This window comes from Hemitrygon akajei, chromosome 4, assembly GCF_048418815.1.
Source record: "Hemitrygon akajei chromosome 4, sHemAka1.3, whole genome shotgun sequence".
Lineage (NCBI taxonomy): Eukaryota > Metazoa > Chordata > Chondrichthyes > Myliobatiformes > Dasyatidae > Hemitrygon > Hemitrygon akajei.
The window spans coordinates 172,913,908-173,889,082 of NC_133127.1; the positions used below are offsets into that span (position 1 = coordinate 172,913,908).

Sequence of the window (975,175 nt, forward strand, 5' to 3'; positions counted from 1 at the left end):
ATGGAACATGATTTCATCTGAGTATGTTTAGTGTTTCCAGAAATATGATATTTAAATATTATGTTACCAGAGCACATGGTCAGCCAAACCAACCTGGTAATGCTAAATGCCTATGAGGTCATTACTAGTGAATTGCTGACCTATTCTGATTTTTTGTATTATTGCCAATGATGTAAACATTCTACATTGTGCTCAGAAATCAATGGGAAATGGCACTGATCCAGGCAACGCTCACTTGATTATTTACACTGCACAGCTCTCCAACAAGGGGAGCGCAGAACCATTTCAACAGGAAATCTTGATTAGAATTTAGATTACCTGTAATGGGAAATTTATATTATCCCTTATTCATACATTTGAATCAAGATGTTAGTTTTAGGATGAGAAAAAAAAACAGGGTTACAAACAACAATAGTTAATTAAAATAATTACTATTTAGAAATACAAAAGTTCACAAGTAAGTCATGTTATCAATTTTTTAATAAGGTCCAAAGTGGTGATATACATAATTAGAACTTAACAATTGGTTTATGGTTGGTGGCTTGCTTTTGTCTGAGTTCACAATGAAATGTATAATTGAATATAAGTCTAGACTAAATATTTATTAACCCCATGCTGCCTCAACAAACCAGTGAACTCAGGCATTAATGATGATCTGCAATAATTAATACGAGCCCTTCCAATGTCCAAACATCAGATTCAAGACCAACAGACCACAATTAGTATAGAATCTTGAGTGATAGGTGAGCATTTTTGATCATGTGATCTGAATTCCTGGGATCTTTCTGTTTTTTGGGATTACTATGGTGGTTCTGCTGAGATTATATTAATGTTTACATCATTCCAAATTAGATAATCCCAGACCAATAGATAATTCACAGAGACTTCTTCTCTCAGGCCCTCCAGATCCCAGGACAATGGTTTGATTGTCCCAATAAAATACTATAGGATCTGATATGAAGGTTCAATTTATGCATGTACTGGTTAGAAACATCTCATCACTGATTGAAACATTTTATAAGGTTCAAGATTTAAGTTTATTTATCACAAATACATCGAAACATACAACTAACAACCGCCATACCTGAGGCTGTGTTGCGGGCAGCCAACAAGTGCCACCACATATTCTGGTGCCAACTCACATATTCCAGTGCTGACCACACATTCCAATGCCAACCCACATATTCTGGCATCACTATCACACAATGAGCAAAACTGTTCAAGAAACAGGTAGCGTAGGTAACTGGGATTTCATCCTTCAGAACAACTGGATGACACCATACCCCCTTTATCTCAGATTAATGCCTGCATCCCAAACCAGTGCTTGAAATTATCATGTAATCTCAATAACAGAGACCCTGCTCTGGGAACACCAACGCCTTTGAATGGAAAATCCTGAAAAAGGTAATGGATTCAGCCCTGGGTAAAGCTCTTCCAACCATTGAGCACATCTACATGAAACACTGCTGTAGGAAAGCAGCATCCATCATCAGAGACTCCCACCACCCAGGCCATTCTCTCTTCACGATGCTGCCATTAGGTAGAAGGTACGAGAGCCTCCGAGCTCGCACCTCCAGGTTCAAGAACAGTTACTACACCTCAACCATCAGGCTCTTGAATAAAAGGAGATAACTACACTCACTTGCCCATCATTGAAATGTTCCAACAACTAATTATCTTATTTTTAAGGACCCTACCTGATTATTTCATGTTCGCATTTTATATTTGCATTTGCACAGTTTGTTGGTGTTTTTTGCACTCTGGTTGATCTTTCAATGATCCTATTACAGTTACTATCCTATAGATTTACTGAGTATGCCACAGGAAAATGAAAATGGTAACATATATGTGTTTTGATAATAAAATTTACTTTGAAGTTAATTTGAACTTTGAAATGCAAACAGAAAGAAATAATAATAATAATAATAATAATAGATAAATAAGCAAAATAATTTGAACCAGCAAGAAAAAATAAGGAATTTTGGGCATAATTACATCAACATAAATCTGATTTCCTTATACTTTGTGCCTTTTAAAAAGTCATTCTCACAAAAACCAGTTTCAATTCTCAAAAAGCTGCTTAACCCCACAACCTGCTCCAACGTACTGGGATAATGAGAGAGGCATGTTTCTGATCATTATGACTGTTCAAGTAAGTTCTAATATTGATTGTTTTCTTAGGCTAAAGATGTCAGCAGACCAGTTACTAAACTATAAACATTTTTAGAAACACTTAATAAATGGATAAACTGAGTAGTTTATATCATTGTAACCAAGTTAGGGTTTTTTGGTCAACTAATTTGCAGTGGTTACTCCAGGTATGAAATTGGGCACAGTTATTTAAATGCTTATTTTCTGTGCTAAATTCAAGTTCATATATATTTATAAGACAGTCATTCTTAATGCAGTTATGTTGATCAGTTTGCCTGATTACGTTGACAGATGTGTAATTTTATATTTATGGCAATGCAAATGAGTTCAATCAGATACTTTATTAAACGCAAGCTTATAGAACCAGTGATCCAGGGATCATTTTGACCTCGAAGGGACCCATTTACACATCAATCATATGCCAGTTGGTACGTACCCATCATCCCCTTCCCCATAACACAGCAAGTCATTCCCTCTCAACTCTAGCTCTCTTCCAGAAGCCCCATTCGATCTCTATCAGAGACAGTAAATTCCAGCTCATAACTAGCGTAGTGGTTAGCAGATCACTTTGTAGCGCCAGTGATCTCTGACCAGGGTTCAATTCCCGCCACTGCCTATACTGTTTCTATGTTCTCCCCATTGCCATATGGTTTTCTCTGGGAGCTCGTGTTTCCTCCCACATTCCAAAAATGTACAGGTTAGGGTTAGCGAGTCGTAGGCAATAGTATGGAGGCACGGTAAGCATGGCGACCCCAGCACAATCCTTGCTGATTTGATTTAAGGCAAACAACATACTTCACTGTACATTTCAATGTTTCGATGCACATACAGTATGACAAATAAAGCTAATCTTTAATCTTTCACTACTCCATGTATAATGGAATTTCCCCATGCCCCCTTCTAGCTTCGGGCCAGAATTAAAATAGATGCTCTTGGTTCTTTAACCATCTACTGAGTAAAACAAATGTAATAATATTGTCTCTAACTTAACAGCCATGATCTTGTAAACATTTTGTTTCTTGGCTCCAAGAGGAACTCCAGTTTGGACTGCAGAAACCCATCGCCTCTGGAAGCATTCAGCTACAGTCAAGCCTTTCTGCACTCTCAGTGGGGCTCTTACATCCTCTCTAAAATGTGGTGATCAGAATTGAACATAATACTCCTTTTGTGCTGAACAAATATTTTATATAGTATCAGTGAAAACAGCTTGTTTTATAATCAATTCCTCCGTTTGTATATCCCAGAATCTCATATGATTTAACACTTTCAAGGGCTTACACACATCTAGTTCACTTTTCCTGCACACTATTTGGAACTAGGTCCAGAGGCCCCTTATCTTGTTTGCATTCAATTCTTTTTGAAATAAGGTACAAGATCCTTATTAATGATTCTATTATGAAGGCAACTCAAACATCCAAGCTGGGGATGTGAGGCCTAGTTTTGCCTAGTAAGTTATCATATTAAATTCACCGAAAGTTAGGCAAAACTAGGCCTCGAATAGTTTTCAGATATTTATATTATGTCTACACTATGTTCAGGGTACACAAACAATAAGTTTGTAAATGCTACTTTTGGAAGCTAAGAGTACACGTTTGAAAAGATAACACAGAAGTTCTGGAAACAACAGGTCAGACAGCAGATGAGATGAGAGAAACAGTTAATGTTTCATGTCTGGGATCATTTGTCAAAAGTGTTGAAGGATCTCAGGCCCAGAATATTAACACCATTTCACTTTCCACAGATGCTGCCTGAACTGCTGAGTTATTCTGACGTATCATTTTTCATTTCGGGTTGTGAGAATCAGCATTGGTTTTATTCCCAGTGCACGTGTGAGCATGGGCATCTGAAACATACTTAATTGGCTAGTTTTATACCAGCTCACGTAGCGATGCGCTACACACAGCGCTGAAATAACGACACACGTAACTCGTTTCGAGACTAGTTTATTCAAACTTCGCGGCGCTGACATTTAATCCCTAGCGCCCGCCTTCTCCGGGCAGAAATGATGTCAGAGGTGCATTACCAAAGTCTCCCCCCCCCCGTGCGCTGGCTATTTGTGAGCCGGTTCGCCTGCGCAGAAAGTGGGTCGCCACACTCATTAATTTTAATCTAAAAAAATTCCAAAAATCCAATCTAAAATGCTAAAATTTATGCAGTACAATTTCAAGGTCTTTATTTCTAATGATATGATGATTGTTAAAGCTGTTCATGCATTTATATTTCATTAGCATAATCTCAAGAGTGCAATTTTTCTTTCCTATTCCCTCTGTTTCCATTAACAGCAGTTAAGGACTGCTGTAAGGACTTGAGAACACAGCAAATAAGAGGAGAAAGTGCCAGATATCCCCTCGAGCCTGTTCTGCCATTCAGTGAGTCATGGGTGAGCTGACCTTTGACCTCAACTCTATTCTCCAGGCTAATTCTTAGTAATGTTCATTCTCCTTCAGTCCTCAACTCAATTTATCTCAGCCTTCCAAAGAAGCATGACTCAGTACCCACAGAATCCCCAGCTTGAAAACTCCGAAGGTGCACAGCATTCCGAAAGAAGAAATTTGTGGCCGTTTTATAAAGCCACCCTTGGAAGTTATATTTCATAAACAGAAGATATTCCGCAGATGCTGGAAATCCAGAGCAACACACACAAGATGCTGGAGGGACTCAGCAGGTCTGGCAGCATCGATGTAGAGGAATAAATAGTCAACATTTTGGACTGAGATCCTTCATCAGGATTGGAAAGGAAGGAACAAGAAGCCAAAATAAGAAGGTGTTGTCGGGAGGGGGGGGGGGGAAGGAAGGAAGGAGTAAAGGCTGGAAGGTGATTGATGAAGCCAGGCGTGGGAGAAGGTGAGGAGGTGGGCTGGGGGGGGAATGAAGTAAGAAGCTGGGAAAAGATAAAGAGCTGAAGAAGAAGGAATCTGATAGGAGAGGAGAGGAGAGTGGACCTCGAGAGAAAGGGAAGAAGGAGGGGCGCCAGAGGGAGGTGGTAGGTAGGTGAGGAGAAGAGAAGGGGTAAGAGGTGAGCCATCATCTTTCACTCACCATGCACTCAATACCACTGTGGTTCGGAGGGTTGTTAAGTTTTTTTTTAACTCAAAAACATAAAACTAATTAAAATAAAATCATGGAGCCAGGAAAGGGTGTAAATTAGTTTCATTTTTACATTAGCAAAACATGTATGCCATTCACATACTATCATTTAAAACTCGTAGTTAATTATTTAAACTAAAAATGAATGCTTAGTCAAAGAATATATTTACAATATTACTGAATATTAAATACATAACATATCTCCCTGCTTAGCTATAAACACCAACTCAATACAGAAAAATACTCTTTCATGTCAGTTAAAACAGATTTCTACAAAGCAATCTAAATTAATTACTAATATAAAACATAAAGTAATTGATCAAATAAAGATTCACCCCTTTCAAGTCAGTATTTAGTAGATGCACCTTTGGCAGCAGTTATAGCCAGTGTAATAGGTCTCTATCAGCTTTGTACATCTGGACACTGCAATTTTTCCCTTCTTTACAAAACTGCTCAAGCTCGGTCAGATTGCATGGGATCGTGAGTGAACAGCCCTTGTCAAGTCCAGCTACAAATTCTCAACTGGTTTGAGGTCTGGACTCTGAATTTGCCACTCCAGGGCATTAACTTTGTTGTTTTTAAGCCATTCCTATGTAGCTTTGGCTTTATGCTTGGGGTCATTGTCTTGCTAGAAAACAAATCTTCTCCCAAGTCACAGTTCTCTTGCAGACTGCATTAGGTTTTCCTCCAGGATTTTCCTGTATTTTGCTGCATTCATTTTACTCTCTACCCTCACAAGCCTTTCAAATTCAGATTCAGATTCAGTTTATTGTCATTTAGAAACCACAAATGCAATGTAGTTAAAAGATGAGACAACATTCCTCCAGAATGATATCACAAAAGCATATGACAAAACAGACTACACCAGAAAATCCACATAACGTTTGGCAATCCCCAGTCCAGAGTCCAGAGAGGCTGCTGTGTATTAATATCACGCTACCATCTTAGTGCGTTCCCCAGAAAGGAGCTCCAAATCCACCAGAAAAACAAGAACAAAAACTAAAGCTACAAGACCTGCACAAAACCACATAGTTACAACATATAATTACAACAGTGCAAACAATAGCATAATTGATTTAAAAAAAAGACCATGGGCACAGTAAAAATAGTCCAAAGATGTTAAAAGACTATAAATTCGAAAGAAACCATCACACAGTTTTCACAAGTGCTCAGGGTCCCGATTGACTCATCATCCCACGCCAGCGGCAGAAGGGAATACCCCCGCTATGGACTTCCATGGCACGCCTGACTCAGCCTCGCAAATGCAGCACACAATGAAAGCTCCGTTGAACCCAGCCTCGCAGACGCAGCACACAATGAAAGCGACCTGACCGCAGTGGATTCCGGGTCCATTGAGCCTCCGACCATCCCCTCCCGCACAGCTTCTCCAAGCACCATCCTCTGCCGAGCGTATTAAGATGCCCCCGCCAATGGCCATCGGCAACGCGACCCCGAGGACTGGGGGCCTGTTCTTCCCAGCAGAGACCCAGACCTCACAGTAGCAGCAACAACGAAGAAGGTCTTCCTGGAGATTTCCAGATGTTCCTCCGTGCTCCCACGTCCGTTTTCAATCAATTATGATTGCGCACGGCACCCCGCTTCACAAATAACAGATAATCAGCTCCGGAGTGGCCGCTGCAAGCTGCGTCGCGCCGCCATCTTGGATTCATTTCAAGACCTGCTGCAGTGAAGCATCCCCACAGCATGATGTTTCATGGTAGGAATGAGGTATTTTTGATTATGTGCGATGTTTGGCTAATGCCAAACATAGCATTTAGTCCGATGACCAAAAAGCTCAACTTTGGTTTCATCAGACCATAGAACCTTCTTCCAGCTGACTTCATGCTTTCTGGTGAACTCTGCAGATTTCATGTGAGTTTTTTTTTCAATAGCGGCTTTCATTTTGCCATTCTCCCATAAAGCTGTGACTGGTGAAGCACCCAGCCAACAGTTGTTGTATGTGCAGTCTCTCCCATCTCAGCCACTGAAGCTTGTTACTCCTCCAGATTTGTCATAGGTCTTTAATGGCCTCGCTCGCTTGTCCCCTTTTTGCAGTTCCATTTCCTGATGACTGATTTAATTGTACTCCAAGGGATATTCAGTGACTTGGAAATTTTCTTGTATCCATCTCCTGACTTGTGCTTTTCAATAACCTTCTCATGGGGTTGCTTGGAGAGTTCTTTTGTCTTCATTGTGTAGTTTTTGCCAGGATACTGACTCACCACGAGTTGGACCATCCAGATACAGATGTATTTTTACTGCAATCAGTTGAAACACCTTGACTGCACACGGGTCTCCAAAAACAGATCGCCATTTAACTAATTATGCGACTTCTAAAGTCAGTGATGATTTGGTGTGTCATGTTAAAGGGGGTGAATATTTATTCAATCAATTGTTCTGTAATTATCTTAGACCACTTTGCAGAGATCTGTTTTCACTTCGACACGAAAGAGTCTTTTTCTGTTAATCGGTGTCAAAAAAGCCAAATTAGATCCATTGTGATTCAATGTTGTAAAACAATAAACATGAAAACTTCCAAGGGGTTGAATACTTTTTACGCGTGTGTAGGTCTCCGTTAGTTTCGATAGACCATGGATTTGCGCCTTGGAAAGGTTCCAGGGCGCAAGCCTGGGCAAGGTGTTTTTTTTTTACAGAAGATCGCCAGTTGCCCAAGCTGCAAGTCTCTCCTCTCCACGCCACCGATGTTGACCAAGGGAAGGGCATTAGACTTTTTATAGGCACTGCATAGAAGTGCATATACAGAATACCGTATAATACAACCACCATAGACATCCACAGCATAGAAAATTTAAAATTGTCCCATTCAGGCCTAAAGATTTAATCGCTGTTGAGGATTTCTTACTCTTGTGGGATAACATCTTTCCTGCGAGGGCAGGGGAGTCACTGTGCTTAGCAGGAGAGATCTGTGGCTTTGAAATAATCTCAGGTTTTGAGGCCTCCTCTGCGGTGGTTGTAGCAGTTGTCTCTGGGACCACAGGAAAAGGTTCTGACAGCTCTGGATGTGTTGGCATCCTGAACAGTGCATGGCAAATTTCACTGGACGATGTGGATCATAATGTGTCAGTACAGTGTCTGATGTCACCATCTCCTTTGCCTTTTGGAAAGCCACCTCACACTGCTTTGTCACGTGACCAAGTGGTTAACGCTTTGGGTTGGCGATCTGAAGGTCGTTAGTACGAGCCTCAGCCGAGGCAGCGCGTGTGTCTGCACTTAACCACGCACTGCTCCTGCCCAGTGGCAGCGGTTGGTGCAGTATAGACGAGACAAGACCTTTCCATTGCCATTTTTTCCCAATCTGTGGTAACGAGTTCAAAGAGTGGAGCACAGGAGCCAGGTTTGGCAGGAATCTATTACAGTAATTGACAAATCCGAAAAAGATCTGAGACAAATCCTTTGGCCTTGGGGCATCCATCTCTGCTTGATTTCTCAGCACACTTGTGTAATCAAAGGCACAACCGCGGTAAGTGATGCTTGGTTTAAGGAATTCACACTTGCTGCATTGGGCTCTGAGCCCATAATCTTTTAATCTTTTTTAACACTGCCTTGATATTTTGGAGATGTTCCTTGTCATTCTTATGATAACAATGATGTCAGCCAGGTAACACTGAGTGCCTGGGCAGCCTTGCAGCAGCTGTTCCATCGCTTCCAGCCCGAGTGTAGGTGCAGAAACTACTACAAAAATCAGCCTAATATAGCAATAAAGACCTTTGTGAGTATTTATGATGAGAAACAATTTGGACTCTTCTCCATTTGTAGGTAGGCCTCAGCTAAGTCCACTTTGCTGAAGTGTTTTCCCTCAGAAATGTTTGCAAAGACATCCTCTATCAAGGACAGAGGGTATTGACCTACTTTCGGTATTGGTTGATGGTAACACCACAGACCCTGACAGACCCATTCATCTTGACTCTCTGTTCTCCACAGCTGACTGCCAGAGAGCAAAAGTGTTGACTAAATGCTGCCAAATCCCCTTTCCTCTGCAGGAGCTGCCTCTGACTTGTACCTTTCATTTGGCAACTGAGCAGAACCGAATCAAACCTACACTCACTTGCCAGAACGGAAGCACATTAATGTATTGTGCTATTGTGCCATCCCAGAACAGAGAAATTTATCAAAGTGTAATGCCCTGGTTCATATTCTTTACCGTGACGCTGCCCTGTATTTCATTTTGTGCTGTTCTGTGCCAGCTGTTTGTTTTCCACTTACGTTTGGGTTACTGCTGAAGATAAGAGATAGGAGAATTACGTACCATCCAATTAGGATGGTTGGATTAAAGGGAGGTTTCTCTGGTTTGTTAGGGAGCGATGAAGAGAGAAGACGCCAGAGAGAAGAGGTCATAGGATTCGACCCAGGGTGGGGGCTGTGATTCGACGAAGCCCGGGGAAATCAAAGGAGGATCAGCAAAGGGGAAACCGTGAACTACAACTCGTACACGTTAGACTGTTTCATTAAAACGGGCCTTTTCTTTTTTTTTGTTCTTTCTTTACTAACCCTTTAGTCAAATTAAGAATTATAAAGCTAAATCTTTTAATTGTATGTGGTGTACTGTCTGTTATTTCGTGGCAGTCATTTGTAACAGGGTTACGGATTGTAGAGCATCCACACAAACGGGGGGTTTGGGGGGTGCTTGCGCCTCAATCTCACACGTTTGGCGGGGCTGAAGATTCTCTTCCCTAGACTCACGCAGCCGAGGAAACTAGAGTGTTTCAAATATATCAAATGAGGAAATTTGGCAAAGGCTTAAAATAATTTGAATAGTGATTTATAAATTTAATTGACAGAATGTTCCAAAACTACTTTATAATGCAACACCTAGATTTTAAGAAGGGTCATTTTGCATCTAATTATGGATTCAATATACACTCAGTGGCCACTTTATTAGGTACACCTGCTTGTTAATGCAAATATCTAATCAGCCAGTCATGTCACAGCAACTCAAAAGCATGCAGACATGGTCAAGAGGTTCACATGCCCAGACAAAACATCAAAATATGGGAGATTGGCCCAGATTGGAGGTGAGAGCCGATTTTGCTCACTCTCCTGCGATGTTCACTCCTCTCTCCATGGTGCCTGAGCCTTTCACTGTACTGGTTCCCGGGTTCTGATACGAGTTACGATCCATTATTTTGGACAATTTAAATGCTGACCAAAATAGACTGGACAGATAAGGTTTCTGGATTGGAGGTGAGAGCTGATTTCCCTCGTTCTCTGCAATGGTCATTCCTCTCTCCATGGCACTGAGGCTATGAAGACTGCCCCGCCTGCTGTGCTCCGTGCCCGTTAATATGATGAACTGATAAGTGAGGCTTTGGGCCTACTCCGGGCTGCTCCAGGATTTTGATCCGAGGACTCAATTTGGTTCAGAATGTTGTTACTCACTTCTATTGTTTGCATGATTTGTGTTTTTTTCCCCTTTCTGTTGCACAGTGGGAGCTGGTCTTCTTTTATTTTTTGTTTAATTGTTTTTTTCAGGCTTCTTGCTTTGTGGCGGCTTATAAGCAAATAAAGCTCAAGTTTGTATAATTTATACATTCTTCAATAACAAATGTACTTCGAAACTTTGAAATGTGATCTAAGTGACTTTGACCATGGAATGATTGCTGGTGCCAGATGGGGTGGTTTGAGTATCTCAGAAACTATTGATTTCATGGGAGATTTTCACACACAAGTCTGTAGAGTTTAAAGAAAATGGTGTGAGAAACAAATACACATCCAGTGAGTGGCAGTTTTTTTGGGTGAAAATGCCTTGATAATGAGAGAAGTCAGAGGAGAATGACTGATTCAAGCTGACAGAAAGGCAACAGTAACTCAAATAACTATGTGTTACAAAAGTGGTATGTAGAAAATTATCTCTGAATGTACCACACATCAATCCTTGAAGTAGATGGCAGATGCTATCTCTCTGGCACTACATTCTTCCTTAGAACACCTGGAGAATAAAGACGCATATGTAAGGCTCCTTTTCATTGACTACAGCTCTGCCTTTAATACCATCATTCCAAATAAACTGATTCCTAAGCTCCGGAACCTGGGTCTTAGCACTCAGATCTGCAGCTGGATCTTCAACTTCCTCACAGACAGGACCCAGGCTGTAAAAATAGGGGACAAGCTCTCCTCTACAATCACTCTGAGCACTGGTGCCCCACAAAGCTGTGTACTCAGCCCCCTGCTGTACTCACTGTACACCCATGATTGTCTAGCCAAGTTTCCATCAAACTCAATATATAAGTTTGCTGATGACACCATAATTGTAGGCCGCATCTTGGGTAATGATGAGTCTGAGTACAGAGAGGAAATTAAGAACCTGGTGGCATGGTGCGAAGACAATAACCTATCCCTCAACGTCAGCAAGACCGAGGAATTGGTTGTTGACTTCAGAAGGAGTAGCGGACTGCACAACCCCATCTACATTGGTGGTGCACAGGTGGAACAGGTCAAAAGTTTTAAGTTCCTCTGGGTGAATATCACAAATGACCTGACTTGGTCTAACCAAGCAGAGTCCACTGCCAAGAAGGCCCACCAGCGTCTTTACTTCCTGAGAAAGCTGAAGAAATTTGGCCTGTCCCCTAAAACCCTCACTAATTTTTATAGATGCACCGTAGAAAACATTCTTCTAGGGTGCTTCACAACCTGGTATGGAAGTTGTCCTGTCTAAGAGTGGAAGAAGCTGCAGAAGATCGTGAACATAGCCCAGCACATCACACAAACCAATCTTCCATCCTTGGACTCACTTTACACCACACGCTGTCGGAGCAGTGCTGCCAGGATAATCAAGGACAAGACCCACCCAGCCAACACACTTTTTGTCCCTCTTCCCTCCGGGAGAAGGTTCAGGAGCTTGAAGATTCGTACAGCCAGATTTGAGAACAGCTTCTTTCCAACTGTGATAAGACTATTGAACAGATCCCGACCCAGATCTGGGCCGTACCTTCCAAATATCTGAACCTGACTTGCACTACCTTACTTTCCCTTTTCTATTTTCTAATTATGATTTATAATTTAAATTTTTATTATATTTACTTTGATTTGTACTTCAGGGAACACGAAGCGCAGAATCAAATATCACTGTGATGATTGTACGCTCTAGTATCAATTGTTTGGTGACAATACAGTAAAGTAAAGTAAAGATGGACTACACCAGCAGACAACCATGAGCCTACACTCAGTGGCCACTTTATTAAGTAAAGGAGGTAACTAATAAAGTGGCCAGTGTGGGTATAGTAGAAAGGATATAACGTTGGGGTATTTAAAAGCAGATCTTTATTTCTGCTTACTCATTATATATCACTTAAAATAGGCACAGGAAAGCCAGCCAGCATTTTTATCCTTCAAAGTAGTTGAAGTAACTGGGAAGTCTTGGTGTTTTCATGAGGTTTATGATCATATGATGCCAATTATGTAGGTGTTGTGTCCAGCAGCAAGATATAATGACAATTTTAAACACAGTTTTCAATATCTGGAATAGCACTGCACAGGTGAACACAGTGAACATTTTAATTGCTAATACCACCAGAGGAAGGTGTTTACATGTGACGATCTCTCGCTCCCTCTTGCTTGCTGCTCCAGAGGGAAGGTCTCTGCTGGCAAAGGATGGTACCAAAGTTCTGGGTCTGTGGTTTGTGGATTGGACAAGTGAACGCTGAGCTGAACTGAATGTGGAATCTGTTGATATTGTGTTAATTTCTGTGTTTTTGTTCATTCTTTCTTGTTGCCATTTGCAGATTTGGTTTTTTTCGCACGTGGGGAGTGTTGATGTTCTTGTTGGCATTTGCGCAATTTGTTTTTTTTTGCACGTGGGGAGGGTTGATGCTCTTGTTGCCGTCTGTATGATTCATTTTATTGTACGGGAGTGGTCGATGTTTTTATTTGAACGGCTTCCATGGTCTTCTTTGTTTAGTGGCTGTCTGATGAACCTCAGGGCTGTATACTACATACATACATCGATAATAGATGTACTTTGAATCACTGCCAAAAAAATCCAAAGTAAGACATCAACCACCCCACGCAAAACAACAAATCACGCAAACACCAACCTATATCCTCAACCCCTCCCCACGTGCAAACTGTGGTCAAATGATATGGGGGGAAACAGGACCATCACCCATCATCTTAGTCAGTCTCTCAGTGTCAAGAGTGACTTTCTTCCACTCTAGTTGCATGGATTTCAAGATGGCTGAAAAGTCCTATGTGACCTCAGAGCAAAATACAAATGAAGCGGAAGGTGCTGGACAGAGTGGCCAGATAGTTCTACCCTTTCCACAATTTTCACTTGATCTCCTTGTGCTTCCCTCAAAGATTCAAGATCCTCAATGTATTACAGATCCTTATCTTCTAACAGCACTGGAGGAGGTCATTTGGCCTATAGGATCCATGCCAGCTCCTAGGAGAGCAACCCCTTCAATTTCTTAGATCCTTCAAAGTTGCCTTATGAAGGGGATTGTGTTCAACTGCCATGAGGTAAATTTGCAGCTCTGAATAACCATGGTTGAGAGGAATACCCCGGTTGAATGGAATATTGCATTCAGTTCTGATCGCCCCATTATAGAAAAGATGTAGAATCTTTAGAAAGGGTGCAAAAGAGATTAATCAAGATGTTGCCTGGATTAGACACATTTCTTATGAAAATATGTTGAGCGAGCTCTGAAGGAGAATGAGAGGTGATGTGATAGAGGTGTACAAGATGATAAGAGGCATAAATAGTCTGGACAGCCAGAGACTTTTCCCCAGGGCTGAAATGGCTAATACAAGGGGGCATAATTTTATCATGACTGGAGGAATATAGGGAGGATGTCAGAGGTAAATTCTTTACATAGACAATGGTGGGTGTGTGGAATACCCTGCCTAGGAGTGGGAGTAGAGCAGATACATTAGGGGCATTTAAGAAACCCTTAGCTAGGCACATGGATGATAGAAACAAAGCAGGGTTATGTAGGAGGAAAGGGTTACATCAATCCTAGAGGAGGTTAAAAGTCAGCACATTATGGGCCAAAGGGCCAGTATGGTGCTGCAATGTTCTATGCTCATTCCCCTTCTTCATATTTCCTTGAATATTTTTACTCATTCCCCACCATGGGCACTTATTGATCAGGGATTCTCCTCAAGGTGCTGAAAGTGTTTTCTTTAACAACTTTTAAATCTCCTGCAAAAAAAAAAGCTCATAGTGATTTTGTCAGGGGAATGGTACAAATAATGTGGCCTGTGCATCAGAGCTAGCCAAGCACAATAGATACTGGGGTACAGGCCTGGGGGCAGTTACTTAACATCCTAAGAGCAAAGTCAAAAAAAAAATAACAAGATTTGCACTGGGGACACCTCTCCAGTGCTGGAGTTGCCTGCTGCAGGTTCATAGAATCAGAGTCACAGAACACAGAAACAGCCTCTTTTGTCCATCTAGTTCATGCCAAACTATTCAGCCTAGTCCCACTGACCCCCATCTAGACTGTAGCCCTTCATACCCCTCCCGTCCAAATTTCTCTTAAATATTGAAATCAAGCCCACATCCACAACTTTCACTGGCAGCACGTTCCACTCTCAAACTACCCTCTGAGTGAAGAAATTCCGCCTCAGGTTTCCCTTAAACATCTCAACTTTCACCCTTAACCATGATCTCTAGTCTCACCCAACCTCAGTGTAAGAAGCCTGCTTATATTTACCCTATCTATTTCCCTCGTAAGTCTGTATACCTCTATCAATACTCTCCTCATTCTTCTCCCCTCATTCTCCTACATTCCAGGGAATAAAATCCTCACCTATTCAACAGTTCCCTATAACTCAGATCTAAAAGTCCTGGCAACATCCTTGTAAACTTCCTCTGTGCTCTTTCAATGTTAGTGATATCTTGTAGGCTTCATGTTTCTGAACTTCCTCACTCCAACACTGAATTGATTCCACAACCTATGGACTCACTCTTAAGGACTCTACAACTCGTGTTCTTGATCATTATTGCTTATTAATTTATTACTATTTTATTTCTTTTCTGTTTGTGTTTGCTCAGTTGTTGTCTTTTGCACGTAGGTTGTCTGTCGGATGCGTTTTTTCATTAATTCTATTGTGTTTCTTTCTATTTACTATGTAGAAAACAAATCTCAGGGTTGTATATGGTGGCATATAAGTATTCTGATTATAAATTTACTTTGAACTTTAAAGCACACAAGAAAGCAGAGATCACAGCAGCCCAGACCATAAACTTCTTTCCAGGCTGCATAGTGGCTAGAGTTGAAGTGGACTCATTAACTATCCTAAAATATGTGTAAATACCAAAAACAGCTTTGTTCTTAAGGTTTTGTTAGACTTGTCCTGATAAACAGGTGAGCTTGTTTGAAAGACAATCCACTTACAAAGTATACCACTAGAAAAACTGATTTTTCTAGTAAGGGACCCAAACATTGCAGATGTAAAACTCAGTGATATCTGTTCTATACTGACCCAGATGGCTATGTTGGAGGTCTTGCTCTCAACACCACCTTTTAAAAAAGCAGATTAAGTGGTCAGTAACCTCTAAGGTACCCTAGTCAACTTCTGTGAAAGTAGTGTATTATGTTACAGTTGCCTTTCAAGGCCCTGCTTCACAATGTTTCCTTGCTCAGCATGAATCGAACTCTTTATTAACCTTTAGTTTGAAGTGAAAGCCTCTGACACCACACGAGACAGCAAGTTTGTGTCCAGCAAGTCATACGTCAAACTCAGCACAATTATTAAATTAACAACTCAACATTAATCTATTTTTATCATAAGTTCTATTTTTTCCCCCCACTTTTTCCTTCTCAGCTTCCCTGCTGGGAAGTGAAAGTATTTAATAAGAAAGCTAGTTTGCACAAGTCATTTGTAGGTATTTTTTCTTTAAACCAAGTCATTCAACGTTGTGTTTGTAAGGGTGTCATTCCCTGAAATTATAATTGAAAAGGAAGGAACTGCTGGAAACGGGATATAAAAGAGAACATATAGTTAATACTCAGCAGGTAATATTCAATGAGGGAGAAACAGAGTTAATGTCACAGTTCAGGGACTTGCCATATCATCGAGACCTGTCACAGAATAAACATGATAATAAACCCTTATGTATTGTGGCATGGTTGATGAACACATTGCATCTTCATCTGCCAAGACTCATTTTACATGAAGGGAGAATTTGGTGATTTCAACTATTGAGAACAATAGCACAAGCCCGGGCAAAAAACTTCCCGTCTTGTCTTCAGTACCTGCTGAGAAGTCTGAGCCATGTAGCATTTGCTGGTGGGCTAAACTTCTCAATTTTCTCCCAGTACATGACAATTTTAAAGATGTCTCAATTGATCATTCATCGCAATTTCTTCTTCTTCTTCTTCTTAAGCCCATCACCCCTGCTGTGGCATAGGCCCCCAATGGCAGCTCGCCAGCGTCCAGGACCAGTTTTTCAAGTTGTCCCCAGGTGTAGTCCATCTTCAATGATCCTTCCTATCCCAGGCATGAGGTCTTTGGAGCTTCTGTTGGTGTTGCTGTAACTCTGGGTTTTTAATGGGATGGGGCTGCTAGCCTCCTCCTTCCACGGCCAATCTTGAGACTGTCCATGGCAGAATTTATCACAACTTCCCCCACCTTCAAAAATATTTCAGCACCAGGCATAGCGTTCCCCCTCCCATATTTCAGCATTCTTAGGGGCTGTTCTCTTTGTGACTCTCTCATTTCACTGCCTCCAATGTGAGCACACCCTTCTCTAAATATGGAGAAACAGTGCTACAAAGATCGTTATTTCCACTTGCCACAAATGTTGTATGATCCTCAGGTGTTTCAGATCTTTTTTGTCTTTATTTCATATTTGCAGCATCTGCAGTTTTAGATTTTTATTTATATTTATTGGTTACATCGGTATACAGCAGTCGGATCCTTAGACAATTAAGTTTAAAATGGTTTTATTTTCAGAGCCTCTGTCAAAGTGACCAAACAGAGACATCAGCAGTAAATCATTACACAAGATGCTGGAGAAACTCGGCAGCTCAGGCAGCATGTATTGAAAGGAAAAAAAGAACCAATGTTTTGGGTTGAAACCCTTCCTCAGGACAGATCACTAGGATAAATCATTCTACAAGCTGTCACCAGGTTCTGACAGGGTCCCATTCCTGAGAACTGAGAACGATTCATTGCCCCAAACACAAGAAAATCTGCAGATGCTGGAAATCCAAGCAACACACACAAAATGCTGGAGGAACTCAGCAGGCCAGGCAGCATCTATGGAAAAGAGTAAACAGTCGACGTTTTGGGACAAGACCTGATGAAGGGTCTCGGCCTGAAACATCAACTGTTTACTATTCATTGCCTGAGGTGCTGGTAAGTCGGAAATTAACAACAGCGCGTGGGAGAAGATTCAGAAATAGCTGTGATAGGAGAGGGAACAGGCATGGGAAGAATGGATTCACTCACTGACTCAGTGTGTGAGTGAGTGAGTGAGTGCCCAGCATTCCCAGTTCTGCTCAGCTCAACCCAGCTTTTGATTGCTTCAGCTCATGGGGGCTGGGAAATGGCAGTGGGGGGAGAAGGTAGGTGTAAACACCTTGTTGCCGTCCAGCGGAAGATGGGCTCATTTGTCCATCGCCAAGATGGAGTGGCGGAGCAGGCTCAATGTGCCAAATAGCCCGATTCTGCTCCTTTGTCTTATGGACTTTGGCACGGTGTGTCCATAAGATGGAGAGAACCTGCAGTGATTTCTTCAACAATAGGAGATAGAGGTGGATCGAGTACAGTGAATTCTATACCAGCAGCTAAGAAAGCAGAATTTCTCCACTGCATAATTTATGTTTTAAATTCCTCATTCTTCACTTCTGGTTTAGTCAATTTTGATTCAATTATATTGATAAAGCAGTACAAGCTAGTGGAAAAATCCAGGAAAAATCCAAATTCTTATACTGTGTTTTAAGAGCCACACCATAATAGTATTGTTGGCAAGGTGTGACAAAGAAACCTAATTGTGGGGTTGTTAAATTACACTCAGTAAGATGGAAATTCATCCTCAACAGCTAGCAGCAGAATTATATATGTAGTAATGGCAGTGCATTGTACTCTTGAAATGTGGAGCCTTGTCATTCACTGAAGCCGGATTTTTCAAGCAGAGTATAACACTCAAATAAAAAAAAGTCTGCAGGGGTCAAAGGTCACGGGGAGAAGGCTGGGAGCTGGGGTTAAAGAGGAGGTGAAGAAAAAGATCAGCTATGATTGAATGACAGAGCAGACTCGATGGGCCAGATGGCAGGTCAGACAGGATCTGTGGGGAAAAAAAATGATTTAACTTTTCATGTTGAAGGCCCTTCAACAGAACTCATCTGAATTGATCAGGTGTTCTGGACGGAAAGCATAGACCGTTTTTCTTTCCACCGATGTTCTCTGGTCTGCTGAGTGTTTCCATCATTGTCTGTTTTCATTTCAGGTTTCCAGCATCTGCCATTTTTCACTTTGGTACAGCACAACTCCAGAACTCCAGAATCAAAATTCTATTCCATTACCTCTTGTTTGACTCCCTCCCTGATTTGCTGTTTTCCCCCAGCATTCTGCGTGTGTTACTCGAGATTTGCAGCATCTGCAGATATCTAGTGCTATTAATGCCAAGAGCATTTATTACAGTGATCCTGAAACAAGGCTCTGACCTGCACCGGCCCTGTGATGTTAGTGAAAAAAATGGGAACTGCAGCCGGTCGCCAGCATGCTCACTCTAACTCTCAGAGTGCCAATCCCCACCTCCCTCAGCTAATTTTCCACCCCTCCCCAATGCCACTGACCTATGACCTATACACACAACTTATTTTTCTCCTTTGTAGTACGTGCAAAGGGGTGGTCATACACTGCATTAAACGTGACAGGTTTTTGTTGTTGCAGTTACGTCTAGAGTAATAATCCGTAAAATATTTTAAGCAGAAAAGCTACAAAGAAAATATTTTTTGGCCCTCTATACTTTTAGCAGACCTTACTAGGCGCCAATGATATTTGAAGCTGTAAAATAAATTAGACAAGGAGAAATATGGAGAATATGATTAAAACTTAAACCAAAACATAGAATAGAGTGCTGATTATAATACTCCTAGGAGGCAGAGCAAAATTGAACAGACAAGACTAGTGAAGAAATATGAAATCATCCTTGAGATGAGAGTGAATATACCAAGAGATATACAGACTTTATTGTTTAGAAAATTTCTTTTCAGTAAGTTGCAGTAAATTTCCTATTTAGCTGTGCTATTTATACTGCCCTGCCAACTGCATTCCTATCTATGTGGCTAATGGCGCATGTAGTCAGTCAAGAACATATGACTACAGTAGAAAAATGAGAAATGAGGCTGAAGCGTAGACTCTAGCGAGTACGATTGGTGAATGAAGAGAGTAGCAAACTGACAATGAGGGTGGTGGGGCGGAGGTACGCCTCTTCCAGGGATGGTGGAAGACGCTCCTTCCCTCCACTGCACCTTGGTCAAGGTAGCACCTGCTTAGACCCCCAGTGACAGTCACCTGCCACGGGAGCAGGTGGTGGATGGTCATATGGGCAGCTGGTGTATATCACAGGTCCTGGTTATGCGACCACTGATGCCAGGCAGACAATCTCTGAAGAGTCTTGATAGTGGCTAGGATCACCCATCTTGTAAAGATACTGCCCAGAAAGAAGGGAATGGCAAACCACAGGTGCAGAAAAATTTGAGACTATGATTGCCCACGTCATACAACACAGCACATAATGATGATAATCCATTGGTTAAAGCAGATTAAATTCATGTTAAAAAGGCAGTGGATTTCATTAAGTGTAGAAAATGGTTTCCATTACCTTGTGTCTGAATACCACTGATGGCTTAGATCGTATAGTACTGGTAATGAAAAATGGGCTAGATTTGTTTATTTTAATTATTTTATTTAGCGATACAGCGGTGGAGTATGCCCTTCAGGACCATTGAGCCACACTGCCCAGCAACCCCACAACCATGATAAACTCTAACCTAAGCACAGAACAACTGACAATGACCAATCAACCTGCCCAGTACATCTTTGGACTGCGGGAGGAAACTGGAGCACCCGAGGAAGGCTCACGTGTTTCCCAGAGGACGGACGGAGACTCCTTACAGAATGATACCGTCACACTAACGGCTGCCCTAACGTGGCTCCCATTTAACTAACAGAAGCAGATGCTGGAATCTGGAGCAACAGAAACCTGCTGGAGGAACTCAGCAGTTCAAGCAGTACCGGCGGAGGGAAAAGAATCTTCAACATTTTGAGATAATTTAACAGAAATTGTAATAGAATCAGAATCAGTTTTATTATCACTGAATTAAGTAAGGAAATAGGTTGTTATGTGGCAACAGTACAGTGCTAGACATAGAACTTACTATGAGTTAGAAAAATAAAGAAATGGGGCAAAAGATGAATAACAAGGTAGTGTACATGGACCATTCAGGAATCTGATGGTGGAGAGGAAGACGTTGTCACAGAAACTTTGAATGTGAATGTTCAGACCCCTGAACCTCCTCCCCAACCATAATAACATGATGAAAGCATGTCTTGGATGAAGTTCTTCAAAGATAGATGCCATCTTCTTGAGGCACTGCACCTTGAAGATGTCCTCAGAGATGGGGAAAGTTGTGCCGCGATGGAACTGACTGAGTCTACAGCCATCTGCAGCCTCCTGTGCATTGTAGGCTGTGATGCAACTTTTCAGAATGCTTGCCACAGTACAGCTGTTGAGATCTGCAAGTCTCTGGTGACATGCCACATCTCCTCAAACTCTCAATGAAGTTGAGCTCCTGGTGTGCCTTTCTTGTGATCACATTGATGCGTTGGGCCCAAGATAGTTCACTGGAGATGATGATGCCCTGGAACCTGACAAGGCTCACCCTTCCAATAGGCCTGGTGTGTGTTCTTCTGACTTTCCCTTCCTGAAATTCACAATCAATTCCCTGCTCTTGCTGAAATTGACTGTGAGGTTGTTGTTGCAACACCACTCAATCAGTCGATCTATCTCACCTATGTACACCTCATCACCATCTGAAATTCTGACTGGCAGGTTTATAGAGCGGTGGGCCAAGCATGCATTCTCAATGACTGCCAGTGAGGAGGAGATTGAATTTGAATGCTCGGAAGGGAGTAACACAAATGAGCTGCCAAAATTCTAGATTAAAACAACATTGATTTTGGTGAAGCAGATTGAGAAAATTGGCAAATGCGTTAATGAGTCAAACAACAGGATCTGATGAAGGAAACTTATCCTTTGTTTACCTGGTGTCTTATCCTACGACTGTGTGTAAAAGCTTGAAAATTTGCTGTCAGATATACACGCGACGTGGTTTGCCTAATGGAACCAATCGAGACTACCTGGAGCCTCAATACTGGGGATATTGGCCTGGGAGAGGGCACTGATGTTCACCTTTCCTGTGGGCTTTGAGAGATACTGATGTGTTCTTTCCTGTGCCTTGAAGTAACTACTTCAGGCAGTCCATGTCCCAGGAGCAAATGAGAATCGCTCAACCTGTTGAGTCTGAGTTATGTGCCTGGATTTTTAAACACACTTTTCATCAAAGGAACAGAGGGTGTGTGAACAGGGGTGAATTGTATCATTGATGTCTGCTTCTAAGGGCTTGCTTTGAACATTTATGATAAGGCAGCAAAGTAGTGCAGAGGCAGAGAGAGTGGGAGGCAGAGACAGACAAAGGTAGGTCTGAAGGTCATCTTAGCTCATCACTTTCTTTTCTTGTTCAGACTTACAATCCACAACTGTTTCTTAGGGCTTTCAAGATTGTCCAATCCTCCAATGTAATGGGAAGTATTTTCCACTTCCAATGTTCCTCCATTCTCTGTTCTTTCCAGAAGAGTAATGATGTGTTATTTCATTGATAGCAATGGGATTTCCATTTCACCCTGAGCAGCTCCTCTTCCTGTGTAAACTTAGAGCAAATGCAACCACAGGCGTTTCAACTCTCGGAAGTTTCACTTAAGGACATTGGATATTCCACCCTGCTGTGTGTGCACAGACACCAGTTGAGGTTAATGGGTAGTGATCAAGCACAGGTCTTTCCCCTCCCTCAGCTCAGCCACAGTGAGAGAATCCACCAGTGTCGCCTCTGTTGTGGCCACAGCTGAAGCTTAGTACTGCCACAAAATATGACAGACATCTGAAACAGAGAAGGGAAAATCTGGAAATACTCAACAGGTCAGATAGCACCTTGTAGTGAGACCGAGGGAGAAAAACGTAGAGCTTCATCAGAAAAGATCTGAGATTGTCTAAATCCACACATTCCTGAGAGTATGGTTTCCAGCTATGGAGAATGTGTTAATAGGGAACGTAGCATTTAAACATAACATCCTGATATTTTACTGAAAGAGTGAAACTCTTTAAGTGTGTACATAGAGCATTGAGCATAGAAGATAACAGCACTGGACAGGCCATTCTTCCCACAGTGTTGCTGCAATCTAAACGTCGTCCCGTGCATTATCCACATCCCCCCTAACTCTTCATATTCATGTGGCTATTTAAAGTGGCTATTTACAGTAAACTACATCAAACTTTGTGCTTCCACTACAGCCTCTGCTAATCTATTCCAGGAGCATATCACTCTCTACATTAAAAAAAAACCTGCCCCTCACATCACCTTTAAACTTACCCCTTTGATCTTAAAAGCACGTCTCTGGTGTTTGACGTTTCCACTCCAGGGTAAAGATTCTGACAGTCTACCCTACCTATACCTCTCAAAATGTTACAAAACCCTATCACGTCTCCTCTCAGCCTCTGGTGCTCTAGGTTTGTTGAACCTTGTTTTATACCTCATGCCATATAATCCAGACGAACATCTTTGCACCCTCTTTGTCCACATCCTTCATATAATGGGGTGACCAGAACTGAAAGCAATACTTCAAATGCGGTCTGACTAGTCAAGCACACCAAATGCTTCTGTTACCACTTTCAATGTGCAATGGACTTGGACCCCATGTTTGTCTGCAGTCAACCAGCTGAGGAGAAGCCAGTTCTCTCTTAAAATCTATCTCCTTTGCCCAACAAGTGATGACTATTACTTTTATCTCCCTATAAGATACAGTATTAAACTTAACTTAGTTATGCTCATTTGGATATTTAACATGTGGTAAAGGAAGCAGTATATTGTACCTGTTCATGAGTCAAGCCTGGATCATCCGCTTTCCCTGAAGATTTTATCAGTTCAGCTGGATTTTCTGTTGGGTTTACTGCTCGGTAAAGCTAGCTTGACACTTCACAGGGATTTTAACCCCATGTAGTGTGAGCCAGAGGTGTTTATCTGCCCCTTACACAAACTCACAGTAGCCATGAGTCGGCTTGTGTTTTGCTACAATGTGGAGTTTATCACACGGGGTTACTGAAGTTGTAGTTTAAATCCAGCAGTAAATCAGGCAAGTGTTACCACCACCGGGATTACCGTAACACCATGCATTCAGTCCACACTGATACCATTGGATATCCTCACAGAGAATGAGCTCAAATTTACAACAAAATCTTCACAGACAAATATTGACCCTGTTCTTGACTCTCCCTTCCCTTGGCCTCAGAGAAGTTTACAATTATGTTTCCTACCATTAATAGACTTTTACATCATTGGCACTGTCTCCTTTACCATAGAAGTATGCAAATGACTTTGAACATTTTGCATTGCAGACACTGTGAAAATCCTTTGTACACTATTCTAAGAGGAAGAAGGGAAGAGAGAGAGAGAGAGAAAGGAGAAAGAAAGGCAGTTAGAGAAAGGAGAGAGAGAAATAAAAAGAAAGGAACGAGACAGAATGAGAGTGGGAGAGAATATGAGAAAGTGACAGAGGAAAGAAAGAGAAAGAAATAGAAAGGGGAAGAAGAAAGAAAGAAAGAGCAAGAGATAGAATGAAATGTCGAATGCGAGAAAGAAAGAACGGAATTGAACTGAATTGGAATTGATTTATTTTTCTCATATTATTGTCAAGAACTTATCTTGCATACTACTTGATCATGCTGATAAATTCATTATGTAGTACATTGACATAAGACAACGGAACAACAGAATGCAGAACAAAGTTCAACAGCTACAGAGAAAGTGCAGCGCAGATAGACAATAAGGTGCAACATTATAATGAGGCAGATTCTGAGGTCAAAAGCCCACATTATTATACAAGGGAAACATTCAATAGTCATCTAACAGAGGGGTGGAAGCTTTCCTTGAGCTTGTGGCACATGCTTTCAGGCTTTTGTATCAAAAACTCAATCATTCGCATGAATATTCGCAGCATTTTCCATTTTCATTTCAGATTTCCAGCCTCTGCAGTTTGTATGCTGTAAGGTGCATCTAGTATTTACTGCATTGATTTCAGATCGTTCGCAACCTGTTTTACTATTGGCACTATGGTTGTGCATAATTACATCAGGCAAGAACAAACTCCTACATCTTACAACAGCGGAGAAAAGCTCAAAAGCCAACAACCCCACAACACCAGGTTTGATCAAATCTGTCAATGCATTCAGATTGCATTCAGAAATATTCAAAAGCAATTCAAATTAAATGTTTAATTATCACAGGTTTTCCTTAATATTCTCATTATTCAGTTTACAAGTTTTCACTGTGACATAATGTCATTGACTCTTCATTGCTGCATCCCTTTGACAATAGATCTATTTTGCACTTGCCTCTCTTTGCAATTACGGGTACACTGTACCAAAATACCCAAAAACCATTTCACCCAACCTTTTCCATTTATGAAATTTCACTCTATGAGACATTATTCCAGGAATGCTCTTCCAGGTGTGGTAGTAGACACAGATACATTAGAACACCTAACAGACTCTTAGATAGGCACATAGATGGAAGAAAAATGAAGGGCTATGTGGGAGGAAAGTAGTAGGTTGAAATGTTGGCACATCATGGGATTCTATGTATCACAGCATTTTCATAAATCTAGGAATGAACATAGAACATAAAACATTCCAGCATACAATGTATTGGCCTTCATCAATAGTGTAATTCAATTTAGGAGCCGAGAGGTAATGTTGCAGCTATACAGGACCCTGGACAGACCCCACTTGGAGTACTGTGCTCATTTCTGGTCGCCTCACTACAGGAAGGATGTGGAAACCATAGAAAGGGTGCAGAGGAGATTTACAAGGATGTTGCCTGGATTGGGGAGCATGCCTTATGAGAATAGGTTGAGTGAACTCGGCCTTTTCTCCTCGGAGCGACAGAAGATGAGAGGTGACCTGTTAGAGGTGTATAAGATGATAAGAAGCATTGATTGTGTGGATAGTCAGAGGCTTTTTCCCAGGGCTGAAATGGTTGCCACAAGAGGACACAGGTTTAAGGTGCTGGGGAGTAGATACAGAGGAAATGTCAGGGATAAGTTTTTTACACAGAGAGTGGTGAGTGCGTGGAATGGGCTGCCAGCAATGGTGGTGGAGGTGGATACGATAGGGTCTTTTAAGAGACTTTTGGACAGGTACATGGAGCTTAGAAAAATAGAGGGCTATATTATAGGTAAGCCTAGTAATTTCTAAGGTAGGGATATGTTCGGCACAACTTTGTGGGCCGAAGGGCCTGTATTGTGCTGTAGGTTTTCTATGTTTCTATGTTTCACAGTACAAGCCCTTCAGCCCACAATGTTGTGTTGACCTTTTAACCTACTCTAAGATCAGTCTAACCCTTCCCTCCTACATAGCCCTCCATTTTCACTTGAACAATTAAAAACATTAGAAAAAAGCCAATTAATTCAAAGCTAGTTAAGTCGTCCTTTGCTTACCCTTCTCCTTTGGAGCCATTCCTCTCCTTTCAAATGAGTCAGCACACTCTCCTCTTCCCATCTCTGTGGAGCGGTGAAGGTTGCTGAGAGTTCACTAAAGAATTGACTGCTTTCCTCCACAAGTTCCAGCCCATTATTATGCATTGAACATGCTACAAATCTGCAAAATACAACTCTACGTGCTAATGTCCAAAAACACTGTTTAATTGCCATCAAAAAACTGCAGTATTTAAATATTGGAAACAGTCTTGCACCAGAACTATAACTTGTTTGATGTTGTCTCTCTTTCTCAGAAAGAAATTAGTGGAAGAAATAAATATAAATAAATTAAATAAATGATTCATTTGAATCACACATATTTTTAAAAACGCACCAACCTCCATTCACCTTTGCTAATTGATTCATTGGTAAGAGGCACCATGCTCCGTTCAATAGTTTTTAAATTCACATTTAATATTGGGTTCACCGATCAGGGTTTGATTCCCATCTCTGCCTATAAGGATTTTGTATATTCTCCCCAAGACCAATTGGGTTTCCTCTGGGTGCTCTGGTTTCCTCCCACAATGCAAAGACGTACAGTTAGGGTCAGTGAGTTATGGGCATGCTACGTTAGCGCCCAGCACAATCCTCACTAACTAGATTTGGCACAAGTGAATCGTTTCTCTGTATGTTTTGACGTACTTGTGACAAATGAATCTTGTTCTTTGTTCACCGGGCCTCAGTGGAGTTGCTTCCATTCAGCCCATTGTCACAGCTGCCGTATCAGTTGAGCTCCTGGACAATGAATCTTCAGGAGCAGCAACGATGGTGAAGGTAAATAAACAGCCAGCTGAAAAACGTTGATTTATGTGTTAAAAGTCGCAGTTGACGTGAAGTGTATTACAGGGCTGTAAAATAATCCCACGCTTCAGGTAACTTTATGATCCTTACTTTTGTACTTGGTGCGATTGGAGCCCTAGTCAATCATAATACAGCCTTGAGCAAAGCTACAACTGCAGCCAGCAGTTCAGTCAGTGTAACAGAGCCTGAACGTGACGGGTTTTATTTGACTCCCAGAGTTGAATTTGTTTCCACTAAGGACTTTTTTCTTTCACATTGCACAAAATATACTCTTGGTTATTTTGATACTATTAAATACAAATTGTAAACCAGCCTCTGCATTCATCATCCAGTTCACTTCTGACTTGCACAGACACCATTTTGCACTGGGTACCATAATGGTATGAAGGTTATTGCTGCTACTTCACAGCTTCGGACAATTAAACTCCACATCTCTAGGAAAATTATTTGAGTTTGACCCTAACCCCTCCTCCTTCCCTTTCTCACATGGTCCGCTCTCCTCTCTCATCAGATTCCTTCTGCTTTAGTCCTTATCTTTTCTACCTATCATCTCCCAGCTTCTCACTTCAGCCCCCTCCCCCGCCCACATACCTTCCCCCTCACCTGGCTTCACCTGTCACCTTCCAGCTTGTACTCCTTCCCCCACCCCCTCCAACTTCTTATTCTGGCTTCTTCCCCTTTCCTTTCCAGTCCTGAGGGAAGAACTCAGCCCGCAACATCGACTATTTATTTCCCTTCATAGATGCTGCCTGACCTGCTGAATTTCCCCCAGCATTTTGAGTGTGTTACACAGGATTTCCAGGATGTACAGAATCTCTTTATCATGGTCCTGACTGAACAGCAGCAGACATACAAGTTTCGACATGCTAATTCCCGGAAGTATGGTCAGCCAACATTGTCCCTTGTATACTCTCCCCAAGACCAAATGGGTTTCCTTTGTGTGCTCTGCGTTTCTCCCACAATCCAAAGACGTACCGTTGGGTTAGTGAGTTGTGGGCATGCTATCTTAGTGCCCAGCACAATCCTCACTAATTAGATTTGAAAGATGTTCTGATGTCAGCCTCCAAGACAGAGATCACAAGGTCACCAGATGCTGCAGGGATCCGCACGAGTGTGGTTCTATTCTCCCTTCCGAAGTCTGCACAATCGAGCTCATCTGGCCGTGAAGCATCACAGCCATTCACGATGTTAGCATTCGCTTAGTAGGAAGTAATGGCCTGCAAACTCTGTGAAAGCTGACATCCATCTAATTCCATCTCTAACCTCAATTGGAATTGTTTTATCTCCCTTAAAATAACCTTCCATAGGTCGTACCTTGTCTTCTTGTATAGTTCTGGATCACTGGTCTTGAATGCCACAGATCTAACCCTCAGCAGACTATGTCTCATCCACAGTTTTTGGCTTTGCTATGTCTGGCACGTTCTCAAAGGCACACACTCTCATCCACACAGGTCTTGATGAAACTATTCATTCAGACTCTAAGATGAATCCCCGAATGTTGTCCAGTCCACTGACCCAAAGATGTCCTATAAGTGCTCCTCTGCCTTCCTCTGCAGGGTGGTAGATACTTAGGTTTTCTGAAGAGAATAGTCCATTGATTCTTTCTGCCACTGAATGGAAGAATATGCTATACAGCAACAAAGAGTTTTACAGTTTTTGTTGTATTACTTACAGTCTTAAAGAACCCACCTCTAGCCCCATTGATCATGTTCCCTGACCCACTCTGGGAAAACAGATAGAGACATAAGATGGAGGCCCTTTGGCCCCTCAGGCACAGGGCAGCTCTCAGAGTTTCCCCTACAAGCTGTTGTCCATCTACTTCTGCTATACATCTACACTGGGGCAAATGTGCATTAACAAATTAACCTTTGAAATGTGTAGGGAGCCCACAGGGTCACAGGAGGAGCATACAAACTCCACATGACACCCAGGGTTGGCAAATCATAAACTCAAGATGGTGGTGAACCCAAGGGCAGAGTAAGGTCTAGAAAATACCCAAAATACACCAGATGACACAAATTGAATCCAAAGGCAAAATCACAGAGAGTAGTACTAGAAATGGAATTCCTACAGTTGAGCACAGAGTGCTCAGCACAAGGTCTTTAAGTGAGGACTTTCCAGGAAGCAATATAGCAGGTAATAATTGTCAGTCTGAGTCTTAAAGGGACAGTGTTGGCTAACCATACTCCATAGAATTGGAATGTCAAAACTTGTATGCCTGCTGCTGTTCAGTCGGGACCATGACAAAGAGATTCTGCAGATACTGGAAATCCAGTGTAACACACACACAAAATACTGGGGGAAATTCAACAGGTCAGGGTGCATCTAGGAAAGGGAATAAATAATCAACGTGCAGGCTGAGACCCTCCCTCAGGACTGGAAAGGAAGGGGGTAGAAGCCAGAATACAAGTAGAAGGGGGTTGGGGAAGGAGTACAAGCTGGAAGGTGACAGGTGAAACCAGGTGAGGGGGAAGGTATGTGGTGAGGAGGGGGCTGACGTGGGAAGCTGGGAGATGATAGGTGGAAAAGATAGAGGGCTGAAGAAGAAGGAATCTGTTAGGAGAGGAGAGTGGACCATGGGAGGAAGGGAAGGAGAACGGGTTAGGGTCAAACCTAAGTAATTTTCCTAGAGATGTGGAGTTCAATTATCCAGGGTTGTAAAGTCGCGGCAATAACCTTAATGTCATTATGGTACCCAGTGCAAAACAGTGTCTGTGCAAGTCAGAAGTGAACTGGATGATGAATGCAGGAGCTGGTTTACAATTTGCACTTGCAAGGCATCAGGACCTGACGGTGTACATAGTGGGTCTCCGAAAACCTGTGCCCACGAACTGGCGAGAGTCTTCAAGGAGATCTTCAATCTCTCACTGCTGCTTTCGACGGTCCCCACCTGCTTCAAAAGGCGGCAATCACACCAGTGCCCAACCAAAGGCTGGATGAGTTGCCCCAGCGGCACTCATATCTACTGTGATGAAGTACTTTGACAGGTTGGTCCTGGCTAGAATCAACTCCTGCCTAAGCAAGGAACTGGACCCACTGCAATTTGCCTATTGCCACAACAAGTCGGCAGCAAATGCAATCTCATTGGCTCTCCACTCGGCCTTAGATCCCCTGGACGATAGTAATACCCACATCAGGCTGCTGCTCATTGATTACAGCTCAGCGTTCAACACCATCATACCTTCAGTTCTAATTGAGAAGCTCCAGCACCTCCGGGTGCAAATGTCCTTGACTTCCTCACTGGGAAATCACTGTTCGTGCAGATCAGGAATAATATCTCCTCCTTTCAGACAACCAATATAGTACATCCTTAGCCCACTACTCTGTTCTCTCGACACCCACCGTGGTGTCCTCATCGAGGGATCAGAAGCGGAAAGGGTGAGCAATTTCAAGTTCCTGGGTGTCAATATCACTGGGAATCTAACCTGGGACAGCGTATTGAAGCAATTACGAAGAAGGCACAACAACAGCTATATTAGAAATTGGAAGAGGCCTGTTATGTCACCAAAGACACTTGCTAATGTCAATAGGTACACTGTGGTGGGCATTCTAACTAGTCGCATCACTGTCTGGTATGGAGGGACTACCGCACAGGACCAGAAAAAGCTACAGAAAGTTGTAATCTCAGCCAGCTCCATCGAGGGCACTATCCTCCCCAGTATCCAGGAAACCTTCAAAAGAACTTGCCTCAAAAAGGTGACATCCATCATTAAGGACCTCCATCACCCAGGACATGCCCTCTTCTCACTGCTACCATCAAGGAGGAGGTACAGGAACCTGAACCACACACTCAAAGTTTTGGGAACAGTTTCTTCCCTTCCACTGTCAGATTTCTGAATGGACAATGAACCCATGACACTACCTCACTATTTTTCCTTCTATTTTTGCACTACTTATTTAACTTAATTTTTATATATGCAGTACCTATTTCTTATTGTAATTTAGAGCTTTTATTATTATGTATTCCCTGCTGCAAAACAACAAATTTTATGACAAATACCAATGATTTTAAGCATTATTCTGATTCTGAAGGAAGTGAGAAATTCTTAGACTGCCCTAAAGAAATGTCCGGTGAGGCTTCTATTCCCGGCCCTCTTGAACCGCTATATCTGAACAACGATGAAAGATTTAAATATAATAATGTGCTTTATTGTCACATGAAGTGAAACGCATCATCTTGCATCTAATCAAACAGCCCACAAGTGTTGCCACACTTCCTGAGCCAACATAGTATGTCCACAACTCACTAACCCTAACCATGCATCTTTGGGATGTGACAAGAAACTGGAGGAGCCAGAGGAAACTCAAGCAGTCTCAGAGAGAACTTATAAATTCCTACAGACAGCGGCGAAAATGAAACCCCACTCTAACAGTCAGCACCATAGAGCATTGCAGTAATCATCATACTACTCTGCTGCCTCCTTGGATTTTATACCATCTACAATGAGGCAACCACGCCTTCCCAAGGTGGCACCTTGAGCAGCCAACAGAGATGCTTCCTCAAATCTCCAATCGTACGAGTTCAATCCTGACCTCCAGCCCTGTCTGTGTGGAGCCTGGGCATTCTCCCATTTGACCACACAGGTTTCCTCTATATGCTCTATCGGCATGACATTCTCCAAAGAAGTGTAATTGGCGCATGTAAGTTATTCCTTGGATGTAACTAAGTGGTCGAGTCTGGGGTGTGTTAAGGGGAATGTCAGGAGAATAAACTAGAATTAGTGTAAATGGGTGTCTGATGGTTAGCACAAACTCAGTGGGCTGAAGGATCTGTTTTCATGCTGATGGTGTCTATCAGAGACAGTGCCTGCATTCTTGAGCTCCCTTGGCATTCAGGAAAGTGCAGATTCTTATAGAACCATTCCTACAACCTCAGATCATCCCAAAAGTCTTTATGTTCAATGGAAACAAATTGGTCGGCACAACATTGTGGGCTAAAGTGTCATTAGAAACATAGAAACATAGAAAACCTAGCACAATACAGGCCCTTTGCCCACAAAGTTGTGCCGAACATGTCCTTGCCTTAGAAATTACCTAGGGTTAACCATAGCCCTCTATTTTTCTAAGCTCCATGTACCTGTCCAAGAGTCTCTTAAAAGACCCTATCATATCCGCCTCCACCACCATCGTCGGCAGCCCATTCCATGCACTCACCACTCTCTGAGTAAAAAACTTACCCCTGACATCTCTTCTGTACCTACTCCCAAGCACCTTAAATCTGCGTCCTCTCGTGCTAGCCATTTCAGCCCTGGGAAAAAGCCTTTGACTATCCACATGATCAATGCTTCTCATCATCTTATACACCTCTATCAGGTCACCTCTCATCCTCCATCACTCCAAAAAGAAAAGGCCGAGTTCTCTCAACCTATTCTCATAAGGCATGCTCCCCAACCCAGGCAACATCCTTGTAAATCTCTGGAATGCTCTGCCTCAAAAGGCAGTGGAGGCCAATTCTCTGGATATTTTCAAGAAAGAGTTAGATAGAGCTCTTAAAGATAGCGGAGTCGAGGGACATGGGGAGAAGGCAGGTATGGTGTACTGATTGTGGAAGATCGGCCATGATCACAGTGAATGGCGGTGCTGGCTCGAAGGGCCAAATGGCCTACTCCTGCACCTATTGTCTATTGTCTCTGCACCCTTTCCACATCCTTCCTGTAGTGAGGCAGCCAGAACTGAGCACAGTGAGTCTTTACTGTGATCTTCTGTGTTCTATGTTCTACATGAAATCAGCAGTGACTCTGCACTGATTAAAGCTGTGTATAGCCAGTTCCTATTAGAAACAGTCTGACCAGATAGTCTATTTCACTAATGTCAATTGAGAAATGAACGTAGATAGCTGAGATGGTGCAACTCTCCCTCACTACCGCACGTTTGGTGTCTGGAACGGGACTGACTGACTCCTGTGGAAGGCCAGCTGCCTGCTCTGAGGAAACCCAGTAGTATAAAAGGGAGGCTTACCAGCAAGCCCAGTGAGGGCATTTAAGAAGCCCCCAACCTATTGGAGAATGCTGAAGATTCTCATGGCTACCAAAAGGCCGTGTAGAAGTGAGTGGAACCCCGTATTTACCATAAGAAGTTTCTGGCCTTCTTCTCAAACCAGCTAACCCCCTTTCCCCATCCTCCTCCTGTGTAAGTCACCTTGCAATATCTCTGCTGTACACAGCGAGAAACCCGTTATCAAAGGACTTGTGTCTTTAGCAGTCAGGGAAACCCGGCCTGGTCAGCTTGCATTTGTCTACCTGAGTCCTGAGCAACATCAGCAAAGCCTTGTTCATTGGCTTTGAATTATTTAATCATGTTTCCTGGACAGTGGCCAATGTAAACAGCCCTTGGTGAACACTGGTGGGAATTCAACAACATACTCAAACCATTTAATTTATTCACCTATGCGAGGTCATTACTTCATTCCTTGGCTGAAATGAGAGGTCCCAACCACAATGCAAGGTAGACTAGGGCTGTGTGTTACTGGGCGCAGGCAAAAGAGCAGTGGGTGAGTATCACTTCAGTTTAATGACTCAACATAAGCATTTGCAGCAACTCCACTGTTGTGTGGACTTGCTAGGTTCAATCACTGTTCTCCTAGGCAAACTTTATCCTTCTACCATCACTAAGGGTCTCGGCCTGAAATGTCAACTGTACTCTTTTCCACAGATGCTACCTGGCCTGCTGAGTTCCTCCAACGTTTTGTGTGTGTTGTAACTAATCAATTCTCGTTTTTGGGACACATTGCTCTGCACCCATGGATGATCCTTTGATACAATGATTCACTTCAAAACTATTTATTTGATTACATGGAACAATACAGTACAGTACAGGCCCTTCAGCCCATTATGTTGTGCCAACTCTTTAACTTATAATTCTAACCGGTGAAGTGATGACCCCCTCCCGTTAGACTGTTTGAGATAACTTATTTTTTATTCTTTCTTCTCTTCTAATATTTGCATATCTGTGCCCTTGTAGTGCTACTGTGACACTGTAATTTCTTTTGGAATTAATAAAGTTTCTATCCATCTATTTAAATATACACCTTCTAGTTATTGAGACTCTTTCCCAAGGAAAAAAACTGTGTGTGTAGGGCTCTCAGTACCAGTAACTGTGGTGTTAACTGCTCAGCCTAACAAAATGGCTTCTCTGTATTGTTGTAATGAAATGGCTTCTGTAATGTTATTTAATGCTGTAATGGGTTTCTGAGTCTGGAATGTTTGGATTATAACTGCAGATAAGGGGGGAACTAGCCAATGGAGAATTGTTAAGCTATCGTGTATGTGTAAGCTGAGCGGGAGTTCGCCGTCTTTTTCGGGAGGTGAGTGAGGAGGACGGATGTGTGAGGAGTGGACAGTGGTTCCAGGGCAGCGAATACTAGACGTCAGTGGTTCAGAAGGTGTCTGAAGGCTCGGAAGGTCATTGTGGATGGAACTGGAGGCATGAGCTCCAATGTATTAAAATGTTATGTGCACAAACTGATAAACTTAATGATTTGGCGCCTTCAGGTTACCTGTTTCTACTAACCCATCACTAAGAAATAACTATAAAGTTGCCATTATTTACTCGCCTTTGGTGTATTGTCTGGTATTTGTGTTACGAGCGTGTACTGGGGGGGCATTACACCATATTTACACCGAAGTACTTGCACTACTGGTGGGGCGACGGCGGTTCACCCTAGGCAAACGGGGGTAAATTGGGGGCACAGATGCTACATGTGTATTTACTTTTGTCAGTTAAATAAAGGTTTACGTGAATTAACATATCACAGATTTTTGTTTTTATTGCATTTTGGATAATATCCCAACTTTTCTGGAAATGGGATTTGTATATATATATATATGTGTGTGTGTGGGTGTGTGTATGTATGTATGTATGCATTTACGAAGTACCATACCTCAAAACAATACAACATAAAGAGAAATGTATTGTCAGAAAATCAAACCAGGGAGGATTTGAAGATTAAATCAGCAGCCTGCAAGTGGCACCACACTCCTGCACCAATGTAGTGTGCCCGCATCTTACTAATCCTAACCCTCAACCTAACTGTAGGTCTTTGGAATGTGGGAGGAAATTGGAACGTCCAGGAGCAACCCACGTGGTCACAAGGAGAGCGTACAGACAGATGGAAATTGAACCCTGATCAGCGTGCACTGGCGCTATAAAGCAATTGTGCCAACCTACCCTTTCACTCTCGGATATTGCTTACCTCGCTGGGCAGGCAGCTGTCTGGAGATGAATCCTGTTTGGCAGTCTGAAAGCAGCAGCACATTTTTATCTATTAATGACATTGAAGCGGCCATCCTGACTCCCAGGAGAGCAATCCAATCTGACCTATTTCTCCTTTCCTTATTTCCTTCTACCCCTGCAACTTTTTCCCTTCAAAAATGTCTGTCAACTCCTCTTCAGCCTGCAACTAGGGGTAACTTACAGCAGCTAATTAACCTGGCAGCACATCTCTGCAAGTGTGGCGGGTGGCCAAGTGGTTAAGATCGTTGGTCGTGATCTGAAGATCTGAAGTTTGTGAGTTCAAGCCCCAGCTGAGGCAACGTGTTGTGTCCTTGAGCAAGGACTTACCCACACATTGCTCCAGTCCACCCAGCTGAAAATGGGCACCGGCAAAATGCTGGGGGTTAACCTCGCGATAGACTGGTGTCCTATCCGGGGGGGGAGGGCGGGGGGAGTCTTGTACTCTCAGTCGCTTCACGCCACGGAAACCAGCATAAGCACTGGCCTGTTGAGGTGCTATAAGGCTCGGGACAGACTTGTTAACTTTGCTCCACTCACGTCCCTCATCTTTGTGATGAGGGAGGAAATCTGAGCACAGGGAGAACTTGCAAACTCCACACAGACAGCAAGTGGGTGTCAGGATTGAACTCAGGTCCCTAGAACTGCGGGGCAGCTGAACCATAACGCTGTCGGAAGTCCGAGTCTGAAAGCCTGAAGTTCATTCCAGAGAAGTCAATAACACTTGTCCAGTACACCAGTATGAATTAGGTAAACTTCAGACTATCTGCTGGAAGAATTCAATTGGTCAAACATCATCTGTGGGGGGAAGAATTGTTGACTTTTTGCATCAGGACTTTACCCTGCATGTGGAATGACATGATAGCAGATAAGCAGATAGTGTAAATACACATTTAGTATCCTCAGTTTCAAAACGATTAAAAAGTGTTATTAAAAGGAAAGGTGATGTAACACAATGGTAAAGATGCCTCTGTCGCAACTTTTGTTGAGTGTGTTGCAGCCATCAAATTCTAAATTCGTGTATATTTACAAAATACAATTAAGTTGATCAGTAAAACTCTTGAAAATCTTTTCTTTGTACTTTTGTCAGTTCACGTGAATAAAGGTTCATGTGAATTAACATATCACATATTTTTGTTTTTATTGCATTTTGGAAAATATCCCAACTTTTCTGGAAATGGGGTTTGTAGATATAGAGAGCGAAAGAGAGAGAGAGAGAGAGAGATAAAAAGAGAGATAGGGTGCCTAAGACGATTGCAAAGTACTGTATTTGTCAACATGAAGCAGAAAGTGAGTTTGTAAATCTGACAGGAGCAAAGGATGTTGGGAATTGTGAGGGTGAAGCACCAAAGGAAGAGTATAGGACAGGTGGCAGAGGAGTGCCAGTGTCAAGGGGCGGCGCAGGTGCAGTCACACCCAGCCCTGAAACACCAGGAAAGGTGATTTGATTCCAAACAGCTGGTTAATTGATCATTACAGAATGTCTCTCTGGTGCTTTCCTCTCCCTTCCCCTTTTCCCAACCATGATTCCCTCTTCCTGCCCCCTTCCCACTCTCAGTCCACTACAGAGACCCATATCAGAATCAGATTTATCATCACTCACGTATGTTAGGAAATTTGCTCTTTTATTTGCAGCAGCAGTACAGTGCAGTACATAAAATTACTACAGTACTGTGCAAAGGTCTTGGGCACCCTACTGTATGCAGGCCTAAGACTTCTGTACGGTACTGTACATGTGACAACTAAAGCTAATCATTAATTTTAACGACCTTGCTGCTCAGTTGCATTCAGTGTGTCGCATTTACACTCTCAACCATCAGGATAATTAGAGTGCCATTGATTCTGTTGTTAACCCCTCTTTGTCTCATGTTTCCCTCTTTCTAGAGGGTTTGCTTTCCAGCAGTACGGGTCAGGATCCTTAGGAGAAGAGGCTTTCTGCTGTTACAGGTACAGGAAGGTGCGGAAAATTCTCCATCAACAATCAGAAGTGTGTGCACCTTAAGGAATTAAATAAATGCATCAAGCTGTAGATATGATGAGCAATGAATCAATCTGTTTATTAATCATCAGCATAACCCAACATTTTAACTGAGGAAAAGGCCATTCAGTCCATCTGGTCAATCCTGTTCCTTGTGCTCCCCACAAGGCTCTTCCAGCCTATAGCTCTTCCCACCTGTACACGTTTCCAGTCACAACTCATTCCCTCTGTGTTCATTCTATGTGGAACAATTCAACAATTCTATGTGGAACAAGCAAAAAGTTTTCTCAAAGAAAAATTGTAAAATCAACAGCGACTTGAATTGTTTAGATTCTTTCTCAACCATTATAAATGAAACAACTGTTTTGGTAGGTCAAATATGATGGTAGAATATAGTATTCTTGGCAGTGTGGAGAATCAGAGGGATCGTGAGGTCCGAGTCCATAGGACGCTCAAAACAGTTGCGCAGGTTGACTCTGTGGTTAAGAAGGCATACGGTGTATTGGCCTTCATCAACCGTGGAATTGAATTTAGGAGCCGAGAGGTAATGTTGCAGTTATATAGGACCCTAGTCAGACCCCATTTGGAGCACAGTGCTCAGTTCTGGTCACCTCACTACAGGAAGGATGTGGAAACCATAGAAAGGGTGTAGAGGAGATTTACGAAGATGTTGCCTGGATTGGGGAGCATGCCTTATGAAAACAGGTTGAATGAACTCGGCCTTTTCTCCTTGGAGCGACGGAGGATGAGAGGTGACCTGATAGAGGTGTATAAGATGATGAAAGGTATTGATCATGTGGATAGTCAGAGGTTTTTTCCCAGGGCTGAAATGGTTGCCACAAGAGGGCACAGGTTTAAGGTTCTGGGGAGTAGGTACAGAGGAGATGTCAGGGGTAAGTTTTTTTACACAGAGAGTGGTGAGTGCGTGGAATGGGCTGCCGGTGACGGTGGTGGAGGCAGAGACGATAGGGTCTTTTAAGTGACTTTTGGATAGGTACATAGAGCTTAGAAAATTAGAGGCTATAGGTAACCCTAGTAATTTTAAGGTAAGGACAGGTTCGGCATAACTTTGTGGGCCAAAGGGCCTGTATTGTGCTGTAGGTTTTCTATGTTTCTATGTCCATGTAACCATCACTAAATAGTTCTGGTCACGGATTGACAAACTGAAAACTGAATTAGTTAAAGTTAATAAACAGAAAATAACGGTCTGAGTAACAACATCTCTCTTCAAACTAAAGCATTTCCATTTTATCACAGTATTTTCTGGTGAAGGCACTGCACCATCAATCAGTTTGCAGAAATGTCAGGAAACACTGCCATCTGCTGGGATTTCAAAGATTAACAGGAGAGGAATTCTCTCTGCCGCCAATTGACTGACCTTCGAAGAGCTTACAGTGAGTGGTCATTTCGTTCACTGCCAAAAGATACAACTGCACTCCTTACCTACCAGGACAAACGAACAGAATAGACCCCCTAACCTAAACTAAAACTGTTACACATATCTACATGCATCACATTCATTGATGGGGCATTAATTCAGAATCAGAATCAGATTTATTATCACTGGCATGTGATGTGAAATTTGTTAACTTAGCAGCAGCAGTTCATAATAAAGAAGAAAAAAAGAACAAAATAAAATAATAATAATAAATAAATAAATTACTGTATACATATATTGAATAGATTAAAAATCATGCAAAAAATGGAAATAGTACATACTAAAAAGTGAAGTAGTATCCAAGGGTTCAATGTCCTTTTAGGAATCGGATGGCAGAGGGGAAGAAGCTGTTCCTGAATCGCTGAGTGTGTGCCTTCAGGCTTCTGTACCTCCTTCCTGATGGTAACAGTGAGAAAAGGGCATGCCCTGGGTGCTGGAGGTCTTTAATAACGGACTCTGCCTTTCTGAGACACTGCTCCTTGAAGATGTCCTGGGTACTTTGTAGGCTAGTACCCAAGGTGAAGCTGACTAAATTTACAACCCTCTACAGCTTCTTTCGATCCTGCGCAGTAGCCCCTCCATACCAGACAGTGATGCACCCTGTCAGAATGCTCTCCCCGGTACATCTATAGAAGTTTTTGAGTGTATTTTTTGACATACCAAATCTCTTCAAATTCCTAATGAAGTTTAGCTGCTGTCTTCCCTTCTTTATAAATGCATTGATATATTGGGACCAGGTTAGATCCCTGAAAATCTTGACACCCAGGAACTTGAAACTGCTCACTCTCTCCACTTCTGATCCGTCTATGAGGATCGGTGTGTGTTCCTTCGTCTTACCCTTCCAGAAGTCCACAATCAGCTCTTTCATCTTACTGATGTGAGTGCCAGGCTGTTGCTGTGACACCATTCCATTAGTTGGCATATCTCACTCCCGTACACCCTCTCTTCGCCACCTGAGATTCTACCAACAATGGTTGTATCAACAGCAAATTTGTAAATGGTATTTGAGCTATGCCTAGCCACACAGTCATATGTATATAGAGAGGAGAGCAGTGGGCTAAGCACACACCCTTGAGGTGCACCAGTGTTGATTGTCAGCGAGGAGGAGATGTTATCACCAATCCACACAGATTGTGATCTTCCGGTTAGGAAGTCAAGGATCCAATTGCAGAGGGAGCTACAGAGGCCCAGGTTCTACAACTTCTCAATCAGGATAGTGGGAATGATGGTATTAAATGCTGAGCTATAGTCGATGAACAGCATCCTGACGTAGGTGTTTGTGTTGTCCAAGTGGTCTAAAGCCATGTGAAGAGCCATTGAGATTGTATCTGCCGTTGACCTATTGTGGCGATCGGCAAATGGCAATGGGCCTAGGTCCTTGCTGAGGCAGGAGTTCAGTCTAGTCATGACCAACTTCTCAAAGTACTTCATCACTGTAGATGTGAGTGCTACCAGGCAATAGTCATTAGGGCAGCTCACATTATTCTTCATAGGCACTGGAATAATTGTTGCCTTTTTGAAGCAAGTAGAAACTTCCTCCTGTAGCAGTGAGAAATTGAAAATGTCTTTGAGCACTCCTGCCAATTGGTTGGCACAGGTTTTCAGAGCCTTACCAGGTACTCTAGCGGAACCTTCCGCCTTGCAAGGGTTCACCCTTTTTAAAGACAGCCTAACATCGGCCTCTGAGACAGGTGCAGCACGGATCTTCACAGCTGTAGTTATATTCTCCCTTTCAAAGCAGGCATTGAAGGCATTGAGTTCATCTGGTAGTGAAGCATCGCTGCCATTCATACTATTGGGTTTCACTTTGTAGGAAGTAGTGTCTTGCAAACCTTGCCAGAGTTGTCGTGCATCCGATATCGCCTCCAAACTTGTTCAAAATTGTCTCTTCACCCTTGAAATAGCCCTCCACAAATCATACCTGGTTTTCTGGTACAGGCCTGGGTTGCCAGACTTGAATGCCACAGATCTAGCCTTCAGCAGTTGACATACCTCCTGGTTCATCCACAGCTGTTGGTTTGGGAATGTACAGTATGTCTTTGTAGGCACACACTCATCCACACAGGTTTTAATGAAGTCGGTAACAACTGCAGCATACTCATCCAGATTCGAAGATGAATCCCTGAATTGAGTCCAGTCCACCGATTCAAAGCAGTCCTGTAGGTGCTCCTGTGCTTCCCCTGTCCATACCATCTTGGTCCTCACTACTGATGCTGGAGTCTTCAGTCTCTGCCTCTACTCAGGGAGTAGAAGTACAGCCAGGTGATCAGACTTCCCGACGTGAGGGCATGGAATAGCACAGTAGGCATTCTTGATGCTGGTGTAGCAATGGTCCAGTGTGTTGTTCCCTCTGCATGTGAAAAGTGATTTGCTGATGGTAATTGCTTAGTGATTTTTTCAGACTGGGCTGGCCATAATTCAGTAAAGAATCCTTATCCTTTACTGAATTATGAACACATCTGTGTGATAATTCAGCAATAGCAATATGGAGATGTTAAGTTCCTTTAAAGCTCTTGATATTTGGTGTTCTCTGTGTGGAATTGTCTATTCTCCCTCTAACTGTATGGGTTTCTCCTATGATGTTCCTGTTCCCTCCCAAATCTCAAGGGCAAGGTTAACAGGTGATCCCATGGTGCAGGAGGTAGTACTGCTGCCTTGTATCTCCATAAGACAAAGGATCAGAAATAGGCCATTCGGCCCATTGTCTACTCTGCCATTCAATCATGGCTGATTTATTTCCCCTCTCAACTCCATTCCACTACCTTCTCCCCATAACCTTTGACATCCTCACTAATTAAGTACCTATCAACCTCCACTTTAAATATACTCAATAACTTGGCATCCATAGTCCTCTGTGGCAATGAATTCCATAGATTCACCTCCCTTTGTCTAAAGAAATTCCTCATTATCCCTAAAGGGACATCCTTTTATTCAGAGGCTTTGCCCTTTGCTCCTAGACTCTCCCACTATTGGAAGCATCCTCTCCACGTCCACTATCTCAAGGCCTTTCAATATTCAGTAAGTTTTAATGAGATCCCCCTCATTCCTCTAAATTCCAGCGAGTATAGACCTAGATATGTCAAATAATTCTCATATGTTAACCTTTTAATTCCCAAAATCATTTTCATAAACCTCTGGTGAACCTTGTCCTGTATTAACATCTCCTTTCTTAGCTAAGGGGCCCAGGGCTGCTCACAATATTCCAAGTGCAGTCTGACCAACGCCTTATAAAGCCTCAGTATTACATCCTTGCTTTTATGTTCTTGTGCTCTTGAAATGAATGCTAGCATTGCATTTGCCTTCCTTACCGCTGACTCAACCTGCAAGCTAACCTTGGCGCCTCTGATTTTTGAAATCACCAGTGACTAGGTCTGATCCTGACTTCCGGTATCACCTACGTGTTGCTTTCACCTTCTCTCTGTGACCACGAGTTCCCCGTGTGCCCTAGTTTCCTCCGGTGTCCCAGAGACACTCTGCCTGATGGGATTATTGGCCAGCAACTTGCTTGTGGTGTTGGTGGGTGGAAGAATTGGGGGAGCATGTGTGAGAGGAGTACGTAGGAGAATTGGATGGATGAGATTGCTCTGAAAGCCAACATAGACCTGATGGGCAGAATGGCCTATTATGTTGTGAGCAACGAATTTGGATGCTTTCTTTCTCACTGAGTATGGTTGAGTCAACTGCATGCCACCTGCCTTTTGAGGCATAGTGAGTAGCCACATGGGGAAGGGTGCTGATGTTCCTTCATTCAACAGGCACTGGACTCATCCAATGTTGATTAGGTCTTTTTGGGCCAGCATGGATGCCATGGGCCAAATGGTCTCCTGTACCATAACATTTATAGTATTTGATGACCCTTTCACAATTCTGAGTCCACAGAATGCCCCTAATACTGGGCTGAGTCCCCAGGACCCACCCAACACCGTGCTCAGTACCCAGAAGCTTACCTATTGCCAGGATCATACCCCCAAGAGTCACCCAACACCAGGATCAGGTGTTAATAGTTTTTGTGCATTTTTTTCTGAATTTCCTGATATGTTTCCTTTCAAAATCAGAGATCAGATTTCCAGAACCATTAACCGGCAGATCCTCTGTTCAGAGTCCTTATGGCACAGGAGACCATTCAGCCCATGGCTTCCATGCTGGCCCAATAAAAGAGCCAATTAACATGCTACCACCTTGACCAACACTTGATCCATACCCCTGTGAGTTACAGATACTTGATCCAAGCACCGTTCAAGATTCAAGATTGTAAAAGCTTCATTGTCACGAGTGTAAAAGAGAGCAAAATGATTGGATCCATCCAATGCAGCATAAAAAAACACAATAAGCATTAAGTATGCAATAAAAAACACAAACTAAAACACAATAAGTATAAATATAAAAGCAATCTTTTATAACACAATGTACAATTAACAGTTACATGGCCATAGACTGATTGTACGTACATAAAGTGACATTAGGTGACGTGTACGTCGTGGTGAGGTTGGTTAATGGGTGGAGGTGCTGGTCAGCCAGACTACTTGGGTGAAGCAACTGCTTAGAGGTCCTGGTGTAGCCTCTTCCCTGATGTGAGTCAGACAAACAGAGCAGGTTGGGTGTGCTCCTTCATGATCTTGCTGGCCTTACTCCGGCACCTTTCTGTACATACAGTATGTCCTTGATGGTAGATTGACGTGTTGGGCAGTTTGAACCACTCGTTGTAGAGACCTGCCTGTCCACCACAGCGCAGTTTCCATACCACACGGTGATGCAGCACGTTCGAATGCTCTCCACTGTGCATCTGGAGAAGGTTGTGAGCATTGATGTGTGTACCCACGGTGCAAGTTGCAGCTTCTACCACCCTCAGAATAAAAGGGTGTCCCTTTCAAACTGAGCTGAGGTGGAATTTCTTCATCTGGAGGGTGGTGAATTTGTTCCCACAGAGAGCAGTGGAGGCCAAGTCACTGGGTGAATTTAAGGCAGAGATTGATGGGTTCTTGATTAATAAAGAGTCAAGGGTTATGAGGGAAAGGCGTATGAAAGAGTCTGATGCAGGATGAGGGTAAATGAATGTTCGATGGTCAGCAAGAACTCATTGGGTCGATGGTGTGTTTCCACGCTGTATGGTTTTATCACTCCTGACATTCATTTGCCTTTGGGTGAAGACAGTTTAGTTTTCATAATAATCTCCACACTTTACCCCATCCCTACCCCACCACACCATCAACAGACAGTCCTCATTAACCTTTCAATCCAGAATCATCCTACATCATTAATTGTCAACTAAAAAGTTAATTGCCAAGAGAAAGAAGGACTAAAGTTAGGATTTAAATATTGTTTTCTGATTGTGTTCAAGAGCTTTCAAACAACATTCCTCTCACCTACTGAACTGATTACACTTCCCAACAGGTGCATATCTATTTGTAATGCTCTGTTGACTGGCTGTGAATGGATAACCATTCACTACGACAATGAAGTGCTGGATGTTCACAGCATTAAAATTATCCAAGCGATATTCAGAATCTCGACAGAGCCGTTTCTTCTAAGCAAAAGTGCTATTAGTTTGACCTCTTTCTGAAATTTGGCTTAAGGTTAAACCGTCATTTTGCTTCCAGAGGTTATACTAAACAAAGTCATACTTCACAGAAGTTTGCCAAGATTGCAAGCGATGAACCAAAAGTAATAATTGCAGTGAGGATACATGTAAAGCATGGCAGGCTGAACAGGTGTGATTCAACTCCTTCTGAACTGTTCTAGCAAATCCACTGACACATCAGTGAACATGATGTTTTCCAGTACATTAAATTCTTGGAACGGCTTGTTATACTTGTGTAGCCTTCTCGCTCCACCGTCTCCGCTTGGTTGGGAAACTCGGACTGTAGCAGACAATGCCCATCTGCAGTACAGACTGTTAAGACCTAGTTCATTCAGTGGCAGCTGAATGTAAGAGTGGATTAAAACTCTATCAATAGCTACGTCGGCAACTTCACTGAACTCAGTTGGAAGTAAAAGGGGTGATTTAACAGACTACATGGAATGAGCTGCCAATTGCCACATTGAAGAGGAATTCGGACAGGTACATAGATTGAAAAGGTTAAGAGAGATACGAGCCAAATGCCAGCAAGTGCATTAACTCAGTTAGACAGCTTGGTCAGCATCGATGAGTCGGACTTAGGTGCCCTTTTCATAATGAGTGACTTTATGAATCGCACTGCTGAGCTCCAACTCATTCACATGTAGTTCTTCTCATCTTTAATGGGTAGAAATGCGTCATCACACTCAGAATGAAGCTTCTTATTCAACAAAGCACATTTAAAACATCTGCAACTGAGTTAATCTTATTAGAGGCACTATTGTCCTCCTCTGCATATCAAAATAACAAGAGCCTAATACTTTAATATAGATTGGACATCTTTTCAATCTCCATGTCTGAATGGCAGATTTTTCTCCCTACCTTTTGAAATAGATGAGATGATGGTTTCTGCAATGGACAGTCAGTCCCTTCTCTGCGTCCTTACCCTGGGTGAAGGTTACAGCCTTCATTCAGAGGACAAAGGAACTGGAAGCAGAAGGCAGCCATTGTTACATTTGTGACTATTTCACCATTCAATAATATTGTAGCCGATATTTTACATCAATGCCACTTCCCCATAATTCCCTTCATATCTATGTCTTCCTTGAGTCAAGGATTCCAAATAATCAGCACCCACTAAGTGAAGAAATTTATCCTCATCTCTGTCCCAAATGGTTGTTGCCTTATCTTGACACCCCCAGCCAAGGAAAACATTCACTCAGCTGCTTAAGAATGATGAATGTTTCAATCAGATTACCTTTCATCCTTCTAAACTCTAGAGATTATTGGCATAGTTATGATCATTGAGCACTACAACACAGAAATGGAGCCTTCAGCCTATCTGGTCCATGCTAGCCTTGTCTTCTGCCTAGTTGATAGGTTCCCAACCTTTTATAAGCCATGGACCAGTACCATTAAGCAAGCGGTCCATGGACCCCAGTTAGGGAACTCCTGACCTAGTCCTATCTAACTCCACCCAGATCATTGCCCACTCATACCCCTCTCATCTCTATTGCTATCCAAACTTCTCTACAGCTCATTCTCAATATTATTTATCTATTTACTTATTTTTTATTATCAATATTTGTTTTGTTTGTATTTGCACAATTTATCTTCTTATGCACATTGCTTGCTTGTCAGTCTTGATTTCTTTTGTATTTCTTTGCTCTACTGTGAATGCCTGCAAGAAAATGAATCTCAGGGTAATTAATATTTTCTGACTTCATATTTGCTTTGATAATAAATTTACTTTGACCTTGACTAAATGTCACAATCAAACTCGCTGGCAGCTCTTTCCACACTAGCACCGCCCTCTGAGTGAAGATCCCCCTCAGATTGCCCATAAATCTTTAAATCTGAAATCTTTTTAATCATCTGTCACATCGCAAACCAACCAACCTAGGAATTAATCTGGTAAACCTTCACTGCCCTCCATCAATTGCAATATATCCTTCCTTTGCAGAGAACACAAACCTGTATGGTCCCATCATTGATACACAACTGGAGCAAGGCATCTGCACTTACACATTCAAAACCTCTAGCAATAGAGACCATCTTTCTGCCTGCTGTCCCTGCAATTAGACTTTCAATGTTTCAAGGACATCCAAGTCTCTCTGAATTCCAACACCTTTCAATCGTTTGCCATCTAAAAAATATTCCACCTTTCTACCAAAGTGGACTTTTCACATTTTTCCATATTATAGTCCATGTTCCATGTCCTTACCCATTCACTTAGTCCCGTTTTGTCTGCAGAGATCTCTCGAAGTTCAACTCAAAATTACACTGTCCCCTGGCACTCCTCCCCATGAATTACAAGTCTCAAACACCACTCCAAAACCTTGATTATTTACTCAGTGTTTTTATCAGGGCAGTACTGCTCCCACCACCCAGGACATGCTCTCTGCTCATTGCTGCCATTAAGAAGAAGGAACAGGAACCTCAGGACTCACACCACCAGGTTCAGGAACAGTTATTACCCCTCACCCATCAGGCTCTTGAACCAAAAAGGATAACTTCACTCAACTTCACTTGCTCCATCACTGAAATGTTCCAACAAACAATAGACTCATTTTCAAGGTCTCTTCATCTCATGTTCTCAATATTTACTGCTTTTTTAAAATTTTGTATTTGAACAGTTTGTTGGCTTTTTGCACACTGGTTGAATGCCCAAGTTGGTGCGGTCTTTCATTGATTCTGTAGTGGTTATTATTTTATAGATTTATTGAGTATGCCTGCAACAAAATGAATTTCAGGGTTATATATGGTGATATATATGTACTTTGATAAAAATTTATTTTGAACTTTGAACTTTAAACTTTGAAGGAGTTCACATGAACGGTCAGTGCAACAGGAAACCAGTACATCCTCATCAACTTCTGACACCTTTATCCTGACACCGACTTCTCAACTCACCAACATTAAGAATTGGCTCCTCAGTATCTACACTACCAGCCATTCTCAAAATCAGATTTGTTTCAATGAGATGACATCACATTCTTCTGAGCTCCAGGCAGTGTTCATCATCCCATCAATCTAGGAACTTCACAATACATCACCTCCAAGGTAAGTATATCTTTCTATAAACATGTGGAGTGAAATTCCATCCAGTACTACCAACTGCCCCTATAAATGGAGCAAGCTTTTTTTAATCTTTAGATAGCCACCATCTTCCAACAAACGTCTTTTGCTTCTTTGCCTGGCTCCTGTTCTAAGCACTTTCACCAGTCAGGAAAGCTTCCTGGAATTTCAGTCCATAGTTTAGTGCAGTGCCCTCTAATTTTCCAACAGATAAGAATGTTTGGACAAGCTTAGGCCGTTTTCATTGGTAATTGAAATGGCACAAATATTAACTCAATCAATCCAATGTTTGGCTAATTCACCTGTTTGCTGATAATACTTCTCACTCAATAAGGAGCGTTTTTCTTCTGCTGTAACATGCAATTTACAGCAAAACCACGGTGTTCCTTAAATGAGAGCCAAATAAGGGGTGGATGAATAGCTGAATCAGAGGAAATGTGTTAACAGAAGTGGATTGTAGAAACAGAAACTGGTGTAGATGTAATCAAAACATTTCCTCTCCTTGAACAATTTTCACTCGTATAGAGGAAATGTCACAACTAAAGGTGTGATTTTAACTCAGAACCCTTTGCCTTTCAGCCAAAATGCCTCTTGAAAGGTTGTAAACACAAGAGATTCCACAGACACTGTATATCTAGAGGAACACACGTAAAATGCTCAAGGAACTCAGGTCAGTTAGCACCTATAGAAGGGAATAAACAGACAATGTTTCAAGCCGAGACCCTTCATCGGGACCTCTTAAAAGCTCCTGGGGCACGCTGCCAGGGGAGGTGATGGAAGTGGATACATTTAGGAGATGTTTCAACAGGCACATGAACAGGAAGGATATAGAGGGTTACAGATCATGCGCACACTGTTAGCATTAGTAAGATTGGCATCAACGAGGTGGGGAAAGGGCCTGATCCTGTCCTGTACTGTTGTTCTATCTTCTGTGTTGTAGAATTTCATCAGTAACAGGCAGGAACAATGAATTATAAACACAAGAAAGTCCACAGCTGCTGGAAATCCAAAGCAACACACACAAAATGCTGGAGGAACTCAGCAACCCAGGTAGCATCTATGGAAATGAATAAACAGTTGACCTTTCGGGCTGAAACCCTTCTTCAGGTCAAGACCTTCATTCAGAGAAATTATTACTAACATCAGCAGAAGGTGATCTGGAAACTGAATCTTTGAGTTGATATTGCAAAGATTAGAGAACTACAAAAGAACCTTAAATGCAATATGTGCAGTTTTCAAGTGACAGACAATATGTGATTTTGATGGCAAGGAATAACTCATAATAATCTCCTCTTCCTTTGGAGTTTATTTCTGTTGATCAATAACGTGTAGCGACGAAAGCTGATGGAAATGAATTGTGTTAAGTGTCGCCGCTCTGGTGTGATGATGAATGGTCACATGATCTTTCTGTCTAATCTGCCTGGTGTCAGCAGTAACAGCAATTGGAAGCTATTTGTAAGGCTGGAGAAAGGACTGGTAATCAGTTATTGACCTGCTGCATCATCAGACTATCAGGGAAAGTGTTTGTGTGCTGCAGCCGTACTTTGTTCTCCATGGTGTCACAGACATGAATTATCTGTGTGCTTATAGAATTGCTTGATAATTAACCACTGACCCAAAGGTGGAGTCATGACACCTGCAGTACAGAAACAGATAGGCTTATGTGAGAGCCCAAGTACGCAGTACAGAAGAAAATGCAAAGGAAGCATTGGAATGAAATTTAAAGTGAAATTAGAACAAATTTTCAGTCTTCCCTGATCACATGGCACCAATGGATTTGATGATTGCTGATTTGACTCCCCATTTGTACATAGTTCTTTCCTTTTGTTTGTTTTTTCTTTCCACTCTTTTCTATAAGTGTATACCCCAGATAAATACTTTGTGGAGATTTGTGATATATATGATATATATGTACAATGTCTGAAATACATCTTATGGAAATGTTTGTTTGATGATGAACTTCAATAAAAAAACAAATTACAAAAAAAATTATAGCTTTGTTTTAAAATGATGCAAGAACTCCCCTACCTGGGAAGAGAAGTCTGGGATCATTAACCTTCTCTATGCACCCAGCTCACCATGATTTTATATAAGTTCACGCTGACCTCCTGCGTTGCAGACAAAAGAGCCCCAGCTGTCCAGACTCTTCTCCTCAAGCCCTCCAGTCTCAGTAACATCCTTACTGCACCCCCTTCCAGCTTGAAATCATCCTTCCTATCGCCAGGCAATCAGATCTACACACAATGCTGGAGTCTCACCATCTTGTACAGCCGGACCAAAACGGGTTCCTTATATATTGTATAGAAATGTGGTATGGTTTTTTTACAGCAACCAGCCAGGAAATGGAAGTGCGGTGCTATCGTCCCCCAGCTCCATATAACCAGTGGTTGGAAGACTCCAACACATTGGTGTCCTTTGTTCAGAGGAATGCTCAGGCGACCTGTGCTCAGATCATCCAGAGGCTTCTCCCTAAAGCAACGTCGCTTAACTAGGTAGCTCTGGAATTGCTCGCTCCAGAGACATCCAAGTAAATGAATATTCCAGGCACCTTTTTGATACTTCTGCAGGCAGCAGCCCCACTGCTGCCACATCACATAAGATACTGAAATATTGGTCATAGTTGTAATCTGCATACCGATTAACACTAGGTCCAGAATCTAGCTTCCAACTATCTCAAAGGACAACAGGTGATGATTGTCATCACAAGCCTGGGCGGAAAGTATAGAGATCCTGAGATGTATATTCTAGATTTACTAGAATGTTACCTGGGTTTCAGCACCTAAGTTACAGAGAAAGGTTGAACAAGTTAGGTCTTTATTCTTTGGAGCGTAGAAGGTTGAGGGGGGGACTTGATAGATGTATTTAAAATTATGAGGGGGATAGATAGAGTTGATGTGGATAGGCTTTTTCCATTGAGAGAAGGGGAGAACAAGAGGACATGAGTTGATAGTTAAGGGGCAAAAGTTTAGGGGTAACATGAGGGGGAACTTCTTTACTCAGAGAGTGGTAGCTGTGTGGAACAAGCTTCCAGTAGAAGTGGTAAAGCCAGGTTCGTTATTGTCATTTAAAAACAATTGGATAGGTATATGGACAGGAAAGGAATGGAGGGTTATGGGCTGAGTGCAGGTCGGCGGGACTAGGTGAGAGTAAGCATTAGGCACGGACTAGAAGGGCCGAGATGGCCTGTTTCCGTGCTGTAATTGTTATATGTGTTACGTACCCCGTAACTGGGTGTCTAACCAGCAGAGAAAGAAGAATCCGTTGGAGTCTGGTGGACCCAAACTAAAGGTGTTTATTAATAAAAATAAGCAAAAACCATATCAATAATGCAAATATACATATAAAACAAGTTAGCAGTAATAAACCTAAAAGTGTAGGAATAATAATAATCAATAATAAACAAGCTCTATCGATGTCTAGGGGTAAATGAATTGTCATAGAAAAGTATAAAGTTCAGTTCAGTTCATAAGTGCTGATGTAATAATGGTTGTTGTATTGTAATCGTTGGAGAGAGCGAGCGAGCGAGCGAGATGTAACAGCTACAGTCAGGCAAACCTTCCTTTGCTTTCTTAATCCGTCGTATCGTTGTGGCCATTCAGTTATGACCCCTCTGGTCTTCAGCTAGACCATTCTTCTGTGGTGGACTCGTCACTCTGGCATGAGTGGACACACACACAAGTCCCCACCGTCCCTGCTGTAACACTGTGAGCTTTACTGACCGATCTCCTGGTTCGGTTTCCGAAGCCCCCACCTTTCTTGTGGGTTCCCAACACTCAGTCAGTGTCCACTGGCGTGTCTGGTGGGTGTCTCTCCAGACCTGTCTTTTATCCCCACTCACGGGAACTCAGCTATCCATCACTCCTGAATGACTGTGTCCATCAAATAAGGCCACTCCTTCAGTCCGCTGAGGAATGTTTATGAGCAAACTATTGTCCTTGCAGCGAAACAGTAAATAATTCAAAAAGGAGTCACAATACGGTTAATCAGCGATTTCCCCCTCTCTCTTATCTGTCGCAGACGTTCTTGCCTGGTTCTCGTCTCTTTCTCATGGTCAGCATAGCAGCAGTAATAGTTTGTGTTTCTCGGGGGGGGGGGGGAATGGTTAACTCTGTATCCCATTGTCCATCAGGTCTGTTCATCACTCATAAAATATGGTTATGTATATTACAGCATTACAAAAAACAATAAATTGCCATGTGAAAGGCTGCCTTCTGAGTGTCTGCAATAAATAAATTGGGAATCAAAGTCTGAAAAGAACTCCTTCAATTCAACATGTACCCTGAAATAACTGGGTGCTATAACTAACAAATATGACTCATATTAGAAATCATTACAAAATGTTTTATTAAAGTTCTTCATACAAAAATGTCATAAAATTCCACTGATTGTAATGGAAAAATAAAAAGAGGTGGCTTGTTGTGCGATGAACAACATAGTATCGTGCGTTACATTTATATACAGTAGGATACATTGCAAAGGTGGTAACAACACACAGGGAAAGCCACTTTATAAACGCACGCATCAAAGCCAATATTAGCACAATGCCATGCTTCAGGCTAAGTTTAAAATGTATCACAGAGTAATGGGAAGTGGATTCTAAGCAACCAGTTCATTGCCCAGTGATTCACCATCAGTAAGAACTATCAGTACCCAAATTCAAATGTTTCTTCACAGACCGAGTTCCTAAAGCTGCTTCACCCTCACTGCAACAATACCAAGAACAAAATTTTGGGAAGGGATGGAAAATGTATTCCCTCGGTCACCAAATTCTATTTTTTTCCCCTCAGCACCCAACACTATACTCCCCAATCTGAGCGACAATAAGCACTGCATGAAAAACCAACAGTGCATGAAGTATTTGGACCTGATACCAAGGAAGGACTGAAACAGTCTGCAGCCTCCAGCGCAAAATCAACTATCATTAACTTCAAACTAGACAATATGTCACGAAGGTTGTTTTCAATCTTATGCCTTTTGATTCATCATTCTCATGTCTTACACTTTTATTTTTATTGCATTTTAACCAATATGACACCTGGAGGATATACTTCTACCTAAAGAAATGGTGAACACTGGGATTTCCCTGCATTGAACAATGAGCTTGTAATACACATCCTAACATGCGAGACACACCTCCATGTCAATGTGACATTAATCACCTCTTGTAGGTTTTGTGACCTTGAAGATCAAGCATTGAACCAGCATCTTCATTTTGTGATGCAGGCTTCAGTGTGATTTGCAAATGGCCATGGAGTTACACTTTATATATGAGTGACCGCTCCTCTACTACTGAGCGGAATTCTGGTGTCAGTTCACAGTGGAATCCTTCATAGTTCGACTGGCACTAATAGCACTCATGGTTAATGAAAGCACTGTCCTTTATTGTTCCAGTGTCAATTTCCAAATCAAAATACAGCAATGCTACTGATAAACAGGTGTTTATCATTTATAATTGTTTGGTTGTCACTTACATGCATCTTCAGATGTGAAGCATCAGCCCCGTTTTAACTAACAAAACTCAAATAGCACTTACCACACTAGAGACTGAATGCTAGAGGGGTCTCTCTTGACAATTAAATTTCAAAAGATCTACTCTCCGCATTTTTCAGATTGCTTTATTCTTTAAGAGGATTGAGGATCAGTGGCAAAGCCAGCATTTCTACCCATCTTGATTAGCCTTTCTGGATATATGGTGAGTTACCTTCTTGAACATCTGCAGTCCAGTTTAAACCAGTGTCTTGATTTTCTTGTGTTTTTTGAGTTTGCTTTAATAACTTTAATACTCGTTTCTGGGTATCTCTGTTAGATGAATCAATCTTCCTGAATTTCGCATAGAAAAATAATGTCAAAGGGAGTGCTTACAAAAATTTCTAGGACAAACTCAAAATACTATTAACTTACATCTTCAGCTCTTTAAAAAAGTCTCAAATGGCTTCACTATTTACATAATAGCAGATTTTAAACTTTTTGCCAACTTGATACAGCACATGAACAAATTCCGTTCCAGAACAAAAATATTAAAATATAAACAAAAACTATGTGACCCATTCATTGTTCAATATTTTTTACTTAACAATATAAATGAAGGTTTGTTGGAATTAAAAAAGTATAGATTAGCTGAGCAGTGAAAAAAGCTGTTTGATTATTGGAACCAATTCAGGTCGTAGATGTAGAAATGGATGTTAAAACAAAGGCTACTTAAGGGTATGAGGGAGAATGGAACAAATGTGAACCGGCACAGGTGAAGTGATGCAGGCTTCAGTGTGATTTGTGGAACTGAGGCTGGACAGTATGAAAAGAGCTCTAATGGTCTGTGAGAGAATGAACTGGTGTAAGAGATCTTATCCCATATTTTAACTCGTACTGAAGCTAATTTGTCCATAGGGTGCACGCTGGCAACCAGGGAAGCAGTTCTGTTAATCCCACACCCCTCTGATTGGTGCTGAAGAAGCATTCTGGGCCCATAACACAAAGGTTAATAGATCAAGCCTTCCTATAACTGGCACAGATGAGACAAGAGCTGGGGCAGATCAGACAATGGCGGGACAGACTTGAGGGGCCAAGTGGCCTATTCCTGCACCTATCTCCTCATGTTGTCATTTACTCTTTATTTCACTGCAGGTCACAGTAAGCCTAGAAAAAAGACACAAGAGATTGCATTTGCAACACACGCAGAATGCTGGAGGAACTCAGCAGGCCAAGCAGCATCTACGGAAAAGAGCAGAGTCGACGTTTCGGGCCGAGACTCTTCGGCAGATGTCTCAGCCTGAAATGTCAGCTACACTCTTTTCCATTGATGCTGCCTGCCCTGTTGAGTTCCTCCAGCATTCTGCGTGTGTTGCTTGGATTTCCAGCATCTGCAGATTTTCTCTTGTTTGTACCTGTATACAGCTTATTCTGACTAAGTACAAAATCAAGGTAAGGTAACAACCAATGGCAATTTGTAAAGATCATAAAATGTGCAAAAATACACAGAATTAAAATTATTTTAAATCTCTTCCTGTTCACAATTAATATTGACACAATTGGTAGCAGCACAGTTTTCAAAATGGCCCGCTCTAAGACAGGAATTTTCCAGCTGTTCTAAAACCCTTAAAATTCAAATGATCTCAAGAAACTCAAATACATTTGCATGAATTTCTATCCGCAGCTATTCTGCTGTTCAGTTTAACTCTTTTGAATAATTAAAATCAAAGAGGACATTAATCTTTTAAGATATCTCTGATGAAAGGCAAAGGTTAAAAAAGCTGCTCAATGTCAGAACCGCAATTGCAGCTAAACACATCAATCAGTTTGTGCACAAGTTGTGTGAGGCAAGATACATTCAATGCAGGAATAGTACAGCACAATTTATTTAAGCTGAAATTTGATCCTGGGCAAAATTTTGCTTTGTTTATCTAACCCAAATTTGAATGAGATTAGACTTTTTGAAGGTGAAATTATTCCCAGAAGTACTTGAGAGTCTATTTGTTGCATTTCCCTTGCCTGCAGCAAACAGGTGCGTCTCTGGATTAGCATAAATAGCTTTCCAGTGATATGAAGATGAATATTTATAAAGCAGCAAGTGAAAAGGGTAAGGGAAATTACAAATTGTAGTTTAGAAATAGGTGAGCCAAGTGTCCACCTTATTTGTAGATACTTTTATGATACTTGGTGACAATTCGTCAATTTGCGGGCCAAACAATTCCAGATGATGCCATTTTGAGATCCATGCCCCATGAATACACTGCCAGTAGGCACAGAGGTACTGGTGGCTCTTGACAATTCTGGATCAGAAAAAGATCGGCAGGGTCTCATGCTGAGCCAATAAAGTCAGGCCTAAGAGGAGGGAGGGATGCTCCTGAGCAGGCCAGCCACGGTTCAGGATTCATTTTGGCGTCCGAGGAGAGCACAGATCCTCCTCCTGACTTCGCCAACAATTAAAAAATGAAAGATTGAATTTTGAGCAATCATCAATGGTCCTTTATTGGCTCCGTCTGGTACTAATCTGTGGGGTATGTGTGGTAAACACTCCACATATTTGCACCTAAACATTGCATCCGGGATCCTACGACCATTGCAGGAACAACTTAATTTTTAACTTAATAATAATTTTAATTGTGGCACAATTAAAGCAGTCTCTTGTGTATTTTTCATCCAGTGACTTTCTCGCTTACCAGCCCGTGTGAAAATTTAAAGTCGGGTCTTAATTTCGCTGGGGCATCCTGTGCGTTCGCCAGTGATATTCAACTGCAAGCTACCCTATCGACCCAGCTTTAAATTTCTCCCCTTTTAAACAAGCCTGCAATACCAAATACCTTTAGACACCATCACTACTTCCACCAGTACCTTGCTTTATTTTCTCAAGTCGGATTTCAGTGGAATAAACAGAGCATGTAATGTTCATTCCATCGATTGTCTTCTGGGCTGAAGGGTGATTCTGCTTTTTCTCCGCACCATTGCCTTTACGTGCCAGCTTACTCCGGTACGTCTGCCCAGCCAGAACATAAAGTATTGGATCAAGGCAACTATTTGCACTTGCCAGGGGCCTGGTCAGTTTGTAGGCCAGGTTGACTGCTTCGAGAGTCCTGCAGTTAACATGAAGACTTCTGGAGGAGTAGTAAATGGACCGTGTGATGTGGAAAGGCAAGAAGCATAAGACAAATACTGTCAGCACAGTAATAATCATCTTGATTGATTTTTTCCGGGATCTGGCATACTCTGGCCGAACGTCATTGGGTCGAAGGAGGTTCTTGGCTGTGATTCCATAACAGATCATAACCACGGTGAACGGGCCACAAAAAAGCAAAACCAGTTGTACCGCACTGTAAATCACAAACTTATTGAAGTTTTTTTGGTTTGAAGTGTCATAACAAATGGTGGTGTTACCAACAGTTTCAGTATTAACAAATCCAAATATAGGTGTCTGAAATAGTATCACCACAGCCCAGATAACAATGCATACTATCCGGGTATACCGCAGGTTTGACCATCTCAGTGAATGCATTGGAAAGCAAACACCGAGAAATCTATGGACGCTCATGCAGGTAAGGAAAAGAATACTGCAGTATAGGTTGGTATAAAACAGGAATCGGACAATTTTACACAAAGCTGCCCCAAAGGGCCAGTCATTCTGTTTGGCATAATAATAGATCAAAAGGGGCAAAGAGATATCATACATGATGTCTGAGAGAGCGAGGTTGAACATGTAGGTGGTTGTAATGTTCCATGGTCTCATCCGAAATACAAAGACCCATATAGCGAGAGCATTGAGGACAAGCCCTACCACAAACACAATGCCATAAGACACAGGGAGGAAAATATATTTAAAATCTTCACTAAAAGTACAATTAGGTGAATTTCTCTCGTAAGGTTCAGTCATGTTCACGTCACAAAACCAGGACAGAAGAACCAAATGTGGATTTACTGCTTTGAGCAGAACTGCTCCAGCTTCATTTCTGATCCTTCTCTTGGACCCTGAAACAACAAGGAAAGATTTTTGATTTAAAGAAAAGGAGTTAGCCAACAACAAGAAACTTGATGAATATTTTTGTTGGTATTTAACCTCAAAAAGTGTTGCAACATCAGGGATTAATCAAAAGCAGGTTTATGAAATTTGTTTTTTTGTGGTAGTAGTTTAAGACATAAAAATTACTATATCCTGTGTAATCGGTTCATTTAGAGATGGCGTTTGAGCTCACTGCAAGCAACATTCCAACCAGAGTAGGTCTTTCTCCCATTTGGTGGCTTCTTATTCTGGCCTGTGGCATTAGGGAAAATATCAAGGAATTTGTGCTTGGAGTTTGAAAGTGAATAAGGTACTAAATGACTACTATGCATTGGTATTTACTGGGGCAAGGGTTTGGAGGGTAGTGAAGACATAGTGGGGCATACTAATGTGCTGGGACATTTGAGATCAAGGCAGTGCAGTGTCTTCTGAAATCCATCGAGGCAGATGAGTTCCCAGGGTTTGATGGTATATATCCCAGAAACCTGAAAGAACCAAGGGAAGGAATTGCAAAGATCCCAGGGTCTGATGGCTTATATCCCAGAAACCTGAAAGAACCAAAGGAAGGAATTGCAAAGATCTTTGTGTCCACGCGAGCAACAGGCGAAGGGCTGGAGGACAAGACGCTGGGCAAACTCGGGTTGTTCTCCCTAGAGCTTCGTTGGGTGGGGGGAAGATCAAGGAGACCTGATAGGAATATTTTTTTAATTATAAGAGGTACAGATAGGGTAATAAGAACAGAATCTTCTCCCCAGGGTAGAGGACATGTTTGAAGGTTGGTGCAGTGGGGGCGAGGGAGTTTAAAGACACCAGAAGGGTCAAGATTTTACATAGAGCGTGGTAGTGAAAGGGTTACCAGGGGTAACCGTGGATGCAGGCAGTTTGGTAGAATTTAAGAGGCTTTCAGATAGACGCATGAACATGAAGGGAATGGAGGGATGTGGAGGAGGACACTTAGGAGGACACAACCTTAAACTGGCATCAAGGTTGGCAAAACATCATGGACTGTATTCTTTTATGTTCTAACATGACTTGCCAACTTTTATACTGAACATCCCAACAGAAGAAGGTGAAGATCAATGTGAAGTACTCATTTAGTACCTCGCCCACTTCCTCAGATCCATGCATAAATTATCTTCTTTGTTCTTGAGTGGCCCTACACTCCCCCTTTTGTTTCTAAGTTATGTACAAAATACTTCAGGATTCCCCTTAACTACACTCACCAAGGATAATTTATGCCTCCTTTTAGCCTACCGATATCCTGCTTGTGTTTTTGTCCTGTCCCCTTAAGGCTTCTGTCCAATTTGAGCTTCCTAAGCCTTAACACGTGCTCCTTGCTCTTTTTGACTAAGTTGGAATATCTCTTGTCATACAAGATTCCCCAGCCTTGCTGTCCTCGATTTTCTTCCTCACAGGAACATATTGGTCATGAATTCTGACCAGATGACTTTAAATAACTCCCAGTTGTACAATGTGAACTTATCCAATAATATTCATTTCCTGTCTACTCTCCCAGCTAATACTGTGATAATTGGCCTTCTTCAATTAAACACTTCCCCCAAAGTTCAGTCTTATCCTTAGCCATAAAATCAAAGCCTGCAGAGTAATGATCACTGTTGCCAAAATGTTCTCTATTAGAGTTTCAATCATCTAGCTAGGTTTATTTCCCATCACCAGGTCTAATATAGGTCCTTCCCTAGTTAGACTATCTACATATTGTTTGAAAAAACTATCTTTTGCATCTAACAAACTCTACCCCATCTAAGCCCCTCGCACTAAAGGAATTGTCAGCTACACACACAGAGTGCTGGAGGAACTCAGCAGGTCAGACAGCATCTGTGGAAAAGAGTTTCAAACTCCTGGGAGTGCATATCTCAGACAGCCTCTCATGGTACCAGAACACATCCTACACAACCAAGAAAGTTCACCAATGCCTCTACTTTCTGAGGAGGCTGAAAAGAGCTGGTCTTACACATCAATCCTCACGTCCTTCTACAGATGCGCAGTGGAAAGCATCCTAACATGCTGCATCACTGCGTGGTACGGAAACTGCACTGCCACCGACAGGAAGGCTCTACAACGGGTAGACAAAACGGGTCCAACAACAGAGCATGTAACAGATCTGTGTCCGATCCTAAACACCTCTGGGACTGATGTCATGGTAGAGGGAGATTAGCTGAATACAGGAGAAATGGCAGGGATGGAAAGCTGGCAGAAACAACTTCTGTAGCAAGAATATTGTCTTTTTACCATGCCTCTTTCTGCCAGGAGTCAGCTCAGTACATACCCTGGGTCCTAGGAGCTGTGATGTCAACAAGCAGGCTGGGCAGCCAATCATTTTGAAGACTTTTCAAAATATCTGGGAAGCAAATTTTAATTAACTCTTTAAATGTTATCTGTAGAGTACTGAATACTGAATAGAACAAATAATTGTGATTAAAGTATCCTGGGAAGATGGCTCCCCTTCCTATTTCAATCACGGCAAATGTGGATCAAATAAAGATGAAAGGGTTTCTTCCTGCCAAATTTGTCAATGCATTTCACATTCATTGACACTGATGAATCGAATCTACAGTACTATGCAAAAATCTTAGGTACATATATATTTCGGGTAGATGGAGCTCATCAGCCTGGGAAGGCAGTCCACCTAAGAGAGAGAAAACTCTGATTTCAAACCTCCGCTGCCTTGTGGCCATTCCCACTCATGGGAAAGGCTTCGGGAGTAAACCCTGAGGACAAATCTGGAGCTGGAGTCCCTAAGGCAGTCCAACGTTGCCTTCAACCTCGTTCTGGTAACTCCTGTGACGTCACTGGTGCCAAGTTTTATCAGCCCTTGTCCTTCCCTTGGACAACATCGGTGCCGTGGAGAGGGGAGACTTGCTGCTTGGGCAACTGCCGGTCTTCCGTACAACCTTGCCCAGGCCTGCGCCCTGGAGAAGACTTTCCAGGCGCAGATCCATGGTCTCGCAAGACTAACAGATGCCATACATACATATATAGCTAGGGTGCCTATGATTTTTGGACAGTACTACATTTGTCAACGTGGTGCAAGTTTGTAAAACTGGAGGGAGCAAAAGATGTTGGGAATGGGAGGGTGGCGTGCCGCAGGAACGGTGTGGTACAGGTGGTAGACATGGCATGCCAGGGTCAGGAGGTGACCTGGTGCCGACACACTCAGCCCTGAGACACCAGGTGAGGTCATTTGATTCCAAACAATTGGTTTATTGATCATTACAGATTGCCTCTATGGTGCTCCCCACTCCCTCCCATCTCCCTTCCCCTTTTCATGACCAAGATTCCCCTCTCCCTGCCCCCTTCCCTCTCTCAGACCACAATAGAGACGCAAATCAGAATCATCACTCACATATGTCATGAAATTTGTTTTTTTTTGTGGCAGCAGTACAGTGTACTTGTAAAATTACAATACTCTGCAAATGTCTTAGTACTGTATAAAAACCTTTATAAATATATGTAAATAATATTCTGATGATATGGTGTTTAAAAACAGTCTAAACAGTAACTTTCAAATCAATTAATAATTACACATAATTTCTAATCTTCATATTCCTGAACCGATTTCCTCACCACAACTCACAGGAAAAGTAAATCTACAAAACATAACATACATTCTCAGATTCATATGAAACTTAAATTCTTCAGTTCTTAATTGCAAAGGCATGGACTGACATATTCAAACAATGATGACTTCCAGGGCACTGCATATCTCAGCAATGGCCACTGTTACACATGAACTGTCTGCGGCATGTGTAACTTCTTGCTTAAAATATTGCTGGAATTAGCAGTCGCATCATTTCTAGAATGGTGAGGCCACTGCACAAGACTGGAAAAAGCTGCAGAAGGTTGCAAACTCAAGAGAAAAGGGAGGTGAGAGTGAGAGAAGGAACATAGAACGGTACAGCACAGTACAGGCCCTTTGGTCCACAATATTGTGCCAACCCTTAAACCCTGCCTCCCATATAACCCCCCCCCCCCCCACCTTAAATTCCTCCATATACCTGTCTAGTAGTCTCTTAAATTTCACTAGTGTGTCTGCCTCCACCACTGACTCAGGCAGAGCATTCCACGCACCAACCACTCTCTGAGTAAAAAACCTTCATCTAATATACCCCTTGAACTTCCCTTCCCTTACCTTAAAGCCATGTCCTCTTGTACTGAGCAGTGGTGCCCTGGGGAAGAGGCGCTGGCTGTCCACTGTATCTATTCCTCTTAACACCTTGTATACCTCTATCATGTCCCCTCTCATCCTCCTTCTCTCCAGAGAGTAAAGCCCTAGCTCCCTTAATCTCTGATCATAATCCATACTCTCTAAACCAGGCAGCATCCTGGTAAATCTCCTCTGTACCCTTTCCAATGCTTCCACATCCTTCCTATAGTGAGGTAACCAGAACTGGACACAGTACTCCAAGTGTGGCCTAACCAGAGTTTTATAGAGCTGCATCATTACCCCATGACTCTTAAACTCTATCCCTCAACTTATGAAAGCTAACACCCCATAAGCTTTCTTAACTACCCTATCTACCTGTGAGGCAACTTTCAGGGATCTGTGGACATGTACCCCCAGATCCCTCTGCTCCTCCATACTCCCTGAGAGAGAAGGGAGGTGAGAGAGAGAGAGAAGGGAGTTGAGAGTGAGAGAGAAAAGGGAGGAGAGAGAGAATAGGACCCTTGTTAGACCACACTTGGAGTACTGTGCTCAGTTCTGGTCACCTCACTACAGGAAGGATGTGGAAACTGTAGAAAGGGTGCAGAGGAGATTTACAAGGATGTTCAAGCAACACACACAAAATGCTGGTGGAACACAGCAGGCCAGGCAGCATCTATAGGGAGAAGCGCTGTTGACGTTTCTGGGGGAGACCCTTCATCAGGACTCACAAAGGTCCTGACGAAGGGTCTCAGCCCGAAACGTCGACAGGGCTTCTACCTATAGATGCTGCCTGGCCTGCTGTGTTCCACCAGCATTTTGTGTGTGTTGCTTGAATTTCCAGCATCTGCAGATTTCCTCGTGTTTGCTTTACAAGGATGTTGCCTGGATTGGGGAGCATGCCTTATGAAAACAGGCTGAGCAAACTCAGCCTTTTCTCCTTGGGTCGACGAAGGATGAGAGGCATTGATCATGTGGATAGTCAAAGGCTTTTTCCCAAGGCTGAAATGGTTGCCACAAGAGGACACAGATTTAAGGTGCTGGGGAGTACAGAGGAGATGTCAGGGGTAAGTTTTTTACTCAGAGAGTGGTGAGTGCATGGAATGGGCTGCTGGCAACAGTGGTGGAGCGGATACGATAGGGTCTTTTAAGAATCTTTTAGATAGGTACATACAGCTTAGTAAAATAGAGGACTATGGGTAACCCTAGTAATTTCAAAGGTAGGGACATGTTCAGCACAACTTTGTGGGCCAAAGGGCCTGTATTGTGCTGTAGGTTTTCTATATTTCCATGTAAATGGGAGGAGAGAGAGAGAGAGAGAGGGAGAGAGAGAAGGGGAGGGACAGAATCGGGGGGACAGAAGGGGTGAGAGAGAAGGATGAGTGAGAGTAGGAGAGAAGGAGAAGTGAGAAGATGGAGAAAGAGAAAGAATGAAGAGAGGGAGAGGAGAAGAGAGAGAGAGAAGGGGAGAGACAGAAAGGGGAGAGAGAGAAGGGGGAAGGGAGAGAAGGGGAGAGAGAGAAGGGGGACAGAGAGAAGGGGGAGAGAGAGAAGGGGGAGAGAGAGAAGGGGGGAGAGAAGGGGAAGGGATAGAAGGGGGAGAGAGAAAAGGGGGAGAGAGAGAAGGGGAGAGAGAAGGGGAGAGCGAGGGGAGAGAGAGAGAAGGGGAGAGAGAGAAGGGGGAGTGAGAGAAGGGGAGAGAGAGAAGGGGAAGGGAGAGAAGGGGGGAGGGAGCGAGGGGAGAGAGAGAAGGGGAGAGAGAGGGGAGAGAGAGAAGGGGAGAGAGAGAAGGGGGAGTGAGAGAAGGGGAGAGAGAGAAGGGGAAGGGAGAGAAGGGGGGAGGGAGAGAAGGGGATGGGAGGAGAGAGGAGGAAGGAGAAAGAGAGAAGGGAGGAGAGAGAGAGGGGGTAAGGGAAGAGAGAGAGAGAAAAAATAATCAGACATGATCGAATGGTGCAGCAGATGTGATAGGCCAAATCGCTTAATTCTGTTCCTGTGTTTTATCATTTTATGGTCTTACATAATGCAGCCATTCTTACAAGAGACCGGGTGAGAGGAGGTGTAATTGAGGTCACCGTGGGAGGCAAAGGGTTTATAGTAAAGTCATTAGAGAGTTTGCCTCCTGAGATGGAGACAGATATCCTGAAAAGAGAGGGAGGTGTTAGAAATACTCCAAGTGAATTAGAGGGCAGGGTGAAAGTTAGTAAAACAAAAATGTGATAACATTTACAAGTTCCACAGAAAGAGCATGAGAGCAGAAGTGTGGGAAATAGGGGGAATGTAAGTGAGGGCTCCATTAACCACTGCAGAGGGGGAACCACTCTTCCTGAAAAAGGCAGACATATCAGATGTCTAAGAACGGAACTACAGATTCCATTATCTGCAGTCCCTAGTGTCTCCATTGTAAGTTTGCTGATTTTATTAAAATTTAATATTACTCTCCTGTTTCTATATCTGGCCAGACACCAAATAATTCATCCAATAAGCTCAACAGTTCAGGCATCATCTAAGGAGAGGAATTAACACTCGACATTACAGGCCGAGACCCTTAAACTGTTTATTCTCCTCCATAGCTGCTGCCTGACCTGCTGAATTCCTTCAGCATTTTGTGTGTGTTACTCTGGATTTCCTGCATCTGTGTTTATTTAAACAATTTTGCTTTTTTGATGCATGTATTCCTAGAGTTCTTTATCTATCGTAGAAATAATCCTCAAGAGGCTGCCCATACAATAACTCAACATTCATTCAAAATTCCACCTTCTATTGAATGAGTGACCAATAGCTTATTCTCCCTGGAGTTGTCATGAATAGCCATATATTCTTCATCAGTGCTTAAATGGCTTATTCCCTGAAACCTGCCCTGCAAAGACTGTTAAAGAAATAGAAGCCCTCTCATCAATAGGAAACATTTTAAAATGTGGTAAGGGAGTTGTGGATTTGTTGGTTAGAAGCATTGTCTCAGTATCTTTCTTTGTGAACTCTCTATCAGAAATAGTTCCTAGTTTAAATTATCACCTTGGATATTTTATCCAACAAACATTTGGAACACCCTGGTTAAGATTTTTACTGCTATGCTGTAGGTATTTCATTTTAGCAGTTCTGTAAGAGCAGTGTGTTCTGCTTTCAGCCTGTTTGGGTTTGAGCTGAGATAAGAGGCTATATGTCGTTCAACTTCAGAGTGTGGTGTCTGCCGGTCAGGAAGGTGGAATTGGGAGAAGGTTCCAGAGAATGCTGGATGGAGAGGTCTTTGTTGGCGGGAGCTGGGAGAGGACAGGAGGGAAGATGGCTGAGGATGCCATTCCTGTTGCACAGGGTGCTTTGTGCAGATGAATGGCTTTGAGGAGGAAGGATCAATACTCCCATGAGAGAGCCCGCTTGTTCAAGATAGATTTCGAGCGAACTTTGGGAAGTGGTGTGTGTTTTCACACAGACCGAGGGTCCTGCACGTGAGTTACAGACAACCTCAAGACTTTTAGCTCCACCATGAACATGTGACGGTTTAAGTATAATGAGCCTTTTTTGTTTTATCCTTTCTTTCCTCTAATAACTGCTTGCTTAAGTTAACATTCTTAAATATATTTCCACTTAATGGTATACAGTGTACAATCTGTTATCTCTGGCCAACAATCGATTGCTGGGGGCAATAAATCACACAGCATTCACACAAACCGGGGTTAGGCAAGACACCCCGACCTCACAGATTTGGCAGGACCAAAGTCACACACACGCTAGATGTATGAAGCCGGGGAAAGGTGGGTTTCTCGCCACGGAATCCAGTGGCCGCTAGTGAGGCACATTTCCAGAGACGCCAGTGAAAGGGGGTTTCTACAGCTTAACAAGCCAACTGGCAGCTTTATAAATATCAAACTCACTTACCTTCCTCCTCCCCAACCCCTCACCCCACTATGTCCGCTGATGTCCCAGTTGCGAATAGTTTTTACATTTTAATTCAAAAGGCATGATGAGGAACTTGATGGAGGATTTAAAGATTAAAAAATTGTGTACCTTATATGTAAACCATGTGGTAAAGATTGCTAGTATTGTACTTACAATAGACAATAGACAATAGACAATAGGTGCAGAAGTAGACCATTCGGCCCTTCGAGCCTGCACCGCCATTTTGAGATCATGGCTGATCAATTCCTATCAATACCCAGTTCCTGCCTTGTCCCCATATCCCTTGATTCCCCTATCCATAAGATACCTATCTAGCTCCTTCTTGAAAGCATCCAGAGAATTGGCCTCCACTACCTTCTGAGGCAGTGCATTCCAGACCCCCACAACTCTCTGGGAGAAGAAGTTTTTCCTTAACTCTGTCCTAAATGACCTACCCCTTATTCTCAAACCATGCCCTCTGGTACTGGACTCTCCCAGCATCTGGAACATATTTCCTGCCTCTATCTTGTCCAATCCCTTAATAATCGTATATGTTTCAATCAGATCCCCTCTCAATCTCCTTAATTCCAGCGTGTACTCCTATTACCTGAGGAAATTCTGCAGAACTGAGGTGAAATGTAAAATAAATAAGTAAAAATCAGAATCATAAAAGGCTGCAGAGGGTTGTTGATGCAGCCCGCCCATTCATGGGAACAATCCTCCCCAACATCGAGGACACCTCCAAAAGGATGTACTATAAAAGGCTGAACAATCAACCTCACCGTGGAGGACATGCCCTCGGCTCATTACTAGTATTGGGAAGGAGGGAACAAGGACCTGAACACCTGCACTCCGTGATTCAGAAACAGCTTATTCCCTTCCGTTAGATTTCTGAATGGTCCATGAACTCATTATTCCTTTTGCTTGTACTTTTTGTAATTTGTGGTCATTTTAAAGAGATCAGCCTTATTTGTCGCATGTACATCGAAATATACAGTGAAATGCGTCGATTGCATCTAATCAAACCAACAAGGATTGTGCTGAGCAGCCTGCAAGTGTCACCGCACTTCACACGCTAACGTCACATGCCCACGGCTCACTAACCCTCACCCATACATCTTTGGAATGTGGGAGGGAACCGGAGCACCCAGGGAAAATCCACCTGGTCATGGGGAGAGCATGCAAGCTCCATTCCGACAGTGGTAGCAATTGAACCCTTTTACCTCTTTGCAATGTACTGGTGCCACCAAAAAACGAATTTCACATTAGATGAGTCAGTGAAAATAAATCTGAGATTCTCATGGCCAAAGCTGCTTTCACTATCGTGTGGCTGCTCTGCGCACAACCAGTTGTTTGTTGCTTTGGAGGATCGCAAATAAAGACAAGCCAAGCCAAATTGGTGCAATCAGTAATCTGGAGGAGATGAGGTGATATTATCAATTGTCAGAAAGAGATCTTCAGGAAGACTGATCTGTGTGAGGGAGATGATGGTATATAATGGGCAAGCTAACACGAAGTGTTGACCTACTGGAACACTGAAGATCATGTGGGGTCTTCAGAGACTGTGACACATCTGGCTACTAGAGGCAATGAGGTCCAATGGCTATATCCACTCTGCATCAAAGACCATATTGGGACATTAATTCTGTGGCCTTGATCTGAATAATAAAAAATTGAATGATTATTCGCACAGGCTGAGGGACCTCATGGGAAGACAGGATAGAGGAAAACAGATTGAGAGGACTGGGGACTGGTGACTGTGGGCTACCCATCAGCTTTCCAATGCCTTGACTGACATGCCTATTGCAGGTGGCTCAGGTCTCAAAAGCATGGAAAAGGCAGGAATCAATATGAATCATGAGTTTTCTACCAGACCAGTGTTAAGCATTTGATCCCAATAGACTCTCAACCTTCTACACAAACAGTTACTTACAATCTACTTACTTTGGCGTGTCCAAAATCCATTTCTGTCATGCATGCTTAGAGTTTCTTGGCCTAAAACATTAACTCCTTCCCCCTCCACAGCTGCTGCCTGACCTGCTGAACATTTTAAGTACTATTTATTCTTATTTCAGCTTTCCAGCACCTACACTCTTTTTGCCTTTTTTCTCCTTTTATCTTTAAGCCTGCTTTCTTTTGCACTACTCCATTCTGGGACTCTCTTAAGCTAACTCCCATGGCACCTCTAGTCGGTACTTCCTCACATGGAACAACGCTCAAAGGATGACTCCATTTTAAAAATACTATTGTTCAGTATTACATATTCTTCTTCTTCAGGAGCAGTCAATCACTTTCAAGAATGTCCTGGCTCCACTTCGGTTTTGTGGGTTCTGAGGTGTCTGATGAGGCCAACGTGAGAACTGTGTATGCAAGTACCCGTTGGTGAGGAGGTCAAGCAAATTTCTGTGTGCCATCTGCAATGTTGCTGTGTCATTTTGAGCAGTCATGGGTCAGGGTTTCCCAGGAGTCAATGGGGATGTTTTCTCAAGGAGGCTTTTCTCGTCCTTAAACCTTTTCCTCTGTCTGCCTGTAATCTCTTCCTGCTTCCATTTCTGAAGTCTGGTGACAGGCAGCGAACAATGTGATCCCCCAAAGGAGACATGGAGCCACCTCCTCTTCCCTTATTAGAGAGAGAGAGAGAGCCTGTGGTGTGTTGAATACCGGGTGAACGAGTAGTCTTTGGGGTACTGCAAGTCTGTGTCTTTATTGATGTTTTGCTGCACGTTGAGTGCTCGGTGGGGGGCGCCAATGCTTTTTTTGCTGGTGGGGGAGGGGGGGATCGTTGCTTTTCTGCTGCTTATGCCTGGGAGGGAGCTGGGAGAGGGCTTTGGGGTTTTAACATTTAACTGCTATTCATTCTTTGAGGCACTCCTGTGTTTTCGTGGATGGTTGCAACGAAAAAGCATTTCCGGAGGTGTATTGTATCCATTTCTCTGACATTCAATGTACCTTTGAACATACTAGAACTGACTGGATGTAACACTAGGCCTCACTGTTAGGTATGTTGGCCTAGGAAAGGGCAATGACCTAGACCTGCTCATCAATCTCGTAAATTTGGCGCACTTTGCCAAGACAGCCCTCATGGTAGAGTTCTAGTACATTTAAAGAGTACGATTCCATGTTGAAAGAAGGTTGATGTTGCAGAAGAAAGCTCTTTTGTTCTAGATACTTTTGCTAAGTCTGTAGGCTCATCTCCTATGTCCATCCATAGTAATGGAGAAATTAGGCAAAGTCTCTGCGTAACAAGTCTCCACTCCTCGTCTCCAGCTTAATGCCTGAGAAATACGGACACAGAGAGCAACAGGGCCAGCCTACCAGTCCAATTAAATCAGCTTCAAATCTGACATACTGCTGGTATCATAAAGCCTTTGAGACTTTAGAAAAGGCATTTATTAATTAAAGTTAGCACTTAATAATTGCTATATACTGGAGGCGATCATTTGCTGATCCGGCAAACGGATTTTAAACATGCAACAAGCAGTAAAACTGCTCATAGTCTCACTGCCAGAAGTGTAATTACCTGCTTAATGGCGATTATGCTGTTAATTTTCCAACACTATGAATACAGTCAGTTTTTCTTTCGACAATAAAGACATACAGACCAGTAAATCCAGATTCAATTATTTTTCTATCATGTCATCAGCCATTAAAGGCTATAACCCCTCAGATTAGACTGCCTTTAAGATCATTTAATTCAAATAATTCTGTAAGACCATAAGACGGAAGAGCAAAATTAGGCCATTTGGCCCATTGAGCCTGCTGCACCATTCCATCATGGCTGACCTTTTATCCTTCTCAACCCCGTTCTCCTTCCTTTTCCCTATAACCTTTGACATTTGTATTAATTAAAGACCTATCAACCTCCGCTTTATATATACACACTGTGATTTGGCCTCCACAGCCATCTGTGACAATGAATTCCAGATTTACCACCCATCTAATATTTCACTTATCACCGTAAGATTTCCCAACATGTGAACCCAACCCCATTATTTGTCCAACTGCATCCATCACAGTAACAGAACTTTCACCTAGGCACATCAGAGTTTGCTGTTGGTCTTGACAAATTAGGTTTCCATACAGAAATTACTTACTTGCCTACAACACTAGAGTTAAGGTGAATCCTGTCCATAGGTCAGAGTCATAGAGTCTTACTACAAAGTCCTACAAGAGTAAATTTGGTGTAAACTCTTCTCGGGCTTCCAGCCGGATACAGGTATCAATCACAATTGATGTTTCGATGGCAAACTCTGCCATCTTCTTCAGGGATGATGCCTCGGCATGTCTAGTGACTATTTGGAAATCTCCCCCCATTCAGCATCAGAATGACCAGGCGATGTTTCCCACACTGCTTTTAAACTTAGCAGGTGATGCAGTACAATAAACAAAGGAAAAGATTGGTGCAAAGTAATTGTGGTGAACTACATATACCTGTCTGGACACGCCCCCCCCCCGCTGACTGCTCCTGTGGCTCCTCCCACAGACCCTGCTGACAGCTCCTGTGGCTCCTCCCACAGACCCCTGCTGACTGCTCCTGTAGCTCCTCCCACAGACCCCTGCTGACTGCTCCTGTAGCTCCTCCCACAGACCCCTGCTGACTGCTCCTGTGGCTCCTCCCACAGACCCCTGTATAAAGGCGATTGGAGGCACTGCTCCTCCCTCAGTCTCCAGGATGTTGTGTGGTGGTCTCTTGCTGCTGATAGTGCTTTCTCTTCCAGCTCACGTCTCCGAGAGTTATTGATGGTGCATCAGTAATATTACCATGAAAGATAATGATGTTGAATAGAAATTAATTTATACTGAGCTAAAAAAATAAAGAAAAGACCATAAGATACAGGAGCAGAATTATGCCTGGCTCATCGAGTATCGTCCACCATTTCATCATGGCTGATCCAATCTTCCTCTCAGCCCCAATCTTCTGCCTTCTCCCCATATCTCTTCATGCCCTGACCAATTAAAAACAATTCAACCTCTGCCTTAAATATACATAAAGACTTGGCCTCCACAGCTGACAACAAGTTACACAGATAACATAGAGCTTAAAGCATTGGTGGAAGTGTTTTTATAGGATACCAAATAGTAATTTTAATATTAATGTGGCATAGCAAGATGAATAACTGGGGTAATAGGATAAATATGGGAGATTTTAACCTAATATTAGGACTGGTCAAATTTCACGTCACATGCCGGTGATAATAAACCTGATACTGATTTTACATCACAACACGGAATATTAATTCATGGAATGTCTTGGGATTAAGGAGCTTTTGTGGGAGATGATAGAATTTTATGTTGGATTTGAACATGATATAATTTGTTGTGAAAAACTAGGGTCTTAAACAAAAAAAAACAAGGGTGTAAATAGACAGTCAGCTCCAGTCGAGTGAAAAATATATTACACAATATGAGGATGCACAGGAATTGGCTAGAGTGATGATGCAAGTTACAAAAGAAAGACTATATGACATCACTAAAACCCAAAAGGAAAATTATTCATCTTTGGCAGAACAGAAAAAAATATTTAAAATAGTTTTAAAGGAAGACATTTCGCAGTATTTCTAGAGATGGTATTAACAAAAGGATAGAGACTTAAGGTTAGAGAGCATTTTGGAACTCAAAAATAGATAAAAGAAAATGAAGATAGTGTAGAATGACAAGAAACATAAAACCAGATGATAACAGATTTTCAATTTCAATTCAATTTCAAGTTTAATTATCATTCAATCATACATGAATACAGCCAAATGAAGCAGCATTACTCCGGAGCCAAGGTGCAAAACACAGTACCAACAATCGCACACAGCACAAGGCACACATATAAAATTGCAGTAAACATACAGTCACACAAATATATATATATATTTGGTTTGGGTGGCAGGATGGAGATACGTCTCTAACAAAGGAGGTGTAAGGCACTTCGTCCCTCTGCTAGCCTGCAGGTCACCCTTGAGCAAGATATGGCACCCCCTGAGCAGGGTCACGTGAAGCAACAGAAGTAGGTGGTGGATGGTCACATGAGCAGCTGGTGCATATCACAAGTCCTGGTTATGTGACTACTAACGCCAGGCAGACAAATCTCTGAAGAGTATTGATAATGGCTAGGGTCACCCGTCTTGCAAAGAAGAAGGCAATGGCAAACCACCTCTGTAGAAAAATTTGCCGAGAACAATCATGGTCAAGGCCACGATCGCTCATCGATCCTGATCAGGGGGTGCCATACCTTGCCCAAGGGTGACCTACAGGCTAGCAGAGGGACGAAGTGCCTTACACTTCCTTTGTTAGAGACTTATCTCCATCCTGCCACCCAAACCAAATATATATATTTTTATTTTTGTGTGACTATGTTTACTGCAATTTTCTATGTGTGCCTTGTGCCGTGTGCGATTGTTGGTACTGTGTTTTGCACCTTGGCTCTGGAGTAATGCTGCTTCATTTGGCTGTATTCATGTATGATTGAATGATAATTAAACTTGAAGTTGAATTGAAATTGAAAATCTGTTACCATCTGGTTTCATGTTTCTTGTCATTCTGTTTCTTTAGTATTTTTCTGTTCTGCCGAGAACAGTCATGGTCAAGGCCACAATCGCTCATGTCATACGACAAAGCACATAATGAATGAACGAATTTTATTGATACTTTTATAGGAAAAGACCTGCAAGGGAAAATCTGGGCTGTTAAAGAAGGGACAGGAGAAATTATAATGGGAAATGAGGAAGTGGAAGTGGAATTAATAATTACTTTGCTCCTGTCATCATGAAGAGGCAGAAAATCTACAAGATATTTTAGAGAAGAAAGGGTCTAGTAAGACTGGGGAACTGAAGAAACTGACTATTATTCAAAATTTAGTATTTAGAGATGCTGGCAAAGATACTAACATAGACAGAAGATAGGCTGACAGGCAGAGGGCAAAGACAGGTTGCCTGCCAGTGACTAGAGGGAGTTCACAGGGTTCAGAGTTGGGTTCACTACTTTTCACATTATATGCTAATGACGATGAAATTGATGGTTTTGTGGCTACATTTGTGGGTGAAATAAGATAAGAATGAGGGGCAGGTAGTGTTGAAGGGGTAGGGAGACTACAGAAGGACTTGGACACATTAGGAGAATGGGCAAAGAAGTGGCAGATGGAATACAGTGTCGGGAAGTGTATGGCCATGCACTTTGGTAGAAAGAATAAAGGCATAGTCTATTTTCTAAACAAAGAGCAAATTTGGAAATCAGAAGTGCAAAGAGTCTTGGGAGTCTGAGTATAGGATTCCCTAAAGGTTAACCTCTAACTTAAGTCTGTGGCATTGAGGTAGTGTGTGTGTGTGTAGGCCTCCGTTAGTCTCGCTAGACCATGGATTTGCACCTTGGAAAGTTTCCAGGGCGCAAGCCTGGGCAAGGTTTTTTTTAATGGAATACCGGCAGTTGCCCAAGCTGCGGGTCTCCCCTCTCCATGCCACCAATGTTATGCAAGAGAAGGGCATTAAGACCCATACAGCTTGATTGAGGTAGTATAAAGTAAAACAATAACAGAGTGCAAAATAAGGTACAGTGCTGGCAGACAGTGAGGTGCAAGAGGTAGATTGTGAAGTCAACAGTCCACCTTACGATACTAGGGCACCTTTCATTAGTCCTGTGTCAGTCGGGCAGAAGCTCTCTTTGAAAATGTTAGCATGTATGTTCAGGGTTGTGTACCTTCTACCCAATAGGAAGGAGAATAGAGAGGGTGCCCAGGAAGGTAGGATCTTTCATTATGCTGGCTGCTTTCGCAAGTCAGCAAGAGGTGTGGAAAGAGTCTATAAAGGGGAGCAACTCACACAAAATGATGGAGAAATTCAGCTGATCAGGCAGCATCTATGGAGGGAAATGAACAGTCGACATTTGGGCCAAAGCATTTCATCAGGAGGTGATTAGAAACCAGAATAAATGTGAGAGGAGAGGGAAGAGAACAAGCTGGCAGGAAAAGGGTGTGTCTAGGTGAGGGGGAAGGTAGCCCTCTGTTTTCCTTGCTTTCCCACCTCCCCCCTCTTTATTTTCATATTTCTGGTGGCCCTCTCACTGATTCTCTTCCCTTCCTGTGCTCAGGACCTCACCATGACATCCCTCTTTGGCTCCCCACTTCCTTCCTTTTATTCTATGATCTACAGTCTTCTCCAATCATATTTCTTCTACTTTCCACTTCCACCTATTATCTTCTAGTTCTCACAGCATTCCCTTTCATTCCCCCTTTCGCACCTAGTGTCAGCCTTTTAAAATCTGCAGAGATCTGGATCCAGAACTGGTTTGCCCACAGAAGGCAAAGAGTGGTTGTAGACGGGTCATATTCTGCATGGACGTCAGTCACCAGTGGAGTGCCTCAGGGATCTGTTCTGCGACTCTTACTCTTTGTGATTTTTATAAATGACCTGGATGAGGAAGTGGAGGGATGGGTTATTAAATTTGCTGATGACACAAAGGTTGGGGGTTGATGACACAACGGGACATTGATAGGATGCAAAACTGGGCTGAGAAGTGGCAGATGGAGTTCAATCCAGATCAGTGTGAGGTGGTTCATTTTGTTAGGTCAAATATGATGGCAGAATATAGCATTAATGGTTAGACTCTTGGCAGTGTGGAGGATCAGAGGGATCTTGGGGTCTGAGTCCATAGGACATTCAAAGCTGCTACACTGGTTGACTCTGTGGTTAAGAAGGCATACGGTGTATTGGCCTTCATCAATTGTGGAATTGAGTTTAAGAGCCGAGAGGTAATGCTGCAGTTATACAGGACCCTGGTCAGACCCCACTTGGAGTACTGTGCTCAATTCTGGTTGCCTCACTATAGGAAGGATGTGGAAACCATAGAAAGGGTGCAGAGGAGATTTACAAGGATGTTGCCTGGATTGGGGAGTATGCCTTATGAGAATAGGTTGAGTGAACTTGGCCTTTTCTCCTAAGAGTGATGGAGGATGAGAGGTGACCTGATAGAGGTGTACAACATAATGAGAGGCATTGATCGCGTGGATAAATAGAGGCTTTTCCCCCAGGGCTGAAATGGCTAGCATGAGAGGGCATAGTTTTAAGGTGCCTGGAAGTAGGTACAGAGGAGATGTCAGGGATAAGTTTTTTTTTACGCAGAGAGTGGTGAGTGCATGGAATGGGCTGCCGGCGATGGTGGTAGAGGCGGAAATGATAGTTTCTTTTAAGAGACTCCTGGATGGGTACATGGAGCTGAGAAAAATAGAGGGCTACGGGAAAAACCTAGGTAGTTCTAAGGTAGGGACATGTTTGGCACAGCTTTGTGGGCCGAAGGACCTGTATTGTGCTGTATGTTTTCTGTGTTTCTATGTTGGAACTTCTGCTCCCAGAATAGTCCACTATGCTTCCTACATTCAACATTTACAAACTGGAAGGGACACAGGAGGATGTGCATGGCAAAGTTCAAGGAAGGGTGCGGTTACACAGATGCACAAATGTGCTGGAGGAGCTCAGCAAGTTAGGCAGCAGCTATAGATGGGAATAAACAGCTGATGCTTCAGGCTGAGAGCCTTCATCAGGACAGGAGAGGAAGGAAGAAGAAGACAGAACCTCCACCCTGATGGCACAAGCATCGATTTCTCGAACTTTCAGTAACTGCCTCCTTCACCACTCCCCATTCCTGTTTCCCTCTCTTGCCTTATCTCCTTACCTGCCACCACTTCCCTGTGGTGCTCCTCCCCCCTTCCCTTTCTTCCATGGTCTTCTCTATCAGATTCCCCCATCTCCAGACCTTTATCTCCTCCACCAATCAACTTCCCAGCTCTTTACTTCACCCCTCCTGGTTTCACCTATCACCTGCCACCTTGTACTTCCTCCTCCCTCCCCACATTCTGACTTCTTCCTCCTTCCTTTCCAGTCCTGATGAAGAGTCTCAGCCCAAAACATCGACTGTTTATTCCCATCCATAGATGCTACCTGACCTGCTGAGATCCTCCAGCACGTTTTGTGGATTATACTTGTACACCTACCTGTTCGTTAACACAAATATATACTCCGCCAATTATGTGGCAGCAACTCAATGCATAAAAGCATTCAGACATGGTCATGAGGTTCAGACTGAACATCTGAATGGGGAAGTAATGTAACGTAGGTGACTGTGACCATTTAATGATTGCCGGTGCCAGACAGGGTGGTCTGAGTATTTCTGAAACTGCTGGTATCCTGAGATATTAAAGCACAACACTCTCTAGAATTTTCAAAGAATGGTACTAAAAAACAATATACATCCAGTGAGCGGCAGTTCTGTGGGCACAAATGCCTTGTTATTGAGAGAGGACAGAGGAAATGGCCAGGCTGGTTCAAGCTGACAGGAAGGTGGCAGTAACTCAAGTAACCACACATTACATCAGAGGTGTGCAGAATGCACAGCACATCAGACCTTGAAGTGGATGGGCTACAGCAGCAGAATACTACACTGGGTTCCATTCCTGTACCTAATAAACTGGTCACTGAGTGTACACCATTTAACAAGTGTGAAATGGAACAAATCTGACAAAGTGTTAACTTTGGGAGATAGCTCAATGTAAAATGTTGGCTTGGCCAATTAGATAACTTTTTGACTAGTGCCTGTTGAGATATTACGTTCATTCAATTGGGATGGGGGTGGGGTGATGGTTGTTGAGCGCATCCCATCAGAATTTAACGATGCTTTTCAACAGATCTTGCAAAGAGCTTAGTCAAACAGGAAACACCAGAGACTCCATCCTTCCGAGAGCCAAGGACAAACCGTTTATCAAGGAGATCCAGTCAGTGCCACCATAAGCAACACTTCAAAGAATTCATCAACCAGGGCTCTGTCCATGACATGCGTCCTCCTTTACTCTATCCCATCGCACACTATCCGATACAATCACAGCACTATCCCATCCTGACAAGCAGCTGCAAAAGTTAATTTGGGTTCATTTCCCACTGCTGGCTGTAAGGAGTTGGCACATTCTCCCCGTGACCTCGTGGATTTCCTGCGGGTGCTCGGTCTTCCTCCCAATCCCAAAGACGTATAGTTATGCTCAGTGAATTGTGGCCGTGCTATATTGATGTTGGAAGCTTGGCAACATTTGGCCCAGTACAATCCTTGCTTATTTGATTTGATTAAATCACACTTCTCACTGTATGTTTCAATGTAGACATGACAAATAAAGCTAATCTTTTACCTTGTTTTAAAATTCATTTACTTGTTGAATTAACTGGTACATCTCTTCCACAAATTGAAATTGGAGTTGGTTTATTATCGTCAAAAGTACCAAGATATAATGAAAAACTTGTATGACCCATTGTTCATATAGATCTGATCATCACACGGTCCACTGAGGGAGACCAAGGGAAAACAATAACAACACAGAATAAATCTAACAGCTTCTGAGGAAGTGCAGTGCAGGTAGACAATAAGGTGAAAGATAACGAGGTGGATTGTGAGGTCAGGAGTCCAATTTATCACACTAGGGAACTATCTAACAGTCACATAATAACTAAGTAGTAGCTATCCTTGGACCTGGTGGTATGTGCATACAGGCTTTTCTACCTTCTGCCCAGTGGAAGGGGAAGAAGAGAGAATATGGCAGTACAGCCTGTGTCTTTGGTTATGTGGGCTGCTATATGGATGCAGTGAGAGATATATTTAGTTTGCAGATGACACCACAGTCAGAAGACTAATTACTCGCGACACAAATCCAAGTTCCACCGGGAAGTCCTGCTGCAATACAGCAACTTGGAGCTGAATGCCCTCAAAACCACAGAGATGCATATCAACTTGAGGAGAAATGTCTCTCCTGTACACCTGCTCATCATCAAGTCTATGGTTAGCAGCATTTCAGCATTCAGCATACTGGGCGTCATTATTTCACACGACCTCATTTGGGAGAACCATTAACAAAAAGGCTCAGCAGAAGATATACTCCATGCAGCAGATGGTAAAATTCCATCTTTCCCAGAACGTACTGGTGCAACCCTACTCAGCCATCGTAGAGAGCATCCTCACCTTAGCCATCACTGTCTGGTTTAGTGCAGCATCCTCTCACAATAGAGCAAACCGACAGGAGAGCAGAAAAGGTCATTGGCTGGAGTCACTGCAGGACATGAAGTGGGCAGGAAAATAATTGCAGACACTACCCATCCAGCAAACTGCCTTTTCCAAAAGCTTCCTTCTGGAAAGCACTATAATGAAAATGTCATGCCATTTTAAAAGTTGCTTTCTCCCAGGCAGTTAAACTAATCAGCTATTCTAGTTTACCTCCCATCCCCCTCTAACTATTTCCTCAGTCACTGTACTGTAAATATTTTGAATTGAATTTTCATAATGTTGGTTATGTTTTAAATACATGCTGATATTTATGTTTTATGCACATTTTATACTATATCCGTACTTCTAACTTTCATTTATATAATTCTTTATTCTTTATCATTGGTGAGGGATGTATGGAGTGTCCAGGGAGGTGCAGCATGTCTGGTGAAGGGGCTTGTCATGTCCACTCAGGGGCAGCTAGCTCACTCACCTTTGGGCACTATCGGACACTGCTCCCACCTGCGGCTCCAAGTAGCTGTTTGCTTATGAGAGTGGACACGCCTGGTCACACCACCCTGACAGGCAGGCTAAACCAGCCGAGGTTAGCCAGCTGACCTCATACTCCAGTGAGCTAGGGACATGCCTGTGCTAGTATGTGAAGTCACCTCTGGCAGACTGGGCGAATGAGATCTACAGTGAGATCCCACGGCCTGGAAGGTGGTTCTGCAACACTCTGTGGAGAGCAAAGGGCATGACAAGGTACTGAAAACGTTATGGTCATCCACTGCAACCAAGGAAAACCCAACTACTTGTACCACTGCACTTGGACTTCCAAGATCAAGAGAGTGGTACTGTCCCAGTGCTACCGCTTCCCCACTTTAAAAACTCTCTTGCTCACATCTCCTGTCATTGTTGGACATGTTGGACAACCAACACAATTAGTGAATGTTGCTTCTTGTTGCATGTAGCACCAGCACGCCACAGCAAGTTGCTTAGGCATGTAAATGTATATGGTGAATAAAGTTGATCCTTGATCCTCGATAACAAGCAGTCTATTTTACATTCCCAGAATTAGATGATCATTAAGGTACTTGTCAGGAAGTTATGTTCTCTTCTATCATAACGACTGAAAACACACCATGGTGAAACCGTGTCCTAGAGGACCTCTAGCGCAGTTTGAGAGATTTGTTCCAATATCCTCCAAGAACAATCTTTGATAATGCTGTTGCCATGACAGCGAGGTTCCAATTTCACTTGCCTAAGGTTCATCATTGCATAATTCATATTCATTTCTGGCGAGACTTGCTACCCACCGAGGTGAATCAACAAAGGACGGGGGTCCCTTTAATTGTTCCGCAGCAATGGGAAACGTGAAATTACTTCCGTGCAGAATAGTCAGCAGCAGAGCCCTGCTCAGATGGAACATCACCTTCGTCTGACCCAGGCAGTAAACCTGTCAATCCAGCAATTTTCCTACCGGTTAATTATCGCTGATACTTCCAGTGTACAGTACTTCCACACTTCTGAGATGTTTCTGAACGTCGTTCGAGTTGCAAAGCCTGCAGAGTGAACAACTGCAGATTAAGCGAACTCTTCCCATTCCCACCATCAGAGCCCCAGGGGGTACAGGACACTGAAGACCCACACCCAATGTTTTAGGAACAGCTTCTTCCCCTCTGCCGTCAGACTTCTGAACGGCCCATGAACCCGTGCCTACAACCTCGCCGTTCCGTTGTTGCACTTTTTGTTTGATTTCCTATTGTAACATAGTGACTATTTATGTCTTGCTCACCAAACAACAAATTTCACGACAAATGTCTGTAATAAAATTTTAGAAGGATGGGGGGGGGGGGGGGAATCTCATTCAAACTTTCCAAATGTTGAAAGGCCTAGTCAAAGTAGATGTGGAAAGGATGTTTCCCATGGTAAGAGAGTCTAGGGTAGAGTAGTGTCCGTTTATAACAGAGCGGGTGGTGAATTTGTGTAATTTATTCTCGCAGGCAGATGTGGAGGCCAGGTCGTTGGGGTATTTAAGGCAGAGCTTGATAGGTTCTTGACTGGGCACAGCATTAAAGGTTATGGGGAGTAGACTGGGGAGTGGGGCTGAGGAGGGGAAAAAAGGATCAATCATGATTGAATGGGAGAGCAGCTTCGATGGGCCAAATGGCCTAATGCTGCTCCTACCTCTTATGGTCTTATAAACATGATTCTGATTCCTGTGATTCTATTTAGGGTCTAAAGTTTCGGGCGTGTAGTTAATAATATTGCCGTTTCTGGAGTGCGGATAATGAGTTAGCTATACCTGCATATTTCCTATTCCCTTACTGAAGAGGAGGCCATTCATCCCATCGAGTCAATGCTGGTGCACGGAACAATCCTATTCCATATTATCATCTCCTTAAATTCCTTTCACGTCGGCCTTCTGGTTAGCCTTCTTCTCCCAATTATCCCAAAACTCAGAGCTCTACACAATATTGAAGTGTTTTATGCAAAGTGCTGCGCCAGCAATTTTAGTTCTTTGGCAACAATCAATTTTTCAACTTCTTGTGTTGCGCTCTTAAAGCTGTCGACAATTCACAACTGCAAGCAAAAAATATCCAAAATGCGTACAAAGAAGTCGGGAAAGATCGAAGAACTGGTTTGAGTACTTACTCTGTACGAATCCAAAGCTGTTTATCCGGTTCTGTTTGCTGGCGGGGACGCAGTCGGTGAATAATCTTCCGCATTGCTCGTTCGGGTTGGGGGGATTGGTGTGTGACCCGGGATCTCCAGCTGTCTTTTAGAGTGAGATCTGAATCTCTTACTATGGCAGTGGGCAGGACTCCGGATACCTATAACATTATCTGGACGCTCTCCCTTCTCTCCCCGGTGGATACTGCGTTTGGGAGCATTAACCTCTGGGATACTGGCGGAGTTCAAGGTTGACGTGCCACGGTGGATTAGAATGCTGCTCTCAGCAACCCGTTGCAAATGCATGTGTGACTAGTTTTTATACACAGTGGGGTGTGCGCACCGATCTCGTATTCTCTGTTTCCAGGAAATGTTTTGTCAGTTCATAAGAATGGCCTTCTACTTTAAAAGCAATAGAAATAATTTGAAATCGATTTGCAGAAGTTGACAGTGCAACCAGACGTGGTTGATTTCTTGGTCTCCGTACAATACTTTTGAATAAGTGTTGATGTTCATGATCTGGTCTATTCTACTCAGAGCAGAGAGAATATGGAACTTGTCGATAAACTGGTTGGCAGGGATGCATGTCAGGAGAAACTCAGTAAATACATGAGGGAGGAATGAATCATTTTTAATATTTCAATATGTAAACTGCTGTAATGAGATTTTGGTGGCAACTTGAACATAATGACGTCAGTCCGCCATCTTGCCCCAAAACTATTGTCCCACCTCCCCATAGTCTATGCCACTCGATGTCTTCCCTCACTTCTATCATAACCCTAAATAATCCCTGCCAGCACACGATCTCATTCTGTGGACCCTGCAGTATATGTCTCTCGATGCAGACAAGTTACTTCCATTGGGAATCATGGCTGGGGCTCTCCTGTAAGCGTCACTGGACTATCCACTGGATGAGGAAAACAGTCCCGAGTGTAGTCACTGTAGGGAAAGGAATTTGCAATGCAATGAGTGGTGAACTACATATACCTGTCTGGACTGCTCCTGTGGCTCCTCCCACAGACCCCTGCTGACTGCTCCTGTGGCTCCTCCCACAGACCCCTGTATAAAGGCAATTGAGGCCTGATGCCCGGCCTCATTCCCCAGGATGTAGTGTTGTTCATTCTTCCAGTCAATAAAAGCCGATACCTCGCTTCCTACGTCTCAGAGTGAGTTACTGATGGTGCATCACAATGGCTCTTACCTGTGGGAGCCCCGGCAGCTCGGTGGGAGGTTTATGTTAGTCAGATGGAGCATGCTCTTCTTAACTGTGGTATCTGTACATTAGGGTTAGGGTTATTAGCATTAATGTAATGTTTTGCTCGTGACTGTCTCTTTCTTCCTACAAACTGGATACTAGCGATGTTAAAGGGCTTGATCGCTGGTGCAAGCAACCACACTCTATATTCCATGTAATGAAAGGACACCTCATGGTGAATATTAATAATAAACTGAGCACTGTAATGGCATCGATAATATGGTGACTGGTTACCAAGATTAACACAATGTAACATGCGCATGTAATCTCAGTCCAAAAAAGAGTAAAATGGTCAGTGATTACTTTATTGGGTACCTTTTTATACCTAATAAAGTGGTCACAGATTGTACGTTCATGGCCTTCTGCTGCTGTAGCCCATCCACTTCAAGTTTCAATGTGTTGTGCATTCAGAGATGCTCTGCTACGTCCTGTGGTTATATGAGTTACTGTCCCCTTCTTGTCAGCTTGAATCAATCCGGCCATTCTCCACTTACCTCTGTCATAAACAAGGCATTTTGCCCACAGAACTCCTACTCACTGGATGGCGCTTGTTTTTTGCCCCCGTTCTCTGCAAACCCTGGAACAAGGGCTCCCAACCTGGGGTCCACGGATCCCCCCCCCCCCCAGTTAATGGTAAGGCTCCATGGCATTAAAAATAGTTGGGAACCCCTGCTCCTGTGTGAAAATCCCGGGAGATCATCAGTTTCTGAGACACTCAAACTACCCCGTCTGGCATCAACAATCATTTCACAGTCCGATTACTTAGATCGCATTTCTTCCCCATTCTGATATTTGATTTGAGCAACAAATGAACCTCTTGACCATGTCTGCATGCTTTTACACATTGAGTTGCTGCCAGATGACCGGCTGATTAGATATTTGCACTAACGAGCAGGTGTACCTAATAAAGTGGCCACTGAGTGTATATCTTTCTCTCTGCTTGATGTATTTCCTTTAAAATTGTATCGTTTTGTTAATATTGCATTCCCTTATCCTACCAAAATTTCTGCACACATTTCTACAATAAACTTGTTAATTTAAGTCCTCCAGAAGTTAGTTATTCTTCTCATTTTTTTTACTGGATTTACCCTCCTAGTGACTACTTAAACTGATTCTTCACCACTTACTCCCAGAAGACACAATCATAACCCTTGTAATTTATTTTAAATAGTAATTTTAATAACCATTATTAAGTTTCCTCCTAGGTTTCTTTGTTTCAGTGAAACTCTCTCTTATAACTGAAATTTTTCATCCTTGATATTGTTATAACCTTTCAGAATACACAAAAGCAACATAAGAATCAATAATTCCGAGTATTTCTACAGATCGAACTTTGATGCATGGTGTTTCCTAGATTATTTTTCTTGGGAAAATCCAGAAAATATGATATTTTTCTCCCTTTTCTAGTTACAAAATATTGCTATATATATGAACAGGTTTTATTTATACAAATGATTTTATTTGTAAGTCAGAAAATACATTAAAAATCACTCAATATGGTAACAATTACCCCCACATTATTGCAAATAATGGCATCAAAAACAGACGACTGATAAGAAAGTACAATTACAATCATTAAAAGTGGAAAAAGAGTGAGGAAACTAGTTTTGCTGTTTGTAGGAATGCACATATGTACATATGTTGGACTTTTAAATTAGATAGATTTATGGAAGTTTGTTTTTATATGGGGGTGTCCATAATTCCAGCAATCATAACTCAGGGAAGGCCCGTACAGCATTATGTGTTGAAAGAAATATCCAGAGTATTCTGATGAAAAGAAAATGGTTGCTAACCTATTTGTATTGTTCTTTCAATCTCTTGTTAAAATCAGAGTTAAATTGTTCAATCTCTTGTTAAAACCTTGTCAAAATTAAGAACTTCATCCACTTCAGTCACAATTCTTTGTATACTACCACTCAAACTGAGAAAGAAAATTCTTGTTTCTGCAAAGTGGAAAGATTTGAGGGAGCATCCAAAATGGTGGCAACAATAGATGTTACTAAAACAGTTATATCCCTATCATTTTTATTATTATTATTATTATTATGAATAGTCCCACTGAGTCCACTTTTAACATAATTAAATATACGCTCATCTCTAATCATTTCTATGTTTACATATTCAAACTAATTGCCAGCCAGTGGTGGTGTGGCATCAGCACTGGACTTCGAGACGAATGGTTCCAGGTTCGAATCCAGCCAGCCCCTTCCATGCTTTCCATCCATGCCGGGTTGAGCACCAAGTTAGCAACCCGGCCTCATAAAAATCATACAAATCCTAAGGAAACGGGAAAAAGTGCCACCCAAAGTGCCTCAAGGCACAAAAAGGAACAACAACAACATATTCATACTAATGAGAACTTAAATAACTGAGGGCTGACAGTGTCTGAGGAACTATGTATATGTACTTTGTCACTTTATATTAGTATTCCTGAAAGAAATGTTAAAGGCAAAAAAATTAGAGAAGAAAATGCACTTTCTCTGATATTCTGTACATGTGTAAGATTATTTGGTTAATAAAGGTTTATTTTTTCTTCATTTTCACACGGAATGCTCTCATAGTACTTATAGTTCTCATTGCCATAGGTAGGATGTGATAGAATGGATAGAAAAAATCTATTTTCCTTAACAGAGAGACATTGCATAGAAATTATTGTAACTTATTGAAGGATTAAAGGGAAACTGTAGAGATTCTTTTCATCCAAAGAGCAGTGGGGTTTATAAGACATCAGATGTAAAAAATACTTGGATGTGCTTTTAAGTGAGTATTAAGTGCACTGATCAATATATGAGAAGTTGATTGGACTGAAAAGTTCTTCCTTGACTGGCTCAATTACAATTGCCCAAATCGCCCCCTCTATGTGATAACTCCCTGTGAGTCTATGAATTGTTCAGCTCAAGTCATTTGTGTGTGGTGGAATCACTAAGAAGTTCTCAAAAAGCAAATAACTCTCAGAAAGTGAAAATTAAAACAAACTCCAGAAGCTTGAAATTAAAACTAAAAATAGAAAATACTGGAAATAGTTCTGATGAAGGGTCTTCAATCTGAAACACTAACACTGTCTCTGTTCCGCTGATTCAGCATGATCTGCTAAGTATTTTGCGGAAGGCTGAGACTGCGCACCTCATATCGTCTATTAACTACCCTGCAATTCAGAAAAGGAGGATAATCACCATCAGTCTGAACCAGCCCCTGGGTAAAACAAAAAAAATTTCAAATCTGCAGCCAGGAACTGCAGGTTGCTAAGTAACAAAATATGCAGCCAAATTATACTAAAGTTGTGATTTCTCTTTATTTGAAATCTAGATTTTTTGTCATCAGCCTTTATTACTTGACTGGTTAGAAGCAATGCTGCCATTTATAACTTTAATGCATAATGGACCATAATTATGATGCAATGTCTGATCCCCAGCCAAACAGCATGTTGCACACAGCTAGATAGGTAGGTGCCCTGCACAGTGATGTATCCTAAAGCACCTGTCATTCCACTCAAGACAGAATCATTCCAGTGTTAGAGATTAGATTTGGCAATGAGAAGCAGAAGAGAAATTCAAGTTACCCAACTGTTAAACCTTTCAGCAAGTGCAGTTTCATTCATCCATAATCAATAGAAAAATAGCTCAGCCTAGAAACTGGGAAAATAAGGGGAAAGGGATAGAAATAATACAATATTACTGCAGAAATCTACGACTAAAGAGTAGAATTCAGATCTGAAAGCTAAAACATAGAACATAGAACACTACTGCACAGTACTGGCCCTTCAGCCCACGATGCAGTGTTGACAATTTAACCAACTCTAAAATCTATCTAACCCTTCCCCCCTACATAGTCCTCCATTTTTTAATATTCATATGCTTAACTAAGAGTTTCTTTTAAGCCCATCATGTATCTGGCTCTACCACCATCCAGAGCAGAGCAAGCCATGTGAAAAGAACTTACCTCTGACATGCCCCCTCTTATTAGCCATCTCCATCCTGGGAAAACGCCCCTGCATATCCACTCAATATAGGCTTCTTGTCATCTTATACACCACCGTTCAGTCACCTCTTATCCTCTTTTGCTCCAAATAGAAAAGCCCTAGCTCACTCAACCTTGCCTCATAAGACATGCTCTCTAATCCAGGAAGCATCCTGGTAAATCTCGGCACCCTCTATTTCCTCCCGATAATGAGGTGATCAGAATTCAAGGGTTTCAAAGGTACATTTAATGTCAGAGAAATGTATACAATATACATCCTGAAATGTTTTTTCTTCACTTCCATCCATGAAAACAGAGGTGTGCCACAAAGAATGAACGACAGTTAAATATTAGAACCCCAAAGTCCCCCCCCCCCACAGCTCCCCTGCCTCCCACGCATAAGCGGCAGCAGGCAACAATCCCCCCCCCACCACCAAAAAAAAGCATCGGCACCCACCACTGTGCACTCAAGTGTGAGCAGAGCAAGAGTAAAGACACAGACTTACAGTTACCCCCAAAGACTACGTTGTTCACCCAGCATTCGACATATCGCAGGCTCTCTCTCTCTCTCTCCCTAATAAGGGAGAAAAAAGTGTCTCCGTCTTCACAGTGAGAGGGGAGACATAACGAGCAACTCACTGGTTTACGATGTTAAAAGTCCGCTGCATAGCTTTTTTCGAGCTCTGTGCCCGAAGATCTCAAGTCTCTGGGCACCCAGCTGCAGATATTCCGACTCTGCCGTGACACCGACACTTGATCCAGCCATCTCCAGAGCCCCGAGATCCCAGGCCTCCAAAGCCAGGCCGGACTCTTAGGCTGAGCCCTCAGCGTGCTGATCGACAGCCAGTCGTGACACCCCAAGAACGGGTCCCATTCCTGCAAAGAACCAAAGTCAGCGTGTAACTCCAGGTCCGGGTCTCCAAAAGAGCCCTGAAAGGGAAAAATAGAGATATTAAAGATGGAAGTAGAGCTGTTTCCGAAGATGCAAGCAAAGGAGTCGCCGTTTAGCAACATCATCACTCTACTCCGCCTGCGCTAAATGAACATAACATTCCAAGTGCGGTGTAACCAGTAACCAGGGTTTCATAGAGTTGCAAAGTTACCTTGTGGTTTTTGAAATCAGTTTTCCCAGCTAATGAAGGACTAAGTACTATCTGCCTTCTTAACCACCCTATCAACTCACACAGCAACTTTGAGGGATCCATGGACATGAACTGCAAGATCCCTTTGTTCCTCCACACTACCAAGAACCGTGTCACTAACCCTGTAGTTCTGCTTTCAAGTTTAACATTCCAAAGTGAATCACTTTCGCACTTCTCCAGGTTGAACCGTATCTACCACTTCTCAACCCAACTCTGCATCCTGTCAATATACCATGACAACTTTCTGCACTATCCAAATCTCCACCAAACTTCGCATTATCTGCAGACTTGCTAACTACCCTTCACGTCCAAATCCTTTACAAAAAAATCACAAAGCTCAGGGGTCCCAGAATACACCCCTGCAAAACATCATTGGTCAGAATCTCCAGGCAGAATGCAACCACTCTCTGCCTTCTATGCACAAGCCAATTCTGAATCCACACAGCCGAGTTTCCCTGGATCCCATGCTTCCTGACCTTCCGAATGAGCCTACATGGGGAACCTTATCAAATGCTTTACTAATATCCATGTACAGCACGTTTACTGATGATACAATCATTGTTGGTCGAACCTCAGATGGAGATGAGAGGGCATACAGGAGGGAGATATGCCAACTAGTGGAGTGGTGTCGCAGTAACAACCTTGCACTCAACATCAGTAAGACAGAAGACCTGATTGTGGACTTCAGGATAGGAAAGACAAAGGAAAACATACCAATCCTCATAAAGGGATCAGAAGTGGAGAGAGTGAGCAGTTTCAAGTTCCTGGGTTTCAAGATCTCTGAGGATCTAACCTGGTCCCAACATGTCAATGTAGTTGTAAAGAAGGCAAGACAGTGGCTATACTTTATTAGGAGTTTGAAGAGATTTGGCATGTCAGTAAGTACACTCAAAAACTTCTATAGTTGTACCGTGGAGAGCATTCTGACAGGGTGCATCACTGTCTGGTATGCGGGGGCTACTGCACAGGACAGAAAAAAAAACTGCAGAGGATTGTAAATTTAGTCGGCTCCATCTTGGGTACCAGCTTATGAAGTACCCAGGACATCTTCAAGGAGCGGTTCAGCAATTCAGCAATTGCTCTCACAGCAAGCCAGGAAAACCACTTCCCCTCTGCCATCTGATCCTAAATGGACATTGAACCTGTGAACACTACCTCACTTTTTTAATAAATATTATTTCTGTTTTTGTACAATTTTCCATCTATTTAATATATGTATACTGTAATTGATTTACTTATTTATTATTATTATTATTATTATTATTATTATTATTTTCTTCTACTTCTGTATCACGTATTGCATTGAACTGCTGCTACTAAGTTAACAAATTTCATGACACATGCCGGTGATAATGAAGAAATTTCAATCAGGCTCAAGAGACATGACTTGCCACTCACAAGGCCAGGCTGGCTATCCCTAATCATACTATGCTTCTGCAAATGCTCATGAATGCTGTCTTTAAAAATCTTCTCCAATAATTTGCCCACTACTGAAACAGTGACTACAGAGTCACTGGTATGTAATTCCCTGGGTTATCCCTACTACCTTTCTTAAACAAAGGAATAACATTTGCCGTCCTCCAATCATCTGGTGCTACACCTGGAGCCAGTGAGAGCGCGAAGATCACCACCAAAAAATCTTCAACATTTTTAATAAATTATAAACATATAGCAGTTCATAAGGTGAAAATGTTTCTTAATCATTGCCGGTAGTTAAATATGCAGATATCAGTTTAAGTTATTGAAGAAGATTCTTTGGAACAGTATTTGGAAAAGCATGGACTTATTGGGGATAGTCAGCATGACTTGGTTTGGGGCATATTGTGTCAGGCCAGCACAGGCAGGCACCTCCCAGTCTTCATCGAGCTAACAGGTGTCATCTATCATTCATTTCCAGCTCATCATCTGCAGCTTGTTTAAACCTGTTCGTCACCCAGCTCTCATCAACCGTTCATGTTCACCCATCGAACCACCCAGCCTCAATCAGCCTTCAATTACCTTGATACCTGTAGTGTTTAGTACCTGCTCTCTCTTATTAATGGCCCCTCATAGCTTAGTATTTTGAAGTTTTTTGTTAGTAATCACTCAACACTAAATTATCTCCACTTCTCTGCTTTTAAGATCATAAGACCATAAGATATAGGAGCAAAATTAGGCCATAAGATAATGGAGTCTGCTCCGCCATTTCATCATGATGAACCATTTTTCCTCTCAGCCCCCATCTCCAGCCTCCCCACCCACCCCCACCCCCGTATACCTTCATGCCCTGACCAATCAAAAATCTACCTGTGCCTTAAATATACATTAAGACTTGAACTTTACAGCTGCCTGTAGCAATGAATTCCACAGTTTCACCACTCTCTGGCTAAAGAAATTCCCCTTCACCTCTGTTCTATAATGACGCCCCTCTATTCTGCGGCTGTGTCTTCTGGTCTTAGACACTCCCACCACAGGAAACATTTTGAGTTAAGCCTCCTCTACATTTCCTGACAGAATGAGTGAACCTACAATTGATGCAGCAGATTTGCTTGCCGAACGGAAGTCATCCATGGACATGAGCACATGATTCAGAGGCAGCAGGAAACCCTTGACCAGCTGCTCTCCACTCTCATCCGACTCTCCATCTCAATACAGCAGCCCAGCGCCAACCAGTCAGCCTCCTCCTTTGGAACCCCGAATTCCAGTTCCTGAGCCCTCTGATAGTTCCCCAACCCTCTACGCAACTTCCTGTCTCAGTGCATCTTACACTTGGAGCTGCATCCATCTCTGTGTTCTATGGACTGAGCCAAGACTGCTTTCGTCATCTCTCTCTTGACTGGGTGAGGACCACCGCTAACTGGGACAATAAGACACTCATTTGCAACAGCTATGAGGATTTCACCGCTGAGATGCGATGGGCTTTTGGCCATGCGGGAATTAGAAGGGAGGCACCAGATCAGGTACGTAGCCTGCGTCAAGGCTGCACTCAGTGCTGGATTATACCATGGAATTCAGGACCCTCACAGCGGAGTGTGTCTGGAACATTACCATCATGGCCTCTTGCAGCTTTTGAAAGCTGAGTTGTCAACCTGGGAGATATCCACTGATCACGAAGCCTCATCGCTCCAGCCTTCTGTATTGACAAGCATCTTATGGAATGACCCTACAGATAGTCAGCTGGAACCCTAGTTCTGTTAGCAGAACAGCTTTGGGCTGCAGGACCCTCACCAGCAATACCTCCAGAACCCACGTAGCTAGGGAGAGCTCCCTTAACACCCCAAGAGCACGAGGGTTGGTGGAGAAACAACTTGTGCACCTACTGTGGAGCAGCTGACCACCACCACCTCAAATGTGCACAGCGTCTGAGAATCACAGCCACCAGATAGAGATGAGGTGCTTCCTAGCTGGTAAGCTTCCCATGACCTCATTCCAGCACCATTGCCCGACTCCCTCTGTCCTCCTCCACACACTAATGGCTCTACACACCCTGGTGGATTCCAGGGCAGCACACGACTTTCAGGAGCGGACTCAGCTTGGACTTCCTACCAAGCCTGCCTCTCACCCCTTCTGCACTGATGACGCCCTTAGAGTCCGGGATGGTCCGAGTGCATAGACAGCCTGTGCACGTGAGCATGTGAGAGAACCACGAATCCATCCATTTCCTCCTCGCTGACATGCTCAGCACTCTTCTCATCTTGAGTTACCCCGGCTCTCCACTCACAACCCTCACTTCACCTGGTCACCCAGTTCACTGCTAAGACCACCTGCCTGCAGCCCCAGTTGACTTCGCCCCATAAATCCGCGGAGAGGAAGCAAACCCTTGACCTCACCAAGCTCCCACAGGAATGCCATGACATAGCCATTGCCTTCAGTAAAAGGGAAGCTGGCACCCTGCCGCCGCACAGACCATACAACTGTGCAATCAACCTCCTCCCGGGCACCACCCCTCCCCAGAGTTATCTGCCTCCCTCCCCCCTCCTGAGACCCATGCCATAAATGACTACATCACCGAAGCACCACCGCACAGCTTCATTGCCAGGTGTTGCAGGACTTTATTAGGTATATTCTGTAGCTAATAAATTGGCCCCCGAGTATAGTATAGTTCATTATGTTTGTCATCTTCCGCTGCTATAGCCCATCCAATTCAAAGTGCGGCACTCCATTGCCCTGTCTCATTAACAAAGTGTTTCACTGCTCTCTGGATGTTTTTTGTTTCTCGCACCACTCTCTGTAACCTCTAAAGACCATTGTGCATGAACATCCTGAGAGATCAGTATTTTTTGAGATATTCAAACCATCCTGTTTGGCACCAACAATCGTTTGATGGTCAAAGTCATTTAGATCACATTTCTTCCCATTCTGATGTTTGGTCTGAACAACAACTGAACCTCTTGACCATGTCTTTATGCTTTTATGTATTGAGTTGCCGCTGTTTACCTCTTAAGTTAATTTTTAAATTGCTGGAGGAGCTAAGAAAAGTTAAAATTCAGGAATCAGGAACAGAAACAGAGAAGAACGGAAGAACTCAACAGTCAAGCAGCATCAGTAAAGACAAAACATGTAAGTCAACATTTTGGGCTGATAACCTGTATCAGGACTGGGAAGGAACTGGAAGGACTGCAGGTATACAGCAGTGTGAAGGGACTGTGACCGGGGCTAGTAGGTGATAAGAGGAACCTGAAGGGATGGGAATGATGGGCAGATGGAATCAGGTGATGAATGATATTGGGACAAAGGCTGGAAGGTGGTGTTTGAAGCCAAAAAATCGGGGACATGGGAAGATATGACTGGTGGGGAGATCATGCTGCATCTGGCCAAATGGCAGAAGTTGGTGTGTTGAATGGGGAGACTGGTGACTGTTGTGTTCAAAATTCCTCAGTCAACCCATCCCTTCAACCCTATCAATTTCTGTCCCCACAATTTTTCCCTGCATATGAAGGAGAAACAAAACCTGACTCTTCACTTCCACCATCCAGGGATTTTAAATGCCCTTGCAAGTGAAGCAGACTACCGCAGCCTGAGCTATTGCATTTGGTGTTCACAATGTAGCCTTTTCTACATTAGTGATATCAAGCATAGGCTAGATGACTGTGTTGCAGAGCCTCCACACTGCCCATAATGGCCTTCTCTCACTTCCAGGTGCATGTCATTTTAACACTCCTCATTCCCAGCTGACCTGAGTGACTTCTATCTATCCATTTCTACAAAGAAACCAATCACAAACTGGAAGAACGACATCTAATATGCCTTTTGGGTAGCTTAAAACCCAATGGTGTGAACATTGAATTTTCCAGCTTAAAGTAACCACATCCTTGGTGCTCTCATCCCACACACACTCACCTGTCCACCTCATTTCATTTTCCCTTTGTTCATCGTCCTGACCACCTCCCCTCAGGTCATTTCATCTGCCTGTCATCCCTTCTCCAACTTGTTCTACCAAACACTGTCCTACCACTCCCCTTGCACTGGTAGATGGGACTAGGCAGAAGACGAGTTTGGCATGGACTAGATGGGTCGAAGGGTCTGTTTCTTTGCTGTGGTACGCCATGACTGCCCCGTGTACTGGTAATCTTATCCCCTTCTGTCTCAGTATCTTGACCCGAAACCTCAACCTACATTGTTTGCGTCCACGGACACTTAAGAAAACCTCCATTTGATAAACAAAATAACAAATAGGACTGTGCCTGAATGTAATGTTCTTGTGGACAGTTTAATATGACAATGTCGTTAACCAGAGCAACAGAAAGCTACTCTAACACAATGTGTTTAACATCATATAGCAAAAGGCTGCTGTCTCGCTGCCGGGTGGGACTTCAAAAAGAAGACTGGATAGAGATTTCTTGTCCCCGCAACAGAGATCTGCCAATTATCTTTCCATTTATTTGACAGAAGGAAAGCCAGGTGGGCCCTGATATGGACATGTGATCCTTAATGTCAAAAGTCAGAATGCTACAGCATAATAATTGATTAAGCATTACGCCTTTTCCAAATTCTTTACCATTTTCTCCATTGACTACTTCTTTTGAAAGCCATTTCAAATTATCTTGCACCAGTGTTTTCAATGGGACATACAATGCCCTACCAATCCTCAGTGTAAACAGTATTCTTTAGGCCATTCGATTATCACTTTTAATTTACTTACAACTGTTTAATGACGAACCAGTAGAAATAGTTTTCAGTCTATGAAACTCCATCCAAAATGCTTCTCTTTAATCATCTCTTGCTCATGAAAAGGCTTATTTTCTTTGGTTTTTCTTTTCTTTACCAAAGATTTGCAATCCTTGTATCAGGTTAATAAATCTCTTCTGTAACCTCTGTCTAACTTGCTCCTGAATCTAAATTACACAAGGAACACTGAAGCCTAATTAACATTGTGGAACATGCTTAGTATGAGTTCTTTTTGTTTCATACTTAAGGCTTTTCATGTTTTAGGTGCTTTACTATCTAACCTTGGAAGAACATCGTATAATTTATATTACAATATTACTCTTCAGTCGAGTACAGTTTGCAGAAGCATATTTATATTTAAGGAATACAAATTAGTGCTCATTAAAGCAATTATTGAGCTTTCTGTTTCTCACATACAACAACAGTTTGCAATTCAGTGGTTAATTATCATGTTCCAGAGGATAAATCATGCTTCTTGTTGGATTTTATGAACCCAGCTCTTGAGGTAAAACATACCAGAAGGGCAGCACCTCCCTTCCTTCTCAGTCCTGAAGAAGGGTCTTGGCCTGAAATGTCAACTGCTTACTGTTTTCCATAGGTGCTGCCTGACCTGTTGAGTTCCTCCTGCATTTTGTGTGCGTTAATAGGAGCATTTTACTGGTTTTCTTGGCAGTTCAACTGTGGATTCAGGGGACTCAGTAAGGTACCTATAGTGGTGATGTTCAAGGATTTATTTGTTAGTTGGGATAAAATGCCTGCCTACGTTCCAATAATAAATTAATTTCCCAGATGCTTTTTCTTTCTTGTCACACAGACGACATCTCTTGACATTTGGCTCAGAAATTGTTTACAGTGTAGATAATTATCTTTCAACAGCTATCTATAAACTTGTAATATTATCCTTGATCCATAAGCTATATTCCAGTAAATATTTTATAATTAGTTGCTAAGCATGCCGAATAGAATTACTTTTCTGCCAGATTATACCTTAACAAAACAGCAAAGGGCATTGCATTAAGATTACAATGAAAATTATTTGTGGAGTTATGGAACTATGGAGCTATGAAGGAGGAGCTGGCCAAAGTTCAATGGAACAATACCCTAGAAGGGAAGACAGTGGAACAACAATGGCAGGTATTTCTGGGAATAATGCAGAAGGTGCAGGATCGGTTCATCCCAAAAAGGAAGAAAGATCCTAAGGGGAGTAAGGGGCAGTATAAAAATGAAGTCTAACATAGCAAAGATGAGCGGGAAACCGGAGGACTGGGAAGCTTTTAAAGAGCAACAGAAGATAACAAAGAAGACAATACGCCAAGAAAAAATGAGGTACGAAGGTAAACTAGCCAAGAATATAAAGGAGGATAGTAAAAGCTTCTTTAGGTATGTGAATAGCAAAAAAAATAGTTAAGACCAAAATTGGGCCATTGAAGACAGAACCAGGTGAATTTATTATGGGGAACAAGGAAATGGCAGGTGAGTTGAACAGGTACTTTGGATCTGTCTTCACTAGGGAAGACACAAGCAATCTCCCAGATGTAATAGTGGCCAAAGGAACTAGGGTAAAGGATGAAATGAAGGAAATTTATATTAGGCAAGAAACGGTGTTGGATAGACTGTTGAGTCTGAAGGCTGATAAGTCCCCGGGACCTGATGGTCTGCATCCCAGGGTACTTAAAGAGGTGGCTCTAGAAATTGTGGATGCATTGGTAATCATTTTCCAATGTTCTATAGATTCAGGAACAGTTCCTGCTGATTGGAGGGTGGCTAATGTTGTCCCACTTTTCAAGAAAGGAGGGAGAGAGAAAACAGGGAATTATAGACCGGTTAGCCTGACGTCAGTGGTGGGAAAGATGCTGGAGTCAATTATAAAAGAGGAAATTTCGACACATTTGGATAGCAGTAGAAGGATCAGTCCGAGTCAGCATGGATTTATGAAGGGAAAATCATGCTTGACTAATCTTCTGGAGTTTTTTGAGGATGTAACTATGAAAATGGACAAGGGAGAGCCAGTGGATGTAGTGTACCTGGACTTCCAGAAAGCTTTTGATAAAGTCCCACATAGGAGATTAGTGGGTAAAATTAGGGCACATGGTATTGGGGGCAGAGTACTGACATGGATTGAAAATTGGCTGGCTGACAGGAAACAAAGAGTAGTGATTAACGGGTCCCTTTTGGAATGGCAGGTTGTGACCAGTGGGGTACCGCAAGGTTCGGTGCTGGGTCCGCAGCTGTTTACAATATACATTAATGATTTAGATGAAGAGATTAAAAGTAACATTAGCAAATTTGCCGATGACACAAAGCTGGGTGGCAGTGTGAAATGTCAGGAGAATGTTATGAGAATGCAGGGTGACTTGGACAGGTTGGGTGAGTGGGCAAATGTATGGCAGATGCAGTTTAATGTGGATAAATGTGAGGTTATCCACTTTGGTGGCAAGAACTGGAAGGCAGATTACTATCTAAATGGAGTCAGGTTAGGAAAAGGGGAAGTACAATGCGATCTAGGTGTTCTTGTACATCAGTCAATGAAAGCAAGCATGCAGGTACAGCAGGCAGTGAAGAAAGCTAATGGCATGCTGGCCTTTATAACAAGAGGAATTGAGTATAGGAGTAAAGAGGTCCTTCTGCAGCTGTACAGGGCCCTGGTGAGACCCCACCTGGAGTATTGTGTGCAGTTTTGGTCTCCAAATTTGAGGAAGGACATTCTTGCTATTGAGGGAGTGCAGCGTAGGTTCACAAGGTTAATTCCCGGATTGGCGGGACTGTCATACGTTGAAAGATTGGAGCGACTGGGCTTGTATACACTGGAATTTAGAAGGATGAGAGGGGATCTGATTGAAACATATAAGATTATTAAGGGATTGGACACGCTGGAGGCAGGAAGCATGTTCCCGCTGATGGGTGAGTCCAGAACTAAAGGTCACAGTTTAAGAATAAGGGGTAGGCCATTTAGAACAGAGATGCGGAAAAACCTTTTCACCCAGAGAGTGGTGGATATGTGGAATGCTCTGTCCCAGAAGGCAGTGGAGGCCAAGTCTCTGGATGTTTTCAAGAGAGACTTAGATAGAGCTCTTATAGATAGTGGGGTCAAGGGATATGGGGAGAGGGCAGGAACGGGGTACTGATTGTGTATGATCAGCCATGATCACAGTGAATGGTGGTGCTGGCTAGAAGGGCTGAATGGCCTACTCCTGCACCTACTGTCTATTGTCTATTGAATACTTTACCTGTGCTAGCAACACACAGCTCCCCACACTCCCACAGTGGGAAACCAGGTGGCTGTTGTTTGCGCAGGGACTATTAGTCATTTAAAGGTGCAGTGGAATAACGTACTGACTACCATCACAAACTCTGGTATGAATTAATTACACAGTATGGCCTCAGGCTTCTCAGGAATCATTTGGCACATTATGGACTTTCAATTATGTACTTGCATGATATTAATCTATGTAAAGTAATCCTCCAAAGGGTCATCACATTTAAATATCTGGTTAAGCCCAATAGCTAACCAATGACTTTTATATTTAAGGTAGTAAGGGCATCTTGTTTATTATAGTCCTCTTCATCCTGAGTGAGGGAACAGAGTTCCTGACTGAAAATCTCTCGCCCTCAGTTCTGTGAAATCTGACTTTGGTAGATGGAATAATAGAAGATCTTTCTAAGAGTCAGGACCAGGAATGTGCATTTCTTCTTTCTCAGTATAAAGCAATTTGCCTAACATTAAATGGTGGACACAGGAAATATCTTTGTTCCTATTTTGCTACTGTTTTGTGTTGTTGATTTTTTGTTTCATTTTATTCCTGTTTTCTTCTCCTTTTCAGTTCATTTGTCAGCTGAACCTGTTGTGGATGTTCATTTGAAATCAAAAGCAACTTTATGTGCTGGCATTGGAGAGGGTCCAGAGAAGATTCACAAGAATGAATCTGGAAATGAAAGGGTTACATATGAGACGTGTTTGATTACTCTGAGCCTGTAGTCACTGGAGTTTAGAATCTCATTGAAACCTATTGAATATTGAAAGGACTAGACAGAGTGGATATGGAGTGGATGTTTCCTGTAGTAGGTGAGTCCAGGACTAGAGGGCATAGTGTCAGAATAGAAGGACATCCCTTTAGAACAGAGATGAGGAAGAATTTCTTTAACCAGGGGGTTGTGAATCTGTGGAATCCATTGCCACAGAGTGTGGGGGTCAAGCCATTGGGTATACAATGCAAAGTTTGATAGGTTCTTGATTAATAAGAGCATCAAAGGTTATAGGGAGAAGGAGGGAGAGCAGAGTTGTGAGGGATAATAAACCAACCATGATGGAATAACAAGAGGACTCAATGGGCCGAATGGCCTAATTCCACCCCTTCGTTGTGGGGCCTAATTCAACTACAAAATTACAAATATCCAACTGTAATTTTAGTGTTTGGAAGATTTCAATAAAACAGCAAGATAGGAACAGGGGAGTGAACAGATCAGTGGATGGGGTGGGGGAAGAGCAGTGATACTGGAGAAGTAGATTGTGCTCGAAAGTTTGGAAGGAATGAACTTCTATGGATGCGTAGTACAGAGTATATTGACTACCTGCATCACAGCCTGGTATGGAAACACCAATGCCCTAGAACGGAAAATCCTGCAAAAAGTAGTGGAGACAACCTGGTCCTTCACGGGTAAAGCCCTCCCCACCACTTAACACATCTACAGGAAGTGTTGTCACAGGAAAGCAGCATCCATCATAAGGGATCCCACCACCCTGGTCATGCTCTCTTCTAATTTCACTTGCCTTATCATTGAAACATTCCCAAAACCTACCAATTCACTTTCAAGGACTCTTCATCTCATGTTCTTGATATTTATTGTTTATTTATTTATTTTTTCATTTTGTATTTGCGCTGTTTGTTGTCTTTTGCACACTGGTTGAACACCCAAGCTGGTGCAGTCTTTCATTGATTCTCCTATGGTTATTGTTCTATTATGGATTTATTGAGTATGTCTGCAAGAAGATGAGTCTCATGGTTGTATATGGCGACATTGATAAGAAACTTACTTTGACCTTTGATCCTCAAAACTGGACCATGTAGCATGAAATATACTGTAAAGGTAAGATTAACACTCCCTTCAAGTGTAAGAGAGAATCGGATAGGTTAGCATTATTTGTCACATGTACATTGAAGCATCAAAACTTAGAAACATACAGTGAAATATATTGCCCGCTTCAACAACCAACATAGTCTGAGATTGTGCTAGGGCAGCCCATAAGTGTCGCAATGCTTCTGGCACCAACGTAGCATGCCCACAACTTACTAACCCTCACTAACCCATACATCATTGAATGTGCAATGAAGCTGGAGCACCCGGAGGAAGCCCATGTGGTCACAGTGAAAATCTACAAACCCCTTACAGAAAGCAGTGGGAATTGAACCCCCATCACCAACACTGTAAAGCATTACGCCAGTCGCTAGGCTACCATGCTGCCTGAAGAGTCACAGAATGCTACCAATTCAGCCCTTTGAGCCCACAGTGACCATCAACTACACGTTTATATTAACTCAACATTAACCCCATATTTTACACTCATCAACTCCACCCTGCTCCACAATTTCTACCACTCACCTATACACGAGAGATAACTTACAGTGGCTGACTAACCCGTCACCCCACACATTTTTGTGATGTGGGAGGAAGCAAGAGGCCACTCATAAGGCAACGGGGGAGTACAAACTCCACATGGACAGCGTTGGAAGTTGGGATTGAACCCAAGTCCATGGTGCGTGAGGCAACAGACCTACCAGCTCAAAGTTCAGAGTAAATTTATTGTTGAAGTACATGTATGTCACCATATACAACCTTGAGATTCATTTTCTTTTGGCATTCACAGTAACTATAAAGAAACACCAAAAGATCAGTGAAAAACCACACACAACAAAAAGGGCAAACAACCCATGTGCAAAAGACAACGAACTGTGCAAATACAACAAGAATAAAATAGTTATAATAAATAATCAATATATATCGAGAAGGTGAGATGAAGAGTCCTTAAAAGTGAGTCCATCGGTTGTGGGAATAGTTCAGTGATGGGGTTTGTGAAGTTATCCCCTCTGGTTGAGGGGCAAGAACTGCTCCTGAACCTGGTAGTGTGGGTCCTGAGGTTCCAGTACCTCCTACCCTGGTAGCACAAGAAGAAAGCTTGGTGGGGGTCTTTGATGATGGATGCTGCTTGTAGATGTGCTCAATAGTGGGGAGGGCTTTAAGCGTGATGGACTGGGTTATATCAACGATATTTTGTAGGCTTTTCCATTCATGTCTGCATCACTGTGCCACCAAAGTTAGATATTTGACTCTTTCTGTACTGAAATGGAGATGCTCCCTAGATCTATATCATATAAGAAACTGCTGCATGGTGTCATGGTGTTCTTTCCTACCAGGACCAAATGAAGCATAAGAGTTCTGCTTGATCTCATCACATTGCTATCTTTCCCACATCACAATAAATCATTGACGGCAGTTATGTGGCCATCTGGATTGCTCCTCTTCCAAAATTACAATTTACTTCCTGCCCCCATGCACCGCTACAATCTGAGCTCCTGCAAACTCATTGGATTGTCTGTTGTGTTAGGAACATGGTGTCTTGTTCTAGGTCATTGGCATGGCTTCATACTGTGCTCATGCATCTCTTAATGATCATGTTAGACCACAGTAGCAAACAAAAAAGCATTGGTAATGGCCCAACACAACAACACAGATCAATCCTGGCTTCACCAATGATATAATGTAGAAACAAAAATATTTTTACTTCACTTTAGGCATCTTTTTTATATAAGCTTTATTTGTCCCAAAGTAGATATTCTATTACAGTCCTGATGAAGGGTCTTGACTCTAAAAGTTGATTGTTTATTCCTCTCCATAGATGTTGCTTGACCTGCTGAGTTTCTTCAGCATTTCGTGTTTGTTGCTGTGGATTTCCAGCATCTGCAGAATGTTTTGAATTTATTCTATTCCAAACTGTGTAGTGAGAGGAGATTACCAGATGTACAGAGAAAAACATTCAAGGATGTATTCAAAGATTCCTGAGGGAAATGCAACATCTGCACAGAAATCTGGGAGTCTCCCACTATGGACCGTTTGGGATAGCATTAAGAATTTTGAGGTCATGCATTGGGATTACACAGAAACCATGCATAAACAGTTGGAAAGAGTGCACTGTCTCACAAACTGTCTCACTTAACCTATGAAAGAATTTGTGTTGGCCTCAATAGTCATCTCAGAATACACACAATTGTAGTGAAGGTAAATTATACTCAATTCCATAGGAAAGAAGAAGAAAGGGAAGAAGAAGCAGAAGAAGAAAAGGAAGAAGAAGAAGATGAAGAAGAGGAGGAAGAGGAAGGAGGAGAAAGAAGAGGAAGAAGACAAAGAAGAGGTAGAGGTAAAGGAAGAAGAACAGGTTAAAGAGGAAGAACAAGAAGAAGAGGAAAAGTGGAAGAAGAAGGTCATTCTTGAAGAGGAAGAAGAATAAAAAGAGGGAGGGAAGAGGAGGAAGAAAGTATTATCCTATTTGTAATGCATAGGAAAACATTACATAGTGAAATACTGTACTACTTGAATTCATTGGTTGGTGAAGGAGTTCAGGCGATACTGTATAAATAAGTCAAAACCTGAACCAAAAATTCAATCCTGCAAATGAAGGCAGTTTTAAATATAATTTACACCTGCATCGTCAATTATACCCAAATCAGAAATTCTACAACTACTATTAATTAAATCAACATGCTGAAGGTTTTCTGGAAACTTGATTTGAAGACAGGCAGAACAATTATTTCAGGCACTTAGGCAGCATTGATAGATAAATGTTTGGGAGAACACGGTTAATTTTAAATATACTTTGAAACAAATCTTTCCTTTGTCATTGATAATTCCAACTTCAAAGTTTTCCAGTATGTAATCAGTCACTGAAGTCTTATATAACAAATATACTAAGCTATATTTATGCAAACCAAGTATTAAATTTAAATCTCCAATAAATAATGAAACTTACAGTGCACGCTTGAATTTACCTGTTAAAGGTTATAGGCAAACTTATTCTCTTACAAAGTCACGATACATTACTGATTAAACAAACTTCACCAGTTTAAAGCAGTATAATCCAGAATAGTCATTAGTTAGCACACAGGAAAATAATAATCCTGTCATTTTGCATAAAAACATATGATCAAGAGCATGCTAATTTCTCCATGCATCTCCAAGGCACTCCTAACAACTCCAAAATTAATTTAGGAAGTTAGAAAGCATTATTGGTTTGAGTACAATGAGATATATTTGAGCTCTTTGGAGAAATGTGACATGATGTTTCTAGTTCTTAGCTACACACTTTTAAAATTGTCATAAGGAGGGCGTTGGGAATGGACCCAAATGCAGGACACAGACACTGAAGTACTAGGAACAGGACGGGACAAAACTAAAAGAAGGGACAGGTCGCAGACGGGGCTGGGGAAGCAGGTTTGGGATGAGGGACTGGGAACAAGGGGCCTGGGGTGGACTCCGAGCTCGAGGCTGGACACGGACCCAGAGCCTGGGCCTTGACTCGGGCTCAGACCCCCAAACCAGGCGAAGACATGACAAGGCCTGGGTTCTAGGAGTTGGAGACTTGGGTTCCTGGCGTTGGAGTCTTGGAGTTCTTGGAGCTCGAGGCTAGAGTCTTGGGTTGCTCAGAGCTAGCCTTCTGGACAAGACGTGGGACTCCTGGGCAGGACACGGGACACAACCCGCTGGAGGCAGGGAACAAGAAGGGACAGAACCAACCACAGGGTAATGGCAACCAGCTTGGCTTACCCGATGGAGGTGAGGGACAGGAAGGGAGCTTGGTCTGGGGTGGCTCCAGGACTCGAGGCGGCCGGTAAACTTGGCGGGCTACGGAACAGCCAAATCCATAGCTCACAGAATGAACTAGCCTTCCACCGGTGGGTTACTCCAAGTGGAGACTGACGAGAATCTTGTCAAGATGACCCCTCCCCAACTACACTCAATCCCAGAGCCACTTATATTCCCCACCAACAAGATGAGCATCAGGTGCAAATGCTTGAGTCTAACCGAAACAAGGGACAGTCGGAGGAGTCCGCGGACCAGAACGTGAACCAGAATGCAGACTTCAGACCGGACCATGACAAAAATAGTGATTTTTCTAATCATCCAATTATGTCTCCCAATGGAGGCTCCAGTCTCCTTGTTGCTTCCTGACCTCTGTTCCCTACCACATCTGTCCCTAGTCTTCAGAACACTGCCAGCTGCACTCCAGCAGTCCCAGCCGCTGATCTTCTGACCACTTCCTTCTGTGCCTTTAACCCCTATTTCTCCAACTCCACCTGTGCTCACTCTTCCACAGTTTGTCTTCTGGCTCAGATGTTGCATCATCTTTCATGAACCGTGGAGCACATGGATCAGTAGCATCCAAGGCTGCTGGTGCACTAAGCAATCAACAAGCATAGACCACCAGAAATAACACACCACTTTTAAATCCCAATAGTCTGTCTGCAATTTACCACAACGTGGCCTCTGCCAGTGCAGAAATTTGTTCCATAAACTCAACCTGGTAGCATCACCAGGACTTAAGCACATAATCTGGAGTAAGATTTCAGACCAATACCAAGGTGTTGTGTTCTTTTAACGCATTGTTGAGGTGAAGAAGTTAGAGCAGGTTCCACTGAAAATCTTGTATCACTTAGACACTTTGTTTTCATGCAGTCATTTGGAGTCAAAGATGAGTTACTTAGGAGTGGAAGGCAGAAGAGCAGAATTAGGCCATTTGGTCCATTGAGTCTGCTCCACTATTTAATCATGGTTGATTTATTTTCCCTCTCAACATCATTCTTCTGCCTTCTACCTGTAACCTTTGATGTCCTGACTAATCCAGAACCTATCAACTTCTGCTTTAAATATATCCAATGGCTTGCCTCCATAGCTATCTGTAGCAATTAATTCCACAGATTCATCAACCTCCTACTAAAGAAATTCCTCCTTATTTCTGTTCTAAAGGGTATTCTGAGGCTGTGTCCTCTGGTCCTAGACTCCCGCACTATTGGAAACATTCTCTAGACATCCACTCTATCTAGATCTTTCAACATTCAGTAGGTTTCAATGAGATCCGCCCCTCCTCCCCCATTCTTCTAAACTCCAGCGAGTATTGGCCTAGAGCCATGAAACACTCCTCAAACGTTATCCCTTTCATTCCCAGGATCATTCAAGTGAATCTCCTCTTGACCCTCTCCAATGCCAGCACATTCTTTCTTATATAAGGGGCGCAAAATTGCTCACAATGCTCCAGGTGCAGTCTGACCAATATCTTATAAAGCCTCAGCATTACGTCCTTGCTTTTGTATTCTAGTCGTCTCGAAATGAATGCTATCATTGTACTTGCTTTCCTTGCTACCAATTCAATCTGCAAGTTAACCTTTAGGGAAGCCTGCACAAGGACTTCTCAAGTCCTTTTCCTCCTTTAGTATTTGAACTCGCTCTCCATTCTGTTGGTTCTGCAGTGCTTGAACCCATTGTAGGTAAAATCCATAGGCTCCAGTAGATCAGGTGGTGCTTATCAGGGTGTGGATAGTTAGTATGAAAGTGATGCCAAGAACATACCCAACAAAGAAACGTAAGATTCTTATTTCATCTCTGATACTCTTCCCATGAGTTGGTGAGAATGTTGCACTTTTTCAAGAGACTTTGAGAATGACCTTATGTCATTTCTTTTGTCCACCTGGTAGTCTCTTGGCTTGGCAGATCTCAGGCATCTGCTTCAGGAGTCTGGTGCTGGGGAGATGAATGATGAGCCTTCCCTACCAGAATTAGTTGTATTAGAGCCTTACTGTTGAGAATATTTCTCTGGGAAAAAGCACCAGTGATAGTTCACTTACCCTGCCAATGCAAGATCTTACAAAGACAGCACTGGTGTCTTGAAACACCAACTAAAGATGACTTCCTGGCCAACATAACTGCTTCCATAAAACAGTTAAAAAAACTTCAGTTAAATGGCAAGAGTTACTTTATCATATATAATTTGCTATAAAATCTAGCTGGGGATATCCTGAGACCAATGCTGACATTTAGCATCTTCGCTCTAATATAGAGTTAAGCGATCATATATCGAACAGATCAAAGCAGAATACAATAAATTGCAAAGTCAGCTAAAACAGCTTTAAGGCAGGAGCTTTGTTACCGTCGATAAATAGCTAATTATAAAGTCTGAAACAAGAGCCTGCGGGAACAACTAATTAACTCTTTCATAAAACACTAAGGACAAGAAGCAAAGCACATTATAATAGTACACGGCTAGCAGAAAGTCAGCCAGCTGGAACACAGACTTCCCCTCATAAGAAAATTAACATTATGACCATGCTCAGGTCATTCAAGTCTCGGCAATTTGACCTCATATCGCTCGAGGCACAAAGAAGTTTCAGCATTTGAGATGCCATCAAGACAAATCCTAGATATTACAGGAAGAAGGTATTAATGTCAAGCCACTAAAAATATCCTATCAGCATCAATGGAGATTTTCGGAAGAGTTAGGCAGGCTGGTGGGCAGCTGGTGCTCTATATGGATCCTAAACTTCAGCAGGTAGAACATTAAGTGCTAAACCACACATAACTTTCAATTACCTCAATGCAAACTTCTGCTAAACAAGTTTTTCTTTCTCGTTTGATTCTTGTGCTTATCAATAAGCAGAAAATATGAAGGGAACAATGGTTTGTTTCTATTTTCAATATCAGGGCTTGCTATTCACAAGCCAGACAGAGGATAAGTTGGTTTGCAAAATGAATCTCCTTTGCTTTTCTACCAATGTATTTTAACTCCAACTCAAGGAGAATACGTCGTTTAGTAGAGGATGACTATATCAGCGCTAGTGGAAGCGGTGGAGAAATAGGCTGGTGCTAGGAGTGGCTAGGTACTGAAAGGCCAAGAAGAATTATAGAACCTGATTGGTATTTGAAGAGGTCTGCAATGGTAAATGAAATCATGTACAAAATGGAGGAAAAATCTGGCTACGTTTCTTCTGGTAAAAGGACTGTGGTGCATTAGAAAGCAATCTGAGAGAGGGACTGGGAATGGACTGCGAAGCACTAACTGTAGTAATCTCTGGGAGACACCAGGAGTTTCAGAGCATTGATGTATACTTCAGTGCCACCTAACAGCAACTGCCAGCACTTGACCAGCAGCCAGATGAGTGACTTGTTCATTAATGCAGATACAGCATCTAATATCTAATCAGCAAATCATGTGGCAGCAACTCTGTGCATAAAAGCATGCAGACATGGTCAAGAGGTTGAGACCAAACATCAGAATGGGGAAGAAATGTGATCTAAATGACTTTGTCCATTGAATGATTGTTGGTGCAGGACAAGGTGGCTTGAGTATCTCAGAAACTGCCCTGGGGTTTTCACACACAACATTCTTCCTGTACCTAATAAAGTGGCCACTAAATGTTTGTTTTGAAAATTGATGTTTTGCAGCAGCAGTGCAGTGCAAGACATAAAAATATTATAAATTAGAATAAGAAAATATAAAAAATAAATAAATACTGTAAAAAGATAAAAATAGTGAAGTAGTGTTCATGAGCTCAGAACCGCTGAGAAATCTGATGGCGGAGGGGTAGAAGCTGTTCTGAAATTGCTGAGTGTGCATCTTCAGGCTCCTGTACTTCCTCCCTGTTGGTAGTAATCTAGGTAATGGTGCTTGATATAATGAGTGGTGTGGGTGTCTTCGTGATAGTAGCAATAAATAAAACGATGATATTCAATTCTTTTGGAGAACTGTAGCAAATGTTTTACATAAGGAATGCAAAACATACACAGCAAACTGCATAAATCTTTATCTTTCCGCTAAATAGAATGGAGTCAAAGTTAAGGTACAGCAGATAAAATTAAAGATGTTTTTGGATACTAAATTTTAAGTATTCAGCTAAAGAAACACAACAGAATTGGAGGTTAAAATATTTTATATTTTTGTAGAAAGTAATGTTTTTGGATTCTGCAAACTCTGCTCTATTCTGCCACCTGCTGTTAAAAACATGTAGCTGAGATGAGCCTGATGCCAACTCAAGAACCAGGCAAAGAAGAGGGATGTGATTTTCCTCAGGAAGGTGCAGGGAAGATTTATTAGAATTACTGGAGGTATGAGGCACTTGTTATAAAGGTAAGAATATTTTCTTTATCAGTGCAGCAAAGAAGAAACAAAGATTTGCTAGAGATTCACAAGACCACAATGTATGAAGACAGGGTAAATAGAAGAGTAGTTAGTAAAATCTTCTGGTAATATGGCACAAACGTGATTTTGCTGGAGATGACATTGGTGCCCCAGCCTGAGAGCATCCATTCCAGTCATGGAACAGAAGCATTGTGTAGTTCCCAAAGACTTTTGTTTGGGTATCCGTGCAAGGACCAAGTCAGACATTACCTGGTACTAGGGTGCTGTGCCTATTCGATTCAATGGAGAGGAATGAGTGTGAGTTAAAAAAGAGTAAGGGAATATACATTATTCAAATTAATTGGGTTAACTAAACATTTTGAATTATTTCGTAGTAGTGTTAAATATTTTAAATTCAACTTTGGAAATCTTTAATGTTTCTAAAATTATTTAATTGCTTCAATGAGATTAATAGTTTTTGAATATTTCTGAATGTCAGGAAAATTGAAAGGTAATATATCTGACAGCTGACCAAACCAAGATTGTGAGTTAATTGGGTTTTGCTCAGGAATCTTGTGCATGCAGCCTGTTCTGCTCCACATAACTGACAGCACTACATTGTGTGATGCACTACTCTACTCCTATACAGAGCCTCGCCATTGAGAATTGGGACAACCTTAGGCAGCAAGTTAGTACCAAACGTCCATACATTAGTGAGCACAAGCAGGTCACTGCTGGCAGCACGCTCTAGCTTAACTTTTCACAAGGGGCAATTATTACTTACTAACTCAACCATCTAAAAATATCTTAGCCCCAAAATTCAACGTCTAACTCTTGCTCTAAGGGTGAAAAATCTAAGCCATACATTTTCTTCTGTGCAACAGCACCATGTATTTGTAACCTTTCCTATTCCAATCTGAAAGCTAGCTATTTCTTGCCACATGAACCCTCACCTCTGTTTGCTCATCCAATCTTATCCACTTTTCTCGTTGCTACCCCCCAGCTGACTCCGAAGGTACCATTCACTACCCAAGACTACATGGACTACTTGAATAGCAAATTGTGATGGAGCTTAAGGACACAATCCAGACTTTGAATTTCCATTTGACTTTCAAATAAAACCTCAATCGTCACGCTTTCCGTATTACCCAGACATCTCTTTTAAACTATTTAAACTAATGTGGCAGGGGGATGGGAACAAGTGCAGAGAGACAGAGGGGTGTAAAATGAGGGTAGAAGCAAAAAGTAGTAAGGTGAAAAGTAAAAGTGGCAGGCAGGCAAATCCAGGGCAAAAAGCAAAAAGGGCCACTTTTCAACATAATTGTATAAGGGCTAAGAATGTTGTAAAAACAAGCCTGAAGGCTTTGTGTGTCAATGCGAGGAGCATTCGTAACAAGGTGGTTGAATTGAATGTGCAGATAGTTATTAATGAATATGATATAGTTGGGATCACAGAGACATATAGTTGGGATCCAGGGTGACCAAAGATGGGAGCTCAACATCCAGGGATATTCAATATTCAGGAGGGATAGACAGGAAAGAAAAGGAGGTGGGGTAGCATTGCTGGTTAGAGAGGAGATTAACGCAATAGAAAGGAAGGACATTAGCCTGGAGGATGTGGAATTGACATGGGTAGAGCTGCATAACACTAAGGGGCAGAAAACGCTGGTGGGAGTTGTGTACAGGCCACCTAACAGTAGTAGTGAGGTTGGGGATGGCATTAAACAGGAAATTAGAAATGCATGCAATAAAGGAACAGTAGTTATAATGGGTGACTTCAATCTACATATAGATTGGGTGAACCAAATTGGTAAGGGTGCTGAGGAAGAGGATTTCTTGGAATGTATGCGGGATGGTTTTCTGAACCAACATGTCGAGGAACCAACTAGAGAGCAGGCCATTCTAGATTGGGTATTGAGCAATGAGGAAGGGTTAGTTAGCAATCTTGTCGTGCGAGGCCCCTTGGGTAAGAGTGACCATAATATGGTGGAATTCTTCATTAAGATGGAGAGTGACATAGTTAATTCAGAAACAAAGGTTCTGAACTTAAAGAAGGGTAACTTTGAAGGTATGAGACGTGAATTAGCTAAGATAGACTGGCAAATGATACTTAAAGGGTTGACGGTGGATATGCAATGGCAAGCATTTAAAGATCGCATGGATGAACTACAACAATTATTCATCCCAGTTTGGCAAACGAATAAACCAGGGAAGGTAGTGCACCCGTGACTGACAAGGGAAATTAGGGATAGTATCAAGTCCAAAGAAGAAACATATAAATTAGCAAAAAAAAGCAGCACATCTGAGGACTGGGAGAAATTCAGAGACCAGCAAAGGAGGACAAAGGGTTTAATTAGGAAAGGGAAAAAAGATTATGAGAGAAAGCTGGCAGGGAACATAAAAACTGACTGTAAAAGCTTTTATAGATACGTGAAAAGAAAAACATTGGTCAAGACAAATGTAGGTCCTTTACAGTCTGAAACAGGTGAATTGATCATAGGGAACAAAGACATGGCAGACCAATTGAATAACTACTTTGGTTCTGTCTTCACTAAGGAGGACATAAATAATCTTCCGGAAATAGTAAGGGACTGAGGGTCTTGTGAGATGGAGGAACTGAGGGAAATATATGTTAGTAGGGAAGTGGTGTTAGGTAAATTGAAGGGATTAAAGGCAGATAAATCCCCAGGGCCAGATGGTCTGCATCCCAGAGTGCTTAAGGAAGTAGCCCAAGAAATAGTGGATGCATTAGTGATAATTTTTCAGAACTCCTTAGATTCTGGATTAGTTCCTGAGGATTGGAGGGTGGCTAATGTAACCACAATTTTTAAAAAAGGAGGGAGAGAGAAACTGGGGAATTATAGACTGGTTAGTCTGACATCGGTGGTGGGGAAAATGCTAGAGTCGGTTATCAAAGATGTGATAACAGCCCATTTGGAAAGAGGTGAAATTATCGGACAAAGTCAGCATGGATTTGTGAAAGAAAAATCATGTCTGACGAATCTTATAGAATTTTTTGAAGATGTAACTAGTAGAGTGGATAGGGGAGAGCCAGTGGATGTGGTATATTTAGATTTTCAAAAGGCTTTTGACAAGGTCCCACACAGGAGATTAGTGTGCAAACTTAAAGCACACAGTATTGGGGATATGGTATTGATGTGGATAGAGAATTGGTTGGCAGACAGGAAGCAAAGAGTGGGAGTAAACGGGACCTTTTCAGAATGGCAGGCAGACTAGTGGGGTACCGCAAGGCTCAGTGCTGGGACCCCAGTTGTTTACAATATATATTAATGATTTAGACGAGGGAATTAAATGCAGCATCTCCAAGTTTGCGGATGACATGAAGCTGGGCGGCGGTGTTAGCTGTGAGGAGGATGCTAAGAGGATGCAGGGTGACTTGGATAGGTTAGGTGAGTGGGCAAATTCATGGCAGATGCAATTTAATGTGGATAAATGTGAGGTTATCCACTTTGGTTGCAAGAACAGGGAAACAGATTATTATCTGAACGGTGGCCGATTAGAAAAAGGGGAGATGCAACGAGACCTGGGTGTCATTGTACACCAGTCATTGAAGGTGGGCATGTAGGTACAGCAGGCGGTGAAAAAGGCAAATGGTATGTTGGCATTCATAGCAAAAGGATTTGAGTACAGGAGCAGGGAGGTTCTACTGCAGTTGTACAAAGGCTTGGTGAGACCGCACCTAGAATATTGTGTGCAGTTTTGGTCCCCTAATCTGAGGAAAGACATTCTTGCCATAGAGGGAGTACAGAGAAGGTTCACCAGATTGATTCCTGGGATGGTAGGACTTTCATATGAAGAAAGACTGGATCGACTAGGCTTATACTCACTGGAATTTAGAAGATTGAGGGGGGATCTTTTTGAAACATATAAATTTCTAAAGGGATTGGACAGGCTAGATGCAGGAAGGTTGTTTCCGATGTTGGGGAAGTCCAGAACGAGGGGTCACAGTTTAAGGATAAAAGGGAAGCCTTTTAGGACCGAGATGAGGAAAAACTTCTTCACACAGAGAGTGGTGAATCTGTGGAACTCTCTGCCACAGGAAACAGTTGAGGCCGGTTCGTTGGCTATATTTAAGAGGAAGTTAGATATGGCCCTTGTGGCTAAAGGGATCAGGAGATATGGAGAGAAAGCAGGTACAGGGTTCTGAGTTGGATGATCAGCCATGATCATACTGAATGGCGGTGCAGGCTCGAAGGGCCGAATGACCTACTCCTGCACCTATTGTCTATGTTTCTATGTTTCTTCCCACTCTCCCCACAGCAATGTGGCTGGGAGCCATTCCTGTTACCACATAGATGCTGCAGTGATAGCATATGCAACGCAAAGCAGACAAAGTCTACTCTCTATCACCAAATGCCTTGGACGCTGGAGCAATTTGGAGCAGTATGTTGTCCGGACAGACTCCAATGGGACCGTCTCACATTGCTACGTTAACAGGAACCTTCCAGGTGCAGAAGAATTTTCTAGACCTCGTTATTTCTTCATGATCAGATATATGGCACAAGAGGGCAGAGCTAATCTCGATGCTTGAAGGATATTTTTGAGGCTCAGCTGACATATATCTGGCCACAATATTCAAGATTCAAAGCAGTTCAATGTGGCCACATTGTCTGTTCTTAAGTTTATATGGCATTTAAGTATTTAGTCTAATTCATTCCGTAAGTTCTGAGGCACCTCCTGCAGTATCATAGCTCTCTTAGTTTGCTGTTCCTTGCTGGTTTGACTAACTTGCCTTTCACATCTGAATTCAAGTCACCGATGTAGATTTGTACACTCATAGTTCCAACACCTCTCTGAAACACCTATTCAGCTCTTCCCACCACAGCATTCAAGATACAGGATTGTTTATCGCTACTCTTCAGTACACAAGTGTACAGGGGAACCAAATGATTGTAACTCCAGATGCAATGCTGCATTAGAAAAACACAATAAGCATAAAGACACAGTCAAAAACACATTAAATATAAATACATAAGATTAGCTTATATACATAAACTGATTGTATGTACATGAAATGGAGCTAGGTGCAGGAGTATCTGAACATAAAATGGCTCTGACAGGAAAAGGTGAGGTATTGTTGGTGGGGTGGGTTAAAGTGTGGAGCTGTTGATCAGCCTGACAATTTAGGGAAAGTAAATGTTTTAGATACTGGTGGTCCTGGCATGGGCGCCACCTCCTCGCTGATGGGATTGGGACAAGCAGAGCAGGGAGGGTGGGATCCTTCATGATATTGCCGGCCTTTTTCTGGCACCTTTCTCTCTATATACGTCTTTGATGGCAGGTAGGCTTGTGATCCACTGGGCAGTTTTAACTACCTGCTTTAGAGCCTCCTGCGTGTTGCAGTGTAGTTTTCTGTACCACACAGTAACGCAGCATGTTAGGATGCTCTCAAATGCCTATGTATAGGAAGTCATGAGTATTGTTGTTCAATGTCCAGCTCTCTTCAGAAAGGTGAGTTTCCTTGCCTGTGGAGGATGTGTTCTGGGACAAGGAGAACTTGTGCAAGATGTACACTTCCAGGAGTTTTAAACTGCTTGCAGTTTCCACTGCTGTGCTTTCCATGTAAAGAGGGGTGTGAGTGATGCGAGTTTTTTGTCTTGTTGATGTGTAGAAGAGGTTATTTGCCTGGCACCAGGCCTCGAGCCCTTCCACCTTCTCTCCGTAGGTGTCTCATCATCGTTGGTGATGAGCCCCACCCCTACAGCTGCCTTTTATCGGCAAAATGGTTCAAGTGGCTCTTCTAACAGGCATCCTGAGCTTATCGAATTGAGTGAAGTTAAACTGGTTATTTTTAGGAAGCACTATTGTGCATAAAATCATTATTGAAAAGGTTGACTCAATGATGGCAGTTAGCTAAGTGGAATAATTTAATTTTCACAATTTACATTAACATTATCATTATCATCTGCTCAGAAGGGAAACAGCAAACATTTATTAACATGATGAATTAAAGATCATTAATCTATGCAAATTCTTTTGATTCAAATCTGTTGTTTTCAAAGGAGCTTGTTTTTTACTTAGTTACATAGCATAGGTTGTTGCTAAACTAGCAGCCAGAGGTTCATACCATTCATTCATAGATGTTTCAAATCTCACCTGGGAAATTTAAAATTGTGGAGTAAAATGGCTTGTCACAATGTGTTATTCATGAAACTACGGGATTATCATAAAACCCCATTTGGTGCATTAACATCCTTTTTCTATACTGATCTGATATAGTGCTATTGCCTCACAGTGCCTGACAACATGCGGTATAAGTGTGGAGTTTATAGATTCTTTCCATGAGCCACATGTATTTTTTCTGGATGCTCACATTTCCTCCCACATCCCAAAATCACTGTAGCAGGTTAATAGACAACTTTAAATGAGCATTTTAGTGAAAAGGGGGATTGCTGGTCTTCTGCAGGAGAGAATAGAAAGACTGGGAATGGGAGTGAAGGAATTGTTTGCCTGTGAGCTAGCATAGACCTGATGGGCTAAATAGCCTTCTTGTGTGTTACTATAAGACATGAGATACAATATGTGACTTTAGGCCCACCGATGTGGCGAACTCTGAACTGCCTCAGAGGCAGCTGAGGTTGAATATTGGACTTCAGCATTGCCAACAATGTCCACAATCGGTGAATGAGTAAATGAAAGAAAAATGAACTCCAAAAGAAGAAAACCAGAAACAATATCAAAGCAAAATACTACAGCTGCAATAAGCCAGAACTAAATTTTTTAATTATTGCAAACTCTGAGGTTTGGTTTCCTGGTACAGATAGGTGTCTCAAACGAGAACAAAGGGATTTTTCCCACTCTAACGTTCTCTAAGCTCAGTGTAAACTATTCCAAACATCATAGCTTTCTCCTTGACTATATGACATAACCTCTGTTATTATATATAATTTCTGACACTGATTGTATTGCTACACATTTATTAATAGACAATATTCCTTCCCTCTCATGCTGTCTTTAGTGACTGCGTAAACATTACAGCTTCCCATCATTCAACATCAGGAATTATGGAGCCTAGCACTCACCACCTTTCCCCTCTCCTGGCTTCACCTAGCACCTACCAGCTTCTACTCCTTCTCCTCCCACCAACTTCTTATTCTGGCTTCTTTCTCCCTTCCGTTTCAGTCCTGACGCAAGGCCTTGGCCCAAATCATTACCCTTCCATAGATGCTGCCTGACCTGCTGAGTTCCTCCACCATTTTGTGTGTGTTATTCTGGATTTCCTGCATCAGCAGAATCTCTTGTGTAGGAGTTATGGAATGTGATATTTAGACCCATGTCCTGGCATTAATAAAAACAAGTTTTATCTAGTGTTAGAAGAACAAAAAAATATAGATCAGATCTGATATTTGAGGAAGATAAAGAGGAGTGTGGTTATGAATGCAGTAGCTGTCCTCAAGGACATTACAGCCTATCAAGTTTTGTACATAGTGTTTGCATTGTCTTCATTCCTACAAAATAATTTGCTACCTGTTGTAGCAAGATTCATCCATTAGTTAGAGGAAATGTTAGCTTCTCTCTTTCCCATTGGTAATGTTTATGAATGGTTACAACTCTGACAACTTTTGCATCCATCAAAATATTGTGGTGTTAACATGTACACCTAATAAGGAAGTTACAATCTCAAATACCAGCATAATCTCTGGTAGCCAATATTGTCAATGATCTCTAGTTCTCTTCAGAAATATCTTCAGTGTTACCTGCAATCCATAATTCCACCTTAATATTTGAATCTTCATTCCCTTCACTGACACCTCTCTTTCTGGCCCCTTCCTTGAATTCTTTACCACCTCATGCCTCCTTTACTTTACCATTATCGTATGGTTTAGTGGACTGGCCGGTGGTGTAATGGCATCAACTCTAGACTTTGAGGCAGATGGTTCTGAGTTCAGATCCAACTTCGTCAGCAGTAGTATCTGCGTGGAAGAAAGGCCTGGCAGTCTACTTCTGCATGGACAACTACTTCCCATTTCAAATGTGGCCAGAACATGACTATAGTTGGTTCTCAATACAGTTACCTCCGAAGTCTCCTGCAGATCTTCCTGTAGTCCATAGAAGCAAAGAGTCATACAGCATGGAAGTAGACACTTCAGGCCACCGTGTCTATACTACTCTTATTTACATTCATTAGATCCTTGGGCCTCTATATTTGTGCCTATCCACTTCACTTCTTCATCGACGTGCACCCCTTAATAAACTATTCAGTAATTGAGCAATGGTTGTGCCCAACAGGTGAGCACATCTAGATGAAATATTGCTGTAGAAAAGCAGCATCCATCATCAAAGATCCTCACCACCCAGGCCATGCTCTTTTCTCGCTGCTGCCATCAGGTAGAAGATACAAGAGCCTCAAGACTCACACCAGCAGGTTCAAGAACAGTTACTGCCCCTCAACCATCAGGCACTTGAACAAAAGAGGATAACTACACTCATTTAAGGACTCTTATATTGTTATTCCATGCTCGTTATTTATTGCCATTTATTTGTATCTGCATTTGCACCATTTGTTTACAGTTAACAGTTCCTGATGGTTACAGTTGATGGCTACTGTGGTAACTTTTACTTTACAAAAAGACCACTCGACAACTTGATGGCCAAAAGAGCATCTTTATCTTGGACGGCAAATGATATTTACAATACAGAGGCTTCCAGGTACCTCGTGCGGCCTGGGTGGAGGAACTACATACAATGCATACTGGGAGTAAAAAGAGCGGAAGTAAAAACCCCGCCAACCCCAGATCCCGCCTCTTGCTACCAACAGCTTCCCGATTAGTATTAACTTACTTCTAATAATACTCACATTACAACACTTCTCCCCCTTTAAAATCCAACATTCCCCAAATATAGAAGAACTGGGAAATAAAAACAGTGGTATCGTTAGCAACAGGTTACCAATACAAAAAAATGCGGCCCAACCTTTCCTCATACTCTGGCCAGTCCTTGATCCACTCCTTGAACTCACCGATATTTCCAATTGCAGCCATCTGAACTTAAGGCTCCTCGTCCGCTCACAGCTCCTGATCAAAAATGGTCCGACCCGTCCACAAAACCAGTTTACCTGTTTAGAGAAACAGTTAAAACCGGATGACAATGTCTATGTGAACAACTTCACAGCCCCCTCAACCATAGACAAATTCAGGCAAGTGTTTGCAGTCCACAGGTTGCCTGACACTCTGGTCACTGATAATGGCCCGACGTTCACAAGTGAGCTGTTTGGTGAGTTCATGTGGCAGAATGGCATTCGTCACATTCGGACAGCCCCTTTCCACCCAGCCTCAAATGGTTTGGCTGAGCGGGCTGTTCAGACAGTGAAGGAAGGCCTGAAGCAGATGACAGGGGACTCTCTTAGTACCCGGCTTTCACGTTTCCTGTTTAAATACCGCCTCACTCCACAGACTACAACTGCACACATGCCAGCAGAGATGTTGATGGGGCGTAGGCCTAAGTCAAGATTGGACCTGCTGCGTCCAGGCATGAAGGCAAAAGTGGACAGAAAGCAGGAAAAGCAGAAGGAGGGACATGATCAATATGTGAGAGGTAGCGGGATTGGGATCCGGAAGAAACTTGCCATAATAATTCACCATAAAAATTATCTGAGTTCAGTGACGCTCTTGGGGCTTGGAGCCTCCTCGATAGCTCTCACTTTTTCCTCCACTGGGCCACACAGGTAGATCACACTCGGAGCCAGGAACGCACATATTCTGCGTTTCAACCGCAGCCCTGCACCTGAGAGTCTCTTCAGCACCTGTTCTAAGTTAGCCAGATGCTCCCCCTCCGTGGCTCCCTTGATCAAAATATCAAGATACAGTGCTACGTGCGGAATCCCCTGCAGCAAAGAGCCCACTGTCCTTTGGGAAATGGTGGGGCTAGACGCCACTCCAAACACCAGGCAATTGTATTTGAATAATCCCTTGTGCATATTGATTGTGACATACTCTTTTGAATCCTCGTCGAGCAGCAGCTGTTGGTAGGCGTGGCTCATGATGTGAGCTTTGATCCATTTGGAATGCACATCTACCGTTACAAGAAACATCTGTCCCATAAAGGGGCCAGCAAAGTCCAAATGTAGCCTAGACCAGGGGTAGACAGGCCACTCCCATGGGTGCAAAGGAGCTGGTGGTGGCATGTTCTGATTGGTCTGACATTGTGTGCATGGTTTTACCTTGTTCTCCAGATCCTGATCCATTCCTGGCCACCAGACGTAGGATCTTGCAAGGCTTTTCATTCGAGACACCCCTGGATGAGTCTCATGAATTTCCTCCACAGTCTGTGAACAGCCAGGGGGAGGCACGATGACCCTCGCCCCCCAGAAAATGCAACCATCTTGCAGACTCAGTTCGGTCTTGCGTTTGGCATAAGGCCTCAGTTCCTCTCCTTCCACAACTCTGGACCAACCTTGTAAAAGGAAAGTCTTGACTTGAGACAGGACTGAGTCTCTCTCTGTCCATTGCTTGATCTGGGTCACCTTTACAGGTGTCCCTGACAGCCTCTCCAATGAAAACACAGTCTCTGGAGGCACATATGTAGTAACAGGTGTCTCAGGTAACGGGAGTTGACTCAGCGCATCGGCGTTTGCATTGTCCCCACCCGCTCTGTACACGATAGTATACTGGTAGGCTGACCATGTAAGAGCCCAACGCTGTATCCTGGTGGCTGAGGCTAGCGGCGGGTTGCATCTGGTCTCACTAAAAAGGCTCATCAGTGGTTTATGGTCCATATAAATTGTGAATGCACGTCCATAGAGGTACTGATGAAAACGTTTGACAACAAAAACATGGCCCAACCTTTGCTCATATTCCGGCCAGTCCTTGACCCGCTCCTCGAACTCACCGATATTTCCGATTGCAGCCATTCGAACGCAAAGCTCCTCGTCCGTTCATAATGATCAAAAATTGGCCAACCCGTCCATAAAACCAGTTTACCTTGTCGCCAAAAATATGTGGTAACTTCTACTTTACAAAAAGACCACTCGATAACTTGATGGCCAAAAGAGCATCTTTATCTGGGACGGCAAATGATATTTACAATACAGAGGCTTCCAGGTACCTCGTGCGGCCTGGGTGGAGGAACTATATACAATGCACACTGGGAGTAAAAAGAGCGGAAGTAAAAACCCTGCCAACCCCGGATCCCACCTCTTTCTACCACAGTTTCCTGATTAGTATTAACTTACTTTTAATAATACTCACATTACAACGGTTACTATTCTATAGATTTGTTAAGTATACTCACAGAAAAGGAATCTCGGGGCTGTATGTGGTGATATGTATGTACTCTGATAATAAATTTTGGAACTTTGAAATCATCTTCTTGCCAGTTGTGTTGAAGACATCAAGTTCAATTTCTCTACCACTTCCATTCACTCCTCGTGTTTGGTATTCCATTCCAGATGAGTTTGTTTATTCCCTTAAACATTAGGAAAACTGAGCACATTGTCTTTGACTACTGTCAGGCCCCTCAGGCCTGAATCAACGTAGTAGTTGTACTGTCACGAATTTTAACTGCAATGCAGTTGAAAGTCCTCCCAATTAGGGTAAATAGGACAATTTTCAATAGTAACAGATTAAATTACTCTGGATTGAGTTTTTAAACAACATCTGTTATTCTTCACCAACATGAGAAAGTCTATAGATGCTGGAAATCCAAAGCAACACACGCAAAATACTGGAGGAACTCAACAAGTCAGGCAGCATCAATGGAAAAGAGTAAACAGTCATTGTTTCAGGCCAAGACCCTTCTTCAGGACTGAGAAGGAAGGGGAAAGATGTTAGAATAAAAAGATGGGGAGAGAGGAAAGAGGCTAGCTGGAAGGTGATATGTGAAGACAGGTGAGTGGGAAAGATCAAGGGCTGGAGAAGAAAGAATCTGATAGGAGAAGAGAGTGAGTAATAGGAGAACGGGAAGGAGGAGGGGACTCAGGGTGAAGTTATAGGCAGGCGAGAAGAAGTAAAAGGTCAGAATGGGGAATAGAGGAAGGAGGGGGGAATTTGTTCTCTGGAAGGAGAAATCGATATTCATGCAACAGGTTGAAGGCCACTCAGACAGAATATAATGTGTTGCTCCTCCACCCTGAGGGTGGCTTAATCCTGGTAAAAGAGGAATCTATAGATCAACACGTCGGAACAGGAATGGAAATCAGAATTAAAATGCATGGCCACCAAAAATCCTGCTCAGGGTGGATGGAGCGGAGGTGATTGACGAAGCGGTCCCCCAATTTATGACGGGTCTCGCCAACATAGAGGTGGTGGCATCGGGTGCACTGATTTTTTTTCACAAAGATTTCTTGCTTCCATCCATTTAACCATGCCTGTGTCTGACCTGCTCAAGCCCAGAAGCTCTTGAAATCTCCCTCAAAGCTTTAGTCACTGCTAGACGTGGTTATTTCATATTCTCCCAGTTGGTCCATTGTGAATTTTAACTGAGTCACTGTTGATGCCTGTATTCTATTGTGCAGCAAGTCTTGAAGCACAATGAAGGCATAAGGAGAGTAACAGCAACTTATGAATTTTAATTCCAAAGCAAAATACCTTATCACCCAGTACCGCAAACTTCTGAGACTTTGACACAAGAACCAATACCCACCAACCCCACTGAATTTCTCAAATTTTGTGATCAGCTAAAAACGAACTTTCATGCACCCATCCCTTCACCCCAATACTGACAACAATGTTTTCAGCAGGTTAAGGCTCACATTTCCTCTGTGTCTTCTTGCAGTTTATTAATATGCATCCATTTCTCAGTGATTAAAGAAAGACACTTCTTTGTCTTTCCGTGTCATGACATCCATATGTTGCTCTTAGCCTGGGAATATTGAAGCAAGAAAGTCATCTGTGGAAAAGCAACAGATCCTAACAAGAATCTAGAATATCAGAGAGCAGTTTTAAACTTAAGTTAGAGTTTAAAGACTAATATCACATGAAATATACTTCAAATGTCTTACTTATGTTATTGTACTTGATGTTACTAATAAACTAAACTCTTACCAAATTCCTGACTCAGAGGAGGTGTCAAGAAAACTCTTAAGTTCAAAGTTCAAAGTAAATTTATAATCAAGGTACATACCATATGTTTCATTACCAATCCGGAAGTTTGAGAGTGTCAGGGGTCATGAAGTGTGTGAAGTTACCATTGCTAGAGAGAAGGTTCTTGGGAATCTGAAAAGTCTGAAGGTAGATAAGTCACCTGGACCAGATGGTGTACACCCCAGGGTTCTGAAAGAGGTGGCTGAAGAGATTGTGGAGGCATTAGTAATGATCTTTTAAGAATCACTACATTCTGCAATGGTTCCAGAAAACTGGAAAACTGCAATTGTCACTCCACTCTTCAAGAAGGGAGAGAGGCAGAAGAAAGGAAACTATAGGCCAGTTAGTCTGACCTCAGTGGTTGGGAAGATGTTGCAATTGATTATTAGGTATGATGTCACAGAGTACTTGGAGGCACATGATAAAATAGGCCATAATCAGCATGATTTCCTCAAGGGAAAATCTTGCCTGACAAATCTGGTTGGAATTCTTTGAAAAAATAAAAAGCAGGAGAGACAAAAGAGAATCAGTTGATGATCTGTACTTGGATTTTCAGAAGCCCTTTGACAAGGTGCCTTACTTGAGGCAGCTTATCAAACTACAAGCTCATGGTATTGCAGGAAAAATTCTAGCATAGATAAAGCAGTGGCTGATTGACAGGAGGCAAAGAGTGGGAGTAAAGGGAGCCTTTTCTGGTTGTTTGCTGGAGACTAATGAGGTTCCACAGGAGTCTGTGTTGGGACTGATTCTTTTTACGTTATATGTCAAGGATTTAGATGATGGAATTGATGGTTTTGTTGCAAAGTTTGCAGATGATATAAAGATAGGTGGAGGGGCAGGTAATTTTGAAGTAGAGAGGCTACAGAAGGACTTAGACAGATTAGGAGAATGGAGAAAATGTGGCAGATGGAATACAATGTTGGAAAATGTTTGGTCATGCACTTTGCTAGAAGAAATAAAAGCATAGACTATTTTCCAAGTTGTGAGAAAATTCAAAATCTGAGGTGCAAAGAGATGTGTAATGTCTCATGCAAGGCTCCCTGAAGGTTAATTTGCAGGTTGAGTTGGTGAAGAAAGCAAATGCGATGTTAGCTTTCATTTTAAGAGGACTAGAATATAAAAGCAAGGATGTAATGTTAAGGCTTTATAAAGCACTGATGAGGCCTCATTTGGAGTGTAAATAACAGTTTAGGGCCCCTTATCTAAGACAAGACGTGCTGACATTGGAGAGGGTTCAGAGGAGGTTCACTAAAATAATTCTGGGATTGAAAGGCTTGCCACATGAAGAACATTTGATGGCTCTGGGCCTCTACTCACTGGAATTCAGAGAATGAGGGGGGACCTCATTGAAACCTATCGAATGTTGCAAGGCCTCGATAGAGTGGATGTGGAGAGGATGTTTCCTATGGTGGAGAAGTCTAAGAGCAGAGGATACAGCCTTAAAATAGTGGGATGTATTTTTAGAATGGAGAATTTCTTGAGCCAGAGAGTGGTGAATCTGTGGAATTTGTTGCCACAGGAAGCTGTGGAGGCCAAGTTATTGGGTATATTGATGGATTCTTGATTAGTCAGGGCATGAAGAGATATAGGGAAAAGGCAGGAGATTGGGGTTGAGAGGGAAAATGAATCAGCCATGATAAACTGGTGGAGCAGTCTTGATGGGCCAAGAGACCTAATTCTCCTCCTGAATCTTATGATCTTTCGGTCAATCTTTCAAAACACTTCATCACTGTGGATCTAAGCACTACTGGACCATACTTATTAATGCAAGTTTTGCAACAAGTAATTAAGCGTTCCCTTCAATGCTTCCTTACTCAATATGACAGACATGTGCCTTGCAATTTTAAATAAGTATAATTGAAAATATATTTGTGTCCGAAAGAATGGATTAGTAATAACCTGGACAGACATTGAGCCTATGTGGCTACTGTCATGCCCAATGATTCAAGAGATGTTGCACATTTTCTGTGTACAAAAGCCATTCTTCCACAGATCCATGTTTCAGAAAGTCCTGTCTTGTGGCTTTGACAAAGAAATTCTATTTTATATGCAAATAGATTTTATCCTGAATTTGCCAGTGGCACTTCCCTGAAGAATAGAATGTCTGCTATCCAAACTCTATCCCTACTCCCCAGTCATCTATCTATCCCTTAACCTCACAGCAGCTACCAAGTGACCAGCACTAATCCCTATCTACCTGGTGAATCGAGCCTACCTCAGTCCTCTTTTTGACTGTCACCCTAATCCCAATCCCAATCCCAATCCCAATCCTCAAAACAAAGCTCAACCATACCCTCCAAATCTCAATTCAATGCCCAACCGAATTCCTTTGCTAGCTTGGCAATGGCAGGAGCTGTGGAAAGAAAGGCTTTTGTACACAGAAAATGTGCAATGTCTCTTGTATCATTGGGCATGATGGAATTTTGCTGGCAGACACCTCGTATGAAACCAAGTGAGCCTTTGGATCAGAGCCACTTCAACTTGCCCGTCTAGGTACAGTGTCATTATGAGTCCATTTTGTTTGACACAACTACATTATTAATAAAGTTTATTTAAACTTGCAAGGCACGGGTTTGTCGCATTGTATGAGGAAGCAATGAAGGGAATGTTTAATCCTTATTTTAAAATGTGTCCTGCGAAAACATATTACTTGTAACATTGCTCTCAGGGAATTTCTAAGCTTGTTCCAAATATGGTACATCTTTAGTACCAACTAGATCCATCTGAGCAGGGAAAATCAGATTTGATTTTTATTAATGGGCAGATTGATGAGCAATAAAAGAGGAACTGAGTGAAGGAGACTGTAATTTATAAAATGGGAGGACCACATAAAATAAAAACTATGAATTATAAATGCTTCACGAGTGAATCTGCAGATGCTGAAAATAAAGAAAAATACAAAATGCTGGCAGAACTCAGCAGGCCAGACAGCATCTATGGGAGGAGGTAGTGACGATGTTTCGGGCCGAAACCCTTCATCAGGAGTGAAGTAACATGGGATGGTCGAGGGGGGATAAGAAGTGGGGGGAGGGATGAAGTAGAGAGCAGGGAAGTGATAGGTTGGAGAGAAATGGGCTGGGGGGGAAGGTGGAGAATTATGGGAAATAAAAGAGAAAGAAAGGTAGGGCTGGGGGGAGATTATAGTGAGGGGGGGGGAAAAGAGAGAGAAAGAGAACCAGACTGAAATAATAGATAGGGATGGGGGTAAGGGGGGGCAGGGGTATCAACGGAGGTCTGTGAGTTGTATGTTCATGCCAGCAGGTAGGAGGCTACCTAGGCGGGAGATAAGGTATTGCTCCATCGACCTGCGCGCGTCCTCATCTTGACGGTAGAGGAGGCCATGGACAGACATGTCGGAGTGGGAGTGGTCTGTGGAACTGAAGTGTGTGGCCACAGGGAGATCCCACCACTGCTGGTCCTCACCTATCACCCTACCAGCCTACAGATCCAACGTATAATCCTCCGTAACTTCCGCCACCTCCTACGTGATCCCACCACCAACCACATCTTCCCCTCCCCCCACTCTCAGCTTTCCGCAGGGATCACTCCCTATGCGACTCCCTTGTCCATTCATCCCCACCGACCTCCCTCCAGGCACTCATCCCTGCAAACGGAAGAAGTGCTACACCTGCCCCCACACTTCTTCCCTCACCACCATCCCAGGCCCCAGACAGTCCTTTCAGGTGAGGCACCACTTCACATGCGAGTCAACTGGGGTGATATACTGTATCCAGTGCTCCCGATGTGGCCATTTATACATTGGGGAGACCCGCCGCAGACTGGGAGACCGTTTCACCGAACACCGGCGCTCAGTCCTCCAGCAGTGACGGGATCTCCCTGTGGCCACACACTTCAATTCCACAGACCACTCCCACTCCGATATGTCTGTCCATGGCCTCCTCTACCGTCAAGATGAGGCCACACGCAGGTCAATGGAGCAATACCTTATCTCCCGCCTAGGTAGCCTCCTACCTGCTGGCATGAATATCCAACTCACAGACCTCCATTGATACCCTTGCCCCCCCCTTACCCCCATCCCTATCTATTATTTCAGTCTGGTTCTCTTTCTCTCTTTTTCCCCCCTCACTACAATCTCCCCCCAGCCCTACCTTTCTTTCTCTTTTATTTCCCATAATTCTCCACCTTCCCCCCCAGCCCATTTCTCTCCAACCTATCACTTCCCTGCTCTCTACTTTATCCCTCCCCCCACTTCTTATCCCCCCTCGACCATCCCATGTTACTTCACTCCTGATGAAGGGTTTCGGCCCGAAACATCGTCACTACCTCCTCCCATAGATGCTGTCTGGCCTGCTGAGTTCTGCCAGCATTTTGTGTTTTTAATTATAAATGCCTCACCTGGAACTGGATCTATGCCAGATACATCTGACTTTTAATGAAATTGAAATAATCATTGTTTTATCTCAATAAATACACATTCTTTTTCTTCCCTAGGCATTGGCACGATGCAACGTTTTGACCTGCAGAATAAATTAACTCCAGACAGCAACAAGAATGCAGAAATCTGATATTATTTAAGTACATCTTAAGACAATTCTGTACTTCACATGCAGTATCTGCCCAAAATAATTTTCCTTAGTGTATAATGCCTATTTTTAAACAGGAATTTATTATAGATAAGAAAAATATCACCAACATATAAACTTAACCAATAGTCTGCTTTTTAACAAAACTTTATAAACTGCAATAAATAAATGATAAGCTATTGTATAGTTAATAGTGGTTATTTACACGATTAAATCGGAACTGCATAAGCTTCCATGAGGGTGGAGCTGGTAAACAAAACAGCAATGAGAAAGACTCCAGAAATGACTACCTCATGAAAGGAGGAAACAATTTGAATTTTAAAGTGCTTTTCTCAGACATCCTGAAGCACTTCAACACAAGAGAACATTCAAATTCAGGTGTAGTTTAAATTAATTAAAAGCAGCAAAGTGCCATAATGCTGGATATTGAAAAGTGTTATGAATATATATTATTAGTTTGGGATTAGGCAAGACCAGCATTGGGCTGTCTTACCGAAATGTTACAATTCCTCTGGAAAAAGTTCTCTGGCACGTTGTTGTGTAAAGGAGTTCCAGGATTAAACTCAATGGTGATGAAGCATTGGTGATATGTTTCCAATCAAGGACATCTTCAAAAGGCAATGCCTCAAAAAAGCAGCATCTATTATTCAGGGTCCCCACCACCAGGCCATTCCCTCTTCTTATTACCACCATCAGAGAGGAGGTACAGGAGCCTGAAGACACAAACTCAAAATTTTAAAAACAGCTTTTTCCACCATCAGATTTCTGAATGGGCAGTGAACCCATGAAGACTACCTCGCTACTTTTGCTGTCTTCTTTCTTTTTACACTACTAACTTAAATTAATGAAACCCCCCTCACCGAGTGCATATGGAAACTTGGCTCATTGCCAGCACTGCTAAAAGCCATAGTACTCAGCACCAAGAAGGCCACTTTTCATAAACCATAGGCGTCTAGGGTCAGTATGATTTGAGGTTCCAATTAAAGGAACATCGATCTGAGTGAATGCTTTGTAAATACTGCCCACAATTATTTGTTGGCAAGGAATAACAAATCAGATACCACATAAAATTATAAAGGAAGTGTATTTACAATTTTCAGCTTTATGGAACAGTTGGTAGGAAAAAGAATTAAAAAAAATAAAAGGACCACTTACAGTAAACTCAGTCCAACATGCACATAAAGTTGGAGTTCATCTTGAAGTTATCCTTGTAACTCACACATTGGACCATGGTCTGTGTGAAAGCACACACCACACTCCAAACATCGCTTGAAATCCATCCTGAACAAGCTCTCTCTCAGGAGTATTGTCCCTTCATCCTTGGAGCCATTCATCTGTTCAAAGCACCTTGTGCAACGGGAATGGTCCCTCCCTCGGCGTCCTCAGCTGTCTTCCCTCCTGTCCTCTCCACAGCTCCCGCCAAAAAGACCAGAAACCCCACCAGTGTCCATCACAAATCTCTCTCCGCCCAGCTTTCTCTGGAACCTTCTCCCGATTGCACCATTCTGATTGGCTGATCCAACATTCATAAATTAAACATAATCCCTTATCTTTAGCTGAAAACCCAAACATGCTAAAAGCAGAACATTGCTTTTACAGAACTGCTAAAATGAAATACCTACAGCATAGCAGTAAAAATCTTAACCAGGGCATTACACATATGTATATGAACACTGTGAACAGTTTTGGGCTCCTCACCTAAGAAGAGATGTGTTGGCATTGGAGAGAGTCCAGATGTGGTTCACAAGGATGATTCCAGGTCTGAAAGGTCATCATATGAGGAATGTTTGATGGCTCTGGGTCTGTACTTGCTGGAATTTAGAAGGATGGGGGGGGGGGGTGGGGAATCTCCGAAACTGTTCAAATGTTAAAATGCCTAGACAGAATAAATGTGGAAAGGATGTTTCCCAAGGTGGAGGAGACTAGGACAAGAGGGCAAATCCTCAGGATAGAGGGGTGTCCATTTAAAACAGGGATGTGGAGGAATTTCTTTAACCAGCATGTGGTGAATTTGTGGAATTTATTATCACAGGTAACTGTGGAGGCCAGGTCGTTGGGTGTATTTAAGGCAGAGATTAATAGATTCTTGATTGGACATGGCATCAAAGATTACAGGGAGAAGGCTGTGGAATGGGGTTGAGGAGGGAATAAAGGATCAGGCATGATTGAATGGCGGAACAGACTTGATGGGTCAAATGGCCTAATTCTGCTCCTATGGCTTATGGTCTTATATACATATATTTTTTTAAATTGTATAAAATGTAAAATGTTATATTTAAATGTAAACATAATAGGTAGAAGTGTGTGTCCTGCTAGGTGTTTTAGAGGGCAACCTGGAATAGGTACGGAGTCACATGCTGGCTCGACCAGATAAGGATAACACACACAAAATGCTAGAGGAACCCAGCAAGTCTCCAGCAGCATCTATGGAGAGAAATAAATAGTTGACGTTTCAGACCAAGATTCTTAATCAGCGATGCTTTATCTGCCATCCGATTTCTGAATGGACAACAAACCTATGAACACTAAATCACTATTTTTTCTCTCTTTTTGCACGACTTATTTACTAATTGTAACTTATAGTTTGTTTATATTATGTAAAACAACAAATGTCATGACATATGCCAGTAATATTACATCTGATTCTGATTCTTTTAATGCCAATCTGGAATTTTTTCATGATCATCATCACAAAGGCTATTTGATGACTATTTTCTAAATGGAAGAATGAAATTAGCCAAGTTACTGGGAGATCTCTGACACTTTTTTATTAATGCAATGTGATTTTCAGCATTTATCTGACTATGTACCACAGCCTCTTGCTTTAACCCTCTGAGCATCTGCCTGGAGATGCCAGACTTGATATACACTCTGAGATGGGAAGACAGTGAGGGAATATTCATAGAATCATATAATACAGAAACTGGACCTTTTGATCCACTTAGCTGTGTAGACCATTATCCTTATTGCACTGAAGATTCAGGAACTCCCTGTAATATAGTGGTCCTAACAAATATTCTGTTCTTATCATATAAAAAATTGAATTGCTGCAAAAACACAGCATGTGTAGACAGAGGAACAGAGTTAGTGTTGTAGATGAAAGGGCTTTCATCATATACTGCTACACCATCATTTTATTTAAGATATCTAGCATGTCGTGTGTTGTTTTCTTTCTTTTTGCTTTTCAATTAACAGCTTTTTATTCTGTTCCTCATGCAGCAGCTCGCAGATGGGCAGGCTGAGCACCAAAGCTGGCAACTGATGGCTGCAACCAGACACCACAGAAGTTCGACAGTCTGGAGCATAGTGAGAAGACTGGAAATGAGGAGAAAGATAAAGGTCAAGAGCTTGGGGCGTAAGGCTGAAGTACTGCAAGCAAGGGATGAGATTGGGTCTTTGGAGTGAGGTCAACTATGGCTGCAAGAAAGATGATGAAGCTGCACCTGACTTACCAGCAACATTATAAGAAGCATTTGTTGGAGTCACTGGCTCTGGCTTTCATTTTGCCATATGGTTTTCATAGAAATGGAAAAGCTAACCAGATGGACAAAATGAAATTTAGATCAGGTTTGCAACTGTACTGCAGTAGCACGATTCAAATATCATCAGGTATTCTATCTCTCCTTGAGTTCCTACAGGCCGTCTTTACTTCCTGGACGAATGCACAGAGTGCTGTCATGGAGTTTTAAGGTGCCAGATGAGAAAGATGTCTGCTTTTTTTGGTTTAGAATTGATTCATGGCGTGTGTTAGGAGTCTTTCTGTGGTTAGGAAATTATGGATAGTGTAGTTATGGATTCACCAAAATAAGAACCACTCTTTAGGAAATAAAACCTGTACACATATTGACTTCCAACTGATACTTTGTGATGAGTGAAACTAATCATTGAGTGTGGAATATTCTCTGTCCCACTGAAACTACACAGGAAAAGAAAATAGATGAATATTCCCACTGTTAGCACACTGTTAAGCATGTGTCCCTGCCACAATGTGCAATTCAGGAGAGGTCTAGTTTGTCACTTAATATTCTTGCCAGTTGTATTTTCAGGGAGCCATCCCTTAACATTCTAACAAATGGGATATATTTTGGGTGTCTGTCTTTTGGAACAGACATCAGTATTGAAAGGGGTTCTGCTAGTTGGGATGTGCTACCATTGTAAATATTTAATTCTGTAAAATTACCTGAGTATATTCTCAATTTTTTTCCCAATTTTATTCCCAAAATGGTGATCATAGCCACCAAAACTCTTTAAGAAGGGAGAGAGGCAGAAAAAAAGGAAATTATAGGCTAGTTAGCCTGACTTCAGTGGTTGAGAAGGTTTTGGAGTCCATTATCAAGGATCAGGTTACAGGGTTCTTAGAAGTTGACTTGGTTTCCTTAAGCATAAACCTTGCCTGACAAATCTGTTGAATTCCTTTGAGGAAATAACAGGAAGGATAGACAAAGAGGAGTCAGTGAATGTTGATTACTTAGAGTTTCAAATGATTTGTATTTCCTTTGGGATCTATCTATCTACATGAGTCTGTTTAGCAAGATAGCACCCCATGATATTATAGGAAAGATACCAAGCGTGGTAGGAGATTGGCTGACTGACAGGAGGGAAAGAGTGGTAATAAAGGGGCATTTTCTGGTTGACTGCATGTGACTAGTGGTGTTCCACAGGGGTCAGTGTTAGGACTGTGTTAGGACTTCTTTCACGTCATATGTCAATGATTTGGATGCTGGATTTGATGGCTTTGTGACCTAATTTGTGGATGATCCAAAGATAGGTGAAGGGGCAGGTCGTGTTGAGGACGCAGGGTGTCTGCAGAAGGAATTAGACAGATTAGGAGAATGGGAAAAGAAGCGGCAGATGGAATATAGTGTACATTAGTTTGTGGTCATGCACCTTGGTAGAAGAAATAAAGGCATAGACTATCTTCTAAATTGGGAGAAAATTCAAAAATCAAAGGTCTTGGGTGTCCTCATGAAGGATTCCCTAAAGATTAACCTGCAGGCTGAGCTAATGGTAAGAAAGTCAAATGCAATGTTAGCATTCATTTTGAGAGGACTAGAAGATAAAGCACAAATGTAATGCTGAAGATTTATAAGTCATTGGTCAGACCGGACTTGGAGTTTTGGGCCCCTAATCTAAGAAAAGATGTGCTGGCATTGGAAACAGTCTAAACAAGGTTCACAGAAATGATTCTGGGAATGAAAGGTTTAACATATAAGGAATATTTGATGGCTCTGGGCCTGTACTTGATGGATTTACAAGAATGGAGGTGGGGTGGGAGGGGGAGATCTCATTAACAACTGTCAAATAGTGAAATACTGACAGAGTGGATGCGAAGAGGATGCTTCCTATAGTGGGGGAGTCTAGGACCAGCGGACACAGCCTCAGAACAGAGATAAGGAGGAATTTTTTTAACCAGGGAGTGGTGAATCTATGAAATTTATCGCCACAGACAGCTGTGGCGGCCAAGACATTGGGTATATGTTTTGCGAGAAAAAGCATTTCAGGATTGATATTGTATACATTTCTCTGACACTAAATTGAACCTTTGAACTTTTGATTTAAAGTAGAGGTTGGTAGGTTCATGATTAGTCAGAGCGTCAAAGGTTTTGGGGAGAAGGCAGGAAAATGGGGTTGAGAGGGATAATAAATCTCTCTCTCTCTCTCTCTCTCTCTCTCCCCTGGAGGTTTGCTGTGTGGATTAAGAACTTCATATTTCCTAGTTACAGCTTCCATGTGGCTCAGTTTTAGTAGTCACAAGAGTACATATTGCATAGGCTTTTATTTATGTAGTTAAGGTCATTAGGTCTGCTTTCAATGGCCAGGCAGAAGTCTTGATCAAAAGGAGTGAGATCTTTGAAAGATAGTATGGTAATATGAACAGAAATATATTTCTACCCTTTTATCAATCATTCCTTGCATACCACAAAGTTTTCTGCACAGCAGCATATGTAACATTTCAAACATGACACTTAACGAGCATTCAGAGACCACACACACAGCATAATTTAAAAGAAAATGTCTGTAGCACTAAAGTGATTTTATTGAGATAGCATGGACAGATTTCGGCCTGAAACATTGGCTGTACTCTTTTCCTAGACGCTGCCTGGCCTGCTGAGTTCCTCCAGCATTGTGTGTGTGTTGCTCGGATTTCCAGCATCTGCAGATTTTCTCTTGTTTGTGATGCACTCAGAGAAGTGACTGTAGTTGATTGCATATTGGGAACTGAAAGGATTAAATGCAGACAGAACTCTGAGTGCACAAGCCAGAAATCCAGTAATTAAAAATTGTTCGGATATGTCATGCAGCAGGTATATACTTACCTTCCAAATCCCCCTGTGGGCTTCTGCTTAATCCTTCATTGTTCAAGGTAGTTGGCATTTTCTAGAAATACCATTAAAAAAAGCCTATTTATATGTAAAAAAAGTTTTGAGCAACGACTATGCTATCACAGACATCTACTCTCACCCCATCCGCCCACCACCCCACTCGTGATAGGGTTCCCCTTGTCCTCACCTACCACCCCACCAGCTTCCAGGTCCAACGTATAATTCTCCATAACTTACACCACCTCCAACGGGATCCCACTACCAAGCACATCTTTTCCTCCCCCCCCCCCCCCCCCACTTTCTGCTTTCTGCAGGGATCGCTCCCTATGTGACTCCCTTGTCCATTCGTCCCCCCCATCCCTTCCCACCGATCTCCCTCCTGGCACTTACCCTTGTAAGCGGAACAAGTGCTACACCTGCCCTTACACTTCCTCCCTCACCACCATTCAGGGCCCCAGACAGTCCTTCCAGGTAAGGCGACACTTCACCTGTGAGTCGGTTGGTGTGATATACTGCGTCCGGTGCTCCCGGTGCAGCCTTTTATATATTGGTGAGACCCGACGCAGACTGGGAGACCATTTCGCTGAACACCTATGCTCTGTCCGCCAGAGAAAGCAGGATCTCCCAGTGGCCACACATTTTAATTCCACGTCCCATTCCCATTCTGATATGTCTATCCATGGCCTCCTCTACTGTCAAGATGAAGCCACACTCAGGTTGGAGGAACACCTCATATTCCATCTGGGTAACCTCCAACCTGACAGCATGAACATTGATTTCTCTAACTTCCGTTAATGCCCCTCCTCCCCTTCTTACCCCATCCCTGATTTATTTATTTTACCTCCCCTCCTTTTTTTTCTCTCTCTGCTCATCACTCCTTGCCTGTTCTCCATCTCCCTCTGGTGCTCCCCTCCCCCTTTCTTTCTCCCTAGGCCCCCCATCCCATGATCCATTCCCTTCTCCAGCTCTGTATCCCTTTTGCCAATCACCTTTCCAGCTGTTACCTTCACCCCTCTCCCTCCTGTCTTCTCCTATCATTTTGTATTTCCCCCTCCCCCTCCCCCTCCCCCTCCTACTTTCAAACCTCTTACTATCGTTCCTTTCAATTAGTCCTGACGAAGGGTCTCGGCCTGAAACGTTGATAGTGCTTCTTCCTATAGATGCTGCCTGGCCTGCTGTGTTCCACCAGCATTTTGTGTGTGTGGCTTGAATTTCCAGCATCTGCAGGCTTCCTCGTGACGGTGCTATCACGGTCTCTTTGACCTTCAGCAGGATGGCTTTATCTTTATAAGTGTATCCCTAAACTTCTGTGGTGTATGTTGTTCAGTTTCTATTGCATAAACCAGCCTTATTAGGTTACTCACCTGAAATTTTGGTAAAGCACAGCTTCTATCCAAAGAAAAGCTTCAGAAGATAATGTTTTAACCCATTGAGATACAATGCATTTCCAAGTAGTGATGGTGCAGTAAAATCCCTTAAAATAATGGCAGCTGTCAGGTAAGTTAGCATTAACTTGCATAATGATGTGTTTCTTGTTGTAATTTAGCAGACAATGAAAGAATGATTTCCAATCTTGTATTCGTGAAGATAAAATAGGAACATTAGAAATAGAACTATGAGTAGGACCATTCCCTTTACATTTTATACCTCAAAGTATACAGAAGGTCACTCAGATTTTATATATGATTTATATAAACTTTAGGAATAAACAAAGTTAAATGCGCTTCCATGGTATTGCCAATTGTCCATGAGGATTTTCATGACAACCTTTGTGCATTTATATCTTCTTGATCATCTGTGCATAGTCTAATGACAGTCTGAATATCTACCCAGCATAAAATTTCATGAACTTAATCACGGAGAATAGTGCCATCACAGAATGTAGAATGTAACTTTGATTTCAGTTTGCAACAGAAGCTTTGTGACAGCCTCTCTTGTGGTCACTGCTTCTTAGTCAAGTGCAGGTAAAGTAAGAGCTCGGATTTATCTCCCACCTTTCATGTCCTCAGGATACTCTAAAGTATTTTTATATATAATCTTTGAAGACCATTCGGTTTATAGTCATTGTGGTAATATAGAAAGAATGGCACTCAACTTGATCCTGACAAGTTCACATTCAAATAGCAAGGTAATAATGAGTAGATAAATTGATATTGATTAATAGGTAAATTTTGTCAAGATCATCAGTACTGTCCAGAGCGTTATCTCTGGTCTTTATCAAAATATTATCAGTGTATCTTTTATATCCAGCTGGGAGTGCAAAAAGCAACAGGCTTTAGTATATCATCTGCATGACAAAATTTTCAATGGACTTTCCTGATGTTCAAAGTTCAAAGTAAGTTTATCATCAAAGTATGTATATGTCACCATTTACTACCCTGAGATTCATTTTCTTGCAGACAATCACAGCAGAACAAAGAAATACAATAGAATCAATGAAAAACTACACATGGATTGTGAGGACAACTTCTCCAAGTTTCAGCTTTGGAGCACATATTGCAATTTAGAGGTGAAAGAACTACCACAGGACCAGAGATGATACTCTTGATATTGCCCCCTCCAGCCTGCATAGGTATGACATTCACCTTTGACAATAGGTTAATCAGAATCAGAATCAGGTTTATTATCACCGTCAGGTGACGTGAAATTTGTTAGCTTAGCAGCAGCAGTTCAATACAATATATAATTTTGCATTACATTATGAAATATGTAGAGAGAAAAATAAAAATAAATAAATAAATAAATAAAACAATAAATAAACAAGTAGTTCAATGACATGGATTGAATAAATTATTTTTAAAAATGTGCAAAAATAGAAATACTGTATAGTAAAATAAGTGAGGTAGTGTCCGAAGCTTCAAAGTCCATTTGGGAATCAGATGGCAGAGGGGAAGAAGCTGTTCCTGAATCACTGAGTGTGTGCCTTCTGGCTCCTGTACCTCCTACCTGATGGTAACAGTGAGAAAAGGGCACGTCCTGGGTGCTGGAGGCCTTTAATAATGGACGCTGCCTTTCTGAGACACTGCATCCTAAAGATGTCCTGGGTGCTTTGTAGGCTAGTACCCAAGATGGAGCTGACTAGATTTACAACCCTCTGCAGCTTCTTTCGGTCCTGTGCAGTAGCCCCCCCCCCCCCCCCCCCCCACCCCATACCAGACAGTGATGCAGCCTGTCAGAGTGCTCTCCATGGTACAACTACAGAAGTTTTTGAGTGGCATGCCAAATCGCTTCAAACTCCTAATAAAGTATAGCCGCTGTCTTGCCTTCTTTATGACTACATCAATATGCTGGGACCAGGTTATATCCTCAGAGATCTTGACACCCAGGAACTTGAAGTTGCTCACTCTCTCTACTTCTGATCCCCCTATGAGGATTGGTATGTGTTCCTTCATCTTACCCTTCCTGAAGTCCACAATCAGCTCTTTCGTCTTACTGACGTTGAGTGCCAGGTTGTTGCTGCGGCACCATTCCACTAGTTGGCATATCTCACTCCTGTATGCTCTCTTGTCATCATCTGAGATTCTACCAACAATGGCTGTATCATCACCAAATTTGTAGATGATGCTTGAGCTATGCCTAGACACACAGTCATGTGTATACAGAGAGTGGAGCAGTGGGCTAAGCACACACCCCTGAGGTGCGCCAGAGTTGATCGTCAGCAAAGAAGATATGTTATCACCAATCTGCACAGATTGTGGTCTTCCGGTTAGGAAGTCGAGGATCCAATTACAGAGGGAGGTACAGAGGCCCAATTTCTGCAACTTCTCATTTAGGATTGTGGGAATGATGGTATTAAATGCTGAGCTATAGTCATCTATATGTCACCTACTGATTTAATTAATTTATTTTCTTGCAAACATCAAAAGTAAATTGGGTCCCCATAAGAAAACCATGGATTGCCTTAAATGGAGGTACATGACTTTATTATAACAAATAGCATACATCGAATTAGCAACAGAAAAAAGATGATGTAGCAGTACTTTAACAGAAACAGTCCGGAAGTAAACCTTACATTACTTTGATTTTGAATTTGGATCTTAATTGGTAAATAAGTTTATTATTATCACATGCCACTCACTCAATGTCAGCAAAACTAAAGAGCGGATTATAAACTATATGTGGAGGAAACTGTGGGCCTATGAGTGAGTCCTCATCAGGGGATCAAATGTGGAGAGGGTCAGCAACTTTAAATGTCCTGGCATTATCATTTCAGAGGATCTGTCCTGGGTGCAGCATGTAAGTCCCATTACAAAGAAGGCATGGCAGTGCCTCTACTTCCTTAGAAGTTTGTATTCAGCAAGTCATCTAAAACTTTGGCAAACTTCTATAGATATGTGATGGAGAGTATACTGATCGGTTGCATCACAGCCTGGTTTGGAAACAACAATGCCCTTGAACAACAAAGTCTACAAAAAGTAGTGGATTCAGCCCAATCTGTCTCAGGTAAACCCCTCCCCATTGTTGAGCCAATCTGCAAGTAGCGCTATTTCAGGAAAGCAGCATCCATCGTCAAAGACCCCCACTGTTCTCTTCTCACTGCTGCATCTGGAAGGATGTACAGGAGCCTCAGGTCCCACACCACCAGGGTCAGGAACAGTTACTACCCCTCAACCTTCAGATTCTTGAACCAGAGGGAATAAACAAGCCATATTTTTAAATGTTTAGTCCCTTTGACTTTCTAATGGGAGAAAATGCACCACAATTATGTGGATGCCTAAGACTTGGGAATTTTTCTTTTTAAATAACACCAAACTAAACAGAAAAAAAACATGATCAGGGCATTCATCAGCGTCCATGTATGAATGTTTTCTTAGGACAATTATTCATCTCTTTCAAATCTTTTGGGATATTGCAGTGGAAATTAGGGCATGAGGAGTCTTAAATTCCTAGAAAGTTTTAATGATGGCCTAAACATCTTTGCCAAAGCCCAGAATTCTTATGAAACACATAGAGGATGTACTCAAGTGGGGGACTTAAATATACACCGACCAAAAATAGTTTGACAAAGTTCTGGATTTAGCTGCTAGGACAAGCAGTGGAAAAAAAAAGCAAGAAAAAATTTCATCAAACTCACTATCACAATGATATTTGCAGAGGTGATTATTGAATGTTCCTTGAGAAAACTGAAGCCATATCCTTCGATGCTAATTACATTGGTTCCAATATGCTGATACATCACCACCTTTGATTCGACCAATGACTGGTGTTGTCAGCAAACTTGAATATGGCATTGGAGCTATGCACAGAGTCATAAGTGTAAAGTGAGTAGAGCAGGGGGCTAAATACACAGGCTTTTGGCGCACCTATGCTGATGGAGACTGTGAAGGAGATGTTGTTGCCAATCTGAACTGACTGGAGTCTGCAATTGAGGAAATCAAGGATTGAATTGCACAAGGAGGTATTGAGGCCAAGGTCTTGAAGTTTATTGATCAGTTTTGAGGGAATAATGATCCTGTGCTTTCGGTCTCTGAGGATGACATGCGAGCATCCTTCAGGACAGTGGACCCACGGAAAGCATCCAGCCCAATTGTTTTACCTGGTGGTGTACTAAAGACCTGTGCTGATAACTAGCTGGAGTGTTCACTGAAATCTTTAACCTCTCACTTCGGCGGTCTGAGGTACTCACCTGCTTCAAGCAGGCTTCAATTATACTGGTGCCTAAAAAGAACATGGTAACCTGCCTCAATGGCTATCATCCAGTAGCACTTACATTCACAGTGATGAAGTGTTTTTAAAGGTTGGTGATGAAACATATCAACTACTGCCTGAGAAGCAACTAGGTTTCTATAACAGGTCTACAGCAGACACCACTTCATTGGCTTGTCACTCAACCCTGGAACATCCAGACAGCAAGGATGAATACATCAGGATGCTCATTATCAATTACAGCTTGGCATTCAATAATATCAAACCCTCAAAATAGTTTATAAGCTTCAAGACCTCTTTGTGCAATTGGATCCTCGATTTCCTCACTTGCGGACCCCAACGGTTCGGATTGGCAACAAAATCTCCTCCACAATGTCCAGGGGAACCCAAGGCTGTGTGCTTACCCACTGCTCTACTTGCTTTACACATATGACTGTGCTGCACAGCTCCAATGCCACATTCAAGTTTTCTGACAATACTACTATCTAAAGATGAATCAAAGGTGGTGGTGAACCAGCATATGGGAGGGAGATTGAAAATCTGGCTGAGTGGTACCACAACAGTCTCTCATTCAGTGTCAGTAAGACCAAGGAGCTGATTACTGACTTCAGGAGGAGGAAACCAGAGGTCCATGAGCCAGTCCTCATCGGAAGATCAGAGGTGAAGAGGGTCAACAACTTTAAATCCTCAGTGTTATCATCTCAGAGGACCTGTCCTGGGTCCAGTATGTAAGTACAATTACGAAGAAAGTACAGCAGTGTCACTACTTCCTTGGAAGTTTCTGAAGATTCGGCATGACATCTAAAACTTTAACAAATTTCTGTGGATGTATGATAGAGAATATATTGACAGACTGCATCAGTCTACTATGGCAACACCAATTCCTCTCAAAAGAAAAACCTACAAAAAGTAGTGGATACAGCCCAGTCCATCACAAATAAAGCTCTTCCCATCATTGAGCACATCTACACAGAGTGTTGTCGCAGGAAAGCAGCATCCACCATCAGAGACCCCCATCACCCAGTCTCGCTGTTGTCATCAGGAGTAAAGTACAGGAGCACCAAGACTCACACCACCAGGTTCGGGAATAGTTATTACTCCTCAACCATCAGGCTCCTGAACCAAGGAGGATAACTTCACTCAATTTTACGTGCCCAATCGCTGAAATTTTCCCACAACCTATGGACTCACTTTCACATGCTAGTGAGGCTAGAAATAGGAAGATTATGCAGCTAAATATGTGGCTAAGGAGATGGTGCAGGAGGGAGGGTTTCATGTTTCTGGACGATTGAGCTTTGTTCCAGGGAAGGTGGGACCTGTTCCAATGGGACGGTTTGCACCTGAACTGGAGGGGACTAACATTCTTGTGGGTAGGTTAGCTAGTGCTGCTCCAGGGAATTTAAACTAGATTTGCAGGGGGAGGGGAACCAGAGGGTTAGAGCAGATAATGAGGCGGAGGAGGATAAAGGTCATGTGAGGACTGCTTGTATGGACAGAAATCAAAGGTTTGTATATGATAAAAATGTTCTCAGGTGCCAAACTGAAGAGACTGGGGAAGAGGCAGCTGGCTCACAAATAGAGGAAGCTAGGAGACAGTGTGTGAGGGAGGATAGGCAGGTGATAGAGAAGGGATGTGCTCAGACCGAAGGTTTGAGATCTGTCTATTTTAGCGCAAGGAGTGTTGTGAACAAAGTAGATGAGCTTAGAGCATGGATCAGTACTTGGAGATATGATGTTGTGGCCATTACAGAGACTTGGATGGCTCAGGGACAGGAATGGTTACTTCAAGTGCCAGGTTTTAGATGTTTCAGAAAGGACAGGGAGGGAGGCAAAAGAGGTGGGGGCATGGCACTGTTGATCAGAGATAGTGTCACGGCTGTAGAAAAGGTGGACGCCATGGAGGGATTATCTACGGAGTCTCTGTGGGTGGAGATTAGGAACAGGAAGGGATCAATAACTTTATGGGGTGTTTTTTATAGGTCGCCCAGTAGTAACAGGGATATCAAGGAGCAGATGGGGAAACAGATCCTGGAAAGGTGTAATAATAACAGAGTTGTCGTGATGGGAGATTTTAATTTCCCAAATATCGAGTGGCATCTTCTTAGAGCAAGGGGTTTAGATGGGGTGGAGTTTGTTAGGTGTGTTCAGGTAGGTTTCTTGACACAATATGTAGATAAGCCTACAAGAGGAGAGGCTGTACTTGATTTGGTATTGGGAAATGAACCAGGTCGGGTGTCAGATCTCTCAGTGGGAGAGCAATTTGAAGATAGTGATCATAATTCTATCTCCTTTACAATAGCATTGGAGACAGATAGGAACAGACAAGTTAGAAAAGTGTTTAATTGTAGTAAGAGGAATTATGGGGCTATCAGGCAGGAAACTGGAAGCTTAAATTGGAAACAGATGTTCTCAGGGAAAAGTATGGAAGAAATGTGGCAAATGTTAAGGGAATATTTATGTGAAGTTCTGCACAGGTACATTCCAATGTGACAGGGAAGTTATGGTAGGGTACAGGAACCATGGTGTACAAAGGCTGTAATAAATCTGGTGAAGAAGGAAAGCAAAGAGTTAGGTAATGTTAGAGATCTAGAAGATTATATGGCTAACAGGAAGGAGCTTAAGAAGGAAATTAGGAGAGCCAGAAGGGGCCATGAGAAGGCCTTGGTGGGCAGGATTAAGGAAAACCCCAAGGCATTCTACAAGTATGTGAAGAGCCGGAGGAAAGTGTGTATGGGACCAGAGGAAATAGCAGAGGTACTTAATGAATACTTTGCTTCAGTATTCACGATGGAAAAGGATCTTGGTGATAGTAGTGTCAACTTGCAGCAGACTGAAAAGCTTGAGCATGTAGATATTAAGGAAGAGGATGTGCTGGAGTTTTGGAAAGCATCAAGTTGGATAAGTCACCGGGACCGGACAAAATGTACCCCAGGCTGCTGTGGGAGGCGAGGGAAGATATTGCTGAGCCTCTGGTGATGATCTTTGCATCATCGGGACAGGAGAGGTTCCGGAGGATTGGAGGGTTGTGAATGTTGTTCCTTTATTCAAGAAAGGGAGTAGAGATAGACCAGGAAGTTATAGACCAGTGAGTCTTTCCTCAATGGTTGGTAAATCGCTGGAGAAGATCCTGAGAGGCAGGATTTATGAATATTTGGAGAGGTATAATATGATTAGGGGTAGTCAGCATGGCTTTGTCAAGGGTAGGTTGTGCCTTACGAGCCTGATTGAATTTTTTGAGGATGTGACAAAAAACATTGATGAAGGAAGAGCAGTAGATGTAGTGTATATGGATTTCAGCAAGGCATTTGATAAGGTACCCCATGCAAGGCTTATTGAGAAAGTAAGGAGACATGGGATCCAAGGGGACATTGCTTTGTGGATCCAGAACTGGCTTGCTCACAGAAGACAAAGAGTGGTTGTAGACAGGTCATATTCTGCATGGAGGTCTGTGACCAGTGGAGTGCCTCAGGGATCTGTTCTGGGACCCTTACTCTTCGTGATTTTTATAAATGACCTGGATGAGGAAGTGGAGGGATGGGTTAGTAAGTTTGCTGATGACACTAAGGTTGGAGGTGTTGTGGATTGTGTGGAGGGCTGTCAGAGGTTACAGCGGGACATTGATAGGATGCAAAACCAGGCTGAGAAGTGGCAGGTGGAGTTCAGCCCAGATAAGTGTGAAGTGGTCCATTTTGGTAGGTCAAATATGATGACAGAATATAGTATTAATGGTAAGACTCTTGGCAGTGTGGAGGATCAGAGGGATCTTGGGGTCTGAGTCCATAGGACGTTCAAAGCAGCTGTGCAGGTTGACTCTGTGGTTAAGAAGGCATATGGTGTATTGGCCTTCATCAATCATGGAACTGAATTTAGGAACAGAGAGGTACTGTTGCAGCTATATAGGACCCTGGTCAGACCCCACTTGGAGTACTGTGCTCATTTCTGGTCACCTCACTAAAGGAAGGATGTGGAAACCATAGAAAGGGTACAGAAGAGATTTATAAGGATGTTGCCTGGATTGGGGACCATGCCTTATGAAAACAGGTTGAGTGAACTCGGCCTTTTCTCCTTGGAGCGATGGAGGATGAGAGGTGACCTGATAGAGATGTATAAGATGATGAGAGGCATTGATCGTGTGGATAGTCAGAGGCTTTTTCCCAGGGCTGAAATGGCTGCCACAAGAGGACGTAGGTTTAAGGTGTTGGGGAGTAGGTACAGAGGAGATATCTGGGGTAAGTTTTTTACTCAGAGAGTGGTAAGAGCGTGGAATGAGCTGCCGGCAATGGTGGTGGAGACAGATACGATTGGGTTTTTTAAGAGACTTTTGGATAGGTACATGGAGCTTAGAAAAATAGAGGACTGTGGGTAAGCCTAGTAATTTCTACGGTAGGGACATGTTCAGCACAAGTTTGTGGGCCGAAGAGCCTGTATTGTGCTGTAGGTTTTCAATGTTTCTATGCTTCTATGACTCTTCATCTCATGTTCTTGATACTTATTGCTTATTTATTTATTATTTTCATTTTTTTCTTTTTGTATTTGCATAGATTGTTGGCTTCTACACACTAGCTGTTTGCCCAATTGGTTCAGTCTTTCATTGAATCTATTATGGTCATTAGATTTATTGAGTTGCTGCAAGAAAGTGAATCACGGGGTATAATATAGTGACATGCATGTACTTTGATAATTTACTTTGGACTTCGAACTTATTTGGGCTGCTTAAAGCACTTGCACCATCAGGGAAAATCCTGGTTAAAAATCATTAGCAGATTTACCTGGTGGCCGCTGATGGAGTAACAGCTCTCTGCCGATGCTTCTAACTTACTTACTTTTGTCTCCAACCTTTTGAAATACTACTGTTAGACGGGTTATTATATTACTATGACTACCAAAGCAGCTTTGGAAGCTATTACGGGCTCAATTCAAAAGCTTACTGAGGAGTTTCAACAGTTCAGAAAAGAAGCATTGGCTGATTCATAACAAGTCAGCGCTGAAATTAAACAAATAGGTACGAAATTAGAAGATATTCAAGCAATTCTAACTGAGCACGATAAGAAGATAAAGGAACATGAAGAGGTTGTTACTATACTGGACAAGAGAATGGATGATTTGCAAAAACTGTATGAAAAACAAACCAAGTCCAACAAAATACTGAGACAGAAGATTATTGATTTGGAAAACAGAAGTAGGAGAAACAACTTATGAATCTTGGGACTTAAAGAGCAAACAGAAGGAGATAATCCTAAAGAATTCTTTGCAAACCTTTTGATGGAATTATTCCCTGATATTATAAAGTCTCTGCCTTTAATTGATCGTGTTCACAGATCGCCTATCAACGGATCAACTTCAAAATCAGTTGGGGTAGATAGCGGTTGTTCTTTGACCGATTTTCTCTCTTTGGGAGGAGGGAGGGGAATGGGTTCTTTATTCTTGAAGCTGATTTGGGAATCTAGTCAATTCTGTTGCTTAGCTAATGTATCTCAAGGTTTATTATTTGGGTTTAATATATATTTCTCTGATTGCTACTTTAACCTTTCTTATAAATAGTTTTAAAATGGATCAAAGTATTAATTTACTTAGTTTTAACGTGAAAGGGCTTAATCACCCCATGAAAATAAATAAGATTTTTGCCTTAAATTAAAAATTTTGCCTAAATTAAAGCAACTTAAGGTACCAATTGTTTTTCTTCAAGAAACCTGTGTGCGTAAGTGTGACAATTCATGCCTTTTTAATCAATGGAGAGAATCTCATTTCCATTTCTCGTTTCAGGCCAAAGCCAGAGGAGATTCAATCCTTATAGATAATAAAGTTCCCTTTGTTCAACATAAAGTAATTTCTGATACTAATGGGCATTTTGTTATAGTATCAGGGAAACTAAATAACAAACTAGTGGTATTTGCCTATGTGTATGCTCCAAATATAGATGACCCAGGTTTCTCTGAGCGTTTTTTTTTTTCATTTTTGCCAGATGTAAGTCTGTACTCATTGGTGATGGGTGGAGACTTTAATTGTTGCTTAGATCCAGTTTTAGATTGTCATCTTCTAAACTAATGATACCAAATAAATCAGCTGTGTTTATTGTTACGAAACCCTGTAACCAGGTAACTTACCAGCAAAGATAGATGGATCAGCTGAGTCGGATGCTACTATTTTCAAACGTTTTATTCAACAAGGGCACAAACGTATGGTTAATACAAAACATTCAGATCATACACGTCGTCAAAACTCAATCTAAAACACCGGTGTAACCATAATCAATCAGAAATAAGCTCTACAGTTGTCTAGGGGTTAATACCGAGTCCAACGGAAATATAAAGAGTCACTCAGAAGTTTGCAGGCTTTTCCTTTTTGGGAACCCGCTGGGGTTTTCACGTTGTAGAGATAGAGAGATGATTTAGAAAAGATGAACACTTGCCCGTCGCTCTTGGCAGAGCAAATCCTTGGAATCAGGGGAGCAGACTTTCCCGTTGTTATTTAAAAGCAGTCTTTCGTTGGTTTTAGCCACAGATTCAAATTCGGAATCTAACGCACGTGGCTTCCTTCAAAATGGCGTCCCGCTCCCACGGGAATCGATATCGTGTTTCCTTGGTGTCTACTGGGTGCGTCTGAGGGTTCACCCCCCCTCAGACCCGCCTTTATACTTCTTCACGGGATCGCAGGTGTCAATCAAGTTGCAGGTAATGCGATCTCTCTCTCAACCAGCCCACTTTGCCCGAGGGCTTTTCACGTGGTCTCCATGAGACAATAGGCAAGGTCACCTTCATTCTGCTTCTTGGGAGAACATGGTCTCTCTCTCTTTTTGGGTCAGTTGACCCCCCCCCTTAACTAGGGTTCTTGTGATTCTCACAAAGGAGGGGGCCAACGGCATAACATTATTAAATCTTTTTTAATGAAATGTGGTATTGTTGATGCTTGGCGTTTTTTTCATCCAGTAGACAAGGAATATTCATTTTTCTCTCATGTCCATCATACATATTCCAGGATTGATTTTTTTTTATTGATAGCCAAATGATTCCATCTGTTCAATCCTGTGAATATAAAGAGATTGCTGTCTCAGATCACGCTCTTGTGTTCCAATCTTTAAATCTCCCTGGTCTTCTTCAAACAAATAGGTTTTGGCGATTTAATCTAACTTTGTTATCTGACTAAGATTTTGTAAAGTTTATGGAGATACAAATTACTTTTTTTTTTGAAGAGAATATGTTAGAGGAGACTTCTAGTCTTATCAGATGGGATGCCTTTAAGGCATATATTAGAGGATAAATTATTTCTTATACTGCAAGTATTAAGAAAAAAACTAAAAGAGAATTGATTTAGCTAATCAGCTGAAACAATTAGACCAAGAGTATGCCTTGGCTCCAGAACCTGCCTTATTAAAAGACCTGTTGAAACTAAAACTAAATATGATCTCCTTTTAACCTATCCTGTTGAAACCCAACTCCTAAAAGATGAAAGCCAATCTTATATTCATGGAGATAAAATAGGTAAATTATTGGCTGATCAAATTAAAACCTTTATAGCTAAAGAGCAGATTAAAGAAATATTCAAAGCTGATGATGATAGGACAACTGATTATTTAGAAATAAATGATACTTTTAGAGAATTTTATTCTAAACCCTATAGTTCTGAATCTTCTAAGGATAACATTGTAATGAACAATTTTTAGACCAACTAAACATTCCTACAATTTCTGCTGACAATAGAAAGTTGTTGGAACAACCTATTTCTTTTGAGGAAATTATTGAGGCTGTGCGCTCATTACAGTTGAGGAAAGCTCCGGGTCCAGATGAATTTTCTGGAGTTTTATAAGATCTTTTCCTCACTGCTTATACCTCATTTATGTTCAATTTTTTTGGATTCATTCAAGTCAGGCAGACTCCCTCAATCTTTTTATGAGGCTTCCATTTCACTTATTCTTAAAAAGAATAAGGATCCAACTGAATGCTCTTCTTATAGATCTGTTTCCTTACTTAATGTTGATACTAAGATCCTATCTGAAGTTTTGGCCCATAGGATTGAAAATATTTTACCATTTGTCATTTCCGATAACCAAACTGGATTTATCAAAAATCGATATTCTCACTTTAATATTTGTCGGTTATTAAATGTTATTTATTCTCTTTCTAACATAATATCTGAATGTGTGGTATTCCTAGATGCTGAGAAAACTTTCGACAGAGTTGAATGGAATTACTTATTTAAAACTTTAGAAAAATTCAATTTTGGACCCGTTTTCATTCAATGGATTAAATTACTTTATTTAGCTCCTTCTGCTAGGGTTATCACTAATTCTCATAATTCCAAACCATTTAAGCTTCAACGTGGCACTGGACAAGGCTGTCCGTTTAGCCCTTTGCTTTTTGATCTGGCCTTAGAACCTTTAGCCATTGCCTTTCGAGAATCTAATGATATCACCAGTATTTTAAGGAGAGGCACTATTCACAAAGTCTTGCTGTACGCTGATGATCTACTGCTATTTATTTCTAATGTTGAGACTTCATTACCCCATGCACTTTCTTTACTCTCTTGTTTTAGCCAGTTCTCAGCTTATAAATTAAACCTACATAAAAGTGAACTTTTCCCTTTGAATAATTTGATACCAACAAATTCTAACCTTCCTTTTAAAATTGTAAGAAACCAATTTACCTACTTAGGTGTAACAATCACTAAAAACTATAGGTGTCTATTTAAAGAAAATTTTCTTACCCTATTGAATCATGTAAAAAGGATACTATCAAATTGGTTGCCTCTTTCATTATCACTGATTGGCCAAATTAACTCTATCAAAATGAATATATTACCTAAATTTATATATCTTTTTCAGGCATTGTTTGTTTTTATTCCTAAATCTTTTTTTGATTCTCTTGACTCAATTATATCTTCTTATATCGGGAAGAATAAGCGTTCTAGATTAAATAAAATCCATCTTCAGAAAGATAAAAAGAATGGAGGATTAGCCTTACCAACTTTAGACTTTATTATTGGGCAGTTAATATAAGAAATCTTACATTTTGGTTTCATTACATTAATCATAAGGATTACCCATTGTGGGTTTTTTTTTAGAAGCTAACTCTGTTGATAAATTTTCTATTATTTCTCTTCTTGGATCCTCACTTCCTTTGTCTCTCAGTAAGTTAACTGATAATCTGGTAGTTAAACACACTATGAGAATTTGGATACAATTCCAAAAATACTTTGGCTTATTGAAATTTTCTCTTTCTAGTCTCATTTTTTCTAATTATTTTTTAAACACTCTTATATGATTGATGTGGCATTTAAAAAATGGGATAGATTAGGTAGTAAATGGTTTCAGGATTTGTTTGTAGAGGGAAGACTCTTTTCGTTTGAACAACTGTCAACTAAATACAGTTTACCCGAAACTCATTTTTATCGATACCTACAAATAAGAGATTTTTTACGGTCTCAAATAAGTACATTTCCTATAAGTCCTGATAAGAATCTACTAGATGTAATTTTAAATTTGAAACCTTTTTATAATGGATCTATATCTAATATTTATAATATGCTGTTGGGAATGAGAAGTGTTCCTTTAGATAAAATTAAAAATCTTTGGGAACAAGATTTACAGACTTCAATTTCTGAGGAAACTTGGAATCAAATTTTAAATTGGTTAACATTTCATCGTTATGTGCCCGCCACTCTCTCCTACAATTTAAACTGGTCCATAGGGCCCATATGACCAAGAATAAGTTGTCTTGTTTTTATTTATACATATCTCCGTATTGTGATAAATGTAATAATGGAGAAGCTTCACTGATTCATATGTTTTGGACATGTCCAAGTCTTGGAAAATATTGGAAAGAAGTATTTCAAACTTTCTCAATAGTTTTCAAAGTAAACTTAAAGCCTAATCCTTTGACCGCTTTATTTGGTATTGTTGGAGGAAAGGATATTATTTTGGAGTCATCTGACTTGCACATTTTGGCTTTTATTTCTCTTATGGCCAGAAGGACGCTCTTGCTTAGATGGAAAGATGCAGACCCTCCTATTCAAGCCCAATGCTTACTTGATGTGATGTCATGTTTAAATTTAGAGATGATCCGATATTCAATCTCTGAATCTAGCCAAGACTTTCAAACATTGTGGGGGCCTTTTCTGAATTATTTTCAAAACCTTTGATTTGCTGTTAAAGCACAGATGATGACTAATATTTTTTTCCTTTTTTTCCTTTATTAATCAGCTTTGGTTTTGGTAGTGGGTTAGATTTTTTAAATATAATAAAATTACTAAATTTCAATGTTACAAATTAATTAATCTGTACAAATATAAGGTAAGTTTTTATATGTGATTTAGTATAATGTATTGATATATATTTTTCTTGTACTCTGTATTCTTATATGTAAAATAATAATATTGGAAAGAAAAATCTGGCATGGTTTTCACCCTGTAACATGCACAAAACCTTAACATGGGCAATTGATCATGAATTGATACCCAACTCACAGCTGTTCAGTCACTGCTTCCCTCTCCACTGTACAGTGCCATTAAAAGCTGGCATGAAGATGAAGATTGGGAGTAGGAGACATCATGTTTTCCTGTGCGGCTGGGCACCCTAGGGAGACCATCTGGCCAACTGAGCTATAATTCACAGTTAGGTGCAGGATCATGTATTTCTTCATTCAGAGCATTGAGAAACTTCAGCAGTTAATACCTTTGAGGTAATGGACGCTCAGACCTGGAGTATGTCCAAGGTTCTGACTGACAGATTTTTGGACTACAAGGGAAGATGTAGTTGAAGTTGACAATTAGTTATGAGGAACATGCTCCATGTGATGTAATTTATGCTCTTTTGTTTTAGAATTTCCTCACATTCCCTCTCATTACCCATATTTGCAGCCACTTTACTAAAATCCTTCTTTAGTATTGTTTACTTTACATGAATTTTTGAAACATCTCACAAGTTTTTCTTATGGTAAAGGTGCTATTGTAATGGAATTTAATGTTTATGTTATAATACATGGAATGCCAGAATTGCTATAACTGAAGCTCAAAATCCTTAGTCGAAAATGCTTCCAGAATGCAGCTAAACACAGATATGGAATTTCCTCTCAGCCCATGCCAACATTTTTGATTGCTTGTCTCTTTTTGGAATTAACTATCTTCTGCCAAGACATATTAGATTCCATTTCTGTCAGATTAGGCCTATAAGATTGAGTTGGTTACTGGAACAACTGCATCCTCAGGGCAGAAGATTGGACAAGTTGACATTTGCAATGGGGGGGGGGGGTCCCTCAGTGTGTTAAGTATGTAGAATGTAAATATAAGATGGTTTTATGAGACACTTGCCCCATAAGACACTTGGCTGGAGGTAAAAAATTTTAGTGAGGCACTCATTTTTAAACAACTCCAGAGATTCAAGTTCTTAATATGATCCAGGCAAAATGGAATGGCACATAATGAAGCATCATGTCTGCTGTTATGTTTTGTAACTTCAAAACATTAAACAAATCCAAAAGAAGACATGCGAGTCAGAAATGTGGGTCCAACTTTACTTTAAGCAAGGTGCGCACATATCACGTCTTAGCATGATGATGTATGCAATTCATGTATTTATACATAACTTGCAACAAATTATTTAAACAAACAAGAATGCATAATCAACCAATATAAGTTTACTCAAATATTACTTAAATATTAAATATACAACACTCATCCCTGCTTAGTTATAAACTCAAACTCAGTGGACTGCATCTCAACCGTATACACAGTATACTATAAAATACAACTACTGTATACAGACAACCACAGCATAGTAAGTTTTAAATTGCCCCATTCAGGACTAAAGATATAATTACCGTGGAGGCTTTCTTACTCTTGTGAGATAACAACTTCCCTGACTACGGGGATCCTTCTGCTTGGCAGGTGAGATTTTGTGGCTGTGAAAACAATCTCAGGTTTATCAGGTTCTGGGGCCTCCTCTGTGGTGGTTATAAGAGTTGACTCTACTGACAGTGGTTCTGACAGCTCTGGATACCTATCTTCACCTTCCTTTTTCTAGTTTGTGCATATTGATCTTGGGAAGGTGCCTTTACTTCATTGAAATATTCTCCTATTAATCCTTATATTGCTTCCTTTACAATCTGATCTCTCTCCTTTGTTTCCTCATCCACAACATCATCTGATGAATCCTCTGTATTTGTATCTCTATTGACTCATTTCTTTCTGGTCTTCCATTCATCCAGTTGGGCTTTGGCCTTTGCATCTACTTTTACAGGCATTTTTTGTCTCCCACTTGAAGTTCATGCAATTACCTTAATGCACACAGAGTAGATTCTAGTTCTTTATACTCAAAAAGCCTAATGATTGCAAGTTTCCTAAAGCTCTTTGAACTCTCTTCCAGCTTAAAGCCAAGCCATATTTCACAAGTAACTGGCTGTTTAACATATCAGAAGCTTTCTCAGATATGTTGCCTACAAAAACTGTTCTAGTCGGGCCAGTACTTTTGTCACTTTCACACTTTCTCTGAGCAGTATTGTCCTTCCCTTGGTCCAATATGCTTTCCAACAAGGGGCACAGAAGTTGGCACCAACACCTGTTAGTCCTGTGTTGGCCAACACCTCATGGTGTTTGGCATGGAGACTATTGTGGCATCATCTACTAACTTAGAAAACCTACAGCACAGTGCAGGCCCTTCGGCCCACAAAGCAGTGCTGAACATGTCCTTACCTGAGAAGTTACCTAGGATTACCCTCTATTTTTTTGAAGTCCATATAGCTTTCCAGGAGTCTCTTAAAAGACCCTATCATATCCACCTCCACCACTGTCGCCAGCAGCCCATTCCACACACTCACCACTCTCTGTGTAAAAATACTTACCCCTGACATCTCCTCTGTACCTACTTCCAAGCACCTTAAAACTGTGCCTTCTTGTGCTAGCCATTTCAGCCCTGGGAAAAAGCCTCTGACTATCCACATGGTCAATGCCTCTCATCATCTTATACACCTCTGTCAGGTCACCTCTCATCTTCCGTCGCTCCAAGGAAAAAAGGCCGAGTTCACTCAAATTATTCACATAAGGCATGCTCCCCAATCCAGGCAACATCCTTGTAAATCTCCTCTGCACCCTTTCTATGGTTTCCACATTGTTCATATAGCATATGCATATTGCATCCTATCAATGTCCTGTTGTAACCTCTGACAGCCTCCACACTGTCCACAACACCCCCAACATTTGTGTCATCAGCAAATTTATTAACCCATCCCTCCTCTTCTTCATCTAGGTCATTTATAAAAATCACGAAGAGTAGGGGTCCACCTTCCTAAATTTGCTTTCAATTGACTTTATTTTAGGGGCTGTGGCATGAAAATGGTGGATGGATCTCGAATCAAGATGTAGTTGTCTCAGCCAATCATACCACTTCCCCCCTACCCACACAATGCTGGTCGTCCTGTTTTTACCACATACAAGCTCAATGTGGCTTGTTGGAAGCTGTATTTCAGAGTTACGGATGACATTCCCACTGTTGTTATCTTTTCTCTAAGTTCTTAGTTGGATAACTGTAGGCTTTAGTTTGGTATCTTTGAAATGCCATTCAAACTCGTTTTGGAGAATGACTGAAACAGCTGAGCCAAATCCACTTTAATTAATTTGCCAAACACAAACAAGAGAAAATCCAAGCAACACATACAAAATGGTGGAGGAACTATGCAGACTGGGAAACACCAATGGAAAAGAGTAAACAGCCAACATTTTGGCCTGAGACCCTTCATGACTCCTGATGAAGGGTCTCAGCCCAAAATGTCAACTGTTTACTCTATTCCAACATGCCTGCTGAGCCCCTCCAGCATTTTGTGTGTGTTAATTAATTTGCTGGTCACTTCAGAAGTAGGAAATAGTGCTTGTCTATTGTTAATTTTCACACTGTAAATCTCAAAGCTACACAGTCCTGTGTCACTCTCATCATTATCAGATTTTTGATCAACTCCATGCAGATTAGTAAACTTTTTGATACTGCAATTTGACTTTTTAGCTTTTACTCTTCCCTGAGCTGTCTATTCATTTTTGTCTATATGACATCCTCTTTTTATGTGTCCTACTTTGTTGCATTTTCTGCAAGTTTCACCTTTAAATCTGCATTTATTTGGTGTATGTGAGTTCCAGCCACAAAGGTAGCACAATTTGCTTGGCCAGGTTGACTCTGGTTAAATGCTGCAATTTTGTTCACGCTCACTTTCATTCCTGACTGCAACTCAATTGCGTCTCTGCGCTTTCCACTGAAACAGAGATTTCAACTGCTCTCTTAAATGTAAGTTGTGCTTCAGTTAGCCTTTTTGAATGCTTTCTTTTAAGACTCCAGAAACTCAACAATCTCTTAGTATAACCTTAAGCTCATTACGTACTGATCTGACAATGCTCAGTCTCTTCAATTCAGTCACGTACATTGAAATGGACTCTGTTTGTTTGGATTCTGCTTAGGAAACCTAAAGCATTCTGCAATCAACAATGGTTTTGGTTGTATGTGTTCCTGCATTACTTTGACAGAATCAGTGAAGCTCATTCCTGATGGTTTGGATGGAGCAGTCAAACTTCAAAGCAAACTGTATACCTTTAAACCCAGTGTACTTAGCAAAATTGGCACTCATTTCTCATTGGCTATTTACTTTGCTTCAAAATATTGTTGAATTTGTTCAGTTTATAAAATCCAGCTATCTTTTGTGTAATCAAATGTGTAAATTTTTCCTACATAGCCAGCCATTTCTGCTTTTTTTTAATGACTGTTATCATAAATGACTCACTATTTATGAACCTGTGAATTCATCTGTTTATTGCCTTTTTAAAAACTTAATCATGTGTTCCCTTTCAAAGAACACATGTTGTGCTGCTTTTTTAAAAAAAATTGACGTTGCTGGCCGCATTATTTTATTAGTTCAAACGTCTCGCTGCATTTCAAAAGGTCAGTAGTTTGAGTCGATTTTAAAATACCTTGTCACCAGTGTTACGTTTTGTAACTTCAAAACATTAAATTAATCCAAAGGAAAGCACAGGAGTCCAAGATATAAGTGTAGCTTCGAGTTTAAGCAAGGTGTACACGTATCACATGGTAGCACAATGATGTATGTAATTCACATATCTATACATATAACTCGTATTGAATTATTCAAACAAACAAGAATGCTTAATCAACCAATATATATATACAATATTACTTAAATATTAAATACAGAACATCTGCCTTTAAGATAGGAATTAATTAAATGCATTATGCACTAGTTACAACAATTGGGCATCACTTTTTAACATTAGTTGCATTTCTTAAGAGCAGATAGTGCCAATGACGTCCTGAAATTGAAGCAAATTTATTACAAACTGTATCCTTTCTAACAATACCTATTTTTCACAGTGAAAGAGATTAACTCTGATCCACTGTGTGTTAGGCAGGTTTTGTGTACTCTGCCTTGCTTTCAAGCTTTTTCAAGAGTTGAACTTTTCTCTTTTCCTCCACAATGTGGAATTGGAAAGCCTGTCAGATCTTCACATATAGTGCCCAAATCATTTCCTTCATTAGTCAAAGGCTCATAGGTTCCAATTTCTTGAATGAATACTTTTATTGAATAATGACTCATTTGCTGAAACATGCAATGGCTTCCCAAAGAACATTTTCAAATGCCACTATTCTGTTGTCTTTCTGTTAAATGTACATACCCCACAGTCATAAGAGCTTAGGAGAAATAACCACAGCATGCCACAGTATAATTTTATTTTCAAAGTAATGTCTCTGTTTATCCCGGTTTTCATTTGTTGGCAAGTGCAATTTCTTTATTGGGCTTACTTTTTTTCAACTTCTTATGGAGGTTCCCAGCTAACTAAATACAGTACGTAAATCTCCCTTGGTTTTGGTTGCCTATTTTCATACATTAGAATTGGTTGATCTTGATGGGTCTTGCTTTGCTTGTTACTTTTTTCCATTGCACTATGAACTTCTGTTTAGCATTTCCGTAAAATCCTGAACTTCTTCAACTGCCCCAATTATCAGAGTGGTATCATCATCAAAACACAAATAATATACATGTCTAGGCATGCTTGCAAAAGAACCATCAACCATAGCACTTTGTATCGTACTTTTAAATGTAAGCAAGTTAGAATGGCACTTAAATTTGCAAGACGTATCTACAGTATTGGCATGTCAGTGTTCCATACATTATTTGAGAATAATGTATTTGTAGAAATAAAGTATGCAACAATAGCAGTCTGTCCAGAAATCCAAGTTAATGGATTGGAGCAGAATGGACTAAACCCAAGTTTCAATTGCAAAAGACTAATTTCAACAGCAGCTCAGTCCAGTTAAAGGAACTAGATCCAAGGATTCCAATCCATGTAATTTTATATCTGAGGCTTTTCTCAACAGATGTCATAAATGTGCAAATGATTAATAATCCAATAATTTACTTCAAATTGCTGCACTGAACAATAAGATATGAGACATGAATCAATATAATTACCACTAGCTGCCAAATTTTAAAACATTAGTGAGCCTTGTTCTTTTTGAAATATGAAGCTCATTCTATCTGAGATTATAACTCAAACACTTTTTAGTTATAAAACAGACTCCCACCAAAAATAATGTAAATTATAGGAGGAATTGAAAAGTATTTAAGCAAAAGTAAATTTAAATATTTGAGAATTAATCAAAGCTTAGCTATTAAGTATTTTAGGAACTGGGTTGGTTCCTGGACTGTTGTGAACGCAATGAAAACTATTGTGGAATGTAACTATCAGAAGCTGAATAACGTAGCACACAATATTTGCCGAGAAACTTGCAATGCTACCTTTTGAATAAGAAGAGAAAACGTGCAGAACTTTATGTTCTTGGGTATTATAGCAATAATAAACAATCTTTGTATTAAGTTAAGAAAATGATTTAGAATATAAACAATAGTGTATCAAAAGACTTATCTTCTAAAATGCAAAATGAAAGCAGATTGGTTTATCTTAGTGTAAAACTTCATCAATATAAATCCAGGAAAAATCTATTACTCAAACATAAAGAAAATAACATGCACAAAAAAATAAAAGAGACCTGGTAGTCGAGACTGACAAAAAAAAATCAAAGTCATTTCAACAATCTCTGGCGGTAATAAGAACCAAATCAGTTGATCGATTATACTAAAAGGCCACAATACTGAGTTGAAATGATGAGTAATCCCTTCACATCATAGTTCATTATTGGAATTGCACTTAAAATGTTGTGTTCAGCACCGGTTGCCATAGTACTAAAGGGACTTTGCAACCACTGAATTTCTATAGATAGGACAGTATAATGGGCTATTCAAACATTCAAAGATCAGTTAATATTGGATTTCTGCAAATGCACTTTCAACTGCATAAGCCCACGATTTACAACCCGATCCAGAAGTCTAGATCAGTTATCTGCAGGCTAGTGGCCATTCAGTCTTACAGCATTGTGAAGGGGAATTCTTCATATGCAATTAGCTACCCATGAAGTTTTTAAAAATGTATTTAACAATATAGCACCATAACAGGCTTTTCATAACCATAACAGTCCAACAAGTCACTGCCATCAAATTACACCCAAATGACTAATTAACCTACTAACCTGTACATCTTTGGAATGTGGGAGGGTACCAGAGCACCCACAGGAAACCAATGTGGTCATGGGGAGAAGGTACAAACTCCTTCCAGAGAGTGGCAGGATTGAACCCAAGTCACTGGTGCTGTAATTGTCTATTTATCTCAATCATCCCATGCTGCACAGAGTTCCCCATTCACAAAATTCTTATATAATAATTACAGCATGGAAACAGGCCATCTGGGTCCTTCTAGTCTGTGCTGAACGCTTACTCTCACCTAGTCCCACCTACCCTCACTCAGCCCATAACCCTCCATTCCTTTCCTGTCCATATACCTATCCATTTTTTTTTAATGACAAAATCGAACCTGCCTCTACCACTTCTACTGGAAGCTTGTTCCACACAGCTATCACTCTCTGAGTAAAGAAGTTCCCCCTCGTGTTACCCCTAAACTTTTGCCCCCTAACTCTCAACTCATGTCCTCTTGTTTGAATCTCCCCTACTTTCAAAGGAAAAAGCTTATCCACGTCAACTCATCTAACCCCCTCATAATTTTAAATACCTCTATCAAGTCCCCCCCTCAACCTTCTACGCTCCAAAGAATAAAGACCTAACTTGTTCAACCTTTCTCTGTAACTTAGGTGCTGAAACCCAGGTAAATCTAGTAAATCTCCTCTTATGCAAATGAAACTTCTCCTCCATCTTTTCAGGATTTATTAGTAAACTAATTTTTTTAAACTTTTAAACTGCTTTTATACACCTTTTAGAACTATTTGAGGTATCTTATCATGTAATTGCCCAGCCTTCACTATCATAAGAACATAAGAAATAGGAGGAGTTAGCTGTCTAGCCCATCGAGCCTGCTCAACAAAATCATGGCTGACAGCTCCACCTATCTTGCCCTTTCTCCATAACCATTAATTTCCCTTTGAAGCAAAAGAACCATCTATATCTTCAATATAGTTAATAAGGTAGCATCTACTATTTTCCTGGGGAGAGAATTAGATAGATTTTCAACTCTCTGAGAAAAACAGTTCCTCTTCATCTCCATCTTAAATCTGTTGCCCTGAATCTTGAGACTATATGTTCCTTAATTCTAGTCTCACTTACCTGTGGAAACAACTTTCCTGCCTCTATCCTATCTATTGCTTTCATAATTCTATATGTTTCTACAAGATGCCCTCACATTCTTCTGAATCCAGCGAGTATAGTTCCAGGTGACTTAATCCCACCTCATGGCTTAACCCCTTCATCTCCAGAATCAACCTTGTGATTCTGGAGAATCAAAAATCTTCTGCAATGTCTCCAAAGCCAGTATGTTTTTCTTCAAGCACGGAGACAAGAATTGCATACAGACTCCAGGTGCAGCCTCAACATTACCCTCTACAGTTGCAGCATAAACTCCTTTCTCCTAATAAGCATGCTACAATCTTTCACTATTTAAATAATAATCTGATTTTTCCTTTCAAATTTGGATGACCTTGCATTTACAAACACTGTACTCCATCTGCCAGACCCTCGACTACTCATTTAATCTATCAACATCTCTCTGCAGATTCTCCGCATCTGCTGCACAATTTGCTCTTCTACTCAATTTAGTGCCATCAGTAAACCTAGAATCGCTTCACTTAGTCCATTCTTCCAAATCTATTTGTCTGTCCAGAGAAATAAATCCAATTTTGTTGTACCTACATAGTATCTAGTTATAAATCTCTTTCTCACACTTCCCTTGGAGATTTATTTATTTTCTATCAGTGTGTAGTGTAAGTAATTTAATATACGTAAGTTTAACATAACTACTCTGCCTCAATGACTATCGCCCAGTTACACTCACATCTACTGAGATGAAATGCTTTGAGATGTCAGTTATGGACAGAATCAGCTCCTGCCTAAGCAAGGACCTGGACCCACTATAATTTGCCTATCGCCACAATAAATCTGCAGTGATGCAATCTCACTGGCTCTCCACTCGGCCACCTAGATAATAGCAATACCGACATCGGGCTGCCGTTTATTGATTGCAGTTCAACGTTCAACACCATCAACAGTCAGTACTAATCAAAGAGCTCCAAAACCCGGGCCTCTGTACCTTCCTCTGCAACTAGATCCTTGACCACAGTCAGTGCAGATTGGAAATATCATCTCCTCGCTGACAATCAAGTGCTGACAATCACCTTAAGGATGAGTGCTTAGCCCGCTGCTCTACGATCACTACACCCACAACTCTGTGGCTAGGCATAGCTCAAATGCCATCTGTAAATTTGCTGATGACACAACTATTGTTGGCAGAATTTCAGATGGTGACCAAGAGGGGCAAGGAGTGAGAGAGATCAGCTGGTTGAGTGGTGGCAAAACAACAACCCTGCACTCAACATCAGTAAGGACAAGGAATTGATTGTGGGCTTCAGGAAGGGGAAGTCAAGGGAACACACACCAGTCATCATCGAGGGACCAGCAGGGGAAAGGATGAGTAGTTTCAAGTACCTGGGTGTCAACATCCTGTGCTTGACATATTGATACAATTACAAAGAAGGCATGACAATAGCTATATTTCATTAGGAGTTTGAGGAGAGTTGGTATGTCATCAAAGACAGTTGCAAATTTCTATAGATGTACTGTGGAGAGCATTCTAACTGGTTGCATATCCATCTGCACAGCATCGGAAAAAGCTGCAGGAAGTTGCAAATTCAGCCAGCTCTATCATGAGCAGTAGCCGCCCCAGCACCGAACCAATGTACATTTTAATTTATAGTTTTTATTATTAGGTATTGCAATGTACTGCTGCTGTAAAACAACATATTTTGTGACATATACCAGTGATTATTAAACCTGATTCTGATAGAAATGAATCCAGTATTGATTTTTTGTAATTTAGATTAATATTAACAGTTTAATGATTTGTGAATCTGTACCTCTTGAACCATTTATGACTTAAACCCATTAGCCTCACAGAGATTTCTCTATGTTTACCCTATAATCTCCAACATAATTATGAAAATGACCCTGCCACTTGGGACTTCAAACTCTGAATTGTTAAAATTTGTTAGTGTGTATACACCCTAACTCATGCCTGTGCACACGCACCCAAGCTCAAACTGTCATGCCACAGGCACCAACTGGCACATTCCCAACCAGTGCCGAAGTCTGCACCTGCACCTATTGGGTTCTGTGGTATGACAGGTCTCAGGATTCCCTCCTTGTGACAGTGCCCAAGTTTAGTATTTAGGCTGCTTTCTTTGATGGAGCAGTGGTGGTATCAGGGTTGTTACCCAACCAAGAATTTAGAGAGCAAACTTTCAATCCCACAGTAATAGTTTTGCTATTACGTAATTGAATTTGAATTCCATCAAATTTGGAACAAAAGTAACAACTAGTTTTCATAACTGTGGCAAAAAGATGACCATTTTGTCATAGGAATGCATCTAGATAATGAATAACTTTGCAGTGGTCAAAACCCACCATTCTTACTGGTCTGGCCTATGTCTGGCTTCAGACTCACCAATGTTTTCGATTCAGAATCAGGTTTACTATCAATGGCATACATTGTGAAATTTGTTATTTTGTGACAGCAGTATTTTGTAATACATAATAATAAAAACTATAAATTACAATAAGAAATATATGCATAAAGTAAATTAAATAAGTAGTACAAAAATAGAGCAAAAAAAAGAATAAAAAGTAATAGTGAGTAGTCTACATGGGTTAATTATTCTTTCAGAAATCTGATGGTGGAGGGGAAGAAGCTGTGCCTAAAAGGTTGAGTGTGTAGCTTCAGGCTCCTGTACCACCTCCTTGATGGTGGCAATAAAAAGAGAGCATATCCTAGCTGATGCAGGTGCTTAATGATGGATACAACCTTTTTAAGATATTGATTTATGAAGATGTCCTCAATGCTAAGGAGCATCTTTAGTGCCTCTACTTCCTTAGGAGTTTGCAAAGATTTGGCATGACATCTAAAACTCTGACAAATTTCAATTGATGTGTGATATCGATAGGCTACATCACAGCCTGGTATCGAAACACCAATGCCTTTGAATGGAAAATCCTACACAAAGTAGTGGATATGGCCCAGTCCATGATGGCCAAAGCCTTATTCACTATTGAGCATATCAGGAAAGCAGCATCCATCAAGAAAGACCCCCACCACCCAGGTCATGCTCTATTCTCACTGCTACCAACAGGAAGAATGCACAGGAGTCTCAGGACTCACACCACAATGTTCAGGAACAGTTATTACTTCTCAACCAGAGAGGTTAACGTCACATGCCCCATTACTGCATTGTTCCCACAACCTATGGACTCATTTTCAATGACCATCCATCTCATGTTCTTGATATCTATTGCTTATTTATTATTGTTATTAATTGGCTTTTTTTCTTTCATTTTGTAATTGCACAGTTTGTTGTCTTTTTTACACTGGTTGTCAGCCCTGTTGGTGCAGTCTTTCAATTGATTCTACTATAGTTATGGGACTTATTATGTCTACCAGAAAATGAATCACAGGATTGTATATGGTGACATACATGTACTTTGACAATTAATTTATTTTGAACTTTGAATATACCAAGTCTCCTCAAACTCCTATTGAAATATAGCCATTATCATGTTCTCTTTGTAATTGCCTCAAATGCACTATAAACCTATTCAAGTTTACCATTATCAATGTGTTGAAACAAAGAATAAAAATCAGATGGACCACCGAAAAACAAACTGGGCATTGCATACAGACATGAGAAAAATAGTTTCCAGCCCAGTCGATCTAGTGAAGTCCTCCTTAGAGGCACCTGGAAATTGGTGTCTAAACTGTGGCACAGTGTAGTGCATGAGCAAGGATGTCTTTCCCTGATGGCAACCAACCATTCTCAATTAATGAAAGAGTGGTTTTCCATGGGGGAAGAAACACTGAAATTAAGAAGGGCATGGAATGCATCACTGACCAAGCTGGCCCAGTCCGAGTCAACACAGCTGCTAGTCTACAGCAAGTGGTGAAACAACATAAGATTTAATCTATGTAACTGCATACTTATAATTTTCCTTGTGGCAGATATATCTGTCCACAACAGCTTAGTATGTATGATACTGTATGATGCTTGTAGATTAAAGGTTCCATCTATATTTTGTATGTGGCACTGTAATTGTGTGAAATAGGATAAACTTAGAAGACCTTGCAGCTGAAAACTGAATTCCATAAGGACTCAGAACCATCAGCATCAGCTGGGAGCTGTCAATCTGTAGCAGCTGCAACACAGGACTGGTTGCATGTAAACACAGCCAAAGGATCAGATCAAGGCTCTGTAGTCCTTCCTCACCTCACTATGAATGGTGATGGCCAATTGACAAGGATGAAGGAGAAAGCTTCATAAAATTATCTATTGAATTACCTATTGAATATTGAAAGGCCTAGATAGAGTGGACATGGAGAGGATGTTTCCTACAGTGGGGTGAATCTAGGATTAGAGGACACAGCTTCAGAATTCAAGGAAGCACCTTTAAGACAGAGATGAAGAGGAATTTCTTTAGACAGAGGGTATAGAATCTGTGGAATTCATTGCCACAGATGGCTATGGAGGCAAGTCATTGGGTATATTTAAAGCAGAGGTTGATAGGCTCTTGATTAGTAAGGGTGTCAAAGGTTACAAAGACTAGGCAAGAGAATGGGATTGCAGGAGACAATAAATCCACCATGATGGAAATGCAGAGCTGACTCGATGGGCCAAATGGCCTAATTCTGTTTCTATCTCTTATGGTCTTACCGAAACTCTATATCCTCACAATGCCATAAGAGCACAAAAGCAAAGGCTGAAGTATTTGCAGACATGTTCATCCATTAGTGCAAGGTATTGGTAATCTATCTCCATATCCTCCCAAGAACCTACCATCACAGACACCACTCCCTTCAGCCAACTCAATTACCTCCACTTGATATTAACTGGCTAAAAGTACCGGACACTCCAGTGTAGGGTCACACTATTTCCAAATTTTAGAACTGTAGCACCTCTAGCCAGTTGTTCAATAACTCCAAACCTGCGTCTACACTAAAAGAAATTACCCATGTATGTCCTCTTCTCAAAAAGCTGGGGGAATCATTCCAGCTAATGAGGGTTCATGTTAGTCTATTCTCAATAATATGTAAAATATTTGAAAGTACTGGAGGTTCCTCGGTTACACAAGAGTTCCATTCTTGATAACGGTCCATAAACTAATTTTTCTTTAAGTCAGAAACAAGCAATTTCCTCCAAAATCAGGAACACCCTCACCAGGAAACATCCCAGTGAATCACTTCTGCACCATCTTCAAAGCCTCCATGACCTTCCTGTAATATAATACGTAATCAGAACTACACACAATACTGCAAATTAGGCACAACCAAATTTATACATCTGCAATATCACTTCCTGGCATTTAATTTTTTTTCACCCTGATGGATAAAAACAAGTATGCCATATGCCTTTTTTTTTAAAGCACACACCTTATCTGCCCGTGTTGCTACTTTCAGGGAGCAATGAACTTGCATCCAAGATCAATCTGTATATCAATGCTCACAAGGAACCTGCCATTTACTATATATTCTCTTCATGCATTTGACTTCTCTATTTATTATATCTTACTTCAATAAGCCAGCATCTAATCCATTCCTCTAATCACTTTCAAGAATCACAAGAAATTAAGGCCCATTTTCCCAAACTCTGCCATTGTCAACGGATTATCATGAAAAGCAATTGCTGTCTCTTTGGTGTTGAAGCAAATGGTTTATCCTGAGCCTCAGTTGCAATCTTCTCTGCCACCTCCACTGCTTCTAACTCCCATCAGATATTTATTTGAAAGTTCAGCTTCATAGGACACGACTAGCTACTGACATGGGCAAAATTGACTTGGTTATATTTAAACCGGAGGTTGGTATGTTTTGATTAGTTAGGGTATCAAACATTATGAAGAGAAAACAGGAGAATGGGGTTGAGAAGGACAATACAAGAGCAGACACGATGGGTCAAATGGCTTAATTCTGCTGTGGTCTTATGGACTTATGGCTCAGACAGTTCCACAAGTTTCACAATTTTATTTACCATTGTCTTGTGTTTCACCTTTCTCGAAACCTTAAAAGCCATATACAACCTATGGGGCACAATTTTTTCCATACTCCCCTTCATTAAACTCTGCCTATGCCTTATTGCAGTTTGGATACCTTAGTAAATGGCATAAGATTTTCCAAATATCATATAAAGTCTCACCAGTCTCTCTCTTTCTCAGGTGATCAGTGCTTGAGCAAGGGTGCTGTGAAAATTGTAGGCTTAAAGTTTGCGAAGACCCACTGGTCTAAGAGAAGTTGTATTTGGTGGGAGAAACATTACTTTTTCATTCATGTGAAAATCATCTAAATGTACAGGATTATCATTCAACAGCAAAATCTTGAATGGGGTGTCCTTCCCTTTCCAGGATTTTTCCACTAATCGAATGCAACAATTCATGAACTAATCCTTGAAAATTGCTGAACAAAAGAAATTCTGCCAATGCTGGAAATCCAGAGCAACACACAAAAAATACCAGAGGAACTCTCTCACCAACCTGTCTTCACCAACCACACTCTAACATCCTCCTTTCCCTCCCCCTACCTTTTTATTCTGGCAACTTCCCCCTTCCTTTCCAATCCTGATGAAGGGTCTTGGCCTGAAATGTCGACCGTTTATTCATTTCCATAGATACTGCCTGACTTGTTGAGTGCAACCAGCACTCTGTGTGTCTTGGAAATTGTTAACATGTTCAAAGCCTTAGCAATGCATGGAAGTAAATTGGAAGCTTATTGCTTCCAATAAATAGGGTAAAGTTCTATATAATACACAAGTAGTGGTTTCAGTCTGTAATCCCTGAATGCATCAGCCCAAAACAAAAACATAAGGTGATCTTTTGCAGACTTAACATCTGGCATTGTCTTTTGGAAGGTACATTGTCATAGTAAAGGTACATTCCATCTGGCATTTTTTTCCAAAAAGCCCTGCTTCATTGACATTGAAGATTTGCTGTGCCATATAACCATGTTCTTTGATGACTTATCTCCAGCAGATCAAAAAACAATTCTGCTACTTTACAGCACTGACAGCCTCACCACACACTTCAACATTATGAAAATCAACACGAGCCTTAAATCTAATAAACTACCAATGACTATCATTGTATTCGGTTCAGAATCATGGTGCTTCTTCATTAAGATTCTCAGGAAGGCAGTAAGTGGGGATGTTCATTGATGATTGCACTACATTCAATTCAATTCATACTAATTATCCTAATCTGCTTGTCCACATTCCTCGATGTGTTTCCATTCCAAGCACCTGGCCAAAAGTCTCTTAAATATTGTAATTATATCTGCCTCCACCATTTACCCAGCAGCTCATTCCAGAAATTCACCATACTCCATATGAAAAAAAATTACTTCTCAGATCTACTTTCTCTCCACTCACCTTAAACCTGAGCCCTCGAGTTACTTTCCTCCTACTCTGGGAAAATAGAGATTCTGACTAGCCTATCTATACCCTTCATAATTTTATGAACCTGGGTTTATTCACATGCATGTAGGAGTATGAAATGCCTGGCATTTAAATGAATAAATCTAGTCTATCTAATCTCTCTTTAAAACTACAGCCATCCATTCCAAATACCATTTTGGTGGACCTTTTCTACATCCTTCCTATCTGCTATATCAGTCCTGCAGTGTGGTGACCAGAACTTTGTTATGCTCTATATATAATATACTAAGTCTGATTTAACCAATGTTTTGTAATCAATGCCTCAATCTATCATGACAAGCCTACCAAATTCCTTTCTAATACCTTTTCCTCCAAATTTAGGAAATTATGTATTGTGCTTCAAGGTCTGAAAATTGACTTCCCAAAGTGCACTGCCTCACACTTGCTTTGTATAAATTTCATCTGCCACTATTCCACCCATTTTTCCAACTGATCGGTGTCCTGCTGTATCCTTAGACAACTCTCTAAGCTGCCTATTCCATTCACAATTCATCAGCAGATGAAGCAATTCATTTCTGCACATTTCAAGACTTAAGCAACATTAAGGAATTCAGTGTTGGGAAATGTATGATTTTGGTAAAAGGAACAATACTGTAGACTACTATTTCAATGAGCAGAAGGTTCAAACATCAGGTGTGCAGAGGGACTTAAGAGTTCTCATGGAAGACTCCCAGAAAGTTAATTTACAGATTGAATCTGTAGTAAAGAAGGGAAATGTAATGTTGGCATTCATTTAAAGGGGAACAGAATACAAAAACAAGGAGATAATGCTGAGCCTTTATAAGACACTAGTCAGGCTGCACTTGGAGTATTGTCAACAGTTTTGTGCCCCATTTCTCAGAAAGGATGTGTTGTCAGTGGAGAGTCTAGAGGAGGTTCATGGGGATGATTCCAGGAACGAAGGGGTTAACATACAATGAGTGTTTGGCAGCTTAGGGCCTTGTACTCACTGGAACTTAGAAAAATGCAGGGGTATCTGATTGAAACCCACCGAATGTTGAAAGGACTAGATAATGTGGATGTGGAGAGGATGCTTCCTCTGGTAAGGATATCCAGAACTGGAGCGCACAGCCTCAAAGTTGAGAGGCGACCTTTTAGAACAGGCGCAAGGAGGAATTTTCTTAGCAAGAGAGTAGTGAATCTGTGGAATGCTCTGCCACAGACTGCAGCGGAGGCCAAGTCCATAGGTATATTTAAGGCAGAAGTTTCCTGATTGGTCATGGCATCAAAGAATATGGCGAGAAAGCAGGTGTATGAGGGTGAGTGGGATCTGGGATCAGCCATGATGGAATGGTGGAACAGACTCAATAGGATGAATGGCCTAATTCTGCACCAATGTCTTATGGTCTAGGCATGGGCTGGTAAGTGAGAATTAACATTCAGACCACTGAAATGCCAGACAATGACCATCTCCAACACGAGGGAGGATAAATACTTACCCATGAACTTAATAGTGTTTTCTTTGCTCATTCTACCACTATCAACAACCTAGGTGTTGGTCAGAAACTCAATTGTGCTAACCACTTAAGCACTCTAAAGGTTGGCTTTTCCACCATACAGCACGTCAGAAATATGATGGAATATTACCCTCCACTTGCTTGAATGAATGCAGCTCCAATAATGGTCTAGAAGCTTGACCTCATAAAGGACAATGCAGACCACTTGATTAGAACACTATCCATCTTCTAAAAAAATCCATTCTTGCTACCACTGCTACACAATCTTTATCATCTACATAAAGTACCGCAGTTTCTTGTGACCCAAACAGCATCTCCTAAACTCCCAATATTTACCACCATGAAGGACGAGAAAACCAAATGCCCCTTTTCCATCATCTTGACATGGAATTAGTCTGTCGTTCTTTATTAACGCCCTCCCCAAAAGCACCTTTACCTGAAGGACCGCATAGGTGCAAGGTGACTCAACATATTTTCAAGAGTGCTAGTGAAAATGTAGGAACAGACACTAAATGCTGGAGGAACTCCATAGTATCCATGGAAAGGAATAAACAGTCGACGTGCCGGCGACACCCTTCCTCGGGACTCAATGAGGATGCGATTCCCAAATCCCCAAAAACGAATGTTAAAAAAAAAAGGATTACTTCTTTTAATAGTTCGCACTGCTGCATATTATTAAAATCCTTTCGTATTCTGGCGACTATGAAAGGAAATGTGGGCTGATTCAGGCCAGGTGCATCTCAGCGCTGACAGGAAGACTGTTCGCTCCGACGGCTCCTACGCGCGTCCAACTAATCGATCTGGCCGAGACATCGGGGCGATCCAGCTCGATTGCATTCGCCCTTGGCGCCGGTTGCCTAACAACGGGCGAGGCCTGGTGCCTCCGAGCGGGGGCGTCTGTTGGGCCGGATCGGCGTTTGACACGAAGACATATTTTTTGTGTGTGAGACGGAGAAAGGAGGTGTGGGGGGAGCGATGCCCGCCTCCCAGCTGCCTGCTTGAGAGCGCCGCCTCCACTGGCGGTCGCTGTTGTGCGGGTTGCTCGGTGCTTCATGCTCACCACCTCCCTGAACGGGGCTTGTTCTGCCTCTCTGAACTGACCGAGGAGGAGGAGGAGGAGGAGGAAAATCATGGCGGTGCCGAACTGACGCCCCGCCAACGCGGAGCCAGGACGCGCTCACTCTCGTCCCCCCTACTCTGCCGCAGTTTCCTTCCCCTGCATCCCTCAGCTGCTCCCCGTCCCCCCCGGCACTCTCTCAGCCTTCTTCCCTTGGGCGGCAGCGGTGGTTTTCCTTCTATCCCTACCTCCCTCGGCTTTTCTCCTTAGCCGCCAACGTTGGATTTATGCTTTTCGCCAGTTCTTCGACATGCAGCCTCCTCCGAGAAAGGTGAGTGTGCTCCCCAACCAGACATCTTTATTCGCCGCTGTGAAGAAATGTCGTATGCGGGGTGGTGTGTGTGTGTGTGGGGGGGGGGGGGGAAGAGAGGAAAAATGTCCCCGGTGATCAGGAGCACCCTTTGGATTTACAGCTTGAATCAAAGCAGGAAAGTACGTTTAGCTTATCTGCCCGTTGAGCGAGGTGATATTCTTTTATTCGTTCACATAATTTATGTCGGAATGTAAATAAATGGGATGTGGGCTCACTCGGGTTTAAAAACCACGGTGATGGTGAGAGATTTACATGTGAAAGGAGGGGGTGTTATTTTTTTCTGAAGGCAGAGCGGTTGTTTTTTTTTGGGGAAACCAAACATTTCTTTTCGTGTATCGCACTCTGTCCAACTCAGTATCATGTACGCGTCGAAGTAGAGTCCAAAATGTGTACACATCTGCCCTTTAAAATGTTTGTAATCGGAGTAGACGTTCATTGAAAGGCGCTTTATGGTATTTAAAAAAACTACCTTTTTAAATCAATGACTTTCTCGCAGAGTGAAATGTCACGAGGATATAATTTTCTAAAATTGTTTCTGTGACCAGCTATACATTAAAATGTTCACAAGCTTAGTTGAAATGCTTTATATTATTTACATAGTTCGGGATACTGTATAACTGCATTTATAAATGATATAAGCATTTTATGGGCACTAGCCTGTGTTTTGACATAAAATAGTACTAAATGTTGTGTTGTATGTTTTGCAAGTTCTGTCAAGGAAGTTGATGGATTCATTTGTAGCTTGATGAGTCCTTTGATTTGTATGGTTTTACTATCTGTTAAGGAAGTGTGTTCTTATCAAAGGTGAAAGTTACTCAAGAACTGAAAAACATCCATGCTGAGCAAATGACTAAACTTCAGGCAAAGCATCAAGGAGAATGTGATTTATTGGAAGATTTAAGGTAAGCTTTTCAATGTTTTATTTCTCTCTGATGGAAAAAAAATCACAAATTGTGGCCACGTTATATTATCTCATGATGTCAAGTTGTGTTATTTAACAGATGTGCCAAACTAAAGGTTCTACAATTATATTATGATCATAACTGAAATAAATAACAAACAAATTGATCATCTGCATTGTTTTTCTTGGATTGAATTTGCTTATCTCTAACAACGAACTAGAGTTCACTTCTAATGACCTTCAGAATACTTACAGGTGTTTGAGTTGGATTTTCCAGCAACCTTCCTATATTTTCATTTGTTCCTTAAAGTGAAATTTGGTCATATGTAAACCATTACATTGTGTAATCTTGATAAATTGCATTTATGTGTTCACTTTCTCAAAGAACTTAAAGCTGGAGGAGATCATTACGAGCCTTTCTCTTGTCCACCCTTCAATAACATCACAGCTGATCTCAATTACTGAGTCTCGACAAACATGTTGAATATAAAATTCCAAGCATTTGCAACACTCTGCACCTCTTCAACACAATCTCCTCCTTCCTAGAATGTTGTGATCAGAATTGCACATGATACTCCAGGAGTAGGCTAACCGATGTTTTATAAAGTCGTAACACAGGATCTCTGCTTTTATTTTCTTTGTCTATCTTCCTGAAGGCACATATCCCTTTTTATTTTGTACTGCTGCTTTCAGGGATCTGTGGACTTTACCTCAGTGTCTCTCTGTTCGTCAGCATACTCTACGGCTCTACAATTTACTCTGTCTTTCCTTTATTTGACCTAAAATGCATCACTTCACACCTGTCAGTATTAAATTCCATCTGCCATTCCTCTATCCAATTTTCCAGTAGTTAAATATCATTTTGTAGCCTAGGATAATCCCTCTCACAATCTATAACACCACAAATCTTTGTGCCATTTACAAACTTACCAATCATGCATTTCACATCCAAGTCAATAATGTATATCACAAACATCATTGGTGGTCCTTTGGTATACCATTGGTCACATGCTTCCAATCAAAACAAGTTGCCATCCAGCCTCTGACTCTAATACCAAGCCAAATATTGTAGCTTACCTTGAATCTCATGAGTCTAACCTTCTGGGTTAACCTACCATCTTGACACGTCAAGCAAGGGAAGCAGCATTGTGTTCATTAAAAACTAAAATATTCTCAAGGGTATCTAGACTACACCTATTTGGCTCTGTCATATCTGTCCTGATTATGACCATATCTGCTTCCTTTCCTACATTTATGAGCCTAATTCTCTTCCTCCACCCCCCAACTGTCCAAAGCAAAGATAGGACATCCCTTTTGCTTGCCTTCATCCCATTAGCCTCTACATAAAACGGTTTCTACTGCCTTGCCATGAGTCTGTCTTTTCAAATTGTTTAAGCATGCCAAAGTTTCTCTCACCACTGCCTCCACTGTTCATTTAACTATAGAATATACAAAGTTTAAGTTCAGGTTTAATTGTTGTTCAACCATATAATGTATACAGCTAAACAAAGCAGCCTTCCTCCAGGGCCAAGGTACAAAACACATTACATAGTCAAACACAGCACATATAATTGTGATATCACATAAGGTAACAAAGTAATGTTACACAAGTCCTTGAGTGGCATGGCCAGAATATTGATGGTGCATAGAATGTTATCCTGGAACCATGTTTTTGCAAGAACAAGCAGACACCAGTTCCTCATTCTCACTCTGGATCAGCTGCAGACAAAGGCATTCAGTTTGGTGTCTTCCAGGGGGTGAACACTAGAGAACAGCAACAATGGGAAAGCCACCCTGCAGGGGCCAGTCCCCAACCCAGCATAATCCAGCTTGCCCACTGCATCTCTTTTCTCTCCCACACCGCCTCCGGTGCCTCCTTCTCTTGGTTGCTGTAACACTGCTGCATGAGAACCTGGTTCACACATCAACCTAGGACACACAGATTCTCCTCCCCCCCCCCACCTTTGGTCTCACTAATGAACTGGACTTGCAGTATTTTGTATTACCATTGTCTAACAGGATCTTGCAAACACAAGCAAGATGTCTAAGCCAAACATTTGCATCATTTGTTAGACCTGGAGAGGCTGCTGCGACCAAGTGCACTGCCATCGTACCAGAACCTATTCTAGTATTCCCTCCTTTCCACCATCTAGGAATCAAACAGTTCTTACAGCTGAGGCAGCAGTTTGTTTGTTCTTCCAATAGGTTGTTTTGCATTTGGCACTGACTGTGCTCTTCTCTACAATACAGAAACTAAACAAGGATTGGGTGACTGCTCTGTAGAACATGCTGGTTCAGTCTTTAAAGGAGACCCTAAGCTTCCAGTTGCCAGTTATCAGTTTAATTCTCTATCCTACTCCCATGATTCTTGGCCACTTACACTGTTTCAGTGAAGTCTGACATTTCAAGGAACAGCACCTGATCTTCCATGCTGACATGATGTAACCCTTGGGATTCAATGTTGACAATTTGCATAACCAACATTTATTGTTTGTAGCAGAACTGACCAATTTTAATGAAGGATTATCAGCCTGTGACAGTCTTTCTATCTTATTACCTGTTGACTTTTTATAACATTTTACTTCAGTTCCCTGCAACTGTATCTTCAAGTTCCAGCATAGTTTTTTTTCATCTGCCTCGCTCATTCCCCACTAGACAGACTTGTTGTATTTAGCAAACATTCTATCTTCTGTTACCCAGCAAAGGTGTCAACCGGATTCTCTTGGTGTCCATCCCATCACAGGCATTTGCTGTGTTCTCTTCTATCTACCTTACCTGTTCTCCACAACTTAGAACGCTTGTTTTTCTTTCTTCAATTATGGTGAAAAGTCATCAATCTGGATATCAGCCCAGTTTATCTTGCTGTGGATGATACATGAAATACCAAATATCTCAATTCCTGTTTTAAAGTTTCCAGCATCTGTAGTTCTTAGCTTTCAGATTTTAAAAAAAGTTTGCTGTAAACCACAATACAGATCAGTAACAGAAAAGTGTGCATTTTGCAATGCTTCATTACAATTCAAATATCCTAAATGTTCTTCTGAAATAAATATATTTACTATTGCCTGTGTGATGTCTGAATATGTATTGTTGTTAAACTGAAACCCCTTTTTTTTTAAATGCTGATCTATAAAAGATATAATCAACTGATAATGCACAAAGAATGCATAGTTGGAAGTGGTTTAGAATGTTATGAACCATTTCAATGTGCTTAAATTGTATTTGAGTTCTTAAATTGCGGTAATGTAGTTCAAAAGACTCAAACATTTTCATGATCAACTTATTTATAAAGTAGTGTGTATATTTTTCTCCAAGTTGGGCAAAAACTAAATAAAATATTTTTTTAAGTAGTGTGCATTAATTTCCATTTTCCTCCCTTTTGGTTATAAGCTTTCCACTTTCTAGAAAGCTTTGATAGACAGGACTATAGTGTTCAATTTTGTTATATTTAAATTATTTTGGGTAAAGACTTTTTTTAAAGTACTAAAAATTAGTTCTTTTGTCTAATAATGCAAATGTCATAACTCAATGGCTTATTTGTAAACTTTTAAAGTGATCTTGTCCATTAGTTTGAGTTCTGCGTAATTATTATTGAACACATTACATGCTGATAATATAAGTGTACTTGGAATATCAGTAAGAGATTCAGAGATTTGTTCATTTCATGTACTGGTTATTAAAAGTGCAATCATACTAACTTGCAGCCTTGGAATTGTGTAGTTTTGAAACTTCATCCTAATTTAAGAAATAGAAGTAGCTGTAGATCATTTGACACCCCCCCCCCCCCATGAGATCATGGCTGATATTTGACCTCATTGCCATTTTCATGCACTGATCCCGTATCAGATTACCTTATCAGTTAAAAATAAATGTATTGATCTCAATATTGTATATACTTGGGGACTGAGCGCTATAGGTCTTTTAACGTAATTATCTCTCATTCTTCTAAATTTTGGCATGTCTAGGCCCAGTCTGCTTAACCTCCTCTTGTACTCAAAGCCACAGTCCCAGGGCATTAATAGTTGAATGTTTAAGACAACATACTTTTGAGTTGTTTCTACATTTACACTTTAAGTTGCTTCAATTCTCAGAAGTCACTGGCATGTTGTCTTTTAAAACAAATAAGTACAGGCTGTCCCTGGAATTTAGACAGGTAATACACACAAATGCAGACAGGATCTGTTTTTACAGATGTTCATATATTGGTTTTGTTTACAAGTCAGAATGTACATAAAAATAACTTGACATGATAACTATGCCTCCACAGTATTGTAATGAATTTCAACAAAAGGAAGAACCATTAATAAAAGTGGAGAGAGAAAACTAGTTCTGCCCTTTATAGGAACAAACATGTGTGTTAAAATGGACTTTAGAACTTTATATTCTGGGAAGTTATTTGTATGTAGGGGTATCCATAAGTTTTAAGTTCGTAACCCAGGGCAGACTATATCTGAAAAGTCGTACAATGTTTTTATTATTATTGGGATCTACATGCCTGTTTTCTTTTTATTAGTTATTCCCCTGCATGAGTGTGTGCAAATTTCTCTTTCTTTTAACTTGGAACATGCTGGCCAAGTATTGCTGTTTGATTTCCAAATGTGCTTTGTTGCTGTGTACCACACAGAGAACGAGGGCAGAGGATAAACTTGCTGAGATTCCTTGATGCTATCTAACTCACCTATACTTCTATCATCAGTAAATTTAGCTACAAAGCTTTTGTTTCCTTATCTACGTCATGAATATAGATTATAAATAGTGAGGCCCTAGTATAGACATTTGTGACGTTCCATTAGTTAGTTACTGACTGTCAGTACAAAAATGATATATCTCCTGACACTACCCCGCCCCTCCCCCCGGGATATCTGCGCCAATATCTTATTCAATTCCTATATGTTGCTAGTTTGTGCAGTGACGTTTTGTGTTGCACCTTTTTGAACACCTTCCAGAAGTCCATTTTTACCTTTGTTCACCCTATCTACTGCATTCTGAAGGAATTAGCAAATTTGTCAAAGCTACTACACTTTCAGAAAAACATGTTGACTCTTCTTGATTGCCTCGTGATTTTCTACATGTCTTGCTATTAACTTCTAAATAATAGATTCCAACATTTTTCCCTATGACAAATGTTAGGCTAACTGGCCTATAGTTTCCTGCTTTCTGTTTGTCTCCTGTCATGAATAATTGCATTACATCTGCAATTTTCTAATCCACTGGGACCTCTCCAGAATCCAGAGAATTTTGATAGATTACAACCAGCTCATCCACACTCTACAGCCACTTCCTTTAAGACTCCAGGATGCAGGCCATTAGTTCCAAGGGACTTGTTGGCCTTTAACTCTTTTTTTTTAATTTTTTTAATTTTAAGTTTCTCCTTCATGGATGCTCCTTAATCATGTTTTGGTTAGGATGTTTCAGTGTCTTCAATCATGGAGAATGTTACAAATCAATGTTTGGATTCGTAGTTACTCTGTTTCACATTATTAATTCTGCACTTATGTTCTCTAATAATCCAAAGCTTACTTTATTTTCCATATAAAGCTGTCACAGTTATAAGACTAGTTTTCACTCATCCTTCATTTTCTCCCTTTTTAAGTCTTTTGTTGGTTCTTAAAAAAAATCCCAATTCCCTCGCCTATCATTAATTTTCATAATATTATTTGCCTTTTCTTTCAGTTTAATGCCATCATTAATTTCCTTAGCTAGGCACAAAAGGTGCACCCTTAGAACCATTACTTCTCATTGGAATATACCTTTGCTGAGATTTATGATTTATGAAATGTCTTCTTAAATGTCTGTCAGAGCCGAATTAATAGATGGCTCTTTATTTTCTTAGTCCGTTTTAGCCAAGTCTGTCCTGATACCTTGGCATTAACTTTACAGTATATGTTTGAGACACTAGTTTTAGACTTGAAATTCTTACAGTCATATTGAAATTCTGCCGTGCCTTGATCATTTGTATTTGTTGAAACCCTTACTATTAAGATTTTTAATTAAGACGAGACCAGGAGCAACCAACCCATCAAGTCTGCACCAGCATTCATGTATGAAACTACCATGGAGGACCATGTTGAACTCCTTACTGAAAGTCCATATATACCAGATCCACTGTTCTACCTTCATCAATTTGTTCCGTTACTTCATTGACTCATTTAGACTTGTGAGGAACAACCCACCCCTTGCAAAGCCATGCTAACTAACATTGATCAGCCCATGATTTTCCAAATGCTTTCAAATCCTGTCTCTAAGAATCCTCTCCAATAGGTTGCAGACCACTGATGTAAGACTCACTGATCTATAATTACCAGGATTATCCCTATTTTCTTTCTTGAACAAAGGAATAATATTTGCCAACCTCCAATCTTCTGCTACAACTCCAGTTGCTAATGAAAACACAAAAATCATTGCCAAAGGTGCAGCAGTCTCTTACCTTGCTTCCTGTAATAATCTGGGGTATATCCCATTTGAACTCAGGATTTAAATATCCTAATGTTTTTCAAAAGTTCCGCTACATGCCCTTTCTTAAAGTTGACATGTTCTAGCATATTAGCCTATTCTGTGCTGTCTTCACATTCATCAAGGTCCCTCTCAGTGGTGAATACTGAAGTAAAGCATTCATTAAGGCTGCCAACTACCTCCTCCGACTTTATCCCTGATTAGTCCTACCCTCACTCTAGTCATCCTTCTGTTCTTCATGTACATGTAGAACACCTTGGGGATTTCCTTGATCTTACTCATCAAGTCTTTCTCATATACCCTTCTAGCTCTCCTAAATCCCTTGTTCAGCTCCCTCCTGGCTACCTTCCAGCTCTCCACAGCCCTGTCTGATCCTTGATTCCTAAACCTTAAGTATACTTTCTTCCTCTTAATAAGATGTTCTCTATCTCTATCACCCTATCATTTCCCTGCCTCAGTGGAACAAACCTCTTCAGAACCCCTTTCAGGTAACCTCTAAACCATCTCCACATTTCTGTTGTGCATTTCCCTGTGTAGATTTGTTCGCATTTTACCCATCCAAGCTCCTTCCTAACAGCATCTCAATTTGCCCCCTCCCAATTAAATACTTCCTTGTGCTGTTTGCTCCTATCCCTGTCTAAGCTGATGGGTAAAGATCATGCAGTTATGGACACTGTCTCTGAATTGCTCACCCATCAAGAGATCTGTCACCTGACCAGGTTCATTGCCCAGTACCAGATGCAGTATGGCTTTTCCTTTAGTTGACCTGTCTACATATTATGTCAGGAATTCTTCCTAGACAGACCTAACAAATTCTTCCCCATCTAAATCTTTTGCACTGAGATGCCAGTCAATAACAGAGAAGTTGAATTTGCCTATGAATAACCATGTTATTTTGGTACTTTTCCAAAATCTGCCTCACAAGTGGTTCCTCACTGTCCATTAGCCATTCAGCCTTTGAGACAGCCACATCTCTAATGGCCACAACATCATAGTACAAGTTATTGTTCCATGAAATGAATCTCATCTATCCCTTTCATTATTTCTTATGTTTCTATAAGATCACTTCTTATTTTTCTGAATTCCAGCGAGTATAGTCCCAACTGACTTAATTTCTCCTCATAGGCTGTATTTCTCAAGTATGGAGACCATTACTACACACAGTACTCTGGCTGCTATCTCACAAGTACCTTGTGCAATTGCAGTATAACCTTTCTGCTGATAAATTTATTCTTTCCAACAATAAATGCCAAAATTCTGTCTGCCTTTCTTGTTAATTTTTGCACTAGCAAACCAATCTTTTGTGATTCATGCACAGACACTCCCAAGTTCCTCTGCATGACAGCATTTTACACTCTTACCATTTAAATAATAATCTGATCTTCTATTTTTCCATCCAAAGTGGATGGTCTTGCATTTAGCAGTGTTCTATTCCATCTTCCAGATCCTTGCTCACTCACTTAATCTATATCTCTCTGCAGACTCTCCACACTCTGCACTTTCCTTTTCCACTCAATTTAGTGTCTTCAATAAACTTGTATACAAAAAAACATCTGTTTTATATGGAATGTGTATGGAATGATTTATCTGGATGGCATGTAAACAAAAAACTTAAGCTTTTCACTGCATTTTGGGACATGTGATAATTGACAAATTATCTTTCTTCCTCACCTGTGCAGATGAGACTTATGGTTCTGTGTCTGCTTCTGACTGCACTATCCCAGGGAATAGTTATCCTTTCTGGCATCTAAAAGGGTAAAATATTTTTGTTAAAGACATGAACTTGGGAGACTCCTGCAGTACCTTCCTACTTCACTTTGCCAGGTGGTAACTGATTCCTTCTACACCTACATACACAGAAGCTACATTGTGATCATCTCTTTAAATATGCTCCAGCTTGGAAAACTGAAGTTCAAGCTTCCACAGTGGAGGCATTTTCTTTGTTCTTCATTGTGTAGGTTACTGAAAGTGTCAATGACTTCATGGCACAGGATGCATGTTTCCACCTGGCTTAGTTGCCTTGCAATTTCCTGGTTTATTATGTAATAATTTATAAAGTAGAAATTTAGTAGTTGTTAATACTCAAGTTCTTGCCAATCAGCTACCTATCTTTTGCTAATGATTAAGACAGTTACAGCATTTAAATTATGATTTAATAGCTTTAGGAGTTTAATTGGTTATTATGTTTTAATAGCTTTTAAATGTTTCTGAATGTCAAAGAAAATAAGAGCATTTTGTAAACATTTGACAGCTTTGGCAGGGTGTAGTTGGCCACAGGCTTTTTCTGGCCTACCCATGTATTCAATTATAGTGTTTAAGGCCCTGCTGCTCTGACAAGATTAGTCCAAATTCAGGTAAGGCATTATTGAATGTAAGCAGTAAGTGGCCCTCAGAGGGGGAAAGCTTAGTGTATATTTTTTGTCAATTTCGTAACAGAAATCTTGTAAGTCAGAGTCTGGTCCATTTTTCAGCATGTAGGAAGGGAATAATGTATAATTGAAGATTTGTTAACACACAATATGAAATTATTAGTTCATTTCTTCAGTTTAGAGTGATATATTTCTTCCTGTGGTTCATCTTATTTCATTACTCAGCCTAACAGTACTTGTTCTTGTACTTCGGTACCTTCTGCCTGATGGTTGGAGGTTAAGGAGATTGTGGATGAATGGGAGGGGCCCTTGACAATGCTGAGGGCTCTGTGAATGAAGCACTTCTGGTATATGTTCTGGATTTTGGGGAGGGGTGGGTGGGTTGTTGGATAGAGAGAGACCACGATGATTTTCTCAGCAGTCCTCAATCCATTGTAGGGTCTTGTAGTCAGATACCTTGCAATTCCCATATCAGATAGTAGTTATTCCCATACAGCTGGTCAGGACACTCGATGGTGCTCCAGTAGAATATGGTCAGAACAGGGTTTGGGAGCCTTGTTCACTTCAGTCTTCTCAGAAAGAGGAGGGGCAACTGTGCTTTGTTCACTAAAGGAGTGTCGTTGAGGGACCAAGTGAGATCGTCTGTGATGTGTACTCCAAGAAAGTTGGTGCTCCTGATTCTCTCCATTAAAGAGCTGTTGATATGCAGTAGGCAGTGGTCAGCATGCACCTACCTGGAGTCTACAATCTTTTTACTCTAGTCTACGGTAAGACTCAAGTTGTTTTCACACATCCATAAGCCACTCTACCTTCACTCTGTATGCCAGCTCATTATTGTTGCCGGCGAGGCCAACCCTCTGTTGTCATGAACGAACATAATGATGTAGTTCAAGCTGGACTCCGCAATACAGTCATACATCAGCAGTGTGAACAGTAGTGAGCTGAGCATGCACTCTTGGGAGGGCGGGGTGGTGGCTGGTGCTCAGTGTGACGGAGTTAGAGATGTTACTGCCGACAAGGACTGAATGAAGTCTCTCCATCAAGAAATCTAAGATCCAGCTATAGGTGTAGCAGACACCATTGTCCATGTGGGACTGGACTGAGTAGAGGGCAAATTTGGTCATCATCAGTAGACTGATTCAGGCGATATGCAAACTAGTAGAGGTCCAGTGTAGTTGGAAGGCGGGACTTAATGCTGTTCATGACCATTTGCTATTACAGATGTTGCTCAGATGCTGTCTTCCATGTGTTTTTATAGCTTGTTTGTTGCAGGCCTCAATAAACACAAAGAGCAGTTTGGTATGGAAATTAAACCGTCAGCAGAAATGAATATGTGAGGTTTTGTTGTTCCAGGGCAGAATACGGGCTTGGGCTAAGTTCCAGTGTATTATATTATTATTTGTGAATACAGTTGTACCTCTTGTTTTATTACAGTTGGAATAAATTTATTGATCATATCTTATTGTGTAGTTAACTTCAGTTGGACAATTCTTCCCAAGTTAGAAGAGCATCAAATAAAGACATGACCAGTGGGATGCAGGTTGCTTACTCTGCAGATACTGATTAGGGATCAGACATCAGTAGAGTGCTTGGGATTTGAAGAATGCACTATAGCCAAAGGATGAGTAAATTTATTTATGGTATATTTCAATGCAAAAGGTATTTTGGATTCTTATGATTGCAGAATCCACAACTATTGTTATTTTACAAGCTTGGTATTTAAATTATTGATTTTTAAAATCATCTATTTATCCCAGAAAGCATCCCATTGCTATTCTCTCTATACTGGAACATCCAGGATCTCCTATCTCCTTCTAGTGCATAGTTGGATGGGTTAGTGTGAGTGTAGGTGAAGTGTGAAAGATTGGAGTGCCATGTTGTAATTCCATGTTGCAGCAAGGAGCCAGTAAAGTATTGTGAGCTTGGCAACTTTTGTCCTTGCACTGACTCTTGAACTTTTGCCCAGTTATGTTGATTGCTTCTAGGAGGTCTATTCATTTCCAACACAGGACATCTGTTACGTAATTTGTTAGGCTGCTATGAAATTAAATTTATGAAAAAATTTGTGCCTTATTTCTGGATTCTAATCATCTTCCTTGTTTAAATGGGCACTACCTCTGAATCCAGAAGATTAGGATTAAGTTTCACTCCAGTGATTTTGAGCATTAAAATCCAGAATGATGCTTTGGTCTTGCACTGTTAAATAGAGAGGAGTTTGAATGGCTAGAGGGAAGGTAGGAATTGATGGAACTGCCCTGTTAGGAACTGACTTAATCCTGATGTTTGCCACCTGTGTTGTCATTAGCAATGACAAGCCTTTTTTTCCCATGGAGAAAATACGTAGTTTCAACTCAACTGTCACATTTGTACATTTGGGAATTGAATGTAACTTGATTTCCACACCTTCTCCACATTCTCTCTGTATTTTATAGTATTGCCCTATTATTAGATGCCATATTAACTTATTAGCAGTGTGTAATTCAGAAACATCTGCAAAAGTGGGGGCTGTTGCCCAGTAACAAAGACAACAAAGTATGTTAGTAATTAGGCTATTTTCTCTTTTTTTAAAAAGTTGGCATTGTTTGTAGATATTTTCACTGTATGGTTTGTGATACTTGGAGCACAATACTTAGTTCTGGAGACCATTAATGATAAAATTGTACTGGAGTTGAATTGTTTTTCTTGTTCTGAGTTGGTATGTAGAAGCTATTTTGAATCCTGTGATAGGAGGAGAAAAAGCTAGACTTTGACTGTCATCTGTTTTGATACTGTATTTTGTGATACATTGATTGCAAGTGATTCAAGCATTTAAAGGCAGGGGATCTTGAATTTCTGGTTTGCAATCTTGGAAAATGTCTCAACTGTAAAAGTTACAGGTTAAACATTTTAGTTTTCTGTAATGTTCCCCTGTAAAACTTTTCAGAATCAGGTTTATTATCACCGGCATGTGACGTGAAATTTGTTAACTTGGCAGCAGCAGTTCAATGCAGTACATAATATAGCAGGTTAAAAATAAATAAATCATAATAAATAAACAGGTAAATCAATTACAGCATATATATTGAATAGATTTTAAAAAGTGTGCAAAAACAGAAATACTGTATATTTTTAAAGAAAAAAGTGAGGTAGTGTCCAAAGATTCAGTGTTCATTTGGGAATCGGATGGCAGAGGGGAAGAAGCTGTTCCTGAATTGGTGAGCGTGTGCCTTCAGGCTTCTGTACCTCCTACCTTATGGTAACAGTGAGAAAAGGGCATACCCTGGGTGCAGGAGGTTCTTAATAGTGGACGCTGCCTTTCTGAGACACTGCTCCTTGAAGATGTCGTGGGTACTTTGTAGGCTAGTACCCAAGGTCCTGACTAGATTTACAACTTTCTGCAGATTCTTTAGGTCCTGTGCAGAAACCCCTCCATACCAGACAGTGGTGCTGCCTGTCAGAATGCTCTCCATGGTACAGCTATAGAAGTTTTTGAGTGTATTTGTTGAAATGCCAAATCTCTTCAAACTCCTAATAAAGTATAGCCGCTGCCTTGCCTTCTTTATAACTCCATCAATATGTTAGGACCAGGTTAGACCCTCAGAGATCTTGACACCCAGGAACTTGAAATTATTCACTCTCTCCACTTCTGTGAGGATTGGTATGTGTTCCTTCGTCTTGCCCTTCCTGAAGTCCACAATTAGCTCTTTCGTCTTACTGACATTGTGCGCCAGGTTGTTGCTGCGGCACCACTCAACTAGTTTGCATATCTTGCTGCTGTACGCCCTCTCATCATCACCTGAGATTCTACCAACAATGGTTGTATCATCAGCAAATTGTCTAATCCTTTTAGAAAGCTTTGAGTCTTTAGTAAGTGGAGCATTATTCTGAATTATTTTTGACAGTCTTTTTTGAGGATAAACATAGGAATTTGCAAGCAGTTGCCAATTAGCAGAAATATTGGTGAATGGTCTGTTTCAAGTTAACAGATTACATGAATAGAATCAGTCAGCATTAGGAGATGACAGTTAACAGAATCTGGAAAGGTCCTTCAGCCCAACTTGTTCACGTTGATCATGTTACCAATCTGAGCTGTTTCTATTTACTTGCATTTGACCCATACCCCTGTCAACCCTTCCTATCTATTTACATGTCAAAATGTCTTTTAAACCTCAAATGTACCTATGCCTATCACGTCCTCTGACAACTTGTTACACGACCCAGCACTATGTGGAAAAAGTTGCCTCTTGGGTTCTCTTTTAAATCTATCCATTCTCACCTTAAACATATGCCCTCTCATATCCTGAGAAAAAGACTATGACCATTCACCTTTTCTATGCTCTCTTTATTTCACATACCTCTATGTTCCATGGAAAAACAGCCCCAAATACACCAGGTTTTTCCTTATTACTCAAGCTCTCCAGTCTGCACAAATCTTTGCCAAAGACAATTAATACATAGCCAATTTACCTTCATTGTAAAGAAGCTGAATGTCTATAACAAGTTCAGAATTTATACAGAAAATTTTTAACACTGTATACAGTCAAAGTATATAGACAAGGTATTTCATTTGTGGAATGCTGCTAGGCAGGATTAACAGTAATTTATTGTGACATTGACATTGTTGCATACCCTGTTGTCATGATGGTGAAATGTCACATCTTTAATATCTTAGAAGTTATTAATCTGAAGTATAAACATTTTAAGAAATAAAGAAAATTCATGACTATCCAAGTGTACTTTCTAAAGGCCTCTAGTACAATAAAGAGCTTCTGGTCTCTCAATTTACCTCCTCGTGGCGTTTGTACCTATAGATAGATAGATACTTTATTCATCCCCATGGGGAGATTCAACTTTTTTTTCCAATGTCCCATACACTTGTTGTAGCAAAACTAATTACATACAATATGATATGCATCTAAATCAATATCTCAAAAAGCATTTATAATAGCTTTTAAAAAGTTCTTAAGTCCTGGCGGTTGAATTGTAAAGCCTAATGGCTGTCTGAGGAGCATTGCATCGATAGTAACCTGTCGCTGAAACTGCTTCTCTGTCTCTGGATGGTGCTATGTAGAGGATGTTCAGAGTTTTCCATAATTGACCGTAGCCTACTCAGCGCCCTTCGCTCAGCTACCGATGTTAAACTCTCCAGTACTTTGCCCACGACAGAGCCCGCCTTCCTTACCAGCTTATTAAGACGTGAGGCGTCCCTCTTCTTAATGCTTCCTCCCCAACACGCCACCACAAAGAAGAGGGCGCTCTCCACAACTGACCTATAGAACATCTTCAGCATCTCACTACAGACATTGAATGATGCCAACCTTCTAAGGAAGTACAGTCGACTCTGTGCCTTCCTGCACAAGGCATCTGTGTTGGCAGTCCAGTCTAGCTTCTCGTCTAACTGTACTCCCAGATACTTGTAGGTCTTAACCTGCTCCACACATTCTCCATTAATGATCACTGGCTCCATATGAGGCCTAGATCTCCTAAAGTCCACCACCATCTCCTTGGTCTTGGTGATATTGAGACGCAGGTAGTTTGAGTCGCACCATATCACAAAGTCCTGTATCAGTTTCCTATACTCCTCCTCCTGTCCATTCCTGACACACCCCACTATGGCCGTGTCATCAGCAAACTTCTGCACATGGCAGGACTCCGAGTTATATTGGAAGTCTGATGTGTACAGGGTGAACAGGACCGGAGAGAGTACGGTTCCCTGCGGCGCTCCTGTGCTGCTGACCACCATGTCAGACCTACAGTCTCCCAACCGCACATACTGAGGTCTATCTGTCAAGTAGTCCACTATCCAATCCACCATGTGAGAGTCTACTCCCATCTCCGTTAGTTTGTGCCTTAAGATCTTGGGCTGGATGGTGTTAAAGGCACTAGAGAAGTCAAGGAATGTAATCCTCACAGCACAACTGACCCCATCTAGGTGAGAGAGTGATTTGTGCAGCAAATACGTGATAGCATCCTCCACTCCCACCTTCTCCTTATACGCAAACTGAAGAGGATCCTGGGCGTGCCTGGTTTGTGGCCTCAGATTCTGTATTATCAGCCTCTCCATGGTCTTCATCACGTGCGACATCAAGGCAACAGGTCTGAAGTCATTCAACTCCTTTGGTTGTGGTTTCTTCGGTACCGGGACAATACAGGATGTTTTCCACTGTCTGGGTACTCTTCTCTGCTCCAGGCTCATGTTGAAGATGCGCTGTAGTGGTTCTCCCAGCTCAGTCGCACAGGCCCTCAGTAATCGTGGGGAAACTCCATCCGGTCCAGCCGCCTTGCTGGTACAGATCTTCCTCAGTTGACCTTCCACCTGTGCAGCCGTAATCCTGAGCGTGGCTATCTCCACCTACCTGTAACTGCAACATTATATTCTGCATTCTGTTATTGTATGTTTGTTTGTCCTTTTGTACTTTCCCAGTGTACTTAGAATGAACTGCTGGATGGCATGCAAACGAGCTTGTATCTCAGTATATGTGACAACAATAAACCAATTACAAACTAAGTGTTGGACAATAAATTAGGACCAATTTAATTCTGTTTTACACCACTCTTATTTGCTGGCAGAGGTTCTCAGTTTTGGCATCTAAAGTCAATACTAGTAGTCAAAAATGCTGAACACAAGAGAAAATCTACAGATGCTGGAGATCCAAGCAACACACAAAAAATGCTGGAGGAATTGAGCAGGCCTGGCAGCATCTATAGAAAAGAGTACATACAGTCGAAGTTTTGGGCTGAGACCCTTCATTAGGGCCAGAAAAAAAAGTAAGAAACCTGGGGTGAAGAGGGGTGAAATAAAGAGCTGGGAAGTTGATTAATGAAAGGGATGCAGGGCTGGAGAAGAGGGAATCTGATAGCACAGGACAGAAGGTCATGAAGGCTATCCAGATGGAATATAAGGTGTTGCTCCTCCAACCTGAATGTGTCCTCATCGTGACAGTAGAGGAGGCCATCGACTGACATGTCAGAATGGGAAGCAGAATTAAAATGTGTGGGCACTGGGAGTTCCTGCTTTTTCTGGCTGGTGGAGCGCAGGTGCTTGGCGAAGTAGTCTGCATCAGGTCTCACTGATATACAAGAGGCTACACCGAGAGTACCAGATACAGTGAATAACCCTCAACGGACTCACAGGTGAAGTGTCGCCTCACCTGGAAGGGCTGTTTGGGGCCCTGAATGGTAGTGAGGGAGGTGGTGTAGGGGCAGGTGCAGCACTTGTTCTACTTGCAAGGATTAGTGCCAGGACGGAGATCAGTGGGAGGAATGAATGGACAAAGGAGTTGCATAGGGAGTGATCCCTGCGGAAAGCAGAAAGTGGGGGTGAAGGAAAGATGTGTCAAAAATGCTGTCTTGACTTGTGTTTTAAGAGTTGATTAGTTCAAGAAAGGTTTTGCCTGGATTAGAGGTCAAGAGATTGGACGAACTTGGGTTGTCTTGTCTGGGGTGGTGGAGGCCGAGGGGTGATCAGATTTATGAAAGGCATAGATAGAGCAGACAGATGGCATCTTTTTCCCAGGGTTAAAATATCTTATGCATTTAAAGTGAGGGGGGAATTTCAAAATGAGTGGTGGGTGCCTTGAATGTGCTGAATAGGGTGGTGGTAAAGACAAATACATTAGGGACTTCTAGGAGACATTTAGATACATGGATGTGAGGAAGATGGATGGATATGGACATTGTGTAGGCAGAGGGAATTAGTTTGGTTTCCATTTGATTATTAATTTAATTGTTTCTGCCAAACATTGATGGTGGAAGAAACAGTTCCTGTGCTGTGCTGTTCTATTTACCAGTGAAATGTGATCATTTAATTTTGAGAGATTTTCCCAGCATTTTTAGGTGAATACTGAATTTTCAGAATACTATCTAGACAACAGAGTTGAGGATTAGCTATTTAAAGTACACCATGATAAAAAGAAATCTACGGCCACTATATTGAAGCCAGTCAACTTTCTGGTGGTTTATAGATTATGTGGATGCATTTATGTTAGCATGTTTGCAGTCATTATAAATTGAGAGCCTATTCTTGGAAAAGCTGATTTTATTTTCCATTGAACATCACTGATCAATAACCAAAGTGGAAAACTGAAAGTTCTCCTATTATATCTTAATACAATTAAACTCCACCTGTACTGAGAAGAACTTGGATAAAGTTTAACTTACTCCATGCTATAGCTGTTTCAGACCTTGGGAAATATTTTCTCTTTAAGTAAATTGAGATTAACTACGATCTCACTTCATTGTTGGACAAAATTAATTTTGAGTGTTTTTTTCACTATCAAGTGAATTAGAATTTTACATATCAGCTGTATTCTGTATTCATGCGCAAAACATTTTGGAGTTTCAATTTCCATTCAGATAAAAGAAAGGTATTTTAATCCTTTTGTTATGCCTTGCATTTTTACCATTTAAAGTTGCAATTGCTAAATTACTTCTGAATTAATCAAAAAGTTATAATTGTGTAAATTTGCCAATTTAACCTATAGCCAAAGAAGGGGAACAATGATCTTAAAGTGAAAAGCTTAGGACTCCCCTCCTTTTAAAAAAAAAGTAATGACACAAGTTTTAATTTATAATTTGAAATTGAATTCCAGTATTTGCAGATTTCTCTTGGTAAGTTTCTTTCAGTGTTTACAACATTATTGTAGTTAGGGTTAGGAGGATAAAATTACATTGTTCTTGTTTTTCTGAATCTAGTTTGCTGAGGGTCTGTATTGTCAAGTGCTATATTTTTGATTGATGGGAAACCCATTCTGTCTCCATGGGTAAATTCAATAGTCTTTTATTATCTTCTGGGGAAATGTTATGGGGGTCTCTAATATCTTGGTACTATTACTTTCATGACAGTGATGCCAAAAACAGGTTATGGATCTTGAGTGATTTGATATGCAGAAATTAACAGCCTGCTTTTATTTACTTATCAGTTTCTATTTCAAATCATAGTCTAAAGCTGTTACAAAATAGTGTGGTCGTCTGGCAGAAAAGGCACCATATAAAGACAAGATTGTTTATTTCAGGTATTTTACACTGAACTCAATATTTTTGAGGGATCAATATAGCTTAAATTTTAAATTGTCAAATGATACTGGAGAATAAGAAGTTGGCATCATAAGTCAGATTCATTAATTTGTAGCTGACAAGTTCTGTTTAATATTCAAAACCAGAAATCCTTTTGGCCCACCATGTCAACTGTGATGCCTATTGACATTAATCCCTTTTTTCTGAATTGGGTTCTTGCTCCTAGAACCATAGAACATTACAGCACAGAAACCAGCCTTCTGGCCCTTCTTGGCTGTGGCAAACCATTTTTCTGCCTAGTTCCACTGACCTGCACCTGGACCATATCCCTCCATACACCTCTCATCCATGTACCTGTCCAAGTTTTTCTTAAATGTTAAAAGTGAGCCTGCATTTACTACATCTAGCAGCTCATTCCACACTCCCGCCACTCTCTGTGTGAAGAAGCCCCCCCATGTTCCCTTTAAACTTTTTCCCCCTTCCCCCTTTTCCCTTCACCCTTACCCCATGTCCTCTGGTTTTTTTCTCCCCTATCCTCAGTGGAAAAAGCCTGCTTGCATTCACTCTACCTATACCCATCATAATTTTATATACCTCTATCAAATATCTCCTTCTTCTACGCTCCAGGGAATAAAGTCCTAACCTATTCAACCTTTCTTTGTAACTCAGTTTCTCAAGTCCTGGCAACATCCTTGTAAACCTTTGCTGCACTATTTCAACCTTATTAATATCCTTCCTGTAATTCGGTGACCAAATTTTACACCTTCTCTAACCAAGTATAACTAAATGCTTTTCTAAAACGTTGTAATTTTATCTGTTTCTAACACTTTTAGCAACTCATTCCTGATGACCAAAGTTCAAAGTATATTTGTTATCAAAGTATGTATATTATATACAACCTTGAGATTCATCTTCTTACAGGCAGTCACAAATCAAAGAAACCAAATAGAACCCATTTTTAAAAAAAGACCGTCAAACACTGACTGTACTGGGGGAAAAACAAATAGTGCAAACAATAAAAGTAAGCAAATAACATTCAGTCCAGAACTAAAGTGAGTCCACAGCCATGAAACCAATCATCACTGCAGCTGATCCAGGAGCCCGTTAGTTGCCACAGCCTTAGTTCTTTGCAGAGATGAATAAACTTCGTGGTGTAGCAAGCTGAACTCTGGCCTCACTGACCTTTCCCGCTACCTCAACTCTGCCTTGCCTCCACTCACTTTGCTTCGGTTCTGCCGTATCAAATTGTCTCCAAGTCCACTTCAACGATGGCCAAATACTGGCTCACTCTGTGCTTTCAGGCCCAGGCTCAGTCACCTCATTTCGACGCTTACCCTCCATGCCACAACCTGGCACTATCATATTATGCATTGGAAAACTTATTATCTCATACTTATAACAATTTAAAGCACAGAAGATCCGAACACCAATAGTACAGTGCACCACTTAAAAACATAGAAAACCTACAGCGCAATACAGGCCCTTCGGCCCACAAAGCTGTGCCGAATATGTCCTTACCTTAGAAATTACCTAGGGTTACCCATAGCCCTCTATTTTCCTGAGCTCCATGTACCTGTCCAGGAGTCTCTTAAAAGACCCTATTGTATCAGCCTCCACCACCTTCGCCAGCAGCCCATTCCACGCACTTACCACTCTCTGAATAAAAAAAAGTAACTACTTACCCTTGACATCTCCTCTGTACCTACTTCCAAGCACCTTAAAATGTGCCTTCTCATGCTAGCCATTTCAGCCCTGGGGAAAATATCTCTGACTATCCACACGATCAATGCCTCTCATCATCTTATACACCTCTATCAGGTCACCTCTCATCTTCTGTCGCTCCAAGGAAGAAAGGCCGAGATTTGTTACAGATCTGCAATCAGCAAAACACCCATCCATAACTACTCTCTGCTTCCTAACACCAAGCATGTTTTGGACCTAGTTTGTGACACAGTTGGAATCTCTGTGCCTTAACCTTCTGGGCTAGCTACCCTGACAAAAGTCTTAAAGTCTATGTAGACTGTATCTGCTGTTTGTCTTCAATGTTCTTGGTTATTTCCTTGATTAAATTTATGAAGCCTAATCTTCCTTGCACAAAACCATACTGATTATTTTTAATGTCCCTATGTTTGCAAATGAACATAAATTCTCTCCCTCAAAATCCCCAAAAAATTTTCTGCCACTGATGTAATGCTTACTAGCCTCTAAGTGTATCGCTGTTGCCCTTTCCGAACAATGGGGCAGCATCATGTATCCTCCCGTACCTTGCATGTAGCTAATAAAGTTGCAAAGACCTCCATCAGAGCCCCACCACCACAAGCCTCGCAATCTCCTCCCTTGCTCACTGTATCATTGTGGAAGAGATCCTGTCAGTCCCTGGGTATTCACTCTGATGTGTGCCAGTCCTCCTTCCTAATATAGACATGCTTCAGAATATTGTCATGTACTCCCCTTTACTCTCTTGCCTCTAATTCCTTCTCCCTGTTGAATACTAATGAGAAGTTATTGTTTTAATTCCCACATTAGGTCCCTTCTGGAGAGATCTATCTTTATCCCTTGCTTTAAATTTCCTTAAAAGGTTTTGGTATTCTCCTTAAACCTACTGCCCAAGTTATTGGATTTGTATAAAATATTTTTGGTCCAAAAATGAAGAATTTAGTCATATTTAGTTTTAAAATTAAATATTCATTTTTATTGAGGAAAGAACCAAGCAAAATCCTTCTATTGATTTTCTTTTGAATTTTTAAGGTTACACTTTAAAAATGACATTATTATATGTAGTAATTTTTAAAAATTATTTCCAATCATCAGAAGTGCAACTGCTGTATGGTGGTTTGCCTTTTGTTTCAGTTTCCAATTCACCTTATTTCATTGTGGTTAAACTGAAAATTGACTCAAAGAATTGAGCAGTGTTTTGAAAAAGTGGTGTAGAAAGTAAATCGAAAGTGAAAGTTAAAAGTAAAGCAGTTAGGTAACAAAGCCAGGAATGAAGAAATTGCTATTGATACATTAGAAAAATGGGGCACCCTCCTATGCATTTGGGAAATTGGCAAAAGCTTGTAGCTCAAAGCCATATAAAAGTGACTGATTACTTTCTAAACTAAACTATGTAAACATCCAACACCATACCCTAAGTGCCCAAAACGTGGAAAAAGTGCTGTAATTATTAGGAAATGCCCCTCAAGTTGAATTTCTGTCATTTTTCTCTCCCCTGTGGTTTGGTACTGTTGATGTATTTTCCTTGTGTAAACAGGAAAGGAGTTTTGTTGATTTTCAGAAACTTTGAATTTAAAGGAACAATCTTTTTTCTCTTGAAAACAATTGTTCTCCAATATCAGCAGATAGCTACAAGTCTGTTGCATAAAACCAATGCGTCAATATTTATTTTATAACCATGGGGTTACTTCAGGAAATAAATTCAGTATTGGAAAGAATAGATAAATTCAGTCTTCCTCATTAAGTATGATCATCCAGGGTGGTGGGTTAGAGAGCTGGGGTGATAGTGCATTTTCAGATTTAAAAACAAAATTTAATGCACTGCCATGACCCAAACCACCTCATGTGGTTATTGGCCAAAGGTAAACACAATAGTTATTCAAAATTCAAGGTAAATTTATTTTCAAAATACATAGATGTTACCATATACAACCCTGAGATTCATTTTCTTGTGGGCATACTCAATAAATCCATAATAGAAAAATAACCATAATAGAATCAATGAAGATTACACCAACTGGGCATTCAACTAGTGTGCAAAAGGCAACAAACTGTGAAAATACAAGAATAACATGATAATAATTTAAAGCAACAGTAATTGAGCAGATGAGGTGAAGAATCCTTGAAAGTGGGTCCATAGGTTGTGGGATCATTTCAGTGAAGAAGCAAGAGAAGTTATCCTCTTTGGTTCAAGAGCCTGGTGACTGAGGGGTAGTAACTGTTCCTGAACTTGATGGTGGTGAGTCCTGACGATACTGTATCTTCTTCCTGATGGCAGAAGCGAGAAGAAAGCTTCTCTGGGTGGTGTGGGTCTCTGATGATGGATGCTGCTTTCCTGCAACAACGCTCCATGAAGATGTGCTCAATAGTGGGGGGGGGGGGGGGGGGGGTGGAGAACGGGCTGTATCCAATACTTTTTGTAAGATTTTCCGTTTAAGGGTGTTAGTGTTTCCATACCAGGCTGTGATGCAGGCATGACATTTCAAAGTTGCATAAGACTATCTAAATTTATTTCCATAGTTCCTTATGGTATAAAAGAGGCCATTTGGTTGATGAAGTATATGTGATGGTTATGTGTAAATAATTCCATACCAACCAGATAGCAACTGTTATAATATAAGTAATTCTAGATGTTGGTTGGTTTAGCTATTTGCATTAGATTCCAATTTTGAAGCTTGTATTGATTTCTGATATGTCACAAACAGCTCAAAGGCATAATGGCATGGCATTTCCATTCCTTAGAGTGGGTTGGGCCGTACATTGAACTGCACAGTAAACCAATGAATCATAAAACTGCCTGAAATAAACTGGATTCAAGTTGACACTAGTTCCTCCAAATCAAAGGTGTAGCAATGGGCACCCATATGGGTCCCAGCTGTGCCTGCCTTTTTGTTGGCTTTGTGGAACAGTCCATGTTCCAAGCCTATACAGGTATCCGTCCTCCACTTTTCCTTCGCTACATCGATGACTGCATTGGTGCTGCCTTCTGTACACATGCTGAGCTCGTTGACTTTATTAACTTTGCCTCCAACTTTCACCCTGCCCTCAAATTTACCTGGTCCATTTCCGACACCTCCCTCCCCTTTCTTGATCTTTCTGTCTCTATCTCTCTATGGCTTATCTACTGATATCTACTATCAACCTATGGACTCTCACAGCTACCTGGACTATTCCTCTTCCCACCCTGTCTCTTGCAAAAATGCCATCCCCTTCTCGCAATTCCTCCGTCTCTGCTGCATCTGCTCTCAGGATGAGGCTTTTCATTCCAGGACGAAGGAGATGTCTTCCTTTTTTTTAAAGAAAGGGGCTTCCCTTCCTTCACCATCAACTCTGCTCTCAAACACATCTCTTCCATTTCATGCACATCTGCCCTCACCCCATCTGCCTACCACCCTACTCAGGATAGGGTTCCCCTTGTCCTCACTTACCACCCCACCAGCCTCCGGGTTCAACTTCCAAAGTCCGTAACTTCTGCCACCTCCAACGGGATCCCACCACTAAGCACATCTTTCCCTCCCCCCCCCCCCCCCCCCCTTCTGCTTTCCACAGGGGTTGCTCCCTATGTGACTCCCTTGTTCATTTGTCCCCCCCATTCCTTCCCACCGATCTCCCTCCCGGCACTTATCCTTGTAAGCTGAACAAGTGCTACGCCTGTCCTTACACTTCCTCCCTCACAACCATTTAGGGCCAAAGACAGCCCTTCCAGGTGAGGTGACACTTCACCTATGAGTCGGCTGGTGTGATATACTGCGTCTGGTGCTCCCGGTGCGGCCTTCTATATATTGGTGAGACCTGATGCAGACTGGGAGGACCGTTTCGCTGAACACCTACGCTCTGTCTGCCAGAGAAAGCAGGATCTCCCAGTGGCCACACATTTTAATTCCACATCCCATTCCCATTCTGATATGTCTATCCATGGCCTCCTCTGCTGTCAAGATGAAGCCACTCTCAGGTTGGAGGAACAATGCCTTATGTTCCATCTGGGTAGCCTCCAGATTTTTCTAACTTCTGTTAATGCCCCCCTCCCCTTCTTACCCCATCCCTTGTTTATTTGTTTATTTATTTCTTTTTTATGTTTTCTCTTTTTTTCTCTCTCTGTCCCTCTCACTATAACTCCTTCCCTACTCGCCATCCTTCCTCTGGTGCTCCCCTCCCCTTTCTTTCTTTCTCCCTAGGCCCCCCATCCCATGATCCTCTCCCTTCTCCAGCTCTGTATCCCTTTTGCCAATCAACTTTCCAGCTCTTAGCTTCATCCCTCCCCCTCCTGTCTTCTCTTATCATTTTGGATCTCCTCCTCCCCCTCCCACTTTCAAATCTCTTACTATCTCTTCTTTCAGTTAGTCCTGACAAAGGGTCTTGGCCCAAAACGTCGACTGTACTTCTTCCTGTAGATACCGCCTGACCTGTTGCATTTCACCAGCATTTTGTGTGTGTTAATTTCCAGCATCTGCAGATTTCTTCGTGTTTGCATCACTTATAGTAGTGGTCACCAACCTTTTTAAGCCAAAGATCCCCTACCTCAGTCTCAGTCAAAGGCAAGATCGACCTACTAAATCGTTTAGAGAAAAATCAGCTCAAATTGTACTTCCAACTTGAGGCCTTTTATTTGGTAATTGTATTTGAATTACATAAAATGCTTTATCAAACTTTCAAATTAATTCAACCAAGAAAATATTCTAACTAGCATATCAAACAGGTATCTGTTTGGTCTCTTTCTTTAAGAATATTACAACACTTCATACCTTTAATTCTAAGTTTCATTATTTAATTTTATTTCAACACGAAAAATAAATGGATAAAAATTGAGTTTTGCATTGTGTGGTTAAGGAATGTGGAGATTAAGGAAGAAGTAGTGCTGGATCTTCTTAAAAACATCAAGATTGATAAACCTCCAGGGCCGGATATGATACACCCCAGGTTGTTGTGGGAATTGAGAGAAGAGATCACAGGAGCTTTAGCTATGATCTTTGAATCCTCTTTGGCTGCAGGGGAAGTGCCGGAGGACTGGAGAATGGCAAATGTAGTTCCCTTGTTTAAAAAAGGTAATAGGGAGAAACCTGGGAACTATAGACCAGTGAGTCTTACGTTGGTGGTCTGCAAACTACTGGAAAGGATTCTTAAGGATAGGATCTATGAGCATTTGGAGAAGTACAGTCTACTCATGGATAGTCAACATGGCTTTGTGAAGGGAAGATTGTGCCTCACGAGCCTGATTGAGTTTTTTTGAAGAGGTAACAAAAGAAATTGATGAGGGTAGGGCAGTGAATGTGGTCTACATGGACTTTAGCAAAGCATTTGACAAGGTCCCTCATGAGAGACTCATCCAGAAAGTCATGAGGCATGGGATAAGTGGAATCTTGGCGGTTTGGATAAAAAAATTGGCTTAAAGGAAGAAATCAGAGGGTAGTTGTGGAAGGAAAGTATTCTGCCTGGAGGTTGGTGACTAGTGGAATGCCGCAGGGATCTGTCCTGGGACCCCTGCTATTTGTGATTTTTATAAATGACCTGGATGTAGAGGCGAAAGGATGGGTGAGTAAGTTTGGGGGTGACACGAAGATTGGAGGAGTTGTGGATGGAGCTGTAGGTTGTCGGAAGGTTACAAGACGGGCTGCAGAGTTGGGCAGAAAAATGGCAGATGGAATTCAATCCGGACAAGTGTGAGGTGATACATTTTGGAAGGACAAACCAGAAGACTGAGTACAGGTTTAATGGTCAGTTGCTTAAGAGTGTGGATGAACAAAGGGACCTTGAGGTTCAAATCCATACATCCCTCAAGGTTGCTGCACAGGTTGATAAGGTAGTTAAGAAGGCCTGTGGGATGCTAGGTTTCATTAACAGGGGGATTCAGTTCAAGAGTAGAGAGGTCATGTTACATAGAAACATAGAAAATAGGTGCAGGAGTAGGCCATTCGGCCCTTCGAGCCTGCACCGCCATTCAGTATGATCATGGCTGATCATCCAACTCAGAACCCTGTACCTGCTTTCTCTCCATACCCCCGATCCCTTTAGCCACAAGTGCCATATCTAACTTCCTCCTAAATATAGCCAATGAACCGGCCTCAACTGTTTCCTGTGGCAGAGAATTCCACAGATTCATCACTCTCTGTGTGAAGAAGTTTTTCCTCATCTCAGTCCTAAAAGGCTTCCCCTTTATCCTTAAACTGTGATCCCTCGTTCTGGACTTCCCCAACATCGGAAACAATCTTCCTACATCTAGCCTGTCCAATCCCTTTAGAATTTTATACATTTCAATAAGATCCTCCCTCAGTTTTTAAATTCCAGCGAGTATAAGCCTAGTCGAGCCAGTCTTTCTTCATATGAAAGTCCTGCCATCCCAGGAATCAATCTGGTGAACTTTCTTTGTACTCCCTCTATGGCAAGAATGTCTTTCCTCAGATTAGGGGACCAAAACTGCACACAATACTCTACAAATCTCTGGTGAGACCACACTTAGAGTATTGTGTTCAATTCTGGTCACCTCATTATAGGAAAGATGTGGAAGCTATGGAGAGGGTGCAGAGGAGATTTACCAGGATGTTGCCTGGATTGGAGAACAAGTCATATGAAGGAAGGTTAGCAGAGCTGGGACTTTTCTCTTGGAGTGTAGAAGAATGAGAGGGGACTTGATAGAGGTCTACAAGATTATGAGAGACATAGATAGGGTGGATAGTCAGTACCTGTTTCCCAGGGCACCAATAGCAAACACCAGAGGGCATATGTACAAAATTAAGGGAGGGAAGTTTAGGGGAGACATCAGGGGTAAGTTTTTTTTACACAGAGGGTTGTGAGTGCCTGGAATGACTTGCCAGGGATGGTGGTGGAGGCTAAATCATTAGGGGTATTTAAGAGCCTCTCGGATAGGCACAGGGATGAAAGAAAAATGGAGGGTTATGGGGTAGTGTGGGTTTAGTACTTTTTTTAAGGATTATATGGGTTGACACAACATGGAGGGCTGAAGGGCCTGTACTGTGCTGTAGTGTTCTATGGTTCTATGGTGATATCTGGGGCTGAATACTTTCTACTAATTCCCTGAAATTTGGCTCATAACTACAGACAGCCAGTCTGAGACAGTCTGTGAGGTGTCTGTCAGTAAGCCAGCTCCTGTATTTAGATTTAATAATTTTTATCTGTGAAAATGCAATTTCACACAGATATGTTGGCCCGAAGTAGGCACTGACTTCTAGTGTACTCGTGGTGAGATGAGGAAACTTCTCTCTGCTGACAAGCCCCCAAAAGTCTCCGTCCCTTGATCTTGCTTTAAGCTCGATGTCATTTTGCAAATCGATTATTTCCATTTCAATATCACTTGGCATACTAAATACTTGCTGGAATTTGGCTGCTATCTGTTCTATATCAATCAGCAGAAATGGGTTTGAAGTAAGTGCAGCAATATCTTTCATGACATTTAACTCCCCGAAATGCCAATGGAACTCTATTGCCAGTTTGTCTAGGTAAGCACAGTACTGCTCAGGGCAAAAAGCATTTTTTTCCTTGATGGCCTGTAAGATTTTCTCCAAGTTGGGAAAGTGTGTCAGCCTCCCATTCTTTAAATTTGAAATCCAAACACTGAGCTTGGTCTTAAACACATTTACTGCACTTATCATGTGGGGCTGGTGTCCGTCTTTTCCCATGAGCTCGTTGTTAAGTGCATTTAATTTAGGCATTAGGTCTGTCAGAAACCCTAAATCCAGTAGCCACGTATCATCTGACAGTTCCTCATACTCCTCGTTTCTTGTCGACAGAAAAGTCTTTGTCTCAGGCAGCAAGTCAAAAAATTGTTGCAGCACTTTGCTGCAACTCAACCACCGAACATCAGCATGAAAAATTATGTCTCCGTAAGCGGCATCAAGCTCATCCAGTAACGCCTTGAATAAGTGGTGCTGAAGTGCTTTTGCTCAAATCAAGTTTATCAGTTTGACCACCAGTGTCATTACATGAGAAAAATCCACGACCTTCCCAGCCAAGGCCTGCTGATGAATCTCCTCAACTTTCCTGGCATGAATTGCGCTCTTTGGGGGGGGGTGGGGGGGGTAGGTGTCTTTAAATTTCTGGTGGTTGGTGTTGTGGTGCCACTTGAGATCCCCTCTTTTAGTCAGTGCTTGTGTTTGGTGGCACAACGTACATACACACTTGTTTTTCACCAAGGTAAATAGAAATTCCTCTTCCCATTCTGGATGGAATTTGTACGTTTTCACCTTCTTTTGTGGTGCCTCCATCATGCTAACTAGCTACCTTGCAGGATATCACCAGCGAGTGCCACATATTGATGTTTGCGACAGTCTGTACTCTAATCTAATTGGTCACTTTGCAGCACAAGCTACGGTGAAAAAAATACAACAGTCACATGATGTCAGCACACATGTGACACACAACGCTGGGCAGTGGAAAAAGAGAAACACAATAACCAGGGAAAGCAACTAAGTGTGGGTTAAAAACGACTCACATATGTGCTCTAGGGGTAAAATTTGCTTTTGCATCAAAAGGTTTGTCAGGCATAATGCATTTGTAGTAACTTCTACTTTGAAAAAGGACCTCTCGACAACTTCATGCCCAAAGGAACAACTTTATCTGGGACGGCAAAACCAATATTTAACATATAGGTTTTCACTGAACCACGGTGCATGGCGAAGGGACTATACACACATGCGCACCAAGCAGAAAGAACCCCGCAACCCCAGAAGCAACCTCTCTTTACAAACAGCTTTCCGTAGCGGGAGTATTGCTATATTACAATTATCCTAAGTAGTATTACTTATTTTTATAATGCTCACATTACAACAGTGTTTGTGTATTTATTTTTCATTTGTTTTTGGGATCTACTGGGAAAGTCTCAAAGATTGACCGGTCAATCACGATCGACTGGTTGATGACCACTAACTTATAGCATATAAAGAGGGAGGAGTACTTTAGGTTAATGTTTCCTTTATTTATCCTTCTACATATTGATTTTTGACTTTACACGGCTTTTATAAAAGATATGTAACAAAGGGTAAATTTTTCAATCATTTCACTCTAATAAAATCAGCAAATGTTCAATAATTGAGCAGACTCTGTGGAGAGAGGAATAGATTTATCATTTCAGTTCAATGCGTTTTATTGGCTTTTTTTTTGCAAACCATTGTTGATTTTGAGTACCATAAGTTCCTCTATAGGAAAAACATTTTATTGCCATCAAGAAAATTTGTAATTTCCAACTAGTATGTACAGCTGCAAGAAAAAGCTCATGAACCCTTTGAAGTTACCTTGTTTTCTGCATTAATTCATCTTTGTCACAATAATAGAGAAAAAACACATTCTGCCTAAGGTAATACCACAAACAATTGTACTACTTCTCATCAGTACTGAGTACACCATTTAAAACAATCACAGTCTAGGTTCAAAAGAGTATGTGAACCTCTGGGGTAATGCCTTTTTTTAAAAAAAAGTTATTTGTAGTCAGGTGTTCTAATCAATGAGATGAGTTTAGAGGTGTAGGTTGTACATATGCCCTGCCCTATTTCTTTTTTAAAATGGCACACAAAGTCAGGTTACTGACATAGCCAGCTCTTCTCAAGAAAGATTTGTTTGGGTTCAACATGCTTCAATCAAAAAAAAACTTTCAGAGGACCTTAGAAGAAGAATTGCATAAAGCTAGAAAAGACTACAAAAACATTTCTAAATACCTGAATGTTCATTAGTCCACAACAAGAGAAATTATCTTCAAATGGAGGAAGTTCAGTATTGTTGTTACTCTCCCTAGGAGTGGGTGTCCTGCAAAGGTCACACCAAGAGCAGAATGTACGATGCTGAAGGAGGTGAAAAAAAACCCAAGGGTAACATCAAAAGACCTGCAGAAATCTCTCGAACTTGCTCAAGTCTCTGTTCATGTGTCCACTATAAGGAAAGCACTGTACAAGAATGGTGTTCATGGAAGGACACCATAGAGGAAACCACTGCCCTCCAAAAAAAAACCTTGCTGCACATCTGAAGTTTGAAAAGACCATCTGGATGTTCCACAATGCTTCGGTGACAATGTTCATTGAGCAGATGAGACAAAAGTTGAACTTTTTTGCAGAAGTGTATGAAGGGAAAAGGGCACTGCACACCTACACCAAAACCACATCCTAACTGTGAAGCATGATGGAAGGAACATCGTGGTTTGGGGCTTTAGGGCCTGGACAGCTTGGGAGAGCAATGAATTCAAAATTGTATCAAGAGATTTTACAGGAGAATGTCAGAGTAGCAGTCCATCACCTGAAGCTTGATGGAAGTTGGATGATGCAACAAGATGTATGATCTGAAAGATGAGTAAATTAACAACAGAATGATTTAAAAAGAAGAAAATTTGTGTTTTGAAATGGCCAAGTCAGAGTCTAGACCGTGACCCAATTGAGATGCTCTGGCATGATCTGAGGAAGGCTGTACATGAAAGGTATCCCGGAAATATTACTACTACTACTACTTCTACTCAGGCCTAGGGGGCCAGCGTCGGGCACGATGATGGACTCTTCACTCCTCCCTCTCCCTCATCAGTGTGTTCAGTTCACCTACATTATCTGTGCCGCTATCTTCGAGGAACATGTTGACCATAGTCTTGGGAGGGCACCCAGGGTTCATCCTTCCATGCCAACCTGAAAATGATCTAATTAGCACAATCCTTTTATCTGTTAATCCTCCAGCTAGATTATTAACATGAATGGCATGGCACAAGGTCTTGCACTTATTTTTTGCATTCATACACATAAATACTTTGTGCAATGCCTTTATCCACCTTGCATGTTCCATTCTCAAAGTACTCCAATAAGTTTGTCATAGATTGCCCTTTCATGAAACCATGTTGGCTGTACACATTAATTTTCTAAGTTAACAAGAAAAGTCAAGCTGACAAAGGGACTCAGTGGATCAGACAGCATCAGTAGAGGGAAAGAAATAGTTAATATTACTGGTGAAGTCCATGAATCATTACTGAGATTGTAAAAGGGAAATGGCCAATATAATGAGAGAAGAGGTGAGGCAGGAATTGGCAAATGATAGATGGATCTAGGTGAAGAGAAGTGATAGGCAGATGGAGTTGGTTAGAGGAAGAAAACATGAAGATAGTGAGGCTAGGGAGTAATAAGTAGAGACAACAAAAGACTACGGAGTATAGAATCTGAAAAGAAAGGAAGGTGATGAATGGAACTAAAGGGAAGGAGGGATAGGGAATCCAATCACCATCCTGCATTCAATTTTCATTAATACCTTGCTACTTCGTAATAATTGAGAAACAAGTGGCAATGAGGTTGGGGGTTATTTACCTGTTGAAACTGATGTATTTTTGCAAGATCTTGATGAGGGTTGGTTGTGGAAGTTTCTCATGCTTTCCTGAGATATTTGCCCTTACAAACCTGTTCCCTCATAATTAAGCTACCTCTTGTTCTGTCTTTTGTATATAAGCTCTCATTTCAAAGGTTTTATTTTTTTCCAAAACATCACCTACTGTACATTCTCATTAACAATCTCATAGTAATGTTCTTAGCTTCATTGATACCATTTGATAGCTCCCAGCTTCCTTCTATTCTGATTACTTAGTAGCTTCCAACTTGTACACAACTAGATGTTCTGGTGAAACTCGAGAGTATTCCAAAAAATTCTAACTATGATTCATTTTGTCACCTTTTCTTGACATTTCTCTAGCTTTCATGGTTAACAAATCCTATTTGAAGTATCAATATTCCATCAGAGATACTCAACTTTCATGGTTTCTTTGAATTTTGTAGACAATTTAGCGAAAAATTGTATGCTTTCTCAAAAATTCTCTAGATCCCCTCTGAATTTCAATCTTTTTTAAACGTTTCCTGTCAAATATCAATCCATCACTTGAAATGAATTTGGATTATTCTTTCTTGTGTTTGACCGGGTCATTTCAATTTTCTAACATCCCAGAGAGTAAAGAAATAAATCTATAAAGCCTTCCTGTAATTCTTCATATGATTTTGATTACAGTGCTAGCTCAATATAATAGCTTTTATTGCATTTCATTTTGGCTGCATCGTGGCAATTTTCATGTCACCCAATTTGGAAATGTTAGTTTACCTTCATAAATAATTATGTCTTTTGTCAGCCTCTTAAATCAAGATTGCATTGTTGTTTTCAGGTGAGGTACCTTATTTATTTGATCCAAGTCTATGAATATTAAGATTTGATGCACTGTTACATGACCAAACTGGACAGCATTTTAGTTGATCAAATAAATAATATTGATTTTAGTTGTTTCATTTTGTATTCTTGTGTTTTCATTCATGAAATTTAGATTCAGATTGTTTTTTAAATTTTGTTAAATTTAAATAACTTGATTTCCAAATGTCTGCTCTTCCATGGGCATTTACAGCTCTGATTTACTATACACAGTGGATTCTGATTAATTGGGACAGATTGGGACTAGTACATTTTGCCCAATTAAGTGACTGCCCCAATGAGTTGAAGTTTTCATGGAAGTAATGAAAAAGGTATTAAAAAAAGACAAACTACCATTTAACTGAATAACAAATGATATATTTAAATGAAGTACAGAATAAATTTGAACACTATTAATACTACTACAGTACTACAAAACTGTATCGATTCTTAATAGTTATCGATGGAGGGATTAATCCAGTGTATGTTGCCACTTCCTTTTGATTGACTGCAAATGAATAAAATCAGCACAGACACCCTTTGTAGATAATGAACTGCTTTCATACAATGCTATTAATGATTGCATCCTCTAGATCTTCATTGTAACATTCAAGAACATTGTTGATATATTCAAATTCGTCATAGTTTCTAACTTGTTGAAGTGGAGAAATTTGTTTCATTTCTAGCATCCAAATCTGAATGCTTGAAATTGCAGTGAGCAAAGCAGTTCAGAATTGTCTTTATTTCTCGCCCACTAAGTGACAAAAATCACTGCTTTTATGAACACAAACACATGCAACTGACACTATTTAAAAACTGTTCACTCAAAGCACTGTGTAGTGTCATAACAACCACAGAAATGCAAGTTTCCAACTCTAGTTAGAAATTGTTCAGCAGCAGTCCCCTGCCCCATTAAAGCAGCATATTGTCCTAAATAAACGAAGGGAATCTCAACTATTTTCTTGATTAGTTATTTTTCTTTAAAAGATGTCCCTAATAAGTGCTGCCCAATTAACCAATGGCCCAATTGACCAGAATCCTCTGTACTGATTTTCTTGATCATCTTGATCAAAGTTGCCATTCCTCATCACAAGTGATTCCAAGTTAAGTTCATGCCTTTAAATGTTAACTGAAAACAAAATTTAGTATCTTTAATATATTGCTGGTTCACAAAATGATGGCAAAAAGAATAAGGGATCACTTAAAGATGAGGGTGAATATAAACTCAAAATTCTGAATACAAAACGTGTCAAACCTTGAAGTGAATGGGCTACAGTAGCAGAACATGTGCTCAATAACCCAATAAAGTAGCCATTGAGTGTATGAGCAGGTTCCTATGCCTATGAAAAGAGATTTTGGAACTTTGAGAAGGGGTTACTATGATAATGATGGTTGCTTTATCTCGTTCCCTGACATTCACCAGATAACATGTTGGATCTCTGTTTTTTAATACTTGATTACTGAAAAGAGGTCAGGAACTTTAGAGTGTGAAGTGACTGAGTACAGCATAGCTTTCCTCTTGTTTGCTGATTTGAATTTTAAAACTGTATGTAAGTATGATTTTTTTTCCTGTTGTGTTCTACCCCTCAAGCAGGTGACTGAAATAAAAAAAATATTCTTTTAAAGTCACAGTTTCTGTTTTATTGAAATATTGGTGTAAAGTTATTTAGAAAATTGAAAGTTTTGGAGAAGCATGTTTAAATCAACTTACTAATCTCATTGAGGATTCAAGATCATGCTACATTTTTAAACACATCAGTTGAATTTCTGTTGTCATAACAGGCCATTGCTGTGAGAATGCGGAAGGAGGACTTTAGTTGAGAGTTAAACGACCTTCCTGTTTTCATGTGTGTTAATGGGCATCTGTGAGGAAAATAAGAAGGGGAAATGGGCTTGCTCTGAGACCGGGTATACACTTAATGGGCTTAGTGGCCTCCTCCTTTGTTGTTAAGGAAAGATAAAAATTCCTCATTATTGCAGATCCTCTAACTCTGGATGTGCAAAATAAGGGCTGCAGACCCATGTTTGAAATTTCCTGAAGGTTTTCATCAACTCCTAATAGTTTTTATTTTAATATACAAATTCCCAACTATCTCGGATTCTACAGAATTCTGGGCAGAATATTACTTTAGTCCTATAGCAAAGTGACTTAGAGAAATGTGAGTTTTCTCAGTCACAGAGTTATACGTGGTTTTCATCTGCCTCCCAAGCCATTCAGAATCTGATAAGAAAATTTCTGTCTGTTCTACTGTTCCATACTTCAGGATCTGCAGTTGGTTCTGGGATTGTTTTGTCCATGATTTATTACTTATCAGTTATTCTGGGGATCGCTAGGTTATCAAGGATATTTCAAAGGTACACTTAATGTCAGAGAAATGTATAAAATATATATCCTGAAATGCTTTTTCTTAGCAACCATCCATGAAAACAGAGGAGTGCGCCGAAGAATTAAAGACAGTTAAATGTTAGAACCCCAAAGTCCCTCCCCATCTCCCCTCCCTCCTGCAAGTAAGCGGCAGCAAACAACGATCCCCCCTCTCCCAACCGGCAAAAAAATAGCATCAGCACCCACCACCGAGAACTCTAGCATGAGCAAAAGCAACAGCAAAGATACAGTTTTGTACTTACCCCAAAGACTACACGTTCACTGAGTATTCAACAACCACAGGTTCTCTCTCTCTCTCCATAATAAGGGAGAAAGAGATATTTCCGTTTCACAGCGAGAAGGGAGAAATAGCAAACAACTCACTGGTCTACTATGTTAGAAGACTGTTGTGTCACTTTTTACGAGCTCTGTGCCCAAAGATCTCAAGTCTCTGGGGACACAGCCAAAGATGTTCCAGTTCCCATGACACACCGGTCCGAGACACTGACCTTCGAATCGCCCGTCTCCAGAGCCCCGAGATCCTAGGCCTCTAAAGGTGAGCCGAACTCTTAGGCACAATCCTTGGCATGTCCGATAATGGCCAGTTGTTACACCCCAAGTGCGGGTCCCATTCCTGCAAAGAACTGAAGTAAGTGTGTAACTCCAGGTCAGGGTCTTCAAAAGAACCCTGAAAGGGCAAAATAGAGATAGTAAAGATGGAAATAGAGCTATTTCCAAAGATGCAAGCAAAGGAGGCGCTACTTAGCACCATCTTGACTAAGATCCACCCTCCGGAGCTTTTACAGCCAGATTTCAGTGTAAGTCCTTTTTGAAGTCCTACATTAATTCCACCTGCAGTCATGCTGAGTAACAGTGTGGTTCTGCTTCTAATACATTGAAATGGATATTACTTGAATGGTGTGTGGGTAAATGTGATTTTTTTTTCCCTTATAGTTTTCATTTATTCTTTCTCTGACATAATATCATCTTTCTCCAAATATCCGCTATTGTTATTAAGATGTCACTAAAACAGCTTTTTACCCCTGGTTCTGTTTCTTTTAAAGTCCACAGTGAGAGATTTATAGCTTTTCTTTTTTGTATGTTGGTTAGCCCAGGTATTTTCATCATATTCTGTTAAAGGTGTGGTTATGCTCTGGTTCTAATAGCTCATCTCCAACTTGAAAATTTACAATTTCAGATCTTCTGTCTTCCTGTTTTGTTTGTTCTTTAAGAATCTCTAGAGTATTTTTTGTCAAAAGTTGGAAGTTGAAATTTGAAATAGTTGAATATGATGAGCACTTTAATAATGTAGATGTATTGCTAATAATTTTCCTTCTCTTACAGGACTTTCAGTCAGAAAAGAATTGCAATTGAGAAAGACTATGCTCAGGTAATGTGTGAGTGATTTCTTTTTTAAATGTTTTGAAGTAATGGCAGTCAGGAAAGTTCTTAAAATTGATATTGTTGCAAAGGACCTGGAAGTGCAAGGAAAGATGTGATAGATTCATAAGCAGGGATTTTAGGTTTTTTTTTAAGTTTACAGCTTGTAAGAAGAAAAAAATAAAGTTAATTTAACAATCAGAGGTGGTCTTCTCTGAACTTATTCTATCCTGCAATGTGATTAATTTTGATTTTTAACAAAACTGGGAAATTTAAGATTATTTTTGGCATTTGTGAGGATTGTAAGTCTGATTGCAGCCATCAAATGGAAAGCAGTCTGGAATAGAAGAGGCAAAGATGGTGTGAATGATTAATCTGTTTCAGGAAAGCATTTTCTTTCAAGAAAAGCTTTTCTAAAGGCAAAAATAGGTGTCCTGTACAGGTATTGATTTGTCATTTTAGAAATGTAAAAGACATGGTTGATGGAAACTTTTTCTGAAGTGTAAGTAGAATTATGATTTGTTTGTAATCATGATTGTTTTGAATTGATGGAATTGTTTACTTTTGCCATCCTTCAATAAATATACTTTATTAATTTGAAAAGTTTCAACTGTCCAAGACTCATGTATATGGCATTTCAAAATTTCTTATAAACTAAATAAAGATTATAAATTTGTTGATTGCCATCATCCTTCAAGTATAATAATGGTTTTATCGGTGCTATCTTTCACACAGTGGAGAGAACTTTTACAGCTCAACACTTGATAAAATCGGGTCACAGTATGATGCTTAAACTCAGCTAGATTGCCCCAAGATGCTTCTAAGTGGAAGCCATGAATCATATACCACTTATTAGTTCCAGTATTATTAATATGAATCTGCACTGCAAAATGGCAAAATTTCTTCGCTTATGTGCAGTACTTAACTCTACAGTCCTCCAAACAGGGACTAACCAGAGCTCTTCTAATGTAACTGTATGAGAGCTTCTGTTTTTGTTTTTACTTCAAGGGTACTGTAATTGAGGCCAACACCTGTGTTTTAACCTGTATACTTGTACCACAAACACCCACCCCATCCCTACATCATTCAGTTTTATCTTCATGCCATCAGTCTTAGGATAACATGCCATTAAAATTTGACAAAATCTTGCTAATACACTTAAGTCAGAAGGAGTACATTTCCTCTTAACTGTGCATTGAACAAAAGGAGATTGGTATGTCACCTCCCACACTGACAGTGTCCAATTCATCTAAACTCACAGTCATCACTACAGATGTAAGATCAGTCTTCCAGAGAGTGAAACCATGGAAGACATCTGGCCAGGATGGTATCCCTGACTGTGTCCTTGGATCCTGTGCAGATCAGCTGGTGGGGATATTTGTAAAAGTTTTTAACCTTCTCCTGCTTTAATCTGTGGTTTCCACCGGTTTTAAAAAGACCACTGTTTTGTGGGTACCTAAAGAAAAATAAGGTAACATGCCTTAATGACTCTGAAATCCACCATCTTGAATTGCTTTGTGAGACTGGTCATGGCATGCGTTAACTCCAGTCTCCCAGGCAACCTCAACCTATTGCAATTCACCTACAACTGAAACAGGTGTACAGCAGGCATCAAGTCCCTGCCCTGCTTTCATCTTTGGAGCATCTGGACAGCAAAGACACTGACATTGTACTACTGTTTATTGACTACAGCTGCACTTTCAATGCCATACTTCCAAGCAAGCTCAGCACCAAATTCTAAGACCTGGGTGAAAACACCTTCCTCTGTAACTGGATCCTCTACTTACTAAACAACAGACAGCAACCAATAAGGGTAGGTAGCAACAACTCTGCCACAATTATTCTCAATGCCAGTGCTCCATGAGATTGTGTCCTCAGCCGCCTACTCTATTCCCTGTGCACTTATGTCTGCGTAGCCAGATTCTGCTCTAACTCCATCTGCAGGTTTACAGATAGTACCACAAGAGTGGGCTGTATCTGAAATAATGATGAGTTGGAGTACCAGAAGGAAATACAGGTGTCCCCTGCTTTACCACTGTTTGCTTTACGGCACTTCACTTTTACAAAAGACCTACATTAGTAACCTGTTTTTGCATTACAAAGTGGATTTTCGCTTTTACGAAAATTTTTCCCATATAAATTAATGGTTCTTCATTTTACGCCATTTCGGCTTAAGAAAGGTTTCATAGTAACACTCTACCTTTGTAAAGGGGGGGGGGCACCTGTAGAGGACTAGTAACCTGATGTAAAGAGATTGTAATCATTGACTACACAAACGGGAGGCAGTGCACATGCTCCTGTCTAAATCAACAGTGCTGGGGTTGAGAGGGTTAAGAGCTTCAAATTCCTATGTGTGAACATCGCAATAGCCTGTCCTGGTTCAACCATTTGGGTGCTACAGCAAGGAAAGCCTGTCAACAATTCTACTTCCTCAGGAGACTAAAGAAATTTGGCATGTCCTCTTTGACCTTCGTTTTTTTATTAATCAGTGCACCATAGAAAGAAGCATCCTGTTTGGATACATAATGGCTTGGTTTGGCAACTGCTCTGCCTGAGACTGAAAGAAACTGCAGACAGTTATGGACACAGCTCAGCTCATCATGGAAACTAGCTTCCTCACCACCACGGACTCTATATTTCTGTCTGCCTCAGTAAAGAAAGCAACTAGCATAATCAAAGACTGCAAAACCGCATTCATTCCCTCATCCACCACATTCTCGCACATTCTGTCTTCTCCCCTTTCAGATTGGGGAGAAGATACAAAAGCCTGAAAGCACACCACTAGAGTTAAGGACAGCTTCTACCCTGTTATAAAACTACAGAATTGTTCCCTATTATAGTAAGATAAACTTTTGACCTCACAATCTACCTCTTTATGACCTTGGACCTTAATGTCTACCTGCACTGCACTTTCACTGTAGCTGTTAAATTTCATTCTGCATTGTTATTGTTTTACCTTGTATAGTCGACCTTCATTAATCTAAATACCTGTAGTCTGGTTCCTTTGATAATCTGATACTGATTTCAAATTTTCTGTGCAACTGTAACTTCAAATTTGAATTCAAATTCTTTGAGGAGAATCAGTGAATGTTGTGTATTTGGATTTTCAGAAGTCATTTGACAAGGTGCTGCACATGAGGCTGCTTAACAAGATATCAGCCCAAAGTATTATAGGAAAGATACTGGCATGGAGAGACCATTGGTTGATTAGCAGGAGGCAAAGAGTCTGGGAATAATTGGAGCCTTTTCTGATTGGCTGCTGGTGAGTGGAAGTGTTCCACAGGGATTGGTTTTCGGGCCACTTCTTTTTACATTGTATGTCAATGATTTGGATGACGAGATTGATGGATTTGTGGCTAAGTTTGTGGGTGCTATGAAGATAGATGAAGGAGCAGGTGGTTTTGAGGGAACAGAAAAGCAAAAGAAGGACTTGGACTGAGTTAGAGAATGGGCAAAAAAGTGGTAAGTGGAATACAGTGTCCTGAAGTGTATGGTCAGGCACTTTGGTAGAAGGAATAAAAGTGTAGATTATTTTTGAAATGGGGAGAAAATTCAAAAATCTAGGGTGCAAAGGGACTTGGGAGTCCTCATGCAGGATTCCTTAAAGGTTAATTTGCAGGTTGAGTCAGGGGTGAGGAAGACAAATGCAATGTTAGCATTCATTTTTCAAGGACTAGAATATAAAAATAAGGATGTAATACTGAGGCTTTATAAGGTGCAGGTAAGGTTTCGCTTGAAATATTGTGAGAAGTTTTGGGCCCCTTAGTTAAATGATATGCTGACAGTGGAGAGGGTTCAGAGGAGGTTCACAAAAATGATTCTAGGAATAAAGAGCTTATCATATGAGAAGCAGTTGATAACTTTCAGCCTTTACTTGCCAGAATTTAGAAGAATGAGGGGGGAGGATCTTATTGAAACCTATCAAATATTGAAAAGCCAAGTTAGAGTGGATGTGGAGAAGATACTTCCTATGGTGAGGGAGTCTAAGATCAGAGGGCACAGCTTCAGAAGAGAGGGGCGTCCATTTAGAATGGAGTTAAGGAATTTCTTTAGCCAGAGTGTGGTGAATCTGTGGAAGTTGTTGCCACAGGTGGCTGTGGAGGCCAGCTCATTGGGTGATTTCAAGGGGATGTTGATAGGTTCTTGATTAGTCAGGGTGGTGAAAAGTTATGGGGAGAAGGCAGGATAATGGAGTTGAGAGGGAAATGGATCAGCCATGATAAAATGACATAGCAGATTCGATGGTCCAAATGGCCTAATTCTGCTCCTATGTCTTTATGATCTTATCATCTTTTGTTATCATAGTACTGTCATCAAGCTAAATCTGGCTCAGATTCTTTCTGCGAAGATGAATTTGCTACTTCAGTAAGGCAAAGGCTGTGGAGAACAACTGATTGAATACACTTGACTGACATATGCATAGTAATTATTTGACTTTTATTATACTGTAAATTGTTATTAAAGACATATTGTGAAGTCCGAAAGAAGTTTTGGGTAAATTTAGTGACCTTCTGTAATAAGAAGCAAAATCTACTCAAGTTAGCATATGTGCCAAGCTGGCAGTGTGCTTTCTTCAAGCCCATTTCAACTTAACAGGTCATCAGAGAAAGACACCTGGAAAGAAAGATAAAGGAAGTGCTGGGACAAGGGCATCAACTGAGAGCGGCGTGGTTAAAGGCTAGAGACCCTATCAGAGGTTCACAGATTAAATTTCAGGAAAGGTGGGCATAATTGACAAAGCATCCAAAAGAGGAGATGGACTGTGCATGGTCAGTTGAAGAATGGAACTTTCAAAAACAATATTTGAGTGTTGTGAAAGGAAATGGAGATATTCTGAAGGAATGAGAAGCATTCCTCTCATGTCTAGAAGATAAGCTGACTTGTTACCAATTAATAGAACTGAGGTAAATGGAGTAGGATGTTAATATCATGAGAAGATTAAATACTTCTCGAGCATTCTCAAGTGAAGATAAACTGAAGGAAAATCTGGTTTAGGGTTTAGTACATTAACTAGGGAGATATGGCTATGTGAAAAGTTTGAAGCAAGACAGAGGTAGTAGAATGTATGTTTTAAATTTTTACCCCTTGAATATATTGAAATGGTGGGTGCAAAGGGTACAAGAGAGAAATTTAGGGCAATGTTACTTAAAGAACTGGTTCATTTTTTGTTTTCTGGTGAACCCAGAATAAATTTTGTAGAATTTGAGCTTAAATTGATTCAGATGGATTTAGATGTTATAAGTCAGTTGTGCAATAATAAACACGGTGACCATTTTATTAGTTATACCTGCTTGTTGATGCAAATACCTGGTCAGCCAATCTTGTGGCTGTAACTCAATGCATAAAAGCATGTAGACATGGTCAGGAGGTTCAGTTGTTGTTCAGATTAAACATCAAAATGCAGAAGAAATTTGATCTAGGTTACTTTCACTGTGGAATGGTTGTTGGTGCCAGATGGGGTGGTTTGAATATCTCAAACTGCTGTTCTCCTGAAATTTTAACACAAAACAGTCTCTAGAGTTTGCAGAGAATGGTGTGAGAAAGAAAAAAACATCCAGTGAGGGGAGTTCTGGGAGTAAAATGCCTTGTTAATGAGAGAGATCAGAAGAGAATGGGCAGACTGATTCATGCCAATAGGAAGGTAACAGTAACTCAAATAACCACGTGATGTAAAAGAACATTGCTGAACCCACAGCACATCGAGCCTTGAAGTGGATGGGCTACAGTAGCTGAACACCATGAACATAGTGGCCACTTTATTAGGTATATGGGATACCTAATAAAGTAGCCACTGAACAACAGTTTTTACACCGGTATGGACCAGTCATTGCTCTGAGCAGTAAGTTTTTACACGGCCTGAAAACTGCACAGCACTTCAATAAAACGTTGTATAAAAGAAAGTGCTAGCAGCAACAAACGCTAGGTACGTAAGAGCATTTCAGTTACTGCACGCCCGCGCAACCGTGCAGCTTAGAGGGAGCAGTGCCACTGAGTAGTATAGCAATTATAATACAAACTTATGAGAATTAATGATTTGCTGGTATAAGAGCATCGTGATCATAGGTTACGGAAGTATTGTGTCTGATGGAGAACCATTACCTGATTAGTATTTTAAAAGTACCATTGTAAGGAATGGACTAAAGTTTTCTCTTAAGACTTTTGTTAAGTTGCAGTTGAGTGGAAGTTCAGAAATGTAATTTGTACAACAAAGACTTCCTTGCAGAATGATGATAAATGTTGAGATGTGACCAAAATATAAAATACTTTATTTAAAATATCAACATCAATTGCAGTTTAGGGGAGGGTAGTGAGCCATTTTTGGTTCATTGCAAGTCAAACTGATGTTATCCAGTTGTTTCATTAGTTTAAAGTAAAAAATAAAACATATGCTGGATGCAATGCTAGCTGAATCAAGTTAATTCTCTGCTCTTCCCAGGACAGGTATTTCATTCTTAACTAACTGCTTTGGCAAAGTTTATTTGACCGAATCAGCAGAAGTATGCTTTCTAATGTTTAAGCAAATGTTATTTGCAATTATAGGAATGTTTAGAGATTCCATTGTGCAGGAAAGGATCAATTCATACACTTGAAACCTGCATACTTTCAAAAGGTGGATAGATTAAAATCTTAGTGTCTAGTGTATAAGATGAGTAATGGGTCAAATTCTAATTAATGTCATGCATCAGATTGGTTTAGTAGATTCCAACTAGAACATCAGCTCTTGAGTTATTATATCTTTAACATCTATAACTACAATTGTTCCAATCAAAAATTCACTTTGAATGTTATTTTATGATGCAAGGCCAAGTGTACCTGATCATAAAAATTGATTTAATTGAGGTCAGCTTGATCCTGACTCAGCATTTATTTTAGCATGGTTATTAAATGTTATGAGTTCCAGAAGTGAAAGTGTACTTTACATCTCAATGTGTTATTGTACTACCTTGCAACAGTGTGGGACATTGTAGAAGCAGAAGAAGGACATAGAAGTGCTGTGTAACTGTGCAGTTAGAAGCAGGAAGGCTGCATGTGCTTTGTGGGCAGTGATCTCACTGGGTATTCATTTAACTACAGAAAGGATTCTGTGAAATTTGGAGTAAGTTAACATGGCTATTACAAAGTAATTAAGTCATTCAGTGACTTTGAAACTCATATGTTCTTATGAAAGCCATCTGTTTTGGAATAATTAGTATGTCCTTGGCAGCAGCATCACAAAATCTGAGCATCATTTTCCACAAATATATGTACTACACCTAGTTCCACCACACCACAACCTCTCGATCCATTCACTGTCTCCACTTGTCTGTTATTGCAGTATTAGGTGAAGAGAAATTTTCCCCAATTAAATTCTGGTAAGACTAAAACGAGTAAAGCCATTGTCTTCATTTGCTAACACAAATTCTATTCCACTTGGCAATGGTCTGAAGTTGAATCAGACCCAGCAGAACCTTTGCTGACATGTTTGCTTTCAAGATTTGTTACTGAGTACACCTCCATATCCCGAGAAAGCCTATTTCCATCTCAGGCACACTAGCCAAACTACCTTAGTACGTTCTATTATTTTCTTTTGTTACTCAATTCTGATGGAAGTTGATCAAGCTGAAGCATTAACTTTTATTGGCAATGTTGCCTAAACTGTTTGTTGCCACTGTTTTGATTTGTTACTTCTGGATTTGTTTTTTCCAAGGTGCTTCAGCTTAGCTTCCCACAAACTAATCTTGAAACCTGAGGTGCTACAAATATCCTAAAAAATCTTGCACCAACACCGTTGAACTTAGCATCCTATATCAACTACAGGCTATGTGGTTATTTAAAATTTTGTCTTGATTTCAAACTTTGTCATACTTTCATACGTTTTCATACGTTTGTTGTCCCACCTAGCTTTGTAATCTCGTATGTTTGTACTCATCTAATTGTGGCCTTTCCTGCATTCTAGATTTTAAGGCACAGCAAACAGTGATGTAAGTAGGTTGGCAAGACCAAACTCTGCATCTACCTATTAATTTACTTTTAGCTGACAATTGAACCCTTTGACTGTTCTTTGGACATCTGCCTTAATATCAGCTTTTGTAGCTTAGTGTCAGACTTTTGTTTGAAAAATCTCATGTGAAGAGCTTTGACTGTTTGTCATATTAACAGACTTTAATGTGGGAAGACTGAGACTTCCCATACCACAGCTAAGACTTCAAAACAAAAATCTGGACTGACATTCCAGTGCTGAACTGAGGTAGAACTGCACTGCCAATTTGGAGGAGGCTTTAAACTGAGGAGACTTTGAACTGCACCCTGAGCTGAGGTGAAAAGTCCCCAGGTATTATTTTGGAGCTAAACATAGGAAGTATTCCAATTATCGATGCCAACATTTATCCCCTAATCGTTATCACTAAACCAGTTTGTTTGGTCGTTAACACATTTTTGTTGGTTGAAGCTTGTCATGAGCAAATTAGCTGAACATTGATCATCTCTTCTACTTTTCTCTTGATTAGTCCCTTGCGGTTGGCTTACTTACACTATGTTTTTGTGGACTTTTGATTGAGGAAAATTCCATACTGGCATTGACCCTTGCCAGCCAAAACAAAGACTCTGCTGACCTGATGAAAATCATCACTGATTATTACCTTTGTCAAGATGTGGCCCTTAATATATGGGAAGTGGTCAGTGTTTTCCACAATTTTCATCCTTAGTTGTCAGAGGACAGTGGGTTGAAGGAGCATATTACTGAATACAGGCAGTCCTCGGGTTATGAGTTGAATTTGTAGGTAAGTCGGAACAGGTACATACGGTTCTTATTTAGCATCAGTTAGTCAAATGTTGACTAACTGTTGACTATGTTGACTAAATGTTGACCAGAAGGAACTGCCTGTACTTCCATCTAGCTTCAAATCAGTTCTGAAGATTAGCTCTCCTCCCATAGGAAGTTTTATAGGAGGTAAAATGCAATAATGTGACAAGAAAGATTAAAGGTATTGGGGCTATGACACACCCTTGTTTGACACTGGCCTTCACTGAGAATAATTCAGTTGTAGGCCTGTTAGTTAACACTGTAGCGTAAGATCAAAGCAGCTGAATCTGAGGTGAGTATTCTGTAGTGCCTTCCAAATGAAGTTTTTCTTTGATATGTATGGAGGTTAATTCTGCTCACTACGCTTTTATTGGAGTTATTCTGAGGTAAAGTTGATAGCCATGTGGTTCATGGAAAATTGTAAGAACACTGGAAAGAGGCATTGGGACAGAAATTGGCAATGACTTTCCTTATGATGGACTACAGGGAGATTACTCAAACATTTCATAAGTACTTCACTGGCTGTGCAAATCTTGCAAGGACTTGAAGCAGAGAAGGTTTTAAGTATACACATTGTCGTTCATTTTTTTTTCAGTTAAATATATGGTAAGTGGCATATAACTGTCTTTAAAAAGTTGTAATAACATTAAAGCAAATTAAGTAGTTGTATATTTATATGAATAGTTCTGCTCTTTACCCAATTTACCTTTTGATAGCCACCCAATAAAGAACTTTGGAAGGTTTAATACTCAGTCGTCATTCTTTTTAGCAAATGTTTCAAGAATGTGATCATATCATTTTGTAATTAAGCTTCAAGCTCATGCGATATGGCTGCAGCTATGCGTGCATTGGCAAAACACAGTCAGGGTGGCAGTGAAGGATCTCAGTGAGGAGAACCGCTTCATTGGGAAACTCCTGCTAGAATGCTGCAAGTTCAAAATGAACAATATCTGTGTCCAAGACTTCGTTAGTAACATCTTTTTTGATGTCACCTTCAAGAACGCAGCAGATAGCGAAAGTTGCTGTGGAATTTTCAAGAATGAGTCGCCACCACTTTTCTCCAGGAGCTGTCACCCCTCCCATTCCCCCTCTCCCCCTCCCAGCTCCGAGAGTCTGAGAGCAGGACAATATCTGCTGCTGTCTGGCTGTGGGTTGACCCAATCAAGTTGTTGGAACAGGAGCAGAGACCAACCTCATCCCAGACATACAACCAGCATTGCCACACCTGGGCGAAGATCATTCTCAGTACCTAAACCTACAAATAGTGAGACACTTCACTATGCCTCTGGGCATGATGGCTCAGACAGAGTGACACTGGGTGAGAACTGTGATTCTAACACTCAATCGGTGAGGTAAAACTGGCACCCTTATACATGGGCTGTGTGCAGTACACAGAGTGATTTGTTAATGCATCCAATATCCATTGCACCCCTCTTTGCAGACTGTGGGTTTGCAAAGAGAGTGTGGAGAAAGATGTAAGGACTGTGTTGCAGTTCATCATGATTAGCTTTATGAAAGAGGGCTCTGATCTATGGGTGTTACCAGGAACACACACAGAAATGGCCATCAAATGCTGCTGGAAAACTATCATCTCAGTGAAAGATGCCCTTTGGTCTGCCAGCACATCAGGATGTCCAGAGAGGAATGCTGCAGACTGGAACATTCCAAGCTAGGGAGTGAGTATGTGCTGAGGGAAGTTTGGTGTAGCTACCACAAAGGTGGGGAAGACCCACAGTATAAGGTTCTTCTGTTACTGGACAGGGATGGGAAGGGTTGGATGCGAAAGCACCTCTGCTAGTGTAGTAGCAGTAGCATATTACCCCAGGGGGCCACATGAGTGACAACAGTGCCATTGATTTTGTGCAATGTAATTGAACATTACTGAACACATTGTCAGTGACTATAAGAATGAAAAAGCTTTGCATAGCTTAATCTTGTATATGTTTTTCAATATGAATAAAGTTTATTTTGGTATAAAGATAATTTAAACAAAAATTAGCGGCATAATCTGCATGTTATTTAGCTGAGTCATGCTGAACAGAATAGTTCTTCATTTTCTTGATATAAAAGATAACTGGCATTTTGGAAGATTAGCGGGATGAATTTGTAAACTGCTGTGGGGCTGCGGCCATCTCCTCTCAGATGAGAACAGAGCATTTCTACATGCCTTCTCTCCCTACTACTGCCTCCACACTCCCCACCCTGGCCCAAGCCACAACAATTGGGGGATGGATTGAGCTAAGCAGAGCTGGGAGTACTGAGCAAGACTCAAAATCATTGAGGCCTTCTAGCAGGAGCTCTTACCATGCCTCCTCCCTCTCCTGCCACTGCTCATTCTGTTCATTTCCGATTTGCAAACAATTCTCGGGAATGGAATCCTTTAATAACCTGGAAATTGTAGTATTCTAAGTCAAGCAGTTTCTTGAAAAAATGCTAAATGTTGATAAGTAATGTTTTCTTTCAGAATAGTGTTTAGCAGTTTAATTTAATTTCAAATATTGCATGAGGCATGATCTAAATTCAGATTTTTACTAGTATGGTGCAGTTATAGCTAGGTTATACTTTGGTTATACAATGTACATTTTGTCACTTGGCACAGTGCCCAGAATAGCATTCTTGCACATTGGATAATAAAATGGCACTAATGTTTGGATAACTAAGGGCTGTGGTGCTGGTAAGCTGTGTTTTTATAACTTCCGTCTGTGGGCTTAACCAGGAAAGCACTAGTCTGAAGTAAATCCTGCTTCAAGTCACAGATGGACCAAAAAGGCTAGATTTGATTCATCTAGACTGCAGCACTGATTGCTGTATTATTTTTCCACAAATGTCATCAATTAACTAAATAATTAATCTAGATTTGGGATTATTTGAGCCGGATCTTTTAATTTGTGTGGGAGAGAAAAAGGCAAAATTAACATCCCGTATGAAACGATATGTCCTGTAGAAACTTGAAGCTAGCCTCAGATGAAGAGTGGTAATACTGTTTAAGTTATAGTAAATGGACAATGAGTAAATTTTCTTAATGAAGTAAAACTTGAATCTTATAAAATTATGTATAAATTTATCAAATATGGCACAACCTTGTGCTGTATCTGGGGTTTGTTATGTATTCCAGCTGTTATTTTAACAACATTAATATTCTCCAGGATCTTGACTTGCATGGGAAGATTGCTGGACTTCCTCTTGTTCTCTGCTGAGAATGTGATTGAATGCAACTTTAACCATGCCATTACACTTTGGCCTGAGACCATGAAACTTGTTACAAATAAAAGTCTTCAGTGCTTTGGCTAATGATTGCTTATAATTTGATATTACTGAAGTCCAATATTTCCATTCCTGTTACAGACCTTAGAATCTGAAAATTGTGCACTTTCAGTATAATAAATACTCAGATACCCAAAGGATCTGATTTTTGTCTTAACAAGTACAAATAAAGTTTGAAAATATGTGACTTTATATTCAGATTACTTTACAATTGTTAGTTGTTGTATTTACAAATATTAAATGCATTTAGGTGCACCCAGATTCCTAATTAATCACAAAGCTTGTGGTCATCTGAAGGGCTAGATGCTGGAGCAAAAGTGAAAGCAGCAGTGTTGCTTTTTATGAAGCCAGTTAAAGGCAATTTTATAATTGTGTATATTGGTGCTAATTCCTTAATGCTTTCTGTTTTGCACCAACAGACGTTTGTTTCTCTGTTTATAAAATCGCTTTCTAATATGTAACAATTTGCTTTTCTGTAACACATGTAATAGATGACCAACCTATTTCACAGAAGTGTGGTCACACACATTTGATACCAGGCCTCATAGATGGAGGTAGTCTTAAAGGGATCTCTTAAGAAGAAGTTGATGAACAATTTAGGAAATAAGTTCCTTAGTTTCGAGCCTTAGCAGCTGAAGAATGGTCATTAATGGTTAATTAATTAAAATTTACTTTTGAGAATTCCATGCTTAAAATGTTACAGTTTTGGTGGCTGGCAAGGCCTTAGAAGGATTTGGAAATGTGGGTAATATTTGGAAATAGGTTAAGATTTTTGAAGCAAATTGTTGCTAGACCAGGAGTTACCCTAAGTCCATGAGAGAAAAAAATGGTGATGGAGAGTCTATGTGCAGACTTGGATTTGAACAGTGAAGTTAAAATATGGGAAGCAGATTATTAAATGAGCTGAACTTCGTAAAGCATGCCAGTTGAAATTGAGCAAAAAAATATTTATCTGGTTCAACTTCTTCCCTTATGACAACTACTGACCCAGCAAATTTCCAGGTTTTGGAGCCATTTAAAACCTCTCTGGGGTGTCCACCTTGATTGATAATGATTCCACCAGACTTGGTTGAACTGGATTTCCAGGCCTCTGAGGAAAAACATCAACACAAGTGGGTGTCCTTTTTAACTATCCGGGAATGGGGAGAATCAAAGGATGATGTAATCTGTCTAGAATCTACCATTCTTGGCTCTTTTTACACATCATGCAGGACATATACAAACCTCTGGTTCAAACTTGTCCCAAACTGGCTCATATTTTACCTCTTGTATTGGCATGATATTTGGTAAACAATTTGTATATAGCTTTTCCTTGTTTCTATTCCCAGGATAAGATTTTACTGGGAAGAATTATGCATTGTTTATTGAATGTTCCTGCACATCTGGTGTAGGAAGTGAAATGAAATTCCAATCTGTTGCACAGCTACTTGGCAGAGTCAATATGTGATTCTTCTGGATGAGCTGCTTTACACACAGTTGAAAGTATAGTCACTATAACGTGAAGGAAGGCTGAACTTAAAAAGGAAACAAACTGCTGGAGGAATTCGCCAAGGTCAAGTAGCATCTGTGAAGGCAAAGGGACTGATGCAGGATTTTATCACAAAATGTCAATCATACCTTAGTTACCACAGATGCTGCTTGATTCCCTGAGTTCCTCTGGCAGTTTGTGTTTTACACCAGATTCAAGTGTCTGTATTCTGTTGTTTCTCCAATGGGTGACAGACTTCCATTTCAATGCATCTTAAAGTAATTTATAGGCATGGTATCTTTGAAGCTAGCTCCAATTGCATTATAAAGTATTAAATGTTTCTATGAAGGTAAGCATACCTCATGATTAGATAACCTTTCAGAAATGCTAACTGAGAAATATATTGTTCTTTGCAGAGAAATTTAGGCCAGTTAGAAGAGTGGGCTGAAAGATGGCAGATGGAGTTTAATGCTGATAAGTGTGAGGTGCTACATTTTGGTAGGAATAATCAAAATAAGACATACATGGTAAATGGTAGGGCATTGAGGAATGCAGTAGAACAGAGTGATCTAGGAATAATGGTGCATTGTTCCCGAAGGTGGAATCTCATGTAGATAGGGTGGTGAAGAAAGCTTTTGGTATACTGGCCTTTATAAATCAGAGCATTGAGTATAGGAGTTGGGATGTAATGTTAAAATTGTACAAGGCATTGGTGAGGCCAAATTTGGAGTATTGTGTACAGTTCTGGTCACCGAATTATAAGAAAGATGTCAACAAAATAGGGAAAGTACAGAGGAGATTTACTAGAATGTTACCTGGATTTCAGCACCGAAGTTACAGGGAAAGGTTGAACAAGTTAGGTCTTTATTCTTTGGAGTGTAGAAGGTTGAGGGGGGACTTGACAGAGGTACTTAAAATTATGAGGGGGATAGATAGAGTTGACGTGGATAGGCTTTTTCCGTTGAGAGCAGGGGAGATTCAAACAAGAGGACATGAGTTGAGAGTTAGGGGGCAAAAGTTTAAGGGTAACACAAGGGGAAACTTCTTTACTCAGAGAGTGGTAGCTGTGTGGAACGATCTTCCAGTAGAAGTGGTAGAGGCAGGTTCGATGTCATTTAAAGTAAAATTGGATAGGTATATGACAGGAAAGGAATGGAGGGTTGTGGGCTGAGTGCAGGAAGGTGGGACTAGGTGAGAGTAAGCATTTGGCACGGACTAGAAGGGCCGAGATGGCCTGTTTCCATGCTGTAATTGTTATATGGTTATATTGAAAAGAAAAATCTCAGGTGGTTAGGCAGTATCTGTGAAAAGAAACATTAATGTCTCAGACCCTGTGGGATCTTTTATGAATACAGAGCGAAACAAGTTCATCTTCAGAAGACATGTTCATGGGTACAACAAAGAGAATTTCTGTAAGGTGAAATAATATAATGAAGGATAGTTAGATCATTTTAAGCTTAATGTCTGTATAATGTATTGCTGATATTGCATAGCCTGTATAATGTTTTTTGGGCTTACTGGAATATGTTCAGCAGTTAAGAGCAGGGTAGAAATTGGTTGCAAAACTGAAATTTTCAAGTTTTGCATGATTGCAACAAACAGCAGGGTTTTGGTGTTCCAGACAAAATGTTAGGGAAATTTTCCCACCTTGCTCTTGCCTTTGTGAGGTCTAACAGTGACTTTTCCCTTCAAAGACTCGTACTCCTTGTATGAGTCTGTGGGATTATACCAGATATTATCGGCTAGTGGAAATACAAGCTTACAGCATCCAGTATAAGCCCACAGATACTTTCACAGCTGACTTGATAATATTTCCTCCTGTCCTCAGAACTGTATACTCTGATTTTAGAAACTTGTACTTTTGTTTAAGGGGACTGGCAATTTTTGCTTATCATTCTTTTTTCTTTTTTTTTTTTGGATTGTCTGCTTTGTTTGGGATGTCACTGTAGGACTTGCGATAGAATATTACACAGACCATAGAACATCAGCAATGCATTACACAAAGAAGCTTAACTGGGCCTTAATTGCCACATTGTTCAACCCATTGACCTCCCCATCTCTGCTACCAAAACTTGTTTCTTTATTCTCGGTTTTGGTGCAGGATCCTGGACTAGAAATATGAACTTTTTCTTTTACAAATACTACCTGAACTGAAAATTTTCTGGTATTTTGTAATTTATGCAGATTTTTAAAAAAGACATCCAATGTGCTTTATTAGCCTGAACTCTAGCAATAAACCTTCTACTCTTCCACTAAATAGGAAATAGGATGATCTTTTGCATTCACTTGAGAGAGCAAAGTGCACTCTGATTACCTCTCAATAAAGGAAAACCTCCTATAGTGCAGCATTTTCTCAGTATTGCTCTAGTGTGTCTATCTATAATTTTGGTTGTAGTGTCTGAAGTGGAATTTCAACTCACTTCTACCTTAAAGAATGGCCTGCTACCCACTGAGCTGGAGCTGCCAAAATCATCTTATGTTGATAAATAGTCTGTTGGAGGCACCACTGAGCTTTTATATTTTGTGCTGGATTATTTCAAAAACTGGTTTGCTGTTCATTAATTTTTAGTTTGGCTTGATCATTGATGGCCTGATTGTAAAACAAAGGCTTGATTGTAAAATGGGAAAGATGACGGAATAGCAACAGTACTTCGAAGGCACCTTCTCGCGTTAACCTTGTGTATGCATTAATATAATTAAAGTGACCCACTGACATAAACAGCTATTGGCTTTGTTGTCATTCACTCAACCAGAAAATAGTTACATTCATGGCTGTAAGACTTTTACAGAGAGAAAAAAAACAAGCTGTTGGAAGGACTGGGTGGGTCGAGTAGCACATGTGTAAAGAATTATGTTTTTGCTCAAGATCCTGCATCAGGACTGAGAATGGAGAAGAAGGTGGCTGGTGTAAAGATGTATGGTAAGAATATATTGACTGTTTGCATCACAGCCTGGTATGGAATCACCAACACCCTTGAATGGAAAAGTAATGGATACAGCCTAATCCATCATAGGTGAAGTTCACCCCCACCATTGAGCACATCTATGTGGAGCACTGTTATAGGAAAGCAGCATCTGTCATCACTGGCTCTCCCTATCTAGGCCATGTTCTCTTATTGCTGCTGCCATCAGGAGGGAGATGCAGGAGCCTCAAGACCCACACCACCAGGTTTAGGAGCAGTTATTAGCCCTCAACCATCAGACTCTTGAACCAGAAGGGATAATTTCACTTGTACTGTTCCCACAACCTATAGATTCCCTTTCAAGACTCTTCATCTCATGTTCTCAATACTTATTGCTTATTTATTTATTATTGTTATTCTTTCTTACTTTTTGTATTTGCATAGTTTGTCTTTTGCACATTAACAGTTTGTCCATTCTGTTGGGTGTGGTCTTTCATTGATTTTATTGTTTCTGTGAATGCCACAAGAAGATGACTCTCAAAGTTGTTTATGCTGACGTACATGTGCTTTGATAATAAATTAACTTTGAACTTTTGAACTTTAAGAGAAGGAAAGGGTGAGACAGATTGATTGTAGATTTTGAATAATATTTTGTAAATGGTCATACTCTTCCAAAGTAGCAGGTGAGTAGCTTGTTTAGGCAGGTTCGGTATTGTCATTTAAAGTAAAATTGGATAGGTATATGGACAGGAAAGGAATGGAGGGTTATGGGCTGAGTGCGGGTCAGTGGGACTAGGTGAGAGTAAGCGTTCGGCACGAATTAGAAGGGCCGAGATGGCCTGTTTCCGTGCTGTAATTGTTATATGCAATTGATTTGTTTATTATTATGTTTTATTTATTTTTCTTTCTCTCTGCTAGATTATTGCATTGAACTGCTGCTTGCTAAGTTAACAAATTTCACCTCACATGCCAGTGATAATAAACCTGATTTTGATTCTGACACTACCTCAGAATAGAGGGACGTCCTTTTAGAATGGAGCTGAGGAAAAATTTCTTTAGCTAGAGAGTGGTGAATCTGTGGAATTCTTTGCCACGGGCAGCTGTGGACACCAAGTCTCTATATTTAAGACAAAAGTTGATAGATTCTTGAATAGTTAGTGCATTTAGAGAGACGGCAGGAGATTGAGGCTGAGGAAAAATGGATCAGCATGATGAAATGGCAGAGCAGACACAATGGGCGAAATGGCTTATTTCTGCTCCTATGTCTTATAGTAACCCTTTCACCATATGCTCATAATGGATGAGTTAGCTATATTGTGAATACAAACTATATCAACATAACCCTATAATGCATAGGAATAACAATGAAAAGACCATTACCAGTAAATAAGTGGGTCTAAGATAGATATGATTCAGGTAAACATAAAAATTTGAATGTTTCTTCTAGGGGAAAATAAGGCAATTACCTGTATGAATGCTAACACTGTCATGCAAATTTACTGTTCACCTGGAAGCAATAATTTAGTTCATACCAGTATAAACTTAAAATTGTATTGACAAAATATTTTAAACTGTAACAAACAAAATAAAAGAGTGTGTGTGTGTGTGTATACGTGCACAATTGTTGGGAGCACATCCTGTGTTATACATCCAGCTTGCATCACTTTGTTTACTCATGGTACTGAAACAGTTCTGCACTGAAGAACCAGTCCAAGTAAAAGAAATATTCATGCAACATCCAAACAAAAAGGCATCAAACTTTCTCCAATGTTATGTGCTAGCTGGCTAACTGAAAATTAATCTGCATGTTCTCTGTGAATTAAAGTCTGCATGAGGATTTTCTGACATCAGTATCTGTCCTTCCGAACTTATTTCTGAGCATTTTACTGTTCTTCTGCTATGTTTGTTGTCTGTTTCTTTCGTCTGTCTTTCTCCTTCCTCAAAACTTTTCCAATCTTGCGCCCTTTAGAAAAATGGCTTCCTGTTCTTCTCCCAGGTATCTTATTGGTTAATTACAACAAGCCTAACCTACTCAACTGAATTTTCATTTTAAGCAGAAAAAATTAAGTACTCAATTGTATAATGTAATTAAAGGAACACTTTCTTTTATATAAATTTACATTTTGAGAAAATCTGCAAAAATTAAAATCCCCAACTGCATAACTGTACTAATAAAATAAAGCATGGACTTAAACCAGGGTATTACATGTGCAGAAGTTATCTGTGTACTATACTTCATCTACTGAGTCACCATAAAGCAAGCACAAGGTGGAGACCCAATTCTGTGTGAGCTAAATATGAGGAAAGTATTTCCCTTAGTCCCTCCAGTTAATTGAAGTCAAGTGTTTCAGTGAGGTCAGAAAAACAATATGTATAGTGGATGGTGCATCTATCTTGAAGCTGTCCTGTGATGAAGGTGTGTCCACTCACTTTGAGTGAATGGAATCCACACTGTGATTTGGTGAACAGCCTTTTATGACCAACGGGAAGAGATGTATGTGGAGATGACTTTACATGTGGTGGACAGCAAGTTGATGCCTCTAGGAAGAAACTAAACTCTACAGAATTAATTATTTTAAAATTCTTTGGATTTTGGATTGTGACTGGCAGTTGTGCCATAGACCTAGATTTGGCCATCAGCAAGTTTTGACAATGCTGTTATGAACTAACTACCTTTGTATGTTTATATTGACTTAAAAAATATTCTGTATTTTGAAGAATGTAAGCAGTTCCCACAATCCAAGCTGTAAGCTGGTTAAGATGAAAACTTGTTTAAAAATATAAATCTTCAATTTTTGTCATATCTTCAGCAGATTTCTATTATCTGCTGTTAATTGCATTTATCATTTAGACTGTGTTTTGTTCCATACATAATTCTGTGCTTTCTGATGTAGTTGCTGTTTCCACTTGGCCAGTGGTTACCTTGTGTTTGTGTACTGTATGGATAATCATAGCTTCTTGTGGGATTGAGGATTAGTTGCAAGTATGTTCCCCTATGTTATGTGGCTAAAAGGTTTTACTGCTCCTCAACAACTTTGCACAATATAGATATGCTGTGGGAAAATTGCAGCTTTGAATTTGTGAGTGGCTGTTGCTGCAGAGAGAGATTGTAACTGCACAGCTGATACCTCGTATTAAGTGGTAAGTCTTGGGTTGTGATGAGAAATATTGGGGAGAATGAATGCACTTGATCCTGGGTGGTTCTGAATGGCAGATTGTAGAATTTGTTGGAATCTGAAAGGCACAAGTTGGATTTTGGAAAGTCAAATCAAAGTGGGACTTCCACATTAAATGGTGGGGTCCTTGGAAGTATTGTAAAACACTGAGATTCAGCTACGTGGTTCCCTGAAAGCAGTCACTGGTGGATAGGGTGGTGTAGATTACTGGCACTCTGGCCTTCATCAGTAAGGCTGTTGATGTTGTAGTTAGGAGGTTATATTACAATTGTACAAGATGGTGAGGCTGCACATGGCAACTAAAACCAAACATAATAGTCCAAGCAAGAAAAATAGGAAAGATGTTATTAAATTGGAAAGAGTGTGGAAAGAACTTAAAGTATTTGCCATGATTCAAGGGACTGTTGTAAGAAGTCTGGGACCTTTTTCCCTTGAATTATAAGAATCTGAGGGGTAATCTTAAGAGGTTTATAAAATCATGAGATGCATGGATATGGTGAATGCACTCTGACTTTTTCCTAGGGTTAAAAATAGAGCTAGAGGGCATAAGTTTAAGGTGCAAGTGGAAAGACTTAATAGAAACTGGGAGGCATGTTTATTTTTCCACAAGAAGGTGGTCTATATATGAAATGAGCTGTCAGAGGAAGTGGCTGAGGCAATTGCAATAACAACTATTAAATAACAGTTGGGCACATGGATGGGCAAGGTTTCAAGGATATGGGCCAAATGTAGACAAATAGGACTAGCATGATGGACATCTTGGTCAGCATAGACCAGTTGGATTGAAGGGCCAGTTTCCATGCTGTATGATTCAATGACATTTGTTAAGGAAAGATGTGGAAGTGCATTTTGGCCAATGTCAAATCAGATTCTGGCAGGTAAACAGAAACTGCTGAGGGTAAATGTGGCAAAAGAAGCTGGCAGAAATCTTTGGGAGAGCAGTGTTCTTCGAAGTTCACACACCTGGAGGAGAAGTCACAGTGAATTCAGTTGGAAATGAAGAACAAACAAAAACTGATATTGGTTGTTTTCTCTCTTCCTCTATTCTACAAAGGATCCTCAACTTGAAATATTCACTTTGTCTATAGGTCCTGCTTAATCTGGGTATTTCCAGCACCTTGTTTTTATTTCACATTTCCAGCTTTTTTAGTTTGTACATCCAGTGCTAACAGCTCGTCTAAACAGACTGCAATTTGTCCTTTCAATACAATAGTTAAATCATTTATGCAACAGCGTGTTGCAATAATGCTTGCAAATTGTAAATTTTACTGGTTTGAATTATGCTGACTGGATGTTTGTTCCAGAAAAATCTGTTGGTGCTCAGCCTTTGAATGGAAGTAAGCAACAACTGTCTATACACCCTGTTGTTGGACTACATGTGGAGCCCTATGGTAAAACCCAAAATTGGTAATTGTCACTTGGATTCTATGGCATGGTCACATTTAATGGCCCCATTGATTTAGGGTATTATGAATTTACAGATTTAAAGGCATAGAGGGAAATTGTTTTACAAATCATTTTACACTAGTTTAATGTTTTAATTGTTTCTGTGTGTTTTAATTTTTCAATTTCTTAAAATTTACTGATTTCAGTAAGTTTAGTTATCTGTAAAATTCAGGTATAAAATCTGCTAAATTCACTTGTAGTTTTTACTGAAGACTTAAGCATCATTCCTGGCTTTGCTGCCTTCTCTCAAAGTGTGATACTGCATTCTTGGTGGCAGTGCCTCATCCTTCTTGTATTAGAGTGGCCAGAATTGCATGTAATACTCCAACTACAGTCTAACCAAACTTTTTTGGTCCTGCAGTATGACTTCCTATGCCATCTTTGCCATTATCTCTGTTTAGCGACTCTAATAGCTTCGCTATCAACAATGTGAGAATTGCAGCCTACAATTTCCTGGTTTGTCCCTGTATCCCTTCTTGAACAGTGGAAATATCGGCTGCTCTCCTGTGTCAGCCCCAGCAATCTCTCTTGTCTCTTTCAATACCCTGGTATTTAATCCCATCAATGCCCTAAGCATTTGTACACCTCGATGCTCAGCATCACTCTTTTCTGACTATCCTCCATGCTCTCCTTTGTGAATACTGATGCAAAGTATTCATTTAGTACCTTTTCCACATATCCTGACTCCAGGCGTAAATTCTATCCTTTAGCCTTGTCATCTTACTATCCCTCTAGTTATCCTTTTTTTAGTGCAATTATTTTAATGCAAAATAAAGTAATGCAAGTTTTCTCTAAACCTACTTAATTTGTAGCCCTTTTCTCTCCCCTAATCCCTTACTTAAACTCTTTGCTAATATCTTCATATTTCAAAGTATTTGCATAATATTAATTTAAGGACAAGATAGGGTAGATGTGGAATTGATATTTCCTATTGTGGGGGAGTCTAAGACCAGAGAACATACATTTAGTAACAAGGTGAGGAATTTCTTTAGCCAGTGGGTGGTTAATCTATGGAATTCATTACCACAGGCGGCTGTGGAAGCCAGGTCATTAGGGTGGACGTTGTTAGGTTCTTGATTATTCAGGGCAAGAGAATGGGTTTAGGGGGGAAATGGATCAGCCATGATGAAATGGTGGAGCAGACTCGATGGGCTGAATGGCTTAATTCTGCTCCTCTGTCTTATGGTCTTTACATTTTAAAAATGAACAGTTTCAATAGGATCCCAATGATTTCTATAGACTGTATCTTAAAGAAGTTTCTTCTGAACAGTCAAACTCCTGAACACTTTCTATCCAGTTAAGTCTTTGTGCAACATTGTTAACTTTTGATACATTTACTTTATACTTGAATCCTTGCCTCCAGTCGTATTGATTCTGTGACAAATTGTCATTGGCTTGCTGATAGGAAACTAAGGGACTGATAAAACCAAAGGCTGCATTCCATTTCCCACATGTCTAAGACGTGATATGTTTCAAACATTGGTTTGCCCAAATAAATCACATGGAAGTACAATCAATCCTAAAAATACAAAATGTGATTAGAATGCACAGCACTTCAGCTGCATGTCCTTTACTTGCAATAGCACTAACCTTGTCTATTTACAGCAGTCCCAATATTATTCCCTGAAACATAGAAATCTACAGCACATTACAGGACCTTTGGCCCACAATGTTGTTCCAACCACACAAGATACTCTAGAAACTGTCTAGAATCTGCCTACCGCATAGCCCTCTATTTTTCTAAGCTCCATGTCTCTAGGAGTCTCTTGAAAAACCCCATTGTATCTGCCTCTACCACCTTCACTGGCAGTGCATTTCACACACCCACCACTCTATGTAGAAAAACTTAGTTCTGACATCCCCCTTGTGCCAACTTCCAAGCACCTTAAAACTATGCCCCCTCATGTTAGCCATTTCAGCTCCGGCGAAAAGCCTCTGGCTATCCACGTGATCAATGCCCCTCATCATCTTATACACCTCTATCAGGTCACCTCTCATCCTCTGTCGCTGCAAGGAGAAAAGGCCAAGTTCACTCAACCTATTCTCATAAGGCATGCTCTCCAATCCAGGCAACATCATAGTAAATCTCCTCTGCATTCTCTCTATAGTATCCACATCCTTCCTGTAATGAGATGACCAGAAATGAACACAGTACTCCAGGTGGGGTTGTACTAAGGTCTTATATAGCTGTAACATTACCCCATGGCTCTTGAATTCAATCCCACAGTTGATGAAGACCAACACCATATGCCGCCTTAACAACACTGTCAACTTGCGCAGTAGCTTTGAGTGTCCTATGGACACAGACCCCAGGATCTCACTGATCCTCCATACTGCCAAGTGTCACTGAAATCACTGAAACATTCCTGCCATATTCCTTGGTATCCTTTCTCTTACCATGCTGTCTTTTCCCAGCCTCTATCCCATCCTTTCTGTCCCTTTTGCTCCCAAGCAAGTGCTTTCTCACATGTTTCCTCATCGTTTTTTTCCATATTCCAATATGATTTCCTTGAGTTTTTTAATGCACTTTGATATGATGAACTAAAAAGCCTTGTAAGAGTTGGTTTCAAATCAGAATGAAGAAAACGAGGAGTCCTCTGAGATCTCTCCCCCTCCAGGTTTCACCTATTACCTGGTGGTTCTCTCTCCCCTCCCCTCCACTTTTTCAATCTACTCCTGAGCTTTTTTTTCTCCAGTCCTGCCAAAGGATTTTGGCCTGAAACATCAACTGTACTTTTTTCCCATCGATACTGCGTGGCTTGCAGAGTTCCTCCAGCATTTTGCATGTGTTGCTTGAAGTAAACAGTATACTAGTGGTCACCAACCCATCGATCGCGATCGACTGGTCGATCTTTGAGACTTTCCCAATAGATCCCAGAAAAAATGAAAAATAAATACACAAATACTGTTGAGAGATTGTTTCCGGGTTGCGGGGTTTTAGTTCCGTTCTTTCTGCCCAGTGCGCATGTGTGTAGCTCCCCCGCCACACACTACACAGTGTACTTCAGTGGACCCCAACCACCGGGCCGTGAGGAAATGATATGAGCAAACACGAGGAAATCTGCAGATGCTGGAAATTCAAACAACAACACACACAAAATGCTGGTGGAATACAGCAGGCCAGGCAGCATCTATAGGGAGAAGCGCTGTCGACCCGAAACGTCGACAGTGCTTCTCCCTACAGATCTTGCCTGGCCTGTTGTGTTCCACCAGCATTTTGTGTAGGAAATGATATGCTTTGGCGATATGAGTCCACTGCACCTTTTCTCATTCCCTGTCATGCCCACTGTTGAACTTGAACGCACATGAGGTCATCAGTTGCCTAAAGGCAGTGATACTCTAGAGAGATCACTGGTTGGCCTCAGGTAACCGGCCGCCTCGCACGGCCGGCGGGAAGTGCTGTTGCTACTGGCTTGGAGCGCAGACAGATGGGCACTGCCTCTAAACCTGTTTAGCACACCGAATGTTCGTGGGGGATCCGGTGCTGAAATATTCGCAGATGACCTAATTCAGGCTCAGGGTTTCGTAAGTAGCAGAGCAACTACCTCGCTGTGATCTACTGAAAGTCATCCCTCGAGCCAAACTTTTGTCGGCCAATAGATCCTACAAGGGGGGCAGGCACACGCCCTGTTGCACTCCTCACTCGGTCAGTCGCTTTCTCCAGTCTGCGACTGCCACGGCCCCGGTATGGGGACCTCTGGCCCTGAACTTGTCCTCTCAGCCCACCCACAACCAGCCACACCTGGCAAAGGCATCTGGGGCGGGTGGGCAGGAAGCTGGAGTTCAGGCCCGGAGTCTGTCTAATGAGGCAATGAAGCACTCAAAACTGCTTTAGCACCTTGAGTCCAAGCACCCTGCACTTAAAGATAAACGCATTTCAGTGGAAAAAATGTGAGCAAGCAGGACAGAAGCAAGTGCTGAGAGCCACGTAAACTAATTTGCAGAATAGACTGGACATAAGGAACCTGCTTTAAGTATCGCTGTATTCCGGTCCTGATTAACACCAACCTCTCCCCTCCGCCCCCCCCCCCCCACCCCCCACCATGTCGGCTGGTCTGCAAGAATATTGTCAATATTAAACCGGTCTGCGGTGCAAAATGGGGTGGTGACCCCTAGTGTACATACATTATTTCAACTTCCGGGTTGCGGGGTTTTACTTCTGGTCTTTTCTGGCTGGTGCACATGCGGGTGACTAAACGATTTAGTAGGTCGATCTTGCCTTTCACTAAGGCCGAGGTAGGGGATCTTGGGCTTAAAAAGGTTGGTGACCACTAAGGTATACCATATCAATCTGTTAACAAAGTTCTTATTTGTTAATGATATATTAAATGCAGGTAAATGCTATCTTATTGTACAGTCGGCCCTCCTTATCCGCAGGGGATTGGTTCTGGGACACACCCCCCTCCCCAGCGAATACCAAAAAACACGGATGCTCAAGTCCCTTATTTAGCTAACCAGTGAGGTGGTCTTTAGGACCCGGCGCAGCTCTGAATCCGCAGTTCACCAAAATAATCGCGATCACGATTGAAAATAAAGTGGAAGTAATAAAACGATCAGAAAGAGATGAAACGCCATCGGTCATCAGAAGAGAGTTAGGCTACAGTTGGTCAATGATCGGAGCAATTTTAGTGGAGCATGTGAAAGGCCCTGCCCTGATGAAAGCTACAATTGTTACTAAGCAACGCAGTGGTTTAATTCTTGAAATACATGTGTTTTTTAAGTGTTTTATATGCATAGAAAGGTAAAATGTATACTATATACAAAGACAAGCGTTTGACTAACTGACGCTAAATAATACCGGATGTACCAGTTCCGACTTCAAATTGGACTTAAAGACGGACTCAGGAACGGAACTTGTTCACAACCTGGGGACTGCCTGTACTTTTAAATCATCTCTAGATTACTTATAAGTACCTAATACAATGTAAATGCTATGTAAGTGCTATGTTATATTGTATTGTTTGGGAATAATGACAAGAAAAAATAGTTTGTACATGCTCAAATAACGAGTGCTGGAGAGAGAACTTCCGGGTTTTCCCGATTTGCGGTTGATTGAATTCGCGGATAAGGAGGGCTAACTGTATTCTGAAGTTTTTAGTTCCATTGAGATTTCTTGGTTTGATTAATAATTAATCAAGGCAGAATACCTACTGTGGCTTGTATTTTTTGTTAAAGGTTGATGTATTTGATTGAAAGAACAGCCATAGGGGAGATGGGTATAAATTAGCTAAGGATGTGTGGGGCAAACATTTTTTTTAATTTCCAATTCTGGTTCCTTTTTAGTCTTTACCCTTGTCTACCAGGACCTGGACAATGATCAACCATTGTTATGTGATGAGTAACATTCACACCACCCTGGTACTAGGTTGCAGTAATAAGAGTGAGCTCTGCTTATTGTCATGTCTTGATATTCAGAATCTTTACTAAGCCCCTTCCAATGACAGGAAACTTTACCAGACACATGCAAACTGGCTATAAGCAGGATAGAAGCAAGTATTTTGTGCCAAATGGGTTGCTTTCTCACACTAATATCTTTACAATATCTACAGGGCATGTACATCAAAAGCATAATTAAGAACTAATTGGTTATCATTTCATCTAGGAAATTACTTGAAAGCAGAGACATATTTAACACAAAGACACTTTTTAGGGAATTGTTTTGTGATTTCTACATAAACAGTTTAATTGCATTTTGCAATTTCTTGAAGGAGAATACTTATGGAATGTGGAGCAGTATTCTTGGAAGGATAAACGTTACAGAAACAGCTATATCATTCCAATCTACATAACCAAATTAGCTAATTTGGAAATGTTGGCTAAAGGAGACTAGAAGAGAGAATATCTGATATCTAATAAACATAATTTAGTTTTAAATGATTAAAATGATTTGTGATGAAATTACTGTATGTAATGCATAGAAAGCATCTGTTAATTTTAATCATGCCTTGTCACAAATAACTGTAGAAAATGTGGAACATTTCTGTACTTGAATATTTTCTATTTCACTTTTGTCAGTTAGCCAACTGTTGATATTCAAACTTGCATTAATTCAAATGCATGTTGGAAGCAATATCTTGGAAAAACTTTGGAAATATCACCTTCATGAGTGTATATACATTAATCAAACTAGTTTTCTGCTTCAGAGAGAAGGTGCGGTACTTACACTTGTATTTGCTGCATGAATAGAACTGGGAGCATAAATTGATGCAGCTAATCTGTGCTATGTTTATGGTCTGCAGAAGTTTCATTCCACCATCATGTTTAATTGATGTCACTCTATTCAATTTTCTTTGCTTATATAGATTCTTCTTGAATGTATTTCGTCTAATTGCATCAATACCCTTTATTTTTTCCCCCTTGGTTAAGTTCAAGTTTATTGTCATTCAACTGTACACATGTATACAGCTAAACATTGCATTGTTCCTCTGTGCCCAGGTGTAAAACACACTACATATCGTCACACACATCACATATAGTTATAATCCAGTCAATACAGTCACAAAATAATAGCACAAGTCTCTTTGAGTGGCATGGCTTGAAGATTGAAAATTGATAGTGCATGGTGCATGTTTATGTAAGACAATATAATATTACTAGCACTGTTATAATAAAAAACAGTAATATAAATATGTGAGACAGCATAAAAGATAAAAAGTGACCAGTGCAGGATGAGAGTGTGTCTGTTAGTTGAGGAGTGGGGGTGGGGCAGCAGAACATTCAGACAGGCTGTGTAGGTATGTGCTGGGTGGCAGCAGGGTATTGAGAAGTCTTAACAACCTTGGGGAAGAAACAGTTATACAGCTTGACAGCTCTGGTCCTTATGCTGTGTTATCTTTTGTCTGCGGACAGGAGGTCAAAGAGATTGTGGGAAGGCTGGGAGGGATCTTTGACAATGCTGGAGGCACTATGTATGTGGTGCTTCTAATATATGACCTGAATGGATATATATCAGAATTAGATTTACAAATCAAAACAGTGTAGGGAAAATAACTAAAAACTGTACCCATAGCAGTGTAATGTTTGGGGGGTTTATGCTGTGTTTAGGATTATAATCTTATCGTGAACATAACAGCTGAAAGCTTTCAATTGTAGCAATACGCACAAAATGCTGGAGGAACTCAGCAAGCCAGGCAGCATCTATGGAAAAGAATGAACAGTTGATGTTTTGGGCCAAGACCCTTGTGGACTGGAGGAAAAAAGGTGAGGTCAGAGTATGAAAGTGGGGATAGGTGATAGGTGAAACCAGAAGAGGGGGAGGAGTGAATTAAAGAGCTGGGAAGTCAATTAATGAAAGAGATACAGGGATGGAGAAGAGGGGAATCTGATAAAAGACAGAAGGCTGTGGAGGAAAGGGGAAGATCACCAGAGGGAGGTGATGAGCAGGTAAGGAGATAAGGTGAGAGGGGGAAATTGGAATGGGGAATGGTGAAGGGGGGGCAATTACTGGACGTTCGAGAAATTGATGTTCATGCCATCCGATTAAAGGCTACGCAGACAGAATATAAGGTTTTGGCCCTCCAACCTGAGTATGGCCTCATTACAGCGGTAGAGGAGGCCATGGACTGGCATATGGGAATGGGATTACTTCCAGATTACTTGCTAAACTTCATCCTAGAACTCTGTTGTACCCAATACTTTTAACCGCAACATTACTTGTGACTTGATAAATTAAGCTAATTTGAGATGAAAAGTTTAAAGTATGTTATTAATAGCATTCTGTTCATTCATGGAATAATTCAAGTGCCTGAAATCAGCCAAACAAATATGGAAGATTGAGAAAATGTAAATTATACATCTACATGAAGTACAGTCGTAGGAAAGCAGCATCTATCATCAAAGATCCTCACCATTCAGACCATGCTATTTTCTCGCTGCTGCCACCAAATAGAAGGTACAAGTGCCTCAGGACTCGCCCCATCAGGTTCAAGAACCATTACTACCCCTCAAACATCAGACTTTTGAACAAAAGAGGATAACTGCGTTCATCTATTGAGATAGTCCCAAAACAAATGATCTCACCTTAAGGACTCTTTATCTTGTTATTTCATGCTGTCATTGTTTGTTGCCCTTTATTTATAGATGTATTTTAACAATTGTCTTCTATGCTCTTTTTCATTTATCCTGTTTACAGTTACAATTCTATAGATTTGCTGAGTATGCCTACAGGAAAAAGAATATCAGGGTTGTATGTAGTGACATGTATGTATGCTGATAACAAATTTTACTTTGACCTTTGAACTTTAATTTACTGTAACCTGCAATTAGTTTAGAGTAAATTGTTTTTGAACCCAACCAAATTAAGAAGTAAGTCGTGTTTCTGCATTAGTGGCTGCTGTGACCATTTTGATTTAAGTTCTTTTAAGTTAATTTAAATCCTGATTGTTTGCTGGGACTGATGAACTAAACATGAGATGGTTGTTTCTTAATTTTAAAAAATCAATTTCAGCTACTTTACCTCTTTAAAAACATTGATCTGTTATATGCTATAATCAAAGTTCAAAGTAAATATATTATTGAAGTACATATATGTCACCATATGCAACCTTGAAATTCACTTTCTTGTGGGCAATCACAGTAAGTACAAAGAAAAAAAAACAAGTAAAGTAATAATAATAAATAAATAATATCAAGAACCTAAAATAATGAGACTTTAAAGTGTGTCCATAGAATGTGGGAACATTTCAGTGATGGGGAGAGTGAAGTTATCCCCTCTTGTTCAAGAGTGTGAGTTTAGTAATAACTATTCTTAAACTTGGTGGTGTGGGTCCTGAGGCTCTTGTACCTCCCTGATGGCCCCAGTGATAAGAGTGCAAGGCCTGGTGGGGGTCTCTGATCATGGATGTGACAGAGTTCCATGTAGATGTGTTCAATGGTGCGAAGGGCTTTACTTGTGATGGACTAGGCCATGTCCACTACTTTCTCTTGGCTTTTCCATTCAAAGGCATTGGTGTTTCCATACCAGGCTGTGATGCACCCAGTCAATATACTCTTCACCACACATCTCTAGAAGTTTGTCAAAGTTTTAGATGGAATGCTCAATCTTCGTAAACCTTTAAGAAAGTATAGGCATTGCCATGCTTTCTTTGTAACTCTGATAGATCATCTGAAAGGACAACACTGAGGAATTTAAAGTTGCTGACTTTCTCCACCTCTGATCATCTGATGACTGATTTCCTCTTCGTGAAGTCAATAATCAACTCCTTGGTCTTGCTGACATTAAGTAAGAGGTCGTTTTTGTGGCACTATGCACCCAGAGTTTCAATCTCCATCCTATATGCTGATTCGTTCCCACTTTTGATTCAGCCAATGACAGTGGTGTTGTCAGGAAACTTAAATATGGCATTAGAGCTGTGCTTAGTCATGCAATCATAAGTATAAAGTGAGTAGAGCAGGGGGCTAAGCTCTTAGCCTTGTGGTACATCAATTGTTATTATGGAGGTTGTTGTTCCCAACCCAAACTGACTGGGGTGTGCAAGTGAGGAAACTGAGATTCCAGTTGCACAAGGAGGTATTTAGACCTAGGTCTTAGAGCTTATAGATTAGTTTTGAGGGGATGATAGCATTGAATGCTGAGCTGTTGTCAGTAAAGAGCATCCAGATGTATGCATCTTCACTGTCTGGATATTCCAGGGTTGAGTGAAGAGCCAATGAAATAGCATCTGCTGTTGACTTGTTATGAGGGTAAGCAATCGGAATGGATCCAAGTCACTTCTCAGGAGTTGATACTTTTCATAACCTACCTCTCAAAGCACTTCATCACAATGGATGTAAGTGCTACTGGACAATAGTCAATGAGGCAGGTTACTGGTATAATTGTAGCCTGCTTGAAGCAGGTGGGTACCTCAGACTGCTGAAGTGAGAGATTAAAGATATCAGTGAGCACTTCAGCTAGGATGGATGCTTTCTATGGGTTCACCCTCCTGAAGAATGCTCTTGCATCTGGTTGGAGAAGCTGCTGAATGACTTTGTGGGATACGCTTGTCTATGACTGTTTTTGTAAAGTCTTTGCCAATAGGTGTATTCGTTCAGATCCTCTGAGTCCTTGAACATAGCACAGTTCACTGACTCAAAGCATTCCTGTAGCAGTTCCTCTGCCTTCCTTGACCACCTGTTTGTTGTCCTTCTCTCTGGAATCTTCCTCTTTAGCCTCTGCCTCTGTGCAGGTAGAAAGAGGACAGCCAGATGCTCAGATTTCCCAAAATATGACCAAGGATGGAACAGTAGGTGATCCTAATTATAGTGATTGTGTGTGTTTGGACTCCATTTGCTGCAGTTGATAGGACAAATGGGCAGAGATTTCTTTGAAAAAGCCTGATTGAAGTCCCTAACAATGATTAGAAAGATGCCACATAAGGCTGTTTCTTACGTTGTATATACAATAAAATTGTATTTTTACTGCTAAACCTGGAAGTAGTCATTCATGGAGAAAAATAGCTTTTATTTGCAAAAATAATTGAGTTACAGTATGAATTACATTTAAATTGAGAATACCAGTGTAACTTAAAGTGAAATTTCTTTCAAGGATAGTGATGGGAGGGGTGCTGCTAGGACGGTGAGTAAAATTTTCAATCTATAAAGCAAATTGAACACTTAGATCATAGGACATAGGAGCAGAATTTAGCCATTTGGTCCATCGAGTCTACTCCGCTATTCCATCATGGCTGATTTATTATCCCCCTCAGCCCCATTTCCCTGCCTTTTCCCCATGACTTTTGACACCTTGACTAATCAAGAACTCACCAACCTCCACTTTAAATATTCCCAATGACTTGGCCTCCACAACCTTTTGTAGCAATGAATTCTTCTGTTTCACTGCCTTCTGGCTAAAGAAATTTCTCCTCCACACTATTTTAAACAGATGTCACTCTATTCTGAGGCTGTGCCCTCTGGATCTAGACTTCCCCCACTATATAAAACATCCTTTCCACATCCACTTTACCTAGACCTTTTAATATTCAATAGGCTGCATTGAGATTCCCTCCTCATTCTCTAATCTCTACTTGGGTGAATTTTAAAATCTAGATGCTTTTGACTGGAACTAATACATAGGTTGAGCAGGAGGGTGAAAGGCGTTTGACGTGGATTTGTTGTGTCTTTGCATGAGTGGAAGGAGGAGTATATTTCTATAATGCTGCCAGGAGCTGTAATATCAGGGTCATTTCATAAAATCTTACCTCAGGGCTTTAAATTTTGTTAAACTATAGAATTTGGGGGTAATGTACTTGGTAAAAAAAAATGTGCAGCAAATATTAGAATTACTGCCATTAGACTTCTGCTGGCCAATTTCTTCCAACCATTTTTCACATGTGGTATGGTCCCTATGTTTTCCTGCAGCCTTATCTCCATGGCAGTCAGATTATCTTTATTTCTATTTCTGTTCTATTTTCTTTGCCTTGTGTAGTCATGGTCGTGCTTTTTTATTATTTTTGATCTTATCTACTGATTCACTCCTAAATTGGTAATTGGTTCTTTCCTGTCATAGTCTGAACCTTTTTCTGTTTTCATATGTTTCTTTCTAGCCTTGTCTGTACTTTGTTTATTGAATCTTTGTAAGTCTGATCCCAGGGAAGGAAGTTTCTGAAAAAATACTACTAGCACTTCAACCCAATAAAGCATCCATGTTATAGGCAAACTAAGTTTGAAAGCACAAGATAGATGGAAAAATATTGTAGTTTGAGTTAAAATATGAGCAGCAAACTTTCAAAAACTCAAGTCTAGATTTACTAACAGTGTGGCTGAAAGTTTTAATGTTAAGTAAAATGTGGTAGAATCAGAGGACATTTGGTAGGGAAAGTTAACAGTCTTGGTAGTAAGGAAGGTACTTCCATGGCTGAATTTATTTTCTGTGCCAACAAAATTTAACCCTACCCTGTAATACTTTAATTTTGTTGAAATTATTTTAAGACCTTTTCACTTGTATTACAGCACATAGTTTGCAGTTCTCTTTTAAAAAATGGTCATTTAGCTTTTTGTGTTTTGTTCCACTAAGCTGTATTTATATTCATATATTTGTCAGTAACATCTACAAGAGATAGGAAAACTGTAAGATTTATACAACTACATTGTCACTTATTATAAATTAAACTATTTTGTTTACTTGGTTATTTATCTCTTTAATGAAAATGACCTTAATAGTCACTGAACAGCATTGAACTGACTGGATAGCAAAGCATCCTCAACAAAGCTTCTCATTGGGTTTGTTTTTCCACATGACTGATGAACAATCAGCTCTTCCACATGGAGCCCTTCTCCTATTCCTGGGAAAATTGTGGGAAACACCATATTTGCATAATCGTCTTTAGTGCTATTGTGGGCGGGCTTTAGATGCCAGTGCAGTGTCACATTAAGCGTTGGAATGGCCACCTGTCCAGAACTAATGAACTTAGCCTTTGTGTAACATTATCTGTTTTCACAGCAGCTCTTGTGTACAATGAATAACTTTATTTAATATTAGAAAAACTATGATTCTGTTAATGTTTGTATAGTGTCTGAATACTTTCAGAATCAAATTTCCGTTTCTAGATGCCACACGGCAATATCTTTCTCTATTGCAATAAGTTTAAAAGTTGATCTTTGTGAACTCTTCCTGAATATTAAATAGGAGCAGGCAAAGGAGTAAAAGGCTGCAATTTATCATTTTCATAAAATTATGTCTCTTGGAGAGGTTTCCCTATATTGTTTTAGACTTGCACCACATTATACAATAAAATTAAAAACCAGCTTATTGAATAGTTTGCGTGGTACTGAAGTTTTAATGTAGATTGATTTCTCATCGAAGTTGCTGCCACTAAAGATCCAGAAAGTTTGCTAAATTTACCTGTCTAGGGCCAGGCATAGCACCTATTGAACACCAATATCTTGATTTTGGTTTTATTGAAATATAATTTCTACATTTATTAACTTTACACAACAGCTTTAATTAAAGAGCACATTTGATAACCTGGCTACTTCATTCAAATCTAGATATGTATTTAGTAAAAGGAATGATACAGAAAAAATTGTATAATTAGAAGTGTTTAAAAACTAGGTTGAGAAGTATTTTTTAAGTCTGGGAAGGAAACTAAAGCTGTATAGGAATTAAGTAACATGATCCCAGAAAAAGAGACTAAAATAGCTGAAAGGTTTGCTAGAAGGAGTGGGCTAAACTGGAAAAGAAACCAAGAACCGGAGCACCAGACCAAAAGGTACAGGAGAAACTGGAGGTAGGCCAGGGATGCATATGTGCTCCTTGTTTTGTTTTCTTTATTTCACCCTCTACTCTTTGACATCCAAGTTTCTTAGGACTTGTTATCCTTTTTTAAATCTTGTTAAGTACTCATTGGCCCTCAACTTCCACTGTTTCACTTTTGAATGACTGTCTCTTACCTGCAAGTATGTGCTCCCAATCTACATTTGTCAGTTCCTGTCTTGCGATGTTGAAATCAGTATGCCCCGAATTGCAGATCCATTCATATCCATTTCAATAACTATCTTGAAAGTTAGTTATCATCACTCTCTCAAAAATGCTCACCCACTGACACTGCAGCCAGTTGGCCAACTATATTTCCTAAGACTAAGCACTTTCTGTGGTAGGACCATCTTCATACAGGCACAATAATAGATCAATCACCAATTCCAGTAATGATCTGTTAAACTTCCTCTGAACTGCTTTCAATATGTGAACATCTAGCTTTTAATAAGGACCTCAATACTGTCCATTTGTGATGCCTTCCTCTTCTGTACATTTCTATTTGACTTTGACCAGTCATTTTTGTCTTTAAGTTGCAGAGAGGGTAAAGGAGGGATGGTGAGGCCAGAATTGCTTTTGTAGTGTTTACAAAGCCATGTGGTTGATCAATTATTGAAGGCAGTTGAAGGTAAAATAAACAGGAGAGCATCTAAAAGCTGTGAGCTGCAGAGAACTAAAATAGAGAGAACAGTTGGAAATGCTGAAGACCATATTCTTGCTGTGAAAACAGAAGAGCCGAGTTGATATAGCAGATGAATAATTCTACAGTAGAATTAACTTATTTCTGACAGACATGAAAAAATGTATCTGAAGTTCTTGAATTCAATATTGAGTCCCAAAGGCTACAACATTCCCAGATGGGAGGTGAGACATGATTCCTCAAGCTTGCATTGCATCTCATTGGAACAGTTACCAATAAAAGGGAGATATCAGATGTCTTGGTGGGCTTAAAGGTCAATAGATAGATGGTCAGGACATGAGCTGTATTGCAGGCAAAGGAGGAGAGTAGGTTCTGATGTTTTTAAGTCTTTGCTTGTCATATAGGTAAGGAGCAAGATGACTGGAGGGCAACAAACATACGTACACACACACCCCCACCAAGTCAGGTAGCATCTGTGGAAAGAGAAGCAATTCATAATTTCAGTATCTAGCCTTTATCTTCATGGAGGTTGTTGGACCTGATTGTTAACTTTGTTTCCACAGATTCTACCTTAATATTTCTGGCATTTTCATCTCTTGTGTTGGTGATATGGACATACTTGAAAAAGTTCCAAGAGATGGGATTTGTCTACAAATGGACAGGAAGAGATTATTCAAAGATGTTCACCATGACTTTTGAGGAGAGATCTAGAATAGTTTGATTTTTTTTTATTTGTAATGGTAAAAATGTGAATTAATGAGGATAGCATGAGTGATATTACCAGTAAAGCCTTTTGAGAAGATCTTTTTGGGATCTAGAGGAAGTTGGCAAATTGGATTCAAAATTGGCTTGGTAGTGAGAAGGAAAAGTTGGTGATCGGCAATTTGTGACCACTCATATACCACAGGAATTAGTGTTGGGATTCTTGCTGTATGTTATATGCATTATTAATATGGATGTGAATGTAATCTGTGTAGCTGATTGCAAAATTGATGGCATTATTGATAGTGAGCAGTATGTGTTTTTATATATAATTTTATAGTGCGTTGAAAAAGTATTCAACCCTTAATCATTTTCTAAATCTAAAATATATTGAAGTAGGATTTTTGAGCTAATCTACAAAACATTATGCATTATCTCAAATCAAAAGAAAAATTCCCAAAACCTGTCTAATTTACTAAGAATTAAAAACCACAATTGTGAGGCTGAAGAAGTATTCATCCCCTTTGTTAACTTTTCTCAAGTGCAAAATGTGTATCACCTCACCAACTCAGCCAATTTGATGTAGAAAATTGGAGGATCACCTGTTTTCAATGAATTCATAAAAATAAATACCCGCTCTGTCTGTAGGGCCCAATAGTATGGTAGATTTTCAACAGACTAAACCAAAATGGAGACAAAAGAGCATTCAAAAGATGTCAGGGAAATGATAATAGGGAAACATAAATCTGGGAAAGGGTACAGGACCATCCTAAGGGCACTGAACTTGCCTCAGAGCTCAGTGCGGTGCATTATGAAAAGGTGGAAAACATTATGAAACCACAGCTAGACCGCCTAGGTCAGGCTACCCCTCTAAACACTGTCACCAGAGAAGAATGGCATTTTTAAGAGAGGCAGTATGATACGAACAGTCACTCTGCATGAGCTGCAACTGGAGATGAAATTCATGTCTCCACAATCTCTAAGGCCTTGCACAAAAAAAAATGGACGAGAGGCAAGGAAGAAACGCTGGTTAAAAAAAAACATCCATGTCTGTAAAGACTTTGCAAAGCATCGCTTAGAAGATGCTGTAAAGATGTGGAAGAATGTCTTGTGGTCAGATGACCTCAAGTTAAGTGGTACGTGTGACATAAATCTAATACTGCGTATCAGTCAGGTAACACCATCCCTACTGTAAAGTATGGTGGAGGTAGTATCATACTATGGGGATGTTTTTCAGCAGTAGGGGCTATAAATCTGGTCAGGATTAATGGGAATATGAATGCTGTTAAATGCAGAGATTTTAGATAAAAACCTGCTAGCCTTTGCCAGAAAACTTAAACTGGGGAGGAAGTTCATCTTGCAGGACAATAATCCTAAACACACTGCCAAAGCAAACGTGGAGTGGCTTCAAATGAAGGAAATTGATGGCCTTGAGTGGTCCAGTCAGAGTCCTGACCTTAATCTATCAAACATTTCTGACAAGACCTCAAGATTATTGTCCACCACTGCTCCCCAACTAACTTGAACAACTTGAGCAATTTTGCAAGAAGGAATGTGCAAGTCTTGCTCCATCATGTTGTTCAAAGCTAACAGAGACTTAACCAAGAAGACTACTGGCTGTAATTGCTGCAAGAGGTGGTTCAACTAAGGACTGAGGAAAGAGAGAGGAATACTTTTGAACTGCTGACATTTCAGTTTTTGAAATTATAATTCTTCATGCTTTACAATTTTTCCTGGTTTGAGCTCTACTGTAAAAAAAAAAAGTCATGTGATTCACAAATAAAAATTCTCAGTTAAATTGATCAAAATCCCTAGTTGTAATACTCATTTATGTGACCAAAGGGTTGGGGGCTGAACACTTTTGCAAGCCACTGTATATATTTCTTGTTGTAAATTATAGTTTTTTTTATCTATTGCACAGTACTGCAGCCACAAAAAAAACTAATTTCATGACATATTGTATGTCAGTGATAGTAAACCTGATAATGATTTTGATTCTAAGTTACTGAGATGAACAGAACAATAACATGGAATTTAATCTTGATAAGTATGTGATGATGCATTTTGTGAGGACCCAGAAGGTTAGAACATAGTCAATGAATGGTGCACTGAGCAATTAGCGGGACCTTGGTGCACAAGTCTAAAGATCCCTGAAGGTACCAGCACAGGTGGATAAGATTGTGAAACAGGCATATAAGATGAGCTATTAGCTGGGCTTAGAATGTAAGAGCAAGGAAGTTGTGGTACACTTTTATAACATATTGTTTAGACCAGGGCTGGAATACTGCTTACTTATTGGCACACTATAGGAGTTACAGTTAAATAGACTATGGTCGTTGGAAGAAAGCAGAAATATAAAGTAGGTACTTAACAAGAGGCTGGATCAAATATTGATTCTATTATTGCATTAATGCTATTATTGCTTCTTGAGTGCCTGCATTAGCTTTAGTATGGCATATTACTTTGTGCACATTGAGTAAATTTCTATTTGGCTTTTTATATTCAAAATAATTTACTTAGCGCTGAATTTGCTGAAAAGTTCTGGGCCATTCCTGCTGCTTTGCTGGTTTGGCAAAATGCATTTATAATTTTGTAAATATTGTGGGGCATTTATATTCTATAATTTTTTCCATTATTGCTTGGTGCATTATTATATTTTGAAGTTGTAACATTGCCATTTTTAGCATTAATCTTTTAAAAACTATCTTTGACTTGGAGGTTTATATATTGTTTCAGAGTCTGCTACCTCATAGTAATTTCTTTTTATGTACATAGCAAGAAGGTGTTTTGCTGAGTATTAAGGTTTTTTGTGTGCACATTTTATATTAAATTTAGTAAAGGGCTCAATGAGTCAAATTCAAGCAAGATATCTGGCCACTATTAATTGGTCAGAGTCTGTATATGAAAACTGGCAAGTACAAATAGTTCAATTGAATCAATTATGCTGGAAAATCTGCCTGAATGTAATGTTTTATCATCCACTTGGTTTGCATTGTCCCCTCTTTTTTGCATTGTTTTCACAATCCATTTTATTCCCAGCCTTTTCATTCTGAAGATGTGATCTCTTATCAGAATCAGGTTTATTATCACAGACATGTGTTTTGTGACAGCAGTACGGTGTAAGACATAAAAATTACTGTTACAAAAATAAATATTACCTTTATTTGTTGTATGTACATCGAAACATACAGTGAAATGCACCCAACATTGAAATAGTGCAAAAGATGAATAGCAAAATAGTGTTGAAATGTTCAGAAATCTGAATATGGGGGAAGAAGCTGTTCCCTGAGCATTGAGTACGAGTCATTCCTCACCATCCTGTCTCTGCTCCCTGATGAGAGTAATGAGAAGAAAGCATGTCCTGGGTGGTGATAGATGCCACTACCTGAGCCCTTAGTAGTGCGGAGGGTTGTGCCTGTGATGGAACTGGCTAAATCTACAATCCTCTTACAGACTCTTGTGATCCTGTGCATTGGAACTTCCATGCTAGTCGATGGTGTAACCAGTCAGAATGCTCTCTTCTGTACATCTGTAGAAATTTGCAAGAGCCTTGGGTGACATACCAAATTTCCTCAAACTTCTTATGAAGTAGAGCTCCTGGTGTGCTGCCTTTGCAATTGCATCAATGTGTTGGGCTAGGATTGATCCTCTGAGATGTTGATATACAGGAACTAGAAGCTGTTCATTCTCAAACAAGAGAAAATCTGCAGATGCTGGAAATTCAAGCAACACACACAAAATGCTGAAGGAACTCAGCAGGCCAGGCAGCATCTATGGAAAAGAGTACAGCCAACCTTTCGGCCTGAGACCCTTCAGCAGGACTGGTGGAAAAAAAAGATGAAGGGTGGAGTTAAAAGATGGGTGGAGGGGAGGGAGAAACACAAGGTGATGGGTGAAACTGAGTGAGGGAGGGATGAAGTAAAGAGCTGGAAAGCTGATTGGTGAAAAAGGAGGAGTCTGATAGGCGAGGACAGAAGGTAATGGAAGAAAGAAAAGGGGGAGGAGCACCAGAGGGAAGCAATGGGTAGGCAATGAGATAAGGTGAGAGAGGAAAAAGGAGATGGGGAGTGGTGAAAGGTGGGGGGAGGGCATTACCGGAAGTTCAAGAAATCGATGTTAATGCTACCAGGTTGGAGGCTAGCCAGATGAAATATAAGGTGTTGTTTCTGAGTGTGGCCTTGTCATGCATGACTGTGTGGGAGGCCATGGATAGACATATTGGAATGGGAAATGGAATTAAAAGTGGGAGATCCTGCTTCTGGTGGACGGAGCTCTTCATTCTATCCACTGCCGACTCAATGAGGGCAGTGTGTTCTGCTAACTTCCCCTTCCTGAAGGCCACTATCAGTTTTATTGATGTTGAGTACAAGGTCATTATTGTGGCACCGCTCAACGAGCCGATCCAACTCACTTATTTATGCCACCTTCAACAACAGTGGTGTCATTTGCAAATTTATGGATGGCATTTGAGCTGTGCCTAGCCACAGTCATGAGTGTAGAGAGAGTGAGCAGTTTGCTAACTTATAGTGCACCTGTGTTGACTGTCAGCAAGGAAGAGATGTTATTATTGATCCACACTGACTGGTGTGGTTAGGAAGGCGAGGATTCAGTTGCAGAGAGAGGTACAAACACCCAGGTTTTGATTAGTAGTGAGGAGATTATGGTGTTGCATGCTGAACTTTAATTGATGAACAGCAGTCTATTATATATCTTGTCTACGTGCTGCAAACTGAGTGGGATGACATCCGCTGTAGACCTGCTCTGGTGATAGATGAATTGCAGTGGGTCCAGTCCTTCCTTAAGCACAAATTAATTCTGGCCATGACCAACCTCTCAAAGCACTTCATTGCAATAGATGTGAACGCTACTTGGTGATAGTCTTTGAGGCAGCTCACCCTGCTTTTTTTTAAGACAGCAGTATAAATGCTGCCCTTTTGAAGCATACATACTGTACATTTTACATTTTCTTCTGTTAAAGTTTGTAGTTTTGAACTATTTTCTGTTTAATCACACTAGTATAAACCTTAAAAGTTAAGTATATGGATATTGTGTTGCATGTTTAATTTCATTTCATTTTAGTTCATAAAAATGCACAAATACCGTAGATTCCGGACTACAGAGCGCACCTGATTAAAAGCCGCAGGCTCTAATTTTAGAAATAAAATCAATTTTTTAATTGTAAAGGCCGCACCGGATTTTAGGCCGCACCGCTACTTTTAAATATACATACGTATCGGTAACACAAATTACGTTGCATATACTTTTTTACTGAACAGCACGAACAACATTCCAATATCTCCTAGCGACTGGTAAAAATATATATACTGCAGCCTACCAGGAAAAGTTATTGATCGACTTTAACTTAAAAGCAGCGTTTTCGCTCGGGTCTAATCGGGTCTGACGCGCTTGCGCAATGCGATCGGGTCTAATCGGGTCTGACGCGCTTGCGCATTGCGATCGGGTCTAATCGGGTCTGACGCGCTTGCGCAATGCGATCGGGTCTAATCGGGTCTGACGCGCTTGCGCATTGCGATCGGGTCTAATCGGGTCTGACGCGCTTGCGCAATGCGATCGGGTCTAATCGGGTCTGACGCGCTTGCGCATTGCGATCGGGTCTAATCGGGTCTGACGCGCTTGCGCAATGCGATCGGGTCTAATCGGGTCTGACGCGCTTGCGCATTGCGATCGGGTCTAATCGGGTCTGACGCGCTTGCGCAATGCGATCGGGTCTAATCGGGTCTGACGCGCTCGGGTCTTGCTTTTCTTCGAGTATTTTCCATGTTGATGAGGGTGAGTACAAATGACTGATTTACAATAATTTAATTGTGAAAGTGCGCTTGATTTATCGTACAATTTCATTGGACCTCTGTGAACTACTCATCAATTTTATTGGTCTACTGTTACAAGGCAAAATGTTTACGAGGCGGCATGAAAAAAAAAAAATAAGCCGCTCTGGATTATAGGCCGCAGAGTTCAAAGCTGTTCAAAATGTGGGAAAAAAGTAGCGGCTTATAATCCGGAATCTACGGTACATGTTGATTCTGCAAATTATTTCATTTGAAGTGCAATGAAGTGAGGACAGGAAGACATAGAATGTGACTGAATGTAATACATACAGGTTAGTAGTACTCTGCTGTAGAGTTAAAATGTTAACTAGCTTAAATGTGCTTTAAGCATTTCATTTAATGTTAGGTACTGTGGTTTTTGATAAACTATGCTGTATATAAGAGCAATATTTTTACAGTCTATAAACATAGTTCAAACACAAATTATTTTTATGATTTTTAGGCTCTGCAGAAACTGACCACCCAGTACCTCAAGAAGGATTGGATTGGATTAAAGATTGATGAAAGAAGTGAACAGAACAGGTAAAAGTTATTAAAATGGTCATTTAGTCCAAGTGGCATATATGTTTTTAACTCTACTCCTCATCCAGTCCTGCTGAAAGGTCTCGACCTGAAACATCGACTGTTTACTCTTTTCCATAGATGCTGCCTTCAGCATTTTGTGTGTATGGCTTGGACTTCCAGCATCTGCAAATTTTCTCTTGTTTTTGTTTGGCATATATTACATGGCTTTTTATGGGTATGTGCATTCTTTAACTGAAAAAAATCTGAAATGTAGAAATAATTCTCTGCATCTTAATTCTCTGATCATTTTAACTGAAGTTTATTACTGGAGAGTTTGCATTTCTATTTAGCACACGTACTCTTCATACACTTGATTTAAATGAAATTCAGTGTTTGTACTATGCAATAGTGGTTAAATTTAATTTGATTTGCTATGATACAAGGAAAAGTTACAAAGTGGAGAAGCAGGTAGTGTTGAAGACTTGGACACGTTAGGAGAATGGGCAAAGAAGTGGCAAATGGAATATTGTGCATCAAAGTGTATGCTCATGCTTTTGTAGAAGAAATAAAGACACAGTATTTTCTAAACCTGGATAAAAATTAAAAGTCAGATGTGCAAAGGGACTTGGGAGTTCTTGTGCAATTGCAGTTTGAGTTGGTGGTAAGGAAGACAAATGCAATGTTAACATTCATTTCGAGAAGACTAGAATTGAGGGGACATCACGTGACGACGTAGGATCGAGACGCAGGGACCCAGCTCTCCCGTAAAAAGTTAATAAATTAATGTTTAAATGAAGAAAAGTTAGTCAATACTTTCTAAAAGTTACTTATAAACGACTCCAGACTGTGTCAAGCTATGCCTCAAGGAAGGAAGATGAAGAAAACTAATACCGGGAAGGCTACGCAAGTTGGAACAAGAACAAGGCCCACGTCTACCGAGGAACCGCGGTCTCAGGTACATTATATCACCGGCGATACGGAACAGGAGACTGTGGCAACATTGGCCACTTCCAAAGGAAAAGACCATCGTGAACTGCGCAAACGCGAAGGATGGAGCATGCGCAAACGGGAGCAACAAGAACTACAAAGCCCAGCTACCACTGCAACTGAAAGTGATAGCGAATCGGAGGGAGAGTCAAATCTCTCGGAAGGATCAGATGAAGAAGGAGTTAAAAGTCCTTCTAGAAATATAGAAAAGACTTTGAGGCAAATAATACGTAAATTAGACACATTAAAAGTAATTAAAAATAATCAAAAAATACTCGGAAAAAAAAATGACCAATATGGAGATTATGCTTGATAAAATGACAAAGAGACAGGAAAAAATGGAAAAAAGAATTACGGACTTGGAAACTACAACGGAGGACATGGTTGAAAGAATGGACAAAATGGAAAAGGAAAATACTGCTTGGACATCAGAAAGAAAACAATTTATGGAAAAAATTGATAAGCTTGAAAATCTCAGTAGACGAAATAATATTAAAATTGTTGGACTTAAAGAAGATATAGAAGGAGAAGATCCAATAAATTTTTTTCAAAAATGGATCCCTGAAAAATTGGAAATGGAAAGAAAAACTCCAATTGAGATTGAAAGGGTGCATAGATCTTTAAGGTCAAGACCTCGAGCTGATCAAAATCCACGATCAATTTTGATAAAATGCTTACGATACCAAGACAAAGAAAAGATCCTGAAGGCCGCTGCCCAAAGTGCCAAAAATAGAAACGGGCCACTGATGATAGCAGGGAAACCAGTTCTTTTTTATCCTGATATAAGTTACAACCTTTTGAAGAGAAAGAAGGAATTTAACCCAGCGAAAAAAGCCTTATGGGAAAAGGGTTATAAATTTACAATGCGTCATCCAGCAACACTGATAATTTTCTTGGAGGAGGGAAAATTTTTTTTTTCCGATTATCGAAAAGCGGAGGAGTTTGTGCAAGAACTTCCATCTATTCGCTAATTACACATAGAGGCTTCCAAACGTAATGGATTAAAGATGAAGATAGACCCAAGGAACAGAAGTGACGGACATTTATGGATATTACAGAAGAGAAAAGCAAAATTTTAGAAATGCTAAATGAGAATAGTATTTTTTTTTCCTCTTCTTATACATATACTTTTTTATGTTGCGGGGGGGCTGGGAGGCTGTGGATCGGTTACTGCGGGATTCACGTGTGTAATCATGGCGGTTGCCATGACCCGTACAGCAGAGGGGGGTAATGTTGTGTTTTTTTCCACAACATTAGTAGGGGGGTATTTTGTTTTTTTTTTCTTATATTTTAATTTATTTCTATCTTTTTGCCTGGATGATTGGTGGGGACACACATAGCAACATGGAGATTTTTATAAAGATTTCCCAGGATACCACGAAAGTGGAAAGATTAGGTATTATTATAGATTGGAGTAATATAATAAAAAAAATAATGATTAATCTACTAAATTTTTTAAGTTTTAATGTTAATGGGCTTAATGGGCCAGTAAAAAGAAAAAGAATTTTAACATATATTTAAAAAAAAATGAGAACTCCGTGGAGCATGTGGGGATCTTCCAACATCCAGGCATTTCCCGTTTTTTTTTCTTTCTTATTTTTTTAATAGGGATGTTAGGGGGGAGGGGTTAAGGGGAGGGGGGCTGGGTAACGCTTTTTCATACACATTTATTCTGTAACTATTTGAAAACAATAAAAAAAGTTTAAAAAAAAAAGAGAAGACTAGAATTAAGAGCAAGGCTGTAATGCTGAGGCTTTATAATGTATTTGTCGGGCCGCACATGGACTATTGTGAGCAGTTGTCAGACCCTAATCTAAGAAAAGATTTGTTGACATTAGGGAGGATCCAGAGGAGGTTCATGAGAATGATTCCAGGAATGAAAGGGTTAAAACATGACGACTGTTTGATGGCTCTGGCCTGTACTTGCTGGAGATTAGAGGAATGTGGGGAGATCTCATTAAAACCTATTGGATATTGAAAGGCCTAGATCAAGTGGATATGGAAAGTATGTTACCTATAGTGGATGAGTCTAGGACCAGAGGGCACAGCCTCAGAATAGAGGAACATCCATTTAAAACAGATGAGAAGGAACTTATTTAGCTAGAGAGTGGTGAAGCTGTGGAATTCATTGCCACAGATGGCTGTGAAGGCCAAGACATTAAGTATATTTAAAGTGAAGGTTGATAGATTCTTGGTTAGACATGACTTAAAAGTTACTGGGAGAAGGCAGGAGAATAGAGTTGAGAGGGATAATATATCAGCTGTGATGAAATGGCTGAGCAGACTAAGTGAGCTGAGAGGCCTAATTCTGCTCCTATGTCTTATAGTCTTTATAGTCATTTTCCTTGACAGGTTGCATAATCCAAATGAGTGTAGAGTTATTCATTTATCATGTTTGGTTATTTCTGGCATGATGTCCTATCCCACCTATGACTGTATGACTATCATGAATGCTGTTAAGGTACAGTGGATTATGGTTAATAGAGATACACCGGCACCAGTACATTTTGACCATATTGAACAGCTGCCCCTATTAGCTGGTTTCATGGAAATAATTTAAAAAGTTCAATGTAAGTTTATTATCAAACTACATTTATGTCACCATGTACAACCTGAGATTCCTTTTCTTGTGGGCAATCACAGTAAGTACAAGAAACACAATAGAATCAATGAAAAACTACACCCAACAGGGCGAACAACCACCAATGGTGCCACCAACTCTCTTTCCCCCTCTGATCCGAGCTCTAATTCTTGCCGTGTTTTCATCCTTCCTTTGACCTTCCCCACTCTAAGGCAGATCATTCTGTCCTCAGCAAGGGCCTTACCGTTATCCCCTTTCGCCCCTATTCGCCTGTACCTCAGTGAGCTCTGCTCTCGCCATGATGTTGAACTCTTCCATTGAATTCATCTTGAGCCCACTTCTCTGGCCAGCATTCCACACGCTTCAGTAATGACCCCTTTTCCTGTCTCCAACCCTCCTCCACATCTTGCACACCCCACTCTGGATCTTCTCATGTCGAATTACCAATGAGACATTAACCAATTCAACTTCAGCAATCCTCTCTCCTCTTTGAAGCTTACCCCCTCTGAATGCCACTGCCCTCCATTCTACATCAATCCCAACCTTACGATCAAACCTTTGACAAAGGCGGTGCTGTTGTAGTATGGCAGACTGACCTCTAACTTTCAACTCTGACACCATCTCATAACTACCCCTTGAAGCGGACCCTGCTGTGGACCATCAGAAAACTCTCTCCGACACCATCCCTGATCTCATCAACTCCTGGAAAACTCTCTCCCATTGCTACCAATCTCGTAGTTCTTTTACCCCACACTGCTCACTTCTACCTCCTACCCAAGATCTCTTTGCTAACTTTCCATTCCCTGCCCATGACGCCATATTTTCACCCTGGATGTCCAGTCCCTCTATACTTCTATCTCCTGTCAAGAAGGCCTTAAAACTCTCCACTTCTTTCTCCATAAAAGAACTAACCTGTTCTCCTCTACCACCACCCTCCTCTGTCTGGTAGAACTGACCCTCCCCCTCAACAATACCTCCTTTGGCTCCTCCCACTAGTCTAGACTTGGGGGTAGCCATGGGCATCTGCATTGGCCCCAGCTAAGTCTGCCTTTCTATTGGGTATGCAGAAAAGTCCATGTTCCAAACCTTACCCAGTAATGCTTGCCAGCTCTTTCTCAATTATATAAATGCCTTATTGGTGTTGCTTCATGCACCACTGCTGAGCTTGTCAATTTCATCAACTTTGCCTTCAGCTTCCACCCTGTCTTTAAATTCACTTGGTCCATTTCTCAGATTTCTCTACATTCTTGATCTTTTGGTCTCCATCTCTGGAGACAAACTGTCGACTGACACCTTTTACAAATCTACCAATTCCTGTGGTTATCTTGACTATACCTCTTCTTACCCAGTCTCCTGTACAAGTGCAGTTCCGTTTTCTCAGTTCCTTTGTTTCTGCAGCCTCTTGTTCCCAGGATGCAGCTTTCCCTTCCTCTCCATCAGAGATGTCCTCCTTCATAGAATGGTCCTTCTTCCATTGCCCAGTATTGATGCTGTCCTCACCCAGATCTCCTCCATTTCTCGAACATCTGTCCTCACCCTATCTTCATACCGCCTTAACAGTGATAGAGTTCCACTTATCCTTACTTATCACACGAGCCTCCGCATCCAACACATTCTCCTCAACTTTCACCATCTCCAAAGGGATCCTACTACCAAGCACGTCTTTACCCCCCCCCAGTCCTTCCACTTTTACAGGGATAGCTCCCTCCATGAATCCCTTGTCCATTTCTCCTTCCCCTCTAATCTCCCTCCGGACACTTATCCCTGCAAACAGCCAAAGTGCTGTACCTGACCGTTCACCTCCTCCCTCACCTCTAACAGTCCTTCCAGGTGAGGCAACATTTCCCCTGCAAATTTACTGGGGTTGTCTGTTGCGTCCACTGCTCCCAATGGGGCCTCCTCTGCATTGGTGAGACCCATCATAAATTGGGAGACTGCTTCATCAAGCATCACCACTCCATCTGCCAAAAGCTGAACTTCCCAGTGACTAAATGTTTTAATTCCAATTTCCTTTCTTTTTCAATCTTTTTATTATTATTATTAATATCAACAAAATAAAATTGATACATAGATAATGGGATTACAAACATACACATTTCAACTGAACATGAAAGAATACATAAGCAATGATTACAGTATAAATGAGTATTCCCAAATCATGGACGATACAATATACAAATAAACAAGGCAAACCTAGGTATATCATAATATATATTAAAAAAAACAGAAAAAAGAAAAAGAAAAAAACATTATGCAAAAAAACCTAATCTAATAATCTAACTAATAAGGGGGGGAAAAAACAAAAGAAAAAAGAGAAAAAGAAAAAATGGAAAAAAGAAGGCTGTTTATAATATCTCACAAAAATACAAAATCATCAGTGTCGTCAACTCTGATCCTCTCAACATATATAAAATCGAAACTGGAAAAACAAATAGGCTTGGAACAGGGTCATATTACATCATATGAAATATTGAATAAATGGTCTCCATATCTTTTCAAATTTAGTAGAAGTATCAAATACACCACTTCTAATTTTTTCTAAATTTAGACATAACATAGTTTGAGAAAACCAATGAAATATGGTAGGAGGATTAATTTCTTTCCAATTCAACAAAATACCATAGATTTCGCACTACAGAGCGCACCTGATTAAAAGCCACTGGCTCTAATTTTAGAAAGAAAATCAATTTTGTACTTGTACAAGCCGCACCGGATTTTAGGCCGCACCGGATTTTCGGCCGCAGGTGTCCCACGTTGTAATATGAGATATTTACACAGAAAGATATTACACGTGAGGATTTTTTTAACTTTTAATTAAATCCATATGGTAACATAAACAAATACATATTGCAAATGCTTTTTTTCGAACCGTGCCTGTAACGCGGCTACTTTTAAATATACGTTGCGTATACTTTTTTACTGAACAACATTCCAATATCTCCTAACGACTGGTAAAAAATATATATACTGCAGCCTACCAGGAAAAGTTATTGATCGCCTTTAACTTAAAAGCAGCGTTCGCTCAGATCTAATGCCGCTCGCCCCCTCCTTCCCGTTTATCGCAAACCGGTATTTCCCACAAGACGCGGCGAAACCGGGTGTGACGTCATAGCATCCGGGATGTAGTACAGAAAACAAATATAGTTAAAACACTTCTAACTTTAACTAGAAAATGAATTACTAAGCGAAAATATTATAAACTAAATAACTGCCATAAAGGCAGCACAATGCTTTTCTTCGAGTGTTTTCCATGTTGATGAGGGTGAGTACAAATGACTGATTTACAATAATTGTGAAAGTGCGCTTGATTTATCGTACAATTTCATTGGACCTCTGTGAACTACTCATCAATTTTATTGGTCTACTGTTACGAGGCAAAATGTTTTTGGCGGCATGAAAAAAAATCATGCATTAGCCGCACCGTAGTAAAGGCCGCAGTGTTCAAAGCTGTTCAAAATGTGGGGAAAAAGTAGCGGCTTATAATCCGACATCTACAGTAGATCTTCTAGCCATTAATGTAAGAAATGCAATCATTCGACAAGTGGAAGAGGATAAATGGAGTGAGTCCATCACTGGTAAACCAAAAATTGCAGTAATAGGATGAGGTTGTAAATACCGCAGAAATAATATCAAAAATGACTTTCCAATATTTTTTCAAAAGCAGACACGACCAGAACATATGAGTTAAAGACGCTATCTCAGAATGACATCTGTCACAAATAGGATTTATATAGGAATAAAAATGAGCCAATTTATCCTTGGACATATGAGCCCTATGCACAACCTTAAACTGTATTAATGAATGTTTAGCACATATAGATGATGTATTAACTAATTGAAGAATTTTATCCCAATTCTCAATAGGGATAGTAAGGTTAAGTTCTCTTTCCCAATCATTTTTAGTCTTATAGAAGGGCTCTGAACGTATCTTCATAATTATATTGTAAAGTTTTGATATTAGCCCTTTCTGAGAAGGATTTAGTTCAAACAAATTCTCCAAAATACCTGAAGACACAAAATTTGGAAAAGTAGGAAGTACAGTATTTAAGAAATAATAATCTGTAAATATCTAAAAAAATGAAATCTAGGCAAATTATATTTATTAGATAATTGCTCAAAAGACATAAAACAATTGTCCAAAAATAAATCGGAAAAACGTAGTAATCCTTTAGTCTTCCATGCTGAATAAGCTTGGTCTATAATCGAAGGATAAAAAAAGCAATTGGATACAATAGGAATATTTAAAACAAACTGAGTCAACCCAAAGAATTTCCGAAATTGAAACCTTATACGTAAAGTATGTTTAACTATCGGGTTGTCAATTCGTTTCGGCAATTTAGAAAGAGCAAAGGGAAGAGAAGTCCCTAAAATAGAACCCAATGCAAATCCTTGTACAGATTTAATTTCCAGGTTCATCCAATGAGGGCTAAAAGATATATCCCAATCCTTTAACCAACATATCAAATATCGGATATTAACTGCCCAATAATAAAATCTAAAATTAGGCAATGCCAATCCACCTTCCTTCCTTGCCTTCTGTAAATATATTTTACCTAACCTAGGATTTTTATTCTGCCATATATTTGAGGAAATTTTTGAATCAACATTCGCAAAAAAAGATTTTGGAATAAAAATTGGTACTGCTTGAAATATGTATAAAAATTTGGTAAAATAACCATCTTAATAGCATTAATCCGACCTATCAGAGATAAAGATAGTGGTGACCACTTAGTAAACAAACATTTAATCTGATCGATTAAGGGTAAAAAATTAACCTTAAATAAGTCTTTATAGTTTTTTGTGATTTTAATCCCTAAGTAAATAAAAGAGTCATTAACTAATTTAAAAGGTAAATTTCCATAAATTGGAACCTGTCTATTTAAAGGAAACAATTCACTCTTATTAAGATTTAATTTATACCCGGAAAAATCACTAAATTGAGCCAACAATGATAAAAATGCAGGAATGGATTTCTCAGGATCAGAAATAAATAATAATAAATCATCTGCATATAATGATAACTTATGTATATCTGTCCCACGATTAATGCCAAAAATGTTCTGTGATTCTCTGATAGCAATTGCCAAGGGTTCTAAAGCAATATCAAATAATAATGGACTATGAGGACAGCCTTGTCTAGTACCCTGAAATAAACGAAAAAAGGGAGATCTTTGATTGTTAGTAAGCACTGAGGCTACTGGAGTATGATATATCTGTTTAATCCAAGAAATGAATGTCGGACTAAAATTAAACTTCTCAAGCACATTAAATAAGTATGGCCATTCAACTCTATCAAATGCTTTCTCCGCATCTAATGAAATGACACATTCTGAAGTGCTATGTGAAGGAGTATAAACAATATGCAATAATCTCCTAACATTGAAAAAAGAATAGTGATTTTTAATAAAACCAGTTTGATCTTCCGAAATAATTTGGGATAATACCTTCTCCAGCCTGGATGCCAATAACTTGGAAAAGATCTTGGAATCTACATTCAATAAAGATATTGGTCTATAGGATGCACAGTCAGTAGGGTCTTTATCTTTCTTCAATATTAAAGAAATGGAAGCTCTATAAAAAGATTGTGGCAGATTGCCCAATCTAATTGCTTCTTCAAAAACCCTGCATAACCAAGGAGAAAGAGTAGCAGAAAAACATTTTAAAAATTCTACTGTATACCCATCTGGACCTGGTGCTTTCCCAGAATTCATAGAGGAAATAACCCCTTTAATTTCTGCATCCGTAATAGGAGTTTCTAATATTGAAAGATCATCTGATGATAATTTTGGAAAATTCAATTTCCCAAGAAAATCACACATGGTTTTACGATCATGAGGGAATTCGGAATGATACAGGGAGGTATAAAAATCTTGAAATGATTTATTTATCTCATAATGGTTAACTGTCAGATCCCCATTCTGCTGACGGATCTTAGTAATTTGACGTTTAACCAAAGCATTCTTCAATTGACTAGCTAACAGTTTACCCGATTTATCACTATGTATATAAAAATCAGATCTGGTTTTCATTAATTGATTTTCAATCGAAGATGTAAGTAATAAACTATGTTCCATTTGAAGTTCAACCCTTTGTTTGTAAAGCTCCTTACTAGGAGTAATCGAATATTTCTTGTCAATCTCTTTAATTTTATTAACCAATAAAAGAGTTTCCTTCTTAATGCATTTTCTCAGACCAACCGAGTAGGAGATAATCTGTCCACGTATATATGCTTTAAAAGTGTCCCAAAGTGTTCCGCAAGAAATATCCTCCATGGAATTAGTTGAAAAGAAGAAATCGATCTGTTCCTTCATAAATTTAATAAACTCCGGATCTTGCAGTAAGGTAGAATCAAATCGCCATTGTCTAGCACTAGAAGCTGTATCCGTAAATTTAATAGAAAGTTTTAATGGAGCATGGTCAGAGATGGCTATGATATCATAATTACAACCAATTACCGATGGAATAAAACAAGAGTCAATAAAAAAATAATCAATTCTCGAGTAGGAATGATAAATATGTGAGAAAAATGAAAACTCTTTGTCCTTAGAATGCTGAAATCTCCAAATATCAAAAATTCCATTATCAGTCAAAAAAGAGTTAATACAAGTGGCCGACTTATTAGGTAAAGTCTGAGTAGATATAGATTTGTCCATCAAAGGATTTAAACAACAATTAAAGTCACCACCCATTATTAACTTATATTCATTTAGATTAGGTAGAGAAGTAAATAAGGACTTAAAAAAATCGGGACAATCCACATTTAGAGCATAAACATTAACCATAGCAACCTTTTTGTTAAAAAGTAAGCCAGTAATTAACAAAAATCTACCATTCGGATCTGAAAAGATATCATGTTGGACAAATGCAATAGAGGAGTCAGTAAAAATTGAAACTCCCTTTACTTTGGCATTCGAATTCGAATGATACTGTTGACCCCCCCAAAACCTAAAAAAGTGATAATTGTCCTCTTTCCTCACATGAGTTTCTTGTACAAAAATAATATGAGCATTAAGTCTTTGGAATACTTTGAAAATCTTTTTCCGTTTAATCGGATGGTTTAAGCCATTAGTATTCCAAGAGACAAAATTAATGGTCTGAGCCATATTTCTGAAATCAACCCTTTGGTATATAAAGGGTTAACCAAATTATGAACTCATGCACCTGGAAGAGGAACAAAAATAAGGGGTGGGCCCGTAAGTGACGACATCGCGGACATTTTAGTAGTTTAAAATCAGCCCAAATGAAAAAACTAATGTAAGAAACATAAGATTTAGAAAAAGACCTCCCACCCCCCACCCAAGAGGAAAAGAAACGACCACCCCAGCCAGGGATAGGCTGGGAAAAAGGAAAGATGAAACTAAATCTACCCCCATATCAGCAGAAGACAACTCCGTATATAAAGGATAAAAAAAAAGATCCACCCAAACTCTAAAAAAATAATAATCACTATACTAAAACCAAACTTCTTAATATAATTGGTAGTAAAAAAAAACAAAAAGAATATAATCACTAGTAACTTATAAATCGGGTTAAAACCCAAACAAACCAAAAAAAATTTAAACTGTGATAAGAGATGCATTATAGGAAGAAGACAAGAGAAAGAAAAAAAATGGCAAAATCAAAAAAAAAGCCAAAAATATTTTAGAGAAGAAACCGCCATCTTAGTAAAAAAAAATTCACCTTCGAAGGATTAATAATAATGACCAAAGATAAAGTACAGTGGTTGAAGTAAGTTGAATAAAAAGATTAGTATGTCGAAAAAAAAAACTTTAACTAGAGTATAAAATATAGAGTAAACCTACACCAATAGCCAGAAACAAAATCTGGTTTTGGAAATAAAAACCATCTTGCACAATCAAAATCACTCATTTATTAGCAATGAGAATCCGTAGCAGTAGGGAAGTTCTCATTCAGAAAGCTTCTGGTTTCAGATGTAGAAAGAAAAACACGCCTTGGTGCATTCGATGGCGAGATTCTGAGCTTCGCAGGGTATAAGAGCACAGGTTTTAGATTTTTCTCATAACATTCGGACATCAGAGGTTTAAAAAGAAGCCTTGTCTTCATTACTTCTGGACTAAAATCTTCTACTATTCGAAAATTGTGATCTTGAAATTTGACCATCCCTACACGCCGAGCCACACAAATAAGTTGCTCTTTAACATGCACATAGTGAAATCGGACAATTACAACCGATGGTTTAGCTGAAACACTTGGTGATCGACGCATAATTCTGTGAGCGCGATCGAGTAACGGAGGACTGTCTGGGAATACAGAAGGGAACGCATCCTTTAAAAGTTGAGCAAAGTACTTCGAGGGGTCCCCTTGTTCAATACCTTCCGGGAGACCAAGTATGGGTAGGTTCTGTCTTCTGGACCGATTCTGAAAGTCGACACACTTGGCTTTAAATGTTTCCACCTGTTTAATCGTCGAAAGTAAGTTCTGCTGCAGTTTTTCAATTATCAAGTCTCACTTCCGAGCGTCTTCTTGCAGAGTTGCGATTAGAACTTGCTGCTGGTTAACTACTGAATCCGTCTTATCCATATAATCTTGAAAAGCCTTTATATCTTGTTTAAAAATTTGTCGGCGTTCTTCAAATTTTTGATTTAAAACCTCCAATAACATTTCATAAGTCAATTCAGTGCGCTTAGGATCAGTCTTTTTCTTCCCGTTCCCGTTAGGATCCTTCCCAGGTTCTCGCCCTTTAGATCTAAGAGCCATTTCTGTATTAATTTCTTCAAAAATTCACAATAAACTCTTAAAGATAAGTCCAAAAAAGTAGCAAGAATCTTTTGGTGTAGGTAAAAATAAGTTAAATAAGGGTGATCATAGGTTAAAAAAAGTGAAGGTTATGGAGCGAATCTGAAACAGTGCTCACTCCATGAGCGTCTCCTGCTGACCTCCTAATTCCAATTTCCATTCCCATTCCGACATGTTGGTCCATGGCTTCCTCTTGTGCCACGATGAGGCCACCTTCATGGTGGAGGTGCAACACCTTATATTTCAAAGCGCAAACACGGGGAAATCTGCAGATGCTGGAAATTCAAGCAACACACACAAAATGCTTGTGGAATGCAGCAGGCCAGGCAGCATCTATAGGTAGAAGTACGGTCTACGTTTCGGGCTGAGTCCCTTCGTCAGGACTAACTGAAATAAAAGATAGTAAGAGATTTGAGAGGGTGAGGGGGAAATCCGAAATGAACGGAGAAGATGGGAGGGGGAGGGGTGAAGCTAAGAGCTGGAAAGGTGATTGGCAAAAGGGATACAGAGATGAAGAAGGGAAAGGATCATGGGACGGGAGGCCTAGGGAGAAAGAAAGGGGGAGGGGAGAACCAGAGGGAGATGGAGACCAGGCAAGGAGTGATTGTGAGAGGGGCAGAGAGAGAAAAAAGAGAGGGAAGGGGGGGGGGGGATAAATAAATAAATAAGGGATGGGGTAAGAAGGGGAGGAGAGGCATTAACGGAAGTTAGAGAAATCAGTGTTTATGCCATCAGGTTAGAGGCCACCCAGACGGAATATAAGGTGTTGTTCCTCCAACCTGAGTGTGAATTCATCTTAACAGTCAAGGAGGCCATGGATAGACATATCAGAATGGGAATGGGATGTGGAATTAAAATGTGTGGCCACAGGGAGATCCTGCTTTCTCTGGCGGACAGAGCGTAGGTGTTCAGCGAAACGGTTGGCGGAACAATACCTTATATTCCGTCTGGGTAGCTTCCAACCTGATAGCATAAGCATTTATTTATTCCCCCCTTTTTTCTCTCTCTTTTCTCTCTCTGCCCCTCTCACAATCACTCCTTGCCTGTTCTCCATCTCCCTCTGGTGCTCCCCTCCCCCTTTCTTTCTCACTAGGCCTCCTGTCCCATGATCCTCTCTTTTCTCCAGCTCTATCCTTTTGCCAATCAACTTCCCAGCTCTTAGCTTCATCCTCCCCCTCCTGTCTTCTCCTATCATTTTGGATTTCCCCTTCCCACTCCCACTTTCAAATCTCTTACTATCTTTTCTTTCAGTTAATCCTAACGAAGGGTCTCGGCCCGAAACGCCAACTGTACTACTTCATATAGATGCTGCCTGGCCTACTGCATTCCACGAGCATTTTGTGTGTGTTACACCTTATATTTCGTCTGGGTAGCCTCCAAACTGATGCCAAGAATATCAGTTTCTCCTTTTGGTTAAAAAATGTTTTCCCTCCCCCTTCCCACTTCCTCTGTTCCCAACTCTGGTCTCTTGCCTCATCTCACTTGCTTATCACCTCCACTGGCTCCCCGTCTTCCTTCTCTTTCTCCTATGGTCCACTTTCTTCTATTACATTCCTTCCTCTCCAGCCATTTACCTTTCCTAATCACCTGGCTTCACATATCACCTAGTTATTAACCTTCTCTCCCCCCCCCCCCCACCCCGCACCTTTTTATTCTGTCTTCCTTTTCCCCTTTCCAGTTGTGAAGAAGGGTTTTGACACAAAATGTTGACTGTTTATTTTTTTCTATAGATGCTGCCTGTCCTCCTGAGTTCCTCCAGCATTTTGTGTGTTTGTTTTGGATTTCCAGTATCTGCCGAATTTCTCCTGTTTCAAATTGTCTTTCTGCTATTTCTCACCAAATATCAGTTGACACGAACACACACAACTGATGCTTTTTAAAAACTGTTTACTCTTAAGTACAGTGTAGTGTCTGACGACCTCACAAGTGCACGCAACTGACACTAGTTAGAAACTGTTTAGTCTCCTGCCCCAGTTAAGCAGCATTTTGTCCTAAATAAACAATGGGAATTCTGACTATTTCCTTGATTAGTTTTTGTTCTTTAATAGTTGTCCCAAATAAGCAACTGGCCCAATTAACCAGAATCCTCTATTATGTTTTTGTGTTAATCATGCTTTGTTGTTTCACAAAAAGCTTTGGTCAACAGTGTGTGTAGAGGCTATGACTATTTTATTTGAAAAGCTGAGATAGAGTTGACATAGAGAAGATATTTCCAGTAGGGGACTTTCTAGGACCAGAGGGCACAACCTCAGAATAGAAGGACATGCCTTTAAAATAGAGTTGACAAGGTATTCCTTTAACCAGAAATTGGTGAATCTGTGGAATTCTTTGCCACAAGCAACTATAGAAGCCAAGTCATCAGTGTATTTAAAGCGAATGTCAATAGGTTCTTGATTAATAAGGGTGTCAAGGTTTACAGTACATGGAGAAAGCAGGAAAATGGTGTTGAGAGGGAAAATTAGCTAAGATCAGATTAAATGGGTTTGAATGACCTAATTCTTCTTTGTCTTATGGTTAGTATCCTGGAATTTTTTTAGATAAGGAATTTAGTTGTGACCCATCAACTGCATGCCTACAGATGACTTCCCACACAGGATATGATATTGCTCACTTTCAAGTTTATGTGAGCGTATTCCAATGTTTGAAGAAAGCTTTCTTCAAAATTTTCCTTTGATTTTCTTTTTATTAGTTTTTGTAATCTTGTCCTCATGTTACCATCTTTTTGATCAGTGGAAATATTCACCTTCATTCTCCATCTCCTCCTCCATATGTCTTTGGAAACCTGAACCCATAAATGATCCAGAATTCTATCCCATCCAACAACACCTTATATGCTTTGACCTGTATAATTTTGCTCAGTAATCTGCAAAATTCATTCATATATTTGGTGCAGAAGTCTGCCTTAAGGACAAATATGATAATTGTTGTGATAGTGCATGGGTTCCCAATCTTGGGTCCACAGATCCCTTGATTAATGGTAGGGGTCCACGGCATAAAAAATGGTTGGGAACCCTGGTTTTAGTGTGACTAATGGATTTGCCTGACTGCATTTGAGGCAGTGGAATTTGCTCTTGAAGCTACAGTGTCCCCTAATGTTCCTTTAACCCTTCAGATCTTTCCCCATCACTTCACATCCACTTCCCCATTCATACCTATTTTGTTTGTAACTGCTCCTCTCACCAACCCGATTTAATTTGCTTCTCCCATCAGTTTGATTTTCAGCCACTGATATTCCAAGTCTTCAACCCAACAAACTGATCATGGCACTAAATAACCATGAAGGTTGTGGTTTCAACTGCAATTGATACTCTTGATCTCTCATCTTAGGCTTTGAACGCAGAAAAGTTTTGCTGTCGAGTGCCTATGCATTAGATCACAATGAAATCATGATTCAATATATCTTTCTTTGCATGGGTTATCTTCTTGCCCCATTCTCTAGTTCGAAATATGTATCACAATTCCAAACAATACCACAAGCTTTTCCTCTGCTTGCAATACTCAAAAATATTTTTATTTCAAAAAATACTTGAACAAAAGTAGGTTTCGTTCATGCAGTCTGTGGAGGTGTCTCAGTTCACTAGATCCCCATATGTCCATATTAAATTGCTCAATCATAGAAATCCTGAAGTTGACGGTGATGGTGTAGTAAGATTAAGTGTGTGATTAATTCTTACTGATCTGTCAATAGCTGTATCACTACATCAAAAATTACAAATTTCTCTGATTTGTTAGATGTCCTTCTCAAGTGCATTCAGCCAGTAACAAATTGTTACCTTAAAAATGCCCTATATCCTGAGCTTTACCAAACAGCAGAAGGACAGACTAATTGTATGAAACATACAGTACAGCTTCAACTTAACCTCTGACCTTGAATCTGCATTAAATTAAACTTAGCTTTTCACAACTATAAAAAACTTAAACTGCCAAGTTAAAATCCCCATCTTCTCTCACCTTCATTAATTTTACCTCCTCTGCTTATTAACATCTGTCTAAACCTGCAACTGCATTTCAGTTGAAGTTGTATTAAAAGCTTTGTTTATAGACTGACAGGTAAAAGTGTTATCTCAAGCAATTGATTGCAAATTGCTGCAGGAATTATTGCTTTCTTTTCTGTCTGAAGGAATGTCAAAGTGCTTCATTCCAATCAAAACTTGAAATGAAGGGTGCGGCTGCCAAAGTACAGTATGGCTAAAAGATTACATCATATGAAAACATTTTTGAAGTGGCAGGTCATGAGGTATCTCATTCTTGAAAATGTTCTTTTAGCATCTATAAAACTTAATGTGCAATCATTGCCTGAAGATATTATAAATTGTTTGTCTGCTGATATACATTCAATGAATGATAGGACTCTGAAGTTCTTTACAGAATAACCTCAGTATACATTTCAAGAATCCCTGAAAGTTATAACGCACACGTACACGCACACAGACACACACACCCCCTACCCCTGGGGAGGAGAAGGCAGGGATTTTCACGACATTCAGGAATTACTTGAGAATTTGAAATGTTAAAGCATAGAAGGCCTCTGATATACAGTATTATTGGAATATAAAGTTAGTTTATTTAAGTACTTGATGGCAGGGATGGGTATGTTGGGCAGAATAACTATTTGCTTCCACTACCATGTTTTCTGTTGATTGAATGCCATAAATATATAGTGTGAGCAAACAACCTATTGGCAAAAGGTACTGTTGCCTTGAATTATTCTGTACTTCATTTGTGTACAAAATGTGAAGATATCAAATAAATCATTGCAGTGCATTTCTCATTCATTATTCTATTGGTAATGTTCTGAGTTGTCCATTTCTTTCTTTTTGATGATTATATTACAGTTTTTATAGTAATATTTCATTATATAATATTAAGAACATGTAGTGCAACATTAATTGCTTGTTGCATATTGTTTAATATATTTTGAGTATTAAATTTGCTAGTTTCAACCAACCAAATACAAAATAAGTTAGCAACAAGTTATTCAAACACTTTTTTTAATGGTTCATTATACAAAATAAAGTTAGGATTACCCCTGGACTTGCAGACATATTATTACTAGTACAAGTACTACATTTGTACTAGTAAAAATGAACATGCTTTTAAAATGGGGGGGGGGAGGTGAGAGTTTAAAGGTAACCTAGGGTAAGTATTTTTTTTTATGCAGACCATACGAGGTGTTTGGAATAGGTAACCAGAGAAGCAGGCAGTTTGGTGGAGTTTATGAGGCTCTCAGGCATATATGAAGGGAATGGAGGGACATGGATGATACACAGGAGGGGAACACTTGTGGCATCAAGTTTGGCACATTATGGGCCAATTGGTCTGCCCAATGCTCTACTGTTCTGAATTCTATAAATGTCTTTTATTTGAAAAATAAAGTTCTAGTGTTCTGGTTTCTCCACTTGGCTGGAAGTGTTGAGTTGAGCTGACTTGTGAAATATTTACCATCAAACTTAACATCTTAATTCTTATACTTGCAGAAAGAAAACATGATTGGTTTTCAGTTCTGCTTTGTCTGAAAAACTGAGTGCAAAATATAAAGTGTTGCTGTAACATTTTTACTTTGAATTGACTGGATGACAGGTGTTTATAGTGACCATACTCCAGTAGACTGGAGAAGCACTCTACTTTCTATTTGGTGTGTGTATCTGTACTATATATAAAAGAAATGGAGTTAAAGTTCAGCATTCTCTCAGTGGAATATAATTTTATCTCTGAATAATCTACCCCTTATTTTGAGATTGCACTCATAAGTTCTAGACATTTCAGTCAAGGACACCACAGCTTTAAAGCCACTTAAGAAATTTGTTTCAAAGAGATGACCTCTCATTCTATTAAATTCCAGTAAACATAGTTTATTGCTCAAAAAAAACATTCATCCCAGCAAGTTTTCAGTGTACTACCTCCAAACCTTGCAAGTATAGGCCCATTTTGCTTTATCTCTCTTGCTGGTCCAAGTCCCAATCCCAGTAATCAGTCTTTGGTAAAGCTTCATTGGACTCCTTCGATTGCTTTTTCATCTGTGCTTGAGTAGGGAGAGCAGTCCTTTACATACTCATGCCCAATTTCCCTCGGGATCAATAAAGTATGTCTGTCTATCTGTCTGTCTTCCAGGCATGGTTTCCCCATGGTCCTGTGTAAAGCACCTTAATTGTCTCTGGTACCTGCATATTCTGTGATTTCTATATGCAGGGTGTATCCTTCTGAGCATCAGATTATCAATCTCTTGCCATTTAAGCATACTTTCCTTTTCTAACACGAGGAAATCTGCAGATGCTGGAAATCCAAAGTGACACATACAAAATACTGGAAGGAACTTAGCAGGTCAGACAGCATCTATGGAAAAGAATAAACAGTCGACACTTAAATCCTCAAAACTCTGATGTGTAAAGTATTTTCATAGGCAATGAATTCATTCTTTTATTGAAGTTTTGATCTGTTGAGTTTTAAGAATTTAAGGATTAATAGTTTTGGGCCGAGACCCTTCCTCAGGACTGGGAAGGAACAGGGAGAGGCATCTTCCCTCGCAGACCTGAAGAAGCGTCTCAGCCAGAAACATTGACAGTTTACTCATTTCCATAGATGCTACCTGGCCTGCTGAGTTACTCCAGCATCTTCTAACAAATTGGATAATTATTTTAACCCATATTATTCTATCTCCCATTTCCTTGTTCACTTAACCTAGATCTGTTGTATGTCCTTGACACCCTCCTCAGAAACCACAGCATTACCTAGAGTAGTACTATGAACAACCCAGGATATGCAATACTTGGTCCCTAAACATTGATACTGTCTTGATATCATCATTGACATTGATATAGATGGCTAACCCTTACATCCATCCTTGAGGTACCCCATGAATTTCTGCCTCCCAACTTAAACAATTAGTGTGTGTTTGCAATACACATAAAGTGCTGGAGGATCTCAGCAGGTCAAGCAGCATCTACAGATGGGAATAAAGTGTCATTGTTTCAGACTGAGACCCTTCATCAGGTTTATTCCCTTCTATAGATGCTGCCTGACCTGCTGAGCTCTTCCAGACATTGCTTTGTTCTAGATTTCCAGCATCTGGAGTACTACTTGTGTCTATAGTTTGTCTGCTAAGGTTTCAGCTTGTTTATCTTTATTACTGTATTGCCCTAATACCTTGAGTTATAATTTTGTGCAGAGCTCTTATGTGCTGCTTTATCAAAGGCCTTCTTGCAAATTCAAATATACCTGAGCCACTGACTGTCCCTTAGCAATCTTTCTGTTTAAACCCTCAAAACTCTAAAGTGTAAGGTATTTTCATAGACAATTAATTCATTCTTCTATTCAAGTTTTGATCTGATGAGTTTGACAGTTTTAACAATTAAAAGTTTGCTGATTTATTTCTTCATTGTTACAATGAGGTAAGAATAAATGGAAATGAAGTATTGTAGTAGTGTCAAGTGGTTCATCTGATTTTCCTGTCATCCCTTCCATACATTTCCATACAGTGGCCAAATAAATGCCATATTAGATATATTGAAGCCTTCCCTGACAAAAGTATCATAAAATGTAGAATTTTAGTTGCAGCAAAATGTGCCTCTTTTATTCTCTTAAAGTTACCAAATGAAAGCATGATTTGAAGATAGTTTGACCATATTGTACAGAAAAAGATCTTGATTCTTCTGTTCTCATAAAATTAATTCAAATCCAGAAAGGGGAAATTTAAAATGTTTTACACAAATTTGGCAGCTCCAAGTTTTGCTTTTAATAAGCAATGTAGAAGGTGTAGAAACTATTATATAGGTATACTAAAATTCTAAATATTTGTTTCTTTATATGTTACAGGAGCATTCTTGCAGTATGGAAGTCTTATCTAGAAGGAACCTTACATTTGGCCCAGTCTCGAATCATAGCATCTGAAAACTATAGGAATCACATCTTGGAACCTGCTAAAATTGTAAAAAGTATTAAAGAACAGCAGCTGAAAAAGGTATTTGCAAATTGGTTGCTCAGTATCTTTTCCTTAATAACCTATTAATGTCTTAGGGAGCTATGCAGGATTACAAATACCTTAGAAATTCCGTTTTTTTTTTCACAATTTAACTTTTCATGTGTTTCACTTAATTACTGTTAACAGTACAGAATAAGGCCATTCAGTCCATCAGACCCATTATTATCCCAGCAGAGAATTTGGGCCTCTCTGTGTGGCCTTGCAAGTGTAATCAGCTACTTTTTGACTCGTTTACCACTTTCTGAACTAAAGGGTAGCCAACTAATGCACCAACATTAACTTCAGACATGGGAGGAAATCAGAATAGCCCATGGATACCCTATAGTTATGGGGAGAATGTGTAAATTCCACACAGATAGCAGCTAAGGCCAACATCAAACCCGGTCCCTGAAGCTGTGAGCCATCAGTTGTAAATCCTGCCTTTTGTTCTTTTCATTCAAGCATTCAAATTGACTATTCTACTCAAGTGCATTTTATTAAAAAGAATCATTTGGAGAAGGAAAAGAATCAGTTTGGATAAGGAAGACTGAGAATCGGAGCAGGAATGCGACGGGAGCCATTTTGATTTTTTCTTCTCATCAGAGTTAAGAGAGGTGGGACTGCACAGACGTGTGATGTCAGACAGTGAAGCGCAGAAGATTTAAAAAGGCAGAAATCCTAATTTGGGTTTAATTTGGAGAAGGAAGACTGAGAATTGGAGCAGGAGTGCGGCAGGAGCCATTTTGATTCTTCTCATCGAAGTTAAAAGAGGCGGGACTGCGCAGGCATGTGACGTCGGGCAGTGAAGCGCGGAAGATTTAAAAGGAACACAGCCTTATACAGTGGGCAGCGGAGTGGGAACAGAGTGAAAGCTAAAGGCTTGGGCTCAATGAGCTTAAGTGGAAACGGGTGAGGTAAAGTAGGTTTAGGTTTCAGTTTTTCCTGTTATTTGAGGAAAGGGGAAGTATGAGTGTGAGGGCAGCTTGTTGTTCTCGGTGTCGGATGTGGGAGGTCCTGGAGTCTCCTAGCCTCCCGGACGTCCACATCTGCACCAGGTGCGCCGAGCTGCAGCTACTAAGGGACCATGTTAGGGACCTGGAGCTGCAGCTCGATGACCTTCGTCTGGTCAGGGAGAGTGAGGAAATGATAGGAGTTACAGGCAGGTGGTCACACCAGGGCCACGGGAGGCAGATAAGTGGGTCACGGTTAGGAGAGGGAAGTGGAAGAGTCATATACTAGAGAGAACCCCAGTGGCTGTACCCCTTGACAATAAGTACTCCTGTTTGAGTACTGTTGGGGGGGGGGACAGCCTACCTGGGGGAAGCAACAGTGGCCATGCCTCCGGCACAGTGTCCGGCCCTGTAGCTCAGAAGGGTAGGGAAAGGAAGAGGAAGGCAGGAGTAATAGGGGACTCGATAGTTAGAGGGTCAGATAGGTGATTCTGTGGACGCAGTCAGGAGACCCAGATGGTAGTTTGCCTCCCTGGTGCCAGGGTCCGGGATGTTTCTGATCGCATCCAAGATATCCTGAAGTGGGAGGGTGAGGAGCCAGAGGTACATATAGGTACCAATGACATAGGTAGGAAAAAGGAAGAGGTCCTGAAAGGAGAATATAGGGAGTTAGGAAGGGAGTTAAGAAGAACGCCCGCAAAGCTAGTAACCTCGGGATTACTGCCTGTGCCACGCGACAGTGAGAGTAGGAATGGAATGAGGTGGAGTATAAATGCGTGGCTGAGGGACTGGAGCAGGAGGCAGGGATTCAAGTTTCTGGATCATTGGGACCTCCTTTGGGGCAGGTGTGATGTGTACAAAAAGGATGAGTTGCTCTTGAATCCGAGGGGGACCAATATCCTGGTGGGGAAATTTGCGAAGGCTACTGGGGAGACTTTAAACTAGAATGGTTGGGGGGTGGGAATCAAATTGAAGAGACTAGGAGAGAGGAGGTTAGTTCACAAATAGAGAAAGCTAGTAGACAGAGTGTGAGGGAAGATAGGCAGGTGACAGAGAAGGGGAGCGCTCAGACCGAAGATGTAGGGGAGAAGGAAGAAAAAGATAATAAAGTTGTTTGCACCGTTAGGGATAAACAGAGAGAAAGAGGTGGAGAGTTTCTTAATTGTATCTATTTTAATGCTAGGAGCATTGTAAGAAAGGTGGATGAGCTTAGAGCATGGATTGATACCTGGAAATATGATATTGTAGCTATTAGTGAAACATGGTTGCAGGAGGATGTGATTGGCAACTAAATATTCCTAGATTTCGTTGCTTCAGGTGTGATAGAATCGGAGGGGCAAGAGGGGCGGGTGTTGCATTGCTTGTCAGAGAAAATATTACAGCGGTGCTTTGGCAAGATAGATTAGGGGGCTCATCTAGGGATGCTATTTGGGTGGAATTGAGGAATGGTGTAGTAACACTTATAGGGGTGTATTATAGACCACCTAATGGGGAGCGAGAATTGGAGGAGCAAATTTGTAAGGAGATATCAGATATTTGCAGTAAGCACAAGATTGTGATTGTGGGAGATTTTAATTTTCCACACATAGACTGGGAAGTCCATTCTGTAAAAGGGCTGGATGGTTTGGAGTTTGTAAAATGTGTGCAGGATAGTTTTTTGCAGCAATACATAGAGAAGGGGCAGTGTTGGATCTTCTGTTAGGGAATGAAATAAGTCAGCTGATGGAGGTATGTGTTGGGGAGCACTTCGGGTCCAGTGATCACAATGCCATTACTTTCAATATAATTATGGAGAAGGATAGGACTGGACCCAGGGTTGAGATTTCTGATTGGAGAAAGGCTAACTTTGAGGAGATGCAAAAGGATTTAGAAGGAGTGGATTGGGACAATTTGTTTTATGGGAAGGATGTAATAGAGAAATGGAGGTCATTTAAAGGTGAAATTTTTTGAGGGTACAGAATCTTTATGTTCCTGTTAGTTTGAAAGGAAAGGTTAAAAGTTTGAGAGAGCCGTGGTTTTCAAGGGATATTGGAAACTTGGTTCGGAAAAAGAGAGAGATCTACAATAAATATAGGCAGCGTGGAGTAAATGAGGTGCTCGAGGAATATAAAGAATGTAAAAAGAATCTTAAAGAAATTTTAAAAGCTAAAAGAAGATATGAGGTTGCTTTGGCAAGTAAGGTGAAAATAAATCCAAAGGGTTTCTATAGTTATATTAATAACAAAAGGATAGTGAGGGATAAAATTGGTCTCTTAGAGAATCAGAGTGGACAGCTATGTGTGGAGCCAAAAGAGATGGGGGAGATTTTGAACAATTTCTTTTCTTCGGCATTCACTAAGGAGAAGGATATTGAAGTCTTTAAGATAAGGGAAACAAGCAGGGTAGTTATGGAAACTATGATGATTTAAGAAGAGGAAGTACTGGCTCTTTTAAAGAATATAAAAGTGGGTAAGTCTCCGGGTCCAGACAGGATATTCCCTAGGACCTTGAGGGAAGTTAGTGTAGAAATAGCAGGGGCTCTGACAGAAATATTTCAAATGTCCGTAGAAACGGGGATGGTGCGGGAGGATTGGCGTATTGCTCATGTGGTTCCATTATTTAAAAAGGGTTCTAAGAGTAAACCTAGCAATTATCGGCCTGTAAGTTTGACGTCAGTAGTGGGTAAATTAATGGAAAGTATTCTTAGAGATGGTATATATAATTATCTGGATAGACAGGGTCTGATTAGGAACAGTCAACATGGATTTGTGCATGGAAGGTCATGTTTGACAAATCTTATTAAATTTTTTGAAGAGGTTACTAGGAAAGTTGATGAGGGTAAAGCAGTGGATGTTGTCTATATGGACTTGGTAAGGCCTTTGACAAGGTTCCACACGGAAGGTTAGTTAGGAAGGTTCAATCATTAGGTATTAATATTGAAGTAGTAAAATGGATTCAACAGTGGTTGGATGGGAGATGCCAGACAGTAGTGGTGGATAACTGTTTGTCAGGTTGGAGGCCGGTGACTAGAGGTGTACCTCAGGGATCTGTACTGGGTTCAATGTTGTTTGTCATATACATTAATGATCTGGATGATGGGTTGGTAAATTGGATTAGTAAGTATGCAGATGATACTAAGATAATTTGTAGATAATAACTTTATTACACTACTTGTGGATAATGAAGTAGGTTTTCAAAGTTTGCAGAGAGATTTAGGCCAGTTAGAAGAGTGGGCTGAAAGATGGCAGATGGAGTTTAATGCTGATAAGTGTGAGGTGCTACATTTTGGTAGGAATAATCAAAATAGGACATACATGGTAAATGGTAGGGCATTGAGGAATGCAGTAGAACAGAGTGATCTAGGAATAATGGTACATAGTTCCCTGAAGGTGGAATCTCATGTGGATAGGGTGGTGAAGAAAGCTTTTAGTATGCTGGCCTGTATAAATCAGAGCATTGAGTATAGGAGTTGGGATGTAATGTTAAAATTGTACAAGGCATTGGTGAGGCCAAATTTAGAGTATTGTGTTCAGTTCTGGTCACCGAATTATAGGAAAAATGTCAACAAAATAGAGAGAGTACAGAGGAGTTTTACTGGAATGTTACCTGGGTTTCAGCACCTAAGTCACAGAGAAAAGTTGAACAAGTTAGTTCTTTATTCTTTGGAGCGTAGAAGGTTGAGGGGGACTTGATAGAATTATTTAAAATTATGAGGGGGATAGATAGAGTTGACGTGGATAGGTTTTTTCCATTGAGAGTAAGGGAGATTCAAAAAAGAGGACATGAACTGAGAGTTGAGGGGCAAAGGTTTAGGGGTAATATGAGAGGGAACTTCTTTACTCAGAGAGTGGTAGCTGTGTAGAATGAGCTTCCAGCAGAAGTGGTAGAGGCAGGTTCGATTTTGTCATTTAAAAAAAAAAATTGGATAGGTGTATGGACAAGAAAGGAATGGAGGGTTATGGGCTGAGAGTAGGTAGGTGGGAGTCGGTGAGAGTAAGCGTTTGGCACGAACTAGAAGGGCCGAGATGGCCTGTTTCCCTGCTGTAATTGTTGTATGTTCTACTTTTTCTTGTGTTTTTACAGAGTAATGCCATTAGGCTTTACAATTCAACCGCCAGGACTTAAGAACTTTTTAAAAGCTATTACTAATGCTTTTTGAGATAGTGATTTAGATGCATATCATATTTTTTACTGAGTTAAGTATTGTATGTAATTTTGCTACAACAAGTGTATGGGACATTGGAAAAAAAGTTATGAATAAAGTATCTATCTATCTATTTATCTATCTTTTAGTCAACCAACCATTTGAATCTCCTCTGCTATATATTGAGATCATTGCTGATCCAATCATGGCCTCATAGTCTTGTTTTTGCACACTTCATTGGGATTGAGAGCAAGTTATTCCTGCTTCAGTACTGAGTTGACATGAGATCAATATGAGAACCACAGATTATTTCATAAAGAACATGGTGGTATAGGTGGATATTTTTTGTTGTGGTCCTTTTACCTCTTACACAAGGCTTTTGTACTTGATGGTCTCAGGACATCCTAAATATGTATTTACCATTTTGAGCAATCATGAGCCAGGGATTTCCAGAAGTTAATGGGATATATATGCATTCTTAAAGGATACTCAGAGCCTACCCTTGAATAATTTCTTCTGACCATGAGAACTCTGAACAGAGTTTTGGGATGCTGTTGTCAAATAAGCCCAAAAGTGCCCTGCCAAAGGTAGCTAACTGAAAGGGGGAATGTTGACCTACAGAAGACACTGACATTGATTCTGCATCTTTCCTGTGGATTGGGAAGATTTTGTGAAGATGATTTGTATTTTCCAGCTAATGATTGTTGCTGCCTGAGCTGTGGACTGGAAATGTTGATAAGCGTGAGGCTGGAACAAGGTTGCAGGGCATGGGACTGTTGCTCAAAACTAGTTGGCCTCTATCCTTGTGTCCAAAGTTACTCTGATCCTAACACCAAGGATATCTTTACCTACACCCCTCCTCCCCTTTCCACAGGTATTGCTACCTCTGATTCCCTTGAATATTCATCCATCTCCACTAATCTCCCTTCCACCACTTATCCCTGCAAGCAGCCAAAGAGCTATACCTACGCATTCACCTCCTCCACCACCTCTATTGAGGGCCCCAAACTGTTCTTCCAGGTCAGGCAACACTTCACCTGCAAATCTGCTAGGGTCATCTATTGTGTCCATTGCTCCCGATGCGGCAGCTTCTACGTTGCTAAGTCCCTTAAGTCCCATCATAAATTGGGAAACTGCTTTGTTAAGTTTGGAACTTAGCAGAGGCCAAACAATTAACTCTAATTCCCATTCCCATTCTGACATGTCGTACCATGGCCTCCTCTTGTCCCATGATGAGGCCACCCTCAGAGTAAAGGACAAATACCTTGTGTTCCAACGGGGTAGCCTCCAACCTGTTGGCATGAATATCAATTTCTCTTTCTGGTTTAAAAAAAAATCCCAATCACTCCCCTCTTCTATTCCCCATTCTGGTCTCTTAGCTTTTCTCGCCTGCCTATCACCTCCACTGGCTCCACCTCCTCCTCCTGTTTCTTCTATGGTCCACTCTCCTCTCCTATCACATTTCTTCCTCTCCAGCCCTTTATCTTTCCTGCCCACCTGTCTTCACCTATCACCTTCTAGCTACCCCCAACCTTTTTATTTTGCATATTTTCCCTTCTGTTCAGTCGTGAAGAAGGGTCTTGACCTGAAGCATTGACTGTCTATTAATTTCCATAAATGCTGCCTGACCTGCTGAATTCCTCCAGCATTTTGTGTGTGTTGCTTTAAGTGTCTTTTGTCTCTTTCTGGAAACTATTCACTTATTCTGTCTCCACAGCTCTCTAGAGTATAGAATTCCGGAAGTTCATGATTCTTTAAGAAAATATTCCTTATTGCCGTTTGAAATGAGTAACCCATTATTCTGAAACCACAACACAAATGAGAAAATCTGCAGATGCTGGAAATCCTAGCAACAAACACAAAATGCTGGAGGAACTCAGCAGGGCAAGCAGCATCTATGGAAAAAAAGTACAGTTGACTGTTCGGGCCAAAGCCTTCAGCAGGACTGGAGAAAAAATGCTGAGGAGTAGATTTAAAAGGTGGGGGTGGGGGTGGGGGAAGAAGAGAAACACAAGATGATAGGTGAAACCTGAAAGGGGGGGGGGATGAAGTAAAGAGCTTGGAAATTTATTGGTGAAGGAGACACGGCTGGAAAAAGGGGAGTCTGATAGAAGAGGATAGAAGGCCATGGAAGAAAGGAAAGTGGGAAGGACCACCAAAGGGAGGCGATGGGTGGGCAAGGAGATAAGGTGAGAGATGAATAAGGGGATGGGCCCAAAGCATTGACTGTATTCTTTTTCCATAGATGCTGCCTGACCTGCTGAGTTTCTCCAGCATTTTGTGTGTGTTATTCTGAAACCACATGTCTAGTTCTAGATGTGTCATTAGCAAAACATCCTTTGCGCATTCCGTGTTAATCTCCCTAGAATATTTTGTTTCAATAAGACTGTTTCTCATTCTTTTCAAAAGGCTGCCTGAGTTGATATTTATAGTGTATTATGCCTATCTTGTTGCTGAAGTATGACATTGCTATTACAAGTAAATATTTGGTGAAGCAGTTGGTCAAGGACTCAAATGCAAACAAAACAAGCAGTTATAAATTGAAATGAAAGAAATAAAAAGGATATAAAGAAGAAAAAGGAAACAATTGAAAAGCACTAACTGCTTTTTTTTTAAAGATAGTCTTTTTAAAGATCAAGTTCCAATCGCTGAAAGAATTGAAATTGCTTAATGTTTTCAAACATTTCTTTATGGTGTCTTATCCATTATCTTATATAGAACATTCTTAACAATGCTGTAAGAATGAAATAGAACTGAGAGGCTTAAGAATACAAATATGTGGTTTCTTGAAAGCAGTGTCAAAGTATAGCCCACTGGCCTTCATCAGTTAAGGCACTAAGTATAGGAGCAACAATAATCTGCGATGCAACTCATTGGGTCGAGCAGTATTTGTGGGTGGATGTCCATGTTTAAGGTCAAAATCCTGCATCAGGACTAATGCACAGTTTCAACCGGAATTGTTTACAATTTATTTTCCCCAGCAATTCAGAATCAGGTTTATTATAACTAGCTTACATGATGTGAAAATGGTTGTACACTGCAAATACATAAAATTACTATAAGTTACAAAATAAATAATGAAGTAATGTTCACAGGTATGATGGCAAGGGAAAGAAACTGTTCTTGAATTACTGAGTGGTTGCATTTGGGCTCCTGCATCACTTCCCTGATGGTAGCAAGAATGCTGCTTAACTTATTGAGTTCCTCCAGCAAATTCCAGCATTGCAGCCTCTTGTGTCTTCATTAAGTATAAAATTTGGGACATTGTTGCACTTATAGAAATTATTAGTGAGGGTGTACCTGGAGTACTGCGTACAGTTTTGGTTGCCCTATTATAGAAATATTAATACCCCATCGTTAAATTGGAAAGAGTGCTGAGAAGATTTTCAAGGGTCTCGCCAGGACTAGAAAGGAGAGCTTGGCCAAGCTAGGTCTGTGTTTCTTGGAATGTAGGAGAATGTGTGGTGACCTTCAAGAAGTTTAAAGATTATGAGTCATGAATAAGGTGGATGGTAAATCTTTTCTCCAGGGTAGGAGAGTCTATAAGTACGGGCATAGATTTAGAGTGAGAGGAGAAAGATTTAAAAGGGCTCTGAGGGGCCAGTTTTTCACCCACATGATGGTGAGTAATGTGGAATGAGCTGCTAGAGGAAGTGGTTGAGTTTGGTACTGTGGTATCACTTAAGAAGCACTCAGACTGGTGTGTGGAGAGACGAGGCTTGGAGGGATATGGACCGAAATCAGGAGATTGTGACTTGCTGAGTGCACAACATGGTCAATGTGAACCTGTTGGGCCTTAGGACTCATATGAGTTCTGTATTGCTCTATGATTCGGAACAGTATAATGCTGACAAAATATGTAGCATTATGCATTCATCCAAGCACCCTTCCACTGTTAGTATGCTTTCTTTTGATCATAGATAATTATTACCTAGAATGTTTGTCTACAATTTTCACAGTGCTTTGAAATTCACCAAATTGTTCAAGACATACACTTGCAAATATACTGTACCCTTGCTTAACCATTTCTGCCATCTATCATAACTTATTTTAGTACTGAGAGATTTGCCTTTGTTTTGTAAGCATGTCACGTCATAGTTTTTCCAGTTTCAGAGCAATAAGCTGTGTATTTTGGATTCTTTCTATACCTATTAAGAATCGCTTTAATAGTTGGTTAAGGAACAGCAGGCTAACACAGCAGTTTTCTTACTGTTGAAAGTGCATGAAATGACCAGCAGGCCAGGTTGTATCTTTGGAGAAACAGCTGATGTATTGGTCGATGACCTTTCATGAAAATCTGCATTGCTTTGCCTTTGAACTCTATTTCCTTCCTCAGAAATGTCTGAGCTCCTGAATATTTCCTGTATTTCCAGATTTCCAGCATCCACAATATCTTGCTTTTGTTTTTGGTGACAATTTAATCTCACTATTAATAAGCTTTCCACCATGGAATTTGGTTTACTTGAGGAACTATAGCAGGTTACAAACTAGATTTTTGAAACCTGGGAAGTGTATGCTACAGTTACATGAAACTGGAGAACATGGACACAAAACAGAAAAACTTTAATTAGCGAGGAAACTTATGTGACTGACTTACGCAATATACTTTTGAAAATCTATTTCTATCCAGCAACTTCTCCTCTATTGAACTGTTGTTAACTTGGCCTAAAACTAACCAAAAAAACAGTTATCTGCACTTTTGTAGCTCTTTGGAAAGCTTTCATAAAATGTGATTTATTTGAAGTGATGATTCCAAAACCACTTAGCCTTGATGTAGCACTATTACTGTCTACTTCTGAAATAAACTGGAAATTGGGGTTGTCTGACATTGTTGAATTGAATGTTAAGTTCTGATGTCTTTAAATGGAAGATGAGATGCTGTTCCTTGATCTTTATATTGTTTCATTCAAACGATCTTGGAGCAGAAGACACTGGTCTGGAAGTAGGGTGGAGAATTGGAGCTGTCACAGGGTTTCACTCTGAGAGACCTGAGTAAAGCTATGTCCCAAATATAGAGGAGATGGTTTATGCACACCCAGAATGGAATGCTGGATTGGTGGAAGTATAAATAAATTACAATTAGTGCTGAAATAAGTAGTTTTGGGTAACCAGCTAATTGCAAGTAATCATTATTAACCTGCAACATGAACTTTGTTTTTCTCTTTCCAAAGATGGGTATCTGTGGTGTTCTCTGAACATTTCCAGCTGCTGTTGTGTTCTGTATTCTACCATTTTAGTTTTGTTTCTTTTTGTCTCCTGTATTTTTCCATCATATTTTGTTTACATTGTCTCCAGACAAATTAAAATGAGCGCTCACCACTACCTTTCAACAGGCAGAGTCAGTCAGTGTGCCAATCATTTCCTCTAGCACTCCATCCTTTCACTGACATTGTCATTGTTTTCTTCATTTCACCACCACCTCTGAAATTTAAAACTATTTTAGTTTCTTACATCTAAATTCTGAATTAGGCCATCTGGCCCATCAAGTCTGCTCCACCATTCAATCATGACTGATCCTTTTTTTCCCTCCTCTTCAACACCAGTTCCCGGCCTTCACCCCATAACCTTTGATGCCATGTCCAATCAAGAATCTCTGCCTTAAATACACCCAATCACCTGACCTCCACAGCTGCATGTAGCAGCAGATTCCACAAATTCACCACCCTTTGGCTAAATAAATTTCTCCACATCTTTGTTTTGAAAGGGCACCCCTCTATCCTGAGGCTCTGCCCTCTTGTCCTAGACTCTCCCACCATGGGAAATATCCTTTCTGCATCTACTCTGTCTAGGTCTTTCAACATTTGAAAGGTTTCAATGAGATTCCCCTCATCCTTCTGAATTCCAGAGCCATCAAACGCTCCTCATATGATAACCCTTTCATTCCTGGAATAATCCTTGTGAACTTCCTCTGGACCCTCGCACACCTTTTCTAAGATGAGAGGCCCAAAACTGTTCACAATACTCAAGGTGAGGCCTCACCAGTGCCTTATAGAGCCTCAGCATCACATCCTTGCTCTTGTATTCTAGGCCTCTTGAAATGAATGCTAACATGGCATTTGCCTTCCTCACCACCAACTCAACCTGCAAGTTAACCTTTTTAGGGTGTTCTGCACAAAGACTTCCAAGTCCCTTTGCATCCCAGAGTTTGGGATTTTCTCCCCGTTTAGAAAATAGTCCGCACATTTATTTCTACTACCAAAGTGCATGACCATGCATTTTCCAATGTATTTCATTTGCCACTTTCTTGCCCATTCTCCTAATCCAAGTCTTTCTGCATCCTAACTGTTTCCTCAACACTATCTGCCCCTCCACCAATCTTGGTATCATCTGCAAATTTGGCAACAAAGCCATCTATTCCATCATCTAAATCATTGTACAGCATAAAAAGAAGTGGTCCCAACACTGATCCCTGCAGAATACCACTAGTCACTGGCAGCCAACCAAAAAAGGATCCTTTTATTCCCACTCACTGCCTCCTACCAATTAGACAATGCTCTAACCATGTTAGTAACTTTCCTGTAATACCATGGGCTCTTAACTTGGTAAGCAGCCTCGTGTGTGACACCTTGTCAGAGGCCTTCTGAGAGTCCAATTATACAACATCCACTACACCCCCTTTATCTATCCTACTTGAACTTTCCTCAAAGAATTCCACGTTCCTCAGGTAGGATTTTTCCTGAAGGAAATCATGCTGACTTTGTACTACCTTGTCCTCCATCCTTAACAATTGACTCTAACATCTTCCCAACTACTGAGGTCAGGCTAACTGATCTATAATTTCCTTTCTGCTGCCTTCCTCCTTTCTTAAAGAGTGAAGTGACATTTGCTATTTTCCAGTCCTCTGGCACAATGCCAGAGTCCAGTGATTTTTGAAAGATCATTTCTAATGCCACCGCAATCTTTAACACTACCTCTTTCAGATCCCTAGGGTGCACCTAAGCTTTTTGAACACCTTCTCAATAGTAACTGCATCCACTTCTCTTCCTTGACACACTACAACATCAGGCATACTGCTAGTGTCTTCCACAGTGAAGACTGAGGCAAAATACTCATTTCCTTGTGCCCCATTATTATTTCTCCTGCCTCATTTTCTAGCAGTCCTATATCCGCTCTCATTTCTCTTTTATTTTTAACATACTTGAAAAAACATTTACTATCCACTTTGATATTATTTGCTAGTTTGCTTTCATATTTTACCTTTGCCCTTCTAATGATTTTTAGCTGCTCTCTGTAGGTTTTAAATACTTCCCAATCTTCTATCTTCCCACTAATTTTTGCTTTGCTGTACGCCCTTTCTTTTGCTTTCACAATAGCTTTGACTTCCCTTGTCAGTCAGGGTTGTACTATTTCACCATTTGAGTATTTCTTCATTTTTGGAATACGTATGTCTTGCACCTTCCTCATTTTTCCCAGAAATGCACGCCATTGCTGCTCTGTCAACATCCCTGCCAGCAACTCCTTCCAATTCACTTTGGCCAACTCCTCTCTCATGCTACTGTAATTTCCCTTACTCCACTGAAATACTGCTACATCAGACTTTAGTTTCTCCCTATCAAATTTGAAGTTGAACTCAAGTCATATTGTGATCACTGGTTCCTAAGGGTTCTTTTACCTTAAGCTCCCTAATCGCTTCTGGTTCATAACATGACACCCAGTCCAGTATAGCTGATCCCCTAGTAGGCTCAATGACAAACTGCTCTAAAAAGCCATCTCTTAAGCATTCAACAAACTCACTCTCTTGAAATCCATTACCAACTTGATTTTCCCAATTGACCTGCATGTTAAAATCTCCCATGACTACCATAACATTGCCCTTTTGACATGCCTTTTCTATTTTCTGTTGTAATCTGTGGTCCACTTCTCAGCCACTGTTGGGAGGCCTATGTATAACTATCATCAATGTCCTTTTATCCTTGCAATTTCTTATCTCAACCCACAAGGATTCAACATCTTCCAATCCCATGTCACATCTTTCTACTGATTTGATACCATTCTTTTCCAGTAGAGCCGCACCATCCCCTCTGCCTACCTTCCTATCCCTCTGCTATAATGTGTAACCTTGGACTCTAATATTCCACTAATTTCTGAATTGCTCATGTTTATTGGTCAATAGCTTTGAAACCAAATCTCTCCTAGTGCAGTTCTGTGGTGCATATTTCTGCAGTGACTCCAACTTTTAGCTGATCAGCAAAGCCTAGTACAGCTTAGGGTCTTCCAGGCCGAAACTAAAAAGATGTGCCCCTGATTTGCTTTGAGAACTGGATAGTTAAATCTATATCCAATCTCAAATTCACAGGATGAGAGAGGATGTGTATGACTAGTTTAAATTCATTAAAATTCCACGGTCAAGTACATATCAATCAACTAATTTGAATAAAGTGAGTTTGCATTTTCCTTTCCTTTCCAACTAATTTGCTCCATTTAAAATCAAGGAACCTTCTGGGTTTGTGCCAAATAATCTGATACAAATTCAATAGTGAATTTCCTAGCCTGAGAGCTAGAGTATTTGCAGATGCCTATGGTCTCCTACTGTATTCCATATGAATTCTCATGACAGATCATGGTTATCCCACAGTAATGTCCAGCATTATGGAAGTTGAGGACTTGGCCATGCACTTTAGAAGTATTCAACTTCTATGCCTGCACAGTTAGAGGGTGCTGGCCATTATTTCTGACTTTTTGTATTAGCTTTTAAAAAATATTTCTAAATTAAATTTTCTTCAGTGTTCAAAATAAGTTTATTATCAATGTGTGTATATATTATATACTAACTTGAAATTCATTTTTGCAGGTATTTCCAGGAAAAAATACAATAGAATTTTATAAAAATCTTTGCATAAGGCAGACTGTACAAATACTAAATAATTCTGAAAACATCAATTGGTACGGATCTTTGAAAGTGAGTCTATAGATTGTAGAATCAGTTCGAAGTAATGATTGAAGTTAATCCACTTAATGATTAATTTTCCTTTTGTGCACAATTCTGCATTACTGTCTTTGGGTTAATGCTTTCAGTATTCTAATAGATATTGTGACATCTTTCCAAGATTTTTTTCTTTAAATCATCTGGGAATTGGGCATTGCCTCTCTGTTGTGTAGGCTATATTTTTTTATTGTGGATAATAGGAAATATAAAAGTCATGAGCGCTGACAGGTAAATTCAAAGAAAGAATTAGTTCCATTTATCTAGCATCTTTCTTGTCCCTTTTAAGATGTTGCTAAGCAATTTTATTTTATTTTTAGTTATTGATTTAGAGATATAGCGCGGAACAGGCCTTTCTGACCCAACAAGCTGCATTGCCCAGCAACCCACCTATTTAACACTAGCCTAATACAGGACAATTTACAAATGGCCAATAACCTGCTAACTAGTAGCTCTTTGGGCTGTGGGAGGTAACCAGTGCACCCAGAGGAAACCCATGCGGTTCACAGGGAAAACATAAATTCTTTACAGATAACACCTGAATTGGACTCCAAAATCTGGAATTCCTTGAGTTGGAATAGCATTGTGCTAGCAGCTGTGCTACTATGACACCCATTTTACAGCCAATTGCCAAGCTATGCATCAACTAACTAGATGGTGACTGCATCGTAATTGCAGCCTTGAAGCAAAGTTGGAATGCATGGTATATATTGGCATATCATGCATCTTATGATTCATCTATGTATACCTGTCCCACTATCTCTATATATTTTCCAACTAACGTCATTGAGCTGTTAGAATCTGGTTAATCAACTCCATTTTCCCACGAAGGCAAGATACTGATGTTAAATATAACAATCCTTTCACCACAATGATAACCAGGTATTAAACCTTAAATGTTATTGGTTTACACAGCTGACTAGCATACATGCAGATGTATTGATCCACTGAACAATTCATAGTTTAATTTTTAAAACATGAAAATTGTAACATAATTTTTTGGAATATTTTTGTTATCTAGAAACTTTTATAATTGAGAGCTAAGCAAAAAAAATCATGTTATAGCTGTTCTTTTGTTTATTCATTTACAAGATGTATGTAATGCAGAATTTATTGACAATTTATGATTTCTTTTATAAGTTGTATTCTAATAGGTAGACATCCAATGGACATGATAGGTAACGGTAAAATTATTACTTCACATGTACACACTTAGTAAAATAGAATTTTTATAGAATGTACAATGTATACACTTTGTGGGGAAATTTTTCAAAGTCAGAGTGTGCGATCTAAAGAGGAACCTGCAAATGCTCAAGTCAGTGGAGGAGAGAAGCATAAAGTTTAGGGTGTAAAGATCAGACTGGTCTCTTGAGAGTTATGAGATAGCCAGGAAGAAGCTTAAGATGGGACTTACATCAGCTAGAGGTAACATGAGAATGGCGTGGTGAGTAGGGTTAAGGAAAACCTCAAGGCATTTTACATGTCCATGAAGACCAAGAGGATGACGAGTGAGGGTAGAACCAATCATGGATATAGAGGAAATGGGCCTAGAGTCAGAGGAGAAAGGGGAGGTCTTTAATGAATGCTTTGCTTCAGTATTCACCAGTGAGAGAGCCTTGACTAATGTGAGGACAGTGCAGAACAGTCTCATGCGCTGGAAGATGTTGATATTAAGAAAGGTGGTGTGCTAGAAGTTTTGAAAACGCTTAGGATAGCTAAGTCCCCAGAACCAAATGGGATATACTCCAGGTTACAGGAAACGAGAGAAGAGATAGCTGTGTCTATACTTGGCAACAAGTGTCCAAAGTTCAAAGTAAAAATTTTTATCAGAGTGCATACATGTTACCACATAGAACCCTACGATTTTTTCCTGCGGGCATACTCCTCAAATCTATAGATCTGTAACTGTAAACAGGATTGATGAAAGAGCACGAGCGTTGAAGGCAATAAAACAGGCACATGCAAATGTAAATTAATAACAATAAGTAACAAGAGCATGAACTAACAAGACAGAGTCCTTAAAGTGAGATCTTTTGTTGTGAGAACATCTCAATAGATGAGTGTAGCTATCCTTTTCTTGTTCAAGAGCCTGATGGCTGAGGGTCGGTAACTGTTCTTGAACTTGGTGGTGTGAGTCCTGAGGCACTTGTCCCTTCTATGTGATGGCAGCAGCAATAAGGGAGCATGGCCTGTGTGGTGAGGACCTTTGATGAAGGATGCTGCTTTACTATGACAGTATTTCATATAGATGTGCTCAATGGTTGGGAGGGCTCTACCCATGATGTAGTGGGCCGAATCCACTATCTTTTGTCATATTTTCTGCTCAAAGGCATTGGTGTTCTTGTACCAAGCCATGATGCAGCCAGTCAGTACACTTCCCACTACGCATCTGTAGAAGCTTGTCAAGGTTTTCAGTGACATGTTGAATCTCCGCAGACTCTTAGGGAAGAAGAGGTGCTGCTGTGCTTTCTTTGTAATTACATTTATATGAAATGTCCAGGACAAATCCTTTGAGATGGTGACTCCCAGGAAATTAAAGTTACTGACCCTCTCCACTTCTGATCTTCCAATGAGTACTGGTTCATGAACCTCTGGTTTCCCTCTCCTGAAGTCTGCACTCAGTTCCTTTGTCTTGCTGACATTGAGTGAGAAGTTGGTGTAATGACATCACTCAGCCAAACTTTCGATCTCCCTCCTATATGCCGATTCATCACCACCTTTGATACAACCCACTATAGTGGTGCCATCAACAAATTTGAATATCGTGTTGGAGCTGTGTTAGCCACACAGTCATAGGTGTAAAGCAAGCAGAGCAGGGGCCTAAGCACACAGCTCTCTGGTGCACGTGCTGGTGAAGATTGTGGAAGTGAGGTTTTTGCCCATCTGAACTGATTGGGGTCTGCAAGTGAGGAAATCCAGGATTCAATTGCACAAAGGAGTATTGAGGCCCACGTCTTAGAGTTTACTGATTACTTTTGAGGAGATGATGGTATTAAGTGCTGAACTGTAATAATAAAGAACATCTTGATATATGCAACTTTGCTGTCCAGATGTTCTAGGATTATGTGAAGACCCAATGAGATGGCATCACCTGTGGACCTGTTGCTTCGGTAGGCAAATTGAAGCAGGTCCAGGTCGCCACTCAGACAACTGCTGATATGTTTCAACACCAGCCTCTCAAAACACTTCATCACTGTAGATGTAAGTATCACTGGGCGATAGTCATTGAGGCAGGTTACCATGCCCTTCTTGAGCACTGGTATAATTGAAGCCTGCTTGAAGCAGATAGGTACCCCACACTGCAGAAGTGAGAGGTTGAAGATATCCGTGAACATACCAGCCAGTTGGTCAGCATAGCCAGGTTCTCTGTACAGACCAGATGCTTTCCTTGGATTCACTTGCTTGAAGGCAGCCTGCACATCATCTTCAGGTACTGAGACCAAAGGATCATCGGGAGACATAGAGGTGTACGTTGGTTTTTCACTGTTTTTGTGGTCAAAGCAAGCATAGAAAGCATTGAGCTTGTCTGGAAGCTGTACTGTTCCTCGTGTCACTAGATTTAACTTTGTAGGAGATTATGGCATTCAAACCCTGCCACACCTGTTGAGCATCCCCAGTTGATTCCAGTCTAGTCCAGAATCTCCATTTCACTCACGAGATGGGTTTCCAGAGATCATACCTGCACCTCTTGTAGTGTTCTTGATCTCTGGACTTGAAAGCTTCTGATCTGGCCTTGAAAGCTTCTGATCTGGCCTTCTGCAAATTCTGGATTTCATGGTTCATCCAGGGCTTCTGATTGGGGTAAACCCTGAATGATTTTGTGGGGACACCCTCATCTACAGCTGTTTTAATAAAGTCTGTTGCAACCCTAGTGTAGTCATTCAAATCCTCAGATGAGTGTTTGAACATAGCCCAGTCCACTGACTCAAGGCTCTGTTTGTGGCAAATATTATTCCTTTCTTCAGATAACAGGAATAACCCTGGGAATTGTAGACCAGTCAGTGATGAGCAAACTACTGGAGAGAATTCTTAGAGACAGGATTTACAAGCATTTAGAGAAGTATAGTCTGATTAGGAATAGTCAGCATGACTTTGTGAGAAGCTGGTCGTGTTTCAGAACCCTGATTGAATTATTTGGGGAAGTAACAAAACAAATTGATAAGGGTAGAGCGGCAGAGGTGATGTAATGGATTTTAGTAAGCCTTCTAACCATGAAATGAAATATCTTTATTGTCATTGCATGGTACAATTTGTCATGCACCAATACAGCGAAAATAAGTTTGCCACTCTCGTACTCAATGCTATAAAGAAACAAATAAAATAAATAAACAATAGATAAGATCAAGTAACCAGCCAGTAGAAGCAATGTCCAGCAGTACAAAAGTGCAACTCAGATGCATGCAGCCATAAAACCGGTATTAAAAGTAGCAATATAACAAATTTATGGATGATGCTTGATTGATTGGTTCAGAGCAATTATAGCTCTGGGGAAAAAGCTATTTTTCAGTCTGGAAGTGCGGGCATAGAAAATCTTAACATCTGCCAGATGGAAGAAGTTCAAACAGATGATCGCATGGGTGTGTATTGGCCTTACAGTTGCTTGTAGCTTTCCTTAGGCAGCATAAGCTGTAGGTGTCCACCAGGGCTGGGAGCTATGTCCCAATGATCTTCTGTGCACTAGAGACTACCCACTGAAGTGCTTTCCTATCAGCTGCTGTACAACTGAGTTACCACACAGATACAGTATGTTAAGGTGCTCTCTATGGTGCAGCGGTAAAAGGTCACCAGCATCTGTTCAGGTAGACCAGCTTTCTTCAGCATCCTGAGGAAAAACAAGCGTTGCTGTGCTTTCTTAACTATTGTTGTGGTGTTAGTGGACCATGTGAGGTCGTCTTAGATGTGTATTCCCAGAAACCTGAAACTGGGCACTCTCTTCACTGTCTCCGTTAATGTAGACTGGAGCGTACTCGTCATCCATGACTTTCCAAAGTTGATAATTAGCTCCTTAGTCTTTGCTGTATTAAGAGACAGGTTGTTCTCTGAGCACCAGCTCACTAAGTTCTGTACTTCCACCCTGTTCGCTGGTTCGTCTCTGTTGGAGATCAACTCGATCACTATCGTGTCGTCTGCGAATTTGACGATGGTATTGGTGTCAAATGCAGGTACACAGTCGTAAGTGAAGAGGGAGTAGAGTATGGGACTCAGTACACAACCTTGTGGTGTACCAGTGTTCAGGATAGTAGTGGAGGACAGGTGAGGGCCCAGTCTCACTGCCTGTGAACGTTCTGACAAGAAATTCAGGACCCAGTTGCAGAGTGATGAGCTGAGGCCTAGCTGGTGGAGTTTGGAGATGAGCTTGCTGGGAATGACAGTATTAAAAGCAGAGCTATAATCAACAAACATCCTCACATATGTGCCCTTTCCATCCAGATGTGTCAGGACAGTGTGAAGAGCTAATGAGATGGCATCCTCTGCGGACCTGTTTGCTTTATAGGCAGCATCCGTGAGAAAAGAGTAGCCAAGGTTTCGGGCCGAGACCCTTCATCAGGAATGCACATCTTTCCCTCCCTACCCCTCTCAGCTTTTCACAGGGATCGTTCCCTCCGCGACTACCTGGTCCACACATCCCTCCCCACAGAACTCCCAACTGGCACTTATCCGTGCAAGCGCAAATGCTACACCTGTCCCCATACCTCCCCCCTTACCACCATTCTGGGCTCCAGACAGTCCTTCCAGGTGAGGCAACACTTCACCTGCGAGTCTGCTGGAGTCACCTATTGCATCCGGTGCTCCCGGTGCGGCCTCCTCTACATCGGCGAGACCTGACACAGATTGGGGGACTGCTTCGTCGAGCACCTACGCTCCGTCCATCACAATAGACAGGACCTCCCGGTTGCCACCCACTTCAACTCTGCCTCTCATTCCCATCTAGATATGTCCATACTTGGCCTCCTTTACTGCCATGATGAGGCCAAACTCAGGTTGGAGGAGCAACACCTCATCTACCGTCTGGGTAGCCTCCAGCCTGGTGGTATGAACATTGAATTCTCCAATTTCCAGTAATTCCCTCCCCCTATTCCAGGTCCCTCTCTGCCTCTCTCCCCTTTCAACTTTCTGCTTCTTTATCTCTACAGTTCTTTCATGCTTATCCCCTCCCCCTCCCCCCTTTATCTTTCCTCTGATTGGTTTTCCACCTGGCGCCTCTAGGCCCTAACCCCTCCCCTATCTCTATTACTGGGCTTCGGCCCTCTCTTCCCCCCCATTCCGAAACATTGGCTACTCTTTTCTCACGGATGCTGCCTGGCCTGCTGAGTTCTTCCAGCGTTGTGTACGTATTCTTTGATCCACAGCGTCTGCAGTTGTATTTTTGTGCTTTATAGGCAAACTGGTATGAGTCCAGTGTAGCAGGGACAGTGACTTTGATGTGGGAGAGGACCAATCTCTCAAAGCACTTCATTATTATTGGTGTGAGGGCAACCGGACGATAATCATTCAAATTGTTGATGTTTGTTTTCTTCGGGACAGGCACTATGATGGCTGATTTCAGGCACTTGGGGGACCATTTCCTGAGATAGAGACAGATTGAAAATTCTCATAAATACATCAGCCAATTGTTCAGCATAGTTTTTAAGTACCCGTCCTGGAACTCCATCTGGGCCTGTAGCTTTTCGTGGATTGACCCTCTGCAGCGTGCGCTGTACATCATGTGTACTCAGTGTAAGAACCTGTTCGTCCTCTATGGCCGGGTTCTTGCTCTCCTCACATTGTTGTTAATTTCAAACCGGCCAAAGAAGGTGTTGAGTTCATTGGCCAGTGTGACATCACTGTGGGGGCAGACAGGGTTACTCTTCTGGTCAGTAATAGCCCTGATGCCTTGCCACATGCTCCGATTGTTAGCACTGTTAAAGTGGTCCTCTGTCCGTTGCCTGTGGATGCCTTTGGCCTTATGCCTTTTTTCAGGTTTGACCTGGCAACACTATAGGCAAATAGTGCGGCATCACCAGATTTAAAAGCATTATTGCGTGCTTTTAAAAGATTTTGTACCTCTTTATTCATCCACGGTTTCTGGTTTTGGAATATCTTTATTTTCTTGTCTACTGTTACACTGTCCACACAACTGTTGATGTAGAAAAGCACAGTGGATGTGTACTCCTCCAAGTTCACCTCTGTGCCGTGTGTAGCCTGTTGTGCAAACAGGTCCCAGTGGGTGCGACCAAAGCAATCTTGGAGTTGTAAAGAGACATCTTCTGGCCATATTTTGACTGTTTTTATTGCAGATTTAGTTTTGCGGATAAGTGGTCTGTATGCTGACATCAAAAACAGTGAAAGATGATCAGATTGTCCCAGGGGTGGGCTGGGGGAGGCTCTGTATTTGACATTTGTGTACACATGATCCAGGGTGTTTAATCCCCTGGTAGGGCACTGCACATGCTGATAGAATTTATGGAACGCAGATCGTAGGTTGACCTGGTTAAAATCCCCTGCAACAATAAAGGCACTGTCAGAGTGAGCATCCTGCTGTTTGCTGATGGCCGAGTATAGCTGTGCATTGGCTTGTGGGGGTGGGGGGGGTGTATACAGCCATGATCATAACAATGGAAAACTCCTGAGGCAGATAAAACGGCCTACATTGGAGCAGTAAATACTCCAGGTCAGGAGAACAATAACTCTCTACTGCAGTGTGGTTAGTGCACCAGTCATTGTTGATATAGATACAGAGCCCGCCACCCCTGCTCTTACCAGAGTCCTTTGTTTGGTCTGCTGCATGTTCCCCATGGTAAGGTCATTCAGAAATTTAGGGAACATGGAATACAGGGAAACTAGACTACATTGCTTCAAAATTGGATGAGGTTGGGGAAGAATTGGTTAGTACGAAGGTTGGTGATGTTGTGGAATGTGTAGAAGTTTGTTGTTGGTGAACAACGAAACATTGATAGGAAGCAGAGCTGGTCTGAGAAGTGGCAAATGGAATTCAATCCAGAAAAGTGTTAAGTGATACGCTTTGGAATGGCGAACTTAAAGGCTGAGTGCAAAGTTAATAGCAGGATTGTGAGCAATGTGGAGGAACAGAGGGATTTTTAGAGTCTATGTCCATAGATACCTCAGAGTTGACGCACAAGTTGATAAGGTGGTTAAAAAGGTGTATAGTGTATTAGCTGGGGGATGGGGATTGAGCTCAAGAGCCACAAGGAAATGTTGCAGCTCTATAAAATTTTGGTTAGACCACACTTGGAATATTGGATTCAGTTCTGATTACCTTATTATAGGAAGGATGTGGAAGCTTTAGAGAAGGTGCAGAGGAGGTTTATTAAGATACTGCCTGAATTAGAGAGCACGTCTTAGGAAAAGTTCAGTGAGCTAGGGCTTTCTCTTTGGAACAAAGGAGGTTAAGAGGTAACTTGATAGAGGTGTATAAGATTAGAGACAACTTTAATGTGATCGAAGGAAAATATAGGGGATGTCAGAGGTACAGTATATTGTTTACGCAGAGCAATGGGTACTGCATGAGGGAAGGAGCTGTTGCACACACTAATAGTCCTTGCCCTAATGCTATGGTACTTCCTGCCTGATGGTGAAGGGGTGGGGGGAAGTGGACAAAGAGATTATGGGATGTATGGGAGGGATCCTTGACAACGCTAATAGTTTTGTGTATGCAGTGCTCCTGATCAATACCCCATATAGGTGGGCTATTGAGAGACCCTGATAATCATCTCAGCAGTCCTCAAAATCCTTTGTAGGGTCTTGCGGTCAGACGCCTTGCAATTCCCATATCGGGTGGTAATACAGCTGATCTGGTCACTCTCAGTAAGTGGAGACACTGCTGTGCTTTCTTGACTAAAGAATTGGTGTTGAGGAACCAGATGAGATTGTCCATAATGTGCACTCTCAGGAACTTGGTGCTTCTAGCTCTCTTCAATGAGGTGCCAGGTAGTGAGCACCGATAACCTGCACCTTCTGAAGCCGCAGTCATCTCTTCAGTCTCGTCCAGGTGAGACTCAAGTTATTGGATTTGCCCTTTTTGTGGACAGAACCTATTGGGGTTGTTTTCCATACTAGAAAGTCAAAAAGCTGCCTATCCTAGAAATCTGATGCAAAAACAAAAATGTGCTAGAAATCCTCTGTAGGTCAGCAGCATTTATGGAAAGTGAAATGATTAATGTTGAAAGCCTAGGCCTGGACCTGATGCATTAAATGTTTCTCTTTCCACAGATGTTCAATGACCTGCTGAGTGTTACCAGCATTTTCTGTTTTTATTTCAGTTTTATTTCAGAAAATAAATGTCAATGTGCTGACATTATATGTACTTTGATAATAAATTTATTTTGAGCTTTTAGCATCCATATTATGAAGTGGATGCCACTTCTTTAATAGTACTAGAACAGTTTGACTGATAGCATGGTTAGTTCTGGAATGTACACCTTCAGTGCTGCAATTGGAATAGCATCTTGTGTCTTAGAATTTTTTGTAGGTAATGCTCTCAGCCATTTATGGACATCATGTGGAATAAACTTAATTGCCTGAGTGCTTTCGTTTGTGATGCAGGGGATTTCAGGAAGAAGCACAGCTAAATAGCCTGTCTGGAATTGTAGCTGAACATGATTGTAAATGACTTACTGCCCTCATTGTGAACGTTGCTATCACTGAGAGGGAGTTTTCTTGAGCCTTCCCTTAAACAGTTCATGGTTAATTATCTGTTACAGCTACTACTCACTTCAAATATTTGGGTTAAGAATTTTGATCTTATTGTTTGGTTACGGGATGGCAGCTTGCATTTTAAATAGTAAAAACAGCGTTCACATTGCCCTGTGTTTTGCAGATTAACCAGGCTAGCATTTTAGGAAGAACTGAAAATGAATAAGTTCTTGTCCATTATACTTTATCTAAAATAATGGAACTCATTAGACAGTGTTCTGAATTGAGAAATATTAGTTGTACCCTGGAAAATGATTTTAAACAAACATAAATATTGTTTCCTGAAGTACTATATTGAATGATAGGATAATGCACATAACATTTTGAGTTATTGTAAAATATGAAATAAATTAAGTGAATAAGACACTTAAATTATATTGCTGTTTTAACAAAGGATCCATTGTTTCAGTATTGGAGGGCTTTTTTTCCCTCTTTTGAGTAGGCTTGAAGTGCTGAGTTGCCCACATATTTGAATTCCACATATAGAAGTGGTGGAATATTTAGAGTGCCCTTTGCCTATTCTTTCAAGTGTACATGCTCCACAAATTACAATGTAATGCTTAATATAAGAATGTTCTAGTTCTGTCACAGTTGTATCCCTATTTTGTGATATGTAAAGTAGTAGTCATAATTATCAGTTACTGTTACAAAGAAAACCCTTCTGTTCACATTGTGCTGCATCTAATTCTCAGTATTATCTTGTTTCTGTAGTCCATTGATCAGCTGACAAAAATTCAGGCTGAATTCCAGGAGACTGTGAAGGATCTGGCGAAGTCTAAAAAGAAGTATTTTGAGTTGGAACAGATGGCTCATGCAGCGCGAGAGAAAGCAGATTTAGAGGCCAAGTGCGTTTCGATTTTTTTTTATGATATGAATAGGTATTCTTTGCTGTACAAGAATATAATGTGCAAACCTTTTAATTTGTTTCTTGTACTTTTGTGTGTTGCATGAGAACTAAATCATTGAAACATGCTGCCCTGTATGTACACTTATACTGCCTCACAATGACTATACAAACATTTCATTGGAAAATTGATGATCTGTAACTAATTCTGTTGGGAAGTTTGCTGAAATAGAAACACTTGCAGAATCAGCAATATGCTCCATTTAGTAATGGTGTTTTTGTACACCAGCTTCTCTCATAGTGCTTTACCTGAATATGGAAATACAATCACGACAAAACTCAGGCATTAAAAGTTATCAGGCTTGATTGTAGTTTGCTGTAGTCAGAGAAGCAATATATCACAAAAATGTGAAGTGCAAAAAGCAAATGTTATCTATTATTCAGTTTTGAATTTGTACATTTACCTTGTGCATTTCAACTGATTCTGAAAGTGGAGTTTGTACAAAACCAAAATGGTTAATGCACTTCTTTATGGAAAAATTTTGCTGAAAGCTGACATTATTTGTAAGTTCTATCAATCAAATATGTAATTAAATTTGAATAACAAATTTGTGGCAAAATGTAATCAGAGACTCAAAATATAACTAGCAGATCTGAGGAAAAATGGTAAACTAATTCACTACTCATGTTATCATTATGTATTTCCCCATAAAAATATTTTTATAAAAAGGTTTCTGTATTCATACAAAGATAATAACCTGATAGTCTGCAGGTACTCAAGTACAATTATAATATAATTTCCTCAAAAACTATCAATCTGAACTTCACAGGCTATCTTGGTAATTGAAAAATGCATCTGATACTCCCCCTCAGGTTTTTTCTAAACCTTTAGATTAAATAGATCTAGTAAATAAGATAAGGTTGAGAAGTCTGGAATATTAGAGCTGAGTAGATCGGGGAAGTTGATCATCAGTCACTGCAATCTACTGAAGTAAGGCTGCATATAATATTTTTACTTTATTACATAATTCATGGAACATGAAAGAGTACATTACAGGAAGAAGCCAATGATGTCTGTGCCAACCATGATGCCAATTGAAACTAATCCCATCTGCTTGCTCATTGTCTATATCCCCCTATTGTCTACCCATTTATGTACCTGTCTAAATGCCTCTTAAATACCTGCCTCATAAATATTCTTTAAGCTTTCCTCCTCATTTTAAGCCTGTGGACGGGAAAGATTCTCTAACTATTTACCCTATTTATGTCTCTCATAATATTATATAATTTTGCTAGGTAGCTCCTCAGCCTATGACACTCCAAAGAAAACAGTCTAAATTTTTCCAACCTCTCCTTGAGCTAATACTCTAATTCAAGCATCATCCCAGTGAACCTCTTCTGTACCCCCTCCAAAGCCACCATATCCTTTTGTAATGCAGTGACCAGAACTGCATGCAGTATTCCAAATGTAGCCTTACAAATATTTTATACAGCTGCAACATGACTTCCTAACTATCATCTGCATAATTACCAATCAGCCCACTTGCATTTTCAAAAAAAGAACATAATATATCACATACAACAGGGGTCTAGTACTGGTCACCTCCAGTTAAAATAACCTTCCTTCTCTAGTTCCTTCTATCTTCTAGGGCTAAGCCACACTGTTTCTGGCGGCTGCTGGTCATTATGGTGAAGTAAACTTACTTGTAATGTTACAACAATCTCCATAATAATTAAATGCTTCATCGTAAAATAGAAAATGAAAACAAAACTAAACGATTTGAGGAACTCTGTAGAATTTTATCCATGGCCTGAATAGTTGTTGCAGTTTTACATGTGCCTTAAGGAAAGATGAATTATTGTTATTAATATTTGGAGGTGGGATTTTATCTCAGTTAGTAAAGATTGACAGTCTGTTGAAATATTAACAGAAGAGATTCTGCAGATGCTGGAAATCCAGAATAACAGATACAAAATGCTGGAGGAACTCAACAGGTCAGGCAGCATCTATGACAAGGAATAGACAGTAGACGTTTCAGGTTGAGACCCTTTATTGGGATGGGAAGAAGCCAGAATAAGAAGTTCAGGGGACGGGAAGGAGTACAAGCTAGAAGGTGATTGGTGAAGCCAGGTGCATGGGGGAGGAGGAGATGAAGTGAGTAACTGGGAGGTAATAGGTGGGAAAACTGAGGAAGGAATCTTGACAGGAGAGTGGACCGTAGGAGAAAGGGAAGGAGGAGGGGCACCAGAGGAAAGTGATAGGCATGTGAGGAGAAGAGGAGGTAAGAATGGGAGAAGAGAGAATGTGGAGGGAAGAATTACCAGAAGTTACTCCTCCAACCTGAGAGTGGCCTCATCATGGCAGTAGAGGAAGCCATGAACTAACATGTCAGAATGGGAGTGGGGACTGGATTTAAAATTCTTGGCCACTGGGAAATAAATCAAATTGTTTAATTTCATTGAAACCATACATGGATACAGGCAAAGGAGACAGCATTCCTCTGGGGCCAAGGTGCAAGTTGTACATGTGCATTTAAAATATTCGATAGAGAGGGAACAAGTCTTGCAAGAAAACGCATTTTTAGTCCATGACCCTGAGTAACCAACCTCCCAAATTGATGGAGCCAGCAGTCCAGCCTGTAATTCCTCCAATTCAATACTGGAGGGCAGCACCGATGGGAGAGGCTATCCCCAACCGAGTATAAACATCATGCTACACTGTCTCTGGCATTTCCTCTTCTGGATTGTAGCAGCAGAAAAGCCCTTCTCTGAACTGCCAGCTGGCTGCAATGACACCCTGGCCGGCACTCCAAATAACAAGCAGCTCACTGATGCAGTAGACCTGCTGTATTTGTAGTTACAGGAGTTTAATATAGTCTAATATAAAAAATTTTAAAAGCACATTTGGTTAGCCCTCGAGAGACCACTGCGTCCACATGTGCTGCCATCTTACCACAGAGGCAATCCTGTTTGTTGCAGATGGAACAAAGGTGCTTGACAAAGTGGTCCCCCAATCTACATTGCTCCATCTGCAACAGGCTGTCACAATGAGGTCTTTCTCGGGTTGGAGGAACATCAACTCGTATTCCCACTGAGCAGCCTCCAACTTGATGGCATGAACATTGATTTCTCTGACTTCCTATAATTTCTCCCCCTCCCCCTTCCCTCTTCTTCCATTCCCCACTCTGGCTCCCCTGAGTTCCTCTAGCATCTGTATTGAGATATTAACATAGCTTTCAATGCTCAATGAGTGCATTATCTCCAGAACATGTGCTTTGAGTAAGGGAGTGATTTCATTTTATTTATTTATTTGCTTAATTTAATAAAGCAGTTAGGTTTTCCTAACCTTGGTATTTTCCATTTTCAGTGATAAACAGATGATCTGCCTGATAATTAGGTAATCAGCTGAAACTAGGGATCTGAAAGGCGCATGCTTTAGAGCAAAGTGCAGCAATGAGCTCAGAATTGATGGAGTGTAGACACTGGACAACAGTGCAGCTTTAAAGATTAAATAGAGTGAATTAATTACATTAAAATTAAATGTGTTACAGACGTAATAAATGATCATGGCTATCATAACTGCAGTAATTGTATGTAGCTTTGAACTCTGGCTCAGGGTTGGCAAGCTAATACCTGAGATTCACACTGAAATGTATTAATTTGACAGAAACTTTATTTCAGGCCAATTGTTGGGATTGGTTTTTACTGGAGTGTTGCGGCTTGGTCTCGTGTCTGGGATAGATTACAATAGAATCTGGTACAATTGCCTATTCCTGAGAACTGGAGAGCATGAGCCGATCAAAAGGATTTTTATAAGATTACTGAGAGCTCTTTCTGCATGCACTGAGGAATATTTTTAAGTAAGAAAAAAGGCTAATTTTTTTCATCATGAGGTACAAATTATCATGATTTTGCATGTAATGTGCATTAAGAAACACGTAGGGAAAAAAGGATCATTGAATCTGTCTTTTGGATTTGACTCTTTCAGGCTACAGCCTCATTACCTTCTGCTCATTGCTTAATCAGCAACTATAAATTACCCATAACATAGCCATCACCATTTTGCATGTGAATTTAAGCATGAAGCTTCACACTCATTCTTGCCAATTTGTCTTTTGATTTTGTGGCCAAATGCTACATTAATTTTATTCTTTATTTGAATAGCTATTGTTTTTCTTTCCCACTTTGTAATGGACATATGTTATTTGCTTACCATCTGTCTGCTTAACTATTTGAAATCTACGGTTAACTTCATTCTTCGAATTATTTTCAGTGCTTTTTATCATTTGTAAGTTGCCCCTAAGATGTGCTTGTGAGTTCACTATTATTTAACAAATTTAAATAATTAGATTTTTATTGCATAAGAATATTTCTAAATTCATTATTTTACCTCCCTTAATTTTGCTTTAATTTTTTATCTTTTAACTGTTGCACAAAGTTCTGAAGATTCTGTTGCTTTAACAGTATATTAATTCCATTATATATTTTAGAATCGTAGCACTGTCGCACAGAATTATTCTGCTGAATTCTGCTCATCTCATGCCTTTTGGCAATTCAAATTAATTTTGTCTTACAGTTGTGAATAGCACTGGAATGCTAAGTGTTTATCCACTTTTTTTCCAGCTTCATATGAGCATTGCTAATGTTTTTGAGCTAATAGGTTGAGAATTCAAGGGATACTGCAGCTTGGAAAAGTTGGTGACCCTCTAGTAGATTGAAATGAGTTTGGTGTAGAAATTAAGGCTATAATGAAGTTCAAAGCCACTGCAAAACAAGAACCACTCATTTACAAAGCAGCAGATCTTGTTGATAGTACTTTGACAAGCTACCTGGGGAAGTGCATTGCAGCAGACAGGACCAGGGAAGTGATTGATACTGATCTGTGCAGCACCACTCACCTTTAAGTGTAATAGTCACTTGTTGCTTATTGCTCAAGTGGCTGCTGCTAATATTAAAGTGTTTCTTCAGACCCAAGGGGCAAAAAGCATTTTGATGATTAGCAAGTGTGAAAGAAGTGATAAGGAAGCTGAAAAAAAAATTGATTCTGCAATTCAGAGTTTTAGCAGTGCCCTTGTGTATATATACCTCAAAGGAAATGTTTCAAAGATAACATTAAAATCAGCCTGAAGAAATTCAAAATGACACCTAAAAACTGGGAAGACAATAGATACACTTGGAGAAAATTTGTTCAAGAAGGAGCTGTGCTAAATGAGAGCAACCTCTGCTATGCCACAGAGAACCAGTGGCATCTTGTTGAACTACTAAAAGACCCCACCACTTACTTTTCCCACACTGCAGTAGAATATGTGGATCCTAGATCAGCCTCTACAGTCACTTGAGAACCCACCAATAGGCAACCTCTTAGGAGAACATCATACTTGACTCATGTGATCGCACATCTACAATACCTTCTGTACATTTGGTGAACAATCCCAACATATTTTCTGTAAAGTTGAGCATTAAGTGATTTAAATAATGGTGTTAAATTGCCTTGCATTGTGGCCACAGATATACTGCAGTTATGGTGAATCCAATTCAGTTGTTTGTTTAATTCATTTAATTAATAAATATGGCAAGTAAATTATCTACACAAAACTACTTGAAATGGCCCTAATGATAACAATTCCTGCTTTTACATCAGTTCTTAAATGCAGAGTGCCATTTTAACAGAACAATCCTTTGATACAAATATACTGCTAAATACAGGTTTTATTTTTACAGGTCCAAGCTTAGTCTATTTCATTCAAGAATAAGTTTACAGAAAGCAAGTGTGAAGGTATGTTATGCAAGATTTTGAATAATTGTTTCTTGTTATTGATCATGAGCTTGTGGTTTTTGTACAATATTTCCACAGTGTGCTGCAAGTCTTAGTTGAGGTATGTAAATGATGGCTAGTATATTAATTGGATGCACTTAGCCTTTGAACATAATTAGGTGAGGTCAAGACTTGGCTTTTAATTGTCATTTAAAAATGTCATTTGATTTTGTATAAAATTTTCATACTTCTTTTGAAATAAGTTCGCTCTTCTGAGAAAGACAAAATATTGTCATTTTCGGTTTGAAGGCTTTAATTTTTTTGGACCTACAATTCCTAAAGCTAATTTTCTCTCTTTAAAGTTTAATTATGTTACAGTCTCAGCATCCATGGGCTAGGGAAGAGAAATTCACCTGTTTCCTGATCCTAATCACTATCCAGTGACCACGGCTGGGAAGTACATGTGTGCCCAAAGCAAGCAAAAAGATCATGATCAATTGTGCTTCTTCCACCAACCATATGTTGACAACAGTTATGAAACTGAAGAATGAGCTCCATCAACTCAAAACTATGTTCACTGATGCAGAGTTGAGTAACGGATCAGATCTGACCTACGTAACTCATTGCTTTCAGCGATGAAGAAAAAATAATTTTTCTTTAATCCAATCCATGTAATAAATTATTTCAAAAATTCCACCTTCCAACATAATTTTAACATGTATCTTTGCATTTACCAAATTATCAGCTCCTAGTTTCAGGTCCAGTACAGAGGAGGAATACTTGTGATTGCAAAGAACATTGTAGATGATAGGGAGTCAGATAAAGCATATTATGGATGTTGGAATTTTGAGTGAAAACAAAGTGTTGGAAGTAGTCAAGATATGGAAAGCAAAACAGGTAAACAGATCTTCATCAAAACTCCTTGGCCTTAAGTGTTAGTGTTTTCATTATCTCTGGATACACTATACAGCATTTAATTTGCAAATCTTTTATACCATCTCAATGTGAACAAAGGCAAACATTGCATGAGGGACGAGTCAACTTGTAACATTGATCTTTAGTTTCACTGGGAAGGGCATTGTAAGGTTAAACCTATTTAAATAGTGCAAGAAATGAAGTGTAACGATGGGAAAGCTAAATGAGGGAATATTTTTAAAGATGGACTGATATTAACCCATAATGGGGCCATTTTATTGATATATCCTTGCAATTCACTACAAGGTGAAACATAAAGTCTCTTAGGAAGAAAATTGTGAAATTTTCCCAAGTCTGTTTGGCATCCAGTATTTCATACTTTCTTTGAATTTTAGTTGAAAGCAAGACGCAGTGAATGCAACATAAAAGCTAACCATGCTCGAAATGACTACCTTCTTACACTGGCAGCTGCAAATGCACATCAAGATCGTTATTATCAAATAGATCTGGTAAACATGATGACGGTAAGCAAATTTTTCTCTGCTTATGTAGTACATTTCAGAAATCAGCCCAGTACACTTAAGTAGCCAAGTAAAATGTATTTCAGATCTATTCTTTTTGTTCCTGACAGTTTTTTAACAAGTCACGTTGTATGTTGTTTGTTCTATTGTGATATATATTAGAATGATTGTATCAGAGTCTTGATACTTAAAACTCAGAAGACTGTCACCAGCCAATGAAAAGGCCTTGCAGAATATCAAAGAATTCATAACTGTATTATTTTCAAATCAAATCTTTAAAAGATTTCTTTGGTCATTTCTAAAGAAATAATTTGAGAAACAAAGCAACATTTTTCATTTTATTTGTTTTCAAATATTCTCAGAAAGAGGACTCATTCTTCATCTTCACCAAGCCGATCATCATAGTAATTTTTTTTCCCAAAGCGTTTCAGTTTAATCTTCTACAACTATAAAATAATACAGAATTTCAACAAATTAATATGTATGCAATTAATAGAGCTGGAAAAAACTAATCATAATATATAAAAATGGAAAAAAAATTATATAGAAAAAAGAAGAGGGGGAAAAAACCATCTAACTGAGAGAAAAAAACCATTAGGAATCAACCCCTGGAAGCAATATGTTTAACCATCATCTAGATATATTTAAGAAATTCATCAACGGCCAATTCACATTTTTTTTTAAAAAGATAATAAAATTGGAAGAAATACTTATAGAAGTTCACTGGTTGTTGTCCTTCCTGGCAACTAAAGTGGATGATGAATGATTATACGTCTGTATGTGGTATCTGATTTTGGTGATTGGCTCACATTTATGACGTTAAACTGCAAAGAAATTAGTTCTTTCTGTTTATCTTCCTTGCACAAGTATTTTGTTAGCTCTGAATAAAATTGGTGTGTTTTTTTTAAATTATCCTACCCCACATTCCTATTACTTTCCTCCATGACCTACTATTCATCAAGGTAGCTTACTGTGGCCAATTAGTGTAGCAAGATAAATTATGTTAACTTTGTAATTAATACTTGATATAATGGTAATTTATTTAACCATAATAAAACTATTTGGTCATTTGGTGGTTACTAACTGTATTTTTCTTCTTGTTAGATTGTTTTGTGGTTACATATTGCAAATATTAGTGATCAATCCCCATTCTCCTGGTATAACAAACTCATTAACACAACCACATTTTTTAAATGTTTTTGCACTACTATTCTTAATTTAACTATTTAATAGACACATATGTACTTAGAATAATTTTTTTGCTATATCATGCATTGCATTGTACTGCTGCTGCTAAGTTAACAGATTTCACAATGTATGCCAGTGATATTAAATGTGATTCTGATTCTTAATAAGCTCCTGTCTCCCTGCTCCTCTTTCTGTACAGTAGTCTGCCTGTTCATGTGAAATAACTCTTCATTTTTTAAAATGCAGCAAATCCTTTCACAGACTTAAAAGCCTGGTTAGTAATAAGTGAAACTGGAGCCAATAGGTTGCAATATAATTAACCAAATTGAAGCTAATCCTTGTTATTTATATTTAATGCTCTCTGTAGCATGCTAACAATTCGTTTTGAGACTGGGATACTATTGATTCCATTTAATAAAATAGCTAGGAAAAAGAGAGTTTGCAAATTAGACTTTAAAATGTATTTCTGTGATGCTGTGTACTTGTGGTCATGAGAAATATCTTAGCAGTAGTTAAGCTAAGATATCACTAGAAAGTTGTTCTGGTTCTATAATGTTTTCTATACAGTATGTAATACAGTACTTATTAAGTTGAAAGATCCAACTTTGGTCATCACCACTAACTTTCTTTTTATAAACTGCTGTCGGATATTGGAGGTAATTGATTTATGTCGCAATACATTGCCCTTTGTTCTGCACATCCGTGAACATTGTTAATAATTACAGCTGGGTGCGATACTTTATACTGAGCAGTCATTAAGAAGGAGGCAAGGTAAAATCTCACATGTCATGCGGTAACTTTCTTGAAGGCTTATGTATTTCTGCTTGTGCAGAAACTAATCCCCATAAGCACTTTTTGGTAATTGTGTATTTTAAGTTAACCATTATTTCACAGTTGAAAGGGCATTGCATTATGTAGGGATTGCTGTATGTCAGGTTATCATTTTGATCTGCACTGGTAAAACAACAGGAGAAATGGTTCTAGTGCTTGATCAAGGTCTTGTTCATTCACTAATAGAGGAATCTGAGAACACCACTTTAGGTTTAATTCTTAAGTTATTATGTGCAAATGTTTTCCTAACTGCTGACGCAATGGTCAGTTTTGGTCTCCAAATTTGAGGAAGGACATTCTTGCTATTGAGGGAGTGCAGCGTAGGTTCGCAAGGTTAATTCCCGGAATGGCGGGACTGTCATATGTTAAAAGATTGGAGCGACTGGGCTTGTATACACTGGAATTTAGAAGGATGAGAGGGGATCTGATTGAAACATATAAGATTATTAAGGGATTGGACACACTGGAGGCAGGAAGCATGTTCCTGTTGATGGGTGAGTCCAGAACTAGAGGCCACAGTTTAAGAATAAGGGGTAGGCCATTTAGAACAGAGATGCGGAAAAACTTTTTCACCCAGAGAGTGGTGGATATGTGGAATGCTCAGTCCCAGAAGGCAGTGGAGGCCAAGTCTCTGGATGCATTCAAGAGAGAGTTAGATAGAGCTCTTATAGATAGTGGGGTCAAGGGATATGGGGAGAGGGCAGGAACAGGGTACTAATTGTGTATGATCAGCCATGATCACATTGAATGGCGGTGCTGGCTAGAAGGGCCAAATGGCCTACTCCTGCACCTACTGTCTATTGTCTATTATCCTACTTTTCTTCTTCTTACCTCAGTTCTAAAGTAATTTGTAAGTTGAGTTTCTTAGCAAATGGATCTGAAAGAAAAATGTATATTTCTAAAGAGACCCAGCTTTGTTTGTATATCTGAAACACTGCTAAAGTGTAGACTTAGGCTTGCTGTGCTATTAATAATCTAAAACTTCAAACTTCTAAAATGAAGGTCTGCCTATTAGCAGATGGAGAAAAGTACTTAAATAATTTGATTTTTTCCTAATAATTGAATTAAATTGACTATTATTTACATCCTTCACATACATGAGGGGTAAAAATATTTACGTTACATCTCTGTCTAAATGTGCAATGTGCAATTTATAGCAATTTGTCATAAATAGTATGTACAACAGGACAGTCAATTAACATAGAAATACAATTGTATCAGCATGAATTAATCAGTCTGATAGCCTGGTGGAAGAAGCTGTCCTGGAGTCTGTTGGTCCTGGCTTTTATGCTATAGTACAGGTAGTCCCCGAGTCACGAACGTCTGACTTATGGACAACTTGTACTTATGAACCAAGGAAGGAGAACGCCGTCTGCCATTTTAAGTCGGATCGCGACGCTGTCCGCCATTTTAAGTTGTTGCCGTTGACACTGTTGATTGTTTAACTTTGTATTTGGCTTAAATTTTTCTTAGTAAGATTCACCCTGACACCCCCCCCCCCCCCCCCCAACGTTCAGGTCAGCTGGTGGCGCAATGAGATCAGCGCCGGGCTGGAAAACGGAGTTTCCCAAGTTCGATCCAGCGATAGACCGTTCCCATGCCGGGTTGATGTCGATCCAGAGACTCCCGTACCATCTGTGCTGGGTTAATGTCAAGCTCGCAACTGGACTTCGTAAAAAAAAAAAAAACAGCCACCTCCAGTTTAAATTCCCACGCAGAATATTGTGGATGATCAAATACCCAAACCCAGCACAGCCCCCACTTGTCCCATTTAGCTTGTCTCAATGCGGTGATCCTTAGGACCCAGCGGACCTCAGGAGCCGGCAAAGCTCGGGACCCACCGCCCAGAGTGTTTCTGTTCCATTGACGAGAAGCAATCGCGATTGAAAATAAAGTGGAAATAATAAAGCGTTCGGAAAGAGGAGAAATGTCATCGGTCATTGGAAAAGCATTAGGCTACAGTCAGTCAACGATCGGAACAATTTTAAAGGAAAACGGATAAAGTGAGAATAATGGAGTATTTGAAAGGCGCCACCCCGATGAAAGCTACAATTATTACTAAACAACGCAGTGGTTTAATTATTGGAATACATATGTTTCTTAAGTGTTTTATATGCATAGAAAGGTAAAATATATGCTAAATACTAAGACAAACGTTTGACTAACTGACGCTAAATAATACTGGATGTACTTGTTCCAACTTCCGTACAAATCTGACTTAAAGAGGGACTCAGGAACGGAACTCGTACGTAACCCGGGGACTGCCTGTACCATTTCCCGGATGATAGCAGCTGGAACAGTTTGTGGTTGGGGGTCACTTGGGTCCCCAATGATCCCTTTTTACACACCTGTCTTCGTAAATGTCCTGAATAGTGGGAAGTTCATATCTACAGATGTGCTGGACTGTCCGCACCGTCCTCTGCAAAGTCCTGTGATTGAGGGAAGTACAGTTCCCATACCAGGCAGTGATGCAGTCTGTCAGGATGCTCTCAATTGCCCCCATAGAAAGTTCTTAAGATTTGGGTGTTCATACTAAACTACTTCAACCATCTGAGGTGAAAGATAGATAGATACTTTATTCATCCCCATGGGGAAATTCAACTTTTTTTCCAATGTCCCATACACTTGTTGTAGCAAAACTAATTACATACAATACTTAACTCAGTAAAAAATATGATATGCATCTAAATCTAAAGCATTAATAATAGCTTTTAAAAAGTTCTTAAGTCCTGGCGGTTGAATTGTAAAGCCTAATGGCATTGGGGAGTATTGACCTCTTCATCCTGTCTGAGGAGCATTGCATCGATAGTAACCTGTCGCTGAAACTTCACCACACAGTCAGTATGTACATACCATGTTAGATCTTTAGTGATATGTATCCTAAGGAACTTAAAGCTGTTCACCTTCTCAATCCCAGATCCATTGATGTCAATAGGAGCTGGCCTGTCTCCATTCCTCTTGTAGTCCACAACCAGCTCCTTTGTTTTTACAACATTGAGGGAAAGGTTGTTTTCTTGATGCCACTTTGTCAGGTTGATGACTTTTCTGTAAGCTGCCTTGTTATTATTTGAAATTTAGCCAATCAATGTAGTATCATCAGCAAATTTAATTAGCAGATTGGAGCTGTGTGTGGTGAGACAGCCATGGGTATGCAGAGAGTAAAGGAGGGTGCTTAGGACACAGCACTGAGGGGCACCTGTGTTGTGGGTCAGAGGTGAGGGAGCCCGCTCTTGCCACCTGCTGGCAATCGGACAGGAAGTCCAGGATCCAGCTGCACAAGGCAGGGTGAAGGCTGAGGTCTCTGAGTTTTTTGACAAGCCTGGAGGGAATTATGGTGTTGAATGCGGAACTGTAGCCTAAGATTCTCATGTAAGCATCCTTCTCCAGATGTGTAAGGACAGTTTGTAGAGCTGTGGCTAGTGCATCATCTGTCGATAGGTTGTGTCGGTAGGCAAATTGTAAGGGGTCCAGTGTGGGTGGTAGCATACTGCAGAAGTAGTCCTTGACCGGCTTATTATTTGCTTATTATTGAGGTGAGTGTGACAGGACGCCAGTCGTTCAGACATGTTACCTTCAGCCATGAAGTCGTACAAAACAAAACTTTTAAGAGTTTTTGACCATAAGTTGAAGAAACTTAGTCTAATTTGTAAATCTAAGTTGAAGACATACTGGATATCAGTATGCAACTTTGGGCATCCAGCTTTGAAAAATATATTAAATTGATTATATTCAAAAAGCAGGGAATATGTGTACTACAGAAGAATAAATAGGTGAAATTGAATATTTCAAAATAGATTGTACATGCTCTAGAAGAAACATCGTTTTAATGCCTTCTTGTCCTCTGAATTATGTCCTTCAACAAATTGAATTAGTGGCACAAATTTAATTGAATAGATAAATGCTAAATATTAGAAATTATGCATTTAAAAAGGTAAATGGCTCTAGTAATTTTTAAAGATATTTTCCATTCATTATTTTTAATGTGGTATGCCAAAATATTCATAGTGGACAGTCAAAAAAAAGTATTACTAAATATTCTAAAATCTGCGAAAATCTGTTGGCCAACTTATTTTCTTTATCATAAAAATCTAAACATTATTCATTTCTTGTTAATACTCAGTGATAGATACTTTTAAGTATTATCATGATATGCTGATGGTTAAAATACATCATAGTTTATTAAATAGCTAGCTTTAAAATTGTTTGTTCTCCCAACCGAAATCAGTGGCTCCTAAAGTGGGTGATATCACCCCATAAGGGCAGTGGGGGTTTATAAAGGGGCAATAAAGATGGGGTGGGTGGTGGGCCACTTGGTACCAAGAGGGACAGCGGGGGGATTACAGGCTTAATCTAAGAAATGAATTACTTATAAGCATTTGATCCTGTGTCTCATAATCACCTCATCCCTTGCTAATATTCTGTTCTCTTAGACTTTGCTTTTCAACAATAATAACATGCTTCGAGCAGTGTGACACTTCAGTATTTGGTATATCATGAGAAATTGGGAATGAAGAAATTGTGTTATTTCCAGGTCCGTCCCGTGCATTATTGCTGTTCACTAGTTTAGTATAGCATTAGCTAGTACAATTCTTATATTCTATTTGCACAGTAATGCAATTCCTGTGAATTAGGGTATGCCTTTCAATGAGGTTAAGTTCAGAATCTGCCCTTTTGAATAGTCTTGACCATATTTCTCTAGCCCACAGCCCAACCAAGATATCGCTGCCCCACATTGTGTACCTTCAGGCAGAGAGTCAGGTTTTACCTGAGCTATGATGATGTCATAGCATTCCCCTTTATTAATCACAGTGCTTGAAGTTGAATTTAAACAATAGGTGATTGATCGTGGTTGTTAATCCAAACGAAAATGGCAGAAGCAGACCAAATAAAAATGATATGTAGGTAGTATAGTGTGGAGTGTCTGAAATGTGGATTTATACTAGTACCTCGCAGCCAATGTGTCCATTGTGTTAAAAAGTTTTTTCAAATGAGGCAATGAAACCATCCAGGCTACTTGAATATTTGAAGAGCATACACTCCAATAAAGCAAACAAGAATTTAGCTTCCTTTTAGTCACTTTGTGAAACTTTCAAAAATGGAAAAACTTCAGAACATGTTTGCCAGTACTTCAGAACAAAATAATGATGGCTTGCATGCTTCGTAAAACATTTCATTGTTTATTGCTACCATTGGAGAAGAACTGATTCTGCCAGCAGTAAGAGAAGATCTGAATATGGTTTTGCATAAGTCACCAGACCAAATAATTAAAGCCGTTCCTCTCTGTGTCAACTCTGTTCAAAGACTGAGAACGTGGAAGGCAACATTGTGCAATGTACTCAGGACAACAAAATTTGCTCTGCAGTTGGATGAGGCAATTTTTCCAGGCAATGAATCTTTGCTTCTTGGTTATATTTGCTTCATAAAAGATGGAAGTGTGATTCAAGAGTCGTTATTTCAAGGGCGCTAGAAACATTAGGAGTCAATATTTCACGTTGTTAACAATTTTTCAAAGAGAAGGATGTTCTGCTCACCAACATTCTTGCTTGTGCAACAGATGGAACACCATCAATGGCAGGGCACTACCGTGGGGTTATTACTTTCTTGAAAAAAAGTTGTACCCAGTATATTTACTATTGACTGTGTAATTCACAGATAACCACTTGTTGCAAAAAAACTTAAATAATTGGCTGCACAAATCATTAATTACTGTCATCACTACAGTAACTAAAATTCAAGTCCCATGCTCTCAGTTTGCAACTATTTTGAGAGCTTTGTATTGAGAACGATGAACAGTTTGAATGCTTGCTGTTGCACACAGAAGTCAGATGGCTCGCAAAAGGAAACTGCCTGAAACTCTTTTATGCACTTTTTGAAACTGTGATAAAATTCTTTGAAGACTCGAATGCTTCATTCAGTAATCACCTCAGGAATATTAGGCATGACATTGCTTGTATGTTGAGTTCTTCACAAAGTTTAATGGAATCAGTCTTCAATTGCAAGTAAATTATGTGAATCTTATCAAAATCAAATCAGTCATCTCCACATTTCTGTCCAGGTTAACTGTATTTAACACTGGCTGTCCAAGCCTCTGAGTTGGAAGAAAAAGAAAGAATACCAGATGATCTTGAAGTATACTGTGCCCACCTGAGCTAGTTGCATGAAGACATGTCAGAAATTTCAGGATTTTCTCTCAATCTAAATTCCAGACTCTGTAATTAATCCATTGCTGAACACTTGTAATAAGGAATTAACAGGAAAGATAGAGTAAGAACTGATCTCGCTACAAAATGACTTTGAGCTGAAGCCGAGGTTAAAAAAAAATCACATCAAGATTTTTGGTTGTAGAGAGAAATCTGAATGCTATCCTGCACTGTGGACAAAGACTAAGAAATTATTTTATTGCCTTTCCATCATCGTATTGGTGGAGCATCTTTTCAGTGCAGTTGCTCAACTTCTTTCAAAGTAATGAAAAAGACTGCAAATTACTGAATGTGGAGAGCTAAGAGTCCTGAGTGACGCTCAGCCTGATGTGGGAAGCTGATATCATTGCACCAAGCTCATCCATATCAATGAATGATGAAAAAGCAATGAAGTAGTGAATAGTTTGACTACTAATGTACACTCTAAGGTAGTTGATGAAAACTGGTTTTACTGTAATTAAATAAATTTTATTTCTAGCTTTAAATAGATCTGAATACTTTTTTCAATTATTTGTCACTGTCTTGAATTAGCAGTTCCTATTTTAAGATATAAGACATAGGAGCAAAATTAGGCCATTTGGCCCATCGAGTCTGCTTCCCTGTTCAGTCATAGCTGATCCTTCTTCTCTCTCCCCCCCCCCCCACCCGCCCCCAAGACCATAAGACATAGGAGCAGAATTAGGCCATTTGACCCAATGAGTCTGTTCCACCATTCGATCATGGCTGATCCTTTTTTTCCCACTGTATGTCGTAAATCAAAATTCCTTATACTTTTTATGTAATGGTCAGAAAGGGAGGCTGGTGACTGGGATGTGGTCTGGGAGCCAAGGGGACGGTGACCCCAAAAAAAATTTGGTATAACCACTGCCCTAAATGAACATCCAGATTGATGAAGCACTTCAGCTGAATTCTAAATTTACCAACTTGTCTAAAGTACGTCTGGATCTCGTTAGTATTTCTTAAGTATCTTTTATTATCCACAAGGTTGTCTCTCAATTATTGTTTTTCAAAGTCCATATAATTTCAGTGCTTCCTCACAAATCAAATATTTTAAAATACATAATAGTATATATCATTTCAAATGGATGTACTCTTCTGGGGGGGGGAAATAAGAATTAACCTGAAAATCAGTGAAGACATTTGAGGCTAAGTACAAAAATTTACCTAACATTTAACTCCAAATACTACCTTCCATCAAGTCTGATCAAGCTGTTTGTCATTTCTATTGCTTAATGAAAATGTAAAAAATTAAAGTCGTTGATGTATTATCAGCGAACTTCACAGAAACAGCTTGGAACAAATTTTCACTCCAGACCAAATGAAGCTTGAGGTTAAAGTTACTGTCATGCAGCATCTTTGATGCATAAAAGGAGTGCATGATGGAACATAGTAAGCCTCAGGTGTAAAGGACACCAGAGTTTTAAGACTTCAAATTTTGAGGATGCAGAACTCATAGAAGTTTGTGGTAGAGAAAAAAAGCAAAATAAAACAAAAAAAAAACATAAGCATATGGATCATTTATTCCATTATACTTTGATGAAAAATCATCATTAGTTATTTGGTAAATGAATGGTTTAACATTATCATTAAGTTTTGTCTGTTTATAGCAGGTTTGTGAGTTACTTTAAAGTTGTATCTATACAGAAATGTGGCTAAACCTGCCTGTGACTGTAATATTAATATGTGTGAATCAGTATATTTTAAATTATGTTGCATCATAGGTGAGTGAAGTTGTCTCTTTAAAATCATGCCAGATGTCTTTGTAGAAGCTGATTGGTTTGAAAAGAGCAGTTTTTTGGTTTCAGAGACAAACCAATCCAATACTTTCCGTGCCCTCCAGATTCTTTGCTTCTACAAAATTGCCTGTCTCCTATTTTCATTATTTTGCCATTGGCAACTGGCTAGATGCTAAGAATTCCTTACTTAATGTATTCTCTTTCATGTGGCTTCTTCCAAATAATGCTTTAGCCAAGCTTTTAATCACATTCTGAAATTTCTTTGCATTTTGGTAGGAATTTTTGTACACTAATGGTTTTGTCAATTTGAGATGTTTAATCATGTTATGTAAATGTGAGTTGTTTATGCTAAACAAATGTTCATGAGCATTGCTTGCAAAGCTAACAACAGGTCTGCATTAAAAGTGAATATGATGGCATTGGGAAAGCAACTATAGGCAGTAGTTTATTCATCTTTTGTCCATCAGTATCATGCAAGATGGACTCATCTACATTTCTCTTACTTTCTGGAAGTGTCCACCGTAACATCAAAGTATCTGTCTTAGACTGCAAGCATAATATTGAACAAGACCTATTTTAAAATATCAAGGTCGTCAAGCCCACAGAACATTTGTTCTGTTAAAGACCATCAAGATCACAGCAAATAAATGTGATTGAACATATGAAAAGTCAACAGATTTTTTTAATGTAGTTGTTAGAAACGTAATCAAATTGTTGAGTGAAACTATTCATTTGCCAAGGAGAAAGTGAGCCTTGTTTTGATGTTTGGCTTTGATGTTTGTGAGGTTGAACAGATATTTTAATGTGAACATACTGATCAGCTAACTCTGACCTGCTGTCTCCTGAGTTTTACTTTAGCAGGACAAAGAGTACAGACATTTCATTTTGGGAGACAGGTTGGCATTTTGAGTATGTTAATGAAGCTGACAGCTCTGTTTGGGCCTGCTTTGCAGATTTTTCTTAAACTTGTCAGTTGGTAAAACAAAGGCAGATTAAATTTATTCTTGATACATATTAAATGGGCTCTTTGGGATTATTAAAGATAGGACAAACAATGAATGGTAATTAATTTTGTCACATACAGTGAAAAGCTTTTGTTTGCATAACCACATTGAGATAGTACAAAATGGGGGAAAGCAATATAGAATATATTGCTGCAGTTAAAGAGTAGTGCAAGACAGATAAAGGGCATGGTCCATTGTGAGTAAAATGAGAGATCAAAAGTTCATTTTTATTGTACAAGATGTCTATTTTTGGTGATAGTTACACCTAAGAACTTGAGCTCTCCAACCCAGCATCATTGATAATGGCAGATGTGTACTCTGTCCCACTTTCTGAAGTCTTTTGTTTTCTCTCACATTGAGAGAAATGTTGGTTTCATGACACCATGCCACTAGGCTCTCTTATCTTCTTCCTGTATTCTGCTCATTGTTTAAGATTAAGCACATTATGACCATGTCATCGGCAAACTTGTGCATGAAGTTACAGCAGAATCTGACTACACGGTTGTGTGTGTTTGTGTACAGAGAGCAAAGTTAGGGACTCAAAACATAGCATTATGAGGCACCAGTGTAGAGGATAACCATGGAGGTGTCACTGCCTATCCTGGCTGATTGCAGTCTGTTGGTCAAGAAGTCATGGTTTCACTTGCAGGCCGAGCAACTTTTTGTGTTGAATCATTGTATATGGACCCTTTTAGGGTCTTTTTTGTTCTCTTCCTTAATTATAACCTGACTGAGGTTATTATTCAATGAAAACGTATTCCATGTGTACTTTCTCAACACCTTGCCCTTCTTATGTCTTCTCATGTCAAAATGCTGGAGGAACTCAGCAAGTCAAGCAACGTGTACAGAGGGAAATAAATGATTGACATTTCCAATGTAACAAGTGCTTCACCTGCCCCTACACCACCATTCAGAGCCCATACAGTCCTTACAGCTAAGGTGACACTTGACTTGTGAATCTGTCAGGGTTATCTCTTGTGTTCAGTGTTCCAAGTGCAGCGTCCTGTACATCGATGGGAACTGGCGAAGATCAGGGGTCAGCTTTGTCGAGTATCTTTGCTGTGTCTGCCACAAAAGGTAGGATCTCCCAGGGACCACACTATTCAATTTGACTTCCCATTCCCATTCTAACATACCTGTTCATGGCCTCCTCTACTGCCATGAAGAGACCAAACTCAATTTGGAGGGAAAACACCTCATATTTCTCTTGGGTAGCCTCTGACCTGATGGTTTGAGCATTGATTTCTCCAACTTTCATCACCTTCTCACCCCTCCCTCCTCCTCTCTTTTTCCATTCCCCATTCTGGGTTACCCCATTTCTTCACCTGTCCATCACCTCACTCTAGTCCTCCCCCTTCCCTTTCTTCTATGGTCCACTGTCGTCCTATTAGATTCCTTCTTCAGCCCTTTGTTCTCCCACCTTTTCCCTCCCCTATCCACCCACCTTTCCCTTCACCTGGTCTCCACTTACCTCACCTTTGTATTCTGGCTTCTGCCCCCTTCCATTCCAGTCCTGAAGAAGGGTCTCAGCCTGAAATGTCAACTGCTTATCCTTTTCCATGGACATCGTCTGACTTGCTGAATTCCTCCTGTATTTTCTGTGTGTTACTCAAGACCTCCAGCAGCTGCAGAATTTCTTGTGTTTATCTCTCTATAAAGTTTGTCCTTTTTTGTGTGCCTGTGTTACCAATAAGCTTGCCCAGTTCAGTGCCAGATGAGCTACAATTTCCTACTATTGCATATTATCTGAAACCAACAGCTTAGACTTCCAACACAAATTATTAACATTGTCTTAAATCCTTGAAGAGTCCTTGAAAGTAAGTCCATAGGTTGTGGGAACAGTTTAGTGATGGGGCACGTGAAGTTATCCCCACTGGTTCAAGAGCATGATAGTTGAGGGGTAATAACATTAAAGGTAACTTGTGGAGTTACACTTTGCTTTCAGATTCCTTTCATTGTATTTTTTTAAAACATTTCCTTTATGGAAGAAAATACAAAATATCAGAACCATTGAAGGAAATTTGTATTATGTAATCTGTATGTGGAATATTGATGTTTACGCAGTTCCTGACTGTTCTCATTACCATACGGAGTTATGTTCCTCCAAGCAAGAATTGTTTAGTTCTGAAAAATGCCCTAATCCTTAGAGAGTTTCTGATCCATGTCAGCAGAGTATTCTTGGTTCTTTTATAATACCCAACATTATTTACCTTAATAGGCAGCATAGCTTGTATGTTTTTAAATATTTGAAAGCATTGGTTTGAATTGAATGATTTGGCATTTCAGTATGTCGTTTATGTCACAATAATCAGGTTCATCATCTAATTACCAGAAAAATGTGTACATCTTCGTGTATCACCATGATATTTTTACCACAATGAAGAATAATGCAGAAAAAATTCTGTTGGCATAAGGCTGTGCAGTTCAAGATGAATTCATAGTTTTCAATTAAAACTAACCTGCGGGTGCGAAGGGTAGTCAGCCTCCAAGTCCTTTCTACTTAGTATTGTATAATAGGAAATTGCAGCATGCTGCAATTTTTTGCTTTCCTACCTTGGGAGCTTCACTTAACTGCTTTTGAAATATGTTCAGGATTCTGGTAAATTTACTGCTACTTCGGCATATTCATTGCTATCCAGGAACAGATTTGGGTATTTCTTTGAATTATTCATCCATTGAGATGCTGTTGTATAATATGTCAAACCACTAGTCATGACCAATGTCATGATAAGAGAGGCAATCAATTTTTACATTGAGTTTTTAAGCTCATTCAAGGTGTCAAATTTACTCAAGAGTGCTTAGGTAGATTATTTGAACCTGAGGGGAGTTGTATCAAACTTCATGGTTTGGGGCCATGGTCATGTGTGGAACTTCTAGAAAACTAAGCAAGATAGTGCTGATAAGTGGTGACTCTGCATACAGCTCAGATGGGAATAATTAAATATTCCCATTTAGGCCTACTAAAGCTGAAATGCACAGTCATAGCCATGGATACTTCAGTCAACAGCATCGTTTTAAGCACTACTTAATTTATTTATTTTATATTTCTTATTGTAATGTACAGTTTTTTATGTTTTGCAATGTACTGCTGCCGCAAAACAACAAATTTCACAACATGTGACAATGATATTAAACCAGCTTATGATTCATTTTGGTCAAAAGCTTGGTGCTATGTGGTCCAATTCCCAATTCAGAATGGATCATGTAGTACTAGTTGATGATTTATGTACAGTTAATTACCATTCATCGTACTATTACAAGTTTAAATTTTTCTGGCCTTTTTTCCAAACTTGGGAAAATGAACCCTTTTCATCAAGTGTATTGCAAGTTCAGATGTTTGAGAGATTAGGAAGAAAAATGTTGAAAAGGAAACGCCCTTGATAAACTGCTCCAGTGATATCATAGTCACACAGAAATGATGCAATCATTTGTTTTAGCACTGATATGTTTTGGCCTGATTAGTCATACATCATAAGTTTATATATATATTTGTGCTTTGCTATTTTTGAGTTTATTCTTGCAATTCATATGAATTGTGTATAAAAATGTCTTTTATCTGCTAGAGTCTGAATTGTAGTAGCTGAATTCCTGTAGTTCCAACAGTGTATTGTGGTGGTTATAAAACTTCCAGTTAAGTTCTGTCATCTTGTGATGGTTGGTTTGCTCAGTATCAAGACTGTTAACTGAATTAACAGCACGTAATTACAATACAGTGTGTATGATTTTTCAGATGTTCATTTACTTCCTGATTCTCTACTAACTGTGCACTGCAGGGTCTTGGGTCTTGAGCCAGATATGACTTGCACAGGATCTGTTAAACTATTACCCCAGAATAGCACTAGAAAAATCAGAAAATAACTCATTTTATTTATGAAACTTAACCAAGGCAATGGAATACAAATTATATTAAGGCAGATACAGGAAATCCAGTATGTATTAAGATCATTTTAATGGCTTGTTCATTCATATTCTGACAAGCAGCTAAAATATTCAGATCTTAGTTTGTTTTCAAAACAAACTAAATTCTATGTAGACAGTGGCTTATATGCATAGTGATTATGTTTGCTAATTTGGGAAACTGAACTATCTGTTTACACAGAATGGAAATTGTTCCCGGCTTTTCATATGTTAATCATTTGTGCAAATACAGTTTGAGAAATTATTTAACTGACCAACTTATTCCAAAAATATAATACAATCTATTCTGTACATCTAGTAGTACATTTATCATTTAATTAGTTTTTTTTTGGAGTTATTAATGAATATTCCTTGCCTCTTGAATTTCCTTAGGATGTAACCAAGCAGTACTGCTAAGATTCCATGTTGATTCTCTGATATATGCAGTTTTGCTTAGCTTATAACCAAGTCATTATTCACAGTGCTCCAATTGCTATCTGTGAGAAAGAAAAAAAAAGTCCCAACTTGAATGTGTTGCCATCAAAATCAAGTAAGAGTGTAAAGTATTGATTTGATGTAGAGTCCGTGGTTGACCTAGACGCAGGCCATAGTATTGGGTTACCAATGTATAAACAGAATCACACATCTGTTTAGGAAACAAATCACAAAGTTGCTCACAATGGTTGTGATATTTGTACTTGGTGACTGTTGGTGTGATTTTAATTCTGATTAGATCTGCATTTTAATATAGAGGGCTACTGATTTTGCACCTTTGATAAAAAGTAAGAAGCCATTCATTTCCAGTTAATGTTCAGCCATGAAAAATATCTAAGTTTTTGTGAAGAGTTACATGTTCTAAACACATCTAACTTTGAACACTGTGCCACAGGTTCAGTCATGACCTCTGGTGCCATCCTGTGTGGAGTTTTCATGTTTTCATTATGACAACGTAAATTTCCTGTAGCTGTTCCATTTTCCTCCCACATTGCTGAACACTTTGCTCTTTGCTGAACAGTTAACTGCCGGTTAACTATCGGCTAACTATTACTTGGATTGCATTACCTGTATGTATAATTTATATTTTCATTTATATCTATCATTATTATTGTTATGAGCAGAGAGACAACATCTGCCGGAAGTAAATTCCTTGTATGTGCATAGGTACTTGGCGATTAAAGTCTGATTCTGATTCTGATTGCAAAGGCATCCTCGTTTTAGATCTATTAGCTATTGTAAAATTCCCCTACTGTGTAGGTGAGTGGTAGAAACTATGACTTTAAAGAATTGTAGTACTTTGCAAGCCTCTGTTAGTCTCGATAGACCATGGATATATGCCTTTGGAAAGTTTCCAGGGTGCAAGCCTGGGCAAGGTTTTTTTTATGGAAGACCGGCAGTTGCCCAAGCTGCAAGTCTCTCCTCTCCACACCACCGATGTTGTCCAAGGGAAGGGCATTAGGACCCATACAGCTTGGCACCAGTGTCATCGCAGAGCAGTGTGTGGTTAAGTGTCTTGCTCAAGAATAGGATTAGTGTGAATGGATGTTTAATGGCCAGAGCACACTAAGTAGGCCAAAGGGGCTGTTTCTTTGTTTTAGCTCTGCTAGGTGATGAGTTTTGTTCAGAAGATCACTCAGATGGTAATATAGCAAATACTGAAGTGTATTTTTAGTTTCAGCTCTAACTGAGAACTCAGACTGTATTTATAAGTCTGGACTCAGTTTGTGGTAGTTTGTACTTCAATATTTTACCTTATGACTGAAGTTTTCATTGGCATTGGTAGTCTAGGATTTTGCTGTTCCTTAAAAAGTAAATGTTGGGTAAACACAAGTAGAAAACTTTGATTTGCAAGTCAACAGTGTATTTAACATCTTTAGAAGCCAACAAATTGGCAATTAATTATAAACCACCTAATCTCTTGACAGTCATGATGTTATTAAAACTATTGTCTAATTAGGTATTCAATTAATTTCCTTTTAATGCAAATGCAGTGGACTCCAGTTAATTAGGTAATCGGTTAATCGGGGCAGATATTTAAAGAACAAAATTAATTGAGAGAATAACCAGGATTTCCTTCATTTATTTGGGACACCATGCTGCTTGATTGGAACAGAAGATTGTTGCCAAGCAATTTCTAACTAGTGCCAGTCGCATGAGCTTGTTTGGCCATTAGTTACAACATCATGCTTCAAGCAAACAGTTTTTAAGTTACATCAGTTGTGTGTGTTTGTGTTCAATCATCGTGTATGTTACAATGAAAATGAAGATTTGGAGGATGCAGTCATTGAAAATTGTATCAAAGCAGCACATTGTCTATATTAGATATCTGCGCTGATTTTGATCTTGTATCAAAAGAACACTGGATGAACTCCTCCATCGATAAGTATTAGGAATTAATACACAGTTATATAGTACTACAGTCATGTTGGTAGTTTTCTAATTTTGTCTGTATTTCATTAAAATATATAATTTGTTACTCAGTTTATCTTGTTTATACCTTTTTAACTGTTTCCATGATACTTCAGCTAATTGGGGAAGCCGCGTAATTGGGACAAAATATACTGGTTCCAGTGTGTCCCAATTAACTGGAATCCACAGTATATTAATTTTCTAACTGAAATTATAGTTGCAGTTTACATGAAAGGAATGATCTTCAAACTGGTCAGGGATCTTCTAAAAAAAAATAAGGGGAAAAAACGTAATTGTGAATTGTTGAAATTTTCAATTCAACTGAAATGTGTATATGATGGATTGCACTTTTGATCAGCAGCTGTAAATGAAAAATGGATTTTCATCACTGAGAGTAGAAATCTCTAGGTTATGGCTACAAAATAATTAGTACTTTGTAATTTATAAGCCTTTTAAATTAATTTGGACATAAACCATGATCAAGCAGTGTTCAACAGTGCCCCCTGTTGCTTTGAACATCAGTAGTTCAATATTTGCTTTAGTACATGGAGATCCGCATTTGTATTCCAGGTTGTTGAAATTTTACTGCTTTTTCTGTTATTTCAAATTTTGTCCACCATCTTCTATGGTTTTTGTTTTAATTTACATCAGCTGCCACTTCTCTTCCAGGAATACCAACCTTGTTGTTTTCTGCAGTCCAGCAGATTATCCCCCTGTCCATTTTGCCATGTTAACGCTCAGTGGTTTCTCTTCCCCTTCTACTTTTCAATAACATATTGACCAGTTATGGTGAAGGGCCAGGACCTGAAGCACTGTTTCCCTTTCCAGTTCTGATGAAAGCCCACTGATTTGAAACATTAAGTGTATTTCTTTCTCCAGAGAAACTACCTGGCTGGCCTGCTAAATAGCTCCAGAATTATATTTTTATTCCTGTGGAGTCTGCAACTAAACAGAATTTCTCTACTATTGTACACAAATCTTTTTGCAATAAAGGGCCCTTGGTCTTTCTGAATACCAACACCTTTCAGTCTTCTACTGTTTAAAAAATATATATATACTCTGCTGTTCATTTGAGACTCTGACTATAGCTTTAGGGTTCTGCTGATTTTCTACATCAGCCTGATGTGGTAACAATCCTTCTCACATACTAATTTGAAGAGCTCATAATAAATATCTGTTGCTGATGGGAACTATAATAGTTACTATACCTGTCTGGAATGCAGTTGGATGAAATAAACAGCATGATTCAATTTAAAATCCAATAATCTGGCATCTAGTTGTTAAGAACTCATGGTTCAGCATCTACAGTAACTCTTTCATTAGCTAGAATGTAAGCTGTGAGTCCAGACTGCAAGCAGGATATAGGCTCAGAACAGTATTTAAAAAAAATTACAGATATTAGAAACCTAAAGGAAAAGCAAAATGCTAGAGAAACTCACACAAAATGCTGGGAAAACTCAGCAGGCCAGGCAGCATCTATGGAAAAGAGTAAACAGTTGATGTTTTGGGCCAAAACCCTTCATCAGGACCTGTCAACTGTTTCCTCCTGATAAAGGGTTTTGGCCCGAAATGTCGACTGTTTGCTCTTTCCCATAGATACTACCTGGCTTGCTGAGTTCATTCAGCATGTTACTTAAATTTCCAGCATCTGCACATTTTCTCTTGCTAGAGAAACGCAGCAGTTAATCAGCAGAGGTGGAAACAATTAAAACTTTAGGTCATTGTTTCTTCATTTCACTTCATCTATACACTCACCAATTAGATTTGGTGATGACAATTTAAATGTCACTCACTTTCTAGTGTAACAGTTGCTCATTTCCTCCAGGAACAGAATCTCCTTGGCATCATTAGATTGAATATAAAAATTGTTTCTAGGGCAGACTCAGCAGTAATATTGTCCAGCAGTTTTATTTTGTTGAAAAGTCTGCTACTTGATGTCGGCATGCTCCAGGATCTCGCATAAACAGTTCAACCCATTGATTATCAACAGGCTGTACAACTTATTATGTAATAAATCCACCTCCTAACTCTTCATCTTTCTTCTGCCGCAAACTCCATATTCAGGACGTATCTGGTGGAGGAGTTCAAGTATTTTAGATAGGACAATAATACAACATGTAGCTAATTTCAAGCAGCATCTAGTGTTTTCCCATCCACCAAAGTCACAGACCTTTCTATTGATGGATACAGTGTGAAGTTTGTAAACCAACTAGTAAGATATTCAGTTGACACACTGAAAGAAACTTCATGGCCTCCTTGTTATAATCAGATATCATGAATTGTGCATAAACCCACTTTACTAGCATGGAGAATGAAACATTGGTGGTGTGTATGGAAACAGTTTAGGTCCTCCTATTTAGTGCCCTAGTAAGAAGATGCTCAGTCTTCCTAACGCCTGTGCTGACGCCGCTGTTGAGATTTGCAATAGGAGCCTGCCATAACCCATCTATTGTTGATGTTTCTGTGCTCCTTTGGCTGCACATCATTATGAGTTTGGCTAGTTATTTAGATACATGGTACGTATAGAAGTCAAAAAGGAAAGTACTTGAGATAAAGGATCAACTATGATTATAGTGGTGGAGCAGACTCAACGGGTGAGCTGCCATTCCCCCATTTGTTATGTATGCTTAGTTTCATTCTACTGAGTCATTACAAAACTGTATAATTGTTTGATACATTGGTGACTACTCTTGTCAACAATTGAAAGCAAGGAATAAAGTGTAGATAAATGCATGGTTATTATCTTTTGATTGTTCAAATTAAATGCTTTGCATTTTATCCTCAGGTAGAATAATTCTTGATCGTCTCCTTAATCATACAATATAGCTCAACAGATTTTTTTAAGATTGATTAATTTTGATTTACTTTCATTGTCATTATCCATACTAGCCAAGCTTCCTATATGAGCTAGTCCCATTTTCCTACATTTGTTCCATATCTCTCTAAACTTTTCCTATCCATCTACCTGTTCATAGGAAACAGAGCAAAATGAATTCTTGAAAAAAGCAGGAATTCATGGTGCAGTACTGAAGTTTTATAAGCTTGCATTAACTGCCTTTGTAATGAAAATACAATGTAAAGGATTAGTAATAATGGGATTAATTTTGTTTTGGTTTAATGAAAAATGCTGTCACAGAGTGAGTTGACATGAGATTACTATTTTTAAGGGTGCAGTTCATTGCTCACTGGCTTAATTTTACCATAAGATGTACTGAACCATAAGAGTTATGTCCACTTAATCCCTGCCTAATTAACTGATCTCAACAGAATTGTGATTATGTTAATAAAACTGGTTATCTGTTGTCTAGAGAAGTGGCTAATGAGTTAGTGAAAGGCATGTATTATTCTGTAACCCTGTTATTAAATGTACCTGTGGTGTAGATGTTGGATCAGTACACAAATTTGGCTGCAGTGCCTTTCATGGGAAAGTATTATATTAGCAGTCGGCCAAGTGGCCTATTAGTATCGACTCTCATAGCTTGCAGGTCTTCAGTATCTTTATACTGACAATGTAGAAATGGCCCTCTTTCTTTCAGTATTAAAAGTAGATTAAGGACACTCAAAATGTGTATTGGCCTTTTTAATTGATGTGATATGTACATTAGCAGTCAAAAATTCCAAAAGGGACAAGTAAAGATGTAAAATGATACAGCTTTTTACTAATCTACAGAAGAAATACTCTGATTATATACAAATGTCCCATAGAAACATAGATACTGCTGGAGCCATTTCTGGTGGGATGTGGGTTCCAGAGTGGTGGATCTGATGGTGTGAAACTTGTACAGAACCGTGGTTATACTGTATTTAAGCTGTTTTATTCTCTATATAATGTAAAGTATGTAAAGAAGCTGGAGAAAATGCAATACAAATATGGTAAAATCAAAACAAAGATGGTTCAGAAAAGATTTATTATGACCAGAAATAGGTCATTTCAGATAATAAAAGTGGTTAAGCAGAGTAAGCAGAAGTTTCTGATTTTGGCAGCAACCAGATCTAGGAAGCATTTGCACAATGTTGCCACTGGTAAATTGATGGTGATTTCTTTACTCAGATATTTAGAAAGTGGAACTCACTACCATAAGTATTTGAGGCAGTTTGTACAGATGTGTTTAAAGAGAAGCTAAAAAACGTGAGTGACAGAGGAAAAGATGGAGTTAGATGAAAATGGCTGGGAAAAGGTTCAAATGGAAAATAAAGGCAGGGGATATTTTAAGTTTTATCACTGAGTATTGAATTGGTTCTATCATATGTAGGGAATTCAAATTTCCGTATCACATAAACCCTTTATATTGCCAAACAAAGAAAGTTTATAAGGGGGGTCCTTATTTCCATGTAATTAGTCTAAAGAAACAAACTGTTGGAGAAACATGAACTGTCTCTTTGCCTCCACAGACGTTGCTTAACATGCTGTTGTTCCCCAACGACTTGTTCATTTACCTTCCAAAATATGACAGCTACGGCAGATGTGTCCTTTTGACATATTGTTAACATGTCAGAAACAAAACAGTTTTTATGTAATACATAATAAAGGCTCTTAAATTCATGGTTAATTATTGGTACCAATGTAATTTTAACATCAAAGCTACTGCAAAGTTTTAAAAAAACCAATGGCTCTAGATTTGTTGGAGTCCGTAGAAGTTTTTCTGTGCTGATAGTAGCAGCACTGAAAACAAACACGTCTCCAGTGTTGAACTTCCCTTTTTCCAGCTGTGTCTTCTGGAATATTTAACTGGTTGAATCCAAGTAGAACTTGCCCAGACAGTTCCAGTGTTTCCATGTAAAATTATGTAGTCTGTCCCTTAAGTGCAATGAAACATACTCAGCCAGACATTCCCATTGGCTTTTGTTGATACAATGTTTCTGGGATTTGGGTTTCCTAATTAATTTTATTTGAAGTGATGTAAAGTAGCATCTCCAAAATGGTTTTGAAGCCATTATCTAATGATGACTCCCAACTGCCCACTTTCTGAAATTTGAAAATGCTCTTGTTTCTGTATGAAAGAGATTAATATTGGCTCTAAATTAGGTTGGAAAGTGCGAGATTGTCATGGACAGACAAAAGGAGGAAATGTCCATTATTAAGCTATAAAACCTGGAAGGGGAAGCTCATTGAGCCATGATCAGTTTTCAAACAGCGAGTTAGATTGACCATTGTAAACTGTTATATTCATCATTCCAACCACGTGAATAGTGGTGTTGATTTTTGTTGCCATTGTTTGATTCTAGTTTTGTTTTAACTGCACAATTGAAAAATGCATCAGCCACAAGTACAGTTTTCTGTTGAGTTTTCTCTTTTTTTGCTTTATTCAGCAGAAAGCATTGCAACCAGTGCATTGGGAAAGGTAGTAAGTTTTGATCTTGCAGACAGAACTCTGAAGTTGTTAGTTTAGTGCTTAATGTCATTTCCTGTATACAGGTGTAAAAGAGAACAAAATAGTTGTTACTCCAGATCACAAAAAAGTACAAAAGGTAAAGAACACAACAATAATTATAGAAACAACACGATAAATATAAATACATAGATAGCTTATGTACATACGGTGTATAATCATAAAGTGATGTGAAGCACAGGAGAGTCTGTGCATAAAGTGACTGAAAATTATAAAGTAGTGGTAATTGGGCTTGTGGAGGGGTGGTTTAGTGAAAAGAGGTGTTGATCAGCCTTGCTGCTTGGGAAAAGTAACTGTTTTTGAGTCTGGTGGTCCTGGCATTGGTATGGATGCTAATCTCTGAGGGAGTAGGACGAACAGTCCATGAGTAGGGTAGGTGACATCCTTCATTATGTTACTGGTCCTTTCCCTGTACCTTTCTGTATATATGCCCTTGATGACGGATAGGCTAATGCCAGTGATGTGTTGGCAGTTTTGACTGCCTGTTGCAAAGCCTTCCTGTCTATAGCAGTACCAAGCACTGATGCAACTCTAGTTAGGATGTCCTCTACTGCTGATGTGAGTGTGGATGTGCAAAGTCCAGCTTTCTTAAAACTCAGAAAGTAGAGGTGATCTTTCCTGACTGTGTAGGATGTGTTTTGGGAACATGAGAGGTTGTGTGTGATGTGCACTTCCAGGAGTTTGAATCTGTTTGCAGTTCCACTGCTGTGCCACTGATGTAAGAGGGACGGAGGGGGGTGGTTGAGTGGTATGAGTTTTCCTCATTTGTCTTGTTGACCTTAAGGAAGAGGTAATTTGCCAGGCACCAGGCTTTGAGCTCTTCCACCTCCTCTCTGTAGGCAGTCTCCATTGTTGTTGTGTTTATCTTTGATTATTCTGTACACTTAAAGCTTACCTTTACACAAAAATTTCTTGATCCCTGAAATATTTTCATCAGATCTACAGATCCTATCCTAAAAGTTTGAATTAGGTCAGGTGGCTCTTACTCAACCAGCACAAGTATGATAAACCAATTGGCCCCTTTCCATGTAAATGATCTGATTTTATGACTCTCATTCTTCATGTATTTATTAACATTGTTCTTCAAGTTCACTCTGCTTCAAAGTATTGTGCTGTCTATAAATTTGCAATTTATTTTTGCAATATTTTTAATAATATATACAGGGGCTCCCTGGATTAATTAGAGCTGACTTGTGGAAATCTGGCTTTACACAAATTCTCTCATAATTTTTTTTTTAGGAATTCATCAAGATATAAATTGTTTCATATATTCATTAACAACTAAATTCAGTGTATACTCCCAATAGTTTAATTATGGATAGTCCTACAGTGAATATTCAATAAAATGAACAAGTTTAAGAGAGTGCATGCAGAGGAATAATATGTGGGTAGCAGAAAAAATTGACATATCTAACTTATGGAAAAATAGCTTATGAAAATTGTTAGGAATGGAACCCTTATGTAATTCAGGGATTGCCTATATTAAAATAAATGGTCCTGGTACTAAACCCCTGGAAAATACCACTGCACAGTTCCACTCCAATAAGAAAAAAATCATTGAATAGAAAGCACCACTATGCAGTTTCCACAGCAAATAATCATTCATTGAAAGTATTATCTCCTGTCATTTTTTTTATACCTGCTGCTAATGCCCATTTTACTCCAAGGGCTTTAGGTTTGACAATAAACCTTGTATACAGCCTTTTGAAAATCCAAATACACTGTATCAACCTTTATCAAAAATATTTGACTTTTAAAAAAAAATTGTATTTTTATAAATCCTTGTTGACTCCCTCTAATGAATCGATACTTGTCCATGTCACTGCTAATTCTATTCAGATTATCATTTATAAAGTTTTCCCTGCTGCCAAGATCAAACTTGTTGACCAGTCATTTATCATTGAACCTTTCTCTATTTAAAAAAAAAACTGAAATTTTCCATTTCTTATTTACTACCCATTTACCTATAGATATTTATGTTATTTCTCAGCGATCTTGGATGCATTCCATCTCATTTAAGTGACTTACCCGCTTTAAATGACTGTTTTCTATCATCTTTAATCAAATTTTAGACCATCTACAATCTCTATATCCTTCTCTATTGAGACCTCTGCATGATCATCCTTTGTAAAGGCCAATGTAAGCTATTCACCTTAACCATGACCTACTCCATGAATAGATCATTTTTGCTTGATCTATTATTGACCCCACCCTCTCTCAAGTGCATAAGCAGTCATGAAGATTATTTCATTTAAACCACATTTAAGCCATCAGACCCTTTCTCCCCTTTGATCCAAATACTTACAGTGTCTCGGTGGTGTGTTTCTACACTTTTTAAAAACTTTATTCTACTTCTGTGTAAATATTGGGAAACTATATCTTGTACATTGTAAATACCATTGAGCCTTATTCATCTCACTGTAATCACTTGGAAGTACTTGGGTGCTACACTGGTATAAGGTATCTCTTCACCTACACTACTACTGATCTCTTGGATCATTTCCCATGCCTTAGTACTTGGAGGCCACTCATCTTTTGTCCAGTGATGTTTCGGCATGGAGACTTTCTGTTCCATGCTTTGAATGTTTGAAGTTTTTCTCTTCCATGCTGTAAACACTTGGAGGGCCCATCCTCTGTTCTGCAAACACTACAAGCCCCTCTCCTGCATTGTAAATGTTGGAGCTTCTCTGCCAATTTGCAGACATTTAGGGCTTCTCTGTCCCATGCTGTTTTTAAACTCCCTAAATTTCCACAGTTGTATAGAGACGGAAGCCTCTCTATTCTGTACTGTAAATACATTATCTCCACTATAAGTACTCTTCAAGTCTTCCATCTCTCACTCCTTTTTGTTTCCAAACATGATATTACTCTTGCTTCCTTTCAAGTCTCTATCTTCATTTTTATTATCTTCCTAGCATAAAAGCATACTTTCTACATTGTATCTTCAGGTTCTTTCTGCCAAATATCATGACATTCATTATCATAGCATGTTGAATTTAGCATTACTTATTTTCAAAAAGTATGCCACCAGATTCTGGAATGGTTCCGGAAGACTGGAAAATTGCAAATGTCACTCCACTCTTCAAAAAGGGAGTAGGGCAGAAGAAAGGGCCTGTAGGCCAGCTAGTCTGATCTCAGTGTTGGGAAGGTGTTGGAGTTGATTCTTAAGGATAAGGTCTCAGGGTACTTTGAGTCACATGATAAAAGAAGCCATAGATAGCATGATTTCCTCAAAGGAAAATCTTGCCTGACAAATCTGTTAGAATTCTTTGAAGAAATAACAAGCATGGGAGACGGAGGAGAATCGGTTGATGTACACTTATATTTTCAGAAGGCATTTGACAAGGTGCCACACATGAAGCTGTTTAACAAGCTATGAGCCCAGGATATTACAGGAAAGATTCTAGCATGGATAAAGCAGTGAACGATTAGCAGGAGGCAAAGAGCAGGAATAAATGGAGCCTTTTCTGGCTGGCTGGCTGCCAGTGACTGGTGGTCTGCATATGGACCAATTCTTTTTATTTTAGTTGTCAATGATTTGGATGATGAATTGTTATGAAGTTTGCAGACAATATGAAGATAGGTAGAGGGGCAGGTAGCTTTGAGGAAGTAGAAAGGTCTTAGACAAATTAGGAGAATTGGCAAAGTAGTGGCAGATAGAATACAGTATCAGGAAGTGTCTGGTCATGAACATTGGTAGAAAAATTGAAAGGGTTAGCGCCTTTCTAAAGGGAAAGAAAATACAAATCACTGAGGTGCAAAGGGACTTGGAAGTCTTTGTGCAGGATTCCCTAAAGGTTACGGTAATTTACAGGTTGAGTCTGTGGTGAGGAAGGCAAATGTAATGTTACCATTCATTTCGATAGGACTAGAATATTAAAGCAAGGATGTGATGGTGAGAATTTATAAAGCACTGTGAGGCCTCACTTGTAGTATTGTGAGCAGCTCCAGGCCCTTAGATGTGCCAAAACTGGAGAGGGCTCAAAGGAGTTTCATGAAAATGGCTTGTCAAATGAAGAGCATTTGATGGCTTTGTGCTTGTATTCACTTGAATTCCAGAAGAAAGAGGAGTGACCTCATTGAAAGGCCTCAATGGAGAGGATGTTTCTAATGCTAGGAGAGTCTAAAAACAGAGGACACTACATGAGAATAGAGGGACGTCTTTTTAGAACTGAGGTGAGGAGGAATTTCTTTAGCCGGAGAGTGGAGAATCTGTGGAATTTGTTGCCACAGGCAGCTATGGAGGCCAAGTCTTTGTCTTTTTAAGGCAGAGGTTGATAGATATTTGACTGGTCAGGACATGAAGGGATACCAGGAGAAGGCAGATATTACGGCTAACAGGAAAATTAGATCAGCCATGACAAAATGGGGGAGCAGACTCGATGGGCCAAAATGGCCTAATTCTGCTCTTATATCTTACGGTGGAAGTTCAGGAACAGTTGTTCCTCTTCAACCATCAACCTTCTGAACCAGCGTGGATAATTTCACTCACCTCAACTCTGAATTGATTCCACATCCTACGGACTCACTTTTAAGTACCTTACAACTTGTGTTCTCAGTATTATTTATTTACCTACTTTTTTATTTGCAGTTTGTTTTCATTTGCACATTGATTTTTTTTCTGTCAGCCTTTGTGTGTAGTTTTTCATTGATTCTATTGCATTTCTCTATTCTACTGTGAATATCTTCAAGAAAATAAATCTCAAGGTAGTACATGATGACATGTTGGGGACCTCTGTTGGTTGGGGTTGATCGTGGATATTATGTACCACTAACTGTCTACGTGATGCGCAAGACAGCATGCCAGTCAAGAGAAAATCTGCAAATGCTAGAATGCAAGCCTGGGCAGTGTGATAATGAAAGCAAACTGTTACCCATGCCGCAGGCTCCCCCACTCCACGCAGCGAATGAACCCAAAGGAATGGCAGAGGCCAATACAGTTTGGTGTCAACGGCGTTACAGGAGTTCCCAGTCAGCATTGAACTCAATGCCTTAGGGACTGCAGCTCTGGATTGTTCAAAAGGATTTACTCCAGAAAACTTCCCCAGTAGTGGATATAGTCACAAAGCAACAGAGGTTTGAGATCAGAGTTATCCTTCTCCTAGCTGATGAGTCCTATCTGCCCTAAGTGACTGGTTTTAAGATGCCAGTAACTTGCCTTTGACCCTTCTCCTGTCAGTAGAAACGGTTCTGCCAGATTTTAGTAACTAAGTCACATGTGAAGGCCAGGAGCTGGACTTGGTTGTCAGAGGCTATTTGAGACACACGCCATTGGGAGCACTTAATAGCAGCTTATCCTCATTACCACCCACAATTATAACAACCTTAAGAACTGATGACTTGTGCATACTTTGATAAATTTATTTTGAACTTTGAATATCTACTTTTTAAATTCAACATCACTCAGTGTCATGAACCCATCTGATTTTTATTTAAATCTTATTAATAAATTAATATTTGGATTATTGGAAATATTTGGAGAGAATTCTGTGAATACTTAAGCATCTTTCACTTGAAAGATACAGATTCTGTGTTTCCTATCCCTCATTGTCAGAATATCTCAATATTTTAAAGTGGCATATCTGATTCCATAGGGGAGATTCTCTTTGACTAACCTGGTGTGACTAAAAACTGGATCTCATTTACCAGACCTCAAAATCTTTTCCTTTTACATCTTTGCCTTGCATGCCTGTTTATTTGTGTGTATGTTTTCCTTGTTATAATACCCATCTAGACCTAAAAGTCCATGTTTAATTTGTAATGCCTTAAATAAAATTGGTATTCATTTTTATTACTTAATCTTTGATTTATTTTTTGGAACTTGAATGAACTGGTGGTAAAAATTTCTGAATTAACAGGTTTCCAAAGTAGTTTGGATGAAGGTCGTAAATACCACTTGTTTATATCCTTCTGTGGATGCTACCTGACCTGAGTTCTTCCTGCATTATGCATATGTTTTTAAAGTAAACAAGACATTTCGGTGTAAAGTTGAATGGTTATGTCTCCATGTTATGAAGAGAGGAAATAGTGGAGAAGTCAGTTACATCTGAGTTTATGCACATTAATTGAATTAGGATTTCATGGCATTTAAAAGTTTAGGTCTTGTAAACTAATTTAGCTCTGAAGAATAGTTGCAACCACCCTTTTTTTGTATTTCTTATTGTGATTTATAGTAATTTTTTTATTTATTGCACTGTACTGCTTCCACAAAGCAACACATGACATGTCAGTGATTCCGAAATTAGGCTCGGCTTTACTTTCTAAAATTAATCATCTCAGTAATCTGTTCCTTGTAGCCCACCTCACACCCATCTCCTATCCTTCACTGAAATAGTTTGAACTGACTTAATCAAGTTGGTGATTTGAAATAGTTATTCTTTTAATGTAGAAACAAATGTTCTGCCAGCTTCTCCATAGTAGCATAGATTTGAGTGTCGTTAGATCTGTTTAAAGATAAATCTTTTTTTCTTGAACTCACAGGCTCTGGATGGGAATTTCTATGAACATCTTAAAGAATACCTGATGGTATTCAACAGAACAGAACTTGAGGCCTGTCAGTCTGTACAGAACACATTCCAGTTATTAGTAGAAGCTTCCAGTAAGGTGAGTTTCTAACATTACATGGATTGGTTTATATGTCAGGAATTAAAAATATCCTCCATTAATTGCATGGCTTAAACATTTAAACAGCAATCAAGTTAAGGAAATTCAGTGACTGGATCCTTAAGCTATATGCATTCAATCCTACCAGAAATTTTCTAAGATATCAGTTTATTGTATTTTCTATAAACTTACAAGTAATTAAGTTTTATTTTCTTAAAGTGCCAGAGTTTCAATCGTAGAAGTATTTTTTTTTAATGCACAAAACAAAGGGACACCACAGTAGCGGAGCTGTTAGCAATGTTATTACAGCTCGGGGTGTTGGAGTTTGAAGTTTAATTCCAGTGCCATCTGTAAGGAGTTTGGACATTCTCCCTTTGACCGTGTGGGTTTCCTCAGTGCTGCAGCTTCCTTCCACAGTCCAAAGACCTACTAGTTAGTAGGTTAATTGGTCATTATAACTTGTCCTGTGATTAGGCTGGGGTTAAAAATACAAACGAGAAAATCTGCGGATGCTGGAAATCAGAGCAACCCATACAAAATACTGGAGGAACTCGACAGGCCAGGCAGCATCTATGGAAAAAATTACAGTCAATGTTTCGGGCCGAAACACCTGTGGCGGACCTGGAGGAAAAAAAGGCTTAGGAGATTTAAAAGGTGGGAGGAGGGGAGGGGGTTACACCAGGTGATAGATGAAATCTGGAGGGGAGGGATGAAGTAAAGAGGGAAATGATGGGTGGGCAAGGAGATGAGAGAGGGAAAAGGGGTGGGAAATGGTTGCAGAGTGGGGCATTACTGGAAGTTTGAGAAATCAATGTTCGTGCCATCAGGTTGGAGGTTAAAAATAGGTGGGTTGCTGAATGGCGAGGCTCATTGTGCAGGAAGGACCCGTCCCACACTGTATCTCTAAATAAATAAATATGCGCTAATAAGGACGTCGCAGGGTCATTAATGATAGGAGCAGGTGATAGTTGGATATGTCTGCAGCCTTGTAAGGAAAAATCATAGAATTTTGGAGGTGGAAACTTAGTGAAGGTTAATCCAATCCAAAAAAGTTATAAATGTAGTTAAACATTGGTAAGGAGGGATTATTATGCTCTCCTGATGGTTAAATCCAGAGCAGTAAAAGACCTAAAAGCATGTAATTAAGCAGCCTCATTTTTATTTGCCAAGTGTAACAAGTTACTGTGAGGGTGCATTTGCTACCCAATTATTAGTTTATCCATTCTAACTTAAAAGAGTGTGGCCACTTTATGCAGTTATTAGTTTATGCTAGAGTAGATCAGAGGAGGAAGAATCATCGAAATACTGAGAAACTAAATTCACATGCTGGTCATGTGAATTGTGCAAGAATGAACATTTCTCTTTCATGAAGGATTTTGATGACCTAATGAAATTTACAACATTGCAGCAATTTGGATTTTTTCCCTGGTTCAGGCATACAAATTAAACGACTTGATGGAAGTTGAAACAGCCAATAAAGCTTTTGAAAAACAAAACATGTAGATGAATAAAAGAAAGTGAATGCAAGAAGCCACCTTCTGATTGATTTTAAAAGGGTCAGAGAGAAATCTTTCAGTAAACTTTAATCTTATGTGTAATTTACGCAGTGCTTGCTAATGTTTAATTATAGGGCAAAGTCATTGTAGATCATTCATGTATTTTCATTGAGAGCAGAAATTCCTATACAATTTTAAAATTAATTCTAATGTGACAAGCTGACTTTAAGGCTTTGAAAGTTAATTTCTTGAACTTTGTTGGCTTTTTGCTTCTGTGTTTCTACTAAACTTATTATTTTCCCTAGAATCCCATTTTGCAGGTGGCTACAACTGGAATAAGAAGACAAAGCCCTCAATATTAAACTGCTCTCAATCTTGTTCTATTGATTATGCTCCCATGTAACAATGAAGCAGATTCCTAGCTTTCCAACAGTTAGAATCTAAAGTTCTTCAACCTAATTTTGCCTTGCACTATATTATATTTGGAATGTGACTTGATTAGTGTTGTATTGGCTTTGTTTTGCTGATTGACCTAACTGTTTTAACTTAATAAAAATAATCTTGCCAGTATGGTTTTGGAGAAATTATAAATGTGCTGTCAGTCATCGGGTAAAGGGTTAATTTATCACAGATTGAATTAGTACAGGTTAAGAACAGCCAACGTATGGATACCCCTACCGCATAAGAGTGAGCTCCCAGAATGTTATTAAATTCAAAAGTATACTACATGCTCATATGAATACGAACACAATGCTGGAAAAACTCAGCAGGTCAGGCAGCTTCCGTGAGAAAAGAGTAGCCAACGTTTCGGGCCAAGACCCTTCATCGGGAATGGGGGGGAAGAGAGGACCAAAGCCCAGTAATAGAGATAGGGGAGGGGGTAGGGCCTAGAGGCGCCAGGTGGAAAACCAATCAGAGAAAAGATAAAGGGGGGAGGGGGAGGGGATTAGAAAGAAAGAACTGTAGAGATAAAGAAGCAGAAAGTTGAAAGGGGAGGGAGGCAGAGAGGGACCTGAGATAGGGGAAGGAGAGTGGGAGGGAATTACCGGAAATTGGAGAAGTCAATGTTCATACCATCAGGCTGGAGGCTACCCAGATGGTAGATGAAGTGTTGCTCCTCCAATCTGAGTTTGGCCTCATCATGGCAGTAGAGGAGGCCATGTATGGACATATCCAAATGGGAATGAGAGGCAGAGTTGAAGTGAGTGGCAACCGGGAGGTCCTGTCTATTGTGACGGACGGAGCGTAGGTGCTCGACGAAGCGGTCCCCCAATCTGCGTCGGGTCTCGCCGATATAGAGGAGGCCCCACCAGGAGCACCGGATGCAATAGACGACTCCAGCAGACTCACAAATGAAGTGTTGCCTCACCTGGAAGGACTGTCTGGGGCCTGGAATGGTGGTAAGGGGGGAGGTGTGGGGACAGGTGTAGCATTTGCGCTTGCAGGGATAATACTACATGCTCATATGTTTGTTCCTAAAAATAGCATTTTTAGCTATTGTTCTTATCAGTCTTGTGTGCTTTTGAAACAATTCTTTAAAATACAGTTGAGGTATGTTTATCATATCAAGTGACTTGTGTACATTTTCCAAGTTGTGGACAAAATTGACTTAAGGACATCTGAGAAAACAATACCCATTTATTACCTGGGAACAGATTGGTCTACTGTACAAAGGATATGTGGTTTCCATATATTTTTCAAAAGCTGTTAATGCAGTCATTGCTTAAACACCTTTGATGAATTGAAAATAGTATTTTTGATAAATTTATTTCAGGGATTACAAGATTACAGTCTGCAGCTTTTTCTCCAAGAAAACCCAGTTTTCCAAAAGCCACAGTCATTCCAGTTCCAGCCAAGTGATAATGATACGGTAAGATTTATTTATTCAGAAATATTATTTTAATGGCTAAGATGCTCTTCATCCTCTCTAGCCCAAATTGTTAACAAAAGCTTAGATTTGTAGGGATAGCTCATTAGAAGCAACTAAGGTTTTAAATTCTAGATAGCAGTAAATATGAAGTGTACTGGAGCTGATTTAACTTAAATGTTTGATAGGTTTGTTGTTTGTGTGATGCACAGAATAACAACAGTTATTCGACTTTTGAGAATAGATTCCTGAAGCATGGAGGATGAAACCAACAATAATACTTAAAGGATAATAAGGTAGCTGCTAAAATTTTTATGTTTTTTACAAATTGGGAAGCAGCTGTAACTAATAATACTCTACCAATGAGAACCAAGGTTGAGGAAAAGGCGAAACTTGCTCATGATAGTGTCATCTCACATGACAGCAGAACTAAATCCCTTTTGGTTTTTTTAACAGGTTGCAATTTGAATTTTTTCACTATTTAATCTTCCAGAGCCATTTAATTTCTCGTGAGCTTAGTGGTGTTGCTGCTAAGGCCGGCATTTACTGCCTCACTCCAATTGCCCTTGGAGCTTCTGGTGGAGGTGCCCCTAGAGTGCAGTTGGATAGGAAGTTCCAAGATTCAATTGCAGTGATGATAAACCAGCAATATATACTCAGTGGCTCCTCTATTAGGTACCTCCTGTACCTAATAAAGTGGCACTGAATGTATGTTCATAATTTTCTGCTGCGGTGACCCATTTACTTCAGGTTTGATGTGCTCTGCATGCAACTATTGTAGCATGGTTATCCGAGTCACTATCACCTTCCCGTCAGCCTGAACCAATCTGGCCTCCTCTGACCTCTCTCATAAACTATAAAAGTACCACTCACTTGATTTTTTTTTGTTTTTGATTTTTTGCAGCATTTTCTGTAAACTGCATGAAAATGCTAGGAGATCAGCAGTTTCTGGTATACTCAAACCTCCCCATCTGCCACCATTCTATAGTCAAAGATACTTAGATCATATTTCTTCCCCATTCTGATGCATTCAGCAACAAATTAACCCCTTGACCATGTCTGCATGTGTTTATGCATTGAGTTGCTGCCACATGATTGGCTGTTTATATATTTTCATAAACAACCCAGTCTACAAGTGTACCTAATAAAATGGCCATTGAGTGTATTTCTAAAATCTAGATGGTGTGCAACAAATTGCCATGCACCTGTTGCCTTTGTCCTCCTTGGTAATAGTTGCTGCAGGCTTGAAAGATGCTTTTAGAGTAGAATGGGCAAGAAAGTGGTGCATTTTCTGGACTTTCTACGCTGCCATAACTATATACCGTTTAATGGAAAGAATGAATGTCCAGGGTGGTGGATGGGTTGCTAGTCATGGGTGTTTTGACCTAGGTGGTATTGGACTTCTTGTTGGAGCTAAAAGCACCGAGTCAAGTGGAGGATATGCTATCACATTTCTAACTTGTGCCTTGCGTGATACAAAGGCTTCGGGGTTTCAAGAGGTGATTCAGGAATGACCCAACCTCTAGCCTGCTTTCCTAGCCACAGTATTTGTAATCCATTTAATATGACCATCAGGGTTTTTATAATGGAGGACTTAACATTCAATGGCTTTGCCATTGGCAGGGATAGATGGTTAGGCCTTTTTGTTACAGATGGTCATTGTTGCCACATTTATGGGGAAAATGTTATTTGCCACAGATGATTCTCTCTAGTACCTCATCAAAGAATTCGATTGAGGATATCAGAAATGTATTGCTTTTAGCAAATTCACTCATGTTTTTGTGTTAAAGATAGTTAAAAAGCTTTATTCCAACATTCACTTTTCCATATCACCTGTATAAATAACATATGCCTTTCAAGTGAAACTCTATTTTGCCTTTTTATATTTCCAAGAGCCTGGCATTTCCCTGTTCCCTCCTGTGAATAGTAGCCAATCCTCCAAATATTCCCGTATCCAGGGAGATTTGAAAGATTTTCTCTGTTTTTGCAAATTACGCATTTAGAGCTTTGTCTCTGTAATTGGTCCATCCATTTTTCCTCTCCTAATTTATAAAATTATGAAGTGTTTTACCACTCAACTTAATATTGCCAGATCATCTTCCCTTGTAAAATTTCTATGCTTCCCTATTAGTTTTAATTTTTTATCACATTTTTAATGACCACTTTAAATATTAACTGACTAACTTCCTACATACTTTATGGAATGTACTGTCTTCCCTGTGAGTCATTAACTCACACAAAGTAGTTCCAAAGCCATTTAGTGCAGTACGTCCTTTCTATTGCGAACTGTGACATCATTTTAATCAGTACAATCACACCAACTCCTTCCATTCTTCTCCTAACTTTGTTGTATAGTTTCTAAACAGGAATATTGAGAACCTGTTCCTTGTCATTACTAATATAAGCCTGAGCACCTGAAATTTTCCATTTTACTCCTTTATAATTTTTATTTCTTTGACTTCATCTAATCACTTGTTGACAGATGTATTTTGTGTTAATGTTAATTAAAAAGCTTTATTCCAACTTTAATTTTCCCCTATCAGCACAGAAATTAATAGTAACTATTAACATCAGTTAGCATACTTACACTCACTGTTTTATCAGGCACTTTTTCATCTAAAATTAACTTTCTTATGCCTATGCAATGCATATACTGTATGTTCAAGTTTGGTTTAATGATAATTTCCCCTTTCTGCACATACGAATGTATAGGGAAAATAAAGCTCCTCTGCTCCTAATTTAAATTATTTTGACAGTAAATTGAACATCAACCAATCATCAGTTGTTATCTTTTAGATTCTAACTTTGTCTTTGAATTTGGTTTGATGTGATTATAATGTTTTGTTTTGGAGTGGTTAGATAGATTAGTGTAAGGTAAGAAAAGGAATGAGTAACTCACACAAAATGCTGGAGCAACTCAGGCAGTATCTGTGGAGAGGAATAAACAGTCAACATTTCAGACCGAGAAATGATAACTCTTCATAGATGCTGCCTGACTTGCTTCCAGCATTTTGTGTGTTATTCAAGATTTCAGTATCTGCAGAATCCCTTTTGTTTATGAGTAATCCAGATGCTTTATTATTTGTTTTGCTTTTATTCTAACTTTACTGTTTGTTGAAACTAACATGTCCATTTTGTCCTAATAACATTTCTGTTGCTCAGAGTTTTAACACCGTGCAGCTTGTGGATATTGACCTCTCACCCATCAGCACTCTGAGAATGACTTTAACAGAGGTACACACACACACTTCTTGTGTACTTGATGTCCTGTGGTGAAGGTTTGGTGTGCATGTGGAGTAAATTACATCTTTTGAAGGGCAGCAACAATAGCTGTTGGAGGCTGTGCTACCTAACCATTATTGCATAAATACTGGAAGGTTGCGAATTGGCACTTACAATAAAATGTGGAATATTTCACTTGGGAACTTTTAATATTGCTCGATTAAATTTGGCACTGCTCCAGATGTGCTATAAATATGTCAAAAATTGTTTTACTGAATTCCAGTAAGTAGCATTATGCATAATTTATATAAATTGGGTTCTCTTTGTATCACAGCCTGGCATAGTATGTTTTGCAGTTGTGTTGCTCCCTTGTTGTTTGCATGGAGGCATAAGCTTTCAGGATGCTAATAGAACTTAGGCATATAGCCAACTAATCAATACAAACATTATTTGATTGCAAAACAATTTCCATTTGCCTTGTAATTGAAGAACTTAATCTGTATTAATACTTAATATTCTTAAAACTTTAATATGGTCAGAAATATCAAATTGATAATGTATTTGTGCTTACAATTATAGCATTCAATAGCAGTCGTCCTTAATGGATTACATAATTTTCACTGATTTCCTCCTATGACCTACAATTAAAAATGTTGTTTTAATATTTTTGCCTCTAAAGGTATAGCTGTTTTTCCATCTGAATTCTTGTGCCACAAAAGCCTAGACCTCAAATTTCTTCATAGATTTCAAGAGATGATTTACTGTATGGACAATAAATAGAGAATTATTTAAATACTGTATTTATTGTCCATTACATAGTGATCAAGCTGTTTATATACATTAAATAAGTTGATCATTAAGAAAAAAAGTTGGTGCATAGTAGGTTGAAGCAGATAGGAACAAATGAGATACTTATGGATTTTAAGAAATGCAAGAGAACACTTAAGAAATAAATCAGGAGGGCTTAAAAAAAAGTGTGAGGTTGCCCTAGCAGACAAGGTGCAGGAGAATCCTAAGAGATTCTCTACAGATATATTAAGAGCAAAAGGATTGCAAGGGACAAAATTGGTCCTCTGGAAGGTCAGAATGATAATATTTGCATGGTGCCAAAAGAGAGGGTGGAGATCTTAAAAGGACTTTTTACACCTGTATTTACTTGGTAAATAGACACGGAGTCTACAGAAGTGAGGCAAAGTGGCAGTGAAGTTATGGACCCTGTACAGAATACAGAGGAGGAGGAGGTGTTTGCAGTCTTTTTTTTATTAAATTTTTAAGAGAATTACATAAAATGAATAGAATAATAAAGTAATGAAAATTAATATCAGACCTCCCCCTCCCTTTAACCCTTCCCCCCTTAACATCCCTATCTTAAAAAAAAAGAAAGAAAAAAGAAAAAAAAAGAGGAAGAAAGAAAGATTGCCTGGATATCGGAAGATCCCCACATGCTCCATGGAGTTCAAAATAGCTTTAGTATATATCTTTATTTATTTTTTCCCCAAATAGCTAATAATTTTATCTTTGGAGGACCTGTATATTTAATCCTATCTTTTGTAAATAAGGGTGCCAAATTTTCAAAAATTTATCATATTCATTTCTTAAATTATAAGTAATTTTTTCAAGTGGAATGCAGCTAAATATTTCATTATTCCAACGGTCCATAGTTAAGTATGAATCTGATTTCCAAGTAACTGCAATAGCTTTTGGCTACTGCCAATGCAATTTTTATAATTTTTTTCTGATATTTATTCAATTTAGGTTTTTGTATTATCCTTCAATATCGCCTAATAAAAATAATATTGGGTTATGTGGAAGTTGTATTCCAATAATTTGTTCCAGTAAAAGTCTTAAATTTATCCAAAAAGGTTGAATTTTAAAACAAGACCAAGTAGAGTGTAAAAAAAGTACCAATTTCTTGATTACATCAAAAACATTGGTCAGATAAATTTGGGTTTAATCCATTTATTTTTTGTGGTGTAATATATAATTGATCTAAAAAATTGTATTGTACTAATCTAAGTTGGACATTTATTGTATTTGTCATACTGTCAAGGCATAGTCTTGACCAACTTATTTCATCAATTTTAATATTCAAATCAGTTTCCCATTTTTGTCTTGACTTATGAATTCCTTGTTTAATTGTCTGTTTTTGAATCAAATTATACATACAAGAAGTACATTTTTTAATTTTTCCTTTTTGAATTAAAATTTCTATTTCATTAGGCTTCGGCATTAACATTGTTTGACCCAGTTTATCTCTTAAATAAGCCCTTAATTGAAAGTAACAGAAAAGAGTGTTGTTTGATATTTTATATTTATTCTTTAGTTGCTCAAACAGCATCAATATACCTCCTTCAAAACAGTCACCTATATATCTAATCCCTTTATGAAACCAGTTACCGTAGATTCCGGACTACAGAGCGCACCTGATTAAAAGCCGCTGGCTCTAATTTTAGAAATAAAATCAATTTTTTAATTGTAAAGGCCGCACCGGATTTTTGGCCGCAGGTGTCCCATGTTGTAATATGAGATATTTACACAGAAAGATATTACACGTGAGGATTTTTTAACTTTTAATTAAATCCAAATGGTAACAAAAACAAATACATATTGCAAATGCTTTTTTTCGAACCGTGCCCGTAACGCGGCTACTTTTAAATATACGTTGCGTATACTTCTTTACTGAACAACATTCCAATATCTCCTAACGACTGGTAAAAAATATATATACTGCAGCCTACCAGGAAAAGTTATTGATCACCTTTAACTTAAAAGCAGCGTTCGCTCAGATCCAAAGCCGCTCGCGTAATGCGCTCCCTCCCTCCGTCCCGTTTCATCGCAAACCGGCATTTTCCCACAAGACACCGCGAAACCGGGTGTGACGTCATAGCATCCCGCGATGTACAGAAAACAAATATAGTTAAAACTCTTCTAACTTTAACTAGAAAATGAATTACTAAGCGAAAATATTATAAACTAAGTAACTGCCATAAGGCAGCACAATGCTTCGAGTGTTTTCCATGTTGATGAGGGTGAGTACAAATGACTGATTTACAATAATTTAATTGTGAAAGTGCGCTTGATTTATCGTACAATTTCATTGGACCTCTGTGAACTACTCATCAATTTTATTGGTCTACTGTTATGAGGCAAAATGTTTACGAGGCGGCATGAAAAAAATCATGTATTAGCCGCTCCGGATTAAAGGCCGCAAAGTTCAAAGCTGTTCAAAATGTGGGAAAAAAGTAGCGGCTTAAAATCCGGAATCTACGGTATATAAAAGTTGGTTATCCATTGTAAAAGGAATGAGTCTATTTTGAATTAGGGCTCTCTTTGCTAATAAAGATTTCTTTATCTCATCATCAACATTTATCTTATTCCATAAATCAATCAAATGTTTTAATATAAGAGATTCTTTCTTTTCCCATATCCATTTGGATTCCCATTTATATATAAAATCTTCTGGTATATTTTCTCCTATCTTATCTAACTCTATTCTTCATCAAAAAAAATGCAATAAATCTAAGTTGATTTGCTTTATAATAATTCTTAAAATTTGGGAGTTGTAACCCTCCTAGGTCAAATTTACATGTCAATTTTTCCAACGATATTTTTGACATCTTACCTTTCCAAAGAAACTTCCTCACACATTTATTCAACTCTTGAGAAAACTTCTGCGGCAGTTGTATTGGTAATGTTTGGAATAAATATTGTAATCTAGGAAATATATTCATTTTTACAGCATTAACTCTACCTACTAATGTTATGGGTAACATCATCCATTTATTAAGATCCTCTTGATTTTTTTTCAATAATGGCAAATAATTTAATTTATATAAATTCTTTATATCATTATCGACTCTTATACCTAAATATTTTATACCATTTATCGGCCATCTAAATTGAGTTACTAATCGACATTGACTATAATCTCCTTTAGTAAGGGGTAAAATTTCACTTTTATCCCAGTTTACTTTATACCCTGATATTTTCCCATATTCTTCCAATCTAAAAGATAGTTTATGCAATGAATGCAATGGGTTTGTTAAATAAATCAGAATATCATCAGCAAATAAATTAATTTTATATTCCTCCGGGTTAACTCTGAAGCCCACAATATCTGGATCCGTTCTAATTAATTCAGCTAATGGTTCTATCGCCAATACAAATAGGGCAGGTGATAATGGACAGCCTTGTCTAGTTGACCTTGTTAACTGGAATGATGTTGAAATTTGACCATTTGTCACTACTTTAGCTTTGGGACTAATATTTAAGGTTTTAATCCATTTTATAAAATATTTTCCTAACCCATATTTTTCCAGTACCTTAAATAAAAAGTCCCATTCCAATCTATCAAATGCTTTTTCTGCATCCAAAGCAACTGCCACACTCAGTTCCTCCTCCTTTTGTGCCAGATGAATTATGCTAAGTAACTGAGTTACATTATCCGCTGATTGTCTATGTTTAATAAAGCCTGTTTGATCCATATGTATTAATTTTGGTAAATATTTAGATAATCTATTAGATAAAATTTTTGCTATTTATAATCCGTATTCAACAAAGAGATAGGCCTATATGATGTTGGTTTTAAAGGATCTCTATCTTTTTTTTGGCAATACTATTAGGATCGCTGTCGAAAAAGATTGTGCAAGTTTATATGTTCTTTCCGCTTGATATATTAACTCCATAAAGGGAGGGATTAATAAATCTTGAAATTTTTTATAAAATTCAGGTGGAAAACCGTCTTCTCCTGGAGATTTATTACTCTGGAGTGATCCTAGAGCTTCTTCAACCTCTTTTAATGTAAAGGGCATATCTAATCCTTTCTGTTCTTCCGAATTCAATTTTGGAAGAGTTATTTGTGATAAAAAAAATTCCTATCTCAGCAACCTCATTTTATGATTCCGACTGATATAATTCGGAATAAAAATTTTTTAAGGTTTCACTAATTTCTAAAGATTTATAAGTAATTTTATTTGCACTTGTTCTAATTGCATTTATTGTTTTGGAAGCCTGTTCTGTTTTCAACTGCCAAGCAAGAATCTTGTGTGATCTTTCACCTAATTCATAATATCTCTGTTTAGTTCTCATAATTGCTTTTTCTGTTCGGTATGTCTGGAGCGTATTATATTGTAACTTCTTATTGACAAGTTGTCTTCATTTTTCTTCTGTCATATATCTTTGAGATTCTTTTTCTAATTTTGTAATCTCTTTTTCTAATTGATCTATTTCTACCATATATTCCTTCTTAATTTCAGAAGTATAACTTATTATCTGGCCCCTCAAATATGCTTTCATCGCTTCCCATAATATAAATTTATCTTCAACTGAATGTGAGTTTGTATCCAAAAAAATTGGATCTGTTTTTCCATAAAATCACAAAAATCTTGACGTTTTAATAAAATTGAATTAAATCTCCATCTGTAAATTAATTCCTCCTTATCCATCATTATCATTGTCATTATCAAGAGGAAATGATCTAACGGTATTCTTGCTTTATATTCCACACTTTTCACTCTATCCTGAATATTCATTGATAATAGGAAAAAATCAATCCTTGAATAAGTTTTATGTCTATTTGAATAAAACGAATAATCTCTTTCTCTTGGATTAATTCTTCTCCATATATCAATCAAATTTAGGTCTTTCAACAATGATAAAGTTAGCTTTATTACTTTTGATTTTGTAACAACCTTAGTTGACCTGGGTCTAGACAAAGGTTAAAGTCTCCACCTATTAATATTTTATCGTGTGTGTCGGCCAAATTCAAAAAAGCTTCTTGTATGAATTTTGCATCATTTTCATTTGGTGCATAAATATTCATAAGAGTCCATAATTCCAAAAAGATTTGAGAATGTATAATCACATATCTCCCCACAGAATCAATTAGTACATTTTGTATTTTAATTGGTAAGGTTTTATAAACCAAAATTGCAACTCCTCTCGCCTTTGAATTAAATGAAGCTGCAATAACACTTCCAACCCAATCTCTCTTTCATTTCTGATGTTCTATCTCTGTTAAATGTGTTTCATGCAAAAAAGCTATATCTACTTTCATTTTCTTAATATATGTTAAAACTCTTTTTCTTTTCACCGGTCCATTAAGCCCATAAACATTAAAAATTGAGTAAATCAGTCATTTCATAATACCTTGGGGAATCTCTTTAAAATTCTCCATGTTGCTATGTGTCTTTCCCCCAATCATGCAGGCAAAAAAAAGAAAAATAGAAGAACGATAGTGAAGAAAAAGGTAACAAAATACCCCCCCTACTAATGTTGTGAATGAATAGAAACACAACATTACCCCCCTCCGTTTTACAGGTCATGGCAATCGCCATGATTACACACGTGAATCCCACAGCAATCGATCAGAAGCTCCTCCAGCTCCCCGTAACAAAAATATATATAAGTGAAGAAAAAAATTAATATCTCTACTCCCAATTAATATTCCTCAATTTTTTTTTATCTTTCTCCCCTTCTATCATATACTTAAAGTATATTTGTATATTCTTCTACTCTTAAATATACATCAAATCCGATCCCTATTTCAGTCTTCATCTTTAGTCCATTTCACTTCCATAATGATTTATCGCGTCTCGCGAATATTAGGAAGTTCTTGTACAAACTCCTCCGCTTTCCGATGATCAGTAAAAAATCTTCTTTCTTTGTCATCCAAAAAGATTATCAGTGTTGCCGGGTAGCTCAGTATAAATTTATAACCCTTTTCCCATAAGATTTTTTTCACTGGGTTAAATTCCTTCCTCCTCTTCAAAATGTCGTAACTTATATCAGGATAGAAAAGAATTCTTTTCCCTTCTATCATACAATGGCCCATTTCTCTTTCTGGCACCTTGAGCAGCTGCCTTCAAGATCTTTTTATCTTGATATCTTAAGCATTTTATCAAGATTGATCGTGGATTTTGATCTTGTTGGGGCTTTGGTCTTAAAGCTCTATGAGCCCTTTCGATTTCAATTAACTGACTTCCCTCTTCCATTTCCAAGATTTCCGGGATCCATTTTTGAAAGAATTTTATTGGATCATCTCCCTCTATACCTTCTTTAAGAGCAACAATCTTTATATTGTTTCGTCTGCTAAAATTTTCAAGCGCATCTATTTTTTCCAACAACCGTTTTCTTTCTGATGTCCAGGCAAGGATCTTATCTTCCATCTTGTCCACTCTTTCAGTGGTGTCTCCCGTTTTTTCTTCCAACTTTTTAACTTTCTTATCCGTTTTCTTTTGTTTTTCCACCACCTTATCAAATGTAATCTTCATATTTTTAATATCTGTTTTTATTACTTTTAATGCTTTTAATTCATGCATTATTTGTATCAGGGCTTTTCTTATGTCTCCAGAAAGTCTTCCACCTTTAATTTCTTCCTGTTCTTCTTCTCCTTCATCTATTTCCTCATCTGTGTTTTCCAGAGAGTCTGATTCTACTTCCAGTTCACTTTCACTTTCAGTTGCAGCTGGAACTTGTAGTTTTGTTTGCACCTGTTTGCACGTACCCGTTTCTTCATGCATGTGCAGTTCCTGCTGTTTCTTCGTAGAGACCGTTGATGCTGCCGCAGTTTCCTGTTCTGCATTGTCGGAGGTGACATGTACTTCGCCGGGAAGAGATCCAACTTGAATACGAGGTTCCGTCATAATGGTTGGGCCTCTTTCTTTGCCAACTCGCGCTGTCTTCAAAGTAGTAGTTCTCTTCTATTTCTGTTTAGAAGACATATCTAAAGATAGTCCTGAGTTGTTTATAAGTAGTTTTTAGAAAGTATTTATTAACTCTTCTTCACTTAAACTTTATTTTACTAGTTTTTACGGGAGAGCTGGATTTCCACGTCTCGATCCTACGTCATCACGTGACGTCCCCCTTGTTTGCAGTCTTGAAGCAAGTTAGGGTAGATATATCCCCAGGGCCTGACAAGGTGTTCCCTCAAACCATGTGGGAGGCAAGTGCGGAAATTGCAGTGGCCCTCGCAGAGATACTTAAATCATCCTTAGCAACAGCTGAGGTACTGGAGGATTAGAGGAGAGCTATTGTTGTTCTGCTGTTTAAGAAAGGCTATAAATGTAAACCAGGAAATTATTGGCTGGTGAGCCATCAGTAGTGAGAAAGTTTTTGGAAGGTATTCTAAGGGACTGGATATATGAGTATTTTGTTTAGACATAGACTAATTTGGGATAGTCGCATGACTTTGTATATGGTAGGTCGTGTCTAACCAATCAGAGTTTTTCAAGGAAGTTATCAGGAAAGTTGATGAAGGCAAGGCAGTGGATGTGTCTGCATGGACTTAGAAGGCATTTGACAAGGTCCTGCATGAGAAGTTGGTCAAGAAGTTTCAATCGCTTTGGCATTCAGGATGAGGTGGTAAATTGGATTAGATATTGGCTTTGTGGGAGAAACCAGTGAGTGGTAGTAGATGGTTGTCTCTCTGACTGGAAGCCTGTGACTAGTGGAATGCCACAGGGATCAGTGCTGAGTCTGTGTTTGTTTGTCATCTATATCAATGGTCTGGATGATAGTGTTAACTGGATCAGTAAGTTTGCAGGTGACACCAAGATTGGAGGTATAGTGGACAGCAAGGAAGACTATCCGAGCTTGCAATGGGAGCTGGAGTAGCCAGAAAAATGGGCTGAAAAATACAGATGGAATTTAATGCAGACAAGTACGGTAAGACCAACCAGAGTAGGTCTCACACAGTGAACAGTAAGGCACTGAGGAGTGCAGTAAAACAAAGGGATCTGGGAGTACAGGTCCATAATTCATTGAAAGTGATGTTACGAATAGATAGAGTTGTAAAAGTTTTTGGCACATTGGCCTTTATAAATCAACATATTGAGCACAGTAGACGAGATGTTATGCTGAAGTTGTACAAGACATTGGTAGTGCCAAATTTGGAGTATTGTGTGCAGTTTTGGTCACCTACATACAGGATAGATTTAGGGTGAAAGGTGAAAAGATTAAGGGGAACTTGAGGGGAAACTTCTTCAACCTTGTTCAGTCAGGGTTGTGAGAGTGTGGAGCAAGCTGCCAGCTCAAGTTGTGCATTGAGCTCGTTTTCAACGTTTAGGTTTGGACAGGTACACGGATGGAAGGTATATGGAGAGCAATGGTTTGGGTGCAGGTCGATGGGACAAAGCACAGACTGGATGGGCTGAAGGGCCTGTTCGGGGGCTGTACTTTACCATGACTCTATTCTGTAACTGTAATAGTGAGCCAGTTTTTGGGATAGCAGTCAGTAATTCTCAAGACATCTTGGTAAAATACTTTTATCAATATTTACCTATCTAAAATATCTAATATCTAAAACATATCAGCTGTGATAGAATGAATGAACAGACTTAATGGGCCTAATAGCTTAATTCTGCTCCTATGTATTATATTCTAAAATATAATTAGAAGCCATGATGTATCCTCTTCCTAAAAAAAATAGTTTGTTGGATTACTAGCAATAACAAGATAAAAGGTTTGGTGTCACAGAACATGGATATAATTGACATGAATTGCACATTAGAGTGCTTATTTATTACTTGTACTGCCAAATAATATCACAAAATTCCAACTGCTCTGTAAGCGTGAAGTAGTTTAACTTACTAACATTCTGTGTTTAATTATTGAAAACCACATTCTACAGTATTCAGGTTATAATACAAGGCCAGAGAGCAACTTGTACTAGAAAACAAAATGCCGCATGTTCCCTTTTCAACCCCTACGCTGCTCTACCACTCTAACTTTTACCCACTCCTAGCTCACTTCTCCTCCCCCCCCCCCGCTCAAATTTAATTGCATGCCTTTCATATACTACATGGTTGAGTGTGAATGTTCATTTTAGTCAGAGGGTTATTTGTGAATTAAATGAAATTCATAAACTACAAATGAGAGGCCCTTATTTTAAATTTGAGTTGGAAGCCATATAGTTGAATGCACAAAACTGTAAATTATTTTAATGCCTATCAGATTAGTAACATTATGAAATTTACAGGAATTCTATTTACTGTAGTCATTTGGTTCCTGGATATTATGGCACTTTCATATAACAGCTAATTCCAGTAAGTATACAGTTAGCTTGTGTTTATTTTAGCCAAGTATTGGAGCTATGTGAGGTCCTTATTGTACATTTCCTTTAACATCTTGGCTTCCGCTGTAGCAAATAGACTTTCTGCAGAGGAATGAACTACTTCTGCTATTTTGACTTCTGACACTTCGTTATACATCAATGGAAACATGAGTTTTCTTTCACAGATATTATCACCAACCAAATATGGAGGGTTTTTTTTTAATGGCTGTTGCATAGTTTTTTCCTTAATCAGAGAGTTATGAATGCGGTACCAGCTATCTTTTTTATGGGGTATTCAAATGTTATTTTTCATGAAAACTGAAATTGCTAATATCATTACCTATATAAATTCTTTAATTCCATTTATCTTTACCTTATAAAAGATTTTATTACTGCTTTTGTTAACCCCAGAATCAGTTATTCTGATTCTTTCCTGTTTGGTCTATTTAAATAATCAGATCTCAACCAAAAGTTTTTTCTCTTATCTTGCATTGTGCTCAGATATTTGTCGATCTACATTGGCTACTGGTCTATCAATGTCTTAATTTTCAAAATTGACCACCTATAATTTCCTTTTCAAATTCTACATCTCTCTTTTGTTCTTCAGATGCTTCTTATTTCTATGACCAAACATTCATTTACCTGCATTTAATGTCTTTATTGGAATTGATACCAAATTAGGTTTAATTATACTTTTTTAAAGTGTTTTGGGTCATTTTATCCTGGTAAAGGCACCATACAATGAATAGATGACTGCCTGATTTTATTAGGCATTGTTGGAGTCCTTTTTGGAAAAAGAACAAAAAAGGTAGTCTGGTGATTATAGGTAAAGTCATTAAAAAATCAGCAAGTTGCTCTTAGCTATCAGACTTAGCTTTCTCTTCCCTTCTATTTTATGGCAGTAATAGTTCAATTACACCATTCTTTGTAGACCTGAAAATGTGCAATCTTATACAAGAATGGTGTTAGGTGATAATACTGCTGATTTAGCACTGCTCTACTGCTAAAGTACAGCTGGGTGAAATCATTGTGACACTTAAAGGCAGTGAGGTATATAATTGCCTAGTAACTAAATATTGCCTTGGCATATCTTCAGATTATTTGGAAGTCAAGGTAGCGTTTCAAAAGATAGCTCCCCCATCAGAAACTTCTCCTGCTGTTCATAATTTTTAAACAAATGTAACAAAATGCTAATGTTCTTTGGTATGCTAATTTTAGACCAGTTGGACATTCTAGATTTTCAAAGTAAGTCAAAAGGAAATTTGTGAATTCCTTGGGTCAGTTTGGAGCTAATTTAACATAACCTTGCCTGCTTTTTAAAAAGGTGGTAAACTTGCTTGAGTGACAGAAAGTGTGACAGGTGCAAACCGCATGCAGGACTATTACTAAATGGAACAGATTTTCCTTACGCTGGATTTAAACGTATTGCTTACAGGCAATGCAAAAGTAGCCAGGATATTAAAACAGAAGGCATTGAATATTACTCTGATTTAAAATGTGTTTTTCACTAGTCCAAACAGATACAGAGTTGAAGGTGAAATGTTGGATTGTGCCCTTTGGTCTTTTGCAGTGGATTATTAAATAGCCAATTATACAACTGGGTGCATTGGTGTTTGCATGTTTTGGGTGTGTACTTGTTACTTTTTTATTTGTGTTAATCTGTCAATTTCAAATTCAAGAGCATAAGCACAAGAGCAGTGTTGGCATCATGTAACTTTTTCTCATTTGATATAACATGGTGACTTCTAACTATAATCAAATCTACAGAACACAAAATAACTTCCTGACTGCCTAGTGTTTTGCTTCTTTTATCAGTTAAAATAGTAGTAGAGATCTGGAGAATGCATTGTTTTCAAATGTCCTATTGCCCATCACCCCCAATTTTTTCAATAAACTTGGGAAGCAAAATGCTCAGTAGTTTGCCTCCAAAAAAAATTGTTGTTTTCCTACAAGCATCATATATTTGTAATTTAAGCACAGTTTACATGTTAAACATTTATTATATAATTATTCCTCCTACTCTTTCTAAGCGTTCTGATCAATATCCCTTTAAATATGTTTTATCTATGTGCTTTATAGTTTGAAGTGATCAAAAAGACGCAAATCAGACAAGTCAGATCCTGGTGCAAATGTAGATTCTCTCTCATTCTCTTTCTTTCTCTCTCTCCACACAATCATAAGAACAGAATTGTACCATTCAGCCCATTGAGTCTGCTCTGCCATTAGAAGGCATTCTCCTGCCTTCTCTCCATAATAGTTCATGCTCTTAGTCATCAAGAAGCTATCCACTTCTGCTTTAAATAGACCCAATGATTTGGCCTCCAGAACCATCTGTGGCAATGAATTCTACAGATTCACCGCCCTCTAAAATTCCTCCTCATGTCTGATCTAAAGGGACGCCCTTCTATTCTGAAGCTGTGTCCTCTGGTCTCCCCTTATTGGAAACATCCTCTCCACGTCCACTATCTAGGCCTTTCAATATTTGATAGGTTTCAGCGAGATTCCACCCCCCCCCCCCCCCCGGCATTTCCCCATTTTTCCAAACTCCAGTGAGTACAGATCCAGAGCCATCAAATGCTCCTCATACTTAAACTCTTTCATTTCCTTTATAATTCTGATAAACATACTCTGGACCCACTCCAATGCTAGCACATCCTTTCTTTGGCTTCTATTGGTTTTTAAAAGTTTCCCAATCCTCTAGCTTCTCATACATGTTTGCTATATTTTATGTCCTCTCTTTTGCTAATGTGCTGTCTTTTCAGCCATATATCATCTTTACCAGTGTATTTATGTGTTGCCACTTTCAGGGTTAGACCCAAAATCCCCTGTGTATATCAACGCTCCAAAGGGTCCTACTATTCATGGTATACTTTCCACTTGCATTTGACCTCCCAAAATACAATACCTCATAATTCTATCTGCCATTTCTCTGCCCACATTTCTAACTAGTCTATGTACTACTGAATCCTTCCTCAGTATTCACAGCTCTGCCAATTGTTGTCATCTGCAAAGTTATGAATCAACACACCAACATATTTTGTTCGGATCATTTATGTATATTACAAGCTACAAAGGACCAAGCAAGGATTACTTGGGGAACACCATGAGTAACATCTCCAATTAGAACAACAACCTTCCAACATTACCCTTTTCTATTTCCAAACCAATTTTGAATCCAGTATACCAAGTCTCAATGAATTCCATGTGCTTTCATCTTCTGGAACAGCTTATCGTGAAGGACCTTGTTGAAAGTTTTTTTGAAGTTCACATAGACAGCATCCACTGGCCTACCTTTATCAGTTAACTTTAGAACCATTTCAGAAAAACTTAGTCAAGTTTGTAAGACATGATTTCCCCCTCACAAAGCATGCTGACTATTCCAAATGTGTCTATTTGGTTTTTTTTCAGATGTGAGTATATCATATACCTAAGAGTCTTGGAATATATATGGAATCATATATCCAATGATTCGCTGATGTGAGGCTCACTGCCAATAATTTCCTAGTTTTGTTCTATTGCCCTCTTTAAAAAGAGGAACAGCATCGATTTCTCCAGACCTTTAGGATGTTGCCTTATCACACATTCTATAGATGCTTCTATTATAAAAATAATTTTCAAGATGATTAGAAAACAAATTCTCATATGTACATAGTTAATCTATTGCATTCCAGTGAAAACTGAATATTTTTGCTGTTTAATAATGTGTTTTTATGAACCAGCTTCCAATATCCTTTCTGCTCTTCTGCTTATTATCTTTACAAGTACAACTAAATACATTTCAGTATCCCTTGGTACATAGGTTAGGGATTAAACAAAGTATTTGAATGCAAACTTCACAGCAAAGGTGGAAAAAAAATTGTGTTCTTGGCCTTCATCCTTTTGGACAATCTGTTACAGAGTCGGCAGTTGGAGAATGAATCTGGAACCACTGAGGAGCACAGCCTGAACAAAGAGGCTCGTAAATGGGCAACACGTGTTGCACGGGAACATAAAACAATAATCCATGCACAGCGGGTAGGTGAAGCATAGAAATATTCTACCTTATTTTGGTAAAGTTTGTTTGGCTGTCCTTGACTAAACATACCAGTTTAAAACAATTACACAAGAATGAAATTAGTGCCTGTTGACATTATCATGTCTGTTACACAACGTCATTTATAAAAGTGAAACCATTTTGGATTCATTTAAGAAGTTAATGTACAGCACAGATCCCATTTCTTTGCCTTTATTAACATTTGTTTATAGGCCAAGCTATTCACATTCCGGGTTTGAAGCTCTTATTACCTGTCAAAATTAACTCTCCAACTTGTAAGTCATATTGATTTATTCATGAGCAATTAACAGTTTATGTTTTGAAACTGTCTTTCTGTCCATCAATCATCGACATTACTGTATCACAAAATGCTCTTTTTAGTGTGGTTTGTATGGGGTCATTGTGATTTTTTTTTAATTTACAGACTCTGGAAGATCTAAGAGCTCAAGGAACTGTGGTCTCAGAACAAGGACGAATGGAATTAGAACAAAAAATAGAAGAGGCTAGAGAAACAATACGGAAGGCTGAGGTAAGAAAAATAAGGGCAGATACTGATTAGTGCTCAGAGGAATTGAGTCAGATTATGACTTTGCCAGATTATTAACTAATGAATTAAAAACATAAAATATTCCATTTTTAGTGTGTGTATTTGTGTTCATGTATTTCCACTCTACTTCGAAGTTGCCATCAAGAATATTTACTTCACAAAATACCACAATGTTGGTTAATTCACACCAATTTGTGTCATATTCTACAGTAGTAGTAATAATATTGTTAAATCCCATTCTACTGAAATGTCTTAAATTCTGGGCTTTGTCAATTGAGAAGTAGATTATTAGAAGTAATACAAGACTAACAACAAAAATGTATTGAACTCTTGCCTTTTAAGAGGTGAGCTCATTTGTTAGTCTGGAAGCATACAAATTTGCATGCTCGTTGGCTTCAATGGGGGCTAATGTTTTAGAGTGACAATTAGCTATCTGTAGCTGATAAACTAAGTCACAGCAGCTATTCGTTTTGAAATTGATGGAACAATTTGCTTGCAGATAAATAATATCCAAATAGTTGGACAAGTTATCAGAAACAAATACAGCCTCCTTCAAAGTGACATTAAAATATTTTAAAATGGACTTTTGATTTAAAATGTGAACAGAGGCAGAGATACACTGACTCTTATAAAACTTGCAAGTTTTTCAAATTTTGGAAGATTACTTTTTTGGGATTTAGTTCTGTTAGACTAATTTTTCACCATTATTGCTATCTTACAGAACATGAGAGCTGGAGTAGGCATGCTGCACCTGCCCATTCCTCCCCACCCCATCAATCTATATCTTGTTACAGAGTCCAAATATTCTTATCACACATGCTTTTCCATCTATTTTTGTCTTCAGCAACTGGAATATATAACCATATAACAATTACAGCACAGAAACAGGCCATCTTGGCCCTTCTAGTCCATGCTGAATGCTTACTCTCACCTAGTACCACCGACCTGCACTCAGCCCATAACCCTCCATTCCTTTCCTGTCCATATACCTATCCAACTGTTTTTAAATGACAAAATCGAACCTGCCTCTACCGCTTCTACTGGAAGCTCGTTCCACACAGCTACCACTCTCCGAGTAAAGAAGTTCCCCCTCGTGTTACCCCTAAACTTTTGCCCCTTAACTCTCAACTCATGTCCTCTTGTTTGAATCTCCCCTACTCTCAATGGAAAAAGCCTATCCACGTCAACTCTGTCTGTCCCCTTATAATTTTAAATACCTCAATCAAGTCCCCCCTCAAACTTCTACGCTCCAAAGAATAAAGACCTAACTTGTTCAACCTTTCTCTGTAACTTAGGTGCTGAAACCCAGGTAACATTCTAGTAAATCTCCTCTGTACTCTCTCTATTTTGTTGACATCTTTCCTATAATTTGGTGACCAGAACTGTACACAGTACTCCAAATTTGGCCTCACCAATGCCTTATACAATTTTAACATTACATCCCAACTCCTATACTCAATGCTCTGATTTATAAAGGCCAGCATACCAAAAGCTTTCTTCATCACCCTATCCACATGAGATTCCACCTTCAGGGAACTATGCACCATTATTCCTAGATCACTCTGTTCTACTGCATTCCTCAATGCCCTACCATTTACCATGTATGTCCTATTTTGATTATTCCTACCAAAATGTAGCACCTCACACTTATCAGCATTAAACTCCATCTGCCATCTTTCAGCCCACTCTTCTAACTGGCTTAAGTCTTTCTGCAAGCTTTGAAAACTTACTACTTGCACGTTGCACAAAACCTAATATCTTGCACATTTCCCCCTTCTACAGGTTATTAACATGAGACTGTAAGACAAAGGAGCTGAATTAGGCCATTCGGCCTGCCAAGTCTGCTCCACCATTCCATCGTGTCTGATTTAATAACCCACTCAACCCTATTCTCCTGCCTTCTCCACCTAAACTTTGATGCCCTGATTAATCAAGAACCTACCAACCTCTACCTTAAACATACCCAATTATTTGGCCTGCAGAACCATCTGTGTGAACCTCTGGCTAAAGAAACTTTTCCTCTTCTCTGTTCTACATGGATGTCCCTCTATTCTGAGGCTGTGCCCTCTGGTTGTAGACTTCCCCACATTCACTCTATCTAGGCCAGTGGTTCCCAACCTTTTCTATGCCTCACACCCCTAGGAAATGTTTGATTAATGTTCACACTCCCTACAAAAGTAATAGCACATTTGAAGATGAAGAAGTCTAATTTCTAATTTTTGAACCACATACAATACTGCCGGTGAACAAATTGAACTTAAAAAAACAAGCTTTTAACTCAGTGCATAAAATGCAAATATAAATTGAGCAATTAGATTCTAATTTATTCAGAAAAAATTGTAAACAGTAAAATCAATCCCAATTGTGAACATAAAATTCAATGACTTCTTTGCTCCTGCTTCTCATTCATGATTTTGTCAAAACGTGGAACTTTCTTGCTGATTGTGATCCGCAGGTCTGCCTGTGGATTCAGGTGATTCCTAGATTTTGTCTTGATTGACAAAAGAGAACTGAATCCAGATTCACACAAGTATGTTGTTGCAAATGGAATGAGGACACGGAGTGCTTTTCCACCAAGCCTTGGGAACATATCCAGTGCTGCACACCAAAACTCCTCCAAAGTCTTGCTTTCAAATTGCATTTCAAGAGCTCGATTTGTCCGCAAATCAATAAGATCTTCCTTCAACTCTTTATCTTCTGACATTTTCTCCAAATTGTAGGAATATGGATTCATGATCCATTCTTCTGAAATCTTCAGGTGCCCAGCAGCAAAATATCCATCAAACAATTCTGACAGCATTTCCAAATGAGCCACAATTTCTTCACGCACAGTAGGAGTTATGGATCCAGCATCATCAACCATCTCTTCTAGTGAAGGAAAATTTGAGAGACTGCCTCTTTCCATCCTTCAATGCCAAAGATGTAACTTTTCTTTGAAGGCATTCAACTTTTCACAAGCCTTCAATATGTTTATCCCTTTTCCTTGAAGAGAAACACTCAGGTCATTCATACGAGTGAAAATGTCAGCTAAGTAAGCCAGCATTTGGGCGAATTCCTGTGAATCCATTGCCCCAACCAGATCACATTCATGTTCCTCCAGAAAAACTTTGATTTCTTCCCGCAGTTTAAAGAAGTAGGTTAAAGCTTGTCCTCGTGACAACCAACAGACTTCTGTGTGGAAAAGCAAAACTGAATGCTCACTTCCCAGATCCTCACAAAATGATTTCAAGATGCAATGGTTCAAAGCACGTCCCCTGATCCAGTTGATGATCTTCACACAAGTATCAAGGACTTTCTTCAAATTTGGAGACAATGTTTTTGATGCCAAAGCATGCCGATGAAGAAAACAATGGGTAACTTGCAAGTCTGGAATCTCCTTTTTCATCAATGCAGAAAAGCCAGATTTATTTCCAAGCATTGCAGGTGCCCCATCAATGCACACAGAACCAATGACTTTGATATCTAAATCATGTTTGGCAAAGAAGTCTTTCACCAGCTGCATCACATCCTTTGCAGTTGTGTTTGTTTTCAGATCTTTACAAAGCAGGAAATCTTCCTTCACAGCACCATCATTGACATACCTCACTAATGTGATGAGTTGACTACAACTGGAGACATAAGTTGACTCTTCCAACTGAATAGAGATTTTAAGAGGACTAGCTCTGACATCTGAGATGACTTGATCCAAAATATCTTCACTCAAATCACTGATATGGTGGTGAATGACATTATTTGATAGGGGCACCTGTTCAAATTTTTTTCTTGCTTCTTTACCCAGGATAATTGTTGCCATTTCCAGTGCACATGGCTTGATGAGATCTTCCGCAATTGTATGGGGCTTCTTGGATTTGGCCACTTTGTATGCCACTTGGTATGAAGCAAGAAGTAGTGTTTTTTCAACAGAAATGAATCCTAATTTTGGAAGAGTTCCATGTGAATCAAAACGAGCTCTTTTGATTTTCAATGACCCAACATCATGTCCTTCAACATCAGCTCTACCATGCTTGTTCTTGAAGTGCCCTTGAAGCTTGGATGGCTTCAGATTTGAGTTGGAAAACACAATGCTACAAAGAACGCACAGGGTTTTTGCAAGCCATCATTTCCTGTTGTGCAAGTGAAACCAAAGTACACATAGTCATCATTCCATTTCCTTCTTTTTGACATGATGAAGGGTTAAGGGTAAAGAGAAAAATATGAGCTAATATGAGAAAAACTATCTGACTAAGTCAGGGACGACCGCTTTACTCAACCAGACATGCCTATAGCAAAGTATTGCGAGAAATACACTTTTGAATATTATATTACGACAATATTTGCGATTATGCCAAGATAAATTGTCAGGTGGAAATGCTATGGGGACGTGACACAATTTAGTAGGCTTCGCTCTACTGAATTTACACACCTATTTCCGATTATTACCAGAGATATGAACTCCCATCACACGATTCAAAGTCCTCGGTATTAACCATGATACCTCCTCAACTAACACAGTTCAAAATTATCAACGATTCAAGAAAAAAACTTTTTAAGAGAAAAAAAACCTTTGAAATTCAAAAACTTCTTTAATGAATTGAGACAAATACGAATGAATGACTTCAGCTGCTTTTTATCAAAATGCGGCCTTTTAAAATTTTATAATTGAATAATTTTCCTACTGCGAGTTTGGTTTTAACGCGAAATCGTTACTCAGTGGTTGATTCGGGACGTATAAAGATTTTGGCATTATGAGATGATTCTTAACTCTGAGATGTAACCTTCTAGCTAACATTGATGAGACTCCTCAGCTCTGAGGTGTAACTCCCAGGTAACACTGATGAGAATCCTCAACGCTGACTCGGGCACTGGGAGACTGGAGTGAGTTTACGTCTCTCTCAACTCGGGCAGCAGGAGACTAGAGTGTGCTTGGGACAAGCGTTACTACCACTTCTCAAGGCACACTGGCAGCTGGCTGAGTGATGACTCGTGACTCATCACTCAAGGACACAAGCCACTCTTTGTCGCACCCCCTGAAATCCCATCTTGCACCCCCTGGGGGTGTGGGCACCCCAGGTTGAGAACCCCTGATCTAGGCCTTTCAATATTCAATTGGCTTCAATGAGATCTCCTCTCGTTCTTCTAAACATGCCCAGAGCCTTCAAACACTCCTCATATAGTTGCAAGAAAAAGTTTGTGAACCCTTTATTACCTGGTTTTCTACATGAATTACTCATTAAATTGTGGACTATTCTTCATCTAAGTCACAATAATAGACAAACACAATCTGCCTAAACTAATAACACACAAATAATTGTACTTTCCATATCTTTATTAAGCACATTGTTTAATCATTCACAGTTCAGGTTGGAAAAAGTATGTGAACCCTTGTATTTAATAACTGGTAGAACCTCCTTTTACAGCAATAACCACCACCAAACATTTCTTATAGTTGCTGTTCGGATTTGCACAACAGCAAAGAAGAATGTTAGACTATTCCTCCATACAAAACTTTCAGTTCATCAATATTTCTGGGATACCTTGCATGAGCAGTCATCTTTGGGTCATGCCACAGCATCTTGTGTTTTGAATCATTGTCTTGTTGCATCATCCAACTTCTATTAAGCTCCAGGTAACAGACTGCTATGCTGACCTTCTCCTGTAAAATGTCTTGATACAATTTTGAATTCATTGTTCCCTCAATTGCAAGCTGTCCAGGCCCTGAAGCAGCAAAGCAGCTCCGTGATGCTCTTTCCACCATGCTTCACAGTTAGTGTTTTGGTGTTGGTGTGCAGGGCTCTTTTTTTTGTCCAAACACAGCGGTGTGCATTTCTGCCAAAGGGTTCGATGTTTGTCTCATCTGTGCACAGAACATTGTCCGAAAGTGTTGCGAAACATCCAGATGGTCTTTTGCAAGCTTGAGAAGTGCAGCAATTTTTTTTGTTTTGGAAAGTTGTGGTTTCCTCCATGGTGTCTTTCTATGAACACTATTCTTGTTCAGTGTTTTTCTTACAGTGGATACGTAAACAGAGACTTTAGCAAGTTGGAGAGATTTCTGCAGGTATTTTGCTCTTACCCTTGGGTTCTTTATCACATCCTTCAGCATTGCACATTGTCTTCTTGATGTGATCTTTGCAGGACACCCACTCCTAGAGAGAGTAGCAACAGTGCAAAATTTTCTCTATTTGTAGACAATTTATCTTACTGTGGACTGATGAACACTCAGGTCTTTAGAAATGCTTCTTTAGCCTTTCCCACTTTCAGTTATCTCTACAGGTCTTCTCAGGTCCTCTGAAAGTTGTTTTGATCGATGCATTGGTGCACATAAACAGAACTTTCTTGAGACAAGTGGGCTCTGTCAGTAACATGACTTCGTGTGTCTTTTATAGAGCAGGGCACCTTTATAACCCACACCTCCAATCTCATCTCATTGATTGGAACACCTGACTCCAAATAACTTTTGTAGAAGACATTACCCCAGAGGCTCACATACTTTTTTGAACCTATACTATGATTGTTTAAATGGTGTACTCAGCATTGACGAAAAGTACAATTGTTTTTGTCTTATTAGGGTAGGCAGATTGTGCTTGTCTATTATTGTGACATAGACAAATATCAGTGTCCATTTTATGAGTAATTGATGCAGAAAATCAGGTGATTGCAAAGAGTTCGCAAATGTTTTCTTGCAACTATGAATTAATCCTTTAATTCCTAGAATCATTGCCATGATGATCACATTTTTTCTTAGATAATGGGCCCAAAACTACTTGCAATGTGCCAAATGCCATCTGACCAATGCTTTATAAAGCCTCAGCATGACATCTTTGCTCTGGTATTGTATCCTCTCAAAATGACACTGCTAACACTGGATTGCCTTCCTTACCACCAATTCAACCTGCAAGTTAACCTTTAGGGAATCCTGCATGATGACTCCCAAGTCCCCTTGCACCTCTGTGTTTTGAATTTTCTCCCCAATCAGAAAATAGTCCACACCTTCATTTCTTCTATCAACATGCATGACCATGCAATTCCCTACACTATATTCCATCTACCACTTTGCCCATTCTCCCAATCTGTCTAAGTTCTTCTGTAAATAATTTGCTTCCTTAACACTACCTGTCACACCACATTGGTATTGTCCACAAATTTGGCCACTGAGTCATCAATTCCTTCATCCAAACCATTAACATGTAACGTGAAAAGAAACAGTCCTAACACTGACACCTCCAGAAGACCACTAGTCACCAGCAGCCAACCAGAAAAGACCCCCTTTATTCCCACACTTTACTTCCTGACAGTCAGCCAATTTTCTATCCATATTAATATATTTGTAGTAATACCAATGGTTAAGCAGCCTCCACTGCGACACCTTGTGAAAGGTTTTCTGAAAATACAAATAAACAACATCCACTGACTCTCCTTTGTCTATCCTGCCTGTTATTTTCTCAAAGAATTCCAACAGATTTGTCAGGCAAGATGTCCCCTTAAGAATTTTAGCCTATTTTATCACATGCTTCCAAGTACCCCGAAATGTCATCCTTAGTAATAGACTCCTCACACGTCCATCACACCTTTTCTAAAATTGACTACTTTCTAATTGATAATCAGCTGATTCTATCAGTCCGTTCCTGTGTTTATCAGAGCATAGTGATATCAGACCATGCTCCAGTTGTCCTGTCTATAATTCTTCTTGGCCTTCCTCAAATAAATAAGCACTGGCGTTTTAATTCGACCTTACTGTCAGATAATGACTTTGTAAAATTTATGGAGGACCAGATAATCATTTTCCTTAATACCAATACATCACCTGAAACCTCAAGCCTGGTTGTTTGGGACACTTTGAAAGCATACCTCAGGGGTCAAATAATTTCCTACACTGTGAATATGAAAATAAAGAACCATAAAGAACGACTTGACCTGACCAATCAAATTAAAGAAATAGACTAACAATACGCTCAAATTAAAAATCCAGAGCTGTACAAAAAGCAAGTGGAACTCCAAACTAAACTTGTCCTTATTTGCACTCACCCAATTGAACGCCTAATCTTGAAGAGCAAGAGCTGGTTCTATATTCATGGTGGCAAATCTGGTGAATTTTTTGCCAACCAATTAAGAGGCTTCAAAGCCAAACAACACATCACAAAAATTTGAATGTAAAACTGAAGCATTACCTCGACTCTCTCTGAAATCAACGACACGTTCAGGAACTTTGACTCCCAACTTTAAACCTCTGAATCCCCAAATCATAACATTTTGGTCAAGAATTTTTTAAATAGCTTAAATATCCCTGCGCTCTCTCCTGATCTCAAAATGAGACTGAATAAGCCAATATCATTAGAGGAATTATCCTCAGCCATCTCGTCACTGCAGTCTGGTAAATCTCCAGGATCTGATGGGTTCCCTGTAAAATTCTTTAAATCATTTTCGTCACTGCTCTCACCTCAACTAACCTTGGTTTTATCTGATTCATCTAAACAAGGTAAACTGCCAGCATCATTTAATGAGACATGTGTCATTCTTCTAGCAAAGAGAAACAAAGATCCTCATACTCCTCATACAAGCCAATCTCTCTGTTAAATGTTGATGTCAAAATCTTAGCTAAAATTCTGGCCCATTGATTGGAGAACATCCCACCTTCTATTATTTCTGAAGACCAAACCGGTTTAAAACTGCCTCCCCTTTTTTAATATACACCATCTTTTAAATGTCTTATGATCACCTTCAGTTGGGATTCCTGAATGTGTTATCTCCTTAGACACAGAGAAGGTTTTTGACCGTGTGGAATGGATTTACCTCTTTGCTGTTTTAGAAAAATTTGATTTTGGACCAAGTTTCATCACGTGGATTAAACTGTTATGTTTGTGTCCCACTGCCTCTGTTTTGACCAACTCTCAGCAATCCCAACCTTTCAATCTCAAACGTGGAACCCGCCAAGTGTGCCCCTTAAGCCCGTTACTTTTCGATCTGGCCATAGAGCCACTGGAGATTGCGATCCGCAGTTGTGCGGATCTGATGGGGATTTGGAGGGAGAGAGTTGAGCACAAAGTCTCCCTTTCTGCTGACGATCTTTTACTTTTTATATCAAACCCGATCACCTCCTTAACCCCCCATGTTCTCACTCCTTAACAAATTTAGCCTGCTTTCAGGATATAAACTTAATTTACACAAGAGCAAACTTTTTCCAATAACTGGAGAAGCACAAGCGTCAGAGTTCCATAACCTCCCTTTTAAGGTAGTGAATAAGCAATTTACTTACCTTGGCGTCACAGTAACAAGGAATTATAAGCGTGTTTTTGGAGAAAATTTCACTAATTTGTTAAAGCATACAAAACAGAGCCTAGCACAGTGGTCACCCCTATCCATGTCCCTGATGGGCCAAATCAATGTTGTCAAAATGAACAACCTTCCTAAATTCATAAAGCTTTTTCAATCCATTCCAATTTTCATTCCTAAAGTCTTCTTTGACTCGTTAGATTCAGTCATATCATCCTACTTATAGAAGGACAAACGTCCCCTACTGAATAAAGTCCATCTTCAAAAATCTAAAAGTGTTGGGGACATGGCTCTGCCCAATTTCTGCTTATATTTCTGGACAGCTAACATACGCTATCTCATCTTTTAGTCTCATTTCCACAACCAATCTGACTGCCCAATATGGGAGGCAATATAGCTGAACTCTATTAAGAATTTCTCTATTTCTGCACTTCTTGGATCCGCACTCCCTTTTCTTATGCCTAAACCAATTGCTAATCCTGTTATCAGGCACACTATGAGAGTATTGGTTCAGTTCAGAAAGTATAGTGGGCTCTATGGCTTCTCTCTTTCAAGTCCTATTCTACATTATTACCTCTTCCAGCCTTCTATACATGATCCAACATTTCAAGAATGGTATAGAATGAGCATCAAGCGCTTTAAAGATCTTTTTATAGACAACTGCTATGCATCATTTGAACAATTGTCTGCAAAGTTTAACTTACCCAACACTCATTTCTTCAGATGTTTGCAAATTAGACATTTTATCAGCCCTTTGTTATCAAACTTCCCTGAGGCACCCGACACAAACGTCATTGATATTTTTCTCTGCATGAATCCATTGCGCAAATGTCTAATATCTACTACTTGTGACAAGCTAGCGGTTCTGAGGCGAGCCCCCCCCCCCCCCCCTTGACAAAATTAAAACAGCTAGGGAGCAAGATTTAAATTTTTCACTGTCAGATGATGTATCAGATTCAGTACTCAAGTTAGTTAACTCAACCTCTTTATGTGCCCGCCACTACCTGTTACAGTTCAAGGTCGTACACAGGGCCCATATGTCTAAAACAAAATTATCTCACATTTACCCAGATGTTAATCCCTGCTGTGACAAATGCAAAAGGGGTGAGACACATGTACTAGACATGCCCTAGCTTGGAAAAATACTGGAAAGATGTTTTCCAAACTCTATCCCAAATACTTAATTACAATCTGGAACCTAACCCTTTGATTGCTCTTTTCAGCACCTCCGGAGAGGAGGACATACGCCTATGTCTGACCAAACGTCGCATACTGTCTTCTGCCTCTCTTTTGGCTAGGCGTGCAGTCTTGCTCAGGTGGAGGGATGCTGCCCCACCCACCCATTCTCAGTGGCTTAGGGACATCATGTCCAGTCTATACCTTGAGAAGATCCATTATTCAACTCTCAATTCAAACATAAAGTTCCAAAAGGTGTGGGGATCCTTTCTTGAATATTTTCAGAATTCCCAGCCAAACTAAAGGTTCATCCCTTCTTCCTTTCTCTGCACATAACTCCCTGACTTTCAGCATTCTCCGGTAAAATTCTACGAACTCAGATGTAAACATACAACAGTTTATGTGTTAGGAAAATACACCTTCTCTATACCAATGCAGCTCTGTGGGGATAAAGGTTCTGTTTAACCCTTTTTGCTAATGCAATGATGGCTTGGGGATGGGGATTGAGAGGGGTAGGTCGGGGCAGGGAGGCAACCAAAGCATGATTGTACTAATGGTGCATCTCTTTCATAAATGTGAATTGTACATTTGTTACATTTGTTATGCACTGCACAATTCTCCTTTGTACTATGCTTTCCTGATTTAAAAAAACAGTAAAAATATTACTGAGAAAAAAAGTAATAGACTCCAATATCTTTCCAACCACTGAAGTCAGGCTAACTAGCCTATAATTTCCTTTCTTTTGCCTCCCTCCCTTCTTAAACAGTGGAGTGACATTTACAGTTTTCCAGTCCTCCAGAACTATTCCAGAATATAGTGATTCTTGAAAGGTCATTACTAATGCCTCCACAGACTCTTAAACTACCTCTTTCAGAACCCTGGGATGAGTCTATCTGGTCCAGGTGACTTATTACCTTTAGACTTTTCAGCTTCATAAGCACCTTCTCCTCAGTAATAGCAATGACACTCACTTCTGCCATCTGATACTCTCATATGTTTAGCATGCTACTAGTGTCTTTCACAATGAACACTGATACAAAATACTTAAGTTTATCTGCCATTTCTTTGTCACCCATTACTACTTCTCCATTGCCATTTTATCCACTCTCATCTCTCTTTTACTCTTCGGGGAAAAAAACTTTTTGTATTATCTTTTATATTATTGGCTAGCTTGCTTTCATATTTCCTCTTTTCTCTCTTTATGGCTTTTTAGGTGCTGTCTGTTGGTTTTTAAAAGCTTCCCAATCCTCAGATTTCCCACTGGTTTTTGCTATATTATGTGTCCTTTCTTTCACTTTAACACTGTTTCACTTCCCTTGTTAGCCACAATGGCCTTATCCTCCTTTTAGAATACTTCATCTTTGGGATGCATCTTTCCTGTGCCTTCTGAATTACTCCCAGAAATTTCAGCCATTGCTGTTCTGCTTTCATCCCTGCTAGTGTCCCCTTCCAATCAACTTTGGCAAGCTCCTCTCTCATGCTTCTGTAATTCCCTTTACTTCACTGATGTACTGATACATCCGATTTTAGCTTCTTCTCAAACTGCAGGATGCATTCTATCATATTATGGTCACTGTCTGCTAAGCGTTTCTTTACCTTAAGCTCCCTAATCAAATCTGATTCATTACATAACACCCAATCCAAAATTGCCATTCCCCTGGTGGGATCATTCACAATTTAGGTAGTAAATAAAGGCCAAAAGGTGATCTTTGAGGCGCTCCACTAGTTACAAAATTTTATTTTGAAAAATACCTTTTAGTCTCACTCTTTGAACTATATGTAATAATGAATCCATGCTAACATATCCCAGTACAGTGGGCATTACCTTGAGCACCTGTCTATCAAATGACTTGTGAAAATTCAAATACACTGCATTTACATGTTCTACTCTAGCTACACAAAGGGTTACAGGAAATTTGAAAAAACAATGTTTCTTTGGTTTAACAGCATGAAGACCAGATATTTCTTCCTTGATTATAGACTTGAACATCTTCCCAATAACAGATGTTAGTTACCAAACATGAGAAAATCTGCAGATGCTGGAGATCCAACGCAATGCACACAAAATGCTGGAGGAACTCAGCAAGAGTAAACAGTGTAACAGAGTAAACAGTCGACATTTTGGGCTGAGACCCTTCTTCAGGACTGGAAAGGAAGGGAAAAATCAGAATATGAAGGTGGGAGTGGGAAGAGAGAAAAGTGTAAGGTGGACACCCCTCACCCCTCTCCTCACCCCCCTTCTCTGACTTCTCCCCTTCTCAGCTGAAAAGTTAACTGTTTACTCCTTTCCATAGATGGTACCTGACCCGACATGTTAAATTAACTTGTGTATAGTTTTCTACTTTTGTTCTCTTCTATTCTAAAACCAAGGCATCATGTTTGTTTCTTTTATCAATCTACTGGTACCCTTGTGGTACTCCAATCCTTTAACTAGTGTAGCAAACAATAGAATAGACACCTAACAAAGAATTCTGTAGTCTAATTTTAAAATTTATAGATATCAATTTTTATCGTCAAATCCTAATGGTATTTTCTGAAAAACAAGAGTTTTATATAGAATACTGGGGAGTTTTAAATATTTTATTTTGAGGAAAGATTAGAATTGAGAGATGCTTGATATTTTATTTGGTCATGCACTAACGTTCTTGATCAACATTCAGGGTAGTAAAGGACTTGGAACAGTTTTCAGTGACTTAATTTGGGAAAACTCAACTAATGATGTCAGCTAAATGGATAATTGAAAGGACTGAGCTCTGATCTTGGGCGAATGAAATGGGAAAATTGCTTCCAATTAGCAAGTCGGGAAATCTTCGAAAGAGGTTGCTGCTGAGTCATGAATTTAGGCCATTACTCCAGGCAGCCTTCCATAAGTGTAGTGATAACTGAGAAACAGTAACATCCTTTGAATTTTTTGATCATCCAAGAGTGTCTTTTACCCCTTTAAATGGGGAATATTTTTAACCTAGGCACAGTATAAATGTTTACTTGTTAAACATCTTGGTCTGTCTGATAATGGCCTTTCCAAATTTTGAAACATTTTTTCGTAGTAGGATTCTTTTTGTTATATATTATAGTCAACAGACAAAATCCTCCTGATTTTTCTGGCCATGTTAGAATTCCAAAGCCACAGTTAATAAGATATCTTTGATTTACTTTCACTGATATACCTGAGCATTTTTGAGGAAGTTTAAAACATTTGACTTTAATGAACACACACAAAGTGATCAAGGTACTCAGTAGCTCAGGTAGCATCTACGGAGGGGAATAAACAGTCGATTTTTGGGCCGAGACTCCTAAGCAGGGCTGGAAATGAAGGGCAAAGCCAGGCTGGGCCTGAAATATTAACTGCTTATTCCCTTCAATAGATGTCATCCGACTTGCTGAGTTCCTATCTCTTTGTGTGTTTGTGTGTGTGTGTTGCTCAATATTTCCAACATCTGCAGAATCTCTTATATTCATGGTTTGACTTTAATCTTCCTGTTTGAAAGTGACATAAATTATAGCAAGTTGGGTGATTTCTTTTAAGTTGTTATCTAAAAATATCAATAAACGGATTAAGTACTGTTTCTTCACTTGTCGATGGCAATTATGTTAATCACAAAGGAACTGGGCAGTTAAATTACTTCCATCTGTACTGAAGCTATACTTACCAAACAATAATTTATTTAAATATTGTAGCTTTACCTCAGCCACTTAAACACTTAACATTGGTTTAAATTGATTATATATTATCACAATGTAAAAGGCTGTTCTGTTATTTATGTGAGCCTAACTAAAGTAATTAATAGCGATTGTTATACCGGTAGTTAACCGGAGCATTTTGACATTAGTGTTTGACCTTTTAGATTAAGAATATAATTTGCATATTGTGAGCAAAAAGTTATTTAGAACATTTTCTCATAGAGGTATAGTCATACAGCATAGAAACTGACCTTTTAACCCACCAAGTCTGCAGTAACCATGCATGACTTGTTTACACTGGCACTACTAGATACATAGAAACAATAGAAAACCTACAGCACAATACAGACCCTTCGGCCCACAAGGTTATGCCGAAAATGTCCCTACCTTAGAAATTACTCGGGTTACCCATAGCCCTCTATTTTTCTAAGCTCCATGTACCTATCCAAAAGTCTCTTAAAAGACTCTATCGTATCCGCCTCCACCACCATTGCCGGGAGCCCATTCTGCGCAACAGTGGTGGAGGCAGATATGATAGGGTCTTTTCTCCCTATTCTCCCTATTTTCTTCCATTCTGACACTCCCCTGCATACTCAATGTAATGACCCACTAACCTACCAGTCTGTACATCTTTTGACATGTGAGATTAATCCAAAGAACTGGAATAAGATGACCTATGGTCACAAGAACATGAAAACTCTACACAGACAATATTGAAGTCAGGATTGAATTTGGCTGAAGATATTTCAAAATGCAGGAAGCATTATTATAGTCAATATGTTGGAGATGAAACAATTGAGTTATTAGGAGATAGTATAAATTTGCAAGTATTGCAAGAAGGGAGGGGAAGAGTTAAAGAACATCCATATAAAAGTAAGGAGTGGCTAGAATTTTAAATATAACTGAAAGAACTCTGCATCAGAGTAAAAGCAAGAAACAGCAATGTTGTAGTGAGTGTTCATCTGATCATTATAGATTACTGCTTTGGAAGAACCATTTGCTTCAATTTGTGGTTTTGCTGCTTCCTTTGACAAAAAGATTTTGATTTCATTATTGAAATTAGATGTTTTAATAATGGTAAAATATTTTGATTTTCAGACAGTTAAGCTAAAAGCAGAAGCACGACTGGAGTTATTAAGACAGATTGGGGTTGCTGTAGACACATGGTTGAAAAGTGCTATGAATCAAGTAATGGAGGAATTAGAAAATGAGCGCTGGGCAAGCCTCCCTGCCCTCCCTAACAGTGATACTGTGCATTTGGTAAGAGCTTCATATGAATTTCAGTGATCACTAACAATTTCGAAAGCCGCTATCCTTTTTCTAAGTACTGTCACATTAGATGCCTAACATTCATTTCAGGATGAGTAATTTCCTCCTGCTGAGCACTGGGATTACAAAACTGTTACCTCCTTCAAGCATACACTTTATTCCCTAGTTGTAGCCTCCATTCTTTCTTAGCAAGTTTGATTTTAATAATGTTACTGAAGAAACTTGTTTACCATGTTTTTAAGCATTTAAGATACTTAATCATCTAATGCTAAATCTTATTGCACTAATTACTTATAAGCATTTCTTGGTCAACTCAGTTAAGGCTTGGGAACCTTTCCAGGGATGAAGTGCAAAAACTCAAGATTAGACTTTAAGCAGGCCAAAGAAAATCATCTAAACAAACCTATATCTAAACACAATATAAAACTGCAAAGACAGCAAATCAGAAATACATAAAAAGCTGGAAATACTCAACAGGACGGACAGCATAAATAGAGAGAAAAATTGAGTTAATCTTTCAGGTTAAACTGAAATTTTAGCTCTGTTTTCTCCATCCTTGGGTGTTGCCTGATCTGCTGGATATTTTTAAAGTTTGATACTTTAATTTTGAGTAATCAAATAATTTGGCTGGGTGATTTGCATCCATCCAGTGGCTGCTGGAATTTGACCACGATCAAATCTACATTTTTACATTAATTAAAAATGTTATATGGAGATGGAATTGCTATAATAAAATAATGATGAAATTATGTCTTTGCATCGATCTTAGTGAAGTCTTTGTTTTGTGAAAAGAAAGTGAATATTAAGACCAAAGGCATGTGTTCAATAGGGTATTAAGGTTATTAATATTCAATATTATTAACTTTTTATAGAACTGTCTTAATTGGTTTCTTGATGTTTTCAAATAATGCAACTTTAAATAATTTTAATGTATTTAAAATATTTCAGTGTGGTCTTGTCTAAGAAATTGAATGTAATTTAGATGGTCAGTATGAAAATGTCAGATTTGCAGATATTATTAAACTAGCCATCTAGCATGTACTTTTTGTTTTCAGAGTTGCTTTCTAAAAGTGATATTCTTTTCCAGTTGGAGAATTCATAGAAATCAATGTCTAGTTAGAAATTAGATTGAGATTTTGAAATAATAGCTGTGAAAGTCAGTTTTTTAAAATTATTCATTTATTCTTGTCAAGTGTGAGTTCTCTTATTATCTCATTGAAGGCAATGTCTTTAAGCTATTGCTTTTGCCAACAGTTTGCAAGAGCTTGAGGAGAGACATCTATGTAACTCTGATTGAGGTTTTACAAATAGCAGATGTAGCCCTAAAATAATTTATTTCCCTAAAATAAGCAAATAAAGATACTGCTAATTTTAGATGGACCTTAGTAAGGAATTCCTGGCAAATGTGTTCCAGGAGTCATCAGAAGCTATATCGACGAAACCTCCCTAAAACGGGAGGTCAATTGATGGTGGTAAGTATCATAGGCACAGTTTTACTTGCATTCAGTTAGTGTACTTTTCTGAGTCAGTACAAATCTGTCCTGAAATATAAGGCTTTTGAAGCAGATAAATGATGGATGCGTGAGCTCCTCTGTCATATTCTTATTGCAAGGGAGTTCTGTGGATTATTTGTTTTTCAGGAACAGCTTCTTCCACTCTGCCGTCCAATTCCTAAATGGACAATGAAACCATGAATACTTCACTTGTTAAAATATTATTTCTGTTTTGCACTATTTTTAATTTAACTATTTAATATGCAGCTATATATAGTAATTTACTTTTTTCTGTATTATATATTGTATTGAACTGCTGCTGCTAAGTTCACAAATTTCACGACATATGCTGCTGATACACTGTATGCACTGGCACAGTCTGTGCTGTTGAATTAACATAGACTAAAAATGCACCTGGAAGGAAAGATGAGTAAATTACAAAATAAGTAAATACAGCAAAAAGGAATAATGAAGTAGTGTTTATGGGTACATAGAACATTCAGTAATATGATGGCATAGAGGAAATAGCTGTTCCTAAGTCACTAAGTATGGGTCTTCAGACATCTGTACCACCTTCCTGTAGTAACTAAAGAGGGCATGTCCCAGATGGTGAGGGTCCTTAATGATGGATGCAGCTGTCTTAAGATACTGCCTCTTGAAGATGTCCTCAATGTTGGGAAGGGTTGTGTCCATGATAGAGTTGCCTGAGTTTACAAACATCTGCAGCCTCTTTCAATTCTGTGCATAAGAATCTCCATACCAGATACTAATTCAGCCGGTCAGAATGCTCTTCACTGTACACCTATAGAAATTTGAAAGTATCTTTAGTGACATTCCAAATCTCCTCAAATTCCCAACATACAGTGGCATGCAAAAGTTTGGGCAAGCCTGGTGAAAATTTCTGTTACTGTGAATAGTTAAGTGAGTAGAAGATGAACTGATCTCCAAAAGTCATAAAGATGAAACATTCTTTTCAACATTTTAAGCAAGATTAGTGTATTATTTTTGTTTTGTACAATTGTAGTGTGAGAAAAAGGAAAGGAGCACCGTGCAAAAGTTTGGGCACCCCAAGAGATTTGAGCTCTCAGATAACTTTTACCGAGGTCTCAGTCCTTAAATAGCTTGTTAGGGGTATGGCTTGTTCACAACCATCATTAGGAAAGGCCAGGTGATACAAGTTTCAAAGCTTTATAAATACCCTGACTCCTCAAACCTTGTCCCAACAACCAACAGCCATGGGCTCCTCTAAGCAGCTGCCTAGCACTCTGAAAATTAAAATAAATGATACCCACAAAGCAGGAGAAGGCTATAAGAAGATTGCAAAACATTTTCAGGTAGCCATTTCCTCAGTTCGTAATGTAATTAAGAAATGGTAGTTAACAGGAACGGTGGAGGTCAAGTTGAGGTCTGGAAGACCAAGAAAACTTTTCGAGAGAACTACTCATAGGATTGCTAGAAAGGCAAATTAAAACCCCTGTTTGACTGCAAAGGACCTTTAGGAAGATTTAGCAGACTCTGGAGTGGTGGTGCACTGTTCTACTGTGCAGCGACACCTGCACAAATACGACCTTCATGGAAGAGTCATCAGAAAAAAACCTTTCCTGCATCCTCACCACAAAATTCAGCGTCAGAAGTTTGCAAAGGAACATCTAAACAAGCCTGATGCATTTTGGAAACAAGTCCTGTGGACTGATGAAGTTAAAATAGAACTTTTTGGCCGCAATGATCAAAGGTATGTTTGGAGAAAAAAGGGTGCAGAATTTCAAGAACAGAACACCTCTCCAACTGTTAAGCACAGGGGTGGATTGATCATGCTTTGGGCATGTGTTGCAGCCAGTGGCATGGGGAACATCTCACTGGTGTAGAGAGAAGAATGAATTCAATGAAATACCAGCAAATTCTGGAAGCAAACATCACAAGGTCTGTAAAAGAGCTGAAGATGAAAAGAGGATGGCTTCTAAAACAGCATAATGATCCTAAACACACCTCAAAACCCACGATGGACTACCTCAATAAGCGCAAGCTGAAGGTTTTGCCACGTCCCTCACAGTCCCCCGAAATATCGAAAATCTGTGGATAGCCCTCAAAAGAGCAGTGCATGCAAGACGGCCCAAGAATCTCGCAGAACTAGAAGCCTTTTGCAAGGAAGAATGGGCAAAAATCCCCCAAACAAGAATTGAAAGACTCTTAGCTGGCTACAGAAAGTATTTACAAGTTGTGATACTTGCCAAAAGGGGTGTTAATAAGTACTGACCATGCAGGGTGCCCAAACTTTTGCTTCGGGCCCTTTTCCTTTTTTGTTATTTTGAAACTGTAAAAGATGGAAATAAAAAAAGTAATCTTGCTTAAAATATTAAAGAAATGTGTCATCTTTAACCTTACGCCTTTTGGAAATCAGGTCATCTTTTGCTTTCTTAGCTATTCACAGTAACAGAAATTTTGACCAGGGGTGCCCAAACTTTTGCATACCACTATATAAAGCCATTGGTGTGCCATCTTTGTGAATGCATCAATGTCCAGGACTGAACCTTCAACATGTTGACATCCAGGAACTTGAAGCTGTTCACCCTTATCACCACTGATCCTTCGATGAGGACTAGTGTATGTTCCCTTGATTTGCCCTTCCTGAAAGCCAAGATCAATTCCTTGGTCTTTCTGATGTTGAGTATGAGATTCTTGGTGTAACACCACTCAACCAGTAAAACTACCTCACTCCTCTATGCAACACTGGTAATATTGCAGCTCTATAAAACTCTGGTTAGTCTATACTTGGAGTATTGTGTTCAGTTTTGATTGCCTCATTATAGGTCATCGGAAGCTTAGAAGAATAAAGGGGAATCTAATTGAAACTCTGTATATTGAAAGGCCTAGATAAAGTGGATTTGGAGAAGATTTTCCTATGTTGGCAACGTCTAGGACCAGAGGGCACAGTCTCAGTATAGAAGACATCCCTTTAGAACAGAGATAAGGAGGAATTTCTTTAGCCAGAAGATAGTGAATCTGTGGAGTTCATTGCCACTGACACCTATGGAGACCAAGTCATTAGGAATATTTAAAGCTGAAGTTAATGGTTTCTTGCTTAGTGAGAACATCAGAAGGTTACAGGGAGAAGAGAATGAGGTTGAGAGGAAAATTGAATCAGCCATTATTGAAAGGTGGCACATACTCTGTGCCAAATGGCCTAATTCTACTCCCTTGTCTTGCATTCCAAGAGATCTATAGATTTGGAGATGTTAAGGAGCTAGATGAATATGGGTTATTTTAAAAGAAGTGGCACTGAAATAAATGATCAGCTGTGATCTTATTCAAGGGTAGACAGGAATGAGGAGCTGAATAGCCCACTTCCACTTCTATTTCTTGTGCTCTTAATTCTCCATTCATTATGTGGAAAGCAAACAAATGCACATAGTGCATTTTCCTGAGCTTTCCTGTTTGTTTTATTGAAGTCTGTTGTCTGTTTACGGAAGTGTCGGGGTGAGCTGCAGTACTTGATTAGAAAAAGCTTGTATAAAGTTTTACCTCCAATATCCTTTCCATCATGAAAGGTTCAACATGTTAACCGTTTTATTTCTCCATTACAGATTTTTAAAAGCATTGTGTAAAATGCAGTTTAAAATCATTATAGCTTATAATCTTTAGTGAATAGTTCTTTTCCTATACATTCATTGATTTTCAAAGCCAGCTACAAAGAACATTGAGGTGAATAGTCAATAACATAACATAAATAAGTAAGCTTCTTTTTAGTTGTAGTGTACAAGCTCATTTTCATTCATGAAACTACTTTCACAATCTCAGGCTATTTCAAAGTATGTGCAAATCAATTAATTACTCAGATAGTATTTTTTATGTTGGAAGATGTAGCAACCGATCAGTTTGGAACATGGTTCCAAGAGCTACACAACTGAACGTAACATTGGTTGGTGGTGAAATAGTGTTAGCAAAGATTTTATGTTCACCCTTGAGTAGTGTCATAGAAACTTTTACAAAGCAGAGTACTACTCAGTTCAACAGCTCATCTCAAAATTATTGAGATATATCTGATCTCTTTCACCCCAATCTCTATCTGAAATTGACTTCATTGCCTGTCCATAGCTCTTCAATTGTTTATAACTGCTGAGTTAACATTTGTGCTCCCCTGTCTTATGCTGCTACCTTGATTGCAAATGCTGAAGAGGAAGGGTTGGACATTCAAGTGTTTTGTATCCTATGAAAGAGAATCACTTTTATTGCTTTCGAAAGTACAAGTCCTAATAGTCTGGAACTTGCTTTTACTTCAGAAGAAAGTTGTTACATGGACTGAGTGCACGCATACTGCCATTTTACAGTGGCATCTTTACTCATAAAAGGAATTAGAAATAAACCAAGCATTGAGTTTCAAAGGCAAATGAAAAGTTGCTGAAACTGGTGGGAGCAGATAAATAGTTCAGTTTTTTAAAATGTCGAAATAAAACACAACACTGAATACATCTATGAAGGTTCTCAGTAATCCAGGTCATTATATATCAAGCAGTAGTAAATCAAGGCAACTGGAATTGCTGTGTTTGGAAGACATTTTGCCACTCATCGAAGGGACTTCTTCAGTTCTGATCCATGGAGGGTAGTTTTCCAGCTTTGTTTAAAGGTATAGCAATCACATAAGTGTTGTTAAGAGTCATAGAGTTAATGAGGAGGTAATTAGTCTGTCTTTGCTTGAATGGAGGTGTGAACTGTTGTGGAGATGCCAGGTTAGAGGTATTAGGACTGCATTGTAAGTAGCTGATAGGTGGTGTCGTACCCCAAGCCCTCTGTTCAGGGATGGGTTCCAGTTTAACAAAGATGGCTTCTTTAACCCTTCTTTCAAACCACCTGTCCTCCCTGTCCAAAATATACACATTGTTAGCATCAAAGTAGTGTCCCTTGTCCTTCAGGTCTAGATATACAGCTGAGTCTTGACCTGAGATATTAGCCCTCCTATGTGGGGCCATCTGTTTGTGAAATGGTTGTTTTATCTCACTGATAGATTGTCAAGGTGGTTTGAAAGAGGGGTTAAAGAGGCCATCTTTGTCAAACTAGAAACCCATCCATGAATAGTGGGGGTGGGATATGACACCACCTATCAGCTACTTATAATGCAGTCCTAGCATCCCTCCCACTGCATCTCCACAACAGTTCACACCTCCATCATGCAAAGGTGAGACTAATGATCCTCATTATGTCTACACTTCTTAACTACTCTCATGTGATTGCTATACCTTTAAACAACTCAGAGTTTATAAGCCAGAAAACCATACCCACCATGGATCAGAACTGAAGAAGCCTCTCTGATGAGTGGCTTCTAGACAACACAGCAAGTCAGTTGCCTGATTTACAACTGCTTGTTGTAACACTGAATAATGGATGTTAATATTAATGTAGCAAAAGGTGCAAGATCTTTAATATTTATAGCTTTTTTCACAACCTCTATCTAAAATACTTGATAGCGAATTAGTACTTGGGATCTATAGTCAGTGTTGAAATCTAAAGAAAGATGCGTTCCATCAAGCATTATTTGGCAATTATCAGTATTTATTGAGGAGCAGATATTGACCAGACATAAATAAATGATGAGGAAATCATAGCAACTTATTGCTTTGCTCCTTGAAATCCAGCACAGTCTACTTCCCAAAGGCAAACCACTTTACACAACTTTAGATTTTATGCATATAAAATCAAGTTCTGTAGTCATCCCACAAAATCCAAGTGAATAGGATTATGTTTTTCAGGTGTGTTAGTCCATTAAGCCCAAGTATGGTTTACCAGCTTTGCCATGAATGATATAGTGTATAAAGCAAAAGAAAAGTTGCAGTTATAAAGTCTGTTGATAAAACCTCATTTGTGATATTGTTGGAGTATTTTTGATTTTAAATGTTCCCAGTCTGGGGATACTACTCTTGGTTAAGTAGAGACAACAGGAACAGCAGGTTCTGTTGTCTGGTTACATTTGTGCCATTTGTTATATCCTACCCAGTTGGAACATGCAGTGAGGTTCAGGTCTCAAACCAAAATGTTGACTGTCCTTTGGCCCGTACAGATGGTACCTGACTCGCTGACTTACTCCAGCTTTGGTTAAAGTCCACAGTGCTTCAGCAGAGTGATACCTTGAACAGATAAACTAAGCTCTCATTGTGTGGGTAATTTTGGAGTTTAATTTTGCGAACCTGCTTCAAAAGGGTGACAATCATACCTGTGCCCAAAAGGAGCAGGATGAGCTCCTCACCAATTATCACCCAGTGGACCTCTCACCTACTGTGATGAAGTGCTTTGAGAGGTTGGTTATGGCCAGAATCAACTTCCACCTAAGCAAAGGCCTGGACCTGCTGCATTTGCCTATTGCCACAATAGGTCAACAACTGATTCGATCTCATTGGCTCTCCACTCAGCTTTGGATCACCTGGGTAATAGTAAAACCTACGTCAGGCTGCTGTTAATTGGCTCGAGCTCATTGTTCAACACAATCATACCCTCAATTCTAATCAATAAGCTCCAAAACCCTCTGCAAATGGATCCTTGAATTTCTCACCAGGAGACCAAAGTCTGTGCAGAACAGAAATAACATCTCCTCCTTGCTGACAATCAATACTGGAGGACTTCAAAGATGCGTGCTTAGCCCACTGCTCTACTCTTTCTACACTCACGACTGCATGGCTAGGCACAGCTCAAATACCATCTATAGATGTGCTGATAACAGAACAGTTGTTGGCAGAATTTCAGAATTTCAACAAGGAGGCTTACTGAAGTCAGATAGATCAGCTGGTTGTGCTGTCGCAGCAACAACCTTGAATTCATAGTCAGTAAGACCAAGGAATTGATTGTGGACTTCTGGAATAGGAAGTCGAGGGATCAGAAGTGGAAAGGGTGAGCAGTTTCAAGTTTTTTGGTTGTCATCATTGCTGAGGATACTGATTGATGTAATTACAAATAAGGCATGACAGCGGCCATATTTCATCAGGGGTTTGAGGAGAATTGGTATGTCACCAAAGACATTTGCAAATTTCTACAGATGTACTGCGGAGAACACTAACTGGTTTGGAGGGGCCACTACACAGGATCAGAATAAGCTGCAGAAAGTTGTCAATTCAGCCATCTCTATCATGGTTAGTAGCTTCCCCAGCATCCAGTATGCTTCAAAAGGCGATGCCTCAAAAAGGCAGATCCACCATTAAGGACCCCCATCACCCAGGACATGCCCTATTATTGCTATAATCGAGGAGGTACAGGAGCTTGAAGATGCATAGTCAACAGTTCAGGAACAACTTCTTTCTCACCACCATTAGTTTTCTGAACACTCCCTCAATATTGTTTATCCCTCTCTTTTTGCACTACTTAATTTATTTTTTATATATTACTTACTGTAATTTAGTTTTTATTACGATGTATTGCAATGCACTGCTGCCACAAAACCACAAATTTCATGACACATGTTGATAATGTTAAACCTAATTCTGAATCAAAGAGACAATCCGACCTCAAATAATGGAGGGGCTTGGTAAGATGTGGTAACATTCTTCACCATCTTAAAGGAATGTATAATTAGTGAAGATTAACTTTCAAATGCACATGAATATGATCTAAAACAAATATAGAATCATTTCATTGCAACTTCCTACAAGATTGTAGGAAGATTTAACTACTTTAAAATAGCATGACTGGATGTAAATAGTAATTTTAATAGAAATGAAGATCAGAAAGCAAAATCAAACCAAGCTGCAAGACTATTCCAACAGTGGAGCCTTTCAAGTTTCTATGCGAAAACCCAGCTGTTGCAAGCTCCTTTTATTATCTGTCAGTCTTGCATATCTTACTCTTATCATTGGTACAGTGGTTATCAACTTGCAACTCTAATTTTTCTGGTCAGGGAACTCTGGATCTTGAAAAGGATGATGGAGAAGAACTTGAGGACAATATGGACGTATTTGATGATAGCAGTTCAAGTCCATCTGGCACATTGCGAATGTATCCTCTTACTTGCACAGTGCTCTATTCATATAAGGTTAGTAATCATAAAGTGGACATTGAGAATTGTGTGAAGTATGTGATTTTAATGTCTCCTGTATGTTGTACAGGCCCTTAGTTTCAAAGTAGTTTTCTTGCTCATAATTAGATTATGCAAATGAAAGATGTTTAAGTTACTCATCTTTAAAGTGGTTCACACTCTCAAATCGCCAATATTAATGGGAAATATAAACATTCAAATTTTCTGTCTTTAGAAATAGCTCAAAACAAGATGAGCATTAAGGAAACAAAAGCTACACACACAATGAATCTACAAACACTTCCTCAGTATTTTTTCACTCCCTTTTTCTACTACTAATTTATTTTTTATATATTGTAATTAATCGATTTTATTACTATGTATCCCAATGTACTGCTGCCACAAAACAACAAATTTCACAACATTTGCAGATGATGTTAAACCTGATTCTTGTTCTGATTGAAAGAGTTAATATATGCACACTCTGAACTAAGAAAATAACTTGTAATTAAAGAATCCAAAACACCCAGCAAAATTCTTTGGCATTTGCTGAATTATTTCACCTCAGCCAATTATAACATAAGTGGCTTCAAGTAAGACACAGATGTCTTAGTAATAGTATGTATTATATGCAAAGGCATTGTCAATGTTGAATAGTGGAAACAAAATATTATTCTAGTGGCCAAAGAGACTTGTGTATATTGAAGCTTTTGGGTGTTCTTTAAGGCAAAAAATAAAATTTCCCATTTGCCAAAAATTTATTTTTAAAAAAGATTTAAATATTTGTTCCAATTTAACATATCTTATGAATTATTTAGAAATTAAATTGTCTTTAGAAGAAAATTCCCACTTTAATGCCTGCTGGAAAGGTTGTGTGATCCCCTATTTTAGTTAGTGGGACAAGCAATTGCACAGTTGGCAGCCTTGAATGAATGAACAGTCCTTGAATTTTATAATTAATGGTCCACATTTTGCAGAAATCGCATTTTTGTAACTGTTTAAATGTTCATGTGAAAATACAATGAATGAGAGGCAAATAATTTAAAGAAAACTAGCCATTGTTGTAAAACCATAGTTTGAAACTTGTTTACTGCAGGCTAACCAGCCGGATGAGCTTACCATTGAAGAGCATGAACTCTTGGAAGTAATTGAAGATGGAGATATGGAAGACTGGGTGAAGGTCTGTAATGCATTTTAATTTTTAATATAATGACTATACATAGAGGCTTGGAAGGAAATTAAATATAGTATACACATTGCTACTTGGTACGTGTATGCTATATGTCTCTTTAATGTTTATTGATGGGACCTTTTCCCCAATGCCTCCCAGCCCATTGCATGTGCACATCTGTGCACTCTTTGCTGTTAAGTATATTGAGATGTTGAGTTTGTAAAGGATGCCAAAAATGCCAGCCTTTTTACACATGCTGCAATTGTTGTTTGTCTTTTAGCCATAATAAGCATGTTATAAAGTGATCTGTTAATTGCAAAAGTAACTTAATTATATAACTTGTGTTTTGGTGAAGAAAGTATTTCAAGCTTATTAAATGCTGACCATATCATTGGCATTTGAATTATATGTTTTTCAATATTATTGCAAGCTGTAAGTTTCTTTCTGTATACTTACATAATTGCACAAAAATATTTTATGCAGCATTTTTTTCAATTTCTCTATTACAGGGCATTGTTCCCTGATGAGGAAGAGATAGATTTTATGCATAACGATAGGATATAACTTCTGAATTTTATTGAAACTTAATAAATACCTTGGTTCACATCACAAAGAGAAATAACTGAATTTTGAGTTAATTCATTTTTTAGCAGAGCAAGCTTTACATATTAAAAACCCTAAATACAATTTGATTGAGTAGAGCATGATTAAGAGTAACATTTCTTTTTCTCACTTTCTCACTTATTCTGTCTTTCACTTAAAGGCAAGGAATAAGTCAGCACAAGTAGGATATGTACCAGAAAAGTACCTGCGGTTTCCCAATTCCAATAGTTTAATCGGCATGCTCCAAACTCTGGGTTCCTTGGATGCACGATCGCATTCTTCCAGCAACTCTACAGAACCTGAGCTGGTTACTGGTGGCATTAACGGAGATTTTAGTGGTAATTATTTTTTTTATATATGGTCTGGAAGTTCTCAGCAGATCTGGCACAATCCTTTGAAGGATCATGGATTTAGAAGCACAAACTCTTTTCCTCTTTGCACAGATCTGCCTGACATGCTGAGTGTTCTTGAACTTTGTTTTTATTTATTGCCAACATCTTACATTTTTTATCAAATGGAAAAATAAAATTATAGAGTGTTCGATAAGCTCAGTGTCAATGTAATATTTGACTGATTGATGTCGATACTGACAAAAAAAAGGTGATTTTAAAAAACTGCACTTTTAATAATGTGATTCTACTTTTGCAACTGCTATAGAAGGTGCCAAGTATTTTGGTATATCAGACATTTCAACAGTTTTCTTTTGTAATTTAGAGTGACAGGTTCTACTGGTGTATTGCTAGCTCTGATAGCAGATGGTCCTCAGCTAAATTAATCAAAAATTATCACGTTTGATGGAACATCTGTCTTCAGTTTGCCTGTTTTCACTGATTGCATTAGAGTTGCTTCATTTGCCTAGCTATTCCAGGCTTCCTGGGGTGAAGAGGGACAATATTGCAAAGTTTGATATTAGATAGGTGACAGAATTAAAAAATTGTGATGTAGCCAGCAGAGCAAGTATATGTGATTAGAATGACTACTTATGTGAAGGATAAGCAACTTGTCTTAAAAGTCTGAATTCTACTGTATGTAAATCTCTTTTACTAAATGTAGTATATTGGAAATGCTCAGCAGGTTAGGCTGCATTTGTGAAGAGAGAAGAACAGAGTCTAATATTCCCCTATTATATTGGTCTTTAGCTCACCACCCTACTTGTCTGCTGTGTGAAAAGTGAGAATTTGAGATCAATGTGAGTTGAGGATTGGTTTCAACTGCAAATTTCCTTTGGTTAAATAGTTTTACAGCATCTTTTATCTATTTGTGTCTTAAAGACTTGAACTGAGCAGTGTGGAGCTGTGCCTCAACATGAATCTGCAGTAGGGGATTGTCATTTTAATCTTGATCATCTCAAATGAGCATATATATATGCTCTGATTGAGAATCCTTGAATTCCACAACCCTTTGTGTGATTTCACTACTCAATGGCTAGCACTAGTTTGCAACCCCTTGCCTGAATTCCTCCAGAATGCAATGTTTTTCAGTATCTTTAACATCCCTTTATTTTTTAAATAAAGTATTTCAACTTTTCTGAACTCAGTGTAACCCATGAAACCTGAGTATCATTATAATGATTCTGTATTTCTTACAACAACAATATATCTTCCTTGAGGAACATTTGTGCTAAACTGAATAGATTACTACTACTTCAACTTGGGGTTCTGTGTTTTAGTAAAGAAGATATGACCATTATTTAAAAAATTGCTGATCATATCATTACAGGGAATTGCATTTTCCTTCATTTTGTTCTTTAACTGTCAAGAAAAGTGCCAGTGTATTTAGGTATGTAGTAATGTAGTGGACAGCAGACCATAGGGTTGGTTAATAATCTAGAGGATCCAACTGTATCATGATTGTTACAAAATCATGTCAACAAGGTGAGACTTTTAGTTCCAATAATTTGTATCTAAACCACTGGCAGCAGTTCAAAACAGTGACCTACCTATTAAATGCCGACCTTGATGTCGATACCTGTATTCCATTTTTTTTAAATCTGTTTGATGCTTTGATTGGTATTTCTGTTCATTAGCTTTTAGTGAATTAAATACCTAGGCACACAAATCTCTCAGGTCATCTACCATGGTAGTCCTGTACTATTATGGTATTGGTTTATTATTTTCATACGTAGTGAGGTACAGTGAAAGGATTTTGTGTTGTGTGTTACGAACCCCGTAACTGGGTCACTTACCAGCAAAGATAGAGAGGTCCGTTGAAGTCTGATGATACTATTTTTAACAGTATTTATTAGTAAAAATACACAAAAATAATATCAATGCAAATATACAGATAATATACGTCGTCAATACTAAATCTAAAAGTGCGGGTATAATAATAATAAGAAATAAGCTCTATCGTTGTCTAGGGGATAATGTATTGTCTGATGGAAATATAAAGTTCACTCAGTTCATGCAGGCTGCAACCTTCATGGACCGCTGGGTTGCAATGGTTGGAGAGAGAGAGAGATTTGGGAGAAAAAAAGCTTGCCTGCTTTCCTTTTATGATTTCGATCTGTCAGGAGTCCTGTTGGTGTGGCCGTTCACTTGTGGCCTCTCCTTTAGCTAAGCCGTTCTTCCGTGGTGAGCCCGCCAACCCAGGCAAGGGAGGACACACACGAGCCCCCCACCGGCTGTCACTAATAAACGCTGTCACGGGATTTCTAGCATTTCTCCTGGTGCGTCTAAAGGGGTTGTTCCCCAGACCCTCTTTTATCCTTACTCACGGGGTCTCAGATGTCAATCAGGTTGGGATGATGCAATCCCTCAACCAGACCACTCTGGTTGTCCCCTGAGGGGTTTCAATGAATAGTACAGTACTCAATACACAATTCCATCTCCAAGAGACAATAGCCGTTATCAGTGGTTTCGTTTCGCTGAGGCCAGGACACATTCCAAACCTTGTGGATTCTGCGTGTCTCTCTCTCATTTCCTGGGTCCCAGACCCGAATTAATAGCGATCTTGCGATTCTCAAAAAGGAGGGGGCGTCTTTGTACCCTTCGGCCCCTCAGAGTTGCGTCACATTCGTAACATGTGTGCCATTCAGACATATCATGCCATATGTAACTTCATTGAAGTAAGAAAAAACAATGCAGAGTATAGTTGTACATTTACAGAGAAAGTACAGTGGAGGTAGACATTCATCGCAACCCTTGTATTTTAAATAAATTGGGAGATTAAGTTCAAGAGTTCATCTTTTAGCATATCAGAGGTCTGTCTGTTCAAGGGTCTGGTAACAGTGGAATAGAAGCCGTCCTTGAATCTGGTGGTTCGTGCCCTCATTCTGCCCGCTGGGAGAAAGGAGAAGTCAGAATGACTGCACTGGGAGCTATTATTGAATTAGCTAGCTGTTTTCCCCACCAGGAATTGTAGATGAAGTCAATGGAAGGAAAGTTGATTTACATGAGAACCTGGGCTATATTCACAACTCTGCAATTTGTTGTGATCTTTGACAGAGCAGTTGCCATCATCTTGAACTTCCTTAGCCTTCTGAGAAAATAGACACCCTGTGTGCTTTCTTGGCTTAGTGTCTAAATGGCAGGACAGGGACAAATTGCTACTGATATTTACACCTAGGAACTTGAAGCTACCAACCATTTCCACCTCATCACTATTGACACAGACAGGTGTGTACTCTGCCCTGTTTGCTGAAGGTCTTTTGTTGACACTGAGGGAGAGGTTGCTGGCTAGGCATCATGTCATAGGCTCTCTTTCTCCTTCCTGTTCTCCATCTTGTCATCGTTGAGATCCAGCCCACTATGATGGGGTCATCTGCAAACTTACAAAAGGAGTTAGAGCAGAATTTGACCATGCTGTATATTTTTTTCCTAATATTGGACAAGTTTGTCTGATCCTTTAATGTCATCTATAGTATTTATTATACTTTCTAATGTGTATACAGTTGGCCCTCCTTATCCGCTGGTTCCATATGCGCAGATCAGGAAAACCTGGAAGTTCTCTCTGCAGCACTCGTTGTTTGAGCATGTACAGACTATTTATTTCTTGTCATTTTTCCCTAAACAATACAGTATAACAACTATTTACATTGTATTAGGTATTATAAGTAATCTAGAGATGATTTAAAAGTACAGGCAAGTCCCCGGGTTATGAATGAGTTCCATTCCTGAGTCCATCTTTAAGTCGGATTTGAAGTCAGAACAGGTACATCTGGTATTATGTAGCCTCAGTTAGTAAAACGTTTGTCTTACTATATAGTATATATTTTACCTTTCTATGCATATAAAACACTTAAGAAACATATTTATTTCAATAATTAACCCACTGCGTTGCTTAGTAATAATTGTAGCTTTCATCGGGGCAGGGCCTTTCAAATGCTCCATTAAAATTGTTCCGATTATTGACGGACTGTAGTCTAACGCTTTTCCAGTGACCAATGGCATTTCACCTCTTTCCGATCGCTTTATTAATTCCACTTTATTTTCAGTCGTGATCATGATTATTTTCATGAACAGAAACCCTGCGGATTCAGAGCTTCACTGCTGGGTCCTAATGTCCACCGCACAGAGACATGTTAAATAAAGTTCGGGGTTCCGCTGGGTCCTTAAGACCACCGCATTGAGACAGGTTAAATAAGGGACTTGAGCATCCGTGTTTTTTGGTATCCACGGGGGATTGGTTCTGGAACCAATCCCCCGTGGATAAGGAGGGCCAACTGTATTCTGCAAATCTAAATAAATAAGGAAAAGTTTATGTTCCAGTACAGAACTCTGTTCTCTTGGTCATTGTGTACAAATAAGAAGTTGCAGTTTTGTTTGTTTTGATTTAGCTTCCATAAAGTTCTCAGTACTAAAATGTGTTTATTTCTGATTCAGTTTGTTTTGTGAAGGCACTTTACGATTATGAGGGGCAGACAGCAGATGAACTTTCGTTTCCTGAGGGAGCTATCATTAGGATACTAAACAAAGAAAATCAAGAGGATGATGGCTTCTGGGAAGGTGAACTTAATGGCCGTGTTGGTGTCTTTCCTTCTGTCTTGGTAGAAGAATTGGCAGGATCTGAGAATGGTGACCCTCAATGGATTGGAGATGCACAGGTATGTAAGAGTTTAATAGCTCTGTGTCATGGTATTTAAAAGTTTGCTCAGACATATTAATACTAACATTTTCAAGTGGAAAAAGTGCCAGACACTTGCAACACAAGGAACTTTACTTTAATGAATGATTATCATTTCTAGTGATTGTAACATTGGACACAACCTGTTACGTTAACGATCATTTACCTTTCTAATAATTGTAATACTATGAGGGGTGATTGATAAGTTCGTGGCCTAAGGTAAAAGGAGTCAATTTTAGAAAACCTAGCACATTTATTTTTCAACATAAAATCCCCTCCTACATTTACACACTTAGTCCGGCGGGCGTGGAGCATACGAATTTTGGACCTCCAGAAAGTGTCCACAGCAGGGGTGGTTGATAAGTTAGTGGCCTAGGATAGAAGATGAGTTATACAGTTCTCGTTACATGCACATGCAGTTCAACTCTTCGAGTGATTATGCAGAAAGTTTGAAGTTAATAACTCATCGGGGTGATTGATAAGTTTGTGGCCTAAGGTAGAAGGAGATGAGTCAATTACCCCTCATACTAAATGCGACTGTACAGAATTTATTCACAAATTATTGAAATCTAGATTCTTTGGATCATTTGTTTCTGCCAAGGATAAACAGTTCACGCACGCAAGACAAAATGGCAAGGAAACTTGTACACAGCTTCAATTTTATCAGTATATTATGTGTGCTTTTTTCTGCAGCAATACATTAAGGTTAGCTTAATCTAGAGGGGTTGAAAGAGAGCAAGTGTCCTTAAAGTTACAAAACATGGCTACATTTTAGAAGTGAAGTGTACCAGATGCCACAAGTGCTAGTGTGTGCTTACTGAGCTATGCATAATAAACAAATTGAATCACTGCGTCTCAGCAGTCTAGCAATGAATTTTAGCTCACTATAGAACATATTTAAATGTAGGAAGAACCACTGCAATGAGAAATTATAACTGCTCGGAGGTACCTTGCTGGTTAATGTCTGACTAAAGCTAAGATTCTATATGTTTTATTATCGTCCTGGTATTTGAAGTTTCCTAAGTCCAGAAGAAGTGTAGCTGGTGCTGCAGTATTTTTCATTGACTGTAAGACTTCTGAATAGGTCATTTGCTTCCTTTCCTCATGCAGGAAAGCATGAGCACAGCACATCAGGAGAAGATGAATAAGAGAAGGGCACTCAACATCTGTTTGGGATGCAGAAAGAGGAGGTAGATAAGTTCTCAATTAGTTAGATTCTACTTGATCCAGAACCTAGCAGCAATGTTAAAAATCTGTGCTTACATATAGATGTTCTACATTTTAGTCTTAGGGATACAAGGATCTCTGTTTGAATTGCATATATGTGGCCTTGGTGATGAAATGGAGGGCAATATTGGGATGTAAGGGTTCAATTTATCTTGGAGTAGATTAAAAGGTCAGCACAACGTCATCGGCCAAACGGTCTGTATTGTGATGAACTGTTCTATGCTCTAATTTTTGTGTATTAGGTCATAAGACATAGGAGCAGTATTAGTTCATTCGGCCCATCAATTATGCTCTGCTATTCTATTGTGGCTGATTTATTATTGCCCTCAACTCCATTCACCTGCCTCTTCCTGTAATCTTTGGCACACTTACTAATCAAGAAGCTATCAATTTCCACTTTAAATAGACCCAATGATATGGCCTCAGCAGCTATCCATGGCAATGAATTTCACAGATTTTCCACCCTCAATTAAAGAAATTCCTTCTTATCTTTGTTCTAAAGAGACTTCCTTGTATTCTGAGGCTATGCTCTATGGTTCTAGACTCCCCTCTTAATAGGAAATATCCTCTCCGTGTCCTTTCTGTCTGGTCCTTTCAATATTCAATAGGTTTCAAAGGGATTCTCTCCCCCCACCCCCCAAATTCTTCTACACGCCAGCAAATACAAGCCTAGAGCCATCAAATGCTCATATATTAATCCTTTCATTCCTGGGATCATTATCATGAATGATCTTAGCCCTTACCAGTTGCTTTTTTTTGGTCTGCTATCGCATAAAGGAGGCCATTAACAGGTTCTTTTCAAAGAGAGAGAACTTTGCAAGATCGAAACCGCCAGAGCTGGCATGGTACTTTATGATTGCAGGGTATCAACAATATTTTGTGTTTCCACATGTAAATTCAGGCATAAACCAGAATAAGTAAGTGATCCCATAGCTCAGCATTTGGTGCCATAAGGTAGCATATCATAGTTTCACAGCAATACTCACAATGCCTTTATTCTTTAAAAGAGTGCTAGTCATAAACATTCCTCCACTGTGGCAAAGGGTGATGCTGAGTAACTAAAACTCTGACAACATGGTGCATGTCTTTGGTTTTCAACCCACTCTCAAGTTCACAACATTCATATGGGATATTATGGTGCAGGTAGTAGTGCTGCTGCCTCTCACAGTTAGCAGCCTAGGTTTTGTCCTGACATCCAATGCTATTTGTACGTTTTCCCTCTGGGCACATCAGTTTCCCCAGTATGCTGTGGTTTCCTCCCACATCCTGAAAACATGCTGGTTAATAGGTTAAGTTGCCACTAAATTGCTCATGGTATATAAGTTAGAGGTGGAAATTTGAATCAGTGGAATTTTGGGAAGAATGGTTGCAGAGAAAGTAAGTAGAGAAATGGAATTATTCTGTGAGCCTGCACAGAATAAATAGGCCAAATGATCTCCTTTGTTGAAAAGGCAGACTTTATCCTGCCACAATAAAATGTTTTGGACCAGAGCATTGGCCTGAAGAAACAGTAATTCTGCAATCTGGAGCAACTGAAGGGGCCCTGTAGTACTCTGCTGAACAGGTTTTAAGATTCACTTACAAACAAGCTGGAGGAACTCAGCAAGTCGGGCAGTATCCGTTGAAATGAGCAGTCAATGTTTCGGGCCGAGACCCTTCATCAGGACTGAAGAAGGAAGGGGCACCCACCTTCTTTATAGGGCCCCTGCCCCATGACTGATTTATTATCCCCCTCAACCCCATTCTCCTGCTTCTCCCTATAACCTTTGACGCCCTTACTAATAAATACAACCCTGAATGAGCCCATCAGCCCACTATGATCAACATGATTTCATTATTCCTTTGGCCATAATCCAAAAATAAGAGACCCCACAAAACAAGCATTCCAAACTAAATTTACAGAGGAAATCATGCCATGTTAAAAACATGTGGACTAATTGTAACTTACCAAATATGCTACTATCCCCTAAGAGGTACAAAGATGTCTTCCAAATTATGTCTTCCAAATTATGTCAACACCTTATTAGATGAAGGTCAACAAGTATCAGTTTTGCACCCCTTGACATTATGTTCATCACCATGTGCAGGAATGTATAAATCAACAGGTGTTATCTGTAATGTGACACAATGGTGTATCTATTAGAGCTACTGCCTGACAGCTCCAGTGGCCAAAATTCATTCCAGACTGGTCATGTCTGAATGGAGTTTACGTGTTTTTCATGTGATTGCTTGATCTGTGTAGTCTGGTTTTCTCCAGAGAAAAGATTGTTAGGTTAGTAACCTCACCATCACAGTAACCCTACTGTGTTGGCGAGTGGTCGGTTCTTGGGGAGGGGGTTGCTAATGAGTGAATGAAATGGATTAGCATAGAATTTGTGTAAATGAATGCTAAATGGTCAGCGTGGACATGATAGGTTGAAAGAGTGTATGACTGATAACTGTCACAAAAGTTAAGGTTTAAGGATTGTCAAATATAGGCAAATCTCCAAGAGGACTACAACCTTGTTGTCGGGTTTGGAGGCGTGCGTGCCTCAATGACCCACAGATCTATGTTGGCTGGAGTCAGGGCTTTATGCTTTGGCTCTTGGTAGGGTCACCCATGTCAAACAGATCAAAGGGTAGAGGCCAGATTAAGAGTGATCCACCAGTCCTTCAGGTTTGGAGGTTCAGTTCAGGGCTAACAACCCTGACTGGTAAAACAAAATTGTTACAGAAACAGCAATGAAGAATCATTCTACGTCTGAGTGTGACGGTATTCCTGAAAACTGAGAGGAAGCTACTAGCATGATGAAGAAAGTCCTGAACACCACCAGAGATGAGGGACCTTCACTGCTGCCCTAAATGCCAGTGGCATAATAGACAGACAGATATGGGCAAAAATAAAACCAATTAAGATGGTGTAGCTTTTCATTCTGTAGGACTACTGAGCTTTCTTCTACCAGCTAAGACTTTGCTGTATAGTAAGATTCCCAGTGTCCAGTGATTAATATAACCCGCCAAGTCTGTCATCAAAATGAGTCAATATGGTGCATAAGTCTTCAACAATTCCTTTTAACAGTCTAAAACTCCAATATTCTTCCTGCTTCTTAATGTGTTTTGCAGATTTCAGTCTCCGGTAAATTTAAGGGACAACTTACAAATAGCATGTTTTTTCATTTTTTTTGTTTCACTGTTCCATCATAGAAATGAGAGTGCATTTTTAGTGATTATTTAGTTTTCTTTTTCTCTTTACATATCTCTTGTACATATTTCTCAATGGATAACTAATACGTACTTCCTAACATCAAGCACCTCTGCTCCATCTGCCAAAAGCAGATTTTTCCAGAACCCAACCATTTTAAATCCTATCCATATTGCCTATCTGACATGTCATTTCATGGCTGCCTCCTCTTTTGCTACAGTAAGGCCACTCTCAGTGTGGAGGAGCGACATCTCATATTCCAAATAGGTAGCCTCCAACCTGAACATGCATAAAGATTGACCTTCCAATAATATTTTCCTCCACCTTCCCTCTTCTTCTGTTCCCCACTCTCTTCTCACCTGTCTATCACCTCCCCCGGTGCCCCTCTTTCTTCCCTTTCTCCCATGGTCCAGTCTCCTCTCCTATAGATTCCTTCTTCTCCAGCCCTTTACCCTTCCCACCTTCCTGACTGCACCCATCATATTCTGTCTAGTCCTCGTTCCCTTCACCCAACTTTTTTTATTCTGGCGTCATGCCTCTTCCTTTCCAGTCCTGATGAAGGGTCTCGGCTTGAAGCATTGACTGTTTAATCATTTTGATAAATGCTGTCTGGCCTGCTGAATTCCTCCAGCATTTTGTGCATGTTGTTCTGGATTTCCAGTGTCTGTAGGATCTCTTGTGTTTATAGTACTTCCTAATCTGTCCAGAAGAATGGGTGTGCCATTTAAAAAGACGGAACTTAATTTGTGGTGTATATAAGAATGCTTCTTCTCGATAGTGATAAAAATCTTGAACTGTAAGCAGCAAATTCTCTGAGGTAAAGTCACAGCAACTTTAATGATTTGTTGTTTTTAAACATAAAGTACAGAAATGCAGAAAAGGAGGAAACAACTCAATCTTTGCTTCCTGCCCATTAGTTTGTTTATGGAACAATGAAAGACTCAAAAGCGGTAATCGTTCATTTGTAGCTGATTCTGCTGAAATATAAGCTGATTCTTAGTTACTTGTGGTGCTGTTGCAATTAAAGGTATGGATGTAAGATTTTGTACATAATCCTAAGCACACAGCAACACACTCAGAGTGCTGGAGGAACTTAGCAGGTCAGGCAGCATAACAGTCAACATTTCAGGCTGAGACCTTTCTTCTCGGCCCGTAACATCGGCTGTTAGTCATCTCCATAGATGCTGCCTGAACTGAGTTCCTTAAGCATTTTGTGTATGTTGCTTTGGATTTCCAATATCTGCAAACTTTTTCGTGTTTATCCTAAACACATGTTATTCAAAATATTTTAAAATGTCTTGCTTCCACACTTTTTTGCAATGGCTTACACAGGGTGGGCAGAAGTTCAATCTATTTTTAAGTTTATTAGTCATTTCATTAAAATATGGTAATAATATTGTGGTTCTGTAGAACCTAAAGTTAGGACCATCACAAATGGAGAATGGACACAGATGAGCAAATCTAGTACTTAAAGCTAACATTAAGGAGCAGTGATGACAAGATAAGAAAGTAAATGTGTTTCAGCTGAGGAAGCAACCTTAAGTATGGCTGTTGTAGTGAACTTTGTCATAATGGCTGGAATTTCACAGAAATCGAGCATTTTTGCTCATGTTTATTTTGATGGACGCCTAATCTACTCAGTGCACACATTTACTAAGCATCTATCCTGACTGTGACCCAAATTCTAATCCTTAGAACATTATAGAAACCAATGGAAAGAAGTTGCCAGTAAGTGGAACACAATGGTCTTTTTGATTATGGGTTCCCTCCACAATGTAAATTTCATTTGCACTTTTTCATTGACAGAAATATGCTGTCTGGGAGTCATGATCTTGTACTTTGAAATAAAACTATGAATTGTTATTTTCGTACATCTATTGCCCTTCCAACTTTGGATGGCAGACTTTATATATTTGGGAAGTAATATTAAAGAAGCCTTGTTAAGCAGCTGCATTATATCCTGCAGATGATGCAACAGAGCTAATGTGGCAGAGGAACACGTATTTGAGGAGGTGCATAGAGTTCCATGTAAGGTGGCTGCATTGTTTTGGATAACATCAGGTTGTTCTTGTATTGAATTTGTACTTGTCCTTCCAGGCAAGTGACGAGAAATCTACTACAATGTTGATTCTGGCTGGTATGATTATGGAAAGACCTTGCAAACTTAGTTGAATCCTTCATTATAGAATACTCAGGCATTTTTTTTTTTGTTTAAAATTTAATTTCTAGGTATCACCATCCTCAAGACCACAGGCCGCTCTTTCATCATTACCAGTGTATGATCAACCACCCTCCAGCCCTTTCAGCAGCCCTGACAAAGCAGGTTCACAGTTCTTCCCTCGATCACCATCAGTAACAGGTATAGAATGAAAGTTGTATTGAAAAATATCAGTTGGGTTAGCTGATACTGTTTATAAGCAGCATTCTGTAAGGCTTTCAAAACCACAGATAGATTGAGTGTTGTGAACCTCATTTTGCATCTTTACATTTGGATGCAAATTTGGATGCAAAGATGCAAATTTGGAATTTGCATGTAAATTCCAAATACAACTACATTTTGCTGCACATTAAAAATAATCTTTATTTCTAGAACTGAAACATTACAAGTGGAATCTCCATTTTTTTTACATTTGTCCAAGTAATGTAGACATTATGTGTGGTTTTAATGAAACAGCTGTATAGTGTACTGTGTTCAAATTTCAGATCATGAAAACTTAATTTCAGAAGCATCCACTAATTCGCAGCAGCAGAAAAGAACACCAGAAACTTCAGTTGGAAAAATCAGACCAGTAAGTTCTATGTACCGGTTTTTATGATCTTGCCTATTTTGAAGCTTTTATGTGAATGTTTCTACAATGGACAGACTCACACAATGCACATTCCTTCATCCTCCTAAAGGCTTTGTTCCATACTGTTATAGAGTGATATGGCATGGACATGGACTCTTTGGCCCAACTTGTCCATGTGAACTGCATTGCTCAGTGAGCTAGTCCCATTTGCCTATATTTGCCTCATACCTTCAAAATCTCTCCTGTCTGCTTATCTAGATGGATTTTAAATGTTTTTAATGTGCCCAACTCAACCACTGTTACTGGCAGTTCATTCCAAGGATGCACCATGCTTCAAAGAAGCTGCCCCTAATGGCCCTTCTAAATCTCTCGTCTTGATTTTTAACTTGTGCACTCTTGTTCTTAGCACCTTCTCCCTGGGAAAAAGACTGTGCTTTCACCCTGTCTATGCCCCTCATGATCTTGTGTACCTGTATCAGGTCACCGTCAGCCTCCTGTATTTCAGAGAATAAACTCCTACACTCATAGGCCTTTAGTTTTCTGGCTTGCTTTTTTGCTACCCTTTTGAAACAATGGTACAACATTACCCACTGTCCAATCCTCCACAACCTCACCTGGCCAGAGATGAAGCAAAAATCTCTGCAATTTCTTCTCTAGCTTCCCACAGGCTCCAGGAATGCACCAGACCAGCCCCTGGGGATTTATCCACCTTAATGCACTTTAAGGCCTCCAATTTCTCCTCCCTTCTACTTTGAATATGTATCACCATGCATTTCCCCCATTTCATTAGCTTCCACTGTTTAGTCCACAGTAAACACTAAAGAGATATATTCATTAAAGATCTCTCCCATTTGCTTTGGTTCCACACACAGTCATGCTGAACTTTAAGGGGACCTATTCTTCCTTAGCCATTCTTTTACTCTTAATATCTCTTGGGATTTTGCCTTGCCTTGTATGCCAAATTCCTCTCATATTTGCTTCCTTCCCTCCTAACTTCTCTCAAGTGGACTCCTGTACTTACGGCCATCATCAAGAGATTCAGTAGTTCCTTGTTGCTTATGTACAATGTACACCTCCCTCTTTCTTACACAGAGCCTCAATATTTCTCATTAGTCAGGTTTCCCAAAACTGCCATCCTTCACTTTAATAGGAACAAGTAGGCCCTAAACTCTTGACATCACACAGATGCCCCTTTCCCTACAAGGAATCTTCCTATAAATCCTGTATAATGCCTCCAAAATTTGCTCTGCCCTAGTTCAGGACCCTAAATTGTGAATGGGTTGTATTTTCAGTAACTATTTTAAAACTAGAATAATGATGGCAGACAGATTCTTCTGCCGCTTGCCCTACCTCATTCCATAGGAGGAACTTCAATATTGTTCCAGTGTGGCTTGCCACAAATGTAAGCCATTTTTTTAAAATCCCAGAAGTTGATATGGTATAATGCAATGGGTCAACTTGTTTTTATTTTCGCACGCTACATTTTAACCTTTGGGGATATTTAACAGGTGAGGCACTCTCATAATATCTCTGTCCCACAGAATTGAGCATTCTTTCATAGAACATCCATCAACCTGGAATTCTACAGTGCTCATCACATGTCTATGCAGGGACAGTAATTCTCATGGCTAATTTGTCTTTATTTTAAAAAATGTTAATTTAGATTCTGATGCAGAGAATTCTCCCTTTGCAGGTACGAGCTGCTCCACCTCCACCTACTCAGCATCATCGTCGAAAAACAGAAAAGACAGAGGAAGTAGAAATAACCCTAGTGTAACCAATAGCAGACTTTTGTGTGTTCAAATTTGGGACTGAATTATTCAGAACATTTTGGTTTCAAATTCCTTGCATTCTCTGCTGTACTTACACAATGAAATTCAAGGAGCAGAAGAAGGCAAATTCTAAAAGGAATTTATGAAGTGTGGATCATGAGGAAAATCAATGTTATTTCTTTCATTTACAAATATCTTGTGCCTTTATAGCCACTGCTTTGTTTATTTCTTCAAATTGGGCCATTAGTATTTTTTTTGTCCTTTTCTTGCTAGTATAGTAAAAGGAATACAGGTTGGCCGATTCAATTTTCAACGGTCCAGTCTTGTTTTGGTACACTATTTAAAAATATATATAAAGCACACTGCGTCATCTGTTCCCAGTGCAGCAGAGTCTGGTACTTCTGTAATTATATGCCTATGGTGCTGTGCAGGGCACAGTTTTGTATCAGAAAAGTATTTTTCTGGTACTGTCCATGTACAAGACTATCGTTTTCTTTGCCATGGCCACATATAGGAACGATTATACTATCAGTTCATTGCTTAACATTGTTTTCACACTGAAAGATCAAAATGGAAGTGATTTTTTTAAAGGCACAGGAAATGTTCATATCATTTATTGTGTACATTAGTTAACACATTGATGTAGCCACAAAGATCTATTTGTAAAAAGAATCTCCCTTTAGTATTAATCCAGTCTGTATACATGTATTCAGCTGTAATGTGCAGTAGCATGATTGGACTAGAATTGAGGGAATAGACTTGAGTAAGGACTGATGTTCTTTTAAGAGGGGCTGGTTCCTCTCAGTAGTTCTAGTGCAAAGAAAGATAATCAAACAAATAAGGGAATAAATACAAAGAAATGCCTCTATGTTAACTCGAGTCTTAGTTTTCCATAATTGTTTATGACTAATATTTATGCCACAATTCTAGTCAAGAAAGAAAATACATTATGGACATGATAAAATAGGGATCTTTATAAACATTATTAGTGAAGCTGAATATGAATATCCTTCCAGCAGGAAAAAAAAAATTTCTGGATATTGCATTTTCTTTCCTGTTAGTTGTTTAAGAAAGCTTTTTGAAATTGTTATCTTTTAAAGTACACATTACATAAATCATGATGTTTGTCACATTAGCAAAGAACTGACATTATACTCCCCAAAATACTTGTTTCCAATATCAGACTGGAAGGGAGGATTTTTGCTGTGCTATCCAGCTTCTTTATTGCAGTTAAGAGTTTAACTTGGTTGCTGTATTAATTAAATATATAAATTGAAAGTTGTTACATTTTAATGAGGTTGGCAAGTTTGAAGTTTATCAGTAAGAACATGAGAATTGTTATCTCCGCTGTTAAAGTGATAGTCTATTTAAATTGCCTTTTATCATTCAGGTTTCTGAATTACATATACACTGCTATTATTCCACACTTCGGTCTTTCAGATATACTGTATTGAATGTACTAAAAGCTAAAAAACTGGAAAAATGGGACTGGAAGCTAAGGGTAACATTGTATTTGATGCCTACTTGAAACATTCAACAAATAACGACCAAATGTTTTCATAAAGGTTGCTAATTTTGAATAGTTCAAAGATCAGTTTTTGGAAGGTAGATTCTTTGATCTAGTTTATTAGGCTAAAATGTTCAAATCTGAAATCTGCCAATTGTCGAATTCTCTTTCCTCTTAACCCCACTCTTAGAGTACAATGTGCTCATGTCAATCTTGTATACCAACATTGCTGGAGGAGAAACTGAGATTAGCAATCGTGTTTTTGAAGTTAGTTGCACTATTTTAAACCACTTTCATTTCCAATAGGAATTTTATTTCTTTAATCTCTACATGGTTGACCTGCAACAAAAATAAAACCAATGTTACAATTCAAATTAGTGTTATTTTAAGTTCCCCATAGTAAATATCAAAATGAAGGAATCATATTTATGATCCATCATAGATCGTTATGTAGATATCAGCCTTTTCAAATCTAATAGCTCCATTATTTCTCATTGTCAGCAAAATTCAAATGTGTTTGCTTTGTTTTAACCAATAAATATACATCAGAGACTCATTATTTGTTACTGCATAATCTGTTAGATAGAAATTAGCTGCTAATTCCTCTTTTTTAATTAGAATTATTTCCTAAGGGACATGCATATATCAAAATAAGCATTCAGTGAAATATCATCAAATACATTATGCTGAAATGTGATTGACTCTACCCTTGTATCATGTCTTGCTTAATTAACATATGTAAGACAAATTATCTGAAAACTGTAATCTATGACTTAATAGAGTCATAGAGCACTACAGCACAAAAACAGGCTCAGTCCCCGCTGAACTGTTATTCTGTCTAGTCCTGTCGACCCGCACATGGACCAAAGCCTTCCATGCCTCTCCCATCCATGTACTTATCAACAACTGTAATAGCCAGCAGAGTTTAAATTTCTTCTGTCGCCACATCTCTTGTACTACTTCAATCCTAAATAAATCCAAGTCCCTGCTGGTGAGTTCACTGTTGTCATACTTCCAGCTACTTGTGCAAAGCATAGCGATGTCCCTAGAAAAGTCCATGATTGATGACCTTTCTCTTTCTATCTCATAAGTAGTGCCAAACCAGTTAAAATGAGAGATTTCAGAAGGACAGTTGCAAGTTGCCATGTAATACATTTGAACCTTAATGAATCACACATGTTGCTTGTGAATTAAGATTAGAGCAGTGTCTGCTAGAAAATGGTAAGTGAAACTTAAGTTTATCTTGTTCTGTAGGTTGACATGATTAATTGAGGCAACAAAACTTTGAGCGTTGATTTTGCATGCATCATTGTGATCCCTGAGAATTAATTTGTGAATACAAAAGAAGTTGTGCAGCCTTAAAACTGCTCTCAGTCTGGAAAATATATCTGCTTATTCAATCGGTTCATATTTCATCTGAGATGACAGTCACATCACTAATACCTCTGTCTGCTGCATCTTGTCATTAGCAAAGCAATTGGGTGTCAACCAGATGAAACTGGTGCTTTTGTATGATACTGGCATGGACGTGCATCTCCTGTTGGCCAAGAAACACAAGACACTTGTGTAAATTTGCAGAGAGAATCTGATCTCTGTTTAATTTGCCTTACCAGAAGATTTTTTTTAAAAGAATATCTGTGCAAAACCTTTAATTGGTGATTTTTTTTCTCTTGTTTGTAGTTTTGAAGCAGCATATTTCAAACAATACTTAAAACTCAAGTGGATAAATACATGCTTTTATGATGATTTCATCAATAGTTAGATTGGGACGGATGATGATGCAGTTGTTTTTAGCTAAATTGTCCCAACTGATCAATGTCCCTCTATTATGACTCTTCTTTGGTCTTTGACAAAATATAATCGAGGTTTTTGTTTTGAGACTGCTATCACACAATTCCTCAAGAGTACAATAGTTAAAAAAAGCACCTTAAAGACATTCCTCTGACTTTGCAATCCAGTTAATATAGAACAAGTGACAATACTAACATATCACTGATGAATAATATTATGAATCATCTGCATCAAAATTGTCTGTTCACTATAGGTTTACAAAATTAAACAGTTCAATGTACATTTATTATCAAAATGCATATATGTCACCATGTACTACCCTGAAAATGAATCTCAGGGTATTATATGATGACATACATGTACTTTGATAATAAATTTACTTTGAATTTTCAACTTTTAATTTTGTAAACCTATAGTGAAGAGACAATTTTGAAAGGATCACACAAAACTCCATAACTGCCATTTTTTAAAGATGCTGTATCCATGAAGGCTGTATCTTCCTGTGTATCACCTACTTGGCTTGAAGATAAGGTATACTTGGCTTAATTTAAGTTTCTCAGGCCATGCAGATAGCCTTTCAGCATTATTTTACTGCCGTTTTGCAGTTTCAGAATACACAGGACAGGCATATTCCAGCCAGCAATTGATTCTGACATCTCAGTAATATGGTGAAATCACTTGTTCCAAACAACTTGACCATCAAATTAAAATCCTGGTGAAGACCTATGCTTGAGCTTATTTAGTGATATATAATATTTGAGTTTTATCACAAAACCTGGAGTAAACATGATAATTTTAATAGCATTTACAGGAAGAAAGCACAAAATAGTTGAAATGATAAAGGAATATAACAGGAATGTAACTAAAATAAGCAACTATTTTTCTGAAACCTGCACTTAGATATTGTTAACATCCTATTTTAAATTCTTTTGTTGACATTTTCTTTAGTTATTTTTTACTCTTATGTTTACAGATCATATTGTTATAATCTGACTATTGCTGATGCCAATTCATCCATACTTCATTATTTCCCATTATTTCATTTGCCTATTGATTATTTGCCAGTTTGCCCATATTTTATATTTTCTCTTAAGTATTATTTTAAAATTGCATATTTGCTCTAAATTAAAAAGTGCTAAGAATTTTCAAACTATGTTCCTTTTAGTTGTCTATACATGGGCCGACTATCCACAATATACATTGTATAGTGTCAGTACTTCAAGCAGAGAAAGCAGATGTGCAATGTTTCCTGCAGTGTATTGGCTGTTAAAACTTGTATTTATTATGTACAAATGTTAAATAAAAAAAACAACTTTATTTCAGTTGTAGTTGGCATTGTGTCTGAACCTTACATTTCAACTTAAGTGATTACATCTGTAGAGTCACAAATTGCTCTAATGCTACACCTGTAAAGTTCAAAGTAAATTTAATATCAAAGAACGTGTTTGTTACTATATACTACTCTGAGATTCATTTTCTTGCATACATTCACAGTAGAATGAAATATAATAGAATCAGTCTTTAAAAAGTTACATACAAAGACTGACAAACAACCAATGTGCAAAAGAAGACACTGTGCAAATAAAAAATAAATAGATAAATAAATAATGCCGAGAGCATAAGTTGTGGAGTCCTTGAAAATGTCCATGCTTTGTGAAATCATTTCTATGTTGTGGCAAATGAAGTTAATCCACACTGGTCCAGGAGCCTGATGGTTGAAAGGTCTTTACTGTCAAGATTGATTATAAAATTTAGGAGCAGAATTAAGCCATTTGGTCCATTGAGTGTACTCCACCATTTCATCATAGCTGATCTATTTCTCTCTCTCAGCCCCAATCTCTTACTCTCCCCCCACACCATATCCCTTCATGCCCTGACTAATCAAGTATCAACCTCTGCCTTAAATATACCCAATGACTTGTCTCCACAGCCACCTGTAGCAATGAATTCCACAGATCCACCATTCTCTGGCTAAATAGGTTTGAGGCCTTGGTAAGCAGCTGAAAGCAGAATAAGATGTAGAATGTGCTGGCTGTTAAAAGTCATTGTTAGAGAAGCAGTGGGGGATAAAAGCCTTGAAATATTGAGAACGTTAAAAAAAATGCACAGATAGATCATTTATCACACTTTTTTGATTTCTGGCTTTCAACAAAATCAAGGCTTATATTTTATGTCAGTGCCACTTAGCTACTCTAATGCTGCTGCAAAGTCAATGCACCTTTGCTCCTACAAATATTCTGAAAAAAAGTGCAGATTTATAAATGCAGAGGGACATATTTGCCAATAACATTAAGGTTACACAGGCATGCCCCTCCATTTGCAGAGAAAATTGATAATCTTATGCATCATGCATCAAGAACTTTTTGTTTCAGAAGTGACCTTTCACCTGCTGGAATAAATTGAAGATTATTGTGTTGCTTAAGTACTGATAAATGATGCTGTCAGTTGAGAAGTTTCAAATTTTTTTTAATGTATTCTATTGTGTTTCATCGTTTTGTGAGTGTCTGCAAGTATATAATATACTTTGATAACAAAATTGAACTTTGAGGTGAGCTCAGAAGGAGGAAGCTATAAGTGCTGAAGTACTTTCCCAGTTTTAAGTGTAGCTTGGTTATTCTATATTCCAGCGCTATTTTCCCTGACAATCAGTAGCCTTGGAGGCAAAGTTGGAACAGTAAAATATGTCTATCATGGAAAATCACAGCAGCTTGTTTTCTTGGAGGCAATGGTCCAAGATGCACTTTGCCCTTGTCCAAGAATATCATGAGTGGTGGTGCTATGTCGCCAAGTTTATTCACGCGAGAAGAGCAACAGCATTTCACAGAACCTCATAAAACACAGCATGAGCATTGTTAGCTTGGCAGAGATCTATAAACTCCATCTCGTTCCTTGCTTTGAACCATACTGGAAACAATAATGGTTAAAAAATGTTTTAAAAAAACAATAAAATAAAAACAAAACACTCAATGGGTCAGACAATATCTGTATACTGGTAGGGATCATTCTGGAGTTATGAAATTAATGGATTAACTAAAATGAGAACCAATCTTCAGGAAATAAAACCTGTACACAATTTAACTTCCAACTGATAATTTATGACTAGTGAAACCAATCATTCTGATTCTGTCCTGTTGAAACTACTTAGGGAAAAACAATAGATGAATGTTCCTCCTATTAGCCTATTGTTGAAGCTGTATCCCTGCCATACACTGTTCAGGAGAAATCTGTTTTGTCACTTAACCTTCTGGTTAGATGTATATTCATGGAGCCATCCCCCAACACTGTAACAAAAGAGGTATATTTTAGGTGACACACACAAAATGCTGGAGGAACTCTGCAGGTCAAACTGCATCAATGGAAATGAATAAATCGTCAAAGTTTTAGGCGGAAATCCTTTTTCAGGACTTAGTGCCTGGCTTTTGGAACACCAGTATTGAATATTCAGATTGGTTCTGCTAACTGGGATGTGCTACCACTATAAATATGTAATTCAGTAAATTTATCAAAATTGTAATGGGTGATTATAAACAAATGAGTTAATGTGTTATTGTTATCTTTGTACAAAGAGGTACAAAACATTGTGTCAGGAGCGTAACATACATTGGATTCCCCTGGACTAACTCTTTTCTAGAGGTTTGCTGTGAAAATAAAGACTTTTATATTTCCCATTTGCAACTTCCATGTGGCTCAGTTTTAGTCATAACACGTAAAATAGCTCAGTTGTTCCATCCACATGTAATACCTGACTTGCTGAGTGTTAGCCGTATTTTCTGTTTTCTAGCATGGTCATAAACCTGTATAGCTTAGAAAAGTGCCCTTCTTCACTGCCCACTGTACAACCAATTTTCATGTCATCTGCAGGCTTGCAAACCACACCACTTATATTCTCACTAAATTGTTAATAGGTATGATAAACGAGGAGACCTAGCACCAATCTCTGTGGCGCACCACTGGTCAGAGGCCATCAGTTAATATAACACTTTTGGTTTCTCGGATTGCAGAGATTTTTGCTTCATCTCTGACCAGGTGAGGTTTCAGAGGACTGGAGAATGGCTAACGTAGCACCATTGTTTAAAAAGGATAGCAAAAACAAACCAGCAAACTACAGACTGGTGAGCCTGAGGTGATTCTGAAGGACAGGACCTACCAGATTGGGAGGATTCAGGATAACACAAGTTAGAATGTGGGAAGTCATGGCTTACATATCTGAGTTTTCTGATGAAGTAACCAAGAAACCAGGTGAAGGTAAATGAGTGGATGTTGTCTATATGGACTTCAGCAAGGCTTTTGACAAGGTCTCATATGGTAGGTTAGTCTGGAAGGTTAAATCACATGGGATCCAGGGAGAGTTAGTAGATTGGATTCACAATTAGCTCAGAAGTAAGAAGCAGATGGGTTGATGGACATCTGTTTCTCAGACTGAAGGCCTGTGTCTACTGGTGTGCCACAAGAATCAGGGCTTTGTTGTTTGTAATTAATATAAATGATCTGGATATGTATGTAGGAGGTAAGTTTGCAGATGAAATTAAAGTTGGTGCTGATGCTGTAGAAGGTTATGAAAAATTAAATGATCCTCCGGACCATTGGTGTAAGCAAAAGCGTGTGCATTGCACACCCTGCTTCCTGAGATAAGTAACCAATGACTGTATCACTGTACGGCATGGTAGCATGGCAGCTAGCGCAGTGCTTTACGGCACCAGCTCTAAGATTAGGGTTCAATTCCTGTCACTGTGGGGAGTTTGTGCATTCTTTCCAGGGACTGTGTTGGGTGTCCTCTGGGTGCTCCGGTTTCCTCCCACATTCCGAAGACACGGATTAGGGTTGGTGAGTTGTGGGCATGCTACGGAGGTGCCGTAGGCATGGTGACAATCGCTGATTAGATTCGACTCAAGTGCCGCAATTCAAACAATTTCAATGTTTGTAAGAAATAAAGCTAATCTGTAATATTTAGCTCTTTTGCCTTTGCTGTGCAAGGAAAGAAGCTTAGCAGCATGTTGCATTAATGATAATAGTTTGTATTACCCATCCTGGACTGAGACGGTGTATCCAGAGATACCGGCCACGTGACAGATGCACTGCCACCTGGCTGGTCGGAGGACACACCACACGCCAATCAACATTTGGACCCTCCCAACTAATCAATGCACACCTAAATTATTGGTCACCTTAGTTGGATTATCTCGCCCAGCCCCATGCTTTAAAAGGTGAGACATGTGCCTGGCTCGCTCTCTCTTACAGACCACCACATTGGAGGTAAGTGCATTGATTTATGCTTGGGAAGGTCTATCGTTTGTCCTGGTAAGGGAGCCGCAGCTATCCAAGGTCAAGGGGGATAGCTGTCGTAGTGCTTTTCCCTTGTTCTTTGTATGTGTAACTGTACACCTCTGTCTGTGTATTGTACAGTCGACCCGACCTTCCCCACACGTGTTAACCTTAAACTTTTTTTGTTAGAATATTGTAGTTGCTTGTGTTGACCTGACTTCCCCTTGTAAATAAATTCCTTATTATTAAAACTGTGTGTGTCCAGGCCTCTACTGTTGAGACTCAAAGAACCAGTTATTTTCCATCACAACAGACGGTGAGCAAGTTACAGTGTCCTCGGCATATCTGCTCCCAACATTTCAGGAGTTGTGGCCCGTCCACTTCAGGGTTGGACGTGTTGTGCATTTTGGGACTTCCTTCTGCACACCACTGTTGTAGCGCTTGGTTGTTTGGATTGCTGTTGGCTGGGGCTGGTCTGGTCATTCTCCTCTGGCCTCTCTCATTAACCAGGCATTACCCCACTTGGAGTTCTGTTCAGTTCTGGTCACCTCACTACAAGAAGGATGTGGATACTATAGAGAGAGTGCAGAGGAGATTTACAAGGATATTGCCTGGATTGGAGGGTGTACCTTATGAGAATAGGTTGAGTGAACTAGGCCTTTTCTCCTTGGAGTGACAGAGGATGAGAGGTGACCCGATAGAGGTGTATAAGATGATGAGGGGCATTGATCGTGTGGATAGCCAGAGGCTTTTTCCCAGGGCTGCAATGGCTAACATGAGGGGGCATAGTTTTAAGGTGCTTGGAAACAGGTACCGAGGGGATGTCAGGGTTAAATTTTTCACACACACAGTGGAGGGTGTGTGGAATGCACTGCTGGCAGTGGTGGTGGAAGTGGATACAATAGGGTCTTTTAAGAGCCTCTTAGATAGATAGGTACACGGAGCTTAGAAAAATAGAGGGCTATGGGCTAGGAAAATTCTAGGCAGTCTCTAGAGTAGGTTACATAGTTGGCACAACATTGTGGGCCAAAGGGCCTGTAACGTGCTGTAGATTTCAATGTTCCATGTTCTAGATCAGGTAGGTATGTGGACTGATGATTAATAAATGGCTTTCAATCGAGACAAATGTGAAGTGCTGCATTCTGAGAGATCAAACTACGATAGGACTTGTGTGTATATATATATATTTTTTATTTATTCATTTACAGGATGTGGGCGTTGTCAGCAAAGCCAGCATTTATTGTCCATTACTAGTTGCCCTTGAGAAGGTGGTGATGAGCTGCTTTCTTGAATGGCTGCAGTCCCTGAGGTGTAGGTACACCCACAGTGCTGTTAGGGACCATGATTTTGACCCAGCAACAATGAAGGAACGGCGGTATGTTTCGAAGTCAGGATGTCGAATGATTCGGAGGGCGACTTTCAAGTGGCGGTGTTCCCAGGTATCTGCTGTTCTTGTCCTTCTAGATGGTAGTGGTCGTGGGTCTGGAAGGTGCTGCCTTAGGAACTTTGGTGTGTTATTGCAGTGCTTCTTGTAGATAGTACACACTGCTCGATGGTGGAGGGACTGGATGCTTTCAGAAGTGGTACCATTCAAGTGAGCTCCCATGTACTGAATGGTGTCAAGCTTCTTGAGTGTTGATGGAGCTGCACTCATCCAGGCGAGTGGCGAGTATTCCATTACCCCCCTGACCTGAGCCTTGTAGATGCCACTGAATGTCAAGGGACGATGGTTAGAGCCTCTCTTGTTGGAGGTGGTCACTGCCTGGCACTTGCATGGCTCAAATGTTTCTTGTGAATGGTAAGATCCCTGAGGACCGAGGGCCTGGGAGTTCAAATGTACAGTTTGCTGAAAGCAGCACACAGGTATCTGGCATGTTGCCTTCATCAGACAGGGCACATGAGCATAGGAGCTGGGAGTCTATGAAATAATTAGGTGCTAGTGACGCAGCACTTGGACTACTGTGAGCAGTTTTGGATACCCTATTACAGCAAAGGTATTCTTACACTAGAAAGAGTACACTAGAAAAGATGTTCTCTGGACTTTTGGAGACCCGAGTTACAATGAGAGTTTGCTTAGATTAGGTCTTTATTCCCTGGAATGTTGGAGATTGAGGAGTGACCTGACAGAAGTATAAACGATCAGGAAGTGTTTAGACAGGATGGAAGTACGTAGTCTTTTCCCTGTGAAGGCAATGCTAAAAACAAAAGTTTAAGATCAGAAATGAGAGATTTAGAAGGGCCATAAAAGGTAGTTTTGTCACACAAAGACTGATGCATATTTAGAAAAAGCAACCATAAAAAGTGAGGCAGGCACATTAGCAACATTTAAAAGCCATCTAGATAAGTATATGGATAGGAGAGCTTTAGAAGGTTATGGGGCTAACACAGGCAGATGGGACCAGCTTGTTGGGCAACACAGTTAGCACAGATGAGTTTCCATGTGGTATGACTATAATTCTACTACACCTCTGACTCCTACTATCAGCCTATTTTTTAATCTAATTTGCTAGCTCACCATGGGAGCTAACCTTCTGACCAGTGGCGTGCAGGAACTTGCTTTGTAGACTATGCCTATTGCCCACAGTCAATCCTTGTGGTTATTTGTTCAGAACAAACTCATTCATGAGACAGAATTTCCCATTCACAAAGCAATGGTGACTGTTCCTACTCAGTCCTTGCCTTTTCAAATGCTGGTAGGCCCTTTCCTTCGGAATTCCCCCACCACTGATATGTAGTTCTCTCACTTGTCCTGCAGCCCTCCTTAAGTAAAGGTGCAAGATTTGCCACGCTCAAGTCTTCTGGTGCCCAACCCATGGCTAAGAAAGGTGCAATAATCCTAATAAGGCGCAATAAAAGGCCCCTGGAATTTCTTCCCTTGTTTTCCCCTGACTAGGCTCCAGAGGTGCATCCACCTGTATGTGCTTCAAGACTGCCAACACTTCTGGTTTTTCACTTTAACTACTTAATATACATATATACTTTATTTTTTTTCTGTATTGTGTATGTATTGTACAGATGCCACTAAGTTAACAAATCTCGTCACATGTAACGGTGATATTAAACCTGATTTTGATTCCGAAAATTGCCCGTGTTTGTGGGCACAATACATAACCTCATTTAACAAGTGACTCATAAATGCGTAATTACTAGTATATACCTATAGGCAACATAGCCTGGGATAATTCATTTACTTCCCAGTTGTTGCTGTTGCAGTGAATTCAACGCAGCCGGTGGACTGCCTGCAGCAACCTTTGTCGCCACAAGGGGCAGAGTCATCGGGATAATACAGAATCCCAGGGGAACCGCTATCTGCTTTTATCAGGGGAGGGGGAAAAGTTTTGCCACCGTGCTGGAGCGGCGTCGCCGAAAGATTCCTTCCAACAGCTTGTGCGGGGAACTGGCGCTGAATTATTACCATACATGTTAACCACCGTGACAAATGGATTATCGCCGTGATCACAAAGAAAACGCTGTTCGTGCTTCGCGATGTGTGCAGATATTTCTCTGCTGTAACCCTGAAGGTAATAACAATGTCCAGATTTCCTTAAAATGCCCAATCAAGCGTCGGTCGCGATGTACGGGTATTGTTTTGGCGTTTTTGTATCTCGTTCCAAAAGGCACGAAGTTTCGCTGTTAACTCGCCTTCGAAGCTGTCTTCAAACGGAATGTCCATTTTATTCCGATTGCGCCATTGAGGACATGGCCGATAGATGGCTTCAGCCGATTGTCAAAGGGGAGAGGATTTGTATTTATACAACGCCTTTCCCAACTTCCCAAATACTTTGGGGGTGTTGAGTTGCTTTTTAAATGTCATCACTTTGGTAATGTTTGTGGGAAGTGGTCTCTGCAACTCACAGCGACCTCTCAAGATTCAAGTGTACATCGGAACGTTTGCGTGAACAACCAACACACGCGAGGGTGTGCGGGGGCAGCCCGCAAGTGTCGCCACTCACTCCGGCGCCAGCAGAGCATCCCCACGAGGCTTGGCAGAACAACACAAAACACAACCAGCAACAGATCAACAACCGCAAAGCAAACCCCGTTCCTCGCTCCCACTCCGCCCACACACAGTCCTCTAAGCCCAAAGACAGTCCGCATTCTTCCAACCTCCCGCGGACTCGGACACGCAAACATCAGGTCTTCGACTATCCCAGTAGACTCGAGATTCCCAGACCCGGGACTCCGGCCAACGGGCCTCAACATTCAACCGTCGGGCCTTGACCCTCGGCATCGACCACAAGACCCGCCGATCCTCGAACTCCTTACTTGCTGACGAAAGGGCGCTGAACGCTTTTATTCTATCTTAATCCAATGTAAACCATTAAGTTTTCGTTATTACCAGCTGCTTGTTTTATTATTTGTTGCCTTTCAGATGATGCTCCTTCATAGATGGAGCAAACTCAGCCATGTGTACTTGTAAATGATAAATCTGTCATGTTTTCAGAAACCAAAGTGGAGAGGAAGGCACTGAGGGAAAAGGTTTATCCAAAACTGCGAGAATACTGCAGATACAAGCATGGACTAGAGTTCCAGGTAACTATCCTAAGATGTAAAGATTTCAGGATGTCCAAGCACTATTTTTAAGTACAGTGGATTCCGGTTAATTGGGCACATTGACCCAGTTTGACCCAGTTAGCTGAAGTTTCATGGAAGTAGTTACAATGGCGTAAGAAGACAATATACCATTTAACTGAATAGCAAACTGTGTATTTAAATGAAATACAAAACAAATTAGAACACTACCAGTATTACTACAATACTATAAAACTGTGTATTGCTAACTAATAGTTGATTTGGTGGTTGTCCATCATGTTGACAATGACAGGAGACCTGCGCAGCAGAGTTTTTGAAGTTGAAATATCACTGCACTGGGGCTGTTCCACTCTCTCGAGGTCTGGGTCCAGTGGTATGAAGGTCATTAAAACTGGGGTCTTCGACACACACACAAAAAAAACTGGGGTCTTCCTTGGTTGCAGTGGTTGACCATGACTTCATCTGTGCCTCGTCATGCCCTCCGCTCTCCACGGAGCGTCGCAGAGCTGCCCTCCAGTACGTTGGATCTCATCCGACCAGTCCAACGGAGCTGAATGCGCATGCTAGGACGGGCATGTCCCTGTCTAACCGGGGTATAAGGCCCAGCTGCTACTCTCGCCTGGTTTAGCTTGCCTGTCAAAGTGGTATACTAGGGTGTGTCCTGCTGTCGCATACAAGCAGTTTGTTGGAGCCGCAGGTCAGAGCTGAGTGTAGCCTGCCATTTTCTTTCCGACAAAAGAGCGGAATCATCGAGCCCATCGAGACTGCTCTGACATTTCATCATTTCCCTCTCAACCCCACTCTCCTACCTTCTCTCCGTAACCTTTCACGCCCTGATTTATCAAGAATCTATCAACTTCCGCCTTAAATACACCCATTGACTTGGCCTCCACCATCGCCTGTGGCAATTAATTCCACAGATTCACCACCCTCTGGCTAAAGAAATTCCTCCTCACTCCATTCTAAATGGATGTCCCTCTATTCTGTCATTGTGGCCTTTGGCACTTGACTCCCCCACTATAGTAAACATCCTCTCTAGGCCTTTCAACAGTTTATAGGTTTCAGTGAGATTCCTCCTTTTTCTTCCAAATTCCAGCAAGTACAGGCCCAGAACCATCAAACGTTCCTCATATGAAAAGCCTTTTAGAATCAGAATCAGATTTATTATTACTGGCATGTCATGAAATTTGTTAACTTAGCAGCAGCAGTTCAATGCAATACATAATATAGACTAAATAAATAAATTGCAGTATATGTATATTGAATAGATTAAAAATCATGCAAAAAACTGAAATAATATATATTTAAAAAAATGAGGGTTCAAGGGTTCAATGGCCATTTAGGAATCGGATGGCAGAGGGGAAGAAGCTGTTCCTGAATCGCTGAGTGTGTGCCTTCAGGCTTCTGTATCTCCTACCTGATGGTAACAGTGAGAAAAGGGCATGCCCTGGGTGCTGGAGGTCAGTAATAATGGATGCTGCCTATCTGAGATGCTGATCCTTGAAGATGTCCTGGGTACTTTGTAACCTAGTGCCCAAAATGGAGCCAACTAAATTTACAACCGTCTGCAGCTTCTTTCGATCCTGTGCAGTAGCCACCCCTCCCCCCATACCAGACAGTGATGCAGCCTGTCAGAACGCTCTCCACAGTACAACCAATCAGAAAAGGCTCCCTCTACTCCCACTCTTTGCCTCCTGCCAATCAGCCAATGCTCTATCCATGCTAGAATCCTTCCTGTAATACCATGGGCTAAGCACCCTCATGTGCAGCATTTTGTATGTGCATGTTTGTCCATGTGCAGATTTTAGTATAAAAGATCTTAGTATCTTTCCTTTCAGTTAGTCCTGACGAAGGGTCTCGGCCCAAAACGTCGACGGTGCTTCTCCCTATAGATGCTGCCTGGCCTGCTGCGTTCTACCAGCATTTTGTGTGTGTTGTTCCAGCTTTGTGAGCCTGTCTGGAGGTCGGACAAGCTGCCCAGCTTAGGTCCTGTGTTCCATGGGTGCCTCTGGCTCATCCAGTGGGGGTTGACACACTCCTGGTCATGTTGTGACATCAGGGGCATGACAGCAGAATACTCCAAATCTTGCTGGGATGGTTTAAAGCGATCTCCCAAAATATGTTCAGGTTTATGCCTCATCTATGAGAAAAGTCTTTTCTCCCCGTTCCAAAACGCGGAACAGGCCATCGTAAAGGAGCCTAGGGGGATGCTGGTAAGCATCGTGGTGGATGGAAACAAACAAGGTGGAATGTGGGTCAACAGAAACCCAAGAATGCTGTACGCCACGTTGGGAGGTAGGAATAGGTGAAAAGGAATTCAGTTTACTGAGGAGGATGGAACGCTGTTGACAGGTGACCAGGAGGTCGTGGCATCAGGAATGAAATCATGTGACACTTGTAATGGCTGCCCATACACCAACTCTGCCACAGACAACTGCAGGTCCTCTTTAGGAGCAGTTCTGAGCCCCAGCAGGACCCATGGGAGATGATCATGCCAACCCTCATCGGTGAGGGAAGCCCTCAGAGCAGCCTTTAAGGAGTGATGAAACTGCTCGTGTAGGCCATTAGGCTGTGGGTGATACACTGTGGTGTGATGTAGCCTAACACCAAGGTTCTGGGCCATCATAGTCCAAAGGTTTGAAATTAACTGGGGACCGCAGCCAGAGGAAATATCAGATGGAGTGCCAAACCAAGCTACCTAGATGGTGCTGAATGCCTGAGCCACATCTGCAGCCATCATCGAAACTAGAGAGATGACCTCTGGCCATCTGGTGGTACGGTCCACCATGGGAGGGGGGATAGAGAGCAACCAGGTCCACATTGACAAGGTCAAATCGTCACTCAGGGACCTCAAAAGGTGCCAATGGCGCCTGAAGATGACAGTTCATTTTTGCCCACTGGCACTCCACACAAGCTGTAGACCAATCACACGTGTGCTTTCTGAGGCCGTGCCAAATAAACCAGTGCAATCAGTTTCTGTGAGGCCTTCCAGCCCGGATGCAAGAGGCCATGTATGGAGTCATAAACAGTCTGCCTGCAGTTTGCGGGCACGATTGAACGAGGGTGACCAATTGAGACAGGAGAAAAATCCCAGCTTCCCTGAACTTAATGTCAGCCAACCACAGGCCTGTGACTGCTGATCAGTAAGCCTGGACCTCTGGGTCAGTAGCTTGACCAGTTGCCATGCCGGCATAGTAAACCCCTATGTGTACGGCTTCAATAGCTGGCCATGAGAGGCAATCAGCCATTCCCCTTGATATGTTGTACATCAGTTGTGAACTCTGATATGTAGGCCAGGTGACATTGTTGCCATTCAGACCAAAGGTTTGATATTTTGGCCATCGTGTGTACAAGGGGTTAGTGGTCAAACAATGCTGTGATATGGAGACCGTCTAGAAAAAAACGAAAATGGCTGACAGCCAGATAGAGACTGAGCAGCTCACAGTCAAACCCCTTCAGGGGGACGGAGCTGCTGGCTGAAGAAGGCGAGAGGCTGCCATACACCTCTGATCAAGCGTTTGTGCACAGCACCCACAGCAGAGTCTGAGGCATCAGTAGTAATGGCTATGGGTGCACCAGTAGGGTCGTGTTGGAAAGAGCTCGTCTGGTATCAGAAAGTGCTCTGGTCTTGTTTGCTGACCAATCAAGCACGTGATTGGGGGTAATGCCTTTGAGCACACGATACCCGGGAAGCATAAATTCAGCAGCTCACGGAAAGACTCAGTGATAGAAATTCACCATGACTAAAAACTCCTGTAGTTTTTTAGTAGTGCGAGGCGGTGGAAAATCCATAATAGCGGCTACTTTGATGGGAGGGTTTCACACCTTCTGGTGAGAAAGTCAATGGTTAACAACCCAAAGTGGCATTTAGCAGGGTTAATAATCAACCCCGTGTTGGCCTAAGCGCTTGAGAAGTGTGCGGAGATGACTTATGTATTTTGATTTGAACACACCAGTGACAGATAAGTTATCCAGGTAAACAAAAGGAATATCTGAGTCTTTTAATACAGAGTCCCATCAGCCGTCGGAAAGTGTGTGCTGCATTTTTCAGTCCAAATGGTATTCGCAGAAACTCAAAAAGGTCAAAAGGGGATATCACAGCTGCTTCCCTGAGCTCACTGGCATCCGATGGTAACCCCTAACTAGATCAACTTTGGAAAAAAATTAACTTTCCAGCTAAACGTGCTGAAAAGTCCTGGATGTGTGGGACTGGATAACAATCGGGGGTGGTGATCTTGTTAAGGCATCAGTTATCACCACATTGGCGGCATCCACTGTCAGACATAGGGGACATACAGAGCGGCAAAGCCCACGGCTGTTCGACCTGCGTACAATGCCGCGACTTTCTATGTTGGCAAACTCAGCCTGTGCGGTCGCCAGCTTTTCTGGGTCCAGTCTATGTATGCAGGCATGGACGGGGTGGGCCGGTTGTGGAAATGAGGTGCTTGACCACGTGTTTTGTGTCTGTAGTGGAGAATGTGGGCTCGGTGAGGTTTGCAGATTCGACCAGCAGTCAAGTAAACTCTCATGCAGTGGTAACAACCCAAGTCCTTGATGTCCACAAGCCAGCAGTTCTTCAAATCAACGAAAAGCCCTTGGGCATGCAGGAAATCTTCACCGAGCAGAGGTCTAGCCACTTTAGCCAGGACGAAGTCCCATGTGTAAAATCGCCCAGTAAAGCAGAGCGTCACCCATCATGTAACTTAAGTCTTCATCCTGTTGCCGTTGGCAGCCTCCAGTGAGGTTTCATCACTCTTTGCCTTCTCATCAGCAGGCAATATTGGCAGCACACTCACTCAAACACCTGTGTCACACAGGGAGGGTCGCCCTGACTGGGTGTCTGTAATGAACAGTAGATGACCCGGGCAGCTGGAACCAACAGTGTTCACAGACCTGATGTCCCGATGTGCTGGCACTGTTGAAGTTGCAAGGCAGTCAGCACTTCCTCACCTTCGTACCAAAGCCAGCACGGTAAAAACACAGGCCTGGTGTCGTCTGTTTTGCAGCCGCGTACATCCTTCTGTTGGGGGCCTTGCTGACGCCTTATTGAAGCTGGGAAAAGAGGAGGAATTATGCACCACTGCCTGGCTGAGTGTCGACTACGAGCTATTTTAGCAAGCTCCCTATAGTCTTTCACGGCGGCATTTTGCGAGGGCTATGTGACCTTGATTAGGCATTTGCTGCATGAAGAGTTCTTTAAAATTAAAACGAGGATGGTGATTTCCCAGGAGAGACAGCATGTGGTCCATTAGCTCTGAAGGCTTACTCTCACCGAGGTCAGGCAAGAAGGGCAGCTGTTTGATGCCTCAGACTCCAGTAGTCCAGAAGTCTGTAAAAGGTGAGTATTCAGCAACCAGTGTTTATTGTGTTCAGGCAGGTGTTGAAGCAAACTCACCACTCTCGCAGCCGTGAAATTGCTGAGTGATGCTACCACGTAGTAGATTTTTTGCAGAGCAAACTGATCCTTAGCTTGTACAAGCCAAGCCCTTTGCTTCCAAAGCTCTGGCACTTTCAAAGCAGCTATGCTGGGCGACATGTTCAGTAACTCTGGAATCTTCCTAGAGCATCAGGGTCACCAGTGGAGATTTTCACCAATAAAACAAACAAAAGGCTTTTTATGGTGAATTAGGCCCGTAACACGTTTTACTGTCCTCCAAAACCAAGATGCAAAAGCGCACTAAAACTCTTTATGTAATAACATCATCATGTCAGATCAGCTTCTTAAAGCTCAGTGTTGCTTGTGAATTATGTATGTTTCCCCCAATTACATTACCTTACAGAATGACGTTTGGAATTTTCTTGAAAGGTCATTACCAATGCCTCCACAATAACTTCAGCTACCTTTCTCAGAACCCTGGGGTGTAGTCCATCTGGTTTAGGTCACCTATCCACCTACAGACCTTTCAGCTTCCCAAGTACCTTCTCCCTAGTAATAGCAACTGAACTCACTTCTGCCCCCTGACACTCTCAAACTTCTGGCATACTGCTAGCATCTTCCAAAGTGAAGGCTTATACAAAATACTTACTCAATTTGTCCACCATTTCCTTGTCCTGCATTGCTACCTCTACAGTATAATTCTCCAGTGGTCCAATATCTACTCTCACCTCTCTTTTACTCTTTATATAAATGAATAAACCATAGAACAATAGAACATTACAGCACAGTACAGGCCCTTCAGCCCTCCATGTTGTGCTGACCCATATAATCCTTAAAAAAAAGTACTAAACCCACACTACCCCATAACCCTCCATTTTTCTTTCATCCATGTGCCTGCCCAAGAGGTTCTTAAATACCCCTAATGTTTTAGCCTCCACCACCATCCCTGGCAAGTCATTCCAGGCACTCACAACCCTCTGTGTAAAAAACTTACCCCTGATGTCTCCCCTAAACTCCACTCCCTTAATTTTGTACATATGCCCTTGTCAGTCACATAAGGTCCCTCGTCAGCCACAGTTGTGTCATCCTGCCTTTAGAATGCTTCTTTGGGAATAATCTAACCTATGCCTTCCAAATTGCTCCCAGAAACTCCAGCCATTGGTACTGTCATCCTTGCTAGTGACCCCATCCAGTCAACTTTGGCCAGCTGCTTTCTCATGCTTCTGTAATTCCCTTTACGCCATTGTAATATTGATGCATCTGGGTTTAACTTTTCCTTACAATGTGCAGGGTGAATTCTTTGATATTTTAATCACTGCCTCCTAAGGTTCCTTTACTGTAAGCTCCCTAATCAAATCAGGTTCATTGCACAACACCCAATCCAGAATAGCTGATCCCCTAGAGGGCTCAAGGACGGGCTGCTCTAAAATGCCATCTTGTAGGAATTCTACAAATTCTCATTCTTGGGAGTCAGAATCAGCACCAACCTGATTTTTCCAATCTACCTGCATATTGCAATCCTCCATAACTATCACAACATTGCCATTTGACATGCATTTTCTATCTACATAATTTGTAGCCCACATCCTACCTTCTGTTCAGAGGTGTGTATATACCATGCCTATAAAAAGTATTCGCCCCCTTTGGAAGTTTTCATATTTTATTGTTTTACAACATTGAGTCACAGTGGATTTAATTTGGATAAAAACACAAAATGCTGGCAGAACTCAGCAGGCCAGACAGCATCTATGGGAGGAGGTAGTGACGACGTTTCGGGCCGAAACCCTTCATCCCGGAACGTCGTCACTACCTCCTCCCATTGATGCTGTCTGGCCTGCTGAGTTCTGCCAGCACTTTGTGTTTTTATTTATTTCCAGCATCTGCAGATTCATTCGTGTTGCCGTTGGATTTAATTTGGCTTTTTTTTTACACTGATCAACACAAAAAGACTTTTGTGTCAAAATGAAAACAGATCTCTACAAAGTGATCTAAATTAATTGCAAATATAAAACACAAAATAATTGTGTAAGTATTCAGCCTTAAAAATCAGTATTTAGTAGATGCATGTTTGGCAGCAATTATAGCCTTGATAGTGTGGATAGGTCTCTTATCAGCTTTGCACATCTAAACACTGAAATTTTTCCCCATTCTTCTTTTTTAAAACCTGCTTAGTCTCTGTCAGATTGCATGGGAATAGTGAGTGAACAGCCCTTTTCAAGTCCAATTGGATTTAGGTCTGGACTCTGACTTGGCCACTCCAGGACATTATTGTTGTTAAGCCATTCCTGTGTAGCTTTGGCTTTATGCTTGGGATCATTGTCTTGCTGGAAGACAAATCCTTTCCCAAATTGCAGTTCTCTTGCAGACTGCATCGGGTTTTCCTCCAGGATTTCCTTGTATTTTGCTGCATTCATTTTACCCCCTACGTTCACAAGCCTTCCAGGGCCTGCTGTAGTGAAGCATCCCCACAGCACGATGCAGCCACCACCAAGGTTCTTAGTAGGGTTGGGTTGTTTTTGATGACGTGTGGTGTTTGGCTTACGCCAAACATAATGTTTAGTCTGATGGTCAAAAAAGCTCAATTTCGGTTTCATCAGACCATAGAACCTTCCAGCTGACTTCAGAGTCTCCCACATGCCTCCTGACAAACTATAGCTGAGATTTCATGTGAGTTTTTGTAAACAGTGGTTTTCTTTTTCACACTCTCCCGTAAAACTGCAACTGATGAGGCACCCAAGCTTGTAACTCCTCCAGAGTTGTCACAGGTCTCTTGCTGGCCTCCCTCACTAGTCCCCTTCTGCACAATCACTCAATTTTTGAGGACAGCCCGCTCAAGGTAGATTTAAATTGTGCCATATTCTTTCCATTTCTTGATGATTGACTTAACTGTACTCCAGGGGATATTCAGTGACTTGGAAGTTTTCTTCTATCCATCTTCTGACTTGTGCTTTTCAATAAACTTTTTGTTGGAGTGTTCTTTTATCTTCATGGTGTAATTTTTGCCAGGATACTGACTCACCAGCAGTTGGGCCTTCCGGATACGGGTGCATTTTCACCACAATCAATTGAAATACCTTAACCATACACTGGTCTCCAAAAACGGATCTTCATTTATCTAATTATATGACTTCTAAAACCAATCAGCTGCACCAGTGATGATTTTGTGTGTCTTATTAAAGGGGATGAATACTTGTGTAATCATTTGTGTTTTATATTTGTAATTAATTTAGATCACTTTGTAGAGATGTTTTCACTTTGACTAAAAAAGTCTTTTTCTGTTGATCAGTGTCAAAAAAGTCAAATTAAATCCATTGTGATTTAGTGTTGTAAAACAATAAAACATGAAAACTTCCAAGGGGGGGTGAATACTTTTTATAGGCACTGTAACTCCCATCAGGGTCTTTTTACACTGCAGTTTATTAAAGCTACCCACAAGAATTCTACATCTTCTGATCCTGTGTGACCTCTTTCTAACAATTTGATTTTATTTTTTACCACCAGAACCATCACACCCCCTCTGCCCACTGGCCTGTTCTTTTGATTTAATGTGTATCCTCGGATGCTAAGCTCCTAAGTATACTCTTCTTTCAGCCATAACTCAGTGATGCCCACAATATCACACCTGCCAATCTCTAATGATGATCGCCACAAGATCATTTTTCTTGTTCCGTATACTACATACATTCAGATATAACACCTTCAGTCCTGTATTCATTACCCTTTTTGATTTTGTCTCAATGTTACACTGCAACTCATCCCACTGACAGCAATTTTGCCCAATCATCTGCCCGTCCTTCCTGACAGTCTCACTACACACTGCCTCTGCTTGTATACCAAATGCCTCATTCTCAGCCCTCTCACTCAGTTCCCATACCCTGCCAAATGCATGTAAACCCTCCCCAGAAGTCGTAGCAAATCTGCCCACAAGGCTATATACCCCATCCCTATTGTACAGGTCATACCTTCCCCAGAAGAGATCCCAATGATCCGGAAATTTGAAACTCTGCCCCCTGTAATGGTTCCTCGTCCATTTATTCATCTGTCAAATCATCCCATTCTTGCCCTCAATGGCGCATGGCACAGGCTGAAATCCAGAGATTGCTACCCAGGCAGTCCTGCTTTTCTGCTTTCTACCTATTTATTGTCCTAACTTTTGATTGACTGTGAATGAACAAAATCAGTGTACTGAATGCTTGAAACCGCAGTGAGCATAACAGTTTTAAATTTCTCAGCAACTATCAGTAACAAAAATCACTGCTTTTTAAATAGAACCTCAAACCAACTGATGCTATTTAAAAGCTGTTCACTTTAAGCACAGTGCAGTGTCTAACAGCTACAAAGTTTACCCATTTGACTCTAGTTAGAAACTGTTCGGCAACAGTCTCCTGCCCCAGTTAAGCAGCATAGTGTCCCAAATAAACAAAGGGAATTGTGGCTATTTTCTCGATCACTTTTTGTTCTTTAAGAGTTGTCCCAAACAAGTGGCTGCCTCCATTAACCGGAATTCACTGTATTTACTTTGAACGTTGAAACTTGAAATAATATTTGTAAACAGTGTTGGTTGAGGGGAGTAAATTGCTTGGGACATGCATAACGAGGGATTTTAAGTAACCTGTAAAATGCAGAATGGCTAATTACAGATGGATTATCAAATCCAAGAGTCTCTTCTTTCTCATTCAGAATCTGCGAGAACGGAAATAAATGGGATTGAAGCTCACAATTCCGCTTTGTACAGTGGAAAGGGGATAATATACATTTCTTGGAGTCCGGTGGGGCCATTGTCTATAGTAGAAATGATGGTGATTCAATTGCTGGTTTATGGCAGTAAAATAATGCAGATGCTGGAAATCTGAATTTAAAACAAGGCAGGCAGCATCTGTGGAGAGCGAAACGGACTTAGTAGTCTGGGTCTTCATGCAGAGAAAGGGTAGACCAGAAGAAGTGGTGTCAGCTGAAAGAGGATAACGCTGGTATGCAAAAGGAGGTGTAAATAAAAGGAGAAATTTGAAATTCCCAAAGGAAAAGAAAGCAACTAAATATCGAGCAAGGTGATACGAGACTGTGAATTCAATGCAGGTTTATTCGACAGTCAGGTCGCAGTGAATTATAGTAGTAGTGTAAACACTCAAATTGAGTGTTTAATGTGGGGAGGCTGATGCACAGGCAACCACAGGTCCTTGATGTATGGGGGTCAGGGTGCAGTAGAATGGCATGCAAGACGTAGAATGGGGACCCTTCACTTGCTGCAGCCTTCCTCCACCTCCATGTTTCATCATCTTCTGCCAGCCCACTGTTGAGGTCACGGTTGGATTGCTCTTTGTTTGGGACCTCCTCCTTGACTTTACTGCCATGAGTGATCCTACCAGGAGCCAAGCCCCAAGCGACATCGCTCCCAGGATCTCAGGAACTCACAAGCCTCTCCACCACGACAAGGTGACGGTCGTCAGAGAAGTGCTGAATTGACAATGCTAATTTACAGGAAGAATGTCACTCAGATCTCAAGTTTGAGAGGATGAAAGCCAGCTGATGCGGGCAACGTAGAGACAACCAGATTTCCAACTGCTCATAAGTTCTTTCCTTATCAACCTGGTGACAATCTTCCAGCGATCTCCAGCTTTGCCTCGCCCAGATACGTTCATTCCGTATTGACTCACCCCTAATGATGCTGTCTTTGAGGAGAGGTGGTGGGGGGAGTCAGACAAAAGCAGCGATATGTGGGAGTCCAAGACATATCTACCCTAGTCAATCCCTCTTCCCACCCCCCCCCCATCCCCATTGGGCAGAAGGTACAAAAGCTTGAGAAGATGTACCACCCAGCTTAAGGACAGCTTCTATCCTGCAGTAATAGGTTTCTTGAACTACCTCAGATATGATAAAGAAATCCTGATAAAGAAACTTGTTTGTCTACCTGGACCACACTTTCTCTGTAACTGTAACATGATATTCTCAAGACGCTACATGCTCGCTGTAACACCTAATGCTCAAAATTTCCAGCATCTGCAGAATCTCCAGTGTTTCTGTTGTGACAGTATGTTCTACATTCTTTTATTGCTGTTCCTTTTGTACCATTTCAGTCTACTACTGTATGGAATGATCTGTCCGGATGGCATAAAAACAAAGCTTTTCACTGTTTCTCAGTCCATGTGGTAATATGGGATGCCTCTCCCTCCCCCACTTTCTGCTTTCCACAGGGATCGCTCCCTACGCAACTTCCTTGTCCTCTCCTCCCTCCCCACTGATCTCCCTCCTGGCACTTATCCTTGCAAGTGGAACAAGTGCTACACCTGCCCCTACACCTCCTCCCTCACCACCATTCAGAGTCCCAAACAGTCCTTCCAGGTGAGGCAGCACTTCACCTGTGAGTTTGTTAGGGTCATCTACTGTATCCAATGCACCCTGTGTGGCCTCCGGTATGTCGGTGAGACCCGACGTAGATTGGGAGACTGCTTCGCCGAGCACCTATGTTCCATCAGCCAGAAAAGGCAGGATCTCCCAGCAGCTACCTATTTTAATTCCACTTCCCATTCCCATTCCAAAATGTCAGTCTACTGTTGAGATGAGGCCACACTCGGGTTAGAGGAGCAGCACCTTATATTCCGTCTGGGTAGCATCCAACCTGATGGCATGAACATCGATTTCTCAAACTACTGGTAATGTCCCCCGCCTTCACCATTCCCCAATCCCTCTTCCCTCTCTCATCTTATCTCCTTACCTGCCCATCATTTCCCTCTGGTGGTTCTCCCCCTTTTCATTCTTCCATAGCCTTCTACCCTTTTCTGTCAGACTCACCCTTCTCCAGCCCTTTATCTCTTTCACCAATCGACATCCCAGCTCTTTACTTCACTCCTCCCTACCCTCCCGGTTTCACCTATCACTTTGTGTTTCTTCCTCCCTTTCCCCCACCTGCTAACACTGACTCATCTCTTTTTCTTCCAGTCCTGATAAAGGGACTCGGCCTGAAACGTCGACTATACTCTTTTCCATAGATGCTGCCAGGCCTGCTGAGCTCCTCCAGCTTTGTGTGTTGTGGATGTGGCAATAATAAACCGATTACCAGTTATCCCCAACGTAACTTCCTATAACTACAGCTTTATACCTGGAAATATCCTCCATCAAGAACTTGTCATGCTCTGATAGAACAGATATATCCCTATCCATTTTCCAAAAACCACGGATCTTGTGGAAAAATTAGATTTTGGCTTCTCAGTTTTAAAGATTTGAAATCCAAGCTGTCTCATCTCATCATTCCCTGTACGTCGGCTTTCCCCCACATTCTAAAGACGTACGGTACTGGTTGTTGACATAAAAAAACGGATGCATTTCACTGTATGTTTATGTGACAAATAAAGTTAATCATTTCATAAAGCTAATAATCTCACCCGATGAGCCATTCACACCTTCAATAAACCACAGTGCTGTCTGTATATCTGCTGAAGGGTGTTTCATCCCAACCTCCAATTGTATCATCCTCTTAACACTATAGGCAGAAACATTGTTCCCTCAGAAGGAAAAATCAAAAATACTGCAGACACTAGAACTCTGAAATAAAAACAGACAAGACTGGAAACACTTGGCAGGTCAGGCAGCATTTGTGTTAAGAGAAATGGTTGATGTTTCCAGTCAGAGACCTTTCATCCAAACTGGAAAAGAGAGATAGCAATTCAGTTTTTTTTTTTGGAAAGAAAGGTACTTCTAATAATAACCCCCAGAAGGGGTTGGAAATGAGTCAGATATCAAAATGTTAGAAATGTATTCATTTTAATGTTACAGTGACTGCAGCTAGCATGCTCCCTGGAGATGAGTTAACACTGAAGTAAGTTGGCAGCCTCCAATTCAGGGGTCCACAGGCCCCTTGCTTAATGTTATTGGTCCATGGCACAGAAAAGGTTGGGAATCCCTGCTCCTTTGGAAGTTCAATACTGGTAGCAGATTTCTCTGATCTTAGGAAGGAGGCCTGGGGAGACTAGCACCACTTGTGCTTCTATCTTTTTCAAGCTCCCAGATCCTCAAATCTCATGTCCCTGGCTTATAGCTTGGACCAACCCACGGTGGAGGTGAAACCAGTCCTGGGAAAGACATGTCATGGGCATATAACAGAACATTACAGCGTAGCACAGGCCCTTCAGCTCACAATGCCTTTTAACCTAAACTAAGGTTATAACTTAGACTGTTCACTAACTGTCCACCTTGCAGGTGATTGATGCGTATATGGGCGTAGATCCCAATGATGTCCACGATTGTGATGTCCGGAAACTCCGGATGAAGCTCTTGGACGACTGTTTGAAGTTTTCTGCTGGGCCGTGCTTTGTGGTGAGTAATTAAAATGTGGATGTCTAGCACTGGTGAAGCTGTTAATAACCCTACAGCCTAACCATGGAAGTGGATGGTTAAATTTGCCGTTATGTTCACCACCATCTCAACCTACTCATTGACTGTAAAGTACTTGTGTGGAGTAGTACAGTACCATGCAAAAATCTTACGCACGTGTGTGTGTGTCTGTGTATAGCTAGGGCACCTAAGACTTTTGCACAGTACTGTATTTGTCAACGTTGAGTGGAGAGTGAGTTTGAAATTCTGGATGTTGAGAATGGCGAGGGTGGTGAGGGGGGTGAGGGATAGGTGGCAGAGAAGGAGTGCCAGGGTGGTGGATGAGGGTGATGTGCATGCAGACTCACACAGCCCTGAGACACCAGGTAAGGTCATTTGATTCGACACAGTCGGTTTATTGATCATTACAGAATGTCTCTCTGGTGCTTCCTGCTGCCCCCCTCTTTCTCCCTGCCCCCTTCCTACAATAGAGACCCAGATCCTAATCAGATTTATCATCTCACACATAAGTCATGAAATTTTTTTGGGTTTTTTTTTGCAGCAGTAGTACAATGCAATATATAAAATTAACAAGAGTCTTAGGCAGTCTAGCTAAATGTGCGTGCATGCGCGCGCTCGTGTGCCCAAGACTTATGCACAGTACTGATTAGAGAGCAAGTCTTATGAAGATAGGTAAGATAGGTTGAGCGAACTAGGACTTTTCTCTTTGGAGTGAAGGAGGATGAGAAATAACTTGATAGAGGTATACAAGACGATAAGAGGCATAGATCTAGTGGAGAGCCAGAAACCCAGGGTGAAAATGGCTGAATGAAGTGGCATCATTTTAAGGTGATTGGAGGAAAGTAGAGTGAAGAGGTTGTGGAAGCCGATGTTGGTAAGACCTCAGACAAAGTTAGGAATCAAAAGGTTGAGCATGGTGCATCTAGAGTTTTGAGCTGCTTATATTCCAATGCCAGAAGTATTGTAGGAAAGGCGGATAATAGTGCTAAAGATGAGGTGGCTGGCTTACAGAGGCAATGTGTAGTGAGGGGAAGCTGTTAATAGGACAAAATTACAGTCAACAGGATGAGTTGCAATGTAAAAGGTGGACAAAATTGAAAAGGGTGAATACAGGACTGAATGTGGGCAGGTACGGAGTAAGGTAAGTTAGCAGGTAGCAGGTTGCAGATTAGCAGGTATGATGTTGCAGGCATCACTGAACCATGGCTGAAAGAAGATTATAACTGAGAGCTTAATGACCAAGAATATACATTGTATTGAAAGGACAGGCAGTAAGGCAGAGGGGGGGCAGCATTGCTCTATAGGAAAAATGTAATCAAGTCATTAGAAAGAGGTGGCACAGGGTTGGAGGGTGTTGAATCATTGTGGATAGAGCTAAGGAACTGCAAGGGTAGAACAACCCTGATGGGAGTTGTATACAGACCCCCAAACAGTAGTAAGGATGTGGCCTACAAATTACAATGGGAGATAGAAAATGCATGTCAAAAGGGTAATGTTACAATAGTCATGGGGGCAATATGCAGGTAGATTGGGCAAATCAGGTTGGTGCTGGATTCCAGGAGGGGGATATTCTAGAGTGCCCACAAGGTGGCTTTTTAGGGCAGTTTGTGGTTGATCCCACTAGGGGATCAGCTATTCTGGATTGGGTGTTGTGCAGTGACCCAGAATTGATTAGCGAACTTAAGGTAAAATAACCCTTTGGGGCAAGTGATCATAATATGATCAAATTCACCCTGAAATTTGAGAAGGAGAAGCTAAAGTCAGATATATCAGTATTAGAGTGGAGTAAAGGGAATTACAGAGGCATGAGAGAGGAGTTGGCCAGAATTGATTGGAAAAGAACACTGGCAGGGATGACGGCAGAGCAGCAATGGCTGGAATTTCTGGAAGTAATTCAGAAGGCACAGGATATACACATCCCAAAGAGGAAGGAGTATTCTAAAGGGAAGATGACACAACCATGGCTAACAAGAGAAGTCAAAGCCAGCATAAGAGCCAAAGAGAGGGCATAAAATAGAGAAAAAATTAGTGAGATGTTAGAGGATTTAAAAGCTTTTAAAAACCAACAGAAGGCAACTAAAAAAGTCACTAAGAGGGTAAAAAATGGAAAACAAAGTAAACTAGCTAATAATATTCATTTCATTTTTCAATCTTTTTTTTATTGATTTTCGAATAAAGAATATACAAATACAAATCGAAAGAGGAGTTTAACAAGTAGATAATATAAAAGACATATAGACAGCAATATTAAAGACAAAAAGCATATAATATCAAACTCAAATAGGTAATATATTATGCTGTTATATATACAATGGTCAGAGAAAAATTACAACTCTTCATAGCAGTCGTAAAAAAAAAAGATTGGAAATGTTATTGATAGAGAGAGAAAAACCCCACTAACTAAACTAAAACAAAAAAGAGAGAAAGAAAAAAAAAGAAAGATTGGGCAGTCCAAAAGAGGATAAACTTAAAAAAAGAAAGAGAGAGAAAAAAAACCACATCCTTCCAGTCATCTCCGAACCTTCATGAACAAGGATATTCTCCAATAAAGAAAAATAAATAAATAAAGATAAATTAAATCATGTGAAAATATTGAATAAAGGGTCGCCAGACTTGTTCAAAATCAAAAGATGTATCAAATGTCCGGCTTCTAATTTTCTCCAAGCTTAAACATGACATGATGGAGGAGAGCCAATAGAAAACAGTAGGTGGGTTAGATTCTTTCCAATGTAGCAAAATAGCTCTCCTAGCCAGTAAAGTTGAAAAAGCTATCACGTGTTGGGTGGAGGCAGTCACTTTGCTTGCTTCCTCTGGGAAAATCCCAAAAATTGCTGTAAGTGGATTAGGTTGAACATCCATATCTATAACTTTAGATAATATTCCAAACACATCCCTCCAAAAATTATTTAAACTTACACATGACCAAAACATATGAGTTAGAGTAGCCACTTCTGCATTACATCTATCACAAATAGGGCTTATATTAGGAAAAATATGCACCAATTTATCTTTGGACATATGGGCCCTATGTACTATCTTAAACTGAATTCAAATATGGCGTGCACAGATAGATGAATTATTAACTAAATAATAAATTTTACTCCATTGGTTATCTGAGAGTGAATGTTGAAGTTCTACTTCCCAGGAGCGTTGAACCCTATCATTAGGCGATGTGCGAGCATTCATTAACTGTTTATAAATGATAGCTATTAATCGTTTTTGAAAAGGTTTAAACTGAAAAATAACATAAGCCAAATTTGAAGAGCAGATCAAAGGGTAATTTGGTAAAAAATCACATAAGAAATGCCTAACCTGTAAATACCTGAAAAAATGTGTATTGGAGATATCATATCTATCCATTAACTGTGAAAAAGACATTAAACAGTCTTGTAAAAACAAATCTAAAAAAGTTTTTATTCCCTTAATTTTCCATGTTAGAAAAGCCTTATCCAAAGTTGATGGTTTAAAAAAGAAATTAGAATAAATATTACTAGAAAGTAAAAAATCATTTAATTCAAAAAATCTAAGAAATTGAAACCAAATTTTTAAAGTATGTTTAACAATAGGGTTAAGAGCTTGTTTACCTACTCTGGAGAATGAAAAAGGAAGAGGAGCTCCTAATAAAGAAGCTAACGAAAACCCCACTACTGAATTTTCCTCCAGCTGTAACCATGAAGGGCGATCTTGATCGTCTATATCATAAATCCAAAAAGTAATATAGCGAATATTAATTGCCCAATAATAAAATGCTAGAGTCGGTTATCAAAGATGTAATAACAGCACATTTGGAAAGAGGTGAAATCATCGGACAAAGTCAGCATGGATTTGTGAAAGGAAAATCATGTCTGACGAATCTAATAGAATGTTTTGAAGATGTAACTAGTAAAGTGGATAGGGAAGAGCCAGTGGATGTGGTATATTTAGATTTTCAAAAGGCTTTTGACAAGGTCCCACACAGGAGATTAGTGTGCAAACTTAAAGCACACGGTATTGGGGGTATGGTATTGATGTGGATAGAGAATTGGTTGGCAGACAGGAAGCAAAGAGTGGGAGTAAACGGGACCTTTTCAGAATGGCAGGCAGTGACTAGTGGGGTACCGCAAGGCTCAGTGCTGGGACCCCAGTTGTTTACAATATATATTAATGATTTAGATGAGGGAATTAAATGCAGCATCTCCAAGTTTGCGGATGACACAAAGCTGGGCGGCGGTGTTAGCTGTGAGGAGGATGCTAAGAGGATGCAGGGTGACTTGGATAGGTTAGGTGAGTGGGCAAATTCATGGCAGATGCAATTTAATGTGGATAAATGTGAGGTTATCCACTTTGGTTGCAAGAACAGGAAAACAGATTATTATCTGAATGGTGGCCAATTAGGAAAAGGGGAGATGCAATGAGACCTGGGTGTCATTGTACACCAGTCATTGGAGGTGGGCATGCAGGTACAGCAGGCGGTGAAAAAGGCAAATGGTATGTTGGCATTCATAGCAAAAGGATTTGAGTACAGGAGCAGGCAGGTTCTACTGCAGTTGTACAAGGGCTTGGTGAGACCGCACCTAGAATATTGTGTGCAGTTTTGGTCCCCTAATCTGAGGAAAGACATTCTTGCCATAGAGGGAGTACAGAGAAGGTTCACTAGATTGATTCCTGGGATGGCAGGACTTTCATATGAAGGAAGACTGGATCGACTAGGCTTAATCTCACTGGAATTTAGGAAGATTGAGGGGGGATCTTATTGAAACGTATAAAATTCTAAAGGGTTTGGACAGGCTAGATGCAGGAAGATTTTTTCCGATGTTGGAGAAGTCCAGAACGAGGGGTCACAGTTTAAGGATAAAGGGGAAGCCTTTTAGGACCGAGATGAGGAAAAACTTCTTCACACAGAGAGTGGTGAATCTGTGGAATTCTCTGCCACAGGAAACAGTTGAGGCTGGTTCATTGGCTATATTTAAGAGGAAGTTAGATATGGCCCTTGCGGCTAAAGGGATCAGGGGGTATGGAGAGAAAGCAGGTACAGGGTTCTGAGTTGGATGATCAGCCATGATCATACTGAATGGTGGTGCAGGCTCGAAGGGCTGAATGGCCTACTCCTGCACCTATTTTCTATGTTTCTAAAGTTTGGTAAAGCCAGTCCTCCATCTTTTTTTGATTTTTGCAATAAAAGTTTATTCACTCTAGAGCTTTTATTATTCCAAACATGAGACAAAATCAGAGAGTCTATTTTATCAAAAAAAAATTTTGGAACAAAAGAGGGAACTGCTTGAAATATATATAAAAATTTCGGTAGAATAACCATTTTTATAGCATTTATTTGACCTATCAATGACATCGACATAGGTGACCATTTAGAAAGTGCCTGTTGCATATATTCAACTAAAGGGAAGAAATTATACCTATATAGGTCTTTAAAATTTTTTGCAATTTTGATACCAAGGTAAGTAAAATGGTTTTTGGCAATATTAAAAGGTATTTGATCATAATAATCAAAATAATTATTAATAGGAAATGATTCACTTTTATGTAAATTAAGTTTATATCCAGAAAAAGTACCAAATTCCATAAATATAGATAACATAGAAGGAATAGATTTCTTAGGATTTGAAATGTAAACTAATAAATCATCTGCGTATGATGAAACTTTATGTAATTTATCCCCTCTCCTACTACCTTGCACAGAATTAGAATCCCTCAGAGCAATAGCAAGTGGTTCTAAAGCCAAATTAAATAATAAAGGGCTAAGGGGACAACCCTGACAGGTACCTCTATATAATCTAAAGTAAGGAGACTTTTGGTTATTAGTGAGAACCGCAGCTACTGGGGCATGATAAATCAATTTAATCCAGGAGATAAATCCTGGACCAAAATTGAACCTCTTCAAAACCTGAAATAGATAAGGTCACTCCACCCTATCAAAGGCTTTCTCTGCATCCAAAGATACAATACATTCAGATTCTTTGGTTGAGGGGGAATGATATTTAATCATCTTCAAATATTAAAATGTGAGTACCTATTTTTAATAAATCCTGTTTGATCGTTTGAGATAACATTAGGCAAGATACTCTCAAGCCTATTTGCTAGAATCTTAGAGAGGATTTTAAAATCTACATTCAGTAAAGAAATAGATCTATAGGATACACATTCCAGTGGGTCTTTCCCTTTTTTTGGAATCAATGAAATTAGTGCTTCATAAAAAGTTTTAGGAAGGTTCCCAGAAGATGTAGAATCGGTGAACGTTTGATGAAGATGCGGTATAAGCGTTTCATGAAAGGTCTTATAAAATTCTACAGTATAACCATCAGGTCCCGGAGCTTTACCTAGTTGCATAGAGGATATAGCCTTGGCTATCTCCTCTTGTTTAATAGGTGCATCTAACATATCAACATCTTGAATCGAAATTTGATGTATGTTTAACCTTTGTAAAAATCTATTCATAGTGATATTACTATCAGAGAATTCAGATTTATAAAGATTAGAATAAAAGTCCATAAATATCTTATTAATTTCATAAGGATCTAAAGTTTCTGTTCTATCTGGTCGGCGAATTTTTTAAATCTGTCTTCTGACCATCCCAGCCTTTAACTGACCCGCTAAAAGTTTAGCAGATTTTTCCCCATGTATATAAAATAAACTTTTAGATTTAAAAATTTGCTGTTCAATGGGAAAGGTCAGAAGTAAATCATACTGTGACTGAAGTTCGACCCTTTCTTTATATAGGTCTTCAGTAGGTTTAACTGAATACACTTTATCTATCTGTTTAATTTTATTAATAAGCACTGACAATTCTGCTTTAGTTTTCTTTCTCAAGGCTGCTGAATATGAGATTATCTGTCCCCTAAGAAAAGATTTCAAGGTGTCCCATATAACCAGATTTGACATTCCTTCAGTTGTATTAAATTCAAAAAATATAGAAATTTGCTCCTTAATAAAATTAACAAAAGCTGGATCCTGTAACAAAACGGGGTTCAATCTCCATTGTGAGATTTTCAAAAATCTACCCGGGAGCCTAAGGGTTAACTTTAAAGGCGCGTGATCTGAAAGCGCAATGATGTCATATGCACATTCAACAACGGAGTTTAACAGACGTGTATCTAAAAAAAAGTAATCAATTCGAGAATATTTGTGATGGACGTGTGAAAAAAAGGAGAAATCTTTATCATTGGGGTGTTTATATCTCCAAATATCGACGAGGCCATATTCTAATAAAAAAGAGTTAATACAAGCTGCCGCTTTATTAGGAAACAACGGATTGGTTGATGACCTGTCAATCACCGGATTTAAGCAACAGTTAAAGTCACCGCCCATGATCAGTTTATATTCATTGAGATTCGGTAACTCTGAAAAAAGTTTCTTTAAAAAATCAGAATTATCTACATTAGGTGCGTATACACACACCAGAGCTACCTTTTGCTCGCATAATAAACCAGTAACAATTAAATATCTTCCAATCAAATCAGTAGTAGTATTAAGGTGTACAAAAGGGGTTTTGGGACTAAGAAATATAGAAACGCCTCTTGTTTTACTATCCGACAGTGAGTGAAAAAGAGGCCCCTTCCAAAAGCGAAAAAATCTATCCCCATCCTGTTTTCGTATATGATTTTCTTGCGCAAAAATAGTATCAGCATTAAGTGTTTTTAATTTCTTAAAAATCTTTTTACACTTAATGGGATGATTGACACCATTCCAATTCCAAGATATTATATTAATTTTATTAACATCCATGTTTAAAATTGAGTTTAATATTATATAAAAGAAATATTACGCAAGTACAGATTAAACCAAAAGGCGCGGGTACAACCAGAAGGAGTGACGCATTTACGAAAGAGAAATCCATCAAAAGAACTGCCCAATCAAGAAAAGAACCTGCTCTAATCGACCCCTCCCCCCTCCCGCCACCCAATAAGACAGAAAGGAAGGAACCGATAGGCTGGTCCCATGCTAACTAATCACCTTTGACCCTGTTCTCATCTTGCAGCTCTGTATAATAAAAAAAAAGCAAAAATCCCACGGAAAATAGCCATAATAAAAGGCACAAACAGAATTCAACTACTATAATGTTGTGTCTAACATTAATAAAAACATAATCAACAACGGCCATCTTAGAATCAGCTAAAGTAACTTAAACACATATTCAAAAGAAAGAATAAATCCGAGCAAATAATGTTACAAAGAATATTCTTTCTCTCGAAAAATAAAAATAAATGAATATATGTATATAACAGACCTAAAACTATAAGTATTGAAACAAATTTTACAAAAAGATTAATACACAACAATTCCTACACGGACCACTAGAGTACAATACTATAAAGGTTCCCTACAAAACAGTTATATATGTATTAATTATTAATAAGGTAAAAAAAAATTAAATCGACTACGTTTCATACCAGGGAGTGAAAAGGTATAACATGTACTTAACTCAAAAGCTCCATAAACAACTCATACAGCAGATACTTCAAAATTGGCTATTGAATAATCGATGTAACTTTAATATTTTATTCAGTAGGCTTAACTTTAAAGTTTTTAATATACTCCCATCCCTCCTGAGGAGAGTAGATCCTCAATGGTTGAGATGTTTCAGGAAAAATTATCAGCTTTGCTGGAAAGCGAAGGGAGGGATTTAAATCTAATTTATACATTTCACTCATAACTTCTTGATATTTCTTTCGGCAAAGATTTCGGGGGGATAATCTTCAACTATACGAATGTGTGTTGAATTAAAGAGTAATTTCCGTTTCTTTCTGGCTTCTCGAAGAATAGCTTCTTTAGTCGTATAATAATGCAGAGAAAGTACAACTGTTCGAGGATGTAATTTGGCTGAACGCCGAGAGAATGGAATTCTGTGAGCTCTGTTGACTAAGGGGCTAGCTTCAAGGGTCCCATTGAAAAGTGAATACAGCATATCTGAAAAGAATTTTAACAGATCGCCAGCTTCAGTATTTTCAGGCAGTCCCAGAATACGCAGATTCCTCCGACGCCCTCTACTATCTAAATCAACCATTCTTTTCTTCGTTTTAGATAGTTCCGAGGTAATTTCATTGATTTTCTTTTCCATTGAAGATATCTTCATTCCTTGATCTTTAATAGTTTGTTTAAATAAATCATGCTCGCTCTCGATTCGGGTTGTAGTCTGCTGAAGTGTTTGAAGCTGAGAATCCAAGTTTTTCAGCGAATCTTGAATCATAGAAATAGCTTTCTCGAGCTTCCCGTTTGAACCGGTCAGCTTATCAATTTTAATATTAAGTGGTCCGAATTCCGACTTCATGTCTTGTATTGAAAAAAATATTCCTGCTCGTGTAACAGGTTCCTCCGTTTTCTTGGTTTGTTCCGTTTGCTCCATTTCGGGGAAAGTCTTGCCGCTTCTCAGTTCAATACCAGAACGACTTTTTTCGGCCATTGTAATTAAGTCGTAAAATCCTTCAGTAGAAATAATAAATCCTTCAGTAGAAGTAGTAAGTCATTAGAACTAAAAGGGATCTGTTAGTGGGATATAAAATGTATTCAAAGAGAGAGAGCCGCTAGAAACGTGACCTACTCCATATGCTGCAAAGATGGAGAATGCTAATAATATTAAAAAGGATACCAGAAGTTCCTTCAGATACATGAAGTATGAAACAGAGGCAAGACTGGATATCGGACACCTGGAAAACAACACTGGAGAGGTAGCAATGGGGGACAAAAAATTGCGGACGAACTGAATCAGTATTTTGCATCAGGCTTCACTGTGGAATACACTAGCAGTGTGGAGGAAGTTCCGGGTGTCAGGGGTCATGAAGTGAGTGAAGTTACCATAACTGGAGAGAAGGTACTTGGGAAACTGAAATGTCCAAAGGTAGATACATCACCTGGACCAGATGGTGTACACCTCAGGGTTCTGAAGAGGTGGCTGAAGAGATCATGGAGGCATTAGTAATGATCTTTCAAGAATCACTAGATTCAGGAATGGTTCCGGAAGACTGGAAAATTGCAAATGTCACTCCACTCCTCAAGAAGGAAGAGAGGCAGAAGAAAGGAAACTATAGACCAGTTAGTCTGACATCAGAGGTTGGGAAAATGTTTGAGTCGATTATTAAGGATGAGGTCTCAGGGTACTTGGAGGCACATGATAAAATAGATTGTATTCAGCATTGTTTCCTCAAGGGAAAATCTTGCCTGACAAATGTGTTGGAATTCTTTGAAGAAATAACAAGAAGAATCAGTTGAAGTTATGTGCTTGGATTTTCAGAAGGCCTTTGACAAGGTGCCACACATGAGGCTGCTTAACAAGCTACAAGCCCATGGCATTGCAGGAAAGATTCTAGCATAGATAAAGCAGTGGCTAATTGGCAGGAAACAAAAGTGGAAATAAAGGGAGCCTTTTCTGATTGGCTGCTGGTGACTAGAGGTGTTCCACAGAGATTGTGTTGGAGCCAATTCCTTTTACATTATATGTCAATGACTTGGATGATGGAATTGATGGTTTTGTGCAAAGTTTGCAGACGGTGGAGGGGGCGGGTCATTTTGAGGGAGTAGTGAGGCTACTGAAGGACTTAGACAGATTAGGAGCACGGGCAGAGAAATGGCAGATGGAATACAGACTCAGGAGGTGTACGGTCATGCCCTTTGGTAGAAGAAAATACAATACTGAAGTGCAAAAAAACTTGGGCGTCCTTGTGCAGGAGTCCTTAAAGGTTAATTTGCAGGTTGAGTCTGTGGGGAGGAAGGCAAATGCGATGTTGGCATTCATTTCAAGAGGACTAGAATATAAAAGCAAGGATGTAATGTTGAGACTTTAAAAAGCACGGATAAGGCCTCACTTGGAGTACTGTGAGCAGTTTTTAGCCCTTTATCTTAGAAAGGAGAGAGTTCAAAGGAGGTTCACAAAATTGATTCCAGGATTGAATGGCTTGTTATGTAAAGAGTGTTTGCTGGCTGTGGCCCTGGATTCACTAGAATTCAGATGAATGAGGGGTGATCCCATTGAAACCTATCGAATGGTGAAAGGCCTTGATAGAGTGGATGTGGAGAGGATGTTTCCTATGCTAGGAGAATCTAAGACCAGAGGACACTGCCTCAGGATACAGGGCTGTCCTTCTAGAATGGAGATGAGGAGGAATTTCTTTAGCCAGAGAGTGGTGTGTCTGTGGAACTTTTTGCCACAGGCAGCTGTGGAGGTCAAGTTTTTATGCTTATTTAGTGCAAAGATTAATAGATTATTGATTGGTCAGGGAATAAAGGGATACGGGAGGGGAGGCAGGAGATTGGGGCTGAGAGGAAAATTGGATCAGCCATGATGGAATGGCAGGACAGTCTTGATGGGCCAAATGGCCTAATTCTGCTCCTATATCTGATGCTGTTATTGTGTTATGGTAAGTATTTTAGGCACATGGAGCACGTTGCATGGGGTGGTGGAAGAGGCAGATACATGAAGGACATTTAATGAATAGCACATGGATGGTAGAAAAATGAAGAGCTATGTGGGAAGAAGGGTTGGATTGCTCTTAGAATAGGTTAAAAGGTTGGCACAACATTGTGGGCAGAAGGGCCTGTACTGTGCCGTTTGATGTTATATGGAGCATTCCTCACAATACTAACATCAATGTTGCTGACTGATGTTTTCTTGTATGAAATCTCACAGCCCCACGTGACTTTAGTGTTGTACCTCTTCATTAGGCGTTAATAGGAGAACAATATGGAAGTGCAGGCGTACCAGAGGAAATTGAAGTCAACGAGTTTGAGATGATTCTCTGCAGATCGCAAAATGAAGGCCTCAAGACCACAGTACTGGAGAAGTGGTACCATCGAGATGAGAATTCTGTTCCTGCTGCCTACCGTCTGCGGGCTAAAGCCGATGTCCTTCCTGACTACTACAGCAAGGTGAGCCCTAATGTGTTGTGTACCTGAGCTCTCTGGAACTTTATAAAAAGGAGCATGACTTGAGTTCTCCAGCAGGCGTGGGTAGACTCGCGACGGATGGAACTTACTGAAGATAAGTATGAACTGACACGTGTAAGGAGGGGCATGAAGAGAAGGATATTTTGATTTCATGATCACAAAGCATTTCAGGTAGCAGGACCAGCTGAGAAGGCGATTAGGGATGTTTATGAGTTGTTTGGTCTTGTACACACAGTGTGATACAAAAACTTTGTGAACCTTCACAAGTTGTTAATTAAGTCTCCTTTCAAGTTTCACGGTTATCGTCACAGACGTACATACCCAGGGATAAATGCAACAGGAGCACAGCACCTTAAAAACAAAAATTACATAATTTATACAACCGAATAAGTAAAAATAAACACAACAATGTTAGTGCAAGTAGAGATATATAGAGTCTGAGGTAAAATTAGGGTATTCATTCTGTTCGGCAACCTGGTGGCAGTGGGGAAGGTGTTGTTGAACCTTGAGGTTTAGGTCCTCAGGCTCCTGTACCTCCTGCCTAATGGCAGCATTAAAGGAGGGCATGGCCCAGATGGTGAGTGTCCTTAATAATGGATGTTGCCTTCCTGAGACATCACCTCTTGTAGCTGTCCTTGACGGTGGGTTATTGGCCGAGTGTTGAGTACAGTTTTGAGCTGCGCACTTTGGAAAGATCCTGGAAGAGCTAGAGTGGGGAATTACCAGGATGATGCCAGGCACCTGGAAGTCCATTTCTGTGGAGAATTTGTAATTACTGGTACAGAGATTTGGAACCTTAGGAATTAAATATCATAGGTTTGCTGGTAGGACAATGAGGATATAATAGAGATAGATACTCAAGGTATAGCCATAAAACAATTACAGCATGGAAACAAGCCATCTCAACCCTTCTAGTCCATGCCGAACGCTTACTCTCACTGACTCCCACCTACCTGCACTCAGCCCATAACCCTCCATTCCTTTCCTGTCCATATACCTATCCAATTTTTGTTTAAATGACAAAATTGAACCTGCCTATACCACTTCTACTGGAAGCTCGTTCCACACAGCTACCACTCTCTGAGTAAAGAAGTTCCCCCTCGTGTTACCCCTAAACCTTTGCCCCCTAACTCTCAACTCATGTCCTCTTGTTTGAATCTCCCCTACTCTTAATGGAAAAAGCCTATCCACGTCAACTCTATCTATCCCCCTCATAATTTTAAATACCTCTATCAAGTCCCCCCTCAACCTTCTACGCTCCAAAGAATAAAGACCTAACTTATTCAACCTTTCCCTGTAACTTAGGTGCTGAAACCCAGGTAACATTCTAGTAAATCTTCTCTGTACTCTCTCTATTTTGTTGACATCTTTCCTATAATTCGGTGACCAGAACTGTACACAATACTCCAAATTGGGCCTCACCAATGCCGTGTACAATTTTAACATTACATCCCAACTCCTATACTCAATGCTCTGATTTATAAAGGCCAGCATACCAAAAGCTTTCTTCACCACCCTATCCACATGAGATTCCATCTTCAGAGAACTATGCACCATTATTCCTAGATCACTCTGTTCTACTGCATTCCTCAATGCCCTACCATTTACCATGTATGTTCTATTTTGATTATTCCTACCAAAATGTAGCACCTCACACTTATCAGCATTAAACTCCATCTGCCATCATTCAGCCCACTCTTCTAACTGGCCTAAATCTCTCTGCAAGCTTTGAAAACCTACTTCATTATCCACAACGCCACCTACCTTAGTATCATCTGCATACTTACTAATCGAATTTACCACCCCATCATCCAGATCATTAATGTATATGACAAACAACACTGGACCCAGTACAGATTCCTGGGGCACACCACTAGTCGCCAGCCTCCAACCTGACAAACAGTTATCCACAGGTAATGAGGGGCCTTAATGAATTATCTGGGAGAATCAAATATAAAAGGTAAAGGTTGGGGGGGAGGAAGCTGCTTACACACGAGTTGGAATGCTGTACAGGAATTGTAATAGAACTAATAGAGAGATGGGGAGAAAGCTGAAGAGTAGAATCTGTTACTACACCAGAATAACAGCTTGGCTCTCTGGAATGGGACTGAACTCTAAACCTTTTGGCTCAGAGTTAGAGGTGTTACCAGAATGAGGGCTCAATTATATTTCAACGTGGACCCATTATTCCCTTCACACTATCTTACTGCATCAATTATTTTACGAGAGTATTTCCACCATATATTGGGTTTCAAAATGGTGCCAGCGACCGGCACAACCAATGGCAACATCCTGCAGACAGTTTATAAAACTACTTCTTCTTCTTCTTTTAAGTATTCTACTACTACTAAACTGCATGTGCTTGGAGCCTGTAATTTACATTTTGATGATGTGCTTTTGGGCCGACTGTGCGTTCTGGCACTTCCGCTGCCCCTGGGGGAATTCGGCAAGGTTGAAAGCAGCGCGCGCAGCCTAAATGCGGAGCGTGAACCCACGTTCGGCTTCATTACTTCTCGGCGATTAAAGCAACAGACAAGTTTGAAATCGACAAGAACAAGAGCAGAAGGCGGTCAGGTGCTGAGTGACGTCTGCCTGTATTTGACCAGTCTCCCTCTCCCTCGCTGCTGCTGGGGGAAGGTGCAGGGGTCTTGGGTCCCACGTTGCAAGGCTTCTCCCAAGAAGCTTGGAAAAGAACTCCCTTTGAACAAAGACTAAATACAGTGAAAAGCTTGTCTTACGCACTGTTGGTACAGATAATTCATTACACAGCACATCGAAAGTTAAGCAATAATTGACGTAGAATAAAAGGTAACAGCTACAGAGAAAGGTAGCCAGTAAGGTGCAAGGTCATAACACGATAGATTCTGAGGTCATGTGTCCATCTGTGAGTAAGTAACTTCTGCATTCAAATACATGCACTATGTATTCACGTGAATGATTCCAGGAATGAAAGGGCTGACATACAAGTAGTATTTGATGGCTCTGGGTCTGATTTTTAGAAAAACAAGAGGAGATCTCATCGAAACATTGAACATTGAAAGGCATAGATACAGTGGATGTAGAGTGGATGTTTCCTACGGTGAGTGAGTCTGGGACCAGAGGGCACAGCCTCAGAATAGAAGGATGTCCATTTAAAACAGAGATGAGGAGGAGTGTGGTGAATTTGTGAATTTGTTGCTTACGGAGGTCAAGTCATTGAGCACAGTATATTTAGAGCAGGGTTGATGGGTTCTTGATTGGTCAGGATGTCAAATGTTACAGGAAAAAGGCAGGAGAATGGGATTGAGAAGCGTAATAAATAGGCCATGATGGAAAGGTGGAGCAGACCCGATTTGCTGAATGGCGTAATGACGTCTTGTGGTCTTACGGACTATTTGAAACTGCAACTTCTCGCAGGAGGATTTGTTCCATTAACACTGCTTCTGTCTGTTACCTGACCTGGTATTTACAACATTACCTGTTGATACATTCAGATTTCTAGCATCTGCATTACAGTGGATTCCATATAACTGGGACACATCAGGACCAGTACATTTGACCCCCCAATTGGCCAAAGTTTCCTGGAAATAGTTAAAAAGGTATTAAAAAAGACAAACTACCATTCAACTGAGTAACAAATTGTGTATTTAAGTGTAATAGAGAACACATTAGAACACTGTCAATAGTACTAACGTACTATAAAATCATGCATTAGTTCCTAATTGCTATTAATGGGCGAATCCATCCACTGTATGCTGCCAGCTTCTTTTGACTGACTGTAAATGAACAAAATCAGCGGCAGACACCACATGCAGATAATGGGCTGCCTTCATACACTGCTATCGATGATTGTGTCCTCCAAGTCTCCATTTTCATTGTAACTTTTAAGATGATTGTCGGTGCCTTCAAATTCTTTGTAATTCCTAGATTTTTGAAGTAGTGAAGTAATTTGGATTTCACTCCCAGCTGTTTCTGGCATCTCCAGGCCTGAATGTTGGAAACCATAGAGTACAAAACAGTTCCAAATTGTCTTACTGCTTTTACTTCTCACCAACAATCAGAGACAGAATTCACTGTTTTGTTTTGAACACAAACACACACAACTGACACTATTTAAAAACTGTTCGCTCTAAGCACAGCATAGTGTGTTATGGCCACACAGGTCAGTGCATGCGACTGACACCACTTAGAAACTGTCCAGCAAGTCTTCTGTCCCAATTAAGTGGCATTGTGTCCCAAATAAACGAAGGGAATCCCAGCAGTCTTCTCGATAAGCTTTGTTCTTTAAGAGTTGTCCCAAATAAGGGGCTGCCCCATTGAACAGATTGCCCGGAACCCACTGTAATTTGCCTTTGTGAGATTTTGATTTAAACATCATCAAGTATTTCAGCCAAAATGTTTGATTTTGTTATGTACTTTTATTTTAACCAGCTTTGAAGGGCTAAATCAAAAAAAAAGATCAAACTGCTGGAGGAACTGAGTGGGTGAAGTAGCTTTTGTGGAGGACTGATGCAGGTCAAATGTCAACCATCCCTTTGCCTTCACAGATGTCAATTCACCCTCTGAGTTCCTCCAGCAGTCCATTGCTGTGCTCCATTCTCTAGCATCCACAATCTGTCACTTCCATTTCAAAAAGTAAAACATACAGGTGTTGTACATCTGAAAAAAAATTGAAAATGTGGGAATATTTAGCAGGTTCCAATCTCTCCACAGTTGCTGCCCGACCTGCTGAATACTCCCAGCACTTCCTGCTTCAATTTTTTAAAAACTGGATTCCCTCTCTAATATCTTGTGTCAGAGGTAAATTTGTTCTTGAACTTCCATCATCAGCAAAAGGCCCAGATTTTCATTCAGTGAGTTTCTGCTGACAGGGCCTCATGGATCCTTTTGCTGGTCTGTGAGTTCCACTTGCTGCTTCATAGTGAACGAATCCATCTTTACAGAGCAACGGAAGAGCGAGGGAAGAAGCCCGTGCAGTGTGGCACGACGACTTCGCAGAAATGACGATGACCTTCAGCACAATCGTTACAGAGTGCCTCAAAGAAGGGACAATAAATCCAGAACAAGCTCAAAAATACTTCACCTCAGGTAAAAGCCGTTTTTTGGACAGTTTCCCGAGTGCTAAAGGCTAATTTGTTTGGAGAATGGGTGCATTTGTATGGTAGCTACTGGTTACATTATTAGATCACTGGGTAAAGGATTGATGACTCTGAGAGGTGAGTTCAAAATCCCACACAGCAGCTTGGAATTTAATCTGTCCCATCTGTCCAGCAATCTCTTTGATCTCCTACCACCAGATAGAATAGTGGTCACCAACCCGTCAATTGTGATCGACTAGTCGATCTTTGAGACTTTCCCAGTAGATCCCGAAAAAAAAAGAAAAATAAATACAAAAGTACTGTTGAGAGATTGTTTCCGTGTCGCGGGGTTTTAGTTCCGTTCTTCCTGCCCAGTGTGCATGCGTGTAGCTCCCCCCGGCCACACGCTGGTCCCCAACCACCGGGCCGCGAGGAAACAATTAAGTCAGCTGCACCTTTCCTCATTCCCTGTCACGCCCACTATTGAACTTGAACGCACGCGAGGTCATTACCCAAGCGCGTCAGGGATCACTGGATGGCCTCGGGTAACCAGCCGCTTTGTGCGGCCAGCGAGAAGTGCCGTTGCTACTGGCCTGGAGTGCGGACAGATGGGCACCGCCTCTAAACCTGTTTAGCACACCAAATGTTCTTGGGGAACCCGGTGCTAAAATATTTGCAGACGACCTAATTCGGGCTCAGGGTTTTGTAGGTATTAGAGCAGCTACCTCACTGCAATCTACTGAAACAAACTTTTGTCAGCCGATAGATCCTACAAGAGGGGCGGACGTGTCCAGTCACACTCCTCGCTCTGTCAGTCGCTCTCTCTGGACTACGATCGCTGCGTCCCGGTATGGGAACAGATGCACCTGGACAAGGTGGCGGGCGGGTGGGCGGGAGGCTGCAGTTTGGGCCCGGAGGCTGTCTAATGAGGCAATGAAGCGCTCAGAACTGCTTTGGTACCCTGAGTCCAAGCACCCCATACTTAAAGACAAACCCGTTGAGTTTTTTCAGCGGAAAAAACGTGAGCAAGCAGAACAGCAGGTAAGTGCTGAGAGCCACGTAAAGTAAATTGTGGAATAGACTGGACATGAGAAACCTGCTTTGAGTATTGTTGTATTCCCGTCATGTTTAACACCCCCCCCCCCACCCTGTCGGCCAGTCCACAAGAATATTGCTAATATTAAACCGGTCCTTGGTGCAAAAAAAAGATGGTAACCCCTGGTGTTCATACATTATTTCTGCTTCTGGGTTGTGGGGTTTTACTTCCAGTGTTTTCTGCCCCGTGGTGCATGCATGTGACTAATTGATTTGGAGTCAATCTTGCCTTTCACTAAGGCCGAGGTAGGGGATCTTGGGCTTCAAAAGGTTGGTGACCACTAAGATAGAAGGTACCACAGTATTGGTATTTATTGTATTTCTTACATCCAAGAGAGTAAAAATTTTCATGTTGCATCTCCGTCATTATGTACAAGCAATAAGGAAAGGAAATGTGGGAGGATATTGTCCAAGATTGTATACAGAATTGTTTTGTATACCTGTATGTACAGTCAGATACACAATCAGATCAGTGTACAGTGGGATATACAATCAGATCAGTGTACAGTGGGATATACAATCAGATCAGTGTACAGTCAGATATACAATCAGGTCAGTATACAGTCAGATATAGAATCAGATCAATGTACAGTCAGATATACAATCAGATCAGTGTACAGTCAGATATACAATCAGGTCAGTATACAGTCAGATATAGAATCAGATCAATGTACAGTCAGATGTACAATCAGATCAGTGTACAGTGGGATACACAATCAGATCAGTGTTCAGTCAGATACACAATCAGATCAGTGTACAGTGGGATACGCAATCAGGTCAGTGTACAGTGGGATACACAATCAGATCAGTGTACAGTCAGATATACAATCAGATCAGTGTACAGTCAGATACACAATCAGATCAGTGTACAGTCAGATACACAATCAGATCAATGTATATTGATAAATCTGATGGCTTGGTGAAAGAAGCTGTCCCAGAGCCTGCTGGTTCTGGCTTTAATGCTGCAGTACCGTTTCCCAGATGGTAGCAGCTGGAACAGTTCGTGGTTGGGGTGACTGGAATCTCTAATGATCCTCCGGGCCCTTTTTATGCACCTGCTGCTGTAAATATCCTGAATAGAGGAAAGTTCACATCCACCGATACACTGGGCTGTCCGCACCACTCCCTGCAGTGCCCAGCGATTGAGGGTCGTACAGTTCCCATACCAGGTGATGACACAGACAGTCAATGGTGCCCTTGTAGAAAGTTCTGAGGATTTGAGGGCACATGTCAAACCTCTTCAGCCTTCTGAGGTGAAAGAGGCACTGTTTTTTTTTACCACACAGCCAATGTGTACAGTCCAGTTGAGATCTTTGGTGATGTGTATGCTGAGGAACATGAAACTACTCACCTTCTGAACTACAGTCCCATTGATGTCAAAGGGGACTCGCCTGTCTCCGTTCCTCCTGTAATCGTTTTTTCAACATTGAGGGAGAAGTTGTTTTCTTGGCACCACAGTATCAAGGCGTTGACTTCTCCTCCGTAGGCTGTCTCATCGGTGTTGGAAATAAGGCCATTTGCAAATTTGATCAGCAGATTGGAGCTGTGCGTGGCAACACAGTCATGGGTGTATAGGGAGTAGAGGAACGGACCCAGGACAGAACCCTGAGGGGCTTCTGTATTCAGGTTCAGAGGGACAGAGGTGAGGGAGCCCATCCTCACCACCTGCCGGTAACCTGGCAGGAAGTCCAGGATCCAGCTGCACAAGGCAGGGTGCAGACTGAGTTCTCTGAGCTTCTTGTCGAGCCTGGGCTGTTAGGCTGGATAACAGCTTCTTCCCCCTGCCACCACCCGGTACACATTATTAATGACAGTACCAGTAGCATCACCCAGTTGTATATTTGACTGCAGTACTGTGCAAAAGTCTTAGGTATATATATAAATACAACATGAAGTGGAGAACAAGTTTTGTAAATCTGGCCAGAGCAAAGGATGTTGGGAGTGGTGAGGGGGAGCTGTGGGAGAGGTGTGTGACAGGTGGCAGGGAAGGAGTGCAGGGGTGCAGACATACACCAGGCGAGGTTATTTGGTTCCAAGCAATTGGTCTGTTGATCATTACAGAGTATCTCTCTGGTGCTTCCCACTCCCTCCCGTCTCCCTTCTCCATTTCCCAATCATGATTCCCCTCTCCCTTCCCCCTTCCCACTCCCCACTCTCAATCCACAATGACATCAGAATCAGGTTTATCATCACTCACGTAAGTCATTAAATTTATTTTTTCATGTGGCAGCAGTCCAGTACAATGCATTAAATTGCTACAGTACTGCGCAAATGTTTTAGGCTGCTTAGCTACATATACATGCCTAAGACTTTTGCAAGGTACTACATATGTTATATATGCAATTTATCTCAATTTATACATCCACAAAATACTCCCTTCCCTTTCTCCTATGGTCCACTCCCATCTCCTATCAGATTCCTTCCTCTCCAGCCCTTTATCTTCACCTATCATCTTCCAGGTATCCTCCTGCCCCTCACTCTCATTCTGGTATCTTCCCCCTTCTTTTCCCATTTTGAAGAAGGGTCTCAGTATGTTACTTTTTAATCTGTTAATATTATTGAGTTAGTATGATTTTATGTGGTGTATGTGATATGTGTGTGTGTGTGTGCCCTTAACTCCTGGTGGAGTCGTCAGGGCGTCGTCATGACAAGCTTTTTGCACCGATCATTGTGGTGATTGCTCGTCATACGGCATGTCTTGGGCATCTGAAACCTGGCAGAGCCCATCCCTCTCCAGGATTTTGGAGCCGGCTGGATTCGAACTCAGGAGCCTTCGCTCCGAAGTCCAGCACTGATGCCACTACGCCACCAGCCGGCTTATGTGATATATGTACAGGTGCCCCCCGCTTTACAAATGTTCGCTTTACGCCACTTTGCTTTTACAAATGACCTACGTTAGTAACCTGTTTTTGCATTACAAAGTGGATTTTCACTTGTATGGAAATTTTTCCCATATAAATTAATGGTTCTTCACTTCACGCCAATTCGGCTTAAGAAAGGTTTCATAAGAACGCTCTACCTTTGTAAAGGGGGGGGGACACCTGTACTGTTCTTTGCACCTTGGTCCCCGAGGAACATTGTTTCATTCCGACGTATACATGTTTATGGTTGAATGACAAAACTTGAACTATGGATGAGACCAAGAAGTCAAGTCAAGTCACTTTTATTGTCATTTCGACCATAACTGCTGGTACAGTACATGGTAAAAATGAGATGTTTTTCAGGACCATGGTGTTACATGACACAGCACAAAAACTAGACTGAACTATATAATAATAAAAAAATACACAGAGGAAGCTACACTAGACTACAGACCTACACTGGACTACATAAAGTGCACAAAAACAGTGCAGACATTACAATAAATAATAAACAGGACAATAGGGCAAGGTGTCAGTCCAGGTTTCGGGTATTAAGTCTGATAGCTTGGGGGAAGAAACTGTTACATAGTCTGGTCGTGAGAGCCCGAATGCTTCGGAGCCTTTTCCCAGACGGCAGGAGGGAGAAGAGATTGTATGAGGGGTCCGTAGGGTTCTTCATAATGCTGTTTCCTTTGCGAATGCAGCATGTAGTGTAAATGTCCGTGATGGCAGGAAGAGAGACCCCGATGATCTTCTCAGCTGACCTCACTATCCGCTGCAGGGGCTTGCAATCTGAGATGGTGCAATTTCCGAACCAGGCAGTGATGCAGCTGCTCAGGATGCTCCCAATACAACCCCTGTAGAAAGTGATGAGGATGGGGGCTGGGAGATGGACTTTCCTCAGCCTTCACAAAAAGTAGAGACGCTGCTGGGCTTTCTTTGCTATGGAGCTGGTGTTGAGGGACCAGGTGAGATTCTCCGCCAGGTGAACACCAAGAAACTTGGTGCTCTTTACGATCTCTACCGAGGAGCCGTCAATGTTCAGCGGGGAGTGGTCGCTCCGTGCCCTCCTGAAGTCAACAACCATCTCTTTTGTTCTCTTCACATTAAGAGACAGGTTGTTGGCTCTGCACCAGTCCATTAGCCACTGCACCTCCTCTCTGTAAGCTGGCTCGTCGTTCTTGCTGATGAGACCCACCACGGTGGTGTCATCGGCGAACTTGATGATATGGTTCGAGCTGTGTGTTGCAGCACAGTTGTGGGTCAGCAGAGTGAACAGCAGTGAACTGAGCACACAACCCTGGGGAGCCCCCGTGCTCAGTGTGATGGTGTTGGAGATGCTGCTCCTGATCCGGACTGATTGAGATCTCCCAGTCAGGAAGTCTAGGATCCAGTTGCAGAGGGAGGTGTTCAGGCCCAGTAGGCTCAGCTTTCCAATCAGTTTCTGAGGGATGATTGTGTTGAATGCTGAACTAAAGTCTATGAACAGCATCCGAACGTATGTGTCTTTTTTGTCCAAGTGGGCTAGGGCCAGGTGGAGGGTGGTGGCAATGGCGTCATCTGTTGAGCGGTTGGGACGGTACGCAAACTGCAGGGGGTCCAGTGAGGGGGGCAGCAGGGTCTTGATATGCCTCATGACGAGCCTCTCGAAACACTTCATGTTGATGGATGTAAGTGCAACGGGACGGTAGTCATTTAGGCAGGACACTGAAGACTTCTTCGGCACGGGGACGATGGTGGCGGCCTTGAAGCACGTTGGAATGATGGCGCTGCTCAGGGAGATGTTGAAGAAAGAAGTGTACTTCAACCATGGAGAAAAGGGAGATGCCCCAGGTCACAAAGGGAGATCCTCTGGGGTGATTGAAAGGGTCACAATCCTATCATATCACTACCCAGCATTCTTACCAGTGCAGCCCAAAGCACCGAGTGACGATTCGTCGCCATCTAGTGGACACAATCTGAAATACATATATTTTGAGCTTCCAAGCATCTGTTCCCCAACCTATACTCAAAAACAAATACCCGTAAGAGTTATCTGTTGCCTTCATTTAAATCCATAGCGCACATCTGAGCTACCCAAGCCGTAGGGAATAAAGGCTTGAAAGTGGCTTCCTGTTTAGATGACTATTGGTTTCCTCTGAAACGTTATCATACCCAAGGAGGAGATTGGACTGGATAAGCATAGCAAAAGAGAAAATATGAAGTGGTTTAAGGAGTTTGGGCAAGGGCTGCTGGCTTTAAAAGCCAAATGAGTTTTGGATTTTTGTTTAGAGGTGAGTGGTGAAGGCAGATTTGAAAAGAAGACAAATAGTAACTGCTTATGAGGAAGAATGATTATAGATTTAAAATAGGATCAGCATGAAATCACTGCGATTGGTCTGAATACTCCTAGGCTAGGGATGAAAAATGGGAAGAGTTAGAACATAGAAATTTACAGCACATTACAGGCCCTTCGGCCCATAATGTTGTGCCGACCATGTAACCTACTCTAGAAGCTGCCTAGAATTTCCTTAGCACATAGCCCTCTATTTTTCTAAGCTCCATGTACCTATCTTAAAAGACCCTATTGTATCTGCCTCTACCACCTTCACTGGCAGTGTATTCCACACACCCACCACTCTCTGTGTGAAAAACTTACCTCTGACCTTCCCCTTGTTCCTACTTCCAAGCACCTTAAAACTATGCCCCCCTCGTGTTAGCCATTTCAGCCCTGGTGGGGTATGCTTCATGGTCAATAATGCCTGGTGCAATCCCAGGAATGTGCATGTCCTCAAATCCTTTTGTTCCCGAGACATTTTTAATCTCTCCCTTTCCCAGTGGAGATGCCCTCCTGCTTCAAAACATCCACCATTGTCCCTGTATCTAAAAAGACAAAGGTAACATGTCTGAAGGACTGGTGTTCTGTCGCACTCACCTCAATAAAAAGCAAATGCTTTGAGAGACTTGTCAAGGACTTCATCTGCAACATGTTGCCGCCCACACTGGACCCCCTACACTCGCCTACCGACGCAACTGATCAGCAGATGATGCAATAACCACAGCTCTACGTACTGTCCTTACACATCTGGAGAAGAAGGATGCTTCTGTGAGAATGCTGTTCTTGGACTACAGTTCAGCATTCAACATCATAATTCCCTCCAGGCCTGATAGAAGCTCAGAGACCTTAGCCTTCACCCTGCCTTTTGTAGCTGGATCCTGGAATTCCTGTCAGATAGCCGGCAGGTGGTTTAAGAGTGGGCTCCCTCACCTCTTTCCCTCTGATACTCAACACAGGTGCCCCTCAGGGCTATGTACTAAGCCCCTTCCTTTACTCTCTGTATACCCATGACTGTGTCACCACCCACAGCTCCAATCTAATTAAATTTGCTGACAATACTACACTGATTGTCCTAATCTCAAATATTAATGAGACAGCCTACAGAGAAGAAGTCATCACCCTGACACAGTGGTGTCAAGAAAACAACCTCTCCCTCAATGTCGCAAAACCAAAGGTGCTGGTTGTGGACTACAGGAGGAATGGAGACAGGCTAGCCCCTATTGACATTGATGGATCTGGGGTTGAGAGGGTGAACAGCTTTAAGGTCCTCGGCATAAGCATCACCGAGGATCTCACGTGGTCTGTACGTATCGGCTGTGTGGTGAAAAAGGCACAACAGTCCCTCTTTCACCTCAGATGGTTTAAGAAGTTTGGTATGGCCCCCCCAATGCTAAGAACTTTCTAAAGGGGCACAATTGAGAGCATCCTGACTGGCTGTATCACTGCCTGGTATGGGAACTGTACTTCCCTCAATCGCAGGACTCTGGTGCGGACAGCCCAGCACATCTGTAGATGTGAACTTCCCACTATTCAGGACATTTACAAAGTCAGGTGTGTAAAATGGGACCAATGGATCACTGGAGACCTGAGTCACCCCAACCACAAACTGTTCCAGCTGCTACCATCCGGGAAACAGTACAGCACAGGCATGGGCAAACTACAGCCCGCGGGCCATATGCTTTTTAATCCGGCCCGCAGAACTTGATGAAATTATATTAATAAACCTTGTTAACACCTCAGATCCAACCTGAGAATCGCCACAACAAAACTAAATCCAGACTTTGATGCGCTGGCTAAAAAGGGAGACCAACAACACTGTTCCCACTGAAATTAAAAATAAGTTTCTTCGTTGTGTTATGTAAAAAGTGCATTTGAAAATATTTTTTTCAATAAGCCTTACATGTTACATGTCATTTCTGTTAAGTGATGGACATGAGTAGTGCGCAGGTGCACATACGTTCTCAAAATAAAAAATGCGCTCCAGATCAAATAACGCGCTCCGCATACTGGCGCGCTGTCACTGTTCTGTCCTTGTGCTGGTCATTGTTGAGTTTTGGCACGGGACAATTGAATAAGAAGGAGCAGGACAAGTAGACCTGCATCTCCTACCGTTTTTGAAATAAAGACAGTCAGGAGGAGAGTGATGATGATAATATCTTGAAGGATAACAGAATTTTCAGTGCTTTAAAATAATAACTGTTACTATTTTAAAAAGCTGTATTTTATTCATTTAATTTTCAGTGCTTTAAAAGTCATTTCAATAAATAGCTAAATACCATGGGACTTCAAAGACAGATATTTTGTTGTAATGCATTTGTTCATTTTCAATTGAAATTAAAGCACATGTTTTCTACATATCCCATGATATTTTATTTTCTCTTATGAGGTGTATTACCAAAACACTCCGTCCATCTGCTCCTGGTCCGGCCCCCCTGTCAAATTTTAGAACCCTTTGTGGCCCACAAGTCAAAAAGTTTGCCCACCCCTGGTACAGCAGCATAAAAGCCAGGACCAACAGGCTCCGGAACAGCTTCTTCCAGCAGGCCATCAGACTGATTAATTCATGCTAACGCGACTGCATTTCTATGTTATATTGACTATGCTGTTGTACATAATATTCATTATAAATTACTATAATTGCACATTGCACATTTAGACGGAGACGTAACTTAAAGGTTTTTACTCCTCGTGTATATAAGGTTCAAAGTGTTCCGATGTAAAATCAGGGTTCCATTGTTACCTAAGAGGCTGCAGGAATCATGAGACCTTGAAGGGTTGATCTTAAGTTCCTGGTATTACAGCCAGGACCAACAGGCTACGGGACAGCATCTTTCTACAAACCACTGGACTTATAAATTCACATGTCTGCACATTGCAACAGAGTCATAACACAACGTTTTGTACTCCCTAACGTTGGAAGGGGGGATGTAAGATTCAAATAAACAAACAAACAAAGAAATAAATAAATCTAGCTGATTGCATCACGGGTATGGAGGGGCCACTGCACAGGATTGGAAAAAGCTGCAGAAGGTTACAAACTCAGCCAGGTCCATCACGGGCACCAGCCTCCCCAATATCAACGACATCTTCAAAAGGCGAAGTCTCAAAAGGGCAGTGTCCATCATTAATGACCCCCAGCCCCCAGGACGTGCCTTCTTCTCATTGCTACCATCAGGGAGGAGGTACAGGAGCCTGAAGACACACACTCAATGTTTTAGGAACAGTTTCTTCCCCTCTGCCATCTGATTTCTGAATGGACCACGAACGCGTGTACACTACCTCACTTTTTATTTCTTTCCTTGCTCTATTTTTGCAGTACGTATGTATGTATTGTTTTATATATAGGAACGCTACAGGACCAGTACATTTTGGTCCAATTAAGTGGCTGCCCCAATTAGCCGGTTTCATGGAAATAGTTTTAAAGGTATTTAAAAAAAAACAATCTACCATATAACTGAATAACAAGTTATGTATTTAAATAAAATGGTTCAATTTAATATCAGAGAACGTACACAGTATACAACCTGAAATCCTTACTCTTTGCAGATATCCACGAAACGGGGGGAAAGCCCCAAAGGATGATTGACAGAAAATGTTAGAGCTCCCAAAGTCCCCCCTCCCACGCACGACAGCAGCAAAAGCATCGACCCTCCCCCTCCCCCAACTTTCTCCAGCAAAAAGGCATCAATCTCTCCACCCAGCATGAAAGCAATAGCAAAGCCCCCAGACACCATGATCTACAGAACATCAAAAACTACTGTCCATCTCAGACAGGCTCTCTCTAGTGAGGGAGAGAGAGATACCACTCCTGCAATAGCAAGAGGGGAGGCCAAAGGCATGCTGTTACAATCTGCTGTGTCGTTTGTCCGAGCCCCCCGACTCAAGAGGACCAAAAGACTCCCACACACCATCAAAAGGAAACGAGAGAGCAAGATCGCTCAAGTGCAGGAGCGTTCCAACAGCAGAACACATCACCCGCTGTCTGGACGTTTCAATCTCCCGCAACACTTCAGTCAGCTAACTCAGCGAGGAACCCGCTCGTCCACAGGGCCGCGCTGCGAAGGTGCACCAAATCACCAGGCTGCTCGGCGAGTTTCAAACGTGAGAACCCACCACCAGTGAAAACCAGTAGCCCGAGTTGCAACTGTCGATCCCGGACTCCAACAGAACCCCAGCCACTCTGAAAAGGAAAAAAAGGCATGAGAAAAGAAGAAATTAAACTGTTTCATGGATGAAAAGTTTGCAAAGACCTCTGGTGCCATCTTTAGCTCTGCCCACTTGTGACGTTCAATCAGGTTCATGGGTCTGGCAAGTGATACGGAAAGCACTCTCTGCAAATAGGTATATTAACCCTTTATTTACAGACAGTAAAAATTCGACAACATTTCACGTTCCCAAAGTTACAGACACTACAAAGCCGAATACTCAATAGACGTCCGTTCAACAAAATGTGCGCACAGTGCATACCCTCCCAATAGTCATGTCTTAAACAAAAGAAGAGAGCAAGCCCCTCCCACCTGCTGTTTTATATCCCCAGGGTATTTGAAACTGGACGCCAGGCAGCTATCCAATGGGAAAAGCAGCTGCAGCTTCTAAACTGACCAATGGCAACAGAATTGACTTTCGACAATCAGAATAAGGCACTCCACCCTTCAAAAGTTGTGAACGTGATGATCCAACACTCAGACTAGGATGACTCGCATGAACTCACAACTAAGTTATACACAGAACACCAGATACAAGTCCCAGAACTGTAAACCTAACAGTCACCTCCCAGTATACTGTTCACCAGCCTCCCTGTGCCCCAAAAGCCAGCAGCCCCACCCTGGAGTGTAACAGCCAATGAGCTGGCCCCGCACTTAGTTTTATACACAGGCTCTGACATGTGATCAACCAGGTAAGGGATGTTCACCAACCCATCAGGAACGTAGGTGCAGCATCCTTAACCGATAACAGTACGTGCCACCTTCCTTGGTGAGCAGGTAGTCCCAGGCACCAGTTCCCGGGACATTCTGGCCGTACCATGCTGAGAAAGGCTATCATTCAAACAGCCTTTCTTTGTAATAGCCCTGTTACCAAGCAGCATGGGCAAGGTGTTTATTCAGGGCACCGGGGTGGCATACATGCCGCACCACCCTGTGGGAACCATGGGTAGGCCGAGGAACCGCATATCCTGTAAGTGCCATTCAACGTCCAACAAGTGCCCAGCTTCACAACACCATTTGGGCATGGACACAGCCGCCCCAGGACACTGTTCCTGCTCACAGTTGCCATCCACCTTGCACCTTGTGCCTGTACTCAACAGACCACCTACGCCAACACTCTGTCAGATGGGGAAATCCCTTCAAGAATCAGGGCTTTCCAATTATACAAATGGTGCATAGGGAAATACCAGCCCTTAAAGCACTCGCTCCACCAGGGCCATTAAGGCTCAAGTCCCTTCAGGCTGTTACCATACTCTGGGTGGAGGTTAACTGAAATAGACTACTCCCTCCCAGGAAGTAGTCTATTTCCTACTTCCTTCCCAAACCAGGAAGCCAGATAATTTCCCCCGCAGTCTTTCCCTTGTCAAAGTGTTCAATATCAGTGGCATCCCTTCTGTAATGTAGTGAGGAGTCATCGTACAAATACAGCGATCTGACCCGTTGGTGTAGAGTCCAGATTCAAACACCATCCCCAGAAATTATTCATAGGATCTCCCACCACAAATTAGTATCCACCACTTTGCCATTCTGTAATGCAGGGAGATACAAATGCATTTGCTCCTGACTAGTCGCTGGACATTTAGGAAACACAAAAACAATAGAACTACAATAGGTCCATTGGCCTTCATCAATCGTGGGATTAAGTTTAGGAGCCGAGAGGTAATGTTGCAGCTATACAGGACCCTGGTACTGTGCTCAATTCTGGTCGCCTCAGTACAGGAAGGACGTGGAAACCATAGGAAGGGTGCAGAGGAGATTTACAAGGACGTTGCCTGGATTGGGGAGCATGCCTTATGAGAATAGGTTGAGTGAACTCGGCCTTTTCTCCTTGGAGTGACGGAGGATGAGAGGTGACCTGATAGAGGTGTACAAGATAATGAGAGGCATTGATAGTCAGAGGCTTTTTCCCAGGGCTGAAATGGCTAGCACGAGAGGGCATAGTTTTAAGCTGCTTGGAGGCAGGTACAGAGGAGATGTCAGGAGTGTGTGGAATGGGCTGCCGGCAAGGGTGGTGGAGGCAGATACGATAGGATCTTTTTAGAGACACCCGAATAGGTAAGTGGAGCTTAGAAAAATAGAGGGCTATGGGTAAGCCTAGGTAATTTCGAAAGTAAGGACATGTTTGGCACAGCTTTGTGGGCCAAAAGGCCTGTATTGTGCTGAAGGTTTTCTATGTTCTACAAGAATTGCTGCCCAAATGCTCAATTCCCTCTGAAATGTGGGCATCTCGTACCTGGAATAAGTTGACAAAAGTTCAACTGAGATTTCATTTGGCCACTATGAAATGAGTCATCCATGAACCAATTATATGGGAAAACAAAGTATTTGCCTGAACAATAAACATGTACTAGATTTAGAAAACAAGAAACAGAGTAACAGACTGAGCAAAAACAAGAAAGAAGGTAATGGATTAAACACAAAGCACAAAGCCCAGGCTGTACTCCTTTAAAACTTCCTGTGGAACTACAGAAACTTAAAACAGACAGTTAATAATTTCTCACATAGAAACAGCACTTATCGCAGAACAACTGGGCGGGTCCTAACACGTTTTCAGGGTATCTTAGGCTACGTCCACATTAGACCGGATAAATCAGTAACCGAAGCTTTTTCTCTTCGTTTTGACCCTCCGTCCACACTGAAACGGCGTTTTCCTCCCCCGAAAACGGAGCTTTTCTAAAACACCCTCCAGAGTGTGTAAATCTGAAAACACCACTTGGGCAAGAGTAGTGTGGATGGGGTAACTGGAGATTTCGAGAAACGCTGTCATGACGTGCCGGAACAGATGGCGGCATTTCATTGTTTTACTGAACACAACACCCACACAACCTAACAATTTCAGAACAGACGGCAACGAGACTGAAGCTAGAAGAGTTAGAAATGTACTCACCTAATACTTTGACCCATAACTTACTGAATAAGTATACTCACTCTGCCCTGTTTTCTGTCCTTGCTTGTATGAAGGTGATTTACCTATTTATGCAAGTACTTCTCTGACAATAGATGTGTAACAGCCTAATGTAACATTGTATGGAAATACAAGATAACACTGACGCAGACATGTTTTATACATTTAACAAGGTGCTTTATTAATGCAACAGAGTTAGTCAGTTTTTCAATGTTCGTCATCACCTGGGTCATACTGTCTGTGAACTGCCTATCAGTTGCCTCCATACGCTCCAGTATTTTTTTTTTTAGTTTTAAGTCCTCCTGTGCGAGTGCCAACAGCTGTCCATCGTTTGGCAATTTCCTTTTAAGTCTTTCTAGTCTGTAACTGCACAAACGCGGACTTTCACTGTGAGATTCGACACCAAACATGTCGCTTGTTTTCTGTAGATGTGTCCCACACATGCCCAGTAGGAGGAGATTCGCCCAAATACCCGTTTTAATGTGGACGGAGGTGTTTTCAAAAACGCTTGGTGTGGATGCCTATTGTTCTGACGTGAAACCAGCGTTTTCAAAATTATCCGGTCTAGTGTGGATGTAGCCCAAAAGGCCTCTCTCTCACACACAAATGCAAACTGATGCAAGTGGCTACACGCCTCACGTTTCACCACGTTCAAATTATTCACACTCTATTTACAGGGAAGTGGGATGCAAGTCAAATGGCCCCGTCCATACAGCAATGAGGTGTGAATGTACTAACCACCCCCACCCCCCACCCGATTCCTACTGTTGGTGAACGCTAGGCAATATCCTTTGCAGGGAACCCTGAATGGAATGGGAGCAACCTGGCAGTGAACAAAAGGGACCCTCATCTGCAGAGGGTTTGAAGAATGATCCTTTTCCCTAACGGTCTTCCTTTTTTACTCCTCCTGATGGTATTTCCACATGGCATAGAACCCCTTTTACCTGCTCCTCAGGAACCCCATCTTTAAGCAACACTAAAATTATTTCTTTGTGGGATCCTCCATTCCCTGTCTGCTAATCTAACTTCTGTATTTAGCTACACACGCCCTCTTCTACATAGTCTAAACCTTGTAATAATTGAATCGCTGTACCTGCAGAATGGCCAGCAGCTGGTGCTATTAAAGACAGCAGCACCCCTTTTATTGGAAATGTTGCCGATGTAAGCACATGCCCCACCATTCCAGAAGTTAATGCAATATCCTCTGGTGGGATCCCACTACCACAGTTTATTTCTGTGTTAAGAGCCCACTGGCGTAGAACTACAGTACCCTGCTCTAATATGCTCCATTCCAAACGAGAGAGAATCTGCAGATGCTGGAAGTCCAAGCAACACACACAAGATGCTGGAGGAACTCAGCAGGCCAGGCAGCATCTTGTGTGTTGTTCTGTGCTCCATTCCGCTTGGGGCTTTACATTCCGTTCAGTAAGTGTAACTCATGTCGTTCCCCAGAACCGTAGTGATGCATTGTGCTCAGAGCAAGCAAGCAGCCTCCTCAAGGTGTTATTGATCACATCATGTTGGGACAACAGGCTCCCTAAAGCACCCATCTCTCTGTTGGATAGGATCATTCTGGTACCCCCCTCCTCTCATATTCTCAATAACCACATGGCCAAAGACTCCTTAGCCTTTTGTGTGTAACCATCCCCTAAACTCGTTAGACAGACAAACTTTATTGATCCCGAGGGAAATTGGGTTTCGTTACAGCCGCACCAACCAAGAATAGTGTAGAAATATAGCAATATAAAACCATAAATAATTAAGTAATAATAAGTTAATCATGCCCAGTGGAACTAAGTGCAGGACCAGCCTATTGGCTCAGGGTGTCTGACACTCCGAGGGAGGAGTTGTAAAGTTTGATGGCCACAGATAGGAATGATTTCCTATGACGCTCAGTGTTACATCTCGGTGGAATGAGTCTCTGACTGAATGTACTCCTGTGCCTAACCAGTACATTATGGAGTGGATGGGAGTCATTGTCCAAGATGGCATGCAACTTGGACAGCATCCTCTTTTCAGACACCACTGTCAGAGAGTCCAGTTCCACCCCCACAACATCACTGGCTTTACGAATGAGTTTGTGATTCTGTTGGTGTCTGCTACCCTCAGCTTGCTGCCCCAGCGCACAACAGCAAACATGATAGCACTGGCCACCACAGCCTCGTAGAACATCCTCAGCATCGTCTGGCAGATGTTAAATGACCTCAGTCTCCTCAGAAAGGCTCTGACCCTTCTTGTAGACAGCCTCAGTGTTCTTTGACCAGTCCAGTTTATTGTCAATTCGTATCCCCAGTTACTTGTAATCCTCCACCATGTCCACACTGACCCCTTGGATGGAAACAGGGGTCACCGGTGCCTTAGCCCTCCTCAGGTCCACCACCAGCTCCTTAGTCTTTTTCACATTAAGCTGCAGATGATTCTGCTCACACCATGTGATAAAATTTCCCACCGTAGCCCTGTACTCGGCCTCATTTCCCTTGCTGATGCATCCAACTATGGCAGAGTCATCAGAAAACTTCTGAAGATGGCACGACACTGTGCAGTAGCTGAAGTCTGAGGTGTAGATGGTGAAGAGAAAGGGAGACAGGACAGTCCCCTGTGGAGCCCCAGTGCTGCTGACCACTCTGTCTGACACACAGTGTTGCAAGCGCACGTACTGTGGTCTGCCAGTCAGGTAATCAATAATCCATGACACCAGGGAAGCATCTACCTGCATCACTGTCAGCTTCTCACCCAGCAGAGCAGGGCGGATGGTGTTGAACGCACTGGAGAAGTCAAAAAACATGACCCTCACAGTGCCCGCCGGCTTGTCCAGGTGGGCGTAGACATGGTTCAGCAGGTAGATGATGGCATCCTCAACTCCTAGTCGGGGCTGGTAGGCGAACTAGAGGGGGTCTAAGTGTGGCCTAACCATAGGCTGGAGCTGCTCTAGAACAAGTCTCTCCAGGGTCTTCATGATGTGATGTTGTCATGATGATGTGATGTTAGTTCCTTAGTGGAGAATTCTTTGAGCTCTGTTGTCTCAAGGTGTCCATTATGCCCCCACCCTGCACGTTCCTGAGCTTCCTTCCCCTACTCCTGAGAGGAAGAAGCTGCACATTAATGCCCCACAGGGCAGGTGTGGGAACGCGTAATTACTGGCCTGGCCCGTACTGTTTTAGACGCACAAGGGAGAAGGATTAATCTGAGGGATCCACTCTACTCTCTCTCCCTCATATTCATCACCCAGCCAGATATCCCCATGTCCCAGCCTCCACAGTAAGATCATCGCCTCACCTCAACTTGGCTCGAACCTTCACTGGATCAGATTCCCAATTGGCCCTTCGAGTTGCCTCTAAATTCTGTAATTAGCTGACAGGCTAACTGTATCTTTGTATCTTCTAATTTTGTCTTCCTACTCTGAGTCATCAATGGTGATTCACTCAGAATAATACAGCGCTGACTGAGATCTTCCACTTCAGTCTTAAGACTTGCTATTGGTTTATATGGAAATCTTACAATTGTGCAAACAGCCAGAAAGCATCCCACCAGACCAATGGAGGGGCCTCAAAATACAGAATTAAATAAATAATGCTAAAAGAGAGCAAAAAATAAAAAAACATAGTGAGGTAGTGTACATCATCCATTCAGAAATCTGATGGCGGAGGGGAAGAAGCAGTTCCTAAAATGGCTTCCAAAATGTGAAATATTTATTTGGACTAAACCCCATCTGCTATTTCTCGGTTCATATCTACAACTGATCTACAGCTTGCTGTATCCTTTGGAGATCTCATCAGAACTTACAGAGTTCTGAAAGGGTTTGACAGGTAAGATGTTTTCCCTGATAGAGGATTTTAGGCCTGGGGTCTACAGTTTCAGAATGTGGTGTTGGTCAGCTAGGACTGGAATGAAGATAAATTTCTTCATCCAGAGCATTGTGAATCTACTGGAAGAGCTTTGGAGTCAGGGTCATTATGTTCAGCAGATGTCTGGATTTGAAGAGAATCAAGGACTTGGTGGTGGTGCTGAGGTAGAAGTCGGCCAAGACTATTATTTACTATTACCATGGATCATGTACACTTGTTCCTATTTTTAATGTTCTGTTTAAAAGTATGAATGTCTCAGTATCTTTATTTTACTCTACAGCTCTTGAAGCTGAGTTGCAGCACGGTGTGATAAACCAGCCCCCCAGCATTCTCCGAAACTGCATCTGCTACGTTTGTAAAATTCCACACCTCACTCACCACCTAAAGAAACTCCTTGCAAACCAGAAGGGACCACAAGGCCGCGCTGGGAAGCTGCCCCAGGAAGCGCTGGCGCACGCCAAGCTCCTCAGACTGCGTGATGAAATTCTCCCGTCGTTGGCCACGGTCTCAGATTTACGTGTTTACACTTCAACTTTGCTGGGCAACCACGCTGGGAAGATGAAACAAGAATACATCGAGGAACTTTGCCAGCAGTTCTACACTGATATTGTTAAGCTTATTGACAGCAGCAACAAAAACACACAAAAACCTGTGGACAGCTTTGAGAGTGTGGAAGTGGAAAACATGAAGCATGTGACTTTGTGCAATTTATATGCATCCCTTTCTGACTTTGAATGGAAAGAAAGAGACCAAATTAAAGAATACATTGTGGGGAAGCAACCAAGCACCCCCTTTATCATTGTGGGGGGGCCTTGCACTGGAAAGACAGTTCTCTTGGCAACTTGTGCCAAACAGGTACTGAGTTTTAATTTTTCCTTTAATAAAGTGCACCAAGATGTTGCCTGGGAAGGAACGTTTCAACTTAGAGAACAGATTGGAGAGCCTAGGTGTGTTTTACCTGAAGAAAAGGAAGTTGGGAGAGGAGGTGGTTGAAGTGTAGACTGCGGGAAACTTTTCCCCATATCAGAGGTAGATCCACCTAAAGGATATGGATTTAGGATAAAGGGTGAGTGATTTCCTCCAAAAGGACCACAACTTTGTTGAAGGGTTTGGAGGCTTGCGTGCCTCGATGATCAGGAGAGCTATGTTGACTGGTGTCAGTGCTTTGGGTCTTGGTAGAGTCACCCATGTCAAACAGGTCAAAGGGTAGAAGACAGATTGAGTAATCCACTGGTCCTGCAGGTTCGAGGGCCCAGTTAAGGGCTAACAACCTTGACTGGTAAAGCAAAATTGTTACAGAAGCTGCAATGAAGAATCTTTCTACATCTTGAGTGCGACGGTATTCCTGAGTCTCCACCCAGGACTTGTACGACTGACGGAAGTGAAAATCAAGCTGCTGACACAAGAGGAAAGAGCACCAGAGAGGGAAGACCTTCATTGCTGCCCTAAATACCAGCAGGGTAACGGGCAGTAGAGAGTGAGAGATTTGTAGGCGATCTCGGGGGAACGTTTTTCATCCAGAGAGTGATGAATACCTGGAATTCACTGATGGAAGCAGGTTTACTGACAGCATTTAAGAAGTGTCTAGGTCAGTACTTGAATCACGCAGGATATAGACTAAGCGCTGGAAGATGGGGTTAATATGTCTGGGTCCTCACTGGTCAGTGTGGATGTGGTGGGCCAAATTAGCTTCTGTGCTAATGATTCTGTGACTCGTTAGTTATGGCTACTGGGGGAGGCTGTAGTGAAAACAGAAAATGGTGAAGATATCCAGCAGGTTAGGCAGCAACTGTGAAGAGCTGAACAAAAGTACGTTTCATTTCCATTAAAATTGGGAAGTAAACAACTTTAAAGTTTAGGGGGAAAAAAGAGATCGGAGAAGAGGACAAAACAAGAGGTCTGTGAAAAGAGGGATTGTGAAGGAGCTTTTACTTTTCCACGTTCTGGTGCCTGATATATTTCCCAGATGAATACCATTCAGGTCTTGAATGGAGCTCGTCTTTATTTGCTGAGATGTTTGTGTAATGACAAACAAGCCTTTGCTGTTAAGAGAATTAATTAAGGATGCCTTTATTAAAGTGCAAATCAGTCAGAAATGCTATGCAATGAAATCCAGACAATTTATAGCCCTTCACACTTTGCTTTGTATAGACTGTGTTTCATATGAAGTTGCGCACACAAAATACTAGAGGAACTCAGCAAGTCAGGCAGTATCTATGGAAAAAAGTACAGTCATCCCAAAACGTACCTCCCAATTTTAATGGAAATAAAACGTAATTTTGTTCAGCTCTTCACAGTTGCTGCCTAACCTGCTGGATATCTTCACCATTTTCTGTTTTCACTACAGCCTCCCCCAGTAGCCATAACTAATGAGTCACAGAATCATTAGCACAGAAGCTAATTTGGCCCACCACATCCACACTGACCAGTGAGGACCCAGACGTATTAACCCCATCTTCCAGCGCTTAGTCTATATCCTGCGTGATTCAAGTACTGACCTAGACACTTCTTAAATGTGTGTGTGTGTTGCTCGGATTTCCAGCATCTGCAGATTTTCTCTTGTTTGTGCTTCACATGAAGTTGCTGGCTTTTCACAGTAGTTGCCCATTACCTCACCACAGGCAGTCAGTCAAGTGTTGTACTTGAAGTGTGTGCACTCCTTTAACAAGAATACACTGCCAATCAACCTTCTCAGTGGAAGTGGAACAATCTCAAATTTGCCGTCTCATTCCTTCAAATGTAAATGATTTTAAAATATCCAATTAAACTTGCTTCAGCCTTTTCCTTTTGGTCTTTTTTCTTCCTCTCAGTCATTTCTTTCCTTTGCTCTCTTTATTCCACTTCCCATTCATTTCATGAAAATGAATCTCAAGGTAGTATATGATTAGTTTGTTCATCAATTTACTTTGAACTTTGATGCTGTATAAGTATCACGTGAGAGTTTTGTTCCAATCCTGTCTCTCTTTCAAAAAAGAATACTCTAATTCACTCCCCATTGCTCCTCTTCCTTCTCAATGATTAATCTTCTCATTTTTGAATCCTTACTTCTTAATGGTAAAATATTTACTAAAGGTGTGGATGCCTTATTAGCCTTCCTTCCAGTGGCAGAAAATAATTCTGATCTGAAGGAAAACATAAACTAGAAAACAATGGTGGTAACACTCTGCAAGTCCGGCAGCTTTTGTGGAAAGAGATTGAATGTTTCTCTTCAAAGGCCCTTCACAGAACCAGGGAAGGGAGAAAGGCCATTAGTTGTTGAGAGCTGCAGGGGGAGCAGTATCCGTGATAGGGTAAGGGATGCTGTGGTAGAGATCAGCTGGGTGATAGGTTGATAGGGGCCGTTCTAGAGTGAGAATACTACAAAGAATTTAAATAAGACCATAGAATATAGCAGAATTCAGCTCATCAAGTCTGCTCCACCATTCGATCATGACTGATCTATTATTCCTCTCAACCCCTTTCTCCTGCCTTCTTCCCATAACTTTTGACACCCTTATTAATCAAGTACTTATCAACTTCTGCTTTTAATATACCCAATGACTTGGCCTCCATGGCAACGAATTCCACAGATTCACTGCCCTCTTGCTAAAGAAGCTCCTCCTCATCCCCGTTCTAGAGGGATGAACTGCTATTCTCAGTGTGTGCAATCTGGTCCTAGATTCTCCCACTATCAGGAACAATCTTCTCCACATCCAGTCTATACAGTTCATTTAATATTTGGCAACTTTCAATGAGGTGCTCCCCTTAATTCTAAAACCCAGCAAGTACATGACCAGAGCCATCAAATATTCATCACTGTTTCATTCCCGTGATCATCCTCTGGACCCTCTTCAATGCTAGCACCCCCTTTCTTTGATATGGAGCCCAAAACTGCTCACAGTACTCCAGATGTGTCCTGACTAATGCCTTATAAACCCTTAGCATTACATCCTTGCTTTTATATTCCAGGCCACTCAAAATAAATATTAATATTGCATTTGCCTTCCTTACTGTCAACTCAATCAGCAAGATAACGTTAAGGGAATCCTGCACTAGGACTTCTGATTCCTATTGCACCTCCAATTTCTGAATTTGCTCCCCATTTAGAAAATAGTCTATGCCTTTATTCCTTCTTCTGAAGTATATGATCATATACTTTCATACACTGTATTCCATCTGCCACTTCTTTGCCCATTCTCCTAATCTGCCCAAGTCCTTCTGCAGGCTCCCTGCTTCTACCCACTACCAGCCTCTCCACTTAGTAATTTCTGCAAACTTGGCCACAAGGTCATCAATGTCAGCTGGATCATTAACATATAACATGAAATGTGGCAGGCACAAGAGTGTCTCTTTGTGGAACACCACTAATCACATGCAGTCAATCAAAAAAGGCCCCCTTTATTCCCACTCATTGTCTCCTGTCAGTCAGCCAATCTTCTATCCATGCTAGTATCTTTTTTGTAATACTATGAGCTTTTATTTTGCTTAATAGCCTCATATGCGGCACCTTCTGAAAATCCAAGTAAATAACATCCACTGACTCTCGTTTGTCTATCCTGCCTGTTATTTCCTCAAAGAATTCCACCAGATTTGCGGGGGAGGATTTTTCCTGAAGGAAACCATGCTGATTTGGCCCATTTCATCATGTGCCTTTAAGTACTCTGAATCATCATCCTGAATAATGGACTCCAACACCATGCCAACCACTGAAATCTGAAATCTGAAGGACTCTGAGGAAAAATTACCATGTGAAATATCCTGCTCCAGCAATATCCAAACCAAGAATATCTGTCTGTACAAAATCAGACTAGAAGCCATCTGCAAATATGTACCCTTGAATACAATTGTGTACAGACATCTAATGAAAAGGGTGGTGTTAGTTATTAGTCACAGGACAGTAAAGGCAGCTGTCTGTGTTCATGTTTTTAATGCTGTGATTTTATTCTGCTGGCACAGAAGAGGTTAAAATAATACTCAGAATATACAGATTGAAATAAGTCCTTAGCATTCCCTTCCATTCTCAAATCAGCTCATTTGCCCTTCCCATAATCCTTCAACTCTTACTTTCTTAATCCATTTTTCATCGAAATCCTTAATGTTGATTGAATTTCTATATTAGACCATAATATATAGGAGCAGAATGAGGCCATTTAGCCCATCAAGTCTGCTCTGCCATATCGTAATGGCTGATCTAATTTTCCTCTCAGCCCCAATCTCCTGCCTTCTCCCCTCGTCCCTTCATGCCCTGACCAATCAAGAATCTATCAACCTCTGATTAACCCCTTAACCCTGCAAATTATTTTTACAGCTTTATAGTTCTAAAGGAGTTCCCTAAACCCTTTGTTTTTAATCCCTTCTGTTTGATTATTAATCTGTAGCGTCTCCTCTGTGGTGTTTCATATCTTCATGTATCACTTGTCCCTCCCTTTGCCTTATTCGGTGGTTTGTTCTGTATTTCTCTCAGGTTACTAATGATATTTCAATATTTTACACTTAACTATTTTATTTGTTCCATTTCTCTGCAAATAACCAACAACATGGGGCTACCAATATGCAGCTTGAGAAATAATAAATGTAAATATAATGACAACATAATTTCTTTCATGTGTCCTTTTCAGATATGTTCATGGCTGAATAAATGCGATCCGGTGATAGTTGGCCGCTTCCTCTCGACAGGCCTCAGAACCTCCTTCTGGAATGCCCTGATCGGAATCTGTCACCAGATCGCCGTGAGCTACCACAAGCCTGTGCCGGAATATTCCGACAGCTCCGAAGAACTAGTGAACTGTTTTGTGAACCTTTTAGAGTTGTCATCTGAACAGTATCCCTTGATAATAATGATCGATGGTGTTGATCAGGTCTCAGAGGCTGATAATGCCAGAACCTTATGGTGGCTTCCAAATCTTCTGCCACCCTTTACCAGGTTAATTATTTCCATCACTGTTAAGACATATGAAATTACACGGGAAAGCACGTTGCTGCACCCAAATGCAGCGTACTTTCTTGAACTAAAGCCAAGGGAAAGAAAGGAATGCAACAAAGTTCTCACACAAACTCTGCTTTCCTCCAGCAGAAGGATTACATCTGGGCAGCAGATTTACGTGAATGCAGCACTGGACCAGTGTTCTCTTCCACTTTATGTTAAGTTGCTTTATAATGAAGTGCTTTGTTGGACGTCTCATGATGATATTAATGACCAGACTTTAGGAAGAACTGTTCACGACAATATTGATCGACTGCTTAAAAGGCTTGAAAGGAAGCATGGGGAAGGCCTGGTTTCCAGAGTTCTGGGTTATGTAACACTTGCAAATTCAGGACTTAGTGAGATTGAACTGCTGGATATTTTGTCACTTGACAACTACGTGATAAGAGACTTCTGGCCTCAAGATGCTATGCCAGTCTCACTGAAGGTACCATATTATACATTAGCGAGATTACGAGAGGATCTGAGAGGATTTTTAGTGGAAAGGCCACACAACGGAGTAAAGATGCTCTTCTGGGCAAACAGACATTTTCCACTGGTCATTAAGAGGTGTTACCTCCAGAACTGGGACACTGTACAACAGATGCACAGTGTTATGGTGGAATATTTTTATGGTCGATGGTCCAATGGAAGAGCAAAGCCATTTTCTGTCTCTCTGTTGCAACAGGGCCCAATAAAGTATCAACAGGTGCATCGGGGGACTTCAGAGCACAAGCCTTTGACGGAAAAGTACGTTGACAGGCAGCAGCCTTCACAGCCTTGGCTTTTTCATTTCCAGACTCCTTTGGAAGACCATTGTCCAGTCTTTGCAAATCACAGAAAAGTTGAAGAGCTGCCTTATCATTTGAGGAGAATTGGAAAGCTGCAAGAATTATATTTTAATGTGCTAACTTCATTCACATCCTATCTGGCGATGATTAAAGCTGGCCATTTGGTTCAACTGATAACCGAGCTGGAAGAGAATATTCAGACGTTAAACCGAAGGGGTGTCAGATTCTTGGCAACAGTTCTAAAGAGTGCATTTTGTCTGCTGCAGAAATCCCCTGAGCAACTTCCAATGGTTATTCAGGTGAGGGTTCTACCATTTGCGGGATGCTTCCCACAACTGTTCAGTTTTCTAATGCAAGCTTATAAAGAAGGATTTCAGCACAATGCCATTGCTGTGCTACACAGTCCAGTGATTACTGTGCCAAGAGTGCACACCTCTCTGTGTACCTCCGACTTCTCTGCAGCAACTGATATCATAGAAATCCAGTCACAATCTGCAGTTCTTGTAACTCTGGAAAGCGGCTCTGTATACACTTGGAATCCAGATTTCCAAACAGCTCAGGAACGAATAAGCACTAATGGCGTTAAGGTTTCAGGAGCTAGAGTATCCCATGGCGACCAGTTCCTTGTATTAGCGACTGAACATAGCACGATGTTAGTCTATGATTTTTCCCAGCTAACCCTGCTGTACGAAGCTGAAGTGAGAAGAGCAGTTGACGGTGGCATAGCAAAAGTTCCTCAGCCAGTCAGCGGCTTTGCCTTATGCAACACAAACGTGGTGGTGTGGTTTGACAGTAGCATAGTAGTGAGGCTCTTTAATCTTAACTCTCATCACACAATCAGGCAGCTGAACTGCCAACATAATGTTCAGTGTATTTCCTTTTCTAGTGATGGAACCTATGCACTGTGTGGACAATTGAAGAGCACAGTTACAATATTCAACATTCACACTGGTTGCCAGGTAGCCACAGTTGCTTCTGAACTCGAGGACACACCTGTGTATTCCATTTTCCTGAGTGCTTCCAATGAAGAAACCTATGTTGTGGACAAGATTGGAAATAAGTTTGTTTGGGACACAGAGAACCTGACTGAGCCAAGTCTTCAGGAGAGCATTATTTGTTCAGATAATGAAGATGAACTTCTCAATGTTGAATTTTTGTCCCATTCCCTCTTATTGTGCAAGATGTCTTGTATTGAAGTCTGGGACACATTGAATTGGAACGTGTCAGACATGTTCAAACCTCCAAAAAATGAACATTTTATCCAAGCCATATTGTCACTAGATTGCCATTGGATTTTAGCTGTCATCAGTGGTTCCGAGGCCTTATTTGTGTGGAAGAGAGAGACAGGACAGTGTGTTCTAATGCTTGAGAACAGATTTGGTACACCATTGAGATTAACCAAGTGCATTACACAGAAGTCTTTGGTATCAGTCACTTCAAAGGGATATGCCATATCCTGGGACTTCGATTGCATGAATAGAGTCTCAGCTCTAGCGAAGGCAGAAAAGGCCATACAATCAGTTCTCCTTCCGAAAGAAGGGAAGTATTTTTATACCTCTGATGGTACCAGCATCATACTCAAATGGAGCCTGACTTTCTGTCAGATTGAGGCTACCTTTACACATGCCAACCTCATTAAACACTGCGCTCTTACAAGGACAGGGGCCACCCTGGTAACTGCAGATGTCAGCGGTGACCTTTATGTCTGGGACACGAAAACTGGTGAAAACTTCCACAGGATCAGATACAGCGTTGTGACGCAACTGTTGGTGACACCAAACGATCACTCTGTGGTGTCACTCTGTGAAGGCTCCACTTCTAAGGTCTGGAATTTGTCCAATGGGCACGTTGTCTGTGATATTCATGTACCCTTAAAGAAGGCAACGATTATGCCAGAAAGCACCTTTGTTTTAGGTCTTCATCAGTATTGTCTCCTCGCTATCAGCTTGTGGTCAGGTGGCATAGTCAAGAGATTTGAATGTGTTGACAAGTCTAATATTGTTGCCTTCCAAACACTGAAAGATTATCCAGACTACATTTTGCTCATTACATCTTCTGGATGCATGTACACCTGGAATGTGGCAGAGGAAACGTTTTGCCAACAGGTCCAGCTCCCAATCAAGTTCTCCAAACCCCTGGATAACTTTCAGGTTTCTGACAGTGGGAGCATTGCAATAATGTCAGCTATCACTAAGAGTATCAACGTCTTGGACATCCTACAAGGAAAAATGTGTGTTATTAGTACTGAGGGAGATATCTTTAATCAGCAATTAACAAGAGATGGTCAATATGTTGTTTACATAGATTACAGAGATTCCTGTAGTTGTGACTTTCATTCCAGTCCAACACTTAACATTGTTCGAATAACAGATGGAAAAAATATTGGATCCTGCCATTTGTGTAAAATTCCCTCCAGTATTCTTGTCTGTGAACATGATTTAAATATTTTAGTTGGTTTTGAAGACGGGAGTGTTGGAATATATGCAGTTGTTGACAATCCTGGTTCTGAAAACAAAATTAAAAGCCAACTGACAGAGATGATCAAAGGTGAATATCATCCTGAGAACAAAAATTGGTACTTTAAAGACTTACCTGATGCCGTTTGGGTAGATTCAGTCAATGAATATTCACAATAACTGCTTTACATGCCTGGATGAGTAGATAGTGCCAGTCCCTTAGTCTTTTCCATTTGTTGGACAACACAAAAGAGTTATGTCTGAACTGTTCAGATAAATATACTGCAGGAATACTCTGAAAATGATTTTTTGCTTGACAAATCAACTGTACTTAGTAGCAGGCTTTCAAAAAGAAAATTATGAAGAATGATTAGTGACATCCAAATGTGACCAGTTTCTCAATTCTGTGGAAAATGAAGCCTTCTGATTTTTCTATAAAGCACTGGGCACATGGACTTAATGTGCTTAGAATATATTTTATTATGTATTAATAACTTTATAAGTGATTGCAGAGATTCTGTCTACCTGCTGAAATACACTGAGAAGAGTAATGTAATGCTCACCATTTCAAAAACAATGAATTTATTTTCAGAGCAAACACGAGGCATTTATTATGTAAATTTTGCATTAATATCTGCAAGAAATTCAGAAGGAGGCTGCAACAGTATGGTGTGGAGGATGTCTATTTTATTAATAGAGCCCATTGGCCCACTTAGTCCATTGCCAAACTATTTTTCAGCCTAGCCCATCAACTTGCACCTGGATCATAGCCCTCCATACCCCTCCCATCCATGTATCTATTCAAATTTCTCTTAAATGTTTAAATCAAACCTGCATCCACCACTTACACTGGCAATTCGTTCCACACTCTCACTACCCTCTGTGAAGAAGATCCCCCATATTCCCCTTAAGTATGTCAACTTCCACTCTTAACCCATGACCTCTAATTCTAGTCTCACCCAACCTGAGTGAAAAAGGCCTGCTTGCATTTACCCTGTCTATACCCCTCATAATTTTGTATAGCTCTATCAAATCGCTCCTTATTCTCCAATGCTCTAGGAAATAAAGTCCTAATCTATTCAATCTTTCCCTATAACTCAGGTCCTCAAAACCTAGCCGTTATGCTTTGTAACTCCAAAAAAAATGAAAGGAAAACATAGTAAGTTAATTGGATTAGACATTGGCTTTGTGGGAGATTGGTAGTTGATAGTTGTCTGTCTGACTGGAGGCCTGTGACTAGTGGAGTGCCGCAGGGATTGGTGCTGTGTCCAATCACAAGCAAGAGAAAATCTGCAGATGCTGGAAATCCGAGCAACTCACACAAGTGCTGGAGGAACTCAGCAGGCCAGGCAGCATCTATGGAAAAGAGTAAACAGCTGACATTTTTTTCCAGCATTTTGCATTTGGGGTCCAGTCCATTGTTATTTGTCATCTATTTCAACAGTCTGGATGATAATGTGCTTAACTGGATCAGCAAATTTGCAGATGACACCAAGATAGGTAGTGGACAGCGAGGAAGACTATCATGGCTTGCAGCAGGATCTGAACCAGCTTGAAAAATGGGCTGAAAAATGGCAGGTAGAATTTAATGCAGACAAATGAGAGCTGTTACACTTTGGTGGGACCAACCAGGGTAGGTCTTACACAGTGAGCAGTAAGGTACTGAGGAGTGTGATAGAACAAAGGTCCTTAAGTCATTGAAAGTGGTGCCACAGATAGATAGGATTGTAAAGAAAGCTTCTGGTACATTGGCCTTCATAAATCAAAGTATTGAGTACAGGAGATGGGATGTTATGTTGAAGTTGTACAAGACATTGGTGAGGCCTAACTTGAAGTACTGTGTGCAGTTTTAGTCACCTACCTATAGGGAAGATGTAAATAACATTGAAAGAGTGCAGAGAAAATTTACAAGGATGTTGCTGAGTCTGGAGGACCTGAGGTATATGGAAAGATTGAATAGGTTAGGACTTTATTCCTTGGAATTTAGAAGATTGAGAGGAAGTTTGATAGAAGTATCCAAAATTATGAGGGGTATAGATAGGGTAAATGCAAGCAAGCTTTTTCCACTGAGGTTGGGTGGGACTACAACCAGAGGTCATGGGTTAAGGGTGAAAAGGGAAAAGTTTAAGGGGAACATGAGGGGAATCTTCTTCACTCAGAGAGTCATGAGAGTGTGGAACGAGCTGCCAGCACAAGTGGTACATGCAAGCTTGATTTCAATGTTTAAGAGAAGTTTGGATAGGTACATGGATGGTTGGGGTATGGAGAGCTATGGTCCCAGTGCAGGTCGATGGGAGTAGGCAGTTTAAATGTTTCAGCATGGACTGGATGGGCCGAAGGGCCAGGTTCTGTGTTGTATTTTTCTATCACTCTGACACAAGCTAGGAAAATGTGTCTAGTTTTACTGTAGCGAGGGATGCACATATGACATGGTGGCGTAATAATGAATGCCATTCACCTACTTCCTACATATAAACCATAATGAATTATGTGAACAAAGATTAAACAATATATTTACAATATTGCTCAAATATTACTGAAATATGAAGTACATTCCTCCCTGCTTAGCTATAAACTCCAACTCACTATAAAGTGCATCTCAACTCAAATCTATAACTTATTTTTCTGTAGTTATCTTATATCTATCTTCATGTGGGTGTGTGTGTATATATATATATATATATACACACGCGCGCGCGCACGCACGCACGCACACACACGCAAACACATACACACACACATACATATATATATATATATATATATATATTTACACACACACTCATGTATATTCAGTATACTATGCAATACATCTGCTATATAGATAACCAGAGCATTGTAAATTTTAAGTTGTCCCATTCAGGCCTAAAGATTTCATTGCAGTAGAGGATTTCTTAATCTTGTGAGATAATGTCTTCCCTGACTCTGGGGGTGGAGGGGGGGTAGTCACTCTGTTTGGCAGGTGAAACTTGTGGCTGTGAAATAATCTCAAGTTCTGGGGCTTCCTCCGAGGTGGTTGTGGGAGTTGACTGTGGGACTGCAGGAAGTGGTTCTGACAGCTCTGGAGACCTTTCTCTAACAATTGACTCTGCTCTCCTCAACTGGTGATGTCTCCAGATGAGATGCAATCTCCTCTCTGCAGGAGAATGATCCAGTTCTGTCTTTAATCATTTCAACTACCCATTTATTTTCAGCTCTCTGGTCCCTCGCTAGGACTGCTTGTCCCATAATGAAACATTGCACCTCCTTGTTTGAGAAGCCCTCAATTTGTCTCAGCTATTGGTCCTGCATACTCCTCCTGAGGCTGGGTTTGAGGAGATCCACGTGTGAGAGCAAGGGGTGACCCAGGAACAGCATAGCTAGTGAGTTGTTGGTTGTGTACTGTGCTGCACTTGCCATTTTCTGGATGAGTTTGCATCCTGAACAGTGCATGGTGAGCTGCTCGATCTGCTGATCTATCCCAGGCCACCAGACAGAGCTTCAAGCCAATGCTTCCATTTCGAACACGACTAGATGACCGGTACGAAGTTCCTCCATCGCTTTAGCATTACAGACAGGCTTCACTGGACAAAGTGAACGGAGGTCCCAGGACTGGACACCATCTATTCCAGCAGACTCAAGAGGAAAGCAATCAGCATAACCAGAGACACCACACACCCCGGCCACTCCCTGTTTGACCCGCTTCCATCCAGCAAAAGGTTCAGGACACTAAACGCTAGAACAAATAGACTGAGGAACAGCTTCTACCCCAGAGCTGTGGCCTCCATCACACCACTCCCACAGAACAATGACTGAAACTGTGAGCACACACAAGGACACAAATACCTGCACTAACGGCACTTTGTGCATTACTGTGACATTCTGGTGCTGCTGTAACTTATTTTATGCCACTTATCTGTTTAATACTGTTTTTCTATTACTGTCTTGTTTTTATCTACTGCTTTATTTAACTGCCTGAGAGGAACCTAAACAGAGTTTCATTGTACCTATGTATAATGACAATAAAGATCATTCAATTCAGAATCATGATATGTGAGTACAGTGTCTGTTGTCACCATTTCCTTTACGTTTTGGAAAGCCACCTCACACTGCTTTGTGATCTGCAGTAATGAGTTCAAGGGATGGAGCACAGTAGCCAGGTTTAGCAGAAACCTATTACAGGAATTGACAAATATTAAAAAGGACTGCAAATGTGGCATGCCCTGGGGCCTTGGGCATCCAGCACTGCTCGAGTTTTCTCAGCAAACTCAACGTAAACCGTGTGCGTCGATGGTGTGACCACAGTACGTGAAGCTTGGTGTAAAGAAATCACGCTTGTTGTATCGCACTCTTCATAATCTTCAAATCTATTTAACGCTGTATTGAGATTTTTTCATCCTCACCAGTAACGATGTCATCCAGGTAAGACTGAGTGTGGTGACTATGGCATATGACGGGCCCCACCCGCCACTCACTGTCAGGAATCCTCAGTTTGGTGGGACTTCGCCATATACTCCGTTACCACACGCACATACACCCCGAACCCCACATCCCGCCCAGCACCATGTCGATAGCTGTGCTGTCATCACCTCCGGCTCCTGTGCAATTGCAGCCGGAGCTCCGTAGATCGCAGCGAACGATTCGACCACCTGATCGACTTAACCTGTAAATATACTTGGGAATTTTTTTTAAACAAATGAGGGGTGAATGTGGTGAACTAGATATACCTGTCTGACTGCTCCTGTGGCTCCTCCCAAGACCCTGCTGACTACCCCTGTGGCTCCTCCCACAGACCCCTGTATAAAGGCGACTGTGGCCTGCTGCTCTCCCTCATTTCCCCAGGATGTAGTGTTCTTCAGTCATTAAAAGCCGATATCTCACTTCCTAAGTCTCGGCGTGAGTTATTGATGGTGCATCAATGAGTGTCCGGGATTCTTGCAGCACCTGGTCCACAGTTTTCTGCCTGAGTGCAGGTGCAGATGCTACTCCAAAATAAGCCTAATTATAGCGATGAAGTCTTTGTGAGTGTTTATTGTGAAGAACGCTTCTTCCATCTTCATCTATAGGTAGGCCTCAGCTAAGTCCACTTTGCTTGAATGTTGCCCTCCAGAAAGGCTTGCAAAGATACCCTCTATCCTAGATAGAGCATCATGTTCTACTGGGTTGACATTAAAATCACCATTGATCCTGAGACACCCATCCTTCTTGGCTATTGGGACCACTGGCGTTGCCCATGGGCTCCACGCAACCTTGGAAAGAATTCCTTCAGCCTCCATGCGATCTAGCTCACAGGCTACTTTGTCACGGATGGTATAAGGAACTTGGATGTGGCATTTTAATTTTAACACTATTTTACCCTTGATATGTTTGCGTTTTCTAATGCCATCTTTGAACACTGCTGTGACATCATCCAGTACCTTCCTTAATTTGCTTGCAATTGACTGTTGCAGGGTGGATGAATCTCCAATCAAGTTGTAGTTGTTGTCTATTTAATATTTCAATTATATTTGACTAATCTTGTGTATATATTGGTTGATAAAGTATTTGTATTCATTTAAATAATTACGGGGTTATATGTAAAATATGTTAATTGCATATATCATCATACTACCACGTGATATGTGCACGCTGCATTACAAGTAAAAGGCAAGTGAGACTCATATTTTGGACTCCACACATTTTCATTTGAATTAATTTAATATTTCGAAGTTACAAAACTTAACCTTGGCAGCAAAGTGTTTTTAAAATGAACCCGAGCTGGCTAGTGACCTGTTAAAGTAAAGTGAGACGTGCAAACTGAAAAAAAACGGTGCAGTGAGGAACGGCGAAATGGAGTAGCACATGCAAGAACATTGAGTTAAAGAATCTGCTGTAAATGAAAGAATTCAGAGTTGATAAAGTGTGAGTACCAGGTGATAATGACCATTTTAAAAAAGCAGAAATGTCTGGCTAAATTGGAAAGATTGATGAGTTTGATGACGCAACAGATAACTGGCTCATGGATACTGAGCTATTGGAACAGTGTTTTAAAGCAAATGAAATAGCTAATGAGAAGCAAGTGCCAATTTTGCTGAGTTAACTCAGTTTAGAGGCATACAGTTTGCTTCAAAGTTTGACTGCTCCAACCAAACCATCAGAAATGAGCTTGCTGTTATTGGAAGGATCACTTAGAAGTGAAGTCATTCCACAGACTGTTTGAAAGGCATTTCAAAGATACTGAAGCCTGCAGATACTCAGCTAAGAGTTGGAGAGAAGATAACTCCGGTGGGAATGAAATCCTTAACAGTGGAATACAACGACCAACAAGCCACATTGGGGTTGTATGTGGTAAAGACAGGAGGACCAGCATTGTGGGGACTAACTATTCACAGAAGTAATTAGTAATGCATTACTTTTATCCTCAATGTGGCTTTGTAGCCAACAAAAAATGCAACATTTAAGTTTTGTTACCTGGTTCTTCAGGTGGAATCGATGAAAAAGGACTTCCTTCTTTGGTCCATGAGCGGAATGCCTTGCATTTTTAATAACTTGCTGTCTGTATTCTCTCAAGCTACTTAGGGAGATAAATAGCTTGTTCCATTTGTTCAAGACCTCTGGAAAACCAGACTGGGTTCTGAAACAAAATGCCTTATTGCAACAGAATCCCCCTATGACAGCCTTTACTTCACACCCTCACTCCACCTCTAACCTCCCCACCCTTTTCCAACAGCTGGTATTCTGATGTTATTATTTGAGCATTATATTAGAAATGGATGTAATTCAGTAGGAAAGATCAGTCCAGACTTCATATGACTCCAACTGGAGTTCAAACAAGGGCCTGGTGAAAGCTCAAAACTTTGAAGCCCAGGTGATTTCCTCTTTAAATCTGCAACTGTAGCTCTGCTATTTCTAGATTTGCTGAAACTGATTCACTCAGTAAATTATCTGGGACTCCTTGTGATCAAGCTAAAAAATCAGGCACCTGTAGAACCACAGCTTAGCAGAAGAGTTCTGCATTAGCTTGAGACATTGTACAGTGATCACCTGACCAAGAAACAAGTAGCTTCTCTGATCCACTCATCCTTGGATTGTCTACTCATCAGCAGGTCCTGTGATCGAGGCCCAAGGGTCGAATCGGAGGTCTGGAATTTGAGCCCTGGGACTGTAAATTCCTGTGATTCTACTCTGCTGCGGTGGTTGAAAGCCCAATATCTGAGTTTCCCCATCTGAATTGTCAACTGGAGGCTGCAGTCTTAAGAATATAGAATGTCTTGGGGTTAGAGGATGTGGGTGGGAGGGAGGAACAAGGCGTGTTTTGCTGTTGATATTTTGTTGCTTGCTGAGTTCTGTGTTGTTCTACCAAGCATTGTGAGCGTACTGTGTTGGCGGTGGAATGGGTGGTGACACTTGCCCCCAGCACACCCTTAATGCAAACAACACATTTCACTGTATGTTTTGATGTACACATGATAAATTAACATGAAAATCTTGAGTCTTATGGTATCTATAACATTCTGTACATAAGAAATACAAATTTTTGGAGGTATCATGCAATAAAGAAATCTGTTTTAGATTAAAGATGCCTTCTCAGTCAATGTACCACATTTGAAATTTAATTACCGTAGATTCCGGACTACAGAGCGCACCTGATTTTTAGCCGCTGGCACTAATTTTAGAAATAAAATCATTTTTTTAAATGTAAAGGCTGCACCGGATTTTAGGCCGCACCGGATTTTCGGCCGCAGGTGTCCCACGTTGTAATATGAGATATTTACACAGAAAGATATTACACGTGAGGATTTTTTTAACTTTTAATTAAATCCATATGGTAACAAAAACAAATACATATTGCAAATGCTTTTTTTCGAACCGTGCCCGTACGCGGCTACTTTTAAATATACGTTGTGTATACTTCTTTACTGAACAACATTCCAATATCTCCTAACGACTGGTAAAAAATATATATACTGCAGCCTACCAGGAAAAGTTATTGATACCTTTAACTTAAAAGCAGAGTTCGCTCGGATCCAAAGCCGCTCGCGGAATCCGCTCCCCCCCTCCTTTCCGTTTCATCGCAAACGGCATTTTCCCACAAGACGCCGCGAAACCGGGTGTGTCGTCATAGCATCCCGCGATGTAGTACAGAAAACAAATATAGTTTAAACTAAGAGGGTAGGTAGCACAATGCTTCGAGTGTTTTCCATGTTGATGAGGGTGAGTACAAATGACTGATTTACAATAATTTAATTGTGAAAGTGCGCTTGATTTATCGTACAATTTCATTGGACCTCTGTGAACTACTCATCAATTTTATTGGTCTACTGTTACGAGGCAAAATGTTTACGAGGCGGCATGAAAAAAACCTTGCATTAGCCGCATCGGATTATTGGCCGCAAAGTTCAAAGCTGTTCAAAATGTGGGAAAAAAGTAGCGGCTTAAAATCCGGAATCTACGGTAGTTAAATTTAAACTACAAAAGTTGGAGCTGATTTACCTAGATGTAGACCAGTAGATATCACCACATTGGCTAGGATGGATACACAAGTTAGAGAATGAGCAGAAAATTAAAAAGGAACATTACTAATATGATCGTTTACATCAATGCTATTCATTGTTTGCATGTAAACCCAATCCTCCAACCATGAAAAGAAAAGGCAAGCAACATCAGTGTCCTCTTCCAGACTTACAGCTCTAGAACTTATTCTAGCTCTAGAACCATTTATTCTCCGTCAGCTATGTTAAAAAGGCTGGAGCATTCACATATCTGATTTTAGACTCCCCTGACAGCCGCTCTGTTCTGAGCTCTGTTGTTGGAGGAGAATACAAGGCAGACCAAGGAATAGATTCAGAGCTGTGATCAAATCCTCCTTGGAAAATGGTGTGCAAATTTATTGCCAGCCACCCACATGCATATATACCACCAAAAGTAACAACATGTCTCCAGGGCAGGTGCATGACACAGTACGTATAACCCACACGCAACACATAAAGTTAGAATCACAACAAATAAAAATATATATTCCAGAAGATTGACGTTTAGCATAGAATGCATTTATGGCATAAGTCAAAAAGTACCGGTAGTATAATGCCACTAACGTTTCAATGAATTGATCATGTGCCAACTGGTTTAATTTGGCATCATGCTCAGTGGATGCATCATATTGGAGCAGACATCATGTCTGTGCTGAGCGTGATACATAATTATACTAACCCCTTCTTTTCCTGTTTTGAACTGTTCTTTCTTTGTGCTCACTGTCTTCTAGGTTTCTATGGTCCATAACCACTGTGCTCTGCTTATACAGAGGCTACGAATGCCAGATCCAAAGAAAACTCAGCAGATCCAGCAGCATATATGGAGGGGAAGCGAATTGTCAACATTTTGGGACGAAACCCTGTGTCAGGACTGCGTAATCCCATTCATGTTGCTCGGCCAGCTGAGCTATCTGGAATTGTTAACACAAGAGACCTGGTGGCTGCTCAGAATCTAGAGCAATTCACACAAAATGCTAGAGAAACTTAACAAGTCAATGACTACCTATCCAGGAGAATGAACAGCCAAATATCCTGTCCCAGACCATCGGCCACTATAGATGGTGCCTCTGTCTTAATGAGCTTCTCCAGCATTTTGTGTGTGTTGCTCAAGGAGATTGTTAATTGTTGATGATATAATGCAACCTGTTATTGCTTTTCCTTTACTGTGAAAGGTTAACTTTACTCATAATATATACGCCTACATAAAACACGATGCAAAAACTTTTTACATTCTCAGTGTCATTTGGTCAATGCATTCAGTAGTGTTGACACATTTTTTTAAAATTCGCCACTCATGTGTTTCTCATTTCTACCACCTCAAAGTACTTATGATCAGAATAATCGGTCTGCACCGCACTTTTCAGTACATGCGGCAACTGCAAGACCGATTACTGAACGTAAAACTACAAAGACCATAAAGCCAAGCGTCGGTGCGCTCTCCCCAAGTGGGCCGTCCTTCTTTTCCATTGGCGGAAATCTTTCGGCGGAAGTGTTAACCCTGTTAAATCATTTCCGCTGGGACGACCTCTTCCTTTTTGCCGCGAAGCCTTGACGGAAGATGGCGGCGCAGATCTCGAAGAAGCGAAAGGTAAGGCTAGGAAGGTGGGTCCGTGACCGATAGCGGGGACAATTCCGGCTCGGGATGGTCCCATGCGGGTGTCCGCCGACGTTGGTGGCCGGACGGTGTGTCGATGATGTGTGATGTTGTAGGATGGATGAGGATTGTCTGCCCGAGTCTTAACATGGCGCCTGTCGTCTGTCTTTTAGTTCGTCGCGGACGGGATCTTCAAGGCCGAGCTTAATGAGTTCCTGACCCGCGAGTTGGCCGAGGACGGCTACAGCGGCGTGGAGGTGCGCGTCACCCCAACCCGGACCGAGATCATCATCCTGGCCACCAGGTAAAAGGCCGCGTCTGTGACTCCGGTCCCGGCCGCCGCAACTTCTGGTGAGGAATGGGCCGGGAGCCCTGTGGTTCCTACAAGTGGTCGCACACCTGAAGCCCTGCAGCTTCAGGTGAGAAATAAGGCCCAATACGCTGATACACAGAGTTACTCAGTTACTTACAGTGGTGATGCTTCTGCAACTTCAGTGGGGATTGGACTGGACACCCTGTGGGCCACAACTTTACAGAAATGGGTCACTGGGCTTCCTGCAGTTAGTTCTGAAGCTGTTTCTATTAGCCCTTAATCCAAATAGGTTCATGGGGGTTGTTTTCCAGATATGTATGTCCCCACACTGCACCTGTAGTTATATTAGAGCTGAATGAGAATGGAATTATTTACTATGTTGTATTTGGGAATATTATCTAGTCATAGAAACATAGAAAACCTACAACACAATACAGGCCCTTCAGTCCACAAAGTTGTGCCGAACATGTCCCTACCTTAGAAATTACTAGAATTCCCCATAGCCCTTTATTTTTCTAAGCTCCATGTACCTATCCAAAAGTCTCTTAAAAGACCCTATAGTATCCACCTCCGCCACCATTGCCGGCAGCCCATTCCATACATTCACCGCTCTCTGAGTAAAAAAACTTATCCCTGACATCTCCTCTGTACCTACTCCCCAGTACCTTAAACCTGTGTCCTCTTGTGGCAACCATTTCAGCCCTGGGGGAAAAAGCCTCTGACTATCCACACAATCAATGCCTCTCATCGTGTATGAGTTAAAATATCTGGTATAGGAAGAGTAGCCAACTAAGCCGAACTGGTATCCTTATTGATAATAGTTTTCACTAGCACTTAACAAGCTGTATGCAAGGGAGACACAAAATCTGCAGATGGTTGAAATCTAGATGAAGAGACAAAATGCTGCAGAATCTAGGGCAGTATAACAGATACTAGAATAACTTGATGCTGAATTGTTTCAGCATGTGTGTTCAGGATTTGTACAGGCAGTTACACAATACTGTGTTAAGATGTTTTTGTTTCAACTTTGTGACTTGTTAATTTTCAATTATCAAGCTAGAATGTAATTCTGCAACAATTTTCTCAGTACTTGCATAAGGAATGGGAGCTGATGTGGGCCATGCAGACATGAAAATCTGCTCACAGTTGTGTGCTTTTGTAGTTCCTGACTATTGGCCATACCAGCACTCCCACTGTCGCCCTCAGTTAGCATATAGTTCTGAATTCAGTTGATCTACTTGTCCACTTCATTTGAGAAAGTACAAGCTCATTGGCAGCAGGAATTGAACCCAATTATGTTTGCTGGCACTGTAAAGTGTTAGAGAAGCTGGTCGAAGTTGATTGAAAGGGGATACTTGTAAGGAAGATGGTACAGTACACTGCTGTGCCTGGAGTTTCTGGGCCTATTGGGAAAGGAAGATGAGGCAACCGTGGCTGACAAGGGAAGTCTGAGACTGCATAAAAGTAAGGGTTTGCAGTACACCAAAAAAATATTGGGGAGCTGGAGGATTTGGAGCGTTTGAAACACAACAGAAGGCAACCATGAACAATAAGGTGAGAAACAGTGAAAGCAACAATATGAGAGGATATAGAAAGGTTTTTTCAGATGTATAGAGTAAAAGAGTGGACATCAGACTGCTGGAGAGGTAGTAATATGGAACGAATTGAAGGAAGTATTCTGCATCTGTCTTCACTAGAAGGCACCAGCAACATGTCAGGAATTAAAGCCAGGACAAAGTGAATGTAGAATCATTAGGGACACTGAAACGTTAATGTCACTCCGCTCTTTTAAGAAAGGAGGGAGGCAAAGGGCAAGGAATCGTGGGTCAGCTAGTCTGACTTCAGTGGTTGGCAAGATATTAAGAAGAGCCCATCATTAAGGATGGGGTAATAGTAGGAAGGCTAGAGAGGAGAGTCAGTGGACTTTGTGTATTTGGATTTTCAGAAGGCCTTTGACAAGGTGCCACACATGAGCCTGCAAAACTAAATACAGGCCCATAGTACTACCAAGAAAAAGACGAACCGGTTTGGAAGATTGGCTAACTGGCAGAAGGCAAAGAATGGAAATAGAGGGCCCTTTCTAGTTAGCTGCCATTGGCTAGTGGTATTCCACTGGGTTCAGCAGTTTTCGTGTTACAGGTTAATGTTCTGCTGACCAAATTGGTTGTTTTGTAGCCAAGTTTACAGACAGGTGGAGGGGCAGGAAATGTTGAAACAGTCTGCAGAAGGACTGGGACAGAATAGGAGAATGGGCAGAGAACTTGCCTAATTCTGCTTCTGTGACTTGTGTCTCAGCTAAGCATCTGTGTAAGTGGTTCGTAAAGTTCAAAATAAATTTATTATCATGGTACACAAGTCACCATATACAATCCTGTGATTCATTTTCTTGTGGGGAATCTCAGTAAGTTCAAGAAACAATAGAATTGATGGCAGACTGCAGTCAACAAGGCAAACAAGTGTGCAATAAAAATACTGCAAGTACAGAAGAGAAATAAATAGCAAGAATGAAGTATCCTTGAAAATCAGTCCAGATCAGTGAGGCAGGTGAGTGAAGTTAATCCCCTTTGGTTCAATAGCCTGATGGTTGAGGAGTAATAAATGTTCCTGGACCTGTTGATGCACGTTTTCTGAGGCTCCTGTGTGAGAAGAGTTCATGGCCTGGGTGATGGGTGTCCTTGATGTCTGGTGTAATAAATGTAACAAAAGATGTTTCCATTGTTTGATTTTTGCCACCATCTTTGGCAGTCCATCATGGGTATTAACCACTCTCTTTCAAGAAAACTTTCCTTAAAATATTACTTAAAGTTCCTTCTCACCTTGGTTTTGATATGCCGACTGGGGAAAGGATTCTGTGCACTGTATCTGGGCCTTTTTGTATTCTTTTATTCACTTCAGGGAAAAGAGACTGTATCCAATCTCTCCGTAAGTTTTCTGATCTAGGCAACATCCTGGTGAATCTCCTGTGCACACTGTACAGCGCAGTCACACCTTTCCTGTAATGTGGTAGCCGGAGCCACACAGAATAATCCCAATCTGTGTCGTAAAGTTGCAACACAGCATCCCAACTTTTACACCTCTATGCCCTGACCTATGAAGGCAAACATGCTGCCTTCATCCTATCAACCTGTGTTGAAAATTTCAAGCTTGAATAAGACTGTAAAGGTGAATAGTATATGAATATTTTTATTTCTCCTCCACACTGTGCTTCAGAAAATCCAAGTTTACTTGAAAGTAACCAGTAGTGATTGGTTAATTTCTCAGGACTCAGAATGTGCTTGGTGAGAAAGGTCGCCGAATCCGTGAGCTGACTGCTGTGGTTCAGAAGAGATTTGGTTTCCCTGAAGGAAGTGTTGAGGTAAGTTGAAGCATGGGGATCTGAAGGGACTTGGTGTCACTTTTACTGTTTAACATGGTGTCCTAGCTCAGTTGCCCGAAGCAGTTTTCTCTCGATGCCTTCTATGATGTTAGATGACGAGTCAGATGGGAGCGTGACTTGTGTCAGGATTCCTGATGCAGCTGGCATGTTCTATGCTGCTGGTTTTGGGGTCCTGAACAATGTGCCCTTTGATGACTCAGGCATTTGTCTGAGAAGGTTTCAGTGCAGAATTTGTGTGTCTTAATGGAGGACTGCCGTTAAGTTTTTGATGATTCTGGGAAAATTTGAGGTGATGCATTTTGACAAAGGACAAATATTCAGTAAATAGGCAGATACTAGGGTGTGGAGGTGGGGGGGTTGCATAGGGGCATTGGCATGTCTATAGATCCTTAAGCATAGAGAAATATGTCAAAATGTGGATTAAAAGATTTTCACTGTGCTTTGTTATCTAAAGCCTAAGGTATGAGAATGAGGTGGGGGATGCTAAAACCATATAACAAATAGTTTTACCTTGCTGTAACTTGAGTATTGCATAAAGCTCCTGTCACCACCTTAAAGGAGAAGTTGCAGAAGAGAATTGCTGAAAATTTTTGGTATGATTTAAATTTAGATAAATGAGCAGAACTTTCTATGATAGGTAGTGGAATGTTTTATTAAGGTGCATAAATTGGGTGGCTTTGATAAATCGGAAGAACCAGTTGACCTCAGCAGGTGGATCAAAAGCCAGGGTGGCATTCATCGTTTGAAAAATTCGCCTGCAGTGAGAAAGTAATGTTCCCGGTGGGTAGTAATGGTCTTGTGTCATGTTCCCTGAAAAGGGTGGTAGCAACAGAAATCCTCACATTTAATTATACTTTGATAATGGAATCTATAGCTAGTCTTCACGATTGAGGAAGACTTGATTCCACTTGGTTTTGTGGATAATGGGGTTAATTGTGGAATGCTAGACTTCCGAAGGTGACTAGGGTGAGTGGGTGGCTAGCCCTGGTGCTCTCTCTGTTACTTAAGCACATTCTTTGCTCTCAATGCATGGGATTGAGGTTCTCAGTACCACCTGTATGTTCCTCTGTTTTGAGTGATGTGAATTTGGAGGCCTTTGCAGAATTTTTGATGCCAGCCAAGTTTCATAAGCGAGTCAAGGCACCGATTGCTGCTTCCTGATCAAGTTTACTGCCAGATCTAAGGTTTATGAAATTCGAGTCCTTTCCCTCAATTGACCAAAGGTTATGGTGGCATATCTCCTCAATGTCTGCCTTCTCCAAAAGGTTGTTCCTAAGACCTGTGAGAAGGTCTATATTGTAATATTGGAGGTTTGAGTGAGGCAGGTTGGTAGCGAATGTTGATCTTGTGGATGCTGAGTGCAAGGCTCAGCCCTGTATGCTTCGGTGAACAAGCTGGTGGTATCTTGGAACAGATCTGGAGTGTTGATACCACTGAGTGAAAAGTTCCCTATTGGTTGTGAATATTAACTCTGTTCCCACAATGTTTTGGAGGTGAGATTGAGGAAAGCAAGGCCTTGTTTCACTCCATTGGGCCAAGTGGGCATGTCTGAGTAGTTTTCATTTTGAAACGCATTGTGCCAATGTTTCATCTGAGCCGAAGTGTTTGCAATGGAATTTAAGCTCTAGTGGAATAATGTACATTTTCTTCCCCAGCTCTATGCTGAAAAGGTTGCCACTCGGGGGCTTTGTGCCATTGCACAGGCTGAATCTCTGCGCTACAAGCTGCTGGGAGGACTGGCTGTACGAAGGTAGGATGGTGGTTTCAAGCTCACATTTTGTATCAAGTAACTTTGAAAATAGATTTCAAGGGCTTGTAAAGAAAGCATCTAATCAAATGAGTTTGTATAACCACAAGACTCGAGGTAATTATATAAAACATCTGGCATAGAGCAAGAGTTTTACGCCATAGGCCCCTACCATTAACAGGTTGGGAACCTCTGGCTTAGAAGATTGTTAATTCATGCTAACACTAAAGCCTGCTTTGGACTGTAAAGGATTGTTGGTGCTAATGTTTGCCTATTTGTTAATCCAGACACGTCCATTTTCAGACCAAGCTTCAGTTCTGGAAAGCACATCTTTCTAAATTTTACAGAGTTGTTGATGGGTCATTGGGGGCTGTTTCAGAAGACTACTAAAAGTTTGACGTGCAAAACTACAGTGGTGGTTGTTAGGTTTGGTATTGCTTCAAAATAAAGTAAATGATCAGAGTTGTTGACACCATTGATATGTAAGGGTGATTTGTTTTAATTTTTCTGCTAAAGTTGTGAATGACTTAATACAAATAGCCTTAGCTTTGGTATTGTTGCTCATAATCCTTGGACAATGATTAGGGAGCACTGGTCTACTCCCAGGTTTGCCATCTGCTCATTCAAAAGGTTCTGGTTATTCCTAGACCACCTGAGTAACCCTGCTTTGGATTATTTTGTAGGTTGAAGTTGCCGTGCACTTTTTTAATGAAACTGAAAACATGTAATACTTCTTTCCTTTCCAGAGCCTGCTATGGTGTTCTCCGCTTCATCATGGAGAGCGGTGCCAAGGGCTGTGAGGTAGTAGTTTCTGGAAAGCTTCGAGGCCAGAGAGCCAAATCCATGAAGTTTGTTGATGGTCTAATGATCCACAGTGGTGATCCTGTGAACTACTATGTTGATACAGCTGTGCGTCATGTACTGCTCAGACAAGGTGAGCATGTCATTCTGTGCCTGGTTCGCTAACATCATTTGTAAAGGACTATAGAATACTTTGTTTTCTAAAGATGCAGGCTTAATCTGCTGTGTCTGATATTTAGCAGTGTATTTTTCCTCTGACCCCGGGTTTTCATGGAGATGTGCCTCCACACAGTCTTCATTGTGTATCATATAGTAAGGGGAAGCATTTCTCCCTTTGGTGTCCTGTAGGCAGTGGTTAAGGACAATTATGCCCTCCAGTTTTTTAAAAATGCTTTCATGTGGATTTGAAATGAGTTTTCTTAGCAGAAGACAATTTTCTGAAAAGGCCTGCTGAATATTTGTATTAATTTTGTTGCCAAGGTTATGCATTATCTACAATGAAATGCAGCTTTTTGTAAATGCCACTGGTGAAACTAATTGCATCAAGCTGTGAAATTTAAAATCTGTTCAGGATGTACCTGAATTGTTAATTTGAACATTACATAGTGCTTACAACTGTGGGTACAAGGGGAAATTTCATTGTTTAAATTAGAGTGAAATAGCACAATTAGGAAAAAAGTGATTATTGAATGTAGTTATGCAACTTGGAATTTGTCTTGATAAATTCTTTTCTTCCTGAAGGTAGGCTCTTCAAATATGCTTTAAATGTGTATATTAATCCCTGGTGCCTGTTCCATTCCAACACTGACCCATTTTTTAATTCATAGGTGTATTAGGCATTAAAGTGAAAATAATGCTACCGTGGGACCCAAGTGGTAAAATTGGACCCAAGAAACCTCTCCCTGATCACGTCAGCATTGTTGAGCCCAAGGATGAAATCTTGCCAACTACACCCATTTCAGAACAGAAGGGAGGCAAACCAGAGCAGCCTGTAATCCAACAGCCAGGGCCAGTTCCTACTGCATAATTGGTAAGACATTAATTCCCAGCGCTGGTACTCTGAAGCTCAGTGGAGAGGAGACAATACTTCACGAGTGTCTTTTTGATACTTTTAATTTTGTACTAGTTCACAGAGAAATATCTGTTTCCAGTGAGTGCTCTCTAGAGCAAAGCTTTGTATTAGCTAGATTTATTGAAGTAGAGCATTTAAAGTAGATTGCAGCTGTTGAAGGTAACCCTTTGCGTTCATTTGAATGTTTCCTTTGGGTAATTGTTGCCACAGTAACAAAACTAGAGTGGAGTGTTTCCTGGTAGAAATTATGAATTTAAATTTGACCATTCTAGTAATTTTGTATGACAGTTATGGTAGTGAGAAATAATGTTGCCAGTATAACCCAAACCCCAAGAACAATTTTTATAATCAAATTGCTACAGCATTTGTAAAGCCTTCAGTGATGATATTGATGACGAGTCTGCTAAGACTAGATCTGTCTCCGGATACCTGATCCAGGTAGCATGTTCTGTGCTGCTGTGTATTGAGGTTCCTGAGCACAGTGAGTCTTTTAATTGATGACTGAGGCATTTGTCTGAGAAGGGCTAAACAACAAAATATGTGCATGCTTTTTACAGATTACATATTAAGTACCTCTGATGTTTGCTTTTTATGTTTTTTGCAGGTATGGTATCATCCGAAGGCTAATTTTCTGTAATAATGCAATAAAACAGAACCAAAAAAAGCTTGTGTTACTTGTTTTAATTTACATTCAACACCAGTGTTGGATAACTAAATTGCAATTACTGAAACTGCTTCCTCCCTGGAAGTCAGGTAGTATTGCATTGCCACTCACTTGTATGATTATCTCATTAACATTAGAGTCCAATCAGCTTGGATTTTGTAGACTAATTGTATAATTTGAAGGAAGATTCAGAAATTGTCGAGAAATTTCAAATTTATCATGAAGGTACATATATGAAATATTCAACCCTGACATCCATTTTCTTGTGAGTGATAGGAGTAAATAAAAGGTACATAAATCAATAAAAGACCATATCCAACAGGGCAAACAGTGTGCAGAAGAACCCAACGAACTATGCAAGTACAAAGACAAAAAAAAAGTGATTAAATACTGAGAACATGAGATGAAAAGTGCTTGAAGGTGAGTCCACTTCAGTGACAGGGTGAGTGGTTACCCCTCTGATTCAAGAGCTTACCAATAGTTGAGGGATAATGACTTCCTGAACTTGTTGGTGTGGGTCCTGAGGTTCCTGTACCACCTTCCTGTTTTAAAGAGGCTGTCCTGCTCTACCTCCCCTCATGAGGACTGGCTAATGGACCTCTGGGTTCCTCCTGAAGTCAATAATCAGCTCCTTGGTTTTGCTGACATTGAGAGGTGGCACCACTCAGCCAGATTTTCAGTCTCCTTTCTATATGTTGATTTGACCCCACCATTGACTCTGCCAATGATCATGGTGTTGCCAGCAAATTTAAATATGACACAAGTTTTTAGCCTCAGTCATAAAAATAAAGGTGATGGTGATTGAAATTGAAGAAAAGGTTGCACAAGGAGGTTTTGTGGCCAAAGTTTTGAACTTGTGATTAGTTTTGAGGAGATGATAGTATTACCTGGCTGTAATCAATAAAGAGCAACCTGATGTATCCCATCTTTGCTGACCAGACCTTCCAGGGTTGAGTGAAGAGTATCTGCTGTTGACCTATTGGGGCCTAATTGGAGTGGGCTAGGCTGCTTCTCATGAGTTGATAGTTTTTTAGCACCAACCTTTTCAAAGCACTTGACATTGGATGCAAATACTACTGGACAATGGTCATTGAGGCAGGTTACCACATTCTTAGACACCATCAGTGTAATTAAATAGGTGGGTTCCTTGGACTGCTGAAGTGAGTGGTAATCGGTGAACTCTCCAGGCAGTTGATCAGCACAGGTCTTTAGTACTTGGCCAGGTACCCTATCTGGGCTGGATGATTTCTGTGGATTCATCATCCTGAAGAATACTCTCATGTTGGCCTCAGATTGAAATCACAGGGTTGTCGAGGGCTATGGGGGTTGGTGAAGGTGCCTCCATTTTATCATATGCTGTTAAACGGTGATTCAACTGTTCAAAAGTACAAGCTAGAGTACTGTAATTTCAGCTATCAAATAGACTAGCTGCTAAAATCACTGGGATCGCAAACTTGTTGCTCAGTCAGATGAGATTATGGAGTGAGTTGGGGTGCAAATAGTGGGCAAGTTGTAAAAGTAAGCTGTTCTGTTTCTTACTGAGATTAAAAGTATCTGCAAAACTATTAAAGATGAGAAGGACAAGTTAACTTTGATATATAATGCCATCTGCCAGATTGCATGTATCGTCTGTATCTGAATTCTTAATGGTTTGTATGGCGTATGCCTGCTTCGTCTGTTCAATGTCTTCTGGTGACTGGAGACATTTAGTCTGGGAGAGGATTAAGTTATAACTAGTTATTGGATTCTTTAGTTCCAGCATAGAAGCTTGGCTTGAAGTTACCATTCTAATACTACATTGTGTGCCAGGAGAGTTCTGATGTAGTTCTTGTGAAATAACACGCATTGTACTGTTGTATAATGTTAGGTTATTTTAGATTACGTACTTCAAATTAAAAATATCATTCTTTTGATAATGTAGTGATGTAAGCTTCAGTTTGTCAAGATTGTTTATTTAATCATTCTTTGGCATACAAGCATGAAGGAGAACAAAGTTGTTGGGCTGGATTTAATGCAGCATTTTTAAAAAACAAAGCATAAAGAATGCAATAAAAAGGACAGGAAAGAAACAATAACATGATTGAAATATGCTTCAGTTATGAAAAGACTGGATGTTTGTTTTGTAGAGAGCGGATGACAGGGTCCTAGTGCACCCTTGGGGGAGTGTGGATATGTAGGCAGCAGTAATGTGGCTGGCATTCATCTGAATGATGTTCGGTTGCCACAAAATAACAACTGCCCTCTACTGAAGAGTCCATCTTCCCTGCAGTTTTTCAGCAGGGAGCTCCCATCTGTGGAATAGAATTATCCTGCCAACATGGATGTGTTGCCACCCAGCCACTCTTAGGTGACAGCTTTAATAATAACAAATGATAGCAAACCAGCTCAGTAGTGTGGTAGCTAGTGATTTGCTTTACAGTGTCAGCAACCTGGGTCTCAGTCCTGTCACAGTAACGAGTTTGTATGTTCTCTGTGTGACAGTTTCCTCCCACATTCTAGAGAAGTACTTAGGTTTATAATTGGGCGGAGTGGGTTCATTGAGCCCGAATCTGTTACTGTGCTGTATCTCTAATAAAATAATCTGGTATCCATAGCAACACACACACTGCTTGAAGAACGCAGGTCAGGCAACATATTAGGAAATGAATAAACAGTCAATATTTTGGGCTGAGGTCCTTCATAAGGACTGAAAGGGATGGGGAAGATGCCAAAACAAGGCTACCCTCCATGGATTCTGAGTAGCTTCCAATCTGAAGGCATAAGCATTGATTTCTTCTATTTAAAACAAATCCCTCCTCCCCCTCCCCTTTTCTGTTCCCCACTTTAGCCCTCTTACCTTTTAACTGCCTATCATTCACTCTGGGTCCCGTTCTATGATCCACTCTATCGGATTCGTTCCTCTCCAGCACTTCATCTTTCTTAGACCTAGTCTCCTCTCTACCCCCCTCCCCAAGTCTGAAGAAGTGTGTCAGCCAGAAACATTGACTGTTTACTTCAATAGATACTGCTTCACTTGCTGAGTTCCTCCAGCATTTTGTGTGTGTGTTGCCAGAATGAGAAGGTGGGGGGAGGAGGAAGAGTAAAAGGTGATAGGTGAGTGGGGAGATAAAGTGAGAAGATGGGAGGTGATAGGTGGAAGGAGGAGGAACCTGGAGAGGGAACTTGGAGAAAGGGAAGGAGGAGGGGATGATAGGCAGGTGAGGAGAAGTGATAAGAGGCCAGAGTGGGGAATTGAAGAGGGAAGGGGAAAAATTACTGAAAGTAGGAGAAATCAATGTTGACACCATCAGGTTGGAAGCTACCTAGATGAAATATGAGGTGTTACTCCTCCAACCTGAGTGTGGACTAATTGTGGCAAAAGAGGAGGCCATACACCAACATGTTGGAATCTGGTATCGACAAGTGTTTGGAGTTTATTATCTGGAATTACCTGTCGGTCCAGAGAGCAAGTGGGTTCTGGATGCAGGATCTAGAGTGCTTGTATATCTCCTGTTCCCTTTAGACTTTCTTGGGTTCATAGGAACATGTATTAAGTTATACTGCTACATATAAAACAAAACATGAAAAGTGTCTATGGGTATTAATAGGAGCAGTGGTAGTGCTGAACTGGCAAATTTGCTGAAGTTCCAAGATTGACGGAAAAGGCATCCACTGAAATTTATTTATTTAGTGACGCTGTGTGGAGTAGGGAGAGATCCTTCGAACCATGCCACCCCTGTAGCCTCTGACAGACCTGATTAACCCTATCCCAACCATGACAAATCAACCTACTCAGTATGTCTTTGGACTGTGGCAGGAAACTGGAGCACCCAGGGAAAACCCACACATTCCATGGGGAAGATTTGCAGACATCTTACACATGACACTGGAATTGAACTCTGGAACACCTCGAGCTTTAATAGCATTGTGCTAACTGCTATGCTACTGTAGTGTGAGAAGAAATTGCCCCTCATCTCCAATCTTAAATGGCTTACCAATTACCTCAACACCACCAGCAACTGTTCAAGCTGTTGATTAATGATGCACAATAGTTGTGCGATATGTTGTCAGCAAGCCACAGTTCTTGGAAATAGGCTATTTTGACCCACCAAGTCTGCTAGTTTCTAAAATGATCACATTTGCCTGATTTCCCCCCCTCCCCTCCCCCCCCCCCCCCCACTGACCTATTGTACCCTCCTTCCTATCAATTCCTCTCTCAGTAAGCACTCTAGTGGCCATTTAGTGGGAATAGGACAATCCTACCAGTGGGATTATTGGAGTTGGGGGAAAGAAGAGAGAAACTGAGGATGATATTGATAGCCAGGATCAAACCCTAGATCACTGAAGATATCCAGTGACTGAAGAATCATGAGAATGATCTGTGTTCCAGGATTCATGTATGTGGGAAGAAAAATATAGAAGATGGTGCAGCAAAGATCTAACCCAGATTTCAAAATATGCACATGAGTTTGGTTAATTGAAATTTGGGAGTTCATGGCTGTTTGGAAAGCATTTGAAGTAACTTTCATGACACAGAACTGTTGAAAGCTTTTGCTCTGGATCTACAACCCTGCTTTAATTCTGTTAACTCAAAATTGCATTAATTACCCTTGGTCTGGCTTAGTTTTTGAAACTCAGAAAATGTAAATTGAAGGGGGTGGGGATAGAGGTGAATGTGTAAGGCAATCAAACCTGGATCCAAGACAGTGTGTCTGTCCTTGTTCCCATCATAGTTCTCTTTTCCCCTTACAATATCTCGATTCAAATAAAAATACATTTGCCATTACATAGATTAGAAGCATTGATGTTATGCACAAAAAGACCAGAATTGGAAGTATGCACTGTTGAGGATTGTATGGTCAAAGAGATGAGCAAAATGAGATCAGAATCTATAAAGCATTCTTCAATCAGTAAAAATTAAAGGCAAAAAGTTATCCACTGCTCCATTAGGATATCAGTATGAGATTAGGAAGTAGAAGTACAGTATATCCATGCATATTTCCATGGTCAAATTTGCATGCCAATATAGACTTCAATTATCCGTACTATTTTTATAAACAAAAATGATACACTCCAGGTTTTCATAATCCATTTATTATTTGTCTATTACAGTTCAGATTTACTGCTTTACATTTGGATTGGCCTTTTATCTTAATATTTTTTCTTAGTCTGTCATTACAAATAGTATCTTGTACTCTTGTATTGCAAATTATTCAGACATAGTATAATGTCACAAGCCAGAGAAAATCTGCAGGTGCTGGAAATTACTATATGTCACTCAACTTCTCTTTCCCCATCATTGAACTGTTCTAGCGCCTAAGAAGAATAATGTGAGCTGCCTGAATGACTATTGCACAGTAGCACTCACATCTACAGTGATGAAATGCTGTGAGAGGTTGGTCATGATTAGACTGAACTCCTGCCTCAGCAAGGACCTGGACCCATTGCAATTTGCCTATCGCCACAATAGGTCAACAGCAGACACAACTTCAATGGCTCTCTACACAGCCCTAGACCATCTGGTCAGGATGCTGTTCATCGACTATAGCTCAACATTTAACATAATCATTCCCATAATTCTGATTAAGAAGTTACAGAACCTGGGCCTCTGTACCTCCCTCTGCAACTGGGTCCTTGACTTCCTAACTGGAAGATCACAGCCTGTGTGGATTGGTGATAATATCTCCTCCTTGCTGATGATCAACTCCGGTGCACCTCAGGGGTGTGTGCTTAGCCCACTACTCTCTCTATACCCATGACTATGCAGCTAGGTGTAGCTCAAATACCATCTATAAATTTGATGACGATACAACCATTGTTGGTAGAATCTCAGATGGAGATGAGATGACGTACAGAAGTGAGATGATATACCAACTAGTAAAGTAGTGTCATAGCAACAACCTTACATTCAACATCAGTAAGAAATAAGTGCTGATTGTGGACTTCAGGAAAGGTAATATGAAGGAACACATATCAATCCTTATAGAGGGATCAGAAGGGGAGAAAGTGAGCAGTTTCAAGTTCCTGGGTGTCAAGATCTCTGAGGGCCTAACCTGGTCTCAACAAATCAATGCAGCTACAAAGAAAGCCAGACAGCAACTATACTTCATTAAGAGCTTAAAGAGATTTGGTATGTTAACAAATACACTCAAAAACTTCTATAGATGTACTGTAGAGAGTGTTCTGACAGGCTGCATCACTGTCTGGTATGGTTGGGAGGGGGGGAGGTCCAATGCACAGGACCGAAAGAAGCTGCAGAGGGTCGTAAATTTAGTCAGCTCCATCTTGGGTACTAGCCTACAAAATACCCAGGATATCTTCAAGGAGCGGTGTCTCAGAAAGGCAGCATCCATTATTAATGACCTCCAGCACCCAGGGCATGCCCTTTTCTCACTGTTACCATCAGGTAGGAGATACAGAAGCCTGAAGGCACACACTCATAGATTCAGGAACAGCTTCTTCTCCTCTGCCATCTGATTCCTGGATGGACATTGAACCCATGAACACTACGTCATTTAAAAAATATATATTATTTCTGTTTGTGCATGATTTTTAATCTATTCAATATACATACACTGCAACTGATTGATTTTTCTAATAGATTATGTATTGTATTGAACTGGTGCTGCTAAGTTAACAAATTTCACGAGACATGCCAGTGATAATGAACCTGATTCAGATTATGATTCTGTTCCCATAATATATGGATTCACTTTCAAAGACTCTTCATCTCAAGTTCTCAATATTTATTTATGATTATTATTTCTTTTTTTCTTGTTTTTCCACAGTTTTTTCATTGATTCTATTATGGTTATTATTCTATTATGGATTTATTGGGTATGCCCACAAGGAAATGAATCTCAAGGTTGTATATGGTGATGTATATATATACTTAGATAATAAATCCATATTGAACTTTGGGGTATTAATTCAGATGAGTTATGGTATAAAATAATAGTTTGAAAAGGTTGAGTTGGTCTCTGAGGTCTGGGAGACTGACTGTTGTGCAGCAATGCATATACCATTTGAATCCCTCAAAGCTATTTCTGTTGAGAACATAGAACCCTACAGCACAGGACAGATACTTTGCCCCTAGATGTTGTGCTGAGATTTCAACCTCCTACCCTCCTACATAGCCCTCCAACTTTCTGTCCTGCTGATTTGTACGTTTTCAACTAATTCTTCTGTTTCAAAGGAGGAGGAAAAACCATGCTGAAGGTAGTCCAACAAAAGCCTTAAAAGTTGCACAAAAGTGGATTAAGTCAAGTTCCCATTTGGCCTTAGCCAGCAACTGGCATCTTTTTGAAACGAAGTTCGAAAAATGAGTGGCCTGTAATTTCTTCAAGAACCAGTTAACAAGATTTGTGCAAATAAAATTGTAATTTTTCATTCATAAGGGTTTTCCATAATCTTTCCTGAATATTTAACTTTGTAATTTCCAATGTTTCCAAATACTTCTCCAAGGATCATCGCCACGACACGATGGAGAGGCTTGTGTGTTCCTGAGAGTGATAGTATCTGGAATTTAGCCATCTGGCACTTAGCTTCTGTTGAGGTCATCCACGATGGTAAGGTCAAGGGAGAGGTTCATATAAAGAATGATCCAACCAAGCCCTCAACGGTGGAGCTGGTGGAAGATGATGACATATCACAATGGTAGTGAAGGTGGAGGAAGACAAACAGCAGTGAAGGGTCAACTTGATTCCATGGCCATTGGACTCTGACTCTGACCTGTCAAGGACTGCGAGGCAGCTGCCCATGCACCAGCCTCCTGACATTAAACAAGGTCATGCACAGGCATTCTCTATTAAGGGAACCACCCTAACATCCAGGAAGGAGAACATCATACTCATTTTGAGTGATTGCACTACTTCTATACTAAGCTTGAAGAGTCAGAGTTGTACAGCACAGAAATGGAGCCTTTAGCTTGATCAGGCTAACTTTTTAGAACACATATTTGACCAAATCAGGGACAATCCAGATACACAGCTACTCATTTAGCTGTGCTTGAATGAGTAGTGTGCATAGCCTCTGGAGAATATTGAGCAAAGCTAAATACTTTGAAGTTGGTGTATTTTGCTAAATGTCTCCTAGAGATAGGGCTTAAATTGTATCATCAATTGGGTTGATTCCAATTTACCTTTCTCCCAAGAGTCATTTTGTGATTCTAAGTGAAATTTTTCAAGGTAAGAAGTTCTTAATCATGACAATCCCCATGCCTTGGTTCCTGGTGCAGAAAGTCTGTGATCCACTGTGTAGGAATTGTGCCTTGTCAGAGCTGCTGATCTTTTGAGCTTTGGAACCTTAATTATTTAGCAATAGTGATTTCCCTAATCATTGTTTTGAATCCTGTTCATTAAGAAGGTTGTATTAAGACAAGACATGTTTTAATATAGTCTCTTATAAAATGCACATCAACCTTTCATTGTAACCCAGGGAGCTAATAATTGTAATAATGCATTTCACTGGTAGCAGATATTTAGCAGATACTCAGACAAGAATATACATTAATTAAGTCACATAGAGGCAAAGCAAATATTTTAACTACTGTTAAAACCTTCGCACTTCCAAAGCAGAATGAAATAGGTGCAATTGTTATTGAACCTGTGGCTTCATCAAAGGATTCAAAGTATATATACAGCATACAACCCTGACTTCCATCTTCCCCACAGACAGCCACGAAACAAAGAAGAACCATGGAACCCGTTCAGAGAAAAAAAACATCAACTCCCCCCCACCCCACATGCAAAATAAAAAAATCACGCAGATGGCTACAAAAAAACCCTAAAAATACAGGATATAAAACACAAAATCAGAAGGCATATTTCAGTTCAGCTCAGTATTCATTATCTGCAGGCTGCTCTGATTGGAAAATCACCCAAGGATAGCAAGAAAAAAGAGAAGTGACCAGAAAATAGAACATGAATTAGAGGGCAATCTACAAACCGTGATGATTAAATCTTGCTCCAGCACCATCCTCCAACAGCATCGGGGGGGGGGGGGGGGGGGGGGGGAGAGAGAGAGAGATCATTGAATGGAAGGACCTTCCTTCAGGACCAGCGAGCAAGCAAGAGAGAGAGAACATCCTATAGCAGCAGCGAGCAAGAGGCTGGTAGACGGCGCTGAACACTTGCTGCCTTGAGGATTTCAATCTTCCTCAGCACTTTAATCAGCAAGAGATGGAGTTGATCATGGGCTTGTGGCACTGCAGCAAAGTACCTCTAGTGGTGCTACCTAATTATGCAAAAGCTAAGGGAGCTACAACATATTTATCTCCAAATTTAATGAAACATTTATTTCTGAGAGAGCTGCACAAGGCAATTACTGACGGGCCATTGCCTCCTGCTGAAGAACCTAGAATTAAGGTTACAAATCCCAGATAATGGATCATCCATTTCAGACATAGAGAGAAATGTTCTTCAGTCAGATGCTTGTGAATCATAGATACAAGAAATTCTGCAGATGCTGAGAATCTTGAGCAACACACAAAAAAAAGCTGGAGGAATACAGTATGTCAGGAAGCATCTATGGAGGGAGAAAAACAGTTGAAACTTCTGGCTGAGACCCTTCTTTAGGACATAAAGGAAAGGGGCAGTGTCCAGTATACAAAGATGAAGATCCATAATTTCTTGAAAGTGGTGTCACAGGTAGATAGGGTTGTAAAGAAAGTTTTTGTCACATTGGCCTTCATAAATCAAACTACTGAGTTCTGGCGTTGGGATATTATGTTGAAGCTGTATAAGACATTGGTGAGGCCTAATTTGGAGTATTGTGTAGCACACACAAAATGCTGGAGGAACTCAGCAGGCCGGGCAGCATCTATGGAAAAGAGGAGTATTGTGTGCAGTTTTTGTCAGTTACCTATAGGAAAGATGTCAGTGAGATTGAAAAAGTGCAGAGAAATTTTACAAGGATGTTGCCAGGACATGAGAACCTAAGTTATAGGGACAGGTTGAATTGGTTAGGTCTTTATTTCCTAGAGCGTAGGAGAATGAGGGGAGATTTTGATAGAAAATATACAATATTATGAGGGGCATGGATAGGGTGAATGCAAGCAGGCTTTTTTTCACACGTTGGGTGAGATTATAAATAGAGGTCATGGGTTAAGGGTGAAAGGAGAAATCTTTAAAGGGAACATGGGGGGGAGGGAACCTCTTCACTCAGAGGATGGTAAGAGTGTGGAACGAGCTGCCAGTGGATGTGGGTTCGATTTCAACATTTAAGGAAATTTGGATAGGTAAATGGATGGGAAGGATATGGAGGTCTGTGGTGCAGATAATTGGGCTAGGCAGGTTAATAGTTCAGCATGGACTAGATGGGCCAGAGGTGGTGGAGGGGTATGAAATAAGATCCTGCGGGGCAGTAGATGGAAGAGGTAAAGGCCTGAAGAAATAATGAAGAAAGGACAGTGGACTGTGAAATAAAGGAGAAGGGGAACCAGGGAGAGGTGACAGGAAGGTGAGGACAAGAGAAGAAATGAGAGGGTAACCAGAATGGGAAATGGAAATTGACAGACGGGAGAAATTGCTGGAAGTTAGAGATTTCCAGCATTTTGTGCACGGTGCTTGTGAATCATCGGAATTCTCCACATTGAGAGGCTGTGGGTATTGTGATTGAGTGCGTTCAAGGTTGAGTTCACTAGGTTTGGGGCACTGATGAAAAAGGAGAGGAAAGACTGTATAAAATACCTATCTCTCAAAGAGAACCTTCTTTAAAGATGATGGAGTACTTGACACCCCAGGTGTAATGTAAATATTGTAGGCAATTTGAACTTAGTGATGTGATAATGATTGAATCTTTTTGTTTAATTTCAAAAGTGAGAAGTTTCTAGAATATCTGAAAGCATTCAGGACAAAATGGGATGGAGTGTTCTGCCAGGACCTACCGACTGGATTGACTTTAAAAGTATTATTTGGTCACATTTAAACAAATGGACCACAGGAATTAATGAGAAGCTGCAGACTAATTTGCACTTAATCTAAAATTGTAAAAATATGCTTCAAATAACAGTAACTGATAGAAGTAATTATTGATCACTTTGCAGGATGTTGGTAATTACCCCCTTAATTTAAAGGCAATCTAATAAAGTGATTATTATCTCACACTACTGGCAATGTGCTAATCAGTTAATAACTTGTCAGTGAAGTTGGTTGAGGGATAACTGATGACCAACATTGGAGTTAATTCTCTGCTTCTCTAGGAGAGGCATGGGATCTTTCATGCTTAAGTGCTACCTAGCTGTGGTCGCTGCTGCCCAGGGTAAAACTGGACAGGCAGAGGCCTGGAGCCACTTGCATAACCACCTCCACTAAAGGTGAACAACCGTCCGCCAACTCAGCGGCAGCCAATGGTGAATCACTGTGTTAAAGTGAGAGGACTGTCAAAAGTCAAAGGAATACAGGAGATGACAAATTATAGAGGACCAATTGTACGTTTCTTTTGAATGGATGGGTAAAAGATACTTAGAAAGTAGCACAGTAACAGGCCCTTTGGCCCACAACATGTCAAACTAAATAAATCAATAATCAAGTGGTCAACTAAGCTAATCCCTTATACCTATACAATATTCATATGCCTTAATTGTCCTTACATTCATGTGCCTATCTAAATGTCTCTTAACAATCCCTCATGATTTTGCCTCTACCATCATCCCAGGCAGTGCATTCTAGGAACCCACAACTCTCTGTGTAAAAAAACTTGCCTTGAACATCTCCTTTAAAATTACCCCCTCTCACCATAAATGCATGCCCTCTAGTATTAGACACTTCAAACCTGGGAAAAAGATACTGCCTTTTACTCTATCTTGTTTATTTACTCTTTACTCTATTTGATATGTGTTTGATTCTAGCTTTGTGTTGAAAGGAAGACTGAAATGATCAGTAACAAAAGGGTGGCGGAATTTGCACAAAACCACTCATGGGGATTTGGGTTTTCTTTAATTCATTCGGTGTTACTGAGAGATTAACATTTATGGTGAATCCTCAACTGCTTCTAAGCACCCCAGTTCAATCCCTAACAATCCCATATTCAAGCTTGACCTCTGTCCCATTTAGAATCAGATAGGAATCCTTCTTCGCGGTATGTGCATTTCCCATGAATCGTGAACACTTGTCCCCGTACTTGTCTCCATTCCCTTCAGAGTTGAATGAGACCTGTTTCTCCATTCCCTTTGAGTTGTATGAGTTTGCAGCAGGTTGTAGGCTCAGCCAGCTGCATCACGGGCACACAATCAAGGACATCTTCAGGAGGCAATTCCTGAAGAAGGTGGCATGCATGTGTCACTATCTCAGAGGACCTGTCCTGATCCGTTCTATAAATGTAATTTCAAAGAAAGCACAACAGCACCATTATTTCCTCAGGAGCCTGCGGAGTTTTGGCATGTCATCGAAAAACTTGGCAAACTTCTATAGATGCGTGGTGGAAAGTGTGCTGATTGGCTTTATTACAGCCTGGTATAATGCCTTTGCATGGAAAATCCTACAAAAGATAGTGGATTTGGCCAAGTACATCATGAGTAAAACCCTCCCAACCATTGAGCACATCAATATGAAACATTGCCGTAGAAAAGCAGCATGTATTATCAAAGACCACCCAGGCCAGGCTCTTTTCTCGCTGCTGCCATCAGGCAGAAGATACAAGAGCCTCAGGACTTGCACCACCAGGTTCAAGAACAGTTACTACCCCTCAAACATCAGGCCCTTGAACAAAAAGGGGAGAACTGCAGTTATCCTACTTCTGGTGTTCCCACTTTAAGAACTCTTTATCTTGTTATGTCATGCTAGTCATTTATTGCTATTTACATTTGTATTTGCACAATTTTTTGTTCATTGAGCCTGTTTACAGTTACTGTTCTATAGATTTGCTAAGTATGCCCACAGAAAAAAAAGAAAATGTGGTGACATGTATGTACCCTGATAATAAATTTTAATTTATACTTTGTAAGGACCCTCACCACTTAGAATATGCCCTCTTCCCATTACTACCATCAGAGATGAGGTCGAGGGGTATAAAGTATTCAACATTTTAGGAAAGTCTACTTCCCCTCTGTATTAGATTGCTGAATCACTCATCAACACTACCTCACTATTTTGCTTTCTTTTCCACTATTTATTATTTTATATATTCTTATTGTAAGTTATAGTGATTTTTTATGCCTTACACTGTACAGCTACCGCAAAATAACAAAATTTGACAACATACTTCAGATAGCAAACCTGATTCGGATTCTGAATATCTCTAGCATTTTCTGTTTTATTTCAGGTATTTAGCAATGGTAGCAGCTTGCTTTTGACGTGTTAAAGTTTTTGAGTGTACTCATGTCAGCCACAATGTTTTGGGCTGCATGTTGGCAGCTGGAATTACTATGGATAGTCACTTGATAGCAAGCTGAATCTTCAGTCCTGTACAGCTCTGACCACAGGCAAAAAAAAATCTGCAGATGCTAGAAATCTGAAATAAAAACCGGCGAATTCTGAAAATCCTCAGCAGGCCAGTCAGTGCCTGCACAGAACTAAAAATGTAGTTCTGATGCCGACTGGAAATTCTAACCATCTGATATTGTCTGAATATGAATGCACCCAGTCAGAAAATGAGATGCTCTTCCTTAAACTTGCCCTTTTGCATTGAAGCTCAGTGTTAAGGATTAAAGGAAAAAATATGATAAATTGGAGTGTGATGGAGAATTAAAATGACAGTTCATTGTGCAGTTGATGTAATCTACATGGACCAGCAAGATCTTTGATAAGGCCCCACATGGCAGACTGGTCCAAAAGTTTAGAGCACATTCCGTCCAGGTCAAGTTGGCAGATTGGATACAAAATTGCCTTGGTATTGGGCAGAATGGTGATGGTGGGGTGTTGTTTCTGTGATTGAGAGCACAGGGCTGGAGGTGTACCACAGGAGTTGATGCTGTTACATAAATTAACAATTTCCATATGGATGTATGAGCAGTGATTAATGTTTGCAGATAACCCAATAATTAGTAGTGCTCTTGATAATTGTAAGCTATAGGATGGTAATGATCATTTGGTAGGAAGGGCAGAGCATTGGCAGACTAGTTTAATCCTGTTGTGTGAGGGAGGAATAATGGGGGTATGACAGAATGGTAAGATCCAAACGAATGTTGAGGAAGAGAGACTTCCGAAAGGAAGCAACATTGGTAAAGTGGGGAAGAAGGCAAACAGGATGATCATTTGAACTGGAGAAGGGTCAAACAATGGTGCAGCTGGTAGAGTCAGTTCCTTTTTGTAACTAAAATTCTTCCTGATGAATCTTCTCTGTATCCTCTCAAATGCAGCCGTGTCTTTCCAGTAGTGCACAGAGCACACATTTGTTCAGCTGTGGCCCACCCAATGTTTTCTGAAGTTGTACCATTGTCTCCCTGCTCTCCTCAGCACATGGAGTGCTGAGGTCATTCCCAGGGCCACAGAGAGTGTGTGGACTCCACACAGACAGTGCTATAGGTCAGGTTTTGAATCAATGGGACTGTGAGGCAGCAGCCCTAATAGCCATACCACCATTCACCACTTCAAGTACTCATGAACTAGAGATGCCCAGCAATTGGTGGGGATGTTTTGTTTTTCTCTCAAGGGTTTGATCACAACCTTAGATTTGGAGAGTCTTGATCCGAGACATTGGGTGCTTATTTCCCTCTGCAGATTCTGTCTGATTTGCTGAGTTCCTTCAGCTTTGCTTCTTTTTGCTGTGGATTCCAGCAGTTGCAGTCTCTTGTGCCTTCCTAGTTATCAAGTTGTGAGAACTTTCAGCTCACTCTCGTCTGCAGATAGAAGATAGAAACCCCGGAAAGGTCAGTCCATTGAGCACATCTACGAGGAGTGTTGCCACAAGAAAGCAGCGTCCATCATCGAGGACCTCACCATCCAGGCCATGCTCTCTTCTCGCTGCTACCATCGGGAAGAAGGTGCGGGAGTTTCAGGTCCCACGCCACCAGGTTGAGGAACAGTGCTTGCTCTTCAACATCAGGCTCCTGAACCAGCATAGGCAACGTCATGCTCCTCACCACCGCTGACTGTAAGAAGTTTGTACGTGCACCCCGTGACCACATGGTTTCCTCCCACAGTCCAAAGCTGTACCAGTTGGGAGGTTAATTGGTCATTGTAATTGTCCCATGACTAGGCTGGCGTTAAATCTGGGCAGCACGGCTCAAAGGGCCGGGGGGGTCCTATTCCGTGCTGGGTCTCAATAATAAACACTGAGCTGATTCCACGACCTACGGAGTCACTTTCAAAGACTCTACAACTGATATTTTCATTATTTATTACCCAGAAGGCGGCAATGGCAAACCACTTTAGAAAAATTTGTCAAGAACAATGATGGTCATGGAAAGACCACAATTGCCCACGTCATACAACATGGCACATAACAATTAAACAATTTATTTTTACTTGTTTTTTTTATTTGCACCATTTGAATTCTTTTGCACATTGGTTGTTTTTCAGTCTTTGTGTGTAGGTTTTCATTATATTGTGTTTCTTTGTTCTACTGTGAACACCTGCAACAAACTGGACCTCAAGGTAGCACACGATGACATATACGTATTTTGATAATAAATATACTCTGTATTTGATAGTTTGTACACAGAATGAAGGGCGAATATTTGCAATACTGTACACAGAAAAGATAAAATCAGTCTATTTTTGCAATTACGTCAGAGTCCACGTGGGGGCGATAAAGCCTTCCTTTTAAATGGAGCGCCAATTTCACCGATTATTACTGGAGCGTGTCACCTTACAATAATTTATGTTATAAACAAAAAACACGTTTTGAGAAGTTTAGGGTGAAAGCCGGTGAGGAAAAAAAAGATAGCGAGTGCTGCACAGCCTGATTAATGGCAGGAACCGTGGAAAGATGGGTGGGGGCGGGGGCTCCGGTGAATTGTCTCCAACACAAAGAAAGGTAAGTAGGCAAGGAATCGGCCCCGCCTTTCAACGCAGAAATCCCGTTAACGTGCACAAAGATGCACTTAAAACAATAGCTAAAAGCAACAGAAACACATTTTACGAATCAAGAGCTACCTCAAAATAAATTTAAGAAATCTTAATCCACCCCTCCACCAATTTTTTACCCAGAGGCCGTCCCAGTTGTCTTTCTCCGCCCCCTTTACTACACTTTATTTGCATGGCTTGTTTTTTTGGGGGGTAAAAAGACAAAAGTCACGCAAAAGTGGGCAACAGATTGTAGGAGAGACCAAACAAAATGCCAGTGGGCACGGAGAAATACGCCTGCAGCTAGGGAAATTAAAAAATGCTGTTGGCTTGGTTGGTTGTGTCTGGAACTAGTCGGTTTCGAAAAGTTAAGTCACAGCGCGAAAAAGTTGGAGAGGAAATTTCCTTTTTTTGGCAAAACTTTCTCCTGCAGCGCATGGATGAGATCAAGAATCGAGCAAAGTGTCGGAAAGGTCAACGCTTGTTCCTTGCTCGCTTGGATTGTTCTTTTATGCGTTAGTTCAGTGAGTATTTATTAACTTGGGAATTTGGAAGACGGGGGGGGGGTGCAAAAGAAATAGATCAACAATGTATTGGGTGGGTTACAAAACGCGACCTCTGGAACAGTGGATGTGAAAGGGAGAAAATATTTTAAAAAGCGATGGCGGAAAAAGATCAAGGGAGAAAAGTGACTGTTTATAGAAGTATTTCATTGAAATATCTGAGCGAGTGGAGACCCAAAATCTCGGCTGATGAGAGTCAGCAGGAGCCGAAACTTTTATCCAGTGTTGCCCAGCCCCCCATATGCGAGGCTGCTGGAGCCGGCAGTCAACAAAGTGTGGTCAGGTCTACCGGCAAAGTGCGGTCAGTCTCCAAACTGGTTTCTGCCAATGTCTCCAGCCCGGAGGTGAAAAGAAGCCATTCGATCTCCCCGTCCATCCGCCAGCTCTCGGAGCTCTTCGACCCCGTGGAGAACAGCCCGGCAGCCTGCGTGCCGAAAGCCCGGTTCCACGATAAGACTGCCGAAGGGGAGTCCTGGGCTCCGGGCAAAGGCAGTCGAGAGGAGGAAGCGGGGCTCGAACCGGTACCCGCGGGCTGCGGCGGGGAGGGAGATGGGACGCCCGGGGTGAAGGTACCCGAGGTGCCCCCGCAGGGCCGAGCTGCCCAGCCAAATTCCGGACAGGTCACCAACTGGCCCAGCGTCGCCGAGATGCTCAAACTCTTTGGAGAGAGGAGACCACCACGACCGAGTTCCGACGCCCCTGACTTCAGCGGCCCATGGGAGGTAGCCCTGGAGCAAAGCGAAGCGGCCGGCCAGGGGGCTCCCTGTCCCGAGACCGAAGGTGCCCAGGCCAGCTGGAGTGAGAGCATCAGCGGTCAACCGCCACCGCCACCCCCTCGGAGTTTCTTTCCACCAGCTCCAATGTTGCCTTGGTGTTCCTCTGGTGTGCATAAACAAGAGGCAAGTCCGCGATCAGATAGCGCGCATTCCAGGCATAACTGCTCCAAACCACAGGCCGTCCTCACGGCTGCCGCTCCGGGCTCAGAGGCGAGCTCCAGCGACGAGAGGGAAGACGGCAGAGAGCCGGCGCAGGGCACCTCCCACACCAGCTGCCGAGCCAGCAAGCTCTCCCGGCCCCAGGACGGGTCTTCCGGCAGCGACGAGGATCCTCATCCCGTGGTCCACAGGGACGTCAAGAGACGGTCGTTGAGGAAGAAGAAAGCCAGCGTGCAGGTAGGCAGCAAAGATGATGAGTCTGACAGCGATGGTCCCCTCGGCGTGTCTCCATCGAGGCGGGAAGGTCAGCTGGGGCACTTGGTCTGTAAAAGCGATGAAGGTTTGAAGCCACTGCCCGCCGGAGAGTTGGGCTCGGCACCGTGTGGCTTGGCAGCTCTAACACGTGAGAGAAAACATTGTATCTCAGCAGCCTGCCAGACAAGCAAAGTTGAACAGAACCATAAAAGGTCCGTTGGACCGCTTGGAGATAGTGCAACGCCCATCACTGTAAATCAGCCTCACAGTAGCACCTCAGGGTCACCCATACCAATGGTCTCCAGAGTTGCAAAAGTCAACATCCAGTCATTCCTGCCCAGCCCAGGCAGCTCCCGGAGCAGCAGCAGGTATTCCAGCACTGAAACTTTAAAGGAGGAAGATCACTATTCAGGATTAAACAGGAACTTCCAAGGGAGTATGAGCATGCACCGGTCACCAGTCTTTGGTCACAGTGATGAGACAGCAAAGCATTTCAAACCACCAGTGCGTTCCCGACCCAAGCTGCCCTTTGGGATTGTCAAGGTAATGAATGAGACTTCAGCAGGGAGAGTGAGCCCGCAGTATGAATGTAGCACTGATAAATCGAAGCAGAGAAAGTCTATGTCAAATCCTGATATAGCATCGGAAACACTGACTTTGTTTAGTTTTCTCAAATCGGACTTTTCAGCTCTCAGGATGAAGAGAAAGGAAAAGGAAGACTATCCCAGTGATGGGGTTAATCCCAGCCGCACTGGAGGCACCCAGTGCCCAAGTGCTAACCGGCTGCGGGAGCTTGCCTCGGTGGGGAGGGGAAGGGGCTCACTCCAGTCTCTGAGCCAGCAGCCGGGGAGTGCACGCCCCACTCTCAAAGACCTCACAGCGACTCTCCGCCGTGCCAAGTCTTTCACATACTCCGACAAGCCAGCTCCCCGCAGGCTGGTGCCTCACAGCGTCATGAAACCCAGTACTTCAGAAGTCATGCTTGCGAACATAGGTTGCTGTGATTCTGCTTCAGAGGGTGAGGGCCAGGACAGCGTGGGGCAGAGAGGCGAGGACGTGCGGCCCGTTGACATGCAGGTTCAGTACATCCAGGAGGCTGGGCAGCTCTTCGAGAAGATCAACATGATGTGGTCCCAGAAGGAACCCCTCGATGACTTTGGCCAGAAGGAGGGGGAGTGTCATGAGCGCGAGGAGGAGGTCGGGCTGTTTCCAAAGGACCCTGAGGTTCTAGCTGCTTCAGAGGCTGGAGAGCTAAAGAGCGCGCAGCGGGGAGGATCCGAGGAGAACCTGTCGGGTGGGAAATCGGCGGATGACCTGTCGGGCCCTGAGTCGAGTATGACTGACGAGGGGATTGTTACCGAGCCTGAAAATGGATCCAGCAGCACTTTGTACAAGGACATATCTAGTCACGTGTTGGAACGCAAGCCAGCCAGCGGCACGAGCGTGGAGGATCACCAGGAGCTGCTTGCCAGCAAGGGGTCTGCTCCAGCAATGGCCGCAGTGAGGGCCGGCTACGAGAGCGTTGCAATCGGAGGAGATGTGGTGTACAATAAAACTGCCACCCCTGTGACACTGGATCCCCCTTCGACTCCCAGTTCCGTTCGACGCAGACGGAAATACCCTCCCGGAGGCAACAATGGGTCCGATTCCAGCAACGGGAGCAACGGGGAGTCCAGCGGCGACACGTACCGGTCCTTCAGTGACCCGATGCCCCACCGGAAGTGTCCGGAGGAGAGCGAGCATTTCTCTGTCGACAGCAACCTGCTGGGCTCGCTAAACTCTGTGAAAGGGAGCATCCTGGAATGCTCAACCACTGCCTTATCGGAATGCACTGGGAGCGCAGCCAGCGACCTGTCGGTGTGCAGTGATGGGCTGAAGGACTACAACACTGTCATCCAGCGCATAGTCAGGGAGCCAGGAACCATGGACAACCTGATCGATGAGAAAGGTAATGGGAAGCTGGTGAAGAAGAAGTCATTAAGTGACCCAAGTCGGAGGGGAGAGTTGTCCACGCCAGGCTTCAAGGGTCCCAGTGAGCCTATAACGGAGATGGAGCAGGCGATTCCCACATCCAGCAGTGAACCGATCCTTTCTGAGCAGCGAGATGAGGTGGGGGACCTGGAAGAGTTTTCCAAACAGGTTAGGAAGTCCCGCTCACAATCCGAGCGCACGTTGCCTTTGCAGGTGATTGAGGAGCAGGATAAAGCGAACTTGCAGAGCTTCAGCCTGCACCCAAAGCTCACTGAAGTTCTCTCGCCGAGGTCAATGCGGCGGAGCTCCAAGAAGCGTAACAACAGGGTGACACAACAGGAAGGTAGGAAGTATGAGATGCCCGGTGAGATGGACCAATCTCCACCGGCCAAGACAAGGCCATTGTCCAAGCACGTAAGGCACACAAGTGAACCAGCCAGTTTCGTTCCCATATCGTCCAAAGTTGTTGCACCTGAAACACATTTGTCATGTAGTCAACCAGTTCACGTTGCTACCCCAGAACCCACAAGACAATCTAGGAAGCAGCTTCCACTTGCACAGACTCCATCCTTGGAAGATGTCACCAAGCAGTACACTTTGAAGGGGGAACCACCCGTTGTATCTCCTGTGGATTTGCCCGTCATGACTCCTGGTACGCCGACCAGCTCTGAAAACCGTGTACCCTCTCTGTCGAAACCAAATGGAGAACTGGCACCAAGCACGAACAAAGCCAAGCCTCAAGTGGTGAGTGAATTGGGCTCCAGATTATTTTGCATTGATTAAGCTCTCTTTGTACATCATGTTGGTCTGAAAGTTCTGTTAAGTGCTCTACAATGTAATTTGGTTTATAACCATGAGTTTCTGTTTGAACTTCCTGCCATGTTTAATCACGCAGAAAGAGAGACTAAACCTTAACCTCTAGGAATGCCTTTGAATGCAAATCTACAGCACTCTTTTTGGAATTGGGAAATCTGTTCCCATCAGCTTGAAGGGAAAACTGATGTTTAGTTCAGCAAGGCCCCTTGTAGTTGAAGTCAGATTCCTTTTTCTCAATGTAAGAATTCAGCCAACATTCAAGAGCTGTATGGGTTCCAAAATTAGTTCTGAACAACAAAGCTTATTCAGCAGTATATCTTTTCCTTTAAAATCTAATGTAGCTTTCACTTAGGAAGAAATTTAATTCTGTGGCTGCAAGAGTACAAGGGTCTACTCTAACTTGTCAGGTCTGCAACTAGCAAAGACAATTGGATTAAGTTCTTCGCTCCGTTTGTAGTAGCTGGGCAGGACGTTATCAGTGTAACGCTTGGGTCTTGCCATGACCTGTTGACTTCCTTCTGAACCTGCAGTGTTCAGGGATGGATAAAGCTCAAAGTAAATATATTATCAAAGTACGTATATGTCACTCATATTCTTCATATTCATATTCATGAGATTCATTTTCTTGCAGGCATTCACACAGAAATACTGTAGAATTACTGAAAAATTACACACAAAGACTGACAAGCAACCAATGTGCAAATATATGAAACAAAAACAAGTGTGTAAATAATATTGAGAACTTGAGTTGTAAAGTCCTTAAAAGTGAGTCCTTAGGTTGTGGAATCAATTCAGTGTCGAAGTGAGTGCAGTTATCCATGTTGGTTTTGGAGCCTGAAGGTTGAAGGATTATAACTGTCCCTGAATCTGGTGAGGTGGGACCCAAGGCTTCTGTACCCCTTCTCCAATGGCAGTAGCAAGAAGAGGGCCTGGCTTGGATGGTCAGAGTCTTTGATACTGGATACTGTTTTCTTGCGGCAGTGCTCCTTTAAGATGTGCTTGGTGTGGATAATTATAGAATGGAAATTCTGTTGTATTTCATTTTGCCTGTAAAGGCTTGCAAGAAAATGAATCTCAAAGTAGAATATGGTAACATATACATACTTCAATAATAAATTTACTTTGACCTTTGAACATGAAGTTACAAGCGAACAAGGATGAGTGATTTATGGAAAAGTAAAACATTGACATTTGGACTGTTAGCATGTGTTGAAAGGGCAATTGGTGCTCTTCAGATTGGTATCTTTTAAGACCAGCTGGAATGAAGATGTTGAAAGTATGAAAGAACAGGAATCTTGTGTTAGGTATTTGCCCTGCATTTCTGACATGGACATACAAACATTTTGAAAAAACAGCTTTGGTTGTGGACAGGAGTTGTCCCTGAGGCAACTCCTCTTTCCCTTCCTGCTCACCCTCTGTCATTAATCATGCTAAGGACAGGCAATAGGAGTACAAGTAGCTACCTGCTTTCAGTTCCTTCAAAAGCAGTCAGAGTATAATACCTTCACACCCCCAGTTATACATTAGCATGCTATGGTAGCGTAGCAGTTAGCTGTAACAGCGCGGGGCATTTGGAATTCAATTCTGGCGCCGTCTGTAAGCAGTTTGTACGTACTTTCCATGACCATGTGGGCTTTTTCTGGATTCTCTCTTTTTCTCACACAGTCCAAAGACTAAAGTAGGAAAATTGCTCATTGTTAAATTGTCTTGTGATTAGGCTAGTGTTAAATGGGTGGGTTGCTGGGCAGTGGACTGGGAAGTCCTGGTGGCACTGTATCTCTAAATAAACACAATGTGCCCCTAGCTTTCTGGGAGGGGTGGTGTTTGTTCTGTGAGTAAGGATGCCTAGTGGAGAGACTTAGTTTCATTGTACTTACTACATCTTGATCAGAGGGACATGTTTTGGGAGGAAGATAGACAAGTGTTGGGAAATGTAAATAGCAGTGAAGTCTTTTCACCCATCCTCCTTCACACCATCACAGTCACTGCTGCCAAAGACAGCCGCGGGGAATTGAAGATAAAAACTGGCAATTGCTGCAAATCCAAAACATGAACAGTAAATGCTGGAAGTATAAAGCAGTCAGCAAGTGTGAAGCGGAAAATGCAAGGATCAGCGATCAACTTTATATGCCATGTGTATTTATATGGACAATGGACTGGGGACACTTTTTTGGCCCAATTAAGCAGCTGCCCCAATTAGCCAAAGTTTCATGGAAATAGTTAAAAAGGTATAAAAATGACAAACTGAGTAACAAATTATATATTTAAATGAATTGCAGAACAATTTAGACCACTACCAATAGTACTACAGTACTATAAAACTGTATTAGCTCCTTTAAGTAACCAATGGGGGAATTCATAGCACAGTGCAGGGTGTTTTTGTGTAGCACAGCTTCCTCTTGAACAGATTTCCTCCAGGTGTATCTTTTGAGTGCAATGTCTCGCCCATTTTTAGATGTAATGTTGAATTTCTTCAGGCTGATTTTGTTGAAGTGTTTCTTTCACCCGCTAGGGGCTCACTGACCTTTAACTGGGAGTGAAGGATCTCTTTGGGGGGATGTGAGTTAGGCATCCAGATGACATGACCTGTCCATTGGAACAACACACACAAAATGCTGGTGGAACACAGCAGGCCAGGCAGCATCTATAAGGAGAAGCACTGTCGACGTTTCGTCCTGACGAAGGGTCTCGGCCCGAAACATTGACAGTGCTTCTCCTTATAGATGCTGCCTGGCCTGCTGTGTTCCACCAGCATTTTGTGTGTGTTGTTTGAATTTCCAGCATCTGCCGATTTCCTCGTGCCGTTTCCATTGGAGTTGTATTGCATTATCATAAGACCGTAAGATATAAGAGCAGAATTGGTTCATTTGCCTCGTTGAGTCTACTCTGCCATTTCATCATGGCTGATTGAATTTTCCTCTCCGTTCCAATCTCCTGCTTTCTTCCTGTATCCCTTCCTGACTAATCAAAAATCTGTCAACCTCTGCCTTAAATATACATAAAAACAGCCTCCACAGCTGCCTGTGGCAAGGAATTCCACAGATTCACCACTCTCTAGCTAAACAAATTCCTGCTCTTTTCCATTCTAAAAGAATGTTCCTCTGTTGAGGCTGTGCCCTCTGGTCTTGGACTCTCCCACCATAGGAAACATCCTCTCCACATCCACTCTATCAAGGCGTTTCACCATTTGTTATGTTTCAATGTGGTCACCCCTCACTTTTCTGAATTCTAGTGAACACAGACCCAGAGCTATCAAACGCTCTTCATGTGACAAGCCTTTCAAACCTGGAATCATTTTCATGAACTTCCTTTGAACCCTATGGAATCATGGTTGAGATACTGTCCAGTACACTGGTGTCAGTGTATTGTCATTCCAGCTGATACTTAGATATTTGTTATAAGGATCTTTGGTGGTGTTATTCCATGCCTTTCAGGTGTCTACTGGAGGTGGTCCAGGAATCAGCTTCATGTAGGATTGACATCTGCTCTATAGACCAAAAGCTTTGTTTGGACCTGTAGTACGTACCATAGTAGCTAATGCGGTCAGATTTATCTACTTCTAACGTAATTGGAGAATGAATGATCCCAGTTTGGAACATGTACTCCTTCTATGCTTCATGTCTGTAAATATTAAATATAGTGCTTATCTGGGAGGTAGTGTTCTGTATTATGTTTGCATGTAGCACTTGAGGCTGTATCTGTACTTCAGAAACATAGAAAATTTACAGCACAATACAGGCCCTTCGGCTCACAAAGCTATGCTGAACATGTCCTTACCTTAGGCTTACCCATAGCCCTCTATTTTTTTGAGCTCCATGTACCTGTCCATGAGTCTCTTGTATCCCTATTGTATCTGCCTCCACCACCATCGCCAGCAGCCCATTCCACGCACTCACCACTCTCTGTGTAAGGAAACTCCTCTGTAACTACTTCCAAGCACCTTAAAACTGTGCCCTCTCATGTTAGGCCTGGGAAAAAGCCTCTGACTATCCACACGATCAATGCCTCTCATCATCTTGTACACCTCTATCAGGTCATCTTAGGGAAAGAAACTTTGAATTTTTCACTAAGGTGATAACTGGAAACAGAAAAACAATCCTGCAAGGCTACTTGAGTGCTCATTACATAGGTACATATAAAAACAGGTATTGGTAATTTGGCTCCTAATGGCAGCTCAACCATTCTATAAAGACTAGTATTTTACTTCAGTTACACTTTCCTGTACTGACCCAATATCTTCTGATTCTCTTGTTATTGAAAGGTCCATCAGTTTCTGTATTGACTCTGTTCAATCTCCATAGCCCTTTGGGCGGCCTGCACTACAAGTTAATCAGCTGACTGCTGTTATGCTGGTGTCTGTCAGTAACACATCGACAAATTGCTGGAATCCATTATTAATGTCTAAATGACTGGACACTACAAGAAATTTGATCTCTTTGGAGAATGTCCGCAGAGATTTGTAAAGAGTAGATCATAGTTAACAAACCTAGTTGAGTTTTATGAGGAAATTGCAGACGTGAATACATGGGCATTGCTTATAGGGCAGAGATATTTGACATGATTCTATTTAAAAATCTGTTAGCTAAGATTGTTCATTAAATTGAAAGCACATATTTTTCCTAGTTAAGTGAAGGTGGTAGTTAGTTGTAATGATTATGCACTTGAGTTGGAAGGAAGCAATCAATGGTGTCTGCATTAGGGCCTTGACTATTGACTATATTAGTAACACAATGAAGAGATATACACTCAGTGGCCACTTTATTAGGTATACTGCACACTTGTTTGTTAATGCAAATATCTAATCAGCCAATCATGTGACAGCAACTCAATGCTTAAAAGCATGCAGACATGGTCAAGAGGTTCAGTTGTTGTTCCGACCAAATATCAGAATGGGGAAGTAATGTGATCTAAGTGACTTTGAGTGTGGAATGATTGTTGGTGCCAGATGGGGTGGTTTGAGTATCTCAGAAACTATTGATCTCCTGCAATTTTTTTCATACATGACAGTCTCTAGAGGAGGGTCTCCCAACCTTTTTTTAATGCTGTGGAACCTTACCATTAACAGAGGGGTCTGTGGACCCCAGGTTGGGGACCCTTGGTCTAGAGTTTACATAGAATGGTGTGAGAAGCAGTGAGCGACAGTTCTGTGGGCAAAACAGTGGTGTGCAGAAGAGCATCTCTGAATGCACAACATGTCGAGCTTTGAAGTGGATGGGCTTAAACAGATGACCATGAAAATATGTTCAATGGCCACATTATTAGGTACAGGAGGTACTTAATAAAGTGGCCACTGTGTGTATAGATACTTTGATAATAAATTTACTTTGAAATGCACTGTCACTTGGCTCAACATCCACCCAAATGCTTTTCCCCTCTTAGCATCAGGTCTAGCAAAGTGCTATAAGGAAATTCAGTGTTTAAAAATAAAGCTAAACAGCTTCCACTTTGTGACACTTTGAGTTATAGCAGAGCCAAACACATCACACTGTGAGATCCATTCTACTCAGTCTATATGGGCTGTGTCTATTCATGGAGAGCATCAGAATATTGATGTGAAAGATTCCATTCACCAAAAAGGCAAGAACAATTTTTGCCATTCACAGTGCAAACTCACTCATCTCATGAACTGATGTCACTTTCTCCATTAAATCCACCCAAAAGTCTCTTTCACACTTTAATAGTCTCGGCAATGGGTAAACACCAAAGACCCAAAAATAATATCCTGCTGACATATGACCTGGCATCAAGGTAAGTATGCCATTAACAAAATATTTTTATGACCCAGTAATCATTGATGGCTGATCTATTTATACCACAGCAGAAATTCATGGAGGAGTCATGTTGCCATGGAGAAATACAAACCAACAAACGAGATGGAGCACATAGGGAGAGCTTTTGTTTGTGAATTCTGTCTCGGAACACTTGTGCTAAAGCATGTTAGACATTAGCACTAAGGAGACATCCCATAATAGCTCTGAGCACTTCCAGGTTAGATTAAGGAAAATCTCCCACTGTTCAGTCCAGTGCTGTTCCTTAATTCTTCCCCCTTTCCTCCTGCCTACATCCATGATTTATGAAATAATAACGGGAAGCTTAGGGTTAATCCTTAGAAGTATAACCTGACAAATAAATGCAGTTTAGGGATTTTTAAAAAATGCTTAATGGGCAAAACTATAATCCTGATTCCAAGATCCAACTCCATATTGTGAGAATTGGGGCCGTCACCTGCATTGCCCATCACGAACTTGCTTCTATAACCATCAAATTCACCCTATACTCTGACATCTGTCTGGAAGTAATATCTGGCCAGCTATTTACTCAGTTAGACTGCAGATGTTGAAATCTGGAGCAATTATCTCCTGGAGGAACTCGGCAAGTCAAGCAGCATCCGTGGGAAGCAAGGAACAGTTGTAGTTTCATGTGGGAACTCTGCATCAGGCCTCTCCATATGATCACTGATGAAAAGTCATCAAGTGGATGTTTTAACTCTGATGCTGCCCGACGTAATTCTGACTTCTGCACGCTGTCCCTCATTAATACAGTTCATTCCCACCCCTTTGTGGTGCCCTCCGTTTGGGTCACCATGGTAGTGTAGTGGTAAACACGACACTATTAAAGTTCAGGGTGTTGGAGTCTGGAGTTCAGCTCTGGCGCTGTTTGTTAGGAGTTTGTATGTTCGCTCTGTGGCCGTGTGGATTTCCTCCGGGTGCTCTGGTTTCCTCCCACAGTCCAAAGACGTACCAGTTAGTAGGTTAATTGTTCATTGTAAATTGTCCTGTGATTAGGCTCAGGTTAAGCAGATGGGGTGCTGGGCAGTGCAGCTCGTTTTTTCCTACGCTGTATCTCAAAATAAAGATAAATAACTAACATTGTCCACCTCCTCCTCAGCCGCAGCTCATCTGCTGCTGAAACTCGTGTCTGTGTTCTTGTTCCTTCACTTTTCCATTGCACTCATTTTGATCTCCATCGAATCACAGGCTATCCTTACATCAGCTGCGCATATCACAGCTTGCACCATGTCCTGACTGATAATCCCGACCACTTGTTGATCAGGGTCCATGGATGTTGCTTCCTAGCTGTATAGATACACAAGCCAGGGCAATACAATATGGAGAATAAGCTGTTGCCCATGTAGCTAGCTGCCCCTCTCCAAGCATCTGAGCCCAAAGGAACGGCTGAGACTGATACAGCTTGGCAGCAGCTGCTTCACAGGAGTTGCCGGTCAGCGTTGAACTCAATGTAAAACTGCCTTTTGGGGACTCCAGCTCTGGATTCTTCCCTTGGGATTTACTCCCGAAATCTTCCCCGTGAGTGGGCATAGCCGCAAGGCAGCGGAGGCTTAAGATCAGAGTTTGCCGCCTTCTAGATGAGTAGCCAACCATGGCTGGTGAGACCATCTGCCTGAAGCAGCTGGTTTTAAGGCGCCAGTAACACGCCTTTGCCCCTTCTCCTGTCAGTGGAAACAGTTCCAGCGGCTTAGTAGCTAAGCCACATGTGAAGGCTAGGAGCTGCACTTGGTTGTCAGAGGCCATTTGAGACGCACACTATTGGGAGCATTTAATAGGTCGTGGGAGCCTGTCCCCATTTCCACTCCCGGCTATATCAACCGTAAGAAACCCCATACTTGCTCAGTTGCACCAATTCTTGCTGAAGCAATGTTTTGATCTTGGCATTTTCTTTCTTAATTCCAATCCTTCCATGGTTACATTCCTCCCTATCTCAGCCATCCCCTCTACCACTATAATTATCCATGATAAATGCAGTGCTTTGATATTAACCAAGTCACGCTTGAAACCTAAGAACCACGCTACAAGGGGTCAGGCCCTGCCATTAAAATCAAGGCCAACTTCAAACAGGTGCTCAGCAATCCTTTGTATGGTGAAGCTCGCAACACCTGCTAACATCAAATCAGTTTTGAAATTAGTGCTTGAAAATCTTTCACCTACTCTGGCTCAATTCTCCAGTCTGGTCTCTGACTGAATGCCTGTCTGACATATCCAATCCGCCCCCCCCCCCCCCCCCACCCGAAACAGTATGGCAGTCAATAAGCTGACCCAAATCTAACATGTGCATTCGGGTACTTGTGAGGCTCGACTGGGTATCTGGACCCCCTGATTCATTTTCAAAGGTTGCTGGACAAATTGCATTATGTGCTTTAAAGCAAAATTTACAGTCCATGGGATAAAAAGGAGAGCAGTAATATGGTTGGGAAATTGACCAGAAGTAGAGTATTGATGGAGCAAAGTATTGAATAGGTTGGGTTTAACAATTGCTAGTCAACATTTAACAAGACTCCGCTGTGAGTTCCTGTTTCCTTCCCAGTGTGATAGAAGTTATAAATCTTGATACACTTCTCTGCTATTTCAACTAAGTCATTGCCATACATGGTGGAAGAACTACGGCTTTGGTGTAGAACTCGTAAGAAATATCAAATGCAATATTTCACTGCTGTACTCTCCCCTAATCTGTGTCTTTCGTAGGTTAACAATAGAGAGCCTCCTGTACATCGGTGCGACCTGGCGTAGATTGGGAAACCACTTTGTTGAGTACTTACTCCGCCAGAAAAAGCGGGATCTCCCAGTGGCCACCCATTTTAATTCCACTTCCCATTCCCATTCCAATATGTCAATCCATGGCCTCCTCTACTGTTGTGATGAGGCCACACTCAGGTTGGAGGAACAACACCTTATATTCCGTCTTGGTAGCCTCCAACCTGATGGCATGAACATCAATTTCTCAAACTTCCAGTAATGACCCCGCCCCCCCCCCCCAGCGCCACCCCCCCACCTTCACCATTCCCCATTCCCATTTCCGTTTCTCTCCTTACCTACCCATCACCTCCCTCTGTTGCTCCTCCCCCTTCCCTTTCTTGCATGGCCTTCTGTCCTCTCCTATCAGATTCTCCCTTCTCCAGCCCTTTATCTCTTTCGCCTATCAACTTCTCAACTCTTTATTTCACCCTCCCCTCCCGGTTTCAGCTATCACCCACTACCTTGTATTTCTGCTTCCCCTCCCCCACCTTCTTACTGTGACTCCTCATCCTTTTTTCCAGTCCCGATGAAGGGTCTCGGCCCGAAACGTCATCTGTTTACTCTTTTCCAAAGGTCCTGCCTGGCCTGAGTTCCTCCAGCATTTTGTGTGTGTAACAAGCTTCCACTCCATTTCATCAGCTTATCACATAGTCCCAGTGGTCTTATTTTTTTTTACTAATGATTTCTTTTTCTGCGGGCACACTCAGCAAATCTATAGAATAGTAACTACAACAGGATCAATGAAAGATCAACCAGAGTGCAGAAGACAAAAAACTGTACAAAAGCAGATATAAAGAAGTGGCAATAAACAACAAGAACATGAAGCAATGAGATAAAGAATCCTTAAAGTGAGGTAATTGGCTTTGGGAACATCCCAGTGATGGGGCATGTGAGGGTAGTTATCCCCTTTTATTCAAGAGCCTGATGGTTGAGGGGTAGTAACTTCTTGAACTTGCTGGGCTGAGTCCTCACACTCTTATACTTTCTACCTGATGGCAGCATGGCTTGGGTGGTGGGGGGTCTCTGATGACGGATGCTGCTTTTCCGTGACAGCATTTCATGCAGATGTGCTCAATGGTTGATGATCATTTTTTAAAAATTCCAGAAGAATAACCACACATGGCCCAGTGGACTACAGCAGCAGAAGACCACGAACATACATTCAGTGGCCACTTTGTTAGGTACAGGAGGAAACTAATAAAGTGGCCGCTGGGTGTATATGTCTAAAAGCTTTTCCTATTAGCTTTGAGATTCCTGGCTTTTTAAAAAAGGAACTACAGATTCTCTTCACTTTGATGCTTTTATTTTATATCCTGATTTCTGGATTTTCACTTTTACTGAAAATACTTCTGGACGATCTTTCTTGTTTAATATTTTCTGTATCAGAACAAAAAAAAACATTCAATGTTTGTACCAGATCAAGGGTCCCTCAGCTCTGCCCAGCATAATGAAAAGCAGGGGACTTTGGCTACACAACATGGAGTCTGGAGAACCAGTGGGGTCAATGTATTAGTAATACATACAGAAAGCTGGAGGAACTCAGCAGATCAGGCAGTATCTATGGGAGGAATAAAGAGCTAGCATTTCCAAACATTCGCTTTTTATTCTTCTTCATAGATGTGCCTGACCTGCAGAGTTCCTCCAGCATTTTGTGTGTGTTAACTTTGGATTTCCAGCATCTGCAGAATCTCTTGTGTTTAGGGTCAGTACCTTGGTCGTTTGGTATTTAGCTGTGGCTGTGCATTCTGCTGTGCTAACTGCTTGATAGGGGGGCGTCATGAAATCTCAGACAGAAGAAATATAGCTAAAAAAGAATTACACAAAATTAATGGCAAGTTAAACATTTCAGGATGACAACAGCAGTTCTGTATCACGTCCAAGAATAACAAGCTCAAAATGTTCCATTTCTCAGTGTATGAGGTATATGCTTCATGTTTATGATAAATTATCATCCTGTCATTTTTGACATGTGGAAGGAAAGGATGGGAGACAGGGAGGAGGAGTGGCTGGTTTAAAATGGGTATATTAATTAAAAGCTAATAATTCCATCCAATTCAAAAAGGATAAAACATTGAAAATGTAGATAAAGTGTCATGGTAATAACTGCAGAAAATTGAGCCAATAGAAATTTAACATTTTCGTTGTCAATTTTGACATGAAAATTGTTCTAAAGACTATGTTGTAAATAATCAGTCATCAGCGAAAGGACTTGCGGTGGAGTTACTGGCAAAGAGTCAAGAAGTACACTGGCAAATTATGAATGGAAGTCTCCATGTTGGGTCAGTATTCATCTCAAATACAATCTGCAGTTCTGCTGATGGAGCACATCAATGCAGAGTCTCAGAGGAATTGGAAAGTATGGCTGTAATTATCAACTTTAATCATTTCGATCAGTTAAAAGGATTTTATAATAGGTCAACAACAACTTGCATATGGTGCCTAAAATGTAGGAAAGAAAGGAACGCCTTTTGGAGAGATGCATCAGACACTAACTCATCTAACAAAATGTTAATTCAGCTGATGAAAGGCCTGAACATTATCATGGGTCCTAAGGAGCCACCCAAAAGTATAGAGTGGTGGGTGGGGACTGTTATTGGAGGGGAAGTTAATTTAACTGCTTGGACTGCTCAAGGTGTACCTGCCATTGGTGGAGAGATGAGCACCTAGGACATAATTATGAGGGCAGTGGGAGAGAGGGGGAGTTTCACAGGCATCATGAATGATAGAAGGTAGAGTCAGAGCCCTACTCCCCAAAACAGGCCCTTCAGCCCAGCTGGTTCATGCTAACCAAGATTCACATTTAAGCAAACCATTTTGCCTGGATTTGACCCATATCCCTCTAAGGTTTTCCTATCCATGTACCTGTCCAAGTGTCTTTAAAATGTACAGTAATGTGCAAAAGTCTTAGACACACATATATAGCTAGGGTGCCTAAGACTTTTGCACATTGTATTTGTCAATGTGGAGCGGAGAGTGAGTTTTGTAGATCTGGCGGGAGCAAAAGATGTTGGGAATGGTGAGGGTGGAGTGCTGCAGGAGGGGTGGCAGATGTTGAGTGCCAGAGGTGGGAGGTGGCATGGGTACAGACACACCCAGCCCTGAGACACCAAGCTGGGTCACTTAGAACCATAGAACATTACAGCACAGAAACAGGCCTTTTGGCCCTTCTTGGCTGTGCCGAACCATTTTTCTGCCTAGTTCCACTGACCTGCATCTGGACCATATCCCTCCATACACCTCTCATTCATATTAAATATTAAAAGTGAGCCCGCATTTACCACTTCATCTGGCAGCTCATTCCACACTCCCACCGCTCTCTGTGTGAAGAATTCCCCCTAATGTTCCCTTTAAACTTTTCCCCTTTCACCCTTAACCCATGTCCTCTGGTTTTTTTTCTCCCCTAGCCTCAATGGAAAAAGCCTGCTTGCATTCACTCTATCTATACCCATCATAATTTTATATACCTCTATCAAGTCTCCTGTCATTCTCCTATGCTCCAGGGAATAAAGTCCTAAACTATTCAACCTTTCTCTCTAACTCAGTTTCTCAAGTCCTGGCAACATCCTTGTAAACCTTCTCTGCACTCTTTCAAACTTATTAATATCCTTCCTGTAATTCAGTGACCAAAACTGCACACAATACTCCAAATTCAGCCTCACCAATGCCTTGTACAACCTCACCATTACATTCCAACTCTTATACTCAATACTTTGATTTATAAAGGCCAATGTATCAAGAGCTCTCTCTCTTTACTACCACTTGATTCCAGTCAGTTGGTATTTTGATCACACCAGAATGTCTCTCTGGTGCTTCCCAATCCCTGCTCCCTCCCACTCTCAGTCCACAATGGAGGCCCATATCAGAAGCAGGTTTATCATCACTCACATACGTCATGATTTTTTTCGCAGCAGTAGTACAGCACAATACATAAAATTCCTAGAGTACTGTGCAACAGTTCCAGACACTCTAGCAATGGATACGTGCCCAAGACTTTTGCACAGTAATGTACCTACCTCAACCACTTCTCTGACAGCTCATTTCATGTTCTGACAACTCTGTGGGTATAAAAGTTGCTCCTCGGGTTCCAAAGACCTTAACCCTTTCACCTTAAACGTACACACTCTAGTTCCAGTTCCCAACCCTGGGTAAAAAAATTGTGCACATCCACCTCCCTTGAACCCCAGATGTAATTTTATACACCTCTAATAAGATCACCCCTCTTTCTCACACAAGAGATACTGGAAATCTGAGCGCACACACAAAACGCTGGAGGAATTCAGCAGGCCAGGCAGCATCTATGGAAAAAAGTATAGTCAATGTTTCAGTCTGAACCCCCTTGGCAGGACTGGGCCGGGTTTTGGATGTGTGTCACCCGTCATTCTCCTGTGCTCCAATAAAAATAGTAACCACAAATACTGGGGTGAAAACAAATGTACTTTTAAATCTATAAAATGATTCTGATTTTATCTCCAGTCATCCACAACAACGTTCTTATTGTTTGCTGAAATAGTTAAAAAATTTATTTCCTCACGTATGATTTATTTCCTGGTATACTCACCTTTTGAAAACTGATCAAGTCAAGTGTTCATAACCTGGGGAGGGACCTGTAAGTTGGTATTTACCCTATTTCCATTGAAGATTCTAAAAAAAAACCTCAATCATAGGACATTACAGCACAGTACAGGCCCTTCAGCTCATGATGCTCTGCTGATCTTTTAAACTATTCGAAGGTCCATCTAACCCTCCGTTTTCCATCATCCACATGCCTATTTCAGAGTTCATTCAATGTCCCTAATATGTCTGCTTCTAGCATCACCCATGGCAGGACACTCCAAAAACCCACCACTCTCCATGTAAAAGTCTTACCTCTGATCTATTTCCCCTACTTCCCTCCCATCACTTTAAAATTGTGTCCCCTCATAATAGCCTTTCCTGCCCTGGAGAAATGTCTCTGGCTTTTCACTCAATCTAGGCCTCCTACCACCTTATAAACTTCTATCAGGTCACCTCTTAAACTCCTTCGCTTCAAGCTCACTCAACCTTTCCTCATAAGACATGCTCTCTAATCCAGGCAGAATCTTGGTAAATCTCCTCTGCACTCTCTCTGAAGTTCCACATCCTTCCTATAATGAGACGTTAGGTATTCATTCCTGAATCTTTTGTGAGTAAGCTTTGTTTCAGAATCACTCCACTTAAGCCAATTCTGGAGCCCTCTAACATTGTGGTGACTTCACATTCTACTCCATCCAAAACTGATATTTTCCTTCTGAACTGAGGTATATAGAACTCAGACGTAGACTGTGCCCCTAATTGAGGAGGGAAAATGGGTGTAGCAGAACCTCTCTTTAGATCTTAACTCTCAGGTTAGAAAGGGTAACACTTCATTGATCTTCATGAATCATTTTAGTATCTGACAGCTTCCTTTTAAAAACAATAACATCTGAATCTTTTTAGACCTTAGTTTCTCACCATTTCAAAATCTCAGAGTCATCCTGCTAGAATTAAAAATGAAGGCCTTTCCACCTATCAGATTTAAATCTATTTGTTAAAACTTTGCCCACTAACTTAATCTGTCAATGTCGACTTTTGATTTCACAAGTCCAGCTATATTATTTACAATGCCAGCAATCTGTGCCTCAATGGCAAACTTGGAGACGCACTTAATGATTGCTTTATCAGGTACAGGCGGTACCTAATAAAGTGGCCAATTTCTGTATCTTCATGGTTTTCTGCTGCTTCAGCCTGTCCATTTCAAGTTTGACGTGTTGTGCATTTAGTGATGCTCTTCTGCACGTCACTGTTGTAACATGTGAGTTCCTGTCACCTTACCTCAGCTTGATCTAGTCTGGCAATGCTCCTCTGACCTCTTTCATTACCAAGGCATTTTTGCCCACTAACTGGATGGTTTTCTTTGTTTTTCACATCATTCTCTGTAAACTTAAGAGACGTGCCCGTGAAAATTCCAGGAGATCAGCATTTTCTGAGACACTCAAACCACCTGGTCTGGCACCAACGATCAATCCATGGTCGAAGTCACTAAGGTCACCTTCCTCTCCCAATCGAAACCTTGGGACCATTTCTGCCTACTTTTATGCATTGTTGCTGCCACACGATTGGCTGATTAAATATTTGCATTAATTAACAAGCAGGTAAAATAAGCAGCGTGGCCACTGAGTGTGTGTGTCACCATATACTACCTTGAGGTTCATTTTCTTGCAGGCATTCACAGAAGAACAAAGAAATGTTATTGAAACAATGAAAAGCACATACAAACAATTTGCTCAACAAAAGACTAGCTTTATTGCTGTTCTTAAATCATCTTTGAAGAAGGAACATCTAAGAGTCTTACTGTTTTTCATTCGTGTATCTCACTCTTTGAACTGCTCCATTTCCCATGACGCTGACTCTCACTGGGACACAGTTTCACCTACACCTCGTCCTTCCAGACTCTCAGGAGCTCAAAAGCCTCTGCACCAAAATTAGATGATATTCCTCTCTACTTCACAGTCGAAGCCATTGACGTTTCTTAGCTTCTAATGCCGCTGAGATCAATTGATTCAACTAGCCCAAGGACTGAGCTGGGATTTTCTTGGTCAATTTGTCTCATCTGTACATTGATCAAACGATCTATATGCCCAACCAACAAACTCTCCAAATATCAGATGAGATGTGCATCAATTTTAAAGAAAGTTGATAAGAATCAAAATAACTGCATTAGCTGCAATTCCAGATGCTCAGAGGTGTTAACATGAGGAATGGTGAAAGTTGTGGCTCATTTGATTTTGAAACACAAAAGTTGATCTCTTCTTAAGACAGTGATTTTCCTCACCCCCCTCTACTGGCTGTCATGCCATGAGCTGTCCAGTTCACATGCTCTGAAGTGCTCTTGCTGTTTTTCCTTCAAGTGTACCGCTATTATGTGGCCAATTCTCAGCTTCTGCTTGATTATACCCTTGTGAGATGCTCAGGAAATGACAGGTACATTAGCAACATTAAACGACACTTGGACTATAACATGGATAGGAAAGTTTTAGAGGGAAATGGGCCAGACAAGGGCAAATTAGTCCGTTAATTAGGCATCTTGGTTGGCATAGCCCAGTTGGGCTGACGGGCGGGCTTGTTTCTCTGCTGAGTGACACTGTCACTATTGTTCTTGTTACTATCAGGTGTCATCGTATTCCCATGCCATACACATTTAACACTTATTGTCTGGCTGCTCCACGTACTTTTACCTAGAGCAGATCCCAACCATAAACCTTTGCGAGAAGACTGGTTCCAGGCTGATTGGAATTAGAATCCATTGCTGATCATTGATTCCACGAGCAGTGTTGCTGACACAAAACTTAAACTGGCTTCCCTTTTCACAGATGCTGCTTGATCTGCTGAATCCTGTTTCCTATTTGTTCTCAAATTCCTGCACCTGCAATTTCTTTGTTTTCCAGATACTTCCCTCACCAAGCTAAAGGATGAACCCACCACTAAAGCTGTGGAAAAATTTGTGAATGCCCATTCTAGGCCCTACCGTGCATGCTGTACTGAAAACAGACTGTTAGTTTGTAAATAGTCCATTTTCAGGCCAGGGCTAGACCTCTAGTCTCAAAATATTCACCATTATTGGCATTTATGAAACATTTTGCTATGCAATGTCTTTTCCTGTTCTTCCACTATGTATACCTATGAGCTGTTGAACGTGGGTTTAGTTTTGGTGCTGAATAGTTGGCTGAACACTTGTTGGGGCGCAAGTTTATTACAATAGAGATGCAAAGGAAAGGTAACGGCTTATTAGAATTCTGCGCTATTACTCAAAATGTGTTAAATGAAATTTAGACATAACCAATTATGAAAACTCAAAGGCCTCATTGCCTCTAATAAAAACAGAAAATGCTGGGAATTCATTCAGCAGGTTTAATTGCTTAATTTGAGGAATTGCAGAGATGGAAGGTGGCCTGTCACGTACATGTACCGAGAGCAGGTGCTGCAGAAAAGATGAAATATTTCTAAACGCTACCACTTTGGGGAGGTGGGGGCATGGTTGTTTAAACGGTGGGTGGACTGGAAAGTTGATTTCATTTGCAGTGTCATCTGATGGAAATGCAAGTCGGTGGTGAGGCTTACTGGGCTCAGATTAAGCAGGGACACATTTCTTCTGACACAGTTGGCCATTAGAAATGAAGGTGGCAGGATTATAAAATTCATGAACCTGTGTCTCTGCAGTTGACCATTAAAAATGAAGGTGCCAGAATTATAATATTCATTAACCTATGATTCTGTTAACGTGCCAATGAGTTGAACCTGCGGCCTTTGTGAATGACACAAAGGTAAGTTTCACAGGTGTCATAAATTGAAATGCAAGCATTTATACATTATGAAAGCTTTGTTTATAAAAGTATCAAAACTGCCTAGTTTCTCGCGCTCCTAATCACTTCAGGTGCAGATTGAAGCTACCACAAACACCGTGGATCTTCACGTCTGCTGGTGAGGTTAGAGAGCTGTATGAACTGCCAGTGGCAGCAGGCCAGGATTTAATAGTGGAAATATTAATTCTCCAGAGTTTGGTTTGATTTCCTTTGAAGATCAGACGTGTGTTTTGTTTCTTCCCCTCAGATGATTAGGTGGACGAGGTGGAGTATATGACTGACTAAATTGTACCTTTTGTACACTTGAGAGAACTCGATGGGCTGAAGCACCTTTGATCTTTTTATTGCTGCACCCTCTTACGTTCTCTCTGTGTTTACCCACATCAGCTCCAATCACAGGATTTCAGCTTTTGCCACATTTGGTTGACTTTTGGAATAGATTTAAAAGTTTGTTTGCAATATGTCATATGAAGTATGTATCTAAATATAAAGTCTTACAATATTAACAGCACTGATTTATAAATAAACTTTGTTTCTATAGAATATTTTCTATCCTATGGAAACCAAACTTTCTTGATTATGTAGGTTCTGATGGAGAGAATTCTATGCTCTACGGGGAGTCATTTCAGTAACAATGAGGGTTGGTGTTTTCCTTGAACTTCTGCTTAAAAGCCATTCAACATCTGCATTTTCTTTGGTCACATTTTTGACTTTCTTGCTTTGTTGAGTGGTTCAGTTTAGACAAGAGATTCTCCAACAGTGGGTCTCTTTTCCAGTACGTAGTTTGCCATAAAAGTGGATGCTGTATCCTTGCAGGAAATGGGCAACACACTTACAACCTGAGACACTTCACAAGTGAACATAAGACATAGAAGCTGAAATAGACTGTCTCGCCCATGGAGTCTGCTCCACCCTTCCATCGTGGCTGATCTCTTATCCCTCTCAACCCCATTCTCCTGCCTTCTCCCCATAACCTTTTACGCCCTTGCTAATTGGGAACCTATCAGCCTCCACTTTAAATATAGCCAATGACTTTGCCTCCACAGTCGTCTGTGACAATGAGTTCCACAGATTCACCAGCCTGTGGCTAAATAAATTCTCCTTCATCTGTGTTCTAGAGGGACGTCCTTGTATTCTGAGGCCATGCCTTCTGGTCCACTATGATAGAGCAGCCACAGCATTCATAGTAAGAGATGTGAAACTTGTGCTATTGCAGTGAGACATGACAGACAGATACCAGGTCTAAGAGGCAAAACGTCAGGTTAAGGCATGTGTGTTCCTGAACTTCGATTGAATACCTTACTTGATGGTATTTTATGCAGAAAAGCTATCGCGTCCCACAAATTCAAAGAGTTAATACTTCAAGCAAACTGGTAGTTTCACGGTTAAGAATCCCTTTCTGGCTTCCAGTCAATATTATTAGCCGTCATCAAGTGTTCTCCATAAAACAACAGTACCGGAGGAACCATTTCTGTGCAGAAACTTTGCAAACTAATTAATTATATCCATGAGCAGCCTGTCACAGTTTATCAAGGGGAACAGCTGGCACTCAGTCTGCAAACATTTTCTTGCATTTTCTCAGGCATATTTTATCTTTCGTGGTCTTGGTTTGACTTCTTTTTTAATAATCTGATGGAAAGAAGTTGAAGAAATATCTTGTGTGTGGCCAGTGTGTGGTCATACCATTTTAAATTTCACAGTTCACTCTAACGTTCTCTTGATTCTATGAGAGATCTTATCTCCCTGTATTTTCTTAAGGGCGCAAAGAATTACCATTATCTGGGCATGTGCTGCTACCTTGTATGTTCCAAAGAGATGCTAGGGAGTGATGAATACCTTTGGAAACAAATCCTGTCATGTAATATTCTTGTAATTGTTTGATGGAGCCTTCATGGTATTACTCATGTTAAGTTAGACAATCACTCTTTTAATAATGACAGGCGTGTTAAACCATGCTTTGTGGTACTCTGTTACGAAAATATATCTGTGGCGAAGTTGATTCGTCCCTTTTAAGGTCATGGTTTCTAACTACAGTAAGCAAACACAGGCTGAAGTTAAACTAAGTTTAGCATCTGAAGACATTCTAAATAGTTACAGTTTACAAGTTCATGTCTTCCTGCTTCCATGCGTTAACCTCCACAACACGGTGGCAGTCCTGATGAAGGGCCCGAGCCTGAAACGTCGACTGTCTATTCCTCTCCAGAGATGCTGCCTGATCTGCTGAGTTCCTCCACCATTTTGAGTGTGTAACTCTGGATTTCCAGCTTCTGCACAATCTCTTGGATTTAAAATGATGGTAGAATTTGGACTGAGGCTTCAACAAGCACCCTGGAGCCACCTGGTTGGCAGAGTTTGCAGATGTATCTCGATGTGGTAACATAACACTATTATAATTGATAAAATAACACCGACATAGTATTTTACAATTGTAAACATTGAAATAACTGGGCAGGAAGTTGCGTGTGTACAAATATTAGGCTCATTTTTATTTATGGTGCAATGTGAGGTGTTGCTCTTAGTAAGTAGAAAAATATGGGTCCGATCACAGAGATGTCACCATAAGACCAAGAAATATAGGAGCAGAAAGTCAAGGAAGCTCACCAATGCCTTTACCTCCTTGAGAGGCTAAAGGAATTTGCTACAACCCCATTGAGTCTCACCCAAGACATCCCATCTGGATACATAATGGCTTGGAACGGCAGCTGATCTGCCCGTCACAGTAAGAAACTATAGAGCAACACACACGAGATGCTGGAGGAACTCAGCAGGCCAGGCAGCATCTGTGGGAAAGAGTAGGGTCGACGTTTCAGGCTGAGACAATAGAGAGCTGTGGACACAGCCCTGCACATCACAGAAACCAGCCTTCCTTCCATGCCTTCACTTCTTGCTGCCGTAGTAAAGCTGCCAGCATAGTCAAAGTCCCCACCCAGCCTGGATAGTCTCTCTTCTCCCCTCTTCCACTAGAGCTTGAAAGTATGTACCACCAGGCCCAAGGACAGCCTCTACCCCACTGTTACTGAGTTCCATAATACAATAAGAATGGACTCTTGATCTCACAGTCTACCTCATCATGACGTTGTACCTTATTATCTGTCTGCGCTGCACTTTTTCATTGCTGTTAAACTTTAGTCTGCTATTGTACTACTTCAGTGCACCATGTAATGAATTGATCCGTATGAACAGTGTAGGAAACGAGCTGTTCACTGTATCTCACTTTCACATGGTGCATATGACATTAATAATCTAGTTTTAATTCTAATAAACAATATAACAGCTTTAGCCAGAGGGTGATGAATCTGTGGAATTCATTGCCACAGATGGCTGTGCAGGCCAAATCATTGGGTACATTTAAAGTGGAAGTTAACGGTTTCTTGATTAGTCAGGGCATTAAATGTTTTGGGGAGATGGCAGGAGAATGGGGTTGAGAGGGATAACAAATCAGTCATGATGTAATGGCAGTATAGGTTCGTGTTGGCAGGTGGCCAATTGGGTTAAGGCGTTGGTCTTGTTCGAGCCTCAGCTAAGGCAGCGAGTTGTGTCCTTGAGCAAGGCACTTAACCACACGTTGCTGTGCGACGACACTGGTGCCAAGCTGTATCAGCCCTTGCCCTTCCCATGGACAACATTGGTAGCGTGGAGAGCGGAGACTTGCAGCATGGGCAACTACCGGTCTCCCATACAACCCTGCCCAGGCCTGCGCCCTGGAAACTTTCCAAGGCGCAAATCCATGGTCTCTCGAGACTAACAGATGCCTATATTTTTTATAGATTCTATGGGCTGATTGGCCAAATTATGGTTTTATAATATGGAGCACAAAAGAATATAGCATCTGGCTTCTAAAATGCAGGAACCCTTCACTTCAAGGTTATTTAATGCAGACTGCGGGCTACAATACAGATTCAAACCTCTTTTATTTGAGGTTTTATTTGTAAATCTGTAGACTCCATAATAATGGAAGATTATGCAAATTTGTACTAGACCTAGTATGATCTCCCTAATATGATCAAGGAATTCACTAATATTCTACTAAGAAATCTCCTAAGGCACAGCTAACTTTAAGTTAAAGGAAGTAGCCTACTACAGCTGGAAGGTTATGCTATAGGACTCAATTCATTGGTGAATCGAATGGTCTGCACTCTATCTCCAGAGGACAAAATCCACAAAAAAGTGGAACTTGCTCTGTATACAATTGTTTTAAGTTTGGCTCTTAAAAGGTAGGCAAGACAATATCAAAATCAGTTCCTCCTCTTATCCTCAGAACCAGAGGGGAGCTTCATGAATGAAACATGTCTTAAAGAGACATTCCAGTGGAAACCTGGACAGGCTATCAAATATTTAAAAAACTGGTCATTTCCAAAAACCCAGAGTAAATAGCTCCCTAATATGAGACACAGAGGGTGACTTGGTGGCAAGTCCGCACTCTCTAAGTATTGCTTGGTGTAGGTAAGTGCCAGACATTGATTAGGAAGGAAGTAATCTGATAGCCCAGATGATGGTTGTGTCTGCTGTTGGCCAGGGGAGGGAGGCCATCCAACCAGTGTGCCAGTTAGAGCTTGCAGTGGCTAAGCTGAAGTGATGTGCCATTGGTGTGGGCCAGTGGGATTAATGTAGATGGCCAGAAAGGTCATCATGGAGTCGAAGGGGTGGAAGAACGAAATAAAGGAAACAACGAAGATACTGGACCTTTGAAGTAAAAACAGAAAATGTACACAGGTCAGTCAGCATCTGTGGAAAATGAAACAGTTAACATTTCTGAAGTGGGGAAGATAGAGAACAGATCAGTACTGGGCGGAGAGGTTGGGGAGGGATGAGTAGGAAAAGGGAAAAGCACTGATAGTGAGTCCAGATGCGTTAATGGGCCCGTTACAAGCACATTATCTTTTGTCTGCTTAATAGAGTCATAAAAGACTACAGCACAGAAACAGGCCCTTCAGCCGAAACATTCAAATTGCCTCGTCCCATCGACCTGCACCCAGACCATAGTGCCCTCCCCCCATACCCCTCCCATCCATGTACCTATCCAGATGTGGGGCGTACCTCAAAGGGCAGGCTAGACAAACAGAATAAGAAAAAGTGGGCCAAAAAGATGACAGGCAGAAACGACCAGTTCTGATATAGACTGAAAGAAAGCGAGGTACCTGAAGTTTGAGAATATGATATCAAGTCCGGAAGCTGCAGAATGCCCAGATGAGAGATGAGATGCTGTTTCTCAAGTTGGCATTGGGCCTCTTATGACAGTGCAGGTATCGAAATTCTACCACCATTCACTCCCGGACTTCGATTTCCTGTATGTATGAATGAGCGAGAAAGTGAAGATGTGAGAAAGTCTTATCAGTAGCAATGTTACACAATATACTTTACAACAATATCTCCTATTGTTCACAGGAATTGCATTTTCTTTTTCAGCTAATTCTACTGAGAAGACAGCCAAGTGCTCAGCTGGAAGCATTTGCTTTTCCTCAGACAGCTAATAATATCAATGCAAATTAAAACCCAAGCACCTTCACAAACTTGTATTTCATTCATTTCTAGGGGGAAGAACACTGGTCACATTTCTGTTCAGTGCCTTTATAAATTCAGTATTCATCTTGCCTATATTGACAAGATTGCCAGTATTGTGTTACGTCCTGTATTTATATACTGACTTTTCAGAATCAGTATCAAGTTTATTATCACTGACATTTGTGAAATGTGTTCCTTTGTGGCAGTAGTGGAATACGTTAAAGATTACAATAAGAAATATATAAAAATAAATAAGTAGTGCAGAAAGAGAGCAAACTAGTGAGGTAGTGTTCATGGGCTGTTCAGAAATCTCAAGTCAAGTCAAGTCAACTTTTATTGTCATTTCGACCATAACTGCTGGTACAGTGCATAGTAAAATGAGACAACATTTTTCAGGACCATGGTGTTACATGACACAGTACAAAAATCTAGACTGAACTACATAATAAAAAAAACACAGAGAAAGCTACACTAGACTACAGACCTACACTGGACTGCATAAAGTGCACAAAAATATTGCAGGCATTACAATAAATAATAAACAGGACAGTAGGGCAAGGTGTCAGTCCAGGCTTCAGGTATTGAGCAATCTGATAGCTTGGGGGAAGAAACTATTACATAGTCTGGTCATCAGAGCCCGAATGCTTCGGAGCCTTTTCCCAGACGGCAGGAGGGAGAAGAGATTGTATGAAGGGTGCATGGAGTCCTTCATAATGCTGTTTCCTTTGCGGATGCAGTGTGTAGTGTAAATGTCCGTGAGAAGCTGTTCCAAAAATGCTTTTGAGTGTGTCTCCTCCCCAACGATAGTGATGAGAACGGGGCACATCCTGAGTGGTGGGGGTCCTTAATGGCGGATGCATTGGAAATGATGGATAATTTCTGGTATCCCTGCCCCAGTGTAGTGCAATTTGATTTCAGAGATGACTGAGCTAGCTGCCCAATGTTCACTTCTTGAAGTGGGTAGCTGATGTCTCCGCACCATTTCAGAGTTGGTATGCAGTAATGCTGGACCCTCAGACCTCCATGAGCTGTTTTGTTACCCCTTTTTAAAGGTAAAATGTAGTACGTGGGTCCCTAACTCGTGTCAGTGCTTTGCAGCCAGCAATTAGCAATTGCCTGTGCAGCCTAGCATAAGAAAGGACCCATGCTGTAATATTGGTGGGGAGTGAAAGTATAGTAGTTTTGTGTTTAACCCTGATCAGCAGCTGGGAGATACATCATCGACCTTCAAAAGACATCAAAGAGCCAGTCCTTCATCCCCTCTGTCCAAACAGCCCTGCTTGTCAGGTTTCCATGGTAAAATATCGTGCATGAGTAAACTTTCCCTAGTTGTTTTGGTTAATGTGTTATGACTAGTGTGATTGCGGGAGGTGAGGGAACATTGCATGGTGTCCTCTTTTATTCTCTCTGATACATTAGTAAAGTGTGAGATCATGATATTATGGCAGACTTGCCAAAAACTGTCTTTTTTGATAGAAAGTAATAATAGTTACAGATTAGAGTAAAGCTATCATAGCTTGTCTGAAAGATGGAGAGAAGGGAGGCTATCAAACAGTATAGATAATCTACCTGTAAGCTCCATGTCAATGTGAAACCCATCAACTTGCCTTGACAAGCATGACTTTTATTTCTTGGAATGTAAATTTTGTTTTCTGGTTATATCAGCTCTCTTTTAGAGCATAAATAACGACAGTTTCACATACTTCATTTCTTTTACACAAAATTGTATTCCAATCATACTTGAATATGTTTTATTCTAGCAAATCAGCTGCCAAAAAAACATCAGATGAGGCCTATATTTTCCAACCAGTTTCTTGGAAAATGTCTGTGCGTGATCTTTTCTATGTGCTGTGTGTCTTTAATAGTTATAAATTATTATTACTTCAGGACCCACTACCTTGTTACTTGTAGTTTCCAACACCTCATTATTCACTTATGGGATCTAGATGTCATTATCCATTGCTAACTGCACTTGAACTTCACGGCTTTATCTATCTATCTATCTATCTATCTATTTACAGTACTGTGCGAACCATCCTGAGACTTCTGTATGTGTCGATGTGGAGCCAGAGAGCGACTTTGTAAATTTGTAAGGAGCAAAGGGTGGGTATGGGGAGCTGCAGGAGGGGTGTGGGACAGGTGGTAGGGAAGGAGTGCTGGGGTGGGAGGTGGCACCTATGCAGACATACCCAGCCCTGAGACACCAGGCAAGGTCATTTGATTCCAAACAATTGGTTTTTTTGATCATTACAGAGTGTCTCTCTGGTGCTTCCCACTCCCTCTCCTCTTCCTTCCCCTTTTCCCAGCCATGATTCCATCTTCCTGTCCCCTTCACACTCTCAGTCCACAATAGAGACCCATATCAGAATCAGGTTTATCATCATTCACTTATGTCATAAAATTTGTCTTTGTTTGCGGCAGCAGTATAGTGCAATTCATAAAATTACTACAGTACTGTCCAAAACTCTCAGGCACTACATATATATATATATATATTTATATCTTAGACTTTTGCACAGCACCTGGAGAAAACCCATGTTTTTCACGGGAAAGACGTATGGACTTCTTACAGATAACGGCAGGATTGAACTTTGAACTCCACCCCAAGCTGTAATAACGCATTGCAGTAACTATTATGCTACTGTGGCAGATAATATCACAGTCACAGAGAAGTGCAGCATGGAATGGGTCCTCAGACCGTCATCTCCACAGTGATCTTTGTACCCATCTACGTTAACCCCATTAGACCAGGCGTTCCCAAACTGGGGTCCACGGGCCCCTCGGTTAACGGTGGGGGTCCATGGTATAAGAAAGGTTTTGAATCCCTGCATTAGACCATATTAGGACTGGATCCTTGTGGCATATATAAATGTCTTTCAAACTTCTTTTTAAACATAGTAATTGTATGTGATTCCATCACCTTTTCTGGCAGAGCTTTCCAGATGTGTGTGTGTGTGTGTGTGTGTGTGTGTGTGTGTGTGTGTGTGTGTGTGTGTGTGTGTGTGTGTGTGTGTGTGTGTGTGTGTGTGTGTGTGTGTGTGTGTGTGTGTGTGTGTGTGTGTGTGTGTGTGTGTGTGTGTGTGTGTAAAATTATCTTCAAATCCACTTTTGGGTGCCTTTCTCTCATGTTAAACCTGTGGCAACCGTGACTTGGATTTAACATTTGGGAGTAGTATTGAGCTACAATTCAAATCCCACCAGCTTATCATGATGGAGTTTGAGTTTGTATCCCTGTGCCTTTCGGATTCCGGTCACTGTACCTCCATAGTCATTTATAGCATGTAGGCCCTTTCACCTGTTATCTCAGCCAGCTGACCATTCCTCAGATATGACCCTAACCCATGAGAGGACAGTAATTGACCTGAGTTGTTGCACAAGTAAAGGTGAAAATGAAGTAATCGGGCCTCCTGTCAACTTGTCTCCTAACCCAGGAGGTGCTGTCGTCATTGACTATCAGGATGAAATGAGGAAATGTAGTGATTCAGCATCTGAATCTTTCAGTTGTTCTTAAAACTTCTGCTCCTGGTAGCTGAATGGAATATCCGACTAAATCATGATAGCTGAGATTGCAGATAGAATGAACACTAATAACCATCTTCTTTTGTGGATTAGCACACTCATTATTGTCTTCTGAAGCAATTGATTGAGCGAACAGAGAAGGCTACCCACAAGCTCTGACTTCCAACACTTCACAGCATCTCTGAATTTATCCATAACAAAAGGAGTAGAATTAGGCCATTCAGCCCATTGAGTCTACCCCTCCGGATAGGAGTTATTGGAAATGGTTTCCAAAAAGACCCATCCAGAGGATGACTGAGGGGTGGAACAGAAGTCCTTTGGGAAAGTCACCATTTATTAGGTGTTATAGAGCTTCTCAAAGGACAGCAATACTTTAGCTCACCACTTGTTTGCTTTTTTTCTTTCTCACTCTGACTCCTACCTGCCCTGAAGCAGCTTGTGTGGTCTGTAGACACGAGAGGGTCCATTTAGCTGGGTGATGGTAACTGATTGGTCTTGAATTTCTTTGGCACGGGAAGGAGGCACAACCCCATCAAAGGAAGCTATCTTTCTGAGCTGAACTTCATAAAAGTCCCGAGTATTAAGATTACTTTGCATGAAATATTTGCGTTTTCACTAAAACAACAAAGTGTGGTTGCCTGCTGGGGATGGTGGTAGAACAGTACAAAGTAGCATGGGCCCTTTAGTACATGATGTTTAACCTACTCCACGATCAGTCTATCTCTCTCCACCTCCCCCCATGAAGCCCATAACACTCCTGGTTTTTTTTTCATCCATGTACCTATTTAAGAGTCTCTTAAATGTCCTTAATGTGAACTTAGTCAGCCCCATCAGCAGCATTAGTCTCCGTAGCATCTAAGTCATCTTCAAGGTGCAATGCTTCAAAACGTCAACATACTTCATCAAGGACCCCACCACCCAGGACATGCCCTCTTCTTATCGCTACCGTCAGGAAGGAGGTGCAGGAGTCTGAACGACAAACTTCATGGCATATGCCGGCGATATTAAACCTAATTCTACTTCTCTTGCATCATCACCTACCACCTCCCTGCCAATGCGTTCCAGGCACTTAGCACTCTCTGTATAAAAACAACCCTACCTCTGACATCTCCCCTGAACATTCCCCACTCAACTGAAAAGATGTTCTCTGCTGTTACCCACTGTCGCCTGGGGAAAATAGGCACTGATTGTCTATATGTCCAGAGTTGCCCAGCCTGCTGGACCATGTGCAATGGATGAGTGGCCTGTGATAATATAAAAATATTGCTTTCACAACACTTATGGAAGAAGGGGTAAGTTAGGTCTGGCTTTTCCTTGAGCTTACTGATTTGATGTAATGAGATATTCAGATTGAGATTAATTTATTACATGTACATACAGTGAAATGTGTCACTTGCTAGAAGCACATATATTGTGCCAGGATTGTGGCAAGTGTCAGCACACGTTCTGGTGCCAACATAACATATCCACAATGTTGCACAGAACAGCTCAAAGCAGCAAAAACTATAAGCAGGGCACTAACAGCAAAACAAGCCCTTTCCCATCACTCCCATACTTGTACACTCAAACGGGCCTCGAACCCCAGGACAGGCTGCCAATGGGTCTTCAGATTTTCAGACTCGCTGGTCTCGGGCCTCCCAACCTCGGTCTTCACTCCAGGGCTCGCCAGTCACGGGTTGGACGTTCGGGTCTCCACTTCCAAACTCGCATGGGATCTCTGACCCTGGTGACTCGGGCCCTCCTGATTCCTTCGCACCTTCATGACTCTTTCAGGTCTTTACTTTCATAGAGCACAGAGAAGCAGCCATTTCAGATTTTGCCCGCAAGAGAGGAGACTTTAACAGGTCAGATCTGAGCAGAAATAATCAGAATCAAGGATTCTGTTCTGTTTTCCTTCCTCTATTTTTCTCCTGTACCTCAAGTCAAAATCCTGAAATGGACACAGAGATCTGAAGGGATGGGTGCAGGATTCGGTAAGGAAATTGGAAATTCAAGTGCAGGAAGAACTCTACTAAAGCACACTGTGACTGCAGATAGTAATGAGACGATTCATGCCCACAATTAATGGTAATTGGTTTATTATCGTCACATGTGCCGAGATACAGTGCAAAGCTTTAGTTTGCCATACAGACAGATCATACCACACATCAGACTGAGGTGGTACAGAAGGGAACAAGAATAAACACAATGCAGAATTGTGTTACAGTTGCAGAGAAGGTGCAGTGCAGACGAATAGAGTGCAGGGACCAAGATGAGGATCAAGAGTTTTATCATATACGCAGCCTGTTGAAGAGTTGTAACAGCTGGGTAGAAGCTGCCCTTGAGCCTGGTGCTATGTGTTCTCAAGCTTTTCGTATCGTTTCTCTGATTGAAGGGAGGAGAAAGTGAGAGTGACTGGGTTGTGAGGGTGGTCATTTTGTTGGAAGTGCAGACAGAATCAGTGGAGGGGAAGCTGGTTTTCTTGATGGACTGGGCTGTATTCATTCACAACTCTCTGCCGGTTGGTTCTTGCTGTCTTGGACAAAGCAGTTGCCAAACCAGGTTGTAATGCATCAGGGTAGGATGCTTTCTGTAGTGCCTCTGTAAAAATTGGTGAGTGTTATTAACAACATGTCTGATTCGCTTAACTTTCTGTGGAAGCAGAGGTGCTGGTGTGCTTTCTTGGCCATATGGTGATATTTACCCCTGGCAATTGAAGCTCTTCATCATCTCTATCTCAGTGCCATTTAAACAGACAGGGGCAGATCTTCTGCCCTGCTTCCAGAAATCAGTGATCAGTCCTTTTTCTCATATTGAGGGAGAGGCTGTTGTCATGATACCGTGAACCTAGACGCTCCATCTCCTTCCTCACTACCTATCGTCGTTAATTGAGATGCAGCCCGCTACACTGGTGTGATCTAAAACCTTGTATCAGAATTTAGAGTAGAACCAGGCTGCACAGCTGGGAGTGTGTAGGGAGTAATATGAAGGGGGTTGAGAGGCAGCATTGCAGGGCACTGCGGTTGTAGATAATCATGGTGGCAACATTGCCGTCTATCCTTACTGATTGTGATCTATTGATCAGGAAGTCAGGGTCCATTTGCAGAGATGCGAACTGAGTCCTAGGTTCAGGAGTTTGCGGGTGAATTTGTTCTGAATTGTGGTTCTACACCAGGCCCCTAGCCTATTGAATCAATTTCATGATCTATTTCTAAATGTAACACTTCCACGTTTTCTGTTTTTATTTTAATGTTTGCCTGACACTTGTGTAGTCTGAAGCCTGGAAATGCAAAGAAATGGACCAGCTTTGTATTGAGCATATCAAGTGTTCAGGCCAGGAATGTTGCCCTGATTTTCAGCACTGCCGTAGCTGGGCCTCCATGAAATGCAGATGGAAACTGGTTTTCTTTCATGTATGCCAGCTGCTGACTTGTGAATAGTGATAGTCTGAGTGTGTGGATGGGACCTGGAAGCCTTGTACATGCTGCTGTATGGATAAGCTGAAGCCCTGAGAATGCCTGATGACTCATTGAAAGTAAAGGGCTGAAGATAAGATATTGGGGTGGGTTAGTCGACAGTTAATTCACTGTTACCCGTCATAGATAGCATCAGCTGCATTAACTCACATGAATCTTTCCTTGTATTGCATTTAACGCTGTTTGGTATCACAGTGATGGGGACGTACCATTAACGCAGTGTTTTCAGGTATAATGCTAATCCACTGCTTGAGTTTCTGAATAAATTCCATCCTTAGCTATGAGCTTTCTTGTATAAAACCCGAGGGCCAAGACAAATATAGATGTTTTTGTATATACAACCAGAATGATTAACACCCATTTCTTACACTTGACCAGTAAATCATCCACTTGGTTAGATATTTAATTGATGAGCTTTCACAATAAAATATGCAAGTTGGACAAGGTTCCCATGAGATAGAGCTAGGTGGTGCTTATGGCCCACAATTCATTGCCACAGACGGCTGTGGAGGCCAAGTTATTGAGTATGTTTAAAGCAGAGGTTGATAGGTTCTTGAATAGTAAGGGCGTCAAAGGTTACAGGGAGAAGGGTGTGAGAAGGATAATAAATCAGCCATGATGGAGATGATTTGATGGGTCAGATGGCCTAATTTTGCTCCTATGTCTTATGGCCTTACTACAATCAGCTGTTCAAGAATCAAAGTCAATTTGTTTGAAAAACAGAGTATATTTAAAGAACAGAGAACTGATGACTTCTCCCAAAAATAGGGGTTAATTTCTCCATAAAAATACAATGACAGTACAGTAGGCATAAAATCTAAGTCACTCAGAACAGTGTAATCAACAAGTTTAATTGACTGGGTTGTTGAACCAATCATTTCCTCTCATTTGGCTAGATCATTGCACCAAATGTGGCCCTAAACAGTTTAGAGCTAATAGGGACTTTCTATGAGGTTTTGCTTTTCTTTAGCTAGCTCGCTTTATTTGAATCTATTCCTCCTAGGTACCTTGTCCAGTTCCTCTGGGCTCTGAGGTGGCTGATGAGACCAATGTGGGACCTGTGGACTCTTGACACATGGGGAAGGGAGATGCTTGATAGGGTAGCTGGTGTGTGAACTCCCTGAAGCAACTTGAATTCTGGTATAAGGTGGCGTGGTTGATATTCTGAGTATCGATTAGCGTTCCATTTGAGTAACAGGAAAACAGATGGTGGTGTTTTCATGATCGGCCTGGATCCAATTGCTCAGGGAAGTGTTCAAGTTTTAAAAAGATTATGGTTTCTCTCTGGCTGGATCCGTGCAAATTCCTAGAGGTCTGGGTTTTCGTTCTCAACCGTTGCCTGCAAGTGACATCTGATATTCTGCTGTCTCTTCTGAGAAATCCACGGCAGGGCAGAAATCCAAGAGAACATCGGTAGCACTGCTTTGAGGGTTGAAGGGCTCCCTCGGGTGTTGCCTGCTACTGAAATTTTCCTCTCTTCTCTGAATTGCATCAAGCTATTTTTACATTAAGTCTTCCTTGAAAGGAAAAAAATCAGATCGTTTAAAGATTAGCGATTTAAAGACTAGCATTCTTTGTAACATGTACATCGAACCATACCAAATGTGTCATCTGCGTCAAATCAGATCAGTGTGGATTGCGCTGGCAAGTGTTGCCAATCTTCCAGCCCCAAACAAAGTGTGCCTACAACTCACTAACCCTAATCTGTGCATCTGTTTTGGAATGCGGCAGGTTTAACATCACCAGTGTGTCATGGAATTTGTTGTTATGTGGCAGCAATACATTGCAAACATAATAATAAAGACTGTAACATACAGGAAGAAGTAAAACCGCACCTGGAAGAAACCCAAAAAGCCACAGAGTGAATGTACAAACTCCTTACTGACAGTGGTAAGAATTGAACCCCGACCTTAAAGCATTGCACTATAGTGCTGCCCTACCTGTCTTGGATTAGCCCTGTGCTTCAGAAAATCAAGCGTGCACTGTACTCTACCAGACTGCAGAACTTGATTTAAAACCCGGTGTGAACCTGGAGAATTAGTGGGCTTAAGAGAACAATTCCATTTTCTCAGCTCACTGTCTCTTATGCTACGGCATTTCAAGTGCTCATCAAAACTTTGAAATTTGTTAGACTGCCTGTCTCCACCGCTCATTCAACTTTCAACCACTCTGTGGAAAAAGTCTTTGAAGTCTCCTGTAGGTTTCATACTACTTTACTTATCCTCTGGTTGTAAGTCAGCTCTGATAAAGGAAAATGTTTCTTACGATCTGCTCTGTTTGTGACCCCCTATGGGCCTCTTTCAGTTGCCCCTTTTCCTTCTGTACTCCAAAGAAAACAAACATTGCCAATCCGGTCCCTCCTGAAACTCAACTGTTCCTCCCCAGGGAATATTGTGGTGAATCTCCTTTGCTACCCTTTCCAGTGTAGTTACGTTTTTCCTATAATGTGCTGGTCAGATCTGCATCTAGTATTCTAGCCCAATGAAAGCACATGTGCATAAAACCGGTCGGTCCCTTAGACCAGTGTGATCAGATTAACTGGAGTTTTTCACTAATTGTCTCCACTCCTTTGGCTGTATCATTTCACCAAATGTAGCCCAAGTATGAGGTATTAGTGACATTGAAAAATCCATCAAAATCTCTCTCATACATGACTGAGCCTTCACAATCCTCTGAGACAGCGAATTTGCCTCCTCCTGACTGAAGGAATATTACCTCATCTCAGCCCAGAACAGCCTATCCCTTGCTTTGAGACTAGGAACCTATTCTAGACTCCTCAGCCAGAGGAAACCCTCTTCCTGCATCCAGTCTGCCTGGCCATGTAAGAATCTTGGGTTCCAATCAGATCATTTCTCATTCTTATAAATTCTAGAGGATATAGGACCAGCCTAGTTGATGTTTCCTTGTATGATAAACCGCCATTAAACAGCTGAATTAATTTCAGTGAGACCTCCTGAACTCTGTCCATAAATTTTATAATAAAATGCACCATTCCATTTTATCCATTAACTACTAAATGCATCTACAAATTAGCTTTCAATGACTAATTTAAATAGGAACCTTGGTGCCTTTGAACATTAATGTTTTTTAGTCTGTTGCTCATTTAAGAAATGCTTTGCTTTATAGGTTTGCACACCAAATTGGATGACATCACATTTTCCTAAGTTACATTACATTTGCCAAACTTTTGCCAACTCACATAATTTGTTAGGATCTTCTTCATATTTCTTTACATCTTCTTTGCTACTCAAAATCCTGGCTAGATTTCAACAACATCAAACTTGGAGTATGATTGTAGGGCCTCTCGCACAAATTGATGGTATAAATTGTGAGGATGCTCACAACCGCCTTGCAACAATGTGTTCTTACAAGAAAAGTCTGTAAGTGTGATAGTATTGCTGAATTATTTGTAACTAGCTGATTTGGGCTCAGCTCTGTGTGGACCTCAGACCTCAGACCAAGAAGTTTGCTGGATGAGGGCATGGCATGCCCACAGTTTACAAATCCTAATCCGTATGTCTTTGAAATAAGGAAGGAAACCAGAGAACGTGGAGGAAACCCACACAGTAATGGAGAGAACATACAAGCCCTTTAGTATAGTGGTGGGAATCAAACCCTGTCTGGAGATTGCTGGTGCTGTAATAGTGTTGGGCTAACCCTGTGCTCCCATGCTGTCAACTGAAGATTAGAACTATTAAAGATTAATCTGACAGTGTTAAATTCAAATTTAAAATAATATATTACAAACACAAATTTAAAAAAAAATTAAAGACAATTAAAATTGTGGAAAATGTTTGTTGTAAAAAGTCTAAGCTCATTATTCATTAGCCGTCGTAGCCACTCCCCTCCATCAACATCATTGGCTGAAGTTTCTGATCAGTTCTAATTATGTGGATCATTACAATGATGTAAGGGTTGCTTTTGTACTGGGAAGTAATGTCACTGAGAATTGAAAATCCTGTTGAGATCTCCCTGTCGAGTCCAGGTTAGCATGCAGCTCTATGTGTGTTCTACTATTTCCTCAAAAAGGTGGCAGCATCTAATGTTAAGGGCACTCATCACTCAGGATATGCTCTCTTATTAATTCCATCGAGGACGAGGTACATGAGCCTGAAGACACCCACTCAATATTTTAGGAACAGCTTCTTCCCCTCCACCATCAGATTTCTGAACGGACAACGAACTAACCTGTGAACACTCCGCACTTTTTTCTTTGCTCTCTCTTTGCAATACTTATTTAATTTCTGGTAAGCTGGTGGCGAGCTTGGACGCAGTGGCTTCTATAGGGTCAACCAAAGGTGTAATTGTGATTTTGTTAGCTTTTTACAATCGCAAGACCCTCCTTGCCTCCTGATGGGGCAGCTCTACCCCATCAGTGAGTCTCATTGGCGGAGTAACTGAAGGAGCTGGACTTGGTGCGGACTGCGATGCTGCCTGCGACAGAGAGGCCTCTGCACGACGGGGCTGTGCAGTCTAACAGCGAGTGATCTTCTCAGTTGATTTTCTTGTGATCGCAGGACCCTGTTGGACATGGGTGACGTGGACTTCTACAGTTCAATTCACTGGTTTAATGGCGAATGGTGGGGGTGTGTGGTTGCATGGCCTCGATCGCAGTGAGGGGGTAGGGTTAGACCTCGAGATGTGGTGTCACCTGTTTGCAGCCACCCAGCGGGAAGTGTCGGAGACGGGCACTGTAACAGAATGCCAGAGGCGGTGTGACGCAGCGTGAGAACTGGGGTTGGTGCTGCCCCCGTGTGTTCACTCGGCAGAAGAGCAGGCTGTATGGTGTCTGACCACAGACTGCTGCAACAGTCATGGACACAAGGACTTGGACTGTGTATTTTTTTTTGTGCGACTGAATTTTACTGCTGTCTTAGATGTGCTATATTTGCCTTGTGTGGTGTGTGACTGTTGTTATTGTACTTTGTATTTTCGCCCCAGAGTGGCACTGTTTTGGCTGTATTCATGTATGGTTGAATGACAATCTAACTTGAAGTTGAACTTAAACCTAATTTAATTTTTATAATATCCCAACTGTAATTTACACAATTTTTTCATGTATTGCACTTTACCACTGCTGGAAAATGAATTTCATGGCATATGTATGTTGGTGTTATTCTGCTGATGGCTCTATGTACTCAAAGCCAGCTTGTGACTCTGAATCCATAGCGGCAGTAGTTAGAAACACTGCAGTGACCTGAACTCACCAGCTGTGCAACATGAACGTCTGTTCTCTCGTCAATGGCTTCAAAATTGGTTTTAAGAAAAGCATTATGCTTTTAACAATAAATTGGTACTTCCTATAAATTGGAGCAGAGTTAGCTTGAACTCTCCCAGCGAAGTGTTGTGCATCAACTGTGTTGTGGCATGCCTACATGAAAATGAATCTTACGGTAGTGTATGGTGACATCCATGCTTTGATAATAAATTACTTTGAATTAGTCCATTTGTGAGTTCTCAAGTGGGCATGGAAGATTTAATTGGGTGGAGTTAAAGAACCAGGCAGTATAACTGCATCTGTTTGATATGGTGATCATAACCTGGAATAAACAGCTTTCTTGCCAAGAGACTGGGAAGAGACACAGCAACATGTGCGAGAGACCGATTAAGTGGCTTCAACCATGGATTTATTTAATTATTTCACAATGCCCTCCCAGATAGGCTCAGATCTGGCATGTCCAACTGCCTTTATCTTCTGAGGGAAGATACAAGTGAGGAGTGAACATAAATTGTCATCCCTGCAATTCTTGCAGCAAATTCCTTTAGTTCCACTTGTTCCTGATCCACTCTCTGTAAATGAACCAGAGATTATTTTTGCAGATGATACCTGACGGAAAACAGACATCTGTAATCCGAAATCTGTAAAGGCTGTTGCAGTCCTTTAAGGGTGTGTATATCCTGACTTGGTTTAGACTTTCCTCTGAATGTCTGTAACGTCTATGGTGTTTAATTGATTATTATTTTGTTCCTTTACTAGTAAAGAATATACTTACACTATGGTTGATTGCCAGAGCAATTGATCCACCTAATGATCCTGGGAACGAAAGGGTTAACATATGAAGAGCATTTGATGGCTCAGGGCCTGTACTTGCTGGAGTTTAAAGGAATGAGGGTGGGGATCTCATTAAAACAAATATTGAAAGGCCTAGTTAGAGTGGACATCGAGAGGATATTTCCTACAGTGGGGGGAGTCTAGGACCAGAGGGCACAGCCTCAGAATAGAAGGCCGTCCCTTTAGAACGTTGATGGTGAGGAATCTCTTTAGACAGAGGCTGGTGAATCTGTGGAATTCATTGCCACAGATGGCTGCGGAAGCCAGGTAATTGGGTATATCTAAAACAGAGGTTAACAGGTTCTTGATTAGTCAGTGCGTCAAAGATTGCCGGAAGAAGGCAGGAGAATGGGTTTCAGAGGGATAATAAGTCAGCCATGATGGAATGGTGGAGCAGACTAGATGGGCTGAATGGCCTAACTCTACTCTGATGTTTTTTTACTCTAATTGCTCCAAATGGATGGACCTGCCATACTTAACCTGTCTGGGGCCTGAATTAAGTAGTGTTACAACAGCATCTGTTGTGTGATTGCATGTATCAGCTAATGTGACATGGAATAGTAATATATACTTAGTGGCCACTTTGCTATGTAATTCCTGTACCTAATAAAGTGGCCACTGAGTGTATGCATGGTGTTCTGCTGCTGCTGTAGTCCATCTACTTCGAATTTTAATGTGTTGTGCGTTCAGAACTGTTCCTGTTCCCCATGTAAGTTTTAACCAGGCATTTGTACGGCTACAGCATTGCTTGTACTTGTAGTGCTTAATATCTAAAAGAGCTAATGTTCTATTTTTATGATTAATTATTTTTTTAACATATTCACAATATTTTAATCTTTGTAGTTTGCCTTAGACACCTAATTGTTTTGGCTTTCCAGCAGTTAGTAAGTATTTTGTTCTGTTCTTTGTATTATCAATCGATGACCTTGCTTTGAAATCCATACAGCATATTTTAAACAACGTGCACAAAATGCTGGAGGAACCCAGCAGGCCAGGCAGCAACTATGGAAAAGAGTACAGTTGACATTTCGGGCCCAGACGCTTCAGCATTTAAAAAAATATCTTTAAGTTCGCTAATTTTGTTAATACTGCAAACCTTAAGGATTTTCTGTCCTGTTCTGTAAATTGATAATGTGAAACAATGTTCAGTACTGAACCCATTGGGACATACAGTCATTGCACTGGTTTTGTAAATATAAGTTGCATTATATTTTGAAGCGCACAGGCAAAAATAAACATATTTTCAAAGTTTTTTTTATATGGAATGATAGCTTGTTTATGAAAAAAACTGATTAATGAGCCCCATGAAGCTACAGATTGTCTAGTGTTTTTAAAGTAATTTTATGTGAATTTTAAATCAAGTTACTGGCAAGAAGTGGTAGTGCAGTGGTTAGCGTAACACTATTGCAGTGCCAGAGACCCAGGTTCAATTCCCACTGCTGTCTGTGAGAAATTTGTACATTCTCCCCATGACCATGTGGGTTTCCTCTGGGTGCACGGATTTCATCCCACATTCCAAAGACGTAGCGGTTAGTAGGTTAATTGGTCTCATGGGTGGGATTGGGCAGAGTGGGCTCGGCCTGTTACCGTTCCGTCTCTAAATCTAAAATTTACTTGCTTGTGAAGGGCTGGGCTCACTTTAGCAACTCAGAATCAGCTGGATTTTTGTGGCAGCAGTGCAGTATAAGACAAAAAAAAACAACTATAAATTACAAAATTAAATCAGTACAAAAGACAAGTAACAAAGTAGCTTTCATAGGTTTGTGGACCATTCAAGAATTTGATGGCAGAGTGGAAGAAGCTGTTCCTGAAGTGTTGAGTGAGGGTTTTCAGGCTCCTATACCAGCTCCCAAATGGTAGAAACATCAAGAGGACATCTCCATTGCCCCACTCTTGACCCTAGGTCACCCTAGTCTTGCTCTTTGAGCTGTAGTATGCAGATATGATGCTTGTCAATATGGATCCAAGCTGGTTGCCAGATTCACTGAAGTGCTACTGCTCAAGCCCTCAGCAAACGCATCTCCTGGTGAGTCTCTGGAAATCAGGAAACATTTCTCGTATCTTGGGAGCCATCTCTCAGGAAAGGCCGATGTCACAGGTACAATTCTGCAATGGCTTTAGGTTCAAGGATCAACTTTGCATGTATTAGAAACTTGCTATGGTGTGCTGGTATGAAGTGCAGCAGAAACACCACCATTCAACAATGATAAAGAATTATTTAACATACACAGTTAGAGGTTAAATGTGCGCAAAGACATTAATACTGGCAAGTGTTTACAGTGTAAACAGCATTGTAAAAAGTGGTTTAGAGTGGCGGGGTAATGGATAAAGAGGGGTGGGGGCTAACTAGTGGACTTTAGTGCACTACTAAAACCTTTAGCTATCTGAGGACAAGAGTGTGAAAACTGAGCCTGTAAACCTGGCACAAAGCTCAGGATCTACCAAGCCGCAGCCATGGTGTTCCTTCCTACAGCAGAGGTTGCAAAGCTTACAGAACACTACTAATGCTTTCTCAGCAAAATCTTCAAAAACCACGGGCAGGAAGAGCAAGGCAGCATCAGGAAACAATAAACACGAGGAAATCTGCAGATGCTGGAAATTCAAACAACAACACACACAAAATGCTGGTAGAACACAGCAGGCTAGGCAGCATCTATAGAGAGAAGCGATGTCGACGTTTCGGGCCGAGACCCTTCGTCAGGACTAACCGAAAGGAAAGATAGTAAGAGATTTGAAAGTAGTGGGGGGAGGGGGAAATGCGAAATGATAGGAGAAGACCGGAGGGAGTGGGATGAAGCTAAGAGCTGGAAAGGTGATTGGCGAAAGTGATACAGAGCTGGAGAAGGGAAAGGATCATGGGACGGGAGGCCTTGGGAGAAAGAAAGGGGGAGGGGGAAGCACCAGAAGGAGATGGAGAACAGGCAAACAACTAAATATGTCAGGGATGGGGTAAGAAGGGGAGGAGGGGCATTAACAGAAGTTAGAGAAGTCAATGTTCATGCCATCAGGTTGGAGGCTACCCAGCCGGTATATAAGGTGTTGTTCCTCCAACCTGAGTTTGGATTCATTTTGACAATAGAGGAGGCCATGGATAGACATATCAGAATGGGAATGGGACGTGGAATTAAAATGTGTGGCCACTGGGAGATCCTGCTTTTTCTGGCGGACCGAGCGTAGGTGTTCCACGAAACGGTCTCCCAGTCTGCGTCGGGTCTCGCCAATATATAAAAGGCCACACCGGGAGCACCGGACGCAGTATACCACACCAGCCGACTCACAGGTGAAGTGTCGCCTCACCTGGAAGGACTGTCTGGGTGCCTAGCGCTGGACTCTCTTGTGCACTCTGTCACATCCAGTGGTTACCAGCTGCACAATGGAAGTGGTTTAAAGGTGTTCTTGTGACCTTCCAGGAAAGTGTAATGTCTGGGGTACTCATGGGAAATACTGGCTGATAATGACCCAAAATGGAGAGGGAACGTTTAGGATGGTACCCAGAATCCTTCTATCAGGAGATAAACATTGGAAGGAGGGCACGGACCCCCAAATTCCTCACCCGTCCACCCTATCAGTCACTACTGATAAGTCTGTGCTCCCAAATTCAACCTCAACAACCATTCAGAGCCCAGAGAACTGGAGTGATGCATCATCCACAACTCTGCCTGAAAAGACTCATGGTGTTAATCCCCTTTATTTTCTAACAAAACCATATCAGATTACCACTCTCAAATGTATCAAGGAATACTTTTCACTGGAAAGTCACAAAAAAGGAAGCAATTATGTTCTAATGCTGTCTAGTTGTGATGGTTTGCCTCAGCGAGTCGTAGAGAATTGAAATGTAACCAAACCAGTTTAATTTCAAGAGCTCCTTGGATGCAATTTCCCAGCTGATTCAAAGCAGAAACTCTACCTCTCTTAATATACAAATTGCCCACTTACAAATATTAGGACATCTCTGGAAACGTTTTGCCATGTAGTAGTGATATCCGTTACTGGGAATTTGTCGGCATGTCAATGTAACTGAAGGTACTTGAAGATTATTGTTTGTATATCAATTTCTGCCCATATAGTTACCTCAGCAGGAATCGCCTTGGTGTTAATTTTGCAACAACTTGTGCTCTGAAAGAAAGTCAAGTTGTCCTGGGTTTAATGGCTGAGCAAACAATGGTGATTAATGTGTACATTGTCCAGGATATGCCCAGTTTAAAGTAAATTTATCTTCAAAGAACATATATGATGCCATATACTACCCTGAGATTCATTCACAGCAGAAAGGAATAATGGAGCCAATGGAAAAACTACAAAGGCAGACAAACTGTGCAAATCCAAGTAAATAAATAATAACTAATATTGAGAACATGAGTTGTAGGGTCCTTGAAAGTGAGTAGATAGGTTGTGGAACCAGTTCAGAGTTGAGGTGAGTGAAGTTATCCGTGCTGGGTTCAGGAGCCTGATGGCTGAAGGATAGTAACTGTTCCTGAACCTGGTGGTGTGGGACCTTAACTCCTGTACCGCCTTCCAAGTGAGAAGAGAGCATGGCTTGGATGGTGGGATTCCTTGAAAATAGATGCTTCTCTCTTGTGGCAACACTCCTTGTAGATATAGTCATTGGTGGGGAAGGCTTTTTGTGTGATTAACTGGACCGTATCTACTACTTTTGTAGGCTTTTCCATTCATGAGCTTTAGTGTTTCCATACCAAGCTGTGATGCAGCCAGTCAAGATACCTTCCACTGTGCATCTATAGAAGTTTTTCCAGAGTTCTAGACGAGATACAGAACCTGTGCAAACTACCAAGAAGGTAGAGGTGCTTCCGAGCATTGTTTGTGATGGTCCTTGTGTGTTGGTCCTGGAATAGTTAGAAAGAATGGACAAGAAGCAGATATACTTCTGCACCTATTGTCTATTGTCTATGAGGGAGGGGAGGACCAGACTGTTTATCTGAATCTCACCAAAATTGTACTGGTAGTTTGACCAAGCTAATGCAAAGCAAGAGTTAGTGTACCTGTGTCTGCAATCTTTAAGCCCTGGAAGCCTCAATCAATACCTGTACCACGACATAAGGAATGGGAGGTGGAGTAGGCTAGATGGCTTCTTGTGTCTGCTTTCCTATGCATTCAAATCATGACTGATGTGAGCTTTCTATTTTCCTGTCTGTTCATCATAGACCTTCATTTCTCCAGTGCTCCATCTCTCAGCCTTGTGGACACTTAATGACTTGCATACACTTACAAAACTACAACCTCAAAGAAGAACTTCTCCCTCATCTGTTTTAAATGGTTTACCTGCCTTTCCTGTGATCCTGTCCTGTAGTCATAGACCCTTCAGTCAAGGAATGCAAGCTGTCAGCAGCTGCTGCAATTGAATCATCCACATTTCTAGGTATCTTAATTAAAAAGTAGAGCATGTCAGCTTTGGTTCAATAGAAATTAAGTTATGGTGGGCTGAGTTTAACTAATCACAAAACCTATAGGTTCTGCTCCAAGTTTCCAGCTTGATGGTGGATTCATTTCACCCAAACTCCAATTTGTTCAGCTCAGAGCTACTGCAACCTTGTCCAATGTGCTGGGACAGAAGTTGCTTTTCTTTCGTTCTTGTCTATCACAGGGCAGTCAGAAGATTTCTAATGTTCTTCAAAGACTCATCTTTGGACCATCTCTTCCTCATCTCTACCCTGGCCTTTCACAGTGTTGTCTGGAAATGAGTGACAGCTGTTACGTGTGTACGACAATACTCATCTCTTTACAGAGTCCTTTGTCAGATCCTGCAGCTGGACATTAAATAAGACAGAACTATAGTATTAGGCCTTGTTTAAGTAGAGGCAAGCTCACAGTTACCTCTCCCCAGCCACTGTCTCAGCCTCAACCTCAGTCTCACGGTCTCAATTAGTCTAACCTCATTCTGCTTTCCTTTATAATTGCACCATTTTCTCACAGCTACCATTGGGCAGGAGATTCAGAAGCCTAAAGTCCAACAGCGCTAGGTTCAGAAACAACTACTTCCCTTCAACCATTTGGTTCTTGAACCAACTGGCACAATCCTAGGGTTTGGTAACTCTTTGATGACTTTCCACTAAAATTGACTTATTTTTGTCCTAATTGCAGTCTTGTAAAAATTGCTTTTTGTGAATACTTGCTGATATGATTTTCAGTCAAATTTTCAGTCCTCCAGAACCACATGTGAAGACCTGCTGGTTGACAGGTTATCTGGCTGCTGTACATAGTTCCTAATATCGATGGGTGTTAGAAGTATTAGAGGGGAGCTAATGTGAATGTGAGGGAAAAAGGTTATAGGAAAATAAGTGAGGAATGGGATTTATGGGATTGCTCTAAATGCTGGCATAGATGATGGCTAGAAAGCCCTCCTACTATGTCATTAGAAAATATGAAAGCTGAAATAAAATTGACTCATTGTTTTGGGGAAAAAAGGGTGATGTGAGAATAGCAGAAGTTTTCAAAAAGCATTTACAGGGTCTGCTTTTCCCTTCAGGCTTGGAAAATGCTTCCACAGCCTGATGTGCCCAGATCTGGGAGCAATGTATCAAGATAGGAGGTTAGCCAAATTGGGCTGAGCTGAGAGGGGTAAGCAGATCGGAGCACGCCAGCCTGGAATAAGGCGCAGGGTCACTTGGCGAAAATTTTAAAACACCGCACATGCTAGAAATCTGAAATAAAACCAGAATAGTTCATGTTCAGAACTCCTCGTCAGAGCTGGGAAAAAGAGAAAAGTTCACTTTCAGTAGGAAAGAAAGTGGGAGAAGGATGGGGGGAAGAAAAGGAATATCAGGTAAGGTGAGAGAGATCATGTATCTTGGAGCAGCAGCAGCAGTTAGGATCAGATGATGTTTCATTGTCCGTGTAGTGTGTTGCTTTGGGCAATCCTGTTGGCCAGATTATACAGAGAGAAAAGGAAAACAGAACCAACATGGCGGCGGGCAGAAAGGGCCAGTTCTGATACAGACAGGAAGCAGTCGTGAAACATTTAAGGTTGGAGTTCAGAACATAAGACCTGAGGGAAGATGGGGTGTTTTTCTTTCAGCTTGCATTGGGCCTGGTTGCAACATTACGGAAAGGCACAGACAGAAAGGCAATGTCTGCCTCTGGCTGACACGCTGAGAGTTCCCAGCATTTGCTGTTTTTATTACAGGATCTTTGTTATTGAACTGCGGTGCACGCCAGGGTCAATGGGCCGTCTCTGCTTCAACTTCTTGTGCATTTTATGTACCTTAAAAGCCTTGTAGTTCTTTGGCAATGTAATAATTATGAATCGTTAAGTTGCCTGCAGTCAAATGAAGCTTGCTTAACATATGACTTGAGGACTGCGGCAAATCAGAATCAGAATAGGGTTTATTATCACTGACAAATGTCATGAAATTTGTTGTTTTGCAGTAGCAGTACTGTGCAATACATAAATGTACTTTAAACCGCACTAAGAAATATATATAAATATTAAATATTAAAGAGAGAGCTAAAATATTGAAGTAATGTTCAAGGGTTCAACGTCTGATCAAAAATCTGATGGCAGAGGGGAAGAAGCTTTCCCTAAAACATGGAGTGTGTGTCTTCTGGCTCCTGTACTTCCCCTCAGATAGGAGCAATGAGAAGAGGCATGTCCTGGGCGATGGGGGTCCTCAATGATGGATGCTGCCTTTTCAAGGCATCACCTTTTGAGGATGTCCTCGATGGCGGGGAGTGCCCATGATGGAGCTGGATCGATGGATGCGTCCAGATTCTGGACTGAAATGTGAGGTTTTTGACTCCTGATTTCTTTCCGCCTAGAACAGTCATATTGTTTGCTTTTGATGTTCGACAATTATTGCAAGGTTTACGTGTTCTGAAACCCCATAAGGAATTTCCATACCTCCACCATGCTGTTAGCTTTGAAACATGTTTACTACAAGCCGCAAGACCAATCAGCAATTTTATTTGGATGACTGGAAACTACGTCTAAAATGTTTCAGAGCAGAATGAGTTTTAATAATAAATCACCGTCCCTTGACCTGGCGAAAACTTATGTAAGGTGGGATGAGCACCAGTTAAATGAGAAATACAATATTTAGGCAATAGACGCTTGCCTGTTACCTATCTTAACCAATGGTTTAGGTACAGCTCTTCTTAAAACTTGCACGACCATTAACCTGAAGAAGAGAGTAATCTGGCAGAGAAGCTGTCGTTCAGCAGTTGACATTTTGGGTGAGACTCTTCAAGAGAACTGGAAAGGCAGAGAGGAGAAGCCAGCCCTTTCCAGTCCCAATGAAGGGACTTGGCCCGAATCATTGAGTGTTTATTCCGTTCCGTAAATGCTCTCTGACCTGCTGAGTTCCTCTTTGTATTTTGTGTGTGTTGCATTAGGTAATAACCCCATCAAAATGGAATTAAATTTAATGCAAATATATTAATGCCCTTTCTGAGCCAGATATATAGTTCCTTGGAAATGGAGACCTAAGGACCCCACGTTACTTGAGATATGGCCACACAAGTCCTGTCCAACATAGTACCCAACAAAAAAAAAAATTACCATCCTAATTTTTGTATCTCGGCAAGATCCCTCTGTGAACCAATACCTACTGGTTTCTAACATTTTTTGATAAATATTCAGTTATTCTATTCTTCCAATGTGACCATGTTGTGAACAGTTAGACCTTGGCAACCTCTGGACATGGGGTGATAACTAACATTCACACCACAGCCAGAGCATTTGACCATCTACCCTCCGCACAGCAGTGCTGCTGAGTGTGTGAGTTACCCTCTGATTGGATCCTGAGTGTCGTCACTGACCACAAAGCAATTTAAACCAGTTACATAAATACAGCTGCTGTTGGGGCAGGTCAGAGGCTCAATATCCTGTGATGAGTGAATTGCCTCGTCACCTTTTCTCTACCTTTTACAAACCACAGAGGAATTTTCTGCGCTTCGGAGAATGAGTGCAGCCCTAAAAATACTCAGGAAGCATTAACAGCAGCCAAGGCAGGGCAGCCCATCTGAGAGTCACCTGTGCATCACTGCATCACTCCTGCACAGTGGCTTCATTGTATTTTGTCAACCCAACACGTTCTTCTTGACGGATTAGTAGGAAGCAGGCCACAATATGCAACAATCATCAGCACTGCCACCTCTTGCCTCCTTGTGCGACTTGGAGTATCGTGCAAAGTCTTGGCCATCCTGTTATGTTACTTAATCAGAAGGAGTGCAGAAGAGATTTGCAAAGCCGTGGCCTGGACTTGTAGGCCTCAGTTACAAGGAGATGTTATGTAAACTAGGGCTTTATACCCTGGAACGTGAAATATTGAGGAGTGACCTGATTGAGGTATGAAAGATCACAGGCAGGGTGAAAGCACATAGTTTTTCCACTCACTGAAAGGGGTAACGTGGTAGTGTAGTGGTTGGTGCAAAATTTTGCACTGCCAATTGTAAGTTCGGGGTTCAAATCCTGCCGCTGTCTGTAGGGTTTTGTACGTTCTCCCACGTGACCGTGTACATCTGCTCCTGTTTCCACATTCCAAAGACGTATGGGTTGAGCTTAGTGAGTTGTGGGCATGTGATGCTGCGCTGGAAGTGTGTCGACCCTTCTGGATTGCCCGCAGCACATCCTCGATGCAAACAACGCATTTCACTGTATCTATATCCATGGCAAATAAAGCCGATCTAATAATTTCCCTCAGGGACGGGCTGTCAAAACAAGAGTGAGAGATATAAAAGGAACATGGCAGCCAGCTTCTTCACACAAATAGTTTCAATAGGTACATTTAATGTCAGAGAAATGTATACAATATGCATCCTGAAATTCTTCTTCACAAGCATCCACAAAAACAGAGGAGTGCCCCAAAGAGTGGAAATGTTAGAACCCCAAAGCCACCCCCCCCCACCCCCAGCTCCCCCTCCCACCTCCCATGCACGAGCAGCAGCAAGGCACGTGGTGGTGCTTATTTGGAATGAGCTGCCAGAAATTGTCAGATCTGAAAGCCATCTAGGGACTGAGTATGCAGATAGGAGAGGTAGAGGTTTATGGGCCGAATGTGGGTAGATGGGACGAGTTGCTGGGCAACACATCGGGCGTGGATGAGTTGGGTTGAAAGAACTGATTCCGTGCTGTACGACTCTGGCAAATACAAGTGTTTGAGGCACTTGGACAAACTGAAAGCCACTCTTCTGCTCCCCCTATTTACCTTTCACATTCCACTTCTCTGCAGCTGGTGGAGCTGCTTTGCTCTGACTGACTTGACAATCTGTTGACGGGGTAGTGTGCAGGGCACCGTTCTCACATCACCAGGTCACCAGGCAGTCTCCTAGAAAAATGCTTGTCTTAGCTTTGCTGTAATGTACAAAAATTAACTAAGGTTACATTTTTTGGCTCTCTTTTTGCACTGCTTATTTAATTTATTTTTAATAGAAATATGTATGTATATATCTCTGTATATAAACATATATATATATATATATATATAAAATTATGTAATACATATATATGAATTATACACTGTGCAATTATCTAAGACACATATATAGTTAGGGTGCTTAAGACTTAGGTATTGCACTGTACTGCTGCCGCATAAAAAGCACATGCCGTGTGTGAGTGATGATAAACCTGATTCTGATACGGTCTCTATTGTGGACTGAGAGAGGGAAGAGTGCTGGAAGAGGGAAATCATGGTTGGGAAAAGGGTAAAGGAGAGGGAAGCACCAGAAAGACATTCTGTAATGATCAATGTTTTGCATATCAACTGGCCTTGCCTGGTGTATCTGCACCCGTGCCAGCCCCCGGACCCTGGCACTCCTTCTCTGGCACCTGTCCCACACCCCTCCCATGGCACTCCACCATTGCCATTCCCAGCATCTTCTGCTCCCACCAGATTTACAAACTCGTTCTCCGCTCCACGTTGACAAATACAGTGCTGTGTAAAAGTCTTAAGCACTTTAGCTGTATATATGTGCCTAAGAATTTTGCACAGTACTGCATGTGTGTGCTTATTTATTTCTTATTGTAATTTATAGTTTCTGTGTATTGCACTGTACTGCAGCAAAACAACAAATTTCACAACTTATGCCAGTGATATTAAACCTAATCCTGATTCTAAATTCTTTTCAATACTGCATCTTTTATTCAAAGGCAGATTATGTGTTATTTCTCAGCAAATAAATGCCCAATGTTTTTGCTCTAAATCCTATGATCAGAAAATGCTGAGTTTTATTTTTGCTTCTCCCCTCCCAAGCAAAGGAAGATGTTTACCTGCAGATTCCCTAACTCTGTCATTATCAAGGATGTGTTCTGCTTCTTTAATATCGAGTGTAATGACTCCCGAGAAGCAGTTTAAAAAAAACTTCTTTTATCAGAAAGCTTGCAGTCCTGTCTTTTTCACTTGCAGGACAACCACCATGTGATTGGCCAGGTCCGAGAGGAAGGGTTGCTTTAAAGTTAAATGTGTGTTATTTGTTGTTAGTAAGTTTTTTTTATATAATAGCAAATATTTGATCAGTTTGTTACAGTAACACATTTGAATGAGATTCCTGATTCGATTTTTCCATTTAATAATTGCAATTATGACCTGCCAAGCAAAAGCTAATGGACTCTTCTTAGTTATTCCTTCAAAAGCATTCTTCGGGTAGTTTCTGGGTCCCATGGTAACCATGGTGAAAGACTTTAGCAATTTAGGGGACTGTAGTTGAAATGGACTATGTTCTGAAGAAGGAATACAATCCAAGAAAAGGGTCTCAGCCCGAAACATCGCCTGTTTACTATTTTCCATAGATGCTGCCTGTCCTGCTGAGTTCCTCTAGCATTTTGTATATGTTGGTCTGGACTTCCAGTATCTGCAAATTTTCTCGTGTCCAAGAAATAATGTTTGCTTTCGAGTGTTCCTTCTGAAATGGATTCGGTTCCATCTTCAATTCTTTGAAGGAAAGGATGCTCTTCTTTTTAAGAGGGCGTAGGAGACTGCAGATGCTGAAGGAGCTCAATGGGGCTCGGTTTCTGTGGAGAGAAAGGAATTGCAGTCTTAATGAAGGGTCTTGGCATGAAACGTCAACTGTTTACTCCTCTCCATCGATGCTGCCTGACCTGCTGAGTACCCTCAGCACTTTGTATGTGTTACTCCAGCAGGTAGTTTGTTGTTTCCCCTTTTTAGGCCTAGTTCTTGTTTTGCAATGTGTATACATGGTAGTGTGATCAAAGGTGGGGTTTATTCATCTCATAAGCTTACACTGAGTTGGCGCTTTCGGAATCTGCAGTAGTGCACTGAGAACTAGAACTCCTCTGTCCGTGTTATTTTGTTTAGAGATACAGTGCAGACCAGGCCCTTCCGGCCCAACAAGCCGCACCACCCAGCAAGCCACCTACTTAAACCTAGCTTAATCACAGGACGATTTACAATGAACAATTAACCTACTAACTGGTACATCTTTGGACTGTGGGTGGAAACCAGAGTGCCCGGAGGAAACCCACGCAGTCAGGGGGAAGAGCATACAAACTCCTTACAGGTGGCACCGGAATTGAACTCTGAACTCCGACGCCCTGAACTGCAATAGTGTTGCACTAACAGCTGTGCCACTGTGGCTCCCCAGTAAGAGGTGTTGTACTTCTTATTCATAAGCTTGTGGTTGACCCATTATCTTCCTGATCCACCATTCTTGGGTGTCCAGGCCTCTGCCAGTCACTGCATTCGCCAAAGGATTCCTTCCTCTCAACGTCAGAGTGCAGCCACGTCTCCTAAGAGGCCATTGTGTGTGAGCCCAGACGACGAGCGTGGCCAAGCCTGTTAGTCGGGGAACGGAAGGTTAAACCTGATCCGGAGTTTGCCTGATGACCACATATGAATAGCGAGCGAGTTCAAACACAAGGATTGTGAAACCCGGATCATTGAGCCTTCATCCACCATTAAGGATGTGGAGGTCAGGAGTAGGAACTGTACTTCACCAGTTGACCGACCTCACTCAGCAAGATGGGCTTGCGAAAAGGAATGAGTTGCAAGAGTGCGAGCAAATAAGGAACGGGCGTATTGTTCTAACTAATGGGGTTGCTTGCCCTGGAGCTAGCAAGGGCACTTTGGGCTGAATGGTCCCTTTCTATGTCACTTTTAGCTCAAGAATCCAATTTGGATATAATAATTTGGCTATATCAATGACCACCAGTTATGAGCAAGACAAAATTGGCATATTACACCATAATGTTATTGAATCAGCCTGCACAACTCGGATCACTATCCCTATATGGACACATTTTGACTACTTTGCACTATAATGGACTTCTTTTGTTCTGTTTGTGCTCTTTCTTATGAAGATAGTGTATAATTTGTTTAATTTCTGTTTCTCTTGTGAATGTTGTGTATCTGTTGTCATATGCCTGTGATGTGGCAATATAAACAATGTGGTTTTTCACCGCATCTTCACATACTTGTGTATAAGACAATAAACTCATCTTTGACTGTGATATTTATCTTGGAGCAATTCCAAGAATATTGTTATATTGTTATAAGAATATTGTAATTGTTATATTGTGCAGTACAGTGTTGCAGTAAATTATAAGGAAAAAGCTTGAATGGTTCAAAATTTCTTGCTTTTAAAGAATAGCTGATTGCTATTGTTGGGAATTACTCTTGCTATTGGTAGGAAGTGTTGATGAAGTTAATTGATCTAAGTGGGCTAAAAAGATGGACATGGATCAAGTGGGAACACTGATCTTTGTCTTTTTAGAAAGGTTAGCTTTATTTGTCACGTACATCGAAACAGGAAAAATACAGTGAGATGCATCATTTGCGCCAACGACCAACGCAGTCCACAGATGTGCTGGTGGGAGCTTGCAAGTGTCACCACGCTTCTGGTGTCAATGTAGCATACCCACAACTTGCCAACCCCAGTCTGTACGTCCTTGGAGTGTGAAAGGAAACTAGAGTACCCGAACGAAACCCACATGGTCATTGGGGAGAACGAAGAAACTCCTTACAGTCAGTGGTGAGAATTGAAACCTGGTCGTTGGCACTGTAAAGCATTACACTGATGCCTAAACTACCATGCCACCAGCATATTTTCTACCACTATTGTATTTGTTCTGTAATTAACTGGAAGAATACCCTGTTTGTGACAAAGTTTTCATGCTGTATTGAGTCCAAACAGTTCAATAGTTTTTGTGATCACACTCCCCCCCCCCCCCCCCCCCCCACCACAGTAAAGCCCATTGTAATGTTTTTCCTTGTTTGGAGCGAGGGTAACTTCACTGACCCCAACACTGAACTGCTTCAGCAGCACATGGACTCACTTTAAAGGGCTCTACAACTCATGTCTTCAGCATTATTCATTTATTATTATTTTGCATTTTCCGGAATTTGTCTTTTGCACGTTCATTGTTTGTCAATCTTTGTGCGTAGACTTGCATTGATGCTGTTGTATTTCTTTGTTCTACTGTGAATGCCTGCAAGAAAATGAATCTCAAGGTAGTATATGGCGGCAAATACGTACTGTGGTAATAAATGTATTTTGAACTAACACTTTGTCATTGCTGTTAATCTCACACTGAGTTCTGCTCCTTCCAATTTTCTTCATACTCCTTTCTGAACATGATAATCTGGTGTTATCTCAAACATGGACATTTCATGCAAGCCTTTAAAATCGTTTGTCCCTCTACAGATCTCGGGTCAAACAGCACGGTAGTGTGGTGGTTAGCATTGCACTTTACAACACCAGTGACTGGGGTTCAATTTCCACTGTAGTTTGTATATTCTTCCCAGGACTGTGTGTTTCCCCTTGGTGCTCTGGTTTCCTCCCAGATTCCAAAGCCACATGGCTTGTGAAGTTGTGGGTATGTTATATTGACACCAGAAGTGTTGTGATACTCGTGGACTGCCGCCAGCACACGCTTGGTCTGTGTTGCTTGTTGACGCTAATAGAAACATAGAAAACCTACTGCACAATACAGGCCCTTCGGCCCACAATGCTGTACCGAACATGTACTTAGTTTAGAATTTACCTAGGGTTACCCATAGCCCTTTATTTTTCTAAGCTCTATGTATCTATCCAGGAGTCTCTTAAAAGACCCTATTGTATCTGTCTCCACCATCATTCCCGGCAGCCCATTTTGTCACTCACCATTCTCTGTGTAAAAAAGCTTACTCCTGACATCTCCTCTGTACCTACTTCCAAGCACCTTAAAACTGTGCCCTCTCGTGCTAGCCATTCCAGCCCCAGGAAAAAGCCTCTGACTATCCACACGATCCATGCCTCTCAACATCTTATACGCCTCTCATCCTCCATCGCTCCAAGGAGAAAAGGCCGAGTTCACTCAACCTTTACTCATAAGGCATGCTCCCCAATCCAGGCAACATCCTTGTAAATCTCCTCTGCGACCTTTCTGTAGTTTCCACATCCTGTCTGTCGTGAGGCAACCAGAAATGAGCACAGTACTCCAAGTGAGGTCTGATAATGGTGCATTTCCCTGTGTGTTTCGATGTACATTTGCCAGATAAACACAGCTAGTCACATACTAGCAATCAGAGAATATTCTGTTTCTCTGGGGTGCAAAATTTTCTTTGGTTGACAGTGTTGAATCAAAACCATTGCAATCAAACTATCATATTGTGAAGGAAGTGGAATGGGGCGGGGCGGAGCTTAGAACCAAGAAAAATTCCTACCCTGCTTTGTTCTTTATGTAGCCAATCATGTGGCAGCAACTCAGTGCATAAAAGCATGTAGACATGGTCAAGAGGTTCAGTTGTTGTTCAGAACCAAACATCAGAACGGGGAAGAAATGTGATCTACCGTAGATTCCGGACTACAGAGCGCACCTGATTAAAAGCCGCTGGCTCTAATTTTAGAAAGAAAATCAATTTTTTACTTGTACAGGCCGCACAGGATTTTAGGCCGCACTGGATTTTCGGCCGCAGGTGTCCCACGTTGTAATATGAGATATTTACACAGAAAGATATTACACGTGAGGATTTTTTAACTTTTAATTAAATCCATATGGTAACATAAACAAATACATATTGCAAATGCTTTTTTTCGAACCGTGCCTGTAACGCGGCTACTTTTAAATATACGTTGCGTATACTTTTTTACTGAACAACATTCCAATATCTCCTAACGACTGGTAAAAAATGTATATACTGCAGCCTACCAGGAAAAGTTATTGATCGCCTTTAACTTAAAAGCAGCGTTCGCTCAGATCCAATGCCGCTCGTGTAATGCGCTCCCCCCCTCCTTCCCGTTTATCGCAAACTGGCATTTTTCCCACAAGACGCGGCAAAACCGGGTGTGACGTCATAGCATCCCGCGATGTAGTACAGAAAACAAATATAGTTAAAACACTTCTAACTTTAACTAGAAAATGAATTACTAAGCGAAAATATTATAAACTAAATAACTGCCATAAAGGCAGCACAATGCTTTTCTTCGAGTGTTTTCCATGTTGATGAGGGTGAGTACAAATGACTGATTTACAATAATTTAATTGTGAAAGTGCGCTTGATTTATCGTACAATTTCATTGGACCTCTGTGAACTACTCATCAATTTTATTGGTCTACTGTTACGAGGCAAAATGTTTTTGGCGGCATGAAAAAAATCATGCATTAGCCGCACCGTATTAAAGGCCGCAGAGTTCAAAGCTGTTCAAAATGTGGGAAAAAAGTAGCGGCTTATAATCCGACATCTACGGTAACCTTTAGCGAATCCTGCATGAGGACTCCCAAGTCCCTTTACACCTCAGATTTTTTCGCATTTTCTCTCCATTTAGAAATGGAAGGTAAGCTAGCCAATAATATAAAAGAGGATATAAGACGTTTTTTCTCAGATATGTTAAAAATAATAGAGGGGTGAGAGTGGGTATCAGACGGCTGGAAAATTATGCTGGAGATGTAGTAATGTGTGGCAAAGAAATGGCAGATGAACTTAATGAGCATGTGTCAGTCTTCATGTGGAAGACACCAGCACAGTGTCAGTAATTCGAGAGTGTCAGGGCAGAAGTGAGTGTAGCTGCTGTTACTAAAACAAAAGTGCTTGGGAAGCTGAAAGGTCTGAAGGTAGATAAATCACCTGGACCAGGTGGATGGACTACACCCCAGGGTTCTGAAAGAGTTAGCTGAAGAGATTGTGGAGGCATAAATAATGATCTTTCAAGAATCACTGGACTCTGGAATGGTTCTGGAGGACTGGAAAATTGCAAATCACTCCATCTCCTTAAGAAGGGAAAGAGGTAGAGGAAAGGAAATTATATGTCATTTAGCCTGATTTCAGTGGTTGAGAAGATGTTTGAGTCAATAATTAAGGATGAAGTTTTGGGATATTTGGAGGCACATGATAAAATAGGCCAAAGTTTTCTTGATTGGAAATCTCTGACACATCTGTTGGAATTCTCTGAGGAAATGACAGGGAGGGTAGAGAAACGAGAGTCAGTGGATGTTGTGTAGTTGGATTTTCAGAAGGCCTTTGACAAGGTGCTGGACATAAGGCAGCTTAACAAGATAATATTGCAGAAAAGATACTAGCATGGATAGAAGATTGGCTGACTGGCAAGAGGCAAAGAGTGGGAATAAAGGGGGCCTTATCTGATTGGCTGCCGGTGTCTAGTGATGCCACAACAACCTCTCACTCAATGTTAGCAAGACCAAGGAGATGATTATTGACTTGGAGGAAACCGGAGGGATTGGTGTTGTGACCACTTCACCACTTTGGTAGAAGGAATAAAGGCATAATCAATTTTCTGTATGGGAGAAAATACAAAAACCAGGTGCAAACAGACTTGGGAGTCCACGTGCAGGATTCCCTAAAGGTTAATTTACAGGTTGAGTCGGTGGTAAGGAAGACAAATGCAATGTTAGCATTCATTTTGAGAGGACTAGAAGATAGGATCAAGGATGTGATGCTGAGACTTTATAAGGCATTGGTCAAACTGCACTTGAGTATTGTGAACAGCTGTGGGCCCCTTATCTAAGAAGAGATGTGCTGGCATTGTAGAGAGTCAAGAAGAGGTTTGCGAGAATGATTCCAGGAATGAAAGAGTTAATGTATGAGGAGTGTTTGATGGCTCTGGCCTGTACTCACTGGAGTTTGGAAGAATGGTGGGGATGGGGGAAGTCTAAGTGAAACCTATGGAACATTGAAAAGCCTAGATTGAGTGGATGTGGAGAGGACATTTCCTATAGTGCATGAGACTAAGAAGAGGGCACAGCCACAGAGGGAGATGTGAGGAGGAATTCCTTTTGCCTGAGGATAGTGAATCATTGCCTCAGGCAGATGTGGAGGCCAAGTCATTGAGTTTATTTAAAGAAGAGATTGGTAATTTCCTGATTAGGTAGTGGTGATAGTTGAGCAATAAATATTGGTCTGATTACTGGAAATGCCTTCTCTCTATTTCTGAAAACTAGTATCATAGGATTTTGCACTCACATCTGAGAGAGTAGATGGGTTTTCAACATAAAATCTCATTGTAAAGATGACACCCCTGACACCCCAGCACTCTGAGGGATCTATGAGGTTGTATCTCTGTAAAGTGACTTCAATCCACATCTTTTGACTCAAAGGGGAAAAAATTACTGCCTGGTGAATCTCAGGGTTTTATACCATCCACCTTGTTATCTATAGATATGATCATTTTGCATTTAGTTAATCTGTCTCATGTCTTGTTATTGGTTTCCATAGACTCAAGCTCCCAGGTGTTCCTATTTCTTCCCACAGTCCATAAACGTGGTGGTTAGTAAGTTAATTGGTCATTGTACATTGTCCTGTGATTAGGCTAGGGTTAAATGGGTGGGTTGCTGGGCTGTGTGGCGTGTTGGGCTGGATGGGCCTATTCTGCACTGTATCTCTATATAAATAAATAAATTAGGCTTTAGGCATTTTTGGTCCCTTGTGGATACTATGTATAACACTGATATCAAATAGGAATCACAATCACAGACTAGTCAGCCTGTCGAGCTGGGAGCAGCTCTGTGTAAGAGCAATGCAGCGGGTCCTGCTCCACTCCCCCTCTTAACGTACCTGTTCTTTCCTTTCAATTACACTTCTGGCTCCCTCACAAGTGCTAGAATTTAACCTATCTCCATGTGGCAGTGCATTCCAGACTGCTAGAGGGGTTTTCATCACCTCATTTTAACTCTTTTGTAACTAGACCATAAGACCATAGGACCCAGGAGCAGAATTAGGCCATTCAGCCCATTAAATCTGCTCTGCCTTGCCTCTCAACCCCATTCTTGTGCTTTCTTCCCATAACCTTTGACACCCTTACTAATTAAGAACCTTTTAATCTCTCGTTTAGGTATATCCAATGACTTGGCCTCCACCTCTGCCTGTGGCAATGAATTCCACAGATTCACCACCCTCTGGCTAAAGAATTCATCCAGAATTGTTAGTATAACTGCTTTCATGCCCTTCAGTTCTTGGCCTTTGTCCCATTGGGAAAGGTTCCTATATATAATCTATCTCTTCCCTTCATAACATTAAGTATCTGAGATTCATTTGCAGTCTCCCCTGTTCTAATGCGAACAACAACTCATAAAACTGAGCCATCGTTGCTCTAAGAAGTTGAGGCTTGTATCCCATTAGGAGTGTCAAATCTCGATGTGTGCACTTCAGAGAATATAGCTCCCCTGGACTGGCTTGGACCAATTTTGAAATAAGAGAGCTTCTACTACCAAGTACCACAAATCATGGGAACTTTCTTTTTGCGCAATCCTGCTAACTTTGTGAAACATGAGGCCAGCTGACCCATTATGAAAAATGACACACAGAAGACTGTAGCTTGTTATTTCAATATTTAAATTTAAAGTTGTTATCCAGAACTGCTGTAGAAACTCATGGTTATCAGCAATGTGCCTCCTCTGGTGTCCGTGTCACATGGTAGTGACACCCTCACCTCTGGACCGCAAAGTGACATATTCTGTGCCGAGTTCCTGGTGCATACATGAGTGAGAGTTGCTCAGATGAAGATTTAATTCTTTAAATTATATATCTTCCCAAGCCTCTGTGCTTTCATCTAGGTACATGTTGCACATTCGATGATGCTGTTTAAAGGATCTACTAACTTCCCTCATTTGATAGCATAAAAAATAACTATTTCAGTAACAGCTCTGATGAAAGGTCTCAGCCCAAATCGTTGACTGTACTCTTTTCCGTGGATGCTGCCTGGTCTGCTGAGTTCCTCCAGGTGGGGGGAGGGGGGGGATTTCCAGCATCTGCAGATTTTCTCTTGTTTGTAATTACTAACCATTCCTTTTATGAATATTTGTGTACTTACAAATGCAACATCTAATGAAATGTAAATCTACCCTTTTGTTATAACATTGATATATTTTGTTGTGAGAATGTGCTAGATGAGTGTAATTATGTCTCTTGTTGGCACTGACAAATAAGAAGCAATTTATGATTTCGAACGTTGACGATTAAGGCTCCAGGTACATTTATTTCCATTTACAGGATGTGAAAATGTTGGAAAGGTCAGAATTTGTTGCCAGTTCCTAGTTGTCACGTGAAGGTGGTGCTGAGCCACCGTCTAGAGTTGTTACTCTTGTTAGTCCACATGATGTTCAGGAGGGTTTTTTTTTGAGATTTAGGCCCAGTGACAATGACAGGCCAAGTCAGGACAGGCTGTGCGATGTAAGGGCCTGGTATTGTCCATGCTGCTCGTGTCCTTGGTGGTAGAGCTATGAAAGTAAAAGGATTGCAAACAAATCTGGAACAAGAAACAGAGCTGGAAGAACTCAGCAGGTCAGTCAGCATCTGTGGAGGCAAGAGATGTATTTTTTAAAAGGAAAATTTATTTAAAGTGGGCATCCCTTGATAGAATTCATGGTGGAGCAGGAGTGTGATGATCTGAGTCCTGATGCAGGGTGTGGACCTGAAACATCAACATACAACCGATGCTGCGGAGTCTTATCAGGGTTCTAATTTTTGTTGCTGGTAGAGGCTGTGAATTTCGGAGGTGCTGTCAGTGTGGTGATTGACAGTGAATACAGAGTACGAGGGGTGATTGATAAGTTTGTGGCCTAAGATAGAAGGAGTCAATTTTAGAAAACCTAGCACATTTATTTTTCAACATAGTCCCCTCCTACATTTACACACTTAGTCCAGCGGTCGTGGAGTATACGGATCTTGGACCTTCAGAAAGTGTCCATGGCATGGGTAATTGATAAGTTCGTGGCCTAAGGTGGAAGGAGATGCGTTATACAGCTCTCGTTACATGCACATGCAGTTCAACTCTTTGAGTGAAAGTTTGAAGTTAATAACTCATCTCCTACCTTAGGCCACGAACTTATCAATCACCCCTTGTATTTCAAAGTTCAAAGTAAATTTTATCATCAAAGTACATTTATGTCACCACATACAATCCTGAAATTCTTTTGTTGTGGGCATACTCACTAAATTTATAGAATAATAACCATAACAGAATCAATGAACAACCATCCAACTAGAGCATTCAACCAGTGCGCAGAAGACAACGAACTGTACAATGACAAAAAAATGAAATAATAATAATAACAAATAAATAAGCAACATTTATTTACAGGGATCTGTCCTGGGACCCCCGCTATTTGTGATTTTTATAAATGACCTGGATGTAGAGGTGGAAGGATGGGTGAGTAAGTTTGTGGATGACCACGAAGATTGGAGGAGTTGTGGATGGAGCTGCAGGTTGTCAAAGGTTACAAGCGGATATAAACAGGCTACAGAGTTGGACAGAAAAATGGCAGATGGAGGTCAATCCGGACAAGTGTGAGGTGATGCATTTTGGAAGGACAAACCAGAAGACTGAGTACAGGATTAATGGTCAGTTACTTAAGAGTGTGGATGAACAAAGGGACCTTGGGGTTCAAATCCATACATCCCCCAAGGTCGCTGCACAGGTTGACAGGGTAGTTAAGAAGGTCTATGGGATGCTAGGCTTCATTAACAGGGGGATTGAGTTCAAGAGTAGAGAGGTCATGTTGCAACTCTACAAATCTCTGGTGAGACTGCACTTAGAGTATTGTGTTCTATTCTGGTCACCTCATTATAGGAAGGATGTGGAAGCTATGGAGAGGGTGCAGAGGAGATTTACCAGGATATTGCCTGGTTTGGAGAACAAGTCGTATGAAGCAAGGTTAGCAGAGCTGGGACTATTCTCTTTGGAGCATAGAAGAATGAGAGGAGACTTGATAGAGGTATACTAGATTATGAGAGGCATAGATAGGGTGGATAGTCAGTACCTGTTTCCCAGGGCACCAATAGCAAACACCAGAGGGCATATGTACAAAATTAAAGGAGGGAAGTTTAGGGGAGACATCAGGGGTAAGTTTTTTACACAGAGGGTTGTGAGTACCTGGAATGACTTGCCAGGGATGGTGGTGGAGGCTAAAACATTAGGGGTATTTAAGAGCCTCTTGGACAGGCACATGGATGAAAGAAAAATGGAGGGTTATGGGGTAGTGTGGGTTTAGTACTTTTTTTAAGGATTATATGGGTCAGCACAACATGGAGGGTTGAAGGGCCTGTACTATGCTGTAGTGTTCTATGGTTCTATGGTTCTAAATATCGAGAACGTAAGATGAAGAGTCCTTGAGATGTAAGATGAAGGTCCCACATAGAAGATTGGTGGGTAAAATCAAAGCTCATGGCAATGGGGGGAAGGCATTGACATGGATAGAAAACTGGTTGGCAGATAGAAAGCAAAGGGTAGCGGTGAATGGGTGTTTCTCGGAATGGCAGGTGGTGACTAGTGGGGTGCCACAGGGCTCGGTATTGGGACCACAGCTGTTTACCATTTACGTTAACGATTTGGATGAAGGCATAGACAATAACATCAGCAAATTTGCTGATGATACTAAGCTGGGTGGCAGTGTGACATGTGATGAGGATGTTAGGAGAATTCAGGGTGACTTGGATAGGCTGGGTGAGTGGGCAGATACTTGGCAGATGGCGTTTAATGTGAATAAGTGTGAGGTTATCCACTTTGGGAGTAAGAACAGGAAGGCAGATTATTATCTGAACGGTGTAGAGTTGGGTAAGGGAGAAATACAAAGAGATCTCGGAGTCCTCGTTCATCAGTCACTGAAGGTGAATGAGCAAGTGCAGCAGGCAGTGAAGAAGGCTAATGGAATGTTGGCCTTTATTACAAAGGGAATTGAGTACAAGAGCAAGGAAATCTTCTTGCATTTGTACAGAGCCCTGGTGAGACCACACCTGGAGTATTGTGTACAGTTTTGGTCTCCAGGGTTAAGGAAGGACATCCTGGCTGTAGAGGAAGTGCAGTGTAGATTCACGAGGTTAATTCCTGGGATGTCTGGACTGTCTTACGCAGAGAGGTTAGAGAGACTGGGCTTGTACACGCTGGAATTAAGGAGATTGAGAGGGGATCTGATTGAAACATATAAGATTATTAAGGGATTGGACAAGATAGAGGCAGGAAATATGTTCCAGATGCTGGGAGAGTCCAGTACCAGAGGGCATGGTTTGAGAATAAGGGGTAGGTCATTTAGGACAGAGTTAAGGAAAAACTTCTTCTCCCAGAGAGTTGTGGGGGTCTGGAATGCACTGCCTCGGAAGGTAGTGGAGGCCAATTCTCTGGATGCTTTCAAGAAGGAGCTAGATAGGTATCTTATGGATAGGAGAATCAAGGGATATGGGGACAAGGCAGGAACCGGGTATTGATAGGAATTGATCAGCCATGATCTCAAAATGGCGGTGCGGGCTCGAAGGGCCGAACGGTCTACTTCTGCACCTATTGTCTATTGTCTATTGAAAGTGAGTCCATTGGTTTGTGGGAACATTTCAGTGATGGGGTGTGTGAAGTATCCCCTTTAGTTCATGAACCTGATGGTTGAGAATTAATAAATATTCCTGAACGTGGTGGTGTGAGTCCTGAGGCTCCTGTACATTCTTCCTGATGGCAGCAGCGAGAAGAGAGCATGTCAGCGTGGTGGGGGTCCCTGATGGTGGATGCTGCTTTCCTGCGACTGCGCTTCATGTAGATGTGTTGGGTGTAGACGGTAAATGCTGCAAGCACAGTTTGCCGAGAGTGGAGGGAGAAAGTGTATCTAGGGGTGGGTGGGATGCCCATCTGTTGAGTTGCTTTGGTGTGGAGATGCCAAGCTTTCTGAGCATTGTTGAAGCTGGACTCACGTAGGCAAGTACAACTAGTGAGAAATATGAATAAAAGTGAGGGATGTGGGCGAATGGACCTAGTTTAGATGGAAGTCTTGGTCAGGTGGATCGGTTGGTTGTTTCTGTGCTGTAATAAACTCTTAAGTGTGAACATACACCACTGAATTCCTGACTTATGGGTTGTACGTAGCTGTAAGGCTTCTAGAAACAGGGAGCCCAGTCCTTGTAAAAACTGGTTTTAGAATATATTAATTTCCAACAAAACTTATTCTGCATGCACATTAATTTCGACATTGATTATTCTCAGTACATATTTTCTATATAAAGTTTGGCAAAGTAGCACTACTACCAAGCAAGCTGAAAACTCTGTGACCGACAGAGTTATAGAGTCGCTCTCAACCATGTTAGCCACATTTCACATCAATCTCTTTTGGTGAAAAATATCCCCCTGAGTGCCCAGCTTCAGGGTGGATCTGACCCACGAAGTTCCTGAAAATGTAGATTTGATCCCAAAATAAACGTTTTGTACTTTATTCAACTGCAAGCCATTCTATAATCACAAGCTGCCTTGTAAGCTGTTGCTGCTTGGAGGATGAATAAGGACAGTAACTGTCTTGCTTTGGCTCCCAGTTAGAATAGAACCATTAGTCCACTGTAAACACTTTAAACCGCTTGTTATAACGCTGTTTGCATCGTAAGTACATGCTGGTTTTACATTTATGCACATTTTATTCCATATCCGTTCATTAACAATTTTGTGTAATTATTTATTCTTTGCTGTTTTCTGCTGCTTGTTGTGCCCCAAACACACCACAGCAAATCCTAATACGTACACGTAATTGTATTTGGTGAATAAAGTTGATCCTCGATCCAAGCAAAGATTGCCTATTTGGTATACACTTACAGGTTGTAGTATGACACGTTTGAGAATTATCAAAGTAGGGCAAGAAGGTAAAGAGAATGATTATATCTTTGATAAGACCAGGCTATTTTACAACAAAATGTTTCAGCTTGTTCATGTGACGTGTGGGAGTTCTGCACATTCAGATTCCCACTTCCACCTATTGAAGGTTTGATTATAAAATTATTGATTTCATCAGTTAAACTGCCAGGCATGGGTTCTAATCACGTTGAGACTGCTTCTTAATGCTTCAGGAAACACTTTAAGTATCTGCATTCCAGCGTTCAGCTCAGGAGAGTAGGAGGGATGATGACTAATTTAGGTTTCCCAAGCATTTGGCTCGACTCTTTTGCTGCTCGCGTTAATTGTTAAGGATTCACTGGTCAGCTTGTTGCAGGATGTTTAAATTCTTCCAGTAGCTCATTGAGGGTCACACACAGAGTTTGACAGCACTGGCCTCACTGCGTCATGCTTGGCTCGATAAAGAAATGCTGATGGGAAGTCGTTGGGTGACCGAAGAGGCCTGTGCTTTGGCCCAAGGTCCGTGTAGATGAACTGAGAGGAAAAGCTTCCCATATTTGGAAAAAAAAGAGCTAGCTGCCTGCAGGCTTTGTTCCCAACACTGTTTCATGCAGAATCTATTAGGAACGTTATATTTAGAAGATTTGCTTGTTCTTTTTCAGTCATAAATTCCCATTTGTTTGGTGTTCAAGGGTTTAGGCAATACATGTACAAAATTAAGTTATTAAAGCTATTATCTTCCAAGGCTATTCTCCCAAGAGTTTCAGTCACAACAATTTAGTTTATGGAAATAAAGCTTCTGTGAAATTTGAGTAAATTTTGATGTTATTGAACAATTTTGAAATTTAAAATTAGTGTGCAATACCCTGTTTCATACTTTATATTTATTGAGTTATAGGGAAAGATTGAATAAGTTAGGACTTCAGAGGAATGAGGGGAGATTGTAGAGGCATATAAAATTATGAAGGGCATAGAAGCAAGCAGACACTTTCCACTGAGATTGTGTGAGGTGAGAGGTCACAGGTTAAGGGTGAAAAGTGAAATGTTTAAGGGGAAATGAGTGGGAATTTATTCACTTGGAGTGGTGAAAGTGCGAAACAAGCTGATGGCAGAAGTGATGGATGTGAGTTTGATTTCAACATTTAAAAGAAATTTGGATAGGTACATGGATAAAAGGCTATGGTCCTGGAACAGGATGATGGGAGTGGGCAGATTAATAGTTTAGCATGGACTAGATGGGCTGAAGGTCCCATTACTGCACTGTAGTGTTCTATGACTCTTTTTTTATGATACAGAAGTCCACTGAATCTATGTTGAGTCTCCAAGAACAAGCCCATTAGCTGTATACTCAGTAGTTCCCTATGACTTCTCACATGAATCAAAATCAGGTTTATTATCTTTGACATATGTGGTGAAATTTGTTGTTTTGTGCCAGCAGTACAGTGCAATACACAACAAAATTACTGTTACAATAAAAATAAAACAAACAGCAAATTTCACGACATACAAAAATAATGGATGCTCATTAACTCTATAAGAGAGCAGAATAAGGCCATTTGGCTCGTTGAGTCTACTCTGCCATTCCATCATGGCTGATTTATTTTGTCTCTCAACCCCATTCTCCTGCCTTCTCCTTGTAAACTTTGACATCCTTATGAATCACAAACCTATCAGCCTCCACTTTAAGTTTACCCAATGTCTTGGCCTCCACAGCCGTCTGTGGTAATGAGTTCCACAGTTACACCACGTGCAGGCTAAATAAATTCCTCCTCATCTCCGTTCTGACGGGATATCCTTCTATCCTGAGGCTGTGCCCTCTGATCCTCAACTCTCCTACTAATGGAAACATCCTCTGCACATCCAGTCTATCCAGGCCTTTCAATATTTGAGAGGTTTCAATAAGATCCCTCTTCATTCTTCTAAACTCCAGCGAGCACTGGCCCAATGTAACTCCCCTCTGATTCTCCTACCTATTCCCCCCTCCCACCACAGATAATTTACAATAAAATATTTACCCCGATGGCCAGCTTATTTTGGGGTATATAAAGAAATCTGAGCACCAAAGAGAAATATGCATGGTTGCAAGGAGAACGAGCAAACTCCACATAGACAAGGTTGAAGGTCAGGATTGAACCTGAATTGTTAAAGCTATGACACCACAGACCTGTATCTGTGTCACTGTGCCATCTACATGTCACAGCTGAGCCCGATTCTGTCTCCACCTGTTGACTTTGTATTTACATATGCTTGGAATAGATGGAGAATGTTAATGAGAATGGGGTCTGGCTTTTCTCTTTTATTCCTCTCTCTTCACTCCAAGGACACATGGGCCACATGGTTTGCTGTTACATGAGGCACACATTCCCTTGTAGACCTATGGAGGAAACTTGTAGACATGATTCAAGGTTGACAATTCAAGTTTATTTATCACATGTACATCGAAACATAAGGTGAAATGCATTGTTTGTGTTAACAACCAACACATCCAAGGGTGTGTTTGGCAAACACGAGGAAATCTGCAGATGCTGGAAATTCAAGTAACATACACAAAATGCTGGTGGAACACAGCAGGCCAGGCAGCATCTATAGGGAGAAGTGCTATCGTCGTTTCGGGCCGAGACCCTTCTTCACACATTCCAACACCTTCACAGCACGCCCGCAATGCCTAGCAGACCAACACAGAACACAAGGAGCAACAAAACAACAACAGCAAAACAAGCCCCGTTCCTTCCTCACACCCAAGCACATACACAGCCCTCTAAAACCAAGACAAAACATCTTCTTTGGCCTCCAGCTTCCAGTGGACTGTGATTTGGACATGCAGAGTTTGGGCCTCTGAATATCCCAGCAGATTCTCAAAGATTCACCGTGGCTCTGGCCATCGAGCCTCGACTTCTGGACTTCAGATTCGACCCTCAGACCTCAATCCTCAGCCTCGATCCCTGGACCTGCCGATGATTGAACACCAGGCCATGATAGGGACAGGACTCGGCACATTATAGTGAAGTTACATATTGAAAATAATAGAACAAGTTTTGCTATTTCTCCAACCTACCAGGTTTCCCTGCAATGATTATGAATTAACTTTGTTCAAGGCATTTATCTGGTACTACCATTCATGTGATTGCCAACCTGTTTACCAGGTTAATGTCAGATGGATGTGCTAACATAGGAGAGGGTTCAAAGGAGATTCATTAAAATGATTCCTGGATTGAAAGGCTTATCGTATGAGGAGTGTTTGATGGCTCTGGGTTTGTACTCACTGGAATTCAGAAGAATGAGGGGGGGGGGGATCTCATTGAAAAGCCTTGATAGAGTGATGTGGAGAGGATATTTCCTATGGTGGGGGAGTCTAAGACCAGAGGACACAGCCTCAGAATAGAAGGACATCCATTTAGAGCAAAAATGAGGAATTCCTTTAGCCAGAGAATGGTGAATCTGTGGAATTTATTGTCACGGGTGGCTGTGGTAGCCAAGTCATTGAGTATATTTAAGGCAGAGGCTAATAGGTTCTTGATTAGTAAGGGCATGAAGGGATGTGGAGAGAAGGCAGAAAATTAGGGCTGAGAAGGAAATGGATTTGCCATGATGAATTGGTAGAGCAATCTCAATGGGCCAAATACTCTAATTTTGCTCCTGTATCTTATGGTCTTACCAAGAGAAGAAGAAAAAGTAGTTTTGAGTCCTTTTCCACTGATTTGTTACTAATTCTTTGCAGACAATCTGTACTTAAGAACTTTTTGGTTAACAAAGCCAACTTATCTGTCACTTCCTTACAGTAAGATCCATACTTGGAGTTTTAGCTGTATATTTGACATCCATTGGTTGTTGTTATGTGAGCACTGGAGAGAGGGCCAAACCCCTGAATAAAATAATCTGCATTTTTATAGCACCTTTCACCACAAGCAGACTTCTCAAAGCACTTACAGCTAACTGAGTAGTATTGACATAGTCTTGCTTTTAATATAGGGGAACCTAGCAGCTAACTTGTGCACAGCAAGATCCCAAAACTGTATCGGAAATCACCAGATAATCTCTTTTCATTGGCTGGACGATACGATTGGCCAGGACACAGAGGATTAGTCCAAGCTCAAGCTTAATTGTCATCCAACCATATATGAATACAGCCTAAAAAAACTGCGTTCCGTCCGGGGCCAAGGTGCAAAATGCAGAACCAACAGCCACACACGGCCAAGGCACATATAGGATATGTAACCACAATAGCAGTAAAGATATAGTCACACAAAAATAATATGGCTCAAGTCTGAGTGTCATGCCCTGTTGACTGATGGTGCATGGGATGTTGTCAACAGGCCGATTATCATGCACAGTGCAACCACAGACAAATACAATCCAGCTTGCTTTCCACTGAGCGAACACTGGAGGGCAGCACTGATGGGAGGAGCCAGCACGGACACACACCACACCACATCGCCTACGATGTCTTCTCCCCGGCGAGCTCCCCTTCTCTCAGTCTCGCTAGTGAATCAGTTTCACAGTACTGATGTCCAGTAGGGTGTCGTGATCACAAGGAAAACGTCCAGGATAATCACACGCACCGCTTTTTACCGCACACTGACTCTGACATCTTCCTGTAGCAGGTGGCTACATAGTCCGGCTCCTCCCCTGTCAAGCTGCTTGCTAATGGAGTAGACCTGCAGTACGTAATGAAGTCAATATGGAGCAGTATTAGTAGCATTCGGAGAAGCAGTAGTATCAAGCACAGTACAGCAGTTTTTATCCAGGCCAACTCGTCCATGCCAACCAAGATGTCCGTGTAAGCTAATCTCATTTGCCTTCATTTTGCCTATATCCCCCTAAACCAGGGGGTTCCCAACCTGGCTTTCACAGACCCTTCGGATAATGGTAAGGTTCCATGGCATAAAAAAGGTTGGGAGCCCCTGCTTCTAAGCCTTTCCTCACCGTACACCTGTCCTTTTCAAATATTGTTATTGTACCTGCCTCAGTCTTTTCCTCTGGTAGCTTGTTCCATTCACTCACAGCCCCCTCTCAGAGAGACATGGAAATCAGAACAGAGGGTAGTACAGTAGAGGAATAGGCCCTTGGGCTCATGATGTTCACCTGAGACACTGCAATTATAACCATATAACAATTACAGCACGGAAACAGGCCATCTCGGCCCTTCTAGTCCATGCCGAACGCTTACTCTCACCTAGTCCCACCGACCTGCACTCAGCCCATAACCCTCCATTCCTTTCCTGTCCATATACCTATCCAATTTTACTTTAAATGACAATATCGATCCTGTCTCTACCACTTCTACTGGAAGCTCGTTCCACTAATTAGATTAGTACTTAAATGCAAACTGATCTATCCCCTTCTGAATAAGAATCAGGATCGGAATCAAGTTTAATATCACCGGCATTTTTGTGAAATTTGTTCCCTTTGAGGCAGTAGTACAATGCAATACATAATAATAGAAAAAAACTGTATTACAGGAAGTATATATATTAAATAGTTAAATAAATAGTGCAAAAATAAAAAAGTAGTGAGGTTTTGTTCATGGGTTCAATGTCCATTCAGAAAACGTATTGCAGAGGGGAAGAAGCTTTCCTGAATTGTTGACTGTGGGCCTTTGGGCTTCTGTACCTCCTTTCTGATGGTAACAGTGAGGTGAGGGCATATCCTGAGTGCTGGGGGTCCTTGATGATGGACACCACTCTTTCGAGGCATCGAGATGTCCTGGATACCATGGAGGCTACTGCCCATGATGGAACTAAGTTCACAACCTCCTGCAGCTTCTTTCGATCCTGTGCAGTAGTGTTCCCCTATCCCTCCCCCCTCCATTCTCCATTGTCTGTGTATTCATATGCTTATCTAAGAGCCTCTTAGGCTACGTCCACACTACACTGGATAAATCCGTAAACGAAGCTTTTATTCTTCATTTTTACCCTTCGTCCGCACTAAAATGGCATTTTTGTCCCCTGAAACTGGAGCTTTTCAGAAACGCTTTCCAGGGTGTGTATTTTTGAAAACGCCGGATTGGCCAGATCAGTGTGGACGGGGTAACTGGAGAAATCTGAAAACACTGTCAGACGGCAGCGCGCTATTTCATTGTTTTCTTGAACGCAACCTAACAATTTCAGAACAGACAGCAACTAAACTGACGCCAGAAGAGTTAGAAATGTACTCACCAAATACTTTGACCCATAATGTACTGAATAAATAAGTATACTCACTTTGTCCTGTTTTCTGTCCTTGCTCGTATGAAGGTGGTTTACCTATTTATGCAAGTACTTCTCTGACAATAGATGTGTAACAGCCTAATGTAACATTGTATGGAAATACAAGCTAACACTGACGCAGACATGTTTTATACATTTAACAAGGTGCTTTATTAATGCAACAGAGTTAGACAGTTTTTCAATGTTCATCGTCAGCCGGGTCAATCTGTCCGTGAACTCCCTGTTGGTTGCCTCTGTATGCTCCAGTATTTGTTTTTTTTTATTTTTAAGTTCTCCTGTGCGAAAGCCAACAGCTGTCCGTCGCTTTAAGTTTTTCTAGTCGGTAACTACACAAAAGCACACTTTTACGGCGAGATTCGACACCAAACATGTCGCTTGTTTTCAGTAGATGTGTCCTGCGCATGCGCAGTAGGAGGAGATTTGCCGAAATCTCTGTTTCAATGTGGATAGAGATATTTTTTAAAACGCATAGAGTGGGCGCCTATCGTTTTTACGCGAAACTGGCGTTTTCAAAATGATCTGGTCTAGTGTGGATGTAGCCTGAAAGGCCTCTACTGTATTTGCTTCTACCACCACCCCAGGCAGTGTGTTTCAGTTATCCACCACTCTGTGTAAAAAAAACTTGGCCCTGCTCACATCCTTTGAACTACCCCTTCTCACCTTAAATGCATGCCCTCTGGTTGTAATGTCAGCAAGATCCTTATTTAGTATGAGTATGTAAGTGGTTAATTTAAAAAATATATAGTATTTGCCCTTTTGCCCTGATGAAGGGTATTGGTCTGAAACGTCGACTCTTTATTCCTCTCCGTAGATGCTGTCTGACCTGCTGAGTTCCGGAATTCCGGGATCTGCACAATCTGTGGTGTTTAGTACCAGTCTTTTCCTACATTGTCAAAATTTGGAAGTGTAGTTAACTTGTGTTGGTGCAGAAAACTCTTATTTAGTTAAAGCAATAAAGTCAGTAAACTCACTGTACTGTTCAAAGCCATTGGGTCCTGTTACTAAGGGAGATCCACAGGCAGAAATGGGCTGGAGAATGTGGAGGTGTATGTTTTGGAATGACCAAATCCTTGAGCAATCCCTATATATGGATATTCCACAGTGTTTAAAATTAAATTTAGCAAGACACAGAAACGCTAGATTATCTTGGGGAGGCACAGAAGTGTAATGTTATACCGCCAGGGACCTGGATTCAATCCCACCGCGGTCTGCAGAAAGTTGTACGTTCTCCCCATCACTGCTTGGGTTTTCTCCAGCTGCTCCAGTTTCCTCCCACAGTCCAAAATATAATTAATTGGGCAGAAGGGTCTGTTACCATGCTGTATCTCTAAATAAAAAATAAAAATATTTAGATGTTCTGACAGATTTCACATGACCATGACCAGTCTGTTCAGTACAAGAGCAGTGAAGCCTTAGCATTTTATGCACAGCTAGGTGACAGGAGAAGGTCAACAAATAGGCAGTATAATATGAGCTGACTGTGTAAATCAGAGTTTGGTACAAAACTGACGTAAATTCCTAGTCTCGCCCTGGGTATTAGTTGGGGTCACGTGTGACTGTTGTGCCACGGTTGGGGGTATGATGCTGGTTAAACATCAACTCGGGTTCTGCTCCATATTTTCAACCTGCCAGGAGTTTAATCCTCGAAATGTCCTTGCTTCTGTGTTCAGCAACTTACTAAGCCAACAATTAAGTCCAACTTGTTTATATTTGGTGGTTTGGAATAATTATTAGGCGATTTAGCACCTGGCCCTCCCTGAAGAACCATCAATACCTCATAATCTTCAATTTGTTGGAGAAGGCTCCAGTAACTTTACCTGCCTGGAGGTGACTCTCTCGCCAGCCTCCAGACTGGTGGTTCTGAGAGATAGGCAGTGGATGTAAGGAAGATGAACAGATATGGACATGGTGTGGCTAGGAGGGATTAGGTTTGGAATTTTTTTGCTTTGCTTTTTTAGCTAGTTCAGCACAACATTGTGGGCCGAATGGCCTGTTCGTGTGCTGTACTGTTCTATGTCCTATGGTGAAATGAAGCTAACGAAAGAACTCCAGCACTCTGAGCACAAGCCTGGTGTTGGATCTCTGGGGACATTGAATCTCAGCCCAGTGAGCTGCAAACATGCTCCATTCCAGAGAGGAAATTAAGGGGTATTAACTGAAAGTTTTATTATTAAATTAACTCAAATTGTATTAATTTTGCTCTTAACGCTTACCCAATATTTAATTTTTAATTTACTTTAAAAGTAAGCACATTGTAACTTGTCTTTCTAATGGCAGAACAGACTCAATGGGCCAAATGGCCTGATTCCATTCCTGCATCTGATGGTTTAATGTCATGTAAATATAGGAAATGAAATGGAGCATTCTCAGTCAGTATCCAGTGCAAACAGAGGAATAACATTAACAAAGGCCCCGACAACTTTGGAAGTTGAATATTTTTGTTTTATTATGCATGGAAATTTTGAATGTTGGCCAAAACATTCTGGCAGAAGGAGATGGTGCCTCTTTAGTTGTCTGTGATCTGATACTGTGTGCGATCAATCTGAGAAGGAAAGTTTTGGTGAGAGTCATTGCTTTGGAACTTGGACCAGTAAGTGACTTTGCTCACCAATACATTCTCTTTGACTCACATCATAGCCATAAGTCACCCGTACCTGAGAGGATTTCTTTTCTCCCCCAATAGCAGCAAGCACTTGCTGGAGCGTTGATCTCTGACTCATTGAACTGAGGTTGAAACTCTCAAATTTATGTGCATCATTTCCCAGATATTACTAACCAATTTTAGACTTGAGTTAAACTGGTTAAGAAGATTTACTAGTCCTTAATGGTTTTAAGGACATTAATGGCAATAATGCAGAAAGTGACAGAGCATAAAAGAATTTGCTAATCCTTTATTGCGTAGTTGCAAATATACAAGGCAGTGAAACATGAAAGAGAATGGGATTAGATTTAACAACGACCTCTGTATAAGTTCGTTGTTACTGAAGGGCCAGATATCTTTTTCATTCATGGGCACCTTCACTTCTGCAATAACCATGAGCTTGAAGTAATTTTCTAATATTATTTTAAAACAAAATTTGTCAGGGTATCAGAGGAAATACTGCCACAGTTTCACTACAAGTTTACACCCATGTTCACAGGCTCTGGCAAACACAGCACGGCAAATTCTTGATACACATTAATGTAGATGGCAGTGAAATTGATCCTTGATGTTTCAGTGCTGTTCTTTCTTCCCACATCCCATGGTGGAGCTTGTCACTGGGTACCTGGGTTAGTGGTAGTATTTGATGTTCATTCATGTTGCTGTAGGTACTTGTCCAAGGTTGGTGAAATTTTCCATGAGGTTAAAAGAAGAAATGTGAAGTATTTTCTATCATGTGTGCTATCTTCCTGGGTGGTAAATGGAAAATCTACCTCATATCATTCTGAGGCCTTGCCACAGCTGGCCATTTGTTATTAACTAACTGCAATGGTAATACCTTTGAGACCTCCTTCTGGAAGAACTGTGTTTTTCGGATGATTAAAGGTGACTTTAGAGATGCCAGGTTCAAAGAGAAGAGTTATGGATCTTTGAATTCACTAAGAGGGGACAGTACAGAGCGGCTCGGAGACTTGGAGGAGATTTAACCTTTTAATTTCGCTGGCACTATCCATCTTCCGGTACAAGCACCACATTTCACTGAAATGGGAGCAGAGTAATTGGCATAAACAAACAAGAGAAAATCTGCAGATGCTGGAAATCCGAGCAACACAAACAAAATATCGGAGGAACTCGGCAGGCCAGGCAGCATCTATGGAAAAGAGTGTACAGTCAAAGTTTTGGGCTGAGACCAGTAGTACAACAGTCTGACAGCTCCAGTGACCCAAGTTCAGTCCTGCCCTCTAGAGTTTGTATGTTAGCTCTCTGCCTGCATGGGTTTTCCATGTGTTTGAGTTTCTTCTGGTGCTCAGATTTTCTCATATATCCAAAATATGTGATGGTTGGAAGGTTAATTATCAATAATGTGACAGAGAATAGTTTGCAGGGAACTAAGTGGGGAGATGGGTTGAATAGAGTTGCTGAGGGCAGACATTGACTCGTTGGGCTAAGTGGCCACCTTTTGTAAGAAAACATAGTTAGAAAATACTGAAATAAGAAATACGAATGCACCCAGCACCTTAGTGGCATTATTGTGAGTCAACAACTCTGAGGAGATTCCTGAGTTCTGAGAACTACGTAAATTGTCCCATGATTTGGGTAGGGTTAAATTGGGGTCATCGGATGTTGCTGGTGTGGCACTGCTTAAAGGACTGGAAAGGGATACTCCTCGTTGCATCAATCAATCAATCAATAAATAAATGGATAAATAATAAAAAGAGTTTGGAGACCCAACTGGATCGTGACTCTTGGGAAACGCAGGCAGTGCACGACGTGGTTGCCAGTGCACACTGCATCTTGCTTCGGGTGGGGTCCACATTGCAGACTTCCTGCACATTGACAGTGTTTCCTCTTTAGACTTGCTGTAGGTCCATGGTTAATGTACGAGGAGCGTTTGATGGCTCTGAGGCCTGTGCTCGCTTGAGTTTAGAAGAATGAGGGGGATCTTATTGAAACCTATTGAATATTGAAAGGCCTTGATAGAGTGGACATAAAAAGGATGTTTTCTATAGTGTCCTGGAGTTTAGAAGAATGAGGGGGTCTCATTGAAACCTATTGAGTATGAAAGGCCTAGAAAGAGTGGATGTGGAGATGATATTTCCTATAGTGGGGGAGTCTAAGACCAGAGGGTACAGCTCAGAATAGGATAACTTATTAGAATAGAAATGAGGAGGAATTTCTTTATCCAGAGGGTGATGAATCTGTGGAATTCATTGTCACAGATGGCTGTGCGGGCCAGATCATTGGGTATATTTAAAGCAGAGGTTGATAGATCATATTTTAGTCAGGGTGTCAAAGATTACAGGGAGAAGGCAGGAGAATGGGATTGAGAAGGATAATCAGACATGAATGAATGAATGGTGGAACAGACTCGATGGGTCGAATGGCCTAATTCTGCACCTATGTCTTATGGTTTTGTGAGTAGTTTAATCAGGCCCTAGAAATCTATGGCACTCACAATAGCAACGAGGCCTTGTTCATTAGCAGGGTCTGTCTTTCACTGGATGTTGAGAGACTGGGCCTCTGTCATAACCTGTCAGGCTTATCACTGGTGGGTTGCTTGGGAATGTAAAAGTGATGCTATGTTGACATAATGTAAATATTGCAAGGGAATGTGTGGTACATTGAGAGAAGACAATGCAATGTCTTGTACTATATAACTGTATGTTTTATGAATAGAATATATTTTTGGAAAGAAGTGGAATCTTACACCAGTGGGAGACCAGGTTTTTGACATCAGTAGGACAATCATAGAAGTCAAAACAAATTTGAACTGCTTTGAACACCAACTGCTTGATGTGTTTAGTGGACACTTGAGCTTGTGCAAGGTAAAGTGGAAACTACAGCTGCCTGGAAACAAGCTTGGAATTTTCATTGCATGGAATCATACCAGAAGAGGCTGTGCTGCCCTTTTATTTCTACGCTATCCCTCTGAAGACAGCCCTACTAATCCCCAACCTGCTCTTTACTCAAAGCTGAAGAAACTGTTTCCATTGTCAGTGAATCCAGATCATAACATTTCTTGATTTAAAAAAATCCCTTTCACTCTGTACCAGTCGTTGTCTTAAAGGCCAGTATTTAATGCCTATCCCAAAATGCCACTCGGAAGGTTCCGAACATGCAGTTCTTCTAGTAAGGGTTGGTGGAACCGTTCCAGGATTTAGACCCAGCATTGATGAAGGGCCTGTGATAAATTTACAAGCCAGGACGGTGTGAGGCACGAGTAGAACCAAAATGTGGTGATTTATCATATGCCTGCTGTCCATGTCTACCTGATTGTGGAAGGTAACACACACAAAAGGCTGGAGGAAGTCAGCACATCATGCAGTATCTATGGAGACGAATGCACAGTCGTCCTATAGGCCTGAGATCTGTCATTAGAGGGTGTTGATTTAAAAGGTGCTGTTAGGGCAGGGGTTCCCAACCATCTTGATGCCATGGGCCAGTACCATTGAGCAGGGAGTCCGTAGGACCCCAGGTTGGGAACCCATATCCAGGGTGACTTGCTGCAGTGCTTTTTATGAATGGTACACACTGCAGTCACTATGTACTGGTAATGGAAAAATAGAAGATGGAATTTAATGCAGGCAAGTGTGAGGTGTTGCAATTTGGGAAGACAAACCAGGGTAAGATCTACACAATGAGAGAAAAGGCACTGAGGAGTGTGGTAGAACAGAGAGATTAGGGAATACAGATCCATAATAACTTGAAAGTGGTATCCATAATAACTTGAAACTTGAAAGTGTAGATAGGGTTGTAAAGAAAGCTTTTGGCATATTGGCCTTCATAAAGCGAAGTATTGAATAGAGGAGTTGGGATGTTATGTTGAAGTAGCATTAAGATGTTGCTGCACTAATCTTAACCGGACATTTATTGTATTTGTCATACTATCAAGACATAGTCTTGACCAATTTGTTTTGTTCAATTTTAATATTCAAGTCACTTTCCCATTTTTGTCTTGACTTATGGACTCCTTGTTTAATTGCCTGTTTTTGAATCAAGTTATACATACAAGAAATAAATTTTTTAATCTTTCCTTTTTGAATTAAAGTTTCTATTTCATTAGATTTCGGCAATAACATTGTTTGACCTAATTTTTCTCTTAAATAAGCCCTTAGTTGGAAGTAACAAAAAAGAGTGTTGTTTGATACTTTATATTTATTCTTTAATTGATCAAATGACATTAATATACCTCCTTCAAAACAATCTCCTATATATCTTTATATATATATATATATATATCTTTATATATATATATATATATATATATAATATATATAATCCTATATATATAATTTTTTACATCAATTATATATTACACCACAAAAAATAAATAAATTAAACCCAATTTATCCGATCAGTGTTTCCGATGTAACCAAGAAATCAGTACTTTTTTACATTCTACTTGGTCTTGTTCTAAAATTCAACCTTTTTGGACAAATTTAAGAGTTTTATTGGAACAAATTATTGGAACACAACTTCCACATAATCCAATATTATTTTTACTAGGCGATATTGAAGGGATAAAACCGAAACCCAAATTGAATAAATATCAGAAAGAATTTATAAAAATTGCATGGGCAGTAGCCAAAAAGGCTATTGCAGTTACTTGGAAATCGGATACATATTTAAGTATAGATCGTTGGAAGAAGGAAATTTATAGCTGTATTCCATTTGAAAAAATTACTTATAATTTAAGAGATAAATATGAAACATTTTTGAAAATTTGGCGCCCTTATTTACAAAAGACAGGATTAAATATATAGGTGCTCCGAAGATGAAATAATTGGTTATTTGGGGAAAGAAATATATATACTAAAGTTATTACGAACTCCATGGAGCATGTGGGGATCTTCCGATATCCAGGCACTCTTTCTTTTTTTTCTTTCTTTCTTTTTTCTATAGGGATGTTAGGGGGGAGGGGTTAAGGGGAGGGGGAAGGGTATATATTTTTTTTCATATATTTTCTTTTATTTCTGCAATTATTTGAAAACTCAATAAAAAAAGTTTATAAAAAAATGTTGCTGAAGCCCCATTTTGGAGTATTGTTTGCAGTTTTGGTCACCTACCTGCAGAAAGGATGCCAATAAACTTGAAAGCGTGCAGAGGAAATTTACAAGGCTGTTGCCAGGATTTGAGGCCCTGAGCTACAGGGAAAGGTTGAATAGGTTAGGACTGTATTCCCTAGAGCATTGAAGATTGAGAGACAATGTGATAGAGGTATACACAGTTATGAGGGCCATTCTAGCAGGTATTTTCCACTGAGGTTGGTTGAGACTACAACTAGAGGTCATGGGTTATGGGTGAAAGGTAACTGTTTAAGGGGAAGATGAGGGGGATCTTTTTCACTCAGAGGATAGTGATAGTGTGAAATGAGCTGCGTGGAAATAGTGGATCTCTGTTTGATTTCAATATTTAAGAGAAATTTGGACAAGTATATGGATGGGAAGGGTATGAACAGCTAAGGTCTAGGTGCAGGTTGATGGGACTAAGCAGATTAACAGATCGGCACGGACTAGATGGGCCAAATGGCCTGTTTCTGTTCTGCAGTGTCCTGCACCTTTATGAATCCAAAGGAAGTTTAATATGGTTGATTGGCTATCATTCAGACAGACTGCTGTATCCTGGATTGTGCTGAGCGGATGTAGAGTTGTCGAGGCTGCAGTCATCGAGACAGCAGGAGAGCAGTCCATCGCACAAGGCTAACCAGAATTCTGGAATTTTCTGGAGTTGTAACTCTTACCTCTCTCATTCTCCTGTCATTCATGTGCCTCTCTCAGTCTCTTAAATGTCCTTACTGTATCTGGTGGAGGCAGCACCACTCCTGCAGGGCGTTGCACACTCCCAGCATGTTCTGTTTAAAGAAACTTGCCTCTGACATCGTCACTATACTCTCCTCTAATAACCTTAAAAATATGCCCCCTCCTATTACAGTTGGAGGGAATGAGAGCTGGAGTGGCACTGTAGCTTATCAGTTGGTGCAATAATTTTACAGCTCCGGGAGATCACCAATCACGGTTCCATTCCTGCTGCTGTCTGCAAGGAGTTTTTACGTTCACCTGGCTTTTCCCTGAGTGCTCCAGTTTCTTCCCATGTTCCCCGGACATACGCTCAGGGTCAGGGTTTGGGTTAGCGAGTTGTGAGCATGCTCTGTTGGCGCCAGAAGCATGGCGATGCATGTGGACTGCCCTCCAGCACAGTCCTTGGACTGTGGGGGCCATTCCTGCAAACAGCACGTTTTACTGTATGTTTTGATGAACATGCGACAAGTAAAGCTAACCTTTATCTTTAAAAAGTTGGGAAGTTTCTGAGTAGGGCAAAGTTTTCGGTTTTACACATTGAGGGAACAAGGGATCGGTAGATCTCCATCTTGGGTTTGAGCTGGTATTTGGTGTCTGGCAAAGGATGAGAGGCGTGTGTTGGGGTGGAGGTGTCAGATATAATGTGGAACACGATGGTGAATTGAGCACTGGTTGTTGAAGGGAACACTGTGCAAACTGTGAAATGTTCCCTGGTAAAGAATGATTGATCTAGCTGATTTTGCTTTAGGCATTTGTTAATGATTACAGCACAGTGTCTGTTCAAAGCAGCATTGTTTTTGAATGATCTCATCCAGAGTTAAGCACCTTAAAGATTCATTACCCAGAAATTATTAAATAATGTCAATGTACAGTCCAGTCATTCAATGTACAGTAGATTTAAAGGCATTTACTATCAATGTAATATTTGTTACTTATCAGTGAAATAGTCCAAGCTGGAGGAATTTTCTTATTTTCCAAAGCTTTAATTGAAAAGTTGCAAACACAGATGGCAGTTAAATTTAACGAGTGGATCTCTATTTTCGATAGTGTTTAAATACAGAGAAGGAAATCGCAGATCCTGGGGAGGAGGTGGAGGTAGTCACTCAAAAGGTTTGATTATCCAGTCAAGCATTTGAATCTCGATGGTGTAGATAGCTACGGACTGAGAGCTCATAATTGTGATGAGTATAGATGGGCATTTGATTGTCAGCATGGATGTGGGGGGCCAAGGAGCGGATTTCTGTGCTATAAGATTCAATGACTCTAAAGTCTTTTACATTTGTAGGCAATGTTCCTTCTGTGAGGTAACCAGGATATCCTGACACTCAGCTTGTGTTTTGGTTTGCGTTTTTCAAGCATCGGTGTAATGGCCTTAAAATTGTAAACAAGAGAAAATCTGTAGATGCTGGCGGGTTTCAATCTGAAATGTCGACTGTACTTTTTCCCCATGGATGCTGCCTGGCCTACTGAGTCCGTCCAGCATTTTGTGTGTGTTAGCCTAAAATTGTGTCCGGGGACAAATTGTCAGGCGGGACATCCAAAGAAGCTGAATATACGATCTCACAAATCACAGCATATCCTAGCACCTGATGTGAAACGGTTTACAGAAGTTGCCCTCGTTATGTAAATGAGAGTCACATTTTGTGCGGCAGGCACCTCCCACATGCCGTTTTGAAGTGCACTATTATACATCACATGGTATGTTTTCTGAAGAGGATCAGAAGTAACAGAAGCAGTGTTGGACATAGAACATTACAGTATAATACAGAACCTTCAGCCCATGATGTTGTGCCAGCCTTTTAACCTACTCTCAGTTCAATCTGATCTGCCCCTCCTACTTAGCCTTCCGTTTTTCTATCATGCGCGTGCCTATCTAAGAGTTTCTTAAATGCCCCTAAAGTACCTGCTTCTACCACCATCCCTGGCATTGGGTTCCATGCACCCACCAGTCTGTGTAAAAAAAACTTACCTCTGACACCCCCCTAAACTTTACACCAATCGCCTTAAAATTATGCCCTGTTCTACTGTCATTTCCACTCTGGGAAAAGGTTTCTGGCTGTCTACTCTATCTATGCCTCTTGTCATTTTGTACGCCTCTATCACTAATCCTCCTGCATTCCAAACCAGAAAGCCTTAGCTTGTTCAACCTGTCTTCATAAGTCACACCTTTTAGTCCAGACAGGATCCTGGTAAATCTCCTCTGCCCTCTCTAAAACTTTCACATCCTTCCTATACTAAGGCGACCAGAACTGAAATCTTAAGCAGGGTTTCATAGAGCTGCAACATTACCTCATGCCTGATGGTGTGGCCATTCTGGATCAGCATGTCTTCTCTGGTATTATAGAGCCATGCACCATAGAAAGAGGCCCTTCAGCCCACCATATCTATGCTAGCCATCAAATAGCCATCTGTATGAATCCATTTACCAACATTTCTTTCTAGCCTGTTCTGTCTTGGTGATTCAAGAATTCATCGTAATGGTTTTTATTTTATTTTATTGACATACAGTACAGAGTAGGCCTTTCTAGCCCTCTGAGCTGTGCCGCCCAGCAATCTCCCAATTTATTCTAAGCCCAATCACAGGGCTACCTGCAATGACCAATTATCCCACCAACTGGTACGTCTTTGGAATGTGTGGGGAAACCTACATGGTCATGGGGAGAACATACAAACTCCTTACAGGCAGTTATACAAGACGTTGGTGAGGGTGAATTTGGAGCATTATGTGCAGTTCTGGTCACCAACCAACAAGAAAGGCATCACTAAGATTTGAAAGTGCAGGGAAAATTTACAAGGATGCTATCGGAACTTGATCTGAGCTGCAGGAAAAGTTTGCATAAGTTGGGACTTTATTCCCTGGAGCGTAGGAGAATGAGGGGAGATTAGATAGAGGTACAAAATTAGATAGCAGGCTTTTTTTTCTGAGGTGGAGTGAAAGCACTTGCCTCTACCACTTTCTTAAGGGATGCATTCCAGATTTCAGCCGACCTTTTTGGAAGAAGAAGCTTCCTCAGACATCCTTAAACTCGTGAGCTTCACCTTAAATCCATGCCTGAGAACACTTGTTCACTAGGGAATAGCCGCGCCAACGCTGGCTGACATCTCTTCTGATTCTTCGCAGAATTCAAGCCATGTGATGCGTAACAGTTCATAGCTGAGATACGTTCCTTACCTTGTGCTCTTCATAACTTCGTACACCTCAATTAGGTCCCCATTCAGCCTCCTCTGCTCCAAGAAAGATAACCCCAGCTTATCTAGACGCTCCTGAAAATTGAAACATTCCCTGCCAGGGGACATCATGGTGCATTCTGGAGAATGAGGGGAGATTTGCTAGAGGTGTACAAGATCTTGAAGGGTATAGATAGGGTAAACGTAAGCAGGCTTTTCCCACTGAGGCTGAGTGAGACTAGAACTAGAGGTCATGGGGGTGAAAGGTGAGCAATTTAAGGGGAACCTGAAAGAGAGAACTTCTTCACCCATAGGGTGGAGGGAGTTTGGAATGAGCTCCCAGTGGAAGTGGTGGATCCACATTCGATTTCAACAATTAAGAGAAATTTGGATGAGTACATGGATGGGAGGGTTACGGTGGTCTTCATCAGGAGTGAAGTAACATGGGTAACATAAGTCTATAGTCCAGGTGCAGGTCGATGGGACTAGGTAGAATGGACCAACAGAGACCATCACTCTCGCATCGGTCTCTTCAGCCACAGAAGGCGCTGCACCAACAACGTAGATAGCTGGGATTCAACATCCATGATCGACCTAGAACAATGGAGGGTCACGGGTGGGCCTAATAGCCTACTTCTATGCCGAAGAGCTCTATGACTCTATGTATGAATCTATGACCAATGTCTTCTGCAGTCTCTCCAGTGCAATCATATTCTTGCTATAGTATGACATTCAGCTCTGCAAACAATAGTTCAGCTGTGGGCTAAGCAATGTTAAATACAGTTGTGCCTAGACTCCCCTGCTTTTGTATTCACTGCCCCAGCGAATGAAAACAAGTATCCTGTACCAATGCTACCACATTCAGAGATCTTAGGACTTGGACACTGAAGTCCCTTTATCCCCCCCCCCCCCCCCAATACTCCCCAAGGCGGCAAGGTTCATTGTTTACATCATACCTTCATAAGACTCTGAACTTGCACCACCTCATCTGTCCCTACCCTGCCCGGTTTACCATTTGTTCATTCTCTACTCTGACCACCCTCCTCACTGCAAACACCACCACTAAATGTTATGTCATCTCCGAACTTACAAAGACAAGTGTGTAAAAAGGGCCCAAAGGATCGCTGGGGACCTGATTCACCCCAGTCACAATCTATTCCAGCTGCTGCCATCCGGCAAGTGGTACCGCAGCATAAAAGCCAGGACCAACAGGCTCCAGGACAGCTTCTTCCACCAGGCCATCGGACTGATTAATTCATCCTGACACAATTGTATTTCTATGTTACATTGTCTATCCTGTTGTACATAAAATTTTATAAATTACTATAAATTGCACATTGCACAATTAGACGGAGACATAACGTGAAGATTTTTTACTCCTCATGTATGTGAAGGGTGTAAGAAATAAAGTCAATTAAATTCAATTCAGCTTAGCCCTTATGTTCACACTGACAGCAACGTTGCCAGCACTGACCATGTGGTACACTGCTGGTCAAAGGCTATCAATCCCAAAAGCAAGACCCTGTCTCTTAATACCGAGCCAATTCTGGACCCCAAATCAGAATGATGAACTGCGCTATGCTGCATGCGGACAATTTGCTTCAGATTGCTTTTCTGACCTGGCCAACCCACCAATGAGTAAACTAGATCCCTACTCTAGCTCATTGAGGCCGTGCTCTCTTCTCAGTGCTACAATCAGGAAGAAGGCACGGGTGCCTCAGGATTCACACCACTAGGTTCAGGAACAGTTATTAACTCTTGAAGCAGGGGGGCTAACTCACTCAACTTCTCTCAAAGTTCAAAGTAAATTTATTATCAAACTACATTTATCTCACCATATACAGTACTGTGTAAAAGTCTTAGGCACTTGTAAAAATATTCTGTAAAGCAAAGTTGTTTTCAAAAATAATGAAATCAAAAGTTACGCACTATCAAAATTTGATGTAAAGAGCAGTAAACATTTAATTTTTTGGAAAATGAATGTTTGGAAATCTAAACTTTGCTCTTTTCTACTGATACACTAATGCAGAAGACACAAGGTAAACATCTGAAACAAATTTATATAAAAAAATCTAGGGTGCTGAAGACTTTTGCACTGTACTATACAACCCTGAGATTTGTTTTTCTTGAGGGTATTTTAATAAGTCCAAGAGTCATAATAGAATCAATGAAAGACCATCTCCAACAGGGCGGACAAACAGTCAATGTGCAACAACAACAAACTGTGCAAACACAAAAGAAAAACAATAATAAATTGTTAATAAATATGGAGAACATGAGATGAAGTGTCCTTGAAAGTGAGTCCACAGGTTGTGGGAAAAGATCAGTGATGAGGCAAGTGGATTTATCCTTACTGGTTCAGGAGCCTGATGGTTGAGGGGTAATAACCAGGTCATGTGTGTCCTGATGCTCCTGTACCTTCTTGTAGACAGCAGCAGTGAAAGGAGAGCATAAGCTGGGCTGTGGGGGTCTCTGATGCTGCTTTCTTACGACAGTGCTCCCTGTAGGTTTGCTGAAAGGTTGGAAGGGCTTTACCCATGATGGACTGGGCCTTATCCACTCCTTTTTATAGGATTCTCTGCTCACTGGGGTTTCCATACCAGGCTGTGATGTAACTGGTCAATATACTTTCCGCGACACATCTGTTGAAGTAGTAGATGTCATGCTGAATCTTCGCACACATCTAAGGAAGCCGTGCCTTCTTCATAATTGCATTTGCCCCATGACTGAACGGTTCCCACAACCTATTGACTCCTCATCTCATGTTTTCGATATTTATTGCTTTATTATTATTATTTTTTTTAAAAATTTCAGCTCAAGCTGGTAAAACCTGAGGCAGGGGCAGAGCCAAGCACATTCATTTCTCAAATTGCTAGGAATTTTTGGACTCTTCGAGAGGTGTTTAGTATTGTGATGTTCTGGAGATCTACGTAAATATTCATGTGTAGGCCTAATTGTTTAATGCTATTGTGTAGTGACTTTGGGATGGTACCAGTTGTAGACAATGTATACCCATTTCATGTTCCAAAGTATTTCAATTTCTTCTTTTAATTCAGCACATTTCTGGTGTTTTTCACTTATTGGTTTCTGTATGTTCAGTGTGTTTGGAATGGCTATGTCTATTAAATAAATTCTTCTTGCTTGTTTATCTTGTGTTATTATATCCGGACAGTTACAATGGATTGTCCTATCTGTAATAATGAATTGGTAGTAATACAATTTGTAGGACTCTGATTCTAAAACTGGATCAGGCTTGTATTTATCGTAAGGGATGGTGCCTTTTATGAGTTTGTATTTTAGAGCAAGATTTTGGTGAATAATCTTTGCCACTTGATTGTGTTTGTGTAAGTTACAAGATTGCATTAAACTGCTGCAGGATCCTGTAATGTGTTGGATTGTTTCTGGTTTCTTTTGGCATTTTCTGCATTTATTGTCTTGAATTTGCTCAAATTTTATTATGCATTTTTGTGTTAACCCCCTGTTCCTGTATTGCCAAACGGAACCCCTCTATTTCTGGGGAGAGGTCTCTGACTCTGAGCCAGGCGTTTGACGCTTCCTTGTCACCACCTAGTCCTCTCAGATCGTGGGGACGTCTTCCATGGAGGGTCATGCTCTTCAATGGTTAACTTTTTCTTCTATAGTGATAATGTCTTCATTTTTCTGGGTTGTGCTGTCATTTAAGTTTAGTGGTGTGTACTTCATATCAGAATTGCATATGTTCATGTGGAGTGCTGAATCCTGTTTTTGTTGATGAAAATACATCCTTAGAAGTTTTATCTGACTTGTATAATTTTTTATGTCTTTTATTCCACTTCCTCCTTCTGGCCTAGGTGATGCTAATTTAAGTGCGTTCAAGTGTACATAGTATTTTCTAAAATTTCAAGTTTTTTTTGTAAATTTTCCAGATCAGTTTTGGACCAAGATATTACGCCAGAAGAATACATAAATATGGGTATAGAAAAAGTGTTTATTGCCTTTGTTATATGTTTTACTATTGAGCTCTGTTTGGCAGACTTTGTTAAGCCCTGGAGTAAATCCCGTCAAAATTTTTCCTTTATTGCAATATGATCTATTTTCTTTATTATTATTATTTTCTTTCTTTCTTTCTTTTTGTATTTGCACCACTTGTTGTTTTCTCACAGTAATTGTTAGTCTGTCCTGTTGGGTGTGGTCTTTCATTGATTCTACAGTATTTACTGCGATTGCCCTCAAGAAAATGAATCTCAGGGTTATATATGGTGACATATATGTACTTTGATAATAAATTTACTTTGAACTTTGTTAAGTGCTCCATGATGCATCAGCAGAAAGGAAGCTTAATGATTCCCTGCTTTCAGCGCTGCACACCTAAAAGGTTTCAAGGTGAACTTTGCACCCTCCATTCATTCCCATTGGCTTCTCATGCTTTTCAGAAGATACTGATTTAAGTTGTGCCATATGTGCTGGTTATATCGTCTAGCACCTACAATTTGAGATGTTGAGTATCACCAATTATTCTGACGTTAAAACCAAACTCCTTAAGGTAGGTGTTAAGGGGTTGAGAGGGATAGTGAATCAGCCATGATGGAAAGGGAAAACAACTCAATGGGCTGAATGGTCTAATTTGCTCCTACATCTAATGGTCCTTACTGGCTCAACACATTCCATCAGGGTTTAATGTTAGGGAACAGGAATAAAAACCATGACTGCTTCTCTCTCTTCTTAGCCAGGGCACTGAGGGGATTTACAGCCTTGACCTGAGATGCAGAACTCCACATCTGATCACTAACCACAGACCTCCTTTAGGACAGGACTGGGCTTGAACTAGTCCTTGTGAGCTGGTTTCATATTTTAAAATATATTTCACAGTGAAGCATTTATAATAGCTTCAAGTGCCTTCCTGTATTGTTCTGTTAAAATCTGGCCCCTGGGAATTTAAGGCATAAAACTTAAGCAAAATAAGAGTTCAAACTTCTTTGTGAGATCCGTCTTTTGTTCCTTTGCCTGGGGCTCCTGTTAGATCTTCAAAACGGTGTTTATAATGTTATACTCTAGTTCCTTGGGCCACCCAGCTATCCGTAACTCTAACATAGCTTCAGTCCTTCCTGAGGCTCAAGCTCCCATTAATTTGAGCATCTGATTCTGAAGCCAAGCTGGAGGGGAAAGTTGATTGGATACCTGCTCTGTACAGATGTGTGGACTATCATTAAAGCTGCTGTATGTTGTCAGAGAGACACACAGCACTGAACAGTCTCTTCAGTCATCAAGTCGACACTGACCACCCATTTCAAAGTTCAAAGTACGTTTATTATCGAAGTGTGTATACTATATACAGCCTTGAGATTTGTCTTCCTGCAGGTGGCCACAAAGCAAAGAAACCCAATAGAACCTACGTATTTATAAAAGGACGGTGAAACACCCAATGCGCAGAAAGAAAATCGTGCGAACAATGAAAGTAAGCAATTAACATTCAGAACCGAATTTTACTGAAGTGAGCCCAGAGCCACAAAGCCAGCATCCAGCCGATTCAGGAGCCCATTAATTGCAAGTCAGAGACGAGTAAACCTTGCAGAGCAGCCAGCTGAACCGGCCCATCCATCGCCTCCTGCCCTGATACCCTGCCCTTTTCAACGTGGCCCAGCGCTTAAATCATCGATACCTCGGGTCATTCCTCACTTCCAGACCTGGACCCTGCTTCTTAGACACGCGCGTGTGCCCGAGTCCTGCTGTCTCCATTTGGCCCGTATCTGACCTTTCCAATTTGGCCTGGTGCTTGAGTCGATCAAACCTCTGGTCTTTCCGTGCTCTTAACTCAGGCTCTGTCTTGACTCTGTCTCGCCTCCGCTCACCTCACCTCCATTCTGCCTCATTGAATCAGTTCCAAGTCCACTCCAGCAATGGCCAAATATTGGCTCATTCCCTGCTCTCGTGCCCGGGCCAAGCTGCCTTGCTTCACCCTATACACGCCATGCCACAACTGTCTTGCACCTTTGAGATTTCACTTCACACCACAATAATGCCAGATCGCATACACTAATCCTAAATTAATTCCATTTTTATTCTCCCCACTTTCCTGTCAACTCCCATCAGAACAAGAAAGCAGCATCCCTCATCAAGGACCCGCACCATCCAGGCCATGTTCTCTTCTCACTGCTGCCAAGGGAAGGATTCACAGAAACACCAACAGGTTCAGGAACAGTTATTACCCTTCAACCATTAGGCTCCTGAACCAGCATGAATAGCTTCACTCAACTCAACATCGAACTAATTCCACAACTTACAGACTCACGATCAATGACTTATGTTCTCTGTATTATGTATTTATTTTTTGCACATTGTTTGTCGGTCTTTGTAGTTTTCCTTTGCTTCTGTTGTATTTCTTTGTTCTACTGTGAATGCCTGCAAAAAATGAATCTGTGTGGTATATGGTGACATTTACCGTATGGACTTTGATAATAAATTTCCTACCACTCACCTAGTCAATAAGATCATTTACAGTGGTCAATTGACCTGCACATTTTTGGTTTGTGGGAGGTACTGAGTGTATCTGAGCTAAAGCCCCGTGGGTCTTGCAGGAAGCATCAGGATCGGTCCTGGGTCTCAGGTGCAGTGAGGCATTGGTTCTTCAAGCTATGCCACTCTGCTGTCCCTGTTGGAAGCCTATTCTTTACAGTCCTTTCAGTTTTCACTGAAGTGAATACGGACTGGCATATTCTGCATGTGATGCTGGAGATGAATTTGGAACTGCAATTGAAACATTTGTTATTTAATTCTTCACAATGTGGCAGCTTTCAAAGGAGAAATTTTTCATTGACAGCAGAGGAACAGCGAGAGCGTTAACTCTCCAGGGGTAAACATTTACCCAAACCTACAGCACGTCGTCGTAATTATTTACTCCTGCTAATTCAAACTTATTTACTGACTTACAAAACAAATTAGATGACCTAATAAATATGAATGAACACTTTCAGAATTTATTACAATTTTTTTTAACAATGAACTGATCTGTATCGAGTTCAGAGTAAATTTCACTTACATTGTCAGTTTGAATGTATCAAAGCCATTCACATAATGAACTATCTTTGAAGTGGAGTTGCAGTTATGTAGATAAAACAGATCATTAATTGTGAGGCTCAAAGTGAATAGCTAAAATCAAGGAGTCAAAATGGTGGAAGTGATTGAATCTTTTTTTCAGAGAACCACATTTCAAAGCTTGTGCAAATGATAAATGCTGCCATTTTCAGCCAGTTACTTAATTAATTTTGCTCGGACTGCACTTGGAGTATTTTGAGCAGTTTCAGATTGTACTTGGGGTCTTGTGAGCAATTTGGGCCCCTTAATATAAAAAAAGGATGCATTGGCATTGGAGTAAGTCCAGAGGATCACTAAAATATTCCCGGGAATGAAAGGGCTAATGTCTGAGGAACGTTTAATGGTTCTGTGCCTGTACTCACTGCAGTTCAGAAGAATAAGGGAAGATCTCATTGATCTTGATATTGAAAGGCCTAGATAGAGTGGACATGGAGAGGTTGTTTCCTACATGGGGGAACTGGGACTAGAGGGCACCGCTTCAGAATGGAAGAGCATCCCTTTAGAACAGAGATGAAGAGGAATTTCTTTAGCCAGAGAGTGGTTGATCTGTGGAATTCATTGACACAGACAGCTGTGAAGGCCAAGTCATTGGCTATATTTTAAAACAGGTTGATAGATTCTTGATTAGTAAGGGTGTCAAAGGTTATGGGGAGAAGGCAGGAGACTGGAGCTAAGAGGGATAATAAATCAGCTATGATAGAATGGAGGACAAGATCTGATGGGCTGAATGGCCTAATTTTTCTCCAATGTCTTGTGGTTGTATAGTCTAATAAAAAAAATACTTGGTAATACTCTCACTAAATTTTTTTTAGAAAGTCCCTGGACACTTTTGGCTAGTGATGCAGGACAGATTGAAATAATTTTAGTTTTTAAAATCTAATGTGCATTTGTTTTGACCCAGTGGCTCACCAGGATCAGTATAAAATCATGAACATGTGTAAATTATATCATTTATTACTTTGGTCGGTAGGAGGAACTAATTTGACTACAGTAGAATCTAATGAATGTGTACTGGAGAGCTCCTGTGGATAGCTATCAAAAGAGAAGGAGGCATTTATTTTGGCTAAGCACTAAATGGCTGCTGTGCTAATAAGTAACATCTGCTTGATAGTCTGGTTTTAGCACCCAATTTTGGGACTAATTGCTGATCAACGTGATTTGAATTTGCCTGCAGTTTTCACACTCAAGTGTGGGTTTTATGGAGTAGTGTGGTTTCTGGCACTGACCTGTGTGGAAGGGATGAAGTCCACACCATGATGAATGGGTGTACATAACAACCCATTACAGCATAGCTTGGAAGGAATCAGAACTGTGGGAGGAAAGCTGAAAGGGGCTACATATACCACAAGTAATGTAAGTAATGAAAGAATTCAAACTTCAGAGTTCAAACTTGGTCTCGTCTTTGCCACGATTTTGTTTAATATTGTATTGAAGTCGAGTTCATTGTCTCGTGCATAAAAATTTGCAATACTTAAGACATAGGAGCAGAATTAGGCCTTTTGGCTCATCGAGTCAGCTCTGCCTTTCCACCATAGCTGGTTTATTATCCCTCTCAATGATATTCACCTGCCTGCTCCCCATTGCCTTCGACACCCCCCTTACTAGTCAACCTCTGGTTTAAATATAACCAAAGACTTGGCCTCCACACCCGTCTGTGGCAATGAATTGTGGGGCATAGGCACCACCCAGCTCCATCTTTTGAGTACCTTCTCCATCTTCCATGCCTAGTATCCTGTTGTGAATGTTTGTCAATTAAATCTTTAATCAAGCGGTCAAGTCCGAGAAACGTTAATCGTGTTTGTATTATATAAAAGATGATTTGTATTTGCCTTATCATCGTCAGCCGGTGGTGTAGTGGCATCCAGCTGGCTCCTTCCACGCTTTCCATCCATGCTGGATTCAGCGTCAAGCTAGCACACAAATGCTGAAGAAACGGGATGGTTGCTGACAATGCACCACAAGGCGTGGAGAGGAACAGCAACTCACAAGGAAACTCAGAGCTAAGGATCAAATGAATTCAGAATATATAGCAGTAGATCACTATTATGCTTAATAGGCAAAATCTCAGTCATTGTGATTTTAAAGTGTTAGATGCAGTACAGTCACTGGCATATAGCATCATACACCTGCAACGTTCACAAATTATACACAATTTTTACAGGAAATGTAATTTGAACTAAAAGAAGTCTGTGCAGTTCAAAGTGATCAAGATGTTGTTAAGCTATTTGGTGGTTGTTTCCGGATCTGAATGGTTGAAGAGAAGCAGCTGTTCTCGAACCTGTTGCTGTGGGACTTCAGGCTTCTGTATCTTCTGCCATATGTGAGCTGTGAAAAGAGGGCATGGCTCTGGATGATGGGGATCTTTCATGATTGGTGTTGCTTTCTTGATTTTTTGATGCAGCACCTTTGGTACATTCTACAAGTGGTGGAAGGGATGTACTGGGCAGAGTCCTTCTTGAATCATAGGACCCTGACCTTTACATAGTACCCCTCCCTCTAATGCAAAGGTGCCCAACTTGGCATCCACCAACCCCTTGGTTAATAGTAGGAGTCCATGGCATAAGAAAGGTTGGGAACCCTGCTCTAATGACTACCAATCCAGCATCTTTAGCCAGTCATGCATCTGTGTTTCAAATTCAGTGGGAAGTATTTGACTTTCATTTTAACCATTTCACTACTCCTTTTCTGTCTTGAGTTAAAATTTATTTGGGCTCCTCAATTCTGCAGTTGATAAATATCCAAGCAACTGAAGCAAAATCCAGCAATGCTTCTAGACGTCTGGCTCTCCGGAGTTGGCAAATGGAAGGATTGCCCAGGATTCCCAATCCTTTATGGTACTCTGTTCATTCTCCTGTAACTGTACATTTAATAGGATAACAGAAGTGGACAAAATTTTGATAGCTCCACAGTTGTCAATACGAGGGTTATATCTACACTGCATCAAGAAGACAGCATTCATCATGAAAGATCCCCATCACCCAGGGCCATGAAATGACCCTTCATATTGACAGCTGTGGGAAATTTGTCCAATTCTGTCAACAACAGCAAAATGAGCTCTGTTTCTCGCTCCCACCCATGCACATGCATACACAGTCAACTAACCCCAAGACAGATAAGTCCATGATCTCATTTACACTTTCTGTTATCTACATGAAATGATCAATGAGATTGATGAAGATTCTTGAACTTCTGGTAATGCCCCCCCCCCCACCTACCCCTCTCCCTCATCATTTCCCATCCCCTTTTCCCTTTCTCACCTTATCTCCTTGCCTGCCCATCACCTCCCTCTGGTACTCCACCCCCCCCCCCACACTTTTCTTTCTTCCATGGCCTTCTGTCTCATTTACCAATTTACGTCCCAGCTCTTTACTTCATTCCCCCCCCATTTAGGTTTCACCTATCACCTGGTGTTTCTCTCTCCCCTCCCCTCACTTTTAAAATCTACTCCCCAGCTTTTTTTCTCCAGTCCTGTTGAAGGGTTTTGGCCCAATACGTTGACAGTACTCTTTTCCTAGACGCTGCCTGGCCTGCTGAGTTCCTCCAGCATTTTGAGTGTGTTGCTCGGATTTCCAGCATCTGCAGATTTTCTCTTGTTTGTTGCTGATGAGGAGGTAGGCCAGGTGAAGGGTTTTGGCCCAAAACATTGACTGCCCACGTCCGTCCACAGATGCTGCCTGACCCAGTGAGTTATTCCAGCTTCTTGTTTCGTTGTTGCAGCTTCCAGCCTCTGTAGTCTCTGTCAGTATTGCCTTTGGCTGTGAATCAGTGTCCTCACTGTGCTGGTAATCTGGGAGGGGAAAAAGCCTGTGATAGTTTTATGTAATCATTGTTCTAAGTTTGCAGTGAGTGTGGATGATGTAATGCCACACTCTGCGCATGAGCTGCCTGGTAATTTGAACCGTTGATGCTGTTCTCACCTGCTCTGTTTCTTGTGTGTAAATGGTACCGTATGCTGAGCAGCTGGAACCAATCGAGATCAATGCATTCCCGTCTAAATGTGCATTTGTAATACAATCACAGCATTTGCCTTTGTTTGCTTTGTTTGTGCCTCCTCCCTCTGTCCCAGTGGTGCACAGCTACAGGAATTTGCCTTTTGCCCATTTATGGAACTGACTGATTTCTGGTTGCGTTCATCGTTTATGTGATTGATGAAAAGCAAAGGGACAAGCTCCAACAAGTGAGACATTTGCTGTGTTTCCTATTAGCCAGAGTGGCCTTCAAGGCCTCTGGTGCTAGGTCAGCTCGTCCTGGGGCCTGCAAGCTTCAAGTTCAGTGCTCAGTATCTTCAGTGGGTTGTTTGAAGCCTGCTGGAAAAAAAATGTCACTGCTGACTCCACCCACCCTAGCAGTTACCTATTCACCAAATCGCCATCAGAGAATCGCTACAAGTCCATCGCCATCTCTGAAACTCCTTTCCTGCAGCTTCTCATTAAAACTGACTCAGGTGTAATACCCCAGCTGTCCCTGCACATTATCCGTTAAATGGTCTTTCCTGCTCTCCTTGATCTGCTGATAATTATTTAGTCTGTTCATATGTTCACCTTTATTTAACTATTGACCTTTGCACAAATGACAGTTCTGCTAATTGTGGATTGCTGACGGCTGTTTGCTCATGGAACTGAAACACAATCGATTCTGATATGTTTCACATACCAGCAATAAAGGGACTGATTGGATTCTGAGTCTTATTGCGGAAATGAGGATGACCCATATGGGGCTGTCTCTGCCCTAAAGCATCCAGACTTCACCTTGAGGTGACCGAAAGTGGCATCAAAGCACAAAAAGGCTAATAATCTCTTACAAACACACATAGGAATTTTACTTTTGACTTTTTGAGGTCTGAAATAATAGAGTTTTGCCTCTACAGGAAATTTCCTGCCTGTTATAGGGTCTCTGCAGTCCCTTCCCCCCCTCCACTGCTCCACCCCTCCACCAGTCCCTATTGACTTTTATGTGGCCCATTCCAATGTTATCTCGGCTCCAAGAGGAATCAGTTTGGCTTGTTTTAGTAATCACAGCTTACTATTTTCATGATTGTTCAGCATTTAAATAGGAAGTCTCTGGGTAACTTTACCACTGGATTTGGTGGGTAAGGAGTCCACTCCTTGCTTAATGGAGATGGTCAACGTAAGATGGAAAATCACACCCATGCGGAATTCTGCATCTTTCCGAAACTACCAGCAAAACGTTTTGAACCCTTCTGCATTGTCAGATACATTTTTAGTCAAAATGATTCTGTATGTGCGAACCCAAGCATTTCTGGAGTGTTTTCTTGATAGAAAGTCTACCATGGGATCATTCTGGATGCCAAATCTATTTCAGTCTGTTAACGTTGACCCAGATCAACAAGGATACTAATTATCTTGGAGTGATTACGATTGGCATGCAGGCAGGTATTTCCTAACATATTTAGTGTTGTTCATTATCATTTAGTTTCTTGATTTTGTTTTCTGATAATGACTGTAGATTTTTTTTTTATCCACACAGATGGAGTTCAGGATTTTGGTTGCTTTACACTAGATAAATAATTTATACAGATGTAGCAGTGTGCCAGGAATAAAATGAGGTATTTGAATGTACAGAACTGTGCAAAAGTCGTAGGCACTTATACAATATATAGCTACGGTGCCTCAGACTGTGTTGGTCAATGCGGAGCAGAGAGCAGGCTTGTAGATCTGGCGGGAGCAAGGGATGTTGGGATGTTGAGAATGGGGTGGTGTGGAAGGGTGTGGGGCAGGTGGCAGAGGAAGAGGACCTGGGAGGGGGGTGGTGGGTGCGGATGCAGACATGCACATCCCTGAGACGCCAGGCAAGGTCATTTGATTCCAAACAATTTTTTTTGTCATTACAGAATGTTTGGTGCTTTCTGCTTCCTCCCCTTTTCCGAACCCTGATGCCCCTCCCCCTACCCCTTCCCACTCTCAGTCCACACTAGAGGCCCATATCAGAATCAGGTTTATCATCACTCACACACGTCATGATATGTTTTTGCGATGGCAGTACAGTGCAATATATAAATTACTACAGTACTATGCAAATAGTTTACGCACCCTAACCATATATATATGTGCCTAAGATTTTTGCATAGTACTGTACCTCAAAAAAGACAAGAACCAGTAGGTGATGAGGGAATTGTGTTTGAACTTGGTTTCCTGTTATTCCTGTTTCATAGAAAGAGAAGCATATTTTGCCCTATCTCCCTTCTCAATAATTATCGATGCATCATAGGAAGCATTCTGTTGGGATGCATAGCAGCTTGGTATGGCAACTGCTCTGTATGTGACTGCAAGAAACTGCAGAGGGTTGTGGACCCATCATAGAAACTAGCCTCCCCTCAATGGACTCTTTCTCTGCTTCTTGCAGCCTCAGTAAAACAGCCACCATAAACAAAGACACCACCCACCCCAGACATTCCTTTTTCTCCCCTCCCTCAATACAAAAGCCAGAAAGCACGTTCTACCAGGACAGCTTCTACCTTAGTGTTATAGACTAATAACTAGTAAGATAAGATGGAATCATGGCTTCACAGTCTACCTCATTATGATCTTGCACTTTATTGTTTAACTGCACTGCATTTTCTCTCTAGCTGTTACACATCATTCTGCATTATTATTGTTTTATGTTAAGCACGAGAAAATCTGCAGGAACTGGAAATCCAAAGGAACACGCACGTCACCCCCCCCCCCCCCCCCCCCCCGAAAGAGCTCAACAGGCCGGTCAGCATCTGTCAAAAAGAGTAAACAGGCGACGTGTTGGGTTGAGGCCCTTTGTCAGGATCCTTCATGAGTCCTGATGAAGGGTTTCAGCCCAAAGTTTCCACTGTTTACTCTTTTCCATAGGTGTTGCCTGGCCTGCTGAGTTCCTCCTGTGTTTTGTATGTGTTTTATCTTCGTCTGTCTCAGTGCACCGACTTAATAAGTATGATCAGTAAGCAAGGCAAGCTTTTCTCTAAGTTGGTACATGTGACAATACCAAACCAATTCCAATACCTTCAAATATCGATCAAATTACTTCTGTAGCCATGCCCCGGGTACGGAGCTTCTGGAATATCATGAAGATCTCCTGCTTCAAGCTCCATCACATTGGATTTTTGCTTTCATGCCCATCTTCATTGGTTCAGTGTTTAGACAAAGATTGAGATAACATTGTGGTTAAGTCATTGGGCAGTAATTGGCCAACACTTATTTAGAGAGACAGGGTGGTAACAGGCCATTCTGGCTCAATGACCCCCCACTCCCCAATTACACCCATGTGACGAATTAGCCTATATATCTTTGGAATGTGGGAGGAAAGTGGAGAATCTGGAGGAAACCCCTCAAATCATGGGAAGAATGTACAAATTCCTTACAGACAGTGATGGAATTGAACCCAGGTCACAGGTGCTGTAATAGTATTAAACTAACGACACGCTAATGTTGGGACCTCATACACTTCTCTTTCCATGAGACATACTCGACAGGAAGACTGGTGAAATCCAACAGACTGATCCATTGATCCAAGTTGGGAATGTTTGGGTTTAAACGATTAAACGTGAGATAATAAGCCAGTACCGCTAATGGTGAACGTGACATGGCCAGATTGCTATGAAAGTCAGTGTTGTATAGTGTTACGTACCCCGTAACTGGGTCACTTACCAGCAAAGATAGAGAGGTCCGTTGAAGTCTGATGGTACTATTTTTAAAAGTCTTTATTTATAAAGGGGCACAAAAATAAGATTAATACAAACATTCAGATAATATACGTCTTCAATACTCAATCTAAAAGCGCGGGTATAGTAATAATCATCAATAAGAAATAGCTCTATCGTTTGTCTAGGGGATAATATATTGTCTGATGGAAATATAAAAGTCACTCAGTTCCTGCAGGCTTCTGGTTTTTGGGGACCGCTGGGTTTTCACTTGTTGGAGAGAGAGAGATTTGTGAGAAAAGAAACTTGCCCGGGTCTTTTGATGAGGCCAATCTGTTGAGTCGGGGGAGTTGGTTCCCCGTTGTTAGTTCAAGAAAATTGTTTCTGTGGTACCAGCCACCGGCTCCCAGGCAAGGGAACCGAACGCACGTGGCTTCCTTCAAATGGCTTCCCGCTATTACGGGATCGCTAGCGTTTCTTCTGGTGCGTCTGAGGGGGCTGTAGACAGCCCCTCTTTTTTTCTTTTTTTTTGAGAGGGAAAATATGATGTAACCTTTATTTAAACTTGGAAAAGGCATTTACCATTTTGCAAATACAAATAAGGGATGTAAGACCTCCCACTGTAATGTTGCTTTGACAGAAGACACATTGTACTTAAGGAAGCCAACCATGTACAAAAAACTACAGAAAAAAAGACTTATTTACCTCAATATAGAGAAAGGAGGAGTTAAGTCGATCACAATCTTTGTGACAGATTCTGTCATAGAGAGTTATTAAGTCAAAGTTGAATTATTGCCATATGGACAAGTACATGAATGTACAGGTGCAATGAAAAACTTACAACAACACCACAGGCATATAGCATCGCATAAGCTGCATTCATGGGAAAAGCATATATTAAACATAAATTATAGACAATTTTTAAAAAAAAAAATTTTTAATTAGTTTTTCAAAACATTTTACAAAATTAAAAACCCCAAATCCCAGTGAGGAGCATTAATACAGAGCAAGGTTAAGCATACAATAACAATATGCTACAAAGGAAGAGAATTTAACAAAAAAGCACCTAAATTAAAGACAAGTGAGCTTAGTGTCCTCCCCAAACCCCACAACACAAGAAAAAAAACAATTCCAGACCAACCACCACACAATATAGAGAGTATAAGTCCGGACAGTCAAACTCCCAGACTGTGAATACACTTAGCAACAGAGGATAATAATGCCTACTACCAGAAAAAAAAGGGAGCTGAAAGCAAGGGACCGAAAAGAAAAAAAAAACCCTAGTCAAGAGGAAGGTTATGAAAGTACTCGATAAAAGGCCCCCAGACCTTATGGAACTTTAAATCCGAATTGAGAACTGAATAATGAATTTTTTCGAGGTCCAAGCAGGCCATAATATCGTTAAGCCATTGCGCATGAGTGGGCGGGGCAACATCCCTCCATCTAAGGAGGATCAAGACAGCCCCTCTTTTATCCTGACTTGCAGGGTTGAAGATGTCAATCAGGTTGGTGGATAATGCAATCTCTCCCTGTCACCCAGCCCACTTTGCCCTGAAGGCTGTCACGTGGTATAGGATCGCAATCCACAAAGGTATCTTCAAGAAACAATGGATATGTCCCGGGATTTTACATCACCGGGGATGTGGCATCTTGTACGTGCCTCTCTCATTTCCTGGGCCCCCTGACCCAACCCAAGAGCGCTCTTGCAATTCTCACAAAGGAGGGGGTTGCGGGCATAACAATAGGAAGTGATGTCATGGTTCATGCTGGGCGATGATGTCACGATTCATGCTGGGAAGCCCCTGCTCTGATGTGAAGTGACTTGGAAATTGAATTTCACTTTAGGTATTTCCAGTCACATAGAATATAAGCAAACAATGAATTTCTCGGGCTGTGTTCTGTGAAAAATAAATGTAAGATACTCTATGAAACCTTGTGTGAAAATCTGAAAACTCTGGGTGTTCTATGTTATGTATGCATGGCGCAAGAATGACAATAAAGCAGTAGATTAAACCAACGCGCACAAAATGCTGGAGGATCTCAGCAGGTCAGGCAGCATACATGGAAATGAATAAACAATTGACTTTTTGGGCCAAGACCACCTTCAGGACTGGAAAGGAAGGAAGTCGCCAGAATAAAAAGATTGGAGGGTGGAGGATAACTAGAAGGTGATAGGTGAAGCCAGGTGGGTGGGAAAGGTAACGGGCTGGAGAGGAAGGAATCCGATAGGAGAGGAGAGTGGACCGTAGGAGAAAGGGAAGGAGGAGAGGACCCGGGGGAGATGGTAGGCAGGTGAGAAGAGGTAAGAGGCCAGGGAGGGGGGAATAGAAGAAGAGGGGAGGTGGAGGGTATTTTTTTTACCAGAACAAGACAGAATGTTTTTATTGAGTTATGTCAGCATCTGAATGTGCTGGGCAACGTGGAGTGTGGGAGCTACGAACCAAGCACGCTGAGACGTAAAATGTGCACACTCGCAATCCTGCGCCCAAAGAGAGTGCCTCCTGCGCGGAGGAGACCCAAGCGATTCATCCTGAGATCAGTCAGCCACATGCATACTTGCCACATTCTTGCAATTGATCCAGTTCAGTTCAGTCCGGAAGAAATTGCATTAAATTGACCAACTACATGTACCGTATACAGTACGGTACAGTGGTAACAAGCTGTGTATCCGTCAGTAAAGGACTCCCACTATCCACAACAAAGTGATCATGAGTTTGAAGTTCTATCCTCAGTTTGTCTGAATGAGTGCAATTCGAGTGCCACTCAAGATTAAGGCAAGTACTGTGGGAAGACTTCAAGCACAAATATAATTATTGGACATTATTATCATAATTTATATTTTTTGTGCATGTTCAAAAGCGATTTCTCTTAATTTTCAGATGTGATTCTTGCAGAATCTCTTATGGAATCAAAAGAAGGGACTGTTGGTAGCCACTGTCTTTTTTAAATAATACTTTTTCTAAGATATGTACTTTTTAACAAACATGTATTTTTCACTCACAGGCAGAAAACGGTCTAGCAGCTAAACTAATGGTTTTATCACCTTCCTCATTTTCCATTGGCTAAGTATTAGCACATTATCATGTGATGCAATTGTTTTAATTGTGTATTAGTTCATTCCTAACCTAAGGATTTTCTTTTATCTATAAAAGTGAGAGATTTTTTAGAAGCACCATCTTTTATTCTTTATTCTTATGTCCTACATTCCTTAGCATTAATTCCCCTTTTAGCATTGTTTCTCAGCTCTTTATTTAGATTGCTTAGTACTTGTATGTTTTGTTTGGACTCTAAGAAAACTGAAATCTTGAAATTAAGACTGCTCACTGTTTTGATTCCTGGAAGAACCCCAAGGATCAGAAGTTGAAAGGTGATTCAACATTACCTAGGATGAAGCAGCAGTATTTGATTGGCACAGAGTCCTCCACTCTGGGCTGTGGTCTATCCTGAACTCCTTCCAGCACCAATGCATCATCATCTCCATTGTGTGCCACGTACAACTCACCAAGGTTTCTTTGCCAGTGTCTCCCAAGCTCTTGGTCACCCCAGCCTATTTATGCAAAGTCCTAAGGTAATATGCAGCATAACTGTAGAGACTAAAATGTTATGATTCCACATCTTTATACGACCACTGCTGGCAAGTAGCCCCTTATCTAAGAAAGCATGAGCTGGCACTGGAGAGGTGGGACTGTACTCGCTAGTGTTTAGGAGAATGAGGCAAGGTTCATTGAAGCCTATCAAATATTAAAAGGCCTAGAATGAGTGGATGCAGAAAGTTTGCTTCATTCAGTGGGGGAGTCCAGCTCCAGAGGAACAGCTCGGAATACAAGGATGTCCCTTCAGAAAAGAGGTGAGGAGGAATTTCTTTAGCCAGAGTGTGGTGAATCCATGGCATTTATTGCCATGGACAGGCATGGAGGCCAAGTCATTGGGTATATTTAAAGTAGAGGTTGATAGGTTTTTGATTAGTAAAGGTGTCAAAGGTTACGGGGAGGAGACAGGAGAATGGGGTTGAGAAGGACAGTAAATCAACCATGATGGAATGGCGGAGCATACTCGATGGGCTGAATGGCCTGATTCTGCTCCTATGCATCTATGGAGAGAGAACCAGTGACTGTTTCAGGTCAAATTCTGTTTCTTGCTCCTTAGATGTTGCTAGACCTACTGATCGTTTTGCTTTTGATACGGTTTTCTGATTCTCATTGTGGCTGAAGTTCCATTAATTCTGTCTGTCCTGTGCCAGTCACCTTCCCCCTCACTTATAATGCAGTTCCCATTGCCAGTGCTCAGAACCAAGTTAAATAGGCTTCAGATTTCCTTCCACGCACGTTTGAATGAGACATACATATTCAAACCGTCTGAAGTATTCAGGAGGGTCTAATAAGTCTCCTCTTATGCACATTAATGTCATTTCCTAGCTGTCAAAGAATTTTTTTCCTCTGTGTTTGAATATTTTTTAAACTTTTGCTCTCAACTTTCCTTTTAGAGATTAATATCAAAATACTGGTGGGAGGGGATCTAATGATTAAAATGTAGTTGTTTCATCCCATTTCTCTATTGGATGGTTTAAACTTTGAATCCACATCAATGACTAATTTGCACTGATCAGAGGGCAAGGGTTTAGTGTGAGAGGAGATGAGAGGGGCAAGTTTTTTACACGGAGCGGTAGGTGCCTGGAATACACTGCCTGGTGTGGTGGTAGAGCCAGATACATTTGGGTCTTTTAAGAGATGTTTAAATAGGCACATGAATGTGAGGAAAATGGGTGGATATGGGCATTGTATAGGCAGAAGAGATAAGTTGATCATTTGATGACTGATTTAATTGTGTGATGTATTTAAGATTTCAATAATATTTGAGTAATGTGCGTATAAGTTGGTTGATTAAGCATTCTTGTTCAATTCAAATAATTCATTACAGGTTATATGTATAAGTATGTGAATTTCATATATCATTATGCTAACACGTGATATGTGCATGCCTTGCTTAAAAATACCCAATGTTAGACTCACATATCAGACTCCGCATCTTCCTTTGAACCAGTTTAATATTTTGAAGGTACAAAACATGACAAATTGGGCCAGCACAACATTGTGGGCTGAAGGGCCTGTTGTGCTATAATATTCTATGTTCTTATGCATTTTTTACACATTTGCTTTAAGCTTTCCTTCCGTACATTAATGGAAGTAAACTGGTGACAGACAGACAGACGTACTTTATTGATCCAGAGGGAAATTGGGTTTCATTACAGCTGCACCAACCAAGAATAGTGAAGAATTATAGCAATATAAAACCATAAATAATTAAATAATAATAAGTTAATCATGCCAAGTGGAAATAAGTCCAGGACCAGCCTATTGGCTCAGGGTGTCTGACACTCCAAGGGAGGAGTTGTAAAGTTTGATGGGCACAGGTAGGAATGACTTCCTATGACGCTCAGTGTTACATCTCGGTGGAATGAGTCTCTGGCTGAATGTACTCCTGTGCCTAACCAGTACATTATGGAGTGGACGGGATTCATTGTCCAAGATGGCATGCAACTTGGACAGCATCCTCTTTTCAGACACCACCGTCAGAGAGTCCAGTTCCACCCCCACAACATCACTGGCCTTACGAATGAGTTTGTTGATTCTGTTGGTGTCTGCTGCCCCAGCACACAACAGCAAACATGACAGCACTGGCCACCACAGCCTCCTAGAACATACTCAGTATCGTCTGGCAGATGTTGAAGGACCTCAGTCTCCTCAGGAAATAGAGACGGCTCTGACCCTTCTTGTAGACAGCCTCATGTTCTTTGACCAGTCCAGTTTATTGATGGTGAAGAGAAAGGGAGACAGGACAGTCCCCTGTGGAGCCCCAGTGCTGCTGACCACTCTGTCTGACACACAGTGTTGCAAGCGCATGTACTGTGGTCTGCCAGTCAGGTAATCAGTAATCCATGACACCAGGGAAGCATCCACCTGCATCACTGTCAGCTTCTCACCCAGCAGAGCAGGGAAGATGGTGTTGAACGCACTGGAGAAGTCAAAAAACATGACCCTCACAGTCAAGAGGGTCATGGAAGAGGAATAAAAGATTGAAATGGTGTGATTTCATCCCATTTTTCCGCTGGATGGATTAACATGTAAACCTAAGTGAATGACTGTCTAGAAAATTAACAGGCAGTCTTGCACAGTTCACTTACCCAAGCTAGTTCTGACCTCCAGCACCGCATGAGGGGTTTGCTTCTGATTGTGTGTGTTCCTCCCCACCCCATATCCCGAAAACTTCTTTGCTAATTTGCTTTGCTCATTTGTGCGTTGTGTGAACATTGTGGGCATGGTACATTGGTGCCAGAATGCACGACAATCCCCTGCACATCCTTTGTGCTGGTTGCTGTTGCAAACAGTGCATTTCACTGCATGTCTCCATGTACCTGTGAATGTGAAATCTGTTGATTTTATAGCTGATGATCATTGTAAATAGTGACGCATTGAGTAATTGGATCAGTGGGGATTGGGGGAGGCTGGATGCTGATGCTGGTGGCATTGATTGGGATGAGAGGAGAATAAAATCTCATTTCAAAGATGTGATTTGGTAGGATAACTGAATCAGAATCACATTTATTCTCACTGTCTTCCATGGTGTGAAATTTGTTGTTTTTGTGGCAACTGTACTGTGCAAAAACATAAAATTACTATAAATTACAAAATATATGAATATTATCCCTGTGCAACATGTAGCCGTGCATCAGACAAGAAACTCAACTCTGACTTTTCAGAATCGGGTTTAATAGCACCAGCATACGTCGTGAAAATTGTTAACTTTGCGGCAGCAGTACAATGCAATACATGATACTATAATATATTTAAACAACTGTAAATGACAGTAAGTATATGCGTATTAAATAGTTAAATAAGGAGTGCAAAAGCAGAAATAAGAAGTAGTGAAATAGTGTTCATAGGTTCAAGGTCCATTCAGAAATCAGATGGCAGAGGACAAGAAGCTGTCCTTGAATTGCTGAATGTGAGCCTTCAGGCTTCTGTACCTCCTTCCTGATGGTGTCAATGAGAAGAGGGTGGTGGGGGTCCTTAATGACAGACACTGCCTTTTTGAGGCACTGCTTGAAGAGGTCTTGGATAGTACCCAAGATGGAGCTGACTAATTTTATAACTTCCCGCACACTTTTGAGAGGAACACAGTAGGCTTGAAGGGGCTTTTTCATGTTTTATGAAACTATGGCTCTTTAAAGTAAGCAGTACTGCTTCTCTGTCCCATTATTGTCATGCAAGCTTGGGCTTTGACTCTCTGTAATGTTAGCACCGTTGTTTACAAAGAATTGATGAATATGTATATATATATATATATATATATATATATATATATATAATGATAATTAAAATAATGCATTCCCATCTAACTATGATGGAGAGCATGGGAATTATTGTGGCACTTTCATAGGCCTTGGGCAAAACATGTGTTGCAATTGTATTATGTAAAGCCTATAACGTGTAAAGATTCAGTGTGTTGTGTCTGCTTTGGCCATTCATTGAAGTATCTGTTGTGTATTTAATATTTAAGTAATGTTTGAATAATCTTTTTTTTAAACTTTTTTTTATTAGTTTTTCAAAACATTTTACAAATTAAAAACCCCAAATCCCAAAGAGGAACATTAATACAGTGCAAAATTAAGCATACAATAACAATATGCTACAAAGGAAGAGAATTTAACAAAAAAGCACCTAAATTAAAGACAAGTAAGCTTAGTATCCTCCCCAAGCCCCACAACACAAGAAAAAACAACAACAACTCCAGACCAACCACAACACAATATAGAGAGTATAAGTCCGGACAGTCAAACTCCCAGACTGTGAATACACTTAGCAACAGAGGATAATAGTGCCTACTACCAGAAAAAAAAGGGAGCTGAAAGCAAGGGACCGAAAAGAAGAAGAAAAGAAAAAAAGAAAAAAAAACCCTAGTCAAGAGGAAGGTTATGAAAGTACTCGATAAAAGGTCCCCGGACCTTATGGAACTTTAGATCTGAATTAAGAACTGAATAATGAATTTTTTTTGAGGTCCAAGCAGGCCATAATGTCGTTAAGCCATTGCGCATGAGTGGGCGGGGCAACATCTCTCCATCTAAGGAGGATCAAGCGTCTAGCCAGGAGAGAGGCAAAGGATAATATTCGGCATTTGGTTGGACCCAGACATAAATCTGTCTCGCCCCAAAAACCGAACAGAGCAATTAAGGGGTTTGGTTCTAGGTGCTGATTCAGAATACACGATAACGTAGTGAAGACATCTTTCCAGAATTTCTCCAAGCTAGGACAGAACCAGTACATATGAATGAGAGAGGCCACGCCCCTCTTGCATTTATCACAGAGCGGACTAATGCTAGGGTAGAATCGAGATAGTTTAGATTTAGACATATGGGCTCTATGAACAATCTTAAACTGTAAAAGGCAATGGCGAGCACAAAGAGAGGTTGAGTTAACCGATTTGAGAACTGAGTCCCAGCTCTCCTCGGATAAGGAGATATTTAAATCCTGCTCCCAGGCCATTTTAATTTTATCCACAGGGGCCCGTCGTAAGGCTGCTAGTTTATCTCGGATAATTGATATTAAACCTTTACTTAGTGGATTAATGGAAAGAAATAGGTCCAAAGCATTTTTCGCAGGCATTTCAGGAAAGTTAGGAATTAAAGGAGCAATAAAGTGTCGGATTTGGAGATATCTAAAAAAATGAGCGTTAGGCAGATTGAACTTAACAGAGAGCTGCTGAAAAGAAGCGAAGCGATTATCAATGAAAAGATCTTCAAAATGTCTAATGCCCTTCCTATACCAAACATGGAATGCTGAATCGTACGTAGTAGGTAAAAAAAAGGTGATTATGTGCGACAGGGCTGGAAACGGAAAACCCCTGGAAACCATAGCATTTCCTGAACTGAGCCCATATACGCAAAGTGTGTCTAACAAGAGGATTAGCTATTGATCTGGGCAGACTACTAGGAAGTGCAGAGCCAAGAAGTGCAGAGATAGATAATTCTTTAGTGGAGCTCAACTCCATTGCCACCCAGTTAGGGCACTCGGGTTGGCCGTGGAAGAAAGACCAAAAGGTAGCACAACGTATATTAGCTGCCCAATAATATAAACGAAAGTTAGGTAAAGCCATGCCACCCTCTTTTTTAGATTTTTGGAGATGGATTTTATTAATTCTAGAGTGCTTATTCTGCCACAGATATGACCAAATAATAGAGTCTAAGGAATCAAAAAAAGATTTAGGAATAAAAATTGGGATAGATTGAAATAAGTATAAAAATTTGGGGAGAACAGACATTTTAACAACATTGATACGACCTACCAAAGACATAGATAGAGGTGACCATTGTACCAGACTCTGTTTTATAGCATATGAAAGATTGGCAAAGTTTTCACGAAAGAGATCTTTAAACTTCCTTGTGACTGTAATTCCAAGATAAGTAAATTGATTATGGACTACTTTAAAAGGGAGATCACGAAATGTTAGTTCTTGTGCTTCTTTATTAATTGGGAAAAGTTCACTCTTATGTAAATTAAGTTTATAGCCAGAGATCTGGCTAAACTGGTCAAGAAGTGAAAACATTAGAGGTAAGGATGTAGATGGATTTGAGAGAAAGAGTAATAAGTCATCAGCATAGAGAGAAACTTTATGCTCAACACTCCCTCTCCAAATCCCGGTCAATTCAGGACAGTTTCGAAATGCTATCGCCAGAGGTTCTATAGCCAAATCAAAGAGAAAGGGACTTGAGAGGCATCCCTGACGGGTGCCAAGTTTGAGATTAAATACTTGGGATTTCTGAAAATTAGTTAAAACAGAAGCAGTAGGACACAGGTACAGCAATTGGATCCAAGAGATGAAACTTTGGCCGAGGTCAAATTTTTCTAAGACTGCGAAAAGGTAGTTCCACTCTATACGATCAAATGCTTTCTCCGCATCGAGGGAAATAACACATTCAGGAATCCCAGTTGGAGGTGAGTATAAGATATTAAATAAACGCCGAATGTTTAAAAAAAGGGAGACGGTTTTTAATAAAGCCTGTTTGGTCATCAGAGATAATGGAGGGAGTAACGGTTTCTAATCTATGAGCCAAAACTTTAGCTAAGATCTTTACATCAACATTGGGCAGAGAGATCGGCCTATACGAGGAACACTGTGTTGGGTCTTTGCCCTTTTTTTAAAAGAAGAATAATAGATGCCTCATTGAAAGAGGGTGGCAATTTGCCGTAATTAAACGAGTCAGATAATACTGAAAGTAACTGAGGAGAAAGAAGTGAAGAGAATGATTTATAAAATTCTACAGGGAACCCATCAGGTCCAGGAGATTTCCCTGAGGACAGTGCAGAAATTGCAAAAGATATTTCTTCTGATGATATAGGCGCATTGAGTTTGGCTTTGAAATCAGATGAAAGTGAGGGGATATTCAGATTCTGTAAAAATTGATCAACAGAGATATCGTCATTCAGAGATTCAGAGGAATAAAGACGAGAATAAAAATTTTTAAATGCGTCATTAATTTCTAAATGATCCGATGTAAAGTCTCCATTCTCCTTCTGGATCTTTGTAATATGTTGTTTGACTTTGGAACGCCTCAGCTGATTGGCTAGGAATTTACCAGACTTATCCCCATGAATGTAAAAGCGACTCTCGCTTTCGAGAAGTTGGCGTTCGACAGGTTGAGTGGACAGAAGGTTAAATTTAGTTTGGAGTTCAACGCGCTTCTTGTATAATTCAGGGTTCTTAGTTTGGGCATATATTTGATCCAATTCTTTAATCTGGTTAATGAGGTCTAATCGACCTGCACGGAATCTTCTGTTGAGATTTGCTGTGTAAGAGATTAATTGACCCCTCAGATATGCTTTCATGGCATCCCAGACAATCTGGGATGGCACTTCAGGTGATGTATTAGTGTTAAAATAAAAGATTATCTGATCCTTAATAAATTTAAAAAAATCATCATCCGATTATAAAGTTGAATCAAACCGCCAGTGTTTATTCCTCTGAGGGAGACCAGGAAAGTTCAGAGAGAGAGTAATTGGGGCATGGTCAGAAATCAGTATACTCTGATAGTCACAAGAGTGGGCAAATGGAATAAGTTGGTTATCGAGTAAGAAATAGTCAATTCTAGTGAAGGTATGGTGATGTTTGAATAATCTTGTATATATTGTATGTATATATATATATATTGGTTGTTCGTTTATGTAATTTATTGCCTGGTTATATGTTTAATTACGTGAACTGCGTATGCCATCACTCGCTTAACGTAAACTCAAAGTTAGACCCATTTTTTTTCAGACTCCTCTGTCTTCTTTTGAATTAGTTTAATGTTTTGAAGTTTCACAACTTAACAGTGTCATTCCTCATCTCCAGTGCTATTCACTCTGCCAATGAGTGGGAACCAGTTTCTTCTGTGAATCTACAGAATCTATTTGTCTCTCCAAGAAAAATTAGATCAGGGGCTCTGTTGGCAATTCTAAAATTGTACTTCCTAATATCAAATAAACCTAAGATGTTTCTTTTCAGTCTGATTTGATGCCACACAAATCTCTGCTAAGTTTTCAGCCACAGTCATGGCCATTTAAAAGTCAGTGTATAACATCAGTGGGAAGGTCAGAAGTCAAAGTTGAGTTGATTGTACATGTTTGCAGCAGTATCACAGAGGATCATATAAGCAGCATTCAGAACACATGAAACATAAATTATACACAATATTTACAAGAAAAAACATAATTCAAACAAAGGAAGTTCGTAAGTGCTCCATAAGTGTTACTAAACTCCAGTGGTGTACATACAAAGATACAATTATGAACTGGACAATAAAACCAGATGCACTGCCTTACTTAAACTGATTTTGGCATTTGTTCAACAAACAGGAATACATGTGGATTGATGTTGCCATTATAATTATTTTGCACATTCAGAATATTGTAGCTATCAAGGCTGATTGAGAAACATTGTGCACCAAGGCCTCGTGTCAGTATAATGCCCAGAATGACAATAACATAACACCCTGCCCTGTTCACACAGCTTCTCGAATCTGTCTGATCGTCTTGACTCAAGTTTGTGTAATTCATATTACTCAATCTGTATACGACTTCATTGTTTAACTACGGGAAAATTATTCCACTGTAATGTACAGCCGGTAATGTATCAGTATGTAATGTATCAGTGTAGCTTATTTGGTAACATCCTGTGGATGGAGGATCACATTGAAAAGAGGACTGTTTTAATGAGATACGCTCAGGGCATTAATGGAAAATTGCTTCAATGATTTTTTCCATATGAAGAGCACATTAAATAGGTAAACCAGCCTCTTAATGATACATGGTGCACATCAGCTTGTGTTAAACCCGTGTTTGCTTAATTGAGATGGGTTCCCTGTGCAGATCTTCAACAGTTGCGAATGCCCTCATAAAGGATATGACTCTTTTGTTAACAGAGATAACAGGAATCAGCTGCTGTTTAAGCCGATTCTGGTCTGAACTGGATTTGAGAATTTAGCCGTGAGCCAGTAAATCCCAGTCTTCCGAGTGTTTTCATCATTTTTATTCAAGATTTCCAGCTTTGTTTACTCCCTTGTTCTTACTTAGACAAATTCAGCCTTGAAAGCAACACAGTGCAACATTATGGAACCTGGCGCAAAGTCTGGTGCAGAAATCACTCAGTAAAACCTCTTAGTCATTTTGGGCGAAATGTTCCTGAAGTCCATTCATAAAATCGAAGTGGGCTGAAAGATGTGCTCGGGCTGCCAGGGCAGCCGATGGACTGCGTTTCAATTGGGCTTCCACTTTAATTCACATGCTGCTGCTTGAGTCTCACTTGGGCGTTCGGTTAAACAAATGCCAAAAGGTGGTCACTCCACTCCTGATGGCTATTGGGCCTGGGCTTCTGTTTGCTGTCAAAGACAGTGACAGATTGAAAAGAGGCCACTTTAACTTGCTCCATGATATTTGCAGCCATTTAGTTGCCAATCCATTGTTAGTAGATCCCTTCATTAAGAGCTGCAGAACCAATGAGAATTTTCCCTTCCTCCTTCCCTTTCTTCCATGGTCCACTGTCCTCTCCTGTCAGATACCCCTTTACCTCTTCCACCTATCCCCTCCCAGCTTCATCCCGCCCACCTTCTACCCACCCACCACTGCCTCCCCTGGTTTCACGTATCACCTACCAGCTTGTGCTCCTCCTCCTCCTCCTCCCTTACCCTTCTTACTCCAGATTCTGTCCCCTTCCTTTCCAGTCCTGATGGAAGTTCTTGGCCCGAAATGTCAGCTGTTTTACCCAGTCCATAGATGCTGCTTCACTTGCTGAATTCCTCCAGCATTTTGTGTTTGTTAGTGTTAGTCTGGACTTTAACAGAGCAACAGCCAGTGAGAATATTGGGGATTGGAGAGAAACTCAGGAGGAGGGAAAATCCTCGTTATTTTTGATAGCGCTTTTAGATGTGCTAGCCCCCTTGAAGGTGTTTGTTCCCTAAGTACACCGCCTTCATCAGTGGAGTTAGAAAAGCTCAGCTGCTCTTATAGCATTTGTGGAAGGAGAAACAGGAAAAATGATAAATTCTTATTTCTCTTTCCATAGAGCAGGCTGACTTAAGCAATGGCAGGGCAGCCCCTGTTGAGCCGGGTGGGGGGTGGTGGCGAGGGTTTTGGTTGTCTCACAGTAATAAGCAAGTGCATAAGGCTAGATCCATTGTCACTAGAAGCCTTGTTCTCATTGCTGTCATCAGGAAGGAGGTACTGAAGCATAAAAGCACACATTCAATGCTTCAGGGCAGCTTCCCCTCTGCCATACGATCTCTGAAAGGACACTAAACCCATGAACACTACCTCACTACTTTTTTATTTCCATTTTTTCACTGTTTGTTTAATTTAACTAAATTAACAAGCAGCTGGTAGGATGGGGGAAGAGGCGGAATGAGCCTCGTTGGATTTGGAGTAGGCGAGAGGAGGGAAGCTGGAAGCCAGGAGCAGATGAGCAGTGACTTGGCCACCATTGCCGGCCCACCAACTGGAGAGTGTCATGGTTAAGGGTTGAAACACTCTGTGAAGGTTGGGAGCCACCTGATGACATCTGCTCCTGGCTGGAGGCTACGGCTACCTCATAAGGTATCTGGAGAATGCATCCTAACAGATTTATGTAACAAGAAATATATATTCTTTCTGTAATCCATGTTTTTTTCTTCTATGATTATGTATTGCATCTTACTGCTGTCACAAAGTCAGCAAATCTCACAACGTAGGCCGGTGACATTAAACCTGATTCTGACTCTGACTACGATTGGAAGCGTAAGGAATGGCAGAAGCTGGAATCTGGAGCAGCAAAGCGATCTGCTGGAGGAACTCAGTGGGTCGAGGAGGGGCCGTGTAGTCAGTATTTCATGTTGAAACCCTGCATCGGGATGCGATACAGGCCTTTGACCCGGACTGTCAGCGATCCAGTTCCTCCCACTGCTACGGCTGCATCTGCTGAGTTCTACTGCAAGATTGTTCCTATCACTAGATGTAGTCTGCAATGTCTGTATTGCTGTGTTACTTGTGCTGGTGGTCATTCTTCGTCAGGAATTCCCACATTCCATCTGGAATACAGAAACTTGCCTGGAAGATTGCTTTTAAAAATGCCCCCCTGCCCTTTAAAACTGTCCCATCTATTATGGGTCCACAGTGAGTAACGATGTGAAGGACTCAGAGTCGAGTTTATGATTACTTTCTTATCTGATGTGAAATTTGTGGTATTGCAAGGCAGAGCAGTTGTTCCTTTTTGCGCCTTGTGCTGCATCGGGCAGCAACCTTGCCGTTTCTTCAGCAGTTTTGTCTGTTTTTTACGGGCCGAGTTGCTAGCTTGATACTCAACCCGGCACAGATGGAAAGTGTGCAAGGAGCCGGCCGGATTCGAACCCGCGACCTCTCGCCTCCAAGTCTGGAGCGGATGCCACTACACCACCAGTGGACAGAGCAGCGCAGTGCAAAGAGATAAATAATATAAATTACAAAATAAATTAATAATACAAAAAAATTGGAATAATAAGGCAGTGAAACCAAAAGATACAGGAGCAGAATTAGGCCATTCAGCCCATCAAGTCTGCTCTGATTAATGTTTATGTACCGTTCAGAAATCTGATGGCCGAGGGGAAGAAGCTGATACTGAATTGTTGAGTGTGGTTGCTGTTCCTTCCTTTTTCCTGATGGTAGTAATGAGAAGAAGGCATGTCCTGGATGGTCCTTAATGATGGGATGCTGCCTTCTTTGAGGCACTGCCTTTTGAGATGGTGAGGAGGGTTTTGCCCGTGATGGAGGTGGCTAAGTTACAGTCCTCTGCAGCGTCATGTGATCCAGTGCTTGGGAGCCTCTATACCAGGATGTGAGTCAGAATACTCCCCACTGTGCATCTGTAGAAACTAGCAAGAGTCTTTAGTGACATACCATATCTCCTCAAACTCCTAACGGACTGCAACTGCTGGATTGCCTTACGTGTGATCGCATGAATGTGTTGGGCCCAGGACAGATTCCTGAGACGTTGACACCCAGGAATGTTAAAACTTTCACTGCAGACCCCTCAGTAACTAGTAAGCGTTCTCCTGATTTCCTCTTCCTGAAATCTGCAATCAGTTCCCTGGTCTCACTAGCGTTCAGTGTGAGATTGTTATTGCGATGCCACCGAACCAGCTGATCTATCTCACTCTTCGCCACCATTTGTGATTTTACCCACAATGGTGGTGTCGTCCGCTGCAAGTATGATTATGGCGGTCCTGCCTGAATTGGACAAAGACATTCAAAATATCGTGGCTGACATGCAGACAAGTTAGACAAAATTTCACAACCTTAAATGACTTTATATTAATACCAGTATTTGTGTTGCCTCTCTCAAACCCTCTCTTGAAAAGGTATTCTCATTCCTGCGAGAGAATAGCTTGAGTTACATAAATGGAACTTTAACAATCTGTGGAAGCAAGAAATATGAAATAAAAATGGAAAATGCAGGAAAACTCACAACTTGAAAAAAAGGGTCCCAGAACTAAAACGTTAACTGTTTCTCTTTCCATAGATAATGCTTAACATGCTAGGTGTTTGTATTTGCAGGTGAAGAAACAAAAAATATTTGTAAAATTAAGACCTATTCATGGCTTCATTTGATAACCAGTTGTGGGTCTTCTCTGCAGGACTGGAGAAAGAAAGCTGGAGTAGATCTGAAAGGTGGGGGGTGGAGGGAGGGGAGAGAGCTGGCAGGCAATAGGTGAAACTTGGAGAGAGGGGGATAGAGCTAGGAAGTTGATTGGTGAAAGAGACTGAAGGTCTTGGAGGAAAGAAGAAAAGGGTAGGGGGAGGAGCACCAGAGGAAGGGCAAGGAGATAACATGAGAGAGGGACAAGGGGGTGGGAAATGATGAAGGGAGGGCGGGTATGGAGGCATTACTAGAAGTTTGAGCAATCGATCTTCATGCCATCAGGTTGGAGTTACCCAAGCAGAATATAAGATGTTGTTCTTCCAACCTAAGAATGGCCTTATCCTGATGGTGGAGGATGCTATGGATGGACATGAGAATGGGAAGTGGAATTAAAATAGGTGGCCACTGGGAGATCGTGCTTGGGTTGTTGGCTCCATAATTTAATTCAAAGTTCAAAGTAAATTTATTATCAAAGTACATATATGTCACCATATACTACCCTGAGATTAATTTTCTTGCAGGCACAATCAATAAATCCATAATAGAATAATAGCCACAATAGAATCAATGAAAGACCACACCAACTTGGGTGTTCAACCAGTGTTCAAGAGATAACAAACTGTGCAAATGCAAAAAAAATTAAGCAATAATAATGAATAAACAAACAATAAATATCAAGAACATGAGCATTTGAAATTGAGTCCAAAGGTTCTGGGAACATTTCAATGACGTGGCAACTGAAGTTGTGTGAGCCATTTGCTTCAGTAATTTTAAGAATTACAAGTTGTTGGCCTAGTGCTGGGAAAAAAGGAATTGGGTATCTATCCATGTGGAGTAAGCTTTCAGAACATTGCAGCCTCAGACCACAGCAGTAAAGCTTAGGCTAGGAGCTGCTGTGGAAGTTCGGTGGGCAAGTAACCGTTAAATTGTACTGCCTGCCTTGCCTCTATTCTGCAGGTAGCTGCAGTTCACAGACTGACTCTTATATCTGATTGAATAGCCAGGAACTAACTTCATAGCTGGTCCCTCAAGGGTGAATGCTCCATCACTACGCCTCAGACCCACACCGGCTGTGTGTCTAGTCCCGCGCGCTGTCTGAAGCGCAGTCGTCACCGTGCACACATGGTATATCTCCGAATGTGGGTGAAAGTTGAGAGCTTGAACTCTCTCGACCCTGTACATTATGCAGCGTGTACGACCTGGATCATCTTTGTATGTGATCAGTGTTTAGGCTAACAATTGGCTTTCTTTTCGAAACAGGCCCATTATTGAGAAAGGAAATGTAAGTGAAATGTGAGTTCACACACAGCGGCACCCTTAATCAGCAAGGGAAGAAAACATATCCAGGGGCTGTATTTGTTTAAAAGAGAGGGGAAAAAAATCAAAGCCAAATGCACCAAGAGTTCCTTTTAAAGGGCTTTTGAAGCTGTGTTTATACTTCACTTTCATTTGCTTTTTTGAGAGGTTTAACCCTTTCCATACCAATATTTTAGGTTGGGAGGGATGTGGAGGGAAATACAAAGTGGGTGTTCTGTTGGCGATTTGGCCATGTGGTGTTCTGCCTGTCGTTTAGTGTTTTTTTTTGCTGCACAAAGATCTGTTTCTCTCTGCCTCACACTCTCAGATAACACGGTTATCTTAAGCTGTTTGCTTTTATTCATAAGCCTTTATAGAACGGAGGATAAAGCAAGTAACCAGGAACCCATGTGCACAATCATACATTCATTTTTTTTTCCCCAGGAAACCAAACGAGGATTATATATCATTACAGAGTTTTATGCTGCACTTTAAATGTGTTCCTGCGCGGTGTTATGTCCACCTTTTTTGTGCCGGATGTGGGGTTCAAATGTTAAAGGAGCTGCTGTGAAAATCTTGACGTGCAGCTTTTCCTACAGTATTAGTGTCCCAGAGCTGTTTCATGGTAAGGAATTCTAGGGTGTCGACCTAATAATATTTAAGGGACGGCTTTGCAAAGGTAGCAATCCATTTATTAAGATTAAAAATCTAAGAAGACATATTACAGACATCCAAATGGGTATTGCTCATTTTACACAAATGTATAAAGTTAAAATGACTCTGTTGCACCCACATGTCACCCCGTGCCTTTTGAATTTCCATAAATCCGACACAAACTTCCTCCTCCGTGGTCTCCCTTTATCTTATTCCAAGTGGTTAATTCCTTCAGTTCAGACATACTGTAAATTCCAGTCTTCCCTGTAATTATAACTTGAGCCTTCCCTTTTCTCCCATTCTTTCCCATTCCCAGCCTTTTCTGTATTTGTCCTTTATTTGTTCAATCATAGAGTCCAGGCTGTTTAGAATGTTTCTGCTTCATTTTCATTGGTTAAGGCTTTGGATTACCGTGACTCAGTGAGAATGTTAAATTATTTTGAAGGAAATTTTAAGAAGGCTCTTGAAGGGTTTCCTCAATTTTCTTGGAAATTCCCTTGCTTCTCTTGGTTTTCTGGTGTTGATTTGGGAATGATGTGGCCCACGCACTGGACTTTGTGTTCAAGAGTCTTAGTGATGAAGGTTTTGCTTGGTAGAGATTATTGGTTCTTCTAACCTGTGAATGATTTTGGAGGATTTTGCAGATATACGTAACTCTGGTACTTCATGTTGCCTACTGTTGTCTGACTCTGTTATAGGAGAGTAGGAATCACTGCTGCTAATTTGACCTCGAGTATGGAACTAGGCTTGAGGCCTTCGTTGTGCAATGGTGTGACGATGAATTCCATTATCGATGTCTGCCTTCTCTCATTAATACTAAAGGTACCAGAGAAGAGATATGATCATGAATTTGTGCCAGAAATACCTCTCTAACTTGTTTTCCAACATCAGAGGCATTGTTGTTTTGTCAGCTGTTAGTTGTCTTTTTTTTCAGTTTCTTGTGGACAGGTGCAGCACCAATGCTGCCTTGGACCTTGTGTTATTGGTTAGAATCAGAATTAGCTTTATTAACACTGACATATGTCATGAAATTTGTTGTTTTGTGGCAGTGCAAGATAAAAAAAGTACTATAATTTGCAATAAGAAATAAAGTAAATAGTGCAAAAGAGAAATATTGTGGAGGGGAAGAAACTGTTTCTAAAATGTTGGGTGTGTGCCTTCAGGCTCCTGTATCTCCTCTCCAGTGATAGTAATGGGAAGAGGGTATTTCCTGGATGGTGAGGGTCCTTAATGATGGATGCCGCCTTCTTGAGCACTGCCTTTTGAAGGTGTCTTCAATGATAGAGAAGCTTAGTGCCCATAATGGAGCTGGCTTGGTCTACAACCCTCTGCAGCCCCTATCAATCCTGTGCACTGGAGTCAAGAATATTTTATTTAGAGATACGGTGTGGAACAGGCCCTTCTCACCCAACGAGCCTCGGTACTCAGCAACCCATCTATTTAACGCTGGGATAATCACAGGAAAATTTACAATTTAAAAAATTAACTTCCTAAGCAGTGTGTCTTTGGACTGTGGAAGGAAATCAGAGCGCCTGGAGGAAACCCTCACAGTCATGTGGAGAATATACAAACTCCTTCCAGACGGTGCTGGAATTAAACTCTGAACTCTGACGCCCCAAGCTCTCACAAACTGCTACACTTCTGTGGTGCCCATAATACTAATATCAAAGATAGTCTTACCTAAGAAGTTCTTCAAAGTCTTCTCCTTCCAGCCCTGTTGTCCTTGATAAGATTTCCTGTTATCTAAGGGATACATGACTATTTGGGCAGTGGGTCTGGTGCTCTAATGTACCTGCATGTGTTGTGTTATCAGAGAGTTCCTTTGCTATTTCCACTCATCAGTAACATCTATAGATCACCATCTTCTTAATGGACCCTGCATTTCAGATGTCTATAACTGTGCTTTCTTTCCCTCAAGACCAGATGATGTTTTGGTCCAAGAGCACGCTGACTTTGTGATGAATTAGATCCTGGATCTCCTGGACATTCTCATTAAACCAGTTCCACATGTTTTCTGGTGGAGAGGCCAAGAGTCTCTTCAGAGGTGCTAATTGTGGTGGACTTCAGTGCTTCCAGGTTCTGGACGCTCTGCAGCTCCTTTTGGTTGGTGCTCATCAGCTTGTTTCTGAACGACCAATTGTATTTCCTTTGAAGAGTTATTGATTCCTATGATATTGATTGTTCTTTGGCAGCATTTACATTGCTTTGACTATTAAGGGGCCAGGTTTATGGAGATAATGGACTGGATTAGGAGGTGGTTGTTCATCCATAGTGCACAAGGTTGATATGAATGTGCTGATGCCCCTAACGTGCTGGGTACATCTTAGATTGAGCCAGATGTTCAAGTTAAGACCCCACCCATAGTATTTGACACCAATGCCGCTACTGATCTGCAGGGAGCTTTGGTTGGGCCTTGAAGAGTCCCTTATTGCAATGGCAGCATCTCTTCAATCACTGTGGTCCCACGGATGGAGGTATCAGAAAGAATTCTAAATTTGAGCACCATGAGTCAGAGCGGCAGCCCTAACAGCAAAAGAATAACTTATTCACAGACAACTTCAGATGATTATTCAGGGTGAGCTAGATAAAAATTCTAAAATTTGGAATTACTACTTTGGTACTAGAGAAATGATTTTATCTTGGTATTCAATTTTTCAAAAAAGAGACATTTATTTGCAAGGATAATGTGTAATGTATTGTAACCAAGGCAACAGATTCAGTGCTCTTTTGAAAAGTTTATAAACCATCTTTGTGGCCTAAGGCCTTGTTGAATGTTTCTTGTTACATGAATAGAAAGTTACATAAAAATGCTAAAAGAATCTGTTGCCTCAGAGATAAATAGCACTGCTTCTTGGTAGGAATGCCAAATCATGTGTTTTCATTTTAGGAACAATTGCCTTGGGCTTTTCTTTGTGTTTCCTTAAAGAATCAGTAAAAAAAGAATCTGCCAACTCTGGGAGTTTGATAAAGTACATTTGCCATTGTTAGATGATAACCAAATCCAAGGTATTGAAGTTGTATTATTGACATTTTTAACTCACACCATTACACAATGTTACATTAAGAGGGAGTTCCTTGAGGAGAGAGGGAAGGGTGCTTTGGAACAGGCATGCTTCCAAAGCCATTTGAAAGGCTTTGTTGCTTTTGAGGTTAACCAAAGCTTTCACCGCAAATGTCAATCTTTGGCAACTCCAAGCAGTATTTTATCGAGTAGTTAGAAGGGGCGAGGAAAAGCAACTCTCCGCAAGATGTTCTCAGAAATTCCTTTCTCCAATGGACTACAACGTAGGACCCGGGTATTTCATATTGATAAATGGAGGAGTAGATGGAATATTGACAATTTATAATGAACACTGTTATCTTCCATCATTATGCTGATGAAGGATTTAGTTGAAAGATGACTTGAGAACGTGGCATCCACAACAAACCAATAATTAAATACCACAGAATGCCATTGAAGTGCCCAGAGTAATAGCGTGAAAGTCAGTCGAAATCACTAGTGTGCTCGAATTAGACCTTGAATTCTTCAGTTCAAGTCAGCCAGGGAAGATATTCAGACCACACTGTTGACTCAGAGACCAACGACCAAAATGATCCCTAGCATCAAAGGATGGAAGAAAGAGAGAAAGCAGCCTTGGGGAAAGGTGAGTCACAGAGGCATGCAGGATAATAAATATTATGGAAAGTATATTCTGAAATAAGGGTCAGAATTGGTGTTTGTGGCAGTGACATTCAGTGGGTTTTGTATCATTGTATCTCCCAACATCAGAAACTCCCAGGAGGTCATCACTGATCCGAAGCTCACCTGGATTGTGGCCACAAATAAACTGCAGTGAATGGTGCATTTCCAAACATTCCTCATCTTAATCTTTGTCTACATTGTGCTCTGGCTGCAGGTGGAATTCTACACACACAGACACACACACACAACCCCCCCTTGCAGTTTTTGCTTATTTCTTTCTCAATTCCTGCTAAAACATTATTTACTTTTACATTTACATCATTTATTATTATATTGTAATTTGCCCTTTACTGTGCCTATAGTCTTGTTTATTATTGTACTGTTTTGTGCACTTTATGTACGTTTGTAGGTCTGAAGTCTAATATAGTTTTCTGTTGTTTCAGGTAGTCTAGTGTAGTTTTGTGTTGTTCCATGTAGCACCAGGGTCCTGGAGGAACGTTGTTTCGTTTTTACTGTGTACTGTACCAGCAGTTATGGCTGAAATGACAATAAAAGCAACTTGAATTGACTTGGGTGCAACTGCAACAAATGACCATGGACACAGGTCTGGGATTGGGACTGGAAATTCGGGACCTAGAATGGAGATTGAATATTCTGTGGTAGGAGACAGCGAAATAAAAATGCCAGATTTTAGGATGGAGTTTTGAGAATTCTGAGATGGGAAACAGGGATTGGGAATTCAGGGTTTAAGCAAGTGATCAGGAATTTGGGCTTGGATCAAGAGTTCAGGGGGCAAGATAGGGATTAGGAATTCTGGGTTCTGGGAATCTGGATTAAAGGATTGGGAATAATGACTCTCACCAGGTAGTGGGACTAGGCACAAGATCAAGCCAACATGGACTAGATGGGCCTAAGGGTCTGCTTCTGGCTGTATGACAAAGCAGGTCACTTGGCGAGTACTCATTCATCAATCTGCACGTTCTCTCGTGCCATCTGCATGTTCCCTTCTAACAGAAATCCACCCTGATTTCGAACTGTATTTTTATTCCAGCGTTACTGCTGTTCGCAGCCTTGGAACGTCCTTTGTAATAAGCATTGTTGAACGATATTCAGGAAAAATAAATACTGTGACGGTTGAAGGCAGTGGGTCACCACACCTCCTGAAGGATAGTTTGCCATGGATATTTAACGCTGGTCTTGCTGGTGAGGACTGGATCCTGAAAAAATAAACAACAACATGAGCCTAATTAGGGAAAGATGCAAACATGATCCAAGAAACACTTTGCGCCGGTGTTCAACACACGCAGTGGGTCCTGTGAGATTGAGTGGGTGTAGGGATAGAGATGTGAAGGAGGTCGTGTCACAAGAATCATGCAGTAAATAATAGGCTATAAAGCTATAGGAGCAGAATAAGGCAATTTGACCCATTGAGTCTGCTCCACCATTCCATCATGGCTGATTTATTATCTCTCTCAACCCCATTCTCCTGCCTTCTCCCTGTAACCTGTGGCGCCCTGATCCATCAAGAACCTATCAACCTCTTCTTTAATTTACCCAATGACTTGCCCTCCACAGCCATGTGTGGCAATTAATTCCACATATTCAGCACCATCTGCTAAAGAAATTCCTCCTCATCTCTGTTCTAAAGGGTCATCCTTCTGTTCTGAGGCTTTGCCCTCTGGTCCTAGATTCCCCCACTATAGGCCACATCCTCTCCACATCCACTCTATCGGGACATTTCAATATTTGATAGATTTCAATGAGATCCCACGCCCACCCACCCCCAAGTACAAGCCCAGAGCTATCAAATGCTCTTTTTGTGTTAACCCTTTCAATCCCTGGATCATTCTTGTGAACCTCCTCTGGACCCTCTTCAATGCCAGCACATCCTTTCTTAGGTGCAGGGCCCAGTCTGCTCACAGTACTGCAAGTGTGGTCTGACTAACGCCTTATAAAGCCTCAGCATTACATTTTCATAATAGAATAACTTAATGAGGAACTATACATTTCCCTTTATGATTCGTCTAAAGTAAGTTAAGAGCCTTTATCATCTATATTTATATTGTCGACCTGCAATATTTATATATAAATAAGAGAAAAGGCATCCAGTGGAATCATTTTCCCCCAGAGATAAGTGGCAAAGCTTTTTTATCTTCTTAATGAAGAGCACAGTGCTGATGAATGAGTTGGTGTGACAGATCTGGAACTTTGATAAACTTACTGGCATTTTCCTTTTAATCAATTATCACTGTAACTAAGACAAACAGGTAATCACTCAGCAGTGCTAGTTCTGGATGTTAACTGAAGCTTTTGGTTGGAGCAAGCTCCACATTTTTCACATCAAGCCAGTGAAAGACAAAGACGACTTTCGGTATGTGTGAGTAGCGTTGTGATTTAGCATGTCTATTCTGATTTGTTTGTCACGTTTCTTAGTTAACTCTTTTCCCTGCAGGCTGTGTGATGCTTTGATCCAAGAGAGGGCACAGTTTTAAGGTGCTTGGAAGTAGGTACAGAGGAGATGTCAGGAGTAAGTTTTTTACGCAGAGAGTGGTGAGTGCGTGGAATGGGCTGCCGGCGGCAGATACGATAGGGTCTTTTAAGAGACTCCTGGACAGGTACATGGAGCTCAGAAAAATAGACGGCTATGGTAACCCTAGGTAATTTCTAAGGTAGGAACATGTTCGGCACAGCTTTGTGGGCTGAAGGGCCTGTATTGTGCTGTAGGTTTTCTATGTTTCCATTTATTGATTCATGCGTGTGAATGTCACTGGCCAACTCAAATTCAAATGGTTCAGTTTAATATTAGAGAATGTATACAGTATACAACCTGAAATTCTTACTCTTCACAGAGATAACCACAAAACAAAATAACCCCAAGAATGAATGATAGTAATTCCAGAATTACTAAAAATACCAGTGATCTGAGGAGGTAAAATCAGCTAGTTTATTCCTCTCCATAGATGCTGCCTGACCTGCTGAGTTCCTGGAGTATTTTGTGTATGTTACTCTGGATAAAGAATGCAGACTTCCTACCCTGAAAGACATTGGTGAACCAGTCAGGTTTTATCTATTCAAGTGTTCCTGATGTCGATCTTTCCTTGTACATTGGAGACACACAGGAGAACAGCTTTCTTTTTCATTTTTCAATCCTGAAAAAGGGAGAGTTGGCTGACATTTATCCTGGTAATGTAGCTGGGATTGGGAACGTGCCATTAGTGGTTATTCCCAATCCTACAATTTTGTGGGCATACTATTTATGGATGTACACAAGTTGTATAATGAGACTTCTAGAAGTACAACACCCTCTTGGTTAGCACAAACACGAGAAAATCCAGAGTAACACATACAAAGTGCTGGAGGAACTCAGCAGGCCAGGCAGCATCTATAGAAAAGAGTAAAGAGTCGATGCTTGGGGCCAAGATTCCTCATCAGGACCTTTGTGGTTAAGCTTAGTGGGCTAGCAGCAATCTAAATTTAAATTCAGACACAGCAGTAAGAACTTAGTTGCAAATAATTAACTAAAGCTGCAATAAAAAGCAAGTTTCAGCATTAGTAATCATGAAACAACAGAACTGGCAGAGTTCATCAGGAATCTTGTCACGTCTTAATAAGCTGGTAAGGAAGGCGGGCTCTGTCGTGGGCAAAGTACTGGAGAGTTTAACATCGGTAGCTGAGCGAAGGGTGCTGAGTAGGCTACGGTCAATTATGGAAAACTCTAAACATTCTCTACATAGCACCATCCAGAGACAGAGAAGCAGTTTCAGCGACAGGTTACTATCGATGCAATGCTCCTCAGACAGGATGAAGAGGTCAATACTCCCCAATGCCATTAGGCTTTACAATTCAACCGCCAGGACTTAAGAACTTTTTAAAAGCTATTTTTAATGCTTTTTGAGATAGTGATTTAGATGCATATCATATTTTTCACTGAGTTAAGTATTGTATGTTATTAGTTTTGCTACAACAAGTGTATGGGACATTGGAAAAAAAAGTTGAATTTCCCCATGGGGATGAATAAAGTATCTATCTATCTATCTATCTATCTATCTATCTATCTAAATACACTGAATTAGTGTGTCATTTTGAACAGACAATGAACCCATTAACACTGTCCCGACTTGTGCTCCCTCTTTGCACTATTTATTTAAAGTAAGGGTTGGTAGGTTCTTGATTAGTAAGGTATCAAAGGTTGCAGGGAGAATGGAGTTGAGGGGGATGATAAATCAGCCATGATAGAACAGAATCCATGGGCTGAATGGCCTAATTTTGCTCCTATGTCTTATGCTCTTTTTTAAAATGTTTCTTATTGCAACTTATCATAATATATTTTTGTATTGCAATGTACTGCTGTCGCAAAACAACAAATTTCACGCCATCTGTCAGTGATAATAAACCTGATTCTGGTCCAGATCCAAGACCCTTTGTTAGAAGTATAAACGGTGGCCTTGCCAATTATACCCACATCCTGTGAATGAATTAACAAAAATCTCCACTGTGCACATTGTACCTGTCAACAGAGAAATGAAAATATACCTATAACTATTAAATCTGGCTTCTTGTTGTCGGTCAACAGTGGTGGTACTGACGAAAGCTGCAGTGTTTTAAATTCCGGTGTTGGCAGGAGTGTGCACCAGCATGTTCCCTCCTCCCCACCTGCCACTTATCCCTTCATCGTTGTAAAGCAACACCAGGTTGTGATGTGTAGGGCAAACAATTTGTTAAAGGATCCCATTGATCAGCTTTGCAGAATCAGAACTTGCAGCCTCTGGTTGCTGGGATAAATGGATTCCCACATTGGAGTTATCAAAGCCGATCTCTGTGACCTATCTGTCAGGTTAGAAAGATCTGTGGTGGCTTTGTTAATTAGTGAGGAAGTTACTAACCAGGCAAAGTAAAATTAAGGTTGAATAATTTTCCTTGGGACCCATTAAATTGTATTTTTGTCAACAATAAAGTTCATTGTTATTGTAGAGAATCAAAATCAGAATTAGATTTATTATCTCTGACATATGTGGTGAAATTTGTTTGTTTTTGCAGCAGTGCAGTGTAATACATAACAAAAATGACTATAGGTTACAATAAGAAATACATTAAAGAAGTAAGGAGAGCAAAATAGTGAGGTAGTGCTCATGGGTTTCATGGCCGAGGGGAAAGAAGCTGTTCCTAAAACATCGAGAAAATCAGACAGTAATTAGAGTGTGCATGTGCACAGTTAAACACAGAAACCTGGAAGTTTGGTTCAGATTTACTCTCCTGCTTTCAAATCAGTCAGTGGGATTTTATCTAATAATTATCTGATAGTTAAACTGCCAAACATACATTCCTTGATAAACTATACAGTTAATAGTAAAATAAATTAAACTGATGTAGTATGAGTATAACTTTTATTTGATTTTACGTGGGTCTGTGAGCTTGCAAACTGGTCATCAAAAGCATGTATGGTCCCTTTAAGAAATCTTCAATCGAGCAGACTCTAGATCACTTGTCCAGCACACTTTTGAAAAAAATAAGTTCAAGTATGGCCCATTTTTTTTGCCTGGCTCTGCTAGGATCGAATTCCATAAAGGCTGTTACCATAGCAGCCAGGATCTCCTAGGCAACCTGTCCGCCAATAACTTCAATTTGTCTTCGAAGAGAGTGGGGAGAAGGTAGCTGTGCTGGGCAGGAACTCTCTGGAATGTAGGAGCTGCTAAAACAGAAGCACTGAACCCTGACCTTGACGAGTGCTTCTATTTTGCAGTAATGAAGTTCATTTGAAAGTCTGGCCCTGTGCATTGCACGAGCCGCCCTGTGGAATTGATAGCACTTTAAGGGATTTATTTTGCTGTCTATTCTCAGATAGGCCGTTGCTGAAGGGATCTTGTAGATCAGTCTGATTCATGAGGCAGGTCAACGCAGACCGAGCAGGAGCAAATATTTACCTTGCTTGAGAATGTCCATTTGTCAAAGTCATTCCTCGTGAAGGGAGGCGACTTGTTGCAACACGATGGTTTTATTTCATGTAGAATTGTAGGGGTTAACTGTTAAAATGTTCCAAAAGTGTTGAGCATTGAACATTCAGCAACACTGGGCGAGGCTGGTCAAAGGGTTACTGCCTGCCGGCTGACTTTTATATCAGGTGATCCCAGAGGCTGTGAATTTCAGCCATTCAATCAACTCAAAGCAAAGAAACTTGTATATACATAGCACCTTCCGTGTATCTCTCTAAAAACTGCTGAATATGCTTTGCAGCCAATTCACTTCCTTTTGATGCAGGCTCTGTTGTAGCACAGAAGCTCTGCACACAGATTGCTCACGGCAAGTTCCAACATAGCGTCCAAGGTGAGAATAGCCAATTAGTTTGTTTCAGTGATGATGAGACAAAAGAAGTTGAGTTTGTGGTCATGCACAAGTCCATGGATACACAGTTGCTGTGCGAAACTAATGGCATCATAGGCACGCAACATACACAAAATGCTGGAGGAACTCAGCAGGCCAGGCAGCATCTATAAACAGTCGATGTTTTGGGCCAAGGTCCTTCATCAGGACTGCAAAAAGATGAGTAGTCAGAGTAAGAAGGTGGGGAAGGGGAGGAAGAAATTGATTTCTTGAATTTCCTGGTTAATTGACCCCCCCCCCCGCTTCACCATTCCCCATTCCCATTCCCTCTCTCACCTATTTCCTCACCTGCCCATCACCTCCCTCTGGTGCTCCTCCCCTTCCCTTTCTTCCATGGTCTTCTACCCTCTCCTATCAGATTCCCCTTCTCCAGCCCTTTATCTCTTTCACCAATCAACTTCCAGCTCTTTACTTCATCTCTCCCCCCCCACTCTGTTTCACCTATCACCTACCACCTTGTACTACCTCCTCCCCTCCCCTCACCTTCTTACTCTGACATCTCTATTTTTCCAGTCCTGATGGAGGGTATCGGCCCGAAACATCAACTGTTTACTCTTTTCCATAGATGCTGCCTGGCCTGCTGAGTTCCTCCACATTTTGTGTGGGTATGCTGCTTGGATGTCCAGCATCTGCAGATTTTCTCTTGTTTAGCATGATAGCATCATACCAATGGGTAGGAGGTATCAAAACCTGAATTGCCATACCACCAGGTTCAAGAACAGCTACTGCCCTTCAGCCATTCTGTTCTTGAACCGACTGGAAAAAACCCTATCACTGCAGTTTAGCAACATTATGACCATTTTGGACTAAATTGAGCTTTTTTGTTCTAATTGTGCTCTTTCTTGTAAAATTTGTGTAAAATTTATGTTTTTTTTCTTGTGAATGCTGCTTATATGACTAAGGGATAAAGGAGGCAGTGGACAGGCAAGCACCATGAATGAACTGATTGTTTCCAATCTATTAGGCTAATAGATGGGGCTTCCAGCTGACAAAGTGTTCTTCACAAATTGGCCCAACAACTTATTTTGTTTGGCAACACACACAAAATGCAGGAGGAACTCAGTGGGCCAGGCAGCATCTGTGGAAATGAACAGTCAATGTTTTGTCACAAAACAAGCCTGATTCTGTACTTACCAGTTTTCTGCCTATCCATGTGTTCTTGCAAGGTGCAGTAAACCTCAGTATATTTGCTCTTGTATTTGTGAGTAAATTTGTACATTTTTGTACAAAGAGAAAAACCCTAGCTTGCTCAACCTATCCTCATAATACATGCTCTTTAATCCAGGCAGCATGGTGGTAAATCTCCACTGCATGCTCGCTAAATCAACATCGTTTCTATAATGAGGCAACCAGAACTGAACACTATACTCTGTGTGGTTTAACTGGAATTGCATAGAGCTGCAACATTACCTCGTGGCTCTTGGAACTCGATTCTCTGACAAATGATGGCCAATACACCAATGCACCATACGCCTTTTTAACAACCCTATTAACTGGGACAGCAACCTTGAGAGATCTATGGATGTGGACCTTAAGATCCCTGTGTTCTTCCACACTGCAAAGAATCCTGAAATTAACTGTGTATTCTGCCAAATTTGATCTTCCAAAGTGATCACTTCACACGTTTCCAGTCTGACATCCGTCTTTGAACTTTGTCTTCGTAGAGTTCCGTTGCTGAACGTGTTAGCGTTGGCAGTGGACTGTACTTTGATGCGATCCTGGTTCTGATGAAGGATCTCAACCTGAAACATCAGGTTATTATCCTACATGGATGCTACCTGACTTGCTGAGTTCCTCCTGCATTTTGGTATGTGTTGCTCAAGATTTCCAGTAATTATAGAATCTCTTGTCTTCATGACATTGAAGTGCACACTCACACCTTAAAAGAATCAGGTGGGTCAACAACATGGTTAAAATGTATACAGGATACATTCCTTCATTTTCAGAGGTATAGAATATAGGACCAATCAACTAATGTGAATACAATGCTGGAAGAACTCAGCAGGTCAGGCAGCATCCGTGAGAAAAGAGTAGCCAACGTTTCGGACCGAGACCCTTCATCAGGAGTTGGGGGGGGGGGGGGTAAGAGAGGGCCGAAGCCCAGTAATAGAGATAGGGGAGGGGGTAGGGCCTAGAAGCGCCAGGTGGAAAACCAATCAGAGGAAAGATAAAGGGGGGAGGGGGAGGGGATAAGCATGAAAGAACTGTAGAGATAAAGAAGCAGAAAGTTGAAAGGGGAGAGAGGCAGAGAGGGACCTGGGATAGGGGAAGGGGGAGGGAATTACCGGAAATTGGAGAATTCAATGTTCATACCACCAGGCTGGAGGCTACCCAGACGGTAGGTGAGGTGTTGCTCCTCCAACCTGAGTTTCAATCAACTGATGTTTGAACTATATACAGCACAATCTGGCTACAGTTTGGGTATGGTTCTGCTTGCCAAATTAGAGGAAAGTTGTGATTGCATTAATGAGGATGCAGAGGGAATTTACCGGGCTGTTACTGGAGCATTTTATCTTTGGAGGAAGATTGGAAAGGCTGGAATTGCCATGTTTGGAACAGAGGAATCTGAGGAGAAGTTTAATTGTGATGTATGCTATACTGTGCTGCTGCCATTGGAAAGGAGGTTCGGGAGCCTTGGGTCCCACACCACTTGGCTCAGGAACTCTCAACTATCAGGCTCCTGAGCCAGTGTAGATAGCTTCACTCACCACAACACTGAACTGAAGCCACAACTTGTGGACTCACTCACAAGGACTCTAAAACAATGTTCCCTCTAAGGTGTGAGTGCACACACATCTTTTGCTACTAGCGCACAAAGTAATTTAAACTGTGCACCCTCTACCTCGTTGGCATGTTAAATATATTTCATGGTCATACACAATTACATTTTCTTTTCTGGTTTCTGTTGTGGACGGTGTTGGCAACATGGAGTTTGAGAGGATTTGTCTGCGGATTTTAGAACTGGCTTATCTATACTGTTTTTATTGAAGAAATTATTCAGTGCGCAGATGTTTATGTCGCGGGGCAAAAAATTGCCCAGTACAAGATTTTTGTGCACACTGGTCATTACAAATTAGAGGGAACATTGCTCGGCAACTCATGTTCTTTGCTTTATTATTTATTTTTGTATTTGCACAGTTTGTCTTTTGCGCATTGATTGTCTTTGCTTGTGTGCAGTTTTTCATTGATGCTATTGTATTTCTTTCTTCTACTTTGAAAGTGAAGCTCGGAGAAGCATTTGGTGACATATATGTACTGTGTTAATACATTTACTTTGAACTTTGTACTTTAAATGTGGGTCCCAGATAAGGTAAATAAGGATAATCTGTTTACTTCGTAGACGGAATGAAAAAGGAGGGGGCATATATTTAAAGAAACTAGTAGAAGATTACAGGGGAGATGAGAGAAAAAGTTACCAAGATGGTAATAAGGCCTGGAACCCCCTGCATGAGAAATATCTCATCAATATCTCTCTGTCCCTTGTTAGTGAGAGAGAGCCTGTGGCTGTCGAACTGTCAGGGAAGCAGTAGTTTTTGCTGACTGCTGATCGTGGTCTCCCTTTGGGGGCTTTGCTGTTGTTTGGTGGGTGGTGGGTGCTGATGCTTTTTGCTGAAATGGCGGGGGGGTGAGATTGATGCTGGAGGGAGGAGAGGGGGCTTTGGGGTTCTAACGTTTTTCTCTCATTATTTTGCGTTCCTTCTGTTTCTCGTGGATGTCTGCAAAGACAAATATTTCAGGTTGTATACTATATACATTCTCTGATAATAAATGGAACCATTTGAGAGAGTGGGAGGGGGGGGTTGCAGAAACCACCCTCATGTTTGGAAAGTACTTTGATATGTACTAGGAGAGCTGTAACATGAAGCAAGTGGTGGGAGGTGGGATAGGATAATCATGAACAACACAGTGGGCTGAATGGCCTTCCACGGCATACACTTTCAGTGGTTGTTGTATGCGGGCACACTAGGATAACAATTGACAAGGATTGAATGGATAGGGTGATGTGCAGCAGGCAGCAAGCGGTACTCCCGTGACACAAGTACTCTGCAAGTTACTATCCATGCAGACTAGTATCTGCAATTCCACATCCAATGTATTCCCAGTAGCCTTTCACATTGCAGTTCGCTTAAGATGGGCTGACTGCGTGTGCACCGCTACTGATAGGAGATGCAGATTTCAGTATCTGTTACGAATGAGAGTTACAACTTTTTTTCTAGCCACCTTGTGCTTTTTTTCTAGTTGCTATTCCCATACATTCCAGCCATTCCAAGCTCCAGCTTCCCATTTAGTTCTCAAGACTCAGTGGCTGGGGTGCCAGAAATGTCACATGCCATAGATGTTATGGCATGGCCCAAATTAGGATTTGTGTCATGTGATTTGTCACTGAATCATTACTTGACAAATAAAAGAAAGGGTCACTGCTACCACTGCTTCATGGGAGTGGTGCCTTGAGCTTAATACTCAGAATCAAAACAGAGACGTGTCCGCTACTAGTTGAGTGCACTGAGCAGTATAGTAAACCAGTTGATTGTTGCCTGGAGGAACTTAACCTACCTCTCATGTTCATTCAGAAGACTAGTGAGGGTCAAAGGTTTAATGACGTGGATAAGACTGAACCCAAAATCTCAGTCCCTCACCGTTGTTGAGAAAAATCCGACGCAACACAAAATAGGTGGTTCATGTGGATATTCCAAAAGGTGGCAGGGTTAATACACATGAAATGCTGGAGGAGCTCAGCAGGTCAGGCAGCGTCTATAGAGGGGAATGAGCAGTCGACGCTTTGTGCCGAGACCCTTCATCAGGACTGGTAAAGGTTGCCATCTTGCACATTGGGGACAGTGGCCATTGTTTGAAATAAAGCAATTTGCTTGGGCATCCCGTGAATGTTCTTGGGCCGCATCCACAAAGATCTAGTTATTTTGGGTAGGAGGATGGTTGTCATATCTGCCAGCAGTTCACCAAAGGGGAAATTATTCATGACTTTTCTGGTGACATAGAGGTGACCTTAATGTTGTACCTTAGAAGCCAATGATTTCCATATCACTGATACAATTCTCAAAGGTAGAAACTAATTGTTGATATAGAATTTAATTCTGACAAGTTTGAGGTGACACATTTTTGAAAGTCAAATAGGGGTAGGACATACTTAGTAAATTGTATGTACTGCACAAGGCATGTTGTTTGTTGGTGTAAGTCCAACAGAGTTAGGCAGGGTGGTGCAGACGGCATGCTTGCTTTAAGTGATAGGGACACAGAATATTAGTTGGGAGACCATGTTGCAACTTCACAAAATACTGATGAGGCCACACAGAGTAATGGCCGCAATTCTGGTGGCCACACTATAGGAAGGATGTGATTTTGTTGGCAAGGGTACAGAGGAGCTTCACTAGGGTGTTGCTATGACCTGAGTTATCGACATGTTGGGCTTGTATATTCTAGAGTGAAGGAAACTGAGGTGTGACCTGATAGATGTAGATAATGGATTCCAGTTAATTGAGCCACCAGTTTATTGGGGCAGCCATTTATTTGGGACAACTCTTAAAGAACAATAATCAAAATCTAGAAAATTGGTGGGATTCCCTTCATTGATTTAGGACATTATCCCACTTAACTGGGACAGGAGACTGTTGCTAAGCAGTTTCTAACTAGCGTCAGTAGCGTACACTTGCATGGCCATTAGATGCTACAGTGTGCTTAGTGTGATCAGCTTATAAATAGTGTCAGTTATGTGTATTTGTGCTAATTTTGTTCGTTTAGTCAATCATAACAACACAACAGATGAATTCCTCCGTTGATAACTAATAAAAACTAATACACAGTTTCATAGTGCTGTAGAGGTATTGGTAGTGTTCTAATTTGTTCTGTATTTCATTTAAGTACATAATTTGCTACTCAGTTAAGTGGTATTTGTCTTTTTTATACTTTTTAGCTATTTCCTTGAAAATTTGGCCAATTGGGGCAGCTGCTTAATTGGGCCAAAATATACTGGTCCCAATGTGTCCCAATTAACTGGAATCCCCCGTGTAACAACATAGAAAGGGAGATAAAATATCTTTCCCATTGTCAAAATGTAGAGGGCATAGCATTATGGTGAGAGAAAGAAGTTTTACAAATGACCTGAGGAGTAAGCTTTTGCATGGAGAATGGTTCTTTTCTGGGATGCACTGTCAAAAGAGATTGTGGAGTCAGATACAAACACACTGTTTAAGAGACAGTTCGACAGGCACTTCAGTAGGTAAGACAGACTGAATGTGTTGAAATGGTATTAGTGTAAATGGACAGAGGGCATGTTTCTGTCCAGTACCACTCTATAGCTGTTACCTATTGATTTGGAGCTATAAGAGGTCAGTGCATCCATTCATCTGTTGGAGGGTGTGGTAAGGGATGATCGAGGGAATATTGCTTTACTGGTGCACTGTATTCAGAGTCTGGATTCAGCCAGCCAGGTTATCTGACTGGGATTTACCAGGACCTAAGGAAACGTTTGGCCCAAATGGAAAACAAGGCCTACATGTGCTCTCAGATCACCAAACTAAAAAAAGGCCTTGAGACAGAGAAGGAGGGAGCCTGGTGGATGATCTATACGGGGGTAGAATGGGGTAGCACAGTAGGTAGCACAACACTTTGCAGTACAAATGACCCGGGTCCAATTCCCGCCGCTGCCTTAAAGTGTTTGTACGTTCTTCCCGTGACTGTGTGGGTTTCCTCTGGGTACTCCAGTTTCCTTCTACAGTCCAAAAACATACCAATCTGTAGGCTACTTGGTCTTTGTGAATTCTCCCCTGATTAGGCTGTGATCAAGTCGGGGGATTGCTGTGCAGCGTGGCTTGAGGGCCGGAAGGGCCTATTCCATGCTGCATCTCAATAAATAAATTTAAGTTCAGTGACTGGAATGAAATGTTATTGAGGGGGAATCTTGTTGCAGTGATCAAATGTTCCAGGGACAGAGATAGGATCACAGCAACACTGCTCAAAGTTGCAGCCCACCAGGAAGCAGAGGAGGGGAGGCCAAAATGGATGAAAGAATGGTGTAATCCTGTTGTGTTGGTGCACGGCCATGAAATAAGAATAATACAGCCCAGCACATTCAGTTCTGGCCATGAAATAGGGAGAGTCAGCTTTGATACATATAACATGACCTCTGCTGAAAAGTTTGTAGAACTAAATATTGGGTGAAGACAGCATTACGCTGTCTTGTCATGCCTCCCACGGATGAAATTTCTACTCATAGTATTTCAAATGGGTTGATTTGAAAGCCAGTAGGTGGTAGTAACAACATTCCCAAAATCACTCCTTTCAAAACCCGAGTGGTGACAAATAGAAGACAAATATTCTCCTGACAATTTTGCGACAAATACTTGTAAGGGAAAAATATCTTTCAAGTTTCAGTACGTGGTCAGAATTTCCTGGCTGGAGCAACGGTATGACAATCAGAACTCATTGTTATTTAGAGGAAAGTCTTACAGGCAAATTGCAGAGATTAGATTAAAAGTGAAGTTCAGAACTTGTCCAAAAGGTAAGGCTTTGTGAAAATTATCCAGTCTCCTTTGTCTCATTAATGACAGTGTGTTGAATGTTTTGAAGCTCTACTGTTAGCATAATGGATATAAATTAAATCCACTAGGTCATTAATTAGTTACCTAAGTACATTTTAAGAATGAGCCAGATGTACGCTATTGTTAATTAGCCTTTCGGGCTTTGAAGAACAAGTATCAGGTTTTATTCGTATATTTTCAGGGAGACTTCAAAAAGTCAAATATTAATTCTCCCCTCCTTTTTCTCTCTTTCTCTCCCTATCTCTCACACTCAATCCATTCTTTCTTCCCCTCTTTGTTTCTCATTCTGATATGATGTTGAATTGTCTTCTAACAGTCTTTGTTTTTCAATGGGTTCCTTTCGGTTTCTTTGTTTTGTGGCTGCCTGTAAAGGAGACAAATCTTAAGATTGTATACAGTCTACATACTTTGATGATAAATGTACTTTGAGATTTGTTCGTTCTTAGTTCAGAGATAATGTCTTTTTAGTTGCTCATTTCATTTTTTAAAAAATTCATTGCCCTTCAGGTGTTCCCTATGATTAATTTGAATCGTAACTGTCTGGTCCATAAGACCCAAGAAATAATCATCTGCTCTGTGATCTCTATGAGAATGGGATTTTTATGCCATATGTGGATTTGCAGAGGAAATATAACTTTGTAGATAAAGGGAATTTCTGGAAGTATTTACAAACACTGACCCACAAAGTAACCCTTTAACTGAATACACTACCACAGGAAGCTCACAAAGCATCAGTGTTTTATAAAATGTTCAAGCACTCTGTGGGTGAACCGTGTAACAATCTCAAAGCAATATGGCAGAAGGAGCTTGGAAGCGATATTGAAGATAATGAGTGGTCAAATATTTTATCAAATGTGGGTAGACATATTAGGGAAGCGAGAGGGAAATTTATTCAGTATAAGATAGTACACAGATATTATTGGACACCAACCAGACTCTACAAAATGGGGATTGTTGATAATAATTTATGCTGGAAATGTAAAAATGAGGTGGGCACATACTTTCACATGATCTGGGAGTGTTCTGTGGTTCGTCCATTTTGGTGTAAAGTTCTTAATTGGTTGGGCTCCACACTGCCCTTGTGCCCACAGCTTTGTCTCCTGGGTGATAGGACAATGATACCTATGTAAACAATGACAAATTTACTATTTTAATGGTAGGTCTCATCACAGTTGCAAGATTTATATTGCAAAAGTGGAAAAAACCCAGATGTCCCTCTGTGAAGGAATGGACTGAGGAAATGATTAAGATTTCATCATATGAACACATGTTGGGAAGAATTAACAGTGAGGGAAAAGTGCAAGACGTGTGGGATCAATTTTGGTTGTATGTTAATTTAAACTTAAATTAGAACTTTCTTCTGTTTCTAAGTCTTATGTGTTTTCCTGTCATGAGATGGCTGTGTAAATAGGCTGTACTGTATCTGCTCTATGATATGCTGTGCTGCTTTGTAAAATAATAATAAATAATAATAAAAATTTGAATAATAAAAAAATCTGCTCAACTTCTCAGATAGATCTTGGTTGAATTCCCTTCTTGTACACATTGAGTTTAAATGGGTTTTTAGGTCTTTTACAATTAAAATTTGACAATATTGCTGTGGCTCTGGTAATGGGCAGGGTAGGATGGTATGTGTCCTTTCCCAACATGCAATGCTGCACCTGGTGGTCTTGTATCACCTAGTCATTACGTGGCACCATTATCTATAACGGGACTTGGATCCTAAATGCCTCATTTTCATTAACTCTCACATTAAATTAAGTATCTTTTTCAGTCCTCCAGCAGTGGCGGGATCTCCCTGTGGCCACACACTTCAATTCCACAGACCACTCCCACTCCGATATGTCTGTCCATGGCCTCCTCTACCGTCAAGATGAGGCTACACGCAGGTTGATGGAGCAATACCTTATCTCCCGCCTAGGTAGCCTCCTACCTGCTGGCATGAACATTCAACTCACAGACCTCCGTTGATACCCCTGCCCCCCCTTACCCCATTCCTATCTATAATTTTAGTCTGGTTCTCTTTCTCTCTCTTTCCCCTCCTCACTATAATCTCCCCCCCCAGCCCTCCCTTTCTTTCTCTTTTATTTCCCATAATTCTCCACCTTCCCCCAGCCCATTTCCCTTCAGCCTATCACTTCCCAGCTCTCTACTTCATCCCTCCCCCCACTTCTTATCCCCCCTCGACCATCCCATGCTACTTCACTCCTGATGAAGGGTTTCGGCCCGAAACGTCGTCACTACCTCCTCCCATAGATGCTGTCTGGCCTGCTGAGTTCTACCAGCACTTTGTGTTTTTATCTTTTGAGCCAACAGGCTCAGCAATAACTGACTAACAACAGACCTGCAAAAGTAGGCCCTGTGTTTTTAAAACTTGACTTTCAATTACTTATAAATGCTAAACAAATGATCATATTTCTCCTGTGCATTAATAGAAAAGTTCCAAAGAAGGTCCTGGTTATGAAGTTCTGTGATAACTTGGAAGAAGTCCTGATGCTGCAGTGTGTTTCTGCTTCTTTGTGATGCCTTGATTATTCTGTGAAGAGGCAGATGTCTTTCATGTGGTCTGCACATAAGGCTGGCCACAATAACATGACAAGACAGAAAATCATGTTAGCAGCTTGTGTGGCATTTCCATCTGGAGCATGAGTTAACCATCACTTCATTGAATGCTTTCTCTATGAATGGCAGACAGTTCTGTGAGTCAGAATCTTCCAGTGTGAGATGATTTTATTTTAGAAAATACAGCCAGTCTCTGGCCTCCATTTCTATGTGCTGTAAAATATATTAAAATGTACTCCTCCTCACTATGCTATCTTTTTTATTTTCCTTTCTCCTCTTTGTTCTGGGGAATTGTCTTTCAGCAACTTGTTGGTGACCCTGACTTTGGAGATTAATTCAAAACTTTGCGAAGAAGAGAGGGGGGTGCCTATCAGGGAATAGGGAGTTGGGAAGGCTGCTTAAACAGGGGGGGTTGACTGCACCACCGAAATCCAAGGGCTCATGTTAAAGGAGACTTTAGAAGCAGGGATGTCGGATAGCAGCTGCTTTTGTGAGCCGGGAGGCAATGGCTGGTGGACTGATGCAAACAGTAATCTGGGGTCAGAGGAACAGCAAGTGTAGAGATTGAGATGTATTCAAATCGATCAAACAGAAGTCATTCAAGTTGCATTCCACTGCCCCCTCCCAGTCTGATCTGAAAAGCAGATTGCTGTTAGAGCGGCTCGATAATTTGTTTTAGTGCAGAACCCTTTGCTGAAGTTACAATAATAGGCTTTCAGAAGCTGCCGTGCAAGTTTAGCCTATTGGGATTGTGAAGCTTGAAAAGCCGTCATTGAAGTACAGAAGGGAAGTGGGCCAGGGGTGCACTGCGTTAGATTTTTCCATGTGCTTCTCTGCAGCACCCGCCTGGTTTGTTTGTGAACTGAGGGGCTGTTTCAGAGCAGCCCTGAGACTGTGCTATAAATAACATGCCTGGGAATAACCCGATACAAGTCTGTCTGATGGCACCAAAGTGTAGCAGCAACCAGCAGCAAACTGTTTAACTTTCTTCACATTTCTGTTGAGTGCTCTTTATCCCATTTCCTCTCCTGAAGGGGCATGATTGCACTGTTGTGTTCTGTGTGTCAGTCATACTCTTGTGTACACAGTTGTGCTTCAATCATACTCTGCGTACACAGTTGTGTGTCAATCGTACTCCGCGTACACAGTTGTGCTTCAATCATAATCTGCGTACACAGTTGTGTGTCAATCGTACTCCGCGTACACAGTTGCGTGTCAATCGTACTCCGCGTACACAGTTGCGTGTCAATCGTACTCCGCGTACACAGTTGCGTTTCAATCGTACTCTGCGTACACAGTTGCGTGTCAATCGTACTCTGCGTACACAGTTGCGTGTCAGTCATACTCCGCGTACACAGTTGCGTGTCAGTCATACTCTGCGTACACAGTTGCGTGTCAGACCGTACTCGTGTGTACCAGACCATACTCTGTTTGCACAGTTGCTTGCTTTGCCATTCTCTGTATGTCTAGACATTGACTATTAGCGGATATTTAAACTAGGCTGGGAAGGGACGTTCGAGTTAAGTCTGATCCTGCACTTCCTGTCATTTGCTAACTATAACTGAGTGACTTGAAGCATTAACTCTGTTTCCCCGTACATTGATGTTGCTTTATTTTTGGTTTTATTTCAGATTTCCAGCATCTGCACTATCTTACTTTTCAATTTTCATGTCACAAAACTTAAGAGCATGACCATGCTTTTGCTGTAAATACCTTGACCAAGTGTAGTGCAGTTACAGATGGACATTTCAAGTGTTCACTAATGTTGTACACTGACTCGTCATGAAAGGGAGAATGCAAACCTTGCCTCCATTCAACAATGGATATATGCGGTACTGTGTAAAAGTCTCAAGCACATATTTACAGCTAAGGTGCCTAAGACTTTTGCACACCACTGTATTTGGTAACATGGAGTTTAGAGTGAGTTTGTAAATCTGGCAGGAGCAAAGGATGTCGGGAATGGCGATGGTGAAGTGGCACGGGAAGGGAGTGGGACAGCTGGCAGAGGAATGCTGGGAGTGGCGTGTGGCACGGGTGCAGACGTACCCAGCCCTGAGATACCAGGCAACGCCATTTGATTCCGAACAATTGGTTTATTGATCATTACAGAACATCTCTCTGATGTTTCCTGCTCCCTCTCCTCTTCCTTCCCATCTTCCCAACTGTGATTCCCCTCTCCTTGCCCCCTTCCCTCTCTCAGTCCACAACAGAGACCCATATCAGAATCAGATTTATCATCACTCACATACATCATGAAATAATTTTTTTGTGTGGCGGTACAGTACAATACATAAATTTACTACAGTACTATATGCAAAAGTCTTAGGCACCCTAGCTATATCTGTACCTAAGTCTTTTACTGTAGATTTAAAGAAAAAGTCACCCTATAAATTTATAGAACTTCAATATCCATTTATGTGTTCATATTGTATAGCCATACGTTATATGAGTAGGTGTCTAGCCAATCAAATCCCTGCTAGTGTACAGAGGGGTTTTATCCCCCACACCCACTAATTTTCCCTATAATCTAACCTCCCCATCAGACAGTTCCCATCACTTCTACCACCAGACAACCCAGGGGTTTATGACCAGTGACTAATTAACCTACCAACTGCATGCCTTTGGGATGAGGGGGGAAACTCCACCGTGCAGCTGGGAGAAATCTGTGTCGTCATGGGGACACACGCAAACTCCACATAGCACGTACAGGAGGTTTGAACCCAGGCGACTGGTCATAAGACCATAAGATATTGGAGCAGAATTAGGCCAGTTGGCCCATCAAATTTGCTCTTCCATTCAGTCATGTAAGATAGCTTTTCCCAACTCCATTCTCCTACTTTCTTCCTGTAACCTTTAACCCCTTTACCAATCAAGAACCTATCCATCTCTGCTTTAAATACACGCACTGACCACAGCCATCCATGATACTGAATTCCACAGATTTCACCACCCACTGGCTGAAGAAATTCCTCCTCATCACAGTTCTAAAGGGACGGCTTTTTATTCTGAGGCAGTGCCCTCAGATCACAGACTCCTCCACTAATAAAAAGATCCTCTCCATGTCCATTTTATCCGGGCCTTTCAGAACTTGGTAGGTTTCAGTGAGTTGTCCCCCCTCCCCTCACATCCATTCTGAACTCCAAACAATGCAGGCTCAGACTGGTCAAAAGCTGCTTAGACATTAACCCTTTAGTTCCTGTGAAACTTCTCTGGACCATCTCCAGGGCCAGCACATCTTTCCTGTGATACATGGTCCCAATCTGGAGCCAAGAATCAGAAACTCTAGTAGCCATGCCACAGTGGCATGAATCATCAGACTTTATTAGACAGCTAGGTTAATTTTTTATGGCTTGTCATATGGGATTATTTATTCAAATATGTTTCATCAAGCCATAATTGGCCACATGTGCAAAGCATAAACACTTTCTGAAATGCATTAGGCTGTGAACGTCATGCTAGATTGATGAATAACATTTTCCCACATGGATTTGGTGCACAGACATGTTGTCACTACTGGATGGCTATTTAGTATAGATGTGTGAAGTGCTGGAAAAAGGTGTTGGCCTGAGATATGTTGTAAAAGCTGGTGTTCAGCCACACTTATGGTTATATACCATGAATCAGCTTGGGACGTAAGTAACCCTTCTGAATCTCATAGGCTGAGAAATATGACCACAGCTGCTCTTATGCACTGAGGTTTCCTTCATTCATTGTGGAATCATGGCCAGCTGATCACTCATCTCTCATAGGCCACATTGAGGTGTGCTTCTATTGCACTTCTGTCTTCTTTAGCACTCAGAAAGAAGCACAAGAATTAAAGCTCCTACAGTCCAAGTCAAAGTAAATTTATTATCAAAGTCAAATAAGCTCTTCTCGGGCTTCTGCCAGGTATAGGTATCGATTTTAACCAACATTTCGATGACAAGCTCTGCCATCTTCATCAGGGATGATTCCTGGGCATGTCTAGTTTGGTGGTATTTATACCCCCATCGTCCATCCTTCCTGATTGGTTAGTCCTCATCCAATCAGGTTTCCACTGTGCCACCTTGTTTACAGTCAAATTCCAGTTCTCACTTAGAGCCAGAGCTTCGTCATTGTTAAAATTCCTTTCCTCTAGTTTTATTTCAGTGGCTTCCTTCACCAGGCAGTCCCAAAAGCCATTGGCATGGCACAGTAGTTTTTACTGTCAAAGTCAATCCTATGACCATTACAAATGCAATAACCTGTTACTGCCGATTTCTCCAGGTAACACAAACGGATGCACTGCCTGTGCACCTTGATGAGCGTTTCCACTGTGTGTCTCGTCTGGCTGATATACACTGCTCTGCATTATTATCAAAGTACATATACGTCACCATTTACTATCTTAAGATTAATTTTCTTGCAGGCATTTACAGGAAAATAAATAAATACAGTATATAATACTGGGAACACGAGTTGTAGAGTCTTTGAAAGTGCACCTGTAGGTTGTGGAATCAGATCAGAGTTGAGGAAAATGAAGTTATCCACATTGGTTCGGGAGGCTGATGGTTGTACGGTAATAACAGTCCCTGAACCTGGTGATGTGGGATCTAAGGCATGTGTACCTCCTCCCTGATGGTAACAGTGATTTTTATCACCACAGGGTCTTCAAGCTGACATGCAACCAATAAAGGGGATGTTAAATATGGTTGCTGTGATGATATAGAGAATGGGGTATCCAGTTTGTGCACAAACAGAAATATGATACGGAGTGGGTAATTGATTTGGGTTATCGCCGCGACTCTTTGAAATACTCTGACCGCCGAGATCTCGGTTTAACCTCATTTGGAATACCAAAGTGCTTCACCACCCACCCCCCCCGGGGTTGACGTCACAGTGTCTGCCTGGATTTCAGTGTTCCAGTCAGCCAAGTTGGATTGGAAACTGTAATTTTCTTACTCGGTAGCTGGTGTGCAACCTTTGGGCCAGGGCAATCGGGAAGATCAAATTCTCCATTTCCTCAAGTGGGAACAGAGTAGTCCCTGTCGGAGGGTGAAGAGATAAACTGAGGGGGTTGGTTCATTGCTCTTCCTAAGTGGTGGCTATCCATCGTGTCCATCGATGGCTGGAAATCTGTACCGGGGAATTATAAAGAGGAAAAGCCACTGCACTGGGGCATTTCCAGTCACATGACCTCAGAAGTCTGTGACACACTTGGTTGCGGTGGATGACCGTGATGCCTACTGTGCCTTAACGTGCCCTTCGCTCTCCGCAGAGCGTGGCAGTGCCGCCTACCTAGTCACTGGAGCTCACCGTAGATCTCATCCGCACAGTCCGCTGGTGCTGACTTTGCATACTAGGTATGTCCCTGTCTCACCGGGGACGTGAGGGCCACCGGCTACCCTCACCTGGCTTCGCCTGTTGTTGAAGCGATGTGCCAGGGTGTGGGCACTGTCGTAAGCAAACAGCCACTTGGAGCCACAGGTGAGAGTTGAGTATCCAGTGGAGACCAAAGGAGAGTTAACTGTCCTGGAATGGACATGACAAGCCCCTAGACCAGAGGTGCTACCCCTCCCTGGATCCCCCATGCACCCTACTTCTCTAATAACTGGCAAAAATTAGGTACTGTCATAATTCTGAAATTCATGGTTAGGTAGTGCTTTTTGACTGAATGCTTGAACAGGGCATTCATTTCTAGGCATAGTCTCGATGAGCCAAATAGCCTCCACCTATGGCATATTAATTCAATGAATATGCAGCATTATGAACAATTTTGGATTGAATTTAGAAGGATTTTACCCTGACAGAGTTATGTTCCCTGTAATGCCCATTAGACACACCCATTGTTGAAGCAAAGCTTCCATCTGTTAGGATCATTTTTGACTGCCCCTACTTGTGGCTTAGTTGGAACTGGTACTGAGACACAGATCCGTTAAACAATCTGCCAGCCTGACCCTAGAAAGACGCAAATAACTGCATGTCAGCTCTGGCAAGCACAGACCGGTTCTCTGCAAACTGAATACGTAACTAGAAGTCACTTTCTTTTTCCTGATTTGGTCGCAGTTTTAAAAAAATCTTTTCTTTGAACTCCCTTTATCCTGTAGAACAATGGCCAAGACATTGGTTACGAGAGAGAGAGAGAGAGAGAGGGAAAGAGGGAGGGAGGGGGGAGGAAGAGGGAGACTGAGACTGAGACTCCACGTTATGTCTGATCAATGCCTTATAAAGCCTTGGCATGACATCCTTGCTATATTTTAGTCCTCTCAAATGAATGCCATCATTGCATTTGCCCTCCTTACCATTGACAACTCAAACTGCTATTTAACCTTTTGGGAATCCTACATGAGGGCTCCCAAGTCCCTTTGCACCTCTGACTTCTGAATTTGCTCCCCATTTAGAATATAGTCTACATCTTTATACCTTCTACCAAAGTGCATGGCCCTCTACCAAAATTTAGGACGATTAACCCTCACCCTTTCTACTTTCTATGTTGTATCTTGTGACCAAGCACTCAACTGAAATGAACTAACTCAGCCTTGACGAAAGGATGAACGGTGCATTAAAGGTTCAGATCCACTCTCAGTGAGATACTTCATTGCAATCTTTATGCTCATTGGCTTCAGCTGCAGTGCCTGACACCTGGTGATTCCAGAGGGAATTGCTGGCTGCCGGCTGTTTGAGCACATGGAGGGGTGAAAGGCAGAGCTCTGAGATGTTTGCAGGTGAAATCCCGCTGCTTGTATCATTGAGCAGAGGTACTTGGACAGGTATGTGGATAGGAAAGGTCGAGGAGGTTATGGACAGAGCACGGGCAGTGGGACTAGCGTAGACAGGCACAGAAAGCACCACAGCATCTCTGCTTTTTGAGGAGATTGAGGCTCATCACCCTCTCCCATTCTAGTCAATTTCTACAGATCCTACCATCAAGAGTGACCTGACCATCACTGTTTGGTACTGGCATTGCAAGGCATCCAGCCGCAAGTCCCTACAAAGGCTTGTAGATCCTTGCGAGGATCTTCCACCCATCAGAGATATCAATCTGGCGAGCTGTGTACACAGGGCCCTTAGAATTGTCAAGGATCCCTCCCGTGCATCCGGCAATCTCTTTCACCCCTACCATCAGGCAGGAGATACCGTAGCATTAGGACAAGAATTGTTCGATGGGAAGCAGCTTCTTCACCCAGGCCTTGAGACTGATCTCCCAGCCACCACCCAGGTCTCTCACCTACAAAGTGCCAGTAGCGTTAAACTGTTTGCTGTTTAACTTGTGTCCTAAATGCATCTTATTACTTGTTAATATACTTGATGTGATATTACTTGATGTAGTAGCACAAGCAGGAGAGAATCTGCAGATGCTGGAAATCCAGGTAACACGCACAAGATGCTGGAGGAACTCAACAGACCGGGGAGCATCTGTGGAAGAGAGTAAACTTCGGGCCGAGACCCTTGATCAGGACTGGAAAGAAAGATGAGGAGTTGGAGGAAGAAGGTTGGAGGAAGGGGAGAAAGAAGTACAAGGTGGTGGGTGATGGGTGAAACTGGCAGAGGGGGAGGGGTGAAGTAAAGAGCTGGGAAGCTGATAGATGAAAGAGATAAAGAGCTGGAGAAGGGGAGAGGGTAGAAGACCATGGAAGAAAGGGAAGGGGGGGAGGAGTGCCAGAGAGAGGGAGGTGATGGGCAAGTGAGGAGATAGGGTTGAAAGAGGGAATGGGGAATGATGAAGGGGGGTTAGTTACCCGAAGTTTGAGAAATCCATGTTCATGCCATCAGGTTGGAGGCTACTCAGACGGAATATAAGGTGTTGCTCCTCTAACCTGAGTGTGGCCTCGTGTTGTGTGGAGCTGTCTGAACTGTATTGTGCACCTTAGTCTGGAGGAATGTTGTTTCATTTGGTAGTATACATGTGTCCAGTTGTAGAGCGATAAACAGAACTTGAACAAAGGGCTTGTTTCTGTGTTGTATTTCTCTGTGACTTTGGTAGTTAAACTCATTTTGAATATTGATCCAGTTTCTGCTTGAACAACTAATGTAGAGGAAAACTGTATAGCCTCATAAAACCTCCATATGAAGAAGTTTTCTCTGCTCTCAGACTGAGAAACCTTACATCTAATCAAATTTCAATACATCTCTGTAATTGTTGTTCAGACAGAAATCGAACAACATTAATGCAAGGTGCTGGAAATCTAGAGGAACACACAATCTGCTGGCTGCAGTCCTCAGGTCAGGCAGCATCTATGGAGGGGAGTTAACCGTTGACATTTCAGGTTGAGGCCCTTAATCAGGACTGGAAAGGCGGGGGGATAAGCTAGAATAGGGATGTGGGGGGGGGGGGAATAAGTACATGCTGGCAGGTGATAGGTGAAACCAGGTGAGGGAGAAGGTGGATGGGTGGGTGGGGGGCGGGTGAAGAAGTGAGAAGCTGAGAGATGGATGTATTCTGGGACTTGAATACTCTGGATATAATGGTGAACGTAGTCATTGCTTTGATTTACAATCCTGGAGTAGAAGACTGAATGAACTCACTTAACAAAGACTGCATTTTTCTCTTGTTTCCACTTCCCCTGGGCCACCCTGTGGTTACTCACTGGCGCTTACCGCCACTTCGTGCTTCCACCTCATTATAGGCTTTCATGCTTCCCGCAGCTTAAACACTTGCTCTCTCCACCTCGGCGCAGTTAAGGTGAAGAGTCGTTGTCCTGGAAACATTTCCGTGTTCCCTGGTACAGTCTGACCAGTGTTTTCCTTCATTTCCAGTGTTTTCTGCTTTTACTTCAGCACTCTGGCATCCGGATCTTTTTGGTCCTGAAATTCTCCTGAAGTTGTCTCCATCCTTTAATAACCTCAGTGATATTTCCATGTCGGGTGGTTGCACTAGCAACCTCTCACCTTGTCCTTTCCTTCCACTTGGCTGTAGGAGTGAGTTAGGATATGACTCATAGAGTCATAGAGCACTACAGCACGGAAACAGGTCTAGTCCGTGCCGAACTATTAATCCACCTAGTCCCATCAACTCTCACTCACATAGCCCTCCATAACCCTCCCATCCATGCACCTATCCAGATTTCTCTTAAATGTTGAAATTAAACCTGCATCCACCACTTCTACAAGCCTCTGAGTGAAGAAGTTCCCCCATCACATTCCCCCTAAACCCTTAACCCATGACCTCTATTTGTAGTCCCACCCAACCTCAGTGGAAAGTGCCTGCTTGCATTTGCCCTATCTATACCCCTCATAATTTTATATACCTCCATCAAATCTCCCCTCATTCTCCCAGGGAGAATAGGGTTCCTCATTTTCTTGTATAACTCTGGGTTCCCTGCCCCAGCAATTCCCTATAATCCAAGGATTCAGCTGTTGCCAACTCTCTGTGTAGTTCCCGCCACCTTTTCAGTAACCTCCTTGTCAAACCTTCTTTTCAGCCAAGAACAAGTGTTGTTGTTTGAATTTCCAGCATCTGCAGATTTCCTCGTGTTTGCTTCTTTTCAGCCATTGTCTTTGCATTATCACCACAATGCTCTCCCTTTCCCACACTCCCGTTTGATAGACATTATTTATTTTCCTGCTGAGGGGAAAGCATGTGGGGAATTATCCTGACTAGGATAGATGAAAATAGAAGCAGGAGTAGGACCCCCAACCATCCAGGCCTGCTCTGCTGTTCAATATGATCAAGCATGATCCAGTCTGCATCCTTCTCTCTAGTACGAGTTCCCCCATTCCCAGATTTTTCAAAAATACACTCAGTGGCCCCTTTATTAGTTATACATGCTTGTGAATACAAATACCTAATTAGCCAATGGTCTGGCAGCAACACAATGCATAAAAGCATGCGGACACAGTCAAGAGGTTCAGTTGCTGTTCAGACCAAACATCAGAACGGGGAAGAAATGTGATCTAAGTGACTTGGACCATCGAATGATTGTTGGTGCCAGATGGGGTGGTTTGAGTATCTCAGAAACTGCTGATCTCCTGGGATTTTTACGCATGGCAGTCTCTAGAGTTTACAGAGAATAGTGCAAGAAACAAAAAGCCATCCAGTGAGCAGCAGTTCTGTGGGTGAAAATGCCTTGTTAATGAGAGATGTTAGGGGAGAATGGTCAGAGTGGTTCAAGCTGACAGGAAGGTGACAGTAACTCAAATACAGTAACCATCTGTTACAATAGTTGTGTGCAGAAGAGCACACAACCTGTAAAACATTGAAGTGGATGGGCTACAGCAGCAGAAGACCATGAACATATACAGTGCACTCAGTGGCCACTTTAATAGTTACAGGAATATATATGCACTTCCTCTTTAGAGATCCAGCTTCCACAAACCTCCAGGGTAGAGATTTCCAGAGATTCCCCATCCTCTACGAGAAGTTCTTGCACACCCCAGTTTTAAACGTTGGTACGCTATTTAGGAGAAATCTCACCAAGGTTACATTACTTGCTTTCACTCATGTGGTCATTTTTCCTGGATGGGAATACTGCCATCCGATTCCTAAATGGACATTGAACCAGTGAACACTGCCTCACTTTTTAAATATATATTATTTCTGTTTTAGCACGATTTTTAATCTATTCAATATACATATACTATAATTGATTTACTTATTTATTTATCATTATTTTTTTCTTTCTTCTATATTGTGTATTGCCTTGAATTGCTGCTGCTAAGTTAACAAATTTCACAACATATGCTGGTGATAGTAAACTTGATTCTGATTTATTTTTGTCAGTTTATTTGCATTATTGCAAAAAGAACAAATAAAGGACGCTATTTACAACTTAAAATAGTATTTCCTGTAATAGTACATGATCCTTTATTTGAACCCTTCTCAACATAGCACTGACCCCCTGAAAGTGACCTTTGTATAAAATATTCCAAATACGGTCTCTCCGGCAACCTTTGCAAGTATAGAGACGAGCTGTAATTGCTGATTTATGCACAACGCTCCAGAATGATAGCTGAAGTTAGAAACTCTTGCCTTTAAGTTTCTTATTTTAAAATAAAATTTCTGATCTGAATAATGAGAATCCTATTTTTTGAAAATAAACAATTTGCCATGTGGGAGTTATTTGAAATAATACTTGGGAAATCACAGAGAAAGCACTTCTCCTGAAATGGCCAAAGCTCTGCAGAGCATTGGACTTGATGTAAAAACATTTGCCTGTTGGTCCTCTAGACTATTTGCTTTCTCCAGACCACAAATGCAGTTGAAAGCACACATGTTCATCCCCCTTCCCTTCTCTATTTACCCCTATCCCTTCCTCCTTCTTCCATTCCCCTCTCTGGCTCCTGTCTTACCTCCTCTCTTCTCACCAGCCTGCAACCTCTCCCTGGTGCCCCTTCTCCTTCCCTTTCTCCCTTGACCTACTCTACTCTCCTATTGGATTCTTCCTTCTACAGCCCTTTTCTGCCTATCACCTCCCAGGTTCTCACTTCATCCCCCACCCACCTACCTTCACCCATCATATTCCAGCTTGCACCCTTTCCCCTCTCCTCAATTTCTTATTCTAGCTTCTTCCTCCTTCCTTTCCAGTCCTGTTGAAGGGTCTCAACCCAAGACATCTACTGGTTAATCCTTTCCATTGATGCTCTGTGACCTGCTGAGTACCTCTTGCATTGTGTGTGTGTTGCTCTGAATTTCCAGCATCAGCAAAATCTCTTATTTATCCCATGCACCTGGACATTCCTTACCAATACAAAGCTTCACAAATCTTGTTCCTGAATGTGGACCATCACAGATAGTATTACTGACAGGAATCCTGCTTCACACGTACATACATGTACATGTGAATATCAGGATAAGGGCGGGTATGGCTCAGCTATGGAGCTCTTGCAGCTGAGCACCTATTTAATTACTTACTCATATGCTGAAGATTGCTATTTTTGGCAAGGCCGCAATTATTAATCATTCTTGAGAGTTTACAAAGCGGTTTGGTAATGTAGAGCTAGTTCAGTAACCATATTGTTGGTTTAATCACATATAGGCTTGATCTGGTTAGAATGGCAGATTTGTTTCCCTTGAGGACATTAGTGAATCTTAAGGGCTTTTAATCACAATCTGGTGGTTTCATGGTCACAGTTAATGTAATTAAAATTAATTAATTTTCATTAGCTGTTGCAGTCAGATTTGAACTCATAACCATACCCTTGCCAGCTGATCATTGACACGGGTTACCTGGAGGCCACATACCCAAATGCGGATGCCAGCAAGGAGTGACTGCCTTCAGGATGGGAATAGAGAAACCAGAGCTTCATAACTGTGAAGCCATCTTGCTGATATGCTCTGCATGTTTTTATTTTAGCAATTGATATTTCTAATATCCAAAATCAAACTGTGAGCACAATAAAGCAGCAGACTTTGCTATTGCATGGATGTTTGAGGTTTGCATTTCATTCTGTGTCTGTTTTAAAGTTTCACTTCTTCAAGGCCTCCTCGTATTTGAGTTGCTGCACTTTAGGTTAAGATTTTCCACCTAACAATTAGACAAAATAACACAAAAAAAATTGCAGGCAGGATTTGACCACTCAGCCCATCGAGCATGTCCTTTCGCTCAATACGATCATGGTTGAGCTGCTCTGACCCTCAGCTCTTCCTTTGTACCAGATTCCCATAGCGATCAATTGAGAATCGGGTTTAGTATCTCTGGTGTATGTCATGAAATTTGCTGTTTTGTGGCAGTCGTACAATGGAATACATAATAATAAAAAACTATAAATTACATCAAGTATATATAAAAATTAAATTAAGTAAGTAGTGCAAAAGAGAAAATAAGTACTGAGGTAAGTACTGAGATAGTGTTCACGGATTCATTGTCCATCCAGAAATCTGATGGTGGAGGTGACAAAGCTGTTCCTGAATCATTGAGTGTAAGTCGTCAGACTCCTGTACCTCTTTCTTGACGGTAACAACGAGAAGAGGGCATGTCCTGTTAGGGTCCTTAATGATGGATGTCACCTTTCTGAGGTGTCCTCAATGCAGAGGAAGCTAGGGCCCATGATAGAACTGGCTGAGTTCACAACTTTCTGTAGTTTTTTTCTAACCCTTTGCAGTGGCCCCTCCATACCAAATGGTGATCGAACCAGTTTGGATGCTCTCCACAATACATCTGTAGAAATTTGCAAATATCTTTGGTGATATAACAAGCCTGCTCAAACTCCTAATGAAATATAGCTGCTGTCATGCCTTCTTTGCAATTGCATTGATATGTTGGACCCAGGATAGATCTTCAGAGATGTTTACAACCAGGAGCTTGAAGCTGTTTACCCTTTCACTTCTGACCCCTTAACGAGGACAGATGTGTGTTCCCTCGACTTCCCCTTTCTGAACTCCACAATTAATTCCTGGGTCTCAATGACCTTAAGTGCAAGGTTGCAACAGCACTCAAAAAGCTGATCTGTCTCACTCCTGTATGCTTCCTCATCACCAATTCCGAAATTCTGCCAACAACAGTTGTGTCATTGGCAAATATGTAGATGGTGTCTGAGCTGTGCATAATCACATAGTCGTGGGTGTAGAGAGAGTAGAGCAGTAGGATAAGCACGCATCCTTGAGGTGCTCCAGAGTTGATTGTCAGTGAGGAGGAGTTGTTCATTCCAGTCCATACAGACTATGGTTTCCCAGTGAGGAAGTCAAGGATCCATTTGCAGACGGAGGTGCAGAGGCCCAGGTTTTGGAGCCGTTGATTAGAACTGAGGGTATGATTGTGTTGAAATCTGAGATGGAATCAGCAAATAGCAGCCTGATGTAGGTATTACTATTGTCCAGGTGATCCAAGGCCAATTGGAGAGCCAGTGAGATTACATCCGCTGTAGACCTATTTTGGCAATAGACAAATTGCTTAGGTGGGAGTTAATTCTAGACATGACCAACCTCTCAAAGCTGTTCATCACAGTAGATATGATTGCTACTGGACAAAAGTCATTGAGGCCAGTCACCCTGCTCTTCTTGGGCACTGCGATGATTGCTGCCCCTTTGAAGTAGTTGGGAACCTTCAGCTGCAGCTGGGAGAGATTGACGGTGCCCTTGTACACTCCTGCCAGTTGGTTGGCACAGGCTTTCAGAGCCTTACCAGGTACACCATCAGGGCCCGACATCTTGCGATGGTTTACTCTCTTGAAAGATGTTTTGATGTCTGCCTACGAGACAAAAATCACAGGGTCATCAGATGCCGCAGAGATTTGCACAAGTGTAGTTTTATTCTCCCTTTCAAAGTGTACATAAAAGCTGTTGAGCTCATCTGGGAATGAAACATAACAGCCATTCATGATGTCAGGTTTCACTTTGTCAGAAGTAATGGCCTACAAACCCTGCCAGAGCAGACATGCTCCAATTCCATCTCGAACTTCAATCAGGATTGCGGTTTTTATTTGCTCTTAAAGTCGCCTTCTGTAGTCGTACCTGGATTTCTTGTATATTTCTGAATCACCGGACTAGAATGTCATAGATCCGGCCCTCAGCAGACTGTGAGCCTACTGGTTCATCCACAACTTTCGGGAGTTCAGGTATGTCCAGTACACACTCATCCACCCAGGTCTTGATGGAGTTGGTGACAACTGTGGCGTATTCATTCAGATTGGAAGATGAATCCATGAATATTGTCCAGTCTGTCAACTCAAAGCAACCCTGTAACCGTGCCTCTGCCTCCCTTGACCACATCTTCCTCACCATTGGTGCTGCGGTCCTTAGTCTCTGCCTACGTGCTGGGAGCAGGAGAGCAGCCAGGTGATCAGACTTTCCAAAGTGTGGGCATGGGATGGCACGGTAAGCATTCTTGATATAATGGTGATCAAGTGTGTTTCACAGGTGATATGTTGTTGGCAATTTTTCAGATACTTCTTCAAGCTGACCTGTTTGAAATCTCTCGCGATGATACGGAGTTTATGACAGGTTTAGTATCTCTGACATATGTCATGCAATCTGTTGTTTTATGGCAGCAGTGCTGTGCAATACGTAACAAACCTAGAAATTATAACGTGTGTAATTAAATTAAGTAAGAAGTTCAAAAATAGTGAGGTAGTGTTCATGGATTGGTTCATTGTTTGTTCAGAAATCTGATGGCAGAGGGGAAGAAACTGTTCCTAAAACATTGAGTGTGTGTCTTCAGGCTCATCTACCTCTGGTAGTAATAAGAAGAGGGCACACCCTCAATGATGGATGCTGCCATTTGAAGATGTCCTCGATGCTGGAGAGGTTAGTGCCCTACATAGAGCCAGGCAAGTTTATAACCCATGGCAGCTTTTTCCCGATCCAGTGGCCTCTCCATGATGGTGGCGATGCCAACAGTTGGAATGGTTTCCGCAGACATTTACTAGAGTCTTTGGTGGCACGCCAAGTCTCTTCAAACTCCTAATGAAGTATCGCTGCTGGCATGTCTCCTTTGTAATGGCATCAATATGTTGGACCCAGGATAGATCTCCAGAGATTTCAACACCCAGGAGTTTGAAACTGCTCACTCCTGGCACTTTAAGCCCTTCACCCTTTCACCTACATGTACATGCAATATATAAAATGTATATCTGAGTTATAAATATAAATCTAAGTTGAAACATCACCATGGGCACACATACCTAGGGTATCAATACCATGAAAATCAACTTCCTGCAAGAGTAGCACAGTACATGACAAATATAAACTTATTAACATAAATTATACATAATTCACATGAGAGTATAAACAAAAATTAACATAATAACATTGAGCAAGTTAAGGGAAATAGAGTCTGAGGCAGAATTAAAATTCTAAAGGTCATTTCAGAAGCTATTGGCATTGGAGAAGAAGCAATTGTTGAACTTTGAGCTGTTGGTTTTCAGCCTCCTGTACCTCCTGCCTGATGGCAGCAATGAGAGATGGACATTACCTGTGTGGTGGGGTGTAGTAATGATGGATGTTGCTTTCCTGATACAGTACTGTGCGAAAGTCTTAGGCATACATATATAGCTAGGGTGCCCAAGAATTTTACACAGTACTGTGTATTGGTTAAAATAGGAAGGTGGTTGGGAAACAGAAATAAGAGTACCTAGCTTTGTAATAGCTGAGTGGTATTATGTTATTTGGTTACTGGAAAGACATATAATATACACTGTGCAAAAGTTTTAGGCACCCTAACTAACATAATTCTGTATAGAAATTCCAGGCGATGTAAAACAGGTCCCTCAATCACATCTTTTTGTTTCCTTCAGTCACGAGCAAGACCGAGCACAAGAGTTTCTGCCGATGCTGGAAATGTTGAGCAGCGCACACAACACAAGAATTCTATATATTCACACAGTACTGTACATCGCCTCTTGAAGATGTCTTTGATGGTGGGGAGAGCTGTACTCATGATGGACCTGGATGAACCTGCCATTCTCTTTAGCCTCTATAGTGTTTCTATGCATTGGTGTTTCCATACCAGGCAGTAATGCAACCATTCATGAATTCTTTCCATTTGAACCACGGTGAAGGTTGATCTCAGTCCGAAATGTCAGTTGATTATTCCCCTCCATCGATGCTGCCTTACTTGTTGAGTCCCAGCATTTTGTGTGTGCTGCTCGAGATTTCCAGCATCGGCAGAAGCTCTTGTGTTCTATCTTGCTCGTGACTGAAGGAAACAAGAAGTAGCTGACCTATTTTACATCTCCTGGAATGTCTATAAATAGCTCAGAATTATGTTAGGAATTTCCAGCACTTTCACATTTATGTAAGAAAAGAATGATTCACTCAGACACTTCCATCCTAACAGTGATTTATACCAGAGATGCGGACACGGATATAAGATTTCTTACCTACTGGAATTTAGGAATGTGATTTTGTCAGTACATTTATCACACTTTGACACACGCAGTCAGCAAGAATGGGTGGACTTTGTGGTCTGATTTTAATTGGGATTATATTTGCATGCTGGATTTCCTTTAATGTTTTTGAGTCAGTAGTGAAGGGAAAGTGAGTTGCTGGTTCTTAATTTCGCCTGAACAGAGATGTTGCATAATTTTTCACTAATGCTTTGACCTTAAGCAAAATAGTGAAATGACTTCTATCTTTCAGAGTCAGAAATAGATTTATTATTACTGGCATATTGTTGTGAAATTTGTTGTTTTGCAGCAGCAGTACAGTGCAAGACGTAAAATATATGTCACAATAATAAATATAAATAAGTAGTGCAAAAAATTGAGTGAAGATAGTGAGGTAGTGTTTATGGGTTCATGGGCTGTTCAGAAATCTGATGGCGGAGGGGAAGAAGCTCTTCCTAACTTGTTGAGTCTCTGTCTTCAGGCTCCTGTACTTCCTCTCTGATGGTAGTAGCTGGAAGAAAGCATGCCCCTGATAGTGAGAGTCTTTAATGATCAATGCTGATGGATGGCTTTGAGGCACCGCCTCCTGAAGATGATGGATGCTTTCGAGGAACTACCTCTTGAAGATATCCTCGATGGTGGGGAAGGTTGTGCCTGTAAGAGAGCTGGCTAAGTCTACAATCCTTCACAGCCCCTGCTGATCCGGCACTCTGGAGCCTCCATACCGGACTGTGATGTAACCAGTCACTACATCTATAAATAGTTATGAGAGTCTTCGGTTACATACCAAAACTCCGCAAACTCTTCATAAGGTAGAGCTGTTGGCGTACCTTTTTGATGATTACGTCAACGTGTTAAACCCAGGACAGATCACCAGAGGTGTTGACGCCTCAAGAACTCAAAGCTGCTCATCCTTTCTACCACTGACCCCTCAGGGCTGGGATATGTTCTTCTGACTTCCCCATTCTGACGTAAGAAAATCCTCTACTTGAGCTCAAATGTGTGGTATCGCAAATTGGAGAGAATCTGCAGATGCTGGAAATCCAAATGTGTGGTAGAGGCTGAGAAATAGGATTGCAATGGTGAAGTGAAAAAAAAACCAACCACAGACACCACCTCTTTGAACACAAAGTCGACAGCTTGGCAATCCATTCTCACATGTGGTTTTGACACCTGTATGATGTCTGAAACCTCTAAGTATAGTAAATTGGCACAGCTTCTCCACTTATATTTTTAAATTGTGCTAAATGTTCATAAAATTGCACCGGTTCAACAAAGTGAGTACAATTGTGGTAAATCACATTTATTTAATATTGTCACATCAAACAGAAGGACAATTGGGTTCCTTCAATAAGTGCAAATGTTTAGTTGATCTTTCTGCAGGAGAATCAGCAGTGAAGGGGTGATGATAGCCTCCCACAGAAGTCTAGCCAACCTTGTGCATTCGCCACAACTTCTGGCGATGGCAATGGTTGCTGTATCCTTCTGAAAAACCTTCTTATAATATACAAGGTAGCACACTGATGTAGCCAGTGAAGCCCTGGCCTCATAGAGGCAGAAATGCTGCCCTTGGGTCCTGCCTGTGCAGAGTTGCATGCTGTCCCTGTGGCTGTGGGAGTTTTTTTCTTGAGTTTCCCTGGTTTCTGTCCGCACTGCAAAAATGTATTGGTTGCTAGGTTGAAACCACTGTAAATTCCCTTGAGTGTGAAGATGAGTGTCAGAATCTGGGGTGAGATGATGAGAATTTGGGCGAATACATGATAATTATTTTTTAGAACACCTTTGGAGCATTTAGTGGGTGAAGAGCCGGCTTCCATAGTGCATCTTCCTATCACTCCATCAGGATTACACCACTGGCAGAAAGTAGCCAAGAAGCCAGTTCAGTAAATCATTTCACTTTCATTCAGACAGGGTTAAAGTTCATCGAGTGTAAAGGCAATGAAATAGTGCATGGGAACCTTATCTAAGGTCACTAAGATAAATGAAGGCTGGTTATTTTGAGTCATATGTTAGTTCCTTATATACGCTGAAGCTTGGCCAACATTAGGAGCATGGAAGAACCTCTGCCAGAATGTCAACATCCATTGTTTCATGCAGAGAAGTGGCATTTACTTTAAACATGCATAGCTCCTGCTGAATGAACACAACCCTCCATCACCCCACCAAGCAAACTGTACTGTACAGATAGCCTACAAATCTGAGCAACTTCCTCTTGTAGATACCTCCTCCTTCACATTTGGATCTACTCTTTCAGAGCCAACAAATTCTGGATGTGCACAATTAAATGAGGTTTAGTGAAATGGCAGGGAAGACATTTCTGGCACATTTTGCAGATCTCCTTCCTCTGAGTCAGACTCAAAACAGCAGAGACCTAACCAGCTATCAGTACTCCTCTCAGTGGGAGCCTGCTTTATCTCTTGACCCTCTGCTTACTTATTTTTGTTTTAGTAATTTATTTTTTATTGAAGTTCATCATCAAACATTTCCATAAGATGTATTTACTGTACATATATATCATATATTCATATTTGCCACAAATCTCCACATAATATTTATCTGAGGTATACACTTATAGAGAAAAGAGGAAAGAAAGAACAAGCGAAAGGAGAAAACTATGTACAAGTAGGGAGTAATCTTTTTTTACAAGATATTCTTGTATATTACAAGATATACAAGATTTGTGAGAATAAAATCAAGTCTATGAGGCATTATGTAGTTAAACCATTTTTCCCAGTATGAATCAAATTGTTCCAACTTATGATTAACAGAAGCTGTTATTTTCTCCATTTTGTAAATGTCCATTGTAATTTCCATCTATGCATTTAAAGTTGGGCTCTCCTGTGATAACCATTTCCTGGTAAGAGTCTTTTTACCAGCCACTAGCAGTATATTCATTCAATATTTATCTCTTTTCAACCATTCTTGAGGTATATACCCAGAATATATGGTCTTACTTTCTAAGGGTATTTCACATTTAAAAATGTCTTGTAGGGTATTGTGTATCCCCCTCCAATAGTCTTTGATAATGGGACAATCCCAGAAAATATGAAAATGATTTGCATTTTGATTTCCACAATTTCTCCAGCAAACAAGGAAGTTACTATCAGAATGGGATTTCTGAGAGGGTGTAATAAAATATCTTATCAAGTTTTTCCATCCAAACTCCCTCCATTTCTGTGAACTGGTACACTTCCATTGATATCTCCATATAATTGTCCATTCTTCCTCAGATATAATTATCCCTCCTTCCTTCTCCCATTTTGTTTTAATGTATGAAGTTGAATGTGTTTTAAGATTTGACAACTCCTTATACACGTTTGAAATGATTCTACTACCGTTATCTGAATTATATGCTTTTCTAAATAGCTCTATCAAACATGTGTTTGCCTTGGTTACATTTTTAACTCTCCTATTAACATACGGTCGCATCTGCAAATACCAACAAAAGTCTTGTTTTTCTAATACATGTTTCTATTTAAGCATTTCAAAACTGAACAGTTTTATTAAATTGCAAAGAACTGTTATTCCTTTAGCTGTCCAGTCCTTAAATCTAGCATCCAGTTTATTCGGTGTACAATCCAAGTCATATGCATACCATTTAAGAATTGCAATATCTCCCTCTAGTTTATATTCTTTTATAATAGTTTTCTATATTTTAAGAGTCGATTTCACCCATGGGTTATCAATGGTATTTATGTAGCTTTGTAGGTTGTTATCAGCCAAAATTGCCTGTATGGAGATGGAAAGTATCCTCTCTTCAATATTTTTCCATTGAGCGTCATATGACAGGTTACACCAGCATATCACAGCTCTCAACTGTGCTGCAAAATAATAATCTCTAAGAGAAGGTAGGCCCCATCCCCCCTTTTCCTTTGCTAATTGCAAAGTTTTGAGAGGAACTCTAGGCTTTTTACCTTGCCATATATATCTTGATAACATTTTATTCCATTCGTTGAATTGATTTTGGTTACTCTCTATTGGTAGGGTCTGAAAGAGATATAATCGTCTGGGCAATATATTCATTTTAATGGATTCAATCCTTAAACTGAGACTAAAAAAAGTAATTAGGTTCCATCTTATTATATCTTCCTTAATTTTTTTTATATATAGGCGGATAATTGCATTCTGATAATTTTGCCATATCTTTTGGCATAATGATGTCCAAATATTTCAAAGACTCTGTTTGCCATGCCCAGGGATATCTACTTTCAATTTCTGTTGGTGGGCTATAATTATATGAGAGTAATAGGGTTTTTATCTATGTTGATCTTGTATCCTGATAGTTGACCATATTGTTAAAAGGATTGCATCAACTTAGGTAAAGAGTATGTTGGTTGCCCTAGTTAGATCAAAATGTCATTTGCGTAACAGGCCAATTTATGCTCTGTCCGTTTAATAGTAATTCCCTGATATCTTCATTTTGTCTGATGTATTAAGCAAATGGCTCCAGATATAATGTGAAGAGTAGCGGTGACCATGCACAACCGACCCTCTGCTTACTTTCTAACATGGTGGCTCTTCACAGAAGTAAATAAGACTCCTGTACCTTTGAGTTATTTATAGCCACTGTTGTGACTTTGGAGCCAAGAACAACAGTCTCTGAGCAATTTGTTTAATTTGTAAACTAGTTACTGCAAAGCTGGAACTAGCTCTGAATGTTAGAACAATCATTAGCTCATTTTGAAAATAAAAAGATTATGCATATATTTCGAATGCTAATCCAGCATATGCAGCAACTCCTTATAATCAAGGAGTTCTTAGTTCGGTTAAATCTGTTCTGTTCTGCTACCTTATTTAGTATGTCTAAATGTCTGCTTTATTCCTTGGGGACAGGAGAATTCATTGCCACCATAGGAGTGTAATGCAACTGTGGGTGCGGTTTAGGTTCCTGGCCCAATTGGATTGAATTTACATAGGAAATCAAAATATTTGGAAATTGGCTTCAGACATGGCCCATGACATAAACACGCCACTTTCTCACATCTTGATACACTTGCAGTAAGCCTCAGGACACAAACATGTTGGATTGTCTTGGGGGTGGGAGTAGAGAAAAAGCATGGTTTGAAGCTGGAATTTCCTTCAAAGCAACGAATTATTCTGAAGATTGGTGCGAAATTTATGACTGGAGTAGTTGCCTCCATATTTGGTTTTATCAATAACCTGGTGTGGGAGCATGACAGCAGTTCTAAATAGAGTGACAGAGTTGTAGAGTCGTACAGAACAGAATTAGATCCTTAGGTCCAATTTGTTCATTCTGACTGCAAAGCTCAATTACTCTCATCTGCACGTGACCCATATCTGTCTATTCCTTTCCTATCCACGTACCTATCTAAATGCTTAAGTACTCTGATTTTTCCTGCTCCTCTGGCAGCTCGTGGCCAATACTACCACCTGCTCTATGGAAAAACTTGCCCCCTAGATCTTTAAGTATTTCCACTCTTATCTTAATTTAGATAGATAGATAGATAGATAGATACTTTATTCATCCCCATGGGGAAATTCAACTTTTTTTACAATGTCCCATACACTTGTTGTAACAAAACTAATTACATACAATACTTAACTCAGTAAAAAAATATGATATGCATCTAAATCACTATCTCAAAAAGCATTAATAATAGCTTTTAAAAAGTTCTTAAGTCCTGGCGGTTGAATTGTAAAGCCTAATGGCATTGGGGAGTATTGACCTCTTCATCCTGTCTGAGGAGCATTGCATCGATAGTAACCTGTCGCTGAAACTGCTTCTCTGTCTCTGGATGGTGCTATGTAGAGGATGTTCAGAGTTTTCCATAATTGACTGTAGCCTACTCAGCGCCCTTCGCTCAGCTACCGATGTTAAACTCTCCAGTTAAATTCATGTCTTCTAGCCTCCCCTACCTTTTGAAAAAGACTGTAATTGGGACCCAATATATGCCCCTCAAAATGTTACAGACTTTTGTGAGGTCACCCCTCAGTATCTGATATCACAATGAGAACAATCCCAGCCTGTTCAATCTCTCCCTGTAACTAAATCCCTCCATTCCAGGGAACGTTACAGTGAATCTCTTCTGCACTTTCTCTAACACTACCACATCCTTTCTATTGTGTTGTAACTGGAACTGAGCGCAGTGCTCCAAATGTGACTTAACCAACGTCTTAGCACAGCAGCAACATGATGTCCCAAAACTAATCTTTAATGTGCCTACCTAAGAAGTGAAACTGGTTAAGTTCCTTCTTCACTACGTTGTCCAAATGTGTCACCACTTAAAGGGAACTACAGACTTGCACCCCCAAGTTCTCCCTGTATATCAGTGCTTCTTATTTTCCTATTGTTTTCAGTGCAGGTCTGTCCAGTATCAGACATATTAGTGTGTGAAGTTCCATCTGCTCAGAATGAGGCTTAATATCACTGGTATATGTCATGAAATTTGTTGTCTTTGCGGCAGCAGTACAATACAATACATAATAATAGAAAAAATCTGTGAATTACAGTAAATATATATATTCAGTAATTGGATGGCAGAGGGGATGAAGATGTTTCTGAATTGTTAAGTGTCTGCCTCAGGCTTCTGTTCCTCCTACCTGATGGTAGCAATAAAAGCAAGGCACATCCTGGGTGGTGGGGATCCTTAACGATGGACGCTGCCTTTTTGAGGCATCACTCCTTGAAGATGTTGTGGATACTACAGAGGCTAGTGACCATGATGGAGCTGATTAAGTTTACAACTCTCTGCAGCTTATTACCAGATGGTAATAAGCTCCATACCAGATGGTGATGCAGCCAGTCAGAATACTCTCCACGGTATATCTGTAGAAAATTGCGAGTGTTTTTGGTGACATACCACATCTCCTCAAACTCCTAATGAAATATAGCCACGTTGTAGCTGCATTGGGTCCAGGTTAGATCCTCAGAGATATTGACACCCAGAAACTTGAAATTGCTCACTCATCCACCTCTGATCCCTCTAAAAGGACTGGAGTGTGTTTGTTTGTCTACCCTTTCTGAAGTCCACAATCATGTGAATTCAATTAACCTTATTACTTACACCCTTCACATACATGAAGAGTAAATCTTTACATCTCTGTCTAAATGTGCAATGTGCAATTTATAGTAATTTGTAATAAATAGTACGCTCTTTGGTCTTACTGACCTTGAGTGCAAGTCTGGTGCTGTGATACAATAGACAGTAGACAGTAGGTGCAGGAGTAGGCCATTCAGCCCTTCTAGCCAGCACCGCCATTCACTGTGATCATGGCTGATCATACACAATCAGTATCCCGTTCCTGCCCTCTCCCCATATCCCTTGACCTTGCTATCTATAAGAGCTCTATCTAACTCTCTCTTGAATGCATCCAGAGACTTGGCCTCCACTGCCTTCTGGGGCAGAGCATTCCACATATCCACCACTCTCTGGGTGAAAAAGTTTTTCCGCATCTCTGTTCTAAATGGCCTACCCCTTATTCTTAAACTGTGGCCTCTAGTTCTGGACTCGCCCATCAGCGGGAACATGCTTCCTGCCTCCAGCGTGTCCAATCCCTTAATAATCTTAGCTAGTTGACACCACTCAACTAGCTGATACATCGTGCTCCTGTAGGGCCTCTCATCACCATCTGAAATTCTGCCAACAGTAGTTGTATCATCAGCATATCTACCACTCTGCCCAACTTTCCAGCTGAACTGTAACCCCCTGTATCCTGTATCATGAGTATCTACAGTACCACAAATCTTTATAACATAGGCAAACATAATTATGAGGCCACAAATATTCTCATCCAAAATATGTATATTTATGACAAACAACATAGGTTCCAACACCCTTCACTGTGGTATACCACTATTTACAGACTTACAGCCAGAAAAACAGCTCTCTTTCACAACCCATTTTGGATCCTGTTTGCCAAAGCACCTTGAACCTCATGTGCTGCCTTCACCACCCAACTGTGTGAGACATTGCAAAAAGCCTTGCTCAGGTCCACGAATGCCATGTCTACCACTTAATTTTCTCAGTCACCTTCTCAAGAAATTTGGTTAGATTTGTAAGGCAGGATTTCTCATGCACAAGGCAAATATTTCTGTTTCTTTGCCTTTCCTCAATCCATGGCTACAAGGAGTTTGGGAGTGAGAAAGAAAATGTTTTGAAAGCAGTTGCAAAATGCAGTTCTTGTATGGATGAGGCAGTTCAAACAAGATGGAGGAAAATGGTGAGCAAGGGAGAAAGCCACTTAAAATTACCAACAAAAGTGTTCTGATATAAAGAAGCCAGAGACATCACTTAGATCTCCCATGATATTATGGCACCATTTATAATTGGTGCACTGATTACTCACTCATTCATTCATTCATTTGTTTATTTATTTGAATACGGCACGAAATGGGCCCTTCCAGCCCTTCGAAACGCACCGCCCAGCAATCCCCCGATTTAATCCTAGCCTAATCATGGGACAATTTACAGTGGCCAATTTACCTACCGCCTGGAATATCTTTGGACTGTGGGGGAAACCGGAGCACCCAGAGGAAGCCCATATGGTCACGGGGAGAACACACAACCTCTTTACAGGGAATTGAACCTCTGTCGCCTGTACTGTAAAGTGTTGTGCTAAACTCCACGCTACCATCCCATCCCATTCCCTTTGAGTGAATGTGGGAGGAACTGGATGAAGAGAGACTGATATTTATAATCTACCATCTTGGTACACTAGTGCTGTGACATTACTTGCTTTCCTGTGATTTTACAACGATAGTCTCCTGAAGTTGTCCCATGGTTCTTTCACTTGGACAAAGGAACAGGAAGATGCCATTCTACCTCTCGAGCATGTTCTGCCATTTAGTTAACCCCATCACTGATCTCACCTCCATTCATCCTTTCTGGTGCTTTAACCCCTAATATCCTTGTCCAACGTAAATTATATAAGCCCCAGTGTAGACATTTTCAATCCAGAAAGTTTCACAGCTTTTGGAGAGGGGTTTTGTGTGGAAATCCACTAAAGAATTGACCTGTTCCGGATACCATAACCTGAGGAAATCTTTTTTTCCTTCTAAACCATCTCAGATCCTTTAAATGTCAAACACCTCCAGGTGGTCACCTCCTGGACCTTCTGTTTCCAAGGGAACACAACCCATAAGTATTTCACAGTGACCTTCCTGTGTGCTCACGGATACTGAACACCAGCAAATTCTTTGATCACAGGGAGCATCCAGCTGAGTTAAATCTCACTCCTATTCAACATTCACAGGAACTTTTCACCACAGATTATTGATCTGTTGATTATTGATTATTATTGATTAATAATTATTGATTATTTTCTCTGTGGGCTTGCTTTATTTATTCTCCTGACTCTTGTAGTTAAGGCATCTCAACTGTTACTCTGGCAATTGCCCAGATTAAGGATAAAGTTCAGAATTTCAATACTTTGTGTGTTTTAGTGTTACAGTGATATGTATATTCTGGGGCTACATGCATTGGCACCAATATCCAAGGTGAAATCTGAAATGGTTAACATCAGTAATATCCTCAGTGGCCATTTCCTTAGGAACATCTGTACACCTGCTTGTAAGCGCACGTATCTAATCCGCCAATCATATGACATAGCCAAGAGATTCAGTTGTTGTTAACTTCAGACTAAACATTAGAATGGGGAAGAAATGAGATCTAAGTGGCTTTGACTATGGTGTTAGACTGGGTTACTTGAGTATCTCAGAATCTGCTGATCTCATGCTTAACAGTCTGTAGAGTTTACAGACAACGGTACAAAAGAAACAAACACATCCAAGGAGTGGCAGTCCTGTGGATGAAAACATCTTGTTAATGAGAGAGGTCAGAGGAGAATGGCCAGACTGGTTCAAGAAGACAGGAAGGCAACAATAACTCAAATAACCACGCATTACAACAGTGGTGTGCAGATTGTAATACTACCAAGCAAAGATCAATTAAAAATTAAACACAGCTTTTCTGAATGTTCAAGATCTAGACAAATAGATGATGTCCCATGAGAGACATCAGCTTTCATTAACATAATTGAAAGTGAGAAGTTATATTGATTACATCTACTCCTTAATAATTGGAAATAGTTGCTTTGTGCTCAGCATTAACAGATCGACAGTGAAAGGCCAGAATGTTTTATCGAATTTTCCAAGGGGAATAATTTCCTAACCTCTCAACTTTTGTCTCTGTCAACCAAACAATTTTAAAACAGTCTGTCATTGCCTGAGTCATGCTGATAAATGTCAACACTGGGCCTGTGTTTCGAGGCAGTTATGGGTTTAGTCAAAGGTCTTGACATATGAGGAACATAAACTTCAGAAAAGCAGCAGCTTTAAATTTTGTAATGAAGGAAAAGAGGAAATAGCTGATCTTTAGTGTCGAACAAATTATAAGCAATATTATGACATTCCATTTTCACGGCAAACATATCCCTTTTGGCTGTGAATCAGAAAGCTACTGCTTCACACTCCTTACAGAGCATGAACACACAACCTAGACTGATGCTTCAGTCTGGTGTTGAGAGAGGGGGAGGTATTAAGTCGAAGCCTTGTCAATCTGGTAGAGTCACCATAAAAGGCCTTTTGGCACAGTTTGATGATAAGCAGGAAGTTTTCCAAGTTATCATTTCACTTTCAATTAGTGCTATGTTTTGAAACTTCGAAACATTAAATCAATTCAAAGAAAGATACGGAGTCCAGGGATATGGGTCTAGCTCGAGTTTACTTTAAGCCAAGCATGCGTGTATCACATGGTAGCGTGATGATGTATGTAATTCACGTATTCATGAATTATTTAAGCGAACAGGAATGCTTAACCAACCAATATATATACAAGATTACTCAAATATTATTGAAATAGTCAATACACAGCACTCCTCCCTGATTAGCTGTAAACTTCAACTTAAAAGTGAATGCATCTCAACTATATACACAGTATACTAACTATATACGAAAAGCAGACATCCACAGCATAGTCAATTTTTAAATTGTCCCATTCAGGCCTAACGATTTAATCACTGTGGAGTATTCTTCCTTTTGTGGGAGAATATATTTCCTGACAAGGGGCAACACATTCTTGCCATAAAGGGAGTACAGAGAAGGTTCACCAGATTGATTCCTGGGATGGCAGGACTCTCATATGAAGAAAGACTGGATCGACTAGGCTTATACTCACTGGAATTTAGAAGATTGAGGGGGGATCTTATTGAAACGTACAAAATTCTAAAGGGATTGGACAGGCTAGATGCAGGAAGATTGTTTCCGATGTTGGGGAAGTCCAGAACGAGGGGTCGCAGTTTAAGGATAAAGGGGAAGCCTTTTAGGACCGAGATGAGGAAAAACTTCTTCACACAGAGAGTGGTGAATCTGTGGAATTCTCTGCCACAGGAAACAGTTGAGGCTGGTTCATTGGCTATATTTAAGAGGAAGTTAGATATGGCCTTTGTGGCTAAAGGGATCAGGAGGTATGGAGAGAAAGCAGGTACAGGGTTCTGAGTTGGATGATCAGCCATGATCATACTGAATGGTGGTGCAGGCTCGAAGGGCCGAATGGCCTACTCCTGCACCTATTTTCTATGTTTCTATGAATCAATCGGGTTGGCAGGTGAGAGATGTGGCTGTCAAGTCATCTCACGTTCTGGGGTCTCCACCACGGTAGTTGTAGGAGTTGACTCTGAGACAGAAGGGAGTGGCTCTGATAGCGGTAGCCAACTTTCTTCTCTGTCAGCCGACTCTTCTCTCCTCAAGTGATCGATGTGTCGACTCCAGATGACATCAGACTCAATCTTCACTGTGTAGGAGAATGGTCCCGTCCCGTCCTCAGTCTTTCCGAGTATCCATTTTTGATCACCACTGTAGCCTCGTGCCAAGACTGTTTGTCCAGGAGTGGAACATCAAACCTCCTTGTTTGGGGAGCCTTCAAACCGTCTCAGCTGTTCCTCCTGCATCCTCCTTCTGAGATTGGGTTTGAGGAGACCCGAGCTTTAATGTAAGTGATGACTCAGGACCTGCATAGCTGGTGAGTGTTAATTATGGAGTGCATTGCCTTACAATATGCAAGGAGGAAATTGGTAAGATATCAGTTGAGTGTTAGTGTAGTGTGTTCTGCAGACATTGCTTGCAGTGCATTCTTTAGACTTTGGACAAACCTTTCTACCAAGCTCTTTATAGTTGGATGGTATGTCTTTTTCCATTCATTTTTGGGAATGATTGAAACTGCTCCACCACAAACTGTGGTCCTTTGTCACTGACTAAGTGTTCTGGAACACCAGTTCTTGAGAAGAGGCTTCTCACCTGATCAACAGTATGTGAGGCTGTAGAGGAGGCTATTGGGAACACTTCTGGCCACTCTGTAGCTGCATCCACTACTACCAAGAAATTTGCTGCCAAGCGGTCTGGCAAAGTCCACATGAATCCTCTGCCAGGGCAGTTCAAGCCATTCCCAGGGATGGAGAAGCGCTGCTCTTGGCATCTTCTGGATGTATTGGCATCCCAAACTGTACGTGGCAAGCTGTTCAATCTGCTGATCTATCCCAGGACACCAAACAAAGTTTCGAGCCAACACTTCATTTTAACCCTGCCTAGATGACCAGCATGTAGCTCTTCCAACACTTCAGCTCTCAGCTTCGATGGTACAACTACTCAACAAAAGGCAACTCCCAAAAGGCAAGTTCATCCTGGCGCAGGTAAAAACGAGGGAAGTGGGATTTCTGCTGCACCTTCCAGCCATTTTGATGGCCGTGTAGACCTGAGCCGGTGTAGGGTCTTTTCTGGTTTGGCTTTGGATCATCTCTGCTGGAACAGGCTATCGATTTGCGTAAGGGAGAATATGTCAAAAGGAGAGTCTTTTTCAATAATTTGTTTCTGGAATTTCCTTTTCCAAGAGTAAACGGGACAATGTATCAACATTTCCATGATTAGTCATCGTCTTGAATTCAGTTTTGTAACTGTCGACTGTACTGACCTTGGAAGCAGCTGTTGTGCTTTTAGCTGTATCAGGCTGAAGTGAGAATATTTAATCAGATTCATTGAGAGTTCTGCTGCTACACGAGTTGCCCCTAGGTGCCCCGGGTACCAGCCTACAAAGCACCCAGGACATCTTCAGGGAGCGGTGTCTCTGAAAGGCAGTGTTCATTATTAAGGACCTCCAGCACCCAGGGCATGCCCTTTTCTCACTGTTACCATCAGGTAGGAGGTACAGAAGCCTGAAGGCACACACTCAGTGATTCAGGAACAGCTTCTTCCCCTCTGCCATCCGATTCCTAAATGGACATTAAACCCTAGAGCACTAACTCACTTTTTTAATATATATTTTTCTGTCTTTTGCACGATTTTTAATCTATTCAATATACATATACTGTAATTGGTTTCCTTACTTATTTTTTTCATCTATATTATGTATTACATTGAACTGCTGCTGCTAAGTTAGCGAATTTCACAACACATGCTGGTGATTATAAACCTGATTCTGATTCTGAACTGTGTCCACCAAGAAACGGAGCCCATCTCTGTATTTGTGCTGCTGCTGTTAGTGGAACACACTTCCGTGGATTGAAAATGGACACTTAACGACTGATGATCAGTAATGAAGGTAAACTCTCTCCCATACAAGTACTAGTTGAAATGTTTTGTGTCCAAAGCCAGTCTCAAGGCCTCTCTGTCAATCGGTACATGTTTTTTCTCTGCAGCGGTAAGGGAACGTGATGCAAAGGCTATGAGACGTTCACTTCCATCACTCATCAATGTGACATGACTGCACCTATACCATAAGGTGACACTTCACAGGCAAGCCGCACTGGACGACATGGATCATAATGTGTCAATACAGTGTCGGCCATCACCATTTCCTTTATCTTTTTGAAAGGCACTGCACACTGCTTCATCTGTTACCATTTCTCCCTGATCCACAGTAATGATTTCAAGGAGTGGAGCACAGTAGCCAGGTTTGGCAGGAAGCTGTCATAGTAATTGAAAAACCGTTAAAAGGACCACAACTGTGACACATCCTTCGGCCTTGGGGCATCCACCATTGCTTGAATTTTCCCAATGCATTTGTCTAATCCTTGTGTGTCAATCATGTGACCGCAGTAAGTGATACTTGGTTTAAAGAATTCACACTTGTCGTGTCGTGCTCTGAGCCCACAATCTTCTAATCATTTTGAACACTGTCTTAAGGTTTAGGAGATGCTTCTTGTCATCCTTAACCAGGTAACACTGAGTGCCAGGGCAGCCTTGCAGAACCTTGTCCATAGCTTTCAGCCAGAGTGCAGGTGCAGATTCCACTCCAGAAATCAGAATATTATAGTGATAAAGCCTTTTGTGAGTGTTTATGGTGAGAAACACTTTGGACTCTTCCTCCATCTCCACCTACAAGTAGGCCTCAGCTAGGTCCACTTTCCCTCCAGAAAGGGTTGCAAAGATATCTCCTATCCTGGTAGAGGACATTGATCTACTTTCAGTACTGAATTGATGGTAACCTTAAAATCACCACAGATCCTGACAAACCCAGATTTCTTGGCTACTGGGACTACTGGCGTTGCCCATGGGCTCCACTCAACCTTGGAAAGAATTCCTTCAGCCTCCATGCGATCTAGCTCACAGATGGTATAAGGAACTGAAATGGCTTTGCAAAACTTGGGTGTGGCATTTTCATTTCACGCTATTTTCGCCTTGATGCATTTGAGTTTTCCAGCATTGTCTTTGAACGCCGTTGAGGCATCATTTCGTATCTTTCTTAATTGACTTTAATTGGCTTCATAGCAAATTGTGACTGGATCTCTAGTTGTCTCAGCCAATCACACCTCCCACAATGCTGCTCTTTCTGTTTTTACCATATACAAGCTCAATGTGGCTTGTTAGTTGTTGTATTTCACTATTATGAGTGTCATTCTCACAGGAGTAATCTTTTCTCCAGTATAAGCTCTTAGTTGGATTTCTGCAGGCTTCAGTTCAGTATCTGTGAAATACCGTACAAACTCATATTGTGGAATGACTGAAACAGCTGACCAGGGTCTAATTCTATTTTAATTAATTTGCTGTCCACTTCTGGCATAAGCCATATTGCTTGTCTCTTGTTAATTTTTACACTGTAAACCTCAAGGCTACGCAATCCTGTGTCACTCTTATTATGATCAGATTTTTCATCAGCAGCACGCAGATAAGTGCTGCTTTTGAAATTGCAACTTGCCTTTTTAGCATCTTCGCTTCCCTGTGCAGTCCATTTATTTTTGTCTGCCTGGCATGCCCTTTGTATGTGACCTACCTTGTTGTATTTTCTGCCGGTTTCACCTTTAAATCTGCATTGGTTTGGAGTATGTGAGCCCCTGCCACAACGGTAACACAGTTTGTTTGAGCAGGCTAGTTTCTGTTCAGATGCTGCAGTTGTGTTCATGCTCACTTTCAATCCTGACTGCAACCCTGTCTGCGGTATCCATTGTACTTCTGTATTATATTGACTATCCTGTTGTACATAATACTTATTATAAATTATTATAATTACACATTGCACATTTAGACAGAGAAGTAACGTAAAGATTTTTACTCCTCACGTATATGAAGGATGTAAGAAATAAAGTCAATTTGGTTGAAACGGTGATTTCTACTGCTCATTTGAATGTAAGCCGTGCTTCAGTTAGGAGCCATTTTTGAATGTTTTCTTTTACGATCCTACAAACTGAGCAACCTCTCAGTGTATCATTAGGACCATTAGCGAGCTGACAACGCTCAGGCAATCTCTTTAATTCAGCCACTCATACTGAAATGGACTCACCTTACGAAACCTGAAGTGTTCTGTGATCAACAATGGTTTTGGTTCTAGGTGTCCCTACATCACTTTACAATAGCACCAAAGCTCATTTCTGATGGCTTGGTTGGAGCAGTTAAACATCGAAACATGCTGTCTGCCTTTAAACCCAGTGCACTCAGCAAAATTGACATTCACCTCACTGGCTATTTCATTTGCTTCAAAATAATGTTCCAATAGTTCAGTATACATGAGCTAATTATCTGTTGGGTAATCAAACTCGTTAATCTAGCCTTTTCTGATTTATTTAATGATAATTATCATCAGGTGCTTCAAGAACCCTCAATTCTTCCATTTGCGGCCTTTTTTAAACTTGGTGACTCTGCACTTGCTGGGCTGTTTCATTTAAATCTGAATGTTCCTCACGGTGTTTTTTTTTAGTTTGAATGTGTTCTGCTTTAACAGGTTGGTAGCTGTCTCGGGTTCATTTTAAAATGCCTCATCACCAGTGTTAGGTTTTGTAACTTCAAAACACTAAACTAATTCAAAAATTGCTACCGAGTCCAGGAATACAGGTCTAGTTCAAGTTTACGCTAAGCGAGGCATACGTGTATCACACGGTGATGCCATGACATATGGAATTCACGTATTTATACATATAATCTGTAATGAATTATTTAAATGAACAGGAGTGCTTAATCACGTGTGTGTGTGTGTGTGTGTGTGTGTACAAGATCACTCAAATATTATTGAAATATTAAATACACACCAATTAGCACTATCAAGGGCCGGCTGGTGGCGCAGTGGCATCAGCGCTGGACTCCGGAGCAAAGGCTCCCGAGTTCGAATCCAACTCGGGCCATCCCTGAGCGCGCTGTCCATCTGTGCCGGGTTGAGCGTCGAGCTAACCACCCGGCCTCGTAAAAAATACAGGGGTCATTCATATCGTGACCCAGTTAATCCGAAAGGAGACCAATCCTGACACCACGTGCCACCACAAAGAATGGCTGACTGTCTGGTGCGACACGCTAAAAAAAAAGCACTATCAAAATTGGAAAAGGCTGGCTGTGCACAGCAACTCAATTCATAGGTACAGTATAGTTTGGAAAGGCAGGGCGTCATGTTTTAGCTGTGTATTTTTCGAATACTGGAGACACAAATGACTCTAGACGCTGGAAGATGGATCACAAGCAATCTGCTGGAAGGACTCAAATCACAAAAATACAACAGCAGATGCTGTGGACCCTTCCTGATGAAGGGTCTTGGCCCGAAACGTTGGCTACTCTTTTCTCACGGATGCTGCCTGACTTGCTGAGTTCTTCCAGCGTTGTGTACGTATGCTGGAAGGACTCGGTGGGTGAAGCAGCATTTGTGGGTGAAAAGTAATTGTCAGTATTTTGAGTTGAAACCCTGCATCGGGGCTTTAGAATGTAGAATGGTGCAGCTCAGTAAGTAGGTTGGTCTAAATATACCCCTTTTATGGACTCTCTATTGGGACTCTTCATCTCATGTTCTTGATATTTATTGGTTATTTATTATCATTATATACTAGTCATGCACTTTTGTAGAAGAAATGAAAGGGCTGACTATTTTCTAAGTGGAGAGAAAATACCTTTGAGGTGCAAAGGGACTTGGGAGTCCTTGTGCAGGATTCCCTAAAGGTCAATTTACAGATTGCTGTGAGGAAGTTATATCCAAATTTGCACTTATTTCAAGAGGACTAGGATATAAAAGCAAGGATGTATTGTTGAGACTGGTGAGGCCTCACTTGGGAGTATTGTGAGCAGTTTTGGGCCCTTTGTCTTTGAAAGGATGTGCTGGAACTGGAAAGGGTTTGAAGGAGATTCACAAAAATTATATGAAGAGCATTTGATGGCTCTGGTCCTGTATTCATTTGAATTCAGAAGGATGAGAGGTGACCTAATTGAAACCTATCAAATGGTGAAATGCCTTGATAGAGCGGATGTGGAGAGAATGTTTCCTATGGTGGGAGAGTCTAAACCAGAGGACACAGCTGCAGAATAGAGGGGCATCTTTTTGGAACGGAGATGAAGAGAAATTTCTTTAGCCAGAGAGTGGTGAATCTGTGGAATTCTTTACCACAGGCAGCTGTGGAGGCCAAGTCTTTATGTATATTTAAGGCAGAGTTTGATAGGTTCTTTGATTGGTCAGGGCTGGACAGGGTACAGGGGGAAGACAGGAAATTGGGGCTGAGAGGGAAAATGGATCAGCCATGATGAAATGGCGGAGCAGACTCTATTGGAGTATAAAAGTATAAATCCTAAGACTACTATTTGCTATGCATGTACCCAATTTGGTAGGAGAATGAAATCCTAAAAATGTAGAAGACAATGGTATGTTAATGAGAGGTAGCTAAGAGATGTAGATTAGAACATGATTAAGTCAATTGGTGGAAACAATGGTGGCAAGATGTATGTGTGGTACGTGTGATACGCAACTATAGACCGATTACATATGCTAATGCAACTGGACCAGGAGATTGCTATGAAAAATGCTGTGTCCGACTAGCTCAATGACTGTCTCAGCTTTGATTTGCAAATTAAAGTTTAACCCTTCTTGAAGAATCTTCTGCGTCTCTTGGTCATTTGTGAGGCACGAGAAACCACGACAAAAACTCATTGGGCCAAATGGCCTAATTCTGCTCCTGTATCTTATGGTCTTACATCTTTTCTTTTGCACTTGCACAGTTTGTTGTCTATTGCACGTTGGTTGTTTGTCTGCTCTTTTGGGTGTGGCCTTTCATTAATTCTGTTATGGTTTTTGGACCGACTGAGCATGGCCGCAAAAAAAAAGGATCTTAAAGTTGTATGTGGTGACATGTATGTACTTGGTTAATAAATTTACTTTGAACTTGAACCAGTCTAACCACGACTGGTCTAATTTGCTCGCTAAGTTTCAGAAATGATCTAGCAATTCCCATTCCCTCCAAAGCCCTTGCGGCCCGCGGACGGATTCTTTGTGGAATTTGAGCCTGAAACTTAACCACTTCTGTTTGGTTTACATCAAGTGGCACTCAGTGTCATGCCAGCTTTCAAAACAACGGAGGAAGTCATCAGGCACATACTACTCAAGGCCCAGGCAAGTTTATTTGGGCTAAATTTGTTGCCTTCCAAGCAAGGCTTAAACATCTGAAAAACTTTTCTTTCCAGCAGTTTCAGATTTCCTGTTTTTTTTTCTTTTTCTTTTTATTATACCAGCAAAAGCCGGCAAACCAGTTTTAGGAAGATTAACTGCTTGCATGTTGCACTTGCTGCTGGAGGAATCTTGGCTGCTACTTGCAGCCAGACCAGTGATTGTATCCCACGTGTAACAGACTTGGTGGGGGGTGGGGGGGGGGGGGGTGACGGTACAGGAGCTTGTGCATTTCAGATCCCCTGCTGCGTTAGTGCAGATTTCTCATTGGTCACTCATTATTCGACACAGTATTTGTGAGTAAGAAGCAAATCAACTAGAAGTCAGTAGTTTTAGGGTCTCTGAGATATACTGATAAATGCACAGGGTTTAACAGATAATGCTGTCAGTATGGATGAAAGGGGGGCTGGACACTTGGACCCAAAGCACAAATATTGCAGAGACACGTTCATGTGAATTAATGCTTGAGATTTATTCTTTATTATGTTTCTTCATCCTCTTCCCCCCTTTATCTTCCTCTTGGCTGATGGCAGGGTGAAATTCTTCTTGGGCCTAGTATGACATAATTGCAGTCCATTTTGGAGTATTCTTACTTGGCTCGAACTGCTGACGTGGCAGAGGAGACCTCATGTGTCATGGGGGGGGGGGGCGGTGTAGATGGATACTTTGGGAGCTGGTGCTCCTTCTGCAGTTTGCAAGTATTATTTCCCAGATTACACTGGGTATCTGTGTGCTCATGATGCACATCCAAAATAGTCCTTCTCTGCTTTGAATGGTCATGTACCAAAGATTCCTGCAAGTCAGTGGAGATGTTAAAAGTTTTTCAGGGAGGATCAGAGCACATCCTTGAGTTGTGTTGTCTGTTTATAGAGTCATTGAAAAGTACAGCACATTAACAGGCCCTTCGGCTCATCGACTCCATTGTGAAACCATTTAGTCTGTCTGCTCCCATCGACCTGCACTGACTGGCACCACAGACCTCCATTCCCCCTTCAAGTACCTATCCAAATTTCTCTTAAATGTTGAAAACGAGCTCACATGCATCATTTGTGCTGGCAGCTTATTCCACATGCTCACAACCCTCTGAGTCAAAAGTTTCCCCACGTGTTCCCATTAAACATTTCATCTTTCATCCTTAACCCATGATCTCTAGTTGTTGTCCCACCCAACCTCAGCGGGAAAAGCCAGCTTGTGTTACTCGATCTGTACCCCTCATAATTTTATATACCTCCTCCCAGTCTTCTACGCTCTAAGGAATAAAGTCCTAATCTATTCGACCTTTCCTTATAACCCAGGTCCTCCAGTCCCAGCAACATCCTTGTAAATTTTCTCTGTATTCTTTCAACCTTGCCTGCATCTTCCCTATAGGTAGGGGACCAAAACTGTACACAGTACTCCAATTAGGCCTCACCAATGTCTTTTACAACTTCAACATAACATCCCATCTCCTGTACTCAGTACTTTCATTTATGAAGGCCAATGTGCGAAAAGCTTTCTTTACAACCCTATCTACCTGTGATTCTACTTCCATTGATCCCTTTGTTCTACCACACTCCTCCGAACCCTACTGTTCACTAAGACCTGCCTTGGGTGGTGCTACTGAGGTGCAACACTTCACACTTATCTACATTAAATTCCATCTGCCATTTTACAGCCCATTTTTCCAGCTACAAGCCAGGATAGTCTTTCTTACTGTCCACAACATCCAAAATCTTGGTGTCATTGCAGATTTACAGATCCAGTTAACCACGTGATCATCCAGATCATTGATGAAATGACAACGGACTCAGATCAATCCCTGCGGCACTCCCCTAGTCACAGGCCTGTAACATCTGATGACCCCGGCCAAAAGGAGATATAAATGTCCAGAGTTTGGTCAGCATAATTTGCAGTTGCAGAAGAGACTTTTGGCTTCTCCTGCAGCACTAGTTTGATGGATTGGAAGCTCCACCAGGCCTCAAAGGAAGCAAAACACTCCCCAGGCACCTGAAGTCCCAGCTCCATGAGAAAACTTATGACCTATGAGGGATGAAAATAGGACAGGAGGTCCAGCAATACATGGACATGCACAGATTTTTCAGCACACTCAAACAAAGCCATAGGCACCCCATTTGAGAGCCAATAAATTACTTGAATCAAGGACCGAAAGCATTCATGTACCACTGGAAGTAGCACTTTAAGCTGTGTCGTTGGAGTGTGCACCTTTGACACTGCACCTCAGCAAAATTCTTGCTTCAGCCATGCACCACCCTTAGCTGTCCAAGATAAAATGCAAGGCCTCAGGAGCAGACAGTATCTCTAAATACATTCTAAAACTTGTTGGAATGAAAATCCACTACCTCATATGCCTCTTCTGAGAAGTCCCTTGGTTTCCTGGGAATGGATCTCCACTGGGAAAGGGCCAATGCACATAGCCTTCTCCAAGAAAGGAGATAGTGTGACTGTGGGCTGTAACGATAGATGAGTCAGTAATCCTGTCACTCTAGAGGTTTACATTTACAAGACAGGTTCTTGGATCTGCAGAGCTCACCAAAATTTTTGCCTGACTCAGCATTTCTATATGTCCCAGCCACTAGACGTTGGACATTAGCTGACCTTCCCCTTCCATTGTCCAGTGCTAATGAGGCCAGACACAGTAGTCTACTTCTGCTCTTGATGGGCGCAGGTCACTTGGCAGAGAGCCAGGCTGAAAGCTGAGTCCTTCCACTTTGAAATAAACATCAGAAAATAGTTTAATGTTTCAGGGGTGAGGCCCTTATAATTGGACTAGGATTCCAGTGCAGGATTGTCCTTTTGATGCAGTGTTTACCCCGGACACTCTTCACTACAGCTTATCAGGAGCCCAGAGTAGGGGACATTTTATGAGTAGGTTCTATGATCTGGTAGTATTGGGCCCATGCCCTTAAGTGGAAATCAGGTTAAAAATATGAGGTATCTATTTCTTGTAACTTATGTGTAGAACCTATAAAGACTAGCCTTGGGAGCCCAGTGATAACTTGAGGTAAAAGTAGAGAATGCACAGGGATTGGCCTGACAGATATTACAGTGATGATCAGAGAGAGGCCTGTTGTGAGGGAGGAGCCTATTGGCTTGGGTTCACTGACTACTCCTTTTTATGGACCTGCGCAAGTGGATCAGGATGTGGATTGTGTGTATTGAAGGGCAGAGTGTGTCCACCTTCGTCCTGAGTCATCGTTGCCTTGTTCCATGTAGAGTTGGGCTGTATTTGCTTCTCACTGCTTGACTGCCCTCTTGGCTGATCCATACTGACACTGGGAACGGGCCAGTACGTTGACTCAGCTCTTGCTGATGTAAAGGAAAGCAGTGGATATAATTATACTGTGGGAATGCTGCACAATAACAATAACATAACTGTACCGTTATCTGACCTGGGATCTGATTGCCATGGTAGAGAGCCCCAAAAAAGGTAATGGGGCCCTTACTGTAATTAAATGAGTGGAGGATTCAACTACAGTCCTGTGCAAAAGTCTTATGCACATATACTGTGTATAGCTAGGGTTTTAAACAGTACAGTAGTAATTTAATGTATTGTACTGTACTACTGCTTCACAAAAAGGACAAATTTCATAATATATGTAAGTCATGATAAATCTGAAGCAACGCGCAAAATGCTGGAGGAACTCAGCAGGTCAGACAGCATCTATGGAAATGATTAGAAGGAATCTGATTGAAGAGGAAAGTGGACCATGGGAGAAAGGGAAGGAGGAGGGGACTCAGGGGGGAGTAATAGGCAGATGAGAAGAGGTAAAATATCAGTGTGAGGATTAGAGGTAAGATGGGGGGGATGGAATTTGTTTATTGGAAGGAGAAATCGATATTCATGCCATCAGATTGGAAGCTACCCAGACAGAATATTAGGTGTTGCTCTTCCACACTGACCGTGGCCTCATCTAGACACAAGTTTGAGGCCATGGACTAACATGTCAGAGTAGGAATGGGAATCAGAATTAATATGTTTGGCCACTTGTGGTGCTCAGTTCAGATACAGGTCTATATTGTGGACTGAGAGTGGGAAGGGGGCAGGGAGGGGGGAATCATGGTTGGGAAAAGAGAAAAGGGAGGGAGTGGGAAACACCAGAAAAACATTCTGTAATGATCAATAAACCAGTTGCTTGGAATCAAATTACCTTGATTGGTGTGTCAGGGCTGGGTGTGCCTGCACCCATGCCACTCCCGTCAACCCTCCCCACTCCCGGCACTTCTTCTCTGCCACATTCCCACCCCCCCCCCCCGCGGTGCTCCACTCTCACCATTCCCGATATCCTTTGCTCCCGCCAGATTTACAAACTCGCTCTCCGTTCCACGTTGCCAAATACAGTGCCTTGCAAAAGTCTGAGGCAAACTAGCTGTATATATGTGCCTAGGTCAGTATTGTGCATCCATCACAAAGGGCTAAACACAACAGAGGGATCAGCAGTCTAATACATGGGCAGTCGGGCTGAAACAGCGTGGGAGAAATCTGGATAATGAGAGCAAATTTAAGATCATTCCAAGTAGTTTAAGAAAAAGGGACAGTGTCCCATAAAAATAGTTCTAGAAACAACAGATACTAAATTAAACAGATCATTAAGTTCTTATCCACTAGTACTTTTAAACAATATTCATTATGAAGAACAGAGTTGTGAGGAGGGAGGTTACCCATAGAGATGAGTACTGATGTGAATGTAGGGAAATTACAGCAGACTGAACACTCAGTGAACACTTTATGTATCTCCTATACCTTATAATTTGGGCACTGTGTGTACGTTTGTGGTCTTCTGCTGCTGTAGCCCATCCACCTTCAAGTTGTGCATTCAGAGATGCTCCTCTTCACACCATTGTTTGAGCTGTATGGTTATTTGAGTTCCTGTTGCCTTCCTGTCAGCTTGAGCCAGTCTGGCCATTCTCCTCTGACCTCTCTCAATAATGAGGCATTCTTGCTCACAGAGGTTTCACTCACTGGGTGTTTCTATGTTTTTCACACTATTCCCTGTAAAGCCTAAAGACTGTTGTGCATGAAAATCCTGGGAGATCAGCAGTTTCTGAGGGATCCAACCACCCCGCCTGGCACCAACAGTCATTCCATAGTTAAAATCACTTAGATCACATTGCTTCCATTCTGAGTTTTAGTCTGAATAACAACTGAACCTCTTGACCATGTCTGCGTGCTTTTATGCATGGAATTGCTGCCACACGATTGGCTAATTAGATATTTGCATTCATGAGCTGTAGTTCAGGTGTACCTAATCAAGTGGCCATTGAGTGTCTTTTGTCATGGCTTATGGATCTTGGAACTGTCTGTCAGTCTGTCGATTCCCATTTCCAGCATTACAGCAGACTCATCACTGTTCTTCCAGTTACACTGCATCCTGAAAATGCATACTCATATCAAGCAATGGTCAGAAGCAGGGGTTCCCAACCTGGGGTCCATGGACCTCTTAGTTAATGTCAAGGCTTCATGGCAAAAAAAGGTTGGGACCCCCCCACCCCCCCACCCCAGTCAGAGGTTACCTTATTTGTTATTTGGTTTAGATGGAGGCCAGCAGAGACGTGAACAGGACAAATACTGATGTTCCTGGTGCAGTTTGACAAAAGCACAGATGTAGAACATTATCGGTGATATTTAATGCACCACCAGTGTGCTCAGTGGTCGTGGCATGTTTTAAATATGTACAGTCTTATCCTCTACAGTAGAAATATGAAAGAACTCAACAATATTATCAGAATGTCTGCTAATACTGGACTTGCTTTTGGAAATTACAAGTTCACAGTTAACTCACTCACTTAAGTTATAGCAAGTTTTATGTTTTGCACTATGCTGGTGCAACAAAACAACAGATTTCATGACACATGTCACTGGTGATAAAACCTGGTTCTGATCTGTCAAGGTTTCTGTAGTTGAGAAGTTGTTTGCTGTAATGAGATAGCGCTTTTCCTCCTTAGCCTGCAGGTTCAACTTTCCATTATGGTTATCTGATTTCATTTCCCTTTAGCAGATTAATTGTTAGAAGTGGGATATTAAAGAACCAACAAAAGCACAACTATTGATTCTTGGAGTTTGCTCCATTCCCGCCACAGCTGTAAAATACAGTCTGTATGGGCCAACAAGAAGGGCTGCTACCATAATCAGCTCCTTATTAAAGTGCCAATACACTAGTACAAATAGGCTAACATCGAACTATCCTATGGTGGCCTGGCTGTAGAACAATGTCTTGCTTCTGCTATGTTGAATTACAGTTATTCATTTGACAGTGGTTGGATTGAGGTGGGAATTGACCAGGAGACTGGCCATGGCTTGCTGGTTAAGAGGAAAGCTGTCAAATTGAAATAATCCGCATACAGGAATAAATGTCAATCACTTTCACTGAAAACCATGGAGACTATTTGATTATTAGCACAATGGTGTTTTTTATCCCCAAAGGCAGATTCAGTGAAACTGAAATAGGAATAGAAAACGCTTGCAATACTTGTTAGGATTCAATCTATAGATTTACTAAGTATTTGCAATAGATCACGAGTCATTGATCATTTGTATTACTACTGTGTGCACGTTAGTTTTTGACACAACATGAATGCAAGAATAGGCTATTTCAAAAAGTTCAAAGTAAATTTATTATCAAAGTACATATACATTGCCAAATATGAGCTTGAGAATCATTTTATTGCAGGCATTCACTGTAAGACAAGAAAATACAATAGAATCAATGAACAGTACACACAGAGACGGACAAATAACTAATGTGCAGAAGACAAGCACCAAAACAAACAAACAAATAAATAAATATGGAGAGCTTGAGTTGGGGAGTCCTTGAAAGTTAATCCGTGAGTTGTGGAATCAGTTCAGTGTTGAGGTGAGTGAAGTTCTCAACGCTGGTTCAGGAGCCTGATGATCAGACTGTACCTGAACCTGGTGGAGTGGGACCTAAGGCTCTAGTACCTCCTTAGAGATAGAGATAGTGAGAAGAGAGCATGATCTTAATGGTGAAGGTCCTTGATGATGGATGCTGCTATCTTGGGGCAGTGCTTCTTGTAGATGTGCTCAATAGCAAGGAGGGCTTTCCCACTTCTTTGCTCTAAATGCCAGCCTGCTTACACATGTTATATTTGATGTTATTGTCCTGCACATGTCCTTACTATCGTTGGCAAATTTTGAGAATTTATTCAGTATTGCAAGATCGAGGTAATTTATAGATATCAAAAAAGCATTGGCCCTCATGTTCTACCATTGCCTTATCAGACTTCTGTTGGTAAAACAAATTACTTGCAACAACTTGTTTACTATCTTTAAGCTAATTTATCCAAGTTCCATCAGTCTCAATTTTGTTAGTCAGCTTTGATCTAGTAGTTTGTCTTAAAGTTCATATGGAAAACAGGCACTCATTTCCTTCATTAGCATTCTCTGTTACTCCATCTAAAAATTCAGTTAGAAAAATTTGCCCTGCCTTTTACAAATCTGTGTAGAATCTACTTGTAACTCAAACCTCTCCAAGTGTCTTAACCATCACCACTGTTAAATTGACCATGTTGTGGTTAGTAGCAATGGTCTTACACCTTCTCTTGATGAAGATTTTCAGTCTTCCTGCTCCTCTTCACTTTGTGAGTAAATTAGCAGATTGCACCAAGCTTTCTCTATCTCCACTCTGTTTCCTTTCAGACCCAGCAATGCAAGCCATCCAAACTATTGATTTATTCACCCGTTACAGGTGGATATCCAGTTTTAACCAGCCCTTCCAGTACCTCCTGCCAAATTTCCCTTCAGTTTCCACCAGTCTAGGGGAAACAGCTCCAGCTTGTCCATCGTCTTCTCATACGCACTTCCCCCAGTCCAGGCAACATCCTGGCAAACCTCCTCTGCATCCTTTCCAAGCGCTCCACGTCCTTCTGATACTAAGGGGGCCAACATTTTCATGGTGGTGTTTGCTAGAACGTCTACCAGTTCCTCTAACCATGGAAAGCCGTAGATTAATTGCATTGTTATACTTTGCTGTACCTTTCACCTACCCACCACCACCCTACACCCCCTCCCCCCCATCCCACCCGTGTACCCCTTGCCTTGATCTGGACTGCACTCTTTTATTGCACCATCACTTTCAGAGACCTTCACTGCTGAGAGCCAACTCCACATTGACACATACCCCAAGTTCTCCAGAACAACTTGTCTTCTCCTGGTCCTCTGGATGGTCACACATTTACTGTCATAGATTCTCTTTCTGTGACTGGGGCTGCTATCGACTAGAATGACCCATCTAGCAACCCCGCCTTCCCTGATAATCCATAGTGTCTCCAAGAGTAACCAGACTTGACAGTCTTTACTGTCAGTGGAAAAAGAAAATTCTGGAACCACTTACCAGCATCTGTGGAAAAAGAAACCAAGAGGTAACATCTCAAGTCTGATTCCTTTCATTAGACTTAAGGGAGAGAGCAAGTTAGTTTGACTTTAACACAAGAGATTCTGCAGATGCTGGAAATCGAGAGCCACACACACTTTATTGAGAGGAATAAAACACTGAGACCCTTCATTAGAACTAAGAAAGGAAGGGGGGCAGGAAGGTGGGTGGGAGAGGGGATATAAGTGAGAGGTTGGGGGGTGATAGGTGAAAAGAGTAAAGGGCTGTAAAAGAGTTTTTATTTTAGTTGGCTCTGAGGACCTATAGAATATGGCTTCCAGTCACAGCAACATTTTGCACCTTTGACAATTTGCAGGGGCAGAAGTGGAAAGTTTTTAGAAATGTCTTTTCTGAACACTGCCCTGTGAAAGGGATCTAACAGAGCTCACGAACATTAGAAAGACATTCTTTTTAAACAGAGATGTTTTAATTTCACCATTTTCCTAAAAATTTGTGAAGCCCTCCAATACCTTCATATTACATTCCGCAAAGTGTGAGGAACATTAGAGTCCAGAGATATTGATCACCAGGAGAACATAAAAGAAGCCAAGAGTAGATCACCTGGTCCATTGGGCTGGTTCTGCCATTCATCAAAACCAAGGCAAATCTGCCTCAGCGCTGTTTTCCAGACGCTATTCCATTATCCTTTGATTCCTTTAATATACAGAAACGTGAGAAAATTGGCCACACTTCACTCACCTCTGTGCATGGAGTTTAATGTATTTGCAATTTAAATATCATTAACTATTTTCGCTAGCTGTTTAGTCTAAGTGTTCCCACATGGCAGGTCTCTCTATATTTTTCATCCTCTTACAAACAATTCTTAAATAATGTCTCACCAACTTATCAAACACAGAATATAGTCTCTGCCTGTTCACCAGATAGAAATTCTTAATAGACATTAGAAAAAAAACTGTGTTTAGTTAGATGCCCAAAACTTTACACCAGTGCTTCCCAAACTTTTTTGGGTTACCACCTCCTTGGCTCCCACACCACATCCCCAGTGACCCCTCTCCCTTTCCAGCCTTTATGTAAAAGCTGTAAGGCATTTTGATTTGTGATCCACTGTGAAAGAAAATAGGAACTGCATATTCAAACCAGTGATAATTAATTGTAAAAATTATTCAAATCTACTTATAGCTATAATTAAAATTATTTAATTACATTCGAAACAATTCTCATCAACTGCTTTACAGCATACATAGTAGTCCAACTGTTCACTACTAGATTGCTTGTTCACCTTTCGATGAGATGGATGGGCTTGTTACAACATCAGGCTAGGTGTCACTCGGGAGTCTGAGATTCCTATGTTCAGTAATTTGCGGTCTGTCTCATTGCTTTGAAAGAAGTTGGGCAACAGCATTGATAACGCACAATGGTGCTGGAAAGGCAATAAGGAACATCTTGACCTTTTTCCACAGTGCAGGGTAGCGTTCAGAGATTTCTTTCTGCAACCAAAAAGCTTGATGTGATTTTTTTGAACCGCAGCGTCGGCTCAAAGCCATTTTGAAGTGAGATCAGTTCTTTTTCCGTCCTTCCTGTTGATTCCTTATTGCAAGAGTTCAGAAGTGGATTTATTATTCAATTTGGAATTTGGATGGAGAGAAGGTCCTGAAATCTCTATGACTTACCTTTAGGCAGCCCACCCAGGTGGACACAGTACACTTGGGAGGTCATCATCTGTCATTCTTTCTTTCTCTTCCATCTCAGAGAGGCTTGGTTGGAAAAGGTGTGATGGCCAATGTTGCACTTCCTGCCAGATTGCCGGGCTCCCTCACCTCTGCCCCTCTGACCCTCAACACAGGTGCCCCTCAGGGCTGTGTCCTAAGCCCTCTCCTTTACTCTCTATTCCCATGACTGTATTGCCACCCACAGCTCCAATCTACTAATTAAATTTGCTGACAATACTACATTGATTGGCCTAATCTCAAATAATAATTCTCAGCTACAGAGAAGAAGTCATCACCCTGACACAGTGGTGTCAAGAAAACAACCTCTCCCTCAATGTTGTAAAAACAAAGGAGTTGGTTGTGGACTACAGGAAGAATGGAGACAGGCTAACCTGTATTGACATCAATGGATCTGGAACTGAGAGGGTGAACAGCTTTAAGTTCCTCAGCATAAACATCACCAAGGATCTCGTGATCTGTATATCCTGGCTGTGTGGTGAAAAAAGTACAACCACGCCTCTTTCACCTCATACGGTTGAAGAAGTTTGGTATGGGTCCCCAAACCCTAAGGACTTTCTATAGGGGCACAATTGAGAGCATCCTGACTGGCTGTATCACTGCCTGGTATGGGAACTGTACTTCCCTCAATCGCAGGACTCTGGTGCGGACAGCCCAGCACATCTGTAGATGTGAACTTCCCACTTTTCAAGACATTTACAAAGACAGGTGTGTAAAAAAGGCCCAGAGGATCATTGGGGACCCGAGTCACCACAGCCACAAACTGTTCCAGCTGCTACCATCCGGGAAATGGTACCGCAGCATAAAAGCCAGGACCAACAGGCTCTGGGACAGCTTCTTCCATCAGTTCTCCAACTGTGTGGGGCTTTCCAGATGTAGCATTGAGCAATAAAATGTTGTATGAAGCGTACAGGGTATCATTGTTTTGTTGTGAAGTTTTGAAGTGTTTCCTGTTTCTGAAAGTTTTTGTGAAGTAGCTGATAACAAGCCAAGTTCTTGTTTGCTTTTTCAGAGTATATTCTCTTTAAAAGTTCAAAGAGCCGGGACAGTTTCATTGCCTCCTTTGAGAAATGTTTTGAACAGAACAGACACGGTGGCTGCTGTTGGTTGCTTGGTGCTGGTACAAATCCATATTACAGATATTCCGCACTATATTGCCCACATTTGTTATCATTTGCTCTGCTTTGGCCATTTTAGTTATGGATTAACAACCATGATCAGTCGCCAGTTGTTTAAGTCCAACCTCAAGCACTGTGGTCAATAAGGGGGAAACTTATGACATCATCATAGCTCAGGTAAAACCTGACACTCTGCCTGAGGGTACACAATGTGGGACAGCAATTGTTGGTTGGACTCAGTTGGACTCTGGGTTAGAGAAAAGCGGATAAAAGGGAAGATTCTGAACTTTACCGCATGCCCTAATTCACAGGAATTGTGTCACTGTGAGATTAGAGTATGGGAATTGTACTAGCTAACACTGTATTGCAGCAGTGAATAGCAATAATGCACAGGCTGGGCCCAAAAATAACATGATTTCTTCAATCCTGGTTTCTCATGATATACCAAATACAGAAGTGTATTATTGCTTTACAACAATTATAATGTGCTTCAAGCAAAGTTTAAGAGAATAATGGGTTAGGTTAGCAAGAGTTGAGGTGATGGTGTGATCATTATCAATTATGAGACACTGAGGATCAAATATAATAAGTAATTCATTTCTTAAATTAAGCCTATAAATCCCTCAGTTGCCCCCCTTGCTACTGAGCGCCTAACCACTATCCCCTTTATTACCCTTTATCTTATCAAACTCCCACCACCCCTAGGGAGATGATATCACCCACTTAAGGAACCGCTACTCCTTCCAAGAGAGACTTAATAGTTTTTATTCTTTGGAGCTTAGAAGAATGAGGGGTGATTTTATTTAAACATATAAGATTTTAATGGGGCTTGACAGAGTAGATTTTGGGACGTTCTCATTCATGGGAGGATTTTGGACAAGAGGACCTAACTGCAGATAAAAAAGCCAGTTAAATGTAACTGAGCTACATAGAAATTTCTTCTCACAGATAGCAGTGTATCTCTGGAATTTTCTGGCCAATGGTTGGTGGAAGCTGGATTGTAATTTTTTGCTATGGAAATGGTTATATGATTGATGGAACGAGGAATACAGAGATATAGAGGATTTGAGGCCAGCTGGTGGAAATGGTTGGGAGCTTCAAGTTCGGAGGTTTAAATATTGCCAACAATCAGCCAGGTAGGCACCACGGATAAGAAAGGACCAACAATTCTACTTCTTCAGAAGGCTAAGGAAATTTGGCATGTCGCTAATGACCGCAATCAGTTTTTACAGATGAATCATAGAAAGATTTCTATCTGGTTGCATCACAACTATTGTGCCCAAGACCACAAGAAATTGCAGAGTTAAGAATGTAGCCCAGTCCATCACAAAAACCACCATCCTCTCTATTGACTCTGCCTCAGGAAAGCAGCCAATATAACCAAGGACCCTTCCCACCCTGGTAATTTTCTCCTCCCCATCAGGCAGAGGATACAAAAGCTTGACAACATGTAGCACCAGGCTCAAGGACATCTTCCGTCACACTGACTCTGGAATGGGCTTCCTATACTCTGCAGATGAACTCTAATCTCTTGCTTCTTGCATGTTATTTGCCTACACACACAGACCCTTTCTCTGTAAGTGTAATACTATATCATTCTCTGTTATTTGTTCCTTTGTATTACTCAATTACTCAATGATCTGCATGGATGGCATGCAGCAAAAACTTTTCACTCTATCTCAACACAATAATAAAATGGTTACCAATTACTACCATCATATTGAATGCTGGGACAGGCTTGAAGACATAGAACTCTGCTCCTATTTTCTTGTATTCTTGTGTATAAAGCGGACCCAGTTATTACCCTGTGAGAATCTGTAACTTACAACTTGATGTTGGTGCTTTCCATGGTTTTATTTGCACTTTGGAGGAGCAATATACGTTCACCTCAGTCTTTTATCTTCCTCATTTTCTGTATATTTTAATCCTTACTGATTTGTAAATACTAACACGTGCAGAGAAACCTAAGAGTGAGTCTCTATCTCTCTCTCTTCCTCGCCCTCGCCCTCTCCCTCACCCTTACCCTCTCTGTCTCCCTCACCCTTACCCTCTCCGTCTCCCTCACCCTTACCCTCTCCCTCTCCCTCACCATTACCCTCTCCGTCTCCCTCACCCTTACCCTCTCCCTTTCTCCTGCTCTCTGCCCCTCTTTCTCTCTCCCCTCTCCCATAATTTGCAATGTTAAACTTCTGGCTCAGCACTGACAGAACACTTGTGCCTCCAGAGACTCAAACATGGAATACTTGCGATTGTTGGGAGTCTCCACTTGGTGCCAAAATACAAATCTTTACACATAGAGGAGAAGCACAAGCAGTGATATAGACAAGGTGACAAGGAAGCAGAAATTTGACCTTGTTTGGGTGTCAACATTTGGTATTATGGTGGTTCTGTTCCTGTTTCATTGAGAACTTCGATCAGCGTAACGCTTTACAGTGCCAGCAACCTGGCTTCAATTCTGCCACTGTCTGTAAGGAGTTTGTACTTTCATCCCACGACTGGGGATTCACATCACAGATGACCCTCACCTGGTCCTTTAATATCACCTCCCTGAACAAGAAGGCACAGCAGTGCATCCACTTCCTAAGAAGATTGAGGCAAACAAGGCTTCCTCCCCACCATGTGTGTTTTGTATACTACTGTGCTTTATACCCTGGTTCGAAGAAACATTGTCTCGTTTCCATATGTATTATATACATTATATACACGTATGTAGTTAAATGACAATAAACTTCACTTGACTTGACTGCACATTTCCTCCGGGTGCTGTGGGTTTTCTCCCACATTCCAAGACGTTGTACAGGTTAGGATTAGTGAGCTGTGGGCATGCTACGTTGGCACTGGGAGTATGGGGATACTTGCGGGCTGCCCCATACATCCTCGGTTTGTGTTGGCTGTGACACGAACATTGCGTTTCACTGTATGTTTCGGTGTACCCGTGACAAATAAAGCCTATCGCTGTCTTTGTCTTTATAACTTTGAACAAAACGAAGGGGAGAAAAAGTGATTTATAAAATTGTGCCTGTGTCTTATAAAAGACTGGAGTGCTTGCATTGCTGTTGGTCACTGAAGGCCCCAAGTGTACGCAGCATGATTCTTGTTCAGGGGTACTCGGGTGTGGATGTGATTGTAGGAGAGTGATGTGCTCAGAATGCCCCTATCCCCTCCATTGCTGGTCAAGGTACATTCTAGATGCATGTGGAACACAGCAGGCCAGGCAGCATCTATAGGAAGAAGTACAGTCGACGTTTCGGGCCGAGACCCTTCGTTAAGACTGGAGTCCTGACGAAGGGTCTCGGCCCGAAATGTCAACTGTACTTCTCCCTATAGATGCTGCCTGGCCTGCAGCATTCCACCAGCATTTTGTGTGTGTGTGTTGCTTGAATTCCCACATCTGCAGATTTCCTCGTGTTCTGGGTGCATGGATGACCACTGTGGCCAGGTCCAGAATCCGACCTCACTAGGAGGTCCTTTGTAGAGTTGTGTGCAACGGCACAAGAAAATGTCTAAAGGAACAGTCTGACAATTCAGTGACCGTGCAATCAAAGTATTCTTTATTGTACATTCAACAATGTATTTTCCTTTTCTGCACTATGCATTAACACGAGAGACTCCGCAGGTGTCACACACGCAAGATGTTGGCGGAACTGAGCAGGTCAGCAGCATCTATGGAAAAGAATAAACTGCCGATATTTTGGGCTGCGATGCTTCGTCATGAGTCCCGATGAAGGCTCTCGGCTCGAAACGTAGATAGTTACATCTGCAACGTGCATTATTACATGGTCGGCAAAGCTGACTGCAGCGGGTGCGTGCCTGGCCAAGATGTGTTTAAGAGTAACAGTGTGAATTAGTTTTAAATCCACCTGGTGAATTTAAGGCTCGTTTGACTGGAAATTGTTTGGTTTCCCAGAGAAATGTGTTGCTGAGGGGAAGGCGCATTTTGTCCATTGTACACCCCTGGGAAATTCGGTGGCACTTGTGATACCAGACTTTCTGTTTTGCTGAAAAGGCCTCGCACATTCAGTCTTTCCCAGAGCAAGCTAAAGAACAAGGTAAGTCTGAGGGCCGGATTAGGGATTGGAGGATTGAGGGGGAGAGCGGCGAAGTGGTTAGCAGGGTGATGGAGTTGGGGGAACAGGCTGCTGATCAGAAGGGTAGATCAGTGCCAATCAGTAAGCACATAGGATGAGCCTGGGTGTAGGTCACCTGCTCGGACTTGTTGGCAAGTAGCATCAATATTCAGCTGGGAGGAAGGGTCAGGCTTGTCTTGGAAGAAGATGATGAGTAGTTGGATCATCTTGTAGTTAGGGAGGTAAGATAGTCGAGGATCAGACAGCAGAGTGGAGGCAAGCCCATTTGTTTGGGACTGAGGCCAGAAGATGAGAATTGGGAGTCACGAACCAGTTCGAGAGGTGAGGCTGTGATTATTGATCAAGTCCTGCTGTTAGGAGGTCCGATGTATCAGTGAGTGCTGGGAGTAGTGGCTCATGATTTGGGCCACGCACTTGATGACCCAAGGAAAGCAAAGCTCTTGCTGAGCTGAACCTATGATTTTCTTTAACCATCTGACTTAGTGGCCACAGGTCCAAATCCATCTGTCATTTTGAAATTTCTTGGGACCATATTTTTAACTTTTAATCACTGGCTATAAAACAGTGGGTAGCAGGATAATCATTTAACATGCGTATGTGTATAATTATGAACCATGGCTCTAGCATGGGGAGAAATCCTTTCTGTCTGATCCTTGAAGGTGATGATGGTGATTTTATCAGTTACCATTGGTGTGGTTTCTCTGGTAATACTTTTGCCTCTGAATCGTAAGATTGTTGGTTCAAGTCTCAGGCCAGAGATTTGAGCTCACTAATCTAGGCAGACACTCTGGTGGAATATGCCCTTTTGAATGAGAAATTAAACAAAGGTTCATCTACTCCCTTGGTTTGTCATTAGGGAAGACTGGGAATGTGACCCTCAGAATCAACGTATTTAAAGAAAAATACATGGTTAGTGTTACCCTCTGGCTTTGGGTGCTGTAATTCTGACATTACAATTGTACGACGTCACAGAAGTACTTAGGTGGTTTTAGAGTAGTTTGTGTTATCCTAAATGTAAAGTGGTTTCAGCGTTGTTTCTGTTGACACAGCAATGCGACACAGGTCACTCCACAGATGACCTTCAGTGTTGGGGAAGAAGCAGGTGATTCAAAAGATCAGCCGCTCTGTTCCTAGTTGGTCTGCTCACTTTTACAGGGTTGTCGTCATCGTCGTCTTCTTCTTGTCTTCTTCCTTCTTCTCTTCTTCCATCCTATCTCCTTCCTCCTTCATTCTACTTTTCTTTCTTCTTCTTCTCCTTCCTTCTTCTTCTTTTGTCTTCTTCTCACCCTCAGGATCAGTGATGCTGGCACTTACAATCTGTGGTGATCAGCCAGCTCAGGGTACTGATGCAGAATCTCAACCTGAAATATTGACATTTCCTTTTCGCTTCACAAAGGCTGATCGATTCACTGAGTTCCCCAGGTAGTTTGGTTTTAGAGAAATGCAGCACAGAAACAGGCCCTTGGCTCAACTGGTCCATGACAAAACCATTTAAGCTACCTACTCCCATTGAGCTACACCAGGACCATAGCCCTACCATCCAGGTACCTATCCAAACATCTCGTTAAACTTCTCTGGAAATAGAGCTTGTTTGCACCACTTGCACTGACAGGTCATTCCACACTCTCATGACCCTCTGAGTGAAGGAGTTTCCCCTCACGTTCCCCTTAAACTCTTCACCTTTCACCTTTAACCCATTACCTCTAGTTGTAGACCCACCCAATCTCAGTGGAAAAAGCATGCTTGCATCTATACCCTTCATAACTTTGTATACCTCTATCAAATCTTTCAGTCTTCTATGTTCCAGAGGATAAAATCCTAGCCAATTTAATCTTATAACTCAGGTCCCCCCAGACCTGGCAACATCCTTGTAAATTTTCTCTGCGCTCTTTCAACCTTATCTACATCTTTCCTGTAGGTAGGTCACCAAAGATGCACACAATAGTCTTAAGACCAACCAATGTCTTATACAACTTCAACATAACATCCCATCTCCTGTACTCAGTACTTTGATTTATGAAGGCCATTGTGCCAAAAGCTTTCTTTATGACCCCACCTACTTGTGTTACCATTTGCAATGAATTATGGACCGGTATTTTCAGATGCCTTTGTTCTACCGCACTCGTCCGTGCCCAACGTTCTCTGTGTAAGACCCACTCTAGTAGCATTGAAGTGCGACATCTCACACTTGTCTGCATTAAGTTCCATTTGCTATTTTTCAGCCCATTTTTCAGTTGGTCCAGATCCTGCTGCAAGCCATGTCACTGTCCACTGCATCCCCCAATCTTGGTGTCATCTGCAAATTTGCTGATCCAGTTAACCACATTGACCCAGATCATTGATATAGATGACGAACTACAATGGACTCAGCACTGATCCCTGTGGCACCTCACTAGTCACAGGCCCCCAGTCAGAGAGGCAACCATCTACTACCACTCTCTGGGTATGTAGTAGTAGTGCCTCTCTGACTGGTTGAAATTGCAGTAACTGTGGTCTCCACCTGGACATTAAAGTCACATTCCACTGACTCCTTTACCTTCCTCTTCAGAGATGCATTTTGAGGAAAGTAGGCATTTCCGAGACCACCTTCTCAATTGTAGGAAATGTTTGTCAGCAGAGTGAGTAAGGCCTGTTGTTGTGGATAGATTATTATTTTAATGTTCAGAACTTTATTGAACTATTGATATCTATTGATTACTATGAAGGCAATATCGTGCTCAGTGAACCCAAAATGGCAGCATTTGACAATTATTGTGGTCTTCGATCATGTGCATTGTAATCACTTGTAAACAATATCTGTCTTCTAATAGCAATGTTTTGTGATTAGTTTGAATTAATAACTTGGGCATAAGACATAGGAGCAGAATTAGGCCATTTGGCCCATTGAGTCTGCTCTGCCATTTCATCATGGCTGATCTATTTTCCCTCTCAGTCCCAGTCTCCTGCTTTCTCGCCGTATCCCTTCATGTCCTGACCAATCAAGAATCTGTCGACCTCTGTATATCCAATAACTTGACCTCCACAGCTGCCAGTGGCAACAAATTCCACAGATTCAACACTCTCCAGCTAAAGAAATTACTCCTTATCTCTGTTCTAAAAGGAACCCCCTCTATTTTGAGGCTTGTCCTCCGGTCTTAGACTCTCCACCATAGGAAACATCCTCTCCGCATCTACTCTAGTGAGGCCTTTCAACATTTGAAGGTTTCATTGAGGTCATCACTCATTCTTCTGAATTCCAGGGAGTGCGGGCCCTGAGCCATCAGACGTTCTTCATATGACAAGCCTTTCAATTCCAGCATCATTTTCATGAACCTCCTTTGAACCCTCTCCAATGTCAGCACAGCCCAGAATACTCCAAGGGAGGCCTCACCAGTGCTTTATAAAGCTTCAACATTACATCTTTGCTTTTATATTCTAGTCCTCTTGAAATGAATGTTAACATCGCATTTGCCTTCCTCACCACAGACTCAACCTGCAAATTAACCTTCAGAGAATCCTGCATAAGGACTCCCAAATCAAAGGTTCAAAGGTTCATTTATTATCAAAGTATACACTCTGAAATGCTACTTCTCCAGATAGCCATGAAACCAAAAAAGCAAAGAATGGCAGCAAGTTCATCGACCCCCAAATCCCCCTCCCTGCACACAAGAAAATGAGAATGATCGGGCGAAAACACATTTATATTTCCAAGTCCATATCCAAAATTCAGAAAATCTGGGTAACATTCTCCGGGCACGGCACCAGGCCCTTTCTTCTCTGCAGTGAGTGACCCTACCAGCAATTAAAAGGCAGCCTCCTCGATCTGGTAGCAGAGCGATCCCACCAGCGATCGAAAGGCAGTCTCCCCTCTCGGGCAGCAGAGCGATCCCACCAGCGATCGAAAGGCAGTCTCCCCTCTCGGGCAGCAGAGCGATCCCACCAGCGATCGAAAGGCAGTCTCCCCTCTCGGGCAGCAGAGCGATCCCACCAGCGATCGAAAGGCAGTCTCCCCTCTCGGGCAGCAGAGCAATCCCACCAGCGATCGAAAGGCAGTCTCCCCTCTCGGGCAGCAGAGCGATCCCACCAGCGATCAAAAGGCAGTCTCCCCTCTCGGGCAGCAGAGTGATCCCACCAGGAAACCCCTCTCGGGCAGCAGAGCGATCCCACCAGTGATCAAAAGGCAGTCTCCTCTCTCGGGCAGCAGAGCGATCCCACCAGGAAACCCCTCTCGGGCAGCAGAGCGATCCTCCAGTGATCAAAAGGCAGTCTCCCCTCTCGGGCAGCAGAGCGATCCCACCAGCAATCAAAAGGCAGTCTCTCCTCTCGGGCAGCAGAGCGATCCCACCAGCGATCAAAAGGCAGTCTCCTCTCTCGGGCAGCAGAGCGATCCCACCAGGAAACCCCTCTCGGGCATCAGAGCGATCCTCCAGTGATCAAAAGGCAGGCAGCCGATGCTCACCTTCCACATTTACCTAGATGTTTCAGTCTCCCTCGTCGCTTTAATCAGCAAACAATGGTTTGGCTGGCGAAATGAAATTGAACATCAGCTCATGCCCCGTCCCACAACCTTCCCACCGCGAGGTTCCCGCATGCAGCTTCTGTCTCCTGGAATCCTCTGGGAGACTGCAGAGCGCTGAAACACCCAAACCATCTCCAAGCTGCAAATCACAGGCTCCAACAGTTCCAGAATCACATTCAAAATGAAAAACAAATGTAAATGAAATAAAAGAAGTGAAATATATGGTTTCATGATCAATCCAGAAGATGTTGACTGGAGGATCATTGTACAAAGGCACCATCTTGACCACCATCCCTTTGCACCTCAGATTTTTGAATTTTCTCTCCATTTAGAAACTAATGTACCCTCTTGTTTCTTCTACCAAAGTGCACGACCATACACATTCCTGACGACTTATTCCATCCTCCATTTCTTTGTCCATTCTCCTAATCCCTCTGTAGCGCCGCTACTTCCTCAAAACTACCTGCCCCTCCAACTATTTTTATATCGTCCACAAACTTGGCCACAGAGCCATCAATTCCATCATCCAAGTCATTGACATATAACGTAAAAAGAAGCAGTCCCAACACAGACCCCGGTGGAACATCACTAGTCACTGGCAGTCAATCCCTTCATTCCCACCCTTTGCCGCCTGTCAATCAGCCACTGCTTTAGCCGTGCTGGCTTGTAGGCGATGTCACGTCTGCAGGTGTTGCCTAATGATGAAGGATAATCACGTCACAACCACAGCAGAGAAAACTGAATGGTCCACATACAACAAAGCCACCAAACGAGGAGACCCCGGCAGCCCTTTATTGTTTAGTTCCGCTGGCGCCATCTGCTGGTCCTCCGCAGAATTGGAGTCACATTAATTAACCAGGGCAATGTTCATGATGTGTTACTTCCACGGCTGGGGGTTCCGCCTAAAGATGTGAATGATTTCCTGAATCATGTCATCCGGTGGAAGTGGGGAGGGGGGGGAACTGGTGCTGGGAATGAGGGCTGGACTGTTGGAATACATTCCATATCCATGTGGTAGGAATGTGTCCATAAATGGGTGTCAGATGATTTCTTGGCATTACACGAGACTGCTCATCAGTGACAAGGTGTGTATTAGCTGGTAATTACTGAAGTTTAGGCCTCGGAATGATTCACCAAGGGTAGCATGCTTTGCTGCTGTAATGTGCTTGATAACTTGTCTATTTCTGTCCTCTCCGGCTGGAGCAGCAGACTACTAACTATTTACATACCATAACATTTCCTGAAAACCGATTTTAATCATCTCTCAGATTTAATCAAGCCCGCTGTGAAAGTTAGTCAGGATATCCCCGCATGGACGTTCATTTTGGGAAACGTCATCACAGCTCTTTAATCTTAGTTGAACTAAGATTGTGTTAAATAAGGGGTTAAAAAAAGGCAGACACAAATGTAACTTGAACCTAAAAATCCAGCTTTACTGTTTTTCCTCAAAGTAAGAACCTCCCAATGGTGCCAGGGTCAAAGATATCACTAAGCAACTGCTGAAGATTTGCAGGGGGTTTGGGGTGGGGAGCGGAGGCAGTGATGAGGTGAACAGGTAGAGGTCATGATCCATTTCTGTACCAACGGTATAAGGCATAAGAGTAATAAGAACTTGCAGGCAGGTGTGAAGGAGGCCGTGATCTCTGGAGGGTGGTTAAGACTATAAAAATATAAGAGGTAGGAGCAGAAGTAGGCCATTCAGCCCATCGAGTCTGCTCCACAATTCCATCATGGCTGATTTATTATCCCACTCAACCCCATTCCGGTTCAACAGGGTCATGCCGCCCAACTCCCCCCATGTGACCAATTAATCTACTAGCCTGTACATCTTTGGAATGTGGGGGAAATCAGAGCTTTTGGAGGAAACCCACACGGTCATTGGGAGAACGTACAAACAGGCAGGGCAGAGCTGAACTTGAGCATGATGGCACCAGTGACCAATGGTGATATCTTGCTGCAGAGAGCTTACAGAACTACTAGATAACTCTTCTTCTTCTAAATATACTTACGCTTCTTCTTCTGATCTGTGATCAATTACAGCCTGTACTTTCCCTTTTAAGAGTGAATTTTTGGGTCAGCTGAACGACCTGGCACTCCTGCCATCTCCTGGGGGATTCAGTGGGGATGAGATTCTGTGTCAATTCCTGATGGCGGAACATGAACCCATGGTTGATTCCATTACTCCGTGCCAATTAAAGTATCGAGCAAGATTAAAATCATTGAGGGTGGGAGCGGTAAACGAACAAGTGCTCACAGCCTCCTGCCGGCATTTGACCCGTCTCCTCTCACTGCTGTCGACGGGCAGGAGGTGAGGAAGTCTTGGGTCCCACGCCCCCCACGTTCGGGAGCAGCCATTGGGCTTCCGGCTTGTTGTAGACTCGCTTTGGGAACTCTGCAGTTCATGTTCCTTGTGTTTTTTCTCCACTTTTTTTTTTACTATTTGCATAATTTGATCAGGGCGCTTCAGCGCTGAACCAACACTGCAGCTGTGGCCCGCAGCCGTTCTCACAGTGCTGAGGACTCACTTTTGGGGACTCTGTGGTTAATATTATTCATTTACTGTTTATTGTTTTATTGTTCTTTTTTCCCCACACATCGGATGTATATATACATTGATAATAGTTGTACTTCGAGTTTCGGGCCGCTGGTGTAGTAATTGTGTTATGCTAACCTCTTTGCTTTTGTGGTGGTGGTCATAGTTCATTAATGGAAAAGGGCAAAGTGAAAATTGGAGAAACAATTCTAAATTGTGGTTGGGCTGTTTTGCCTGATTGAAAATTTACTTTGTAAATGTGGAGCGGGATCAATCTCTCCAAGTGCAATGGGAGGCATTCAGGAAGGAGATTCAAGTGGTTCAGGGCAAACATATTCCTGGATGATGAGATTTATAGAGGATAAGATGAAAGGAGCATGTAATAACTTTAAATCTTAACAGCAGAGAATGCTTAAGAAAATATAGAAAGTGTAGGAGTGAAACAATGAAGAAAATTGGGAAAGAGATGTATGAAAACATACTGGCAAGTTAAATCAAAGGAAATTCAAAGGTTTGTTAAGGTACGTGAAAGGGAATGGAATAAATAGGACAAAAGTAGGACATGTTAGGGACCTTGAATGCATGAGGTGAAGGATATGGGGAAAGTTATTAATGAATACTTTGCGTCCATCTTCATAAACAAGGGAGATAATGACAGTGTTGTAGATACAAAGGACTGTGAAGTACTGGCTGGAACTAAGATGAAGTACTAAGGGATTAAGCATCTTTTAAACTGGATAATTTGCCAGGATTGAATGAAACATATACTGGGTTACTAAAGGGGGCAAGAGGGGAAATGACATAAATTCAGTTCCTCATTTTCCCATCCTGCGTGGAAACAGCAGTGGTGCCCAATGATTGGAGGACTGCTAACATTAATGTTTGGAATCAGAGGAATAAAGAAGCAAGTTATTTTAACTTTGAGGGCCGACAAATTAATGGAATTGATTCTGAAGAGCCGTATAAATCTTCATTTACGAAGGCTACAATTAATAAAGGAAAGATAGGGTGAACTTGTTAAAGGAGGTTTCTGTCTAGCTAATTCATTTGAATGAACCAAGAAGGATTGATGAGGCACTACAGTGAATGTAATCTTCATTAACTTTACCAAGGAACTGACCTGAGGCTGTTCCAGGTTAGGTTCATGGTTAGGCGAGTTGTTGCTTTTTACCCCTAGTCTAGCAAATGTACGGTGGAAACCATTCTGACTGGTTGCATCACCAGCTGGTATGGATCCTCCAATGCACAGGATCGAAGGCAGCTGCAGGCGGTTCCAGACTCTGATAGCTCCATAATGCGCACGATGCACGACGCTCCCAACATTGAGGGCATCGCTGAAAGTCCATGCCTCAAGAAGGCGATATTCATCATTAAGAACCCTCACCATCTGGGACACAATGTCTATTCATTTCTGCTATCGAGAAGGAGGTACAGGAGCTTGAAGACCAACACTCAATATTTTAGTAACAGCTTTTTCCTCTCCACCATCAGGTTTCCGTATGGACAACAAACGCTATCTCACTGTTACTCTTTTGCACAATTTACTTATTTATTTGTAACTTCTAACAATTTTAATTTCTTGCATTATACCATTGCTGCAAAACAATAAACTTCACCACATATGTCAGTGATAATAAATCTGATTCTGAGTCTGAGTTCATGCATTTACTTAGTATGCCTGCCTTAATATCCTGGCCAATCAAAAAGTTCTCAATCTCAGCTTCGAAATACGTTATCGACCTAGCCACAACAGTAGTTTACTAATTGCCTGAAATAATCCCCGAGTTTGAGTTTAAAGTTAAGTGGTTTCCTTGTTCTGGATTTTACCACTAGTGTTTGTGCCGTTTAAACTCCATTAATGGCACCTAACCACCACCCCCCCCAACTCACTCCGCCTTCTCAGCCTTCAGAATATCAGCACGTCAGTCCACGATCATTCTGATTGATCTCTGCTACACTTACCACCATATTCTTCCCAAGACATAGAGGCAAGAACAGATTACAGGTTAACGAGCTTTATAAAGCAGAATTTCACCTCAGTACTCCACTTTGAGATAGGGCCAATGTTCTAGTCATCATCACTGTATACAGTGTTGTATGACATGAGCGATCATGGTCTTCCATCTGTCTTTAATCTGAGAAGTTTTAATAAATTTTTCAAAACTTTTGCCTGTCCATACCTTGATGTAACTCGTGAATGTCATACGCTGTCAACCGCGACTTTTTCTTCCGTCAGTATTTCCCGACACTGCAAGATGTTTGAGCTTCTCTTTCATGTCCCAGAAATTCCAACTGCCATTTCCTGATTAACGATATCAGCTCTCTGCTTATTCTGGCTTTTTGCCACACTTCCTCATTTGTTACTTTGTCCTTCCACAATATTTTCTTCATTCTCCTCAAAACACATATTTCTGCAGCTTTGAGTCTTCCCTCATTCTCCTTTGATATTGTCCAACATTCGCTTCCATATGTTAGTGTGGAGTGAATGCAGCATTGCAACACTTAGCTTCCCACCCATAGAAATTATGTTGTACTTCAGTATCTTACTCAAATGCTTGGATGTACATTTAGCAATCCCAATCCTCCTCCTGACTTCAACATCAGTCCAACTGTCAGACGTTATTGTGCTCCCTAAGTATTTGAACTTCTTTGTTTGTTTAATTCTTTTGTTGCCCATTTTCAGTTTGCTTTCCTGTACTTCATTCTTCTCTTTGACAACCGTACATTTGGTCTCCTTGCAATTGATGGTCAATCCTCTGACAAATTTATCAAGTATTTCTCGGAGCTTCTCTTCAGAAGTAGGTCTCAGCACCGTGTCATCGTGGGTTGTTCAAATTGCATCCACCGATTATCATGCCTGGAATACTGCTAATTTCTCTTAGAATCTTCTCAGGCAAGAGAACACAACCCTGTCTGACTCCCCTCTTAATCTGGCCAAAATCACTTGTCTCATTTTCAACTCGCATTCCTGCTCTTTGTTCCCAGTACAAGTTTCTGATGATCTTTTCCCATCAGTGTCTAATGTCCTATTATTATCCTTATCAAAGTATTGGTTCACTAGCTACTGATCATTTCTGTACATGGACTTTTCAATTTCTCCTCTCTCTCTTGGTTCCTAGACTCCCGGGGGAATGTTCTGATTTGTCCTGGTCTGGGTGCAAGTTGAATCACCCAGCACTTCCCCGCATTGATCTCCTTCTGCCGCAGCTCTGCCCATTAACATAATGTATCATGTAATGCAGCAACATTTTGCAGCTGATTAAAGCACATATTATGTCAATTAACTTAAAAACTAAAAGCATTGAACCCGTTTGGTGGCACGGCAGTTTAGCGGTTAGCACAACGCTATTGCGGCACCAGTTCCAGCACTGTCTGTAAAGAGTTTGTACATTCTCCACGTGTCCGCATAGGGTAGCACATGTTTCCTGCCATATTCCAAAAGACATGCAGATTAGCAGGTTGACTGGCCACATGGGTGGAATTGGGCAGGTGGGCTCATTAGGCCAGTTACGGTGCTGTGTCTGAAAGTGAAATAAAATATCACCTGATTCTAAATGTGCGGCATTATCATATTCACACAGTTCCTTATGACATGGAAGGGGACCGCTCAGCCCATCAGATCTTTGCAATCTCAAGCCAAATTGCTGCATGTTTTTTCTTCGTGACTTTTTTCACTTGTGCCCAATAATGACCCTTTGATTCTTACAGTGCTCCCTTACACCAAGAGCAACATGTGGGAGCCAGTTAGCCCATCAAGCAGTTCATTACACTCAACAATGTTAGAAGAACTCAGCAAGTCAATGGAGGCAATAAACTCATGATGTTTTGGGCCAAGACCCTTCATCAGGACCTCCAGGTGGACGATATCATTAATTGGTTATTCCCCTCTGTACACGCCGACTGACTTGCTGAGTTCCTCCAGCATTTTGTGCGTGTTGCTCAACCTTCCCAGCATCTGCAGAATCTCTTCTGTTTATTAGCCAGTTGTGCGAAGAAATCAGAGCACCTGGAAGAAGTCCAGGTGATCACCGTAAACGTGCAGCATCCGAGGTCAGTTTCGAACCCAGGTCACTGAAGCGGTGAAGCAGCAGGGCTGCCTGTTCTATAACGGTGCCAAGGTAGCACAGACATGATTTGAAATACACCTGAGAGAGTCAGGTTCTGCTTGGCAAACAATGTCCATTGGTCTCCTCCTCACACAATCTTTGCAGATCCAATACCATTGTACAGTAAAGAGTTTCTGCCTGACAGCCTAACTTCTCCAATACAGAGCTCTATTTCAAGGTGTTTTATGCATTTACACACTGATTCAGTTAATATTCATGGTAGATGCGCTATGGTGACATTCACTGCCCTTAAGGTAGTAATGATGGGCCCTTTATCGAACAGTTGTAGCCTGCAGTGCTGTCATGCAAAGAATTCTGAGATTTTGGTCCAACAATGATGACAAAGGATTTAACATTTCCAAATCAAAGTGGAAAAGTTCAAAGTAAATTTATTATCAAACTGTGCATATGTCACCATATACTACCCTGAGATTCATTTTCTTGCAGGATTTCACCGAAGAACAAAGAAATACATTTGAGTCAATGAAAAAGTACACATAAACAATGTGCAAAAGACAAAGAGTAAATACACAAATAAATAAATAATAGATAGATTTTTTTATTAAACAAAATATACTTTATTCAAAAATAAAATTATGTACAATAAACCATTCAATGATAGATAGATAAATAAAGCAAGCATACAAACTGAGAACACGACTTATAGAATCTACGAAAGTGGAATTAGGTCAGAATTGAGGTGAGTGAAGTTTTCCACACTGGTTCAGGAGCCTGGGATGAAGGGTAATACCTGTTACTGAACTTGATGGTGTGTGCAATTCACTCAGTGGCCTCTTTGTTAGGTACACCCGTATACCTGCTCGTAAATGCAAATATCTAAGCAGCCAATCATGTGGCAGCAACTCAGTGCATAAAAATTCAAAGTAAACTTTTAGCAAAATGCATGTATGTCACCTTCCATAACCCTGCAATTTGCTTTCTTGATAGCACACTCAGGAAATCTAAGGAACGTAATGGAATGAAATGAAATGAAATATCTTTATTGTCATTGCATAGTACAATTTGTCATGCACCAATACAGCGAAAGTGAGTTTCGCTGGATCAATGGAAGACCATGTCCAACAGGGTGATACACAAGGAGGTAATGAGGCCAAGGTCTTGATGCTTATTGATCAGTTTTGAGGGGGTGCTAGTATTGAATGCCAAGTTGTAGTTGATAAAGAGCATCCTGGTGTATGCACCTTTGCTGTCTAGATGTTCCAGGGTTGAGTAAAGAACCAATGGAATGGTATCTGCTGTGGACCTGTTGTGCTAGTAGGCAAACTGGTTTGGATCCAAGTTGCTTCTCAGGCAAGAGTTGATAAGTTTCATCACCAACCTCTCAAAGCACTTCATCACAGTGAATGTAAGTGCTACTTGATGGTAATCCTTGAGGCAGGTTGCCATGTTCTTCTTCGACAGTAGTATAACTGAAGCCTGTTTGAAGCAGGTGAGAATCCGAGACTGCTGAAGTGAGAGGTTAAAGATATTGGTGAACGCTCCAGCCCGTTGATTAGCTCTGGTATTTAGTACTCGGCCAGGTACTCCATCTGGACTGTATGCTTCCTTCACCCTCCTGAAGGAAGCTCTCACTTCGGCCTTGGGGAATAGAATCACATGGTCATCGGGGGGCTGTGGGAGTTCGTGAAGGCTCCTCCATTTTCTGACAGTCAAACCGAGTATAGAAGGCATTGAGCTAATCTTGGAGCAAAGCCTTGTTGTCGCCTATGTCACTTGGTTTCACTTTGTAAGAGGTAGTAGCATTCAAGCCCTGCCACAACCATCAAGCTTCTATAGTTGTACTGTGGAGAGCATTCTGACAGGCTGCATCACTGTCTGGTATGGTGGGGGGGTGGCTACTGCACAGGACCAAAAGAAGCTTCAGGGGATCATAAATCTAGTCAGCTCCATCTTGTGTACTAGCCTACAAAGTACCCAGGACATATTTAGGGAGCGGTGTCTCAGAAAGACAGCGTCCATTATTTATGACCTCCAGCACCCAGGGCATGCCTTTTTCTCTATTGGTGATAATAAACCTGATTCTGATTCTGATTCAGTGATTCAAGTTTGGTCTGGAATTTCCATTTCGCCTGTGAGATTCTACGTGGACATCTTGTATCTTACTTGGTTGCCAGCCCCAACTGCCACTGACCTGACCCTTAGCAGATTGCAGATCTCACTCTCATCTTTGCCGTCTCCAAATCAGCAGTTCAGACCATCCTGTCTATTGCGAATCCTTTGGGTCTTACTGATGCATACGGTGTGACTGGAGTGAGCCATGTCTCTGTATACAGAATACAGCAGTTTCTCATTTTCCTCCAATACAACAATCTTGCCCTTAGGTCCTCAAAACAAACAAGAGAAAATCTGCAGATGCTGGAAATCTAAGTAACACACAGAAAATTCTGGAGGAACTCAACAGGCCAGGCAGCATCTATGGAAAAGATTAAACAGTCAATGTTTTGGGCCGAGACACTTCATCAAAACTGGAGAAAAAGATGAGAAGTTAGAGCAAGGAGGGAGGGAAAGGGGAGGAAGAAGTACAAGGTGGTAGGTGATAGGTGATACTGGTAGAGGAGAGGGGTGAAGTAAAGAGCTGGAAGTTGATTGGTGAAAGAGATAAAGAGCTGGAGAAGGGAATCTGATGGGAGATGGCAATTCTGTGGGCGAAAATGCCTTGTTAATGGGAAAGGTCAGAGGAGAATTGCCAGACTGGTTAAAGCTGATGGGAAGGTGACAGTAACTCAAACAACCATGTATTAAAACATTGATATGCAGAAGAGCATCTCTGAACGCACAACACATCGAACCTTGAAGTGGATGGGCTACAGCAGCAGAAGACCATGAATATACACTCATTACCCATTTTATTAGTTACAGGAGGTATCTAATTAAGTGGACACTGAGTGTAGGGGCATTTAGCTGTACAGCACAGAAACAATCCCTTCAACCTACCATGTCCATAAAACATAGGAGCAGGATTAGGCCATTGGGCCCATCAATCCTGCTCCACTGTTCTGACTCTTGAATTTATCCATGGTAGCCCCATGTCACCTGCAGTTGGCCTGTAGGCTTCTGCCTGTAAGTGCTCGCCTAGATGTTTTTTTAAATGTTGTGAGAGAGTAAACCTTATCTGATAAGTTGCTAGAGATTACTGTTATTAACAGCAGAACTCCTTAATCACTTCATGAATTACTGGTGAAGGCTGCTTTGGAGTGAGGCAGACCGCAGAAAGGATTCAGAGTACCAGAAGAATGAGCTCTGGGATTGGGGCCGAATAGACACGTTCCATCACTGACATCGCTCCTGTTTTCAGTGATTAACATCTGGGTACAAAGTGCACCCTCCCTTAGAAGTTAGCCAAACATGCAACCAAGTTGGTGTGTAAAATGTCGGTAGAATATTTTGATATAGCGCACACTGAGAGTTTAACATGAAATAAAGTATTTACTTGAAAGAAAAATGACTGGAACACAGCAGTTAAACACTAAATCTGAGCACTACTAACCTCTCAATTGGAATACACCAATCTACTTTTATAGCATTGCATTAATGCATTCAAGCAGATTAAATCCTCTCCTCGAAGAACAAATCAGACCGATCAGGCCTTCATAGGATCTTCCCTTTTCCTAAAATATGCTTATTACGCTACATTTCCTGAAACTAATATACACACCCCATCTGAACAGAATGTCCCTGGACAAGCTGAGAGCATTTCCCAATTTGGAAATAGGTCTGGGGGAGCTTGCTTACTGAGAGCCATATCTGCCTCAGAAAAGCAAGTAGCTTTAGCGAGTGATAGCAGCCAACTTTATTTTAAAGTACAGTTTTTTTTTTCTCCTGGCAAACTCCAAACTGTGATTTGTGAGTAGGGGCTTGTGACGTTTTTCTGTGATACAACACTCAGAAACAGAAGGTGCTGGAAGTATCTGGTGGATGGGGCAGCATGCACGGAGAGGGAGCGGAGTTCCTGTACCAGGTTTCACCAATAAAACTCAACCAGCTAAAATATATCAGCCAAGTAAATGTATACTTCCTTTCATTTTCCTTTAAGAATGCTGCATTTGGCTTTCATTGTGAATAAACTTCTGCAGTGATGGTGGTCTGTTAAGTACGGCTTTGAATTAATTGGGTCTGTTAGAAAAATGAGGTGATCCCTTTAATATATACAAGATTGTTGCATCACTCCAAGATTCAAGAATGACTTATGCCGTGAAATTTGTTGTTTTGCAGCAGTAATACAATGCAATTCGTCAACAATTACTATAATTTAAAATCAGAAATATATAAAAAAAATATGTAGTACCAAAAGAGAACAAAAAAGTGAGGTGGTATTCATGGACTTCTCAGAGATCTGATGGCAGAGGGGAAGAAGCCTTTCCTAAAGTGTGAGAGTGTGTCTTCAGGATCCTGTATTTCCTCCCCGGTGGTAGTTACGAGAAGGGGGCTTGTTCTGGGTGGTGGGGGGCCCTTGATGATGGATGCCACCTTCTCAGGGCTTGGCCTTTTGAAGGTGTCTTTGAGGGAGGGGAGGCTAGTGCCCATGATGGAGCTGGCTGAATTTAGAACACTCCGCAGCTTTTTCCCAACCCTGTGCAGAGTCTGAAGTGGATGGCTGGTTCGATAGTTGGCCATTACCTTCAAGCTCCCAGAACCGGATGTTTGCAAGTCTCCAGGGAAGAACACTGTAAACAAACAAGGCTTATAGAACTGAACTACAGAGGTTAAAGTGGGACACACAGTCTGGAGACCACACCAGAACTTGCACTTTAGCTCCCGTTAATGATATGATACAGGGTGGGGAGTTTTTCTCTTTGCTTTTGCTGAAAAGGTTTTCAAAAGAAAAATGTCCATGAAATAAGGTAAGGGGTTACTTCTGTGTTTTTGTAAAGAAAACAGTCCCTTCTGCACTTCACTGTAAAGCACAAGAACAGAAAATGACGGCAACCTCCATGAACCTTGCAAGGACATGTAAAGCTGTAATGTTTTAGATTTTTTTTCACAAATGCAAAGCAACCATTTTCAGCTTCAGGACGGAGCCAGTTAGTTCAGACGGAGCCTTTGTGGCCATGCCATGTCCATTTGGAATAGTTAGCCTTATTCTTTAGCCTTAAAGGGACATTATTCAACCTCATAGTGCAGCTGAAACATTCTACGATGTCTTCATTTATGCTGGAAATCATAAACACACTGGACTCTGCAGATGCTGGAAATCCAGAGTACTACGCACAAAATGCTGGAGGAACTCTGCCGGTCAGGCAGTAACTACGGAAAGGAAAAGCTGTCGACGTTTTGGGCCGAGGCCCTTCATCAGGACTGGAAAGGAAGGGGGAAGATGCCAGAATAAGAAGATGGGGTGAGGGAGGGGAAGAACTACAAGCTAGCAGGTGTGGTAGGTGGAAAGGGTAAGGGGCTGAAGAAGAAATGGGAATCTGATAGGAGAGGAGAAAGGGCTGCTGGAGGAGCACCAGATGTGACAGGCAGGTGAGGGGAAGAGAGAGGGTAAGAGGGGTGCCAGGATTGGGAATAGGAAAGGAGAGGAGTAGAAATGACCAGATGTTGGAGAAATCGATATTCATGCCATCTGCTTGTGTGCATCTTCCGTTGTACAATGAGTATCACCGCCTAATCCAGTAGAAGTTTTTTTACATCGTAAAAGCCAAGCCATGCCCTCCAATTCTAAAAAAACACGCGAGTTAGTGATGGTGCTGCTCTCCACCTTTCCGTGGCTGGTGACAGACAGCTCTGGTCTATTCGCAAGCTGTCGGTCCCTCTGGCACGGAGATATCAGAAGATGAGGTCACTGCTCTGGAAGTCTTGCCAGCAGGTGTGATGTGTTTGACTGTCCTGCCCACGTGATTTATTTCTGGCTTGTGCTGGTGGGAAGAAACATCAGAAATTGGAAGGAGAGGGAACTTCAGTCACTCTCACAACCATGAGTGAGACAGCCAATTCCTGCCACAAACTTGATGCGTATTGAACTAGAGCTGAAGTCTTTAAGAGAATTGAGTGCAATCCATGTTTTCTGAAAAATCAAAAAAAAAAGCTTGTGCTGAAAATCTGAATAAAAACAGAAAGTGCTGGAAAAGCTCAGCCAACGGATCAATCAGTCAGTGCCCGTGAAATGAGATTCAGTCAACATTTCAGGTCCGAGAGCCTTTAAAATTTTTCATCACCACATTTCCTGAGCTGTTTGCTAGAATAACATTGAACATAGAACAGAAACAGGCCCTCTGGCGTCTGATGTTGTGCCAAGCCAAATGCTAATTAAATACCTAACTAAACTCCGTTCAGTGGCCATTTTATTAGGTACACCTGTACACCTGCTCGTTAATGCAAATATCTCATCAGCCAATCATGTGGCAGCAACTCAGTGCATAAAAGCATGCAGACACTATCAGGGGGTTCAGTTGTGGTTCAGACCAAACATCCGAATGGGGAAGAAATGTGATTTAAGTGACATTGATCGTAGAATGATTATTGGTGCAAGATGGGTGGTTTGAGTATCTCAGACATCGCTGATTTCCTAGGATTGTAACACTAGACAGTCTCTAGAGCTTACAGAGAATGGTGTGAGAAACAAAAAAAAACCATCCAGTGAGTGGCGGTTCTGTGAATGAAAATGCCTTGTTAATGAGAGAGGTCAGAGGAGAATGGCCAGAGCGGTTTAAACTGACAGGCAGGTGACAATAGCTCAAATAACCGCGTGTTACAATAGTGGTGTGCAGAAGAGCGTCTCTAAATGCACATGTCAAACATTGAAGTGAATGGTCTACAGCAGGAGAAAACCTCAAACATACACTCAATGTCCACTTTATTAGGTACTGGAGGTACATAATACACTGGTCTCTGAGTGTAATCCATTCTGCCTATACAATGCGCATCCCTCTTGCTAAGCATGTTTAGGTACCTAAGAGCCTTTTAAATGCATCTGTTGTATTCCACTACCACCCAGGGAGTACATCTAGGCACCTGCCACTCACCCAGACACTGCCCCAAACATCTTCAGTGAACTCTCATATTAAATACATAAGCACAAGAGATTCTGCAGATGCTGGAAATCCAGAGTGACACACACAAAATGTGAGAGGGGGGGTGGGTTTGTCGGGGAAGGGGATAATGTGAGAAGCTGGGAGGTGACAGGTGGAAAAGATAGAAGGGCTGAGGAAGAAGGAATGTGATAGGAGAGGGTAGTGGACCATGGTAGAAATGCAAGGAGGAAGAGCATAGCCTCTCGTATTAGACATTTTGTCCCTGGGGAAAAAGATACCAGTTTGTCGTCTGTTCGTTCAGAGTTTCTGTGCGTAGCTGTAAGGTTCCCATGCGCGCCGTTGACCCAGCCGGTCTGATCCATACTGGCGGACTATCTTGAGCTGAACTTGTACAAATGTGCAAAGTGCACTGGCAAGGTGCCCTCTGCCTCAGAAATACTTTGCTACAGGCAACTTCTGTTCTTCCTGGTGAGTTTCCATCTCTGCCAGAGAAAAATGAACACTTCCCACCTACAGATCATCGAGTCATAGAGTAACACAGAACGGAAACATTCAGCTCAACTGGTCCCTGCCAACCCACCTTGTCCCAGTTACCCGCATTCAATCGATAATTCCCCAGCCCCTCACCCCATTCTCCAATCCAAATGCCTCTTAAATGTTATGTTTGTACCCGTCTTAACCACTCTTCTGGCAACTTATTCCAGGAAGTTTACCCTCTGTGAAGGAAAGTTACTTCTCAGGTCTCATTTGAATCTCACACTCCCTGTATCAGTGCTCTTGAGATTTGCACTCCTCATTCCTGGGGGAAAGACCATGACCATCCACCTAATCCCCTGGTGATTTTATAAACTTCTGTGAGGTCCCCCCTCATTCTCTTGGGAATAACACTCCAGCGAGGCCAACCTCTCCCTATAACTCAGATTCCTCTGATCCAAGAAGCATTCTCATAAATCTCTTCCCCACCCTGTCCAGCTTCACAATGTCTTTCCTGCAACAGGATGACTGAAACTATACACAATACTCCAACAGCGGTCTCACCAATTAACTGCAAGTGTAAAGTCCCTCCTCCTAAGCTTGATGCCCAATCAGATGAAGGCCAACATGCTAAATGCCTTCTTCACTAGCCTGTCTATCTGTTCAACCATTTTCAATGAGCTGTGCCCTTGTGTTCCCAGCCAGGTCCCTCTGTTCCACAGCACTCATCAGTGACCTGCCATTCACAGTATAAGTGCTACCTTGGTTTGACTTCACACATCACTTCACACTTATCAAATTGAAATCCATTTACCATTTCTCAACCCACTCCCCTGACAGATTATGATCTGTTTGCAAGACATTGTAATCTACTTTACCATCAACAAGACCCCCTGATTTAGCATCATCAGCAAACTTGCTGATCGTGCCATATCCAAATCATCTGCATAAAGAATGAATAACAGAGGACTGCTGAGCCACCCCATTAGTGACAGGCCTCTTAATAGGAGAATTGGCTTTCAGTTGGACTCCTTACTTGAGAAAGGAAAGACTGGCTTTGGAGGTGGTGCAGAGGAAGTTCACCAGGATGATTCCAGAGATGAGGGGGGTTAGACTATGAGGAGAGATTGAGTAGCCTGGGACTGTCCTAACTAGAATTCAGAAGAATGAGAGGAGATCTTTTAGAAACATATAAAATTATGAAAGGGATAGATAAGATAGAAGCAGGAAATTTGTTTCCTCTGATAGGTGAGACTGGAACTAGGCATAGCCTCAAGGTTCGGGGGAATAGATTGAGGATGGAGATGAGGAGGAACTGCTTTTCTCAGAGAGTGATGAATCTGTGCCCAGTGAAGCAGTGGTGGCAACATCAGTAAATAAAGACAAGGTTGGATAGATTTTTGGATAGTCAGGGAATTAAGGGTTATGGGGAAAAGGCAGGTAGGTGGAGATGAGTCCATGGTCAGATCAGCCATGAATTTATTGAATGGTGGAACAGGCTTGATGGGCCAGAAAGCCTACTCCTGCTCCGATTTCTTATGTTCTTATCACCATTGTGTTATAATCACCCTCTGCTTCCAATTCTGAATCCACCTTCACTGGCTACCCCTGAATCCCATGCAACCTACTTTTCCAGATCAGCCTGCAACGTGTGATCTTGTGAAATGCCTTACTGAAGTCTATAAAGACAACATTCTCTGCTCCGCCTTCATAAATCTCCTTAGTTACTCTTCCAACAATGCCAAGAAGCTTCATTAGACATTATCTTCTAGGCACTAAACCATGCTGACTATTGCTGATCAGGCATTGACTATCCAAGTGATGGCCAAAGAAATCCCTCATATTTCCCTCCAGAAACTTCCCAGCCACTGTCCTGTAACATACACAAAATGCTGGAGGATCTCAGCATGTCAGGCAGCATCCATGGAAACGAACAAGCAGTTGACGTTTCAGACTGAGATCCTTCTTCAGCACTGGAAAGGAAGGGGGAAGACACCAGAATAAAAAGGTGGAGGGAAGGGAAGAAGGATAGTTAGAAGGTGATAGCTGAAGCCAGGAGGATGGAATGCCTGTCCTTGCTATCCTTGAACAATGGAATAATGGAACTACGTTGGCCACCCTCCAGTTTTGTGGACCTTTGCCAGTGGCTAAAGATGAAGCTATGATCTTTACAAGGGTCTCCAGACATCACTGCCCTTAGGGTCCTATATTTTAATTTCTTAGCTAGGGCCCTATACTCATTCTGCAGGACCTTATCCTTTGCTCTGCCTACGCTGTTTGAACCAACATGAATAATGATCCTCGAATGTACAAATTCCTTACAGACTGTGGCAGGAATTGAACTCCAAATTTCCGATATCTGGTGCTGTCATGATACTGTGCATCCCGAAGAAGATAATGAAAAGCAACCATCACCAGTATGTGAACCATGATCTGCTTGTCTTTGTTTGCTGGCCATGCTCAGAACAATTATTCTTTACCCACCCACATTTTTAGGGTATAAGGGTCCCCTCTCAATCAATGGTGATTCCATTCCACGCCCTGTCCCCAGAACACAATATATTTACTTTCCATCATTGTAATTCCACTTCCCTTTTGAGTGATCCTGTTGAATCATTTCATCTGTTCATTCCAAACCATAAAATTCACTTTGTGTATGAAATAATTCACCTCATCTCCCCGTTGACTCCTTTGCCAGTTACCTTAAATCTGGGGCCTCTGGTTCTTGCCAGAGAAAACAGTCTCTCACTATTCACTCTGTCAAAGACACTCATAATGTTGAATGCCACAGTTAAATCATTTCCTAACCGTAACTCATTGGCACGACCACGGGATTCCTAATGTTAGGGATTCGAGTTGTTGCGTGCTCCCGTGAGAGTTTTATGACAGGCAGGATCTCTCTCATTAACTCGTGTGGTGGGGTTTAGCCGAGAAGGACTCTGAAGCCAAAATCTGCTCAAGTGCAGAATTAAAGCGAGCAATCCAAACGCAGCCTGAGCCCAGTTACGTGCTTATTTACCTGTGTTGACCTGACATGAAGGGATTTGCAGAATATTCTGCTCATGCACCGATGCCAGGTCAGACTAGCTAGAGGCAGGCATTCCAAGATTAGATGGAATCTTTTGTTCCACACCTTCCCAATGGGAGGACACCACTGCCTTTCCAAGGTACTGAGGCAAAGTTGAAATTAACAGCCTGGAAAAGTGCTTTCTAATCCTGGGCAATATTCCCCTTCCATTCCTTTGGTGTGCATCACATCCTGCTGCTAAGACCAAGGTTGATAGCTGAAAATCCCCTTTGATTGCCTTGTTTACTCCTAGCTGTGAGTATGTCTGAATCACTAATACCACGTCAAATTGAACTGAGAGGCAAGGCAAGAACTGATGTAGAATTGTTCTGTCAGAATTAGTGCCAAGTTCAACCACAGAATGTGAAACTGGGTTCACTTGGGCTTGAATTTAGTAATCAGTGAAGGATGAGGAGTGAGAGAGGAGGACTGCAGAGAGAGCAAGAGCAATCATTGGATAGGGTGATGGAGATGACCAGAGGGGAACATAACCAGACACCCTCCTTGGGTTGGAAGGGATGTCCACCAGGCGGTCCATAAAGGTTATGATAGACCAGTGGTTTCCATCCTTTTTAATGCCAAGAACCAGGTTGGGACATCTATATTCGATGGACACTGAGGTGGATCTTCACCTTGCACTTCAGCTGTTGTCACTCTGCTAAGAACTTAGCACGACTTTGGCAAAGAACTAAAACTTCTGGAACTGTGGGATTGAATGTTGGTAGCCTGTTACCAGAGTTTGTCATTGAGGTCTTTAGTTTGGAGGTGTGGGGTGGGGGGAAATGAGGGTGGGAATCGGGATCTTCAGTTGGCAGGAATTGTCACTGGGCAGCTGTGAGTGGATGGAAGTTTGGACTGAAGCATTTGTAATGTTGGGTTGGCGGGCATCAAGACCAGAGGTATTGCAGGGAGGTCGATGGTGGACAATGGATCAGGCCTGGAAGCCAGGTGTTACCGGGGTTCACTCCAATGGCGAGCAGGAGGTGCATCAAGCACAAGAGCAAGAAATGCCTGAAGGTGCCCAGATAAATATCTGGAATGAGTTGAAAGATTTTGGAAGGGTTATTATTTCATTTCACTCTCGAAAAGGACGCCTGAAGCAAAAAGCAGATGAATATCCAGGCCTTCATCTTTGCCCATAAAGTTGGAATTGGAATTGGAGTTGGTTTATTATTGTCACGTGTAGCAAGATACAGTGAACAACCTCAGGTAGACATGTGGTGCACGGGCCGTGGCAATGTACATTGTGAAGTCAGAAGTTCAACTTTAACATACAAGGGGTCCATCGGATAGCGTGATAACAGCAGTGGTTAGCGCAACGCTCTATGTAGGTGGCTGTAGGATCAGGTTCGATTGCCAGTGCTGCCTGTAAGTTTGTAAGCTCTCCCCATGAATGTGTGGGTTTCCTCCCACAGTCCAAAGATGTACGGTTAGGGTTAGTGGATTGCAGGCATGCTGCGTTGGTGCCGGAAGCGTGGCGACACTTGCCCAGCAGAACCTTCGCTGATTTGATTGGGCACAAACGATGCATTTCACTGTATTTCTTCAATGTACGTGTAACAAATCAATCTAATCAATCAGAGCATGTTATCCTCGAGCCTGGTGGAGTGAGCACCTACGCTTTTGTTTCTTCTGCCCGATGGGAATGTAGGAGGTGGGGGGAGGGAGCGCGAGGGGAGAGTGTCCTTAGCGGGAGGGGTCTTTGATAATATTGGCTGCTTATTGAGGCTGTAAGAAGTGAATATGGGGTTCATAAAGGGCGGGATTGGGGGAGGCAGGTTTACCTTGTTACGTACCCCTTAACTGGGTCACTTACCAGCAAAGATAGAGAGGTCCGTTGAAGTCTGATGGTACTAATTTTAACAGTATTTATTGATAAAAATACACAAAAATAATATCCATGCAACCATACAGATAATATACGTCGTCAATACTAAATCTAAAAGCGCGGGTATAATAATAATCAATAAGAAATAACTCTATCGTTGTCTAGGGGATAATGTATTGTCCGATGGAAATATAAAAGTCACTCGTTCATTCAAGCTGCAGCTTTTGGTTGGAGAGAGAGACGGATTAAAACTTGCCCATTCCTTTTATGATGTCAATCCTTCGAGAGTCGTTGGGGGCTGATTTCTCCTTTGTCGTTAGCTAAAGCCGTTCTTCTGTGGCAAGGCCCACCAATTCCGAGGCAAATGGAAAAGGACGCACGTGGCTTTCCACCGGCTTTCGCTATTACGCTGTTACAGGATTTCTAGCGTTTCTTCTGGTGCGTCTGAGGGGCTGTTCCCCAGACCCTCTTTTATCCCCACTCACGGGGTCTCAGATGTCAATCAGGGTGGAATGATGCCATCCCCCAACCAGCCCACTTTGCCTGAGGGCTTCCACGAAGCACAGTATTTTAATACACAATTCCGTCTCCAAGAGACAATGGCTGTTTCCCGTAGCTTTGTATCGCCGCGGGGCTAAACATTCCAAACGTCTCTCTCTCATTTCCTGGGTCTCCTGACCTGAATTAATAGCGATCTTGCGATTCTCAAAAAGGAGGGGGCTACAGGCGTAACAGCGTAAATGTGCTGAGCTAGTGTCTGCAATTTTCTTGTGGTCTTGGAGTTGCATATGGTGACACTTACATACTTTGATAATAAGTTTACTCTGAACTCTGAACTTCGATCTCGGGTAGAGCCGTTACCATACCAAGCCGAGAAGCATCGATATGCAATGTTCTCTATGTTGCATCTGTAAAAATTGCTCAGCGTCTGGTAAAATCCAGAAGAAAGGAAGGAGAGGCACTAAATCAGGAGAGAAATAAAATGGCACCAAGGTGGGGAAATATGCATCATCTTGTTTTTTTCTCATTCATCTTCTCATTACTCTGTTGTGTGCAGCTAGCAGGAGATTGAGAGTTGGCTGTCCAATTAATAAAATGTTTATAACATCAGGAAGATGACTATCTGTCCCGTGAGACTTTCTGGAATCAAATGCCTATGCATAAATATAAGCATGTTATGTGCAGGGTCTGTCTGCATAATACCCATTCTATTTACAGAGCAGACAATGAATCTTTTATTATAATTAAAAGATTCCCAGCCAAGGCTCAGGTTAATTAAAATATACGACGAAAACAACAGAAGAAATAGAGCCAGCCTCCAGATTAAATAACAATGAGCAATCCCTGGTGTCTCTCCACATATGGGCAAGGTTTTTGCAGAGTCAATTTTAAGTCAATTGATAGAAGATAATATTAGAGTACTTTGCTCCTCCCAGTAAATGTCTGCCATCATCGATGTACAACATAGATGCAGGCTATTTGGCCCAACCCATCCATGCCTGACAAGCTAGCTATATAAAATAGTCCTATTTGGCTCTTTTCTCTCTAAACCTTTCCTTGTTCATATACTGCCTAAGTGTCTTTGAAACTGTGTATTGTACCTACCTCTGCCATTTTCTTTGAAAGACTATTCCACATAAGTGTGAAAAGGTTGTCCCTCAGGTCCCTTTTAAATCCTTCCGCTCTCACCTCTGCCCTCTCGTTTTAGACTCCCATACCCTGGGGAAAAGCCTGTGACCCTTCACCTTATCAATGCCCCTCATGATTTAATCTACCTCTAAAATGCCATCCCTCAGTTTCCTACACTCTGGGGAAACAATCCCCAGTTTATTCAATCTCTCTTTGTTACTCAAGCATTCCATTCATAAAAGCATCCCCGTGATCTTTTTCTGCATTATTCCCAGCTTAATGCCATCTTTTCTATAGTTAGGCAACCAGAACTGCTAACAATACGCCAAGTGCAGTCTTGGACAGCCGTAACGCAGTGTCCCGACTCTAGTACTCAGATGACATAATGTCCTAAATTTTGTACCCAAAAGTTATACGATATACCCAAACCATAGCTTGAATTTACACTCTAAAACAGTGTTATAGTTCCAGAAGGATATACAATTTCATTTCACCATCTATAAATAGGCATTGTAGTTTTTGTAGTGTGTATAGAATGTATAAGATTGTTACAATAAGATTAATTCTCCACATCTTTAATGTTTAAAGAATTGTCATAGGACTCGCACACTGTAACCATTCTGTGATAGTGTGGTCATTCTGTTATTTGCTTTTAGAATATATCTGAAGTAGGAAAGAATACCTTGATAAGTTATTATTATTAAAGTTTGGCTCTCATTGCAATATGCAGAGGGAAAGGTGTGTATTTTTTCAGGATTGGGGTAACCTTTCCTGATACATTAATCTAGCAACTTAAATTTAGTAAGTTGTCTTAGAGTTCAAGCTGCTAGTCTCTCATTGATGAAACCTTTTTAAGATTCTGTACCCTCTCCGTCCCTTTCCTTTTCTTTTCCCTTAAGTGCAAATTGGCTGCCGTCTGTCCAACAGCACAACACTGCCTACCATGGGACATTCTGAAAGATCCATAAAAGGGACCATATAAACGGGGATCTTTCTCTTTTCCTTCGTCCAGTTTAGCCTCTGTGTAAAACTCTGGTGTTATTTTCTGTTGAGTGAGTTGCTCTGTTCTCTAAGTACTGTTGGTGTAGTCTTAAATAAAGCTTGACATCTCTACACACACCCTTCAAAGATGCTCATAGTCAACAGGTGCCACGGTACCGTAGCGGTTAGAGCAACGCTATTACAGCTGGGGGCACTGGAGTTCAGACTTCAGAGTTCAATACTGATGTCATCTCTCAGATGTCCTACCTGTGGAGTGTGTTGGTTTTCTCCGGGTGCTCTGGTTTCCTCCCACAATCCAAAGACCGACTGGTTAGTAGGTTAATTGGTCATTGTAAATTGTCCCGTGATTAGGCTAGGGTTAAATCGGGGGTTGCTAGGCAGCACAGCTCAAAGGGCCGGGAAGGCCTGTTCCTTACTGTGTCTCGATATATAAATAAATAAAGCAATGCTAACTTTTTCCTGTGTTTTCATTGGAGTGCTCAGGACTAAAGGGCTGCCACTCATGCTTAAAAATAAATTCATGACTAGTGTTAGTATAAATCAAAATCCTTTGGAATTGATTCACTTAGACCAAGAGAAAATTTCTCCTTAAAGAGTTTGGAATGTGATATTTGCTCATTAGGAGCTAAGCTAGACTGACAATACATATTTCTATTGGCCATGGACTTAATTTACAGTAAATGTATTCACTTTTTTATTTCACTGTATTTATGCCCATGAAGGTGAGAATATTTGAAATTGGACAGCAGTAGCAAAGTAATACAAAGGTCTGGGCTTATGCTGTGAAGCCATTGAGTCCAAACCTATGGGGATTAAAGAGCAATAAGCCAATTGCTGGAAGAACCCAGTTGGTCAGGCAGCATCTGGAGGCAAAGGGATGGTCAGCTATTTGGAGGGAGACCACTACAGGAGGTCTTGATCCAAAAACTCCATTTCTTTGTCTCCACAGGTGCTGCCTGGCCTAGAAGGATTCTGCCAACAGTTTGCAAATTGCTCCAGATTACAGCATATGTAGTCTCCTGTATCTCCATGGAAATTGTTAAACAAATAAGTTGGAATATGAAAAGTAATGTAAAGCAAATTTATTTTCAAAGTACAAAGGTTGAAAGAGTGCAGAGAAAATTTGGATCAACAAATTTGTGGATGGCACCAAGACTGGGGGTGTAGTGGACAACAAGGAAGGCTATCATGGGTAGAAGAGGGATCTGCATCAGCTGGAAGAAGGGGTGAAAAATGGCAGATGGAATTTAATGGAGACAAGTGCATTTAATGGAGACACTTTTAATTTGTTAAAAGTGGTGTCATAGGTAGATAGGGTCGTAAAGAAAGCTTTTAGACCATAGGACATAGGGGCAGATTTGGGCCACATGGCCCATCGAGTCTGCTCCGCCATTTCATGAAGGCTGATCCAATTTTCCTCTCAATCCCAATCTCCTGCTTTCTCCCTGACCCATGGAGAATCTATCAATCTCTGCCTTAAGTATACATACAGACTTGGCCTCCATAGCTGCCTGTGGCAAAGAATTCCACAGATTCACCACTCCCTGGCTAAAGAAATTCCTTCTCAGCTCCATTCTAAAAAGACACCCCTCTATTCTGAGGCTGTGTCCTCCGGTCTTAGAATCTCCCACCACAGGAAGCATCCTCTCCACATCCGCTCTATCAAGGTCTTTCACCATTCGATAGGTTTCAATGAGGTCACTCCTCATTCTTCTGAATTCTAGTGAATACAGGCCCAGAGTCATTAAGCACTCTTCATATGACAAATCATTTTTGTGAGCATCCTTTGAACCCTTTCCAGTTTCAGCAGATCTAAGAAAAGATGTGGGACCTTTTCTAAGATAAGGGGCCCAAAACTGCTCACAATACTCTGAGGGAGGTTTCACATTACATCCTTGCTTTTGCAACGTTGGCCTTCATAAATCAATGTATTGAGTACAGAAGATGTAATATTGAAGTTGTATAAGACATTGGTGAGGCCTAATTTGGAGTATTGTGTGCAGTTTGGTTACATATTTACAGGAAAGATATAAAACAAGGTTGAAATAGAGCAGAGAAAATTTACAAGTATGTTGCCGGGTGTGGAGGATCTGTGTTATAAGGAAAGGTTGAGTAAGTTATTCTTTAAAACGTAGAAGATTGACAGGAGAGATGAAAGTGGTAAACAATATAGACAGGGAAAATGAAGGAAAGGTTTTTCCACTGAGGTGGTGGGGTCCACAATCAGAGGTTATGGGTTAAGGGTGAAAGATAAGAAGTTTAAGGGGAACATGAGGGGAAACTTCTTCACTCAGAGGGCCATGAGAGTGTGGAATGAGTTGCCAGCACAAGTGATGTATGTGAGCTCAGTTTCAATGATTAAGAGAAATTTGGATGGGTACATGTATTGTCGGGACATGGAGGGCTATGGTCCCGGTGCACGTCGATGGGAGTAGGCAGTTTCAATGGTTTTGGCACGGACAAGATGGGCCAAAGGGCCTGATTCTGTGCTGTACTTCTGTACGACTCTATATACATTATACCATATATGAGCTTGAGATTTATTTTCTGGCAAGCATTCACAGTAGAACAGAGAAATACAATAGAATCCATGAAAAGCTACATAGAAAGACAGACAAAACCAACATGCAAAATGAAAAACTAAATAAATAAATCTAAAGACAGGAGTTGCAGAATCTTTAAAAATGAATGCCGAGGTTAGGGAATCAGTTCAGAGCTGAGGTGAGTGAAGTTATCCACACTGGCTCGGGAGCCTGATGGTTGAACGGTAACAAAGCTTCCTGAACCTAGTGGTTTAGGATCTTTTTCTCTTATACCTCCTTCCCGATAGCATGATCTTCTACCTACTATATTCTACATCTACTGTATAGGAACTACCAGTAATGGTAAACTATCAAAAATGGGGCACTGCGGTGAATGCTAATGTCAACGGGCTGCATTCAGCGTGATAGATTTTTTGTTGATGACGCTTTGTTATGTTTTTAAAGAGCTCTGGTTTTCTCAGCTCTTTTCGGTGGGTTGCAGCCGGCATGGGGCCAATAAAAAGGAGGGAGGTATAAGCAGCCAGTGTTGGGGGTGGGCCAGTGTTAGAGTGGCTAGGTTTTGGTTCAACAGACTTAGATAGATGATAGATAGATAGATACTTTATTCATCCCCATGGGGAAATTCAGCTTTTTTTCCAATGTCCCATACACTTGTTGTAGCAAAACTAATTACATACAATACTTAACTCAGTAAAAAATATGATATGCATCTAAATCACTATCTCAAAAAGCATTAATAATAGCTTTTAAAAAGTTCTTAAGTCCTGGCGGTAGAATTGTAAAGCCTAATGGCATTGGGGAGTATTGACCTCTTCATCCTGTCTGAGGAGCATTGCATCGATAGTAACCTGTCGCTGAAACTGCTTCTCTGTCTCTGGATGGTGCTATGTAGAGGATGTTCAGAGTTATCCATAATTGACCGTAGCCTACTCAGCGCCCTTCGCTCAGCTACCGATGTTAAACTCTCCAGTACTTTGCCCACGACAGAGCCCGCCTTCCTTACCAGCTTATTAAGACGTGAGGCGTCCATCTTCTTAATGCTTCCTCCCCAACACGCCACCACAAAGAAGAGGGCGCTTTCCACAACTGACCTATAGAACATCTTCAGCATCTCACTACAGACATTGAATGACGCCAACCTTCTTGGGAAGTACAGTCGACTCTGTGCCTTCCTGCACAAGGCATCTGTGTTGGCAGTCCAGTCTAGCTTCTCGTCTAACTGTACTCCCAGATACTTGTAGGTCTTAACCTGCTCCACACATTCTCCATTAATGATCACTGGCTCCATATGAGGCCTAGATCTCCTAAAGTCCACCACCATCTCCATGGTCTTGGTGATATTGAGACGCAGGTAGTTTGAGTTGCACCATATCACAAAGTCCTGTATCAGTTTCCTATACTCCTCCTCTTGTCCATTCCTGACACATCCCACTATGGCCGTGTCATCAGCGAACTTCTGCACATGGCAGGACTCCGAGTTATATTAGAAGTCTGATGTGTACAGGGTGAACAGGACCGGAGAGAGTACGGTTCCCTGCGGCGCCCCTGTGCTGCTGACCACCGTGTCAGACCTACAGTCTCCCAACCGCACATACTGAGGTCTATCTGTCAAGTAGTCCACTATCCAATCCACCATGTGAGAGTCTACTCCCATCTCCGTTAGTTTGTGCCTTAAGATCTTGGGCTGGATGGTGTTAAAGGCACTAGAGAAGTCAAGGAATGTAATCCTCACAGCACAACTGACCCCCTCTAGGTGAGAGAGTGATTTGTGCAGCAAATACGTGATAGCATCCTCCACTCCCACCTTCTCCTTATACGCAGACTGAAGAGGATCCCGGGCGTGCCTGGTTTGTGGCCTCAGATTCTGTATTATCAGCCGCTCCATGGTCTTCATAACGTGCGACGTCAAGGCAACAGGTCTGAAGTCATTCAACTCCTTTGGTTGTGGTTTCTTCGGTACCGGGACAATACAGGATGTTTTCCACTGTCTGGGTACTCTTCTCTGCTCCAGGCTCATGTTGAAGATGCGCTGTAGTGGTTCTCCCAGCTCAGTCGCACAGGCCCTCAGTAATCGTGGGGAAACTCCATCCGGTCCAGCCGCCTTGCTGGTACAGATCTTCCTCAGTTGACCTTCCACCTGTGCAGCCGTAATCCTGGGCGTGGGCAAGGTCTCCTGTGAGTGGCTATTTTCCTGTGAGGGAAGTAAGCCTGGTGTGGATTTCTGCGGTGAGGATGAGATTGAGCTGTCGAACCTGTTGAAGAAGTTGTTCAGCTGGTTCGCTTTCTCCACAACTCCACTTATGTTCGCCCCCCGCTTTGCACCGCATCCGGTGATGATCTTCATCCCATCCCACACCTCCTTCATGCTTTTTCTCTGCAGCTTTTGTTCTAGCTTCCTCCTATACTGCTCCTTTGCCCCCCTTATCTGTACTCTGAGTTCCTTCTGAACTCTTTTAAGCTCCATCCGATCACCATCTTAGGTAAGAACTGGCTTGGGCAAGCACAGGCGAAGGTTCTAATTTAGCAAGTAAGTAGTTTCTTCTGTTAAGAGATAACTGGTGTACTGAGAATTGTTTTGGAGGTAGTGGTAAGTTCTACGTTGTGAGATGTGGGAACTCTGGGAGACCTCCAGTCTCCCTGACAACTATACCTACTCCTTAGAGATCATTTTAAGGAATTGAAGCTGAAGCTTATATGGGAAACTGAGGAACTGATAGATAGATAGGTACAAGGAGATAGTCACCCCTATGTTGCAGGAGGCAGGTACCTGGGTGACTATCAGGAGAGGGAAAGGGAATAGGCCACCAGTGCAGAATACCCCTGTGGCCGTTCCCCCTCAATAATAAGTATACTGCCTGGGATACTGTTGAGGGGAGCGACCTTCCAGGGGGAAACCACAGCGATCAGGTCTCTGGCATGGATCTTGGCTCTGTGGCTCAGAAGGGTAGTGGGGAGAAGAAAAGTGAAGTATTAATAGGTGAATCCATAGTTAGAGGGGCAGACGGTGGACGTGAAAGATACACCTGGATGGTATGTTGCCTCCCAGGTGCCAGGGTCAGGGATGTCCTGGATTGTGTCCATGTCATTCTAAAGGGGGAGAGTGAGCAGCTAGAAGTCATGGTACTTATTGGTACCAGTGTCATACTGTAGGCCGGAAAAGAGAGGGGGTCCTGAAGAGAGAATATAGGGAGTTAGGTAGAAAGCTGAAAAGCAGGACCTCCAGGGTACTAACCTCTGGATTGCTGTCTGTGCAACGTGCCAGTGAGAGTAAGAAAAAGATGATTTGTCAGCTGAATGCGTGGCTGAAGAATTGGTGCAGGGGGCAAGGTTACAGATTTCTGGATCATTGGGATCTCTTCTGGAGCAGGTATAGTATGACCTGTACAAAGGTAATGGGCTACACCTGAATCCAATGGGGAATTAGTATCCTTGTGGGCAGGTTTGCTAGCGCTGTGGGGATGGTCTAAACTAGTTTGGCAGGGGGATAGTTTGATAGAGCTGAGGATGGAGCAACATGATGCAGTGTGCAATGAGACCGTGAGGAAGGACATGCAGATGATAGGACAAAATTGCAGTCAGTGGGATGAGTTAAAGTATAATAGGGCCAAAATCAAAAAGGCTGATGAATACAGGACTGAAGATGTTATATTTAAATGCACACAGTATATAGAATAAGGTAGATGATCTTGTAGTACAGTTACAGATTGGCAGGTATAATGTTGTGGACATCTCTGCGTCATGGCTGAAAGAAGATCATAGTTCGGAGTTTAACATCCAAGGGTACGCATTGTTTTGAAGGGAGGAGCAGGTAGGGAGAGGGGATGACATGGCTCTATTGGTAGAAAATGAAGTCAATTCCTTTGAAAGAGGTGACATGGGATTTGAAGATGTAGAATCCTTGTAGGTAGAAACTGCTTGGGTTATAAAGACCCTGATGGGAGTTATATACAGTCCTCCAAACAGTGGCCAGGATGTGGGCTACAAATTAAAATGGGAGATAGAAAACGCACGTAAAAAGGGCAAAGTTGCAATAATTGTGGGGGATTTCAACATGCAGGTAGATTGGGAAAATGCGGTTGCTGCTGGATCCCAAAAGAGGGAACTTGTAGAATGCCTACAAGATGGCTTTCTAGAGCAGCTTGTGGTTTAGCCCACTAGGGAACTGTCAATGCCAATTGGGTGTTATGTAATCACCCAGATTTGATTAGGGAGCTTAAGGTAAAGGAAGACTTAGGAGACAGTGCTCATAATATGATAGAATTCACCCTGCAGTTTGAGAAGGAGAAGCTAAAATCAGATGTATCAGTATTGCCGTGGAGTAAAGGGGATTACAGAGGTATGAGATAGAAACTGGCCAAAGTTGATTAGAAGGGAACACTAGCAGGGATGATGGCAGAATAGCAATGGTTGGTGTTTCTGGAGGAAATTTGGAAGGCACAGGAAAGGTACAATCTGAAGATGAACAAGTATTCTAAAGGGAAGATGAAGCAATAGTGACTGACAAGGAAAAACACAGCTTAAAAGCAAAAAAGAGGGAGTATAATATTGCAAGTACTTACGTTGTTAGAGGGTTGGGTAGCATTTAAAAATCCAACAGAAGACAACTAAAAAGGGAAAAGATGAAATGTGAAGGTAGGCCAGCTGATAATATAAAAGAGGATATGGTTTTTAGCAGAGAGCCAAAAATGCGAGAGTGTCAGGGAGTAGAAGTGAGTGTCATTGCTATTACAAGGAGAATGTGCTTGGAATGCTGAAAGGTCTGAAGGTAGATAAGTCAACTGGACCAGATGGACTACACCCCAGTGTTCTGACAGAGGTAGGTGAAGAGATTGTAGCTGAGGAGGCATTAGTAATGATATTTCACAAATCACTAGATTCTGGCATGGTTCTGGAAGACTGTAAAATTGCAAATGTCACACCATTCTTTAAGAATTGAAAGAGGCAGAAGAAAGAAAATTGTAGGCCAGTTAGACTAACTGCAGGTGTCAGAAAGAAGTTGGAGTCTATTAATAAGGATGAGGTTTTGGGCTAGTTGGAGGCACATGATAAAATAGGTCAAATTCAACATGTTTTCTCACGGGGAAATCTTGCCTGACAAATCTGTTGGAATTCTTTGAGGAAACAGTGTATTGGCCTTCATGAATTTAGGAGCTGAGAGGTAATGTTGCAGCTATATAGGACCCTGGTCAGACCCCACTTGAAGTACTGTGCTCAGTTCTGGTCGCCTCACTACAGGAAGGATGTGGAAACCATAGAAAGGGTGCAGAGGAGATTTACAAGGCTGTTGCCTGGATTGGGGAGCATGCCTTATGAGAATAGGTTGAGTGAACTTGGCCTTTTCTCCTTGGAGCGACGGAGGATGAGAGGTGACCTGATAGAAGTGTATAAGATGATGAAAAGCATTGATCACGTGGATAGTCAGAGGCTTTTTCCCAAGACTGAAATGGTTGCCACAAGAGGACACAGGTTTAAGGTGCTGGGGAGTAGGCACAGAGGAGATGTCAGGGGTAAATTTTTCACTCAGAGAGTGGTGAGTGCGTGGAATGGGCTGCCAGCAACGGTGGTGGAGGCGGATACGATAGGGTCTTTTAAGAGACTTTTGAGCTTAGAAAAATAGAGGGCTATAGTTAAACCTAGTAATTTCTAAGGTACGGACATGTTGGGCACAACTTTGTGGGCTGAAGGGCCTGTATTGTACTGTAGGTTTTCTAGATTTCTGTTTCTAAATACAGACAGAATGAACAAAGGAGAGTCAGTGGAGGTTGTTTATTTGGCGTTTCGGAAGGCCTTTGACCAGGTGCCGCACATGAGTCTGCTTAACAAGATAAGAGCCCATGGTATTACAGGAAAGGTACTAGTATTGATAGAAAATGGAAGGCATAGAGTGGGAACAAAGGAGGCCTCTTCTGGTTGGCTGATGGTGACAAGTAGAGTGCCACAGTGGTTGGTATTTGAACCGCTTCTTTTCATGTCGTATGTCAATGATTTGGATGAAGGAATTGATAGTTTTGTGGCTATCATACAAAGATAGGCAGAGGGACAGGTAGTGTTGAGGAAGTAGAGTGTCTGCAGAGGAAAAGAAGTGGCTGATGAAATATAAAATATACGGAGTAGAAGGAATAAAGGTATGGACTATTTTCTAAATGAGGTGAAACTTCAAAAACTTGGGAGTCCTTGTGCAGCATTCCCTAAATGTTAACTTGCAGTTTGAGTAGCTGTTAAGGAAGGCAAATGCAATGTTAGCTTTCATTTCGAGAGGACTAGAAGCAACGATGTAATGCCTAGGCTTTATGCATCATTGCTCAGACTTTATTTCAAGTGTTGAGAGCAGTTTTGAGCCCCTTATCTAAGAAAAGATGTGCTAGCTTTGGATTGTCCAGAGGAAGTTCACGAGAAGGATCCCAGGAATGAAAGGGTTAACATGGGAGACACATTTGATGGCTGTGGGCCTGTATTTACTAGAGTTTAAAAGAATGAGGGGGGGTCTCATTGAAACCTATCGAATATTGAAAGGCCATGATAGAGTGGATTTGGAGAGGATGTTTCTTTGGGGGGGGGGGTTGTGTAGGGCCAGGGGGCACAGCCTCAGAATTGAGGGATGTCCATTTGAGTAGAGATGAGGAAATATTTCTTTAGCTAGAGGGTGGTGAATCTGTGGAATTCATTGCCACAGACGATTGTGGAATCCAAGTCACTGAGTATATTTAAGGCAGAGGTTGATAGGTTCTTGATTAATCAGAGTGTTTAGGGTTAACGGGAGAAGGCAAGAGACTGGGGTTGAAAGGGATAATAAATCAGCTATGATGGAATGGTGGGGAAGGTTCAATGGGCTGAATGGCCTCATTCTGCTCCTATGTCTTATGGTCTTTTAAGGAAGAGAATCTGCCATTCTTATCTGCACCAGCCAAAGACCCACGCTCTTTGTGGTTGATTCTTACAAGCAGTTTATTTCAAGGACACTTCAGGATGAGAAGCAAATACCAGCCAGGCCTACATCCAATGCATAAATAAGGAAGAAAACAATTCTATTCCTCTTGTAGTCATTCAATTCTGTCATCCAGCTTTGTAAAACTAGGTCTAGGTATCCCAGAGATGGAAGGAATTTTATTCATCTGTTCATTTCTGCTCCTGTCAAGACCACCTTTGGCCATTTCCCCTCTTCTTCCTCATCTAAATGTCAGGGGTGTTGAATGACTTTATTCTGCTCAGGTCTCAGAATCTCTGCTTCTAATGACTACCCCGGGATGTTCGGAGTAGAGAGGAAAGGGTTTTGAAATCCCTTTAGGAAAGGGGAAGGTGTTGTAGCAGGTTCGCCACAAGTGCGTGTCTGTCCATTGATGGGATCACTTTACATCTGCTGGTCTCCTTTTTGGTGTGGGATTGCTGTGATGCTGTCGTCATTGGTGGTCATGAATTGAGATCCTAAGACTGGGGAAAATTTGCACAGCTGGGAGAAAATTATAACTGGTTGTCTTAACATCTGACCCACTATCTGCCTCCTTCCGTCACCTAGCAGTGGCAGTCTTGATGATGGAGATTTACTGATCTCCATGGCAACCATAATGATGGCTCTTAAAGCAAAAGTGACAATTTACTGCTGTTCTGATCTGACCTCAGTAACAGTTGCATCCATTTTATATAAATATATCACATTAGGCAGATTGAACTAAATTACTTCCTGTCCCAGTATGTGGTCGGATCTAATCATTAAAACACAGTTTGCCTCAGCAGTCTGGCCGCAAGCATTCAGCTTTAATTTGATCCTTCTTTCAATTCGAAATACCTCAGAGGGAGGTGATATAATCACAATGGTTTGGACTCTAGACTTTGCCTGCCAGCACTCTCTGCAAATGTGCACTGAAATTGGGAAGCTCAGTCAGATCTTAAAAGGTTTGTCAGAGCTCCAGGGTTATACTGGAGTCTTGAGGGACTGGAGGTCAACCTGCGAAATTGTCCTGTAAGTAACCCAGCTGAAAAGTTACGTGTACCTATCAGTCAGCTTACTCCTTTCCCTTACTGGTATGCAAGGGCGAAGCAGTGTTGCAGCTGGTAGAAGTGTTCCCTCACAGCTGCAGCAAGCCAGGTTTGATCCTAATCTCCAGAGCTGTTTGCGTTGCACTTGCACGTTCTCCCATGCAGTCCGGTTTCCGCCCATGTCCAAAAGATGAGTGGTTGGTAGGTTAATTGGCCGCTAGAAGTTCTCCATGATGTGTAGGTAAGTGATACGGGGGGAGGGGGGGGAGTCGATGGCAATGTGAGAGGAGAAATTGGCCAGGGTGGGATTAGTTAAAAAAATGGGTACGTGATGGTTGGTGTAGACTTGGTGGGTCAGAGTGCCTGTTTGCCCTCTACATTTGACTACAACTTTATGACAGCATAGCTGGAGTTCAGATGAGCATCCGAATGATTTGGATGTATCTGGAGTTGTAAACTCCAGGCCATCTCTTCTTTGGCACCTGCTGGCACCTTGTGGTTTTGAAAGTGTCCACCCTGCTGATTTTCAGTTGCTTTGCCATGATGTTGAAATGTTAATCCACTCTGCGTGCACAACCACATGTGCAAGGAGGCTGATGGTTGTGGAAGATTTGGAATCAGGTAAATTATTCGATTTTTACCAAAACCTTGCAGCTTCACTGTTATTTGGTCTAGATTGTGCTGTAGAATGGATGAATAAATTGGATGTAATGCAAATATTTTTCAAATTGGCCTTTTATAAGTCTGCAGTTTATAAAAATGGTGATGCAGGCTTTAAATTCCTTGGCATGCCAGATTTGTGTGTGTTTCTCTAAAGTTTTAGTGACTTCTAAATTCAAGTGCTTAAGAAAAAAATGCAAATGTACTTCCAAGTGTTTTATTTTCTGCACCGTGCTTTTTCAAGATCCAAAGTTAAAATTGACCTGCTTGCCTGAAAGTGAAGACTCTAACCTGAGGAATGGTCCACATATGTTGGCAGTACTCCGGTAAGCTCTCATGTATGAGCTCCTTGGGGTGTGTCTAAAAATTAGTTTATTTCCTGTCCGGTAAAAAAAACTACTCCCCCCGATACCCACTCTGACCTTTTACTTCTTCTCGCTTGCCTATCACTTGCCCCTAGGTCCCCTCCTCCTTCCCTTTCTCTTGTGGTCCACTCTCCTCTCCTATCAGATTTCTTCTTCTCCAACCCTTGACCTTTCCCACCCAGCTGGCTTTACCTATCACCTTCCAGCTAGTCTGCTTCCCCTTACCCCACATTTTTATTTTGGCATCTTCCCCTGCCTTAATCCTGAAGAAGGGTCTCGGCCTGAAATGTCGACTGTTTATTCATCTCCATAGACACTGTCTGTCCATAGTTCCTCCAGCACTTTGTCTGAGTTACTGCATTTTAATGGCAATTAAACTGCTTCATTGTTCCGTAGAGATTGCGATCTTCAATTATGAGTTTCTCTCAGTTACACCGTATAAGGACAGATCACAGTACAATAGCACTCCCCCGCTCTTGGGAAGTGTTGCTACTTAACGAATGGTTGCTGCAATGATTGTATCTGGGGCTGGGGAAGAGTTCTAACAGCCATTCCCTGGAGGTTTGTCTTCATTTGCAAGAAATTTCCTTAAGCAAGAGGCCATGATCTCTTCTCGTTATGACCATCAGGCAGGAGGTGTTGAAGGTTTAGGTCCTATTCCAACAGGTTTAGAAACAGTTATTACAGTATAACCATTAGTCCCCTGATCTGGTGTGGATAACTTCAGTCATCTCAACTGTGAACTAATTCCACAACCTACAGGTTCACTTTAATGGAAACTATAAGTCACTTTTTCAGAATTATTTATTTTTGTTATTTGCACAATTTGTCTTCTTTTGAATATTGGTTGTTTGCCAGTGTTCGTCTCTGTAGAGTTTTCCACAAATTCAAATGTATTTCTTTATTTTCATTTAAATACCTGCAAGAAAATAAATCTCAAGGAATTATATGGGACGTATAATGTTATATGTACATTGATAATAAAGTTATTTTGATTTTGACTTTCTGAAGATTATTTATATCTTCATTTGAGTAGGATCCAAACATATACTAAACCTTTCTTCCCCTTCAACTGCCTCATTATACTTTAAGGCAGAACTTTGTACCTCCCATTTTTATTCCCTGACATATTGAGACTTAAATCTATTCCATCATAATCTTAAGGACCTACCTGAGGTAGAAGGGAATTGTTGACAGTGTCAGATGAAGTAAATGGAAAAGAACATCAAAGTAAAATCCTGCAGGTGATGGAAATCCGGGATCTAAGCAGAACATGCTCAAGGTACAGAGCAGTGCAGGGAGAATCTGCGGGGAAATGTTTCAGGTTGATGGCCTTTCATCAGAACTGTGAAATTAAGGAGGTAGGAGGTTTCATGATGTAGAGGAAGATTCAAGAAGATGGAGAGAACCAAAGGGAAGATCTGTAATAGAATGGAGACCGGGAGAGATTAAATGATAAAAGTGTTAACTGCACAGGTTGAAAGATGTAGCACATGTAACCCCCTGGGTCGCCTCAGGCTCGCTCAGCTCGTTCTCGTCTAGGGGGGAGCAGCCTTTTGCCCCGCCAAACTGGGTAATCAGCTGGTGTGGATGCTGTGTGATGTCCCCGCTTCGCCCAAAAACAGACAGTACACCATATGCGATTAAATGAGTACAATTTATAAAGGTTACTATAACTAAGTGATTAATAACAATACAGTATATATGAAGGAAAAAAATAAAGAAAAGGCGCCAAACTTATCAAAGTCCAAACCACTTCGTGCACAACCGTTGGAGCTCAATTACTGAAGTCTTCTGGCCACCATTCGATCCCCTCCGAACTCTTCGACTCGCAGCTCAGGACCACCCGAAGTGGTCAACCAAGCACATCTATCTTCGTCTCCTCTCCTCGGTGTACCTCCTGACCTTGGACCCCCGCTTGAGGTCCGTTCCTCGCCCAGTTTACAGCATCGCGTCCTCTCTCTCTCACCCTCTCGTGCCGATCTCCCCAAAAGCCCGCCAACAATAGCTTACAGACTCAGAAGAAAGAACAACATTAATCCCAATTGGCTTACAAAGGAATACAATTCTCGTTATCAGTAAATTTTAACCCAAACAAGCTTCCAGCACTCTCTCGCAACAAAGAAGCATTCCTACTTTTAACAAACAAAGAAGCCATTTTGATCAACATATGCAGTAACAAAGAAAAAGAAGAAACCCCCTTTACACACATATAATGTAGCTTGGTAGCACTTTTAAAAATCGTAGCATGTAACCAATCAGAAGAATGGTACAAATGTTTCAATATAAAGGCTTTAAGACTTAAAATGTGCCCATTTCCTGTTGAAATCCACCCCATGGGAAATTTATCCTGACTCTTTCTGATATGTAAATATACCTGATTTAACACATTACTCTGGGGTATGGTGTTATATACCATACCCCAGAACTGCTTTAAGGTGGGTAATTGTAAAACTCTTTATCACTTGTGAATATCTTACCTCAGACTGATTCCTCATCACTGTTCTTTACAAAATAGGAAATATTTGTCTCGGGCATGTGGTGCTAATACACTCTCACCTGTATGTATTACTGACAATTTATGGAGTGTTCTGGCACATGCTATGAATTACAAAGGAAGGACACATTTCTGTGAGAGCTACAGGATTTCACATTAAGTATTTTATTACCATCGTACTATGTAAGGGGTGACATCTTCAACTTCTGGTGAATGTTATGTCAAGACCACTGCCTTCATTCTGATTAACACTGAGATACGTGATGGGTGAAGTCATTCATGACTTGAGAGACACGAATTTTAAGGTTAATAATTGATGTTTCTGGGCACAAAACCAAGAAATGAACTTTTATTTGATGGAATATGAGGACCTGAGTTTTGACACGTTGTTTATGGCGGGTGGATTATTGGATTCTATCAAGTAGACTGTTGGCCGAATAAAATCTGAGGATGAAAAAGGCAAGTTGGAAGGTGTGTGGCAGTGAAATATGTGCAGAGATAAACTCTGTCAAAGCTTTGGAAGTTTGGCAGTGGAAAGGGTGTTGTGCTTTAACTTAGTCAAGGATTGGCACCTGCACTGCTTGTGGACTGCATGATGTAGGGGTAAAGGAATGGGCCTCCGGAAGGTTCAGGGAGCATAATTTTTGGTGGACACTGACAATAATGTTGGACGATAAAAAGTTCTAGTACAGTGAGGTCAGCAGCATTAATCCTGCTGCTTCTCTTTCCACAGATGCTGCCCGACCTGCTGAGTGTTTCCCAGCAATTTTCTGTTTTTGTCTCCGATATCCTGCGCCTACTGTTCCTTTGATTGCCGTTGATTATTTTGGATCAGTGAAGTAGTGTTCTTGAATGGAGGCAGTCCTAATGCTGGGAGGACTATTCAGAGCTAGAGCTGAGTAATGTGGAAGGTGACATGAGGGGAGCTCATAGATAAGCAAGGGAGATAGGCCACGGGTAAATCCCTTGCTGAATTTAGAGGGCTGAGCTGCACGAGATGCTTTTTAGTAGTGCTGTATTGAGAACACACACACACACACACACACACACACACACACACACACACACACACACACACACACACACACACACACACACACACACACACACACACACACACACACACACACACACACACACACACACACACACACACACACACACACACACACACACACACACACACACACACACACACACACACACACACTCTCTCACACAACCGGGTGTTGGAAGAGGATGACACAGTCAAATACATAAAACAAGAATCCCAGTACAGGGGTGGCAAACCTTTTTGAGAGTGTGTGCCAAATTACTGATAATCTTCTAAAAAGTTCTCTCACCTGCCATGATAATTCTGAGCATCATTGATTACTGAATTAGTAACAATATTTATGGACTTCTGTGAAAACATCTTACTGCTCTTGGGTTGTAAAAAAAAATTTGCTGCTTCATTTGGCAGTAAAAGTAATCGCTGTGTGCCACTTTATTATGGGCGGGGTTTAATGAATTGAGGGGCGATGCCACATGCCACGTGCCAATAAAATCTTTGCGGTTCCCATAGGTTCGCCCATAGTACTTGATTAAACCAGACTGGCATCTATTATATTTCAGGCTGTGCTCCTCTGACCCATGAGAATATATTGTAGAGGCTACACTGTGTGGGCAGCAAGAGTAAAATGCGGATTGAGTTAGTGGCCACAGGAACAGTGGAAATGAATAACAGTGATGAAGGTCCAAATTAGGAATGGAGCAGTTCTCATCTTATAAAAGGTTTTTAGGAAACATGAATTGGTATCCAGTGTATATTCCAATCATCATAAAACTGTTCCTCCAATAGTTTATTTTTTTGCTCCAGGTTCTGGCATCTGCTGTCTCTTATGTGTACATTTTAATCATCCATAAAGAGCTATGGCAATTGAACAGCTTAAGCAATAGCCCTTAAATACAGGCAAATCACATTCAAATATACAACCTCTGATGGATCATTTGCGTTGTGGATGTGAATCTATAAGGAAAGCACTGAAAGTACATAAAGTGCTGCCATATTAACATTTAAGTTACAGCATTTAAAATAAGTAAAGATTAGCTTTATTCGCCAACACGTGCATCAAGACGTACAAAATGTGCCTTTTGTGTCAACAACCAGTGCGAGGATATGCCGGGGGCAGTCCACAAGTGTCAGCATACTTTTGGCGCCCACAACTTACTAACTCTAACCCTTATTTCTTTGGAATGTGGGAAGAAACAGGAACTCACGCGATCCCGGGGTGAACATACAAGCCGCTTGCCTACAGTGGCGGGAATTGAACTCCAGTCGGAGATCACCAGCACTGTAGTGTTGTGGTAACTGCTGCACTACCATGCCACTTTCACTTTGTATGGACAAGTACATGGACAGCAGATACGGACCAGATGCGGGCAAATAGGCTACTTGATGGACATGTGGTCAGCAGGGACGAGTTGGGCTGAAGGATCTATTTCTGTGCTGTGTTACACTTTAATTCTTCTCCAAGAATTGTCACCTTGTGGTGGTGGAGAGGCTTGTGAGTTCTTGAGATTCCAAGATGCTTCCTGGAGTTTAGCCATATGGTGCTTAGCTCCTGGTACGGCCAGGGGGGAGGTTCCAGACAAATAACGATCCAAGCAAGACCTCAGTGGTGAAGCATTTGGAAGATGATGCCTCACCACAACAGCAGTGAAGGTGGAGGAAGGCTGCAGAAGTGAAACGTCCCCAGTTGTCTTCTATTCCATGCCACTGGACCCTGACCCCGATCTGTCAAGGAACATGGTGGCTGTCTAAGCATCAGCCTCCCTATGTTAGACAAGGTTGTGCACAGGCTTTCTCTATCAAGGATCTACAATGTGTGGATTCTGGATCGGCCAGCCTCTACAGACACCTGAAGTCCCACCAATGGACAGCCTCTTAGGGGAACATCATACTCGACTCGAGTGATTGCCCTACCACTACACTGTGACTCTCTGTTGATGGGGAAGGTTGTTACCTTAAAGACATGAAAATCTGAATGGAATAAAAATGCTTGTCTGTCTGAGGTGTGGAATGGGAAACATTCAGAGTATGGAGAGAACAGCCAGCCATCTTGGGGAGGAGAATGAGGAAGGAGCGGCCAAGCTGTTCTCCGCCCAGAAATGTGTAAGGAATGAGCCATCTTAGCCAAGGGCTTTGAGAGTATCACTTCAGGCCATTGCTCAGTTTGGTAATTGCAGATTACCTTTTGCAGAAAGAGTTAGGCTGTACATTTTGCAGATCTATTAGCAATTACAGGCCGAACTGTGTGGCAATGGAAAATTCTATTTTAATCACTGCACAGAATTTATGCAGAGACAAGATGATCCTTTGGGATTTTGTAAGCTTTATATAGTTTGTGACCAAATCTATGTATTTTTATGCAATAATAACTTAGCAAGTGTTGAATTCCAAAAAGGATGCACTGACCAAAGTCGTAGTAACTCTGAAAAGAAACTAACATAATGAAAGTCCGAGCTAGAAAGTACAGAAAACAAGACAAAAATGGGCATGCATTGATCATGAGCTGTGAGAAATGGTAGAATTACCATCTTTGTAATTTCATTGGCATGAAACATTTTGTCCCCTCTCTTCCTTCCCTCTGTAACCAAAGGTCTAAATTCATTCCAGGGATACTTCTCACTGAGTGTGTTAGCCAAGTGGCCAATAGATAATTGGTCAAATTAGCAAATCTTCCATGCCTAGAATGAAATACAACTCTGTGGTAAAATTAAAATTCATTAGTTGGACAGACAACAACATAATTCCAGATGTAATCAAATTATTGCTGATTATTCAATATCTTCATCTTAGGTCAACTTGAGAAAGGACATAAGGCAAGTGTGCCTCAGAATGTTTTGGGTTCAGGCACATATTCTAAAAGGTCATTATGAGGTGCAGCTGTCTTTTAGATACAGGTTTCCCCCGCTATCCGAAGGTAGATCGTTCCTACAAAACCGTTTGTAAGCCGAAATGATGTAAAGCGAAGAAGCAATTCCCATTAATTTATATGGGAAAAATGTTTGTGTGTTCCCAGACCCAAAAAAATAACCTACCAAATCAAACCAAACAACACATAAAATCTAAAATAACATTAACATATAGTAAAAGCAGGAATGATGATAGATATACACCCTATATAAAGTAGAAATATTGTATGTACAGTGTAGTTTCACTTATCAAGCTCGGGAAGACAGCGAGCCAAAATCAATTTGGAGAAAAAAAAATTGGCACGTACACGCATACGTACGTACATGCATATGCTCGTACACACATGTGCACGTACATGCATGTGCAAACAACTGCCCGCACAAAGCTTCACGGTCTTTGTAGTCTTTCTCGGGGTAAACACACGTATAAAGCGGGCATTGTTTTTCGTAAAAGCGCAAATCCTCTTCGGTTAGCGAAAACAGGTAGTAATGTAGGTCTTTCGTAACAGCGAGCTGTCGTAAAGCAAACCTTCGAAAAACAGGGACCACCTGTATCTTGTTGAACTGAGGCTTCTTCTTCATGGTGCTTATCATTGGAGAGCAGATGAGTTCCCTTAGCATCTTCTTTATTCCTCAACTGAAATAAACATTCATCCCAATATTGTGTATGAGAACTTAAAGTGCACAGTTGACACCTGTGTTTGCCTCTGTTGGATCAAAAACTGCTTATCTCAAATGGTTGTGAGATCTTTAGGAGATTCTGCTAATGGGGAGCTGCTATAATAACACACATTCTTCCATCCTTATGATGGGATTATGCAATGCAAGAATCATTGTGTGCACCTAATTACATGTCCCAGTTAATTATCTGGCTGGGCATAGATAGCTGATTGCAGTTAGGGTTGGAGTTGGGTGACATTTGACTGATGTATTTGGCTTGGAGGGTAGGGACTATTGAATAGATGTTCAGAGTTCAAAGTAAACTTATTATCAAAGTACACATAAGTCACATCTACCACTTGAGATTAATTTTGTTGCAGGCATTCACAGTAAAGCAGAGAAATACAATAAAATCAATGAAGAAACCGGCACAAAGACTGACAAGCAATGTGCAAAAGAAGACGAACTGTCTTATTTTCTCAATCTGATGACACCTCCTGAGAATGCAAGATTTTATCTCCCTTAAAAATTTTGGTAAATGTATTTTAGCCTCTTTCTGCCTTCAGAAATGATAGTATAAAATGCCATTCATATACTTTCAAATACTTAATGCAATGAAGAACGATAGCTGATACAATCTAATGTGTTAGGACAGGCCACAGTTTATGGTCTTCATGTCACTGCACACTGAGTGATGGCTCCTGTGTAAAAACCTTGATTATTGACCCTGAAAAGAAAAAGAAATTATGTCGTGCTGATAAATGTAAATAACTTGTACTATTGATGGTGGCATTTGAAGGTACTATAATATAGATGTAAATGATATTTAAAAATATATATTAGTTAAAAAAAATGAACAAATGTATGTGCTTCCACCCTGCTGCAACAGTAGTCCATAAATGCAGCCTGAAAGCAGCAGTGTGAATTTGTCCACACTGCCATATTCTGATGCAGTGAGTAAGATTGATGGATGTGTAAAATCGGGTTTGTTCAGTGTGATTGCTACATTTTGAATTAAATTTAATGTGTTGTTTTAGCCAGTATAAGCTTGGAGCTGGACGTGAGGCAGAGTGGAGTAAATCAAGAAAGCTGCAGGTAGAAGACATGATTCAGAATCGGTTTAATATCACTGGCATATGTTGCGAAATTTGTTGTCTGTGTGACAGCAGTGCAGTGTAATACATAACAATAGAAAGAACATGAATTACATTAAATACACCGTAAGACCAGAAGATATAGGAGCAGAATTAGGCAATTTGGCCCATCAGGTCCACTCCACCATTTCATCATGGCTGATCCAATTTTCCTCTCAGCCCCAATATCCTGCCTTCTCCCCACATCCCTCAAACTCAACCTACAAATTAACCTTCAGGAAATCCTGCACAAGGACTCCCAAGTCCCTTTGCACCTCAGTTTTTTGTATTTTCTCTCCATTTAGAAAATAGTCAACCCTTTCATTTCTTGTACCGAAGTGCATGACCATACACTTCCCGACACTGTATTCCATCTGCCACTTCTTTTCCCATTCTCCTAATCTGTCTAAGTCCTTCTCTACCTTTTCTACCTCTTCAAAACCACTTGCCTTTTCACCTGTCTTCATATCGTCTGCAAACTTTGCAACAAAGCCATCAATTCTGTCATTCAAATCATTAACATAAAACATAAAAAGAATTGGTCCCAACACAGATCCCTGTGGAACACCACTAGTCACCGTCAGCCAGTCAGAAAGGGCTCCCTTTATTCCCACTCTTTGCCTCCTGCTGCTCAGCCACTGCTTTATATATTATATATTTTAAATATTAAGTATATATTTAATATATGTTATATATATTAAGTAGTTAAATAAACAGTGCAAAACTAATTTAAAAAGTACTGTAGTGAGGTAGTGTTCATGGGATCAATTCCATTCAGAAAACAGATGGCTGAAGCTGTTTCTGAATTGTAAAGTGTGTGCCTTCAGGCTCTGTACTTCCTTAATGATGGATGCCGGATATTTGAGGCATCACTTCATGAAGATGTTCTGGATTCTTTGGAAGCTGGTGCCCATGACAGAGCTGACTAAGTGTACAACTGTGCAGCTTATCTAGATCCTGTGCAGTAGCCCCGCGACTCTAACTCCACACCAGATGGTGATGCAACCATTTAGAATGCTCTCCACGGTTCATCTGTAGAAATTTGTGATTGTCTGTGATTGTACATACCAAATCTCCACAAACTCCTAATGAAATATGGCCCCTGTTGTGCCTTCTTTGTAACTGCATCAATATGTTGGGTTCAGGATAGATCCTCAGATATATTGACACCCAGGGACTTGAAATTGTTCACTCTTTCCAATTCAGATCCCTCTATGAGGACCATATCCCTCATCTTACCCTTTCTGAAGTCCATAAATCAGTTCTTCGGTTTCACTGAGGTTGAGTGCAAGGTTGTTGCTATGACACCTCTGAAATAGCTGACATATCTCGCCCCTGTATGCCTTCTCATCACCATCTGAAATCCTGCCAGCAATAGTTGTATCATCAGCAAATTTATAGATGGCTCTTGAGCAGTGCCTAGCCACACAGTCGTGGGTGTGGAGAGAGAAGAGCAGTGGGCTAAGCACACATCCCTGAGGTGTGCCAGTGTTAATTGTCCGCGAGGTAGAGATGTTATTTCCGAGCTGCACAGATTGTAGTCTTCTGGTTAGAAAGTCAAAGATCCAGTTGGGAGGAAATCCTCAGTCGGGTATGTGCCTGACTCTGCCCACAGCCAATTTCGTCTCCCAAGTTAAATTAGTAGCAATTGAAATACGGGAAAAATAAATATTAGCATCATGTAGTCAACACTGAATAGGAAAAATGTTTTTGAATTTGGGATTTCCATCTGCTAGAAATAAAAGGTGTCATTTCACAGTTTGTGCTAATGTGGGAAACACTGTAGAAATAAATAGATTTATTTACACTTTGAAGGAATATAAACTTGTAATTGATATGCTGCTGTAAGGAGACAAATAGGAACTGCATTTTTGCATTGTGGAGGAGGGGTAGGATAGCACGATAATACCATCATTATGTCCCTTCTGGTTTCTAATTTCATTAAATACTAAATAAAAGTGCAAAATAAAAAACACAAAATGCTGGCAGAACTCAGCAGGCCAGACAGCATCTATGGGAGGAGGTAGTGATGACGTTTCCTCCCATACATGCTGTTTGGCCTGCTGAGTTCTGCCAGCATTTTGTGCTTTTTATTTATTTCCAGCATCTTGCAGATTCACTGGTGTTGCCTCTAAATAAAAGTGCATTTGTTTCAACTCCTTTCGTATGTTTGCAATCATCCAGTGCTTAGAAATTAATGATATTCTTTTGAAGCGTTTTCAGTTTTCAAATGTTGGGAAAAGAACTGTCAATTGATGCAGATCATGCTTAGTGAAGATGAAGATGATAATATCCATCTAGTTTATTATAATGTATTTGCATAAGAAATAAATATTGGCCAGGAAATCTGGGAAATTTTAACCTGCCATATCATTGAGGTAGTACCTTTGGATCTTTTGCATACAGGAACCCAATTTAATACCTCATCCAGTAGATGCTGACAGTGCAGCTCTCCCTCAATTCTGCACTGTAGATACAATCAATCTATGTATCTAAGCTATCTATATTTATTGAGTTTTTCATTATTATTGTGTTTTTTGTGCTGTATTGGATTTGAAGTAACAATTATTTCATTCTCCTTTTCACTTGTGTATTGGAAATTACATTAAACAATCTTGAATCTTTTTAATGTTGAATCATTGAAGCTTAAACTTGTATTATGTGTTCAAGAGAGTTCCTTGAGTTGGCACATCATATTCTTTTTTTTGTATTTTATTTTTTATTGAGATTCAGCATCATACAAACATTTCCGTAAGATGTATTTCAGGTACTGTATGTATATATCATATACTCATGTTTGCCACAAATCTGCACATAATTTTTATCTGAGGTATACACTTACAGAAAAGAAAGAGAGAACTAACAAAAGGTAAACTGTACATGTAGGGAGTGATCTTTTTATTGCAACATAATCATTGATTTGTGAGAATAAAATCAGGTCTAAGGGGTGTTACGTAGTTAAACCATTTTTCCCAGTATGAATCAAATTGTTCCAATTTACAATTGACAGATGCTGTTATCTTCTCCATTTTGTAAATGTCCATTGTAATTTCCATCCATGCGTTTAAAGTTGGGCTCTCCTGTCATAACCATTTCCTGGTAAGAGCCTTTTTCCCAGCCACCAGCAGTATATTCATTAAATATTTATCTCTTTTCAACCATTCTTGAGGTATATACCAAAATATATGGTCTTACTTTCTAAGGGTATTTCACATTTCAAAATGTCTTGTAGGGCATCGTGTATCCCACTCCAATAGTCTTTGATAACGGGACAATCCCAGAAGATATGGTAATGATTTGCATTTTGATTTCCACAATTTCTCCAGCAAGCAGGAGTTTACTATCATAATGGGATTTCTGAGAGGGTGTAATAAAATACCTTATCAGGTTTTTCCACCCAAACTCTCTCCATTTCGGTGAACTGGTACACTTCCATTGATACCTCCATATTATTGTCCATTCTTCCTCAGATGTAGTTATCCCTCCTTCCTTCTCCCATTTTGTTTTAATGTATGAAGTTGAGTGTGTTTTAAGATTTGACAGACCCTTATATGCACCTGAAATGATTCTCATTATCTGAATTATATGTTTTTCTAAACAGTTCTATCAAAGGCACAACATATTCTGTAGATGACAACTATAGTGGGCCAATTTTTAACCTTCACTCGACATTTTGGACTGAGTCCCTTCATCTGGACTGTTGCCCAGGTAAAGTGTCTCGAACCAAAATGTTGATTGTCTATTTCCTTCCACTGATCTGCTGAGTTCATCCACTGCTCTGTGTGTTGCACCTTCCCAGAGGTGCCCAGCTCCGTGCCTGGTTCCATTCCTGCCTCATCTCATCCTCCCCCGAAACCTGCCTCCGTTCACATCTTTAATACTATGACACTTGATACTATGACACACATCATAATCCTGGCCTCCCTCATTCCACTGTCTGTAAACCTGAGCTGATCTAAATCTCTGCTGCCCATGATGACCCAACATACAAGTTCCATTCACCAAGCGTGTTGAATCACATTGCTCCCTGTCAATCAGCAACCCAATTTTAAAATTTTCTTCAATGTTTACATATCTCTGTATACTGTCTGCCTTCTTTTTAATGTTATTTTCTACAACGTGTTGGTTCCCTGCTTCTCTCCTTTTCCGGCCACTTGATCCACCCCAGACTTACACCCCCCCACCCCGCCATATGTAGGCAATCTCTGAACTCCAGAGTTCCTCCCTCTATCGCTTCGTCACTCTGCTTCATGTTTCTCCTTTAAACAGCCTGTAAAACCGACCTCTTTGATAAAACTGTAGGCCAACATTGATAACACTCCTGTGAAGTACATGTTACATTAAAGTCTCTATATAAATACATGTTGCAGTTGCAACAGTTCTGTTTCCTGTGATGGACCATGAGAAGCAAGGATGCAATGCCGAGGCTTCATAAGACATTGGTCAGACCAGACTTAGAGTATTGTGAGCAGTTTTGGGCCCATTTAGAAAATGCTGGCTTTGGAGATGGTCCAGAGGAGGTTCATGAGAATGATTCCAGGAATAAAAGGGTTAATGTATGAGGAGTGTTTGATAGCACTGGGCCTGTACTTGCTAGAGTATAGAAGTATGAGGGAGGATCTCATCGAAACCTATTGAATATTGAAAGGCCTGGATAAAGTGGATGTGGAGAAGATGTTTCCTATGGTGAGGGAGGCTTGGGTCAGAGGACGCTGCTTCAGAATTGAGCAGAGAGGAGGAGGAATTTGTTTAGCCAGAGGGTGGAGAAACTGTGGAAGTCATTGCCACAGATGGTTTTGGTGGCTAAGTCATTGGGTATATTCAAAGCAGAGGTTGATAGGTTCTTGATTAGTAAAGGTGTCAAATGTTGTGAGATGTCTCTCTTCCCGCTATTACATACATTTACACCACACACTGCACCTGCAAAGCTAACAGCATTGTGAAGGATCCCACACACCCCTCACACAAACTCTTCTCCTTCCTGCCATCTGACAAAAGGTACCAAAGTATTCGGGCTGTCACGATCAGACTGTGCAACAGTTTCTTCCCCCAAGCCATCAGACTCCTCAATATTCAGAGTCTAGACTAACATTGTAATTTGTCCTCTACTGTACCTATTGTCTTCATTAATTATTGTACTGCCCTGCACTGTTTTGTGCACTTTATGTAGTCCTGTGCAGGTCTGTAGTCTAGTGCAGTTTGTATGTTGTTTTACGTAGTCTAGTGTAGCCTAGTGCTGTCTCACATAGTCTAGTGTAGTTTTGTGTTGTTTCATGTAGCACTAGGGTCCTGGAGGAATGTTCTTTCATTTTTATTATGTACTGTACCAGTAGTTTATGGTCGAAATGACAATAAAAGCAAATAGAACTTGAACTTGAGAAGGCAGAAGAATGGGGTTGAGAGGGATAATAAATCAGCCATGTTGGAATGACACAGCAGACTTGATGTGCTGAATGGCCCAATTCTGCTCCTATGTCTTATGGCCTTATGATTTATAGTTTATGAGATTCACTGTTTGGTTATAAATAGGAAAATTAGTTTAAAAGCAACAGATCTAATCTAATCTGCACCAGGAATTGAATATGTATGAACACAATTACCAAGGCAATGATTCCAAATACCTTTAAACATCGATAAAAGTACGTGGTACCGTTGAATTTAGTAGTCACTCAAATATGAAAAGTGGCTGAGAGGAAGCATTGCCACTTTTAAAACTCCTGTTAAAACTGCCATATATATGACTACATATATATACACACACACAACATATGTAACAACAAATATATGCCATATTTGTAGACTAAGTAAAGCCATGCAAAATGTTCTAATAGGATTCTGTATTGAATAAATCTGATGCCTCCATTATGGGCACCAGCCTCCCCACCATTGAGAACATCTTCAGAAAGTAATGCTTCAGAGTGAGGGGATCCATCTCCCATCACCCCCATCACCCAGGACATTCCCTCTTCCCATTGCTACTATCAGGAAGAGGAGGTACAGGAGCCTTTAAGACACACACTCAATGTTTTAGGAACAGCTTCTTCCCCTCCGCCATCAGATTTCTGAATGGTCCATGAAGCCTAACCCACTACTTTTGCTCTCTTCTGCACTACTTATTTAATTCTTTTCATATATAATTCTTATTGTAATTTATAATATATTTTATGTATTGCACTGTACTGATGCTGCAAAACAACAAATCTGATGACTTATGCCAGTGATAATAGAGCTGACTCCCTGAGTGTAATTGTGATTCGAGTGCCAGACTTTATTGTGGTTAATACTCGCCTACAGGAGAAACTGGCCCATTCTTCGTAAGTGTGCTCCCACTGATTGTAATGGGTACAGTTGCTCTTGCCTCATTACAATATTGTTCTAATTGCTTTGTTACTGAATTGTTGCGCTAAAGGTTTACAGATGCTGTTAGTGCAAATCATTTCCAAAATATAAACACTCCCTTCTGCTAATTAAGAAAAAAAGTTTGCTGTAAGTTTCTTGTTTTTTTTCTGCTTCTGCTTCATAACAATATTTTTCTTTGGCTCATCCCTCTGCACATTAGGCATCATTCCCTGACCTAAAAGAAGTGGCACAAGAGATTCTGCAGATGCTGGAAATCTTGAGTAACACACACAAAACACCAGGGGAACTCAGCAGGTGAGCAGCATCCAATGTGGGAAATAAGCAGTTTATTCCTCTCCATAGATGCTGCCTGACATCCTGAGTGTTTCCAGCATTTTGCGAGTATTGTTAAAAGAAGCAGAAGGTCCTATCACAAAGGAGAGAAAGGTCCAAAATCAAACATGGTGGTGTTGCTCAGCAACAGAGAGCAAAGTTGAGACATCCCGATTTGTCTCCCCGTATCTGGCTTCCATTTTACAGTAAATGTTGCGGTTGTGAAAGAACAGTCATGGTCATGGTGAAGATCGGATACTTTCAGGCATAGATCCTCACCAGTCTGTAAACAAGCTTTGCTCTACTCTTTTGTAATGTAGTCACATACCTTACATTACTTCCCAATAATTGCCCGAAGTATTCTGGAAAGTAGGTCCTTCCTGTTCATCTTTTCTATGCCTCTTATCAATTTATACCTGGCACTCTCTATCCTAAAAAAAACACTCCCAGCTTTCCTCCAACCCAAACTTCTGTTTTTACATATCTGTTTTTAAGCAGATCTCTCAAAAGTTTTCTCGATGGACTTAGATTCAGTGAGAATGGAAACGTGTAAGCCCTGTGCCTCGAGTGCAGCGCTTGGCCAGGGGGAGTGGTGGTGTACTGTGCACGCACTCTCCTGCTGACATGAGGGGAGTTTAAATGGCACTGGCTGGATAAATGAGGAAACTCATTATTGTCTACATCACTTTGATTGGGAATTATCATTGTTGGTTTTAGGCTGTCACTTCCTTAAAGTTCGCATTGTGGGACCAGATATATCCTCAGCTACGACAATGCATGTAGAAAGTTTGGGGAGTACTGTAAGAAGAATCTTTGAATAAACCAGTTATTACTTGTATCGGAGCTCATTAGGGGTTCAGAAACCAGTGAGCACACCCACTTTCCACTGGCAACAGGGATGGGGATGCAAAAACTCAGTCATTAATACTGATTAAGCCATCAAATGTCTCAATGGTTGTGTAGTCATCCAGCTGAGAGGTAGGGGATCTCGACCCAAAATGCTCCCTAACCCGCTGAGTTCCTCCTGCATCTCATTCGTGTCTATTAGACTCCGTTGATTGGCTGAGTCTCTGAAGTTCTTGATTAATTACAGCAGGTCTGAAGTGTAAAAGGAGTAAATGGAAAGGTAAGTTCAGTAAATTGTGCGCAAGGTCTAAGTCAAATCATAGTAAATTTATTATCAAAGTACAAATATGCCACCATGTACTACCTGAGATATATTTTCCTGCAGGCATTTACAGGAAAATAAAGAAATACAATGGAATTAATGAAAAACTATACATAAATACTGACTAACAACCAATGTGCAAAAGAAGACAAACTGTGCAAAAAAGATATATATAAATAATACTGAGAACACGAGTTGTAAAGAGTCCTTGAGAGTGAGTCTGTAGATTGTGGAGTGAAATAATCCTGTTGATAGTTGTAGGGTAGTAACTGTTCCTCAGCCTGGTGGTGTGAGACCTAAGATTCCTGTACCTACATAGACAAGAGAAAATTTGCAGATGCTGGAAATCCAAGCAACACTCACAAAATGCTGGAGGGACTCAGCAGGCTAGGCAGCAGCTATGGAAAAGAATATACAGGTAGTCCCTGAGTTACGAACATCGGACTTACAGACAACTTGTACTTACGAACCAAGGAAGGAGAACGCTGTCCGCCATTTTAAGTCAGAACGCGACACCATCCGCCATTTTAAGTCGGATCGCGACGCAGTCCGCCATTTTAAATCGTTGCCATTGACACTGTGTTGAGTGTTTAACTTTGTATTTGGCTTAAATTTTTCTTAGTAAGATTCACCCTGACCCCGCCCCCTCCCTCCCCCGTTCCAGTCGGCTGGTGGCGCAGTGATATAAACGCCAGGCTTGAGTTCCATCCAGTGACAGACGGTTCCCGTGCCAGGTTGATCTCGATCCAGTGACTCCCGTACCGTCCGTGCCGGGTTGATGTCGATCCGGTGACTCCCGTACCGTCCGTGCCGGGTTGATCTCGATCCAGTGACTCCCGTACCGTCCGTGCCGGGTTGATCTCGATCCAGTGACTCCCGTACCGTCCGTGCCGGGTTGATGTCGATCCGGTGACTCCCGTACCGTCCGTGCCGGGTTGATCTCGATCCAGTGACTCCCGTACCGTCCGTGCCGGGTCGACGTCGATCCAGTGACTCCCGTACCGTCCGTGCCGGGTTGATGTCGATCCAGTGACTCCCGTACCGTCCGTGCCGGGTTGATCTCGATCCAGTGACTCCCGTACCGTCCGTGCCGGGTCGACGTCGATCCAGTGACTCCCGTACCGTCCGTGCCGGGTTGATGTCGATCCAGTGACTCCCGTACCGTCCGTGCCGGGTCGACGTCGATCCAGTGACTCCCGTACCGTCCGTGCCGGGTCGACGTCGATCCAGTGACTCCCGTACCGTCCGTGCCGGGTTGACGTCGATCCAGTGACAGATCACTCCCGTACCGTCCGTGCCGGGTTGACGTGGATCCAGTGACTCCCGTACCATCCGTGCCGGGTTGATCTCGATCCAGTGACTCCCGTACCGTCCGTGCCGGGTCGACGTCGATCCAGTGACTCCCGTACCGTCCGTGCCGGGTTGATCTCCATCCAGTGACTCCCGTACCGTCCGTGCCGGGTTGATCTCCATCCAGTGACTCCCGTACCGTCTGTGCCGGGTTGACGTCGATCCGGTGACTCCCGTACCATCCGTGCCGTGTTGACGTGGATCCATTGACTCCCGTACCGTCCGTGCCGGGTTGACGTCGATCCAGTGACTCCCGTACCGTCCGTGCCAGGTTGATCTCGATCCAGTGACTCCCGTACCGTCCGTGCCGGGTTGACGTCGATCCAGTGACTCCCGTACCGTCCGTGCCGGGTTGACGTCGATCCAGTGACTCCCGTACCGTCCGTGCCGGGTTGACGTCGATCCAGTGACTCCCGTACCGTCCGTGCCGGGTTGACGTCGATCCAGTGACTCCCGTACCGTCCGTGCCGGGTTGATCTCGATCCAGTGACTCCCGTACCGTCCGTGCCGGGTTGACGTCGATCTAGTGACTCCCGTACCGTCCGTGCCGGGTTGATCTCGATCCGGTGACTCCCGTACCGTCCGTGCCGAGTTGATCTCGATCCAGTGACTCCCGTACCGTCCGTGCCGGGTTGACCTCGATCCGGTGACTCCCGTACCGTCCGTGTCAGGTTGACCTCGATCCAGTGACTCCCGTACAGTCCGTGCCGGGTTGACGTGGATCCAGTGACTCCCGTACCGTCCGTGCCGGGTTGACGTCGATCCAGTGACTCCCGTACCATCCGTGCCAGGTTGATGTCGAGCTCGAAACTCGACCTCATTAAAAAAACCACTGCCACCTCCGGTTTAAATTCCCATGTGGAATATTGTGGAGGATCAAATACTCAAACCCAGCACAACCCCCACTTGTCCCATTTAACCTGTCTCAGTGCGGTGGAGTTTAGGAGCCAGGGAATTCAGTGCCGTGGTCCTTCGGGTCCAGCTGACCTCGGGAGCCAGCGGACCTCGGGACCCACCGCCCGGACTGTTTCTGCTCCATAGACGGGAAGCGATTGCGATTGAAAATAAAGTGGAAATAATAAAGCGTTTGGAAAGAAGTGAAACACCATCGGTCACTGGAAAAGCATTAGGCTACAGTTGGTCAACGATCGGAACAATTTTAAAGGATAATGGATAAAGTAAGAATAATGGAGCACATGAAAGGCCCTGCCCCGATGAAAGCTACAATTATTACTAAGCAATGCAGTGATTTAATTATTGGAATACATATGTTTCTTAAGTGTTTTATATGCATAGAAAGGTAAAATATATACTATCTACTAAGACAAACGTTTGACTAACTGACACTAAATAATACCGGATGTACTTGTTCCGACTTACATACAAACCCAACTTAAAGACGGACTCAGGAACGGAACTCGTATGTAACCCGGGGACTGCCTGTAGTCAACATTTCGGTCCGAAATCCTTTGGCAGGACAGGAGGGAAAAAGCTGAGTAGATTTAAAAGGTGGGGGGAGAGGAGAGAGAAACACCAGGTGATAGGTTAAACCTGAAGGGGGTGAGATGAAGTAATGAGCTGGGAAGTTGATTGGTGAAAAAGACAGAAGGCCATGGAAGAAAGAAAAGGGGGGAGGAGCACCAGAGGGAAATGATAGATGGGCAAGAAGATAAGGTGAGAGAGGGAAAAAGAGATGGAAAATGGTGAAGGGCAAGGGGGTGGGGGCATTACCAGAAATTTGAGAAATCGATGTTCATGCCATCAGGTTGGAGGCTACCCAAACGGAATGTAAGGTATTGTTCTTCCAACCTAAGTGTGGCCTCATCACAACAATGGAGGAGGCCATGGATAGACATATGGGAATGGGAAGTGGAATTAAGATAGTTGGCCACTGGGAGATCCCGATTTTTCTGGCAGACAAAGCTTAGGTACTCGGCGAAGCAGTCCCCCAATCTACGTTGGGTCTCACCGACATACAGTCGGCCCTCCTTATCCGCGGGGGATTGGTTCCGGGACTCCCCCGCGGATACCAAAAATCATGGATGCTCAAGTCCCTTATTTAACCTGGCTCAGTGCCGTGGACTTTAGGACCCAATAGAACCCTGGACTTTATTTAACCTGGCTCAGTGCGGTGGTCTTTAGGACCCAGTGGAACCCCGGACTTTATTTAACCTGTCTCATAGTGTGGTGGACATTAGGACCTGGCACAGCTCTGAATCCGCAATGTTTCTATTCACTAAAATAATCACGACCACGATTGAAAATAAGGTGGAAGTAATAAAGCGATCAGAAAGAGGTGAAACCCCATCAGTCATTGGAAAAGTGTTAGGCTACAGTTGGTCAACGATCGGAACAACTTTAGTGGAGCATGTAAAAGGCCCTGCCCCGATGAAAGCTACAATTATTACTAAGCAATGCAGTGGTTTAATTATTGAAAGACGTATGTTTCTTAAGTTTTACATGCAAAGAAAGGTAAATTATATACTATATACTAAGAAAAACATTTGACTAACTGGCGTTAAATAATATTGGATGTACCTGTTCTGACTTCAAATCCAACTTAAAGATGGACTCAGGAACGGAACTCATTCATAACCCGGGGACTGCCTGTACTTTTAAATCATCTCTAGATTACTTATAATACCTAATACAATGTAAATTCTATGTGAATAGTTGTTATACTGTATTGCTTATAGGGAATAATGACAAGAAAAAATAGTTTGTACATGCTCAAACAATGAGTGTTGGAGAGAGAACTTCTGGGTTTTCCTGATCCGCGGTTGGTTGCATCCGTGCATGCGGAATCCGCGGATAAGGAGGTCCAACTGTACAGGAGTCCATACCGGGAACACTAGACACAGTATATGACCCCAACAGACCTACAGGTGAAATGTTGCCTCACCTGGAAGGATTGTTTAGAGCCCTGAATGGTAGTGAGGGATGAGGTGTAGGGGCAGGTGTAGCACTTGTTCTGCTTGCAAGGATAAGTGCCAGGAGGGAGATCAGTGGGGAGGGATGAATGGACAAGGGAGTCAGGTAGGGAGCGAACCCTGCGGAAAGCAGAAATTGTAGGGGGGGAGAAAGAAGTGCTTGGTTCTGGCATTCCGTTGGAGATGGCGGAAGTTTCAGCGAATTATGTGCTGAATGCAGAAGCTGGTAGGAAGAGTGCAGGGCAGTCACCCGTGTAGGTTTGGAACATAGACTGTTCCATGTAGCTGACAAACAGGCGGGCATAGCTGGGACCCATGCAAGTGCCCATGGCTAACCCTTTTGTTTGAAGGAAGTGGGAGGAGCTAAAGGAGAAATTATTTAGATTGAGGGCAAGTTTCACTACGCGGAGGAGAGTGATGGTGGAGGGGAACTGGTTGGGTCTGGTGTCCAGAAAGAAACAGAGAGCTTTGAGGCCTTCCTGGTAAGGGTTGGAGGTGTACAGGGACTGGACGTCCATTGTGAAAATAAGATGATGGGGGCCAGGGAACCTCAAATCCTTGAAAAGATCCAGAGCATGCGAAGAGTCACAGATGTAGGTAGGAAGGGACTGAACCCGAGGAGGGGGGGAATAAAACAATCGAGGTATGCAGACGTGTTCAGTGGGGTAGGAACAAGCTGAAACAATTGGTCTACCTGGACAGGCAGGTTTGTGGATTTTGGGTAGGAGGTATAAAACAGGAGGTGTGGGCTGTGGGAACTATGAGGCTGGTGGCAGTGGATGGGAGATCCCCAGAGTCAATAAAGTCGGTGATGGTGTGGGAGACAATGGCCTGGTGTTTCTTAGTGGGGTCCTGGTCGAGGGGTAAGTCAGAGTTGGCGCTGGGCCTCAGCAAGGTAGAGGTCAGTTTGCCAGATGACTGCAGCACTCCCTTATCTGTGGGTTTGATGTGAGGTTAGGATTGATGCAGAGAGAGTGGAGAGCAGAGTGTTTGGAAGGAGTGAGCTTGGAATTGGAGAGGGGAGTGTTAAAGTCTAGACGGTTAATGTCCTGTCAGCAGTTGGCAATGAAAAGGTCCAGAGCAGGCAGAAGACCAGGGTGGGGTGTCCAGGAAGAGGAGGAGAGTTGAAGGGGTCATCGGTGCAGGGAGGGGAGTCCTTGCCAAAGAAACAGGCTCGGAGACAGAGGTGGCAGAAGAAGAGCTCAGTGTGATGGCCCTACGTACATCAAATGGATTGAGGTTCTTTTTTAAGCATGAATAATTTTGTCAAAGTAGAGGGTTTGGGACAGAACTGTTCAGGAGAAAGCAAAATGAAGGATATTTGATCTCATTGGCAGAAAGAGCGCCAGATAATTATGTGTCTCGGGGACACTTAAACTTGTGTACCACAGGACAATCAATGTCCCATTAAACATAGCAATAGAAAAGCTGCAAAGCCATTGACCCCATAGCACCAAATCTTGTGAGGAATTGTAGGTCTGGAATCCATAATCAGTTCAGGAGAGACAACTGGTTCTTCTAAAAGCTCAGACGCTGTATTGCATCTTTGGTTTGTACATTAAGATAAGATTGCGTGCAGACTAACTGATAGTACTCCCAGTTCACGTTATTAAACATGCCAAATCTAGCATTTGAACAAGCATGCAAACTCTGGAAATGTGATAAAGGTATCCAGACAGACAGATAGACATACTTTATTGATCCCGAGGGAAATTGGGTTTCGTTACAGTTGCACCAACCAAGAATAGTGTAGAAATATAGCAAAATAAAACCATAAATAATTAAATAATAATAGGTAAATTGTGCCAAGTGGAAATAAGTCCAGGACCAGCCTATTGGCTCAGGGTGTCTGACACTCCGAGGGAGGAGTTGTAAAGTTTGATGGCCACAGGCAGGAATGACTTCCTATGACGCTCAGTGTTGCATCTTGGTGGAATGAGTCTCTGGCTGAATGTACTCCTGTACCTAACCAGTACATTATGGAGTGGATGGGAGACATTGTCCAAGATGGCATGCAACTTGGACAGCATCCTCTTTTCAGACACCACCGTCAGAGAGTCCAGTTCCACCCCCACAACATCACTGGCCTTACGAATGAGTTTGTTGATTCTGTTGGTGTCTGCTACCCTCAGCTTTCTGCCCCAGCACACAACAGCAAACATGATAGCACTGGCCACCACAGACTCGTAGAACATCCTCAGCACCATCCGGCAGATGTTAAAGGACCTCAGTCTCCTCAGGAAGTAGCCCCGAGAATATTTGGGCAAGTGTACTTTATGATGGACAACGGGCAAGGCTAGCCAATCATAGAGGGTGCATATACAACTTTGCTAGAGAGAACTGGCTGACAGAGTTGTGGATAGATAGAAAACAACATTTAATTTCTCTACATTAAATTTAAGGAGGTTTTTGAGACATTTTCTAAATATTTAACGTAGAGTTATTAAATTTCACAGAAATTAATATAATGATCTAATCAAAAATGTTAAACTGACTTATTGTAAACCTAAAAGCCAAGGTAGGAGAAGAGCTAAGTTGTCTGGAGTGACATAGGATATTTGTATAGTGTAACTGGGAGATGCCACCATTGAGGTACTTAAAGCAGATATGACTGACTCGCTTTCCAGAGATACAAGGTTAATAGAGTCTTAATGATAAAAACTTCAAACTTCAGAATCATAATCAGGTTTATTATCTCTGACATAAGTCATGAAATTTGTTGTTTTAGGCTGAAGTACAGGCATAACAATCACTATGGTGGTTGTCTGTCACGTCCAATGATGACAAAAACTTGTGCGGGAGAGTTTTAAAGTGGAAAAGCCGTTTTGCTGGGGCATTTCCACTCCTTTGATCTCAGAAGTCTGGGCCCAGTGCTATGAACAAGCATCACAAACTGTGCAGTGGGTGACCATGTCTTCTGCTGTGCTTTGTCATGCCCTTCGCTCTCCACAGAGCGTTGCCGTACCGACATCCTGGCCAGTGGATCTCGCTGTAGATCTCATCCGTCCGATCCGCCAGAGCAGGCTATCCTGGTTTAGCCTCCCCGGTTGTAGCGGTGTAGCGAGGTGAGGCCGCTGTTGTCTGCAAACAGTTGCTTGGAGCCACAGAGGAGAGTTGAGTGTCCGGTGGGGCCCAAAGGTGAGTGAGCTGCCCCGGATGACAAGCCCCTTCTCCAGAGATGCTACCTTCCTGGGAGCAGGTTACAATAAAATCAACAGTGCAAATGAGGAATGGTGAGGTAGTGTTCGTGGACCATTCCTGGAAATTGAAACTGCTCATGGTTTCTACCGCCAAACACTCAGTGAGGACTGTTGTGTGATCTCTAGATTTCCCCTTCCTGAAGTCCACAATCCGTTCCTTGCCTCTACTGATGCTAAGAGCAAGGTTGTCATTGTGCGCCACTCGGCCAGCCGATCTTTCTCTCCCCTCTGTGACATCTGAGATTCCACCAACACTGACATCACTGGCGAACTTATAGATGATGTGTCTGAGCTGACACAGTCACGATGGTAGAGGGAGCAGAGCGGCGGGCCAAGCATGCATCCTTGAGGTACGCCAGTGTTGATTGTCAGCGAGGAAGAGATGTTATCACCAATCCATACCGCCTGTGGCCTCCTGGTGTGGAAGTGAAGGGTCCGGTTGCAGAGGGAGTTACTGAGGCCCAGGCTTAAGCCTGGAAAGCAGCTTCAGATTTAAATAGTGAATTGGTAAGGATGAAGACCTACACTAAATTAGACATACCCCATGCCTAGACCCAGCTTAATTTAAATGGAAAATGTTAACACTATTTGACAATTATATCCGTAAGGTATTATACGTTTATACTGAGCCACGGATGGTGAAGACAATTACTAAAGGCACTGCAGAAGTCAATGGATGAAATGCTGCGGGGTATTGTTCATGCAGTCAGGATGGCATTCTAATTACAACCACCATGGGGTACGAGACTAGAGGAATGCTCTGAAGGTAATGTCAAGCTGAAAAACCGTGTGCAGGAGGAACTGTATGAGTGTCTGTAAATGGGCTGCACTAAGTTAAAGGAAAGGCTGAGGCCATCATCAAGGCCAGAAAAAGCCCCTAATATTTCTGACTTCTGGTATTTCGAGATACGATTTAATACTGGCTAATTAGATTTCTAGCTGCCTCTCCAGATTTTTATCTGACCACATTGTTCATTGACTGCATTTGAAAGGTGTTGGTGGGGAGAAAGACCAGCAAAAGGCTAAAGACCTGTGCAAAAAAAAATTCAGCCAGAAGTCCCTTTAGTACAATACCAAGCATGTGTTAAAACTTGCTCGTGATTCTTTTAATCATGGAGAACGAGCACTGACTAACCACGTCATGGACCGTAGCCAAGGAAGCCTAGTGTTCACACGTCACAGCACACTGCAAAAAATGTTTCAGGTAGAGAAGGTAAATCATGATTATATTTGGAATTGCAAGATTTCCTCAGTTCTTTTTGGGATGCCTTTCATCCTGGTAAGCTGACCACAAGATTTGATTGGTTATTTGGCAGCCAAGATCTGTTATTATCACAATGGTAGCATCAGTGATGGTGATGCAGAAGGAGGCGATCAGGCCACCTTATAAGGAGATCACATTGCAGCAGCTGGCCGAAGACGATTTTCTTGTCACAATGGTGGAAACAACTGGCGTTACGCTAAAAGATCTGGCTTTATGCCAAACACATATTAATTGAATGAACCGATTAAGAAAGAGGTCTGAATGAAGACACAAAACAATGAAATTGACTGGCCGTTGACCAAGACATATTGAAGGAATTGGAAAGCAAAATTACACAAGAGCTGCATATAAAGTATTTGGATCAGGGGTTCCCAACTTGCTTAATGGTATTGGTCTGTGGCATAAAACTGGTTGGGAACCCCTGCCTTGGGATGTAATGAATATGATGGAATTGGCTAGAGAATTTCCCCTCTGGTCTGGCTCAGGCAAAGATGTGGAAAACTTACCAGCAGAGTGTGTCAGAATCACTGTACACTGTTCATAAAGGATGCATGGCAGATGTGAAAATGGTCTACTAGATCAGGCTGACTATGTATATATTTTGTGAGAAAGTCATGAACAACTACTTAGTATTAATTGACAATCGTAAGTGATATAAAGTATATGAAGCATATGAAGGTCTGTTTTGGACACATGCAGTTTTCCAGATATCTTATAAAACAATGACCTCAGGTTATATCATTTCAGCGTGGGCTGTTTATGAAGGGTAGTGGGATGAAGCAGCATTTCATGTCTGCTTGTCGCGCAGCTTCAAACAGGGAAGTGTGTGGGTCAGTTCACACCGTAAAGGAGGGATCGAAGAAGCAGGTCATGTACAGTTGATTGAGCATCTCAATGCAGCATTTCTTCTAAACCAGACACCAATGTCACCTTCCACAACAAGACATGCCACTCCGGTTAAGTCTCATTCAGTCTATCTTGAAACAAAAAAAAATAGACAGAAAGACTATTCAAACAGAGTAAGCATTACAATGTAAGCCACAAGAAGATCTGGTGACACAGTGCACAACTTCTAGAGTTGCTGCCTCACAGGACCAGAGATAGATAGATAGATAGATACTTTATTCATCCCCATTGGGAAATTCAACATTTTTTCTCTGTTCAGTCCTGACCTTGGGTGCTGTCTGTGCAGAATTTACACATTGTCCCTCTGGCCCCATGGGTGTCACCAGGGTGCTCTTGTTTCTTCACATATTGCAGGTTGGTAGGTTAATTGTCGACTATAAATTGCCCCATGTGAGTGGAAGAATCTGGGAGGAGTTGGTGAGATTGTGGGAAGAATAAAAATGGGTTTAATATTGGGTTAATTTAAGTGGTTATCACAGACGTTGCCAGTCAAAGGGTGTGTTTCCATGCAGTATTACTGTAAGTATGACCCTGGAAGGTGTTGAAACTTTCCACCAGAACAGAGATGAGAAAAAGGAATACCAAGAAAACAGCAGGCTTACTATTTTTAAAAAAATATGTTACATCCCGGCTGGTGAGAGATTTGAAAACATTTGCATGGATTAAACTTCACTCAACTTCACTTGCCCATCATTGAAATGTTCCCACAACCAATGGTCTCACTTTCAAGGACTTGACATCCCATATTCTTGATATTTATTACTTAGTTATTTAATATTCTTATTTCTTTTTTTTTTGTATTTGCACAATTTACTGTCTTTTGCACACTGGCTAAACACCCAAGTTGGTGCGATCTTCCAGTGATTCTTTTATGGTAATTATTCTATGGATTTATTGAGAAAGCCCACAGGAAAATGAATCTCGGGGTTGTTTATGGTGCCATATGCACTTTGAACTTTGAACTTTGGTACACAATCTCCAGAAAAAGATGAAAGAAGACTGGGTGATTAAAGTTTTTCCTGAAGTAGATCCTGAAGAATTATAATTAGAATATATTTACCTAATTATATTTACTTACAATTAGATTCAAGAAAAGGTAACATCAGTGAGGCTTGAATTAGAACCATTCTCTAACAACATCTGGTAAATCTTCAAGTTCAATAAAAATAACACCAGTACTGCTGTGAAAATCATAGGGAGCCTGTTACTGGGTTAAATTGTAAATCAGATTCTTTTAAGGGAAGCAGGGTAGCATATGTAGTATTTGTTGTGAACAATAATTGTTAGGACTGTTACACTTTAGAGCAGGGTTTCCAACCTGGGGTCTGCAGACCCCTTGGTTAACGGTATTGGTCCATGGCACAAAAAAGGTTGGAAACCCCTGCTTTAGAGTTTGTGTCCTGTGGCTCACTGCCTACTGGGATAGGACAATTTGCTCAGAGAATTTCAGAGCCAATAGTGAAGAGTCCTTGAATCAACCACACATGGATTGTTTAAGCTTTGAATTGGTCTGTACACACTGCCGTGGGCTATACTTGAGGTTGAGTACCAATTGAGCTCATAATCAACAGTTACAGTCATTAGTATGCTAACATTGAAGCCCTTGCAACACAAAAGTTTTAGTTAAAAAACACAGCTGGAGAGGCCATAAGGAATAAAAACAGAATCAGGCCTTGAGTCTGCTTCAGTAATCAATAAAGTGTTGAAACTTTCCCCTAGAACAGAGATGAGAAAAAGGAATACCAAGAAAATAGAGCAGGCTTACAATTTTAAAAATATATATTACATCCCGGCTGGTGAGAGATTTGGAAATACTTGCATAGATTAAACTTCACTCAATTTCACTTGCTCCATCATTGAAATGTTCCCACAACCAATGGTCTGACTTTCAAGGACTTGTCATCTCATATTCTTTATATTTGTTACTTAGTTGATCCTATTACTAGACGTTCTTCTTAATCATAACCCTTGATTTTCTTTTTGTTAAGAGTTCAAAAATGAATCTATTTCAGATGTAGTCTGCAAATGTGTAAATAAGTTTCTCTTTACCTCAACGCTTGGTGTGGCAACTCTGCCCAAGACCGCAAGGAAATGCCAAGAGTTGTGGACGTAGCTTAGAAACCAAACTCATCTCATGGACTCTGCCCACACTTTCCACTCTGTTGGAAAATAGCCAAATAACCAAAAATCCTCTCACTCCATTCATTCTCTCTTCTGTCCCCTTCTAGTGGGCAGAAGAAAGAAAGATGCCACTCAGGGCCAAGGATAGCTTCTGTCCCACTGTTAAGATTCTTGAAAGGACCTCGTATGATAAAGATGAACATTTTATCTCATAATCCACCTTGCACTTTTATCTACCTGCACTACACTTATATATACATCTATATATAACATCTTATACATCTATAACACTGTATTCTGCATTCTGTGACCGATTTTCCCTTTGTTCTACCTCAAATGTACTTAAGTTTTGAAATGTTCTGTACGGATGGCATGCAAAAGAAAGTTCTTTACTGTATCCCAGTGCATGCGACAAGAATAAGTCTTTGAATATTGGAAGGCCTAAATAGAGTGGACGTTGAGAGGCTGTTTCTTATAGCGGGGTGAGTCTAGGACCAGAGGGCACAGCCTCAAAATAAAAGCGTGTCCCTTTAGAACGGAAATTAGGAGGAATTTCTTCAGCCAGAGGGTGGTGAATCTGTGGAATTCATTGTCAAAGACAGCTTTGGAGGCCAAGTCATTGGGTATGTTTGAAGTGAAGGCTGGTCGGTTCTTAACTAGTAAGCGTGTCAAAGGTTGCTGGAAGAAGGCTGGAGAATGGGGTTGAGATGGCTAATAAATCAGCCATGATGGAATGGCAGAGAAGACTCGATGGGATGAATGGCCCAATTCTGCTCCGTTGTCTGATAGTCTTTTGGTCCAATTACCAATTAAAAAGCCGGATCTTTGTGGACTGAAGATACCGCTGTTTCTAAGTCACCCAACCAATGGTACAGTATGCACCACCTGAATTTCCTGTGGAAGCGATGGAGTTTGGGAAATTTTTCTTCTTGCCAAGTCTGGAGGATTGAGTGCTGGGAACACAGTGCCTGAGAGGGTGGCGGGGCAGACTGAGTTAAGAGGGACACATCCTAGCACTGATGTTAACTCGCCTGTCAAATAAAAGGCAACAAATTATTAAATTCTGATGATCTATAATGCACAGTCTTCCCAAATGGCAACACAGCACTGGATAATGGGTTTATTATCCTCACTGTCATTTAAAAAAATACTTAGAACAATGTGTAATATATAGCAATGTCATAACTCAGCAAAATGGGAGGCATTGTTTTTCAATAAATTGTGCTCTTTATGTCGACTGTTACAGTGAAAATCATAACAGCCTCCTTTCCCTGCTGTAGTGCCAAGCAGAGCTTCCACTTTCTGTTCCTACGGCAACAGTCATTTTGCATATACTCTGATTAATTTTGCTGATCCGGGTTTCTAAGGCGAAGGAAACCCTGATGTAAAGCTGGCAGTCTCCAAGATCTCTGTGTTTTGCTGATTTTCTGCGATGTGAGCTGCACACATCCCTGCCAGGGGTTTGATGCTTCATGCCTTTTCAAAGGAGCAGCTCCTACTCTGCCTGCTGATTGCTCTAGCCTGCTAGCTGCCTCTTGTTACCGAAGCAGAGCCTCACACAGTCATACACCTGCCAGGAAAGCGCTTGATCTCTCTCCTCTCCGGACCCCTTGCAAGGACGATACGACAGCGAACGCTGTTTATTATCTTTCAGCGGCTGCGAGTGGCTGGAACCCCAGGAAAACGCATGCTTCAAATGGTCAGGACACTCGCCCAATTCACCATTGCGTTGGAGGACATGAAGGACAATGGGGAGTCTCCTGATCCTGCAGCCCCCCAAGTTGCGGAGCAGTGCTCTACCACGGGCAACATCTCTGAGGTGACGAGGGGGCTATAAATATGGCTAAGGGCAGCTCGCTGTCTGGCGAAGTGGCTGGCATTGGGAAGGCAGGCATTGAATATTAATCAGGGTTTATGAAGTGACAATGCTCACAATTTGTTCTGCACAAGACAGTAGTTTTATTTATACACTTCTCCATTTTTGTTTTGAAGCAGTGTGCGTCTTGTTATCAAGAGTAAAAGCTTATTTGCAATGTAACTTAAATAAGAGGCAAAGAAGGAAAAATAGAGTATGTTTGGCACTTTGCTAACATTTTATCAATATATTACTTTAAGTTAAGGAATGGCTTTTTGATTTGGAAATGTAATTTGGAAGGACAGGTCAGACAGAAAAAGGACTATGACAGCAGCAGAGATGTCAGTGCCAGAACACCATTCTGTGCGATGAGGGTAGCAACTGTAAAAATGATTTAGAGTGCTGTCAGCTTAAGCCACTTTCAGAAATAACAGAGGAAGTGCTCATCAGTCAACTGTGGATTTTAGGATGGGGTATGAAAGGGAGAACTGGCACTCTTTGGGAATTCATTAGTTAATCAGGAAGTGCAGCGCGTCATCAAGTTAAATACTGCAATCGATTCATCCAAGAGGCCGTGCAGAGTGGGAATGGGCAGCACTGTGCACACACCTTAAGTTTGATCTCACAGCTTTCTATTTGCTGAGGGCTGGTGATGCTGTTTAGTGACGAACCAAAGATTAAAATAGCATTGCTTTATTAGCTGAGCGCCCAACTTACAATGTGGAATACAACCTTGATGAGGTTACCTGTGACCGTTGCCTACTGCTGCACTGGCTATTGGAGTAAATTTATTGGAGCTTTAGAGATGTTCTGATATCAAATTCACTCAGAGTTTTGATACACTTGTCAGCTGAGGTGATGTCTGGGAGGAAGTATTGTTCAATTAGTGGTGGAGGTGTCTTCCCCTTCCTCCCTGAATCCACATGTTCTCTGATCATCTTTTCATACACTGGATTTGTGATACACCATTGCTTCTCTCTGTTTATGGCTACCCGTGCAAAGTATTAATTGTGCATTGACCAAAACAGTTAACAGTTTGGGCTTGATGTTTAGGCAACCATCTTGCGACTGTGAAGGTAACATCCATCCCCGAAGCCATAAGACCATGAGGCACAGGAGCATTAATTAAGCCATTAATCCCCTAGAGTCTGCTCTGCCATTCTATTATGGATGATTAATTATCCCACTTATCCCACTCGACCCCATTCTCCTGCCTTCTCCTTTGAGGCCCTTACTAATCAAGAACCTATCAAACTCCACTTTAACTATACCTGATGATTTGGCCTCTACAGCCGTCTATGGTAATGAATTGCACAGATTCACCACCCTCCGCCTAAAGAAACTCTTCCTCATCTCTGTTCTAAAGGGACATCCCTTTAGAAGGTTGTGCCATTTGGTCCAAGGCTCCTTCACTGTAGAAGTCATCCTCTCCACGTCCACCCTTTCAATATTTGATTGGTTTCGGTGAGATCCCCTCTAGTTCTTCCGAACTCCAGCGTGTACAGGCTCCAAGCCATCAAGCACTCCTCATATGTTAACCAATCTTATGGCGCTTATCCACTTATTTTTCTCTAAGACCACCTTTCAGTATCTACTCCCTATAAAAGCAGATTATCTCTGTATAGCATATCCTAGCTCCAGTGATGTTGCTAGTTGGAAAGGAGTGAGCAAAAGCATGGAAACACGCAACTCAGATCATCTGTCCATTTCCATGATGGGGGATGAAGAGGTTCTGAGGTAAAGTGATCAGTAGAATTGATTTAATTATGCAAATTTATTCTGCAAGTTATTTTAGGTATCAGTTACAGTCATGTTACAGCAATAACTTGGTGTGTTACAGAGTTTCAAAACGCAAAACTTCCACAGTATTAGAATGCTTTTGTTAGAACTGCACAAGAAGCAGTTTCCTATGGGCATCAGGATCATATTTACAATATCACCGACTCATATGACGTAACAGTTGTTGTTTTTCCGCAGCAGTACAGTGCAAAGAGGTAAAGTTACTATCAATTGAGAAAACAGATAAATATTGCAAAAATAAAGGAATAACGAAGCAGAGTTCATGGAACAGTCAGAGAGAGAGTAGCTGCTGCTGACTCGTTGAGTGTGCATCTTCAGGCTCCGGCCCTCTCATTGACGGTAGTATCAAGATGAAGGCGTGTCATGGATGGTGAGGGCCTTTGGTGATGGATGCCACTTTCTTGAGGCACTGCCTCTTCAGTGGTGGGGATGTTATCTGTGGTGGGCTTGGCTGAGTCTATAACCCTCTTGTGACCCTGTGTATTGGAGCAGCCAAGCCAGTCTGTGATGCAGTCAGTCAAAATGCTCTCTGCACACCTTTACAGATGTCCCCTGAGAAGACAGTGGTCGCAGCCATTTAAGAAGGCACTTGAGATGGGTTGGGAATTGTATAGATTGGGTAAGGATGACAAATTTCTTCGCGTGCAGGAGTGAACTAAATAGAACAATCCTGCTAAACGTTGCTAAGGTTAACCTTGGTCAAAATTCCAGATTATTAGTATTCTGTTCTCTGGAGTATTAGTCCAAATTTCCAGATTATTCAGTACCTTGCCTTCAGTGAACAATCCTGGTGAAAAAAAGACCCACCGTTGAATATTTAGACAGTGCTGGCAGCCCGAACAATTGTTGAGATGCTTGAAGTCAGATTGTGGTGAGGTGATTCATTAACAGACCTCGTCAGAGCCCCACTTTTGCAGTCTCTTGGCCTGCGTAATTTCATTCAACGAAGCAAACAGCTCCGTAGATTCAATTAGCTGAATTGTGGCCTTGAACTCTGGGAAAATCTTGTCTAACTCTTAATTACACTGAAATGATAACTTGGCAGAGTGCATATGGAGATCTCAAATGTTAGATTGGCCTAACACCCCGTTGCTACATTCACCAGACTGTTTAAAACATGCAGTGCATGAGTGCAAAAGCCAGGTTGCCAGGCTCCCCATCCCGTCGTCAGAGCTGTGTTAAAAAGGTGGCTCTTCAGTCTCCACCGACGCAGAGGAGCTGCAGTGAAATTTCCGGTGGCGATCTTAAAAGCAGGCAATGGAACTAATGACTCTGAGCTTGAAGAAGCTGCAGTTTTGACTCCTCAACCTAAACTATCATGAGTAGCATATTCAGAACGTTATTGCGAAAAATAGCAATTCCTGTGCCATGCTTTTGAAATCAACTAACAGTAATTTTTAAAGTCTGTAAACCCTTTGCTGTGCCTTAATTACATTATATATACAGGAATATTTGAAGGAAGGGAAATAGTGTATTTTTAATTCTGAATGTCATTAATATTTAAATTATTAAAATAGATTGCATTTTATGAGATGAAAATTTTCCCATTTCAAATCGGTGATTAATTTTAATTGAATTAATGCCTGACAATTTTTCTGGAAACCCAGTGATAACAGATGCACTTCATATTGAGGCAATTGGCATGTGTGTAACACTCATGCAAGCAGATCTGTTAGTTCTATATCTCTTCTTTAAAAATAAACTTTATCTCCACCCCACCTCCTCCTCATGGGACAATGTGGACTGCATGAGGAAGTTATTGCGGCGCACACAAAGTGCCAAAGGAACTCAGCAAACCAGGAAGCATTCGCAGCGAGGAACAATGAGTTAATGTTTTGGGGCGAGACCATTCATCAGAACTGGAAAGGGATGGGGAAGAATTCAGAATAAGAATGAAGGGAGAAGGGAAGGTGTACGGGCTTGAAGGTGGTAGGTGGAGCCAGGTGAGGGGGAAGGTAGATGGGTGGGGGAGGGGCGATGAACCGAAAAGGATGGAGGTGATAGGTGGAAAATGTAAAGGGCTGAAGAAGAGGTCTGTGTCCATTGTCTTCTCTTGAGGTAGATGGTGGTAGGGATGCTGATTACCCTGGCTTAGGAGGGTATTTGCAGTGACCCGCTAGCCTGTCGAAACCTTCTCTCTCAGGCAGAGATTCTGAATCACTGAAAGTGAGTGATGAGTCCGGAGGAAGTTAACAGAAACCTGAGCAAGCTCTAGATCTTGAAATAATGAGTAGATACTGGGCTGGAGTGTTAATGTGCATCTCACCTTAAAGTAATGTCTGGAGGAGGAGAGGGAATTTGTCATTTTAACACTGACTCCACTCTCACTGAAAGCCCAGTACATTCAGACTGATTTGTTGGTTGCAAGGGCTGAATTATGAACCTACAGCTTACAGGAACAGACCATCGTCTATACCTTTCCATGATCTAATGGGGCAGTTTTGAAACAATTGCAAGAGTTGATCGGTCAGTGAGGGGAAAAGAAATAGAAATTCACCTTAAGGTTACCAGCATTAAATAAGATAGTAGCTGCTGTAGCTTGTAAGTGCTTCCCTAACTCAGTCCCATTTAGAAAAGAATGTGTTATTTGACAAGTTCAAAATAAGTGTTTAGTTGGTATTATTTCAAGATAATTGGTAACAAATGGTGAAAACGGAATAAAGTTGAGAGGTTTTCTGCAAGTAATGTTCTTCACCCTTTACTATGATGTAGCAGTAGTAATTTAATGTAGATAATTATTTTTATTGTTATGTTGTGGGAGAGTACATTGCGAGTACCCCCATCACCCAGGACGTGCCCTCTTCTCATTGCTACCACCTAGGAGGAGCCAGAGGTCACTCACTCAAATGTTTCCAGAGCAGCTTCACCCCTCCACCGTCAGATTTCTGAATGGTCAGTGAGCCCACGCACGCTGCCTCACTACTTTTTGCTTTTTTGCTCTCTATTTGCACTACTTATTTAATTTATTTTTATATATATTTCTTACTGTAATCTATAACTTTTTAATTGTATGATGCAATGTACTGCTGCCGCAGGGCAACATATTCCACGACACATGCCACTGTTTCTGATTGGGCACTAGTGACCCAGAACAGTTTTCTGCCCAGTAATTCCCTGGTATAGGAGTGCAGGCCGGGGAGGCAAAAGCTCGGAGTTGGACTGGGTCATTCAGTGGTGAAACCTAACAAAAGTGTCTCACACAAAGGTCAGTGGAGATTGGAACTTTCTTCTCCATTATGTTGGTGAGGAAGGTTTTACTGAAAATGGCAAAGTTGACTGTAATGGAGAGTAAGGGCAGAGACCTGAAATGTTGAACATCCCTTCAGCTCCAGGGATCCTGCTTGACCTGCTGAATTCCTCTGGCATATTCAGTGGCATAGGTCATGAAACAGCAAATTTCACGATATATGCCAGTGATATTAAACCTGATTCTGATTCCTCGGTCAGTTTGTTTTTTTTGTTCCAGATTCGGCATCTCCAGTCGCTCTTGTCTACACCATCATTCTATTAATCCTACTCTCTTAATGGGTGAATTTCTCCATTATTTCAAATTCTTGCCCTTCGGACTGGTTGTGTGATGGCCTGGTATAGAAACACGAATGCCCAGGAGTGGAAAAGTCCGTAGAAAGTGGAGATTGCAGGCAAAACTCTCCCCATCATCGAGCACACTTACATGGAACAGTGCAACACAAAAGCAGCATCCATCAGCAAGGACCTCCACCATCTACAGCACTCTCTCTTCTCATTACTACCATCGGGTAGGAGGTACAGGAGTCTTGGGTCCCACACCACTAGCTTTAGGTGCCTTACAACCATTAGGTTTCTGAACCGGTGAGGATAACTATACTTGCCTCAACCCTGAATTGATTCCGCAATCTACGGCTTAAGTTCTCAAGACTTGTTTTCTGCACAGTTTGTCTTCTTTTGCATATTGGTTGTCTGTCAGTCTTTGTTTATGTATAGTTTTTCATAAATTCTTTTGAACTTCTTTATTTCCCTGTAAATGCCTGCAAGAAAATGAATCTCAAGGTAGTATATGGTGACATATATGTACTTTGATAATAAATCTACTTTGACTTCAACCATCTTGTTCTTTGAATTATTACGTGTCCAAAATTCTACTAAGTGAGTTCATTATCTGAACTTCCAGCTAGCTGTTGGACAGTGAATTTCAAAGGCTCACAGTGGTATTACATAACTAATTCAGGTTGCTGAAGCCAAAGTGAAAAGTAGACATGAACAGCAGATCAGGCTTGACGGGCCGATTGGCCTGCATCTGATACCTGGCAATATGCAGTAAGCAATCATTTCTGAGCGGTTTGCATTAATCTAGAGAAGTAGATATTAACTATTTACAGAACCTGATAAGGACTTTAATATTTTGATTTAGATTTAATTTTCTTCCCTTATATGGTGCCAATTATGATCAGAATCTTACTTTGCGTTAAAGGAAACCAAAATAAACAGTTATGTTATGACTTAAGAGTAACGGTAAATTCACAGTTTTAACATTTGAAAATAACGAGCGCATCAAAATGATCAGCAAGAATTCAATTACTGAACTTGTGGCGAGGGAGGAAAGGAGACTGTGATTTATTTCTTGATGTAAATGAACTCTTGTACTGTACACCATTAGAAATTTCCAGAAATATAACTTTTAGCAGATGTTCTTTGATTAAAGGCATGTGTGGGTTTAAAAGCAGCTCAGGGCATTCTGGGTTACTTCTCAACATCACAGGACTGAGTGGATGTTAAATTTTCTTGGTTCTGATCTCTCAGAATTGGTATCCTCCAAAGATCAAATTGCATGAAGTAGATGACATGGCTTTACACACCTCTCAGCCTAACTAGTTTAAGCTGATGTTTATACTAAAATAACTGCCCTCCCATCCATACACCTTATCTTCGGATTTTAGTAAATCTATTAGGAACTCTTTTGTTCCTCTCTGCAACCATCAAAGCATTATGCTTCTTCTCTTCGTTGGTAAGCTTTACTTTCCAAACCCCTTCTCTTCTGGTCACTCAGTAGTCACTTTATTATGTACCTCCTATATTTTATAAAGTGACTGCTGGGTGTGTGTTTGTGGTGTCCTGCTGCTGTAGCCCATCTGCATCAAGGTTGGGCGTGTTGTGCATTCAGAGATGCTGTTCCGTACACCACTGCGGTAACTCAGATGTGGTTATTGGAGTTCCTGTCTCTTCCTGTCAGCTTGAGCCAATCAGGTCTCAGCCCAAAACATCTACTGTCTATTCCCCTTCATAGAGGCTGCCTGACCTTCTGAGTTCCCGCTGCATTGGTGTGTCACTCTAAATACAAACACAGATTGTGCACAAATGACTTCTAATCTTTAATTTCTCAGTTAGATGCCTAAAGACAACACCTGCAGTGTAACTGAGACAGTACAATTGAATGAGGAAGATTTATTGGGAACAGTGGGATAGGTGAGTGCAGTTTATTCCTGCCTACCAGCTGTGGGCTTAGATTCTGACGCTGACAAGTACACAGCATCATATTTATTTAACAGTGAAGTCAACCCTCAACCACTTATTATAGATTCACTCCCAAGATGTCACTTTTGGCAGGCTCTTAAAAATGAATTTCATTATAATTACTAGTGAGCCAAGCGTAATATCATCTACAACCCACGGTTTGATATCTTTGACTCCCCAGGTATAAAAATAGTCATTGGTGATGCTACTGGGAATAATTACAACTGTGACGCTACTGAACTTGCTTTCTTGATTATCAAGTCCATCATGAGCCAAGGCAGAAGCTCGGTGAATACTTCAAAACACCTCATTTGCACATCCGGCAGATCGGGGGTCTTTTCACTAGTTGTAAGAACCACCCCAAAAAATTCATGAGAAGGAATAAGATGTAGCTAGAACGGAATATATTGAGGTGAGATGTTTTCTGCAAGCCCTTCTGCCAACTGAGGCATGAGGAACAGCTACCTCTTAATATTGCTGTTACTGTTTTTTTTTGTTTCTCCCTGCAAGGGTGAATTACTGCAGCTGGAAGTGATCGGCTTTCTAACGTTTGTTCTGGGTCTTTGTTCTTCAGGAGGTAGTTAACAGTCAACCTTGTGTTTGGGCCATTCGGCCCTTCAGGCCTGCTCTGTCTCACACTCAGTTTCAGCAAAACCGTTTTCCTACCCGAGTCAAGCCCCTATATCCATCACTCTGGTCTAAATGGAATCAGTGACTCAACCTCTACAATCTCAGTAGAGAATTCACCAACCAAAGGTACTGAAGAAATTTCTCTTCAATTCAGTCACAGTGGCACGGCGGCGTAGTGGCTGGCACAATGCTGTACAGTACAGGAGGCCCAGGTTCAATGCCTTCTGCTCCCTGTGAGGAGTTTGTACGTTCTCCCCATTACCATGTGGGTTTCCTCCAGGTGCTCTGGTTTCCTCCCACAGTCCAAAGACGTGGTCATTATAAATTGTCCTGTGATTAGACTAGGATTAAATCGAGGATGGCTTGAAGGACCAGAGTGTCTATTCCACAGTGTTCTAATAAAATAGATGAGTAGGTAGGTATCTAGATAGATAGATGAATGAATGAATGGCCTACCCTTCATTTAGAGACTTAGAGTGATCCATTGTCACTATCGTGACTCCTAGTTCTAGGTTTCTTAGCCAGGGAAAACATTCTCCCCTCTATACCCTGTTTAACAAATATTTTGTATGTCTCAGTGAGGCCATCTATTATTTACTAAACTCTAGAGAACACAGCCTATTTTGTAGGATCTCACCTCACGTGACAGACCCTCCAAAGGAACCCAGCTGGTGAATCTTCACTGTACTCTCTCAACAGAAGAAGGGTCTTGGCCCAAAAAGGCAACAGTTTGTTAATTTCCACGAATGCTGTCCGAGTTCCTCCAGAATTTGTGCGGGTTGCTTCGGATTCCCAGCATCTGCAGAATTTCTCGTGTTTAAGTATCTAGTTCTTTAGGTGAAGTGATCAAAATCGTATAAAATATTGCAGTAGTGGTCTCTCCCAGATCCTTTACAATTATATTGAGACATTGTTACTATTGTACTCAAATTCTCTTACATAGAATTTGCCTTTCTGATTGCTTCCTGCACTTTGTATTGGTTGTGTCTGTAAAGATACCTTTGAAATTCAATATTTCCCAATCTCTTGCCTGTTAAAAAATGCTCACCATTTTTACTGGTGTGGTTACTGTCACAATTTTCCATGTTGCTGCCCATTCACCGAGGCTGTCAGTATCCTTTCGAGGCCTCTTTGTGTTCACATCACCACTCGTAATCTCATTTAGTTTCATGTCATCAGCTGAATTTGTCTAATTTGATTTCCTCAGCCAAATTACAGACATTTATTGCAAATGCTTGGGCCCGGGGGCACCTGGCCAGTTACGGACTGCCAGTCCAGGAAGGATATTGTCATTCCTACTCTTTTATTCCCTGTTGAACAAATGTTCAACCTTCTGTAACCTTGTTCACCAACCTCCTGTGAGGAACATTACTGAAAGTCTTCAGAAAATCCAAGTCTACCACATCTGACATCCTTTTCACTGCTGATAGAGGTACATCATCAATGAATTTCAATTGCTTAGTCAATCATGATTCCAATTTTTATAAGTTCATGTTGACTGTTCAATCATATTATTTTCTAATATTATATTCTTTCAGATAGACCCCAGCACTTTCCCAACTGCTGATATCATGCACGTAGGTTGGTCGATGTCAATCCATTTGCTACCTTCCATTCCGCAGGAGCCACTGAAGAATTTTGGAAGTTAGTAAGCAAGGAAATCCTTTTGCATTTGTACAGGGCCCTGGTGAGACCACACCTGGAGTATTGTGTACAGTTTTTGGTCTCCAGGGTTAAGGAAGGACATCCTGGCTTTAGAGGAAGTGCAGCATAGATTCACAAGGTTAATTCCTGGGATGTCCGGACTGTCTTATGCAGAGAGGTTAGAGAGACTGGGCTTGTACACGCTGGAATTAAGGAGATTGAGAGGGGATCTGATTGAAACATATAAGATTATTAAGGGATTGGACAAGATAGAGGCAGGAAATATGTTCCAGATGCTGGGAGAGTCCAGTACCAGAGGGCATGGTTTGAGAATAAGGGGTAGGTCATTTAGGACAGAGTTAAGGAAAAACTTCTCCCAGAGAGTTGTGGGGGTCTGGAATGCACTGCCTCGGAAGGCAGTGGAGGCCAATTCTCTGGATGCTTTCAAGAAGGAGCTAGATAGGTATCTTATGGATAGGGGAATCAAGGGATATGGGGACAAGGCAGGAACCGGGTATTGATAGTAGATGATCAGCCATGATCTCAGAATGGCGGTGCAGGCTCGAAGGGCCGAATGGTCTACTTCTGCACCTATTGTCTATTGTCAGAACCTCAACTATCACAAAAACTTTCAAACCTGTCAGATGCCTTTGGGATATGTCACTTTCTAGGTTTATGAATACCTTGAATGTTATTCAACCAATGCTGATTTCTTATGTTTCCGCATTTGTAATGGACCCTTAGCTCCCAATTCGTCCTGGGAGATTTCTGGGTCCCCTTATTCCATTTTTCTACTTACATATCTGTGTCTAAGGAAGCCAGGTCTGCCAACAGTACTCCTTTTTTCATTTACGTGTAGATGCTCTTAGACTATTTTTATATTTCTTGTCAGCCTGCACTCATATTCTGGAATCAGATAGAGACATAATTATAAACATGAGAAATTCTGCAGATACTGGAAATCCAAAGCAACACCCACAGAATGCTGGGTGAACTCAGCAGGTCAGGCAGCATCTATGGAATTGAATAAACACTTGATGTTTTACGCCGAGACCCTTCCTCAGGACTGAAAAGGAAGGGGGGAGGATGCCAGAATAAAGAGGTGTGGGGTGAGGGGAAGGAAGATAGCGAGAAGGTGATAGGAAAGGTAAAGAGCTGGAGAGGAAGGAATCTAATAGGAGAGGAGGATGGACCATAGGAGGATGGGATGGAGGAGGAGGAGAGGGATACACAGGGAGAAGAGCTAAGAGACCAGACTGGGGATTAGAAGAAGAGGCAAGGGGCAGGGCTTTTCTTTTACCAGAAGGAGAAATCAATATTCATGCCACCTGGCTGGAAGCTACCCAGATGGAATATAAGGTGTTGCTCCTCCAACCCGAAGTTGGCCTCATCATGCACGAGGGGAGGCCAAGGAACGACATGCCGAAATGGGAATGGGGACATAACTTCTGATTTTTTTTTGTGAATGCTGCTTATCTGATATTGTGTGTCTGAGATACTGCTGCACGTAAGTTTTTGACTTAGGCTGAGGATTGTAGATTCCTTCCTTAAAAAGACAAGAGTGAGCCAGCTGGGTTTCAGTGGCAAAGGACTTGCTTTATATTTCCCACTACTGGGCCTGGTTTTGTAAAGTTTGTTTGATTTAATTGAAATGTCCCATATTCCTTCCTGTCCCTGGATCACTGGTCTGATGTATTCTGCTAATCTGGTAGTTTAACCACCTTTGATCTTTATCCTTAAATTCATTTATACCGCTAATGTAGCTGAAAGGACGACACATATCACCCACCAGCTCACGCCACCAACGGTTTCCCCAGCCCAACACAAGCCCATCTGTTTCTGCTTCTGGGTCCACCTAGCCTTCATCTCTCTCCCTGTGGTTCTCCTTATCGCCTTCCTTATTTGTTAGGTTCCAGTACTTGGTAGTCTTTGTGTTCCTGCTTATTGCCCTCATAGTGGTCTCCACCTTAACACTCCCTCTTCCCACCTACCTCTGTCTCCCTAATCTGTTTCTCCTCACCCGTTACCTGGCGGTCATCCTTCACCCCACCTTCAGGGAACTATGCACCATTATGCCTAGATCATTCTGTTCCACTGCAGTTCCTCAATGCCCTACCATTTACCATGTATGTCCTATTTGGATTATTCCTACCAAAATGTAGCACCTCGCACTTATCAGCATTAAACTCCATCTGCCATCTTTCAGCCCACTCTTCTAACTGGCCTAAACCTCTCTGCAAGCTTTGAAAACCTACTTCATTATCCACAATGCCTCCTACCTTAGTATCATCTGCATACTTACTAATTCAATTTACCACCCCATCATCCAGATCATTAATGTATATGACAAACACTGGACCCAGTACAGATTCCTGGGGCACACCACTAGTCGCCAGCCTCCAACCTGACAAACAGTTATCCACCACTACTCTCTGGCATCTCCCATCTAGCTGCTGTTGAATCCATTTTACTACTTCAATATTAATACCCAACGATTGAACCTTCCTAACTAACCTTCCGTGCAGAACCTTGTCAAAGGCCTTAATGAAGTCCATATAGACAACATCCACTGCTTTACCCTTGTCAACTTTCCTCGTAACCTCTTCAAAAAATTCAGTAAGATTTGTCAAACATGACCTTCCACACACAAATCCATGCTGACTATTCCTAATCAGACCCCGTCTATCCAGATAATTATATATACCATCTCTAAGAATTCTTTCCATTAATTTACCCACCACTGACATCAAACTGACAGGCCTATAATTGCTAGGTTTACTCTTGGAACCCTTTTTAATCAATGGAACCACATGAGCAATATGCCAATCCTTCGGCACCATCCCTGTTTCTAATGACATTTGAAATATTTCTGTCAGAGCCCCTGCTATTTCTACACCAACTTCCCTCAAGGTCCTAGGGAAAATCCTGTCAGGACCCAGAGATTTATCCACTTTTGTATTCCTTAAGAGTGCCTGTACTTCCTCCTCTTTAATTGTCATAGTTTCCATAACTTCCCTACTTGTTTCCCTTACACAATTCAATATCCTTCTCCTTAGTGAATACTGAAGAAAAGAAATTGTTCAAAATCTCCCCCATCTCTTTTCAGCTCCACACATAGCTGTCCACTCTGATTCTCTAAGGGGCCAATTTTATCCCTCACTATCCTTCTGCTATTAACATAACTGTAGAAACCCTTCGGATTTATTTTCACCTTACTTGCCAAAGCAACCTTGTATCTTCTTTTAGCTGTTCTAATTTCTTTCTTAAGATTCTTTTTACATTCTTTATATTCCTTGAGCACCTCATTTACTCCATGCTGCCTATATTTATTGTAGATCTCCCTCTTTTTCCCTAACTAAGTTTCCAATATCCCTTGAAAACCATGGCGCTCTCAAACTTTTAACCTTTCCTTTCAACCTAACAGGAACAAAGATTCTGTACCCTCAATTTCTCCTTTAAATGACCTTCATTTCTCTATTACATCCTTCCCATAAAACAAATTGTCCCAATCCACTCCTTCTAAATCCTTTCACATCTCCTCAAAGTTAACCTTTCTCCAATCAAAAATCTCAACCCTGGGTCCAGTCCTATCCTTCGCCATAATAATATTGAAACTAATGGCATTGTGATCACTGGACCTGAAGTGCTCCCCAACACATACATCCGTTGCCTGACCTATCTCATTCCTTAACAGGAGATCCAACACTGCCCCTTCTCTAGTCGGTACCTCTATGTATTGCTGTAAAAAAAACATCCTGCACACATTTTACAACTTCCAAACCATCCAGCCCTTTTACAGAATGGTTTGGAGTTTGTAAAATGTGTGCAGGGTAGATCATACACTAGTGTTAGAGTCAAAGGTGATATAGCCATTAAATGTCAAGAATACTTCCTCAACTGGCATTAAGTCACACAGTCAAGGGCTTAGTCAAGAGGAATGAGGAGCTTGCTTAATGATCTGGACAGTTTCCAGAACTTTCCTCAGGTCTGAAAGAAGTGGTAATACCCAAACCACTTGTTTGAGGTTTCCCACAATAGACAATAGACTGTAGGTGCAGGAGTAGGGCATTCAGCCCTTCTAGCCAGCACCACCATTCACTGTGATCATGGCTGATCATACACAATCAGTATCCCGTTCCTGCCCTCTCCCCATATCCCTTGACCCCACTATCTACAAGAGCTCTATCTAACTCTCTTGAATGTATCCAGAGACTTGGCCTCCACTGCCTTCTGGGGCAGAGCATTCCACATATCCACCACTCTCTGGGTGAAAAAGTTTTCCGCATCTCTGTTCTAAATGGCCTACCCCTTATTCTTAAACTGTGACCTCTAGTTCTGGACTCACCCATCAGCGGGAACATGCTTCCTGCCTCCAGTGTGTCCAATCCCTTAATAATCGTATATGTTTCAATCAGATCCCCTTTCATCCTTCTAAATTCCAGTGTATACAAGCCCAGTCGCTCCAATCGTTCAACATATGACAGTCCCGCCATTCCGGGAATTAATCTTGTGAACCTACGCTGCACTCCCTCAATAACAAGAATGTCCTTCCTCAAATTTGGAGACCAAAACTGCACACAATACTCCAGGTGGGGTCTCACCAGGGCCCTGTACAGCTGCAGAAGGACCTCTTTACTCCTATACTCCATTCCTCTTGTTATAAAGGCCAGCATGCCATTAGCTTTCTTCACTGCCTGCTGTACCTGCATGCTTGCTTTCATTGACTGATGTACAAGAACACCTAGATCTCATTGTACTTCCCCTTTTCCGAACTTGACTCCATTTAGATAGTAATCTGCCTTCCTGTTCTTGCCACCAAAGTGGATAACCTCATTTATCCACATTAAACTGCATCTGCCATACATTTGCCCACTCACCCAACCTGTCCAAGTCACCCTGCATTCTCATAACATCCTCCTGACATTTCACACTGCCACCCAGCTTTGTGTCATCAGCAAATTTGCTAATGTTACTTTTAATCCCTTCATCTAAATCATTAATGTATATTGTAAACAGCTGCAGTCCCAGCACCAAACCTTGCGGTACCCCACTGGTCACAGCCTGCCATTCCGAAAGGGTCCCGTTAATCGCTACTCTTTGTTTCCTGTCAGCCAGCCAATTTTCAATCCATGTCAGTACTCTGCCCCCAATACCATGTGCCCTAATTTTGCCCACTAATCTCCTATGTGGGACTTTATCAAAAGCTTTCTGGAAGTCCAGGTACACTACATCCACCGGCTCTCCCTTGTCCATTTTCATAGTTACATCCTCAAAAAAACTCCAGGAGATTAGTCAAGCATGATTTTCCCTTCATAAATCCATGCTGACTCGGACTGATCCTTCTACTGCTATCCAAATGTGTTGTAATTTCCTCTTTTATAATTGACTCCAGCATCTTTCCCACCACTGATGTCAGGCTAACTGGTCTATAATTCCCTGTTTTCTCTCTCCCTCCTTTCTTGAAAAGTGGGACAACATTAGCCACCCTCCAATCAGCAGGAACTGTTCCTGAATCTATAGAACATTGGAAAATGATTACCAATGCATCCACGATTTCTAGAGCCACCTCTTTAAGTACCCTGGGATGCAGACCATCAGGTCCCGGGGACTTATCAGCCTTCAGACTCAACAGTCTATCCAACACCGTTTCTTGCCCAATATAAATTTCCTTCAGTTCATCCTTTACCCTAGTTCCTCTGGCCACTATTACATCTGGGAGATTGGATCTGTCTTCACTAGGGAAGACACAAAGTGCCTGTTCAACTCATCTGCCATTTCCTTGTTCCCCATAATAAATTCACCCGTTTCTGTCTTCAATGGCCCAGTTTTGGTTGTAACTATTTTTTTTGCTATTCACATACCTAAAGAAGCTTTTACTATCCTCCTTTATATTCTTGGGTAGTTTGCCTTTGTACCTCATTTTTTCTTGGCGTATTGCCTTTTTTGTTATCTTCTGTTGCTCTTCAAAAGCTTTCCAGTCCTCCAGTTTCCCACTCATCTTTGCTATGTTATACTTCTCTTATTTTTATACTGCCCTTTACTTCCCTCGTCAGCCACGGCCGCCCCTTACTCCCCTCGTCAGCCACGGCCGCCCCTTACTCCCCTTAGGATCTTTCTTCCTCTTTGGAATGAGCCAATCCTGCACCTTCTGCATTATTCCCAGAGATACCTGCCATTGTTGTTCCACTGACTTCCCTGCTAGGGTATCGTTCCATTGAACTTTGGCCAGCTCCTCCCTCATAGCTCCATAGTTCCCTTTGTTCAACTGTAATACTGACACATCCAATTTTCCCTTCTCCTTCTCAAATTGTAGGTTAAAACGTATCATATTATGGTCACTACCTCCTAATGGTTCCTTTACCTCGAGGTCCCTGATCAAATCCGGTTCATTGCACAACACTAAATCTAGAATTGCCTTCTCCCTGGTAGGCTCCAGTACAAGCTGTTCTAAGAATACATCTCGGAGGCAGTCCACAAACTCCCTTTCTTGGGGTCCAGTACCATTCTGATTCTCCCAGTCTACCTGCATGTTGAAATCCCCCATGACAACTGTATCATTACCTTTGCGACATGCCAATTTTAACTCTTCATTCAACTTACACCCTACATCCAGACTGCTGTTTGGGGGCCTGTAGATAACTCCCATTAGGGTCTTTCTACCCTTAGAATTTCTCAGTTCTATCCATACTGACTCTACATCCCTAGATTCTGTGTCCCCCCTCGCAAGGGACTGAATATCATTCCTCACCAACAGAGCCACCCCACCCCCTCTGCCAGTCAGTCTGTCCTTTCGATAAGATGTATATCCTTGAATATTCATTTCCCAGGCCCTGTCCGCTTGAAGCCATGTCTGTTATTTCCACAACATCGTACTTGCCAATTTCCAACTGAGCCTCAAGCTCATCTGCTTTATTCCTTATACTTCATGCATTCATATATAATACTTTTAATTCATTACTCCCCTCTCCTTTCATATCAATTCCTATTTCACTTGGCCATACTATATGATCTCTTCATGAGCTTTCTACTCCATTGATTCTGTTGTCCTTTTTAACTTTTATTTTCACTTTCCCTTTAACTCCATCCTTATATTTCCAGTTCATCCCCTCCCCTCACTACTTAGTTTAAACACATCCGTGTTGCAGTGGCAAACCTGTCTGCCAGAATGCTGGTCCCCCGCCTATTAAGGTGCAACCCGTCCCTTTTGTACAATTCATCCCTACCCCAAAACAGATCCCAGTGGTCCAAGAATGTAAATCCTTGCTTCCTGCACCAGTTCCTCAGCCACACATTCAGATCCGTTATCTCCCTGTTCCTGCCCTCTTCAGCACGAGGAACTGGAAGCAAACCAGAGATAACCACCCTGGAAGTCCTGCTTTTCAGCCTTCTTCCAAGTTCTCTGAAGTCCCACTGCAGAATGTCCTTCCTCTTCTTCCCGATGTCATTTGTGCCAACATGCACTACCACTTCCGGCTGTTCACCATCACCCTTGAGGATTCCCTGCAATCGGTCCGTGATGTCTTGGATCCTAGCACCAGGGAGGCAACACACCATCCTTAAATCTCACCTGTTGCCACAGAAACCCCTTTCCGTACCTCTTACTATGGAGTCCCCTACTACCACGGCTCTTCCTGATGTCTGACTCCTCGGCTCTGCTTCTGCACCAATTTTCAGCTCGCAGACCTGTCCGCCTCTCAGACTGGCAGTATCTTCTGTCCTGACAGCTTCCAAGAGGGTGAACCTGTTTACAAGAGGTACATCCCCTGGGGTCTCCTGTACTTCAAGCATCCTTTCCTTCCTCATCATCACCACCTTCTCTCTTCCAGTATCCTCAGTAATGACCTCATTGTAGGTCCTGTCCAGAAAACTCTCATTTTCACAGATAAACCCAAGGTCATCCAGTTCTTTCTTCAGTGCTGCAACATGCTCCTTCAGAAGCTGAATCTGGACACACTTTCCACAGCTGTAGCAGCCGGGGGCACCATCAGTGTCCCTGACCTCCCACATCATGCACATAGCACACTGAATCAGCTTAGCAGTCATGTCTTCACCCTCTCCAATTGTGCCTGGCATAGTCTTCTCCCTCAGCCTCCTTGCCAAAGACTAGCACTTTTCACAACAGGCACTCCCCTCAACCAGGCCACTCCAGTAGAGCTCTCCCTCTTTTTATTTGCTTGAGCTTTGCGAACTGCAAGGTCACCTGACCTCAATTGCCCAATCAGCTGTTTTCTGCAGCATCTGAGCTATTCAAATCTTGATTGCCAATCAACTGCTAATCAATTCTTGATTGCACTATCCAACTGCCAGAATCTCTCGAGCCAAAGTCAATCATCTCACAACTTCTTATCTGAAAGGACAGGCTAAAATACAGAGAGTTAGCCACAGTGTGGTATGTGCGGCAGAGAGGCTACTGGAATTTGCAAATGGTAGTCTCGGCGCATCTTCACACTCGTGCTTGTGTGGGGAACACAGGTCACGTTCCCAGTGTACTTGTTGGCTTTGAGTTTCGTCCCGTGAAGTGATTGCATGCGCTACTTATGACTGAGTCTCACCTACACAATATGCTGGAAGTGCTCAACAAGTTGGGCAGCATCTCTGCAGGGGAATAGACAATTGACGCTTTATTTATTTGCATAGATTCTGCCTGCTCTGCAGAGTTCCTCTAGCATTTTGTGTGTTTTCTCTAGATTTCCGGCATCTGCAGAATCTCTTGTGTTTAGGATGTTTGATGACACTGGGTTTGAAACTGGAGGGGGGCACTCCAGAAGAGCTCGTTAGTTCTACCTTGTCTGTTTCAGCACTGGTTCTTTATTCCAATGATGCCCTTGCTCTGGCACCCCTTTGCAGTCATGGCTTGTAATGATCTTTCTTTTGAAGATAGAGTTATTGGTTTTATATGCACTTCATTTGACATCAGACTGCTTGAATTAGGAAGTGAATTACTACAATACTTATTTAATTTGTTTACCAAATTGGTTAAAATGGAATGAAGAGTAGCAATGTTGTAGGGTTCAATGGGTAATAACTTAATTGTTATTCAGTTGGCAAGAGTCCTGCAGATAGCATATTACTCATCAGAATTCATTTATATTAAGTTCATAAGTTATTTACTCATACAGTATAAAATTATGGTATTTTAGTGCAGAATTTTGATATAATGTATTAAATCCAAACAGGCATGAGAACAGTGCTGCCTGGGACTCACTGCTTTGCATGTAATGCAGTCTTTTTACAAAGAGACTACAATAACAGTTGTGTGCTGAGCACAGAGTGGAGGTTAGGTGGCCACCGGCAAAGCAAGGAAATGACCCAGCATGGAGTGAGTGTTCTGACACTGTGTTTTAATAACATTAACCTCAATGCATGCCATGTAAAATGCATTGTTGGAAGACATGTTGCAACCAAGAATGCTAGAGCTTTCAGAATTACAGTAGATAATTTTGTTAAGGAGGAGCACCAATAACAATGTACCAGGTATGAGAATGGAACTGGAAATACAGAATGGCCTCCTCCTGTTCCTATTGATCCCAAAACATTCCCAGGAACGAACCTTGGCAGACTACTTGGTTGAAAACTATTTGAGCTTGAGGAGATTTCTGCTTTGGGAGTCAGCTCATGGGAGTACTTTGACCAGAAGTCCCTCAGCAGTTCAAAGACAATAAGGAATGAGCCACTAGGCCAACATACATCAAATGAGAAAAAACATAATCTCTGATAGACTGTAAGACCAAAGTCTGTGATTCCAAAGGCAGAAAGCCCAAAAGGTTCAAGTCTGAAGATGGGGAGTGTAGAGGTAGAGGCCTGGAAGTTGAGTATGTGAGTCTGTCCAGGGTCTGGAAATTGATGTCTGTGATTCTGAGAGTCTGGTGCCAGAGACTGTAGGGCTGAAGGCGGAGGCCAGTCCTTGTGTGTGGGAGAATGGGAAATGGGTTTCTTTTGCTGTTGTTGCCTTGTTTTGTTCTGTCCTTGTGGTTGCGTTGCTTGAGTTTTTTAGCTGAACATTGCGGACATGCCATGTTGGTGCCAGACAGTGTGGCGACACTTGTGGGCTGCCCCAGCATACCCTCGGGTGTGTTGGTTGTTAATGCAAAAGACACATTGCAATGTATGTTTTGATGTACATGTGATAAAAAGTCTGAATCTGATATAACCCATTGCTAAAAATAAATTATCTATGATAGACAGTTAATCATCCTCTATTAGTGATAATTTTGGCAGAAAAGCACTAAAAGCAAAGCCGCTATTTTTTTTGGAATACTCTGCGATCACTTGCACTCTTAGCAACCAGTACAGGCTCACCCCAGGTGACGACAGTGTTCTGTTCCTGAGATGCAGAAGTGAAGCTCCCTAGCATTACATTTAAATAAACCCTCAGCCGACCAAGGGCAATGTGTGGTCAGACACGGACATTTAACGTGGCCATTCCGATTTCCCTGCAAGATGCAATGATACAGCTGCAGACTGATTTCCCACACGGCTGACAACGCCTGCGGTCCTGTAACATCCCGGAGATCCGACCCATTGCTCTCCCAAATGTTCATTCACACATACGGTCTAAACATAGATCAGGTGTAGGACCAGTGCAGTCTTTGGATCAGTGGCAGGCATTTTGCTGTCTGGTGACTGCAGAAGGTTTGACAGCTCTACCCAGCCTGTTATTGAGGACCTTCCTTCGAAATGGTTACAAATAGAAAGCAGCCACGAATTGCAATATTCCTACACTGTGCACTCTGTGCCTTTGATTCTCAGTGATCTCTAACCTCAGTCATACAGGATAATTATTACTCTAGGATGTGACTCAATGCTTGCTACAATGGAGTATAATAATTATTTGCTGTTAATAGTGACAATGTCTGAACCTTGCATAAAGAGAGATGACAAGATGGCCCTTTAGGCAATGGGCAGCACAACTCCTTGCCTATTTATATGTCGATAGAAAGGGCTTCCATTTGACTTGAAGGTACGCATGCAGATGGATGAGTCTGGAACAGTATCATTTCAATGCAGGCCATTCATCACAAGCCTTGTTGTGATCGGTAATAGTGGAGTAATGAGTTCTCATACTGCACAAGCAGAGTATCAATAAAGTTCAGTTGAAGATACTGCTAGGCTTGCCTCCGGGTGTCTCTCTGCCCTATCCCTCAATATTGAACACAACAAACCTCAGCCTCATTTTAACCACGATCAGGAATGTGATGTCTCGAAGGACTGTAACGAAACCCAATTTCCCTCGGGATCAATGAAGTATGTCTGTCTGACTGGGGCCAGTGGAAAGTTGAGACAATAGCACCAATGTGTGGAATGGGCAACTTTTCCCCAGAACCTCAATTAAATTTTAAATGAGGAAGTGAAGGGTAAATTGGGGAACCAAGGAAAAGTCCCTAATGACAGTCCTAAACTGTGGAGGTAGTGTTCTTGGCCTTTGTGGCTGGAAAGAGTGAGGTTTAGGGCCTGTGGGATGCCCACTTGAGCACCCCCTGGCTTACAAGTAAAAATTCCAAGTTAAATGGACTTCTAACCTTGATTGGCACCAGTTTTTAATTGTGGCTCCAAGTCTCCACAAGATTTTGTATGCTTCATGTAGAAAACAACAGAGGGCCCAAAGTTATCATCTTGGAAGGCAAGATTTAAGAAGGTACAAGAACACCGAGAGGCAGCTTTGCTGAATCCCAAGCATTAAGATAGCATGGGTTGCAAGCATTGGCCTACATTGTTGTAGTTGAACAGCCTGGGTTGAAATTAGGTTGAAATTAAGTTCTTACTTTTACAGTAACAATCATCATGGACTAATAGTGTGGAGCGCAGCCAGTCTTACTAATTTAAATTGCTCTTTCCTTCTCATGGCAATTTATGAAATTAATAGTATAAATAAGTTACCAACTCTGATTCTTTTTCTGCAAAAAAAAATGTATCTCTCTCTCTCTCTCTCTCCCCCTCTCTCTCTCACTGGATAAATATCAGAAGAAATTGTTTTTGCTAAGTATTTCAGCTTTCCTTGCAGTGTGCATTCAATTTTTTTCTGATTTTAATTTGGGACAGAAGTGTAGTTTGTTAATCTGGTTCTGCTGAGAGCGATTTTAATTTGGACCTGCCCCAATCTGCTGTGAGTGACCAGATGGCTGGAATGGGGACTATGAGATCAGAAGGCCATAAAGCATCAGAGTGGAATTAGCCTGTCCGGCCCTCCGAGTCTGCCCTGTCATTGAAACATAGCTGATTTATTTTCCCTCTGAACCCCATTTTGTCTTCCTTCTCTCTGTAAGTTTTGACGCCCTTACTAATCAGAATCAGGTTTAATGTATTATATAATGCATAAAAAATCAGGTTTGACATCTGTTGTGAACTCTATCATCCTTATTATGTTTCTTTCATTCACTCATTTCTCAGGATCGGCTTTGACCTTGAGAATGGTAGGGGGTGGGGGTTTGGGGGTGCAGTGAGCCATTTTCTTGAACCCCATTTGCAAGGGGAATGGTGAAGATACTCTTGCAGTGCTGTTGTGGAGGGAGTTTCTGGACTTGACCTAGCAATAATGAAGGAATGGTGAAGAAATTGGGGACGTAGCCTCAAGATTCAGGAGAGTAGATTTAGGAGGGAGATGAGGAGGAACTTCTTTTCCCAGAGAGTGGTGAATCTGTGGAATTCTCTGCCCAAAGAAGCAGTGGAGACTACCTCAGTAAATATATTTAAGACAAGGTTGGATAGATTTTTGCATAGTAGGGGAATTAGGGAAAAGGCAGTGAGGTGGAGATGAGACCATGGCCAGATTAGCTATGATCTTATTGAATGGCAGACCAGCCTCGATGGGCCAGATGGCCGACTCCTGCTCCTATTTCTTCTGTTCTTATGTTCTTATATTTCCAAGCTGGGTTGTGCTGATCACGAAGGGAATGTGCATATGGTAGTGTGCCCGTGTACCTGCCACTCTAGTCCTTTGTAGTAGCAGCAATGATGGACAGAGCTGCCGTGAGTGTAAAATGACAGGCGTAGCAGTGCCTTTTGTGGATGGCACAAACTGTGGCCACTTTTCACCTGAAGTGGAGGAAATGAATACTGTGGTGATGGATGGGGATCAGGTGAACATACTGCTGGTCTCAAGGCTTGAGTGTTGTTGGAGCTGCACCCATCCAGGCAGATAGAGAGCATTAGACGAGACTCCTGACTCGTATCTTGTTAAAGATGAATGAACATGAGTCATCAAGCATGAGGTCAGCACCATGGCCACACTGAATATCATGAAGAGAGTGTTGAGTAGGGGATGTAGTTGGTGGTAGTGCGAGGTAGAAAGACAGGCCCTTTGACTCACTGTGTTGTGCTGACCTTTTAACCCACTCCAAGATCAATCAATCCCTTCTCTGCCACATAGCCCTCCATTTTTCTTTCATGAGCTTTTTTGGGTAGAGAATTACAAAGATACCCATCCCCTTTGAAAGAGGAAATCTCTCCTCATTTTAGTCCTAAACGGTCCAGTCTTAATTTTGAGATTGTGTCCCCTAATTCTAGTCTCCGATACCAGCCTTCAGGAGAAGCATCTTTCCCATATCCACTTTGTTTGAGACTTCTAAGAAGTTTCTTTTTTTCCCTTTTGGGTGTTTGTGTGTGTTTTACCAATCTGATTGGCATGGTAGCATTGTGGTTAGTGTAATGTTATTACTGTGGCAGCTGCAAGATTGGGGTTTGATTCCGCCGCTGTTTGTTAGGAGTCATAAGTTTTACTGTGATGGGGTGGGTCTCCTCTGGGCACTCAAGTTTCCTCCCACATTCCAAAGCGATCCGGTTGGCGCCGTAAGTGTGGCGGTACTTGAGTCAGCCCGATGCAGTCTTTGCTGAATTGATTTGGTGCAAGCAGTGCATTTCGTTACACGTCTCATTGTGCATATGACTTAAAATGCTCTGAGTTGTGGATGATTGAAGGGATGCGGTAGAGTACTGTCTGTAAATAGTTTGTGTCCTCCCTGTGATCGCATGGGTTTCCCCCGGGTGCTCCGGTTTCCCCTCTCAGTCCAGAGACGTACTGGTTAGTAGGTTAATTGGACATTGTAAATTGTCCTGTGATTAGACTAGGGTTAAATCGGGGGTTGCTGGGCAACTCGAAGGCCTGGAAGGGCCCACTCTGCGCTGTTTCTCGATAAGTAAATCCACAATAAGACTGCCCAAAGGAATGCAGCTTTTTTTTTTGCATTTGGTCAGATAGGTCTCAATATTTCTTGAAAGTTTCAGTGTACCCCGGGCAAAGTTGTGATAGGTGACAATGCATTGCAGATTGAAAGTGCTTTGTGGTGTCTCTGCCTTCTTCAACCATTACGTACCATTAAAATGGATCAGAGCTTGGATTGAAGTCTTGCCTCCTCACTCCTGTAAAATGCCGGGAGATGCAGGCCCCAAACTTATTTCCAACCTCAGGAAGATTAATAAGGTCACGGCCCAGCAAATAATTATGATTGGGTTTTAAGGCCTGGTTTATTTGCACTCATTAATCTCAATTGTATTGCTGTTGCATAAGAATTGTTTTGATGATGCACCGTCCCAAGGGCTTTTGTAAATATGAGATATAATTCCGCTACTGACGGAATGCCAGTATTCAATGAACTGCACTACAAAACGGTTGATTATCCATCCTCCTTATATGGATGTTTAACTTTGATTAGCTTTATTTGTCACACATACATGGAAACTTGCAGTGAAGTGTGTCGTTTCACAGTAACGACCAACGCAGTCCGAGGATTGTGCTAGGGGCAGCCCGCAAGGGTCACCCCACTTGCGGCACCAACATAGCTTGCCCGAAGTTCATATTTTTGGAATGTGGGAGGAAATCAGAGCACCTGGAGGAAAACCACGCGGTCGTGGGGAGAACGTACAAATTCCTTGCGGACAGCAGTGGGATTTGAAACCCCGATAGATGATCACTGGCGCTGTAGAGCCATTGCGCTAATTCCATGCTAGTGTGCTGTATTAAACATAACAGCGCTGTCCACTTTGTCAGGAAGTATATCCAGCCACGGAAATGCTAAGTTAAAGTTGCCCGATTTCCCTCTCCTTCCATCTGCTCCATCATTTATTCAGAATGCGGATTTGCACGCCAGTTCAATCCCATCGTAAATCTAGCCACTCAGTTCTGCAAGCAGTTCTACATTTCCTCACATAAGCTGGAAGCTAACTCATGACAATCGAAGCAGAATGAATTGCTGATGTGGGTCTCTGCTGTCAGTCCGTGAATTATGTTTATCTGTGATTTATGCCAATACCTCAAACTCCACAGAATTTACAGCACAGAAACTGGCATGTGGTTCTGGCTAATTAACACTCTGAATAAGCCTCGATCTGCCCTGCATTATTTTATTCTCTCTCATGTCCTCTTATCCCTTTCTCCCATAGAAATTCACCTAGCTGTCCTCTGAAGCCGTTTAAAGAGTACTCTTTCTCACTGTGACTGCTACTTTATTTACCAACCAATTCCTCAATGATTTAAATTTAAAATTTATGTTCACTGATCCTCATAATCATTCTTCCTGAGCTCTCATTAGTACACTCGAGTAAATACATGGTGACAATAGAGGTATTTTGGTCTTTTGATTCTTGAATTCACTGCCATGAATTGGGAACAATTGCGTTCTTTCAGTCAACGTTTCAGGCCTAGACCCTTCAGCAGGACTTGATGAAGGGTCTTGGCCTGAAACGTCGGCTGTTTATTCCTCTTTGTTGCTGCTGACTGACCCACTGAGTTGCTCCAGCATCTTGTGTGTGTATTTCTCTGGATTTCCAGCATCTGCAGGATCTCTTGTGTTAATGGATACTCTCACCCTTGGTGCTTTACCATCTCCATTAACAGAAACGATGGAAACTGCTGTTCAACAAGTACTCAACGGCAAACCACAGGCTGTTGAATTTTTCAAGCAAGCATCTCAAAAGATGTCCCACTCATCAGTGGGATGTCTCACTCACGAGTGGGATGTCTCATTCATGAATGGGATGATATTACACATCTGCTCCTATATCTTATGTCCTTACTCCAAGTTTTCTATTGATTGTTTTTCTAATTTTGCTGCGACTTAATTGGAATCTGAATAGGTGTAATAGCCAAGATTTTGCCAGCAGGTCCACATGAAACTACTGGCAGCTTGTCAGCATAAGCTTCAGGGCCTCTCAATGGAAGGCAGAGAATCACAGAGCATGGGAAAAGGCCCTTTGTCCCAGCTTATCTATGCAGACCAAGACGGCCATCTAAGCAAAGGGATAGTGGATGCTTTGAGTTAAGAATTCGAATATGTTAGATGGCATCTAAGGAGAAAGGAACAGAGGCAGCATTTGAGCTGGATGGCCTTTATTCAGAATGTTAGCTCCTCTCAGACACTTTACTACCACTACGCCGACTCAGGCCTAGGGGGCCGGCGTCGGGCACGATGACGGACTCTCCACTCCTCCCTCTCCCTCATCAGTGTGTTCAGTTCATCTACATTAGCCGCGCCGCTATCTTCTAGGAGCGTGTTGACCATAGTCTTGGGAGGGCACCCAGGGTTCATCCTCCCATGCTTGGGCTCCCATGTGATGACTAGGCTGGCAGGTAGCTCAGGGTGGTGAGACAGTGACCCGCTAGTTGCAGTCTTCTCACCTCGATTTTAGTAGTGAGCATCGGTAGGTCGTCATAGAGCTCAACGTTCGTCATGTGCTGTTGCCAACTCACGTCAAGAGCCATCCGGAACATTCGTGTGTAGCAACCATCGGGTGACTTTCACATGGTCTTGGTGAGTGTCCACGTCTTGCATCCGTACGTGAGAATGGACTCTGTGACTGCTATGAAGATCCTCTTTTTGAGCCCTCTGGTGGGGTTTGATCTCCAGATTTCCTTCATGTCGTTCATAGCCCTCTGTGCCAGCGCCTTCCGTATCTTTATGCCCTTCTTCGAAATCATCATTCTTGACCCGAGGTACTTGAAGTCAGACACTTTAGTGGCTATTAAATACAGTCATGATCTCTTCACAGGGATGAGAAGGAATTGTAGAGAGGTTAAACATGGGCTACATCAGCCCAACTTGATGCTGCCCACATGGGACCTCTCGACAAATCCAGTTACAGTGGCTAACTGGGACAGGAGAGCTCAGCTCGTATATGTCAATGGGGACTTTTCACTTGGCACCAGCTTCTGAATGAACAACTTTCTAATAAAGTGCAGCAGTTTCCCCAGTAAATCAGAGACTCTCCCAAAGCCTAACATGAGTCAGTTATCAAAAATTAATGTGAACCATCAAATGGGACTGGTTCCTGACCCATATTGCTCATTTTGTCCGCACGGACCCGTTGGCTCTTTTATACATGTTGTATGGGAATGTACAGGGGTTTTTGGTTTGCAGAGGAAGGTTATCAGTGCTCTTACAGAACTAACGGGGGTACAATTACCAATGGACCCCTCTGTACATCTTCTAAATGATGACTCCCACCTTTCCCTTATGGAAAAAACACACACGGCCAAACACAATCTTAAAGTGGACTAATTTGATATCTAACTTAAAAGATCTTCTGTTAAAATGAAAATGTTCTATCTGTGTATGCACTACTATTCAGTTGGTGGGTGGGGGGGAAGAGAGGGGTGGAGGGGGGGTGGGGATGAGGGTTGGGGGTGGCTGGGTTAAACAGTCAAAGTGTAATAAGCAACTGGTTGTATTGAATGTAATTTGTTGGTGTTGCAATAAAAATTAGTGACAAAAAATTAATGTGAACAATATACCTCCAAATTAAAACTACTGCAGTAATTTTTTAAAGTTATAACAGACACAGGGGAGCAATAAAGCTGACTCTAGATCCAGTCTGTCACCTGAACTCCCAATCTGTTCAATGAAGATTATATTTTTTACCATGTTTAAATTCTAATAAGTACACAACTTATTTGACCAGGCATTGTAATCTTGGCTCAGGATTTCCATGGCTTTGTTCAAAAGGGACCAAGTGATTCTGGCAGCTACCTATATTTGTAACTGAATATTGTAATACTTATTAAAACGATTATTCAAATACAGTGGATTCTGCTTAATTGGGACACATTGACCCCAGTATATTTTGGCCCAATTAAGTGGCTGCCCCATTTAGCCAAAGTTACATGGAAATAGTTCAAAAGATATAAAAAAGACAAATTATCATTTAACTGAGTAACAAGTTATGTATTTCAATGAAATGCAGAATAAATTCAAGCACTATCAATACTACCACGGTACTAAAGAAAACATGTATCAGTTTCTAATAGTTATCAAAGGAGAAATTCATCCAGTGTATGCTGACATATTCTTTTGATTTACTATAAATTAACAAGATCAGTGCAGACACCTAGTTCAGCAAATGGACCATGGTTTCCTCGATTGCATCCTCGAAATCTTTAGTTTCATTGTAACATTCAAGATGATTGTTGAATTTTCAAATTCTTCATAGTTCCTAATTTTAGTGAAATCACATTCAGGGAGCAGTGTCTCAGAAAGGCAGTGTCCATTATTAAGGACCTCCAGCACCCAGGGCATGCCCTTTTCTCACTGTTACCATCAGGTAGGGGATACAGAAGCCTGAAGGCACACACTCAGCGATTCAGGAACAGCTTCTTCCCCTCTGCCATCCGATTCCTAAATGGGCATTGAATCTTTGGACACTACCTCACTTTTTGTTAATATACAGTATTTCTGTTTTTGCACGTTTTTTAAAAATCTATTCAATATATGTAACCTTGTTTATTTATTATTTTTTATTTTATTTTATTATATATTATTATTTCTCTCTGCTAGATTATGTATTGCATTGAACTGCTGTTGCTAAGTTAACAAATTTCACGTCACATGCCGGTGATAATAAACCTGATTCTAATTCTGATTCATTTTCGCTCAACAGTGAGCAAAACAGTTTTGAATTATCTTGCTGTTTATTACTCACTAGCTATCAGTGACAAAAATCACTGCTTTTTCAACACAAAGAGCTTTCGCTGGAAGTATGGTGTATTGTCTAGTGGCAATGCAAGTGCATATGAATGACACTGGTTAGAAAATGGTTTGGCATCGGTGACCTGCCCCAATTAAGCAGCATAGTGACCCTAATCAATGAAGGGAATCCCGGCTATTTACTCAGAGCAGCAGAAAGAAAATGCTCCACATGAGGCCCAACTTGGTTGGATTATATTTTCAGCAGCCACCAACGTTTGTGGTCCGAAAAAGGCCAGCAATATCATGATCCCATCCACCCTGCTTATGGACTGTTTGCCCCACTCCCATCGGGAAGGAGGCTCGCAACATCCACGCCAGGACCAATAGACACCAAAAGGGTTGCTTTCCCCCAAGCTACAAGGCTGATCCACACTTTCAACAATAACCCACCCCACCAACGCTCCCCACCACTTAATCCACATCAACCACTCCTCTCCACAGTCCCTCCCCATACGCTGCCACTTCTACTTTCTGGTTTATAGGATTACTTTCATATTCATATTCATCATGTTTTTTTATACTCATTGTGATTTTTTTTTGGATCCGGAGTAACAATCACTTGGTCCTCCTTTTACACTTGTGTATTAAAGAATGACAATAAATCAGAGCAATTAATTTAATTCCTTATCATTTTGTATATTGAGGGCAGAATAACAACTGACTGCAAGTTTGTTGGAAGGGTTTGGGATCCAGTTCCTGTGACTTTCTGTATCAACTTGTTTAATAAATAAATGCACGATCCTGGAACAAATGGGATCCATTTAATCTCTGGCCTAAAGTTTTAAATGAACCAACAGAGTTTCAGGGTGATGCTTAAATAATCAGGGATTTAAGATGGCTTTGAGAAGTTTAGTTAGTCACTGCCTGTTATGCCGCTGGCATTTAGAGCAGCAGTGAAGGTTGTCTATCTCTGTCTGATCCTGGCCATCTTCTCTATTGTGCTGCCAGTGTGGTTCAGGGGTTTTTATTTCTGCCCTATGATGTGGCACCAAGTTGCCTTTGGTCCCCTGCATTTCCCCACCTCCTTTCCGGGGTCCAGTGAAGTCTTGATGACGGAGTCGTGTAATTGGTAATCGGATTTCATTGTTACTTGTACACTGAGATACAAAGTGTTGCCGGACATGCCACCCATGCAGGTCATTGCAAAGCAGAAGTACATCACGATAGCACAAGGGAATAGCCGTTATAGGAGGCAGGAGGTAGTGTTACTGCTTTATTCCGAAAGTGCAGTGCAAGGGCCACGATGGGGTAGATGGATAGATCAAGGATTCATCTCTAATGGACAGGAGGTCCATTCAATAGTTTTATAACAGCGAGATAGAAGTTGTTGATACATGGTGATGCATGTTCATAAGCTTTTGTATCTCCTGCCTGATGGAATGGGAGAAAAAAAGAGAATGTCCAGGGTGGGGGGTGCGGGGGTCTTTGATTACTTTCCTGATGCACCGGGAAGTGTAGACACAGGAGGCTGGTTTGTGTGTGTAGAATTCTGTGATCATGGTTGTAAACCTGAATTTAGGTGGGACAACAAATCTCTGGGCTTGTGTAAGCTTTCAGAAATAAACATTATTAAAATTAGTTTTCGCCTCCTTATTTTCGTGTTGCACTGAAGTTTCAATGATTGCTGGAATGAGATGAGGGAGCAGGCATTTTTCCACTCACACAGTTGGCAGACCGAGCTTTGGTTTTGAGCCATACAAATAAGGCATGCTGATGATTTGATTCCCAATCTGTTTGAGTTGGAAGTTCGAAAAGCGGCAGCAATCTAAAAACGGTCCTAGTGACTCAGGATTGGGTGATCAGGCAGGGCTCCCGTTCCAGTTGTACAGTGTGTGACAGTGGAGGATGGTGCCCAGCCAGCTGACGCCCCTGAGAGTTAGTCATATTAATGATCCACTGGGCTGGAAAGAAGAGTATTGACAATGCCATGAAACTGCTTTCCAAGAAGGTAACAGCAAAGTGAAGTCCAGCCAGCATTATTGCTGCCCAGCTGTTTGGTTTTGTTTTATTATTCTCACATCTACCAAGATATTTATTTATTTATTATTTTTACTTATTTATTATTATTGGGGCACCATGGTAGTGACACTATTACAGCTCAGGGCAATGGAGTTCAGAGCTCAATTCTGGCACCATCTGTAAGGAGTTTGTCTATCCTTCCAGTAAGTGCATGGGTTTCCTGCAGGTGCTCCGGTTTCCTCCCAAAGACGTACCAGTTGGTAGGTTAAGATCATAAGACATAAGAGCAGAATTAGACCACTCGGCCCATCGAGTCTGCTCCGCCATTCCATCATGACTGATTGTAAACTGGTCATTGTAAGTCGCCTTGTGATTTGGCTAGTATTAAATTGCTGGGTGGCCACTCGGCTGGGAAGGGCCTGTTTTCGAGTTGTATCTCTAAATAATAAAACAAGTTATTATTATCTTTTTTTGTATTTGACCATTTTGTCTTCTTTTGCACACTGGTTGCTTGTCAGTCTTTGTGTAGTTTTTCATTGATTCTACTGAATTTCTTTGTTCTACTGCAAATGCCTGCAAGAAAATGAATCTCAGTGTATTTCATGCCGTGTACATATTTTAATAATAAATTTGCTTCCAACTTTGGAGATGCAATGAAAAGCTTGTCTTGTGTTCTGTTCATACAAATCAAATCATTATACAATGCAGTGAGCTGGAATAAGGTGAAAAAAAGCAATGCAGAGTAAGTGTAAAAACCATTGAAAAAGAGCAGTGGAGGTAAACGATAAAATGAAAGATGGTTACGAGGTAGACTGTGAGGCCAAGAGTACATCTTACTGTACAAGGCGTGTTTGTTTGAGAATCTGATAACAGTGGCGTCGCGGCCTGCTTTGCTCTTCACTGACGACATTCCTCATAATGTTTTCTTTCTCCTCACACAGGATATGAGAAAGCATGTCATGATGACCCTGTTGGATGCAGAACAGTCTTACGTGGAGTCTCTCCGAACACTCATACAGGTATCGTGTGTGTACGTCTTTAGTTGGACTGGACTGGGATGGTTGTCAAATTGCGGGAGAGCTAGTGATTGTGGAACATGTGATCACGTTGGCTTCTAACCCCATTTGCAAGTTGCTTCCCCACCACTTTCTCCATAGCCTCTTCTAGCCTACACCATGGAGAAGGATCACAGAGGAAAGTCTTTGGGAGTGATTGTAGGTGCCACGTTGGTTCTACCAGACTCAGTATTTAGGACACTGTGTGCAGTGGGGGAGTGGAGGAATGGACCCTTGTGGCCCTCACTTACTCATGTGCAAAAGCACCCGGGGGGGGGGGGGGGTTCGATCGTCCTCACTTTTGAATTACCTAACCACAATACTAACAAATCCCTGATTAGTTCTACCCGCTGAGCCACGGCTGATGCAAACAGGAAGCTTCTCAATGCTGTGACTGTTGGGAATTTTGGATTCCAGATACTCCTATCCATATTATTTCAGATCTGCAAAACTCAGACTGCCACGGCAGCTGGCTTTTGACATTTGAAGAAGAATTTCAGGGTATTGGTTCCCCAAATCCCACGACAAGGAATAAACACCGTAGACTGTGAAGCAAGCACATCTTCCATAGTCGGTAAATCTGCCCCATAGTTTCAGCACGCATCTAACTCCAGTGACTTAAATCTAATAAATTACTTCCATGAAGGAAAATATTGGCCTGTCAGTTCCCTTAGGACCCATTCACATATAGGTTTGAAAACTTAAGGAAGTATACTGTACATATTATATTGCAATATTTAATATTACACCAGCATAGTACATTTCCTATATCTTTCACTATATTTTAGCGCAGGATATAAACAAACCTGCTGTACTGGTGTGATATTAAATATCTTGGGTCATGCAATTGTAAATGTAATTTAGAAAATTTTCCATATGTATGTAATCTTGCATATTATGCTATATAGTTGTGCTACTGCACAGATTCTGCTTAATTTTCTGCAGGGACACAGAGTACCTATAAAAAGTATTCACCCCCCCCCCCCCCCAGAAGTTTTCATGTTTTAATTAAAACATTGAATCACAGTGGATTTAAGTTGGCACGATTTGGCACTGTTCAACAGATACAGACTCTTTTGTGTCTAGGTGAAAACAGATCTCTACAAAGTGATCTAAATTAATTACAAATTTAAAACACAAAATAATTGATTGCATAAGTATTCACCCCCTTTAATATGAGACACCAATTCATCACTGGTACAGCTAACTGGTTTTAAAAGTCACATAATCACATAATTAGTTAAATGAAGATCATCTGTGTATAGTCAAGATGTTTCAATTGATTGTAGTAAAAATACACCTCTGTCTGGAAGGTCCAACAGCTGGTGAGTCAGTATCCTGGCAAAATCATGCCAAGCAACTCCATGAAAAGGTTATTGAAAAGCACAAGTCAGGAGATGGATACAAGAAAGTTTCCAAGTCACTGAATATCCCTTGGGGTATTGATAATGATCAAGAAATGGAAAGAATATGGTAAGCTGTGATCTGCCTGGAGCCGGCTGTCCTGAAAAACTGAGTGACCGTGCAAGAAGGGGGACTAATGTGGGAGGCCACCAAGAGATCTATGACAACTCTGGAGGAGTTACAAGCTTCAGTGGTACATACAACAACTGTTGCCCAGATGCTTAACCAGTTGCAGCTTTATGGGAGAGTGGCAAAGAGAAAGCCACTGCTGAAAAAAGAACTCGCCTGAAATCTTGGCTAGAGTTTGCCGGAAAACATGTGGGAGACTCTGAAGTCAGCTGGAAGAAGGTTCTATGGTCTGATGAAACCAAAATTGAGCGTTTTGGCCATCAGATGTCACAATGTTTGACGTAAGCCAAACACTACACATCAAAAACACACCATCCCTGAAGTGATGCACGGTGGTGGCTACATCGTGCTGTGGGGATGCTTCACTGCATCAGGCCCTGGAAGGCTTGTGAAGGTAGAAGGTAAAATGAATGTAGCAAATAACAGGAAAATCCTGGAGGAAAACCCGATGCTGTCTGCAAGAGAACTGCGACTTGGGAGAAGATTAGTTTTCCTGCAAGACAGTGACCCCAAGCATAAAGCCAAAGCTACACAGGAATGGCTTAAAAGCAACAAAGTTAGTGTCCTGGAGAGGCCTAGTCAGAGTCCAGTCCTCAATCCAATCGAGAATTTGTGGCTGGACTTGAAAACGGCTGTTCACTCACAATCCCCTTGCAATCTTACCGAGCCTGAGCAGTTTTGTAAAGAAGAATGGAGCAAAAATTGCAGTGTCCACACAGACTCAAGGCTTTAATTGCTGCCAAAGGTGTATCTGCTAAATACAGACTTGAAAGGGGTGAATACTTATGCAATCAATTAATTTTTGTTAAATAATTGTAAAAAATTTAGAACAATTTGTAGAAATTCGTTTTCACTTTGACACAAAAGTTTTCTCTATTGATCAGTGTCAAACAAACCAAATTAAATCCACTGCGAGTCAATGTTGTAAAGTAATAAAATGTGACAACCTGCAAGGTGGGTGAATACTTTTAATAGGCACTGTAAACAAAATAATGCATATCACAGTCTCTACATGATTGGATCACCAATCCTTTTGTTTCATCATATATACTCAGATGAGAATGTCTAAAATTGACTCCAGTGCCATCATTCCCTCTATTTTCCCGTTTATTCTTCCATGTACTGTTGCTCATCCATGTTACCTCCTCCCAGTGGTGTCTATGTTTACGATTTCTCGTGGCAGTTTTCATATGCTTTCTTGGCCTCGCCTCCTCCTTTGTGTAGGGTCTTCCCCCAGTATTGCAGCTCACCACGTTGTCCGCACTGGCCTCCGTCATCCCGGCTCAGCTGGCTGTTGCCATTAGTTACCTTTACTGTTCCCTCCTGAACCCCTCTTTTCTCATTTAAGATGGTCATTATTACCGACCTTTCGTAGCAAGCTTCTCACCATCAATTGTGGCATTGCCTTTTTTTTTTGGTGGCGCAGTGACATCAGCGCCAGACTCCAGAGCGAAGGTGCCCAAGTTTGAACCCAGTCGGGCCGCTCCTGGACACGCTTTCCATCCGTCCCGGGTTGAGTGTCGAGCTCACAACCTGGCCTCGTAAAAAAAAATAAACACAACTGCGCTGTGAGAGGGACGCGGGGGACCACTCACAGAATCTTTCCTCCAAGACAAACACTTGAAAAAATAAGTGGTTGCTGAGGCTCTGGCAGATTATGGCACACACAAAAAAATACACTATATAAATGAAAGTGATTGCAACTTAATGGAATTCCCTGGGAGGTAATAGCACTCACTGAGCTCATGATAAGAGCACTGGATTGTCCAATTGTCTTGTTATACCACGGTGTATCCTGTTGCATCTAATGTATGCTAAATTGTACTGTACATGGAGTTTATTCTTTTTGTAAGATCTTTGGCACCAGAACATGAGAAAATTACTAAAATCTATTTCCCTTTATAAATTCGTGATTATATTCCAAAGTGAATATTACTAACTGCTTCTGTTTATTCAGGTTGAACTCTGTAACACCAAGCTGTTATTTTTGCCTTGATTTCCTACTTCTGCTCTTAGCTGCTCCATTCAAATGTCAGGGATTGCTCTTGGCCTTTGCAGAAAATGTCCTCTCTTTTCTGATTTGTCGCAAATTCATATTGATTACAAAATGGCATTTCCACAGCAGCAAAGATTTATACACCATTTTCTGAGAATTAATCAATGAGAGAACAGTTCAGAATTTGTCAGCAAAAACATGGCTAAGACGAGAAGAACACGGGAAGCTAGAACAGCGGTGGGTCACTAAGTCCCTCAAGCCTATCCCACAATTCAGTATGATCTTAGCTGAGCCACCTGTGCCTTCATTCTTCCATAGTGCCATCACAGGTTTCCCCCGCTATCTGAAGGTAGAGCGTTCCTATGAAACCGTTTGTAAGCCGAAATGTCGTAAAGCGAAGAAGCAATTACCATTAATTTATATGGGAAAAAATTTTGTGCGTTCCCAGACCCAAAAAATAACCTACCAAATCATACCAAATAACATAAAACCTAAAATGACATGAACATATAGTAAAAGCAGGAATGATATGATAAATACACAGCCTGTATAAGGTAGAAATATTGTATGTACGGTGTAGTTTCACTTAAAAAAATCGGGAGGACAGTGAGCCAAAATCGATTTGGAGGGAAAAAAATTGGCACGTACGCACGTATGAACAAGCACACGTACACGCCTATGTACGCACACGCATGCGCACACAACTGCCCGCACAAGGCTTCACGGTTATAGTGGTCTTTCTCGGGGTAAACACACGTATAAAGCGGGCGTCTTTTTTTGTAAAAGTGAAAATCGTCTTTGGTTAGCAAAAACAGGTACTAATGTAGGTCTTTTGAAACAGTGAGCTGTCGTAAAGCGAACATTCGAAAAATGGGGGCCAGCTGTATTGTGCAATGAATCAGAATTGATTAGAGACCTTAAGTTAAAAGAACCATGAGATAAAACAAATATGATCAAGTTCACCCTGAAATTTGAGAAGGAGAAGCTAAAGACAGATTATCAGCATTACAGTGGAGTGAAAGGAATTACAGAGGCATGAGAGAGGAGTTGGCCAGAATTGATTGGAAAATAACACTGCCAGGGATGACAGCAGAGCAGCAACGGCTGGAATTTCTGGAAACAATTTCAAAGGCACAGGATATACACATCCCAGAGGAAGAAGTATTGTAAAGGAAAGGTGACACAACCGTGGCTAACAAGAGATGTCAAGGCCAACATAAAAGCCAAAGAGAGGGGATATAATAGAGCAAAAATTAGTGTGAAGTTAGAGGATTGGGAAGGTTTCAAATGCCAACAGAAGGCAACTAAAAATGCCATTAAGAAGGTAAAGATGGAATATGAAGTGTAAAAGAGAGGCGTGAGTGGATATCAGAGCACTGGAAAATGATGCTGGAGAGGTAGTAATGGGGGACAAAGAAATGGCAAAATGAACTGAATAAGTACTTCGTGTCAGCTTCGTTGTGGAAGACCTGTATGGTGGAAGTGTCATGGGGTACGAAGTGTGTGAAGTTACCATTACTAGAAAGAAAGAGATTCTTGAGAAATTGAATGGTCTGAAGGTAGATATATCACCTGTACCCAGATGGTCTACACCGCAGGATTCTGAAAGAGGAGGCTGAAGATAGCATTAGTAATGATCTTTCAAGAATCACTAGATGATGGAATGGTTCCGGAAGACTGAAAAATTGCAAATGTCACTCCACTCTTCAAGAAGAGAGAGAGAGGCAGAAGAAAGGAAACTATAGGCCAGTTAGTCTGACCTCGGTGGTTGCGAAGCTGTTGGAGTCGGTTATTAAGGATGAGATCTCAGGGTACTTGGAGGCACTTGATAAAATAGCCCGTAGTCAGCGTGGTTTCCTCAAGGGACAATCTTGCCTGACAAATCTGTTGGAATTTTTTGAAGAAGTAACAAGCAGGATAGACAAAAAGAGAATCGGCTGTTGTGTACTTGGATTTTCAGAAGGCCTTTGACAAGGTGCCACACGTGAAGCTGATTAACAAGCTACAAGCCCATGGTACTACAGGAAAGATTCTAGCATGGATAAAGCAGTAGCTGATTGGCAAAAGGCAAAGAGTGGGAATAAAGGGAGCCTTTTCTGGCTGGCTTCAGGTGACTAGTGGTATTCTATAGGGGTCTGTGTTGGGACCAGTTCTTTTTACGGTATATGTCAGTGATTTGGATGATGGGATTGATGGCTTAATTGAAAAGTTTATGGACGATATGAAGATAGGTGGAGGGGCAGATAGTTTTGAGGAAGTAGAGAGACTATAGAAGGACTTAGATTAGGACCATGGGCAAAGAAATGCAGGTGGAATACAGTGTTGGGAAGTGTATGGTCATGCACTTTGGTAGAGGAAATGAAAGGATTGACTATTTTCTAGATGGAGACAACATACAAAAAAACTGAGTTGCAGAATTCCCTAGAGGTTAATGTGTAGGTTGGGTCTGTGATGCGGAAGGCAAATGCGATGTTGGCATTCATTTCAAGAGGATTAGAATATAAAAGCAAGGATGTAATGTTGAGACTTTATAATGCACTGGTGAGTCCCTACTAGGAGTATTGGGCCCCATATCTTAGAAAGGATGTGCTGAAACTGGAGAGGATTCAAAGGAGATTTATGAAAATGTCTCGTCATATGAAGAGCGTCGGATGGCTCTGAACCTGTATTTGCTAGAATTCAGAAGAATGAGGGGTGACCTATTGATCTATTGAATGGTGAAAGGCCTGTAGAGAATGGATGTGAGAGCCTAAGACCAGAGAACACAGTTTCACAAAAGAGGGGCATCCTTCTAGAACGGAGATTAGGAGGAATTTCTTTAGCCAGAGAGTGGTAAATCTGTGGAATTCTTTGCCACAGGCAGCTGTGGAAGCCAAGACTTTATATTTAGGGCAGAGGTTGATAAATTCTTGATTGGTCAGGGCACGAATGGATACAAGGAGAAGACAGGTGATTGGGGCTGAGAGGAGAATTGGATCAGCCATGATAGAATGGCAGAGCAGACTCGATGGGCCAAATGAACTAATTCTGCTCCCATATCTTATGGTCTCATAGACATTGAATAGTTCATTTAAAGATTAGCTTTATTTGTTACATGTACATTGAAACATTCAGTAAAATGTGTTGTTTTATTTTGGGTCAAATAGGCAAGAATCGTGCTGGGCAGCCCGCAAGAGTTGCTACACAGCCAGAGCCGATGTAGCATACATGCAACCCAAACTTTTTTATGCCATGGGCCTTTCCCATTAACTGAAGGGCCCATGGACCCCAGGTTGGGAACCCCTGCTAACCTGTACATCTCTGGAATGTGGGAGGAAACCAGAGCACCAGGTGGAAACACAAGGAAAACTTACAAACTCCTTACAGGCAGCGGGGGTAATTGAACTCCAATCGGTGATCACTGGTGGTGTTATGTTATTAGGCTAACCCAGCTCCTACTCTAGTGATCAAGCCTTCGTGACAGAGAATATTAAGGATTCATCACCCTTTACGAGAAGTAGGTTATAAGCTGCATCTCTAAACTGTTTTGCAGGTCGGCTGACCTCAGGGTGAACAAAAAAGGGATGCAAGTATTGGCACAGGTTCCCCCGGGTAAACCTCTTTTAATTTTCCTGACAGTTTCCATGGGCTTGGGAGAAAATGTTTATTGTGAAATCACTTGATGGTATCTGAGGATCAGAATTTGGAATGTGATGTAAAATCAGACCCATTCAAGCACTTGGCATGGGCTGAGGGAGTTCTGCAGTGACTTTATTGAATCCACAAATGAAAGAATCGGTATCTGATTCCAGATCAGTGTATAATAATAAGGGATGTTTTGATCATGTTTTCTGTTACTGATTAATGATTGGTTTTAACACTTCTTTTGGCAGGGATACATGAGACCTTTGAAGCAGCCAGAGAATTCGTCTATCTGTGACCTGGCCCTTGTGGATGATATGTTCTTCCAAATTCCGGAAATCTTGGAGCATCATGAGAAATTCCTGGAACAGGCTCACCAGTGTGTCCAGAACTGGCACGAGAAGCAGAAAGTGGGCGACCTAATGATTGAAACAGTGAGTACTGCGCAAGAGCGCTCAGCTTCCAAGTTAGGGGTGCATGCTGGGAGCCGGAGCGGATTTGGAGGGAGCTGAGTTCTGGCTGGTTTTACAGTGTTCCCGCAGCTGTTTCTCCTTTACAAAGCAAGCCTGGAGCAGCCTCCAACTGACTTCAGGGCATCTTTGGAGAGCCGTGCCTGTTACATTTGTAGATAATTTGATCAACACCCAGTGACACCATTGAGAATGTTTCAGTAATGAGATTTAGAGGAGATGTTTCCTGTTTGGCATTGCTGCCAGCCACACCTCTAGCAGCTGCCTGCTTCTGCCTTCTCAGCCAACTCTCTGGTGCCCCTCCTGAGCCTCGCTCCAGTCACAGACCAACCTTATTGTCTTTGTGCCGATGAAGCCCCGGTGTCCTACCTCCTCAGGGTAGACGATGGTCCTCCAGCCAGCTGCCAGGTCTGAGTACTTCAGCCTCTTCCACTCCTGGGCAGCCACCACGCAAAAAGTCAAGTTGTATCAGCTAGAGTACTGAATTAGCAGGAATATATCAGTATTATTGCTGTTATCAGTCATACTGAGCACCTTTCTTCAACGCTACTGCGGTAGGAAAGCTGGATTAGACATCCGAACGTCTAAGGTAGAAGTGTTGTTCATATAATGTAGTCCCCAAAAGCTGAGCATTTGCTACAAGGTTCTATAAGGCGTGTTCTACTGTGAGCTCTGATAGTCCATGGGCCAAATGCCCATTGAATTGAGCACAAGACTCAAAGTACTGGTACAGTTTGGCGCATTAGAGCACTAATTCATCCCAAGGTACTACGTAGGTGGATGACCAAATAGAATTTGATACAAAGGGGCAAATAATCACCTGCTACTACTGCACTACTTTCTTTGAAAATAATCATACTGCCCTGAGATAGCTTTTAGCCCAACAAATTGTAACATTGCCCGAAGGGGCAGCACTTGGTGAACATAATAATTCAAAGTTCAAAGTAAATGTATTATCAAAGTATGTATATGTCACCATAGACATTCAGAGTAGGTGCAAAGAAATGCAATCAAATCAATGAAAGACTGCACAGAAAGATGGACAAACAGCCAATGTGCAAAAGAAGACAAACCGTGCAAATACAAAGAAAATAACAAATACCAAATAAATAAATATTGAGAACGTGAGTTGTAGAGTCCTTGAAAGTGAGTCCATAGGTTGTGGAGTGGGTTCAGTGCTGAGGTGAATGAAGTTGTTGGAATGAAGTCTAGCAACAGGGTTTCAATCCTGACTCTTGGTGCTGAATGTGATGAGTTTATACATGCTGCCTAGTGATTGTGTAGGTTTCCTCTGGGTGCTCAGCTTTCCTCCCATTTGGCAAAATTATTTATTTATTGAGATACAGCATGGATTAGGCCTTTCTGGCCCTTAGAGCCACATCACCCAGCAATCTTATGATTTAACCCCAGCCTAATCACAGGACAATGTACAATGACCATCTAACCTACCAACCAGAATGTCTTTGGATTGTGGGAGGAAACTGAGCACTCGGAGGAAACCCAGCCGGTCATGGGGAGAACGTACAAGCTCTTTACAGACATCGGCGGGAATTGAACCAGGGCCGACTGTACTGTAAAGCTTTGTGCTAACCACTACGCTGCCATTCGCAGGTGACTATAAATTGTGTCTAGTATGCAGGTTAGCTTCAAGCGCAAGTTAATAGTAATGTGGGGAGAATAAAAGAGGATTAGTGTGCAGGCACAAGAGACTGTAGACGCTGGAATCTAGAACAACAAACAACTGCAAGCAGCAGTCCCTGTGGGCTGAACAGCATCTGCTGGAGGGAAGGAATTAATCGACATTTCAGGTCAAAACCCTGCATCAGGATTAGTGGGGAATTAGTGTACTGAAGCGCTTGTTATTTGGTTCCGACTCAATAGCCACCCAGGTGGGATTACAGGAAGATTCTATGATAGACACAGTATGATTTCACATTTTCTCATAGTTTTGTTTTTTAAATGTGTGGATATTTTAAAGAGAATTATTTTTTATTATTATTCGTGCATACCTTTTGGAATCAGGAATCACTATCATACAACTGAATGGAAGTCCTCAGTCATCTTACAACTGACAAGATAATTGTAATAATAAAGATGGAAGTAGGAATGTTTAAAATTCCAACTTATCTTCAGGATCTGCATGGTTGAATAAACCATCCTCGCTTTGTTAAAGGTTATAACATCATTGGAAGGCAACTCTGTTAACAGTCCTTGTGAAATCTAGGAAATAACTTTATTTTTTAAAATTACTGGCTATATTATATGTTAATCTCTATTATAATTAAGCTATTATAATAAGTTAGAGTATGTAGTTCCCACATGTTGGCTTTGAAATTATCTTAATAAATGGCCTTAAAAAATGAAGAAAACTGCAGATGTTAGAAACCTGAAATAAAAACAGAAAGTGTTGGAAACCATCAGCAGGCCATGCAAAGTTCAAAGTAAATGCGTTACCAAAGTACATATAAGTTGCCAAATACAACCCTGAGGGTCGTTTTCAAAAATCGTAATAGAATCAGTGAAAGACCATGCTGAACAGGGCGGGCAAGCAACTGATATGCAAAAAACAACAAACTGTGCAAATACAAAGAAAAAAAAGAAATAATAATAGATAGATAGATAGATAGATAGATACTTTATTCATCCCCATGGGGAAATTCAACATTTTTTCCAATGTCCCATACACTTGTTGTAGCAAAAACTCCTTACATACAATACTTAACTCAGTAATAATATGATATGCATCTAAATCACTAACTCAAAAAGCATTAATAATAGCTTTAAAAAAAAAAGTTCTTAAGTCCTGGCAGTTGAATTGTAAAGCCTAATGGCATTGGGGAGTATTGACCTCTTCATAATAAATGAGCAATAAATATTGAGAACATGAGATGAAGGGTCCTTGAAATTGACTCCATAGGTTGTGGGAGCACTTCAGTGATGGGATAAGTAAAGCTAAGTGAAGTTATCTCCTCTGGTTCAAGAGCCTGACGGTTGAGAGGTAATAACTATTCCTGAATCTGGTGGCGATGAGCACCTGTGGAAAGAGAAACGGACTCAATGTTTTGGGCAATGTTTCTTTCTCAGATGGGTAAGAACTGTGAAGCATTAACCCTGTTACTCTCTCCGTGGCCTGCTGAGCGCTTCCTGGTTTGAGCAACTGGCCTTGTTTGGACCTCTAAAGTATCTTTTTAAATTCCCAATGTATATATTATATAAATGTTTATTTTATATGGGTTTTCTTTCCTCCTCCTCTAAATTTTAAATGACACATATTTCCAAATTATTCCTTTAACATTGCGAAAAGTAGACTATTTAGATGGATTGAGGACGTGGCTGCATGGAACCATCAGCACCTCCAGGTTTCCCTCCACACCCCACACCTTCTTGGCTTTGGATATGTTGCTGAGTCTACATAATGGAACAGGATAAATTCAGTTTCTTGGTCTATGTATCCATCAGCAGCTTTGGCTCAATGTTCTTATTTTTAGTTTCTGTTCTTGCTCTTCTGGCTTTTGTATGATCACTTCTGTAAAGAGCTTTTGTACTCTGTACTTTGTTAAAGTACCACACTGTACTGGATATTGTTGTACAGTCCATTTCTAAAAAGGAAAATCAAAACATCTGCAGATTCTGGCAATCCAAAACAGAAAACGCTGGAAGCACTCAGCAGCTCATACAACATCTGTGGAAAGAGATAACATTTCAGGTCAGAACTAATAAAGAAAGAATTTTAACTTTTTTTCCTCTCTCAGTTTTGATAAAGGTTCTTGGGTCTGAAACATTAACTCCGATTCTCTTCCCACACATGCTGCCTGACCTGCTGAGTGTCTCCAGCATTTTCAGTGTTTATTTTGGTGCTAAATATCTCTTTGCTGTTCATCTCTCTTTTAAATTTTTTGCTGTAGATGTAACTGGTAAACAAATACGTGAAAGGAACCGTGATAGAGGTGTACACGATGATAAGAGGCACAGATTGAGTGGAGAGACAGAGACCTTTTTCCAGGGAGAAATAGCTCATAGCAGGGGGCATAATTTTAAGGTGACTGGAGGAAAGAATAGGGGGAATACCGGAAGTATTAACATAGAGCAGTGGGTACATGGAATGAGCGGTGGTGGTAGAAGCAGATACATTCAGATGTTTAAAAGACTCTTAGGCACACGGATGATAGAAAAATGGAGGACTATGTAGGAGGGAAGGTGAGATTGATCTTAGAGTAGGTTAAAAGTTCAGCATCCCTTGGACCAAAGGGCTGTATTACAGAACACGGAACATTCTGCGATGTTTTGTATGTCAGAACTGCAAAGGTTGATGCACAGTTGAATGGTTTCCACCTATGAATGGAGTGTGTATCTTAAGCATAAAATTCTTCCTAACAATATGTCTTTTATCTATTCTTTAAAAATGGCATCAAGTTAGAGAAATAATGAATTATTGTTCTTAAAAACAATGACTTTTCAACAGAATCTAGTCAGTATCTCTGACAATGTTTGCAAGTGCCTCGGTAATAACAAGTTTTCTATCATGCGGAAGGAACAGTTGCGGCCTAACCAGCTGGCCCGATTGAGTTCCTGCCTTTAATGGAAACTAGGGCAGTAACCCACACACAACACGGGAACACATCTCAGGTCCAAGAAAGTGACCTAGCCCTTTTTTTTTACAAAATGTTAACAAATCGACAAGATACTTCCAGGTGTTGCTTTTTAAAAAAGGAAGTTAAAGCCAATGCAAAATAATTGGGCAGGAGATGTGTATATGAGGCTCAGCTCAGTTTTGGGCATCTGTGTTTTCTTTTCCTGTTTCAGTTAACTCTGCTAAGGAATATAACAATCTTGATGGCAATTACAGGAGTATTTTGGCATAAGTCTGACTATAAACTTTGAGTAATTTGACGCAAGAAACCATACGAGGAAGAAATAAATATGATGTACTAAGAGCAATGCTAGGGAAGTCATGGCAGCTGTAATAAAAGGGTTTCTTGAGGTCAGTTATGCAGGGGACTGTGGGTGTGATACTTAGATATTGAACATGTGTGAACAAAGCTAATTCAGTTACACTGAGTCCAACTCAATAATCTGGTCTTTTTGCCTCAAATTCACGAAAATCTCCCCAAGTCCTTGCTATATATTGTACCATATTACTGGAGTCACTGTAGTTGGTATGCCCTTAAGAACTATAATGTACAGCTTTTAATACATAGTAATATCAGGCACTGCAGTTGGTTGAGAGATGACTACTTTTACTGCTGCACCATTGCCCACTGCTCTAAAGGGTTTTCTCCAAGCCTGGGAGAGACACAAACATCTTGTGTCTTAAATTACTCAATTTCCACAATAATTGCTCGGCAAACCTCTTTGTTTTTTGAAAAGCATTTGCTGGACTGATGTAACCATACCAAAAAAAAATGCACCACTTAAACAGGATGCCATCTTGTATGATCTTTAATTCTGATTTCAAGGAGAAAGAAATGGTTTGTTGAAGATTTTTATCTACTGTGGAGTAGCCTGCATTTGGCCCCTTGTGTGAGATATGAGACTTTATTGGTTCATTACATTTTGCAGACCTCAGTGCCAGGTTCATTGTTTCCTGGGCTTATTTATCTGGTTGAGGCTGGAATTTATGTGCATTTTAAAATATTGCAGCTGGCTGGCAGTTGGAAGGAAGTGCTGATTTAGAGAGGCCCTGGGTGACATCCAGAAACCGTAGAGCTTGGGTCTTTGTGACATCATCCACAGCTCATGAGTAAGAAGTTGTGCATTTGCTCACTGATGGTCATTCATAATTAGGAGTTGTGATCGAATATCGGAATCAGAATTGGGTTTATTATTGCTGACATGTGGTGTGAAATTCTGTTGTTTTGCAGCAGCAGTACACTGCAAGACATAAAGATGAGTACAAGTTACAAACTAGATGATGCAAAAGGGCAAATAACAATATCGTGTTCATGCAAACACGAGGAAATCTGCAGATGCTGGAAATTCAAGCAACACACACAAAATGCTGGTGGAACGCAGCAGGCCAGGCAGCATCTGTAGGAAGAAGTACTGTCGACATTGCGGGCCGAGACCCTTCATCAGGACTAACTGAAAGAAGAGATAGTAAGAGATTTGGAAGGGGGAGGGGAGACCTGAAGTGATGGGAGAAGACAGGAGGGGGAGAGATGAAGCTAAGAGCTGGGAAGTTGATTGGCAAAAGAGATACAAGGCTAGAGAAGGGGGAGTATCATAGGACAGAAGGCCTTGGAAGAAAGAAAGGGGGAGGGGAGCACCAGAGGAAGATGGAGAGCAGGCAAGGAGTTATTGTGAGAGGGAAAGAGAGAGAAAAAATGGAAAAAATACATATGTACACATATACATATATACATATATATATATATATATATATATATATATATATATATATATAAAATAGGGATGGGGTAAGAAGGGGAGGAGGTATATATAGTGTTCATGGTCTGTTTAGAAATTTGATGACAGAGGGTTAGAAGCTACTCTTAAACTGTTGAGTGTGGGTCTTCAGGCTCCTGTACCTCCTCGCTAGTGGTAGTAACAGGAAGAGGGCATGTGCCGGATGGCAAGGGCCTTTCAATGACAGGTGCCACCTTTATGAGGCTCCACCTCTTGAAGGTGTCTTCGGTGCTGGGAGGGCTGTGCTGTGATGGAGCTGACTGAGTCAACATCCATCTGCATCCCGTGCACTGGATGGTCCATACCACAAAACGCTCACCGCCATGCATCGGTAGAAGTTTGCGAGAGTTTTTTGTGACATACCATATCTTCTCAGACTCCTAATGAAGTAATGCTAAAAAATTTATACTCACTAATGAATCATTTATTGCTCTGCTGGAGTGTGCAGTGTATGATCTGGAATGCAGGCTGGTGTTTGAAATGTCTCACTAGATGTTGCCTTTTCTCATTCCTGGAATTTGTTTTCTTTTTGGTCAAATAACATTTGGGGTTCAAGAATTTCCTTGTGGTTGAGGTTAAACAGGATGAGGAGATGTTGCGATTGGAGATAGTCTATATCCCTTTGCCGTGGGGAATGTCATTGTTTAATATGAGCAGATTCAGGAATCATGGCTAATTAAGTATAAAAGCCAGGCAGGTGACATCACTAATTCTGATGAAATTGAAGATACCTCACAGTTCCATTCAAAAAAATCGAGAATGATTACACCACTGGTGATACGGACTAGCACAGATGGAAAGATTGAGCCTTGTCAGGCCGCTAACAGGGAAATCACTATGTTGGGAAGTAGGCCGTGATTTCTGCAGATGGTGCCCGCAATTATCCATGCATTAAGTTGTTCCATGAATTAGCTCTACTGGCAAATGAATGAAAAACATTCGGTGCACATGCAACATTCTTGAGCAGTGTTGAGTCATGTTTGCACACTTGACATGTGTCTTGTGATGTCAGGCCATGTTTTACCAGGGGTTGGCCAAGTTTGCTTTCTCTTCTGCCATCTTGATTCACAGAATTGTCACAGCACGTTCAGCAAGCCATTCAGCCCATCAAGCCCATACCAGCTCCTAACAGTGCAATCTCAACAGTGCCATCTGCAGCTTTCTTGACTGTTCCGTAAATCAATTATCCTCCTTCAGATGCCACTGTGGTTCCTTTTTCATAGCCCCGATTGAGCCTTTTTTTCCACCACCTTTACCAGTCAGGGAGTTCCTGAAATGCAGAAGTGATGGTGAGGCTGCACTTGGAGTATCATGTACGGTTTTGATCACTCTGTTATTGGAAAGACATCGTCAAGCTGGAAAGGGTGCAGCAGAGATTTGTGAGGATGTTGCATGGACTAGAGGGCCTGAGGTACAAGGTCGGCCTCACTGAAAGTATAACAGAATGAGAGATGATGTCATAGAGGTTCAGGCCTGGGGAGTCCAAAACGAGGAGTCAGGTACAAGATAAAAGAGGTAACTTATTTACACAGAGTGTTGTAAGTTTCCTCCCATATTGAAAAGTTGTGGGCATGCTATGTTGGCGCTTGGAAACGAGGCAACACTTGCTGACTGCCCAGCACAATCCTTGTTGATTTGACGACACAAAACAACACATTCCACTGTATGCTTTGATGTACATGTGACAAATAAAGTTGATCTTTTTTTTATCTTTACACATGGATTGGACTGCCAGAGGAAGCGCTCAGTGCGGTGAAATTGCAACATACAAGAGGAATTTTTTATGGCTTGCTAGTCCACTTGCATTCTTGCACGCTCTTCGCTGGAGATTTTACCATGTACTGTAAGTCCGATCAGCCCACCAGCTAACCCTGTCATCGGTTGGCAAGCTTGCCCATCTTAGGGATGTCCCACCTTCCCCTCCACATGGTGAGTGATTTGCTATGGGAATTCCATCATATAATGGCAAGTCCTGAAGTTCAATGTGTGGTCTCACAAATCACATCATAGCCTAGCACATGACTTGCAACCATTTGCAAAATGTGCCTTCATTATGTAAAAGGACATCTAATTATGCATAGCAAGTGTTATTGAAAGACTAGAGGGCACAGTCTGAGAATGCGAGGACAAACGTTTGGAACAAAGATGACGAGAAACTTCTTTAGCCAGAGAGTGCTGAATCAGTGGAATTCATTTTCACAGTCGGCCGTGGAGGCCGAGTTATTGAGTATATTTAAAGCAGAGGTTCTTGGTTAGTAAGCCCGTCAAAGGTTACAAGGAGAAGGGAGGAGAATGGAGTTGAGAGGGATAATAAATCAGGTATGATGGGATGGTGTAGCAGAATTGATGGGCTGAAGGTTTTAATTCTACCCCGGTGTCTTGTGCTTTGTATCTCCATGCAAGTTCAGCTGGGAACATGTACCACCAACACAATTTCTATGTCAGGCCTGCGTCAAGTAACCTTGCTCTCCGATTAAGCTTCCTTCATGAGGAGAAGTGGTACATGCGGTTCTTAAGAGCAAAAGCAGAAAATACATGAAAAAAATCAGCAAGTCAGGTAGCATCTATGCAAAGTGAAAGACCTTAGGTCAATGGCCTTTGGCCATAATGCTGTCAGGAGGAGCAGTTTTCCTAGCCATTCCTGGAATAACTAGTTTTCACGCCAGCACCCCTTGAAGTTAAGTCCTTTTACTTGATTTCCATCCTTTATGCTCATGCTACTCATCTCCCCACCGTAACGACCCTTTAACCCTTTGATTCCTCAAGATGGTGCCACCAAACAAAGACAATGTCCTGCAGGCAGTTGACAAAACTACTTCTTTTACTTCAGCTATGATTCTGCTACTGAGCTGCGTGTGATTGGAACTTTCAATGGTGTGTTTTTGGGCTGGTTGAACAATCTGGCGCTTTGCTGTCTCAGAGGGCATTCAGTGAGGTTGGGAGCAGATTGTGCGGCCTGGAAGCCGTGGACGTGGAGCATGAACCCACGATTGGCTCCATTACTTCTCAGTGGAGGTAACAAGCAAGGATGAAGTTGACGAAGACGAGAGTGGAGTGCAGGTGGGTGTTCAGCACCATCTGCCTGTGCTTGACTGGCCTTCCTCTCCCTCTCGCTGGATGCTGTTGGAGAAAAGTGCAAGAGTTTTACATCCCACGTTGCAAGGATTGATCGGTGAAGCTTGTGGCTGTGTCTAGTTTTGAGGGACTTTGGGGTTCATGTTGTGTGTGTTTCCAGATTTTGGTTACTATTTTTTTGCTGTTTTTGGGCGGTTTGATTGGGGTGATTGGTACAGACTGGGGCACTTCAGTGAAGACGGGCTCTGCAGCCTGCGGGTGACCAGGGCTGTGGTACTGAACTGAACTAAAGCGAATACTCCTGCTTTGATGTTGATATTCTATCTGTTCTTCACTTACTTTTTGCCATTGGCGCAACTTGTTCTTGTTTCGCGCGTTGGGTGTTCGCTGTTTTCTTTGAGCAGGTTCCACAGTGTTTCATTGTTTCATGGCTGCCTGGGTGGGGGGGGGGGGTGCGAATCTCAGAGTTGTATTCTGCATACATACTGTGATATTAAACATACTTTGAATCTTTCATCCCACCCCTAATCGTAACTACCCTTGACCTTCCCCCTTCCAACTCCATTACACTCTTCTATCTGATGCAGCCTCGTATCACTGTATTTTCCTCCATACATCCCACAGCGAATGAAAGAAAATATCTGGCAGTTGTTTCTAGACATCAGAGTTCACAGTAAGTTTATTATCAAAGTACATATGTCATCATATACTGGTTTGAGATTCATATTCTTGCAGGCATTTACAGTAGAACAAAGAAATACAATAGAATCGATGAAAATCTACATAAAGGCTGACGGCCAATGTGCAGATGAAGACAACCTGTGCAAATGCAAAAAAAAAAGCCTAATAAATAAGTAAATAAATAATTCTGGAAACTTGAGTTGTAGACTCTTTGAAAGTGAGTCCATAGGTTGTGGAATCAGCTCAGAGTTGAGGTGAACGAAGTTTTACATGCGGGTTCAGGAGCCTGATGTTTGAAGGGTAGTAACTTTTCCTGAACCCGGAGGTGTGTGTGACCTTCTTGACGCAGATGTGAGGGGAGAGCATGGCCTGGATAGTGGGGCTCCTTGATGGATGCTGCGTTCTTGAGCCAGAACTTGTTGGAGATGTGCTCAATGGTGGGGAGAGCTTTGCCTTTGATGGACTGGGCTGTATCCATCACTTTCTGTAGGTTTTGCAGCCCATAACCAGTGCAATCAGTGGCACATGATATCTTGTGTGCTTTTTACACTGATTACAGTTTTCTGTCAACCTTAACAATAAATAAATGAACAATTGTATTTTTTATAAACACTATTGGAAGCGTGCATAAAATGTAGAGCAGCAGATTTTGTTTTTCCTCTGTGCTTTTTGCCTCATGATGAACAATCTTTAGCAGCCGTTATTTCCACGTAAATGTTGCGTAGCGGACAATCTTACTGGAACTCTGCCGAACCCCTCTTGTTGCAAATTTCAGCTTCACTCTCCAGCTTATTCACAGTCATTACAGCCTGCATTCCACAAACAACATGGCCTCACAAGGGAGCTAGAAGTCTGCTGTTCTAATCCCGTTTTGCTTTAGCTTTTCAACAAGAAAATGAAAAGAAAGATCCAAGAGGCTTTTTTTTAATCATTTGTCAGTGCTTATCTGTGAAGTGAAGGAGGGATCAGGGCTAAAGCCACTAAGCCTTGATTTTTGGATGGTGCAGTGGAATGCAATCCCCGAAACCACCATTAAAAATCCCGGAATTCAAGTAATAAAGATGGAATTTCACTTATTTGTTCACAGTAAAGGAATGGTGCTGATAAGGACCAAAGTTTCATCTTAAAGTACATTGAGGATGGCAGGAAAGAAAGAGGGGCAGAAACAAGCAGGCAGTGGAATGTTTTAATCAGATAGATGGAGCTGCTGAATTTATTTTGTTCACTGACTTTCAGTTACAGTCCTTGATTTAACTTCGAGCACAAACATATGTGCATGTATACACACACACACACGCACTAGTACATATGTAATGTAGTACATATTGCAGTGATTCTCTCATCTATTTACATCCAAAAAACACTGCAGTTCTTGCACTAAAATCTTACAAGCAACCTGGAAGCTGGTGGAGTTGTGAATATTGAGGAAGGTTCTCAAGATATACAGCAAGATGTCGGGATACAGGGTGTCAGGATCCAAGGTGAGAGCTGACTTTGCTTGCTCTCTGCGATGGTCACTCCTCTCTCCGTGGCACCGAGGCTATGAAGACTGCCCCGCCTGCTGTGCTCCATGCCCGTTAATATGATGAACTGATAAGTGAGGCTTCGGGCCTACTCCGGGCTGCTCCGGGATTTGGATCCGAGGACTCAATTTGGTTTGGAATGTTGTTGTTCACTTCAATTGTTTGCATGATTTGTTTTTTTTCTCTCCGTCCTTTCTCTTGTGGCGGGTGGCCAAGGGGTTAAGGCGTTGGGCTAGAGATCTGAAAGTTGTGAGTTTGAGCCCCAGCCGAGGATACATGTTGTGTCCTTGAGCAAGGACTTAACCACACGTTGCTCCAGTCCACCCAGCTGAAAATGGGCACCGGCAAAATGCTGGGGGTTAACCTCGCGATAGACTGGTGTCCTATCCGGGGGGGGGGGGGGGGGGTGGGTGGGGAGTCTCGTACACGGAAACCAGTGTAAGCACTGGCCTGATGAGCCTATAAGGCTCGGGACAGACTTTAACTTTTTAACTTCTTTTCTCTTATGCAGTGGGTGTTGGTCTTTTTTTTCTGTAATTGGGTTCTTTCAGGTTTCTTGCTCTGTGACTACCTGTAAGCAGGCAAATCACAAGGTTGTATAATTTACACATTCTTTGATAATAAATGTACGTTGAATCTTGAAGATATAGATCAGCTGGAAATTTGGACGGTTGGAGTTTGATTGTTTATTTTATTTAGCGATACAGCACAGTTGCAGGCCCTTCTGGCTCATGAGCCTGCACTCCCCCAATACAGCCAAGTGACCAATTAATCTACTAACCCGTCCATCTCTGGAAGGTGGGAGGAAACCGGGGTATCCAGAGGAAACCCACACGGTCACGGGGAGAATGTACAAACTCCTCACAGACAGCGACTGGAGTTGAACCCATGTCGCTGGTGCTGTCATAGCATTGCGTTAACTGCTATGCTACCAAGCTGCCCCTAATTTGGACAAGTGTGCGGTGTTGCATTTTGGGGGGGTTCAAATGCAAGAGGGAAGTGTGTAGTGAATGGCAGGACCCTTAGTCGCCTTAAAGTACAGCAGGGGCTTGGGCTGCAGATCCGAAGCTCCCAAAAGAGGCAATATAAATGGCAAAGAAGGCATACAGCATGCTTGCAATCATGGGTCAGGTCATTGAGTATAAACGTCAAAAGGTTCGATTACAGCTGTATAAAACTAGAATATTATGTGCAGTTCTGGTTGCCACGCTACGTGCAGGAGGTGGAGCGTTTGGAAAGGATGCAGATGCGGTTCACCAGAATGTCTGGATCGGAGAGTACTAGCTTTCAGAAGAGGTTGGACAAACTTGGATCATTTTCTCAGCAGCATTGGAAGCTGGGAATTGGCCTGCTGGAATAGGTAACATTATGAGAGATGTGGATAGGAGTCTTTCCCAGGGTGGGAATGTCAAATGCCAGAGAGTATAGGTCTGGGGTGAGACAGAAGAAGTTTAAAGGAGATGTGCAAGGCAAGTTTTACACAGTGGTAGGTGCACAAGGAGATGGTAGAGGCACACACAATGTTTCAGAGACAGTTAGGTGGCCATATGAATAGGCTGGGGAGAGAGGGACACAGGTAATGCGCAGACAGATGGGATTAGTTAGATTGGCATTATAGTTGGCAGAGTTGTGGTGGGATGAAGAGTCTATTCCTGTGGTAATGTTTCGTGTTCATTCGTGCTACCTATATTGCTTTCTCATACACTCAGTGCCACATAATAGAGTACACCTCTACAGCTACTCATTAATACAAATATCTAATCAGCCAATCGTGGCAGCAACCCAATGCATCAAAGCATTCAGACATGGTCAAGAGGTTCATTTGTTCAGGCCAAACCACACAATGGGGAAGAAATGTGATCTCAGTGACATTGGCTGTGCAATGATTGTCGGTGCCAGATGGGGTGGTTTGAGTATCTCAGAAACTGCTGCTCTCCTGGGAGTTTCACTAAAAACAGTCTTTAGAATTTACAGAGAATGGTGTGAAAAACAAAAAGAAGCCATCTGGTGAGCGGTAGTTCTGTGGGAAAAAATGCCTTGTTAATGAGAGAGGTCAGAGGAGAATGAGAGGCGCCGGTAAATCAAGTAACCACACGTTACAACAGTGGTGTGAAGAAGAGCACCTCTGACATGTGGAACCTTGAAGTGGATGCGCCAGAGTAGCAAAAGACCAGGAACATGTACCTAATAAAGTGGCTACTGAGTGTATATATTCAAACTTATGTATTCTGTGATATATTCTATTACTATGATAAAATCTTAAAAGTTCTGCAGGAAATGGGGCATTTGCATCAGATGAGAGATTTGAATTTATTGCTTGGGGATTTGCATGTACAACTTCAAGGCTCTAAGCTGCAGTCTCTGAATGAATTTGGGTATGTCAGTTGCTGGGTATGTATTTGTGGAGAAGAAATATTCACTCATTTATGCAGCAGATTCTACAGCATTAGGGTTTTCTGAAACTAATGAACGTCTTCTGATGGGTAGTCAGTGCTACAGTTCCCACAGAACAATCACCCACACACAGCTATATGATAATGCGTGTTTTAACAATGTTTACTGAAAGATATTATAAATATTGCATAGGGTAGTGAGATTAATTTCCCCTCTCTTTAAAATGCTACCACATGAGAGAGTAGACTGGGACTCAGTGTTACTCTCTTTTAAAGGACTACATCTCCTGCACATACTGTGTTCAAACACACAAACATATGAATTAAGGCAGAAATAGGCCATTCAACCCTTCAAGCCTGTTCTATCATTCAAAAAGATCATGATTCATACTTCTCTTCTTTTTCTTACAATGTAGAGGAGGCCATTTGGCACATCGAACCTTGACTATCTTTCTGGGTGTTCCTTTACTGTATGTTGCAGTTTCCTGTAACTTATATTCTCTCACCCACGCATCAACTACCTGCCACCACTGACGCTAAGAGTAGTTCATTGTGTCTAATTAAGCCAAGGACCAGGCATCTTTGGGATGTGGGAGGGAACCAGGATTCCTTTCCGCTCACAAGGAGAATGTGAGAACTCTGCACGGCACTGGAAGTCAAAATGAACGCTTGTCCATAAGATATAGGAGCTGAATTAAGCCATTCCGCCCATTGACTCTGCTCCACATGTTTGCAGGGAGATGCAAAACATAATACCATCAGACACGGGCAGAATTAGTTCATTCAGCCCATCGATTCTTCTGTGCCATTCCATCATGGCTGATTTATTTATCCCCCTCAGCCGCATTCTCCTGCCTTCTCTCTGTAACCCTTGACACCCTTACACATCCAGAACTGAACAGCCTCCGCTTTGAATATATCCAATCACTTGCCCTCTACAGATGCCTCTGGCAAAAAATTCCACAGTTTCACCACTCTGTGGTAAAAGAGTTTCCTCCTCATCTCTGTTCTATAGGTTTCTCTGAGACTGTACCCTCTTGGTCCTTCAATAATGTGATTTTCATTTACATAATGAGGGCACCTTTTGCATCGGAGCCATGCCCACCTGTTTTCCTGTCTATCCAGGATAATCTTTCACCTCCTTTTCAAAAATTGAACTAACCACTCTTTAAAACTTTCTGCTTTCACCACTCTTTAATGAGCAACCACTTATTCTTAAACAGTACCCCATTCCCCTACTTCTAGGTTCTTCCCCAACGGGGAAACATGCTTCTCATATCCACCATGTCATGAGCATTTAGGATCCTTGGTAAGCCAGTTCAGTCATTTATCTGTCTGGATTTTGTCGTTCCAGTATATGGAATGGTGCTTAAACCAATGACCTTTAAGGCAGAGGCATGGCCTCTATTTTGAGCAGCCGCGCAATATCGTAGCAGTTAGCGCAATCACGTTACAGTGCCAGAGATCACTGTTCGGTTTCGATTACTGTCGCAGTTCTTGTGGAGTTTGTATGTTTGCCCTGTAGCCCTGTGGGTTTCCTCCAGGTGCTCTGGTTTCCTCCCACATTCCAAAGTATGGGTTAGGGTTAGTGAGTTGTGGGCATACCATGTTGGCAACACTCACGGGCTGCCCCAGCACAAACCTCAGACTGTGGTTGTCGTTGATGCAAAATGGCAAATTTCTCTGAAGGTTCTGATATTTCAATGTACATGTGACAAATAAAGCTAACCTTTATCTTTTATCTTTACCAGACAGGCTGCAAGGAACTCTGGCTTCTCCTTCCTTGCATTAGTCAGATGACCATTCTTTATGCTGGAGGCACCATATGTTTAGATGAGGCTACATGTCTCGAAAGCAGATTGACTAGTCAATCATCTCCTTTCTGTGCGAGTGTGTGGTGGGGATTTTGACAGGCAGCAATTGGCTACCATGGTGAGAATCCTTCAAAAAGTGTCTGTGGTGTGCGCTTTGAGAACCCTGAGGGTTTAGAAGGAGCTCACTTGTGTTATTTGCCTGCAGTTAGTTGCTTTATGTTTTATTTTCTCTCTAGTCCTCAGAGGTGTAATAGAAGAACATCCAGAATCAAATATATTAGAGGAATCATCAGCACCGGTTTCAAACGGCAAGTTCTGCTGACCAACGTGTTTGAATTTTTTTGGTTGTCAGCGTCTTTGATCGTCCCTCAGTTCATGATTAACCAATGCAAGGCAAACCAAGAATGTGAAATAGCTCTTTCCTCCTCCTGGTTAACTGACAAAACATACCGTGGTTTTTTTTTTGTCCTATTCTTCTACGCAATATAATTTATATTGCAGTCATTATTACCTTTCCAAAGGTTATCTATCGGGTCTCATTGCCTATGTGAATGAAATGAAATGTACACAAGTGCTATTCCCCAATAACACAATTCTAAAAAGAATGTTAATGTGATGAAATATATTCATAGGTTATAGTTGCTAAGATTTAATGTTGTTGTGCACAGTAGATTTTAAAATACAAGGATTTTCTATTTTTGATATTGTGGGAAACCCAAAGTACTCAGGATGTTACTTTTCATCTTTTGCATGAATTTTAAATCGTGGTTGCCATGGTGATTTGAGTTATCAGCAGCAAGTGGTTTAAACACATAATGGGCCACAAAAAGAATCATGTTTGTCATATAAGAAGTTATGGAGAATTATGTGTTGGATGCGGAGACGAGTGAGGTGCTAGGTGAGAACAAGAGGAACTCTATCCCCGTGAGGTGGCGCCAACCCGATGACAGGGAGACCGCTTCGCCGAGCACCTATCCTCCACCCGCCAGAAAAAGCGGGATCTCCCGGAGGCCACACATTTCAATTCTACTTTCCATTCCCGTTCCGACATGTCAGTGCATGGCTTCCTGCACTGCGATGAGGCATCACTCAGTCTGGAGGAGCAACATCTTATTTTCCATTTGGGTAGCCTGCAACCTGATGGCATGAACATCAATTTCTCAAACTTCCAGTAATTCCCCCCACCTTCACCACTCCCCCATTCCTGCTTCCCTCTCTCACCTTATCTCGTTACCTGCCCATCACCCCCCTCTGGTGCTCCTCACCCTACCCTTTCTAAAATGGTCTTCTACCCCCTCCTATCAGATTCCCCCTCCTCCAGCCCTTTGTCTGTTTTACCAATCAACTTCTCAACTCTTTACTTCACGTCTCCCCCTCTCCCGGTTCACCTATCACCTTGTACTTCTTCCTCCCCTCCCCTCACCTTCTTGCCCTGACTTCTCATCTTTTTTTCCCAGTTCTGATGAAGGGTCACGGCCCGAAACACTGACCGTTCACTCTTTTCCAGAGATGCCACTTGACCTGATGAGGTGTGTGTGTGTGTGTGTGTGTGTGTGTGTGTGTGTGTGTGTGTGTGTGTGTGTGTGTGTGTGTGTGTGTGTGTGTGTGTGTGTGTGTGTGTGTGTGTTGCTTGTATCTCCACCTGCAAATTTTCGCATGTTTGTGAAAGTTTAGGGTGATGGATGGAGTACCAATCATCTGGGTTGCTTTGCCCTGGATAGTGTGGAATGTCTTGACCATGGTTGAAGCTGCACTTGTATTGGGAGTTCTCCACCACACTCCTGGATTTGTGCTGAAATTAAGTCACCTATAATGGTTGTTCCAAACTATTATAGGGATAAGAGCAAATAGATAGCTGTTCTATTTGTCAGTGGAATGGTCATTGTCTAGGGTTTTTGGTTGTGTAAATGTGCTGGTACCAACAATGCTTTGTTCAAATTAAGTGCCAAGTCAAGTGATGTGTGGCCCACCCAGTTTTATTGCTTCACTGTTTCAAGGCAGCAGGCCAGTGCAGCTGAGTTGAGATACTTCGGGACGACTTCAGCCTTCAGTGGACGAGTCTGGGCTCTGTATAAGGATGGTGGTTCTTGACCCCTTGATGGCGTTTGTAACTGCTAACTTGGAAACAGAGGAGAAATAAAATTAGTTGTGATCATTATTACCAAATAATTTGCAAATTTGTGCATTTACTTTAGTTGACATTCCTGATTATTATCTGAAATTCAGATAAGATTTTGAGAGAATTCTGGGAGGATTTTAACTTAGATCTCTGGATTGTTCATCCACCTTACTAATCCAGTCATGTAATCACCGCAGTACTACCATACCAAGGACTTCCAGGTTCAGCAAAGGGGATTACATGTAGGTACCATGATCAGTCCTCTTTCCTGTCTACAAGTTCCTCAGCATTCAGAGTGTCTTCTTTATGAGAGACCAGAAGATGAGAGGGTAAAGGTTTTGTTTTGGTGGAGACAAAGAAGTGACTGAGAACCTTGGTGGCAGCCTTTGAGTGATTTTGGTGGAGTTTGTTTCCAAACACAGTGTAAGTATAATAGGAGGGATATAATGTCAAAGGGTTGAAATGGCCAGAGATCACTTGTGTATCACTGAGGCCATGGAAGCATCGATAAAACAGAGATGGAGGTCCGGTGACGTCATCGTTGAGAATGGCAGCTTAAGTCAATAGCTTCTCCGGAAAAACGCATATTTTGCCCCGTTAACCCATCAAATATAGGATTTTTCGAAAGTATTTGAACTGATAAGAGGGGCAAGAATGGGGAAAAGGAATGGAAATAAAAAAACCAACACTACGGAGCCTGTGGACGAGAGGGGTGCAGCGAGCGGCTCTCCTACCCGACTGCGTGCTAGCGAGGCTGACGATGGGCCTTGTTCAGGCAAAGCGGCAAATATGATCAAAATTTTGAAAGAGATACGGGAGTTCCAAAAAGATATAAAACATGATATTAAGTCAGAGCTCGCCAACGTCAGTCAAAAAATAGCAGTGGCAGAGACTGGAATTGAGAAGGTGGAAGATTGCGTGCAAAACATGGAACAGATGCTAAGTAAAACAATAAAAATATTAAATCAACAAGAAGATAAACTGCTTGACCTGGAGGGAAGATCACAGTGGAAAAATATCAGGATATACAACATTCCCGAAGGAGCGGAGTGTTTGTCTATGACGGAGATTGTAGGAAAGTTGCTGTGGGATGCGCTGGAGCTTCCCTCGACTATGGAGCTGGAAATTCAGAGGGCGCATCATGCGATCATCCTGCGGCCTACCCAAGGCAGAGAAGATAAGCCACGCTCAATAATAATTAAATTCCTTCGATACAGGCAGAGATTCTACAAAGGTCTTGGGGTAAGAAGAGGGTATTTTTAGACAATAAATTAATGTATTTCGATCAAGATTAACCCCCTGCGGTCCTGCAGAAACGTAAAGAATACTCTGAAGTAAAGCGAATACTAAAGCAAGAAAGGATTAGATTTCAAACTCCGTACCCTGCAAAACTTCAAGTGTTTTATCAAGATGGGATCCAACTGTATCAGACAGTGGAAGAAGTGACTACAGACATGAAGGCCAGAGGGTTGCCTGTCAGCGTGATCAAACCGAGGGAGAGCCTGGCAGTGGAATTATCCCGCTCTGCTTGGGAAATAGTGTGAGAATTGAGAAGGCAGGAAACAGGAGGAGGGTGAGAGAAGAATATGAGGAAGAGACTGGGAATTTTCCAAAGATAGCTCTCACCCCCTCCAGAAGAGCCATAAGGTTTGGCTAACTTTAAAAATGTTGAGAAGTTATATCTTCATTTGCAATAATACCAAACAAGGCAGTAAGGGGACTTGGGTCAAATTGGACCCTAAAAAGTTGTGAGAAGGTATGGAATATTTCCCGCCAAAACTTTTCAATTTTAGGGCAAAACCAAAACATATGAATTAAAGAGGCATCAGCAGAGTTGCTTTTATTACAAAGTGGAGAAACGTTTGGATAAAAACTGGACAGCTTCTGTTTAGAAATGTAAGCTCTATGAACCACTTTAAATTGTAGAAGAGAATGACAAGTACAGAAAGATGATTTATTAAACTGTTTAAGAATTTTATTCCATCTTTCATCAGAAATCTGACAATTTAAGTCATCCTCCCAAGCTTTTTTTATTTTATCTAAAAAGTCTTGTCTAGAATCAATCAACAAGTTATAGATACCCTAGCTCAACCAAGGATCATCTACTAGAGACCTCAGCCTTGGAATCACACCTTTGTTGCCTTTTTTGTTATTATTTGTGTTTCTTGGTTCTTATTTGTTCAGGGAGTAGATCGATTAAGTTTTACTCTGCTAATTTCAATGACACATTGACAGATAAATACAGATGGCTAAGGACAAAGTAAAATTTGTTTCTTTTAATGTCAATGGGCTATTCAATCCAATCAAATGTAATAGAATTTTATCCAAAATGAAAAAAGAACAAGCCCATGTAGTATATTTACAGGAACTCATTTAAGTGATAATGAGCATAGAAAACTAAAGAGAATAGGCTTCACTAATTTGTTTTTCTCCTCATATAAATCAGGACATAGGAGAGGAGTTGCTATTCTTATCTCAAGTAAGCTAAATTTTGAAAAAGTATTCGAAATGGGAGATAAGGAGGGCAGATAATATTCTGGTAAGGGGGAATATAGACGGAAATTCAGTTACACTATTGAATATATACGCACCCCCCAGAAAGTGATATTGGTTTCTTTCAGAAAATTACTGATATTATGGTAGCAGAAACAGAAGGTCTCCTGATATGTGGGGGAGACTTAAATTTACAATTACAACCAAAGTTAGACTCTTCCAATAGAAAAACCTATGAAACAAAATCCTTACATAAGTTAATACACTTTTTGAGGATATTGGTTTAATTGATATATGGAGGGACCTTTTCCCCGACAGAAGGGATTACACTCATTATTCTGCTCCCCATTTCATAACATTTGGAAAAGACAAAGATAAAATAAACACCTGTGGAATTCGGACAATAGATGTAAGTGACTATGCACCTATATATTTATCTGTTGATTTTGACCTACAACCAAAGAATACTATTTGGAAACTAAATTCAAGTCTACTCAATGATCCGTACTTTAAGGAACAAATTAAAAAAGAATTCAATGATAATGGAGAAGTTTCACCTCCCATTTTATGGGATACTCTGAAGGCTGTCTTAAGAGGGAAAATTATAGCGATATCTTCATATAAGAAAAAAATAAGGAATAAAACATAAGAGGAATTACAACATTAGAGGCTGAAGGAGCTAGAGAAAAAACACAAATTGAATTTGGCACAGGATACATTAGAGGAAATTTTAAAAATTAGGAATGAAATTAATAGTTTGGCTATGCAAGAAATCAAGAAAAATTTAATGTTTCTGAAACAGAGACATTATGAAAGTGGATCTAAGTCTATGAAAATACTGGCGTGGAAACTGAAAAAAAAGATAGCAGAAAATACAGTTCATAGAATTAGGGACCCAAGAACGAAAGTGAAATTCAAGAAGCTTTTGAAGTGTTTTACAAAACTCTATATTCCAAAGTTCCAGGGGGAAGCATAACCCAAATTGACACCTTCCTGAATTCTCTAGAGTTACCCACTTTAAACAAAGAACAAAATAGAATGATGACTGCTGAAGTTGAATTAAAAGCTTCAATTAGTAGGCTTAAATTAAGCAATTCACCAGGATCAGATGGGTATATGGCGGAGTGGTACAAAGAATTTAATTCTTTGAGTAGTACAAAGAATGAGTTAATTCCTGTTTTCTCCCCACACTGAACTGGGCTCTAAAAAAGGCACAAATGCCACCCAGTTGGAAGGAAGCAATAATCTCAGCTATACCGAAAGAAGGCAAGGATAAAATGGAATGCGGGTCATTTAGACCAATATCCGTTCTTAATGTAGATTATAGATTATTTACCTCCATCACAGCCAAACGATTAGAGGAGTTTCTACCCATACTGATACGTAACGATCAGACTGGTTTTATACGACAATGCTAAACACAAGACAATATACAAAGGACACTTCACATTATGGATCATATACAAAAAAATAAAATCGAAACAATAGTGTTAAGCGTGGATGCTGAAAAGGCATTTGATTCGGTTAATTGGAATTTTCTTTACAGAGTTTTACATAGATTTGGTTTCCAAGACACAATTATTAAAACTATACAGACACTATTTGACAACCCTACTGCTAGGATTAAAATCAATGGTGTTACGTAAACCCCGTAACCAGGTAACTTACCAGCAAAGATAGATGGATCAGCTGAGTCGGATGCTACTATTTTCAAACGTTTTATTCAACAAGGGCACAAACGTATGGTTAATACAAAACATTCAAATCGTCAAAACTCAATCTAAAACACCGGTGTAACCATAATCAATCAGAAATAAGCTCTACAGTTGTCTAGGGGGGTAATACTGAGTCCAACGGAAGTCTTAAGAGTCACTCAGAAGTTTGCAGGCTTTTTCCTTTACAATTTAGAAAAGATGCACACTTGCCCGTCGTCTTGGCAGAGCAAATCCTTGGAATCAGGGGAGCAGACTTCCCCGTTGTTATTTTAAAAGCAGTCTTTCGTTGGTTTTAGCCACAGATTCAAAGTCGGAATCTAGCGCACGTAGCTTCCTTCAAAATGGCGTCCCGCTCCCACGGGAATCGATCTCGTGTCTGCCGGGTGCATCTGCTGGGTGCATCTGAGGGTCCTCCCCTCAGACCCGCCTTTATACTTCTTCACGGGATCGCAGGTATCAATCAAGTTGCAGGTAATGCGATCTTTCTCTTAACCAGCCCACTTTGCCCGAGGGCTTTTCACGTGGTTTCCATGAGACGATAATCGAAGTCACCGTTAGTCTGCTTCTTGAGAGAACGTGGTCTTCCGCACGTCTCTCTTTTGGGTCAGCTGACCCCCCCTTAACTAGAGTTCTTGCGATTTTCACAAAGGAGGGGGCCAACGGCATAACAATGGATATTTATCAAATAGTCTTACCCTAGAAAGGGGCACGAGACAGGGTTGTGCATGGTCACTGCTACTCTTCGCATTATGTCTGGAACCATTGGCTGGTTATGCGGATGACATTTTGATCTATCTAGGGCAACCAACATACTCTTTACCTAAATTGATACAATCCTTTGAACAATATGGTCAATTATCAGGATACAAGATCAACATAGATAAAACCCAATTACCTTCATATAACTATAGCCCACCAAGAGAAATTGAAAGCAGATATCCCTGGGCATGGCAAACAGAGTCTTTCAAATATTTGGGCATCATTATGCCGAAAGATTTGGCAAAATTTTCAGAATGTAATTATCAGCCTTTATATAAAAAAATTAAGGAAGATATGGCAAGATGGAACCTGATTCCTTTTTTCAGTCTCAGTTCAAGGATTGAGTCTACTAAAATGAATATACTACCTAGACTGTTATATCTCATTCAGACCCTACCAGTAGAGATTAATCAAAATCAATTCAATGAATGGAACAAGATGTTATCAAGGTATATTTGGCAAGGTAAAAGGCCTAGAGTTTGTCTCAAAACTTTGCAATTAGCAAAGGAAAAGGGGGGATGGGGCCTACCTTAGAGATTATTATTTTGCAGCACAGTTGAGAGCTGTGATATGTTGGTGCAACCCATCATATGATGCTCAATGGGAGAACATTGAGGAGCGGGTACTTCCCATCCCCATACAAGCAATTTTGGCTGATAACAACCTGCAAAGGTACATAAATACTATTGGTAACCCATGGGTGAAATTGACTCTTAAAATATGGAAAACTTCTATACAAGAGTATAATCTAGAGGGAGATAACTGCAATTCTTAAATGGTGTGCGTATGACTCGGATTTTACACCAAATAAACTGGATGCTAGATTTAAGGACTGAACAGCTAAAGGAATAACAGTTCTTTGCAACATAATGAAAGAAGGAACGCTGTTCAGTTTTGAAATGGTTAAAGAGAAACTCTTATTAGAAAAACAAGATTTTTATCGGTATTTACAGATGCAACAATATGTTAATAGGATGCTTAAAAATGTTATCAAGGCAAGTACATGCTTGATAGAGCTATTTAGAAAAGCATATAATTCAGATAACAGTAATAGAATCATTTCGAGCGTGTATAAGGGTTTGTCAAATCTTAAAACACATTCAACTTCATACATTAAAACAAAATGGGAGAAGGAAGGAGGGATAATTATATCTGAGGAAGAATGGACAATAATATGGAGGTATCAATGGAAGTGTACCAGTTCACAGAAATGGAGGGAGTTTGGATGGAAAAACTTGATAAGATATTTTATTACACCCTCTCAGAAATCCCATTATGATAGTAAACTCCCTGTTTGCTGGAGAAATTGTGGAAATCAAAATGCAAATTATTACCATATTTTTTGGGACTGCCCTGTTAGCAAAAACTATTGGAGGAGGATACACAATGCCCTACAAGACATCTTTAAATGTGAAATACCCTTAGAGAGTAAGACCATATATTTTGGGTATATACCTCAAGAATGGTTGAAGAGAGATAAATATTTAATGAATATATTGTTGGTGGCTGGTAAAAAGACTCTTACTAGGAAATAGTTATCACAGGAGAGCCCAACTTTAAATGCATGGATGGAAATTACAATGGACATTTACGAAATGGAGAAGATAACAGCATCTGTTAACCATAAGCTGGAACAATTTGATTCATACTGGGAAAAATGGTTTAACTACATAATGCCTCATAGGCCTGATTTTATTCTCACAAATCAATGAATATGTTGTAAAAAAAGAGATCACTTCCCACCTGTACATAGTTCTTTCCTTTTGCTTGTTTTCTCTTTCCAATCTTTTCTATAAGTGTATACCCCAGACAAATACTATGTGGAGATTTGTGACATATATATGATATAATATGATATATATGTACAATGTCTGAAATGCAGGTTTTCCCCGAGTTACGAACGTCCGACTTACGGACAACTCGTACTTACGAACCGAGGAAGGAGAACGCTGTCTGCCATTTTAAGTCATTGCCGTTGACACTGTGTTGAGTGTTTAACTTTGTATTTGGCTTAAAAATTTCTTAGTAAGATTCACCCTGACCCCGCCACCCCCACCCCCCCGTTCCGGTCGGCGGGTGGCGCAGTGAGATCAGTGTCGGGCTGGAGAACGGAGGTTTCTAAGTTCGATCCAGTGACAGACTGCTCCCTTGCCGGGTTGATATCGAGCTCGCAACTCGGCCTCGTAAAAAACAAACACTGCCACCTCCACTTTAAATTCCCACGTGGAATATTGTGGATAATCAAATACCCAAACCCAGCACAGCCCCCACTTGTCCCATTCAGCCTGTCTCAGTGCGGTGGTCCTTAGGACCCAGTGGACCTCGGGAGCCGGCGGAGGTCGGGACCCAACGCCCGCAGTGTTTCTGTTCCATTGACGAGAAGTGATTGCGATTGAAAATAAAGTGGAAATAATAATGCGTTTGGAAAGAGGTGAAACGCCATCGTTCATTAGAAAAGCGTTAGGCTACAGTTGGTCAACGATCGGAACAATTTTAAAGGATAACGGATAAAGTGAGAATAATGGAGCATGTGAAAGGCCCTGCCCCGATGAAAGCTACAATTATTACTAAGCAATGCAGTGGTTTAATTATTGGAATACATACATTTCTTAAGTGTTTTATATGCATAGAAAGGTAAAATATACACTATATACTAAGACAAATGTTTGACTAAATATACCGGATGTACTTGTTCCGACCTATCTACAAACCTGACTTAAAGACGGACTCAGGAACGGAACTCGTACGTAACCCGGGGACTGCCTGTACATCTTATGGAAATGTTTGTTTGATGATGAATTTCAATAAAAAAATAAATTACAAAAAAAAGGTAAAACAGAGACATCTCTTTCTGCCTTACTATGGAGAGAGAGAAGCTGTGGTAGTCAAATACCGGGTGAACACATAGTCTTTGGAGTACTGCAAGTCTGTGTCTTTGCTGTTGCTTTTGCTGCACACTTGAGTGCTCGATGGCGGGTGCTGATGTTTTTTTTGCTGGTGGGGGTAGGGGGGATGGTTGCTTGCTGCCATGATCTCAGAATGGCGGTGCAGGCTCAAAGGGCCGAATGGTCTACTTCTGCACCTATTGTCTTACATGCTGTGGGGGGGGGGGGGACTTCAGGGTTCTGACATTTAACTGTCATTCATTCTTTGGGGCACTCCTCTGTTTTTGTGAATGGTTATGAAGAGAAAGCATTTCAGGATGTATATGGTATACATTTCTCTGACATTAAATGTACCTTTGAAACCTTTGAAAGTGCTTTTGATTGGGCTGTGTTTCATGGAGTACCTGGTAAGGCTCCGAAAACCTACACCAACCAATTAGTGGGAGTATTCAAGGACATTTTCAACCTCTCACTGCTAAGGGCGGAAGTTCCCACTTGCTTCAAAAAGACAACAATTATACCAGTGCCTAAGAAGAAGAATGTGAGCTGCCTTAATAACTATTGCCCAGTAGCACTCACATCAACAATGATGAAATGCTTTGAAAGGTTGGTCATGACTAGACTGAACTCCTGCCTCTGCAAAGGCCTGGACCCATTGCAATTTGTCTATCGCCACAATAGGTCAACAGCAGATGCAATCTCAATGGCTCTCAACGGCTTTAGACCACCTGGACAACACAAACACCTACGTCAGGATGCTGTTCATTGACTATAGCTCAGCATTTAACACCATCATTCCCACAATCCTAATTGAGAAGTTGCAGAACCTTGGCCTCTGTACCTCCTTCTGCAAATGGATCCTTGACATCCTAACCGGAAGACCACAATCTGTGCGGATTGGTGATAACATATCTTCCTTGCTGATGATCAACACTGGTGCACCTCAGGGGTGTTTGCTTAGCCCGCTACTCTCCTCTCTATATACATATGACTGTGTGGCTAGGCATAACTCAAATACCATCTATAAATTTGCTGACAATACAACCTTTGTTGGTAGAATCTCAGGTGGTGACGAGAGTGAGATATGCCAACTAGTGGAGTGGTGCTGCAGCAACAACCTGGCACTCAACGTCAGTAAGACGAAAGAGCTGATTGTGGACTTCAGGAAGGGTAAGATGAAGGAACACATACCAATCCTTATAGAGGCATCAGAAGTGGAGAGAGTGAGCAGCTTTAAGTTCCTGGGTATCAAGATCTCTGAGGATCTAACCTGGTCCCAACATATCGATGTTGTTATAAAGAAGGCGAGACTTACTTTATTAGAAAGTTGAAGAGATTTGGCCTGTCAACGAATACACTCAAAAGCTTCTATAGTTGTACTGTGGAGAGCGTTCTGACAGGCTGCATCACTGTCTGGTATGGGAGGGGGGGAGGTGGCTACTGCACAGGACTGAAAGAAGCTGCAGGAGGTTGTAAATCTAGTCAGCTCCATTCCACCTTGGGTACTAGCCTACAAAGTACCCAGGACATCTTTAGGGAGCGGTGTCTCAGAAAGACAGCGTCCATTATTAAGGACCTCCAGCACCCAGGGCATGCCCTTTTCTCATTGTTACCATCAGGTAGAAGGTACAGGAGCCTGAAGGCACACAGTCAGCGATTCAGGAACAGTTTCTTCCCCTCTGCCATCCGATTCCTAAATGAACATTGAATCTTGGACACTACCTCACTTTTTTTTTAATATACAGTATTTCTGTTCTTGCATATATTTTTAATCTATTCAATATACGGAATTGATTTGCTTGTTTATTTATTATTATTATTATTTCTCTCTGCTAGACTATATATTGCATTGAACTGCTGCTGCTAAGTTATCAGATTTCACATCACATGCCAGTGATAATAAACCTGATTCTGATATGCCCAGGATAGGCAACGAAAGGTCCTTCCCATGAATTCAAGATGGCCGAGACCACAGCCCAGAAAGTGTCTGCTTTCACTGACCAAGCATGATTGTGGCCTCTGCTGGTTCATGCTGACATGAGTGGGCAGGATTTTGCTGTAGCCCATATCCAAAGGAGGCATTCAGGAGATTGCCAATTACAGGCTTGCTCAGGAGCTGAGCTACAAGGAAACTTATCTGAAGCAATAGACAAATAAGCTGGAGGAACTCAACAGGTCAGGCAGCATTCGCAGAGGGAATTAGTAGGCTTTAATTATTATTTTGGCTTGAGCCCCTCCATCAGGGGTTATCTGAATATGCCCAGTGCAAGAAAAATCCACTCAGCCCAGTCCAGTGTGAAAATGCCATAAAGGAAAAAGGTGGTGCTGAACATATCACTTGAATATACATTTGTAGAAGAAGGAGAATAGATGAAAAACTCTTGGCTGTAAAATGGCTGAAAACCTCTCAAATCATGGAGGTGAGTCCAGACCATGATGGGGACTAACACATACAAATCGTTGGAGGAATTCAACAGGTCAGTCAGCATCTATGGAGGGAAGTGAACAGTCAATATCATAGAAACATAGAAAATAGGTGCAGGAGTAGGCCATTCGGCCCTTTGAGCCTGCACCGCCATTCAGTATGATCATGGCTGATCATCCAACTCAGAACCCTGTACCTGCTTTCTCTCCATACCCCCTGATCCCTTTAGCCACAAGGGCCATATCTAACTCCCTCTTAAATATAGCCAATGAACCGGCCTCAACTGTTTCCTGTGGCAGAGAATTCCACAGATTCACCACTCTCTGTGTGAAGAAGTTTTTCCTCATCTCGGTCCTAAAAGGCTTCCCCTTTATCCTTAAACTGTGACCCCTCATTCTGGACTTCCCCAACATCGGAAACAATCTTCCTGCATCTAGCCTGTCAAATCCCTTTAGAATTTTATACATTTCAATAAGATCCCCCCTCAATCTTCTAAATTCCAGTGAGTATAAGCCTAGTCGATCCAGTCTGTCTTCATATGAAAGTCCTGCCATCCCAGGAATCAATCTAGTGAACAGTCTCTGCACTCCCTCTATGGCAAGAATGTCTTTCCTCAGATTAGGGGACCAAAACTGCACACAATATTCTAGGTGCAGTCTCACCAAGGCCTTGTACAACTGCAGTAGACCCTCCCTGCTCCTGTACTCAAATCCTTTTGCTATGAATGCCAACATACCATTTGCCTTTTTCACCGCCTGCTGTATCTGCATGCCCACCTTCAATGACTGGTGTACAATGACACCCAGGTCTCGTTGCATCTCCCCTTTTCCTAATCGGCCACTGTTCAGATAATAATCTGTCTTCCTGTTCTTGCCACCAAAGTGGATAACCTCACATTTATCCACATTAAATTGCATCTGCCATGAATTTGTCCACTCACCTAACCTATCCAAGTCACCCTGCATCCTCTTAGCATCCTCCTCACAGCTAACACCGCCGCCCAGCTTCGTGTCATCCACAAACTTGGAGATGCTGCATTTAATTCCCTCATCTAAATCATTAATATATATTGTAAACAACTGGGGTCCCAGCACTGAGCCTTGCGGTACCCCACTAGTCACTGCCTGCCATTCTGAAAAGGTCCGTTTACTCCCACTCTTTGCTTCCTGTCTGCCAGCCAATTCTCTATCCACATCAATACCATACCCCCAATACCGTGTGCTTTAAGTTTGCACACTAATCTCCTGTGTGGGACCTTGTCAAAAGCCTTTTGAAAATCTAAATCTACCACATCCACTGGCTCTCCCCTATCCACTCTACTAGTTACATCTTCAAAAAATTCTATAAGATTCATCAGACATGATTTTCCTTTCACAAGTCCATGCTGACTTTGTTCGATGATTTCACCTCTTTCCAAATGTGCTGTTATCACATCTTTGATAACCAACTCTAGCATTTTCCCCACCACTGATGTCAGACTAATCGGTCTATAATTCCCCGGTTTCTCTCTCCCTCCTTTTTTAAAAAGTGGGGTTACATTAGCCACCCTCCAATCCTCAGGAACTAATCCAGAATCTAAGGAGTTTTGAAAAATTATCACTAATGCATCCACTATTTCTTGGGATACTTCCTTAAGCACTCTGGGATGCAGACCATCTGGCCCTGGGGATTTATCTGCCTTTAATCCCTTCAATTTACCTAACACCACTTCCCTACTAACATGTATTTCCCTCAGTTCCTCCATCTCACTAGACCCTCGGTCCCTTACTATTTCCGGAAGATTATTTATGTCCTCCTTAGTGAAGACAAAACCAAAGTAGTTATTCAATTGGTCTGCCATGTCTTTGTTCCCTATGATCAATTCACCTGTTTCTGACTGTAAAGGACCTACATTTGTCTTGACCAATCTTTTTCTTTTCATGTATCTATAAAAGCTTTTACAGTCAGTTTTTATGTTCCCTGCCAGCTTTCTCTCATAATCTTTTTTCCCTTTCCTAATTAAGCCCTTTGTCCTCCTCTGCTGGTCTCTGAATTTCTCCCAGGCCTCAGGTGTGCCGCTTTTTTTTGCTAATTTATATGTTTCTTCTTTGGACTTGATACTATCCCTAATTTCCCTTGTCAGCCACGGGTGCACTACCTTCCCTGGTTTATTCTTTTGCCAAACTGGGATGAACAATTGTTGTAGTTCATCCATGCGATCTTTAAATACTTGCCATTGCATATCCACCGTCAACCCTTTAAGTATCATTTGCCTGTCTATCTTAGCTAATTCACGTCTCATACCTTCAAAGTTACCCTTCTTTAAGTTCAGAACCTTTGTTTCTGAATTAACTATGTCACTCTCCATCTTAATGAAGAATTCCACCATATTATGGTCACTCTTACCCAAGGGGCCTCGCAAGACAAGATTGCTAACTAACCCTTCCTCATTGCTCAATACCCAATCTAGAATGGCCTGCTCTCTAGTTGGTTCCTCAACATGTTGGTTCAGAAAACCATCCCACATACATTCCAAGAAATCCTCTTCCTCAGCACCCTTACCAATTTGGTTCACCCAATCTATATGTAGATTGAAGTCACCCATTATAACTACTGTTCCTTTATTGCACGCATTTCTAATTTCCTGTTTAATGCCCATCCCCAACCTCACTACTACTGTTAGGTGGCCTGTACACAACTCCCATCAGCGTTTTCTGCCCCTTAGTGTTATGCAGCTCTACCCATATCGATTCCACATCCTCCAGGCTAATGTCCTTCCTTTCTATTGCGTTAATGTACTCTCTAACCAGCAATGCTACCCCACCTCCTTTTCTTTCCTGTCTATCCCTCCTGAATATTGAATATCCCTGGATGTTGAGCTCCCATCCTTGGTCACCCTGGAGCCATGTCTCTGTGATCCCAACTATATCATATTCATTGATAACTATCTGCACATTCAATTCATCCACCTTGTTACGAATGCTCCTCGCATTGACACATAAAGCCTTCAGGCTTGTTTTTACAACACTCTTAGCCCTTATATAATTATGTTGAAAAGTGGCTCTTTTTGCTTTTTGCCCTGAATTTGCCTGCCTGCCACTTTTACTTTTCACCTTACTACTTTTTGCTTCTACCCTCATTTTACACCCTCTGTCTCTCTGCACTTGTTCCCATCCCCCTGCCACATTAGTTTAAAGCCTCCTGAACAGCAGTAGCAAACGCTCCCCCTAGGACATTGGTTCCAGTCCAGCCCAGGTGCAGACCGTCCTGTTTATACTGGTCCCACCTCCCCCAGAACTGGTTCCAATGCCCCAGAAATTTGAATCCCTCCCCCTTGCACCATTTTTCAAGCCACATATTCAACTGAAATATCCTCCTATTTCTACTCTGACTAGCACGTGGCACTAGTAGTAATCCAGAGATTATTACCTTTGTGGTCCTACTTTTTAGTTTATCTCCTAACTCCCTAAATTCACCTTCTAGGACCTCATCCCGTTTTTTACCTATATCGTTGGTACCTATGTGCACCACGACCACTGGCTGTTCACCCTCCCACTCCAGAATGTCCTGCAGCCGCTCAGAGACATCCTTGACCCTTGCACCAGGGAGGCAACATACCATCCTGGAGTCTCGTTTGTGGCCGCAGAAACGCCTATCTATTCCCCTTACAATCGAATCCCCTATCACTATAGCTCTCCCACTCCTTTTCCTTCCCTCCTGTGCCGCAGAGCCACCCATGGTGCAATAAACTTGGCTGCTGCTGCCTTCCCCTGATGAGACATCTCCCCCAACAGTATCCAAAACAGTATATCTGTTTAGGAGGGAGATGACCTCAGGGGACTCCTGCATTACTTGCCTACTGCTACGCTGTCTAGTGGCCACCCCTTCCCTTTCTGCCGGTGTGGCCAACTCACTGAACGTGCTATTCACGACTTTCTCAGCATCGCTGATGCTCCAGTATGAATCCAATCACAGCTCCAGACGCTCAATACGGTCTACACTTCCTGCACACATAGTCGTCAGGAACACTGGAAGTATCCCTGATTTCCCACATGCTGTAGGATGAACAAACCACGGGGCCGATCTCAGCTACCATGACCTACCCAATACTTGCCTCAACTTTTGAAACTTTCTCCTTTGAAAGGAACTTACCCGGCCTTACCTCACTTGGAGTGAAGCCCGTCCTCAGCCTCTTCTCGTCGAAGCCTCGATTGCCCAATCAGCTGCTTTCTGCTGAGTCTGAGCTATTCAAGTCTTGATTGTCTAATCAACGGCTTTCTGCTGAGCTATTCAAATCTTGATTGACTTGATTGCACAGTCCAACTGCCAAAACTGCCAGAATCTCTCGAGTCAAAGCCTCAAATCTCCACTCCTTCACTGGCCCACTCACTCACTGGCTGCTTTTTCCTGGTGAAGGGACTTGGCCCAGAACATGAACTGTTTATTTCCCTCCATAGATGCTGCCTGATCCACTGAGTTCCTCCAGCATTTTGTGTGTGGTGCTTATGATTTGCAGAATCTCTTGTGTCACGGTTGGGTAATAGAGGGGATGTGGAAGGAGGGAGGGAGGGACCTGATGTCCAGCCAAAGCTCTATTCCGCACCTGAAGAAAATTGGAACAGGAATTTGTCTTTAGAAAGCAGCACTCAATGCACACAGAACCAATTCTGCACAGAACTGTTTATTTCTGGAGGGAGTAGAATAAGGGGACAATACCCCCATTTTCCTTTAGTGTTGACAGTCAAGATTATTTTAGTGCCCCAGAGTCTACGGGGACTTCATTAATACCATGACAGCAACAATGCACATCATGTGAAAACAGACGCTTCAACCCACTGAATAATAAATAAGCATTTATAAAAATCCCTTTTACTCGGCAATCCAGTTTTATTCTCTCCATTTTCCTAGCAACTCCTGAATGCCCAGATTCACCATTCACTTAACACCAGGCACGTTTTAGAGCAGGTAGTTAACCCACCAGCTTAAACCTCTTTGGGATGTGGGAAGGAACCGGAGCGCCCAGAGGAATCCCATGCAGTCTCAGAGAGAATGTGCAGATCTCCCATGGAAACGACCAGAGTATGGGATTGAACCTGGGACTGGTCGCGGGTGGGGGGGGGGGGGGGGCGCTGTGAGGTGGCATCTCTACCAGCTGGACCAGTGTACTGCCCAATGGAAGGGATACACGCGCAGTGTACAGTCTCAAAACTCAACGCATGCTTAGCTGATGAGAAAGCCACCTAGTTTTGTCAAGGGCTAGATGGTGGCATGCTCGTGTAGCAGTTAGTTTAACACTATTACAGCGCCAGCAACTGGGGTTTAATTACTGCTGCTGTCTGTAAGGAGGTTCACGTTCTTCCTGTGGCCTTCGGGTGCTCCAGTTCCCTCCCACAGTCCAAAGACAGACAGATTAGTAGGTTATTGACACAAGAGAAACTGCAGATGCTGGAAATCTGGTGCAATACACACAATGTGCTGGAGGAGCTCTGCAGGTCAGGCAGCATCCAATGGATGGAAATAAACAGTCAATACTCTGGGCTGAGACGGTTCATCAGAACTAGTCAGGATCCTGTATCAGGTTGGTAGGTTAGTTGGTCACGTGGGTATAATTGGGCAGTGCAGGTGTGGGTAAGAGCCTGTTAGCATGCTCTCTATAGAAATAAATAAAAAGAAATCACAGTACAGAATTCAGCAAGGTCTGAGGAATGTCTCAAACCTGTCTTCTTGACAGACTGGACCATAGACCCTTAACATGGAAGGAGCTGGGGAAAGGTAGTCACACTAGCTGGGAAATTGAAAGTTCAGAGCCGTAGGAAGTTTTCCTGTTAGTTCAGTTGTTCTCATTAATCCTGCCTGTTATGCGACTGTCACCAGTAGCAGAAGCAATTTGAGGTGGTGTGTGAAGAGTATCTCACAAGAGGTGTACTAAACTAACACTGAAGCAGGGAGGCACAGTGTGAAAACACCACACACACTGCTGTGCTGTGACTAGGCTAAGAAGGTACAATATCAAACAATTCAAGCCCTTGTAATAGAGGAAGTGAAGGGTCAAGTTAGGGGAAACATCGGCTGTGTAACAGGAAACTATTGAAAGAAGTACTTTTCCTGGCTTCCCAACCACGAGTTATTGCAAGTTCACTGAGCAGAGCTGCTAGCTCAGCCCGAATGTCTTGGCAGTCATCCTGCTCCTACTGACAGGATTGTTTGCAACACATACGGCCATGAGACACAGGAGCAGATTGGGGCAATCGACCCACCGAGTCTGCTCCGTCATTTGATCATGGCTGATCCATTTCCCCCTCAACCCATTCTCCCTGCCTTCACCCTGTAACCTTTCACGCCCTGACTAATCAAGAACCTATCAACCTCCCCCTTAAGTACACCCAATGACCTTGGCCTCCACAGCCAGCTGCGACAACAAATTCATTACCCTCTGGATAAAGAAATTCATCCTCATCTTCATTATAAATGGATGTTCCTCTATTCTGAAGCCCTGCCCACTGGTCCTAGACTTCCCCCACCATAGGAAACATCCTCTCCACATCCACTCTGTTTAGGTCTTTAAACATTTGATAGGTTTCAATGAAATCCCCCCCCCCCCCATACAGCAAATAAAGGTGCAGAGCCATCAATTGCTCCTCATACAGTAAGCCTTTCATTCCCAGTATCATTCTAGTAAACCTTCTCTAATGTCAGCACATCCTTTCTTAAATAGAGGGTCCAAAACTGCTCACAGTACTCCAAGCGAGGCCTCCCCAGTGCCTTACAAAGCTTCAGCATTACATCCTTGTTTTTACATTGTGATCCTCTCAAAATGAATGCTATCATTGCATTTGCCTTCCTCACCACCAACTCAACCTACAAATTAACCTTTAAGGAATCCTGCATGAGGGCTCCCAAGTCCCTTTCCACCTCAGATTTTTTGAATTTTCTCCCCATTTAGAAAATAGTCTATGCTTTTATTCCTTCTCCCAAAGCGCATGACCGTACACTTCCCGATACCTGTATTCCATCTGCCACTTCTTTGTTCATCGTCCTAATCTGTCTAAATCCTTCTGCAGCCTCCCTGTTTCCTCAACACTGCCTGCCCCTCCACCTGTCTTCATACCCTAACCTCATTTCCTCATCCACAACAAAGCCAGTCTAAGGATAGAGACGTGTGTACTCTGTTGGGGGAGTGAAGGGTCACTGAGGGAAAAATTATTTTATAACTTTCAGACTCTGAAGTTTTCCTCATGCCAAGTTGTTGACAGCATTCCAAGTTCTTGGTGCCTCTGAAGACATCTTTAGGTGCAGCAAATGGCCACTGTGAACCAGAGTGCTCATTATACCGATCAGCACAGCATAGCAGAATCGTGACTCAGATCAGAATCAGTATCCACTGTATGTCGTGAAATTTATTCCTTTGTGGTAGCAGTAAAGTGCAATTCATGAATATATACGACAAATTATAATAAATATATATGCTTTTTTTAAAATAAGTGGTGCACAAAGAGGACAAAAGTGTTGAGTAACACAAAATAAAATGCTGGAGGAACTCAGCAGGTCAGGCAGCATCTATGGAAAGGAATAAACAGACACCATTTTGGGCTGAAGACTGGAAAGGCACAATAAGAAGGTTGGGGAGGGGAAGGATGTGCACACTGGAAGGGTGTGCTCATGGATTCATTGTCTGTTCAGAAACCTGATGGTGGAGGGGAAGAATCCGGAGAGACCTTTGTGATCTGAAATGTTTCAATCAAGTCCCCCTCGGACTCTTCTAAACTCTAGCAGCAAGCTGACCTGACCAACCTTTCCTCAGAAAGTAACCCATGCATTCTAGATTTATTAGGCGTTGATCTGATAAACCTTCCCAGAACTGTTTCCAGTGCATTAGCATCAGTCCTTAAGTAAGACCGATAGCCTACTCAGTACCTCAGATGTGATTCTCACCAATGCCTACTTCCCTAATTTTGTATCCAGTTCTCCTCCCAACGTACATAAACGTTTGGTTAGTTCTCTTGGCTAGCGTGCAGGTACAGCAAATAACTAAGAAAGCCAACAAGCAGTTTTGTACATTGTGAACCATACAGTCAGAAACCGAGATGCCTCTGCAACCTTTTATCATTTAGATAATATGCATTTTGAAATTTTACTGCCAGAAAAGATAGTACAGGTAGCATTGATTTTCTACACCACAGTTACTGCCCCTCATTAAAAGGGTCTGTCCTTTTTGATCCTTCTCCCACTTGCCAAATGATATCGACACCCAAAATCTGTCTCCAGCAACATGCTCGTCACTTTCTTCTGAATGACGACTGGCACTCACATAACAACCATCGATACCATTGAAGAGAACACAGAGCTTAACTCGAAGGACCAGACATTTTGCCTCTGCGTTCACAGGCAGAGTGCTGATTCTTTGAGGAGAAAAAATCTCGAGTAAACCCTCACAAATATCAGGATTACTGCGAGAACGTGGCAAGTGCTCATGTGGCTGATTGATCATGCGGTGACGCGATTGGGCCTCCTGCGTGTGGGAGGCCCTCTCTCCTCGCGTGGGCTTTGGAGTGTGCATGCTTTCGTCTTGGCAGGCCCGGTGTGGTGAACTACATATACCAGAGTGGTTTGCTCCCAACAGACCCCCGCTGACTGCTCCTGTGGCTCCTCCCACAGACCCCTGTATAAAGGCGAATGAGCCTGAGGCCGGCCCTCATTCTCCAGGATGTTGGGTTGTTCATTCTTCCAGTCAATAAAAGCCGATATCTCACTTCTACGTCTCAGAGTGAGTTATTGATGGTGCATCACCCGGTTTCCCACTCCCGCACTGTATGTTGCCAAGCGAGTATTGTGGCTAATGTGGCTTAGTAAAAACTTCTAATCCTATTACTCTGTTGTTCTGCTGAAGTAGAGAAGTGAAATAAATGGAACACAGAAAACATCTTACTGGAGAGGGAGTTAGTACCCAATATCTTACCCACAGAACACCACCCTTGTATTCACAGCTTCTACGGGGGTCTTATCTACACAAGGTAGCCCTCAATCACATCTGTGACCCCAGAAAGCCTGCACTATTCTCAAAGTTGTCTTCATGATCAAATACTTGGTGCTATTATCCTTACAGGTTGGTACACTCCATGCGTAATACTCTGGTTCTCACTGCCATAATGTGGGTTAAAAATCCTCTTGTACTGTGGTGACAAACCTCCAGTGTATGACTGATACTGGTTCAGTAGAGTTGGCAGGACCATTTAGAACATTAGAAACACTGGAAAGTTTTTGACAAGAAAAAGCCATTGGGCCTCCAAAAAGCTTGCCAATTTCCTATTCACACACTGTGTTGAAACAACTATTGAGTTTAGATTTGAAAGTCTCTAAGGTACTACACTCAACTACACAACTAGGTAGTTTGTTCCATGAGTCCACATCTCACTGTGTAAAGAAATGCTTCCTGATGTTGGTGTGAAATCTCCCCTTGACAACTCTCTATCTATGGCCCCATGTCCGTGTTGATGGATTTAATTTGAAGTAGCAGTTGGCATCCACCTTACTTACACCCTTGCTCTCCCAGATTCCAGGCATTTGCAGAGAGTGTTCACATCTTTACAAAAGCCCCCCCTGGCAATTTCTTACACAAGGAGGGTGCATCTTGCATATATTGATATTAAACAGCTTCTGTTAGTTTTTAGTAAGCATTGGCCACGATGTCCCCAGTATTTATTCCTGTCAACACTCCCCAGTAATAGGAAGAGTGTTGCTTGAAGAGTGGTGTGACCCTTTAAGAACTGCTTCCTGAGGTCAGAGCTGTGAGGTCATGAGGTTGTGACAGGAGAGCAACAACTTGAGTTTCAGTTCTCACAGAAGCCAATCGGATTGTTTTCAAACAGATACCAATAAATCTTGCAATCTTTCAGCTTTCCAAACCATTTCAGGAGCCTGATGGTTGAAGAGTAATAACTATCCCTGAACCTTGTGGTGTGGGACTTGAGGCTTCAGTAGTACTAAGATGGTAATTAGGAGAAATAGTAAGTGATCAGCCCTTGAAGCCACCTTTGCCATTCTTAAAAATCATGGACTATCTTCGCCCTGAACATTATTTTCCTTCATTTGCTCCATTTCCCTTGTTCAGTATTCAGAAATCAGTCAATCTTTGGTTTCAACGGACTGATGACTGTCTGCTGAAGGTGGGTATTCCAAAGATGCATTACCCTATGGATAAAGAAATGTTTTTTTTTTCTAATTTCTGTCTTAGATGACCAAACCCTCATTCTAAGTCTGTGTCTCCTGGTTCTAACAGGAGAAGCATCTTCTCTGCATCTGGCCCTTCAAGCCATGTAAGAATTTTACAGGCCTCAACCACTCAGCTCTGCTTGTGTGGCAAACCCTCCCTCCCTCCCTCCCTGCATCTAATCGATTTGCTGATGTCCATGATTCCACAGGGTGCTTTGTCCCCTTGAGGTATGTCCTATAACAGCATTGTAGCGCTGCACGAGACTGGGAAGTTGGTCAGTTTGAAAACATCCCAGTCACAGTCAGATCAACAATAAATAGTGGATTTAATCCACAGAATGTGTTCAGCTAAACATTTTCAGCAGGAGTTGAAATCATAGTGAGATAAGTCTGAACAGACTGAATGGGACATAAGTTTATCCTCTACTGCGTTTATGAAGGATGCAATATCATAGTGGCCGTCTGTTGTGTTAGATAATGAAATTCTGTTTCATGGACTTGCAGGGAAGCAATTTAGAATACACAGCCTTGACAATATTGGAGTTTAATATAGCTGGGCATACAGCAATGTTTGCACCACAATACCTTTTAAATAATTCTTTATTAGCTTATTAGCATGGAGCCATATACTGCTTGTTTTAAAAACTCGATTTGATGTTTCCTGCTAGATAGTATGTGGAGTTAATTTTTGTAAAAGTGCCGTTTTTATCGAGAGTGCGCTGGCAGCCAAGGCCTGACCGTAATCCCGAGCCCTGGCTGTTCGTACATGGCAAATCCAGCAGGTCAGCTGAGGATTCTGGTGGTCCAGAGGATGACGGGCTCTCTCTCTCTCTCTCACACTGCACCGCTCCATCAGTACGCCCCCCTGTGGCAGTTGCTATTATTTGTACAATCTCTCAGTTGTGTTGGTGCAGGGAAGCTAACTAATTATTGTGCAGTGGTGTAAAATGGACAGGTAGCAATTTAACTGCCATTCTAATATTTCTCTTAAATTTTATTGAGATTATTAGCGCTAGAGTAGGCCCTTCTGGTCCTTCGAGCCACGCTGCCCAGCAACTCCTGATTTAACCCTAGCCTAACCATGGGACAATTTACAATGACCAGTTAAACTACCGACTGGTAGGTCGTTGGACTGTGGGAGGAAACTGGAGCACCCGGAGGAAACCCATGCGGTCACGGGGAGAACGTACAAACCCCCTTACAAGCAGGCAGCAGGAATTGAACACAGGTCGACAGTATCGGTAAAGCATTTTGCTAACCACTAAGCTACTGCGCCGCCCCATTCCCTTTGTGGAAGTCTGCGAGGGACTGGATGAAGAGAGACTGATTTTTAGATTCTACCGTCCTGGTAGTCCACATGGTACATTAGCATCCTGACGTCATTTGCTGCCCTCCGCTGCCTGTGAGTGTCTATCCGTTGACTGCAGAATTTCTACAATTAGAGAGTCTGCAAACTCATGGAGCACCTCACCATGAACAATCTTGGGGTTCTCCACAGGCAGAATGTTCCTAGTTCAGTACGTACGAGGTCAAAGCAAAAACAAAGAACCTGCATATCTTCTCTTTGCAGCAGAGAAGGTTAGAGAGGGATACAACCCAAGGTGCACAAAACTATGAAGAGTTTTGAGGAACTACAGAGGAGGAAGTCTTTCCAAGGGTAGGACAGTCAGTCAGCTGAGGCCACAGAGTAAAGGTAACTGTGGAATGAAACAGAGGTGAGATAGGTAAGGGTTTTTCAGGCAGCAAGTCATTATAGGATTTGGAATGAATTGCCTTAGAGAACAGTGATAGGTAATAAATGAAATGTTATAGAGCTGCAGAATGGTTGTAATTATTAACCCACAGCTCTAATCCTCATATTTACAGTGATTACCACAACTCCTCGATGCACTCTACATTAATACTTCTGTTGACTTTGCAGTTCTCTAAAGATGTATTGGCCAACTCATACTCCGCATATATTGACTAATTTTCCTCAATGCCAAAGAAGCTGTGCGATTTGGCCAAGGATGCAAAGCCAGCATTCATTAAGTTTCTGGAGGTAAGTGGTAACATATTGGGCCTGGCAGTGGGATGGTCTTGCTTTGTGATATACCTGGAAGGAGGTTGGACGAGTTTGGTGATGGGGCTGGAAGGGAATTGGTCAAGCATGGAATGGATGTGAAAGGGGATTGGTTAAGCTTGGTGTCGGAGCTCAAGTGTGATTGGTCTACTCAGCAGCAGGCCTCCAATGGAGGGTGGGCCTGGTACAATAATAGACTGGTTAACCTGTTGGCATCGATTTGGACTGACTCTCTTGTACATATGTCATGGCATTCATACGAATTAAAATCACTCATGAACATTGTCTCTAATGTAGAGGGGAGCCAGTCCAATTCTGTCTTGCTCCTGTGGGATGGAAGCTTGGTTGTTGTGATTTTAGAAACAAACATTTACTTTTCCTTTCTTACCTTGCAGCAAAGCATGAGGGAGAACAAAGAAAAGCAAGCACTGTCTGATTTGATGATCAAGCCCGTTCAGAGGATACCCCGCTATGAACTTCTGATAAAGGTAGGATGTGAGAGTGAGGTCAAAACCAATCTTTTAAGGGGCATTTATGGGGGCAGCCAACTAATTCATAAACGTTCTGAAGTCTAAAATCTCCTGAGTTAATTCAGAAACCAGTGTAGATTGTGCATTGTGATATATTTCACATTCCTGGGTTTTAAAATGGAAACAATCTTGATCATCTGAAGTTAAATTGATACATTTGGGGCATCATTGAAGAAGAAGGCCCTTAACTCCGAGTGGAGTCATCGGGAGTCGGGACGGCGTTTTTTTTAGCAGGCTTTCTTGTTTTTATGAGGCCGAGTTGCTAGCTCGACGCTCAACCCAGCACGGATGGAAAGCGTGCAAGCGTGCTGGCTGGATTCGAACTCAGGAGCCTTCGCTCCAAAGTCCAGCGCTGATGCCACTACACCACCAGCCAGCATTTGGAGCATCAATACTTCTCTACAAATACTTAAGCAGTGCTGGACCCTTCTGGTAATTTGTACTGACGAAAGGACTTAACATGTTTCAGGATGTCACTTGACTGTTAAGTCATCTGAGGGACTGTCTAAGAGCTTCCAAACAGTTCATAGGTGGGACCACCTCACCAAGAAGGTTTGATGTTGTCACAGGAAGTCTTAGTGCAGCCTAAGAGCCAGAAGCCTCATTCCTGCTAGAACGGCTGACTTTAAGGTGAGATGTAGTGTCTGATAGAGATTATTTTCACTCCAAGCTCAGTTCTGCTGTTAATGTGATGGAAACATTTAGAGAGCAGTGAAGGTTTTATCTCAACTGCACTGACATTTTCCACACTATTTATTTGACTATCCCCCCCCCCCCCCCCCCCCCAATTGTGTTACAAGTTGTAATATCTCAAATGAAGTATTTCACCTGCTTGGAAAAATGTTTTTCAAGATTTACACTGATTAGAACATGGTGACATTACACACTCATGGGTAACAGAGAAACTCCATGAGAGATTTCTGCTTGCCTACCAGGGATTCTCCAGAGTTAACTTCTATCCATCTGTAAAGGTGGGGATGATGAAAGAAAAACATCTTGGTCCCTAACTGTGATAAATCCACACAGTGTGACATGCCAAGTCATGATCAAAGAGGTATTACATGGAAACAAGCCCTTCGGCCTATTGAGTCAATTCCAACCATCAGGCACCCATTTTTTACGCTAATCCCAACCTAGCCCACTTGCTTCTCCCCACATTTCATTAAATTCCCACACAACTCAACCCCTCCCATCCTTAACCTCTCCCAGATTCTTTCACTCAAGGTACATTGCACCATGCCCTACAAACCTGTGCATTTTTTGGGATGTCGAAAGAAATCAGAAGAAACACATCGTGCGCGTGCAAACTACACGTACACACGCACAGAGCAGCAGAATCAAATCTGAGCCACTGTGCCATGAGGAAAATGTCTGCCTTCTGGTGTCAAGGTCTTGAATGCTGAAATTCCTATTCAAAAGTCTTTAGGCCTCACCACTTCTCTCCGATCTTTAAAATCTATCTCTTTTGGCCCATGTTTTGATTCCTTTGTTCTGCTTTACAGTTGTGCACTGAAGACTGTGTGGTAAACTATGTGTATACCTGTCTGGACACGCCCCTCTGCTGACTGCTCCTGTGGCTCCTCCCACAGACCCCTGTATAAAGGCGATTGGAGGCACTGCTCCTCCCTCAGTCTCCAGGATGTAGTGGTCTTGTTTCCCGCTAATAAAAGCCTATCGTTCGCCTCCCATCTCCGAGAGTTATTGGTGGTGCATCAATTTTATTAGCAGCAATTTTAAAACATGGAGAGCATTTTACGACCCAACAGATTGGATATTGACCCTCAATCTCCGGAAGCCAGCATCGCTTTTGAACTCTGGCTTGCATGCTTCCAATCGTACCTGGAAGAGATTCATGTGACCGACCCTGCCACGATGCGTAGGGTTCTCCTCTCCAGAGTCAGTCCGCAGGTCTACTCCCTGATCAGGGACCTGCCGACCTACCAAGGGGCACTGGATGCCCTCAAAAGACAATATCTGCGGCTGGTGAACACCGTCTACGCAAGACATCGCTTAGCGACACAGCAGCAGCGGGCCGGAGAGTCGAGCGCTGAGTTTGTCTGGGCCCTACAGACACTGGTGCGGGCCTGCGACTGCAGGGGACTGACGGCAGAGCAGCATGCAGAGCTCCTAGTGAGAGACACCTTTGTTACGGGGATCAGGTCAGTGTACGTGCGTCAGCGGCTGCTGGAACACGCCGATCTTACCTTACTTTCGGCAATCAAGCTGGCCGACACGCTGGAGGCCACTCTGCACAACGCTGATGTTGTCCAGGCGTGCGATCTCCCGCCGGCCCCGTGGACGCTGCAGACCCCGCAACCCGCCGGCAAATCGACCTCGGCTGCTGCCAGTCGCGAGTCCGTGAAGTCCCCGCAACCCGCCGGCGAATCGACCTCGGCTGCTGCCAGTTGCAACTCCGTGCAGTGTTACTTCTGCGGACTTGAAAAGCACCCCCGAAAACGCTGCCCGGCCCGAGATGCTACCTGCTCCAGCTGCGGGAAGAAGGGCCACTTCGCCAAGGTCTGTAAGTCTAAACCACGAGCGGGGTCGAGCAGCGCCGCGTGCGAGGCATGAGGGTCGCCATCTTGCCTGCCCGCCTCGTGCGAGGCATGGGGGCGGCCGTCTTTGTCGGCGCCACCTCGCCCCGCCCCTGACCCATGGGTGCTTACCAGGCACCTAGACGGTGATGCAACTCTGGCCTCCGTGACCCTCGACCAAAGCGCTCCACACCAGCTCACATAGTCAATGATGGACATCCTGGTGAAGGGGCACAGGACTAGCTGCCTGTTTGACACGGGCAGCACTGAGAGTTTTATTCAGCCGGACACGGTGCAACGCTGCGGACTCGTGACACAGCTGGTAAGCCAGAAGGTCACCATGGCTTCTGGATCATATTCCACAGACATCTGGGGAGGTTGTGTAGCAACGCAGGGCACAGAATATCGGGACTTTGCATTACTGGTCATGCCTCAACTGTGTGCCCCTGTGCTATTGGGGCTGGACTTCCAGAGCCACCTGAAAAGTGTGACAATGGAGTATGACGGGCCCCTCCCACCAATCACTGTCAGAAATCCTCAGTTTTGTGGGACTTCGTCATATACCCCGCTACCGACCACACACACACACCGACCCGCACATCCCACCCAGCACCATGCCAACGGCTGCGCTACTGACACTCACTTGCAGCCTCTCCACCCTCAAGATCCCTCCCCCACCACTGTTCGCCAACCTGACCCCCGACTGTAAACCTGTGGCAACTAAAAGCAGGAGGTACAGCGCAGGGGACAGGGCCTTCATTCAGTCAGAGGTGCAGCGGTTGCTCAGGGAGGGGATCATTGAGCCAAGCACAAGTCCTTGGAGGGCCCAGGTGGTCATTGTTCGGACCGGGCAGAAAAATAGGATGGTCGTGGACTATAGCCAGACCATCAATAGGTTCACGTAACTTGACGCGTACCCCCTACCCCGCATCGCGGATATGGTCAATCAGATAGCTCAGTATAAGGTGTACTCGACCATAGATCTGAAATCCGCTTACTACCAGCTCCCCATCCGCCCAGAGGACCGCCCCTACACCGCCTTCGAGGCGGGCGGCAGGCTCTATCAATTCCTGCGCGTCCCCTTCGGTGTCACGAATGGTGTCTCTGTCTTCCAGAGGGAAATGGACCGGATGGTGGACCAGTGCCAACTGAAAGCCACGTTCCCATATCTGGATAACATCACCATCTGCGGTCACGACTGGCAGGATCATGACACCAACCTCCAACGATTTTTCCAAGCGGCCAAAGCTCTTAACCTCACCTATAACAGGGACAAGTGTGTGTTCGGAACCACCCGACTTGCTATCCTTGGGTATGTCGTGGAGAACGGGGTCATTGGCCCTGACCCCGACCGTATGTGCCCCCTGTTGGTACTCCCTCTTCCCACCACCCTCAGAGCCCTCAAACGGTACCTAGGCTTCTTTTCCTATTACGCCCAACGGGTCCCTCACTACGCAGACAAGGCCTGCCCCCTGGTCAAGTCCACCGCATTTCCCCCCTCAGCCGAGGCCCGCGCGGCCTTCAGCCGCATTAAAGGACACATTGCCAAAGCAACAATGCATGTGGTGGACGAGACCATTCCCTTCCAAGTAGAGAGTGACACCTCCGACTTCGCGCTGGCTGCTACCTTCAATCAGGCAGGAAGGCCGGTAGCATTCTTCTCTTGTACCCTTCAAGGCCCTGGAATTCGGCACTCCACGGTGGAGAAAGAAGCCCAGGTCATAGTGGAAGCTATTAGGCACTGGAGGCACTATCTTGCCGGCAAAAGGTTCACCTTGCTGACCGACCAGCGCTCAGTTGCGTTCATGTTCAGCAACCAACAGCGGGGCAAAATCAAAAATGATAAAATTTTGAGGTGGAGAATAGAACTCTCCACCTACAACTATGATATCCTGTACCGGCCTGGAAGGCTCAATGAGCCCCCTGATGCCCTATCCCGGGGAGCGTGTGCCAGCGCGCAGCTCGACCGGCTATACGCCCTCCATGCAGATCTTTGCCACCCGGGGGTCACCCAACTTTACCATTTCGTGAAAGCCCGGAACCTGCCTTACTCCCTTGAGGACATCAGGATGATGACCAGGGACTGCCAAGTCTGCGCTGAGTGTAAACCGCACTTCTACCGTCCTGAACAGGCACAACTTATCAAGGCCACCCGCCCCTTTGAGTGACTTGAGTGTTGACTTTAAGGGCCCCCTTCCCTCCACTGACCGCAATGTCTACTTTCTCAACATTATCGATGAGTACTCACGGTTCCCCTTTGCCATCCCCTGCCCCGACACCACTGCCACGTCCGTCATAAAAGCCCTGCGCCAGCTCTTCACTCTGTTCGGATATCCCTGCTATATCCATAGTGATAGAGGGTCCTCGTTTATGAGTGACGAGCTGCGCCAGTACCTGCTGGCTAGGGGTATCGCTACTAGTAGGACCACGAGCTATAATCCCCGGGGGAATGGACAGGTGGAGAGAGAGAATGCCACCGTGTGGAAGGCCACACTCTTAGCCCTTAGGTCAAAGGGATTGCCAGTCTCTCGCTGGCAGGAGGTCCTCCCCGAGGCACTCCACTCCATCCGCTCCCTGTTATGCACGTCCACTGATGCCACCCCTTATGAGCACCTCTTTTCTTGTCCCAGGAAGTCTGCCACTGGGACCACCCTACCGGCTTGACTGACATCCCCAGGGCCAGTGCTGCTCCGGGAACATGCGAGGAGCAATAAATACACCCCAATGGTCGACAGGGTTCACCTACTTCATGCGAACCCCCAGTATGCCTACGTGGTCTTACCTGATGGGCGGGAGGACACAGTCTCCGTCCGCGACCTGGCGCCCGCAGGAGCAGCAGACCACTACCCCAAACACTGCACGGTAACTATGAACCCCGTAGCCACTGATGTATATACCCACAAGACACCGCGCACACCAAGCCCTACACAGACTCCTCACGACACTCCCATACCGGGCGCCACGCACACGCATGAGGGATTACTGACGCCTAACGGGCTGGCACCTCAAGTCAGGCCGGAGCCAGCACAACCACCGTCACCGGTGCAATCACCACCAGTGCTACGTAGATCGCAGCGACAGACTCGACCGCCTGATAAACTTAACCTGTAAATATACTTGTAAGAAACTTCACCCCATGGGGACTCTCTTTTAAAACAAAGGGGGGGTGAATGTGGTAAACTATGTATACCTGTCTGGACACACCCCTCTGCTGACTGCTCCTGTGGCTCCTCCCACAGACCCCTGGATAAAGGCGATTGGAGGCACTGCTCCTCCCTCAGTCTCCAGGATGTAGTGGTCTCGTTTGCTGCTAATAAAAGCCTATCGTTCGCCTCCCGTCTCCCAAGAATTATTGATGGTACATAAGACTGACAATAAGCAATTTTGAATCTTGAAATCCTAATACCTCAAGTAACTCAGTGTGAGATTTGTTTGATAAAGAGCATTGTCCTCACAATCCACCTCATGATTATTATTTAGCTACATTGCATTTTGTCTGTGGTTTTTACACTTTATTTAGCTTTTTTTTTTACCTTGTTTCTGCCTCAATGCACTGTGTAATTCATTAGAGGCTTTTAAGAGAGGTTTAGATAGGCACATGGACATGAGGGAGATGGAGGGATAAGGACATTGTGTAGGTAGGAGGGATTAGTGTTTGCGTTTTAGCTGGTTTGGCACGACACTGTGGCCGAAGGGCTGTTGCTGTGCTGTACTCTTCTATGTTCTATATCATTAGATCTGTGTGAACGGTTTGCAAGACAAACGTTTCACTGTACCTTTGTACATATGACTATATAAACCAAAGGCAATTCAGTTCCAATTTAGGCACTTCACGATGTTAAATGCAGATAGCAGTCTTGCTCATTTGCTGTTAAATTAAATGCTATAGCTATAAAAGAAAATTTTGAACATTTTGCTGCAATATTCAGAGACAGCTTGCTGGAGTTTATATGCTGAAGCCACCCCACAGAAGCATTGGAGTGGTGGTATTGTGGAGTCCATATCATTGTATCTGTGGGTGCTTGCAATATGTTCCTAAAATCATAGTTATAACATAGTTATTTATTCAGACTTGTTCACCTGTACAGATCTTAGTGCAGACTATTCCATTTTATATGGACAAAAAGTCTGCCTTAAATGTTCTGTTGAACGTAGCAACCCTGATCACTTACATAAGTGGTGAATAATCTGATTATACCAGGGGTGTGATGGACTGGCAATCCCTAAATACATACCATCAAACTGCAGGGAAGTGACAAGAGGACCCCATTCTGCTCCCTTGTAGTCTGAACTGGTCTTGTGCCTTTCGCCCATGGCCTTCTGTCCTCTCCTATCATACTCCCCCTTCTCCAGCTCTTTATCTCATTCACCAATCGACTTCCCAACTCTTTACTTACAACACGCTGGAGGAACTCAGCAGGTCGGGCAGCATCCGTGGAAACGAGCAGTCAAGGTTTCAGGCTGAGACCCTTCGTCAGGACTGAAGAGGGAGGGGGCAGGGGCCCTATAAAGAAGGTGGGGGAGAGTGGGAAGGAGAAGGCTGGTAGGTGCCAGGTGAAAAACCAGAGGACAGATCAAGGGGTGGGGAGGGGATAGGCCGGAGAGAAGAAGAAGGAATGTAAGGGGAAAGCACTGCATAGTAGAAGGCAGAATCATGAGAGAGGTGATAGGCAGCTGGAGGAGGAGGCAGAGTGAAAGTGGGATGGTGGAAGGGAGAGGGAGGGAATTACCAGAAGTTGAAGAATTCGATGTTCATACCAAGGGGCTGGAGACTACCCAGACGGTATATGAGGTGTTGCTCCTCCAACCTGAGTTTGGCCTCATCATGGCAGTAGAAGAGGCCATGTAGGGACATATCCGAATGGAAATGTGAAGCAGAGTTGAAGTGGGTGGCAACCGGGAGATCCTGTCTGTTGTGGTGGATGGAGCGGAGGTGCTTGACGAAGCGGTCCCCCAATCTGCGTCGGGTCTCGCCGATGTAGAGGAGGAACTCTTTACTTCACCCCTCCCCCTCTCTTGGTTTCACCTATCACCTACTATCTTGTATTTCTTCCGTGTGTGTGTGTGTGTGTGTGTGTTGCTTGGTCTTCCAGCACCTGCAGATTTGCTCCTCTTTGTGCCTTTTGCACCTGCTTTGGGGTTATTGCGATATTTCCAAGGAACAGTTGGATTACCTGGTAGGTGAGCCAGACATGGATCCTAAGTGGTGGCATTTTTCGGTGAATGTACAGAGTAACTGGTATGTCCGGTGCTCCATTGTAAATGCCGTTGTGAGTGCTCTGCAGCCCTGAAGGTATAGCCACAGAGCAAAGAAACATTTGGTTACCAGGCTCCAAAATTCTGTTGGTACAGGAATATAGTCTATGGATTAAAGGCTTTGAACATTGAATTGCAGAGTCAGCGTGGATTTATAAAAGGGAAATAATGTTTGATTGACATACTGAAGCTCTTTGAGGAAACGACTAGCAGAATAGACACAGAGAATCAGTGGATATATTTAGCTTTTTAGATGACTTCCAATAAAATTTCAAACTAGAGATTGGTGAACAACGTTTGAGCATTTGGAACTGGGGTTGTGGTAATATATTGGCATGGATTGAGAAGGGGTAAAGAGACATAAAAAGAAAAGAGTGGGAACAAGCCAGCATGCTATGACCACTGACGCACTGTAGAGATCAGTGCTCGGGTTTCCCAGCTGTTTTCAATACACTGCAATCATTCTTCCCCAAGGTTTCCAAACATGGTTGCATTGTGAGTGGATCGGAGTTTGTAAAGAGGGTTCAGGGGATATGGATGAGCTAAATGAGTGGGAGGGAACACGGCAGATTGAAAATAATGTGGAAAAAAATGTGAAAGTGAAAAAAAAAGTTAAATGCTATTAGAACATGTTGCTACCCAAGGGACCTGGGCATTCTTGTAAACAGCAACAGAAAATTTAACGCACAGGGTTAGCAAGTAATTCGGAAGGTAAACTTATGTGGGTTTTGTTATGGGAGGATTTGAGTGTGGGTAGAAGAAGACAGATTAGTATATTGTCACATACATTAGTGTGCAATGAAATTTCTTGTTCACATGAAGCTCACAAAGTAAACAGAATCCATGGTAATAATAACTATAAATGACAAATCCTAAACAGCTCAATGGGACAAAGATTGCACTTAAAAAAAAACACACTTAAATGACATCATGGGAATAACTGTGGGGTCAAGTTCAAGTTGAACTTGGGAAGAGAAGTGACAGATGTGTTTGGTTCAAGAGTTTGATAGCAATAGACAACAAGCTGTTCTTATCTTCTGCAATTATATAAGATCTTGGTGAGACCTCATCTGAAGTATTGTGTGTGAACGGTCTCAAGAATAGATTCAATCAGTCAAAACAGTTTAGAGGAATTTAATGAAGATGCAGTAGACTGGTTCTTGAGATGGAAGGTTGCCAAGTGAAGAGAGATTGAGTAAACTCTGCCTGTATTCTTTAAAAGAACAAGATCCCCTTAAATTCTTACAGTGCTTGACAGACTCTTTGCCGAAGATGTTTCTGCTGGTGAGGGGTCCCATACTAAGGGATCACAGTCTCAGTGTAAGGGGAAGGTCAATTGGACACAGATGTATCTAATTGTACAAGGCATTAGTAAGGCCGAATTTGGAGTATTGGGTACAGTTCTGGTCACCGAATTATAGGAAAGATATCAACAAAATAGAGAGAGTACAGAGAAGATTTACTAGAATGTTACCTGGGTTTCAGCACCTAAGTTACAGAGAAAGGTTGAACAAGTTAGGTCTTTATTCTTTGGAGCGTAGAAGGTTGAGGGGGACTTGATAGAGGTATTTAAAATTATGAGGGGGTTAGATAGAGTTGATGTGGATAGGCTTTTACCGTTGAATAGGGGAGACTCAAACAAGAGGACACGATTTGAGACTTAGGGGGCAAAAGTTTAAGGGTAACACGAGGGGAAATTTCTTTACTCAGAGAGTGGTAGCTGTGTGGAATGAGCTTCCAGTAGAAGTGGTAGAGGCAGGTTCGGTATTGTCCTTTAAAGTAAAATTGGATAGGTATATGGACAGGAAAGGAATGGAGGGTTATGGGCTGAGTGTGGGCCAGTGGGACTAGGTGAGTGTAAACGTCGGCACGGACTAGAAGGGCCGAGATGGCCTGTTTCCGTGCTGTAATTGTTATATGGTTATATGTCTATATTTCTAGAGCCTTTTTCTGTGCTTTAGAGCTTTATGACTGTGAGACACAGGTTAGCAAACCTTTGGAACTCTGTAACCCAGGGGGGGCTTTAGAGTTTTAGTCACTTTGTTTAAAACCAAGTATTAGATAAGGCAGGGAAATGGAGTTGAGCTGAAGGATATGTGATAAAGATGATGACTTGTGGAGCAGATTCAAAGGACTAGATGACCTGTTCCTGCCCCTAGTTACTCAACTAACTACAACATCTACAACCCTACCACCCAGTTCAACCCAAGCTTCAAGACAATAAATAGCAGAACATTTGTGCACAATTCATACTGGCCTGGTGACCTTGTTCAGACCTCAAATCCTGACCACTACTGGGTAAAGGAGTTTCCCTTTGCTGGACACCAGACTGTCTGAATGCCCTGGTGCCTGCTGTTCTTGTTTCCTCAGAACTCTTTCGGTGATCTCCCTTGGTGATTTATCAGGAAGCTGGTTTGTAAGATATGGTTACCGCTCTTCCCCACTTTGGGATTTAGATATGGAAAAGCCCATTCCTGCCACTTTCAAAATATACAGGGACCTCGCAGGCTCAGGAACAAATATGTGTCCAGAGATCCCCATTGCTTCTTTTAACTCAGAAGGTGAGCCTTAATATTCCACTATGGTTTAGTCAGACTTAATAAAAGTCTTTCTTGTTTGTAATCCTGGTTTAATTTGCACTGTTTTAAAGCATGACACTTAAATATAATGGTCCGGAAATTAATAACAACTAGTGCAACCTCTTGGTGCACTGTGTGACAGAATTTTACTTAAAAACAGCCAGGAAAGTAATGAGTGTTTCACAAAGGGTGCCAAATTGGTTCCAGGTCCTTCATGTGCATGCTGTGTGTACTTGTGATCACACTTGGCAGGCATATTGGTCCTCGTTTGAATGTCACACGCTGCAGCCTCTATTACGCAGGTGCAGCCTCTGTGTGGTGTTGGTTCATGCAGAGGTAATCCTTGTATGGAGTACAGGAGGAATCGATTAGAGAACTCACCTGGTACACTGTTTTAATATGTGCATTCTCCTGCATATGTTGAAAGGCCTAGGTAGAGTGGACGCGGAGAGAATGTTTCCTTTGGTGGGGGAGTCCAGGACCAGAGCGGCAGCCTCAGAGTACAGTGATGCCCCTTAGGTCAGAGATGAGGAGGAATTTCTAAAGCTAGTGGGTGGTGAATCTGTGGAAATCATTGTCACAGATGAGGCCAAGTCATAGAGTACATTTAAAGCGGGGGTTGACAGGTGCTTGATTAGTAAGGGCATCAAAAGTTACAGGGAAGGCAGGAGAATGGGGTTGGGAGGGGTAATAAATCAGCCGTGATGGAAGAGCAGAGCAGACTCAATGGGCCAAATCGCCACATTCTGCTCCTGTGTCTTATGGTCTGATCCCCTTATGGTTTTCTCCCAGGACTTTGGACTACTATATTTTCCCCTCACATGGGGTCTCACTCAAGCTGTTCCCATTTCCCTACTGTGGCCTCGCCCACCTCCTCACTGCACTCTACATCTTCCCAACTGAAGATCCAATACTCCATTCCACTAACTCCATACTCCTGCTCTCTCCCCGCAACCTATCACCCAATATCCTGCAGCGTGATAATGGGGCCAGCAGAGGAGAGGAAATATTTTTGAACACACAGCCTGTTCTACATTGCAGAATATTGCCGAGGAGTCCCTGAACACAAGGCGTGTCATGGTCCCATGCACATTGTTTCCTTAACATGACACTTGGAACATAAAGCAATTTCTGGTCAATTTTCTTCTGCTTACTTAAAAAAGATTAAAGACTAACTTTATTTCTCACATGTACATTGAAGCATTGAAATACATTATCTGCATCAAATCAAGTCAGATCCCAGAGGGCATCCAGGCAGTCACGGGGAGGACGTACAAACTCCTTACAGGCAGCAGCAGAATTGAAAGCTGGTTGGTGATCACTAGTTCTATAAACTGGTGGTGGAGCTAACCACTATACCTCTGTGCGCCACCCTCCCCCTACCAACATGGAGAGTAACAGTTCTCTGAGAATCATGCAGTTAAGCCCTCCTAATATTGCAAGCTGACGCTGGAAACATCTTTAAGGAAAATGCCGAAGGTGATGCAGAAATAAGTATTGCACACTTACAGGTAAAGATAAGATGTGACAAGCAGATCTTTGACTCTCCAAATTAAAATTGCCAACAGGGGGATTTTCAGTTGAATCTTTATCTGGCCAGTAACGTGTTGATAAGATGCTCAAGGGACTGCTATATTAGAATTACAGCAGGGACACCGCTACAGCCCCATCACCATCTTGTGATTCAAATAGCCAGTTATAAAAACAGGCTTTAATCTTACAGTAGCTTTTTGGCTAATCATGGGCCTTGGAGAAAGAAACGACCTCTGACCTCTAGCATTTGTCTCCAAGGGACCTCAATTCCACTGTATCCTAGTCCAAATTAAAGCTCCTTCCTCTCCCTGAGAGATCAGGATAGGTATTCACTCGCAGCATTGTTCCTCTTTAGAATCAGTGATTCAACAATATTGTTCTGCCAGCAATCCAACCACAGCTCCCCGCATGAGAACATGGGATCAGTCAGGTCACGAAAACAAATGTAATTGAAGATGAATGTATTGAAACTCTCTACAAACGAGCTTGCCAACACTGATATGTGATCGCCAACCAGTTAGAAGAATCAGATTGAAAGGAATGTATAGCAGAAACCCCCTTAAGTACATAAAACTTGTATGCATGTGAAGACTGGAACTGAATGGTATATAAGGAGAGCGCTCTCATTGCATGATCAATCAAAAACTTCAGAAGCAGAACAAATGGGTGTCTATTGAAATCTAGTCTCTAGTTGTCAAGTAAAGCCAATAAGGTTTATGAATGTGTACCAGAATGAATTAAAATCTCTGGCTGAGTACATTTGATATCTGGGATTGGTCTGGAATCTGTTCAGAAAAAATGTGGTGACAGAATTTTATGCTGTCTCTGCATTTTCCCATTCACAACAATAATCCCACTATTAGCTGGTTGTGGCTCTTTACCAACTGTGGTGGTCTATCTGTGTGGTCCGCTTTCTCGTGAGCAATGTACTGGTGACCCTCTGTCAGTCCTGACGTCTGATCGTTCCTCTCAGGAAAATGGCCCTTCCCTTCCCTTCTGTGCTCCCCCTTCAACAAAAGAACTTGGCAAATGGTATGACCTCCATTCTGTGTTTGACTTTACCCTAAGTGAGTTTATTTTACACCCCCTCCAATGTTAGCACATAGAACATTACAGCACAATACATGCCCTTTTGGCCCACCATGTTGTGCTAACCTGTTAGCCCTTCTCTCTCACATAGCCCTCCGTTTTTCTCTCATCCATTTGCATATCTAAGTGTCTTTTAAATTATCTTAATATATTTGGCCTGCCAAAGGGCTTCAGCCCCAATCGTCGACTGTACTTCTTTCCATAGATGCTGCCTGGCCTGCTGAGTTCCCCCGGTGTTTTGTGTGTGTTGTTAATGTATTTGCCTCTGCCAGCATCCCCGGGACCACGTCCCACACACCCACCACTCTCTGTGTAAAAACTTTACCTATGACCCTTTTACTTTCCTCTAGTCACCTTAAAATTATGACCTCCCTCGTGATGGCCATTTCCGCCCAAGAAGAAAGTCTACGGCTATCCACTCAATCCATGCCTCTTATCATTTTGTACACCTCTGTCAAGTCACCTCTCATTCTCCTTCAGTCCGAAGAGAGAAGCCCTAGCTTGCTCAGCTTATCCTCTTAAGACATGTTCTCCAATCCAGGCAGCATCCTGTTAAATTTCCTCTGCACCCTCTCCGAAGCTTCCACATCCTTTCTATAATGAGACAACCAGAACAGAACACAATATTCCAAGTTCGGTCTAACTAAAATTTTATAGAACTGCAACATTACGTCATGGCTCTTGAACTCATTCCCCCAACTAATGAGGGCCAACACGACTACCCTGCCACCCTATGAAACAACTCTGGGGGTCTTTGGACATGGTCTCCAGATGACAGAAGACATTGCATGACTGATAGACAGGATGTATCGATACTACGCAAAGCAGGCAAATTCAATTCCATTATTTCAAGAAAGGCTCTGGCTAATTATAACCTGTAAAAAGGAGCGATCCAGACATTGGATTTTTGACTGATAGAAATGGTTTGTTCCTGAGCAGAGGTGATAATGAAAGCACAGGTCCCAGCACACCTTTAGAGTACTGATGGATCCCGGATCCCCCTCGGGCTGAAAACTTCGTTTGCCGAGCCTCCCTCAGCTTAAACCTGGTTAAAAATGCAGATAGCTGAATAAACTGACTAGGAGCAATCAATTGCCAGGAGCATGGTGGATGGAGCTTTATTAATTTGTTTTAATTGTTAAGTTGGTGCATGTGTGTGTGTGTGTGAGAGAGAGAGAGAGAAAGACAGAGAAAGAGAGAATTTTATCTTCAAAAGTTTTTATCTATAAAATGATAATTTTGTGAACATTGGTGATTTTGACATCCACAAACATCGAATTGCACTGACTGTTCTGACAGCTGGAATGCTGGAAACTGGAACACAAGACAGAACACTAGAAGAATTCAGCCGGTCAAGCAGTTTCTGTGGTGGCAAACAGTGTAAGCGGTGAATCCAGATGCAGACTTTCGACCCGGAACATTGGCACATGCATTTTCCCCCACAAATGCTGCTTGACCAACTAAGCGCCCACATCGTTTTGTTCTTTTTTTTTTGTTCTTGACGGCCGGTGTGCGTTGAGGGCGCGGCCTCACCAGCTGTCAAAGTCGTTGTCTCAGCACAGCCAGCGACTTGCTCTGGGAGAAGCCCTGGGTTGCCCTGAGCCTGGCAGTGCGCTGGGTAAGAACTCCTCTGGCAGATGCAGGATGTTTCAGGGTCACGAGGCCAACAACCACATTGTCAACTGTGCAAAGTGTTTCTCTAGGCTACAGGCATGGATCAGACTGACGTGAGGTGTTAACCTGGCAACTAAAGATACATGATGGACAGCTATAAACTGACTCTCATGGTCAAGTATGAAAGGTGGATGAAAAGCTAAGAGTGGACCAATTGACTTGGTTTAAATTACACGTGCAACACTCGCTTCGCCTAGCGGCTTAATAGAGGGGGTGATAACTCCCTGCCTGGACAAACTTAAGAAATCTCGTTTGGGTAGATGCTGCGCGGTGTGTCCCCTGTTACAAATCGGTACCCCGAAATAACAAACAGCACACAGCATGTGATTAAACGATTAAGTGTTATAACTCTTACTTTGACGATATGGTTTGTAGAGAAACAAAATATAAAAGAAAAAGGGCCCAAATCTTATTAAACGGTCTGTGCACACAAAGTTGGGGCTCACGCAGTTCAGTAGTTCTTCTTCCACTATCGATCTCCTCCGAGCGTTGCCGACCTTCGAACGCCCGTTCCGAGTCCACCCCGCCCGGTGGTCTACCAAATTTCTCCATTCGCGTCTTCTGTCCTCATCTCTCTCTCCCTCTCGCAAAAGCCCGCGAAAACAACTGCTTCCAGAATCACAAGACAGGGCAACAAAATCCTGATTGGCTAACATGCATCAACAGTCTGGTTATCTCCGGCCATAACACAAACATTGCTGCTACAGAGAAACCATTACTTCAGCAGCGAACATCAAGTCAAGTCAAGTCACTTCTTATTGTCATTTCGACCATAACTGCTGGTACAGTACACAGTAAAAACGGGACAACATTTTTCAAGACTATGGTGCTACATGAAACAGTACAAAAACTACACTGAACTACATGAAAACAACACAGAAAAAAAAACTACACTAGACTACAGACCTACTCAGGACTGCATAAAGTGCACAAAACAGTGCAGGCATTACAATAAATAATAGACAAGACAATAGACACAGAGGGCAGTAAGTTGGTGTCAGTCCAGTCTCTGGGTATTGAGGAGTCTGATGGCTTGGGGGAAGAAACAGTTACATAGTCTGGTCGCGAGAGCCCGAATGCTTCGGTACCTTTTCCCAGACGGCAGGAGGGAGAAGAGTTTGTATGAGGGGTGCGTGGGGTCCTTCATAATGCTGTTTGCTTTGCGGGTGCAGCGTGTAGTAAATGTCTGTAATGGCGGGAAGAGAGACCCCGATGATCTTCTCAGCTGACCTCACTATCCACTGCAGGGTCTTGCGATCCGAGATGGTGCAACTTCCGAACCAGGCAGTGATGCAGCTGCTCAGGATGCTCTCAATACAACCCCTGTAGAATGTGATGAGGATGGGGGGTGGGAGATGGACTTTCCTCAGCCTTCGCAGAAAGTAAAGACGCTGCTGGGCTTTCTTTGCTATGGAGCTGGTGTTGAGGGACCAGGTGAGATTCTCCGCCAGGTGAACACCAAGAAATTTGGTGCTCTTAACGATCTCTACCGAGGAGTCATCGATGTTCAGCGGGGAGTAGTTGCTCTGTGCCCTCCTGAAGTCAACAGCCATCTCTTTTGTTTTGTTCACATTCAGAGACAAGTTGTTGGCTCTGCACCAGTCTGTTAGCCGCTGCACCTTCTCTCTGTAAGCTGACTCGTCGTTCTTGCTGATGAGACCCACCATGGTCGTGTCATCGGCGAACTGGATGATGTGGTTCAAGCTGTGTATTGCAGCACAGTCGTGGGTCAGCAGAGTGAACAGCAGTGGACTGAGCACACAGCCCTGGGGGGCCCTGTGCTCAGTGTGATGGTGTTGGAGATGCTGCTCCCAATCCGGACTGACTGAGATCTCCCAGTCAGGAAGTCTAGGATCCAGTTGCAGAGGGAGGTGTTCAGGCCCAGTAGGCTCAGCTTTCCAGTCAGTTTCTGAGGGATGATTGTGTTGAATGCTGAACTGAAGTCTATGAACAGCATTTGAACGTATGTGTCTTCTGTGTTCAGGTGGGTTAGGGCCAGGTGGAGGGTGGTGGCAATGGCGTCATCTGTTGAGCGGTTGGGACGGTACGCAAACTGCAGGGGGTCCAGTGAGGGGGGCAGCAGGGTCTTGATATGCCTCATGACGAGCCTCTCGAAATACTTCTTGATGATGGATGTGAATGCAATGGGATGGTAGTCATTGACAACATGACAAAAAACCATTACATAGCAGTGAACCCTTACAGTGTGTTAGACACGCACTGTCAATTTTCACCTCCCAATACATTAGAGGCAAAATATTAAGAAGAGAAAGCTTTTGCTCTATGTAAAACAATTGGCTCAGAAGACAGTTGGGAATTCTCCAGAAAACTGCATGGAACACTTCAGAGTTAAGCCGAAAGCAAAAATTACTCAACCCCTCCATCTGCCTTTCACTCTCATGTGCTGGTCCTTTTGATAGACTTTAGGAAATTCCATCCATCTCATGCACTGAGGTGGAAATCTAGCTCGGTTTCAACACTGATAATCCTGGCATCCACGGATGTCTGGAAACAACTGGGTGGTCCAAGACTCATTCGCTCACTTTTTGGGCATGTGGAACAGCCACCTAATGCTGGCTCTTACACCTGACTGATAGAGGGTCCAGAGTCTGTTTTAAGATTATGTGGCTGTTCCCTGAGGTAAAGGTGTTGGGCTTATTTAGCCTCGGGTTTAAAGAGTGGCTTTAGAATTGTCTGCAGTCCTTTAAGAGACTGAGGTGCAGAAGATGATAAGAGGCACAGATCGAGTGGACAGCCAGAGACTTTTTACCAGGATGGAAATGGCTAATATGAGGAGGCATAATTTCAATATGATTGGAGAAACATATGGGGGCATGTCAGAGGTAAATTCTTTACACTAAAAATAGAGAGGGCATTGATTGCCTGCCAGGGTGATGACAGAGGCACAAACATTTGGGACATTTAAAAGACTTTTAAATAGGCACATGGATGATAGAAAAATGGAGGGCTCTGTAGAAAGGAAGGGTTCAGTTCATCTTAGAGTAGGTTAAAAGGTCAGCAAACATGGACGTAGGGCTTCTACTGTGTTGTGATGATTTATGATCTATTTTCTAAGATCTATAGTTATTATTTTTATTGATGTAGGACCAAGAGGAATAGAATTGGGTCTTGGTGTTCTTCAGCCCTGCTGTCAATTACCAATCACCGCTGAAGGTTTAGCTGTGTTCATGCGTGTGACAAAGTATGGTGGTGTGTTGTACCCAGTCACTATTAACAGCATGCTGTCACCTTTGGAAAACCACTGCCTCTGATAAATAGGAGCCAGCTGATGTACAAGAAGTTAGTTTCTCAGTGCTGGATCCTGTTCCTCAAGAGCCTCTGAACTTGGAGTTGTCAAGTTAGACCATAAGACAGAGGGCAGAATTAGGCAATCGGTCCATCGAGTCTGCTTCGCCATTCCATCATGGTGGATCCTGGATCCCACCCAACCTGATACACCTGCCTTCTCACCATAAACTTTAATGCCCTGACCAATCAGGAAACTATCAATTTTCGCTTTAAATATACCCATGGTCTTGGCCTCCATAGCAGTCTGGGTAGAGCATTCCACAGATTCACTACTCTCCGATGAAAAAACTTCCTCCTTACCTCTGTTCTAAAGGATCACACCTCAATTTTGAGGCTGTGCCCTCTAGTTCTGGACATCCTCTTCATATCCACCTTATCTAGTCCTTTCAACATTCGGTCGGTTTCAATGAGATTCTCCCACAAACTTCTAAATTCCAGTGGGTACGGGCCCAAAGCTGCCAAGCGCTTCTCATATGTTAACCCCTTCATTCCCGGAATCATCCTTATGAACCTCCCCTAGACTTTCACCAATGACAACGCATCCTTTCTGAGATTTATGGTCCAAAACTGTTGACAATACTCCATGTGTGGCCAGACTAGTGTCTTATAAAGCATACGCATTACCTCCTTGTTTTTTAATATTCTATTCCCCTTGAAATAAATGCCAACATTGCATTTGTCTTCTTTACCACAGACTCAACCTGTAAATTAACCTTCTGGGAGTCTTGCACGAGGACTGCTAAGTCCCTCTGCACTTCTGATGTTTGAACCTTCTCCCTTTAGTTAATAATCTGCACTATTGTTCCTTTTATCAAAAAGCATTATCATACATTTCCCAACATTGTATTCCATTTGCCACTTTTTTGCCCATTCTTCCAATTTGTCTAAGTCCCACTGCAATCACATTGCTTCCTGAGAACTGCCTATCTTCATAATATTTGCAAATTTTGCCACAAAGCCATCAATTCCATTATCTAAATCATTGACAAACAATGTGAAAAGTAGTGATTCCGATACTGACCCCTGAGGAACACTACTAGTCACTGGCAGCCAATCAGAAAAGGCCCCTTTTATTCCCACTCGCTACCTCCTGCCTATCAGCTATTCCGCTATCCATGCCAGTATCTTTCCTGTAACGCCATGAGATTTTATTCAGCTCTCTTAGTGTAAGGTTCAGCTTTTCTATCTAGTACAATAGTGGCTGATCATCATCTCTGTATGATTTGTCTGCAGTGATCCCATTTCCCTTCATACTCCTATTATCTATAAATCTTTCAAACTCAGTCTTGAGAATGGTCAGTGACTGAACTTCAGCAGCGTCCTTGGGTTGTGAACTCAAGATTCAAGGATTCAAAACACATTTATTATCAAAGAATGTATCATTTGTGTACCATGGAATTTGCTTACAGACAGCCACGAAACTCTGAGCGTTTACTGATCTTGGGTGAAGAAATTTCTTTTCAGTCTGACTTGTGACTTTGCACCTTAATGTGCTCGCAGCGCTGCACATTGACAAGGACTTCTGCCACAAGAAAGCAGAATCAGTCATCAAGGGCCCCTAACATCTCTTCTTGTTGTTGCCATTTGGAGCTTTATGTCCTACACTACCAGATTCAGCCATCAGGCTCCTGAAACAGCATGGATAACTTCACTCACCTTAACACTGAACTGATTCCACAACCAATGGACTCACTTTCAGGAACTCTCCAACTCATCTTCTCTGTATTTATTTATTTTTATTTGTCTTCTTTTGCACGTTGGTTATTTGTCACTCTTTGTGTATAGTTTTTCATTGATCCTGTTGTGAATTTCTGTCTACAAGAAGAAGAATCTCAGTGTAGTATATGGTGACATATATGTACTTAGATAATAAATTTACTTTGAACTTTTTCTGTCGCTGTCCTAGCATTTTGTATGTGTTGTTCACACTTTATTCTGTTCTCGGTTATTGTTTTATCTTGTACCAGCTCAATGCACCGTAGTAATGAACTGATCTATATGGACAGTATGCAAGACATGTTTTTTCACTGTATCTCAGTACACGTGAAACTAACAATATTAAACCAATAAACCTCTATCTTGGACATCTGCCCGCACCCCATCTGCCCATCGTCTTAACAGAGATAGAGTTTCTCTTGTCCTCAGCGAGCACCCCATGAGCCTCTGCATTCAGCACGCCATTCTCCACAGCTTCCACCATCTTTAACCGGATTCTACCACCAAACACGTCTTTACCTCCACCCCCCACCCCCACTCTCCGCTTTCCATGGGGATGGCTCCCTCAGTGATTCCCTTGTCCATTTGTCCCTCCCACTAATCTCCTGTCTGGCACATACCCTTGCAAGTGGCCAAAGTGCTACACCTGCCCATTCACCTCCTCCTTCTCTTCCATTCAGGGCTCGAACAGCCCTTCCAGGTGAGGCAGTACTTAACCTGCAAATCTGGTTGCGTCATCCACTGTGCTGAACTTCCAGGTGCCCAACAATTTGAATTGATGAGGCCACTCTCAGGATGGAGGAGCAACACCTCATACTCCAGCTAGGCAGCCTCCAGCTTGATGACATGACATAGATTACTCCTTCCGGTAAAAATTTTCCTTCCCTTTCCCTCTTCTTCTATTCCCCAGTCAGGCTTATCCCCCACCTCACCTGCCTATCAGCTCTCTATATTACCCCTCCTTCCCTTTCTCCCATGATTCACTCTCCTTTCCTATCAGACTCCCTCATCTCCAGACTTTTCGCTTTCCCACCCACCTGGCTTCTCCTATCATCTTCTTGCTAGTCCTCTTCTCCTACCGTCACCTTTTTTATTCTGGCATCTTCCCCGTTCCTTTCCAGTCCTGAGGAAGGGTCTCAGCTGAAACATCGATTTGAGGTTAAAGGATGGATGTGGAATGAAATGTGCATAAATATATAAATACCAGCGTGTATTTACAATGTAAACAGCATCATAAAACATCACTGCACATTCGTACAAAACTCAAGAGAACACTAGTTCAGACCACGAGGAAATCTGCAGATGCTGGAAATTCAAACAACACACACAAAATGCTGGTGGAACACAGCAGGCCAGGCAGCATCTATAAGGAGAAGCGCTGTCGACGTTTCGGGCCGAGACCCAGACTACTTAACAGGGCAACACACAACAAACCCAACATCCCACAAATTAACATGTGAACGTTTTCTGCCAACTTTCTAAATATACCAGTGACCAATTTTAGACAAGCACAGGCCCTAAGCAAATCAAAGGACAGCTTTTGAAACACATGGGGTTCAGAAAATGAGGGCTATTAATTTTTTCTCGTGTCTCATGGCTCCAGCCTGATATAAAAGTAATGACATCAACAAGGGCAAATCCCAAGCTCTAAGGACAACTAGAGCTGTGCCTTGTATGTGGAACAAGATTCCAAGGACTGATAACCTGCAGAAGATTTCTCTTCACTCGGTGCCATGATAGCATAGCTGTTAGTGTGACACTGTTACATACCGGGGCATTCCAGAGTGCAGAGTTCAATTCCAGTGCTGACTGTAAGGAGTTTGTATGTTCACCCTCTGAACCGTGTGGGTTTCCTCTGGATTCTTTGATCTCCTTCCATGGTTCAAAGATATACCAGTTAGTAGGTTGGTTGGTCATTGTAAATTATTCTGTGATTAAGCTGGTGTTAAATAGGTAGGAGCCCTAAAGTTTGTTCTTTTACTTTAAACGAGGCAGGCACATATCATAGAGCAGCATCATAATAGGCATCCGTTAGTCTCGTGAGACCATGGAAGGTTTCCAGGGCACAGGCCTGGGCAGGGTTGTATGTGAGACCGGCAGTTGCCCAAGCTACAAGCCTTCCCCTCTCCATGCCACCGATGTTGTCCAAGGGAAGGGCACTAGGACCCATGCAGCTTGGCACCGGTGTCGTCGCAGAGCAATGTGTGGTTAAGTGCCTTGCTCAAGGACACAACACGCTGCCTCAGCTGAAGCTCGAACCAGTGACCTTCAGATCACTAGACCGATGCCTTATCCACTAGGCCACGCACCAACATGGTAGCATCATGACATATACAATTCATCTATTTTTATATATAGCCTGTCATGAATTATTTAAATGAACAAGAATGCTTAGTCAAACAATATTACTCAAATATTACTGAAATATTAAATACACAACACGCATTATCTCTAAATAATAAATAAAAGAAAGGTGCGATTCACTTTTCAGGTGTGGATTCTTTAACCTCTTCTGATGTCGATCAGAAAGCCGATACATTCGGCTGCTGCACATTACCGAAATTTCTCTCAGCGTCCATTTCTGCATTAAGAAAAATGCCAGCTGCAATGAGTACGTGTGTGAAACTATTCCCTGGCAAGAGAACTGACACAGTTCCTCACTGCATGGACCAAGAATTTTCTTTTGAATATGTTTCCCCTCAGCTCTAGTAACATAAAAGGCTTGGAATTATTACCACGCAGAGCTGTCTATTTCAGCACCACATGTAATGGAACATGGGATGGGGATTCTTGTAAAATGGTGGTCAGTATGGACCGTCTGGGGCAAAGGGCATGTTTCCCATGCTGTATCTCACCGTGATAATATGAAATACAATGTTGGAAAATGCATGGTCATGTACTTTGATAGTAGAAATAAATGTGCAGACTATTTTCTAAATGGAGAGAAAATCCAAAAATCTGAGATGCAAAGGGACTTGGGAGTCCTTGTGCAGATTGAGTCGGTGGTGAGGAAGGCAAATGCCATGTTAGCATTCATTTCAAGAGGTCTAGAATACAAGAGCAGGGATGTGATGCTGAGGCTTTGTCAGGCACTGGTAAGGCCACACCTTGAGTATTGTGAACAATTTTGGGCCCCTCATCTTAGAAAAGATGTGCTGGCATTGGAGAGGGTCCAGAGGAGGTGCACAAGGATAATTCCAGGAATGAAAGGGTTATCATACTGGGTCTGTACTTGCTGGAATTCAGAAGGATGAGGGGCGATCTCACTGAAGCCTTTTGAAAGTTGAAAGGCCTAGTCAGAATAGATGTGGAAAGGACGCTTCCCATGGTGGGCGAGTCTAGGACAAGAGGGCACAGCCTCAGGATAGAGGGGCGTCCTTTCAAAACAGAGATGCGGATTAATTTCTTTAGCCAAAGGGTGGTGAATTTGTGGAATTTGTTGCCACATGCAGCTGTGGAGGACAGGTCGTTGAGTGTATTTAAGGCAGAGATTGATAGGTTCTTGATTGGACATGGCATCAAAGGTTACGGGGAGAAGGTCAGGAACTGGGGTTCAGGAGGGGAGAAAAAAAGGATCAATCATGATTGAGTGGTGGAGCAGACTCGATGGGACAGATGGCCTAATTCTGCTCCTATGTCTTATGGTCTTATACGAGGCAAATAAGAGTAAACTGTTCAGGACTGAAGTCACATACAAGAGAGACCAGGTATCTAAGAATGGGAGATTTTCTTCCTTGAAGAACATTAGTGACTCCTGATAGTTTCATGGTCATCGTTACAGAGGCCGCAGCTCCGCACCATCTTGAGCCAGGAGTGCTGGTAGCATTAAGCAGGTTCCCTTGTTCACTCACTGACTCAGTAGCAACCATTGTTCTCACTCATGCTCCTGTCATCTTCTCCCACTCACTGCCGTTGTTCACTTCCGGCCTGTGACTGTTTGGCTGCTGTTGTCGTTGTTTTGTTGCTTGTTGCTTTCTGATGTTCTGCCAAGCATTGTGGGCCGTGCCATGCTGGTGCTGGGGTGTGTGGCAACACTTGTGGGCTGCCCCCCAGTTCGTCCTCAGACCTGTTGGTTGTTAAGGCAAACAGTGCATGTCACTGTAAATTTCCATGTACAGGTGAGAAATAAATCTGAAGTGGCCGGTACTCAAGCATCTGAGCAACTTGCTAGTGTCGTCAGTTTGTTGCTCTTTGTCTTTTACTGAAGGAATTTGCTCTATATATTGTCATTTGGCAAGTTGTATTGGAAAACTTGGACCAACTGGTTAATGTTAATATGAACAAATACTTAAGTTAAAGGCAGTCCAACAATACTGAGTCCTTCGAAGCTATCAGAACCAGGAGGATATGGAGTTTGGAGCTCTAAGTTCCCTGAGCTTCTCTCTTCTTGTACATTTTCTATAGAGGGAGAGCATTCTGACAGGCTGCATCACTGTCTGGCATGGGGGGTGGGTGGTGCTACTGCACAGGACAGGAAGAAGCTGCAGAGGGTTGTAAATCTAGTCAGTTCCATCTTGGGTACTAGCCTACAAAGTACCCAGGACATCTTTAGGGAGCGGTGTCTCAGAAAGGCAGCATCCATTATTAATGACCTCCAGCACCCAGGGTATGCCCTTTTCTCACTGTTACCATCAGGTAGGAGATACAGAAGCCTGAAGGCAAACACTCAGCGATTCAGGAACAGCTTCTTCCCCTCTGCCATCCGATTCCTAAATAGACATTGAACCCCGGAACACTACCTCACTTTCTTAATAGATATTATTTCTGTTTTTGCATGATTTTTAATCTGTTCAATATAAATATACTGTGATTTTATTTATTTATTTATTTTTGCTTCTAGATTATGTATTGCATTGAACTGCTGCTGCTAAATTAACAAATTTCACGACACATGGCGGTGATAATAAACCTGATTCTGATTGTGAGATGCTGTGAGATTACATGTGAATGGAAGGCTAATGTGCCCATGATGGTCGGCCTTACACTTTCACTCTGAATTCACTGGTGACCCTCTCCATTTTTGCACCTTGCACCACACACCTTCTGAAAACTATACCTCTGTCTTGGTCTCTTAATCAATCCCTCAAAGTACTTCCACCACAGTATAGAGGGAAGATACCTGTGCAGGATGTCTTGTAGCCTGCTCATTGGTCCTGGAATACAGATCCATAATTCCTTGAAAGTGACGTCATGGGTAAAAGGATTGCAAAGAGAGTTCTTGGCACATTGGCCTTCGTAAATATGAGCACTGACTACAGGAGGGGGATGCTCTGTTGAAGTTACTTAAGATGATGGTGAGGCCAAATTTTGAGTATTGTGTCCAGTTCTGGTCTCATACCTACAGGGAGAAAAATAACTGTAAGCCCGAAAGAGTGCAAAAGAAAATTTAAGGTATGTTGCTGGCATTTGAGGATTTGAATTATAGGGAAAGGTTATATCGTTATTTCTTGGGCCATAGGAGAATAAAGGTAGATCTTACTGAATTTTACATAATTATGAGGGGTATAGATGGGGTAAGTACTTGCAGGTTGCGTGAGTCTAGAACTAGAAGTCATAGCTTTAGGGTGAAAGGGGAAATATTTAAGTGAGATCTGAGGGGGAGTTTCATAACTTAGAGGGTGGTGCAAATGTGGATCGAGCTGCTAGCACAAGTGGTATATGCAATTGCAATTATAAATGTAATAGGAGTGTGGTTAGGTATATAGATTGCAGGGGTATGGAGAGCTGTGTTCTGGCTGTAGGTAGACGGAACTGGGCAGGAAAGCAAGCTAGCCCGGACTGGGTGGGCTGAGTGGCCTATTTCTCTGCTGCAGTGCTCTAGAATTCTTGACACTTACATGGAGGAAGAGTACACACAGGCTGCTGAGATGGGAACACTGATGAAGGATCTCGGCCCAAAACATTGACTCTGTATCGCTTTCCATAGATGCTGGCTGACCTGCTGAGTTCCTCCAGCATTTCATGTGTGTTGACTCGGATAAAAATCTTGATTTTTGCATTCTCATCCTTGTTTTCAAATCAGTCCTTAGTTTTGATTTTCCTGTCATTATATCTTCCTCCAGATCTACATTCCTTTCATATCTCTGCAGCCTTCTAATCTGATGCTCATATTGAATTTTTTTAAATCATTCTGCCATTGTTGGCCATATTTCAAGCTGCAAAAGGTCTAACTCTGGATATCTGTCCCCAGCTGTCTCTCCATCTCTTTATTTTTCTTAGAATGCCTCTCAAAGCCAACCACTTTATCCAAATTTTGTGTTATCTTATCTACAGCCAATATTGACTTATGTCAAATTTTATTTGATCATTTGTGAGGTACTTTAGGGCGTTTTGCAACATTAAAGTTTCTATCTAAGTAACCCTCCTGTCTGGAACTGCCTCTCTACACATTCTCAAATCTCTGTTTCTCTTCCTATTTTTAAAACGAACTCCTCTGACTAAATTGCTAGCTGTTAGATTCCCCGTGGATATCCTGTGCAATCCTTTATTTTGCTCTTTGAAGGAGGATATTTTGCTGTGCCATTGGCATTGTACTAAGTGTTAGTCACTGCTGACATTCCTACCATCTGCCCTCACAAATGGAGAAGAGACAACTCTTTGCCCTTCGAGCAAAATTTTATTGGACAAGGACAGAAGGAATATGAATAAATATCTTCATTGCTGTCTCTCAGAAGGATGTTCATTCTGCCACTTCCATTCTGGGGGAGAAATTATCAGTGTGTCCTCATAAGCTTCAGGGTTTTTAGTCTTGTAAATAATCTTGCCAAAGTAATTTCTTACTTATTTGCGGTGGCTTGAAACAGAAACAAAGCAATCTTGTCTTTACAATGTAATGCCTGTATGTCACACTCATGCCAAATCCCAGGCCAGAAGTTGGGTCGTAGACATGCAGTCCCCAAGGCAACAACACTGCCAAGGTCAAACCGTTGAAAGCAGTTTTTGCGAACATTAGTGTAATAGATTGTGTACACAGTCATGAATTGCTTTTTTCTTAACTCAGTGAGACAAATGGTAATTGGTGGCACCTCCCCACTGAAAACAGAGGCTATCACAATGAGTAAGTGTGTATTTAAAGGATTTGATGAAGCCTCTTTGTCAGTGGTTTTAGTGGAGTGCGGACAAGGGTTAATTACAATGAAGAAACCCAAAGTTTTGGCACTTCTTTCAACAACAATTAGAATCGCAGGGTATTATATAGTGACGTATATGTACTTCAATAATAAATTTACTTTGAACTTTGAAAGACAGGCCATGTCACCCTGGAAAATTTCAAAGCGGAAATACCAGCTAAAAGCCAAATAAATACAAACAGACCTCACCGAACCTTTCCACTAAGTACTGCAAGAATTACAGTATTGGACTGGGTGGCTTGGAGAATAATGGCCCAGATTTTGCTTCAGCAACGTATCTAAGTGGGTCTATCATTAATAATGTTTGTTTTTAAATTTTGTAAGTTGAGGAACCAGGCATCTTGATTGAGTATCAGTAAAAGTGTTTAACCATTCAAACTGAGGGACTGTGAAATTAGCAGAGCAAGGACTGAGAGTGAATCTCTTCGGGCAAATTCAATGCCAGTCCAATTACAGAAAGAAAAACAAGGAGAAGGAAAGAAAGATTGGAATCAATCAAGAAAAGAACGGGTAAAGAAAAACTATAAAAACATGTTAAGTTCCACATTTGGCAATTTTGGTATCCTTGACGAAAATTAAGGCAGCCAAAGTCCACACCGATAGTAGTAAATTTTCAGTGCCAAACAAAATGTATGTTCTGTTTTTGGATTGAAATAGATATGACTTAAACCTTAGACAGATTGGGTTCATAAACTTCTCCATAAATTCAGTGCATGCTACTGGTGAAGCAGATAGGGTCATTTAAATAATTAAATGTGCAGTAGCCTTGGGTATTAGGTATGACACCAAAATTCAAAGTTTCAAGGCAGATTTTTTATCTAAGTACATATATGTCACCATATAATCTCCGAGATTCACTTTCTTGTGGGCATACTCAATGAATTCAATAACCATAAGAGAGTCAATGACAGACCCAACTAACAGGGTGAGCAACCGGTCTGCAAAAGATAACAAACACTACAAACATGAATGAATGAAAGAAAAAAAGAAATAATAATAATAAATAAGCATAAGTATTAAGAACGGGAGATGAAGAGTCTTTGAAAGTAAGTCCATAGGTTGTGGGGAGAGCTCAGGGATTGGGTGAGTGAAGTTGAGTGAAATTATTCCCTCTGGTTCAGGAGCCTAATGACTCAGGGGTAATAACTGCTCCTGAACCTAGTGGTGTGAGTCCTGAGGCTCCTGAACCTTCTTCCTGATGGAAGCAGCGAAAAGAGAGCATGATTTGGGTGATAGGAGCCTGATAATGGATGCTGCTTTCCTGCGACAGAGTTTCATGTGGATGTGCTCATTGGCAGGGAGGGCTTCACCCAAAGTTCAAAGTACGTTTATTATCAAAGTATGTTAATGTTAGATGACCTTGCAATTCATCTCCTAACAGGCAGCCATGAAACAAAGAAACCCAAAAGAACTCATTAAAAGAAAGACCAATGTACAGAGACCAAAAAAAAACCAAATCACGTAGGCAATAAATGCAAGCAAATAGCATTTGGAACTGAAGTCCACAAAGAGAGTCGGTCCACAGACACTTAGTTCAGCACAGAGCAGCAAGCTGAATCGGCCCATCACTTGCATCAGCCCCAACACCTTGACCTTTTCCCAGCACCTGAATCATCATCCAGACAGCAGGTGGAGTCACTTCAATCCCCGCCCCCTCGATTCAGTGTGATGGACTGGGCCATACCCACTTTGTGTAGGATTTTCCATTCAAGAGCATTGGTGTTTCCATACCAGGCTGTGATGCAGCCAGTCAATATACTCTCCACCAAACATCTACAGAGGTTAGTCAAAGTTGGGAGTGTCATTATGAATCTTCAAAAACTCCAAAGGAAGTAGGAGGCACTACCATGCTTTCTTTGTAATTGCACTTGAGTGCTGAGCCCAGGCAGGTCCTATGAAGTGATAACACTGAGGAATTTAAAGATACCGACCCTCCGATGAGGACTGGCTCTTGGACCTTTGATTTCCTTCTCAGCTCCTGGGTCTTGCTGACGTTGAGTAAGAGGTGGTTGCTGTGGTACCACTCAGCCAGATTTTCAGTCTCCCTCCAATATGTTGATTTGTCACCACCTTTGATTCAGCCCGTGACTGTGGTGTCATTAGCAAACCAATGTGGCACTGGAGCTGTGCTTAGCCATAAGTGACCAGGAACAACCCTCAACACCCCTCTGCAACTGAGTAGGCACAAATAATGGATCTGGGCATGTGTTAGATTCAGATTCAGATTTAGCCTTCACACATTCCAGAGCCAAAACAGCACATCTACAATATTCAGCAGAATAACACAAGTTGCAGGAACAAAAATAACAATAGGACAAGCAAAACAGGACAGGTTGTCTCCAGACCGTTAGTCCCTAACCCTCGGCCTTCGAATCTATTCCTCCAGATTTGCTGATTTTGGGCTCCGACCTTTGGACCTGCCAAGCTCTGGATTTTGATCTTTGGCTTTGCCCTCCAGACTTCACCAAATTTAGGGGATCAACCCCAAGACTTGCTGATTACAGGTTTGACCGCAGGTCCTCGGCCCAGAACTCACTGATCACAAGTTTGATCTTTGGCCTTGACTTCTGGACTCACAAGGTCCTTTTCTAGCAGTGTCTGAAGGAGGCAGCAGAATCACTCTGGTAGGGAAGTATAGCAGGCACTGATTCTCATTACAAGACTTCCCCCCCCCCCCCCAATATTTTATCCATTTTCCCATTTTAGGGAGTTTTATTCCTTTTCTCCTCACCCAACCAATTATTCTCCATTATAAATATAAACATTGATTATAATTGGACCTCCAATGCAGGTTTACAATTGAACCTGCTCCCACCAGTTCCAGTAGCACTTCATTCCACACTTGTACCAACCTTTGAGAGAAGAAGTTCCCCCTCAGGTTCTTCTTAAATAAATCACCATTCACCCTAAACCAAAACCTCTTGTACTAGTCTCACCCAACCTGTGAGGGAAAAGGTCTACAGGCATTCATCCTAGCCACACGCCTCATAATTGTGCATAGCTTTATAAGATCTCCCATCATTCCCCTGCATTCCAGTGAATAAAATCCTAACCTTTTGTACCTTTCCCTATAACTCAGGCCCTCAAGTGCCCGCAACTTACTTGTAATGGTTCTCTTTTCTGTATTGTTCTGACAAGAGTAGGATCTTTTAAGAGACTCCTGGATAGGTACATGGAGCTTAGAAAAATAGAGGGCTATGGGTAAGCCTAGGAAGTTCTAAGGTAAGGACATGTTCGGCACAGCTTTGTGGGCCGAAGGACCTGTATTGTGCTGTAGGTTTTCCATGTTTCTATGTTTCTACCCCGTTTGAAAGGTGACACCTTCACTTCAAAAGCAGGTCAAGTCAAGTCAAGTTTATTGTCATGTGCACAACTACATTTATGTACAGTCGCAATGAAAAACTTACTTGCAGCAGCATCACAGGCCCACAGTATTAGAGACACATGTTGAGGCATACAGTAGTATTAAAGACTTGTGTGTCAACCAGTTCCCTTTGCAGTTGAATTTCAACCACTATCCGAGAGTCAACATCTAGTTTACACTTTGCATTTCCTCTTCCCAACGTACCCCATTATCCTCTCAAAGAGCTTTATTGTTTCGTCAAGCAAGAGCTGCTTTTCTGCATTTCTTGAATTAGCATGCCTTCCTCTATTTGAATTTTGCAACCTTCAGAAACTTAACCAATACTAATTGTCTAAATGGCACATAATTATCCGATTTATTCCTTTCCCTCTCTTTCAATGAGGACACACACTGGCAAGTTTTTAGTACAAGAAGATTTGGATTCCAGTCAAGGACTCGGCTTTTCTTTTTTCAATTTCTCTCAATATTTGCAATATTTTCTACTTTGAGCTTCACAAGCTTTTTAGGCCATGAGGCATAAGAGCAGAATTAGGTGATTCGGTCCATTGAGTCTACTCCACCATTCCATCATGGCTGATTTGTTATCCTTCAACCCCATTCTCCTTCCTTCTCCCTGTAACTTTTCATGCCCTTACTAATCAAGAACCTATCAACCGGTGATAATAAACCTGATTCTGATACTGGACCTTCTCTGGACCCTCTCCAATGCCAGCACATCCTTTCTTAGATAAGTGGCCCAAAACTGTCCTGATCAATACCTTATAAAGCCTCACTCACCCTGTTCTAAGCTACCAAAGTTAACTTCACTTTCAACTCAATTTTCATCTCTTCTGTCACTTCATATCCATCTAAAGAAGCCATGCAAAAAGCATACAGTATTTATTCACTTGTTTTAAAAAAACATCCTCTTCATTTTAATTAATAAGAGGTTTAAATCTTCCACTTTTTAATCATTACTTTCAAGCATTAAAGATCAAGGATCAACTTTGTTCACCATATATAGTACATTTACATGTATTAGGAGTTTGCTGTGATGGATTGATCAAGGCATGACATGCAACAAAAAGCAACAGCATTCAACAATTATAAATTATATAAATAACAGTTAGAGGTTAAAATACAGACACGGAATTGTGGTGAACTACATATACCCGTCTGGACATGCCCCCCCCCGGCTGACTGCTCCTGTGGCTCCTCCCACAGACCCCGGTATAAAGGTGATTGGGGCCTGAGCCCTGCCCTCAGTCTCCAGGAAGTAGTATGGTGGTCAACTACTGCTTGTTCTTTCTTCCAGTCAATAAAAGCCGATATCTCGACTTCACGTCTCAGAGATCTGAGTTATTGATGGTGCATCAGGAATAAAATGGCATAAACATGTGAATATCAGTATATACTTACAAGGCATAAAACACACTATAAAATTGGATTAAAGTGTTAACAGTGCAGGGGTAATAGATAGAGGGGGTGGGGGGGTCTTACTTGAATGTTTGATCAGATTAGCCTGGGGAAAGAAACTTTTAAGGTGGCCTGAAGTTTTTTTTTGATAGCCCGATAGTGCTTTCCAGAAGAGAGCTTTTGGAAACGGTAGTTTGCAGGGTGGGTAGTGCCCGCAATGATTTTTTTTCTGCCCGCTTCTTTGTGTTGGACACATAAAGTCCTGCGGTGATGGCAGACTGCAGCCAATGACCTTTTCTGCCAACCTGACGGATCGCTGTAGTTTTCATTCTGGCATTCCTAATCTGAGTTGTATCAGATACCAGGAGAAATATCGGGGGGTTAGGGGTTTGAGCAAATCAAACATCCTGAGTGTAAATCTGGCTCTGGGACTTGAATCCACAAACCTTCTGATTGTGGCCAGGGCGTGGCATGCAACAAAGATCAACAACATTCAACAATTATAAATAAAGAATTATATAAAAAATAAAGCTAGAGGTTAAAATACAGATATGGAATAAAATATACATAAATGCCAGCATGGATTCAGATCTGGTTTGATACACTTGTGCATTATTGCGGGAGTGCCACGTTGTCTGAGGTAAACTCTTATGGCAAAGCACTTAGTTGTGACTGTCTGATCCCTTGGCTGAGATATTATTGTGAGGGAGACAAGGAGAACTCTCCATTGTGCCACCTATTCTTCAATCTGTCCCTAAAAATAGCCTCTCTAGTCACACATCTCAGTGTAGTTTGTGGAGCTGTGTCACGTGCAAATTGGCTGCTGCATTTTCTGCAGTGCACAAGTGACTGTACTTCAGAAACAGAAAGTACTTTACTGGCTCTAAAGCATTTTGGAATGCTCTGAACGTGCGAAAAGATCTAAATAAATGAAGGTTAGCTTATTCTTATGAATCCGCATTCACACAGTATAAAAATATCTCCTTTGACCGTTCCGATACACAAGAAGCTAAAGAGTATGAAGATAATGGTGTTTAGTGATGGTGTAGGGTTGACAATGTTTATTTAACTTTGATTACTATGACTGTTATTAACTATAATTGCTTTGCCTGGTTCATTCCAATGGCAGTTCTGATGTCCTGTAGCGCCGGACTGTCTCTGCTAGTTACTGAGCACGGAGCTGTGCCGACCCAGATAAGTGATGAGTAATTGCCGTCAGCTGCCTAGAGACATGGGCTAGCAAAGGTTTGGTCATCACTAAACTATTTGAAATGTTGATCTTAGCTGATGATAATACTCTCTGTATGCCTTGCATGTGGGACAGCTGCAGCAGTTACAGAGATACTCAGTAGGTAGGAAAATGGAGGGGCAATCTTTGGCACATAATTTGATACTGCGATTTCAATACAGGAAAAAATAGAAGCAAAAAAAAAGCAGTCTGGAGAAATATGGATCATTGCACAAAATCTGAGAGAAGCCCTTCTCTTGTTCTGGAGTAGATCATTCTGCTGGACTTGATAATCTTCAGTCCTGAATTTGAAATATTAACCCATTTCTTTAGTGCAGACTATTTTAACAGTTTATATTTTAACAGTATAACAGTTTATGACTTTCATTTATCCTCTCAAATAGTCTTTAGAATGTCACTCAGTCTACTTTGTTATGTAACTTAAGTGAGTTTCTGAAAGAATTTAACGCCTACTTTTATTCGTATGGTGCCTTTAATGGAGATTGACGTCTCTGTTGGCAGGTGTTTGTGATATTATCTGACTTTCAAAAAGCTGGTAATATCTATTTGGAAGAAACTTCTTTTTATGATTAAAGAGTCATTGAGTCATACAGCATAGAAGGGGCATTTCTGCCCCAAGTTGTTCATGCTGACTAAAATGGCCATTAAGGCTAGTCCAGTTGGTCCACATTTGGCCCATATTCCTCTAAGTCCTCCCTATCCACGTACCTGTCCAAATATCCTTTAAATGTTAATTGCCTCATCACTTCCTCTGCCGGCTCTTTCCATGCATGTATTACCCTCTGTGTGAAAGGGTTGCCTCTCACCTTAAGCTATGTCCTTCAAGTGGTAAAGAGGAGAAAGAAGGCTCAAATTCGATGACTGCCAGAGGTTGCAAATTACAGCCTTTTGACTGCAGTTTTTTTGCTGTAATGCACTTCAACGGTGTGAAAGTGTCAAGACACTTTGCTGGTGTGGAGCGTACGCAGAAATTAAAGCTGACGTAGGAGATAGATCCTTGGGTAGGGTGGATGGCTCATTCGTAATTGGGCCAATGAGTAGACGAATCAGAGTAAAGGTTAGTTGCTGGGCATTGGTGATGGGGAGGGACAGAGACACGCGGTTCAATAAGGTGGAGCTGCTTGTATCAAACAGATGGGGATTGTTGAGTTGAGGAGGTGATACATTAACGTATTGTTAGTAGTAAACTTGAAAGTATGGCATCAATGGAAAAAGTGAATACAGTGGTATAACATAATTGGGACCAGAAGAGGCAATAAAAACCTGCAGTTGCTAAAAATCTGGAAAAACTCAGCAGTTCAGGCAACATCTGTGAAAGAGAAACAGAGTTAACATTTTGTGTGAAACGCCTTTCGTTAGGTTCCAGTGTCCTGACGTCATTGATGTTAAATGCATGTATAAAGTAATTCATAAACAAGATACCATCATCAGGCTTCCAACTGTTCTATTAGAAGCAGAATTAGGCATTACAACATTGGGCCACCAATTTGTGCAAGATATCTACAGGATTTGTTTTCTCAAAGTTCAAAAGTACTAAGTAAATTTATTTTCAATGCACGTATACATAATTATATACTACCCTGAGGTTCAGTTTCTTGCCAGCATTCACTGTAGAACAAAGGAATATAATAGAATCAATTAAAAGCTACACACAAACAATCGATGTGCAAAAAAGAACAAACTGTGCAAATACAAAAAAATAAAGGAACGCTGATTCAGAAGTCTGAAGGTTAAAGAGCAATAACGGCTGCTGAACCTGCTGAATTGGGACCCAAGGCTGTTGTACCTCCGTCATAATGGCAACAGCAAGAAGAGAGCATGTCCTGGATGCTGGGGGTCCTTGATGATAGATTCTGCTTTCTTGTGGCAGTGCTCCTTGTGTCCAGTGGTGAGGAGGGCTTTTCCTGTGACGGACTGGGCTGTATTTAGGCTTTTCTTTCCATTGGCATTAGCGTTTCCATACCACACTGTGATGCAACCTTCACCATCCATCTATTTGCTGTGGTGAGTTTAGAGTGCAGCATGCAACAGAACAACAATGATAAAGAATAAAGAAGTATATAAATATACAGTTAGAGTTTAAAGTACAGATATAGAATAAAATGTATATAGACACATAAATACCAGCATGTATTTACAATGTAAACAGCATTATAAAAAGTAGTTAAAATGTTTTGCAGTGCAGTGCAGTGACAGAGATAATAGATACAGTGGGATGTCGGGCAAACAAGAGTGGTTAATCAGATTAACTGCCTGGGGGGAGAAACTTTACAATGACATGAAATACTTGTTTCAGTAACCCTATAACGATTTCCAGGAGGGAGATTTTGAAAAAAGGCAGTTTACAGGCAGTGTCCACATTGATGTTTCCTAGAACGACTGGAGTGGTCATGTCTCATTCCTCAGCTGGTAATACAGCCATCAGTAAACTGCCCATCTTTCTCTAGCTACATTCTTAGTGCCGTCTGCCTTTCCACTTCCCTGCAGCACCTTCTCAAACTAATCGTTTAGCCAAGAACTGTGCAGTGAAACTCTTGCCCCTCCAATAGCACTAAATCGCACTGTTCGCCACCTCTAAAATTCACTTCATTGCAATCAATGGGTTCAATTTCAGAGACAAGGTTACATTGTGCTGAAGTTAGCATACAGTTCATTGTATTTAGCACTCCATTAGGGATGAAGTTTACATACTGATCCATTATTGACAGTTTTCTGTTTAATCTAAATGTTAAATCCTTCCCTTTGTCAATTTTTTTTGCATTAAATGAAATAATTAAGTACTAAATGAATTCAAGTTCAAGTTTATTATCATCTGACTGTACAACCAAATGAAACAACATTCCTCTAGACTACAGTGCACCCACAAAATATAACACACATGGCATATAAACCAAAATATTACCATACATAAGTTACTAAAATATAATTCAAAGTGCAAGCAGCACAGATAAACAGTACACAGTATACAGTAAACAGCACGCTGACCTCATGTCGAGACCTCGGTGGTGGCAGGGTATTGATTAAAAATCAGTTGTTCAATTCTGAATATCAGGGAAATGTAGAGATACAGTTCTTCGGCCCACCCAATCCACACTGGCCATCCAGTGTCCATTTTTACACTAATCCTTCTCTTTCCTAGTAATACCTCCCAAAATTCTACCACTTATCGAAGGCTATTTGCCGTGGCTGGTCAATCTAACAATCTGCACATTTTTAGGGCGTGGGAGGAAACCACAGTATGTGGAGGAAACTCCAAGGGAAGGTGCGGACAATACTCAGACCGCACTGAAGGTCAAGTCACTGAGCCTCTGAGACTGCAGCTCTGCTACTTGCACTACTTGTGCCTACAGAAAAATCCATTCCTCTGTGCTGTTCCCTTTAGATGCCAGTCAGATTCACCAGGTGCGAACTGCAGTTCCACAATCACACTTTGCAGTAGTGGCCCCTTGTATTGCCCTGAGCTGGATGATCTCTGTGGAGCAGAAGCTCAGACACTGAAGCCGGTTACTTGCAAAGAACAGTAAGGCAGGGTACTTGTCTGTGATTACCAGCTGGTGGTATGTGCTGGCATCATTGTATTGATTAGTCTGCAAATAGTAATTGCCGGTTAAATAATACCTCCACTGTATCAATGAGACTGTAAATACTAGGGTAAGATATGAAGAAGGCTACAAATGTAGTGGATATGTCTTCAACTACGGAAAAGAAAAGGGCCGCATAATGCTAATACAGCACTAATGACCCAGGCTCAATTAAACCGCTGTCTTTAAAGAGTTTGTACGTCCCCCTGAGACCGCGTGGGTTTTCTCCAGGTGCTTTGGTTTCCTCTCACGTTCTGAATAAGTATGGGCTAGTAGGTTAATTGATTAAATGGGTGTAATTAGGCAGGAAGGGCCTGTTACCATGCTGTATCTCTAAATTTGAAAAAAGAAAAGGAATTTCGCAAGAAGATGATAACTGAGGGGTATCACGTTGATGAAATGGGAGGTTAGGATAAATGAATTGATTTGAGCTAATTTTCCTCATCTGAAATCTATTAAAGTAACAAAGCATGGTGCACATTGCACCAGGGAGATGAAAAATCAAGGTAGGCAGGACTCTTTACAAGAATCCATAAATCAAGGTGTATTTTGTCCTTCGAGCAAATTTAGTCTGTAAAGCTGCTGTGTTTCCTCCTTCCCAAATGGGAAATTACAACTGAAAATATTATTCACTACTTTTTATTTGGTACAAGGTAATAAATATTATGAAATTATATTGTCAAAAAATCAAGATTAAGTAATTCCCTAGAAAATATTACTTTGTTCTAAAATTTCTTTGTAGCCCCAAAGGAAAATATGTTATATTTGTGACATTTGACTGTTTGGTCAGTGGAGGATTTCCAAAGGACACACAACAGCACCGGTCAGTTCTGACTATATGTCAATGGCCTAAATCGTTTCTTTTGTTTCTGTTTCTTTCTTGACTGATGCTGCCTGGCCTGTTGATTATTTCCAGTATTTTCTATTTCTGTACTTTTTTGCTTTAACATTCTCCAGTTCTGGCAGCATCTTTGGAAAATCTCCCCAGAGCTATCGCGGTCTTTTTTATCATGTGCTGATTAGAGCAGTCCAGCACAGTAATCTAACGGGTCTCAGTTCTAGCAATAACTTCCTTTTCTTGTATTCCTTTCTCAGACTTGTATCTGAGATGCCAGCTTAATCCCCCTGTCTGCCTTTCCTACTCTCTTCAAGGATCAATGGCTATGCACTTTATTATATACAAAAATGCCTAATGCTATAAAGACTCAAATAACAAAATCTCATTTTATTGTTCTTTGCTTAAAAACAGCAAACAAAACAGCTATGCAGTGGCTCAGAGCTACAAGCATATAAGGAGCATGAGACGGTGGGGGGGGAGAAAAGCACCCTGTTTGTGTACATTTTTCATCAACCAGTCAGTGAAAAGCCTTTATTATTCTCCTACTTCTGGTCACCATCATTTGGCCATATCTTGTTAATAAATATGTTTGTGGGTTTTATATACGTATGTACTTACTTTCAATAAGGACAGTCAGTTTACTGTTGAATTCTTGGAATGCCAACTTTGAAGTTCTCTTCCATCTCTTAACACCCTCCTTTTCTTTCCATTTTTGGTGGGGTGTGGATGAAATCTTGCTTCCACAATCACGTCTCTTTCCTTATAAAATGTTTCCAATGACACCCTATCAACTTAACCACAACATTAAGTCAATCTGTCTCAGCCGATCAGGGACATTCCCTTCACTTACTTGCTCAGCCACCTGAGAGTAATTTGTTTCCTTTCTTTCCCAGTTTGCTGAAGGGTCCTCGATCTGAAACATAAACTGTGCCAGCATTTTGTGTTTTTATTTATTGCCAGCATCTGCAGATTCACTCGTGTTGCCTTTGAACCCACTTCTTATCCCCCTTCGACCATCCCATGTTACTTCACTCCTGATGAAGGGTTTTGGCCCAAAACGTCGTCACTACCTCCTCCCATAGATGCTGTCTGGCCTGCTGAGTTCTGCCAGCATTTTGTGTTTTTATCCCTTTCCACACTGCTTTGACACTCTGCAAGCCTTGAATCACCACGTGGCTTGATGTGGATAGGCTCCCTAGTTGGTGGGCCCAGGCAGATAGTACAGCCGCTCAGTGCCGCACCTGGGCAGCTCTGTGTGACCTCCACCTACCTTGACAAGGGAGACCCGTGCAAGCAAACACACTGTGGGGGAGGCAGCAGCTTCTATTACATACACTCTGCCCACTTTAGTGGGCAACCCCTGTACCTGATAAAGTGGTCACTTAGTTACGTTCCTGATCTTCTGCTGCTGTAGCCCATCCACTTGAAGGTTCGCCGTGTTGTGCATTCAGAGATGCTCTTCTCCACGCCACTGTTGCAATGCGCGGTTACTGTCAGCTTGAACCAGTCTGGCCGTTCTCCTCTCACCTGTCTCATGAACAAGGCATTTTCTTCATGCTCCTGTACCTCCTCTCTAATGGCAGTAATGGGAAGAGGGCGTGTCCTCGGTGGTGAGGGTCCTCAATGATGGACGCCACTTTCTTGAGGCACCTTTTGAAGGTGTCCTCGGTGGTGGGGAGGGTAGTGATGGAGCTGATTTTTTCCTGATCCTCTCTATATCATATGGTGATGCAAACAGTCACTGCACTACACCTGTAGAGATTAGCTAGAGTTTCAGTGACATGCCAGATTTCATCAAACTACTAATGCAATATATCTGCTGGTGTACCTTCTTCATGAGTATATCAATGTGTTGGGCCCAGTACTGTGCAAATGTCCTGTATTTGACAATGTGGAGCAGAGAGTGAGTTTGTAAATATGGTGGGAGCAAAGGATGTTAGGAATGGCGAGGGTGGAGTGTCTTGGGACAGTTGGCAGAGAAGGAGTGCCAGGGGCTTGTGTGACACGGGTACAGCCCTGCGACAACAGGCAAGATCATTTGGTTCTGAACAATCGGTTTATTGATCATTACAGAATATCTCTCTGGTGCTTCCTGCCCACTCACTTCTCCCGTATGCATTTCCCAACCATTTTTCCCCTCTCCTTGCCCCCTTCCTACTCCCAGTCCACAATAGAGACCCATATGAGAATCGGGTTTATCATCACTCACATATGTCATGAAATGTGTTTCTTTTTGCATCAGCTGTGCAGTGTAATACATAAAATTGCCACAGTACTGTGCAAAAGTCTTAGGCACCCCAGCTGTATATACGTGCCTAAGATTTACGTACAGTACCATAGACCTTCAGAGACGTTGACACCTAGGAACCTGAAGCTGCTCACCCTTTCCACTGCTGACCCCTGAATAAAGACTGGTTTGGGTTCTCCTGTCTTCTCCTTCTGGAAGTCCACAATCAATTCCTTGGTCAAGGCTAGTTTTAATAAAATTCTGAACACAGAATGCAATGCCTGTGCTACTGCATTCCAGTTGGATCACATTGTTGACATTGTAGGGCATCAATAAGGAATATGAGAGAAATTGAAACCCTACACTAATACCGGAGAACAGCCCTATACCTGATCCTTAGCAACCTGGCAATGAATTATTCAGGAAAGTTGAATTATTTTAGGCTTTTGTCAGAGGCAGCAGTAACTCTGCTATGAAAAAGGTAAAATCTCAAGAATTGTTTTGAACTAAACCATAACACCATGCCAAAGGAATCACTCCAACTCCAAGAAGATCAAATGTCATGTACTTTTTCATCTGAAGAATGATTAAAATGTGGACTGGAGTTATGGAGGCAAGATACCCTAAATCATTTAAAAAAACACCATCTCTCAGTTATCCAGCGCCTTTAGCACAGCAAAGCTGCCCAGATGATAAAAATGGCTTCACAGGAACAAGACCAAGCAAAACAATTAATTTTGAGTCAAACCAGAGCAGATGATCAAAAGCCTGGTTAAAGCTGTAGATTTTAAGGAGTGCCTTAAAATGGTAGAAATGGAGAGAGGTTTTGAGAGGGAGTTCTGGAGTTCTTTGCTTTCAGAGTTGTCTGCCAGGGGTTAAGCAATTAAGTTTAGCCTCGGAGAGGCCAGCATAAGAGCAGCAATTAGAGAGAAGCAGATGGATGATGTGATAAATGGATTGAGTATCTTTCTGAATGAAGAGGCTGGAATAGGCTAAATAGCCTTCTGTCCCTATTTCTATCTGGTGTATTGGATCTTGTCTCTTACACTGGAGTGAGAGTAGAAATTGTATGGTAGCATTTTGAAAATGTTGTCCTGGATTCAATTTTTTAAATTTATCTGCAGAATTCCTCCATTTGTGTAATTTGCTATGATTTAGCTAAGACAATAGTTAATATTTTGCATGGAGAAATTTTTGGTATGGTGACCAGTCAAATATTGACAATCATTTTACAGTGATTATCAAAACATACAAAATTTTAGTGGGTGTAAGGTGGTTCCATCGATTCCACCGAGATGTAACACTGAGTGTCAGAAGAAGTCATTCTTGCCTGTGGCCATCAAACTTTACAACTCCTCCCTCGGAGTGTCAGACACCCTGAGCCAATAGGCTGGTCTTGGACTAATTTCCACTTGGTGTAATATACCTATTATTATTTAATTATTTATGGTTTTTATATTGCTATATTGCTACCTATTCTTGGTTGGTGCGACTATAACGAAACCCAATTTCCCTTGGGATCAATAAAGTATGTCTGTCTGTTCTGTAACTAAGTGTGGACGTAAGGATGGTGGGTTGTGAAGGAACTAAGGTTCTACCTCTATCCCAGTTCCTTTGTGGCATCCAAATCCTTTGGGAGTGACTCTGGATAAAAGAGGACGGGGAAAAGCAGAGGTATTTCAGCAGAGGATTCTTCAGGCTACAATCTTAGTTGATTGAGAAAATGGTTGATATTATAAATAATAATTATATCAGAATCTGATTTATTATCACTGATTATATGATGTGAAATTTGTTTTGTGGCAGCAGTACAAAGCAAATACATAAAATTATTCTAACTCACAAAATAAATTAATAGTGCAGTAAAAGAATAATGAGGTAATATTCATGGGTTCATGGACTGTTCAGAAAACTGATGGCAGAGAAGCAGAAGTTGTTTCTGAATAATTGAGTATGGGTCTTCATGCTCCTGTAGCTCCTCCCCGATGTTTCTAATGAGAAGATGGCGTGACCTGGGTGATGAGGGCACTTAGTGATGGATGTTGCCTTTGTCATGAACTGCCTCTTGAATGTATCCTCAGTGGTGGGGAGGTTTGTGCCCAAGATGGAGTTGGATATATCTCTAACTCTACAGTCCCTTTCAATCACGTGCATTGGAGCCATCCTAAGCAGTGATGCAACCAGTCAGAATGCTCTCTATAATACACGTATAGAAATTTGTAAAAATCTTCCGTGGCACACTAAATCTCTGCAAACTCCAAATGAAGTAGAGCTGCCAGTGTGCCTTCATGATGGCATCAATGTGTTGGGTCCAGGATATAACTATATAACAATCACAGCACGGAAACAGGCCATCTCGGCCCTTCTAGTCCGTGCCGAATGCTTACTGTCACTTAGTCCAATATCCTCCAATATGTTGATGCCCAGGAACTTGAAGCCGCTTGCTTTTTCCTCTCAATGAGGGCTGGTGGACATTCTCCCGACTTCCCTTTCACAAGTCCACAATCAACTCTTTGGTCTTTCTGTTGTTGAGTAGAAAGTTGTTAATGAATGTGAGAAAGGGGCATGAGAAGGCTTTTAAAACATTACAGAACTGTAATGCTTATAAACATATTTGTTGTGGAGAAACATGGGAATGGAGCATCATTAACTCAGGAAAGCTTCATTTGTTTGAATGTTGTGGAGACATACTTCACCTTCCAAGTTAACTTTTTGAAGTGACTTCCTTTTTAGTGTAATAAGAATCGATTCAGAGAAGGTTTTCTGAAAATAATTGGTCAGATTTCTAATCCAACAATAAGGAGAAGGCATTAGTTTAGTGCTGAGATGGTGCTGGGATTATAATGGGGGAGATGTATCCAAAGAATAATCACTGAGGGATAAAGGAGAAGCTACTTCAGCATGACTAATCAACGAGTGAGGAAACTCTCTCCCACATGTTCCCAAATTAATTAGCTCTCTTATTATACATGATACTTGGCATAGTCTTACAGCCATATTTTCCGTATATAAATTTCAAGACACTAATTGCACAATTCAGTGCTCAGCCAATGAAGTTTCAGGTGACTAATTGTGCAGACTATTTACAAAGTGATGTGGAACATTTATTCTGCTCATTGCCACCTTAATTAATTCCTACTCTTGGCTCCAGCGCTGACTGTTTTAGTAAGATTTCATTCGACCTGAACTTTTCTTGAATTGTGCACACCATGGAGGTAGATTATTTAACACAGAGAACTTGCCCTTGTTAATATAGCAAATGGAACGTCTTGAATCTGATGTGTGGAGAGAAGCCATTTTAAAAAAATAAAAGGGATCATGAAAGCTTACAGATAAATGTTTTATTTTATTCACTGTGCCTAAATATTAAATGCAATAAATTTTGATGTAACGTCCTTAATAAATATTCCTTCAGTGACCTGGTTGTTCCTACAAGCATTAACTTTTTTTATTACATTGCTGATTATAAAATATTTTAAGCACTTAATCTCTTTTTACATTTAATACACTTTTCCGGATGGGAACCATTGCCGTCTCTAACATAGATAATCAGTATTGTTTCAGAGAGGGTTGATGGCAGAATTCCTGCTTCCAAAGGAGAGGTACTCCCCGCTCCCTCGCTACATGCTGTAGTTTAAACTGGAGCAAAGTCCTGCAAATTAGGACCTCCTTTTGTCGTTGATTGTAAAGAAACAACATGGAATATTTACTTTCCCAAGAAAAGCAAGTGAGCTTTGGTGGGGTGGGGGGTGGTGAAGAACAGGAAACCCAGGGTAGGGATTTATTTCAGGTAGAATTGTGAGATAGGGTGTAAGGTTTTGTTGATTTTGGGATTACTTCCCAAGCCAAGGTAAACAGAACTGAGGGGCGCAGAGCTTAGTTTTGAGAAATTTCAATCTTATGGCTACCTGCCAATCTGATTCATGCTCCTTCAGCGATCACCATCATAGTTACAGGCCTGTAAGTGAGAGAGGCACCGTAAAACTGCTCCTGTAACCTGAGCAAAGTAAAAATAAATAGAAGGCCCCTCTGGACTGGGGTGGGGGGGGGGGGGGTCACAAGTTCTGAGTGGTGTGCACCAATTAGCATAAAGCCTTCAACTTTTCCTACTTTTATGTAAGTTATATTCAGCATGAATTAAAATTCAAAGCTCAAAGTAAATCTATTCAAAGAACATCAATAGGTTCATTAGGTACATTTAATGTCTGAGAAATGTATACAGTATGCTTCCTGAAATTCTTTTTCTTTGCAAACATCCACAAAAGCAGAGAAGTGCCCCAAAGAAGGTACAGTATGTCACCATATACAACCCTGAGATTCATTTTCATGAGGTTACAAAGTTACAGAAAGCTAATTAAGCTTTTTATCTTTAATAATTAATATATCATAATATTGTTTTAAAAATTCTTCCCTTGATGTGCTGACTTTACAGAAGGAAATATATGATTGTTTAGCATTTTTCAAGTCTTCAAGATGCCCCCAAGTATTGTGCCACTGCTGTTGAAGTGTCACCAGCAGTGGTACTTTTCCCTTTATGAGGGAAACACAGCCAGCCAATATACATGTAGACGGTTTCCATCACTGTACCTAGTCTAACCATGTAGATGCCATGGCCAAGAAAGCATAATAATGCCTCCAAGTCCACGTGAGTCTTAAAGAAATTTGGCATGTCCCCTTTGACCTTCACCAATTTTAAAGAAGGACTGTTGAAAGCATCCTTTGCAAATGCATATTGGGTTGCTATGGCAACTGCTCTGCCCAAGACCATAAGATTCTGCAGAGAGCTATGGACATCCATCATCAAGGACCCCCACCATCCAGGCTGTACACTCTTGTTGCTGCTGCCATCAGGAAGAAGGTACAGGAGCCTCAGGACCCACACCACCAGGTTCAGGAACAGTTATTACCCCTCAATCAACAGACTCTTGAACCAGAGGGGATAAATTCACTCACCCCAACACTGAACTGTTCCCAGAACCTCACAAGGACTCGTCATCTGATGTTCTCAATATTTATTGCTTATTTAATTACTATTGTTACTATTTCTTTTTGTACGTACATAGTTTGTAGCCTTTTGCACATTTGTTGTTTGTCCGTCCTGTTGGGTGCTGTCTTTCACTGATTCTAAAGATGTGCAAATAAGTAGGTTAAATGGCCTCTGTGAGATGTCCCTGTGTGGGTGGATCGTAGAATTATGTGAGTAGTAAAGGGTACAGGTAAGGTACAGGTAATAGCATTGCTGTATGAGCTGGCATGAACCTAATGGGCCTCTTTCTGTATCGTATGGAATAATGGACTTTATATCGAGTCAGATTAGAGCAAGAACAATCAACAAAAACATGCGGATTATGTGCTAATTATGATATGTTCGCCAAAGGCAAACATTCCAGTTTATTTTCAGGATATATTCATTCCATCAAACTGGCAGAACTACAGTCAGTGCCACTTTATTAGGTCCCTACTATCTTGTAAGTGGTTATTTGAGTTACTGTCTCCTTCCTGTCAACTTGAACCAATTATAGCCATTCTCCTTCGACTTCTCTCATTAACAAGGTGTTTTTGCCCACAGAACTGCCACTCACTGGATTTTTTTTTTGTTGTTTTTCACACCATTCTCTGTAAAACCTCGATACTGTTGTGCGTAAAAATCCCAGGAGATTGGCTGTTTCTGAGATACTCAAACCACCCAGTCTGGCACCAACAACCATCCGACAGTCGAAGTCACTTAGATCACATTTCTTCACCGTCCTGAGGTTTGGTCTGAACAAAAAATGAACCTCTTGACCATGTCTACATGCTTTTATGACTGGCTGATTAGATATTTACATTTATGAGCAGGTGTACAGGTGTATATAAATAAGTGGCCACTGAGGTGCCCTATGAATATTCTTCCCAGAATACCAAACAATTTATCTTACAGTTCAGGACACTGAAAGCTCACACAGGCAAATGAGTAATAAATCTCTATTCTAGTGTTTGTTCTCCTTTACAACCACAGTATAAAAGGACTTCATGAAAATGAAACTACACTAATAGCAGGTGAAATTTATAAGGCTGCACAGCTGCAGAACATATCTTGAAGGCTGTCCAAATTCATGGAACAGGTAGTCAGCCAACCAAAATATCACTGAAATATGGACCATGGACACCATTCTTTTTACTAACGCCAGCATCGGTGACAACAATCCTGGTTGGCCACAAATAGGGCACAGTGATTATCCAAGAGCTTGATAAATCTTGTTTCTATTTTAATTTCACTGTCAAATATTAAGATTTCAGAATGGTCAATCATCCTTTCACTCAGCCAGCCTCCATTTTTTTAATCTCCTCCCCCTGCCCCCAACCACTCCAACATCCATTACTTTCCTGAGGAGGGTATTTCCAGTCATTGTATAGTAGAGAAGATTTTGGTGCATTACCAAATATCCTGTGTGAGCTTGGGGCAGGAGCGTTGGCAGGCTGACACTGGCACACATCACAGATGAAGCTAGCACATCATTTATCTGTGCTCTGGCAATGTCCTACTGCAATAATCGACCCTAAAAACCCAACCACATTTCTTTTTTTGTCTGGGATACCAAGATTGCTTAACAGCTGAATTAGTTGACCCCAATGAGTCAATAAAAGATCATAAAACTTAAGAGCAGATTTTGGCCTTTAGGCCTATTAAGTGTGCTCTGCCATTCCATCATGGCTGATTTATATCCCTCTCAATTCCATTCTTCTGCTTTCTTCCTGTCATCTTTTACACCGTTAATAATCACAAACTTATCAACCTCCACTTTAAAGATCCCCAATCACCATGCCTCTGCAGTTGTCTGTGGCAATGAATTCCACAAGTTCACCACCCTTTGCCTAAAGAAATCCTTCCTAATCTCTGTTCTCACAGGATGTCCTTGTATTCTGAAACTATACCCTCTGGTTCTATACTCCCCCACTGTAGGAAACTTTCTGTCCATATCCACTAGGCCATTCAATATTCGATAAATTTCAATGAGATCTCCCCTCATTCTTCTAAATTCAAATGAGAGACATCAAATGCTCCTCATACGTTAACCCTTTCATTCCTGAGATCATTCTCATAAACCTCATCTGGACCCTATCCAATACCAGCATATCCTTTCTTAAATAAAGGGTCCAAAACTGCTTACAATATTCCAAGTGTGTTCTGACCAATGCCTTATAAAACCTCAGCATTACATCCTTATCCAATATTAAGAAAGATAATTTCAGCCTGAATTTGGGTTTTATTTTGATGAAAAACAATTATAAGTAAGATGCTGGTATTTAGGTAAGAGTATGGGTTCTGAATAACTATATAGTTTCAGAAATAGCAGGGAACCCTGTGAGACATGGTCCCGAGCCTTTACTTGTTCATACTGCCAATACTCTGGTGACTTACTTCATTACTGGTTAAATTAGTTTCTGCTGTCTTCGCTGTTTTAACCTGGGAAGTTCGGCTTCATCGTGCACAATCTCACTGACGACTCAGGGACTTTGTTCTTTTGGATCAAAGGTTGAGCATCAAATTGAAAATTTGATTCAAACTGGAATTTGAAAGGAATATTTTCTCAGTCGGATTCAGACCAATTTTACAAAATGCAAGAGCCTCAAAATTACTATCAGCAGTATTGGTGGTCTGAGATCTAATTTTCTGTGTATGTGTGACATCCACACTATAAAAACAGATGAAATATTTTCTTAGGAAGTATTAACCATTTATGCAGCAATTTAGGATCTAATGTAAGCGCAGAAATCAAAGCCAGGGTTGGAATTTGCTCCAGGAGCAACTACCTTTACAGCAGCAGTGACTGGGTTTCAATTCCTGACTGTTTCGGTTTCCTCCAGTTGCTGAATTTTTCTTCCACATTCCAAAAATGTATGGATTAGGTAGGATTGGTAAATTGTGGGCATACTATGTTAGTGCTGGAAGTATGAACACTTGTAGGCTGCCCCCAGTGCATCCTTGACTGTTTTGGTCATTGACACAGATGATGCACTTTACTGTACATTTTGAGGTATATCTGAAAAATAAAACTGATCTGTGTATTTAATCAGTTATCCGGACGCTTCCAGGAAAGATGGGAGAGCTGACAGCGAATTAATCAAACCAGTAAACTAATGGTATTTTCTGTGTGGCAGGACCTCTTGAAGCACACCCCCGACGATCACCCAGACCACCCCTGCCTACTTGCAGCACAGCGGTACATCAAGTTGCTGGCTGAAAGGATAAACAAGGGAAAGAAGAATGCAGAGGAGGCTGAGAAGGAGGCTCGCATCCTGCAAGAGATAGAATCTCATATCGAAGGCATGGTGGACGTACGTATCCATGAAGAGGTACAACAATTATGGACTTCTAAGAACAAACACTGAGCATAAGCAATGTTTCGCCAACCCATATAGCATTAAACTGGCAGTAAGTTCTTGACAAGCAAGACAATGTGAGGAATGTAGAGTTCAGGTTGCAGTTGTATACATGGTGATCTTTTTAAACAGCGGAGTAGACCCAAGGAGCCAACTGGCTGTTCCTGCTCCTAATGAATATCTTCTCTGGTTTGAATGAAATAGGGCTTCCGCTTCTCATTCCTGCCCTGGCTAAATTTTAGACAATGCTACAGTGACCTGATATCTTGCCTTTCACTTTTTCATTCAAAGAGTAGCAGTAATCTGGAACACACTCCCAGGAACGTCTTAAGACCAGATATGTTTCCAAACTGAGACCAGTTAGTTTTGTTAACTAACCGTATAAATGTTGTGTCACCAAGCCAGGGAGAAAAGAAGTTGAACGTAGATGTTGTGCCAACTCTTTGACCTACCCCAAGATCAATCTAGCCCCTCCCTCACACATAGCCCTCCATTTTCCTTTCATCCATAAGCCTGTCTAAGCGTCACTTAAATGTTCCTAATGTATCTGCAATGTGCTTCACGCACTCTCTATGTGAAATCTACCTCTGACCTCTCCTCCTGGGGCGGCAGAGTGGCTAGCGCAATGCTTTACCGTGCCAGTGACTGACCTGAGTTCAATTCCCGCCACTGTCCCAAAGGAGTTTGTGCCTTCTCATCGAGACCACGTGGGTTTCCTCCGCGTGCTCCGGTTTACTCCCACAGTCCAAAGACTTACCAGTTGGTAGGTAAACTTGTCATTGTAAATTGTCCCGTGATTAGGCTATGGTTAAATCGGGAGTTGCTGAGGGGCGCAGCTCAAAGAGCTGGAAGGGCCTACTCCATGCTATATTTCAATAAATGAATAAACTTTCCACTAATCACCTTAAAATTATTCCCCGTTCATATTAGCTATTTCTGCCCAGGTTAAGATTTGGGAGTGTCACAATCTAATTGACAAATAGATTGGGCATAAGGGCTCACTGGTTGACTATTCTTATGCTTGTCCTCATGTCAGTAAAGAGGGAGCTGTACTGAGGAGCGTACGTACACAACGTTGGAAGAACTCTGCAGGCCAGGCAGCATCCGTGAGAAAAGAGTAGCCAACGTTTTGGGCCGAGACCCTTCATCAGGAATGGGGGGGAAGAGAGGGCCGAAGCCCAGTAATAGAGATAGGGGAGGGGGAAAGGCTAGAGGCGCCAGGTGGAAAACCAATCAGAGGAAAGATAAAGGGGGGAGGGGGAGGGGATAAGCATGAAAGATCTGTAGAGATAAAGAAGCAGAAAGTTGAAAGGGGAGAGAGGCAGAGAGGGACCTGGGATAGGGGGAGTGGGAGGGAATTACTGGAAATTGGAGAATTCAGTGTTCATACCACCAGGCTGGAGGCTACCCAGACGGTAGATGAGGTGTTGCTCCTCCAACTTGAGTTTGGCCTCATCATGGCAGTAAAGGAGGCCAAGTATGGACATATCTAGATGGGAATGAGAGGCAGAGTTGAAGTGGGTGGCAACCGGGAGGTCCTGTCTATTGTGACGGACGGAGCGTAGGTGCTCGACGAAGCGGTCCCCCAATCTGCGTTGGGTCTCGCCGATGTAGAGGAGGCCGCACCGGGAGCACCGGATGCAATAGACGACTCCAGCAGACTCGCAGGTGAAGTGTTGCCTCATCTGGACTCTTTTCTCACGGATGCTGCCTGGCCTGCTGAGTTCTTCCAGCGTCGTGTACGTATTCTTTGATCCACAGCATCTGCAGTTGTATTTTTGTGTGCTGAGGTGGGATTGGCCAGTGAAATCACAGACTGTGTAACCACATGAGGGTGAATATCCACCGGATGCTTCTCCTACAAAGGAAGTAGTTCCCCTTCCCACTGAAACAGAGGGAAATTAAACTCAGTATGTGGTGGGAGGGGAGTTCCACTGAGTCTGCTCTATTCGTGGGAGGCAAGTTGAAAGTCTACGCTGGAAATTGTCATTATGCACTTGTGGAGGACCCTGACCTTAATCTTAGAGACATTGCCCGTAGCTCCCTGTGTTGGCGTATTGGTATTCAGCAGAGATATGTCGTTGCTCATTGCTATAATGAGTCCTGGAAGCAGACAAGTACATATCTTCCCTTAAACTAATACCACATCTGCAGTACAATTCTAGGAGAATTGGTCTGAGTGTAAAGAAATATAGGGACAAAACAGACTACAGATGCAGAAATCTGGAGCAAAGAAGTTATGAAATAAAAGATATTCTGTGGATGCTTGAAATTTTGAGCAACACACAAACAAGTGCTGGAGGAGTTCAGCAATTCAGACAGCATCTATGGAGAGGGAACATTTTAGGCCAAGACTCTTCATCAAGACTGGAAAGGAAGAGGGCAGAAGTGAGACTCTGCTCTCCCCTTCCCTTCAGTCAAAGAAATGAGCTGCTAGAGGAACTCAGTGGGTCATGTAGCATCTGTGGAGGGAATAAGGTGAAGTGGCTCAACCCATGCATGGTCAGGAGAAATTTGTGGAGGTTTGTGCGACGTCAGGGAGGGGGAGACCTGAGGTGGCAAGAATGGAGACAAGAAGAGGTGAGGGTGAAAGCTTTCTGCTGACCAATGGAGCATCAGAATTCAGGTCAAGGGAGGTGAGAGCTGTGAGAGCTGTGATAGGCTGTGGTCAATCTGGGTAGGTAGGGAATGGGACTTTTACTGTGATTGGGCGAGCAAAGAGCCAGGGAACATGACCCCAGCCAATACAGTGGGTGTCCCATATTTTTTTTATTAATGAAACTCAGTTGAAACATTAAGTATAAATGACTGTATGCCATCAAAATTCCTTTCAATCAAGCACGATTTGCTTGATTTAAAATGCACTATTTGCCCTAGAATTCTTGTAGAATTCTGTGTTAATAATACAGGTCATAAATCTAGTCTTGTTCATCCAATTTAATCAGTTATGCAAATGCAACCACGAAACACATATTGGTGACACTATTAAATGACATCAGCTTGAGGGTGAATTGTTCCTGGAAATGTCCAGTCCAATTTCCTGATGGGCAAGATTTCTCCAGAAACTACGTGCATACTCTGCAGATTATGTTCTGGTGCTATTAATGGCAAAGAACTGGGCACTAATTGCTTTCTTGAATCCAATTCCAAGACAAAATCTTTTGCAATTATCTAAGAATAGGAAGTGCCCACAGGGGTAAAGAGAGATATTTTAAAAAACAGATGTGGGTAGCATTACAAATGAAAATAAAGAAATAGCAAACCTGTTAAAAAATTACAGTGCATCAGCCCTCACGGTAGAGGAAGGGGATAATGTATCCAGCTTTCCAGGGAAAACAATAATGAATGAAGGACCGGAACACAGTAAAGCTAATGTAAACGAGGAAGCAGTACAAGGGAAACAGTGGCACACTAGGTTGACAAGTCTCCAAGGTCTGTTGGTTTCCATCCCAGAGCTTTAAAGGAAGCAGGCAGGGAAATTGCAGATGCCTTGGGCATAATCTTCTGAAGTGTTCTCAATTTGCGAATTGTTCCTTTGCATTGGAGAATTGCAAACCAACTGCATGTACCGGATTCAAAAGGAAGTGACTAGAGGTGGGGGGACACAAGAGGCTGCAGATGCTGGAATCTGGACCAAGAGAAGGAATAAACTGTGGTTTTGCAGTGGGTGCTAGAGCTTCAACTAGCAGGTCATAATAACTTGAAAAGCAAACCGGTCTGGCACTGCAGAGTGGCTGGTAAGACTATCAGACATAGGAGCAGAATAAGGTGACTTGACCCGTTGAGTCTGCTCTGCTATTCCATCGTGGCTGATTTATTATCCTCTCCACCCCATTCTCCTGCCTTCCTTCTGTAACTTTAATGCCCTTACTAAACAATAACCTCCACTTTAAATATACCAAATGACTTGGTCTCCGTAGCCGTGTGTGGTAATGAATTCCACATATTCACCACCCTCTGCTAAAGAAATTCCTTCTCATCTCTGTTCGAAAAAGGCCACCCTTCTATTCTAGGCTGTGCCCTCTGGTCCTAGACTCCCCACTATAGGAAATACCCTCACTACATCCACTCTATCTGTGCCCTCTGGTCCTAGACTCCCCACTATAGGAAACACCCTCACTACATCCACTCTATCTAGGCCTTTCAATATTTGATAGTTTTCAGTGAGATCCCCCTTCATTCTTCTGAACACCAGTAAATACAGATCTAGAGCCATCAAACGTTCCTCATGCGTTAACACTTTCATTCCCAGAACAATTCTTGCAAACCTCCCCTGGACCCTTTCCAATGCCAGCATGGAAAGTGTTCGTGTTATCTAATGTTAGATAAAGGGCCCGAAACTGCTCACAATACTTCAAGCGCGCTATAGAGCCTCAGCACTACATAAAAACACAAAATGCTGGCAGAACTCAGCAGGCCAGACAGCATCTATGGGAGGAGGTAGTGACGACGTTTCGGGCCGAAACGATTCATCAGGAGCAAAGTAACATGGGATGGTCGAGGTGGGATAAGAAGTGGGGGGAGTTCCAAAAACCTGGGTTGGACACTGACCCCTGGTGCTATCTGTGTGGAGTTTACTGCTCCCCTTGTGATTTGTGGATATTCTTCAGGGTCTGCATCTTTCCTCCTACATCCCAAAGTTGTCAGGTTAGTTGGCTTTTACCTTCATGTGTAAGTGAGTAGCAGAATCTGGAGAATTAGTTGATGGGAATGTAAGGTGAATAATATTGGATTGTAAGTATAAATTTAGTGTGAATGTGCACTTGGTTGTTAACACTGACTACACAGGCTGAAGATCATGTTTCTATTCTCTATGACTTTATGATTAACGAGGAGAGCAAGTGCCTCAAAAAGTTGTGTAGTCATGAACAGAAAGTTACTAAGATGGATTAAGTGAATGGTCGAAATAAAATATGGACCTTTATGCAGGTGAGAGTGGTGCCCACCTTATGGGTACAATTAAAATCTCATTGAAGCCTAGTGAATATTGAAAGGCCTTGATAGACTGGACATGGAAAGGATGTTTTCAATAGTGGGACAGTCTAGGATCAGAGGGCACCACCTCAAAATAGACGGGCCTCCCTCTAGAACAGAGATGAGGAAGAATTTCTTCAGCCAGAGGGTGGTGAATCTGTGGAGTTCATTGCCGCAGGTGGCTGTGGAGGCCAAGTCATTGGGTATATTTAAAGCAGAGAGTTGATAGGCAACACGGTAGTGTAGTGGCTAGCACAAAGCTATATAGCGCCGGTGATCAGGGTTCAAATCCCAACACTGTCTGTACAGAGTTTATATGTTCTTCCAGTGACCACATGTCTCCTCCAGTTTCCTGCCACATGTCAAAGACCCAAAGGTCAGGGTTAGTAAACTGTGGGCGTGCTGTTTTGGTGCTGGAGGCATGGCGCTGCTCGCCAGCTGTCCCCAGTACATCCTCGGACTGGTTTGGCTGTTGACACGAACAACACATTTCATTGTATGTTTTGATGTGCATATGACAAATAAAGCTAAGCTAATCTATAAAATCCTATCTTTATAAAGGTTCTTGATTAGTCAGTGTCTAAAAAGTTATGGGGAGAAAGCTAAAGAATGTGGGGTGAGGAGGAATAATAAATCAGCCATGATCGAATAGTAGAGTAGATTCAATGGGCTGAATGGCCAAATTCTGCTGATATGACAAGCGTTATAAAGAAGATTGAATAACTTGGGGCTTTACTGCTTAGAACATAGGAGACTGAGGGGACATTTGCTAGAGGTATACAAAACTATGAGGGGTATAGATAGGGTAAATGCAAGGCAGGCTTGTTCCACTGAGGATAGATGGGACTACAACTAGAGGTCATGGGTTAAGGGTGAAAGGTGAAATGTTTAAAGGGAACATAATGGAGAACTTCTTCACTCAGAGGGTGTTGAGTGTGTGGAATGAGCTTCTAGCTGAAGAGAAGGGATCGATTTCAACATTTAAGAGAAGTTTGGATAGGTACATGGATGCGAGGGGTATGGAGGGATAAGGTCTGGCTACAGGTCAATGGGAAAAGGCAGATTAATGGTTTGGCACAGTCCAGATGAGCTGAATAGTCTGCTTCTATGCTGTAGTCTTTTATGACTCTATTACTCGATGTCTGTACGACATTTTTTGTAATTGCTATTTTCCCTTTATCCACTGTGAAATTTCACTGTTGTAATGATATATTTCTTTCTTATATTCTACAGCTTATGGTTCCTCATAGAAAATTCTTAAGGCAGGAGATGGTGGTTGAAGTGGTAAGAACTTTGTCCAACTCTAACTCTTGTCAATAACACAAAGTACAGCAGGGTAAAAAGAACCTCTTTGCTTTGCTATTGGGGATGGAGGGGATGAATGGACTCTGGCTTGTGATTAGTGTAGCACTCACAACACCAGCTGTAAGATCCGGCAAGTCCTTTCCACCTTTTGTAGGGCTTTCTGTTCAAGTGTTTCCATACCAGGCTGGGATGCAACTCCACCACACATTAATAGAAGTTTGCCAAACTTTTAGCTGTCATGCCAAATCTTCGCAAACTCTGAAGGCAGTTGAGGCACTGCCGTGCTTTCTTTGTAATTGTACTTACGCGCTGGGCCCAGGAATAGGTCCTCCAAAATAACACCCTGGAATTTAAAGTTGCTGAGCCTTTCCTCCTCTGATTCTTCGATAAGGACTGACTACTGGTTTCCTTCTCCTGAAGTCTATAACTAGCTCCTTGGTCTTGCTGACATTGAGTGAGAGATTGTTGTTATGACATCGCTCAGCCAGATTTTCAAACTCCCTCTTGTAAGCCGATTCATTGCCAGCTTTGATTTGGCCTACAACAGTGGTGTCATCAGCAAACATTCGTAAGATCCCGGGCAGTAGTTTTAGGCCTCTGAATTTTCAGCCCTGGACTGAAAGATTGGCAGTTTAACTTCCACATCCAGAAGTGAAAGGTAACTTTATTATCAAAGTACATAAATATCACCATCTACAAGCCTGAGATTTTCTAGCAGGCATAGCTCAGTAAATCCAATTACAATAAGAAACATGAGAACAAGCTTTGTTGCTACTTTACAGGCTTCCATGCCCCTAAGCTTGCTGGATTCTATGGCCCTGTTCTGCCACCCAACCTTCTCAATCTTCCCTATCAACACTCCAAAAAGGGAGAGGTGTCTCACCAATAGGTCTACAGTGACTCAAGAGAAAAGTCTTTCCAAAGATGGATTGATATCGATTGTCTGTGGTTGGTTAATCTACTTATCACAAAGACAAGGATGTTCCGTAAAATACAAGTCTCTGAAACCATCACAAAATCACATTTATCATTAAATTGTGCAAAATACGCCACATAATAAAGCTTCTCACCTATTCCCCGATACGCTTCTATTTTGCCGTGTTTTCCATGCCCAGAAAACAGTAAGCAGCAAGAAGGAACGCTCGCTCTTCCTGTTCACCGACCTTCTGATTTGCACGACCTTGAAGCGTAAGACGGGCTCTTTGCGACGGAGCTCCATAAGTCTGTGAGTACGCAATCTCTCTCGAATAGAAACCATTCTTTTGCAGCTCTGAGCTAGATCTAGAGTTGGTTTTCTGGCAGTGAATTAGAATTTATGACTGAGCCAGATACAAAATTAATTTTTCTACTGAATTCTTCCATTTGAATAATATAGACACCAGTGGGGCACGTTGTGGAAGAACGTTCATTGACAGCCCTCAACATGTCATGAGTTGTCCTTCCCACCCAGCAGCTGGTCCCTTCGAGTTAAAGACTCAAAAGTACATTCATTGTCAAAGTATGTGTACAGAATACAACTCTTGAGACTCACCCTCCCGCAGGCAGCCACAAAACAGAGAAACACTGTGGAAATCGTTCAAGAAAACATCAAACACCCAACGCGCAACAGAAAAAGAGCAAACAGCAAACACGTAGAACACATCAAACCAGTAGTATTCAGTTTAGTTCAGTGCAGCGCCGCGCTGCTAGCCAATGCCAGCTGCAGGGCCATGCTTCGCTGATGTGCCCCGCCCAGCATTGGTCCCTCCAATCAAACAGCTCAAAAACAGTTCAGAAAAAGAATAACCAGAATCCAGAAACACATCCAACACGAGCCTCAGAGTCCCTCAAAATGAAACCACAGCCTCACCAATGAAGCCTGGCACGGTGGATCCCAAGACCCCTGCACCATAGAGTGAGCGAGAGGGAAAGGAAATCTGGTCAAACGCAGGCAGACGGAGGTGAACACCCACCCCTCGCTCAACCCGCCCCCCCCCCCCCCATCCTCATCAACTTCAACCTTGCTTGACTCCTCTGTCGGAGAGAAGCAATGAAGTCGATCCTGGGGTCGCGCCCAGTCTCCAGGGCCTCCGTTCCAAACACCATCAAACTGCCTCGGAGACAGCAAACACCAGATTGCTCAATCTGTCCCAGAATGCACCACCAAAATGAAGATCACAGGTTCCAATCTCCCCTTTTTCCTGAAACTGGGCATTACTTAAAGAAACTTGCAATCTTACAATGTCATCTTTCAAACCTAAATCACAGTATTTAGATTTCACCAATGAGTAAATATTTGCAATATAAGTTTATCACCCCACAGAATAAATGGCTGGAAGGTTGGGTCTGTCAGTCGTTTCTTCAGTAATGCAATCTCTTATTATTTGAAATAGCAACATCATTGTATCCAGTTCCAAGTACTCTTGTATCAAGATGATTTGAGTCCAGGCAAATACCTTGATAACACTGTAACTGGACTATTATGATTAGCTTTTGGGCACCACATTTTAGCAAGGATACAAAGACTTTGGGGCCGTGCAGAAAAGAACTACCAAAATGATTCCAGGGGTAAGGGACATTAGTTAGAATGTACTGGAAACACTAAGAGCCTTCTTGGGAAGAAAGGGGATTGCAGGAAGATCTGATAGAGGTATTTATAATAATGAAGAAGATAGAAAAACTGTATCTATTGGTTAGGGTAAGAGTTAGCATTCGGAATCCTGATGCAGGTTCCTGACATGAAATGTTGACCATCCCTCTGCCTCTACGTAGGCTGCAGGACCTGCTGAGTTCCTCCAGCACAGGACAGTACAGAAGCAGGCCCCAACAACACACACAAAATGCTGGCGGAACACAGCAGGCCAGGCAGCATCTATAGGGAGAAGCACTGTCGACGTTTCGGGCCAAGACCCTTCGTCAGGACTAACCGAAAGGAAAGATAGTAAGAGATTTGAAAGTAGTGGGGGGAGGGGGAAATGCGAAAATGAAGCAGGCCCTTTGGCTCTTGATGTTGTGCCAAACCAGTTGCGCTAATGGCACCTAAATTAAACTAATCCCTTCTGCCCGCACATGGTCCATATCCCTCCAAGTTCATATTCGTGTGCCTAAAAGTGCCTCTTAAGTGCCCCTAACATATCTGTTTGAGGATATTATTTGCAGTCTCCCGTGTCTCTGTTTGTCTTGTTAAAGGGTTAGGAGTTGAGACATGGAAGAAGGTGATTAGCAGAAGAACTAGAAGTGACACAAGGAAAAGTGTTCTTACACAGTTAGTGTTTGGTGTGCACAGCCCAGGTAGCAATGGAGGGAGTTCTCGAGAGTACAGAGTTTATATGTGTCTGTCAGAATAAACGGTAAAGATAACAGTTTTATGGAACCTTGGTTTACGAAAGATACTGAGGCCCTGATTAAGAAAAGGAAGGAGGCACGTAGCAGGTATAGCATGCAGGAACTTGAGGAGTATTAGAAATACAAGAGAACACTTAAGAAGGAAATCAGGAGGGCTAAAAGAAGACATGAGGTTGCTCTAGCAGACAAGGTGAAGTTGAATTCTAAGGGCTTCTACAGATATATTACCAGCAGAAGGATAGCACAGGACAAAATTGGTCCACTGGTAGGTCAGAGTGGCCTACAGGAAAGATGTGCATAAGACTGAAAGAGTGCAGAGAAAATTTACAAAGCCATTGCCAATTGAGGACACGAGTTATAGGGAGAGGTTGAATAGGTTAGGAACTTATTCCCAAGAACATAGAAGATTGAGGGAGATTTGATAGAGGTATACAAAACTATGAAGGGTATAGATAGGGTAAATGCAGGCAGGCTTTTTCCACTGATGCTGAGTTAATGGTGAAAGATGATATGTTTAAGGGAAACATGAGGGGGTACTTCTTCAGTCAGAGGGTGGTGAGTGTGGAACGAGCTGTTGGATGCAGGGTCGATTTCAACATTTAAGATAAATTTGGATAGGTACATGGATGAGAGGTGTATGGAGGGCAATGGTCTGGGCTCAGGTCAATGGGACAAGGCAGATTAATGGTTCAGCACAGACTAGATGGGCTGAAGGGCTTGTTTCCGTGCTGTAGTGTTCTATGATTCTATGCTGCTATGTCTCATTAGCTGTTCTGTTCAACTAGATACACAGCCGGGAGTGTGATTGACACAGCAAGCAAGTACAAGTTCCTCTGGAAAATGCCGCTGGAAGACTTGGATATTGTGAAAGGTTTGTGACATGTTCTGAACCTTTTCTGCCAATACCTTATCCTTCTTAGATACAACGTTTAGTTATAAATAGGAATCCAAACTGTGGGTTAGGAGTTGTTTTTAATATAGTCGCAGCCCCCTTCCCAGAGAGAATGTCTGCAGACATTACAAAATGAGGAGCCAAAGCATGTCTGAGATAACTAGGCTAAGAAGGAAAGACAGCTGTAGGAAGAAAGTGTGGGTTGTCAGGCCAGTTCTCATTTCTATTATAATAAAATAGTAAAGGGTGAACAGTTTTTGGTGGAGAAGTCATTAAGTGGCTTTTGGGACTCTCAAAGGACTCTGCTTTCATTTTAAGTTTCTAGTTTAGATGAGTTATTGGGTAAACACAGCCAACTGTTCACTTAGCTGACCGAAGGATCAAAACATGAAATAAACAGCAGCAGAATGTTTGTGATCCATTAGTGAAAAGGTACGGTATTTTTAAATAAAACTCATTGATCCAGAGAGGTTTTGCACACCATTGTGGGATTAATTTGGCTCTGCTAGTTCCATTATCTTCTTTTTTTCAAAACTGAGGTACCTGGTAATTATTCTGTATGATTTGAATTTAAGGTAAATGTATAACTGAAAAGGAACAAGGAAGAAGGTTCTGCTAAGGGAATTTGAGTATCTAGGGACTAAATTACAAAGCAGAACCAAAAAAAATAATAATTTCTGGATTGCTAGCTGAACCTTGTGCAGATTTGCACAGGGTCATTAGGATTAGAGAGAGTTCAATGCATGGCTCAAAGATTGGTGTTGGAGAAGTGGGTTTGAATTTGTGGGACATTGGCATCAGATTGGGGAAAGATGGGATCAGCTCCACTTGAACCATGCTGGGTCTAGGGTACTGACAAATTGCGTAACTCAGACTGTGGATGGAGCTTTATACCAAATAGTAGGAGTATGCATTCAAAGGATTTGATATGGTAAAAGGGGAAGAGAGCACAGAAGAGTACTGAAGTCTCCTATTTAAAAAAAGTCAGAAAAATTACAAAGGAATAAGAATTTAATTTTCATGAACATAGTTACAAATTTGAGAAAAGGGGTGGTGAACACAAACATTGAAAGGTGTTATATATGAGTGCATGCAGTATAAAAAACAAGATAGATAAGTTTATAGCACAGTTAGATATTGGTAGGTACAAAGTTGAGGGCATTACTGAATTCTGACTTAAAGTACACTACAGTTGAGACCTAAACACCCGAGGCTGCACGTACTATCGAAAAGACAGGCAGGTGTGCAGAGGGTATGGGGTGAACATGAGGAAATCTGCAGATGCTGGAAATTCAAGCAACACACACAAAATGCTGGTGGAACGCAGCAGGCCTGGCAGCATCTATAGGGAGAAGCGCTGTCGACGTTTCGGGCTGAGACCCTTCGTCAGGACTAACTGAAAGGAAAGATAGTAAGAGATTTGAAAGTAGGAGGGGGAGGGGAAAATGTGAAATGATGGGAGAAGACAGGAGGGGGTGGGGTGAAGCTGAGAGCCAGACAGGTGATTGGCAAAAGGGATACAGAGCTAGAGAAGGGAGAGGATCATGGGATGGGAGGCCTACGGAGAAAGAAAGGGGGAGGGGAGCACCAGAGGGAGATGGAGAATAGGCAGAGTGATGGGCAGAGAGAGAGAAAAAAACTAAATATATATGGGATGGGGTAAGAAGGGGAGGGGCATTAACGGAAGCTAGAGAAGTCAATGTTCATGCCATCAGGTTAGAGGCTACCCAGCCGGTATGTAAGGTGTTGTTCCTCCAACCTGAGTGTGGGTTCATCTTGACAGTAGAGGAGGCCATGGATAGACATATCAGAATGGGATGTGGAATTAAAATGTGGACACTGGGAGATCCTGCTTTCTCTGGCGGACAGAGCGTAGGTGTTCAGCGAAACGGTCTCCCAGTCTGCGTCGGGTCTCACCAATGTATAAAAGGGAACACCGGACGCAGTATACCACACCAACCGACTCACAGGTGAAGTGTCGCCTCACCTGGAAGGACTGTCTGGGGCCCTGAATGGTGGTGAGGGAGGAAGTGTAAGGGCAGGTGTAGCACTTGTTCCGCTTACAAGGATAAGTGCCAGAAGGGAGATCGGTGGGAAGGGATGACCCTGTTGGTGAAAAAATGAAAGCTAATCCTTAGCAAGAAGTGATGAAGGATTATCAACTTGCATGCTTGAATGGCCTACACCTTCCTCTGTTTTCTGTGTTTTCTTATATACAGAAAGTAGATTGTCACGTATGATAATGTTTAATTTTTATAATTTTAAAAGTTCATTTTAATGTATATTACAAACCAGGAAAAAGGTTCTAGTGCTTTCCTGGTATATATGATGAATAAACTCTTCTTGGGCATCATCCCTGATGAAGGTGGCAGAGTTTGTCGTCGAAACATTGGCTATAATCGATAATCTGTACCCGGCTGGAAGCATGAGAAAAGTGTATTCGTACAAGCTAGGAGTTTATATGCACGTATGGCAAGAGAAGTTTCTCTTAAAGTTTTGGATTTATTCATTTATGCTCATTTTTAAAATGATCTTTTTGGGGTTTGCTTCTGTTATACATTGTCCCTGAATGGTTCTTAATAAAGAATTCCTGTGATTTTACTAGAGTCAAATTCTAAAGGTCATTTGAACAAAGTAGCAGCTCCTCTGTACTTAACTGATAATGTTCAATTAGCTACAGAGCCGTTTAATATTAAGTATAAATACAACTGGCTAATTAGTTCTTCCTTGGAACTTTTATATTAGGATCCAGAAAGCAGACCGTAACTTCCATTGCTATCTCTGAATTGTACATCAGCATTCAAACGCAATGAGAAGTTGGTTTCCTCTAGATCTCACCCACCCCCTTTCCTTGCCCCACCATCGGTTAAGCTCACCTTCAGTCTTGTAGACCTTCCCAAATCTTCTCCCTAAAACTTCTGTCTTTCGTCATCTTTCTTTTCAGACACTCCCAAATACCTGCTCTTTGACTGAGCTTTCAATAGCCCATTTCCTGAATCCTTCTTAGCGTCAGTTTTTTCTCTCTTTACAATTGTCTTTGGTGACTTTGCTGGATCATTGTAATTCTCTATCCCAAGGATTGTGGAGGCTCAGTCAGTGAGTTCATTCAGAACAGAGGTCAATAGATTTTTGGATTTGGAAGCAACCAAAAGATTTGTCACAGATTAGATGGGCCGAAGGGCCTATTTCCGTGCTGCAGTGCTCTCTGACTACCTCACTATTTGGTTCTTGGGTATATTTAAGGCAGAGGTTGACAGGTTCTTGATTAATAAAGGCATCAAAATTACATGGAGAAGGCTGGAGAATGGCATTGAGAGGGATAATAAATCAGCCATGGTGGAATGAAGCAGCCACATTCTGCTGCTATATTTTCACTTTCAAGGATTCTTCATCTCATGTTCTCAATATTCGTTGCCTTTTTTTTTCTTTTTCTACTTGTGCAGTTTGCACATTGCACATTGGTTGTTTGTCCATTCTGTTGGGTGCAATCTTTCATGGATTCTATTGTGTTTCTTGGATTTACAGTGTATGCCCACAAGAAAACAAATCTCAGGCTTGTATATGGTGACATGTATGCAATTTGATAATAAATTTACTTTGAACTTATGTCTACGTGGGGATACTGGTGGAAAACAGCTCTGTGGTAGAAGATCAGATTTGATCTACATGAGTGATGGGACTAGCATTAAGGAACCATTTGGCCTATATCTGCTCCTGTTTGGTATGTTCCTGCTGACATGGACTGCTATAGCATTATTCCTAAGAAACTTCACATTATAGTAAGTCATGTTATAGCTCATTAAAACACAGATTTTCCCAATTACAGTTCACAATATTACTATAGCATTACACATGGTACAAGTAGTATTCCCTAATCCGTCAGTCACATTATAACCAATTCACATTATGGAAACATACATTACAGCAGAACGATTTGTATTTAAAGTTCTGCATAAATAAAAATTGTTAGGATATTGTTGGAACATTAATTTCAATCATCATTGAATAAATTACTTCTGTGTTGACTCCTTTCTAAATTCTGATGATGATATTGCTCCGTTCGTTATAGGTTCATCCCAAGCCACCAACAGAGAAAGCATTCAGAAGACTCTCAATCGACTGGAGGAAGATTTCAGCATCTTGAGTCAGATTAGCACGTTGGCAGAAACACTCAGCATTTCACATCAGGTACCAGCTGGTGACTTGTAATTAAAGACTTTCTTAATAATTTTGAAATTACATTTGATGCATTTAGAAGCCAGCTAAAGGCTTCATACAGAGCTGGTGCATTCTCTTTCAGAGCCAGGAATGTGCATGAGGACAGTGTCTGATATCCAGCCAGTTTACAATAATGTATGTCCCTTGAAGTTGCCTAATGAAGCCACGGGTTAATAAATTACAACCTTTGTTATGGAATTCTTTGGAGCATTTTAAATCTCCGTTAATAGCAGTTAGTGCAAAACCTTAAAGTGTCAGCCATAAGATCGGGGTTCATTTCCTAACGCTGTCTGTAAGGAGTTTGTCCGCTCTCCCTGTGACTGTGTGGGTTTCCTCCTGACCACCCCCCCCCACCCTCCCGGTTTCCTCCCACACTCCAAAGATGTATGGCTGGTAAGTTAGCGGCATGCTGTGTTGGCGCCAGAGGCATGTTGACACTTGCGGCTGCCCCCAGCACATCTCGGACTGCGTTTCAAAACGCATTTCACCATTTCACTGTATGCTTTGTTGCACGTACATATGACAAATAGAGCTCATCTAATCATCAATGTACGTGGTAGTGAACAGATAGTTAAGGGCACCTCGGCCTCGTTTACCAGCTTCAAATAACTAACATTGCCCAGAGTCAGCACTAGTTTGTGATGAGTAATGAACAGCTTGTAATAGCAAATGTTGGCCCCTGTAGCTGACATTGTCAATGTGAATAGCATTACTGGTGGAAGCTATTATTTCCATCTCTCCTGTACAAGTTCCCAACTCCCTGGTTCCCAGAAAATTTACTCCCTTGCCATGATAACAAGGTAGGATCTGGCAGAACATCAACCAAGAGCTTAGGCAGTGATCTCTAACTCACGCTGAAACTATATGCTCGTCATTTTTGGAGGAACAATTCCCAACATACCACTCCACCACCTCGACATTTCCTTGCAGTTTGGCCTGTCATTCGTGAACATCACCACCATGGGCCTTTTGCAGATTTGGCTTTGGCTGAAGCCAGGCACAGAAGTGTTTACATCTTAATACTGGAGATACTAGAAACTACAGATGCTGCAACAAACAAAGTGAGACTCTTCATCTAATAGAGGGGAGGTGGCCAGTATAAAAAAAGTGGGGACAAAGGGATGGCTGGCTGGTGCTAAGTGCATCCAGTTTGGGGTGGGGGGGGGGGGGTGAAAGGAAGATGAAAGATAGGGGGAAGAATATTGGAAAGGGTCTAGAGGAAGTCTGCAAGAATGACCTCACTACAGGAGGGATGTGGAAAACATAAAAAGGGTGAAGAGGAGATTTACAAGGATGTTGCCTGGATTGGGGAGCATGCCTTATGAGAATAGGTTGAGTGAACTTGGCCTTTTCTCCTCGGAGCGACGGAGGATGAGAGGTGACCTGATAGAGGTGTATAAGATGATGAGAGTCATTGATCGTGTGGATAGTCGGAGGCTTTTTCCCAGGACACAGGTTTAAGGTGCTGAGGAGCACGTACAGAGGAGATGTCATGGGTAAGTTTTTTACTCAGGGAGTGGTGAGTGCGTGGAATGGGCTGCCGGCGACAGTGGTGGAGGTGGATGTGATAGGGTCTTTTAAGAGACATTTGGATAGATACATGGAGCTTAGAAAAATAGAGGGCTATGGGTAAGTCTAGTAATTTCTAATAAGGACATGTTTGGCACAACTTTGTGGGCCGAAGGGCCTATATTGTGCTGTAGGTTTTCTATGGTTCTGTGACCCTGGGGATGAAAGTGATTCTGGACCTGTAGTTACTTGAGTTCACATGAATGAAGGTGGATCTCATTGACACCTACTGAATATTGAACAGCCTTAGACAGAGTGGACATGGAGAGGATAGTGGGAGAGTCTCAGGCCAGAGGACACAGCCTCGGAATAGAAAGACCTCCTTTTAGAAGGTTCAAAGGTTCATTTATTGTTAAAGCATACATCCATACACAACTCTGTAATTTGTCTTCTCCAGATAGGCACAAAACGAAGAAAGAACATGAAAATGATTCAGAGAGAAACATTAAACCTCCCCTCCCCGTATGAAAAAAGAATGGCATCCCAATCATCAGTACCCTAACGCCCCTCCCCACGCACAAAACGGAGCAGGAACATCGACCCTCAAAAAACAACCCCTCCCTTGCACAAAAACAAACAGAACATCCGCCCCCCAAACACCCTCCCTTCGCACAATAAAACAGAAACATGACGGGCAGTAAAAAACACAGAGTATAAAAACCATAAGTCTGAAAAGGTCTGCAGTCCATAAACACAGAACCACGATACCATCCTCTGATATCACCGACATTCATCGGAAGAGAAGTTTACCTGCCTGTCACAGCGAGCCACACAGCAAAAGGCCACTCACAGACTCCTCTTCCGGCAGCGATCAAAAGGCAGGCAGTCGGCACTGAAACCCTCACTTGCCTTCCGCATTCGCCTCGATGTCTACCTCGATACTTTAATCGGCGATTAATGGATGCTTTAAACAGCGGAATGGAGTCTAACAACGGCTCTTGAAGTTTCTTTGCATCGAGGCCATCCGAGTATGCGCTCGCTTCCCCGGAATCTTTTCGGAAACGGCAAAGCACTGGATCACTCAATCTCCAAACTGTAAATCACAGGCTCTAACTGTCCCGGAAAAACATTTAAGGTGAAAAACAGACGTAAAAGGAGTAAAAAAGACATTTCCATTTGCTCTGTGGGAGCATTGTACGCTGGCACCGTCAGATGAGGAGGAATTTCTTAAGGCAGGGGTGGTTAATATGTGGAATTTTTTACTATGGAGACTGTGTCATTGGGTAATTTTAAATCTGAGGATGATAGATTCTTGAATAGTAAGGGCATCAAAGGTTATGGGGAGATGGCAAGAGAAGTTCAAAGTTTCAAAGTACATTTATTATCTAAGGATGTATAAGTTATGCAACCTTGAGATTTGTTTGCTTGCATGCAGCCACAAAGCAAGAAACCTGAAGAACCCAATTTAAAAAAAATTAAATAACGACCAACACCCGATGTGCAGGGAAAGGAAAAAAAAACACAAATAACATTCCAAGCCAAAATAAGTCCTTAAATCTGAACCCCAGAGCAGCCCAGAGTAGGCCCAAAGCCTCGGTATCAGTTCGTCATATTAGCGGATATGGAACGCAGCAACCGGGGCAGTCTTCATAACTTCAGCACCATGGAGAAAGGAGTCAGTATCACGGGAGAGTGAGCGAAATCAGCTCTCTCCTCCTATCCAGACACCCTGTCTTTCCCGCCTTTCTGGGTTGGTGTTTAAATTGAGCGCATTGTACCTTGCACTAGGACCTGGCACCACTGCAGCAAAAGGCTCTGAGCCTAGACCACACCGCCCAGTGACTCACTCTGGGCCTAGATTTCGCCACTCAGCCCGAAGGCACTCTGGATTTCTCCAAATCAGTTCAGTGCTCAGGCCTGCTGCATGGGCATCGAAATTCCTCTGCCTCAACTTCTCCTCTCCGAATGGCTTGCTCCATCCGTGTGATTCTGCACTGTATCAGCACGGTTCATCCCTCGAATTCGCTTCACCTTCGCTCACCTCTTAATGGCTTGCGGTGATAATTTACCACAGTTTACTTCAGTAAAGGTGTTATTAGTAAAGTTTTCAGTCAAGTTTCTTGCCTTTCGAACTACCAGTAAGCTATTGCATGCGTTCGGTAGCATCATCCACCAAATGGGTTTGAGGGGGAAAACAAACCAACAATGATCAAATGGTAGAGCAGGCTCAATGGGCCGAATGGCCTAATTCTGCTCCCATGTCGAATGGTTTTAGAATAGTAGTCATAGAAAAGTACAGTAGAGAAACAGGCTCCTTCAGCCAATCCATTTAAACTGTCAAGTCCCATCGGCCTGCACCCAGACCATGGCCATTCATATTCCTATCCAAACCTCTCTTAAACGTTTAAAGCTCGCATGCACCTCTTGTGTTGGTAGCTCATTCCACACTCACATGACTCTCTGACTGAAGAAGTTTTCCCTCGTGTTCCCCTTAAACTTTTCACCTTTCACCCTTAACCCATGACCTCTAGTTGTAGTAGCACCCAACCTCAGTGGAAAAAGCCTGCTTGTATTTGCCCTATCTATACCCCTCATAATTTCGTATACCCTTATCAAATTTCCCCTCAGTCTTCTATGTTCCAAGGAATAAAATGCTAATCTCTTCAATCTTTTCTTCCTACTCCAGTGGTCCAGTATTAAGGAGTGGCCAAGTGGTTAAGGCATTGGTCTAGTGATTTGAAGGTCACTAGTTCGAGCCTCAGCTAAGGCCGTGTGTTGTGTCCTTGAGCAAGACACTTAACCACACATTGCTCTGCGACGACACCAGTGCCAAGCTGTATCGGCCCTTGCCCTTCCCTTGGACAACATCGGTGGCGTGGAGAGGGGAGACTTGCAGCATGGGCAACTGCCAGTCTCCCTTTTTTTTAACCAGGGCTTCAATATCTCTTGAAAACCAAGATTCCTGAAATCTGTTACCTTTATCTTTTATTCTGACAGCATATGCAAGCTCTGTACTCTCAAAATTTCACTTTTGAAGGCCTCACACCTACCAAATGCACCTTTGCCAGAAAACTGCCTGTCCCAATGCACACTTGCAACACCCTTTCTGGTACCATGAAAACTGGCCTTTCTCCAATTTACAATCTCAGCCCGCAGACCAGACCTGCCTATTTCCTTATCTACTTTGAAACTAATGGCATTATGATCGCTAGTTTCAAAGTGTTCTCTACACAAAGTTCTGTTGCCTGCCTTGTTTCATTCCCTAATAACAGATCAAGTATTGCACGCTCTCTCGTTGGAACTTCAATGTACTGATTAAGGAAACTTACCTGAATGTACCAACTCTACCCCATCTAGTCCTTTTACAGAATGGGAGTCCCAGTCAATATGTGGATAGTTAAAATTACATACTATAACAACCTCAAACAAGAGAAAATCTGCAGATGCTGGAAATCCAAGCAACATGCACAAAATGTTGGAGGAACTCAGCAGGCCAGGCAGCATCTATGGAAAAGAGTACAGTTGAAGTTTCAGGCCAAAACCCCTTTGGCAGGACTGACAACCTTATGTTTCTTGAAACAGTTTGTGATCTCTACATATTTGTTCCTCTAAATCCCATGGACTGTTGGGTGATCTGCAATATAGCCCCATTAACGTAGTCATACCTTTCTCATTCCTCAGTTTCATCCATAGAGTCTCATTAGATGAGTTCTCCAGTCTGTCCTGTCTGAGCTCTGCCGTAACGTTTTCACTGACTATAAACGCCACCCCTCCTCCTTTAATTCCTCCCGCTCTGTCACATCTAAAGCAACGGAATCCTGGACTATTGTGCTGCCAGCCCTGCCCTCTCCTGCAAACAGGTCTGACTAATGACTACAGTATCATAATTCCATGTATTATTCCATGCCCTGAGCTTATCTGCCTTTCCAAAACTTGCATCGAAATATCTGCAACTTAGAATATTAGTCGCACCTTCTTCAGTCTTTTGATTCCTGACTTTGTCTGAGGTCTTAACAACATCTGTCTCCTCTATCTGTTCTTGCACTCTGGTTCCCATCCCACTGTAAATCTAGTGCCCCACCGTGCAGCATTAGCAAACCATCCCACTAGGATATTAGACCCCCCACCAGTTCACGCACAAACCATTTCTTTTGTACAGATCCCACCTTCCCTGAAAGAGAACCGGAAGATCCAAAAATATGATGCTCTCCCTCCTGCATCAACTCTTTAGCCATGTGCTAAACTATACAATCTTCCAGTTTTCTGGCCTCACTAGCACATGGCGTGGATAGTAATCCTGAGACCACAACCTTACAGGTCCTGCCTTTAAACCTAGCATCTAACTCCTTGAACTCACTTTGCAGAGCCTCGTCACTCTTCCTACCTATGTCATTGGTACCTAATGGACCACAACCCCCCCACTTAAGAATACTGAGGACTTGATCTGAGATGTACCAGACCCAGGCACCCGGAAGGCAATATACCATTCAGGAATCTCGTGCTTTTCCAGAGAATCTCCTTCCTGTTCTCCTGACTAGTGAATTTCCTATCACAATAGCTCTCCTCTTCTCCCCCGCCTCCCTTCCAAGTCACGGAGTCAGACTCAGTACCAGAGACTTCCCCTGATAGGTCATTCCCCCACCCCCAACAGCATCCAAAGTGGTACACCTGTTGTTGAGGGAGATGTCCACTGAAGTCCTTTGCACCAGCTATTTAACCCCTATCCCTTTCCTGACTGTCACCCAGTTTCCTGTGCCCTGCACCTTGGGTCTAACTACCTCTCTATATGCCCTATCTAGCAACCTCTCAGCCTCCCGACTGATGCAGAGTTCATACAGTTCCAGCTCCAACTCCTTAATGCGGAGTGTTAGAAGCTGCAGTTGGATGCACTTCTTGCAGAAAAAGTCATCAGGTCTCCCTGCCTTCCCACATCCCGCAAAAGGAGCACTATCCTGCCTAGCATCCCTGCATTTCTAACTGTGCACATACAAAGAAAAAACAATAAATAAACTGGAGGAAAAAATTTACCTACAGATTCTTTTTGCCTTCTCTCACTTCAGCCTCGTCACGCTAAAGCCTCGAAGAGCTGAAGCATTAAATAACCACTCCAACATTGTCCACTCCAACAATGGCTGCTCCACTTGCCCCTGCTTTATTTTTATTTGTTCTTGCCAATCAATCCCGATTGATGATTGGCTGCCTCTCAAACGCCAAACTGCCGCAGATCGATGTCTTATGTACTCAGTCGGAGAACCTGAGTGAGCCAGGTCTTCCCACACTTCCGATTGCTGATTGGCTGCTGTTCAAACACTGGAGTCTATCTCTTAAACCTGGTGCCCAGACTTATTTCTAACTTTCCTGGCTGCTACATCACTTCCTTTTACTCTTGTGAGTACTGCGCCATGTTGGGATTCTCTTGGGAGCCTCAAAGGGCTGGCGTGGTCGAGCAGCACTCTGAGCACCAGGACCATGAGCACCAGGACCATGAGCATCAGAATCAAAATCAGGCTTATCGTCGACGACATATGTCATGAAATGTGTTGCTTTTTGGCAGTGGTACAGAGCAAGACATAAAATATTACTAAAAGTCACAATTAAAAAGTGAATAACTGGTGCAGAAGAGGTATTGTGAGGTTTTTCCTGAACCAACCCACCTTTCTTCCCAGCACTGAGATTCAAAGCCTTCAGACAGTTTAAATTCACTAATGTTTCAGGTACCTCATCACTAAAGACCAACTTAACTCGCTACGGCAGCCTTTACAGTTTGATCCAATCTGATGCTCAGAGGAGGTATTTCCATGGTAGAACGTGAGCTGAATATGTGCAGGGGAGTGTTCAAATCTGGGGGAATTGATGGGTATGCGGGGAATATAAAGCGGGCTTAAGGTAGATTTAATATAAATGGGTGCATGCTCAGAGGGCTGAAGCATCAGGTTTAATATCAGTTGCATATGTTGTGAAATTTGTCATCTTTGTGGCAGCAGTACAATCCCATACATAATAATAGAAAGAAGCATGAATTACAGTAAGTATATGTATATTCAATAGTTGAATTAAAATAAGTAGTGCAAGACTAGAGATAATAAAGTAGTGAGGTAGTGTTCATGGGTTCATTGTCCTTTCAGATGGCAGAGGGGAAGAAGCTGTTTCTGAATCACTGAGTGTGAGCCCTCAGGCTGCCGTACCTCCTTCCTGATGGTAGCAGTGAGAACAAGGCATGGCCTGGGTGATGGGGGTCTTTAATGATGGATGCCAACTTTTTGAGGCATCGCTGATTGAAGATGTCCTGGATGCTGCGGAGGCTAGTGCCCATGATGGATCTTGTTTCCTTGATCCAAGACGTCACCAGGTCTCCACATGGTCTACTATTGTCCTTCCACACTCTAATTCTGTATGCGACTCCAGGCACTGAGAGAAGGTCGTGGTACTTTAGGATGCGCAGCAAATACTGGTCCAGCCAGTGCTTCTCGCTTCCTGTGAATTAAAACACAAATAAATCGCAAGTGTAAATTTACTCGTTTTCCTGGTAAGGAAGTTTAGTGTGGAGACAAATGGCAATAATCCAAAGCACGGTCAAGAGACCAAAGAAGAGCAGATAAGCTGTCTTTTCAGAAATCGAGAATGAGCAATCAGTGGGCACAATCATCATTATCGGAGGGCTTTTACCAGTTCCGAATGTCTCTCCTAACATTATTTATTTTCACAGAGCAAACACGAGGAAATCTGCAGATGCTGGAAATTCAAACAACAACACACACAAAATGCTGGTGGAACACAGCAGGCCAGGCAGCATCTATAGGGAGAAGCGCTGTTGACGTTTCGGGCCGAGACCCTTCGTCAGGACTTATTTTCACAGTTTGGTTCCATGTTTAGCTTTCTTGATGCAATTACCCTAGTTTACAAAAGAATTCCCTTATTTTCTCTTGTCAGGGTCTGGATGACGTCATTAAGGACCTGATGGCCTCTGTGAACCGTGAGCTCTCGGAGAAACAGTCACTGGCGGTCAGCACCATGTTCCCCCTCACTAAACTTGAGCTAACGGCCACTACGACACACGGCACTGAGACGTTCATTTTTGAGTTCAGCAGTATCGAGGCACGAGCCGGGTTTGAACAGGCGTTCGAGGAAACCAAGAAGAAATTAGGTAAAAATAAACCTAGAACTTCCAATAAGCAATTTCTTTAAATCTTAATTTTACAATGAACCCCTTTGAACTGGTTAAGTATGTGAAGCTTATTTTAGATTCCAGTCTGCTTCTGAGTACCTGACACACTTCAAACTGATTAATAATATACCTCCCAAAGATTGCCGGATGCTTCTTCCATCCTGTTGTTAGTTTCATAAGTTCATCCATAATCCAAAATAACTTCCATAAATATTGACTAACATTAATGTTTAAGCTTGTTAGCAATTTTATTACTGTACCATACAGGAATCTTTATCTCTGTTTCAAACATGAACTTCCCCAGTGAGTTAATCCTGTGTCGGTTTATGCTAAACCCAATCTGAGGTATCCTGCTCTGTCCAGGGGCGCCTCTGCCCGTATGAAGGAGAATCATCCCAGGTGTCTGGAGGATGTCTGCCTGAAACGTTGGTAGTTGAATGGGTGCTGGCGCCTATGCTGTGCTTCATTCAGCATCGTGTTTTAGGTTATACCCTGTCAACAACACCAACTGCACATCAGAGCTTACCACTCTGAATTCATTGAACACACAATTCTGTAATCTGTCCTCAACTACTTCAGCTTGCTGAGAGTACAGTGTCACAAACACCCTGATCTTTGACTCTTCCTCTGTAGACATCTTGGTCTGAGACTGTCCCTGCTTATCCTTGACTCTCCTGTGAGGAGAAATATCTTTTCCTACAGTAATACCGCCTCTCATTCTCAGAATCAGAATCAGGCTTATTATCACCAACATGTGACGTGAAATTTGTTAACTTAATTTGTTAATTTGTTAGCAGCAGTTCAATGCAATACATAATCTAGCAGAGAGAGAAATAAATAAATACATAATGAGTAAATCAATTACATATATTGAATAGATTTTAAGAAACGTGCAAAAACAGAAATACTGTATATTAAAAAAAAGTGAGGTAGTGTCCAGAGATTCAATGTCCATTTAGGAATCGGATGGCAGAGGGGAAGAAGCTGTTCCTGAATCGTTGAGTGTATGCCTTCAAGCTTCAGTACCTCTTACCTGCTGGTAATAGTGAGAAAAGGACATGCCCTGGGTGCTGGAGGTCCTTAATAATGGAGTAATGGAATTAATAATGGAGTTTCTCTGAAATTCCAATGAGTACAAACCCAACTTGATTCACCCTTCCTCATAAAAAAATTAATTAGCTTTATTTGTCATATGTATATTGAAACATCAAAATATATAGTGAAATGCATGGTTTGTGTCATCGACCAACACAGTCCGCGGACAGGCCGCAAGTGTCACTGTGTGTCTTCCAGTGCCAAAATAGCACACCCAGAACTCTTTGAAATCTGGGAGGAAATCAGAGCATATAGAGGAAACCCATGTGGTCACAGGGAGACAACAGCAGGAATTAAACCCAATCTTGTGATCGCTGGCATTTTAAAGCACTATGCTAACTGCGCCACTATTATGCCAGCTAGACTGGGCAATCTGGCCAATCCAGACTGGCTCATCCTGGAGAGCTTTCACTGAACTGTCTCCAGTAACAATATATTCATAACAATAACAATATAATTAACGATGGCAATATATGAATTAAGAAAGAGATCTGGAGTTGTATGCACTACCCTAAATGTGATCATGCTAATATCTTGTGGAATGGGGGTAAGTCTTCCCTACTTTTCATCCCAACCCCTACAGGGAAAGGCTAGCATTCAATTAGTTGTCCTGACCACTTGCTGCACCTAACCATCACCTCTCTCTGGTGCTCCTCCCCCTCCCCTTTCTTCCATGGTCTTCTGTCCTCCCCTGTCAAATTCTCCCTTCTCCAGCCCTTTATCTCTTTCACCAATCAAATTCCCAGCTCTTTATTTCACCCCTCCACCCCACTGCCCGGTTTCACCCATCACCTACCATCTTGTGCTTCTTCCTCCCCTCCCTCCACCTTCTTGCTCTGGCTTCTCGTCTTTTCTTTTCCAGTCCTGATAAAGGGTCTCGGCCTGAAATGTCGACTCTTTACTCTTTTCCATAGATGCTGCCTGGCCTGCTGAGTTTGTGTGTGTTGCTGCACCAGTTTGCTAGCTTTTGGAGTTTAATGAATGAGGATCCCCAAATCCCATGATGCTGAGCACGAACAGTAAAATATTAAACTGTTTTCACTCCGAAGTAAACATTACATTTCCCCACATAATACTTCCTTTGCCACTTTTGTTGCTTGCTTACTTAATCTGCTAATGTCTCAAGTACTCTGCCCCCCCCCAAAAACCTTCCCCCGTCCCATTTTTATGTCATCAACAAATTCAACTTCCTCGCTTTAAATTACTATCGTATGTTATAAACAGTTGTTACAAACTGTTACAAACAGTTACAAACCATTGGCTACGGGTTGCCAAATCAAAATTACGCCCTTGTCCTGACTTGCTGCTTCCTATTAGTTAGCCAATTCCTTGTCCTTGCTAATATATTACCTTAAACATATTGATTTTGCGTGGCATCTTGTTCAATGCCCTTTCAAAATTCAAACCCAAAGTCCAATAATTTGCTCCTACTGGTTACCAGCTGAGACTCACTCTGACTGAGACTTCCTCAAAGAACCTTTACTAATTGTCCTGACATCACTTGATCAGATGATGACTTTCCAATTACTCCCCTTTACCAACTTAATAACAGACTTCAGTATTCTTCCAATAACAGACATCAAGCTAACACCCTTTTTGAATAAGGGCCATAGACGCAAGAGATTCTGCAGATGCTGGAGATCTCGAGCAAAGTACACAAAATGCTGGAGGAACTCAGCAGGTCAGGCAGCATCTATGGAGGGGAATGAACAGCCAACATGGCAGGCTGATTCCATTCATCAGCACTGAAGAAGGATCTTGGTTCAAAAAGTCAACTATTTATTCCCCACCATAGATGCTACCTGACCTGCTGAGTTCCTTCAGAATTTTGGGTGTGCTACTTTTAAATAAGGGTATCACCTCCCAACCTTTTGTTAGCTCTCTGGTGTCTGAGAATTTTTGGAAGACTACAACCAAAGCATCCACTATCTCTGTAGCTGTTCCTTTAAATCATCAGAGGCTTTACCCCCATTAGCTATTTCTCCTGTGAATTGGGTCTGTGAAGATTTATAAAATGTAGCAGTGGCTGAAAAACTAGACAACTACACTGGGCAGGAGACCACCATCACTCTGAGGTGATCCCATCGGTCACCATGCCATTTTCAGTAACAAAGGAGTGGATACACATGTAAGTTAACATTTAGATTTCAGAAGAGCACTCACGACCAAACTGGTAACAGCACTGTATGTCGCGTGAAGTGCAGCCAAAGGTGAAGGGGCAGCACAACGATGAGACGACAGTTCTTCGAGAATGTGTGGCACGTGGATCAGTTTACAGATTGGCAGTCCTTGCTCTTTGCTGATAAAAAGACTGCTCTGTGATTGGTTGATTTAGTGCCACGGCTTTGTTCATGAGGCTAAGCCATTTTCATTATGGTCCAACCTCCCCCAGCCATCAAAATTCACTTGGACTCAGTTTCTCAATTCATGCTCTGTGTTGTTAACATTCTCATTATCTGACCCTCACAGACTGTTTCCCTCAGGAATGTAAAAACCTTCAAAGTAATTGGATGCCAAGTCAATAATCGTCTCTGCTCCAGGCTTAAGCCATCTTTAGCATGTCATCATGTTCCAGTTAAAAATGTTACCATAGCTTCGACTTTAAAGAGACAGTAATCTTTTTTTGATAATCTCCACTAGTTGCATATCCCAGTTTAGAAGCTGCTCATGGTCGTAAATCATTAACACACAGTACCTTGGGAGTGGTCTGGATCCTGGTGATTTGCTGACAAAACTGTTCTGCAAGTTGGACCAAACAAAAATCATTGTGAACTTCCTCAGTCCTCTGAATTCTTCGGAGAGTACAGCCGCAGTCAGCGCTCCCCTCTATCACTAGGGCTCCTGAATTGTATGCCATGTAAGAAGTTAAAGATGTGTTTTATCAAACAGTCCATCGTTTGTCGTGTTATCCACCAACTAGATGAGTTAACCCTGGAAGCAATGTGTTCCAATTAGTGTTCCATCTGCTCCCAATGTAGTCAGTACTTCAGTACCCTTTTATACATACTTTGCCTCCAACTTCCATCCTGCCTTCAAATTTACTTGGTCCATTTCTGCAAACTCTCTCCCCCTTTCTCGATCTCTCTGTCTCCATCTCCGGACACAGTCTATAGATTGATATCTTTTATAAACCCACTGATGCTGGCAGCTATCTGGACTATACCTCTCTCCACCCTGTTACTTGTAAAAATGCCATTCCCTTATCTCAGTTCCTCCATCTCCGGCTGCCTCTGCTCTCAGGATGCTTCTCATTTCAGAACAACTGAGATGTTCTTCTTCTTCAAAGAAAGGAGCTTCTCTTCCTCCACCATCAACACTGCCCTCACCTGCATCTCTTCTATTTTGCGTATGTCTGCCCTCACCCCATCCTCACGCTGCCACACCAGGGGTAGGGCTCCTCTTTTCCCCACCTACCACTCCACTAGCCTCTGCACCCAGCACATAATTCTCCTTAACTTCTGCCATATCCAACAGGGTCTCAACCACCAAGTACATCTTTCCCTCCCCACACTTACTGCTTTCTGCAGGGATTGCTCCCTATGTAACTTCCTTGTCCGCTCTTCCCTCCCTAGTGATCTCCCTCCTGGTCCTTATCCTTGCAAGTGGAACAAATGCTACACCTGCCGCTACACTTCCTCCCTCACTACCATTCAGGGCCTCAAAAAGTCCTTCCAGGTGAGGTGACACCTCACCTGTGAGTCTTTTGGGGTCCCGTATCTGGTGCTCCCAGTGTGGCCCCCTATATGTTGGTGAGACCCGACGTAGATTGGGAGACTGCTTCGAAGAGCATCTTTGCTCCATCTGCCAGAAAAGCGGGATTTCAATTGTACTTCCCATTCCCATTCTGACGTGAAAGTCTATGTGGCCTCTAACCTGATGGCATGAACATCAATTTCTCAAACTTCTGGTAATTGCCCACGCCCCTCCCCCCCACCTTCACCATTCCCCATTTCCATTTTTCCCACTCACCTTATCTCCTTACTTACTTATCGCCTCCCTCTGGTGCTCCTCCCCATTCCCTTTCTTCCATGGTCTCTGCCCACTCCTATCAGATTCCCCTTTCTCCAGCCCTTTATCTCTTCCACCAATCAACATCCCAGCACTTTACTTCACCTCTCCCCCCTGCCAGTTTCACCTACCACCTGCCACCTTGTACTTCTTCCTCCCCTCCGCACACTTTCTCAAAGTGACTCCTGCCCCCTTCCTTCCCAGTCATGGTGGAGGGTCCTGGCCTGAATCGTTGACTGGTTACTCTTTTCCATAGATGCTGCCTGGCCCGCTGAGTTCCTCCAGAATTTAATGTGTGTTGCACCCTTTCACACATGACCTTTGTTTTATATAGAGTCATGGAACAATACAGCACAGGAACAGAGACCTCTAGTCCTTGCCAAGCCACTAATCTGCCTAGTCCCATTGACCTGCACCCACCCCATTGCCCTCCATACCCCTCCCATTCACGTACCTATCCAAATTTCTCTTAAATGTTGAAATCATCCCCACATCCACCACTTGAGCTGACAGCTTATTCCGTACTCTCACCACAGGCTGAGTGAAGAAGTTCTCCCTTCTGTTCCCCTTAAACTGTTCACCCTTCACCCTTTAGCCGATGACCCAACCTCTGGTTTCACCCAGCCTCAGTGGAAAAAGCCCCTTGTGTTATTTACTCTGCCTGGGTGCTTTCAATTGCATCTGCCTCTAGCATTTCAACTGGCAGCTTGCTCAACATATCTACCACCCTCTATGTGAAAAAGTTGCCTCTTAAAACTTTCCCCTCTCACCTTAAGTCTATCCTTGCTAATTTTATCTTTTCCACCCTGTGAAAAAGACCATGACCATTCACCTTATCAAACTGGATTCCATGTTATCTCCCCTTCAGACCAACCTATCATGCGGGACCTTGCTAAAGCCCAGGTAGACAATGCCTACTGCCCTATCATCATCAGTGTTCTTGGTAACTTCTTCAAAAAAAAAATTCCAATGTACAAAGCAATGCTATCTAGACTTAATCATTCTTTCCTGGCTTTGCAAATGCAGGTAGATCCTGTCTCTCAGATCCCCTATGGTAGGGGGTCCCAACCTGGGGTCCATAGACTCCTCTGTTAATGATAGGGGGTCCATGGCATAAATTAGGTTGGGAACCCCTGCCCAATGGTTACTTTCACACAACTGATGTTAGGCTCACCAACCTGTAGTTTCCTGAGCAACACACACAAAATGCTGGAAGAACTCAGCAGGTCATGCAACATCTGTGGAAAGGAATAAATAGCTAATGTTTCAGGCCAAGACCCGTTATCACAACTGTAAAGGAAGGGGGAAAAAAACAGAATAAGAAGATTGGGGGGCAGGGGGGAGGAGTGGGTGGAGTACAAGCTAGAGGCTGATTGGTGAAGCCAGGTGGGTGGGAGAGGTGGGTATGAAGTAAGAAGCTGGGAGGTGATAGGTGGAAAAGGTAAAGGCTGAAAAAGGAAGAATCTGATAGGAGAGGAGAGTGGGCCATGGGAGAAAGGCAAGGAGTAGGGGCAGCAGTGAGTGGTGATAGACAAGTGAGGAGAATAGAAAAGATAAGAGGGGAGAGTCAAAAGAGGGAAGGAGGAGGGGGGAAATGAATGAAGGTTAGAGAAATCGATGTTCATGCTATCTGGTTGGAGGCTGCCTAGATAGAATTTGAAGTGTTGCTTCTCCAACCCAAGAGTGACTGTGGTAGTAGAGCAGGCCTTGGAGTGACATGTCGGAATGGGAATTGAAATTTAAATGGTTGGCCGTCTGGGAGTCTTGCTTGTTGAGGATGGAGTGAAGATGCTCAACAGAGCGGTCCCTCAAAGTGCTTTGGGTCTCAGCAACATAGAGGAGGCGTCATCGGGAGCACTGGACTCAACATATTTGCAGGTGAAGTGCTGTCTCACCTGAAAGGACTGTTTAGGATGCTGAATGGAGGTGGATGAGCAGGTGCAGCACTTCTTCCGCTTGCAGGGATAGGTGCCAGGGGGGAGATTAGCAAGGAGGGATGAATGGAAAAGGGAACCATGTGGAAAGTGGAGAGTGGAGAGGAGGTAGGAGAAAATATGTGTTTGGTAGGAGAAAATCATTAAAGATGGTGGAAGTTGCAGAGAGTGATGTTTTGGATGTGGAGGTAGGTGAGGACAAGAGCAGGTCTATCCCTGTGGCAGGAAGATGGGGTGAGGGCGGATGTTCGGGAAGTGGAGGAGGTATGGGTGAGGGCAGCATGATTGAAACCCCCATCCTTTGAAGAAGGAGGATATTATCTCTGAGGTCCTGGAATGGAAAGCCTCATCCTGGGAACAGATGTAGCAGAGAAGGAGCTGAGAAAAGGGAATGACATTTTTACAGGTGACAGGATGGGAGGAAGTACAGTCAATATTTTATATTAACTCAGAGAGTCGGTATATTTATAGAAGATAAGAGTAGAATATCTTTCCTGACTTGCCTTGAGCTTGGCATTCAAGATGAGGTGGTAAATTGGATTAGGCATTGCTCTCAGGGGAGAAGGCTGAGAGTGGTAGTAGATGGTTGCCTCTCTGACTGCAGGCCTGTGACTAGTAGTGTACCACAGGGATCAATGTTGGGTCTATTGTTTCTTGTCATCTATATCAGTGATCTGGATGACAATGTGCAAACTGGATCAGTAAATTTGCAGATGATACCAAGATTGGGGGTGTAGTGGACAGTGAGGAAGACTATCAGAGCTTGCAGTGGGGGCTGGACCGGTTGGAAAAATGGAGTGAGAAATGGCAGATGGAATTTAATGTGTGAAGTGTTGCACTTTGGAAGAACAAACCAGGGTAAGTCTTACACAGTGAACAATAGGGCTTTGAGGAGTGCTGTAGAACAGAGTGATCTTGGAATGCATATCCATAATTCCTTGAAAGTGGCATTAAAGTCACATAGGGTTGTAAAAGTTCTTGGCTAATTGGCCTTCATAAATCAATGTATCGACCACAGGAGTTGGGATGTTATATTGAAGTTATGTAAGACCTTGATGAGCCTATTTTGGAGTATTGTGTCCAGTTCTAGTCAAATACCGACAGAAAGATGTAAATAAGATTGAAAGAGTGTAGAGAAGATTTACAAGGATGTTGTTGGGACTTGGGGACCTGAGTTATAGGGAAAAGTTAAATAGATTAGGACTTTATTCCCTAGAACGTAAAAGATTTAGGGGAGCTTTGATAGAAGTATGCAAAATTATGAAGAGTAATGCAGGGAGTCATTTTCCACTGAGGTTGGCTGAGACTACAACTCGAGGTCATGGGTTGGGGTGAAAGGTGAAATGTTTAAGGGAAACATGAGGGGTAACTTCTTCACAGAGAGTGGCGAGAGTGTGAACTGTGCGCAAGTGGTGGATGTGGAGTCAATTTCAACATGTGAGAGAAATTTGGATAGGTACATGGATGAGAGGGGTCATGGGTTGTGGGAACACCAGAAATAGAGTGAGTGCAGTTATCTCCTTCTGGTCAAGAGCCTGATGGTTGAGGGGCAGGAACTGTCTGGTGGTGCGAGTCCTGATGCACCTGCACCTTCTACCTGATGGCAGCAGTGAGAAAGAGCAGGGCTTGGGCAGTGAGGATCTTTGATGATGGATGCTGCTTTTGTACGACAATATTCCATGTCGATGTGTTCGTGGATGGGAGGGTTTTACCTGTGATATACTGGGCCAAATCCACTACCTTCTGTAGGATTTTCCATTCAAGGGCATTGGTGTTCCCATAACACATCCAGTCAGCACACTTTCCACCACACATCTATAGAAGTTTGTCGCAGACTCCTGTGGAAGGAGAGGCGTTGTCGTGCTTTCTTCACAATAATATTTAAATGATGGGTCCAGGACAGGTCCTCTGAGATAGTGACTCCCAGAAATTTAAAGTTACTTTACTTCATTGTCACCAAACAATTGATACTAGAGCGTACAATCATCACAGTGATATTTGTTTCTGCGCTTCGCGCTCCCTTAAGTACAAATCGAAGTAAATATAATAAAAAATTAAAATATAAATCATAATTAGAAAATAGAAAAGGGAAAGTAAGGTAGTGCAAGTCAGGTCCAGATATTTGGAAGGTACGGCCCAGATCTGGGTCAGGATCTGTTCAGCAGTCTTATCACAGTTGGAAAGAAGCTGTTCCCAAATCTGGCCATACAAATCTTCAAGCTCCTGAACCTTCTCCGGGAGGGAAGAGGGACAAAAAGTGTGTTGGCTGGGTGGGTCGTGTCCTTGATTATCCTGGCAGCACTGCTCCGACAGAGTGCAGTGTAAAGTGAGTCCAAGGATGGAAGATTGGTTTGTGTGATGTGCTGGGCTATGTTCACGATCTTCTGCAGCTTCTTCCGGTCTTGGACAGGACAAACTTCCATACCGGGTTGTGGTGCACCTAGAAGAATGCTTTCTATGGTGCACCTATAAAAATTAGTGAGGGTTTTAGGGGACAGGCCCTGTCCATCTCTGACCCTCCGAAACGTACTGGGTCATGGACCTCTGGTTTCCCTCTCCTGAAGTCTACAGTCAATTCCTCGGTCTTGCTGACATTGAGTGAGAGGTTGTCATTAAGACACCACTCAGCCAAATTTTCAGTTTCCCTCCTGTATGCTGATTCATCACCTCTAATGATATAGCCCACAACAGTGGTGTCGTCAACAAACTTGAGTATGGTGTTGGAGCTGTACTCAGCCAGGTGCTCCTGTGCTGATGGAGATTGTGGAGATGCTTTTTACCAATCTGAATTGACTAGGGTCTGCAACTGATTAACATACATACTGTATGTGTTACCATACACTACCTTGAGATTTATTTTCTTGCAGGCATTTACAGGAAAATAAAGAAATACAATCAAATTTATAAGAAGGATCTATACGTTAACAAAGGCCGACCAACAACCAATGCGCAAAAGACAAATTGAGCATGAATAGATAGATAGACAGATGGATAGATAGAAGAATAGTACTGACAACATGAGTTGTACAGAGTCTTGAGTCTGCAGGGTGTAGGATCAGTTCACAGTTCAGCAATCGCAGTCTAAATACCCTTTTGCTCCTAATGTACTTATTCTACAACCTCTTAAGATTTTCGTTTACCATATCTGCCAAGCATTCTTGTGTATTTGTTTTAGACTCCTGAATTCCCTCTGATGTTTGCGCCTAAATCCTGTATACTCCTTAAGGCTTTCCCTGTCCCAGCTGCCTGTATGAAACATTACAATTATGTAAAGAGGCTAAATAGGCTGATTGATTTCCTTGGACGGAAGAGGCTAAGGGGTCCTGACAGATGTACTCAAAAATATGAACATAGGGTAGATAGTCTGAAGATTTTCCTCGTGACAGAGATCAGGTGACAAAGGTAAGAGGTGTAGGGCGGAGGGTGGTCTCAGGGCATCATTGTGCACATTTACGAGGAGTGCTGCCACAAGAAAGCAGCGTCCATCGTCCAGGTCATCTCTCTTCTCACGACTACCATTGGGCAGGTGTTCCACACCACTAGAATCAGGAACAGCTACAACCGTCAGGCGCCTGAACCAACATGGCTAACTTCACCCACCTCAACACTGAACTGACTCCACAACATGGACTCACTTTCAGGGACATTGCATCTTGATATTATTTATTTATTCTTTTTTTTTATTATTTGCACAATTTGTTTTGCATTGGCTATTTGTCAGTCGTTGTTATTTTAGTTTTTCATCAATTTTACTGGTACTTCTTTATTTTCTTGTAAATTCCTGCAAGAATAGAGATCTCAAAATTGTATATGGTTTGCATATACATACTTTGATAATAAACTTACTTAGAACTTTGAATTTTTTCACCCTGAGAGTGGTTCCAACTGGGAAGCACTGCCTGAAGGGATGATAGAGGCGAGTGCTTTCTCAATATTTCAGAAGTATCTGGATGAACACTTGAATCACCAAGACAAAGTAGCTTATGGACCAAATTCTGGTAAACGGCATTACTGGATGGTCGCAGACAAGATGGGCTGAAGGGCCTGTATCTGCTATATGACTTACTAGAAGAGCAATCCTGTTAGCTCAATTCCCTGACTTCTTCCACAAGGTCCTGACTTTGATTTCCTTTCCAGTCTTCAACTAATACTTCTTATGGAATATGTGATTGAATCTACTTCTTACCACCCTCCTAGCTAGTGATCCTAGATCATGGAATAAAAAATAATTCCCTGTCATTTTAAGTCAAGTCTTCTGCTTCCTGAATCTTCTGCCACTGGGAACTATTTGTCTTTATTAACTTGTTCTAAACACTTAAAGATTTTGAATGATTCTATCAAATCCCATTTCACCTTCTTCCCAAAGGAGAAGCCGAGTGCGCCCACATAACCAGCATTCCCTGGATGCATGCCAGTAAATCTTTTCCCCATCACATCCAACATGGAGCAAACTGTACAGTGTTGTCAGTCTTGAATTATGTTGCAGACTATTTTTTTTTCAAGAAAAAGCAGGCAGAGGACTGGGAATAACTCAGTGAGCCTCTCTGACTATTGGTTTTGCTTGGTGCAATCTCACTCATTGCAAACAGACATCACCAGAAGATGATTGTCGTATCATATGTCAGAATTAATTCTGAAGTATGCAGTCTGATCTGCATGTACTCTTTAATAAAGATTAAGGACAAGGTATCAGAAGTATTGGCCTGTATTTATGGTTTTATTCATGATTGATGACAGCTTTTGAAATTCTTTCTTCATGTAACGTCTAAAGAATTACTTTTTTGCAAACAGCCAGTATTAGATCTTAAAAAGTGAAAAGGCAAAGATTGGCTGAATCACTTCCTTATAATCCTTTAGAATGCATAATACTGGAATGTGGTCCAACTACAATTTAGAACGTAGAACACAGAACATTACAACACAGTTCAGGCCCTTCGGCCCACAATGCTGTGCCAGCCTTTTAACCTACTCTAAGATCGATATAACCCCTCCTATATAACCATTTTACTTTCATCCATGTGCCTAACCTAGACTTTCCTAAATGTCCCTAATGTATTTGCCTCCACTTCCACCCCTAGCAGGGCATTCCACGCTTCCACCAGTACCTACCTCTGGCATCTCCCCGATACTTTCCTTCCATTGCCTTAAAATTATGCCCTCTTGCATTAGCCACTTCCACCCTGGGAAAAGATCTCTGGCTGTCCTCTTATCATCTTCTACACCCCTGTCAAGTCACCTCTCATCCTCCTTTGCTCCAAAGAGAAAAACCCCAACTTGCTCAATCTATCTTCATAAGACATACCCTCTAATCCAGGCAGCATCCTGGTAAATCTCCTCTGCACCATATCTAAAGCTTCCACATCCTTCCTATAAAGAGGTGAATTTGGATCCTGTGGAACAAGAAAAATATATTGGTATCAATGCCTGCCTGCTACTTTTGTTAAAATGTATTATAGTTTTGTTTTGATGTTATAAAAGGTGCCAATTCCATTTCAGTGGCCACTTTTGTACACTAGTTCATTAATGCAATTATCTAATCAGCAACTCAATGTATAAAAGCATGCAGAGGTTCAGTTGTTGTTTGGAGCAAACATCAGAATGGGGAAGAAATTTGACTAAGTGACTTCGACTGTGAAATGATAGTTGGTGCCAGATGGGGTGGTTTGAGTATCTCAGAAAGTGCTGGTCTCTGGAATTTTCACATACAGTGATCTCTAGAGTTTACAAAGAATAGTGCAAAAAACAAAAAGTAAAATCCAGTGTGTGTCAGTTCTGTGGGCAAAAATGCCTTGTTGATCCGAGATGTCAGAGAGGAATGGCCAGACTGTTTCAAGCTGACAGGAAGGTGACAGTAACTCAATTAACCATGTGTTACAACAGTGGTATGCAGAAGAGAGTTTCTGAATGCACAACACGTTGAAACCTTGAAGTGGATGGGCTACAGTCGCAGAAGGCCATGAACATACACTCAGTGCCCACTTCATTAGGCACAAGAGGTAGCTATCAAAGAGGCACTGAGTGCATGTTTTCCCTTTTAACGTGCAGAACTCCTATGGAATGTTGTTGAAAATCTAAAACTCCGCTGATGCTGGGAATCTGAAATAAAAGCAGAAAATGCTGGAAACGTAAGGCAGGTTGAACAGCAGTGGTAGAAGGCAAAGCAAGCTTAATGCTTCAGGTCAAAGAACTGCTGAGCACTTCCAGCATATTCTTTTTCAAACTGGATGAACTGTTTTACGTATGCTGTAAGCCTCATAGAAAAGTGAAGCATACGTTTCTCTTCCTCGAGCAGTTAGCCTGACTGCTGTTGAGAAATTTTTTGATCTTGTGTGTGTGTGAAAGTGTGTATGGATGTGTGTGTGTGTGTGTGTGTGTGTGTGTGTGTATATATATATATATACATATAGGGAAATGTTTCTTGATCTGATAAATATATATATAGGGAGATGAAGGTGTAATTAGAATGAAAGATGATCATCTTTCATTCTAATTACACTTTCATCTCCCTAAATTGACTTAAAATTAATGAATCTCAAACTTTAATGTTCAAAGTAACTTTATTATCGAAGTACATATATGTCACTGTATACTACGTTGAGATTCATCTCCTCACAGGCATTTATAGGAAAGTAAGGGAATACAATATAATTTATGAAATCTCACTAATAAATGAGCCCGGGGTGATTTTATATTCTTTTTCTGTGGCTTAAAGGGGAGCTGTTGGCTTAAAATTAATGAATCTAATCAATAAATGAATCTGGGGCAATTTTATATTCCTTTTCTAATCTTGAAGGGAGTTGTTCAGCCCCATGAAACCCAGGTCTTGCTCCATCTTTGCATTAGTGGGATCCAAATGAAAGAGCAATGTGTTGTGCATAGGATCTTAGTAAAGCATGTCAGGATATTGCTATGGTGCAAGGTTGCTATAATCTAGTGGTCACCAACCTTTTTAAGCCCAAGATCCCCTACCTCGGCCTTAGTGAAAGGCAAGATCGACCAAATCGGTTAGTCACACGCATGCGCACCGGGCAGAAAAGACCAGAAGTAAAACCCCACAACCCGGAAGTAGAAGTAATGTACGTACACCGGGGGTCACCACCCTTTTTTCCACCGCGGACTGGTTTAATATTGACAATATTCTTGCGGACCAGCTGACGGTGGGGGGGTGGGGCGGTGTTAAACACGACCGCAACACAGCGATACTCAAAGCAGGTTCCTTATATCCAGTCTATTCCGCAATTTAGTTTACGTGACTCTCAGCAGTTAGCTTCTGTCCCGCTTGCTCACGATTTTTCCGCTGAAAAAACTCAGTGGGTTTGTCTTAAGTGCAGGATGCTTGGACTCAAGGTACTGAAGCAGTTTTGAGTGCTCCGTTGCCTCATTAGACAGCCTCCCGCCCGCCCGCCGCCAGACGCTTTGGCCAGGTGCGGCTGGTTGTGGGTGGGGTGAGAGGACAAGGTAAGGGCCGGAGGTCTCCGTGCCGGGGCTGCGGCGGTGGCAGTCCAGAGAGAGCGACCGATCCAGCGAGGAGTGCGACAGGACACCGCCCGCCCCCATTGTAGGATCTATCGGCTGACAAAAGTTTGGCTCGAGGGATGACTTTCAGTAGATCGCAGCGAGATAGCTGCTCTGCTACTTACGAAACCCTGAGCCCAAATTAGGTCATCTGCGAATATTTTAGCACCGGGTTCCCCACGAACATTTGGTGTGCTAAACAGGTTTAGAGACGGTACCCATCTGTCCACGCTCCAGGCCAGTAGCAACAGCACTTCTCGCCAGCCATGCGAGGCGGCCGGTTACCCGAGGCCAACCAGTGATCCCTGGCGCTGGGGTATCACTGCATCTAGGCGACTGATGACCTCGTGTGCGTTCAAGTTCAACAGTGGGCGTGACAGGGAATGAGAAAAGATGCAGCTGACTCATATATTTTCATATCGACAAATCATATCTGTTGTAATGTGAGTATCATTAAAAGTAAGTTAATACTAATCGGGAAGCTGTTGGTAGCAAGAGGCGGGATCTGGGGTTGGCGGGGTTTTTACTTCCGCTCTTTTTACTCCCAGTATGCATTGTATATAGTTCCTCCACCCATGCCGCACGAGGTACCTGGAAGCCTCCGTATTGTAAATAACATTTGCCGTCCCAGATAAAGATGCTCTTTTGGCCATCAAATTGTCTTTTTGTAAAGTAGAAGTCACCACAATGTCGTTTCCCCGCAGCCCGGTGGTTGGGGTCCACTGAAGTACACTGTGTAGTGCATGGCAGGGAAACCACACGCATGCACACTGGGCAGAAAGAACGGAAGTAAAACCCCGCAACCCAGAAACAATCTCTCAACAGTATTTGTGTATTTATTTTTCATTTTTTTCAGGATCTACTGGGAAAGTCTCAAAGATCGACCGGTCAATCGTGATTGATGGGTTGGCGACCACTACTATAATCAAACTGCTTAGGCGCAAATAATCTCAACCACAAAAATATTTTGGATACATTATTGTGGTATTTTTTTAAAATATTTTTCATCAACCTGTAGTGAAATGCTGCCAACCTGATCTGTTCACCTGACATCATATGGCGGTTCTCTTCGATCATTCCTGCCCTTTCCTATACTGACTTTCTGTCCTGGCTATACAGTTCGCCCATGAATAGAGACATGTGCCTCACTGGTTTCTTCCAGGTGCTTCTTCAGTCCACTATAAATGCGGTTATAGATGGGGAGAACATCTCGTTAACTGGGTGATCAGCCTTGGTTTTGCACAGCTTTAGGCATGTTTTGTCCATTTATCTTTACAGCTTTGAACAAAGATCACTGGGATCCCGAGTTCCTGAAGGCCATTCCCATCATGAAGACACGGAGTGGAATGCAGGTAGTTTGTCTGAGACTTGAAGTAAATAAATTAACTTCATTCATTTCTATATTTAATCCTTCCTTTAAACTAAGCAGAAACCGGAATTTGATACAACCAATTTGGTGGCATGTGTTACAGAACAGAGAACATTTGCAGCACAGTACGGGCCTTTGGCCTAGATGTAGTGCCGACCTTTTAACCTACTCTAAGATCAATCCAACTCTTCTCTCCTACGTAGCGCTCCAGTTGTCTATCATCCTTGTGCCTATCTAAGAGTTTCTTAAATGCCCCTAAAGTATCTGCCTCTACTACCACTCCTGGCAGTGGCATTCCACACTCCCATCACTCTCTGTGTAAAAAAAGAACACGTCCACTTCTATCAAATCATCTCTTTTCCTCCTTTGATCCAAAGAGAAAAGACCTAGCTTATTCAGTCTATCCACGTACAACGTGCCTTCTATTCCAGGCGGTTATTACCTCATAGACAGCATCTTCTAGCCTGATAGTGACTTATTGTGCTGGAAAACATCTACTGTGGCATTATACTGAAGAATGGGCAGTATGGTGACTCGGATGGTAGATCAGCTGCTTCTTGGCATCGGGGACCCAGGTTCAGCCCTGAGCCCGGGTGCTGTCTGAATCTTCTGGCCGTCCGGCACTCCACCTTCCTCCCACGTCCAGGAGATGTGAAGGTTGGTAGGTTTATTAGCTGGTGTAAACTGCCCCCAGTGTATAGGGAGTGGTAGAATCTGATAATTTAGATAGATAATATCAATCACAGTGAATGGCTCAAAGGGCCGAATGGCCTACTCCTGCACCTATTGTCTATTATCCCAAAGGAAATTACAGTGTCACTGTCGCATTACAAGTGCGCAGGGAGAATAAAACATCGGAGCGAATGTAGGGTTAGTGTAAATGTGTGGTTATGACTGGTATATCTCTAGTGAGGGACATTGTATGGAATCCCTTGCCAGAATATAAGAGGTAGACTGATAGTTCATAGGCTCTCTCTGAGAATGTAAAGCAAATAATGATTTGAAAGCTTACCCTTCCAGACCTGCCTGTGAGTCTACCAGGATTCTGACCGGTGCCACGTGCTTAGTTGTCCCAGCAAAAGCTTGCAGAATGGGTGCAGATGATGTGATGAGAGTGGACACGTACAAGTTAAAATGGGATGGGGTCACATTGTTTATGTGGATGTCTCCGCTGCCTGACGGGGTTGCTAACATTGTATTTCTTGTTGTTGGTGAGCCCTGTGTTTATGCCTCATTTTGTCTTGGCCATGAAGGTAGTTTTTAATTTTCATTTAGCGGTCCGTAGCAAGTTGACAGGGCTCATGTTGACCGTGGTCCGTGTGAATTTACAAACCCAGGATGGCATCTTTGTAAGACAGTGTAGGAAGATGAGGTCATGCTGGGAAACCATCTTACTCTCTAAGTAAGGATCGTCCTGAATATGGGAATTGGTAGCAATAATGACATGCAAAGAGAGCAATAGATAAATGAAGCCATCATTGCCCATTGATTGACAGAATTGACAGCAGCATATTTTATTTAGTCATGGGATTTTGGCATTTATTACCAAGTCCTGGTTGCCCCTGAGCAGATCATGGTAGTTCTTGAAGCCCTGCACTCTGTGTGCTGTACACACTCTCATAATGCTGTGGGATAGGGAGTTCCAGAATACGTGGTGAGGGAATGCCTGTATACTTCCATATTACAAAAGGTGTGTGACAGGGAGAATGGCTTTAAGGTGACGGATTCCTTGTGCACTTGTTGCCCTTGACCTGCCAGGTGCAATGAGGATTTTGTGCTGTCACTCGTGGGTTCCAATTACATTCCTACTCCAGATTAGCTCGGAATGTGTCAGGCACTCAGCCAAGATTAATATTTCAGCTGATTATCCAATTAGAAATTATAATAATAGTCCCATTGTACGTGAAGTAAAATGGTTGTCTGGTGTGACCAAGAAGGTTCAGACTATTCTGCAGTGGATGAATTAATTTGGGCCTAATTTGGGCTTAGCCAAGGTAGGAACCTGGGCTTCAGTTTCAGTTGCACTCTGAATTGGGCAGAGGAAGTGGGAGCGTACGTCAGATCAATATAAAGTGACACTTGCAGGAGAGTGCATGAAACCTGGATGCAAGGAGGATCAGTCTGGATTTTACCGCCAATTCCAATTTTAAAAACTTGAGGTTCACTTGATGAGGAAGGTGGGGGATTGGTGCAAAGAGATGGCAGATGTGATTGGCTGAGTAGTCCAGGGCTATGGTATGGGTACCTTATTTCATTCATACAAAGTGTGAAGACGTCACTAGAAAAGCCAGAGTTTATTGTCTATCCCCAATTATCCTTAGACGGTAGAGGTGAGCTCCCTTTTTGAACCACCACACTCTGTGCTGAGTGTTATGTAACATAATTCTTGCAAATTAATGAATTATTTCACATAATCCGCAGTGCTGCTTGCAGAGAGTTCTAGGATTCAGACCTAGCAACAATGAAGAAGAAACAAAATATTTTCAATTCCCAGGAGTTGCTGTGGTCGAGATTGTGAAGGATGTTCCTTCCTCTTGGTTCCCCTGTCCTCCAACGGCAGACCCAATGCTTTTCCCTTCAGGATTCAGGTGATGCTAACTCCACAAAGTATTTGTTGCAGTGACAGGGGAATCATGGTTGGGAAAAGGGTGTAGGAAGCAGCAGAGAGACATTCTGAAATGATCAATAAGCTAATTGTTTGGAACCAAATGACCTTGCCTGATGCGTCTGGTCTAGGTGTGGCTGTTCCCGCCCCGGCACTCCTTCTCTGCCACCTGTCCCACACCCATCCCCACATCCCACGCCATTCCCAAAATCCTTTGCTCCCAAAGGATTTACAATCTCACTCTCTGCTCCACATTCACAAATACAGTACTGTGCAAAATTCTTAGGCACTCTACTATATAAATGTGCCCAAGACTTTTGCACAGTACTACAGAGCAGGGAACATTTATTCATTAGTGGAGTTTATTTTCCACATCTGGAATTTGAACTTGTGCCTCTAAAGATAAAGATTAGCTTTATTTGTCACATGTACATCAAAACATACAGTAGAATGCGTTGTTTATGTCAAACCAAATCAGTGAGGATTGTTCTGGGGCAGCTCCTGATTGTCACTACATTTCTGATGCCAATGTAGCGTGTCCACAATTTACTAATCCTAATCTGTACGTCTTTGGAATGTGCGAGGAAAACGGAGCGTGTAGTGAAAACCCATGCAGAAAATATAAGCTCCTTACAGACTGTGGTGGGAATTGAACCTTGATTAGCCATCACTGGATGGTAAAGCATTTAGTCTAATCACATATACTACCACGCCACCCTCTATGTCAATTTGCCCATGCTAGTTTTCCAGTCGGAGTCAAAATTCAAGGTTGTTGTCATAGGCACAGTAATTTAGCCTCTAGTTTGGTGAGTGTGAAGCCATTTTCAGCCATTAGATTCTGTCTTCTACAGGCCTTGCATAAGAAAAATCTTATTTCATTTTCCTGTAGTTTGTAGTTAGTCTGTAGTTCTTAGCCTGTTCAGGAATCCCCCCTCTGTGGAATTAATCTACTCCACAAAAAGCTTCAGTTGGATCACCCTCAACTGTCTGACCTCAAGGCAATCCATGCCAAATTTGATCTTTCTTCAGATGAAAAGAAAGTAATAAAGTTAAACCTCACTCCTGCAGCAGTTTGGCTCGTGGCTTTGGCAAGCTGTCTGCATCACACAATGATGAAAGAGGGTGACTGTGTACGCTGATGTCATAGTTGGAATCGGGCAGTGCATCTGACAGAAATGAGCAAAGCCTGAAAGATTGTCCGGGTCGTATTAGCAGAGTATCACTGAACCCACTAGAGAGAGGTCTCACTGCTTCTGAGAGCTTTAAAGGGTTTTGCAAAGAAGTTCAAAATCCTTAGTATTTGCTAATGTTCGAGCCTGAACATTTTGGTTAAACAGATGATGCTGTAATCCTTTGAGGCATATGGTAGTCATTCTGCACTTGAATAGAAAGCGTGAATGTTATTAATTGAGAAGTGCTTATGCAAGACTCTCAGATTTTACAAAACACACATAGAACCTAAAGCATTCTAACACAGTACAGTCCCTTCAGCCTTTTAACCTACTCCAAAATCTATCTAATCCTTCCCTCATACATAGCCCTTTATTTTTCTATCAACTATGTGCTGATGTAAGAGCTTCTTAAATGCCCTAATGTATCTGCTTCTACCACCACCCCTGGAGGTAGGTTCCATGTTCTCACCTCTGTGTATAAAAACTTACATCTAACAACACCCCCCCAGATTCTCCTCCAATCATCTTAAAATTATGCCCCCTCAAATTGGTCATTTCTGCCCTGGGAAAAAGTCACTGGATATCCAGGTGATCTGTGTGTCTTATCATCTTGTGTATCCTCACCTCTCATCTTCCTTCAATCCAAAGAGAAAAGCCCTAGCTTCATCAACCTATCCTCATAAGACATGCTGTCTAATCCGGGCAACATACTGGTAAATTTCCTCTGCACCCTCTCTAAAGCTTCCGCATCCTTTCTGTAATGAGGTGACAGAGCTGAATATAATATTCCAGGTGTGGGCTAATCAGGGTTTTTTAGAGTGGCTCTTGGCTATTTGAACTCAGCCTCCTGACTCAAGAAGGCCAACACACCACATGCCTTTTAAACAATCCTATGAACTTGCACATCAACTTTGAGGGGTCTATGGGCGTGGGCCTCCAGATCCCTCTGTTTCCTCCACACTGCTAAGAACCCTACCGTTAACCCTGTACTCTGCCTTCAAATCTGACCTTCCAAAGTGAATCACTTCACACTTCTCCAGGTTGGAAAATACGCAAATACTAAAATTCCATTGCAGGGTATTACACAGCTACAAACTAGTTGGTACATTAAAAGGTGCAGTTAGTCTACAGTTGCTGACAATACCTCAAGCAATATTGCCTCTAGAGTAGATGAGTTTCATTTGGTTAGTATTTTAAGATGATGTCATGAGGACCTACAAGTACCTGGGGTTGCATGTGGATGACATACTTGAGTGGAGCACCAACACAGAGGCTGTGTACAAGAAGGGCCAGAGTCGCCTCTACTTCAGAGGAGACTGAGGTCCTTTGGAGTATGCAGGCCTCTCCTTCACATGTTCTACCAGTCTGTTGTCACCAGGACAATCTTCTATGCGGCGGTGCGCTGGGGCAATGGGTGATGCCGGCTGGCTCAATCAACTGATTAGAAAGTTTGGCTCTGTTATAGGAGTCAAACTGGACACACTGGAGGCTGTAGTGGACAAAGGACCCACCGGAAAATCCTGGCAATTCTGCACAATGTTTCTCATCCTCTGCATGCCACTTTGGCTGAACAGAGGAGCACTTTCAGTAACAGGCTAAGACAACTGCACTGCTCCAAAGAGCGCTATATGAGGTCATTCTTACCTTCAGCCAAAAGGCTCTATAATGAGTCAACCGAAAGCCAGGGAAGTGATGACCCCGCCTCCTGTTAGACTGTTTGAGATAACTTATTTTTTATTCTTTCTTACTTCTTATCTAATATTTGTATATCTGTGCATTTGTAATGTTACTGTGACCTTTGGGATCAATAAAGTATCTATCTATGTATCAGAATATCAGGAAATGTGGCAGAAATATAGAAGAACAGGTAGTATGTTCAGAATGAATATCTTGACGTAAAGGGTCACTGGTCTGCTGGGCGGAACGGAAGAGGAGCCTCTGCGATTGTTACGAGACCTAACCGTTTCCATTCCGTGAGGAGCAGAGTCTGTAGATTTATCATTACCTTCGCGGTTGCTCTTCCTTATGTTGCTAAGTCATTGGTGTACGATTGTTTGGCAAAGAAATAAGTATTCTACCCCATGACTGCTAACACCCTCCTGCCATCATCTCTGAAGCATATCCGGTGTAAACAGCTGAACTGAAACCATCCACTGATGGAGCTCCCGTGTGACTTACAGCCTGTTGTCAATTCCGTTCCCTCCCATCTTGTAATCCTGCAACTTCTTCCTTTGTACACTCCCCTCAACTCCCTTGGAGAACAGAATTACTCGTGGTCTGTTAGGTTTATCCATAGAGTAAGTTCGTTCGCTGCAGTTGGTTAATGGGGAAATTGTTAGGTGAAGGAAGTGCCAGTGTAAGCAGACATTTCTGTCAGAACGATAAACTTTCTGATTGATGTTTCGGCAATTCTGTAGGAAATCCTTTGTTTAATGGCCAAGAGTTTGACAACCCATATGGTGAAACACTGACCGACATTATTGTGCTGCTTTCAGTTCTCCTGTGCGTCTCCTAGCTATGGTGGGCCGGATAATGGCCACGAAGTCTGGGTCTGTAACAGCGACGGGTACGTCGGGCAGGTCTGCCTGCTCAGCATCAAACCAGTGCCCACGGTGGAAGCCTGCATCGCAGTCTGTTCAGCAAGGATCATCTGCATTGCCTCAGTGCCAGGTCTTAGTGGCACCTCCAGGTGGGCATTTATGCATATTACCCTTTAATCCACATTAAACTACAACTGGTATGGAATTAAACCAAGTGTATTGCCACAGATCGATTGTTTCTGACCCCAACAAGCAAACCTTACTTCCCACTATTCTGCAAGTAGGCCAAGCTTGTAAAACACTCCAATGAAAGATATATTGGCTCTCAAGCATGGAATGTTACACAGGACTGGAAAATTGAATATGCCCTAAAGGGTTTATTGTCATTAGTACTCTGGTTTACAAACATCTTCTGAGTGGTTTGCTATCTCCAATCTATGTCTATTTTCTTCAAAATTTAAAAAAAAAACACACCCTGCATATTTGCTTCTTGAAAACTCAATGTAATTTCTTAATTTATATTGAAAATTATATTAGAAGTATATTCTTTCTAAAAAGTAGTTCCTGTTCCTTCTCTTCATAAAGTGTACCCATGCATAAACATGGTATAGAGAAAACATCTTGTTAAAAGGTTGTTAACTGCCCATAAATGTCAGGAATTTGCTTGTTAAATTGCTTATTATGGGCCAAGTATACTTTCTGCAGCATTAATAGCAATTCATAGAAAGTGATCCCAGTGCGGCCTCCTCTACATTGGAGAGACCTGTCCTAAATTGGGGGACCGCATTGTTGAGCACTTCCGCACTATCTGCCACAAGCGGGACTTCCCGAAGAGCAAGTATTTTAATTCCCATTCCCGTTCCTGTTCCGACGTGTCGATCCATGGCCTCTGGGCGGAGGAGCATTGCCTTATATTCCGTCTGGGTATCCTCCAACCTGATGGGATGAATATCAATGTCTCCTTCCGGTGACCAAATTTACCTTCCCCCCCCCCCCCCCCCCCCATTTCCCACTTTGACATTTCACTTCTCATCTCCCTATTACTTCCCCCTAGGTCTCCTCCTCCTTCCCTTTCTCCTATGGTCCACTCTCCTCTCCAAAATGTCAATTGTTTACTCGTTTCTGTTGACCTCCTGAGCTTCTCTGGCATTTTGTGTGTGCTGTCATAGAAAGCGATGTTGTCCTGTAGTTAAACCTATCATTGATTTTTGAGTCAAAACTGTTCAAAGGACCTATTTTCTGCCATAGGTCTGGAGTAGGTTAGCATATCATTGACTCTAGCTATAGAGGAAAATGGGCATTCAAATCCTAGATCACTCTTCCTGAGGCACTGTGCCTGTTTTTCTTTGAATATTGATAAGATCTCAGATTTCCTGCAGTTACGTGGTCTCCTTAATAAGTTTAAGTCACTCTGCTCCAAATGTGCATGTGATGTTTACAAAGTTCTTGAGATACCAATGTATTTTGGGTCAATAATCTGTGGCAACTTGCACTAAAAGTCTCCATCTTGTAGATCAATACAGAGAGAACGAGTGGTGATTCTTCTCCCCCTCTGCTCTTTACCTTCTCAGAGAGAGGTCAGAATTGCTTCTGAGCCCTTCCTGTTTACATCCACATCGAACGGCAGCGGTGGCCGTGGAGGAGAACGCATCCCAGCAACCTCTCCTGATCTCCATCTCAAACTCCGCTCAGTTACTGGGGGAGCTGACAGAGAGTGGAAATAGAAGCCTGAACCCGTTTGACAGTGACGACACTGAAGATGACGAGTCCTCCCCAAGCCCCTCAGGCACACTGAGGAGTCAGGCCAGCAGATCTACCATCTCCTCAAGTACAGGAAGTGAGTAGAGTTTCAAACGTTCTCATTTCCTGTTACCTTTATGTCTTGCCGCTCTCCATTACTTTTTGCTTGTTGGGTTCTTTCTAACTCTGACCTTTTAATTGGGATGATACAATGGTCAATGGAGACAGCCGAGTTTTTATAATGCTGTTTACATCGTAAATACATGCTGGTATTTATGCACATTTTATTCCATTTCTGCATTTAACCTTCAATATGGTTTCTTATGAAACCCCTTTTTACTGGGCATCTCTAGAGATGCGGCTCATTAGCCTCTTGCTAACAGACTTAGTGTTGAGCAAACCACCTTTCTCAGACTCTGTCTGTCTGAGGTAGATATAACTTGGTCCCGCCAAACCCATGAAGGTAGGATATCTTGCCCACCCAAAACTCAGTTTGTGTGAATATCGAGTGATTTACTGTCCCGTGCAATCGCCCGTCGGCCAGAAATAACAGATCGTATACTGCATACAATTATAAAGGAAGTATATTTATGAATGTTAATTTAACCAAAGAGTTATTAAAGAAAAAAACAAAATAGGCCCATTATAATTAAACAATCAAAATGTGTACAGGTTGGAGCTCAAATCTTACAAAAGCTGATGTGTCTGATGTACTCACGGCACCAACTCCTGTTCACCAGTCTTCGGTAGAATTCCCCCTCTTGGGCTCCATCAGATCGCACATTCCCGCCAAATCAAATCCTACAGCAGGTTCTCTTGAGCTTCTTCTCTCCATCTAATGCCGAAAAAGAGCTTGACCCACCTCAGTGCCCGTCACAAAACCTCTCCCACAGCATTGTCTAGAACCTTCTCCCAGTTCCACCCTCCTGATTGGATAACACAGCATTCCTAAACACCCCTTAACTCTAACGGTAACCCAAACGCTACCAGCGGAACACACTGCTTCTACAGAAAACCATTACATGAAATGCCCTACAACATTAGCAGTGAATCTTTACCAGGGCATTACACTTACATAATATTCATTATCCTTTATAATTGTTGAATTTTTTGTTGTTGTGTGTTGCGCCAACACACCACAGCAAGTTCTTAATGCTTGTAAACATAGATGCAAATAAAATTGAGCTTTGAGGTGCTGGAATCTGGAGAAACAAATCATCTACTGGAGGAACTCAGTGAGCAACATCTGTCGGTGGGGGTGGGAGGAATTGACACTCCTTGATGCAGGATTTCAACCTGAAACCTAGACAGTTCCTTTCGCCTCACAGATGCTACTTGACATGCTGAGTTTCACCAGCGGATTGTTTCCTGACACAGTTGTCAATGTCTGGTTCACTCACACTTCTCCTCAGTATTGTCCTAACTAATGACATGCGGCCTTAAATTGAAGGTGTTTCCCGCTACCCTCTACAGTGAAGGGAGGCTGTGGTGATAGTGATGCATCTATCTCTGTCCGGTCTAAGAAAGGAAATATCTACTCTGTACTTGTGTCAGATGTATGAGGATGTTGACAGGACTAGAAGGCCTGATTTAGAAGGAGATAATGTCCAGAGTAGGTCTTTATTCCTTGGAATGTAGGAGAATGCAGCACAATCAAATAGAAATGTTTACAATCATGAGAGGCATAGATAAGGTGACAGACTTTTCCCCAAGGTAGGGGAGACCTATACTAGAGAGCAGAGGTTGAGGGTGAGGGGAAAATATTTAAAAAGAGATGAGAGGCAACTTTTTTTCACAGAGGGTGGTAACTACAGGCCATCCCCTGGTTACATATGAGTTCCGTTCCTGAGTCCGTCTTTAAGTCGGATTTGTACGTAAGTCGGAACAAGTACATCCGGTATTATTTAGTGTCAGTTAGTCAAACATTTGTCTTAGTATATAGTATATTTTTTATTTTTCTATGCATATAAAACACTTAAGAAACGTATGTATTCCAATAATTAAACCACTGCGTTGCTTAGTAATAATTGTAGCTTTCATCGGGGCAGGGCCTTTCACATGCTCCATTATTCTCACTTTATCCGTTATCCTTTAAAATTGTTCCGATTGTTGACCAACTGTAGCGTAACGCTTTTCCAGTGACCAATGGCGTTTCACTTCTTTCCAAACGCTTTATTATTTCCACTTTATTTTCAATCGCGATCGCTTCCTGTCAATGGAATAGAAACACTGCGAGTGGCGGGTCCCGAGGTCCGCTGGGACCTAAGGACCACCGCACTGAGACAGGCTAGATGGGACAAGTGGGGGCTGTGCTGGGTTTGGATATTTGATCTTCCACGATATTCCGCGTGGGAATTTAAACTGGAAGTGGCAGTGTTTTTTTTGCAAGGTTGAGTTGCCAGCTCGACATCAATCTGGCACGGGAGCGGTCTGTCACTGGATCGAACTCGGGAACCTCCGTTCTCGAGCCCGGCGCCGATCTCACTGCGCCACCAGCCAACCGGAACGGGGGGTCAGGGTGAATCTTACTAAGAAAAATTAAAGCCAAATACAAAGTTAAACACTCAACACAGTGTCAACAGCAACAACTTAAAATGGCGGACAGCGTTCTCTTTCCTCGGTTTGTAAGTACGAGTTGTCCGTAAGTCGGACGTTCGTAACTCGGAGACTACCTGTATATGGAACGAGCTACCAGAGAAAGTGGATGAGGCAGGTACAATAGTGTCATTTAAGAAGCACTTGGATAGGTAACTAGAGGGGCAGGACCTAGGGAGAGATTGACTGAATGCAGGAATTTGCTGAGTGGGCACCTTGGTTGGCATGGCCTGGTTGAGTCGAAAGGCCTGTATCCATGCAGTATTGCTCTATGGCTTCATGACTCCAAATGTAGGTTGGTTAACATGGTCACTGATCAATTCTGGCGTTAAATTCATTGATTACAGTGTGTTGAACCCTCAGGAAGCCAAAAGAGAAAAGACAATGCAAAAATCTGATCAGTGGTGAAATGATGATCAATATTGGAACACTTTGATCAAGAATAGAGATTCCCACAAATGAAATTTGCAGTTTTGACCTGGAACATCGATGGTCCCTTTCCTCCCACAGATCCTGCATGACCCATTGACTTCCTCCAGCAGTTTGTTGTTGCTCCAGCTTCCAGCATTTGCATCTCTTGTGCCTCCCTAGCATTTGATGGTGTTACAAAAATTCAGAATAACTTTTCATGGTAAGATTAGTTCCACTAACAAACCATGAAACAACATGTATTAATATATAGTAGTTCCTGCCAAAGATTGACTTTCTGTTAGATTGAATGCTTTGGAAGTGTGTCATTATTGTGATGCGGGAATTGGGGAAAGTTAATATCTGACCAAAAGGGAAAATGTTGATCCATCAAGTCACCCTACCCCATCCTGCCTTAACACAGCCGTTCAGTTCATAATGTGGTTTTATTCTGCAGATGAGGAAATGTTGAGCTCAAAGGACTTTGCAACAGAAACGACGAGTTCAGAAGAGGAGGCGGAATCTGATTTTGTTGCCAACCCCAGCACAATCTGCCAGACGAGGAACAGCGACAGTCCTATGGATGGGCGAGCCATGAGGCGTTCCAGCCGAGGCTCCTTCACCCGAGCGAGTCTCGAGGAGCTGCTGAGTGTTGATCCTGAGGCCAACCAAAGCTCAATGTGGCTAGGAACGGAAGATGGATGGTAAGTGATTGTCATTCACCTGGAAAAGCCGTCGTGGTTAAGTCAAGATAGGGAAACGGAATGGAGTCCATTAAATTTCAGGCTAGGACTAACTGGGAACGCCACAAGCAATTGGAATTGGAACTGGTTTATTATTGTCACATGTATGGAGAAACAGTGAAATGTATCTGTTTGTGGGCCATCCAGACAGATCACTTCGTGTGTAAGTACATCAAGGGAGTAAAAAGGAAAAAACAGAATGTGGAATATGATATCACAGTTACAGAGAAATTGTAATATCTGTAGATAAGTAAAATACATGAGGGATTTGGAAGACTACAAGCTCATCTTTTAATTTATAAGAGGTTTGTTCTGTGCTTGAGCCTGGTGAGTGATCTCATGCGATTGTGTCTTCAGCCCAATGGGAGGGGAGACAAAAGGCAATGTCTTGGGGGCCTGGTATCTTTGATTATGTTGGCTGCTTTCCTGAGGCAGCAGGAAGTGGAGGGGAGGCAGGTTTGGGTGACCGTAGCGACCTGCGATCCATGCAGGTGGGATACTTTCTGTAGCATAATTTCCTTAGCCTTTTGAGGAAGTAGAGGCACTGTTTTGAGCTTTCCTGGACACAGTATCCACGTGCCTGGACCAGGAGAAATTGGTGGTGATATTTACTTGAAGTTCGCAAACATCTCCACCTCGGGCTTCCATGGCTGATTCTATGACATTGTTTCCTAGAAATGTAAGGAAATTAGCCCTGCGATTTAGCCCTCACTCAAAGTTCTGAACAAAATGTTATTCTTAAACACAAGAGATTTTGCAGACGCTGGAAATCCAGAGTAGCACGCACAATGTGATGGAGGAACTCAACAGGTCAGGCAGCATCTATGGAAAAGCAGTTGATGTTTCAGGCCAAGGCCTTCATCAGGTTATTTTTAGTTTAACAATTTGTCACAGAGTACCATCACTTGACAAGTCCTAACTATCCTACAACCAACTGGTGAGCAGCAGGAGCACAGAAGACTGGAACTGAATGTGGGAACCAAAGAGCAGTGGGGGAAATGGAGCTGAAGATGGGGGCCAAGCAATTGTGAGCAGTGGGGGTGTGGAGTCAAGTGCCATAAATCACAGAGGGACTGGTGTTAATGAGTTATGGTAGCTGGGCCTAGATTTTAGCGGGAGAGAAAACACTCAAGGTGATAGAGAACAGAGGAACTCCATTGTAGGATATGAAAGCAGTTGCTGAATCAATGCTGGAAGAGAACTTGGGAGTGGGATTGAGCCATTCATCTATGTGGAATGTGGAAGCATTGGAAAGGGTACAGAGGAGATTTACCAGGATGCTGCCTGGTTTAGAGAGTATGGATTATGATCAGAGATTAAGGGAGCTAGGGCTTTACTCTCTGGAGAGAAGGAGAATGAGAGGAGACATGATAGAGGTATACAAGATATTAAGAGGAATAGATAGAGTGGACAGCCGACGCCTCTTCCCCAGGGCACCACTGCTCAGTACAAGAGGACGTGGCTTTAAGGTAAGGGGTGGGAAGTTCAAAGGGGATATTAGAGGAAGGTTTTTCACTCAGAGAGTGGTTGGTACGTGGAATGCACTGCCTGAGTCAGTGGTGGAGGCAGATACACTAGTGAAGTTTAAAAGACTACTAGACAGGTATATGGAGGAATTTAAGGTGGGGGGTTATATGGGAGGCAGGGTTTGAGGGTTGGCACAACATTATGGGCCGAAGGGTCTGTAATGTGCTGTACTATTCTATGTTCTATCTCCTTAGCTTACTGAGCCATTGAAAGGAATATGGATTGTGTCTTAGTACCCTAAATCTCAAATTGAAAATAAACCATTTCTTATGCAGAAGAAAGTTCCGAACTTCATCCACTCTATACACGTAGCTCTTTAACTTCTCTTCAGCAAGACTTGGCTCTGATTTTAAAAAATTCCCGCAATCAATATCCCCCTACCAGTAGAATTAGAGTAAACAGTATCCTTAATATTAAACAGTTGATCGGGTCACCCCATGACATTCCATATTTCAGGGAATGCAGCCCTTGTTTTGTAATCCCTGTATGTTATTTAATCTTTGATGTTATTGTGTAAGTACGTGCTACACTTGCTGGCGAGCCAGTACCTCCCTCCCTGAGATGCTCCCAGTTACGGTATAGTTGGGACTAGACCTGACAGAGGGAGGAATCTGCGTGGGATTGGATTTAATAGTGGAAGAGAACACTGGGAAATGGAAATGGATTCCCCGATTTTCTTATTCTTAATCAGCACCTTGCCCATCGGGATAGTGCTAGCCCTTCTAAGGATGTGCCTTTGTAATGACAAGCATCCAGCCTTTCCCCATAGTGCTGGTATTTTTCCCAGGACACATTCATTTATTGTGTCTATCACTGCACTAGACTACAATAGCCAAATGACATATTAAATATCCAACAGAATCAGTTGCTAATTCCACAAATGATCAGCAGACTGATTCCTTTCTACAACAATACCTCTCTAATAATGAGGATAATTCTACCAGAGGGAGAGAAATAGTTTGAAACAAAATATATTGAGAATTGGCAAAGGCTTAAAAAGATTGTAGCTGTGTTCGTATTAATGGAAAAAGACTGACAAATACGATTTGTATCTAAAGGGTTTTGGTGACGTTATTAGACTGGACGTGGTGTAATGCTGTCAAGTTAATGTGATTCATATCAGGAAGAATATCAACTTTTGGGGCAAAAATGTGGTATGGGTGTACACTCAAGTGTATACTGTCACATGATATTCGAGTATTAGACCAAAACAACGTAAGATTAGACCCATTGATTCTGCTCTGCCATTCCATCATGTCTAATTTGTTATCCCTCTCAACCTTTGCTTTAAATATACTCAATCACTTGGCCTCCACAGCCATCCATGGCAGTGAATTCCACAGTCACCACCCTCTGGCCAAAGAAATTCCTCCTCATCTTTGTTCCAAATGGATGACCCTCTATTCTCTGGTGTGCCCTCTGTGCCCTCTGGTCCAAGACTCTCCCACTACATGAAATATCCTCTTCACATCCACTCCATCTAGGCCTTTCAATATTCAATAGGTTTCAATTAGATACCCCCAGCTCTCCCCAGTTCTTCTAACTTCAAATGAGTTATCAGACCAGAGCCATCAAACATTCCTCGTGTTCATTTCTGAAATCATTCTCATGAAGCTGCTCTGGACCCTCTCCAATGCCAGCACATCTTTTCTTAGGTAAGGGTCCCAAAACTGCTCTCAATACTCCAGTTGCAGTCTGACCAATACCTTATAGAGCCTCAGCATCACACCCTTGCTCTTGTATTCTAGTCCTTTCGAAATGAGTGCTAACATTACATTTGCCTACCTTACCACCTGCTCAGTCTGCAAGTTAACTTTCAGCGAATCCTGCACGCGGACTCCCAAGTCTGTTTGGGTCTCTGATTTCTAAATTCTCACCCTGCTTAGAAAATAGTCTACGCCTTTATTCCTTCTACCAAAGTGCTTGATCATACACTTCCTTTGACTTTATTCCATCTGCCACTTCTTTGCCATTCTTCCAACCTGTCTAAGTCCTTCTGTAGACTCCCTGCTGCCGTAACACTACCTGCCCCTCCACCTATCTTTGTATCATCTACAAACTTGGCTGAAAAGCCACCAATTCTGTCATCCAAATCATTGACGTATAACTTGAAAAGAAGTGGTCAAAATACCAACCCGTTTAGCTCTTATTGAGGCATATCAAGTTCGACTTTATTCGCCATAAACATCTACATGTATTAGGAATTTGCTGTGGTATGTTAGTGTGCGTCTGGCCTCCGTTGGTCGTGGTCGACCATGAGTACTGCGCCTCTGGTGGTCACTGGTTTGTCGAGCAGCGTCGACTGTGGCCATCGAGGCCGATCCTGGAACGGCAGGCTCTGCCACAGTTGCTGCATGTGTAGGGCGTCGTGGAATTGTATTCCGATGTCCGCTGTGCTCTCCGTTTAGCTCTCCGCTCCTCAATGTTAGGGTGACGTGCAGCAAAAAAAAACAACATTCAACAATCATAAAGAATAAATAATTATATATAAGTACAGTTAGAGTTTAAGGTATGTAAACTCTAACTGTGTAAAATGTACATAGATACATAAATACCAGCATGTATTTACAATGTAAGCAACATTATAAAAAGTGGTTTAAAGTGTTCACAGTGACTGAGGAAATTCAAGCACAGAATCACTGTGGAGAAATGATGTTTTCAGCGGATGGAATTTGGCCCCTTAGTTTATCCTCACCTTCTTCACTTTGGTGAAACATGTTGGGTCAAACCTTACTTGCAGTTCACCATACCTAAGAAATACCATCTTACTTTCTCCAGAGCCACAGTGTTGACGCGGCCAAAGCCACAGTTATCCGAAATGGTCAGGGCCAAAGCTTAACTACTGGCGAAGCCTTTACCAGCAGTTGATTCAGGAAACGATGTATCTTCCATTCAGAAATATTCAGAAACTATCAACCAACTAATGAATTCTAAATATGTATTGAAACTTCTCAAAACCCAGGAAACTACTTTTAATGCAAATAAGTTAATTGACAGGCGGTTAATTGTCTTGCGTTATCTTTTGTTCATTGCTTTCAATGTAAGTGAGTGAGCCCCTATCTTTGTTCCAGCTCAGTTTCCCAACTTTAGTCACAGAGGTTGTGGCAGACTTGCACAGCAGCACTAAACTCTGTGGTGAATCGAACACAGTCAGGAAATTATTGGCAAATCTCAGCAGCCAACCTTGGGAGATTTGTATGGGAATTCTCATCTTCTGGCTCTTATGCCCAGAAATAGGCGGGCAAGATCTCAGCAAGTTAATCAGTAAAGCTATCTCAGATGTCCTTCCAACAACAGGAGATCCTGTCATCTTGCAGTAATTATTTCTGATCATGCCATCCAGATGCTCCTGCAGCTTCTGCCACTTACACATATTTTACTCTGGTCTATTAAAGCAGACTTTAAATTTCATATTTTTGGGGGGAAATTTATCAAAATCAATTTCTAGACAATTATTTTCAAGTGGAATTATACACTGAGCCTCCTGGTGGTCAAACAGAGAATTACAACAGCACAATATGCTTGAAATAGAGGAACTTTTTGTTATCCAAGTATGTATACATTAATATATATCACCTTGAGATTCATTATCTTACAGGCATTTGCAAGAAATACAATAGAATAGAAATATAAAAGAATATAATAAAATAAAATATAATACTATAGAAATACAATAGAATTTATTAAAAACCATGCATAAACAAAGACTGATAAACATCCGATGTACAAAAGAAGACAAATAGTAAAATTTAAAAGTGTCGAGTTACGTGAGTTGCAAAGGGTAGGTTCAGTGATGGGGTGAGTGAAGTTACCCATGCCGGTTGAGGAACCTGATGGTTGAAGGGTAATAACTGAATCAGAATCAGGTTTAATGCCATCGGCATATGTCGTGAATGTGTTTTTGCACCAGCAGTGTATTGTAATGCATAATAATAAAAACGAAATTATAATGAGAAGCTTGTATTAAAAAGAAAATTTTTAATTTTCTGGGTAGTGCAAAAAGAGAGGAAAAGAGTAATGAGGTAGTGTTCATGGGTTTATTGTCGATTCAGAAATCTTTTCAGAGGGGAAGAAGCTGTTCCTGAAACATTGAGTGTGTGCCTTCAGGTTCCTGTACCTCCTCCCTGATGGTAGCAATAAGAAGAGGGCCCTTAATGATGGATGCTCCCTTTTTGAGGCATCACCTTTTGAAGGTGTCCTTGATACTGGGGAGGTGAGGTCCCATGATGGAGCTGGTGGAAATTACAACTTTCTGCAGCTTTTTCCAATCCAGTGCAGTGGTTGCTCCATACCAGATGATCATGTAACCAGTTACAATGCTCTCCACAGTACATCTTTAAACATTTGAGAGTGTCTTTGGTGACATACCAATTCTCCTGAAACTCCTAAATATAGTTGCTGTTGTGTCTTTTTTGTAATTGCATCAATGTGTTGGGCCCAGGATAGACCTTCAGAGATGCTGACACACAGGAACTTGAATGTACTCACCTTTTCCCCTGCTGGGCCCTCGATGAAGACTGGTATGTGCTCTCTTGATTTCCCTTTCCTGAAGTCCACAATCAATTCCTTGGTCTTACTGATGCTGAGTGTAAAGTTATTGTTGTGGCACCACTCAACCAGTTGATCTATCTCACTCCTGCATGCCTGCTCGTCACCATCTGAAATTCTGCCAACAATTGTTGTATCATCTGCAAAGTTATCAATGTCGTTTGAGCTGTGCCTACCCACACAATCGTGGGTGTAAAGAGAGTAGAGCAGAGGGCTAAGCACACATCCTTGAGGTGTGCACTGTTGATTGTCAGTGAGGAGGAGATGTTATTTCCGATCTGCACAGACTGTAGTCCCCTGGTGAGGAAGTCAAGGATCCAGTCGCAGGGGGAGTACAGAGGGCCAGACTTTGGAATTTGTTAACTGTAACTGAGGGTATGATTGGTTTGAACTCTGAGCTGTAGTTAATGAACAGCAGCCTGAGGTAGATATTGCTGTTGTCCGGGTGATCCAAGGTTGAGTGGACAGCTGGTGAGATAGCATCCACTGTAGACCTGTTGTGGTGATAGGCAAGTCGCAGCAGAACCAGTTCCATGCTTTGGCAGGAGTTGATCCTGCCCATGACCAACCTGTCAGAGCACCTCACAGTAGATGTGAATGCCACTGGACGATAGTCATTGAGAAAGCTCACCCTGCTCTTCCTGGGCACTGGTACGATTGTCACCCTTTTGAAGCAGGAGGGAACTTCAAACTGCATCAATGAGATATTGAAGCTGTCTTTGAACACTCCTGCCAGTTGGTTGGCACAGGTTTTCAGAGCCCAGCACGTACACCATTAGGGCCTTATGCATTACAAAGGCTCACCCTTTCAAAGTGTGCATAAAAGGCATTGAGCTCATCTGGGAGTGAAGCATCACAGCCATTCATGATGTTAAGTTTTGCTTTGTAGGAGGTAATAGCCTGAAAACTCTACCGGAGCTGACATGCAACCGATTCCATCTCTGACCTCAACTGGAATTGCTTTTCCCCCTTAAAGTTACCTTCCATAGGTTATACCTGGACCTACTACGAGGTTCTGGATCACCGGTCTTCAATGTCACAGATCTACACCACAGCAGACTACAAATTTCCTGAACCTGGTGGTATTTGACCTCCTGCTCAATGGTTGTAGTGAGAAGTGAGCATGGCTCGGACAGTGGGGTCCACTAAGCATATTTTTAATAGGCTTATCACCGAAAAGGGAATTTTCCCCATAAAACTTACAAAGCATCAACAGACAGGAACTTGGAAAAAGTAGCTATCTTTTATTTTTCTGGATAATGTGAATGTAATTCAAATAGACTCAACTTATTGGGATATTATTGCATGCATCCCCTGAATCTCAATGCAAATTGTATTAGGCAGGGGAATGGGCTTCCCACAATAAGTGACAATGCTCATAAGCAACATATCGTTTAGGAAATAGTTGCCAGAGCTAGTTGGTCTAGAACAGGGGTTCTCTATCTCTTTTTATGCACAGACCCCATACCATTTACCGAGGGGCCCATGGACTGCAGGTTGGGGACCCTGGTCTAGAAAAAACAGCAGTATCAATAGGCTGGCAACTCAAGGTCCATAAATTTAACTGGGAAAACCTTCTAGATTGTGAGAGTTTAATAGCAAATAGTGAAATAGTTGCCATTCAAAGGTATTCAAAACATTTTCAAAAAACATCTTTAGGAGATGTGGCATCCATCACTAAAGACCCTCACCATCTGGGACATGCCATCAGGGAGGAGGTAATACTTTATGTCTTGAACTGTACTGCTACCAGAAAAACAAATTTCATGACATATGTCAGTAATAATAAACCTGATTCTGATCCTGAGGTGTTGCAGGAATGGTACTGGGTGTGTGTGTGTTTTTTTTATTAATTCATCAAATGGGTGCAGGATAAATTAGGAGTGCTGTGTGTACTATCTGCACCTTTCTATCGGCTTGTTAATGTTGGCCACTGTGCTGATGAAATCCCGTTTCTCTTTCAGCATTCATGTGTACCAGTCTTCCGATAACATCCGTAATAGGAAGAACAGCATGAAGATGCAGCATTCAGCCGCAGTCATGTGCATCCTGTAAGTGCAGAGACAATTCTTCCCATTTTCTTTAATTCTACACTATTGTGTCAATTAATTAAGCTCCATCATCACAGGAGCACCACAAGGCTGTGTGCTTAGCCCCCTGCACTAGTTGCTTTGTGAGGCTCCAATGCCATATTTAAGTTTGCTGATGACACCATTGTCACTGGCCAAATCAAAGGTGGTGACAAATCAGCGTACGGGGGGGGGGGGGGGGGGGGGTGGAGATTGAAAATCTGGCTGAACGGTGCCACAACAACAACCTCTCACTCAATGTAAGCAAGACCAAGGAGATGATTATTGACTTCAGGAGAAGGAAGCTGAAGGTCCATAAGCCAGTGATCATCAGGAGATCAGAGGTGGAGAGGATCAGCAACCTTAAACTTGTCGGTGTTATCATTTCAGAGGATCTTGGGCCCAGCGCATATGTGCCATTTCATACAAGCGCCTCTGCTTCCTTAGAAGTTTGTGAAGATTCAGCATGACAAATAAAACTTTGACAAGCTTTTCTATAGCTGTGTGGTGGAGAGTATGTTGACTGGCTGTATCATGGTCTGATATGCCCTTTAACAGAAAATGCCACAAAAAATAGTGGATATGGCACACTCCATCATGGGTAAATCTCTCCCCACCACTGAGCACATCTACTGTTGCAGAAAGGCAGCATCCATCAGCAGGGAACCCCATCACCCAGGACATGCTCTCTTCTCACTGCTGCCATCAGGAAGAAGGTACAAGAGCCTCAGAATGCATACAAGCAGGTTCAGGAACAGTGATTGCCCCTCAACCATCAGGCTCTTGAACCGAAGGGGATAACTTCATTCAACTTCACTTGCCCCATCACTGATCTGTTCCCTCAACCCATAGACTCACTTTCAAGGACTCTTCATCTCATGTTCTCAATATTTATTGCTTTTTTTTTCCTTTGGTATTTGTACAGTTTGCTTTCTCTTTTGGTTGCTTGTCTGTTTGTTTGTTGGGTGTGTCCTTTCATTGTGTTTCTTGGTTTACTGTCTTTGCCTGCATATAGTGACATACATGTACTTTGATAGTAAATTCACTTTGAACTTTGATTTGACTTGTCACAATTAATTCGTTGACAAGATCCAGATGTCACTGGCAATGTACTGATGCAGTTACATATTGGTTGACTATATTATAATTGGCCATTCCTAATTGCCTCTGAACTGAGAAGACATTTAGGAAGCAACCATTTTGGTGGATGTGCAGTTACACTTAATCCAGTCCAGGTAAAGTTGTTGAGTTTTCTTCTGTAAAAGAGGATCCAGGTCAATTTTTCAAAAATACACTATGATAGAGACATTTTTACAATTTCCAGATTATTTTTAATTACTATCTTAAATTCTCCAAAGTGTGGTGGGATTTTAACCATAAGACCATAGGCCTCAGGAGTAGAATTAGGCCATTCAGCCCATCTGTTCTGCCATTTCATCACGGCTGATTTATTATCCCTCTCAACCCCATTCTCCTGCCTTCTCCTTATAACCTTTGACACCCTTACCAATCAAAAAGCTATCAAACTCTGCTTTGAATATACCCAATGACTTGGCATCCACAGCTCACTGTAGAAATGAATTCCAGAGATTCACCACTCCCTGGCTCAAGAAATTCCTCTTCATCTCTGTTCTAAAGGGACGTCCTTTTATTCTGAGGCTGTGTCCTCAAGTTCAAGAATCTCCTGCGATAGGAAACAGCCTCTCCATACTGATTTGGACATTCAGTATTCATACTTTTGTTACTGGAATCACAGTCTATAACTCAGACCAGCTTGTTCAGTAACTTAACCTCTACACCACCAATGTATCTGAGTAGAAGATCGGAAAATGGCAGATGCTGAAAATCTGAAATAAAAACAAAAGGAATGCTGAAAGTACTCAGCAGGTCAGCAGTGTTTGTGGAAAGAGAAGCAGAGTTCATATTGTAGATCAAAGATGCTTTGTCAGAAAGGTCTGAGAAATTAACTCGTTCTCTTAAGTATGCAGAATCCTGTCAGTGATGGTACCTGATCTGGTGATTATGGGGTGGCACAGTGGCTCAGCTGGTCGACTCACTGTGCCACGGCTCCAGGGACTCAGGCTCGATCCTGACCTCAGCTGTTGTATGCTTGAGGTATGCACGTTTACATTTTATGAGTGTGGCACGGTAGTGAAGTGGTTAGTGTAACACTATTACAGCGCCAGCGACCCATTTCAATTCCTGCAGCTGTCTACGTTCTCACCGTGATAGTGGGGTGTCCATTTTCCTCTCACATTCCAAAGTTCAAAGGAAATGTTTTATGAAAGTGCACATATGTCACCATATAGAACCCTGAAACTTGTTTTCTTGAGGGCATACACAGTTAATCTAAGAAACACAAAAGAATCAGTGGCAGGACTGAAGAACATCCAGTGTGCAAAAGACAACAATCTGTGCAAATACAAAAGTCAATCTGGGCAGGCAATGAAAGTTCCCTGACGTCATCACATCACCATCACTGAGGCCTGACATGGTCATTCTGTCAGAAAGCTCAAAGCAGGTGGTTGTAGAACTGACAGTTGCTTGGGAAGATCAGAATGAGGAGGTGTTCGAGTGTAAGGTAGCCGAATGGGAATTTGAAGGAGAGTTGAAGTGAGTTTCACTTCACTGAAGTCAACACTTCAACTCTCCTTCACATTCCCATTCGGATATGTCCATACATGGCCTCCTCTACTGCCATGATGAGGCCAAACTTCGGTTGGAGGAACAACATCTCATATACCATCTGGGTAGTCTGCAGCCCCTTGGTATGAACATCGAATTCTCCAACTTCCAGTAATTCCCTCCCTCTCCCTTCCCCCATCCCACTTTCACTCTGTCTCCTCTTCTAGTTGCCTATCACCTCTCATGACTCTGTCTTCTTCTACTACCCATAGTGCTTTCCCCTTAGATTCCTTCTTCACCTCTCAGGCCTATCCCCTCCCTCACCCCTTGATCTTTCCTCTGATTGGTTTTCCACCCTCCCCCCACCTTCTTTATAGGGCCCCTGCCCCCTCCTCCTTCAGTCCTGACGAAGGGTCTCGGCCCGAAACGTTGACTGCTTCTTTCAACGGATGCTGCCCGACCTGCTGAGTTCATCCAGCTTTTTTGTACGTCTTGAAAATAAATGAGGTAGTTGAGGAGTTGTTTAGTGAGGAAAGAATAAGCTAGAATGAATTTTTTTTTTAATTACTCAATTTCAAAGATTTGGTAATCAGGGGCAAAGCCAACATTTATTGTCCATCCTTAAATACCCTGAGAAGGAATACTTCTCCAGAAGGACTCAGGTGAGCCACCTTGAACTGCTGTAGCCCTCCTGGCCATCCCCACACCTGTTCCGCTCTGGGTAGTGAATCTTGATTCCAGCAGAGTGAAATGTCAAGGAACGGTATCCAGTACAAATAAATGATTCCAAACATAGAAAGACCAATATGGGAACATTACGGAGAGCACGCATCAAATCTAACTAATACAACAGGAACCTAAAGAGAAAAGGTTAAGCTTGTAGGTGAAAATATGACCACCATTCACAGAGTAAAATCTTTTCTTGATATGAATTGCATTTAGTAAGGGCGTGAGCTTAGATACGGGAGCAGTATCCAAGCGTGTGCAGATTTGGTTTTTGTAAGAGTTTAAATATTACTGAGACTAAATGTTCTGAGTGAAAGAGGAAGCCAAGCTTTAAAGTTTAGCTGCATGAATGGAGGAATGTAAATGGAAAATCAAGTAGCATTAGCAGAAAGAGAAAACAAGCTATAAAATCATAGCAACTTACAACACAGAAGGAGGCCCTTCAGCCCATTGTGGCTGTGCCATCCAACAAAAGAGCCCTTGGAACTAATCCGGTTTCCCAGTTGTTGGTCCTAGAGTTATGGAGTCATACATAGAATCACAGACTCACACCGCATTATCTTTAGACAGTGGCACCTCCAGGTTCATGTGCAAAGCTCATTTTTCACCCTCATGGCCTTTTCTTAGAAGTGGAGGAGATGGTTCTAGTTAAAATAGAGTGCAGGTCTGTGACTAGTGGCTCCCACCATCATCTTATGCCTGCCACCATCGCCTCTCGCCCATCACCCCAGGTCTTGAGTTGGTTCTGGAGATTGGTGTCACCAAATCCGGGGCAGGAGGTGTATCAAGACCATGAGTTGCCCAAGCATCACGATCCCCCTCTCGGTCTAGAAGCTGTTGTCAAAAGTGCTGCCAGGCATAACGTTTTGATGACGGCTGACCTACAGGAGCTGCCTGAATGATGTTGTATCAACATCAGGGGCCCCAACTCTGGATCTCGGGATTTCTTCCTCGGGGTTTACTCCCGAAGCCTCTCCCATGAGTGGGTACGGCCGCAAGGCAGCGGAGGTTTGAAATCAGAGTTTTCCTTCTCCGAGGCGTGCTGCCTTCCCAGGCTTATGAGCCCCACCTGCCGGAAGCAACTGGTTTTAGGGTGCCAGTGACCCACCTTCGCCCTTTCTCCTGTCAGCGTAAACAGTTCCACCACGTGAAGGCCAGGAGTCGGATTTGGTTGTCAGAGGCTCATTTGAGACGCACGCCATTGGGGGCGCTTTATAGGCGGTGCGAGCTTATCCCCATTACCACCCCGGCTATTTGGAACCACGGCTGCATAACTAACCAGACAATTACTGTTCATTCATTTTAAACCCTGAAGTGAGGAAAGTTTATTGCTGCTTCGTGGAAGGATATAGATTGCCAGATCCATCAGGAGATGGTGATGGAGGTTGAGGGCCAGTGAGTTCACAGAAAACAACAAGAAGTGAATTACCCTCTTCAGGTTTCTGCGGCTCTGCCACCCTAACCTGGAAGTTTGGAAGAAGTCTTGTCTATTCACAACTGTGTTTTGGATTGGATGAAACACTCTTGGAGTTAACAGATTTGCACCTCCAATAAGCTGTATTGTGTTCTTCAGGCTGAAGCACTATCATCTCAGATGTTCGTACTGGGTGTGTAATGATAATCTGCTGATAGACATCTCCAGCTCTCCCTTTCAATCAACCTTTACAAATATAGTTGTATTAGTCAAAATGTAATCTACAATGGTAATCTTAGAAATTGATGCTTCAGTGATTGGTTTCTAGTATGATATACATATGCATGAGGATAATTAAATATAGATAACTTAAAATAAGTTGCCTAGGCATAAGCTTTTTGACCTGTATTATATACCACATCCAGACTAGTAACATTACCTACAATTTGTAGGATTGCTTTTATATTTATAATGTTTCTGTTTTTTTTATTATGTTCTTTATGCATATTGTGTTTTTTTATGCTGCATCAGATCCAGAGTAATAACTGGTTTGTTCTCCATTGTATTCATTAACTGAAGAATTACAATCAAGTCTTGAATCTTGAATTACCTTCTGGTTGGTTTCCTTGTCTGAAATTGCCGTGTTTATTCAGGACACTGAACACAGTGGTCAGGGAAGGGAATTCTGATGGGTCTTTTTGGGAAGTAACAAATAAACTTGTAAGTATAATTTTTCACAAGGCCCTCATGCTATTAGTAATCACACTCATTCCCTAGACATTTCTAAATCTTTAAATGGAGTGGCAGCAGGTTTATTTAGAGAGGGTTTAAATTGTGCAGAAGAGCAGGGCACACTTAAATCCTGTAATCCACCAATGGTTCTTGATGCCCACAATTGTAAAAAAAATTTCCCTTGCCTATCTTGTGCTCACAGATAGCAGAGCAACAGAAAATCACGGTGTTTGCCTCTAAATGCAGAATGTTGCTGCTGTTGAGAGGTGATGAAACTCATTGAGTAACCCAGAGTAGGAAGTGAGACTTGTGCATTCTCGGTTTGATTTTAAAGCAACATGGTCTGATTCCATTTCTTTTACTTCCATGACAGATACCTCGACAACAAAGTTTTTGTCTCATTGGCAAATGGCGAGTTGATGGTCTATCAACGAGATGCAGGTTTGTTTCAGGGCTGGTGTTGTTAACTTACATAAATAATTACAAAATATATGCGGTCTTAATCCATAATTAAGTTAAAATCTATGAAACAATTGTCTGGAAGACCTATTGGAGTGAGCAATATTTGTACCAGTTTCTCCTTGGCTATATTAAGATCTAAATTATATAGAAACATTTAAGTCAAATCTCCCTATCCCCCTAATGCATTGACTTTCTTAAAGTACCTCTGAATGGCAGAGCAATTTCAAGGAACTGGGTGGCTAGATTGTGTATAGTTTCCCATGTTTTCAAAATGTTTCCATATGTAACGATTGGCAGAGAAAGTGGATCTCTGGAGCCTCAAGTGGTAATTTGAGTGAAGTTGTGTCTGTTGGAAGACATCTTGAGTGTGGGATGTACTGAGGTGCACCAAATTTCTTGGTGTTCACCTGACGGAGAATCTCACCTGGTCCCTCAACACCAGCTCCATAGCAAAGAAAGCCCAGCAACATCTCTACTTTTTGCGAAGGCTGAGGAAAGTCCATCTCCCACTCCCCATCCTCATCACATTCTACAGGAGTTGTATTGAGTGCATCCTGAGCAGCTGCATCACTGCCTGGTTCGGAAATTGTACCATCTCGGATCACAAGACCCTGCAGCGGATAGTGAGGTCAGCTGAGAAGATCATTGGGGTCTCTCTTCCCGCCATCACGGACATTTACACTACACGCTGCATCCGCAAAGGAAACAGCATTATGAAGGACCCCATGCACCCGTCATACAAACTCTTCTCCCTTCTGCCATCTGGTTAAAGGCTCCGAAGCATTCGGGCTCTTACGACCAGACTATGTAACAGTTTCCTCCCCCAAGCTATCAGACTCCTCAATACCCGAAGCCTGGACTGACACCTTGCCTTACTGTCCTGTTTATTATTTATTGTAATGCCGGCACTGTTTTTGTGCACTTTATGCAGTCCAGTGTAGGTCTAGTCTAGTGTAGCTTCCTCTGTTTTTTTTTATTATGTAGTTCAGTCTAGTTTTTGTACTGTGTCATGTGAACCATGGTCCTGAAAAACGTTGTCTCATTTTTACTATGCACTGTACCAGCAGTTATGGTCGAAATGACAATAAAAGTTGACTTGACTTGATCTTGTCCAAATTTGTTCCGATGGGAATGCAGGCAAGCACGTTTTGCCAAGAATAGCCAGTAGATGGTGCCATTTTGGCCTGAGGTGTGACTAAATCTGCCAGCCTTAGATGCAGCAGGTTAACCTCAAACCATCAGCTCATTGCAGGCCAGCTGAGTCACTCTTCCCACTGAACTAATTTAAAGACACTAGAGATAATTTTGTGGCTGGTGTGAGTGAAGAAATAGTAGATCTTCTACTCCTTTTACATTTCCTGCTTTACAACTGTTGCCCAAAGTCAGAATAACCCCTCTTGGAGACTCACTGACCTCTCACCAGATGTTGGTTCATTAGAGATGGAATTTTATCCGTTAGCTCTCAGCCCTTAAATCTGTAGTGCAAAACATTCTGATTGAATCTTTACCAAAGTGGATAAATGCATCCCTTTTATTTTGTTGCATGTACCTACATTTCTCGAAAGACAACGTTGTCATCCCAATAATTTAATTCAAAAAAGACTTTGTGGGATTTCCAAAATCCTGATAGTGGTTTCCTGCTGTCAGAATATTGGCTCGCCTTGAAAGCGGATGGACTGGACATGTCAATGAATATTAAACTGTAACCTTAGGCAGAAACAGCCAAAGCCATTGCTTAATTTATGTGATCATTCAAAACAGGCTTCATATCTTTCTTGTCAGCAGAGATAGTGAACAACAGAAGGTTAGTTAGAAACTGAAAAGATTAAATGTTTCCTTTGCCTGTCACAACATATTTTAATGTATTTTGAGAAATTTCTGCCTCTGGCACCACACTTTTTAGTTATGTGACTGCGAGAGACTGGAGGAGGTTGTTGAAACTCAGCACATCACAGGAACCAGCCTCCCCTCCATGGACTCTGTCTATTTTTCTTGCTGCCTCAGTAAGGCATAATCAAAGACCTCGCCCATTCCAGATATCCTCTCTTCTCCACTATCATATTGGGGAAAAGACAGAAAAGCCTGAAAGCATGTAGCATCAGGCTCAAGGCCAGCTTTGTTATCAGACACTTGAATGGACCTCTTATACTCCTGACCTCACGATCGACCTCATTAGGATCATGTACTTTACCATTTACCTGCACTGCATGCTTTTGGTAGCTTTTAAACTGTATTCTGCATTGTTATTGTTTTATCTTATTCTGCCTCAAGGCACGGTGTAATGATTTGATCTGTATAGACAGTGTACAAGGCACGATTTTCACAGTATCTTGGTTCATGGTGACAGTAATAAACCAGTACTGATATTTGCTGGACTTTCCCCCACACAGGAAGTTTTTGGGATCCACAGAACTCGCACACATTGTGCTTGGGATCGCCAGGGAATCCCGTCACCAAGATGGTGCCGGTGGCTGGGAAACTGTGGTGCGGCTGCCAGAACCGGATTCTCGTCATCAACACCGCCACACTTTGCCAGGAGGTAAGCACGTCGCGTATGCATGGTCCCCACAGTCTGAGGGAGTGAGAGGGTGGAGTTTTGGCAACTCAGCCAGTAAACTACCATCACAGCCAGCTTCGATGGCAGTCAGAAATTAGGACAGTACAGAAGAGGAACACAATGCCAAATTAAACTAACCCCTTCTCCCTGCTCATGATCCTTACTCCTCCATTCCCGGCATGTTTATGTGCCCCTTTAAAAGCCTCTTAAATGTCCCGAAGTAATCTGCTTCTTCCCCGGCAGCACACTTCAGGCTCCCACCACTATCTGTGTAAAAAGAACTTGCCCTGCATATATCCTTCAAGCATTCCCCCTCTCACGCCCTCTAGAATTTGATACTTCGATCCTGGAAAAAAGATCCTGTTTATCCTACTTTTCTCTTCCTGTGTCAGATCTGTTACATTGGCATGATAAGGTTTTGCAAGATTGGCTTCAGAAGTAGAAAACTATATGAAAATGAAAAAAAATTATGTACAGGACTGGGGTTTCATAAGAAATAGGCGCAGGAGTCGGCCATCCGGCCCATCGAGTCTGCACCGCCATTCGATACGATCATGGCTGATCTGACTATGGACTCATCTCCACGTACCTGTCTTTTCCCCATAACCCTAATGTACTTTGAAATGATCTCTCCAAGATGGGATTATTGACTCCAACACGTTTCCTTCTAATTTTACTCATGATCCGTATGTTGTGTTGAAGCGGGGCAGCAGGTAGTGCTGCTGTCTTGTAGTGCCAGCATCTGGGCATTGATCTGAACCTCCAGTGCTGTGTCTGTGGAGTCTGCAGTGTGACGACGAGTGCTGCTTGCACAGGACCTCAGCACTGTCAGAGACCCTGCCCATCCACCCAACAAGCCCTTTCACCCCCGACCATCAGCCAGCAGGAATCGCAGCATTTGGAGAAGAGCTGTCAGGATGGGAAACAGCTTCTTCTCCCAGGCTCTCAGACTACTGAACTCCCTGACACCACCCAGGTCTCATCACGTATCAGAATCAGCTTTGATATCACAAACAAGGGGAAGTCTGCAGATGCTGGAAATCCAAGTATATATGTCGAAATTTTTCTATGGATTAAAAGGATTTGGCACTCTTACTCTATCTTATTTAGGAACCTTTATATACTCGAATGATAGATTCTGAGTGCATATTCAGGAAAACCTTACTATCGTGATGACTATGTTGTTGAGTCGAGATTCTGTTGCAGTAGAATATTGAAGTGAGTTTCAGGCTGCACTGTGCAGTTGTGAGTAATTTATGTACTTAGTGTGAGCAACACAGGACAAGTTTCTACCCTGGCCTTTGCTCATAGTTAAAGCAAATTAGTGTGTAAGAGTTGAGGCAGCCACCACGGAGGAAGTGAGCGGATTTGCTGATGGAAAATCTGTACATCTGATGTCTCCCTTGTCTCTGCACTTAATGACAGCACATGATTCAGATCGGCCAGGACAGCAATCGGTGTGTGACGAGTATGGTGAGCTCCAGCCTGGGGGTGTGGATCGCAATGCAGAGCAGCGCTCAGGTTAAGCTGTACCACGCGGGTACCTACGAAAACCTGGCGGAGGTCGATGTGGCGCCTGCGGTACACAAAATGCTCGCAGGTAAGAGGACGTGCTTTGTGGTGCTGAATCTCTGTCTGCAAAATAACTGAAGTGGGTGGGTGGCGGGGAGCTTTGAGTGAGTGAGGGAGCCTCCGCTGTGATTAAATCCCAGCAGCTCGACTGATTCATGTAAAAGAAATGGTACCTTTAGAAATATGTATCTCTTACCTTTACTGTGAACTGTCTTCTCCTCATGCTGTGTTTAAGTACAGCTTGTAAAAAGATTTGCTACCTTGGAGAACCGGACACTGTAAATACATACTACTATTTATTTATGCACATTTTATTCCATATCCATCTTTTAACCTCTGACTTTATTAGCTTTTTTTATTGATATAATTCATTATTATTTATATACTTGTTTATAATTGTTGAATGTTGTTTTTTGTTGCATGTTGCGAGCTGACCAGTGCACCACAGTAAATTCCTAATCCATGTAAATGTACATGGCCAATAAAGTTGATCCTTGCTATAGGCAGATCGATTGAAAATTTCGAGCCTGTAACATCAAATGTTAGGAATACTCAGGCGGCATCTGTGGTGGGGGAAACAGCAAATATTCATCTGAGTGCTCTGTCTGGATTCTAAAGAAAAGTTCTTTATGTCAATTTAATTTGGAAAGGCCACTTACCATTTTTTACACCTGTCTGTTCATAGCTTGGTGTAATTCACAAGCAAGACTTACTAGAGGGCTCAATATGTCCTGTGTGCATCTCACCAAGTTTGCACAATCCAGCCAAGGAATCTTGTTTGGCAGATTTCTATAAGTATTGACTTCTCAACGTATCTTCAGAGCAAGGCTTCTTATTCTGATTCAAACCATGTTTTTACATCAAGTATCTCTCTGATCATACATTCTTCCCTGCTCCCCTCTGTCTCATGTTTCTCCCGATGAAGATCCTCCACAATCTCCATCAGCACAGGTGCACCACAAGGCTGTGTGCTTCGCCCCCTGCTCTCCCCGCTTTGCACTGTGTGGCTGAGCACAACTCCGACAGCATATTCAAGCTTGCTGACGACACCACTGTCACAGGCTGAATCAAAGGTGGCGATGAATCAGCATACAGGAGGGAGATTGAAAATCTCACTGAAATGGTGCCATAACAACAACCTTTTACTCAATGTCAGCAAGTCCGAGGAGCTGACTTCAGGAAAAGGAAACCAAAGGTCCTGGAGCCGGTCTTCATCAGAGGATCAGAGGTGAAGAGGGTTAGCAACATTAAAGTCTGAGGACCTGCCCTGGGCATGACAAGGAAAGCACGGCAGTTCCTCTGCTGCCTTAGGAGGTTCAGCATGACATCTAAAAACTTTGGCAAACTTCTATAGATGTGTAGAGGAGAGTATATTGACTGATTGCATCATGGCCTGGTATGGAAAGACCAATGCCCTTGAACAGAAGATCGTACAAAAAGTAGTGGATATGGTCCAGTCCATCACAGATAAAGCCCTCTCAACCATTGAACACATCTATATGAAATACTGTCGCAGGAAAGCAGCATTAATCATCAGGGAGATACAGGAGCCTTGGGACTTGTTTCACCAGGTTTAGGAACAGTTACTACCCCTCAACCATCAGGCTGTTGAACCAAAGGAGATAACTTCACTCGACTTCATTTGCCCCATCGTTGAATTGTTTCCATAGCCAATTTCTTCCAAGGATTCTTCATCTCATGTTCTCGATATATTTATTTATTTATTTGTTTGTTTGTTTGTTGTTATTGTTTATTCTTGTATTTGCACAGTCTGTTGTCTCCTGCACTGTTGTTGAATGCCCAAGTTGGGTGGCCTTTAATTGATTCTATTTTGGTTATTATTTAATAGATTTATATAGTATGCCCACAAGAAAATGAATCTCAGGGTTGTATGTGATGACAAACAGTATACGTGCTTTGATAATGGAATTTACTTTGAACTTTGAAATGACCTGCTCCTGAGTTGGTCTGCCAACATTGCTGTAACAACGGTGAGTGAGGCATGTGGCCCAGCTTTGAAAGACTGAGGTGGTTTTTTCCCTTATGGAATGAGGACTATTTTGAAACTATAAAACAGCCCCACATTATATTGAAATCAGTACTTGCAACATTGATGGATTTATCAGAAGTTCACTTTGAATTGGTTTATTAATGTCACCTGTACTGAGACCTCTGTGTTAAATGCCATCCAGGCGTATTGTGCAATACTTTAGTACTTTGAGGTAATAAAAAGAAAACAGAATGTAAAATAAAGTATAGGAACTACAGGAGAGTGAAATGCACGTAGACAAATAGAATGTATGGGCCGTTTATAAGGTACTGTAGATTGGGAGACCAAGAAGACATCTCTAGCATGAAATATTACCAGTCAGTTTAAAATGTTTGCCAAACAACTCCCATTTGATTTACCTATTAAAGTGCAAAGAGAAAGAACAAAGAGTCAAAGCCAATCAGACTCCCTAACTAATCAATGATTGGAAGTTTTCACAGTCCTACTTAAATACACCATACTTTCTGTGTGCTCGTTGGGAAATGGAATTGGTTTATTACTGTACTGCAACATAGAAACATAGAAAATAGGTGCAGGAGTAGGCCATTCGGCCCTTCAAGCCTGCACCGCCATTCAGTATGATCATGGCTGATCATCCAACTCAGAACCCTTTACCTGCTTTCTCTCCATACCCCCTGATCCCTTTAGCCACAAGGGCCATATCTAACTCCCTCTTAAATATAGCCAATGAACTGGCCTCAACCGTTTCCTGTGGCAGAGAATTCCACAGATTCACCACTCTCTGTGTGAAGAAGTTTCTCCTCATCTCGGTCCTAAAAGGCTTCCCCTTTATCCTTAAACTGTGACCCCTCGTTCTGGACTTCCCCAACATCGGGAACAATCTTCCTGCATCTAGTCTGTCCAATCCCTTTAGAATTTTATACGTTTCAATAAGATCCCCCCTCAACCTTCTAAATTCCAGTGAGTATAAGCCCAGTCGATCCAGTCTTTCTTCATATGTAAGTCCTGCCATCCCAGGAATCAATCTGGTGAACCTTCTTTGTACTCCCTCTATGGCAAGAATGTCTTTCCTCAGATTAGGGGACCAAAACTGCACACAGTACTCCAGGTGTGGTCTCACCAAGGCCTTGTACAACTGCAGTAGAACCTCCCTGCTCCTGTACTCGAATCCTCATGCTATGAATGCCAACGTACCATTCGCCTTTTTCATCGCCTGCTGTACCTGCATGCCCACCTTCAATGACTGGTGTACAATGACACCCAGGTCTCGTTGCACCTCCCCTTTTCCTAATCAGCCACCATTCAGATAATAATCTGTTTTCCTGTTCTTGCCACCAAAGTGGATAACCTCACATTTATCCACATTAAATTGCATCTGCCATGAATTTGCCCACTCACTTAACCTATCCAAGTCACCCTGCATCCTCTTAGCATCCTCCTCACAGCTAACACCGCCGCCCAGCTTCGTGTCATCCGCAAACTTAGAGATGCTGCATTTAATTCCCTTGTCTAAATCATTAATATATATTGTAAACAACTGGGGTCCCAGCACTGAGCCTTGCGGTACCCCACTAGTCACTGCCTGCCATTCTGAAAAGGTCCCGTTTACTCCCACTCTTTGCTTCCTGTCTGCCAACCAATTCTCTATCCACATCAATACCATACCCCCAATACCGTGTGCTTTAAGTTTGCACACTAATCTCCTGTGTGGGACCTTGTCAAAAGCCTTTTGAAAATCCAAATATACCACATCCACTGGTTCTCCCCTATCCACTCTACTAGTTACATCCTCAAAAAATTCTATAAGATTCGTCAGACATGATTTTCCTTTCACAAATCCATGCTGACTTTGTCCGATGATTTCACCTCTTTCCAAATGTGCTGTTATCACATCTTTGATAACCGACTCTAGCATTTTTCCCACCACCGATGTCAGACTAACCGGTCTATAGTTCCCCGGTTTCTCTCTCCGTCCTTTTTTTAAAAGTGGGGTTACATTAGCCACCCTCCAATCCTCAGGAACTAATCCAGAATCTAAGGAGTTTTGAAAAATTATCACTAATGCATCCACTATTTCTTGGGCTACTTCCTTAAGCACTCTGGGATGCAGATCATCTGGCCCTGGGGATTTATCTGCCTTTAATCCCTTCAATTTACCTAACACCACTTCTCTACTAACATGTATTTCCCTCAGTTCCTCCATCTCACTAGACCCTCTGTCCCCTACTATTTCTGGAAGATTATTTATGTCCTCCTTAGCGAAGACAGAACCAAAGTAGTTATTCAATTGGTCTGCCATGTCCTTGTTCCCCATCACCTGTTTCTGACAGTAAGGGACCTACATTTGTCTTAACCAACCTTTTTCTTTTCACATATCTGTCAAAGCTTTTACAGTCAGTTTTTATGTTCCCTGCCAGCTTTCTCTCATAATCTTTTTTCCCCTTTCCTAATAAGCACTTTGTCCTCCTTTGCAGGACTCTGAATTTCTCCCAGTCACTGTCTGTGTCGCAAGGTGCGCCGCTTTTTCTGGCCAGTGCCAGTGCCAGTGCCAGTGCCAGTGCCAGTGCACAGTGAAAAGCTTGCCTTGTGTCCTGTTCATACAGATCAGATCATTACACAGTGCACTGAGGAAGAACAAAATAAAACAATAACAATATAGAATGAAGTGTAACAGCTAAGGAGAAAGTGCAGTGCAGGTAAACTATAAGGTGCAAAATCTGAGCACGGTAGATTGTGAGACTGAGAATCCTTCTTATCATAATAGTCTTGTGACAGCTGGATGGAAGTGGTCCTTGTGCCTGGTGATGTGTGCTTTCAGGTTTTTGTATCTTCTGCCCCATAGGAAACATAGAAAACCTACAACACAATACAGGCCCTTCGGCCCACAATGCTGTGCCGAACATGTACTTACTTTAGAAATTACCTAGGGTTACCCATAGCGCTCTATTTTTCTAAGCTTCATGTACCTACCCAGGAGTCTCTTAAAAGGCCCTATCTTTTAAGAGATAGTGCATTCCATGCACTCACCACTCTGTGTAAAAAACTTAGCGCTGACATCTCCTCTGTACCTACTCCAAGCACCTTAAAACTGTGCCCTCTCGTGCTAGCCATTCCAGCCCCAGGAAAAAGCCTCTGACTATCCACACGATCCATGCCTCTCAACATCTTGTACACCTCTGTCAGGTCACCTCTCATTCTCCGTCGCTCCGAGAAGAAGAGGCCGAGTTAACTCAACCTATTCTCATAAGGCAAGCTCCCCAATCCAGGCAACATCCTTGTAAATCTCCTCTGCACCCTTTCTATAGTTTCCACATCCCAGAACTGAGCACAGTACTCCAAGTGGGGTCTGACCAGGGTCCTATACAGCTGTAACATTACCTCTCAGCTCTTGAACACAGTCCCACGGTTGATGAAAGCCAATGCACTGTATTTCTTCTTAACCACAGAGTCAACCTGCTCAGCAGCTTTGAGTGTCCTATGGACTCGGACCCCAAGATCCCTCTGATCCTCCACACTGCCAAGAGTCTTACCATTAATACTATACTCTGCCATCATATTTTACCTACCAAATGAACCACCTCACACTTACCTGGGTGGGACTCCATCTGCCACTTCTCAGCCCAGTTTTGCATCGTATCGGTGTCCCGCTGTAACCTCTGACAGCTCTCCACACTATCCACAACACCCCCAATCTTTGTGTCATCAGCAAATTTACGAACCCATCCCTCCACTTCCTCATCCAGTTCATTCATAAAACTCACAAAGAGAAGGGGTCCCAGAACAATCCCTGAGGCACACCACTGGTCACCGACCTCCATGCAGAATATCTACAGACCTGTCTACAACCACTCTTTGCAAGGTCCTCTTGGATCCCATGCCTCCTTATTTTCTCAATGCCCTGCTGAAATCCATATACCTTACATCTACTGCTCTACCTTCATCAATGTGTTTAGTCACATCTTTAAAAAATTCATAAGGCATGACCTGCCTTTCAAAAAGCCATGCTGACTATTCCCAATCATATTATGCATCTCCAAATGTTCATAAATCCTGCCTCTCAGGATCTTCTCCATCAACTTACCAACCACTGAAGTAAGACTCACTGGTCTATAATTTCCTGGGCTATCTATACCCGCTTTCTTGAATAAGGGAACAACATCCACTATCCTCCAATCCTCCGGAACCTCTCCCGTCCCCATTGATGATGCAAAGATCATTGTCAGAGGCTCAGCAATCTCCTCCCTCACCTCCCACAGTAGCCTGGGTTATATCTCGTCCAGTCCCAGTGACTTATTCAACTTGCTGCTTTCCAAAAGCTCCAGCGCATCTTTTTTCTTAGTATCTATATGCTCAAGCTTTTCAATCCACTGTAAGTCATCGCTACAATCGCCGTGGTCCTTTTCCATAGTGAATACTGAAGCAAAGTATTCATTAAGTACCTCCGCTATCTCCTCCGGTTCCGTACACACTTTTCCACAGTCACACTTGATTGGTCCTATTCTCTCACGCCTTATCATCTTGATCTTCACATACTTGTGGAATGCTGTGGGGTTTCACTTCATCTTGCTCGTGAAGGCCTTTTCATGACCCCTTCTGGCTCTCCTAATTTCATTCTTAAGCTCCTTCCTGCTAGCCTTATAATTTTCTGGATCTCTATCATTACCCAGTTTTTTGAACCTTTTGTAAGCTTTTTTTTCTTCATGACTAGATTTTCAACAACCTTTGTACACCACAGTTCCTGTACCCTACCATCCTTTCTCTGTCTCATTGGAGCGTACCTATGCAGAACATCACACAAATATCCCCTGAACATTTGCTACATTTCTGGTGTACATTTCCCTGAGAACATCTGCTCCTAATTTATGCTTCCAAGTTCCTGCCTGATAGCTTCATATTTCCCCTTACTCAAATTAAACGTTTTCCTAACTTGTCTGTGCCTACCCCTCTCCAATGCTATGGTAAAGGAAATAGAATTGTGATCATTATCTCTAAAATGCTCTCCCACTGAGAGACCTGACACCTGACCAGGTTCATTTCCCAATACCAGATCTTCTCCTCTTGTAGGCTTATCTACATATTGTGTCAGGAAACCTTCCTGAACACACCTAACTAACTCCACCCCGTCTAAACCCCTCACTCTAGGGAGATGCCAATCGATATTTGGGAAATTAAAATCTCCCACAACAACCCTGTTATTATTACACCTTTCCAGAATCTGTTTCCCTATCTGCTCCTCAATGTCCCAGTTACTATTGGGTGGTCTATAAAAAACACCAAGTAGAATTATTGACCCCTTCCTGTTTCTACCTTCGACCCACAGAGACTCAGTGGACAATCCCTCCATGACTTCCTCCTTATCTGCAGCCGTGACACTATCTCTGATCAGCAGTGCCACAACCCCACCTCTTTTGCCTCCCTCCCTGTCCTTTCTGAAACATCTAAAACCTGGCACTCTAAGTATCATTCCTGCCCCTGAGCCATCTAAGTCTCTGAATTGGCCACAACGCCATAGCTCCAAGTACTGATCCACGCTCTAAGCTCATCTGCTTTGTTTATGATAAAATAGACACATCTCAAACCATCAGTCTGTGTGCATCCCTTCTCTTATCCTCCCTCTCACACCTCCTATCCTCCCTCTCACACTGCCTCCAAGTTTTCTCTATTTGTGAGCCAACTGCCCCTTCCTCCGTCTTTTCAGTTCAGTTCCCACCCCCCAGCAATTCTAGTTTAAACTCTCCCCAATAACCTTAGCAAACCTCCCTGCCAGGGTATTGGTCCCCATTGGATTCAAGTGCAACCTGTCCTTTTTGTACAGGTCACGCCTGCCCCAAAAGAGGTCCCAGTGATCCAGAAATCAGAATCCCTGCCCCCTTGCTCCAATCTTCAGACAAGCATTTATCCTCCACCTCAGTCCATTCCTATACTCACTGTCACGTGGCACAGGCAGTAATCCCGAGATTACTACCCTTGTGGTCCTGCTTCTCAGCTTCTTTCCTAACTCCCTGTCATCTGTTTTCAGGACCTCCTCCATTTTCCTACCTATGTTGTTAGTACCAATATGTACCACAACCTCTGGCTGTTCACCTCCCCAATTCAGGATATCTATCATACAAGCGATCAGAAACATCCCGGACCCTGGCACCTGGGAGGTAAACTACCATCCGTGTTTCTTTCCTGTGTCCACCCTAACCCCCTAACCCCTGACCCCCTAACTATAGAGTCCCCTATCACTACTGCCTTCCTCTTCCTTTCCCTACCCTTCTGAGCCACAGGGCCAGACTCTGTGCCAGAGGCACGGCCACTGTTGCTTCCCCCAGGTAGGTTATCCTCACCAACAGTACTTAAACAGGAGTACTTATTGTTAAGGGGGACAGCCACAGGGGTACTCTCTAGTATCTGACTCTTGCCCTTCCCTCCCTTGACTGTTACCCACTTACCTGTCTCCCGAGGCCCCGGTGTGATTATTTGCCTATAGCTCCTATGCATCAACACCTGACTGTCCCTGACCAGACGAAGATCAGTGAGCTGCATCTCCAGTTCCCTAACGTGGTCTCTAAGGAGCTGTAGCTCGACGCACCTGGGACAGATGTGGCCATAGGGAGGCTGGGAGTATCCCGGACATCCCACATCCGACACCCAGTACAGAACACCGACTTCATACACACTTCCTGTCTGTATTCTACACAGGCAACCTACCTCGCCTCGACCCGTTAGGAAAGGGGAGAAGAGAGAATGCCCAGGATAATTGAAGTCTTTGATTATGATGGATGCTCCACTGATGCATGCAAGCAATATAGACTAAGTCCATCAAGGAGAAGCTGTTTTTCTTGATGTGTTGAGCTGCATCTACAATTCTCTGCAGTTTTTTTCGATTACTTGCAGATGCATCTAGATAAGTTTGCTCAAAGCGTATCACATTGTGTGTTATAACGATATCCTCCATCCAACAGGTTCCGATGCCATTATTCGCCAGCATAAGGCTGCCTGCTTACGGATTACAGCCCTCCTTGCCTGCAAAGACCTCCTCTGGATTGGAACAAGCGCTGGGGTGGTGTTAACTCTATCCATTCCCCACGTCACTGCCAACACCACTTTGCTCAGGATACCTTTAATACCCATGGGATCAGCTCATGGTCACACGGGGCATGTTCGATTCCTCACAGCCATTGAGTTGCCGGAGATCTTTGATCTGTCTTTCCCACCAGCCAGAGAGCCAGGCAAGTTTATGAAGCTTTTCAATCTCCTTAAAGAACTTTGTCAAGCATGGGATCTGAACTTGCTTTGATTCTTTGCAGTCATTGTTTGTGTACAATTCTCTATGCCTCTACCCCAAAGGATTTTAGAGACTAAATTACTGGAAGTGGAGGACGATGATTTTTTTTTTGAAAGATTGGTCATTTGAGAGTTGGCACAGATTAACCATGATCATAGTGAATGATGGGATGGGGCTCCTCTATTTTTGTGTTCTGTGAGTTCTGTAGAACTATAATTGAGTTACATTCCAAGATCAGTGAAGCCTTTAACATCAAGCTAAGAAATAATGGCAGCATTTACCTGTGAGCGATGGAAAGCTTCAGAAATATCCCCCATAATTCTGTTTTGGGTTGACGATAATGTGCTGACCTACATGTATGCTGAACCATTTCCCCCCTTGTGATATTTACATGGAGGTAGCAGTCCATAAGGCCTGCTCTGATGTTGCTACACCACATGGGCCTCCTTTTACTTTCCTTTATAACTGAACAGGTAATGTCACTGATCCAGGAAGATTGGTCCAGAATAATCATTCAGCATGGTCCACTTGGAAGTGGCGCATAGAGTAAATTCCGTCTGTTGCTAACAAAGTGAACTATCTAGATGATAGCAGCTTGACTACATAATGTGGACATATTGGAAATTGGAGATTCATTTCAAGTTCAGTTTATTGTCATTGAAGTATATTTATGTACCTCACAAAATGAAACAGCATTCCTCTGGACCAAGGTGCACAACTCAGTACCTAAAACTCACACACAAATCATTAAGTAATACCTCCACAAATAAATTACAAATAATAAAATATATCCCAGAGATTGCCATTTAGCATAAGGTGCATTTTATGAGATAAGTTTAAAAAGTGAGCAGTGTAATGCTACTGCTGCTTCATAAGTGATGCCTGGGCAGTGGCAGAGAGTTCTGTAGTCTCACAGCCTGGGGAAGACGCTGTTTCCCATCCTATCCGTCCTTGGCCTAATGCCGTGGTACCTTCTGCCTGATGATAGGGGGTCAAAGAGATTGCAGGATAGATTAGATGGGAGGAATCTTTGACAATGCCAAGGGCCCTGCGTATGCACCTTGCTTGATAAAAAAAATCTCAATTATATAGAAATAATATATAGATCAAACGTGGACTACCGACAAAAAACCTTGTGAACTTTCAAATCAGCCGATTATCAGCGATAACAATGGCAGTTAACTTTTACAGATCTAGAAAAAACCCAAGTTTGTTCACCCTTAAAAACTTTGACTTCTGACGTGAAAGTTTTATTTTGCTATTGGAATGAGTAAGGCTGGGGATTCAGTGTTTTGCTCTGATTGATGTTTATAAAGTCATGAGGGGCATAGATGGATGGTCACAGTCTTCCCCAACGTAGATGAGTCTAAAACTGGAGAGCATAGGCATAACAAGAGATAGAAGCAGAATTGGGCCATTCAACCCATCAAGTCTGTTCTGCCACTTCATCATGGCTGGTCTACTTTCTCTCTCAACCCCATTCTCCTGCCTTATCCCTGTAACCTTTCACACCTTGACTATCCTGACTATCGAGAACCTATCAACCTCCACCTTAAATACACCCAATGATCTGGTCTACATATCCATCTGTGGCAATAAATTCACTACCTTCTGGCTAAAGAAATTCCTCCTCCTCTCCATACTAAATGGACATCTCTCTATTTTGAGGCTGTGCTATCTGGTCCTAGACTCCCGCACTATAGGAAATATCCCTTCCACATCCACTCTAACTAGGCCTTTCAACATTCAATAGGTTTCAATGACATTGCCCCTCATTCTTCTAAATTCCAGTGAGCACAGTCCCAGAGACAATCAAATGCTCCCCATACATTAACCCTTTAATTCTCAAAATCATTCCTATGAACTTCCTCTGAGCCCTCTCCAATGTCAGCACATCCTTTCTTAGATAAGGCCTTGGCACGACATCCTTGCTATTATATTCTAGTCCTCTCGAAATGAAAGCTAACATTGCAATTGCCTTCCTCACCACTGACTAAAATTTCAAGTTAATCTTTAAGGAATCCTGCAAGAGGATTCCCAAGACCCTTTGCATCTTGGGTTTTTAAGTTTTCTGCCTATTTGTAAAATAGTCTACACTTTTGTTCCTTTTGCCAAAGTTCATATAAAATAAGTAAAATACTTCATCAATGATAAAAATAAATCAAAGTCAGCAAGGTTTCTGTAAAGGGAAATGTTGCCTGACAAATCTGTTTGAGTTTTTTGAGGAAGTAACGAGCAGGCTGGATAAAGTAGAGGCAGTGGGTGTCATTTACTTGGATTTTCAGAAGACATTTGATAAGGTGCCACACATGAGGCTGCTTAACAAGATAAAATCCTATGATGTTACTGAAAAGATGCTGGCATGGATAGAGGAATGGCTGACAGGTAGGAGGCAGTGAGTGGGAATAAAGGGGGCCTTTTCTGGTTGGCTGCCAGTGACTAGTGATGTTCCTCAGGAGTTGGTATTGGGGCCACTACTTTTCAAGTTGTTTGTCATTTCTTTGGATAATGGAATTGATGGCTTTGTGGCAAAGTTAGTGGATGATACAAAGATAGGTGGAGGGGTAAGTAGTGCTGAAGAAGCAATGCGATTGTAGCAGGACTTACACAAATTGGAAGAATGGGCAAAAAGGTAGCAGATGGAATACAGTGTTGGGAAATGTATGATAATGCATTTTGGTAAAAGGAACAATAGTGCGGACTGTTATCTAAATGCGGAGAAGGTTCAAATATCATATGTACAAAGGGACTTAGGAGTCCTCATACAAGACTCCCAGAAGGTTAATTTGCAGGTTGAGTCTGTGGTAAAGAAGGCAAATGCAATGTTGGCATTTATTTCAAGGGGAATAGAATATAAAAACAAAAGGATAATGCTGAGGCTTTATAGTCAGGCCGCACTTGGAGTAGTGTTAACAGTTTTGGGAACCATTTCTCAGAAAGGATGTGTTGTCATTGGAGACGGTCCAGAGGAGGTTCATGAGGATGATTCTGGAAATGAAGGGGTTAACATATGAGAAGCATTTGGCAGCTTTGGGCCTGTGGTCACTGGAACTTAGAAGAACACTTGGGGACTGGATTGAAACCTACTTAATGTTGAAAGAACTAGATAGGATGTATGTGGAGAGGATATTTCCTACGGTGGGGGTATCCAGAACTAGAGAGCACAGCCTCAAGATTGAGGGGCGGCCTTTTAGAACAGAGGTAAGAGGGAATTTTTTTTTAAACCAGAGAGTGTCTGTGGAATGCTCTAACACAGACTGGGCTGGAGGCCAAATCTGGGATCAGCCATGATGGAATGGCGGAGCAGACTCGATGGGCTGAATGGCCTAATTCTGCTGCTGCATCTTATGGTCTTCATGACCATATACTTACTGACACCGTATTCCATCTGCCACTTCTTTGAACATTCTCCTAAACTGTCTTAAGTCATTCTGCATCCTCCCTGTTTCCTCAACAATACCTGCCCCTTCACCTATTTTCCTATCGTAAGCAAACTTGGCCACAAAGCTAATACCACAGGCTCTTGTCTTGTTAAGCAGCCTCATGTCCAGCATCTTGTCATAGGCCTTCTGAAAATCCAACTACACAACATCCACTGATTCTCCTTTGTCTCTCCTGCTTGTTATTTCCTCAAAGAATTTCAACAGATTTGTCAGGCAATATTTTCCCTTAAAGAAAATATGCTGACTTTGGCCTATTTTATCATGTGCCTCCAAGTATCCTGAAAACACATCCTTAACAATCAACTCCAATATTTTCCCAACCACTGAGGTCAGACTAACTGGCCTGTCATTTCCTTTCTTCTGCCTCCCTCCCTTCTTTAAGAGTGGAGTGACATTTGCAATTTTCCAGTCTTCCAGAAATATGCCAGAGTCTAGTGATCCTTGAAAGATCATTACTAGTCCTCCACAATCTCTTCTACCTCCTCTTTCAGAACCATAGGGTGTAGTCCATCTGATCCAGGTGACTATCTATCTTCAGGCCTTTGAACTTCTCAAGCACCTTTTCTCTGGTAATTGCAACTGCACTCACTTCTTTCTACTGACAATCTCAAACTTCAGGCATACCGAATGATGTGAAGAATGATGCAAAATACTTATTTTGTTCATCCACAATTTCCTTGTCCCACATTACTACCTCTCCAGTGTCATTTTACAGTGGTCCAATATCTACTCTCACCTCTCTTTTACTCTTTATATATCTGAAAAATCTTTGGTATCACCTTTGATGTTATTGGCTAGCTTACCTGCATATTTCATCTTTTCCCTCCTTATGTTTTTTTTTAGTTGCCCTCTATTGGTTTTGAAAAGCTTCCCAATCCTCTAACTTCCCACTAACTTTTGCTCTATTATTTGTCCTCTCTTTTACTTTTATGATGCTTTTGATTTCCCTTGTCAGCCACGGTTGTGTCATCCTGCCTTTTGAATTCTCCTTCTTTGTGATGTATCTAACCCGCGCCTTCCGAATTGCTCCCAGAAACTCTAGCCACCGCTGTTCTGTCGTCATCTCTGCTCATGTCCCCTTCCGATGAAACTTCAAGAGCTCCTCTCTTATGCCTCTATATTAAACTTCACTCCACTGTCATACTGACACATCTAACTTTAGCTTCTCCCTCTCAAATTGCAGAGTGAAGATTATCATCTAATAATCACTGTCTCCTAAGGGTTCATAGAACATAGAATAGTACAGCACATTACAGGCCCTTCAGCCCACAATGTTGTGCCAACCCTCAAACCCTGCCTCCCATATAACCCCCCACCTTAAATTCCTCCATATACCTGTCTAGTAGTCTCTTAAACTTCACTAGTATATCTGCCTCCACCACTGACTCAGGCAGTGCATTCCACGCACCAACCACTCTCTGAGTAAAAAACCTTCATCTAATATACCCCTTGAACTTCCCTCCCCTTACCTTAAAGCCATGTCCTCTTGTATTGAGCAGTGGTGCCCTGGTGAAGAGGCGCTGGCTGTCCACTCTATCTATTCCTCTTAATATCTTGTACACCTCTATCATGTCTCCTCTCATCCTCCTTCTCTCCAAAGAGTAAGGCCCTAGCTCCCTTAATCTCTGATCATAATCCATACTCTCTAAACCAGGCAGCATCCTGGTAAATCTCCTCTGTACCCTTTCCAATGCTTCCACATTCTTCCAATAGTGAGGCGACCAGAACTGGACACAGTACTCCAAGTTCCTGTACCTTAAACTCCCTAATCAAGTCCGGTTCATTTCACAACACCCAATCCAAATGTAAAGGGTAGAGAAAAAAGAGGGAAGTGGTTACAGGAAGTTGGGGAAATTGATGTTCATGTCAACATGTCGGAGACACCCCAGACAGCATATGGGGTGTTGCTCCTCCAAGCTGTTTTTGGCCTACCACCTTATTTTGGCTTCTGCCCTCTTCCTTTCCAGTCCTGATGAAGGGTCTCAGCTCAAAACATTTGCTGTTACTTTAGAAATTTGTGTGTGTTGCAATGGATAGTGGGTGTTAATTAATATTAAGGAAACTCAGTTTCATTAGAAGTCTATGGGGAATCAGTTCAAGCAGGGTTTGTGTGTAATAAATTGCCAGGAAGGTCCCTACAGCAAATAGTATCTGTGGGTAAAAGATGTATCTGGATGTGTCTGTAGCAATGGGGATAGAGGGCCACACATTGGGAAACCTGCTAAGCTGCGATTGTAAATGCAAACAAATGAAAATACTGGGAAGCTAGGGGAGAGAAAAACAGAAAATGTTGCAAACTTTCTGAAGGTCAGGCAGCATCTATGGAGGGAGAAACGGTGAATGGTTCTTTGACCTGAAACAGTTCCTAATCTACGTGAGACCTGGGATAAATTGAACACCTTTGCTCTGTCTACCACAACAGATGAGGTTTCCCAGTGACCACCCATTTTAATTCCATTTCCCCTTCCCACTCCGACAAGTCGGTCCGTGGCTGCCTCTACAGCCATGATGAGGCCACTCTCAGGTTGGAGGGGCAACACCTCATGTTCAGTCTCCAATCTGACAGCATGAATATTGATTTCTCTACTTCTGGTAATTTCTCCCCCCCCTCCCCCTTCTCTCTTTTTCTAATCCCCATTCTGGCTCTCCTCTTAACCCTTCTCTTCTCCGCACCTGCCCTGTCTACTTGGTGCCTCCCTCCTTCCCTTTCTCCCAATAGTCTGCTCTCCTCTCCTATCAGGTTCCTTCTTCTTCAGCCCTTTACCTTTTCCACCTATCGCCTCACAGCTTCTCATTTCACCCCCTTCCCTCACTCACCTACCATCCTTCTCATCTGATCTCAGCTACCCCCTGCCAACTTGTACTCCTCCCCTCACCCCCCTTCTTATTCTGGCTTCTTCCTCTTTCCTTTTCAGTCCTGATGAAGGGTCACGGCCCAAAATGTCAACCGTTTATTCATTTCCATAGATACTACCTGACCTGCTGAGTTCTTCAGGCATTTTATGTATGTTGTTCAAAATGTGTAATTTCTTTTCCTGTTCAGTGTGAACTGTTAGATTGCTAGGTAGATATAAACATAATTATTTCATTTTTGGCACATTAATTCTGACTTTTGAGGTAGGTTTTTCTTAAGGCACACGTAACATGGTTGATTTGCATTTCTGAGTGAATTCCGACCGTCTTCTTATCCCTTCAGGTCGGCCAAGCACGGGTGGAGAAAGGCTGGCTGGTCCACAGAAGCGGGACTTGGCGAGACGACGATCGTCTGCCATTATCCCACTCAAGACCAACATGCTGGTGATCAGCGGAGGAGATGGGTATGAAGACTTCCGGCTTACCAACAGCAGTGAGACTGTGGGCCGAGACGATAGCACCAACCATCTGCTTCTGTGGCGCGTTTGAGAGCAGTGAAGCAAATCCCTGGTTACAAGACTACTGTTTTTGTTTGTCTCCTAGTGTGCTTTGTCTAATGCTTGGGCATTTAGTCTCTGTATGCATTGTTTGCCCTTTACTGTACACAAGCAGGAACCCAAAATGAATGATCAGCAGTCTTAAGACGTATCTGCAATTCTGTGAGGTGATCGACGCCAAATTTTGGTTGTGATGTTATTTTCTTTCCCGCCCATATCAGTGTTCCATTGATACAAAATGGTACATTGTTGTGTTTTACTTTATTAAGGCGCAGTGGAATGAGCAAAGATAATCAACCTGTGATAATTGAGGCTTCCCATTAATGAAAAGAATGTCACTGAGCTTAGGTCCAAGGAAAGAGACAATGTGTCACCAGAAGCTGATCGAAAAAAGAAGGCAGGAGATTGTGGGAATCACGCTTTGCACAGGATGTCTTCATTCGTGACAGGAGATACCTTCTTTATCTTCAACCTCTGTTCCCTAAAGTCTGACAGTTTCCTTGTGGCAGCAATCATGAGGAATCCTCATCTGTGCTTCAAGCTGACGACACCGTGATTGTGCTTCAAGTAACCACCAAGTAATAATTTCCAATGAGATCTTCATCTGTGGGAACCTATCGAAGAAAATCCTGGTGGTCTGCATGGATATTGTGACAGTGGAATTCTGTTTATTGTGGTGTTTGAAATGAAGAGGCCTTTCAGAAATCAGACCTCGGTCAAATGTGTCATGTTGTTATGAACCACAAAGTGGAGTGCATCTTGGCATATCTGTACGTACTTAAACACCTGACAAACTTTTGTGGACATCATCCTCAGTGAATCTGCATGAGAGAGAATCATGATTGTAGTATTAATTCCTTTTGGACACCACACAAATTTCCATGTACTTTTGCTTCCAGTCAGAGGACTGATGAATTGCATTGTATGTACCTCATTACGTACCAACAGCTACAACGTTCCAGTAGTGTGAGTGTGAGAGTGTGTGTGTATGTGTGTATGTGAGTGTGTGTGCGCGTGCACGCACTTGGTTGTGTTCTACTGCCTTTTTGTAGAATGGAGCCAGTTTATATAGAAACCAGAGCGCGCGTGTGAAATGACTATGTGCAATATGTGGCCAAGATCACGGAGGACCATCACTTTTCAGAAGCATTTAACCAGAGGACATTTGGAGATTCTGTAGGAAGCACCGGTTAATCAGTGCCACATAAAAACCTCAATCTGCCAAAGGCCGCAGTTATAGTCGAAGCTACCTTTTGGACAGTAAATCCAGAAGGGGAACTGATATTGGTCCTCCTGTACAGTATTTATGTTTATTTTAACTTAGTTATCTTCCACAGCACTTAATTTATACATTTATCTTTTTTTTTTAATATCTCTAGAAATTTGACAAAGTTTGTTTTACATTTTGTGGCTTAATCTAGTTGTTCATTCTATGTGGTGAGATTTTGTTAAAGGAAGGATGACTGAATATGTTTTACTGAATTACCTGGACCTCAGTCTCAGTTAACCGAACACAATTTTCCACGAATACTGTACTCCTAGTTCCTCATGCACTTCATCTGCACTCCCCATCCTTGCTAACTCTAATAAATCAGCAGGAACATTGTGTAGTATTGGGCCTTAAATCAACACAAATGCAGAAGATGTTTCGGAAATTCCAGAACAATTAATAATTAGGTGAACATCCAAAACTTTACAAACTGTCTTTAAAGTTTCTGACCAGATGTATCAGATTTCCATTTTAATAATTCAATAGGAAACATCACAAAGTTTGTTTCATTAATGTCATTGTAAGATGAAGACATTGAGAATCAGAGATAAAGAGATTCCAAGGTGTCACAAGTAGAAACTTTGACTTCATATCTGCTGTCAAAGTGCCTTTGATTTTTGTCTTGTTTCTTGGCAATCCTTTCCGAGTCTATCACAACCCCACATACTCATCTGAGAGCAATGACATTAAGATAAATGTTGTTCTTTAGTTCCCTCTCACACACCGAAGCTTGACGCCTGGGTTGTGAAGTCAATAATTTAGCTTTAATATCTGTTTATTTGTATTCGGTGATTTGGATCTGAAGACTTTTAGATGTGTGGTATATAATTAAGTCTTCTGCTGCTGGGCTTTCACCCAGTAATTACCCCTTGAAAAGATAAATTGCAAAAAAATAGGGTTAACAGTTGTAAATAACTGTGCTTCTGATGTGGCACTCCGCATCTATCACCCCTATCCCTCCGCCAACAGCCCTTCCACAATGCTCCACTCATTTCCACTCCCACCTGCCAAGTACGTTATGTTTTAGATTTCGATTACAGAGTGCACGTAGCCTGTACTATGTGCCGATGAACAGCACAATTGTGGAGCGTATCTTTGATTACATGTAGCACAATACAGGTACTGGTAGCCCAGCAGTAGGTACATCATTCCTTTTGTGTTATACTTCAGTCACAATGCTATAGGTTGTTTCATGTTCCTTACTCCAAAGTTGCTTCACTGATTAAATCTGACTTTTGTTCCTTATAAGCAGTTTTAATTTTGCATCCCAGAATGTAGTATTTCCTGCCAAATGGTCTTAGCTGATCATGAAAAGCCAAAGAATAGAAGACACGTACATAATGTATGTTCTTTTCTTCCCTGTTTACTTTCCAAAATTATATAAAAGTAGCCGGACGCAGGTATTAAATGTGAGGGGATAATTTTATACTGAGTGACATAGAGAGCAGAGGAATGCTTTGCAGTGAACTAAAAGTGACGGTGTAAATCAGCAGCATTGCAACAAGGTTTTTGGTATTGAATCAAGTGTTTTACACCGGAAAGAATAAGATTGGATTGTTGGCTCGGCAATGTCAAACACTGGAAACACACAATGCTGGAGGAATTCAGCAGATCACGCTGCTTCTATGGAGGAGAATAAACAGTCGATCTTTTAGGCCGAGACCCTCCATCAGGACTGGTGAAGGGTCTTGGCTCAGAACATCGACTGTTTGTTCCCTTTTATAAATGCTACCTGGCCTGCTGAGTCCCTCTGGCATTTTGTGTGTTGTTCTGGATGTCCAGCAACTGCAGAATTTCTTGTGTAAAGGTTGGAACAGCCAGGTTGTATCCGGTATCTGTAAAGGCTGTTTTCTGTTGTTATGTAGCATATGCGATCGGCCAACTGAAGATCAGAGGGCTTTGATGTTTAAAAAATTGTCTTATCTGCATTAACGCTGCTTCAAAAATTCAGTCTTCAATTTGCACAGAGCAAATCCCAGAAATATTTTGACTCGAGCTCAGATTTAATTTTCAAAGTGTTAGTTTGAAATTCCAGAGTTGCCAAGTCTAAGAGTAGCATGCAGCAAGTATTGGCCTTTTCAGAATTGCATCATATTCCATTCTCCTTTCACAGAGCATCATCATAAAAATGATGAGGATTGAATCAAGAAATAAAATTGCCTTATGAATATTCTGAGCTTGATTAAAGCCCCATTGTTTTGAGACATAATTTTTGTGATCAATGGGACAAAAAAATGCACTGCTAATTAAACTCTGAATGTGGTGGAATTCTGAATTACATTTACAAATCTGAGGCTTAAGGTTAGAACTGGAAAATACCTGAACATTGCTTTGTGATGCTTGTTGAACCATAGCTGAGTGGGTGTGTTTCAAGAGCAGTGGTTGTTGGTAGATGCTAGACTAATTATTCCACACATTTTGCATTAATGTAAAACAGTTTCAGGACATCCAGACATAATACAACTCTGTTCTTAAAGCACCGTGATTAGTTCCAAAGAAACAGGTGGGATCTTGTGGAAAATGCATGAGTGTAGTATTATCGACTATAACACTAGCTTCATGTCATTCTTCAGTCATATGTCATAAAGAGTTTGCTAATAAACTCAACCCAGTCAACCAATCGGTACAGAACACTGCTTGGCCTTGTTTCTCTTTGGGTTTCCTCTGCCAGTGAAGCAATGTTTGCACAAATGTCTGTTCACGATGCTGATGTTTCCTCCCAGAATGTTTACATGGCATGTAGAAAGCTTTAATTGGTCTGTGGATGGATGATATTGTGACTTTTTAAATGTCTTGAGAAGGTTGAGGTGGTGTGGAGTTTGGAGAAAGTTCAATATATTTAATGTGCTGAGATCAAAGGAGACTGTGTCAGTCTAAAGTTCTGAAGTCACTGATTTAGTGGAGGCAGAGCTCAAACTGCCTGGTGCAAACAGTGAATTATAAAGTGCCTAGACTAATGTTGGGTGTGCAATTAAATAGATCAACAAATTAATGGGAATTGCTTCAGTTGTAATTGTGTTCAGAGGATCCTGTCGTTTAAGCAAGAAAAACAATTTTATCATTAAGAAGTTTATTTTTGGTCTAATTTCTAAATTTTTCACATTTGTGCCAAAGGAATTGGTGGGGAGGGGGGCCGGAAACTGATGTTCAGAGCAGAGAAAACTTTGCAAGGTTCAAGTTCAAAAGAGGGGAAATACTGATTGAATGTAAAATCAGAGGGCCAGTAGATGTGCTAAGTGTGGCATGCATCAGAATTAAGAAGTTTGTTGGAGATTAAATTATCTAAGCCTCAGTTTCTGTGGGATTCACATATCTATCTCTAAAACTTCTAAGAAGATATGTACACCAAAGGGAGGGAGAGAGGTACTCTTTTTGAGAAGACAAGGTGGGGACATGTGGAGGTGGGCTGAAGCAATTAAAGCCATAGGACATTTTGACAGACTAGTGGAGAACACCAGAAAATTGTCTTGAAATCAGAAGGAAAGTTAAGAATCATGTTTTCTCATAAAGATGACAGGGAAACTCTACTGTGGAGTTTCAGCTAGAAGTGAAACTTTTGGGACCAAAATAGATGCGATTCTTTTTTACAAACGTTTGTGAGTTTGTCAAGCAGTATGTGCCAGTGGAGGAGAAATGGTAGAACAGCCTTAAGATTGTGGTCCGCTTCTGTGACCCTTTTTAAATGTCCTTTCTGAGCAGGTTCAATGGTCGTCCATTGAATGAGAGCAGATCATAGTGGCCAGTGAAACAGGTCCAAAGGTTAAGAAGAAGCAATGACCTGTTATGGTTTAAGAAAATCAACTGTGTACGTTTGCTAAGTAGGTAGACTAGAGTTGTGAGAAAAGAAGTTGTACGAGATACAGATTGATAAGAGTAGTTGCAAAGAAAACAATGCAACTGGCAAAACAAAGGTTCATACTCCACAATTAGTTCTGGACATGGAAACCAAATGAGTCCTCCAGCTCTAATGCAGTATGGTGCTCCCTGTTGATGCTTGATGCTCAAAACTACATTGAGTACTTCACTGCAGATTGCATTAAAATCTGTGATTTAGATATAGCCAGTGAGCATTTAGAACATTTGGAAAAAATTAATTCCCCTAAAGGAAAGTGGCCTAGAGAGCGTTTTGGAAAGATATATTGTCCTTGAAGGCTTTTTGGCACATACTCAACTGAAGTATGCCACCGCTTAAAGCGATTTTAGAACTGAAAGAATCAGCCTTTTTCTAAGAAGCAAGTTACCTGTAGGAAGTAGGTAAGTGAAAATTCAGTGTGGAAAGTAGGAGGTGAGTCCTTGGCATGCAATGATTTGGGAGAGAAAGTAGTTTAGGGAAGGCTAGTGTTCTGAGTCTATCTCCATAAAGAAAAAAATACATTTATCTTGAAGAGCTCTTCCTCCAGTCAACAAATGCAAAAGTTTCTTTACTCTTGACAAAATAAAGACTATAGGTAGATCCCAACTCATTAGGTTCATGTCTGCATATTTACATAAATCTGAAACTGTCTTTGGTTTTTAAAAGTTTTGATTACTTTTAGAAGTTACCTCTTATCGCCTTCTGGGGCGTGAATTGCATACCCACCCTCTGAGTGTACAGTCAAATAATAGTTACTCGTCCACTGTGACACTTTCAGATGGCCAGCGCAAACTGTATTCATCATGATGAAAAATACTATCTTGCATGCACTACATTAAAATAAATCTCACTAAGTGCCACATATCATTGGGGAAAATGAAGACTTTTAAGAAATAAAAAAGATGTAAAGAGAGAAAGAAGCACTTCAGATTTAAAATAAAACACTTACACATTTTTTCTTTGTCCAGTGTGTGGGGACTTTAATGTAATTGGGAGCAAACTAAGTTCGTACTGTGGTCAAAAATTGCAAGATGTGACTTGGATGCTCCAGTCGACAGTAGACTGTCAGGGTAGAGGTGTTTGTTGCTGGTGCGGTCAAACATTCACCTCTCACCGGGAAGGACAGCTTTATTAGTTTCTAAGTCATAAGACGTCCATTGTTCAGACATTTGGATGTAGAAAGCACATTGCATAGTGGCAGAGTCCCTTTAGAACCAAGTGTCAGTCATGATGCATGAGGCATGATAAATAATTCCTGTTAAAGGATGGCTCTTCTACTCTAAAGCACCTCACAGTGTTTCCTTTCACATTCTCTTCTTACAGCTGCAAGTATTTTACGTGTCAATTAAATGAAAAGTGTTAACTCCTCCACAAAGCATTCTATGTTGGCCGATTGTAAAGGATAGCAGTATCTTTAATGTTGTGTCAATTTGATATTAGGGTATTGTTTTGTAATTATCAGCCTGTACTGAAATTAACACTCCATTCACTCACCCTGTTATGAGTTCAAGAACTAAAAGTAAAATAAAACATGATATAAAATCATATTCAGAAAGTGAAGAACATTTTGTTTCTACAGGTTGCAGTTTGTTTGGGCAATGGGAGAAGCCACCTCTTGAGTATTGTAAATAATGGTATATATTTCCTCCTCTGTACATACTGTTCTCAGTCTTTAATTGTTGATATGAATTTAATTGCATATTTTTATATACGTTTAAGTTTCACTGGTACAATTATTGTTGGACCAGGGCATTTAAATTATAACTACTACAGTACTTGGAAAACTTTTATTCTGAACCATTACAAGTCAAGTGAGGTTGTCATGATTATCACATATTCCTGTTATGTTTTGTCACTGTGGGATCTTTGTTATTAAAGTTCACTGGTGTCAGATAATTACATTGTGTATAAGTGTGCTTTATTTCCACCTGCATTTTATATATAAAAAACAAGAATGTTTGGAGGAAATGCAATGATTTATTGTCACGTGTACCAAGATACAGTGAAAAAAATCGTCTTGCATATGGTTTATACAGATCAGATCATTACCCAGTGCATTGAGGTAGATTAAGGTAAAGTAATAACAATGCAGAATAAAGTGGAAAAGCTACCAGAAAAAGTGCTCTCCCTACTGCCCATTACGCGCTGGCCTTTAAGGCAGCATTGAAAGTCCTCCGTCTCTGGGAGAGATCAGGGCTTCCTCCATCACATCTGTAGCTCAATTTTCACTACTGTCAGTCATAGAGGTGTACAAGATGATGAGAGGAATTGATCATGTGGATAGTCAGAGGCTTTTTCCCAGGGCTGAAATGGCTAGCACGAGAGGGCACAGTTTTAAGGTGCTTGGAAGTAGGTACAGAGGAGATGTCAGGGGTAAGTTTTTTTACACAGAGAGTGGTGAGTGTGTGGAATGGGCTACTGGCGACGATGGTGGAGGCAAATACGATAGGGTCTTTTAAGAGACTCCTGGATAGATACATGGAGCTCAGAAAAATAGAGGACTATAGGTAACCCGAGTAATTTCTAAAGTAAGCACATGATCAGCACAGCATTGTGGGCCAAAGGGCCTGTATTGTGCTGTAGGTTTTCTGTGTTTCTATGCAAGTTCTGGGTAGACACTCAGGAACACTGTCACACTCAGATGTAGAAGGACTCTTCATTGCTGTTTGCATAACAATTTTGTTTTAGCAGTCAGGGTTGTCAGCCCTGAGCTGAACCCCCAAACCTGGGGGACCAGTGGACTCTTAATCTGGCCTTTGCCCTTTGACTTGCTTGGCACGGATGACCCTACGAAGAGCCAAAGCACAAGGCCCTGACTCCAGCCAGCAGCTCTCTGAATCATTGAGGCACGCAAGCCTCCAAAGCCAATGACAAGGTTGTGGTCCTCTTGGAGGGCCGAAAAGGTGCAGTGCAGGTAAAATGAAGAAGTGCAAGACCACAACAAGGCATTGGGAGGACAAGAGGCCATTTTATTGCACAAGAGTCCATTCAAATGATGGATAGAAGCTGTCACTGAGCCTGATGGTATGTGCTTTCAGGCTTTTCTATCCTCAGTCCGATGGGAGAGGGAAAATGGAATGTCCGGAGTGGATGCTGTCTTTATAGAGTCATAGAAAAGTACAGCACAGAAACAGACCATTTGGCCCATCCAAAACATACCGAACCATTTAATGCCTAATCCCATTGACCTAAACTGAGACCAGAGCCCTCCATATCCCTATCATCTATGTACCTATCCAAACTTCTCTTAAACGTTGAAATTGAGCTCACAGGTAACACTTGCGCTGGCAGCTCGTTCCACACTCACGACTCTGCGTGAAGGTTTTCTGCTCATGTTCTCCTTAAACTTTTCACTTTTCACTCTTAACCCATGACCTCTGGTTGTAGACCCACCCAACCTCAGTGGAAAAATCCTGCTTCGTTTACTCTTTCCTACACCCCTCATTACTTAGTATAATACTATCAAATCTCCTCTCAATCTGGTCCTAACCTATTCAATCTTTCCTTATAACTCAGGTCTTCCACACCCGGCAACATTCTTGTAAATTTTCCCTAACTTCGGTTTGTTAACTGTAACCAATAAAATCTTTAAACATGAAAAAAAAACATGCAGTTGCTATTTTAACAAAACTAATAAAAGAGAAAATCTACTAAATATTCCCACTTTTGAGATTCCCCATGTACTGGTTTGTAGATAGCAAGAACTATCTACAAATCTATCAAACTGATGTGAAGTTTGTAACCAAGTTAATAAAGTGCAATGAACTTAAATTGTACCACGGAGGCAAAAGTCAAAAGAGCAAAGAATGCAGGACTGAAGATGCTGTATTTAAATGTGCGTAGCATTTCCAACAAGGTGGACAAACCCATGGCGCAATTAGAGATTGGCCAGCATGGTGTTGTGGCGTCACTGATCCGTGGTTAAAAGAAGGCGATAGTTGGGAGCCCAACATCTAAGGCCACACCCTGTATCACAAGGACAGGCAGGAAGGCATAGGCAGTAGTGTGACCCTGTTGGTAAGAGGTGGAATTACATCTTTAGAAAGAGGTGACATATGGTCAGAGAATGCTGAGTGCCTACGACTTTGATTTATGCCTGGTACTTTAGACAGAATCCACAGAGGGGAGATTGGTGCCTGTGATGTGCTGAGCTGTGTCCAAAACTCCCTGCAGTGTCTTGCAGTCTTGTGCAGAACAGTTTCCATATCAAGTTGTCATACATCCAGACAGAATGCTTACTATGGTGTATTAATTAAAGTTGGTAAGAGTTGACAGAGACATGTCACATTCCTTTAGCCTCCTCAGAAGATAGAGAAGCTGTTGAGGCTTTCTTAGCCATGACATCAATGTGGTTGGACCAGGACAGGTGATGTTTACTCCTAGGAACTTGAAGCTCTCAACCCTCTCAAACTCAACATGCAGCTAGCTATATGTTTGTGCTGAGCTGTTCTCTGATCTTAGCAACTTATGTGCAAACGTTTTGTCACCATACAAGGAGACATCATCAGTGTGCTGTTGATTGCGTTGTGTCCTCTGAATGCTTGGCCTTTATACACTTATAAATCAGCTGATTGGTTGCCATTTTGGAAACTCAGTTGTGATGTGCGAGGAAATCTTGTCACTGATTGGTTGTGTGGTGAATTCTGTGTGTGGTCTGGAATTTTGCCCACATCGGTTCATAAATAGGATTGGGGGCAACATGCTTGTTTACAGAATTGTTTGTGGAAAACCATGCGTCTAGGAATTCCCTTGCATGCCATGTGATTGCTAGCATCATAACTCATGGAAGCCCAGTCAAATTTGTGTCCAAAGTGCTCTACAAAATCTAATGTGGGGACAGCAGCAAATATTACCTCGACCAAACTGAGAGAAAACTATCCTCAAGGATCCATGAACCTTAACTGGCTGTAAAACCGCATGACCAACTCTCCCTAGTCTCTACCCATGAAGAACGAGAGGGGCACAAATTCGACTGAGCATTAGTGGAAGTCATGGCACAAGCAAACATGCGGCATGCAAGGAAATTCTTAGAAGCTTGGATTTCTTTGAACAATTCTGTAAATAAGCATGCAGGCCTCTACCCTATTTATGAACCAATGTGGGCAAAATTCCAGACAACACACAGCGTTCACTACACAGCCAATCAGCGATGAGATTTCCTCCCCTCATCACAAATAAGTTTCCAAAGTGGCAACCAATCAGCTGATTGATAAATAAATAAAGGCGAAGCATTCAGAGGACACATCACAATCAACAGCACACTGATAATGCCTCCTCGTATGGTGATGAAACATTTGCAGGTAAGTTGCCAAAATCCGAGCACAACTCAATCCAACCATCAACCATCTGAGTTACACATTTTCCGAATTATTGCCAATGCAGCCTCACATATAATTTTTTTAAGAAATAGGTAATTATTTAATGAAGACACAATAGACTGCGGATGTTGGAATCTGGGGCAACAAACGGATGCACCATAGATTCACCACCCTCTGACTAAAGAAATTCCTCCTCATCTCTGTTGCAATGGGACATCCTTCTATTGTGAGCCTGTGCCTTCTGGTTCTAGACTCTCCCACCATTGGAAACATCGGTGAAGATATATTAATAAGTTAGCATAGTCTGCAATTTGTCTGGAATTTGCATGCAGTGGTGTTCCCATGTACTTTTTGTCGCAGGTGGAAGGAGTGGCGGGCTTTTGAGGCATTATAACACCTGATGAGCCGTGACAGCGGGTCTTGCAGATGTTTCACCCTGCAGCCGCCATGTGTCCGTCCACGGTTGAAGAGGGTGAATTTTTAGGCTGGTGGGAAAATCCTCTAGATGTACTTGGGGTTCTCAGTTAATGCTGGAGATGTATTTATCCGGGCCGATGGAATGTTTTTCATCATATTCCTTGGAGGCAATGAGTGTGGAGTCAGAAGGTGAGTCATTCACCACAGGATACCAAACTTCTGACACTGAAGTAAATCGTCTCAAAACTCATTGTTGTTCATAATGTGAAGTCACATGTGTTGTTCTCTGTGTTAAGCTGCAATTATTTGCCTGAAACACTATTCTTTATAAAAATAAGTCTCTTTTTCACCAACACAAGAACAAATTGGTCTAGATTTATGGCTGGGCATGTGTTGAATTCCTTTCCCAGCCCAGATATCAGAGTAAATAAGTTTGCATCTGTCACAGTAAACCTGATGCAGCTTATGAGAGGAAATGGCCTGGACCAGTCACCACTTTGCTTAGCCCTTTTCAGATGTCAACTATGAATTCATGGCCAACTGCTCCCTTTCAGTTATGCTGCAATAACTTGTTGTGCTATTATAAGAAATAAGATCGGTAAAGAGTCATTTATTACTTGAAATTAATGTCATTGATAAATTACAAACGTTACGTAATTTCTGTTTGGTTGTTTCAACAGAAATTTTCAAATGAGGATCAGAGAAAATAGGGCAATTATTCAAGATAGACAAAAATTAGCTTTATTTGTCATTGTACATCGAAACCGTGTGAAATGCGTCATTTGTGTCAAATCAAATCACCAGGGATTGTGCTGGGCAGCCAGAAAGTGCCACCATGCTTCCAGCACCAACACAGAATGCTCACAACTCAGTAACCCTATCTTGTTTGTCTTTGGAAAATGGGAAGAAACTGGAGCACCCAGAGGAAACCCATGTGGTCACGGGGAGAAAATACAAAGTCCTTACAAACAGTGACGGGAAAAGAAACCTTCAGCTCCATTCTGTCTCCGTGCCCCTAAAAAACACTCCCATGATTTACTTTCAAGCCTGGAGATCTCATGTTACTTCAGGGTGTGGAGATGGCCACTGATATTTCAATAACCTCTCGGCATTAATGCTGTAGTGACATTTGAAGTTTAGACTATTGCACTGCTCTGCCTCGCTGCTCCCCTCATCCCCACCCCCAGCATCCCTAAACCAGCCTGGAACCCGGAACAGAAACTTTAAGAGAATGTGACTCTGTCAAAGTGAGGTGAAAATGAGGGAAGACTGAAAAAAAGGACTTTGATAATCTGAAATCAAAACAAATCTTCAAAGTTCAAAAGTTCAAAGTACAACTTATTATCAGAGTACATACATGTCACCACATACAACCCTGAGATTCTTTTTCTGTGGGCATACTTAGCAAACTTATAGAACAGGATCTGTAAACTGTAAACAAACTGCAAATGCAGATATAAAATAAATAAATAGTGAACATGAAATAACAAGTTAAAAGAGTCCTTAAGTGAGTGTAGCCATCCCCTTTTGTTCAAGAGCCTGATGGTTGAGAGCTAGTGACCATTCTTGAACCTGGTTTGGCGCGTCCTGAGGTACCTGTACCATCTGCCTGATGGCAGCAGCAATCAGCAGATGAGAAGGAACTTCATATCAAATCTTAATTTCCTTTAAATCATGGCTAATGTTCTATCTCAGTGCTATGTTCCTCCACTAACTCTACTGTATATCCCTTGTTTCCTTTACTACACATTCACTTTCATGGACTCCATATTTCATGTTCTCAGTATTATTTTATTTATCTTTTATCCACACAATGTGCTTTCTTTTGCACATTGGCTGTTTGTCAGTCTTTGTTTATGTTTAGTTTTTCATAAATTCCATTGTATTTCATGATTTTCCTATAAATGTCTGAAAGGAAACGAATCTCGAGGTCGTATAGGGTGATATATACCATACACCTTTTTATAATCAATTTACTCTGACTTTGACCTATCAATCTCTATCTTGGACCAGTGGCACTTGAGCTCAAACAGACCTCCTATATACAGAATTCAAAGATCCATGGTTGAAGAAATTTCTTGAAGTCTTTGTGCTGAGTAGACAACAGTGTACTTTGAAAGTGTGAGTCTTACAAAGTGGGGAAGCTGGAATCTAAGGGAACTACAATGTTTGTAAAATACACTGACCACGTTTTGCAACAGTATCACAGTACTCACTGACCAATCTTACTCAATATTTCCTACATTTGACAATAAACTTTTAACGTTTGGAAGGTCACTGTGGCTGGATTTACACTCAGTGGCCATTTTATTAGGTACACCTGTATACCTGCTCGTTAATGCAATTATCTAATCAGCCCATCATGTGGCAACAACTCAATGCATAAAAGCATGCAGACATAGTCAAAAAATTCAGTTGTTGTTCAGTCCAAACATCAGAATAGGGGAAGAAATATGATCTAAGGGTCTTTGACCATGGAATAGATTGCTGGTGCCAGATGGGGTGGTTTGAGCATCTCAGAACGGCTGTTCCCCTGGGGCTTTCATGCACAACAGTCTAGAGTTTACAGAGAATGAAGAGATAAAACAAAATACATCCAGTGAGCAGCAGTTGGGTGAAAACATCTTGTTAATGAGAGAGGTCAGAGGAGAATGACCAGACTGGTTCAAGCTGACAAGAAGGTGACATTAACTTCCAATAATCACATGTTACAACAGTGTTGTGCGGAAGAGCATCTCTGAACACAAAACATGGTGAACCTTAAAGTGGATGGGCTACAGAAGCAGGAGACCACAAACATAGGCTTTATTAGGTATAGAAGAAGCTCCACTGTTGAAGTCTTGGTTAGACCGCTCTTTGCACTTAACCTTACTACCATGGGTGACCGTGCCAGGCACAAAGCACCAGATGGCTAAATTCCAGACGGCATCGCAATCGGGATCTCAGGAACTCACAAGCCTTTCTACCTCTACAAGGTAGAGATCCTTGGAGGTGGCTATGAACATTCAGGATATATAGGCCAATTTTTTAAAAATATATAAACAGCTGGAACCAGTTTATGGATTTATATGCTTAGAATATGCATGTCTTGCTTTCCTTTATCTCCTGGAAAAAGCACAATGCCAGCATTTATAATTGTAGGACAACTGAAGCTAATAAATGAGGTGTTACATAACCTGTGAGGTGCAATTGTGAAACAGTTTTGCTTTTCCACAAATGCCAAACACACAGTCATTCTGTAATGTAGTCATTCTGCCACTTGAGGGCATCAGTTGATGGCGAGAGTTTGGAAATTGGATGCATTTGCACCCTTTTCTCAAATGCAGATTGGGAATAAAGTAATTTGATTTGTGTTAATCATGCTTGCAATCATTTCCAGCTCAAAGTGAGGCCATTAGGAAAGTGGCCCAAGGTGTTCATCGCACTGAGGTCACCAGTGAGATATCAGTTAAAGGGCCATCAGAGTCCTGCCCACACAGCTACTATCCCTTCACTGTTTGCAGACTCCTTTGAGCTTCATGCCATGATATTTGACCACTGATCAGCCCCCACTGTGGTGTGGCCTGAGGCTACTCACTATACGATACAAGATCAGGATAGATCTTCACATGCTTGGTAAATTCCCAGACACGCACACATGTCCTGCTTGTCCACGACAGGTTCCTCACTTCCAAGGCACCATTTTATGCCTACTGTGGCCAAGTTCACTTGAGGCCTGATGTCATTCTCCATGGCCAGCAGTAACAACGATGCAACAACTAAACTTTCCAATTGGCTTCCAACAGGAGCCATGCCAATTAATGAATGCTTCTGTGTGCAGCTCACCACAGTACTATCTTTAACACATTTTTACCTAATTTTCTCTAATTTTTATGTGGGTTCCTATCAGCCCTATATATAGCAAGTACAAGAATGTTACCTGGGTTTCAGCACCTAAGTTACAGAGCAAGGTTGAACAAGTTAGGTCTTTATTCTTTGGAGCGTAGAAGGTTGAGAGTAACTTGATAGAGGTATTTAAAATTATGAGGGGGTTAGATAGAGTTGATGTGGATAGGCTTTTGCCATTGAGAGTAGGGGAGATTCAAACAAGAGGACATGAGTTGAGAGTTAAGAGGCAAAAGTTCAGGGGTAACACGAGGGGGAACTTCTTTACTCAGAGAGTAGTAGCTGTGTGGAACGAGCTTCCAGTAGAAGTGGTAGAGGCAGGTTCAATTTTGTCATTTAAAAAAAAATTGGATAGGTATATGGACAGGAAAGATATGGAGGGCTGAGTGCAGATAGGTGGGACTAGGTGAGATGATGAAGGGTCTCAGCCCGAAACGTAGACAGTGCTTCTCCTTATAGATGCTGCCTGGCCTGCTGTGTTCCACCAGCATTTTGTGTGTGTTGTTTGAGTTAGTAAGGGTTAGTAAGTTTGGGGCATTCTACGTTGGCAAAACTAGCGAGCTGCCCCAGAACACATTCAGACTGTGTAGGTTGTTGACGCCAACAACTTACTTAACTGTTTCAATTTTTCCATGTACATGTGGCGAATGAAGCTAATCTTTATAAAAAAATAATTTATCAAAAGATGAGAGGGAGGAGGTTTAAGAGGATCTGAGGGATCACTATAGATGTTACCTGACCTGCTGAGTTCTTAAGGCATTTTGTGTGCTTTGCTCTGGATTTCCAGCATCTGCAGAATCTCTTGTTACTCTGGTTCTCCTTACTGGTCTCCCTTTGCCACTAGCTGCTGTTCCTAGCTTACTGGGCCATGCTGTGAAGGCTAAGTCACTCGATACATTTAAAATGGAGATTGATAGGTACTTAATTAGTATGAGTGTCACAGGTAATGGGGAGAAGGACTGTAGACTGTGTTTTAAACGGAAAACAAATCAGCCATAATCGAACAGTGGAGCAGACTCGAAGGGCCGAATGGCCTTATTTGCCCCCATTGTCTTATGATCTTATGAAAGCAGCAGAATCTCATCTTCAGTAAAACAATGGCATCCTTCACTACAATTCTTATACTTGCTTCTCTCCTTGTATATATAGGATGGTTTGTGATATTTCTCGTGTGTGATGAGATGATAGCAAAGGGATAGGTTTGTTTTCCAGGATTCCTCCATTTGACCTTTGCCAGCCATTGAAAGTGTCCACTCCTTTGTGCTTTCTGGAGACATGCAACTGACCATCAAATGGTTTTTCTCCAATCAAGATGGGACCTGTGTTCAACCCTCTCTCGGTCGACATCTTCTGGGTAGACCGCAAAACAGTTTATTTGACTTCTTTAAAGCCTGTTTTTCATCTTCAATGTGACCTACTGTTTTGATATACAGTTTGGAGATCAATTGAGTGATTGCTGTCTCTGAGAAATTTCTGAGAAGTGAGTCTATAAGATGGTGCATGAGCTAATGTTCAACTCCATTTTGCTGATTAAAGCTTCTATTATTCGCCAATTAAAGCAACAAGAAAGATTGAAACGTGGAGACAAATGCAGAAGGTGAGTGAGGATTCAGCGGTGACTACCTGCCTTTGATTGTTGATGGGATCCCTCTGTCACTGCTGGAGAAGGAATCTGTGTAGCCTATCACTGTGCCCAGAGAGTTGGCCTCTGTGTTCGAGTGTTGTCCCTCTTTTGATGATGTTGGAGTAGGTAACCGAGGTACTGTGTTTATGGATTTGAACTAAGAACAATGGCTTTTTTCAGGCTTATGGTTTTTCCTTTCTGTTGTCGTCTGTTGAGCACTCCAGGCCAAAAGCTTCACCTTCCACTACACAGACTGGACAACAACATCAGGTAAAAACAAAGGTAGTGGTATTTGTTTCGTGATTAACTCATCATGGTGCACAGTCATGATAGCTCTGTCTCAGTCCAGCTCTCCTGATCTGAAACATCTGGTTATTCATTCTATGTGCAATGAGAATTCTCCCCCATCATCCTGGTTGCAGTCCAGAAAGGGGTATCCATCATGTCTCTCACCCTCTGAGACACGTCCTCTTCTCATTGCTACCATCAAGAGGTACAGGAGCCTGAAGACACACATTCAATGTTTTAGAAACAACTTCGTCCCTCTGCCATCAGATTTCTGAATGGTTCATGGACCCATGAACTCTGCCTCATTATTCCTCTTCTGCAGAATTTATTTATTTTTAACTTGTAGCAATATTTATGTCTTCTATTGCACTGCTGGCACAAACCAACAAATTTCACAGCATGTGTCAGTGATGATAAACCTGATTCAAATTCTGAGAATGAAACTGAGGCACAGGAATGTAGCTCAAATTAAGGTCGTCCTGCAGAATGTCACATATTGCACTAAAAACAGTCTTGGAAAGTCTGAGCTAACTATACATTGCTCATCAGTCAAGTCCAGATACAAAGAGTACACTGCAGTTAGGTTCCATGAAGATGGGTCTGTCTTTGTCTCCTGCAAACTCACAGGTTTGAATATTGAAACATACAGTGAAATGTGTCATTTGCATCAACGACCAACACAGTCAAGAAGTGGTGCTGGGTGCAGTCCCCAAGTGTCAGCGTGCTTCTGAGGCCAACATGGCGTGCCCACAATTTACTAACCTGTACATTTTGGAACGCATGTGGGAGAAAACGCAGAGGAAACCCGTGTGGTCACAGGGAAGAAGTACAAACTCCTTACAGATAGCAGAAGGAATTGAACTCCAATCGCGGACACTGTAAAATGCTACAGTCACAACTAGGTTATCATGCCACCCCAATATTGTATAACATGATATAGTCTAGCCAACTACAATATGCCCAGGGAACAGGAGAGGCACAGGGGATTGGCAACATCTTGTTGGAAACAGAATGCAAGATTGTCAGTCAGGTCTTTAACATTGCAAAAATCTCCAAGGATGATTTACTGCCAGCAGAGTCACCAAGGTACGCAGAGAATGAATATTCCAGCAGCTCGCTTTTTGCCTTCTGTGGGCCTGAGCAGCCTGCAGACTTCTCTGAAGCTGCTCAGTCAGCAGAATCTCCCTTCGCATAAAAAGCATCAAAATAGAACGGAATGCCTATAGTTGCGTGTGATATTTCAAAGATAGATGAATGCTGCATGCTAAGCACAAACTTACAATTGTAAGGCCAAAAATAATGTTGTACAGATAATGACATCATTAAGCACCTGAACAATGAGAGAAGGATATCACTTGAAGTAACATAAAGAGCACACAAAAATGCCCAGTCCAGTTTCCTGTTGGGTGTTGCTTTACACAGAAATGACTGACAAATGACTGGTTAAATGAACTCTTGCAAGCTTCACACATGAAAAACAAGTGCTCATCAATCCAGTTTGTTGGCTTCATTACACGTGTGGCTCATTCATACCACACAAGCCAAATTTTTCAGTGCTGGTGTTTGTCTCTATGAGAGGCAATTCTACCCTCGTAATGCTATCAAGAATGTGAAGAGACAAAAGCAGCTAAACATTGAATCAAAGACCAGCCGTCAGTTGTCGCAGGGCTGAAAAACAATGTTGGGGAGTGTAGCCAACAACAGGAGAGGATTGTAACATCACCCCCCACCCTGACAGCCTTCAATGCACCTGAATCCACAGCTACTATTGCCAACATTGTTGTTAATTGTTGGGGATCTCATTGAAACCTATCGAATATTGAAAAGCTCTAGATAGAGTGGACGCAGGGAGGATATTTCCTATAGTGGGGGAGTCTAGGACCAGAAGTCACAGCTTCAGAATAGAAGGACTTCTCTTCAGAACAGAGATGAGAAGGGATTTCTTTAGCCTGAGGGTGATGAATCTGTAGAATTCATTTCCATGGACGACTGTGGAGACCAAGTCATTGGGTATATTTAAAGC

At 41.6% G+C, this 975,175-nt stretch overlaps 5 protein-coding genes and 1 non-coding gene across 7 annotated transcripts; 5 read left to right on the top strand and 1 right to left on the bottom strand.

Annotated features, from left to right (window-relative positions):
* Positions 1-53,943: 53,943 nt before the first annotated feature.
* On the bottom strand, positions 53,944-79,452 carry LOC140725973 (P2Y purinoceptor 2-like). The gene is made up of 2 exons (XM_073041881.1): positions 79,272-79,452; positions 53,944-56,550 (listed from the first exon to the last, which is right to left on the bottom strand). The coding sequence occupies exon 2, from the start codon at positions 56,453-56,455 to the stop codon at positions 55,394-55,396; it is 1,062 nt and encodes a 353-aa protein (XP_072897982.1). The 5' UTR covers positions 56,456-56,550; positions 79,272-79,452; the 3' UTR covers positions 53,944-55,393.
* Positions 79,453-162,895: 83,443 nt separating this feature from the next.
* Positions 162,896-389,474, top strand: LOC140726956 (F-BAR and double SH3 domains protein 2-like). Of its 2 annotated transcripts, XM_073044002.1 has the most exons (21): positions 162,896-163,406; positions 164,253-164,350; positions 199,726-199,771; positions 241,659-241,738; positions 261,858-262,002; positions 286,403-286,536; positions 292,257-292,311; positions 293,601-293,729; positions 322,859-322,981; positions 326,252-326,347; positions 329,507-329,578; positions 343,515-343,631; positions 344,075-344,179; positions 359,399-359,560; positions 368,936-369,070; positions 370,149-370,232; positions 370,987-371,164; positions 375,650-375,870; positions 382,528-382,657; positions 383,002-383,087; positions 384,781-389,474. In XM_073044002.1, the coding sequence occupies exons 1-21, from the start codon at positions 163,386-163,388 to the stop codon at positions 384,862-384,864; spliced, it is 2,301 nt and encodes a 766-aa protein (XP_072900103.1). In that variant the 5' UTR covers positions 162,896-163,385; the 3' UTR covers positions 384,865-389,474. The 2 variants fall into 2 exon arrangements, with proteins under 2 accessions (XP_072900103.1, XP_072900104.1); XM_073044003.1 differs by lacking the exon at positions 329,507-329,578.
* A 7,243-nt stretch (positions 389,475-396,717) lies between these two features.
* On the top strand, positions 396,718-457,687 carry LOC140726957 (NACHT and WD repeat domain-containing protein 2-like). Its single transcript, XM_073044004.1, has 7 exons — positions 396,718-396,940; positions 397,864-397,952; positions 411,523-411,639; positions 423,304-423,507; positions 428,448-428,592; positions 446,091-446,665; positions 451,408-457,687. The coding sequence occupies exons 1-7, from the start codon at positions 396,859-396,861 to the stop codon at positions 455,176-455,178; spliced, it is 4,983 nt and encodes a 1,660-aa protein (XP_072900105.1). The 5' UTR covers positions 396,718-396,858; the 3' UTR covers positions 455,179-457,687.
* Positions 457,688-464,964: 7,277 nt separating this feature from the next.
* On the top strand, positions 464,965-473,141 carry rps3 (ribosomal protein S3). Its single transcript, XM_073044005.1, has 7 exons — positions 464,965-465,075; positions 465,255-465,385; positions 468,656-468,749; positions 470,426-470,520; positions 471,264-471,451; positions 472,146-472,348; positions 472,995-473,141. Exons 1-6 carry the CDS (start codon positions 465,046-465,048, stop codon positions 472,343-472,345), a joined length of 738 nt encoding a protein of 245 aa, XP_072900106.1. The 5' UTR covers positions 464,965-465,045; the 3' UTR covers positions 472,346-472,348; positions 472,995-473,141.
* LOC140727159 (small nucleolar RNA SNORD15) lies at positions 472,765-472,913 on the top strand. The gene has a single exon (XR_012098800.1). It is a non-coding gene; the product is annotated as a small nucleolar RNA SNORD15 (small nucleolar RNA).
* A 16,023-nt stretch (positions 473,142-489,164) lies between the features above and the next one.
* On the top strand, positions 489,165-963,519 carry LOC140726959 (rho guanine nucleotide exchange factor 17-like). The gene is given in 21 exon segments (XM_073044006.1): positions 489,165-493,445; positions 774,379-774,456; positions 781,894-782,076; positions 822,509-822,628; positions 823,045-823,137; positions 870,796-870,990; positions 877,225-877,275; positions 878,412-878,521; positions 881,406-881,491; positions 885,582-885,700; positions 894,170-894,383; positions 910,235-910,308; positions 916,598-916,791; positions 918,214-918,479; positions 921,843-922,089; positions 930,168-930,254; positions 936,143-936,210; positions 938,622-938,770; positions 940,214-940,388; positions 949,322-949,588; positions 956,284-963,519. Coding segments are annotated over 21 exon segments (6,789 nt in total). The 5' UTR covers positions 489,165-489,638; the 3' UTR covers positions 956,490-963,519.
* Positions 963,520-975,175: the final 11,656 nt, after the last annotated feature.

Excerpts from the sequence above, each read along its gene's own strand:
- LOC140725973 (XM_073041881.1), bottom strand. The coding sequence starts at position 56,455 with ATGACTGAACCTTACGAGAGAAATTCACCTAATTGTACTTTTAGTGAA.
- LOC140726956 (XM_073044002.1), top strand. The coding sequence starts at position 163,386 with ATGCAGCCTCCTCCGAGAAAG. Across the intron at positions 344,180-359,398 it reads AAACAATACGGAAGGCTGAG|ACAGTTAAGCTAAAAGCAGA; the intron begins GTAAGAAAAATA and ends TTTGATTTTCAG. Across the intron at positions 382,658-383,001 it reads TCGATCACCATCAGTAACAG|ATCATGAAAACTTAATTTCA; the intron begins GTATAGAATGAA and ends TTCAAATTTCAG.
- LOC140726957 (XM_073044004.1), top strand. The coding sequence starts at position 396,859 with ATGGATTATCGCCGTGATCACAAAGAAAACGCTGTTCGTGCTTCGCGA. Across the intron at positions 411,640-423,303 it reads CTGCTGGGCCGTGCTTTGTG|GCGTTAATAGGAGAACAATA; the intron begins GTGAGTAATTAA and ends CCTCTTCATTAG. Across the intron at positions 428,593-446,090 it reads TCAAAAATACTTCACCTCAG|CTCTTGAAGCTGAGTTGCAG; the intron begins GTAAAAGCCGTT and ends TTTACTCTACAG.
- rps3 (XM_073044005.1), top strand. The coding sequence starts at position 465,046 with ATGGCGGCGCAGATCTCGAAGAAGCGAAAG. Across the intron at positions 468,750-470,425 it reads TCCCTGAAGGAAGTGTTGAG|CTCTATGCTGAAAAGGTTGC; the intron begins GTAAGTTGAAGC and ends TTTCTTCCCCAG. Across the intron at positions 471,452-472,145 it reads TCATGTACTGCTCAGACAAG|GTGTATTAGGCATTAAAGTG; the intron begins GTGAGCATGTCA and ends TTTAATTCATAG.